The sequence below is a fragment of the Mesoplodon densirostris genome, chromosome 12 (assembly GCF_025265405.1).
Source record: "Mesoplodon densirostris isolate mMesDen1 chromosome 12, mMesDen1 primary haplotype, whole genome shotgun sequence".
Taxonomy (NCBI): Eukaryota; Metazoa; Chordata; class Mammalia; order Artiodactyla; family Ziphiidae; genus Mesoplodon; species Mesoplodon densirostris.
Window position 1 is genome coordinate 33,399,130 of NC_082672.1, and position 1,130,758 is coordinate 34,529,887.

General features: G+C 36.7%; 2 protein-coding genes, 1 non-coding gene and 1 pseudogene across 6 annotated transcripts; 2 read left to right on the forward strand and 2 right to left on the reverse strand.

Moving 5' to 3' along the window:
- The first annotated feature begins 32,198 nt into the window (after positions 1-32,198).
- Positions 32,199-159,477, forward strand: ARHGAP18 (Rho GTPase activating protein 18). Of its 4 annotated transcripts, none has more exons than XM_060115142.1 (16): positions 32,199-32,379; positions 99,767-99,963; positions 103,385-103,623; positions 107,304-107,367; positions 111,662-111,840; positions 121,531-121,696; positions 123,870-123,961; positions 128,204-128,281; positions 131,597-131,756; positions 135,689-135,771; positions 140,050-140,256; positions 141,307-141,447; positions 142,941-143,009; positions 152,550-152,674; positions 156,338-156,402; positions 157,981-159,477. In XM_060115142.1, the coding sequence occupies exons 1-16, from the start codon at positions 32,267-32,269 to the stop codon at positions 158,070-158,072; spliced, it is 2,070 nt and encodes a 689-aa protein (XP_059971125.1). In that variant the 5' UTR covers positions 32,199-32,266; the 3' UTR covers positions 158,073-159,477. The 4 variants fall into 4 exon arrangements, with proteins under 4 accessions (XP_059971125.1, XP_059971126.1, XP_059971127.1 ...); XM_060115143.1 differs by having other exon boundaries at positions 156,341-156,402; XM_060115144.1 differs by lacking the exon at positions 142,941-143,009.
- Positions 159,478-206,116: 46,639 nt separating this feature from the next.
- Positions 206,117-820,483, reverse strand: LAMA2 (laminin subunit alpha 2). Its single transcript, XM_060114490.1, has 65 exons — positions 820,248-820,483; positions 670,484-670,654; positions 664,349-664,461; positions 611,096-611,338; positions 557,686-557,865; positions 554,468-554,557; positions 552,735-552,852; positions 546,924-547,102; positions 540,842-540,941; positions 530,698-530,858; positions 518,095-518,235; positions 515,550-515,723; positions 467,705-467,806; positions 466,101-466,312; positions 457,821-457,932; positions 452,079-452,192; positions 445,630-445,757; positions 435,585-435,671; positions 426,671-426,882; positions 421,466-421,572; positions 416,053-416,233; positions 413,063-413,199; positions 401,567-401,803; positions 399,619-399,762; positions 397,709-397,888; positions 397,412-397,600; positions 397,195-397,328; positions 393,126-393,243; positions 385,552-385,686; positions 373,349-373,473; positions 367,013-367,099; positions 363,049-363,242; positions 343,550-343,692; positions 339,873-339,971; positions 326,999-327,110; positions 321,865-322,027; positions 320,340-320,550; positions 313,330-313,446; positions 312,465-312,628; positions 310,984-311,122; positions 295,205-295,307; positions 285,920-286,036; positions 284,068-284,250; positions 282,454-282,459; positions 279,278-279,432; positions 272,316-272,459; positions 271,179-271,312; positions 269,195-269,354; positions 266,836-266,960; positions 262,398-262,560; positions 261,574-261,718; positions 254,597-254,735; positions 252,513-252,524; positions 249,273-249,393; positions 246,624-246,800; positions 242,554-242,702; positions 237,737-237,913; positions 237,332-237,500; positions 226,965-227,077; positions 226,452-226,641; positions 224,363-224,518; positions 214,138-214,291; positions 211,560-211,690; positions 209,165-209,387; positions 206,117-207,645 (listed from the first exon to the last, which is right to left on the reverse strand). Exons 1-65 carry the CDS (start codon positions 820,363-820,365, stop codon positions 207,488-207,490), a joined length of 9,375 nt encoding a protein of 3,124 aa, XP_059970473.1. The 5' UTR covers positions 820,366-820,483; the 3' UTR covers positions 206,117-207,487.
- A 56,216-nt stretch (positions 820,484-876,699) lies between these two features.
- On the forward strand, positions 876,700-876,806 carry LOC132500441 (U6 spliceosomal RNA). The gene has a single exon (XR_009534033.1). It is a non-coding gene; the product is annotated as a U6 spliceosomal RNA (small nuclear RNA).
- Positions 876,807-1,004,180: 127,374 nt separating this feature from the next.
- Positions 1,004,181-1,004,337, reverse strand: LOC132500438 (U2 spliceosomal RNA; annotated as a pseudogene).
- Positions 1,004,338-1,130,758: the final 126,421 nt, after the last annotated feature.

Below are 1,130,758 nucleotides of genomic sequence, written 5' to 3' on the forward strand. Positions count from 1 at the left end.
GCTCTAGGCACGCGGGCTTCAGTAGTTGTGGCGTATAGGCTCAGTAGTTGTGGCTCGTGGGCTCCAGAGCACAGGCTCAGTAGTTATGGCACACGGGCTTAGTTGCTCTGCGGCATGTGGCATCTTCCTGGACCAGGGCTCGTACCCGTGTCTCATGCATTGGCAGGTGGATTCTTAACCACTGCACCACCAGGGAAGTCCGAATGATTCTTTTAATTAAGAATGGAAGTAATAAATTATAGTAGTGTTAGTAGAACCTATTATTTTGTCACCAGTAGATATGGCAGGTATTTTCATATCACATAACTGTTGCAAATATCTTAAAGCTTTTTGTGCTTATCATTACTTTTAAATTATGGAGATTGTAAGAACCATCATTAGATCTTGTTATTGAATGCACTGGTAAAGAAACAACTGTTACAATATCACAATTGTTTTTAACATTTTGATAATGATATTTTAAAGGGATTGATTTCATTTGTTATCCTGTTTATTTTATGTATTTGGAAACATTATTCTGAGACAGTATCCAGAGATTTCATCATACTGACAGAGGGGTTCAAGGGTACAAAGTTTGAGGACCTCTAATTCAGAGACCGTTCCTTGTGGGTACTTAGAGGCCATTGTACTTTCAGAGCCTAATTTACTCTAAATGACACTCATGGAAGACTGAAGTAAAGATCAGAATGCTAGTTCATTAATTTGCAATAAGGGATAACTACCATGTAAAATTTACAGGGTTACAAGGAGAAATGGACAAATCTACAACCATTGTGGGAGGTTTTAACGTATCTCTCTGGGTAACTAATAGAATAAGCAGAGAGAGAAAAAACAAAAAACAAACCAGAAAACTGAGTAAAAATGTAGAGACTTTGAACAGCATGATTAGCAAACCTGCCTGAATAAGCATATATGGTGCCCAGCAACAACAGCATACACCTTCTTCTCAGCATATGCAAAACATTTGTTAAAACTGACTATATACTGGGTAAAGGAGACGTTTCAACAAATTTCAAAGGATTGAAATCCTACAGAGTAAGTTATCTGATCACAATTCAAATAAGCTAGAAATTAACAACAAAAAAGGGAACCCTCTTACACTGTTGGTGGGAATATAAATTGATATAGCCACTATGGAGAACAGTATGGAGGTTCCTTAAAAAACTAAAAATAGAATTACCTTATGATCTAGCAATCCCACTACTGGGCACATACCCAGAGAAAACCATAATTCAAAAAGATACATGTGTATCTTTTACATGTGTAAAAAGATACCCCAGTGTTCATTGCATCACTATTTACAATAGCCAGGTCATGGAAGCAACCTAAATGCCCATCAGCAGACAAATAGATAAAGAAGTTGTGGTACCTATGTACAATGGAATATTACTCAGCCATAAAAAGGAATGAAATTGGGTCATTTGTAGAGACGTGGATGACTCTAGAGACTGTCATACAGAGTGAAGTAAGTCAGAAAGAGAAAAACAAATATCACATATTGACGCATGTATGTGGAACCTAGAAAACTGGTACAGTTGAACCGGTTTGCAGGGCAGAAATTGAGACACAGATGTAGAGAACAAATGTATGGACACAAGTGGGGAAAGCAGCGGCAGGTGGTGGTGGTGGTGTGATGAACTGGGAGATTGGAATTGACATGTATGCACTGATGGGTATAAAATGGATGACTAATAAGAACCTGCTGTATAAAAAAATAAATAAAATTAAATTGAAAAAACCTAGAAAAATCCCTATGGTTGGAAATAAATACACTTCTAATTAATTCTTGGATCTAATCTAAAATCAGGTAATACTTTGTACTGAATAATAATAAAAATACTGCATATTACTATTTGTGAGATGCAGTTAAACCTAAGGCCTGTTTAGAAGGCAACGTATGGCTTGGTATGCATATGTTAGAATAGAAGAAAGTCTGAATTTCAATGAGCTAAGCATCCCATGTGAGATACTGGAAAAAGACTAGCAAATTTAGCCTAAAAACATACAAGAAAAAATAGAGGATAGCAGAAATTAATGACATAAAATATAAAAATACAATAAAGAACAATCATATATCCTAAAGCAGATTCTTTAAAGGACAAGTGAAATGGATAACCTCTTGGTGAGTCTAAGGTTAAGAAAAGAGAAGGCACAAATAATCAATATCAAAGAAAACATGACATAACTATAAATCTTAAAGGTATTATAAATATAAGGGGATATCATGAATAACATTATACAAATTGAAAATTATACAAATTTGAAAATTTAGTTGAAATTAACATATTCCTAGTAAATGTAACTTCACAAAAGAAATAGGATATTGTCATCATCCTATAATTATTAAGTAAGTTGAATTTGCAACTAAAACCTTTACACAAAGTATACCTTTAGCCCAGATAGCTTCACTGATGAATTCTACAAAACACTAAGAACAATTCTCGTGTAATTTTTTTTCTTAACTCTTGAGACAGTAGAAAAGGAGGGAACACGACATTTTTTATTAGATCAGAATTACCTTGATATCAAATGCTGAGAAGTCTATTACAAGAAATTGATATGATAATTTCTTTGCTTTTCTTTGTAGAATTGCCACCTAAGCACATGTGATAGTTTTCTACTGTGACTGTAACTAATACAATGAGTTTAGTGGCTTAAAACAATACAGATTTATTATCTTACAGTTCTGTAGGTTAGAAATCCAATACAGATCTCACTAGCTTACAGTCAGTGTGTTAGTGGCTACATTGCTTTCCCAAGCTCTAGGGGAGAAACTGTCTTTTCCAGCTTCTAGAGGCTGTCAGCATTCCTTAGCTCTTGGCCCTGTTCCTGCTCCTCCAAAGCCGGTCAACAACAGCAACAGAATCGTTATCCACTGGTCATTCTGACCTCCTCTTATGCCTCCTTCTTCCACTGTTAAGGACCTTTGTGGCTCCAGTGGGCCTACCTAGATAATCAAGGATATTCTCCGTATTTGAAGGTCAGCTGATTAGCAAGTTTAATTCCATCTGCAGCCTTAATTTCCCTTTGCCGTGTAATGTAACATATTCCCAGATTCCAAAGATTAGGACACAGACTTTAGGAGGAGGACATTCTTCTACCCACCACCGCATACATTCTTATCTGATTTATGACATTCCATGCAAACATCCTTGACAAAAATGCTAGCACACCAAGTCTGGCAACATATGAAAAGGACAATGTGTAACAATCAAGTTGGGCTTACTCTAGAGATGTAACATTGGTTTACCATTTAAAAACAGTCAATCATTATAACTTACTACACTAACAGGGAAAAGGAGAAAAATTATTTGTCTATATTTGATAAAACTCAACTCTATGATTTTAAAAGTTTTTTTCACCTAGCAGAGTCCAGATGACTGACCATACCAAGTGTTGACAATAGTGTGGAACAGTGGGAACTCACCTGTACTGCTGAGGGAAGGTAGAGGTAGAAGACCTTCGGTGAACTGTTTGTTTGACATTATCTAAGTTGAAGATATGCATGTCCGTGACCCAGAAAAATATACAAAACAAAAATCTATTCCTCTGATTTATCACAATGCAAACATTCAAGTAACCACTACCGTGGTTAATAAATAGGATACTGCCAGCCCCCAGAAACCCTGAGCCCTTTCCTTCTCACTCACCACCCGCTACTTGCTAAACTTATATGATAACCAATTCATTGCTTTTTTTTGGGTAGAACTGCCATCTAAGCACACATCCTTAAAACCATGGTACAGTTTTACCTTTTCTTCTGAACTTTCTATGAATGTAAAGATGCAATATGTATTCTGTACTGCCTGGCTTTTTTTTTTTTTTTTTTGCTTATCATTTATGCTCACCAGATTCATCCACATTGTTCAAATAAGTGTAGTTTATTCATTTTCATTGATGTATAGTATTCCATTTTATGGAGAAGCATAATTTATCCACTCTACTGTAAATGGAAGTTAGGGCTATTTTCAATTTTTACCCATACAAATAATGTCTACGGATATTCTTGTATGTCTCCTGGTTCACTTGTGAACACATTTCAATTGAGTATATTTTTCTTCTTGTGTATTATATTTGACTTGTTACAGGAACTGGAGTTTTTAGTAGACATGATCAATTCATACTCTGTAAAGTCAACTCAGAAACCATTTAACTGGCATGTTATTAGGGATCAGTGACACAGAAATAGGAAATTCTTGAAAGTCTGATTAACACAGTATCTCCTGGGCAGACCAACAAGTGAAGCCATGCGAAACGGTTCGTCAGCAAAAACAAGGGGTGCTAGAAGCATTAGGCTCGGGATGTCTCTCTATGTGATGAGGTCTAGCCAACCTCCATGGTCAGTTGGTAAGGCTCTAGGCCCCCTGAATATCATTTGGATAGAAACTGCCATTTCCTATGCATCTGTCAGCTCCACCTGCTTTGCTCAAGCCTCTCCTCTCTCACTGCTTTGATCATTCTTTAGATATGTTAATAGGATTATAAATTTGTCCCACTGGCAGGGTCCTGCTGTCCTGAGGTTACTTTGGATCAGCAGACTTCTTGTTGCTGTCATTTTTTAAAGTCCTTTGAGATACCTTTCTGTAATCTACAAAGACTGATAGCATTGGCACATGGAGTTAAGATGTTGAAGGGATGCCCAAAAGAGATAGATATCCAGCAGTAGCCAGAATGCAAGACTGGCATATTAAAATGGAGAGAAATTGAGACTAGAAATCAAGACTGCATGTCATCTCTACAGAAGTGATGATTTAATTTTTAGAGTAGAATGGCTACAACATGGATTTTCTATCAGTGTCTTTAACTTTTTAAAATCATAATCTTAGTTTGACAGAAAAACAATTTGCCATCTAAAACTTTTATATTTGAGAATGGATTATTCTAATATTGTTTCCATGAAATTTTTTGTTGGTTATGGATGTTTTAAAACATTTTTCATTAGCACTGTCAAATTATAGTGTAAACTGTTTGAAATCACTGAAATCATTTTAGTGTTTAGGGGACTCAGAATTTTACTAGTTCTTTTGAAGGACACTGCCTTGAATATGGGGGTGGGTGGGGAGAAGAACCGAAGGTACCCAGAGTATAATTTTAGAATTTTATTTTATTATAAAAGTTGAATTCTGAGTCTACTTTTGGCCCTACTCTACCATTAGTAGTAGTATATCAAAATACAGCTAAAATGTTGATGTATTCCACATTGAATGAGTGAGTTTGAGATCTATGTTTTCATTCACATATTCTCTTATTCTGAAAATCTCCATTTTATTCTTGAGCAGTGCCAGAAAAATCCATATATTATAGACAGTCTCTCAGTAATCACATTCATTCTAGTTCTGTCATCTAGAGCAACACAAAATTCATTCTCTGTTCAATAAACTTTCAAATATTTGGAGTTATGTAATTTGAGCTATAAGAAAATTTAGCGGTCGTCCCAACTCTTGTTTTGCAGATGACAGAAGAGTGATGCACTGAGATGATATTTTACCTAAAATCATATTCTCAGGTGGTGGCAGCCAACTGCTGCCAGAACCCCAGCCTCTACAATAGAGGCTGGGCTGTAGTCTCTTACACTGAGGCCATTGTAGCAGACTGAATAAGGTGTTAGGCTTTAAATGTAAGGCAGACCTGCAGATTGGTTTTACCTTCCCCATTGTCAACTAATAATCTTGGGTGAGTATTTCCAGTCTTTGGTTTCTTTGTCTGTAAAATATAATATTACTTACCTCAAATGGTGGTTGTAAGGATTAAATGATATAATGCACATAAATTATTTAGCACAATGCCTGGTGTATAATAAACATTTGGTAAATGCCATTATTATTTTTTTGTTTTATTGAGATATAATTGACATATAGCATTGTGGAAGTTTAAGGTGTACAGCGTAATGACTGCTGTTTCTGGATGTTTCTTTCCTTCTGAGGACAAGCATCCCTATTTCCTTCCACATTTTCTCGTATGATCTATTTTGGGAATTTCATACCATCCCAATCCTCTCTAGATACACATTTTTCTTGAAATGTGATATTAGAGCTTAAAACAAAAACAAATATTTAGCTCAGGGACAGAGCATGATGTATCTGTCTTTAAGTCTTTAAGCTACTAGCAATGATTTTAAAATATTTTAGAACAATGAAAATTATAACTCACTTGTAAAATTCTCTGTGGAGTCACCTACATTTCCTAGTGTATGCTTTTCCTTTCTCCACTTGCATTTTTCTTTTTCTTCTTTTCATAGTCCTCATAAAGGAAAACAAACACATCATGCTCTGGTTAAAAAAAAAAAAAAAAAGAAAGAAAGAAAAAGAAAAACATGGAGCCATACAAGTATTAATGTCCTGAGAAATGGAGTAAAAAGAATCAAAGAAAAAAAATTTGTCAACATTTTTTTAGGTCTATTCATGGGTGACCATTAGCCATGATTTTGTGTCTTTCTCATTCTGGACAGGGTACTTTCCAGATCTGTCTATCTCATTATTCCCACTACCTTAGTGTCAATATTTTGTTTGATTAGTGGTAAATACTAGTTATATTTTCCAATTATGGCTGTTTTAGATGAATGTGAGATGTGCTTATTAAATAATGTGATTCCTCCTAAAACTTCTAGGTAAAACTTCATCTGAGGATAATGATTTCGTGTAGGTGTTAATTCCATGGGATGTATGGAGTGGATTGTAACTTTTGTATCTTTCCAATTGACTCCAGAATGTAAAACTGCCCTTCGAATTTGCCCCAGAAATTGATGATCATTCTAATTTGATAGACCATGTACATCCTGTAAATGGGAGTTCACATGCTTCTTCAGAGCATAGAGGCTGAGATGTCTAGTTAGTCACTCTCCTCACCTACAGAATTGTTACTTTGTGTCAGGCCTCTCTTGGAGGCTGGGCATCCAAGACAAGAAGACGAGTTAGTTCAGAGATGGACAGGTCTGGAAGTAACTCAGAGCCCCTAAGCAGCCTCACTTGGAGTACGCCCGCTCTGTAGTCATCGCTGCTACAGGTTCTGTTCCCAATAACCTGACCTTGAACTTCCTTAGGTGACACGGATGAATATTCTTGTTGTATTCTGTATGCTTGATGTTGTATCATCATTGTTATTTTCAGAAGCAACATGATGGTAGTAGTTGAGAACTGGACTACTGGTTAGAGAGCAAGTTCCACTTCTGGCTACTTGACTCTGCAACATCTGATAAGTTAACTGACTTTTCTGTTCCTGCTCTTCTTTGAAATGAGGGCAATCATACTTCTCTTAGAGGCTGCACAGCCTGGTCTTTAAATATCTGAACTGTGGAGCAAAGTGCGTGGGTTTGAACACCACCAGTTTAATCACTTAAGAGATCTGTGTGGTTTTAGGCACATTGTTTACCCTTGCATGATGGATAAAAGGGAGATTAAAGAGACTAGTTATCTCATACCATTATATGAGGATTAAGCACTTTACGTATATTAACTAACTTAGAACAGTGTCTGGTACACAGTTATCACTCAAACACTAACCATCGTTCTTTTCAATGGTAGTGCCTCTCAGAGACAAAAGAAGATGGTAGATGAGAAAGGGGCTTTGAGTACTGAAGCTTTTGCTTTTATATTGGTATCTGGCCAACTAGATTGTGGGCTCCTTGAGGCCAGGAGCTGGGCTGTGTCTGTGCCACACGGGCACCCAGTACACTGGTGGCCATGAAGAGATGGGCGCGCAGGTGAGCATTTCCTAAATGGACCAAAGACAAATACCCAACCGTCCTTTATCAGATGTTTTTGCTTAAGGGCTGAATGTTTGAAATTTTAATGTAAAATGTATTATTTTTTCTGAACCCCTGAAATTGCTTTTATTGACGGCTGTCATGGTATTCTCATTTTCCCTTATTTTGACTAATCATTGATGCGCTTCTTGCCAGACTTATGAAGTATTTATCTGGCTTGTCTCTGCGTAACTTGTGAACTACCAGCAAGGCTTTGTGACTCTCCTTGGTGAGTTGTAGCCCTGCTACTAAGCCTCAATCCCGCAGTCTCTTCTGTGCAGTGTAAGATTACTCGGACATACCATGGTTGAGAAGAATCGTGGAGTAATGGAAGGAGTATGCACTGATGATGATGAACCAGGTCTGGGTGAGACCTGGTTTTGAATTCATGGCCACTTTTTGGTTGTGGAGTCTGAAGCCAGTTAAAATGGTGTTACTGATATTTAGGCCAGTCACATTGTTTGGGGCTGATTAAATGTAACGGTAGGCTTCCCTGGTGGCGCAGTGGTTGAGAGTGCGCCTGCCGATGCAGGGGACGTGGGTTCGTGCCCCGGTCCGGGAAGATCCCACATGCCGTGGAGCGGCTAGGCCCGTCTGGAGCCTGTGCTCCGCAACGGGAGAGGCCACAACAGTGAGAGGCCTGCGTACCGCAAAAAAAAAAAAAAAAAAAAGTAATGGTATATATGAAGTACCTAACGCAGTACCTGGCAAAAAACACACATTAAATACTATTTCCCTTCTGCTTTAGAACTTAACCTGATGTCACCCAAACTTGCTTTGCTGATGATAAAGAATTCATTTGTTTCTGTTTGTCCTTCTGTGCTTCCAAGCTTCCTGTGCTGCTGAGGGAAGATTTTTGTCTTTTAGCCAGCAGGTGGCAATCAAATTAAAGCTAAAAGTTCACCTCATTTTGGTAACTGGTAAGAATATTGCCTCTTCATATTAATGCTTAATGGAAATGACATGTGGATGGAAAACATTTGGCTCTGGAGTCACTCCTGGTGAAGGCATTTTTAACGCGAGGCCCCAGATCTACAAGAATCGTTTTCTTAAGGCTGCTTTTGATTTGAGTACCAGAGTACTACGGGCATACATCTCCTCAGAGGCTTGTCAGAGGAATCATCCAGATTTATGCAATATTGTGTTGAAAATAATGAATCTGTTCACTCGATTTGGCAGTTTAAAAAGCAGAGTAAAAAGCAAAGCCATCAATTGATAAAATAGAGCGGTTGTAAGAAGTCTATTTCATTTTATTTTTAATCTAGTTTTATGTGAATTTTGGGGAGTTTGCCCACTGTGAATTTGTGTGATTTTTAAATAAAGCACACCTTTTGACTAAAAAGACATGAAAAGGTATAAGCAGGATAGAACCCTTTGTAAATCCTGTCTTTGGGTCTTTGTTTTGTTTTGTTTTACCTATAAAGTGGGGGTAAAATTGTCATCACATATTGTTGGAAGGATTAAAGTAGAGGATGTATGAAAAGCGCTTAGTAGGGTGCATGGCACACAGTAAGCAAGCATAATAAGTGATACTACTGGGAATTCCCTGGTGGTCCAGTGGTTAGGACTTGGTGCTTTCACTGCAGGGGCCCAGGTTTGATCCCTGGTCGGGGAACTAAGATCCCGCAAACCTTGAAGCGTGGCCAAAAAAAAGGTACTATTTAGATGATTTATGCCATTATCACAGAATCACTAAAGGTAGAAGGGATCTGCAGCCCCCTGTGATCTAACTAACCTTTTCTTTATACGGTGAGGAAACTGAGGCATAGAAAATGTACCATGCACAAAGTCACAGAGATAATTAGCATTAACATCAGTTCTGGAAACCAGATCTCCTGAAGGCACTGTTTTTAACAGTGATCGCTAGGTGAGTCATTAGCTCGTTCTGCCTGGACATGGATGCTGTAGAGAATGGCTGTCTAGGATTAGTTACTTCTTTTCTAGGGATTGTGGGCAGGGTAGCGGGCATGGCAGATGCTGTGATGGACTGCCTTTAGAAGAGAGGTCATGATCAAAGCACTGTCACGTGATACATGCTGCTGCTATCCTTTGAGATAAAGTTGACTCTAAACAGTAAGATAAACCCCTAATACCAGCTTCCTTTTCCAAAGCAAGTCCCTGCTGTGCCCGCTTTCTCTCAACAGGAAGACCAGACGTACTGGCCATTGTCTTTGATGCATGTTCAGCATCCTGGGATTGTCAGGAATGGCTAAGTGTCACCACCCCCACCTGTGCTCCAGGAAAAAGAGTTAGTAACACTAGTGGCTAAAGCTGCTATCCTGTGGCTCCCCTTAATGATTTGCAGTTTCCTGTAAAAGGTGTTTCAAGCAGTAGACAGAGGGGCAAGACATCTGCCCCCTTATTTAGCTTGCTGCTCGCCACTCTTAGCCATCTAGTATCTCTAGAGGTCAGGGATTTGGGGACACTGTGGCTTGAATCAGTTGGTAGCTGTCACCATCGTATCCGTAACCTGCCAATGTGGGAAGTGTGATCCGTCACACTGTCAGCGAAGTTCACGACATGATGGACCCTAGACCAGTCGTGTCGGGGCTGGAGGGAGCACAGAGGTCCCCACGTGCCATGCAACCCTTCGTTTTCTAAATCAGAAAATTCAGCAGGACTTCCCTGGGCTGTCACATCCAGAATGACTGCAATGGTTTCTCCTTCCTTTTTTTTTTTTCCCACCAGTCCCTATACCTGGCAAAGATAATACTTTGGGCATCTTAATTCTAGTTGGAGATGTTCAAAACCCAACCAAAACGTAAATGATGGTGCTTCAAAGCTGGCAGTAAGGGGCTTACGTACTCTGTCATGCACTTGGATATGTTCTGTAGTGGATTTGTTTCTTCCTTTTCCCTGACACTTTTCCCATTTCAGGGCTGTCCCTCACTCAGGTTTTTGTTAAACTGACAGAGCTTGGATTTACCACATTTCCTGAGACCATTCACATCAAAAATCACACCAAGACCACAGGGGAACAAGTAAAAGAAAATCTGAAACCCATGGGGATGTTACAGTTATAAGTAGAAGAGAGATTTGGGTGGGTAGCATACAGTTACCTTCTCAGAGATGCTCAACTCAGAATACCAAATGGATTGCTGCCCCTGATCCCTATAGACCTGAGGAGAGGATCCTGACTAGGGTAGTGTTTCTAGGCCAGATTCATGAGGCAAGAATGCATGAAGGATGTTTCTGGCTTGGGAATAATTTGAAATAGCTAAGTTAACAACATCTCTAATGTCTAGGCTTTATAAAGCAAAGGTCTTCTAAAATTAGATACTTGTAATTTATAATTAGGCTTAATTATAGTTGTTGATTAGTGATGCCAGTGGTAGTTTAGTGCTGTGGGGGAATTACAGACTTTGTGCTCTTCTCTTGATGCATTTTTCTTATGTATCCTGTTGCTCAGTAAGATAAAGACAGACTGAGACTGTTGACAAATTAGTCAATTCTAGTATGATAGTGATTCTGGTTTCTTTAGGAAAGGGGAGGTGAAAGAACAGAGTGAAAATGATGATTTTTCCTTCCTATTTCAGAATGCATAGTTGACACTGCTTCACAGGTGATATAGGGTTGTATTAACAATGATTGATTCAGTAGAATAGCTTATTCTCACCACAGCATCTGTCTTATCAGCCAAGAAACTGTTCTAGCAGGGATCCAGATCTACTGCATTTCTCAATTATGCTGTTCCCAGGGTTTGCACTGACCTATCCATCCTCATCTGTGGGGAAGCAGGACTCTTGAGGCTTTTGTGTCCTTAGCCAGACCAGTGGCTTTGACATGGGTACTTCGGCATATTCAGTCAATAAATACTAATGAGTGACTGTGTCCAGACATTATATTGAAAGTATAGAGATGTTTATAACTTTTTGCCCTCAAGGACCATATAATCTTATAGAGTCTTCGTGTGTGTTGCGTGTGTGTGTGTGTGTGTGTTGGGAGTGGGGGGGAAGGGGGAGTTACCAGGAATAACTTCAGTATAACAGGATGAGAGTTAGAATAGAGGACCAAGCATATTCTATGGGAACATGTTATTGGTGAAATTATCACATGTTGAAGTGTTGTTCATACTTCAGTAATTCAGCCTTTCTTTAGAATGTCCAAGGGAGGTCTAAGTTAATGCCTAGAACTTCCTTGTGAGAAATGAAGGCTTTCACTCTTTAAAATGCTTGGCAAGTATGTGTCTTAATGGTACACATTTAACTAAAATGCCTGGAAAAAACAGCCTCAGATCCCTCTTATAGTGGGACGGGGTACAGAGAGTAAAGGAAAGTAAGCAAGTAGGGCAAATGCTTTGCTACATAGCGGACTCTGATCCAGGGGGATTTAGTTATTGGCACCAAGTATTATCTCACTGTAAGAGTAAGTCACCTTTGGAACAATGCTTTGTTATGAACCTAGAATTCATTATAATAAGATTCCAATGACTATATTATAACTTTAACACATACAAAGGCTGAGAAATATTAGTAGCTTAACTTTTCCCTGGAAAGAATAAGACTTGCTCGCTACAGAGGGAATGTGTACAGCACTTGTATGATGAAATATTGGACTATGGTATTTCTCTTTCCAATGAAAATAAATGTGAGGGCGTCTTGTCTATTTAATTGTAAGACATAATAGTGTTCAGGGTACTATAGCTCTGGTACTATGCTCTGCTGCTAGTAACTTGTGCTCCAGGTTTCCATTAATGACACAACAATGCTCAAACTGACACAACACAAATCTGCTTGAGATTGGAACTTCTAACTGCACCATGATATTCCTTTTGACAGATGCCATGAGCAATATGCCTTAGTATAAAAAGACTGTATGATTGATTTAAAGTCAGGAGACATGGGTTCAAATATGAACCCTGGTGGTTTTCTCTCTTGTAAATTCCTTACTCTTCCTAACTAATCTTTCAGTTGCCTCATTTGTCAAACAGAGACAAAGAAATGAGGATTAAATGAGAAGGAGTAAAGTAGCACAGAGCAGCATATAATTGGCATTTAATAAATGCATTTTTTTTAGCTGGGGTAATCTAAGAATTTGCACCCACTAGCTTTTTGTAAGTTCCTTATCTCATTCTTATTTATCAATTTATTACCATCAAGTACTACAGTGCCTGGCACTAGTAAGTGCATGGCAAAAGTATTTGCCAAATGAATAAACTGATGAAAATCCAATGAACATAGTCTCACAGAAAAATAAACCAAGGAACTGACAATAATTATGCCATGAGTGATCTTTTTTTTTTTTCCATCCCCACCCCACCGGGGTTTTCCCCGCTTGGTGTCTATACGTTTGTTCTCTACATCTGTGTCTATTTCTGCCCTGCAAACTGGTTCATCTGTACCATTTTTCTAGGTTCCACATACATGCGTTAATATACGATATTTGTTTTTCTCTTTCTGACTTACTTCACTCTGTATGACAGTCTTTAGATCCATCCACGTCTCAACAAATGACCCAATTTCGTTCCTTTTTAAGGCTGAATAATATTCCATTGTATATATGTACCACATCTTCTTTATCCATTCATCTGTCGATGGGCATTTAGGTTGCTTCCATGACCTGACTATTGTAAACAGGGCTGCAATGAACATTGGGGTGCATGTGTCTTTTTAAATTATGGTTTTCTCTGGGTATATGCCCAGTAGTGGGATTGCTGGATCATATAGTAATTCTATTTTTAGCTTTCTAAGGAACCTCCATACTGTTCTCCATAGTGACTGTATCAATTTACATTCCCACCAACAGTGTAAGAGGGTTCCTTTTCTCCACAACCTCTCCAGCATTTGTTGTTTGTAGATTTTCTGATGATGCCCATTTTAACTGGTGTGAGGTGATACCTCATTGTAGTTTTGATTTGCATTTTCTCTAATAATTAGTGATGTTGAGCAGCTTTTCATGTGCTTCTTGGCCATCTGTATATCTTCTTTGGAAAAATGTCTGTTTAGGTCTTCTGCCCATTTTTGGATTGGGTTGTTTCTTTCTTTAATATTGAGCTGCATGAGCTGTTTATATGTATTGGAGATTAATCCTTTGTCTGTGATTCGTTTGCAAATATTTTCTCCCATTCTGAGGGTTGTCTTTTCGTCTTGTTTATGGTTTCCTTTGCTGTGCAGAAGCTTTGAAGTTTCATTAGGTCCCATTTGTTTATTTTTGTTTTTATTTCCATTACTCTAGGAGGTGGCTCAAAAAAGGTCTTGCTGTGATGTATATCAAAGAGTGTGCTTCCTATGTTTTCCTCTAAGAGTTTTATAGTGTCTGGTCTTACATTTAGGTCTTGAATCCATTTTGAGTTTATTTTTGTGTATGGTGTTAGGGAGTGTTCTAATTTCATTCTTTTCCATGTAGCTGTCCAGTTTTCCCAGCATCACTTATTGAAGAGACTGTCTTTTCTCCATTGTATATCTTTGCCTCCTTTGTCATAGATTAGTTGACCATAGGTGCGTGGGTTTATCTCTGGGCTTTCTATCTTGTTCCATTGATCTATGTTTCTGTTTTTGTGCCAGTACCATATTGTCTTGATTACTGTAGCTTTGCAGTATAGTCTGAAGTCAGGGAGTCTGATTCCTCCAGGTCCGTTTTTTTCCCTCAAGACTGCTTTGTCTATTCGGGGTCTTTTGTGTCTCCATACAAATTTTAAGATGATTTGTTCTAGTTCTGTAAAAAATGCCATTGGTAATTTGATGGGGATTGCATTGAATCTGTAGACTGATTTGGGTAGTATAGTCATTTTCACAATATTGATTCTTCCAATCCAAGAACATGGTATATCTCTCCATCTGTTGGTATCATCTTTAATTTCTTTCATCAGTGTCTTATAGTTTTCTGCATACAGGTCTTTTGTCTCCCTAGGTAGGTTTATTCCTAGGTATGTTATTCTTTTTGTTGCAGTGGCAAATGGGAGTGTTTCCATAATTTCTCTTTCAGATTTTTCATCATTAGTGTATAGGAATGCAAGAGATTTCTGTGCATTAATTTTGTATCCTGAAACTTTACCAAATTCATTGATTAGCTCTAGTAGTTTCCTGGTGGCATTTTTAGGATTCTCTATGTATAGTATCATGTCATCTACAAACAGTGACAGTTTTACTTCTTCTTTTCCAAATTGTTTTCCTTTTTTTTTCTTTTTCTTCTCTGATTGCTGTGGCTAGGACTTCCAAAGCTATGTTGAATAATAGTGGTGAGAGTGGACATCCTTGTCTCGTTCCTGATCTTAGAGGAAATGCTTTCAGTTTTTCACCATTGAGAAGGAAGATTGCTGTGGGTTTGTCATATATGGCCTTTTTTATGTTGAGGTAGGTTCCCTCTATGCCCACTTTCTGGAGAGTTTTTATCATAAATGTGTGTTAAATTTTGTCAAAAGCTTTTTGTGCACCTATTGAGATGATCATATGGTTTTTATTCTTCAGTTTGTTAATATGGTATATCACATTGATTGATTTGCGAATATTGAAGAAGCCTTGCAACCCTGGGATAAATTCCACTTGATCATGGTGTATGATCCTTTTAATGTGTTGTTGGATTCTGTTTGCTAGTATTTTTTTGAGGATTTTTGCATCTATATTCATCAGTGATATTGGTCTGTAATTTTCTTTTTCTGTAGTATCTTTGTCTGGCTTTGGTATCAGGGTGATGGTGGCCTCATAGAATGAGTTGGGGAGTGTTCCTTCCTCTGCAGTATTTTGGAAGAGTTTGAGAAGGATGAGTGTTAGCTCTTCTCTAAATGTTTGATAGAATTCACCTGTGAAGCCACCTGGTCCTGGACTTTGTTGGAAGATTTTTAATCACAGTTTCAATTTCATTACTTGTGATTGGTCTGTTCATCTTTTCTGTTTCTTCCTGGTTCAGTCTTGGAAGGTTATACCTTTCTAAGAATGTGTCCATTTCTTCCAGGTTGTCCATTTTATTGGCATAGAGTTGCTTGTAGTAGTCTCTTAGGATGCTTTGTATTTCTGCCTTGTCTGTTGTAACTTCTCCTTTTTCATTTCTAATTTTACTGATTTGAGTCCTCCCCTCTTTCTTGATGAGTCTGGCTAATGGTTTATCAATTTTGTTTATCTTCTCAAAGAACCAGCTTTTAGTTTTATCGATCTTTGCTATTGTTTTCTTTGTTTCTATTTCATCTATTTCTGCTCTCATCTTTATGATTTCTTTCCTTCTGCTAACTTTGGGTTTTGTTTGTTCTTCTTTCTCTAGTTCCTTTAGGTGTAAAGTTAAATTGTTTATTTGAGATTTTTGTTGTTTCTTGAGGTAGGCTTGTATAGCTATAAACTTCCCTCTTAAAATTGCTTTTGCTGCATCCCATAGGTTTTCTATCGTCGTGTTTTCATTGTCATTTGTCTCTAGGTATTTTTTGATTTCCTCTTTGATTTCTTCAGTGACCTCTTGGTTATTTAGTAACGTATTGTTTAGCCTCCATGTGTTTGTGTTTTTTACATTTTTTTCCCTGTAATTGATTTCTAATCTCATAGCGTTGTGGTCAGAAAAGATGCTTGATATGATATCAGTTTTCTTAAGTTTACTGTGGCTTGATTTGTGACCCAAGATGTGATCTATCCTGGAGAATGTTCCATGCGCATTTGAGAAGAAAGTGTAATCAGCCGTTTTTGGATGGAATGTCCTATAAATATCAATTAAATCTATCTGGTGTATTGTGTCATTGAAAGCTTCTGTTTCCTTATTTATTTTCTGTTCGGATGATCTGTGCATTGGTGTAAGTGAGGTGTTAAAGTCCCCCACTATTATTGTGTTACTGTTGATTTCCTCTTTTATAGCTGTTAGCAGTTGCCTTATGTATTGAGGTTCTCCTATGTTGGGTGCATATATATTTATAATTGTTATATCTTCTTCTTGGATTGATCCCTTGATCATTATGTAGTGTCCTTCCTTGTCTCTTGTAACATTCTTTATTTTAAAGTCTTTTATCTGATATGAGTATAGCTACTCCAGCTTTCTTTTGATTTCCATTTGCATGGAATATCTTTTTCCATCCCCTCACTTTCAGTCTGTATGTGTCCCTAGGTCTGAAGTGGGTCTCTTGTAGACAGCATATATATGGGTCTTGTTTTTGTATTCATTCAGCAAGCCTGTGTCTTTTGGTTGGAGCATTTAATCCATTCACGTTTAAGGTAATTATCGATATGTATGTTCCTATTACCATTTTCTTAATTGTTTTGGGTTTTTTTGTAGGTCCTTTTCTTCTCTTGTTTCCACTTAGAGAAGTTCCTTTAGCATTTGTTGTTGAGCTGGTTTGGTGGTGCTGAATTCTCTTAGCTTTTGCTTGTCTGTAAAGCTTTTGATTTCTCCATCGAATCTGAATGAGATCCTTGCTGGGTAGGGTAATCTTGGTTGTAGATTCTTCCCTTTCACCACTTTAAGTATATCATGCCACTCCCTTCTGGCTTGTAGAGTTTCTGCTGAGAAATCAGCTGTTAGCCTTATGGGAGTTCCCTTGTATGTTATTTGTCATTTTTCCCTTGCTGCTTTCAATAATTTTTCTTTGTCTTTATTTTTTTGCCAATTTGATTACGATGTATCTCGGTGTGTTTCTCCTTGGGTTTATCCTGTATGGGACTCGCCATGCCTCCTGGACTTGGGTGGCTATTTCCTTTCCCACGTTAGGGAAGTTTTCGACTATAATCTCTTCACATATTTTCTCTGGTCCTTTCTCTCTCTCTTCTCCTTCTGGAACCCCTACAATGCGAATGTTGTTGAGTTTATTGTTGTCCCAGAGGTCTCTTAGGCTGTCTTCATTTCTTTTCTTTCTTTTTTCTTTAGTCTGTTCTGCAGCAGTGAATTCCACCATTCTGTGTTCTAGGTCACTTATCCGTTCTTCTGCCTCAGTTGTTCTGCTATTGATTCCTTCCAGTGTATTTTTCATTTCAGTTATTATATTGTTCATCTCTGTTTGTTTGTTCTTTAATTCTTCTAAGTCTTTGTTAAACGTTTCTTGCATCTTCTCGATCTTTGCCTCCATTCTTTTTCCAAGGTCCTGGATCATCTTCACTATCATTATTCTGAATTCTTTTTCTGGATGGTTGCCTATCTCCACTTCATTTAGTTGTTTTTCTGGGGTTTTATCTTGTTCCTTCATCTGGTACATAGCCCTCTGCCTTTTCATCTTGTCTGTCTTTCTGTGAATATGGTTTGTGTTCCACAGGCTGCAGGATTGTGCCATGAGTGATCTTTTAGGGCCAATCTAGTGACCCTGACATTAATTCAGGAAGTGAATAGTTAAGAGAGAATTCCGCAACTATCACAAGGTAGTTAGTTAGATTAAAAAAAAATTAAATCTTTCCATTTGCAACAACATGGATGAACCTGGAGGGCATTATGCTAAGTGAAATAAGTCAGACAGAGAAAGACCAATACTGTATGTTATCATTTTTATGACAACATCTAAAAATCAAAACAAACAAATATAACAAAACCGAAATAGGCTCACAGATACAGAGAACAAAATAGTGGTTCCAGGATAGAGAGGGGGTAGAGGGAGGGGTGATGAAATAGGTGAAGGGGATTAAGAGGAACAAACTGCTATTTATAAAATAGATGAGTCACAAGGTTGTAATGTACAGCACAGGAAATATAGCCAATAGTTTATCATAACTTTGGTGTATAATCAAAATATTGAATCACTATATTGTATACCTGAAACTAATATAATATTGTAAGTCAACTATACTTCAATTTAAAAAAAGGTAGTTAGGAATTTTCTTCTTATATTAATTAATTTAAAGTTTGCTCTATCAATTAACAGGACAGGTAATTGACTTTGGTGTTAAGAAAGGAATGACTTTGTTTCTACCCGAAATCTATCAGGCTACAATAAGTTCACTGGCTGGTTTGAAACGGAAATCTGAAAGGAAGTAAATGGTGTCCAGGACTTCCCTAGTGGTCCAGTTGTTAGCACTCAGTGCTTTCACTGCGGTGGCCTGGGTTCAATCCCTGGTTGGGGAACTAACATTTGCAAGTCGCACAGTGCAGCCAAAAAAAAAAAATAAAAGTTAGCCATGTCCTTGCCATATTACCCAGGGCACATCAGTTGGTTTCCAGGACTTCCCTGGGGGTTCATGCACACTCCTAGAGAACAGGGAACCTTGTTCCAACAGGACTGACTCAGTGACAATGCTGCGGTGTGGGTCAACCAAAAGATGATCCCAAAGCCTTTCCAGGAGCCCAAAAACCAAACCAGGAACATGATAGGTGTAGGAGGTGACATACAAAGTCTGGAAGACTCCAGGGCAGGTTGGGGCAGGTTCCAATTAAACCATGCCCCATTGCAAGGACTTCTGTGCCACTCTGAAAGGCCACAAGTCTTCTTTTTAAAGATGAAGAAGGATAAACAGATAACTCCGACTCTAGATTTCTTTATTTGGTTTTCATATTAAAGTTGGGAGCTTTGCATTTGAAGTCAGTCATTTGTAAGAGAGACAAGAGGTAACCACTGCAACTAACCAGCCTTTGTGTTCTGTAGAAGAGACTGAGGACTTGTCTCTGGAAGAACTGACTACTCCTTGCTTTGTGTTGCCTCCTGCCTTTGCAGTCTTCTGTCCTCATACCCAGAGCACTTACTTGATTGATATTTTTGTTGTTGTTGTTAACATTGATATTTTCTGGTAACACATTTGGTGACTTGATTGTTAGTTTTTGATAACATGGTCTTGAGAGTTGAGGCAGTGTTAAGCACATAGTAGTTAAATAAATATGTAATTTATTGACTGAATAATTGTATCAGTATCATTAAAGTTTTGAAATACTTGGCAAATCTTAGAAGAATCAAATATGTGACCTTTTTGGTGTAATTAAAAAAATAGTTCTGTGAAATTGGGTCATTTGTAAAGATGTGGATGGACCTAGAGACTGAGTGAAGTAAGCCAGAAAAAGAAAAACAAATATCGAATATTAACGCATATATGTGGAATCTAGAAAAATGGTACAGATGTACCGGTTTACAAGGCAGAAATAGACACACAGATGTACAGAACAAACGTATGGACACCAAGGGGCGAAAGTGGGCCGGGGGCAGGGGTTCGGTGGAGGGGGAGCAGTGGCAGGATTAAAAAAAAAAAGGAAAAATGGTTCTACTTGGTCGTTCTATTTCTGTACTTTATTCTAAGCTGTATATTTGTTTCATTTCATTCACATTTGAATATCTCTGAAATTCTGATGCAACTTACAATTGGTGGTTTTCATAATATTATTGGCAGTATTTTTCTTTACTAGTGGTTTGCAAAATACTGAATGATGAATCTAAAACGGAATATACTTCTTAGATTCGGTAAACTATAAAAATAATATATAAACTCACCTTAATAATGCATGTGCTGCCATATGCTCAAGATAGAATAATGGAAAAATGGGAAGAGTATGGATTTTATGTCAAAGGAATTTTATTGTGAATCCTGGCTTTGCCTTTTTTAAAAATCTGAGCAAAGAGTTTGCCCTGACATTAATCATTGAGTTGCAGTCTTCTCATCTGTGTGATGGGAGTAATGCATTCATATTGAGGTTCTGTGCTAAATATATATTCAATGAGCAAATTTAGCAAATTCTTTCTTTTTTTCTCTCAACCTCCTCCACCAGCTTATTTGTGCTTTAGAACATCCCTGTCAGGTAGGAACATGTAACTTCCATTTAACTGGTTCAGAGACACAGGCTTAGCAGCATAAGTGAGTTAAAAGAAAGACCTTGGAGCCTTTGATTTCCCACTATCCCTCAGTGCTCCATCCGACTTCTCACAGGTGACTATCCACATAGGTGAGAGCTTAGCTACTTTTTTGATCAATTTCCTTAGACAGCCTGGGTAACAGTTTTTACACAATACCTTAATAACAATATCACACACAACTTCCTTTTTGGAAAGGATTTTACCTCTTACCCTCATCCTGTAAACAAGGATGGGCCTCTATTTAAATAAAAGGAAAAGGAAGAGGGAAAAGGATATTATATCACCTGGCCTAGCAATTTTTGAGCCAGATGTTTTCCTCATCTCATTGTTCACAGAAAATTGGTTCAAGATGGTATAAACCACATATGCAAAAATTCTGTGATTCATAAATCAATTCACAGTATTCTTTTGTTTGGATAGAGCAAACCTATGAGGATAGATTGAAATTAAAGATCAGTACTAGAACCTCAGGGCTTGGTGCAAAACCCAAAGCAAGTTATCAGGACTGTACTATGATAGACCAATAGACTAATAGCCAATGGATATTAGACCTTCAGGTCTTAAAGATCCAGGGTGGAATCACTGGTAGGTGCTGTGGAAATTGCTTTTATATTTTCTCAGTTTGGTCTGAAAAATTTCAGTTATAAGATTTTTTTTTTAGCCTCAGCATTTCCTTTTCTATTTGGTTAATCACATTTTTAATTATACCGCAAATGGATCAAATAACAAGGAAATTGACTTAGTTCAGTAATAAAATGTTATCAAACCAAAATGAAAAGAATGTTGTGAGTGCCTTTTGTTTGAAATTGCAGTCAGGTTTCTGAGTGAGCCTAGCCTGCTTCCAGACTCTACCAAGGGCTAGCTCTGTGACTTGGGACACAGCTCTGATGCATCTTAAACTTTTAGTGCCCCTGTGTATAAGATGGCAGATTAAGAGAGAACTTTTTTTTTTTTTTTTTTTTTGTGGTATGCGGGCCTCTCACTGCTGTGTCCCCTCCCGTCGCGGAGCACAGGCTCACGGGCCCAGGTGCTCCGCGGCATGTGGGATCTTCCCGGACCAGGGCACAAACCCGTGTCCCCGGCATCGGCAGGCGGACTCTCAACCACTGCGCCACCAGGGAAGCCCAAGAGAGAACATATTTGGGGCTTCCCTGGTGGCGCAGTGGTTGAGAGTCCGCCTGCCGATGCAGGAGATACGGGTTCGTGCCCCGGTCTGGGAAGATCCCACATGCCGCGGAGAGGCTGGGCCCGTGAGCCATGGCCGCTGGGCCTGTGCGTCCGGAGCCTGTGCTCCGCAATGGGGGAGGCCACAACAGTGAGAGGCCCGCGTACAGCAAAAAAAAAAAAAAAAAGAGAGAACATATTTGAAAGGGCCTAACAAGTACCTGAAACTTGATAGTTGCTCAGAAAATTCACCTTTCCCATCTTTCTTCTTCTCTTCCTTTTTAATCCCTCACTCTTGATTGAAAACTTTCATTGTCTGAAACAGTTTTGAAGTTTAACGGATCTAAGTGGACTCCCATTGTGGAAGCTGAGCATCATTGAGAAATGGGTAAATGCTGCTACTCACCAATGAGGCAGGCACAGGAAAAACCCTTTGGGCAACCAGGGGAGAGCGGGAGAGCTGGCCAGAGCCCCAAAACTTTCCCTCACCTCCCAGCTGCCACCAGGTACTTCATAATTGCATGTTACCCGAGGCCTTCCTGCTGTGGGGACATGTCAGAGCTGTCCTCTAAACAACTTTGTTTTTAACCATTTGTATCTAACATCTAGTCTCCATTCATCTAGACTAGAACCCATAGGGTAGTTTGGGACCTCTTCCTCTTCCATTCCCACTTCCACATATCCACTGGTTCCTGATTCTACTGCTGCAGTATCTGTGCATTGCCACTGCTATAGGTGGAAGGGGTTAAGAAAGAAGATAAAGAACGGATAGGTCTGCCACTGCTGTAATACTACAGCACCCTCCTAACTGATAAGCTCTACTATAATGACCTAGTGGATCTCTCTCCATCTTTTTCTTCCCATTCCTGCTATTTACAGCTACCATAATGTTCTTCCTTCTAGTATAGGTGACTTCGATACTCTCAGTAAACTTTGATTAATCCCCACTGCCTATGGGATATAGACTAACTAGTTTCAAGGTACTGGAAGTCCCTAAACATCTGGTGGGAATTTATATATTTTTATGTTTAATCTTCCTATCCTGTCTCCCTTTTCCCATTTGCATTCTCTTCACAGCACTCGGGCTATGAACACACCTTGACTTTGTACAAGCAGTCATCCAGGACCTGTGCCTTCGCCTCTTTTGTTCTATCTCCTTGTAAAAAGCCATGTTTTAACCCACCCTAATTCATTGTTATTACTTGATGTGTGTTTAATACTATTTTCTTTGATTGTAAAATAATCAATGTTTAATAAAGAAAGCTTGGGGGAAAATTACATGTGCACATTAATTGTGCCCTCTTCTTTGAAACCTTAATAGATCTTGGAATTATTTACCTCCTATGAGTTGTTCCCTTAGCATTTGGGTATGCTTTATTTTTGCATTTACTATACAGTACACATTTGTCCATCCTAGCTAAAAATGAACTCCTGGGGGCTGGGTTGTGTCTGACTCATTTATACCTCTCTTAGGTTCTATTTGAAGGCAGCCAGTGTCTATGCAGTATAACCCCGCATGTGACTTTAGTGGTGAAACCATGGGCTGTTGGAGAATTATATTTCTTTTAGAGGCAGGCCTGCTAGTCTTCTTCAAAGTACCCCAGCAGGCCATTGCTGGTGTCTAGTACCTGCTCTTGGGACATTTGAGGAGTCTCTGTTGGGCTCATTTTGTGCCTCTAGTTCACATGGAGGTGGTAGAATGTCTGCTCTGGATTAAAACCTTTGAAAAAGTCTTTTTAAGTGTTTGATGGTACCTCTATCAAGTTTCTTTTTGTTATCCTCTAATATATGAATGCTTATAACAGACTGCATGGCAGTCTCTCTTGAAAGAAGACAAATCCTAGAAGGCTCTAACCATTTCGCTTTGTTTTCTCTAAGTGTTTACTTGTTTACCACAGCTTTATTTTGATGATCTTTGCAGGTATTACTTTTGAGAGGGGTAGACTGGCAGTAAGGAGAATTCTGATACATGTCTCATTTTTGTTACCAAAATGTGACTCTGTTGCCTCGACTTGAATGCTTGATAACTTACAGTGGTAGAAATTTCAAGAACATCACAGAGTGTGATTTAAACTCAAGTCTTGGAAGGTTATATTCAGCTCCTGGAAAAATAAAAAAAAATTACTTCTGTTTAAGAGGAAGAGGCAGTGTGATATAGGGTGTGTTAGAAAGAATAACCTACCTTTGTCACACTCTCTTCCTGCTTTTCTTCTGGCATGCCAATTTGTGATAAAAGCTGTTCTTCATGAATATATGCAGTCTACAGTGTTTGTGGGCATTTGATATATATGTAAAATGTATTGTGACATACTTGGAAGGATGATGACTGGAGGGAATTTTATTATATTTATTGTTACTTATTAATCCATAACTGCAGGAATGTGACATATCTAATATTAAACATATAATTTCACTATTGGGAAAGAAAGAATATGTATCTTACATACTTTTAAAGAAAAATACAAAAATGAAATATACTTAGCAGGAAGACAGGTTGATGATGGAAAATAATGTATTTTCTACTTTATGTAGTGGACTTCAAATTTTTCACTATTTGAATTGTAGAGAACCTTCTGGATTTTGGGGGGTGGGCAGGTGGGATAGAAATTTTAAAGACATTATTTAGGAGTGATTCACAAGAACCAGATGTCAATTCTTATAATCAACATTTTGATTGAGCCAGGAACTGTGTGTTGAGGCAGTATCTGAACTTGAGCAGTTTATACTGTAGGAAAGTACATATTCTGGTGGCAGGATATGGTGTTTTTCTCAGTTGTTAGAGTCCTGAGTCTGTAACCATATGCCTGACAGCTTTTGCCTAACCTTTTGTTCCATAGCAGCTGCTTTTATAACAGAAGTAGTTTGTAGTAGCTATAGATAACCTCTGGACAACCTCAACACTGTAATTTTGAGTCTGTTTTAAAATTTCAGAAAGCCCAAATCCCCATGATTATAGCTATGTTCTTTGAGCCTTTGTAACAAGTCAGCTAGCCAAATTATTAAATAGAATGAAGGCAAATAACTCTCTTAGATATTTTCAGAGCATATTTCAGGAGCACAAACAATTTGGGGCTAGGATATTATGTGAGTAGCGCTTTCTCAATTAGCATTTGGATGAAAATCATTTATAGTAATGTCTAGAGCAATGGTTCTTCATCTTTTTTGGAGGCATATTGAGAATTCTGGAGGCATATGGACTCTGGTTCCAAAAAAAAAAAAATCAGTATACACAATTATACTACAGTTGTTTTAAATAATTTACTTATTTCATTGGAAATTTATTCTTTCACAGCGAAATAAATTTCCAATGAAATAAGCAAATTATAACCAATGAAGCAAATTCATTAAACCCAATGAAGTCAGTATATTATACCATAATTTTGCAGAGACAGAATGCTTTATTTCAATGATTCTAGATTGCATTAAGAATAAAACAAATCAAGTTAATAGTTTTTTTCTTTTTTTTGGAAATAAATGTCTTGTCATCATATAAAAAGTCTGATTTCAAGGTAATACTAATTTTAAAAATGTTAAAATCTGTTCCTTAAAATTGAGGGAATATGGTCTAAACTTTTTTTAACCAGGAACTATGAGTCACTTATTTGAAAAAAAATTAATGGTTACTTCCATGAAGCAAAAACAAAATCGCAAGTGGTCAAACAAGAAACAAAGCAAATTCTTCCCAAAATAAATTTTAATAAAAAGACTGCTTTTCTACAAAGTAATGCACATAATTTCTTTTATATATAATTCCTTTGATTTTATTTTGATAACAATTCCTGAAAACTCTGGTTCTCAAAGGCATGTGGTAGCAGCATAGAAAATTAGAATTCATATAACTTGCTTTGCTGGACACAGGCCTATCAAGACAGGCCTATCAAGAATCCTCTGAGACCCTGAGTTGAAGTCGTGTTAGGAAGTCAAGAATTGTTAACTCTCTGATTCATCTGAGTAGAAGTAACTTGAAAAAGAGTTCTCCTGAGATTTTTGCTTGTAGAGAAATTGAGAAGTTGTTGTCCTTCTGTATATCAGCATTCAATTATGGCATTCAAAAATTTGTCTAGTATTTCAATTTCTGACTCTGTGGACATGGTGGCTACTTGTCCAAAACAGCTCTGCTTGTTCTACAGCTTTAAAAAGGAAAATATTTGCTCATTCAGCTGACCAGAAGTAATTACTTTTAAATGAGCCAAACTCCTTGACTAAATTCCTCTATGAGATTATCTTGAGGGTTTTCCTTTTCTCTTAAAACAAAACAAAACAAAGAAAAACTTCCCCATGAAATATAGTCAAACATATCTAGACATTTTGTGGAAAACTAGTGAAGCCCTGTGTAATCAAAAGGATGGTAATATTTTTCTATTATTTCTTGACACCCCCTTTTGAAAAGTTAGTGGGCAATGTCCACGCTCTGGTGATGTGGGCAATTTACATGGTTCTAGAATAGTTTTTGCCACCATTGTGTGCACATGTAGAGAGCACTAATCCATATTGACATATGAATCTAATTTCTTCACCCCAGAAAGCAAAACCAGGGGTGTTGCACAACATTCTATGTGCTCCTTCTGTAAACTGATCAATAGGACTTTTTTTTTTTTTTTTTTTTTTGCGGTACACGGGCCTCACCCTGTTGTGGCCGCTCCCGTTGTGGAGCACAGGCTCCAGACGTGCAGGCTCAGCGGCCATGGTTCACGGGCCCAGCCGCTCCACGGCATGTGGGATCTTCCCGGACCGGGGCTCGAACCCATGTCCCCTGCATTGGCAGGTGGACTCTCAACCACTGTGCCACCACGGAAGCCCAGGACTTTTTTTTCCAGTAAAATTATGCTTTACCATTTTTGGAGATATTTCTAACCTTAGAAATTTCCCAAAGGGCTTACAAAATAGAAAATTCTTCTTGGATAGCATCTATCTGTGCAGTTTTAGCAAGTATTTTGGTCAATAAAGAGAATATAACTACTCCAGGACCTACTCTAAAACTTTAAGAAATAAAATTAAAATTTAGTAATTTTAGTTAAAATAAAAACTAAAACTTCAGTAGAACTATAGTGCTTTCCTTAGATATTCAGCTTCCCGAAGTCTTCCCCAATCATTAGGACTTCTTTTACTTGACAAGGAGATAAACATTCTTTGTAATCTACTTCAGGACAAGGCTTTTGTACTGGGGCAAGTCTAAGTACTGCTATACTTCTAGATATTTCAAATTGAGTCTTGTTAATAAGCAAAATACTACCTTGCCAGAGTGTACCTACCTCCAGAATACACTTCACTCTTCTTGACTTGGTGCTCCTAAATGCAAGTGTTTGCAACACGGGTCCCACTGTATTCAGTAATGAAGAGAAAACCAAAGGAAAGTTTAGGGTCATTGCTTTTACTTATTGTGGCTAATTTCCAGTTGAGGCTAGTTTTGACGTGAGGTGGATTTACCATGAAGCTAAATGAAGTTAAACCTCCAGTCTTGCCCTTGCAAACCCCCTTCCAAAGCCCCGTGTCTAAGAAATTCTATAACTTTAGGGCCTATAAACCTAGATCTGTCTTTTCCTTAAAAAATTTATTTAATTAAAAGATAAAGGATGTTTATAATCCTAACGGTCAGAGGACTTTCTATCAGCGGAAACAATTTTAGATATGATAGCATAATGGTGATGACCTTGTACGGTAGGATGTATACTGTGTCACAGTCCTCTAGTAATTTGACATAAAAAAGAAGTTTCAAAGTACCAGGAAAAAACTAGTATGTTTGAGTCTGCCTGAATGTTCCTCTCCACAGCATTGCATTTACATCAGTATTCCATTTGGTTAAACACTTCACATGTGCTGTAGATGATTTTACCTGCTTAATTATCCATGTGGACTTTTTCATAAACAAAATAGAGTCAGTTCCAGGACACCTGTGACCTTTACAGTGTTTAAGCCCTCAGGCTCAATGGTCATATAAACTCAGGTTTACATGTCGTAGTTCGGCCACCTACTAGTGGGGTGACCTCACAGTTCTCATCTCTAAAGTGGGCAGAATTCTAATATTTATCTCTCAGGCTTGTTGTGACAATTAAATGAGAGACTGTGTGTACCACGTCTAGCAAAGAGCAAGCATTCTAGCGTTACGTGGTATTATTTATTGGTAGTAAACTCTTAACTGTAGGATCTTTTCCAGATGTTTGCCAAGAAGCCTAAATTAGCCTCTGGCAGTAGCAGTTAGAAATCATTCCAGGAATGGCTAGTATTTTCTCCCTGGAGGAATAGTTAAGAAAATAACTTTGAGAATAACGCAGAAATTTTTAGAGCTGTCCAGAGAGAGGGAAAAGGCTTTTTCCTTGTTGTTCCAGAGACAGAATTAGTAATAATAAAGGCAATTTCCAAGGGAGTAAGTTTACATTCTGTGTACAGAATAATTCTCCGTCACAGCTCCTTAGTACAGAATTGGCTTCCTTGCAAGCTCACAGAATTATTCCTACAAAAGCTTGATATCACATCAGGTAGGAGGTATTAGAACACTCCCTCTTCATTAGTTAATGCTACTGTATGAATCTAGGTTTTATCACCTATGTAAATCTTTAACTTCGCAGTTGATGATTAAGTTATCCAAGTTCTTGTTATATTATTGTAAGTTGAGTTTAACTTGGCAGATTGAAAGGTCAGTTTTCACATTGCACTGTGTCCCTATACAGGCTTCCAATGATCTTACAGTGTTTGAGTATAAGCATTCGCCTTAGTTAATTCCATTTAAAGTGACAGAAACCAATTAAGAAAATATTAGATAAATATGTTCATCTGTTGCAGTTTTGGTACCCTGCAAATATGATTGCATACTACTAAGTAGGCTCCTAAATCAAAATATGAAAACTAGTTAATACATTCTTTGATACTACTAGCTCTGAGGCTAAGAATTTTTTTTCCATTATTTTTGAACATGGCTGTCAAATTATCTGAGGCTGCAGTGCTATCTCCATCCTATTTTTAACAACGGATTTGGGTATGTAAATTACAGCTTCCTTTTTCCTCCCTGGGTCATCCAGTTAGTCCCATTTGAAGGGAATGAATGAAATGAATGTTTAAACTGTCTTGATGTTGTTAATTACTTTGTGAGACGGTTCATAACAGGAAAGTCTTTGGCATGCAGTGAGGGGCTTGGAATATTAACATCTTCAAGGACGTTAGGTTCTCAGTGTTTGTTTAAAGTGGTTGCTGAAGAGAGTAAAATAATACGTTTTTTTTTGTTTTTTTTCATAAAATGTACCTCTATGAGGAAGGGTATGAGGGACAGACTAGCAAATTCTTGGTAGGGTTTTAGGAGTAGCCTAAAAGAAAGCACTTAAAAATAAATTTATATATTTTATTTAATTTTGGCTGCATTGGGTTTTTGTCACCGTGCGTGGGCTTTCTCTAGTTGCAGCGAGCGGGGGCTGCTCTTCGTTGCGGTGCACAGGCTTCTCATTGCAGTGGCTTCTCTTGTTGCGAAGCGCAGGCTCTAGGCGCACGGGCTTCAGTAGTTGTGGCTTGTGGGCTCAGTAGTTGTGGCTCGCAGGCTCTAGAGCTCAGGCTCAGTAGTTGTGACGCACGGACTTAGTTGCACTGCGGCATGTGGGATCCTTCCGGACCAGGGTTCCCTGCATTGGCAGGCGGACTCTTAACCACTGCGCCACCAGGGAAGACCCTCAAGAAAGCATTTTGGTAGTAAGGTTTGTGTCCGTGATGGTCATAAGAAAATTCTGAAAGTGTTTTTTCATCTATTGAATACTTGAGCCTATATTTGAAGCTAAGTACACCAGGGTACAAGCCTGCCAGCTGCCTCCCTGTGACAGGCAACATCCTCAGACCAGTAACAACTGGGCTTATTAGGAGGAAAGGAGGAGGAGTCCAGAGGATTTCCATGTACCTGAAAGTTAAATTAGCAGGATTCAAATTTTATGTACCAAGCTATGTAAATCAATTTGTGCCACATTTTATTTTATGCCTCACAAAAATTAAAAAGCTTGGCTACTATGAACCCAAATATTACTTTGAGCTAGTAAAATAGTTTCATTTTGATTTACACATTGTGATTTGTTTGTTATTAAACAAATGGAGAGACTATAGCAGGCAAAGATATAACTTAATCATCATTTTGGTTAAGACTGGACAAAAGCTCCCTGTATCATAAATTTGTCTCATGAGAGCTGGCAGTGCTCATGGGTGTCAATGGGCATGTGTGACACTGACTGAGGATATAGCAAAGGAAGAAGGAAAAATAGAAAAATAAAGAAGATAAAAAGGAAGTCCAGGGAAGTAAGGGAAAGGATGGTGGGATGGAGAGAAAAACAGAGAAGAGTTTTTAAAAGCTAGAATGTATGGCCTCCCAGTAATTGTAGAAGGTAATGATTCTTGGTTTTGTTTTGTTTTTTTAAATCTCAGAGCAGCTACGTAAAAAAGAAGGGTGAATGTGAGAATATTAATCATTTTTCCACATAAAGACATTAAAAAGAAATCATACACTCCAGTCAACTTACCTTTTGCCTCTCTTCCTGTGCTTTTCATCTTGCCTGCACTGGTAAGCATCGCATCATAGGGTCATACTGGTATGTCCGTGGGGAATCACTTGTCTAATGTTACCAATTTAACTAAAAAATAAATTACTGTACTTTCTAAGGACACATTAAATTCATTCAGTTCTTTACCAATCAGCATTCGCTGAACACCCACTATGTGGAAGGCGAAGGTAAGTTAGATGTGGAAGGCCCAGAAAGGAATGACAGGGGGACCAGAGAGAATGGTGTCTGGCAGAAGAGATGGAGAGACTTGTGTGGGTAAGGGAGCCAGAATGTTCAGTACTGTACACAAAGGTTTGGAACTGGTTCTGTTAGCAGTGGGGAACCAGTGGAAGTTTTATGGGGAGACATCAGTAGGGCTGTGCTTGGGTGTGCTAATAATGTGCCATGTAATTTAGAGGAGGAAGCAAGAAAATGAGTTAAAGGGTTGTTGTAAGATTGGAGTTAAGATCTAATTACAGGGTACAGAGAGGATTTAGGTAGTGGGGACAGAAAGGAGACAGTGGGTAGAGCCCAGTGGAGGTATTAGTTGATACGCAAAGGTTGACCAACTAATTGTGGAGTGTGGAGGGAGAAAGCTGTAATAAACTCTTTTTTAGGAAGACTTGTAAATGGGAGTTCACAGCAGATACCAAAGAGGATTTAAAAAAAATAATTTTTTGATACTTTAAGAGTGTGTAAGTATGAATAAAGTCTTTATTTCTCATGATCATTTTAAATAATAAAAAAAGTACAAACAGTATGTTTATGGAATGATGACGTTGAAAACTTATTTATGAGGAAATTTAGATACAAATACTGATAGACCGTAAAAACCAACAACAAAAACCACTTCCATTCAGGCTACTAGATACATAGAGGAGTGTAGAATTTTTTAGAGGAGAAAGGACAGAAACACCTCTTATATTTTTCTTAACTTTTGCGCTTGTTTCCTTATCTACAGGACAAAGAACAGGATGGTGGTTAAAAAGAATGGAATTTAGCCTAGAATTCTGAGCAAATCTAGCTTCTGGCACAGAACAATTGTGTTATCTTAGACAAGGTACTTAATCTGCCCCTCAGCCTCACTTTCCTGCAGATGAGAATGATACCCGTGTTATAAGGTGTGTTTGTGTGTGAGAGAAACAGATGGAGGGGGGAGGGGGAGAGGAAGAAGGAAGGAAGAGAGAGAGAGAGAGAATTGAACTGAATTGAATGAGACAATACATGTAAAACACCTGTCACAGAGACAGCCTGGCATATAGTAAGTGCTCAACAAATAATAGTAAGTACTTTTCTTTTTTTTAATTCTCAGCAGTGCCATTTAACGGTTTTGGTAGATGGGTCTCTTTTTGGTACTGAAGGGTATTCTGTTAAAACAAAAGGTAAACTTGGCATTTGCTATGTGAAAGAAGATGGTATTCTAGGTACACATCTTTTTTATGAAGACGTTTTAAACTCTACACAACAGGTAGCCTTTCTCTCTCTCTCTCTTTTTAAAAAAAGTATTTGTTTATTTAGGCTGTGCTGGGTCTTCCTTGCAGAACGCAGGCTTAGTTGTGGTATGTGGGATCTTAGTTCCCTGGCCAGGGATTGAACCTGGGCCCCCGGCCTTGGGAGCTCGGAGTTCTAACCACTGGACCACCAGGGAAGTCCCCAGGAAGCCTTTCTTGTCACCTGTATGGCACAATTTTGCTGGGCAGGTTGATTGGGTTTTGCTATGGTTAATTTTAACGCTGACCTTGAGGGGGCTAAGAAGAGCCCTTACTCCCGTTACATGAAGTAGCAGAAATTACCAGATGGAAACAGGAATTAAGAAGGGAAAAAAAGACTCTGCAGTAATTCATTGTTTCCTAACCAAGACGGCTTGTGCTTACAACGTTGAGAGGCGGCTACAACGTGGCTGTTTAATCAGATCAGAATAACTCGGGGGTGGGAGCAACTAGTACCCCCGCCACCCCCCACCCCTTAACTGCCGCCTTTCGGACTGGGGCTGTCCCCGGGCTGCGGCCACGTTCTGAGTCACCGGCCTCCCCCTTGGAGAGTCGGCGGCCCCGCCCCTCCCTTGTGAATCGCTGGCCTTGGTGGGAGGAGCCGGCCAATGCTAATGAGCCGAGTTGCCGGGAGAGCCAGGAACTTCTTTCCCCTTCTCTGTGTCAGGATCGCAGAAATTATGCCCCTTCTCTCACCATGAGCTGGCTCTCCAGTTCCCAGGGAGTTGTGCTCACTGCCTACCACCCCAGCGGCAAGGACCAGGCCCTGGGGGGGAACCATGGCAAGGGAGGGGAGGAAGCCACCACGAGGTAAGCCCGGGCACCTGAAAGCTAGAGAACAAAACAAAGCCCTCTTACCTGCTCCGGGGAAAAAAGTGACAGGGAAGTTAGTGTGGGGAGAAAGGAACCAAAAGCCACAGGTCGCGCCTAACCTCGTGCAGCAGCAGAAATCTTTGGCTGGGGTTTTCTGTACTTTGCACCTCACCTAATCCTGAAACCGCCTCTGCGATGACTGGTGAAGACTGGTGAAGACGGATAGGAAGGAACTGGGGCGATGGCTGTCAGGCTCCTTGCTCAGCAGGTGCATTTGCAAATGCTGAAAGATCAAATAGCTATATTTGAAACACTTCCTGTGAGATGGAATTCTTGAATGGGCTCAAGGCCCAGCCACTGGAACTGCTGCTTGGGAACGGCGCCAACAAGCAGGAGGGCTGTTCGCTGTATTCTACAATCTGCTGTTGTTACAGTGTGATTCTTTCCCCCCTTCTTCTGGCTGAAAGCAAACTTCTTAGGCAGAAAGCCCAAGACACTGGCCTGGGGCAGTAGGTTTCACATTCTTTGGCGTATGGAGATTGTTTTGTTGGTGGGGGAGCTTTCAAAAAGGTTTTGTCAGGAAGTAGTACTCTGCTGCTAGAGTGACCTGTGGTTAATGCTAAATCACTTTATAGGCGGACAGGGCGAATGTTCTATAGACCACTTAGGCGCAAAGAGTACCGTCTATCTGTGTACTTTGTTCTGTTTTTCCAAGCCTTTTTTTTTTTTTTTTTTACCCCCTTCCGTTCCTTAATGACCTTCTCACTAGCTGAACATTTTTTACCTCCTGTCTTAGATGTAAATTGTAAATATTGGCCTAGAAGCTTGCAAACAGCAAATGCTAACCTAGTAGGGTAGGATACTAAATTAGTTATCAGTAAGCACATTTCCTCCTTGATGTTTAATGTGATAATAAAACTTTCTTTGTTCTTTGTGACTTACGCTTATGCCTTAAGCTGGAATAATGCCTTCTTTCATTTGTTTTAAAATCCCCAGATGTGGAGGAGGGGAATAAAAATCAAAGGAATGGCTGTAATACTCTGCGCTAGATTCCCAGGCTGACCAGAATTTTTCCTCACATTGCAACCACCATATGTATTCCATTGACTTAATTCATTTCCAAAGATAAAAGGGATTTGCTGCTTGTGCTTTAGATGTGTTATCATTTTATTTTGTGTGAGAGGTCATAAAGTGTTTTCATCCATTTTTCTGTAGCACACTAACGAGATAGTAACCTTCAGCAATAAGCAGACTGCAACGCCAACCCCTTACTGTCTGTAACTTGGACTCCACTTGACGGTCAAAATGGACAGAATTGTGCAGGCTTAGCACATTCTCCAGAGACTTTACTCTGGGATGGCCTGAGGATCTGAGCTGAATTTTGGATCTTGATTGTGAGAGTGCAAGAACCTTAGGGACTTTGAGTCCTGACCTCTCATTTTTACCTTGAGGACTCAAACCCCAGGGATTAATTAGGCTGCTGCAAGGTCTGTTGTCGTAGGGCTTTGCCTGGGTCTGCATATTGAGATATGGAGACTTTATCCGATGTTTGCGGTTTTGCAGCCTGTTGTGGGTGGCCTATACTTGAGTGGGTTGAGAGAACAAAAGAGAGGAACAGGTCATTCTCAGCCTTGGCCAGAGCAGGATCATTCTCAACCTAGGCTAGCGCAAAATCGAGAGGGTGTAGGGTGGGCAGCTGCTCATACAGTGAGCACACTCCATGGAGTGGTAGCGCCAGACCTGTTCCCAAGTGCCTCCCCCACTGGCTGCCATATTGCTTGCCCATACTGGCCCCAAATTCCTACCACTGAATTAGAGTCCTAGGCTGGAGAAGATGGGAGCCTTGGTTTGAGGGCTGGAGGGGAAGGAGAGAAAAGGGACAGTCCTTATTGGCTTTTACCCTTAAGCATGGAATCATTTATCAGATAAGCTTAGTGTTGCTTTGGGAGGCACCTTCTTTAGCCTGGAGAGGTTGAGATATTGCTATTGGGGTGGGAGGGGGATGGTGGTGGGAGGAGGGATTTGAGGGTGGGATGGGATCAGGAGCCATCCTTTAAAGATGGTGGTGAGGGGGCAGGGCACAGGGCTTTGGCTCTGGCCCGAGGTTGTCAGCTTGTACTTGAAGCATTGGCAAGCTGCCCTGAGGTGCAAGTTTTGGTGGTTGATGCCTATTTTAAAAAGCTCTTCAGAAGTCAAAACCAAACCAAAACAAACAAGCTGTGAAAAAGAGACAAAAGTTAGACTCTTGTGTTCCCATCCACCTATTTAGCAGTTGTTGAAGGGAGCGCAGAAGTCTAATTTGGCTTACTGCAAGACTTTGTCTCCTAAATAATATGTACTTTGATGAACTACTTAATCAAGTGTTTAGTTCAATAAGATGAACTCAAGTATATGCCATTTGAAAAGTATAAAGGATTATGTATATGATTTAGGATATTTATAGAAAGCATTTGAGTTTTAGCCTTGTGTTACCAGGTCCTTTTTTAAATTGTTGTTTTGGTCTTTGGGGAAGCTGCGATAGTAGGGAATTAATATTTTTGTAAGTTATCTGTTAGTCTAAAATTCCCTCCATTCCATTCCATTATCCCTCTTTATCAAGACACATTCATTGGATACCTGATTAAGGAATTCTTCCTACTCATGGTTAGACCCTCTCAAATATTTACAGAATTCTGTTTTCAATTTTTTTGGTTATATTTCTTCTTGAAAACATTAGGATTTGAAGAAATATGCTAACATTAGTTGCTCTGACTGACTTGTGCATAGTCAAATGTTTCCAGAGGAAACCACTTTTTATGAGTAGCTATATTTATAAGACTTTATTTACTTGTTAGTTTTCAAGTAGGTTTCTTACTGTTTGCTTTTGCAAAGCAGTTTTTCAAAGAATACTGCATTTTGTCTCTTCTTACTGTTTTCCCTTGACTTTCTGGTCATTTTAAGAAAAACTATTCTGTTTGCTTCCTATCAGTTTTTGCTAATATTTGATAAATATTAATGTCAAATGGTATTTTTCTTCTCATTAACCCTTTTAACTCTAGTTTCGTCTGAGCTGTTTTTATGTCTTCTATGAGTAAATGTATAGCATTCATCCTGTAAGATCTTGTTTTGTTGACCCCATTTGCCATTGGTGTTGGGCAAGCAGAACCAAGAGGCTTGGTTTATGTCATGATGACATAAACCCTGAAAATCTGGGCTCGGGGGCCAGCCTGCATGGGGTCACATCCCAATTGATTCTCCCACTCATTCTCAGTGTGGCCTTGGAAGGGTTATTTAAATCTCTACCTGTAAATTGAACTTCCTATTAGTGCTCACTTCACTGAGAGGATTAAGTGGGATGATCCATGTGAAGCCCATAGAACAGTGCCTGGTTTATGGCTAGCTGCTGCTTGCTCTCACACTAGATACAGAAAAGGAAAACTTATCGAGCTTTGTGGCATATCACATGTTCTTCCTCATTCCAGAAGCCTTTTCACAAATATCATTTTGTCACGTGTTAAGAAACATGGGCATGATCCTTATGCTTAACTAAAAATGGCATAACTGAAAATTAACCATTATGTAAAAGTTCAGGCCTGGAAGAGGGCTGCCATCTTCTAATGTCTTTCTTTTACGTGAATTTACAACATTAAAAAAAAAAAAACCTGTGTACTGTATCATGAATAGAGTTCTTTCCTTCTGAATTTGTGTGTTATCTGAAATTATATATATTTTTGGTGAAGGAAGGATGGCAAAGAGTTGTTATATTGCAATTATGTCATAAGTGAACGACTGTTTCTTTTTATTTTTCCTAGCCTTATCATTGAAGGCATGATTCGTCATTCTAATTTTGCAGGAGTTAGTGACCAAATGCATTTTTAACCTGTCCATATGGATAATTGTTTTCTAGATCAATCTAGTCCTCCATGTGCTGGCATAAGAGTACTTTCTAAAAACGGATTTTCTTTACCGTGTCCTTTAGAAGCCCTATTCATAATTTTCTCTTGAATTGTTAAAAGACACACCCAGTATTCTAACTGGGCAGGTCTTACCTTTATTTAGAGTTATGTGATATTTGCCTTTTAACCACCCTCATCTGTGAGGCGTGTGATTTTTGTGGGCCTGTTTAAAGTTATCTTCATGGGACTTATATTAGGTGTATGCCTTTCAAGTATAAGGATTTATAAATCTCAAGAACCCCACCTTCTTAAAAACCAAAAAACCTGCTGAAAACTTGCCTTGTCTTCCACAGTACACTTACTTCTTTCATCATCCACCTTTGTTTTTCTTTTCTAATGGGGGCTAATGCTTATTTGAAGGTTTATGATTGCTCTTTTGGTGTTTAAGTTCTTAGTACTTGTCTTGTTTTTGAGAGTGTTGCAGCATGACGAACTCACAAAAATTGATGCGTTTAACAATGCACATGATGGCTTCTGGATTGCCTGGTAATTAGGCCTAAAGGGTTTTTAATAATTGGTCCACCAAAATGAATTATTTTTTTCTCTTGTTTTAAAATTCCTCATTATCTGTACACCTGAGTATCATTTACAGGCTAGAAAAAGGACCCAGCATCCTAGAGGCCAAGGCCACACTTGTGTCAAGTGGAAGTTCCCTGTGCTCCATGGTCATGGATCTGTGAGATCTCACTCCCTTTGGTGGCCTTTGCTCTCCTACATCTTCTTGATTTGAATGCTGCCCAAAGGCCCTGAGAAGCCTCTCTACTTGTCACCCTGGTGGTGTCCCTGTGAGAGAGCTTGGAACAGCAGAAACTTGAGGCCTCCAGGCTGTTGCTTGGGTGGTGATGGGGTAGAGGATGGGGGTGGGCGGAGTTAGCAGCATGGTCTCCAAGCTTGGTTTGGGGAAGCAGGTGTGCTAGGCCGGGTGTGATGCCAGTCCTTTCCTGAACTCTCGCCTTTAGGTGATTACTGTCCTGACCTAAACCTTTCATTTCATACAGATACTCCAAGATGAAATGGTTTGTTGTCAAAGTTTTAGTCAGTATTGATCTTTAATGACTTTGTTTTACTTTTGATAAGAGGAGACAGAAAATAAGAAGTTTTCTTATTTGAGGAGAGTGGGGATAAGTAAAGGTGTTGGGGGTGCATTAGGGCAGAGGGAGCAGAAGGGATGATGTCTGGATAATTCTGAAGACAAATTCTTTTTTTCTTTTCTTTTTTTTTGGCGGTACGCGGGCCTCTCACTACTGTGGCCTCTCCCGTTGTGGAGCACAGGCTCCGGACGCGCAGGCTCAGCGGCCATGGCTCACGGGCCCAGCCGCTCGGCGGCATGTGGGATCTTCCCGGACCGGGGCACGAACCCGTGTCCCTTGCATTGGCAGGCGGACTCTCAACCACTGCGCCACCAGGGAAGCCCAGACACATTCTTTTGACTTCTGTGTTTGTTGCTGTGAGCTGGCCAAGTTTATCCCTTTTTTTTGCAAGAAGTAAACAGAAACCATGGAGATCTGTGTGGCCAGTTACTACATCTGGAGTCTTTACTCAAGCCCGCTAAGTGTCTGAATTTTTGTGTTGGAAAAAATTGTGAAACGTCATCCCCTTGACACATGCTCTTTCGGTAGTTGCTTTTGCAGAGAACACTTGTGTCTTTAGGGAAAATGAGGTTTATTGCAGGCATCTGGGTCATAAGGAAAAGACCATATCCCCTGTCTTCTTCCCTCAGGACTGGTCACATGGCATGTTGCTCTCTTTTTGGGACTCTGTTCTTTTTTGTCCACTGGCTTTATAATCTCCTCATTTCGAGCTTGAGCTTGGCTCTCAACGGATGCCCCACCCTTGTCACCCTCTATCATCTTACATCTCATAGCAAACGGACGGACTAATTTCGAATTTTTGAAAGGGGATCAGGTTTGCCCAGTTAATTTTTTTGAATTGTCCCAGGAAGCCTATGATTTGACCATTTGGGGTTTTTTTAGAGAAGCAGATTCTGTAGGCGGGGCAGTTTCCCTCCAAAGGCAATGTGGCATCTTTGCTAAGCTGTTCAGAACTTACTTGATTCCTCCTCTATGAAATGAGTGTAATAATGCTCAGCTTCACAAGGTTAATTTTAAAGATCCAATGTGTAGCTTTTGAAAGTATTCAAAAAAATGTGAACATCAGGAATATTATTACTAAATCATTTTCAATACAATATCTTATCTTTTCCCTGGACATTTTGCTGAACCAGAATTGTTACATCGAACTTTTGGGTTTAATTTGCACTTTCCTTTTTTGCTGCACATTAAAATGTAAGTTCCTTGAGGATGGAGATCTTGCCTTAGTTTGTCTCTGTACCTGGGTTTAGCAAAGTGCTTGATCTACTCTAGGCAGGTAATAAAAGTTTGAATGAATGAGTGTGAGAGGGAGTAGGGTGCAGTGATTACACCTACTTTGTATCATCACTTTGGAACTGGACTTTCTGGGTCAGAGTCCTGGTTCTGTCATTTAATAGCTGTGTGATCTTGGGTGAGTTATTTAATGTCATAGAGCCTCAGTTTTTTCTTTTCCTTCTGCAAACTGGGCATAGTAATACCTAACTCGAGTTATTATGAGGATTGAATGAGCTAGTATATGTAACATACTTAAAAGAGTGCTTGACATAAAGCACTGTGATTGTCTGTGATGATGCAGGACCGTCAAAGACCTGTGGGTGAATTAATTTGGAAATACTGTTTGAAAGCATGTTTGAAATTGATTTGTAAGTGGTTCGGAAAAGAATGCTTGCTTTAATACAGATGCAGTATAACTTCTTAATTTGAAAAATAATATGTGTGGAATAAGTTTAAGATATTTATAAAAATATATCAGATTATATTAATGTTAATAACTACTAAGAATACCAAAACAGCATCTCAAAAAGGGCTTAAAGGTATTGAACCCCTGTTAGGCACAGGTGACTTTTAAACAGCTTTTTGTAGTTTGGGTGGATATAAATTTCTAAATCGTTTGTTACTCTTAATAAGATGGAAAAGTATCTTGTTTAGAGCAAGGAAAAGTTATTTGCTCGTGTTCCTCAAAGACCGAATTGACTTTAGGTTATTTGAATACTTGTAGGTAAAAGTACTGGTATATCACCATACCTAAAAGTTTTTGAAGACAGCATAATTTTTACGCTTTTTCTCCCTTAAAATATATTTGTGTCGTTTCTGAACAACTCTCTCTCTCTTTTTTTTTTGCCCACGGACTGCAGCTTTTGGGATCTTAGTTCCCTGACCAGGGATTGAAACTGGTTGGGAAGCTGCCCCCTGCAGTGGAAGCGTGGAGTCCTAACCACTGGACAACCAGGGAAGTCCCTGAACATCTCTTGATCTTATAACCTAAAAGTGATGTTTCACGGAGCAGAGCTAAGCTGAGGGTGTGATATCCATGGTCCAGATCACCACCCAGTTCCCTCTGAGCCCCATCCCCTTTCTCATGTAGTGCACACATTTAAAGACTATACTGTTGGTTTTTCTCTTCATCTTTATTATACATAATACATTAACTTTAAATGCCTACTGTGCACTGGGCCTAGGCTAGGAAACTGTCCCCTTAGCCAGTTCTTCTCAAATCCCTCTCATACCTGCCTTTCAAATTGCTATTAGCTCAGTAGCTCCTGCTTACGAATGGCTCACAGGATCAGGCTGTTTTGCTTCCACCTCTAAGAGACTGGGGACTTTTTTGGTGGGAGTGGGAGTAACTGGAAGAAAGAAAGAGATAGTGAACTGGAGGGAGGAGGGAGATGTATGCCAGTGAGCAATGCAGAAGCCATTTTCCATAGAGGGAAAAACAGCATACGTGGTAATCAAATCCCAGAGAGCTGTAAATTCTCCAGTCGTGCCATTCTCTGGATTCGCAGAGTTCTTTTCACCTGCTGGAAAACTCAAAGCACCATATATTTGTGGCATTGTTGCTATGGGAGAATGTGTCCTGAGTTCCCAGCAACAGGTTTTGAAATACATTTTTCAAACCTAAATAAAATTTTCAAGTAACTTGGGGGTGCCTGTTCTCTGTTGCCTCTTAGGATCTTTGTGAATTGAGACGTGGCAGTGATGCTGTTTTCTGCTGCCTTTAGTTTCGTCTTACTCTAGTACGGTGTCCTTCTCAAGGTACATGGGAGCCCTGCACATGCTGATACGATATGTCTTTCCACAGCCCCTGAACATGTGCCTGTCTTCCATTAGGGGGTATGCACTTGTCTAAGTTTGTCATTTATTTGGAAGATTTAGGAACATGGAAATTGATATATGTTCTTGTGACACTAGTTGAATCAGATTAGAACTGTAAAATGTAATTAACTTAATAAACTGGGAAATGCTTTAACATCATGCTGCTGTGAAACTGAAGCTGTGTAGAAAAATATTGGAATTCACACTAACAAGAATTTTTGAAGTTTGGGTGGGTTGGCTGTAGAGATCTGGTTTATCTCTGAATGCTAACGTCTGTCAGATATCATCTATATTTTGAGAAAAAAAGTAAGAATTATTTATTGTTGATGAGCAGCATAAAATTGAAATCCTACCTAGAACGAGATTTGGGTAACTCAGAAAGGCATTAAAAATATGTAAATGTAGAATGTCTTAAAATTTAAATTATTTAAAAGAATCCTAACATGTATTTTAATAAACAACCGTGAAGATTTTTGCTGGGTGTATATGATAAGCCTAGAATAAAATAAATGTAAGGAATCCTGCCCTGAAGGAGCTTGCATTATAATACAGATGGATTCTGAAACAACGTTTTCAGTATCATATTTAGGAAGCCATGGCATGGTTCCCTCTTTTGAGGTATAAAACTTTAAAATAATTTGTTATTGAATAATTAAGATTTGGTTTGAGTAAGAAAAGGTGAGCTGGCAACTGAAAGTTGAAAGGAACTTTGGCTATTTATAGGTGGTCTAGAAACATGTAACTCGATCAGCTTATTCTATAATTAATGTTTTGACTAGAGTTACTAAGTGTGTGTCTTTTCATTTCTCTCTGGTCCAAATAATACTGTCAAAGCTATGGCCCGTCATCTTGATAGAAGTTATTTAGATCAAGGTAGAAGTAAATTTGTATGATGTCTTTATTTATTTTTAAGTAAATCATTGATTGTTATTTTTAAAACTTATTATTGAAAATGGGGATATATATATGCTTCAGTATATCCAGGCTAAAATTCTTTTGATTTATGGCATTTTTGAATCATTCTGGATTATAGTATAACTATATAATGTCATCAGACTGGATATGTTTAGGTAATTGTATATGTGTATTAATCCCTTGCTCCCATTTTTTAGAGAAAGGTTTCTATACTTAAGGATCAATAGGAGCCTGGCAGGTTATATAATACGTGAAGTGGATGATGGGAAAGTGCAGGCCTCAGAAGAATGTGGGTTTTGTGAGAAAATGTTAGCTAGAATTTTAAAAATACTGAGTAAGCCCCCCCAAATCCTGTCTGCAAGTTCGATCTGGCCCAGGTACCACCATTTGTGACCCCTATCCTGAAGGTCAAGGTGATTGTTTCAGTCGGCTGTTGCTGTGTAACATACCACCCAAAACTTAGTGACTTAAAATAACAATTTTCTCCCTTGATTCTGGAGGATCACAGTCAAGTTCTTTCTTGGGGTCCATCAAGCAAGATGGGCTGAGGCATGAGGATCATCAGAGGCTTCTTCATGCACAGGTTTGACACCTGGGCTGGTGGGTCATCTTTCTCCTTGTGCAGCTTCACCACATGACTAGCTTGGGCTTCCTCATAGCATGGCAGAATCACAGTAGTCAGACTTCCTACATTCGTGCTGGCTTACCCTGGAGCGAGCATTCTAAGAAGTCTAGGTGGAAACTGCCAGGCTTCTTGGGGCTTGGCCTCAGAAGTTACTCAGTGCCACTTGGCCATATTCTGTTGGCCAGTTAATCATAGCCCAGCTCAAATTCAAGAGCATGGAGGAAAAGGCTTCACCTCTCAGTGAGGGAATGGCTTACACAACTTGGTAAAGAGGTCATCTTTGGCAGTAAGCTACTCAGTTATCATTCCAGTCTCTGTATCTGGTCTTATTGCCAACTCCTCTTAGACAGAAACCTCTCTTCCCTGGAGCTTGACTTTAAAATTCTCCACTAGTACGTGGACACATCCTATGTGCGTTTATCCTTCTGCCTTGCTTTATTAGGCAAGTTTATATTGTAGAAATTTTTCTATTTACTAAGAACATAAATGCCTCAAGGGTGGGCTTGATTTTTTTTTTTAATCCTAAGCACTAGATGGATTCAATACCCTGTATATAATAGGAATTCAACTATATTTGTGCATTGATGGATATTTTATATTTTGGAACGGTTGGGTTTTATGTTTGCGGGACAATTTAGTATAGAGCCTTTTTTTCTTTCCACCAGAAACAAAAAAAAAAACCTTGATTCTCAAAAACGTTTTTCACAAAAGTGCTAAATTTGAATTTGATTTTAGGCACAAGTGAATTTGAATTTGGAAAGAATAGAGTCCTGAGAAATTAGATCTTCCTTGTATAGAACATGTTCCCTCTATTTGATAGCAGCAGAGTTGCCAAAGGCCCTTGTTTGTGTACATCCAGTGATATTTACTCTAAGGGACTATTGGACACAGATGTAGTATTTTGGAGTACGTAATATTTTTGAGATCACATAGTACATACGGAAAACATCCCAGAGGCTATATAAAAATTAATTGCTAGTATTTGAGTTGCTTGCTTTTTCTACTCCCAGAACGTTAGTTAAATTTAGTAGTCGTCCAATAATTCTTATCATTGCGCCTTAGCATACCTAAATAGCATCACTGTACGGTATCCTTTCTTTCTTGTTTAGAGACATTGCTTTACTATACCAATTACTTAAATGGATTTGTCTCTTGCCATACTTCCTTCAAAGCAAAGAGGAAAATAAGTGGCTAGGACACCCTCTGAACTCTGGGTGGAGGCGGGGGAGTGTTTTTCCCTTAAAGGAGGGAAATTTTTTAAAAATAGTACTTGAAGATTAGAACATGTATATATTTCTTTAAAAATACTTTGTATCTCCAGCTTAGAGCTGCCACTGCTTTTGTGAGAACCTGCTGCATAAATTTTAGTTATTTGTCTATAGCAATGATGGTCATGTTTTATTCGTCAGATCACTTAATTCCCAAGATTTTAAGGTCATTTAAGAAACACGTTTACATCAATTTTCCCATCCCTATACTATTGATCAGAAATCATATCATCTCCATTTTGCAGGTAAAGGAAAGAGACTAATCCCTTTTGAGCTTAGTTTGAAGCTTGAAGCTTGAAAGCCAAGGCCAGGCTATATGTGTCTTTAAAATGAAAGACTTGTTCTAATAGCTTTTTACACATTTCAGGAGAGACTAATACTTTGTTAATCTGCTTAAAGCAAAAATTCTTTAATAAATAAGTCAAAGGAATAGAGCTCTATTTCCCAAATTGTGTGTGGAATATTGTTACTAGGTGTTCTGTTGAAAAAGAGTTTCGTGGTCTAATATTTTAGTGTAAGTAAAGTTTACTGCAAGGCTCCTTGTAGCATATAATATTTTAGCTAGTATTTATGAATTGCTAAAAAAAACTGGTAGCAAGAAGCATATTTTAAATATTCTAAAGTTATTTGACCTAGGAGCCTTTTTTATTTTTTTAATAACACTTGTTACCAATGTTCCAGAGAACACAATTTGTGAAATCCCCAAATATTGCTGTTTCTTTAAAAGTGGAAAAATGTTCAAAAATTGTATACTTTGGAGTTAGGGACATATTTTGGGCTTTTTCTGTTGTGTTGGTAGTAGTGGTAGTAATAGGTTTTTAAAAATTACCCTTCTTCTGTGGCCACTATCTGTTTTATTGATACAAGCATACCTGTAAAAATCTCCCCTTGGTGAACATATTTCCACAGTAAGAATATTTATTGCTTTTTAATACCCAAGCTTTATAGAATATACATCTTTTAATACAACATTTTTTAACTCATGTTTTTATAGGGAAAATATATACATATTCCTCCAAACCCAATAACGACATTTTAAACACAAATGTGGGGGAAATAGCTTGAGTTACATTTTTAGTATAATGGGGACATCTTGAAAAACATACCCAGTGTCAATCAAGAGGATATATGCCATGTCACTGCCTGGAAACAACACTTAATCTTACTAATGGTTTGATCTTCAGTAAACAGCACTTAAGCATTTTACATTCAGCATGATAGTTTGTTAATTGTGTATTGGAGTATTGCTGTGTGTTTTGTTTTGGAAAACGGGTTGAGGGTCTGGGGTAGATGTGTTATATGTTACTTTTTCTACTTGAAAGAAGAGGACAAGGCCAGTGTTTTTTTCAGGGAAGGATTGCTGCCAATAAATTAGAGAGGCTATCTTAACTTATTTAACAACCCAAGCAGGTAGGTGATATTACTCCCAGTTTACAAATGGAGAAATGGAGGTGGGGAGTGGTAGAGAACCTCACTTGAGGGCCTAGAGCTAAGTGGCAGGACTGGAATTTGAACCTGGGAAACCTGCTATCAGGGTCTTCACCACTGTGCTGTTCATAGAAATTATTTGTTTCCAACTTTTGTAAGCTGAATGTGGTTTCTAGAAGTATATGCAGAGCAAGTTAAATTACAACAGAATGTTTGGTTGTCTGGTAGTTTGTGTGTTTATATATATTTATATAATAAAACTCTGCTCTCTTCATATTGAGAGAAGCTTCTGTGAATCTGGATTCTCAGCAATTCACTTAGGAGTAAAATAGGCACTTTGGGAAATAACCTTAACTACTTTCAAACCCCAAGATACCATTTACTGCAATGAAGTAGTAAATAGTTTTACTAAATTCTGCCATTTAAGCAGATAATTCTGTGTGGCCTTGAGGTATCTCCTGGCATTTTATGGTCAGCTATTCATGTAAGTGGGGCAAATGGTATCACAGAGGAAAAGAAAAACAAATATTTATTGAGCACTCTCTGTGTTCAAAGCCCTTTAAAATGGACTTTGTTTAATCTTCATAAGGTGAGAATTACCATCCACATCTTAAGGAAGAGAAAGCTCATGTACACAGAATAACTGGTCTGAGATCGTACAGCTTGTATGTAGATCAATTCTGATTTGAACCTTGGTCATTTTCATCCTACTGACTGGTATAGCCTAAGGGCCATTATCGTTTTTCTCCCTTCCAAGCACATGCGTCTGAATGACAGTGGGGCCTCAGTTCAAGGGCAGGGTGTGTTCTGTGGCAGGCCCTGATCTGGGTCTTTCACAGCAGCAGTCTGGACATGCCGTGCTGCATTGGGTGCCGCAGGAGCCGTGGGGAAATAAAGGAGAAAGTCCCAGGCCAGGACCTCTCTTCTCTCTCCATCAGTAGGCATTTGTAAACTGGAGACTTTCTTCACGTGCATTGAAAATCTCCCGGCACCAGCATGACACAGTAATAAGATGTACCTTTAAAATACTACCACCAAGACTTCCTTGGCGGTGCAGTGCTTAAGAATCTGCCTGCCAATGCAGGGGACACGGGTTCGAGCCCTGGTCCGGGAAGATCCCACATGCCACGTAGCAACTGAGCCCTTGTGCCGCAACTACCGAGCCTGTGCTCTAGAGCCCGTGAGCCACAACTACTGAGCCCGTGTGCCTAGAGCCCATGCTCCACAAGAGAAGCTGCCACAATGAGCAGTCCGCACACCACCACGAAGAGCAGCCCCCCACTTGCCGCAACTAGAGAAAGCCGGTGCACAGCAACGAAGACCCAACGCAGCCAAAAATAAATAAATAAATGAAATTAAAAATAAATAAGTTAATAAAATACAGCTACCATCACCACTGTCATTGCTATTAGGTGGTTGTATTTTTCTATAAGGGCTCAATAATCAGATTTTCCTTAGTGCTAGAAAAGTAAGACAGTAAGACAGCTGTGAGGCTACATTGTCTCCAGGTCTTCCCCAACAATCTAGGTGGTCTCAATACCCTTTCTGTCACATGAGAATTTTCCACTGAAATCCAAACGAGCCATTTTCTTTAGCTGGGAAAGTGTGGAAACGTCGCAGTTGCTAATGAACAGCTCCTTTTCACTTAGTAAAGTCATCCAAACACTTCAGGGGGCTGCAACGTTAATGTTAATGTTAAAGTCTTGGCCTACCACAGACCCAAAAGTCTCAAAATAAAATGACCTATTTGGTGTGTCAAAAGCGCTTTTGATTAAATTACTGAAAATAAGGTGGTGAGGGCTGGCTGACTGGACAGCATATACTTAGAACTACTAGCCATGGATATTTTTTGTAGGAAATAGATTTTCTTAGTTTATAACTACTAACCAAGTGATCAACTCAACCACATCTCTTTCTGGAGCTTCTCCACGTTTAGGCAAAGTAATTTGAAACTTGTCTGAAAGCCAAAGGTTGGGGATTACCTTATTCTTGGTCCTAAACCTAGACCTGTTCTATAAATAGATTTTGATTTCCAGGCCAAGCTGTCCCTGCATGACATGTCCCCATAAATGTCCTGTTGCCACAAATTGCTAATCTTAGCAAAAACAGAATTCTTTGTCCACTCAGAGCTTTCCTAGGATGCCATCTCAGTGCTGCTTTACCACATAGGAAAGCATGCACACATCACCGAAAGAAATCGATTTGTCTCCTAAGATTCTCTGCCTTTTAAAGCTGTCAATACTTGACATTATACCCTTTCTCTGTACCCAGGCAAATGGTTTGCATGGAGCAATCTTCCAAAGCAGCCAAGTCTGCAGACCCAGTGCAGGGAGGAGAGGGAAGGGGGAAGGAAAATACGAACACTGTGCTGCTGAGGATACCAAGCATGATGGGATAGTCTTGAGAAACGGGCCTGCTCAGGCAAGCTTAGCTCCATGGGCAAACTGCCTCTTTTGGGGGAGAAGGAAGGAAGGAAGGGAGCATGCATTTGAAAAGAGTAAACCATTTCACGGTGTAAAAATTTGACAGAGAAGCCCAGGCTGCCCAGCCCTTGTCTCAGGCTAGTGGGTCCAGAGGCCTCAGGCTAGCGAAGGAGTGGTGCCCTGGGCTTCAGGGTCAAGAACAGAAAACTGGGCCTAGGCCTGGAAGAGGAGGAGAGCAGTTATGGAAGTAAGGGGCGATTGCTCCTGGGGCCTTACAGAGGTGCTGACTGGCAATAGAGCTGGCCTGCAGGAGCAGCCAAGAACCCAGAAGGCCACGTGGGCTGACCAGGAGTGAGAGCATTAGGCTGCTGGGCAGAGCAGTTACCAGGGCTCTTGGCCACAGGGAAGTGTGTATGCAGCCTCTCAGCAGCCTTTTGGGAGAAAACATTCGACGATGGGCAGGAGAAGATTCCCGCAGTGACATGGGCCAGGTATTCACCAGAGACTATTTATTTGTGCCTTTGTAGGGTAATTCACATCTCCTCAATTATGCTTCCTGGGGACGTGGCCAGGGAAGCGTCTCTTCAGGTATACCTTTTACTTTTAGTTGATAGTACTGAAATTTTAAACTATGTCATAACATTTTGTTCTGTGAAACATTAGCCAGTCAGTTTTAAAGCTTGGAGAGAGTTGGTCTTTAAATTTCCACCTGGAATCCTAACAGTCCAAGCATTTTGAAGAAGTGATCGAAAGAGTGAATTTCATTAGGACAAACTAGCTTCCTGAGCAAAATGTTAAAATGCACAAAATTCATTGAAGGTTAGATAGATCTTTCCATGGAGTTGGCTAAAGCAAAGATCTGCCTGACTGTATCTGCCCGCCCTGCTCACATCCCTATCTGCTTGCTCTTTAAGGGGAGTTCCCCAGGCTTCTAAGGACCCCATGCTGATAAGAGATGTGGCCGAAGTCTCTTTAAGGATGTAGTCCTTTGTCAAGGACTAGTTTAGGGAAAGTTTTAGTGTATTTGTGTTGCAGGTGACCATTTCTGGGTCATGGACTCCCTCCTCTCTCCCTCACACACTCGCTACTTCTTTCCTCATCTCATTTTTATTAATGAACTAAATTAAGGATTAAATCACCTGTTAAATTGTGAGGATTTTGTGCACTGCTGTAACATGCCTTATGTTACTCATCAAAGAACAGCTTAAACTGAGCCCCATCTATAAATGACCAAGATGTAATGCAATTGTTACACTGCATTTTCGTGTACCGCTAGCATCTTTCTTCTGTCATTCAAGTAATTTGTATTGCAAAAATGATGATAGCATTGAAGTGAATTTACAATTTCAGAGATTTTAAGAAAATGTCCAAATATTGTGAAGCATATAAGATTTATTTGCTCTCTCATGAATCTTCTAACTTGCAACGTATGTTTTTAAGCTCATGAAATAATAGCATGCAAAGTTTTCCTTCTTTTTCAGAGGAATATTAAATGCTACACATCTACATAATGCTGTGTTATTGATATATCTCCTGGGACTTCCCTGGGGTTCCGGGGTTAAGACCCTGAGCTTCCATTGGAGGGATGCGAGTTCGATCCCTGGTCGGGGAACTAAGATCCCAGATGGTGTGTGGCGTGGCCAAAAAAAAAAAAAAAAAAAGAAAGAAAAGAAAGATATATATCCTCTTCTCTATGCATGAGCATTTTTTTAATATATAGACTTATTTATTTATTTTTGGCTGCATTGGGTCTTCGTTGCTGCTTGTGGGCTTTATCTAGCTGCGGCGAGCGGGGGCTACTCTTTGTTGCAGTGCGTGGGCTTCTCATTGCGGTGGCTTCTCTTGTTGCGGAGCACGGGCTGTAGGCATGCGGGCTCAGTAGTTGTGGCTGGTGGGCTGTAGAGTGCGGGCTCAGTAGTTGCGGTGCACAGGCTTAGTTGCTCCACGGCATGTGAGATCTTCCTGGGTGAGGGCTCGAACCTGTGTCCCCTGCACTGGCAGGCAGATTCTTAACCAGTGTGCCACCAGGGAAGTCCCTATGCATGAGCATTTTAAAGTGTTTATACTATTTAATATTTTATTTGCATTACATTGTGGATAAAAAGTAAATAAGGACTATATTAATTATTTGTTTGAAAGCAAACCTTATCTATAGATTCTAAAATTATACTTGTGAGTAATGTAAACAATCAACTGTTTCTTTACTGTCTGAATTATCATCATTTTATTATATTTAGAACATGAATTCTTTTACATTTGGAGAATTTTATATGCTGTATGTAATGACAGGTGATTTGAGCCGAGGGTAAAATCTACCACTTTTGCTCAATCCACGGCAGATATTTAAGAGTTTTCCATTTTAAGTATAACATTTACAGGAATATATCTGATAAGCATGTATTTAGTTCAGGAGTGATTTTATGCATTTTAATGGCATGTACCACTTTAGACATTGCACGTATATGAAGATAATATTAGTGCTTCATGAATTAATCATTTGGTTAATTTTTACTTATAATTTCCATATCAGTCATTTCACATACACACATACACATGGGTTTACATGGGCAGGAAATTTGTATTGATTTTGTGATTAATAAAATGTTATTAGGGGTTTCCTTGGTGACACAGTGGTTAAGAATCCGCCTGCCAATGCAGGGGACACGGGTTTGAGCCCTGGTCCGGGAAGATCCCACATGCCGTGGAGCAACTAAGCCCATGTGCCACAACTACTGAGCCTGCACTCTAGAGCCCGCAACCCACAACTACTGAGCCCGCGTGCCGCAACAGCTGAAGCCCACCCGCCTAGAGCCTGTGTTCCACAACAAGAGAAGCCACCACAATGAGAAGCCCGCACACCTTAATGAAGAGTAGCCCCCGCTCACTGCAACTAGAGAAAACCTGTGGACAGCAACAAAGACCCAACGCAACCAAAAGTAAATAAATAAAATTTCTTTAAAAAAAAAATAAATAAATAAAATAAAATGTTACTAATTGGACTGTTTAGCCAAAGCAGTCTGGTATGTTTGCTTATTAGCATTAGATTCATAATTTAAACTTATGAAATTATTTTAAAAACAGAAATTAACTGGCCCCCTTTTAAAATTAAATGGCAAGTTGACTTAAATGGTCAAAACTTCTTTGTAGTTTCAGAATTCAGAATGAAAATATGAAGGCTGGGATGACAGGAGTGAGGGAGGTAGAAAAAGAATTGTTTTTCCAGGGATGCTGTTTTCTCAGGTCCTCACAAAAAGCAAATGGAAAAATGTATGCTTTTTCCAAGTGATGAAGAAGAGGAATAGAAAGATGTCTGTATGTATATATTTTGCCTTCACACTTGCACTGATTTCTGAAGTTACTCCAAAAGGACATCTTAATGCAAAATAATGTGTAAGTGGATTATCATTCCTGTATCTTTCATGGAAGTACTCTGGTGAACGTTTCAAATGCAAAAACAATAGCTGCCCATTTCTCCTTCCTGGGAGGAAGCTCCTATCTTCATCTGAGAGGAGACTTGTTGCCTTTCACTGCCAGGTTTCTCCTTGTCTTTCATGCTAGAGATTGATAAATTGGTCCTAAGCTGCTGATGAGGCCTCAGAGGTCTGGCTGGGGAGCTATCATTAGTGATAAAAACTAATAATTCCTCTAGAAATTTAAAATTAGCCCCCTTGGTTGTGTTTGTTCAATAAATTTTAGACAAAGAAGGGTAACAGCAAGTACATTTTTGGATGTTGAAGAATTAGAATCTGCATCTTCTTGGCCTTGTGACATTGAGATCCTCAAGGAGATAGAAGGAAAATAGAAATTTTTATATTAGACAGTACTTAGATGCAGCACACTTAGAATCAGTTTCCTGAATCTCCAAAAGATGGAATCATTGTCACTGGTAGCAGCTCTGTTTGTTTTCATCACCCAGTGTAGCAGCTGTCCATGAGGAGACATCTTTAAAAACAAAAACAAAAATCCGTACTATGTTAACTCTTCTATGAAGTTTGTTGAGCAGGTACTATGTTCTGTCCTATGCTGGGTACGCTGTGCTATTCAGAGATAAACCCCTGTTGCGGAGTTTTCAAATTTCTGCTAAGGATGACGAGCTGTGTCACATGTTACCATCCCTATAGGAAGTTACAATCACTATAACAGAGGTTAAAACAAACAAACAAACCAATAACCCTGCTATGGATGCCTGCAGAGGAAGGACATCTTACATTCAACTAAGGATGCAAGAGAGTTTCAGGTTTCATCTTGTTGGAGTGGTTGGGTAGGATTTGGCTTTGGGGGAAGATAGTAAATATATTATGAGGAGAAGGAGGTTCCGATGGGCGATAGTTCTATGAGGATTCTAGTTTGGCTAGAGGACAGGAGGTGAAAGGAAAAGCAAGACGGGGAGGTTGAGGCCAATTTGTGGCAAGCCTTAAAGGTCAACCTTGACCGGGGAGCTGGGATTACTTTCAGTCAGTGGCTGTGTGTAACCTGCCCACTTTTCAGAATAGCCAACTGCTCCAATATGGCCCCTTGGTTCCCTTGAGCTGGGACAGACGTAATGGAATGGCATTGTGGTGAAAAGAGGGAGCTCTGGATTGTGAGACAGCGTGGTTTCATACCTGGAACCCATCCCTTACTAATTATGTGACCTTGGGCAAGTTAACTAAGCCTCGCTGTGTTTCCCTGGCGGTATGAGGATTAGATGAGGTAAACCACAGAAAGCACACAGACTCATTGCAAGTAACTGGGAAAAAAAAATAAAAGAAAAAGTTTGGTCGCTACTGTACCTCTTATGGCATCTTAGACAGTCTCCTCCCCTGTCTGTCCTATTTTGAGCATAGCTCACAATAAGTCTGTCAGTGAATCCAGAGAGAGACAAAATATGATGAGAAGATGGGGAAATGGTCAACACAGGTAAGATGTAGGTAAGAAGAAAGTATGGCATTTTGTATGAACTATAAGTAGTTACCTTTAGGTTCATTTCCTGTAGTGAAGTCTGACTTCCTAGAACAAAGATGCTTGCCTGTCTCCTTCCCATATTCAGGGAAGAGAATGAAAGAAGTATCCTCAGGCTAGGGCTGCTTTGGTGGGCTTTGAGCTTGAGCTCAAAGGTCCTGGTGAGTCCTACTTGGTGCCTGAGTAGAAGATAGAGGTTATGGCTTGTCAGCCGTAGACAATCAGAAAACACTTTCTTGACTGTGGGATAAGGTCTCAGCTACAAGCTCTGTCAGTAGGTCCTCAGACCCCTAGTATTTCCAGAACTAACATTTGTAGTGTCTGTCGCTTGCAGTAACTTGGATAGTTGGAAACTGTGGTTGTTTAGAGTTTCTCTGAGATCCATGAACCAGAGTTGCAAGTCCTGAAGGTATGGTGTGTAGAAGCCAGGCTCTAACAAGAGCGGGGAATACCTTCCCGGCACCTGCAGCCAATTGTCCTGAAGTGATGAAGCTGTGTGCTTATAAAGAATAGTTTTTTAGGGAGGCAGTTCAGTGAAAGTTGACATGGTGACTCCCCTGACTTCTGAAAGAAATGTGAATATGGAGAAAGCCAGCAGCCTGTATAAATATTTCTGTGGTTGCAATTCTGAGGATTTTGGAAGCGTTCAGCTCATATCCAGGTGGTTGGCTTCCTTAGTATCCCAGGGAAGAGGCTGAGCTTGGAAGACACTAGCTCCCTGTGAGGGGCCAAGGGAATTCTGCATAAGCCTCTGGCACTTATTAGCTTACCTGACAGGGAACCTGTGGCCTGGCGTCTTATTGGTGGAGTGCCAGGCTAGAAGCTACTGTCATTGGCCAGATTTTGAGGTGGGGTGGGCTTTCTAGGGCTCCCTGATAATCACGTGTGGACTGCTCAGGGAGCCTTGTGTGAATGGCTGAGAAGAGACAAGCTCACTAGGAGATGAGCAGGCCAGGCTGCAGAGGGCAAGTGCAAATGACAGACAGAACCAACCACTGGTAGTGGGGTTTGGCTCTAGTGGGAGTTAGTATTTCAGTTTGTGATGGCACTTAATACACAAATGGACAAGATTCATTATCTAGAGAGGTGACTTGAAGAAATACTCAAGAGTTGAATTCTGAGAGGCTGCATTGCTCTGCAGGAGACCTAGTTATTATAGCTTTTTGTAAAATATATGTTTACTTAATTTTCCTTTAGCACAGACTTTTTTTTTTTTTTTTTTTTTAAACAGTGAGTCAACTTGTTTTTCATTTTGAAAGTTGTTGCCAGCATACTGGATTGTTGAGTCAAAGACGTTTCCTTGGTTTCCTAGGGAAAGGCTTGAGCAGGGAAGAGCATGAAACAGTAGGGAGGAAAACATCTCGGCCTCTCACTCTTGCGTTACTGTTATTTTTGAGGAACTCTAGTATGGGCTCTATTAATCTTTGTATATAGGTCAGGGAGAGAATGAGAGGAAGTGGGAAGGAAAAAAGTAACTTTGTATTTTTGAATATGGCCTAACTGTATCAAAGGATCACCAACATGATTAGCACAGTTTATGGTTGCATATAAGTATAATTCTTGAGAAGGCTGAGCTTTTTCAACATATTTCAGTAATACTTATTATGAAAAATGAATAATAGCTAACCTTCCCACGGTGCCCTGTGTTTGCCTAGTGCTGTCCTATCTACTTTACAATATCCTATATGTGAATGTTGACTCCTCTGTACTTCACAGTACTGTGAGGGTCTGTATAATTTTGTCTCTCTTTCACAATGGAAGAAGCTGAGGCACAGAGGCTCAGAAACTTGCTCGAGATGACACGCTAGGAAAGTAGTAGAGCAGAGCTGGGTGCAAAACATCCTGGCAGTCTGGTTTCCAGAGTTTGTTCTCTTAATGACTGCACGATGTCCAACTGTCCACAGACTGAGTTTGAGGCAGGAATAATGACTATTCTCTAGTCCCTTGCATTTTGGAAGTACCCATTCTATTTCTTTATGACCATAAAGTGCCTTATTTAATACTAGAAAATCTTAGTGCTGATATCCTCTGTACTTCTAAGAAGTACTTTTTACAGATCTCAGTAAAAAATGCCTGTCAATAGTAGCTCTTGGCATTGGCAGGCATTAGGTTGAATATTAGGCTGACATTTCTTGACTTTCATGATGAGCTTTGGCTGAAGTGAGACCTATCTATGTGATGTATGTTAAATATGAAAGTCACCAGATGGCAGGATGATCCACCGTTGGGTATGTGAGTATGATGGGTGTGTGAGTGATAATTTGGAGTTCTCCTAGTATGCTAAAACCTCCATAATGCTTCAAGTAGGTGGACACGTTTTGTGTGTGTTGCATGTGTGGCCATGAAGCTTATAAAGTAACACAGTATGCTAACATGCTCAGTTACGAAACCTCAAAAATTCTTCCAACAAAATAGCATTCTCCTTAGAGGAAACTTGGAAAGATAAATAAGAGTGCAAAGAAGGAAATAAAGGTCACTTATACAACTACTCCAGAGCCAGCCACTATTGAAACTTACTTTCCCTCTTTTTTTTTTTTTTTTCCTACACATGCATTCCTAGACATGCTCTCTTAAAGCAGCAGTTTGGGTCATTAACATGTTGTTATTCTCCCAGTTAAATTTTAACCAAGGTGTAGAACACAGGACGTTTCGCACATGCATTTTTGCCGGAGAAACCACAGCTATGTGACTATTTATAGTGTTTCTTAGCTAGCTCATGCATCATTTCCTCTGGTACTTCCTCAGTGTCTCTGGCAGTCCTGCTGCTGGTCTGTCTGTTCTCCACTCGTGACATCTGAGTCATCACTGACATCCCTCTCCCCAGGCTTCCTCATGGAGCCTGTTATTGAGCTTGGTTATTTTTCTTCTCCCTGAAATTTCTCAGATCTGTACTTTATTTTTCAACTGCAACCGTCTCAATGCTGTCCAGTGCCTGTTTCTGGGCCTCAAGCTGCTTCTCTTTTCAGTCCACACTTTAAAGTAATTTTCTCATGCTGTTTTCTCAGCATCCTGTTCTTAGCAAAACTCCCACATGATAACACCTCTCTATTAGTTTCTGGTTGTCTCTACATCGTTTCCAGATTCTCAGTGACATCCTCCTTCACCTCATCCACTCCGTGCCAGGTAAAGACACACCTTGGTCCTTTGTTATTGCATTCTTCAAGGTAAACTGTGCTGACCCTAGTGAAAATTGTGAAATAAGCAGTTTTTGCCATTTCCAACCTCTATTCTCCATTACATTTCTGACCCACAAAGGTTTTTCTTTCCTCCTATTTGCCTTTTGGTTTTTCTTCTTGTTCTATAATTCACACTTCTAGTCAGATATGAAAGGATCTGATATTGGTGGTTGATACTTGAATGAATGTGATCACATATTCTTTTATGTGATCAAGTGTCTTTAATGAAATAAAGCTAGTGCAAGTAGATATAGTTTATTAAAAAATGTACTTGGCTAATAAAATTTTGCAACTCTGTGTTGATACTCTCCACCCCAAATTAAAAACAAAAATTTTTTTCTAGTATACAAGTCTGGGAATAACTACTTTAAGCTATAGCAGTAAAAAAGAAAAGAAGCGGAAGGGGGAGAGATAAAGAAATAAGACAGCCAGTAAGAGATAATAATATTAGCAAGCTGTGTCCTTTGATAAAAGTGCATTATTATGAGTATGTTTTTCTTTGATAAAAATGCATGATGTGTGCTAATTAAAAAAGAACACATTCTCTTTGTGTTTTATTGTGTAGTCCCTCATTTCTTTCTTTTTTTTTTAAACATCTTTATTGGAGTATAATTGCTTTACAATGGTCCTTTCTTTCTTCTCAGCTACATGTGTATATTTATTGTATCCATCTTAGAATAATAACCATAACAGCATTGAGTCTGTTTTCTTTATCCCTGAATATCAACGTCTAGTTAAGGCCAGGCATTCTGTGTACAGTCAATAAATGATTGCTGATTATACGACAGTGTTTTGGGACAAAATAATCTTTCTTTGTATCTCCAGTGTTTTAGTTTCTTTTTACCCAACAGAATGAAAGGATTTGACTCTGTAACACCCGTATCAGAAATCCGTGTTTCAACAACTACCTACAAAAAATGACACCCAGTTGATCACGAGGAGATTTCATTTGCAACCTGTATTGGCGGCAGCTAGGGGTTGATTCCTCTTGTTCTGATACTTGGCTTTAAGACCTCATCTTTTGCTTTGGGGACTGGGCTTAAAAGGGAGCTAGCCTGAGGCCAGATGACATGTGCTTCAGCGGCTATGTCAGTATGCTGGCTTGGCAAAGAGAAATTGCATGGGTGGCTTTATATTCCAAAGCTGGAGCTACCTCTTCTGTGTCCCTGGCATGCCTTCATACTCATAGACACCAATATTGTCCTTTCCTTGGTTCAGCCAAAACTGGGGAAGTGGGGAGAGGGGTGGAAGGACTTTTGTTTAGAAAGTATGTTGGGGGTTGAGGCAATGTCTGCTTTCAAATCCTGGATCTTCAGTGACCCTTTCTTTTAAACATTCTACAATTCTATAATTATGGTGTGCTCTATCGGTACAATTGTTGCATTATACATTTAATAAGTTAAAATGATTTCTATAAGAGAATATAGGTTTTTCATTGTAGTGGAAGGAGATTGTATGATAAGACAGTGGAGGAGAAACAATAGATGTATTATGTAGCTGCCTGGAACATCTACTTCCTGAAGGCAAGCCAGTAAATGAGGAAGGATAACAGATTGCCAACCCATGGGCTTGCCCACTATGCTCTTGGAAAACAAGAAGGTGACATTCAATGTTTTATGTCTTTGGATTGTCCCACAGTGATTGCCCTGCATCAGACAACACTTGACTAATAAATATCCTCTGGGTTTTAGTTTGTTATTCTTTTTTTTTTTTTTTTTTTTTTTTTTGTGGTATGCGGGCCTCTCACTGTCGTGGCCTCTCCCGTTGCGGAGCACAGGCTCCGGATGCGCAGGCCCAGCGGCCATGGCTCACGGGCCCAGCCGCTCCACGGCATATGGGATCCTCCCAGATCGGGGCACGAACCCGTATCCCCTGCATCGGCAGGCGGACTCTCAACCACTGCGCCACCAGGGAGGCCCTGTTATTCATTTTACATTTGCTTTCATGTTGTTGTATTTTAAGCCAGTGCAACAATGAAATGAATTGTTTTATTTATTCTGTTTATAAAAGCAATGTTAATAGCTCAAATAAAATGAAAACATGTTTGTAATGGCATCATAGCCTATAAGGTGGTGTTTTTATTTTTGCTCCAGAGGCTAAGGATTGTATTTATACACTAGTGCAGATCTGGAGTGAGAAGCAAGTAGGTGGAGCTTGTATATAAGCAATTGTGGTTCATGTTAAATTTTCTACATCAGGATGTTTTCATTTTTAGAGGCCACCCTTATTTATTAACAGTATTAAGAAATACTTCTGAAGGAAAAAAAATAACAAAACAAAGCAAAACAGAAAATATAAAAACAAACAAAAAGAAATACTTATGAGTAAGAATTTTAGCTAAGGATCACTGCTTAGTGGACTCTGGAAGAGTAGAAATTCTCCATATCCAGGTCACTAGAGAATGAGACAAGTCAGGATTATGATGGTCTATCATATGGTTCTACTCAAATAGCTTGGTCAGGAAAGCAATGATGTGGCCTGTCTGGTATTGCAACTGCTGAAGTGCAAAAGGCAGAAAGGTTCCTCAGTGATTTGACTGGAAATCTTCAGTTTCTCTGGACCATTCTTCTTGTCCATACAGTTTTGGCCTTAGACTTCTCAGCGTCCCTAGTCAAGACTTACTTTTGTAATTAGGGAAAAGTTACAAAGTAGATTGTCCCCAGAGTGAATTGCCATGCCACTTTTCCCATTCTAGAGACTAGAAAGGTTCCAGCTCCAGAGTTCCACCAGACCAGGCTTTGGCTTTGCCCAGGTTCACCTATGGTCCTACAGACTCCTGAGAACTGGCCCTGTGTTGGGTTGCCTTACTGAACTTTTTTGGGCTCTTTCTTCCCATACTCAATGTAGTGAAAAATCAAGCCAGGTCCTGAAATGGGTAAGTGAAAGGTACAGGAGCTGTTTTGTAAGGATATTTGAGGTTATGGCTGAGGAGGCAGAAGAGAGGAAAAAAACGCTAATATTACTTTCAATTTGTATGGTGCTTTCTAATCTGATTTAATTAAATTCTCACCATACACACATAGATGTAGCAGAAGAGTAAACCATCTTCATTTAAGGACCTGTACAGAAGCAGGTAAACTTGTTATCTAGATGTGTTTGGAGCAGATCTGTAAATGCTCTGGTTTAGTCAAGTTGGCTTTGTTTCTTGTGCTTTTTCACTCTTAGGCTTTCTAGGTAGGTGTGGTAGTCTGATAATGGCTCCTGAAGATTTATGGTCTTAATTTCTGGAATCTGTGAATTTTAAAAAAAATATTTATTTATTTATTTGGCTGCACCAGGTCTTAGTTGTGGCAGGTGGGCTCCTTAGTTGCAGCAGGCAGGCTCCTTAGTTGCGGCACATGGGCTCCTTAGTTGTGGCATGCATGTGGGATCTAGTTCCCTGACCAGGGATTGAACCCGGGCCCCCTGCATTGGGAGTGTGGAGTCTTAACCACTGTGCCACCAGGGAGGTCCCAGGAATCTGTGAATCTTAATCTGTGAATCTTCTTTAGGAAAAGGGTCTTTGGAGATGCAATTAAGTGAAGGATCTTAAGATGGGAGATTATCCCAGATTATTCAGTTGGGCCCCAAATGCAATCACAGTCATCCTTATGAAAGACAGAGGGAGATTTCATGCACACACACACACACACACACACACACACACACACACACAGGGCATGTGAAAATGGAGGCAGAGATTGGAGTCAACAAGGCCACGAGCAAAGGAATGCTTGTCCCAACAGATGCTGGAAGAGGGGAGGAATGGATCCCCTAGAGGCTCTGCTGGGAGTTCGTCTCCATTGACACCTTGACCCCAGTGATCCTGATTTTGAACTTCTAGCCTCTAGAATTATGAGAGAATAAATTGCTGTTACTTTAAGCCACCATGTTTGTAGTAATTAGCAGCCACAAGAAACTAATACAGTAGGGAAAGGACATAAAAATGAAATGGAAAGCAACTCGGTCAGGACTATACCATCAAATTTAATTTTTAGAAAGGATCCCCTTTTATTACTTATGCATAATATACACTTTGAATGCAAACCTGGTCTAGTTTATTTTAATCCTGCTCATCCGATTAGCTTTGCAAAAGCAGTGCCCTAATTGTGTCATGCTTGCTCATCTGTATTCCCAACATGACTATCAATTTGGGATCCTCTTTAGCTTGTTTATAATTATTTCCACATTGCTTAACACATAGTAGTTTCTTAGTAAATATTTTCCAAATGAGTACATGCTTAAGTATGAGTATCTTTCTAATTAGGGCTCGAGCAGTCTGCTTTTCGGGCTATATTTCTCCACCTCCTTCCCTCTCTCCTTCTCTCTCTCTCTCTTCCCCCACCCCCCGTATATGTGTGTGTGTGTGTGTGTTGTGTGTGTTGTGTGTATTCTTACCAGGAAAAAAAAAAAGCAAGTTGGGGAGATATAAATAATGAATAATAACTACAGTTTCCCTTATGAATAATAACTGTCCAGATGACAGATGGCACTGGAATAGACTGATTGTACAATATTAATTGGAACGTTTTGTTTCATCTTTAGGAGAAGGAGGCAAATTAGGACAAATCAAATGTATATTAAGGATTTATTTTTAAAATATACTTTAAAGTATATTTTTAGGACCAGTATAGGTAAAACCCCATGTATCCTATGCCTGCAGCATTCTGCATAAGCGATGAATATTCAGAATAATGTCAGCGAGGCACTGTTCTTTCAAAGATAGGATGGTTTTAAAACATTTAAAAATAAGCATTGAAACAAAGGTTTAGAGTAAAACTGTTGTACTAAGTTGAAATTAAAAATTCACTTGGTGAATTCTGAAACATTGCCCATCATCTGAAAGTAGTTTTCTGCTTATAAATTGTTGAATTTCATACTCAGGACCACATCCTGTCTAAGATGATCAAGTGGACTAGATGATTGATTTTGTTTCCTCAAATTTTATTGCAAAAAATTTAAGCACTTAGAACTGTTTTAAAATGGATGAGGATACACATAAATCTTACATCCGGATTCAAAGTTTTAATTTAAAAAAGTTTAAAATTCCAGAGCTCAGGCCGCACTCCAGACTAATTAAATCTCAATCCCTGGATGGCTCAGAGATGCCAATAATTTTTTTTTTAAGCTCCCAGGTGATTCCAATGTGCAGACAAGTTTGAAAACTACTGTAAGATAATTATAGTCTAATATATGATCTACATTAAGGTTTCCACAGTGTTTCCCTGGATGCCCTGTTAAGCTGTTTTTGTTTCTAGACTATGATGTATTTGGTTTCAGTGTCTCTGCAAGGACAGGAATTTTTGTCTGTTCTGTTCATTGTATCCCCAGTGCCTGGAAGGAAGACTGGGCAGAATAGGTCATTGAGAAATATTTGTAGATTGCATGAGCTTAATCCATGGTTCCTGTGTTTGGCTGGGCATCTGTTGAGTGTGTTGTATATGATGGAGTGATGTCTTTACCTGTCTGGTTTTGCTTGAGCAAAAATGTGTCACACTGGATTTAGAAAAAGATTAATGGACCCATCTGGGTCCCTGGGGTTCAGTGGGGCACAGTTTGAAAAAAACCCCAGCTGCCCCTCCGTCAGGGTGAGTTCATATCCTTGTATGCACATAATCACCTTTCTTTCTTTCTTTTTCTTTTTTTCCTGTACCAATGGGTTTAATTCATCTTTGTGAAAACTTGAAGCAAACATGGTAAAGAAAACATGGATGGCACTCAGTACCCAAGTTTTATTTTTGACCTTTCAGCTATTGCTATCTTTCATTCCCTTTTCCCTTCACGCATTAAAATTACTCATAGGTTTGATGGTGGTAGTATTACTGTGTGGGAAGCTTAAATTCTGGCTGATGGTAAAAGTGGTGAAATTTGGAAGCATAGGGTTTTGCAAGGGCAGGGAGAACATGATGATACTTGGAAGAAGCTACTTGTGAATGGCATTAATAACAGACAAGAAGATCGGGGATGTGTGTCCAGGGAAAAAGCCAGTGAACTTTTTAATGTACTCCTAGTGGTAACAAAATTCTAAGAAATATTTTTAAACCATTGTTATTTTGTGTCTGCCATGGTGTGTTCCTCAAGCATCAACGTTCAATTTTAGGACAGCTCAGGGAGTTTGACAAATAGCACATCAAAGTCTAATCTAACCAAGAGGTAGAATCTAACTGGCTTGAAAATGGTACCTTATTTCTTTTAGAGCCAGAATTCTAAGTTGTCATGCTTCACGAAAGTAAGAGTTCACCAAACTGCCTAAAACTAGCTACTTATAATCATAAGCAAGTATGATTTTTATGAACAACACCAAAAAAGCAATGAAGACTATATGTCAGCAAAAGTAACTTTTTATTTGAACTTGAGCTTTGGCACTAGGACCCTGACACTCTCTTAATTTGCAGTTTTATTTTATTTTATTTTTTGCCCACAACTAGCAGCACGTGGGAATCTTAGTTCCCTGACCATGGATTGAACCCATGCCCTCTGCACTGGAAGTGCGTGGTCTTAATCACTGGACCGCCGGGGAAGTCCCTTAATTTGCAGTTTTAGATCTTGCATTGTGATTTACTTATTTAGGTTCAACAATATAAAAATTCAATGGTGTTATTCTCTCTGAATATCCTGTTTTCCTTTTTTTTTTTTTTTTGGAAAAATGTATAAGCAACTCTTCATCTGTTTTCAGGTAAATCACTGATTCTTAGATGATTGTCGAGAATAATACTTTTACCTTGTAATCACAGATTTTTGTGTTTAAGGGAATTCAGGTGTCATTTGGTCTAAACTCTTTCTTTTACACATGAGGAGATGGAGGTCAGGAGAGGTAAACCCGCAGCCAGGTGGTGATGGAACCAAGAACAGAACCTAGAATCACTGATGGATGTTCAGTGGATGCTGAAGGTTTCCAGCTGATGGTGGAAGGAACAGAGCCTGGAATCCCTGATGAACTTTGTTAAGTGCCTGCTGCAAGCACTTTGTTTTCCATGCGTTTGAAAGAGTATTATTGCAACAATCTAATATTGAAGTTCTACAAAGTGTAGCATTTATATTGTAGCATTTATGTATGGATGGGTAGAATGTTTCCATTCCATCTTCATGAAGGATGGAAAAGGAATGTTTTTAGTGTGAGCTCTAACAGTAGAGATGCTAAGGGTATGGAAGGTCATAAACCATGCAGTGTGCATGGCACACACACCCCTTCTTAGAGGGTCATTGGTTGGTTTTGGATAGTTTGGTGGTTTCATATACTTGTGAAAATTCAATGACTAATACCTTTAGCTGTATTTAATGGATTACTCAGTGATGTAGGTGCTATGGTGTTATTTGACCTGTTGCCCCCTCTGCAGTTCATGGGGGTCATTTAACCTTTATGAGTGGTCAGAAAGCAAAAGTAACAGTCCTTACCACTTTCACTTGTAAGAAGACGTTTACTGCGGTTGCCACAGATTTATTACTTTCCTCTCTACTACCGGGACACTGACCAACTGCGTCAGATGTGAGGACGCTTGGCCACATCTGCTCTCCCCATTCTCTCCCACTTTTCTCACTATTCTGTAGCCTCTTCTGGAAGATAGCCAGGAAAGAGTCAGAGTTGAGTACTTGATGTTCTAGGTCAAGTGCTTGATCCCAATGACACTAACCAGGGTTTTTTCAGTGGCTCTGCTTTACATTTTCTGCAGAAATAAGAGCTGGCATTTAAAATGATCCCTGGCCACTTATTGGTCAGTCCTTCCATGGGATCCAGTTGCTCCTCTGGTTGTGGGCAGGCATGAGCAGAGTGGGGTGGAGTAGGGCGATGTGAGGTGACTCTTGGTTGAAGGTGGAGTGGGAGTTGGGCTGGAATTGAGAGCTGTTGGATTGGCAGCATGGGTAGGCAAGGGACAGAGGGAGGGGAATTGATTACATGCCTTGTCCAAGGAACAAGGGGTGGGGAAAAGCAGCTGAGTCTCTGTTTCTTATTCTTTCTGAAATACTTTCTCATATATCTTATGGCTTTGAACCAAGGCTGTTTCCTTGGTTATAGATTGATTTCTGAGAAGTAGGACAGAGGGCAGGTGATTGTGCTATAAGAGATGCTCCAGAGAGAAATGCCAGTCTTTTTAGATGTCTGTGTAAAATATTTGTGTGGATTTTCTAGATTATAACACCAGATATCGGAATGCCAAAGCTGCTCGAACAGCCATTCTCATGGTAGATGTGGAAAGTGAGTTCCAGAGGAATGTATCTGGTTAGTGTCAGACTGAACGAACCTTCATTTTGCCACTCAGCCTCTTACTTAGAGGTTGTAAGGTGAAGGCGTTAGCCACCCGAGTGAGCCGAAGGTGGGTTGCCTGGCATCCAGATCCAGTTCCCCAACCTGTGGTGTCATCTTGTCAAGTTACTTAGCCGCTTTGTCCCTCTGTTTCTCAACTGACAAATCAGTAGCTAAGGTTGTTGTGAGGAGTAAATGCACAAACACCTGTGCAGATGTTTAAACAAGTTCCTGGCTGATGGTGATGGCTCAGTGAGTGAGAGCTACTGGGATTGTTGTTACTGTTATTCCTTATTGGCTATTTGGCTCTCTTACTAGCAATTTTGTCACCATTTTAAAAATGAAAAGTAGGGCTTCCCTGGTGGTGCAGTGGTTAAGAATCCGCCTGCCAATGCAGGGGACACGGGTTCGAGCCCTGGCCCGGGCAGATCCCACATGCCGCGGAGCAACTAAGCCCGTGCGCCACAACTACTGAAGCCCGCGCGCCGTGCTCCGCCATAAGAGAAGCCACTGCAATGAGAAGCCCGCGCGCCGCAATGAAGACCCAACGCAGCCAAAAATAAAATTAAAAAAAAAATAAATTAAAAAAAAATAAAAATGAAAAGTAGAAGCGACATCTTATGAAAATAAAACTTATGAATTATTTATAGATTCAGTTGGCCACACATAATATGTGATAATGAGCCAATGTTATAAACAAAAAGGATTCATAGTTTAGGTCTAGGCAGTGCCTCTACTGAGGGCCAGCTATGTGTGTGTGTGTGTGTGTGTGTATACACATATATGTATGTATGTGTATGTATATATACATATATAAATGTGTGTGTATATGTATATGTACACACACATATGTATGTGTATGTATATATACATATATAAATACATATATTTAAGAAAAACATTTTCTTCATTTAGGCATGTTATAGAAAAATATCAATATTATTCTTTTGTAATTTCCTAGAACCATAACACTTAAAAACTTAAACAGATACTTTGTTCACATTCTCTACTCCCTTGATTTACAAGGAAGGAAGTAGGCCAGAGACAGATGTGCCATATTCAAGATTACATAGTTAATAATACAGGCAGGCAGGCAGTTTCTGGCCTCTCTCCTTTAAGTCATAGACATGTGTTACAGATCTTCATGTGTATCACTTGCCTAGCTAATATCTTACACTGCTTCCATATTGGATGGTTGTAATAATGAGAATTTTACTGAACACTTTTCATAGAGATAAAAACAATTAATTGAAATTTTTAGACAGTTTATAAAATACTTCAATAAGGTATATTTCCTTAATGATGAAGGAGAGATTAAAAGCTTGAGGCAGAGTTGGGAACAAGCTAAAAACAGACCAGTGACTAACAGCTTTTTCAAAGAGAGGAATGTGTGTGTGTATGTGTGTGTGTGTGTGAATTACTCTATGGGTCTAGAGATTAAGACACTGAGCCAGTATCTTTGAAACCTTTCCCTATTTTGTCATTCAGGTGAATGGCTTTGGGAGAATATCTGCTTCCTCTTTCCACATTTTGATTGTGTTTAAAATAGAGTATAAAGTAACTTCAAAGGACAGAAGTTTTTCAAAGGATAGAAACATCAGATTTTCAAGGCTGATGAAGTGCATTCAGTACAGTAGTGTGTACCTGCAGGTGTGAAATGAGTTGGTATTCTGGATTCTGACTCTGGTCTTCTCTTCAGATACCATTAAAAAGAGTCAAAGATAACATTAAAAAGAGTCAACTGGTGGTACAATAATGTAGATGAAGCAGATAGTAAAAATAAGTGTATGAAAAGAATATAAATAATCTAATCTGATGATTTAAGACATTTACCACCCAAAAGTGAATTTACCACCTAAATGATTGAGGACTGAGAAATTGCAGGACGACAGATAACATGAATCTGAAGACTGTGTGAATCATTGCTGACTAATTAACAGTAGTTCAGACATATAAGGCACACTTCAGAAGTGTAAGAAATGATTTCAAATTAAATATTGTGATTTTTAGTTACTCTGTCCTTTTATATAGTCATAAAATAAAAATGAAAACCACTTGTAAAGTACACCTGATTTGAAACCAAAATGCTATAAAACTTAAAAAGCTTCATTTGAGATGTTTATTTGGTTGCCCCATTTAAGGCTTTTTGGCAAGGCTAGAAAGCAAACTGGAGATGGTTATTGACTGAAAAAAACCTGAAATGAACAAGGGAAATAGGAACTGGATATTTGCATTAAATTTCCATTTACTATGAAAATATATTGCAAATAAAACATTTTCATTTTTAAGTACTGAATGAATGACAATATGAAGCATAGTAGAATTATCCTTCTAACATTTGTCCAAGAGCATGTTTTTCAATATTATCAAAAGCATGTTTGTAAATATTATCAAATTACTCACTGGACAGGAAGGGAGAGGCCTGAGTTGCAGCCTTGTCTGTAACCAGTTAACATGACCAGAGACTCTTTCCTTGCTTCTCTGAATTTCAGTTCGTTCATCTGTAAAGTAAAATGATTTGGCTAGGTCATCTAAATATGTCTTTCATTTCTGTAAATCTATCATTGTTAATAATTTGAGAATTCAAAGATCAATATGGGCCAAGAGCTTGAAAGCTTTGTTGAGGATATTAACAGGAACCAGATTTTGGAGGAAAGATAAAACTTGGTTTTTCAGAAAGAAGGCAGTCCACTTGGACATGCAGCATGAACAGAGACGTGATTGGAAGGGGCATCTTCATAATTTACTGCCTGATTATTATAAAAGCAGAATAGGTGGATTGAATCAAGGATTGACTCAGCAGATTTGGAGCAGCCATTGAAAGAACTTTTTAAGCAGCTAGAAGAAACTACATTGAATAGAATTATATTGTAGCTGATGAATATGAAATAACACAGGTCTGCTTAGATATGGAATTTAACATACTTACACTTCTGTGCAGCAAGGATTAAGGAAAAAGCTGACAGTGGAGCATTAAACCAAGACTTAACAGATGTGTGATGGGCAGTGCTGAGGGAGCAGTGTCGAAAATGTTCTGGTTGCTGAGAGAATGAGGTGTGTGGACGGAGGGACTGACATAATGAGCTGGTTGGGAACTGGAAGGTCCCAAAGACAGTCAGGAGGTTGGTTATGGTCAAAGAAGGGGAACACTGAGCATGTTCCTTGTGATGTGAGTTAATAAGACTCAGACTGTGACCATGCTAATGAGACTTGATGTGCACTGGGAAAAAGTCAGCATACACGATTTAGGAAGAATGCAAGAGGTGTGGGGTCAGAGTAACACAGATGTTTCAATTCTAAGGGTGATGATTGCAGAGGGCAGGTGTGAAAAATCTGAGCTAGGAGTGTCAGGGGCAGGGGTTTTGTGTGTGTGTGTGTGTGTGTGTGTGTATTATGAGTCTCATTTCTTTTTTTTAAATTATTTTTTCTTATTAGTCATCAATTTTATACACATCAGTGTATACATGTCAATCCCAATCTCCCAATTCATCCCACCACCACCACCACCCCCTGCCGCTTTCCCCGCTTGGTGTCTATACGTTTGTTCTCTACATCTGTGTCTATTTCTGCCCTGCAAACCAGATCATCTGTACCATTTTTCTAGGTTCCACATATATACGTTAATATACGATATTTGTTTTTCTCTTTCTGACTTACTTCACTCTGTATGACAGTCTCTAGATGCATCCACGTCTCTACAAATGACCCAAGTTTGTTCCTGTTTATGGCTGAGTAATATTCCATTGTATATATGTACCACATCTTCTTTATCCATTCGTCTGTCAATGGGCATTTAGGTTGCTTCCATGTCCTGGCTATTGTAAATATTGCTGCAATGAACATTGGGGTGCATGTGTCTCTTTGAATTATGGTTTTCTCTGGGTATATGCCCAGTAATGGGATTGCTGGGTCATATGGTAATTCTATTTTTAGTTCTTTAAGGAACCTCCATACTGTTCTCCATAGTGGCTGTATCAATTTACATTCCCACCAACAGTGCAAGAGGGTTCCCTTTTCTCCACACCCTCTCTAGCATTTGTTGTTTGGAGATTTTCTGATGATGCCCATTCTAACTGGTGTGAGGTGATATCTCATTGTAGTTTTGATTTCCATTTCTCTAATAATTAGTGATGTTGAGCAGCTTTTCATGTGCATCTTGGCCATCTGTATGTCTTCTTTGGAAAAATGTCTGTTTAGGTCTTCTGCCCATTTTTGGATTGGGTTGTTTGTTTCTTTAATATTGAGCTGCATGAGCTGTTTATATGTTTTAGAGATTAATCCTTTGTCTGATGATTCATTTGCAAATATTTTCTCCCATTCTGAGGGCTGTCTTTTGGTCTTGTTTATGGTTTCCTTTGCTGTGCAAAAGCTTTGAAGTTTCATTAGGTCCCATTTTTTAATTTTTGTTTTTATTTCCATTACTCTAGGAGGTGGATCAAAACAGATTTGCTGTGATTTATGTCAAAGAGTGTTCTTCCTGTGTTTTCCTCTAAGAGTTTTATAGTGCCCGGTCTTAAATTTAGGTCTTGAATCCATTTTGAGTTTATTTTTGTGTATGGAGTTAGGGAGTATAGCTGTCCAGTTTTCCCAGCACCATTTATTGAAGAGACTGTCTTTTCTCCATTGTATATCCTTGCCTCCTTTGTCATAGATTACTTGACCATAGGTGCATGTATTTATCTCTGGGCTTTCTGTCCTGTTCCATTGATCTATATTTCTGTTTTTGTTCCAGTACCATATTGTCTTGATTTTGCAGTATAGTCTAAAGTCAGGGAGTCTGATTCCTCCAACTCTGTATTTTTTTTCCCTCAAGACTGATTTTGACTATTCGGGATCTTTTGTGTCTCCTTACAAATTTAAAAATTTTTTGTTCTAGTTCTGTAAAAACTGCCATTGGTAATTTGATAGGGATTGTGTTGAATCTGTAGATTGCTTTAGGTAGTATAGTCATTTTCACTGTATTGATTCTTCCAATCCAAGAACATGGTATATCTCTCCATCTGTTGGTATCATCTTTAATTTCTTTCATCAGTGTCTTATAGTTTTCTGCATACAGGTCCTTTGTCTCCCTAGGTAGGCTTATTCCTAGGTATTTTATTCTTTTTGTTGCAGTGGTAAATGGGAGTGTTTCCTTAGTTTCTCTTTTAGATTTTTCATCATTAGTTTGTAGGAATACAGGAGATTTCTGTGCATTAATTTTGTATCATGCAACTTTACCAAATTCATTGACTAGCTCTAGTAGTTTTCTGGTGTCATCTTTAGGATTCTGTATGTATAGTATCGTGTCATTAGCAAACAGCGACAGCTTTACTTCTTCTTTTCCAATTTGTATTCTTTTTATTTCTTTTTCTTCTCTGATTGCCATGGCTAGGACTTCCAAAGCTATGTTGAATAATAGTGGTGAGAGTGGGCATCCTTGTCTCATTCCTGATCTTAGAGGAAATGCTTTCAGTTTTTCACCATTGAGAATGATGTTTGCTGTGGGTTTGTCATATATGGCCTTTGTTATGTTGAAGTAGTTTCCCTCTATGCCCACTTTCTGGAGAGTTTTTATCATAAATGGATGTTGAATTTTGTTCAAAAGCTTTTTCTGCATCTATTGAGATGATCATATGGTTTTTATTCTTCCATTTGTTAATATGGTGTATCACATTGATTGATTTGCGTATATTGAAGAATCCTTGCATTCCTGGAATAAACCCCACTTGATCATGGTGTATGATCCTTTTAATGTGCTGTTGGATTCTGTTTGCTAGTATTTCATTGAGGATTTTTGCATCTATATTCATGAGTGATATTGGTCTGTAATTTTCTATTTTTGTAGTATCTTCTTCTGGTTTTTGTAACAGGGTGATCGTGGCCTCATAGAATGAGTTTGCAATTTTTGGAAGAGTTTGAGAAGCATAGGTGTTAGCTCTTCTCTAAATGTTTGATAGAATTTTCCTGTGAAGCCATCTGGTCCTGGACTTTTGTTTGTTGGAAGATTTTTAATCACAGTTTCAATTTCATTACTTGTGATTGGTCTGTTCATCTTTTCTATTTCTTCCTGGTTCAGTCTTGGAAGGTTATACCTTTCTAAGAATTTGTCCATTTCTTCCAGGTTGTCCATTTTATTGGCATAGAGTTGCTTATAGTAGTCTCATAGGATGCTTTGTATTTCTGCCTTGTCTGTTGTAACTTCTCCTTTTTCACGTCTAATTTTATTGATTTGAGTCCTCCCCTCTTTTTCTTGATGAGTCTGGCTAATGGTTTATCAATTTTGTTTATCTTCTCAAAGGACCAGCTTTTAGTTTTATTGATCTTTGTTATTGTTTTCTTTGTTTCTATTTCATCTATTTCTGCTCTCATCTTTATGATTTCTTTCCTTCTGTTAACTTTGGGTTTTGTTTGTTCTTCTTTCTCTAGTTCCTTTAGGTGTAACGTTAGATTGTTTTTTTGAGTTTCTTTTTTGTTTGTTTCTTGAGGTAGGCTTGTATAGCTGTGAACTTCCCTCTTAGAACTGCTTTTACTGCATCCCATAGGTTTTGGATCATCATGTTTTCATTGTCATTTGTCTCTAGGTATTTTTTGATTTCCTCTTTGATTTCTTCAGTGATCTCTTGGTTATTTAGTAACGTATTGTTTAGCCTCCATGTGTTTGTGTTTTTTACATTTTTTTCCCTGTAATTGATTACTAATCTCATAGCGTTGTGGTCAGAAAAGATGCTTGATATGATATCAGTTTTCTTAAGTTTACTTGGCTTGATTTGTGACCCAAGATGTGATCTATCCTGGAGAATATTCCATGCGCATTTGAGAAGAAAGTGTAATCAGCCGTTTTTGAATGGAATGTCCTATAAATATCAATTAAATCTATCTGGTGTATTGTGTCATTGAAAGCTTCTGTTTCCTTATTTATTTTCTGTTCGGATGATCTGTGCATTGGTGTAAGTGAGGTGTTAAAGTCCCCCACTATTATTGTGTTACTGTTGATTTCCTCTTTTATAGCTGTTAGCAGTTGCCTTATGTATTGAGGTGCTCCTGTGTTGGGTGCATATATATTTATAATTGTTATATCTTCTTCTTGGATTGATCCCTTGATCATTACATAATGTCCTTCCTTGTCTCTTGTAACATTCTTTATTTTAAAGTCTATTTTATATGGTATGAGTATTGCTATTCCAGCTTTCTTTTGATTTCCATTTGCATGGAATATCTTTTTCCATCCCCTCACTTTCAGTCTGTATATGTCCCTAGGTCTGAAGTGGGTCTCTTGTAGACAGCATATATATGGGTCTTGTTTTTGTATCCATTCAGTAAGCCTGTGTCTTTTGGAGCATTTAATCCATTCACATTTAAGGTAAGTATTGATATGTATGTTCCTATTAACATTTTCTTAATTGTTTGGGGTTTGTTTTTGTAGGTCCTTTTCTTCTCTTGTGATTCCCACTTAGAGAAGTTCCTTTAGCATTTGTTGTTGAGCTGGTTTGGTGGTACTGAATTCTCTTAGCTTTTGCTTGTCTGTAAAGCTTTTGATTTCTCCAAGGAATCTGAATGAGATCCTTGCTGGGTAGGGTAATCTTGTTTGTAGGTTCTTCCCTTTCATCACTTTAGGTATATCATGCCACTCCCTTCTGGCTTGTGGAGTTTCTGCTGAGAAATCAGCCATTAACCTTGTGGGAGTTCCCTTGTGTTTTAGTTGTCATTTTTCCCTTGCTACTTTCAATAATTTTCCTCTGTCTTTAATTTTTGCCAATTTGATTACTGTGTGTTTCGGCGTGTTTCTCCTTGCGTTTATCCTGTATGGGACTCACTGTGCTTCCTGGACTTGGGTGGCTATTTCCTTTCCCATGTTAGGGAAGTTTTCAACTATAATCTCTTCAAATATTTTCTTGGGTCCTTTCTCTCTCTTCTCCTTCTGGGACCCCTATAATGCGAATGTTGTTGCATTTAATGTTGTCCCAGAGGTCTCTTAGGCTGTCTTCATTTCTTTTCATTCTTTTTTCTTTATTCCATTCTGCAGCAGTGAATTCTACCATTGTGTCTTCCAGGTCAGTTGTCTGTTCTTCTGCCTGAGTTATTCTGCTATTGATTCCTTCCAGTGTATTTTTCATTTCAGTTATTGCGTTGTTCATCTGTGTTTGTTCTTTAATTCTTCTAGATCTTTGTTAAACATTTCTCGTGTCTTCTCGATCTTTGCCTCCATTATTTTTCCGAGGTCCTGGATCATCTTCACTCTCATTATTCTGAATTCTTTTTCTGGAAGATTGCCTATCTCCATTTCATTTAGTTGTTTTACTGGGGTTTTATCTTGTTCCTTCATCTGGTATATAGCTCTCTGCCTTTTCATCTTGTCTGTCTCTCTGTGAATGTGTTTTTTGTTCCACAGCCTGCACGATTGTAGTTCTTCTTGCTTCTGCTGATGAGTCTCATTTCTGAAACCAGCTTTGTCATTGTCAGTAACCTGCTGGGAGTGTAATCACTTAACCTCTCAGGGCCTCTGTATTGTCAAAGGCAAAATGAGGGGGAACAGTAGAACTGTGTCATTACTTCTCAGTGGGGGCAGTATTGCCCTCTTAAGGGCATTTTGCAGGTTTGTGAGGGTGTTTTATGTTGTCTCATTGTTTGTGGGGCAGATTCCAGTTGTGTCAGACATCATACAGTTTCAGGACAGTCCTGCCAAACGAGGAATTATGTGGTGTCCGTCATTCCTTTAGAATGACCCAGTTGGCATTCCTGAAGGATGTCATGTAAAAAAGTCTCATCTCTGCTTATCTTAGAAGAGTGAGTGGCTTAGTAGTCCACAGCAGAGTGGAGCAGTGGGGGGAGGGCATGAAAAAGTAGAAATTATAACTTCACACTCATTGTTTCTAGCTGCATCTGGATGATCCTCCTTTTGATGGGAAGTAGGTGGTATAGGAGGCTTTTCAAACAATTTAGCTACCCACCAATGTGTCCCTCTCTTCTAGAAGTTTATTTTGTTATAAAATTATGACACAGTGCCTTCACCCATCATTCGTGTGAAGGTCCTCTGTCAGAACACAAGAAACATTGACCCATGATGCGCAGCCTTCCTTTTTATTTCAGTGGGTGCACTGTTGCCACTTCAGTTTTTAATTGGAGAGTAGCTCTATCTTCCACTTGTAAGCTTGTCTAATATATTAAAGCATATAGAAAATATGAAAACTGACGTGATTATAGACATCTGCCATATGAGAAAATATGAATGTCAAAATAGTGAGACATCCTTGAAAATGTAATGTGGGATTTCTTAGGTTTACATATTTTTTAATTTTTTTTTAAAGTTGGTTTTAGACCAGAGAATGTTTGAATTTAACGTCCAATATTAATGCTCGCTATGGGCACAAATGAAATTCTGAGGGCATATTTTGGAGTCAAATTGAAGGGGGATTTTAATAAAAACTGTCCTTATTTCAGCCTAGAAAAAGGTGCTTTATTGGAAGCATTATTGCTTAAGGAGAAAAATTAGACAAAGTTTGAAAGAGAGATGTAAAATCAAGTGAAAAATCAAGTTGTTAATGTCACTTCTATTTGTGGTGCGTAATGGGGATTGAGACTAAAATTTTGGTGAGATATTGAATACATTTGGTATAACTTTAATAATATTTGTTCAGTCTAGAAAATTTAGTTAATATTGGAAAACACAAATAAAAAAGCCCAATAAATTGCCTGTGAAACCAGTGCCTGAAGATAGTTACAGTAACATTTTGGAGCATATTATTTTAGTCGTTTTTTTTTTTATTGCTATTTATAAACTGCCAGTAAACATGAAGCCCAGTAGATGGGCTCCCAGGGGAGAGGAAGGATTGGACCCTGCTCTCCAGGAGCCCACAGCTTGTACTGCAGCCCCTAGTGTGATTGCTTTATTACTCTGGACTTGAGACACTTGCAGTGGTGGTGGTGGTGGTGATGCTATTTGTGGAATCATAGTCGTCACTTCTTGAGTATCTGCTCTGTAGTATTCGGCCCTTTATGTAAGTTATTCCCAATCCTTATAATCGTCCTGCAAAGTAGGTATTGTTATTTCATTTTACAGATAAGGAAAGGGATGTTCCAAAAGGTTAGGTGGTTTGGCCAAGGCTCTACATGCAGTGAGTGGCAGGGTTTAGACTCAAAGCCTTCATTTGTCTCTGCAGTGCCAGACTCTCAGGGCAGGGGTCCCATCAGAGTTGAGTACTGCATTATTTGCTGCTGGGCCTTAGGGAAGGTAGGGAGGGTGTGAGGTTGGGTGGGGACTGTGCAGATGAGGCTCTTGGGGCGGGAAAGGTGCCTGGGCTGAGGTGGGCTTGGCAAGCCAGTACTGTTCGGATGGGTTGGGTCCTTGATGACAGAAGTGGGAGATGGGCCTGAGGCCAGGTGGGGAAGACAGATGCGGCAGAGCTCAGAGGGTCTTGAGTGACAGCCTGGAGGGCCTGGGGACCTAATGAACCAGGCTACTTCTGTACTGACTGATTTTATGGTTTACAAAGAGATTTAAAGGAGAATTTGGAGGTGATGAGACCTGTTGAATTCACAGAAGGTTTTTGTTTATTTATTGGTGAATATTTGGATAAAGTGATGGTTGGGGACTAACGGATAAAGGTGCTGCTAGATTTACACTTGCACATGCAGTGATAACCTTCTTCAATAAAAAAGGTGGTTCTGAAATAAATGACCGCTGAAAACAGTGGGTTGATACCACGTCCTGGCTTGGGAAGCACGATTCTCTGTTTCTAGTAAAAGACTGTTAGAATGAGGGAAAATGAATAGAAGGAAAACCAAATAAGCTTGTCACACAATGATAATTCCAAAAGGAAGGAAGGTAGTGACAAGGGAACTTTAAATATCTGTGGTATTCGTAAGTTGCGGACTTGCTTGAATTCCCAGGGTGCATATGAAGTACATTGGAGAAAAGAGATGGGCACTGTTCTGAGCCTCTTTCGTCATATTTCGTTTTTACTTCTTTTTGATAGATGTGCATGCCCTTCCTTCGTCTTGATGGAAAGGATACCCCTGACGCTCTTCCTCCTCTTGCTTTTCCATTGTTTCCATTGTTCTATCGTCTCACCACCCTCCTCTCCCTTCTTGTTTCCAACTCGTTCACACTCGCATATTTCTGACTGCCTGCTAACCTTCCTTCTCTTGGCTGAGAGCCCAGGCAGCATTATCAGCCTCCCCGGCTTCGCCAGGTGCCTGCCGGGAACCACTGAGGTTCTTGTCAGCTTCTCTTGCCCTTCACATATGTATTGCCTTCCGCTTGGCTGATCCTGACCAGGGGATAACAGCCTATACCGTGCTAGATACTCTGGATCTCAATAACTGTTTCCTGAAGGAGTTCATTACTCACTGGGAGAAGAGAACCCTTCATGGGAGGACTTCCTCTTTAGGTATCTCTGGATTCAAAAAAATATCTATATATGTATATTTTTCATTTCTTTTTCTGTAGAGCTGGTTGATGCCTGACTCAATATTGTAGGCTTATAATTATTTTAAATTTACAAGTGTTCTGTGCAGAAAGCATTTGTTAAAGACATATTAAGACTTTTGGCTTATGGGCCAAATAGGGTTGTAGTTTAATTTTGTCTATCCCTGAACAGTATTAAGAGATATTAGAGTTCTGGGCTTCCCTGGTGGCACAGTGGTTAAGAATCCGCCTGCCGATGCAGGGGACATGGGTTCGAGCCCTGGTCCATGAAGATCCCACATGCTGTGGAGCAACTAAGTCTGTGCTCCACAACTACTGAGCCTGTGCTCTAGAGCCCACAAGCCACAACTACTGAGCCTGTGCACCTAGAGCCGGTGCTCCACCACAAGAGAAGCCACTGCAGTGAGAAGCCCGCGCACCGCAATGAAGAGTAGCTGCTGCTCACCACAACTAGAGAAAGCCCGTGCGCAGCAACGAAGACCCAATGCAGTCAAAAATAAATAAATAAAATAAATTAAGAAAAAACAAAAAAGGAGATATCAGAGCTCTGAAAACGTCACCATGAGTTTTGAAAACACTGAGCAGTAGTGCCCACAAGATGGGGATGTTATTCCATGGCGGTGGCTGGGGGGGGGGGTGGGGGGTGAAACAGCTTTTATTTTTTCTTGGTAAAATTGGGGTAGTGTGGGATTCCCCACTTTTTGAAATAGGAAGATAGTGGGTTTTTTTAAATCTGAAAATAAGGAACAATAATGATTCTATAAGATGATTATTTTAATTTGTAAATGCTTCAATATTTTGTGAAATTTGTTGGCACTGGTAACTTTCCCCATTCTATATGGGAGTTTGAATCTGTTTTTCTTAACAAAGGAATATTTGTAGATGAATTAGGTATTTGACCCGCAATATAAAAACTATGTGTCATCCCAGATTTAAGGGAAAAGGTATTAAGCATTGGCAAAGAACAGGAAATAGGCTTCTAACAGGTAGGGGAGAAAAGGATGGTGTTCCCTGTCAACAAGGAATTATAACCCCATTTGTGGGTTGAGATATACACACATGAAATGATTAGTGAACCAGGCAGTGTTATTTATAACCGTATATGCATTTGTTTTTAATCTCTACCCTGTGGATTCCGCAAAGGATTTGTGTCTGTTTGTATATGAGTATGTATAGACAGTGTGTAAATCAATTGTAATGAGGTAGGTGTCTTGTAAGAGAATTAGCGGGAGAAGGGAGGAAGCAGGCACTGGAGTCAGGGGGGGAGGCTTCCCAGAGCAGGGAGCCCCCAGGATGGGGCTGAACTGCCTAGAGAGGGCTGGGGCCTTCTTGGTGAGGGAAGACACATGAGCAAGCTAGTAGATGCTCCAACAGATATATATACAGGTGACCCTTGAACAACACAAGTTTGAATTGTGTGGGTGGATTTTTTCAGTGGTAAATACTACCTGATCTGCAGTTGGTTGAATACAAAGAAACAGAACCATGGTTACGGAGGAACCACAGATATGGAGGGCTGACTGTAAGCTGTACACAGATTTTTGATTGCACGGAGGATCGGCAGCCCTAACCCCTGCTGTTGTTCAAGGGTCAACTGTACAGTAGTAGTGGTGCGGTTGGACACCTGTCATTCTTTTGGCTGCCTGGCATCTGAGTTCCTGTCTGGTTTGGGAAATTCTTTGCTTTCTGAGCTTTGCTTGGAGGCAGAGCCCTCCTCTCGCTGAAAAATAGGGCAGTGCCTAGTGCTGCAGGCCTTGGTGGTGTGAGCTGCGTGGTCTGTTCTTGCACAGTGTCCCTGGGCTACTCCACGGCATGATTTGGGGCATTATTCCTGGCTGTTGGTCATTCTGGGAGCCACCTACTGGGTGACTTTTAATAAAATTCTCTTCTGCTTTGTCAGAGTTGATGTCTGTAACTTGCAATCGGAAGCCCAGATAGAAATATGCACACATCATTGGGCACTTCCCTTTGTGCCAAGAGAGTTTCATGTGTTTTATGGACATTCAAGTCTCACCACAACTCTGGAAGGAGATAATGTTGGTCCCCAATTATAGCTGAAAACTTGAGATTCAGAGAGGCTAAGTAACTTGACCAAGGTCACAAGTCAAGGTAACAAGCAGAGAGCTGGGATGTGATCCAGGCTTTTCTGACACAGAGACAGATCTCAACCTTTGTGATCTGTCTCCCACCCTCTGAGGAAAGCAGATCATAACCATTAACTACCTGTATGTATTTTGGAGTACTCTGTTATGAAAAGATTTTCCTCAAAGCAGAGTTGAGGAAGGATTTGTCTCTCTTACCTGAGTATCAAAAATAGGATTTGACAGGTATGGATTGTCATTGGTTAGAACATGGGATTAGAAGTGAGGTTTTCTCACCCTTGGTCTGCTTTGCTTTGAGATGTTTGGGCAGAGGGCAGACAGGAGATCCTGAAGAGCACACATGTTTGGAGGAGGGACATAGGGAGGGAAGGGGTGGAAAGGAAAGAAGCTTATCGCAAAGATTCTGTTAGGAGTTCTGCTTGTCACATCTTTAAATTTTTATAACTGCTGGGTATTCTGCTGGAACAACCTATACCCAGATATCTGCATGGCTAAACCTCCTCTACCCCCCACTTATTTCAGGTCTCTGTTCAAGTGTCTTATCAGAGAGATCTTCTCCTCCCATCTCTAATAATCTGACCTCCCCTCCCTCATCCTTTTAACCCACTTAATTTATTTTCATAGCACTTCTCATCACCTGGCAGATTACACATATTTTTATTTTCTTTCTCCTAACTGCTAAAATGTAAACTCCATGAGAGCAGGGTCTTTGTTTTGCTCACTGCTGGATCTCCAGAATTTAGAAGGTACCTGACATATAGTAGGTGCTCAATAAATCATTTTGAGTAAATGAATGAATGTGAGGAAACTGAGGCTTTGAAAATGATGGAAAATGGAAAATGGAAAATGATGGAACCGTGTATTAAATTCTAGTCTGTGTGACTCCTGAAATCCATCATGTTCCTTCGTTTGCTAATGACTTTTGCTAATCTGGGAAGATGCCTATATTTGTACATGATTGAGGAAAGAGACATTGCACAGGATTTTGTAGTTAGCAAAGAAAATCTTAAGTAGCTAGCCAACTTTCCTTTTTACAAATGAAGAAATGACCATGATCCATTGAGAGTTGGTGACATGATCAAAGTAATTCCACTATTTACTGATGGAGAAAAACCAGAATCAAGATACCCAATCTCCTTGTTCAGTCCTATCCCCCTACACCCGCCTGCAGCATTCACTTTCTTTTTGATAAAGTGAGCCCTATCTTGATGCAGAATTCAGATATCATTCATTGGTGATGGGTGTGAAATAGTGGGTCATGTTAATTTAATGCCATAATATTAACGCAGTAAAGCAGATACCCACAGGGACCAGCAGAAAGCATAACAGTCAAGTGGGACCGGTGGGAACTATGGCAAACTGCCTGCCCAGAGAAACATGTTACAAGAGAAAAAGGTGGTGAACGAATCTAAAAATGTTTGAAACACCCTGCTGGCCAAACAAAACATTTCTGCCAGCCAGATCTAGCCTGCAGGCTCCCGGTTTGTGACTGCTGAAGTTTTAGTGTAAGCAGCTCTTTTCTTTCCAAAGGAGTAAGTTTCAATAAGTGGGGCGATGTCGGAGAATATGTGAAGTGGTGTCACTGTGGTTAATTGTTCTCTAGCCTAGCCAAAGGATCAGTGGGTTGGGCCGTCAAAGTTCACAGAGGGAAAATAATTATCAATAAAGGAGTAGTTATGGCCCGTCTTTATTACCCTGGTGATAAAGTTGAAGAGTAATGTGTTTTCTCTGTCATAATACCATCTGTCCTAATGGAAGGTACTTGGTTATGCTATTTACTGATTGGGAATCAGGAAATCTTCTTAGTGATTTGGCAGGGCTGTGAACTAGTAGCTGTATGTCACTGGGCAGATCACCCAATTTTCTACTTTTTCTATTCAGTATTCATGTCTGAATAATTAAGGGCTGGACTTTATAAGGCCTAGGAAACAAAGAATTCAGAAGATTTCATGCAGGACTTAAACCCAGTTCTTTATCTTTGTCTCTAAAACAAACAAAAAACAACAACAGCAACAAAACCCAGTGTTGTCAGAGAGAAGAGAGACGAGAGACAGGGATTGGATGGTTTGTATATATCGCTTATGTCTTTAAGCACACTGATAATAGCAGGGGATTTGCTGTGGTTCCTCTCACTTGCCAGGTGTGAAGCTCAAACAGGTTGAGAATGATATGACTTGGTGATCTGTAGGATCATTTCAGCTCTAAACTCCATCATAACTTGAATTAATGTTCCTGAGGACAGGTTTCAAAGGCTTCTACCATGTAGAGCATGGGTTCTGGAGCCACATGGCCTAGGTTGCAATTTCTCTAAGCCTCAGTTTCCTCATCCTTAAAATGGAGATAATGTGACTACCTCATAGTCTTGCTGTTGTGATCATTGTTCTGGCAAATTATCAAATGCTCCTTTTATTCTTACCATGGAGCAACTGTATGGTATAGATAATAAAAATCAAATTTAATTAACATTTACATTTGAAATAAAGCATAAGAATTTCCCCCTTGGGGCTTTCCTGGTGGCGCAGTGGTTGAGAGTCCGCCTGCTGATGCAGGGGACACAGGTTCGTGCCCTGGTCCGGGAGTATCCCACATGCCGTGGAGTGGCTGGGTCCGTGGGCCGTGGCCGCTGAGCCTGAGCGTCCGGAGCCTGTGCTCCGCAACAGGAGAGGCCACAACAGTGAGAGGCCCGAAAAAAAAAAAAAAAAAGAATTTCCCCCTTTTCCCAGCAGATTTAGGGCTTTTACATTTCTTGGTAGAAACTGAGATGTGTTGGAATTAAAAGTTGGCAAGGTTATTTGAACCTTGATATGAGGGCAGTGTGGGTATGAGCTCCCGGTATTCGATTGGTACCCATTGATTAAGGCGCAGGTAAAGATGGATGAATCTTGTATAAGATGGGTGTAGGTCCTGATGTTAACAAAAGAGTTAACTTTTGGACATGTGGCTGGGTAGATGTGCCTGTGACCCCTTGCACAGTGAAACGGAAAGAGGGCTTGCACATGTGGATTTGGTATCCATCACAGAGGAGATCATCTGATGCAACTTTGCAGTGAAGGGATGAGTTTATTACAGGAGAAGATGTTTTAGTAGCTTTCACGTGCTAATGTGAAGGGCCCCTGCACTGGAAGAACAAATACACCTCTCCAGATCCATACTGGAGCGTAACTAAGGCAAGAAGATGACAATAGACAAATTGCCTCTACTTCAAAAGGAGAGTGCGGGTTTACACTGAGTATTTGTTCCACGGAGCCAAGAAGCAGGCATCGTGCCCTGAGGGTCCTTCATATCGGGCTGCCCTGGCTACTGAAAGAGCATCCTGTCCTCATCTGCTGCACTTTCATCTTCTGCCATGTTTGTATTCATGTGCACAGTCCCCCACGTAAAAGCACAGCTTGTTATTCCCGGCTTTGCTTCTGTGACCTGAGGTAAAACCAGATTAGAAAAATATATATATTGTAAGGCTTTTATGTGGAATGGTAGTTATGCACCCTGGTTTTGAATCGTTTGGCATCTAGCAAGAAGCCTTCAGAGGGTCTTCCACCTCAGAGCAGCAGCCTGCACTGGGTTTGAGAGGGACTCTCTTGGTTGCGGGCCTGGGTATGTGGCAACACCAGGCAGCGACGTCAGCGTCGCCTGGGAAACAGAGGACACAGCAGACCACGTGGTGGACTTGAAATCAGCTCTAAACAGCTGTTGGATTCTGAACAAAACTTCAGGAAACTTGTTTGCTGGGTGAGCTGGTGGGATGAGGCAGTTGGCATGGGCGGAGGGTGGGGAACGGAGCGTTCCTCATCTTGTTGTCAGGGAGTGCTTGGAAGCAACCAATGAATCTCACCTTCCTACTTAGCCAGGCACAGCTGGAAAGCTCCTTGGAAGAGAGTAGCTTATTCTCAAGCCCCCTCATTACACAGCTGAGGAGACCGTGGCAAGTAGAGGGGAGATGCCCTGCCTGGTGTGAGGCCAGCCTAGAATCCAGGCCTTCTGCTCTGTCCCAGGTTCTGGTTACCTCTGCCCCGGCAAGCAGTGGCCCCGAAGTTTCCAGTGAATTCTGCTTCCACTCACGTCAAATTTGTTTCGCAACATCCCTGAATATTAAGGAACGTCAGTGCGAATTTATCTGAATCATACATAGAAGTTCTTTATAGCTTTACTGTGGATTCACCATTGCGGATCTTTCGTTGTTTTTAAAGGTTTTGTTTCCTTTTTCTCTTCTTCCTCTTCTTCTTGAAGGTTCAGTTTTTATTTAATGTACTTAACAAGAGAGAACCATTGTTTACCTTTATGGTAATTCTTTATTTTAATTCCAAACGTACAGCGTCATCCTCACCACACAGGACTCTTATTCTGTTTAAAGTTCTTTGTTTTCTGAGAGTAAAGCTCTCTTTCACTCCCATAGTCTTAACTGTCATCTGTATGCTGATGACTTCCAAAATTATCCTGCCTTCAGTCAGTACCTCTTTCATGAGCTACTAATCTAGATTTTCAAATACTTTCAGCAGTTCTCTTCTAATTTGAATGTGCAAAAGGGTCACCTGGGAACCTTGGTAAAATGTGCATTGGGATTCAGCAGGCCTGGGATAGGGTCTGAGATTCTGCCTTTCCGACAAGCTTGATGCCACTGCTGCTAGTCCCAGGAACACACTTTATACCCAAAGGGTCATTGATTCAGGCACAGAGGTAAAGACAAATGAATCTTGTATAAGGTGGGTGTGAGCTCTAGGTATACAATGTCACCCAAGGGTCTCTAACATATTTCAGATTTAGCAGGTCCAAACTGAACTCATCACATTTTCTGTCCAACCTGCTCTGTGTTCTCTATTCCCGCTCTCAGTTAATGATTGTCATCTGTCCATCCAAGAACAAACTGTGGAATCATCTTGGTTTCTCCTTTGTCCTCCATCCTCTTTATCTGACTGGTCACCAAGGTCATTTGAGTCTACTTGAGAAAAGCTTCTTAAATTTGTCCTTTCGCTTCTGTTTCTATCAGTGCCCTCTGGATTCAGATCCTTATCATCTCTCGGAATCCCCTCACTCCAGAGCATCACAGCTTCAGGCTGTCTTACTATTTATTCTTCTTAAAAGTATGTTTCTGGGCTTCCCTGGTGGTGCAGTGGTTGAGAGTCCGCCTGCCGATTCAGGGGACACGGGTTCGTGCCCCGGTCCGGGAAGATCCCACATGCCATGGAGCGGCTGGGTCCGTGAGCCATGGCCGCTGAGCCTGCGCGTCCAGAGCCTGTGCTCCGCAACGGGAGAGGCCACAACAGTGAGAGGCCTGCGTACCGCAAAAAAAAAAAAAAGTATGTTTCTTCAACACTAATTTGGAGTGACATTTGCTTGTTTAAAACCTTCCCCTGTCGCATTCCAAGTGGTTCAATATGACAGGCAAGGTCCAGCACAGTTTGGTTCCCTGCAATGCCTACCACCATCTCCCCCTGCCCCCAGCTGGTTGCAGTTCCCTGGAAGTCAATATAATCTGTCTATATCAATCCACTCACAGTCCCCCAGGCTCACTGTGTATCTTTGCTCATATGGTTGCCACTGCCTTGAATGCCTTTCTCATCACGATCTACCTAGCAGAATCCTGCTCAGCCTTCAAGCTCCAGCTCTTACCACTCTTCTATGAAGTCTTGACCAAGTCTCCTCCTTAGAGCTTGTGACTTTTCTGATCTCTGCTTCCATAGCAGTTACCACTTGAAATATTGTTTTGGAGTTCATTGCACAGGTCTTTGTTGCCTACTAAGTCCTAGGCCTACCTTGTCTGAAATACATCTACATTCCATAGTTTAGCATAGTGTGGAATAAAATAGGTTTTCCCTAAATGTTTGCTGAGTCACTGAAAAAGCAAATATCCTGTAGACAGACATGAAATTTTGCATGTTGGAAGTAGGAGGGAATTACATCACTCATACATATTGGGCTGTTTGAGGAGAACCTGCCTGATGCCTCATTCTTCTGTAGCTGTGCTGTCAGTACAGTAGCCACCAGCCATCTGTGGCGACTGAGCACTTGAAATGTGGTTGGTCCAAACTGAGCTGTGATACAGGCATAAGTTAACAGGATTTTGAAGACTTAGAATGAAAAAAAAGCAAAAGATCTCATTAACAGTTTTTATGTTGATTACATGTTGCAATGATAATATTTTGGGTATATTGGGTTAAATAAAGTGTACCATTAAAATTATTTTTACCTGTTTCTTTTTGCTTTTTTAATGTGGCCACTAGAAAAATTTAAACTACCACTGCGGCTTGCCTTTTATTTCAATTAGATAGCACTGTTGTAAAATAACAATCTATTGTCGCATTCAAAACAGCTCAGGAAGGTTTCCTGCCACCCCCTCCCCCCGATTGTGCTTTTTATTTTTTATTTTTTTTAAACATCTTTATTGGAGTATAATTGCTTTACAATGGTGTGTTAGGTTCTGCTTTATAGCAAAGTGAATCAGCTATACATATACATATATCCCCATATCTCCTCCCTCTTACGTCTTTAAACATTAAAAAGCACCAATTGTGCTTTTTAATATTCTGTCAAGTATTTAATATTTATGGTTAAGTTTTCAATTATGGGTTATTGATTTAAAAATAAAATCATTTTTATGAAACTACTACCACTGAGTTCAGTTTTCCAAGTTGTAGTGTCTTTTGAGATGATTCTTTTGATTCTTACTGAGCTACTAAACTTAACCTCAGCAACTTTACCATATCTCACCTATGTTAATGTCACCAATCAATAAAAACTCAGAATGTTTATTTATTTATTTACCATGATCTATGGAGTAATAAGAAGTGGAAAATGAGAAAGTTTATTATAAAATTTGTAATCCACGTCTTTAACCCTACTGCCTGCATAGTTTCTCAATACTTTTGCTGGTTCAAAATCACATCCCTTACCATCATAAAAACCTTCTGCTTAATTAATTTTTCAGTGTTTAAAGCTTAAGGATTCCATAAAAGTTTTTTTTTTAACTTGAGATGCCTAAAGCACTTGTTTTTCTATTTTTCTGTAGCCATAGAATCCTTTTCTAGTACATTCTTAAATGGATCTCCAAATAACGTATTTATCAAAGTTTCTATGGTTGAGGGGAGGGGTAACTGGGGAAACCGGAGAGGCCCTTTTCCATCACCTTAGTTTCTCCTTCTTTAAAAAAATGCAACTCTGGAATTTCCCTGGTGGTCTAGTGGTTAGGATTTGGCACTTTCACTCGGGTTCAATCCCTGGTCAGCAAACTGAGATCCCGCAAGCTGCAAGGTGTGGCCCAAAAAAAAACAAACAAAAAAAAGGCAACTCCAAGGCAAAGTGGCTGGCTAAATTAAGACATTATACATGAAAAATCGGTGTGAACAGATGAATAAATTAAAATTATGTAATTTTTAGAATTGGAAGAGACTTGAGGTATTCTTCTTGTTATAGGGTGAATTTTATGTGATGCTTACACAGTGAACAGTAGGGCTGGAGATAGGCCAACTTCTTCTGTCTTCCAATAGAATCTCCTTTTCTATGCTACCCTGTGATAATAACCTAAGAAATACTCATTCCTGGGACATTAGTATGGCCAAACAGTGATGACAGCACCTGAGGTGGAGGGTAGGAACCTGTTGGAGATAAAGTGAGGGCATATATACCATGATTTCATGGAGCGGTAGCCCAAAGTGAGGATTAGGTGACCGCTTAGGAGGTAGCTGGTAAATGTCAGTCTCTCTTCCCTCTGTACTCATTCCATAGCTTCTTGCAATTCACTGATTAGCGTTTAAAATGGAGCAATGAATTATGCAAAAGCTGTTTCTGCAGGAGGGACTGTCTTGCAGCCTAATGCAGCACAGATGGAAAGATCCTCTTTTAATCATTGTTCCCACAACACTTGGAAGCTTTTTGAGGAATAAGGACTCAGAAGTGGAAGTGAATGGGCTTCAACAGTAAATGAATTCCTTCTGCAGAGAGGAACTGAAATGTATTTATGATGCAGAAGGTTGCCCTGGGTTTGGATGCTCATCCTTGTCATCTGAGATTCATGCTTAGAAGCCAAACGTCTCTTGAAATACTTGGGTTCGAGATGCTTCCACTGGAGGAATTACTTCTGCCCAGGCTGGCCCAACATGTATTATTATTTTTCTTCAGAAATGGTGGCGAGTATTTAAATGCCAGTTCACTCCGTTCATGAAAATATGCAAATTACCTCTCTTTTTTCTGATCCTTAGTTACTACCGAAGAGACTGAATTAGTTAGCATCCCCTTACTTTTATTAGCATAATATTAATGCAAATCATTAGCAAAGGCTTTTTTAAAAAGAAAGCAGAACCATCCATGGGAAGCAATTCACATGTAAAGCAACAGTGTTTAAGTCCTCAGTGAGGAAGAAGAAACATTTATGATTAGGTTTCTAACTTTGGTTCTGTGCCAGGGGCCACCCACTGCAGCCCAAACAGGTACTTGCTTCTAAAATCAGCATCACCTTGGAGGTTTCACTTGCAGAGCAAGAACCAATTGGAAAAAGCTCAAAGGGAAAATTTCAGAACAAAGGTGATGCACAGTTACCTGTATTATGATTCAGATGCCATTAAGAATGTGTACTATAGAGTATATTTCTAAGACACTGCTTTTTAAAATATAGGAGGAAAAAGTAAATGAATGTTATTCATTGGCCAATTCAAGATATGGTAAAAGACCGACTTAAAACTATTCCCAGCAAAGGGGTTAATATAAAGAGGACGCTGATTAATTCCTTCTTTGCTCAGAGGAAATGGGCTTAAATTAGAGGGAAGTAAAGTTGAATCAAATAACAGGAAGACATTGTTGGCTCTGGGGAGAGCTTTATAAAATTAGAATGAGGTATAGCAAGAGCCTGGACTCTCCCTTCTTACCTCCTCTTACAGTGTTACAAACATTTTGTACACTCTCTGGCAACTGTGTCTCCCTGTGTCTAACTGGAGTGAGCACTACAGCACCTGCTGTCTGCACCAGTCATTTGCATGGAGCCAGTGCTGCCCTGGATTGTTGATTTCCTACGTGTTTTACCTCTTCTCATACCATGTAAACTCTCAGGGATCAGAGTTGAGGCCCTGTGCTGCTTTGGATACCAACATGTATAGTACCTTGCAATTAATGAGGAGCCAGTATTTGTTGAATGAATATATGAATCACAACTTGGTTATCTGTTTATTATTTTCAAGCAAGAACCTAAGCTCTGTAGCATCATTCCACCAAAACACTGAAGTGTTGACTTCATCCCAATTCCACTGGTTTTTCCAGTGTCCACTTCATTACTTGAAATGGAAAATATACCTCATTATGTAGGTTAATTTCATTGTTAAACTATAACCACAATGATTTTTTTTTTTTTTTTTGGTATGCGGGCCTCTCACTGTTGTGGCCTCTCCCGTTGCGGAGCACAGGCTCCGGATGCGCAGGCCCAGCGGCCATGGCTCACGGGCCCAGCCGCTCCGCGGCATATGGGATCCTCCCAGACCGGGGCACGAACCCGTATCCCCTGCATCGGCAGGCGGACTCTCAACCACTGCGCCACCAGGGAGGCCCAACCACAATGATTTTTTAAGAAATAAAATTTAAGTAGGAAATTCTGCCCAATATCGTAATGAAGACTGAGGATTAAATGTAGACATTGTTGTTCAGTGAAACTTTCTATTCACAAAGCTATTGGATTAAGAAATTTATATTCCTATATTAGATTGGTTGGCATATGCTTAGAGTTTCACAATATTTCTAATAAAAGCGGCATATTTTACTTTATTGAACCAGCTTCAGCAAAACTAAAGTCCTTTATGAGGTGGGAACCCTTAAGAGTTGGCCCTCAAACACCTGAGTTGAAAAAGAAAAACAAAGAACAAGAAAAAGTTCTAAGTCTTGGATCTTTACTGTGGCGTATCTGACAACCTAGGTCTTTCTGACAACTTACCCTGACAAGATAGTAAAGGAAGTTCATCTTTTTTAAAACAATTTTTTATTATTTTATTATTTTTTTAAAAACATCTTTATTGGAGTATAATTGCTTTACAGTGTTGTGTTAGTTTCTGCTATATAGCAAATAAAGGAAGTTCATCTTTGATCCCACCATCCTGCGTGGCTACCATGCCCTTGGTGCCCTGAACAAATACCACCTTCTGCCTTAGGGGCACTACATCCTCTTAGTCCTTTCATCTTCTCCTTGTAGTACTTACTCAGATGCTTCTCTGGTCTCAAGAGGCTCTGTTCTCTAGTCAGTGGCCCAATGGCTAATCTCTTCTGCAGTGTTAGCTTCCTGAGACAACAACTCTTTCTTCCACCTCTTCTTTCCTGGCAAGGAAGGGCATGGGTAACACACTTGGCTGGGATGTGAGTTCCTGGGAGCCTTGGCCAGTTCAGAATGTGGGAGTCAGGAAGGCAACTCAGCAGGTGACCTTTGGGAAAGAATTAGATATCACTCTGTCTGGATTGTTTCTTTGTTGGGACTGGGCAGAAAGGAGAATCCATGTAGAGCAGTGGGGATAGTAGTAGAGAGCAAGAGGGATGGCAGTGGAAAACTGGAGGTGGACGTCCTTGAGCTGGACCTTGATTTAGCATCAGCTTTTTATAGAGAGCCAACAGCCTGGGTCGTGGCTAGGGAGGGAACTCTCAGGGACACTGGCTTCTTGTGGACTTCTTAGCTTGTTTCAAATTCCCACATGGAATGGCATTTTGGAACCGGATGTCATATTGCTTTTGGCTAAGGGCTAATATTGCTGCCCCATGTAAGTAACAGGTCAGTAGTAGGCTAGCATAAGCTTGGTGATAAGCTGGAGACTCAGGAACTTCCTAAGAGGACCAAAATAGGAAATTCAACTAGGAAAGGTTCATAAACTTCCAGTTTGAAGGATTTAATCCAGAATTTGATGTCCTGTGGTTGGCATTTACCAGAGCTCAGTGTGCCCATAACTATGCCAGATGATGTGGTAATGCTAAGGAATAGCATTAGTTATGTTTTCTTATTAATATGTTTTCTTTCCCTTCTGCATTTCCTCCCCTCATTGCCTGTATGTTCCCATAATTCCTTCCCATAAAGCCCTTGCCCATCCCTCATGGTCACCTTAGGTCTCTCTGCCCTCTGAGACCTGTGCCTGTCCTCCAAACAGAGCTTGGTGGCTTTGAGTGAAGACACTTGTTTTTGTGGGATTTTTGTTTTGTTTTGTTTTTCCTTCAAAAGTTAAGTTTAAAGCCCCCACCCCCAGGCCGTACTTTACCATTGGAAATTGCCTTTAGTTTCCCATGTTTTATTTTATATTTCATGTCTCTTTTAGGCTCCTTACGTTCATATCTGACTTGTGTTGGGTCAGCTCAGATTCTAAAGCATACTAAGAAAAAAGAGGTCTCAGATAATCTCATTTAAAAAGGAAAATTTATCCTGTAATATTCACATAGTCTACTTTGTAACTGACTTCTGAAGACATTTAGTGGAAAATGTTACAGATGGATTGTTTCTAAGCTTGGCTAAGTTATTTGAAAAGCCGGAAATTATATCTTCACCACCCCCCTCCATCTCCTCAGTAGAGCTGACTTTTAGGACCTGGCTTATAAAAGTACTTCCTGGCCTTCAGTACTTATCGGTGGAGCATTATATTCTTTGAAGGTCATTTGGAGCTATCCATAAAATTACACTTTGCAGCCGAAGTGAAGCAGCTTTCTTTTTCCTACCCAGGTATTTGCCACACTGTTGCTGCTGTTTTAAATTGTTCTGCTATTACTACTCACCAGCATTACTTTGAAATGATGTAGAAGTATGTATCCTCTCCCTTTTCATTGTGTAACATAAACACAGACATCCTTTCACTTTTAACATTTTTTCCAGTGTTTGTCTGTAGCGTTCCTTATGCTGTCTGGTGGAAGCTTGGTTTCATGCCCCTGTAGCCCCACTGAGATAGATGATTCCTCTACCTTATTGTAACAAATAATCACAAAGAACCAAAAAGAGTTTAATAATAATGCCCGCATCTTTTCCAAAGTATATGCCCATGCATTTAGCTTCAGTTATTATCAAAAGGTCTTTTTTTTTAAATCCAACTTTGCCTTGTGTCCACGTTTTCATTGGCATAGGAAAATTGATGTTACTATGTATATAAAGTCTTACAGAAGGGCAAGAGGTTGGCCCATAGAAATAAGTAAAACCAATATTTTATTCAATACTATTCCAATATTAAATTTAAAAAATATTAATGTTCATAGTTTTGTGTTTTATTGACATATTTTGTTAGTGTCTATATGATGGTAGGTATTATGAATCAATAGCAACCTACTTTATGAATTGGAGGGGGATATCAGAAAACTGTAATTTGTCTATCTTTAGTCAGTCAGCGCCCAGAATGAGATTCCTGGCCAACAGTTAAACATCTATCCTGGATCCCGATCCTGAAGTATATTGTTATGTCTTGTATGTGAGAGTGTTGCACATTGATGACAATTTATCTGTTTGTATTAATGTATTTTTAAGGCATATTGGTGAACTGTAATGCCGAGATTCTAAGCTAATAGAAGGCATGATGGGGACTTTTGAATGACGAGTTCAAGCATATTAGAGAAGATGGGGAAGACTTTTGGTCTTCATTAGTGAATCCCTTTCTTCATTTCACCTCTGAAAATGTGTTGAGAACTTGATGGATTCTTCAGAAAGAAAAAAGCACAGCCCTGAAACCAAAAAGACAAAAATTTGATTTGTCAAAAAAAAAAAAGGATAAAATGTTGATGACAATTTTGGGCTGATAGCTACCTTTGAAGCCTCGTGACTGTTGTGCAACAAGAACCAGGCATTAGACTATTGCGATGAGAAAGCTAGACTCCATCTCAGGAAAGAACAGCCTCAGTTTTGGACCAGTTAGCGAGCTGCAGACAAATCCAGGAGGACTGTGACAAACAGTCACGGGGAGAAGGAGGGATCCCAGGATTGGCTGTGGAGGTAACCTCAAATTGTTGAGCTGAATCTATGGAAATGGTTGTTTGGGTGGAGGGTGAGCTGGAGGTGAGTGGGTAGTGACAGAGAGGAAAGGAAATTCTTTCTGAGGAAGGAATGGTGAGCCACAGCAGGGCCCAAAGAGTGTTAGAGACAATGCTAAAGCATAGGTCATGACCCAGAGGCCCATGCTGGAGAGTTGTCTGGGCTGCTGGTTCAGTGAGGAACTGGAAAATTCCACGCATGCCTAGTTTCAGTGTCATTTATAATCTATTTCAAGATAAAGGCTTGAGTAGGTTGGTTGAACAGACATCTCTGATAAGGTGCCCAACATACACCAGGCATTCAATAAATATTTTCAAATTTATTTTAGAGATTAAGTTGATAGGATGAAACCAGGGAATGTGGTGTGCTTAATAAACTGTATGCCAGTGCTTGTTTGTGACTTAATATTAGGTACAGTATGATATGAAATAGGCCCTTTCTTTTGTACGTTTTTATTCCCTCATAAGGAAGGCTGCTTTCAAATTAAACACCCAAGAGTTACAGAGGCATAGAACAATTACCTATTAATTACCTTTTAGGGTTTCCTGATGACTGATTTCTTTACTGTCTACTTTTCATGTCCCTGTTTTATTTCTTTGTAGTTTTGTGCAATTAAATGAGAAACACCTTAGAAATTAAAAGGATGTTGTTGTTTCAGAAGCAGCCATAAATCAGTAATTAATAATTGAACAGTTCCCAATCATCTGCTATGGCAAATGGATGGCTAAACTCAGGGATACCCAGATGAAAAAACAAACAAACAAAAACCCCCATACAAACAAACAAAAAACTCTGCAGATCCTTGCAGCAAGGAACATACAGTATAGTGGTAGAGATACAAGCATGAGTATCACAGTGCAGGATGTGGTCAGGATTGTGGCTGAAGGAGCGTGGAAATGTCTTTCTTTATTCCAACCCCCATGGAGAAAGACACCAAGATATGAAATTGAGTAATGACAGCTGGAAAACAGATCCAGCTGGAGAGCCTATGCTCCGAATGCAAAGTGGCTGCTGGTGTTGAATCTCCAGATGGCTTGAAACTAACCAGAACAAGGAAAGGGAGAGAGTTCTGGAGAAGAGCTATGTCAGGTACATCCAAGTGTCAGGTAGATACAGGTCCTGGTGATGGAGAATTGAGTGGAGTGCATATTCAAACTCAGTTCGATATGCTTTGAACCAGTCTTCCAAGATCTTGATATTTCATGTCAAGTCCCACTGCTGACCTCTTTTTTTTTTTTTTTTTTTTTTAAAGAAGATGTTGGGGGTAGGAGTTTACTAATTAATTAATTTATTTTTGCTGTGTTTTGTCTTCCTTTCTGTGTGAGGGCTTTCTCTAGTTGTGGCAAGTGGGGGCTACTCTTCATCATGGTGCACGGGCCTCTCACTATCGTGGCCTCTCTTGTTGCGGAGCACAGGCTCCAGACGTGCAGGCTCAGCAGCCATGGCTCACGGGCCTAGTTGCTCCGTGGCATGTGGGATCCTCCCAGACCAGGGCTCGAACCCGTGTCCCCTGCATTAGCAGGCAGATTCTCAACCACTGTGCCACCAGGGAAGCCCGTACTGCTGACCTCTTTACCCTCGTCTTGGAAAATGACTTAGACATTCAGATCCCTGGCTACCATTTGGCTACTTGTTGTTGAGTCTTGTTGCCAATGGAGGAGGAAAAACTGCCTCCTGAGAGAGATTGGGGGAGCTCAAAACAAAGAGGCTCTCAGTTCTACCCAGAACTAACGCTCGAAAATAAGAAAGACCTATGTCTGGTGGCCAGTGTTAGCCCATAACTTCCCCTTTACATACCCTACGTCTATACTTAAAAGGGAAGGGAGTTTTTCCAATTTGCTTTGGCTGCCTCATGACTCTCCCACATGCCCTTCTGTCTTCTGCCTTTTCTCCTTTCTTTCTACTAGACTTGGTGGTAGTTGCTGCTGCCTATACCCCTATTCTTTTTTTTTTAACATCTTTATTGGAGTATAATTGCTTTACAATGGTGTGTTAGTTTCTGCTTTATAACAAAGTGAATCAGTTATACATATACATATGTTCCCATATCTCTTCCCTCTTGCATCTCCCTCCCTCCCTCCCACCCTCCCTATCCCACCCCTCTAGGTGGTCACAAACCACCTAGCTGATCTCCCTGTGCTATGTGGCTGCTTCCCACTAGCTATCTATTTTACGTTTGGTAGTGTATATATGTCCATGCCTCTCTCTCGCTTTGTCACAGCTTACCCTTCCCTCTCCCCATATCCTCAAGTCCATGCTCTAGTAGGTCTGTGTCTTTATTCCCCTTTTACCCCTAGGTACTTCATGACCTTTTTTTTTTTTTTTTTCTTAGATTCCGTATATATGTGTTAGCATACGGTATTTGTTTTTCTCTTTCTGACTTCACTCTGTATGACAGACTCTAGGTCCATCCACCTCACTACAAATAACTCAATTTTGTTTCTTTTTATGGCTGAGTAATATTCCATTGTATATATGTGCCACATCTTCTTTATCCATTCATCTGTTGATGGACACTTGGGTTGCTTTCATGTCCTGGCTATTGTAAATAGAGCTGCAATGAACATTTTGGTACATGGCTTTTTTTAAAAAAAAAAAAACATTTATTTATTTATTTATTTGTGGCTGTATTGGGTCTTCATTTCTGTGCCAGGGCTTTCTCCAGTTGTGGCAGGCGGGGGCCACTCTTCATTGTGGTGCGCGGGCCTCTCACTATTGCGGCCTCTCTTGTTGCGGAGCACAGGCTTCAGAGGCGCAGGCTCAGTAGTTGTGGCTCACGGGCCTAGTTGCTCCGTGGCATGTGGGATCTTCCCAGACCAGGGCTCGAACCTGTGTCTCCTGCATTGGCAGGCAGATTCTCAACCACTGCGCCACCAGGGAAGCCCCATGGCTCTTTTTGAATTATGGTTTTCTCAGGGTATATGCCCAGTAGTGGGATTGCTGGGTCATATGGTAGCTCTATTTGTAGTTTTTTAAGGAACCTCCATACTGTTCTCCATAGTGGCTGTATCAATTTACATTCCCACCAACAGTGCAAGAGTGTTTCCTCCCCTATTCTCTTAGTGATGTTCACATATGAATTGGTTCTACCGTAGTTTGCTGTAAAAGTGAGAAAGCCAAGTTTTCAAAGCTCTCTCTCAGCAGTGTCACTAATGGGCTTCTCTTCTCAGCTTGACTTAGGCAAAGTTAAGTAAATAGAGCATCATCAGTTCATTTGCTCATTGTTTTGCTGTGTGTCAAAATTGGGCGGAGGCTCTGTGAAGACTAAAGCAATGTGCTAGACGTATGTTAAGTGATGTTTATTTTTAAAGAAAAAGAAAGCTGAAAGAAATAATGGGTAAGTTTTATCCTTCCCCCACAAGAAAGGGGTAAAATATGCAAAGCGTAAAAGTAAGTTTACTTGAAATGTGAAAACTAACTAATATATTTTAAAAATAATAGCAATTGGGTCAGGTAGAAGATGTGAGGAATCCTTTCCCAGGGCTCTGAAGGCTGCCTGGGAGTGGGGAGAGGCCAGTGTGGGATTGCTTTCCAATCAACTTCTTACTGCCTTAAGGCACTGTCAGTGTTCTTTCTTTCTGGTGTCAGAGCCACTTCTAATAATTACTGCTTTCAGCTAAACAATAGTAGGCATTCACTTCCCAGGGAAAAATGACTTGGGTCATTCATAGGCTGCAGCTCTTCATAGTCATTCAAATTCAGTGTAGTCTTATGGACAGGCCATTAGGAGTATTAATAGCTTCACCATCTCATGATGGCAGTGATTACTTCTTTAATATCACTGACAAAAGAGAAAGATCTACATATCAGAAACACTTTTTTTACCCCCAGCCTAGAGATAATGTAGCTGGAGAGACAGAGTGAATTTTTAAAACATTTAAAAAATTTTAAACATCTTCAAAACAAAGCTTTTTAAAAAATGGGTATATTTGAAGTCATGCCCCAGGGTGGCACAAACCACTCTTTATAAAATGCATTGGAAAAGAATTCTCATGCATTTTAAAGAGGTATGATTTGACTGTTAAATGTATTTTTCTCTAGATAAGTGTAGTGGTCATTTTAAAATGTTAATTATAGACTGTGTGAACGAGATCACTCTTGGTTTTGCTATGTGCGATATAAACTCACAAAAACTGGAGCATCAGAAGTGAAAAAAGTAAATTCTACCTGTTCTAGTCTATTTGGTATAATAGACCGAAGAAGAAATGAGGACACTAATTTTGGTTCAACCATCACTTTGCTGAGATTTTGAAGAAGACTTAACCCTGGCGCCTCATTACCTCATCTAGAAAATGATGGGATAGGTTTAAATCTCTAAGGTCCAATACCATTCTAAAGTTTACACTTCAGTAAATATGGCTTTATCTAAAATATACTTGGTCATTATGGTTGATGATAAGTCGTGATCTCAATAAGAATTTTTTTTTGGCACATTAAAAACAGAACAAAAACAAAAACAAAAATAACCTTATTCTCTTATCTCTCTCAACCCAGTCACTTCTTTTCCTGTGTTGGAAGTAAAAGTAGAATAAGGAGCATGAAAGAGAGTGTACTTGTAAGGATCTTGTAAGAAAAGAAAACAAATAAACAAAACCAAGTCCTAGCATCAGAGGACTTCATGAAAGCAGGCTTTGGGCCACAAAAATGCCCTGAAAGGAGCAGGACCAGGAGACAGACTGAATATAAGTGTAGCAATATGATTCTTGATGGGGTAGGGTACAAAAAGTAGAGATTGGATCAGATAGTTAAATATGCGTTCAAAGAAATGTCCTAGTTCCAAATAAATGCCTTGAGATAATTGTAGGAAGAGGTACAGATGGATGACAAAGGAGCATTAAAGAAAATACACATTTTCAAATACACCGGGCAAAAGGGGAAGCTTAAGAGAGAATTTCTGCCCATTGTACATGGCGGATAAAAGCAAATGACGGGGGACTTCCCTGGTGGTGCAGTGCTTAAGAATCTGCCTGCCAACTCAGGAGACACATGTTCGAGCCCTGGTCTGGGAAGATCCCACATGCTGCAGAACAACTAAACCTGTGCGCCACAACTATTGAGCCCACATGCCACAACTACTGAAGCCTGGGCACCTAGAGCCCGTGCTCCGCAACAAGAGAAGCCACTGCAGTGGGAAGCCCGCGCACCGCAACGAAGAGTAGCCCCCGCTCGCCGCAACTAGGGAAAGCCCGCACGCAGCAACAAAGACCCAACGCAGCCAAAGATAAATAAATAAAATAAATAAATTTATTTTTTAAAAAAAGCAAATGATGGAAGACATTGGCAAGGTAGGGGTTTTAAAATAATGCTTTTATTCTTTGTCATTGTAGTATGAATTAAATATGGATATATCATTGGAATAAGTCCCAATCTTGATGAAAGGCTGTAAAACTAAACTAAAATAAACAAAAAAGTAGGTCAAAGGTCACTAGGAAAGCATGTCTGTTTCTTTCAGTAAGGCTTTCTGGAGTGTTGCCCACAGAATTGAAAAGTGCTTTTTCAGATCCATTTGGTGTTTTTGAGAAATCCTGGAGCAGTGTTTTCAAAGTGTGGTCGTGGAACACCTGAGGCTCTTGAGACCCTTTCAGGGGTCTGGGAGATCAGAACTATTTTCATAATAACACCAAGATGTTACTGGCCTTTTTCATTCTCATTCTCTCCTGAGAATACAGTAGAGTTTCCCAGAAACCACATGACTTACAATATCTCAGAAGAGTAAATGCAGAGGCAGATGTGAGAATCCAGATGTTTTCTATTAAGTCAGACATTAAAGACAGTTTCAAAAATGTAAAACAATGCTACTTATCTCACTGTTTTTTTTTTCTTGGTTTGGAAAATATAGGGCTTCCCCCCTGCCCCAAATGTTATTTAAGATATTTATTCTTCTTATTCTTAAATTAATTAGTGTTTACATTGTTTTTGGTTTTAATATCTAACAGTGTCCATATCAGTGGATATAAGCTATCTCAAAAACACTCTGGAAGCCCTTGAAAATTTTTAAGTGTGTAAAGGAAGTCTGAGACCAAAGGTTTAAGAATGACTGTCCCTAGTGGATAAGTAATTTCTCTGAACATTAGAAGAGGGCAAAGGTGACCTTATTATAACTATAGGAGTGGCAGTTATCTGTAGTTAGCAGTTACACAAATGTTAGCAATGATGCTCACTTGAGTGCCTTCTTCTTGGTTACCTCTGAGACACTTTAATAGGAATTCTTCTTTGATAACTCACAACAAACAAAGCAGTCAAGGCTGTTGGCATTCTTTCCATTTTATAGATAGGAAAATGTTAGAATCAGAGAAGTGATTTTCCAAGGATCATGAAAAAAAGTTGAGCTGGAACCATTTGGTACTTATGAATCCTAGTCCTATGTGTTTTCCTGTTGTTTCACTGCATTGGTACTAGGGTGAATCAAGCAATTTTCTTCTAGTGGACCACAGCATGGTGCATGGCAAACTCTTAACTCCTTGTGGAGGACAGCTTGTGTCAGATCACTTTAAGATCCTCTAGGACAAAAAAAAAATAACAGGTATCACTAACACCCTGATGATATCAGTACATTTGAAATTCACTGGCCAGGTGGAAAAAATATTACAGAAAAATGGGATAAAATATACCTGGGGAAAATATAAGGAAACAAAACTCCAGTTTTTATCAACACAGCACGAGCACATGTCAGCAAGATAACACACCATGAAGGCCCATGGGGAGTCTGTAAAGTTGAGTATTTGCTGGTGATGCTACTATAGTGCCCATGGGAAAAAAAGCCCAAGTGATAATACTGTGATGTATTAGAGCAAGACTTGTACAGTGGACTAGGAAGCATCTTCTCTTAGAGGACAGTGTCTAGTTGTGTAGTTATAGTTGTAAAAGGTGAGAAATGGGGGAGTTTTGGAAGGGTGGTCATGGATGTTTAGCGCATGGGAATCTGGATGGGGAGTGAGGAAAAGCGAACAGAGAACCATCACTTGCCGGTAAGTCAGGCGGAGGTAATTACTAGTTAGTTGCCTGTGGGGCAAAGCGTGTGTTTCTCTGATTTGAGCACCATGTGTTGCCTGGGATCTTTTGGAAATACAGAATATTTCTGCTCCATACTTCATTATGTCTAGCAGATGTTGCTTTTATGTTTTTGAGCCCAATTTGCAGAATGAACATGGTGTCGTAAAACATACTCCTAAAAACAGAAGAGAGGAAACCAGTTAACTGGCCTCTTACCAGGACAGTTTTAAGAAGGGCCAGACTTTTGGCGGTGGCCTGTCTGGAGTACAAAAGTGAGACTATTCTAAGAAGAAAAGCAGTGTCATGACATGTTTATTGATGTAAACTGTGAATAAAGAATGTTTAGTCACATTTTTAGAGAAAATATAAACTATTGGGCAGCTGACTAAGGAGGCGACTATCACTGGACAGTTGCCTCCTACCTATACTCCATCCCCTAATATTTAAAAATATTGTTTTCTTGCAACATTTGCCAGTGATCCAAAAATAGAAAAAAAAATCCTCCTTTTTATGACTCAGTATCTTCAGGTTGTTACAACAAACCTGTTCAGCTTTTGAATCTTGTTAAAGTCAAAATATTGAGTCAATTCATCAGCACTAAGCGATTAGATTTTCGCTTTATGCGTGTTTTGAAAGCAGGGCTTGCTATAGAAGGTATATTTACATAACAACGCTGTTGCTCAATGCCCTTGCATTTTTCTGCACATGCTCTTATCTTAATGGAAATTCACTGGAAAATTCTTGCCAGAATAAACACATTCCTTCAGGAATGAAAGGCTTAATGTACTTTTCGTTCAACGGCACCATTTTCCTATGAGCAGATAAACCAAATTATTTGGCATTAGTCATTATACTTCACACATTCCACAGTTCTCATCATGATCTCCCGTGGGGCTAAGGGTTGTCAAAAATAGCAATAAAGTAGACAGCCTTACATTATAATGAGAGGTAAAACAAAAGCAAGGACGGGCGTCTATATATTTGACATGAAATAAACCAAAAATGAATCCGGCAAACGCTGTAAATTAGCTTTAGCTATCCTGATAAAGCAGGATTAAGGAATATGAACCAGAGATCAGTTGAGCTGGCGATCACAGAAATAAAAAATATAATTTACTTTTCATTTTTAAGAGAAAAGAGAGCTTTCTCATTCACATTGTAATTTAAGAATCAGGAGTGTAAACCCTAAACTGAGAACACCGATGGTATCATGGCCACAGGGTGGGATACAAGGATGTAAACAGGAGTTGGGGCAGGGAGGGAGGAAGTGTCCTTTGAATTAAGGGATGGGGGCGGCAAACAATGGACAATGGAGGCTAGAGGAAAGAGATTCACACAAACATGTCTAGACTTCCTCCTGCTGGCCCTCACTCTAACGCCCACCCATCACCATGCCAGGGTTGCTGCTGGGGTGAGATTATAGGGATTGTTCCCTCATTCATGCAACCAGCATTAATAAAGTATGTAATCAAGGCAGAGAGAACCATCTTTAAAGGGATAAAACTGGCCGATTGGCACATTACAGTTAAGTAGTCAGTTATATTGCATTTATTTGCAGCAATAGGTAATTAAGTTATTTGACTTTTACTAAGTCAGTTGGAATTAAACTGCTGGATAGATTAGACCAGAGTTGAGTGACCTTCTTCCTTATGCTGTATTAAATCCTACCATTTAAAATAACTATGGGAAAGGCCACTTTAAATGTGAAAATGTTCACACACTATTAAAGAATTTTGTTTTGTCGCATTTCTTTTTATTTTCTCTATGTGCAGTAAGTAAAACCAGTCTAGCAGAGTATTACTTCCTAATGTCTTCTTGGGAGATAAAAAAGCAATTTGATATTAGAATAACAAAACACTCATTCACCAGTTATTGTCTCCACTCAAATTGTATTTCTGAAAAATTATTGAATATAAAGGGGAAAAACCATAGCTGAAGAATTTCCTTCTTCAAGTAATAAGGCTTTTCCCTCTCTATCTCAATATAAACAATAATGAAACAATTTAATATTTCTATTCTATATGGGTTTTTTTAAAATTATTAGGCCCTTTAATTCAATGTTAGTAGTAGGTAGGATATGACTTACAAAGAAAAAAATATAGTTGAAGTCATTAAAAAATTTATTCACTTATCCTTTTCTTCATAGATTATATTTAACCAAATGTTTACAAGGTAATTCCTAACTACTTATTCAGAATTGCCAATAAATATAATTTTTTACCATGTTTTAAAATATATGTAAGTAATAGGTACATTTATAAGTGTAAATATTAAAAGTTGCTTTCTAAAATAGAGTGTAACAGCAAACTTAATATACCATCCTTCTATTCATGTTTTGGTTACCAAAAACAAAATGAAAATTCAAATGGTACCTCATTCATTGATTGCGGATATTTGCTATGTAAGGGTTGATTGAGTTTGATTTGTAGGTATCAATGATAAATATGAAATACTGTGTAAAATTCAATCCCAATTTAATTAACCTCTAATCAAGATTTAACCTGTTGCTTTCTAAGAACAAATTTTCAAGTTTAAAGAAGCCTTAAAATAATTTAAGCAAAATGGAAAAGGAAAAATATTTATCACATGGCTGTTTGTTCTTTGCCATGCTTTTCCATAGAGGATAAAACTGTTCATTCTACAAGCGTATTATAATCAGTAGCCTCTCAAGGTAAACAGTTTCAAAATATACATCTCTTTGGTTTTGTTAAGGAGAACTTGAGTTTCCAAATTCTCCAGCTCAGTACTATGATATTTTAGAAATTGTACTACTTCCTCATGTACTAAGATGAACCGTGTTTTCTTTTGAATTTATAGTCGCAGATATGGCCAGTATACTATGAACCAGGAAATCACCAAAGTTATAGAAAGGCCTCCATTTGATCGATCAAGTTCCCAGGATTCTTTGGATGAACTATCTATGGAAGATTATTGGACCGAACTAGAAAATATCAAGAAATCCAGTGAGAACAGACAAGATGATCAAGAGGTGGTGGTTGTCAAAGAGCCTGATGGTAATAATGAAATTAATAAAACTTTTTTTTCTTTTTTTCTTTTTCTCTCTGTCTCTTTTTAAATATGTATTGATGGGAAATGAATACATGGAAAGGAAGAGGAGGAAAACAAATTAAAGCTAGGAAAACCAGAAAAAGATAAATGGTAGCTGCCTTTCAACTTGAAAATGACTTAATTGTGGCAGATTTATAGATGCAACTGACAAATATAAATAGCATAAGTAAATTCACTTAGGTTTGGATGTGGCTAGAATCTTGTTGGCTAAGCTTGCTGTATCATAGACTCTTAAAGTTAGACTAGAATTTTGAAATCATCTAAGCTTTATTTAAATTCCTTCTGTGGTATCCTAGCCACATGGCCATTTGGCCTCTAGTGAGTATAGATGCTGATGACGCTGATGCTTTTCCGTCAGCTTGAGCTGTTTCGGTGTTCTTTATTTTATTGATTTACAATCTGCTCTACACTACCTTTTACTCACTTATTGTAGATCTGCCTTCTGGAAGATCAGAACAAGTCTGTTTTATTTTTTGCATGATAGCCTTTCAAATGGTTGAGGATAGTTGTCTTGTTACTAGCCAAGTGACTTTTTTCTAGAAGGAAAGATTCACATAAATCAATCCTTGTTGGTGGTTTGCAGACCTATCCCAGTCCTGGTCATCTTATCTTTCAAAGTATCATCCTCCAGATTGGCAGCAGTGCCACAGTTTAGCCAGCTAAGCTCAGGGTACAGATTTGGACAGTGGAAGATTGTATTAACATTCTTAGCCTCCATATTTACTTCTTGTATTTGGTTCATAATTTCATGCAAGTCTCTTTCTAGCTGCATTTCCCACAGTCTCCACTACTGTATTTAATATTCTGGAAGAAACATGTAAAACTTCACTTTTTTTTTCCCCTTAAGTTTCATGCTTTTTTTTTTTTTGGCTAATCTATTAAATTAAAGTAGACACTAGGTTTCTGATGCCCAACTCTGGCATCTATTATATTAGCATTCTTTCTATGCCTTGTGCCATCTATAAGTTTGTAAGTAAGTCTTTGGTATATAAGTTGATACAAATGCCAAGAAAGTAAGAGCCACAGTTAGTACCTTGGGACCCACTGCTAGTAGTGACCTGTTTTTCAACAGAAGACTTCTTTTTTTCTATATATAAATTTATTTATTTTTGACTGTGTTGGGTCTTTGTTGCCACGTGCGGGTTTCCTCTAGTTGCGGGAGTCGGGACTATTCTTCGTTGCGGTCGTGGGCTTCTCACTGCGGTGGCTTCTCTTGTTGTGGAGCACGGGCTCTAGGCGCGCGGGCTTCAGTAGTTGTGGCTCGCGGGCTCTAGAGCGCAGGCTCAGTAGTTGTGGCGCACGGGCTTAATTGCTCTGCGGCATGTGGGATCTTCCCAGACCAGGGCTCGAACCCCGGTCCCCTGCATTGGCAGAAGGATTCTTAACCACTGCACCACCAGGGAGGCTCTCAACAGAAGACTTCTTAATGATGCTAAATGAATTAGCATCAAGTTGTTTAGTACTGAAATCTATCCATACATAAATAGGCTTTTCTCCTTTGCTATAACATTTGTTGAAAAAAAGCAACCAATAATACTTGAAAAAGAAAAGTTAGAGATTTCCCTTAATTTAACACTGATTTGTAAAAGAAAATTATAACCAACTCATTGTTTTATTTGGGTTCTCTTTCATTTTACTCTCATTCTTTCTCACTTTACCAATCCAGTTGAGTTTTTTTGTGGTAATAGTGTCTCCCAACCTTTCTGTCTCAAAGTTTCAAGATGGCAGCAGCATACCAGTGGCCTGCTGCGTAAGGAGAAAACATTCTGCAGAAAGCAGCACTCAAGCCTGATACATAGCCATGTGTCCTTAGCTGTTTCGTAATTCTTCAAGACTAAAATGGATTCGTAGAGTGTTGTTCATGATGTGATTATTGAGAAGAATTAGGACTGTTTCTATACACCCGTGCCTTTTCTTTGACTTTAAATTGTTTGAATTTTACCTCTACTTTTTAATGGAACAAGTGACTCTATATTGTAATCTTGTTTACTTCCCTTATCATGGCAATATCAGCTTTTTTCTGGCCATTGGGTTTTATACACGTATACTGAGTTCTACCTTAACAACATTAATAATCATGGCTGACTTTTTATGTCAGTAAACAGTTTTTGTTGCCTGGCATGCAGAATGCCTGGCACTGCCTTATGTTTCTTGAAGCCAAGGTTATTAATACTTTATTTCTGCCCTCATGGAGTTTAGATAGTAGAGAAGGATAGATGGGCACACTAGTCAGTGCTCCATCATGTGATATGGACTATACTAGAGCTCTGCAAAGTTCTTCCCATGTGATATTCTCACATTTGGTTATGAGGCACCAGGGCAGCTGTGGTTTAGTTTACAGATGAGAAAACAGAGTCAGCTTGAGGCTAAGTGACTCGGCCAAAGTGACATGGCCATCACGGTGCAGAAATGGGGTATGGACACAGGTCTTTTGTGTCTCAAGTCCTTGGTCTTTCAATTTCCTCTATAAACATGGAACTTGGAGTGAATCTATTCTAGTTATCATTCAGTTTTTCTGTTAATCATCAACAGATCTTCCTTTTTTTTTTTTTTGGCCACGCCGCCTGGCATGTGGGATCTTAGTTCCCTGATCAGGGATCGAACCAGTGCCCCTGCAGTGGGAGCACAGAGTCTTAACCACTGGACTGCCAGGGAAGTCCCAAATCATCAATAGATCGTATACAACATTTGCTTTACTGTTTACTTCCTTTCAGTGTTTTGAATGTATTCAGTTGTTTAATTAGTTTCCTATAATAAGCTATTTTGGTCTTTTTGCTGAAAATAGTGTGCTTTTAAAAAAATTTGTAAAAAACATGACTTTGATATGCTGACCTTGGGGGTTAAAAAAATTAATTTGAAATTGATTAGTTCCTGATGTCCAGATGCTCTTTGCTTCTTTGCCACACTCCCTGTCAGCTACAGCGAGCAGAGAAAACAAGCCTTTGTATCAGTTAGGGTTGGACTCGGGTAGTGCTGAATTTAAGCCAAGAAACAGGGCTTTAATGGCCATCCCCAGCATCGACTTCCTTCTGTAACTTGATGGAAGTAAGTTATCTTTTCATGGCTTGCTCATCTCTGTAAAGGGAACAGTATTATCTTCCCCTAGTTAATCTGCAGGGAAGTTATAGAGGTTAATCACATGTGAAGTCATTTAAAAGTTTTAATTGAGTATATATGAAATGGATCTAAAATTTGATATCTTTATGGCTGGAGTTTATGGCAGTTGTCCAAGTTTCAGATAATGATTCTTAGCACTGCGGTTTGGTTGTGATATAAGAGTTTCAGTAAGAGTTTTTAAACAGCTTAAAAAAATGTAAATGTTCTCATATTTTGTGATTTAAATACCATTTTTCTCTGTTGTCTTAGAGGGAGAACTGGAAGAAGAATGGCTTAAGGAGGCCGGTTTGTCCAATCTCTTTGGAGAGGCTGCTGGGGATCCCCAAGAAAGCATGGTGTTTTTATCAACACTGACCCGGACGCAGGCGGCAGCTGTTCAGAAACGAGTAGAGACTGTCTCCCAGACCTTGAGGAAAAAAAACAAACAGTACCAGGTTCCTGACGTCAGAGACATATTTGCTCAACAGAGAGGGTCAAAAGAAAGTGAGGTAGGTTTTCTTTTTTGATAAAGCAAAGGAATAATTGCTTAGAATCAATTGAACCCATCTAGTTTGATTCAGATCATTAAAAACTTAATGGGCATGTATATGCAAGGGGCTAAAGCTCCATGCTCTCCATAATCAAGAGGGACTTGATCCCTGTCCTTCTAGAAGTTATACTGATGGGGCAGAAAATGAAACAAGTTACATTTCTCTGTGACAATACCTGTGTTAGGTGTCCTTGGAGCTTTAGGAATGGCCCCAACCCCCTAGACAATGTGACTGCTAATTGTTACTTACGGAGAAGTCAGAGGTGGAGGATTCTTCCTTCTATATTAACTCTTGTAGGAAAATTTGCTTTTTTTCTAGACGCATGTGGGGATGAATGGAAATGGAATGTGAGGGAGTAAATGTAGCTGAATTATAAAACAGGAACCCTGAACATGAAATAACTTCCCCTTTGCATCTAGCACCTAGCACGGTGCCTAGCACATAGAAGATTTGAGTAGATATTTGCTAAGATGATGAATTTATTAGTGGAAGCTGTTGAAGTCTGGTAGAGACTTTGGGGCTGATGGCTATCAGGGAAGGCATGGTACAAGTAGGAGATCTGTATGGCGTAGAACAGTGCTGCTCAGTACAGCCAGTTGGTAGGCTGCTTGTGGCTCATCCAGGAGGACTTCAAGAGCTTGCACAAAATGTAAGTTAATATCATCTTCTCCTTCAACAAGGAAGTCTTGCTACAACGAGGAAAAAGAAGGTCAGCTGAACTTAATGATGTTCTTAGGGTCAAAGTTGATTTATACTCTGGACTGTTCTCAGATGAAGTTGGAATAGCTCTCTGGTCTAGAAGACCCAGTTGGATGATTGGAGTGAGAACAGACAGAACGGATGTTGGACGATGATTGCAGTGATAATAATAGCAGTTATATTTGCTGCTGCCACTACTGACCACCTACTGTGCCGACTACTTTCCATGCCATATCCCATTTCATCCTTAGAGCTGTCCTGTGAGTGAGGTATCATCGTTTCGATTCCACAGGCTCATCGACTTTAAGTCACTTGCTCAGTGGTCCTGTAGATAGTAAACCCAGATTTGTCAGACTCTAAATAAGTGCTTTTAACCACTGTGCATCCTGCTACATTTGGGTTTACATATATGATTCTGATATTAAGTAGTCTCAGTAAATACATGAGATGTATTTACACTATAAATAAAGGGTAACAAAAATCTTTTTAAAAAATGAGGGACTAAATGGACTTACATTTAAGGTATCTTTCTGTCATATAGAGGTTTTTTGCTTTTTGTAGTCATTTCATTCTTCCAAGAAATCCTTTATAGCTGCAGCTTCCTGCTCTATTTGCATGGTCAATTGTAGATCAAATCCAGTCCATTTTGTAGGAGTTTTGGGGTGACTGGATTGCTCCAGGTAGGTCTCTGGCTGCTGTGAGGCAGTTCCGCGCTTGCATACCACCCAGTCGTTATTTGGGCCATCCACTGGGGTTGAAGGACTGGACTTGGTTTCTAGCTGTAGAAAAATGAATAGTAAGGAAATATAGTATTATGACATTTCCTTCCCAATTAAAGAGCCCTCCCTGAGGGAGTTAAGAGGAAACAAAAGGTTGAGGGGGGCAGAGAGCTGAGCCTAAGCAAACCATATACTGTGGGATTCCTGCCAGTCTCTAAGAGGATGTTGCTACTCAATGCTTCAAGCAACATTTTCCAGCAAATTCTTGGTGATGTCTAAGCCACATGGTTTGAGTTCAAGGTAATTGGTGAGTTGTATCATCTGATGGATTCAATAAGAGAGAAATAGCACAAGTAAATCAAAATAATGTTAACTTGCTTACACTTTATGCCTTTAATCGAAACACTGCCACCCATTAGATATATGTCCCCCATCCCTCAAGCAAACATGGGCCAGCTGTCTTTACTTGCAGTTCTTCTATTCTCAAATAAGTACAGTGGGCCCTCCATATCCCTGGGTTCTGCACCTGTGGATATGGAGGGCCGACTATACTATACCATTTTTTATAAGGGACTTGATCATCCTCCAACGTTGGTATCCGCAAGGGCAGGGGTGGGGGTGTCCTGGAACCAGTCTCTCACAGATACTGAGAGATGACTGTCCATATTCAGCTCTTCCGTTTCAAATGCTTCCTCATGAAGCCCTTGCTGACACTGGGAAATATAATACAGAAATGAATACCATCTGCACTGTTATCTTCAATTGCTTAGGAAAACAATTCCAACCACATGCTCCAAAATATGTGTTCATATGTAAGATTAGAATTACTCACTGTGTGCCCTGTGCCATGGAGTTCAGGCTCGTGGGCGGAGGGAGGAGGATGGTATTGCCCTGCCTGAGGGGGACTGAAGTAGTGCCACGACTCTTGTACCACTTCTGTGATGGGTAATCGCTCTACACTGACCTGGGTACCTCTAACCTCTAAGTAGAGCACCTCTGCGTACCTGCCCCCGTGCCTTTCTAGACTCTTCTTGGATTGCAGGTGGAGGGGGGAGTTCTCCTCTGCTAACACATGAGTTGAAGTATGTGGGGAGGGGACTACAAAGGCTATCTTCTTTTGTATAGAGAGGAAAATCCAATGGAATGAGTATTTTAAAGACAGTTCATTCAAATAGACCTTTGTGTATGATTGACCTAGACTCCTCTTCCTGACTCCTGAATTCCTCCTGAAGTCTTACTTGGAAAGGAGGAAGTACGGCCTGGACCCACTTACTGGTGAGAGGAGCCAGCCATGTCTTCCTGTGTCCATAAACCCTTGGAGGGCTGCATTCTTCAGGTGTCACTTCCCCAACCCCTCGAAAAAGGAGTTCCTTTGAATATCTAAGCTCTTATTACCTGCTTGGTAATGTAGTTTTAGTTGATCTCACATTTATTACTAGCTTTTTAAAAAAAATATGAAGAATTCTATTTTATTACCTACATGTCAACTTATAATTTTATTTTATAACAGCGTTATTGAGAGATAATTCACCAAGTCGCCCACTTAAAGTTTATGATTCAGAGGTTTTTTGTGTAGTCACAGATTCGTAACCATCCTCACAATCCATTTTAGCACCTTTTCATCATCTCCAGAAGAAAACCCATACCCATGAGCAGTCATTCCTCATATTCCTCTCCTTACCTGCTAGGCAACCACTAATTTACTTTCTGTCTCTATGACTTTCCTATTCGGAAGATTTTGTTGAAATGAAATCACACAATATGTGGTCCTTGTGCCTGATTCCTTTCACTTAGTATGTTTTCAAGGTTCATCCATGTTGTAGCATGTACCTGTACTTTGTTTCCTTTTATTGCAGAATAATATTTCATTGTGTGGGTAGCTCACATTTTGTTTATCTACTCATCTGTTAATGGATATTGTTAACTTTTTGATATGTTTTCTTTTCCCTTCAATTTATGGCGGCGTTCTTGCTGGCAGGGACACTCTTGATGTTGCCCTTATTCCCCACAGGGCTTAGTAGTGTGTCTTACAAGTTGTGGGTGATCACATGTTTATTGGATGATTGCTTGTTGATTATACCTGTAGTCCTTTTTTTCTGTGATTGATATCATTCTGAGTGCATTTCTTGTACCCTGAAGGTTAGTAATAGAGTTATTTCACAGTACCGTTTCTCTGGTTGTGAGGTGGAGATGACTAAATGGCCCATGTTCTATCTTTAGCCTCCAGATGGTACAGAATCACAATCAGTCAGAACAGACGAAAACAAATACCAAGGAAAAGATGGTAAGTTGGATCCGTTCTCTTGTATTTTCTCATTTATTAGTATAACAAACAGATAAGACCTTTTGAAACCTTCGTCTTCAATTCTGGTAAGCAAATTCTATTCAGATACTCATATAAAGAACCCACATAGATAATTATATAAGACTGAGCATATAGTTGGCCTTTGATTTTTAAAAAATACTTGTCTATCTCTATCTGTTCTAACATCTCTGTACATAGTCAGTTTTCCCAAATGCTTACCATGTGCCGGGTACTATGCAGAGATATTTACCTAATTTAATATACTCAGGAACTCTATGTAGTAAATATTGTTCTTAACCCATTCTACAAATGAGAGAAGTGAGGTTTAGAGATGTAAAGTTACTTTCCCAAGGCCACACAGCTAGTAAGGGGAGCCAGTGAATTTGGAACCTCATTTTCAGATCTGAAGTTCTTAGCTCATAAATGGATTGCTTTTCAGAAAGTTTAGAAAAACTTTTTAAGTTAAAATTTTTTTGGGGGGGGGCATTGATTACAACTCTCCTTTTCATTCCTTTTTCTGTATCTGTTATTTCAGAAATGGATTAGAAATTCAAGGCATGGATGAAAATAAATAGTAAGACTTTATTAGTACTTACCAAGAAAGAATTTAAAGCTATTTCATGGATTTACAAAAAGGAAAAATTTCTAAATTAAGGTCACAGATTTAATCCTCAGTGTACTGTTACTTAAAAACTGTAGCAAAGGTTGTTGGTGGCTGCCTGAGTCCCGCTTGGGACTTTTCTTTTGTTTATGTCCTTAAGACCTGGCACCTGGAGTGTTCATGGCATTGCTAGTATTGTGTTTGGATTGGAAGTAGTGGAGGAAGAGTATCAGGTAGACTGTGGAGGCCTGGGAAGTGTTCCCAACCTTCCTATAAAAATCAAAGGTTAGTCCAAAATTACTGTATACGGGACATTTTGGAGTCTTGGAGCATCTAGTATCTTTATCCTTCCTACCGTACTTTTCTCAGAACTTCTCTCCTGCACCCCTGCCTTAAAATGTATACACACACACGTATGTGCATATATAAGTGTGTGCATGCATGTGTATAGACACATACGTGTCTATATATTTATGTCTATAAAAGCACTTGCTTTTTTACTGTTCTGTGGAGATTTCTTTAGTTACATGTTTTATATCAGAATGAAATTACTGGGTGTTTCCCTAAGTCTGTGTGCCAGTAGACACTGAAGTGGCAAGCAGGCTGGAATAGCCAGTGCAAGCGGGCTAGAGAGCTGGGTCGTTAAGAGAGACAGATGAACCTTTTGTGCCAATATCAATATGCTTTGGGCTTTGGGGAAGAGCGACTGGCAATTGCTAAATGAATACTGAGGGAAACATTGTCCTTTCTTGGCGTTTTCCTCCTTTGCCAGAGATGGTGATGTAGGCTATATAAACAGAAGTTCTGGAAGACAAGTTCATTATAGCAGTCCCTTCCAGCCTAGCTTGCGGCAGCGGAGTGGAATGTGACAAACTTGCTGCCTGATTTACATCTGCTTTTGCTGGAATGCTATGAAGTGGGCATAGAGCCTCCAGACAGAATAATAAGAGAATGTGTATAACGCCATCCAAGTCACTGAGTATTTACTACTGCACCTGTTCTGGGCAATGCCATGCTCTTTTGCTAGCCAGTGAATTAACCAGTGTTATGCAAACATTGAAAGGTTCTGAATGAAATGCATGGAAAGTATTGTCTGGAGTTCAGAAGTGGAGCTCTTTCCATTTGAAATCTGTGTGAGCTACGTAGTCTATTTTCAATGTTTTCCCTACACTTAGGCTTTTATGCATGTTCAATCAAAGTTACTTACTCTAAATGAAAAATAAAATTTTAATGTTGCAAACATTGTTGCATTTCAAATTAATTAATCTACTGCTAAGTATCAATCTTAACTTTTCATCAAATTATACAACTCTGTGTATATGAAAGGCCAATGTTTAATACATACATTAAGAAATTACTAATAATGCCCAAATAATTTTTAAAACTTTCGTGTTATGTATATTTTCTTTTCCGAGTTCTAAGGAGGAGGGGAAATTATTTTTAAAAATAAAGATATGGATTATTTTGGACAATTGAAAAACTTTGAGTTTTGTAAAATATTTGTAACTCAGTGCTATTATCCACTTAAAAACCAAAGGAGAATAGATTAAATAAATTATATTATTTACACTTTTGGGCTTTAAGAGCCAAAAGGTTTATCTCAGCATTCTCTGTTAATGTTTCTCTTTGAGAGTAGATAATTGAATCATAGATACTTTTATTAGTCAGTTAACTATCTATTTCTTTTAGCAGTGCTCCTTTATCACCCCGAAACTGTTTTTCCTGCTATCTGCCTTAACTGGAGTTACCATTTGATCCTTAAGCCTTTTCTATATTGTGTTTTTTATTTTTGCCAATTTTTGGAGGAGATTCATATGTTTAAAATGTATTCTAACTTAATTATAATTCTTCTCAGTTTTGAATTCAGCACAGAACATTTGTTTGTGTGTGTGGGGAGGTGTTTTTTATTGTAACTCTGACATAGGGCTGTTAAGGAGAAAAGGGAGTCGTTTTAACATTCTTGTCCATAAACACTCAGCTTTTAGAAAGGTAGCTTCTAATTTAAGAAAATGGCTAATCAGTTTTTTCCTCTTAGAATGGTTTCCTAGGAAACCAACATACATATTCACAGTAAAACATAAAGCAGTGTAAACCAGTGGGAATATAAAACTCAAATTGTGCTTTGACATTTAAGTTAATACTTTAAAAATTAATCGGAGAGAGGTCTAGTTATCCTAATTAAAAAAAAATTGTCACAAGCTGTTGGAAAAGCATAATGTGGCATAGATGGCAGCAGATAAATACAGTCAAAAGCTTTAAATTTTCTCTTATTTTTTGAATTCACGTGGGTCCATTTTACTTACTTTCTTAACTGTGAGATGTGACCAGGGCCAGCTATGTAATTTGCAAGGCCCAGTGAAAACTGAAAATGTAGGGCTTCTTGTTCAAATTGCGAGACGGCAACAGTAGAGCATTAAACCCAGCTTGGGGCCCCGCTGAGCACTACCCAAGTCCTACAACCAAGAAGCCCTCACTTCTTATTGAATGAGAGTGAAAAAGGCTAGATTTAGATTTATCTGTATTTTCTTTTGAGTAAAACAATTTTTCTGTGTGTTTTTGATTTAAATGACTATAAGTATAGAAAATACATAGAAGATAATACAAATACATTTCCTGAAGGCATCAGACTTTTAATAATATACGTATATATGACATATTTATTAAATTTTAAAATTAACTTTACCCTCCATCACCTTGGTGTGTTAGTATATAAGCATTTGAATGTACTATGTAAGCTTACTGATGTAATCCAGAGCTGCCCACCATGATTTAATGGTCTGCAATGAGAAAATAACAGTAATCCTGTCATTGATTCCAGGTTTTTTTCTAGTGTGAGTTGTGTTAAAAACCAAAAACTTATCAAATAGCCAAATTTAGAAGTATTTTCTTCCAAGCTTAAAGCTGATGTTTTCAGCAAATAAGTTTTCAGGTGTTAAGTTTTTTCCTGGAGGATTAACAACCAACAAACCAAGAAAAAAATGTTAAATTTATTATAAACTGTTGATGTAAATACATGGAACTTATTTCATTAGATTTATAGTGTAAGAGAGCTGTTATAATCTTTGTAATAATCTGGTGCAAAACCTGTTGGTTCTGGTACCAGGTACCTCCAGACCTGACTCCCACAGTGCACGTTGTTTGTGCTAACTTTTGTTTTAGAATTTTTACTATGATAGGTAGGTAACATTCCAGAAAGGACATGCAGGGCATGGAAGAAATCTTTCTCAGGAATCTGTTCCACTGTGAGGAAATTAAATGGTATATCATAGTTTTAAGAGAGAGTAAAGCTAACCTCCTTCTCTCCTTTTTTTGCTTTTACTCTCCCAGTATAAAATAAAGCAATGATTAAGTCTACTAAATTTTTGTGAGGTTTTTCATTCAGAGCTTGAGATCACCCATCAATGTTTTGGAACTGGACTCAGTTTAAGAATTGTGACCTCAGAGAAAGATTCCACAATTCAACTCTGGCTTTCTAGTCACCACCTTCCCTCCTCTACGCCCCTATGCACCATTGGTAGAATTCCTTGAGTATACTTTTTACTATTAAAATAACCGTTAATTATTGCTTATAGTAAATAGTATTTTTCCCAAAGGTTTATATGGTTGATGTATTAGAAGTTAAAAAAAGAAGTAGCCAAAGCACATGAATTGAATCTTTTGTCTTTTTCCCAGATCAGGCATCTAGCCTAGTTGTTGGCGAAAAGGAGCTGACTCCACTGGTGCCTGAAGAGGCACCTGCCTCTGAAACAGACATCAACCTGGAGGTATCATTTGCAGAGCAAGCTGTCAATCAGAAAGAGAGCCCCAGAGAGAAAATCCAGAGGAGCAAAGGGGACGATGCCCTGTTACCTGTACGTAGTACACTCTTCAGATGTCATTATCAGAGTATATTTTTCATCAGCTTTTTATTTGGAAAATTTTAAGTCTTTAGAAAAGTTGAAAGAATAGTATAGCATACACTCCTACAGCCTTCCTGTAGATCCATTTAACATTGTACAACCTTTACTTTCTTTCTACATATATCTATCTATCTATGTATAGGTTATACTGTAGACATATACTCACTTTTTTTTTTTTAGCCTAACAAGGGCATACAAAACAAAACACAGTTATAATGCTTAAGAAATTGAACATTAAAACAATAATTATATTTTAATATATGATCATATTAAAATGTTCCCAATTGTCACAGTATTGTCCTTAATATCAATAGCTTCTCCCTTACTCCCACCTGGGATTCAAACGAGGGTCATGTGTTGTGTTTAATGTCATATTTTTTTGGTTTCTTAAATCTAGATCAGATCCCTTGATTTTTCTTTAATATTTTGAAGAGTCCAAATCAAATTTCTGATTTTGTCTGTCCTTGGTGACTGAATTCACATTAAACTTTTTTTTTTTTTTTTTTTTGGTGGTACTCGGGCCTCCCACTGTTGTGGCCTCTCCTGTTGCGGAGCACAGGCTCTGGACGCTCAGGCTCAGCGGCCATGGCTCACGGGCCCAGCCGCTTCACAGCATGTGGGATCTTCCCGGACCGGGGCACGAACCCGTGTCCCCTGCATTGGCAGGCGGACTCTCAACCACTGCGCCACCAGGAAAGCCCACATTAACATTTTTGGTCACATTACTGCCTAGGTGATGTTTATGCCTCTCATTGCATCATCAGAAGAGGGGCATGACATCAGATGATCCCTTTACTGGAGATGGAATTTTGACCACTTGGTTAAGGAGACGTTCACTGGATCTCCCCATCATAAAGCTACCTTTTCCTATGTACAATTAATACTAATTTGCAATCCTTGAGACCGAGGGAATATCCTATCTGTCAGTAATAACCTACCACCCAGTGGCTTCACCATGCATTTGTAATCCTTGCCTGAAACAATAATTAGACTAGTGTTTGAGAAATGGTGATTTTCTCATTCTATTATTTCTTCTATATTGATTGGCTGGCAATCTTCCATAATAGTGCTTTTCCTCCCTTTCCTCTTTTTGTTTTTGAATAGCACTATTCAAAAACTTCCTTTTTTGCTTCAATGTTTTATAACTCATTATTGTTTTTCTTTGATGTTTAAATTTACTCAGATTTGACAAAAGGGAGCCCTTCAAGCTGGTTCCTATGCCATTTTAACATGTCCTCATTCTTTTACTCCTTTGCTTTCTAGTACAAGATGTTCCAGGCTCACCTTGTACTTTTCTCCCCTCAGATTAGAAGGAATCTGTTTCTTCAAGGAGTCCTTGTTTTTTCAGTAGCAGGTTGTGTTTCAAAACCAACCTCTGTACTGAGTGTTCTCATTGCTACTGAATGTCTTATATTTTTAAAAAACACATTTACTGGTATAGATGAACCGGTTTGCAGGGCAGAAATTGAGACACAGATGTAGAGAACAAACGTATGGACACCACGGGGGGAAAGCGGCGGGGGGTGGGGGTGGTGGTGTGATGAATTGGGAGATTGGGATTGACATGTATACACTGATGTGTATTAAATGGATGACTAATAAGAAAAAAAATACATTTATTTTGTAGGATTTCACCACACAAAAGTTAAAAAGCATAGTATAATGAACTCCCCAATACTCACCACCTAGCCTCAACATTCATTTTCCCATGACTAGTCCTGTCCTGTACATACCCCCAACCAGTTCCCTACTCTGTGGGTTTTTTTTTTTTTTTGGCTGTACGTGGGCCTCTCACAGCTGTTGGCCTCTCCCGTTGCAGAGCACAGGCTCCGGACACGCAGGCTCAGCGGCCATGGCTCACGGGACCAGCCGCTCCGTGGCATGTGGGATCCTCCCAGAATGGGGCACGAACCCGTTTCCCCTGCATCGGCAGACGGACTCTCACCCACTGCGCCACCAGGGAAGCCCCTGTGTTATTTTGAAACACATCTCTGAATTATATTTTACCATCTATAAATATTTCAGTATGTGTTTCAAAAAGATAAAGAGGGTTTTTTAAAAAAACACATATCCAGGGCTTTCCTGGTAGCACAGTGGTTAAGAATCCGCCTGCAAATGCAAGGGACATGGGTTCAAGCCCTGGTCCAGGAAGATCCCACATGCCGCGGAGCAGCTAAGCCTGTGTGCCACAACTACTGAGCCTGTGCTCTAGAGCCTGCGAGCCACAGCTACTGAGCCCGTGTGCCACAACTACTGAAGCCAGCATGCCTAGAGCCCGTGCTCCTCAAAAAGAGAAGCCACCGCAGTGAGAAGCCCACGCACCGCAATGAAGAGTAGCCCCCGCTCGCCGCAACTAGAGAGAGCCCGTGCTCAGAAACAAAGACCCAACGCAGCCAAAAATAAATAAATAAAATAAATGAAAACAAAAAAACCCCAAAATACATATCCATATTACTATTATTGTACCTTAAAAATTTCTAATAATTCTTAATTTCAAATATCTAATCAGTGTTCAAATTTCAAATTGAATCACAAATTTCATGTTTTTTTTTGTTTTTTGTTTGTTTGTTTTTTACAGTTTGTTTGAATCAGGATCCAGATAAGGTTCATACATTGCAGTTGGTTGATGCCTTTCAAGACTTGTAATCCCTTCCTCCCTCCCTCCTTCTGTCTCTGTGTGTGTGTCTCTCTCTGCCTCCTTCCCTTCCCCCTCTCCCTTATTTCATTACTCTCCCTCTTTTTCCTTATCCTTTCTTCCATTCCTCCCTTTCTCCCTCCCTCAAAATTTGTTTGTTGAAGAAAACTGGTTATTAAGTTTCTTGTTCTGTCCCCATGTTCTTCTGCTGCTTGTAAATTGGTTGACTCTAGATTGATCAGACTCAGGCTCATTTTTTGGTCAAGACTACTTCATATGTGATCATGTATCAAGAGGTTAAAAATATCTGGTTGTCTTTTGTGAAATTAGCAGCTGCTGCTGATCAATGCTTGGATCCATTTGTTTATTGATGGTTACAAAATGGTGTTCTAATTTCTTTTTTTTCCTTTATTAATTTGAATACTTCTATTAAGAAAAATGTTCTCAAATGGGTTACTTCTTACTTTCATTTACCAGTTTTCAAATTTTTGTTGTTGTTGTTCCCTAGCATCTTTTATCAGTGACCAATTAGTGTTGTTTCATTCTAATTTTCTTATAAAAATAGTATCTTAACTCATGGATGTAGACATATATGACATGACCCTAGAGAAAGTTTCTCATATGTTTCTGGTATATTTTCTGCTTTAGACCTAGAATTGTCTGTTTCTGCAAGAAACTCTGATTCCATTTAGTAGAAATATACTTTTGTGACTATGTTCAAGACACTAGGAATGTTCATTTCTCTGAGTTGGTCATTGCTTAAAGCCTTTTCAGAGGACAGAAGTACATCTGTGTCTTCTTTCTTCCATGCTGAGAATAGTGGTTTTCAGGATACAGCAGATAATATAATTAGAACATCACATAATTCTTTATGTGTTTTATCCTCCATTAATGCACAGCATATCAACAATGTGATTACTAAAAAACAGCTTAAGCTTGTTTTTCTTTTCCTCAGTTGGTTGTATCCTTGGGATACATCCCAAAAGGATGGTAATAATCAAATTACTCTGCTTTAGGTGTTTAGGATAGTGATTCTCCATATGGTTATGCCACCAACTGCATACCTGGTTGGGTTAATTAGTTTCATTTCATATTCAATGTTTAGGGATTGCTGTTTTGAAACTTAATTTTATTTTGTAAACATGTAAATTATTTAAGTGGTCTAAAAGTCAGAATGAAAAACAAGGTATATAGGAAGTCTCACTTCTATACTTGAGCCATCACCCTCTTTCTTCCCTTCCCTTTACAGGTAAATTTAGCTTACAGGTAAATTTCTTTTAATTTTATGGTTTATCCTTCCATTCTTAGATAAATGGTAGCCCGCTATACACACTTGATTATTTACTTGTTTATATTTGACTTAGCAGTATGTCTTGGAGATCACTCCATAGTAGTAGAGAAATATTTCTTATTCTTTTTTATTTATACATTGTACCCTGCTGTGAGGATGTATCACAATTTATTTAACCAGCCACCTGATGGTGGACATCTAGGTTGTTTCCAGGCTTTATCATATATTTTTAAGAATCTATTTTTATGCCTAGTGGGTAAAGTAAAGGAGTATGCATGCATCATGTGGCCTAAAGAGATGATCCAGGCTCCAGCCCATCCTTAGCAAAAGTATCTTTTAAAAGTGATGGTCTTCTATATCTCAACAGATGGAAGGGGGTTTAAGTGAAGGATGGTAGAGTCTAATTAAACAATATGAAGACTTTGTTGACTTCTAAGTTGTTGATTCAAACAGTGGAATAAACTAGGAATTTAGTTCAGAAACTTAAAGACAAAACTTCCTCTCTCATTTTATTCTCTAACAAACTAAATTTTGCTCACCTACTTTCTAGATTTTATTCACGTTGTGCCCCAAGCTTAAAATGACCTTCCCATTTCTATCCTTCTGTTGTTCTGTGTTTATCAAGGAAGCCTTATCCCATCCTTTGGGGTCTAGCTCAGTATCTAGCTTTACTGTTAGCACTTTCCTGTTTGTGAACTTACATTAGATAAAATTTATAAAATCATTCTTTAAACTGTAAAGAATGATTGGCTGTGTTGGGTCTTCGTTGCTGTGCACGGGCTTTCTGTAGTTGTGGCAAGCGGGGGCTACTCTTCGTTGTGGTGTGCACCTTCTCGTTGTGGTGGCCTCGCTTGTTGCGGAGCACAGGCTCTAGGCATGCAGGCTTTAGTAGTTGTGGCGTGCTGGCTCAGTAGTTGTGGTGCACGGGCTTAGTTGCTCTGTGGTATGTGGGATCTTCCCAGACCAGGGCTCGAACCCATGTCTCCTGCATTGGCAGGTGGATTGTTAGCCACTGTACCACCAGGGAAGCCCCTCCATGTATTTATTTATGCATATATGCTTCAGTTCATCTATACAACCATTTATTTATTTGTATATCTTCTAGAAGACATGCACGTACTGTAAGCTTTCTACAGGTCATCAGCATGATTGGTGAAGTAAATATTTATATTTGTCACTCTGAGGTGAGAGTCTAAGCAGATAAAACCTCAAATTCCATTTCTACTCCATGCTCTCCTGCTTCTGTAAGTAAGCAGTAGGCTTTATGTAATACATTGTTCTCTGTTGACCTCATATTACATTCACTTCCTTTCTCTTATGGCATTGAGCAATCTTTGTTAATTCTTTATGATCTCTCACAGCAGATTCACATTTCTCCTCTTAAATTTGGAGGTCAGGTTTTATAACCTTTAATGTGTGTTAAGATGAAAATTGAGCTGTTACTTATTGTTTTCTGTGTACCCATGATATCTTAGAAAGTATGCTCTGTAATTATTTCGTTCATTTATAAAATGATCTCTATGAGGTAGATATTATGATTCTTTTTCATACAAAAAAAAAAACAGGTTAGAGAGATGACATGGCATGCTAAGGCTTGGCTTCAGTGACTAAGCTTTTGAAGCTGGAGTTTTTTCTGGAAGATCATGATGACATGTGCCCGCAAGGTATATGTGCATTTAATTTAGGTGTGAGTTTAAGTGTCCTTGTATTGGTGCTACTGACAACTTCTTCAGGATAGCTTGGGATGTTATACAATAAGATTCTGGTTTGTTGAGTCCTTCATATACAATAGAAATGTATTAGCACTCCTTTATCCTATCTTGGGAGACTAAAAACAGTAAGGCTTTATTTAGCAATTTTTAAGATCATAGCTTTGAAATGATAACTGTGGTGAAGCCTATATTCTAGATGCATGCCTATATTTTCTTAAGTCTTTATTTAGTGTCTTTTGGATTCTTACTGAATTATGTTTAATTCAAGTAAATTCATGTTTTATGGCAACTTTGGTTGTCTGGTAACAAAGATCAGTGCATACTGAAGGCTAAAAACTTGCATGGAGGCTCAAGTTGGGAGTTTGTTAGAAAATGGAACATCTCTGGAGGAAGCAGAAGGACAGTAAAAGAAATGTTAGTTCGGGATAGGGTGAGGAGACTGAAAACCTAAGGCAGACACACATTTGTACACAATGCAAAAATAGGTGTGTGTAGGATCATGATCCCGAATTGTCATGAAAAGTTTAAATTATGATTATTGTTCTCCATTTAAAAAAAATAAAGAAATGTTTAAAACTGTGAATTTGAAGTTTTCTAAAACTTCATTTATCTAGAAAAGTGTTCATTCCCTAGGATGACAATGACTGAAACACTGTAATAAAATCACATTTTTACACATGGAAGAATCTTAGATAAGAAATGAATTTCCTAGCAGATGATAAAAAGTCATCTGTGGAAATTGACCAAGTAAGAGTAGATTCTCTTGCTTTCTGAATTGAAGCTAGAGTGACTTGATGAGTGAAAAAGTCAAGTCCGTCGTTACGGATAAAGTGTCTAACGGGCCCCTCATACCTCAAGGCCTACAGAAGAGGGGTGCAGCCTGGGTGAGATGCCTGATTAATTTATGGTAATGCATGGGAGCCAAGGACCTTATATTTTTTGAAAATTTTTATTTCATTCCTTTTTTAAAGCCCATTTTTCAAAAGGTGAAGAGCTTTTCTTTTGCTGAAATCGCATTGCCTTCTCTTAGCCAACGAACTGAACCATCCAGTCTATTAACTAAACAAAAACGACGTGAAACTTCATAAATATTTAAAGCTGCTGCTATGAATTAAACATTGGGATAAAGAACTAACTCCTTTCATTAAGCACAATGTTAAATAAATAAATAAATAAAGCTCATGACGTATTGCTAGGTAAATCCAATGTTTGAACTAATAATATTTCAGGTTTCTTTACGCATTTACTTTGGGTAATGCTTTAAATAATTATATTACATGTATTTGGTTTATTACAACAAAAGCAACTGATTTTAACGAAACATTTAGGGCTTTTTTAAAATTAGTAAATGGTTGGTAAATGGGATTGGTTCAGCCCTTCAGAAAACAAAGCAATTAGCAGAACTCTGGGGCCAGGCGAGAAAAAAATGGGAAGAGTTTTGTGTGATTTTAAAAGTGAAGCTCAGTACAAATCACAAAAAATTGGGGGACCATCAAGCCACTAACCCTGTACCTCACTGAGCTTGATTCTGTGCTTTTCTCCCTGTCCTGTGTGTGTCTTCATTCATTGAATACACTGGGACAGAACACCCGCAGTGTGTCAGGGCTGTGGTATAACAGGGATACAGAGGTGATTAAGACATGGTTCCTGTCCTTGCGGGGTTCACAGTCCTACATCAACACTGATCAACCTAGATTCCTCCCTGCCTGCTGTGCGGGGCAGGGAAAATGGAGCAGAGCAGAATGGCCACTGATTTTAGGATTTAGAAGGTCTGAATTTGCCTTCTTATATCACTGGCTATGTGGACATTTCTAGTCTCTTAAAGAACCTCAGTTTCCCAACCTAGAATATGCTGTAATAATTTTTATCCTGTTGGAACTTTTGCAGAATAGAATGACAAACCATTTATCAAAGATGAGTATTATTTTTGTCTTACCTTGCAGTAATAGTTAAAAGTCAAAACTGTGACATCTGGCTGCACCTTCTCGTTCTCAACCCCTATGCACTGTACCATTAATGCTGGAAATTTTGCTGGAAATTCACTTTGGCTGCATATTAATGATATCTACTGCTGTTCTTTTAATATTCTCATAGGGAAAAATGTATTACAAAAAGTTAAAGATTTCTTTTCTCCTATAGTGGACTCTCTTGAGACTATAGCAGATTCCAAAGAAGGTTCTGTAGGAAGTTCTGTGGAGAACTTTAGAAGGTTCTCTCTTGGAGCTGAGTTTGCTTGAAAGGAATTAGCTGCTCAACTGCCAAAAGTTGTAGGTTTTAGGAAATGCTCTAGGACAGTGACTCTCAAACATTTTGGCCCTATAACCCCTTTAGGCTCTTAAAAATTATTGAGGACCTCAAAAAGCTTTTGTCTTATAAGTCAGGAAGGATATCGGTGTTGAGAATAACTACCACAGCTTCCAGTGCTCTGATGAAACCTCAGACGCATGGCCTTCTGGCCAAGAATCTGTGATTTCATACTGTTGGAGCATTCGCTGTCTCCCTGGGGACTGCAGCTCTGGCTGACCTAAGAAAGAAGGCATACACAGATTTCTACGGAAGCTATGATCCCATGGAAGATTTTGAGGAGACGAAGAAGGCTGGTACAAAGTGATTTTGGAATGTAAAGAATTTCCTTGGATTGAGTTCCATGGAAGTTGGTCACTGACCTGTGTTCCTGAGCTATGAAACATGAATAAGTAGGCTAAGGAAAAGTTTCTCTTGATAAATAATTAAAAATACCGTGTCTGTGAGAGGGGAGAGCTTTTCTTTATGTCAGTTATACCCATGGATATTTACCATATTAGAAATTAAAATTGAAAAAATTTTAAACTATTAACCCATTTAAAATATATTAGTATTATGGTGAACATAAATAACATTTTTATGCAAAATAGGCATATTTTCTAAAACAAATTATTAAGAAGTGTGCCATGGTTTTTCATTTTAGCAACTCTGATGTCTGGCTTGAGTTGACATTAGTTGGATTCTCATATCTACTTCTGTGTTCAGTCTGTTGGCAATAACATGTCTTGTAAAAACTCTGGAAAACTCCACTGTGCATCATAAGGGAATGAGAGTGAAAAAGGCAAATAATGTCTTAGTATTAATTATTAAAATAATGTTGACCTCTTAGACTTCTTGAAAAAAGTGTTGGGCACCTCTCTGGCTCCCTGGAGCACACCTTGAGAACTGCTACTTTAGGACACGTCTTTTGCAATAGTTTTTAGACTATGAAGTGTTAATGATATGGCACAAAAATGAGCAAAGTAAAGGGAATAAAAGGGAATCAGTTGAATATCCTTGGCCATTAAATTAGGAAATCAAGGGCAAACCCAAGAGATATAACCTTCATAATAAGATTTTTATCAAATTATTAGAGAATGATCATTGGTAGGCTCTGAAGTCCTGCTTTTAGTCTCCCCTCTGCTCTCCCCCTCTCCCCAGTGCTATACAGCCCTTTTTCAGTACCTGCCTTATTTGGATTTTTATGACAATATTACTATATATACCATATATCTGCATATATAATATTGTATATATAATGCCATATATTGCATATATAACAATAAATAATAATGTATATAAAGGGTACCTGGCACACACTAGTGGTTGCTCCTACTCTTTCTCAACTCCCACCTCCTCTCCCTCTTCCTCCTCATGGTTTGCCTTGACTTCTAATCTTTCTTGGCTCTTGAAGGTCAGTTAACTCGAGTTTTTTTTTTCTCCTTTGGTTTTTATTGTCTCTTGTTCTCTTGGCCACTGGTATTCACACTCCTGGTTCATAGTCTGGTTCGTTGTCTGTCAGACTTCACCTATTGACTCCCTGCAGGTTTGGGATCATCATTACAACAGGATTGTTCTTCATTCTGACTGGAGAAATTCTGCCAATTTCATTGTCACCACTCTGAGAATAACTTCTTTCTGTAGTTACAATTTTGTTGTGTTTCATTAAAAAACGGGTTAGATACTGTAAATCCTTCCTATATTAATGGCATTTATTTTAGAGTTTCAGGTTGCCAAAAGACAAAACAGGCACCACCAAGATTGGTGACCTGGCACCCCAGGACATGAAGAAAGTTTGCCATTTAGCCTTAATTGAGCTGACCGCCCTCTATGATGTATTGGGTGTTGAACTGAAACAACTAAAAGCTGTGAAAATCAAAACAAAAGGTAATTTTGAAATGAAAAACAGTTGGATTTACTCCTGAAGTAGTAAGAATGAACTTGGCTTTTTAGAAGTATTCTTCTGGGGAGTGGGAAATGCCTACAAAATAAACCAACACATGAATACATCTAAAGTTCAGAGTCTAAAACATTCCCTTCAGAATTTTTGAAACTTGATAAAAATGCACTGTCTCCTTGATTATAGAAAATAAAGACATAATCAGATATTTATCATAGAAGGAAATTAGAAGGAAATTCTGAATCAAGGATTCTTAACTCAAATGCTCCCTCCTCTGAAAACTGTATTTAAAAACATCTGGTACATATACTTACTTATTTCTAAAACTGGATCTTGAAAAATGACTTTAAGATGGTTAATCCTGATCAATTACTTTTGCTTATTTATTTGATGGCAAATACATAGGCAGTTAGTAGTCTGTCTCTTTGTTCATTTACATTCTACTTTTAACTATTCTGCAAAAAATATTCTTCCCTCTATTAAGAAAACAATGCGACTGTGGCACACAATATCACTAAATTGTGCTTCTCACAGGTATGTGTAGTTTTTTTCCTTTGTAAGCAACTTGCTTTACCCATTATATAAATAGACTTTATTTTTTATAATATGATAGAACAGACACCTCCTCGGTTTCTGATTTTTCCAAGATGTTATATGTCTGGAAATCCAGATAATTTTCTGTTGACAAAGCTTTTCTGTTTAGGAATCTCTGACATCTCATTTAACTTTAAAGGTATCTCTTAAAGAGAAACCAAGAATGGGGATTATTGAGTTGCTATGGTAACAATAGCAAAGACAAGTATTCACCTGATTTAAGTTTTAGAGGCAATTTCTCTGTAGGATTGAAGTGTACCTTCCCTTCAGGTCCCCTCTCCCATGCTGGGCCCCAGAAGACCTCATTCTGTGTTCTGTTCCTTTGAGTAAGTATTTTAGCTTAAGGCTTGTGATGGTGAATTTCTGAGTCAAACAGTTCTCCTGGTTTTCCACAAGTCCGTTATAGATAATGAAGACTTAAGATGCTTTTTCAGAAGCTCATCACAAAGTCTTCTCCAGATACAAAATAGAAATATAATTTAAATAGTTGTGACTCAGTGTTCAAGACTTTAAAAGTGGCTTAAAGAGGTCTTTTAATTTTATGTTTTAGAATTGCCTCCTAGCAGAGAGAGAAATATTAAGCCATTCTCATTAAAAGTATCACTATTAATATAATAGATTTTCTTTCCATCGTTTTTATATTTTTGTATTTTATCTAAGATATTTATCTTACAAACTAGACTTTTGACATTCTTAAAGATCACATTTTTCTTAGTCCCTAAACTAAAAGTTATTTACTGGGTTACTAGCATTCTGCTGAATGTCATCTCTATTGAGTGTCACAGTTTCCAGTGTCTGTTTTCACATCACAGGATAATCCCCCGTTCCATGTTCACAAATGATTTATATCTCCCCTGATAATGTGTGTTACACTTCTGAGCTAACTATTCACTCAGTGATGGGAGTGGGGTAGGAGGTTCTGGGGAGAAGCTATGCTCACATCAGACTGAAGGTATATAATTTTAATTTAGAAAAATTATACATTATTACCTGTCATTTCTTCTGGAGTTACTACCAAATATATAAAACTACAAATTTAAATTCACAAAGACAAAGTATATACTATATTTTCTAAAGGAAAACATTTGTAGAACAAGCTCATGATGTTGGATGATTTCTCAAAAAGCAAATATTTATATTTTGCTGTATTGTATTCAATAGAATGCTGAATGTCAGTTAAGTATGGAAGAGATGAGTGATATTTGTTTTAAGCCAGAACTTTTAATTTGATTACATTTAGTAAATTATTTGCATATTTTGCATACTCCCACAGCACTCTATTTCTCATATGTAACAGTTTATACTTTTCTAATTATTTTGGTGATGATTTGTAATCATTTCTTTAGTTGTCTTTACTTGCTAGATTGCTTTATAAGGCAGGGCCAGAATTTCCCAATTAGGTTGTGTTCACCTAATTGGTAGACAGTGTCACTCAGTCATTCACTTAGGTGCTCAATAAATAGTTGTTGGATCGAGTGACAATATCAGGAATCTGAAGCCTTAACATTTTTGCATTAATATTTTATAGGTTGATGAAAGTGAAGAAATTTTATTTTTCTGTTGCAGACTCTGGCCTTTTTGGTGTTCCATTGACAGTACTGTTAGAACAAGATCAGAAGAAAGTACCAGGAACTCGAATACCCTTGATATTTCAAAAAGTAAGTAGGCCTGAATGGGTCAGCATAGAGAGAACATACTTGAGCTAATAGTGTTTTGTTTTTGTTCTTTTTGCATTCATACTATTATAATATAGTTTTCCAGTTGATATGCTCTTTTATTTTATACTTTGATTTTTCTATTCAGGAAACAAATTTGTTTCAAGGGCTTATAATTTTTATTTCATGGTGATGGTTTCAGTGTTATTACTTGTACCTGTGATTACCTGGCATCATTTTTCTGTCTTACATTAACTGGCTTTGTATAATTGAGATTTCAGTTCTATAATACATAGGAGTGGGAACTGCTGGTAAATTTCTAGGGAATTGAATCCTCATGAATATTTCACACCTGTATGTATTTTCTAAGCTTTCCTGTTTACAATGAGGATGTCCAATTTAATTTACTAGTGCCTACTTCAAAAGTAGACAAAGAAACCATAAAGTAGAATTAGAAAATGATTGCTAAACTATGAATTCACTTGTGTAGTCAGCACTCAGTTATTCATAAGACAGTTATCTATGACAATGTAAAAACTTCAGTCTAACCTCTGAGCCATCACTGTTTAGAAACACAAATTACATTTGATAAAAGACAGAGAATGCCCATGAGGAAGGTAGGTCAGATCAGTTATGGGCTACCCAAGATGCGGATTTTTGCAACAGCCCAGACATCTCACAGTTCCTGAAAGTTCTGGGGTAGCAAGAATGGCAGTGGGAACTTTCACAGTTGTTTGGCTCAACAAACTCATTCAGTACTCAAGCTCAATCTACCTGGCACTAATTCTTCCATTATTCCAAGACAGTCATTTACTGCCTTACCTACTAAGCTCTGACTTCTTCGTTCCTCATATTCACCATTACATCCAAACCTGTGTCTCAGTGTTTCTCCTGATGGACTTTGTTCTACACAGCTTGTTCTACTCACCGGCTTCTGCCAGTCATTGCCTGCAGAACCTGTGTCTGTGTGGATAGTTGTCAGCGGTGTCTGTGAAAACAGAGAGATGCTAACAAACGTAGGCCATATATTCAAATTCTTTTAATGGCAGTAAAAGGTGCGAGTTACTTATACACATGGACAAAGCAGGGATCTCAGCGGGATCTTTTCCAAGTGTATTTGGGTTCTCCAGAGAAACAGAGCCAATAGGAGATTTTATCTCTGTCTGTCTATCTATCTATCTGTCTAGAAAGATTTATCTTAAAGAATTGAGTTCTGTAGTTGTGGGATCTGGCAAGTCTGAATTATGTAGAGCAGGCCAGAAGGCTGGAAACATGGGCAAGGGTTAATGTTTCAGTGTCGAGTCCAGAACCTGCAGGCTGGAAACTCCTGTAGGGTTTCTGTGTTACAGTCTTGAGGCAGAATTGCTTCTTCTTTGGGGAACCTCAGTCTGTGTTCTTACAGCCTTCAGCTGACTGGGTGAGGCCCACCCACATTATGGAAAGTAGTTTGCTTTACTCAAAGTCTACTGATTAAATGTTAATCACATCTAAAAATACCTTCACAGCAACATCTAGACTGGTGTTTGACTGGTATTTGACAATCAGGCACTGTAGCCCAGCCAAGTTGACACATCAGATTCACTATCACTACAGCGAAGAGTAAGCTTTGGTCTTAACAGAAGTCAATGTTGCCTCCTGATCAGGCCCAGGATTGCATCCAGCCCCTTATCATTTTCTCTTGAAATTGTTTTCGTATTTATTTATTTAGTTAGTTAGTTATTTTACATTTTTGGTCGCTTCAACATTCTGGAGACTCAGACTGCCCACCAGTTTGAAGTCGTTGGATAAGAGCCTTAAAGGTTTTTGGCTCATATAAAAAATAAAAGGGAACATACAGAGTTTTCTATTAGATAACACTCATCTGTTTGCATTCCCTCTGAATTATAAGCAAAAAAAATCAGTGATTTATCATGAAAAATATTTTTTGATTTATCAGCTGACAACTCATTTAGGTATTTCGTTAATTTTGTAGAAAGGAAAGAATTGGAAACCACTGATCTGCAAAAATTCTTATTACCATTCTTTAGAGGATTACATTTTCTCCATTATTGAGAAATATACCTCAAAAGGGCTTTAACAAAGCTTATCTAATATCTGTAAATTGTATCTGTTTCTTTTTTTCCCTACTTAGAGGCACATTGTTTAAACCATATTCTCAGAAAGGGTTGGGGAAATAGAAATATTCTTAATTTTTATCTATGGCAAAATTCTGCCAAATTAGCAAATCCTATTTTCACCATCAAACTAATCAGCCAAATCAAAGACACTTTGTATCAAAAATGTCTGACTTCATATTCATTAGTTCATAAATTCATATAAATGTATTATCTATTTGGGGAAAGCCTATGAACATTACTGTTAAATTTTACACTGTATCTTATAAGATAAATTACTAAAAGCAGCATGATTAAAATATATAGATCATTATAGTTATTCTCCATTTTTAAGTCTTGAAAATAAAAGGAAAGCTGTAAAGCATTATTTATATTTTAACAGTGGCAATATAATGTGGTAGCAAAAAATATGTTATTTTCAAAGTGAGAAATATGAGAAAACACCTGGCATTCCTTCAGACAATGTGTGTGTGTGTGTGTGTGTGTGTGTGTGTATATTGAATGCTGGTATTCAGCATTAGAGAATAATAAAAAGAATTCAAATATAAGAATGCAGAAATTACTCTCATTCAGTTATTTAGAAATCATCAAATTTTCCTGTGTATTTAATAAAAGCAAAATTCATATACTGCTAAAAACTAATTTGGTCCAGCTGCTAGCTAGCATACAATTTTATTTTTTGTTAATAGAACATTTTAAGCATTTTATAAGATGAAATAAAACAAAAATTACATGTACATTGAATAAATGTTGCTTGGTATTTTTTGATCAATTTGGTTTTAAATACTTTATTAAATAATGCTCGTCTAATCTAAAATAATTCATGTAAAGATTTTTGCTGTGGGTTTTTATCCAGTGTAACTTGAAAAATGTCTTAGAAATCATTCCAATTGAATATTTTAAAATCATGTACTGCTTTGGTCAAAGATGCTTCTTTTTTCAGTTAATAATAAATCTTTGGGAGAATTTTGAGACTACTCTTTGCTTTATTCTTACCTGACTCCCTCAAGATCAGTGCATTCTTTGGCCATAATCCAGGGGTAGAAGAGGTGGGGTCATTAAAGAAAAATTGCCCTGTCTTCCAGTGCCTACGTGCTGGAAGAGCCTTGGTAAATCATTAAAGGAGGTTTCCCTGAAAAAAAAAAATTAAAATTTTACATTATTTTGGCACTCTGGAAGATTTTATGCCTTAGAATATGCAGAGAGTATTATAGTAAGTTTGGGGCTGAGTGAAGAGTAGGTTTGTCTTTCTGAAGAAGGCGATTGTGAAAGGAGGGGAATGGGTGATAGGAAGGAAAACCTACATGATGCTAGGAAATGCTGTATTTAAACTGAGGACAAAGAAATTGATTTCTTTAAAATAGCGGAGTGCCCCCTATAAAGCCTTTGTGTACTGCCCAGGGAATGCACATTCCAGTTGGAAGTCTGCCAAGAAACTGACCACTTCTTTTATTATCTTCCTGGCATCCAGTGTTATGTCATTGTAGTTTCTCCATTTGCCTCTTCTTGTATGTTTCTGCTTTATTTTAAAACAAACAAACAAACAACCTTTATTATTTTAATGGGATTCTGGAGATAGAGAGATCTGTATGTATTCATCAGGCATTGGCTATGATTTAGAAGCCCTATACAAGAACTGTTTTTTTAAGTTTACCACCAAAAGCTTAAAGCCTAAAAGGAATATTTGCAAACGGTTTTTTCCTTCATGTCATAAATAATTCTTTCTTTGAACAAACTAAAAAAGGGATGTAAATATGCAAATACTAGAATTTCATAAGATTTATTTGATTGCAGAACGTGTGTTTCTGAAAAAGCAGAAGAAATGCATGGTCTTAGTTGCTTTGAAACAATGAACGTGGGTCAGTGTCTGTTTGGAATAGCACAGCTGTTGTGTGAAATTATACACTTTTCTGCCAAAGGACCCAACTTTTTCTAAATTTCGACTAAAGTGTTGGGATGCATTGGCTTAAAGAATGGGTAGTGGTAGTGCAATAGCATTCAAAACTTTGTGAAATCCAGTTTACATGTCACTGTAATCAGTTTTCCTTAATTATATATGAAATAGATGTTAAATTTGGGATTGTACCTGTTAAGAATGCCAAACTCAGAACGTTCTTCTGTTTATACACAGCTCATTTCTCGCATTGAAGAGGGAGGTTTGGAAACAGAAGGCCTCTTAAGGATACCTGGAGCTGCCGTTCGAATCAAGGTAATTTCTTGGTTCTACTCATCTAAAACTTGTTTGTTTAATTATATTTTTGTATTTTAAAAGACAACTTGTCCTCCCTGCCCCTTCTTCGCATTTTAGAAGACAAAATAGACCAAAACCCTCTTAACATTCAGTTTATATTTAGTTTTTCTACAGGTTCTTCTGATTTTTGTAAGTTTTGATTTTTTTTCAAAATCACCCTATTACCTGTAATATTACTGTGATAAATAAAGAGACAAATGATTTTAATCTCTCTACTGTGCAGACGTAAAATAGGAACGAAAGTAAACAAGCAAAAGACAAGGGTGGTTCTGTCCTTCTGATGAAAAGAGAACATGGTGAGTCAAAATGTTAAGAGCAGGCTGGTGACAGATTTAGTCAGCACGAGTGACAGCAATTGAGTTGTTTTTTAAGGGCAGGATGATACACTCCACCAGGTGAGCAGAGTAGGAGACTTGACATTAGTTCCCCTACATTATCAGTCTTAGTGAGCTGGCAAAATGAGACTGTCTAAACCACTCTCCTGACTGCTACAGTTCTTTGGCTCACTGGATCCAAGGGTAGCCTGAGTCCGGCTTGAGAAAGAGGCAAGGGGATTCCCAGCCTTCCCAGTTGGAGTCCCCTATCTCCCTCCCCTGCTTTCTTTTCTCTCAAGATGACATTTCCTTCCCACTGTCCATGGATGCTGTGTACCTTCCTCCTTTCTCTGCTCCCCAACTCCTGTGCTAGGGAATAAGGTATCCAATAAATGCATGGTACAAGTAGAATTACCCTACAGATGATACATACTTTGTACGCCTCCACAGGGTTTTGCATTGTACAGGGGCCGCATACTTGGAACTGTAGCTCTATCTGGAAAATTTATCCAGGGAAAATTTTTGGTTAGCGGTCATTAACAACCTCCTTTACCCTTATCCTCCAAATTCAGCTCCAGCTCTAAAAAGATAACACTCATTGCTGCCCACATCCAATATTTCGTCATCCTGAATTTGTAAATCCAAGAAAAAATAGGATGGGGGAAGAGATATTCTCTGTTGATTTCCTGAAGATATATTGTGTATGACATCTTTAGAGCTGGATCGGGAAGAAATGACTCTTGGTGGTTGTACACTCTCCTCGCCTGTGACTGTGGCTGTGATGCGTCCAGGACTGGATTACTGTTCATAGGTTCCACAGTTTGCATCACCTGCTGATTTCAATAAGCTTCCTCAATTTAGGCAGACAGTTTCAGCCTACTTGCCTCTTACTACATAGTGATCTCAGTTTAATAGGATTTGAGTAATCTGATATATACCCTGCTCACAAATGTCATTCAGCTTGTGTCCCCTGGGTCTGCTGTCTGGTGCACAGAGGTCCCTGAAACTGTTTTGGTGCTCTTGTAAATTTGATACGTGGCCACTGTCTCACTTCATTTGCTGATACCTGCGGCAGTTTCACCACCAGTCCATCAAGGACATTGTGTGTGATTGGGAGACGAGTTCTGTTGAGAAGTACATTCTCTTACAGAGCAAGAGTCCCTCAGAAACCAGTAACGTGACTTCATATTACCCATCTCAGCAAGAATACCGCCTCTCAGGTCACTGTTCACGGCCCACATTAGCAGAATGCGACGGCCAACTCACAAGAGTCATAAGCACGTTTACTTTGCCATACAAGAGTGGATATAGGGCTTCCCTGGTGGCACAGTGGTTGAGAGTCCGCCTGCCGATGCAGGGGACGCAGGTTCGTGCCCCGGTCCGGGAAGATCCCACATGCCGCGGAGCGGCTGGGCCCGCGAACCATGGCCGCTGAGCCTGCGCGTCCGGAGCCTGTGCTCCGCAACGGGAGAGACCACAACAGTGAGACGCCTGCATACCGCAAAAAAAAAAAAAAAAAAAGAGTGGCTATAATGTGGATTTTACATTTTGACCAGGTAGCTTGGCAGAGGGATGAGTTCAACTATATGTACTTTCTTAGAAGGTCAATTAAGTGGATTCATCTGGCTCAACTCTTCAACACAGCCTCTTGTCACAGACTGAATGATGCAGCAGCTGGTCTGTTACAAATAATTTAAAGATAATGTGCAAAATTTTGGGTTGTCTTTCTTCCCCCCTCCCCACCACGTTTCTTGGACTCTCCTGCCTCCCTCCCCCTCTCCCCTCCACCTCTGTCCTCCTGTCCTTCCCCTTCCCTTCTCTTTCCTCTTTTCCCTCTCCTTCCTTCTATCTCTCCGTTTCCCCTTCTCCCTCTTCCTCAGGCCTTCTCTCCTTTCCTTTCTTCCTTCCCTCCTTCCCCCTGCACCTTCTCGCATCCCTCTCTCCTTCCACCTTTCTTTCCCCTACTGCAATTTCTGGGTCACCTTTTGTATTTCACCAATTACAAAAGTAATTTGGGTAGTGGATGGAATTGTGCTGGGAAGGGAAAGCCTAATAAATGTACCTTACAGGAAAAACAAAGAGTGTTCCTTGGGAGAACAGTTTCAAATATTAGAAGGAAGTGACAGAAACTTGGAAGGATTTCTAACATAATAGGATTTCTGCCACAGTAAAAAAGCATATAGAAGATAGTAATTATGAAACTAAATTGATTTATTATTAATAATTTGTCTGGCAAATTTTGTAGAGTCCTCGAGGTAAATGAACTAGGTATTTCTAATTCTGCAAGGACTCCAGCTGCTTTTGGCAGCTGGCAGCAGCATGGCTGGGTCACTGACAGCCTGTGCATTTAAGACAGGTATACTGATGTATTTTCATGCCTCATTAGCTATAGAATTTGGTTTTTCATTTCCCAGAGGTGACTAATAAGAGGTGGCCTTCTGCTTTAGGTCCAGAGATTGATTGTGTATTTTGCTATGTAACATACTTCTAAATAATTTAAAACATAGACTTGTTTTCTTAATGATTTTTTTAAAGTTGGTGAAAAATTATAGTATCTAAGTAAAGCCCGCAAATGTAAAGGCTATTTTAACTAATCTTTTAACTCAGCCTTTACTGCTTAAGGTTTGTTGCATGTCCAGGAAAATGTGTAAAGTTTCAGAATTTTGGCCAATGTAAAGGCTATTTTAACTAATCTTTTAACTCAGCCTTTACTGCTTAAGGTTTGTTGCATGTCCAGGAAAATGTGTAAAGTTTCAGAATTTTGGGCCTTAGGTATCATTTTCATTGGTGAAGTATACTTGGGGTGGGAGGAGTAGTATTTTTCTGAGTAATAGAGAAGTGTTGGCCTTTAGTATAGAATCTCTTATAAAGTGGGAAGTATATCAGTCTCAGCAGGAAAAAAAAAAAAACATGCACTTACGGGTAGTTTTTTTTTTCCTCTCTCTCTTCTGCCTTTCAGAATCTTTGCCAAGAACTGGAAGCAAAGTTTTATGAAGGGACTTTTAATTGGGAAAGTGTTAAGCAGCATGATGCCGCCAGCCTGCTGAAGCTCTTCATCCGGGAGCTGCCCCAGCCACTGCTCAGCGTAGAATATCTCAAAGCCTTTCAGGCTGTCCAGAGTAAGTGCCATCCCTCTTTGAAGCAGTCCTTGTGCTGGTGCCATCCATATTAATTGCTTTAATGATATTTTGCATTGCAAAGATATATTTGGATGGACATATTTACTAACTGATGTCAGCGAGTACTCAAATGCAACGTGATGTTTTTCTTTTCTTTTATAAATATACATCTCTGAGTAAATAGATAAAGAAGATGTGGCACATATATACAATGGAATATTACTCAGCCATAAAAAGAAACAAAATTGGGTTATTTGTAGTGAGGTGGATGGACCTAGAGTCTGTCATACAGAGTGAAATAAGTCAGAAAGAGAAAGACAAATACCGTATGCTAACACATATGTATGGAATTTAAGAAAAAAAATGTCATGAAGAACCTAGGGGTAAGACAGGAATAAAGACGGAGACCTACTAGAGAATGGACTTGAGGATATGGGGAGCGGGAAGGGTAAGCTGTGACAAAGCGAGAGAGAGGCATGGACATATATACACTACCAAACGTAAGGTAGCTAGCTAGTGGGAAGCAGCCGCATAGCACAGGGAGATCAGCTTGGTGCTTTGTGACTGCCTGGAGGGGTGGGATAGGGAGGGTGGTAGGGAGGCAGATGCAAGAGGGAAGAGATATGGGGATATATGTATATGTATAGCTGATTCACTATGTTATAAAGCAGAAACTAACACACCATTGTAAAGCAATTATACTCCAATAAAGATGTAAAAATAAATAAATAAATAAATAAAATAAAAGTCTTTCCCTACCTCAAAAGCCTGAAAAAAAAAAAAAAGATAATAGAATGTTCTCTTTGGGTACGGATTAATTGCACACCCTTTAAGCAATACAATATACATATTTTCGTGTTAAAACCTGGAAACTTCACACTTCTTTTTTAATAGAATGAATCACATAAGCTCTGTGATACATTTTTCTTTCCAAGTGTTAAAAGCAACACTTACTGGAGAAGCTGTGGATTAACAGTTATCATAAAAGCACAAGGAGGTATGGCAGAGTCTGTGATTATTTCCTGAAAAATTAACTTCTGCAATTGTCATGCAGAAACATGGAACAAATCATTTGGCTGCCTCATTGGTCAGGGGGCAACAAATTTCTCATGTCTTTCCATTTTGTGGTCTTAGGCAAGCTCCAGATTAATGTCTCGAGTAGTTCTCAATTCCTTTCCAGTGAACAGAGAGAGCTGATGAGGTTCTTGTACTGGCATAATTATACCTTTTAGTCAGAGAGACCGTCAAAAAAGGAAAAATGCTGTCACCACATTCTAGTGACCAAACCATACTTTAAGTTCCAAATTGGAACACTTTTGAGAGTAAAAGGGAGGCACTATTAATGATTATGTTGAACTAAAGTGTCAACCAGAACTGTTCCAGGCTATTCTTTTATTTTTAATTGAGGTATAATTGACATACAATATTATATTAGTTTCATATGTACAATGTAATGATTCGATATTTGTATATATTGCAAAATGATCATCATAATATGTCTACTTAACATGTCACCATACATAATTACAGAAAAATTTTCCTTGTGATGAGAACTTTTAAGATCTACTCTTTTTTTTTCTTATTTATTTTTTTTATTTTACAAATTTAATCAGTTATACATATACATATGTTCCCATATCCCCTCCCTTTTGCGTCTCCCTCCCACCCTCCCTATCCCACCCCTCCAGGCGGTCACAAAGAACCGAGCTGATCTCCCTGTGCTATGCGGCTGCTTCCCACTAGCTATCTACCTTACGTTTGGTAGTGTATATATGTCCATGCCGCTCTTTCACTTTGTCACAGCTTACCCTTCCCCCTCCCCATATCCTCAAGTCCATTCTCTAGTAGGTCTGTGTCTTTATTCCTGTCTTACCCCTATGTTCTTGATGACATTTTTTTCTTAAATTCCATATATATGTGTCAGCATACAGTATTTGTCTTTCTCTTTCTGACTTACTTCACTCTGTATGACAGACTCTAGGTCCATCCACCTCATTACAAATAGCTCAATTTCATTTCTTTTTATGGCTGAGTAATATTCCATTGTATATATGTGCCACATCTTCTTTATCCATTCATCCGATGATGGACACTTAGGTTGTTTCCATCTCCGGGCTATTGTAAATAGGGCTGCTATGAACATTTTGGTACATGTCTCTTTTTGAATTATGGTTTTCTCAGGGTATATGCCCAGTAGTGGGATTGCTGGGTCATATGGTAGTTCTATTTGTAGTTTTTTAAGGAACCTCCATACCGTTCTCCATAGTGGCTGTACCAATTCACATTCCCACCAGCAGTGCAAGAGGGTTCCCTTTTCTCCACACCCTCTCCAGCATTTATTGTTTCTAGATTTCTTGATGATGGCCATTCTGGCTAGTGTGAGATGATATCTCATTGTAGTTTTGATTTGCATTTCTCTAATGATTAATGATGTTGAGCATTCTTTCATGTGTTTGTTGGCAGTCTGTATATAAGATCTACTCTTAGTAGCTTTCAAATATGCAATATAGTGTTATAAACTATAGTTGCCATGCTGTACATTATTTCCCCAGGACTTATTTATTTTATAACTGGAAGTTTGTACCTTTTTTTTTTTTTTTTTTTTTTTTTTTTTTTTTTTTTTTTTTGCTGTACGCGGGCCTCTCACTGCTGTGGCCTCTCCCGTTGCGGAGCACAGCCTCCGGACACACAGGCTCCGCGGCCATGGCTCGCGGGCCCAGCCGCTCCGCGGCATGTGGGATCTTCCGGGATCGGGGCACGAACCCGTGTCCCCTGCATCGGCAGGCGGACTCTCAACCACTGCGCCACCAGGGAAGCCCTATAACTGGAAGTTTGTACCTTTTGACTCCCTTCACCCATTCCCCCCCCGATCCCCACTACCTATGGTGGTTCAGGTTGTCCCACCAATCTATTCTCTGTATCTATGAGCTGTTTTGTTTTTGTCTTTGTTTTTGTTTTAGATTCCACATATAAGTGAGATCATAGGGTATTTGTCTTTCTCCATCGTATTTCACTTAGCATAATCCACTCAAGTTTCATCCATGTTGTTGCAGATGGCAAGATTTCATTTTTTTTAAATAGCTGAATGTTATTCCATTATGTTCCAGGCTATTCTTAAAGCATGTTGTATTGAGATGTTTCCCATGAGTTACCTCATATCATAGCATTTATTCAGAATTTTTAGGGAAACATGACTGAAATCATCTGTTTAAAATATATTTTTTAATGGTTAAGTTGTGCTATTTTGCATATGTATATATTCCTTGGATGTGGATCAAAGGACCAAATTTATACCTGAAAAACAAATGCCAGAATGATTGCAGATATCCATGAGTATTACCTAATGGGGTAAGGACTACTGAAAATAAGAAGTATCAATGAAAATAATGTACCTCTTCAACTCTTTCATTGCTGGTTGGTCTTCTAGTTCATTCCACAAACATTTATTGAACACCTATTGTGTTCTAGGCTCTGTTTTACATATTCATGCTGGAATCGATGGACTCTTACCATGTACACCACGTAATTTGTTAACTCACCATTATACCAAACAAACTTCACTGTTGCGGGTCCACCCTGACACCATATCATAGAAGGTCTGATCTCCTATGTCTTTACACTGGGAAATAATTATCACGCGGAAGTTAAAATTATTTCCAAAGCACTGTTGTGTGTCTGCAAACATAAGGCTGCCCGTCATACACTCATAGTTGGAAGTGAGCATTCTGAGAGAGAGAAAGCTCTATAGCAACAGCTGCTTCTCCTGATCTCCCCCAGACACGATCCCAACAAGGCTTGCTGCTCAGGCATTGTGTCTCACATTTCACAGTGATGTTTATGTCAAAAAACTTTTTTCTTACAAAACGGAAAAAGAAAGTAAAGAGAAATGTTTGGTAAAGACAAACGTTCAGATGTATTTAATCTGTCTGCAGATCTTCCAACCAAGAAGCAACAACTACAGGCTTTGAACCTTCTTGTCATCCTCCTGCCCGATGCAAACAGAGACACACTCAAGGTCAGCTGGATTCATTTATGTTAAATATCCCTCAGAACTAAACAGAGTAATTTTTCATTATTTGTGACAAAACAAAATGATGTTATCGTGGAGATGTTAGTAGTTGTCTATAAGGAAAAGACCTATTTTTAAGGGTAGATGGTGAAAGTCTTTAACTCTATTAATTTATTAATCAGGTTAGTCATGTTAATAGTATCATAAGGCATTTAAAAAAATTTTTTTTCAATTATAACATTTCTTCTACCAAAACAGGTGATTGAGGTTCATTTGTTAATAAAAACATGGGTGCCTTTTGGTTTTTTCTTCTTTCTATTTTCCTGCATTTTCCAAATTTTATCTGGTGAGCATATACTAGTAAGGTGAAAATTGAATGTTTAAAAAGAAAATCCTAAGGCTCATCAAATGTAGCCCACTGTTGCCTAAAAAGGTTACATTTGTTTGTAATTCCAAGCTGTAGAGTTTGAAATGTTATAATGATGATTTTGAAATGTTCGGTTAGCCAAAATATAGACCAACTCAAATAAATTCTAGTTATTTCTCTAATGGATTACCCTGAGTTTCTGATTTATATCATCATTTCAAAGTGATTTGGTCTGATATTCATATGATTAAATACCATTGACTATGTATTGTCAGAGGCTTTCATAATAATCAGTGGATTGTTCCACATTGATTAATTTTCCTTAATGCAACCATTTATAGAGTAGTTAGAAAAGGTTTAATTATAAACTTTTATAAAAGAAAAAGAGAAATTTAAAAAATATAATTTAGAAAGAGCATCTCCCTTATGTTTTGTTGTTGCCTTAAAAAAAATTTTTTTTTTACAGTTAAGGGTGAAACCCTTGCCCATTTACCCCTTATGGTTCTTTCTATTTAAAACGAAAAAAATCATGTCAAAAAATTTCCTGTCAAAAAACCAAAACCACCAGTTGGTAACTCTTGGAAATGTCTTTCTGTACCTCATTAAGACTCCCTGAACTGAAGCTAGGTGAGCGAATTCCATGCCTGTGGAATGAATGTTAATACTCAACTTTTCTGGCTGAAGCAGTTGATGAGGATTGCTGGAATAAAAACACTGCATTGCTGCAGGAGAACTTCCAGAGAGTTAGTTAGTCCCTTTACTAAGTCAGAAAATAATCTTTCGCTTCACTGATTAACTGAATGAATAACTGAGAAGGCAGGTTATGTTTGGTTTGGCTTGGTTTTGGAGACAGAGGCCAACTCCAGAAAGGGTTGCATTCAAACACTGTGTGACCAGGGCTGCTGGGTATGGGTGTGTAGACTGTGGCTGAAATAAGGACATCTGGCCCAGGATGAAGCAGGGACCGATTTTCAGTCTGTTCTCTACTTGCCAGCCGTGCCCTTGACACAGGGCATCAACTACCTAGAAAGAGGAATTTAATCCATCTTTTTCTTTTTCACATAAAGGTGCCTGTCTGTGTGATTGGCCCTGTGAATGACCAATATAAGATAGAAACTGAAAGACATGATTTACTTAAAATATGCCTGCATTCAAATGAGTTCAAATAATTGTGGGAGGAAACGCTTATTTCGATATGGAGACTCTTGGGCATGGTTGGTCTAGAACTTGTTCTTGGATTTTGCCTTTAAAGTCCCAGGCACATTCTTTTAAGACAAAATCTGTTTAAAAGTGTACTTTTTAAAATTTTAAAGTAGTTTTAATTTTAGCATATAAGGTTACTGGGAGCACAATTGTATAAATAAGGTGGAAAATACTTTCTTGGGGTAAAAAATTGGAAAATGCCAAACAAGTAATTTTACTAATTTACTTAAGCTTTAGTAGCTTAATTAGCCAGCTCTGATGAAGGTTTCAAACAAGATTTCTAATAACAGAAACACCAAGACAAGTATACCATATGTAAGAGAATAAACCATCTAAATTTAGTTCTCTAAAAGAGAAGGGAAACTTCATCACAAGGTAATTTCAGGAAGCTTAATGTGAACTTCCTCAATTTTCCCAGTCCTATTGCCACTTTTTCCGTTGCCATTTGGAGGGACAGGATCATGTGCATGACTTGTGTAGACTATTTCTAAAGCATATCTAAGGGTTTGGAGGGACCATGTTAAATCCATGTCTTGGTTTGAGTCTAGAGCAACAGGTGTCTTTAGGCAAGTTGCTTGACCAAGATTTTTTTTAACCTTGGGTTATCGTGCATTTGGACCAATGATCATACCTACCCTTGACTTGGAGGAATAACAAAGACTAATGTTAAGATATCAGTGGGGAATTCATGTTACTATAATTATTGGCATGTGTTTATCCTTTTTGAAGTTTTAGGAAGTTCATTGTATACATTTTCTTGCTTAATCCTGGCAGGCTAGGAGATTAGTATTCCCATTTTATGAATGAGAAGACTTTAAAGAACTGGGATGCCAAAAGGTTTATCCCAAGATCACACATAGCTAATAAGTAACTGTGCTAAGACTCAAACTGAGTTTTCAGAGAGTGGGTCCAGTGATACTTATATAACACCAGACTGGTGATAGATACTTTTTTTTTGGCCACACCTCGTGGCACGTGGGATCTTAGTTCCCCGACCAGGGATCAAACCCGTGCCCCCTGCATTGGAAGCACAGAGTCTTAACCACTGGACCACCAGGGAAGTCCTGGTGATAGATATTTTTAAGAAAGGACAGTGCTTATAGATCAGATGAAGAGACAACATATCTGAAGATGAAGTTCTTTCAGCAAAGGCTAGGTTAACATTTTATTAGTTTCATATCTACATATACACACACATATTCTAATATCCTGATAGTAATATTTTGAATAACTTTATTGTATTATGTACCCCACATTTAAGTGGTTTATTACCTAATCTCTGCAATTTATGCTTGTAAAGAAAGAGATACGCTGGCCCCTGAATAATTATTCTGGTCTCTGGAACAAAATTAAATATTTTTTCCAAAACTTACCAATTAATCTTTTGTCCTCATTTGAGAAGGTGTTGTTTCTATATAACCTTATGCTTGGATTACAGTTTAACTTTGTGAGCACTGGACCAGAAATTAGATACATAAATCTCATTGTTAAATAGTAAGGCTATGCCTTTAGTTTGTTTCAAACTTCGAGGGTCTATATAGTAGCTAAACTGGACTCAAGATCAAGCTGTTAGAGCTTATAGGAATATTTTTTCCCCTGAAACCCTGTGAGAGATGAACACAGTTTTTTTTGTTTTTGTTTTGTTTTTCCATTTTGGCATAGTTTATTTGAAATTTTTCAGGTAGGAATTTTAGGCTAAGTATGATAACATGCTTCTTTTAATAGTTAAGAGTTCAGAAACAAAGCCAGATAGACAGGCAATTAAATTCCATCTCCACCATGTGCTTGCTCTGTGACCTCTGGTAAGTTACATCCATTCTCTTAGACGCTGTTTTCTCATCTGTATGATGGGGATCATTACGGCATCCATTTCCAATCAGGATTAAGTGAGGTGATCTCCATGAAGTTCTTAGAACAATGCCTCGCCTGTAGAGATCATTGAATATCTGTGCAGTTATTGTTGTTAATGTTTTGGACCAAAATTGATTCAAGAAAGAAGGCAAAAGAAGAACTTAAAGCTTTATGCCCTAGCAGAAGGAGGGTGATCTAAGCTGCCGTGGCTTTTGTGGAGGGGTGCTCAGAGGACACATAAGTGTTGTCCATGGAGTTGGGAAGTGGGGGGCATCAAACTGAGCATAAACTAGCCTGTTCTGGTGAAAAGCTTCTTTTTGTTCATTCATTTTTTTGAAAAAAGTTCTCTTCTCTTTGTCTCTGTTTCCCCTTCTCCCCATCCCAGTCTCCATTCTTTTTGGATTTCAAGTCAGCCAGCTATTGAGTCCCTTAAAACAAACGCAACTGGGATTGAACGAGCCTTTTTAATGGATTTTTTTTTTAATATTTAGAGATAAAAGTACAGCACTTCCTGCAGCAAGTGAATACTCGTTTAATATTTTAAACTATTTTTCAGTGCTCCATGGCTTTGATAGGCAGGCGGTCTGATGCTTCTCCATCCCTCTCCCCACCGCCCTGCTCAGATGTGTGTCCTCTTGCCTCATTCCCCAGGGCCATAGTCCACAGCAGAAACACAGCACCAGCTCCGGGTGTGTTAAGCAATGGAGCAGCTTTGAGGACAAGGCCCACTGGATGTGGCTGACTAACTGTGGTTATGCACAACTTATTATTTTTTTTAATAAATAAAAATCCCATATGTTGCAGTGCCTTAATCTCTTATCTTCATGTATAACACAGATCTCAAAGCATTATTTCTGTTTCAGGCCCTGCTTGAATTTCTCCAAAGAGTCGTGGACAATAAAGAGAAAAATAAGATGACAGTCATGAATGTAGCAATGGTCATGGCCCCAAATCTCTTCATGTATCATACATTGGGTTTGAAGTCCAGTGAACAGCGAGAATTTGTAATGGCAGCTGGGATAGCTAATATCATGCACTTATTGATTAAGTATCAAAAACTTCTGTGGACAGTAAGTATATATTTTCAAGTTCTGTTAATGAGTGATGATATCTAAATTCTGAAGTCTTTTTATTGTTATAGTCTCTATAAAAAGGTAACCAATATAGGTGATTTCAAATGCGGTTAAAAAAATTGATATCTACTTTTAAAAATCTCAGTTTTTAAATGCCTCCATGATTAAGTGTTTCAATTTGGTAACTTCTAAAATATTTTATTTTTGCTAATGGAATTTCTGAGGATTATTTTTTCCTGGATTATTGCTAGGTACCTGTCAGCTCTTGTTTATTGGTGAGTTTTTCTTTCTCTTTTGACAGGAGAGGCTAGCTGGTTATTAGAAGGGTATAGGTTAGTTGGAGGCTAGGTTGTAGATAGGTGGCTGCTAAAGGGACCAACTGCTGAGTTCGTGGTGCCTAATGCCTGTCACCTCAGGCAGTCTCCAGTCCTGGCGTAGAAGATGGTCACTATGTCCTTGAACTTCACCAAACCTCTTTTTAAAAATTAATTAATTAATTAATATTTTGGTTGTGTTGGGTCTTCATTGCTGCGTGTGGGCTTTCCCTAGTTGCGGCGAGCAGGGGCTACTCTTCATTGTGGTGTGCAGGCTTTTCTCTTGTTGCAGAGCACGGGCTCTAGGTGCACGGGCTTCAGTAGCTGCAGCACTCAGGCTCCTTAGTTGTGGCTCACAGGCTCTAGGGTGCAGGCTCAGTAGCTGTGGTGCACAGGCTTAGCTGCTCTGTGGCATGTGAGATCTTCCCGGACCAGGGCTCGAACCTGTGTTCCCTGCATTGGCAGGCGGATTCTTAACCACTGCACCACCAGGCAAGTCCCCAAGCTTCTTTTGGAACCTTACCCAGTGTGTGGTAATTTCATCACCTGGATGCTCTGTACACATGGTAGGTAATATGATGAATTTTTTTCCCACAGATTTAATGAACGGCATAGTCTTATCAAATAGAGCCTTTACTTCTCTCCAAATATAAGAAACAAAGATAATTATTTCTGTAGTTTAAAATGGTACTACTTCTTTTTCCTCCCCAAACTTAATTTCATTTCTCCATAGATTCCCAAGTTTATTGTCAACCAAGTGAGGAAACAAAACACTGAAAATCATAGAAAAGATAAAAAAGCCATGAAGAAATTGCTGAAGAAAATGGCCTATGACCGGGAAAAATATGAAAAACAAGATAAGAGTGCAAATGATGTAAGAAAAACTTGAAGATATGTGTAGTTATACAGATTGCAGTACTGTTTTTAATATCTTATATACAACAAAGAGTTTTGAATGTTTTTGTAGGATGAATTTCTACACACTTAGTAGGCTCTGGTACTGTATATAAGTTAAAGGCATCAATAATGGTAGCTATGCTCCTATTAGTACTACTGATGAATACGGATAGTTGCACAGGTCTTGGTGACTCAGCATGTGAGCTGTTGTTAAGGAACAAAAGAAGATAATAAGACAGGAATGTCTCAGCACACACCCACCCACACATAAACACATAGAGGACTCTGTGGAGATTCCAGTTGCCCACTGAATGTGTAATGTTTAGTAATTAAAGAGTCCCTTGTGTGAACCATTGACCTTTTTTCCTTCACTTTTCTCATCTGTAAAATGGGGGAAAAAACTAACCCAGATAAACAAATAGGTTAATATTGGTGTAGTGCCTGAGATCTTTCCTAGACTTCAGTAAGTCCTTAAAGTGTCTTAATTGGAACTTAAGAATTTGGAGAGAGTTATGTTGGAATGCAGAAAATTAAAATATTTCAAAAAAGCGATATTTAACTCTTAGTATTCATAAACTTCTGTAAGAGGATAGTAAGAACTGGGTTTAAAATAATGAAATATACATGAAAACACATTCAGAAGAAGTGAGTTACCAAAGCTCTAACTTAAGACCATGAAATGCAAGGGTTTCTATTGTTCTATTTATGGTGAAGACACCCCTCCACCACCATCACCACCATAGAGGTTCCTCAGTTACATGCTGACATCTTGTGGAATAATGTGGAAATGCAATTATCAGCCTTTGATTTTTTCTGCTTTGGCCTACTTGGGGATCCAGTAATCACACAAAAAAATTTTTTTCTCCTTTATTTATTTATAGCTCTCACTCTTACAAAATGGCATTTTCCTGGCATTAAACTTTTGTTGGTCAATTTCAAAGTATCTTTAAAAGCATAAAATTTAATAAGTGGGAATTGTACATAGTGTTTATATTTTTTGAGAAATGCTATACAGGTTAGAAAGGGTTTTTGAGATATCATTCTTGTTTAACTGAGAATGTTCTATTACCTCTAAAGATTATGAATACGTGAACCTCTTCTCTTTTGTAGCCCTGATTATACACATTAACTTAGGTGACTTTACATCCTTGTCTTTTTAATTAAGACTGTTATAATGTGATACTCTGAGGAACAGTGTGTATCTAAGAAAACAAAATTTGTGCTGTACCTTTTTAATAATAAGTCCTTAGACAAAAATTAAAATGTTAATTTTTTTTGGAGATGGAACGTTTAAATAATTTCGTCATTTATAGAAAAATAGGATTAACTTGGATTTCTTTAGTTTGTACTTTGGGTTAAATAGAGGAGAGCTGGTCTGAGAATTATGTCTGGACTAGTTAGAAGCTGTATTGTCAGTTTAAGGCTTGGGATTTAAGCCTGGATTTAACTCTCAGTTTCATCATGTATTAGGTGTCACTTAATCTTCGAGTTTTGGTGTTCCCTTCTGAGAAATTCAGCGATTATTCTGACAAAATACTAGTAAGTGCCTCCTTGGGGCTGAAGCCTCACTTCCTATTAGGTCTTCAGAGGAGATGGGGCTGCTGCTCCCCTACAGGGAGCCAGAGAGGGATGTAGCAGGGTTGAGCTCAGAAGTGCTAGAGGTGTGTGATGGGGCCTGACCTGGGGACCCTGGGCTATCAGACAGGAAGTGGGCATCAGAGGGGCTTCACCAGAGAGTAGAGCAGAGGCGTGAGAAACACACGTCAGGTGTTAAGTCTCCCTAGCAGAGGAGCTTCCTGGTAGAGTGGTCACCATTGGTGATGGTGGCCCACAGTGGAGGTCATGTAGCTTGTCATTTCGGTTGAAAAAGTTTCATCAATTGCCAGAGGTTTTTTGCAAGCTGCTATCATTTTCTTAGGGAGAAAAAATATACCCAGGAAACAATTACAGAACAACAAAGAAAGTAGAAGATAATGTCAGATACTATGGTTATGTGGTGAGTCACCAAGTAATCAGTTTTCTACATAGGCTTCCATCAGTTGCCAGAATGTTAACTCGAAAAGATTTCACATGAAAGTCTGGACTTCCATCTTGACTTGACAGTTTGGAGGTGGGAGCATCCTCATGTCCCCTTGCCATAGGGGACCTATTTCCTGCAGGGTAATAATTGCCTGGATCCAAGTAGCAGCTCTTCCCTTTGGGTGGAACATGAGCCATCTACATTTCGATAAACTGTCCCCTCCCACACTGTCCCCACATTTTTCTTTTTGGTTTGTGTTTCTTGACTCTCCCCACAAATCATTTGAAGGAAACTGGCATGTTTTTTATTTGTTAAACAACTCTTTGATGTGTGGAATTGACACTTAGATGGGGAAGATCATAATTTCAACCTAGGGCCTGTTGAGCATGAGGTGTGTGTTGGATATCTAAGTGGGGAGGACCGAGGGTGCTTGGAGGGAAAATTCGGTCATCCTGGCCAGTGAGGTACATGGAGGGACAGAGGCAGAAGGAAGGCGGGAATGGGGCTCAGCGGGGAGCCTGGCTTCTCTTCTGTATGTGACAGGGAACTGCTGAAAGCTGTGACCCCAGCAGTTACGTGATTATATTTGCATTTTAGAACAGCTGTTATGATGGCAGGTGAGGGATACATTGGAGGAGTGTGAGAGAGGTTTGGTTGGAGACGCCAGCTAATTTCACTGTTGATGGGAATATATAAACTGGTACAATCCCTCTGGAGAGCAGTTGGCATGTGGCAAAATCTTGAAAGCCATGCTCCTCATTGGACTTAGAAATTCCTTCAGAGGGGATAATCAGATGAGCATGCAAATAGTTATGCTTAAGTTCATTGCCATTTTCTGTATACTGGCCAAAATTAGAAATAATCCAGAAGGATAGAGGTGGTTAGTTAAATATGTTATGGCATATCTAGATAATGAAATACCATGAAAATGGACAAGTGTATGTAGTGGCATTGGAAGATACTTGTAATATGTTGAAAGAAGAAGTTATAAATCAGTGAACAGTTCATCGCTGTATTTGTAAGGGATAATAATTATCGTTATTTTGAATGCTCACCAGAGGTCAGGTATGCTGCTAAACATTTTACCAACATTTTATTTAATATTCATAGTAGTTTAGTTGGAGTTTATTATTAAAATAGTCTCTTTTTTTTTTTTTTTTACAGATCAGGAAAGTGAGGCTCAGCAATGTTAAGTAACTTACTTAAGGTTATCTAGATAGGAAGTGGTGGAGCTGTAATTTGAAACCAAGTCTATAGGACTTTACATCCAGGTCTCTCTACTGTTATCTTCTCTTTCCCCATAGAGCACAGAAAAACTCCATCCCCAAATCCTGGGCTTATGTATAGTAATAAAATTGAACATGTATTACTGTCATTATTAGATATGTTTAATATATAGCTTTAAAAACAGTTCTGGGTTGAGCTAAGGCCCAGCAATGGGAATGGAAAGAAGTGTTGAACGTGAGCCAGTAAGACCCGTATCAGTGAGATGGTGAAACTGATTAAATGTAAGGAATGTGCAAGAAGAAGGAATCTAGAATGACTTGCTGATTTTACCTTGGGTGATTTTATCATCAAGATAAAACATCCAACAAAAGGAACAGACTTTGATGAGGTAGTCAGTTTTTGGCCTTTGGGGTTGACATGCCTTTGTGAAAGTTGGCTACCTGGGCCTGAAGCTCAGAGGGTGGCCAGAGCTGGAGGTGTGCATTTGGGACCAACATAGAGATTGTAGTTGAAGGCACAGACTGGTTCCTGTTCCACAAGTGGATACATGGGGTAAGAAATCAAAAAGGCAAAAACACCAATATTCGTGGGCCATGGAAACGGAACTGGTAGAAGAGGCCAAGAAGTAATAGGAAGTAAGAGAAAGTTGAAGATTGTAGTGTCTTAGCCCCCCCAGGGGGAAGAATAAAGTAATGGAGCTTCATCAGTGTACCAAAAGCTACAGAGAGGTTGAGTAAGGTTAGCCTTGGATAAGAGGTCCTCTAGATTTTGCATTCGAAAGGTTAGTTGTGACTTTCTCCAAAGCATTGTCTGTGACTGTTGATGGAAGAAACCATGGTTTCTAGGGATTGAAATGTGAAAGACAAGAGATTATAGATCATGAGAATTCATCAAGCAATATTTTTTTAAAGCCCTCTGTATGCTATTAATGCTAACTATATATAATTGGGCATTCATGTTATTAAGACATGCTTGACTAGGTAAATTAATAGTTTGAATCAGGTTGTAAGGGACACAATCTACTTAACAAGACCAATGTTTATAATGACTGCAGCATATTAATTATTTGGTACAAATGTGAATTTCTTAAGTACTAATGAGACATCTATTAATTACAGCAAGAGGAAACACTTGGTGAAAAATAACATAATTGTAGACTATTTGAAAATAACCATTTTCTGATAGCCTTCAACTTGTAGTTGGGAATGATATCAAACACACACACACACACACACACACACACACGTATATACACATACGACATCAAACACCAGGAGTCATTTGGCTTGATATAGCCCTAGCTTTGCCATTAACGAGACATTAATGGCAAATCATTTTCTCTCTCTGGGTCTCAGTTTCTTCTATAAAATGAGAGTAAGACCAGATTAATGTTGTTTAACCAGAAGTATACAATAGGGGCTTCTGTGGTATTATTTTAAAAAACAAAAAGCAAAAAACCATGCCTGGGCTGCTTCCCAGACCCACTGAATCAGAATCTCCCAGAGCAGTACCTGCACATGTGTATTGTATAAAAGCTGTCAGGGTAATTTTTCCCCCATTTGCTGTATATGTGTTTGTGTGCACATATATTTAATTTTATTATGGAATTTTTCTAACATACACAAAGATAGAATAGTATATGAACCGCCATAAACCCATCACCAGCAATCACCCATATTTTTTTTCATCCTGTTCCATCTTGTCTTCCACACCTTTTTTCCTTTTAGTATTTTAAAGGAAATCACAGACCTTTCATCATTTCACCCGTAATTACCTCAGACTTGCACCCCTGTCTAAAAGGGATCTAGGGCAGCTTTGATGAGCATCTGGTTATGAACTGCTGAATTGTGCAGGTTTCAAGTCCATTGTGGACTTAGATCTGGGTGAGTTTTCTTCTGTCTTTTAAGCTTACCTCTGAAAGTAAAAGGAAGCTGTACATTTATGAGAGAGTGTGAGCACAAAGTGGGGCTCTGTGAGATTCTGTGAAATAAGCCAAGCTGCTCACCACATCTGCCCTCATTGTAGAGGGAACAAAAGTTCTCTCTTCCTAAGGTGAGCTTCCGTGTTAACTCAGGATGATCTGCTGGTCACACCCTTAATTAACAGTTGAGAGCTTGAGCTTTAGAGAGCTTACATGACTCGCTAAAAGTTCCAAAATGATCTGGTAACATTTTTAGGGTTTTGGACATGGAAAAGAAATCTGTTTCTCTCATCTTCTGCCATTCTCCAGAAGAATCCTGGAGTTGGCAGAAGTGTGGTGTAGACTCTGGGTCGTTTGTGGCCGAGGTTGTGTGTCTAGTCACAGCTCTGTTTAGAATTCCATCTCTGGTTTCACTTAACAGCTCTGACCCAGAGCATTGTCGCAGGTACAGTTTCAAGCATCTGCTTTAGGTCTGGAAACAGTGTCTGGATCTACCTGGGGACTCATGTGGAAAATCAAATTACAATATCTAGCACAAAATCTTGTTTCTTTTTCAGACATTCTCTGATTCTTTTTTATAGTACTTAAAAAATACCATATTAAAAGAGAAAAATATCAGAACTTATTTCATTATCAATTAAGTGATTATTAATTTTGGAAGTTACTTCAGGCCCTTCTTTAAAATTCTCTGAATCTGTAAGTTGGATAAAAGTTTAAGCATTTGGATAACAAAAGCCCAGTTATAGTCAGAGCAGACAGTTCAAGACAACAGAGAACGACTTCTGTATCTCCACCTCCAAGTGATGAATATGCCATTTTAGTTTAAGATACCCTGCTAAAATGTCCTTGTTAAATTTTCTAAAATGTGTGTTATATCTGGCCTTTATTTGAGGAAGTTATATGTCCAATTTGCCCTTTTGAAGATAAAAGGTTTTTTTGTAGTATTAAAAATGTCAGCTTTAGGGCTTCCCTGGTGGCGCAGTGGTTGAGAGTCCGCCTGCCGATGCGGGGGACGTGGGTTCGTGCCCCGGTCTGGGAGGATCCCGCATGCCGCAGAGCGGCTGGGCCCGTGAGCCATGGCCGCTGAGCCTGCGCGTCCGGAGCCTGTGCTCCGCAACGGGAGAGGCCACAACAGTGAGAGGCCCGCGTACCGCAAAAAAAAAAAAAAAAAAATGTCAGCTTTACATTTAAATTAACTTTTCATTTAAAAGAATAAATTAACATTTCTCCTAAGGGTCTGACATTAAATTTATGATCTCTAGAGTGTAAAAATATGAGCAACACAGTATTTATCTACACCTTTTGAGAAAATGCTAAAATCATTGTTTATTTTACCAGATAGTAAGAACTAAAATCCTATTTTTAAAAATATACTTTAGTTCAATGTGTAAAACATGTGAGGGCCGTATGAGATCATTTTCTCTATTTTAACAGTCTTTGCATGCATAAGAAATTAACTAACATTTTGTAAGTTGTAAAATCCTTTGTGACTAATTTTTAATGGCATGTTAGTCAAATACTGCTCTTCTCCAGCCCTGCTGTACATCATAAAACGTCAGCTCACAAGCACACCAAAGAAATTTAAAAGTAAGGGACAGAGTCACAGCTGTTAAGGCAAAAAAAAAAAAAAAAAAAAAAAAATTGAAATAGGAAGGTTACAAAGATTATACTACTCACAGACTTAGTTATTTTTATGGCTCAAGCTAAGAACAGACGGTTTGGCTTAATGATCAGGCATGTTGTGTCTATTCAAAGCTTGGCAGCTCAGTGTAATTAGCATACTAATAGCTTTAGTATTTGATACACCATGATCCTGAGCTTAATAGTAGTTGTCATACACTATTTAAATGAGAGCTTTGACGTCATTTATTGTTTATCATCTTTAGTAAATATCATTTGACCACCCTTGTCAAGAAATCCAGGGAAAACTATCCAGAAACAACTTTTAAACGCTTCATCTTTAACCATTACACGTTACCAGTTAAACTAATTTCTCCTCCAACAGCAAAGGGCAGGGTAGATTCAAGTTGAGTCAGGCTGTTAATCTTTTTATTGTTGTGATAATTTAGATGGGATGTATTACCACAGAAATAAACACTCTGAGAATTGTTACTGTCTCTCACACACACACACAAACACACACACATACACATGCACTGAGGGGAAGGGTGTGGGAAATGTTTAATTTCATAGCCATAAGAAACCTGTACACACGCCACTCCCCATATGCTGGCAAAAGCCAAAATACAGCAATTACCTGACTTTTCACATATGCATGAGAACTATCAAGTGCCCACAGAAGCTGGTACCTGGGCCTCTTCCTTCTAAACTAAAAATCAGAGAGACTCTGTGTCAGATGTGGTGCTATTGGGTACAACCCCTGACACCACTCTGATTTCAATGCTGTGTTTTACAAGAAATCATGGCCATACTCTCCAAAGTATGATCCCTGACCTCATTTAGAAAGTATAGGCCATGGTCATATTATTAGGGGTCTTTAGTTGTTCATGAGATGCCTTGGGGGAAAAGTGGCTGCATCCCCAAGCAGGTGCATGCTAATGTTGGTTACTCTCTGCAAGACCAAATGACTGAGTTATCCCTTGTAACATCTTTAATTCCTTTCTTCTGTTCTCTTTCCCTCCCTGTCTTTTCCCAGTAGCAAGGGGAATAGTAGTACCATGTGGTAGATAGAAGCAACTTAACTTGTTTCTTTCAGACAATATTCCTAAGACTATTTTCTGCTATTAAGGAAAATACTCATTGGTATAGTTTATTTTATTCTGGAGAAATTTTGCTTTTATTAGCATACCATTTTTAGAGAGAAATTATATACATATACATATACATATATTTATTTTTTTAATTAATTTTTTTTTTTGCCATGCCATGCAGCATGCGGGATCTAGTTCCCCAACCTGGGATTGAACCCATGCCCCCAGCATTGGGAGTGCAGAGTCTTAACCACTGGACCGCCAGGGAAGTCCCCAGTGAGAAATATTTTTGAGTGACTCATGTAATCAGGAGACATTGATAGATGGCTACAGATGTGACTCAGACATGCGGCATGTAACTAGAATACAGGTGTCATATAGTAGGATCTCCATCATAAAAGAGACTGAGTGGAAGGAGGAAATTCCTCTTGATTCTATGGAGTCAGAAACCCTCCATGGAGTGTTTCATGCGGTTTGAGGTGTGTGAGCTGGGCCTTGAAAAGTGGATAGGTAGCAGGGGATATTTCAGAAGGGGAGGAGAACATATGTAAGGATAGGGAAGCATGGTGTTTGTAGTGAATTTTGACTGTCCTTTTTTATCCAAATAATGGAATATGCCACAAGGAATAGTGGGGGAGGCAGGGAGCAGAGGAAGGTTGCTATATTCCTGAACTCTTTATGGCAACATATTATTTTTCTGGATCATTTTGCTTGTATAACTCATTTATGGTAGACCTTCTATATATAAAAACTTAATCATATCAACTTACTTCACTTTAAATGTCAGCATACGTTTGCCTGCCTTTTTTGATATTCTAGGGTTGTATAAGATGTAATTATGGAAACAGATCTTGCTGCTATTACTTTCACCAAAGAAAGCCTCTATGTAAGGATATTTGGCATTTGGCACTATGACTTGAGCAGAATTTCCTGACTTTTAAATCAGCATAAAGTAGATGTCGATCTGCAAACCCCAACCTGCTGTTTAGGACCCTCCTATAGTATAGTAATAACAATAGACTAACAGAATCCAAAATACTGATACTTGTTTCCCTGAGTAGGCAAGGTGGATTGGATTTTATGAATACAGACTCAGTTCTTCCACTGTTACTATTACAATTTTTGCACCACCGTTCGAGTTGTCAGGCCCAGCTTATTGTTTTTCACCTCCTATGAGGAAACAGTTGAGGCCAGGACAGCAGGCAGAATGGCCACGGCAGGATATAAGCTAGAGATGAACCCCAAGGGAGAAGTGCATGTAGCGTAATCCCTGAGTTATAAGATACTTCATTGATTGAATAAATGCTTTGGAAAAAGGTAACAACACTACCACGTGAAATACCCCATCCCTTGTAAGAAGCAGCTCATTTTTCAAAATGCTACAAATGAAAATAAAATCTGTCTTAGAATCAAGGGAAAAGGCAAATTAGACCTGTAAACTAGAGGCGAGGTGGACTAGATAAGGTATCAGGCCAAACTACAAGCCCCAGAAATTGGAAGTCAACAAACCAAGCCAAGGGTCCAGGCTGGATGGGAGAGATAGAGCAGGAATTGAGGGGTCTGGGCACAGGTTGGGATCAGGATGTCCTTTAGGGATTGGCTTGAGCTCAGTATTCCCAGGGAGAAGAGTCATACAAGGCTGATAGGAATGCAGTCCCTCGTCTAATCTAGCAGGATGGTGAGCGGGGAGCACCCATGCTTTGTCTTTGTCTGGCTTGGAGTGAGTGCACCCTTTGGGGCTTCACCGAGTGGTCAGGTGAGGGTGCAGCCTGTCTCTACAGGTTGAGCGTGTGTTTGTAGCCTTCAGGGAACGAAGCCATTGTCATATGCAGTCCTTTTCTCCCTTTTTTTTTTCCGGTACGCGGACCTCTCACTGTTGTGGCCTCTCCCATTGCGGAGCACAGGCTCCGGACGCGCAGGCTCAGTGGCCGTGGCTCACGGGCCCAGCCGCTCCGCGGCATGTGGGATCCTCCCAGACCGGGGCACGAACCCGTGTCCCCTGCATCGGCAGGTGGGCTCTCAACCACTGCGCCACCAGGGAAGCCCCTTTTCTCCCTTGATAGTCCTATGCAGTATCGCTTTTCTTTATTATTCCTGCACTACATCTCAGATGTTACTGAGAAGTAGTCTTATATCTTTTGGCACCTGCGTTTTTATGCAGCCCGATCTAAAAATCATCTTATTTTTGTTAAACGTTGAAAAGAATCACGTTAATTCCATCTGTGATATATTTATACTTTGTTTTAAAAAAAATTCAAGACCATATACATTTAAAAATGATATTATGAGCACAAAAATAATATTGTGCAGCAAAGGACTTGTGTCTTATTTGTTTACTAGGTAAGTAGACTTAGCACAATGCCTGGTACTCAGTAGATGCTTAGTAAATTTTGGTTGAATTAAGCAGGGTGTTTGTAGTGTTTAAAGCATTATGTTTAAACATAATTTGTGCATGCTGTTTGGTCTAAGATCTGTTCAAGAACATATGGTTATAAATAATAAATTAGTATTTATTTTAGCAGAACCGTTAGGACTTAATTAAGCCTAATATTTTGAATGCCATAGTTGATATTTTGATATTACAACCCTCAAAATCTTTCTCTGATAACCCTCCAAACATATAAAATGTTCTTAACGTCTGTGGGCAAAGGATTTAGAATGGGTCATCTCAAGTTCAAAGTATGCGGTCACAGTGTATGCTCATCAGCCAAGTGAGAAGCAGACGCAATACAAATGTATTAGAAAAGTATTTTCCATTTATTTTAATACTCTCAGGGACAAAAATTTTTGTGAAATTTGTGAATGTGCAGACATGTTTTTTAAAATGCTTACATTGCAATAGCATTTAAAGTAACTTCTTTCTGATTCAATTTCATAAATTGCTACATGAGGAAGCACCCTCTAGTAGATAACACTCAGAAATCAGCACTTAATATGGCAGTAATGGTTATTGCTGTCATTCTTTACATCTTTAAGAAGAATTAAGCATTACTGCACAGGCATTATGAAGTTCCCCTATCACCATTAAGAGGATATTTGAGGTTTGATGTAATTTAGCAAATTACATTATAGTAGTTAAGGTTTTTATGTAGTGAAGTAAAAGGCGTAGTAGTTAAGCACACTTACTGTATAATGCATTGTACAGAGTTACATGTTCCAGCTGCTGCCAGCTTTGTTCCAGTGTCATTATTGCTTTGCAGGCTGACGTTCCTCAGGGAGTGATTCGAGTGCAAGCTCCCCATCTTTCGAAAGTTTCCATGGCAATACAGCTAACTGAAGAACTCAGAGCCAGTGATGTACTTGCCAGGTTTCTCAGCCAAGAAAGGTAGAGGCCTGTTTTGTTTTAATTATTCCATGGTATAATTCACTTGCTCTCTCTTTCCCTCCCCCCGCCTTTATTATTTTTTTAAAACTATGGCTGGTGTGAGGGCTTAAAAATGTTGTCTTCCTGGCAGAAAACAAAAGCAGACTTAACAATTAGACTGTTGGAATGAGTTGAGTTCATTGGGTGTAGTTTGTGTTCAAGTGGAGCCTGTTTCAAGCAGGAGGTCTGCGCACTCCTTCACTGTGCCTGCTGTGGGCTTGGTACATGACGCCACTCGATTCTCCAGAACGTGGTGATTGGAGGTTAATTACTGTGTGTAGGCTGTTAGGAAAATCACTAATTAGGATACAGTGAGATTAAAAAAAAACAAAAGATACAACTTCTTCTAGGAAATGTAATGAATACAAAGAAATGCTTAAATTTTAAAACAGAAGGTATAAAGAATTGAGAGGGGACAGCTGGTCCCTGGAGCTCTGAAGTCAGCAGGACAAAGCACACTATCCTCAGTAGGAATGACCAAGCCTTCCCCTCTGTGTGCAGCTGGTGGGGCAGGAGTAGTCCTCTGAAGGTCATTGGCATCCCTCCCATGTACACTTTCAGAGACATTTTGCGATATCTTTTCTTGAATTTTAGGGGTTCGAGCAGGGTATAGGCATTTCAGTGTTCAAATTCTTATTTTTAGCTAAAATTATATTTTAATGCTTCCCCCCCTCAGTTCCACTCATTGAAATAAACAAATCTAATTTTTTTTTTCTTTTAAAGACAGGGACATCAGAGACATTGGCCTCTTAGCTTCTGTATACTCTGTCTCCCATAGAATTTCACCTCGTCAGTCTAACATTCAACTTTTCTGCCAGAACTTCTCCAATTTTAATACAGAATCACATGTATTTAATACGTGTCTGCTCTGTCTACGGCTCTCTGCTAGATGTTGGAAGGGTTATAAAAAGTACTTTTAAACTGTCTTCCCTCAGGGTTTGTAAATTGGGAGAAGAGATGAGCCCGTGCAGTTAACAGATGGTGATGAAATAAAAGAGTGTCTTATTGCTAATTCTGGGCTTTCAGTAAGCCGGCATAAACTTCCCTCTCAACCATGCTCTGAAGGAAGTGTTATCTTACTTCTGTTATACTGATAAGAAAACCAAGACTTTGCAAGGTCATGCATTACATAGGTGGTGGTGTAGAGCTGAGTTCTAAATCTGTGGTTTCTGTCCCCCAAGGAGGTCCTTTAACCCCTCTCGATACTGGCTCGAGCACCTAGAGGCTATCATGAATCTGGGGGCCATTAGTGCAGAGTCTGGGACTAGATGGACTTTGCGGGGATTAAAGCCCTGGGCCAGTTGGAATTTTGGGGGATTAAGTGCTGGGAGCAGTTGGAATGTCTTTGCTCCCTAAAAGTTCTCTCTACTTCAAGGGAGTCAGTCCACTTCCTCTCTACTACCTGTGGCGACCAAGTAGTTGCCATTCTTCCCACCGGGGATGACTTCCCACCCTCTCCCAAAGGGTGTACTTGAAGACCTGGCCAGACTTCAGATATAAGCAGCTCTTCCAGGCTAGACATGGTTTAATTTACGCAGCGTTTACTTGCAGGACCCAAGTGCTCAATTTAATCTGTACTTGTGTTCCTCTACTTGTAGAGGATACAAGGTGTGACTCTGAAGGTGTATGATATATATATTCTACTCTGACTTCAGTATTTAGGGCAGAGTAGGATAATAGTAGGCATACTCTTATAAGAAAGCACCAGTTTTGTGACCATTGCCATTTGCATATTTGGATTTTCTGCTTGTGGCGCTCTGCTACCCCCTTAAGTGGAATCCCTTCTTCTACCTCCCCGCTTCTTGCCATCCTGCTCCACCCAGAGGGAAGTCTGGTAAGCATCTTGGTCCATTTGCCCTTTCCCCCCCAAGTCCTCAGCCCTTTTCCTTATGCTTGGGGATGCCGGAAGCAGATGATCTGGCTCCAAATACCAGCTTTTCCTGAATCATCTTAGGCTAGTTTTTATAATCTCTATAAGTCTCAGATTCCTCATTGTAAAAGTGGGCCTACATTACAGCCTTGTGATAATTAACTGGGAAAATGACCGTGAAGCACATAGCATGATCTGTCTGGGCCATCTAATAAGTGAAATTCTCAGTAAGTGTTTATATGTATCTTCTTTCACCACCTTCCCCTCCTCCCATTTGCATTCCACTTGTACAGTGACAGTGGGAAACACTTCTTCCCTCCATCCTTTTCTTCCCCTTCTTTCTCTACTGAAACCAAGAACACATGAATGACATAAAATAAATGCCCAATGCGTTCACCAGGCTTTGATAACGACTGTTGTCTTTTCTATATGGATTTGTTGATTAGTATTAAGTGAAAGCTCAGGTATACCAGGAAATCCAGTTCAGGTTTCTTTAAAGTGGAATAAGAACATAGATACTCAAGAAGCAATCTGAGAGCAATATCTGACTAGGATTTTTTTTTAGTTTGCCAAAACATTCCACTTGGTTTTCATGAAATAATGACTCTTTCTATACTCATAGTTTATTGGGTTATGTACTCTATTAAAAATGAAAATATAATTATTACATTATTTAATTTCAAAAATAAGCATACGCCAGTTTGAAAACAAAGTGAGCTGTCTCTTTGTCAGGATACAGCTTAGCAGGGCGGATCTTAAGCATGAGGACTCCCATAGCCCTGAGCAGTCAGTGTGTCATGGACAGCAGTGTAGATGGAGCTGGATAACCAGATGAGCCATTAAATGGTTGCTTAGGAAAGCCTCTACATACTTTTCTTTTTCTAGCGGTTTGGATAAAAGTCAGACCTGGTTTTCTCTTCTCAATTCCAGGGAGTTTGTCCTCAGGGTCTTCTGTCAGTGGTTCACAAATCTTTCTGTGCATCAGAGTCCCACTAGAGAGCATTTAAAAACCACATTCTCGGACTTCATGTAGACATATTAAATCAGAGTTTCTAGAGCCCTGGATCTGATTTTTAGCAGGTTTCCCAGATATAGAGATTTTTGTAAACCACTGAATCTTACCCATTTTTATTGTTTGAACCTAATGTTCTGGAGAGTTTATTCTTTGAAGAGTATAAACCTGTACATGCATCCTACTTGTAAAGTCTTCATATTGAGTATTTGCTTCTATTTTGAGTGTATGTACCTCCCGTATTTGGACGGTCAGCACAGGGAGGTTTATGAACCATGTCCTAGTCTTTATATTCATCTTGCAGACTATTAGAGTGGTCAGCACAGCAAACCCGTGATAAATACCTATTGAATAAATACAATGTGAAAACTCAGGTGGGAAACGTTCCTTCTTAGAGTTTTATGAGGACCTTTTTGGCCCCTATGCAAAATAGATGACCATATTAGTAATTTTATTGGCAGCTAAAATGTTGTTACTTTTCTTTTTAACTTTACAAATTTAGGTACTGATTTATTATTTTACCTTCAGATGTACAATTCCATTTGTTTATTTTAATTTACAGGTGTGACATTTTTATTACCTATTCAGCACATTTAACAGATGGGAAAATACAAACATGTAGATAATTACAGTATGTCTAAGTTATGAATTTTCCATACAAGCTAGAATTCCCCAAGGACATTAAAGTGATTTACTTGCAAGCTGTCTGATGATTCAACTAATCAGTTTGTTTTATCCCTAGTAGTGGGGTTGCCCAGACTCTCAAGAATGGGGAAGTTTTTTTGTATGAAATTGGAGGAAATATTGGTAAGCACTTTTTTGTTGTTGCTATTTATTTATTATTTTATTTATTTTTGGCTGCATTGGGTCTTCGTTGCTGTGTGCGGGCTTTTTCTAGTTGCAGCAAGCAGGGGCCACTCTTCGTTGCGGTGCGCCGGCTTCTCATTGCAGTGGCTTCTCTTGTTGTGGAGCATGCGCTCTATGTGCCTGGGCTTCGGTAGTTGCAGCATGCGAGCTCAGTAGTTGCCGCACGCAGGCCCTAAAGCTCACGGGCTTCAGTAGCTGTGGTGCACGGGCTTAGTTGCTCCACGGCATGTGGGATCTTCCTGGACCAGGGATTGAACCTGTGTCCCCTGCACTGGCAGGTGGATTCTTAACCACTGCACCACCAGGGAAATCCCGGTAAGCACATTTTTTAAATCTTGCATTCCATATGCTGATTTGACATTGCCAGTGGTTATTATTTATGTCTTTGGGAGAGAAAAAGAAATTAGAAGTAAAATATAGCAAGCTGTAGATAGTTGATGAATATTGTGGATTTTTTTTTGGTGGTCTCACCTTTCTGTTTTGGCTCTTTAGAGCTTCTTTGTACAAATGCCCATCTATGTGGAACCTGAGCCAAAAGCAGGTTCCCTAAAATAGGAATAACTTCTAAAATGGTTAATGCAGTTTTTCAAACCCTTTTTCTTTTTTATACACTGATGGCACATCTTAATAAAGAAAGTAATTGAGCTCATTTAAGACCAAGATGACACTTTTATTATGGTACAGTACTAGATATATTTAGTGAAAGCAGAAGTTATTTTTGCCATTGTTGATTGCCTGCTAAATAATATACATATGCATACATAAACATATTGTTAGCTTATGAAATAGAAATAAGATATATGGATTAGTTTTGACCATGTCCCATATTTTATTTTCCCATGTGTAATTATCAATGGGTTGTACTCATCTTATTAAAACGCAAAATAAACTTTTTCTCTTATTTTGACCTTTAAAAAGGTAAGAGTGAAATTGTCAACAAATAAATGAAATAGTGTTTAATTCAAAATAGTAATTGAAAATATTTTAAGATAAGTTTTTAGAATTTTTTTCTAGGACGTAAAAGTTTTAGTAAATATTGAAAGTTGAATACAAGAATGTGAAGACTCCTAAAAATTTAAATAAACCACAACTCCACTAGAACTCTGTATTATTACCTGTATTAATCAAGATTAATTATTAGAAAAAAAAGAAAAGATTAAGTATTAGTATATTTGATTTTGCATTTTGCTATTAGATATTGGGAATTAAGCATGGTTTCTTACTTAGGTCAATTCAAAACTGTTGCCACTCTTAATAAAGGTGAATAAGCTTTTAAGGAACCATTTAAAAGCCCATCACAGAATTTTCAACTTCCTAAATTAATTTGAAACCTGCACATTTAGAGAACTACTCAATCGACTTTTCCAATATTTGGCCAAGCCTTATAATATTATGGGAGACAGGAAAAAATGAGAACTATTTCGAAGCGTAAGACTTGAGTTAAACCACTAGGCTTAAAGTTAAAATTCCATCCCTATCTCCCCACTGTATTAAACTGATGCAACATCTCTTTACTAGGGGAACGCTGCCTCGATGACGACACTTACATGAAGGACTTATATCAGCTCAACCCCAATGCTGAATGGGTTATAAAGTCAAAGCCATCATAGAAGTCTTAACGCTGCAAATAACCGCAAGGACTCCCTTAGTCATATTTGCTGGGTCAAGAGTGTAAATAAAAGAAACAGTGGGACACTTTTATTATTCAAATGTACCTGACTCTTGAATAGTGACACACTCAAGCTTTAAAAAGTTATAGATTTGTGCTGCTGCCAGATTATGTTAATTATTATTATTCATATTATTATTAGAAAACATCTCCGGAGTGAGAAGAAAGGGGCTTATTTAGCTTGGAGGCTATTTTCATACACTCTGTGGAATGTGTCCAGAAGTGACATCATTTTTTTTTAATGTGAAAATATACTCTCCTCCCTCTCTTTTTTTCTCCTCAAATAATACATACAGTAATATATGCTTTTTCACCTTTCTCTCCTCCTGACATCTGCCTTTCCCCAAATGGGTTTACTTTTCAACCAAAAAGGTAACAAATACCAGGTATGGCAAGTTGTAAAGACAGTACCTCTTAAACCAGACTGAATTCAACAGTATTCCTGTCTCTACTGAATGTTAATATTTATCTCTTTGAATCATTTGTTCAAACAATAACATCCCACTTCTTCCCGCTGTATCACATGAAGTGATTTGCATTTTTTTCAGTTTATCTGACATATGTGCACAAAACTGTATCCACTATCAAGAAAATAGAACTGTCAGAAACTGCCAATTATTACTGCACCATTTAAGACTTACATACTCAGAAGAAATAAAAAATATCCACGTGGAATAACTGGATTATGGATAACGAGAGTGAAAGCCAGATCACTTCACGTATGCTGTAGTCTTCTAAATGAAACTTAAAAAGTCATAGCTGGCTTTACCTGTTGTCATATTAACAGTACAAATATGCATGATTGTATGAACCAGTAATTGTTGAGAATGTATTCTGCTGAAAGAGGGATTTTTTTTTTTTTACTCATAAATAAGTCAACAGTAAGAGTTATTCTTCTGGGTATGACACAGTCATATGAACAAGCTTTTGTTTGTGTCCTTATTTTAAATAATCAGAGCAAATTTATTAAAATGCGGTAGAAAGGACTATTCCCAGGGATTTTAATGCACAAACCATATTGTGAAAAGAGATGAGCCTCTGTACTGTAAATAAGAGGAATGAAGTGAGAGAGAAATGTTCAATATTTTTTGAGTTTAGAGTGTAGTAAATAAAAGGTGATGTAAATAAATATTGCACAACTGTGTTTATGATACTTTTATTAGGACTTCAGGAAAAATTGCACATTCTCAGAAGCTCTTGATGTCACTCTAATTAGGAGGGGAAAATGCTGCTAATGAGAACAGTCGCAAATTTTAATTACAAGAGCAGCCTGTGGATATGATCACTTAAATATCTTTGTGGTGATTTGTGCCATTGCTTTTTTATTTAAAAATTTTTTATAATTAAATGCATTTTTCTAAATTATCTTCTCTTGGAATTATTACTTTTAACCCTATCCGTTCATGAGTATAATAATGGACTATTTTTGTTTTTGTTAAAAGCCATTTCTACTCTTTTACTGTTCCTATTTATTGTTCCTGTGTAATTTTTAAAGTGGGAAGACACGTGGGAGATTTAAACTTGTTTCCTTTCTTTTTTTTTCTTATGCAAATTTCTATTCTTTAGGATTTTTCAAAACACACTGTATTCTATTTCTGATTTTGACAGTATATATTAATTTCTCAGTAAAATGTTTTATTAATATTTTCATTTAATGAAGACAGTTAACAATATAAAAGCAAAATCAAGTGCTTAAAGCATTTTAGGGGTGCCCAACTTAAATAAAAAACAGGGGTGAATATGATTTAGATAAATGGCTGCCTAAAGCATGTGTCAACTAACTGTCACCATATTTACTACTCACAGCAGGGAGTGGGGAGACACAAGAGGCTTTTGATAATGAAAAAGTAGCAGATCTTGGTAAATAAACATGAAAATGCCATTTTATCTGAGTCCTTCTTAGAACTCATGACCTGCGTTTATTGACATTGAACAGTAAGTACTGCATTTAAATAATCAAGAAAAACGTCTATCTACACTTATAAAAGAGGAGAAACTTTATAGTGTATAGTCTTAAATATAAATGCCCTTGCATTTTCCCAAATGCCTTTTCTGTAATTTTCTTTTTTTCTAGTGAATTTTAAATCTCTGGGTAGATTAGTTTTTATTCGTTTGTATGTGAGGGAAAATAAAAACAACAGATATATTTGCTTTGCCTCTCAAATATCCTAATTCTTACGTTGCTGGTGAAAAACAGAGAGCTGGTATTTATAGAAAACTGGTTGCCCTGTTAATGTTTTGGAAGTGCTTCCTCTTTTCTGAAGGGGGTTATTATGAGTCTTTACAATTGCACAATATTTGCTTACTGCTGCTATAGAATTCAGTGTAAACTCCTTGCTAGCACTCTTTGGGAAAAGCAGTTTATTTTACTGACTTTATGGGATTTTTCATTACTATCTTTTCCTACTTTTCAGATTAAACTGGTTTGTACTTTCTTCCTCACTGTCCTGATTTCTCACCTGTTGATCAGTAGATGGCACTATTGGTCAGGAATTCCTTCACAGCTAAACTTGGAAGTTTTGAAAGAGAACCTGAGTTCAGAGTATGCGGTTAAGACTCAGTGCCAGGCATCTCCAAGACAATTAGGTAAGAACAGCATGGATCTCCCTCTCAGATCACTGATCGTGAAAATTGTAAATAATAATTCCAAGGTTTCTATGTTCAGTCTGTTAGTCTGCTTTTATCCTTAACTTGTTGAGTGGAGAGGGAGGGTGGGAGGAGGGTTTTCTGAGTCACAATTAAACGTTTTTTTTAAATTAATTAATTATTTTTGGGTTACATTGGGTCTTCGTTGCTGCACGGGCTTTCTCTAGTTGCAGCGAGCGGAGGTTACTCTTCGTCGCAGTGCACGGGCTTCTCATTGCAGTGGCTTCTCTTGTTGCGGATCACTGGCTCTAGGCGCACGGGCTTCAGTAGTTGTGAAGCGTGGGCTCAGTAGTTGTGGCTTGCGGGCTCTAGAGTGCAGGCTCAGTAGTTGTGGTGCACGGGCCTAGTTGCTCTGAGGCATGTGGGATCTTCCCGGACCAGGGCTCAAACCCATGTCCCCTGCATTGGCAGGCAGATTCTTAACCACTGCACCACCAGTGAAGTCCCACACAATTAAATGTTTTGGCAATGTCTATTTCAAGCAGAAGGATCATGATAAGAGGAAGACAGTGAACGAGGAAATTAAAAAGAGAGATGTCTAAGAGGACATAATAACCTCTGTCTTTAGTGTATATGTGCTTGTTTCTTCATTCAACAAATATTTATTGGGTACCTACATGTATGTGCCAGGCAGGCTCTACCTTTGAGGTACATCAGTGAGGAAAAGAGCTCTGCTCTTACATTCCAGTGGAGGGAGACAAATAATTAAATAAAATGAATTAATAAGTACAGTCAGCCCTCCATATCCAGAGGTTTCAAGGATGAAAAATATTTGGATGTTTTCTTGAATCCTCTAGATGTTTGAGTCAGGAGAAGGCAGGGAGGCAACTACGAGAAATCTGCCCTTTTTTATTCAGCATCTGAGGACTGCAGCTGCAGAGGGAAATTACTCAGTAAGGCAGAGGGCGTGTCCTGGCTTAGTAATAAAACAGTTTAGTAGTAAAGGCTCAGATATTCCATACATAAAATAGTCCAAGCAAGGTTAATGGGCAAGTGTAGACTCATTCAGCAGTGGACTGTGACTCAGGGCTAAAGGATGAAGATTTGATCCAAATGAGAACAGATTCAGTTATTACAGGTATGAAAGCCTCAGGAAATTATCTTTTTGCAAAAGAAATAGTAAATGATTTAACAGTCCTTATATATGTTAATGTTGCAAATGTATTTGTATCATAATATGTAACATAATTGTGTAACAAAAATATCTACAATAAATCTTTCAGTATTAAACAAATATGTATTTGGGAAAAAAAAAAGAATCCAGAAGTTCCAAAAAGCAAAATAAATCTGTACACTCTGGCAACTATTTACATAGCATTTTTATTGTAGTAGGCATTTTAAGTAATCTGGAGATGATTCAAAGTATATGGGAGGATGTGCATAGGTTATATGCAAATACTGCACCATTTTATATCAGGTACTTGAGCATCCATGGGTTTTGGTATCTGCCAGGGTCCTAGAACCGATCCCCCGCTGATACAAAGGGATGACTGTAAATAAAATTATATGGTATGTTGAAAGGATGGAAATACAGTGGAGACAGAAAAAGGATGAGCAGGGAATGTGACAAATAATGGAGGGATAGGCTCATTCCAGTAGTAAACGGAGGTCTCACTGAACATCTAGAAACTGAGCAAAGACTTGAAGGAACTTGCCACATGGATATCTGGAAGAAAGCATTCCAGACAGGGAATAACCAGAACAAGGACCCAAAGGCAGAAGTGTGCCTGGCTCACCAAAGATTAGCAAGGATGCCATCATGGCCGGAGTGGAGTGAGAGCCTGTGAAAGTAATGGATGAGGTCAGAGAGGGAACACTGGGGTGAGCATGGGCGTGAGACCATGGAGGGCCTTGTAGTAGGGCGACCATAATTTATTCAAATCAAAACATTTTTGAGAGTGAAACAGGGCACTGTTGGTGAGGGCAGTAGCTGTGGAGTGATGAGAAGTGATCAGATTCTGCATGTATTTTTGAAGGTAGAACCTGCCGGCTTTCTAGTAGGAGAGAGAAGGAGGATGCATTTTCAATCGAGAATAACCACAAGATTTTTGACACGAGCAGTTGGAAGGATGGAGTTTCCAACAACAGAAATAGGGAAGAAGAGGGTAAATCAGGTGTTCTGAGGGAAGAGGGATTCAGAAGTTCATCGTGGATGTATTGAATTTGGGTGCCTATTGGACATTCAAGCAGCAATGTCAAGTAGGCAGTTATCTGCGCAGAAACTCAGGAGAGAGGTCTGGGCTGGAGTTACTGGCTTGTAAATGGACTTGAACCATGAGCTTGCATGAGATCACCAAGGGAATGAGTGTGCATAAGGTAGAAAAAATAACCGGGAGCGGAGCCTTGGAGCTACCCAACATTAGAGGTGAGAAAAAGGAGAAGGAACCAGGAAAAAGATTGAAAAGAAGAGACCGTTGAGATAACCAAGAGATTGTGATGTGCCAGCAGCCAAGTGAAGCAAAGCTATTGAGGAAAGGGGGTGATGGTGATGTCAGAGGCTACTTATGGCTCAGATGCAATAAAAGCTGGGAAGAGACTCCTGGACTTACCTATGTGAAGGTCATTGTTGACCTTGCTGTGCAGTTTAGGTAAAGTGATGGGGATGAAAGACTGATTAAAGTGGCGTTGAGACAGAGCAGCCGCAGAAGAATCAGAGCCTGAGAGTATGGACAGCTCTTACCAGGAGTCTGCTACATAGAAACAAATAAATGAGATACTAGCAAGCAGAAGAAGTAAGAGGTGGTATAGAGAGGGCCTCAAATGCTGGGCTAAATGGTTTGCGGAATTTAGGCAGTTAAATACTGTTTGAAGAGGTGACATAGATACTGGAGCCAACCTACCTGGGTTAACGAATGTGACCTAAGTAAGACAAGCTCCTTCCTTCTGCCTCATTTTCTACTTTGTATAATGAGAATAAAAGGAATGTTTACTTCTTAGAAGCTTCCTAGAATAAGTCAATCGATATAAAAGGGCTCAGCAGTGTATTTTTGCCTGATAGTGAGTATTCAATAAACTTGTATTTTTACTAGTGGTATTATGATCAGCTGTCAGTCTCCTTTGGGGTTATTGGTTCCAATGTCATAAAAGTTTTCCACCTGGGAATCCCTGGCAGTAACTCTTCCTCAGGGTATATAGGGCACTGTAAAGGGCACAGAAATAATTCCAGAGCATCTTTTCTCTACTTGAAGTGAGTTCAGCTCCATTTTAAATATGATTTGTTTCATTTAAGGTAAATAAACTGGCATAAGGGACAGAGTTCTCTCCCTGCATCTGAGACCTAGATGCCCAGGAAGAAAACAGACCCTTAACTGGTTTATTTTCCATACTTGATACCTTTTTCACTCCTGCGATGGTCCTGGGCATCTTCAGTTGGTGTTCACTGTTCCTGCAGAAGAGGTCCCGCTACATTTTCTTGGCTTTTCTGAGTCTGTGATTTCTCAAATTTCATATTTAATAAATATAGCAATAAGAATTTTCCTTCCATTCCAGTTGGCCTCACATCTTAGAATCTGGATTTGGCATCTAGTTGGTTTGTTTTGTTTTGTTTTTTCCACTCTGGCCTAAAGTATTGCATGGGGTAACTTGGCTCTGCTAGAAAGGGTTTCATATGAAACACTAGAACCCCCTCCCTCCATGTAATCATTTCTTAAACTCCTTAAGATGTCTTTGAAAGTTTCCATGGGCTATTTTTGCACGTAGCTGCGTACTGTATATAAGAGAAGCAGATTGGCTGCAAGAAAAGCTTCTTCCATGATCTTTCCGACTAAAGCCAATGTGCACTGGCTTTGTCACAAGCAAGCTTTTTATCTTGAGATTTCCAGTCTTGATTTCTCAACCAAAGGAGTTCACATAAGCCTCAGATAAAGCAGCCCCACTCTCTTCCATCTTTACTCCTCTTTGAATGTTCACCCCTTGTTGCACCAAGGCAGCTCAGTTCTGTCTCCTGTTGCATCTCCTATAACCTTTACAAAATTATGGCTTTCATGTAATCTCTGCCTTAAGTCACTACCCCCTCCAGCCAGGGCCAAAGTGAACAAGGAATTTCCCAGGAAGGCAAGTTCATAAGGAGACTCCCAGAGAGTGGCCTAATTCTGAATAGTCAGTTAAAATTTTCTCTCTTTCATGGGATAGTTGCCTTGTCACAAATTCAAAAAAAAAAAAGAAGTGATTTAATCATTACTTGTTCCTTTAAAATGCTCATTTCAATGGGAGAAATCTTGGCGCATCTTAGCTTTGGTAGCTTGTATCACCCAGTTTGTATTCAGCAATTCTACTGAGAATTCTACTGAGAACAAGAAGAATTTAATCAACTATTGAGAGATTGTGCATCACTTTTGTCCAAGAATCTTGAAACACATTCTAGGGACATGCATCATTCATCCTCATTCTTGTCTTCATGTTAAGGCGAGGGAAGGAATTCACATTCTTCATCGTTAAGAAATTATTAGACATTACTAGATAATGCCTTAAAGCATACTGTGAGTTCATTAGAAGATGTTATTATGATAAGGAATACTTTAAAGTTTCAGAAAGAAATGTAACTATCTATTTGTTCCTCTTTCTTCTCCTTTCCTTTGCTTTCCAAGCATTGTAGTGCTTGCTCTTGCTGCACTGTCGTTTATATTGTGGTAATGTGAAAACCAATCACACGGTATGATGCATTTTCCCAGGAGATTACGTTTAGATCTGTGGGGAGCATTGATACAGGCTGGGATAGGGAAGGTATTCTCAGCAAATGAATCTCTGATCTGAGGGAGGCAGAAATGGATGCAACTAACTATATATTTTATTTATAGATAAAATATACTGGGGAGCATAGAGAAAGGGCACCGTTAATTAGGTAATTGTTAATGGAGGTCATGGTATTTAAGCTGGAAGCCCAGTTAGGATACCAAGGATTAGACCAGGCCTGAAAGGATGAGATTCAGAATTAGGCCTATGGCAATGAAAATGCGTGAGAATGGGTTATATTGATGTTGCAGAGTTGGGGTCAAGAGAACTGGATGATTCCATTGGATGGGGAGGAGCTAGGTTTCCTAAAGACCCCTAGGAGTGTTCTAATTTCATTATTTTACATGTAGCTGTCCAGTTTTCCCAGCACCACTTATTGAAGAGGCTGTCTTTTCTCCATAGTATATTCTTGCCTCCTTTGTCATAGATTAGATGACCATAGGTACATGGCTTTATCTCTGGGCTTTCTATCCTGTTCCATTGATCTATATTTCTGTTTTTGTGCCATTACCATACTGTCCTTGTTACTGTAGTTTGTAGTATAGTCTGAAGTCAGGGAGCCTGATTCCTCCATCTCCGTTTTTCTTTCTCAATATTGCTTTGGCTATTCGGGGTCTTTTGTGTTTCCATACAAATTGTAAAATTTTTTTGTCCTAATTCTGTGAAAAATGCCATTGGTAATTTGATAGGGATTACATTGAACCTGTAGATTGCTTTGGGTAGTATAGTCATTTTCACAATATTGATTCTTCCAATCCAGGAACATGGTATATCTCTCCATCTGTTTGTGTCATCTTTGATTTATTTTATCAGTATCTTAAAGTTTTCTGAGTACAGGTCTTTTGCCTCCTTAGGTAGGTTTACTCCTAGGTATTTTATTCTTTTGTTGCAATGGTAAATGGGATACATCATACACAAAAATAAACTCAAAATGGATTAAATACCTAAATATAAGGCCGGACACTATAAAACTCTTAGAGGGAAACATAGGCAGAACACTCTTTGATGTAAATCACAGCAAGATCTTTTTTGACCTACCTCCTAGAGTAATAAAAAAAAAAAAAAACAGGACCTAATGAAACTTAAAAGCTTTTACACAACAAAGGAAACCATAAACAAGAGGAAAAAAACCTCAGAATGGGAAAAAAATATTTGGAAATGAAGCAACTGACAAGGGATTAACCTCCAAAATACACAAACAGCTCATGCAGCTCAATATCAAAAAAAACAACCCAATCAAAAAATGGGCAGAAGACCTAAATAGACATTTCTCCAAAGAAGACATACAGATAGCCAAGAGGCACATGAAATTACTAATTAGTAGAGAAACACAAGTCAAAACTACAATGACGTATCACCTCACACCAGTCAGAATGGCCATCATCAAAAAATCTACAAACAATAAATGCTGGAGAGGGTGTGGAGAAAAGGGAACCCTCTTACACTGTTGGTGGGAATGTAAATGGATACAGCCACTATGGAGGTTCCTTAAAAAACTAAAAATAGAACTACCATATGACCCAGCAATCCCACTCCTGGGCATATACCAAGAGAAAACGATAATTCCAAAAGGTACATGCACCCCAGTGTTCATTGCAGCACTATTTACAATAACCAGGACACGGAAGCAACCTAAATGCACATCGACAGACGAATGTATAAAGAAGATGTGGTACCTATATACGATGGAATATTACTCAGCCGTAAAAAGGAACGAAATTGGGTCATTTGCTGAGATGTGGTTGGATGTAGAGACTGTCATACAGAGTGAAGTAAGTCAGAAAGAGAGAAACAAATATGGTATGTTAATGCATGTATGTGGAATCTACAAAAATGGTACAGATGAACCTATTTGCAAAGCAGAAATAGAGACACAGATGTAGAGAACAAATGTATGGACACCAAGGTGGGAAGGGGAGGGTGGGATGAATTGTGAGATTGGGATTGACATATATACACTACTATGTATAAAATAGATAACTAATGAGAACCTACTGTATAGCACAGGGAACTCTACTCAGTGCTCTGTGGTGACCTAAACAGGAAGGAAATCCAAAAAGGAGCGGATATAAGTATACATATAGCTGATTAACTTTGCTATACAGACAAACTAACACAACATTGTAAAGCAACTATACTCCAATTAAAAAAAAAAAGACACCTAGGAGAAAATGGTGGTGCTTTGCATTGAGTCCTAGAAGAAGGTAAGTAGTGGTTTGGGATGAAGGGATTGGGGCAAGAGAGAGGTGTGTATTATGGGTGTAGAAGGGAGAGAAAATGAGGATATGTTGAGGTGTGTGAAGAGCCTAAACAGTTGGAAATGAAACATCTTTTAGGTAAGATGTCTTTAAAAGGTGTATATTTAGAAGATGTGTGCATCAAGATGATAGTTCAAGCCATTGGAGTGTACAATCCTGAGGGCGTAGGGCCAAGAGAGGGCTAAGAACAACTTTGGAGTATATCTCCTTCCACTTAAAGGATCGTAAAGGAAGAGATGCTTTGGAAGGAGCAGTTCAAACCATAGTAGTAGTGCCAGAAGATCATTGGCATCAGGGAAGACAACAGGTTTAACAAGGAGGAAATGGTCAACTATGTCAAATAATTGAGAGAAGTAAACCAGATGAAGATTGATTAGAGACAAAGATTGGAGCTGAAGTTTACAAGTTCAAGGCTGCCCTTCTAGAGGGCAGGTAGTTTTGAAGTGGTGGGAACGAAGCCTACTGGAGTAGGCCAAGATGTAAATAGGAGTTGGAAGCTATGAGTTTAGTTGGGATTACTGAGGGGAAGGGAAAAAGGAAGACATTTTATCCAAGTTTTTTTTTTTTTTTCTCCTTTAATATTTTGCAGAGGGGAAACTTGATCATAAAATAGTTTTCACACATAATTTTCTAATATCTGATATCTGTATTTCTATACTTAGTTAATTCAAAAGCTTCTTGGTCCCTGTTATCGAAAATATTGCTCAAGTAATTGAATAACTTTTGAAGAAAACTGTACTAAAGGTGGAAAATTCCCCAAGGACTTTGCCAGTCCTTGGGAGAGATTATTTTTATTTAATTTTGATGATTTTTAAATTTAAGACTCTTTCCCAAGTTTAAAATCAAATGATGTTAAAGTAAGCATGTTTGGAAGCTCTTGTTAAAGGAGCTGATAACTCTGATATATTAAAGCTTGTTCCACATTAACAGCTCTGTCAAAAGTACCCTTGAGGGCTTCCCCGGTGGCACAGTGGTTAAGAATCCGCCTGCCAGTGCAGGGGACACGGGTTCGATCTCTGGTCCGGGAAGATCCCACATGCCGCGGAGCGGCTGGGCCCGTGAGCCATGGCTGCTGAGCCTTCGCATCTGGAGCCTGTGCTTCGCAACGGGAGAGGCCACAGCAGTGAGAGGCCCGTGTACCGCAAAAAAAAAAAAAAAAGCATAAAAGCGCTACATTAATAGTAAGATATTTTAAATTGTTCTGTTTTTTCCTTGAACTTCTATTTCCATTGTACTTTCTCCTTATAAATTTATCCTAAAGTAACCTATTCAGTGGTACAGATTAATTCCATTTCTCTGCAACAAAAAAGTATATATATACTGACGTTATAGTTGATCAAACAACAAAAATATATCACAGACTTCGAGTTAATAAATACAAAATTTAAGTTTTATTGAAAATGGGGTTCTTAATGAGAAAAGGGTTTTTAGTTTTTTTCTGTTTAATTATCCATGAATAGATATTACTTATTCCTAATAAATTTAGCATCTTCTATTTTTCAAATATATATATATGTGCACTGAGAAACTTGTTCACATACAAATGTAAATTGGAATTAAAAAAATTCGTTATAGCAGTGACAGTTTTTTAACTCCTTTAAAAGTTTATCACATGCCAAAAATCATAACGATCTATCAGCAAAATTATTTGTAATGATCCACCAGCTAATAGGTCCTTCTTTATATTTATTGAAAACAAACAATTTGAAATAATCTGACTTGTGTATGGATTTGTTACCCAGCTGTTATGGTAATTCATTCTGTCAATTTCTGAGAAATATGCCAGAAAAATTATTACTGAATCAAAGAGTATAAGAATATTTAAAGCTCTTGTTGCACATATTGTCAAAGTGAGGATGAAGAGGCATTTGGGTAGAAGTAAACTTGTATATGTATTTGAGATGTAAAAGGAGTTTCTCAAACTTTTACACCAAATATATGTAAGTACGAGATATATCTAAGTGTAATTTTTATGGAACTGTCAGTCATTTGGCTAGGAAATAATAAAGAGTAAGAAAAATTAACTCATCTAGGTAGAGAAATGCAATGACTAAGATTCCAGAGATATATGGTTAGTAAAAAAAAAAACCCTCCCAAATCTTTCAGTCCCAGGACAACATACAGTCAGCCTAGAAGGATCCTTTGGCATCTGACCTCAGACTGTAAGAAGGACTTGCAAATTTCTGAATGGGTGCAAAGGTGGCAGATGACTTTCAAGGATGGTAAGTACAAAGCCAAGGATTTTGGAGAAACATTAAATTCAAATTTAAGACATAAAATATATTACTAAAATGTACTACTCTAGGTCTGAACCTATAGTAGAAGCTTGGTAGACATTTTGTAGGTTGTTCCATGAAGATAAAGACCTAGTGACCTGTTGTGACCAAAAAGCATACTGAGCATGTAGGCTTATCAAAAGAGATGCTAAGAAACAACAGACTACACCCTATGGAGCTTTAGTAAACTAACCTGTATGAGAAGTCTGGATACAGTAAATGAGGTAAGTTATAGGAACAAACTCTTTAAAGTGTACCCATCATTTTGTGAATATTAGTTATGATGATGGCAATGGTGTTTTAATGGAACCAGAGCAAGTCCGGAGTAGGACTTGCAGTGATGGCCTATGGGATGCTGTCAGTTGGAAAAGATTATGATTCTCCAGTGTGAATGCATAGACTGAGAAGTGAAATCATTATAAATCATAAAGTTGTATATATTGTGGATTTGTGAACATGAAGTGAGCATCAAACTAAGGGTTAAATTAGATAATGTGTCCAGGAATGAGATTGTCTACACATTGAGAACAGAGTATTTTCTCATCTGGTATCTGCAGTGTTTAATGTAGTAATTCACACATGGTAGGTGCCCAGTGAATGTTCATGATTGTTGATCTAAAACCAATAGACTGCCAGTTATTTCTCCAGCAAAAATGGGTTTATTCGGGGTCAACAAAGAATTGTAATTCAGGGTTTGCAATCATGGTGAGCCCCATGCAAGTTCCTAATGAAAATGGAAAGGAGAACTCTTTTAAAGAGGGGAGAAATAAGTTGGGAGGGTTACAGCAAACAGAGTCCATTGAGGAATTGAGGGTTGGAAGTACAGTGGTTTTTTATTGGCTGAGTTGTGACAGTTTCTCATTGGATGAGCTCTTGCCAGCAAGAGGACATCTTTCTTCTTCCTGTTGGGCCCTTCTATTGTCCTTGGGTGTGAGAGCTCCCCTTTCTGGTGGCCTTACTGTATTTTAATTGAGGTTTTGTTTATTAATTTTTACGTGACTCACAAACATTTAGAGATTACACATATGTAATATAGGGGAATTCTAAAAGGATTCAAAGAAGGCAGGCAAGTTTAGCCATGGCAGAGGCATAATTAACTAAAAGATGCTGGTATCTTTGTCATGTTTCAAGTTGTTGGTGAAGATGTCCATGTCATCCCATTAGGCATTTGACAGGACTCTGGACCTGGTGGTTGGAGGCATTGTCCTGGAGTGGCCATTTTCTATTTAATTTATTTATTGTTCTTAGATATAAGCAATGTACTCAAGTATGTAAGATACAGTCTGTTTCTTCAAGAAATAATAGTGATGTTATTAGCCTTTATTGGGTAGTTACTTTGTACCTGGCAATATATTATCTGTTTTATATAGAGTGCAATCTAATTTTCATACCACACCTAAAAGTGATATTTTTATAGCCTATTTTACCAGTGAGGAACCTTCTCCACCAGGTCAATTAAGTGGCTGTACAAGGATTCAAACTGACCACAAAGCACATATCACTCACAGTGTGCAAAACGTTCACAGCCTGATCCAGGAGATGAAACCAAATGCTCTGGGAATGAGAGAGAGGGATATATTACATTACCTGGAAGGGTAAGAAAGATTCCTCATGAGATGGCGCTGAGTTGGGTCAGTGGCGAGGCAAAGCCTGTCATGCTCAGTACCTGCAGGCCCTGTAGCTCTGCAGATAAGTGATCACTCGTGACTACTTGCCTTTCTGCGACTACATGCTTGAGGCTTAGTTGATACGTCAGCTGGGATTAATTCAACAATATAGCTGTGATGTTGTGATTTATGGTAAGAAATATACATTTGGTCTTCATTCCCATTTCTGGAACAGAGCTCCTAAAAACCCTGGAATTCCCTAATGATGAGAGCCATAAAGATGTCTTTTGTTATGTTAATGAGGTGAATTGGAAAGCAGCAAGGGAGGGTGCTGGTAGCCAAGGGAATCAATCCTAATTAGAGGATTGGAACTTTCAGTCCCACCTCCAGCCTCCAGGTTGGAGAGCGAAGCTAGGGATTCAGTTCAATCACCAATGGCCAATGATTTTATCAATCATACCTATGTAATGGATCCTCCATGAAAACCCAAAAGGAAGTGGTTTGGAGAGCTTCCAGGTCGGTGAACTGGAAGGCTTTCCTGTGCCACTGTGACAGGCCCCAAATTCCATGAGGACAGAATCCCCTTTGTTCAGGACCTCACCCTATGAATCTCTTCATCTGGCTGTTGATTTGTCCTCTTTAATATCCTTTGTAATAAGCAGGTAATCTAGTCAGTAAACTGCTTTCATGGTTTCACTCTAGCAAGTTAATCAAACCCAAGGAGGGGGTCTTAGGAACCTCTAATTTATAGCCAGTTGGTCAAAAGCATAGGTAACAACCTGAACTTGCAGTTGGCATCTGAAGTAGGAGTGGGGAGCAGTCTTGTAGGACTGAGCCCTTAACTGTGGGATCTGATGCTGTCTCCAGGTAGGCAGTGTCAGAAGTAAACTGAATTGTAGGACACCCCGCTGGTGTCAGAGAATTGCACAGTGGTATTGGAAAACCTACATATTGGAACTGGAGTTAGAATAATAATAGTATTGGTGATCTGTTTAAGGCAATAGTGCTATGATTTCAAAGTGACTGGCTGAGGTTGAAAGAGACTCAAAATATCACAGTACCAGGCTACTGTGACGTATGCCAACATTCATACATGTTCCCTGGTAAGGAATGAGCACAGACCAGAGTCTGAATATCCCCAACTTGATGTCATCTTGTAACCTTTACTAAGACCAATGCCCTCTAAACTTACCATAGTAAAATATAATTTGTTTAAGATCTATGAATCAGCATGAATTCTGAACAGTCTTCAAACCCAATCCTTGAAGGTTGTGTTTGATTTCTTTTTCTAACCGGTAGACCTCTAGAAAAAGGGCATTCTACCCTGAGGAAAATCACAAGGAAACCCAGAGGAAGGATGTGGAAGAAATGGCAAACTGATTAATGTGTCTGAGTCTAGGGCACAGAAAATGAAGAGAGGGGCAAGGCAGACTGGACACACTTCTGACAGGTTTGTAATGTATGACCTGTCATGTCTAATTGGACCAAGGGTGGACACTTGAGATGGACAGTCAGTTTTCCTGGGAATTTAGAATTTAGACTGAGCGTTCTCTTGTTAATCTCCACACCCAGGTGGGATTGCATCTGGGACATTCAGAGTTTCCTTATCCCATCATGGGGACTGAGCAGAGAAAGGGAAGGTTTTCCAAAATCAGGAGAAGAGTATGTAATTGGTAGGCAGTAGAGAGCCACTGAGATCTTTTTTATTTGAGAATGACCTGTAATCAATCATCTAGTCTGCCAGAGACATCTAATACTTCTTAGTTCTGAAAATTGCTAAATTCACTGTGTGAAAGCTATTCTAAGGGCCTGCTCTAGCGTACTTTGCTGAGATGAAACCTAAATACTTCTTTTCCACGGGAACTCAGCCTGAGTTCATGGGGCATCCAAAGGGAAGAATGACAGCCATGTGACTCTCCTACTTCCCTCCCTTCTGAAAAGGCTCAGTCATTTAAACACCTCTTCATTTGCTTATCCTGGACCTGGACTTACCCCTTGGCTTTCGGAAAATTATATTATTTCTTTGTTTTTTTCTTGACCATATGCAGCTTACAAACCGTGGCTGTCCAAATCCATTGGAAAGCTCAACAACGTGGGCCCTCTTAGTCTTGATAATATCTGAGATTGCCTTCAGAGTTTTATTGTTGACAACAGCAGTCTTCATACACTGACAATGCCTTCTGGAGAAGGTTGCAAACAGCTTCTTACCACCTTTCATATAAAGAGGGTTAATATGCCTATGTTTTTGCAGAGAGGCCAGCTGCAGCCCAGAGAGCATGGCCAGTGTTCTCATTTATCCTCTTCCTCCTAGTGTGCTTTCAGATTTCTGATGAGAGTGAGCCCAGCTCTCCAGGAGATGAGCTTCTCCTGGCGCATAGGTACTGTCCTTCTCTCTCCCCTTGGCTCCTCCTTACTTCTTCCCTTACCTGCTCTTAGCCTGCTCATTGTAAACACACTTCAGTCCTTGCTTGATTAAGATTACTTGGTATTGACCCTAACATCCCCTCTACTGTTTCCTTGCTGGCCTCTTGCCTGCTTCCCTCACCTTTTAAGATGCTATTTGCAATTCCTTGAAAGTTATTGAACTGATAAACATATAAGGAAAAAAGGCTGTAACCATTAATAACATTAATAATAACAATAGCAACCATTTGGGTACTTAATCTGTGCCGTGAACTGTGTTAGCACTTTGTAAACATTGTCTCATTAAATTCTGACTAAGGCTCCCAAGTGAGGTATTTCTATAATTATCTCAATTTTCAGAAAGAGTAGCTGAGACTCAGTGAGTTTAAGTGACTTTCCTAATGGTAAACCTAGTAAGTGACAAAGCCAGGACTTGAATCTACTTGTCCTGCCCAAGTCTGTGCTTCTATACACAATACTATTATAACTCATCGCTTGGTGATACTAAATCATTTCTGAGAACCCTCAACATTGTTCATTTTCATAATATTTAGTCTTCGGCAGCCAAAATTCCCAGTGGTGATTTTGTTTCTCCTTGTTTTACTGTTATTGAAATCTGGGATCCAAGTTCTCGCCAAGCTCATGGTCATCTCTTACTTCCTTCACCAGGAGGTATTTACAGACATGTTTTCTTTACCTAATCCGGCAGTGCAGAGGCCAGCTCCTTATCCCAGTGTGATTATGTCAATGTTTTATTGGTTTTTAAATACCTTGTGTTAGATGTAATCAAAACCTTCCTTCCTTTTTTTTTTTTAAGAAGATGTTGGGGGTAGGAGTTTATTAATTAATTAATTTTTTTTTTTTGCTGTGTTGGGTCTTCGTTGCTGTGCGAGGGCTTTCTCTAGTTGTGGCAAGCGGGGGCCACTCTTCATCGCGGTGCGCGGGCCTCTCACTGTCGCGGCCTCTCTTGTTGCGGAGCACAGGCTCCAGATGTGCAGGCTCAGTAGTTGTGGCTCATGGGCCTAGTTGCTCCGCGGCATATGGGATCCTCCCAGACCAGGGCTCGAACCCGTGTCCCCTTGCATTAGCAGGCAGATTCTCAACCACTACGCCACCAGGGAAGCCCGAAACCTTACTTCCTTTTAAGCAGCATCAGTGTAATTTTGTGTTAGGACTGGATAGCTAAAATCTGATTCAGAGTTACGACGCCAGCACAGTTTATATGCTCATTGCAGTGGTTTATGTGTATTCTCATTGATTCATTGCAATAGCCAGGTGAGGTTGAAAACAATTATGAGTTTCATTTTGCAGAGAAGAAACTAAGACTCAATATAATAACAAGCCACTATCATCTAGATTACTGCATCATTTTCCCAACTTGTCTTTTCACATATCCTCTTGCTCTCCCACTTTTTTCCCACATTATGTTTTAAAATTATAAATCTGATCAGGCCACTTCCCTATGTAAGACCCCTCAGTGGTCTCCAATTTCCCTTAGAATCCAGTCCGAAATCCTTAATGTGGCTTAAGAGAATTTCCATGTCTCACCCCCTCACCAAGTTCTCAGCCGCATACTCACCTCTTTGCTCAAAGCTTATCTGACCCAATACTACTGGTTTTTATTCCATCTCCAGTATGTCCCTATTTAACAGAAGTTGTCTGTCTGTCTCCCAAGTTATCTGAACAAAGCTTGATCTCCTATTGGCATACTGGCAAATACAGTAGTTTCATCTCTTCAATTGTTGCCTAGTTGTGCTATGCTTCACATACTCCACCCACAAAACTGTTTTCTGCATGAGGTAGGCTGAATTATGGCCTCCCAAAGATGTCTGTGTCCTAATCCTCAGGACCTGTGAATGTTAGTTTATATAGCAAAAGGGACTTTACAGATGTGATTAAGTGAAGGATCTTGAGATGGGAAGATTGTCCTGGTTTATCTGGGTTGTCCTGATGTAATCACAAGGGTCTTCATAAGAGGAGGAAGGAGATTGAAGCAAGTAGTAGATGTGACAAGAGAAGCAAGAGTTTGGAGTAATGAGAGGAAGGGGCCATGAGCCAAGGAAAGTAGACAACCTCTAAAGGCTAAAAAAGGCAAGGAAACAAATTCTCCCTGAAGCCTCCAGAAAGAACACACCCTGCTGACACCTTGATTTTAGACTTCTGACCTCCAGAACTATAAGCGAATCAGTTTGTGTTGTGCCACTAAGCTTGTTGTAATTTGTTAAAGTAGCAACAGAAAACTAACACACCAAGTAACTCAAATTTCAAGATTCTGCATAACTGAGAGACTGAAATTATTCACTCAACAAACATCCATTCAGTGCCAGACACTCTTAACTAGGCTAATGCCCTTGTGGTCTTTATATTCTAATAGAGGTAGACAGAAAACAAAGAATAAATATCACACTGAACTGATAAGTGCTATGTATTTAGAGAGAAAAAAAAAAAGAACAGGAAAGCGCAATTTTAAATAACGGGGTCAGTGTGGTCCTCACTGAGAAAATGAGTAATGTGAAGGAGTTAGATATTTGGACTTAGGGAAGGGCATTCCCCAGGCAGATAGACAAAACAGTACAAAGACCACTTGAAGGGAATGCTCTTGGCATGTGCATGGATGGGTAAAAAAAGCCAGTGTGTGAGGTGGAGTCAGCCAGAGAAGAGTTGTAGGATGATGAGGTCAGAGAGATAATAGTGGAGCCAGTTCATGTAAGGCTTTTCCTTGAATAATATATGTTAGTCTTGGAGGGTTTTGAACAGAGCCATAAGATGCATTAATGTAGGTTTTAAAAGAATCACTGATGCTGTTTTTTTTTTTTTTTTTTGCGGTACATGGGCCTCTCACTGTTGTGGCCTCTCCCGTTGCGGGGCACAGACTATGGAAGCGCAGGCTCAGCGGCCATGGCTCACGGGCCTAGCCGCTCTGTGGCATGTGGGATCTTCCCCGACCGGGGCACGAACCTGTGTCCCCTGCATCGACAGGCGGACTCCCAACCACTGCGCCACCAGGGAAGCCCTCTGTTGCTGTTTTGAAAATAAATTCAGAGCTGGGGGGTAAGGATGGGGATAACAAGAATGAAAATGAAGATCAGTGAGAAGGCTGTTGAAATAACCTAGGCAAGAGATACTGTTGGCTCAGACCAAAATAGTAGCGTGGGACCAGTGAGAATTGGTCAGATTCTGGACATATTTTGAAAGGTAGGGCCAATGAGATTTCCTGACAGAATGGATGTGGAAATGCAGCTACAAGATTTTTGGTCTAATCAAAGGGAGAATGGAATAGTCATTAACAAGGATGGGGAAAACTATGTGTACAGCAATATTGAGAGCAAAGATCAGGAGTTCAGTTTGGGGCATGTTAATTTTGAGTCATGTTAACATCTAAGTGGAGGTGATGAGTGGCAGTTGGATATTAAAATCTGTCCATCAGGAGAGGTATGGGCTGGAGATACTTGTTTGGGAGATGACAGCATGTGGATAGCATTTTTTTTTTTTTTTTGCGATATGCGGGCCTCTCACTGTTGTGGCCTCTCCCGTCGCGGAGCACAGGCTCCGGACGCGCAGGCCCAGCGGCCATGGCTCACGGGCCCAGCCGCTCCGCGGCACGCGGGATCCTCCCGGACCAGGGCACGAACCCCCGTCCCCTGCATCGGCAGGCGGACTCCCAACCACTGTGCCACCAGGGAAGCCCTGGATAGCATTTTAAATGATGAAGCAAAAGAGAGTCCTAGGAGATGGAGGCAGGATAAGGGATATGCAGAGGCCTCACCATAGGGATTGGAGTACAAGAAACAAAGGGTAACTGGGAAGTGTGAATTAGAAATGATTGCAACGTGTGTTGGGGAAAATCTATGTATATTACCTTAGGAAAATTAGTTGTCTATTTTCACATAGAGGGAGCTATTGATTCTCTATGAGAAAAAAACACAGTTTTGCATCAAATCTTTTGGTCCCTTTTCTGATTAACTCTACCAAATGCAATTTAAGGAGTTCACTTAGGTATCAGTATTTGCATTTCTTACGTGTACGGCAGTAATATCATTTTCCAGAGCCCCATAAATCTCCACACATTGTATTTGAAGATATCTATTCATTAAGTGAAAAATCAGTACAGTGACTTGAAACAAGGGTAATTTTGTGGTTCGGGGAATGGAATTCCTAAGTGCACATTTTGTAGTCTATCTCCTCATCCGACAGGTTGTTCTACTCTGCTCTTTTGCTGGAATTGGATGATAGCACTTACCTTGTGTTTGGTACTTTATATATTATGAAAGTTTATCATGTATACTCTCATTTATTCCTCCCAACAGTCTTAAGAAGAAGATAATACTATTCTTATTTAGAGATGAGGAAACTTAGGCTCAGAGAGGCAAAGCAATTTACCCAAGGTCATTGAGCAACTTTTGGACTTGACTCAAACTTAGAACCACCAGTTCTTTTCCTACTTCATTAAGATACACGAGAATCTTTCAATTTATTAGCTTTTTAAAAATTTTCAGTTCAGAGTAAGAAAGAGGGCAAAGGACATTTTCTGGGCTTGTTAGAAATGGGTTCTACTAGCCATTAAAAAGCTACGTGAGGTTGTATAAAATGTAATCTAAAGATAATTAAGCTATTATAAATTTCTTCTAGGAAATTACTCTTTCTTAGTTCTTGTGTGCTTCTCTCTTGCACAGATTAGTTAGCATATAGGACATAACTTTTCCTTGATTGTTCCCAAGCTGCCTTGAGATTGGTTGAAATTGGGAAGCATCATGAAAGGAGAAGGAAGCCAGTGAAGAAGACTAGGTGTGTGCCCCAGTTCACTGAAATGGGGCTTGCTAATGGTCTCCATTTTGTCCAGAAGTTTCCATCACTCTTATCTCTTATGTTTGCTAAAGTCTGTACTGTGTGAATTCCTCAAAGAGAACTAAAAAGCAATATCTTAAGTATTCTTGGATACATTTTCCGAGTATTGCTGATAAGGAGAGAGAACAGTAGGTAAGGAGAGAGAACAGTACCAGAAGTGAGTGATAACCATTTTTGTTATAAACAAGTTGCCATGGGGGCAGGTTTCCAACTTGATTATTTGCTGCCATGGATGAGAAGTTTGGCTTCATGAGGAAGAAGTGTGGGACTAATTTAGAGTATGAAAAAAAGGAGGGGACTTTGGGGAGCAAAAGGGACAGGATAGATAAAGCTAGTCCTGATGGTTGGGAACACTGTATGTGGAAAACATTAAAGGATGACTCCAGAAGGAGGTGGGGATATGGATACATTTATTAATAAGGTACACATGTAAGTGGAGATGAAACAATATATCCCAAATGACAGCATCTGAGTATATTTAGTTAGATGCTTCCATGTAAAAGGAATGAGATGTCAAGAGAGTTTGGTGATGGCATGACTCAGGAATAACCATTACAGAGAACAACTTGATAAAAATGGGCTGGTGGAGGGGGAACATTTAGAAACTCAGAGAGAGTTAAATTGAATATGGTCAACTTCCTATCCCAACTTCCACTCCCCAGTTGTGTAAAGTTGTATATGAGGTATTTATGGTTTTGGAGAATATCATTGATTTAGTGTAACCAATATGCCCAACTGAAATAAAGTAGGATATTCCTGAAATAATTAAGTGGGCATTCCATGGCACTTATAGTCACCAAGGAGCCTACACCTCTTTTACTATGTTTCCTAGGTTTATCTATGACTGAAAATAATGGAAAACTGATATTTATTATACTTAGGTTAAGTTGAAAGATAGTGGAAGAAGATAATGGTAGCAATTAAAATTTCCATAAAATTTTTTTCTATTATAAGAAATAGGAAACCAAAGCTTAAGCTTTAGATCTAATATTTGGGAGAACACTGACTTAGAAATTAGAAGACAGCTTACTCCTAATTATTAGTTTGATGATATTGACCAAATCATTGAGTCTTACTTTTGTTATCAGTAAAATGAGGATAATAAGCCTGTGTCAGTGAGTCAACCTGTTCAACAAACATCTCCTGGGCAAGCAGTGTGTGCCAGGCCCTGTGTTACCCTTTGGGGATGCAAAGCAGTCTCTGCCCACAAGGACTTCAGGATCCTCTGAATGATAGGATTGCTGTAAAGAGTAAACAGGTTTAATGATATGCATATAACAACACTGTGCACATGGTGAGCTTCTGTGTAAATATAAGATAGTAGTATTTGTGTCAATGAGCCTTCATTAAGATTGAATGTGATAGATCATGTTCAGAACATAATGTTAAACCATTACATGAGATCTTTGTTTCTAATTTTTCTTCCCGTTAAGTGTTTGTGTTTCTAAGCATAACTTCCTTGAAAACAAAGACATTCTGAAAAGCAATTAGAGTTTCATGCCCACGTCATGCTCTCTCTCTTTTTCTGTTATTTTGAAAATACTCACACTGAAGGAGAGAAACTGCCAGGAGGAAACGCCAGGCAAACATCACAGCTGCCACGTACACAATGGCAGAAATTCACAGGCAAAATGCAACTCTGGGTATATTTTGAAGGTAGAACAAAAAGGATTTTCTGATGGATTGTATATGAAGTGTGAGGGAAATATAAGATTCAAGGATGGTTCCAAAGATTTTGGCTTGAGAATCTAGAAGGATATGTTTGCCACCATTTAAGATGGGGAAGACTTCAGAGAGAGAAGGTTGGGAATAGAGAGTGGTAGAGATCATATGTTTCCCTTTGGGATATGTTAGATTTGAGATGTCTGCTGGCTTCCAAGGGGAGACGTTAGTTAGGCAGTTAAGACAAGCACATCTGAAGTTCAGGAGAGAGGTCTGGGTTGGAGTTTTAACTTGAGAGTCACAGCATCTTTATAGGCAGGAGACTGCGTGTGATCACAAGAAGTATGAACATGGATTTAAAAGAGAGGGGAGGGGCTTCCCTGGTGGCGCAGTGGTTGAGAGTCTGCCTGCCGATGCAGGGGACATGGGTTCGTGCCCCGGTCCAGGAAGATCCCACATGCCGTGGAGCGGCTGGGCCTATGAGCCATGGCCGCTGAGCCTGTGAGCCTGGAGCCTGTGCTTTGCAGCGGGAGAGGCCACAGCAGTGAGAGGCCCACGTACCGCAAAAAAAAAAAAAAAAGAGAGGGGAGCCAGAAACAGACCCAGTGCGCTCCAGCTTTTAAGAAGTCAAGGAAAAGAGGAAAATGGAACCAAGAGATAGGAGGGAAACCCAGAGTGTGGCATCCAAAAGCCAAGTGAAAAAGTATATCAGGTAGGAGGGAACCACCAGCTGTATCACCCTATCAGATAGAAGCTATCAAATGTTCTTAACAAGTAAGAGGACTGGCAGTTGATCATTGAATTCAGCAACATAGATTTCACTGGGGATCTTGAGGAGAGCGGATTTGATAGAATGGCAGGGGAAAAGTAGGGTTGAAGAGGGTTTAAGAGAGATGGGGAGGAGAATTGGAGAAAATACATGAAAACACTTTCAGAGAGTTTTGCTTATAAAGAAGAGCAGAGACATGGCTTAATAGCTGACAGGAGAAGTGGCGTCAAGGGAAGGTTGTTTTCCTTTTGTTTTTTAAACATGGGAGAAATTTCAGAATGGAAATGATCCAGTAAAGGGGAAATGGATGTCGCGGTAAGGGGAGAATGGCTGGAGACATATTCTCCAGCAGTGAGATGAGATGTGTTAAAGTAATCAAACAAGGAGCATATTAGACTGAGGGGGCTGTAATGCTTTGGTAGCTTAGGTGAGCAAACCAACACCTAAGCCAGAGTCAACTCCTGGAAATGCTTCAAGGTTAAGAAGAACAACCAATTACAAACAGCCAACTAGGCTTTCCCATGTAATGCAACCTCTTAAGCTACAGCCAGTCGAATAATTTTCTTGTTTTGGTTCCTTGTCTTCTCTATAAAAACCTTGCCCCTAGCTCCTGTCAGGAATGCTCCTAACCACTTCCAGTTTGGTGCTGCCCGATTGGAATCAATGTTTGCCCAGATAAACTCCTAAAAATTTTAATATGCCTTGGTGTATCTTTTAACAGAAGGGATGGGGTGTAGTTCACAAAATGAGGAACTGGCTTTTGAGAGGTACATGGGTGTGCGTGTGGGTAGAAGAACAGGTGTTCCTCTGTAGTCCTAGGAGGGATGTCCACGGACGTGAGTGCAGATGCTGGCAAATGTAGGTGGTGGTAGGAAGCTGGGAAGTTCTTTTCTGGATGCTTCCATTTTCTCAGTGAAGCAGGAATCGGGTCATCAGTTGAGAATGAGGGTGAGGAGGAAGTGTAGGAGGTTTAAGAAGTGAGTACGTGTGAAAAAGTCATTCAGGGGAGTAGACAGTGAATGGACTAGGGAAATACAGAGTGATCACAGGGTCCTATCAAGAGCCCGTTTCTGCTAGGATGACCAATTGTTCCAGTTTGCCCTGGTTTCAGGGGTTTTCTGGGACCTGGATTTCAATGCTGAAACTGGGGTAGTCCTGGGCAAACCAGGGTGGTTGGTCAAACTGTTTCTTAGTCACGAACTGAGAGAAGTTGATGTGGTTGGTTGTTTTTCAGCAGCTATGAACAGCTGCATGAGTGCAGGTTAAATTAGGGAGAGAGAGAGATTGAGATTTGATGGGAGTTATAGTTTCCAGAGAGTACATCAAACAATATAATTCACCAGTTGTACTTCTAGATATATACCCAAAGAATAGAAAGTGGAGTCTTGAAGAGAGATTTGTACACCCATGTTCATAGTGGCGTTATTCACAAAGCCAAAAGGTAGAAGCAACCCAAGTGTCCTTGGACAGATAACTGGATAAATAAAATAAGATGTATACATACAGCAGAGTATTATTCAGCCTTAACAAGGAAGGAAATTCTGATACATGGTACATCATGGATGAGCCTGAGGATACCGAGGTAAGTGAAACAAGCCAGTTGCAAAGACAGATACTGTATGATTCCACTTAAATGAGGTGGAATCTAGAATAGTCAAATAGCCCTAGAATAGTTGAATTCATAGAGACGGAACGTAGAATGGTGGTTGCCAGGGACTGGGGGAAGGAAGAAATGTGGAATTATTATTATTATTTTATTTTTATTTTTTTACATCTTTATTGGAGTATAATTGCTTTACAATGGTGTGTTAGTTTCTGCTTTATAACAAAGTGAATCAGTTATACATATACATATGTTCCCATATCTCTTCCCTCTCGCGTCTCCCACCCTCCCTATCCCATCCCTCTAGGTGGTCACAAAGCACCGAGCTATCTCCCTGTGCTATGAGGCTGCTTCCCGCTAGCTACCTATTTTACGTTTGGTAGTGTATATATGTCCATGCCACTCTCTCACTTTGTCACAGGTTACCCTTCCCCCTCCCCATATTCTCAAGTCCATTCTCTAGTAAGTCTGTGTCTTTATTCCCGTCTTACCCCTAGGTTCTTCATGACATTTTTTTTCTTAGATTCCATATATATGTGTTATCATACGGTATTTGTCTTTCTCTTTCTGACTTACTTCACTCTGTATGACAGACTCTAGGTCCATCCACCTCACTACAAATAACTCAATTTCGTTTCTTTTTATGGCTGAGTAATATTCCATTGTATAGAACCACCATATGACCCAGCAATCCCACTACTGGGCATATACCCTGAGAAAACCATAATTCAAAGAGTCATGTACCAAAATGTTCATTGCAGCACTATTTACAATAGCCATGACATGGAAGCAACCTATGTGTCCATCATCAGATGAATGGATAAAGAAGATGTGGCACATAAATACAATGGAATTATTATTGAATGGGTACAGATGTTAGGTAAGCTGCACCAGAGAACTGGGAAGTTGTGATATAAGAGAGTAAATTTTTGAGAAAAGCAGGAAAGAACAAACCAGGCCTCAGGAAGAAGTGCCCCTTTGATCAGAGGCTGTGATCTTGGTGAGCTGCTGTACCTTTTCCCACTCCCCATGCTGGGAGAAAGGTCATCCACTGAGAGGACCATGGAGTGGCTGCTTCTCACAGCTCTGCCTGGAAGGGGGAGGGGATTAGATGAGCTAACCAAACAATGCTGTTCAAAGGCTCTTATGGAAATGGAGTCTTGGGTGTAGAAAACTGGATGATTAACAAGAGGAGGAACATAGACCCGTCCATTGGAAATCTGAGTCTGAATGAGATTATTCAGAGGGCCAAAAAATAAGGGAATATCCAGTCTGCATTTCTTAAGTGAATTTACATGAGGAACCAGAGCAGAGCCTCATCTCTCCTTACCTTTCCCAGCAACAGCTGCTTCCTCCCTCTCGGGTCCTTGCCTAAAATCCTAGTCATTTCCAGCTTGTCCCTTTTGCCTTCAGTTACCATCATCCCCTCTGTGAGACTACCATAGTCTCTCTGCAGCTCCACGGCACTCATGTGTCCTCTGTGAATGGTGTACTTTGCAATTGTATCAGGTGGGATGCTGCATTGTGAGCCCTTGGGCAGTCGAGGTTACACGAGGGACCGGCTGTGCTAAGGTAAACTGAATCGGGGATCGACGAGAATACAAGGGACAGTAAAAACAAAACTTGTGTTTCCAAACACTGCCAAGGCTGAGCCTCAGCACAGTATCTGTACTGACTTCAGGAACTGCATTTTATGCCATACTCTTATGAAATGAATGCATCTGAAATACAAAAACGTGGCTTTGCACCTTTTGCAGCATGCTTGTGGAACAGAATCTGGCCATGCATTTCTGCTATTCAACAAGAATCCATTATTTCTTTCATATTTTATGTTCGGATTTTAATTTTTCAGATGAATCACTCTTTTTGCTGAGATTAAAGTTACCTACAGCTAGAGGAATAATTGGAGCCTGTTTCTATTGGGGCCAAGAGGTTAAAAGTCAGTAGAAAAATCAGATCAAAGAAATAACTAGTGCTCATTCCAGATCCTCTAACTTTAATGTCTAATCTACCTATAGGTTACTACACTAGACTAGCATCTTAAACTGCATTTCCTTTATTTATGGTCATCATGGGAAGTCAATTTGTCACTACTCTGGTCATGCACTGGAAAATTATATAATGACACTGATTTTCTGTGTGCCATGGTGGAGGTGGATTATAGTGTCAAAATCAGGCCACTGATTTTGGTTGTGGTACTGTCCAATGCAATTCAGAAATTCCTGATTGACCTTCACGTGATGAACTAATTTGGGGACTTTCACTAATTTGGCAATTTGAAGGATTGATCAAGTTAGAGTTCTATTCAAGTATCTGCTACAAAATAGCAACTTGTGAATTTTTTTTTAAAGATTAAGGTACAGCTTTTACCGTAGTACACTTTATATAGAAATTAAAGTGATTCTTTTTACTTACCCCCCTTAGAAGTGCCTAAGATGGCCAGAGATTTGGGGAAACTCTGGGAGTGAGGGAGGTGGAGCCTTTAAAGGGCCAGCATTGGGTTTCCCTGGTGGCGCAGTGGTTGGGGGTCCGCCTGCCGATGCAGGGGACGCGGGTTCGTGCCCCGGTCCGGGAGGATCCCACATGCCATGGAGTGGCCGGCCCCGTGAGCCATGGCCGCTGAGCCTGCGCGTCCGGAGCCTGTGCTCCGCAAAGGGAGAGGCCACAACGGTGAGACGCCCGTGTACCGCAAAAAAAATAAAAAATAAAAAATAAAGGGCCAGCATTCAGTGGGTTTAAGCCAACGATCACCATATGCAGAGAGCAGCCAGTGGCGGCAAGTGTGTTGTTAGGAAGATGGGCATGTGAGGCAGAAAAGTCAAGGATGAAGCAGCTCTTCTTTATGTGAAGCTCTGAGAACCTCTCTCTCTTCCTTCCCACTGAGGGGCTGTGTCAGGTATTGGTCCAACAGCAGACAGAAAACACACCAAAAAATTGAATAGAGGAAGTTTATATAAAGAATTACCAGGGGCTTTTGGGAATGAGGCATTGACTAATTCAAGCCACGAGAATGCTAACAAATGCAAGAATAGCAGATATAGTAGCAGACATTGCCCCTGGTGCTGAGATGGGGCACCCCAGGAGGTGCTGGGTCTCGGAAGTCTGCAGGCGGCGGGGGCCTGGGATGCCGTAAAAGAGGAGATGCCAGGCCCAGCAACTCTTCACGGAAAGGTGCTAAACAGTGGCCCTCCCCTAGGAAGCTCTCGGTGGTGGGGGCTTGGTGTGTTGAGAAGCCAGCCTCAGAGATGATGGCTCAGACACACCATCCTGGATCCTCAGCTGGGACATCTCCTGAAGGCCGTATGCTGGGGAAGCTGCCACAGATAGGAGTCACTTGCTGCTGGCTGCTAGACATTGCTGAAAAAAAATCACACACTCTGCAGGAGCTCAACAAGCTGAACATGGCGGACCAGGCAGAGAAACCTCGTCCTCTTCTCCTGACAGCATTGAACACCAGGCCACCCGGCAATGGAGAGAGATTTGCAGAATTCAGCCCTGATATTGCAGAGCATGGCAGGAAAAGTGAATCTGGAGCTGAGAGGTAATAAATCGATAGCTAACACTGCACTCCAGATATCTCCCCATCACCTCTCATCCCCTGAATGAGGGTAGCCCTGTGCTCTTTGCTTTCTGAGGAAACTATTTAAATGAAAACATTTGCTGCAAGGTGCCTCTCATAGTGCTTAAAGCCTACTATGAGATTCAAAGTCTCTTAAGGAAGATAAAGTCTTAGTGCACAGCCTAACATGCCCTGAACATAAAACAATTCCAGCTCTGTGCCAGATGTCTTTACTTTGGACAAGCCCTCACAACAATACCTAGAGGTTGAGCTGAGGCTGTGGTAGAGAACAGCAAGAAAGCAATTTAGAAAAGCAATGATAAAATGGATGGTAGCAGCCAAAGTCCAATCACAGGGAATTACCTTAAATATATTTGCCATTTTAGTTTTCTGGAGTGTTTTCTTTGTAATTACATGGAGGTCTCTAAGGACCTCTAGTTTCTTTATCAGCTCCTTCAAATTACATCTGTAGAAGACAAGGTGAATAATTATTTAGGTCAGCATAGTTTTCGTATTTATTTTCTGCGTATATTTCTTAACAAACAACATGAAAGAAAAGGCGCTTAGTCTTAATGCAGAAAAGCTGAAATCTAGTTTTTAAAATAGGATTCTAGGCAATTGAAATCAAACCAGAACCTACACTTCTTCATCTGCTTGGGAAAGAGATTACTTCTTTGGCAGAATTGGTAGATTTGCTGGTTTGTTATTTTTTGAGCTAAAGGTTCCTGCTCTCTGCACCCTGTTCCAGCACATTTACATGCCCACAAAAGAGTACAGCTATCGTAGTAACTACCCCGACAAGAAACCTGCACAAGCAGACAGAGTTCAGGCACTGTGTAGTTCAGTGCCCAGAAAGGATAGCAAGGAGGCAGTCAGAGCTGGAGATCTTAGTTCTACATGCATTGGGATTCTCTGTTCTACACACAATGATTCACTTGTCCACACCCCTTGCTTTCACTACTCCTGAAGAGGATGAAGAAGATAATCCAGAATGAAGGCAGAAGAAGCAATTTCCTCTTTGTTTAGAAGGGAATTTGGCTAGCATCTTTCAAACATGAAATAGGACCCATAAGGGAGTTGTTCAAAATAATCAGCATGTAGCAATGGACAAACGGTAGTCTTTAGCAACTAAAAGAATGGTAAATTTGATGTTATATATATTTTACAAAAAAAAAGCAATCAAAATATAGGCAGCTAAAAAAAAAAGTGATTTCCAGGCAGTTAATAATAATGTTATTTTTCTGGAGTTTGTGATGTTTGTGGTCTTGTCAGCATCTTTTAATCTGTAATGATTTCTCTTCTCATTCTAAATATTCACTTTATTAAGAGAAAGTATGGATTAAACACCACCCAGAAACTAAGAAACAGATTTTCCTTATATGAATAAATGAATATAAAGTGAAAATAAAATGAAAGTTTGGAATGAGGGCGGTTTTGGAGACATGAAAGGGACATCGCAAGAGTGAAGACAACCAAAAGAGAAGTCTGGTAGGTTTTACAGCCATTTTTTCTTTAAGGCAATTATATAAAGGGGAATACAACAAATTCTAGAATTTATATATACACAGAGGAGACCTGTGTGTAACATTTTGAGTCACTGAATAAAAGAATCAAGTCTTTAGTGCCCATTAAGCTCATCTCTAGGGAGATAATTCATTTAATAGATACTATCGTCTCAGATATCCACCTGGATAACATCCTTCAAGAGCTTTTGAGAGATGAGTAATCTGATACTATATCTCTTATCACATCTTATTTTGCTAGGAATTAGAGTGTGCTGATTTTTAAAAGCTCATTGTATATAAGACTTTTATAATAATAATAATTATTATTACTATTATTGTTTGGCATAGAATGACAGGACTGCTTCAGGAACTAATAATCAACTGAATTACTTTTAAGATTGCCTGGTACAAACATTCCCAGGCTGGTAGTGACCAAAGCCCATTACTGTTGAACAGTTGTACAATAGACCACCATATTTATGTTTCCCTAGACTCAAGCCTGAAACAGGAAGAATTTTCTGCCTTGGGAGCCGCCTCTCTCTGATCCTTAACTTTTCCATAATTGTTTGCTTTTTCCCTAGCTACCTCTAATTTTTGTTGTTTTGCTAAAGTCCTGCTGTGCTATCATTACCTGTGCCATGAAACTTGATCATTTAGCAGAGTTGGTTATAGCATACTCGGTACTAGGAGAGAAGGCATAATCAGAAACGTGTTGAATCAGAAATGTGTGGAATCAGCTTCCCCTACTGCATAAGCTGTTCCCCCAAAGGGAGTTAGACTCATTGGGAGCCTGTAATAATCCAGACCACCAGGGTACTACTTCATAAATTACTATTTCTTCATGGTAAGCTTTTCTCTTTGGTTGCAATTTCCGGGGCTGCTAGTGGTGACTGCTTGCAGTATCCAAAAAAGAGAGAAAGTGGGGCAATGATAGGGAAATAATAGAAGCAGGATCCAGAGCTTGAAATAGCTTTAGGACAGCATTGCTGACTGTAAAACATGGTCTACTGAGTGGAGTAATGTTAGATCTTTTATCCATCCATCCATCTGTTCACCCAGATGGCAGAATAAATAGTCTAAAAAAAACCTTGGCCATTATGGAAGGAAAGTTGTAAGATTAAATGTAAAAGGGACATATGTATATATACCCTAAATTTAGGTGTAAAAATTAATCATACAGTTACAGTATGGAGCACCCTACCTTAAGCAAATATGTGTGTGTATAAATAACAGGTGATTAAAAACTCGACATTACTCAAATAGCTGTTAAAAAGCTCTGTGATCATATAAACAGAATTAGAATCTCTATCTCAGTGGTTTAAGAGTCATGTTTTCCTCAGTGATGTTTGATTTACATCAGGCCACTTGGTTCTGAAACCACATTTAAGAGGAGCATTGTACAGTGGAATTCTCAAGCTGAAATTGTTCAGAAAGCTGTTGGAATGTGATACTGGGAGCTCTTGGTGCGGCTATCTTTCCAGTTTATGGAGATACTTTTCTGCAATATGAAAGACTAAAGCTGATAAATATAGAGACAGATATGGCTAGTCAGTCTTTGAAGTACCTTCATCAGGAATCCACACTGTTACAGGTGGATGTTTAGCATTTCCAATATTATCAAAATCTTCATCCAAGAGATTGTTATTAGTTTAAGAGCCATTGGAAACACTTTCTTGGTGAAATGCATCATGTTCAAGATAGATGTTTGGTTAGGAACATTGTACATACAGGTTCAAGGTACAGAAGTCCCGGTATCTCAGAAGACTTCTGCAATTACTATTGTGCTTGAGTTCTACAGCGCCATAGGACCTGTGTTCCTCTAGTTCATGAGGAACCCAACCATCTGAACTGGTGATAAGTCTAGGTAGTTTTGCCATGAGAATACTGTTTCTGTACTGGAGCAAGGTTTTCACTCAAGGTGCTGTGAGTCAAAGACCGCAGCATGCAGTTAGAAAGTTCTTGCTAATAAATGTTTGCCTTCTCTTCTGTGGGAGACTGGTGAGCAGCATTTGGCTCATGACTTCCTTTCTTTGTGATACAGCATCTGTTATTGAGGTTATATCTGTGTGGTATATGTGCTTATGTGTGGTATCAGCTGCTACCTACCTCAAGCCACAGGAAGATAACATTTACCCCCCAAATCTGCTATTTGCTGGATGATCAAATTGACCCACATCGTTTTGCAACAAGGGGATGGGGTTTTAATACCAGGAGCAGAGATGGTGTTGAGGCTGCAGGCGCCCTGCGTGGCAGGGTGCCAGACCTAGGCTCTGTTCATAAAGGTAAATGGGAAACTGCCCCATGGGGATGCCTTCCTAAACCAGGGCACATAAGACTCTCACCATGGTAAGCACTCAATCAGAAACTACAAAACACTCAAGGCACTCTACCACCCTGAGATTGTTAGCTGGCACATAAATTGGGAGCATTCCTCTTAAAGAATTATAGATAATAGAGAAACTTAGAGTAAATTAAAATATGTGTCTTTAAAATGCTTAGAGATTCAGAAGAAGTTGAATACATAGAAAAAGAAGAGGATATTATTTTTTTAATTACAAGAAGATGTGATAAACAACAAAATAAAAATTTCAGAAATAAAAAGGCATTGAAATGAAAAATCAACAGATGGGATAAATGGTAGACTAACTTCACTGAAAAGAAAATTCATGAAACACAAAATAGAAGCTGAAGGAATCAGAATACAGTGGAAAGAAATAAAGAAATGGGACAGGTACAGACAGATTTACCAGATTTATAAGGAAATAATGATGCTTATGTCTAGGCCCTTGCCCCTTCCAACAATATGCCCCTCTTTAGCAATGTGTTCATTTTAGTATATCTTAGTATAAAGTTTGCAAAAGTGAGATTTTAAACTGCAATTGGTTAATACTGCTATATCTTTCCATTTCAATTAGCCTCTCTCACACTTTCCTCATGTTGGGTAGCATTGGAGTAGTTATGTACATTTTTGGGAAAGTTGACTTGGGAATATTTGGCTTGTGTTTGGTGGGATACACTTGTGTAGTTTGCAGCAACTTCTCTGTGTAGCTGAGTTACTGCAGGCATTCCTAGTTCCAGGATTACTCCTGCCACCACTGTGCCAAAATACCTAGCATCGTGTCACTGAGAAACGGCCAGAGGTGATTTCACGATAGAAAAAGGTCCTCTAGCCCCTGGCACTGGGACAGTAAGGATAATTAAGAAGAAACAAGATTTGATATATATGGAGTCAGAATGTGGTCTTCCAGTTTATATAGGAAGGAAACGTGTTAGCAGTTTTCCCTATATTTGACAACAATCCTAGACACAGATACTACTAATGATGAGTTGTGGCACTACAAGAAAACTGCTTAAAAACAAATTATCAACAATAAGAATCAAACTAGAGAACAGCAGACCAAAATATCCTTGTATTCCTTCAACTGAAAAAGATATTACATAATCATTGTCATAAAAGAATATGCAACCAAAAATGAAGGAGAAAAAATTATTATGGAGGTATTCCAGCAGTTAATATACAAATTATATTTTTCTAGAGTTTATTATGTTTGTAGTATTTGTTTGTTTTGTTTCGATTTATAATTTGTGTGATTTATTTTTTTCATTATAAAGAAATATTCACTTCATGTTCAATTTTCTGTTCAAACTTTGTATTCTTTTTTTTTTTTTAATTAATTAATTTATTTATTTATTTTTGGCTGTGCTGGGTCTTAATTTCTGTGCGAGGGCTTTCTCTAGTGTGGCAAGTGGGGACCACTCTTCATCGCGGTGCGCGGGCCTCTCACTATCGTGGCCTCTCTTGTTGCGGAGCACAGGCTCCAGACACGCAGGCTCAGTAGTTGTGGCTCACGGGCCTAGTTGCTCCGTGGCATGTGGGATCTTCCCAGACCAGGGCTCGAACCCGTGTCCCCTGCATTAGCAGGCAGATTCCCAACCACTGCGCCACCAGGGAAGCCCCATACTTTGTATTCTTTTTCAAAAAAAGACTCCCAGATTGTGGAAATTGCAGGTCCCCAAAACCTGGATCTGTCCATGTAAGTATGAAAGACTGGTTGAGCTGTGGAAGATAAAATGAGAAATTCCAATATAAGTGGGATTCAAATGGAGAGAATAGGAGAATTTGGAAGAGGCAATATTTAAAGAGAAATGTTGAGAATTTCCTCAAATTGCAAGAAAACTTAAGGCTTGTATTAAAAGGTACATTAAGTTCTGAACAGCATGAAGAAACCAAATCTTTACCTAAGTACGTTACAGTGAAACTACAGAATATCTTCAAAACTATCAGAGAGGGGGACTTCCCTGGTGGTACAGTGGTTAAGAATCTGCCTGCCAATGCAGGGGACACTGGTTCAAGCTCTGGTCCGGGAAGATCCCACATGCTGCGGAGCAACTAAGCCCTTGCACCACAACTATTGAACCTGCACCCTAGAGCCCATGAGCCACAACTACTGAGCCCGTGTGCCACAACTACTGAAGCCCATGCTCTTAGAGCCTGTGCTCTGCAACGAGAAGCCACAGCAATGAGAAGCCTGTGCACCGCAACAAAGAGTAGCCCCCGCTCGCTGCAACTAGAGAAAGCCCGTGCACAGCAATGAAGACCCAACGCAGCCATAAATAAATAAATAAATAAATAAATAAATAATAAAACTATCAGAGAGAACAGAAAGAAAACTTACAAAGATGTCAATCAGAATAAAAACAGACTTCCCATCAGTGATAATTGATACAGAAGGACAATGAAATTGTATCTTCAAAGTGCTAAGGGAAAATGTTAACCCAGAATTCTGTACCCCAAACTATCATTCAGTATTAAGAGTGAAAGAAAAACATTTCCAGACATTTAAAAACAAAGAGGTTTACTTTCACTGAGCTCCTTAAATAATATTCCTCAGCAAGAAAAACAAACAAAAGAATCCAGAATGAAAAGGTGAAAGCCATGAAGAAATGGTAAACAAAAGTTTTTAAACTAACGTATTTATTAAAAAAACAAACCCAAAACAACAACAGAAAAACAGCAACAACAAATTTTGATGGATTTAAAAGCAAAATGGAAGTAAAACACTATACAAAAGTAACATAAAGGTGGAAAGGATGAAGATGGAACATTCCAAGTTCTTTTAGACTGCTTTTTTTTTCTAAATTAAATTTAGATTTTGAGTTGAATATATTAAGGTTAAAGAATTAACCTTACATTTTAAAAATAAGAAAATAAATGAGAAAGTATAATTGCAAAACCAGTGGGAAATAAGAGAATTATTTATTCAACATAATTCAGGAAAAAAGGAGGGAAAGATGCAAAACCAAAGTCTGTGTGTCAGGTAAGCAGAAGGTATTATTTTTATTTAGAAATGAGACAAATGAGGCTCAAAGAGTTTAAATGATTCATCTAATATCAGACACCTAAGTGGTAGAAACCAGACTCTCATCTTCTGCCTTTTAGGTAGATTACAGTTCTGTCTCACTAAGCTATGTCTCTCCTTCACTTCTAAGAGGAGCACACTCTGTAATATCTCTGACACATGGTTATATTTGAATACTTCCAAAATAGCCCTCAGAGCAAATGTTTCCATCAAATATTTTCTTTCCACCCAATCATCTCATCTCACACTTGTTGGTTTTGGTTGACACAGCCTTCTGAATACTTCACATGAAGCAGGAAATTTGTCCATTGTCCCTGTATCCTAACCTGCCCCAAATACAACTCTCATCTCCTGACCTTAGTAAATTACCTTACCATTGAAGCAAAACAAGGAGGAATTGAAATGATGTCAAGTAAGGCCTTTGCTTATAAACTCAATTTTATTTATGCTTTTTGGGTTTACCCAAAGAAATTTTTGTTGGATTTTGTGGTCATGTTGGAGTTTCCTAAGAATAGAGCCCCCCAGAATTCAGCTGTCAGGTGTTCTTTCCAGTAGAAGCTCAGCTTGCAAAACAGTGTCAGTGGCCTTTCCCCTTTCTACAGCCACCTGGTCTTAAAGGGCGCTTGCTGCTCACCTTTGTGTCTGCGGTGTGCCGGGGAGAGGGGAGAGGTGGCAGGAGGCTGTGGTTAGCAGTGCTGGTGCTTTGCACCTTACTCAGCTTGCTCCTTTTGTCTGCTTGATTCTATTACATTATCTATATTTTTATCTTTTACTTTGAGATTTTATCTTGCTTGCTTTTATTCTACTCTATTACATGTACAAAGTTTTATTACTTATTGATGGCTGGAGAGTGATTTATTTTAACTGAATTATTTAAGCTCTAGAAATCTGGAAACATTCTGCTTTCTTTCAATTCCCAAATTGCACCCTGGCTAAGAGTACTTGGGTAAGAGGGCATATGTGATCTGATTAGTTAGTGATCTCTCAGTTACTGGAGCTGCATCTCTCTGAGAACCAGTGCATTTTTTGGAGTCATATAAGCTTGTTTAATGGACCAGTATCATTTATTGAAATTGTGTGTGCACACCTGTGTTCAAATAGTTTAATGATCTTTCATTCTACTCCTTTGGTGTGAGTGAGGCAAATTTATATGCAAGCCATTGGGCTGACACAAAATAATCCCTTTACAGAAAAATAGGAAATACTTAATGTCTGTAAATGCTCTCTTTAATTCTTTGTTTCTCCTTCACTGTTGAAACCACTTCTTCCTTCACCAGTCTACAGAAATAGCTTTTGTTGAGGTCATCACGTTGTCTACCAAAAGACTATCTTCTTTATCTTTCCAAAAACACATTCAGCACATCTCGAAACAATCTCCTCTCTTGTCTTTTCTGACATCACATTTTTAAAATTTATTTATTTATTTATGTATTTGGCTGTGTTGGGTCTTTGTTGCTGTGCGCGGGCTTTCTCTAGTTGCCACCAGCGGGGGCTACTCTTTGTTGTGGTGCGCGGTCTCCTCATTGCAGTGGCTTCTCTTGTTGTGGAGCATGGGCTCTAGGTGCACGGGCTTCAGTAGTTGTGGCTCACAGGTTTAGTTGCTCCGTGGCACATGGGATCTTACTGGACCAGGGATCGAACCTGTCTTCCCTGCATTGGCAGGCGGATTCTTAACCACTGTGCCACCAGGGAAGTCCCATTTTTCTTTAATTTTTAGTTTTTATTTTTTTGGCCATGCCTCGTGGCTTGTGGGATCTTAGCTCCCCAACCAGGGATTGAACCTGGGCCTTTGGCAGTAAGAGCATGGAGTCCTAAGCACTGGACCACCAGGGGGTTCCCTCTGACACCACATTTTCCTGAAATCTTTTTCTGCTCCTGCTCATTCTACTTTGTTGACATCACCACTTCTGTGTCCAGCCTCTAAATGTGTTGGTTCTTCAAGCCTGGTCCTGAGTATCTCTCTGTCTCTGTTTCTCTCTCTTTCTCTCTCTGCTCTCTGCCTAGGAGATCTTACTAATCTCCATAGATCCTTGAGTCCTTGCCTGTCAAATTCATATATCTTGCCCAGATCTTTTTTTTAAGTGTAAGATTCACACATCTAACTGCCAATCTGACATACTCATGTGATGCTTCATATCTCAAATTCAACATGTTCATAAAGGAACATAGTTATTTTCCTCACCCATTATAGATACTGTTAGCCACTCATACATCTCTATCTTATATTTCCTACTGGCAGAACGCTGACTTTATTTTAATGGACAATTTTTAGAGCAATTTTAGGTTTACAGCAAGATTGAGTAGGAAGTACAAAGAATTCCCATTATGTCTTCTTCCCCTGATCCCACCCTCCTCACCCCATACCGCCACACAATTTCCCCTATGATGCACATCTTGCATTAGAGTGGTACACTTGTAACAGTTGACATAATGATATTAATAAATGATTATTAACAGAAGTACATAGGTTACATTAATGTTTATATTTGTGTTGGCTTTGACCAATGTATAATGTCATTTGTTTTATTTTATTGCATTACTTACCTCTTTCTCCCCAAAGAATGAAAGAGACAAGGGATTCCATCCATATTATTCAACATAGGGTCTCCAGCACCTAGCCAATGTGTTACATATAGGAGGCACTCAGTAGTAGGTGCTAGATGAAAGAGGAGCAATAAACTTTACTTTTTCTTATTTTTAATAGTCATGTCCATTGATCTTAATTTGGCATTCACCAAGATTAGTTTTTTAAATGAAAGGGTGACATAGTGGAAAGGCAGAGAAAGGGGGAGAATCAGAGAAAGAGAAAAGGGTGGAAGAGGCATTTAATAATTTATCACACTATGAATATTACTACCTCATTTTAGAATGTTTGATCTAGAAAGCATAAATGAAGGTTGTTGTATGAGTTTTACAATTTTTATTCCATTTGGGAAAACAATCTACTTTAATTCAGTAGAGATGACTGTGGGTCCCGTGACCATACCCACTTGTATGTGTTCATAAAGTGTTTGCTGATAATGAGAAAGAGGTTACTGGGTTACTCTTCACTCTTTTTTTTAAAATTTATTTATTTATTCATTTTTAGCTGGTTGGGTCTTCTTTGCTGCGCAGTGGCTTTCTCTAATTGAGGCTAGCAGGGGCTACTCTTCGTTGTGGTGTGTGGCCTTCTCATTTGTGGTGGCTTCTCGTTGCGGAGCATGGCCTCTAGGCGTGTGGGCTTCAGTAGCTGTGGCACATGGACTCAGTAGTTGTGGCTCGCGGTCTCTACAGCAGACCTCAGTAGTTGTGGTGCACAGGGTTAGTTGCTCCGCGGCATGTGGGATCTTCCCGGACCAGGGCTTGAACCCGTGTCCCCTGCATTGGCAGGCGGATTCTTAACCACTGTGCCACCAGGGAAGTCCCTACTCTTCACTCTTGAGAGATGTTTTTATTTAATATCTGTCTTACTGCCATGAGGAAAAGTAGCTTTATTAATTTTTCAGAAATACATTAGATTGAGTCAATTATAGATGTTCCGTTAAGTAAATTAGTTTTTTTTTCATATTTGCACTATGTGGACTGCAATAAACACAAACCAAACATTTTGAGTAAACCTTTAAGTTATGGAGCAATTTAGATTGATTTATTTGGCAGGGAGGTTCTTTAAAAGCAGGGGGAGATAGGATTTTAAAAACTCATTATCATATAATCAGTGACTAAATATTTTTTGGTTGTGGTGATAAAACTTTCATTTCTTTCATTTATCATCTGTTTTTTGGAAGGATTCTATGAGACACTGCATAAATCTTATAATTTCTTTGGAAATATCAAAAAAATGATAGTTTGGGGCTTCCCTGGTGGTGCAGCAGTTGAGAGTCCGCCTGCCGATGCAGGGGACATGGGTTCGTGCCCCGGTCCGGGAAGATCCCACATGCCGCAGGGCGGCTGGGCCTGTGAGCCATGGCCACTGAGCCTGCGTGTCCGGAGCCTGTGCTCCGCAACAGGAGAGGCCACAACAGTGAGAGGCCCGCGTACTGCAAAAAAAAAAAAAAAAAAAAAAAAAAAGTGGTAGTTTTAACATGCCAGTTTTTTTTTTCCAGTGTCTGTTTCTGTTGTTAGATATTTTATCAAAATATGATCCTTTCATTCATCAGATCACATTCTGTAGGAGTCCAGGTTTCAGATCTCCCTGTTTGGATTACCTTTCCTTCTCTGAAAATCCCTTAAGGCCAAGTTCAAGTCTGTGATACAGTGATTTACCAATATTTACATATTTGGTCTTTGTCCATTTCTGGCACAGAGCTCCTAAAACCCTTGAAATTTCCCAGTTGTGAGAGCAATAAAATTGTCCTTTGTTATGTTAATGAGGTGACTTCTGGAAAGCACCTAGGGATGGGGGCTGGTTGCCCAGAGAAACAAACATGTGATCTGAGGGTTGAAAGTTCCAGTCCCATATCCACCATCCTCACACCCCACCTCTGGGTTGGAGAGAGGAGATGAGGTTGTATCATTGGCCAATGGCCAGCGATTTAATCATTCATGACTATGTGATGAAGCTTCTTTCAAAACCTAAATGATGGGGTTCAGAGAACTTACAGGCTGATGAACTCTTGGAGATTTGGGGAGAGTGGCATGATCAGAGAGCATGGAGGCTTCATACCTCTTACCCCATACCTTGCCCTATGCATCTCTCCCATCCGTCTGTTCCTGAGTTAATTCCTTTTATAATAAACTGGTAATCTAGTAAGTAAAAGATTTCTCTGAGTTCTGTGAGTTGCTCTAGCAAATTAATTGAACCCAAGGAAGAGGTGGTTGGAACCTCTGAATCACAGGTGACAGCCTGGAATTGCGATTGCCATTTGAAGGGGATTGGGGTAGTTGTGCGCCACTGAGCCTTTAACCTGTGGGATCTGACTCTATCTCTAGGTAGATAGTGTTAGAACTAGTTAAATTGTAGGACACCCAGCTGGTGATATGGGGAAAAAACCCACACACTGGAGTTGGGTGCTGAGTCGAAGTTGGTGATCAGAAGTTGGATCAGAGTCAGAATTCCACCAGGGACTCAAAGCCTCTCCTAGCAGCCCCACAGAACCCCTTCTCACCTGAACTTCTATGTACTTTAAATTTAGCACTGACTTTGTCTTGCTGCTGTGTGATAGTTGAACAGTTTTTTGAGTTTCTATGTAGTCAGTCTCCCTGTTCTCTGGGATCACTCCTGCCTCTCAGCCACTGGGGAGGGTTATAAACAGGTATATTTGTCCTATCTGATTCTTCCCATGGCCACACTGATTTGATCATAAGCGGTCAACACTGGATTCATGCTCAGCCAAAAATGCTTTCTGTTTAGAGAATTTAAAATTTGGATCAAGAGCATCTAGTCCTTCTCTGTGGGGTCCTTGAAAATGACTTTTGTAATCAGAAGTTGTCTATTTACAGGCAGCCATAGCAGGGTATCCCATCTGGAAAGAGGGAAGAGTGAAGCAGCGACCCAGTGGGAAGCAGAGATGGAGACAGAATAGCTGCTGGGGAACCTGAGGGTTTTCAGTCCTTGACTGCATGTCCTTATGTGGGGTCAGGCTTCTGTTGCTTCCTTGGTTTCCACGAAAACCCCTGATATTGTGATCATACACACCCTTGTGTTGCTTTGGCTGGTTTATTGATTTATTTACATGCTAAAGAAACTTGGATAAGATATATGCTTCTCATCTCAACAGTGCCTGTATATTTTAGGAGTTAAAAATTTCTATGGAAAGAAAGATCTGGAATGATAGCTTTTCTGTCTCTTCTCAATGCGAACACCCCTAGGCTCACAATAACTACTTTTCAACTTAATTCGGCAAGTTCTATTTTTTAAAAGGTAATATAAGTGTAAGAAAATAATAATCTATGACTTTACTTTCAGAAAGTATTGAATCTAATATGAATATTTTCAATATAAAATCAGTGGTTCCAGGACTTCCTGGGTGACTCTGGAGGTCACTTAATTATTTTAAGCCTCTGTCTTTTTCGTATCTAAAATGGGGATGATGACAGCACTGCCATGAAGGGCTGCTGAGAAGACTAATTTGGAGATTGTGTTGTGCCCAGCATGTAGATGACGTGTCTTTTAGAACCGATTGTTCCAAGTGAGAGAAAACTCTGATATTTGTCTTTAACAACAGAGAACTATCGTGCCACACGTAGTTGAAAAGACTAGAGTTATGACAACCTTCAGATGAGGTTTTACTCACTGACGATATGGTTTCTCCACTCTCCTTTTTGCAATATCAGTCTCATCCTCAGATTCCATCCTGTGATCCCTTGGCAGATCTGGGCTCTCCTCTCATGTTAGCAAATTGAATGCAACAGTCCCAGCTATCACAGCCTTGTGCACACTATGCCTTAGCTCAAGAGAGAGGTTGTATATTTTCAAATGGGCCTAACAGAAAACTCATTGATTCTCACTGGATTTCTTATCATCCCAGTCAATGTAAGCAGGAGAATGGGATGCGATTCACTGATGAATCACCCAAAACTGGCACCTATTTCTTCAGTAGGGATAGTGGGAAGGGTAGGTCCTCAAAAGTAAGAGGGATAGATTTGAGGCAGATGTCTTCTACAACTCAGCACATTCAGTAAATGTACCTTTTTTTTTTTTCACCTTCAAAAGGATTTTAAAAACCTACACAAAATAGACCATATTATCTTCCCTTTGTATGAGTTCTCACAATTGTGTAACTTTCATTAGTTTGTATCTCAGTGTGGTTTTTAGAAAGGCATCCTAAGAAATATTCTTAATTGAAAGGTTGATCTGAACAACTTATTATTTGACCTTTTTAGCAATTTCAATAGGGTTTCTACTTTTCAGAGTCTTCTAAGGAAATGGGATTTTTGCAATTTAAAAAAAAAATAAATTTATTTATTTATTTTTGGCTGTGTTGGGTCTTCATTTCTGTGCGAGGGCTTTCTCTAGTTGAGGCAAGCGGGGGCCACTCTTCATCGCGGTGCGCGGGCCTCTCTCTGTCGCGGCCTCTCTTGTTGCGGAGCACAGGCTCCAGATGCGCAGGCTCAGTAGTTGTGGCTCATGGGCCCAGTTGCTCTGTGGCATGTGGGATCCTCCCAGACCAGGGCTCGAACCCGTGCCCCCTGCATTGGCAGGCAGATTCTCAACCACTGCACCACCAGGGAAGCCCTTTGCAATGTTTTAATTAAAAAAAAATAACTCTTCATATTAATGTGCTGGATCCTAATGTCGTTGGTTCCTGTTATATTCCTGTTCAATTATTCCTTCAAGCACTTTGTTCTCCCATGACTCTTCCTTTTTGTTACCACATCTTTTCAGAGGTGAGCTTCTGGATACAACTGAACCTCTTGGTATCTGGTAGAGTCAGAGCAATCACATCTGGGAAGCTATTTATTAAGCTACACTTTTAAATATTCTAATGTAGTTTAAGAATTCAGTTTAATAGTGTACATTACATTGGCTTAAACCGATATAATTTGGAGTAGTACCTCATTTTTACAAATTTGTTATTCTAATCTCCCTGAAAAAAAATTCCTTATCCCCATTCTTCTCTTCCCATTTTATCCTCCTATTTTATTGTTTCTGATCATCTCTACTTCAATTTTTTAAGCTTGTAACCTACAGAAATAAATACATTTTACATATACTTTACATTATGACCCAGCATATATACATATTCACACATACATATGTAAAACAAGTTTTACAAAACAATACTTACCCGTACAATGCAACTTGATGTTGTCTATTTTGTTCTGTTCTATTCCATTCAACTTTATTTTATAAGTTGCTCCTTTATATTCCTGTTATTTGACCTCATGATCCACTGATGTGTCTCAACAATATAACTTGAAAATTATTGCTAAAGCAGTACTTCCTCACTGGGAGACTTTTACCCCACAGGGTTTTTATGATTGTACTCAAAGGAATTTTGCCTCATAAAGGCAAAATAGCAAATATTTCTATTTCCACTTAAAAGGGCATTATACAAAATAAAATAATTATTGAAATGTTTTCCTTAACTACACAGTTGAAAGCCCACTGGAGCACATCAAGTGACAGTACATGCCAGTAAATGAAAACCAGATAAACATTATAATGATTCAGTTACAGAGTTGTTTTACTACCCAACAGAGCAATTCTGGGTACCTTGATGTTTTGACTATTATGAAGTTAATTTTGGCAAATTTGCATCATCAGATGCATGATTTATATTCATCTGATGAAAACTTTTATATGATGCATTGTAATTGTCTCTAATATATTAGAAACCAGTTTATGAGTGAAAATAAATTATTAAATCATCTCATTTATTTTTTATTTACTGGGACTAAACTATTCACAGTAACAATGTGTTATTTTTGAGAAGTGCCTGCATGGAGTAGTGTAAAAATTCCTCTTTTGATTGTCATTGAGAAACAAAAATAAAAAATATCAAAATTAACCAATTGATATTTTAAAACACAAAAATATAAGAATTGCAAACATCAGATCATAGTTTTGACCCATTTTTGATGCTGTAACACATTACTAAAATTTCAAAGTATTTGTGTGCATTCTGTATGTTGAGACCAAACAAAAGGAATTTATCAACAAATTTGCTGTTACTTATATATTTATTTATTTTTTGTTTCTTTTTTGTTCACTAGGTTGTTGTATTTTTTAGATTCCACATATAAGTTATATCATACAGTATCTGTCTTTCCCTGTCTGACTCATTTCACTTAGCATAATACCCTCCAAGTCCATCCAAGTTGTTGCAAATGGCAAAACTTCATTCTTTTTTGTGGCTGAGTAGTATTCCCCTGTGTGTATATATCTATATCTATATCTATATATATATATATATAGATATAGATATAGATATACACTACATCTTTATCTACTATCTGTTGATGGACATTTAGGTTGCGTCCATATCTTGGCTATTGTGTTGAATATAATGCTGCTATGAACATTGGGGTGTATGTATCTTTTCAAATTAGTGGTTTTGGTTTTTTTGGATATATACCCAGGAGTGGAATTGCTGGGTCATATGGTAGTTCTATTTTTAGTTTTTTGAGAAAATTACATGCTGTTTTCCACAGTGGCTACACTAATTTACATTCCTACCAACAGTGTGCAAGTGTTTCCTTTTCTCCACATCCTTGCCAACATTTCTTATTTCACAAGAAATGTAGCAATGGAAACATAGGGTTAGGGAATTAAGAAAATTCAATTATAAACGAACAAATTGTGTGACCTGGACTTTTTAAATTAAGCTGGTTCCTCCTCCCCTGCTACAGTAGAGTTTTCAAAAGGTTAAATATTCATGACCCTCAGGCAAATATAATGTGAACCCACGTCAAAGATTTTATTTAATTCATTAATTAATGAGGAAACCAGTAAGATGTTAAAACTGGTCTAAAGAGCATTTGAGAAGCTACAAACACCCACATAAGCAAAGGAATAGTAGGATAAGATTTTTCAGTTAGATACAAAATTGTTACCTTTGGGGTTATCTCTGCCACCAAACAAAACAAATTATTTACATCTCTACTAGACAAAAATCTGCAAGAAATCTTTGACCCTATAGAGTTGTAAAATAGCCTAGTCAAAAGAAAGTCGAGCCTGGTTCTGCACTGAAAGAATACTTAGCAATTTCTTTTGCCTATTTTCAAGTTCTGAATAATTTTTCTGACACCTCTTCTCTCAATATTTTTAATGTTGGAGTGTCCATAATCCTCTCTCTATACTCACTCCCTTAGTGATCTCAGTCAGTCTAGTGGTTTTAAATTATATAAACATTTGGATGACTTCCATAGTTATATCTAAGTATAAATATTTAGACCTCTTTCCTCAACTCCAGACTTGTATATTCAACTGCCTGTAGTACAGTGCTCTTTGATATCTAATGGACAGCTTAAATTCAACACATCTAAAACTAAACTCCTGGTTTTCCTTTCTATAAAAAGGCTATTATTACACCTATATCCCCTGTCCCCCAATATTGGCTACTCTGACTTTCAGATAAGCAGAAGTTATCAGTACCTTATTTTCTCACATTCTATAGGCAATCCTTCAGGAAATACCAATCCACCTTCAAAATATATCAGAATCTACTTCTCACCACCTCCACTGCCACCACCTCATATAGCATTAGGTATGTCCCTGCAGAAGGGCTGAGCTCCAGGGAGACAACTTTCCCCAATAAAGCAAAGCTTTGATTTGTTCAAGGGCAAATGAATAGTTCTCTAAACCTGAATATACAAACTGGCTCTCCAGAAAACCTATTCTCCTGAAAAGTTCAGTAAGTGGTGTTATTGAGTAGAACATTATTTCTTTGATTTATAATTGCTATCTAGCTATTCCTAATATCCCCAAGCATGTATAAAGCAACTTCCTCTATTTAAGTATGTTGTGAAAATTCTTTTATATTTTTTTTAAGTCTCGATTTTTTTTTTTCTATTCACTTACATAAGTGATAATAGTCACTGTTCAAAACAATTGATTTCCCTGATGTACATGTCACTCTTCAGGGAACCTGAAATGTGCAGATGCTTTAGGTATGTACTTGTGTATCTGTGCAGAAAGGCTCTGTGATAGCTTTCTGGGACTACCATAGCAAAGTACCACAGACTGGCTGGCTTAAACAACAGATATTAATTTTCTCACAATCCTAGAGACTAGAAGTCTCAGTTCAAGATGTCAGCAGGGCTGTTTTTTCCCTAGAGGCCTCTCTCCTTGGCTTGTAGATGGCCCTCTTTTCTCTGTGTCTTCACATGGTCTTCTCTCTAGTCCTGTCTGTGTCCTAATCTCTCCTTATAAGGACATCAGTCATGTTGGATTGTGGCCCACCCATTTGACTTCATCTTACCTTAATTACCTCTTGAAAGAACCCATTTCGAAATACAGTCACATTCTGAGGTACTGGCGGTTAGAACTTCAACACATGAATTTTGGAGGGAGATAATTCATGCCACACTTTCACTTCAGTAATGGGCAGAGGTGTCATGTTAACTTAGATAACTGGCACAAATGCAAAAGAGTGATCTGAGATCTGAGTCACGAGCTTGCGTGTCAAGATTCCAAAATAATGGAATTCAGGGCCCAGCCTGGGTCATCCCTTACCTTCATGTGCCCTTTGGTTTGAGGTATCTACTAATCTCAGGTCCAGCAAATGAGTACAGTATATTTGTTTGTATTTCTGTCTTGACTCAACACAGATGAAAAGATTGAAAAACAGAGATAAAAAAGTTGCATCAGTAACAAGTCATATTCTTTGCAAATGGTAGTGGAAAAGAAGACTACCTTCTGTACTTATGAAGACTGAGTATTGTGTTTTGTTTTCACATTAATTGTAGATACCAATTTTATATACAAAATACTTCACTAAATAACTCACATAAAATCAAGGGATTTGAAAATTTGTCAAAGTAGTCTTTTTCTCTGTTGTTAAGCAGAAAATGTAGAAGAGGTCTGTAGTTGGAGACAATAGGCTAAATCAAGGAAGGAGAAAATAGTTATGATTTTTAAAACCACTGAAGCTTTAAGTGTCTGCCAGTGTTCTGGTGATTTGGGGCTGAAATCTGCTCTGTTCCTTACTTTCCTTTGTCAGCAGTGTTCACCATGGCAACTTCAATAAAACTCCCCTCACAAATGTTTTTCTTCTAGAGTGCAAAGCACCTTTTTAAAGAAGGCCGACAACCTGGTAGGAATGGGTGTTCGGAAAAAATCAAATGAAAAGTATTCTGCTTTCTCCATGATTGCTGTAGGTGGCAGGAGGTGAGGACATTATACAGGGGATAAAGTTGGGTGAAAAAAACATTCTACCTTGTTTTGAAAACAAAATTAATTTGTGTTTTTTTGAGGTATAAAATTAGTTTAAAATATGTTAGAGAAACTTTTCCCTTTCATAACATTTCTTTATTTCTCATCTTAGAATTTGGACAAGCTTTGTCCATACAAATTCGTGAGCTACTTTTGAATGTGGATTTTGTATGGACAACTTTAGCCAATTACCTGATTTAGTGAAAGCTGCTTGGGTCCAGATCCATTTCTTGGGACTACTTTGGTAAACTTAACTAATGTGGGATTTTGAGCACACCATTAAATCTCCCTGGGTTCCTTTTAGGCCCTCCCCATAAAATGTGGAGGCAGTAGAAGCCCAGGAGTTCTCAGCCTTAGAATCACATTAGAATCAAGTGGAAATGTTTCGAAAATGCCAATGCTAGGGCCTTACCCAGAGATTATATTTTAAGGTCTAGGTGATACTCAGATGTAAGATTTTTTCTTTTTTCTTTTTAAGTACCCAAGGCAATTTTAATGTCTAGCTAGACTTAAGAATCACTGTATTTATTGATCTCAAAGAATCCTTCCAACTACACCTTTCTAAGGCACTGATGTACAAGTTGACTCCAGCAGGGCTTGACTCTGATAGGAGTGCTGATTAAGTACCTTTGCTTTCAAATTTATGTATCTTTTGTTTCAAGATTAAGGAAAGAATGGCATTAGCTTTTAATTTAGTAGCCTAGCATCTTTATTCCTGCTTATCTATTCATTATCCAGAATAAGCCCAAAAGTCATGTTAGTGTCCAGTGCAGAAGTAATATCTTCACTTTCAAAACACATTGGTTTTCAAAGAATTTTATTGCTTAGAGGTTGGTGAAAAGGCATTAACTAGATACAGTATTACATTATTTTTTTCTGTGTGTGAAAATGGCCAAGACAAATTTAACAGCAGATTTTTCAAATGACTCCATAATTTTTTGTTTCCATAGTGGATAACTTTTCTCTTTAGAACACTGGGTCTCAATCCTGCTGGCACTTCAGAATTGCCTGGGAAGCTTTTTAAAAATCTTCATGCTTAGGCTATCAGAATCGCTGGACCAGGCACCAATTCTTTGAAAGCTTGCCTGGTAATTACAAAATGGAGCCAGGGCTGAGAACCACTTGCTCTAGAATGAAGTTGTGTGGACAAATTGGGTCAAGCAACTGGCCAGTGATGAAATGCTAAGAGTGTGTTAGCCATCTCCTTGATTAGAAACAGCACCTCCTTTTCCCCTGTGGATAACATTGTCAGAGATGATTATTCTTCTTTTGCTAAAATTACCATTGTGAGGAAAATCTATTCCTTTAAATGTTCAGCATTATTAGACTACAACTATTTCTACTGAAGGTGGCAAATGAAACGTTTCCTTAAGTTGATGAATAAAATCTAGGCCTGTCTTCTCACAGATCCCTTGAATATGACTGAAACAGTGCGTAAAAGAAGGACAAAACACAGCAATTTTTTAGGAAATTAATTTGTTAGGTTAAATTGCAACTCAAAAAGACCCAATGGTGTATGCCTTTTAAGTTTCAGCTTTGTTGTTTCCTCAAAGGTAAAAACTGCATTTCAGCATTATTCCTCTGTGATTTTCCTCTGTAAATTGTGATAGTCACTGGAAACTTAGAGTCCAGAGCCTCAATACTGTAGTATCAAATGTGTGCTAAATTGTCATTCTGGAGCTTGGTTCTGGTGTCTCCCCAAAGCCTATAAATCATCATCAAACAAGCAAATCAAGTAATTAAGCTCTCTGGCCTGAATCTGATCTATACTCTCCACCTTAAGCCTAAAAAGGTATCCGTTCATGTAGCTAGTTAAATCCTCCAATAATGAATCTGTATCAGGGAAATGATTTGCTAATGCTTTTCACAAACATGGGGAAAGGGAGCTCATTTCCTCCCATCACACACCCCAAACCCACTGTGTTTTCAGTGGCCCGACAGAAAGCCAAAGCTGACGTACATGGAAAAAGGATGACAGAAGTATTAATAGGAGTTAGTAAAAAAAAAGTGTTGCCTTCACAAATTACATCTGAGCTCTTCTTGAGATGACTCTAGGGCATGTTGCAAATTCAACAATTTATAATCAGTTACCTTTTATCCTTAAAATCACGCAAAACAAGCAATTATTTAGAATGCAGTAAATGGTTTAATATTTATGGACTTGAGAAAGAACTTGAATTAAAATTCAGTCTGGGATCTGAATTAGCACCATCAGAATATAGAAGGAATTTAATATGCATGCACAAATTAGTTTTAATAACATACATAAGTAAAATACATTTGTTTTACTTGATACGGTTGTTTTGGAGGACCCTTCTTGGAGTTGAACTTATTTTTATTAGTTGGCTGGGCATGATACAGGTTGAATACCCCTTAGTTCCAGAGCCTTGGCAAAATTCACCTCCAATGGCTTTCCTGTGCCTTTGGTGAGCCTTAGGGATCGGATGCAACCTCGGAAACGAATGTTGGTTGTCAGGCCAAACTGGTTGAGACCCTCTGAAAAACCAAGCAAGGAGGGCTCAGTTTTGAAATTCAGCTACTATGTTAAGAGCATGCTTCAAAGTCAGCTGTTAGCTTAAGATGCAATTGGAATGCTATTTTATGTAAAGTAGTGATTTTGTTCTTAGCTTTACTAACAGTTAAACTGGTAGAGAAACATCAACTTTTTTATAGTTATGTATTATGAAATATGGAGACATCTATAATTACACATTTGAAGACATCAAAGAATTTGGTTTGGAAGGGACAAGTTTACAGTGAATTAAAATTATTAAATTTTATTTAATGAACCAAAGTAACTGATCAAATACTTTAAGTACTGAATTAGGACATGACCTTATTACTTTCTTCCATTGTAAAAATAAATCCCAAATGGTTAAGTTTGTTGTGAACTCACACAAAATCTTTCTCTTCTTAAGGAGAGAGTCCCTTCTTTTAGCAGGCCTACTAGGTGCTAAGATCCCATTTCATAGACTGTAAATGGAGAAGTATATTGTCGCCTTCATAATACCTTGGGGTTTGTCCTAATTGAAGCAGAAGGAGATATTTTCTTTTTTTTTTTGTCCCCGAAAAAAAAATTTTTTTTTTTTTGGCTGCACCATGAGGCATGCAGGATCCTAGTTCTCCGACCCACTAGGGATCGAATCCATGCCCTCTACAGTGGAAGCACAGAGTCCTAACCACTGGACTGCCAGGGAATTCCTAGAAGGAGATATTTTCAAAACCCAGGAGCAATTTTGGAAAGAGGAACTCAGAATTGGTCCCCATGACTTCTGTATCTTTTCCATCATCAACTGCTGCTGAATATACATTTTGCTTGTTTTGTTAAGGAGAGGAGCTCTATATAAATGGGGACAAGGGTTTCTCTTGCCAAAATACTGAAACACCATTCCAGGAGTCTGCGTTACTACAGTATTTATTAAGAGGCTCTTGGCTTACTTCTTATCAAGTTGGGCACTCTTGTTTATAGGCACTTTAGGTAACTCTCTGTGGTTCACATGCTATATGAACATGGAGAGGTATTTTTGAATGCAGATTTATTGCTTGGGTTTCTTTGTAATATAAGCTCTATAATAGCCTAAGGCGGAAATTAGCTATGTTTAACCCAATGATTTCCAGAACTTGAGGAAATAAGTTCCATAACATTTTATGATTCCTCTGGTATGTTAATTTTTTAAAAATGAGAAAGAACACCAATTCTGGCCCTGATTGCTGTTAAATGCCTCATATCTTTTATAAGCCAAATTCATTTCCTCTAGCCTCCATCTCCTCACGAATGAAATTTTGGAGGCAATCATGAAAAGTTCAGTCCCATGTGGTTTATATAAGTAAAATGCTCATTTTACACACTAGAAATGTCAGATAATGTATTATTTATTGGAGCAGATTCTAAAGCTAGGAAGCAAGTATACTTAAGCACACATTCTTGAACGTATTTGTAGAATATAGATAGATGTGTTCAAAACCACTAACAAAACAGAGCAAAGATATTCTTGCTGGGGTAGGCAACACTCACCTGGGAACCCTCCAACAAACACAGGGTCATTTGTATCAGCGGATGTAGATGCTCGATTTGGGCTCTGGGCTTCCACCTGGTTCCCATCTACTGTCAGCTCGATTCGGTGCTTGACCTTGTTGGCCGTGACTTTATGCCACTGTCCGTCACACAAATGCCCTGGGATCCCAGCATCATAGACGGCAGTGAATCGGCCGGCGCCATTGTCCACATGAAACATAAGCTAGAAAGCAGGAAATTGAACAGCCAGAGATGGTTTCATTGGAAGGGTGTCATGGTGGTTGACAAAGTAAAAATTATCTCTAGAAAAGTCATTAGCTGAAATAGTTTGAAATGAATAACTTAGGCATATTAAATTTAAAAAAAAACAGAAATTAAAATGCAGATTTAATGACCAGGAGTCACAAATTATGCTCTTTACTTTCGGACACTGTTGGGCAATAGGCAAGACGTATGAGGCTGGTAATAACTCTGCTTTCAGGAAATGTGAAATACAATTTGAGGCCAGGTGACAAAAAAGGATGTAGTATATACACTGGGAAAAATTCTACCACAGATCTTTCTTAGAGTGTGGGAGTTCTTAGGAATCTGGTTTACAAATTCATTTGAAAGGATGATTTTTTTTTTAATTTAAGATTTTGATGTTTTAATTGTATATTTTTTCCTTCACTGAATCTATTTTATATATAGGATTGAGAGTTACATAAATTACATTTTGGGGCAAGTTTCATGTCACAGTTACCAAAGACTTTGAGCCAGAAGGCCAGTTCAATTCTTAACAATGAAGAACTTAGACTAGGAGTTCTTGTCTAAATGAGAAAAATCTGTTTTTAGTAACACAGAATGGGCCCTGAAACTTGAGATTGCAGAATTCTTTTGAAGCTGATGAAGAAAAGAAACATATTGAAACATTAAAAACAGTCAATTTGGCAAAACATTTGACAAGGTAAAAGAAAAGAAATAGGGGTTTTAAAAAGAAGATTAAAAGTGCAAGTAAATAGGTGAAAAGTTTGTAAACTATACAGTGATGTAAATATTAGTTAAGATTTTACTGTATGCGGTGACATTTGTAACAAGGGAATTTGGCATATAAAAAGAGCTTGGTGAGAAATCCATATGCATTGTGATGGAACTTGACACCCTGACAGGTTGCAGGGAACTGTGGTTATAATCAGGTGCAGAGCAACACTGACAAGATGCAGTGAAACTGTGTGTTGAAAATCTGGCAGAACTATTAAGTGTTTGTTGCTTATTCCCCCTTTTTGTCTCTGTGCTCCTGGATCTTTTTGCTTTACTGCCTTTGAGGATGGTTTGAAGACTGAGAGGAAGGAGGGAAGAGGATAAGGAAAGCGTATTTTAGGTCAGTGTGTGGTTTTTCTTCTTGGGAGGCAACGGCACCCTAGGAGTGGAAATGTGAACAGAGCTGAAGTATGATTCCTGTTGAAAAGGCAAATAGGAAACTTGTGAAATTTCTTGTTTTGCCTTCTTCTTTTTACCTGTGCCCTATAGTACAAAGTACATGAAAACTGGTTATCTCACTGCTGGTTGCTGCTCATAAGCAGGTAGGGACAGAAAAGGCAGTTAGAATTAGATTATCCATTGTGAGCAAACTGGCACAATACTTTATATTCTACTAATATAACTTTATTATAAATTTGTTCTATTGTGCAATGGTATGTGGATGCCTTTAAATAAATTGAGAAATCAATATGTCAGCTAGACATCTTCATTTCTGAGAGGTGCCTACCCTGTTATAAGAGGCAAAGACTGATTTTAGACAATCTAAGCCCTTTTTTTCCCACTGGAATTGATAGCTTCATAGAGCATGTATTCATAAAGAGGAGAATAACTTTCCTTTTAGCCACACAGTAACTAGCTTGAGATCCAAAACCACTTAGGCCATTATTAGCACAGTTGGCTTACCGTAAAATTAGCACATTTAAAGTTTACACTGGTCTACAGAATAAGTGTGTTGAAAACACACAAGAATTGAGATAATCCAGAAGGATGAAAAGATCCAATCTAGCCTTCTCCCAACAAAGACAAGAGCAAGGCTTCAAAATAGAGCAGATGTAGAGAATGGACTTGAGGACAGGGGAGGGGGAAGGGTAAGCTGGGACGAGCTAGTGGGAAGCAGCCGCATAGCACAGGGAGATCAGCTCAGTGCTTTGTGTCCACCTAGATGGGTGGGAGGGGGAGGGAGGAAGATGCAAGAGGGAGGAGATATGGGGGTATATGTATACATATAGCTGATTCACTTTGTTATAAAGCAGAAACTAACACAACATTGTAAAGCAATTATACTCCAATAAAGATGTTAAAAAAAATAGAGCTTTCTACATGTAAACGACAGTATCGTGAAGAGAGCAGAAATATTTAGACTGCTGATGCTCACCTTTTCAGCAATCATTTCAATACCCATTCCATCCATTTTCTGGCTGCTGATTCCCAGAAGAACTCCAGTGGTTCTAGTTGTGCGGAATTCAAATTCTACAAGAAGGTCCAATCCTACTTTGAACCCATCAACTGTAAAATGAAAACATTTTTTAAAAATTGTGGATTCGAGTTCAGGAACTGTTCATTCAAATTTGTACAATGCAATGGTTTTATTAGCTTTCAATTCATGTGTTAGACAACTATAAGTTCCAGACTTTCATATGGCTGACACCTCCACCATTTATAGTTATTGCTTATTTTCTAGACTGCCTTCCTTCCTAGAATATAAATTCTGTGAGGGCAAGGACTTTGCCTATATTGCTCACCATTTTATTTCTGTGCTCACCAAAGTATCTGACACATGGTGGAGGTTGAATATATATTTGTTGAATGAATGAATGAATGAACACAGACGAAGATAGACTTAAAGAATCTCAAAGCCAGGTGTGATTGTCAGAAGTCTTGCTGCTGGATGAAGTCAAGCATTTCAGTGATTATTCAGTAAAATTTTACTGGGGCACTCTAAATGGTACCACGATGATCTGAAAGGGCTCAAATATCCCCAAACATTTTATTTATAAAGAAAGGAATTACAAATACAATTTTGAAGGATAAGATTCTGGGACATAAATAGACTTTTCTAGTTCATCAAGTTAAGTCTTTATAATTTTTCCATATTTGATTCATTGGTTTACTTAATCTTTTAGCAAGTATTTAAGACACACTTCTTAGAAACAAAGTGATCCATTAAGATCAGGCTAGACTAGACTTGCATGAAATATTAGAGGAAAACTCATGGAAATTTTTTCCAGGTCTCCTATTTATTAAGCAAGAAATAAATGCTATGTGTAACCACAACTATCTCCAATAAGGGAGGCAGCTGTTATGTGAAAGACTTTTTTCTTCTACTGAGAACCTTGATGAGTTGAATGGACAAAGACGGGCTTAGGGCAGATTTTAAGAATGAGGGGTAGAAGAAGCTGGAGTTTTCTGCAAAATAAAACAATGATTTTGTTTCTGTTCCTGAAAGGAGGATAAGGAAAAGAGAGAAATAACATGAAGCCATTCAGCAGAGGATAGGGGGAGTGAAGAAGCTATTAAACCCCCAGAAACTGGGTAGCTGGAAAGTTTTTAAGGACAAAGGTGTCAGAGGTTTAAATTGAAGTCATATATTTTCCAGTAATGTAACCTCCTCTGACCACCCAAGTCTTACACAGATTGTATTACACTGTGTGTTGAGGTGATGGCAGGAGTTATTGGAAACTGGGGAAGTGGCTAATTTTCTGGTCCAGTTTGATCTCAAACCAAAAAAGCCCAGGCAGGATGGTAAGTTAATCTGTTAACTGCATTAGTTGAAGCTGAAGCTTGCCATCAATTTGACGAAGCTAATGCCAGCTATCTGAATTCGCAGAAAACTTGAGAAAAGCTTTGGGCTTTCACAGAACATGGAATTTGGGGTTCAACATAACCTCCAACATTTCAGTATTTAACATATCCTGTGTTTCTCTGTTTTCTGCTTCTGCACAGGGGAAATTTCCCACATATCCCCTGTTGGAGGGCCCTGCTCTTCCGTCTCCAACCTTTGCATGTGTGTTCAACTCATCTTTTAAACCCAACTCAAATGTCAATTCCTCCATAAAAACTTTCCTGATTTCCCCAAATTAATGTTTCCGTAAAATATCCACAGAAACTTGCCTGTGTGTCTTCTATAGTTTCTAGTTTTTTTTTACTTGTCTTCTTGTGATTTCTGAGCATAAAGAATCTTATCTATTGATAGCATGTTCTTGAAGGAAGGGAATTACATCTTATTTACTTCTGTTTCCCATGTTAACTTCTACATATTACATTAATTTTTTTCTAACGAGCAAATGCATGTTCCTATGGTAACCATAGGACTGATTCTATCTTAAAGTATGTTAATGTCAGATTGTTTTGTTATTATGTACAAGTTATTTCATATTTTTCTTTCCAAGTTGTACATTAACTGTCAGTGATCCGGACCTGCACTGAAAATACCCACTGGAACGAGGGGAGATACTTAAAGAAAGTCAGGGAAAGGTGCCAGTCATCATCACCATCAGCAAGAAATGGGCACCAGTATGTGTGCATTGTGTGTGTGAGGGGAGAGCATGAAATGGAGCCTTGCAAGGAATTGAAGAGAGGAAGAAAGGAAAATGCGATCTCATCTCCAGAAAGAAAGGTAGATGGGGAAAACTAGAAAGTAGATACATTACATAATATAAACATAGGAACCTGCTTGTAGAATTACATTTATTTTGCTATTATTGGTCTCCAGGGAAGGAGATGGAATAAACTCGCCAGATAGCCTTTTACTTCATTTCTTCTATTAGTTCTTATCAGAATCGGACACATTAATCTTTAAGAGGCATTTTTTATTACTTCTAAACGTTTTTATTTCTGGTTTAAACAAAGGATGCTAGTTTCAGACCCCAGGGACTTTTATTTTCCCACACAAACAAGAAGTCAATATTTGGACCTAGTTAATATTCAACAGAAAGGACATGGAAGCACCTCACCTGCTTTGGCAAAACCCGTTCCATCAAAATATGTTCCTTTCTGAGCATTTGCAAAACACGTCCCGACACGGTAGCTGGAGGTTGGCTGTTCGAGATCAGCAGGGGCTTCTGCCATCTGAAGATTCCTGATGCAGCCATCAATGCTGTAGGTCACCTAGACATTCAGGTCAGAAGAAACACATACGGGTTTTAGCAGAAGTTTGCCTTTATGTGGAATGCAATCATTGGTAGGCTGTTCTGTGTGTATAAACATCTGCCGATTGTCCTAGGCCATCTCCAAAACTGCCTGGTTCGGCACCATCACCCCAGGCTTCAGAGCACAGGTGCAGAGAATCCGGTGTTGTGCTTCGCAACTAAGACAGCGGTCCCCATCCCCGGGGCGGCGGACTGGCCTGTTAGGAACCTGGCCGCACAGCAGGAGGTGAGGGGCGGGCGAACGAGCGAAGCTTCATCTTTATTACAGCTGTTCCACATCACTCGCATTACCACCTGAGCTCCGTCTCCTGTCAGCATTATGGTGAGTTGTATAATTATTTCATCATATATTACAATGTAATAATAATAGAAATAAAGTGCACAATAAATGTAATGCACTTGAATCATCCCCAAACCATCTCCCCTGCCCCACGGTCTGTGGAAAAATTGTCTTCCACGAAACTGGTCCCTGGTGCCAAAAAGGTTGGGGACCACTGAACTAGGATGTATCTAGCCTGGAATATGATTGTTTTGATATTCTAAATACTGCACACTACGTCTCTAGTGGGACCACTGGTTTGACAGAACTCTGGGCCCCTATGGAAATTGTAACTTTTAATTAGTCTCTTATGTTTCTATTTCATGTTTCTAGTAACAGTTTATTAACCTTACTATATATACATATTTTTCACAATCTATGTTCAAATTCTACTTGAAAAGATAATTAGGTTTGGTTCAGTGCTTCTTCCTTATGAAAATCTAAGGAAAGCAGTGGATACTTTCCTAAGAAAATGCACATACACATGAAACTTGAAAGCTTGCATGAAACATTCAAAGTTTAGGGACTTTAGAAATAAATCAATCATACTCTGCTTCATTATATTTCATCTGGGTTAAGGGATGCAAGTTAATCACTCTTGACACTCTCTGTTCAGAGACTCTCACTTTGATTGGCCTACATAGCATAGCCAATAGCTGTGAAGGGGAAGTCATACTGATCATCCACAAGAGGAGCCAAATACTGAGGATTGTAACCATCATGAACAATTGTCTTTGATGAAGAACGAGGCTGCATCATCACGTGTTCTAATTTGAGCATAGAAATGAACCACACTTGTGTGTAGTGCATTTTCTAAAAACACTAATCCCCTGTGCTTCTTTTTTTTTTCTTTACACCTTTATTGGAGTATAATTGCTTTACAATCGTGTGTTAGTTTCTGCTTTATAACAAAGTGAATCAGTTATACATATACATATGTCCCCATATCTCTTCCCTCTTGCGTCTCCCTCCCTCCCTATCCCACCCCTCTAGGTGGTCACAAAGCACCGAGCTGATCTCCCTGTACTATGCGGCTGCTTCCCACTAGCTATCTATTTTACGTTTGGTACTGTATATATGTCCATGCCACTCTCTCACTTTGTCACAGCTTACACTTCCCCCTCCCCATATCCTCAAGTCCATTCTCTAGTAGGTCTGTGTCTTTATTCCTGTCTTACCCCTAGGTTCTTCATGACCTTTTTTTTTTCTTAAATTCCATATATATGTGTTAGCATATGGTATTTGTCTTTCTCTTTCTGACTTACTTCACTCTGTACGACAGACTCTAAGTCCATCCACCTCATTACAAATAGCTCAATTTCGTTTCTTTTTATGGCTGGGTAATATTCCATTGTATATATGTGCCACATCTTCTTTATCCATTCAACCGATGATGGACACTTAGGTTGTTTCCATCTCCTGGCTATTGTAAATAGAGCTGCAATGAACATTTTGGTACATGACTCTTTTTGAATTATGGTTTGCTCTGGGTATATGCCGAGTAGTGGGATTGCTGGATCATATGGTAGTTCTATTTGTAGTTTTTTAAGGAACCTCCATACTGTTCTCCATAGTGGCTGTACCAATTCACATACCCACCAGCAGTGCAACAGTGTTCCGTTTTCTCCACACCCTCTACAGCATTTATTGTTTCTAGATTTTTTGATGATGGCCATTCTGCCTGGTGTGAGATGATATCTCATTGTACTTTTGATTTGCATTTCTCTAATGATTAATGATGTTGAGCATTCTTTCATGTGTTTGTTGGCAGTCTATGTCTTCTTTGGAGGAATGTCTATTTAGGTCTTCTGCCCATTTTTGGATTGGGTTGTTTGTTTTTTTGTTATTGAGCTGCATGAGCTGCTTGTAAATTTTGGAGATTAATCCTTTGTCAGTTGCTTCATTTGCAAATATTTTCTCCCATTCTGAGGGTTGTCTTTTGGTCTTGTTTATGGTTTCCTTTGCTGTGCAAAAGCTTTTAAGTTTCATTAGGTCCCATTTGTTTATTTATGTTTTTATTTCCATTTCTCTAGGAGATGGGTCAAAAAGGATCTTGCTGTGACTTGTGTCATAGAGTGTTCTGCCTATGTTTTCCTCTAAGAGTTTGATAATTTCTGGCCTTACATTTAGGTCTTTAATCCATTTTGAGCGTATTTTTGTGTATGGTGTTAGGGAGTGATCTAATCTCATACTTTTACATGTCCCTGTCCAGTTTTCCCAGCACCACTTATTGAAGAGGCTGTCCTTTCTCCACTGTACATTCCTGCCTCCTTTATCAAAGATAAGGTGATAATATGTGCGTGGTTTTATCTCTGGGCTTTCTATCCTGTTCCATTGATCTATCTTTCTGTTTTTGTGCCAGTACCATACTGTCTTGATTACTGTAGTTTGTAGTATAGTCTGAAGTCAGGGAGCCTGATTCCTCAAGCTCCATTTTTCATTCTCAAGATTGCTTTGGTTATTCGGGGTCTTTTGTTTTTCCAAACAAATTTTGAAATTTTTTGTTCTAGTTCTGTGAAAAATGCCAGTGGTAGTTTGATAGGGATTGCATTGAATCCGTAGATTGCTTTGGGTAGTAGAGTCATTTTCACAATATTGATTCTTCCAATCCAGGAACATGGTATATCTCTCCATCTATTTGTATCATCTTTAATTTCTTTCATCAGTGTCTTATAATTTTCTGCATACAGGTCTTTTGTCTCCTTAGGTAGGTTTATTCCTAGATATTTTATTCTTTTTGTTGCAATGGTAAATGGGAGTGTTTTCTTGATTTCACTTTCAGATTTTTCATCATTAGTGTATAGGAATGCCTTAGATTTCTGTGCATTAATTTTGTATCCTGCTACTTTACCAAATTCGTTTATTAGCTCTAGTAGTTTGCTGGTAGAATCTTTAGGATTCTCTACATATAGTATCATGTCATCTGCAAACAGTGACAGCTTTCCTTCTTTTCCAATGTGGATTCCTTTTATTTCCTTTTCTTCTCTGATTGCTGTGGCTAAAACTTCCAAAACTATGTTGAATAAGAGTGGTGAGAGTGGGCAACCTTGTCTTGTTCCTGATCTTAGTGGAAATGGTTTCAGTTTTTCGCCATTGAGGACGACGTTGGCTGTGGGTTTGTCATATATGGCCTTTATTATGTTGAGGAAAGTTCCGTCTATGCCTTCTTTCTGCAGGGTTTTTATCATAAATGGGTGTTGAATTTTGTTGAAAGATTTCTCTGCATCTATTGAGATGATCATATGGTTTTTCTCCTTCAATTTGTTAATATGGTATATCACGTTGATTGATTTGCATATATTGAAGAATCCTTGCATTCCTGGAATAAACCCCACTTGATCATGATGTATGATCCTTTTAATGTGCTGTTGGATTCTGTTTGCTAGTATTTTGTTGAGGATTTTTGCATCTATGTTCATCAGTGATATTGGCCTGTAGTTTTCTTTCTTTGTGACATCCTTGTCTGGTTTTGGTATCAAGGTGGTGGTGGCCTCGTAGAATGAGTTTGGGAGTGTTCCTCCCTCTGCTATATTTTGGAAGAGTTTGAGAAGCATAGGTGTTAGCTCTTCTCTAAATGTTGGATAGAATTCGCCTGTGAAGCCATCTGGTCCTGGGCTTTGGTTTGTTGGAAGATTTTTAATCACAATTTCAATTTCAGTGCTTGTGATTGGTCTATTCATACTTTCTATTTCTTCGTGATTCAGTCTTGACAGGTTGTGCATTTCTAAGAATTTGTCCATTTCTTCTAGGTTGTCCATTTTATTGGCATAGAGTTGCTTGTAGTAATCTCTCATGATCTTTTGTATTTCTGCAGTGTCAGTTGTTACTTCTCTTTTTTCATTTCTAATTCTGTTGATTTGAGTCTTCTCCCTTTTTTTCTTGATGAGTCTGGCTAATGGTTTATCAATTTTGTTTATCTTCTCAAAGAACCAGCTTTTAGTTTTATTGATCTTTGCTATCATTTCCTTCATTTCTTTTTCATTTATTTCTGATCTGATTTTTATGATTTCTTTCCTTCTGCTAACTTTGGGGATTTTTTGTTCTTTCTCTAATTGCTTTAGGTACAAGGTCAGGTTGTTTATTCGAGATGTTTCCTGTTTCTTAAGGTGGGATTGTATTGCTATAAACTTCCCTCTTAGAACTGCTTTTACTGCATCCCATTGGTTTTGGGTCGTCGTGTCTCCATTGTCATTTGTTTCTAGGTATTTTTTGATTTCCTCTTTGATTTCTTCAGTGATCACTTCGTTATTAAGTAGTGTATTGTTTAGCCTCCATGTGTTTGTATTTGTTACAGATCTTTTCCTGTAATTGATATCTAGTCTCACAGCATTGTGGTCGGAAAAGATACTTGATACAATTTCAATTTTCTTAAATTTACCAAGGCTTGATTTGTGACCCAAGATATGATCTATCCTGGAGAATGTTCCATGAGCACTTGAGAAAAATGTGTATTCTGTTGTTTTTGGATGGAATGTCCTATAAATATCAATTAAACCCATCTTGTTTAATGCATCATTTAAAGCTTGTGTTTTCTTATTTATTTTCATTTTGGATGATCTGTCCATTGGTGAAAGTGGGGTGTTAACGTCCCCTACTATGAATGTGTTACTGTCGATTTCCACTTCTATGGCTGTTAGTAGTTGCCTTATGTACTGAGGTGCTCCTATGTTGGGTGCATAAATATTTACAATTGTTATATCTTCTTCTTGGATCGATCCCTTGATGATTATGTAGTGTCCTTCTTTGTCTCTTCTAATAGACTTTATTTTAAAGTCTATTTTGTCTGATATGAGAATTGCTACTCCAGCTTTCTTTTGATTTCCATTTTCATGGAATGTCTTTTTCCATTCCCTCACTTTCAGTCTGTATGTGTCCCTAGGTCTTAAGTGGGTCTCTTGTAGACAGCATATATATGGGTCTTGTTTTTGTATCCATTCAGCCAGTCTGCGTCTTTTGGCTGGGGCATTTATTCCATTTACATTTAAGGTAATTATTGATATGTATGTTCCTATTCCCATTTTATTAATTGTTTTGGGTTTGTTATTATAGGTCTTTTCCTTCTCTTGTGTTTCTTGCCTAGAGAAGTTCCTTTAGCATTTGTTGTAAAGCTGGTTTGGTGGTGCTGAACTCTCTCAACTTTTCCTTGTCTGTAAAGGTTTTAATTTCTCCATCAAATCTGAATGAGATCCTTGCTGGGTAGAGTAATCTTGGTTGTAGGTTTTTCTCCTTCATCACTTTAAATATGTCCTGCCAGTCCGTTCTGGCTTGCAGAGTTTCTGCTGAAAGATCAGTTATTAACCTTATGGGGATTCCCTTGTTTGCTATTTGTTGTTTTCCCTTGCTACTTTTAATATATTTTCTTTGTATTTAATTTTTGACAGTTTGATTAATATGTGTCTTGGCGTGTTTCTCCTTGGATTTATCCTCTATGGGAGTCTCTGTGCTTCCTGGACTTGATTAACTGTTTCCTTTCCCATTAGGGAAGTTTTCATCTATAATCTCTTCAAATATTTTCTCAGTCCCTTTCTTTTTCTCTTCTTCTTCTGGAACGCCTATAATTCTAATGTTGGTGCATCTAATGTTGTCCCAGAGGTCTCTGAGACTGTCCTCTGTTCTTTTCATTCTTTTTTCTTTTTTCTGCTCTTCAGTAGTTATTTCCACTATTTTATCTTCCAGGTCACTTATCCGTTCTTCTGCCTCAGTTAGTTATTCTGCTATTGATCCCTTCTAGAGTATTTTTAATTTCATTTATTGTGTTGTTCACCGTTGCTTGTTTCATCTTTAGTTCTTCTAGGTCCTTGTTAAATGTTTCTTGCATTTTCTCTGTTCTATTTCCAAGATTCTGGATCATTTTTACTATCATTATTCTGAATTCTTTTTCAGGTAGACTGCCTACTTCCTCTTCATTTGTTAGGTCTGGTGGGTTTTTATCTTGCTCCTTCATCTGCTGTGTGTTTTTCTGTCTTCTCATTTTGCTTATCTTACTGTGTTTGGGGTCTCCTTTTTGCAGGCTGCAGGTTTGTAGTTCCCGTTGTTTTTGGTGTCTGTCCCCAGTGGCTAAAGTTGGTTCAGTGGGTTGTGTAGGCTTCCTGGTGGAGGGGACTAGTGCCTGTGTTCTGGTGGATGAGGCCGGATCTTGTATTTCTGGTGGGCAGGTCCATGTCTGCTGGTGTGTTTTGGGGTGTCTGTGGACTTATTATGATCTTAGGCAGCCTCTCTGCTAATGGGTGGGGTTTTGTTCCTGTCTTGCTAGTTGTTTGGCATAGGGTGTCCAGCACTCTAGCTTGCTGGTCGTTGAGTGAACCTGGGTGTTGTTGTTGAGATGGAGATCTCTGGGAGATTTTCACCATTTGATATTACGTGGAGCTGGGAGGTCCCTTGTGGACCAGTGTCCTGAAGTTGGCTCTCCCACTTCAGAGGCACAGCACTGACTCCTGGCTGGAGCACCAAGAACCTTTCATCCACACGGCTCAGAATAAAAGGGAGATAAATTAGAACGAAAGAAAGAAAGAGAGAGACAGAGACAGAGAGAGAGGGAAGGAGGGAGAGAGAGAGAAAGAAAGAAAGAGGGCGAGAAAGAAAGGAAGGAAGGAAGGAAGGAAGAAAATAAAAGGTAAAATAAAATAATCAAAATAAAAAAATAATTATAAAAAAAATACGGACGGATAGAACCCTAGGACAAATGGTGAAAGCAAAGCTATACAGACAAAATCTCACACAGACGCATACACATACACACTCACAAAAAGAGGAAAGGGGGAAAAAATCATAAATCTTGCTCTCAAAGTCCACCTCCTCAATTTGGGATGATTCATTGTCTATTCAGGTATTCCACAGATGCAGGGTACATCAAGTTGATTGTGGAGATTTAATCCGCTGCTCCTGAGGCTGCTGGGAGAGATTTCCCTTTCTCTTCTTTATTCTCACAGCTCCCGGGTCTCAGCTTTGGATTTGGCCCCGCCTCTGCGTGTAGGTCGCCGGAGGGCGTCTGCTCTTCGCTCAGACAGGACGGGGTTAAAGGAGCCGCTGATTCGGGGACTCTGGCTCACTCAGGCCAGGGGGAGGGAGGGGTACGGAGTGCGGGGCGAGCCTGCGGCGGCAGAGGCCGGCGTGACATTGCACCAGCCCGAGGCACGCTGTGTGTTCTCCCGGGGAAGTTGTCCCTGGATCCTGGGACCCCGGCAGTGGCGGGCTGCACAGGCTCCCAGGAGGGGAGGTGTGGGTAGTGACCTGTGCTCGCACACAGGCTTCTTGGTGGCGGCAGCAGCAGCCTTAGCGTCCCACACCCGTCTCCGGGGTCCGCGCTGTTAGCTGCGGCTAGCGCCCGTCTCTGGTGCCTCTTTAAGCAGCTCTCTTAATGCCCTCTCCTCGCGCACCAGGAAACAAAAGGGAAGAAAAAGTCTCTTGCCTCTTCGGCAGCTCCAGACTTTTTCCCCGGGACTCCCTCCCGGCTAGCCATGGTGCACTAACCCCTTCAGGCTCTCTTCCCGCAGCCAACCCCAGTCCTCTCCCTGCGCTCCAACTGAAACCCGATACCCGAGCCTCAGCTCCCAGCCCCGCCCGCCCCGGCGGCCGAGCAGACAAGCCTCTCGGGCTGGTGAGTGATGGTTGGCACCGATCCTTTGTGCAGAAATCTCTCCGCTTTGCCCTCCGCACCCCTGTTGCTGCGCTCTCCTCCGCGGCTCCGAAGCTCCCCACCTCCGCTACCCGCAGTCTCCGCCCGCGAAGAGGCTTCCTAGTGTGTGGAAACCTTTCCTCCTTCACGGCTCCCTCCCACTGGTGCAGGTCCCGTCCCTATTCTTTTGTCTCTGTTTATTCTTTTTGCTTTTGCCCTACCCAGGTACGTGGGGAGTTTCTTGACATTTGGGAGGTCTGAGGTCTTCTGCCAGCGTTCAGTAGGTGTTCTGTAGGAGTTGTTCCACGTGTAGGTGTATTTCTGATGTATCTGTATGGAGGAAGGTGATCTCCGCATCTTACTCTGCCGCCATCTTCCCCCTCTCTCTCTCTCAGGCACCTTGATGGAAACCTTTCAATTATCGGAAGCATCACACTCCTCCTCTGCCACGATTCCTTCCCAGCATCACCTCCATCAAAAGAGTGCCTCTAACTCTCCAGTGTGCCTCATAATGGCCCTTCAATATGTGGCCTGCATCTTCTCTTCTCCTGGTTTATTCATTCAACATTCTTTCAAAAAAATTTTACTGCTAGTGTTGGAGGGTCTCCTGCAGAGGCGTGGGGGTGGCTGTGGCTCACCGTGGGGACAAGGACACTGGCAGCAGAATTTCTGGGAAGTGCTCCTTGGCGAGAGCCCTCCCAGAGTCTGCCATTAGCCCCACCAAAGAGCCCAGGGTAGCCCCTGTGCTTCTTAAAAGAATGCTTTCCAAAGCCAACCAGGACACATGGTCTGACAAAAAATTATTTTGTGAATACTGATTCACAAAACTTGTGAGGACTTTAAATTCTGACTCCCGTATTGGATAACAGTACTCTAGATCAGGGATCCCCAATCCCCACGGTACTGGTCCGTGGCCTGTTAGGAACTGGGCGCACAGCAGGAGGTGAGGGGTGGGAGAGTGAGTGAAGCTTCATCTGTAGTTACAGCCGCTCCCCATCACTTGCATTTCTGCCTGAGCTCCGCCTCCTGTCAAATCAGTGGCGGCATTAGATTCTCACAGGAGCGCGAACCCTACTGCGAACTGTGCATGCGAGGGATCTAGGTTGCACGTTCCTTAAGAGAATCTAATGCCTGATGATCTGAGATGGAGCTGAGGCAGTGATGCTAGTGCTGGGGAGCAGCTGCAAATACAGGTTATCATTAGCAGAGAGGTCTGACTGCACAGAGACCATAATAAATCGGTTGTTTGCAGACTCATAGCAAAGCCCTAACAGTGAGTGGCAAGTGACAATGAAGCTGCATCTTACGGAGTAGACTGGACATAAGCAACACGCTTCGGGTGTCACTGTCTCCCATCACCCCCAGATGGGGCCATCTAGTTGCAGGAAAACAAGCTCAGGGCTCCCACTGATTCTGCATTATGGTGAGTTGTATAACTATTTCATTATCTATTACAATGTAATAATAATAGAAATAAAGTGCACAATAAATGTAATGCGCTTGAATCATCCCAAAACAACCCTGTGCCACTCCACCTGCCCGCCCCGGGTCTGTGGAAAAACTGTCTTCCACAGAACTGGTCCCTGGTGCCAAAAAGGTTGGGGATCACTGCTCTAGATACTGCATCTCTCAATATTTGCTAAATCTCTAGTCCTGAAACAATACCATCAATATCATCATTATCATCTTCCTTGTTGTCTTGGTGCTTTCTATATACTTGGTATTTTTCCAAGCACTTTAAATATATTACCTCATTTAATCTTTCCAGCAACCTTGCTTGTTTGGTATTATTATTAAACTATTTTACAAAAGAGGGACCTTTGTCAAAAAAAAATTAAGTAACCTGCTCAGGATCACACAGCTACTTAACAGTTAAGCACGTATTCAAACCAAGGGAGTCTGGCTCCAGGGTCCACACTCTGATGTGCAATATTGCCTCTCATAGTCAGATCTGTCTAGAAAATTTGTCACTTCTCAGAAAAGATGATTTCCTATTCATCTATAATTGGTCATGGGCCAATGTGACCTAATAATTCAAAATACATTCGTGACTCAGGCAGCTATTTAGGCCACAAAGAAACAAATTAGACACTTACTGGACCAATTCTTCGGGTAGTGTAGTTAATGGGCAGCCCGCCAATATACAGCATTCCCACAACATCCAGAATATCAGCTTTCTTGGGACTGATGGTTCTGTTGGAGGCACCATCTACATAAATAATTCCTTCTTGCTTAATTCGAGTAATCTTAATCTACCAAAAGAAGAGGCATCATTAACACCAATCATAGATAAATTTCAAATATGCAGAGTATAAGCATAAGAACTTTCAAGATATTCCTTAGGAAAAAGTGAAACAACTTACTGAGTGCCTAATATGTGCTAAACCCATAATATAAGTGAAATTAAATCTGTTTACAGAGTGTCTCAAAGTCTGTCTTTTCCATTAGTACCATCTCCAAAGGAGGAGAAAATCTTCCTGGGTGAGTTTTAGATTGAAGACTCTTCTATAGTTGCCAAGTGAGCATCTGTATCAAGAGGTATGCTTGTTGTAAGGAAACTTGCAGATTGAGAGCCCTGTCATGAATTAAGTGGGCTGCAAAATTCACGTCCAATTTCAAAAGTTCATTGGTTTGATTGAGCAAAGCCTGATCTTCCCAGCACAGTTGCAGATATGCTACATCCCTCTGCTTAAGAGGCACTTCTTGTGCAGAATTGCAGGAATGCAGTGCATCCGGGCTGCACTGCCATTTCTGCAGCAGCTGATTAGTACAAAGTCAGGGAGGAAGATGGAAGGCTGACTGGGCTGAAATGACAGGAGTGGATTGAATTATTTTCTGGGGCAGAGTGAAATAAAAAGTGTGGAGACTAGCTTGAGCATAAAATCCTTGAGTCTGAATTTAGGAAAAGGAGCATGTAACCTTGTAAAATGCTGGAGTACAATAATGGTTTAAAAACGAATCTACATCAGGATTAGAGTAATGTAAGACCTTATTTACACTGATCTATTCTGGTTTCGGAAATAACTTTCTAAAAACCTGCAAGGATAAAATCCCTCCTTAATTTGGCTACTTAGCGTAATCCCTGCCTCACTGTAGCCCAACAATATGTCTTTTTCTCAAGTGTCATATTTATTATGCTATTAGCCAGAGATGAGAATAAACCTTAATGAGAGCTCCTGCATAAAGTATTTGCTAGTCATAAGCTCCCTAGAAAATTTCTTATTTCTAGATAACAAATTAGTTGACTTTGCGTTTATATTATATTTTTTTCAGGTTCCTTGGCTTTCTATATGATACAAGTCCAAATATGTTAATATATAAAATCCAATATATAATAATATCTTACTCTAAAAATTAAACATTTAATTGGTCCACCTAGGGAAGCTTTACTTGATAGGTTACCGCAGGTGCAGAGACAAATTCTGAGTTTTCGTTTTAATCAGGCAGTATATTATCTACCTGCAGTCATGCCAAAGAGGACAGTAAGCTGGCAGGTGAACCTTCTGTGCCCATAATAGTACCAGCTTCTGGGTGTAAGGCCAACATTTAAAAAGTTGTTCCAAATGACTGTTTGTGGAAATGATACCCCAGAGGCCTTTAAACATGAGGTAGCAGATTCTCAGACTCTTGGTGTGCTCAGACCACGGTGGGGTTGGGAGAGGGGGGAAAGGCAGCCATAGGGCCCATTTTAGTGTTGCCAGCTTTTAAGTTGGTCAAATATTATTTCATAAAGAGAGGTTATTTTAGCACTTTAAAAATAGGAAATATAATCTTAGAATAAATATTATTCCTTTAAATTGAATACATAGAACTTTATGATTAACACAGTCCATTGTCCCATAATAATAATAATACTTACTTAGAGTATTGGAAATGTCTTCAATTGCCTGGCCCTAGTTTGTGGACAGATGTTTGGGAACCACAGATGTACAGCAATGATGGAATCTTATAGTACCATGATGAGGTATGGAGGTGGTCAACTATAAACCTACCCAGGTTTGATCACATTTTCCAAGGTTGGGCAGTCGTATACGGCACTTACTTTATTTTTAGCCTCGGCCACATTCCAGTGGTGCCAGAGTCAGTGTCTGCACTGGCAAGATAATACTGGCACCAGGGGAATGCCGACAGCTGCCACCCAGTAACCCCCTCGTAGGGCACTGCCAGCATCCTGGGGACTATTACCTTGTGCCAATGGCCATCATTGATTTTGGTGGGGATCATGGTGTTGGTGTCACCACTTCCCAAGTCATAACTGAAGTAGGGCGATCCATTTCTCAGCTGAACTGTAGCAAAATCAGCATGATTGATCCGGGCCATGTAAAAGAGCAAGCCTGATTCAGCTTCAGTTCGCACTTCAAATTCAATGGTGAGACTGTGAAATAAAAGTATGCGAAGTAAAACAGAAGGATAAGAACGTTCTTATTCTAGGATAGAGTGGCATCTGATCATGGTGCTTTTTCATAAAGGATAGCAAAACAAACTTTTCCAAGGTGAGGACTATCCAGGTCTGCTGAGTTCCTAAACTGGCTTCTCAGGCTCAGACAAATATTGATATAATTCTATTCTTTACGGTACTCAGTGAACTAAAAAAGCTCACCTCATTTATTAATAAATATAGTTAATTAAACTTGAATAAACAAATACTTAGTACTTCCATTTATCGGTTCTTGTCTAATATCTCAGAATAAATCATACCGGTTTTTAACTTTGGTGTCATCAAATGCAATTGCAATGTGACTGTTTCTCGAAAGCCCAAACTGTTTGCTCCCTATCAGGAGAGCTGGTTCCGATTCTGCAGCACAAGGACCCTGTAAAATACCAAGGAGAGAAGGAACAGAGATTTTGGACTCCACTCTTTAAAAATGTAATGCTGCTGTCTAATGGTTTCTTATATTTTAGTTTAATGTTCTCACAAAATCTCGTTTAAGCGCCTTAGAAATGAAAGCTGTCTCTTATTTATCTCTGTACTCTACTACATAGTAGGTACTTACTATTTATACTGCACCTTTGCATTGCCAAAGGAATGGTGCTCAAAAATATTCATTGATTAATGCATGTTTTCATTATCCTTTAAGGAAACCTATTATTTATACTTCTGAGAAAACTGGAATTTCCTTCTCACTCTTACTTCATTTATGAAGAGTTATATCGTTAGAAGACTGAACAGGGAAAATGACAAGCTTGCCACTGGGTTACAAGAGTAGAAAAATGTGTCCTTCTTGTCCTCCCCATTTCTCTCTCCCACCGTCTTACTTTTTCTTGAAAATTATCGGTGCTAGAAGGTTTCCATGAATTTAGACTTTCAAGCTGGTGTATCTCAACTTGCAAGTCAGCCCATTCAGGCTTAGCCCGTTGCTAGGCAACCCAGCACACTTTTTAATGTAACCTGCCATACACCATTTCAACTGCCACTGTTCAAAGATCAACTTCCTAGGGTGCTTACAAGGTAGAGCTCGCTGCAGGGCTAGCTTCAGAGGCAGACTTCCTGTGTAGTCACTGAGCTTAATGCTCTGCTGTCACCATTTTGAAATTCTTAATAATTTTTGAACAAGGTACCCTGCATTTTCACTTGGCTCTGGGCCCTGCCAATTACATAGCCAGACCTGACTGGGTAGACCTTACTTGGCTACTGTAACCCTCAGCTCAATAGTTAATCAAGGCTCCTCAAATTACCAAAACCACAATTCCTTTCCTTGGTCTCTATTTTCACAAAATAGCTCCAAGTACAAGCTGCTTAAGAAGTCTTTTACAGCACAAAGTACATGAGAAAATAAATAACCTGCCTGCTCTCAACAACACATCTGTTTTTAAAGATCTGCACTTAATAGCTCTGGATGGGCCACTGCCCCAGTGCGCGCTGACTCAGCAGAGGTTCCCAAACAGCCCAAGGCAGGCTTTTGATGCAGCATGCTCTTCCCTGGGTGTACCTTGGAGATGACTCATCAGCGCACAGGAAATTTCTACTTGATGAGGAAAAGCCTTGCCCTCTTTTCTCTGGAGCTTAGTCAAATGGAGCACTCTGCCACAGCAGGTAAAAAGCTTTAAGTGTTTTGAAATGCTGTAAAATTGGGCTTTATGGAAGTATTTCCCTTCTTGCTTCCCAGGAGATGGTCAGTTGCAAAGAGCAGACTGTGGCTGAAATTCACACAGATATGCAAAAACCCAGCGGGTAGAAGAGGAGCATGCTATTTATTCACACAGCTGAATGGCCTCTCTTGGAATCAACATGTGGCACCTTTCTTATTACCCAGACTGCAAAAAGAGCCCAAATGGAAAGGCCTTGGTAGCTTAATGTCTCAGCCTTCGATGATGCTATTAATAGACCTGGGATCATTTATCAACCTCTCACAATATTTCCTGTAGCGAGGACCATCACAACACACGTAAGTAGCCTGCCATCTTCCTCAGAAATCTCGAAGAGAATCCAACCTGCTGGGAGTCCATCAGGGGCAGAATTTAGCTAAAATATCTCTAAACCCTCAGCTCTGAAAACTGAGGGATTGAAAAGGTCACTGGATGTGGAGGAATTAGGGAACTATAATGCGTAGCCTAAAAGGAAACCACCAGCAGGTTATTTCCGTGTTATTGTTAACATTGTCTAGTGGCTACAAATATATGTTAATATAAAACAACTTTTCTAATGTAATTTTTAAAATTATCAAAGTGGCTATTGTAAAGAGTAGGTCTTTTATTGGTAGCAGCTATTTGTCGTGGAGACCTTTTGTCTTTACATGTTTAGGGCATTGTGGCCTGAACACCATGCTAACCTTGCTTGCTGGTAGACTGGACACGTGATTTCCAACACTGGTCTTGAGCTGAGCAGCTCTGCTACATGTTATCAGATTTTCTAGATGAAAAAGGCCCTGCTTACATTGTTTTAGAAAAACCTTTGACTTTGGAAGGGTCCTGTTTAGAAGTGTTACATGGTACATACACCCACCTGAAATTTAGGAAGAATAGTGTTACCCGGAGAGGCTTCTGCTTCACTTTTACAACAGGTGGATCCTGAGAAGCAGGTGGAAACAGTGGCTAATAAAACTGTGTTCTCAGATTGGCCAGTTTTATAGAAGAAAGTGATAACAAATGCATCACTCTGTTAGGTAAACTCAAAGTATAAAGCCGTTATGTAAGTTCATTGTTCTTTAAGGACATCCGAGTTGACATTTACTGTCATCAATTTGCAATGGGATGGATATTAGGGAAACAGTTTAAATAAACTATCACCTTCCTTTATAAAACTGGCAGTTGACAGAGGACAGAGAGGTTCCAGTGTAAGAGGATTTTCTGTGTATCTACTTTAGGATTCAAATGGGAAGACAATTCTCCAACAGTCTCTAATCTGGTAATGTTTTTGGTGAAAGCCTAGATGTCTCCTCTCACTTGGTTAAGGGGAGGTGGGATGGATTGTGCCTCTTCCTTGTCCCTCACACCCCACAGAGTGTGGAGCTCCTCACCTGGCCACTCAAGCAGCTCTTTTCCTTCTAATAGCATTTTAAAGAGGGACCATGTGAGGGCTTCCCTGGTGGCACAGTGGTTGGGAGTCCGCCTGCCGATGCAGGGGACACAGGTTCGTGCCCCAGCCCAGGAAGATCCCACAGGCCGCGGAGCAGCTGGGCCCGGGCGTGAGCCATGGCCGCTGAGCCTGCCTGCGCGTCCGGAGCCTGTGCTCCGCAACGGGAGAGACCACAACAGTGAGAGGCCCGCGTACCGCAAAAAAAAAAAAAAGAAGGACCATGTGAGATGGAATAGATAATGCCCCAAGGTTTGCACGAGAATAAAATGGTCTTGTCATTAAGGACATTTTCAACCCTGCTTCCCATAGAAATCTAAGGTAAGAGGAAGGGTCTTCTAATGAGGTAATTTTAAGGAACCTTTAAAGAATGGCTGTTGAAAGATGAATTGTCCTCCTCCAAGCCAGTGTGAGCTCGGGGGGGGGGGGCATCATCTTTATGGATGTGATACATTACCTGTGTTATTTTGGAAACACTGATCTCTGAAATGTGTTAAAACAATAATACAAATAGCAGTGGCTCATCAATCTCAGCATGTTACAATCCTGCCACCTTGTGGGGACTCTTTAAAGTACATATGGGGGAAAATAGAGGACAGGATGTGCTTGCTCCTTATTTGTCTCTGCTTGGCAGGTGACAAGATGTGGGCAGACAAGACTTCGGTGGGGAGTCTAAATGTGGCCCTGCACCTGTTGGTGAGAACAGGGACACAGCTGGAGAGGATTCTGAAGGAAGCCATGCTGCCCATAGCCATGTTTACGCAAGTGGGTAGAGCCGCAGGTTAGTAATGGAGCTTAACATTTTCACCTTCATATTGTTAATTAATTTCAGATCAGAATAAAGCATGGTCATTTCCGACTGCAGATTGTTGGCTGACATTTGGAAATGAGTTATTGGATTCAGGATGGCATATGATTGGTGGGTAAGCATTCCTTGACTCTAGATTGGTGCAGAGTAGAGACTTCAGTTGCATTGATCAAAACTGCCATCTCTGTTCTTGAAAGCACCAAATGATGAATGATATAAAAATTGCATCATTGGAGTATAAGCTGCAAAAAATACTCGTTCACTATGCTGTACACCTGAAAATAATGTAATATTGTAACTCAACTATACTTCAGTACAAAATTAATTTAAAATAGCATCATTTTCTTCTTTCATGAGTCAAAAATCCTCTAACAAATGTGGGCTAAAATGACATTTGCGAAGTTGGTTGCTTCTTTGTGATGCTCATCTTTTGGCATGAATACTAAGCGGAAGATACTTTTTACGGCACTGACTTTAATATTCTGAAATATAAAATCCCTATTCAAGCTGTTTACTGAGAAACTGAGTTATGTTAACTCCCTGCACATAAGCTTTTTTGCTAAGTAGTGGGCATTTGCTAACACCCTGCATATAAGCTTTTTTGCTAAGTAGTGGGCATTTGCGGCACTATTTACACACTAATGCCTGAACAGTAATTCTTTGCAGTATGGAAAGTGTATGTTTCCCCTTTAAATACATATCAGTATCCAATTGATTTATTCTTTGGCCGGGACTGTACTTAGCTTTTAAAATCACAGCATTCAATCTGCTGGAGGAAGAGCTTTCTTTTGCTCTATTCTTTCCTTCTCTGCTCACTTCTTTCCCCCAACTCCCCAAGAGCCCCGAACAGCACAGGGACTCTTCATGGCTGTTTATGCTGCTCTTCTTAGTTATTCACATTTTAAAATTTAAAGTTCAAAGTTCAACTTTCCAATAAACTTCAAGTAAAAAAACCCAAAAAACATGCAGCCAGCTTACTGTATACAAATCCACACAGGCCATGCTGGTTGTAAAGACTTGGTATAAACGCCATATATACCTGCTGAGAACCTGTCACAGTTTGACAATTTTCTGTAATACTAGAAGTCCACACTCTTAATCCCTCCCATCCTCCACGAGAAATAGCCACAAATATAACATGTAGAAATGTTTTATCCAGCTCTAAATGGGCTGAAGAATAAAAGTATAAAGAAAAGACAGGCTATCACACTATCAAATGAGATAATACGCATAAAATATGCTCTCTGATCTATGATGTTCTGGCATGTATTAATAATAGGATTGACATAATCCATTTCACAGGGCAGGGCTTTCTCAAGATACTCTTAAATTGCCTTGGAGGAGAGTGAATGTCATCCTGTTGCTGTAAGTTGCTGATGGGGAGGGGTTCGATGGCATAAAGAAGAAAACTAAAGGAACTGAGAATAGGAGAGGGTTTCTGTCAACTGTGCTAGAACAAATAAGAAACATATAGATAGGTAGTTCCCACTTCTGGAATTAATGTGTAAGTCTTAATGCTTAAATTCTTAAAATTCTTAATTCTGATTTTAAAACAAGAAAAGAAAATGGTGAGAATTGAAAATGATAGGAGACTTGAGAGATAATAACCATATCGTGTTGGAGTTTGTTTAAAAAGGAATGCTCACCCTCCTTTTCCTAGCACTTGATCTCACCCTAACAGCGTGAAAGGTTAAACTCACTAGTTCCCTTAGAGGAATGATGGAGTGTTATTGTGAACCAGGCATGGTGCTGGGTGCTTTGCACACAGTGTATAATTTAGTCCATGATAATCCTCAGGGTAGATATTATCCTCATTTTTCAGTGAGTTTACTTACATTTAGAGAGGACAGGAAGTTATTCAGTGAGCCCCACTGAGTTCACTGAGTAAAGGTAGGTGGGTTCTACCAAGACAGGCAGGCAGACCCGTATCGTGGATAACTTGGATTAAAGACCCAGTTTATTTCCTCAGTGACTCTCAACGCAAAGTAGCTGAGAGGGGATCACGTACCATGTCCCTCTTCCCCAGTGAAGAAATCAGCTATATACCTGGATGCTGTGGAGGAATCAAGGTTGAAAGACCACTGCTTTTAATTTATCTTTTTAAACATTTCTGAAAGCAAAACACATTTAAGAATTTTTTTGAAATGATGAAAATCAGCTCTAGACCATATACCTCTGCTGTTAGCATCTGATGCATTTCTTGGAAAGGTTTTTCTCATGCATTTTTCTAGCTATTGATATAGACATGATTATGCAGTATACAGAGTTTTATATCCTGTTTTCCCTACTAAACATAATGTCATAAGTATGTCATCCTCATTTTATATTGTTTCAATTGAAAGATTTTAAGTATAAGAGGATGGTGGCATATTAAAATTTGCATTTTATGGACCTGTTTTTACACTTCTAGGTACCACTACCCATTTTGTTTGGATGGAGTTTAACGGTGTCCCCTGCCATGCTTCTAATTTTCAGTCTTGGAAGCTAGCAGGTTGTGTTTGCAGCCCATACTGGCATTTATCCTGACTGACCTCTACACATATTTGCTTACTGTGTTATTTATGTTAATGTCTACTTTCTCAAATATGTCTCTCAGTTTCTCTTTCTCTGGTAGGCTCTTAATAAATATTTGTCATAAAATAAATGTCATAACTGTCTTATTCATCTTTGCATTTAGTAGCCTTTTAATAAATATTTGTCATGAAATAAATTGTCAAACCTTTAAGTAGCCTTTAAAAAGCTGACACTTCTCTCTACATACACAAAAAATAAAGAATGAAGATAAGGGAAAGAAATCAGATTAAAGGAGGAGATATGTATGGTTTCATGATCTGAAACCCTGAAAATACAGTACAGCCCAATAGAGATGAAAAATTCTAAAATATGTAATTTTGACCATATAGTCATAAATAATTATAATGTGCAAGATCTGATGTTCTATGAGTCTTTCTGTACCAATGCACGGGACTGCTACTCAACCTCTCTTTTGCTTTTGTCTTATCTACTAAGTGGAATGCTCTTTTTTGGAGAAGTTAAAACATATACTGCTGAGAGAAAATGGAAACTGGAATAAGAACAGAAGGTTACAAGAAAACTTAAATGAGTTAAAAATCTCCAGTCCAGATGGGAAAGTACCTTTGTTTTCAGAAAAAGGGAAAAAATGTGATCTCTAGAAACCACAGAAGGATATGCTTGAGACCTCTTATAAAACAAAGTTTGTGTTTTAGAAACATAACTAAGAAAAGAAAGGTGATCACTGAGGACCAGAAGTGTTATTCACCAATAAACCAGACCAATTCAATGTGGACTGGCTGAGGGACCTGATTCAAGAGAAGTTCAAGTGATACAAAGGCCCTCAAGGTTTTGGTTGACCGAATATGGCACCTAATGATGAACTAATGGCATGTTCCATCCATGTAAAACATTAAAACATTCCCAGGTGTATTAGTAGAATATGATGACAGACCAGTGAAAGGAGGAACTCTGCTGTTCTCTGAACTGGGCACTCCATTTTGAGTAGTATGGTCTATTCTAGGTGCCATATTTTGAAAGCGATATTTCAAATGTAAGAATATTATCAGTGTATATGGAGAACAGTATGGAGGTTCCTTAAAAAACGACAAATAGAACTACCACATGACCCAGCAATCCCACTACTGGGCACATACCCTGAGAAAACCATAATTCAAAAAGAGTCATGTACCAAAATGTTCATTGCAGCTCTATTTACAATAGCCAGGAGATGGAAACAACCTAAGTGTCCATCATCGGATGAATGGATAAAGATGTGGCACATATATACAATGGAATATTACTCAGCCATAAAAAGAAATGAAATTGAGCTATTTGTAATGAGGTGGATGGACCTAGAGTCTGTCATACAGAGTGAAGTAAGTCAGAAAGAGAAAGACAGGGGCTTCCCTGGTGGCGCAGTGTTTGAGAATCCACCTGCCAATGCAGGGGACACGGGTTCGAGCCCTGGTCTGGGAAGATCCCACATGCCGCAGAGCAACAAAGCCCGTGAGCCACAACTACTGAGCCTGCGCGTCTGGAGCCTGTGCTCCGCAACGGGAGAGGCCGTGACAGTGAGAGGCCCGCGCACCGCGATGAAGAGTGGCCCCCGCTTGCCACAACTAGAGAAAGTCCTCGCACAGAAACGAAGACCCAACACAGCCAAAAATAAATAAATAAATTTATAAAAAAAAAAAAAAAAAAAAAAAAAAAAAAAAAAAAAAAAAAAGAAAGAGAAAGACAAATACCGTATGCTAGCACATGTCTATGGAATTTAAGAAAAAAAAAATCATGAAGAACCTAGGGGTAAAACAGGAATAAAGACACAGACCTACTAGAGAATGGACTTGAGGATATGGGGAGGGGAGGGTAAGCTGTGACAAAGCGAGAGAGTGGCATGGACATATATACACTACCAAACCTAAAATAGATAGCTAGTGGGAAGCAGCCACATAGCACAGGGAGATGGCTCGATGCTTTGTGACCACCTAGAGGGGTGGGATAGGGAGGGAGGGAGACGCAAGAGGGAAGAGATATGGGAACATATGTATATGTATAACTGATTCACTTTGTTATAAAGCAGAAACTAACACACCATTGTAAAGCAATTATACTCCAATAAAGATGTAAAAAAAAGAATATTATCAGTGTGAATATGGGAATTAGAAAGTAAGAATTAAAAAGAATGCTTGAGATAATGGAATATTCAGCCTGGGAAAGGAGAACACTTAGCTGTTTTTCAAATGCTTGAAGGGGTGTTAGAGAAGATATAACGTGTTTGGCTACAGAAACACAATCATTACGTAGAGGTTATAGGGATGCAGTTTTACTTCATTATAACCAATGGCTTTCTAACAACTAGAGCCTGCCTCATCATAACACTGGAAGATCCTTGTCAATGGACTGTTCAAGCAAAGGCTGTAAGTCCACATCAAGTATCATATAAAAAGATTCATGTATTAAGATGGTGATTGGACCAGCTGGTCTCTAGGGCTTCTGCTAATTACTATGTATAATTCTAAGTCAGTTGTTCAGAATTTAGGATCCACTGTCCTATAGAATCCAAATGGACATTTGGATCCAAGGTCAAAAACGTTTATTTTAACCATGGTGTTTTTAAATTCTTCAGCTGAAAACACTTTCCTGAGTCCAGGGAACAGACACGAGGGATAACAGTCTAGAGAACAGTACATGAGGCAGAAGGGAGGGAGGATCATTAGCCTTCCCTTTGCTGGGGGAAATCGAGCATAAGGCCACGTTATGAAAGAGCTAAGGAAACATTCTAAAATCCATGTGGCAGATCTCAGTGAGGCCTTAGGAGAAAATCAACTCCTTGAACTAATCCCCAAATGACTGACAGCCTTTCACTTGCTAGCTGTGCTGTGTGATTGTAGGTATTTTCTTCTGTGAACTGGGGCTACTAATACTTCCAATGATATAAATAAACATAAATAAAACAAGTAATAGCTTGTGAGAATCAAATGAAATAATGGATATACAGTGCCTGGCAGAATACTGGACACATACTATACAGTTACTTAGTAAATGCAGGGATTCCTCACAGTATCTATGTGTGTGTGCTTCTTCCACTTTTCAAAGAACTTCCACGCACATTACCTCATTTGATTCTTACAATAATCCCATCAGCAGGCAAGGTAGGTGTAATATCCACATTTTACAGAGGAGGAAATGATGCTTGGAATAAATGGCCAGTTTTCCTAAAAGATGATTATTTGGCTTCACAAAGTGTTGCAGTGATAAGGAACCAGATTGTATAATCAGACCCACTGGATCAAAATTCCTATCCTATCACTTACTGGCCGTGTCTGGGTGTATTACTTTGGCTAGCTAATTCTTATTAACTCAACTAAAAATGGGATGATGGTATATAGGTATATATTTTACACAGCTGTTAGGAAAATTACAATAATATTGAATAGAAATTGTTAAAAAGCAGTCATTATGATCATTACTGTATAGTAATTATGCCATTTATTAAATGCTTAGTATATGCTAGGGGTTTAACAAACATTTTTTAAAATCCTCATAATGACTCTTTGGTATATGTGTTGTTAGTATACTCATTGTACAGATGAGGAAACTGAGGGAAATAGATTAGCCAAGTAGCTTTCCCACATTCATAAAGATGGTAGGTTAGAGTGCTGGGATTTGAACCCAGGCAGTCTGACTCTGGAACCCACGCTCTAATCAAGGATATACTACCTCCCGTGCTATGAAGTATTTTGTGTGTGTCTCTCTGTCACACAAACACATATACACATACACATGTAATCATATTAGATACACACATGTGCATGATGCTTAGAAATGATTTTAATTATGTATTATTGGTTTTAAAAAACAGAATACCAAATTGTATGCATGATATGTGATCTACTATGCAAAATGCAAATAAAAGGGTCTGAAAATCCATATGGTTGCCTCTGTGTGGTGCTATGGTAGGTGGGTTTTATTCTTGATTCTGTAGACATTTCTGTGCTAACTTTTCAACTGAAAACACATGCCATTTTATAAACAGGAAAATTAAAGGAGAACAGATATATAAAAGAAAGTAATCCAAGGAAGATGTAAGGAGAAAAGGTTTTCATAAACAGGTGACCCTTCCTCTAATTCTAGCAGTAGAGTATACTAGATATCCTGAATAACCTTTGTTCTGAAAATGACTAAAAACACAGGGTTAAAATAAGAAAGCAATGGGATATAAACACTTACATGTGCCAGAAATGGGGTGGGTGCAGGTACGGCTGGGGTGGGAACTGGCTCTGGCTGGAGAACTGTTTCAGCTGGAACTGCTCCATCTTCATCCTCAGGTGGTTTCTGATGGGCACAACGACCGATGTCTGCATTTTTGAAGGATACAGACTGTGCAAAGTCCATAGGGCTAAGGGAATATAATTAAAATTCAATACTTTCTCCTATTTTTCATTATCCTGCTTCCTTACCATGACATCAAATTTCCCCTTCCCCATTTTAAAGGTCATCAGTGCAATTAAAAAAAAAATCTAACTTGAAGTTCTTCACTGTTTCCTCCCCCCTATGGTTTTAGATAGTGTAGATGCAACAGTGATGTTCATACCAAAAAAAAAAAAAAAATTAGTAACAAGGAGATTCACTTACACAGAGTTTATAACAAGGTTCCATATACAGCCTTCAAAAGGAGGAATATTTCTGAGTGGGGAAGGTTGAAATTCAGGTGGAGCACCCCCGACGAAAAGCTTTTTAATTTCTATCGCCTGTTCTACTGTCAGATTTTGCGCATGCCTTCTGTCTTCATCAACTTGAACAGTAAAGATACTGATAAACATAGAAAATAAACAAGTATAAAACACACAACGTCCAACACAACCGGAAATCCAACTCTTTCCTGCCACCCCGCACCCCTCCTTCCTGAAGCTTTTAAGAGAGCCAAGTTTGATGATTAGGGATTCGACACTAAGCGAACAGTACTGTTTCTCGGGATCTCGTCCCTCTGCCTCCCTTGTAAACTCTCCTTGAGAGTGTCCGGAAACAAGGCAATGGTGCAGGTGCAACACTAGCCTCTGGTGGTGGTTGACAACAGCGGCCTTACACGTGAGCCTGTGGAGCAGAGGCTTCTGTAAGGGGTAGTAATGTCTAATCGCAGGAGGCTCAGTCGGTTTAGCACAGCATGGGGTCACATTTTGTTTAGCTCTTTATTTCTTGCTTTGTGCTAGCTCCTATCTTCTTGCTAGGGAACAAACTGTACTCCTGAGAGCTTAGATTGCAGGAATCAACATCAAACACTTATAGGATGTTTTATAAAGAATGTAGCTGCTGGTTTTTGAATAGAAGAGGCAGGCCAGAATACCATGCTAACTGTTCTCAGCAATGATTTTCCTTAGTGGCTGTTTCATTAATTTCCCTAATTTGCTTATGAGAGACAACTCACACATTACTAATTGAGCACCTCATGCTACTTATTCACTCTGTGGATTCTGGGGCAGAGAATCAGGAGACAAAGAATTCTGCTGATGAAAATGACCAAAGGCATTTTCTCTTTTGTTCTAGAAGCAGATTTTAAACTTTAGTCCCAGTAGTCAGCATGGGGCTCTTAGTCATAAGGGTTAGTCAATAGCCTGAGGATCACGAATGTATTACTGAAAACTTATTTCACATCTGAGGAGAAAATCCTAAGTACTTAGGTGGAAAACTCAGTTCTAAAATGCCATTTTACTTGATTTTAGAAAGAAGAAAAACCACATGTAGAATTAGAAACAATGAACTAGGGCAAAGATGCTCTGAAATGGCACTGAACAACTGGCCCACTTTGGGACAATTCAAATGTAAGAGAATAAGACAAAGAATAGATATTGTTGTGGCTCAAAATGTCATTATTCAGGAGGTATAGAGGGAGCAGATTGGGTTTAGTTTCAAAGGCAAAATAGGGGAAATGATACATTGATGTTTTGCCAGACTCTGGGCCAAGGACCATAGCAATGGTCCTTTCTTACTGGATCATAGGGTGGAGATGTAGAATGAGCCTGAGCTTTCAGAAGGAACAGACTGGAATTAAGCACTAGTATGGAAGCTTACTAGCTGTGTGACCTTGGGCCAGTTATTTAATCTTGCTCAGTCTCATTTCATTCATTTATAAAATGAGGATAAGAACACCTATTTCGAACCATGGAAAGCCTTAACTAAGGCATTGCGCTGAGTCTGTATTACTCAATAAGGGAATTGCTAGAAGACTATAGCTGAATCCAGTTTGTATTTTACATCCTAGGAGCATCAAATCTAGGTCATTGATTTAGTTCTTTGTAAATAGGGATATTACTTACATGTCCTCTCTGATTCTGGTGCATTTCCTTTTTAAAAAGTATCTATTCAAAAACTCTTTACTGTGGACCTACTATGTGCAAAAAGCATTATAAGAATCATTACATTACTGTTAGTATTGTGATAGGTCAGCTGAATTTCCTTAAAATTTCAATAGTTGATTCTTGAAGTTTTATAATTAAATATTTTATTACTTAAATTCTATTTATTTGTATGGAATATTGATCTAAGATTTTTTTCAAACCACCACCAAATGAACTGCATACCTGGTAAAAGATATTAAGAGAAGTGCCCTGGTATTTGCAATTTACATGAGAAACAAAATCTGAAAATTTTTAAGTTGATGGTAAGAAAGAAATATTTGGGTTGCAGTGTCCAAACCATGATCCCTTTCTGGAAACCTCAAATTACTCCTGAAATATTTGCTACAACTTTGTGGTCTTTAGCCTAATTCTGTACCTGTGTGAAGAATGCTTTCATGTAGGAGAATACCTACTTGCCTAAACGTCTACCCCAGGCTCTTAGGGTTTGCTGTTTTCATCCAGTTAGAACTACTGGCCACTGAGGTGGACTCCAGGTGGAAGATCAGAGGGCCAAGCAGTTATAAAAGGCAGAGGTCACTTGAGTACTGGGAAATTAGATACCAAAGTGAAGGGAGTGAAATTTTTGCAGAGGAAGGGGTAGGAAAGGAGAGAGAATGTGGAAGGACGGGTAAAGAGAGCCAGAGAGGGAGAGAAAAGGGCAAGAGTAATATTGAAAAGTTTGCCTCTCTATTTGGTAAAAATCTATTGATTTTATGAGGTGGTATTAATGGTATTAAAATTGCCATCTTATCCAGAGTTTTAAGAAAAGAAATAACAATCGACATTTATGGTCTAAATAGTGTTGGAAGAAAGCAAATATTTCCAAGTTAATAGGAGTATCATGATCAACATGAAGTAATACAAATCTCTGAGGTCACAAAAAGGGTAACAATAAATAGCAGGTGAGCACAGATGGGGGTGTTAAAGTCAAGTATATCTGGGTTTAAATCCTGCCTCTGTTATTTACTAGCTATGTGATTTGGGGCAAATTAGTTAATATATCCTCATCTGTGATGAAAGGATATTAATACAGATCTCACACACATTTAGAATGACTAAAGGACATAATCTTTGTTTGGTATTTGACACACAGCATGCCATAGAATTGATATGAAGCATTAAAATATGTTTCTGGGAGATGTTCTTAGGGTCATTAGTGATCTCTAGTTAATCAGTTAATTGAAGTGCTCGCCTAAAGGATAGGTGATGATTGTTTTTTGACCTCAGAGTGCTGAATGAGACATTACGGTGCAAATGAGTTCTTGCTTTGCCACAGACTGCAGTGACAACCCACTAATATGTCCAATACATTATCCTTTAATTAACAGTGAGTAGTAAAACTGTTTGTTTATATGGCCAATTAACTGAATGACCAGTTTTCAGGGGATGCACTATACACTGAGCTTAATCAAATAAAGGTTGGATTGATGGCCAACAGCTGTGAAGCTGGCATAATAAAATACCCTTCTTGAAGAGACACACCTGTTAAAAGGACACCTTAGCATAACATCATAATGCACTTGAGAATGTCAGAATTCTTTCTCTACAAAATAACATATTTGGATGATTTTTTTGTCAACTATATTTGTCAGATCTGCATTTGCTTCTTGAAGTTATTTAAAATTTAAAGACTTTAGAAAGTCTTTCCTACAATGAGAAGGACTAATATAGGACCTGAAATCTAGTCTAGAAGACATGTAAAATCAGTATTCTAGAGCATTCCCTAAGATTCAAATGAGAAAATTCAGTTTGCATTTCTCTTCAGAGACCATGACTGCAATATGTGCCTATAAGATTAGTAAAAGTTCTTAGTTTGTCCAAATATTGATCCCTCATTTGTCTTAATCATGGTTTCTAAACATCTCAGTTAGAAGATACTCTGTAAGAAGGCTTAGTATCAATTCATCCCACAACCTAATGCTCTATGTAATAGAAAAACATGAACCAAGGAGAGCTTCATCACTTAGTTAGAAGAAAAGGCATTCTTATTACTTATTTAAACTGTTATCCACACAAGAGGATGATTAGAAAATGGAGGTCTTTAAGTACAGAATAACATCTGCTTACTTGAACTTTTGCTACACATTCATACTGTTGTTGTGTTTAAAAGTATTCTCTGTGTTTTGAGTTTTCATCAGATTTGATTTCCAGTTCTCTTCTATGTCTTCAGTCTAATAAAATGGATTGCGGGTCTGGAGGTCTGAAGTCTCTGGGTTTCTGTTTTCTTTTTCTCTAATTGTTCTTCTAAGTTCATTACCTCTCTGAGTTGTCATACAACATTTTGATGAAAAAAAAAACCAAATGACTTCCCCAATAAAGTAAGTATGAAGTACTATAGCATGCTGAGGAAATGAGAAATCAGCTTATAACACTAATAAGCAATTCCCTGACTCAGGGCTGGGAAGCAGGTGCTCTGGTGGATCTGCAGAAAGGCAGCCACCATGCATGGATGGCAGGACAGCAGCCTTCTCCCCCTTCTCCCTTCCCTCTCTCAACTCTGTTCCCTCACGGAGCCGTCCAGCAGGGACCCAGAACCCCTTGGCGGGGGGTAGGGGGGTGATGGCCGGGGACGAGGCATGCGCAGAACCATGCTCCGTGGGTCCTGCAGCCGCGGCCGCCCTCTGTATCTGTGACAGATTTCTAAGCAGCTGCCATAACTGCTTTGAAACCTGAATGAAACAGCAGCTGCCAAAGGCTGGTGGCTCCAGCTGAGCTGTTCTGTGCGTTTCACCATGCGCATGCCCTACTTGAGGAGAGAGTATTTGAGAGGTGAGGAGGGAGAGAGTTTTCTTATCTATGCTTCAGAAGATGCATTTGGTTTTTCCAAAGGTGGAGAGGAGAACCACCTAGCATAAAAACGTTAAGAACAAAACTCCTAAGGGTCAAGGGAAATGAGGTTCCCGAAGTATGAAATATAAAGAAGATGAAATTAAACTACTTGATAGTTTTGCAATGCATCGTATGTCCATACACACAAAGGTCCAGTAAAGGACTAAGGCAAGCAAAGGAGTTCGCGTTAGTTATGACAGTACAGTCAGTCGTTAGGACTATTGTTACCCTCTAGTTCTCTCTACATGAACAGAATGTTCTCTCCCGTCGTGAAACAGACTCGGCTCTGGTTTGACGGCAATTTTCCTCATTGTTCGTGCCCCTGTGGAGAGATGCACTTCCAGACGACCCTTGTTCAGGAATATCGCATAATAGGCCTGCAATAGCAAATGGTCATTGAAGATTAAAGAGGAGTCTCAGCTTAGTTCCCTGACAGAACTGCGTATTCATCCGCTCTGAGATCTTACCTGAGAAGTTAAGACTCAGTATTTTCTTAAAAAGAGTATTTAAAGCAGCTGGAAATAGTTTTTTAATCATTTACCATTTTTGCTTGTTAGATGATGTGGAAAGTGGAGATAGTAACATAGCAGTCTCTGCAAAGCAGATTTGCAATGCTGAAAGGAACAGTTGTGCTGGCACTGGGCTTCTAACTCACAAAACCCATCAGAAAATAAAGAGTGTCAATAAAATCCCTCTCCCTTGTATTCACAAACAGACAGCTAGCTTCTGGGAATGAGGTCTGACTCCCAACCTCACGGCATTTTGAGTGTTTAGATTTCAATTCGTTCTCCAGGCTGGTGGAATAGATTGCTATCAGCATGTAACTTGTCTCCCACATTTAGAAAGAAGGAAGACAATTTTTCATCTACAAACAGGACTGCTTTCTTTTTGCCACTGTTACTATAGAAACAGTATGGTTTTGAGATCAGTTCATGAACCCCAGGGAGCTTGAATGCAGTCCTTGTCCCCAAAGCTGATGCCACGCTTGCTCCCTTTCTTGTGGAGCAGGGGGGTGGCACCTGATACACGGTGATCACTTGGTCCTCTGCGAGACACCTGAGGTAGTGGAGATGGTTTCATTCAAACATCATAACGTCTCCAATAACTTACAAAATCGTCTATGCCGCGTTGTGTCCACCACAAAATGGCCAGAGGATCTGGATTAGTGCTTGCCATTCATCAAAAGGGGCAACTGCCATCTACTCAATTAAAATTTTTTTAGCTGACTGAGTTCTCAAACCCCTTTAGCAGAACATAATCACAAATGACCCTATGGGTATCAAAACTGGTAGCTTTGAAAAATAAAGTATGTCATTTAAACAGTATTGATTCTACAACAGACATGAACTGTTTAACATTGTTTCCTCTTTCAGATAGCATTGACAATGAGATTTTTAAAACTAGATACTCATTATCATTAAAACGTTGAAACATTAACATGTTATTTCTAATTTACTTTGTACTATAGTGCTTAATATTTTCTCATTTTAATTGTTTTAATGGGAACATGTTTTATTTTAAGAACTATCCTGAAAGCTGATGACTCAAGTCCATTTATTTAGTTCTGATGAGGAGAAATCTGAAAACAATGGCTGGTGCTTAATTATTTGACTGTGACCTAGGAAACACATATCCTTTAGTGAAACCTGTTTCAGAATGTTTGATCTGGCCCTCTTATTATTACTAGCTTATCATTTGTAGCAGTGAGAAAATAATTTTATTTTTATGATTAAAACATAAAGGCTTTAAGAGAACAGTTATATTTTATATTTATTCAGTGCTTATGCATAGTAAAAAAATGAGATAAAATACCACTTTTTCTCCCTCTACTCTTCAAAAAATATTTTTTGGTTTTTTTTTCTTCCCAAAGAAATCCTTTTCTTCCCTAAGATCAAAGGTTATCCTTTTATATTTTCTTCTAAACTTTTAAAACTTTTTTCCTTTCATATGTAAGGCTTTAATTCATTGGGAATTTATTTTTATGTCTGGCATGAAGTAGAAATTAGTTCATTTTTTTCTGTATGGATAACCAATTGCCCCAGAATCAGTCACTGAAAGGGCCACTTTTTCCCTAATGATGTGCAATGCCACCTATTGGCAAATGTTGTTTCCATGTATACTTGGCTCTCTATTCTGTTCCACTGACACAGAGTTATCCATGAATTAACACCATACTCCCATGATTCAAAACTCTAGCTTCTAATGTGCTGATATCTGCTAGGACAGTCCACCAACTTATTCTTCTATTTCAGGAGTTCCTTGGGCTTTCGATCTTTGATATAAATTTTAGAATTAGCTTGTCCTGATTTACAGAAAGATAAGGTGGCATTTTCATTGAAGGTGAATCTACATATCACTTTGTGGAGAACTGATATATTTTTAACACTGAGTTTTTCCATTAACATGTTGACTTTAATAAGTAGTCTGATGTAATTTTTCAATAAGTTTTGTAATTTTTTCCGTATAGGTCTTACGTTTGTTTTGTTATATTTATTCTTAAATTATATACTTGTTCTTGTACTATATTTACTTGTTCTTTTGTTATCGTATTGGCTAAGACCGATACAGTGATAATATTCGTCTTTTCTTGGGCTTGATTTCATAGAAAATGTTTATAGTGTTTTCCTATCAAGAAGCCCCATCCTGGGGGCTTCCCTGGTGGCGCAGTGGTTTGGAGTCTGCCTGCCAATGCAGGGGACACGGGTTCGAGCCCTGGTCTGGGAAGATCCCACATGCCGCGGAGCAACTAAGCCCGTGTGCCGCAACTACTGAGCCTGTGCGTCTGGAGCCTGTGCTCCGCAACAGGAGAGGCCGTGACAGTGAGAGGCCCGCGCACCTCGATGAAGAGTGGCCCCCGCTCGCCGCAACTGGAGAAAGCCCTCGCACAGAAACGAAGACTCAACACAGCCAAAAATAAATAAATAAATTTATAAAAAAAAAAAAGAAGTCCCATCCTGTTCTTAGTTTATCAAGTCATTTTTTGTTGTTTTTAATCAGGAATGGTTGTTAAGTTTTACCAAAAGTTTTCTCTGCACTTATCAAAATGATTATATGATTTTAGATTTTCTAAAATCAAGCCACCTTTGTATTCCTGAGATATTGCAAATTACTCATGGTAATGCATCTTTGGATTTTATTTACCAATACAGCTGACCTTTGAACAACACGGGGTGCTGACCCTCCGCAGTCAAAAATCTGAGTATAAATTATAGTCAGCCCTCGTTATATGCAGTTCCTCGTATCAGATGTTCTGCATCCTCAGTTTCAACCAACCTCGGATCGTGTGGTACTTTTATATTTACTATTGAATAAAACCCGTGTATATCTAGACCTGTGCACTTCCAATTTGTGTTGTCCAAGGGTCAACCATATTTTGTTTAGTGTTTATTTTTTTGTGTGGGAGAAGAAAATAGTATTATTATATGACTACCCATTACTAAATTTTAAATGCTAAAAGTGATTTTAGAAAACATATAATTACAAACAACACAACCTGATTTACAAGAATGCATGCATATTTAAGGCTATATTTGTAAATCAGTCTGTGCTTTGGCCATGGCATACTGGTAATTCCTAAGAATGCTTTCACTGAGAAAAATGAGATTAAATGGAAAAATGTATATCTTTAAAAATGTGATTGAAAGTATTGGAGGAATATCCATGCAGTAAAGAGTTTTGGGACAACTAAGAGACGGCTTTTAACAGAATCAAATGGCTAGGGGGTATGAAAACTAAAGCTCACAACCCTACAAAGCAGACACTGTGTAGGCTTTATTTTAATGTCACTAGTGTCCATGCCTGTGTTGATTGTGTTCTCTTCACCTTCTCCTGCCCAGGTCTATTCTCTGCCTTCTCTCTGTCCAGAGAGGGTGCAGCAGGTTAGGATCCAACAGACTGCATCACATTAGCTAGTGAAAATGGGAAGCTGATCCTAAAAAAATTTAAATTTAAATTTAAATGTAAGGGACTCCATCTGGTTATCTACAGATCTGGTAGGAAATTGGACTTAGAGAGAAGATTAACACAATGTGAATGTATTTTAAGCTTTCTCTCTTTATATATGCAAAACCCATATGAAATATGGATGTAAATACAGGTGTGTCTGCACCTAGAACTGACCAACAGGAAAATCCTAGTGGAGATAATTGTCCTAAGAAGATGATAGTGGAAATAAATGATGCAAATCAAAAAATATAAAAACAATTCATAAACTGTAAATGCTTCACCTGAGTCTCTATAAGATAATTATTTTATATAAGCATTAGGGAAAATGCATTATTAGCTAGGTGTGAGGGTACCTGTCCAGTTTGCCTTCGTTTTCTCCTAGGTGGCGCTGGTGTCCCTCCACTTCCCAAGAGAATAATACCAGACTCATTCTTGGTGCTGAAGGACAGGTTGATTTCTGTTCCTACATCAATAGGCACAGGTGACAGCTCTACAAAACCAGGCTTCGGGAAGCTAACTGTGTAAACGTTCTTTGGGTAAAAGGAAAAAGGGAAGAAAGCATTAGAAATGAACATTTAAATTAATTTCTCCATCTCACTCACCCTCCTCAATGCACTCAAAGTTACTAATGAAATACAGTGTCATTTTAGAACACACAAAACCCACAGTTACATGGAGAGCTTAAGAGCAACCAAAGAAATATTATTCCTAGCTGTAACTGAATTTTCTGAGCAGTTTGAGTTAAAATAAAAATTTGGGCCTCTGCTTTTTTCTAGAACTTTTGATTTGAAATATAAAAGATTATCACTGACAGGTAATATTTGCTTTTGGTTTAAATCTGTCATGCTAAGTCTCCCTTGAAAACTCTCTAACTGATCCCTGGAATACCATATACCAACTAACTGCTGATGTTTTATAGCTGAGTCTGACCATGGTCTCTGTCTGCATTCTTCCTCAGTGAAGAGCCCAAGGTAAAGATGTTCGCTGCTCTCAAGTATATAAAGACACTCTAGCGGAACTTAAAAAAAATCAGATGCAATCTATATCTTAAAAATAAATAAACCAAATATTTCTTAGTCTAGTTTTCTTCTCAAAATGAAAGTAGTATCATTGTCCTTGCTGATAATAAAATTAAAACAGTAACATTTTAAACGGTAACAGTGCAAAAGGGAGAAAGTAAAAATCACCCCCATTCCAAAGCTGTGTAGAAGCATATAGCTTTTTCTAATCAATTCATTCATGCATGCATGCATGCATGTTTTCATTCACTCACTTTATCTTTTACACCTTGCCCTCTTCCTCTCTCCTCCTGTCTATATTTAAACTGAATCATGACAGGCACGTTCATTTGTAACTTCTCTTTCTCACTTCACATGTGGAGGGTATCTCTCTGTCAGTAAACACAGATCTCATCAACACTTTTAATAGCAGGAGGTCATTCCATTGTATGAATGTGCTAGGACTTATTCAAGCACGGCCATGGAGTCGGGCATTTAGAGTGCTTAAAACATTCATTTAAAATGTCCTGCATTTGGCTGGAGTGAAAACAAGGGATCCTTTAATGCAGGTTATTTTCCTCCACAGTGTTTAAGGCCCAGTTAAATGTGTTGTAAAAATGTATAATCTGTTTTTGATTCCAATTTTCAAATCATAGAATTTTGGATACTTCAAATAAAACTACTGTGCAGACTTTTCAATATTTATCAAATATTGAACTTTCTGCATCATCTTTTATTTGCAAAGAATTCCCAATTATTGAAAAGTGCCTTTACAGAATCATCATTTCCACACATACAAGCTATTCATTTTCTGGACAGTTTTCCATCCTCATGTATATATCTTTTGCATGTGGATGAGAGTTAGGCTTTGGAAGGTTAAAACTCTGAGTAAAAAGAGGCTAGTATGGATTCTTAGAGATTCGATTCTGTATGTACTTCCTTTTTCCTCATTCCCAAGCTTCTCAGGATGGATGTCTATGGCTAATCCCAACTTGGAGACTGTAACTAGGTACAGTGAAGACCCTGAAAGTTCTGTTTCAGTCTTTAACCTCATGGCTCAGTGGTGATTTACTTTTTATTTTTCCCCAAATCCCTTCATCTCCTATCACAATGCTTTAACATAATCTTAATTGGAGGAAGCAGCTAAAATGAATAGTTGTGTCACATCAGGATAATGAAAACTTTTGATATATTTAACATTTTCTTTTTAAAACAAACTCATCACTTTTAGAATTCCCATAAAACTTTTACTAATATTTGCTGATGACTGTTGGATCTTGTTTACAGATATAATAAGAGAGCAGGGCTGTGACCTGTGTTCCTCTCTCCTACGGGTCAGCCTCTACTGAAGAGTCAGTGCAAAATAGTCAAGTGGTATCAGGAAGCTTCTGGGCTGCTTTGGCAATAAAGAAAAGATACTGAAGATACCTGATAACAGGGGACTTTGCAGTCCCGTCAAACCAAGTCTTTGTAGATGGTTCCCACTATGTGCCATTTTCAAAGAAAAGGAGGTTTGACTTCTAAGCTGTGAACAAGATTCTATGCACTAATGATCATGGTTTAAACTGTTACTTGCTATTTGTGTAAACTCCTAACACATTTCAGAAAAAATAATTTAAGGCTGCTAATAAAGCTATATAAAATACATGAAGATAAAGTAAATCTAATATAGATGATAAAAATGAGGAAAAGAGATAAGTAGTGTGGGAAAGGAAGAAGGAACCAGAAAAGAGATTAGTATTAAAAATACATGCTATGAAGTGTTGTACATGTGGGAAACTTGTTCACAGTTTGGGGTCTCTATAATACTGTTTTCCTAAGTTCAGTTGATCATGAAAACTTATAGAAGTACTTCAATCTTGCTTTATCATTTATGTATAGCTAAGACTAGGGTCAGTAGGAATTTAAAATATATTAACAAGGACTGGTCCCTGTAATAGACCCAACCTAAGTAAGTGAAATCTGACATGAATGTATTTAGGAAGTCATTAAGAAGAGACCAACCTCCAGTGAACAGCCTTTGGTTACACCAACATAATCAGGGCTGCTAAGTATATTATATGGAGTTCTTGAAATTTCAATATCTTTGAGGCAGCCAGAATATTTCTTCAAATTTACTTCCGGCCTGTTGAAAAGTTAAATGGAAAACAAAAGCAATATCATTAGGGCAATGGCGGTATAGTGTGTGTGCCTAGTGGATGAAAGCCATATGGAGCAAAGTGGCACGTCTCTCAGACTATGCACACGTGCACACATGCACCCAGCAAACTATGCTTCCCAAATTGCTGCACAGGCAGGCACGTCTCTCAGACTGTGCACACACGCACACATGTACCCAGCAAACTATGCTTCCCAAATTGCTGCACAGGCAGGCACGTCTCTCAGACTGTGCACACGCGCACACACGCACCCAGCAAACTATGCTTCCCAAATTGCTTCACAGGCAGGCACGTCTCTCAGACTGTGCACACGTGCACACACATGCACCCAGCAAACTATGCTTCCATTAGCTACTGATTGGATAAGTGGATATGAGCACCATCCTGCACAAGGAGTCTTTACATAGTTCTTCTTCCTCTCCTTTAAAAAAATAATCTCACCTATTGAATTTAAATACAAGGTACAGGAATTAACTGACTTCTTATGAAGTGCTTCATATGCATAATGAAATGTGTTTCTTTTTTTCCAACAAAGGGTAGAACTTGTATGGGACAGCATAATCAAACTACATACCGACAAAGTTAAATAAAATCTTGCTCAAAATTAAAAAAATATCTGGAAACACTGATTTTGAAAAGATAACATTTTCATTGAGACTTTTTTTGGGGGGGTGGTTAGCTGAAGAATAAGATAATGTCATATTTCTCTTTAAAGATTTTAAGTCAAATAAAACCTGAGAAACATTCTTTTGGATTACATAGTCTAAAAAAAAGATACTTTAGATTAAGTTTACAGATTGACCCTAAATTCCTTATTCTGTATTGCAGCAGTAACAAAATAAAGCAACCAGAGTCACAAAACATACATTTAATTTTTCCAATAAGGTTGAAAATGGCTTCAGTACCCAAATGACACTTGAATCTTTACTTTTTGCTCACTATGTCTTAAAAAGGGATAAACATGCTAGCACGTAGTAAGTGCTCAATAAACATAAGCTAGCAGGATGTTAATGATGACGACACCTCTTTCATCTATAGCAGCACTGTCCAGTAGAACTTTCTGTGATGATGGGAATATTCTTTTCTGCACTGTCCAAATCAGTAATTAGTAGCCATATATGGCTGCTGGCCCTTGAAAAGTAGCTTGTGCCAATGAGAAACTGAATTTATTTATTTGTTTGTTTGTTTGGCGGCACCGTGCAGCATGCAGGACCTTAGTTCCCTGACCCGGGATCAAACCGGTGCTCCCTGCATTGGGAGTATGGAGTCTTAACCACTGGACTACCAGGGAAGTTCCATTAAAAATTTTTTTCTTTATTTTAAATTTAAATAGCCACTGTGGCTAGTGGTTACCATATTGAAATAATGCAGGTCAACAACAATAGAAAAAGTAATACTTTTTTGATGTTAATAAGCAACTCTAAAAGCTGTCCAATCAACACCAAGATATTATATTTATTTGGATAATGATTAATTCTCTCCTCACTGTCCCATGATGGCAGGATTCATTTTTTTGTCTTAATAAAAAACACATGACATGAGGACAAACATGTAGGAAAGCAAATCAGACCCTGGGAGTGTGTATCAGGTGATTTATGTCATGCTGGGTATTTGTTCTATTTGTTTCTCTCTCTCTGGGACTGTTTTATTTTCTTTGATCATTTCCACTTGTTCCCAAGGTCTTCCCCTTCTGTTCAGTCAGCTGGTTACTACAAAAAACATGCCAACTGGAGAGTGAGAATCTTGCTTATATTCTTCTTGTATAAAGTAAAGGAAATGGGTGGACTTCATTCTCAGTGTTCATTTGCTTCCATGTTCACTTAGAGGAAGACTGATTTATCACAAGTTTCTCAGAGGTCTTATCAATAAAATAAATCACTCCTACAAGTCATACACTTCATTGTTTCAGGGAAATACAAAGAATCATTTCAAAACACAATGATTTAGCAAGCTCGACATTATGAAAATCACAGGGTATACGTAATCACATATGATGATCAGATTCCTAATGAAAACCACAGGCCACTCTTTCCTCTGTTTGCCTCAGAGACAAAATTACAAAGCTACACAATGTCATTTCAGAGTTTTATTAGCATATATTTTCACTGAAAGCCAGCCTCTGCTTTTCAGCCACCTCAGCAAACAGCACTTGATTGGTCTTATAACTGTATCGTGATTAAACAACTTGGATTGTTTTTTTCACACTTTCATTTCTATATAGTCTAGTTTCTGGTATTAAAAGTCTAGACTTTGCTTTAAAAATTTCTTGGATCAGCTCAGCTTCATTATGTCCTTTCGGGAAATTTGGCACCATTAGGTTTTGAAATACCAAAGCACTCAGCTGTAGCTCTAGCCAGAGTTTGATGAGCCACTTACAGAGGCCTGCTGCTTACAACTTCCACGCTAAAACCTCCTGCCTACAAATAGGAACTGAAATGCTCCTGAGAAGCTAGGATGACTGTCCGCAAGCTTCCTCGTCATTAATGCAAACACTTGTTTTACATGTAGTATTTCCAGAGAAATACTGACTCCGTAGCTAAATTCTAAATAAACATGGCAAGAAAGAAGCAGCTTTGTCAAGAGGTGCAAGGGCCACGTTAACGCTTGCATATTTGCAGGCTTGCAAAAAAGCAACCAGGCAGTAGTACGCATTTGGGAGCACAGGTTGATTGTTCAGCAGACAGTACGGTACCTGGGAGACCAGAGTCTGAGGTTCAACCCAAGAGACCAGTTTGTTCCCCAGAACTAGATTTCACCCATAAACCTGGCCAGCTGCCCTTAGCATGTGCTGCTGCATGTGTGCACCTGGTGGCGCTGTGCGTGGGCAGTTGAACAAATAAGCAGAGCAACTTTGTCATCACAGCTGGTGAACAAGTCAAATTGCAGTGATGGTGGGTAAGCAGCAGCATTTTTATAAGCAAAGGGCAGCATGAGAACTATCTCAGAATGCATTACTTGTTCGTGAAATGTACTGTGAATAAAGCTGCATAGGTGTCACTCTGCTTCTGCATCACTGCTTTATCTAAGAAGCCACATTTACCCAACCCATGCACTTGAAGAAGGCATGCATAAATTTAAATTTTACCTTGCTTTCATACTAGGTCAAAGGGAAGAGAAAAAAAAAATGATTTACTTATAATTGCATTTTCATTTAGTAAAACAATAAACTTTAATCATAAATCTTTTAAAAAAAGGAAGCATTTCATAGAGATCTACAAAGGAAAGGAATATAAAACAGCAACAGAAAAGAAAACAGACATATACCCTTGACTACAGTGAAAATAGAGTCCAACGGTGACCATCTCCCACACTATTCTCTTGGAAAATTTTAATTTTGGAATTGAATTTAAAGCACTCATATTTATCATTCTTACAAATGGGAAAATGCACAAGTGTTGCTATGCTGTAGTGTTCATGAGTAGCTTGTAAGGAGAGCTTATTGCCTCTTTGAACTTAATATACATAAAAATAATTCATGCTCATCACATCTTTTGCACTTTATCATATTAAGACCCTGTTTGTAGGCAAAATTATAGCTAACTATGAATGCATGGCTCCTTGACTTTGTGACTACAAATATATGTCTAAAGCCTGTTTTGAAATAATGTGCCATGCCATAGAAATATTATAATTATGAAATGCTGTACTGTGAGAGTAAAAATAACTTGGCAGTAAAGACTCATCAGGTATGTAGTCTGCAAACTAATACATAAACCCATCTCAATGAAGTTAACATAAACACTTTTGTAGATAATTCCTAAAAATCACTTTATGGTAATTAAAGCTACATTATCACAAGAATAAATGAAGCCACCTTTGGATAGCCTTATTTTGGGTACAGTTAGTTCACTCCTAGAGAATTTAGTTAGTGATCTTGCAAAGTAAATCTTAGCCTGGAACAATGTGCTGGATCCCTAGTATTTAAATAGTACCTGAAACATAGTAGTGATAGATGCTCATCAAACACCTGTTGAATGGATAACTGGACTTTGGAGTAATAACTATGCCACTATTCAAATACATTTAATCTGCAATGATTTTTCTGACCAGACACTTTAAATCTATATTCCTAATACAAATGCAATATCATGTAGACGAATGCAGAGCCAGTTTATCTGCACCATTAAAGCTTATCAACTTATACCCTTGATAGACTGGTAACTGGACAGGTACCTGGTTTACGAGTTTAGATACAGAGAACAGCAAACCTCTGTCTGCATACTCACTATCATAAAATGAGACTGAATTTCCACTGCTCATTTGAGAAATATGAAAATAATTGACCACTGTACTTTTCAGTTATTCTGAGACCCTTCCTATTGTAATGTGTCTTTTTAGAGTAGAAACACCTAGACAGGACTTTTGCAACCATCAAAAGCTAACAAACTAAACAAAACAAAAATTAAAAACATGGTGGTCTCTATTTATAGTAAACTCTTACAGGTTAGCCAGATCAATTCATCCCATTCTAATTAGATTTAATTAACATTTATTGAGCACCAAATACTCTATAACTTGTATTTCTTATAAGTTGTTTTATAACAAGAAGCAAACTAATTAAATACCGCATGAAATATTTTCTGACACTTTTTAGTTACTTCTATTAATTTTTTGAACTAGTTAAACTGCGAGCTAAATATATCTCCCTATCTGCTCTCTAAAAAACATACGTGAAATTTTAAAAAATGTTGACATGGGCACAAGAATAACTAATACCACTTTAGCATCAGGCATATGGAAAAGTTCCAATACTATTATCATGCTTGTGCTTAGCCATAAAATAGGTTATACTCACAGTGCCCTGGAACACTGACTAATTTTCAGAACACTAAGCAATGTCAGTGCACCATTATCTCCAGTGAATGTGCAAGGAGAAAGGCAATTACATTCAACTCCAGTTTCCACCTTAAATAACTTTTATAATTCTTTTCATCCAGTGACTGTAAGGGAAACAGTAACTCCCATCCATCTCTTCAACAAAGATATCAAATTAATCTTTAGTTTTTAAATCCTGGTGTTATTGTAACATGCAACATGAATTTTTAGATTAGGCCTTTCTGAAACTAGAGGTTATGACATTCCTGTTGTAATTAAACTTCAGAACTCTAGTGAGCATAGTGGCCATTTAATTAAAACTTAATCCTTAGCTCTAAATATACACCAAATTACCTCAAATTTCTCAGTGTTGGCAGACCACCAAAATATATTTTGTCATCTGCTTTCAAGTCAAGACCGAAGTTGTTTCCAGGAGATGAAGTTGCTATGTTCTCCTCCTGGTTAGTATCTATATCTACAATTGATATGTTGGCTGCAAAGGAAAGAGGAAGTTTCACTTTTTATTTGCGCAATACCAACCACATCTATATCATCACTGTTCCTTCAGGATAAATTTACTTTAATTCTCAAATTAACATTGACTTTCTCAAGCACATATACTATATACAGCTATTTAATAATTGTAGAAATGACAATAACATCAATAAATACATTGTTAAACGATCCACAAAGAAAGCACAAAAATAACAGCCTGAACACCAGTGAAGGCAAACTAATCAAGATAAAGGAAAGAAGTGTAGATGGACAGCAGAGAACCAGTTGACATAGTTTTCCATAATATAGATAGGTAGTTAGAAAATAGAGTAAGATAATTAACTAATGCTAAGATAAGTATCTAATTAGAAATTAGATTATTAATTAGAAATATACAGAATTTGTGGTTTTCAGAATTTGTAAATTTCAGTATGCACAGAAGTACTGGGGTTTAAGCTCAGCCACAGAGTGATGTTGATAAGATGGCTATGCATGGAAGTGGAGAGATGGGAAGGTTTGTTTTGCAAGATGATGGGATCCACATCCATTGTAAATTACATTTTATTTGGGGGATGCTGCGTGTTTTGAGAGAGGTAGAGTCTTCATGCCTTATTGCTTTCTCTCAGGTCTCTAAAGGTTCTTCCAGTATGATGAGGATAAGAATTCAGAAATAGATAGGAAAAAGGAAAAAAGAGAGGCTCTTCTCTGTTTACACTGCTTTGTTCAGAGAGCAGATGGTAATACTTTATCTCATTGATTTTACCCTCTTCATTCTTAAGAGTCAAGCTAGGCTCCTTCTGAATTATGTGCTTTCTCACCATAATATTTGCCTAGGCCCAGCCTTTAACTGCTAAATATATTTTGGATCCTTGATGCATATTGAGGCATTGGTTCATTAACATGACAAATTTGGCCTCTAAATCTTTGCCTGATATAAGATCTGAATTAGCAAGCATATAAAAATGGCCACTTGAACCAATGGATTATAAGGGCAGTTCTAAATGTTTATTCTTTGGAACACTAGTTTCTTGGATGTTTCTGGGTCAAATAAATATGACAATCACTGGGTTAAGCAAAATTAAACATATGTCTTAACTTTATAGCTGCCCATATCTTTCCGCATTCTAATGTGTAATGTGATGCTCCAAAAGAGGGACACAGAGCACGAAGTATTTCCCAAATTTGTTTGACCCTGGAACATTCTTATTTTCTCTCAACTCATCATCTTTTAGAAGAGTGTTCTTTGAAAAATAAAAGAACTATCAAACCTGAAAATTCCATTGTAATCTGTAGTCCTTCCATTTCAAAAGAAGTATTTTCAATAAAACCAAACATAATTGCCTTATAAAAAAATGTCCAAAATAAAATACCTAAACCTATTAACACCTCCAATCCTCAAAGCAGAATTTTGTAAAAATAAACAAACAGGGCTTCCCTGGTGGCGCAGTGGTTGAGAGTCTGCCTGCCAGTGCAGGGGACACGGGTTCGAGCCCTGGTCTGGGAAGATCCCACATGCCGCAGAGCGACTGGGCCCGTGAGCCACAATTACTGAGCCTGCGCGTCTGGAGCCTGTGCTCCGCAACAAGAGAGGCCGCGATAGTGAGAGGCCCGCGCGTGCACTGCGATGAAGAGTGGCCCCCGCTTGCCACAACTAGAGAAAGCCCTCGTGCAGAAACGAAGACCCAACACAGCCATAAATAAATAAATAAATAAATAAATAAACAAACAAACAAAAAACACCTCAAAAATAAGTTCCCAATTCAAAAAATATTCAGCAAGTTAAGACTTAAAAAATAAATTACTTTCTAGCACATATTAATTTCATACACACATATCTTTTTGACCAGACTGGTGGCTGAAATAAAAAAGATTTATAAAACTGTTTTCCAAACTTTTTCATACATATTCTTTTCTTTCCAGATCAGCAAAGAAGTTTTCATAGAGGGCTGTTGACTGGAACATGAAAAGAGCCTTTTTTTCTACAGACCTGGTATGTATTTTAATGGTGTCTGTGAAAATGAGATTCTCTCTCTATCACAGGCAAGCCAGAGACTGGAGGTAGATTTCCTTCTTATCCCTGAGTGAATATATGCATTTTTAGAAATGATTCTAAGAAAAACTGATTAAAAAGCAGAAACACAATTGAACTGAAACTCAGTGGCCCAAGTGTTAGCTTTGATAGAGAGACAGAGGATGGCATATTTTTACTGATTTAAAGGAAAGACTCTACCCTATCTTTTATGAGTGATAGCAATGAAGTGGGTTCTGCTATGGAATGCTAACACTTGCTTTTATTTCTTGCCCTATTTCTTTCCCTTATAGAATAGTCATTAACATAAAATTTTAGAGTTGATGAGTTCAGACATCATTTATGGGTAAGCAGGGAAATAAGGGTTTTATTAAATACTAGACACAGAGTAGGGGCTTAACAAGTATTTTATAATCAATGCTATAAAGGAGTTGTTATAAAGGAATTGTTTTTACTTTGGTAATTCTTTTCTTCTCTCTCTTAGTCCACTGAAAATCTAAATGATCAATCTTGCATCCATATCAATGCACTTGCGGGGATAGGGAGCACTTCTATTAGTGACTGTGGTTCCACTAACTGTCTCTCAGGGAAGGTGGGGAACCCCTCCTGAAGGAGTGTATTTGAATTTCAAGGGACAGTGGCTTTTACAAACTAGCTGAGAATAAAGCAACTAATCTGGTATCTGAAAAGGAGCAATGGCCTTACTTGAATTCCTACCCCACTCTTCCATGGATTCTGATATTGCTAAAATCCACAGTGCCCTCCCTACAACCAAACCCAATGGAGTCCTTTGATCCTTATCTTAATCCATATCTATGCAATATGTGAGGTTAAAATTTCCATCCTTCTAGAATTTTCCTCTTTGACTTCCATAATGCCAACTTCTCCAAGCTTCTCTTGCCTTTCCAACCTCATTCTCAGTCTCCTTCCCCAGGACCTGTTTCTCTGAACACTTCTGAAATGCTGATGTTCCCTAATGTGCTTTCATTCGGCCACTTGTCAGGTTTCAGCTCTCTGGGTAGCTCAAGTTTATATTTACTTACCATATGTTGACAACTCAGAAATATATATGCCTGGACCTGATTTTTGCCTAAAAATCCACATTCAACAGGTGAGTCACTATATACATCCCCAGCTGATATTCCAAATTAAAATGGTTCTCTTTTTCCTCCCAGATCTGTATTATTTATCTTATTTGGTGGCGCTAAGACTCCAACCCAATCTCCTATATTAGAGTCATCCTTTCTCCTCACCATTCCACATCTTACCAATCAACAGCCCTACTAAGTTCATCTCCTAAATAACTCTAATATCTGTCCTTTTAAAAAATTTTTTAATCTATTTTTTCTAATCTTTAATTTTTATTTTATTTTTGGCCACGCTGCATGGCTTGAAAGATCTCAGTTCCCCGACCAGGGATCGAGCACAGCCATGGCAGTGAAAGCCTGGAATCCTAACCACTAGGTCACCAGGGAACTCCCTCTGTCCTTTTTTTAAAAAACACCTTTATCGAAGTAAAATTGACATAGTATAATTTGCCCATATTTAAAATGTACAATTTGACAAGTTTAGAGATCTCTATACATCCATGAAATGATCACAGTCAAGAAATGAACATATCCGGGCTTCCCTGGTGGCGCTGTGTTTGAGAGTCCACCTGCCGATGCAGGGGACACGGGTTCGTGCCCCGGTCTGGGAGGATCCCACATGCCGCAGAGCGGCTGGCCCCGTGAGCCATGGCCGCTGAGCCTGCACGTCCGGAGCCTGTGCTCCGCAACGGGAGAGGCCACAACAGTGAGAGGCCCGCGTACCGCAAAAAAAAAAAAAAAAAAGAAATGAACATATCCAACACCCCAAAAGTTTCCTTTTGCCTTTTTGTCATCCTTCCTTCCAGCCCCTCCCTACAAAACCCAGTCAACAAATATCCTCTTTTGGCTTTCTGTGACCATATGTTAGTTTGTGTTTTCTATATAATTTCACATAAATGTACTTTTTTCTCTGCCTTCTTTTACTCAGAAAAATAATTTTGTTATTAATCCATTTTGTATGCAAATTAATAGTTCATTTTTTTTAACCACTAAATACTATTCCATTGTGTGGATGTACAACAATTTGTATATCCATTCACCTGCTGATGGATGTTTATTTTTTGTTTTTTGAGTATCACAAATAAAGGTGCTATGAACCTTCTGGTACAAGTCTCTGTATGGATATATGCTTTCACATATCTTAGGTGAATACTTAGGAGTGGAATGGTTATTTCATATGACAGGTCTATATCAAACTTTTTAAGAAACTGCCAACCTGTTTTCCAATGTGGCTGTACCAATTTACATCCTCATCAGCAGTGTATAAGAATTCCACTTACTTGACATCCTTGCCAGCCCTGGGTATGTTCAGTCTTTTTAATTTTAGACATTCTAGTAACTGTATAGTGGTATCACATGTGGATTCATTTTGCATTTCCTTACTGTCAAATCCCACTGCAACTCTTATTTCAAGCCATCATTCATCTGTCTGAACTACTATTGTACCTAATTGGTCACCCTGTTTCCAGTTTAATCTGAAAATTTCCATTTCTTATTTCTCCTTTCTCTGATTATTTCCTTATAGCTCCCTTTGTGGGCTCTTCCTTTACTATACTGCTTCAATATTGCTGTTTGCTCAAGGGCTTTGGGTCACCTTATTCTAGATATGACTTGTTTTTCTCATCTCTATTAAGGTACAATGATTTAAAACATGAGGATGCTTTGTAGCTATCCATCTCTGTCCCACAACTCTGCTAATCCTCAGATATGCATAACTAATTGCCTGTCAATTACACAGCTTCCCTAGATTGCTAAGGATACTAAGAGTACCTTTAATACAGCACATCCAAAATAGAACTCAGCATCTTTTCTAAAAACCTATGCTGCATTTTTCCTGTATCCAATAGCTTGGTAAATGGCACTGACATACTCTTTGTTATTTTAAGAAAAAAAAGGAATCGTTTTTTATCTCCTTTTAAAAAAAATCTTACTCTCTGCATTGAGTATATCATAAAGCTCCTCAATTTTAAGATGCTTAATATCTTTCAACTCCATTCTTTCCTATCCATTCTCATGGTTCCCTTTTCCTTGCTCCTCCCCTGGTTTTCCTGCAGACTGCAGGAGCATCTGAAATTGTCACCATCTACCCTCCAGGTTGCTGCTAAAGAAACTTTATTAAAACACAAATCTGATGGTGTCACATTCTTGATTAAAACTCTTAGTAGTTCCCTGTTGATTTCAGGAAGAGTTGAAACTCATTAGTTTAGCTCATAAGGCCCTTTATAAACTAACTCTGTATTCTCTCCAGCTTCATCTGATAATTTTCTGCCAACATTCATCCTGTTAGCCTAAAGCATTTCCCAAAGTGTGTTCAGCCAAATGCTAGCATGGCATGGAAGGATTCTGGTGATCAAAGAAGTTTGGGAAGTGTTGGATCAAACAGAGTTAAACATTCTTCTTAACTACTGTGCCGAGCCTCTAACACGCAAATGTAACTTACTCGGGAACAATGTATACCGACAACAGTATTCCAATTTATTTTACGAGAGCAAAACCAGTTTTTGTCCAAACTGAGGAGTTTCTCCAGCGTTTCCTGTTCCAAGGAAAAGCAGTTGGAAAAAGATGTATGATGATGTATTATGCTCACTGAGCCCTTGAGGCTTTCATACAATGTTCACCTCTCTGAATTGTCCAAAGCTGCTTTTCACCCAGAGTACTCCTCAGTCCCTGCGCATGCCTCAGGGCGCTCCTTTGGGGGTTGACCTCTGGGTTTGACTTTGACGTTTCTCTCTTCTGAGATTCCTAGCCTGCTATGCAGATCTCTACATGGCAATTAGATTTCTACTCTCTAACCATTGACTGACTTGTCTATCTCCCCCATTAGACTGCAAGTTCCATAAAGACAAGGACTTATCATAGACTTCACTTAGTTCTTGCAGAGTATTTACTTGGTTCTTGGCAGATATTTGTTAAGTGCAGGTATGAAAGATGGTACAAAGTTATACCTAAATTTTCATGAAATGTCACACTGGCATGTTCAAAATGAATTAAGTCTAATTATATAAACAGAGGAATCTAAGTTTCATTTGCAGATATTGGTAATGCCATAGTACATAGAATTAGCGGAATTATACTAAGCAGCCCACAAAGACCTAATAGGCTTGGATTTCTGTCTTGGTTGTGAGATCTTATGTATATACGTCTGGGACCACATATAAGTTGGAGTCTACACTTTCCTTTCTGTAAACCAGAACAAAATACCTGCTTCATGAGCAAATGAAATAATGTTTGTGAAAGTGTTTTGAAAATGTCCTGGAATCATAAAAATGTTAGATTATTATTAATTATTAACTTGCACACATACAAATTTTTGGCACTTTCAAAAAATAAAGAACTGGTAGCTGTGCTCTATCACCCCTACAAATTCTACCTGTGGGCCACTCTAAAGGAAACATCTTGGCAAAATGGGAAGAAAAGGAAAGCACACAAGTTTTTCAAGTCTACTACAGGATATAATTTCACAAGTTGTAAGACAGTTTTATGCTTTCAAATTAAGCTCTCGGTTTCAAAAGAAAATGACAGAGAACCATTTGGCTCTTCAATCAGTCATGTCTAACCCAAACCACCTATAAGCTAAGCCAAAGAAATGACTGTATCAATTTTTCACAGAATTCGTGAGTACCTAAAATAACAGACAGGGTCTTCCTCATGATTAGGTACGTGGGAGCTTTGGATAGCATGATTAAGGCTCTGAGTGCATTATCACTATAGAAACTCACCTTGTTTTTGAATTCTTGACAAGGTGAATGATTTCCATTTCCCATCATTATGGTTTTGATTGCTGACAACGGAAGCCATTCCTGAACCCAGATCATAGCTGACTTTTATGTGCCCATCGGTGAGCTCTACACTCATGAAATCTTTCTATTAAGAGAGTAAAAACACACCAGTGATTAGATACACAGAGAAATATATGGGTATTTATTTTCTTTGTGGAGTTTATAATAGGGCTTTATGGCTAAATTACTGACTGTGTTGATCTGTAATTGAAATCCATTTTTGGATACAGAATTGGTGTTACTATTTTGTGAATGTCTGTGGGTGTGATATTATGGTGCAAATGGTCACAACCAAATTACTAGGATGTATTCTTTTATGACAGGAGTAAAAGTGGGTTCCTTTGAAAACATATTAAGCAAACTAAAGAGTACATTTCCTGAAAGAATTTACTAAGAAATCTTGACCTGGAAAAAATAATGAAGCTATTTAGAACCACCTTTTGACTTAGGTCTCTAGAAGAAGACTAAGGAAGTAATTTTTCTGCTGCATGTTTCCATACCAGGGGAATCTTTACTGGGTGCTTCTCTTAAAGGATTATAAGGGAGTTATACTGAAAATAAATAAAAATTAAATTGTATCTGTAATTAAAGTTACTGATGGAAATATATAAACACTATGGACCATTCTTGGCTATTACACAGCCATCCCAGACTCCTTTGAACAATAACTGATAATTCAACAAAACTGATAACTGCATTGGAACCTTACAAAAAAGAAGCAAACATATTTTCAGCCATGAAAGATCAGCTGTGCAAAACTTTACCAGGTCTCGTGTGGCAAGGTACATCAGGAGAGCATTTGAAGAAAATGTCCTGAACTTGAATATGACAGTAGAGATGTTGGGGTACCAACGAATGGGGCGGCTGACTAATGCATAGCCTTCTCCATCAAACTGAATAGTCCCCTCACTATCTTCTACCTGCGGACTGAAGAGAGACATTTCACATGAATCAGACGATGTCTACTTGGTCCATCAGTATTCAATACATCACACTATCTTCTGAGACTGGACTGTAGGCTGTTGTAGGGCAGGATCCATCCCAGATATATCTTCCATCCTTCCCCTTCTCTCCAGCTCTACTGCCACCATCAGACCAAGTAACCACCATCTCTCACCTGACTTCATTAGGTGTTCAATAACTAGGTCATTGATGTTTTAAATACTTTTGCTGAAGTGCTTGGTGGCTAGTTATATTAGTGTTTAAGTGTATTTTAGTGGTGTGAACTAGTGGGATTTTGGAATGGGCTGAGAATGCATTATTACGTTTCCCCAATACATAACATAATAGGGAGTAGGGGTTGGCTGAAGAGTGAAGGTGGTTGAAACGTACTAACTTAAAGTTGTAAGAAAAAAAAAAAGCCGTACCAGGATATAGGCTTCTATTCTCTGAACTCTTGCTATGCAGTAGGTTTTTCTGGGACAGATTAGATTCAGATAATGAAGGGTTCCTCTAACTATGTGTGTTTGTTGATCTGTCTTCTTCACCAGGATGTAAGCTCTATGAAACCAAGTAGAGATTATGGGCCAGGCTCTATGCCAGGCACAAACTCAGCATCTAGTGTGGTACTTGGCTAACAGCAGAATCTGGTAGATATTTGTGGAATGAAAGGGATATTAGTAAAGCAAATTGCCTCACAGAGAGTATATGTTCAATCAATATTGGTTGAATAATTAATGAATATCTAAGATAAGTCTTGTAAATATAACATTTAAAAAGATTTTTTTCAAATGAAAAGTTATCATCTATCTATCTTATCTAATTGATGTTAACAGAGTAAGTTTTGATTGTGGAGATATTTTTAAACTTTAAATATCTGCGTATTAGCTTATATTTGAATCTGTGAAATTGGAGTGTTGTATTAACTTGAGAAGAGGGGAGATATGAGAAATATTATAGTAATCTCATAAAATAACAAGAGGTTAGGATAGTATTTGCATGCAATCTTGGCTAATGAGAAAAATAATAGGGTATAAACATTAATGGTCTTGAGGAGGAGGAACTGTTACTCATTTTAGACAAGTTGGCTTTCTCTCTATTTCTGGAAAAGGAGAAATAAAACTCTGAAGACAAAAGGAAGGGAAGAGTCTTAACTATGCATTTCACAGTCAGGTTTTTGTAAATTTAAGATATATCTAAATAGGTATAAGATCAGATGATGCCATATATTTTTTTTTCTAATGTACACTTAAAAGATGCTTTTTCAATATTCATGAAAAGTGTTCACTGAAAGGTTGAGGGACTAAATCAGCCTATTAACAATATAATTTGTGTGAATAAATCAGCTGAATAATTTTGGCCTTCCTTCATCATTATAACAAATCCATTAAAATCTAGAGCACCACATTTGAGATAAGAAAATGTAATGTAGCATCTACTAAGGAGAAGTTCCATGAGGTTCTCAAATCCTAGGATTTTGCATTATATACTGCCATGCTACCAGTGACAATAGGGTGCGAGAGTCACCACTGACACTTTCCCGAGTGCTTTGGCCCAGTGCATTGTTACTCACAACTTGAAGAGAAAAAAACACAAAAATTCCTATATAATGTCAAGAGAGGCACTGGAATAAAAAAATGTATATCACATTTTATTTTCCTTTTACGGAAACCCTGGAATATTTGTATCCTGGTGTTCTTATGCCCTTAATCTATTAATTTCCTCAACACACAATGGAAAAAATAGCAGAGTAGATGGCAGGTACCCTGGAGTCTGACGTGGAATCTCAGAAGTCACTTTAACACCTCAGGTTTCAGTGTCTCCACTCTGAGATGAAAGGGTTAGATCTACTCCAACCCTATTAGAGCTTCTTCTATTCAAGCAACAGGCAAATCATAGAGCAAGAGTTTTGTACAAGAATAGCAAAACATACAGGTGTAAATCAGCCTACTTCATTTAATTCATTAGCTAAAACGGGTAAATCTGGCTTCAAATTGTTGACTTTGAGGTGGGGGAAAAATGAATCTTTCCAGGTATAGACTCAATATTTCAACATCTAACATTATACTAGAGTTTTCCTATTCATTTTCAATACATTTACCAGGAAGAGTGACAATTCTTTTCTAATTAATAAATGCTAAGCTTCTTAACTTGCCTTTTGTTTCTCTTTTGAACCTGGATTTCTGGTCAAGTTAGTAAAGATTAATTATGCTATTTGGAGCAGCCATGCTCTTCCATGTAAAACTTGTTAACCATAGAACTAGATGAATATTGAAGTTTAGTATATTAATATTTCATCACTGTTTCAGTGTTCAGCTAAATACATTTTACTAGTAGCAGTTTTTTTCCCTATTTTTTAAGAAAAATAAGATACACTTTTTTTATAGCCCTGACAGATAATCCTTTCTAAAACATTACAAAAATTATATCCTTTCTACTGACTACTGAATAAATGCAAATTCCTAAAACTCACATTCCAAGATCTTCTACAAAATATTCTTAGTCTATGTCTTGTAGCCTTGTCTATTTCATCTCCCCCATTTTATCATTTCTGCTCTAAAAGTGCAACCATTAATTTTATGTTAAAATGTGTTATATGTTCTCCTGAAAAGAAAACAAACACCAGGAGTTCTAAAATATTTTTCCTAAAATTACCAAGGCTTATGGAAAAATAGGGCTAGGGCAAGCCACTCAAAACTTATGTGACTTTGTAATCAGAGCACTCACAAAAACAGTAACATTCTTGATCAAAATATTAGTATAATTCAAAAAGCCATATTAGGAATTTTTAAAATAAGGAATTATTTCAGTAAATGTAGAACTTTAGCCTATTATAATTATATTAATTCATATAACACTTTATATAATGAAGGCCTAAGATCTTTGCAGAATTGACAATTAGTGATGCTACAGTCTTAACACATAATATGCACTGCTGAAAGGACATTTAAATACTTTAGACGTTTGTTTGATAATAAGCTTTGGAAAATCCTACTTAGAAATTTACCAAAGAAATGCTTACGGAAAAGTTGGTGTTGATTTGTGAGTAGCAGAATATTAATGTAGACCTCATTGTCCTTGTATTGAAAGAATTTGACAGACAACATTCTATATTAGATTTTATTGAAGATTATTAACAAAACCACTTTAAACTATGAATGGATCAGGCTTTCAAACTGTCCTCAATGCCATACTGAAAAGTCCATGATGACAAAAAAAAGTAGAAAGATGAAAGGTAAAACTTTTGGAGAGGGAATATTTTTGGGCTACTTTCTTCTATAAAACTCCAGAGATGTTGAGAAGAAAATGTGAAGTATACTCTGCTACATTAATGGAGAATTTAGGTCCTAACAATGTACATGTTCCCTTTATACTGGAAATAAAAAATATAAACTCCTTAGCACCTAATGATGTTAGAGTTACTATGTATATATATTAATCTTCCAGGTATTTAATTTAAGTTTTATAGCTTTAACTAATTAAAATTGTTGTAGGCTCAGATGATCAGTTGGCTTTAAGTTTTTTATGCAGAGAAATCCTCTATTTCTTCTTAATTGTTTTACATCCTCTATTCAGGTTTATATAAGAATATTTATATATGCTTTATATGCTTTTTAAGTATTTTTGAATTCCAACATTCTAACCTCTATCTTATAATTAATGATGTTTATTATGAAACTTTCTCCTGGCTTATCTTGACCTCTGCTTCTTAAGCAGAACCTTCAAGTCCCATGGGTTTCCACTTGAAACTCTTACATGATGCTATGTGTCATTTGAAAAATCCTGTAGGAGATAAAACCTGCAGTATCGTTCTATATTTTGTTGTAAACACAAGCAGAGTGAATCCAGGCTCTGAGAGGCCTGAAGCTTAATCAGTTTAGGGAACCTTTCCTTAAGTAAAAATAAACGATGACTACAGAATAGCCACAGACATGAAACACCTCTTGAACATGAAGGTAAGCTGGAGTGGAAGGAGACAGTAGTCTTAACTGATTGTGGCTAAAATATCTTGCCTTTGCAAATTTTACAAAAACATATGACCAGGTCAAAGTACTAGGATACTTCCCAAATCCTTGGAAAGTGCCTGCACAAGTGAGGGAGGGGACTTAAAATTTCTTAGCTTCCTGGTAAATCCACCTCTGAACACAATCACTTCAAACTTGTTGTATATCATCAACATGATAATAGAACACTGCAATAAAATTAAAGCTTTTGTGATACACAGGCCTGATAGACCTTGGAAGAGTCCTCTTCTCAACTAACCTGACGGTACATCCTTTGCAGTCACCTTCTATGTCTCGGAAATTCCACAACCCTATAGGTTTGCTGTCAAAGTATGCTTCTCCCATACAGCCAGTGAATGTAATCACACGTACAGCATCAGCCTTCTGAAGAGAGAAACATATTTGTTAGAATTTAGAATTTCACAAAAAAATTGAGTACCCATGAGAGTTATTATATGAGCAGCAGAATCTGGAGTAGTTATTACCCACTCTTTGTGAAAGTCTTGGTTGTGTACGTATCCATCTTTTAACCACATAAATCCTCATGGATCCTGGTTATTCTGTGCTTTACCAGTTTATCACCATTAGTAAATAAACACTCCAAGCTTCCAACCTTAGGTAAACTGCTTATTCTGAGATTCTATTTTTTTATTGGTCCGTAACATGAGATTATTAGGAGAATTAACTAAGGGAATTTATTTATGGTACCACATTCAGTGCCTGGCACAGATAAGGTGTTTAATAAAAGTAAGTGCTCCTATCCACTAAGGAGATTTATGAGAAAGGGTACATACTGACTACACAAAGGGGAAAAAAGCTTGCATATTGATTAGCCTATGATACTGCTGTCCCCAATTTTTCATTTCCTTTTACACCCAAGTAGGTTTCTAGGGCAGGAGAATGAAGGGAGAGAGAAAATTTTTAAGAGAAGGGACCCTGTTGTTGTTGTTTGCGGGCATATACAGCACAGAGCCCGACATCTAATAGGGGAACAATAAATATTTGTTGAATGACAACTCTGGTGTCATTCTCACAGGGAAACGTCTTTTATAAATTTTTATTTTATATTGGAGCATAGTTGATTAACAATGTTGTGTTAGTTTCAGGTGTACAGCAAAGTGATTCAGTTATACATATACATTTATTCCTTTTCAAATTTTTTCCCATTTAGGTTATTACAGAATACTGAGCAGCGTTCCCTGTGTTATATAGTAGGTCTTGTTGGTCATCTATTTTAAATATAGCAGTGTGTACATGTCAATTCTGGGTATTTAGCAGTCAAGAAGGAGGGGAACGATCCGATCCACTCTAGAGAACCTTGCTGTAATTTAAACAACTATTCCTTTTAGCGTCAATATATTACAATTCTACAACTTTAGAAGCACATTTATCTCTCTTACTTAGATTCCTTAACTATAAAATGAGGAGGATATTATCTGCATTTTGGGGTTGTTATGAAAATTGTTAATTCATGTAAATTACTTAGAACATTACTTAGCAAATAGTAAGGGTTATATAAATGTTATAAAAGTTTATTATTGTATCCTACAATATGCAAGCAAGGTAGATATTTTTTATCTCCCTTTCTAGTTAAGGAAACTGAAGCCCAAGAGGTTAAGTGACTTGCCTAAGGTCATATTTTAGTAAGTGATAGATCAGGGAATTCAACCTGGATTTAATTTCAAAATTCATGTTTTTTTTTTTGTACTACTCGGTGCTATCCTTATATTTATCTCTCTGAGGAGGAAATAAAGTTGGCAATATGACTATATATTACTATGTACCATATATATCTATATACAGCTCTAAGAAATGAGGATGATTTTAGTGTGTAGCTGTGGAATCCATTCCAATACTTTAGAGTCACATCTCATACACAAAGCAAATAAAACAACCTCACTCTATATGAAGGTTGAGTTCTCATAAATTTGGGGTCACCCTGGCTTTTCACATTTTCTGACTAATCTCATCCCAGGATGATTCTGCCAGACCCAGGATTACGCATTGTACTTGGTTGTGCTCTTACATCTCACCCACAGATCGTTTTCCAACACCTAACTCCATTTAATCAACACGAGCTTCTTTAAAATGCAGGCACTTTGCAATCTGAAATGCACAAGGACTTGTCACAAAGCAATTATGAATATTAAGTGCATTACTCGATAAGAATGAGAAGAGCAACTTGAAAACTTTAAAAGTCGGATCATGATCTGAAGGCTTATGGCTCCTGTGATATTTCCCAAGGTATTCATAAATCTTTTAATTAGATGTGAGATTGAACTTTATAGCACTTTATATCAATAAATCATAAATTGATTATCTTTAAAAAACACTTTGCTCTTGAGGCAACTAAAATATCAAAAAATTGATGCCACAGATTAGGGGAAAACAACAACTGTTTAAGTAAACACACATAGGTTTAAAAAGACTGTGCTTCCAGATTGGATATTCAAGAAAGAAAATTCTTACTCAAAATATATTCATGTTTTCATAAAAACAAATTAAGTAAAAAGTGGTCAAGTTTTTGCAGTGCTTTATCATGTCTTTGCCCAAAGTCATCATGCCAGGAATTGTCTGCAGAGATTAAATAAACAGAATGGGGAAGAACAACACATTACCTTCAATTTCCCAGTCAAGCCACCAACAAACAGCATTGCATTTGCGTCCACATCTAGAATAGTGTACCCTGGAGGTGACGCTGAATGGTATGTACTGGGCATAATGCTGGCTTTGGGTCCATCCAGAGCTCTCACAGAAATTGTTCCATTTCTCCCAGTTCTTCCAGGGTACGTGTTGAAATGAAATGAAAGAAAATAGAGAAAATGAAGTATGTATTACATTTTTGGTCACTTCAGATTTAAGAGATATAAAATGTAGAGATTTGTTTTGGAATATTTAAGAGATAGCTGGGTGTTTAGCTTCAAACATTCCAGATTCATTAAGCTGAAAATCAAAACCCAGAATCTGCTCTCTGCTATACGTTTACCATCATATTCAACCAGGACCACTGAACAATCTACCCTGATTCTGAATGTGTCCAGTGATAGGAAATGACACAGCAACAATTAGCTGATGGAATTGCTATTGGTTAAATGGAAAGTCTTCTTCCTCTTGCTTTACAAAACAATGTGCTATTTACCTACATGGACTATTTAAACAAGTTTATATTACGTCATTCAGTCTAATTTAATTCAGCAAGTGAACCCCAAATAAGCCACCCTTCTGCAATATAAGCTGCATAATTCCTCCTAAAATCACTTATTATCTTGGATCCAAATTTGCTGAAGTAGTCTTCCTGGAATCATGCATCATTTATTGTTTGGCCACCATCTTAATGTGTACACTATAAAATCCAGGCTACAGAGTTGTGTATACAAATTGTACAGAAGAACTTCACATTTAGATTCTATTAATAGACTGTTGGAAGCTATTATTATTGTATTTCATTTTCTTTTTTTAAGTGATTAGTTCCCATGAGTTATTAAACATGAAAATCTGATCCTTTTCCAGAGACAAGCAGTCATAACAAAACTTTGTCATATTTCTCTCCCTACTGTCTCATTTTGGTAATCTTTTTATCCTTGAGGGTGCAGTATTAACTGAAATACGTAGAAACAATAGAATGAATTTATAAATAAGGTTCTTTTTTAACAGAATACATCTCTTCTAATAGAAGAACTGTACTTTGCAAATATAAGTATTCTTAAGCCCAATAAAGTACTTAATCCCTCCCCCACCATCACACATGTAAGCATTTTATCTGTTGCTCTCTCCTCTCTCTCCCTCACACACACACGCGCGCCTTTATTTAAGATATTAAAAAGGAATTGAAGATATTTCTTTTCATTAAGTTTCTTTTAAACTTTTGATTGTGAAAAACTTAAACATATACACACATAGAATGAAACTCTATGTATCTATCACCTAGATTCAACAATCACCAGATCTTCAAGTCTTCTTTACCCATCTCTGATCAACTTCCCTTGGCCTTTAACAAAACCTCTTGACTGTTAGCTGCTTTGTGTTTAGTAGGTAGTTGGGAATTAGAAAAAGAAGAGGAGAAAATGAAGAGGAAGTATTGAGGACAAGAATGGATTCTACAAGTAATCTGTACACTGTTAATTAAATTAAAGCATCAAGGATAGAATTAATCAATTTCCTATTCCCTCCCACAAGTAGTGTGGACCTGACATATTTTATATTCATGCCAGCATTTAGATACTGCACCCTCCTGTAGCCAAGACTGCTGTGTAGACTAGAAGAGGCGTTTTGCACCAAAGACAGATACCAGTGGCACTTCTTATGCTCTGGATTGTACTGAATAAGGGCAACAGAAAACAACTTAACCTCAAAGTTTCTACAGGACAACTAGATGAGGAGGCCAAAAAGGACTAGTCATTCTGTTCAATACCTTGAAGATTTGTCAATTCCTAACACGTTCTACAAAGGTACCATTCACACATACTTATACATGTGTATAATATATAACATTCGTATACACGTGTGTGTGTACTTATATAGCTACCTTCTTGAAACAGAAATAAAAATTTTCTTATAAACTAAAATTCTGTCAATGATCTTAATCTCTATTGAGTTAGTTACCTTGATGCTTCAATACGGTACCAATATGAGTCATCAATAGTCAAATCTGGATATTCGACACGTCCAACTCCGGATCCAACATCCCAGAGGAAGCTTACTTTGCCTTTACGCATTTCTATAGCCAGAAAGTCAATCTAGTGCAGAGAAACACAAAAACAGTAGATATTAGATATGAGGCACCCTGAAAGAGGAAGCCAGCCGAGTCTTTTCAACAGGTGCCATTTACAGATATATGAAATAATCAGAAGCCTCACAATAAAGATTCCCAAATAATATGATCTATTATTTCTATGATTAAATAATACTTTATTCTTGTATCTTTACAATACAATGTCCATACACATGTTCATAGTGCTGAGGCAAATGTGTTAATTCAACCAATTCTAATTAGGTCTAACATTGAGACAAATGTCTTTTCTTGCACTGATACTTGTGGTAGAGATAAAAGCAAATATTTGGGTTTAGACTTCATTGTTTTCACCATGGGCACTGATGTTTTTGAGGGGCCAGGTATGCTGTTTCACCCAAGGTGATCCAAAATTTCTCACCTGATTTCCAAGTATTGATTTATGTGATAAGTGGTCTGTTGAAAAGTCTTATTCATTTTGGAAGGTCTCCATGCGTATAAAGTCAAATGGGTCAAATGAAAGGAATTAGAAGTTTGAGGTGAGCTCTTTTAGATACAATTTCTGTTATTTCAGTTTGAGTCATTAATTCAACATGAATCAGAAGAGTTTTCATTGGTAAGAAATAATACACAATTTTCAGTTTCATTTCACATGAAAGTTCACTATAATTTCTTAGAGAAAAATTTTTAAAAAGCCTTATTCCTATTAATCTTTCTTCTTAAATAGCTGGATCTGAAAATATAATTCAAAAATAAATGCTGGTATACTCACAAATGAAAGCAGATATGCCTAAACACTGTAAAAAGTTTTCATTTCATTTGCCTTCTTACTTAATTTGACACTTCAGAACTTGGTGAGGTAAGATTCTGAGGTTTTTGAATCTGAAAGGCTACCTTATTCAATTTTGGGATCATTATATTAGACTTTATACATTTCCCACACTACCAGGATTAACCTCTGACTATACACATACACAGTAGGCCAAAGAAAGGCTGAATGTTAGACTTACAAATTTGGCACTTCCAAGATAAAAAAGGAGGTTGTCCGCGACAGCCGTCTTTACGTTGACAATGATATTATTGTAGCTTCCTTTCTTGATTTCTGGCTTATATGTTCGAATGCAGTCACCTCCCGAAGACACAGATACTTTGATCTTCAAGAAAAACGAGGTACAAAGAACCAAGACTAAATCTCTCAGAAAGTTTGAAGTAGCTCCCAATCACAAAGCCATCATCATCTCTTCTTTGAAGTTATTTTTCCATCAGCAAATGGTATCATTAAATGCCCATATGCAGACCCCATTATACTCATTAATGAAGGCACAGAAGAGCACCTTTCCACCAGTATTTTGACAATGAGCTGTTCACAGTCCCATGGCTTGTTAGCACGCCACTACTTTTTGAAGCATACAACTAACAAATTCTTGCCTTCATAACTTACTCCTTTATGAATAGGGGAACATTCTCAAGAGATGATTTTATATGAAGCTAATGGTACAGATCTTCATTCAGGTTGTTTAATGAAATTTTACAATTCAAATTTCAGTGATTTTGGTATCACTTAAAGTAGAAAACCATTTTTCTTTTAGTTTTTGAGAGGAGATTACCTACCCTGCCATGTTCTTACAGTTGAAAGAGGCCAACTAGATTTTGTTCCAGATGTTCTAACAATAAGAAGAATAGTAATCATTCTACTCAGAACATACATTTCAGAATAAATTATACCTTTTTATTAAGTCACCAGGAAAAGGAACAGAAACAATTTCCAGTGGCTATCATTACTAATGTATTTAACAGCTCCTTTTTCTTTTGACTAGTACTTTAAAAATTACTATAAATTGCTAAGATAGAAATTCCTATGTGACTCGAGCTGACACTGTTTGTACCAATTTGTACTTACATTTAGGGAGCCTTTCTTCAATCACAAATAACACTAGTTGATTATTCCATTTAATTTTCTTTGGTTCATGTATACTATCAAAAAGGTACTTTCAGGACAGCAATGTTGTTGTTTGGACTCAGAGAGATTCTGTTACTTTGTTAGTGATAGTGCTCAAAGTAGGAGGTGGAGACACATACAAAACTTCTCTCTGTCACTGATTCAAATTCCTGGCTTCAGGCTTCAGGAAGCCTCTTGGCCCTCACTCGGGGTGAATTTCCATATTCTCATCACTTATAGCACTTTGCACACTTTGGAGAAAGCCAACGGCTATTACTGTTACCTCCATAAAAGGGCTGTGCAAACTCCAAACAAGATAGCCTAGGACACCAAACCCGTCTCCATCTTACGGTGAGACAAGGAGGTGTCTTGAAGAGTCTAATGAGAGAGTAAGTGTTAGGCAGCACCAGCACCCCTCTCCAAGGGTGGTACAGACTACACAGAGGATGTGCTGGATTCAAAAGAGAAAGCTAAGGAGAGATTTTTGGTTCTGACAAATATGTAAATTCATCTATGTTTGAGAACTCCCAGGGATATAACAGATCTGTTGAATCTCCTGCGGATCCTGTGTAAGTCATATACTTGTACTGTTTCCTCACCTAATCTGCTATCCAAATTGTATTTCCAAGCAAAGAAAACAGTGTGCTGGAAAGAAATAGGGGCTCACCCACATGGAGTTCTGTGTGGGGCTGGGGCTGGAATAATCTAGGAAGACTGCTGCTTAGACTGCTCTCCCTGTCCTTTCCTCCCCTCTAAGGGTGGGACCCAGACTGCCAACTGAGGAGCACAGTACTGGTCACCAGAGTGTTTGCTCTCTGTCCTGGACAGTTAGTCTTCCTGCTTGTGTGGTTTTCAGTTAAGAAGGTAGCTCTTTGTTCCACAAAGATAAGATAGGATTTCCCTTCTACATAAAATGCTAAGAGTAGATGAATCAAAATGACTTGCAGTCATCCAAAAAGAACACAGATCAAGTCCAGAAGCCTTGACAACAGATTTTTATCAAGGATTTTTTCCCCCAGTCTTAATGAATTTTATTAGAAGGAATAATCTCAAACTAGAACTGATAATGGTTAAAATGTCACAAAATGTACAATTCGTTAGAGATTTTTAAAAAGATCAAACTGCCTTAATAAAATTTATTTATTTATTTTTAACAGGAAAAAAAAATGACTTGCAGAGAAACAGAACCGGGAAAGGTATAACTCATTTTTGTTATTTGTGATTAAACTAGCCATCATATGTTATTTTGGTTATTTCTTTTGTTATTACAAATAACTCGTATGTGTTATAAAGAACACAATGTAGTAATACTCCTCTGTTACTGTTTAGAGAAGAAGTGACTGAATATGGGTGGAATGCATGACTGATCAGGATGTTTCTGCCCTTGCTTGGGTATACCTGGTAAAAATGGTAGGGGATTACATGACTGGAGTGTTGAAAGCGGGGTTCTCAAAGCGTTGTAGACAGAGCACCAGTACTGAAGCCTAATTCAACTGATGAGACTCCACTGGAGGACTGAAAGTCTGAGTAGCTATTTTAGAACTAAGGGTGTTTAACATCTCTAGGAGTTAAAATTACTCTGCCTTATGGCATACTTTACATATCAAAAATATATGGATCTCTGAACAACATGGCATTGTTATACCCAATACGCCAGGAATTAATCTTGTAAAGTAACCTACTGCTCAACTCTTACACATTTTTATAAAAACCCCTCTAGATTTTCTGTTCTCTGGCTTACAGTTTTGAATATATCCTTAGTATCTGAAATATTCAAGCAGACCAAACCATTAGTAACCAGTCAATAACTACTAAACTCTCTGTTTAAGTACCTTGTGTTTTGTTTTCCAATTATAGATATTTTTTATATACCTTAAGACAAGTAAATCAAAGGACAATATTTATAAATTTCTCTAGAAGAAATCTCTGACATATATCCCTCTCATAAGAGTGGAGAGATTTCTGAAATACAAACATCCTCTTAAGATATTTGTTGCTATCAATTATTGTTCTTTCTTTTTTGTGTGTGAATTTTTGAATTTTATTTTATTTATTTATTTTATACAGCAGGTTCTTATTAGTTATCCATTATATACATATCAGTGTATATATGTCAATCCCAATCTCCCAATTCATCACACCCCCCCCACCACTAATTATTGTTATTTCTAATGTGAGCCCTTAGTAAGACTTCTAAATAAAAATCACTATGAAGTAGGTCTCTCTGAGGCATTTCTCATATACAACATTATTTACCAATTCGTCATCATGAACTCAAACATTATTGAGGATCTCATTATTATATCTATTGAATTTTCACTGCATTTTTTCATCCAGTTAACTAGGTCATTCATTTAAAAAGAGTATCAGCCACTCAATTTCAGAGTCAACAAACAAGGAGAAATCTACTTTAAAATAAATGTCTTTAATTTCTTGGTCATATTGAATATGTGTTAGGGCCACATCCAGACGCTCATGCCAGATTACAAATATATTTCTAAAATCGGGCAAATGTAATCTTCAATTAGTACAAAACCCATTTGAAAAAAACGTTGACTGCTTACAAATTTATAACATCTTACAAAAAACAAAGCACTTTGTTGTAACTTCCATTTCCAAAGGTAGTTACAAATTTCCTTAAAAGGCACGGACAGTGATTGTTTTTTCAAGCATGACTTTTTTTTTTTTTTTGCGGTATGCGGGCCTCTCACTGTTGTGGCCTCCCCCGTTGCGGAGCACAGGCTCCGGACGCGCAGGCTCCGGACGCGCAGGCTCAGCGGCCATGGCTCACGGGCCCAGCCGCTCCGCGGCATATGGGATCCTCCCAGACCGGGGCACGAACCCGTATCCCCTGCATCGGCAGGCGGACTCTCAACCACTTGTGCCACCAGGGAGGCCCTCAAGCATGACTTTTATACCTTTCTTTCATTTTGTATTTTGAGACAGGTTTTATATATTCACATGCCAGAATTTTATCTTTCTTTCCAGGGGGGTGGGGGTGGGATGAGGAAGCATTTATAACTGATGAATATATAGGCATATTTTTAGATTTCTTTACAATGAAGAAATAATGAAAATGTACAGATTTCCCTGCTTGGTAACTAAGGCAGAAAATGTGGCTAAGTGTGGGATTCACAAGAGAACAGTTACTGTTACTGCTTCTTCAAACTTAACATGGCAAAATACAGGAGGGATACATCAATCTCTTTCTTTCTCTTACCACTGCCACTGCTACAGTTGGGTCTCTTATTAAATTTGCTTCCTTCTTTCTAGATTCTCTCATCTATCCCACAGACTACTTCTGGATTCATATTAAAAGAAGCACCGTTCTGTTTATATTGCACTTCATGTTCAAGAACTTTCAGCTTCTCCTCACCAATGAGGTTTATCTCAGGTACAACTGTGGCTAAAAGAAACTGTTTAACTTACCATTCAACTTACCTGAGAAAATCTGGCCTCTGTTGAATTTTCTAGTTTAATGTTCACTCTAACAATAGTCTTGGCAAATTAGACTGTTCTGTCATGAAATGACCCTGAAACCTCCTTTTCTCGCTGCCTTGGCTGAAGTCATTCCCTCTCCTCAGAATGTTCTCCTTCTTCACCTCTCATCCCATGTCCAGCACTATCCCATTTCAGAGCCTGGCTCAAATCCTTCCCTTCAGGAAACCTTCCCGCCCCGACTAGAGGTGATCTTTCCTTTCAGAAACTTAATAGCACTTCCCAGCGCTCATGGAATGTAGCACAATATTCTGCATTATCTTAGAGTTATTTGTGTACATATTTTATTTCTTCTATGGCGTTGTAAACTGTTCAAGTGGAAGAACATGCCTCACAGCATGTAACCTTGTGCATAGGGGATGCTTTTTCTGCATTGGTTAAATCTTAAATAAAAATCCAAACCTTGGAGTAACATCTGATTTCTTTTCACCTTGTGCTTCACATATACAATGCTCACCTGTCCTCCTTACTGCCTGCAAGGTTTTCATATTGTAGTTCAACGTATGTCTTCTCAACCCTATCTGCTTCTTTTACTCTGAGTTTATGTATTTCATCTTCACTAATCTTTCTGTCATTTTCTAGGTTTCTCTTCAATTAGTCATGAATTCCTTTTCAAGGTTCACCCTGAACTTATTGTGTTGACCTGGTTTAAAGATATCAGTTATGTATAAGGAGGGAGAAGAATATACTGTCACTTGGGCATCATATTCTTGGCCATTTACTAAAAAAATAAGTTTATGGATTAAGAAAGGTTAATTCTGGTCATTTTAGCTTCACAGTTGTTTAAAAATAGAATTTTTTAGAACTACCATATGATCCAGCAATTCCACTCCTGGGTATATATCCGAAGAAAATGAAAACATTAATTTGAAAAGATACATGCACCCCAGTGTTCAGAACAGCATTATTTACAATAGCTAAGATTTGGAAGCAACCTACGTGTAAAGAAGATGTGATATATATATTCGATGGATTATTACTCAGCCATAAAAACAAATGAAATTCTGCCATTTGCAACAATGTGGATGGCCCTAGAGAATATTATACTTACTGAAATCAGACAGAAAAAGACAAATACTCCATGTTATCACTTATATGTGGAATCCAAAAACTGAAACAAATGAATGTATATAACAAAACAGAAACAGACTCACAGATATAGAAAACAAACTAATGGTTACCAGTGGGGAGAAGAAAGGAGAAGGGGCAAGATAGGGGTATGGGATTAAGAGATAAAAACTACTATGTATAAAATAAATAAGCTACAAGGATATATTATACAGCCCAGGGAAATATAGCCATTATTTGTAATAACTTTAAATGGAGTATAGTCTATAAAAATATTGAATCACAATGTTGTACAGCTGAAACTAATATAATACTGCCAATCAACTATATGTCAATAAAAATAAATAAATAAATAAATTTTAAAAATGGAATTTTTAAGATTGAAGTACAGTTGATTTACAATGTTGTATTAGTTTCTGATGTACAGCAAAGTGATTCAGTTATATATGTGTATATATATATATACATATATATATATTCTTTTTCAGATCCTTTTCCATAATAGGTTATTACAAGATATTGAATATAGTTCCCTGTGCTATAGAGTAGGATCCTGTTGTTTATCTATAATACATAAAATCATGTATATCTGTAATTCCCAAGCTCCTAATTTATCCCCCCCCTTCCCCTTTGGTAACCATTAAGTTTGTTTTCTATGTTTGTGAGCCTGTTTCTGTTTTGTAAATAAGTTCATTTGTATCAAAAAATGGAATTTTTGAGATGGAAGGCTTGGGTATCTAAAAAGATTTCAGTTTAAGCCTGATAACATGAAAACTGTTATTTTTTTTCATTCTACTTCTAAAAAGACCATAAGATGACTTCACAAGGCTAAAGTTTCATATTGGCATTTACAGTTCTGCCCTGGTTCATTAAGATGCTACCTTCTAGGAAGTTTTGCCTCTATCCATATAGTCTTCTAACTGGGTTAATAAAGAGCAAAATTTTGAGACAAGTGAAGTATTTCCTATTCTTGCTCCAAAAAATTGTAGAAATTGTAAGCAAAATAATTTTTGGTTGCTTGTACTCAAAAGAATATATAGAAAATAATAGTTCCTCTATGCTATTATTCCTTATAACCTTGTCCATTCATTCCTTCTACAGCCTCACTGGTTGGCCTGTTTTGCTTTCATTAAGAGCAAGGCACTCTCATGCATGCCTTTTTAGTACACAAAAATCAGGCTTTCATTCTTACAGTTTGTATTAACTCTATTCAAACAATAATAAAATACATCAGAACTTTCATTTCTAAAACAATAAGTAGTAATTATTCTTCTCAAGAAATGTCTTTTGAAATTTATGGGAAAAATATCTAATCTTCCATTCCCCACCTCACCTGCAAATAGCTTCAAATTAAAGGAAAAGAACCAGAGATCATTCAACAGGATACACTGAAGGAAGGTATTCTTTCTGGGAATAATACAAAAAATTACAATCATGTACTGGTAACTGAAAGCAGAAAGAGCTTACAGAATTGGCCTGCTTCCGGGCTTGGTTTATCAGTTCTTTTATCTCAGAGATGTTTTTCTTCAGGTTATCCTCAAGTTCCTTGATGGGTTTGAGCTTATCTATCAGTCGATCAGCTTCTTGTTCTAGATTTTTTACAGTGGCATCTGCATCTGCAACTGCATAGAACAAGATTAGCACATACCATGCACTCACACTCATACACACACACAGACACAGACACACATGAACATGCATGCACACACAGACACACATACACAGAAATGAAAATAGCAGTATGCTTAAGTAAATAATGGAAAAGATTTCATCTCATCCACACGACAAAAGCAAGGCCATGACAGTTGAAGCAGTTTGTGATGGCAAATGGAAATATTTTAGTTGGGACTCAAGCAGACCAGAGATGTTAGAGAAAGAAGGCCAGCACTTTGGTTTTGTGATTGAGGTGAAAATTTGCATTGAAGATTGAGAATATGATGAACTTAATTCAATGCTTAATTTCTAGCTTCAGCCCCAAAGCTAACCTTTATAGCATAGAACTTTAGTCATAGAATCAAGGAATTGGAGAAGCATCTTTAAAATGTCACCTAGTCTGTCCAAGCCAGAACTGTATTTAAATCAGGGTTCTCACACAAAATTGGTTTTCCTTCTTTTTCTCACTGTCTTTCTTTTTGCATCTTAACGAGAAAAGCTATAAAAATGTCTTCTGAAAAACATCTCAATGTTGAACCATCCTTCGACTGAAGGCCTATGTTATACTTTAATTAAATCTTTCATGCTGCAGTTCATTTTCATTTTGAAGAATAGTTGATTCTCCTGCTCTTTACATTAGGTTGAACCACATTAAACTGTCACTTTTGTAGTTAACATTTAAAGAAGGTTGAATATTGACAATTTTAAAAGGGGTTTAACCTTAAAATAATTTAAGGTTATCACTGATCCTTAGACTTCCAGCTTGTGCTTTTCATAGGAGGGCAAATGACACATGGAAAATCAATTATTCTGTCCTTAAGATGCTGACAGTCTTATCCAAACCATGTCATTAATTATCTGATCAAGTGTATATTGTTCTGTTTTCTGTCATTGCCACCCTGATGAAAAAGAGAAACTGCTTAAGGTCCAAGGCTTTTGGCCCTGATGAACTATGAATGATCTGGGAATTAATCCTTAGGAATGAATCAGATGTGCTTGAAAGGAAGTAAGTTATTTTAAAACTTGGTTTTGAAGTAAGTATTTTGAACTCATGCTCATAAATATGAGTTATATTGTTAGTGATGTTTAAAAAGAACTTGGTCTATTATTTTATTTTATTTTTATAAATTTATTTATTTTATTTATTTATTTTTGGCTGCATTGGGTCTTCGTTGCTGGGCGCAGGCTTTCTCTAGTTGCAGGAAGCAGGAGCTACTCTTCATTGCAGTGTGCGAGCTTCTCATTGCGGTGGATCCTCTTGCTGCAGAGTACGGGCTCTAGGTGTGTGGGCTTCAGTAGTTGTGGTGCAGGGGCCTAGTTGCTCCACGGCATGTGGGATCCTCCTGGACCAGGGCTCGAACCCATGTCCCCTGCATTGGCAGGCAGATTCTTAACTACTGTGCCACCAGGGAAGGCCCATGGTCTATTATTAACTTCAACTAATAGAGTTGCTAGATCAAGAACTGACTCTTCTGAAATGCAGGTTATTGAGGTCAAAGCTCTTGTTACGTAATTGTATAGGTATTCAACATAAAGACAGTTACCCCTCCGTTTTTACACTTTAAATAAACCATTTATCCATTTTCTCCCTTCCTTTAATATTCCCCAATATTACTCTGATATTCTGAAAGTTATTCTAGAAGTGAGAAAAAGTGATTTAGATTTAGATTCATGAGAATGAAAAAAGGGCTATGCAGGGACTACTTAGACAAGTAATGAATCCTTTTCTTCTAGAGCTCCCAGAAGCTTTTATCAAATGCTTCAAAATGGAACCTGGAGGTCCCCCATCCCCTACTTTCCCCCCCCACCTCTATCTTCTGTAGCAGTCGAAGTCATATGGAAATTATCTTCTTGAGGTTTTAAAAATAACCTGTCATATTGAGTCTGATGTTCTCTTGTGTAGTAGTTTTTGAAAACTTCTCACTTTCTTCCATAATTATTTGTGTGGATTTTAAAATCATTGCTGAAGACAGATTTTAATAACAATGTTTTACTAGAGAATTATCTATCTCTTTTAGTCTTTACAATTTATTAGCCTAGAGTTTTGCCAAGTCTTCTCTTACCTGCTAAATTTCTTCCCTTATCTTGTTATATCTCCTTCAGAACTTTGTCTATTTGTGCTTTATTTTTCTTTATTAAGCCTGTCAGACCTCTAAAATTTTTAATCTTTATATTCCTAAAGATATACCACTTGAATTTATCACATCTATTATTTTCTGTCTTCTAATTCATTACTTTTTTATCGTCTTTCTTTTAGTTGATTTTATTTTGTCTGACTTATAGAGTTGATTGCCTAAATTGTTTATTTCAATGCTTTTTAGTAATATTGCATTCTGTTTCCACTGAGGACTGCCTTCATTGTATTTCTCAGGTTTTGATATGCTGGATTTTATTATTACTATTTTCTATTTTTCAGTTTTATTTTTGACTTGGAATTTAAACTATGAAATTTTTTAAGACAGAATATTTTTATATCCCAGTGACTGCTCACTTGTTAAGGTCTGATTTTATTAATTTTGTTTTATGTGTCTCCAAATATAATGCTCTTGAAGTTGAGAATAATTACTTGTAAGGGGGGGGAGTGAGCTTCGGGGGGACAGCAACAACAGCAATGTAGATTTTAATCTATTTTAATCCTGCTAGAAGTAAGTCATTTGGACTTCAGTGGCTGCATATATGTTATCAGAAGCATCATAATTTAGTTGAATCTGTGGGAGAATTTAATTTTCTACTTTTATATGGATAACAGATATTTCACTAACTTTTCAAACACATAATTAAAATATTTATGTCAAATATATTCACATATTAATTTTGTGTAAGGGAAGATTCCTTTATTAATCCAGCATTAATACTGTGACACTGGAAAGAATAGCTATCTGATGTTTAAAGCAGTACTAAAACATGGAAACATGCAAAGCTGAAGCTTTCTGCAATAGTCAACCAAGCATAAAAATTACTAAAAGGTATGCAAGTAAACATATACATACTGATTTCTTCAGGTAATTTCATATGGAAGTAAAAAAGAAAAACAGAAAATTCATGAGAAAATATTTTTAATAGGTTTTATAAAGTAGTGATTATCAAAAAAATAGAACTTTTCACAACAGGTGCTAATTACAAATTCACCCCATTTTAAGTCAAACTAGTGTTATCAAGTAAAAGTCCACAAAAACATGGCATTTAGCAACCATTGTTCATATTAAAAGGAGCTTTATTATAGTGTTCTAATAAGATAGAAACAGACCCAGTTTAATTAGTGTTTATAGATATTAACTATTTCTTTTGATGATAGAATCATAAGTGAGATAAATAGTATAAAAAGGCCACTCTCAGCTGAGAATCAATCTGAAAATGAATGAAATGATACCTTAACTTACAGAATAAACAAGAGAGAGTGACATTTACTTTAAAACTTATTTTCATTCATTTCTTGGGGGGAAATATTGTGATTTGGCATGAGTATGAACCAGTTATTCAGATGGTATCTTTGAACTACAGGGGTAAGCTAACTCTGGGCTTACATAAGAAATAAATTTAAAACTATATATCTCTTCTTTTTCTTCCCTGAAGAAGTGATGAGGAGTGAAATCCTTCTCCCTAGCTCCGAAGTGCATGTCAGCTGTGTTTGTACTCTTCCTTGCTCAGGAAGGAGTCATGCTAGTTGTATCTGTTATTTCATAGCATCATTAGCCTTTGATCTGAGGCAAAGGTGCTGAAAAATCAGGCTCCACTCCCTCCGTCGAATGGCATCTGGATTATACAGTGTATAAGGTCAATAACTGTGTTTTTGTTATTACACTCTACAAATGTTTTAATTCCCAGTAAATATATTGGTGCCATATAAAGCAGGCTAATCTCTTGAGACTGACAAGTACAAAGAATCAAGCATCTCCTTTGGTGAAATCACATACTAAAATAACATTTTATCACTTGAAAGAATAAAAAATATTAGAAATCATAATGTTTATTGAGTCTAATTAATAAATTATTATATTTAGTTCTCCCACATTTTCTTGTAAATCCTTGTTAACTCAATATAGTTTAATACAATATACAAAAGATGTAAAGAAATATTCTTCTTGATAAACTAGATAAAAATTTTAATTTCCTGATAATGTTAACTAACCAGAATCTAAGTAATAAATATTAATATTTTCCAATTTGAATGCATTTCAAGTTGATCTTATTTAATATCCTGTTCTAACAGGCCTGTTAATAAGACTGCTCCTTGACCTCTAGGTTCTATGGAATTTCACCAACTCCGAGGATATAATTTCCCAAGTATAACTGTATTTTCAATTACTCTAAAGGATTTAAAAATATTTGGCATCGCTATACCAAATATCATGTAGATTTGAGAATTCCTAATTTCCTCTCAATTGGATGAAATTTGAATAAGATAAGCTCTAGTGCAGAGCTGGGAGTCTTGGATCCTGTTTCTGGAGCTGCACACACTCAATTCCTGAGCCCAGTCTATGAAGGGTGGAGGGCAGACTACACCACTACGAGGGTCCCTTCCTGCTCTAACAGTTATGAGTCTAGGATACTTTTATAGTGTGAAGAAATAAATGACATAATCAAAGTGAAAAAGCACATCTTACTGTTCTTTGAAGGATCTTTTACCACGGCATTTGTTTTGGCTACGCTGTCTGCCAGTTGATTATAATTTTTCTTCAGGCCATCAAGATTCTGGTGGAGATCTTTAATCTGTGCCAGTACATCTTTAGCTGTGTCGTTGGCTTGTCTTGCTTTGTCCTTAACAGCTTGCAGTTTAGCGGCTGTGTCTGTCAGCAGAAGACGGTATGAGAAACTAAACAAAGGGTCTGGAGTTAGTGGCTTAATCTATGCTTGTCAAAGCGAGGCTGTGGCTGGCTGACCTCAGGGACACAGGCACAGAGGGAAAGGCTGAACTTTGTCTCATTCAGTCATAGCAAATGAAGTACATTTTTAGCTAAATTGAATTTTCTCAGGGACTTTGGCTATGAATACCTGATTAGCTCTTAAAATAGCAATGTGATTGTTCTAAGTGTTCATTGTGTAAGGGTATATTGTGATTTGCTGCTGAACATATTAAAGAGAGACGTTTGTCCACATGAATCAAGCAGCTTCATCAAAAGTAGGTTTAAGATTAAATCTGCATTTCTGAGGCAGGGGGGAAGGGAATGAATGTGTTTCAATTTTAGTATAAAGAGACTTTTTCAGATATATTAGACCTTGTGTTTGTGTATTTATATTTGTTTTCAGCATTGGAAATTTTCTATGTACATCTTTACTACTGAAGAGGTGACATGAAAATCGGGAAAATTACTTAGGATTTTTAATGTTAAAAAAGTAAAAATCATTAAGGTTTTAATATTTCCTGTTTTGTATAGATGGATGTGTTTCCTTCACCATAATTCGTATAAAAAACATATATATGTGCCTAGTAGTATGTTGTAGATTAGTGGTTAAGACCACAGCCTCTGAAGTTAAACTGCGAGGTTCAAATCATATATGCCTCTTTTAACAATGGCCCTTAGTATCCCTAAGTTTGTCCCCTATAAACTGGAGATAACAATGCTATTTACCTTGTAGGATTAGTATCAGGATTACATACACTTAACATAAACATATTGAATAAGCACTCAAAAAATGTTAGCAACCCTTGCTATTGTTATATCATGCTACTAAAATATAAAAATAGTATCCCTAAAAGAATAATGCTTTCAGGAACTAATACAAAACATTAACTCCAAGTACGTGTAATAGGTAGAAAGATATTACAGACATGGTTCAATTCTTAATGTTTTTGAAAGCTAAAACATTTAAGTAACAAAACTTTGCCAGTAAAGATATGCTGAAAGGCAGTGGGCTCTACCTATTACTGTAGGTACTGTAATAAGCTGCAATTGTGTACATCAACATTGTAGAGAACAGTGTCTGTATGATTTTATTTTTCCCACCAATATAAGATTTCCTGGGCCAAAACATGGAAGGACAATACAATCATAAGGTGTCTATATTTTCCTTTTTTTTTTTTGCAGTACGCGGGCCTCTCACTGTTGTGGCCTCTCCCCTTGCGGAGCACAGGCTCCAGACGCGCAGGCTCAGTGGCCATGGCTCACGGGCCCAGCCGCTCCGCGGCATGTGGGATCTTCCCGGACCGGGGCACAAACCTGTGTCCCCTGCATGGGCAGGCAGACTCTCAACCACTGCGCCACCAGGGAAGCCCTATATTTTCCTTTTTGTAATTTATTCCAACGAATGTCAGCTAGGGTAACAAATGATAAATATCACAGTGTAAAGTATGATTTAGTTTCTCATTCTCACAAAGAAGAATTCATAAGTAAGAAAACTGTTATCGAATAGCCTGACAATGGTACAAATGTAGTGTTAGGAAAACAAAGCAGAAGTTAGAACCTTCTTTAAGAGTTCATATCCACTGGCACAGTTTGCAGTGTCCTGAATGCTTACCATTTGGAATGGCTGATAACTTTTCCAAAGTGTCATTCAAAGCTCTCAGGAGATCCCTGTTTCTGACATTGGCATTGTCTAATCTGGTTGTCAAGCCATTCAGATGTTCCTCATTTTCTGTGAACAGAAAACAAAAAAGGATGAAATAATTTTAATCATCTCTGAACTGATACATGGATATAAAATTTCAGGTTATTTTAATAAAAATTTAGTTAAAAGCAAGAAATTGATTTACTTTATTGCCATGAGTCCATAAATATATTTCAGACCAGAATATAAAATATGTGTTTATAAGACCATTTGACACTTCAACATGTTCAACAATTACATTTTCTTCTCGGTATCTGATCTTTATTTGACTTAAGTTGATGGTTTTCTATGGAGAAAAAACTTTGACAGATTTGGTCTTTTATGGCATTTATAATGATGCCCTCTTGACATCACTTCCATTATGTCATTATTTTAAAAATTTTATTACCAAAATGAATCATTGAATTAGCTTTTAAAAATCTCAAATAGATATGATTGTTAAGCAGAATCTCCCAACTTTACTAAATATCACTTATTAATATTTATTTTAAAAAAAACAAAAATCAAAAGAATGAATAAATAGCTTCTAGCACATTTCCAATTTTTTATAGAGAAAATAATATTTTACAAATTACTTCAAGTAGGCTTTATATAGGGTTTTTCTTGGTACTTTAGCATGCTTACTTTAAAATTAAAATATATTATTTACTATTACTAATGTAATATTACTACTGTAAATTTTCCAGCTTCTCTCTACTAATTTTTAACATGTCTGAATTTTAAGTTACTTTGTATATAATATTGTATTTTATAGCAGATAAAAACTAGGAATGGAACAAGTAAGGCAGTTAATGATGGTGTGAGCGACAGTGTACTAAAACCTTTCATTTCATACCTGGTTGTGCTGGTTAAATCGTTTTCTCTGTGCAAATATTTTTGCTTTTTTTATCTAAAACAGTAAAATAAATAAGCAACTTGGACTGGGGAAGACCGTTATTTGCCAACACCGAGACTGTTGTTTTCGTCACTTTCCTGGTACCCAGAGTGGGCAGACCAGGAGAGACTACATCTCACAGAACAGAGCCAGAACAGTCTTGATTTGATTGTGTGTCCACCCTTGTAGAGGCAGTGCATCTGGCTTCTTGCAAGAACCAAACAAGCCACTGGCAGCTTAGGGAACAATGCTTGCCTTTATTGTCCTTCATCTGGGAAGAATAGCAAAGGGAAGGGAATATAGATAGAGGATTCTTAACTGTCAGTGTACTGGGTGTGAAAAGGAGTACTGAACATATTAATTAATGATCCACTCCATTTCATATCAGGGTTTTATAGGTGGACGAATTACACCACTGTTATACTGCAGTAATATAAGTACATAATATTGTTTGAGGCATCTGCTTTTAGGTTCCAAGCCAAAGGCCTAACAGCACTGAAAAACAAAGCATAAAGTATTCCAGCAAAACATGGCTCTAAAATATCAATATGTCCATTTCAGTCACTAAGATATTATTATTTTCAATTCTAGTCCTTCAAAATATACTTTCCAAGTAATTAGATTTTCTCCTCTGTCAATCACAATTCACTTATCTTTTAGTACTTCTGTTACTTTCACTGCACTAAAGTAAAATCTTTGACTAGGTTATGGAAAGAATACTTTCTGAAATAAAGACAGTCTGATTTTGACTGTGATAGCTATATGAATTCCCTGAGAATAGTTAAAGGCTGCTCTTTTGATATTAATTTAGAAGTCTTCATCAATTAAGGAAATAGAATGGTACAAATTTCATTTCTTAGTTTCTTGATTGTATTTGACTTTTTAAATAATGAAACATTTAAAATGTTCTGGCAAGCAAGATATACATGTACAGTTGCAAAAATCATTAATTTAAAGGGCATCACTTGGTGTACACTACGTTATAAATTCTGATAGCAAATACTGGCAGAATAATCAGGCCAATTATTCAGAAGAACGACTGATCTGAAGAACATTGTTACTGCCGTCCCTCAAGTTTCAAAGCAGTGATTTTGTTCCTCTGCTTTCTGTACTAGAAAGTCAAGATGTGAATATTCTGAGCCTGTTCTGATTTCTTTGTTTCAGCTATTTGACTCTATTTTCTTGTTAATTTATCCTTTCTTACACTCTGGTCATTTTTTTCTGAAGTACTTTTTGGAATTTCTCAAACCAAGTCTCAACACTTTATAGCTTTGTCAGTCTAATTCTTTAGATGAATAGAAGTTGTATGCAGAAAAGAATTACAGATTTTAAAATGGAAAACTTACAAAATATTAGCCATGAAAACCTAGAAAAATAAGCACTCCAAGGCTGGCTTTAAATGCAAAGATATATGAGGCAGAGGTATCTATAATCAAAATGTAAGGAAGAACGCATGTGGTCCAGTTAGAATGGTAACATGGCCAAAGAAACAGAATTATTGGTAGTTAAAAAAAATATCTAACCCAATTCTTTACTTGTAATTTTTGGAGAACAAGAAAAGGATCCAAATTATAATCATAGTGCATTTTCTGCCCCTTATTTCTTCAGTATTCATACTCATTAGCTGTAGCCAAGTCATTTATCTTCTCTCTAGATATCACACCCAACGAACCTCAAAGGCTACACACATGCTCCAGCTTTGGCTCTCCCTTTCTCATTCTCTCCTCCCACATCAGAAGACAAATGTCCAGGAATGGGTTCATCAGAGACAGAGCTCATAAAGTGAGGGAAAGAAGCAGAACAGCCAGGGTAGACTGTGAACATTCCTGAAAATATCATTCACCTTTGTTGCATAACCATTGACATTGAACCAGGTAGACATATTCAGAATGAAAATCACTAGACAGAGTTGTATGTTACTTCCATTAATAATATGCATTTACTTATGTTGACCTCATTCCTGGTACTGTGCTAAACATATTAGAGTTTAGTTTACTTGGAACTGCTAACACTGAACTATGCTATGTAATATCTCAAAATAAAGCTATTACAGGTAAATCAGTTATACAGCAGAAACTAACACAACATTGTAAATCAACTAGATTTCAATAAAAATAAAAAAATAAAATAAAGCTATTACAAGTATATTTTTGATCATTAATAATGCATTCTTTTACAAATTCTAGCCATTAGAGAAATGAAATTATTACAGGACATGGAGCTGGGATTTGTGGGTTCAAATGTCATTTCTACCCCTTTTTACATGTGTAAAATGAAGATAACAACTTCCTTCATATGACTGATATGAGAAATCAATTGAAGGATGTATGAGAAAGTACTGGATTTATCACAGGCAGTTACTAAATAGTAACAAATAATTCATGTTGGTTTGATAATTTATATTGGCCTGATAATTGCCCTGGTATGTTTGCCAGTTTTCAATAATATTATTTATGATTTGCTTTCTTCTTCGTTTAAACCGCATCATCCAGAAACTAAAGTTGTTAAATTTTCTATTATACTTTTTTTTAATATATGTATATAGCTCTCATTTTCAACTAAATATAAGAATGATTTTTATAGATTTTAATGGGAATGTTCTATTTTGACTGTTGACACTCATCTAGTTAAGTTCCTCAAATGCAATTTTTAATTTTTATTAATATGAACAAAACATAAATAAATACCTTGAGACAATCCCTCATTCACAAGGGTGAAGTTTGTAGAAATGTTTTTAATTTTGAAGGGATCTAGTTAAGTAGAATCTACTGCAAAATTACCATATAGATAACATTTTGCAAGCAAAATTTTCATTACCATGACATTTGTCTTATGAGCTACTACTTGTACTCAATATCACTTCTGACTTGCTCCTTTACCAAAAAATGGAGAAATATCCTCTCTTTAAGATTTCTTTGTAAAAAAATTTTACAAGGCTACAAATCTGTTTCATCTTTTGTTCTAGAGGCTCCTTCTGAATTAGAGAACAGGTTAATCTCTGCAGAGCTTCTATCTGCAGTTCCGAAGCAGCAAGTTTGGAATAGGTAAGGGATCTGTATGAAGTCAGGTGGAAACCTTGATTTTGACCTTTCTGGTAATGAGAGATTCCTGCTACTCTCTTCCATTCACTCATTCTTTATCAAATATTTGTTAGGGCCATGAGTTTTAATGTGTCACCTCTGCACCATGGCAAAAGCCCAGCGTTTTTGTCCAGCAGTGGTTAAAAGCATCAGCTTTGAAGCCTGACTAACTTGTTAAATTGTTGGCTCCACTATATTTATGAAGTTTATTCAATCTGTTAGTATTTCTTCGACTTAAATGATTTTGCTTTAAATATCAAAGGTGGTCAACTGTACTAAATTATATAATATATGATTGCTCTGTACAATTTATTAATTTTATTACATTGCATTATGGGGTTTTTTGTTGTTGTTGTTGTTTTTTTGCAGTACGTGGGCCTCTCACTGTTGTGGCCTCTCCCGTTGTGGAGCACAGGCTCCAGACGCGCAGGCTCAGCAGCCATGGCTCACGGGCCCAGCTGCTCCGCGGCACGTGGGATCTTCCCAGACCGGGGCACGAACCCGCGCCCACTGCATGGGCAGGCAGACTCTCAACCACTGCGCCACCAGGGAAGCCCCTGCATTATGTTTTCACCTTTGGATATTTTAAGAACATAAGAAGTACAATTTCCCTCAAGTTACTTTACTATAATTTTTCATCCACTTATATAGTCCTTTGTCTTCTTAATATTGAGATTTCTAAGAACCTGCCCCTAGGTCAACCCCATGACTGAGTACAGGATCCCAACGTCTGTGCAGGAAGAGCAGCTGTTTAAGGAAGAAAGCTGGGTGAAATTCAGAACACTATTCCTGCCCCTAGCATCTTGTTAATTGATTTGATGAGGTTGCTACACCCAGTCTTTCCACTTTGGGGTACACCTAGTCTTCTTTCATGACATTATTATCCTATGCTTCCCTTTCGCCTGTTACTGTCACAAGTTTGCAAAGTGTCCTATCTCTGATTGCCTCTTTTGTCCAGACATGTACCAGTGACTATGTATGGGAACTTCTAAGATCACTTAATGGAACCTGTGTTTATAGGAAGGCATATTACCGATAAACTTTGTCCTGATCTAAAAGTGCCAAGTCAGCTCTTGTTCAGCATGGGCACTGTGCTTTCTAGGTCCTCAACAGCTGTTAGCTGCAACTGCACAGGCTCTTCTACCCCACTACACGGTTGTAGTAGAAGCCCAAGGAGAGGAGGAAGGGGAATTTGCCTGGTGGCAAGATCTCCAAAGACTTAAAAGATATCAGGATAGAGGGAATCCTCTCTTCAGCCAGTGGAATGAGAAATCAAAATGACCAGACATCAAAAACTCCATGTGGCTCCTTTAGGGCAAGCTCTAAAGCCTGACTGTGGGCTTGTAGGCTTGTTTTGTTTGGGCCAGCAAGATATTCTAAAAGAAATGTACTTTAAACAACTTTAAGTAAGACAAGTACTCTCTCTGGTTCTAATAGTTCCTGTCCTTCTATGTTTGGCCACTATTTTGCCCCTTTTCCTTTTAACTCCTAAACCAAGCCCAATTCGGTTTCAATTTCTCAATTTTCTATATTCACAAGGTTAAGGAGGAACAAAAACTCTGTATGAGGAATCAGCAATTTCTACAGGAAAAGATTGCTTTGTTCTTCAGACTACAGTAGGCTAGGGGATCCAGGCTTGGTTTTTTCCATTTAGTCCAAAATTATTTTTTGTCAATGGAATGGATTTTGTTTCTCTTTCATATGCCTACCTATGGGAAGGCTGATTCTGGCAAATGGTAGTATGCAAATTCAAAAGGAATATATATATGTATACTTTTGGCTGCACCGCACGGCTTCTGGGATATAGTTCCCCGACCAGGGATTGAATCCGCACCCTCGGTGCTGAAAGCATGAAGCCCTAACCACTGGATCCCAGGGAATTCCCAAAAAGAGTATATTTTTAATAATATAAAAATGCTTTATTTACTTTTGGGGGGGCAGGGAATAGCGACTTTATTTGGAAAGCCAGCAGACTATGAAGACTAGTGTCCCACAATATTTAACTCCTGAGTCATACTTTGGCTTAACATCACTGCAATATTCCTGTTTATTCTCTTTTTTCTAATCTGAGATAATAACATAGATTCTTAACAGGTTAGTAATTGCAAGTGTTATTATATTCATGATCGCAAAACCATTCTGATACACTTGTCTGGACTTAATGACTCAGTGTCTGGAGAATCATAGTACAGAAGAAAAGTATGGATTAATTTGATTAAAGTAAATGTTTGGAATAATTCTGGCACTGTTCCATATTTTGGACAGCATCATATGTCATACAATTCACTGACTCCATATTCTTGGGCTTGGAAATAGATCTTTTTATTCCATATGCGTGTCGTCCATTTTACAGAAATGTTATCTATTTGTTCATAAGTAATTAAATAGTTTCACTTATTTTGGGCAAAGATGAAAAGTAGGGATAAATTAAGAAGTAAAATAAAGTTGAAAAGTTACTCTATATAAGATCAGGTATATAATTATAGAATCTTAGTATTTTCAGACTTCTAATATACCATCCTCAGCTTCATTCCTTGCCCTGTACACATTCCATGAGAACCTCAACCAGCCATTTTATTGACAAAAATGTTTCGTCAATCTACAAAGTAGTATTAATTCACCCAGTGGCATTAATTTATCTTCTAACTCTTTCAATCATCAATTTGTACCAAACCCTATATCCTTCAACAAAACAATTTTTATCTCCATGGACGTTCAATCAATTCAATGTAGAATGGCTTCAAGTCTCAAATGCACAGAAGGGCAAATTTACTTTTAACAAATGTATATTCAAAAATTAAAAAGCAAAACAAATTGCTCCTGGCAAGTTCAGGTTCCCTCAAGGCAAGGACAGCATAAAAATGGCAGGGGGAAGCTCTAAGTCATTCATGACTAAAGCTCATGAGCTAACTGGATTGTACTGAATCGAACCAAGGAACAACTTAGAAATATGGAGTGTATACTGGCCTCACCATTTTTATTCCTTCTAAGTCCAGGCACCATAGAGAGAGAAATGACTAAATCTCTATTTTTAATAGCTGCTGTAAAGTATTCTGCTCTGTAGGGCCTATTTCAGCAGTTCCTGGTGGTAATATATGGCATTTCCCTGATTAACAGCCATTTTATAACTTGTGTAATTGGCCACAAATCAGGGGAATGTCATAATGTAGCAAGAAAACATTCCTGTCTCCATCAGAGCCTTGGCTTGGATTTCTGGAGGAATTATTACTTGAGTAGTTTGTGGGTTTTCATTACTTTAAATAATGTACTACCTGAAGTACAAAAAAAGACATTTAAACTAATGAACATTTCTGTCACCTAACCCCTTCTACCATGCCTGTCCTTAGATTTCTTTCTCCCTTGGAAAAAATTTCTTAAAAATCAGATTCTATTTTCATTTTTTTTTTTTTTTTTTTTTTCGGTATGCGGGCCTCTCACTGTTGTGGCCTCCCCCGTTGCGGAGCACAGGCTCCGGACACGCAGGCTCCGGACGCGCAGGCTCAGCGGCCATGGCTCACGGGCCCAGCCGCTCCGCGGCATATGGGATCCTCCCAGACCGGGGCACGAACCCGTATCCCCTGCATCGGCAGGCGGACTCTCAACCACTTGCGCCACCAGGGAGGCCCTATTTTCATTTTTATAACACCAGTATTTGTGGGGAAATAGAGGCAAGGGCAGGGCTGGAAGTAGGGTGAGGTGACTCAGGCACTCCCCTCAGGTGTGAAATTCAAAGGGGCACCAAAAAACTCAGTGATCAAGGTAAAAATGTTTTAATGCAGTATTTTTTTTAATCAAAAAAGATCAATGATGAGCAAATATTAACATTTAAAATAAAAACAGGATCTAACTCTGCACTTGCATGGCTCAACCTCTCTCACCTCACCCTGATCCCAGCTCCGGGCAAGGACATTGGAGATGAAGGAGTGATGGCAAACTAATGAGATCAACTCAACTTGCCCAATAGGAAAATAGGGTTGACTCTATAGTTACTGTTCAGGTTGTAATACGTGCAGTCTCCTGCATAGGATTTTATATATATATATAAGGGGTTGTATTTCACCTGTGATATGTAATCCAAAGCATTTACTATCAGAGTGCCATCTATAATGGAGAAAGATCGTGTAATTCCATACTGGCCTCTACTGGAGACTCTTCGTTTAAAGGATGACAAGTATAAATGATGATAAAATCTCTTTTCTTTCTAAGGTTAGTAAAGACCAACACCATTCTTTTACTTTAAAAATATGCTTATTTCCTGATTTGAGATAGTCATTGTGATACTATACACTAGAAATACAAAGTTAAAAAGAAGACCCTGTGACTGTCCTCAAGAAGATGGAAGCCAAGTCCATGGCTGCAGTGATTTGATAAGTCTATGAGAAAGGGATGCACAGAGAAGAGGCAAGTAATTCAGATGGGGTGCTAGGTTTCCCAGAGAAGATGACATTTGAGCTAAATCCTGAAGGTCTGGTAGAAGGCAGTTGGATGAAAAAGAAAGAAGGATGGTGAGAAGTTCCAAAGAGAAGAATGAACACTGTGGAATGTGGAGGCTTGAAATGGTAGCATGTTTTCAGAGGACATGAATGTTTCAGTAAGGTTGCAGAGCTGGATGCAAGCCAGAAAAGGGTGAGTGAGACTGAAGATAGAAACAGGAGGCAATTAAATGAGAACAGGAGATATTTGAATGAAATAAAAATATAATAGCTTATCTAGAGTGTGGCTGTATTGAATAATACATTTTTAATGCAAAACCCATAATATATCAGGGTAGATATATTATGCACTTTGATCCTTGAATTAGGAATAAAATACATAAAAGTGTATTTAAAAGGTGAAAACTTTTCAAGACGTGCCCCACTAAATCGAGAGTTTCACAAGGATATTTATACTACATCTGCCTGATTGATTCCTTTGTGACTATGATTTCTAAAGTCAAAAAAAAAAAGGTGGGGTTTGGTGCTCTTTAAAATTTATCATACTTTAAAAGTTCCTATACTCTAGATACAGATGAAATGATGCTATAGAAATTAGGTTTAAAAATTATGAAGTATTGTCCAGTGCAAAGTGAGGTGTGAAGGCAAAATATTGATGAGAGAGTTTACTTGCACTAAATCTAGATAGTAAAAATAATCATAAAAATTATGCTGCAACAATTACACTTTTCCAATAATGTGATAAAATATCCTACCAATTACAACTACAATTAAACAGAAAATAATAATAAAAAATGGCCACACTAACCTTTTACATCATTTGCTAACTTCTTGGCTTCATTAAGAAACCTGAAGCTTTTCTGAAGAGAGCCTTTGGCATCTTCCTGTAATGAACCCTGAGGACCTGTTGCCTGTGGACAGAAAAAGAAGTGTCACATATCTAAAACAAAAGAATTATGGAGTAGACATATCTAGCAGGCAATTGGTACACAGAGTTTACCTTCAGGAAAGCATTCTGGGCTACATATGCAGAATAATAAATTATCAGCACGTATTTGTGACTAAAGTCAGGAGACTGTTTATTGGGAGATGAGGAGAAAGCCTAAATAGAACCCTTAGGAATCCCAACATTTAAAGGCAGGTACAGAAGGCTGGGTTGGCAAGGTGATTGAGATTCCAGAAAGGACAAAGAGAACCTAGGAGAGCATGATATTATGGAAATCAAGAGATACAGAAGTGGCTCAGAGTATGATGACTGGCTATGTTGCAAGGTCAAAACTGGTCAGCACTATCAAGTGCTGTCAAATGGTCAAGCAAATTAAGATCTAAGCACATCCTTGACTTTATCCCTAAGCACATTTCATTCAAGTTGTGGGGTAAGTGGGGGAGAATTTTCTGTACCCTAGGTGTTGAATTGAGGAAGAACACTGCTCCTTTTTTGAAATGCATCTCAGAGTACTAGGGCAAAACAAAATCTTCTAAATGACAATCTCTGAGCCACAATCATCTCCTAGCAAAGATGCATTTGTTGAGCCTTGGACTAAAAGAGGTGACACAAAGATAATAGAGTGATATGGGAAAACGATCATTTAAATTGAATGTTTAGTTATCCATTTTAATAGTGTTTGCTCTTCAAGAATCATTACATAGTACATTAATACCAAAAGATAAATCAAATAGGATCTTACCTGTAAATTTTAAATTGGAAGAGTATTTCAGGGTGCAAGATGAGCTAGAGAATGCTAAATACTTACTGTTGAAGTTATAGATCTGAACTCAGGTCAGCCCAGACAGAATACTCTTCAAATACATCTCCAGTGCCTTAATAACATTTTTTATCAGTCATATGATTTAAACATTAAACTAGGAGAGATTTCAGAACTTGCTACTGTAGTGGCAAAATTTATTTTAAAGTGTTATTCCAACAGTTTTAAATAATCTATTGTTCATAGAACAGATTGATTATATAATACTATGACATCTACAGAAGGACATATAGGAAACATCTACATAAACAAAAAGAGACATTGTGCATTTATATCTAGCACTTGCAAAAAGAGCTGACAACCCTGACAAATTACTCTATGGGAAATGGACACTCTCTTCAACTGAGAACACAGAAATTCTTAGTCCTGCAGTTTCCTGGGGGAAATTAGGTACAGTGACACCACAGAAGTGTAATTTATTTTGAAAAAAAAAAGGAAGAGTGTCAATATAAATGGCACAAATCCAATGTACCTTACTCAAAAAAAATAAGCCTCCATTACCCACTCAGGTTCTATATTTGTTCCAAATTTATATGCCGTTCTTACTCCCTTGGTTATAGGTTTCCTGAATCAAAACAGATTAGAGAAAGGAAATTACAAAGAAAGAAGGATGAAGATTCTCTAAATAGGCACAGGAAAACAGCTGAAGTGACAGCTGACAATCTGTCTGACAATGAGGAAAGAAAAAACTAACAACTAGAGAGAAGAGTTTTTAAATCTCAGAAATCCAAATCGATAAGAATGAAATAGGTTTCAATAGATGCCAATATTATTGTAGTAAAATAACTAATGTTGATAATGATGATCCTGAGCCATCAGGATAACATGGGTCATTCATAGTACAAGATGAAACCAGACAAAGCAAGCTTTCCCCATAGCCTTAACGTGTGAATTCCTCTCTACAAGAACATAATCTGGTATCTAACAACCAACATATTACAGCTAATCTTGGATATGCAAAGTGAGGCATGGGAGTAAAGGAGGGAGAGAGAGTTGACTTGCTGTCCATAAGAAAATTAAAGAAATGAGGTAAGAGAGGAGGGCCAGACAACGTGTAAAGAGGCTAAAGTCTGAGCCGTGGAAACTGTGGAGGGATTAGGAACAGCGATGGGCAATATTTATTTTTTTCTACTTTCTTACACTTTTCAGCAGTTTTATTGAGGTATAAAAAACTTCACATATTTAAAATTTACAATTTGATAAGTTTTGACATTTATACACCCATGAAACTGCCAAACAATCAAGGTAGAGAACATACCCATCATTTCTTTTCAATCCTTCCCTTCCACCCCTCCTTGTCTTCCCCCGTCTCTACACAAACACTGATCTGCTTTCCATCACTATTAGTTTGCATTTTATAGAATTTTATACAAATAGAATCATCCAGTATGTACTCTTCTTTTTGTCTGGCTTCTTTCATTCAGTGTAATTATTTTGATGTTTATCCATGTTGTGTGTGTATCAACATGTGATCCCTTTTTTATTTACATGGATATGCCCCAATCTATTTATTCATTCATCTCTTGATGGACATTTGGATTATTTCCAGCTTTGGCTATTCTAAATAGAGTTGCTATGAACATTTGTGTACACATCTTTGTATGAACATATGCTGATTTCTCTTGGAGTGGAAACCTCTAAGTGGAGTGGCTAGATTATCTGGCAGATGTATGTTTACATTTTTTAGAAACTATCAACATGTTTTCTAAATTATTTGTACTATTTTAAAATCTCACCAGCAGTGTATGAGAGTTACGTTTGCCTACATCCTTGTCACTACTTGATATAGTCAGTCTTTTAAAATTTTAGACATTCTAATAGGTGTGTACATCATTTGGTTTTAATTTGCATTTTCCTTGTGACTAATAATGTTGAGCATCTTTTCATGTGCTTATTTATTTATTCTTTGGCTAAGTGTTCAAATTTTTTGTCCAAGTTTTAACTGGGTTTTTTGTTCTTATTGAGTTTTGAAAGATATTTATGCATAATATGAATACAAATCTTTCATCAGATATGTAATTTGCAAATATGCTCTTCTAGTTTGTACCTTATCTTAATAAATGGCTGGATTTGATTTGTTTTAACATTGTCCATAATTTTTACATCTATGTTCATGAGGGATATTGCTCTATAATTTTCTCATTTTTTTTGTAATGTTTTTGTCTGGTTTGTATCATAGTAATACTTGGCCTCTTAGAATGAGGTGGGACATATTTTCTCCTCTTCAATTCTCTGAAGAATTTATTACTTCTTTCTTAAATATTTGGTAGAATTCACCAGTGAAGTCATTTGGAACTGAATTGTGTGTGTGTGTGTGTGCGTATGTGTGCACACGTGCATGTGTGTGCATGTATGTGAGGGTTTTAAAACACAAATATAATTCCTTAATGAGTATAGGGCTATTCAAGTTATTTATTTATGGATGAGTTTCAGTAGTTTGTGATTTTCAAAGAATTTGCCCATTTCATTAAAAATGTCTAATTTTTGGCATAAAGTTGTTCATAATTTTCTCTTATTATCCTTTACTGTATGCAGAAGTTGCTGTGATTTCACCTCTTTTATTCCTGATATTGAATATTGGTGGCCTTTCTCAATTTTTCTGATGAGGCTGACTAGATGATTATCAGTTCAATGATCTTCCATTGGACCTTTGCACCATCATCCAGCAACATGACTAAATCCTGACTGAAGTTCATCTGCTGATAAACTTCCCTGCTGTCAATTTCTTATCTTGCATTTATGAGTGTTACCTGCCTTTTGCTTCCAGACATCTTGTTTTTCCTGTTTTTCAGGTAGCCAGTGATTTCTTCCTGGATTCTTAGTCAACTACTCCTTGCTCAGATGTAAAGAGATGGGCAGTATATATGGGGGTGTAGGAGATATTGTAGCAACAAGGTAAGGAAAGACAAGGAGACAGGGAATTTTGATGTGTGGATGGGGGAGCAAGTATTTTGGTTGCAAAGCACTGTAGATTTTTGAAGGGCAGTGTTAAGAAGTAAGGCTGTTAGGTAGTTTGGAGTCAGTTTCTGGAAAGTTGGAATGTTAGACTAAGGAAACCGGACAATAAGCAATATGGAGCCATTAAAAGTTTCTGAGTAGGAATGTATGCTCAGAGCAATAGTCCAGGAAGAGGAATTGGGCAGCTGTGTGAGAGGAAAAAGAGATATCAGTTGTCTATTGTAATAGTATGAGCCAGAGAAAATAGAGTTGTAACCTTAGGCAAGGGCGTTGGAAATGAGAGGTTTGGGTTCAAGAGATGTGGAGGAATAAGACAAGTTTCAATGTTTCAAGGAGCACTTCAAAATATTAAAGTAAAGAGATGATGGAGTACAATTGTCAGCTATAAGCAGTGTACTAACAATCCAGGTTTAAAAGACAAGTCTTTCATATGATAACAGAATGGAAAACACTAACACGTTATGGATGAACAGAACTGTTTCAATTCATTGGAATTTGGAGAGTTCATTTTCCAACATTGCTTAGTAAGTCACTGAAGCACATCAGCAGTATCAGGACAGGTGATGAAGCAGCATTTTCCAAGCTAATTATACTTCATGCATATTTATAAGCATCACATCTGAGTTTCTGGGCTGTGTCTACAGCATATGTGAAATATAAATGAGGTTCTTAGACTTGCAAGATATTTTGTTACTTGCTTTTTAGAGATTGTATTTTTATAAATAATAAGTTCTTCTCTGGGTATATATACATATATGTATTTATAAATTATCTAAAACCTTTTATTATATCACACAAAATAGGATCTATTATTACATGTAGGTTGCTATATGTTTTATTAGCTAATAATCATTTATAGAAAATGTGAGATAATTTAAAACATCAGAGAAGGAAAGATACAGGAAAAAGTAAAATGATAAAGTCTACAAAGATTTAACAGAGGCTTGGCACTTAGTTGGCTTTTAATACATGTTAGTTTTCTTCTTCCTACTATTTGTTAAGTATTCATAGTGACTTGTTTAGGCATCATGTCATTGATTAATAGATGAATGAATTGACTGATTTACCCAATAAAAGTTTTTGGCTCTCTCAAGCACCAGAGTAAGCTCTGATTATTCAAAGATCGAAAGACTCTGCCTTCTCTAATGGAACTGAAGTGGAGTGGAGAGACAAACCAAAAAATCCTTATAAAGAAAATGATGACTGCCATAATGGAATATGGAAATATCTAAGTGTTTTGTTGTCAGAGGAGGCTCTCTTAGCGGGAGGAGATGTGCAGGTGATACCTAAAGTTAAGTTTATCAGGATGGTATACGCACACCTCACTGATGTATTATTTAAATAAGCAAATTTAAAAGTTATTGTTTATATTTCTTTCTATATTATATTTTTTATTATTTTTCTAAATGTTCCTGTACTAACTTCTTTATTAGAGATAAATTTTCTGAATTCATTGAAAAAGTTGGTGCTAAGGAGAGATGCATAATTGTTTTTGTTTATTTTTGTTTTCTAAAGAAAGTACTAGCTGAAAATTCATCAGCGTGGTTTATAGCCTATTCCATTACTTCCTCTTTATGAAATAATTTATTTTAGAAGACAACTGCTGCACATTTCCAAAGTGGATAATGTGTCAAGATAATATGTGACTTAGATGATTTTAAATTCAAAATCTTTTTAATAAAGAAAACTGTTCAAAATGTGCAGAGGTATATGTAAGGGCTGATAATTAGCTGCAGTGTGTTTATGTAAAATATTTATCAGAAGAAATTTATATTTGGGCATGTTAGGCTGTTGTTAAAAATCGGGGAAAAATTTCTTACTATAATAAAATAAATTCTTAGAAGAAATCGTGGTATCTAGCACTATATACATTTTAAAAGACATAACTTTTGAGAACACTGAAAAATGTGCAAGTGATGTTACTAGATATATTAAGCTACAAAACAGTTATGTAAAAATTACCCATTTGTACAAAAGCTATTTGCACAGGAAAAGGTATGGACAAATAAACAACATTATAAACGTCATTATTTGTGGTTGGTGAGATTACACACATTTTAGATTTTCTCCCTCTTGCTTGTCTGTATTTCCTATTTTGTTTTATAATGGACCTGAACTGCTTTTGTAATAATTAAAAAGATCATACACAATTTTTAAAAAAGGAAATCACTGTGTATTGATTTTAAAGGTGTTTTAATATAACCCATATTTTAAAAATCTACAGGATACTAAAATGAAATTGTGAATCAAAAAAATGAGTTCAGAAACAACCCAAAGAATGACTTTGGTCAGAAATCTGGTGAAAGAAAGGTTGTAGATCCTAGCATTGCATAATATCCTAAAATGGGACAGGGGTTAGATGAGTCTCTGGAGGACTGGAAGCAACTGAGCACACAAAGGAGACCAAGGGATGAAACAGAAAATCTCCAAAACTACTCATGAGAATTTAGAATTCATGACTGTGAAGTTGCAGCTTGAGAACACCAAGAAAGACAATTGAGAGAGGATTTAAAAGTATATAACTAGGGCTTCCCTGGTGGCTCAGTGATTGAGAGACCGCCTGCCAATGGAGGGGACACGGGTTCGTGCCCCGGTTCGGGAAGATCCCACATGCCGCGGAGCGGCTGGGCCCGTGAGCCATGGCCGCTGAGCTTGCGCGTCCGGAGCCTGTGCTCCGCAACGGGAGAGGCCACAACAGTGAGAGGCCCGCATACCGCAAAAAAAAAAAAAAAAAGTATATAACTAATTGAGAACAGGTTTTCACCAGTCACAGCATGAGAGCCATTGCTCCATCACCCTTGGGTGCCACTGGCTTGCTGCTGACAAACTGTTGAGGGTAGGATGGGTGGGTACCACAAGGAGTCTTGATTTTGAGTACAGACAATGGATAAAGGTCTATTGAGTTAGAAAACCTCCTCAGAGGGCTTACTGCTTTCTTTCCAGTTAATATCCAGAATCAAACTCAACACGGCAATTTCACTTCTTGATTATTCATATATTTATTATTGTATTTATTCCTACTGGTGGAAATCTCAAATACCAGGTCTGAAAGAATTGCTGCCTTGAGTAAAATTAGTTTAAATTTATATTGCATTATAGCATCACCCCAAAGAGTTTCTGTGTTGCTGACTGACGTAACAAACTCTTTGATTTCCTTTTTAACACTTTATGCCCTCAATTTTTAAATATGCCAAATTCTGGGTAATCAAATAGAAGTTTGTTATTCTGCTTCCAATAGATTGTCTTAAAGTTATTGACGCAAATGAGTGTATCATGTACAAAGAAAATCAGTAAAGTCAGCTGGCTTGATGAATACCATTTTCACACACAGATTCAATATTTTTCTATGTAACTTAGATCCTCACTGGCTTTTTCGTATTTGTTCTTGTGTGACTCAGTTCTTAGATAAGTTGCTGAATTGCTGATGGAGAAAAAATGCTCATCAGTTTTACCGACAGATTCAATTGTCATACTTATTATGGATTATACTATTTTTCCGTTAACACTACACTGGTACAAACTTTAAATCCCGATGATTATAGATATAAATAAGAAGTGAAAATTACTGTTTGAATGACTCCTAAGTAATCACTGGCAGAATAAAATACAAGGTATATGCGAGCTAAAGTTTAAAACTTGACTGACACTATATTATATTGGGCCTTTTGAATGCAATGTGCATTCTGCCAATATTTGCACACTTCTTTATGTAGGAAATAAAAACTCAAAATGACCTTGCAAGTATTCTTTATGTATTTTGATTCATCCAATTACACAAAGCAAATATTAAATAAGACAGACTGAAAAGACGATATGACCACATTTCTAAAGAGATACTCATTAGAAATACCTTAATGTTTAATTCTATTGTAAGATTCACAGTGTTTAACTCTGTGATGTATTGACCAATAGCAGTGATATCAAAAGATTCTGGCTACAGATTAGGAACCAAGATGGCAGAGTAGAAGGACGTGTTCTCACTCCCTCTTGTGAGAACACCAGAATCACAACTAGCTGCTGGACAGTCATTGACAGGAAGACACTGGAACTCACCAAAAAAGATACCCAATCCAAAGACAAAAGAGAAGCCACAATGAGGTGATAGGAGGGGCACAATCACAGTAAAATCAAATCCCATAACTGTTGGGTGGGTGACTCACAGACTGGAGAACACTTATACCACAGAAGTCCACCCACTGGAGTGAAGGTTCTGAGTCCCAAGTCAGGTTCCCAACCTGGGGATCCGGCAATGGGGGGAGGAATTCCTAGAGAATCAGACATTGAAGACTAGTGGGATTTGATTGTAGGATTTTGACAGGACTGGGGGAAACAGAGACTTCACTCTTGGAGGGCACACACAAAGTAGTGTGCACACTGGGACCCAGGGGAAGGAACAGTGACCCCAGGGGAGACTGAACCAGACCTACCTGCTAGTGTTGGAGGGTCTCCTGCAGAGGCGGGCAGTGGCTGTGTCTGACCATGGGGACAAGGACACTGGCAGCAGAAGTTCTGGGAAGTACTCCTTGGTGTGAGCCCTCCCAGAATCCACCATTAGCCCCATCAAAGAGCCCAGGTAGGCTCCAGTGTTGGGTTGCTTCAGGACAAACAACCAACAGGGAGGGAACCCAGCTCCACCCATCAGCAGTCAAGGGGATTAAACTTTTACTGAGCTTTGTCCACCAGAGCAACAGTCAGCTCTACCCACCACCAGTTCCTCCCATCAGGAACCCTGCATAAGCCTCTTAGATAGCCTCATCCAACAGAGGGCAGACAGCAGAAGCAAGAAGAACTACAATCCTGCAGCCTGTGGAACAAAAACCACATTCACAGAGAGATAAGATGAAAAGGCAGAAGGCTATGTACCAGATGAAGGAACAAGATAACATCCCAGAAAAACAACTAACTGAAGTGGAGATAGGCAACCTTCCAGAAAAAGAACTCAGAATAATGATAGTGAAGGTGATCCAGGACCTTGGAAAAAGAATAGAGGCAAAGATCAAGAAAATGCAAGAAATGTTCAACAAAGACCTAGAAGAATTAAAGAACAAACAAACAGGACTTTCCTGGTGGTGCAGTGGTTGAGGGTCCACCTGCCGATGCAGTGGACACGGGTTCATGCCCCGGTCCGGGAGGATCCCACATGCCGCGGAGCGGCTGAGCCCGTGAGCCATGGTCGCTGAACCTGCGCGTCTGCAGCCTGTGCTCCACAACGGGAGAGGCCACAACAGTGAGAGGCCCACATACCACAAAAATAAATAAATAAATAAATAAAATTTAAAAAGGTTTTAAAAAATTTATAGAAAAAATTGAAAATGTGAACATGCTTAACACCTAATGTCAATAAATAGTTCAGAAACACCTATTATAAGTACCACAACTGCATCAAGGAAGGATAGTTGGAGACTGAATATTAAACCAGATTAAAAAATAAGTTTTAAGCTTTGGGGATGATATTTACTATCGGCATTAAGCCAAGAGAGGGATCCGAATAGACTGCGCAAAGTTTCTTAAAAAGCTATTACTTTAGCTGACACAACTCAGTACATGGACAGAATGCACTCAACTTGGAGACAAATCTTCTATCCTCAAATTCTGACCTGCTATCTTCTTTCCACAGCCTGATTAGGAAATTCTGGCACACCACTTGAACCTAATTCTAATCAATAAAAAAATCCTACAAGGCATCTACATTCAAATAAATATTCATAGATGATCTCAAACTAAGTAGGGAAAGAAAGTAATTTTATTTTTTCTTTGAAATTTCCTTCTCTATTCAACTTTCCTATCTCTATTGGCAGTATATATATCTTGTTCATTCTGAAAATCTGGAGCATCCTAGCCTTTCTAGATTCCTAGTATCAATGTTTGGAGATGGGAGGGGGCAATTTACATTTAGGGATCAGCTACTATATACCAAGTATTACCTATATGAAAATCATGGAATATTACTTGTGAAATAGTGCAAATGAAATTCTCACAGAGTTATTCATGCTTCTGTCCCCTCGAGGTCTATTTTCAGCTTAAATTTTAATTCTGGAGACATTATTTTCTGGTAAAAGGAAGTAGGAAGAGGAAAACACCATAGTCACTAAGCTGTGAAGTGGTGGCAGCAGGCCATGGGAGCAGAATGCCCAGAGTAGAAAGCAGGCAGAGATGCAACATCTTTCAAAGCCCCGGATGCTGCGGCTGTGCAGTTGGCGTCTGACCCAAAGCCTCTTCTCCCTAATTATTTTAAGATTTTGTTTTCTTTTCCTCTTTAGTTTCTGTAGTTTAACAATGATCTTTCCAGGTGTGGACTTATTTTATTTATTGTGATAGGCTTCCTTAACTTGAGAAATCATATCATATCCTTCACCAGCACTTGAAAAATTTCAGTATCTCTTTTACTATTACTATTCCCCGTTCTCACCCTTTTCAACTTCTGGAACTCCTAATAGATTTGCATTTCATTTTTACAATCTATATTCCTTGTTTCTTACATGCCTTTTATGTTTTACCATACTTGTTGCATTCTGGGTAATGTATTCAACTCTTTCTATTAACTCATTCTCTTTTCCTATATATTTTATTTTTAGAAATTTTATTTGCTTCTGTTACAAATTTCCGTAATCTTCTGTATTTTCTCTTTTTATCGCTCTTTTCTATTCTTTTTAACATTTCAATACTTTTAAACATGTTTATTGTATATTCTCTTTCAGATTTTTTTTTTTTTTTTTCGGTATGCGGGCCTCTCACTGCTGTGGCCTCCCCCGTTGCGGAGCACAGGCTCCGGACGCGCAGGCTCCGGACGCGCAGGCTCAGCGGCCATGGCTCACGGGCCCAGCCACTCCGCGGCATATGGGATCCTCCCAGACCGGGGCACGAACCTGTATCCCCTGCATCGGCAGGCGGACTCTCAACCACTTGCGCCACCAGGGAGGCCCTCTTTCAGATTTTTGAATAACTTCAGGATCATGTTACATACTTTGCCTGCCTACCCTCTTTCCTACTTGATTATTTAGAGTGTATCTAAACAGACCACTTTTCTGTTTCTTTCTAGATGCTCTAGAGGTTCCAAGAGCCAGGATCAGTTCCCCTCCTCTCCCCATTAAATTTTTAGCTTGGAAAGTCTTGTACCATATGGACTTTAATCCATATATAAATATATATGGTATAAATTTGGACTTCAATCCACAGGCTTATGGTTTTAGCAACATATGAGAGACATTTTTCACAACTGGAGGCATGAAAAGTAACAAGGCTCCTTGGCATGTTCTGGGCTAGAAGGAGTGTTTGTTGATGAGAACAATTGTTTCCAAGTCTCACGGTTTTGCATACTTTCGATTAGTCAAAAAAGACTCCCTCTTTTGTAGGTTTAGGATGATATCTGTGATGTCTTCTCTCCCGGCCTGGGCTTTAAAATCCCAGTCCCTAGACATATGATCTATATTTATGTTCCAAATTCATTGAGTCACCAAGCTGCCAGCTCTAGAATGTGCTATTCTGTTTTACTCTCATTTTTATTTTTAGATTTTCTTTTGTTTCCTCTTTTTTTTCTTTTTTTGCGGTGCACAGGCCTCTCACTGTTGTGGCCTCTCCTGTTGCGGAGCACAGACTCTGGACATGCAGGCTCAGCAGCCATGGCTCACGGGCCCAGCCGCTCCGCAGCATGTGGGATCTTCCCGGACCGGGGCACGAACCTGTGTCCCCTGCATCGGCAGGTGGACTCTCAACCACTGTGCCACCAGGGAAGCCCCTTGTTTCCTCTTTATAAAATAAAGTATGTGTTAAATTTTGGGGAGTTAGAATTTACCTAGCATTTCTGTGAATTTCTCACATTAGGATGGATCTGAATTATCTCAGACTGCCATGTTATCAGAGCTCCCTGACTTTGCTTTCTAGTATCCTTACTTTCTATCAGGGTTTTTCTCCCCACTGATCTGTCACATAAGAGTGAATTTACAAAAATCCAGTTTATTCTGTAGACTCGACCCTAAAGCAAGAAAAACTCCTTCAAGTTTCAAGTTTTTTGAAGAAAAAACTGCGAGTTTCTATGGATTTTTACTCTCCTCATACTAAGGAATCAACAGTGGGAAGTCACTTCCCACAGCAGTTCACATATTTTTAGGATCAGGTGTCTAAGGCTTTAAACTTACTTAATTTTAGGTATATTTTCCTCCTGTATAATATTTTTTTCAGAATTTCCCCCCTCTCTTTAGTTCATCTAAAGCCTACATATCACTTAACAGCACTGTTCTTTACTAACTCCCGCTATTATTGTTTCTATGAGAAAATGCATTACTTACAAATTGCGCTCACTTTCTTCTGTATTTTATATTATTTTTTCCTAGATGCGCCTGAGAAAGATCATGCTGAAGATATTTAGACTTATGGCTCCCAGGAGTGTTGGGTAACTGTAGCAAGTGACAGAACTTGAATTTGGAGAATAAAGAGGAAGACCACATTGTGTACTGGTGTTGAAAGCAAGTATAAATTCTTCCCAATTTCTAGTGCTGATTCTTAGTGAAGATCAGACTAAACACTGAAACTGAGACTAATTGAGAAAGAGGATTCTGGATTAGAGGGTATTAAGGAATTTTGTTGGTGTGTGTTGGGGGGAGAGAGAGAGAGAGTTTCAGACAATAACAATGATTGCAGTGTAAAGAAGAGGGTATAGAAGAAAAAAGAAATCTTCAGTTGCTGGGGGAAGTGAAAAAGTGATTCTTTTTTTTTAAATGGAAGATACCTAGGGAAGGTGAGGACTGCCTACATTTTCTACATTGAAGTATATATCACAGAGCACATTCCATTCACCTTGAGAAAGGGAGAGAGGGAGAAAAGAAAGAAAGGAAGGAAGGAGGACAACATTTCAGAATAGATGGAGATTGTGTGATTATTGTTGTGTGATGATTCTTCAGGATCTTAAAGAACCAGATCTAAGGAACCCATTCTACATTAGACTTCCTTTTTGTTCCTTCCTTTTGTTTGCTGTTTGGATATACCAGATTCAAGTGCAGAGCATCTAAGAACTTCCCAGTGAAAAGGGCAGAGGGTCTCATTTCCCAGTGCTACTGACACCGTGCCTATTGCCTCTGGTGGTCATCCCAAGGATCCAGCAGCATATGAAATCTACTTTTCTTCTACTTCCAAAATCTGATCTGCTTGATAACATAGGTTTTAAGTTCACCTATGATCTGGAAAAATATTTTAAAAGGTTTAATTCTCTGTTATTTTAGAGTCTGAGGACTTTTTATAGCATCAAAGCAGTAAAGATTAGAAAAAAATTACTGGATCTTCATATTCTATTTTCTAAATGGTGACATATTTCCTTTCTCTTTCTCCTTGTGCCCACCAATGAGAGGTACAAAATGAAGTGTTATCTTGGAGATCATGTGTAGGGAAAACAATCTTTTGTACCAATAATATAATGATAGTATTTTTCTGCCTAGCACTAACAGAAATATAGTGTGTTTTTTCATAATGTCTGTTCCTAAAATAATATTTCACTTTGATATTTAAATAAATTATATATACAAGGGGCTGTTACTCTTCACATAGGAACTATACTACAACCTTGAATTGTTTATAACCTCCACCTGCTTATTATTTAATTAAAATAAAGGATCAACTTTTTTCTCATTCATATTTTCCTTTCAATTCTATTGTTGATTATGTGTGCACTACAAATAGGTAGACTTAAGCAGATTTTTAAAAGTAAAGTGGTTTTACAAATGCTGTCAATTATGCTTTAAGACTATTCCATATTCATTTGTTTCTTTTCCTATGGTATTTTCAATGCTTTTTTCTTCTTACATTATCTTACGTCCATCTTCTTCACAGTAGTAATTGATTGCTTTATTGCTTGTCTAATATGTCTTTTTTCTCCTTGTATAAATTCCTGCTTTGTTTCTTTGTCTTTTGTTTCTAATTCATTGAAAACATTCTTCCTGCTTTGCAGGACTAGACTCAAATGACTCTTTCATACACAAATAATAAACTTACTCTTCTGTGTTTATCTATAGCTCTAGCAATAATACCAGCTCTAACATTTATGGAATGCTAGTACTATCTAGGTAATTGCTCAATTTAATGGCAAATATATTTCTTTTCCAGTATAATAGAACTATATTATAATGAATTATTAAAATTAAAACTTTATTTATTCTGTTCTTGAAACACGGTCCAACAAACTTTCTGGCCAGATCAGTCTTCTGTGTGTTTGTTGTTAGCCACTTAATAAATCAGTGATTCTCTTTAGCTTTTACTTTGTAATTTTTCAGACATTTAATTATTTTTCCATGGCTTATAGAGAAGGAATAACAATAAGAAGGGGACATGCTGTAATGCAGTAAAACTTGTCCTAGTTAAAACAAAAAACAACAAAAAACTTGTCCTAGCTCTATGTTTGAGTTTGGCTAGCCTATCACGTATAAGCATCAGTGTTGAGGAAAAGTGAATATTTCATGTTGACATGAATATGAGAGTCTCCTGAGTATAAAGTGATGGTATTAAACTTGGGTGAAAATAAACAGGTCTTTAACATAAAATGTTAGAAGTTCATAAAAATGAAGTAATGACAATAGTGAGGATTTTATTGGTACAAAATGTTGTAAATAGGCATGAAAAATGTCAATTAGAATGACATTCATTCATTTACTCATGAGTGTCTACTCTCTGTCAGGTACTGTGCTAAATCCTGAAAATGGTGATCCAATAAAACATGGGTCAGATGAAAATGGTGACCTTGAAGACTAGGATCTTCAAATAGATTTGAAAAATGGTTCATTTTGAAAGGATAATTGAACATAGGGAAGTTTCTGTAATAATTGTGTCATGATTTTGAATAAGAAATAAACAGAACATATGGTATTGGTAGAGCTCATTCCAGAGAAACCAAAACAGTACTAACTGCTGATGGAATATGATGCATCATTCACCATGACCATAAAATAAACCTGCTAAGAGTGTGGCAAATACCTCCAATATCCCTGAAATCCTTGAAAGCATTGTGCTCAATACCAAAGCAAAGAAAATATGGATCTGTTTCTTCAACACCCACTATTTATGCATATTTCATTCACAGTCAAGTGTCCAATCAAATTCTTTTTCTCCTGAAATTCTGATGTATTTGGGGGATTCTGTGTGAAGCCAAAGGAGTAAGTGATGGTTCTGAACATTTTAACTCACCACGTGCTTCCTATGAAATGAAATTTGACCTAAAATAGTATTACCAAGGTTTATCACATAACTTGGTTACAAAATGTTGCTCTACATGTAAAGGAAAAAGACTTGTTACTATTGAAGATACTCAGATAATGTGCTATACTTAGAACCCAAAAACTCTAAAATATTAATTGCAAATTTATTTTGAACAATGACAGCAGCCAAAAGTAGCTTTGAAGGTAAACATTTCAACTGATAAAAATAGTATAATAGTTTAGAAATATATGATCTGGTGTGTTTGTAAAATGTGCACTTTATAATCAAACTTTACATAGAATTAACTGTATGTGACTATAAGCACTGGTGTTAATTTCCAAGGCACTTTCTTACTGAAGAATTATGGAATAATAGTGATAAATTTCCCTGTTCAGAGTCTTATGTTTGACTGTTTTTCCTTTGTGAGTTGGTGGCACAAACTATTTGGCATCTGCGATAATTTCAAGACCCTTATTAATAGTGGAAATTAGTGGGTGACTGAGAAAAGAGTTCTGCTATGACTGAGAATTTATTTCGGATAAAATTTAAAAGGAGCCTTTGAAAATAATACAAAACAAATATTCTAATTTACTAGCATTTTGCAGAGCTTTGAGAAATTTAGTTTAGGTACTTATTCAAACAGATTGACCTCCATTATCAGTACATAATGCTATTTGTTTCTTACCAGTTCTGTGGCTTCATGTGCAAGAACTTTGGCTTCTTTGGCAATTTTCTCAGCTTCATCAATATAGTCCTTAATATTGCTGTAAGCTTTGAAGGCTGCAGTGGCATTGAAGGAGATGTTTTTGGCCTCATCAAGGATTCTGTTGGGATTGCCCCAAAAAGGAACATCAGAGCAGTTGGTACTCAAATGAAGAACATCTTACTTATAACAAATATGGCTTCCAAATGATCATGGTCAGTATAATTATGTTAATTCCAAACCATGGTGAGGTATCTACTAATTGTATTATATTGTAGTTTTCAGTTTAAACTCATATTCCTAAATAATTAAGCAATGAAATACTACCAACATATTTTTAAGTACCCATAGCATCCTCCAGAAGTTTCTGCAACCATGAGCACCATGCAAGTATGAGCAGTGAGATGATTCTTTATGTTATTTGTGAAGCACGCACAGGTTTCAGAGCACTTGTTCTATATTATTGGAATGAAGTTCACAAAATCTCTTTAGAGTAGGTGCACTTCTCAGGTGAGGACAAATGAGTGTCGGTTAAATAGCTTGTCTCAGGTCACATGACCAACATGTCACTAATTAGCTAATTAAGGACTTGGAGACTACCTCTGTTGACTTCTAGCTTACTGCTCCATTTACCACCCTTTATGATAAATTAACAAAATGTTAAAAAATGTTGTATAATTGTTATAAAATGAATTGTATGTACATTTTTTCCTAGGGTCTTCAAACATTAATATTTTCCTTTGTATCAAGAGTATTAAGTATTGAAACAGAACCTTACACATGGAGTATATTAAATACAGGTTCATTTAGGAAAATTATTCTTGAGGCTAATACACCTATTTTGTTATGACAACCCCGAAATTGTAGGGGAAGCACACCAGTTATACCTAGAAGGCTGTTTACTAGTCAAACACACCTCACCAGTTGCCCCTCCCTCACTGACCCGTATAAGAATCCCAGTTATAATGAGCTGTTATTTCACAGGGCAATATGTAATGTCTCCATGGAATTTGAAAGAAAAAACAAGACTTAAAGGCTATGTATGGAGCCACATTTTCAAAAGCCACCCTTTTAACAATAAATAGTTTGATTTCATTAAAAATATAAAACTGAAATTTGAAGCAGAATGTGTGTTTATACATTATTATTTAAAATGCTAATAAGGAAACTGCTGTGCTCTCCAATAAAGAACAGAAAATATTTTTTCTAAGTGTAGCCTAAGGCAATGTTCACTCCCCACCATGCCATATTTGAATCTACTTTTAACTCAGACTTTTGATGCTGCTCCAGTAGAGCTTTGCCCAGACCCTTCTAATTAGGCTTTTCCACAGAAAGGCCATGTAGCTCGTATGTGCATAATTACAAAAATCAAGATTTGAAAGCAACTCTCTACCATTTCTGCTAGTCAAAACTTTTGGACAAGTGTCAAGATACATAGATACTTCCAACAACAAATGACATACCTATCAAGGACAGCAGATGAATCATTTAACTGAGCCGCATGGCTCTCAGCCTGGGACACCTTCTCAGCAAGCTTCCTGTCCTTTATTTCTTGGGAGAGGTCATCTATTTTATCTTTCAGATCCTCAGACAGGGGTGGCAATTTACTTTGAATGTCTTCAACATACTGATATGTAGAGAAAAGAAGGCATTTTAAGTAAGTGAATCCAAGCTTCCTCTCATTTACTAATTTCTCTTGGAAATCTAATTATACACGCTTAGGTTTTTATGAAACTTCAAATTTACTAACCTAGCAAAAAAGAATAGAAAATAAAAGCTATTATTTAATGATAGAGATTAGGAAATATATGAAGGCAATTTATACCAAGAAGAACCTGACAGTCTTTTTAAAAAAATGCTACTTTGTAGGTCTAAATGCATAAATGATAGTCATTGGGATCTTTTACACTATTTGCATTTCTATTACCATGCATCACCATATATCAGTATCTACTGCATTAGACAGTATGTTAAAAGTCTGTTTGTAGCTTTACATTTCTCTTTTAACTAATATTCTGTGAATATTGAAGCAGATTGTAAGTGCTATCCTAGGAACAAGAAATGCCCTTCATCACTGTGAAAAAAATACAGGTTGGTGTGTGTGAGTACCCTCACCAGACATTCATGTCTACTGAGAGAATAATGTGAAGTTCTAATTGTTACCAATGGGTGAGCATGGTCACAATAGAATAAGGCAAAAACAACTTTATACCCACAAGAAAATAACAGTATTTGCTTATACTACTGAGATTTCTCATTGATTCTCATTTATGAGAGCTTGTATCATTATCATCTTTCTTTTAACTTTGGGTTTCACCAAATACTCACGTCTATGACTGAGTTGATTTCATCTGCAAGACGGTTGGTTTCATCAAGTATGTCAGTGCCTTCTTTTAAAGTGTCCTCAGTTTGTCGTTTGCCACTTTCAATAGCCTCCTTCTTTTTCTGTAGGACAGTATAAACAAAGTATCAAAATGTCCTTTGGGGAAAACCCTATCCAGCCCTGTATTTTTGGCTTTCCTAAGCTGTCTAAACAAGGCTTTGCAAACAAGATATGTCATGTTGACTGTGAGACTACATGAGAGTGATATAGACTACCCAGCCAGCCCTCCAAGAGTTACTTTATTTAAATACCTGTACAGGTACTTTTTCCTCCTATTGTGAGAAAGTCATGCAAGAGAAGAAAAGTTATGTGATGGTAGCTGAGGAATTAAAAAAATATTTTTAAAGTGAGATGGACATCCATTTTAACTGAAATGTAAGTACTGAATATGCATTGCTGAGCAGGTGGTAGTACACTGAATTACATTGGAATGAGACATTAAATTCCAGAATCTATGTCCAAATGAATGTTCTGTGAGCATAAATGTAAGCAGATTTATTCTATGGGAGTTCTGTAAAAATTGGAAGAACTGGGATTTAATTTTTTTTATTTGTTATTTTTTAAAAAAAATAATTAATTAATTTTATTTTTGGCTGTGTTGGGTCTTCGTTGCTGCACGCGGGCTTTCTTTAGTTGTGGTGAGTGGGGGCTACTCTTCATTGCGGTGTGTGGGCTTCTCGTTGCGGTGGCTTCTCTTGTTGCAGAGCATGGGCTCTAGGCGCACAGGCTTCAGTAGTTGTGGTGCACGAGCTTAGTTGCTCTGAGGCATGTGGGCGCTTCCCAGACCAGAGCTTGAACCCGTGTCCCCTGACTTGGCAGGCGGATTCTTAACCACTGTGCCACCAGGGAAGCCCAGAAGTGGGATTTCAAAGGAAACTTAGAGAAAGGACTTTCCAAAAACAGAGAGAAACTCTCACATGGAAGAATAAACTTGATGGACTGTTCCATAAAAAAGAGAGCAGACTCTAATTTTTCTCTGAAACTGATAGCTTGTCTCAAACCACATGAAACTCATTCCTACTCTGGAAGAGTAAAATTAATGAGAAAGATATAGTGTTATTTCTCCGTTTGGAACATAAATTTGCCTTCTTTTTCTTTCTATTTCTGACTCATTCTTTCAATTACCTTTTTACCTGTGGATTTAACTGCATCAATTATAATTTTAAGCCTTTGCCATTTATGCTTTTTATATAAATAATAATGCTAGTTTATATATTCATTTAGATTTCAGTATGTGTCAGGTAGTTATAAGCTTTCCTCATTTAATTCTATACTAACACATGTCCTGTGTTTATCACCTTTTAAATGAATAGAAAATTGAACAAGTTAAGTGATTTACCCAAGGTCACACAGTTAGTACAGTGTAGTTAAGATTTGAATCCCAGTCTACCTAATGATAGAGATTCGGTCTTGAGCTGTGAAAGCACTGACTTTCCAATTGTGGAAATCACACTTCTTATTTGCACACTTCACTTCTTCTTATTGTGCTAATTTCACACCCTACTTTCCCTACCTCTTCACCAACCACTTCAATCTGCTGCCAGTACACACATCTTATTCCTGCCTCTGAGCCTTTACAGTTGCAGTTGCCTTCACCATGTGCCCTTCCCCAGTTCCTTGCCTTGTTTCCTCCTCCATTTAGCTTCATGTAAAATGCTTATTCTCTCAATACTAAAAATAAGGCCCATTGACCAGCAGCATTGGCATCACTGGGAAGCTTCTTAGAAATGCACAATCTCAATGACTTTTTGGGAACTACCAACTCAGAATCTGCATTTAACAAGAACCCTAAGTGATTGATATACACAATAAAATTTGAAAGAAATTGGTTTAGAACACAGCCTGGCACACAGTGAACACTACAGAATTGTTAACTATTATAATTATCTTATTTTCTTTTCCCTAGAACTCATTTAGCTGAATTATATTTTATAGGGTGGCCATCGATTATAGAAACATAGATAATATGATTTTATTTTTTGTATAGATTGAACCATCTTGATTGCTTCTTCTAAGAGTTGCTAAAAGCACAGGCTATTTAATGATAATCAGACACCAATTCATCACAAGATGCATGCATAGGGAGGAGAGGAAATGTACAGCCCATTGAGCTGGACCTAGTGGACGAAGGATAACATTTAATTCGTCAGGCAATATATTGAGAACAAGTCACTTATTAGGCATACTAGCCCATGCTCCAGACTTTATGGCCATATTATATTCTTATTTATTGGTTTAGTGACTATCTTTCTCACTATAATATAAATTCCATAAAACAGTCTTTGTATCACTTTATCTCTAGTACCTAGAAGAGTTTCCTCAATAAATAGTTCTGTTTGCACTGGTGACTCTTGGTTCATTCAACTACTCCCATGCCTGGCTAAATCAGAGAAATTTCATTCTCCCTTCATGAACAGTAAATGTAGAGGTAGTCCTGATGTTCCTGGTTATAAGGCATATCTTATTTTCCATAGGTCTGACACTCTTATATAACTATCAGTTTTAGCCCTTAGCTTTTGTATGAACTGATTTAAAATTGACCCTGGACAGACATTCAAGAAACTTTCTTTAGCATGGCTTGTTTGTATTTATGAATCAAGGTAACAAAATGCTGTATCAATAGGAGGGAGAATATTTCCACCTATATATGAGGTGGAGAGCTACATTCATTTTGGTTTCAATTAAGTAGTGAGTTAGAATCTTTATAAAAGCTCTCTTTGAGTCACTTTAAGGAACCCATTTTTATGCAAAGGTCAAAATGTGCTTTTTTTTTATCACACTGAAGCAGAAATGATCTAGGGATTAAAGAGATTTCAGTGGTGGCTAGTTTCAGATTAGACACTAATGAAAGTTAGCTTTGAACCAAGGAAAGATGAAGATTTGGAGCTCCTAAATATTGATAAAAGCATCAATATAACATTTATTTGTGTTTGCTTTATAGTACTTTCTTCATTGAGAAAGAACATTTCTGTTCTATCTTTGTGCCAGGTACTATTCTCTGCCCTGGAGATACAGTGGGCCAGAAGACATGTTTCTAATGGCTTTCTGGAGGGAAAAAAATTGAATGAATATATTAATGTATATTTTTAATGATGAGTGCTATAAAAATAAATAAAGACAGGGAATGGATAGAGAAGGATGTAGGATATAAAATACTTAAAGATTGGAAGCTTTGAGGAACAAAAGGGGGGCTCATGTTTAGAGAGAATTATTCTCCAAGTGTATACCACAAGCATAATTGTTAAGTGATTCTGATTAGACACCAAAGTTGTTGTATTTCTACTTTTAACTTCTAATTAGATCTTAATTCATTCCAGAGCCTTGTAAGTTTAACACCTTTTTTTTTTTTTTTTTTTTTTTTGCTGGGGGGGTTGCTGGGGGTGGATTAAGAACTTACAAAAGTTATCTTCCTGTCTATCTTTATCTAGCAACTCATTCTTCCCTTTCTTCCAACTCCTTCCTGTTCAAGGTCATAATGGTAAATTTGGGGACACACTGCTCAAAACACGTTACTTTGCTTAACTAAATTGCTCATCTTCTCTTTGCCCCTCAGCCCACAGTTTCCTCTGCCTTTTCTCCATTGCTGGAAATGGCATTCTAACCCTGTCCCGTTCTAGAAAGTAGCATTCAAAGCTTTCTGTGATCTGGCTCCAAAGGCCCATTTTCAGAGCCATCTTCTGCTACAGACTTATGTAGCTTATGAACAAGTGTCACTGCTCTATTCGACATTTCCTAAGATCATACTTTCAGAGTTCTGTGTTTCTGCTCATGCTGCTCCATCATTTCTATCAGCTTCTGTGATGTCATCATTTTGGTGTTTGATTCTCCCAGCCCATATTAATCACAGTGTTACATATAATGAAAGGTTAAAATGCCTGAATTTTCATGAAATCGTAAGTTCTCTGAGGCCAGAAATCATTCCTATGCAGCCCCTAACACCCTGGTTACCAATAGCATCTTGATAATGGTAGATGTCTAACAGACATCTGCATATTATTCCTGCCTGCTTTCCTAGCCTTATATCACACTATTTTCCAATACAAAACCAATCCTCCAGTTTACATGAACCACTCAGAAAGTCCCCAAAATATAATTTTAATCCATGACTATGATATTTCAATTGCTTCTGATAGATTTCAGGATAAAACCAAATTCCTCAGCTTTGTTCTCAGAATGCAGTTCTCTTATAACTCAAGGTCTGGACCCTCTCTGTCTTCGCTGGCTTTCTATCCCCTCACTAGTTCACAGGCAGTCTTTATTCCAATCCTATCAAATCACTGACATTTCTCCAAAATGTCTGTATGTTTGCATGTTTTTGTCCCTATTTCTGGAATGTTCTTCCTCTTCTACTTTGACTCATTAGAGCTCATCCTTCAGGACTTAGCATATGTGTCAAGTCCTCTATGAAGCCCTTCCTAAATCCAGGGGTGATTCCGATGCCCTTCCTTTGCCTACCTGCATGATAACTCCTGTAGTGTACAGACTAGTTTACTTGTGTGAGCCTCCCACTAAATACAAGTCACCTGAAGTCATCAGAGGTGGTGTTTTATTTTTTATATCAATATCAGTGTCTTTAAAGCTTAAGGCTGCATCTGAATCATGGGTAGGATTTTTAAAACACAGGTTGTTGGGCTCCACTCCCAGTTTCTGAGTTGATAGGCTTGGGGGGGAACCTGAGAATTTGCATTATTAACAAGTGTCTAGGTGATGCTAATGCTGCTGTTCCAAGGACTACACCATGAGGACCAGTGTTTGATGTACTCAGTTTGTGTTTAGTACATTTCCTGAACTTAGTAGGGGTTTGATAAATGTTTTTAATAATAAACATTACATGCTTACTTCCTTAAATTAAAAAAAAATGTGTTGGGTCTTAATTATATCACCTTTTTGTGGGCACAGGCTCAATGGAGTCATTTATTTAAAGCACAACTAATTACTCAATCAAATGGATACAACATATCAGTTCTTTTAAAATCTATATGTACATCAGATTAACCCAGGGGATGTTTTAGAATATGGACCCTGGACCACACCACAGACCAGCTACCTCAGATTCTGGGTGCGAGCCCAGGGGATGCATCTCTTTAGCAAACTCTAAACAGGTGATGCTTTATTGACCAGTCTAGCATCAACCTTGGCAATCAACCTTAATCAGCCTTGGCAAGCAACCTTAAATAAGCTCTGCCTTATTCATATTAATTTAGTCCGTTTATCTATTTATTTTAGTAAGTTTTAAACAAGCCATTAGTTAAGCATCACGTGTAAAATGAAAATACAAGAAGGACAACTTACACTTCAACACTGACTACATAAGCTCCAGGCTTCTCTAGGGGTACCCAAGAATGATGGTTCTTGGTTTTAAACATCACTAAAATGAAGGAATAGCTAAAAGCACCACTTATTGTGCCACTACAACTCTTCTTGAAATACTTCCCAGATGCTTACTATACTTTCCACACAGGTAGTTTTAATTTCTTAAACTGTTGCCATAAAATGGAGTGGTGCACCTCTGGGTAAGTTACACCACTGGTGTGTCACCGAGCAAGATGAATCATGCGGGAGCCTGTGATATGAAGGCAGCCTAGCATCCTGCCTAACAAGACAGTGCTTTTTCTTTAATATTGCCAGCATGTCAGTAGATTCCAAATTGGTTAAGATTAGATACATCCGTGAGTCTTCTCAGTCCTCTATCAAAATGACAAGGCTAAGTCCCAGGAGAGGGATCCAGAAAACAATTCTTTCAAAAAATTAATTCATCCTTTTACTTCTTAATCCAAAGGAAAATGGAAAGAAATGAATGGATTAAAAAATCCAGATTCTTTTTATTCAACTGTCATTCCACGAACAGTTTTGAGAGCATAATATATGCCAGAGAGTGTTCAGTTATAGCTCCAGGTAAAATTTTATGTTAGGAGAGATAAAGGTCTGCCACTGTTTTCAGATCTGTTGGGGTCAAATACTTTGAAAAGAACAAAAGTAAGTTTGTTTCTGGTGAGGAAGTTTTGTGTTTTGTTTTTTTTTAAATGCTAAATACAGGTTTGTGCCATCATATGTGCTGAATTCACTGTAGGGAAAAGTGATCAGTTTGCCATGTTAAATATTAAGAAAAAAATGAGAGAGAGAGAGGGAGAGGAAGGAAGGAGAGAAGGAAAGAGGGGAAGTAGGAAGGAAGGGAGAAAGGAAGGAATGGATGGAAGGATCTGTTTTAGTTCTAGCTTCATTAGCACTCTAAAAAAGGCAGAAGCTGCCTATCATTTCTTGAGGAGAGAACTATCTCTTGTCTGAGAAAAAGGGGACAAAAATAACTCAGACTTGATCTGCTCATGTTAGTCTGTTGTAAAATATCATTTTCATAGAACATGTTGCAAAGAAGAAGAGAACCAAAATTTTCCCAGGCTCTGGTCTCTCAGTGAGCTGTTTCTTCTGTGCCCCAATTCCATTAGAAAATCCTTAGCACTTCTGTGATTTATGGCAGCCAGATGTCTAAACCATGGTTTGTGGATCAGGTTGGGTGGACTGTACAATCATATGGTATTAGTATTTGAAGAAACTCTAGATATGCCCCAGTATGATGCACTCATTGTATAGTTGAGAGACTGATGCTTTGAGACTTTGACTTGCTCACACTAGTACTTCTAGTTAGTGGTACAGTTGTCGTTAAGACCAAGGACCCCTGACTCCCAGTAAAGATCTCATTCCACTGTACCATTCTGCCCTTAAAAATCTTAAATAGTTTAAATTATCTAAATTTTATTTGATTATATGGGCAATGATCATTCATTAAAAAACAAAAAGAAGGACCATTCCCTGTTCTGCTTCTTAGAAGTCTCCTTTCAGAGTTGTCACACTTGACTTCATGCGTGTGCATCAACTTGCATCAACTTGACTTACTCCACCATGGTCAAACTCCCACCCCGTGCTCCCAGATTCAGATGAAAGAGCCTCTAAGACTCACCTCCAAAGCAGTCATGTTTTTCTGGTTTTCTGCAGATAAGAGATTAGCTTCTTTGATTTTATCTGTGGCTTCTCTCAACAGGTCCCAAGCATCATCAACCTTGCTTTTGTAGTCTGCCAGTTTCTCCCGGAGATCCTTCTCCATTTCTTCATTTTTTCCTCGGGATTCTCCAAACAGCTTCTTCACTTTCTTCAGAAGGCCTTCTGCAGCTCTATAAACACCCCAGCCCAATGAGAGACAATAAGCCCTTGCCACTGCCTCAGGGTTTATTGGTATTAAACAGTGTTACAAAGAAATGTTAACATTAAAAGTATGGAAAAATTAAAAACAATATTTAAGGCAGATTGACTGTGTGCTAAACCTAGTTGAAAACTGCTAGCTGAAAAGTGGCAAGAACATTTATAATTAAAACTAAAGAAGAAAAAAATCCACACATTTAAAATTGATTAATAATATAACATTTTCATTTGGAAAGGATCTCATGTTATTCTCATAATCTGGCTGATGAAATCAGTTTTATGATTTACTTCACACACCAAAAATAAAATCTACCTGATTAACCATGAGATATCTTCTCTGTTACTTTGAATATAAGATATGAATATTGATATGTTTGGTTAGAAACTGTGAATATAGCGCCATGCTGTTGACATGCTAGTATGATATAATTTTGACCTACTTTTCTTTTCCTTTGAACTGAGTGTTCTGGGAGTTTCCTGGATTCAACTTAATGGTTTTCCTAAAGTGATAATATCTGAGCCCTTTAAGGAAGGCTAAATATTTGAAGAACAGTAGTTCTCAAACTAAAAGGCATCATAATTCCCTGAAGAACTTGTCAAAACAGATTGCTGGGCCCCATCCCAAAAGTTTCTGATTCAGTAGGTCCAGGGTGGGGTTTGATAATTTGTATTTCTAACAAGTTCTTAGGTGTTGCTAATGTTGCTGATTTAGTATATACTATTTGATTATTAATAACACCATCACTTTGAAGTTAGCTGACTATGAATGTAAAAATGTATTTTTTTATTGAGTGTATGGTCACAGGAATTCATTGGCATTAGTAAAATCACTATCATTAGTCACAACCTCAAATTCCCAAACTTTACTTCATAGTATTAGGCATGTATTAATTGACAATTCTTCTATTCAGTATTTCCTAAGATGACAAAATGTATAGGATGGACTGTTAAATTCATAACTATATTTACCCAAAGATATTTTTATTAAAACAAAAACAATTAATAGTTCTAAAGGCCCTAATAATGGAAATTAATAAAGCAAGACCATTAGCCTAATTGCAGACGGGAGAGCACTAAAAAAAGATCATTTACTTGATTATTTATATATAGGTATAAACATGCCTTGGATCCGTTTTAGAGCAAGACAAATTATACCTAAGTAGATGAAAAATAAATAAAGAACAAAGTATCTACTACTGATATGTGAAGGAAAATTTAGAAATCTCTAAACAACAATTTGGAAAGCTCAGTTTATCAAATGAAAAAGTAATAGAGCTTCTACTCACACCAACTCATCTTCAGCAACTTCCTTTTGTGTGTCTAGATTTTTCCTCCTCAGTTCTGTCATCATCTTATCAACTTCATTCTGAAGCTCTTGCAAATTTCTCTCAAAGGCCTTGTCTTGAATTTCTAGAGTTTCATTTAGTTTTACAGCTTTTTCATTTACAGCTGCAGGGGGTAAAACAAATTTTGCAAATTAGTAAACTAAATGCCACATGCAAAAATGGCACCCAGCATCTGCTCTTCCCCACCATCTCCAAGAGAAATGTTGTTTGTCATGGGTGTTCCTGCTGGGAAACAGAGAGGCGGTTGCTATAACAATCCATAATGAACAAGGAAATGTGACATATTTCTTCATATTATATTGCTTTTAGGGGGAAACAGTAATTAAAACACAGTGTTTCTACCCCAAAAGGAAGAAATAAAGTAAACAAATAGCTCAAACCTTCTTCAGGCAAGAGGTAAAAAATGAGACGTAGCATAACACTTGGAAGCTGAAAATGCAAGGTCTGCATTGCTGACAAGACACAATCTTATTCAATTTTAAAACCCTGAGTATAGAAACACTATCAGTGATGAGATCTCTCAAAACGAACCTGCCCTTGTACTTCCACACAGTTCTGTGTTGATCTGTGTAAAGGAATGAGGAAAGGAGCCCCTATCTATGGACAGGCATTATGCGTTAGGGCTCACAGATACCCTCCAGCAATAACAGCCATCCTAAGAGTCTGTGTTTATTATGCACTAAATAGGTTTTCAAACTGTGCTCTTTGGAATCTTAGGATTCTCCAGGCGCTTAAAGTATTCTACAAATGATATCTATTCTGCCAAGAATCTGTTTTATAGGTTGGTGTTCTGGGCAAGATTTCATTTGAAAAACGAATTCTATGTCAAATAATAGTTCGAAAAATTGGTGAACTGAAACATGTACACAGTTCTACCTTAGCTTTAGACCAACTTTTCCTGAAGTGTGTTCTATGGAGCATTAATTTAGCAAGATGAGGAGAGGTGTTTTTCTGAACTCTTTTGTCTTCTGAACACTATTTCTTTCTATTATATAATATTACCTATGAAAATCCTCAGAATAAAGGCTATGGGTTGGCCAAGAGACATTTTCTACCATTCAAAGCTGTATCCTAAGACCTCTTTAAGACCTAAAGAATTTTCAAAACTCACTTCTATTCTTGGAGAAACTTTTCTGATTAACACTGGTGGGAGCTGTTCTAAGGGTCGTATGAACAGAGCTCCTGAAAAAAGCGCACATAATTAGGCAAAGTAGACCAGCCATGGGGATGTGATATGGTGGGTTAGTACAGTGGTTCTGAAATGTGGTCCCCAAATTAGCAACATCAGATCACCTGGGAACTTGTTAGAAATGTATATTCTCAGGTCCCATCACAGATCTATTGAGTCAAAAAGTCTGGGGTGTGGACCAGCAATTTGTGTTTTTAACAAACCCTCCAGGATCTTCTGATGCACCTAGAGTTTGAGATCTTTGGTTAGTAGAAGAAATTGAGTTTCAATCTCTAATTCTACCCTTTCGAAAATGTATCTTTCTAATTCTTTTTTAATGATAAATGTCTTTGGTTAGAAAATTGCTGCAGTCAACCTGTTATTTCTGATAACCATAGTTTAATCTGCAGAACAATCTAAATCAGGTCTTTTAAAGAACAAATATGGCTATTCTTAGCCCTGTGGTAGAAATTATTGCTCAGGTGCTATTCTTAGAAGTAGGTGAGGGTGCCTACTTTCTGGCTGACTACTTCATAGTCATCTGTTGACACATGCCAAAGAACCTTCTTAAGATTCCACCACTATGATTAGTAAGATATCACCTAGGCCATGTCATTCTTGTTAAGGAAACATGGTAACCATGGACTATTGATTGGAAAGCTCCTTGGTTCAGCAGACTATGGGGAAGCCATGCTAGAATGTTGATGATTAAATGTAAGAAGGTTTTTACTTTTTAGCTTTCAAGAAAGGTAGTAGTAGATTTGGCTCTACTGATGATACAGCCCCATCCTTTGGTCTGAGTGCATGGCTATCTGTACAGTTGATTTTAACCAATTATAGCATGTAAGTAACCAATGACATCATTTGTCTTCACATTTTCTTTTAAATGAAAGGGATAAGCCCCACTTTCCAACTTGACAAAGCTGTATGTTTTTTCATTATTAAATGAATACATAAATGAACTTTGCTTAAAGACGTTTTTGGAAATTTGATGGAATTTAGGTCCTGGGCCTAGGTGGTATTGAGAAAGGAAGGAATGTGAGATGCAACCTCACTATTTCTTTTGTGGTCTAATCTCACAGCTAAATTTCTACAGAGCAGAATTTGGTGGGAAAAGAATGATGGAGTGAGAAAAGGAAAAGATGGATTGCATCATTTCTTTAAAATTAAAGCAATATGTAAGCAACCAGAAGAAATTATTAGGGTACACAAAAACTGCTTTAGCAAAATGATGCTATATTAAGAAAGCAGCATTATTTTAATAGAAGAGGTCTGATTGCTCCTTTGGTTCTATACATGGAATTTGGAACTTCTCTGAGTACTTTTTTTTTTTTTTTTTTTTTTTTGCGGTATGCGGGCCTCTCACTGTTGTGGCCTCCCCCGTTGCGGAGCACAGGCTCCGGACGCGCAGGCTCCGGACGCGCAGGCTCAGCGGCCATGGCTCACGGGCCCAGCCGCTCCGCGGCATATGGGATCCTCCCAGACCGGGGCACGAACCCGTATCCCCTGCATCGGCAGGCGGACTCTCAACCACTTGCGCCACCAGGGAGGCCCTCTGAGTACTTTTAAACTAAAGATAAATGTGTCATGTAGTCTATTATTCCAAGATATACTCTATCACTACAGTATGTTTTCAACAGTTTAAAAATACTTGCGGGCTTCCCTAGTGGCGCAGTGGTTGAGAGCCCATCTGCCGATGCAGAGGACATGGGTTCGTGCCCTGGTCTGGGAAGATCCCACATGCCGTGGAGCGGCTGGGCCCGTGAGCCATGGCCGCTGAGCCTGCACGTCTGGAGCCTGTGCTTCGCAACGGGAGAGGCCACAACAGTGAGAGGCCCGCGTACCGCAAAAAAAAAAAAAAAAAAAAAAATCCCGTAGACATCCAAGCCTCGTTATATATATATATATAAACCCTTTACTATTTAACTCTGGCATATTCAAATTTGAATTTTCATGAAATTTTAATAGTTAGATTAATTCTGTCAAAGTTCTTTTACAAAGAGCTGTGGTTACCATTTTTGTTATCATTTACGTTAGTACCTGGTGGAAGAAGAGAGTAGTGTTCATATTGTCCTCGGGTATAAGATCACAGTTATTCACATGGCACTTCACATGAATTAGAAAAATGTGCCCCATTTGGACAGACACAGCCAGACCACCTGACTGATGCGCAATGTAGGAAATGGGAGACACATTTGATGACATAACCCCTTTCTTTGATTGATAGATTGTGGATGGTGAGCCAAGCCTGGGTTAAATATCATCTCCACTCTGCCCCCTGCTGGTGCCTTTGTGGCACACACAAAGATGTAGATAAAGTAGGCAGTGCTGGTACTGGAGTCTATCGGAAACGTGTATTAGGATTTATTATGTAGCAACGTTTGATTGAAATGATCAAGATTAGTTCCTAGGATAGGCTGCTGGGTGTTAGTGTTTGAGTTGGAAGGAAAAGGAAAGTCCCTGGAGAACTGACTAATGTCTTCAGGAATCCAGGTAGAGTGAATCTGCTCTATCTGCAATGGGATGTTTTTGGTGGGAGGAAGGGAGGGTAGACACTTTCAAATAACATTACTGGAAAATAAAAACAGGGAAAGGACAACAACTTCATCTAGCAGAGGAGAAACCACAACGAGTTAACTGAGATTTTTTTGGTAGGAGTAACTTCTGTTTCGGATCCTAACATGTCTTGCCTGAGATTATGCCTCAGATTAAAACTCTGTTGTTTCTTGCTGTGGGGAATCTTTGGGAGTTTCTCTCTCTTCTTGGCCAGTGATTCCTGAGACTGACCTGTCAGGATATGCCTTGAAGGTTCTCACGTCCTGATTTATTTGGCTGTATTAGAAAGCAAAGTATCTAAAATGTATAACATTATAGAGCAATAAAAATGTTTTATTTTTAAAGAAAAAACACTTTTTCTTATTTTCTCAACATGCATGCATGTTTATTATATATTAGTAGATATTTAAGAACTAATGTTTGTTGTTTTGTTTTTTGAGGGTTTTTTTTTTTTTCCTTTTTGCATTATCTGTTTTCTTTGAGTTTCTTAATCTGGGCTTTTGTCTAAAAATGGCTTCCACTTTGATTCTCAAATCAGATTGGTAGATGCCAAGAACTAACTCCTTGAGAATTGTGGACTAAATGCAGTAGAGCTTCTGGTAAGGTAGCACATCCAAATCCCAAGCAACAGATGTTCATTAAAAACTGGTACCAAGTGTTTAAAAGCCATTTTGAGAAATTAAAGTGCTGCTTTAAGGTACTGAGCAGAACGATAAAGTTAACTTTTTTTAAAAAAATCAAGGATCTTTTAAATAGTTCTGAATACAAAAACAGCACCATAGCAGAGGATAAGTTGCCCATTAACTAATTTAATCATATTTGATCACAATAGCCATTCCTCAAGGATCAGAGCATTCATAAAGGAATGCATTCAATTTACTGCTATTTTGTACTCATAATTCCTAATTCACTGACTTCTGTCACAAATTTAACACTGTAGGCTGTAGATTCTCAGTTGATAATGCCCTTGAATATCTTGATCAAAAAACTTTTTAAAAATTCAACCCTCGGGCCTCCCTGGTGGCGCAAGTGGTTGAGAGTCCGCCTGCCGATGCAGGGGATACGGGTTCGTGCCCCGGTCTGGGAGGATCCCATATGCCGCGGAGCGGCTGGGCCCGTGAGCCATGGCCGCTGAGCCTGCGCGTCCGGAGCCTGTGCTCCGCAACGGGGGAGGCCACAACAGTGAGAGGCCCGCATACCGCAAAAAAAAAAAAAAAAAAAAAAAAAAAAAAAATTCAACCCTCAAATTTAAAAATGTCATCTCTTACTAGAGAAATTCCAGTCCTGTGCAGTCCTTTTTTTCTTTTCCTGTTAGGAGAAATAATGATTAAATTGTGACTTTTCTAATACCTTCTGCCTGCTGGGCCAGGTCCTTAATGAATTCTCCTAAAGAGTTTGCTCTCGTGTTGGTCCTCTCTGCATCCTGTCCAGTTTGCTCGCCATCTGCTGTCACTTTGGTAGCCTAATGAACCAAATTTGGGAAAAGCGTAATTAATAGAGATGATGAAGCTACAGCTAGATAAGCTCTCACCGGCTGCATTTTCTTTCAAATATTAGTTTGAGCCAAAGGAAATTGATGAATTATTGATCAGATGTACTGGAAATGATGCCCGTGCTCAAATATACAATTAAACTTTATTACTTCTTCCATTAAATGGAAATCAGAGAACTGTATTTGGTCTTTTTAAAACCCTCATTGTACGCAATGGCATAGTAGAAGCCATAAAGCAGAGTTATTTTTGAAATATTTTTAAGGTACTTTGCCAAAAGTCGTTAATGGATTCTTCAGCCTGCACATGTTGCAGTTTTGTCCATATTTTTTTTTTTTTTTTTTTTTCGGTACGCGGGCCTCTCACTGTTGTGGCCTCTCCCGTTGCGGAGCACAGGCTCCGGACGCGCAGGCTCAGCGGCCATGGCTCACGGGCCCAGCCGCTCCACGGCATGTGGGATCTTCCCAGACCAGGGCACGAACCCGTATCCCCTGCATCAGCAGGCGGACTCTCAACCACTGCGCCACCAGGGAGGCCCTGTCCATATTTTATTTACTGAAAAAGTGTGGAGTGTAGCAATGATCTCTAGAAAGTGGCACAGACAACCTGTCTCAATCAGCTTGATCCTATAGATTCGGTTTAGATCAATACATTAATTAAAGAAACAAAGAAAGGGAATGCTTAGCTACTAAGTAGTAAATGCTTGTTCTATAACACTGTAAAGATCTAGTAAAATGTTAAAGAAGAATAAATGTTAACTTTCCCCATACGACATCACCAAAAAGGATTCCAGTAATCACAGGACCATATATTACTGTCAACAGAATAGAACAGAACTCTACAACAGCCCCACCTCCCAAAGAACATCCTCATATTGTTTCACCCTTATTCACACTGAAAATATCATTTGACACAATGGAATCCATTTAATGTGTTCATAGTTAAGATATACCATATGTAATCAAATGGCATGTGTAACATTACAAGTTTCAGATACTACAAGGCTTAGAGCACCTTGTAATAGGTTTATACTTCATTTTTTAATGTGTATGCATATGCTAATAAATATGACTTCCTTTTCTAAAAAATAGGGATAATCTAACTACAGAAAATGAATCAAAGAATCGCAAACTGCCTCAATACAATTTAAATAAAGATTCAAGCTGGCAGAGTATTAATACTCCACAATCTCGTACCAGAGTGCTTGCATTTTAGACATGCCCAGAGAATCTAAATTGTTTTATACATAAATGGATTTTAAATAGAACTTAAGATTGAACTAAATGTCTGGCCAGCACAGAACATGGTTTCTCAACCTTCAAATGTTATCACCACAAATAAAAGAATGAAAGGAAAAGAATCCACGGGAGTTTAAAAAATTCCTCTTTATAGTTTCAGTATATATACAAAATGATTTGGCATGTGTTAATCAATAGATTAGAATGCTCTGGATTAACTCTTCCAAAACATTAATATTGGAATTATTTTCACTTTTAAATTCGAGGTCCAGTTGGGTCAAGAAACTCTACACATACACACCACACAAATGTATGCTCACATAATTTTTTAAATGTTGCTTTTGAATTACTAAGGTCAGCTGCTTAAGATGCTGGTCATCTAAACTGCTTTAGATGTTTGTCTAGTCTGGATTTTACTGTGCTCTATAATATCTCTACTATTTTCACATATCACAGAATACTATAAGGGATTTGATCTACATTATTATAATCTTTTAATATACCACCAGCACTAGTATCACTAACTATACAGAAAATATACATTATAATTTGAACTAACATTTATTTCTTGCTTCATCAGTATCTTATTTACATTACTAAAAGGTAATAATTCCCATAAATCTCATACCATCGAGCTTTCCAACTCTTGTATGCTCAAAGCAACTAATTTCTTGAAAATAAATGTATACTGATACACTCTCCTTTTAAAATTCTGGATGGTCAAGATAATATTCATTGCCTTGACTTCTACTTATCAAATTAATTTATACAAAAATGTGTAAGAGTCATTGTTAACACACTCAGTACCAATAACATGAGTACTCCAATATTAAGATGTGAAGAATTCTAAATGACCCATGGTAAGAAATAAGTCAAAAATGTTATAATTAAGACCCTATGCAATCAGCTTCCCTGGCTTTCTTTTATATGTAATATGCCAATCTCTTCCCTTCTTAGGGTCTTCTCATATTCCATTGTCTTTGCCTGGAATGAGCTTCTGCTCAACGCTTTAGTGGCTGGATCCTTGTCATCCATCAGCTTTCAGTTTAATAAGTATCTCTTCTTGGTGTGGCCATCCCCAGGGCACCTATCTAAGTTTCTCGGCTTCTTGCAGAAGAATATTTCCTTCATAGCTCCATGCATTTTAGAATTACTATTTACATGTTGGCATACCTATGTAATGGCTACCTTACTAAAAAGTAAGCTCTAAGAGGACAAAAACTTGGTCTGTTTGCTCAGCACTTTATATCCAGCCTCTAGTATGATATCTCACTTACAGCAAATATTGAATGAATGTTGTTAAATATATGACTAAACAATTTCCTAACGAATCTTGTCAACATTATTGCCATTCTTATTGCCTACCTTTCCAGAAAAAGCTTTGTTCATACTATTGCTCCCTAACTCCTTTCCAATTATCCAAAATAAATCCAGCTCCCAAGATGATTCGCTTCCAACTTCACCTTCTCTGTGAAGGCATCCCCAATGATTTTGACCCATATGCTCCCTTCTTAGATTTTCAAAAACAACTATCATTATCACTATTCATGACTGTTGTGGGTAATTACTTTTTTAGGTGTTTCATCATATCTGTTGAATCGCAATCCTTGGGGGCTAGGGTTATGTCTTATCTTTTTTTTATTCCTCCAAGTGCCAGGCACAGTGCCTGGCAAACTGTAGGGGGTCAAGGATGTTGGGTGATTGACTGTTGCAATAATAATCAAACAAACTATTCCTTTGAAGTTCTAAAGTCTGTTGGAGAAAGAAAAATCTCTTTCCATATGCCTTTCTGATACCATTCAAACTGGCCATATGCCTGGTGTTTTTCTTACCAGTGAATGTGGATGGCTGGGCATTTTTTCTGGACATTTTTCACAGCCTTATAGGAAGCTGCTGCTGAAGGGCTACAGCTGAGTGCTTAGGAGGAGAGCCAGGCCTGACTGCCTCTGGTCCCAACCACACTGCATTCTAGTCACTGGCCTTCTGATAATTCAAAACTAGCCTGAGATTGCACACCAAATACCACGCTGGTGGGGGTGAGTGGAGGTAGGGGCCGGGGGTAGGCAGAAATCTTTATGGCCAGCACAGTACTTACTAAGGGAGACGATATCCTTCCTTCTGCACAGACAAAAAGAGATTCTTCTCTTGGCTGCACTCCGTGAGATTCCTGGACTAAAAGGCATTGACTTATGATATTAGCCCTCTAAGAGGTAGGTTACACAGTCAGGCTCTGCTGTACCGCAGATTGATATGTGTGTTCAGAGGGCTGACAATACTCTTGTGTTTCGTTTACCTGCCTTTAGAGATACATAGAGGGCATGATCCCTATTTTCACACTGGTGAGGATGAAGGTATGAAGAGGTTAAGTGACTTATCTGAACTCACACATATAGGAAATAGGGGACAAGACACACATTTTCTGTCTCACAGCCTTGTATGCTGTCTGTATTAAACATTAACTTATGTTTGGCTAACATTCAGGAGGACTGGGAAGATACTTGAAAAAGTTAAGCATTCTGGGTGGGAGGAGGGACACAGCTCCAGCTTTTATGTATTTTAAGTGCATAAGCTTTAGGTTTTAGTAAACATATTTAAAAATCCATATCAGAATATCATAGAGATACATTAAAAAAAATCATGTTCCTGGTGGTCCAGTGGTTAAGACTCTGCCTTCCAATGCAGGGGGTGCAGGTTTGATCCCTGGTCGGGGAATTAGGATCCCACATGCCGTGCAGTGCAGTAAAAAAAAAAAAAAAAAAAAAAAAAATCCTGTATCATTACACAGTAATGAAGTTGAAGAGTCACCTTGGCAAAACCACCCAGGAGAGACTCCATAAAGGAAGGCAATTACAAATACACTATCACCTATGGGGAGTGGTGATAGATTGTAAAAAGTGAAATTTACAAAAATCAGTTTCATCCAGGATAGGCTACTGATAATGTTACAGATGAAGGCTAAACAGTACATGATAGGAGCTGTCTGCCTGATTCAGTTTGGCTCTTCTTGTATTTTATTAAATTGCCATCCCCATCCCTTAGTCAGCTTCCTTCTAACCCACTATTATCTTGTCCTTTGAGTATTTGACAAATGTCTTCTCATTTATCCTAATATGTTGTACAATCTTCCTTTCATTCTCTATCTTAGATTTTCTTACTTTTACTTTCTCTTACTTCTGTTCTACATATTTCCAGTGTTCCTTTGTAAATGATAGCTCACACACTGCTTTGCATGTATCTCTCTTACCTTTGATTATCTTTTTTTACATTCAAGTTCACTCAACTAGGTATTTTTTCCTTTTATTTTTCTTTTATTTTCTTTGTGGGTTTTTTTTTTTGAGTATTTATATCTAGGCAGCACCCATTACCATTAGGCACACATTCATTTACTTCTGAACAATGTAGTTGTTACTTTCTTACTTTAGCTCAAGCAGTTCTCACTGTGCCTCTTGAAATCTGCACATAATTTTCTTGGTTGGATATTACTAGTGTCTTTCATTTTCCGCCTTCTTTATGTTAAAACTAGAATCGAATGGAGCAAATCTAACTACTGAGTAGACAACATTGCTTAGATGCCATCCACCTTTGCATTTGCAGAGGTTTTCTGCTGAATTTAAATTTGAGATCTAATCATTTACATGATATTCTTTAGGGTCATCTTCAAACACTACCGGTTCTGTATATCCAAGGGTCAGTGAAGTACTATGACAAGCTACTAGGACAGACAGTGCACAAAGAGAGAGACAATCAACTGAACCTGGGGAATGATAATAAGTCAGTTCTATGTGAAATTTCTCCTTAAATATTTCAGGCATCAGTTTTGAAAGTTCCAAATAAACAAATGTGATTTGTTATACATTATCTCTCTCTCTTTTTTAAAAAAAAATATTTTATTTACTTATTTTTTATACAGCAACTTCTTATTATCTATTCTATACATATTAGTGTATACATGTCAATCCCAATCTCCCAATTCATCCCACCACCACCACCACCTCCACTTTCCCCCCTTGGTGTCCATACGTTTGTTCTCTACATCTGTGTGTCTATTTCTGCCTTGCAAAACAGTTCATCTCTACCATTTTTCTAGATTCCACATATATGAGTTAATATATGATATTTGTTTTTCTCTTTCTGACTTACTTCACTCTGTATGACGGTCTCTAGGTCTATCCACGTCTCTACAAATTCTCTCTCTTTTAAAATATAACAGCAGAAATGAAAAACATTGCTGGCAACTTAAACCTTTTAAAACTATAAATAAGTTAAACTTGTAAATATATATATATATGTGTGTGTGTTTATATATATACAGTAGGCACTTAAATCATTTAAAAACTAGTTTCATCATTTTGGAGATGCCTCATCTTCATTTAAATTTGATTTTTAATATACAGTAAGAGACAAGGTAGATAAAGCAAAATTTTGATATTTTATATAGTTCAGTCTATTACATTGCATTTACCCCTTATGAAATATAAACAGTTAAGAGATGTTTATCAAAGAAAACAAAATATTCAACTCAATATAATTATATGCCTGATTTTAGTGCGTTTTAGAGAAATTCAAAATTAATGCTTATTGTGGGTTTCTATACCTTTCATTTATTTTTATGCTATTTTTAAAATTATTCACAATTAGTTAATTAATTAATTAAACAAATATTGACTGAACACCTACTATATACATGATATTGGTGATACTGTGGTAAGGGGGAAAAAAACCCACACTTCCTGCTCTTTTGGAGTTTATAGTCTGGTGGGATAGAGAGGTATTTGTTTAATGATCATGAAAATAAATTATAACCACAAACTGAAGAAAAAGCACAGTGGTATAACACAGTTATAAGAGAAATCACATCACACCTGGAATATCACAGAAGACTTGTGGTAGACTTCGAGGAGCTGAGCTTTAGAAAGTGAATTGGAATTAACGGAAGTTAACAAGATGTAGGAGGAAGTGATTTACTTCAAGGCTAAAGAAAACATGTCCGGAAAGGCTCTGTGAGACAAAGTAACTGAAGGATCTGTACTCCAGAGTACAGATGGAGTACAGATGGCCAGGGTCAAAGTGGTGTGAGATGTGGCCAAAGTGAGACTTTGGCCTTTATGTGAAGAGCAATGAGAAGCCAGGGGGATGAGTTTAAGCACTAGGGTGACATGTACAAATCTGGGGTAGCAGAAGTGCATTATGGTTATAGTTTGGAGAACAATTGAAGGAAAATAAGAATAAACGCTGGACTAGCTAGAAAGCTAATGTGGTAATCCCAGACTAAGGGCTGGATGAGAGTGGGTAGTGAAGATGAGATCTATACACAGAAGTGGAACCCACTGTATTTGGTAATGGGTTAAATAAGTGGGAGGATGAGAAGGAAGAAAGTGGCATCAAAGAAGATTTCTAGGTTTCTGGCTTATATGTTCAATGCATCAGAATCCAGATAACCAGAGCATGAGTTGGGGAAGAGATGAGGCTGAGGAATTAAGACCATGAGGAAAGAGCATCACATGTCAATGAACAAAATGGAGAATTTGAAGGAGGAGAGTGATGTGATCAGATCTGTGATTTAGCAAGTTCACTCTGCCATAGGAATAATAATTGTTTGGAGTTAGATAAAGCTTAGGAAGAGAGGTAATAGAAGACCTCTGAATTGGGTTGGGGTAGAATGAAGAGCAACTATTCAGTTCTATTTTGGGAGACTGGTAACTATTGGAGGATAAATCATTGAGGTGTTCTAAACAGAAGAAAGTATGGGTTTTAAGAGGAAGACGGTGAGTTTAATTTGAGATGTCCAGTTGATAGTTAGGTACATAGGACTGAAACAGGAGAATGAAGGCTGTCTTGAGAATATGGACTTATTAATCATAAACATATATGTGGCGATCGAAGCCAAAAGAGAGAGTTTTTACAAAGTGAGAAGAGGTGTGGACTGAGGACTGGACCCCAAGAAAATCGGCTTTTGAGGGATGGGCAAAGGAAGAGCTTGAAAATGAAAGGTCTGAGAATTAAGATAAAAGCAGAGAGGAGAGTATGTTAAGAAGGAAGATAGGATCAAAAGTGGCAACTGCTGTAGGAAGTTCAAGTAAAATAAAGTTTCCGGGCCTCCCTGGTGGCGCAGTGGTTGAGAGTCACCCTGCCGATGCAGGGGACACGGGTTCGTGCCCCGGTCCGGGAGGATCCCACATGCCGCACAGCGGCTGGACCCGTGAGCCATGGCCGCTGGGCCTGCACGTCCGGAGCCTGTGCTCCGCAGCGGGAGAGGCCACGACAGTGGGAGGCCCGTATACTGCAAAAATAAATAAATAAATAAATAAAGTTTCCACTGGATTTAGTGACCAGCTTGTCACTGATTACCTTGTTGAAATAGTTTTAGTAGCAGGCTGGGAGTGGAAATCTAGACTACAGTGGAGTGAGAAGTGAAAGCAGACCAAGTCTTTGAAAAAATTTGGCTGTGAAATGGAAGAGGGAGGTAAGGACAGTAGCTACAGAGGTATATGGAGTTGTCATCAAAAACATCTCAATATTCCACCCTAATCATAGTGTCTGACAGTATGAACATGTGACATATGATTGCCATATTCAAAAAACATATTCCAAGGGGGAAATGGAATGACAATAAATTAAAATACATTGAAAAAGATACATGATTATGCAACATTTTGCTTATGTAATATTTGACATTAAATTATATAAAATAAATGTTTAAAATGTTAATCTGGGGGAGGAATATTATTCTCTTTACCAAGGGCTATTAGAGAACTAAATTGCTTCATGAAAAAGATAAGCACAAAATATACAAGCACTTGCAGGACAGAAGGCAGCTCACACCAGCTATGCAGGATCAGACTTGCCAGATGTTTTAACAAACATAAAGAATGTACTAGTCATAAAGTGACTCACCAGCTAACAAAGTAGAGAAAAGGATTCTCAAAAAGATTGGCTATAGCAGTGAAAGCACTTGCCAGAGGAAAGGGAGCTGGAAGCACTGGGTACCTCTAGGCTCACCATAGTTTTCCATCTTGGCTGACATCAGAATCATTTGGAAGCTCTTGAAAGTCCCAGTGCTCATACTGTGCCTCAGACCAAATACATCACAACCTTTGGGGGTGAGACTGGGCACCACATAACTCTAATGTGCACTCCTAGTTTAGGCACTATCTCCTCTAACGTAGCCATGGATAATAGGAAGTCATGGCCCCTGCACTTATACTCTGGGCCCAACTGCTGAATCATTCATGGCTGTGAGATAAAGGTACTGGGGGTCTCAGCCAATATTAGTGGATATTTATGTCATCTAGTCCTCTAGTTATGATTACATATGTATCAATACACCTTTTGATTATCACGCTGATTGACCACAGGCAAAGAAAGAATTGATCATTTTGACTTGAATAGTGAAGGTCTCCATGACAATCCTGTTTCTGGTGGGGACAAGGTTAATAAATAAGTGAGGATTTCCATTTCCTCCCCATCCTCACTTTATCAAGGAGATACTTACTTTTAGAAGTCTTATTTCTAGGCTTTTTATGTTACAAAATCTGAAGAATGGGCAGATAAAAATGGTATTGATGTGTGAAAAGGGGGGAAAAGAGTAATTGTCCAGTGGAGAAATCTGGCAAATGCTACCTCAGTCAGGTGATCAAGATCAACGTCAACAGTAATAAGACATATTGATTGCATGGGTTCTTAATATGATGTGATAAAATGATACATTATCTCTGTGGTCTTCCCCACAGAAACCTATACGTCTATTCTAATCATGAGAAAAACATGGGGCAAACCCCAACTGAGGGACATCCTACAAAATACATGAACTTGTCAAAACTGTCAAAATCATCAAAAACAAGGAAAGTCTAAGAAACTGTCACATTCTAGAAGCCATAGCCTAAGAAGACATGATGACTTAATGTAATATCCTGGATAGGATCCTGAAACAATAAAAGGACATTAAGCAAAGCTGAAGAAAAAGCAGAGTCTTTAGTTAATAATAATAATCAATATTAGTGCATTTGTTGTGATAGATCTATCACACCAAGATATTAACAGTAGGGGAAAGTGGGTATGGAGTAGATGGGAAATCTCTGTACTATCTTTGCAACAACTTTTCTGTAAATCTAAAACTATTTTAAAATAAAAAAGTTTATTAAATAATAGTATTGGAATGAACTCTAATTGGATAATAGACCTAAATATAAAATGCAAATTATAAAACTCCAAGATAACATAGTATAAAATCCAGATGACTTTGGGTATGTTGATGACTTTTTAGTTATGACACCAAAGAAATTGATGAAAGGAATAATTGATAACTGGGCTTCATTAAAGTTAAAAACTCTGCATTGTGACAGACACTGTCAAGAGAATGAGAAGGCAAGTCACAGATTGGGGGAAAATATTTGCAAGACATAGCTAATAAAAACTGTTACAAAGAACACTTGATAATAATTTTAAAAACAACTCAATTAAAAAATGAGAAAAGTCTTAGTTCATTCAGGCTGCTATAGCAAAATACCACACACTAGGTGGCTGATAAATGACAGGAATTTATTTCTCACAGTTCTGGAGATTGGGAAGTACAAACTCACATCCCAGGCATCCCAGGTGTCTGTTGAGGGCCTGCTTCCTGGTTCAGAGGTAGTGTCTTTTCACTTTATGCTTACATGGCAAAAAGGGACAAAGGATCTCTCTGGGGTCCCTATTATAAGGGCACTAATTCCATTCATGAAGTCTCTGCCTTTATGACCTAATCACCTCCCAAAGGCCTCACCTCTTAATATCATCACCTGGGGGGTTAGGATTTCAACATAGGAATTTTGGAGAGGACACACACATTCATTCCATAGCAAGACCTGAACAGACATCTCACCGAAGAAGATATACAGATGGCAAATAAGCATATAAAAATGCTCAACATAGTATGTCACTAGGGAATTGTAAATTAAAACTAGAATGAGATACTACTACATACCTACTAGAATGGCCAAAATTCAGAACACTGACAACACCAAATGCTGGTGAGGATTTGGAACAATAGGAACTCTTACTCATTGCTGTTGGGAATGCAAAATGGTATAGCCACTTTGGAGATTTCTTACAAAACTAAACACACTCTTCCCATATGATCCAGCAATTGCACTCTTTAGTTTTCACACAAATGAATTGAAAACTTATATACTTGGATGTTTATAGCAGCTTTATTCATATCGCCAAAGCTTAAAAGCAACCAAGGTGTCCTTCAGTAGGTGAATGGATAAATAAACTTGGTACATCCAGAAAATGGAATACTACTCAGCACTAAAAAGAAATGAGCTATCAAGCCATCAAAAGACATTGAGGAAACATAAATGTATACTACTAAGTGAAAAAAGCCAATCTGAAAAGGTTACATACTGTATGACTCCAACTATATGATATATGATATATAGAGACAGTAAAAAGATCAGTGGTTGCCAGGGGTTCAGGAACAGGGAGAGGTGAATAGGCAGACCATGGAGGACTTTTAGGGCAGTGAAACCACTCTAAATGATACTATAAAGGTAGAGACATGTCATTAAACATTTGTCAAAATCTATAGAATATACAATACCAAGAGTGAACCCTAAAGTAAACTATAGGCTTTGAGCGATGATGATTCGTCAGCGTAGATTCATCTATTGGAACAAACGTATCACTCTGGTGGAGGATGTTGATAATGCGGGAGGCTGTGCTTGTCTTGGGGCAGGGGGCATATGGGAAATTTCGGTATTTTCCAATCAATTTTGTTTTAAACTTCTCAAAAATACAAAGTCCATTTAAAAAAATTTAGTATGTGAGAGTCTGCTGGAAAGATGAAAGGATGTTGGTTAAGAAGTAATAAGGTAATAATAATAATAATAATAAAGGCTCAGATCATTTGGCTGTAATCAGCTCAGTGAGAGCAACAACAGTGTCAGTTTTGCTTATACCTGTTTTCCCAGTGTCTGTCATTCTGTTATAGTGTCTAGAACATATTGGACCCTTAGTAAGGATTAATTAAATGAATGAATGAATGAATGAAAGGCCTCTGTTCCATGGAATTTTCCCTAGTTACCCTTAACATTAAATTAATATTAAATAAATTCATTTGTGTGTATTTCTCAGGTACATTCCTTTATTTTATTTCATGCTGTGTTACATATTTACTAGCACTTGTCCCACATTACCCTCCACATACCTAAATACTTATATATCCCCCCACACACACACACTTGAGATTGCAACCTCCTTGAAGACAGACTGAGCCTCATTTTTATCTTTCATCTGCCAACACTTAGTGCTTGGGCTTTGTATGTGGTGAACATTCATATGTGCTGTTGAATTGAGATTACTTTGGCATGATCCGTTTAAAAATTCTTATTTAGTGTATTCACATAACCAATACAAAATTGTTAATTATTGAATTGATATGAAATAATTTGTACTCATTAATCTGATTAATATCTAACTACATTTGGCAAGAAACTCTGTTCTATATTTGTACATTCCACATTGCTGGTAGGAGATTCTGAAAAAGTGTTTAGTACACTATTTGTAACATCAGGGCCATTGTTTAGCATTACACACTCAGAATCCCATTTGATTTCCCTGTGGAAATTCTCCTAAGCCAGCGGCAGTTTAGGTAGAAATGGTACTGGGTCAGTGGGAATCTGGAATCTGGGTCCTTGAATTTGGTGAAGTACACGGCCATTGCTAATTCATTTCACTATCATGGCCTGAGGGATTTCTTCTTAAAAAAATGGACTAGACAATCTGTAAGAACCTTCTAGCTCCAATATTTTTTGTCATTTAAAGTTCTTTGATAATCAAACTGGATCCCTAAATTCCAGGCCAGTTTTCCAGTTCATGCATTTTTCTGGCCACAAGATGGCAGACTTTATGCTGTTTTCTTCATTCTGTATCAGGGAAAAGAACCTTAACCGTCTTGGAGTTTTGAAAATTTAAAACTCCCAATATCTTAAAAAGTCTGATAAACGCAACATGGACTTTACATTCTGACTCTAAAAAGTGCCTTGAATGCTTTGGATTTTCATGATAAAGAAGATTTCCTCTTTTGTGGGGGGATAATGATTTAGGCTGTATTTCTATATAAACACAAAAATCTTATGATGAGATCAAAGAGACTACAAGTATTTTCATTTGTTTTTCTTTTTCCTTACATAGTCAGAGCCAGGGCTTTGGGAATCCAGAATCGATAAAAGCTTTACCATGGAAGCTACAGGATAGAGGACTCAAGACATACTGTCATCCTGATATTTTTAGCCATTGTCCTTGACACTTCCCAAGTATGTATCCCAATCTTTTCTTGTGCTACTGGGTTCTCAGATTTTATCTGTGGCAGAAGTAGCAAGTCAAAAATACATCTATTTCATGCACCAAATTGGGATTTACGAAGAACAAGATTTGCATTTCAGAAATTTGAAGTAATTTTCCTTAATTATACATAATCTATCTGCTTTAAGAAGAAGCATGATTTTGCCAACTTACCCTGGTCAGAAGTTCATTCATTTCTGTCACCAGCGTGTTCAGATTGCCTTCTGCCAACTGAATGAGCCTCTCTGGGGCCCGCTGAGGTGAGAGCAAATGCTGAAAAAGATTTCATTCCATATGTTTTTTAGTACATGGTCTTGCAGCAATCATGGGTTGAACATTTAACGGAACACATTTTTTCTTTATATACAAAGAATTTAGCCTCCTCACCTTCAGAGAAGAGAGAAAGAAACTATTTCAGTTGGGCACTTACAAAGCAGCGTGCAGAATAATTTGGCAAATAATACAAACTGCTGCAATTTATTGAGATATTACTATGTTCCAGGTCTTTGTGTTTTGTTTTGTTTTTCATTTAGCTCTTACAACAGTTCTATGAGATAAATGCTATTTCATTTTGTGTATAGAAAACTGTGGCTTAAAGAGACTTAAAAATGTATGCAAGATTGCACAGCCAGTAAGGGGTAGAGTCAAGATGAACCTTGTCTGAATCTTTAAGGCTCCCATTCTAATCAACAGAGATACAGTTTACAGGTTTATTACCTCTGTCTTTGAGGACAGGAGCCCTGACAGAAGGACCTGGCCAGACACTAACCATCTGCATGGCATCAATGTTGTAGGAGCTGGCCTGGCACTCACACATGGGCCATTTTTCTCTCCTACTGAATGTAAGCAATCTCACCAAACGCTAACAGTAGACAGCATCACTCTGTGAGAGTGATGAAAGAAACAAAAGATGAGACCACTCCATAATCTTATCTAAATGCAGACAAAATCATGGTCTCTGTGCAGACCACAAAAGTACCTCAAATCCTATTTTCTGGCTAATGTGAGTGACCACTGCCTCCTTACTAACTGTAGCTTTAGCCTCCCTTTTCTTCCCTCCTTCTAGATAAGATTCATTAGAATACTTAATTATGGAATTATTCCCACTTCCTAACAGTACCCAGTCCACCACAAACCCCTGCTTCCTTGAATCTGCCCCCAAATTCCCTAGCACAAACCCCCAATACTCTAAGTGATTCCTAATGCCCTGTTATTGAGACAGCCCCAATTCCCCACACTGTGCAGTGCCCCTTGTTGCCACAAGTTAGTAAACCCAACTTTGTTCTATTACATGTGTGTTTCTGGTCATCTCTGGCTGGAACCCAGGGAGCACTGACACAGTTAAAGGAACTGAACAAAGAGGGCACATAACTGGCTTAAGGATTTAGAATATCAAAATGGGGTTCCAAATATCCAGATATTAAACAAATTATGGAAGAAGAACACAAACAGAATCAAGAAAGACTGGAATTTAAGGAAAATCAAGGTCATTCTGACCGATACCCAGCCATAAGGAAATAGGTGACTGAACCTCAGGCTTGGTTGATGTCCACAGATTGGAACCTCTTTCAGAGGGCCCTTCAGTACTTCATCCATTGCTTAAGTTATTACTTTAAAATTATTTTACGTCCTACTTAAGTATTTGCTTCTCTAGTTTAATTTTCTTTCTTTGTATTCCTTCCATACATGATAACTGGTCAGCATTTTCTTTATTAGAACTCTGCACTCCTGAATGCTGGGCCTACAAAGTAAACTCAGATTCCTCTGCCTGGCTTTCACAATTGTCCTTCATATCACCCAGCCCCACTGAAGTCTCCAGCCTTATCTTTCACTAGCAGGCCTGACTTCTAATGTCTGCTGGACAGACCTCGCTTATCCACACCTCTGCCTCTGTGCATGTGGCTCTCCTAGATTCAGTGGCAAGAGTATGTATGGATGGGCTGGGGGTCAAGGAGACCTTGCTACTGGTGGACTGAGCCCTTCTCTCTTTGAGCTGTGTGAAGGTAGTTTCATTCTCACAGGCCCTAAAGTTAAACTACCTCCTTCCAAGTCCCAGCTCTGTACCTAGTAGCCATGTGACCTTGTCTCTGGGCCTCAGTGTCCCTACCCGGCTATCTGAGACAAACATAGCTGATACAGTACTCCTTTCCTACTTCTTGGAGTTTCTGTAAAATCTATGTATGATAATTCACATAAGACTTTAGTCAATTGTCTAGCACAGAGATACTCATCAATAAATGTTATTCTTGCTATCGTTATGATTGGTTTCTTCTTCTGGTAAATAAGGATACTAATACTGACTTTGAAGGCTGTGGTCTAAATTAAACAATATATTCCCTAGAAGAATGTCTGCCAGTGCCTAGTGGATAAATCTTAGGTTTCTTCCTCCAGTCTTCACCAATAATTCTCTGCCTATTGAAATTGTTTCTATCCTTCAAGTTCTAACACAAATTACACTTTCATTAATGATGTATTCTCTGGTTACTCTGGGTCTTATCTATTTCTCCAATCTTTGAACTCTATTGTATGTCAAATATCTATAAAGCATGTGGTAATTATGTATTTTTGCTAATTGTTTAATTATTGTTTAACTATTTTTAAACCACATAGACTCTAAGCTTCCTAAAGGTAGTGACTGCATTATAGGGGTCCTGAAACCCCTGGGGAACCAAGTGCAATATTGGGGCATTCCAGAGTTTCTTAATAAATATCCAGTAATTGACTGATAGTGTATAAGGCGTCACTTTTCATCTTTTTTTTTTTATTCAGGTGAAACAACTCCAATTTCCTTAACATTTCCTCTTTATCCCATTAACTACTGAAAGCTTTAACGATGTCTTAGAATAGTGTTTCTCTTACAACAAAATTAGTTCTTGTTGAAGTACTTTCAAAAGTCTCCTCATTCTCTAGTACAAAATTTTCACCTTGTGTTTTCATTTTGACAGTAAACTTAAATGTTAATGTAAGCATTTCTGGAACCCAGCCTGGGCACCTGAGAGGTGCACAGAGCCACTTGATCTTAGCACCTACATTTGCATGCCTGTTTGATCATATGGCAGATTGAGCACATAAATCACTTGTCAAGTGATGCCAAATGTCATTTCAGGACCCCTCACAAAGAGTTCTCTCGTTCAAATTGTGGAAAGGTAGGAGAACCAAGTTACCACATGTCACATGCTGATGAAAGAACCCACGTGGAAGTAGTCAGTATGATATTCTTGTTGCAAGTAGCAATTTGCTTTCAGCAAAAATCATCTGGTTGTTTTTTTTTTTTTTTGCAGTACACGGGCCTCTCACTGTTGTGGCCTCTCCCGTTGTGGAGCACAGGCTCTGGACGCACAGGCTCAGCGACCATGGCTCACGGGCCCAGCCGCTCCGTGGCATGTGGGATCTTCCCAGACCGGGACACGAACCCGCGTCCCCTGCATCGGCAGGCGGACTCTCAACCACTGCGCCACCAGGGAAGCCCCCTGTTATTTTATATTAATGTTTTTAATTTGAATTTTATTGGTTTTTTAGGCTTTTGTAAAGATTAATTTGTTTTGATTTTATAGAGCTATTAGTATAAGGAGTTCATATCTGATTTTATGTTTGTACATATTTAAGGAACATAATAAAATTGATTTAGGCCAAACACTGGGGGTACATGAGCCTCTTTTTCCATAAGAGCAATCAGTAAATTATAGCTCTCAAGTTTGAAAAACACTGGTTTAGAAAGTCTTTGAATTTCCCTAATGGCTGCCTGCCTTGATTTGGGACAAAGGGAAGAGCATTTACCAATTACAGCAATTACCCCCTTGGAAGCTTCTGTCATTTTTTCCCTGTCTCTTGCTGTTACTGCTCCAACTTACCTTGAGTTCCTGAGTCATATTTTCAAGACCATACAGAATTTTATAAGGAGCGGGCAGTGGGCCAGTGAGGTTGATGCTCGTGGCCATCTGTTCCAGGCGAGCCAAGTCACCGAGAAGAAGGCCGGTGCATTCATCTCCACAAACTGTGAAAGGGAAACAGCAAAGAATATTTACTTCTGTTAAGCGTCCCAGGCAGATGTGCAAATATTTCAGCTATGAAATATTTTATGGCCTAAGTATTATTCTGTGAAAGATGATGTTTCTCATCTCAGATAATTAATGCTTTTGAATGGATGACGGTTGATGAAAGATGAAAAGAGCAACAAAAGAGCAGACATGCCTGTTGCCCAGAACCTGAAATATGGATGATGATATAAACTGAGGAACTAAAGAGGAGGAGCAAATGGATTTTGAGGGTAAACGAGTATATTGCCCAAGTACTAAAGGAGAGGTAAAACATGGATTATAACATTATAAATGCCCCAGAGAGTCCCACATGAACAATCTAGAGGAAATCTGTAATTGGCAATAAAATATGCTTTGGAATCTAAAAATGTATACATCGCCCTATTAGATTGCAATGTGGAGTGTCTATAGCAATTAGGTCTCTACGTGCTTCAGGTATTACATATTCAAAAACTGTATGACTCTTTAGCTTGACATCCATTGAGAAGAATATTTTTAAAAGTCAAAAGAACTCTTCTTTTTACAATTTTTTTCTCATGATGAAATGTATTTATTTATTACTTACTTGTTCACTTACTTACTTATGCATTTGCCAACTCTTCCTCTTTAACTATTCAGCACATTATCATTCATGATTAGATGCAGTCCCACAAATTCCTACTTTGATGATTAACCTAATCCTGTCTTATGGATTAAATAATTGCCAAAAGCCAGGAAAACTTTATTCTTGAAGTAGCCAAGAGTGCTAGTGTTCTACCTATATTCTTTAAATGATTAGAAAGAGGGACTATTCAAATTTAGTGGTGGTGGAAGGGGAATGGATGGTAGTAGGGTGGTGGAGAGAAACAATGGTTTCTTCACCATTATCACATGAATCTCATAAATAGTAAAATTTCTAAAATTAAAAGATATTGATTCTTTTGGAGGCTTTATAAAATATACTTATTCAATTTGGATTTTTAGTTCAAAATTTCTTTTTCACTCTTTGCATCAGAGTAATGAGATGTAGCTTCTCCATGCCAAGAAGCATGTGCTACCATATTTATGATATGCGTTCATGCATACAGTTACAATTTCTAGCTTACATTCTGAAGATAGAGGTATAAAAACTATACACATGTTAGAAGAGAGGAAAATATATAACATGAAGAACACTGAGACTTAGAGCAGCTTTGGATCATGCCCCAAACTGGCAAGAATTCAATAGTTCTCTAAACAGGACTCCCTTGAGCTGCCTAATGGAGAGAAAACCATTAACTGAAGCTTGTAAACAAAGAGAAGTAGTACAGAGAGTGATTCTGTGATGGGACAGCAGTTAGAGGTGAGTTACAATATCCCTTCACAGGGATTAAACTGTCCCAGCAGGGTTTTTAATAAATCAGCTCCTTGCAGGTGACACCTGTAAGTGTTGAGTGTCACCTGCAGGGGAGCTGTAAGCTCCTGATGCCTTGCAAGCTGAGTGAACAAAGAGGCTTTGGGAGCTGGAGGTGGAATCTGAAACTAGAGCTGGATCACTTCCTCTTCTAGCCAGAACGAAAGAGAATTTGCTTTGCATGGAAACTAAGTAAAAGGAAGAGAATGCTGTGGCTTCAAACCCTCAGTTCAATGCAAGTGCTTGAGAAGCTTCAACAGACCTCTTGACATGAAGTAATTGTAGAAAACACAACCTGGAACACAATTAGGTACCAAATTGACTATGTCAACACAACCTGGAACACAATTAGGTACCAAATTGACTATGTCTAAACACCAAGACCCAGTCTGATTCTCACACTTGAGTGGGTTTCAGAATAATCTGAGGGCTTTCTTAAATCACAGGAGGCTGGGCCATACCCCTAGCAGTTCTGATTCAAGAGGTGATCGAATCACCTGGTTTCTGACTCTCTGACTGAGCATGTGCTTTTCTAACAAACTCCCAGGTGAACACTAACACTCTGGTCTGAGCACCACACTTTGAATAACTACTATATCAACAGCAATGGCATGACCTGGGAGCTTGTTAGAAATACATAATCTTGGGCTCTATCCTAGATCTAGTGAACCAGAATCTGTATTTTAGAAAGATTCCCATGTGACCTATGCATGTTAATGTTTGAAAAGCACTACTGTAGGTCAATGGTTCTCCATCTTGGCTGCATACAAATCATGGCGATTTACAAAATACAGGTATCTAGGTGTTTCCCCTACCCACCTCCAGAGAATCTGATTTGATGGGTCTGTGGTGAGGCCCAGGCATCAGTATATTTAAGAGATTCCAGATGATCCTATCATATAGCCAGAGTTTAGAACCACTGGGCCAGATAACAAACTTTAGGGATACTCTATCCTAAAGGGAGCAAGGATTTGGAAGAGGTCATTTTACTTGCTGTCTCCTCTGCCGAGAACACTTCTTTCTTCATCCTCACCCATGTGACTCCTGGAGTTCTAGGTCAAGCGCTCAAGTGTTACTTCCTCGGAGGAGAAGGCCCTGATGACTCTGAAATTACTGTCCCCACCAACCACTACTGTATTCCCTTTGTCTTTTTATCTTAACACTCATGCACGTATAGGCTATCTTTTCATTTAAGTGTTTATATATTGTTTCTCTCTCCTCAGAGAGGGAACTTAATCAACTTTGGTCACAGTGCCTAAGAAAGTGTCTTGCACATAGTAAATAATCAATAAATATTTGCTTACTACTATCTTTGTGAAAGGAGAGCAAACAATATTTTGGAGAAGATCAGGGAGTTACAAGGAGAGGATTGAGAGAAGAATAGAGAGAGGGAGAGAAAGAGATAGAGAAATAGAGATAAAAATATTGGCCAAATAGAAAATGTCTGAATGTGAGAACATTATATGTGATACAAAATGAAGAATCACACAGATATGTGAGGAACAGAATAGTCTAAAAACAATGGCCAGAGAGAGAAAATTGTCTTGTGATTGGAGAGGCAGAAACTGACTGATGTCAAGGAGATGATTGCTATGATACCCGCATGAGGAAACAGTGACACAGGAAAGGTATTGGAATGGAGGAATGGAGGGAAAGAAAAGTTATACAAAATATTAATAAAAGAAATGACACAGTTGGGTTACTGGCCAGATAAAGATGATGCTCATTTCTGGGGAGGAGGAAGGGTTAAAAGTGTTTACCATTTCTTTGCTGCTCCTCCCATTAAGAGGTGGAGTCTATTCCCCCGCACATCCCCCTTTGAATTGGGGTTGGCTTTATGAAAATCTCTGACCATCAGAATGCTTCAGAGGGACACTGAGCCTTAGCTTCAAGGAGTTTCACAGTTTCTGCTTCCACACTTCTGGAATCCTGCTGCCTTGTGAAAAATCCCAGGCTAGCCTTCTTGAGGAAGAGAGGCAACATGAGCAAGAGAAAGGCAGATCCAACCATTCTAGCTGAGGTCCTACCATGTGAATAAGGCCTTCTAGGAACCCACCCCACTGCATGATAACAAAAGAACTATCCAAGGGGACCCTGTTCAAATTGGCAACCTACAGAATAGTGAGGATATATATAGTTGCTGTATATTATCAACAACTATTAAATTTTGGAGTAGTAGCAATAGGTAACTGATAAACTTTCTCAAGTTTTGCATGTGTGATTTAGGATGTGAATTCAGCTTAGAGACTTCAAGTTGCAATTCATAGGTTAAAAAGTATTAACAACAGTTCTTATTTTTATTAAAAATTAAGAAGAATGTGAAGGTTCCTTTCCCACTGAATCCAAGTTCATCACTACTTTAAAAGTTCCATTCAAAGCACTGCTCTTTTTTCACTTTCAAGATCTTGAAAGATACTTGATAACATGACATCTCACTATGCTTTTTAGGGTAGTGTACACTTCAGAAATACTTTGCTAGCTCTTTCTCTAATTTATCTATAATTCATAACCTACCCATTTCTAAGAGGAATTGAGTCAGCTCATTGATAATGGTATAGCTAGTGGCTATGGCTCCTTACTGATGGTTCCAGAAATTTTCAGGGAAATGTTTTCTCAGTATTCTCAGTTTTCACTTCAGACAAGCAGAAATCAGTGACTGGAATGCAGAACTAGATGTGATTTACTGTAATACACTACAGAGTAAATTGGTGAGCTAAATTGATGCCAAGAGGCATGATGGATACAGATTTTTCTGTCATTTATTCTACCCCCTGCCCAACTGTTTTGGTTCCTCATCTTCAGTTGTTGAAATGAAAATGTACTTAATTGCTCTTTCAAGGACTCATAATTCCATTTTATGTCTCTGTGTCCAAAGGTCTATTATTATCCCATGTCTTATTGTCTCCATATCTGCTTTTGGGGGAACAAAGTACAAGCACATTTCCATAGATGAAAGGTAAGTTTTATAGTATGCTCCACGTAATACACTAACATCTGTCTAAATGGGTCAGAAAGACTTATGAATTCGACAGCCATGGAATTTTTTCAAAGCTTCTGTACAAGTCTAGTTCATGCAGTTATAAGATAAACACATGGGGAAATGTGCCCTTTACATAATGGTTTGCTATTTTATCCTGACACAAAATATTTAACTTACACCACAAGCTACTTCTATTTGTCCTCAAAAAGTCGGAAATGTCTGGCAACAAACACTGGAAATGGGATGAAAATTAAAACCACGTTTAATTCACTATGATAGGGAAGATCTGAAGAGTGTATAGAGACAAGGAATATTCACATTATGGAAACAATTGTTCTTTGATAAGGGTGAAGTAACTGGTCAGTGTAAATTAACACCTATCTTATAATCAAGACCCCCAAGGAACCTCTCCACACCATTCTCCTATTCAGAAATAGAGATAAGGTTATAAAATGAGATTCTGCCTAAAATGCATGGGAGCAAAAGCAAATATTTCAAGACTATGATTATATTTTACATGACTAAACGTTTTTGAGGCTTTGCTTATAAAAGTGTCAGGATAAATTTGTGTCTAATACTAGCAAATGCAATACTACATTCAGGTTGTTATAGCTGGGCACATGTAACAGGAAAATCATGCAGCTGATATTACAGATCTTTCCATTAGCAATTAGTACAAAATACTGCATTTCTACCAGAGTCCCCCATGCATAATAACTACTGGCTTACCGTCACAAAAAATTCACACACTGCTTCCAAACCAAAGAAGCCAAAGCTGAAATGAGTGCATTGCATATCTTTAAAAAGGCCAAACCTATTAACCAGTTTTAGGTAAAGATACATAAATTGTCTGCTCTAATCAAAAAGGGATAAAATGAGTAAATATACATTTCTAACAAAAGATAAAATTTGTGTGTTTTAATTTAATTCTTCTATATTTAAGGCCATTGATAAATCCTTGGGTATGGATTGTATATTTCTCTTTCCTCTTTCTTCTTCAAGAAGAAAGTTTTAGATTAGCATTTATTTAAGGCTTATTAAAATGGATTCAGTTATTCCATATTATTTATAGATAAATATCTTCTAAAATAAAAATGTGGTTTCAGACTCATTAAAAAGCCTTTTTTTTTTTTTTTTTTGCCTGTTAGTTCTTTGAATAGAAGGAAAGACTTTCTGTAGGTTTAGGATGAGGCTGATGAATTTATTCATGTACCAAGTAGTTGTGATATATATATATATAAACATTAAATAAAATTAGGTATATAAATATATTTAAAAAATAAGTTCGATACGGTTCAAGTATGGTATAGCTCTTCAAAAAACAAATGGAAGCTTTGAAAGTATTATAAGTAATAATGGGACAGTGGCTTTTATCTATACAATATTCACTACATTGAAGACAATATGTTGTGTCTTGCCTTCATTATCTCATCTAATGTTTACAGCAATTCTATGAGGTAAGTACTATTAATATCCTAATTTTAAACATGAGAAAAAGAGTTACAATCATAGTGTTTATGAATCTATAAATAATGTATTTGAAGAACTTTAAGAGAAGAGAAAAATGTAAGGTCACCATAAAAGGGGTTTTCAGTGACTTGGAAAGACTAGAATTATATAAAAAAAAAAAACCCGCAGAATTTAGCTTAATCTAAGTATCTCATCAAAAATGAGGAACGGAGGTGTCCAGAGAAGCCATTTCGCTGGAGGAACTCTGGTCTGAAGGGCCAGCAGGGTGCAAGGCCTCTGCGTGTGGCATCCTGCCAGCAAGTGAAACTAGAGGAAGCACAAAGAAAAAGAGGAAAAAAAACAAGCCTTCCATCCAATAAAAAATTTATGGGAGACAGGGAAGATGGCGGAAGAGTAAGATGTGGAGATCACCTTCCTCCCCACAGATACATCAGAAATACATCTACATGTGGAACAACTCCTACAGAACACCTACTGAACGCTGGCAGAAGACCTCAGACCTCCCAAAAGGCAAGAAACTCCCCACATACCTGGGTAGGGCAAAAGAAAAAAGAATAAACAGAGACAAAAGAATAGGGACGGGACCTGCACCAGTGGGAGGGAGCCGTGAAGGAGGAAAGGTTTCCACACACTACAAGCCCCTTCGCGGGCGGAGACTGCGGGTGGCAGAGGGGGGAAGCTTCGGAGCCACAGAGGACAGTGCAGCAACAGGGGTGCGGAGGGCAAAGCGGAGAGATTCCTGCACAGAGGATCGGTGCCGAACAGCACTCACCAGCCCGAGAGGCTTGTCTGCTCACCCACCGGGGCGGGCGGGGCTGCGAGCGGAGGCTCGGGCTTCGGTCGGAGCCAGGGAGAGGACTGGGGGCTGGCGGCGTGAACACAGCCTGAAGGGGTTAGTGCACCACGGCTAGCCGGGAGGGAGTTCAGGGAAAAGTCTGGACCTGCCGAAGAGTCAAGAGACCTTTTCTTCCCTCTTTGTTTCCTGGTGCGCGAGGAGAGGGGATTAAGAGTGCTGCTTAAAGGAGCTCCAGAGGGGGGCGCGAGCTGCGGCTGAAAGCGCGGACCCCAGAGACGGGCATGAGATGCTAAGGCCGCTGCTGCTGCCACCAAGAAGCCTGTGTGCGAGCACACGTCACTATCCACACCTCCCTTCCAGGGAGCCTGTGCAGCCCGCCACTGCCACTGCCACGGTCCCAGGATGCAGGGACAATGTGCCCGGGAGAATGCATGGTGCGCCTCAGGCTGGTGCAACGTCACGCTGGGCTCTACTGCTGCAGGCTCGTGCTGCATTGTGCCCCTCCCTTCCCCCCGGCCTGAGTGAGCCAGAGCCCCCGAATCAGCTGCTCCTTTAACCCCGTCCTGTCCGAGCAAAGAACAGACGCCCTCCGGCGACCTACATGCAGAGGGGAGGCCAAATCCAAAGCTGAAACCCGGGAGCTGTGCGAACAAAGAAGAGAAAGGGAAATCTCTCCCAGCAGGCTCAGGAGCAGCGGATTAAATCTCCACAATCAACTTCATGTACCCTGCATCTGTGGAATACCTGAAGAGACAACGAATCATCCCAAATTGAGGAGGTGGACTTTGAGAGCAAGATATATTATTTGTTCCCCTTTCCTCTTTTTGTGAGTGTGTATTTGTATGTTTCTGTGTGAGATTTTGTCTGTATAGCTTTGCTTTCACCATTTGCCCTAGGGTTCTGTCAGTCTGTTTTATTTGTTTGTTTGATTGGTTTTTTTTTTTTTACTTAAAATATTTTTTTCTTAATAATTATTTTTATTTTAATAACTTTATTTTATCTTACTTTATTTTATTTTATTTTATCCTCTTTCATTCTTTCTACTTTTTCTCCCTTTTATTCTGAGCCATGTGGTTGAAAGACCCTTGGTGCTCCAGCCAGGATTCAGTGCTGTGCCTCTGACGTGGGAAAGCCAACTTCAGGACACTGGTCCACAAGAGACATCTCAGCTCCACATAATATCAAAGGGCAAAAATCTCCCAGAGATCTCCATCTCAACACCAACACCCAGCTTCACTCAACGACCAGCAAGCTACAGTGCTGGACACCCTATGCCAAACAACTAGCAAGAGAGGAACAAAACCACACCCATTAGCAGAGAGGCTGCCTAAAATCATAATAAGGCCACAGACACCCCAAAACACACCACCAGACATGGACCTGCCCACCAGAAATACAAGATCCAGCCTCATCCACCAGAACACAGGCACTAGTCCCCTCCACCAGGAAGCCTACACAACCCACTGAACCAACTTTAGCCACTGGGGACAGACACCCAAAACAACGGGAACTACAAACCTGCAGCCTGCAAAAAGGAGACCCCAAACACAGTAAGATAAGCAAAATGAGAAGACAGAAAAACACACAGCAGATGAAGGAGCAAGATAAAAACCCACCAGACCAAACAAATGAAGAGGAAATAGGCAGTCTACCTGAAAAAGAATTCAGAATAATGATAGTAAAGATGAACCAAAATCTTAGAAATAGAATAGACAAAATGCAAGAAACATTTTAAAAGGACCTAGAAGAACTAAAGAGGAAACAAGTAACAATGAACAACACAATAAAAGAAATTAAAAATACTCTAGAAGGCATCAATAGCAGAATAACTGAGGCAGAAAAACGGATAACTGACCTGGAAGATAAAATAGTGGAAATAACTACTGCAGAGCAGAATAAAGAAAAAAGAATGAAAAGAACTGAGGACAGCCTCAGAGACCTCTGGGACAACATTAAACGCACCAACATTCAAATTATAGGGGTCCCAGAAGAAGAGAAAGAGAAAGGGTCTGAGAAAAAATTTGAAGAGATTATAGTTGAAAACTTCCCTAATATGGGAAAGGAAATAGTTAATCAAGTCCAGGAAGCACAGAGTCCCATACAGGTTAAATCCAAGGAGAAACACACTAAGACACATATTAATCAAACTATCAAAAATTAAATACAAAGAAAACATACTAAAAGCAACAAGGGAAAAACAACAAATAACACACAAGGGAATACCCATAAGGTTAACAGCTGCTCTTTCAGCAGAAACTCTGTAAGCCAGAAGGGACTGGCAGGACATATTTAAAGTGGTGAAGGAGAAAAACCTACAACCAAGATTACTCTACCCAGCAAGGATCTCATTCAGATTTGATGGAGAAATTAAAACCTTTACAGACAAGCAAAAGCTGAGAGAGTTCAGCACCACCAAACCAGCTTTACAACAAATGCTAAAGGAACTTCTCTAGGCAAGAAACACAACAGAAGGAATATACCTACAATAACGAACCCAAAGCAATTAAGGAAATGGGAATAGGAACATACATATCAATAATTACCTTAAATGTAAATGGATTAAATGCTCCAACCAAAAGACACAGACTGGCTGAATGGATACAAAAACAAGACCCATATATATGCTGTCTACAAGAGACCCATTTCAGACCTAGGGACACATACAGACTGAAAGTGAGGGAATGGAAAAAGATATTCCATGCAAATGGAAATCAAAAGAAAGCTGGAGTAACAATTCTCATATCAGGCAAATTAGACTTTAAAATAAAGACTATGACAAGAGACAAAGAAGGACACTACATAATGATCACGGGATCAATCCAAGAAGAAGATATAACAATTGTAAATATTTATGCATCCAAAATAGGAGCACTTCAATACATAAGGCAAATACTAACAGCCATAAAAGGAGAAATCGACAGTAACACACTCATAGTAGGAGACTTTAACACCCCACTTTCACCAATGGACAGCTCATCCAAAATGAAAATAAGGAAAAACAAGCTTTAAATGATACATTAAACAAGATGGACTTAATTGATATTTATAGGACATTCCATCCAAACACAAGAGAATACACATTTTTCTCAAGTACTCATAGAACATTCTCCAGGATAGATCATATCTTGGGTCACAAATCAAGCCTGGTAAATTTAAGAAAATTGAAATTGTATCAAGTATCTTTTCCAACCACAAAGCTATGAGACTAGATATCAATTACAGGAAAAGATCTGTAAAAAAATACAAACACATGGTGGCTAAACAATACACTACTTAATAACAAAGTGATCAATGAAGAAATCAAAAAATACCTAGAAACAATTGACAATGGAGACACAATGACACAAAACCTATGGGATGCAGCAAAAGCAGTTCTAAGAGGGAAGTTTATAGCAATACAATCCTGCCTTAAGAAACAGGAAACATCTCGAATAAACAACCTAACCTTGCACCTAAAGCAATTAGAGAGAGAATAACAAAAAAAAAATCCCAAAATTAGCAGAAGGAAAGAAATCATAATGATCAGATCAGAAATAAATGAAAAATAAATGAAGGAAACAATAGCAAAGATCAATAAAACTAAAAGCTGGTTCTTTGAGAAGATAAACAAAATTGATAAACCATTATCCAGACTCATCAAGAAGAAAAGGGAGAAGACTCAAATCAATAGAATTAGGAATGAAAAAGGAGAAGTAACAACTGACACTGCAGAAATACAAAAGATCATGAGAGATTACTACAAGCAACTCTATGCCAATAAAATGGACAACCTGGAAGCAATGGACAAATTCTTAAAAATGCAAAACCTGCCAAGACTGAATCAGGAAGAAATAGAAAATATGAACAGACCAATCACAACAACTGAAATTGAAACTGTGATTAAAAATCTTCCAACAAACAAAAGCCCAGGACCAGATGGCTTCTAAGCCAAATTCTATCAAGCATTTAGAGAAGAGCTAACACCTATCCTTCTCAAACTCTTCCAAAATATAGCAGAGGGAGGAACACTCCCAAACTCATTCTACGAGGCCACCATCACCCTGATAACAAAACCAGACAAGGATGTCACAAAGAAAGAAAACTACAGGCCAATATCACTGATGAACATAGATGTAAAATACTCAACAAAATATTAGCAAACAGACTCCAACAGCACATTAAAAGGATCATACACCATAATCAAGTGGCATTTATCCCAGGAATGCAACGATTCTTCAATATATGCAAATCAATCAATGTGATACACCATATTAACAAACTGAAGGAGAAGAACCATATGATCACCTCAGTAGATGCAGAGAAAGCTTTTGACAAAATTCAACACCCATTTATGATAAAAACCCTGCAGAAAGTAGGCATAGAGGGAATTATCCTCAACATAATAAAGGCCATATATGACAAATCCACAGCCAACATCGTCCTCAATGATGAAAAACTGAAAGCATTTCCACAGGAACAAGACAAGGTTGCCCACTCTCACCACTCTTATTCAACATAGTTTTGGAAGTTTTAGCCACAGCAAACAGAGAAGAGAAGGAAATAAAAGGAATCCGAATCGGAAAAGAAGAAGTAAAGCTGTCACTGTTTTCAGATGATGTGATACTATACATAGAGAATACTAAAGATGCTACCAGAAGGCTAATAGAGCGAATCAATGAATTTGGTAAAGTATCAGGATACAAAATTAATGCACAGAAATCTCTGGCATTCCTGTACACTAATGATGAAAAATCTGAAAGTGAAATCAAGAAAACACTCCCATTTACCACTGCAAGAAAAAGAATAAAATATCTAGGAATAAACCTACCTAAGGAGACAAAAGACCTGTATGCAGAAAATTTTAAGACACTGATGAAAGAAATTAGAGATGATACAAATAGATGGAGAGATATACCATGTTCCTGGATTGGAAGTATCAATATTGTGAAAATGACTCTACTACCCAAAGCAATCTACAGATTCAATGCAATCCCTATCAAACTACCACTGGCATTTTTCACAGAACTAGAACAAAAAATTTCACAATTTGTTTGGAAAAACAAAAGACCCCAAATAGCCAAAGCAATCTTGAGAATGAAAAACAGAGCTGGAGGAATCAGGCTCCCTGACTTCAGACTATACTACAAAGCTACAGTAATCAAGACAGTGTGGTACTGGCATAAAAACAGAAAGATCAATGGAACAGGATAGAAAGCCCAGAGATAAACTCACGCACATATGGTCACCTTATCTTTGATAAAGGAGGCAAGAATGTAAAGTGGAGAAAGGACAGCCTCTTCAATAAGTGGTGCTGAGAAAACTGGACAGGGACATGTAAAAGTATGAGATTAGATCACTTCCTAACACCATACACAAAAATAAGCTCAAAATGGATTAAAGACCTAAATGTAAGGCCAGAAACTATCAAACTCTTAGAGGAAAACATAGGCAGAACACACTATGACATAAATCACAGCAAGATCCTTTTTGACCCACGTCCTAGAGAAATGGCAATAAAAACAAAAATAAACAAATGGGACCTAAGGAAACTTCAAAGCTTTTGCACAGCAAAGGAAACCATAAACAAGACCAAAAGACAACCTTCAGAATGGGAGAAAATATTTTCAAATGAAGCAATTGACAAAGGATTAATCTCCAAAATTTATAAGCAGCTCATGCAGCTCAATAGCAAAAAAACAAACAACCCAACCCAAAAATGGGCAGAAGACCTAAATAGACATTCCTCCAAAGAAGACATAGACTGCCAACAAACACATGAAAGAATGCTCAACATCATTAATCATTAGAGAAATGCAAATCAAAACTACAATGAGATATCATCTCACACTGGTCAGAATGGCCATCATCCAAAAATCTAGAAACAATAAATGCTGGAGATGGTGTGGAGAAAAGGGAACACTCATGCACTGCTGGTGGGAATGTGAGTTGGTACAGCCACTATGAAGAACAGTATGGAGGTTCCTTAAAAAACTACAAATAGAACTACCATATGACCCAGCAATCCCACTACTGGGCATATACCCTGAGAAAACCATAATTCAAAAAGAGTCATGTACCAAAATGTTCATTGCAGCTCTATTTATAATAGTCAGGAGATGGAAGCAACCTAAGTGCCCATCATCGGATGAATGGATAAAGATGTGTCACATATATACAATGGAATATTACTCAGCCATAAAAAGAAATGAAATTGAGTTATTTGTAGTGAGGTGGATGGACCTAGAGTCCGTCATACAGAGTGAAGTACGTCAGAAAGAGAAAGACAAATGCCAATGCTAACACATATATATGACATCTAAGAAAGAAATATGTCATGAAGAACGTAGGCGTAAGATGGGAATAAAGACACAGACCTACTAGAGAATGGACTTGAGGACATGCAGAGGGGGAAGGGTGAGCTGTGACAAAGTGAGAGAGTGGCATGGATATATATACACTACCAAATGTAAAATAGATAGCTAGTGGGAAGCAGCCGCATAGCACAGGGAGATCAGCTCAGTGCTTTGTGTCCACTTAGAGGGGTGGGATAGGGAGGGTGGGAGGGAAGGAGACGCAAGAGGGAAGAGATATGGGAACATATGTATATGTATAACTGATTCATTTTGTTATAAAGCAGAAACTAACACACCATTGTAAAGCAGTTATACTCCAATAAAGATGTAAAAAAAAATATGAATTTAGTCTTAATCATATATATCTGCCCAAAATTTTACTGTTATACTTTTGCCTGTTATTTTTCCAGTCAGTTCTTAACTTCAATTTGGAAGGGAAATATACTTGTTTAAATAGATTTAGCTCAATAAAATTATGCTTATGTTCAGAGTTTGGAATTTAAGAAATAAAAATGTTAAAATATTAAAATTAAATAAGCATTAAAATAATCATCCTTATTATTGGTGAAACCGAGGTTAATCACAAGCTAGAGTCATTAAACTATAACTTTCTTAATAAATAATAAACTGTAACCTGCCTAAATTAAAAAAACAAAAAACAAAAACTGAGGAACTGCACAAAGCATCATGCTTTTGAAAAAAATGATCAAATAATAACCATGATGACAAGAACAGCTAAAATTTATTGAACATCTATTATGCTTAGACACCACCTAATGTACATAGGATTTTATTTCCACTTTACGGATAATAAAGTGAGGTTTAGAAAAGTTAACTAATCGAATGTCACACAACTTTTATGTGGCCAGCCAGAATTCAAGGCTTCTAGAGCCCCTTCACTATAGCATGCTTCCTTGCATTAGGAGATGGTCTGTTTCAGGGACACCATCGATTAGAAGATGATTAGACTACCTCATTTATAAGACTTCCAACTTTAAGATGATGTGATCTATTTTTCTTCAAGGTTAATAAACTCCCTGGATTCTGCAGAATGCAAATTGCAATCAAGTAGAGTTTACTCTCATAATAAAGCCTGACTGAAAAGAAAAGAAATAGTGATCAGCCTCTTCTATACAACAGTTCAACAGCACAACTCCTTAATCTATTAATGGAACAGCTTTCTCAATGTGATATACAAACCACTGAGACTGATGGCCAATAAGAAAATTACCTGGAATCAGAGTGATAGTTGCTGTTCTACAGCATTGCTAGCCTGGACCAAGGCCAAGAACGTTGCCAACAAGAAACTCAAAGCATCTTTCACTAACAAAATAGATGTGAAAAAGGTGTAAGGAGGGTGAACAGAAGTTACTTTTATAGCTATCCTGATGCCTGGATTTAAACAAAATACCCCAGTTTAGAGTTGTAGAAAACTATAATAGCCATATTGGGCTTTGAATAGGAACTAGTACTTGGGGATTAAATGGGGACAGAGAGAGGATGGTGTTTAAGAGGTTAGGATGGAGTGTGATCACATGTCCAGCAGAGCCTCACTCATTAAATAGCAAATGGAGGTCAACTGATGTTTTCCATCATCTTTTATTATAGAAAGTCCCATTTTCTTTACAGTAATCAACCACATTCCACTATTTTGTTCCTGCTCTCATATACAGGGGACAATAACTGCCATTAGTAATCATCTTTGATTATAAGAGTACTGCAGTGTTCTAGTGATAATATATAAGGGCCTCTGCATTATTGTGATAGATCCTTGCTGGCAACTGGCTATTAAAAACAATAATCTATACAAAATAGATAACTAAGAAGGACCTACTGTATAGCACAGGGAACTATACTCAATATTTTGTAATAACCTATAAGGGAAAAAAATCTGAAAAAAAAAAAACGGAATCACTGTGCTGTATACCTGAAACTAAAAAGACACTGTAAATCAACTAGGGTTCAATAAAATTAAAAAAATAAAAATAAAAACAACAATCTAGACTGTGTCTCTGCAGGTCAGTATCAAGTCAGGGTAAAACTTCAAACCTTGGGTTTTATCAAGTGTCTAGAAAGTGCACATTTTACAGAGTTAGTGCATTACCACATTTAGTTAGGCTTACCTTAGGTTACAGGCAAAAAAACCCACAGTTCATGATTGCTTTTGCAACATTAGCAAGCAAAGCATCTTCTTTAATGTTATATTATAGATAAATTGTGACTATAAGTAATAAAGCTGGTATATACCTAATATTTCATATGCTTTGAATAAAAATAGAAAGCATCAATATGATATTTATAAAATGATATTTCAGGCACTCTTTACAGAATGACATCCTGCCAACAGCTACTAATTTTAAATTCTGTTCTTTAGGAGAATAATATATTTTACTACACCACTCATAATCTATTTTAAACATTGTACAAGTTGTTCAGTGTTAATTACTAGTCTGTAGAAAAAAGGACATGAAAAAATCCAAGTTTTGTGCTTCCCAATACAAAACTTTACTATTAAATAAATAATGCTTTTCTTGCCGAGTCTCAGATTTCAGAAAGGCAGGTGGTTGTTCTCACTTTATAAAATGACGTGTAAATTATGAATGAGGGTTGAAAGAAGAAGTTGGATTTGTATTAACCTAACTTACTAAGAAGTCCTGATTTGGGAAATCCAATAAAATATCTACTCAGAACTCATCAACATCTGTAAAGAAAGAATGCATTGCAGAGCTCTCTCCAATTATTTCCACAAGAAAAAAATGAAAAGGCTTTGGAGGAAATCTGAGCACTCAGTTAGTGTGTCTTCTTATCTGCACAGAGGACAGGACTCCACTTGACCACCTCTAATGAATAAGAGTCTATCATAACTACCATAATGTTTTTTGGGTTTTTTTGGCTGCACCATGTGGCTCATGGGATCTCAGTTCCCCGACCAGGGATTGAACCTGGGCCACAGCAGTGAAAGCTCTGAATCCTAACCACTAGACCACCAGGGAGCCCCTGATAACTACCATAATGTTTTAAAACTTAGAGGAAAGTCTTAATGGTTAGCAGAGGGAAAAAATATGTATGTACCTACTGACATTATACACATTAAAATGTTTTCATTTTTTTAAGCCCATTTTATCTTTCTTCTTCATAGAGGTAAGATGGGCTCTAAGTCCAGAAGAAGTAAATGAATTAAGAACTGAAATAATTAATGTTGAATATATTGGGAAAACCATGTTTGCTTTTTGTGTCTTGCATTAACAATCAGCATAGAGGTTAAGAAAGTAAGATTTTCAAGACAGATCTAGGTTCAATCACAACTCTGTTGAAAAGTCAGGGTGAACCTTGGAAAGGTGACTGAAATCACCTAAATTCAGTTTTATTTATTTAAAATGTAAATTTTTTTGTTGGGGTATAGTTGATTTCAGGATTTTTTTTTTTAAATCACACTGTGGACATAATAATGTATGGAGATGTGGCAAGAATTAAAAGAACAGCATATAAAGCACTTAACATCATTTCTGACAAATGGAAGGCTCTCAACATGGGTGAGCCTTTAAAGAATTACTACTGTGATGAATCCTGTGTGGAGGAAAGGGCTGTAGGGGATGCCTGGGATTGAAAGCAGATACGTTGATCAGGTGTGCCCAGGCACTGAGTTGGCTTGGTGTGGTTGATAACGTTGGTGGGTTGAATTTGGCTAACTATGAGAGACTCTTGTATCTAAATATTTCCTACTAAGGGCACAGACTATTTGTGTAAATTATTCATGATAGTAATGGAATGCCCATGTATAAAAAGCCTGTGTCCTGCAAGAAATTCGCTATTTTAGATCCAATAAAACCCTAGCTTGCTCTCTGGCAATTGTCCGTGGCAGCTATTAGTTTCTTTTAGAAATGTAGGTGGTCAAGAAAAGTTCTTTCATGCTTTCTGCATTTTCTCTGTGTCCTCTACAGCACAATTAAAAATCATTTTTAAATTAAGAGAATAAACTAACTATACAGGGAGACTCCTTCCACCAATATGCAGCTCACCTGAGATACTGCAATGATCACGCCTACATCATTTATCCTACATTTTTTTGGGGATATACATATCCATGATGTAGGCCAAATTAAACTGTGTTTTCTAGAGAATGAACCAAAGAGAGAAGAATTAACTGTACAATACATGCTCCAGGCTCCAAAGAAGCTTTTCTCTGAAGACATTTCTCTTACTACATAAATATTCTCTTGCCAGAAACAGGCTACTTTCATCCACTCCCACTCACGGGCATTATAAAATTCTACTATAGGCACACGTGACAAAACAGGCCCTGCAGATCAAATGTTCTGGGTCAATCCATTCTTTGGTTTCTTGCTCTAAGTTAGCTTAAGGATATAGAAAGAGAGAAGGAAAAGAAGAAGTAAAACTGTCACTGTTTGCAGATGACATGATGCTATATATAGAAAACCCTAAAGGCACTGCCCCCAAACTATTTGAACTCATCATTGAATTCAGTAAATTGGCAGGACACAAAATTAATATACAGAAATCTATTGTATTTTTATACACTAACAACAAACTATCAGAAAGATAAATTAAGAAAACAATCCCACTTACAATTGCATCAAAAAGAATAAAATACCTAGGTATAAATCTAACTAAGGAGGTAAAAAACCTATACTTGTAAAACTGTAAGACACTGGTTAAAGAAATTGAAGACAACACAAACAAATGGAAGGATATACCGTGCTTATGGATTGGAAGAGTAAGTATCGTTTAAATGACCATACTACCTAAAGCAATCTACAGATTTGATGCATTCTCTATCAAAATACAATGGCATTTTCCACAGAACTATAACAAATGATTCTAAAATTTGTATGGAAAAACAAAATACATGAAAGAGCCAAAACAATCTTGAGAAAGAAGAGCAGAGCTGGAGGAATCATGTTCCCTGACTTCAGACTCTACTACAAAGCTACAGTTACCAAAACAGTATGGTACTGGCATAAAAATACACATATAGATTAATGGAACAGGATAGAAAGGCAAGAAACCAACAAACTCATAGAAAAAGAGATCAGAATTTTCTGATCTCACCTCTAGAAAATTAATTACTTTAAAGTTCAAGGTCCATTAGATTAGGAATATCTATATATTATTTAGTTAAATATTTCCATATTAATAATTTAGTTTTAATAATAATATTAAAACTAGTTGGATTACATTGGAAGTCCATTTCAATTATCATTAAAATATGCCATTTTACTTGAGAAGAGTGAATATGTATATACCAATAACTGAATATGATAATGTAAATGTATATTACATATTACACTTCATCTCTCCCCTCCCATCAACCTTGACACTTATTTTTATTTTAAATGCAATACACTTTCATCAAAGATTGTTGAAATACATAGAAAAAAAGTTTAAAAAGTTATATTCCCAAACATACCCAGTCTTTACTTTTTGGCATATCTAAAAAGCCAGCCTTAGCTTTTGAGGTAACTCATCAAACTAGAGCACAAACAAAAATTCTAGTTAAAATGTTAAGCTTTAGACACACATAAGGTGTTAAAACCAGAAATACTGGCATGTGTAAATACATTAAAATAAATAAATATTGAAATAAAAGATACTTAAATAATTTCCGTTTCTATTTGTTAGAAAGAATTAAGACCACTAATGTAAATTCCCTCAAGGAGAAGAATACCATAATATAACTGTCCTCTCTAAATTTATAAATAACTGTTTTAGATTAGAGTTTATATAAGATCCAAGACTTCTATTTAGCTACTGATATTCGATGTGTGTTCAGTATGGCATTATTGAATCTAGAAGCAGTTATTCAAACAAAACAAAACATATGAGTAAAAACACTTGAGTTCATTGTCACTGCTTCCAGGTTCTATAGGGCAAGAGAAAGTTATGAAGAAGGATGCCCATGGATTTCTGTAAAAACTTGGAAAAGAAAAGTCAGTTGTTATTCAAGCCTTACAGTGTCTGTCCAGCTGATTACAAATTCAGGAGGATTCTAAAAAAGTTTAATAAACCCAGACCTTTAATCTGTCACAAAGGCAATGTCAGCTTTAGGTAAAACAGCAAACTCTGAGATGGGCAAAATAAAATAAAATCTGCCTCCGGGAGCTTTGCTGTAGGTCTTCAATGAACTGACTAAAGCATGCTGAGGATTTTCTCAGCTGTTCTTGGCTCAGCGGGATGGAGACAAAAACAGCAGGCAAACAGAAGGTGGATAGATAGTGTCAGAGAGAATGAAGAGTAGCACTAGCTATTGCAGAATAAGAAAAAAAAAGTCAGTCTTTCTCATTGGAAATGAGATAGAAATGGAACCAAGGCCCCCAGAACTAATAGCTAAGTTAGTATACGTACAAACACACTCCATGCCCTCGCGCGCATGCCAGTGTTTGCAGCCGTCACACTTCTGCCCCGTGGCTCCGGGTCGGCACGTGCAGGTCCCTGTGACAGGGTCACAGGGGACAGGCAGTGAGCCATAGGGGTCACACTCACATTCTTGGCAGGAGCCTCCGGGGCTGCTTGGGCTGCCGGTATAGCCAGGGGCACACCTGAATTTAAACAGTGACAAAGCAAAGGAGATTAATAGTAAGTCATGTCTCGAAATTGTTGTGTGTGTTTGTATTGTTTGAATGAAACAAAATTGATACCAAAAGTCAATAGATAAGGGATTAGCAAACTTTTCCAGTAAAGAACCAGACAGTAAATATTTTAGGCTTTGCAGGTCAAGAGGCAAAATCAAACTCGTGCAGTGAAAGAAATTTTCAAACACTGTTGGTTGATGGAATCCAAAACGTAATAATAATCTACTAATGGAAAACCAAACTAATAATGAGAAGAATGGGATTCTTGTTGAGGTATCAAATTTACTTAACTAGGGCTCAAATTTACTTAACTAGGGCTCAAATTTAGTGCTCTCTGTCATCAAAGTTTGCCCATAACCGCCATTCCCAGCTTGAGTGCCATATAGGATTAGGCAATGGGCCAAATTTTGTGGTCCATACTCTGCTCACTACTGCTCTAGATCATAAACTTTTTTTTGAAGGTTTCATTTTTAAATTAGAAATGAATAAAATTTTCTATTTACTCCTGGGCTTTCCTAGATGCACGCATTTTAGAGATCAAAATGACCAAGGAATTCAACCCATTAATTTTACTAATGAGCAAAAAGAAGCAAGTGGCGATAAACTACTACATTTTCTATTTAATTCAACTGGTCTTTCCTTTCTACCACATCTTCCTCAAGATGGATTTTTCAATGTGTATCTCTGGAAGTGGGGTAATGTTATGCAAATAAAATATGTAACACCGACTTGAGAAATTAGAAAGGAAATCCAACTGGATGAAGCCAAACTGCCATCCACTCTCTTCTACCCGTCTGTGCAACCATTCATCTAAGTATATACCACTGTCGGTTATGTTACTGGAAGTCTGATAACTTTACAAGATGCTGGCAAAACCATATGCTCTGGTTTACCCAGAATGGTCCCAGTTTGCCGGTTGTCCTGGCTTAAGTATTAAAAACATATTCTGTCTTTCCCTAGAGTATCCTGGATTGGAAAATAAATTATACACATAGTCAGCCTAAATATAATCAACAGTAAGAATTTTTGTTCAAGAGGAAAATATGGGAGGAAGCTGAGAGACCATAGGAAATTGAAGTCAAAAGTTGTAAACACTAGCCAAATAATCCTGGACCATCTTTAGTGGCCTGGGATTGTAGAAATTTGCAGGCTGACTGTGAAAGTTAGTTCATCCCATGCTGGTTAGAAAAAGCAAAGCAAGAAGAAAATTATCTGTAACGTTAGGTTTTTATACATTTATGGTTTTAATATTTTATTTCCAATGTACTATTACAAATGATCAATAAAAGTATCATTTAAATAAGCCCACTTAAATTGTTTCTTAACATTTTCAGGTGAAAGAATTCAATTCTAAGCAGGTTCAGAATGATTAAATGTTCAAAGAGTTTTACAAGAGTAATGAAGACAAAGCATGGGTAGGGGTTTCTACAATACAGCGACACTCAAGACATTTAAGCAGTTTTAGACCTGAGCTGATGATTTTGGGCAGGTCATAAGGTGATTTAAGTGATTTAAGAAGCTCTCAGAAGTGAAACAAATTTATTTGGAAGGTTACAATAAAAATTTAAGCAAGACCTTTGGATTAATTTAGCTGAATAAAAGCAATTTTTCAGACAAATATAACCTGATCATTCATATGTGAGAGATGATTAATGTGGAGCTGTAACAACATTTGAGAACTGCAAAAACAATTCAAGCCATCCCCATTTGATAGTGTATGACCCTGCTCATCTCTATGCTATATAAACTGTCACCTCTTATTGATCAAACATTTATGGATGTTAAAAAAGTAATTTTTCTATAATCACTCTGCCTTATGACAATAATTGTCATTTCAGTGTACCCTTACAGTCTTTTCTATATACACGCTTTTATAGATAGTGGAAACTCCAACTTACAAATGTAGCTATAGTATCAAACATTTTTTCATAAATTATGGCAGATAATCCCCTTGGCATCCAGGGATGTTTTAGTCATCATCCTACTGGTGTTTACAAGGGCATGAAATGAATATTAGCCTAAGTATGAACACTAAAGCACACTGGCTGACATTAAAATATACATATTCAAATGATGTATGTATCTCCACAACAAATGGAAATGTTTTTGGATTTCATACTGCTTTTAGTTACCTAATTGTTACAAATCTCTGTTGGCATGGAAATTGTGAATGTACTGTTTTATATATATATGCAAGTAGTGGATATTGTGTTTAAAGTTACCACATACGGAATTATTTAGAAATATATTTTGCAAACTTATAGAAACAGAATTGGAATTTATAAAACGTGTTTAATTATTGTTACCTATTTATTTCCATTATTAACACAACCATTGCTGGTTATATTAAAAGATGATTCTTAAATTGATGATGATAAAATTAATATTAGTTTATATTTGCAAAGAGATTCGTAATTTAAGGAAGTGCTCCTAGAAGAATCCAGCAAAGGAGAGGGTGAAGCAGGAAATGGAAAAGAAAGAATCCAGGCAATGGTGTGATTCCAGGTGAAGTCCCAGTCTTAGCCTAAGTCCATGGAAATCTCTGGAGCATAAATAGCATCTCAAGATTTGTTCAGCTTTCGGGCAAAGGAGCTGGACTTTTGTACTCCCACACTAGCGAGTCATTAGATCTGGGCCACTGGAGGAAGGCGTGTGGGGTAAATTCTCAGGCTTTTTTGCCTCTCCTATGGGAGAGGAGACCTCTATGTAGGTACTCAGGCAGGGTATCCTCTATTTACCTGATCTTTATAATGTCAGAGGAAAGTAGGTAGAGTAACAGCTATTCTGATATAAAAGATAAAAATGAGACCCAGCAAAGTTTGTAGAGCTCAGCTATGTCTATGGGTCTTTATAGAACTTTACACTGTTATCAATTAAACTAAAATTATCATGTGTGCTTAATGTTAATAGTTAATATCAGTTGCTCTCCATTACCTTAGAAAAAATAAAAACCTACTAAAAATAGTGGTGATAAGCTTGAGTATCCAAGATACTGATCTTATAGAAAATATGTATCCAGAAAAATATAAATTTCAACCTTCCTAGACAGTCAGTCTAGAACTCTGTTTCTTAACTTACCATTTGTATTACATGTTAGCATTCAATTTAATAACTACATACATGCATTATCAGAATTTGTAAAAAATATGGTGAGAGGAGGCATTTAAATACTATTGTTTGCATGTTGAAAAGGAGAACCAAATAACACTTTAATGTTTGGTGGTTTTAATTAAGAATTCCTGATACCATTTATATTCTGAATTATGTGTATACTTGCTGATGTAGTGCCAGAGTGCTCAGAACAGTGATGTGAATGCAGTTAGTGCTAGCCAACAATTCCCAGTGAATTAAAATGAGAATTAAGTGTGGCCAGCTTTTTATTATGGTTAACTACAGATAAGCTTTTGGAAATTGATTTATTTGTTCTTGTAAAATGCTCCCTCCCTCTGTCTCTCTCTCCCTCTCTAATCTATGTTGGAGTATATACATATATATACGTTAAAATATAAATTAGATAATTGTGAAATAATTTGGAATCTTAGAAAAAGTCTAAATAGATGGAAGTAAACAACTTTCTTTGGATAAAGTCTAAAGATATAAAAATACTTTTGAAAGCATATAAGCTACTAGAGGATATGAAAATAATAACACAAAAATAATGAATACTTTTCTACTATGATCTTTTACTATATGATCTCTATGCATCATTGCTCTCCATGTATCATGACTGTTCCTACCGTTCACAGTACTGGCCTTCATATTCTCGTGGGCAAGCTGTGCAGCGGTAATCATCCAGGCCTTCCGTGACACAAGAAGGGCTGAAACTGAATCAGAAAAGAAAGATTGCAAAAAATCTTTTGACTTATTTATTTTATAAATTTAAGCAATTCTATCTATTAACTAGATGGTTGGAACTATTTTTTGATGGTTAGAAATGACATATTTATAAGTTTCTATTCAAGGGTAGGCTATCACAACTAAGTACTACTAATAATAGTCAGCAAATAAAGATGGCTGTTTTTTTGATGAATTAACAATGCATCTCACCGACCATGTTAAAACTTTGAAATTTTAATAATTATGTGACAACCAGGAAAATATTAAACACCCAGAAAAAGTGTACTATTTTTCATGAATCAAAAGAAAAACATGATGAGAATTCCTGCATATTTGTCAGATAGTAGAATAAGTATTATTGAATATCTTTTGCGTTAAAAAAATGGGGACATCAAAGCTATATAATTTTTTTTTCTAAAAAGCCCAAATTGCCACTGGCATTTCAATGCATGACGTGTGAATAGATGTTTCACTTAAAATAAGAGTGCCTTTTCTAATTTATATACAGATTTCAAGCTATATTTTACTTTAAACACAAAATAATGTGATCTAGTGTGAGGAAAGAAGAATGGAAATCTTTCTGTATGAAAATGAATAAGGTTTTCTGACAATTTTATAATCTCTTCTAGTAAGTAGGTTTCATATAACATGCCCTGTTTTCACTACAACACTGACAGACCACGGCCAGTCAGCCTTGCTCCAGGATTCTTGATCACCTTACCGCGCAAAAGAAATACTAGACAAGACTTGAAAACTAAACTATGCTAAAACGTAGTTTTGTGTTGTTACAAACTTCTCTCAAATACAAGTAGTGCTTCATTCCCACTGGACAAAATGCAAGGTGCACTGGAAATTTAGGAAGAAAAGACACATATATTTGTTGCAAAATTGTGATGCTGCAAACACCATTTTCCTTTTTGTTGGTCTGCAAAAGCAGTTGATGCTGAAAAAGCAATAAAGTATATAGACCAGAGCTGCACCTCCTATTGGGCAGGTGCCATTAGGACACTATTTCAATTGTCTGTCTAATGCATTAAATCAATAGTACATGAATGAGTAATAAACTCTAACCTTTGCAAAATATGTGAACAAATTGATCAACTACTCACAACCTCATTATTCAACAAATTACTTTTTTTGTCTTCACAAAAATAGACCCACAAATACATAATTGACACATTCTTGCAAGCTTCTAGCTCTTTTAACTCAGCTTGATGCTGAGTTCATTTGCACGCACACACATACACACAAATTCATATACATATATACATATATAGGCACTTGGAAACAGATTTTTAGACATTCAAGGGAAATTCTACAGAGCTAACATAATTAAATTATATTCCTTTATAGTAACATATCTGTCTCAATTACTATGCAGGAATGTTATAATTCTGCTTGGATAGTAGATATTAACTCTTTTGAATTATGACATTATGGTGGACTAAACTTTTTCCTTACATCATATACAAGGACTTATGAAAGAGGAAGTAGGAATTATACCTTACTTGAGGTTAGAGTTTATTCTTTATGCTCCCAAGTCCCGCATCTCCTCTAAATTTTCATACTGTCTGCAGGACCACTCAGAAATCCGACTGTTTTTCCTCTTGTAGGCCATCTTTTACATTCCCTTAGATTTGTTAATTCCAAGGTTGCTTCAACAGAATTTCTGAGATTTACAGTCTGCTACTCTGTGTCATCCCCTGTGGAGTCTACTGAAATGAATTGGCTTCCGGGATCCCACCCCCTTATCCCAGTTCGCTGCTTGTTCCTTTTCAGTCTCTTTTGCTGGATCTACATCATGTCCTTGACCTCTTAATATGCTTCACAGTTCAGTCTTCAGGCTTCTCCTATCCTGTCCTGTCCTTTCTCCCCTAAATGATCTCATTCAGTATTAAAAGGCTCTAAATATTGCATCTATCCTAACAGATCTAAAACTGAGCTCTCGTCCTCCAAAAAATACCGCTAACCATTCTATCATTTTCCCTGTCTCTGTCAATGGCCATACTTTGCTTACTTTGCTTCCATTTGCTCTGTCATAAACCACAGTCACCTTTGTCTCCTTTCTCTCACATTCCACAGGTATTCTATCTGCAAATGCTGCTGGTGTTACCATAATTAATTCATTGCATTATCCTGTTCTAAGCCACCTCTTGCCAATGGCAGATTTTTAGCCTTCAGGACATTTAGTTACTCACTGGAGCTTCCCTGACTCCACCTCCTGTCACCCTTCCCCTGTCCCCATTCGCTCTGCTCCAGCTGCCCTGGATCCTTGCTGTCTACTATGTGTGGCCTGTCTCCAGGCCAGTGCACTTACTTTTTCCTCTGGCTGAGCTGCTCTTCCTCCAGATAGTCAGGTGACTCTCTCCATTACCTCATTCAAGGCTCTGAACAAGACTCACCTGTTTGTTTGTGAAGATCTTCATCAAGCACCCTAACTAAAAGGGTACCCCATTCACTCCAAATTCACTGAGGCTGCTCTATTTTTTCCTGGTGGCACTTTCACTATCTGATATTACATTATATATCTATTTGTGTTTTTTCAGCTTTATTAAAGTATAACTGGCAAATAAAATTGTAATATATTTAAAGTGTACAGGTGATGATTTGATATACATGTATGGTGTGAAAGCATTCCCACCATCGAGATAATTAACACATCTATCACTTCATATATTTACCATTTTTTGTGTGAGAATTCACAAGTTCTACTCTCCTAGTAAGTATCCATTATACAATAATGTATTATCAACTGTGGTCACTATGTTATATATTAGATCCTTAGACCTTATTCATTTTATAACTGAAAGTTTGCACAATTTTACCACCCTCTCCCAATTTCTCCCATTCCCTGCTCCCTGGCAACTACCATTGTACACTGTTTCCATGAGTTTGTTCGTTTTTAGATTACATCCATATGTGAAACATGCAGCTTTTTCTTTGTCTGGCAAAAACTGCTGAACACATTTGGAGAAGAAAAACTCCAAGAAACTCAAACTTGGCCTCATTGTAGAAGGGAGGAGAGGGCATTGAGCCTGGAAAGAGGGGTCAGATTGCAGAGGGTTTCTAATACTCTGCTAAAATATCTGAGCTTTCCTTGGTAGGCAGTGGAAAACCCTTGAGGGTATGTGAGCAATGCTGTACTGTCACAATGGTTAAAAGTTTATTGTATTTGTTTTGGTAAGAGATACTGGAGACTTGAACTAATATGTGGGTGAGTTAGTAATCACTTACTCACCATCCTCCATCTATGAAGAGGGATATCTCAGCCTCCTCCATCTATGTTTCAGAACCTTTTTTTCTTATCTCAGGGAGAAGTGCTTCTCTTCTCATCATACATAGGTCTTTACTTTGTTAATGAATGTTCCAAACTTTATGTGATGACTAGGGGGTCATGAAATCACTTTAGTGGGTTTTGACTACAGTTTCTTTTAATAATGCAAGAAAATAAAATTGAATAAAAGTTACAGTATATATTATATATGTATAGCTAGCTAGCTAGATATCCACACACACAGTTTTTGTGTTCTAGCTTATGATTAAAAAAAGGTTTTCTTACAGTGGTTGCAATCAATAAAGTTTGAAAGCCATTGAACTAGCCACTGTGATTTCATACTTGATTCTTACAGTGTCCTTTGTATAAAAATATACTTAAATTACATAAATCATATAAAACAAAAAATGAAACAAATAATGAAAACACTTTTTTGTTGATCCTGCCAATCAATCAAGGTAGTACTATTTCTTTCCCTTCTTCAAATTTCTTAGAGCTGTACACTCACACCCATGTGACCTAATGTCTGCTTCCACTCTTGATTGCCAAAATCCATCAAGGACCTGCACAGTTAATTGCCACTGTATGTACTTAGTCTCCCTTGGGAGAGCAGCATCCAATGTTCATTCGCTGCTGCTCTTTTCTCTCACTGTGTCAGTGGCAGTGTGGCCTCAGTTCTGTTGCCTCCCTCACAGCTCTTGTCTTGGCTCTTCTTTCTCTTCTGACTTCTCTAATGTACATAGTCTTGTCTTTCCTTCTTTCCATGTGCTCCCCTTGAGTAACATGACCCTGGGGAATCTTATCTATAATTCATTTATTAACATATCTCTTCCTTCATCTGCCCTCCCAATTTTCAGGTTTTGATTTCTTGTGGCTATTTGCATATTTCATTCAGATAGACCTTTCATATCAATTTAACTTATTTGAAACATAAATTGTCTTTCTTCTATAGCAGCTCTCTCCTGGTTTCTATTTCAGTTAATGACCCCACCATTTTGGGGCTCAACCTGGCTACAAATCCCTGGCTTCAAATCCTGCTTTGCTTAAACCTGTCGTATCTAATTAGTTATCAACCCTGTAGAGCTGCATTCAACAATTTTCTCACATCCATCTCCTTGTCTCTATTCTTGTTGCTATTACCTACTTTCAGGTTCTAATTATCTTTTGCCTAAGCTAGTGCAATAGCTTTTTAATCAGTCTCTTTGCTTTTCTTATTTTCCTGTTTCATTTCATTATACTCAATTCTATCATAATAGTCTTCCTAAAGTGTGGCTCTCATCACATTAATCATTTTTTTAATAAAAATTTGTAGTGTTTCCTCATTACATAGAAAATTAAATAGCAATTTCTTAGACTGGTATTCACGGATTTCTACACTATGGTCTCCATTCTCTCATTCATTTTCTTCTGTAATTATGAAATTCTATTTGAACCCATGTTCCAAACTCTTAACAGTTCTTAAACATGATTTGTATTTTCTGCTGTTAAGCTTTTGCTCCTTAAATTTTCTACTATCTCCACCAGTAAAAACCCTTCAATCCACTGTAAATTTAATAATTTAAATACATTTAAAATTTATTATAAATACTCCTACTTCTTTAAATATGTTCTTTAAGTTTCCACAGTCAACTGTGGTACTTTGTGCCTCTGAATTATCTTTATATCTCAGTTGACCCCTCTGAAGACACCCATTTTACTGTGAGCCTCTCCAAGAGATGTTATGCTTCTTTTTTATATCTCCTGGAGCTTTTGTTATAGTCCGCCCAACAGGAAATTATCAATTAATTATTGAATTTTTCTAATCCAGATCATTTACATTTTAATAAACAATAAACGGCATTCTCTTGTTCAAAATCTGGTCATCAGAGGTAGATTAGGGAAAGGAAAATGATATTTTTCATACACCTACCACTTGGTGCTTGGATGAACAATAAGATCATGTATTTTATCCTCATCAATACATCACTTACCTAAAAATGTACATTTGAGACCCTATGCAAAACTTGTGACTCTGTTCAACCAAAAAGAGGTGCTTACAGAGGAATGGGAGACAATTACGTGAAAATGTTTTCAAAATGTAAACAAAGCCAGAGATGGAAAAAGAAACTTAGTGAGTATAGGTGGAAATAGTTCTTCATCTGAGTTGCTTCGTGTTTCTTATACACTCAAGATAAGGTGTCCAGGATTCTAATTCTGAACAAAGTGCCCTACATTCTTTTCAAAAGCAAGTTCTTAAAGAAATAAATGCCCTACAATGTAGAGATTGATGTCTATAAATCACTTAGCAGAAAGTATAGATAGCCTTAGCAAAAAGGTAAGTGAAAACACCTAGGGGTTTTCATCAATACATAAACAGTGCAGAATGTTCTGACAGCACTAAAATAAAATATGCCAGCGTTTGTTTCCCCTTATGGCTGTGTTTCCATGGTACCAAGCTCAGACTATCTTAACAGAGAGGGGGTTGTGATTCTGGGAGATACTGACTTACTCTGGAGTATAACAATAAGTCACCCTTCTTTAACAACATTATTTTTAAATTCTTTACCAATCATGAATTAAACACATAAAATGAATGGAAACAGCTACAAAATTTATATAATATGCATCAAACAATCCTTCATAGCTGAATTTATGGCAGAACTATATGCAAACACTAGACCTTTCTAAAAATTTATAAAATTATGCACATTTGTACATATATTATTTATTTCATAAATATAAGTTAGTATTGGTATTTACATTTTAATTAATAAGCATTATTTACTTGGGACAGAGTTTTAAAAGAAAAATGAACCATAGAGTACTATGTGCTCACTTTTGTCATGTTTTTATATTGTTTAAAAACTCTACCTTAAATTGAGATTTTTGTCTACATGAAAAGAATAGGCAAATCATAGAAAGCCCATGTGCTACACAGATGGTGTTACTGATTGGGAAACATGGTAATATTTTGCAATCTTACTTGTTGCTGGAAGAAATCAGAGGGCAAGCACATTGCTGACAGTCATCTGGCAATCCCTTGACAACGCCATAATATCCAAGAACACATTGTTCACAGAAGTCACCAGCAGTGTGATGTTGACAATTCTGTAAAGGAAGAGGGATGTTTGTTTTAAATTAATGAAAGAATGTAATTTATCATACAGCTCCCCACCTATGAGTTTGTGTGCTCCTGTGAACACACATGCGCATGTGCACACACATATCACTGAGAGAGAACTCAGTTCTTAAACATATTGATACATATTTTTAAAGAAGCTCTTTGATTTGAGAAATGAATACTGGATGAATACTGGGCTGTTGTAGCTATACTGACAAGATTTTCTCTTCTCTTTTCCCTACATCAATCTCTGCATTAATTTTTCTCTTACTCTAATCTGGGGAATAGACTTCACAAATTTCTAAAATTTATTGTATCATCTGGCTATTTACATTTCTGCTCTACAAGTTGTTAAAAAAGTGCTAAAAATCCTGGGCCCTTGGTGCATACCCATCAGTGGGCTTTTTGAAACCAAACCAAGGTGGAAAACATAAATATTTTAAGAGGCAGAAATAGCAAAAAAAAAAAGTCAGCCTAGTTACCACATTAAGAATGTTATTCACCTAATTCTTGCCAAATGTTGCTCATTCTTTATAGATAGAGAGTACCCAACCTAAAACCAGGGATCTCAAGTCAATATTTTCTTTTTATGTTTGCATAGTAAGAGGCACTTGGGTAATATGCTTTAAGACACTTCCATAAGAAAATGAGAACAGTTTCAGAATATTGTGTAAACAGTTTTGAAATTAAAATTCTCACAAAGTGGAATTTTATTTAACAATATATTTAGCAATTATTCATGCAATAAGGACTTAGGAAGAGCTGCAAGCCAGGTACTGAGAAAGACACCGGGAGGAATCAAATGAGGGAACAGGTAAAATAACATTCTAACCTATAAGAATTTATTTCCACTTTTGGAAAAATTTTTAAAAAAGGCAAATAAAAAACATGGCAAATAAGAAATGTGTAACTTAGTGGAAATGGGACAGTTGACTTTAGGAGTTGAGAAAAAGGAAGAAATAGAAGGAATTTAGAGTTGGATTTTAGCTTGATTTTATAAAACCACATTTGGAATGGTCAGAAGGGTAATTTCTTATAAATAGTATTTTTTAAAAGGTTAAGAAGCAAAAATGTCAGTAACAAAATAAATGTGTATATATATGCTAGTGAACCCATCTCCTGATCAGCTCAGCTGGAACCACATAGCCACCTGTGAGCTCTACAGTAAATTTTCCATATGCTGGGCTCTTTGCTTTATTCAATTAATCTAGAAGAACATATTTATTTTTCATGTGTCATCTAATGGCCAGTGTTTGGTATGGTATGTGTGGTCATTCACCACAAACAATAACTGAAGTCTCTTCCTCTGACTTTTTTTATGTTTATAAAAAACATAAACATTCTCTGGGGAGAAACCATGCCATTATCACAATGAATTTTAGAATACCATGGGATTTCTTTTTCATTCTTTGTTGTTATATTTGAAAATACATTGTGTTACTTACAGATAGATTTTATAATTCACTCTTAAATGGATCCAGTTTTCTATATGATAGGATGCAAATCTCAAATCTTCTAATTCTCCACCTCACTCTCAGCAGATGTTAGCCCTCTATTTTCAGGGAAAAGGAAGTCCTCATTGGGTGTTCCCTTAGCTTCCTGCCAAACAACACACCATCTTGTCTGCATTACTTTCCATCCCTTCGACATTTAGTTCTGTCCACAAGAAGTGGTGTGTTGTTCTCTGTCTAAAGCTTCTCTCTTCCTAAACTCTGGTTTAGGAAGAAGGCCCTCCTGTCTCCCATTTCCTCCAGCACCTGCATTTTCTCCTTCTTTGATGGCTTATTTCCATTGACAGTTGAGGTTGGTCAAGCTTTTCTTATCTTAAAAAAATCTCTGGGGTTTCTGGACAACTTTCATCCTATGTTTCATAGGCTTTCTAAAAGCATTGTTCACATTGCTGGTCTCTACTTCCTCATCTCCCTTTCACCTCTTCATTCTTTAAACAGTCTCTCTCTCTCTCTCTCTCTCTCTCTCTATATATATATATATATATATATGTATATATTTATTATTTCCCATTATAGCTTATTACAAGATATTGAGTATAGTTCCCTGTGCTATATAGTAGGTCCTTTTTGTTTATCTATTTTATATATAGTAGTGTGTACATGTTCATTCCAGACTCCTAACTTGTCTATTCCCCTCCCCAAAACAGGCTTCTGATTTCACTATTGAAAGATAAGTCCAGACTCATGCATAAGATCTTTGTTGCTAAATCAAAATTTACTGACAATAATCAGTCTTCATGATATATGAATTATCTGCAGCAGCTGATACTTCTGGCCACTCTTTCTTTGAAATTTCCTCTTCCTATGGGTTCTTTAATAGTACAGTATGTAGATTGTTTTCCTACCTCTATGGCTACTCTTTCTAACCCTCCTTCATTGATTCTTCTTCCCCTTTCTGTTGAGTAAGACTGGGATCCTTGATTCTAATTTTGGCTCTTATCTCTTTTCTTTCCTACATTTTCTACCTTGGTGATTTTAACTGTTACTAGAACTTCAGCTATCTTCTATGTACCCCAAACTCTAAATTTTATATATTCTGCTTAGATATCTATCTCTAATGAGTTCCACACTTACGTTTCTAATTGCTTCTTAGCTAGGTCTTATTGCATAATGCAAAAGCATTTGAATTTGAGATGTCAAAAATCAAGCTCATCTTTTTTAAAACCTGCTAATACTCCTGCATTTCCCATTTCATTCACTATCATCTCTCCTGCATGGCAAGGAAGACCTTTATAATCTGACTTCTGTTTACCCCTCCAGCCTTCTGTCTAGCCACTGTAAACTTTGCACTCTATGCTAAACCCTTATGCGGCCATCTGAAATTCTCAAATTATGCAGTGCTCTCTCACCTCTAGGAATTTTCATATGCAAATCCCTTGCTCTGGAATGTTTTTCCTCCTCTTGCCTGGTTAACACCTATTCATTCAGCTCTCATTTTCACTGTTGCTTTCTCTAATAAACATTCCCTGATGCCCAAAGTCTGGGCTAAATGCTCCATCTAGCTCAACACAGTGACTGAAATATATTGACATTCAATGACTTTTTTTTTTTTTTTTTTTTTTTTGCGGTACGTGGGCCTCTCACTGTTGTGGCCTCTCCCGTTGCGGAGCGCATGCTCCAGACTCACAGGCTCAGCGGCCATGGCTCACGGGCCCAGCTGCTCCACGGCATGTGGGATCTTCCCCAACCAGGGCACGAACCCGTGTCCCCTGCATCGGCAGGCGGACTCTCAACCACTGTGCCACCAGGGAAGCCCTCAATGACTATTTTGAATGACTACATAAATGAATGCATGTTCTAGGTATTATAGAGGAAACTGGTCAGTCTTCTTAAGATGAAAAAGGCCAAGCTTCAAGTCTGATGACTTTACAGAAAGGTGGTTAGTAGGGAAAGAGGATTTGTCATATTTGGATATTGATTTAAGTACCATAATCCTCTCTTATTCAATCATCCAAAAGAACCACTCTCTTTTAGCAATAAAATAGCCATTCCATATTTAACAGTAGCATGGTGAGTGATAATGGTTCCAAGATAAAATTATTATCTATGCATTGCAGTCTCAAATCTTTCAGCAAGGTGCCAAATGATGAATAAGTGTCAAATGCGGAGTGTTTTAAGAACATACTTTATAGTTACAGAAATGAACATGTGCCCCCAAATATATGGGATCTAGAACAATAATTGTCAGCTTTTGCCTTTGTAAAAAAGCTAACTGCATGAGTTATTTTATGTAACCTCCTATAACATTGATAACAGATTCAAAACAATAATGCTAATCATTACTAAAAATACAGAGATTGAAAAATATGGTTTGCCTCTGAAAAATATGGTTTGCCTCTTTTATACCTACAACTCTGTATAATTTCTTCACAGAGAAAGCAAATATTTTAACTTTCTTCGGACAGTCAATCTTTCACAGGGTTGCTGACATACTAAACTTGGTTAACGGAATCAAATGTTCCTGTTAGGTCCACAAACACAGCACATAAATCATGATGCTATTTTTGAAACTTTTTGACATCAACCTTTCGTATGACTTTCCTGTCTGCTCTGAAATAGTGGACATAATATTTCTCTTGTATAGAAATTAATCTTTAGGAAAAAGTTTTAGATGCCTAATGAGAAGTTTAATTATCTCAAGATTAACATGTGCTACTATCTTTTCAATAGTAGATTAGAATATATGACATTTGTTTTTGTTTTTGTTTTTTGTACATGGGAAAACTGGTGGCATATATTCTTTCCACTAGATCAAATGAATATTATATTTATATTTGGTATCTTAAAACTAAGGTGAGAAGTTCCTTAACCTTCATTCCTTATAGGGATGCCTCTACACATTCCTTGACATATTATTAAATGCATGGATTCTTATAAGGCAGCCCTTTTCATTGTGTATAACTACAAGCTATAAAGTTTTTCCTTATGCTGAATGAAAACTTATTTCACTCTAATTTTTAGTCAGTGATCCAAATTCAGCCTTCTGAAGCTATGCAGATTAAGTCTAATTCCCATTTCCTGGGGAAAGTCCTCAAATATCTAAAGAACACTATTATTTCCTAAATTTTTTTTCAATCTAAATATCTTTTTTCCCCCAAGCTAAACAGCTAACAACCCTGGTTACTCAGAATTTCTCTTAAAACAGAGATTATAAATTTTGCAAATATATTTAATGTATTTCCTTCCTTGATCTTGATCTCATACAAATGAATCTGTAGTCAAGTAAGAACTCCTATTTCACAGAAATTGCTACTATGTGTCATTTCCTTTGTTCTTTCCCTTAAACACTAGAATATAAACTCCTAGAGGGCAATGTTCACACATTCCTCATCATTATTTTCCCAGCACCCACCACAGTGCCTGAACTTTGGAAATACTTATTAACAAATGCCTCAAGGATGAATAAACAAGTGAGCCTACCTAAGTTCAAAACCTATTCTATTAATTTCATCTCGTTAATTGTAGCTCATAGTTCCACCTACCAGGCTCTTTTTGATTCTTGACCACCATTCAACACAGTAGGTATAACTTCTAGCTTTACGTCATCTGAATATTTGATAGGTCTCATTCAAATCACTGATAAAGATTTTGAAAATGACAGGGTCAAGAACAAATCCTATGCCTCATCATTGGAGACATATCTAGAGCTTATTCGAGGTCAGGCTGTTCAGCAACTTCTAACTTCTGTTAACTGATTACCACTTGGACCATATTTTCAACCATGTTTGTGAGGATATAATGAAACATTCTATCAAATGCTTATTTAAACAAACCAGAGTTTGAACCATAGATCTAACCCTTATAGGCTTATGACTTAAGCAAATTATATAATTTCTCTCAGCATCAGTTCATCAACTGTATTAGAAGGAATAATCCTGTCTGTCTCATAAATTTACTGTAAGAATAAATGAGAAAAGATCTATCTACAGTGGCAAGCCCTGGTTCTGGTACATATATACGGTTGGACACATGGTAGCTGTTACCATTTTTACTAAATTTGACATATGATTTATCACACTGTCTGATGAATTTGAAATTATACTGAGATTCAGGGACCTAGAGTCTCAGATATTATATACATAGTAACTCTAGCAATTAGTTTGATATGTTTTGTTTTTGAGGGAACCTATTCTGATTCCTAATAAGCACTGTTTATGTTTCACTGGAGATCGAAATCAATGTTTCTCATATTCTACAATACTTTCCTTTATAAAACTTGGAATGGGGCTTCTCTGGTGGCGCAGTGGTTGAGAGTCCGCCTGCCGATGCAGGGGACACAGGTTCGTGCCCCGGTCCGGGAAGATCCCACATGCCGCGGAGCGGCTGGGTCCGTGAGCCATGGCCTCTGAGCCTGCGCATCCGGAGCCTGTGCTCCTCAACAGGAGAGGCCACAACAGTGAGAGGCCCACGTACCACAAAACAAAAACAAAAACAAAAACCTGGAATGACATTTCAATGCTTTCCATCCTGTGACAAATTTCATATTTTCATGATTTTGCAAATATTTTTCATATATGGCTCTTAATCACACTGCAGATTCTATCAGTATTCTAGGGTATAATTCACCTGGACCTTCAAATCAAACTCATTTAATCAGCTAAAAGTGTGATTACTCTCTCTCACAATCTCCAGGTACCGTGTTGCAGTGGATTTGAAACCCGAGTCTAATGCTTTTTAGCCAAGGCTCTGTAAGTTAACTTTTTTTAGGATTAATTTTCAGAGTTATAATAAAATGCTAATGATTCCTATCTTGGTAAGAGGTCAGATAGATTAAATAAGATAAGGTTTATAAAACACCTTAAATACAGTAGATTATAGTTATGAGATTATTTACTGAGGATATAGCTAATTGATTAACCACAGATACTGAAATGTTACAGACAACAGGGCAGATCAATGATAGAGATTTATTTTATCCTTTTCATTTTAAAATAAGAATTGTGATAGAGTGAAAATATTTTCACAGACCATTTGGTCTTGAGAAGTTATTTGCACTAGCTGGGACTTCAATTTTTCCACGTAAAATATAGGACAAATAATATTGACTATAGAGCTATAGTGATAATTAAATGAGAATATATATGTTTATAAATAAATATAGGCATAGATGTGTGTGTGTTATATAAACTCTGAAAACTCTATCTATCTATCTATCTATCTATCTATCTATCTATCTATGTGATTGTGTATGTGTGTACTGATTAGTATTAATTCACCTACCTCTTCTCCCCCTTCTGGCTTGGGGTTCAATATTATGTAGGTTTCACTCCTCCATTTTGAAGAAAATTTTCCTTAAGGGGTAATGGTCACTGAGCTATTGGTAATAACATGCCTATGTGTAGGAATTATTAGCACCTACAAAGAAGCAACAGCTCTCTTGTAAGTGTCATGAGGAATTATGAAGAGAAAAATGATGTGGGTTTTATTTAACAGTTGAAATGCCTAGGCTGTGAAGTTTTCTATAGTTTTGTTTCTTCTCTACCCCTTATTTTTGAAGAAAGGAATAAAGAAAAAAGAAAAACAAGTGAGAAAATCTAGTATAGCGCTGGATATAACAGTGGTTTTTACATTAATTTTTGATTATTTATCATCTGATTGGTTCTTAGACTATAAATAGTGGCTAACATGTATGGTAATGATCATCTTTATCATCAATAATCATCATAGCTATCACTTCCACTATAGAGCTTATCATGTGCTAATTAATGTTCTAAGTCTTTTATCTAGTATTTCACTGAATCCATAGAAAAACTCTATGAGTAGGTATTATTCTTATCTTCATTTTATAAGTGAGGAAATTAAGACACCACTGAGGCTAAATAAATTGACTAGGCCCACACAGCCCAAAAGGGATGAAGCCAGGATTTGAATCAAGGCAGTCTGATCAGAGTCATGCTTATAACCACTATACCAACATAGAGGGCATTGCACTGTGTAGTGGATATGATATTAAACTGGGAAACACAGTACAAATAGTAAAGAAATCAGTATGCTTCAGTTGCCTCAGTTGTAGCATCGGAGTAATAATAGCTATTTTCTATTTGCCTCATGGGGCTGTTTCAAAGATAAACAAAGTTGTCTAAATTCAGAAGTTATAAGTTCCCTGAAGGAAAATATAAAAATTCAGAGCACAGCAATTTGTACTAGCTGTGCATGTTTGATGCACCTATGTATTTATTTTTTACTTCATCTAGGGATATCTCAGAAAATAGACCTCTAATTAGGATCCTTAAGGCACAAAAATAGATATAATAAGCTATTGGTCAAAACAGGACAATATAATGACAGCAACTTTTTATTCTAAATAAAAATGAAAGTAAACTGTATATTTTGTGAATGCTTCTAAATTATTCATATTGAGTGACATTAGTATTAAAGATTCCAGTGACTATTGCATAAGAAAGAAAAATGCATTTAATTCCCACTTAAGAATGCATAAGTTAACCACCTCCCTGAAATTATCTATTGAATTTTACAAGCCAGTAGATTGGTGAAAAAAATGCTACACTTAAACCAAATCATGATTATTTCAAGAATTCAAGGATGGGTAAGACCTTCACCTCCACTCCAGTCCTCACAAATAAGCATATGATAAATTTCCATACTCTGTCTTGATTGAAAGAAGATATATTTAAGAAGTCAGGAATAAAAAGAAGTTTTCTTAACATGATAAAAAATATTTACCTTAAACTAATCACCAGCATCATACTTCGTGGTGAAAGACCTGAGGCTTTTGTATTAAAATCAGCAATAAGATAGGAAGCTGACTACCCTCCTATTTAACATTTTTGGGGAGACTTAATCAATGCAAACAATGAAATTATTATACTAGATATAGCTCTGGCAAGGAAGACACAATTAGAGTTATTGCAAGTATCATTGTTGTAAATATAAAAATAACTGAAAGAATCAAGCAAGAAACTTCTAGAACTAGAAAAAAAAGTGGCTGGATATCAAACACATGTAAAAAATATATTTTGTCAATATTTACCAGTAATGACCAGTTAATAAATATACTGGAACAAAAAAAAAATGTAATGCTCACCATTAAAAAGAAAATGTTAGGTAAATGGCAATAATTTTAACATAACAAATGCATATCCCATATGGATAATATTAAAAACTGTGAGACATAAAATGTTTGAATAGAGAAGAGTATCATTCCTGGGTTTAGGGAGGAAAGCTGAATACTGTAAAGATAGCAATTCTTTACAAACAGGTTTAATGCATTTTCATTAAAAATTCCAGTAATATTTTTGGGGGAAGAGATTAAAATAGTGAATCAAAATGTCATTTGGAAGAATATATAAGTACATCAAGTTAAGAAAATTAGGCAAAGAAGAGTAGTAAAGGGTCTTACTTTACCAGAATTTATAACGTACTATAAAATGAAGGTAATCAGAACATTATAATAGGAAATAAAAGGTAAGCAGAAAAGAATAGATGATCCTTTAAACATATCTTAAAATGAACAAAACAAATGTGTATATATTCAGATACCATGATGTGTCAAGGAGAAAAGGAAATATTAACAAATAAATGTTTCTTTAAAGTAACATATTGAAGGAAAATTATCTCCCCACATTATAATAAATTCTGTAAAGATTAAAGAGTTGGATCTAAAATTTAATCATAGAAATAATGGTAAATATTGTGAGATCTCAGTATAGATATTGAAAGTCATTGCCTGGATGAGATCACCATGAGAATGAGTGTAGTCAGACAAGCAAATTGCTCCAAGGATTGAATCCTAGGAACACCAGTATATTGATTTCAGGTAATGAGGAGAAAACAGCAAAGAGGACTGAGAAGGAGCAGCCATCTAGCTTGAAAAACCCTAGAATATCATGCCCAGAAAAGCAAACTGAACAAAAGCTTTGAGAGGAATGGCTGCTTCAGAGGAGCAAATGCTGCTGATAAATCAAGTACAATGAAGAGCTGAACACTAGTAGTTGGTATGCATATAGTGGTGGAGGAAAAGCCTGATTTTAGTAGTTCAAGGGAGAATGGTAGGAGAGAAATTGTAGACAAGAGTATAAACTCTTCTCTATGTGAAAGGAGAGGAATGAAGTGGTAAAAATCAAGAGGGGAAGTGAAGTCAAGAGAGATTTATTTATTTGTTTGTTTATTTATGTTTTTTTTTAAAGATAGAAGAAGTACCAAAAAGTGATTCAGAAGGGAGGGGAGAATAGGCATGGCCAGAGTGATGTCCTTGAATCAGAGTGATGTCCTTGAGTGGGAGGGAGGGCTGGGATCTAGAGCATAGGTGGCAGAGTTGGTCTTTTCTACAAACAGGAACAGTTCATCCAAATTGGTGGAAAAACCAGAGTAATTGCACACAGATGCAGAAAGGTAGATGCATGTGTTAGTGGGAGCTTGGGTTAGTTCTCTTCTGATTGTTTATAATTTCTCAGTGAAATAAGAAGAAACAAGGCCATCAACTGAAAGTAAGGATGGAAATGGGTCTGGGAAGGGTTTGGGATTTGAAGACAGATGAGAAGGTAGGAAATTATCATGCAGGAATGGGAGAGAGGCACTGGACTGGAGAAACGTGGCATGATGGAAGAGCAGAATAAAGGTTCCCTTTGAAGTGAGTGATAGTGAACATACAGTGAGACTAATCAGCATAGTCGACTATTTTCCAGAGCCACATTCAGATTAGAAGGCATAGGTATTGGAGGAGTAGGATTTAACCTATTCCTAAAGGAGTGGTAATAAGAGAAATGAACATTACAAAGCAGTGATATTAAAGAAGGGTCATGGGACTTCCCTGGTGGTGCAGTGCTTAAGAATCCGCCTGCCAATGCAGGGGACACGGGTTCGATCCCTGGTCCAGGAAGATCCCACATGCCACAGAGCAACTAAGCCCGTGTACCACAACTACTGAGCCTGTGCTCAAGAGCCCACAAGCCGCAACTACTGAACCTGTGTGCTGCAACTACTGAAGCCCGTGTGCCTAGAGCCCGTGCTCTGCAACGAGAGGAGCCACCGCAATGAGAAGCCTGCACTCGCCGCAACTAGAGAAAGTCTGTGCACAGCAACGAAGATCCAACACAGCCAGAAAAAAAAAGGGGTCATGAATATTAAGCTGCTTAAGAAAGTGAGGGCATGAGAAACATAAGGAAAGATAAAGATGTGAGTGTCGATGACGAGACAAAATGTTGACATTGAAGTACTAAGAAGAAGTGAACTGGAAAGAAAAGAAACGGTGGTCAAAGAGAGAATAGTTGACATTGAGACTATAGAGGCACTCAGTTCCTGGTAATGACAAGTTCTCAGACAGGCTCATGGAGTGAGGACAAGACATGGGAAGAGTCCATTTTATGGGCATCAAAATCACCAGGAATTATGATAGGAGTGGTGCTAGAGTGAACGGCAATGATACAAAGGAAAAATCTTCAAGGAATGAGGTGGGTGACCTGAGGGTTAGTAAATGGCTTCAACAAGCAGGTGTAGTGGGCAAATGGATGGAGACCTGCGATTCAAAACTAGGTGTTGTTACAGAAGAGAAAACAAGGATGACCTGAAAGTGGCAGCAAGGAGCAGGGCCACTGCCCTGCCCTCAGGCTCAGGGAAATGAAGAGTGTGAGAAAAAACAGCGGCTTCCACTTGAGAGCACTGCCAAGGGAGTAGTGTGTTGGGAAACCAGGTTTCAGTTTGAGCAAATAAAGAGGACCTCAAAAGAAGAGGGAGATTACATAGGGGAGTTTGCTGATGTCTGGTCATGAGTTCCACAAAGCTCCATGAAAGAGTTTCAGGAGATGAGGAGAGGTGGGAAGTGAGTTCAGCAGAGGAGACACCCAGAGCTGCCTGGGGACTAGTCTGGGGACCCTAAGTGGTGACACAGGAAACCTGAATTTCTCCACAGTCCTGATTGTTCCAGGGGTGACAGAGTAGAGTGTTAGCAGGAACGTAATAACAACAACAAAAAAATAAGAGCAGTAAACTGTTTTAAAGAAATGGTTAAATTATGGGATATCAAATCAAAGATTGTAAAGATTTTAGAGACTATTTAACAACATAATATGCTCATGATATGTACATTTTTTAAAATTCAGAACATAAAACTACACCTATGGTGTTATATAAATCTTCTTTATAAACACATACATAAAATTGGTGGGAAACACAAAAAATATTAAATGTTTATCTTATGTTCAATTTTGGGTGACTTTCATTTTTTTCTTTAACACTTTTTTATGATTTCCAAATGTCTTACGAAGAGCTTATTTTTATTTATAATCAGAAAAAAACCCTCATGTGATTTTTAAATAAATCGTTATGTTGTCTGGTATTTGTCTATGATGCTGTTGATAATAATATACTATTTCTTGACATGAGCAGTGGTTTTTCCAGTTGTAACTTTTTAATTACTTTAAAAAATGCATAATATGGTAAATGTATTTTTTCCCACATTTTGTTTCACACACACACACACACACACACATTCAGTTAAGTCCCCTGCAGGTTAGCTGACCTCTGCACTCAGTATATGAATATGTGTAAAGAGAAATGAGCACATGGGCTTTGTTCAAGAAAGGCTCAGATGAATACCTGGCATATGGAGGTTTCAGGGTCACACAGGCTGCTGTGTCCATGACACTGACATGGAACACAGGTGCCCAGGACTGGTCCAGGGGTATGGCTACCTGGCTCAGAACGCAGTCGATAAAATCCTGGCATGCATGCCTGAAAGAAAACGAAGCCAATTAGGACAGCCAACTTGGAAATCTTTCTTTAGCAACACTTGGGTTCTTCAGTAGTTAAAAAGAAGGATTTCTTTCCCCCCCATCAGCAGTAAAGACAACACCACTTAAAAACAATGAATGTCACTTTTGATTCCTAATGTGTATTCTGCCTGGTCCATAGAGTATACAAGCAGCATCTGTGTCATCAGACTTTAGCAAAGGAAAGCTGTCATTTGCAAATACCACTCAGCCTGGACAAACTTCAAATAGTCTTCTTTTTCTTGAAAAAGAAGTTTGTTTTTAAATAAAATTGTCATTTGGACTAAAGAGAGAATTCCAATGTCTTTGACAACCTAAAATCTGCTTCCACTGTGCTTGATGGGTAACTAGGAAATGTCCAATGAGACTCAGAAAAAAATTAATTAAATAAAAAAGTGTCACGGTCGTGTTATTTATATTGGTATAATCTGAAGACTATAAAAGTAAGAAATTCAAAATAATAAAAGCTCTACATGTCTTGGGAATATTAGGCCACCAATAAAATGTATCTTTCCTTGATCTAGTTTTTTCATTTTGCAATAAAAATCTGAGAGCAAACAGGAAACTGCTAGCAAAGCTGACATATGCAAAATCAAGACTTCCATCTTCATTCGGGTTTATTATGGAAATGTATCAAGAAACATCTCTGGCTCTTTGAAAGAAAGCCCATAGCTCTGAAGAGGGAATAAGAAGAGTCTTGTGTTTTGGGCTCAGATCTCTTGGTGTGCAAAGCTGCTGCATTTATTAGCCATTGTTTGATTTATGAGTAAGAGATAGGAGTTAGTTTTCCAGATTCCAGTGAAGGTTATAAAGGGATATTAGCTATGTAAAATTTTTTTCACAGGATATTTTGCTCCCATTGATGAGAAAAGTGATTGCTGAATAAGCAGGGGAAAAAATAGTGAATTAAGAACTTCTTAATGCCTTTGCATCCTTTTGGTTCTGGACTAGGTCATCCAGAGTGGAGTAAGTAGACGTTCCTTAGAAGAAAAACGATCAATAGTCAGCACTCTCCTTGTTTGTTTGGATTTGGATAATGTGAGAGTACTTCAGTTAAGCATTTAAGAGTCTCTCTGCTTTTATCTCAGCCTATAAGAAATGCTAATGAGATTTAATAATATCCTGGATTTGAGCAAGCTGATAAAACTGGGAATAGTATTCAAAATATTTTGAGTCCTATTTGTCTTATAGTGGACCTAAGATATTTTAATAAGTTTATTCATATTCTTCAAAATAAAGGTTCAGTTTTGCCATTGTTACCAAATAAGGTCTGGAAATTATGGCTGAGGAATTCATTTAAGCATAACTGAAGAAACAATCCAAGGTGTGTTTAAAAATGTTACATAGTATGGGTTGTTCCAGTTCTGGTGTGTGCTGACTGTAGAATAAAATTGGATTTTCTTTATATAGATTTCATCGTTGGATACCTATATAATTATTGTTATTTTACTGGTATATTTGCTTGGTGTGTGTGTGTGTGTGTGTGTGTGTGCACATGTGTGTGTGTGTCTTTAAAAATCACACAAATTGAGAGTTCCTAGCTCTACTTTTTATATCAAACAAAAGTTTAAAAAAAGTCTTAGAAGAAGAATAACATTAAGAAATGGTACTTTTCATTGAGGAATCATATGAAATTCAATGTTATGGACTGAAATCTGAAGGTGAGCACTGCAGGTAAAGTTTACACCCAGTTTCTCTTATTACTATGGCTCTTCTCTGGAAAGAGTAGGACAAAGTAGAAAAGTACTCCAGTGCGGGTAAAAGTCTGGGCTCCAAGTCAAGCCTGTGTGGAAGCTTTTAGGCCTATCTATGTGATTCTCAACCCTGGTTGCACATAGAATCATCTGAGGAGCTTTAAATACGGATACCTGGCTCTGCCCCCAGAGATTCTAATATAATTGGTGGAGACTAAGGCCAGGGTTTGTTGTAAAACTCCCAGGAGGGTCTAATAAGCAGCCAGGATTGAGAGTCATTGGCACACTCCTCATTCCCTGCTGGGAATGTGTGTCTTTGAAGGGCGTACAGACTCTGGTACTGTAACATCAATGAATACGGAAGCCTTGATTTTACTAGTTAGTTTTGCCTGAGGGATACAGGCAAGTCGTTTGGTGTCATTGAGATGTGGTTTCCTCATCCCACAAATGAGCAGATGTATTAATTCAGTTGATTTCTGAAGTTTCTACAGTTCTAACACTCTAGATTAATTTTGCGTCCTTATAAACTTCTGAGTTAGAAAAAAAAAAAGAGAGAGAGTCTATTCCTCAACACAAGGATTAGAAACTTCAAACACACTTTGTAAAGGAATGAGACATATTTATTTCTCTTTAATCTCCTCCTTTCATGGACCCTGTATTTATTTTTTCCATTTTTCAAATATTTGAGGATGTTTTTCAAAATCAGATATTTTTCTTGTCAGTCAGCTGGGGCAAAATTCATGAGAATGATTATATTTGAGTTGGGAAAAAAAGAGGAAAGATAATAGCTACTTTTAAAAGTCCCATCTAAAATTCTTTCTGGAACAAAATAAAGAATTACAGAAAAGCAAGTACATAAACACTGTCTTAATCTTATCCCTTTTTTTTTTCCTAACTCAAACTTTTCCAAAGTTCTCTTCTTGCCTTGGGCTGAAATTATTCAGAGCTCAATTTCCTTCTGCTCTCCTTCCATCTTTAATTTGTTTTCATAATATGGTATCCCATCATAATGTTAGAATCAAATTGCACAAAAATGTGGGAGGGAGGAGAGAAGGGAATGGGAGACAAAGAGAGTAAAGAGTCAACATGCTCCAGGTGCCGGGTTACATAACGCAGAGTTTAACAACAACAACAAAAAAGATACTTGTGCTGTTGCCATTAAAAATACTATCTTGTATCTTTACATGGGTTTTGCAATCAGACAATCCTAGGTTTAATTCCTGTTTCACCACTTACTACATATGACTTATGCAGGTTTTAAATACTGTGGGCTGAAGCTTCCTCACGTGGAATGTAAGGATGGTGTATAACTTACTAGTTGACTTTTAATATAGCTAGGTTTTTTGAAACAGACTTAGGTAGGTTCAGATTGCTGTTTTGCTGTTTTCCAACTGTGTGATAAAGGTCAAGTTTCCGAACCTGCCTGAGCTTCCATTTCCTCACCCATAAAATGGGAATTATAATGTGCTTAATGATGTTGGTGTAAGTGTATTAGCGAATGCACTTGACATTGTGCAGGATACAGTAAGCACTCAATAAATGGTCAGTTTTGTGTGTGTTTTTTAATAGGGTTGTGAGGATTAAATGAGATGATGTGTGTGTAGTGCTTGAAATACAATAAATCAATATGGGTGCCTCTATTCCAGATAATTTTTTAGATATAGTCATCAAGAATACACGGAAAACAAAGGCAACAGTGATTGTTCTACACTGCATTGGGAAACAAAATGACAATGTATGCCACTTACCTATACCATGTTCTTTAATATTTTAATGTATATGAAAAGAGTCTTTGGGTCTTCCATGTGTAACTGAAGTGGTAAAGAGCATTCCTAGAAATGTGCATGTGTAAGAAAAAAAGTCTAGTCTCACTATTTTGTCGTTTGAGTTTTATGAGTTGATAATAGGTACTGTTTGAGGATTTTTGTTTGAGGATTTAAAAAATTATTGTTGATGGCCAATTGATGGCTTGTGAGTGGTGATCCAGTACACACTAGCCATTCAACTGTGAGCCAGAAGCCCTAATAAAACATGATGGAAAGGGGAAACAAGATGAAATGAGCAAAATATCATTAGATCACCTGTGAATTTCTGACTTCCATGATCTTATTGCAGAGAACCACATATTCAGCACTGAATAGTATCCATTTCTACCTACAACCTAACCTGAGTTTAGGTCTGTTTAGGCAACAGTGTTAACCGAGACAACATTGAGGAGTGAGTAGCTTAGGTAAAGTATGGTAAACTCAACGGCGCCCACACCAACAAGTGTGGTGAGGAAATTGGGTTCTTTGACTTCTAGAGGTAACCTAGTCTCTACTTCAAATCATAAATTATAATAAGTAGGCATTTCTAGAACTGACATTTTTAATGAACAGGGCTACAGTGTTATAACCCTACAGGTAATAGGCAAGGCTAAGTGTCTTTACAACTGGCTATATTTACAATGGTAACCAACACTTAATTTTGTTTCTTTGTAACCACATTTCTGGATAAAAACATGAAATGAGTAGCTTGTAAATGCAAATGTCTCTAGAATACCTTACATTTGGTGAAAATATTGTAAAGGAATTGCTTTGTGTATTCATGACCCAAAGCATATGTTACTAGAATGGGATGTATTATTTCAAAACTGTCCTTAGTTCTTGCTTTGATGATTAGATTTTATGCCTGAGTAATTACACTTTAGATTCAAGATGAATTATAAATAAGATGTATAATGGATTAGAGGCAATGAGTTGTGGAGAAAACCTCAGGTAGCTTATTATAAGAGATAGGTCTTTATCCCCTAATCTCTCCTCTAAGATATTACTGTAATTATTGTCTGTTAACAGAAGCTTAAGTGAAATTCACAGGACATAGGTGAAGCCACCAATGCAGATAATAGTTTGTATGTGTTTCTAGTTTTTCTTGATTTTCTTCATATATCATTGGCTTCATTTGTATTTGTATTGGTTAATTTATATTTTCATATAATGATGGAAAATTACTAAAATTAATAGGAAAGTATGTTTTTGAATTACTATTTAAAAAGCCTGATGATCATAATAAGATGAATTTTAACATTTCAAATCTGGAATGGAAGGTAGATTGCATTAAAATAATCTGCTACTCTGCTAATATTTTTGTTCATAAGTGAAGAGTATTCTTTAAATAAATGCAGAAAAATATAGCTGTAGTAACTTTCTCTTAAAGATATCTAAGGTCAATCTTGACTACTTAATATCTTGTATAGCAAAATAACATTGCAGAATTAAATAATGTTAGAACTTCAAAACCCAACCTGTAATTTTATAGACTGGATAACTATATAATAACTAAGGCCTATAGCAATTAAGGCATTGACCAAGGTTACCCAGTGAGAGAGCAGTATAGCCAAACACTCCCTGGGATAAATAAAATTCCACCTCTGGTCTAGAAAAATCTCAAATTCTATCTTTTATCTTTTTCATGCTCATTGGAAAGGTAGCATATTTTGTATGTGCTTCTGTCACTGCCTCATTTTTCACATCTACAATGTGTGTGCATATATATATTTCACGCATATTGGGTTGTGCATATAGGTACAATATATATACTTACTGGTGTATGTACAAATGTATACATGTGTATGTACGAGTTATGATTTAATAATGAGATGGATTATTTGGTCATTTATTAGATCAAAATAGACACATTCAAATAAATATTGCTGTTCAGAGCAGTCACAAAACTATAAAATTATTCCAAGGATATTTCACAGATATTTGCAGTTATTCTTATGAAATTTGTTTTCTGACCTGTGTGGAATTCATACAATGGCAACTAAGTTGAATGACATTTCAATTTACAAGGGAGCTTTTATATGTATGATTTCATTTAAATTAATCCTCATGATGATTCTATGGGTACAAAAACCCCAAAGTTCAGCAACAAAGAGCAAATGTCCTATTCAAGTGGAGAAGCTAGGGAGGATTCACCGAGACCAAACTCCTTTTTTCTTTTCATTATACCATGCCACCTCTCAAGAGAGTTATATTCATTGGTTTTAAGTGTACTTCACCTGCCTTGTGAGCCATACTTAATAAAACTTCTCAAATCCTCTTTATAAAAGATATACAAGATTACAGTCCTCCCTCATTATCTGCCAGGAGATTAGTTCCATGAGTCTCTGTGGATGCTTAAGTCCCAGAGTCGGCTCTCTCATATCCACTGGTACGGCATTAGTAGATTCAACCAACCACGGATAGAATTTTTGATCTGCAGTTGGTTGGATCTATGGACTGGAAAACCGTGGAGGGTCCATTGTATATTTACTGAAAAAAACTCATACATAAGTGGACCCAGGCAGTTCAAACTCATGTTGTTCAAGGGTCAACTGTATTTATAAATAAATCAATAGTTAGATCTATAACTACTTATTCCATTAATAATATTATTAACCATATTGACTTTGGTATTATTATTATGACTACTACCAGGCACTGTGATAAGTGCTTAGGTTCTAGTTCATTTAGCCTTCATGTGATTCTTGGGCTGTAGGTATGGGAGATATTAAAAATATCTAACTAGTATGTAGTGGCCACCAACCAACCTGACTAAGGGGAAAGAATCCATGCTGTAGGGCTGCAGCAGGTCCTGGAGGCCCCTCCCAGGCCAGCCTTTATTTGTTGCACTGTGGAGAGGACTATAGGGTCTGCAGGAGAAGGGGTGAGTGTGGTGGCAGTTACTCAGGGGCTTGGAGATTTACCAGCTGAAGTTTAAGCAGGTTTACAAGCTGCACAAGGTCTCAGTTTTAGTATATGATGAAGTAGAGATTCAAATCCAGGCCACTTTTTCAGCAATTCCACCTCTCCCTAGATCATACTCTTCCTATTAAGATTTAATATTTGCAAAATTTAAATTGGTTCCAGAAAATAAAGATCTAGAAAATTTACCAATTCTGAAGATAGTCAAAGGAATATCCTAGAAAGTAAAAAATGCTTTTTAAAAATGTAATGACTGGGGCCTCCCTGGTGGCGCAGTGGTTAAGAGTCCGCCTGCCGATGCAGGGGATACGGGTTCGTGCCCCGGTCTGGGAGGATCCCATATGCCGCGGAGCGGCTGGGCCCGTGAGCCATGGCCGCTGGGCCTGCGCATCCGGAGCCTGTGCTCCGCAACGGGAGAGGCCACAACAGTGAGAGGCCCACATACCGCAAAAAGAAAAAAAAAAAAAAATAAATAAAATAAAATAAAATATAATGACTGAGTGACAGTGGCACTGTTGGAACAATTTATGTCCTTCTGAGAAGTCTATGTTAAAGGGAACAGTCTGATATTTATTGCCTAAGTTTTGTCATGTTCTATATAAAAACAATCTTTCAAATCCCAATATAATCTTGTCTCATAATCACTGCAGTTTAAATGTCTCTGTTCTGAAAAGGTGCCAAGAAAACAGATCAGATACAATAAAGGGGCCTTAAGAAAACATTCTTATTTCCTGACTGCTTCATATTTTTACAAATCTTTTAATTTTTATTAGCTATTCCCCTTGAGTTGTGATTCCTGCTTCTAGGGAGCTATAACATCCTCCTCTTCTTACTGCGTCTCATATTGTGAGTGGAAGATCAGATAAAATAGGTTGAGGGTATGCCTGAAAGTAAAACTGATTGCAGTAAAGGTGGTCCTGGGAGTATTTCCATTTGGCTGGTTGAGTGGGGCTTGAGAAGGTTAGTTGGAGCCAGCTTACCTCACAGGACAAGCCAGAATAGCCCAGGGGACAATCACATCTTTCTATCAAGTGAGCTGGAGGAGTCATTGCTGTGATGCGTCCTTGTTCAGCTACCTCCATTGAGATTTCAGAAATCCTGGAACAGCGAGCAAATACTTAGATGGGGGTACCAGTAAATTGAGCTTACCTAGCAAACACTCAATCCTGAAAGAAGGGTCTTCTCAAAGTTTTGTCAACAACCACAAACTTGTTCTATTGTTTTGAAGCTGCTAAATTTCAGGGGCTCCGTGTGCCACATCTTATTCCAGCAACTTTGCTTCCTCAAAGGGTGAGATTACACATTAGCAAAATTTTCACATAAATCATAAAGCATTTAGGAAATCAGATGTCTGATGTCCTATTGAGAAGTTATTATAAAGAGTTTTCCTTCCACCTTTAAAAATGTGAGTGGCTTCAGGTAGACATGGCCAATTAGTTAGACATTTTCATTCTTTCAAATAGACAACCCAAGGTCATTCCCTGTTGGAAAATCTCTAGTCGTTACTAGTGAAATTGCTTTTAATTGGCAACTGGTCCCAATTTCTTGCTCTTTAATCTCTGAATGTCCTTTCAAGAACTTTAGAAAACCATCTAGGAAATGACTGAGCATAAGCTAGTAATATTGATAACTTTCTGAGGATAAAGAACCTCTCATATTAGTCTTTTGTTAACTTTATTGAATAAATCCTTCAAGTAACTTAACCCACCCTTCCTATTGGTGGAAAGGTCCTCATAATTGAAAACAATTATTCACAATAAAAATGTTGATACCCTTTGTAATAATTTGAAATTATACATTAAAAAATATACACAGTCCATAAACTCAGACTGTTTCATGACTAACTGGTAACATGAAATGTTCCGCAAATAAACTTTTAAACCAGACAATGAATAGTTTTGCTTCAATAAAATGCACCTCTAATAGCTTAAGGAGCTTGAATCATAAACTTTATAACAAGCATAGGTAGGTTTTATTGACACTGGATTATGAATGCACATTCTGACTTGGCTCCCATTGTAATCTACAATCTGAAGACCAGCCAGCCTTTATGAAACACATGTTCAGTTAAAATTCAGATTTCATGCTCCCTTCATGATAGGATGCACAGCAGTTGTGATCTGTAAATAAACCGCTCCCCTCCTACAAGAAAGACTCTGGGTTCTCTGAGGGAGTAGGAAGGTAACTCGGTGTTTGTTGCAAAGTCATCTCTGCTAGTATCTCATGGTATTTTATAACCTGAGGAGTTTCTAGCATCACCTTCCCTTCTCTGGCACATGCATGCACTCAACAGACCAGTGAGTATTTAAAAACCAAGTGAAACCTGAATGGTGTTAGCAACAGACATTTCTGCAACATATCATTATTTTTCCTCAGGGAATCAGAGAGGAACTGTTTTGCTTGAATCAGGGATTTGGCCAAACTCAGGCATCTATTTAAATGAATACTGAAAAACAAAGTCGTTAAGTTCTTCAAATAAATGTAAGAGAGGACAAAAGCAAAGAAAAAAGAAAATTTCAGCATTGCAATATGTACAAAGTCAGAACCTCAAACCACATGTATAACAAACTCTCTGCTTCTGAGACTATTTAAATTTGTAACTGAATAAAGATGCAGCGTTATGTGCTAACCACTTTGAGAGGAAGACTCAAACATATCTCTGACCTTGTCAAAATTCCACTGTCTTACAAAATCAAGTGCTGATCCACTGCTTTATTTGTTTTTATCGTTACTAGATGTTCACTCTAGTTTTTTTGAGCCTAGAAAAAATGAAGCATTTACTTACTCTAGTGTTTAAAAAAAGGAACTCCTAAGCCAAAGGATATTATTTAGTGAGGTATATGAAATAAAGTGATAAGAGAAAGAGACTTATGGGGAAAAAAAATAACCTTACAGCAAAGAAAGGTGGAATTGGTGTGAGAGAGGCAAAGAAAGCATGATGAAAAATGTATGACAACACTGTTTCTACCAGATCCACTAACAAAATGTTCTGCGTACTACCAAACTTTTTTACTGAAGCACAGAACAATTTCAAAATAACATATTTTCACACTCACAAAGACACCTGCTGTCTTCTAGGACATGCAAACCTGCTTTGGCTTCTGTCACCTAATTTACATTTGAAATTCTAAAATAATTAACAATATAACTGACAAGATATTTTGGTATATGTTTTTTAAAAATTATTTCATATAAAAGAATCTCCTGTTTGGGATTGACATGTACACACTGCTATATTTAAAATAGATAATCAACAAGGACCTACTATAAAAAACAAAACAAAGAATCTCCTGTTAGAAATGAGAAATATGAAAAAAAATCAAAACAATATAGACTTAAAAGTAAATTTTGGTCCTTGATTTGGTCCTTACTTTTGGTACAATCAGAAGAGCAATATGGATCTTCTGCAACAAAGAAAGCATTTTCTGCTACATGTTTAACAGTGTAAACATTTGAAACATGCTTTTTTTTAAGGTATTTTATTTTATTTTCTTTATTTTTTAATTTTTAATTTTATTTTTTTAAGCATCTTTATTGGAGTATAATTGCTTTACAATGGTGCTTTTCTGCTTTTCTGCTTTATAACAAAGTGAATCAGCTATACATATACATATATCCCCATTCTCCTCCCTCTTGTATCTCCCTCCCACCTTCCCTATCCCACCCCTCTAGATGGTCACAAAGCACCAAGTTGATCTCCCTGTGCTATGCAGCTGCTTCCCACTAGCTATCTATTTTACATAATAGTATATATAAGTCCATGGCAGTATATGTAAGTCCATGCTGGGATGAAGTGAAACATGGTATTTTTATATTCATTGGTTTGTCAATGAGAGGGTTCATAATTTTGTTTTCTTTTGTTGTCCTGCACTGATCTACTATTTTGTTATATAAGATTATTTCTAAACATCTATTGATTTCATTTTCTTATAGACACAACAGAGAAGCTAATATGCCGGAGAAGTTGAGACTATGTGTATGAACTCAACTCAACTTTCTGCCTCCATGGCATACATTTAGCTACATCTGTGCAGTTCCTCATTTTATCTCATTAGATAAGTTTTCCCTTATACTTGAGGCACATAACCTCAAGTATACTCATGTATACTCATGACTTTGAAGAATCCTGGCTTCTCCATTATTTATTTTCTCTTTATTCTATCATTTTTAAATTTATATCTTGCTACTAATTCCTCCCCTTCCCCAGCCCCATGGTATATAAACATGCTTACTTCTCTCTCCGATTAAACAATCCTCCCTTGACCTTTGACACGGCCTCATTCCTCCCTTTTATGGTTTTGTTCATGGAGAACAATAGTCTACATTCATAATATTAGGTTCATTGCACTCCATTCATTCCTCAAAACCTTGAGACTATTTCTGCCCCAGGACTTCACTAAAACTGGTATGAATGTCACCAGTGTGATCCTAAGTGTCAGTTTCAAAGAGCCTCCTTTTAATTGTCCTCTTTGGGTCATACGACCATACCTACTGCCTTATAGTATTCTCATCCATTGGCTTTCATGACATTCATTCTTGTTCTTCTTCCGTGTACTTTCCTATTCAATGTGATTCCCAGTCTTTTCACATCATAAGGCACAGGGAAAATGGCAATATAGTATGGCACACTGGGGTGAACAGATGAGAATGCATATGGTTGGGAGAGACAGGACCAACTTGGCCCTGCCTGGTTCCCCTGACGGTTGAAGGAGGATACCTTCTCAGCAATCTTACAACCTACTTATAGCACAGCAGTGAATTCTCTCTACCCTGCAGGACATCTTCTCCTGAATTTCTACCTGACATCTAAAATTCACCATGTCAAAGATCAATTCAATATTTTTTCCCCTTAATCTTGCTTCTGATTCTGTTTCCCCTTTGGGGGGAATGGCAGTAATTTCCACCAGATGACCTGGAGGCCATCCTTGACTAGTCTTCTATCATCACACTCCCAAACCAAACTTTTAAATCTTTGTTGTCTGATGTCTTACTGATCTCTCTTATAGACTCTAGAATAAGAAATTAACTTGGATATTCATTATAATTTACCTGCTTTGTCTCATGATATTTCCATAAGTAGCCTTGATAAGAATATAATGGATATCATATAGCACATCCAAGAAGTCTTCACGGGTCACAGTTCTACTGATTCGAGGATCATCACCATAATATTTCCATTTTTTCTGTTAACAAGAAAAGAAACTACTTTGCCCAAACTGAGTGCAAATCCATTGGCATCCTGGCACCCAACAACTAACCACCTTACCTCTGTCATTTCAATTTCATGTCTTGTCAACTGGCCAATTAGAGGAGCAGCCATATGCCTGACGATAATTCTCACATGACTAGGAGTCCCACCTCGAATGATAACTTGTGGGTTATATGTAGAGAAACCTGTCTCTTCCCGAGCCTCAAAATAGATTGTGTACTTGAGTTTGCCACCATAGGCCATCAACTGATAAAACAGAATGAGGAATGATGAGTTAGAAAAATCTTCAAATAGCATTATTCTAAAAACATATTTTATTTTGTTCTCATGTGACTTCAAAGTTCTCGTCCTTACCTTCTTTCCTTCAAATTGTTCTGGAAGTTTCCAATAAAAAGGTTCCAAATGGAGATCTTGTCTCACCAGATCCATGTGTGCAACAATCTCTGGATGTTGAAAAATGATGCCTCTGGTAGTTGTGTGCTGCAGCGCCTCATCCACCAGGGGCAGAATGGTCTGCTCAGGCTTCAGAGTCACCTGCATGGGATCAAAACACAGCAGGGGGGTGAGTTTAAGTCTTTGGAGGCCTGCTTTAAACTTAACCTCCAAAATTTACAAGCAGCTCATGCAACTCAATATCAGAAAAACAAACAACCCAATCCAAAAATGGGCAGAAGACCTAAATAGACATTTCTCCAAAGAAGACACACAGCTTGCCAACAAACACATGAAAGAATGCTCAACATCATTAATCATTAGAGAAGTGCAAATCAAAACTACAATGAGATATTACCTCACACCAGTCAGAATGGCCATCATCAAAAAATCTACAAACAGTAAATGCTGGAGAGGGTGTGGAGAAAAGGGAACCCTCTTGCACTGTTGGTGGGAATGTAAATTGATACAGCCACTATGGAGAACAGTATGGAGGTTCCTTAAAAAACTAAAAATAGAACTACCATGTGACCCAGCAATCCCACTACTGGGCATATACCCTGAGAAAACCATAATTCAAAGAGAGTCATGTGGCACAATATTCATTGCGGCTCTATTTACAATAGCCAGGACATGGAAGCAACCTAAGTGTCCATCGACAGATGAATGGATAAAGAAGATGTGACACGTATATACAATGGAATATTACTCAGCCATAAAAAGAAATGATATTGAGTTATTTGTAGTGATGTGGATGGATCTAGAGTCTGTCACACAGAGTGAAGTAAGTCAGAAGGAGAAAAACAAATACCATATGCTAACACATATATATGGAATCTAAAAAAAAAAAAAGTGGTTCTGAAGAACCTAGGGGCAGGACAGGAATAAAGACGCAGATGTAGAGAATGGACTTGAGGACACGGGAAAGCTGGGACGAAGTGAGAGCATGGCATGGACTTATATATACTACCAAATGTAAAACAGACAGTGGGAAGCAGCCGCATAGTACAGGGAGATCAGCTCGGTGCTCTGTGACCACCTAGAGGGGTGGGATAGGGAGGGTAGGAGGGAGATACAAGAGGGAGGAGGTAGGGGGATATATGTATATGTATAGCTGATTCACTTTGTTATAAAGCAGAAACTAACACACCATTGTAAAGCAATTATACTCTAATAAAGATGTTAAAAAAAAAAAGAGTGATAGACTGCATGTCTATCTGCAGCCCCATCCCCTTCTGATGAACTGTTCTCATGAGAAATAGAACTCATGCACAATGAACAGGTAGGAGAGGGGATAAACCCTTCTGACTTGTTTGCATAGTGAAATCCACAACATCTGTGAAAACTGGTCTTTTACACTAACAATAAGTAGAGTTTAAAAGTAGGAAGAGTTAAAGGAAAATTAAGGCAAAAATGAACTTTTTTCCACCTTAAAGAGCGATGATTCTCTAAGCTTGGTTGGACTAAATGTGCAAGTTCTGGTTTTCATTACTGCATGAACACACATCTATCTTCCCACTCTGGTGCCCTTGCTCTTCAGAAGGCAGCTTCTTCCCATCCCCAAACATAACATTTCCCTTATAATGTTTTCCTTTTTCACTTGGCATCTATTTCCTTATCTGCAATAAATGAACTCTTTTAAAGGCAGGATAAAAACGATATTTACTCCAACTGTCTAATGGCACATGGCCCCTCTACCAGTTCTAAACATGCGCAGGGGAAAAGGTTACTTAAATGTTTTGCCATTTCCTCCTACCTGTCAGTGCCTGGCTAAAAGACGCCAGCAGGAACTAACATTATACCATTACATGGCTCAGCAGTTCCTTACTCACCCACGTATGGATCAGTCCTTTTGCTTCAGAGCACTGATTAGTGGCGCCGAAGCAATAGCAGCTGCTGCAGCCAAGTGGGTTCTTGGCCTCAAGTCCAAATTTTCCAAGCTGGCACCTGTCACAGCGGATGCCTTCCACATTCACCTGAAGAAAGATGAGAGATCCCCAGAGTCCATACGGTGACATGGTGAGAGAAATAAACTCAAGAATGAATAACAGGAGCACATTTTAAAGACAATGAAACAAAAAATAAAAGAATGCTGAATATCAGACTCACATCTCAAATAGCATATGTAGTTAATCTCTTTGTTAGCATGGCATGGGTCTAAAAAATGCTTTATTTATAAATACATGCATTACTAAGGATATTGTATGTTGTTTTTTAAATTTAGGCAGCACATTTCCCATTATTCCACTGTGAGGAATATGAAAGATTCATGAGAATTTTGAAAGCAAAATAAAGCTGTAAAAAACAGGCAGGATGTTAAAATATAGATTTAAATAATTATTATTGAATTACACTGTATATATGCACATATAGCATGTATTAAGTATAATCATAATTATAATATGTAATAATGCAGCATCATACTTTGTGCTTTGTCTAGGACTTTTAACGACAGAACCTTCCATTTTCCTAAATTCTCAAGACTCTTTACAACCACTCCCTAGATTTCATCTTTCTGTTTCCTCTGACTCTCTTTGCATATACGCCAAGACACATATTAATCAAACTGTCAAAAATTAAACACAAAGAAATCATATTAAAAGCAGCAAGGGAAAAACAACAAATAACACACAAGGGAATCCCCATCAAGTTAACAGCTGATCTCTCAGCAGAAACTCTACAAGCCAGAAGGGAGTGGCAGAACATAATTAAAGTGATGAAGGAGAAAAACCTGCAACCAAGATTACTCTACCCAGCAAGGATCTCATTCAGATTTGAAAAGATACTTCTGATACAGTCTTTACTGCATTTATCCTGGGACTGATTTTCCAGAAATATCTAAGGGAGAAAAAAATCCTTCTTACCCTTTTTTAAAAATTTTTATTTTATTTTTATTTATTTTTGGCTGCGTTGGGTCTTTGTTGCTGCACGCAGGCTTTCTCTAGTTGCAGCGAGCAGGGGCTACCCTTCGTTGCGGTGCACGGGCTTCTCATTGTGGTGGCTTCTCTTGTTGCAGAGCGTGGGCTCTAGGCTCGTGGGCTTCAGTAGTTGTGGCTCGTAGGCTCTAGAGCGCAGGCTCATTAGTTGTGGCTCGCGGGCTCTAGAGCACAGGCTCAGTAGTTGTGGTGCACGGGCTTAGTTGCTCCACGGCATGTAGGATCTTTCCGGACCAGTGCTCGAACGCATGTCCCCTGTGTTGGCAGGCGGATTTTTAACCACTGCACCACCAGGGAAGCCCTTCTTACCCTTTTTAATTGGCTGTTTTCCTACATCATTTAACAATATTAATGAGGACTGAAATTTGCATATAGTCACTGTTTGTAATGTCAGTGCTTATACGTGATGAAATTTTACTGAACTTCCACAGCAGTATATCTATTTTTCAGTGTATAGTGATTGCGGATTAATTTGAGGAGAAATTTTTTTTTAAATAAACCTTATCATTTAGCTATGATTTTCTCTGATGATGCTTAAGAGAACTTTTTCTCTCCCACATTATTCTTGTTGAAGCAAAGTGAATATGTAAAGACAAACTGAACTTTACTGTCGAAAATATATCATTTATACGTGCTAGAAAAATACGTTGGGTTTTGGTTGAAAATCAGTTCTTAAAAATCAATGCTTATCTGTATGCTAGAAAAAACTGTCTGGCAATGAATTTTCATTTTTCTGTCTGTCTGGCCTAATGATGCAGAAATAAATAACTGAATGAAGTTAAAGCTGAGCAATGGAAATAGAATTGAGTAAGGTTTTTCCTTACTGAATTTCGGCAGCACATACCTTACAAGTACACTGCCCAGTCTTATCGGTACAGGAGCATTTTTTAGTCTCTAAATCACAGGTTGAGTCATCAGTCCCTGGCAGGAAGCAGTCACAGGGATTGCAGTGAGGGTAGTTCCAGTGGCCTCGATTGCACTCTGTACATTTTGCACCAGAGAATTTGGGACGACAGTTGCATTGCCCCGTGTTTATATTGCATTGGAAATCCAAGGATCCCACCGAGCTGCAGTTACAAGGCTATGGAGGAGATAAAAACAGCAATGATTAACATCATTTCATGGGCAATATCTTTAAATTTTAATTCTAATGTTTCTATGCTTCAATTAAGCACATATTAATCATATGTCTGTTATATGCTTTGTACTGTTCTAGTTTAGTCGCTTGGGAAACATCAGTGAACATAATGTTAAAATTGCTTCATGCATTTACTAAAATATATGAGTGTCCAGAAACCATAAAGCTATTGAATAAGAAAGAAACTGTGTTTTCTCTGTCTTTGTGGTGAGCAGGAGTTAGGTATAGGTTTTCTTCAAATACTTCTTACTTCAGAGATTGAACTTTAGACAAAGCCATTTTACCTTATCATTTCATTTTTATAGCATTTATTGTATAGAGACATACCTTACAATCTAATGTAGGGAGAGAAGTAAATACATAAATATAACACAGTGGAATAAGCATGATATAATGGGGAAAACGCAAAATGCTATGAGAACGTATAAAAAGCACCAAACCAGATGTGGGGAAGCCAGGGAGAATTTAGAGGAGAAGTGATATCTAGGATGCTGTGTTTTAGAGTTAGGTTTGCAGAAAAGCCCAATCTGAGGTGCTTTGCTGGTAACCTTTTTTCTTCTTCCTAGATATGCATAGGATTTTCTCTTTATATATGTAATTTGAAATTTTGCTAGAATTTTTTTAATGCTCATTCCAAACCTTTTATTTTAAACACTAAAAAAAAAGGTAAAAGTTTAAGCAATTAAAAAGTGATGAGACCATTAAAAAATTCCTATTGCTAGGGTGATGAGAGGCCCTTGGAAAATTTTAACCTATACAAACAAATAAGACTGGGTTAAACACATTCCCGAGTATTGAAGCTATTAAGATTATTAGACTGTGAAATATGCTGCCAAGGAAGTGCCAGATCCATCACCTCTTGAGACACTTAAAACTCAACTAACAAAACAGTACAAAATGTATTTCCGGGAAAAGGAAACTAGCACAGAAGGGGATCAAGCTACTAATTCAAGATATCTTTTTGTTTTCCTTCTGATATTCATGTTTGAGCAGCTACTTTTTTTTTTTTTTAAAAGGGAGGAGATATGGGGTTATATGTATACATATAGCTGATTCACTTTTTTATAAAGCAGAAACTAATACACCATTGTAAAGCAATTATATTCCAAAAAGATGTTAAAACTATTAAAAACATAAAAAAATTGAAAAATAAAATAAAATGATGCCAAGTTTTGTGAGAATTTTTAAAAGCTTGAGTCTTTTTAAAAATTAATTTACTGGAACATGGTGAGTTCTTTCAGTTTGAGAATAAAATTGTTCTTTAATTCAGTGCTATTTCTTCAAATTTGTTTTTGATTTTTACTTCTGTTTTAATTTATCAATATTCTTCTTCAGGATCATTTATAATTCTTAAAGTACATCATTTTTGTCTGTCTGCCAAATCAATAATATACTACTGTTTTCTGTAGTCGTTTCCCTATTTGCCTCTCAAATTTGTTCTCCATTTTGTCCTTTCCATTCTACACCATGAAAATTCTGTTGTATGTATATACCACCAATAGTTATTTTAATTACACTGCTGCATTTTTAGCTTCTTTTCAATAATTTCTTTATCTCATCTCATCAACAATCTTCAATTGCTGCTCATCCACATTTCTCTTTGTCTCCTATTGCTTAAGGCTCTCTGTTTCTGATTTACAGCTCATAGTTCCTTGCATTTTAATTAAAATTCAAGTGGATTTCTAAATGTTATTTAAGGTCTTGGAATACATCATTTTCACAGATCAGCTGTGCCAGTGATTACTCTGCTGTCTCTGAGCTCTAAACTCACTCCTCCTTGCCCTGCTTTGTGATACTGCAGTTAGACCCTGTGGACACTTCTCCCTGGCCAGGTAGCAGAACATTAGGCTTATTCATTAGAAGGCCATAGTGATGGAAAGACATTTCTGTTCTGGGTTCTGGTTCTTCATTACTATTGCCATCATTATTATTTAATTATTTAGCATGGGAGCCCAGAGGCCCAGAAAGAATTCCAGCTATGCCATCAGGCCACTCTCTCCCCTAGGCTGCTTAGGTCTGCACACAAGCTTTGACCACAACAGGCTGCTTCTAAGTAGCTCCAGCATACCCATATCCTCCAGCAATGATGGGTAGCATCTATAGACAAACACTTGCCCACAAACTCTGGTGAGTTTTGTGTATTATTATTATTGTTTGTGTTTTACCACCAGCAGGCTATGCATTCCTGTGGTAGCCACATTCTTTTCAACTATGTCTGAACCTAAGCCTTGTTGGGAGTGGAGGGCAGTGGGGTGCCTTCCCCTAGCCCTTGGTTCCTTCACTGTCCACCACCCCTCACCCTGGAAGTAGTAGCTACTCTTTTGTACCTACTACTTCAGGACATTTTATATCCCTCTTTTATCCTTTTACCGGTTAACAATTCTTTATATTCTACTTTCCCTGTTTAAACAACTAGTGTGGTTTCTGTCTCCCAAGTGAGTACACCTGTCTCTGTGTCTGAGTTTGCCACCATACAGGCTTTGTACTTAGTCTATGACCTCTTTTTTTGGTGATTTTCTATTAATTATCCTTCTCAGATCTACAGCTCTGTGGCATACTCATATGCAAAACAACTTGCCAAATTTCCAGATCCAAGTCTGGCTGGATCTCACTTTGCATTTCTCACACTGTCATTGCTCAGCTTAATTCTTATACCCACTACTACTAGGGCTATTCCTGCTTCTGCTCCTGCCAGCAGTTTACTTATGGGACAACACTTTCCAGGATCTGATGTACAATCACCAGCTTTCCATCTATTATCTCTTCCCTGTTGAAATGTTTGGTGAAATATTTCCCAAGATTCTGATATTAAAATATCACCTGGCCTTATTTTTGGTGTCTTTCTGGTTCAGTATTTTTCTGTCTTCATTGCTATCCAGTAAAATGGCCTGCAGTAGGGGATGCTCCTAAAAGGTATTTTAAACTCAAAGATCTAAAACGTGATTATTTATTATACTACAAACATGGCCATAGTTTCCAAAGCATAGAACAAACAATTGCCATCCCCCCAAGTAACTCATCCTTATAGAACATCAGATGTAGAATGAGAATTCAAAATAAGGATGACTGACTTATTCCTTTAAATAATTTTTCCTTGACTCATTTAAACAAAACTGACCATAATCAGAAAGAGAAAATTATATGTTATGGAAACTATAATCATGTAATAACTTTAAAAATTGTTTTATGAGATAGAGATATTTAACTAAAATAGATGTCTTAGACTTTATTAACTAAAATAACTGTCTTTAGACTTTAACTAAAATATGAAATGTCTGCTACAAATTTATTATTATAAAACAAAAGCATTAATTCTTAAAGACTAGTCAACAGTACAGATAGACATTGGGACCTTTCCAAATCAGGGAGTTTATTCAGGAAGTTATAGTAGAGAATAAAAGAGACCATTAACCATATGTTTAGAGAGTACTATAGCCAACATGAAATGTAAATCATAATTAGATGTAATGTTTGCTTAGCAATAGAGGATTTATGCACTATTCCCCTGCTAGTGAAAGATGGCAGGCTTTGTATTCTAGTTCAATAAAAGCTCAGATGATGTGTGTGCTCATACCTCAGCACAGAGAAATTATCCATGACACAAAGAAACGAAAGCTATAAATCTCAAATCACTGTTCATTTAGATTATAATCATCCAAGATTTTTAAATAGTAGGATTCATGCTTATAAATATTTGTGAGGGATGTATGAATTTTTTGTAATTATTCACAATGATGAAGTGCCTAGCTATTCAGAAATTTAGATTTTTAACAGTGGTTCAAAGTAATCAAAATATTTCGATCTACTTCAGTCAACATAATGTTTATTCAATGATCAGTAAATATAATGGTATCAAACATACAAATGCTTAAAAAACAAACTTGGTCTACATTCTATCCTGATTTACATCCTGAACATTAAGAATCAGCTTCAATTTCAGGAGTTTCATTAGAGTTTGGCCATATCATAGGATTTTGTAGATAACATGGAACCCTCTTAAGTTTATGTACAACTTATTCATGAGTCAAGCGATGGGGCAGATGCTTGGATTTGAGGTTGAAAATGCAAAATGTCAGTCATAGAAACTTAAAACATTGTTCATACTCATCAAAAATCTTTGGCACTCTTGAGAAATTTTTGTTTTGTTTCCAAAAAATGTATCTCTATGGACCTTCAAACTTAATAGTGTTATTGACAATAGAAAAATGAGCGTCCTGTCCAGTTTTTAATTTAATCACATGTCTAATTGAAGTCATGTGTCTGCGCTTCCTTGAACAGTCACCAATACTCTTGTTTTCCTCTAGATCAGTGTATTCTAGATGAATGTATTCAGATATTTTATCAAATATGTAATAATGGTTACAGAATACATGTGTGCTAACTCAGTAGAAAATAATAGTTTACATCTCTATAGAGTACTACCATGGAGTCAAACAGGCCACACTTATTCATTATGTTCCAGTATTTCTCAGTCCAATGTGATCAACTGGAATGACTCTCACTAACATCAAAAATGCCCTTATTTATTGCTCTTAAATTTAATGGACACAGTTCAGCCCTAATCTTACTTGAACTTTGTGTTGCACTAGGCACTAAAGAATATTCCTTCTTTTTAAACAGTCTCTTAGTTTTTAGAGCACTTGCATGGTTTATCTCCTCTCTTTTAATCCGTTAAACTACAAAACTAAAAACAAAACACATACACAAATAAAAACCAAGAAATAACTTTTCAAACATTGGATAACAGGAAGTGAAGGACTGTGATTTTTGAGAGAAGGAAAACAAATGAGTTAGAACATAAAGGCAGTCTAATCTGCAACCCAAAGAGGGGAAAACCAAATAAAGCCCAAAACTATAGCTGAATTGAGAAACAGCATAGAGTTTGGAGAAGCTGAGGCAATTAGAATTTATGGAAGACAAGTAGAATATGTGTCCAAAAAGAAGGAAGTTAGAGAGAAAATTCCAGAGATATGCAGAAGGGTTCCCTTGAGTCATTGGCTAAGTACTGATCTGTGCATGCATGGAATGAAATTCTACGTGGTTGGAGAAAAAAATAATTGGAAAGCCTGAGGCTGAAAAATTCCTAGGGTGCACAGAAAGCTTGGAATAATTCATATTCCCAATAGCCAGAGTGAACAGATAGTAATGCACTGGGTAGTGTTCTCAATGTATTTAGCCCCTTAGTAGTAGGGTTAAGTGATTCTTAGATTAAAGGCTGCTCTGGACCTTCCTCAGTAAAATTTAAAAGCAAGCATCAAAAGGATTCAAGTGATCAGTGAGTAACTAACCTGATAGCCAGGATAAGTTCAACTCTCTTTAAAGGAATACAACAAATCTAATGTGCAACAATGAAAAAATGTACAACATCTGGCATCCAAATAAAAATCACCAGTCATGCAAAGAAGCAAGAAAGTATAGTTCATAATCAGGAAAAAAAATCAACCAGTAAGCATGATCTTAAAATAAAACAAATGATAGAATTAGCAGAAAACTACCTTACAAAAACCAATATTTATAAATATTATAAATAAATATTCTCAAGGATAAATGAAAAATGTGAATATAAGGAGGAGAGAAATGAAAGATATAAATAGATCCACAAGGAAATTTAAAGATGAAAGATACATATTTGAAATGAAAAAAGACTAGCAACTGGATTAACAACAGATTAGTTACTACAGAAGAAAAAAAATCAGTGAATCTGAACACCTAACAATAGATACTAACAAAAATGAAGAATATAAAAAAAAGAAGAATGAAAGAATAAACAGAATTTCAGTGAGCTGTGGGAAAATATCAAGTGGTCCAACACATACATAATGAGTTCCAGAAGGAGACAATGGGGATGAAAAACAAACAAACAAAAATTTAAAGATATAATGGCTGGAAAATTTCCAACTTTGATGAAGTCTTCAATACCACAGATCCAAGTCCAACTAACCCCCTGAGAAATGAATATAAGGTGACTACAAAAAGACAACATAATCAAATTGCTGAAAACAGGATTTAGGATTATATACTCTGAAACAATAACTTTGAAAAATGAAGGAAAAATAGAGACTTCTTGGTAACAAAAATTGAAAGAATCATTGTCAGCAGACCTGAAATACTAGAAATAATAATAATAATAATTAATAATAATAATAATAGAAATTTGGATGTACCCAAAGTAATAAAGAGCACTGAAATTGATATTTATATAGAAAAACAGAAAATAAGTTTTTTCTCCTTTTGAAAAAATAATTGATTATTTAAATCAAAATCATGAGATTATATTGTGGGATATATAATATACAGAAGTAAAATATATGACAAAAATAGCATAAAGATAAGAAAGAAAATTAGAGGTTTACTCTTGCAAGTTTCTTATGTTAAATGTAAAGTGGTAAAACATTATTTTAAGGTACATTATGAAAAGTTAAAGATGTATATCCCTAGACAAAGACAAAAATATAAAATAAATAAGTAGAGCTAAGAAGTCAAAGTGAATATAAAATGTAATTATAAAAAATTACTCAGTCCAAAGTGAGGTAGAAAAAGAAGAAAAATGAAGGTAAGAGCAGATAGGGCAAATATAAAGCAAATAACAAAATGTAGACTTAACCCATTCAGACTGATAATTACATTAAGTGGAAATGATTTAAATACTTGAATTAAGAGACTGAAGCATTAAGATAAGATAAACAACAGATTTAGATATATGCTACCTAAAAGAAACACATTAAACTATTTTTAAAAAGAGATGGAATAAATGATAATGTTTAAAAATGTATACGACCACAAAAACACCAATCAGAAGAAAGACAGAATAGCTATATGAATATCAGAAAAAAGTACACTTCAGAACAAGGAACATTATCATGGATAAACAGGGATGCTTCATAATGATAAAGGCATCAACTTTTCAAAAAGATAGATTCATCTTAAATGAGCATACACCTAATATCACTGCTACAAAATACATGAATCAAAACCCGAGAGAACTGAAAGAAGAAATAGATCACACGTATAGCTCAACACCCTCAGTTATTGAGAAAATATGCAGACATAAAAGTCATTAAAGATAATTGACTTTTATAGAAGATTTTATCCAACGATGCCAGAACATAACACACCTTGTTTTCAAGGACACATGTTAATCAAAATGGATACAAAAAAGAAACCTCTATATATCCAAAAGGACTAAAAAATACAAATTATGTTTTCAGACCAATACAGAACTAGATGACAATAACAGAAAGAGATATTGAAAACTCCCAAATATTTGCAAATTAAAGAACATACTTTTAAATAATCATTGGATTAAAAATAAAACAAGAATATGTATGTATATATATATATATATATATATATATTTTTTTTTTTTTTTTTTTTTTTTTTTTTTTTGTGGTATGCGGGCCTCTCATTGTTGTGGCCTCTCCCGTTGCAGAGCACAGGCTCAGCGGCCATGGCTCATAGGCCCAGCCGCTCCACAGCATATGGGATCCTCCCGGACCGGGGCACGAATCCGTGTCCCCTGCATCGACAGGAGGACTCTCAACCACTGTGCCACCAGGGAAGCCCAGTAAGAATATTTTAAACAATGAAAATTGAGACACAGCATATCATAATGTATGGGATACAATTAAAGTAGTGCCTGGAAGGAAATTTATAATATGAAGTGCTTATATTAGTAAAAAAGAAAGATCTCAAATCAATAATCTAAGTTTTCACCTTAAGAAACATGAAACACAAGGGCAAATTAACTTCAAAGTAAGAAAAAAAAGGGATGTTAAAATAAACCTTTGAAAATATTCCTCCATTCACTTCATTTAATATGTTATCAAATTTATTGTTTTAAGTTGTTCAGATTATTCCCATATTATTCTTTTAATGTCTATAGGATCTATAGTTATGTCCCCTTCTTTATTCATGATTTTATTTGTTTCTTCTCTCTTTTTTTCTTGATCAATCTTCTTAGAGTATTGTCAACTTTATTAATCTTTCCAAAGAATCAGTTTTGGGCTTCACTGACTTTTTTCTAGAGTATTTTTGTTTTCTATTTCATTGATTATGTAAACTCTTCAGAAATTATGTAATGGGAATACTTCCCAATCTATTTCATGAGGCTAGCAGTACCCCAATACCAAAACTGGAAAACAACACTACAAAAAATATAAACCAATATTCCTTATGAATGTAGATCCAAAAACCATTTACAAAATGCTAGCAAACATAATCTAAAATAATTCTAAAAGAATAATCCCCCATGATCAAGCAGGGTTTATCTGAGGATTACAAAGTTGGATCAACATTTGAAAATCAATCAATATGATTCACCATATTAACAGCTTAAAAAGAAAAATCATATGATCATCTCAATAGCTGCAGAAATTTATTTGACAAAATTGAACACACATTACTGATAAAAGTTCTTAGCAACCTAGGAACATGAGAGACATCCTAAAACTGATAAAGAGCATCTATAAGTAAAATATAGCTAACATCATTCTTAATTATGTTTTAATTATAAAAGACTGAATGCTTTCTACTTAACATAAGGAATGAGGCAAAGATGTTTGCTCCAACTTCTTCTAGTCAACAATTTACTGCAGTAGGTCAAGAAAATGAAATAAAACTTATATGGATTGGAGAGGAAGAAGTAAAACTCAATTTGCAGATGACACTATTGTCTAGATAAAAAATCCTAATGAATCTACCAAAAAGCAAATAAAACTAATAAGCTTAGGAAGATTGCAGTATAGAAGGTCAATGTATAAAAATAATTGTATTTTTCTATTCTAGTAACAAACAATTAGAAACTGAAATGGAACAAATAATAGCATTTGCATCAAAAGTATGAAATACAACAGTAAATTTAATAATGCATGTGCAAGTCTTGCACACCAAAACCTATAAAACGTTGTTGAGGAAAATGATAAATACTTAACTAAATGGAAAGTTATGCCATGTTCATACACTGGAAGATCTGATGTTCTTAAAATGTCAATTTTTCCCAAATTGACCTGTAGATTTAACATAATCCCAATGAAATCTTAGCAGGCTTTTTAGAAAGAAATTGGCAAGCTGAGTTGTCAATTTATATGGAAATGCAAAGGATTCAATGTAACCAAATGGTATGGGAAATGATGAACAAGGGTGGAGATCTTATACCACCTAATTTCATTCCTTGCTAGAAAGCTACAGTAATCAAGACAGTGTACTGTCAGCATAAGGATAGACATAAATCAATTAAACAGAATAGAGTCCAGAAGTGTGTGAACGCATATATAGTCAGTTTATTTTGACAAAGGAATCAAAGTAATTCAATGGGGAAAATAAGATAGCCTTTTCAACAACTGGTGTTGGAAAAATTGGACATCCAGAAAAATAGTGAATTTTGGCCTTTACTTCACACCGTATATAAAAATTAATATTGAAAATTGAAAATGGATCCAAATTTAAGACATAAAACTGCAAAACTTCTTGAAGAAAACACAGGAGAGATACTTTAGACCTTTAAGAAATATAAATTTACTTCCTAGATGGACCATAAAAAGCACGAACCATGAAAGAAAAATTAATTTTTATAAAAATTAAAGATACTTAGAGGAATTGAAAAGCAAGTCATATACTAGGAGAAAACAGTTGCAGAACTAGATGTATTAAAGGGCTAGTATCCTGAATATATAAAGACCTCTTTCAACTTATTACTAAGTAAACAAACAACCCCAAATAAAAATAGGCAAAAGATTTAAATAGGCACCCAGAAGATATATAACTGACAAAAACCCAAAATTATTCCTAATATCATTGAAAAAAAAAGAAATGCAAATATATGAATACACACCCAATTGAATGCTTAAAATAAAAAAAAAAAAAAGACTTATCTTGAGTACGGGCAGGGATGTGGAGTGTTCTTGTGAAGAGGAATGAAATTGTGTCTACACACTTGCTTTTGCCATTTATACACTAATGGTCACAGCAAAATTATTCATAATAGGACCAAACTGGAAATGACCCAAGTCATAGCATAACAGACAATGAAAAATTATTAAACAATTAAAAAGAACTACTGATAAAATATAACAGATGGATGAATTACAAAAGCATTATACTAAGTAGAGGAAGCCAAACTAAAAATAATCCCCCAAAACAAACAAAAAAACCCTCCAAACAGCAACATGGAATATGACTCTATTTATGTGTTTGTAGAAATGGCAAAACTATAGTGATAGAATGAAAAGAGTAGTTTCCTGGTGCTGATTGGGGGCGGGGGGGGAGGGGAAGTAGACTGCAATGGAGCACAAGGGTTGGTTATACAACTGTAATCATTGATCAAAACTCATCACTTTAAATAGGTGAATTGTATTTTATTTAATTAAAGTCTCACAAAAAGCTGACAAAAAACCCCGAACTCAGCACCTTTCCTTTTTGAACTTTCATCTCCTCCTATAATCCCTCTAGCAGTAAATGATACGATCACCTGTTGCAAAGAAAGACCTGGCAGGCATCCCTACGCCTTCTCTTTCTCACCCCCCAAATACATGAGTTCAGCAGGCCATAACAGTCTAGGAATTCTATAACTTATCTTGCCGCCTAAATGCTTGTGGATAATTGACTGGGGCCAAACCTCTGTCAATTCTCACCAACATTTCTGCAAAGGCCTTACAAGCAGCCTTCTACCCTGAAGCTGTATAGATTTCTCTAAATGTGAGTCTGGTCACACCACTTTCTATGGTCCACTCATGGAAAAAAAAAATGGGTAGTTTTGTAAGCTAAAAGTTGTTTATATGACTCTTCAGAACCCTCTCACTTATTTCCTGAAAACTGACATCTAGGTATAAGTTGGGGGAAATTCTTATGGATTTTTGGCAAATTCTTTTAATTCGTTCTTAATTTCCTTGTACTTTGCAGATATATTCATTGTGCGTAGGTATCAAGTTATAGATGTTTCTGGTTTTATTTTAGAATTTTTGGTTCTTTTTCCTCCTTTTTTTTTTGTAAGTATCATGGATGAAGCTGCATAAATGTATATTTACTTTATCATCTTTCCCACAAGTAAAATGTAAGATACTGATCAATACCTGCAAATATGCTATAGTGATAGTTCTGTATTGTTTTGTAATATAATGTTGACTTTTGAAATGCCAGACTACTGAGGTCTACCAAAATAGAAATCCTTAAAAGACATTATGAGATGAAATAAATCAATTCACTCACCTTACAACCAGTGGTAATGCTGTGGCCCCAGGTATTAGGTACACATTTAGAACATTTCTCTCCAATGGTATTGGGTGGGCAAATGCATCGACCAGTTTTTGGGTCACAATTATTACCCAGATGGGAACAGTCACAAGCTTCACAGGTGAAAGGATAAAAAAGAAAAAAAATAATTTGATATAAAGTGTTTGTGGTTTTTTTTTTTGCGATTTGTGTTGTCTTATTTGGTTAAAGATCCTCGAAAATAACTCACCTCATTCATCTTTTATATTATAGTACAGTGTATTTCAGAGGCGTTGTTCAATAAATATATACTGAATTCCATTTAATAATTTTAAATGGTAAAACATTTTTGCTTTTCGATTAAGGATAAAAAGAACCGATGTATCAGATTCCCTGTTAACTGTATTCCCTTATATCTAGATACTATCAAGGTTACAATTCTGTTTCTATATTTAAGTTCATAACTAATGTTTCTGTGCTATATAGATTAATATTTCCTTCCTGTTGATGACTCAGATTTGCAATAAAAACAATAAGCTTAATAAGCTTCCTAAATTCAGTATATTGTACATTTAATTAAAATAACATCAGGATATTTCAGCTTTGCAAATATTTTTAAATAGTTGAACTACAGAAATACATTTACATATAAAAATATTTTTTGAGTTTCATTTACCACCTGCATTACTCCTTTTCAATGGATTTTTCATTTTCCTAGCTGTGACACGATATATGAAGAGTGCAAACATCCCTATCCATTGCACTTTCTCAAAGAATGCAAAAATAAGATCTGACAGAAAAAAAAAAGATTTGAGAAGATCTTCAAAGCCATTCAAGACAAGGAGTGCATGTCACTTATTAGCTATAGTTGACTCAGTTGCTGAGTATACTTTAGTGCAGCATTTCAGATCAAAAAAGTGAAAGAGAAAAATACCATCAAATACTCAGATTCAAATAGAAGACTAATGTTATGAGAAATCTTTAATTAGTTATATGATGATTAAATCTTTTTAAAAATACATTTAATTTATTTGATTAAGTTCGCTTTTCAAGGGATCACAATTATCATTGCTCACAGCATTCTATCCCACTGTGAAAAATGTTTAGCACGATGCTTGACATAAATGTTAGCTGTTGTTTTTATTATTGTTGTTGTTGCTAATTTTAAGCCAAAGGATTTACTTTATATATACCCTTTATTAAGAAGAAAAATATTTCACATTATGTTTAAACTTATGTGCTAAAGAATGTCTTGGGACAGTTACAATCTACTCGCAAGTAGAAATTCTCTAAGTAGTTCTTCAATGGAAGCACAACACTGAATAGGAAGACTTGAGTAATTAGCTAGTTTTCCCTACCAAAACAGAATGTTTATTACAGTTGATAATACTAATAAACAAAAATGATAATGATGATGATGATGATGATCACTTACATAGGCACTTTTAGTGCCAGGCATTACTCTGAATCTTTTATAGCCATTAACTCAACTAGTTCTTTCAAAACCCCAGTGAGGTAGATACTATTATTTTCCTGACTTAATAGATGAATTTTGCAGAGGGACAGTGAGGCCAGGTCACTCAGTCAAGGTCATATAACTAGTTGCTGGTGGAGTCACTAAACAAATCCAAGCTCTTTGGTGAGAGTCATGCTCTCAACCATAATGCTACCCTGCCTGTCCTGTGCTATATTTTTTTCTGTTCTGCTTCTCCGGGTTCGAATGCTACTAAGTTTGCATTTCTAAAATGTTATCACTGTCTCATAATTTAAAATAATTTTTTTGGTATTTATAATTTCTGGTAGTGGATATATTTGAATGTGTAGTACTTGTTCATCAATTCAGATTCAGTGAAAATGCTAGTGACAGTTGTGTTTATAAAGAGCAGAGTATATTTTAAAATGCAGCTCTATAAATTTTTTAGTATATACAGATATGGCTTAGAGTTCATACATAGATTCTTAGAGGATCTGTAATTATAATATTCAGAATAACTTATAATGGCTGAATTTATGATAAAACCTGTATACATCAGAAGTGGTTGAGAATATCTGAAAGTTATTGGCTTTTAAAAGAATTTTAAATATTATTCCTGCCACTTCTCACATAAATTTGCTACAGTAGTCAATAACAGTATCTTAAAATCTTGCCATGTATTTATCATGATGCTGTGAGTGTAAGAGTACCATCAATGTTGCATCAGTGAGTTTAGTAAACAAGGGTAATATTCAACCTAGTGATTGTTGGAAGAGGGGTCAATTCCAACTTAGTGGCATAAAATTAAGGCAAATGTTCAGTCTTTACTTTCATCTGTAGTGTGCTACTTCCTATTTTCTTCATTCAGTATTTGTAGGAAGGCTGTGGCCAGACATAGGAGAACACTGCTTGAGGGAGCCATGGTTAGAAAACCTGGCTTGCAATTTCTCAGGAACTGATAAATATCTAGAGCCAATCTATTTCTCTCTCAGACATCACAGTTTTCAAGGCACCAGGAAGTAGATGAAAACATTTTTTTTTTGTACCAGAGAAAGATATTAACTTCCCTGATCCTTGTACCAATTTTGCAATAGGAAGAGAAAAAGTTGAACTGTATTAGCCTGCGAGTAATGTTTAAACTAAGGTATCATTGGCACCAGAAAAATTGAACATCTGATTTTCAAGCTGCAGTAGCCTTTGAGTGACTGGCTGAATAGAGGTCACAGAAGGGGAGGGAGACAGCAGAATTGGGACCTGCTGATGGATTTTTATTGCAAGCACAGTTATTTATAGGGCAGTGTTTCAAACTGCAATGTATTTCATCTAATTTATTTAAGATATATATATATATATATATGTTAGGTTAAATATTATTTGCATTATATATCAATACTTGCTTGTTGTCAAAGTGTATTTCCCTTAACTTTTAGGAATCTTGTAGAACCAACTGTTACAGATGCTTAAACACCAAAAGCAGATAATGAATGCATGGAGCTTAGTCTCATTTACAGACCTGTGCATCCTCCTTCTTGAAAGTTGAAATAGCCGTGGGCACAGCGATCACATTTCTTTCCTGTTACTCCAGGCTGGCACCAACATTGACCATTCTCTTCACAGTCAAATGATTTAGACCCAAAGGAATTGCAGTTGCAGGGAATACATCCCCTTGCTGATTGGAGGCCAAAGGTTTCAGGCTGGCATAGAAGAGGAAAGAGAAAAATTACATTTAAATCAATTAATTCACAATGGCACAAGATGCACGGTAAGATTGGGTGGGAAAAGAGGAGCCTGGGGTTATCCAGGTTCTTCAGTGATGTTATGACAACTGGGCTGTCATTTAATCTAATGGACCTTTTCTACAATGTCCAAGAGAAAAGTTCAATTACTATGAAATTCTATCGAGATTATTGGAAGAATTAGGGCACTATTATTGTCTGTTATATTTTCACCAGGGTTTCCCTACACCTCTCAAGATTCTAATGGAAATGTGGAAATAAGCAAGGGTGGCATTTCTATTTAATTAAAAATTTTTCTTGTTTCATTCCTAATAATCTGAATTGATTATTTTCAGATCTTATTAAGTCCTTTTACTTGGTAAAAATGTTTTCAATATTATTGGTCAGCAGCCTAAAGTTAAAATAAATCTTTTTTTCTCTCTTATATTTGATGTAATTTTTGTCGTATATCCATAAATACTTCTAATCATCACTATAGGGCTCACATTATAAATATAACTCTTAGGTTATGTCTATACTGACAAAATAAGTGGTTTGACTGCTATCTAGTTTGTTGGGTTTCATTCTAACAATCAAAACTGATTTGTGAGATCACATATCAAAGTACCAGATTAGGTAGAAAAAGGGAAACTTTCATCCTCTGATGAGTGATTCATATGCATATCTCTTATATATTTATAACAGATAACCTTTCATGGTCAAGCATTACTAGCTTTGGCTGACTTTCTGGAAATACATGTTATCATACCTAGAGTGACTATGTTAGAAAATGCTGATGGATTAAAAATCACTCCTACCAGAAAAATGAAAAGCATATATCCTACTTAAAGTATGTCAGGGCTTTCCTTTAAATAGAAGTTTGTCACATTATTATGATATTTTTATCTGGAAAATTAGTCTCAGTAATTACTTCTTTGTAAAACTAATTCCTATTTTGGAAAATTAGAGTTAATAATTACTTCTTGGAAAAAATAAATCTTGCTCTTTAATGTGAGCCACCCAAAGAGAAATGAAGAAGACTTATTATGTATTTTTGCCATTATTATTAACAATATTAAAAATAAGTCCTAGAAAACAAAATCACACTGAAAATTAGTCTCTTAAAATGACCGTTGCTAAGAATAGTTTTGTTTTTTAAATCTAAAACGGGTTATCTTTGATAATCATTTTAATCTTTATAATTCCTGCTGACTTTATTTTTATTTCTAGTTCTATTTCAGCTTTCACTATATAATTAAAGAAGGAAGTATGCATCACTACTAACAAATGACCTAACACTTGATTTTGAAGTTAAATTCAGTTATAAGAAAAAATGAAAACATATACTATTTTTATTCATAAAAAGCAATTCAATGTATCCTTCTAATATGTAATCAGAAATTAAGAAAATGGTTAAAGCACAAGCATGTCCATTACAATATTATTTATCATAGTGAGTAACTGTAGAGGCACTTAAATGTTCAACATTAGAGAAAAAGTTGAATAAATTAAATTGTGATACATTCATGTCATGAAATATATCCAATCATTAAAATCCTGTTTTGAAGCAGTTTTAATGGTATGAATATATGTAGAATGTAGCATTAAGTAAAATTTTAAAAAGCAGAATACAAAATTATATACACACTATAATTCTAATTACATATCCATAAAGATACACATACCATTCAGACACACACTAATAGAAACATATATACATAGAAATAAAAGACTAGAACATTACATATTAAAATTTTTAAAAAGTTGTACTTTGCATTTGTCCTTATTTCCTAAATTTTCTTGACTTAGAATGTGAATTGTAGAGATAGTACTTTACATTCATCTTTATTTCCTAAGTTTGTTTTACTTAGCATATCTATCTATCTATCTTTAATGGATAAATCAATAAAATATCAAATAAACTTTCAAATCATTAGTTATTTTAAAAATTCCAAAGTTGATTGTATGAAGAAATATATCAGAAGTAATGTCCCTATCATACTTTTCTAATATTTAACTAATGTAATTTTAAAGCCTAGGTTATACCAAAACAAATACTACCAAATTTCAGTAATAAAATTTTAATAAATTGGTGATCAAAAATGTATTTCACAGACCAGGGAAAACCTTGTAGTAAACAACTTTAAGGAACAAATATTCATAGTCAGTAATTGAGATTAATGAGGTAAAACATATATGGAAGAAAGTGCCTGCCCAGTCTCAGCGGGGAGTTTGATGAGCTCCCATAAATTATTCTCATTTGGGGTAATAATAAAAACTATCACTTACGTATTGTGCTTGCTATGTGCCAAGCACTGTTCTAAAGCCCTTTAAAAATATGAATTCATTCAAAATCTCAAGGCAATCCTGGAAGATAGTTATTAGCATCAACTTTTTACAGAGTGGTGAAACTGAGGCATAGAAAGATCAAGTAATTTGGTTACCAGCTAACCAATTGTGGAGTCAGCCAAATCAACCAGACTGGCTTCAGAGTCTGTGCTCTTAACTCTCACACATACTGCCTCAAAGGAAAAATGGTCTCAGGACAAAACACCACTCCATCATACGTCAGTGCTGTAGGATATGTAGGAAAAGGGCATGTATCAGGGTTAAAATTCTGCTAAATTTATATTTTGGAGACATACTGATCAGTTATTGTCCTTTTCTTTCACTTTAAATGTATGCATTTATTTTGGAAAAACATAATCTCTTTTAAAGGTTTCTTCATTTAATAACAATAGTAATAATAACAGCAATAATACCTAACATTTACTGAGAACTCTTCAGATGTGTGTCTTATGCACTCTTCTCATGACACATGGAAACAGCCAGGGAGGGGCCTGGATAGATCTCCCTTCAAGAGAGCCTGCAGTGGGAGTGTCACCGATTGACAAGCCCCGGCTTCCACTCTTGGATCTAGTGGAGAAGCTCACAGCAAGTCACACTTCTCCAAGTCAATGACTGGTACACTGAAGTACTAGAATCTTCCTGCCCAATCCAAGATTCCTCCAGTGGGCAAATTTTGCTGGGGCACTCCCTACTGGCCAGGCTAAGAATTTGAGATTTGGGCAGAATGTACCCAATGAGACTTTCCTACTCAATATTTCTTTCCCTCCCTCCTTTCACATGGTCAGACCTGCATTTCAGTAGAAGGCTCCCTGCATACTGCTCTCTCTTCCATCATCCTTCACTGGAGTTTCCCCCAGTTAATCTCTTGGCATTTGCTCCTTGGAGGATCTGAGCCAACACAAACTCTATGAAGTAGGTCCTACTATAGATGAAAAAGCTGAATTACAGAAAGATTTAAGAGACTCTTTTACAGTTTACAGGCAGTGTTGGATTTAGGATTTGATCTGAGGCAGTCTGATATCAAAAGTAGTTTTTTAAAAATGTCAATAAAGAAATAAAATCATAAATTTGTTCTTCTTCCTCCCGGCCTTCCTCCTTCTCCTCCCCCTCCTCCTTCTCCATCTCCTTTTTCTATCCCCTACCCTTAGTTCTCCTGAGCTCTGATTCTACACTGGCAAGTCCTGTTTCCTGGTATTTTGCAACGTGGCCTTGGACCTATTCTTCCCTCTCCCTTCCTAACTTCGTTCCTCCCAACATTTGTTTTGTTTTGCTTTGTGAGAAGGGGGACCAAACTTTTGTAGTAGAAGACATACTAACTTACTTTATGTATGCTGTACATTTCTAGTGTGTGAAAGTGCATTTCTTGTGTTTGTTGTATATGTGAACAAAATTGTAATGTGGAAATGTAACAAAATCATTAATTATGATGAAAGGTCAGCCAAATGTCAGATCAATGGGCTAGATTTTCTTGGCTAGATCTCACTTTCTTTGCAAGATTTCCCTTCATTTATTCATTCGTGTGTTCCCTTCATTTGCTCCAAATGATGCCCGAGGTTCCTTCCCCTTCTAAGACTATAGGTTCCTACTGATCAATTTTCCTTTGTTTTCTACATATCCATGATCAATTGAAAATTTTATGAACATATGAACTTGAATAGGCTTTAAAAAAGATATTGATAGCTATTTTTTAAAGACAAGATTTCAATCAGGAATTGTCTAGTTTTCGCATTTGCAATTTGCACACTTAGCAACCGTTATTTGGTAAAATGGCACCAGAGCAGATCAGCAGCAGCACATGGAACACAACATGCTGAGGCACGAGCCATGCAGCGCCTCTGGGATTACCGGAGCTGGGGGCCGATAGGCTCCCCGAGGACATCCGCTGGAGCTGCTGACACCCCACCTCTGGGGAGACCCCAGCACTGGCTGCGCTCTCTGTGGCTGCTCCTTCTGTCGGTGCACCTGCCTGCTGAGGTTGCATCGTTTCCCTATGAAGCCTGATTTACAGACACATCTTCCTATGATATCACACTGTGGTGTCACAGAGCCAATGGGATTGCAGCCACAGGACATACAGAATCGCTTCTCTGGGTCCCACCACATAGTGGGCTTTAAAAGCCAACAGAAAAATAAAACAAAAACAACAAAAAAAGAGCATATCATGTTATTCAAGAGATAGAGGCAAATGATATTTCCAAACTTCCTACAGACGGCCAGTTTGACACCGGAGAAATGCTTGGTTCTGCTTAACAGTGTTTATCACCAAAAAATTACATATATATGTGAAAGAGATAGTGCAAATCCATGTCCCCTTATGGAGGAATCTCAGGTGCTCACCATACTGAAGGCAGGGCAATACGTGCAGGAACAGAGGGCAACATATTTTGATTTTTGTTTCATTTTAGCAAAATGGTATCTAAAAAATATTTTGATTTACTTCTCTACTGAAAACTTTTGTTGAGTAGAGTGCTCACTGGAACTTTTAATTGATGGAACTAGTACAAAGTGTTTGATAAAAGCAAAGGGTGTGACACTTTTTTTTATGCCAAAAACATAAAAGCAAAAGAAAGAATACATGACTCGCCATAGACTGGGATTAAATTTGTATGTTGTTTCAGAAGCAACTGAATTCCAGTAAATATTACACAAATTCACTACCAAGGAAATGTAGGTTGAGGGTCAAATGCTAGTGTATGGTAAATTTTGTTCTATTTGGAAAAAAACATTTCAATGATCACAGTAATTTTATATGTACAATGAGATATTCCTGAACTTGTCTTTCAATATGCTCAGGAGTAGGTCAGTGAAAGCCAATGAGAAGTTTGAAGGAAGAAGTAATCATGGTCAGCTCCTACTTCTTACCTTACATTCATCACACTGCCGCCCCTGCACGTTAGGTTTGCATTCACACTGTCCCGTCTGAGCATGGCAAACCTCAGAGAAAGAGCCATTGGCATTACAGTGGCAAGCTGCAAAGAGAAGAGAGATCTGTGATTGGGAAAAATGTTCTAATAGTCTTAATAGGTTTGTTAAATAGTAATATCCCCCAGGTGGTAACACTGGCCACGAAGTTTTAGAATAGAATGTTTTCTGATTGCTAGGGGTTCTGCTAAGCATTATATTATTTGATGTTTACATCCACTCTATAAGCTGTAGAGATATTTATGTAAAGCAACAGCACAGTTCCTGGCACATTCATATGCTGTGAAAATACTAATGTCACCATTACTATTCAAATTCTGAGAATGGAGACACTGAATTTCCACGTAGCCATAACTCAAACAATGCCACGTGATTAGTAGGTGATACAGTTGACTTCAGGTAAAATGTTCTTTCCATCAGTCCTCCAGCTGTTTTGCTTCTTCATAGATACACTGGGGTAGCATCTAAAATATAATCTCAATATAAGTAATGCATACTGACTCTAGAGCTGAAATAATTTTGAGAAATTATCAAAATTAATAGCACCCATGGCATATTAATTCTACAATTAATGAAGCAAAATTAATTATTTTTTTCCAATTTAATGATTATTTACAATATGCCAGTTTTCGTGTTAAGCTCAAAAAATGAGCTTGAGGGGAAATATATACATACCTTTAAGATTAGAAAAGTATGTAAGACCGTAGAACCAAGTAGACATTTTTCTAAAGAGGATATCAAAGTGGCCAACAGGCACATGAAAAGAAGCTCAACATCACTAATCATCAGGGAAATGCAAATCAAAACCACAATGAACTATCACCTCACACATGTTAAAATGGCTGCCATCAAGAAGACAAGAGACAACAAGTGGTGGTGGGAATGTGATGAAAAGGGAACCCTTACACACTGTTGGTGGGAGTGTAAACTGGTCCAACCACTATGGAAAACAATATGGAATTTCCTCAAAATGTTAGAAACATATCCACCATACAATCCAGCAATCCCATTTCTGGATATATACCCAAAGTAAATGAAAACAGTGTTTTGAAGAGATACATGCACTCCCATGTTTACTGCAGCATTATTCACAATAGCCAAGATATGGAAACATCCTAACTGCCCATCAGTGGGTGAATGGATAAAAAGATGTAATGTATATACATGATGGAATATTACTCAGCCATGAGGAAGGAGGGTATCCTGCCACTTGGATGGACCTTGAGCACACTATGCTAAGTGAGATAAGTCAGATATAGAAAGACAAGTTCTGGGCTTCCCTGGTGGTGCAGTCGTTGAGAATCTGCCTGCTAATGCAGGGGACACGGGTTCGAGCCCTGGTCTGGGAAGATCCTACATGCCACAGAGCAACTAGGCTCGTGAGCCACAACTACTGAGCCTGTGCATCTGGACCCTGTGCTCCACAACAAGAGAGGCAACGATAGTGAGAGGCCTGTGCACTGCGATGAAGAGTGGCCCCCGCTTGCCGCAACTAGAGGAAGCCCCCGCACAGAAACAAAGACCCAAAACAGCCAAAAATAAAAATAAAAAAAGACAAGTACTGTATGATATCACTTATATGTGGAATCTAAATAAGTCAAACTCATTAAAAAAAACAGAGTAAAATAATCTTTACTATAGGATGGAGAATGGGGGGATAAAATTATTGCTGTTTAAGGGTAAAAAATTGCAACAAGTAGTTAATAAGCTATAGTGATCTAATGCACAGTATAATGAATATAGACAACAATATTGTACTACAAATTATATAACAGGATAAATATTGCTACAATGGCAACCATGTTACAATATATAAATTTATTAAAGTAACACATTGTACACCTTAAATTTACAAAATGTTATATGTCAAACATTCAATAAAATGTATATAAGATAAAAATAACTTTGTCAAGTGTATTAGGAGTACAGTATTATAATTTTTAAACTGAGGAAGATATATACTATCCTCAGTTTATATACTATAAACCTTATTATTATGATAGTATATATTATATACTATCTGCAAAGATAGAAAATGTATTTGGTTTAAGTAACCTTTTGTCATTTTTATGTTACAAAGTTGTCTGATGTTATTCTGAAACATATAATAAATCAGTCTAAAAATTAAGAAGCTTTTTCACAAATAGAACAGTAATTAATGGTTCACTCTGTACTCTACAAGTGTATTTTTAATGGTACCTATAATTGCATTGATACCAGAATAAAAATGTGAGGGGGAGATGACATGGGAATTTAGACTATTTGTAGATGGTTTTTGTAAATTTTGTACAATATTTCATGTCTCTGAATACTTTGATTTGCGCACAATTTATAAATATATTATAAATAGCTACTCCATCAGCCTGCACTATTTTTCTGTTCATGGGGCTGGAAGCACTACTTAGTTTTACTGCTTTCCTAAAAACTGCTTGATTTTTCTTCCAATAGTTTGGTCTTCAGTGTCTGCTAACTTGATACTTGTTGGGTGGCCATTTAAAAACTGGTCCCAGCCAGTTATCTTACTCAGGTAATAGCCTACGGATAGTCTATAGCTGGCGTGTGAGAAGAGGTTGAAGAAAATATTTTCTTTTCATATCCATTTCATTTGGCTACTAGAATTGTTATATATACTTTAAATTTCTTTATATATTTCATATATATATATATGATACATCGATTTTAAAAATCTCAAATAATTTATAAATTAAAAGCCACTTTTTCTTAGAGTGGGGAATACAAGATTAAATTTACTAAAAAGTCATCTTAAAAATAACAAAATCAGGGCTTCCCTGGTGGCGCAGTGGTTGAGAGTCTGCCTGCCATTGCAGGGGACACGGGTTCGTGCCCCGGTCCGGGAGGATCCCACATGCCGCGGAGCGGCTGGGCCCGTGAGCCATGGCTGCTGAGCCTGTGTGTCCGGAGCCTGTGCTCCGCAACGGGAGAGGCCACAACAGTGAGAGGCCTGCGTACTGCAAAAAAAAACAAAACAAAAAAACAAAAGCAATACAGAATTTTTAAGTGGCATTTTTAAATGAAATGTATGACACAAAAATATGTATATAAATTTATTTATTTATTTATTTATTTATTTATTTTGCGGTATGCGGGCCTCTCACTGCTGTGGCCTCTCCCGTTGCGGAGCACAGGCTCCGGATGCGCAGGCCCAGCGGCCATGGCTCACGGGCCCAGCCGCTCCGCGGCATATGGGATCCTCCCAGACCGGGGCACGAACCCGTATCCCCTGCATCGGCAGGCGGACTCTCAACCACTGCGCCACCAGGGAGGCCCTGTATATAAATTTAAAAAGCAAAATATATTTCTTAGTAGTGGTGTACTTTTCATGAACAGATCCAGAGGCAACTAAAATAATAGTTTATTATGAATTTTTTTTTTGTAAAGGTTTACTAACTATGCATAGAAGAGCTATTATAACTATGAAAAGTTAAAAATAGATAATAAATGTGTTTTGGTATTTTTATATGCTAAAGAGCATTAAAAACATAATTATGTCTATACTTCATGGCAAGTGATATAAAAATTTGTGATGGTTCAAAAATGTTTCTATACCATATTCTTCTATGTGTTAAGACTTCATGCCACAGACCTTGAATTTACCACAATAAAAAGAGTGGAACTGTCTCTTCAACTTTATAGAGGGGGTTATTGGAAGATAGAAAATGAGGTCACTCAGTGAGTAACACAGCCTCAGAATTAGTGAGCATCTCTACCAAAGGAGACACCATGTGTGAGTATCCCATGCCCCAGGCAGCTCACTAGATACTCTCACGTGCTAGATCCTTTAATCCTCATTGAAAATTAGGACCCTTTATGTAAATTAGGAAACCGAATCTCAGTGAGGTCAAATGTCTTGCCCAGCATCAGATAGGTAGAAAGTGTAGATCCTAGATGATGAGTTTGAACTGGAGAATTTCTTAAGTTCCTTATGATTTTACACAGATGCCATAAACCCACAGTGTTTAAAGGTGCTTCTGAGCCTGGTGGAAATTTTGCTTTAAGAACAACTGACAATTTACACGTGATATTAATAGCTACCAACTGTTCCAGAGAGTAGTTTGTTTTTGATTCAATAAATTGTCATTTTTAAATGACAAAAAGCTGGCACTTATCTTCCAGACCTGTGAGGAGAAAGACACATTTCTTATTGAAATGGGGGACGCTAGCAGGTCTTTGGTGTTTACAGCAGAGATACTAACAGGCACATTTCCAGTGGTTTCTGTATTGTTGCAGGTCCTGGGACCCAACTGAGTGATTGGAAGAGTCCCTTCTTAGATAACGAAGTCTGCAGAAGTGAACTGTTGATCTGGTATCATAACCTTTCTGCCTAAAGATTATCAGAGCAGGTGAAGTTGATGATGGCAGTGCCCAGCACTAACGTGGACTAACACGGATGTTCATTCCACTTAATTCTCCACAATGAGATCTCTCTTGCATAATATATTACCACTAATATAAAGCATTTGTAAATTCTATGCAACACCAAAAAAATACAGCCGAGGAGATCAAGATGAGGGTAGGAATGTACTGACTAATATGGGTGAAGTCCTACAATAGTTAATTTGTGGAAGTAAAACACAGAAATAGCATTCTGTGAGTAGTCCTAAGGTTAATACCTCAACAGTTACAAATGCCAGTGTGTAAGAATATTGGCAGAATTTTACACCTACTGAGAAATGCAAGAATGTAAAGTTTACATATGAAAGCATAACAGATTAATACTTACTGACAGGTACTAATGAAATAATACGGAGTGATAAATTTATTTCAAGAAAATGGTTAGAAATGTAATAAACAATAAGGATAAAGAGGGGCTACCTAATTTTCAAATTCTTCTTTCCTGTCATAGACAGAAACTTATTTAAAAATCTTCATCCCATGTGTAAACAGAGATTTGTGTATCATTTGAAAAATGATACTTCAATAATGCAGCAGTTTTGAAAGGATTTAATCTATTAGCACAAAGAAATGTATTAGAATATTCAGCCCCTGTGTATAGGTTGTGTATCTATCTATCTTACACGTATTACACATAATTTGCTACCCTCCAATCCCCACTCAAGAACTCATCAGTTACTTTGAGGTGCAATGCATCAATTCTGTCAGGGGCATCAATAGTTCAGGACTTACGCTGACAGTTCTTTGCATCAACTGCGTCTCCAAAATATCCATCAGCACAAAGCTCACAGTACCGGCCTGTTGTACCTGGCTTACATATCAGACAGGAGCCAGACAAGCTGTCACAGCTGCCAGGGATGAAGAAGTCAAGGTTGTCATTGCACTGGCATGGCTGACATGATCCTCCAGGTAGAGAAGGTTGTCCAAAATAGCCTTCTGCACACCTAAGATGAAAAGTTTCATCAGTGAGTATTTGGGGAGAACTCATGAAACCCTTTGGGGGCAATGTTTATATATTTTTTCATTCTATCCCTCTCCCAGGATATGTTTTCCCTTTAAGCGCTCCTTTTCTCAAATGCAAGGTGATTAAAAGAATGTTTTTCTGTTACTGCAGTGTAGATACAAGATGAAATCCTGCCAGCCCCACTAGTAATTAGATTTCAGCCAGAAAAAAAAATCTTGTCACTGGCACTGAAGACGAGACCAAAGCATAATAAGAAATCTGACGCTGGCACTGCGGCAGGATCCAGGTCCATGCTGGAAAGCCTTTGCAGTACAACACATCATATGTACGCAGCTGGTTGTTTCCTGTACACATATGTAAGGTTCATACGTTTCTGTTGCTGCAGCAAGGGCTTGTTGTGGGGAAGCAGGCTCACAAGGCAACTCAGTAGTGAGAATTCAGAGTTTATTAAATAGAAAATCGAAAGAGCCTCATCATTTGCGTGAGGGCCGTATGTCTGCCTGACTAATAGGCTTTTATACATTTGCACATCCATATGGAGGCAGGTTTCCACTGAAGAGTCTTTACTGAGTAACAGGCCTGCTGCATATTATGGTAACATGACATAAGGCGAGGCTTAATGGTGCCCAGGACTCTTATTAGCAAACTCCAGTTCTTTTTTTTTTTTAAAGGACTAAACACTATTGTACATATTATTGGAAAAACAAAAGTTCATTTATTTATGAGGCATGGGAGAGAATTTTTTCAATCATAGTATCAAATTTCCCTTTAACCACACCGTTATGTTTTACAATGCAACTTAATGTTACAGATGCACAGATACACCTTTATAGGAAGTACTTATTTATATTCTACTCTGTCTTCTCTTTCAGTTACATTTGCTTATGCTTCATATTAAAAACTCCACTTGCCAAAGGAGAAATAAAACAGTACATCTGAAGTCTTATGGTCAGGCTAGCTCTGTTTTCTGTGCCATCTTAGCAAAATAGAAAGTCTTTTACATCAAGGGTCAAAAATGAAGGGGAATATATCTCAAAAGTACACTATGATTATGCTCATCTACTTACAGATACGTAGAGAAAAATGCTCTCTACTCTAGAAAGAGAAATGGTTTAAATACAGTGCATCATATAAGGATACTTTAATAATATCATGATTGTGGGGCAAAGTCATTAATTTGGTAAGATACATTGATTAGTCTAAGTTTTCTAGAACATTTATAGGTGCCATAATAATCTTGTAGAATTAACCTTTTATCATAATTTTTAATGAGATTACTAGTTTTAATTTTAACAAAATCTTTTATAAATTGTGAAAGTCATTGTATAAATATTGCTTGGAAGAATACTGCCACCCACAAATATTAATTCTTAATTCTCTGTTGTAAAAATGAACTAATATTTTAGTGCATAAAATTCCCCCACAATCCCTTCAGGAGTGGTAGTCAATAAAGATAAGAAGAAAATCCTTTTGAATTTTAATCCGATTCTTCTTGCCTTACTTGATATTCAGAGCTCATGATCACATCCACATATATTCACATCTCATTTTGTTTACCATTAAGAAAGTGACTTTGCTCCACCAGAATAACAACATACAATGATCATTATCACAGATAAGAAACCCCCATTATTTTCAGCTCCCTTTCCTTAAAATGACTTACTGCCCTCAGGAGAGATGGCATTATATAATAAGATCTGGTATTTTTTTTAATGTAGATACCAATTAAGTCCCAAATTCTCCCACAACAATTTAAAAAACCAACTCAATCCATGAGAAAATAATTACAATTAAATAGAATAACTGAAGAGGCATCTGTCTTTTACTTTTTGTTGTAGGACATGTAAGGAGACAATGAATATATATGATACATCATTCATACGGCACTTTACTGAAAGTAAGCATTCAGATTTTATTAGGGGTGTGTAGGTGTGTGTGTTTCTATACATAGAACAGTATTCTTAGAGACTTACAGAAATGTTTCAATAGAAATTAAATTAATTTATTATTTATATATTTTTAATTTTTTTAATTTTTGGCTGCATCGGGTCTTAGTTGCGGCACATGGGATCTTCACTGAGGCATGCGGGCTCTTTGTTGTGGTGCGCGGGTTTCTCTCTAGTTGTGGCGTGCAGGTTTTCTCTTCTCTAGTTGTGGCGCACAGGCTCCAGAGCGCGTGGGCTCTGCAGTTTGTGGCACAGGGGCTCTAGCTGAGGCTCTCGAGCTCAGTAGTTGTGGCACGCGGGCTTAGTTGCCCTGCGGCGTGTGGGATCTTGGTTCCCTGACCAGGGAGCGAATCCCCATCGCCTGCATTATAAGGCGGATTCTTTACCGCTGGACCACCAGGGAAGTCCCATCAATAGAAATTAAAAGGTAATTCTAGGGTCAGTGAATACAATAACGCTAATCATATAACTTGAATTAATAATAGTGTTTTATAGTCTGATCAAGTTGGATTCATCTAATTAACATTAGTGTAAATCACAGTCCTTTAGACCTTTCCAGCTTCTCAGGCTTTCACCCTACCAAAACAAATTGTTAGTTGAAATCTAAAGTCCTCTCATTTTCATATGAAAGGCAGAAGGAAGACTTTTGTAAACAGAGAGTTAATTGAATTTTTTTTTTTGCTAGAGATGGACCTTAACGTGACAAAGTCCCTGCTCCTTTGCACATTTGCTAACTTTTTTTCAAATCGAATTGCAATATTTAGAAAGAGATTGTTTAAATATAGATAACACATGCAGTTATGTAAGATGACTTAGGAGCAATATTAAAGGAAGGTATATATCTATATCTATATCTATATATATCTATGTCTGTCTATCTATCTATCTAAGTGAGAGCAAGAGCGAGAGGGAGGGAGGGAAGGAGGGAGGGAGAGAGAGAGAGGAAATGGCAGTGGAGAGAAACAATAATGAAAAGAAGAAAGGAAATTGGTGAGACTTTTCTCTATTTCATTCTGGTCCATCATTTTTCAACAACTTTTGGCTAAAATCTTTGGTCTACGTTCTTCCTATCTATAGACTGAAAACAATGCTTCAGTCTAAGCAAGTTAGAAAAGCTCTTGCTTTTTTTCCCCTTCCACTCTTCCTTAAACATCTACTGAGCACTTGCACATGATACTAATATAAATAAGGAACAGCCTTTATACTACAGTCCATGGAGAAGAAAGATATAGAGTTAAACCTTGAACAACATGGGTTTGAACTGCGTGAGTCCACTTCTACACAGATTTTTGTCAATAAGTACTATAGTACTATGTGGTCCGAGGTTGGTTTAATGTGCGGATACCACACTGCGGATACAGAGGGACAACTCTAAAGTTATACACTGTTTTCAACCGCACAGGGGTCGGTGCCCCTAACTCCCATGTTTTTCTAGGGTCATCTATAGTTAAAAATGTAGCAGTGAACTATTAGAGATATGCAAATACTGTTAAAGAAGTATATAAAAGGGCAACCAACTTGAACTAGGATTCATCAAGGACCCTTTCAGGATGACAGGCTGAATTTTAAGGGCTCAGCAGAGTTGGTCTCAGACAGAAGTGGGGGAAGGGCTGCAGTCTTCCAGGCAGAGGAAGCAGTATTGGCAAAGGCACAGGGGAAGGTGGCTGGAGTTTAAATGGGAATGGTTGTGGAACTGCACTGTATTCTTACTACCCCCCACTTGACTGAGTCAGCTGAAGACTGAGGAAGTGTGCCTGCTTATATGGTGCTTTCGGCAAATTAAAAAAAAAGATTCTCTCTGGGCAGATACAGAAAAATGAACAGAAGACAGTAGACATGGCTGGGCACCCAAGCACAGCACAGCTAGTGTATTGGCAAGAAGAGGGCACTAAGTGTATTGGCAAGAAGAGGGCACACTGGATTCGAGCCCCCAGTCTCCCCCTTGGCTGAGTACTTTTGTGCAGTGTATGCACTGAACAACTGTAAATGAGCAGCCTTTTGAAACCTCACTTCCAGTCACAATTTTCCTAATGGCACTACCGAGTAAGCATAACTGTCTCTTGTCTCTAATTTCTGTAACCCCATGCTCTGCATACAGGACGCAGGGATCAAGGAGACTCAGCCATGAGTAGAAATTCTCACCAGCATAGTGATCAGATGACAATTAGACTTGGTTCAGAGTCAAGACGTTTCTGAAGCAGAGAATATCTAAATTGGATTTTGGAATTGAAATTAAAAAAAAAAGGGAGGGCTTCTCTGACACTGAATATAAATCATGTGGATAAAACTGTAGGTAATTTTTCCAAATACTCAGCAATTGAATTCAAATACCTTCTGCATTCTCAGTGGCAATTGAGAAATTAAAGTTAACTTTGACTTCTCTCTCCTTACTTAGGGAGGACATAAAAAACTGCCCAGCTCAGGAGGGGACAGGGTTTAAGGGGTCCACATAGTTCATTAAGTTTCTTGTGGTCCTATGGATCTCATTGGATGAACTTGTCACAGTCTATTAAAATGTCTGTCTCCATGTAGTGTGATATGTTGCTGAGGCTACAAACTTATTCAGAAAGTAGCTTAGTATCCAGTAGAGCAGATGTCATCAGCATTTAGCTCACTTTTTTTTCTCCATGTTCTTTTTAATTTCACTGATGCTCCGGCACTCATCCCTTTTTGCCCTTCAAAATACTGTCTCCTTGTTTTTCTATATTTTTCTCTTCTTGTCCAGATAATAAAAGCCTAGAATCTTAGCAAAGTGCCATGATGAATACCCAGTTCCCTCACCCATGGTTCTCTTCTCTTCATTTTGTTTAAAACAATCCCTAGTCAGAGGAAAGCAGTACTATCTCAAGGTATGTGTGCTTTGCCCCCGAGCAAAAGTTTCTGAAAACTGTAACCAGTGTCCTATCTGTGACAGACTATCAGTCCATATTTTGTCATATCTTGTTTTGCCATCCACTTGTTCACAATTTTTCTCCATTCCCTCAATTTAAGCAGCGAGACCACCTGTGCTGCTTGACTGAGTTAAGGGATCTGACAGGAAGGAAAGCAGAAACATAGGAATCTTCTGGACTTTGGCTTTAAAGGTCACCATTTCTATGAATGTGGCACCTCCTCCTGCAATTCATCCCCAAACAGGAAATGGGATGGAGTTAGAAAGGCAGATGGAGGAGAAATGATGAGAGTAGGGATGTTGGTGGATCCCAGTTTGGAAAGAAGACAGCAGTATGTGTCCTGTGTGCCCACAAGTGGTAGGACAGTAGTGGGGAGAGTTATTAGACCTGAGGGGAAAGGTAATCAGGAGGACAGGAAACAGGAAGAGGTCAGCAGAAATGCATTTGGATGAATTACTCAGAACAGGTTGGCCCTACCATATGTGTACTACCCCAAACAGTCACACACACACACACACACACACACACAAACACACACACACACACACACACACACACTCATTCCAGCATTCAAGGCTCTTGGTACCATAAGTAAGCTTGTTAGAACTTTGGTTCTAACCAAAGCTAGAGGTGGAAAGTGGGGAGAAGAGAAATAAAGTTAAAAGAAATTTTAAAAACTGGAACATAATTGACATATAACACTGGGTAAGTTTAAAGTGTACTTGACTGAGATTATGTGTCCAAGCCCTCACAGCTCCTACATATAAAGAATTTGATCTCAAAGTAGAAATTAAACTGAGATAAAAATATAAAGTTATAATTCCCATCTATCTGAGTCTGAGAGGCATTCTTGCTATATAATAAAAGTTCAGACCTAGGGACACATACAGACTGAAAGTGAGGGGATGGAAAAAGATACTCCATGCAAAAGGAAATCAAAAGAAAGCTGAAGTAGCAATTCTCATTTTAGACAAAATAGACTTTAAAACAAAAACTGTTACAGGAGACAAAGAAGGACACTATATAATGATCAAGGGATCAATCCAAGTAGAAGATATAACAATTGTAAATATTTATGCACCTAACATAGGAGCACCTCAATACATAAGGCAAATACTAACAGCCATAAAAGGAGAAATCGACAGTAACACAATCATAGTAGGGGACTTTAACACCCCACTTTCACCAATGGACAGAGCATCCAAAATGAAAATAAATAAGGAAACACAAGCTTTAAATGATACATTAAACAAGATGGACTTAATTGATATTTATAGGACATTCCATCCAAAAACAACAGAATACACATTTTTCTCAAGTGCTCATGGAACATTCTCCAGGATAGATCATATCTTGGGTCACAAATCAAGCCTTGGTAAATTTAAGAAAATTGAAATTGTATCAAGTATCTTTTCTGACCACAATGCTATGAGACTAGACATCAATTACAGGAAAAGATCTGTAAAAAATACAAATACATGGAGGCTAAACAATACACTACTCAATAACGAAGTGATCACTGAAGAAATCAAAGAGGAAATAAAAAAATACCTAGAAACAAATGACAATGGAGACACGACGACCCAAAACCTATGGGATGCAGCAAAAGCAGTTCTAAGGGGGAAGTTTATAGCAATACAATCCCACCTTAAGAAAGAGGCATTCTTGCTATATAATAAAAGTAGGGGATTTATGGTCACGTAAGATTAGAAAGTGATGAGTTAAACAAATTGAAGAGATTTTTTTTTCACTCCAGGACTGGTCAGAACCTTTCACATGCTAATAGATGCTTCCCAAATGTAAGTGATCATAGAACTCTATTCCAAGAACATCTATAGCTTGGAAAACACAGCTTCAGTTTTTCAATGCTGATTTTGTGTAGATGATATGCATAACTGATTACACCAATCACTCACAGAATAGTTTTGATTACAGGATTTTCAGTACAACCCGTATCTCCTTCCTTCCCTGACCCTTATTCTCCCTCACACCCTGGTCTACTTCAGCCTGCACATCCCCAAAAATATCTCTCCTAATATTTTGGATCCATCTAATGGACTTCTTAGCTCCTACAAATGCAGAGAAATGATAGACTCTAAATATTCCTGTAAAACCCTAATCTGTATTCTGGCTAGAAAAATATAATATCACATCTTCCATATAATAATGGATTAAGGTTATTTTTGACTGAAAAACTTGAATTAGAGGTAAGATATGCCATTTGATGCATGTTTCTCTCTTCTTTTTGATCAAATTAATAAAGGTTTTAGACAGGAAATCATCCTTTCTGTCAGGTATTCCTTTCCTAGGTGAATTTTATTGTTCAGACCAGAATGTTCTCCAGAATATGTTCAAATATTCTCACCCCCATTAAAAATGTGAGCTGCTTGAGGGCAAGGATGGTAGGATACATCTGTTTATAGCCTATGTCTAGCCCCATGCACAGCACGTGGTAGTTGCCAAACAAATGTTTCTTAAATAAAATGTAGGATTTTAAATTGTAGATGGTTCAGAAACCATTGTCTAACGTATACAGAAAATACATATCATGGAGCAAAGCGGTATAAATACATCAGAGACTAAGTCCACTTAGATAAATGGATTTAATGGCCTTGTAGGACAGAACAGCTGTCATTTTCCAGTTGCTAAAAAAAAAGGTTGCCTGAAGTGAGCCAGAGGGATTAGGCATTTGATGTAAATCTGTCTTGGCAATGATATGTTCTCCTATTACAGTAAGTAATATGCATGTGTCCTCCTTTTTTAAAAAAAAAAAAAACGCAATCAAAGACTTCTAGTTTCTCAACTGCAAATAAACCCTCCTTATTTCAGTTCTGTTCCTCCATTACTAAATTACAGATGCTGCCATACTCACAAGTAGTACTTGCTGCTGCTAGGAGCTATCACTGGCACTGTGTCCACAGACTGCTAGCTGCTGGCTAAGTTCTCTCTGGGTGATTGGCTCTTGCTTCATTAACTTTATGCAGCCTGGTTGAAATAGGGTTGATGGCTGCCAAGGGGACAGGAAAGGATAGGCAGAAATAGCCCTCTGTGGTGTTAGCCTTGGTGATGCTGGGTGAAAGCAGGTAATTTCTCTGCCTCTCCCCCTACCTTGACCCCCACCCACCCTCTAGTGACAGAAACAAAAGGGGTTATTTTCAGCGCTACACCCAGAAGATGTTGTTGTGTTGTCAATGACATTATGGGAGAATTTTGTACCATTTTCAGTGAGACTGAAATACGGAAGAACCTTTTCCTCCACAAGATTTTAGGAGGAAAAATAATCACACAAATTACATAAAATAATATCCCTGGCTCCACTGCAAAACAACCTAGTAAAATCAACGGGAATTAGAATACTGGCTTAGAAGTAATTAGATGAGAATATAAATCATGATAATAAATTACATTTTGTTTCGATTTTCAAATATATTTAAGGTAAATTATGGACCACTTGCTGAACTATGAACTACACATTTAAGCTACATTTTAAGGACAAAAAGCTAATTATGAAAAATAAATGTTGCCAACGTAGACAGTAAGATAAATCTTAAAGTGCATGACTTTCCACTTGAACAATACTTTCTAGAAAGATTGCAGGTTAATGCTTAACCTTTAAGATTAAAACATTAATCAAACACTCTCTGAGTGAATGGAGATTTATAGAGCAATTTCTAGAGAATAAATAAACTATAAAAATACACTGCATTTGTTTGACGAGTGTGGTGAGAAACTATTTCACCTGAGTGTGGTGGCTTTTCTGGGATAGTGCAAAGGATGATAATGCCTGTGGTTTTATAACTCCCAAGGTGGAAATCACATTGAAAGACAGTGTAGTATGTGCTTACCTCTCACAGTGTGGTCCTGTGTACCCGACGGGGCATTCATCACAGATCAAGCCAAGACTTTGGTCCAAATGGCACGTCGGGCTAAAGCTATGTTGATGTCATTGGAGAACAACGGCAGCAAGGGAAAAGCATATAAACAAAGTCATTAGCAGCATATTTTCATTTCTCTTCTTCCAATGTTGCTGTGACAAAAGGGTACAGGCTGGTCATTCTCATCTCACAGACGGAGAGTAGGATCTGGCCAATCCAGGATAAAATGACTTTGTTATTTCTGCAGACGTGAACACAGTCCAATGGAAAACAGTATCCCTGTGACATGCTATTAACTGATTTTTGACTGTTCTGGGTCCATGATCATCAGTAACAAGTGGGACTGTATAGCTGCTCTTGAGGGATTCCCCGGGCCTGGAAAAATACAGTCTCACATACTTTCTCTCTAGCCAAATCCTGATGAATTTGAAGCAACCCACAGAAATCTGTTAGAGATTTTGGAAAACTCAGTATGTGGTAGTGGAAGCTGTGGTAGTGGTGGTGGTGGTGATGGGGTTCCTCTGTCCAGTACTTCTGTCATCGGCGTGGATGTGTGTGTGTGTGCAGGCTGCTGCCCATGTATACTCAGGGTTACACTGTTTACACAGACGGAACCCTCAGAAAAGCTTTCAGATGAGATCAAGCATGCATATTCTGCCTAAATTTATAATAAAATGAAACAAACCAAAACAACCTTGCCATTTCATATCTTCTGGCATGTTCCAAAGTTTACCTCTCTCTTTGTACATATTTCCATCCTAGGTCTGAAGTCACGGAGTTGAACACCATGTCAGGAGCTAGCAGAGTAATTATGTGCTAGCTTTAGCCTCATCAACCTGTTCGACTCTGGCCATACTTCTTTGCCTTGTGAGAGACACCCTTCATGCATGGACCGTTACCTCAGAAGTGACACAATGGCTCTCTGAAGAGCCATCAACTGTTTTGAATTCTGTGAGTTCTGCTCCTCTGCCATTTTCAAAGGAAATGCCCCCAACTACTCTTTCTCTCACTATGTTTTCCCTAAATAGATTTGTTTTCTATTATATATGACAGAACAATTCAGTAGAGGTTTGCTTGATGGCTAAATGAATTAAAGAGAGAACAACAAATTAAACACTGAGCTCATTTTGCTCCTAACACTTGTATGACTTTGGAATACTTTCTTAACTTTTGTGAAGATCTGATCATACAATTTTTTTTTAATAATCTCCCTTTGGCTTAACTCATAGTAGTCCTGTAAAATAGTTAATTCTTTTATTTATTTATTTTTAACTGAAGTATAGTTGATTTACAAGATTGTGTTAATTTCGGGTGCACAGCAAGTGATTCAGTTATATATATATATATATATATTTTTTTTTTTTTAATTATTTTCCATGATAGGTTATTACAAGATATTGAATAGAGTTTCCTGTGTTATTTAGTAAATCCTTATTGCTTACCTATTTTATGTATAGTAGTTTGTATTTGTTAATCCCGTATTCCTAATTTATCCCTCTCCCACTCCCTTTCCCCTTCAGTAACCGTAACTTTGTTTTCTATGTCTGTGAGTCTGTTTCTGTTCTGTGTATCAGTGATCCCCACCCCTTTTGGCACCAGGGACCAATTTTGTGGAAGACAATTTTTCTATGGACCAGGTGGTAATGCAAGCGATGGGGAGCAGCAGATGAAGCTTCCCTCGCTGCTCACCTCCTGCTGTGTGGCCTGGTCCCTAACAGGCCGTGGACCACTACCGGTACATGGCCCGGGTGTTGGGGACCTCTACTGTATACAGAATCATTTGTATTATTTTTTGGATTCCACATATAAGTGATATCATATATTATTTGTCTTTCTCTGTCTGACTTACTTCACTTAGTATGATATTCTCTAGGTCCATTCATGTTCCTGCAAATGACATTATTTTATTCTTTTTGTGACTGAGTAATATTCTGTTTATATATATATATATATATATATATATATATATATATATATATACCAAATCCTCTTAAACAGTCTTCTATTGATGGGCACTTGGGTTGTTTCTATGTCTTGGCTATTGTAAAAAGTGCTGCTATGAACATTGGGGTGCACATATCTTTTCAAATGAAGAGTTTTCATCTTTTCTGGATATATGCCCAAGAGTGGGATTGCTGGATCACATGGTAGCTCTATTTTTAGTGTTGTAAGGAACCTTCATACTGTTTTCCATAGTGGATGTACTAATTTAGATTCCCACCAACAGTGTACCCTCTCCAGGATTTATTATTTGTACACTTTTGATGATAGCCATTCTGACCAGTGTGAGGTGATACCTCATTGTGGTTTTGATTTACATTACTCTAATAGTTAGTGATGTTGAGCCTCTTTTCATGTGCCTATTGTCCATCTGTATGTCTTCTTTGGAGAAATGTCTATTTAGGTCTTCTGCCCATTTTTTGATTGGTTTGTTTGTTTTTAAAGATTTAATAATTTTTATTTTTTGATAGTAGCAAGCTATTTGAACCAAGTAGTTCTATAATTTAAAAAATTTCAACTCAGTGGAACATTTAAATGAATCTGTTGAGGTAAGTGGGGAAAAGCCTGGTCTGGCGTATCTTGAGATTACAAATCTTACTCAGATAAAACATTTCACGTTAAGGGGTTCTGGTGGCTGCCACAAGCAGCAGAAGCAAGTTACACCCAGCCTATGGTCTGTGAGAGGGTACCCATCTTTCAGAGAGCAGCCTGTGGCTTGCCACCCATGATCCAAAGGGAGCTCACTAAGGGTGATCTTCTTGGCAGGAGTATGACTGCACTGAGGAGAAGATGTAAAAATGGAAAGAAACAATTGTTTTTTCCTCCTCATGCCATGGTTTGCTATTGTTTTCAGACATAAAACGGAGGACTGGATTTTGACAAACCTCTGGAAAGCACGTATGTTTTCTTTTAAAACTGGCATTCCTTACCTCATCATCTACAGAGAAAGTGACTCTTAACTAGAAGCCCTAGGTTTCCCACCCATGTGGGACTACAATGATGGAAAGAAAACCATACCAATTGTTTACTGATCCTAAATTAGTTTACCATAAGTCATGTCAAAGGTTCTTGATAAGGCTTCTGACACTTTAAAACCATTTATAAAATAGGTTTCAAATTCTTGAACATATTCATGCCTCAGTTAAGGCTGACAGAAGTAAAATAAAACACACTCACTGACAGAAATCAATGCTTTTTCAGAAAAATTTAAGCAATAGCAATATATCAGATTTGACTAGCTCTTTACATTTTTAGAGTACTTTTATGAATAATTCTATCACATTTTCACAAAATCCTATGAGCTGGTGGGGGAGGGCATAATTTTTCTTGCTCAAAGTCATATGCTAATTTCCAGGAGAATTTAGCACAGGATCCAAAACTTTTGATTTCTAACTTGATGCTCTCTTTTCCCTATAACCATCCAGTATTCAGAATTAAGTGAATTTAAACTTCTAGTAATATAACTATTTGACATGATGCATCTAAATAAAAGCTCCTCATAAAATATATTTGTATTTGTGCTTCAATATTCCTTAAACAATGTAAACTGAGGGTTCACTGCCTTACTGCTGTAACTGCAGTTATAAGTATGGAGAAGATGGTATTCAAATACAAACATAAAATTAGAATGAGAAATAAACACGTGCAACAAAAAATGTCTATAGAATTTGGATTGGCAAATGCAGCAACTTGACACTGATTTTGGCAGATACAGGAAGCTAACCATTCTGTGATAGAAAGAGGGAACTGTAAGATCTTTGTTGACTTCAAGTGATTCCAAGATTATGTCATCTAACTCTAGTTGGCTCGCTCTACACCAGCAGAGGCAATATTCGGCTTCCTGGATTATCCACTCCATGCTACAGAAGACACAAGAGATCAAGAATAGCAGGCTTTTTCCACAAACAGGGGGAGGAAGAGAAGCTATTGCTGGAATAAACAGTAAGGAACTACACATAGAAACAGTCTTTTTAAATGGCTGAATGTAAATTTTTATATTTATAATAATCCATTTATAAGTAAGTGTACATATGTACATACAAATGAATATGTATGTGAGCATATGTGTATGTATTTAGGTATGTGAATGTATAAATACAGATACAATTAGCTTTGTTCCAGAATGCATTTAATCTTACCTATCAAAATATGTACATTAAGATAAAATGATGCAATACGATTAAAGAGAAAAAAAGTAAAAAATAAGATAAAATCAGGGATATATTTAGAGTGCAGAATGTGTATTGTAAAAAATGCATATATATGTGTATATGTATATATTGTACAATATGTTCATTGGATAGTGGCAGATCAACATATGGCTTTGAACTTTCTCACAGCCAATGCAAGAGGGAACTGAATTGCCTCTTGGTTTCTGTGATGTGACAGGAAATAATGACTTTTTTCATCACTGGCATAAATTTTCCATCATTAGGGGTTAGACAATCGGGACATGTTCTACGGGTGCATATAAAATAGGAGAGCAGGACTCCTTTTAACTAATTGTTACCTGGAACACTTGGGTAGGGGAAGACAGACCAGAAGGGATAAGATGCTGCAAAGTGTCGGTGAGTGAGGAAGCTAGGGCTAAGATGGTGTGACTGTCCACGAATAACCACTAAAGGAGCAGAGGACTGAGAGAAAGAGGAGAAAAATGAAGGGCAAACTCATCTTACTTCATGACTGTGGTTTGCGTCACACGAATTTTTGAAATTTCTCCTTAAGTTCTTTCTTCCTTCAGTCCAGTGATATCTGTTCTCTTTATTCTCAGGAGACCCATTTAACAAACATATTTCTTTAATTATCTTTAAATAATGTGAAATCTGATGTAGTGTCCATAATTGGATTTTGTAATTAGAATTGGGTTATTTTCTGTGTTTCTCTAAACATGAGTTTCTCATTTAGCAAAATAGGAATGTGATCTGAGTAAAGCCTTCATGCTGATAAATTATGAAAGCAAATACTTAGCATAGTGCCACAATAAATTAAATAATTAAACCTGCAGTTTTTTATCCTGTCTAGCTCCTTACATTTGAGTTAGCATAGCTGTTGCCAAACACTAGAGTCATTTTTTACAATGGACATTCATAGTTTGTCTAACATTAAGTTCTATTAATTTTTTTTTTTGCTTCTCTTCAATGTCTCTGTAATTGTTTCTATTTCTATAGTGCCATTGGAAGAATCACAGAGAGGTGAATCAGAATATACGGGTTCTAATATTGGTTCTGCCACAAGCAAGCTGTATGATCACGATCCAGGCACTTAATTTCTCTGGAGTTTAGTTTTCCCTCTGGTATATGGGACTAGTAAGATACACGATAATCACCTGTGTGTACATAAAACTATATGTGGGAAAGTGCTCTAAAATACCTATCACGCTCTAAAATTTCTAAATAAAGTTGTTGAAATGAACATGTCCTTAAATTTAAATTTTGTCTTAGAATATTTATATTTCTCTGTTATAAGTACTAATTTTAACAACAATTCAATGTGGCCCCTTGAGTGAGTCCAAAAGTCAGCTCTAGAAGTGGTCCATCCTTTCAAAAATTTAGTCTAGCATTTCTGATGTGCATAAAGAAGTAGTATTCACAATGATATTAGTAGACAGAACTTATTAAGAGCCTACTCTCTGTTCAGCTTTGTGCCAAGATTATCTCCAATTTTTTTATATAACTGATGAAAATCTACAATGATTTCAATAATATTATTTATTCAAACACATCCTAAGTGTTCAAGGGCAGACAATCATGTGTCTCTTTCATATCATATTTAATCTATAAGCTGTGTGATGCCAGAAATTAATTAATATAAACATTTGAAATATTTACATTTTTATTTGCATTATTACATAATGTAATAATAATTACATTATTATTCTCTAGAGATAAATTTCACTACCTAGTTACAATCTATAGCTAGAATATATACATCACCAAGATGAGATGGCTAAGCAAACAGTGGACACTGTAAATAGTTGATGAAGTGATATATATATATATATATATATAATTTAAATATTATATGCTTATCTGTATTCATACATAATAATTGTACTGATCTATCTCTATCTCCCTACACATTTGATTTATTTTGCCATATTATCTAAGAAATTTGGAGCCAAAATGCTTATGATCTATAAGATTTATGACTGGGTATTAAATAGATAAATCACCAAGGCAAAACTATCACTAAGCCTTACAATTCTAGATGAAGGTTGCAGCAATCTTTAGTTGAATTTTTTTTTTTCTGAATAACTTATGAACATTCAAATCCCATCTTCTGAATAATATGTAACTAGTCAAGTTATTCCTCATGGTTTCTAACTCAGATTATAAGTATAATGACTTTTTAAAAACTTTTTTAAAAGGGGAGTTTCTCTAAGTCATTAAGTGTCCCCATTATTTAGTGAATAAAAAAATTCAGGTTATTAGATTAAAATGAATTTTTCTCATCACTATTGTGCAGCTTAACTATGTTAATTTTCAAAGTGTGTTAAATTCAAAAGACCTAATACCTCTGAAAACAAATTTTTAAACAAAGTGGATCATCACTGTTCCCTCTTTCTACTTATAAAAATGCCACTTTTTTATTGAAGTATAGTTGATTTACAATATTGTTAGTTTCAGGTGTACAGCACAATGATTCAGGTTTTTTACAGATTATATTCCATTATAGGTTATTACAAGATACTGGGTATAATTCCCGGTAAAAATGTCACATTTAAAGCTGGCATTTAAAATTGGTTTTTGCCCTCTATTGTCAATTCTACTTCTAAAGTTAAAATTATTACTTAATAATTATTTAATGTAAATGAAAGCACCTGAAATTAAGAATCTTTAAATAGTGGGTGTAACTTACATTGTTATTATCGAGTTGTCTTTATTTTAAAGAATCAAGATCTGCATAATGTACCGAACTGTAATACAATACTAAAGAGTACTTTATCACTGGACACTGGGACCTCAATCCTTTTTACTACTGACGGATGGTATTTTAATGCTTGCTGACTTTCTCCTTTCAGGAACACAATTAGAATCCATTTTAAAGTAGAGGCACAGTAAACAGAGAAGAATGGGTCATGAATGCCTATAATTACCCAAGCAAAGTTCTCTCCCTAATGGCTCTTCTGCATTTATAGTAATTGGTAATTAGTTGGTCTAATTTGAGGATAAATTCATAAGGTCTACATATTCACTAAATTACATAATTCTGCAAATGTATTAGGCTAGGATTCCCATGGTACTATTAATGGTCAGCTGTGCTGAATTGACAGCTGTGCTAATGCCATTGACATTTTGTCTGAGAAGGAGTGCAATGCAGATGAGTGTCCTGATGCTATCCCTTTGTTTTCCTCACCTCAGTGAAAGTTTTGTGTACGTTGGATGGTTCTGGAGAATTCCATTCAGCTACGTGAGTGAGTAGGTTCTCCATTGTTTGATCTGACCCTTCACAAGTACACCAGAGAGCAAGGTTTGTGTCATGTTATGACCAACATATTCATTATTTTCCAGATTTCCTTTTGCCTTCTTCCTCTTCTCTGACATCCCTGGTTACCAAAGGATCTTCAGTTTTGTAACCACTCAGGCTCATGCCCTAAATTCTGAAAATGTTCTGATCACTGATATAGTTACCCCATTTCCCATTTAAGTCTCTTAATGCTATCACTTAAAATGCAGTGTGTTTTTTAAAGAAGCCCTCAATGTAAAACTGTAGAGAAATGGAAAGCACATTGGACTTTAAACTTAAAATTCCAACACTGATACTTTAATATTTTATGACTCTGAGCAAATTACTTAATAATGGTCAGTCCTTATATTAGGCTCACTGTGTTCAATCATTGTTTTAGGTGCTTTGTGTATTTTAATTTATGTAATTCTCACAAGAACCCTAGGAGAGGGTCCTATTATCACAACTAATGACAAGAGAATTGAGGCACAGAGAGTTTAAGTAACCTTCCCAGAGTCACACAGCTAGAAAGTATGAAACTCAGCATTTAAATCAAGGAATTCTCTGAGAATTGGCACTATAATGCTCTTTTCCCACTCGGAAACCCTTTTCTTAATCTATAAAATAAGAGTAATTATACCCACTTATTGAATAGTTTTTGAAGGTTAAATAATGCCAAATATAGTGTTTGAGCCTATGCCTAGAATGTAGTAGGCTGCTTTCATTAATCTTAGTTCTTTCTCTTCTTTTCCAGTGACTAAGATGGAAAATTCTGAGGGAGGAAGGTTGTCAGGAAAGAGGACAAGGATTTCATGTGAGATGAAGTGTAGGAAGCATAGTTCCTATGAGAACTTTTAAATTTAATGACAGAATTATTCTCAAAGTCTTTAGCTTGTAGTATTTATGGACTCTAGTAACAAAAGACCATTTCCGTTAGGAATATCTTGGGTAGGACCTCAGAGTATGACCAACTTGATAACACCTTCACATTAAAAAATTGTTACTGACAGATTTCATTAAAAATCATTAAAAACTTTTGGTCTGCAAGCATTAATACAGCATTTAGAAACAGGTGGAAAGTACATAAAATAATATGAATTTTATTAAACACTAAGCTTGCCTTTAAGAAAAAGTTTACAATTTCTTTGATTTAAAACTATAGTTATATTTAATTTTTACTAGTAAAAAGTATTGATTATTGTTCAACATAATATGTCCCATTAAAATAAAAAAAATTTTTGGTTTCAGGATCTTGCTTACGTATTTGCTTAAGGGATGGCTGCTCTAAGGGGAAAGTGAATTAGAGCAGCTGAAATACAGTGTTCCCCTAAAAGGTAAAAGGAAGAGCAGACAAAATATATACTTTTAAAAGTTTGGTACAGAAAGAGAAAAACAAGTATCATATAATATCGCTTATATGTGGAATCTAGAAAAATGGTACAGATGAATTTATTTGCAAAGGTGAAACAGAGTCACAGATGTAGAGAACAAACTTATGGTTACCAGCGGGGAAGGGAGGGTGATGAAGTGGGAGATTGGGATTGACATATATACACTACTATGTATAAAACAGAAAACTAATGAGAACCTGCTGTATAGCACAGGGAACTCTACTCAGTGTTCTGTGGTGACCTAAATGGGAAGGAAATCTAAAAAAGAGTAGACATATGTATATGTATGACTGATTCACTTTGTTGTACAGCAGGAAACTAATACAGCATTGTAAAGCAACTATATTCCAATAAAAACTGATAAAACAAAGCAAAACAAAAACAAAAGAAAATCAAAGTCTGTTACAAAAGGTTATTATTTTAGGTGAACAAACAGAAAATTTTAAAAAAAGACAGAAAGAAACATGGATGACTAGAAAAATTGTATGAAGTTTGCATTAAACTTTTTCAAGATGTAGTTTATGTAAAATAAGATGCAAATTATCACCCATATTTCAATATTTATATAATTTATCATATAATACAATTATAATTATTTCAATAAGATAAACATATATATATATATATATATACACATAATATGATATATGATAATATGATAAACTGTGCGCTGAGGGACAGAACTGGTGCTTAAAGGTCAACTAACTGATCTCTTATTTTACCTTTTTGAGGGGTTTATGAATTACCTAAGAGTTACAAATATTGTGTGACTGGGACCTAAATGAGCAGCATTTATATTAGTAGGCATTTTATTACAGTATGAAGATGTGTGTGTGTGTGTGTGTGTGTGTGCAAGTGCTTGCCTGTGGGCACATGTCTACGTTTGCATAATATATGTCTTCTGTTCTATGGAGTTGGTTTAGAAAATCTATTTGAGTTCTGTCTCTTAGATATTAAATCCCCCAAACTAGAGCTAAAATACTAAAAATTCTGCGGAATAAATAGCCATAACTTTAAATGTTTTATATTTGGAAAAACTCACAGTATCTTCTTGAGAAATTCATGCATAAATGTATTATTTTTTTATGTGTGACAAGAGAAAGGGTAAATTCTATATCAAAAATGCACTTGCAGAACTGGATTCCCAGCTCATGAGAGAGGTTAAGTTTGTTACTCACTTATTGGATGGGATATTGAGTGGACAGGCACAGGGCTGACAGTCATCAGAGGTTCCTTTAGTAGGATCACCATAGAAACCAGGAAGACATTTATTGCAATATAGGCCACCAGTGTGATCCTTACAGTTCTGAGGAAGAAATGCACATCAGAGTTTATTATCTCGGTCTCAAGCATCAACATGTTACCAAAAATAGATCTACAGAGTCATTAGTCTATTTCCCGCCAGAAAGAATAATTTTCCACATTAAAATGGTCAATTTTACAGCTGGGAAAGAGCACTGAAAGTTAATTTAATATCTAGCTTATAAACTACACACTAGTTTCAGCATATGCATACTTACAAAAAGATGACTGAAATTTATTATAAATTTTTTTCATTATGCAAACAGTATTTCCCTTTTTTGTTTTTTTAAGGAAATACAAGTGATTGTGAGTGTGTGTATGTGTGTATAGTTATAGAGTCTTAATAATATATGTTTAATGGAAATTGTACCTGATTTAGGTAAAAATCAATTGTTCAACTTAAACTGCTGATTTAATGAGAACTATGGCTAATCCTACAAATCCTCTGACACAATGGCCTTTTACATCAGAGATTAATCTGGACCTCAATAGGCTCTGATGATGTGGACAATGCACTAATGTATAACAGCTGCGAGGGCCTTGCTTCATTCATAATTTAAAAATGAGAATATTGAAAAATTTAAAAATGTATACCACTAAATAATAAAACCACAAGGCACATAACAATTTCCTTCACACATTGTTTTTTACTTTTTGTTTTTTTATTATTTTTTTAACATCTTTATTAGAGTATAATTGCTTTACAATGGTGTGTCAGTTTCTGCTTTATAACAAAGTGAATCAGTTATACATATACATATGTCCCCATATCTCTTCCCTTTTGCATCTCCCTCCCTCCCACCCTCCCTATCCCACCCCTCTAGGTGGTCACAAAGCACTGACCTGATCTCCCTGTGTTACTGTGGCTGCTTCCCACTAGTTATCTATTTTACGTTTGGTAGTGTATATATGCCACTCTCTCATTTTTTCCCAGCTTACCCTTCCCCCTCCCCATATCCTCAAGTCCATTCTCTAGTAGGTCTGCATCTTTATTCCTGTCTTGCCCCTAGGTTCTTCTGACCATTTTCTTTTTTTTTTTTAGATTCCATATATATGTGTTAGCATATGGTGTTTGTTTTTCTCTTTCTGACTTACTTCACTCTGTATGACAGTCTCTAGGTCCATCCACCTCACTACAAATAACTCAGTTTCGCTCCTTTTTATGGCTGAGTAATATTCCATTGTATATATGTGCCATATCTTCTTTATCCATTCATCTGTTGATGGACACTTAGGTTGCTTCCATGTCCTGCCTATTGTAAATAGAGCTGCAATGAACATTTTTGTACAGGACTATTTTTGAATTATGGTTTTCTCAGGGTATATGCCCAGTAGTGGGATTGCTGGGTCGTATGGTAGTTCTATTTGTAGTTTTTAAAGGAACCTCCATACTGTTCTCTATAGTGGCTGTATCAATTTACATTCCCAGCAACAGTGCAAGAGGGTTCCCTTTTCTCCACACCCTCTCCATCATTTATTGTTTGTAGATTTTTTGATGATGGCCATTCTGACTGATGTGAGATGATATCTCATTGTAGTTTTGATATGCATTTCTCTAATGATTAATGATGTTGAGCATTCTTTCATGTGTTTGTTGGCAATCTGTATATCTTCTCTGGAGAAATGTCTATTTAGGTCTTCTGCCCAGTTTTGGATTGGGTTGTTTGTTTTTTTGATATTGAGCTCCATGAGTTTTTTGTATGTTTTGGAGATTAAACCTTTGTCAGTTGCTTCATTTGCAAATATTTTCTCCCATTCTGAGGGTTGTCTTTTGGTCTTGTTTATGCTTTCCTTTGCTGTGCAAAAGCTTTGAAGTTTCATTAGGTCCCATTTGTTTATTTTTGTTTTTATTTCCATTTCTCTAGGAGGTGGGTCAAAAAGGATCTCGCTGTGATTTATGTCATAGTGTGTTCTGCCTATGTTTCCCTCTAAGAGTTTGATAGTTTCTGGCCTTACATTTAGGTCTTTAATCCATTTTGAGCTTATTTTTGTGTATGGTGTTAGGGAGTGATCTAATCTCATACTTTTACCTGTCCCTGTCCAGTTTTCCCACCACCACTTATTGAAGAGGCTGTCCTTTCTCCACTGTACATTCCTGCCTTCTTTATCAAAGATAAGGTGACCATATGTGCGTGGGTTTATCTCTGTGCTTTCTATCCTGTTCCATTGATCTATCTTTCTGTTTTTGTGCCAGTACCATACTGTCTTGATTACTGTAGCCTTGTAGTGTAGTCTGAAGTCAGGGAGCCTGATTCCTCCAGCTCCTTTTTTCTTTCTCAAGATTGCTTTGGCTATTTGGGGTCTTTTGTGTTTCCACACAAATTGTGAAATATTTTGTTCTAGTTTCTGTGAAAAATGCCAGTGGTATTTTGATAAGGATTGCACTGAATCTGTAGATTGCTTTGGGTAGTAGAGTCATTTTCACAATGTTGATTCTTCCAGTCCAAGAACATGGTATATCTCTCCATCTATTTGTATCATCTTTAATTTCTTTCATCAGTTTCTTATAATTTTCTGCATACACACACTGTTTTTTAAAATTGAAATGGTATTTTTCTGTCAATTAGTATTTTTTGAAACCATGTTCTTTTCAAAAATAAAAAAAATCAAAATAAAGTCATTTATATCTTGATTTCTTCATATTAATTAAAGTATATTCATAAACCCACTTTGTGTTCACAAAATTGATCAAGACTGGTAAAGGTGAACAATCAGATAATCAACAAATGAAACTGTCTATAAAGCATTGATAAGTTTTAATGATGTTCTGGCATCATGTAAACATAACTTCTTCAGTCTCCAATGATACAATAAAATGTATCTAATGCCTATTACCTATCATACAATATGGATTTATTATGACTGAAATACATTTTTAATTTTACAAGCATATAAAATGCTATTTTTTTCTCATTTCAAAAGAATTCATCAGAGCTTGGAGTGCAAAACGTTTAATTTTATCATCAGTAACTAAATAAGTAGAGGAAATAGCTAATAGCCAAAATATAAATTCACTTTAAGCATAAAGTAAAAGTTTATTAATCTGATTGACCAATGGGATAGCCAGTTTGACTCAATGAAAATTCTGAATTATTATTTCTTTTAGTTTTTTTTTTTTTTTTTATTGTGGTATGTGGGCCTCTCACTGTTGTGGCCTCTCCCGTTGTGGAGCACAGGCTCTGGACGCACAGGCCCAGCGGCCATGGCTCACGGGCCTAGCCACTCCACGGCATGTGGAATTTTCCCGGACTGGGGCGGGAACCTGTGTCCCCTGCATCGGCAGGTGGACTCTCACCCACTGCACCACCAGGGAAGCCCTCTTTTAGTATATTTTTAAGAAACTCAATTTTAGTTACACTTAGTAAATGGATTTAAGAAAAAAAAACACCCATAAATAAACACTTCTGAACATAGCTTGTTAAATTCCTTGGGGAGAGGGACAGATTCTTTATTGTAGACAATGTTAAATGAAAATCCAGTAATCCACTTGCTTACATTTTGTAAATGTGGGAGTTAAGCTCAAAATATATGAAGTTTTCTAGCTCTGAAATATCATGACAGTTTCATGACAGTGAGTAGGTAATTCTTTAGTATCTGGTGATACTTGCAAATAGGTTTTTCTTTAAGGTATTTAAAATTCTCAAATTTATTTAGCAACCCTCTATCAAAGTAGCAAAGGTGTTAACTTTATTATCCACATTTGTCTAAATAACAGCACATTGGGATGGAAGGTGCAAAACATGGATCAATTTGATGAAACGCTTTCCTCTTTGATTTCATCTTCATATTAGTTCCTTGCAGTTTTCAAGTTTAAAGCTGTCTCTTACTAAAAAAAAGTATGTTTTTTGCAATATTCTTTGCATATTGTCAGATTGACACAATCAAAATTATATCTTCAAAGACTTAGGGGCTTTAAAAAATAAGATTATAAAACTGATTATGTTTTAACCATGTTGAAAATGGTATTTCTAAAACTCAACTGAAAATCTTGCACAACCCAGAGACCCTGCTTTTCTTTACTGATTTGAAAGAAAAATAACATGTAGGAGTTTCTTACATTTCCTAATGTCATATTTCAGTTAATGTAAATAAAATTAATCTTAAACCTCAATTGTTTCTGCAGTTGAAACCATAAAACAATATTAGACAACAATACATTGGAAAACCCAAACTGAAAAAGATGAAAGGTTCGCTCTGATGGGCTGGTTATTTTTACAGGTGTCCTGCTACAAAAGTACTTTCCAAATGTCTATTCACATCACTTATCACAAGAACAATGACAAGGAACAAGTATGCAATCTTCCCATGTGGCTTGAGTGTTTCCTAGGTCACTTCAAAAGTACTTTGAGTCAAAATGACCTTTTAATATACAATAAGTCTGCCCTATAACAGAGGTCTAGATTTTGGTCTAATATCAAAAAATATTTCAGTTAATTTCTAATTAGATTTCAAAGCCAAACTAAAAAGCAGTTTATCTGTAAGTTTTGTAAATTTTCTATCTAGTGCTGGTGGGGGGAAGCATAAATAATAAAAAAAAAAAAGGAAGCTAAAATGTGGGTCAACTGAACAGTAAGAATGCCTTTGATGTGCAACATTTAAATATTTTTCTCTTTGTGGATCACATTAGAATGAATACACTCAAAATGGAACAGCAGCATTTAGTTGTCAACACCATTTCAGATAAAGAGCATTTGAAAGTCTCCAGAAATATCTTACATGATCACCTATTTACCAGCTACAGCAGAAAACTCAGAAAACACCCCAGATTCTATCTCTATCAACAAGATCTCTGTTGTTTCCCTAAGATTCATTGTGTTATTTGAAGTAGCCTATCCCCCTGTCCATGAAACAAAGTCAGTAAACTAGGCTTCATTAGTAGAAGGTCTCACATAATCATTGATCCCCTCCTTTCTTCCTCCCAAAATTATGCTGGATGAAACTATTTTATTCTAAAACAATGGGCTTTCATTCTTAGAAATATTACATAACCAAATGAATTAACAGCATGATTTTAGACTTAATGAATGCAACATGAAATATTATTATTGGGAACATTAAAAGTCTGGTATCATTAAATATTTATTTTTGTCTTTCTAGGTTTCAGTAAAGCAAATCTGTATCTGGTTTGGACTGAATATTTCCTATTGCATGTTAGTAAAGTGTTTAAAGGTAACTCGGTATTTTTTCCAAGGTACATTTTAAAAGACTTATTGTATAATTAAAATGAAAATCACTTAGTCTTTCTATTCATAACAATGCCATTTGAAAAATCTACTGATCCACAAATTAAGGCTATCATGCTTTATACTGCAATACAGTTAAACAAAATCTTCTATACAGAAAACAGAAAGAGCATCAATAAACCTAAATGCCAAATCACATTGAAACAAAAGCCCTGAGTTTTCATTTTGGATTTTTCCCAGAATCTTTTAAGTAGAAGAAAAAGGGTGGGGGATAAGAATGAGCAAGAGAAAGAGAGAACATTAAGAAATACAGATAACAGAGTCTGCCTTAAATTCTACAGGGAAATGAGAATATGATATCTTCCTAAACTGGCACCATTTCAAATTGTGTTTCTGCAAGACTAATGAAATGAGAAGTGTTGTTTCAAGCTTCATGCCATGTCAGACAATATAAAACTAACATGCCCTTGAGTTAATCAGAATGGTCTATTCAGTGTAATTCTCTAATCCAAAAGCTTCTTAGCAGGATGGAAAGTACTTTGCCTTTTGCAGAGCTTTTTTTCTGGTTGAAGTATAGACTTAATTGTAAAAGGAGTAAGCAGCTCTGGTGAATATGTATTGCATATATATATTATTTTTTAATCTATATATGATGCTTTGTATTTAGTTAAATGCTGACATTTGACAAGAAAAAAATGTAGTATTCCCTCATTTTCAAAGTGAAAAAAACTGAATTATGCCTATTACAGAGGTTACATTTTATGCTTTTCATATTAGGGGGATATAAATTATTTCCTGTTACAGAAATACAGTCTATTTTTTGGTAGATTTATGGAAGGGATTGAAATCATATATTTGTGGTAGATAGGTATCCCAGTCATTAGTTATGTTTTATTATGATGTATCTGATCTTAATTCAATTCTTAGACTAATATGAATAAACACTTTCTAATGCTTGTTAGTCAGGGAGACCACATATGAAAGAACGTTCTCAGCTTCCAACTCAGTTCAATATAAAGAGTGCCATCAAATCACTTCCCGACTCAAGTATTTAAAGTCCCAAAGGTAGTAATTGAATTGCAGGACCTATTGAGCTGATTTCAGCCCTGTCAATCAGCATCTCCAAAGGAGAAAGCACTTACCAGGCATTCTCCAGTGATATCATCACAGGATTCCGCGTGACCAAAGCATTGACAGGGTTCACAGATGCCACCAAAAACAGTGCCATTAACTCGTCTGTGCCTAGGCCAACAAGACTGAAAGGAAGATAAGGCTTCAAGTTAGTCTCAGGGATTTTTTAAAAGTTTGCTTTTTGTCTTTACTGGATAAAGGAGAATATTTAGGTAGCAAACCCAGCAAATGTGCTTGTCAAAGCACTGCCATTATGGAAATATTGCTACAGAGCTATTCCTCCTGACATGGGAGCTTCGTACTAACCTTAGTGTTATTGGCAGGTATGAGATTAGAAGAAGCATTAGCTTGATGTCTCTTCTGAAATAGCAAAATAAAGCAGAGATATAAAGAACTGAAACATGACAGTCGCAAAGTATAAAGCACAGATAAGAAAATGGAAGAAAAAGTACTGAAAAAAAGCAGCCGACAGAAATGGACTCTTCAGAACCTTAGCCTAAGAGAGCACCTAATGTCATTCCAAGGAATGTAGATTCTCTGGAGTGACCTCCCTTTCCCACGTACAAACTGCCCATAACTCTGTCATTTTCAGAAAATCTTTGAAGTCATTTGGAAGAAAGGTAGCATCTGCTCTTAACATTTGATCACACACATATATAATTTATACCTCTCATTCTCAACTTCTTCCATCCTATTATGCTTTCAAGTTTACACAAAATAGTTTATGATTTATTTACCATATAGTTATTCCATTGATATTTTATTTTATGGCATTATTCTACTAGAACTCTACTTATATCTATCATTTCCTTTTTAAGTGTGAAACACTTTACCATCCAAAAATAGAATTCTGATTAGAAAAAGGGTATTTGGGCCATACAGTATCTGTGTGTCTGTGCTGGCTTTCAGTTCACGGTCATGTTTAAGTTTATCTTCCGTGGGGGTCACTATAAATTGGACGGGATGCAAAATAAGGGGACAAACTTCATTGCCCTCTAGGAGGTTATGATCTCCATCAAGTTAAAATTGCATTTTGTGGGTTATTTACCATATTTCTGGATGGTTAACTACGACATAATATATCATGAAAAGGCCTTTTTTTCCCAGTTGAAAGTGGAATCAAGAGAGAAACCACTGAAGTAATAAAGAATATAGAATTGTGTATTGTTGGAAATCTTCCTTCTGCCTCAGGATATGAGGACTCTTAAATGTGAACATCGATAGCAAACACATTAAAAAAAAAAAGGATGAGCTGATATTTCATATCTGAAAGGAAAACAAAACAACTTTCCTCTTAATTTGCACAGTACAGAAAAGGTGTCAATTTTCTAACCTCTTCTAATAATTTCTCCTCATTAAAAATCTTGTCATCCTAGACCCATTATAGAAGAGATTTTGTAATGTAATATATATTTCTAAAAACTGGTGAAGCTACACATCCAGAAGGGGGTAGAAATTAAGGGTGTTGATAACAAGGAGAGAACTGATTTACTCTTTTCAGGACAAATATTCATGGAATTGTCATTAAAAAGTGATATATATATATATCTGCAAATGTACTACTCATACTCCATCTTCTTTCTTCAAATTTCCCAACTCTTTACACCTCTCTCTTAGCCAGTAATTTCATCTCATTAGCCACAGAGAAAATTAAAGCCATTGGAAGCCAAATTTCCACTACCAAGTCCACAAGCATAAGTGTATATTTCCATTTGTCATATTCCCCTCTGGAACAGGCATGCAGGATTCCTCATCCTCTCAAAGGAATATCACTGCCCTTGTAATCTGTATTCCATTATCTATTGTCTTCCCAGTATTTCCTCTCTGTGCTGCATCAGTAATAGCTTTCCTTTCTGTTGGATCATTACTATCAACTTGAAAATATGATCTAGTATCTCCATCAAAAATCAGCTAATAGAAAAAAAAGACAAAATTACTTCCTTAATATCTATAACTTTCAGTTACCTACCTGTTTTTCTTTTCAGTAAGACTGTGCTAAAAAGAATGGATATATATATATATATATATATATATATATATATATATATATATATATATATATATATAAAACTGATTCACTTTGCTGTACACCTGAAACTTTCACAACATTGTAAATCAACTATACTCCAATAGAAGTTTAAAAAAAGAAAAAAACTTAAAAAAATAAAATGTCTTTTCTTCCTCACTTCCCTTTTATGCTTCATTCCATCCTAATCAGTCTTGTGCTATCACCACTTGATTAAAACTGCTCTTGTCCATGTCACCAAATTCCAGGGAGCCAAATCCAATAAACAATTCTACAATCAACACTTTATTGCTCTCTCATCAAGATATGGTTTAGTTGATTCCTATCTCCCTCAAAAGTCCTCTTCTCGAAACTTCCATGCTTTTACAGTCCCAAAGTTTCCACCCCATTTCTTTGCTGTCTCCTCTGCTTCAACCTACTTCTCATTGTCAGGAGCTCCTGGGGGCTCAGTCACTTTTCTTTTTCTTTCCACAATTTCTCCCAGGTCATTTTATTTAGTCCCCTAGTTGATGATTCCTTCTAAATACATATCTATAGACCAGACAGATATTCTGAGTTCAGGACCTACATTGGACATTGACAATACACTTCATAGCTCTTTCAAACCTAATATTTCCAAAATGGATCATTGATTTCATCCTCCCCATCACAGCTGTTCCTCTCCTAGTTTTCCTTAGCTCAGTAAATGGTACCACATCCAATTGCTCAAGCTCATCATCTGACTCATTCTTAAAATCTTTAGTGTTTTCAACTCTCCCATGGCATGTCTATCAGTAAGTCCTATTGGTTCTACTACCAAAATATATTTAGAATAAACACGTCTTTCTACATCCTCTGTCATTATACTAACAAACCACTATCATCATTGCATTCTACCACAGTAGCATATTAACCATTTTCCTTCCTACCACTCCTGCCATGTAAAATATTTTCTACACACTGTAGTTATAATGACTTTTTCAAAAAAATATAACTCAGATCATGGCATCACCCAGCTTAAAGCCTTCTTTCCATTGAATTTAGAATAAAACCACAAGTTCTTATCATGCATGCAACGCTCTGAATGGCCAGCCTCCTTCAATCATACCTTGTGCCACTCTCTTACTTGCTTACTATAAGCTCCAGCCATACCTGCCCCCACTCAGCTCCTTGCCGACTCCAAACTCTGTTGCACTAACTCCTCAGCTCCTTTAACTAAGCTGACCCTAAACTCAGTTTAGATGCTACCGCCTCAGAAAACCTTCCTGACAACCTCTCATAAAGTAGTCCCTCCCATCTAATCTTCCTCTACCCATTCTCAGTACCTCTGTCAAGGCACCCTGTTTATTTTCTTCATGGAATTTATCATATTTATCTAAATTTTCTTTGTGGCATCATATAGAAGAGGGAACTGAGATTTGAATTTAAACAACTTTTTTTAGTACCCAACTTTGCTTTCACTTCCTCACCTGTTCCACTTGTCAAGTGAAATGAATTATGATGATACTAGGAAAGTATGAAAATATTTGAAAGATGAACTGTGGGGGGATTTATAAGAAGTAGAAATGAGAAAAAAAAAGATTCTGAATCAACACTGTGGACCCAAACAAAACAGAAGAGAGTGATTCTATAATGGAGTTATGGCATGTGTTTTTGGTAAGCTAGAATTAAGACATTAATAGTCTTTGGAGTTTACTCAGCTTTTAAAGGATCCAGTGATATTAGTGATAACAAAACTAGAGTGCCTGGCGTTAGGAACTCAATAAAAAAGCAAATGAATTTAGGAAAGGATAGGAATAGATAACAGTGAGTTTAAGAATAGGAAGTTTCAAAGAAAAGAAGGAATTATTAGAGAGTAGAAAAAACTAAGAAGCCAGAGAGAAACTCCAGAGTTCATTGTCTTCTGATTCAACTAAATTCTTTTATGGATTCCAAAGTAACTTTATTTATCAATTATCATGTGAGAGGCACAGGAAGGTTTTCTTATCCCTGCTCTGCTTCTTTGTTCTGACTCTCCCACACTCGCTTGTTTCTCTCTCTTCCTACCTAATTGTTACCATTATTTAGCATCCAATTTGAGGTTTTTCCACCCTAGGATACTTTCTGTGACATCTCTCTCCACTGGAATTGCTCACCTCTTTGAAAGATTATTGCACTTAAGTTCTCTACCACTTAACTGGTGCCTTAATTATATAGTGCTGTGATCCAATTTTTCACAGGTATTTGTTCTGTCTCCCTAAACAGACCATTAGCTCTTTAAGAATAGGGATTGTGATGTAATCTTCTTGATAATCCCCTCAACATCTAGGGCAGAATTTACCAAAGATTCTTAATAAATACTTTTGAAGAAAGAAAAGAAGAAACAAAATGCATAACCAATTAAATAATTCTAATATTCAGACAATTTTAGATTCAATGGGCATTTTAAATTTGTATAAAAGATGATGAAGAGCACTGAGAGTAATCAATGTGGGAATAAGGGTTAAACCAAGAATAGAATCAAGGTTATTTATTATTTCAGTTGAAATGAGAACATAAAGTTCAAAGAGAGCTTTCTGGTTTGAAATACAAACTGCTAGGCTCTTAATAAAAAAATACTTTTCATCAAGTACAGTATTTATTTTACATGTAAAATCAAATTTGGGTTGACAGAGCTAATTCATTTCCATGATTATTTTTCTCTTCTCTATTTGAATTTTGGAAAAGTGACAGTGAATTACATTTAGTTTTATTTCTGGATAGGTGAATCTGAGCCCAGTTAAAGAAAACACATTTGTCACCAATATGACTCTAAGCCCTGAGTATCCTCTCATAGCATGCATTATTTTAAAGTACAAGAGAAACAACAAAGCAAGGCCTAGGGTATTTTTGTAAATGGCATAATGGGGTAGTGTGCTGAAGTGGAACATCTTGGTACAGTCAGATGATTCCTTAAAGGCACCATTTTTTAAAGAATTTAAGTTCCCATTTGTCTGCAAGCCATGCCCTCTATAAAGGAAATGGTGTTTATATTTTTTTGACCAGATTTCAAGTAAAATCAATTTTCAAACTACCTAAAGAAAATACATAAAAGTAAATAAAAATTATTACCTTAGAATGACACACTGTGATATTAAGTAAGGAACATTAATCTTATTATAAATCTAGAATATTGAGACAGCAATAAATATCTCAAATTTTAGGTGCTAAACAAATCAAAGACCTATAGGAAATTTTCTAGATCAAGGTATTTCTTCCATATATTATGTTCTGGGCATTTTAAAGATTGAGTACTTCAGAAGATTGTGATTTGGTTGTATTCTTAGGAATAAAGTAGAGAAAGAATGTGGTACATAGGATTTAAAAATGTGGAAAGGGTGAAAAAGAAAAGAAATAGTGCTAAATTCCTCGTAAGTACTCAGGTGGAAATGAAAGAGAAATATTTTGAAATATTATTCCACCATCATTTATTCTATTTTATCAACAATTTAAATCGAAAACAAACACCTAAAGAAACATCAGATTTTTAGCTATATGTCATAAGGCAAAATATCTCTACAAGAAACCTGATTTCAAGATGGAATTACATGAGTAACACTATTTGAAAGTCATGACTTTTTCGCAGACATTGGAGTTTCTTCTTTAACTAATAATATACTATCATTTGTGCAATCCTTGATGAAAAAACTAAGCTTATTTTAGAATAGTTTATGGAAAATAATGCTGAAGGAACTTAGAATGCACTGAAGCTATATTCTTGCAAACTTACTTCACAGGAGGAGCCAGTATACCCTGATGGACATTGACAAACTTCCACAGCTGCTGCAATGCTTCTGTCAGTAGGATAGGGGACAGCAGATTCAAGGCCAACAGAGCTCAGCCTGGAGCAGAAGGAAAAAGAAATGGTAAATAAGCAACAAACTCCTAGGTGTTACATCTCTTGAGGAATAGTACAGAAACAATGATGTAAATATAAGCAAAGTTTTATGTTGAAAAAGAAGGCAAATGAATATCCATAACTTGATGCTCTGGTCATTCATCATATTAGGCAAAGTCAGCCCAGTTAAAAGTGCTCACAACCAGTACCACAATCAAATGTTGAAAAGATATGACTATTCTTGCTCATTTCTTGGTTTTTGGCTATGTGTTTTGATTCCCCCACCTGCCTTTTTTTTTTTTTTTGAGATAAAGAGTTTAAAATCATAGTTGAAGGGACTTCCCTGGTGGTACAGTGGCTAAGAATCCACCTGCCAATGCAGGGGACATGGGTTCAATCCCTGGTCTGGGAAGATCCTACATGCTGCGGAGCAATTAAGGCCATGTGCCACAACTACTGAGCCTGTGCTCTAGAGCCAACGAGCCACAACTACTGAATCTGTGCACCCTAGAGCCTGCGCACACCGCAACCACAGAGCCTGCGTGCTGCAACTACTGAAGCCTGCGCACCTAGAGCCTGTGCTCCCCAACAAGAGAAGCCACCACAATGAGAAGCCTGCGCACCACAACAAAGAGTAGCCCCCACTCACCACAACTAAAGAAAGCCCGTGCACAGTAACAAAGACTCAATGCAGCAAAAAAAAAAAAACATAGTTGAAGGAATTTTTAAAACAGAAAACATTCATATGACTGACGTATTTTTAATATTTAAACTAGAAAAGCAGAAGGACATAATATTAATATTCAGTCCAACAGTTTAAATTTAAAGAAAAAATGGAAGCAAAAAAAAGAAAAAGAAAGAAAAGAAAGTTGGAAATTATTTTGGTTGCTTTTTCTCAGAGATAGATCTTCATATTGGTAGGTAAAAGTGAAACTTTTTCAAATGCTCAGTTGAATTAGTTAGAACTATTTTCCTAAATTGTTTTGGGCCTAAATTAAATTCACTGTTTTCTGTACTTTCAGGCTTCATTTTATTGGTACTTCTGTACAATCTGGTGACTTTAGCACAGAGCTTTGGTATCATTCATTATTCCTAGGAAAAGCTGGTTTGGCCAAGTTGAAAAATGCTGTTACATAAGTGGTATATATGTATAGTGTGTGTATGTATTTCTTTCCAAATATGCAACCAATATACATTCACAATTTAAATAAATCTCATTAGTGTCTTATTGGCTTTTTCCTATTAAGAAAAACAAAATGTAAAATCTTCATTGTTAAGAACACAAACTCAGAAGTCAGACAGATCAAGATTCATATCCTGTCTCTGACATCTACCAGTCCCGTAGCCTAGGAAAAATTACTTAACATCTCTCAGCCTCAATATCATCATCTATGTAATGGAGATAAAACAAGAGTCCATACATGATGAGCTTGATTAAAGGATTAAATGAAATAATGAATGTAAAGTTCTTGATATAGTACATAACTCATATATGTGGTTATAAAATGCTAGGAATTTTATTACCATATATTGACTGCTGCAACAGGATCAAAATGACTAGATGAGTAGCACAAGAAATACTATTTCCATCCCCAAAACTAGATTTTTGTCATTTTAATGTATTAAAATAAATTTTAAATAAGCTCTAAGAGCACAAAATTAAATGACTGCTATTGATTCATAATGATAATTATTGTTTTTTTAAAATGACTGATAGATCTCCATAACACATAATATGCCATTATTTAACCATAAAAAAGATGTAACTGATTCTTGCTAGGATATGCATTTTTAGTTGCTTTCTTAAGAGTGGTGGTAGATTTTTATTGTTTGGTGATTCCCAACCTCTGGCAACTGAGATCTGCTTCTGTTTCCATGGATTTACCTATTCTGGATATTTCATACAAATGGACATATATAATACATGACCTTTTGGGTCTGGCTTCTCTCTGTTAGCATAATGTTTTCAAGGTTCATCCATGTTATAACACATATCAGTATTTCATTCATTTTTATGGATGAGTAATATTCTATTGCATGAATATACCACACTTTCTTATTCCATTCATCTGTTCATGGATGGTTGGCTATTTCTACTTTTAGACTATTGTAAATATATTGCTATAAACATTTGTATACAACTATTTTTGAGTGCCTGCTTTTAATTCTTTGGGGTATATAAGTAGGAGTGAAATCCCTAGATCTGGCAATTTTTAACACAACATAAGGTTTTGGAGAGTTACTAAAATAAGGATAGTACTTGTTTATGCTAACATGAGTTTATGAGTACTCCTTAAGAACAGAGACCCTGTTGTGTCATCTCTCTACCTAGCCTGATCACATCAATACATGCTCAACACATTTTTGTTGGATGGATGAATCTCTGGATGGATAGAAGGATAGACAGATAGTGGGTAGATGAATAGATAGATGGATAAATGGATGGATACAAGACTAAATACATACATAAATGAATGAATAAATGGATAGATGAATGGAATGTAGTTATATTACAAACAATGTGTTGTAACATACTCCATAACAAATGATACACTGAAGGCAGGATCCACATTTCAGATTAATAAAATCAGATAAGTAGAAGAAAACTTACTTGTTTTATCTAACAAAGAAAATAAATTGAAAACTGCTAGCATTAGGACTTCAGGCCAGAGGCCAGAACTCATCTGAATTTATTGTGACATCTAATTGCCTGCAATTAATGGACTGTCGCATGACAAACTTGTATTTCTGATCACTTTAATTTCAAAATTAGATGATTTCATGATTACTATACTAGCTGATTATCATACAAAGACTATCACACTTACTAAACAGCAGCCTGGTTAACTACATATAGATATAATCCCAGGATTTTCAGTATAAAATTAATGAGCAAAACATAAAGAAAGATTACTGGAATGTTTTAAAATAGAAAAATGAGTAATTGACTGCTTTAAGAAACAATTTAAAATAGAACAAAACAAAAACAAAAATATTTTCAATGAACTGCCAACCTTCATTTGTCTTTTGAAACAACAGATGTTCCTCTTCTTAATCTATGTAACCATTTTGAGCTATGAGAAATTTCATCACTCAAACATCTTTCCCAGCAATATTCCACATTAGTATTCACTGAGCAGTCCCAATGTGCATTAGGTTCTGCTATTTGTTAAATGGGATTTTAATGTGTTTAACAGTTTTTAGTGTTACTCATGAAGAAGGCTGCAGTTTATTCTTTTTCTCCCTTCAATATGGTCATTTTATTTTCTTGATACAGGCTGCATTCATTTAAATACATAATGCTGATAGTAATAAAGTACTAAAGTTTGGAGATGCATGAACTGTCAAAGATTTGTCAACTAAATCAAATGTTTTAGCTGGCTATTTCTCTTTATTATTATGAGTGGGAATACAGATAAGATGATGGATGAAGAGAAAAGATATAATTATATAAGCTAGTATTGAAAATATTGGAATCATATAAGAAACACTGTCCTGGAACTGTCTTAAAGATTGTTCTTAATATTTTTGTTTTCCTATATTTTCCACCAGAGTTAGCTATGTCATGCTTCACACGCAAAAAAGAAAAAAAACCCAAACTATCCTTTAAACAACAGGACACTTGATGTTAAAACTCTTTTAAATAATTATTTTTAATTCATCTTTTTTGTATAGAAGATATCTATTTAATTCTATTTAAACAAATGTTACTTCAGGTTGGTCACTACAGATAAAGATTTTATCACTGTTCAGGTGCTTTGTTCTATTTAATTTTTGACAAAACATAAGATGATGACTTAGAACTTCCTTTAGCCTCTGTCCTGTGGAAGTTCCACAAAGTACTACTCAATTAGTGAAGCCTGATCATTTTTACTTCATTCCTAAAAAGGCCACAGAATCATTCACTAGGTCATTCAATGTCCGAGTGGGCCATCTGGGAACAAGCTAGACATTTTCTCCAAACATCTTCAATCCCATACCAAGTAAGGAAAATAACTGACAGAATCTGCTATTGTTGCAGCCATTCATCAAAAATATATTAAATGCTAATATAAGAATTCATCTCTTCCTCCCTAGGTCCACCAGGATGCTCTATGCACACTTCCATTGCACTCTTTATTATACTACCATAAACGTTTCTACATGTCTGCCTTTCATACTTGACCATGCCTTCTTTGAATTCAATGATCCTTTATCCATCTTTGTATCCTCTTTCCTTAGCCTAGAACTATCACATAATAATTACTGTGTACTGAGTGTCTTCTGTGCACTATCATGGGAACTTGAGACATAGCTCCTTTAAATATCAATGAAGCTAATGTGGTAATCATGTTTTTGTCCACATTTACAAAGCCAGAACCTGAAGCTCAGAGAAGTAAAGTGCCTTGTCACTATGATACCATTAGCAAATGGTGCAGCACAGACTCAAACCCAAACCCAGTGGTTAGCCTGTTACTCGACATTGCCTCCCAACATTTACTAGATAGCAGGTCAGATGTTTTGGATACATCATTTTCTCACCTTAGCATTCAATCTTGAAAGTTAGGTATTCTTTTTGCCAATTTACAGAAGAGAGAGCTGCAACTCAAATACACAGGGAAGGCACTCAGTAAATGCTGGCAGACTGAATGAATCCAATGTTACAGAATAGATTTGGGAGGTAGTCAAAGATAATGGGGAGAAAACACATGGCATAAACCCTGGCTGAACCTCTTCCTAAGAGCAAGTTACATAAATCTTTTTAAGAGCCTCAGAGCCCTTGTCATAATAATTTCTTCAATATGCGATTACCTGTATCATTAATTTCAAAAGGTAGAAGTATACTATCAACACTATTTCTACAAGCCTCAAAACACTCCTTTGTTTATAAGGATTTTTCTAGATTATTTATTACATAAATTCTGTGTAATATTTTTGATACCCATACCAAAAAATTTACTATTAAAAGTCATGTGAAAACATCTTGCCTTGGAGAAACTTCGTATTTCTTTTCAAGCAATAAAGACACATGGGTTGCATCATAATAAAGTCATGATGGGCTTAGTTATGCTGTGGTAACAGACAACTCCAAATTCTCAGTGGCTTAACAGAAAACAAAAGTTTACTCATGTGAAATCCTCTACAGGTCTGGGTAACTATTCCGGGTAGCTGACCTATGTGTGCTGTCAATATTTCAGGCTGTTTTGATCTTCTGGTAGCTAAGCAAGCTCCACAGAGTCTCAAACAGGCAATTCAATGCTTTTCCAAGGCTTGGGGGGAGGAGGAGAGGAATAATACATCATTTCAGCTCACATTTCATTGGCGAAACCAAGTCCTATGACCACATCTACCCTCAAAGAAAATGCAGTATTCCAAAAGGAGGAGATTAAAAATTTGATGAACTGTACTAATGTCTACTATAGGGTATAAGAAAAAATATCAAGTTAAATATCAAGGATGCTACTAAAAATAAGGTTTGGTGAATTTAAAGGAGAAAGATACACAGTTAGGTTAAGTTGGTTTCTCTTACATTCCTAAAGGAAGAATGAAAAATTTTCCATTTTTATCTTCATCTTATCAATGAGGACAATAAGAAGGAAATCAATTAATTTTATCGTATGGGCCTCTCAGCATTGTCAAAAAGAATGACAGCAAAAATGGTCTCAATTTTAGAAATATAAGTCCATGCTTTATTCTAGATATCTCCAAGTCTTAACGGTACTTGGAAAAAATGGTATTCCCTGGAATGATGCAGGTCAGATAGAAATGCTTCGGATTTGTGTGCTGATTTGCCATTAGTAAAATGCTTTTGCAGCCCTCTAATTCCATTCTCATAGTGTCTTTCTGACGTTGGCAAGCAATTGTCCTCATCCTTATTTTACAGACGAGGTGACTGAATCCAAAGAGGTCAAAATGACACTTATGTTTACAACTATTAAATAGCTAAGTTGAAAACAGAAGTCAAAATCCTGACCTGTAGCCCACTTCTCCCTCCACTATTCAATTCCAGTTCCACCATAATGGAAGGAGCGTAAGCCCATTTGCTGAGAGAACTACCCTGGAAATAAATCTTCCTTAAGTAATTCTAAACATGAATTTCTGTTGAGATAGCTTCAATTTACTTGTGCTTGCACACAAGCTGTGTACCAAGTTGGAAGCCTACTGTGCAAGACAAGTTGAAATCAATTCAAATGATGTTTTACAAATATGACTCAATCTACTAGTAGATCAGAGATAAATAAAACATAACAAGCGTACTGACTCGGGATTCATGCTGACTTTCGACTCACCTGAAGTGGGTAGGAGTTTCAAATATGATATGGCTTTCACTTCTTGAACCACAGTGCCTTACAAAATGTAGGCTGCAGAAAGCATCACCTACTTGGATTAGTTCCTGTGTCAGATCCCATACATACACTCTGTGAACACGTTGTTCGTGTATGGGAAAACCTCAGCAGGTTCAAAAGAAACTAGTGATTTTAAGATGGGTGGACACTAAAATTATCTGACATGAATCAGGGGGATTCATGTCTTTGGATTAACTTGTCTGAGAAACAATGCTGGCAAAAATAAATAAGTCCCCCAGCCACTTTTTGTCAATTTGCTTGTCATTTATTTTGAAATCCAGAGGACTCATCTCGTTGTACTTGTTAAACATCTTGACAATCTCTATTTACTAAATGTGAAAAAACATAATTAATTCCTAAGTGCTGCTTCTCATCCTCATGGCATTTTAACCCAGCTTCTAGCAGAATTGACTCTGTAGAAGAGGTACATTGTTTGGCAGTGGTTCTGTTTATGAATCTGCGATACTCTCCTTTGGGAGATGGTAATGATGATTACACTTAGTTAAAGTACTACAAATGAAAGACAAACTAGGCCATGCAAGCAAATGAAGGAGGTAGGGGAGCATCAGTAATTAAAAAAAACCGTTTTGCAGATAAATCAGTATTGGAGACATTGCTTTGATTATGGGTAGGCCAAGTTGTTGGTTTGGGGTCACATTTGGTCATCTAATTAACCTGATTTAGAACAAAATTGCCACGAGAGCTTGTGTTATTTACTATTAGAGTAGAAAAGGAGAAAGGAAAAGAGCTCATTTAGACACAAAGTCAAAATTTTGTCAGAAAAAAATACATCATTGTTTTGTTTGTTTGTTTGTTTGTTTGTTTGTTTGCGGTGCACGGGCCTCTCACTGTTGTAGCCTCTCCCGTTGCGGAGCACAGGCTCTGGACGCGCAGGCTCAGCGGCCATGGCTCACGGGCCTAGCCCCTCTGTGGCATGTGGGATCTTCCCGGACCGGGGCACGAGCCCGTGTCCCCTGCACCGGCAGGCGGACTCTCAACCACTGTGCCACCAGGGAAGCCCCATCATTGTTTTAAAAATGGAAAGCACAGCAGCCTACAGTCAGCCCCTTATGGATGTTTGCTTCAAGTCAGGGAGCTCTCTCTTTAAGGAAAAAAATGGAGAACAGAAAGGAATAATCCTTTGAAAGCGTTGTAGGTAAAGAGCCCTTTACATAATTATCACATATAATTTTCACAACGACCCTGAAAGGTAGGCACTATTTTCTCCACTTCACATTTGAAGAAATCAAGTTTTCACAAGAACCAACCACTTGCCAAAGGTCACACATATAATAAGCAATAGAGCTAATTTAATTCCTAGTCAGGTTACCTCCGAAGCTCATACTTTCCTTTATATCATGCAGCCATTACAGTATTTTTTTAAAAAAAACTTGTAGTTACTTAAATGAAGATGCTTATATTTCTCATCATAAACTATATACTATTAAGTCAGAGACGACTGAATTAATTAATGGAAGAAAATATTTTACAAACCACTTTCTGAATACGGGTATCCTGGAATTGTATCACTTTAGTTTTCCACTATCTGAGTCATCATAAAGGAGACTCTTTTCCAGTATAGCATTTCTCGGTATGGGAAGCATTCTTATTGCATGCTCTGGCAGAATTGAGAAAGAATCATCAATACTAAAAAAGGACTAAGACAAATTCATCTTGGGTATGCAAAATATTAAAGCTTAATAGAAACACTTTTCAGAAAACCAGTGCTCCGTTCTTATCTACTATTTGAAGACAGCAAACATTAGGGATCTTCAGTCACTCAGCACATGCGTGTTTGCCCCAAGGTAAATGTGTGAACACTGGGAGATGCAGTTCTTGAGTTTACCTGAAGATGGCATCCATCCCAAGGCTGTATGTGATTTGTATAAGGACTCTCTTTAAATTCGCAAACACGGTCATAAACTCTTTCCTACTGACTGGGAAATTTGTGCCATGTATGGTAAATAAATCTTCTTTAAGTGACAACACATTAATATGTTCTTCAGATGGTTGCAGATACACCTCATCTTGGGCTGTACTGATTCTCAAGTCATTTCCCTAAAGAGAAAAAGAAAGTATAAAAGGGTAAAACTGGGAAAAAGGGATTCTCTATGGATTATCCTCAGTAGGTTTTTAATTTCAGGTTAGCTTCCCCTGTCAGTCAGCATATTTCTCGTATGTATAAAAGGCAGAGAAAACAATTTAAATATTAGCCTTAACCAGATGCATCACAAAGTATACGCTTCCTGGTTATGCATGACTTTGCTTCCCCCATTAACTAAAATGATAAATACCTGGAAACTCATAGATATATGTGATTACAAATGTCTCAGTTTTACAGAAGTGTACAAAAACTGAGTATTTCAAATATACTGTTTTATGGTGAACGTGGGTTGTATAGGAAAATAGGGAAGAAAACTTAGAACAGTGTATGAAGCTATTGTTTTAAAGGACTCTTCTATCTGGGGAAAAAAAACTCCAAAACAAACAAGAAAAAAGCCTGCAGTTTAATGTTCACAATAGGATAATGGCATCATTACCATTTGAGTTAACATTTTATCTTAGTTCATTCATATTAATAATATGTAACGTCTCAACATTTTACATTTAGAGAATCCCTTTTATCTCAAAGGAATTCTATGACATACTTCTAGTTTCATACACATACATACGTAATGATATATATCACCCAGATCACTTCATCTAATACTGGGAACATTCATTTTGGGGAAAGAATTTTTTTTATTGATGCTCATGCATGAAAGTTTCAAGACAAAAAACAACAAAGCCTCATGCTAAATCAACATAGATCCATTTGGACTCATAAATATGCATGAAATGTGTGCTTTTGTGTGACTTGAGGGGAGGAGGGCATGTATTATGTGAAAGGAAGAGTATGAGAAAGGATGGAAGACAGCCTTTGTGATAACTTTAGCCTTCTAGCATTTGGGAACTCCCTTTGGCCCTCCAAATCCCGAAAGCAGTTTCTCCTATATTTTTCTTATCTAAATTAGGAGTTTTGAATTCGATTTAACTGCACCTAAATAAATGTTTCCTTTTCCATTTATTTCTACCTAATATAAACAAAGAAATAAACAATAAAATCTACTTGGAAGCAAGGAGAGATGGATAAAGTACAACTACGTAAATCTGCCATTTGCCTAAATACTTTCAGTATCCTTATATTCTTGGGAAAATAGTCATTAAGTTTTAAATTTAAATTCCAAATCTGCTCTAAAACTCCCATGTACCATTGGAACCCAATGCCTATGCTCAGTCTTTTAGCTATGTCTCGGAGTGAAACATAAGACTGGCATAAAAAACTCCCAAAATATGATATTTTTCTCTAGTAGTATGTAAATTAATGTTAAACTAGCCAAGTAAGGAATAACCTCAAATAACATAAGAGTGTAAAGCAGTTAAATATAAATGACACTTTCCATACTCTACCTCTAAGATAACCATAAGCTGGAGTACATGTTCTGTATCTTCCTCCTCTTCTTCGAGGTCGTATGATATAGTAAATGTCAATTGTCCTCCAACTGCTGTGAGCTACAAGAGAGGAGATGCGTAATCATTACAGGACTGGAGATGGGTCATTAAATCATGTTTTACTTATTATTTTAAAATTATTATATTGTTCTAGAGGGCAGGATTTGGAAGAAGCAGAAATCATGAGCATGCAGAGTGAGAATGATAGACATTTCTTTAGGAGTAACCTTTATACGAACCTTACCCATCAACAGCAAGCCTGACACAAATATAAATTCATGTATTATTTTCCCTGGTATTGCAGGCTTGCTGAAATAGGTTAAGTTCCAGGGAACCAAACACAGCCCCTCCTGTCCTTCTCCTAGTGTGTAGCTTGAGCTTTAAAATTCCCAGAGAAGGATCTTTGTTAAAATTGGGAGATTTCTACCCATCCCTGAGGGTCACTCACTTTCTGTGGGTCTGAATGCTTTCAGCAAAGACATCACTCCATTTCACAGGCACTTTACCTAGACTATAAGCTAAGCTGGAAATGTTGTTGGTCAAAGAAAAAGAAGTGTAGCAGCAAATTTTATATCATGATAAAATCCAATCAAAACTCCCAAAGAAGATACACTTTCCCCTGTGCAATCCAATATGCTTAGTTTGAATGAATGCTGTTATCTCTTTTCGTTAAACAAACTTCTTTCCTTCCAACATGCATGCCGAGCCCCATACAATGTATGCTTGAGGTTTACATCCTCTGACATTGACAGTAACCTTGCAGAAAGGATTAAAAAAATAGGAAAGCAAGATCATTTACAGGATAGGAACCAACACTGGAGCTTGAGTGACAGACTCGATGCAAATGCTGCAGTGCTTTTTAAAAAATTCCACCCCAGCATTGTAAATAGACACTCATAAAACAAAGCTGATGATTTGTATTCTGCAGTTTCCTCCATGCTGACAAACAGACCCAGCTTCGCAGCCCTAGGCTCTCTGTGGCCTCTCGCAGCAGACCCTGACCACAAAGCAATTCCCGATGATGCTCTGGATTGAAGAGGAGGAACCCGGATTCCTCTCAGAGTTGTTCCATAGAGAATGGAACATAGCTCGCCATGGCTGATTAAACAGGGTTTTTAAATTGCAGCTCCTAATGTCTTCTAAGAGCTCATTACAGGGAGCTCTATAAGGAACTAAAATTCAGAAAACTTTTATTCCCCTGTTCCACTGAGAAACAGCCCTATTCTAATGTCTTTTCATATATAAAATAATAAATTTCTCTCTAGACTATAGCCTTTGGCATTATTGTAAGTAATGATGGGTGAATCTATGTAAAAGGTTTTTGGTTCTATTAAGATAAGCTTCCAAAATTTCACATAGCATGCTTGTTCAAAATCAGCCAGACATTTTCTCAATGACAGGAGCCTAGAAAGGCAGCAGAAAGAATGTTTCATATATTTCAAAGAGAACTTAACTATTCAGAATTTCCTAAATTAATAAAAATATTTAGTAGGAGGTAGGGATTGAGTTTGGGAAGGACATTGGAACATAGATCTCTAATGTAGCAAACTTTTGAGATTCCAAATGTATTTTGATTATTTAAAATTTGGATTACATGTTATTATTCTTCTGGGATATGTTTCTCTAAAAAAAAGATGAATGTAAATTAATTCTTAATTTCTTAAATCAATTGGAGAAACTTAGAATTAAAGGTAATTCCCACTTTGCCAATAAAAAGAGCCAAAGTGTCTGTAATTTGAGTATCCCAAATGTTAAGACTTAAGATGAAATACAAAAATGTTTGACCTGTTACAATATTTGACTTGTCAATGTATTTTCCATACCTGCTTATAATCAAGTCATATAGTATATGAGATAATATAATATGGGAGAGTAATGAGGGTGGAAACGGGGGAAAAAGAACAAATAACTACATAGAAAAAGAGAGGGGCCTTCTGTGGGTCAATGATAATATAAAACATGAACTAAGGAATAGAATTAATTCAACCTATTTTCCTGAGGGCTTATAATAATAGTAGTAATAATAAGAATGAAAAATTGGTTTCACATTTCATAAAACAACTTTTTTTCCAAACTCTTTCACGCATATTTGATACCCATGCTTTGGCAACATTAGAACCAGTTTTTGAATCACCTAACAATTTTCATGAGTATCTATTTTGCGTCCACCTAAGTTGTGAAAAACAGGAAATTTTAAATAGATGCATGATACTGTTACCAGGTGTTTTTTCCCCAAACCACAAGTGTTCATTTCTATAATATTAAAATCACTATCTACTTCATTCACCCTAAGGTATATATTTATGATCACCTCTATATAACTACTTAGTCAAGTACTTAGGTAATTTTTTAAAAGACTGTTTAAGATATCATCCTTCAATTTAGAGATTGTACCTCCTAGGAATAATTATTTATTCTCTGTTAAACTCCTTTGCCTCTATTTTTCCTTCAACTCCATAAAGTAATCTCTTCAAAAGCAATAAGACCAAGCACTTCCTGGTGGTGTTTCCAGCTAATGTGTCTTCCCCAAAGAGTACATACCATTGTAGGGTCTTTGTAATGATTCAATTGTAAGATAACACCTTGTTTTCTGAGGAATATTGTTTTTTGGGGGAAAAAGCTTTGCGAATACTCAGAATATAAGTTGTCCTTTCATATATGGCTTGGATGAGGAATTCTGTCTCTTCTCCATCAATGTACTGCTCCATATTCCAAATGCCATTTTTACTTGGCTCCGCCACATGCTTGCTTCTCCACTCTCCTATAATTCCTTCAGTATCCCAATCTTCACTCTCTCCATCAAATCAAATGTGCACAGGGCTGCAAGTCATCAATTAACTTTGTTGTCTCCTCTAGCTGTTATCTCTGGTTATTTGTTAGTTTTGCTGTCAAACTCTAAGATATGTGGTATTACACTCATTTTCTTTATTTCTACCCATCCACCCTTTATTTATTTTATCAAGCTGCAGCCTGCTTTCCACCCTTAGTACTTCACTACAAGTGCTTCTTGAGAGGTCATTTATCAGCTTTATCTAGCAACCACTAATGGGCTTTTGTCTAGTTCTATGTGTCATGTGATAATTCTTAAGATTCTTGACTCCTTGGTCTTCTAATACTTTAGACTTTTCTGATACTTCTTCCCCTGGAGTATGACAGAGGTCATACCTCTGTCTCTGTGATAGATACAGTTTTCTTTTGTTCCATACTCAGTGTATGGATGTCTCCAAGACTTACTCTCTTTTGGTTATCCTTTCTTATTGACTTTCCATTCCTCTCTCATGGATTGAACTATGTTCATACCTGGTTTCTCAATCCATATCTTCTATCCTGTCCCATGTCCCTGTATTAATTTGCTCCTGGTGTCATAACAAAGGACCAGTGACTCGGTAAACAACCGAAATCTGAGATCAAGATGTCAGCAGGGTTGGTTTTTCTTAGGCCTCTCACCTTGGCTTGTATTATAGATGGTCATCTTTTTCCTGTGTTCTTCCATGGTCTTCCTTCTGTGTTTGTCTCTGTCCTAATTTCCTCTTCTTATAAGGACACCAGTCATAGTGGATTAGGGACCACACTAAGAACCCCATTTTAACTTAATTAATTAATTGGAATAAAAGATCCTTTCTCCAAATACAGTCACATTTTGAGGTTCTGGGAGTTAGGACTTCAACATACAATTCTGGGGAACAATTCAGCCTGTAACAGTTCTGTACTGAATGATTGTTCAGTAATGTATCACACACTCAACATACCCAAAGTTAATCTTATTATCTGGGTCTTCCCAGGAAACAACTATTTTCTTAACTTCCATGAAGCATGGGTCAAGCCAATTGCTTTGTTTCTCTACTGTAATTTGGAAACCATAGGTACAACATAATATTGTTTTCACTTTATTTTCTGTATCAGATTAGTGCCTCAATCCTATTCCTTGAAATGCTTCTTGTCTAACTTTCTGTTCCCATTGCTACATCCCACTCACTAGGTCCTCATCAAGCATTTGAATTCAATTCCCTGACTTCAGTGTTCTTTTTTGGGGAAAATGTTATCAACAATTACTTCTGTTGTTGCACTTGCCTAATGAAGAACCTCTAGTGGCTCTGGGATCTATGATATCATTCAAGTTTCTATGCAGTTTCAATACTCTGTAGGATCTATCTAGCCCTCTGTTCACAAAATCTGTGCAGAGATGTCCCAGGGCACTTCAGTAAACTCACAAAGGCACTGTGGGATGTTGTAAATGTTTGAAGGAAATACAGCAATACTATATAATGGTTGGACACCACACAAACAACTAGCTCTACATAGTTCACAATTTTAACAGATAATGCTATATTCCTCTAGAGGATGTTCTCAAAATTTTGAGCTATGTTTTTGTTTACTTGCATTTTCAGCCATGTTATATCTTTGTTAAGCAAAGTTTTCAGTGGATGCTATGATAAAAACAAAAACAAGCATTGTACAAAAATCAATGTGAAACAGAAAATAAAGGCAGCAATGTCTGATCTGATTCTCAGTTTTCAGAACTTGAATATTACTCAGCAAGAAAGATCCCATTAGTAAGTAATTGTGGTAATTTATGAAGAAAAGAAATTATTATATTGTATAAGTTTATGTGCATTATTTTTTAATGACTGCTAAATTCAAATATTTGTTAAGTTGTTTAGCCCTAACTACTGCAGCATATTTCAGTTGATCTAGAAGGCATTGTGAGAAAAATATGGGGACACTAAGAATACCACAAATTGAAAAAGTTTCAGAACTCCCAATCTAGCCTCTGTATCTATCCATTCTGCTACTTATATGTGCTTAAAGTAATTTTCCTGCTGAAATTCTCATTCCTACAGCTCTCTGACCATTCAAATGCTGCTTTTCTTTCTTTGCCTGGTTGATGTCCCGCTGGACAGAAGACTGAGGGAAAAAAGTTCTTTCAGTGATATTCTTAAAGTCTACTGAGAAGTCAGTGGCAACCACAACTAGTAAAAGAGCTAAAAAACAGAAGAACAGGTAGAGTGCTGTATAAACCAACTCATCCAATAACATTAAAGAATTCTAACCATACATCATGTGACATTGGTAAGTTATGTGTACTGTGCATAACTAACTTTCCACAATCTTGGACTCTGTAGACTCTACTAATTTTATATTTGAGGTTTTCATATTAGTCCTTTTTGGGGACAACATTGATTTCTCTAATCTTACAGAGCACTGCATGTACAGCCAATAGAACATTTCATTTTCTCCTGCTATTTAGGAACTAAACTGTCATCATTCTATTGGCTAGAGAAATATGCTTTTCCACAGGTAGAAATAAGTGCAATTCCAGTTTGCTTTAGGACCTTTCTTATATTTACTGGATGGATTAGACTATATCTACCAGAGATGAAAATTATATTCCTTTTCAATACAAAGAGAAAGTGAATTTAATGAAAATATTTCATTCCATAAGAGTTCCCAAAGACCTAGCCTTTTATCTTTCCCCTTATCTATTAAGCAAAATTCTCTTTGGGGAGATTCAGATATCAAATTGCGAAGGCACTGCAAGACAAAGGAGCAGCACCCATCCATTCCTGGAGATGGTTCAGTGCTAAGTCCTTCACTCTCCTGATCCTCAAATTCACCCCATTAAGAAAAGAGCAATGCGAGTAGCTGTTTCCCTTGAATACCTGTTTTAATTCTACCTTCAGGGGAAAGGAACAGCTTGATTGCAAGTAACATTATAGTCACTATGCAATATATAACCTAATGTCACACTTAATAATGTAGTGTGCATGCAGCACATTGCATTAAAGATCTAATGAGGCAGGAAAGTTTTTCCTCATGAGTAGAAAAGTCTAAAGTTAATTCATAAAACTAAGCTTTACAAAAGCATTTAGTATTAGGTTTTGTGTGTTCTAGTCTCTCTTCCCCCCCCTCCCCAATTTAAGAAGTATGGATTGAGGGATGAAGGGTGGATGATCTATGGAGGACAATATATCTGCAAGGAAATTTTTCTCAGAAAAATAAGCCTGGAATATTTGGTCCTCTGATGTCAGAACATCATCATTCTTACTCCACAAAATGGGGTGTGAAACCTAATATTTGCTTTTCTTACCAGAGCAAATATTTCAGAAGGGATATACTAAAATCAAATGAGGAAAAGGCTTTGTAATATTGAGCAGGATAAGTGAAACAGAGCTGTCAATTTCAATTTAGTATCACAAAGTGGGCAGGCGATTCATCTTTCTAGATTCCAAAGCCCCAGAGTATTAAACTCTGAAAAGGTACCCTTCCATTTAAGTGTTTATTAATGCGTCTATTCATGAAGCTCTCTTTCAAAATGGAAAAAGTATTCCACTACAGGTTTTGTTATGTTCTTCTGTACATTTATAACATTGAGATAAAGTGCATGTTTCTCTCCTTTCAAAACTTGATAATTAGAATAGAACTGATGCAAGGGGATGTTGAATTAGAGAACAGGCAGAATTTACATGGGAGATCTTAAAGTTACATAATCTTTAATGCACAGAAAATGAACTAGGAGTTGTGGGTGCCAAATGGGGACAATACATTCTAGAAATGTGGCTTTGGAAGGCAAGAGGCTACTTTATGCAGTCAAGGAGATACAAAGAAAAAACTCTAGGAATTTTACTTTCTGCCTGCCTTACTCCCTTTCTTTTCTTCCTCGCTGCTTGCTTTTTCTGCCTTCCTTCCTTCCTTTTACACATCTCCTTCAAACCCTACCCCCACTCCCACCATCTCCTCTCCTCTTTCTTCTGATTTTTTTTTCCTTTTAGACTTGGCCACTTCCAACCCGATAAGATAATTTTGCATCCCTCTGTACTTTGTATCATCTAAAGTTCATATGTATCCAAAGCAGTGATTAAAATCATTAATGCGTCAGGGCCAAGAACAGAGTTTTGTGGCAGCCCACCAGGGATACTCCCTCAGTGTAACACTCACTACCTGATCAGTCAGTTTCCTTGCAGCCCAGTCCTCCAACTGCTTATGGAACTACTCACACATATTTATTCTTCCCAACTTTCACCATGTTTTTCCAAATTCTCACAACCTACCTCCTAGCTAGTATTCATATACAATGTTTCTTATTAATAATGCTAAGAGATATTCATTACAGCGTTTTGGTTGGCAGAGGGAAAACAAAGTAATTGTGAGAGATACATCTAGAGGAATTAAGAAGTCAATATGAGATTCCCATATGAATTTTTGTTAAATTAGTTGTTTATTCACTTGAGTAATGCCAACCTATCTCCAGCATAAGCTTTCTGTCTCCTGCGTAACAAAGTGAGGCCCAATTATACTTTCCCTATACTCAGTTATGATTCAAAGCAAATGGAATTATAAAGGTTTGATCAGGTAAGAATGTATCTGGTTGCAACTGAAAACCAGACAAGTTAGTGGTTCTCATATAACAAGAAGTCCAAAGGTAGACAGAGCAAATTTTTTTTTTTTCTCGGTACGCGGGCCTCTCACTGTTGTGGCCTCTCCCATTGTGAAGCACAGGCTCCGGACGCGCAGGCTCAGCGGCCATGGCTCACGGGCCTAGCCGCTCCGCGGCATGTGGGATCTTCCGGGACCGGGGCACGAACCCGTGTCCCCTGCATCAGCAGGCAGACTCTCAACCACTGCGCCACCAGAGAAGCCTGACGGATCAAATTTTTAAAAATTACAATGAATAGGTTAACCTTTTTCTATTTCATGTATTTTCTACAAACGCCTAGATCCTTCTGGGGGCACTTAAAAATATAAACATCTTATGAATAGATTTGCTAAACTTTACATAGATGACGAAGCACTTAGAAGTACAACATCCCATACATCAATTAGTATTTAGTGTTTTCTCTAAGTTCTCTGACTTAGAGAACTACTTGCTACCTTGTGACATGCACTGATCAAATATTGAGTTGAAACAGTACAGTCTCAACAGATGCGAGTAAATGGTAGCAGCCAAATTCTCCAAACTGTTTTTTGTTATCAAGCCCAGACTCAAAAATAGGATTTTTGCAACAGCTGTTTGTCTTCTGTTTACTTTTTATGTTTGGATGGAAGCTTCCATTAGTACTCTTTCTTTGGGTTGGATTAATTTATGAGTAAATATTTAGTACAAAAAATACATGTAGTATATTATTAAACATTGATCTAACCAAATAAACCATAAATTATGTTTTTATATATACATATGTTTCATATTGACTAGGGCTTAATTTTTTTCTTTAAGTTCTCTGCCAAGAAAACAGAAAACTATATCCTCATGATATACAACATTGATCTGATTAAAATAACAGGACCCATTTTAATCCAAGTTCCAGTAAGTTAAATAGAAACAGACTTACTATTTTCACATAAATGATGAATGAAAACAAAATATACAATCCTTGTGGAAAATTTATGAAAACACTGTAAAAAAGGGTTATCAGCCTTGCTATTTTCTATGTGAATGAGAATTTTACTTAACCTTTCTCTTACTGCTTAAGTATTTTATCTTATAAGTATATTCATTACTTTGGATAGTATATGGCTACTGTATAGCCTTTTCCCCTCACATTGCAAAAGTAGCAACAACAGTGTAATAAACAGAGCTTTCCTCTTGCCCATAGGCAATTCTAACAGTTTATATCTTTAGCAACACTAAATATGGTTGGAACTGCTGTATGTTTAAATAAGTTCAATTAATTTTAAGTTACATTATTTAGATAGAGCTTATTTTGAAATAGCAGTCAACTTATCTACCTCAAAAGCAGAAGTCAGAACACATCTTGGAATACTATTCCGATTTGATGCTAAATTGATCTACCACTATTCTCTTTTGTTTCTTTCCACATTTGTGAACTCTGCAGGTGATTCTTTATTACAGCAGTAGAAGCTGATTATGAATTTTAGAAGAAAACATTCCCAAATGTGCAATGGAAACTAAGTCACATCCTAGAGGAGAATCAACAGGCTAATAAAATACATTTAAGTATCTTCTTCCAGAATGAACAGATAAAGGGCTGTGTTAGTTATCTGATGTCTATTAATATAGGGGTCAGATATAAATCACACCAAAGATCAAACCCATTCCTGGAGATTTTCCAGACCTAATTTCAGATCCTGGTTCTGTCTTTAAATTACTGTATGGCCCTTGGGAAAGTTATTTATGCCATCAGAGTCTCAGTTAATTTTCACTAAAATGAGCTGAATTACACCTACCTCAGAATTTTGTTCTGAGTATGAAATGAGAAAATACAAGGTAAATTCCTCCCCTGGCACCTAGCATATAGTATATAAGTAAAAAATATTGTAAGTTATACTGTTTTAATATATTTTCAAAATTAAATATATACACACTTCACACAAAAATTCAAATCATAATAATATTTATTTCACAATTGTAAATGCATCTTAGGTTTTCTGGAAGAGTCACAGTGATGGCAGGATTCAGATCTTATTCATGCTTTAATGTTTCCCTCTGGTACTCTGCATAAGTATCTCACAGATAGTAGATAGTACATAAATATCTGCTGAATTTTAATCAAATTCAACACCATATATCATTTCAATATATGATATTGAATAGATGGAGAAGGCATTAAAAAAGCTTGGAAAATTTGTACTACTCCATGAGATAACTTGCAGTTGTTATTAACGTAGGTCTTTATTGGTCTCTCTATTATTATCTTTATCAGTCCTAAAAACAAACCAAACTAGACATGTCTATTTGAGCTTTTTGGTGATTTGAGCTTACCACAGGAACTCACTGTACTGCTGACTGGCAAACTATAAATGCATTTGTTTTAAAATAAGGAAGTTTTAGCACCGGGAAGTTTGATCTGAAGTTGAAGGGAAAAAAATCAATATTTAAGTCATTTAGACATTTACACACATGAAGCAACTATATGCCATTACTTTTCACCAGCTTCTATGTGCTAGGATAATAGCACAATTTCCAGCACCCCCTAATACATATTTTATAAGTCATATGCACATTTTCAATACGTTCTGATACATTGGCAAACAATGTACTCTCTGTATTAAGAAGATACCTAGCATACAGATTAAAGGAAGCAATAATCCAACTGCAATCACAGCTAGTAAGAGCACATTCTTGATATCACCGTTTAAGAGAGTAGTTGACAAATTAGAGTTCATTCAAAGAGGAATGACCAGGACGTTGATGGCTCTAAAAGCTGAGCAAAAGGTTTAGAAAGGTAATGGGAATCTTTAATTTTAAAAAAGAAAAAACTTAGGGAAAACATGATCGTTTTCTCGAATGTTTGAGGCTCTAGCATGTATAATAGGAAAAAAACGTGCTCTGTTTGTAGCACAGAAATTGAGCCTATATAAGGAAGTGGGGAGAAGGAGTATTGTTTGGTCATGTGGAAAAATTAAATTCTCATATCTAGAACTGTTGAAAATGGAATGAAATACCTTGTAGAGTATCCGTATCCCTGAAGATATATGAATAGAGCTTCATCTGACCAGGATGATGGCGGAGGAATGCCTATATCAGCTGAAAGGTTGGACTAGATCTAAAACCACTGGGCAACTTGAAATTCCACCATGCTGTTTTACAGCTTTATTATAGTTGGTGACTAAATATCAGGGTAACCTTCTGCAATTTCTATTGTAGAGCCCCAGGATAGTATCAGTTTTATATACATCTGCTTTCTGCTCTGTGATTTTGGGGATAAAGAATTTATAGGAAAGAGCAACACATTTTATTAAGAGAAAACTACTTGTATACACAAAGACAGAATGGCATAGTGGGAAAAAGAACATGTTCTGGAGCTAGACTTCTGGGGAAGAAATAGCTCTGCCACTTATTAATTGCTTATGACTAGAGTAAATTACTTAATCTCTCTTTGTCTCAAATCTTCATCTGAAACATGGATATGATACAACAGTACATGCTTTATAGGGCTGTTGTGAGAATTCAATTGAATAATCTAGAATAGTGCTTGACACTTTACAAGTGTTGAATAAAGGTTAGCTGTTATCACTGTTCTTGTTGCTATTATGTAAAACAATCTCCAAAAGTTTGTAACCATCCAGAGCAAGATTCTCTGATTACCACATCATTTCAACAAATGAGTATGATCTGGGTATTTTTAAGTTTGAAAACAAACATTTGTCACATTTTTAAGCAATACATGCATAACATAAAATTACGGTAGGTCTCAAAAATTAAGGGACTCAATTACTGAGCCTTATATAATCAAGCAAACATTTATATAAAACTTTAGAATTTCAATAGCACTTTTGGCATCATTTTATTTACTCTTGAAAAATCTCATAAGTATTATTGTTATTATATCATATCATATACAGGGGGAAATTAAGGTTCCAAAAGGTTAAATTGTTCAAGGTCACACTTTTACTTTAGTGATATCGAGATGCAGCCTTGATTTATGTTTACCTTTTTAAATTCAAGACTCTGTATCTCTCCCTTCTTCTCTCTCTCTCCCTCTCTCTCTCTCTCTCACACACACACACACACTCAGTGTGCATGGTATCTATAATTCAAAGATCCTGTACTCCAGAATAGGACTGACTCACTCTCCATTACATTTACTGTGTGACTTTGGACAAATTAATTTAATTCTATAGTATACATAGTGTTATGTCTAAAGGAGAATGAAAATACCTACATTGAAGTGTCTTTGTAAAATAATTCATGAGAGAAACTATGTAAAACCTATTCTTCATGTTCTATACCAGGCATATTGAATTTATTCAAACATAGTCTCATTTTCTCTTATAATTATTCTGGGAATTGAACAAGCTTAAAATAAGTTTCTTAATTTGAGTCTAAGTGTTCATGTAGAAAAGAAAATACTGCTGTTTCTTAAACATGAAAATACATTATCTTCATTAATAATGAGAAGAAAAAGTAAAACTTTGCTAAAATACCATTGCTCACTCATTGAATTGGTAAAGATCCAAAAGTTTGATAACATACTCTATTGGTGAAGGGCTTAGGGAAACAAGCACTTGCATGCATTGGTGGTGTATGTATAAAATCTATGGGATCGATTTGGTAATATCTAAAGTACAAATGCATATACACTTTGATATGGCAATTTTCTGGAAATTTATCCAACAGTTATACTTGCACATGTAAGATATAGCTAAGTACGTGATTATTCATTACAACAATGTTTGTACTAGAATAGCATTGAAAGTAGACCCATGTCCATCAATAGTGATCATTATTAGACATATTAATAATGATAATAATGGAGATGGCAAATATTCTGCAATGTGGCTGTACATATATTAACTCATTTAACCCTCAAAATAATATTCGTACAGCCTTATGAGATAGGCATATTGTTATCATTGTTACATTTATTTTAAAGATGAGAAAACTGAAGCATTGAGTGATTACATAACTTGCTCAAGGTTATAAAGTTGGTAAGTGGTGAAACCAGGACTTGAACCTCATGACCTAGCACTAGAGTCAAAGTTTAACCTCTTTTATGACTGCTGAATGAATTTGGGTGCATCTATTCAACAAAATAAAATTAACCAAAAGTTATACATATAAGTATATATATATATATTTCTATACATGGAGGAGAAAAATCTTTATCCCTTAATATGGAATTATTTTCATCACATTAAATAAAAACTATAATGTGCTTTTATAATATGTATGTCATACTACCATTTACATAAAATGAGAAAAGTTATATATATGTATATATAATATATATATACATAAAAAGTAATATAGAAATAGGGAAAATAAGAGTTAACCCCAAGATACATGGCAGTTACTATTTTGATGTTATTTATTCTTAATTTATCAGATGAAATAACTAATAGAATCAGCATCACTAGCTGGGATATCTGAGTAAGGTCAAATATTTGTGATTTAAGCACCTGCAAAATGGCCCTGGTAATCAGGGAGAAAGTGCATTTTATAAAGAATGCTTTGCAAATATATTTAGAGGGGTTTCTGGAATAGTGATACTGAGGAAATACAAAGAAAAGGGAGTCAGGAGACTTGAGTGTTAGCTAGCCCTGCTCAAACCAGACGTGTAATTTAAGAAATATTTGTTTCTGAAGAACAAAACCAAAACCAGGGGCTTCCCTGGTGGTGCAGTGGTTGAGAGTCCGCCTGCCGATGCAGGGGACACGGGTTCGCGCCCCAGTCTGGGGGGATCCCACATGCCACGGAGCAGCTGGGCCCGTGAGCCGTAGCTGCTGAGCCTGTGCGTCCGGAGCCTGTGCTCCACAACAGTGAGAGGCCCACGTACCGAAAAAAAAAAAAAAAAAAAAAAAAAACTAGACTCTGAATATGGAAGTGAAAAGAGCTGATATGATGTCTCAGCTTATGAGTATTTCACAGAAGTATGACTTCTGTTATACTTATATGAGATATTTATCTGAAAAGAGCTTTAAAATAATCACCTTTACTGTGCAAATTTCAGTGATTTTCCTGCTATTTTACTGTATTATTTTGAGATTTCTAATAAGTAATATTAGTATATTTTGGAGACTACATATATGTACATTTTAATTATTTGATACCTTTAGTTCTAAAATTCTCTGACTAAATGACAATAGAAATCTGATACATCAGACTTCTTCAATAGTGAAGCTCTAATATTTAGAAATGATTGCATTCAAGTAAATATATTACACAGTATTTTAGATATGTCTTGCCCTCATTTCTTTTCATTTTAAGTAGATAAATCATTACACTAAAATATCCCTACATGAATCTACAAATTTCGTCACTCATATATTAAAAGTACATCAGACTATGGACTCCTTAACTCAAAACAAAAACAAAAAAACAAAAACCCAGAAGTCAGCGAAAAACAATAGCCAAAATTTTAAGATAAAGCTTAGTACTTCTTGTAAGATATAGGAGAAAATTTGTGATTTTTCTAAGTCCCCCAATTCCCATAAATTGTAGGTACGCTTTTATAACAAAGGGAGTACAAATAGTGTTCCTTACTATTTTCTAAGAAAACAGAGTTTCTGCCATACAAAGGCAGACAGACCCTTAGGACACTCCATTCTGCTAAGAGTTCAAAAAGGCACGTAAAAGCAGCCCCATCAATCACAACATGAAACACACACTTTCTCACACTCTCACAGGGGTGCAAATATTTATGCAGCTTTGGACACTTATTTTCTTCATGCACTTTCACATCAGCATAGCCATTGTATACTTTTTTTTGTGGGGGGAACATTTATGCAGTCTTTGAACTTTAGCATATTGCATTGAATTTTGTAGTACATACTTTATTTTATATACTATTTCTAAAGCTTTCAACATCTCTGTTATTTCTCTTTCTTCTCAGTCATAACTGAACATCCCTCCCACACAGACCAGCTGTTTCTCTATTTAAAAGAAGGCAAGTGATTTAACATCATAAATACCAAATTGCATCTCAAGGTCAGAGTCAAAAGCTTTTATGTCTCATTAAATTTTAGTCTCCTCATCAGTTTTTCTCATTGAGCTACCATTTATATTTTGGTACGTGGAAAAGCATGGGACTTGTATTATCAGTTAAAACAGAAGGCTATCTCCAGCTACTAATGACTAATATAAAACATTTCCAATTAAATGTGTAGTACCTCATATACTTTGTAAATGGCAACTGCAAAACTTCATCAGCTTTCTGGTCCATTTAACAGCAACTTCCCTTCCCACTGAGGGAGAAGAAGGAAAACACCTCTTTGAATTAATCCATCCCCTAAGTGCTGAGACATAAAAATATGGACCTTTATCTCTCTCCTAAATCAAATCAGTTAGACCACTAATGTAATTCTTGGAAGTGATAGATTTAATTTTAAAATATTAGATTTTTTTTTGCGGTATGCGGGCCTCACTGTTGTGGCCTCACCCATTGCAGAGCACAGGCTCCGGACGCGCAGGCTCAGCGGCCATGGCTCACGGGCCCAGCCGCTCCGCGGTATGTGGGATCTTCCCGGACCGGGGCACGAACCCGTGTCCCCTGCATCGGCAGGCGGACTCTCAATTTCTTAGAAATTTCTTAGAAATTCACTAAAAGGTAATAAAGAAAACCTATATGCATCACTGTCTGATTTTAGCACTCATTTATTCAATGATAAATAAGCAGAAGTGTGATAACATGAAGAACCTCCCATCGTTTTAGAGTCTACAGCAGTATTTCTGAAGGTAATCATGTATGAAAAAGTTGATGGCAAATCAACTGACTTCATTTATTTCCCCACGTATAAAAGGAATTTTTTATGCCTTTTAGCCCCCAAACACTTATTTTATCATAAGGAAAACATCGGACCAGAGAAGATATGTGATCTGCCCAAAGCCAAAGTGTAAATAATGGCAGAGATTCTGGGACTTGGTTTCAGTTCTGCATCTCTACATGTGTTCATAGATACTATTTGCTTAGGACAACATGTTTTCTGTTCTATTTTATTTTGTTATAATTGTTTTAAAATACTGTCACAAATTTTTTGACACCCATTCCAGTGAGAGTCAATGGGGGTATCTGTCCTGTCTCTTGAATCTGAATGGGTTTGTGATGGCTTTGACCAATGGAATATCATGTGCAATTTCTGAGGTAAGGTCATAAATCATCATTAAGCTTTTGCCTTATTTTCTGGGTGCATATTCTACTGGAACTCTGCACTGCCATGAAGGTTCCTGCCACCCTAAGGCCACCATGCTTTGAGGAAGCCCAAACTACATATATTGGTCATGTGTGGGATGCCTGGTCTGTCTCAGTTGAACTCAGCCTTTGGGCTATTGCATTCCAGGCAATAGCCATGTATGTGAAGAAGCTTCCAATGGTTCAATTCACTCACAACCATTCAAGTCTGCCCGCCTGAGCCTCAAGATATTATTGAGCAAAGAGTAGCCATCCCTGCAATACTCTGTTCAAATTCCTTACCTGCAAAATTTGTGAACATATTAAAATAGCTGTTTTACACTAATTTTGAGGTGGTTTGTCACTCGGCAATAGATAACTGGAAAACTCTTAGATTTTAGTTCTCTCCCATAGGGGTTAAGCATGCTGGTTATTTTGATACGTTTAGCTATTGCCAGTCAAAAGGTATACTGTTCTATATTTTAGCTTTTCTTAAATGACCTTTCTTTAGAGCTATAATTCGGCCATCCTTCTACATATTATTTTTTTTTTTTTTTTTTTTTTTTTGCGGTATGCGGGCCTCTCACTGTTGTGGCCTCCCCCGTTGCGGAGCACAGGCTCCGGACGCGCAGGCTCCGGACGCGCAGGCTCAGCGGCCATGGCTCACGGGCCCAGCCGCTCCGCGGCATATGGGATCCTCCCAGACCGGGGCACGAACCCGCATCCCCTGCATCGGCAGGCGGACTCTCAACCACTTGCGCCACCAGGGAGGCCCTACATATTATTTTTATGAGCATAGTATAGCACTTTCTTTGGGTTAAATTTCTTTTTAAAATTTCATTCACTAAACATGTATTGAATATATAATCTATATTTTAAAAATTAATAGATTTCAAAGATATAGAGATGAACAGAATAAAATGATTGTTCTCCAGAGAGTGTGGGGAGAGAGAGCTGCTGTTTGATTTTTTTGTTCTTATTTTCCTCTTCCTCCTTTTTTAATTTTATAATGAAAGCATTTAGGACTTTAGATTTACCCTGAATACTGCTTTTGCATCATCTGAGTTTTTTCTTAATCATACACTGTTTTCTAGATTATATATAATTGTAATTTAAATTTCTTTTTGCAGGATAGTTTATATAGCATGTTTCAAGATTTTAATTCATTTAATACTTTTAATTTATATATGACCACACCATGATCAGAGACTGAAAACTAAACATTTTCTGGTTTTAGAATTTCTGAAAAGTGTGTGTGTACATAGGATGCCTGTGTAGTCTGTCATGAGACTGATTTTTAAAATATTCCATCAGTATAGGCCCTATTTATGAATATAAAATGAACAAAGTGCTATTATTTATTTTTTAATCTTCAGTAAGATTTATCAATGTTTACATCCTCTCTCCTTACTTTTCAAAGATTGAGTCATGTATTAAAGTCTATCACTACTACAATTGTTTGTTTGCATATCAATAAAATAGTGTCAAGGAATATGCAGTGAGTATTCTTCAAACATAAGAAGAAATTCATGATATACTGGCATAGTTTGAATTCTAACAAAGAAAGCCTGGGGTAAACTAATGATATGTATAGTTTCATATCTATAGGACAACATTTGGAGCATTTCTAACTAGCAAGTAATTCTAAGAAAATATACTAACCATATATTTTATTTATTTAAAATTGTAAATTAAGAATCAAATAATTAAACATAAACAATAAATATCACTATTTCTAAAAATGTTATCAAATCTGAAAATATACTTTGAATGCATTAAGAAGTTCAAAAATGAGAAGAAAAAGAACATCCAGGCAAAGTATTTTTTATGCAAGGTAATTTGCATAATAAATTTATAACACATTAATGCCATAATAGACATTTTTAGAGTTACATTATATTTAGCTAATGAGAATTGAAATGTTAATGTGTATCATAATCATCAGGCAAGCACATTCATCATTTTATTAACTTTTTCTATCCTATTTTATACATCTGACATTCAAGAATATTTGATCATTTTTCTGGACCAAATAAAATTGTTATAATTTTAGTTATTATTAGGTAATTCAATAAGCATATTTTTACATATGGCTTGGTATTAAGCTTGGCTTTATGCAAAAGTACGTATAAATCTAAGCATATAGCAAAAAGAATCATGTATTTCTATTTTAGTTCAATTTACAAAATGTGAATCTTTTTTAATGTCAAGTTAGAAAGACAGAAAAGCCTGGTAGCCGTGTCAATGGATGAAAAAGGTGGGGTGAAGCAAAGTTTGCTCTTTTGGAGGAGTACTGATTATGCACAGCATGTGAGGGGAGAAATCAAGAGTACCAGGGGTCTTTGAGTCATCTTGTTAAAGCTCATTGGTTCCTCACCATGGCTTGATAAGAGCAAAACAAAACAAACCCAAAGTGTGGATACTCTAGGAGCATAATAACTGTGAAGAACCCCCCCTTTTTTTTGTCCACAAACTCTATACACTGAAATAAATAATGTTTGTTTTCTTCCAGTTCAATTGGTTCTAAGCTTCCCAGTCCCTGGAATTTTCTTGCTTGTCAATCATGCCAATGTGAGCATTCAATTCTGAGTATAAAACATGCTCAGATGAGTCCATACGCCCATGTAAAGGCTGGAATTATGAAATTATCTTTTTAATATTTCACAAATGTGTTTGAAATTTTACTTCCAGCTTTTAAATCATACATTTTGTCTAAAATAAACTAGAATAAGATAAGATTAACTTAATGTACTGCATTTCGTTCACTCAAGCACACAGGCCACAATTTGTAGTAGGTTGATGAGATGAACTCACTTGAGTCCATTAACAAATTTCTCTTTTTTTCATATAGTTTCAGAAAGACCCAGAGTCAATGGTCAGTTTTATGCCTCCTAGTATTTGCCTAGGTTGTTTAACACTTGAATCCTTAAACACACATTCCATGTAACTGATTTTCTAAATTGCATGAAAGTATATACACAATTAATAATGAGCATATTAACTGATTTATTCACATCAATATGGCTTAATTTTAATAATGCAGTTTTGATTTTTCAACTTTTCATAAGTGTACCCTCCCAAATAAACATTTTTTTGGTTCAATAAAATTTACTCGTTCAATTTAAACTATATTCATGTTAATGGATTTCTTATCACAAAAATAGCTCCAACTTCCCTGGTGGTGCAGGGGTTAAGAACCCGCCTGCTGATGCAGGGGACATGGGTTCAAGCCCTGGTCCAGGAAGATCCCACGTGCCGTGGTGCAACTAAGCCCATGTGCCACAACTACTGAGCCTGTGCTCTAGAGCCCACAAGCCACAACTACTGAGCCCGTGTGCCGCAACTACTGAGCCCACGTACCGCAACTACTGAAGCCCACGTAGAGCAACTACTGAAGCCCGTGCACCTTGAGCCAGTGCTCCACAACAAGAGAAGCCACCTCACTGAGAAGTCCACGCACCGCAATGAAGAGTAGCCCCTGCTTGCCGCAACTAGAGAAAGCCTGCACACAGCAACAAAGACCCAACGCGGCCATAAATTAATTAATTAATTTAAAAAATAGCTCCAGTACAACATGTGTATGGAGCAGAAATACCATTATTACATTCTTTCTTCAATTTAGCTCCCATTTTTGTTATACTTTGAACATCCTGACTCTGTGATATAAGTGAAAAACACAAAAGTCAGAAATAGGTGAGCTCTGAGGAGGTTCTACATAATAACAAACAGCTGGATTGGTAGAATTATTATGATAAATGATTCACTTTTGGGGTTTTAACCTAAATATGTGGCATTATACATCATTTAAAATGGCTGAATATTTGGACATTAATTACTTCAGGTTTTTCTAATGATAAATATAGTCTGTTTTACATGATGCCCATATTTCCAGACCTCACAAACGTATGGGTAGAAATGAGGTCTCACTGACATTGGGGTCCAGTAAAGATAGTCTCAGACCCCTTTCATTTCCAAAGGAAATCTTTTCTAGTCGCTCATCAAGACACCTCTTCATTAGGTGGCTGCTGGTGCCCATAGCAGGAACCCAGATTCACGCAAATCTGCTCTTAGCTCTCAGGATATCAAATCTGCTTTTCATTAGATGTGGGGAAAATGGGCTTTTCCTCTGCTGTGTTTCACAGTTTGTCTCACAAAATTTTCACAAAAATATCTTACTCATTTTCAGTCCTCCACCTTTTTCTATTGTAATGAGGATTCAAATACCAGTTTCTCATGGCCCTCCAAGAAGGTGAGAGGAGAAAAAGGAACAAAAACTATGACATCTTCCCTATTGATTTTTTTCATCCCATTATTTCCTCCTGGTCTTTTGCACAAAATAACACTCACTTCCTTCTGAACAAAGATACAAGCATCCATATATATTATATTAGTTTCCAATTGCTGTCAGAACAAACTTAGCAGCTGGAAACAACACAAAATTATTATGTCACAGCTCTGTAGGTGAGAATTGCAACACAGGTCTCACTGGGCTAAAATGGCTAAATCATGGGGTCAGCAGGACTGCATTAATTTCTGGAGGTTCTAGGGGAGAATCCATGTGCTTGCTCATCAGAGTATTGGCAGAATTCAGTTCTGTGGTTATAGAACTAAGGTTCCCATTTCCTTACTGGCTGTCAGCCAATGCCCATGCTCAGCTTCTAGAGGTCATCCACATTCCTTGGCTCATGGGCCCGTCCATCTTCAAAGCCAGCAATAATGGACAGAATCTCTTTCATGCTTAGAATCTCTCCTTCCTCTTCCTCCATTGTCATATCACTCTGACCTTCTTTTCTGCCTTCCACTTCTAACTTTAAGGCCCCATGTGATTAGATTGAGCCCACCTAGATAATCCAGGATAATCACCCCATCTCAAGTCCTTAAACTTAAGCACATTTGCAAAGAACTTTTTGTCATGTAAAGAAAATTTTATAGGTTCTGGGGATTAGGACGTGGACATATTTGGAGGGATCATTATTCAACCTACCACATATATCAGTGAATATAAAGAAATTCTTGAGGGGTCACTAGTCAACAGCTCTGTAAACAGATCCAGAATTCCAATTTGGAATCAAGAGCTGTGATATTGAAATAGTAAAAATAAAACGTGAAGGAGGGGAAATATGGAGAAAGAAAAAGGGACTTGCAATTACAGATTCTGTTCTAAGATACAGAATGGCTGCACAATATCCAGGGAGCAATAGGAGTTAACAGATTAAATCGTAACACCCAGAAAAGGAAGGCTCACATTGAAAATTCTGACAGGCTTCTAACAACAGGACTGCAGCCCTAGCAGACACAGCTATAATAAGACCATATACTTTCCCTATGTATCTAATGACATTTTGCTGAGTTTCAAGCAGGAAGAAGCTGAGATCTCCTTAGAATATAAATCATGTCAAAAGTAAGAGTTAAACTCCAAAATAAATTAAGTAAAACTTAAAGTGACTTTTCTAAGCCTAGCACATATAGACACAAATTAGGACCATATTGTACATAAACTGTGTGATGACAATATTCTGACAAACATGAAAATGTCTTCTTTAAATAGACAGCTATATTTTTCAGGATATTCAGCTTAAAAGAAAGAACATTGTATAACGCTGTTTCAATCAAGGACGCCTTAGTGACCACTATTATTTCTATATCATTTTTCTGCAATGTATTTGGAAGTCTATATATAGTGTGTTGATACAGCGATGGTGACTACATTGAAGCAGAGGACATGTATTCATTTACAAGTAAATGTCACTAATATCTAATGACATGCCACTCCAGAAGCTGAACATTTTCTTTAAGCAGCTGAATCATTTTATGCTTAAGATGCTCTAAACAATATTTTGGAGGGCATATGTTCCATTGGCTTCTTTTGTTTAAAAAAAATTAAGCTCTCCATTTTAATCATCAGTGTAAAAAGAAAGAGGAAGGAAGTGCATGGGCAGTTTGAGGAACTAAAGGACAAAGAATAAAGTGTGTTTATGCCTAGAAAAACGGGTGTACTCTACAGTGCTGCCTTAGCAGCCTGAAACTATTCAGTGTCAACACATATGAATGAAAAGTGAACAACCATACATAATATTGCAAAACATTCCTCCGTTCCCCAAGTAATAAGCACATTTTTATAGTTTGCTACATAATAAGAATAATGATAATAGATACTTCAGAGCACTGTGTGAAGGTCAAATCAGATAATGTAGGTAAAACAATTGGCACTGTGTCACGTACACATGTGAACACGAAGTATTTCAGATATACACAAAATTACTCAATACATTTCAGTTATTGCTATTACTAATATAATTATGAAATATGACAGTTGGTTAAATAATTGGTAAACATTCTTGTGTGTTTAGCAAAGTGTTATTTCAAGACATTAACCTATATTTTCCTTGTTGCCATATTTTGTACTGGATATAACAAATAGATGATTGGCTTGTTTTTTGTCTTTGCATAAGTATTTTAATATTATATAAACTAGCTTTGTTTTGGGGGGCATGTAGAAGAAGGCCCATTTCAAAAAAGAAGAAAAGACACTGAGGTTAAAAAACTGTTCATGATTACTTACTGTTCTCTTAATTTTGGTGAAGTGCTACTGATATTTAGTGTCTGGGGGGATCAACGATGCTAAATATTTTATAATGCCTTGCATAATCCCATAAAACAAGGACTTATTTTACCTAAAATACCAATAACATTTTAAATTCTTTTTTTAAATTATTTATTTATTTTTTGCTGTGTTGGGTCTTCGTTGCTGAGTGCGGGCTTTCTCTACTTGTGGCGAGAGGGGGGTTACTCTTCATTGCAGTGTGCATGTTTCTCACTGCGGTGGCTTCTCTTTTGCAGAGCACGAGCTCTAGGCTCACGGGCTCAGTAGTTGTGGCTCTCGGGCTCTAGAGTATGGGCTCAGTAGTTGTGGCACACAGGCTTAGTTGCTTCGTGGCATGTGGGATCTTCCAGGACTAGGGCTCGAACCCATGTCCCCTGCATTGGCAGGCAGATTCTTAACCACTATACCACCAGGGAAGCCCCCAATAGCATTTTAGAAGGAGGGGAAAATGAGAAAATGTTATGACCTGAGACTTTACCATCACCATCTTGAACTCTGTGGTCAAAAATTTTAATCTCTCAGGGCTTCCCTGGTGGCGCAGTGGTTGAGAGTCTGCCTGCCGATGCAGGGGACACGGGTTCATGCCCCGGTCCGGGACGATCCCACATGCCGTGGAGCGGCTAGGCCCGTGAGTCATGGCCGCTGAGCCTGCGCGCCCAGAGCCTGTGCTCCACAACGGGAGAGGCCACAACAGTGAGAGGCTCGCGTACCAAAAAAAAAAAAAAAAAAAAAAAAAAAAATTAATCTCTCCCTTCCATAAATCTCAACTCCCTTGCCCTTCTCTAGTTTCATTGTACTCCCTTGGCTAAACACACCCTAGTTAAATCCAACTCTCTACCTTCTTTGTATCTGCAACTGTTGAGCTGGACGTATTTGAAGAAACACATAACACCTTGTTGACTGACTTCACATCAAATTCATGATCACTAAACTCAGGTGACTCCTTAGTACTTCCTGGCCCATTTTTCCTCCTATGTTCTTGTTTGCTATTTCGTATTTTCTCCTTTCTTCTTAAAATTCCAAAATCCTCCTCCCATATCCTCATGTTCAATCATTTTCTACTTTTCTAAGAACATAAAAGCCAATAGAAGAAAACTTCAACCCTTCCCCCCACTTCAATTCATGTCCAATCATATGTCTGTATTTTTTTCCGAGAAAGAGAGGTCTATCATTGCTGTCTCCAAATCCTTTCTCCTCATTCTCTCATAAATCCACTCCAGTCAAATTTTTATATCCATCACTCTACTGAAAGTGCACTTTCCAAGGTCACCAGTAGCACCCATTGCTAAATCCAATGGTCAATCCTCATTCTGTACCTTATTTGATCCATCAGTAGTATTTGACAGAGTTGTGCCCTCTTGATTAACTCAATTGGCTTTCAATACCTTCCTCTCCTGATTTCCCTTCTATCTTTCTGGCTATTCCTTCTTAGTCTCCTTTCTGGTTTCTCCTCACTTTCTTAACGTCTAAGCATCGGAGTGTCCCAGGACTCAATCCTCAGATTTCTTCTCTTATCTCTCTTTTCTCGTCTTTGTGGTTATCATATCTAGTCTCCTAGCTTAACCGACATCTGTATTAAAGATTAAAACATTTTTTAGAAATTTAGTCTAGATGCCCTCCCTTCCCTACACAGACAGACACAGACACACACACACAGACACAGACACAGACACACACACACACACTGAACTTCAGACTTGTATGACAATTATCACCTTAACTTCTCTCCTTGGATATCTAAAAGGCATTTCTAACTTAATAGAACCAGCTAGGCTGAGCTTCTGATCTTCCTCCCGAAATATGCTCTTCCCTGTCTTCCTCACTGAAGTAAACGGTAACTCTATTCCTTTAGGTGTTCAGATTCATAACTTTGAAGTCATCCTCAACTCTCCTCTTTCTCTAAAATGTTCCACAACCAAACTCTCAACACATCATTTTGGCTTTACCTTCAAAATAATCTGTAATCAAATCACTTTTCATTACCTCCACTGCTACCACTCTGGTCGAAGCCATCATATCTACTGATCTGATGATTACAAAGCCTCTGGTCTCCCTATTTCTGTCCTGTCCCCTTCATTCTATTCTCGATGTAACAACCATATTGACCCTATTAAAACAGTTCAGATAATTATACTTTGTGCTCAAAGCACTCCAAAGACTTCCTATTTCATTGTGAGAAAAATCCAAAGACATTATAATGACTTAAAGGCCTACAACATTACCCCCATTCCCTTCTACATTCCCTCTCACTCACCACATACTGAATGATTTTTTTTTTAACATTCCAGCCATATTTATGTTTTAGGGCATTTACAATTGCTTTACTCTTGCCTTAAGACCCTCTTGCCCAAGATATCCACATAGTTCGCTCCTATATCATTTTGAGTTCTTTGAATAAATATTCTATCTAAAATTATAGCATCATCAACCTACCATCACTCTTCCTATCATCTTCCTTGATCTATTTCTCTCATTAGCATTTTAAAAATTAATTTATTTTATTTTTATTTATTTTGGGCTGCATTGGGTCTTCAATGCTGTGTGCGGGCTTTCTCTAGTTGTGGTGAGTGGGGGCTACTCTTTGTTGCAGTACACGGGCTTCTCATGGCGGTGGCTTCTCTTGTTGCAGAGCACGGGCTCTAGGTGCATGGGATCCAGTAGTTGTGGTGCGTGGGCTCAGTATTTGTGGTGAATGGGCTTCATCGCTCCACGGCATGTGGGATCTTCCTGGACCAGGGCTCGAACCTGTGTCGCCTGCATTAGCAGGCAGATTCTTAACCACTGTGCCATCAGGGAAGCCCTCTCCTTAGCATTTATAACCACCTAACATACTGTATTTTATGTACTTAATCAATTTTCTCTTTTCTAACTAGAAATAAGCTCTAGGAGGGCAGAGTTTTTTCTGTTGTATTCACTGCTCAGAGACTAGAAATTTCCTGATAAATGAATATATACATCGGTCATCAAATGGTAATTTACAATGATAATTCTCTTAAGTGTCTCTCTTGAGTACTTAGATCCAAGTAATAGTATAATTAAGAGGAATAGAAGAATCCTAGATAACCATCAGGAGAATGGGGGCCACAGTTGGAAAGACATTAATTGTGCATGAAAGACAGACTTCATCTATTCCACAGATTTTTCTTAGGGCTGGATTTACTGCAGTACTCAGTTACCTAGAGCAGGGGTTGCCAGAATTGTTTTTACAATTTTAGCTACAAAAATGCTTTTTAGGGTACATATACACATATATATGAGAGTACATATATACATGCATGTTTATTGGGTTGGCCAAAAAGTGCTTTTGGGTTTTCCATAACATTTTACGAAAATCCCAAACAAACTTTTTTGGCCAATGCAATACATACATGTATCTGTACATTCTTTTTTTTTTTTTTTAATTTAACAAATTTAATCAGTTATACATATACATATGTTCCCATATCCTCTCCCTTTTGCGTCTCCCTCCCACCCTCCCTATCCCACCCCTCCAGGTGGTCACAAAGCACAGAGCTGATCTCCCTGTGCTATGCAGCTGCTTCCCACTAGCTATCTACCTTACGTTTGGTAGTGTATATATGTCCATGCCGCTCTTTTGCTTTGTCACAGCTTACCCTTCCCCTTCCCCATATCCTCAAGTCCATTTTCTAGTAGATCTGTGTCTTTATTCCTGTCTTACCCCTATGTTCTTCATGACATTTTTTTTCTTAAATTCCATATATATGTGTCAGCATACAGTATTTGCCTTTCTCTTTCTGACTTACTTCACTCTGTATGACAGACTCTAGGTCCATCCACCTCATTACAAATAGCTCAATTTCATTTCTTTTTATGGCTGAGTAATATTCCATTGTATATATGTGCCACACCTTCTTTATCCATTCATCCGATGATGGACACTTAGGTTGTTTCCATCTCTGGGCTATTGTAAATAGGGCTGCTATGAACACTTTGGTACATGACTCTTTTTGAATTATGGTTTTCTCAGGGTATATGCCCAGTAGTGGGATTGCTGGGTCATATGGTAGTTCTATTTGTAGTTTTTTAAGGAACCTCCATACCGTTCTCCATAGTGGCTGTACCAATTCACATTCCCACCAGCAGTGCAAGAGTGTTCCCTTTTCTCCACACCCTCTCCCGCATTTATTGTTTCTAGATTTCTTGATGATGGCCATTCTGACCAGTGTGAGATGATATCTCATTGTAGTTTTCATTTGCATTTCTCTAATGAGTAGAGATGTTGAGCATCCTTTCATGTCTTTGTTGGCAGTCTATATATCTTCTGTGGAGAAATGTCTATTTAGGTCTTCTGGTCATTTTTGGATTGGGTTGTTTGTTTTTTTGTTATTGAGCTGCATGAGCTGCTTATACATTTTGGAGATTAATCCTTTGTCAGTTGCTTCATTTGCAAATATTTTCTCCCATTCTGAGGGTTGTCTTTTGGTCTTGTTTATGGTTTCCTTTGCTGTGCAAAAGCTTTGAAGTTTCATTAGGTCCCATGTGTTTATTTTTGTCTTTATTTCCATTACTCTAGGAGGTGGGTCAAAAAGGATCTTGCTGTGATTTATGTCATAGAGTGTTCTGCCTATGTTTTCCTCTAGGAGTTTGATAGTGTCTGGCTTTATATTTAGGTCTTTAATCCATTTTGAGCTTATTTTTGTGTATGGTGTTAGGGAGTGATCTAATCTCATACTTTTACATGTCCCTGTCCAGTTTTCCCAGCACCACTTATTGAAGAGACTGTCCTTTCTCCACTGTACATTCCGGCCTCCTTTATCAAAGACAAGGTGACTATATGTGCGTGGGTTTATCTCTGGGCTTTCTATCCTGTTCCATTGATCTATATTTCTGTTTTTGTGCCAGTACCACACTGTCTTGATTACTGTAGCTTTGTAGTATAGTCTGAAGTCAGGGAGCCTGATTCCTCCAGCTCCAATTTTCGTTCTCAAGATTGCTTTGGCTATTCGGGGTCTTTTGTGTTTCCATACAAATTGTGAAATTTTTTGTTCTAGTTCTGTGAAAAATGCCAGTGGTAGTTTGATAGGGATTGCATTGAATCTGTAGATTGCTTTGGGTAGTAGAGTCATTTTCACAATATTGATTCTTCCAATCCAAGAACATGGTACATCTCTCCATCTATTTGTATCATCTTTAATTTCTTTCATCAGTGTCTTATAATTTTCTGCATACAGTTCTTTTGTCTCCTTAGGTAGGTTTATTCCTAGATATTTTATTCTTTTTGTTGCAATGGTAAATGGGAGTGTTTCCTTGATTTCACTTTCAGATTTTTCATCATTAATATATAGGAATGTCAGAGATTTCTGTGCATTAATTTTGTATCCTGCTACTTTACCAAATTCATTGATTAGCTCTAGTAGTTTTCTGGTAGCATCTTTAGGATTCTCTATGTATAGTATCATGTCATCTGCAAACGGTGACAGCTTTACTTCTTCTTTTCCAATTTGGATTCCTTTTATTTCCTTTTCTTCTCTGATTGCTGTGGCTAAAACTTCCAAAACTATGTTGAATAAGAGTGGTGAGAGTGGGCAACCCTGTCTTGTTCCTGATCTTAGTGGAAATGGTTTCAGTTTTTCACCATTGAGGATGATGCTGGCTGTGGTTTTGTCATATATGGCCTTTATTATGTTGAGGAAAGTTCCCTCTATGCCTACTTTCTGCAGGGTTTTTATCATAAATGGGTGTTGAATTTTGTCGAAAGCTTTCTCTGCATCTATTGAGATGACTATATGGTTTTTCTCCTTCAATTTGTTAATATGGTGTATCACGTTGATTGATTTGCATATATTGAAGAATCCTTGAATTCCTGGAATAAACCCCACTTGATCATGGTGTATGATCCTTTTAATGTGCTGTTGGATTCTGTTTGCTAGTATTTTGTTGAGGATTTTTGCATCTATGTTCATCAGTGATATTGGCCTGTAGTTTTCTTTCTTTGTGACATCCTTGTCTGGTTTTGCTATCAAGGTGATGGTGGCCTCGTAGAATGAGTTTGGGAGTGTACACTCTCTTTTTATATGTCATGAACCTTATGGCAAAGAAAATTTGATATTTCTAATATTTGAAAAAAAAAAAAAAACTATGAACTCTGGTGAATTTTGGTGATGTGAGCCAAGAGCTTTTGGCATTGGGATTGTGCTGGTTGGCATACAAGTGCCAACTATCTCCTCCTCTGTGCATTTCTAAGAAGTAAAGAGAGAAAGACTCTTCTTCACTTGACTAGGTTTACATAGAGTCTTCTGGAACACAAACTACTGGTTACTGGCCCAAATTTAATTTTCTCAAGGGATTTTTTGAAACATTTTTTGAAATGTGACAATATCTCTTTGCATCTGAGCTTCAGAACTAACTCTTCAAGTTATAGAGGCTGAACTGCCCCAAGCCCATAAATAGGAAGCTGTGTTTGTCTGTGAATGACAGTCTAGAATAGTTTACATCCTGAAGTTTTCAGAAACTCTGACATTTGTTTAAACTTGTCTTCATTTTTTTTCTCAATGAAAAGGCTATCAACCAGATCTTTTTAACAATCTTATTTCAAAGTAGGAAACATCTCATGTTTTAATATGAACAGATTATTTTAAAAGAGGAAAGGTTTGAATTTATTCACAACTTGGTAACAGATGATCTCCGTGGAAAACACGATGGAAACGTTTGCAGGAGAAAGATTGTTGAGGTAAAGTAAGGTATAGTTCTCCATAGTATTATGGTAGTCTTACTGAAGGTAGTCTATTAACATTCTTTTCTCTAGTTTAAAGGGAAGGCTGAATTCAACTCCAAGGGGAGTAGACAATTGCCAAAAAGATTTCTAAGACTGACCAAATGATTTGATATTCATGTGCATTCATGTAATTACAAACCTAATAGACATAAACTGATTATAGAAAACAGATGTTGGGACTTTTATATGAAAGGAAGTAACTAACTGATTTAAGATTCTAAAAATATGTATTTTTATTCAAAGCACACTCTTTGTACTTATCTACACTTTAAGAACATAATTATACAGCTTATTTTCCTGCTCCAAAATCTAATTTCAAAACAAAGGCCTTAACCCATGTTTAGGTACAATTTGTATTTCCAATAAGTACAATCTATACAAACTATTCTCAATAACTTTAAAGTATTTTATAATTTTGTGACAAAAATCATGCATCATAAATAGAATACTAAGAATGGCACTTTATATGAATGTTCTTTTATTATTTATTAAGTTAATACTCAGTGTATTAATAAAATGAAAAAATAATTTCCATTAAGAGTGAAAATGGATCTCTTATATCCCTCTATGATTCAGTACTAACTAGCATTTATCATGATAATACCTGTAGTTGTAATGTAGATTATTATATAATCCGAAGAAAATGTCTTTTGTATTTCAACTATTAATTAATACCTACTTGTAACATAGCATTATTCATTACACATTCCAGAGAAGCAAAAGTCTATTTATTGCAAAACTACCTCAAGGCTCTTCAGATAACCATGTGTCTCCATCCTCATGTCAAAGAACATCATTTTAATTATAGGGATTACTTAATATTTATATAATGTGCCAGAATATGCTCAAGGCTGCCCTAATATATGAAAGGCATGTATTGCCCTAAAGGATATTCTCTTGTCCTCAAACTGACATGAAAACAAAGAGGAACAGTTTTGATAGATTATAAACAATAAAGTTTCTATCTCTACAATGGTGTTTATTCCATAGAATGTAGCTGCAGTATACTGTAGTTGTACAACTAGAGACTCCATTTGCTAGCTGATTTGTGGTTATCCATCATTTGTAAAACAGAATTTGCTTACTGATTCATGATTTCTGTCATATATTGAGCTCATTTTTGCTCTGCACAGTAGGGCATCGACAACCATTATTGCCCTTGTTCATCCTGAATCAGTAGGCAGCAATTTGTTTATGGTCACTGATTCTGTTTCTTCTCTAGATACTTTTTAAAAACCAAAGAGAAAAATAAGTGATAAGCCTCTTCCTCCAGATTCAGTTAGTCAACTGGAATCTATCATATAATTTTGCATATTAAATCAAATTATTTTTATGGGAATATCAAGGGAAACCAAAGGGATAAATAATAATCCAGTTCCTATTACATACCAGATGTTTTATGTATTATTAAATGAAATCATCATGATAATTCTATGCGGTAGCATTCACAATCTTCATTTTATAACTAAAGTGATGAAGGATATGAAGTGAAATAATTTTTCTAAAATCTCACAGCTAGTAAACGTTAGGTTTAAAAAACAAAATCAGGTCTGTTTGACTCCATCATTTTTGCTATTATACTACACAACCTTGAGAAATATATATGGGCTGGGTACCCTAGCATTCTCCAGAAATGCGTTATTGTGGCATGGAGTGGCAAAATGGTGTTTCTAGTTACTTCTTACTGAGGAAAAAAAAGACTTATGGATATGGGGGAGTCGTCTAAATCAGAAGCTTTGATATTGGGTTACATTTGCAGCTAGCATACTGTACGTAACCCTTTATGAATCTATTGGGGAAAAAACCCTCTAATTTGGATAATCCCTTGGGGTCCTATTCAGTCTTTTACCTTCTGGAAGATAACACAGGAGACAATCTAGATGTTCTTAGGTTTGGTAATGAGTTTTTAGATACAATACTATAGTTATGAAAGAAAAATAAATAAGTGGGACTTTATTAAAATTAAAAATGATCTGCTCTGCAAAAGACACCATCAAGAGAATGAGAAGCAAGTCACAGTTTGGGAGAAAATATTTTCAAAAGACGTATCTGATAGAGAACTTATTATAAAACATACAAAGAACGTTAAAATCTCAGCAATAAAAATATCAACAATCCAGTTTAAAAAATGGGCAAAAATATGAACAGACTACTCACCAAAGATTTTATACAGATAGAAAGAAAGCACATGAAATGTTGCTCAGCGTCATACATCATTAGAGAATCAAGAATTAAAACAATGAGATACCACCGCACACCAATTAAAATGCCTAATACCTATAACCTGACAACACCAAATACTGGCAAGAATGTGGAACAACAGGAACTCTCTTTCATTGTTGGTGGGAATGCAAAACAATACAGCTAAATTGGAAAGACACTGGCAGTTACATATAAAACTAAACATTGTCTTCCAATAACCTAAAGAGATTGAAAACTTAAGCCCACAAAAAATTCTATATCCACAGTAAAACCTACCTGTGGATGATTGCAGCAGCTTTATTCATTTTTGCCAAAACGTGGAAGCAACCAAGATGTCCTTTAGTAAGTGAATAGATAAATAAGTTGTAGTGTAGCCCCAAAATGGAGTATTTCTCAGCGCTAAAAAGCAATGAACTATCAATTCACCAAAAGAAATGAAGAAACCTTAAATGTATTTTATTAATTGAAAGAAACCCACCAGGAAAGGCTACATACTTATGACTCCAACTACATGACATTCTGAAAGACAAAACTATGGAGACAATAAAGAAGAAAATGGCCTATCGCATCTTTACCGCTTCTTTTAAAAAATACAGATTATGAAGGTAACACATATATTGTCAAACAGGTGCTGCCAAAGCAGTGTCATGTCTATTCAGGGGATGCAGAGAGATAGAAAGACAGCCAGACCTAGGACATCATAATAAACATTAAAAATGCTTTAAAATGCATACACCTCTCTCCACGAGAATATTTTGGAAATCAGCAGACTAAACAGCACTAAGTCAAACATTTAAATTAAAAGCCACAGCTGACTAAATATTATTGTATCTGTTTATTTTATTATCTTGAAAGACAGCTGCTTCCTACGTGAAAGCAAATTAAACTTAGTTAACAAACTTCTTTAATTTGATGGCATGAACTCAAAATTGATGTTTCAAAACAAATGTCACAATTTTAACTTACCTTGACCATTATGTAAATAACCTGCCCTTTTTCATGTGTTGCATAGGAAAATGGAAAGAGATCTGCACGGAAGTCAGGGGGTCATAACTCTAACGTCAGCCTGGTCTCTGGAGAAGCTGTGTATCTTTGTTCAAGTGACTTCATCTCTCACAGCCTCAGCTTCCATTCCATGTACTCTCAACGTGCAAAATAGATAAATACACCTGGTCTAAGAAGGAAAGGGGCTCCCTGTCTGCTCCATGCCTCCTGTCCCAGCACAGGAAGACCACACAGAACACAATGTGAAAACCATTTAATAGAATATGGCTCAAATGATTTCCAGTTCTGAAATTCTTTTTTTCTGTGTAAATATTCAAAACAGTATAACTCCCTCCTGATTCACAGAGAACAAGACTTTTACTCAAACAATGCTACTCAGGCTCATACAATTTGAGGGCTGGAAAAGAATTTGGCAGACTATTCAGGTCATCTGCCTGGCTCTGAATGGATGTGGCCTTAAATGATCCCAGAATTATTTTTTACAATATTTAGAAAATCCAGACAGGCACTTCTGAAGAAATCCCAAACAAGTTATTTTTCTACAGCCTCAAAACTTTTTTATTTAGGAGAATTCTACCTATATTTCCTCTTGTTCATCTTCTATGGAAACATAAATAATAACTATTCACATAGAGCATCTATTTATTCACTCTACAGGTGATTATTAAGCTCCTAAACAACACTAAGCAATCTCCTAAGTCCTAGAAGTACAAAGGGGAACAGAACCCAGTTGCATCCAGGAACTCACCGTTTAGCGAGGAATATTTTTGTATGCTGGGTGGTGGGAAGTCTCAGGGAAAGAGCACAAAGGAAGGCCTAACTCAGCCTGTCCTGGGAGATGGGGTCAGACAATTTTCCTATAGAAATCAATGCTTGAACTGCATTCTGAAGGATGAATACAAGTTAGTCACTCAGGAAAATGGTACAAGAGAATCTCAGACAAAAGGAAAATGGGAGATAGGAAAGTATGAGAGAGCATGGAATACATATGGGCATTTGAATGGCTGGACCACAGAGTTCCTTCCTGAGTACAAAGCCAGAATTGTCTCAGAGACCTCACTGTATCGTTAAGACAGTGCGGTGGACTGAGGCCATCAAATTTGAGTTTTATAAAGATCTTCCTCCATCAGGTATGTGAATAAAGTATTAGAATGGGAAGGCTGGAGGTAGAAAGTTAGATGGTGTTTTCTGTAATTTAGGTAAGAAATGATGTGGGCTCAACACTGACTGTTCAGTGTCTTAAATCATTTTAGTTGCTTTGCTCTGAAACCTCTCACATTTTCTATGGCTGGGTGTATGTATCATCAAGGCATCTGGATAGGGACAATAGCTCAGCTGAGAAACACTTGTTTTTTCAATTGATATCAAGTAGTCTCTTTACCATACTTTGTAGAGTTATTATTTCATTGTCAGTAGTCAGCTGATTGTATTATTCTGTTTGGTGTTAGAATCATAAAATTTTAAATCTGCAAGAGTATTTCTAATTCATTTGGTCTGTTTGTTTTCATACCATGTTTCTCCAAAACCTAGTTTTCTTTTGGGGAAATGACAGATGAGGCTATGGGATAAAATGCAGACAGAGCTCCTGGCCTTGTCACCCAGTATAACCAGGACCGGCCCTGCCAGTCATTGTAACCAGCACCGTTCCTGTCGCCCCTGGTAACCAGCACCAGCCCTGTCACCCACTTGAACGATTTTTCTTGATTTTGTGTATTCTAATTAAGATTTTATTTGCAAAACAGGATCTGTTGCTAAAGTTATAACCTCTCCCTAACTTCACCAATAAAAAATTCAAACACAATGAAGTTAAGGGCCTTGCTTGTGTTTATACTTAGCTAGTGAGCAGCAGAGCTCAAGTAGCAAAGCTGTTAACACATTCAGGAAGAGTTGGAACCTCTTCTAGAATCTGAAACTCTCCCTAATCCCCAAGTCATATTCTGATCTTGCCAAGCTTCCTCATTCCAGATATTAATGGCAGGGCATTTTAGACTTCCTGTTAAAAAAGAACACAGTTTATTTCTAAGAGTCATTTTCTTCCCATGTGAATATGTATGTGCGTATTGTGTGTGGGTGTTTCTGTTTGTAATGAGATGGATATATAGGTTTGGATTTACACATTTTGTGGTAGCTAAGAAAATATTATGATAGGGTTCCATTGCACAGGCTAAACTATTACTATTGGGTAAAAAAGTCAACCTCTGAATTCAGAGTAAAGCATGTGGCAGGATTTTTTTTTTTTTTAAGCTTTGGGAAGTTTCACTCTCTGGAATCATCTACAGATACTTAATTCATCAGCAGTAATTTTTTAAAGTAATCATAAAAGAGTGGCTCTCAAAATTTTATGTGTAAAGAATCACTTGGGGAGGTTGTTTAAAAATGTAGACTTCCACACATTTCCTCCAGATCTCCTGACTGAGTGAATCTAAGATAGGGGTCAGTAATGCCCACTTTCAGTAAAGACCCCAGGTGACTCTGATGTGGTCCTGAGCACCACACTTGAGAGACTGATGTAGCTCTAACTACATTTTTAAAAGGGGTTGATGTAAATGGTTTTGCTGAACCCCTTAACCTGGCTTGTCTCTTTTAAGTAAAATTATCGTACCACACGAGTCAGGGACATGGAACCAAACCCATCCCTGCTAAGTCTTACAGGATCAAGTGGTCATAGGGTTCATTCCCAGCATAGTTTATATTTCCTTTAGCCTAAATATCTTTCACCAGGCACAAAGTTCATGTGTTTGGCACAATAGAAAGTTAGTCCTTGTTCCAAACACTTACTCTATCCTTCATCCTCCTAATATCTGCTAGACAGTGAGATCCATTAAACTGCTGTGTTGTTTCCTGTGTTAAAGTTTCAAGAGTTTCTCATCAAGAGCAGAATTAAGATTAGATATTAACATAATCAAATTTTATCTCTGCATGTGTTTTGAAAGAAAAGCAAAAAGTATTTTGACTTTTATAAAAAACATCACATCTTAATTTAAAATTATTTGATATAAGACAATGCCCCTATTCATTTTTTTTCCCCTGTGATGATAAGTAAAAATAAGCTTAAGGCAGTAAATGGCCTCGGAGACCTTCAATGGCCTGCCAAGCTTTGTGCTTGTGGGTTATTTCCAGTTCCATTTCATTATAAAGGACTTATTTCAAGGACACTGGGGCTGATAATCATGTCAAGCCCAGCCTCAGAAGAAAACTGGGAAAAAGGGTATTTACTCAAAGACCAAACCACCTCTTGATAGATTTGGACTAGAAGAGAGAGGTCCCAATAGATAGTTACTTTCTAAATCAAAACACCCTAAAAAATGAAATATATATGAGCAGTTCCTTTTCTGCTCTATTTCTCCCTTCCTTCCTTCTGTCCTTCCTTCTTTCCTTCCTTCCTCCCTCCTTTCCTTCCTCCCTCCCTTCCTTTTCTCTCCTGTCCTTTCCTTTCCTTCCTTTCTTTATGGGTAGTTTTTCTAAAAGTTCAGTGAATAATGTCTGACCTCAAAATAGGCCCACTAATACTGAGTGCTTATTATTTATCAAGCAGTGTCTTAAGTGCTGTATATGTATTAAATCCTCAAAATAACTCTGCTGAAATGGGTATTAGTATTATCTCCACTTTACACATAAGGAAGCAGTGGCACAAAAAAACTAAGTAACTATATTATATGATCCCACAGCTATTGTCTGTAAGAACTAAAGTCAACATAATTCCCTATTCCTATGTTAAGGCTGGGAGCAAGCATAATTTCTAACTCCTACTGCTGAAATATTTATGATAAGAGCTCTGGGACTTGCTTCAGTGTGGTGGAGGGAGGGAGGTGTAGGGGAATAGGTGTCATTATAGTTGAAATAAGATCGTCCATGAGTAGATCATTGTTGAAGCTGGGTGGTAGGTTCATTATAATAGTCTCACTACCTTGTATGTGCTTGAAACATTTTATTATAAAAAGATTAAAATATATGGAAAACTAACTAACTAACTAAATAATTCTGCAAACAAGCTCCAAGAAAACCTCATTCCTGGATTGTGATCTGTCTCAACCAGCTTACTTATATACTAATAGCATGCTCTTCAACACTTCAAGACTCTTGTGACAAATCCAAAGCTATGGTATCATAAATTCTGCCCACTTGCCTGCAATGCAAGATGCACCCTGAAGTCAGCCAACCTTTCCCCTACTGCGATACTGCCCACGAGTATCCTCCTCTGATCTTTCCTTTCCTTTTGAGACACTACTAAGACTTTGTAAAGGTGGCTGGTGTTCTCCCTTACTGCAGTGACTTCATAAACTTAGTTTTGCTTGGTGAATACGTTTTTTCAGGATATATTTGGGAGGTTGGCAACTGACTGCTGTCTAATAATTATTAGGAATTAGAAGACTGTATTTTGTTATAGACATAATAAATAACCTGTTCTCCTCTAATTCTTCTCAAACTAGAGATATCACTACAGCAGAATAAGGAAATTGATATCAACCTTCAGTAACTGCTTAAAGAATTTTTGACATTTCCTTAAAATAGAAATCCAAAAACTAAAGTATTTATGCTTGTGTGATTCTTAAAGCAAAGAGCTTTACAAAAGTTCTCTACAAATAAAAAGAATTCTCTGACTAGTTTCCCTAACTCACATCAAATATAAATTGTGAGATTTAAATTGTGGGGATAAAATAATTAATTTTTAAAAAACAGTTGTTTGTATATTACAAACTTCTTTAATGTAAAAAAATATTGTTATTCTGAAATTTTACTCAATCAGGAGACCAAGATTGGGCAATTTAAACACCAAAAACAACAAACAGAAACTAAGACAAAAAACAACCGGAAAAAAACCTAGTTATCTCAGAATGATGTAGCTTTCCTGATAAAGGAAACGTCACATGGTAAATATTTCAGGTGTGAACATACAAGGCTCAAGGAGGTCCCATTTCTTTGGAAATAGCTGTAAATATATTCATCTGAGTAAAACAATCATCTGTGTCCAGTCATGCATGCTGTCTGCTCCCGTGGCTGTCACTGCTGTCGATCTGAACTTGAGAGGTAATGGACTCATGATTCAAGGAAACTGCTGAAGTGTGTACTCAGGCTTCAGTTGAAGAGATGGGTTCATTTATCATCATAATAAGTTATTACCATTGAGAGGTCACAACTCATTGAAGAGACAGTCAGTCTAATTGGATCAATTCCGTCAGCTTTCGACATGCCTCAAGGAGATAAGCACTCTTTCACAGGTAATTTTCAATCACCCAACAAACTACCTGTTCAATAATTCATCACATTTCAGATTGGGATCTTATCACATAGCTCCTTTTTCCATGTGGCAAATGTTGAATTTTAACTACTTGGAATCTCTGACCTAGGTAATATAGGGAGAGCTTCAGAAAAAGTAAGGTGAGAGAGTGTCTGCTTTACTCAACTACTACTGTTGGAAGTGATGAGAAGACCTCAGTAATATAAATGTAAGCTTTATGCTTCCCCAACATGCCCTGCTGACAATAACAGAATTTCCTGAAACTACCTGGTAAGATAAGAGTGCTACTGGAATCCTTGTGATTAATTAAGCATGACAACAATTTTTAGCTTATAGAATTGAGGCACTTAAGTGATCACATCAAAGCAATAATCTTTACAACAAAGTCTAGAATAGAAAATTAATAGGCTATAATAGATCAAAATAAAAACAGACTGTTACTTAAAATATCTTATTTTACAACTTTGACAATATTACAATATTGAGTGGGGCAGTAGATAGTCTCTGAGGCAAACGCACCTCAAATCAAATTCTGGCTGTGTCTTTAAATAGCTAAGTTACCTTATAATTACAAGCATATTATTTTTCTCCACTATTTTTTACACAAATGGTGGTCATATACACACTATTCTACTTCTAGGTTTAATTACTTAACCATATACCTTGGATTATTCCATATTCGTAGACAAGAACTTCTTTTCTTATTTATAGTTTTATAGTGTTTGACTGTGTGTATGTACCAAAGTTCACTTAATCAGTCTCTCAGTGACAGACATTTTTGTGTTTATCACAAACATTTATGAATGAATAACTTTGCATTTCACATGTTTATATATACCAGTAGGAAAAAATTCCCAGAGGAGAAATATATAAGCACATGTGCATTTGTAGCTTTGGTAAAGATTTCTAAATTAGTTTTCTTGGATTGCATCAATATGTATCTCCACTACCAATATTATAAGATCTTTGTCGTTTAAAAATCTTACTAATGCTGTGCTATCCATTTTGCCATTTTGCTCTCTTTTCCAAGATAAATGACAATTTCTCAGTGTAGTTGTATTATGAGTCAGGTTGTACATTGTTTCATATACCTAAGAGCCATGTGTATTTCTTTTCTATGAACGGTTCATTCATATCTGTTGCCCATTTCTTTATTGAACTGTTGGTCTTTCTTATCAATTTCTATAACTTCTTTAGATATTAGATTAGGCTTTTGTTTGCAATAAATTAAAACAAAATGAGAATTATCAAATTTTAAAAATAATTGATATTTTACTTGATTTTTTGCTAAGGCTGCCACAATAAAACCATAAACTAAGTGTCTTAATAAACAGAAATTCATTGTCTCACAGTTCTAAAGGATACAAGTCCAAAATCAAGGTGTTGGCATTGTTGGTTCCTTCTGAAGGCTGTGAGAAAAGGATCTGTTTTATGCCTCTTTCCTTGGCTTGTAGATGGCTGTCTTCATGTTCACATGGCATTCTCCTTGTATGAGTATCTGTCTCCAAATTTTCCCTTTTTATAAGGATATCAGTCATATCGAGTTTGGGTCTACCTTAATGACCTCATTTTAACTTGGTACATTATAGCTGCAGGGTGTTGATGCTGTTTATAATGCCTATAAAATTAACTTCCCTAATCAGTTATTGATGGACAGAAATCTTAAATCCCTTTAAATACTTCAGTAAAGCAGGAATAGTTAGATACTTAATCACGTCATTTACTTGGAAAGACATGAAGTGATGCTTGTTTGATTTATTTTGGTACCTTCAAGATAAAGTGTAAAACACTCTGCTGGTTTCTCAAAAATCTAGATAACTGATTTAGTTTTTTTCACATTTCCATAAAGCTGCTGTTTAAGTTACATAATCTACTTACTTGCTAAAATCAACTCTCTGTGATTGTCCATTTTTATTTTTATTGCTACCTTATCTTTACCACCACCAGATGCTATATCAGATAGCAATAATAAGCAAGGGACAAAGCGTTTTAACAAGTGTCTTATATTGATACAAAGATTACCTCTGTATAAATTACTGCAGCATACAACTACAGAAATTCTCAAAGCAATTGACATTCATGAACAGCTTCTGCATGCTAAGGGCATTTTTGAGGGCTTTGTACTATTCTGAGGAGGTGCTGGAACTCTCAATTTGCAGATATTGAAAGTAAGTCTCAACTAAATAATGGGATGTGTCAAGATTACAAAACTAATAAGGAAGAGATGCAGCATTTGAATCAGATCTGTGAAAGGCATAAGGATCAAAACACTGAAAATAACTTACCAGAGCCTCCCCATGCATAAATAATAGCTTTCAATCAAGAGCAAGATGGTGGGAAAGGATGGGACACAGGTATGTATAGAAAATGAAAATGAAGAAAGAAAATAACTACTCCTTTAGTAGTCCACAATCAAGATGTCAGCAGGATTGGTCTCCTCTGAGGGCTGTGAGAGAAGGAGCTGCTCCAGACCTCTCTCCTTGGCTTACAGATGGCCATCATCCTTCTATACATATCTGGATTCCATCCTTCTCCACCATCTTGCTCTTCTCCCACTACCAACAATTAAGCAGCATACACTGGGTTACCTACAAAAACCCAGTAGATAAAACACTCTGACCATGATAGGTTCAGAAAGGGCATAATACTGCCCCGCTAAACTACAACAGCAATAGTTAGTGGGTCTGATCTATTGCAAGTGGCAGAGGCCAGCACACTGGAGGTTTGTCCCACAAGGACTTGGGCTAGTACATCAGAACCAGCAATCCACTGGTTCCCTATAGTTCTTTATTGAGCTGCACATGAAACACGGGTGTAAAAGTGTTATTGAAAAGGATATAGTAAAAATGTAATGTTTTCCATTAAGATTTGATTGAAACTTTCAAATTGATGGTGGTTTTGCTTTCTTTACTTTTGAGATAAGGAATGGGGGTTTCATGGTCTTCCATTTTACAATTCCAAATAAAAAATTATACAGAGTACCCAAATTTCTATTTTCACCTTGTGTGTTTTGTCGTTCATTTGATAACCATTGTGTTAAACCCTAAGGCTAAAGAGGTGACCAGCCTGAGGTCCCATGGTAGGTGGCAATCCGTGGAAAGCATTATTAAACTTTTGTGTTACTCTTAGTTTCTTTTTGTAGGGACAAATTTCATCTGCTATCATATTCCTTTTACTGGAAGAACTGCCTACATTTCTTCTAGTGATATATTGGTGAAAAAGTATCTCAGCCTTTATTTCTCTGGAATACTCTTTGTTTTGCCTTCCTTTTTCAAAGATATTTTGGCCTGGTAAAAAATTCTAGATTAATAATTTTTGTTTGTTTGCTGTTGTTTCTCCCCCCACCCCCGATATTTTAAAATATCTCTGTACTATATTCTGGCTCTTGTGATGTCTAAGAATCTTCTATCTTATATTTGTTCTTCTGTTCATGTTGTGTCTTTCTTTCTCTGGCTGCTTTTAAGATCTTCTCTTTATCTCGATCACTGTTTGTTTTTCTAATAATTTGGTTCTGATGTACTTTGACATTATTTCCTTATAATTTGGGGTCTGTTTCTGTTGACTGATTTTTCTCCTGGTTATGGCTCATATGCCCCCGCTTGGTCATTTTTTATTTGATGCCAGACATGTTAGATTTTACTTTGTTGGGTGCTGAATTTTGTTGTAATTAATTAAATAGTATTGGATTTTGTTCTGGTATGCAGTTTTGGAATAAAGTGGTTTCTTTTAAGGTCAGCTTTTAAGGTTTGTTAAGGTGGGTTAGAGCAGCCTGTAGTCTGGGGCTAATTTAGCCCTTCTACTAGGACAGTACTAAGTATTTTACTGGAGTCGTCTCTATTATGACACTGTTCCCCTTTAGGTCATGGGAAAATGAGCTAGGAATTTTTTCTCATTACTTTTTGGTAGTTCTTCCATCAACATTAGATAGGTAGTTTTCTGCCATCCAAGTCAATATTCAGCCAGGTTGTAAGTTTCCTTTACATCTTTACAGATATCTGGATTGATTCTCTCTTCTCTCTCTCTCTCTCTCTCTCATTTTCTCTCCACCTTCCTTTTCCCTAATATTCTGTCCCACAAGTTCTAGCTTCCTGGGCTTCCCTGAACTCCAATCTCCCTCTTTCAAACAATGTTGTTTGGGTTTTCCCTCAATGCATTTCACCTTGGAAACTACACCCAGGCAACAATCTTAGCAGCTGTTAAGCCTGAACTCATCTATTTCTTTTTTCTCAGGGATCACAGTCCTACACCATCTGCTGTCCAGTGTCTAAAAACTCTTGTTTGACACTTTTTCTCAAGTTTTCTTGTTGTTTAAGAAACATTTATTCAATCATGGTCAGAAGCAAAAATCCAAGATATTGTCTTTGAAAAGCTTTTTTAGTATGATTTTTGAAATTGTAGTCTTTGATTCAACTAGAGTTTATTTTTATGTATAATATGAGGTAGAGATGGTTATTTTTTTCCTCTTTAGAAAACCAGTGGTACCAGTAGCATTTATTATATGGTCTACCTTATTGTCATTGATCTGCAATATCTGTATTGTTAAAAATCAAGTATCCATATATGCATGGGATATTTCTGGGCTATTTTTTTCAGCTCTATTGAGCATTTTTAACCTATTTTCTCACCGACAGCACTTTGTCTCAGTCATTATTTCTTTTTTAAAATGAGTCCTAAGTCTTTATATCAGGTAAGTTTTGATTAATACTCCATTTCCAGCTTTCTTTAGGATTTCCTTTAATTATTTTTGGCCCTTTGGTTTTCTGTATAGATTCTATCCTTGGTACTTTTATTACTTATTGCTATTATAAAGCACTTCTTTTTTTGTTAAGTTTTTTTTTTTTTAAATGGAGTACTGTTGCTTTACAATATTGTGTTAGTTTCTACTGCACAGCAAAGTGAATCAGCTATTCGTATACATATATCCCCTGTTTTCTGGATTTCCTTCCCATTTAGGTCACCACAGAACACTGAGTAGGGTTCTTTGTGCTATACAGTAGGTTCTCATTAGTTATCTATTTTATACATAGGATCAGTAATGTATATATGTCAATCCTAATCTCTCAATTCATCCCAACAGCCCCCCCTTCCCCCTTGGTGTCCATACATTTGTTCTCTATGTCTGTGTCTCTATTTCTGCTTTGTAAATAAGATGGTCTACATAGAGGACTTATTTTTAAAGTGTTGTTTTAACTGGTTTTTGCTGATGTAAAGAAACACAATCGACTTTTATATATTAACTTTGTATACAGTCTTTCTTGATTCACCTATTAATAATTTATCTTCTGAGTTCACAAAGCAGATAATCATATCATCTACAAATGGCAGTTTTATTTCTTCCTTTTCAATCTCTGTATCTTTTATTTTTTATCTTACTGCACTCTCCAAATATTCTAGTACAATGTTAAATAAAAGTGGTCAGAGTGAAAATTGCTTGTGATCTTAAAGAATTCGTTCAACATAGATGCTATTCATTTTTGTGTAGATACTCTTCATCAGATGAAGAAGTGCCTTTCCAATCCTAGTCTGCAAAATTTTTAAAACATCATGAATCATTATTTAACTTTAACTATTTCTTTTTCTACCTCTATCGAAATATTTTTTCCCTCTCCTTTAATCAGTCAATATTGTCAATTACTTACACTGACTTTTTGATATTAAACCAACATTGAACTCCTATGATAAAAGTAACCTGGCCAATTTAGTTTTACCATTTTTATACATTATAGATTCTGATTGTTCATGCTTTGGTTAGGATGTTTGCATCTATTTTCATGAATGAGTTTGAACAGGGATTTCCTTTTTCATACCTCCCTGATATCCAGCATATTAAGCCACATAAAATTGCTTGAGGAGTAGTCCTCACTGTTCTGTTCTCTGGAAACCTTGTAAGATTGAAAAAACTTTTTAAGGTTTGAAATGTGATTGAACAAAATAAACAAAAGTAAACAAAATACTTGTTTTCTTTATGGGAAGAACTTTTTGGCTACTGTTTCAATTGCTTTAATATTCATATCACTTTTCACATTTTTCCATTTGAGTCAGTCTTATTAATTTTCATTATTGTAGAAATTTGACTTTGAGTCCTCATAGGTAGGCTAATTTTGTATAGTAGACATTACCAGAACTATGGGCAATAAATGAGTTCTTGAGTTCTTTTGTTTGCTTTTTAATAATATGTTTCCTCATTTGCCCCTAACAATTCATTTGGTTTATTCTTGACAACAGATCTTCTTCTAGTACTACTCCACTACCAAATCATTTTTTATATGATCTCATTTATGGAATAAAAATTCAATCACAGTTGATTTATACTACTTACTTTTATGGAGCTACCGTTCACCACATACATAATACTTTCTTAATTAATCCATTTAATCTAAGACTTAAATTGAAGGACATTAAGGATGAGGGAGAGAGTTTGACCTTTACTTCTGAATAATTTTGAGGAATGTGGAGCAAAGAAGTCAGAAATACAAATTATGCTGCTAAAAGGAGAGTGGATCATGCTTATTAGTAAGTTTTTAGTTTTTTTTTTAACCAAGATTGAAATCATCTTTCAGTTCTAACTTAAATCCCAACTCAAGAGTCATTTCTGAGCCATCTAATGAAAACTATTCTGTTGTTGTTAAAAATGTAGCATTGATCACAAAATATTTGTGAAGTTCCTTTTATGTAACAAGGACTACCCTGTCCTGTAAATCTCAAACATCAATCTCCTTCAAATCCACAGCTTTAATTAGGGATCTGAGGGGTAGAACTGAAAGTCAAGGAAACACAGCAAAGAAATACCAGAGATTACTTTTAGAACCAGATCCTATTTTGTCTGCAGACTCATAATGTGCATCTTAAGCTAAACTGTAGGTATTCTTGGCAACTACATGAAACAATTTAAAAGTTTCTCTGAGCTAGAAACAGAAAAAGATAGTATAATGTTGTAGAAAATAAACATTGTTTTGTAAAGACCACATCACACAAGATTAATTTAATAACACTCAGAGAGAGATTTTCAAACCTTAATGGTAATGCGGGAACAGTAGATAGGCCAAGTCAGATTCTCAGGGAACTTTACAGATGGGAAGAGAATTGCTTTTGGAAGCTGCAGTATCTATTTCAGACCACTAGGGTAACCTTAATTAAATGACCATTTCAATGTTCCAATAGCATTTAGTTTACTAAAGCAGTAAATTAAAGTAAATTAAAGTAAATTAAAGTAAAGCAGTCACAAACCCTGGCTCAAGAATTAATGATTGAAAGGATGTGAACATGTAGTGACAAAAATAGCAGTTGGGCCAGGAGAATTGGTAAGAACTTAAACAATAAATCAGCCATATGACAGTCACAGAATCTTTAGTCCCTCCCTGAAACACCTAGATAACTGTATCTGATGCACATTTCCTGAGTTGTTTTACAGATGCTAAAACCCCCACCAAATGGAAGAAGTTAACTACTTAATGACCATAAGCACTAGCCCACAGACTTATTGAACCTGAAGATTGATAATGTTAAGCCCTGTGACACTACCCTGTTATCTCGCCATCAACCAATCAGAGAATTGTGCTCAGGCTGATCACACACCAGGCAACTTCCCTCCATCACTTTGCCTTTAAAATCACTTCAAGGATTTTGGGTCTTTTGAGCATGAGCCACCCCATTCTCCTTGCTTGGCCCTGCAATAAACCTTTCTCAGCTCCAACTCTGATGATTTGGTTTGTTTGGCTTCACTGTGTGTTGGGCACAAAAACTTGCAATTGACAATAAGATCATGGAAATTTTTTAAGTGGGTAGTATAAAAATGTGCTACTTTTTTCTACGCCTCATCCACCATCCACATACATAACTATATTCACTTATGTACTCCTCATTAGTCCAAAGAGGAACTGTAGTCAATAAAAATGTTTCTTAAGATGAAAAGTATTCCTTCGCTAAATTGGCTAGTGCTCTTGAGTTTAATTATGATCAGGCAGGTTTCTATGTTAGCAAAGTGTATCCCAAGTGAGAATAGTTTTACTATTTGGGGTTAGGTTACCCAAAAAAAGGAAGACTGGCATGTGGCACCTTCATTATAACAATATGTACAACACATCTCCCTTCTGTTAGAAGTGGGCTTATAACCAAGTAACTTGGAAAATGTTTAAAAATTGGTTATATAAATATTTAGGAAAAGCTAATAGCATCTCATAAATATATACATTTTTTGACTTAGGAATTAACAATAAAAAGGCAGAGGAGGGATCATGTACCCACAGCCCCCTGGTCATGGATGTAAATGAAATTCAGTATTTAAGCAGATGTACTAGTTTCTTGATATACTATTTCTGTCAGATTCAGGCAATGGCTCTGATTCCTACAGCAATTACTGGTAAAGAATTTAGCCTCAACTATTTAGAAAAGTGGCTTTACTGGATTTACAAACAAGGGCTTACAATTTTCCATTTCCTTAGCAAGATATCAAATCAACCAAGCTAAGCATGTCATCATGACTGTAATTTATGTGATATAACATGACAGTTAAGATGTACTGTGGTAATTTGTGAGAGTTGGCAGTATTATTGTAGTATCAGAAATTTATATGGTTCAGTTATTAAGGCGAATTATTTCATTCATACTGAGATATCTGACTGTAAACCACAGAGGGATTTCACATTACATTTAAAAATGTCTTCCATATTCAAACAATTTGTACACCCTGTTACCATTATTTTGTTCACTGAATGGAAACTGAAGCACAGGCAAGCACAGCTTTTTGATGTGAAAATGATGTGTGGGGGACATGAAGTACTTCGTTGTGGGTGGATATAAGAAGCAGTTCAGCCAGGATAAGGGAAGTTATCTTTGGGAACCAACAACTATGAACAGGATGTCCAAATCCTTTGCTCTGATGCTATTTAATATCGCATTTGCTTGCTTTCCTTCTGTCAGTTTGATTTTCAGCCAACAGAAAGCAAAAGCATATGACCAAAGAAGAAATGATGGAAAATATGGTAAAGCATATACTATTTAAAAACTATCTGTAAGTAAATTTTTCCATTGTAAGAAAAGTAAGACCTCTGAAACTCATCCAATGACTCTTCACTAAACTCCTCAGAGCAGTTAGAAAAAAAGACAGTTTATGTATGTATTTATTTTTTTGGCAATTTTAAGCTATAGACATTCAAGTCGTATGTGCTATTTTATTCCTGTCAGGGATTCAGGAAGTTCCTAAATAGAATAGGATAGAATGACTTCTTGTTGGAAAGGGCTTTGAAGTAAAAGTTTAATTGGATTTTATTACAGATAGAAAATTTTATGCAATATGCACTGTCTCTTTAAAAATACATATTCAATGAAAAAGTGTTTTATTCATTTACACATTTTTCATAATGGTATTCAGAAGCTTGTAAAAATAAGAAACAAGCCACGAATTAAAATGTTTTCAGTCAGCTAAAACCACTAGTTCCCATTCATATGAACTAGTAAGGTTTTCTATCTCAATACTCACACGCCACTATTAATATATTTTAATTTATTTAATCAATGAAGATTTCTTCAAAAGTAATGCTATATTCTTATAGATGAAAACTAGGCTTAAATAGCATCAACTTGCTAGCGAATTTTTCTCGGACTGTCACAATTTCTGGTGTGATTAGGTGACTTAACTATTAGCTGAAAAGGTATTAAGTTCCACAGACCAAGCAAATATTCCCACTTAGAATTACTATATCAAATTTTGTTTCCAACAAATTGTTAAGCAAAATAAAATAAAATAAAATGATAAAAGCCAAGGAACCTATCTAGATAAAGTTAATCCACAACAGGCCGGGATGGGGGGGGGAACACCTGCATTTCTGAGATTGCTACATTTGTTTATCTGTGTGTGTTTTTATATGTGTGTGAGTGGGCTTGGAAACAAACATGTGCTTTCAGTCTGGCACTTCTCTTAGGATAGTTCTCTTCCTGAGCTCCAGGAAATATGGTGTTTATATAAGCTTCATGGCAAGCATTAAATTAGTTGTGTAATAAATTTCATTTCCAGTTAACATTCAGACAAGGTAGAAAAAGTAGCTCTCTTGAATATCAGTTTTGAAATGAAATATAGACGGATGAGAAAAACTTCATTAAGTATTGCACCATAGACAACTCTAGAAAAACAACTATTTCAGGTAAACATAACACCGTCTCTTCCAATATCTATAATTTGTTTTGCAAAAAAGTATCCTAGAGGCTTCATTAATCTATTTGTAGATTCAAAATGTTGACACAGAACAGCAACTATGTAGAGTTGTGAAGTAGGGATGCTGTGGCCCATGGGGCAGGGTGGAAATGTCCAACTTAATCTGATTTAGCTGTTTCCAGCAATTCAATACAGTATACATTTGATTTTATCTGTCTTTCAAGAAAGACTAAATAAAACCCATTATTCTTATTGATCAGTTAAAGCAAAGTAGCATGAAGCAAGCACTATCTGGACTTACTTTGTTTCCCAGATACAGAGCTGGTGCACTCCAGTAGTAGCTCTGGGGCAGGGCTTGTCGGGCCTCCACGCTGCTGATGCTGATCTGCTGATGTGGATCTAAGTCATCCTGCTGTGGAGTCACTCGAATGTGGCCAGAGATGTCAGTCAGATACCAGCCACTCATGTCTTGTATCTTAAAGAAAACACACAACCATCATTACTTAGGGAAAAAAAAACCCACCCACTTCTTTTCTCTTTCATATTCCTGTAGTCTTCATTTTTTGAAAATTAAAAATGCAAGAACTATGAAAGTTTAGAAAAATATGAGAGTTGTGAATATCATTACACTTATCAGATGTACTCAACTCTAGGTACCAATTATTTTTTTGCTTGATGTTTCTAAGAGTTTGGATGGTACGATATAGTAACCTGCTTTTATTGATCCAATGTGCTTTTTCAAAATTATGATTACAAATACTTCTTTCTTAAAAATAGAAACTCATTCAAAATCACACGTAATGTTATATAAATTATCAAATAGTTGAACTTTGATTTTCATGTTTTTCACTCCACTAGTAATTTCCTGTTTCTTATAGAAAAATTTATTTCAAAAGGTGTTACGTATGTGTTTGTAAAGCAGAGGAAGAAAAAAGATATGAAAGGTAGCTTTTCATTTAATATTTCCTTCCTTTTCATATATTTATGAAATTTAAATTTAAACTTTGAGGCTCAAGGGCATTTGAATCTACCAGCTCACAATACTGTACCTATTCCTTCCCATGAGGTTGGAAGTGTTGTAGGAACTCCTAGCCTAGATCCTTGGCCCAGAGAAGGAAGGAGCCTTTAAGGGGGAATTAGGGAATACATGATGATTTGCTTTTCCATGTTTATACTCCAGCCATGGGTGGGCATACAGCTACAATTCAAAACCATCCAGCCTCGTCAGGACAAAACACTGGATACTGGGGTTTGTGGCTACCAGGGGCCCACTAGATGTGTGTGAGCTGCTTGGTGTTGTAGGTGATGGGGAGCAGAATGGTAATGGTGATAATATGTGGATGAAATGTTTTTTAAAATTTCTTCGTGTAGAGGTCATTTGATTCTGCATCTCCCAAAGCTGTGGAATTGCTGGGACTGCCCTGGTCAAAGAAAGAGAGATTAAGTAAAAGCTTATGGGATAGCCACACTACAAGATACATATTACTTCCTTCTCTTCCCTTTCCAACATCATCATCAGACATTCTAAGACATCCCAGTGAGATTCAGAGAAGGTTCTTTCCAGAAGACCTACTGAAATGCAAATATCAATGGACCTAGTTTCTGAAGAACAAAGCTGAGTTCTACCTCTGTTCCTCTGCTAACCATAAAACTTTAGTACATTAATAGAACAGTCTAGAGGGTGAGGTGCGACTCTACAAACAAAAGAAAGAAGTTAGACTAGATGTTCATATGTTGTTGGTTCTACATAATCTGCTCCAAAAGCTATGCATTTGATAAAGTATGTATAGATTCAAATTTAGGTATGAGAGTACAATCAGAAACTACTCATAATATTTCAGACTTTAAAAGCAATACAGGCAGAGAAAATTTTCATAGTTGTGTTAAGGATTAGTTAGCTGACTGAAGTTGAAAGGCAAGAGTAGTGTTTGAAAGACAGTTTTATTAAAATAGTGATCTTTGTAAAACCCAACCCTAATCATAATAGTCTCCTGCTAAAATCCTCCAGTGACTCTCCAAGGATAAGAACTCAAATGCTCAGTAAACTCTGCCCTACATGGTATAGTTTCTCATTCACTCTGTAGGTTTCTTTTTCTTTCCCCAGCCTGTTTCTTGTTACTCTGTACTCCTAAGTGCTGCCACATAGGCTATTTGAAATTCCCAAAGGTCCTCTTTTATAAGGAGACAAATCGCTGTCTGTGAAGGGTTGAAAAGGCAATAGGAGTATGATGAGCAGTGAAGGTGGGAAGGGAAACATGTTTATGTTTATGGTAGAGGTAGAATATCCCAGTAACTACTAAACAGGTAATAATTTGGACTTTTTCAAATCAATTAAGAATGAAGGTATTGTTCATATTCAGTGTCTCCTTTTAATGAAGAAACGGCTCTGGCAACATCAAATCACGACTAATGGCTGGTGGGTAATATGTACCATGTATATAGTTATTAAAGGAGTTTTTATGAATGGGTATCCCAAAAATACTGGTGAGTGAAATACATAATCTTTCATAGCACAGTCTGATGTTTTCTCTGTTGAATCATCTGCCCTTGAGGCTAAAGCAACATTAATTCCGTTACTGCTTCACATAATAATCATGGACACCGGAAAGGCTAGTGTTGACTTATTCTAAGAGGTTCCAGTGTACACATCGGTACAAATAAAATCCTAGAGGCTTTGGTCAAAGAGGCACAACTAGCATTTGAAAGAAAATTCTATCACTTCTTCATGATAAGTTTAAGTAGAAGCTCACTACACGAAAAATAATTAATTTCTTATAGAAGGAAAACAACAACAATAGCAAGAAGCCCCGTGGAGCAGCACATAGGATTCAAAGGCTGTTGCTTACATTGCCATAGGTCCAGTAGGAGCTCTGACATCTGTCTGAAACCCCTGAACAGAAACACTCATCACAACCTTTATGATTATCCTCTTGCAAATTGAAGAAGCCGAATTTGCAACGACTACAGTCTCCTCCTTCGACATTTTCCTATAAATAGAGAGGTGGGTTAGCAACAGAGGTGCCCTTCAAAATGGAGCATTGTCTCTATTTCCATTTATGAAAAATATAAGCTTTCTATTCTTCATTTTACCTCTTAGCCTTATTTAAAGTATAATGATATTTAAAAAAATCTTCTCAAAAGCTTCTTATTAAGTTATATGCTGTCCTAACCACACTGATGGGAAATAATTTGGATTCTAATCTACAGCAGTAAGTTACAATTTGATCTTCATTTCTGTCAAGGGTATGGAGTAAATGTCATGATAAATATAGCAATAAGTTAGACATTTGGTTTACTATTTACTGTTCTATGCTGTTGAAGTACGTCCTCTTAGGAACACATGATATATGATAAAAATAAAAGACATTAAGCTAATACATGGATGTAGAATAGAACATTGAAATTATACAGATGGTAAAATACTTTTCACTCCACATATGAAAAATACATATATTTGAAACAAGCATAAGAATCTGACAGGTAGAGAAACTGGGGCAGATAGTTATACTATTTCCCTGATGAGATCCAGTAGGAAGGGAGGCAAATTTTCCCCGGTTAATTTTCAGTGTTTCTTTTTTTTTTTTTTTTTTTTTTTTTTTTGCTGTACGCGGGCCTCTCACTGCTGTGGCCTCTCCCGTTGCGGAGCACAGGCTCCGGACACACAGGCTCCGCGGCCATGGCTCGCGGGCCCAGCCGCTCCGCAGCATGTGGGATCCTCCGGGATCGGGGCACGAACCCGTGTCCCCTGCATCGGCAGGCGGACTCCCAACCACTGCGCCACCAGGGAGGCCCCAGTGTTTCTTTTAACCTGCTGGTATAGCCAGTTAAACATATAGTAACATTATGGGAAAAAATAGTTCCCATTCAGTGACTGCTCCCCAAATTGGTTTCATTAATCCTAGGCCCAATACACTGAAAAATTATTTGTTTATAGGTGGGATTCAAGCCAGGGAAAGCTGACTATATGATGAAAAACTGGGAAGGGTATAATCTCTCAATTTAAAGAATGGTTAATCTTGACTAATGTCTTCTCAATGAAAGTTCCCTGCTTTCCAGGAAACAGATTCTCAATATTCCCCACACACGAAATTGCTCCACATTTTCCCTCTTCCTTGAATTCCCTTATTACTTCAATTCTGAAGCTTTCCTTTTCCTTAGAGAACTAACTTCTCTCTCAAATGTGTTCCCACTGCCCCTTACACATTGCTCTATTCTAACCACAAAAATGTACTGCTGTATCTTCTAAGATTATTCTCTCCAGCTACATACCATAATCCGTTCAGAGGTAGAACCCTGTCTTACTTACTTCTATAGTACCAGAAAATGGCAGTGTTCCTGGTACAACACTGAGAACTAGCTTAATAAATTAAGTTTAAATAAGTCTCTTGGGGGTCATATTTTTCACCTAGTAGATGTTTCATAAAAACATTTTTGAATAAAGCAAGATTGGTCAGAAGATAGGATAATAAAATCTGAGAACATGGGGGAAAGACAGAAGAGGGAAGAACAATAGAGAAAAAAATAGACAAATTTATAAAAAAATAAACAAAGAAGTTCTCCTTGTATCCAAGAGAATAATTTATTTGAAAGTAACTTTTGGGGTCAATTTCTATGAGCTATTTACCACCTCAACCATTTCTACACTGCCGGGAGCCTAAACAAAGAGGCATCTCTAGGCCCGTTTCATGTGTCAAATTTTAGCCTCCCAATATGTACACAGATTTAATGACTGCACTGATATTCTTGCTAGTTTTTGTTTCTAAGGTAAATTTCAGATTTTTTGAGATGGTAGATGTCAACAAAACTAATCAAACTAATTTCAGACCTAAGGTGACAAATAAATCCCCCAAACCCTGAAGTTGAGAGCGTCTTCAGAAGAGTACACAGGCAGGAAAGATGAAACATATCTATAATCATAATTTAGCTTATCCTGTTGAAGACACAGTACAGCTGTTCTGTACACTGTGTTCTTACGTGGTTGGTCTAATCTACTTTCATTTACTCTAATTTGAAAGCTTGGAATACCACTTTTCTGAGATTCAGACTGAGTTCAACAATTAGATACTTTTAGACATTAGTTACATTTTCTGTAGCTACATTTTCACCTGGCAATATGACCTTGAAAAGTAATGATTAAATAATAGCAATATTCAATTTAATTTAATAAACTGAAGCATCACATTAGGGTAGACAATCTAGGGACTATAAAGATGGGTGAGTCAAGGTCTCTGTTTTTACAAGCCAGCATCTAGAGTTGGGTAAAAAGATACATTTACAATCAAACTTAATGCAAGGTGGAATATGAAAAGGTCATCTCAGAAATAAATTAACTTATGGAAACACAGAGGAGGAGGGGCTAGTTTCTGCTATGAAGGCCTGAGGAGGATTTATGAAGGAGTGGGATTTGACTTAAACTTTGGAGCATGGTTTAAAAATTCGACATGTTGGAGGGGACAGAATAGAGGCCTATGTTAGTAAAGATATTAGGAATAAGAAATAATTCAAAGCTTAGTTTGACTTCTGGGGTTACTGGAGACTGAGTAAATAAGGCCAGTTATATGAGGACTCCATATCTACTTAATTGACCCCAAATAAAAACCCTGGACACCAAGACTTGGGTGAGTTCTCCTGGTTGGTAATACCTCACATGTGTTGTTACATACTGTCGCTGGGAGAATTTTGTATGTATGATTTTACTGGGAGAGGATAACTGGAAGTTTGTTCTTTGTCTCTCCTTGATTCTTCCCTATGCACCTTTTGTCTTTGCTGATTTTAATCTGTATCCTTTTCACTTTAATAAACCACAAGTATAACAGCTTTTCAGAGTTCTGAATCCTTCTAGTGAATCACTGAAAATGAGTGTTGTCTTGAGTCCCCCAACACACCACAGTAAAGATAATAGGATGTCTACACCTATAAGAACAGGTTAGCCAACTGGTAGTTTTACTTTGTTTATTGTGACAAATCTTTGAGGTAAAATATTTTAGATCCTGCTACAGGTCCTCAAGCTAATCCTATACTCAATTCACTTCAACCCTCTTCACAAGCAATTATCAACTCAAAAATTTGCAAAGACCTTATATAATATTGTATAGCACCCCAGCTTGAAGCCACCACTTTAAGTTTCTAGACTTCTACTTTTTCAGTCCTGAGTCTATACCATACTTTTTCTTTATTTCATATTTTCTCTAGCTCCTAATCAGATTGAGCTAGACTCATTCAGTTGAAAAGTTCTTGGTTCTGACTTTTCTCTAGCTCTACTACAGTCCAATATTAAGCCAACACTAAATAGTAAATATGGTGGATATAGCACCTACTTATATGTGTGTCCTTATGGACTGGTTAAAGAGTCTTTTGAAGCTGGTAGGAAAATGAAGAATCAGGGAGAACATCTTTTTAGCACCCTAGCACTCTGCTTTCTGGACATGTATAGAATTAATTTGTTATATCAAGTTCTACTTCCTTTTTAGTTTTTTAATCTCCCTTGAGAGAGTAATTTAAGGACTGTGTCTCCAGAGTTTTCTTTACAAAGATACTAGTTTTAAAACAGTGATTACTAGAGGACATTACAGTTTGATATTTAATAAATTTTAGATTTTTAGAGTGGCACAATTCAAACACAGAAGCATGGTGTTCCAGGACTTTTATTGCACCTTCATAGAGACAGAGGTTCCCCACTTTCTAGTAGTTTGCTAATACATGTGATCTTGGAAGCTTGGGTCTCAATTCTTTTTATGGGTTCCCAGGTACATAATTGCTTTTTCAAAACTTCTTTATGACTCATCAACAACTGTCATCCATGAAGCAACCCCTGATTGTATTCCTAATTTATTTTCAGCTTGATGGGTAAGTTTTATGGGTAAGTTCGTTAAGCATTTTAATTTCCTTTGCTATCAATATCAAATTATTAATAAATGCTCTGTATATCACTTCTCACTGTTTCTTTATTCTCTGTTATTATTCATTCATCAAATCATAGCTGAGCTACTACATATAAGGCATTATATGAAATGCCAGAGGGAACATAAAAAATGCCCTCAAGACAATTATAGCAAAGGAAGTAAGAATGTGGACAAATAAGTATAATATAAGGCACAAGGGAGTTACTGCCCTAAGAGGAGTATTGTGTACGTACTCTGGATCTGACACCGGATTTATGACCAAAGTTCTCCAACCCCTGAAAGAAGAATAAGACAGAAAAGCCACAAGGCTGAAAGAAAAAGGTGTATCCCAAGGTTTGCATGATAGGAGTAAAATAGGCTACTGCAGCACTGTTCTCTTTAATTAGAATGTTAACAGATGTAAGAATGTCTATTGTAGGTCTTTTAAATCAATCAATCAGTCCAAACAGTAAAACCACTGTTTCTGTTCTTTTCTTGCCACTTATATTACTAAGATCTTCAAAGGCAAATACCTTATAATGTGTCATCGGGCCTCCCTGGTGGCGCAAGTGGTTAAGAGTCCGCCTGCCGATGCAGGGGATACGGGTTCGTGCCCCGGTCTGGGAGGATCCCATATGCCGCGGAGCGGCTGGGCCCGTGAGCCATGGCCGCTGGGCCTGCGCATCCGGAGCCTGTGCTCCGCAACGGGAGAGGCCACAACAGTGAGAGGCCCACATACCGCAAAAAAAAAAGGAAAAAAAATGTGTCACCATCCAACTCAGTTGCTAAAGCACGGATGTGAAAACAATTGATCCTGAATACCTAATAATGATGGTGAGAGTCTGTGACTTCTAGCCCAAATATTATTTTAGTCATTATGAGACTTCTCTTTCCTTTAGCTATTATCCTATCACTTCTTTGTACGGATCAACTTTAAAAAGAATTGTTAACATGTAATTTAATACAAATTTTAAAAGTTGTTTTAACTGTTTATCTAAACAAAATGGGGTCTAATCTATTCTCTCTCTCAGCATTTCAAATGGATAGCTCTTGTCAATCCAGTAAATTTATTTTAATATTTTATTTATTTAGAGTTCAATAGTGATTCTTTCTAATTTACAAATTTAATGGTTATTTTTATACCTAAACCTATGAAATAGGTAATTTCCAGAATGCTCCAGACTTAATTTCCAGAATGCTCAGACTTCCACTCTAGAGATTAACATTCCCTTATATGACCATATTTTCCTAAAAACAAATATTCTCATTTTTTCATTTCTAAACCATTACTCCAGTTGGTTATATTAACAAAAATTAAACAGGAACTAATGAGAGTTAATTATTTTTTCATTGTCAAATATTAGTCCACATAATAATATTTTTATTCTCTTACGTATCATGATAATAAAAAGTGTCACTTCAGACCAGTGGTTCTCAACCTAGTTTTTATTATCTTATCCCTAAGGAGACTCTTTAGTCATTTTTTTCATAATCATCTCCACCATGAAATTTTAATTCTACAGATATACTGCATGTGCTGATGTACTGTGTGAATATGTTTGCCTTATACATAAAATGGATATGATATTTTTGCCCCAAGAACAAATTTTCATCCCCTTAGAGAGAAATATGTGCTTTATATACATATTTCTGTTGAACATATTTAGCTGAGTATCTAATTAGATATTTTGTGGCCTACCCTACAAAAAATATATGTAATAACTGCCCTTTTTGTCTTTAGTACTTTTTTTTTCCCTAAAAACAAAGTTGAATTAGAAAAATCTGACTAGGTTCTTTTTCTTGAAGTGAGATATTGTTGGGTTGACATCAGTTTTCTTTTTGCTATAGTTTCCTTAGCACAGTTTCTCTCTTGAGAAATATAGTCACAATAGTTTCCCTGTATTCTTTCTTATGAAGCCAGCTTCTTATAAATTAGGAACAACTTCAACAGTACATGTTTATCTGTGATTGTTAGCCAACTGGGAATTCTACTGACAAAGTTACCAGGAATATCTCCAGTGACATTTAAGTTATTTTTTGTGATAATTGCTTTGGAAATTTTGCAGTCATGCTTGTTTATTGGGGTGTTTGTAGTCAATTACAGATTTTCCTGTTATGGCCTTCATTCTAATGTATCCTAGTATTAAAAGAAGTTAACAAAAGAAGGATAATTAGATAATTAGCATTATTTCTTGAGTGTTTACTCATTAAATATACTGTTTCAAGGCTAAATAATAAATACTTGGTGGGTTAGAAAGAGACAGAGAAGAAAATAAATGAAAATTTAGTTCTCACTTTTATAACCTTAACTTTTAATATTAGAAAGAAACAATATTTTTGAACTGTAACTGTTGCAAGAGACAAATTCTGTTATATACCTTTTATGCTAAAAATTTTACATCTGTAATTTAGATTTGGGATCAAATATATAAATCGAATGCTCTTGTAAAAATGCCCTGGGTTCGAGCCTAACAAGTTAAAGAGGTAATCATTCCTGTACATAAATGGAAAAGAGGAGGGAAACTCAAACCAATAAAAATATTAGCATACACCATAAAAATCTCATTGGGGAAAAGAATGGAAACTTATCTCTACTTGTAAAAAACAATATAAATAATAAAAAATTAATCCAGCAGGTATTTATAATTATACTTTATATTTGCACAGGGCTTCAATGTTATAATTACACCTATTGAGAGCTGGGCAAGAAAGATTTAATATCATTTTATGGATTAAGAAATATGAATCAGACAGTTCAAGCAATTGTCAAAGCTTCACACGTTTTTTAGTTTTCTCCTTTCCTTCTTTTTAATGTATGAGCCACTGTGTTATCTTCTTATTTTTTAATGATGAAGAAAATATACAGAATTGATGCCATCACAGAGGTGCAATAGACATTAAATGGATTGCAAATTGTGAAAAGATCATAAAGGAAAAGAAAAAGGTGACAAGTGACTATGGCAGAAGAACGATTTATACCAGGGGATAAAGGATAGCTTTGCTGATAAGCAGAACTGAGCCTTGAAAAATGCCTAGGTAAGCAAAGGGAAAAGGTCAGAGTGAGGTTTTCCCAGCAGTCTGAATAGAATCTGTAAAATTACAGAGTTAGAAAGAGGTTGACGAGTCAAGAAATTTAAGCAAGGCTGGAAGACAGTGACTGAAGCTCAAGAATATTCTGGTAAGGTAAACCAAGGTCAGATCACATCATTTTGTGCATCAGTAAGAACTTAATGTAAAGTGCAATAAAAAACCCAAAGCAAAACAAGATGAAAATACAGATTTTGATTTCTAGTCTTTGACTTCACTATTTATCGTTCCATTATGACTTTGATAAAAATAAAAGCACATGTTCCTACCTAGATCAAGGTCTATTTATATTATTTATCAGATCCTGGAATCCAACTGACTTTGGATACACAATATAATACCAAACTTCAAAAGAGCCAATTTTTAGCATGTAGTACTTAAAATGAACAAATACCAAGAGTCAGAACAGCATTTACATTTACTTGATTTGTCATATATCTGAGATTGTCTTATCTCTTGTAATTTACCAGAAGAGAGAGGAATTTTCAAAATTTTAATAATGCATAACAATTAGTAAATACTTTTGTGTTGCATTGTTTTCATATTTTGAAATATAACTAGGATGGGGTGCTCAGTAATACCATTATCTAAAGAAGGATATAACAGAAAATCTTATGTGTAGAGGTAATAGTATTTGACAATGTATTAAGCGAGAAATTTTGTTCACCTCTTTTTAAATCAGGAAATCCTTTTTTTCCTTCAATTAGAGAAAGTTTAAATCTTGAATTATTTTAAAGCATTAGAAAAGTACATATAATATGATAATTATCCACTACCCACAACCTAGAGGTAAAAATATGAATATTTTCCCAAGTGTGCTTCAGCTAGTTTTAAAGAAATAAAGCTTAAGCACATTTGAATCTCACTTCTCTCACTGCACTTCTATCCTATTCCTTCCCTCTTTCTCTAGAGTTAACTATTATTCTGAAATTAGTACACATCATAACAGTGTATTTAAATTTTTAAAATTGATATTTGTGTGCTCATAGAATGTTTTATGTTTTACAACTTTACATAAATGATAACATAATGGCATTTTTTTCCTTCACTTCACTTGAAATTTATCAGTGTTTTTATACATAAGACCTATTTCACTCACTCGAGTTGTTTCTTGTACCAGATTACTTGAATATATTATAATTTATTTTTCTTCTTTATGGATATTTAGATTTTTCCTAATTTTCATTATAACAAGTAGGTCTATGTTGAACATCTTTTACATGCTTTTATATGCCTCTTTATACACGTTATATAAGATTCTTTTGGGGTAAACATCTAGATATTGAGTTGCTGGCTGACAGGTTTTTAATATCTTTAATGATACTAGATAATGCCATATTGGCCTCCTAAGTAGTGGTACTAATTCATCCTAATAACAGCATTTCCACTTCGCCAGATTTTTACCAGCACTTGATATTAGCAGCTATCTCCCCATTTTAAATATTACTTTATGGTCTTCAATAATCTTTTAAAAAACACCTGTACTTGAGAACATTTATTTCTAAGCACCACATAGTTTTGTTACTATTCTAAATGTTTTTATTACATTTCCTAATTGGTTATCACTAGTGTATAGAAATGCTACTGCTTTTTATAGACTGATTCTTGTATTCTGCAATCCAGTGAAACTCTTCTGGGTTCAAAATTCTTTGACTAAAGTACATATATTCTGAGAAGTTTTTTCAGTGAAGTTGAACTATTAGAGGGAAACACAATAATCTGATATTTGTCTCTAGTTTTAATATTTTTCTCTTTGTCTTGATTAGTGTCTTGATTATTAAGCCCTGCTGGTGGTCTTTTTTTTTTTTATCTTCTTCAAAGGATGTACAATTTTCTTTAATTCTACATAATTCTTTACTCCTTCATTATTTCTTGAATATTGTTTCTCCCCAATTTCATCTAATATCTTCTTTGGCCAGTCCTATTAAATTTTATGTTGTTTTTTATCATTCTATCAGCCATGCCACTTAGCATCTCATATTTTTATTTCTTTATCTCCCTAGGACAATTTACAAGTAATTTCCTCCATTCTGTATTTCTGATTCTCTATCCAGCAGTTTCTAACCTCTTGTTCAACCCATTCACTGAATTTTAAATTTCAATGACTACATATATTTTTATTTCTAGAAGTAAACTACAGTAACATTTCTCCACACCTGCTTATTCTTTGAATATAGTGCTCTATTTTGTGTTGTTTTTTCCTATTTTTTCTTTCTTTGTTCTTTTATTTTCTAGTCATATTTTTATGACTGTACATTTTCTACATATTTTATTCTATTTATATTATAAAATTATGGTTACATATTTTATGTTTATATAATTTTTTTAGACTATCCTATTTTTTTTTAGTTTTTAGTGTACAAATATTCTGAATTTTATGGCTTCTGATTCCCTTTTGTAGTTATTTTCCTTTTGTGCAGTACTGCTTTCCAGTGAGCTCACTGTCAGTTAAGGCTATACTTTCTTTCCTGTGGAAATACCATTTGCTTGACTTGTTGAAGAATTCTAGCACAGAAAGGGAGAATAAAACTGACCCCATTCCCATGTGGCACACAGGTTTGAGGGTTTGACAATGCACCAATTTTACCCACCTAGAGCCCCAAAGGAAAGAGAATGTTTTCTAGTTGCCACACCTAGCTTGCAGGTGCAATTTTCTCGTGCCTGTTTGTTTCACTGCCAGGGGACATTTCTAGAGTCTAAGCTTAAGTGAATTCAGTTCCAATTTCCCGCAGTGAGTCCAAATCCTAGTGTCAAGTCTCAGAAAAGCCATTAAAACTCTAAACTTTAACCCCCATCTTAGGACTATGACCAGTCTCTCCCCCCCCCACCCCCATGACCTTAATTGCACAGTTTTGCTTGAGTTTATGCTTAACTTAGACTTCTCTCTTTGGTTTAATATCTAGAAAATTCCCTTTCTTTCCTGAATCTATGTGATTGCAAATTTATTTGCTCTGTTTTATCCAGAATTCTTGTGTTTGAAATGGCAAAAATGGGAAAAGCAGTGTCAACTTTTCTCAGTACTGCATTTTAATAGAATGTTAGTCATTTAAAATTTACAATAGAAATAAATTTAGGCCCAAGACTTTATGACAAAGTACTCTTTAAAAATGTTTACAAACTTCAGTAAATATTTTTTTTCTAATGAAAATTATGGAAAACTGTTATATATTATAGTGAAAAAGAATAAATGTGCAAATGCTTACTGGTTAATACACATTTTGGAGATGAACTCTTTTATAGATATCACTTTACCTGAATTTAAGTCTCTAGTATCTTAGCTTTTCAATAATGTTTTACCTATTAAATAGCATTTGATATATGTTGTTTTGAATAATCAACTGGCAATCCTATGTCGAATCATCTTTTTGTTAAACATGCATATAATTCATGACTTTTAAAATTATGTAGATATCTACTGAGACTTGCTTTCTCCAAGTTTTTATCCCAAAAAACATTTAGTTTATAAGAACTTATAGTAATCTATTTAAAATATCACATAGTTGAAGGGTAACTCTTTTCATGATGCTAGTTACTTAATTTTTCATTCTCTTTTATGATTTCTTAATTGCTACTTATTGTTGTGTTTTAATTGTCTATGTAGAGCTTCAAGTGACTTTGTAGAAGGCATTTTTCTTATTAGGATTATAATCACTCTTAGTGCAATATTGAGGCAGGCAGAGAGCAGGTGGTGGCTCAGGGAACTATCCCTCGGATCTCTGCTAATGGCAACAACTCTCCTGTTCTAGACTCTCTTGTTGCGGAGCATGGGCTCTAGGTGCATGGACTTCATTAGTTGTGGCACGTGGGCTCAGTAATTGTGGCTCATGTGTTCTAGAGTACAGACTCAGTAGTTGTGGTGCACAGGCTTAGTTGCACCACAGCATGTGGGATCTTCCCGGACCAGGGCTCGAACACGTGTCCCCTGCATTGGCAGGCGGATTCTTAACCACTGTGTCACCAGGGAAGCCCCCTTTCTTTTTTTTCCAGTTTGATTTCCTATATTCTAGAGACTCAGGAGGTTTCTCTTCCATTTTAAGCACAGCTGTGTCTGTACTTTATTTGAGCAAATGATAAAGTTTAGAGATTTCTGTGGAGTTTTGGAAAAGGAATAAATCACACACAGGGAATATATTTGGTAAATATTAGAGAAGATGCATTAAGAGCCTCTAGGATTGCCCCAAAAGACATACAGGATGAAGATAGGTGGTGTCCTTTAAAAAGTGATCACCCAAAGACCACTCCAGTCTTGATCTACAAGTGTAAGTCTTCATTTCTGATAATATTAGAATAAAAGGTACTAAATCTAGTTAATTTACTATATTTCAGTACATGGCAACTCTTTACCATGGACTGTAGACTTTCTGCCTGTTTATATGGACAGGAGTTTTATTGTTTCAGTGGTCCAAGATAGGTACCTAAATTATCCTTGATAAAACATATACTTATTACATAACTATTATAGTATTTAGCTTCATATTTCAGACATTCCTGTCCCAATAAATGAACACTCAACATCAATACTAATATTTACTTCTTATTTTACGGTCTAACATTTGTATACATATGCACACTCATATAACAACTATCAGCATATAATTTATAGCTGCCTAGAGAAGACTAATGAATTAATAAAGGAAAGATTCTTAATAAGATTCCACCTATGTTTGAGAACAAAGAAAAAAAGAAGTAATATTTATTTTTACATCAGTATGGAATGCTAACTTTTTCAATGGAGCGTTTATTCTCTCAGCTAATATAGCTAACACTGTCTGATCTGAACGTTTTGGAACTGATTACTATAGCTAAAGGAAATCAGTTTTATCATTTTAGACTTGGGCTTGCCTCTATGTTTCCCCTATGTGTATAAGCTCCAGGTGTAATATATCACTTGGTGTTAACACGATGAGCTATTATCTGAGTGTATACAACAAATAAAGTTGCATTTCTGAAAGTACTCTTGGGAGGAAATATTGAGCATTTCATCAATTCCACTAGGGTTTCTCACATTATTTGGTAATTAAACAGAGGATTTTGAACATGGTATTTTCAGACCTATCTGGGTTCAAATTCAGAAGATTATTTAAAAATCTAGAATAAAACCCTTGACAGAATTATTTTCAGAATTAGATACAAAGCTAAAGTAGTTTTGAGTGTACAGTAGATTTAAAGGATTGCTAGTTTTAGTGTTGTGTATTTTAAAATTAACAGACTAGATAGGTGGTGAGGGAAACCTGTTTTTGTTATAAAATAACACATTCCTAAGGTGACTTATCTTCTGTATTTGTAGGTTTTTAGACAAATGGCATATGTCTTGCTGCAGTGAACCTGGTTCTAAAGACACTTACAGGAATGCCACCAATAAAATAGAGAATGGAGATTTACAGAAGTTCCAATTGCTTAATGCCTGCAGATATATGAGAAAAACCAAGAAAAATGACCTTTGCTCTAAACAATGGGACATTACTAGAATAAACAACATACCTTACAGTTACAGGATCCAAAACAAGGGTCCTCATTTGTGCTCCCTGCACCACTGCAGTTACAGGGTTTGCAGTCTGGGTAGCCAGTGTAGCCCCTGGCACACCGATCACAGCTCACCCCTCTGAAGCCAGGTTTGCAATGACAGGACCCAGGTGCCAGACCTAATGGTAGATGAGACACATATCAATATTTTCTAACTGATTCATAACCCCCCTCAGACTATCACAAGATGGGAAAGTGCCTTGGGCGTAAAAATATACTACTTGAAAAAAACACCTAACAACAATCATCTAAGTACAACATCACTAAGTACAACAAAAAAAAAAGACTAAGGGTGTTCAACCTAAATGTCTATCAACAAATGAATGGATAAAGAAGATGTGGTACATATATACAATGGAATATTACTCAAATATAAAAAAGAATGAAATGCCATTTGCAACAACATGGGTACAACTAGAGATTATCATACTAAGTGAAGTAAGTCAGAAAGAGAAAGACAAATACCATATGATATCACTTATATGTGGAATCTAAAATATGACATAAATGAACTTATCTACCAAATAGAAACAGACTCACAGACCTAGAGAACAGATTTGTGGTTGCCAAGCAACAGAGGGTTGGGGGAAGGATGGACTGGGAGCTTGGGATTAGCAGATGCAAACTATTTATATAGAGAATGGATAAACAACAAGGTCCTACTGTATAGCACAGGGAACTATATTTAATATCCTGTGATAAACCATAATATAAAGGAACATGAAAAGGAATGTATATATATATATATATATATATATATATATATAACTGAATCACTTGGCTGTGATTTACACAACATTGTAAATCAACTATACTTTAATAAAGTAATTTTTAAAAGAGACTGAGGGTGTTCATGGGAATACATATTTGGGGGATAAAACGGAATAGAGGAGGGAAATAATAGCCGTTTAAATTTGCTTTTTCATTTTAAATAGAGAAATGCAAAAGACAATTTTTATTCTTGTCTTTGATTAGAAAAATAGAAAAAAAAACACATGAATGAATACAAGTTATTGACCTTCAAAATCTGGAAAAATATAGGAGCAAATCAGTAAAATATAGTCCACCCAAAAAACAAAAGAAGGGAGAAAAAAGCAAGGAAACATTATGCTGTGAAAACATAAAACAATGACAGAAAGAGTGCCAAACATACATACTAGCAATACATAAGTGAGTTAGTCTTACTCTTTCAATTAAAAATATGTGTGTGTAATGTTCACAAGAAATAGACAAAATGACAAGAAATATTAAAAATAAAAGAAGGTAAATATACATTAGGAAAGCATATAGAAAATTAAAAACAGTTGTAGTAATATTAATGAGGGCCAAAGTAGAATTCAATTAAAATAATTCAATAGAACAAGCTCTCTGTTTACATTATTAAAGGTACAATAAAAACATAATTTAAGTTATTATATTTATGCTCCAAATAAGCACTAATTAGAAGTACAAAAAAATATAGACAATGAAAGATATTGGAAATCAAAGAAAAATTGCCCCAAAATCAATGGCTGAGAATGACATTAACCTACCAACTTTAAATATTTACACATGAATTAGTAAAAAGCAAAACACAAAAATTTGAATAATCTAATAATGTTGAATTGTATATTAAATGGCATATAAATATTTATTGTAGCTTATCATTAACTAATCCACAAAAATGTTCAATTTCTCAAAGCAGAAATTATTTAAGGCTTCTTTTCTTTTCTTTTCTTTTCTTTTTTTTTTTTTTTTTTTTTTTTTGCTGTATGCGGGCCTCTCACTGTTGTGGCCTCTCCCATTGCAGAGCACAGGCTCCAGATGTGCAGGCTCAGTGGCCATGGCTCACGGGCCCAGCCACTCCGCGGCATGTAGTATCTTCCCGGACCAGGGCACGAACCCGTGTCCCCTTCATTGGCAGGCAGACTCTCAACCACTGCGCCACCAGGGAAGCCCTTAAGGCTTATTTTCTTAACATAAATTGCTACTTCTATATTTGTACCAAATGCTACATTAAATTAGGATTAAATTAATTATGAATATCAAACATGAAGATAGAATTTTATGCAAAACTCAGACACTAAAAATTAATAAATATTTCTTCCTAATAACTCTTAGGTTAAAAAGAAAATCAAGACTTCAATTGCAGATCAAATAGTTTTTTAAATAGAATATAAAAGCAGTAAGAAAGGAACTTAACAATGTTCGTCGGATGTTGAAAAACTGAAGCCAAACTTTTAGGCTTAAATATTCCATTATTTTTAAAAATGTAAATAAATTAAAACTTAATTCATGTAATTATCAAAAAATTAAAAAAACCAAAATGAACACCTGGGAAAAAAGGTAGATTTGAAACATAAACAAAAAGAAAAGGAAGCAAAAAAAGGGAAACTTAGACAAAGCTAATTAAGGATATCAAAAGAGGTTAAATGATGAAAGAATTCCCACAAATATTTCAGTACCAGTTAATTTTTACAGTGTTTTCAAAGTTTGAAACTCTTATGGAGCATATAAAAAACAGAGAGGTATGTAATTCAGTTTATTAAGCTAGTGAATACATGATATAAAAATCTAACAAAGATAATCCAAAATAAAAATAACACGTAATATTTAAATAGCATTTATTTTATGCTAGGCATTACACTTTGCTTACACACTACACATATGCTAATTGAGTTAACATTCAAAATAACAATATGAGGTAGACCCTATTATCTTCCCTGCTTTACAGATGAGGAAACTAAGACAGAAATTTAGTGATTTGCCAAGGTAGCACAGCTGGCAGGTGTCAGAGCCAGGAACAAGTTAACATATGAATCCAGATGAGAAAATCCTAAATAAAATAAACACCAAGCTGAACCCTAAAGTACTGTAAATTAAAAGGACCTTCCATGATGACCTAGTAGAATTTATTTTGGTAATATAAATACCTCATGTTATTTCACTTTGTTTTATTGTGCTCTGCAGATATTTTGTTTTTTACACATTGATGTTTTGCCCCTGCATTGAGCACATTTACTGGCATCATTTTTCCCACAGCATCTGCTTACTTTGTGTCTCTGTGCCACATTTGGATAATCCTCCTAATATTTCAAACTTTTTCATTATTATTATATTTGCTATGGTGATCTGCAATCAGAGCTTTGATGTTACTATTATAATTGTTTGGGGGCACCACTAACCACACACACATAAAACAGCAAACTTAATCTATAAATGTTGAGTGTGTTCTGACTGCTCACAGACTGGCCATTTCCCATCTCTCTCCCTCTCCTCAGGTCTCCCTGTTCCCTCAAACACAATATTTAAATTAGGCCAATTAATAACTCTACAATGGCCTCTAAGTGCTCAAGTGAAAGGAAGAGTTGCATGTCTCTCACTTTAAATCAAAAGCTAGAAATAATTAAGCTTAGTGAGAAAGGCATGTCAAAAGCTGAAATAAGGTCTAAAGCTAGTCCTCTTTCACCAGTTAGCCAAGTTGTGAATGCAAAGGAAAAGTTCCTGAAGGAAACTAGAAGTGCTACTTCAGTGATCACACAAATGTTAAGAAAGTGAAACAGCCTTATTGCTGATATGGAGAAAGTTTTATTGGTCTGGATAGAAGATCAAACCAGCCAAAACTTTCCCTTAAGCCAAAGCCTAATCCAAAGCTAAGCCCTAACTCTCTTCAATTCTATAAAGGCTGAGAGAGGTGAGGAAGCTACAGAAAAGTTTGAAGCTAGCAGAAGTTGGTTCATGAGGCTTAAGGAAAGAAGCCATTTCCATAACATAAATGTGTCAGGTGAGGCAGCAAGTGCTGATGAAGAAGCTGCAGCAAGTTATACAGAATATCTAACTAAGATAATTCACGAAGGTGAGGACACTAAACAACAGATTTTCAGTGTAGATGAAACAGGCAACTGTTGGAAGAAGATGCCATCTAGGAGTTTTATAGCTAAAGAGGAGAAGTCAACACCTGGCTTCAAATCTTCAAAGGACAGACTGACTCTCTTATTAGGAGCTAAGGCAGCTGATGACTTTAAGTTGAAGTCAATGCTCATTTACCATTCCAAAAACCCCAGGGCCCTTAAGAATTATACTAAATCTACCCTACTTGGATGATAGCACATCTGTTTAAGATGGCTTATTGAATATTTTAAGCCCACTGTTAAGAACTATTGCTCAAAAAAAAAAGACTCATTTCAAAATATTACTGATCATCTTGACAATGAACCTGGTCACCCAAGAGCTCTGATGGAGATGTACAATGAAATTCACGTTTTTTTCCTGCCTGCTAACACAAGATCTATTCTGTAGCCCATGGATCAAGAAGTAATTTTGACTTTCAAGTCTCATTATTTAAGAAATACATTTATAAGGCTACAGCTGCCATAGATAGTGATTCCGTTGATGGATCTGGGAAAAGTCAATTGAAAACCTTCTGGAAAGGATTCACCATTCTAGATGCCATTAAGAACAATTGAGATTCATGGGAAGAGGCCAAAATATCAACATTAACAGGAGTTGGAAAGGAGTTGATTCCAACCCTCATGGATAACTTTGAAGGGTTCAACACTTCAGTGCAGAAAGTCACTGCAGATGTGTTGGAAATAGCAAGAGAAATAGAATTAGAAGTGGAGCCTGAAGATGGAACTGGATTGCCACAATCTCATGATATACTTTAATGAATGAGGAGTTGCCTCTTCTGGATGAGCAAAGAGATTCCTTGAGATGGATTCTACTCCTGGTAAAGATGCTGTGAAGACTATTGAACTGACAACAAAGAATTTTAAATATTACATAAACTTAGTTGATAAAGCAGCCACAGGACTTAAGAAGATTGACTCCAAATTTGAAAGAAATTCTACTGTGCGTAAAATACTATCAAATAGCATTACATGCTACAGAGAAATCGTTCATGAAAGGAAGAATCAATCGATATGGCAAACTTCACTGGTGTCTTATATTAAGAAATTGCCACAGCCATCCCAGCCTTCAGCAGCCACCACCCTGATCTGTCAGCCGCCATTGACATCAAGGCAAGACCCTCCACCAGCAAAAAATTGCAACTCACTACAGGCTCAGATGATGGTTAGCATTTTTTAGCAAGGAAGTACTTTTTTAATTAAGGTACGGTGTTTTTAGACATAATGTTATTACACACTTAAGAGATTACAGTATAGTGTAAACATAACTTTTATATGCACTGGGTAACCAAAAGTTAGTGTGACTTGCTTTATTACAGTGGTCTGGAACTGAACTTGCAAAATCTCTGAGGTATGCCTGTATCGTTTAACATTAATACATTTATTTTTGTAATTGTATGTATAAGTCAAATGGAGAAGAAATCCGTTCAATAAAGGTTGCAGACGCATTCCCCCAAATTAATATTTGTTTCTGATGTTAAAATCTCCAGACCTTGAGACAAAATGCAGAAATACTGCAAGTAATAAACAATGTCTATTAATGTTTGTTTCTGGAAATATTATGAAGTGAATGTCCATAAAGACTTCCTTGTTCAGAATACTTGACTATGCAGGATGACATTAAAGACAGACAGTTAGCAGAGAGAGAGATATATAAAATGCTTGTGCTGTTATGAAATAGAGAAACCCCTTGGAGATCAGAAACTAAAAGAATTACTTTCTAGAGTGGTAAGCCAGTCCTTAAACCAGTGTCTTTCCTGAAGTTGACTAATTCTGATTAACTAGTCTAGAGCATGGAGCATGGTTTTATGGAACAAAAGACAAATTCTAGGTACTACTCAAGTTAGGAGGACATATCAGAGAACTTTACATATAAACTCAAGACTCCTGAAAGGGTAAACTAGAAAATACACAGGTATGTGCACACACACACACACTCTCTCTCTCTCTCTCTCTCTCTCTCACACACACACACACACACGCACACTCATGAAACACACAAGAAAACAAGGCCCTGATAAAGACTTAGCAGAAAAATCAAACTGCAGAATCAAATAGATAGCAGAGAATACTAGTAACAGATACAAATTATAAAGTAAACATAGAGCTGTCCTCTCTTATCTGCGGTTTCACTTTCTATGGTTTCAGTTAACCTGTGGTCAAACACAGTCGAAAATTATTAAATGCAAAATTCCAGAAACAGACAATTCATTGTTTAACATCAAGTACCATTCTGAGTACAGTGATGAAATCTTGCACCATCCCACTCTATCCTGCCCAGGATGTGAATCATTCCTTTTTGCAGCATATCTCATCCCACTGGTCACTTAGTAGCCATATTGTTTTTCAGATTGACTGTCAAGGTTTTGCAGTGCTTGCGTTCAAGTAACCCTTATTTTACATAATAATGGCCCCAAAATATGAGTAGTGATACTGGCAATTCAGATATGCCAAAGAGAAGCCATGAAATGCTTCATTTAAGTGAAAAGATGAAATTTTTCAACTTAAGAAAGACAAACTGTATGCTGAGGTTGTTAAGGTCTACCGTAAGAACAAATCATCTGTCTATGAAATTGTGAAGAAGGAAAAAGAAATTTGTGATAGTTTTGCTGTTGCACCTCAAATTCTAAAAGTTTTGACCACAGGGCATGATAAGTATTTGGTTAAGATGAAAAAGGCATGGAATTTGTACAAAAAGATATTTTGAGAGAGAAAGACCACATTCACATAACTTTATTATAGTATATTGCTATAACTGTTTTATTTTATTATTAGTTGTTGTTATTCTTGCTGGGTCTAATTTATAAATTAAACTTTATCATAGGTATGCCTGTATAGTAAAAAAAACACAGTATATACAGTGTTTGGTACCATCTGCAGTTTCAGGCATCCACTGGGAATCTTGAAACATACCCCCAGGGATACGGGGGACTGTATTTAATATGTTTAAAGAAACAAAAATAATATTAAATATAGGTGAATTAAAAGATACTATTAGAAAAACAAAATGCAGTTAGAAACTTTTCTTATAAAATATACCAAAATAAATTCCAGATGGATTAAAGAATTAAGTATCATAAAAAGAAATCAAGTGGTCAAGATGAAAGTGGTCAAAGGTACAAATTTCCAGTTATAAGATAAGTAAGTACAAGGGATGTAATGTACAACATGATTAATATAATGAACTCTGCTGTATGTTATACATGAAAGTTGTTAGCAGAGTAGATCCTAAGAGTTCTCATCACAAGGAAAAATTTTTTTCCTTTTTCTTTTATTTTGTATCTATACGAGATGATGAACGTTCACTAAACTTATTGTGGTAATCATTTCATGAAGTATGAAAGTCAAATCATTATACTGAACACCTTAAACAGTGTTGTATGTCAATTATATTTCAATAAAACTGGAAGAATAATAGGAAATAAAAACTAAAGAAATAAACAATTTGTCTAAACTTGGAGTAGATAAGAATTTTAGGATTATAAAGGCATGTAAGAAATCCAATAGAAAAATATTACTATACATAATAATTTTAGCATGTCATTATTATAGCTAAAGTGGGTTTTCTGAATTTTCATAGGTTATTACATAAAAATTTTTAAATTATATACATTAAAAATTATCTATAATAATGAGACACAAAGAAAATCTAGAAATTGTTCATAACAAATATGACATACTATTAGAGCTCTTACAAATCTATGGAGGAAAAAAACCCACCTTACACCAAAAAGAAAATTAAGGAAACAGAAAATTCACACACAAAATATTTGTTTTTCTGTAGCCATCAGGTTAATGCCAATGATATACTGAACATCATTTCTAACGATCTGGTTACTCATTCTGACTAAGAAATCCAAATCATTAGACTACATCTGAGACTGTTTCCTAAAGAGATCATCAGACTAAACAGGAAGAGAAAAATGTATCACGGTTATATGTCTAATTATTCAACTCAAGTCCATATTGAATAAAATAGATCTAATTATAATATTACAAATATTGATTATTGCTTTCAATTTAAAATTAGAAACATTAATTATTGGCCTGGAACCAAATATCTCTACACAATTTTTGAAAAGGTGAAAATGCAATTGACAGACACTGTCAAGTAGGTTGAAGATCAGGGGAGCATGTAAGGATGCTCTTTTTCTAAGTTTGTGTAGTATGACCTCAAGGGATAAAACCCAACTTTAATAAATCAAAAACTAGGAATTTAAGCTTTTTATTTAACATGGTAAAAATACCGTAGAAGAAAAAAATTATAAAAAGATATGAATGGTAGAAAGAAGGAAGAAGGTGATATGAATGAAATGTTTGTGTTCCAAGATGGACAGTCAGTGGGCAATATTTAATGGTGATGAAAAATACTAAGAATATTGTTCAGATATTGTTTGAAAGATAAGTTCTTCCAAAAGAACTTAATAGGAGGAAAGGATCAGTGTGATTAAATTTGGAAATGAGACTAGGGGTGAATAAGTTGAAGAGGACACTTTGCTGTTTATTTTATTCCCTTCCCTACTGTTAAAATTTTATGTGACCATGTGTTGTTTTAATAATAATTGAAAAATCACTATTTTGTACAACTGTAACTTATATAATATTGTACATCAACTATACCACAATTTGGAAAAAAGAATTTAGAGCACAGAGGAAAAAAATAATTGAAAAATATTTATATCCAGAGATCTTCATTAAAGCATTGGTTAAAATACACAAAATTTAGAAACAATCTTAATATCTATTCAAAGTTGAGTACTCTATTCAGGAGCTAAAACCAGATTTCAGAGAAATGAACAGATATGGGGGAAAATTCATCATGTAAAGTTAACACACAAATGTTAATAACAGTACTATGCTGAATTACCACTGCATTGAATACTCATTTTTCTACTTTTCTATTTTTTTAGTCACTTTTTTCAACAACAAAATACCTATCATTTTAAACTCAGGGGATAAAATTAAATTACATTGCTCAAAATAATGCGATTTAGTTGCTACCATAAAAAGATAAGGGACCATAAAATGAAAAGTGACATCAATAATTCACCATTTGAGTTTTTAAATAATCATTTTTTAATCTTTTAAGATTTAAGACTGTAAGGCTTAAACAGATAATCAAATAGTTTTGTAAAGAAAGCAGGTAAGCTAAACTGTGCCAAAGAAATATTGCCAGTCTTTTAAATAGAAGGTCTTTTGGGGAAAAAGCCTATAGCAGAGCCATGATTTATTTTAGTCTTTCCACAGAAGAGAAGAATCCAGTCTTAGAAATATAAAGAAACAGTTCCAGATATATTCAATGAATTTTCTACTTTGGCAAGCAACTTTCCTGGAAGTAGTTCCTAAACATTTTACATCAAAGAGTTAATCTGGCATTTGATTACTTAATGTTTGGAGTTCATCGTGAATTTCAATCCTCAAAAAAGGTTTTGTCTTAAACTAATGTCAGCCTCTTTCCCTTCATTAACTCATTCCTACCGCCTTTTACAGTCCTTTATGTAGACTTCTCGCTTTCTGTATTATTAACTACATCTCAATCTGTGATCTCATCTATTTGCTCTTCCCATTGTAGCACACACATCCCTCAATGAACACTGTCATTTCACCCTAGAAATCATACATGCTATAAAGCAATATAATAAATAGCAAGACATCAAAAAATTACATACACCACAGATTTATAATAGACTAGAAGATATACATATAGATATGTAAATATGTATATATGTGTATATATATATGTATATACACATGTATACTAATGCAAAACAAATGATTCAACTTTTCTTGCTTTTAAAGTATAATTAAACAAACATAATTATTGAGATGAATTAAAAACTGCTTCCTGTAGGGGACATTGATAGCTGTAAAAATAAATTTAGACTGAGCCCACATGCTCTGGGGCCCACGTGCCGCAACTACTGAGCCTGGATGCTTCAACTACTGAAGCCTGCGCACCTAGAGCCTGTGCTCCACGACAAGAGGAGCCACCACAATGAGAAGCCTGTGCACCGCAACAAAGAATAGCCCCACTCACCGCACCTAGAGAAAAAAGCCTGCGCGGCAACAAAGACCGAACGCAGCCAAAAAAAAACAAAAAAAGAATAAATTTATTACATGAATGAAATTTACTGCAACAGGTTCTTCTGAAAATAATCACACTTGGCTTTAGTTGTCCTTTTATCAGAACAATGACCTTCTACTATAGCTCTCACCTCGTTGAGCACGTTTTTCATCCTTGACACAGACTTCATTTAAGGAACCAACTGGGTCACAATGGCATGGCTGGCATGGTCTTGGAAAATTTGGAGATATCTAACAAAAATATTAAAATTCTGTTTTAAAAACACTAAATTTTTCAATTCAGCAAGGCTTTAAAGAACATTTTAATAAATGATAATAAATTATATTTAGAAAATGATAATATAAGAAATTTTCTTTATTATGTTTGCATTTTCTAAAATCAATTTCATCTAAGTGGATACACAGAATTAAAGAGGATAGTATAATAAACTACTGAATATTTGTTACCTAGATTCAACAATTATCAAGATTTTGCTATATGATTCATCACGTTTTATTCTTTGTTGAAGTTTTTAAAGAAAATCCCAAATAAAGAGTCTTTTAATCCCTACACATTTCAGTATGCATCTCTTTCTTTTATAATCACAGTATCATTATCATTACAAACAAAAAGAACAATGTTTGCTTATATAGAGAACATTAGAATATTAGAAAAATATACATTCCATAGTAAAACCTTACTGTTTTATTACAACATAGTTCAAATTAGTAATTTTTCCCCAAATTAATTTTTCAAAAACTTTTTACATTGATCGTGATATAGCTAATTAAATAGAAATTTATATTTGGTGCTTGAAAAATATGTTAAATATTTACGTTAAAAATTTGACTTTCTCAGGAGGCAGCATAATCTGGGGGGAAACAATGTAGGCTCTGTAATTAGGAAGGCTTGAGTTCATATCCCACTGTGTCCACTTACTGGCTATGTGGCCTCCTGCAATTTACTTACTTCCTGATAATATGAGGATAATAGTAGAAACTTTAGTGATGTTATTAAATTAAAATTAAGAGGAATAACATATAAAGCATCTCATAAGATTCCTCACATACATTAAATAAACAGTACAACTAGTAGTTTTTAATTAGAATATTTTAATTAAACACACCTAGACTGTGCTAATGTACCAAATATACAATATTTTCAAGATTCAATGAGAACAAAAAAAATCAACAAATTCTTTGCCTAGGAAATACTAATACTCTGAATATATACAAAAAATTGTGTATATAAGTATATATATATATATATGTTTCTCCCAAAAAATACAGTTTTATATGTATATATCTAGGTTTAATTGATAAATGAAAACCTCTTTGCTAATATAAATCAAAGTTTCACAAGTAGAGAAATATTTACGTCTGATAGAATTCAATCAACTATATCCACAGATCAGTTTCAAAATCATCATTTGTTAAAGACCCATTCATTCACTTCCTATTATGAAGTAAGGACTTTGCAAAGCACAGATAAGCCCTGATTTCTGCCTTAAAGAAGCTTACAGGAATAGCAGACTTGAAAGATATTGATTAAATAGAATGTGCAAAGTGATAAAACAGACACACAGGCAGAGCGTTCTGGGGCAAAAGAAGAGAGAGTAAAAACACAATGAAGTCAAGCAATGTTTCACAGAAAAAGTGACATTTAGACTGGAGCTTGAAATATGAGTAGCAATTTGAGAGTGGAATTGGGAGAAGGGCTTTCTAACCAAGAGAAAACCAAGACATGAAGAAAAACAAAACAAAACAAAACCCTCTGTGGGCATATAGCAATAAATTTCTTTAGGATAAATTCTTAGCTCTTATAAATATGATTTATGATTCCAATGATGATCTTGAGTAAACCAAAGCCTCTTAATTTGTTATCCTTCTTTGTGGTAATTGGGAAAATCTGCCTGAATCAGACTGCTGATCAGGAACAAGTTCTAACATAAGAGATTTTATAAATTCATCTACTTTATACTTGATTTTTAATTTTATTCAAATAATCAGATTACTAATCAATCCTCAAAGTAAGCACTGCTATATATGTGTATGTGTGTGTGTGTGTGTGTGTGTGTGTGTGTATTTTAACATTTAAATGTATTTAGGAGATAAATCTAAAATTAGATTTTAAGGCAATAATTTTAAGAATATCATAGAGATACGTTATTTAGCTATAAAATTTGCAGTGCACAAAACTTTTCTTTCTATATCTTCATAAAAACACATGGATTTCTACCCTTAAGAACCTGAAAGATTTGAATTTTTAACATAATATAGCATACGTATTTTTATGTGTTAAAATACCAAAATCTAGGCTCAGATTCACTTAATAACTTGTAATAACAACTTGATCAAGCTTCCAGTTTTAATGATGGCACAGTGTCTTGTATAGGTCTAGCACACAAATGACAATTATGAATTCTGGACAAAATATAAAAATCAAACATTTGAGGACTTGGGATAATAATCAGAAGCAGGCAGAAATTAGAAGGATTTGAGATTTGAAAGAAGAAAATACAGTAGATGAGATCCATGTTCATATAAGGGTAACAACAAAATTTGCATATCAATACCCCTCAATTCTTAACTGATCCTTTAATTGTACATTAAATCAGGGGAATCCAAGGAGCCCAATGGATAGCAACAGCTGGAAAGCTAAATGATCTGAGTAAAATTTTCCATTCTACACACCATAAAGTGAAAAGAAATGAGAGTTTATCAACAAAGTTGGAAAGGTTAGATAAACACCCTGAGCTTTTTATTAATCTGTCCTAACAAGGTATAAAAGCAAGCCTCCTCAGTTTAATAGTGATTAGTCAGTAAGTTGATTACCTATTAAAACAAAATTCAAAAATCTTTGAAAGAAGACAACAAAATCTTTTCTCTACACTGTATCATCCTCAATGTCCTGTGTAAATCATAAATTGCTAGACACGAGGAGAAAAATGAAGGTGTGGTCCTTATTCAAGAAACAGCAAGTCAATAAAAACAGACCCTGAGGTGTCCCAAGTATTGAAATTAGCAGACAAGGACAGGTCTGTATATATGCCCAAGAATATAAAGGAAATAATGTTCATAAGGAGTAAACACATGGATTATTTCAGCAGAGAAATGGAAATAACAAAAAACACAATAAGTCAAAAAGCTGAAAACAAAATACCTCAACGAAAAAATTAACTGGATATGCTTAGCAGCAGGTAAGTGATGGCAGGGAGAAAGGTAGTATACCTAATTACAGATAAATAGAATTTATCCAATCTGAAGAACAAAACAAATTTTAATTACCACAGACTCATTAACCTATAGGACACAGTCCAGGAACCTGACCTTTATGCAGTTGGAGTCACAAAAGGGGAAGAGAGAGCATGGTTCAAAAAAAATTTTAAAGAAATAATGGCCTAAAATTTCCAAAATGTGGTATAAAATCTCAATTTATAATTACAAGAAGCTCAGTAGCCAAGAAGGTAAGCACAAAGAAAGCCACATTTAGACACACATGGCCCAATTCTGAGATTGGAAATTTTTTTCTGTAACTAAAATTGTAGGCTTTGTAAGGCACATAAGGTTTGTTTCTTCTCTTCCTCCTCCTTCTCTCCTCCTCCTCTTCCACCTAGTTCTTGTTCATCTTGTTCTTCTTTTTCTTTTACTTAATTTTTTTGTTGTTCTTTTCATTTTCGTTCCATCTCCTTTCCCTTCCTCTCCTTTTTATCCTCCCCTACTTCTCCTCCGCCTCTTTCTTTTTTTTTTCTTTTAACAATCTTTTACAAATGTAAAAAAAAATTATTTGTTTGCAGGCCATATAGATATAGGCCATGGGCCAAATTTGATCTAGAGGTCATAGTTTGCCAATACATGTTTTGGCTGCTAAAAGACAAATAAAAAGAGGATATCTTGAAATCAGTCAGAGAATTAAAGACACATTATATATAGAAGAAAAAAATGCAAATGATGGCTGCCTTCTCATTAGAATAAGTGAAATCCAGAAAATACTGTATCTTTATTTTTAAATAAATTTATTTATTTTATTTTTGTCTGTGTTGAGTCTCCATTGCTGCATGAAGGCTTCTCTCTAGTCGTGGTGAGCAGGCTTCTCATTGTGGTGGCTTCTCTTGTTGTGGAGCACGGGCTCTAGGCACGTGGGATTCAGTAGTTGTGGCACACAGGCTCAGTAGTTGTTTCTCATGGGATTAGTAGTTCCGAGGCCTGTGGGATCTTCCCGGCCCAGGGCTCAAACCTGTGTCCCCTGCATTGGCAGGCAGATTCTTAACCACTGCACCACCAGGGAAGCCCAAGAAAATACCATATCTTTAAAGTACTGAAAGAAAAACAAACATCTCTCTCCATGTAATGAAAATATACTTCAGTAATAAGGGTAGAATAAAGACATTTTCAGATGAAATAAACATGAGAGAAATTGTCACCATCAATTCTTGCCCTATTTAAAAAAAAAAGCTAAAGGAATTTCTTCAGGCAGAAGGAAATTATACAAAATTTACAAATTAACAAAACACATGCAAGATCTCTACACTGAAAACACTGATATGAATAATTAAAGAAGACAGAAATAAGTGAAGTGATATACTATATTCATTGACTGGAAGACTCAATATTGTTAAAGTGTTAGTTCTCTCCATATTTGCCTTTAGATTCTATACAACAATCCCAACTAATATTTCTGTCATTGAGAAGTTGATTCTAAAATTTGTATGGAAATGTAGAGAAACTACTATAGCCAAAACAATCTTCAAACGGAAGAATAAAGTTAGTGTACATATGTTTCTGAATTCTAGTTTTATTAAAGGTAAAATCATCAGGCTTCCCTGGTGGCACAGTGGTTGGGAGTCCACCTGCCGATGCAGGGGACATGGGTTCGTGCCCCGGTCTGGGAAGATCTCACCTGCCGTGGAGCGGCTGGGCCTGTGAGCCATGGCCACTGAGCCTGTGCGTCTGGAGCCTGTGCTCCGCAATGGGAGAGGCCACAACAGTGAGAGGCTCGCGTACCGCAAAAAAAAAAAAAAAAAAAAAAACTAAAGTCATCAAGATAGTGTGCCATTAGCACAAATAAATCCATGGAACAGAACTGGGGCTCCAGATGTTGACACAAAAGATCAACTGATTTTCAAAAAATGCCTCAAAACAATTTAAAAGAGAAAAAGAAATATTTTTCCAAAAATGGTGCTAGAACAACAGATGAACCACATAGATCTCAATCATTATTTCATACCCTACACAAAGATTAACTTGAGATGGGCCATAGCCCTAAAAGTTAAAATTATAACATTTCTAGAATAAAAAAGAACAATTTCTTGACTTGAAGAAATACTTCACAAGAGAAGATATAGGAATAGCCAATAAACACTTAAAATAAGAATTTAATCCATGGGATCTGCTGTAAAAATCATAATAGAAGATCTGCTGTAGCACCAAGCATTGATGGGAATGACTTAGTGATTGCCTAGTATCCACTTGCCATACCTACTACACCCACATCCACTAGAATGGCTAATTCAAAAAGATAGTCAAGACCAAATAATAGAGATAATATGGAAGAACGAGAACTTACATACATCTTTGGTGAACATGTAAAACAGTATTACTAACTTGACAAAATGTTGGCAGTATCTTATAAAGTCAAACATATATCTATCCTATGAAACAAGTACTCTACTCCTAGATATTTACACAAGGTTAATAACACATGACCACAAAAAGACTCATATAAAATTGTTTTATAGGAGCTAACCAAAAACTGGAAATGACCCAAATATCCACCAACAGGAGAATGGATTAAAAATCAAGATATGTACATGCAAAGGACTACTCCTTAGCAATTTTTTTAAAGAAATAACTACTGATGTGTACAACATGAATAAATCTTAACATGTTAAATTGAGTGAAAGGAAGACCAAAAATTTTATGTACTTTATGATTTCATTTTTAGGAAATTCACTAAGAGGTAAAACAAATTTATGCTCTAAAAATCAGAACAGAGTTTGCCTGGGGGTGGTGACTGACTGGAATGAGGCACAATGGGACTTTCTAGAGAGATGGAAATATTTTATATCATATCCTGAAAGATTTATACAGTTTCTACTATGAAATATTTCTAGTCACCTTTGAGAATTTGAAGTCCAATTATTTAGAGAAGCTATCAAAATTATTTTTCCCCATAATACATCTCTGTCTGAAAAAGCCAAAATAACACTTAATGAAAGAAAAAGCATACTTTACCCCTTTGGGTCTGAAGAAACCATCAATGCATGTCTCACAATTTATACCAGCAGTGTTTCGAGTACAGTTAATGCACACGCCCCCTCCAATGTACTTTCCATGTATATTTAAACTCAGATTTCTTCTGGCAACATTTTCATCATAATAGCATTCTTCAGTTTTCCCATGACAATTGCAGGCTGCATTAGGGAAAAATAAATTTATAAACATTAATTTCAGATATATTTTAAAATAATATTTTGTTACATAAGAGATTTTTATACCATATGGAAAATTATATTACATTTTATATATATATATATATATATATATATATAATCAATACAAAGGTATCTAGAAAGTACTTGGATTTATTAGACATATTAATAAATTTGCATGTTTTAATGGAACTGGAAAGTTAAAACATAAATTAAGCTGAAGCATATGAAATTGCCAATATTTGACTGATTTTATCTTATAAAACTGATATTACATATAATTCACCCTACAATTTCCTATTATGACAAACAAATTACTGAAGTATGGTACTGAATGATTAACATCCATGTAATCTGTAATGAATAATTATTATATGTGAACCTCTGTGTTAGATACTACGGGTAAAAAGGATGCTTAGTATATACACTTGACCCTTGAATAATGCAGGAGTTAAGGGCACCAATCCTTTGTGCAATGGAAAATTAGAGTATAACTTTGCAGCCAGCCCTCCCCGTCCTTGGTTTCTCATCCCCCAATTCAACCAACCATGGATTGTGTAGTACTGTAGCACTGTTGTCTGCATTTAGTGAAAGAAAACCGCCTATAAGTGGACCCTTGCAATTCAAATCCATGCTGTTCAAGAGTCAAATGTTATTCTTTCTTTTACTACTAATCATAACTAAAACCTAGGAATGTTTTTATATGCCACATTCTGTTCTAAATGTTTTATATTTATTACCACTGATTTTAATTCTCAAATAGTTTTGTGACTTACAGACTCTATTAACCTCTTTCATATATTAGGAGCCTCAAGCACAGAGAAGTGAAGTAACTAGTAAAAGTTCACCAAATCAGTATTGTAAGCCAAACTCTGAAGTCAGGCTCCAGAGTCTGCAGGGCTAACCACTACCACAATCCCTTCAAGTTATCTGATAAGAAAAAGCTGCACGATAAGTGCCAAGGTATCAGGACAAGATGAGAGCTGGTTTGCTCAGTGGTGAGATCATGCTATTTTGTGCCAGTCTTGGATCTGGGTGTCCTCTTCACTCCTTAGTAGTCCTGTGAGGTAGGGAACTTCATTTCACTAAAGCTCAGTTTCCATATAAAACATGAAGTGGTCAGTAGTAATTACGAGGTAGGGATATTAAAAATGCATGTAAAATCATTAGCATAACACGCTATAAATAAGTTCCCAATTGATTTTCCCTGCTCCACTTCCTCTCATCTTCATCCTCTATGTTTTCGTAGCCCCGTTCTCTTCTTCTCCTTTTCTTTTTCATATCACACTACAGGAGTTCAGAGGAATGAAAAATCACTTCCCCAGGAAGAATTAGGTAAGGCTTTGAAAAATGGGTAGAATTTATTTTAGGATGGGAACGAGGCAAAAAATATACTATGCAGTGTCCTTCCTCATATGTTGAGTTTCTTAGGTGTCCTTGCATTGATCTCCACATCTATATGTGTGTGCGTATGTGTGCATGTGTATGCACGTGCACAGGCCTGTGTGCAGCACACAGCTCAATCTTTTTTTAAATTCCACAAAAGGGGACATTTATATACTGTTCTGAACTATATTTTTACTAACAGTAAATGGCATGGTTCCTTCTCTACTGGTATTATGTTTTCCCTAAGGCTACACTGGGTACTTCTTGATTAATTAGATGCCTAATAGTGGGCAGTTACATTGTTTCCAGATTTCTCCTTTATAACACTGAGTACCTACCAGGAGGGCAATGGAGGTGGGGGTAGGAGTGGGGGTCTGGTGTTAGATGGCTCCCCATTTGCCAGCTGAGTGACTTTGAGGAGAGAGTTCAAGTCTTAGCATCATTTTGGTACTTAACTCTTAGGTTGTGGTGAGAATGCAGATCATCTAGCAGAATACCTGAGACAGTAAATACTCAGCCCTGTAAATGTCAGTAGCAGTGGTATTAGCAATTGGGTACTAAAGACAAGGATCATAAAATGTCCCGTACAGCTATCCAAGTCCATCTACAGATTAAATTCCTGCAAGTGCAATTTCTAGTCAAGGGGCATGGGAAATTTTAATTTTAAATAACTTGAAAAAATTCCCTCTGCAAATGCTGTCAGATTACTCTCCCTCCGATAGATAGGATAAAACTGTTTCCCCACAGCCTCACCAAAACTGTGTATTACCAACATTTTCCATTCGGTGAGCATTCAAACATATGTTGAGTGAATGAATGAACACTTTGGTAAGTTAAAAAAAAGTACTTTTATTGTTTTAATGGATACTTCCTTAATTATAAATAAGTGTGATCATTTCTTTATATGGTTATGTCATATTTTTTTCCTGAGAAATATCTGTTTTGATCTTTGCTCATTTTTAACAGGTTGTTTTGAATTTTTTTCTTATTGCTATGGAAGATCTCTTCATATAGTAAGGATATTATCTCCTTTTCTTGTTTGTTGCAAATATCTTCTTCAGCTTGTTGGCTTTTGATTTAAGATATAATACTCTTGCTATATTAATGGAGAGTTTTCAAAATGTATTCTAGGGGACATGTAGTCACAAATATAAATCACTAGGCATCATAAGCAGTTTTATACCTTTAGGACAATGCACAAGAATTCTCAAAAATCTTGTAAAAATATATTGCAAGAAATAGTCAAGATTTCTGCTACAAGTACAACTAGAGGGAAATACAGAGGAATACAAATTTATTCTCACATTATTTAGAACTAGTATTGCTGACTGTACTTATAACCATGAGCTAATGTAGGTAAAGACTGATGCCTGAGGAGCAGTCCTTTTCATACTCCATGTATGAGGGCCCTTTCCTACAGCCTTGGCTGCTGTTTGAAGGTCTTGGGCCTGAACAGCTTTTATCTATAGCCTTATAGGACATGGATAGTATCTACTCACAAAGAGCCATTTTTCACTCTGTCATCAGAAGTTTGTTATTTCACAGAATGTCCAAGACACATGATAGAAACTGTCTGTTAGTAGAGGCTTAGCAATGGAATACATATCCTTTGCACTTTAGAGATATAACCTGCCTCAAATAAGCTAGATTGATAAAAGTCGAAATTAAATTCAAATGAATTAGAAGGCATTTATTCATTTTATAGAGGGATTTGTCACGTTGCAGAAGGATTTTTCTAAATATTAAGAGGTGATTGGAACACAATTCAACTTGGAAAATAAAATTTTCATATAAGCTTTTACGAATGTATACATTGCCAAAAGCACAATATTTATACAAGGTTTTATGGTTAAGACCCCTATCTTTAATTTGTGGATTTCAAAAAAAAAATTATTTTTTCAGTTTGGAAATACAACCTCCCATCTCTTCCACAAAGAAAGATAAATTGTTTTATAATAACACTATTTTATAAAAATGTATATAGCAGCAAGTGGAAATTTCCTTCTGTGTTGCTTTGTCCATCCCTATTGTTAATAAGTCTGATCCATCCTTTCTGTTTCCTTGTTTAAACACATACACACAAGTGGAGAGTGGTAAAGGATTCTGCAGATCCATTTAACGTTACATCATGATAACTTTGTGACAGAATGTCAGAGACATCAAGAAGAATCCCTACCCTCAAATGCTCAAAAGTTCCACGCATGACTGCTGATATTCCACAAGCAGAAGAGAAAGTAATTGTATTTAAGGAAGTTTGAGAAGAGATATTCATGGTGCCATTTAACTTAAATTCAGTCTTAGGAATGAACGTCTGTTCTTGTTGGGAGAAGCTGTGGAGATCCTGAGGGATCGTCAGGAATGGGGTTGGGGGTAGATGATAAAAAACAAGGGCTGGGCATCTGATACCCCCCCCTTACAACACTGGGTAGTGGTGGCCCATTCCCTCAGATACATCTCAGTAACAATGAGTGATTTTTAAACCAAAATATCTTCACAAGCATGCAGACACAAATCAAAAGGCAAAAGAGATATGTGCAGAAAATGAATGGACTCAAGACATTGATAGGAGAGCCAGAATCTTAAACTGAAAAGAAAATGTATTTTTTTTTTTTTTTTTTTTTTTTTTTTTTTTTTGCTGTACGCGGGCCTCTCACTGTTGTGGCCTCTCCCGTTGCGGAGCACAGGCTCCGGACGCGCAGGCTCAGCGGCCATGGCTCACGGGCCCAGCCGCTCCGCGGCATATGGGATCCTCCCAGACCGGGGCACGAACCCGTATCCCCTGCATCGGCAGGCGGACTCTCAACTACTGCGCCACCAGGGAGGCCCAGAAAATGTATTTTATGTTTGGGGAATATTTTATGATTAAAGTCTGTTACAATTCAATAATTTTAAGGACCTATCTTGTCTGACACATGATACATGATAAATATTTTTATTCAATAAATATATAAGGTTGATATTGGCTTAAAATGTCTACCAAGCCTGTTTTGGTGACCACATACACCTATTGAACTGAAAAAATGTGATTAGAACTGATTCACTAAAATATTAATATTTGAATTCAATAGAATTGGGCTTTCTGGCTAGTTCGGATTTATAGTTCAGCAGAAGTCTTTGTTTTCAGGTCTCGTCTTGGCCTGAACAGATCTCCAGAAACAGAAATTTCTCTAGTTTCCCTGTCACTGTGTTGGGACAGTTGGCAATATTAGGCTACAAAGTCATCTGCTACCTTTCTTGGGTATTTCCCTTCAGGAAAAACTTCAAAAGTGATCATATTAAAGTATAAATGAGTATTTGTTGGCAAATGTTTGCATGGCCAGTTGTTTTATGGTTTTTCATTACCGGCTTTTTCTTGGTTGTCACTGTCCAATAATTACTATAGCGTAGTTTATGCTAATGATTGTCACTGATACCATTTCTAATAGTAGCATTTTATACTGTTATTAATGTGAAACCGCACATTTAAAATATTAATGCTTATTATTAAAATAAATATTCTTTCTCCACAAATTTGACTTCTTGCCTTCTGGCTGTTATGTTTTACTCTCCTATTCTTCCCAGCTACTGCCTGCAAACACTACCCTTTAATAAGTATTACTAATGAATCAGAGTCCTTTCTTTCCCAGATAATAAACTGACTCTAAACTGTAGGGTCTGATATCTCCCCTCTGGTTTTTCTCCATTTATTAGATGATGGGTATTCAAAAACTATTTACTATTTACCTAAGCTATTTAGGGGAGGAACTACAAAGGGAACAGGCAGAAGGATCTGGAGCTATACTGGTTTCAGAACCATTTTATAAACATACGTGTTTAGAAGGGTAATCTCTATACCCTGTAGGTTTTACTGAATGTTTATTTACAATTGTATATATATATATATATATATATATATATATATATATATATATATATATATATATATATATATATTATGCTATAATCTTCAGATTCACTCCTGATGACAGTAAGTGTATACTATGCTTTTATCTATTTCTCATTATTCTCACACAGTGGTAAATTCATGGGTGTTTTGTAAATATTTGTCAAATTAAAAAAAAAGTGAAAACTCTAAAGCAGGAGGGTAAATGAGCTTACCAGCTACTGTCTGGGATAAAATATATGAACTGGAAGTATGCACTCACCTGAAATCAGCACATGTTTATAGCACCTGTGCCCCAGGAAAGGAAGAATTAATTACCCATGGTGCTGGCTTGTCAGGACATACCTTCACATTCAGTTTTGGTCAGAAAAGTGCCTGCTCTCCACGGTTTCTGATGAAATCCAGGACAGCACTGATCACAGCTATCACCACATGTGTTATGCTCACATTCACAGCGGGATTTCTAGTCAAAAAATGGGGGAAAAGCATACTTTCAGCATTCTTTGGAACCATAAATGAGGGGCTTCCCCTGAAAGGTAGAATGAAGAGAAAAGAAAACATCAAGACTATGTACCAAATCTAAAACTCCCGTCAGTCTGGGAAGGAAGAGGTGCCAGCCTTGGGAGTGGGTATATTTGATCAACACCAGCTTAGGGAGGGAGATCCAGGCTGGCTCTGGAATCACTGGGCTCAGACGTAGAAGAGAGAAGAGACCCAGCTGGAAGTAGTCTAGAAGACTAGAATCCCTTCTCTGATTCCTGAGATCCACAGGTCTTCTGGGTGGGATATATCCATTTTAAGGATTCCCTCAAAGTACAATTAACATTTGGTGTAGGAAGAGGGGAAAGAGTAGACTCATAGGCATGGAGGGGCATGGATAGCATAGAAATCTAATACCCCAAGCCTGAACCTCCTGTCTGTGTTTTGAGTACAGTCTTATGTCATCACGTGGAACTGGCCCTCCAAAGCTGCCATGTGGTCTCTCAAAGCTTGGGAAATACTGCTCATCAATACCCCTGATAGACAGTGCCCACACTCTGAAGAAAGCAGGACCACAACCTTACCCAGAAAAATATGCCAGGGATTTGAATCTTCCTGAGGAGGTAATACTATGATGCATTAGTCAGAAAACTAATACTATTTGAGAAATACCATTTGCATTATAGTTTTAGTAGGAAAAAACATCTTTACATAGGTAGCTACATTCACAGATCTTACTATTGAATATATTTCTTCCATACACTATAAAGTGCATGATTTTCTTTTTCACCAGTTTATTTATGACTGAGAAAAACAGATGCTCATTCATCTTCATTTTTTTTTTTTTTTTTTTTTTTTTTTTTTTTTTTTTGGTACGCGGGCCTCTCACTGCTGCGGCCTCTCCCGTTGCAGAGCGCAGGCTCAGCAGCCATGGCTCACGGGCCCAGCCACTCTGCAGCATGTGGGATCTTCCCGGACTGGGGCACGAACCCATGTCCCCTGCATCGCCAGGCAGACTCTCAACCACTGCGCCACCAGGGAAGCCCTCATCTTCCTTTTTAGGTTATGTTCATTTAGTCCATTGTCATTAATGAAAAATTCAACCCAAAACCACTCCAGCGTTTTCTGACCTGGTGGTTTCAAGCTCTCTTGAATACTCTCTTCCACCCCACTCCTTCCTGCCCCTGTCCTATCTCAGCCTCCGATTCCATGGTCATTTAGATTTACTTCCACGTACATTTTTCATTTGTTTGCATTAATTTTTTTGATGAAACTTCTTAAAAGAAACAGTCAGGGTGATTGATGACAGGCATTCTCTAAAGCTAAATCATACAGCTGGCTGTCATAGCTAGAAAGGTTTCAAAATATATAGACCAGTTTGGAGCCTTTTTGGAAGAAAACTAATCTGTTTTCTGATACTGTGATGGCTGCCTTCAAAGTCTATCATTCTACCTGCCAGCTCTATTTCACCCTGGCATGGCTTTCTGTTAAGTGGGGGCCTGACACCCATTCACAGCGTCCCTGTCAGCAAAGCTTCTCATGAAGCATGTTACAGTTCAGAGCTTCATTTTACCTAAGCATCCTATAAATATACATACATTTGTCACTGGATCAAGTGGACAAGCCCTGGCATGACCATAGCAGATGCACATCCCTCCAACCGAAATATCCTTGACCGAGTAGTAATACTGCAAAAAAGCAATCCAGAGAGAAATCCTATTAAGACTACTGCAAGGTGAAAGCAACAAAAGGGAACATTCAGTTAAAAACTTGACTTTCTGCTTGTATCCTTAGTTTGAAGCACTAGAGAACAACAGGAGGTTCACAAAAGTATCCAGTAACTCCTCACATTGAAGTCATAGCTCAGGGACACAATGCCTCTAATTTATGTTAGGTGGGCATTTGAGAAATTTCTTTCTTACAGACAGTACAAAGTACTGCACAGTACAAATACTCCATGTTGGAGTATTTATTATTGAGAGCAAATTGTTATGGGGTGGGGGAGCAAGGGCACTTATTCTTCATAAAAGTTGAAAGAAAGAAAACCTCTTTTATTATCATTATAGGAACATCGGTGTTCATGAATCATATGCAGACTGTGTTACTTGATGGATTTGAAAAGAATCAACAAATTTAGGGAAATAGTGCTCATAATAACACATTTCTTCACCATATCAAGAAGAAAATGAAAATTAATTATAAGATTGATTTAACATAAAGTAAGAAGTAAACTAGATGTGAACACTTTTTTTTCATTATTATGTTAAAATATCCATGCAATTACTTTCCTATCTGAGTTAACAGGACTGTTTCTAATTATTTTCATCTACTCAGCTTTTTTTTTTTTTTTTTTGCGGTACGTGGGCCTCTCACTGTTGTGGCCTCTCCCATTGCGGAGCACGGGCTCCGGACACGCAGGCTCAGCGGCCATGGCTCACGGGCCCAGCCACTCCGCGGCATGTGGGACCTTCCCGGACTGGGGCACGAACCCGTGTCCCCTGCATCGGCAGGCGGACTCTCAACCACTGCGCCACCAGGGAAGCCCATACTCAGCTATTTTTAAAAGATTATTTGTAATTACAGAACAGGACTATTTAAAAATTTTACTTAATTTGTATATAGCATTTTATAGTTGTGAAAGTACTTCATATTACCTTGTGGAATCCAAATAACCATCTTATGGTAGATAGTTCTATTATTCCAATTATTTACACTAAAAAAACCCCCCATACATTTAGTGAGAATAAGTAGGTGGACACAAAGTTCCCTGACTACAAATTCCCTTTTCCAATTTACTTCTTTTCTTTACTTCTTTTTAAAATTCTTTTTTTGTTTTTGCTATTTATGTATAGTTTCTTTTATAATATTTTTGTTACTTTATCTTACTTGTTATACTTAGACCTCACACTATTGTAACTTTCAAGGAAGTTAGGTTTAGTTTAAACATAAAAAACTCTGCTTTTCACTAACTTCATCACCTTATAATACAAACAGGGATAGTTGCTCAGAAAGCTGATACAGTAGTTTTGTAGGCATTTTTAAAATTGAGAAATTTGCTTTAAATATAAATGTGCAATGCTTCATTTCTGTGTCATGAAGAGGAGCTAAAATTCAATATCCTATTTTTATATATTTAAATTTATATGTAGTGTTTATAGAACTTGAGTACTTTCAAAAAACATATTTATATGTTGAATTTTACTGCACTATTTTAAAGGCTCATGTACGATGAAGTTATAAATAATACATGTGCACCCTAACCCCTCTCTGCTTTCTTCAAAAGATGATAAAAGGAACACATTTATTTCCATTGATTTTTTTTCTTTTATAGATATACTGTCAGGAAAGATTAAATTTCACTTCAAAATTATTCAATCTTCCTTGGTGTGTATTTTTAAGTCATGCCAAAATTATAATTAAAAATCTTTTTTTTAACAAGTGAAGAATCTAAACAGTGGTGAAAAATAATGATTACTTCTGCATAAGACAATTTACAATATACTGAAATATAAGACAAGGTAAAATTATTTCAGTTTTGAAAATACAGGACACTAAAACATCCAACACGTGTTACATGGGGACAATAAAACTTTAAAAGTTATTTTGCAATGATGGAGAGGTTAGGTGTGAGTAAGTTAAGTAATGAGAAGAGAAAATATGTGAAGGGTTCTCAGGAATTGTGAAAAGTACCACCCTTCAGTATTCAGCCTGCCAGTTCAGCACTTCGGTAATTTGTGGCAACCATCTAACCTTAGTAGGGTCATTCTAGAACAATGCTTTTTCTCACAAACTCAGTTTCTCCCTACAATCCTCTTTTCTCCTCCACTGTTAGCATATATTTGTTCTATGGATTTACTGCTGAATTGACTCTCTTGATAATAGTGTCTTGGCTGTGTAGCAGCATATAAAGGAGGTGAGTAAACTAGTGAATATGGTGAGGCGTGGATAGGAGAAAGAACAGTTATCACTCACAGCAACTTGGGCTGATCATCTATGTCATAATCTCTCAAATTCCTGTTTAACACTGGAAAACAACACTTGTTAGCTCCTACTTTCAATGATCTGTTGAAAGGATGCTATAACCATTTTTTCCTGATATTCAATTCATAAAGGAAAATAAAATAGTATATATAATCACTTTTTTCCTATAGCAGCGCTCTTTTAAACTAGCAGTGTCTTGTGATTCATTAATGAAGCATAAAACTAAATTATTTAATTAGACAAAATGGTCCACAGAACAGTGACATCCACATCACCTGGGAATTTATTAGAATTGCAGTTTCTCAGTTCTGCCCTAGACCTACTGAATCCGAATTTGCATTTCCACATCACCAGCTGATCTATGCACATTAAAGGTTATCAAGATGTCATGTGATGTGTGTGTGTGTGTTTGTGTGTTTGTGTACTGAGTCATGATATAAAATGTATTTCTTAGTGTGGGTTGCAACCCAAAATGTTTCAAAGCCCATTCCCTTCCTGTAGTAAGCCCCCCCTACCAGAAGCCAATTATAATAGTAGTATGGATTACCCAAAGTGTCGAAAAACTAACTTAGGCCTCAAAATTAAGATAATGATCTAGGCATTACAATCTCCATCGTACCAAAGAGGAAATTAAAGTTTAGAAATGTTAAAAAGTTTGATAAATGTTACACATCTAATAAGTGGCAGAGCTTAGATTTAAACAAAGGAAGGTCTGTGGCCTTTCAAAGTCTTTCACTTCTTCACTGAAAAATATCTTTTAAAACTATTTAACAGACAATTAAAACGATGGCTGCAATATCATTCACAAGTTCCAGTATGATTCATTGTAACTTACTCTTCGTGTGACAATGGGGTCAATTTCTCTTGGGTCTTTGTGAGCAAACATCATCAAATCGGCATTCAAGGTGCGGATCCTCTGAAATCTCAGGCGAATATAGCGGGCAGAGGTAAATTCTAGCAGTTCAGGAGACAGATCATCAGCACTCGGTCTCCCATTGATCAAAGAGATGTGAATCTACATAAGGTGGGAAATCATTTGACAATTAAAGTTACTAAAAATTAAATATCTGGTTTTGCTTAATTTTTCTTAGAAAAATAAAGTTAAGTTCCCTTTCTCCCAGTTAGTCAGGCAGATACAGGTTCATATTTACTTACTGGAATGAAGTGAAGTAATTGAGGAATTTTATGAATGCTTTAGTACATATACATGCAATTTATTTGCTTATATTTCAGGTGTGTTTTATATACTGCAATTACCCATATTTCTCTGTTCCAAGGCAGTGCATCTACTTGACTTTCCTAGGATTTCTATAAATTCTTAAGTCAGTCATTCTTTTTCTGAAAATTATTGTGCCCTAACATTATTTAAGACTGTAGTATATAGTGGGAAACCAGAAAACTTGGTATAATAAAGTTACAAAATATCAGACAAAAGCAAGAAACCATCAGGAGCTTAATTTTTTTTATTCTGAACTTGAAAGTATCTAATTATATAGCCTTAATATATGGAGAGCATAAATGGACACATTACAAGAAAAACTACACAAATCTCCAAGCACAGTGAGAAATTTCAATAAGCTGGGTTTTTTGTTGTTGTTGTTTGTTTGTTTTTTAGTAATTGATAGATCAAGAAGGCAAAAAATTTACCAAGGATATAACACATTCTATGAAAAATACACTCTGTGAAAATATTAAAACCTGGACAGGATGGCAATTTTTTCAGGAAAATAATTTAGCACAATTGACATCAGAAGAAATCAAATCTAACCATGCCATTTTCCATGTAAAAAATGGAGAAATGGTCAAGGAATTACCCTCCAAAGGTAATTTGGAGGCATGGGGCCCACATGTTCTAACAGGGATTTCATGAGAGCAGAGAATTCTAATGGGGAATAAACCATTTGATAAAATAAGAAGTACTTCTATCACAGATAAAGGAATTATTTTTCTAATACCTAAAGAACTCCTATAAATCAACAAGAAAAAATACCAATGACACAATAGCAGAAGATGTAAGAGGACTATTCAAAGAAAGGGAAATATAAATGGCTATTAAACTTTTGATAAGATAGTGAACCTCACTCATAACAGAACCATTAATTAAAACAACTCGAAAAACCTTTTCCATTTTTTTCAGGTTGTCAGAATCCTAAAATATTGATAATACTCCCTGATGGCAAGACTCAAGAGGTACAGCAATCCTCACATACTTACAGGTGTGAGTGTAAAATGGCATAGGTCCTTATGAAGGTGAATTAAGCAATGACTGTCAAAATTACAAATGCACAGAATTTTTTACTTAGAAATTCCACTTCTGGGAAATCACCCTACAGATATATATATATATCACTAACTAACATGTAATTAATGAAATGTAAAACTATATTGAATTCCCACCACATTTTTTGGTAATAGCAGAAGACTGGAAACAATCTAATATCCAGCAATGTGAGACTGGTTAAATAAATTATACATCTATACAGTGAATTATATGTACCTTACAAAAGAATAAGGAAACTCTCAATATAATGATAGGAAGAACTACTTTCACTTTTTTGTACTTTGTAAATGCATTATTACCTATGCAATAAATCAAATGAGATTAAAATTGTTAAAGAAACTGAAATTGAGTGGTAAGTTTTGGACTGAACACACACACACACACACACACAGCTTGTGTATGCATACATAGGAGGCTAAGGAGCAAAGGAAACCATAAACAAGATGAACAACAACCCTCAGAATGGGAGAAAATATTTGCAAATGAATCAATGGACAAAGGATTAATCTCCAAAATATACAAACAGCTTATGCAGCTCAATATTTAAAAAATGGGTGGAAGACCTAAATAGACATTTCTCCAGAGAAGATATACAGATTGTCAACAAACACATGAAAGGATGCTCAACATCACTAATCATTAGAGAAAGGCAAATCAAAACTACAGTGAGGTATCACCTCATACCAGTCAGAATGGCCATCATCAAATATTCTACAAACAATAAATGTTGGCGAAGGTGTGGAGAAAAGGGAACCCTCTTGCACTGTTGGTGGGAATATAAATTGATACAGCCACTATGGAGAACAGTATGGAGGTTCTTTAAAAAACTAAAAATAGAATTACCATATGACCCAGCAATCCCACTACTGGGCATATACCCTGAGAAAACCATAATTCAAAGAGTCCTGTACCAAAATGTTCATTGCAGCTCTATTTACAATAGCCAGGAGATGGAAACAACCTAAGTGTCCATCAACAGATAAATGGATAAAGATGTGGCACATATATACAATGGAATATTACTCAGCCATAAAAAGAAACAAAATTGAGTTATTTGTAGTGAGGTGGATGAACCTAGAGTTTGTCATACAGAGTGAAGTAAGTCAGAAAGAGAAAAACAAATACAGTATAGAACACATATATATGGAATCTGAAAAAAAAAAGGTTCTGAAAATCCTAGGGGTAGGACAGGAATAAAGATGCAGACGTAAAGAATGGACTCGAGGACATGGGGAGGGGGAAGGGTAAGCTGGGACGAAGTGAGAGAGTGGCATGGACATATATACACTACCAAATGTAAAACAGATAGCTATTGGGAAGCAGCCACATAGCACAAGGAGATCAGCGTGGTGCTTTGTGACCACCTTGAGGGGTGGGATAGGAAGGGTGGGATAGGGGTGGGATAGGAAGGGTGTGAGGGAGATATAAGAGGGAGGCAATATGGGGATATATGTACACGTATAGCTGATTCACTTTGTTATAAAGCAGAAACTAACACACTATTATAAAGCAATTATCTTCCAATAAAGATGTTAAAAATAAAATAAGAAAAAGAAGAAAGGAGTCCTGTGCTGGGCTGGGAGCTATTAAGGAACACAACAGTCTGTAAGTGCACTGGGAACTGTGACTTGAGGTCACCCACTGGAATTTTCATCCACTTTTGCAAGACAATATATCATTTGTGTTAATTACATTTTTTGACAGGAAAGGCAATGTGTGTCTCCATTCCTAACATTCTGCATTTAGATAATCCCTGAGAGAATTTTACAAACTGACTGCCAATAAACTACTGAGTCACTAGAGGAATAAATACAGCAAACTCTGAGATGAGAAACGAATTCTGATGCCACAAAGAATAGACTCAAAATGCTTCATGATAAAAATATGAAATGTCCCAGCTAATTGAACCTACCTTGGATATTTAGTAAAGAATAAATTCACTTAAATCAACTTTTGAGGATGATAAAATACAAGGTCTCCTAAATTAATAAATCTCCAAATACTGAATAACCTCCCCCCGCGATGTAGAAAATTTTAAGAGTAAGACAGATCTTGTATATTCCACATTTCTGGCATCTAACAGGTGAGCCAGAAATGTGTTTAAAATCAAGTCATCTCTATTACTTAAGAAGGTATCCATTAAACGATTAAGAATGAATAAATAGATGTATGAAGCAATTAAAATGAATTCCCCTTAGAGATTAATTTTGGCATCCAAAAATTCACCAGTGTCCTTGAATTCATGCTAAATTTCTGTCTTATCAAGCTCTTACTCGACTGCTCCTAAAAATGCTATTTGAAGGGAGAAAATCAGACCATGTCTAGAATTAAGTTTTCCAAAAATTATTAAGGTTTATTTGGCGTTAATGCTATGGTGGACTGTATTTGTGCTATACATGGAATCAGTAAGTGCCTCATTTAAACATACAGGAAGTTTAAAAAATGGTGAACATGTTCTCATTTACGTTAATAAACAATATGATAGAGAAAGAAAGCCTTAAGCAAAAGAATACTTCTCACAGCTTTTGTATTTTCATCAAGCTACTCCGCCAAGAGATCTTGTGAGTATAGTTAGTCCCAAGCTGTTTCTGAGACAGAAAACCAGACAGCTGTTTGGCCATGTTTTGTGCAGCTTACTTCCATCATTTTTTTTTCCTTTTTTAAAAAACTCTCCTTCAAAATAAATCATAATATTGGATAAGATATTTCCACTGGAACCTCACTGTGTAATTCCAACTCCACTGGATAGTTTAGCATACTTCCTGATTTCCTGTGGGGTGACAACTGGAGGGTGTCTATCTTCAAAAAGATGAAAAGTATCATTCCTCAAGACCACCACTGTCTTGCTGCGAGGCTGTGGGAAGTCTGTGGCAGTCTAGTGTCTTCTGAAATGACTTCCATTACAGACATGTTAGTGGATACATGTTCATGCTGTCAAAGGAATTTATTCCAACTGAAAATATCAGCCTGATTAACCACCGTTTTTTTTTTGATTTTAAAATTACACTCTTCTTTGAAATTAACTTTCACAGATAAATAAAGGGGAAAAAAAAAAAACCTCATGAGAGATCATCTCTTTTTACGACCAAATGACTAAATCAATATTACACTCTACCCATCCAAATAAATTATTTTTATTAGTGTAAGGGTATTATATAAATCATGTTTCCCTTGCAGAAGGATAAGATTTGAGGGCCTCTATGGCATTTTTACTTTGATAATTAGAAAATAATTTGAAGACATTTTATGCAGCAAATAATCAAAATTCTAGTATGGATAATGGCCCCTTATTATTATGTTTTTCTATTTATATTACTACATTTGCTTTAGATTACTGGAAAAGCTATATTCCTAACAGCCTCCTCAATGATAGAAGTTTACTGAGCAGATGGATGGGATGGATGGGAGAATGAAGGTTACTTAAGGATCATTAATAAGGATAAGAAACTTTGAAATGAGTAGTGGAAGTGGATGGAGTTGACAACTTGACGAACATTTTAAAATCCCCTTTATGGGTCTCTAAATGTGTCAATGAAATTGGTCTAACAATTTGAAAGTAAGGTGACACCAGGAGATAGAACAATAATTTTCATATGTATAGGATGAGATCAGCTATCTATAGGTGTGGTCAAAGAACATGTATGTAAATGAGTGGTTGAGACTTGTGGAACCTCTTAAATTTAATCATGATTAATGTGATATTAATTCAGAGAGGGAGAATAAGATCACAACGATAACTTTGAAAAATGAACTTAATCACTTGTATTTTACCCAGCATGGGGAAAAAAAGAAAAAGAAAGAAAGCATACGTTTGGAGAAAGGGGGTGATCTGTATGAAGCTTAGGAAAAGGTGACAGTGCAACAATTTGCCACTGTGTTTCTAGCACAGCACAAACAAAGGCTCTGACTCTGGCTCTGGGTGGTCGACAGGAGCCTCTAAATGATCAGTTTTCAGTCTCCACCATACTTGATCTATTAACAGCATTTGAAACAATTGATTACTCCATAGATTTCCAGGACACCACACTGTCTTTGTTTGCCTCCAGCGACCCATTCCCAATCTCTCTCTCTACTTACTACCTTCTCTCCTCCCTAAATTTCTAATATTGGAGTACCACGGTGCCCAGTCCTTGGCCTTGTCTTCTGTTCTATCCACACTCAGCGATCCCACCAAAGCTCGCAGGTTTAAATACCATCTATACTGATGCCTCCCACACTTATATATCCAGGCTTGATCTCTCCTAAGGTCCAGATGCAGAATCCAACTGCCTTCTTGATCCATTTATGTGACTAATAGGTACCTCAAACCTATGTCTCAAACTGAGCTCCCTTTCTTCACCCCCAGTGTTCCCAATCTCATTAAATAATTTTATCCTTTCAATTACCCAGGACCAACAACTTGGAGTCATGCTTGCCTACTCTTGTTTTCCTTCTTCCTACATCCAACTTTTCTGCAAATCTTGTTGGCTTTACCTTCAAAATATATCCAGCATCCAAACACTTCTCACCACCTCTACTAAAACCATCTTGGTCCAAGAGCTTTCATCATCTCGTGCCTGTGCACAGCAATAAGGATCTGAACAGGTCTTCCTGCTACAACTCTCACCTCCTTAGGGTCTATTTGCAACATAGCAGTTGTTGTTTTGTTTTTGTTTCTTAAGTTTTTAGTAAATGTTTCCATCAATTTATTCTCTGTATGCCTTAAAAACAAAAATCATAACTTTAATATTAATAATTTAAAATATTATGGACCAAACAAAGCCAACTCTCACTCATGCTGCAAGTTGGTTGGTGTTTTCTTTACTTCTGTTCGCCAGATGATCTTCAATAATTTCTCCCAAGTGACTCCTCTTCAATAGGTTACATGCAAGCAGTAAAAGCTGGCCATCAACTTTATGAAAATAGTGTAAACCATAGCAAAAGAGGTCCATTCCCGTCTCAAACCCCATACCATAATCACATTCATCATTAGAAAACTATACAAAAGTCATTATTTCCTGAAGGTGAGCAAAAGCTTTTATTCTATCCTCATAATTTGGTGCCTCAAAAACTGGCTTGCAAATTTTGTCAAGGACAGCACATTTCAGGGAGCTCTCTAAATATTCCTTGAAAAATATAACTCTGGTCATGTCATGCTTTTCCTTAAGACCTTTCAATGCTTCTCTATTGCACTACCAATAAAAGCCAAAATTTTTACAATGAATTATGAGATCCTATACTATCTGCAATGTCACCACCCCACTCCTACCCCTTAATACTGCCAAAGGAGAAAACAATGACTTTTTCGAGCTCCTTTCCTACTTTCTCCCTCATCCACACTGCTCCAGCCAGGCTGCCATCTTTGTTTGGGCATGTGAGAAAGAATCTTACCTCAGGGCTTTTAAACTTGGGATCCCTTGCCTGGAATGTTATTCTCCCAGATATTACAATGCTCACTTTCTCATTTCTTTCAAACCTTGCTTAGACGAGGCCTTCTCAATGAGCCCTTCCATGACTATCTAATTACAGTGTGAACTTCATCCTGACACTCACAATTTCCTCTATTTCCTTCATTTTTCTCCACGGTACTTTTATTCTAACATACCATGAATATGATTTATTTGCTTTGTTGATTATTCCTCTTCACTCTCTAGAACATAAATCCCAAGGGTTCAGGGATTTTTTATCTTTTTTGTTAACTAACATAATCCCCAGAAAACAGGATAATATCTAAAAATAACTGAATGCTAAGTAAAAATTTTTGAATAAAGAAACTCATATAAATTCTAAATATTTAGCATATTCAACTAGCTTCCTACCTGTAAAGCAATTTCACAGAATAATTAATCAGATTTTTCTGTTATTATATGAGTAAATCTTTGAGTACGGTATTTCCAGAGAATGAAATTAAAGTCAGTAATCCTTCATATCACTTTCTACCAAAGCATTTTGGGTTAAGTTGATTTACAGAAAATTAGGCATTAACAGTTGATCCACAATTTCCTTATATCTAGGTCTCCTACATTTTTTAATATTAGTTAAACATTAATTAACTTTAAGTTTCATTTTGACAGGCTATTTTCAGCTGATAAGGACATAGAAATGTCATAAGACATTGTATTTCAACTTAAGAACTATTCAACTTAATTTCAACCAGAGCAAAGTGAACCTTACCCATTGGTTAGTTCCTTCAATCATATTCTGACTATTTCATAATCCAACCAATAAATGGGATGTGCTATTAGTCACACAAGAGTCCATGACAACACAATAGAGTATATTTAAATTATAGAGTATATTCCTTAAACTCTATGGGCATGCAATAACTATTGATAAAGTTAATTAACAATTACAGAGTACATTGCTTCTACAAGAAAAGTTTTTACTAAATGTATTATCATCTTTATGGATTGTCATTAGTTTTATTATATGTAACTGAATAATTATTGAAAAATAACCTTCCTTACCTTATCAGAAAAGTTTCACTGTAGCTTTAAAAACCTTTCCAAATCAATGCAATATTTTTAAAGTCTTAAAAATATGAAAATACATGAATATATGAAAATTAATTCATGGGTAATAAAAATACACTAGATAAATAATAAAAGTTACCTAATATGTCATTTATAATACAAGTTGATAAAATATTTCAACATTTCAGACTAGAGATTTCCCTATCAAGAAATGTTAGGTTCTTAATGAGAAAGTGGGGTATTATAAAATGAATCTTTTTCTAGTCCGTTATTTCCAGTTATATCAGGCACAGTTTATTGAAGTCTTCTTTTCATTTTCCTTTTCCTCATATTTGGTTATTTCCTCCAACTAATGACTGTTGTTTTATGATTATTTTTATTAATTCAAATACTGTTCATTTGGGGCTTCCCTGGTGGTGCAGTGGTTGAGAGTCTGCCTGCCAATGCAGGGAACATGGGTTTGTGCCCCAGTCCGGGAAGATCCCACATGCTGAGGAGTGGCTGGGCCCATGAGCCATGGCCGCTGAGCCTGTGCGTCTGGAGCTTGTGCTCCTCAATGGGAGAGGCCACAGCAGTGAGAGGCCCACGTACCACACACACACAAAAAAATACTGTTCATTTGTACATCCAGAAAATGAAATACTCTGAGGGCTTAAAACACATGCTTACAAAGCTTTATCTCTAGACTACCTCTTCATGCTTCAATATTTCTCATTCATTCATTTAGTCAGTCAGTCTCTCATTCATTCAAAAATATTTATTTGATGCTTACTACATTCCAGGTCACTGAATCATTTTCACTTTCCCTTCTGTATCATGATCTATCTCATCTTTGGGCCTTTTGCCAAACATGTTTTATGTCTCCCTACTGCTCCCATTAGCACAGAAATACTTTATACCTTTCAGGTCTCAGCTAAGATGTCAATTCCTTCCTTCCATGAACACTTCCATGTCCTGTCTAGGAGCTCTTCCTATGAATTCTCTGAGCTCCACTGTGATCACTGCCTATTTACTTGCTTGTATCTGCTACTAGACTGTAAGCTCAATGAGAGTAGGAACTTTGTCTTATTTACAGCATAGTCTTTTTTTTTTTTTTTGGCGGTACGCGGGCCTCTCACTGTTGCAGCTCCTCCCGCTGCAGAGCACAGGCTCTGGACACACAGGCTCAGCGGCCATGGCTCACAGGCCCAGCCGCTCTGCAGCATGCGGGATCTTCCCGGACTGGGGCACGAACCCGTGTCCCTTGCATCGGCAGGCGGACTCTCAACCACTACACCACCAGGGAAGCCCTACAGTATAGTCTTAGTGATTAATATAGTGAGTAGCATATAGTTGATTCAATAATTATTTGTTGAATGAGTAAATCATTAACAGTGCCCAAATATTATAGACTGTGATAGAATTTCCAATGAATTAACTCTTTCTTCAAACATTCACAATTTTTGAATTGTGTATGTCATTTAAATTTTGACTTTGTATATATTTCACCTATATTTTTAACTGCATTTATTAGATGTACATCAAGAATTTTAGCATAAATTTTATTTGACATAATTCAATAAATCTCACTAGAGGTGTAATAATTCAAGTACCTAAAAAACATTACAGGTGGATTCCTGTTGCCCCAACATTTGGATAAATCATCCAAAAATTATTTAAGTCACTAATAGAGCCATTTTCAAATATAAAAATAATGCAATATACTTGTATATCCTTAGGTGCCTCAGTATTCCTACTTAACAGAACTGGAAAGATTTTCTTTTCATGCAGAGTGTAGTTTACTGAATTATCTTGGAAAGTCCTTAATAAACATCACACTATCATCAGAAGTTTATAAGCCCAACCAAAACAACTATACTTCCATGGTTGATGACTACTGTGCTGCTGGAAAAATAATATTTTAACATATAAAATGTCAAAGATTGTGAATGACATTAACTTCCTTAACTAATCTATTCCAAGAATATAAGGAAATGTCAGCTTAATGAACTATTTAATAAATATGACTGTATCACTGACACCTGTACCCTGAGCTTAGTCTTAACAGGTCTTTCAGACTCCCATAAAATATCTCCTTTCTGACACCTACTTGGCTCCAATTGTCCCTGAAACTTAGACTGCTTTCCTCCTGTTCTTTAGAATTACAATTCTGGAATTTGTTATTCCTGGATGAAAACTTTTCCTTCCATGAAATATTTACACAGATTCATCACTGTCAAAGCAATGGTCATTAATAAACTACAGTAGAGTAAGAAAATCAGTTTTCTTCAATGAGTACCTGTCATCTTATGTTTTTATTTTTCTCCTCTCTTAGTGAAACTAGTTAAAATATTGTGCTCCAAAGGTTGTGTAGCTTCTCTCTTGGTCAAAGAAGAGAACCCCTCTCTCTCTCTCTGTCTCTAACTCTCTGTATCAGAGTTATTCAGAGTTATTTATTTTTTGTACAAATACCAGATTTCATGTGGCAGTGCTTTTTAAATCCTATGGAATTAACATACAGAAAAGCTAAGTGGTTTGGAAAGATTAAAAATAGAAGTAAAGTCTTAGCTGCTTTAGGAGTTCCAATTTTCTCAAAGTTTCAAAATTGGTATGGTCCTTCTTTCAAAAAGCTTCTGGTGGTGTTCTTGCTTTGTACAAGTCAAAGCAATCCAGCAAAGCATTTAATTCTAAGCCCTTTGCTCTTAGATTAGTTTCATCTGAAACATGTCCAGATGAGTGACATGTAATCCATCATAATTGAATAGAAGAGCCCACTGGTCATGAAGTATGAAAGAAACAATGACAATTAAGTTCCTGAAATTTTCAAAAAAAGGAAATAATTATTAAATGTAAATATCTTTTTTCCCTCAAAAAGGACCTTGACACATGACCTCATTTTACATCTATCTAAAAATTTATAATTATTTTCAAATAATAATTTTAAAAGTACTCCAAGTTGTGAATTTTTCATTTATTGTTTGTGTTTTTCTTCCTCCCATTAAAGTATACAATATTTGCATGGATCAAAGAAGAGTTGTCAAAATAGGTTTTCTCAATCTCTTTTGGGACCATCTCATTTAAATTTTATCAAATGCAGGTGTCATTACTAAATATTTGTGCTGTCCAGCTAAGACTATATAGGGATATAGACATCATCTGAAATTCACAGCAAGAAAAGAATCTAAGAGGAGTCGCTTCAGAGCAGACCATGAAGGAAAAATCACCAGAAGAAAAATTCTTTCAACTCTCCTCAAACATTTCCATTGCTCCAAATTTTGTTCTGGGTGTGTCTCAACCAGAGATAGATTAAGAGAATAAATCATTAGTTACCTAGTCCAACCTCATAGCTATTTCAGAAATTTATCTGCAATATACCAGAGTTTACTCATAAAAACGATAGTGATTATGATTCTGTACTTACTGGATAGCAGACACTCTTGCATATAATCTCTGTGTACTAACTCAAATAGTATTAACTCACTTAATGCTTAAAACAACCTCATGAAATTGGTGCAATTATTATCTCCTTTTTTAAGAAGAGAAAATAGACATTGAAATTTTAACAAGGATGGCTAACTTTGTATAGCCAAGATGTGTTCTGATTCTAGTCTGACTTCTTTGGCTGAGTTCCTCAGCTCACCATTTCACTACCTCAAAGAATAGGGGTTTAGTCAGCTTTTGTTGAATGAATAATAGCTGGTTATCTAGGCTCTATTTGAAGACTTCTAGCAACATTAAGCTCACCACTGGTGAGACAATCTTCTCCATACATGCTCTCCATTATTTATTTGCCTTACTTCCATTCCAAACTGGTCTGTGACTGACACCAGTATTTTAACTTCATTTTCTCTCTATTATCCTGCTCTTGCTCCTCTGGAATTATCTAGCTTGTTCAATTTCCCCACCTCTTGGTTTTTCTTCATGAATTTGTGTCAGGTTTATCCCACTAGCTTTATCTGTTCTAGACTTCCTCGGGTAAACTGTTTACCATGCCCCAGGTCACCACTCAGGACCCACCCCCAGGTCAGATGGTGTCCAGGTCTCCTGCAAAGGGGCAAGAATGAAGTATATTAAAGCACAGAGGATCACTAAGGCAAGGGATAGCCTCAGACCTCATCAACGTCTCCTGGCATTGATTCATATCAGTAGAGAACCTCCTGGTAAATGGAAGCAAAGCTCTACATTAATCAAAATCAGAACCAGAACCTGTCCAAGAATTGAAGGCTAAAGAACCAATTGTTCTGAAAAGAACCCACCCCTAAGGTCTTACTAACATCATAATAAATGAAATTAGTTATGACAGGTTTAGTACTTAAGCATTTTAGTAAGTGAAAACCACACGCTTGTATGCAAAAAAATTAATTTAAACTTTATGGCAAATTCTACTAAGTAGGAAGTACTAAAATCTCAAGTTATAGAGGGAAGGGGAAAATAATGTGCTAATACCAAAAATAAATATCTGTGAAACTAACATGCTCTTCCTTATTGTGGAGAGCTGTTAGAGACAGTTCCGAATAGAAAAAAAGCAACTGAGGGTACAATGACCTACATTAGTAGGATAGAACAATCAGTACACTTGAAAGGCATTTAATAACAACACAAAGGAAAACTTAAGCAACATTTTCCTGTTTTGTTTTCAGTCCCTGTGTGGGAACACTTGTTTAAAATTAAAATAAAATCTTGGAGCAAGAGGTCTAAATGCAGTGCCAGATCCTGTGTCATTCCATTGGAACAAAACCTAGATGTGTACTTGAAAAAGAAATGCAGTCTCTCATTCTCATTCTCTGACTCAAGAGTTCCTCAGAGAGAAGGGTGTGTGTATGTGTGTGTGTGTGTCTGTTGCAAATATTTAAATGAAAGCTATAAAAACACATTAATTTGATTTTTCTCATTTATATAGAATAGCGTTTGGGGATGGTCATTGGCAATCTCAACTAATTTAACATTCAGAAATGTTCAACTTCAAACGACATGTCAGAGATTTTAAATGATCGAGACATACTAATATATCCTTAGAGAGGGGTCTGAACATAGCACAAGGTCCTCAAGATTGAGCATGCCCTCTAGGCTTGGTGTATTTCTGATATCCCTGACCTATGTGTGTGCAAGTTGACTGCCGTGTCCCCCACCCTCTGATATGTGTCCCCCGACTGCCTTCTTGCACCAATACAAGGACAGGCTCATTCTTTGAATGTTCCCTTCTTTTCCCACCTTTCTCTCTCTTCTTTTTTTGCTTTCACATTATTAATTTTTTGGTGTCTTCTTCCTATCTTTTCTTATTCTCCACTCACCTCTTATGGTTTTTATTCTTGCCCTGCTTCATTTTATTTCATCTTTAGAGTGAAACTGTCCATCCACAGTTGATCAAGTTTCTATGCTTTCAAGTGAAAACATGTGTTAAATTACTTTAAATATGGCCTCTAGCCTAGCTTTGTAAGAAGAAACTGCAGGTTTTACCTCTTTAATCCTAAGATTTTTCATTGCACAGAGTAAAAACAATTAATAAAATAAGTTGGTGTTTTTGTGGAACAAAATTTTATACTTAGATAACTGAGGGCTTTTTATTTCAGTGGGCTTGTAAATCTGAGTACCGATGAGTCTGTATGTAAGACTACAAAAATGTTTGTACATATATGCTTTTCTAATTTGGGCTAATACTGTTTCTGGTGCTTTGTATGATAGTATGTGTGGATGTGTGTTGTGTGTGTTCAGATAGTTAATGACAGTTGAAGACCATATATGTTGAAGCAGACTGCTTGGGATCAAAGTCTGGCTCTGCCACTTACTACTTGTGTGAATTTAGGCAACTGACTTAATATCTCTGTGCCTCAGTTTACTCTGTAAAAGGCAAGTAATAATAATAATACCTACTTATTATGCTGCTGCTAGATTAAAAAAGATCATTCGGGCCTCCCTGGTGGCGCAGTAGTTGAGAGTCTGCCTGCCGATGCAGGGGATACGGGTTCGTGCCCCGGTCTGGGAGGATCCCATATGCCGCGGAGCGGCTGGGCCCGTGAGCCATGGCCGCTGGGCCTGCGCATCCGGAGCCTGTGCTCCGCAATGGGAGAGGCCACAACAGTGAGAGGCCCGCATACCGCAAAAAAAAAAAAAAAAAGATCATTCATGCAACCTGAATAGAAAATGCCTGGCATACAGGAAAAACTAAGTGCTAATTGTTGTTACTCTTGAAAGAGTAAGAAAACTAACACAAACAGTTGTATGTCTCTTTGCTAAGCAGAATATGCTGTCTTCTTTACCTATCAGCAACCTGGGCAGCCTCAGAACAGTGGAAGTAGTAGTGATAAAGTTCCCACTCACAATGGAGAGGTGAATCTGGAAATACTAAGATTGTTGAACTTCAACGGGAGATTATGTGTCAAGAAGAAAGAGCAGGACCTCTTCCTGCATTTTGCCTCCTTGTTCATATCCAACTTCACACAAGAATTAAGAGAAAGAATGATCAGAGGACTTTCTAGCTCAAACCCCCTCCAGCTCCATGCTGGGACTGTTGCTTTGGAGATGGCTTATATTCCCATCCCCTGACATGACAACCTTTGGGCCTGAGGACAGAGTAGGTGACCAAGTGCCAACACATGGACTACAGGAAGAGGAGGCTGTAGAATTACCAACATCTGGGCAATAGTTTGTGAGAAGAGAAAGATGAAAAGGAAAAGGATCTGTCACAGGAAGGGACTCTCTATAAATGTGCAGTCATACTTAAAATTTCGTTGGAGTCACCAGGTTTGCAACTGATGTGCACAGATGACTAGATACCACTGGAAAATATCAAGGTTTTAAGGAAGTTTTTCATATAAGAGGTTAGGTGTTAATTTTATATGCTTTATTGAACAATAAGAACAAATATGATCCATGTCAACAGTAGCCTAAGTTCAGGTTCTTACCATTATTCTGTACAGAATTGGACCATAATCATTTATTTACTAGGTTTATAAGACATTGGCTCCTTGCACCCCTGACATCTGTACAGCACCAACAGATCTCTAGTCCCTTCAAAGAAACAGAATGCGCCAAGGGACCTCTCCTCCCACACAAACAGAAGATGAAGTTTTCTGTAGATTCACCGAGTACACAGTGTTCTTGTTCCTTTGCTGGACTCACACTAATAACTGACCACAGGAAGCTGCAGGGCCATGCCCTCAAAGAAGCTCAAATACAGCTCGTGTTGTGGTTAGCTGGTGGGGGTGGGGGGGTGCTGAAATTCAGGGTCTCATTTTCTGCAGGAACCCATGCAGAATAGCGAATATTCAGAAACATTCAAACTTGAGAAAGATGAATAAACGGCTGATTCGAGGTCACTGATCATTATCCTGTTATTTGTTTAAAGTGGATTTTGTTTTGCAACACTCCCTTTTCTCTCTCCTCTGACAAACATGGTGTGAATGAAAGGTAAAGGGAATAAAAAATTTAATCAATCATCTAGGCGCCAGGGCTGAATTGCTTTCTGTTACACATTTGCTGCCAAGTTCACAGAATCAGGTTTGTTTTTAATTATTTGTAATATGCTTTCCTAAAAGAATTTATAATAGGCTGTTTAGGCCCTGTCCCCCTTTCTATTAATGATAAAAATACAACTGTTCCTCCTTAGCAAAAAAAAGGAGTTAAATTAAGAAAACTGTTATGAATGTCACTGTTGGGCTTAAGAATTTTTTTGTTTGTTTGTTTCTCCAATGAGAAATGGCAACCAGACTGTTTCATTTATTTTTTCCTCTTACTATGTTTATTTCCAAAATAAAAAGCAACGATTAATCTTTTTTGAGATAGTTTATATAATAATACCTATAAAATATTTAAAATAAGCATATGTCATGATTGTCTATTGATATGTTGCTTCTGTAGTTCTAACAGCTGTGAACTTCATTCCTTGAAATAAAAGTACACTGAAAATCCAGTGAATATTCACTGACCAGAATGCAATGCTTCCAGTCTCTCCATTTCCAAAATTACCCTTTCTCTCTCATCACAGACTTCCCTGTATCTTTTCTCTAGGCCTCCTGTATCCTGACACTATCAGCATCCCTGCCATCTTCTGTCTGATCAAGTGCTTATTAAAGACAGACTCATTAATAGGAGATGTCATTCCTTATTAGTTGCCTAGGTATGGCAGTCTTTTGAGAGACACAAGTAAGAATCTATGAAATCCTATTTATAGGCATCCCGTTGGGCTGATTACCTATGTGGAAAGATGATGTACAGACTTTTCTTATCCCAGTCATGTCACTCCATTGCCCAGGCCCAGGGATCACAACGGCCATGCTCCAAAGCCCACCTTTATTCACAATGAACTAGAGCTGGTTTTGAAAAAATATGGGGCCTATGACTGCATAGTATGGACTGGGGTTTATTTGTAGATTTTTCTGAAAATCTGATCAGTATTCATTCCTTTCTCTCCTGATAATCCACCTTCTTTTCTGTTTCTCTTTCTTCTCTATTATAATTAAGCTCTTTCACTGGTTTATCTCACGACCTTTCCATCCTCCAGTAATTTACTTTAGTAGAAATAGTCCTTCCTCTTAACTGCTGCATCTATACCCCAGCTTCTTTAAAGTCCCTTTACTGGGTCTCAAAAGTATGTCATATTTTAAATAAAATTGAACTAATTTTCAATTTTAATTTACTGCCTTGTTTTTACCTGAATCTCTTCCTGCACAATTATAAATCCCTATTTTCCTACCAGTAGTATATTTAAGAAATGATGGCACCAACAAAGAGAAAGGAAAACATTCTCTTATAAATATCATTATCAATTTATACAATGTCTACAGAAGTGCCCATATACCACCAGCAATATCATTTCTTCTTCAAATAAAAATACAATATGTACGTAGGTCAACAAACTAGTGAATACTTTTAAAATAAGTATTCCAGAGTTCATACATTCAAATGAATGTTGCTCTTTCAAAATACCTATTTCGGAGTGTTCTATTTATGACAATAGTGATTTCTCCTTAATCATTTTAATAGTCCTTGTGTTTTTCTTTATTCCTGAAATTTTTCTTTAAGTGGTAGGAGGAAGACTATTTCAAAAACAAAGGTTATTGGGGAAAAGAAAAATAAGTCACAAAAATTAAAGGTCAGGATAGAAATTAAAAATTAAAATTTGAAATAGAGAAAGGTACACCTAGCAAAGCCTATTCACATTTTTCATCCACCACCCAGAATTGCAGGGCTCCTTACAGCTCTGGCATTCCTAAAGACTTAACAACAAAGGCTGTTGGGAAATATTAAACATTTAAGAAAGAAACTGGCAACTAAAGATAGTTTACTTGAGAAATCTTTTCACTTGTCAAATCAAATACTTGTAGCCCATTGAAGACAAATAATCATTCATGATGGAAAGGATTTTACTATGTCAATGACCCTTATAAAAAAAAAACTTAAAAGAAGAGTTAAAAGAAGAAAACCTGACAAAAATGTACACTATGCTTGAACCTTAAATGTAATTTATAATTCTGCCTGCTGCTGTTTTCAGTCATTAATATCATTAAAACACAACAGGTAAAATTAATTTCAACACATTATCATTTTAGTGTAAATTCTTTTATAAAATAATATACCTTATCTTTATACATCATTGGATGGATTATGTTAATAGTGTTTTTCTCTTTAACTCTGAGAAGAAAACAAACAATTATGGGTCATCTAAAATGTCCTTCCAGCTTGTAGAATGAGTTGTGTTTGTATTTCAATGAACATCTGTTTGACAAATTGTAACGCTATTTATGATTTATCATTTCCATGACACCAAATATCAAGGTAGTGATAAACACTGATGACTAACAATATTTTTCTGTTTCACCCAGATGTTTGGAATCACCAAACTTAGTTTAACAAAAAAAAAAATTTCTTGAATTCTGGCACATTATGGTGGAGGGGAACTAATATGAATGACGTGGCGGGTGCTTTTTTTTTTTCTCAATATGTAAAATTTGACTGGCAAGGCTTGTAAGACACAGAAATGAAATTGTACTTAAAAATAAATGTCTTGGGGCTTCCCTGGTGGCATAGTGGTTAAGAATCCGCCTGCCAATGCAGGGGACACGTGTTCGAGACCTGGTCTGGGAAGATCTCGCATGCCGCAGAGCAACTAAGCCTGTGCGCCACAACTAGTGAACCTGAGCTCTGGAGGCCGTGAGCCACAACTGATGAACCCATGCACCACAACTACTGAAGCCCGCACGCCTAGAGCCCGTGCTCCACAAGAGAAGCCACCGCAATGAGAAGCCTGCACACCTCAACGAAGAATAGCCCGGCTCGCCGTGACTAGAGAAAGCCCGTGCACAGCAATGAAGACCCAACACAGCCCAAAATAAATTTAAATAAATAAATAAATAAATGCTTTTCAAAGTTTTACCAATGCAGCCAAAAGCCAGAATGACAAAATAATTAAATAATTTATATCATAAAAATTTTTCAAAGCAAGTCTCTAGATTCAGAATTTATCCTTTAGATCTTATTTTAAGAATGTACCATTGTGAGACATCTTAGAATATATGGCATATAAGATCTGATATGACAATTTGGAATATGGAGCTTGAAGGACATAAAACAGTATACACTAGTTTGTTTGCTTTTGTTTCATGTATAGCAACGCTTGGGCTTTTCCACACCTTTCCTGGAAAACCCTAATCAAGTTCTCCTTTATAAGCCTGGAGCCCCTTCCCCTGATATTGTTTTTTTAATAATAAATAACATTTTAGTTTTAATAGTAATCAAATGGAATTAGCAAATAGTCCATTGTTTATTATATAAATCACACCAAGGTCTGAGTGCACATCGCCCAAAAGATTATTTTTACATCCTGCAACAAAGAGAATATGTAATGCTTGCAATATTCCTGTGAGAAAACTCTCTGTCCCAAACTGTGTGTTTGCTCTTTATTTTTGCTGGTTCTACCTCATCTCTCTGACCTCTAAAGGTGGAAATGCCTCAGGGCTCAGTTCTAGAGCTGTTTCTCTTCTTGGTCTTCATGTATTTCCTGGGTGATCTCGTGCAGTCTTACAGCTTTAAATCCTCAAATTCAGACATTTCGGCAGTATTTCTCATCTGAACTCTAGAATACTATTGAATATATACTGCCTATTCAATCTTGCCATAATGTCTAATAGACATTTCAAGTTTAACATACTCAAAACTGAACGCCTGTTCCTCCTCATCAAAACTTGCTATACCCACAGTCCTCCCTAACTCGCTTAACTGCAACTCAGCCCTTCCAGTCGCTCATGCCCAAAACTGTAGACTCATCCTTTACTCATCTCACTCTCTCACACCTAATGGAAAACCCATTTACCCCCTGGAGTACCACAAAAGTCTCTTGACTGCTCTCCTGCTTCCACCCTCCCCCTCATGTGTTAACCAACCCAACATAGCTGGGGAGAGGGGGAGAAGGACAGGAATGGGGAATGACTGTTGATGTGTATTAGGTTTCTTTTTTTTTTTTTTTTTTTTTGAGGTATGTGGGCCTCTCATTGTTGTGGTCTCTCCCGTTGCGAAGCACAGGCTCCGGACGCGCAGGCTCAGCAGCCATGGCTCACGGGCCCAGCCGCTCCGCGGGATGTGGGATCTTCCCGGACTGGGGCACGAACCCGTGTCCCCTGCATCGGCAGGCGGACTCTCAACCACTGCGCCACCAGGGAAGCCCTAGGCATAAGCTTTTAAATCTCAACTATTAACCAAAATATAACTATTATTTCAAGAAAACACCACATGAATTGGAAGGTTTTAAGTTGCAGTAATTTAAAAACGGGCATTTATATGCTGATTTTAACATTTAAGTTTATCTCTTTTAATTCTCAGGGTTAGGAAGGAATTACCATGTTCCTCATTTTTGCAGATGAAGAAACAGGCTCAGAGAGGTTACAGAACTTGCCCAAGAGCAAACAGGTTGGAAGTGACAGAGCTGGGACAGTCTGACAGTAAATGTGTGTGTGGTGGGGCTGTGTGGGTGAGCTGGAGCAGGTAACCCAAGCTGAACGCACCTGCCACAGACAAATCCTCTGCACAACTCCTGTCCTGCAAATCCAGAGATCGTTCAACACCCACAAAAACACAAGTTACAAATGTTCACATAAGCACCACTTTGGAAAAATCAGGCTGTAAACCTCATATATGAATTTGCTTTCCAACGTTCTGTCTAGTGCTACTGGGCCTCCCAAAGATTTCCAAAGGCATGAAGCAAAGAATAGCATGAAGGCATTCTGAGTCCCATTTTCTTGCATTTTCACTTTGGACCACAAGTATTAATAAGGATGTGCTTGCAATAATGAGCACATTTTCCCACTGAAGCACCAGGGAATGAAATCCCGTTGCCTAGGGAAACACAGAAGTCTGTATTGGTACGACCTCAGGAAGGAACATCTGACAAATAGGGAAGCAATTCTGATATAAGATTTTTTCAAAACCACATTATAAATGTTGATTGTATAAATGTGATTAGGAGAAAAAAAAGTTTCCTTCAATATTCTGTTAATCATATATAAATTATCAGTTGATATGATGAAAGTATTGCATAGAGTTAAGCCTAAGTTTTCATAGAACATTTAGCTGTGTATTCAAGTAGAGATTAACTGGTTTAGGAAACTTGTAAATTATGTTTATGTGTTAAGGAGAGACCAAAACAACGTTTAGTAATTTTTTTTCACACAATGTTGAGTTAACCATAATTTTGCAATAAACATAGGAATCAGTAATAATCACAAATTTTATTTTTTTCATGCTGGTCTAAGCAGTGAAGCAGCAAATAAGATATCTTTCCTTTATCTCAACTGAAATGATTACCTCAGAAAGATTTGAGATTTTAGGTAACTTATACATCTTTAATGGCTCAAGGCCTCAGAAAATTGACCCTGGTTAATTTTAATTATAATTTCAAAATAAATTATTTACAATTTGCTACTACCTTCTAATTTCTTTGATCCACAGCCTTTTCCATAGTTTTCAGAGGTTCCAGATATAATTTTCTTAAAACTGATTTATAAATTTTTTAGAAGATTTAATCTAGAGCTTCACAAACAAGATGATTTTATTTTTCTAAAGCATACAATTTCCGGATTTGAGGATATCTGTTAGCACCTCCTTCCAGAGCTTTCAGCTTTTACTCCAGGTGTCATGAGGCTCTGTCAGGTCTAATGTGTAAAGTTCAGGGAGATCTTTGAAATAGCAGACACACCATTGAAAACACATAGAAGATACTGCTAGATAGAGCTAGGATGGAAAGTTGTTACTCTACAGGAATGACTCAGGCTAAATTAAAATATCAAAAGTAAGTAAAAATATATGGAAAACAACAGTATTAAGGAGGTTTGTAATAAAAAAATTGAAAGTATATTTGCAGAGGACTCTGAGGTCTTCAAAAAGATAGCAAATATTTTCATTAAATTGGCAAATCTCCCAATTTAACAGCCTGGTAGACAAATTTCCCAAAACGGAACAAGCACTGTGAAGAGGTTGAGTCATTTGTTTTTATAAGTGCTCTGTAAGTAATTATTTTTGAAATCCCAGACCCACCATTGGTGAGAGACAATGGGGAAGAAGGTTTTCATCTTGCACTCAGCAGGGGCCTCTAGACTAATATGTATACACACCCATGATTACCACAGCACAGTTTGTGCAATTTCACTTCAGATATTGTTAATCATTTCAACATTCAAAAATTCTCCTTGAAAAGTCCAGCTAAAGGAGCATACTGATTCACATGGCTGAAAAATATCCTTGCAATTCAGAAGCTATTTTTTATTAAAGGCAATAAGGCAGCAGCATGAGAAGATGTTAGGTGCATTTGAATTCTTCTAGAGTGCTCACTTCTACATTTCCCTGTATATTTTGCCTTTATTCTAAGTCACAGCAAATGCAATAGCTAAAGACTGTGGAGACACTTGAGAATACTAATTTCCTTGAAGAAGATTTCTCAACCAGTTGGAAAAGACATGCTGAAAGCCTTAGAAAGATCACTTGATGGAGGATAAATAAGCCTTTAAATAAAATAGCACTAGAGACAAAAGTAAAGTCATCTGTGGAGAAAGGTCTGACTTTGAAGGTCATATAAATATCTAAAATCCAGATGCTATCTTTTCTTATCTTTTAGTAAACACTGTAAAACTGTTTCACTTTTCCTGATTTTTGAATCTGAAATCCCATAATTGATTTTATTTACAAAATAATTATACGTTTTTACTCAGTATGATTCTCATAAAATCTTGTCAGTTCAAAATTTTATTAGTCTAATCATATCAGTTTTTATGTGTGATGATGTTTCATGGCACAAAGCTTATTGTTTTACATCATTTGAGATTTTTTTCCCCTTTTTTGGATAATAAATTTTGAAACTTTAAAAATGGTAACCCATTTATGGATTTTCACTAATTGGGTTCAGAAATCCCAAAACATTTAAAACTCAATTTTGAGCTTTACATTACTGTGTCAATGGTGACTCTCTTAAGAGAGAAGGAGAAGGGGAGAGAATGGAATTTTGGATATTTAAATAATTTCTTTTGATTTTTTTTGAATGTACAAAAATATGTATCTGAGAGACTCAGGCTCAGACATGCTGAAATCTGCTCTGACAACTTTAAAAAGGCTCTTGACATATTTGACTTTCCTGTGAACCTAGAAGTTTCTGGTTATAAATAGAACTTCTTTATGATATTAATATACGAGTACTGGAAATTATGTTTTAAAGTTTCTTAAGTTGGTCATATCACAGATATAATTAGAGCTAATATAAGTGATAATACTACTAATAATAATAATAATTAGCTAATATAAGCTAATATAACTTCTACATCCCCTAGAAATATCTTTTTATTGGTTATTCACTCAATTCTGTGCCAGTGCATATGAAAATAAAATGTGTATATCCTTTGACTAGTGATTCATCTTACTAGATTTATTTACAGAAATATTCATGGATGAATATAAACATCTTTGTACAAGATGTCCATTACAGCATTGTTTATAATCATTAAAAGTTGGAAATAAAGAACCATCAATGAGGATATGATTAAATAGATTGTAGGGTACCTACTTTCCAATGAAGTACTGCATCACAATTAAAATAAACAATGTAAATCTACCAGTACTGAAATGGAAAAAAACTGTCTACAACATCATAAGTGAAAAAGCTTATCAGAAATACCATGCAGAGGATAATTCCACTTGTGAAAAAAGCAAGAACACATAATATATTTTGCACATGTTTTCATATATGCATTAAAAATAATGTCTAGGAAAGTGAAAGAGCAGCATGGACATATATACACTACCAAACGTAAGGTAGATAGCTAGTGGGAAGCAGCTGCATAGCACAGGGAGATCAGCTCGGTGCTTTGTGACCACCTGGAGGGGTGGGAAAGGGAGGGTGGGAGGGAGACGCAAAATGGAGGGGATATGGGAACATATGTATATGTATAACTGATTAAATTTGTTATAAAGCAAAAAAACTAAAAAATAAAAGAAAAATAAAAAAAATAAAAAATAAATAAAAATAAAAAATAATGTCTAGGAAGGATACATACCAAACCATTAATAGTTGTTAGCAGTGGAAGGAACAGTGGGGGAAGCGAGGCCTCTCTCCTTCATCTTGGCCTATTGACCACAGTGCAATACTCCTCATATAATTACATTATATAATTTTGTTCTGTTTATTTTTAAATTAACATTTAAAAAGCATTAAAACAAAACTTTATGTATGTTATAAAACTTTTGACCCCTTAAGGAATCTTTGGGCTGGATCCCTCAGTCTTATGCATCACCCATAAGGAGCACATCAGTACCACTACTAGTCCTGGCTTCACTTCTTCCATTCTTGAGGGAAGTAGTGCAAAACAATAACATGCTTTTCACAGTTTTGGGGAGTCTCTCGTCAGCTTTTGATTGTTAGAGAGATTCTGACTCTATATACTTTTGGCATATATTCCAGTCTATTAAAGTTTCCTCAAAGACAGAATCAGAGTAGTTAAGAACAAATTTACAACAGAAGAAATTCCAACTTTAAATGCCATGAAATTGGCCCATAGATAAGCTGCTTGTCTTTTTTTTTTTTAAGGTCTTAATTGGAATATACTTGCTTTACAATGGTGTGTTAGTTTCTGCTTTATAACAAACTGAATCAGTTATACATATACATATTTTCCCATATCTCTTCCCTCTTGTGTCACCCTCCCTCCCACCCTCCCTATCCCACCCCTCTAGGTGGTCACAAACCACCTAGCTGATCTCCCTTGTGCTATGCGGCTGCTTCCCACTAGCTATCTACTTTACGTTTGGTAGTGTATATATGTCCATGCCACTCTCTCACTTTGTCACAGCTTACCCTTCCCCCTCCCCATATCCTCAAGTCCATGCTCTAGTAGGTCTGTGTCTTTATTCCCATCTTACCCCAGGTACTTCATGACCTTTTTTTCCCCTTAGATTCCATATGTATGTGTTAGCATACGGTATTTGTTTTTCTCTTTCTGACTTACTTCACTCTGTATGACAGACTCTAGGTCCATCCACCTCACTACAAATAACTCAATTTTGTTTCTTTTTATGGCTGAGTAATATTCCATTGTGTATATGTGCCAATTTTCTTTATCCATTCATCTGTCGATGGACACTTAGGTGGCTTCCAGGTCCTGGCTAATGTAAATAATGTTGCAATGAACATTGTGCTACATGACTTTTTTGAATTATGGTTTTCTCAGGGTATATGCCCAGTAGTGGGATTGCTGGGTCATATGGTAGTTCTATTTTTAGTTTTTTAAGAACCTCCATACTGTTCTCCATAGTGGCTGTATCAAATTACATTCCCACCAACAGTGCAAGAGGGTTCCCTTTTCTCCACACCCTCTCCAGCATTACTGTTTGTAGATATTTTGATGATGGCCATTCTGACCAGTATGAGGTGATACCTCATTGTACTTTTGATTTGCCTTTCTCTAATGATTAGTGATGTTGAGCATTTTTTCATGTGTTTGTTGGCAATCACTATACCTTCTTTGGAGAAATCTCTGTTTAGGTCTTCTGCCCATTTTTGGATTGGGCTGTTTGTTTTTTTGATGTTGAGCTTCATGAGCTGCTTTTATATTCTGGAGATTAATCCTTTGTTAGTCGCTTCATTTGCAAATATTTTCTCCCATTCTGAGGGTTGTCTTGTTGTCTTGTTTATGGTTTCCTTTGCTGTGCAAAAGCTTTTAAGTTTCATTAGGTCCCATTTGTTTAGTTTGGCTTTTATTTCCATTTCTCTAGGAGGTGAGTCAAAAAGGATCTTGCTGTGATTTATGTCATAGAGTTCTGCCTAGGTTTTCCTCTAAGAGTTTTATAGTGTCTGGCCTTACATTTAGGTCTTTAATCCATTTTGAGTTTATTTTTGTGTATGGTGTTAGGAAGTGTTCTAATTTCATTCTTTTACATGTAGCTGTCCAGTTTTCCCAGCACCACTTACTGAAGAGGCTGTCTTTTCTCCATTGTATATTCTTGCCTCCTTTATCAAAAATAAGGTGACCATATGTGCATGGGTTTATCTCTGGGCTTTCTATCCTGTTCCATTGATCTATATTTATGTTTTTGCTCCAGTAAAATACTGTCTTGATTACTGTAGCTTTGTAGTATAGTCTGAAGTCAGAGAGCCTGATACCTCCAGCTCCATTTTTCTTTCTCAACATTGTTTTGGCTATTCAGGGTCTTTTGGGTTTCCATACAAATTGTGAAATTTTTTGTTCTAGTTCTGTGAAAAATGCCATTGGTAGTTTGAAAGAGATTGCATTGAATCTGTAGATTGCTTTGGGTAGTAGAGTCATTTTCACAATGTTGATTCTTCCAATCCAAGAACATGGTATATCTCGCCATCTGTTTCTGTCATCTTTAATTTCTTTCATCAGTGTCTTATAGCTTTCTGCATACAAGTCTTTTGTCTCCTTAGGTAGGTTTATTCCTAGGTATTTTATTCTTTTTGAGGCAATGGTAAATGGGATTGTTTCCTTAATTTCTCTTTCAGATTTTTCATCATTAGTGTATAGGAATGCATGAGATTTCTGTGCATGAATTTTGTATCCTGCTACTTTACCAAATTCATTGATTAACTCAAGTAGTTTTCCTAACATCTTTAGGATTTTCTATGTGTAGTATCATGTCATCTGCAAACAGTGACAGCTTTACTTCTACTTTTCCTATTTGGATTCCTTTATTTTTTGTTCTTCTCTGCTGTGGCTAAAACTTCCAAAACTATGTTGAATAATAGTGGTGAGAGTCGACAACCATGTCTTGTTCCTGATCTTAGTGAAAATGGTTTCAGTTTTTCAGCACTGAAAATGATGTTGGCTGTGGGTACGTCATATATGGCCTTTATTATGTTGAAGTAAATTCCCTCTATGCCTACTTTCTGGAGGGTTTTTATCATAAACGGGTGTTGAATTTTGTCAAAAGCTTTCTCTGCATCTATTGAGATAATCATATGGTTTTTCTCCTTCAGTTTGTTAATATGGTGTATCACATTGATTGATTTGCATATACTGAAGAATCCTTGCATTCCTGGGATAAACGCCACTTGATTATTGTGTATGATCCTTTTAATGTGCTGTTGTAGTCTTTTTGCTAGAATTCTGTTGAGGATTTTTGCATCTATGTTCATCAGTGATGCTGGCCTGTAGTTTCCTTTTCTTGTGACATCTTTGTCTGATTTTGGTATCAGGGTGATGGTGGCCTTGTAGAAGGAGTTTGGGAGTGTTCCTCCCTCTTCTATATTTTGGAAGAGTTTGAGAAGGATAGGTGTTAGCTCTTGTCTAAGTGTTTGATAGAATTCACCCATGAAGCTATCCAGTACTTGGCTTTAGCTTGTTGGAAGATTTTTAATCATAGTTTGAATTTCAGTGCTTGTGATTGGTCTGTTTATATTTTCTATTTCTTCCTGGTTCAGTCTTGGAAGGTTGTGCTTTTCTAAGAATTTGTCCACTTCTTCCAGGTTGTCCATTTTATTGGCATATAGTTACTTGTAGTAATCTCTCATGATCCTTTGTATTCCTGCAGTGTTAATTGTTACTTCTCCTTTTTCATTTCGAAGTCTGTTGATTTTAGTCTTTTCCCTTTTTTTCTTGGTAAGTCTGACTAATGGGTTATCAATTTTGTTTATCTTCTCAAAGAACCAGCTTTTAGTTTTATTGATCTTTGCTATTATTTCCTTCATTTCTCCTTCATTTATTTCTGATATGATCTTTATGGTTTCTTTCCTTCTGCTAACTTTGAGGGTTCTTTGTTCTTCTTTCTCTAATTGCTTTAGGTATAAGGTTAGGTTGTTTATTTGAGATGTTCCTTGTTTCTTTTGTGTGTGTGTGTGTGGTATGTGGGCCTCTCACTGTTGTGGCCTCTCCCATGTGGAGCACAGGCTCCAGACGCACAGGCTCAGTGGCCATGGCTCACGGGCCCAGCCGCTCCGTGGCAGGTGGGATCTTCCCGGACCGGGGCACAAACCCGTGTCCCCTGCATCAGCAGGTGGACTCTCAACCACTGCACCAACAGGGAAGCCCAGAGATGTTCCTTGTTTCTTGAGGTAGGATTGTATTGCTATAAAGTTCCCTGTTAGAACTGCTTTTGCTGCTCCCATAGGTTTTGGGCCATTGTGTTTTCATTGTCATTTGTTTCTAGGTATTTCTTGATTTCCTCTTTGATTTCTTCAGTGGTGTCATAGTTTTTCAGTAGTGTATTGTTTACCCTCCATGTGTTCATATTTTTTACTTTTTTTCCCCTGTAATTTATATCTAGTCTCATAGCATTGTGGTTGGAAAAGATATTTGATACAATTTCAATTTTCTTAAATTTACCAAGGCTTGATTTGTGACCCAATATATGATCTATCCTGGAGAATGTTCCATGAGCACTTATGAAGAAAGTGTACTCTGTTGTTGTTGGATGGAATGTCCTATAAATATCAATTACATCCATCTTGTTTATTGTGTCATTTAAAGCTTGTGTTTTGGAGGTTTCCCTGGTGGCACAGTGGTTGAGAGTCTGCCTGCAAATGCAGGGGACATTGGTTCGAGCCCTGATCTGGGAAGATTCCACATGCTGTGGAGCAACTAAGCCTGTATGCCACAACTACTGAGCCTGTGCTCTAGAGCCCATGAGCCACAACTACTGAGGCCCACACACCTAGAGCCTGTGCTCTGCAACAAGAGAAGCAACCACAATGAGACATGTGCGCACCACAATGAAGAGTAGCCCTCCCTCGTCACAACCATAGAAAGCCCACAGGCAGCAACAAAAAAGACACAATGCAGCCAAAAATTAAATAAATAATTAAATTAAAGGAAAAAAAGCTTGTGTTTGTTTCTTTATTTTCATTTTGGTTGATCTGTCCATTGGAGAAAGTGGGGTGTAAAGTCCCCTACTATGATTGTGTTACTGTCAATTTCCCCTTTTATGGCTATTAGCATTTGCCTTAGGTATTGAGATGCTCCTATGTTGGGTGCTTAAATATTTATAATTGTTATATGTCCTTCTTGAACTGATCTCTTGATTGTTATGTAGTGTCCTTCTTTGTGTCTTGTAAGAGTCTTTATTTTAAAGTCTATTTTGTTTGATATGAGAATTGCTATTCCAGCTTTCTTTTGACTTCCATTTTCATGGAATGTCTTTTTCCATCCCCTCACTTTCAATCTGTATGTGTCCCTTGGTCTGAAGTGGGTCTCTTGTAGACAACATATGTATAGGTCTTGTTTTTGTATCCATTCAACCAGTCTATGTCTTTTGGTTGGAGGATTTAATCCATTTACATTTAAGGTAATTATCAATATGTGTGTTCTTATTACCATTTTCTGAATTGTTTTGGGTTTGTTATTGTAGGTGTTTTCCTTCTTTTTTGTTTCCTGCCTAGAGAAGTTCCTTTAGCATTTGCTGTAATGCTGGTTGGTGGTGCTGAATTCTCTTAACTTTTTCTTGTCTGTAAAGGTTTTAATTTCTCCATCGAATCTAAATGATATCCTTGCTGGGTAGAGTAATCTTGGTTGTATGTTTTCCCCTTTCATCACTTTAAATATGCCATGCCACTCTCTACTGGCTTGCAGAGTTTCTGCTGAAAGACCTGTTGTTAATCTTATGAGGATTCCCTTGAATGTTATTTGTTGCTTTTCCCTTGCTGCTTTTAATATTTTTTCTTTGTATTTAATTTTTGATAGTTTGATTAATATGTGTCTTGGCATATTTCTCCTTGGATTTATCCTGTATAGACTCTCTGCATTTCCTGGACTTGATTGACTATATCCTTTCCCATGTTAAGGAAGTTTTCAGCTGTAATCTCTTCAAATATTTCCTCGGATGCTTTCGTTTTCTCTTCTTCTTCTGGGACCCCTGTATTTCGAATGTTGGTCTGTTTAATGTTGCCCCTGAAGTCTGTGAGACTGTCCTCAATTCTTTGCATTCTTTTTTCTTTATTCTGTTCTGTAGTAGTTATTTCCACTATTTTATCTTCCAGGTCACTTATCCATTCTTCTGCCTCAGTTATTCTGCTATTGATTCTTTCTGAAGAATTTTTAATTTCATTTATTGTGTTGTTCATCATTGTTTGCTCTTTAGTTCTTCTAGGTCCTTGTTAAACGTTTCTTGTATTTTCTCCATTGTATTTCCAAGATTTTGGATGATCTTTACTATCATTACTCTGAATTCTTTTTCACGTAGGTTGCCTATTTCCTCTTCATTTGTTTGGTCTGGTGGGCTTTTATCTTGCTCCTTCATCTGCTGCATATTTCTCTGTCTTCTCATTTTGTTTAAATTACTGTTTTGGGGTCTCCTTTTTGTAGGCTGCAGTTTCGTAGCTCCCGTTGTTTTTAGTCTCTGCCCCCAGTGGCTAAGGTTGGTTCAGTGGCTTGTGTAGGCTTCCCGGTGGAGGGGACTGGTGCCTGTGTTCTGGTGGGTGGGACTGTATCTTGCCTTTCTGGTGGGCAGGCCTGTGTCTGGTGGTGTGTTTTGGGGTATCTGTGAACTTAGTATGATTTTAGGTAGCCTCTCTGCTAATGGGTAGGGTTGTGTTCCTGTCTTTCTAGTTGTTTCATATGGGGCATCCAGCACTGGAGCTTGCTGGCCGTTGGGTGGAGCTGGGTCTTAGCATGGAGACAGAGATCTCTGTGAGAGCTCTTACCAGTTGATGCTACGTGGAGCCGGAAGGTGTCTGGTTGTCCAATGTCCTGGACTCAGCTCTCCCACCTCGGAGGCTCAAGTTTGACACCCAGCTGGAGCACCAAGACCCTGTCAGCCATACGGTTGTCTCTGCACTGCTCCCCTGCTGAAAGCAGCACAATATGGGGACAAACTCAGTCTCCAAGTTCCCTTCCTCAGGATGGGGATCTTCCAGGAGCTCCATCATCTCAGCAGCACGGCCCTCACACCTCACTCCACTCATGCCTGTGCGCTCACTCCTCTATATATCATTATTGAGTGAAAATTTTAAGTCTGTATCCTTAATGTGGAAGAAATAAACAAATAATAGTACTAGTCATGCTTGCAGATCTTACACTTTCTGCTATCTGAAGTCTTTACATAAGGATTGCATTAAAATGTTCTCTGAGAATTCACTGCCAAGAAAATGTTTGTCTTGAAAATTTGGAAGCTGTCCTTTGTTAGACAAGGAAACTGTAAAATTTAACATTTTCTCCTTTTTTTGCCCTAATTATCTGAAAATTCTGAATTAAGTGTTCAACTGCAATAACTAACTCATTGCAGATGAACAATAAATGTGCACTTTAATATTTTTCTGGTTGTTAAATTTTCTCTTTTTTTTTTGTCAGTTTAAAGTTGTGTTTTGTTATGTATGCCACCTTGACACTTTTCTTGGAAGTAAGTGGAGGTACAAAAAGGAATGTCTTTAAAAATTATGGTAATATATTCATTTATTTTATCATCTGTTCATTCATTTGCTCATCTAGTATTATCTAGTATTATTGAGCACCAACCCTGCCAAGTATCTAGGAAAGAATGAAAAATTAGTCTGTAAACCTGTAGCATAAAAGCATGAGGAAGGAAATATTTAAGAAAATTATTGGGTTTTCAGATCATTGTGTGAAACCCATGTTATTAAAATCATTTCTCTGAATCTCTGTTAACTCATGCTCCTTTGAAAACTGCCTTCTAATCTGTGAATGTAAAATGAAGCTGCTAATTTTTTAACAAAGAGATCAAAAAAATCTTACAACTAAATGAATGAAAAACACTTTACATTAATTGCCTTGGTTCTACACATATCTCAACAGCACTCAAGAGATTTTTTGAACTCTTCAGAGCTGTGTTCAGAACCTTCAGTAGATTCCTTTGACTAACTTGATATTACAAAATTTTGTCTTTGAAGGTGAATAATGGGTGGGTGGGAATGAAGAAATGTCATTTGGAGTCAAGAGTGGTTAATGAAGTCATCAATATAAAAATAATAGACTCCAAGAAGATTTCCAAAACATTTTGAATAACATTTCACTCACGATTATGAATGTAAAACTATTTTTACCTCTTACCATAATAGCTTGAACTTAAAAGATTTTAGTTTGGTATGTGAATTCCAAAGCACTGCTTAAAAATTCAAGTTACTTTGGAAGCATACATCATAGCCTGTGCTACAGAAGTTCAGAAAGGAAGTGTTCTCTGGTTTCCTCAATAATGCCTTTAGCTAGCTTGATTCCTTCCTTTTCTTTCCATTCAAAAGAGCAACTTGAAAAGATTTAGTCACAGTTCTCAAAAACCTGTACAAATTGCCAAACTGCTGATTATATACATAAAAGCCCTAGGAGGTCAGAAAAAGAAGAAATTCTAACTTGCATTCTGTAATACACACAAATAAATGGTAATAACAGCTCCCATTTATTGAGTCCCCAGCTTGGGCCAGATAATCTATATAAATTGTCTCATTTACTACAACCAGTATTAGAAGACATGTATTTATACTTCTCCATTTTGAGATAAGGAAACTGAACTTCAAAGAGTTGCCCAAGGATACATAGCTCTTGGCTGCGAGACCAAGATTCCAAACCAGGCCTGATTTCAAATCCCATGTGCTCAAGGACACCACCTGTTACCATTCAAAACTCTTCCTTCTATACAGATCTCAACCATTTCTCCTATGGGAAAAGCTGGTAGGAGAGACAGTCAATTGTCAGGACTTTGTATTAAACATGCTTTGTGTTTCCTCAGGAATTTCAGAGGCTGTTACACTCACTTAACCATGTCTTTCTGGAATGAATAAACAGCAGCTAGGAAAATACATTTCTTACAGAAGTATTCTATATGCATCAGACAAGTAAAAAAAAAATAAAAGACCCTCAATTCCAAATGTTAACATAAAATTATCCAGATGCTACAAAATGATCATCCAGAACACCAGAGGCAAAAGAAAACTGAAGTGGAAATTAATTTCAGAAGAGAAATCAAAGTGGAGTCACCAATTTGGTTTTGTGCTAAGTTACAGGAGACTGGCTATTTCTCTGCTTTTTAGAAATTACTCTCTTAAATGATGGAATAGGGTTGCAAAATTAAGTTTATTGATGAGTAATTAATGTACAGTATTCAAGGTAACATTCTGGGGCCTCTGTAGCATTTTGCTTATGTGTTACTTTTGGATTGAAAAAGTATAGCTCTCTTAGGTACCCCCAAGAGATACAATACACTAAAGAAAAACTGTCATACAAATATATTTTACCTATTATTATACCTAAATATATTTTACTATTAATATTCCTATGTGAATGTTTAAAGTTGAATCAAGAATAATTGATTATCTTTTTGTTCTTCATTTTCCTGGGAGTTTGATGTTGCTCTAGCACATAAAAGAATGACACATGCAAATACTACAAAATTCTAAGGTGTTACTTTCCTGCCACACTTTTGAAAGTTATGTGGTTCACTGGTCAAGACAGTCAAACTAAGTAAGTCAAGTTCCACTTTCTACTCCCAGGCAAGAATGATCCGATTTGGCTGTTGGTATGGAAGACCTTACACATATGTCTACATGATGTAAACGGTGGAGTGGGAAAATGCAAAAAGGATTACGTCATATTCCTCTCTCTCATGGAATTCAATAGCTTTTAGCAATGCTCGGAAAACAGCAGTATCTTTCAACTAACTACTTAATGATCTATGACAGTGGGAAAAGATTTTATGTTAAATGATCAGGTATAAAATACAGAGATACTTTTTAAAAGCAAATACAGAAAACATTTTTTACCTCATCTTCATTCTTGTTATCTGACTTAAAAACAAACAGATGAGCAAACGATATTTGTATTCCTATCTCTAGAAACATCCTTTTGTAGTTTTCCTTTAGGGAATTGTATACGAGGTAACTATATCACTGAGAACTAAGAAGAATTTTGTTGAGTTTTGAGTCTTTGGTTGTTCTTTAACCTTCCAGGCTTCTAATAGGATGACTTGTTTACTTCTGTTTCTGCAGCTGTGAGTTCTGGACAGAGTTGTAGTGATGTTGTTTTTCAAAGTAACCCCAAATCCTCATTCCAGACCAGAATATCAAAGTATTGTTTGGTTGGCATATATTTTACTGATTGCTCTTGACCTAATTATTTTATATCTTTTCAACCTTGATTTGCATTTATCTTATGCTTTACAAGCCCCCTCTTTTTAATGGATGAATATCCTATTTGTCATTATTTGATCTGTTTCCAATTTTAGAGTCTAAAGTGCCTGGAGATACTGTTTCTTTTATTATTTTAAAACAAATCTTTGTATATTCTAAGCTGATATCAGCTTCTCTCCATATTCTGCCTTTGTTTCCTCTTTTGATAAAAATCTCCTTTGGCTGAAAAGTCACCTGTGCTATTTTCAGAAATGAAAGTTAGGCACCTGTTTTTCCAGTGATAGTGATAAAATGCCCCAAACCATCTCTCCTCTCAGTACTAATGCTGAGCCTTAACCAGGGCAAGGCTGGGGGTGACTGATATCCTGGACTCCCCTCCCTGGGGAGCCTTGAAGACACTAGAGAGCCTTGGCAAACTTCAGCAGAGTGGCTCTGAGGGTAAGAAGGTGGGTATAAACACGTTACATGCCCCGGATACCATTTCCCCTCATTTTGCTACTGCCCTAATGATTTGGTTTCCTGAGAACACCGTTTGCAATCCTCAGTCCAAGTTTCAATACTCTATATGGTCACAGAGAGTTGTGACCATATAAAGAGGTGTGTTTTTGTTTGTTTGTTTGCCTACATTTAACATCATCTGTGTTAGCATTCAGTAAACATCAGACGCCTAATGGAATTAACTAGAAGAGACTATGTCACAGCACCCAGACAACACAATGTAAGATGTAAGTGCTGACAAAATGCGTTACAGTGGTCCCTCATATCTGCAGGGCACTGGTTCCAGGACCACCCCCATCCCCGATATCAAAATCAGCAGATGCTCAACTCCCTTTTATAAAATGGCACAGCCCAGTCAGAGCCCATGGATATGGAGTGCCAATTATAGTACTTTGCTTTTGGCTTTTTTCCCTATAGTTCTATTAGTTCTATCTTTCTACCAGTTCTCTGATGCTTTCAGCTAACCATTCTCTCAAGAAACATGTAGACACTTTCCTTAGTGTGGAGCCCTGCTAAAGATGAGTACATCCATATTCTACCAACTGGACTGCTTCATCTGTGATGGTAAGTTAGAGGTTAAACATTACTCTGTGCTTGTTCTAGGAAATTATTAAAAAGTTACCTCCCGATGGAAAGGCTGATCAGAACACTGAGAAAAAATGAAGGACTAAAACATTACAACTCTCATAAAAGGTCCCTCATGCTAAAGGGCAAACCCCACATTACATGAGCCTTATTGGAAAAGAATTACAAAATAGGATACATTTTATAATCTAAAGCAAAGAAGTCAAATGCTTTCATTCCGTAGGCTGATAACATCCTTATTTTTTTGTAATTTAGCAAGCACTTAGCCATAATTATTGTACAGGGAAGAATTCTGCTCCCCTAAAATCCATTTCTCTGATATGTTTCGGCAAGGCGGGTGTTTGGTATTTTTTTCTGGGTGTGGGCTTAAAATCGAATTTTTTCATTCTGAAACTGTTTTACAGCTCAATACAGGCAGCCTTTCTATTCAATTTATTCAGATATGCAGTAGCTGAAATAATCACAGTGCGTCAAAGCAACTGCTATGAGCACAGCCTGTCTCCCATTATCCCCTCCCACATTTTCTATGTGGCACTATTCAGTTACCTAGACAGGTCACTGCTATTCATTCTCTCTCTCTCTCTCTCTCTCTCTCTATGTCTGTAACCAAGACTTTCCTGTGCTATGTATGCCTTTACCACCTTGTCCAAGCCTCCAAGGTGTTTTCCTTGATTTATTGAATCTCTTATCTTACCCTCACCCAAAATATAATGTCCTTTATCCCCTGCACCTAAGAGAGTGTTTGCAACATAGATGGTGATCAGTATTTGTTAATGGAAAAAAAATAGCTAAATGTTGAGGATTACTCACTGGCTATATAAACCCATAACATTTATTCATAATATAAAATCATTTGGTGGTTGAACTGAAACTGCATCCTGGCCATATTTTTTTTGTCCTATCTTTTTTGGTAATGCATTGGCTTTGTAGTGAATAATGTGTGAACTTCTCTACTGTAGCTAATTCACCACAAAATTTTATCTTGTTATAAGATTAATGGATGCAACATAACAAGTTATAAAAAGGAAGAACAAAATGTTTTTTCATCTGCTGATAAAAAGAACAAGTGTAGAGATAAGAAAGAAAGCAAAATGGAAACATTGCTATGACTTTTTTCCCTTTAAAAACAAAGTGTTTCTTTTCCCTTTAACATAATCTTCAAGAATTTTCACCAATAATCTTACAATAAGGTAATTCATACTGAAGAGTGGATAACTGCTATAAGATGGATGCCAGTTTTTAAAATATCTGAAATGCCTCTAAGAAGGTGGCAGCCGTCACTCCTGATACGACTAACATCTATTTACATGATTATGCTGCACATATATGGGCACTGGAATGTTTATGTGTGTAAAAACACAGATATGCTTTACATTCTATGAACCAAAACTACTCAGCTCCCAAACTTATTCCCAGTAACCAATACACCTTCAACTCCCACGTGGTTCTCCATGGTACCCAATGTAATGCCTGATTATTCATATGAAAATGCTATTTGCTATTCTCCCATCCACCAAAAATTAAGAAACAAATGCAATACAACTCATTTTAGCTTAATATTTACCATATAACTAACACAGTAAAAAAAATAAACTTCACAAACTATTATAAATTATTATACTTATAAATTATCATTTCAGTGAAGGGACTTGATTTCCTTTTAATGCTTTTGCTAAAATAAGGTGTACAAGTGAGGTTATGCTGAGGACAGTTTAAATTTCTGCAAATGTTTCTATTCATGCTTTGGCGTATATTAGTTAAAACCATATGAAACTGCATATTTATTGTCTAAAAATAGCCAAATATTGGCAATTTCATATGGCTCAACCTAAGAGTAAGCGTGGTTTTAGAAGGCACTTATCTGCCAAGTAAGAAAATAAATAATTCTTATTACTGAATGAAGCTGAAGAACAAATTTACCCAAGGGCAATATAATTTTCTTCTAACTTGTAGTCTTGCCAGGTTGCCATTCTCCTTTGCAAAATGAGTATCATGGGATTTTTGCTACCTATGATTAGAATTTAAATTGTGTGTCTCATCTGATTCCCAGGTAGCAGAATTCAGCAGTTACTCACTTAGGTATTTTCAATGAAGATATTTGGCTGCAGTCAGTCTACCACAGTGCAAACTAGTACATATCCTCAGGCTAGAATGCTTTGCAGTAGACTTTTCTCCAGTTTTTATTTCATAGCAGGAGACCTGGTAAAGCAGCTCCTGGTATCTTTTTAAGTTTGCCTGTAAAGTGTAATCATAACTATTCCACTCCTGAGTTACTTGTCTCAAGGACTTTTGAGGATAGCTCTAGTATTGAAATAGTTTCCCCAAGGATCAGAAGCTTATTTTAATAGTCTCAAGATCCTTTGTTGTATTTTCAAGTATACTTCTGCAATAAAGATAATAGTATATTATCTTTCCTCTGTGAGACTGATTAACTGACACACCCTCAGGTCCTCAGGTTTTTCCCAGTAGAGATGGTGGATGGCATTTAAATACCACACAGTGTCACACGGCCCTTGTGACCAATGGTAAATGCACATTTAGAAGATGGCTGATTGGACTTAAGGGTTCAGTTTATGAAGTAGAAATATTATGAGATTTGCCATCAGAAGATTTGAACTGGACCTGAACCAGAGATTAAAGTTGAAAATTTACCATTATGTGACCACAAATAAGTTATTTAACCTCCATCAGTAAAATAAGAATGATAAATATTTTGGCTTCAAGTGTCTTCAAGGCTTTGATAAAGATCACATGGAAGAGTGTATGACAAGTGATTTGTAACCAGTGAAGCACTATATCCAAACTGGTCATTGCCAACATTATTGATAACAATAACAACAGTACCCACGAATCCTCTTCCTTCCCATGGGATTTACATTTTAACTGAAGACTTAGTCCCTACTTTGGTAACATGAAAAAAAAAATGCTGACACCATTAAGTATAGTATGACCTGCGATTCTCTCATGGAATGTTTGCTCAGGACTTCAGACTTGATTCTAAAAGCCACAAGGTGAGTTTCAATGGTCTCAAATGCTTCTTACAATGTCCAGTGCATTTAATAGTTCTTTTTTTCCTCTTTTTGTACACAACAAATACAATTCTGTTTCATAATTTTGTAATTTCAATACGCTTTAGAGTTGGGTCTCAAAATACTGAAAACACTTTCAGAGAATTTTAACATAAGTTTTTCTATTACAAGTTACAATGAGTACAAAAAATGGAACTTGGTTTACCCAGTTTTCTTGAAATTCCTCTACAAGGTGCTCACATAACTTAAAGCTTGTGTACTTGTCTCTACAATATTTATAGGGAAGGATAGCATTATTGGATGTATAAGCTAAAGACTGCATATATAATAATAAATCTTATTTATCCTTTGCAAATTTCCTTATATAATAGTGAGGCTAGCACTGACCAGTCATCTCACATTTAGAGGGGAGCTTAAGCCAATGTTACCTACTAAACTAGAGTATTTACTATCCTATTATATAGGTTACAAGGAGGCATTACCATAAATGACTTAATTTGATCTTTATTATATTTATGTGAACTGGCTGGGGCATGAATTGGGTTGTTACTCATCTGCCCAAGCCCCATGGTTAATCAGTGACAGAGCTATAAGTGAGAGCCATATCTAGCAAACACCCTAAAAGAGAGTAAGCTGTGCCTTTGTGCCCTCTACCACAACCCTGCACTTCCCTTCCCAGCTTAACAGAAGCCTACTCTTCTGTTCCATTTTAGTGCATACTGTAAGATACTATTCTACAGTGCTGAGAAAACCAGGTCTTAAAAATTGGTGTTATCTCCTCAAGATTCCATTCTAGTTCAGTTGCTGTGGCCTTCATGATTTTTCAACAACACTGTACTAATTTAACAAGGATTTACTGATATTTTCTAGGCACCATATTGTGGGGAGGAGTCTATAAAATGACCAATAGAAAAGAGGAATATAATCTTCTTAATTTTGTATTTATTTAATTTCACAGGCATGTTTTTAAAATACAATGTGAATACCTTAAGTGAATTATGGATTTTGGGGGGGTGGGGTCAAGATAGCATACTAGGAGGATGTGGAAATTGCATCTCCTTACAACTAGGGCACCTACCAGGCACTGGTGGGGGACTACGGACACCCAAGGGGACAGGAGGAACCCCCAATGATGGGTAGGATGTGGGGCTTGTGGGAGTGAAGGGAGAGGAGAAGTGGAGGTGGGACTGGACTGGCACCCCTGAGGGGCGGCTGGGGGAGGGGAAGGGATCCCATGCCCGCAGGGGGAAATTGGGGAACCGCTGAGAGGGCAGAGGATCAAAAGGGAATGTGGCCAGGTTTCCCCTGCCCACTTGGACCACCAGGAACCTGTTGAGATCCCAGGCCTGATCCTCTGCCCACTGAGGTCCCCTCCAGCCTTGGGGGTCCTGAGGGAGTGGGAGGGAGGGAAGGGGGAGCAAAAGTAAAGGCCAGACATCCCAGATGGTACCCTGAGGGGTAGCTGGGGGAGGGAAAGAGTTCCTACACCCAGCGGGATCCACCCACTAGGGGTCCAGCAGGGGCAGGGGAGACCCTGTGGGAGATGGTGGGAGAGGAGGGTGAAGGAACAGAAGGGAACGGGGCCAGTGCTTTCCCTGTCCACTTAGGCACAGGAGAGCCTGTTGGGCTCCCGGGCCTAATCCTCTGCCCTCGGAGCCTCCCTCCTGCTCTGAAGAACCCAAGCCCTGCCCCTACATCCACACCCAGGGCCCCATGTCTACATTCGGAGACCCCCTCCAACCAGTCTGGGTCTAAGCCCCACCCACACACCCTCACTCAGGGAAGAGCCTGTTGGGCTCCCGGGCCTAATCCTCTGCCCTCGGAGCCTCCCTCCTGCTCTGAAGAACGCAAGCCCTGCCCCTACACCCACACCCAGGGCCCCATGTCTACATTCGGAGACCCCCTCCAACCAGTCTGGGCCTAAGCCCCACCCACACACCCTCACTCAGGGCCCTACTGCCAAACTCTGGAACTCCACACTCCAAAGGCCCACCTTTTGACATGCTGCCTTGCCCCTTCTGCGCAGGTCCTAAGCAGAGGCCCTGCTCCATGCTTGAACGTTGCCCTGCCTAGGCCCCGCCCCATGCTCAAAAGTCCCCCCCAACCCGCCTAGGTCCTGCCCCACCCAAAAACCCACCCCTGCCAAAGTTCCACCCCCTACATAAATTCTGCTACCACAGCCAATGCTTTTTTTTTCTTTTCTTTTCTCTTTTCCTCTTTTAGATTGGGGTCCTGTTTTACCTTGTTGATTCACTGTTGTTGATTCTTTTATATTTTTATTTTTCTAATAAATCTTTTATTTTTCTAATTTTAATTTATTCATATACTTTTTAGTGATCTCTCCTTTTGGCCTGCTTCCACCCCCACTTTTTCTTTTCTTTTCTTTTTTCAGTTATGGTTTTATTTTACTTTGTTGCAGTCGTTTCACTTATAGTTTAATTTTTTCTAATATATTTTTTATCATTCTAATTTTATTTTGTTTTTTATTCTTTGATATTGTACTGCTCCTTTTTTTCTTTCTTTCTTCCTTTTTTTTTTTTTTTAAACACAACGAAGTTTGTGGGATCTTGGTTCCCAGGCCAGAGATTGGACCCAAGCTCCTGAGGTGGGAGCTCTGAGTCCAAACTGCTGGACTAACAGACAACCTCAGCACAGTGAGGCTTCCTGGAGGTCCTCATCTCAGCACCAAGTCCCAGCTCTATCCAGCTGCCTGAAAACTCCAGTGCTGGATGTCTCAGGCCTGACAGGAATACAGCACAACCCATCAAAAAAAAAAAAAAAAAAAAAAAAAAAAAAAAAAAACGACAAGAAAATGGTAGAGATGGAGGAGAAAGGTAAAAACTTACAAGACCAAATAAATGAAGACTAAATAGGCAACCTATCTGAGAAAGAAGTCAGAGTAATGATAGTAAAGATGACTCAAAATCTTGGAAACAGAAGGAGAAAATACAAGCAAAATTTAACAAGAATATAGAACAACTAAAGAGCAAACAAACAGTGATGAACAACACAATTGCTGAAATTAAAAACATTCTAGAAGGAATCAATAACAGAATAACTGAGGCAGAAGAACAGATAAATGAGCTGGAAGATAAAATGGTGGAAATAACTGCCAGGAGCAGAATAAAGAAAAAAGAATGCAAAAAATTGAGGACAGTTTCAGAGAGTTCTGGGACAACATTAAAAGCACCAACATTCGAATTATAGGGGTCCCAGAAGAAGAACAGAAAAAGAAAGGGTCTGAGAAAATATTTGAAGAGATTATAGTCAAAAACTTCCCCAACATGGGAAAGGAAATAGTCAATCAAGTCCAGGAAGCACAGAGAGTACCATACAGGATAAACCCAAAGAGAAACATGCCAAGACACATATTAATCAAACTAACAAAAATTAAATACAAAGAAAAAATATTGAAAGCAGAAAGGGAAAAGCAACAAACAACATACAACAGAATCCCCATAAGGTTAACAGCTGATCTTCCAGCAGAAATTCTCCAAGCAAGAAGGGAGTGGCAGGATATTTTTAAAGAGATGAAAGGGAAAAACCTACAACCAAGATTACTCTACCCAGCAAGGATCTCATTCACATTTGACAGAGAAATGAAAACCTATACAGATAAGCAGAAGTTAAGAGATTTCGACACCACCAAACCAGCTTTACAACAAACGCTAAAGGAACTTCTCTAGGCAGGAAACACAAGAGAAGGAAAACATCTACAATAACAAATCCAAAACAATTCAGAAAATGGTAATAGGAACACACATATCGATAACTACTTTAAATGTAAATTGATTAAATGCTCCAACCAAAAGACAAAGACAAGCTGAATGGATACAAAAACAAAACCCAGGGCTTCGCTGGTGGCGCAGTGGTTGAGAGTCTGCCTGCTGATGAAGGGGACATGGGTTCATGCCCTGGTCTGGGAAGATCCCACATGCTGTGGAGCAGCTGGGCCCGTGAGCCAAGGCCACTGAGCCTGCACGCCTGGAGCGTGTGCTCCACAACGGGAGAGGCCACAACAGTGAGAGGCCTGTGTACTTCAAAAAAACAAAAAACAAAAAACAAAAAAACAAGACCCATACATATGTTGTCTACAAGAGACCCACTTCACACCTTGGGACACATACAGATTGAAAGTGAGGGTATGGAAAAAGAAATTTCATGCAAATGGAAATCAAAAGAAAGCCACAGTAGTAGTTCTTACATCAGACAAAATAGACTTTAAAATAAAGACTATTATAAGACACAAAGAAGGACACTACATAATGATCAAGGGATCAATCCAAGAATATATAACAATTGTAAATATTTATGCACCCAACATAGGAGCACGTCAACACATAAGGCAAATGCCAACAGCCATAAAAGGGGAAATCAACAGTAACACAATAATAGTAGGGGACTTTAACACCCCACTTTCACCAATGGACAGATCAACCAAAATGAAAATAAAAAAGGAAACACAAGCTTTAAATGACACATGAAGCAAGATGGATATAATTGATATTTATAGGACATTCCATCCAAAAACAACAGAATACACTTTCTTCTCAAGTGCTCATGGAACATTCTTTAGGATACACAATATCTTGGGTCACAAATCAAGCCTCGGTGTTTAAGAAAACTGAAATCATATCAAGTATCTTTTCCAACCACAATGCTATGAGACTAGATATCAATTACAGGAAAAAATCTGTAAAAACTACGAACACATGGAGGCTAAACAATACACTACTGAATAACCAAGAGATCATGGAAGAAATCAAAGAGGAAATCAAAAAATACCTAGAAACAAAGGACAATGAAAACATGACGGCCCAAAACCTAGGGACGCAGCAAAAGCAGTTCTAACAGGGAAGTTTATAGCAATACAATCCTACCAGAAGAAACAAGAAACATCTCAAATAAACAACCTAATGTTACACCTAAAGCAATTAGAGAAACAAGAAAAAAAAAACCCAAAGTTAGCAGAAGGAAAGAAATCATAAAGATCAGGTCAGAAATAAATGAAAAAGAAATGAAGGAAATAATATCAAAGACCAATAAAACTAAAAGCTCGTTCTTTGAGAAGATACACAAAATTGATAAACCATTAGCCAGAATAATAAAGAAAACAAGGGAAAAGACTCAAATCAACAGACTTCGAAAGGAAAAAGGAGAAGTAACAACTGACACTGCAGAAATACAAAGGATCATGAAAGATTACTACAAGCAACTATATGCCAATAAAATGGACAATCTGGAAGAAATGGACATATCTTAGAAAAGCACAACCTTCCAAAACTGAACCAGGAAGAAATAGAAAATATAAACAGACCAATCACAAACACTGAAATTGAGACTGTGATTAAAAATCTTCCAACAAACAAAAGTCCAGGACCAGATGGCTTCACAGGCGAATTCTATCAAACATTTAGAGAAGAGCTAACACCCACCCTTCTCAAACTCTTCCAAAATATAGAAGAGGGAGGAACACTCCCAAACTCATTCTATGAGGCCACCACCACCCTGACACCAAAACCAGGCAAAGATGTCACAAAGAAAGAACACTACAGGCCAATATCACTGATGAACATAGATGCAAAAATCCTCAACAAAATACTACCAAACAGACTCCAACAGCACATTAAAAGGATCATACACCATAATCAAGGGGCGTTTATCCCAGGAATGCAAGGATTCTTCAACATACGCAAATCAATCAATGTGATACACCATAAAAACAAACTGAAGGAGAAAAACCATATGATCATCTCAATAGAGGCAGAAAAAGCTTTCAACAAAATTCAACACCCATTTATGATAAAAATCCTCCAGAAATTAGGCATAGAGGGAACATGCCTCAACATAATAAAGGCCATATATGACATACCCAGAGCCAACATCATTCTGAATGCTTAAAAACTGAAACCATTTCCTTCAAGATCAGGCACAAGACAAGGTTGTCCACTCTCACCACTATTATTCAACATAGTTTTGTAAGTTTTAGCCACAGCAATCAGAGAAGAAAGAAAATAAAAGGAATCCAGATCAGAAAAGAAGAAGTAAAGCTGTCACTGTTTGCTGATGACATGATATTATACATAGAGAATCCTAAAGATGCTACCAGAAAACTACTTGAGTTAATCAATGTATTTGGTAAAGTAGCAGGATACAAAATTAATGCACAGAAATCTCTTGCATTCCTATACACTAATGATGAAAAATCTGAAAGAAAAATTAAGGAAACACTCCCATTTACCATTGCAACACAAATAATAAAAGACCTAGGATAAAACCTACTTAAGGAGACAAAAGACCTGTATGCAGAAACTATAAAACACTGATGAAAGAAATTAAAGATGATAGGAACAGATGGAGAGATATACCATGTTCTTGGATTGGAAGAATCAACCTTGTGAAAATGACTATACTACCCAAAGCAACCTACAGATTCAATGCAATCCCTATCAAACTACCAAATGGCATTTTTTAGAGAACTGGAACAAAAATTTTACAATTCGTGTGGAAACACAAAAGACCCCTAAGAGCCAAAGCAATCTTGAGAAATGGAGTTGGAGTAATCAGGCTCCCTGATTTCTGACTATTCTACAAAGCTACAGTAAGCAAGACAGTATGGTACTGGCACAAAAACAGAAATATAGATCAATGGAACAGATAGAAAGCCCAGAGATAAACCTAGGCCCATATCATAACCTTACCTTTGATATGGGAAGCAAGACTATACAGTGGAGAAAAGACAGCCTCTTCAATAAGTGGTGCTGGGATAACTGGACAGCTACATGTAAAAGAGTGAAACTAGAACACTCCCTAACACCATACACAAAAATAAACTCAAAATGGATTAAAGACCTAAATGTAAGACCAGACACTATAAAACTCTTAGAGGAAAACACAGGCAGAACACTCTATGACATAAATCACAGCAAGATCCTTTTTGACCCACCTCCTAGAGAAATGGAAATAAAAACAATAATAAACAAATGGGACCTAATGGAACCTAAAAGCTTTTGCACAGCAAAGGAAACCGTAAACAAGACGAAAAAACAACCCTCAGAATGGGAGAAAATATTTGCAAATGGAACAACTGTCAAAGGATTAATCTCCAGAATATCCAAGCAGCTCATGAAGCTCAATATTAAAAAAACAAACAACCCAATCCAGAAATGGGTGGTAGACCTAAATAGACATTTCTCCAAAGAAGATACACAGATTGCCAGCAAACACATGAAAGGATGCTCAACATCTCTAATTGTTAGAGAAAGGCAAATCAAAACTACAATGAGGTATCACCTCACACCAATCAGAATGGCTATCATCAAAAAATCTACAAACAATAAATGCTGGAGAGGGTGTGGAGAAAAGGGAACCCTCTTGCACTGTTGGTGGGAATGTAAATTGATACAGCCACTATGGAGTACAGTATGGAGGTTCTTTAAAAAAATAAAAATAGAACTACGATATGACCCAGCCATCCCATTACTGGGCACATACCCTGAGACAACCATGATTCAAAGAGTCATGTACCACAATGTTCATTGTAGCACTATTTACAATAGCCAGGACATGGAAGCAACCTACGTGTCCATCTACAGATGAATGGATAAAGAAGATGTGGCACATATATACAATGGAATATTACCCAGCCATAAAATGAAAAGAAATTGAGTTATCTGTAGTGAGGTGGATGGACCTAGAGTCTGTCATTCAGAGTGAAGTAAGTCAAAAACAGAAAAACAAATACTGTATGCTAACACATATATATGGAATCTAAAAAAGAAAATAAAAGATTCTGATGAACCTAGGGGCTGGACAGGAATTAAAACACAGACGTAGTTAATGGACTTGAGGTTATGGGGAGGGGCAAGGGTAAGCTGGGACGAAGTAAGAGAGTAGCAGTGACATGTATACACTGCCAAATTTAAAATAGATAGCTAGTGGGAAGCAGTTGCATGGCACAGGGAGATCAGCTCGGTGCTTTGTGACCACCTAGAAGGGTGGGATAGAGAGGGTGGGAGGGAGACGCAAGAGGGAGGAGATATGGGGATATATGTATATGTATAGCTGATTCACTTTGTTATAAAGCAGAAACTAACACACCATTGTAAAACAATTATACTCCAATAAAGATGTCAAAAAAAAGTGATCCAAATAAGGAAAAAAAATGAATTATGGATTTTATGTGTGTGTAATTCCAATATATTTCAAGTGCTCCGTGTATTCCAAGTGGTCCGTATATTGAAATAAGCTGGGGGTATTTTTGGAGGAAGCCACATAAACCTCACTGTATTGAGGCACTTTCACCTTGTTGCTCCAGATACTAACTGTCTCCATGTTGGTCAATGCAAGAACTATTTTTAGCGGAAGGAAATCTGAAACCCCCATAAATTATTTCCCTAAATCTCTATTCAAAACCAATACAAATTAGTGATACCCTGATGCTTCTCCTTAAGGGAGCAACTCCAAGGATAATTGAGAAAGGCTCATTCCTCATTTCCATCCCTGCATTTCCACACAAACTCACACATGCAATCATGTCATACTGTGAACAATATCACATCAAAGAAGGTTCTCAGAAACTTTTTTTACACAGTGTTGGGTTTGTTTCTTCATTCTCCAGTATTTGCAATTCTAAGGATCACCATAATGTCAGGTGATATAAAAAGGGAGAAAAAATTCTGTCTGTATATATAAAATTCTGTCACATAGGAAATGAAAATAATATCAAAGCTCTACACACAGTTTAAAGGAAAAAAAGGTGTCTTCAAGAATTAATGATGGCTGCTCCAGGGAATTTATACAAGCCTGCCATGTTTCAAAAGCAGAATCAAAGTGAATCTAAGTTCCAACTGAGTTGCAGTCCCGAAGAGCTGGGAAGTGTTGTAGTAAAAATAAGAGGAAATCATATGTGAATAACTTAAAGGTCTCTGTATGAGGAAACTGAAGCAAAAAAAATAATATGGTAACTATGAATATTATTTAGCAGTCTAGTGACAATCCAAAGAAATTAAAAGCAATAATCCCAGTCACAGAAAGGGAAGAGTTTCATATAACAGAAACACATTTACTACAATTTTAATTCTAGGAACCCTAAAGCAGCGCCATCCATACAGCCCCATTCTTGTCAATATTATCGATGTGATTCTCCTCTCCCAGCTGCTCCTTTACCCATCTATAACTTAGTGACAGCTCAAAGTTTATTTACTAAACTCAAACTCACCCACAGATTCGGTCCACCAAAGTCAATCATATTTTCTGTCAGAAAAGTAAGTCTCTACCTTCAGTTAGAAGGAGTTAGAATGTCTGATACACTTTCCCTAAATAACTAATGATCTGTTCTTCTCCAGGGTTTGGGAAAGCTGGAAATATCTGAACAATGAGCCAAAAGGAGGGGCATCAAAATCACCAGGAGTACTTGTTTAACATATACATAGAGCTTCCTGAGCCTTTCCCAAACCTACTGAATTAAAAACCCTGGTCCCAGAAATAACTATCTTTCAAATGTCCCCAGTGATTTTCAAGTAAAGCCAAGTTTGGGAGGAGCCATGGCTGCAATCATAGTTCACAGTGGTGCCTCCAAGTGGCGGTTCTTGTTAGCAGTTCTAAATAGCATCCAGGGGCAAGTGCTTTCAGCAGAGGCAGCACTTGGGCTGATAGCAGCTCTGGTTGGAATTGGCTCCCTCTGGCGCTGCTGGAGAGGTACATCTTTGCAGCTGTACCCACCAAAGTTTTTGTCTTTGGCTGCCCTCAAAGTAATGGAGGCCCCCTGCGGTCTGTTACTACATACTACACAACTATTCTGGAGCTTAGGATCATTCTCTCAAGACAAGGCAAGCAGGGTTCCTGCTGAGCCCTCTCTTGGCACTGCTGACACAAAATCGCCTTTCTAAAATGAAACTCTTGGAAAGTTCTGCTCCAAGTATCCTTCTGTTTACACCCTGGATAACAACATACTAGGCCATACTATTATGACCATTGCCTCCATTGCCCTCTATTATTTTTCCTCTGCCAGTCCTGAGACTTGATTATCTCATAGCTCAGTAAATTTCTCTTCTCCCTTTGGGTGCAAGCCCAGGATGCTAGCCTGCAGGACTACTCTCCTTCTTGGATGCAGTTGAACCCAGTCATCTAGGGGACTGGGTATGTGCCCTATACTACGCTTCTGGTGAATCCACATGACTAACATTTGTTGATCTCTTGCAGGCAATGTGAGGTGGAGGACAGAGAATGGACCAAGCTAGAGGGTGGAGGCCAAAAAGTGAGGGTGGCTGTAGCAACAAATAAAACGGAAGAAATAAGCAGAGATGATGCTGTTAAGACTCAAATGGTCAGAAGGAAAGGCTAAATGGTCTCCAGTGATAATATGGACAGAGGAGAGTGCTGAAGTTTGGATATAGATGTCAAAGTCAAGGCTATGATATCCTTGAATTCCTAAGGTATTTACCTAAGGTATCTTTCAGCTCTAAAATGATGTACTTTTCACCTGAAATATGATATCTTGGAATGTTCCAAAAGTTATGGCACATGTCTCCAAAACTCTACAGACAAGTAACAATGTAATAAACCTTAGACTCAATAGATTTGATGTTAGTCACAGAAGACTATTTTCTATTAATGTTCTATACCTATAACATAAACATTATTACTTAATTAGTGTGTTATAATTGACACATGTTTATTTCATAACGTCTTGCTGCACAGGTGAGTCTTAAAAATACTCTGCTCTTATTTTTCTTATTCTCTGACTTAAATTTATATTTAAAGGGTATTGTGAAGATCTGGAAGCAAATGATCATTCCATGGTTAGTCAAAAATATACATTTCAAATCATGGTGAATATTTAGATATTATTGTCTAAAATAAAATCCTATCTAGAAGACAGTAAAACTTATAAACAAATAAGGAGGAAATAGGAGATGTGCATATAAAAATAAATGAGTGATGCAATAAGAAAGTTGTTTCACCTCTGCGGTATTCTTCCCCCAAACCCAGTAGCCCAGTCTAATCATGACTCAAAATGATTAACATGTTACAAAAAACTTGACCAGTACTCTTAAAAGTGATCAAGGCCAAGGAACACAAGAGAAGATTAAGAAATTGTCATGGATTAGAAGAGACTAAGGGGACACAATGATGCAATAAATGCAGTGTAGTATCCCAACTTGGATCCCAGAAGAGAGAAAAAAAAAAGCATTAATGATAACATGAATTAAATCTGAATAAATCTGTGGTTTAGGTAATAGAGTATCAATATTAATTTCTTATTTTGACAAATGAATTGTAATTATGTAAGATATTATCCTTAGTGGGAGCCGGGTAAAAGGGACATGCGGATTCTCTGTCCTCTTCTTACATTTATGTAAATTTAAAATGATTCCAGAATAAAAAGGTTTTAAACAGTGCATATGAAACTATGCTTCTGTTTATAGTAAATTATATAATTAGTGCTAACACTGTCAATGATAACAACTAGACCAACTGGACAAAATATATAAAAACATTTATGTAAAGCCATATGACAGCTATCAGGAAGATAAAGAATCAACTTCTCAATATCAAGGAGAAGATTGATGTCTATAGAGATAATTAGTGTATTGTGACAGCTTTTGTCCTGTGGGCATTTCCCTGTTCAGAAGACATGGCTCAGAGACTGAGCAGTGCTTTGACAGTCTTGCTGTACTAGGAGGACAAAAGTTGGATTCTGGAACTTGTATGGGTGAGACTTAGGTAAATTCCACACACTTTAGTTTGGACTTCAAAGACAGGAAGTGTAGGATGGGGATAAACTAGAATTAAATCAGCTGTCTTGGGAGTTCAGCACAGCTTTGAGGCATCTAAGTATCCCAGAAATTGGATTAAGATGATCCATATTCCCATTGCCTGGCAGAATCATCAGAAAATCCTCATAAGGTAAAGATAATTTCTTAGGCCTAAATTATTTCTACACACACTTTTTTCAAATACAACTTCTGATATGCAAAAATAATCAAGAATGTGAGTATACAAGAGAGCATAAGAAAGAATCAGCAAATGAAACAGAAATAAAATATATTCACAAAGGCCAGATACTAGAATTATAAGAACTCAAATAATTGTTACTTTATGCTCAAGGAGATAAAAATATAATATTGAAAATTTGAATATAATTTTATTATTAAAAATTCAATAGGTATATAAAATTTTGATATAAAACTAGATACTAAACTATTTTAAGTGAACCAAAGAGAAACTCTAGAACTGAAAAATATAATACATGAAATGAAGAATCTTATGATTGGTTTCTATAGTAGTTTTTACATAGCTGAAGAGATACATCATGAACTGGAAGTAAGCAAGAAGAAAATATCTAGAATGAAGGACAGAAAGCCAAAAGGATGACTATAAATAAGAGAGTGTAAGATGCATAGTGTATATTGTGAGAAGTTCCAAATTATTCTAAATCATATTTATAGAAGAGAGATAATGGGGAAGAAGCAATATTTGGAGAGTTAGTGGCTGAATTAGTTCTTGAACTGATGAAAGGCATCACTCTGCAGATATACCAACCAAATAAATCCGAATCCAGAAAATAGAAAGCTATCATCTATAGCAACACTGCCCAATAGAACTTTATGCAATGATAGAAATGATCTATTCTGTGCAATCCAGTGTGGTAGCTGCTAGTCACATGTGGCTATTGAGCACTTGAAGTGTGGCTGTGCAACTGAGAAACTGAATTTTAATTTCATTTGAATTAATTGAAATATAAATTTAATAACCATATATCTCTAATAAAGATTGTTTTGGGCAGTGCAGATCTGGAGCATCATAGTAAAACTAGTGAAAAACAAAGATAAAAATCTTTAAAGAAATAAAAGACTTCACAAAGGACAATTATTAAATAGTTACCTTTTCCACATAAACAATGGAAACCAGAAGACAATAAAATATGCCAAAAAACAATAAGAAACCTACAATTCTATAACCAATAAAAATATCCTTCAACAATGGAGGTGAACTCTTGTTATATGCCTAGTTTAACTCATAGGGCATATTGGACATGAATTTGCATATTGCCTTTGAAACTTCTGAGATACTAAGAAACTTTTGTTTCTGTTTCCCTGTACTCTAAGAATTCAACTTCTCAATGTGGCTCCTTTGGCTCACCCAGAGGGACGTTACCACTTTCTGTACACACTTCTACTGTGGCATTTATACTATCATTTTGCATTTACTGGTTTACATATTTGGTTTTTACTTGAATGTCACTTCTCTGGGAAGTTCTGAACATAAGCACCTAGTAACTAGATTTCAGATGGTACTCAAAAGTGAATCATTTTAAAACTAAAATTTAATGAGAGTAAGATTTATTTCATAGTCACTTGTCTGGGAAATATTGGAGACAAGCATCCAAAAATTTAAAATATTCCCACATGTTATATTGTAGTTGATATCCAAAACTATTACTTTAGAACTGAAAGATGCCTTAGGACAATTTATATATAAAACTAATTCATGTATTAAAGAAATTCAAACTCAGAGATTAAGTGACCTGCCCAACATCCCACAAAAACTAGAGCCAGAAGAAGAGCCCAGTCTTCCAGTCCCATGTACATTCTTCTATATCATGATATCTCAGGATTAAGAATCTTTCTACTTTAATGGATACAGCATATCTATCTCTATATCTCTTCTAAACCAATATTTGAGTTTAGCTATTACCAACTTTTAAAAAAAAATCGACTTCCAGTCTTCAGTCTGAAAGAAACACTAACCTAGGAGTCAGGGGACCTGGATTCTTATCTCAGCTTTGTCACCAGTGGATCTGGGAGTCTTGGGAGAGTATCACCTACCTTTGCTGGACCTGTTCATTCCAAAAAGTAATAGGTTTCACAGCATAAAATATAAAATGAAGCAGATATTCTAGGAGAGGTCTGAATTTAATTCATATTCTTGAATACTATCATTCTACATCAAATATTTTGAATTGACTTTCTGTTCCTCACCTCATCCACTTTCAAATGAGAGAAAAATAGACTTAAAAAAGCATGTCACAGAGAAAATTGAATAAGTTGTTCTTAAAAGTCACCATCAATGGTTAGTTTTTAGTGAATGTCTAATACAGCATAGCCAGTTAAACACAAACAAATAGAATGTCTGTTTGTTCCACGTTGGTAAGTTGACACAGTCTAAAGGATGGAGAACCACCATCATTGTAGGGAGAGCATGCTTCGGGGATATACATGTAACTTATATGTTACATATCTATCTGGGTACATTTTACATTGTTCAACAAATTTCTGAGTTAGACCATTTTTTTAAAGGTAAAGAATAGCTTTATAAATATTAGATAATTATTGGTTCTGGGTAAACACTGGATCCAGGAGAAAAATAATACAAATTCAACTCAAATATAGTCTCTCTGCACTCCTCCTTACTCCCATATCCTCAGGCCAATCTGGCCAGGACTTTGGATGCCTCTGGGCACAAAGCAGGTTGAACAGCTGTTTGACTCACTGTTTTTGACTCCTTGTCATTTGGCAGATTGGAATCTCTGCTGAGAGCACCATTTGGAATTTTTTTCGCCCAAAACTGATACTTTTGAACATGAAATTGAAATATAGTGAGGCAGTGGTATACATTCATAGAATAATAGTGCCAAAAGAGAGTGTGATAGATTTATTTCAAAACTCTAACTTGCCCCCAGAAGTGTTTAAAGAGATAACCCTAGATTAGTTGAGGTGGGCATGATAGTGTATGAATATGGATTTTCTGAAACTGTGAATATAAAAAATGATACCAGCTTTAGGTGTGTGAACTGGTGAGGAGAGAATATCAGACATGAATATAAATAGAGATGTATACAAACAGGGAGGAAAAAAAGAGCTAGACCGTATATACTGAAGAGAGACTGATTGGGGAAATATAACTAGAGAATCCAAAAGAGTCAGTAAGTCTAGGTTTGGGTATTTGAGAGGAGGCTACTACGACTACGACTACAACTACCAACAAAAACAACAATCTCAATAGTTGTTGTTGTTGTTGTTACTATTATTATAACAAGAGAAACAAAAATAGTTAATGCTTACAAAGCAATAGTGTATACGTCTGTCAGCACTGTTCTAATGTTTTAAACATAATAATTCATTTAATCTTCTTGACAATCATAAGAAATAAGAACTATTGTTATTGTTTCCAATTTATGGGAGATGAAACTAAGGCACAGAGAATTTAAGTCACTGATTCAAGATCACACAGCTAGTAGAGGTGAAGTCATGGTTTGACTGTGGCTGAAAAGCAATGAATGAATCTAAAATCTTACCCATAGGAAAAAAATGCTATGGAGAAATTGAACGCTTTTGAATTAAGCATATAATAAGCAAAGCCTGAACAACGGAAAGAAACCCCACTGCAGCACTATGTGGTGACAGCAGAAAAACATACAAAAACTGACAAAATTTCCTTCTCTGTAGGTCCTTCAGGTGAATTATATTTCTTCCCAAATTTACCTCTTTTGTCCCCATCTTCAGACCAGAGTACACACAGATCTAGGCCTTCTTTTAAGCTCTCAATCCCCCTCCAATTACTAGCAAACCACAGTGTTAGAAAAGTCTCTTTATATTTAAAATTAATTACTGACTTTCCAACTTAAGCCCATTTCCTCTTCTCTGATCGCTATTGGAAACGGGAGATAACACACTAGAGGAAGGCAGTTAAAATTCTAATCACTTTCAGTTTTTCCTTTTTATTTAATAAGTTATTTAAAATGCACTTCTGCTAAATCCTATTTTAAAATCTCCCTGACATTATGACTGATATATTCAAGTTTTTATGACAGGCCTATTTTGCCACCTTAAATACACTGAGGGTGAGTTTTCTCATCTTACCTCTCCGTTTTCTAAGGGGTGTATCTTGGAATAAAATGAAGTGCAGATGACCTCATCGTCTTTGGCGTATGATGGTGGTCCAGTGCGGGGATGAATATTGTAGAGTGTTAGGCACTCTGTGTCCGTCACAGCATGATACTGCCAGGGCTTATAATCAACATCATCAAGTGAGCGTTCCAAAATCCAGTTTCCAGGCCGAGGGGAATTAGCTGCTTTCACAATCACATACGCAATCTGGAACACCTGAGGAAGAGTGACAACAACAACATGTAACTCTGAATTCCAAAGGGTTCTCACTATTACATATCAAATATAAGGCCTACTTAAGGCCACAATAGATTTTATTCAGATATTATTCCATAACCCTATGATGTTCTCTAAAAATATTTTTACTGTTACATATTCATATTTTATACCTTTTGGCTAAGAAGAGATGTTCCATTGTGTGGATTTTAGTTCTCTAATAACTCATTAACATCACTTCATGTAATTCTTGAAGTTCTATTATAATCACAATCAGTTAAAGCATTTATTACATACCAATTTACTCACCTTACTCTGTTGGAAATTATAATATATGAGTTAGAAATTCCATGTGTGGATAGTGCTTGATAGATTAGAAAACAGTTACTTATGTCACCTAATCCTCAGACAAGTACCATCCGTTACTGTGGTACAGCAAAAACAACATAGTGATTCAGAGGCACAATCTTGTATTCAAATTGTGGTCCCAGCATTTCTGTGACCTTGGTGTCAACTCCTAGCTCCCTTTTCTGCAAATTAGGGTCAATAATAAGTACAGTAAGTACCCTACTGAGAGACAATTTAGATTAAATGCGATAATGTATGAAAAATACCTAGCAAAAGGCTTGGCTATAAATACTCAATAAATGTCATTTCCTTTACATCCCCAAATAGAAAATAATGGAGAGGAAATTCTAGTACATGCAGACAACTGTTTGAAACTGGAATGTATTCAATGAAGGGTTTCTGTACCTTCTGTATAAGAGGTAAACGTGTGTTAAAGAAAAGGAAAATAAAGCCATCAAGTGACTGTAAGTCAACAGAGTGACAATTGAGTGGAATATGGCAATCCTTTTTGTTCAAATCTACATAATATTTGAAGAGGTAAAAAATAAATATTCTGGATATTTTGTGATGGTCCATGTGTGTCTTTACCAATTCAATCCAAAAGTCCAAAAGAACAATGCACAAACATTACTGAATGAAATTTATTTGCAATGTCCTGGGTAGAAAGGTAGATACAAGCTACTTTAAGTTATTGTCCCACCATCTATGAATTGATAATATATTATAATAATTAGATATATAATGAGTACACTAATAATAAAGCAGTGGTGTATGTTCTTTTTAGTAAATTCAGCTAGGTACAAGGAGCTTGTCAACCCTAAGCTCTGGGTGATTGGGGTCATTGAAAGGATACAACTGGAGGACAAATCTTCTAAAATGTGATTAAGGGTCTGCTTAGAAGGGAGCTTGAAAGGAATGTTCTGAAAATAAACCTTATCTGCTACATAGTTTTGATATGAGACTTTCAGGAATGCATCTACACTGTCTGTGGTACACTTTAAGGGATTGAATTTAAAAATACGAAAGGTTGATATATAAGACATAAGACAGGAGACCTTCAAGATGGCAGAGGAGTAAGACATGGAGATCACCTTCCTCCCGACAAATACATCAGAAATACAGATACATGTGGAACAACTCCTACAGAACACCTACTGAACGCTGGCAGATGACCTCAGACTCCCCAAAAGGCAAGAAACTCCCCCACGTACCTGGGTAGGGCAAAAGAAAAAAGAAAAAACAGAGACAAAAGAATAGGGATGGGACCTGAACCTCGGGGAGGAATCTGTGAAGGAGGAAAAGTTTCCACACACTAGGAAGCCCCTTCACTGGCGGAGACGGTGGGTGGCGGGGCAGGATGGGAAGCTTCGGAGACACAATGGAGAGCGCAGCTACAGGGGTGCAGAGGGCAAAGCGGAGAGATTCCCACACAGAGGATCGGTGCCGACCAGCACTCACCAGCCCGAGAGGCTCGTCTGCTCACCCGCCAGGACGGATGGGGGCTGGGAGCTGAGGCTCGGGCTTCGGAGGTCAGATCTCAGGAGAGGACTGGGGTTGGCTGCATGAACACAGCCTGAAGAGGGCTAGTGCGCCACAGCTAGCTGGGAGGGAGTCCAGAAAAAAGTCTGGAACTGCCTAAGAGACCACTGTTTCGGGGTGCGCGAGGAGACTGGATTGAGAGTACCACCTAAATGAGCTCGAGACGGGCGCAAGCCATGGCTATCAGCACAGACACCAGAGCTGGGAATGAAATGCTAAGGCTGCTGCTGCAGCCACCAAGAATCCTGTGTGCAAGCACAGGTCACTATCCACACCTCCCCTCCTGGGAGCCTGTGCAGCCTGCCACTACCAGGGTCCCGTGATCCAGGGACAACTTCCCCGGGAGAACACACAGCATGCTTCACGCTGTTGCAACGTCATGCCAACATCTGCTACCGTAGGCTCGCCCTGCACTCTGTACCCTTCCCTTCCCCTGGCCTGAGTGAGCCAGAGCCCCCAACTCAGCTTCTCTTTTAACCCTCTCCTGTCTGGGTGGAAACAGATGCCCTCAGGTGACCTACATGCAGAGGCAGAGCCAAATCCAAAGCTGAACCCCAGGAGCTGTGTGAACGAAGAAGAGGATGGGAAATTTCTCCCAGCAGCCTCAGGAGCAGCTGATTAAATCTCCACAATCAACCTGATGTACCCTGCAACTGTGAAATACCTGAACAGACAATGAATCATCCCAAAATTGAGGCAGTTGCCTTTGAGAGCAACTGCAGACTTGGGGTTTGCTATATGCGACAGACTGGTTTCTGGTTTTATGTTTATCTTAGTTTAGTATTTAGAGTTTATTATCACTGGTAGTTTTGTTTACTGATTTGGTTGCTCTCTTCCTTTTTTTTTAATGTATAGATATATATATATATTTTCCTTTTTCTCTTTTTGTGAGTGTGTATGTGTATGCTTCTTTGTGTGATTTTGTCTGTATAATTTGCTTTTACCATTTGTCCTAGGGTTATGTTTGTCCTTTGTTTTGTTTTGTTTTGTTTTGTATAGTCTTTAGCACTTGTTATCATTGGTGGATTTGCTTTTTGGTTTTGTTGCTCTCTTCTTTCTTTTTTTGTTACACTTTAATTTAAAAAATTTTTAATAATGAAAAAAATTATTTTATTTCTTTTTCTTTTATTTTCTCCCTTCCTCCCTCCCTCCTTCCCTCCTTCCCTCCCTCCCTCCCTACCTCTCTCTCTCTCTCTCTCTTTCTTTCTTTCTTTTTCTTTCTTTCTTCTCCCTTTTCTTCTAAGCCATATGGCTGATGGGTCCTGGTGCTCCGCCTGGGTGTCAGGAATGTGCCTCTGAGGTGGGAGAGCTGAGTCCAGGACATGGGTCCACCTGAGACCTCCCAGCTCCATGTAATATCAAATGGCAAAAGCACTCCCAGAGATCTCCATCTCAATGCTAAGACCCAGCTTTGGGCTTCCCTGGTGGTGCAGTGGTTAAGAATCTGCCTGCCAATGCAGGGGACACGGGTTCAAGATCTGGTCCGGGAAAATCCCACATGCTGAGGAGCAACTAAGCTGACGCACCACAACTAATGAGCCTGCACTCTACAGCCCACAAGTCACAACTACTGAGCCTTCGTGCCAAAACTACTGAAGCCCAAGTGCCTAGAGTGCATGCTCTGCAACAAGAGAAGCCAGTGCAATTAGAAGACCACACACCACAATGAAGAGTAGTCCCCGCTCTCCACAACTAGAGAAAGCCCGAGCATGGAAATGAAGACCCAATATAGCCAAAAATAAATAAAATAAAAATATATTTTTAAAAAAAGACCCAGCTCCACTCAATGACCGGCAAGTGACAGTGCTGGACACCCTATGCCAAACAACTAGAAAGGCAGGAACACAACCCCACCCATTGGCAGAGAGGCTGCCTAAAATCATACTAAGTTCACAGATACCCAAAAACACAACACCGGGCGTGGTCCTGCCCACCAGAGAGACAAGACACAGCCTCATCCACCAGAACAAAGGCACTAGTCCCCTCTACTAGGAAGCCTACAAACCCACTGAACCAACCTTAGCCACTGGGGGCAGACACCAAAAAAAAACGGGAACTACAGACCTGCAGCCTGCAAAAAGGAGACATAAAACATAGTAAGTTAAGCAAAATGAGAAGACAGAGAAACACACAGCAGATGAATGAGCAAGGTAAAAACCCACCAGACCAAACTAACAAAAAGGAAATAGGCAGTCTACCTGAAAAAGAATTCAGAGTAATGATAGTAAAGATGATCCAAAATCTTGGACATAGAATGGAGAAAATACAACAAATGTTTAACAAGGATCTAGAAGAATGAAAGAGCAAACAATGATGAACAACACAATAAATGAAATTAAAAATGCTTTAGAAGGAATCAATAGCAGAATAACTGAGGCAGAAGAACAGATAAGTGAACTGGAAGACAAAATAGTGGAAATAACTACTGCAGAGCAGAATAAAGCAGAAAGAATGAAAATAACTGGGGACAGTAGTAGAGACCTCTGGGACAACACTAAACCCACCAACATTCGAATTATAGGGGTCCCAGAAGAAGAAGAGAAAAAGAAAGGGACTGAAAAAGTATCTGAAGAGATTGTAGTTGAAAACTTTCCTAATATGGGAAAGCAAATAGTCACTCAAGTCCAAGAAGCACAGAGATCCCATAGAGGATAAATCCAAGGAGAAACACACCAATACACATAGTAATCAACCTATTAAAATTTAAATACAAAGAAAAAATATTAAAAGCAGCAAGGAAAAGGCAACAAATAACATAAAAGGGAATCCCCATAAGGTTAACAGCTGATCTTTCAAAAGAAACTCTGCAAGCCAGAAGGGAGTGGCAGGACATATTTAAAGCAATGAAAGGGAAAAGCCTACAACCAAGATTACTCTACCCAGCAAGGATCTCATTCAGATTCGACAGAGAAATTAAAACTTTTACAGACAAGAAAAAGCTAAGAGGGGCCCGGAGGAAGACGGTGGAAGAGTAAGACGCGGAGATCACCTTCCTCCCCACAGATACATCAGAAATTCATCTACACGTGGAACAACTCCTACAGAACACCTACTGAACGCTGACAGAAGACCTCAGACCCCCCAAAAGGCAAGAAACTCCCCACATACCTGGGTAGGGCAAAAGAAAAAAAGAATAAACAAAGACAATAGGATAGGGACGGGACCTGCACCAGTGGGAGGGAGCCGTGAAGGAGGGAAGGTTTCTACACACTACAAGCCCCTTCGCCGGCGGAGACTGCAGGTGGCGGAGGGGGAAAGCTTCGGAGTAGCGGAGGAGAGCACAGCAACAGGGGTGCGGTGGGCAAAGCGAAGAGATTCTGGCACAGAGGATCGGTGCCCTCAGGCACACACCAGCCCGAGAAGCTTGTCTGCTCGGCCGCCGGGGTGGGCGGGGCTGGGAGCTGAGGCTCAGGTATCGGCTTTCAGTCAGAGCGCAGGGAGAGGACTGGGGCTGGCGGCAGGAAGAGAGCCTGAAGGGGTTAGTGCACCACGGCTAGCCCGGAGGGAGTCCAGGGAAAGGGTCTGGAGCTGCTGAAGAGGCAAGAGACTTTTTTCCCTTTTGTTTCCTGGTGCGCGAGGAGAGGGCATTAAGAGGGCTGCTTGGGGAAGCGCCGGAGACAGGCGCGAGCCGCGGGTAAGGCGCGGACCTCGGAGACGGGCGTGGGACGCTGGGGCTCCTGCTGCCGCCGCCGCCGCCGGGCCGGTGTGCGAGCGCGGGTCACTGTCCGCCCCGCCTTCCGGGGGGCCTGTGCACCCCGCCACTGCCGGGGTCCCGGGACCCGGGGAAGGCTTTCCCGGGAAAGCGCACGGAGCGCCACGGGCTGCTGCAATGTCACGCCGGCCTCTGCCGCCGCAGGCCCGCCCCACACTGCGCGCCCCTCCCTCCCCTCTGCCTGAGTGAGCCAGAGCCCCCGAATCAGCGGCTCCTTTAAACCCGTCCTGTCTGAGTGAAGAACGGACGCCCTCCGGCGACCTACGCGCAGAGGCGGGGCCAGGCCCAAGGCTGAGAACCGGGAGCTGTGAGAGCAGAGACACGGAAATCTCTCTGTGCAGCCTCGGAGGCAGCGGATTAAAGCTCCACGGTCCATTTGATGTGCCCTGCGTCTGTGGAGTGCATGAATGGACAGCGAATCATCCCAAATTGAGGAAGTGGACTTTGAGGACAAGATTTAAGACTTTCCCCCCTTTTCCTCTTTTTACAACGAATTATCCCAAATTAAGGAGGTGGACTTAGAGAGCAAGATTTCAGACTTCTCGCCCTTTTCCTCTTTTTACAACAAATTATCCCAAATTGAGGAGGTGGACTTGGAGAGCAAGATTTTTTATTTTTACCCCTGCTCTCTTTTAATGAATGTGTATGTGTAATCTTCTGTGTAAGATTCTCTCTGTATAGCTTTGCTTCCACCGTATGTCCCAGGGTTCTATCGGTCCGTTTTTTTTTTCAATAATTACTTTTTAATTTTAATAACGCTACTATATTTCATAGTTTATTCTATTTTACTTTACCTGCTCTTTCTTTTTTTCCTACCTTACCTTCCTCCCTCCCTCCCTCTGCTCCTCCTTTCCTTCTTTCTTTTTCTTTCCTCCCTCCCTCCCTCCCTCCACTCCTCCTTTCCTTTTTTCTTTTTCTTTCCTCCCTCTCTCCCTCCCACCCTTCTTCTTTCCACCTTCTTTTCCTTTCCTTCCTCCCTCCCTCCCTCCTGTCTTTCTTTCTTTCTTTCCTTCCTCCCTCCCTCCCTCCCTTCTTCCATTCACTCTTCCTTTTGCTTTCATTCCTCCCTCCCTCCCTCCTTTCTTTCCTTCTCTCTTTCCATCCTTCCTCCCTCCTTTCTTTCTATCTTCCTTCCTTTCTTCCCTTCTTCCTTTCTTTCCCTCTCTCTATCTTTCTTCTACTAATTCTTTCTTTCTGCTTTTTCTCCCTGTTATTCTGAGCCGGGTGGATGAAAGGCTCTTGGTGCTGCAGCCAGGAGTCAGTGCTGTGCCTCTGAAGTGGGAGAGCCAACTTCAGGACATGGGTCCACAAGAGACCTCCCACCTCCACATAATATCAAGCAGCGAAAATCTCCCAGAGATCTCCATCTCAACACCAGCACCCAGCTTCAGTCAACGACCAGCAAGCTACAATGCTGGTCACCTTATGCCAAGCAACTAGCAAGGCAGGAACACAACCCCACCCATTAGCAGAGAGGCTACCTAAAAACATAATAAGGCCATAGGCACCCCAAAACACACCACCAGACGTGGACCTGCCCACCAGAAAGACAAGATCGAGCCTCAACCACCAGAACACAGGCATTAGCCCCCCCACCAGGAAGCCTACACAACCTACTGAAACAACCTTAGCCACTGGGGACAGACACCAAAAACAACGGGAACTACGAATCTGCAGCCTGCAAAAAGGAGACCCCAAACACAGTAACATAAGCAAAATGAGAAGACAGAAAAACACACAGCAGGTGAAGGAGCAAGATAAAAACCTACCAGACCTAACAAATGAAGAGGTAATAGGCAGTCTACCTGAAAAAGAATTCAGAATAATGATAGTAAAGCTGATCAAAGATTCTATTTCCAAGATCCATAATCTTGGAAATAGAATAGACAAAATGCAAGAAACACTTAACAAAGACCTAGAAGAACTAAAGATGAATCAAGCATCGATTAAAAACACAATAAATGAAATGAAAAATACTCTAGATGGGATCAATAGCAGAATAACTGAGGCAGAAGAACTGATAAGTGAGGTAGAAGATAAAATAGTGGAAATAACTGATGCAGAGCAAAATAAAGAAAAAAGAATGAAAAGAACAGAGGACAGTCTCAGAGACCTCTGGGACAACATTAAACGCACCAACATTCGAATTATAGGGGTTCCAGAAGAAGAAGAGAAAAAGAAAGGGACTGAGAAAATATTTGAAGAGATTATAGTTGAAAACTTCCCTAATATGGGAAAGGAAATAGTTAATCAAGTCCAGGAGGCACAGAGAGTCCCATACAGAATAAATCCAAGGAGAAATACGCCAAGACACATATTAATCAAACTGTCAAAAAGTAAACACAAAGAAATCATATTAAAAGCAGCAAGGGAAAAACAACAAATAACACACAAGGGAATCCCCATCAGGTTAACAGCTGATCTCTCAGCAGAAACTCTACAAGCCAGAAGGGAGTGGCAGGACATAATTAAAGTGATGAAGGAGAGAAAGCTGCAACCAAGATTACTCTACCCAGCAAGGATCTCATTCAGATTTGATGGAGAAATTAAAACGTTTACAGACAAGCAAAAGCTGAGAGAGTTCAGCACCACCAAACCAGCTTTACAACAAATGCTAAAGGAACTTCTCTAGGCAAGAAACACAACAGAAGGAATATACCTACAATAACGAACCCAAAGCAATTAAGGAAATGGGAATAGGAACATACATATCAATAATTACCTTAAATGTAAATGGACTAAATGCTCCCACCAAAAGACACAGATTGGCTGAATGGATACAAAAACAAGACCCATATATATGCTGTCTACAAGAGACCCACTTCAGACCTAGAGACACATACAGACTGAAAGTAAGGGGATGGAAAAAGATATTCCATGCAAATGGAAATCAAAAGAAAGCTGGAGTAGCAATTCTTATATCAGACAAAATAGACTTTAAAATAAAGACCACTAGAAGAGACAAAGAAGGACAGTACATAACGATAAAGGGATCGATCCAAGAAGAAGATATAACAATTGTAAATATTTATGCACCCAACATAGGAGCACCTCAATACATAAGGCAAATACTAACAGCCATAAAAGGGGAAATCAACAGTAACACAATCATAGTAGGGGACTTTAACACCCCACTTTCACCAATGGACAGAGCATCCAAAATGAAAATAAATAGGGAAACACAAGCTTTAAATGATACATTAAACAAGATGGACTTAATTGATATTTATAGGACATTCCATCAAAAACAACAGAATACACATTTTTCTCAAGTGCTCATGGAACATTCTCCAGGATAGATCATATCTTGGGTCACAAATCAAGCCTTGGTAAATTTAAATTGAAATTGTATCAAGTATCTTTTCCGACCACAATGCTATGAGACTAGACATCAATTACAGGAAAAGATCTGTAAAAAATACAAACACATGGAGGCTAAACAATACACTACTCATTAACGAAGTGATCACTGAAGAAATCAAAGAGGAAATTAAAAAATACCTAGAAACAAATGACAATGGAGACACGATGACCCAAAACCTATGGGACGCAGCAAAAGCAGTTCTAAGGGGGAAGTTTATAGCAATACAATCCCACCTTAAGAAACAGGAAACATTTTGAGTAAACAACCTGACCCTGCACCTAAAGCAATTAGAGAAAGAAGAACAAAAAAACCCCAAAGTTACCAGAAGGAAAGAAATCATAAAGATCAGATCAGATATAAATGAAAAAGAAATGAAAAAAAAACGATACCAAAGATCAACCAAAATAAAAGCTGGTTCTTTGAGAAGATAAACAAAATTGACAAACCATTAGCCAGACTCATCAAGAAAAGAAGGGAAAAGACTCAAATCAATAGAATTAGAAATGAAAAAGAAGAAGTATCAACTGACACTGCAGAAATACAAAAGATCATGAGAGATTACTACAAGCAACTCTATGCCAATAAAATGGACAACCTGGAACAAATGGACAAATTCTTAGAAATTCACAACCTGCCAAGACTGACTCAGGAAAAAATAGAAAATATGAATAGACCAATCACAAGCACTGAAATTGAAACTGTGATTAAAAATCTTCCCTCAAACAAAAGCCCAGGACCAGATGGCTTCACAGGCGAATTCTATCAAACATTTAGAGAAGAGCTAACACCCATCCTTCTCAAACTCTTCCAAACAATATCAGAGGAAGGAACACTCCCAAACTCATTCTACGAGGCCACCATCACCTTGATACCAAAACCAGGCAAGGATGTCACAAAGAAAGAAAACTACAGGACAATATCACTGATGAACATAGATGCAAAAATCCTCAACAAAATACTAGCAAACAGAATCCAACAGCACATTAAAAGGATCATACACCATGATCAAGTGGGGTTTATTCCAGGAATGCAAGGATTCTTCAATATATGCAAATCAATCAACGTGATACACCATATTAACAAATTGAAGGAGAAAAACCATATGATCATCTCAATAGATGCAGAGAAAGCTTTCGACAAAATTCAACACCCATTTATGATAAAAACCCTGCAGAAAGTAGGCACAGAGGGAACTTTCCTCAACATAATAAAGGCCATATATGACAAACCCACAGCCAACATTGTCCTCATTGGTGAAAAACTGAAACCATTTCCACTAAGATCAGGAACAAGACAAGGCTACCCACTCTCACCACTCTTATTCACCTTAGTTTTGGAAATTTTAGCCACAGCAATCAGAGAAGAAAAGGAAATAAAAGGAATCCAAATTGGAAAAGACGAAGTAAAGCTGTCACTGTTTGCAGATGACATGATACTATACATAGAGAATCCTAAAGATGCTACCAGAAAACTACTAGAGCTAATCAACGAATTTGGTAAAGTAGCAGGATACAAAATTAATGCACAGAAATCTCTGGCATTCCTGTACACTAATGATGAAAAATCTGAAAATGAAATCAAGAAAACACTCCCATTTACCATTGCAAAAAAAAGAATAAAATATCTAGGAATAAACCTACCTAAGGAGACAAAAGACCTGTATGCAGAAAATTATAAGACACTGATGAAAGAAATTAAAGATGATACAAATAGATGGAGAGATATACCATGTTCCTGGATTGGAAGAATCAATATTGTTAAAATGACTCTACTACCCAAAGCAATCTACAGATTCAATGCAATCCCTATCAAACTACCACTGGCATTTTTCACAGAACTAGAACAAAAAATTTCAAAATTTGTTTGGAAAAACAAAAGACCCCGAATAGCCAGAGCAATCTTCAGAACGAAAAACGGAGCTGGAGGAATCAGGCTCCCTGACTTCAGACTATACTACAAAGCTACAGTAATTAAGACAGTGTGGTACTGGCATAAAAACAGAAAGATAGATCAGTGGATCAGGATAGAAAGCCCAGAGATAAACCCACGCACATATAGTCACCTTATCTTTGATAAAGGAGGCAGGAATGTACAGTGGAGAAAGGACAGCCTCTTCAATAAGTGGTGCTGGGAAAACTGGACAGGGACATGTAAAAGTTTGAGATTAGATCATTCCCTAACACTATACACAAAAATAAGCTCAAAATGGATTAAAGACCTAAATGTAAGGCCAGACACTATCAAACTCTTAGAGGAAAACATAGGTAGAACAATCTATGACATAAATCACAGCGAGATCCTTTTGGACCCACCTCCTAGAGAAATGGAAATAAAAACAAAGATAAACAAATGGGACCTAATGAAACTTCAAAGCTTTTGCACAGCAAAGGAAACCATAAACAAGACCAAAAGACAACCCTCAGAATGGGAGAAAATATTTGCAAATGAAGCAACTGACAAAGGATTAATCTCCAAAATTTTTAAGCAGCTCATGCAGCTCAATAGCACAAAAACAAACAACCCAATCCAAAAATGGGCAGAAGACTTAAATAGGCATTTCTCCAAAGAAGATATACAGACTGCCAACAAACACATGAACGAATGCTCAACATCATTAATCATTAGAGAAATGCCAATCCAAACTACAATGAAATATCATCTCACACCAGTCAGAATGGCCATCATCAAGAAATCTAGAAACAATAAATGCTGGAGAGGATGTGGAGAAAAGGGAACACTCTTGCACTGCTGGTGGGAATGTGAATTGGTACAGCCACTATGGAGAACAGTGTGGTGGTTCCTTAAAAAACTACAAATAGAACTACCATATGACCCAGCAATCCCACTACTGGGCATATACCCTGAGAAAACCATAATTCCAAAAGAGATATGTACCAAAATGTTCATTGCAGCTCTATTCACAATAGCCCGGAGCTGGAAACAACCTAAGTGTCCATCATCAGATGAATGGATAAAGAAGATGTGGCACATATATACAATGGAATATTACTCAGCCATAAAAAGAAATGAAACTGAGCTATTTGTAATGAGGTGGATAGACCTAGAGTCTGTCATACAGAGTGAAGTAAGTCAGAAAGAGAAAGACAAATACCGTATGCTAACACATGTATATGGAATTAAAAAAAAAATGTCATGAAGAACCTAGGGGTAAAATGGGAATAAAGACACAGACCTACTTGAGAATGGACTTGAGGATATGGGGAAGGGGAAGGGTAAGCTGTGACAAAGCGAAAGAGAGGCATGGACATATATACACTACCAAACGTAAGGTAGATAAATAGTGGGAAGCAGCCGCAGAGCACAGGGAGATCAGCTCGGTGCTTTGTGACCGCCTGGAGGGGTGGGATGGGGAGGGTGGGAGGGAGGGAGATGCATGAGGGAAGGGATGTGGGAACAGATCTATATGTATGACTGATTCACTTTGTTATAAAGCAGAAACTAATAAAAAAAAAAGAAAAAAGAAGAAAAAGCTAAGAGAATTCAGTACTACCAAACCAGCTTTATAACAAATGCTAAAGGAACTTCTCTAGGCGGGAAACACAAGAAAAGGAAAAGACCTACAAAATCAAACTTAAAACAATAGAATTTAAGACTCAAATAAATAGAATTAGAAATAAAAAAGGAGAAGTAACAACTGACACTGCAGAAGTACAAAGGATCATGAGACTATACTACAAGCAACTATATGCCAATAAAATGGACAGCCTGGAACAAATGGACAAATTCTTAGAAAAGCACAACCTTCCAAAACCGAACCAGGAAGAAATAGAAAATATCAACAGACAAATCACAAGCACTGAAATTGAGATTGTGATTTTAAATTTTCGAACAAACAAAAGCCCAGGACCAGATGGCTTCACAGGTGAATTATATCAATCATTTAGAGAAGAGCTAACACCTATCTTTCTGAAACACTTCCAAAATACAGCAGAGGGAGGAACACTCCCAAACTCATTCTACGAGCCCACCATCATCCTGATACCAAAACCAGGCAAAGATGTCACAAAGAAAGAACACTACAGGTCAATATCACTGATGAACATAGATGCAAAAATCCTCAACAAAATACTAGCAAACAGAATCCAACAGCACATTAAAAGAATCAAACCAAACGATCAAGCGGGGTTTATCCCAGGAATGCAAGGATTCTTCAATATACGCAAATCAATCATAGTGATACAACATATTAATAAATTGAAGGAGGAAAACCATATGATCATCTCAATAGATGCAGAAAAAGCTTTATACAAAATTCAACATCCATTTATGATAAAAACCCTCCAGAAAGTAGGCATCGAGGTAACTTATCTCAACATAATAAAGGCCATATATGACAAACCCACAGCCAACATCGTTCTCAATGGTGAAAAACTGAAACCATTTCCACTGAGATCAGGAACAAAACAAGGTTGTCCACTCTCACCACTATTATTCAACATAGTTTTGGTAATTCTAGCCACAGCAATCAGAGAAGAAAAAGAAATAAAAGGAATCCAAATCAGAAAAGAAGAAGTAAAGCTGTCACTGTTTGCAGATGACATGATACTATACATAGAGAATCCTAAAGATGCTACAAGAAAACTACTTGAGCTAATCAATGAATTTGGTAAAGTAGCAGGATACGAAATTAATGCACAGAAATCTCTTGTATTCCTATACACTAATGAAAAAAATCTGAAAGAGAAATTAAGGAAACACTCCATTTTACCATTGCAACACAAAGAATAAAATACTTAGTAATAAACCTACCTAAGGAGACAGAAGACCTGTATGCAGAAAACTATAAGACACTGATGAAAGTAATTAAAGATGATAGAAACAGATGGAGAGATATACCATGTTCTTGGATTGGAAGAATCAACATTGTGAAAATGACTATACTACCCAAAGCAATCTACAGATTCAATGCAATTGCTATCAAATTACCAATGGCATTTTTCAGAGAATTAGAACAAAAAATTTCACAATTTGTATGGAAATACAAAAGCCCCTAATAGCCAAAGCAATCTTGAGAAAAGAAATGGAGCTGGAGGAATCAGGTTCCCAGACTTCAGACTATACTACAAAGCTACAGTAAGCAAGACAGTATGGTACTGGCATAAAAACAGAAATATAGATAGATGGAACAGGATAGAAATCTCAGAGATAACCCCATGCACATATGGTCACCTTATTTTTGATAAAGGAGGCAAGAAGATACAATGGAGAAAAAACAGCCTCTTCAATAAGTGGTGCTGGGAAAACTGGACAGCTACATGTAAAAGAATGAAATTAGAACACTTCCTAACACCATACAGAAAAGCAAACTCAAAATGGATTAAAGACCTAAATGTAAGGCCGGACACTATAAAACTCTTAGAGGAAATCCTAGGCAGAATATTCTATGACATAAATCACAGCAAGATCTTTTTTGATCCACTTCCTAGAGAAATGGAAATAAACAAAAATAAACAAATGGGACCTAATGAAATTTAAAAGCTTTTGCACAGCAAAGGACACCATAAACAAGACAAAAAGAAAACCCTCAGAATGGGAGAAAATATTTGCAAATGAAGCAACTGACAAAGGATTAATCTCCAAAATTTACAAGCAGCTCATGCAGCTCAATATCAAAAAAACAAACAACCCAATCCAAAAATGGGCAGAAGTCCTAAATAGACATTTCTCCAAAGAAGATATACAGACTGCCAACAAACACATGAAAGAATGCTCAACATCACTAATCATTAGAGAAATGCAAATCAAAACTACAATGAAGTATCACCTCACACCAGTCAGAATGGCCATCATCAAAAAATCTACAAACAATAAATGCTGTAAAGGGTGTGGAGAAAAGGGAACCCTCTTGCACTGTTGGTGGGAATGTAAATTGATACAGCCACTATGGAGAACAGTATGGAGGTTTCTTAAAAAACTAAAAATAGAAGTACCATACGATCCAGCAATCCCACTACTGGGCATATACCCTGAGAAAACCATAATTCAAAAAGTATCATGTACCACAGTGTTCATTGCAGCTCTATATACAATAGCCAGGATATGGAAGCAACCTACATGTCCATCAACCGATGAATGGATAAAGATGTGGCACATATATACAGTGGAATATTACTCAGCCATAAAAAGAAACGAAATTGCATTATTTGTAGTGAGGTGGATGGACCTAGAGACTGTCATACAGAGTGAAGTAAGTCAGAAAGAGAAAAATAAATACCATATGGAATCTAAAAAGAAAAAATGGTTATGAAGAACCTAGTGGCAGAACAGAAATAAAACTGCAGATGTAGAGAATGGACTTGAGAACACAGGGAGGGGGAAGGGTAAGCTGAGATGAAGTGAGAGAGTGGCATGGACATATATATACTACCAAATGTAAAATAGATAGCTAGTGGGAAGTAGCCACCTAGCACATGGACATCAGGTGAGTGCTTTGTGACCACCTAGAGGGGTGAGATAGGGAGAGTGGGAGGGAGATACAAGAGGGAGGAGATATGGGGATATATGTATATGTATAGCTGATTCACTTTGTTCTAAAGCAGAAACCAACACACCATTGTAAGGCAATTATATTCCAATAAAGATGTTAAAAAAAAAACACATAAGGCACGTAGCTCTGATGCTGGTCTTTTGAGATCTTTACTAGGATGTGAGCATTTCTATCTGTGTGCAGTAAGGGAAGAATCACGAGCCATCCTATGGTATACCTAGGGATGGTATTTGCGTCTTAGGCACAGTTGTGGAAATACTGGTAATTAAAATACTGAAATACTTCTGTAGTTGGTAAATCACTGCTGCCCAAGCCTCCCAAATGCCTCCTCTCTCCTGAGATCATCTGGTTAACCTTGGGATAGCAAGGAACAGCCAAGACATCGTCTCTGATTAGTCTGGGCTTTGACCAATTCTAGTTTATTGACTATCACTCCAGGTGGGAAATATTATGAATTTATATTTACAAAGGTATATAGATAAGTGTAATTGCAGATATACACACATATATGCATATGTGTCTATAATTATTGGAATACACTTAGACATTTTGGGGAAGGGTAGATATGGACATCTTAAAGCTATGACCAATGGGGTTTGACAATCAGGAGTCAAAGAGATAAGAAGAGCTTTTAAATTTCATCTAATAACCTGCTATATTAATTGCATTAACATAAATGTCTTGGTTTTTAATAAAATTATTTTTAAAATAAAGAAATATTTTTTAAAGTATTGAAGAAAGGACAAGAGTAGGAGTAAAATGGAATATACTCTAGCTATCATAATCTAAAGTATTTGCTACTTCTGCATTTTTTAGGTGTTATTCATAAGGAATTATTTCTCTTAGACACTGTATTCAATAACTCATAACATGGAACCTCTTTAAAAGGGAATTCACTGAAGGACAAACCTATTGTATAATCTGATAGAACAGAGAGATATTTGATTCTATTAAAAATCTGAATTACCCTGGTCCTAATTTCTGGTAATCCTAAATTATTCGTGACAAAGTCTATAAAATGATAAAGAATATGAATAGATAAATTGTGAGCTCCTAAAGAGCAGAGATGCTACAATCCTTATTATAATTCTTTTGAAATAGTGTGCATTCAATATTTAATAGTTTTAACTGAATAACCAAAATCATTGTGACATGCTTCCATGTTACTTCTACTAGCTTAACACTTTCTTTTCTGTTTGTTAGAGCTTGAATTTCAGTCAACCAGTATATTTTGTCACTTGTAGGAACTAAGACATACATTGCTTGTATGTTCGTCCTATTACATCTCTATGAGTTGAAAAAATTTCTTAAACTCTTTTACCCTCTCTTTCCCAGTGTTTCTTTTCCAAAGTCAAAACCATGGAAAGATAATGAATATAAAATACTACATGGTCTTTGGAAAAAAGAATCTATATAAATATTTTAAATTAGCAAATTTCTATCCAGAAAAAATGCACAGATATTTTCTTAGTGGAAAACCAAAAGAGAAATATCAAAGCATAATTAGAGATCACAAGTACAAATAAGAAAAATAAAGATACACTGATGTATGGATAAAGTACTTTGTTTAGAAACAACACAGCCAGCAAATATAGGAAAAGGCCAAATTGTCTTGGAGCTACAACATGGACTTATGACTTAGGAGCTTCTGTGCTGGCTCTGGAATAATAGATGAAATCCATAAAAAGAAGTTATGCTAGAAACCACACAGACTTTTTCTATAATTCAACATAAGAGCCTACATTAAGTGACATGGAAAAGCAGTCATTGCCTTCGAGAATATGTCACCCCATTTCAAAACAATATCCTTCTTTCATTTATCTTCTATGGATTTTTTCACATTTCATGCAAAATTAATTAAATTAGTTAACATGTAGTATTTTGAATAAACTTTTAAAAATGTGGTAGACAGCATTATTGGAAAACACAATGAATAGAAGTATTCTTTGAAGGTGTCAGGCAAAGACTGTGAAAATTCTAATAGTGATTTTCTAAGTATACCAAAATTTTAATGACTTAAATAGAATAATTCTCTAATGTACTCATGCTACTTTTATTAACTCTGTCTTGTGTTTTCAGTATAAAGGCTCTTCAAAATCAGTAGTTATAAAACCTTATTTCCAGATGGAAAAAAACCCAATCTGTATGGGGTACAACAAGGAAAGCAAACACCTCATTATAAGTACAAAAATGCTATGATGGCTAGGCTTCTATAAACCGTAGATATCAATACACAATACCCAAATTTTTGGAGGGCACATTTTACAAACTTGGTGGCTAAAAAAAAAATCCCAAATAATTTTTGAAATAATACAAATGTTTGACATTTTACTGTAAGAAAGAGAACTTTCTATTTCATATTCCATTTGTGTATCACCTAATAAAATATCATGTAATTATAATCATATGTCACTGAGGTAGCATTAAATTAGATGTTCCTAGAGTATTAGGAACCTGATCTCATTTAGGATGGAAATGAAGAATACAGTCTTTCTGAAGAATCCTTCAGTCCCAAAGTAACAAGTAACATGCAATGACCATCATACACACTGATGCTCTCCCATCTTTTTCACATTATAAGAGGAGACCTCACAGCCTGAAGTAAACAGCCTAGGAACTTTGGCCACTCTAGATACTGTCCTAGGACAGGATATGCATTAGCTCACCTGTAACCCATGTGGGTAAGTCTGACCTCCAGAACCAATTTCTAGCACATGCATTGCTGGGTCTGAATTTTTGAAAAATATTCTCTACTATGACTCTCAGGAACCTACTTTATCCCAGTTCTTTTGTCCTCAGAAGAATCATGGATCTAGGAAAATGCTACCAAAGAATATTGTGTTTTGGAGATTTTAGTGATACTTTTGAGTGTCACTGGCACACAGTTAAGAGAACCAGGCCAAAGTAGGACTCCTTAATGATGTAGCAAGGACAGAGGACCTCCGTTCCCTATAGGCTGATCCCCCATGAAAGCCATAAAACTATTAATGAAGGTCACTCTCTGTGGAAGATGGTACTTCAACTTTCTCATATAACTTGACCTGAATTACTCTCTTCTATTTCTCGTTTCCTAATTTGTCAAGAGAAAAACACACGGCCATCTAACTTCTGCCCACTGATAAGCTCTGCCTCCCTCCCACCGTTGCTATCTGTCTGTGAACTTTCTATAACAAATAGTTGTCCACATAACAAAAGTGCTTCATTGTGAAAGAGGCTTTGCAATATTCTACTACCTGCTCTTGCCAATGTTATGGATTTAAACATTTCCACAAGCTGTGATGTCATCTCTAATATGTTTTGAACACTCCTGTGTATTCTTAGTTCTAGTATATGTTTGTCAAATACTCTTATTTATTCATATAGGTATGTTGGCTTTCAGAAAGCAATGAGTTATACAATATCAGACCTGAAAGGATCCTTGGAATCATGAGTTCCAAGCTTAGTACCCACTAGAATAATCAGGGAAGCCTTATAGAAATGTGTGCATGTCTCTGTGTTTGAGTTGATAGATGGAGTTCATGTGGTTACCTAATCTTTCACCTGAGACCTAAAAAGAGGATAAAAAAATAAATAAGAAACCAATAACATCAAAGATAAGAGCATGAGGAGGGTTCAGTATTTTTCTGGAAGGTCAATGAGAGTCAGCTGAGGAGGGAGAGCAGCGATCATGGCCTGAAGTACTCAGTACTTTCCCTGGGTCAAGTCTAGCAGAAACTCACAAAGGTAGGTCTGACCAGAAGCAGGGATGAGAAGCGGGGCTGAATGTAGGAAACTCATCGTAATTCTGAGTTTAATAGAGGCTTCACTCAAAGATGCACCACACCCAACCACATGTAACCAAATTCTTACTCCCCAGCAAAAATTTCTGAGCAATCACAGAAAACAAGTGGCTCATTATAATCTTAAAAATTATCTGAAGAGATTATTATACAGATTTTGAAAATATTATTACTGGACATATTGGATCAAGTTCCAAAAACAGAAGCTTTTAAATGATACTTTAAACTTAAAAAAATAACCTACAAATAACTCTAATTATTAATTTTTGAGTGAGTTTTATGTCCCTTGTAAATTTACACTTACTTCAATAAACCTAGAATAATGTGGTGGGGAGTCCTGAAGGATAGCTCCTTGCCTGCCTGTGCCTTCATTTACAATGATTTCAAAGACGGAAATGATTTGTGATTGTCACTCAGTTATAATGTGCAGCCCATTTATTCTCCTCCCCCCAAGTGTATACTACAATTGCTGAGTGTGAATTTAGGGAGTTGCAGGTAAGCAAATGTGCCATTTCACCGCAGGGTAAGTGGCTCCCGAGTCGCCAGAGGAACAGAAACACTCTGCCCTCAATTAAAACAGACTTTTTTATACTCACATTAAACTCATGTAAAGTTTATACATTTGAAAATGAATTACTCTACCACTCCAGAATTTCTAAGAAATAATAATCTACCTGGATGACTAATAATCCTTTGAAGATAAAATGTTCAATTATTTGTTGAAAAAAAATTTTTAAGGGTTTTTATCAATGTCTAACTACTTATGGGAAAGTATTTGAAGGACTGCTCCACCTCACTATGCAAGGAAGAAAACCTCAACTTCTAGTTCTGAAAAGTAACAAGAGTTACTTTTTCTGCTCTCTCTAAATTAATACATAAATCTAAAACAATTTAATTTCTTATTAAAATATTAGGTTTATTTTCCCCCTAAAGCTGGACAAGTTGATTATAAAGTTGATTTGGAAAAATTAACAAGAAAGAATAGCCAAGAGAACCTGAAATGAAAGAACAACAGATGCAGGGATGTATTATTAAATGAAAAATAATCAACGTAGAGAATATTCAGTTATACTGGATGCTGCTGTTTACTAAAAGGGCCTTTTTTGAAATGATGGATCTGTGGTGGGACTAATGGTCATCATGGCCACTAACGTCCCCAAAAGAGAGAACACAGCACCATCTATAAACACAGCACCATCTACGATTAATCGTGCCAGAAAAGTGAACCCAAATCTGAGTGGGTCTCTACATTTTTAACTATCAGTTTACAGGAAATGAGGTATCCAAGGAGCATGAAAACAGCACCACAGGAATACAATTAGCAAAATCCAGAATGTGAGAACCTTTACTAGACAAACCATATCTCTTCCTCCAAAAATAAATTGCAAGAAAATAAAAAATAATGCAGTATGTAACTTCAGCTGTTTAAAAAATTCAATCAGCTGTTTAAAAAATTTGGAGGCAAATGTGATGAATTTTGATACTGACTGAATATTTGCTAGTATTAAAGAAGTAGTAGTAATAGTATTAATTTTTAGGTGTGACAATGTTTTTGTTTACAAAAGAGCTGTATCCTTCAGAGATACATACTGAATTATAGAGGAAGTAATATGCATGGAATTTGCCTCCAAATAATCTGGTGGGTGGGGTGGGGTATGAAAATATAGAATTGAAACAAGAAGGGACACAAGTTAATTCTTACAGGTGGGTGTTGGTTACATGTGGGTCTAGGGTATTCTTCTCCATACTTTTGTGTATGTTGGGAAATTTTCATAATGAGAATTTTTAAAAAGATTACTAATACATCTCATTTTAATAAACAAATGATTCTCTTTTACATAATGATTTTAACACTATTGGTAATTCAGTGCTTGCTCTTAAAAAGCAAATATTTAATGCATTTTCTTTATTATCTTGATAAATGGTTAACTCTGCTTCATGCTGTGAAGACACTGCATTCTGAGCTCAAGAAATATATCTTAATTCTTTCAAATTAATTATCAACTCTAAAGGGCATTGCTGGTCCAAAATTTTAGTCCCATCTTAAGAAAACTAGGAACACGAATAAATGGAATCCAAATTGCAATGAGTAAGGTCCTCCCTCAGCTTATTAATGCGTTTAGTACTCTATGCTTCATTAAGTTGCTATCATTTTTAACAATGTTAGCTGCAGGTAAAATTCAGACAAGCATTTTCCTTCTCTTTAGCACTGCCCTTGACATCTGTTCTCTCCTCACATATTTCTCTCTTATCCGAAACAATCTATGGTTTCAAAACATTGACCTGCCTCCTGTGAATGAGCCATTGGCACAGCATGGCTTTCACACCAGCTACTGGTAAAGAGCAGGTAGGCTGAGTCCCCCATAGAACATGACAGTCCTTTCAATGAAGCCATCACAGAGGACAATATTGGTGTGAATCACAGGCAATCAGAAATGTGACAGTTTAAAGCTTGCCTTCTAAAAATTATCCACCCTGGAGAAATACCCAGGATTGCCTTTGTTTTTGTGCTTCTATAGTGATCAGGGTAAGAAGAACCTATACCTTCTCAAATTTATGACATTGCAGACATGAATGAATCACTCTAGTTCAAAGCATTTGGGGAATAATGGCAAAGATTTGTAGTGATGAGAAGAGTTAGAAATATAATGTTAACAGTGGAGAATAACAAATCAAAGACAGATGAAACTTTCTGATCTTCGTTCATGAATTCTTTCAACAGATCAGAGCCACTTAACATTCATTCAATTTTAGCCATTACAAATGAAATAGCATCAGCTATTTTCATGCTTATATATTGCCTCACTTCCTTGTCCTTCTCTAGGGACTTTCTTAAGAGTAGTTTGTACCCTCTTTTGTTTATTACCTTAATACCTCCTCTTTATTTAACCCTCTGCAGTCCATGCAACACTCACCACCCTACCTGAATCACTTTCAGAAGAGTTACAGCAACCCATTTGGAAAATTCATGTTTTTTTCCTCCATCATCATCTTCTTTGAGATCTCCACAGCTTTTGACTATACTGTTCTCCCCGCCCCCATCTGAAACTTTCTTTATCTTTGGAAAAATGATATTTATTTCTAATTTAGGGATTTTTTTTTAAAAAAAAAGAGAAACATGTTTTCCTAATATGGCTTTTTACTTAAAATGGAAGGTAAACAATAGGAGAGAAGGGAGTGAAGACAAAAGGAATATTCAGAAGAGAGCACTGTGTGGGGTACGCCTGCTGTGGGTCTTTTTAATTCGAATTTCTTTAACAAAGGTGTGTCCCAATGTTCTATGTCCTAATAATCTTTTCTTGGGGAAAGGAGCATTTTACTTAGTGCTTAATTATTGCCAGGCACTTCAGCATGCAGAAGTTTGTTTCTGTTAACAAGAACCCTATGAGATAGGTAGGAACTGATTAGAAATTGAAATGAGAGAGCTACCCTAATTTGTGTGGTAGAAAGAATAATAGATCCTCAAAAATGTCTATATCTTAATCCTTGGAACCTTTGAATACATTCTCTTATATGTCAAAAGGGATTTTGCAGATATGATTTAGTTAAAGACCTTGAGATGGAATGATAATTCTGGATTGTATGAATGGGTCCAATATAATCACAAGGATCCTTAAAAATAGAAGAGAGAAGCAAAAGAGGAGGCCAGAGAGATGGAACATGAGAAAGCATCAACCCATTTCTGGCTTTGAAGATGGAAGAAAAGGCCACAAGACAAGGAACACAGGTAATCTCCAGAAGTTGGAAAAATCAAGGAAATGAATTCCCCTCAAGAACCTTCAGAAGGGAATGCAACCTTCCCCACACCTGGATTTAAGCCAGTGAGGCTCATGTCAGACTTCTAACCTATTAAAATGTAAGATAATAAATTTGTGTTGCTTTAAGCCACTAAATCTGTGGTAATCTGTTATGACAGCAATGGAAAACTAGTACACTAGGTAACTTGTTCCATTTACATGACTAGTAAATTATGGAGCAAGTCTATAGATCCAGTTTTGTTTAATTTTGCTTTCTGCATAATACCTTCCATGTCTATGACTATTTCAACTAACTCCTTTATACAGATATGTCCCATATCTCAATTTCTAACCTAACCACATTCTCATGTCCCATTTTATATTTCAAACTAACTGAACAGCTCTATGACAATTTAATTTTGCTTTGTAAGAAATTAATTTTTCCCTCATTTTACCACCAAAACTAATATGTTACTAGCAGTAGAAACTGTAGAATACTCTATAGATGTTTTTTAATGCTTTACACATAATTATCAATTATTTTTTAAAATTCAGTGGAATAGGTGATCAAAAATGGAATGCCACCTCTGAAACAATTTAAGGAACCTCAGAAGTAATTTCTACAAGCACCTAAGGTGTGAACCTACCTAGCCACCATTCAACATTTATAATTACAGGTGACACATCCCTCATCATTTCTAATTTCCTTGGGAATTTCTACCAAGGTAACAATCTTAAATATGTCTAAATCACATATTCTTCCTCTGAAATGAAAATCTGCAAAAAGGAGAATTCTGACAAGGTTTGTCAAGCTGGCCTTTACCCCAAATTTTAAAGAGGGGACTTCACTTGCCAGCAAAGTGTGAACAGTGTAAATGAAATGAAAAATGAGAAAACTGTAGAGCCTGATATCATTCTGGCTAAGATTTTAAAATAAGGATAGGAGATGGCACTCATATAACTGTATAGACATTTTCTAAAGACTGAGTGCCAACAGTTATGACAAATATGCCTGAAAGGTGACCATTTCAAGAGGACATAGGATAAAGTTCTTACAAAACCACCCTACAAATTCTTTGTTCTTTGTATTCTGCCTAGATTTCTCCTGATTTTTTTATGAGTTCAAAACACACCAAATCATCATAGAACTTTGGTGATGTCAAGTCAACAATGATTTATGAAGTGCTGAGCTGGATTTCTGAAGCTCCAAAAGGATCCATGGCACACAGATAACACATAGGGAATTTTACTGTCTCCTTTATGCTGCCTTCACAAAATTGTGTTTTACTCTGTCAGCAAGTTTGACTGCTCGTGGATTTTCCAAACCTCTCCATGAAGGACTAATTAATTGGTTGCACCAAAGCAAAAGTTTTTTTTAAACCCTCACCCTTAGAGGAAAATCAAGGGTAATCAAATTAGGACTCAGCACAGGAAGGGGGGGGGAAAGCTTAAAAAGTGACTTAGAAAATAATTTTCTGACACTGAAATTCATCCAGTTAAGCAGGTTATGAATGTCACAAAAAGTCATGGTTATAGTCGTCCTGAAAAAGAGCAAATGTTTTTGGACATTTTCTGTAGTACTACATGTCCTGCTGTGAACCTTCTATCAGCCCTGAACATAATTAATTTACTTAAACGCCTTCACTAGAAAAACCCTACACACATTTCTATTTAAATTATGACAAAATATCATTGTACTCTGATTCTGAAATTGCTATCCAATAGAACATTTGATCACAATGTCTAGAAACAAATTGTAAAGAACAATATATCTTTGGGAAACAGAAGTAGTATTTCATCAATATAGAATCAAGCTCTAACTCATTTATGATACCCAAGGCATAAAACAGAATCCACAGGGCTTCTTGAACAGTTTGATTGACTACAATTATTCAACATCAAATAATAAAGCTGCAAAATCATCAAGAGTAAAATCCGACACTATAAATTGAATCTGTCTAAACAGCAGAGAATGGATGACAGCAGAATATCCACACAACTCTACCATAAGCATATATGGAGGGATAGTTGTGAATAGAAACACTATAAACAACACTTTAATGAAGTGCTTCATTACTAAGCCAAGATTCTGTTAAACCTAAACATACAGTGGATTGTTGCAAAATAACTGCAGCTATTAGTAAAGCGCTATAAAAGGTATGAAGGATGAAAGCTTAACTTTTTCTTATTCCAGGCTTCATGCCTGCAGTGGGCATAAATATGGTATTACAAATAGTGACCATGAAAAGCAAGTAGTAAATAAAGTCACTTATTGAAAGCAGACTTTACCACATTTTGTGTGAAGGAGACCTTTTTTCCATTGCTTGCCTGTTCAGCAAAATGCATTACCAAGTATCATCACAGACAGAAGTGAAGAATAGCTGTATGACTATTAACATTTTTTAGTCTAATCCTTTTTGTGTCTATGTCACTTTAAAATTATAGTACAAACCAAAAGAAGGTCATGATTTGAATTGTAGATGTTCTTGACATGAACAACATTTTAGACATACATCAAGTGCTTAAAGAACATAACATACTGGAATAACTTCAGATTCATTTTTCCAGACTAAACATAAATGAAATTATTTAAATATGAACAGAATAAATTTAAATGTTTATATTCTCAGTAATCTATTTAGGGAGGTTTAAAAGAATATATTCAAATGGGTATTGGAACAACTCCTTGATTAAGAAGGATGGGAAAGACAGTTATACCTGCAGTCAAATTCGTTTGAGCTAGTGTTACTCTCACCTTTTTGTTCCAAGATTCCTATTATGGATTCTAAAATTCTGTACTTCCATACATATTTTAAAGGCTCACATAGTAATATATTTAGTTCATTTATTCATTTATTCTCCAAATATTATTGAACAACAGATTATTTATTGTGCCAGCCCTTAACCTAAGTATTGAAATATAGCAGTGAGGATAATAAAATTGCTCTTTCATGGAGATTATATTCTAGAAAAACAGAAAACACACCAGTAGTCTGCCGGAGCCAGCTTGCACTGACTTTCAAAAGCCAGTTTTGGCAAGGATGTGGAGAAAAGAGAATACTTGTACTCTGTTGGTGGAAATGTAAATTGGCACAGCCATTAAGAAAAACAACATGGAGGCTCCTCAAAAAATTCAAAATAGATCTAGCATATGATCTAGCAATTCCACTTCTGGGTGTACACCCAGAGGAACTGAAAATAGGATATCAAAGAGATATATACTCTCCCATGTTTATTGCAGAATTATTCACAATAGTCAAGATATAGAAACAACCTAAGTGCCCATCAATGGATAAATGCATAAAAAAGAGGTGATATATATATATAAAATACATACAATGGAATATTATTTCACCATGAGAAAGAAGGACGTCCTGCCATTTGCAACAACATGGATGACCTTGAGCACATATATTATGCTAAGTTAGAAAAGTCATACAGAGAAAGACAAGTACTATATGATATCATTTATATATAGAATCTAAAAAAGCCAAACTGGTGAAAACAGAGAGTAAAATGTTGGTTACTAGGGGATGGGGAGGAAGGGAATAGGACAGATGTGGTTTCAGGGTACAAAATTGCAATGAGTGGCAAATATGTCCTAGAGATCTAATGCACAGTAGAGTGAACACAGACAATATAGTATTATAATCATAAAACTTGCAAAGAGACTAGAACTAATTATTACAACCATTAAAAATAAATGATAGCTATTAATATGATAGAGGTATTAATTATTGCTATAATGGCAATCATATTATATAAATGTATCAAATTAACATGTACATATCAAATTTATACAATGTTGTATATCAAATATATTTCAATTTTTTAAAAAGCCAATTGTGTTTATCTCTTCCCAATTACTTGTTCAGTGACATCATGTTGGTAGCTTGAAATCAATCCTGATATGAATATTTACACCACAAAATTGGCTAACACTACAAATCAGCACTTTTCTTTCACCTCCAGAGAATCAACTGTTAAACATCTGCCAGTACTCTACTGCAACAGACAAGACAAATGAATAAATAATGCAATTTTAGGTAGGGGTTTCTATAATAGATGGTAATCAGGGAAGAATTTTTATTTGAGCAGAGACTTCAGTGACATGACAAAGGAAGCCATGTCAAGATCTGGGGAAAGAACATTTAAGTCAAAGGAAATAGCAAATGTAAAGGGCCTGTTGCAGGAATGAACTTGGTTCATCTCAAGAAGGCCAATGTGGCTAGAATAAAACAGCAGCTACAGATTGTTGTCAGCTATGATTTTGGAGAAGCACACAAAGGCCTGGTCTTGCAGGTTCTACAGGATGTGGCAAGAAGTGTGGATTCTGCCTTCTGTATGTTAGGAAATCATTGTAGAATTTTGAACAATGAGGTGATAGATCCAACATATATTTTTTAAAGAGTACTGTGGCTGCTGTTTGGTGAGTAGGTTATGAATAGGGGATGGGAAATCAGAGAGACTAGACAGGGAGCTATGCTAGTAATCTAGATGAGAGATGGTGGCTTAGATTAGGATTGTAATGGAGCAGATAAGAAGTGGCCAAATTCAGGATACATTTTGTAGGTTGAGTTTTCAGAACTTGGATAAGGGGTATGAAGGGAAAAGAATAATCAAATATAATTCCCAAGGTTTTTGTTTGTGTTTATCTATTTGCCTGGAAAACTGAATTAAGAGTGGTACTATTACTGAGAAGGTACATGTTTGGATAAAGTAAATCATCAAGACCTCTGTTTTGAACTATAAAATATGTGATGCTTCATTAGACATTCAAGTGGAGTTGCTGGTTGAGAGACAGAGGCAGGGTAGTGTTAAATGGGCTATTGCCAATTGGGAAAGTTTCATAACCTTTCAGTGCCTCATTTTTTTCCATCTGGACAATGGGAATAATAGTATATTTCCATCATAAAGTTGTGAGGATTATAAAACATAATACACATAAAGTGCTACAGCACTGTCCAGCCCATGTTATACACTCATTAAATGTTAGCAACGCTTTCATCCATTTCCTAGCTGATACATAGGCTCTAAATTGTTATATTTTTTAGATAACCTTGAAAGGCAAAGAAACCTGCCTATAGAGTTGGCAAAAAATATCTATTTTAAAACTTTTAACTGAGACAGAGACACAGAGCCAAAGAGAAATTAGATTAGTTAATAAATATCTTCTAAGTGGAACCCAAGTCTACCTTAGCCTTTACTCCACTCTATCCTTATAATTCACACGCCAATAGGCATTTGGGTTTTGGTTGTTTCTGTTTTGTTTTGTCTTGCTTTGGTCTTACTATTGTAACAAACAGAAAATGAAGAAAAGGGGTTGTAAATAATGCAATGGCAGAATACATTTTAAAATTTATTTTATTATTGAGATGTATTACTTGTTTTGAAAGGTCATATCATTTGCTCCAATGATATTGCAGGTAGCATAAAGTTTATGGTTTTCCTAAGATCTGGCTAGGTGTTCTGTCTCACTTACATCACCCTTGCATTCCAGGGAGTCCACAACTTCTAGGAGGTCTGGAAGCAGGAACATAGTCTATGAGACCATATATTTGCAATTTAATTTTTAAATAGCTAAATTTCAAAGACTACATAATTATATGAGGAAGATGTTCATAATATAATATCCAGTTGACAAAACACAGTTGAAAAGAGGATAAAACTTTATGTACAGTATGATACGAATTTAAAATTCATATGTATTTGTGTGTGCACATATGCATTGCTGTGTGTGTGTAGAAGTAAAAGAAAATAAAACCAAATGTTATTGCTATTTTATAATTCAATAAAGCAGAATATATATCAAAAAGTTAGTTCATGAAAAAAAAAACTGTAAATATAGCTATGCTTGCTATGAAACCTAGGTAAAAAAAATCCCAAGATGTATAAGGGAGAAACAATCAATAGGAAAGTACCCATGGAAAAAGAAAATGTTTCAAGAATAAAAGTTTAAAGTACTCATTTTTAACCATACCGGATTGGGAGATTGGGACTGACATATACACAGTACTATATATAAAAGAGATAACTAAAAAGAACCTACTGTATAGCACAGGGAATTCTACTCAATACTCTGTAATGGCCTATCTGGAAAAGAATCTAAAAAAAGAGTAGATATATGTCTATGTATAACTGATTCACTTTGCTGTACACCTGAAACTAATACAACATTGTAAATCAACTATACTCCAATAAAAATAAAAAATATATATACTGGAGACGCCCTCCGGTGACCTACATGCAGAGGTGGGGCCAAATCCAAAGCTGAGACCGTGGAGCTGTGAGAACAAAGAAGAGAAAGGGAAATCTCTCCCAGAAGCGGATTAAAGCTCCACAATCAACTAGATGTACCCTGCATCTGTGGAATACATGAATGGACCACAAATCATCCCAAATTGAGAAGCCAGGAGTCAGTGCTGTGCCTCTGAGGTGGGAGAGCCAACTTCAGGACACTGGTCCACAAGAGACCTCCCAGCTCCACATAATATCAAACGGCAAAAATCTTCCAGAGATCTCCATCTCAACACCAGCACCCAGCTTCAGTCAACGACCAGCAAGCTAGAGTGCTGGAAACCCTATGCCAAACAACTAGCAAGACAGGAACACAACGCCACCCATTAGCAGAGAGTTGGCCTAAAATCATGAAAAGTCCACAGACACCCCAAAACACACCACCAGACGTGGACCTGCCCACCAGAAAGACAAGATCCAGCCTCATCCACCAGAACACAGGCACTAGTCCCCTCCACCAGGAAGCCTACACAACCCACTAAACCAACCTTAGCCACTGGGGACAGACACCAAAAACAACGGGAACTACGAACCTGCAGCCTGCAAAAAGGAGACCCACAACACAGTAACATAAGCAAAATGAGAAGACAGAAAAACACACAGCAGGAGAAGGAGCAAGATAAAAACCCACCAGACCTAACAAATGAAGAGGAAATAGGCAGTCTACCTGAAAAAGAATTCAGAATAATGATGGTAAAGATGATCCAAGATTCTATTTCCCAGATCCAAAATCTTGGAAATAGAATAGACAAAATGCAAGAAACAGTTAACAAGGACCTAGAAGAACTAAAGATGAATCAAGCATCGATTAAAAACCCAATAAATGAAATAAAAAATACTCTAGATGGGATCAATAGCAGAATAACTGAGGCAGAAGAACGGATAAGTGAGGTGGAAGATAAAATAGTGGAAATAACTGCTGCAGAGCAAAATAAAGAAAAAAGAATGAAAAGAACAGAGGACAGTCTCAGAGACTCTGGGACAACATTTAATGCACCAACATTCGAATTATAGGGGTTCCAGAAGAAGAAGAGAAAAAGAAAGGGACTGAGAAAATATTTGAAGAGATTATAGTTGAAAACTTCCCTAATATGGGAAAGGAAATAGTTAATCAAGTCAGGAGGCACAGAGAGTCCCATACAGAATAAATCCAAGGAGAAATACACCAAGACACATATTAATCAAACTGTCAAAAATTAAACACAAAGAAATCATATTAAAAGCAGCAAGGCAAAAACAACAAATAACACACAAGGGAATCCCTATCAGGATAACACCTGATCTCTCAGCAGAAACTCTACAAGCCAGAAGGGGGTGGCAGGACATAATTAAAGTGATGAAGGAGAAAAACCTGCAACCAAGATTACTCTACCCAGCAAGGATCTCACACAGATTTGATGGAGAAATTAAAACATTTATAGACAATCAAAAGCTGAAAGAGTTCAGCACCACCAAACCAGCTTTACAACAAATGCTAAAGGAACTTCTCGAGATAAGAAACACAATGAAGTAAAAGACCTACAATAACAAACCCAAAACAATTAAGTAAATGGGAATAGGAACATACATATTGATAATTACCTTAAATGTAAATGGACTAAATGCTCCCACCAAAAGACACAGATTGGCTGAATGGATACAAAAACAAGACCCATATATATGCTGTCTACAAGAGACCCAATTCAGACCTAGAGACACATACAGACTGAGAGTAAGGGGATGGAAAAAGGTATTCCATGCAAATGGAAACCAAAAGAAAGCTGGAGTAGCAATTCTCATATCAGACAAAATAGACTTTAAAATAAAGACCACTAGAAGAGACAAAGAAGGACACTACATAATGATCAAGGGATCAATCCAAGAAGAAGATATAACAATTGTAAATATTTATGCACCCAACATAGGAGCACCTCAATACATAAGGCAAATACTAACAGCCATAAAAGGAGAAATTGACAGTAACACAATCATAGTAGGGGACTTTAACACCCCACTTTCACCAATGGACAGATCATCCAAAATGAAAATAAATAAGGAAACACAAGCTTTAAATGATACATTAAACAAGATGGACTTAATTGATATTTATAGGACATTCCATCCAAAAACAACAGAATACACATTTTTCTCAAGTGCTCATGGAACATTCTCCAGGATAGATCATATCTTGGGTCACAAATCAAGCCTTGGTAAATTTAAGAAAACTGAAATTGTATCAAGTATCTTTTCTGACAACAATGCTATGAGACGAGATATCAATTACAGGAAAAGAGCTGTAAAAAATACAAACACATGGAGGCTAAACAATACACTACTTAATAACAAAGTGATCACTGAAGAAATCAAAGGGGAAATTAAAAAAATACCTAGAAACAAATGACAATGGAGACACGAAGACCCAAAACCTATGGGATGCAGCAAAAGCAGTTCTAAGAGGGAAGTTTATAGCAATAAAATCCCTTAAGAAACAGGAAACATCTCGAATAAACAACCTAACCTTGCACCTAAAGCAATTAGAGAAAGAAGAACAAAAACATCCCAAAGTTAGCAGAAGGAAAGAAATCATAAAAATCAGATCAGAAATAAATGAAAAAGAAATGAAGGAAATGATAGCAAAGATCAATAAAACTAAAAGCTGGTTCTTTGAGAAGATAAACAAAATTGATAAACCATTAGCCAAACTCATCAAAAAAAAATGGGAGAAGACTCAAATCAATAGAATTAGAAATGAAAAAGGAGAAGTAACAACTGACACTGCAGAAATACAAAAGATCATGAGAGATTATTACAAGCAACTCTATGCCAATGAAATGGACAACGTGGAAGAAATGGACGGATTCTTGGAAGTGCACAACCTGCCAAGACTGAATCAGGAAGAAATAGAAAATATGAACAGACCAATCACAAGCACTGAAGTTGAAACTGTGATAGAAAATCTTCCAACGAACAGAAGCCCAGGATCGGATGGCTTCACGGGCGAATTCTATCAAGCATTTGGAGAAGAGCTAACACCTATCCTTCTCAAACTGTTCCAAAATATAGCAGAGGGAGGAGCACTCCCAAACTCATTCTACGAGGCCACCATCACCTTGATACCAAAACCAGACAAGGATGTCACAAAGAAAGAAAACTACAGGCCAATGTCACTGATGAACATAGATGCAAAAATCCTCAACAAAATACTAGCAAACAGAATCCAACAGCACATTAAAAGGATCATACACCATGATCAACTGGGGTTTATTCCAGGAATGCAAGGATTCTTCAATATACGCAAATCAATCAACGTGATACACCATATTAACAAATTGAAGGAGAAAAACCATATGATCATCTCAATAGATGCAGAGAAAGCTTTCAACAAAATTCAACATCCATTTATGATAAAAACCCTCCAGAAAGTAGGCATAGAGGGAACTTTCCTCAACATAATAAAGGCCATATATGCCAAACCCACAGCCAGCATCATCCTCAATGGTGAAAAACTGAAAACATTTCCACTAAGATCAGGAACAAGACAAGGTTGCCCACTCTCACCACTCTTATTCAACATAGTTTTGGAAGTTTTAGCCACAGCAATCAGAGAAGAAAAGGAAATAAAAGGAATCCAAATCGGAAAAGAAGAAGTAAAGCTGTCACTGCTTGGAGATGACATGATACTATACATAGAGAATCCTAAAGATGCTACCAGAAAACTAATAGAGCTAATCTATGTATTTGGTAAAGTAGCAGGATACAAAATTAATGCACAGAAATCTCTGGCATTCCTATATACTAATGATGAAAAATCTGAAAGTGAAATCAAGGAAACACTCCCATTTTCCATTGCAACAAAAAGAATAAAATATCTAGGAATAAACCTACCTAAGGAGACAAAAGACCTGTATGCAGAAAATTATAAGACACTGATGAAAATAATTAAAGATGATACAAATAGATGGAGAGATGTACCATGTTCTTGGATTGGAAGAATCAACATTGTGAAAATGACTCTACTACCCAAAGCAATCTACATATTCAATGCAATACCTATCAAACTACCAATGGCATTTTTCACAGAACTAGAACAAAAAATTTCACAATTTGTATGGAAACACAAAAGACCCCGAATAGCCAAAGCAATCTTGAGAATGAAAAATGGAGCTGGAGGAATCAGGCTCCCTGACTTCAGACTATACTACAAAGCTACAGTAATCAAGACAGTATGGTACTGGCACAAAAACAGAAAGATAGATCAATGGAACAGGATAGAAAGCCCAGAGATAAACCCACGCACATACAGTCACCTTATCTTTGATAAAGGAGGCAGGAATGTACAGTGGAGAAAGGACAGTCTCTTCAATAAGTGGTGCTGGGAAAACTGGACAGGGACATGTAAAAGTATGAGATTAGATCACTCCCTAACACCATACACAAAAATAAGCTCAAAATGGATTAAAGACCTAAATGTAAGGCCAGACACTATCAAACTCTTAGAGGAAAACATAGGCAGAACACTCTGTGACATAAATCACAGCAAGATCCTTTTTGACCCACGTCCTAGAGTAATGGAAATAAAGACAAAAATAAACAAATGGGACCTAATGAAACTTCAAAGCTTTTACACAGCAAAGGAAACCATAAACAAGACCAAAAGACAACCCTCAGAATGGGAGAAAATATTTGTAAATGAAGCAACTGACAAAGGATTAATCTCCAAAATTTATAAGCAGCTCATGCAGCTCAATAACAAAAAAACAAACAACCCAATCCAAAAATGGGCAGAAGACCTAAATAGACATTTCTCAACAGAAGATATACAGACTGCCAACAAACACATGAAAGGATGCTCAACATCTTTGCTCATTAGAGAAATGCAAATCAAAACTACAATGAGATATCATCTCACACCAGTCATAATGGCCATCATCAAAAAAATCTAGAAACAATAAATGCTGGAGAGGGTGTGGAGAAAAGGGAACACTCTTGCACTGCTGGTGGGAACGTGAATTGGTACAGCCACTATGGAGAACGGTATGGAGGTTCCTTAAAAAACTACAAATAGAACTACCATATGACCCAGCAATCCCACTACTGGGCATATACCCTGAGAAAACCATAATTCAAAAAGAGACATGTACCAAAATGTTCATAGCAGCCCTATTTACAATAGCCCGGAGATGGAAACAACCTAAGTGTCCATCATTGGATGAATGGATAAAGAAGATGTGGCACATATATACAATGGAATATTACTCAGCCATAAAAAGAAATGAAATTGAGCTATTTGTAATGAGGTGGATGGACTTAGAGTCTGTCATACAGAGTGAAGTAAGTCAGAAAGAGAAAGACAAATACTGTATGCTAACACATATATATGGAATTTAAGAAAAAAAGTCGTAAAGAACATAGGGGTATGATAGGAATAAAGACACAGATCTACTAGAGAATGGACTTGAGGATATGGGGAGGGGGAAGGGTAAGCTGTGACAAAGCAAAAGAGCGGCATGGACATATATACACTACCAAATGTAAGGTAGATAGCTAGTGGGAAGCAGCCGCATAGCACAGGGAGATCAGCTGGGTGCTTTGTGACGGCCTGGAGGGGTGGGATAGGGAGGGCGGGAGGGAGACGCAAAAGGGAGGGGATATGGGAACATATGTATATGTATAACTGATTAAATATGCTAAATAAAAAAAAAAAAGAAGGTAGGTGTTGACTGTTCCTTAAATGTTTGATGGAGTTAACTTGTGAGGCCTTCTGGTCCTGGACTTCTGTTTGTTGGGAGTTTTTGATTACTTATTCAATTTCATTATGAGTATTTGTTTTTACATATTTTCAGTTTCAGTCTTGGAAGATTGTGCATTTCTAGGAATTTGTCCCTTTCTTCTGCATTGTCCAATTTGTGGCAAATATATATATATATATATATATATATATATATATATATATATATATATATATATAGGAAATAGTAAAATGAAATGATTTTAAAGATATAAAGGAAAAGATGTTTGATGAAGTGTACTTTTATATGAGCATGTAGTTCACAAATTAAATAGGAATTCAAAGTTTTAATGAAAATCAAAAGAATTAAAGATAGTCAACACGTCAGTATTCAGAGAGGGAATAAAATTTATTCCTAGGGAATTGACAATATAGCCTAAATTAGAAAGGACTGTATATGAGTCCTCTTTTTTACAATTTACAGTATCATCTACTTTAAGTTTGTTCCCAAAACAGAATCCCCACATTACATAATCAATAGATACAAGTGTTTCTTGTTGAAACTGAACTCTTTTGGACACTTGAAAGCAAGAACCTACTAGAGAAGTCACATTATATCCTAAATTTATTGGGTGTTTAAAAGACTTAGATTACTGAAAAAATGTGTTAAGACTAAAAGACTGGATTAGCAATTTATGTTATTCTGGAGCAAGGAATAATTTATATAATCATATTATAAAGGAGTGATATAATATAATTAGAAAGTAATGTCATAGCAACACAAAGAAGAAAGTTCAGAGACAAGAAGATTCAGCAAAGCTATCCATTTATTCAACAGCTATTTATTGGGCACCTATTATATGTTAGTCACCAGTATCCACTGATGCTAGAAAAGTAATGAAAATCTGTAAAGGAATTAGCAAGAACTCTTACATATTTCTACATCTAAATAGTATCATATGCAATTACAGTTTTTAATCCAATCATACATTATAAATTTTATTTCAAGTATAAAAAATTATTTTGTCAAAGGTATTATCATGTTTTTAGAAATATTTTGATTGAGATATATGACTTTTAAAAAACCCAGCTATTTGACATACAGATTCAGCAAGTTTATAATAAATCATTGTTTCCTATCAAGTTGTTTTAGCACCTTAACCTTCATTTTCTACATTTGACAATGATATTAAAAAGCACGTAATTTTTTGTGTTTAAAAAACTCCTACTTATTTTCTATATCTTCAGAAATGCTTCTTTTGTAAAATTTAGAGCATGGGACTCTATTTAATGTCTATAAGTACTAAGAACTTTAAAAGCTATGTTGATATGTAAATATTCAGGCAGGCTTTCATTGTGATTACTGGAGAGAAGTTTAAAAGCCCTTCCTTAGGAAAATCAATGAATATCACTAAAAATTAAGAAATAAGGATTTAAACTTCTGGAAATCATTTTAACCAAATTGGATTAATGATAATTTTTCTCATATCTTCTAGCACAGTGTTTAGTTTATTGCAACTGTAACTGCCCAAAGAATTTTATTATAGAGGCTCACAAATTCTGCATGATTCCTTAAAAGAGACATACTTAAACTGAGCAATGAATAGCATTTAGTAATGTAATAACTGTCTTCAAAACATTTTGAAAAGACCAAGGACACAGATATGCACTTAAATAGCCAACTGAATTTTTCAAGTTATATCTATACATATATTACATGTTAGAGGTTAGTAGTATCCTGGTAAATCTTAAATTTGAAGTAGAGTTTAAAATTTTAATACTCTTTTATATTCATCTATTCTTGTTTTTAGTGAGATTATCACAATTATTGGCATGTACACAAGCCATTATACATGCAAATGTATACGGTATACAGAGAAGTCCTATGCTCTTAATTACTCTAAGATTCAGGTAAGGAATTATACGTTGCATGAATGTCTATTGGGAGTAGAGAGGGCAGGCTCTGAAATCAGAGAGAACTGGGTTTGGACTCTGGCTCTATTGCTTGCCAGTTGTGAAATTTTGATCAAGTTGCTAAATCTCTCATCTTTCTAATAGAGTTGAAAAAACTCCATAAGATGATTCTTGTAAAACATTTTGCCCCATGTCTGGGAAAAAATAGGTTTACAAAAAGTGCCATTTAAAACTCCCTAGAGATAAAAGTACCTCTGCTGTATTTCTTAACACAAGTACTCTACATATTATATTTATATTATCAAATTATTTATACTGTAAAAAACATAATTTACACAAATAAATTATGATAAGCAAAATGGTTGATTTCCTAACTGACTCAGAGTTATCACAGGGCTCTTTTTGATGACACATTTCCATAAGCTGAGCAAAATTGCCCCGGATTTAACTTCCTTTCATATAGTTCTTTTATCTGTCATGTTTCAAGATTCTCACATTTTACATGGGCACTCTTTACTGCTATTCTTTCCAACAGCATATGATCTAAAAGTTATTATATATCTGTCTGAATGATTTATCCCAAGTTATCTCAAGAAAGATTAAAAACTGTGAAAGAAACTCTGAACCACTACCACTTCACACCCATTAGGATGGAAACTATCAAAAAAAATGCAGAAAATAACAAGGGTGGGCAAGGGTATGCAAACTGGGAAATTTCACGCACTGTTGGTGGGAATGTAAAATGGTGTAGCTGCTACAGAAAACTATGACAGCTCCTCAGAAAGTTAAAAATAGAATTAGCATATGATCTAGCAATTCCACTTCTGGGTATATACCCAAAAAAGAAACAAAAGCAAGAATTCAAAAAGATTTTTGTACATCTATGTTTATAAGCATTATTAGTAATAGCCAAAAGATGGAAGCAACAAAAGCCATACTTCCAGAATCATTAATTAGTTAAATAAATTATTCTCAACACTGATGGATGGAAAAGCTTATCATTTAAAATGAATTAATTGAGGGAGGTGGCAGTAAGGATAATAATGAAGCAAACACGGAAACTGTATTTAAATATTATTACTGAGAAGATGACATATTCCACCCCACTACTGCAAGATTTTATCACAGAAATAGTAAATACTATGATGGCAGACTGCTAAATTAAGTATTTCTTCTGCATTTGCAAGAGTATTCATCTGTGCTTCCCAACCTGGCTTGTTAAATTAATATAATCATAATGACCCAATGCAGAGAGGCAACTGCTCATTAGGTTTGGGCTGATTTCCTTGGTTATACTACATTATGATGCTGATTTTTCTTTTAGTTGAGTTCACTGTTTCAGCTAATTTGAGATTAATCTACCATGACCTTCAACAGCAAACCTGGCTGAAATACCACATTAAAATATTTGTAAAAACAAACAGAACTGAGTATTTTGACAGGAAACATATTACTTTTAATATTTAGACCCAACCTGGCTAATAAGTAAAGGATGCTAAAATCTATTTTTTTCTGTACTGTTTTATTAGCTATCACCTTAATTTGAAAATTATACAATCAACACGTGCATGTTTAAATAAGTAAACTGAACACTGATAGGTGTTGCTGCGGTGAAAGCTTCCAAATTAAATCTTGGTGTTTGGAGCCATTCACCCTTTATTAAAGTTTCTCTAATAAAAAAATATTGTCACTCACTGAAATTTAATATGGTGCTTTTCTTCTATATTCTGATATTTCCACTACCTGAGTGGTTTAACTCGTCCCTCTTAGCAGCTACATTGCCACAGTTTTTCCATTGCAACAAAAAGAATAAAATATCTAGGAATAAACCTACCTAAGGAGACAAAAGACCTGTATGCAGAAAATTATAAGACACTGATGAAAGAAATTACAGATGATACAAATAGATGGAGAGATGTACCATGTTCTTGGATTGGAAGAATCAACATTGTGAAAATGACTCTAATACCCAAAGCAATCTACAGATTCAATGCAATCCCTATCAAACTACCACTGGCATTTTTCACAGAACTAGAGCAAAAAATTTCACAATTTGTATGGAAACACAAAAGACCCCAAATAGCCAAAGCAATCTTGAGAACGAAAAATGGAGCTGGAGGAATCAGGCTCCCTGACTTCAGACTATACTACAAAGCTACAGTAATCAAGACAGTATGGTACTGGCACAAAAACAGAAAGATAGATCAATGGAACAGGATAGAAAGCCCAGAGATAAACCGACGGACATATGGTCACCTTATCTTTGATAAAGGAGGCAGGAATGTACAGTGGAGAAAGGACAGTCTCTTCAATAAGTGGTGCTGGGAAAACTGGATAGGGACATGTAAAAGTATGAGATTAGATCACTCCGTAACACCATACACAAAAATAAGCTCAAAATGGATTAAAGACCTAAATGTAAGGCCAGACACTATCAAACTCTTAGAGGAAAACATAGGCAGAACACTCTATGACATAAATCACAGCAAGATCCTTTTTGACCCACGTCCTAGAGAAATGGAAATAAAGACAAAAATAAACAAATGGGACCTAATGAAACTTAAAAGCTTTTGCACAGCAAAGGAAACCATAAACAAGACCTAAAGACAACCCTCAGAATGGGAGAAAATATTTGTAAATGAAGCAACTGACAAAGGATTAATCTCCAAAATTTATAAGCAGCTCATGCAGCTCAATAACAAAAAAACAAACAACCCAATCCAAAAATGGGCAGAAGACCTAAATAGACATTTCTCAACAGAAGATATACAGACTGCCAACAAACACATGAAAGGATGCTCAACATCTTTGCTCATTAGAGAAATGCAAATCAAAACTACAATGAGATATCATCTCACACCAGTCAGAATGGCCATCATCAAAAAATCTAGAAACAATAAATGCTGGAGAGGGTGTGGAAAAAAAGGAACACTCTTGCACTGCTGGTGGGAATGTGAATTGGTACAGCCACTATGGAGAACGGTATGGAGGTTCCTTAAAAAACTACAAATAGAGCTACCATATGACCCAGCAATCCCACTACTGGGCATATACCCTGAGAAAACCATAATTCAAAAAGAGTCATGTACCAAAATGTTCATAGCAGCCCTATTTACAATAGCCCAGAGATGGAAACAACCTAAGTGTCCATCATCAGATGAATGGGTAAAGAAGATGTGGCACATATATACAATTGAATATTACTCAGCCATAAAAAGAAATGAAATTGAGCTATTTGTAATGAGGTGGATGGACCTAGAGTCTGTCATACAGAGTGAAGTAAGTCAGAAAGAGAAAGACAAATACTGTATGCTGACACATATATATGGAATTTAAGAAAAAAAATGTCATGAAGAACATAGGGGTAAGACAGGAATAAAGACACAGACCTACTAGAGAATGGACTTGAGGATATGGGGAGGGGGAAGGGTAAACTGTGACAAAGTGAAAGAGCAGCATGGACATATATACACTACCAAACATAAGGTAGATAGCTTGTGGGAAGCAGCCGCATAGCACAGGGAGATCAGCTCGGTGCTTTGTGACCGCCTGGAGGGGTGGGAAAAGGAGGGTGGGAGGGAGACGCAAAAGGGAGGGGATATGGGAACATATGTATATGTATAACTGATTAAATTTGTTATAAAGTGGGAAAAAAAAAAAAAGAATCCGGCTTCCAATGGAGGGGATGTGGGTTCAATCCCTGGTCGGGGAACTAAGATCCCACCTGCTGTAGGGCAACTAAGCCCACGCTCCACAACTAGGGAGGAGTCCAAGAGCCACAGTGAAAGATCTCGCATGCCGCAACTAAGACCCAATGCAGCCAAAAATAAATAAATAGATATTTTTTAAAATCATAAACCATACAAATAAAGTAGCACCTTTTATCACTCTCTATCATATTATCCTGTTTTGTTTTTTCCATGACATTTTCACTATTTTAAATGATTTATTTGATTTTCCATGCCCCTTCTCTCTCTGTAGCAACCCTCCCTGTCCCTGCAATTACAATGTAAAATCTTGGAAAACAAGGACTTCTGTCTCCTTCATGGCCAGACTTTCAGGCTTAGAACAGTGCCCATCAAGTAGTAGTTACTCAATAAATATTTTTCAAGTGTATTATTGTTAAATGATTTTCTTTATGTATTATTCAGGGCATATACCATAAGGGGCATGGTGCTTCCTACTGAGGATCACTTCCCTACTTTGATTAGTATTGCTTTAGATGACAATTTCATGCATCTCAGATTTTTCAGGATGATCTCAGTTTTAAATATGCTTTCTTGCTTTCTTCATAACCCATCAAAATATTCCAATATTTAGTATATTTTAATATTGAAACAATAATTGAAACTGTTCCTTAAATTCACCAAAAGAACCTCCCCCAAATTATCAGATAATATTCTCTGATTTTTTAACTATAAACAAAACAAATACACATTTTCTGTCAAATAGAAGAACTATAAAAGATGAATAAAATACTAAAAACAGCTGTTTGAAGGCATCAGAGAGCAAGTAAAGCAGCCAAACTTGGTTAAAGAGATACAAATAAAGATGAGCTGGCCATTTTCCTCTCAGGGTATTCTTACAGGAAGTTACATCCTGGAGCTATCATCAGTCTCTCAGGATGAGAAGATGAACACTGAAGTTCATGGCTATGAAGTCAGCTAGGATGTGAAGGGCCATGAGCCACAGAGAAATGAATCCTACGTTCTGCTCAGCTTTTGACTTCAAGAGATTTGTCAAATTAAGTGGTGAAGGAGCCAGAAGATAAACACCATGCAAAAATTAACTCATAAGAAGTGAAAAGCTAAGCAGATCTTTGGTAAGTCTCACAGAGCTGAGAAGACAAAATTTAAAGTTCAGAGTCTGCCAAGAAAGAAAGAAAAGGCTTTCAGTTATGAACCCTGAAGGTCTACCCTTAGAAATAAGGGCAAACCAGAAATAGCCATCAGAATCCCTGATCAAGCCACAAAAATCTAAATAGCTGATTTAATCAAGGCAATCTGGTCCTACTCTAACTCTTGCCAGAATGAAAATAAATCCATTTAAGAGTATTTTTACAAATTTTCAGATACAATGTATATTATTTAATTAAAACAAAACAAAACAAAACAAAAAACTACCAAGCTTTCCATGAATCAGTAAACCAAGAAGGGGGAAAAAGAAAATAGAACCAGACTCACAGGTGTTTGAAATGTTAGTTATCAGGCATATAATTAAAAGAAACTGTGATTAATGTGTTCCAGATGATTAAATAAAGAAGTAGTCTGGAATCTATTTTTAAAAAGTATCAAATGGAAATTCTAGAACTGAAAAATAGAATTATTGAAATTAAGAGTTGAGTAAATGTGTTTAATAGAAGATTAGATCCAACAAAAGAAACATTAATATACTGAAAAATAGGTCACCCGAAAATGTATAGACTAAAGAAGCTTTGAGAGAGAGAGAGAGAGAGAGAGAGAGAGAGAGAGAGAGAAAAGAAGAAAATAAGGAAAAGCATAAAATATGTAACTGGAGTCCCAGAAATAGAAGAGAGAAAGTAGATAGGAACATTTGAGGAAATACTGGCTGGGAATTTTCCAAAACCAGTGAAATACATCAATCCATAGAATACAGAAGGTTTTGAATCCCAACCAGTATTTATACAAATAAAATCACTCCTAGACACAGGGTAGTAAATCTCTGAACACCAAAGACAAAGAAATAAAATCTTCAAAGGCAAAAAAGACACCTTACTTTCAAAGGAGAAACAATGTCTTTCACTGACCTCACATAAATTATGAAAGCCAGGCAATAATGATATAAAATTGTTAAAGTGTTGGAAAAACTTCCAAATTAGAATTTTATTCCTAATGAAATATATAAATCAAAAAATAAAGGAAGAATAAACACTTCCAGGAAAAAATTGAATTTGTCACCAGCCAACTGTCATTGAAAAAAAAAAAGTAAGAAGGGAAATTACCTTATACAGAAGTAACTAATAAAAGAATAAACAAAAAGCAACAGAAAAAGTAAAACGTGTTTAAAATTAAATGAATATGGCTTGTTTATGATGGTAATAGTTACTTCTTATGGAGCTTAATATATACATAGAATTAAACACACCAGAACTATGGGTGAAAATCTGACTGGGACAGGGGAGAGTGGGGGGTGGGTGGAGAGTATAGAGTTAAAATGTTATAAGGTCTTTTGCCTTGTCTGGGAAGTGATGAAAGTACTAATTTATAGCAAGTTCTGAAATCAAAAATACATGCTATAATATTTATGCTGTAATATCATAATTAATACAAGTAATAAAAGACTGCCCAGAACACACGTTAATGAAAGGAGAAATAGAATAATTAAATGGGGAAAAATCTTTAATATCCCAAAGAACTAAAGTCGGAGGAAAAAATATAACAAAAAATAAGACAAATAGAAAACAAATGGGAATATGTCACTTTGAACCCAAATATTAATAGTGATATTCAACACAAATAATTAAATATCCAATTTAAAGACAATGATCAGCAGACTGGTTAAATAAACAATTCAACTACATACTGCTGAAAACAGGTACTCCTTAAATATAAAGACCCCAAAATAAACAGAAAAAGCAATATTATGTAAACACTAACAAAAAGGAAGCTCGTGAAGCTACAAAAGTAAATCTTAAAGATAGAATTACTGCTAGCAATGGTAGTATTAAAAAGAAGGGTTAATACAGCTCAAATCCTAAATTTATATGCCCTAATAAAATAGCTTCAATATATATAAACAAAAACTTACTCACTGATATATTCATAAAACTGCAGCCAATGACTACAGAATCCATATTTTAGGCAGTCCTCTTCAGACTTTGCATAACAGAATCAGTATGATTTAAAAGTTTTAACAGATCTTTTCCCACAGATATTTGACCGATCTTTTCATTATGTATTAGTATTTCTATTTAAAAAAATTCTTGAATTTATTCTCTGATTTCAAGAATCATTTTCTAGGGTAGTCATCTTGACACTATTTGAAATAGGATCTGCATCTCCAAAACATTTACAATTTCATGATGTTGCTAGAATTTAGTTTATTAGCTATTTATATAAAAAGACATAATATCTTTTGTTTAGAATCTTGTTTAAACAGCATTCTGGCGGCACTTTTCCCCTTTTATACTTCTACTTTTTTCAACTGGGAAATTTTAAAATATCAATTAAAAAATTACAGTCCTAGACTTCTCTGTTACAAATGAAGAGTTAAATTGATTAAAATCTGCTTTTCCTAAATAAAGCTATAAATGTGGTAAAGCCACACAGAGAGTGACAAATATGACCGAAGTTTAGAACATATTTAGTAAAAGGATTAGTGAGAAAATTTACTTCATGCTATTTAACTGGAGACTTAAAGGAGAAACATAAATTTGAAAATTCATAGCATATATTATCATAAGAAATACAACAAGAATATTTCTTCCTTTGTTTAATTTTCAGCTTTAATATGATTCTTACACTATGAATTGGTGTTTTGATTGTTTATTCATTCAATCATTTATTCATTTAATATAAATCTATAGAGTACCTCTTATATGCTGTGTATTATTCCAAGTGCTTAGAATGCGGCAATTCAAAAAAACCACAAATATCTCCACTCTCATGAAAATTGCATTTTAAAAGGGGAGATAAACAACATTCAATACAAATACAGATGGTCTTGGACTTACTATGCTTCACTTCAAATTTTGAATTTGTATCTTTTACAGGCTAGCAATATGTGGTATGATGCTCTCTTGTGATGCTGGGCAGTGGCTGTGAGCAGCAAGACGCGGTCAGCCACGGAATCAGGAAGGTAAGCAACTGATACACTTTCAACTACTTTGTACCCACACACCCATTCTGTTGTTCATTTTTAGTACAGCATTCAATAAATTACTGGTGAAATATTTAACACTTTATTATAAAGTATGCCTGTGTTAGGTGGTTTTGCCCAATTGTAGGCTAATGTAAGTGTTCTGAGCATGTTTAAGGTAGGCTAGGCTGAGCTATGATGTTTGGTTAGGTGTATTAAATGCATTTTTAACGTACAATATTTTCAATTTGTGATCAGTTTATTGGGATGTGATTCCATCATAAGTCGAGGAAGAGCTGTAGTAAAATATATGTAGTAAGTTAGACAGCCATGTACTTTATGGAGAAAAATAAAGCAGGGAAATGGGTTAGGAACTAGGGAGGGATTTGTAATTTTCAATAGGATTATCAAGGAGGTCCTTGCTATGAACATAACACTTGAATAAAAATCCAAAGGAAATGAAACAGACTGTATGGAAATTAGGGAAAATAATTCCAACACAAGGAATAGCAAGTGCAAAGGACTTCAAGACTCAGCGAAGTAGCCAGTGGGGCAATTGAAGAGGGGAGATTGAGGCCAGGGATGAAAGGGGGTGAGGTAAATCCTTGTGGGTAACTGTGCTTTTTCCACTGAGTGCCATTAGAGGGTTTTAGTGGAAGGAGTGATCTGATCCAATTTGGTACTAAAATCAATGTGAGTGCAGTGCTGAAAGTAGACTGAAGGGGAGAAAATTAAAACTAATGCTCTGCACAATACAGACACTAAAGCTGGTAGTCACCTTTATTAGTGATTAAAAGATCAGCACAAATTCATTTAGTGGGGGAGATTACACTTTCTAATTAACCACAGATCCTACTTGTGACATTGAATCAATGATCTTAAAAAAAAAACTAAAGCAGGTAAAGAACTGTGAATTTAATTATATTCTGCTATTCTAAACAAGACGTATCATGTAGGACATTTTGAACGTGTAGATTATAATCTCCACTATAGTTAGTTTTATATTCATCAATTTAGCAGTGACCCAAATAATACCAAGAAAAAAATCATTCTTTCATAAAATCTGCTGAGTTCCTGCTAGATGCTGAGTGCCATGATGGGTAGAAACAGTCTGAGAACTCTGCCTTCAAGAATGCTCAATCTAGAAGGACAACAGGGGAATACATCTAATCACCATGCCATGGCTAAATCTTTCATAGAGATCTGTCTCCAGGAGACAGATCAAATAGACTGTATTGAACAGAACCATATTCAACCAGAACTATGTAAATCTTGTCTTGCTTTTTAATATATCACTTGTATCTTCCTTATTTAGATGATGGGATATTAAATGTAGGAATGTCATTTATACTTCTTTCTACCTGTTGAATATTTAATAATTAATTGTATCTATCAATTTTTTCATGCTTTATTATTATATAAGGGATTAATTATTACATTAACAGTTCAAGAAAAAATGGTTTTCTGCTATTCACACACATTCCAAAAGTATAGCAATATTTTAGAGAAATATTAATTCATCCTCCTCCAAAACATAACTCCTATTTTAAACTGTTAACCTATCTCACTAGATATGTCTCTATAAGGTCAATGAATAAAACATTTAGGTCAAGACCATGTGGAACTTGATCTCTGTAGCTGTAAGACAATTTTTCTTGATAAATGCATTTTTAGTTTTGGGGGATAAACCAGGAAGAGAAGGGAATTATGTATGGAGATAAAGGAGATTCCTACACATGAGCATAACTAATTCCATGGTGTACCTGGATTATCCAGGAATGAATATGACTCAATGTACGTTTTTTAAAGGTCTATTAAAAAGCTGCCCCTCTGTATTTTAACCCACTTGCCAATCAACTTTCTTCCTAAACAAATCAAAGGGCAAGCCTGAGGAAATGGCCAGATTTTAAAAAGTCATAAAATGAGATCATATATTATAATATATATTGTCATGAAAATCCGTTGGAAAGGGACTAAAATGGAATATTTTGGACATGCTATTAACCTTCAATTTCCTATTATTGTCTTTTAAATTTATGTATATTTTTCTTTACCATTATACTGGGGTTTTGCATACACATCATTGGAACAGCTAAGCTTCTCTTTGAGATTATACTGATAGTAGGTCTTTATGATAACTGTAATTGTCAGATGTAATTTAGTTGTTGCATTGCTATTATCATTATTTCAATTTCTTGCCATGATATTATAATATTTATTTTGCTAATCTAGAACTTGGGGCACAGCATGATTAAATTATTTGCTCAAGATATGCTGTGAGTAAATAGTAGTATTGGGAAAAGTTAATAATCCCTTAGTAATAAAATTCTAAAAACAATCTATAAAATAAGTACCTACTTTCTTCTCAATAAATGTTATATTTTTCTAGGGCTCATCTTGAATGATAAAATGTAAAAGAAATTTCCCAGTGTAATCTGTAATGATTCAATCAAGGAAATCCAATGGTGACCTTTATTTAAAATAGTAACTTATTAAAAGTATTCCACAGAGGACCCAAGTATATATCAACAATAAAAAACTGGCACTTGTTGAAATTCATGCATCTCAAAATAAAAAGGAGAACTAATAAATGGTCAAACCTCTTGCTGAATCAATGACAAACAAACATTTAGTGATATTTGCCTATTCATTATGAAACTACTGCCCTTGCCTCCCAGCTGAATAATAGCTCATATTATGATGAAAAACCTATTAATCCTTCACGCTGTAGGTGAAAAAGACTGAAGTTATGCTGTTTTAGAGATATGGTAAAGTGTAGTAGAAAATGAGAAATCTAGTCCTTGTTCTATGACAAAACAGACTTTGGCTATATTCTCCTGTGTAAGCCAGGAGATGATAACCCAGTATTCCTTAAACCCAAACAATGTATGGACGCCTTGAAATTATATACCAAAAATTCTCCCTAAGTTAGGTCTTCCAATCCCAGTTTAGGAAATACTGGCATAGCTTGGGGTCTGGATTCAGACAACTCCAGATGAAATCCCAGCCCTGCCCATAATAGACTTTAGTAAGAAGCCCAAGTCACTTAATTTTTCTAAGTCTTAGTGTTCTTCAACTATTAAAGAGGGGTAATAATACTAGCTGCCTTATCAGCTAATTGTAAGAAGTAAATGATATAATAAGGATGTCCACATTTTCTCTGTTGCCAATGCATTGTAACATGCCTTCCTGCAGCTTTGCCCCTTAATTGAATAGGTTTAAGAAGCTGTTCCACAGTTAGTTCCTCCAAAACCTGAGGCTAAATAAGAGGTCTAAATCCCCTTTCTGTCTGTGGAATTCCCTTATAAAATCTGATTACAAAATATGCTTAGCTTTTTACATTATTAAATCATTGACTAAATTAAAATCTTGAGACAAGTAGAAATAAGGATTTATTTTAATTTATAGGTTGTGTTCTGCTTCTCTTAAACACATGATGAGTTGATTTACAGGAGGTAAGAGAGGGCTGAAGTGAATAAGGGCATGGGTGTGTGCCATTTTGAGATATGAGACCATACGAGGACACATGTCTGTGCCACTTCCATGAGGTGTACTCCAGACTCTGGAGACAGGTAAACTGATCTTATAAACAGATTCCTGCCACTTGTTATGAAGACTGAACTATAAAAGGTATCTTGAGTATTCACACCTCTGAAGGACATTCAACTAAAAGGAAAGAGGAGAGAACAGGAAAACAAAGATACCATGGGGAATGGATGAGTGGGGGTGCAAAGCAAATGGGAAAATATAAATGATATAAATGGCTTCACTGAAAAATGGGTTTTCAGATGTACTCTTTGACCTGTGGAATTAATAATGATAGGTATGTTGAGTAAAAATGATTTAGTAAAAACCTGTGATTGTATCATCCAGTTGTAAATTAGAAGGGAAAAATGCTGCTATGTTTAATAACAAACGCAGGCATACCTTACAGACACTGCGGGCTCGATTCCAGACCACTGCAATAAGGCAAATATCGCAATAAAGTGAGTCTCATGAATATTTTTGGTTTCGCAGTGCATATAAAAGTTTTGTTTACACTACACTATAGCCTATTAAGTGTGCAACAACATTGTGTCTAAAAAAACAATGTACATCTTAATTTTTAAAATACTTTATTGCTAAAAATTGCTAAACATCACCTGAGCCTTCAGCCAGTCAAAATCGTTTTGCTGGTGGAGGGTCTTGCCTGGAAGTTGATGGCTGCTGAATGATCAGGGTGGTGGTTGCTGAAGGTTGGGGTGGCTATGTCAACCTCTTAAAATAAGACAACATTGCTGCATTGATTTACTCTTCTTCTCATGAACAATTTCTCTGTAATATGCAATACTGTTCAATAGCATTTTACCCAAATGCTTTCAAACTTGGAGTCAGTCTTTTCAAAGCTGCTGCTGCTTTGCCAGCTAAGTTTATGTAATATTCTAAATCCTTTGTTGTCATTTCAACAGTCTTTATAGCACTGTCACCAGGAGTAGATTCCATCTCAGGGAACCACTTTCTTTGCTCATCCATAAGAAGCAACTCCCTACCTGTTAATCATGAGATTGCAGCAAGTCTGTCACATCTTCAGGCTTCATTCTAATTCCAGTACTTTTGCTATTTCCACCTCATCTGTAGTTACTTCCTCTTCTAAAGTCTTGAACCCCTCCAAATCATCCATTAGGGTTGGAATCAGCTTCTTCCAAACTCCCGTTAATGTTGATATTTTGACATCTTCCCATGAGTCACGAATGTTCCTAATGCCATCTAGAATGGTGAATCCTTTCCAAAAGGTTTTCAATTTACTTTGCCCCAGTCCATTAGAAGAATCACTATCTATGACACCTGTAGCCTTACAAAATGTATATCTTAAATAATAATACTTAGAAGATGCAATTACTCCTTGATCCATGGACTGCATAATGGATCTTGTGTTAGTGGGCATGAAAACAACATGAATCTCCTTGTACATCTCCATCAGAGCTCTTGGGTGACCAGGTGCACTGTCAATGAGCAGTAATATTTTGAAAGGAATCTTTTTTTTTTTTTTTGAGCAATAGTTCTCAACAGTGGGCTTAAAATATTCAATAAACCATCTTGTAAACAGATGTGCTGTCATCCAGGCTTTGCTGTTCCACAGCACAGGCAGAATAAATTTAGCATAATTCTTAAGGGCCCAGGGATTTGGGGAATGGTAAATGAGCATTGGCCTTAACGTCAAGTCACCAGCTGCATTAGCCCCTAACAAGAGAGTCAGCCTGTCCTTTGAAGATTTGAAGCCAGGCATTGACTGCTCCTCTCTAGCTATGAAAGTACTAGATGGCATCTTCTTCCAATAGAAGCCTGTTTCATCTATACTGAAAATCTGTTGTTTAGCGTCCCCACCTTCATGAATTATCTTAGTTAGACCTTCTGGATAACTTGCTGCAGCTTGCATCTGATCTGCATCAGTATTTGCTGCTTTACCTGGCACTTATATGTTATGAAGGCAGCTTCTTTCCTTAAACTTCATGAATTAATCTCTACTGGCTTCAAACTTTTCTTCTGTAGCTTCCTCACCTCTCTCAGCCTTTGTAAAATTGAAGAGAGTTAGGGCCTAGCTCTGGATTAGGCTTTGCCTTAAGGGAAGGTTGTGGCTGGTTTGATCTTCTTTCCAGACCACTAAAACTTTCTCCATGTCAGCAATAATGCTATTCTGGTTTCTTATCATTTGTGTGTTCACTGGAGCATCACTTTTAGTTTCCTTCAAGAACTTTTCATTTGCATTCACAACTTGGCTAACTGGTGCAAGAAGACTAGCTTTTCGCCTGTCTCAGCTTTTGACATGCCTTCCTCACTAAGCTTAATTATTTCTAGCTTTTGATTTAAAGTGAGAGATGTGCAACTCTTCCTTTCACTTGAACACTTAGAGGCCATTGTAGGGTTATTCATTGTAGGGTTAATAATTTCAATGTTGTGTGTCTCAGCGAATAGGGAGGCCCAAAGAGAGGGAGAGAGATGGGGAAATGACTGGTTGGTGAGCAGTGAGAACACATGCAACAGTTATTAAGTTCACCTTCTTGTATGGGCATGGTTCGTGAACCCCAGAAAAATTATAATAGCAACATCAAAGCTCACTGATCACAGATTACCATAACAAATATAATAATAATGAAAAAGTTTGAAATATTGCAAGAATTACCAAAATGTGACACAGAGACACAAAGTGAGCAAATCAGTTGGAAAAATGGTGCCAATAGACTAGCTGGCCACAGAGTTGCCAGAAACCTTCAATCTGTTTAAAAAAAAATGCAATATCTGCAAAGCGTAATAAAACAAAGCATAGTAAAATGAGGTGTGCCTGTTAACACAGGGTTGGCCAAAAAGTTCGTTCAGGTTTTTCTATAAGATGTTACAGAAAAACCCAAATGAACAGTTTGGCCAACCCAATGCTATTATGGTTGAGCTCAAAGAGTAGTATAAGTGACTTGTGCAAATTATATTAACAATTGAGTCTCCTGCTCCATGTGTGATTTAAAAGAATAGGCAGAGAGTAAACCAGAGCAATGAACCATCACTATTTATTGATTCCCTATCCCAGGAGATGACCCAAGGTAATAGACAGCAGACTCACTCCTGATTGGAAAGTTGGATTGCAACTTTCAACGACCACATGATGGGGGACAACTGCTGTGACTGGCAAAGCACCAAGTTGTCTTTATCCAGAGAGGGATAAAGTCCATTTCGAGGCTAAGATTTTCAGGGAATTCATGCATAAGACTTCTCTGAACTAAAGCATAATTGATCAATGTAGTAGTTTGCCTGCCTTCCCCGATTGTGCTCTGAGATTTCCTGAGAAATACTGTTAACTCAAGGCTGCATTCAGCTGCCAGTATGGGTAGAAATAAATACATATCAGTTGGCAATTTAGCTGCAGCACTGAGTCCCTGCTGCTACCCTGTTGCTCAAGTCCTGAGGAGTCCCAAATGGGTGGAAAGAGTATCTGCTGTGAGACCCACCAACCAGCCCTTTGCAATTCCTGAATATGTGCACCCTGGCCTAAATGGGCCCCAAACCTGAAGTGGGTAGTTCGTATCCTATTGATGACAAACAGCATCCATTAGGGAAATGCCTGATGCCTATCTGGCCTCCTGAGAAGGTGACAAACCCCCACTGGCTAGTGCTTTCCTCCACTGTGATCACATGTGGAAACACAAGCTCTGCAGTTATGGTATCTGTCATTAACTATTTTAGCCATATCCTCTCCACTAACCCCAAGCCCCTTTGCTGCTCTGCCTCTACTGGGTCAGGGAGGAATGCCTAAGTAACTTCCCTATGCTATCCCAGATAGTGAGAGAGGAACAGGTTGAGTTAAAAAAGTCATCTAAGTTCAACATTTCCAGTCTCAGCCTTCAATCAATCAAATAAACTTTTGTATTTGGAATAACAGTAAAATATGGGTCATCTAAGTTCAACATTTCCAGTCTCAGCCTTCAATCAATCAAATAAACTTTTGTATTTGGAATAACAGTAAAATATGGGAACATTTTTCCAGACTCCATCCTATTTGCAAGCCTAAATAATTCTTGATGAATACTTTCCACCTGACCTGAATATTGTAAACAGAAAGAAGAAAAAATTAAGGTAGAAGGCACCTAGACCTATGTACCACAAACTCTAACAACTTCCAACATCAATTTTATACAACTACAACTACAGTACTGGCCCAACTTTAAGAATCAACTGTCACATCTTGCTCAACTCCCAGTAATGAGAGGCAATGTACTCAAGAATCCTGTTATCCAAGAACCTTCTCGTACACCCACCATGAGCAGAGTGGCAGCACTCTATTATTTTAAAAGTTTAAATTATTATTTGTTTTAAACTTTTATATTATATAGGCACTATTATATTTTCTTTATGTAAGATTTCGTTGATCAACATTTTTATCATTAACTCTCATTGGTCAAAACAGAGTCAGCTCCTAATTCAGTTCTAAACTTCTCATGCAAATTCATTTTATTGGGCTGGCCCAAAAGTGAGTTTGGGTTTTTCCGTAAGGTGTTATGGAAAAAACCAAATGAACTTCTGGGCCAACCCAAATAGTTGTGCTTTAGAAATAAATGCCAAATGTTTTTAAATAGCAATTTACTAAATGAATAAGCCCCTTTGCTCACTGTATCAAGAAAACAATAGAGGGTAATAAGAAAGAGTATCCGTTCACCCAAGAACTGCTAACTACACAAATAGCAAATCCAAGATCCAATTTCAAAGTGGAAAATGATAAAAAATAAAATGAAAAGTAAAAAAAAAAAAAAAGGCATAATACCTGCTGTAAATCCAGTGTAATTGTCACATAATGGTATTCAATTCCATTCTTAATACTGGGACTCTGCCACCAAGTGTTCTTTCCGTCAATAGCATTTGTAATCGGGTGTCTCACTATTGAATCAGCAGCAGCATGTGAAAGAAGAAAAGATCATATGAAGAATTTATAGCTTTTTTTTAAAGTAAAAAGTAAAACTAAGTTAAAACCATCATCATGTGAAGGTCAAACATTAAAACAACATAAAGAGAGAGCAATTCATATTTTTAACAGAATTTGGTTACGGTCGATTTTTTCACAGCACTCCACAAGGCAGTGTGAAATGGTTAAAGACTATAAGAGAAGAAGCTGTGCAGCACTCTGGCCATCAACTAAAATGGGCAACTTTAAAGATAACTACAGAAATTAAGTGTGAAGAAGTGATACTGAAGTCTAATTGATGTGTCAGTCATTCAAAGAAGCAAAAACTCTACTGCTTGAGGCAGCTTTAGTATGACATCAACTTTTTGAACAGAAACATAAAATCCTGAATTGTGGTTGAAAGATTCTTGAAGATTTGCCCTTCTGACACATACATTATTACCAGGACTTGGGCAATTCAATATGTATCTGGTTTTAATAGAAAATGCAGTCAAATCCATCCTATGAGGCTTTTTGCAGTCAGTCCTCAATCTGCCAACTTTCTATTTAAACCACTATTTAAAAATATAATGAAAGATACTACAAATCTCCCATCCAGCGGTGCCTGTCCCCATAATCACTAACTCAGTGGAGGGGTCTGGACAATAAAAACAAGCAAAGAGAGCTCGGCACATGAAACTCCATCCTACTAACTAAACATGGATCTCCCCTTGTCTTTACTCCAGATACATGAGAACAGGACATATTTTGAAAATTAAAAAGGAGATTGGCAATAAAAATAGGAGGTGTGGACGATCGTTGCCACCTCCCCCCACAGTTCCTTCTTACAATCCTCAAAACTCACACATTCCTCATCTCCTCCCACTTAGTTCCATGCATCTCACAACAGCAACCATTTCCTCTGGAGTGCCAAAACTCTTGTTCCTTTTTGGATGCAGTCATTGGTTCTTATCTGCCATCTGTGCTTCTCACTTCCCAAGTAAGGAGGAACAGAACTTGTTCCTCCTCTGATCCGGTCCAGCTCAGGCACGGGTGAGGACGGCAGGAGGGCAGTTTGCTGGGGATGTTCCTATTTCTATTCCTAGGGCTGCAGTTAGAGTTCTTACTTCCTAACATCTCACTTGGAAGTCACCCTATTTGCCCACAGAAATGTAAACAAAGTGGAGGTTAGCTTCCCTGCTACTCTGATTAATTATGCTTTGGAGTGTCAGTCGTGAGAACTTTTATAACACTAATTCCTTGGGAAGATGTTTCAAATGAATGGCCTAAGAATACCCTTTTATTAGAACATTATCTTTTTCTGCAAATTGAAGGAATATTTCAAATAATAAACAAGCCATATCACTATGAGGAACAATCATGGATTTGCAATCTGTGGACGTAATGTAGTAATCTAGCCAGGTGTTTTAATGATAATGGTGATGAAAGAGCATAAGATTTGAACCATGAAGTGCTGGAGTAGGAGCAGCTGGACACCCTATCTGGACCCACCATTTAGCACTTAACTGACCACGGGCAAGTCACTTAAACTCTGTGTCATTCTTGAAGTGAGGATAACATAACTCCACTCATAGCACAGGTATCCAGAATCTTAACTCTCAGAAAAAAGTAAAAATAAATAAATAAATAAATAAATGTGTATGAAAGAGATTTGTGGACTTGATACAGGAGTTCTAGCTCTTTATTTCTCAAAGTAATAGTAGCGTTCAGCCTACTCTTGCTATCATTTAAAATATCACTTATTTCATAAAATGGAGGACATTTAAAAACAGCAAACGTTTTAAAACAACATAATATTAAAATGAAGGATAATTCTTTAAAAGGTATTCATTTTATCTTCATAAAAAATTTGGAATTTTGTTTTCATTTTCTCATTTTGCCATGGACCAGTAATGGGATGGGAACTCTCAACTCACAGGGTTACCAGAGGGACATTAAAACCATTAATACTCTAGCCATTATTATGTATATACATAGAATTAATTATACATCTGTTCAAAATATGCAGGATTCTGAATCTTTACTGGGGACAAATTACATTTAATAAAATTTTTGAAGATAAAAACCAAGCAAAAAGAAGTCCTCAATGCAATAGGAGTCTGATAGTAAAGTAAAATCATCTTCAAAAAATTTACAAAAACTAAATATTCATTAAATTTGCCATTTTCAGATTGTGAACATTTTTATTACATATTAATTTATTAACATAACATAGTCTGCTATAATTTGTTTAATTGAAAATATAAAGGCTTATATCTTTGATTTACTATGGTAACATGAGTATATAAGACAGGACAAAAATAACCTGTTTTTATTGGTAAATTACTTAATTCAGCTGAACATCTGGATGGGCTTTGTTTTGTACCAAGTCTTATCACATTAGAAGTCCACTGAGATGAGGCACCTTATCTCATTAATGAAAAGTAAAATTACTGACTAAATTTAATAATTAGCACTAGGTAACTTGTTCTGCTGAAGCTAGGGAAAGTGTTAGGTCTTTATAACATCAACAAATACAAGAAGCATAACTAAATATCAACTAAATGTCCTTGGTGGTATGAGTGGGTGCTGAAATTGGCACATTAGGAATCAGAACCATAAATGAAATATTACTGGCACTGCTTCTGAAGAAAAATAAATATCACAGCAAACATTCCTTAAACATCCTCCTGAATCTTCTTCACAGATTGTGGGTTTAACATGTGACAGAAAAACACACACAAAACCACATTTCCAAATCACACTTGTGGCTCATAAGGTAGTTGTGAGAGGAGCTATCTAATTGGAAATTTTGATATCTGTCACCTCAGGTCAAATTGATATGAGAATTAGTCATGAAAAGGAAGACTGGGAGATGAATCAACAATTAACCATAATCCCCATTATGAAATTTTAATCATAATTAATTTGAAAATACTGATTTATTGTTGGCATACTTCCCTTATTTAAAAAGAGACAGAAACTTATAACATCCTCAACAGGGATAGTGACTCAAGTCAATCCAAAGGCTAAGTGCATCTGAAAATTGGTGAGGGAATCATTGATGAAGTAAACCTTTCAAACTGCTATTTTAATTGGAAAGCACAATCTATTAACAAGAGGTTCAAATTTCCTTTTCTTTGTATGGTACTTAAGTACCAACCTTCCACATTAATTCTAGCTGTTCAGTGAATTTGTGGAATTTTATCATCTGTTGCTTCAACTTTTACTAAAATATATCCATGTTGATTATTGCTAGATTTTTTATTCTTGTGGGGTATTATTCTTTCTAAATTTTTGGTTCCAAAACAGGATTCTGAAATGTAATGAAGCTGGTAATTTGAAATTAAATTAATCAAAGTAAATGTAGGCTGTGATAAGTTTTAAAAACTTACCACAACTAAATAAAATGGGAAATACAAAACACACCTCATATGTGCCTTGCTTTACTAAAACAATTTATTCACTTTTTTGTCCCAAAGTGAAAATATGGGGTGGGATTTCCTAAATACAGATGTCGCCCACTGAAAGACCCTGAATACTGAACTCTGAAGAAGGGAGTGACAGTCACTCATAGACTTAAGTTGGTGAATACATCTCACTGATTTTGCTACCAAGAGTGTCCACTCAATTATTTTCTACCTGAATCACTGTACCTTCCTTCCATCCTGTCTATTTACACATTTTCATCTTTTTCTCCTTTCCTGGAATGCATTTCCTTCTTATCTCGGGTAATTCAGGTTTTTAGAGCCCTTCTGAGTCTGACCACCTTCTTGGAACTTTCTCTTGCTACTTCAGTTCCCACTGATGTTTTCCTTCTTAGAAACTCTACATCATTGATAACGTGTACCCTAAGGTATAGCCCTGAGTTTACTGCTTAGAATATCTGTTTGTCTTCTATATCCAATTTTATGCATATGTATATATAGATAACCATACACATACATATACATGTATATACGCACACACGCACACAAACAAGCATATATACGATTTTTGTACTTTCTCTAACTCTCTTTCTCTGCCCAGCCCGTCCTAAACACACATAAACACACTCCCAACCACCCCCATCATTCCCTCCCTGCCATTCCATGTCTCCAGGCTTTCTCACATTCTCTGAAATCATCAAGGCCACCAATTATTGCAACAATGGCAATTTCTCCCTATCAGTCTTCATCTTCTTCTCTAACGAACCTAAAGCTCATAGTCCATCAATTCATTTATTTTTTAATTCATTTTATTTTCATTTATTTACCTCAATTTTCTTGCTTCTGATGTTTCCCCAGGGCTCCGACCTAGGTCTTTTGCCCTAAACGTTCTGTACAAGAACAGCAAACAGATAGGATGTGTTCCAATATTCCCGACTCCTACACCCATAACAATCTACACCATAGAAAATAACCAGAGCCATTTAACAGGCAAGGAAGGTTTCTGATGCTTGCCATCTTTGGTTTCTTAACTTTTTGTTTAACATTCTGTGATATACAAGACCAGCAATTGTATTCATAAAAGTCCCAGTTCTCCAAACATATTAACGTTTTCAGTATCTCTCAATTGTATAATAGAGAAGGGACTATGCATTCTCCCCTTTAACCAGCTCCAAGAAAGAATGCACAGTGCCTCACAACTTTCTTTTGAGATTAAAAAATATAAACTGTGAGAGAAAGCTTTCTTCGTTTTATGAGCATTACAACTTTTTTTAAAAAGAGAAGAAAAACTAAGTAAATTTTAAAATAGTATAATTGTGAAACTTTATTATAAAGCACCTCACTGACATTTTTCACTTTATTAATCTCCCCAATATTTGATGACTTCCCAATGTAGCAATATATTTATAAATCAACCCCCATCTCTAGAATTATCTCACACAATTCTCTCCTTCTCCATATAAATTCTTTACTCATTAAACCTAATTACTTATAGTTCTCTGAATAGATCATGCTGTTCCATGCCTTCAAGATTTATGTATTTTTAAAATATATATAATACTTTTCCCCTTTTCATCTTACTAACCCTTATTTTCTCAGTACATGGTCACTTTCTCCCAGGAATCTCTAGATATTCCCTTAGTACTCAATTTAGTTTTGTTTCCCCTATTCCCCCCTCCAAGTCCTTTAAGTCAAGGACTATGTATGATTCAACACTCTGCTCCAGTAGAATGCATTTCTAGTAGCCGGTGTTCAAATGCTTGCTGAATAAATGCATGAATGAATCTGAGATATCAGTGTGGTTCCTAGAGGCCACCCAAGAGAGCTTTGTATGACACATCTTCTTGAAACACTCTTCTTGTGGTGTTTAAGAACCGTATAGTCTGATTCCAGCCCTGCACCAGACTCATCCCTACTCTCTGCCCTCTGACACTTTCAGTTGCAGCCATTCCTAACTACCTGTTAGTTCCCTGAGCAAGTACTGTCTTCCGTCTTATTTTGAAACCTCTTCCTGGCATTCCTTCTCTTCCCTCTGTCTCCCCTTTACCTGCTCAGCTCATATTTGTCCTTGGGTCTCAGTTTAGATGTCACTTCTGGCAAGCCTTCATCTACACTAGGACTAAATTTGTAAACCTCCCCTTTCTCCCTAAAGCCCCTATGCTCATTCTTTCCTTGGTACCTACCACATTACACAGCAATAATCTGCTTTTTGCCACTTCTTCAACTGAGCCAGGGGCCACATCTTATTCCTGTTGGATCCCCAGCACAGTACCTGGCATATAGGTGACTACTGAATGACTAAAACCTGAATTAATAACCACATCTTCAGATAATCTTCTGCAAGTGATAAACTTAAGGACTGCCACAAGTCTTCAGCTAGAAAACTCTCCTCAAGCACCACACCCACTACACATAAGGAATTCCAATAACATCTGTTAAGTGACAGAGAGGGTCTGTAAGGTTCACAGTGGGAGTAAAGTTCTAGAAATTTGGGGGACCACAAACCCTTTTACTTTAATGCACTTTGGCCTCAACATCCTCAATTACAGCTCCTACCCAGTGCCACACAAATTCATCCTAAAATACGTACAGTGTGGATTGCTGCTGTTTTGATGGCAGATCCGACATTGAGGGTTCCTCACGGGCTGCCCAGGGACGTGCTCTACCAATTTGCAATACATTTCAGGTCCTTTTTCTCCACATGTTGCATTTGTGGTGATGAGAGCACTGGAAGCAAGATTCAGGACAGCAGGGAATAAACCTAAAAAAGATGAACAAATGAAGGTGTGTGAGATGATTTTGCTGCATTTTAAAATGAAATTAACATAGGATGTTTTCCAGAGCATTAAATTAAATGAAAATGGAATAATCAGTTATAATTAAATATCTGACTTAATTAAGTACACTACATAAGTAGCATGTGTTATCAAGTGAACATTTTTTTTCTTTCTGGGTCTTAAATATGAACTCCAAAGCTATCTTCTTACTTTTGTGTGTGTGTGTGATACACGGGCCTTTCACTGTTGTGGCCTCTCCCTTTGCGGAGCACAGGCTCCAGAGCAATCTCAGCGGCCATGGCTCACAGGCCCAGCCGCTCCGCGGCATGTGGGATTCTCCCGGACCAGGGCACGAACCTGTGTACCCTGCATCGGCAGGCGGACTCTCAACCACTGTACCACCAGGGAAGCCTTATCTTCTTAATTTTTAATCTCTAATACATATTTAGAAAATCCTGTCTCTAAAACATACTTTTAAAAAAGTCTTCTGTTATCTTCATGTTATTGACACAAGTCTTATTGAAACCTCCATTCTACGTTTCAGCCATTTTGTGAAATTTGTCAGGTTACAAATTTTAAAATAATTCAACCATCCCCAGAACATTACCTCTCTACCTTTAGACATTGTATTCTCTAGATTGGTAAATGATTTATTATTAAATAAATAAGGTTTCTCTTCTGTCATTCATCATTATTTTCCACTTAGCTGTACAATTATTATTTCATAAAATACATGTTGAGCCAACCCAATCCAAAAATGGGCAGAAGACCTAAATAGAAATTTCTCCAAAGAAGATATAGAGATTGCTAACAAACACATGAAAGAATGCTCAACATCATTAATCATTAGAGAAATGTAAATCAAAACTACAATGAGATATCAACTCACACCGGTCAGAATGGCCATCATCAAAATATCTACAAACAATAAATGCTGGAGAGGGTGTGGAGAAAAGGGAACCCTCTTGCACTGTTGCTGGGAATGTAAATTGATACAGCCACTATGGAGAACAGTATGGAGGTTCCTTAAAAAACTAAAAATAGAACTACAATATGACCCAGCAATCCCACTACTGGGCATATACCCTGAGAAAACCATAATTCAAAAAGAGTCATGTACCACAATGTTCATTGCAGCTCTATTTACAATAGCCAGGAGATGGAAACAACCTAAGTGTCCATCATCGGATAAATAGATAAAGAAGATGTGGCACATATATACAATGGAATATTACTCAGCCATAAAAAGAAACAACATTGAGTTATTTAGAGTGAGGTGGATGGACCTAGGGTCTGTCATACAGAGTGAAGTAAGTCAGACAGAGAAAAACAAATACCGTATGCTAACACATATATATGGAATCTGAGAAAAAAAAAATGGTCACGAAGAACCTAGGGGCAAGACAGGAATAAAGACGCAGACCTACTAGATAATGGACTTGAGGATATGGGGAGGGGGAAGGGTAAGCTGGGACAAAGTGAGAGAGTGGCATGGACACATATACACTACCAAATGTAAAATAGATAGCTAGTGGGAAGCAGCCCCATAGCACAGGGAGATCAGTTGGGTGCTTTGTGACCACCTAGAGGGGTGGGATAGGGAGGGTGGGAGGGAGGGAGATGCAAGAGGGAAGAGATATGGGGATATATGTATATGTATAACTGATTCATCTTGTTATAAAGCAGAAACTAACACACCATTGTAAAGCAATTATACTCCAATAAGGATGATAAAAACAAACAAACAAACAAAAAAACATGTTGAGCACATGCTATGCCAGATACCATAAAAGGTTTGGGCGTTTGGGAATGAAAATACTATTAAGATGGGCTTATTGTGGGAAGTGATCCTGATCTGAATCTTGGAGGAGAAATAGAAATGTATTTGATATAGAAAATGAAGAAGAAAAAAACAAACATACCAGGCAGAGGGAATATTATATGAGTATGGACTTTATTCTGAAAGCGTATGTGGATGCTGAGTGACTGACAAGAGGACTGAATTAGTAACTGTTCTAACCTGTTAGATTATGTGATCATATATAGATACAGATATGGATGTAGATACAGATATAGTATAGCTACCTACAGATTATACACAGAGTATACACAATGGTTCACATGTATATCAACCCAAAACATTACCTGTTTGTCATTGTTAGTAATTTTAGTGGGATTTTCTTCCAGGTCTTTAAAATTATAATTTATAGTATTAAAAAAATAGGTAATAGGAAGGAAGAAATATGCTGGGAATCCTGTTCTTAAGTGGTCAAAACACCTTGCTGGCCAGCAGGATGAAGTTAGATAGTTAAGTCCCTTCTAGCTTCTTCAAACAAAAGCCACTTTATTTACACAAAAGCCATATCAGGCAAGAGCCAATATCTCTAAAACTGCCCCAGGACATTGTCAGTTTTACTCTGTGATCTTTTTCTCCCTTGCCTCTGGCTAGTCTTGACCTTGACCCTGTCTTTGGGTTCTGTTTTGTAAGTATGGGTGAGACACCCCATGCCCTGCTTTGGTACAGCCCTGTGAGACCTAATTGGAGTTGGGTAGGCCTGGACTTCCTCAGATCTGAGGAATCATGGGAGGGAGCCGAGATGGGAAGATGGCTGGTGAAAATTATTTTCCTGTATGTCGTATGTTCCAAAATATAGAATTGGATTACATCCCAAATTACCCACAGCATTAAATGAATAAAATGTGAGCAAAATGACATGGTTATAAAACGATTATGGGTATAGAAGTAACACTGATTAAGAAGCTATTTCATATTCATTAATCACCAGTAACCCCATTATGTAGATTTTATTAGACCCATTTTACAAGTGAAGAAAATGCAACTCAGAGAAAACAAACAATATGCACAAAGTTATGAATTACCAAGTTCAATAACTATTTGAACTCAGCTCTTTAACTCAGAAGGCTAATTCTCATCAGGGCATGAAGAAAAACCTGGTCCTTGGCAGAGCTTATCAATTTACATACTTAATAAAAGAAATAACTTACCCAGTCACCACCCCTTTGTTGTTTCATAGAGTTTTCCAATCATAAACTGAAGATGTTAATATAATTTACATTTATTTTCTTTCAGTTCTTTCCATTGATTTGTTTCTGTTACATTTATTGATCATGTGCTCAGAATTAACCTTTTCATAATTTAATTGCCTTGCTTTGTGATCAGGGAACAGGTGCCTTTTGAAATGTTATTAGCAATTTTGTTGTTTATTTTAAAAAATCAGTAAAGTGTATTGGTCAGGGAAGTTCCCCAAGTAGTTTCTAACGACCAATTTGAAGAGTCATTCAATATCTGAGCTTCTACTGAATTTTCAGCAGGTTATATTATAGATTACAGCCCATTTTCATTATAAGTTAAATCTATTAGACTGTACCTATTTATTCCTATTCAAAAGCAGCAGAGCAATATTTATTGCTATATTCAATATGGGTTACTTGGTTAAGATTATACAAACATTGCAAGTGTAAATGAACTACAAATAGATGGTGAACATTTATAGAGTATTGACTTACAACCTCTTAATTAAATTCTTAATTTGAGGTCATGTAATGTTAATGACATAAAAGCCAGTCATCCTTACCCATACAATTATGTCTGACATTTTTTTTTTCTGAATAGTTCTAGACTAAATAAATTTAGTTGGATTTGTGGCTTAAAGAACAAAATCTAAACAAAAAACAAATAATATTTATTCTCTTTATACTATATATCTTATTGGAGATTAGAATATGTATACTATATAGAGAATAATATAATAAATTCTTTTCTATAATATATACATCTAGTAAATAGTCTAGAAAAATTTACATCATGGGAAAAATAGAAATTTTGCTACAATATGGTAAACATTTAAAAATTCACCAACTTTTCACTGTTTTTATTTGAAAGTTTTTAGACTATATTTGCTTACTCACATACTGTGCTCTATTCATGCAATTTTGCATGATTTTGATGATGTGCCTTAAAACCCCACAATTTGCTTTTAAATGGCAGAAGCATCTATAAAACCTGCATATGGAGGTTCTACTTTCAGTAATTGTGGAGTAGCTCCTATTAAATTAAGTCACTCACAGATAACAGCTATGAATTCTAAATAAAAAATATTTTTAAAAATCTCAAATACTTGAAGACATTGAAGAACAACTCAAAACAGTTAAACCAGGAGGATGTGTATTCTTAGAAGGAAGATAATGGATGTGCCTCAGACTGCCCATTCAAGGTGGCTAAAACTCAAGTGGAAACCCACAATTTCACTGTCTTTTTTTCTTTTTCTTTTTTTTTTTTTTTTTACTTAACTGTCTTGAAGAATCAGAAAACAGAACCAAGAACGATCACAGCTGCTGTAAAGTGAGGAAGAAATACTGGAAAAAAGAAAGCTACAGACAGGGAACCTCAAAATATGTGTATAAACTCTTCTCAAATCTCTCATCAATAACAGATATACAAATGCCCTAGGCAGACTCCAAGTACCCCAGATTGGACTAAACAAACAAAACAGTGATCATAGTTGCTGCATTCCATAAGAAAGACAAGAGTGTTTGAGTCCAGATAAGTTAACCAGTATAACACAAAACTATAAGATCGATAACTATTCTTCAGAAAATATCAGAATCCTAAGTTTTCTACCATGGATTGTTCACAACATCCAGAATGCAATTTTACAAAAAAATATTAGATAGACTTACAAGGAAACAATAAAATGCCACCAGTACTTAGAAGAAAAGCAGTGAACGGAGACAAACACTGATATCAACCAGATGTTGGAATTAGTACACAAATAATTTTAAGCAGCTTTCATAACTATGATTAAAGACACACACACAAAAATGCTTATAATAAAAATAGAGAATAGAAACTACAAAAAATATGAAATATACATTCTAGAACTGAAAAATGCAATACCTAGAATAAAAAATAAATATTACATGAGATCAGTAAAAAATTGGAGGACTTCCCTTGGTGGCGCAGTGGTTAAGAATCCACCTGCCAATGCAGGGGACACGGGTTCGACCCCTGGTCCGGGAAGATTCCACTTGCCGTGGAGCAGCTAAGCCCGTGCGCCATGACTACTGAGCCTGCACTCTAGAGCCCATGAGCCACAACTACTGAGCCCTCTTGCTACAGCTACTGAAACTTGTGCACCTAGAGCCCGTGCTCTGCAACAAGAGAAGCCAACTCAATGAGAAGCCCACACACCACAATGAAGAGTAGCCCCCCACTCACCATAACTAGAGAAAGCCCGCACGCAGGAACAAAGATTCAATGCAGCCAAAAAGAAAAAAAAGAAATAGTATATATGTATAAGTATATAACTGTGTGTATAACCATACATACACATGTATGCACATACACATATATGTATATATATGTATATATGATTCATGTCATTCTTTGGCTTTTACAAATTATCAATACCAGTAACAATAGAATTTTAATCTGACATTTCTCAAATCAAATGTGGAAAAACTGGTTAGATACTACAAAGGGAAACTGTTTTCAATCCTGTTCAGAATCAGAAGAATGGAGAGAAAGAAAACCCTGAATTAGCAAAACAGCTGAACGTCTTTCCAAGACACCTGCTGGCCAGCAAACAGCAGGTGAATTCATTTTCCTGTACAGCTTTCCAGCTCTTCCAGCTTTTATTTTATAAAAATGAAGAACTCTGACATAGCATCATATTTAATACATGTTTGTCTTTTGAATAACTACAAGTGAGTCACAGAGAAATGCATTTTATGTATGAGTAAGTGATCTACTGTGTGGCACAATTCAGACTCGTTCCTTAGGATTTAGGCAATGTTTCTCTAGGTGATGAGCCAGAGGGTTGTTATACAGTAGGAAAAAGAAGACTATTTTGAATTTGAGTTTTACAAATGAGGAAAATAACTCCCAGAACCTAAATGGCACAGCTGGTTTTCAAACACAATTACTGTAATCCCAAATAAATTAGAATTAATTTTATCATTAAAGATCCACCCTGCCTCACTCCTCTTCCTGCTCTAAATGAAAATCCTTCTCACCTCCTACATCATTCCTGAGTTCTGTGTCATCCAGTTCTCCCTTTCCCTTCTATATGCACACCCACAGGCCAACTTCCATCGTAGTTTTACAAGTCCTATAATTTATTACCAAATTTTCCTTTTTAAGAAAGCACTCCTTCAACCTGCTTATTGTAATTGAAGCTTGGACTTCCTCTGAAAATGACACTTCATAGATATCCCCAGTGGATCCCTAGAAGCACTGGGAAATGAAACATAGCCTCCTTCTGGCTTCTAAATGCTACTTACAAATCAGTTCCTCTCGTTGGCACTCATAACTTCTTAAAAATTCCAAGTCATCCAAACTTTACAAGTGCTCATTTCTGTTGACTGACTTCATGAAGACCATCTACAAAAATATTGGTAACTGATTCACAGTAATCTTCATCCCCCAAATCTCTGTCATTCTTACTAAATAGGTGAACATAAACCAGCATTAATAAAATTTTATTCCACAGAAACTAGAATATGTTTAAAAAAGGTACTTTAAGGACAAACATGTCTTACTTCTAATCTTAATTCTAAGATTTCTGCTTCCAATTAATTGTTTTATCTCCAGCTTAATGTTATCTACCTATTTATCTATCTATCTATCTATCATCTATCTATACTTTCAGGTAAATGTATCCTATCTGATCTTACATCTAATGCAACAGCATCCATACTAGTCTTCCTTCATGACTCCACTTCCATTCATCTTCCAAACTGCTGAAGAAATTATCTTCCTAACAATTAAGTCTGATCATATCACTTTCTTGTTTAAAACCTCTGTGAGTTGTCTGTTGCCTATAACATAGCAGCCAAATTTCTTGGTAATCTGAACATTTATAATCAGGCCCCTATCTACCTCTCTAAACTCATCTGTTTCCATCCTCTTTCATGCCTTCCTACACATCCAGAGTACTAACATCTTACTGTTTACAAATATATCAGGTGCTTTGAAAATTCTTTGTCATGACATTATGTTGTCCATAGAACATTTTCCTTTTTTGCTTACATGGTCATCTACTCATCTTTCATGACCCAGCTCAAATATCCACATCTCTGTGAAAGTGTTTCCTCAACTTTGCAACACAGAATTGGTTATTACCTTCTTGGTGCCTACATAGTACTTAGTTTATATTTTATTATAACCCTTATTACACTGAAACTTTAATATCTTTTACAGTGGATCTCCAGTCTATAACATTTTGAGTATGGGGATAATACTAGCTAGCCTATAATAGCACTCAAATTTAAATTTATTGAATGAGAATAAATTCATGAACTTTGTTATACAGCAGAAAGTAACACACCATTGCAAAGCAATTATACTCCAATAAAAATGTTTAAAAAATTTTTTTATATTATGTTTTATGATGAAAGTTTCCTTCTAGCTTATTTTATTTGTCTGTTTCCATTGTGCTCTTTATCTTGATTATACTTAACTGTGTGACATTTGGTGAACCACCATTTTAATATGACAGTGATATAACTCATATCTTAAAAGAAAATCTTCCTAATGTAGTTTGGCAAAAAGAATTCCTAAATATATTTTCTTGTTTTCATCAGTTAAAATATTAAACTAGATGAATATTGTTGAGGAGCTGTCTTCACTACCTGTGCCTAGCATACTATAATACTTTTTAATTAACATTCAGAGATATTGATAAACATGTTAAATATCAGTATATGTATTTTAATTCCTCAAATAATGTTTCTTGTTAACATCTACAGTCCAACTCACAAAGACCATCGTTAACATAATTGATAACAGACAGTACTTGGAGACTTGCTATGGGAAAGTCATCCAGTCAATGAATTCTCTCCAATATATTCAATTTTTAAATAACTTTTAAAAGTCATCACATACTTTTTACAATAATACAATACACATTTCTCCCCCGCCTCCTTCTGTCATCCTAGTCTTGATACACAATATTTCTCTTGCTCGCTTATGCCAAGCATCTCTCCCCTCTCAAATGAATAAGAGGAAACTGTCTGTTTGAATGTTTCTGATTTTCCATTTCAGTCTCTAGGTCTGTGGAGCATTTTTTAAAATTCTCATGCAGGCAAACAGAGCTGTTTGCAAGTAATTCAGCATTTGAAAGACAAAAGAGAGCATGTCAATTTAAAATGTTCTAAGACGTGTCAAGGAAGAAAAGGAGATACTTGTCTGAAATCCTGAGCTATGCGGGTGTGTAGGAACACATTGGTGTAAAACAAAAATGGGACAAAACAACATGTTGCCAAAGAGAATGATTTCCAGCTGTGCACTGCAGGAAGTAACTTAATGCTCCTGATCCATGATTCAGATGAAGAGTTTTACAGAACTAGAAAATCAGTCCAATTTGAACTACTAGCCATCCAGACACAACAATGTTTGTAAGCTGGGAAAAAAAAAAAAACAAAAACTGCTGAATCCAGTTGTTCAGAAGAAAAAAAAAAGGAGGGCATGTATTCTCATCCTAACAGGCCTTTCAAATATGTCTTGTACTGTTGCTCAGTTCTCCTCTTTTCAGCTTCCAAAATAAAAGGATATTTTTTGGAGGCTTAAGGGTTGATTTGGTCTCCTTTCTTCTTTTCTAATCAGAAAAAGTAGTACAATGTCTACTTAGTACATGTTAAAAATTGTTTACTTTGTTTATTCTAAACAAAGATGAAAATTTAAGTATTTTTATTATTATCAGAAACAAAATAAACCAGATGCAAACACACATATTCCAAAGGGTCTTAAGCAAGTTTTGCTTATGGAATATCAACTCTATGTACAGATATTCTGACTAAAATAAGGACTACAATGGCCATAATGAACACAAATGCCATCTTAGCCACTTGACCCAACCAAGTGCTACAGGATTTTATTAAATTTCTGACAAAGCATATCATTAACCTTATTAAGACAGGATTATATATGGATTTTCAATAACCTAAAATGATATATATATAAGAAAATAACTGTCATTATGACATGGATTTCTGGTAAGAACTCTAACAGATAACACCAGGAAGGACATGACAATACATCTCTATGACAATGACTCAAAATAAGGCATTTGTGCTCAAGGTTCCTCAAACTCCTCAAAATATATATTTTTTAAACCAACTCTCTAACTACCGTATGCTCATTAAATTGAAGTTGACCACACTATATTTGATCAATAAAGACTTCTTGAAATGGATAAATAAGTAAATTTCAGCAAAATATCATCTCTAGGGCTAGATTGAATAGATTCTTTTTCAAACTTCAAATTTATATCCCCAAAATACAGATCCCCACTACTCCCACTTCCATTATTTGTTGAGGACCTGGTGGACATTGCCCTGGTCACAAAATTTCCATTCCTTTCAAATTGCATGGAAATCTCACCCAGTATCCATTTAAAATTAGTATCTACAAACCGCTTTGTTTTTATTTTTTTTATGTTCCACTTATAGAACAATCGTGAATCATCCTAGAAGTTTTCAAAATCATATGATAAAAAATAATTATTATAGCTGGGGCACTTATTTAGAATATTCTAACATAAGGGTACCCAAAATATTCATTGAGGGGGTGGCAGTTAGGGAGAAATAGACTGTTTCCCAGCTTCCTCCAATCTCACTTCATCCATACCAGCAGAGCATATGTTCAGTATCTGCTCTCTTCTCTCCTGCCTGGCTTCCAAAACCAAGCCCATAAACTAGATGTCTCTTTGGCAGGTCTGTCTGCAAACTCAAAATGAGAAGTAAAAAAGGCAAAGGAGAGTAAACGTGAAACAATTTTAAGTCACTGAAAACGAAATTTAGAGCCTTAAATTGGCAATTACCCCACGACAGAGGTGTTTGCAATATAGAAAACAAAATAAAAACTTTGTGTCTGTGTCTGCTGTTGACAATCCAAAGTAAAAAAATATAAAAAAGCTCTAAATTAATTGCTCTGCAAAGAGCGTGAGCTTATATTTATGGCCCTCAAACAAAAATATCAGAAGGGACTCAAGTAAGCTTTGGTGCATATAATGGCAGCAGGAAAGATGCTGTTCCCCATGGGTCCTGCTCTTTAAGGACTGCGAGACAATTTCTTATTTCTAATGATGAGACAGATATTTTTTAAAACAAAACAAAAAACACTATTCTACATTGTGCTTCCTCTGGCTTAAAAGATCTAGACAAAAGGAAACAGAAAAGTCACATTCATTTACTATGCTCTTTTTCATTTGTTTTTATCAGTAAGTATTAGACTTCCTCAGGGCTTGATCCTAGATCCTTTTCTTATTTCATTGCATCCCCAAATAATCTCCAAATAACCCGCAATAATCTCATCTACTTCTAAACCATTTACATACCATCTGCATAGTCAATGTGGAGTTATATCTCCAGGCCAGATATTTTTCTGAAGCTCCTGGTTTAATTACCTAAATACTACCTCCACTTAGATGTCTCACCAGCATCTCAAACTTAATCTACACAAAGCAGAGCTTGTGATTTCCAGTACTCAGGCACCACCACCATCCATCCCCACACAACCGCCCTGAATTAGCTACTCCTGAGTTATCTCTAGCTCAACACATTTTATTTTACCCACTCAGTGTCTCATACAGAAAGCTAGGAGTCATTGTTGATGCATTCCATCACCAAAAACTATTCTAACTCCAAAATTAATTTCAGATCCATACGCTTCTCCCCAGTGCCAAGGCCGAGTCACAGGCGTTTTTAACATCTGGATTTTTGCAATAGCTTCTTAAATGGACTTCTGACTACCCTTTGCCTTTCTTCAATCCATTTTTAACAAAATGGATTTTCTTAAGATGCAAATCTGATCAAGTCACTCTTAACATCTTTCAAGGGAATATATCAGTGCACCTAGGTTAAAATTTAAAATTATTATCCTATTTTATATAATATTCTCTCATCACATTCAAAGAATACTACCTTTAGTTAGTTTCTAGAACAAGGTCCTGTTTTTTCCTTCCTCAGGATTTTGCCTAGAAATCCCTGCCTCTTAACTTTCCTCCACTCTTTATACCTTCCTATCTTTCACAAATCTTTTTTCCTTATACCTTAATTCCTCTGAGATCTTTCCTAACTCTTTCTAAACAATTCCCATTTTAATCCCTAAATATGCCATACTTTGCCCATTTGTAATTTTATTTAATGATTACTTATCCAAGGTCTATATCCCATACTGGCACAGAAACTCCATGAAAGAAGAAACCATGTTTATTTTATTTACTTTGTTCCATGGTATTCTCAGGGCCTAGCGAGGGCTGGACACAAAAAGGTGCTCAAAAATATTCTCTAAGGAGAAATTCATCTTGGAACTTAGGGTATAATTGTATGCCTAGTCTGAAGAAGTGGAAAACTTCCTTTTGTCAAAATATAAAAGAATAAAACATGAAAAAAGCAAAACACAACAAAACCAACACACACACAAAAACCCTACAGATACATCTCTTTTATTGTTTTAGTGACTTGACAATGGAGACAATGTTAGTCTCCAAGGCTAAAACCATTATTTTCTTAAAGTTTATTGTGTTAATTGTCTTCTTAAACCCAAGTCCCTAAGCTCTGGGTAGTTTCTTATCTTCTGTCTTAGAAAATAAAACTGTCTTTTGTGTTTTATGTGAGCAACTTTGAATTCTCTCTGGGATTAGATTGGTTTGGTTGGTAAATCAGAAGGTGGATTTATTGATTGATGTATTTCCCCATACCTTGGTCTATGTCCATCCTCATCCCAAAGCCCCCCTACAAAAAAAATTTTTTTGGGAAGATATAAATATATAAATGTATGGTTCTAATAAATACAATGTTAAAGTTATGCTCACCACTGGAACTTTATATTGTATCATCCCTTTCAAATTGTACCAGGTCTTAGCCTGATCCATAGGCTGAAGAATTAGAATGAGAGTTGTATGAAAAAATACTTCACAGCTGACTCAAGCATCTAATTCTAGTTTATGCTTTAAAAGCAAATTCTATGCAGCTTTAGTATATCTACGGAAATACTTGTTTTATGGACAAATTTTTTTCAAAGTGAGATTTGACAGTGTTTATAGCAAAACACTTTGTTCTCCAGCAGCTGTTTGAACACACATATAAATATGCAAGAAAACTCACAAATATTCTGTTTGCTCTTGTAAATACTTGAAGCAAAAAATCAGCATTTTACAGTCATTTAGCATAGTGTTGCTAATAATACTTTTCATTTACCAAGCACATATAAACTCTCATATATAATGAGGTTTTTGTCAGTTTTGCTTTTGCATTTTTACCAACATTCTTTGACCACTAAACTCTAAGTTCCTTGAGGGCAGAGACCATAATTCATGAATCATTTTATTCTCAGAGACAACTAGAGTCACTGACATCAAATAGATGCTCAGTTAATATTCACAATATTAATGAATATCAAGTGAATGAGATTCGGTGAATTGATTTCATCACATCAGTTCTAATTTCTTTTTAAAAATTCTGGAGTAAGTATATCTGTTCTAGTTTGAACTAAAACAAACAAAAACAAAACCAAGAACCATGAATTTTCCTTTGTCGCATGGTAGGTACTGTTAACGTTTGTTTGAGTAATGCAATTCATTGATCATAATAAAAGAGTAACATTGAATTTTACAAAGATTTTCATTTATCGCTTGACTCTCACAACAAAACTATAAGATAGATGGTATAGGCATTATTCACTCGATTATATAGATGAAATAATAGAACATCAGTAATGATAGGCCATTTCCTAAATATAGAACTTGTGTTTTTCAAATCCAATCCCAGTTTTTCTTCGACTACATGTAACAAATTCATTGAATTCCTCCAACTCTCCAGGCACTCAGCTAGGCAGCTAATTAATACAAGAATGAACAACACAGGCAAACCCTCCACCTTCAGGGAGCTTCAAACTAGTGCCAGAGAATTATATAATAGAATTTTTGCATAAATTGTATTAGAAACAATAAATGAAGGACTGGAAGTAGGGGGTGACAGCAGGCAGCAAGGAGAGAATTTCGAATATACTCAAAGTAAGTCTGGCCAGAGGTCAAGCCCAGAGGGTGTCCTAAGGTAAATATGGCTATAAGGCCAAAGAAACCAGATTCAACTAATCTTCACCTTAAATACCTAGGCAAGGACTTGAAACCTAACTTTGGAGATGCAGAAATTAAAGCTATGGATCGATGAGAAGGGGTCTGACTCTGAGTCAGCTGCTTTCAAAGGGAAAACCTCTGTATTCTAACCTAAAGGCAGAGGTAGCCTTTGCAATGGGTAAAGGCAAGAAGGCTCTACAATTAGTTGTCTTAGAGATCTGAGGAAAAAGCAACCATGCCATTCCTAAAAAATCCACTTACGATTTTCAAAATTTGAAAATTTCTGAAAAACTACTGTCAAAATGTGACCCAAAATAGTTTAGTATTGCAGGCTAAAAACGTTTTCAAAAATGTCCTTTGGTCTTGTGGGGGCTTTTTCCTAGTTTTTCTCATGATTATTTGGAAGCATGTCTTTTTTCTCCAATTATTAGTAGACATTAAGATAATAACTCATCACCATCAACTTTATGTTCCTTAATAACTTCAGTCACTTCAAATGTTCTAATTTTCTGTAGAGTTCCTCCCAAATAAATACCATTGCAAGTATTTCAAAGATCTTCAAAAAGCATTTTTTTAACATCTTTATTGGAGTATAATTGCTTTACAATGGTATGTTAGTTTCTGCTTTATAACAAAGTGAATCAGTTATACATATACATATGTCCCCATATCTCTTCCCTCTTGAATCTCCCTCCCTCCTGCCCTCCCTACTCTGTATGACAGACTCTAGGTCCATCCACCTCACTACAAATAACTCAATTTCGTTTCTTTTCATGGCTGAGTAATATTCCATTGTATATATGTGTCACATCTTCTTTATCCATTCATCCATTGATGGACACTTAGGTTGCTTCCATGTCCTGGCTATTGTAAATAGAGCTGCAATGAACATTGTGGTACATGACTCTTTTTGAATTATGGTTTTCTCAGGGTATATGCCCAGTAGTGGGATTGCTGGGTCGTATGGTACTTCTATTTTTAGTTTTTTAAGGAACCTCCATACTGTTCTCCATAGTGGCTGTATCAATTTACATTCCCACCAACAGTGCAAGAGGGTTCCCTTTTCTCCACACCCTCTCCAGCATTTACTGTTTGTAGATTTTTTGATGATGGCCATTCTGACTGGTGTGAGGTGATACCTCATTGTAGTTTTGATTTGCATTTCCTCTAATGATTAGTGATGTTGAGCATCCTTTCAGGAATTTGTTGGCAATCTGTATATCTTCTTTGGAGAAGTGTCTATTCAGGTCTTCTGCCCATTTTTGGATTGGGTTGTTTGTTTTTTTGATATTGAGTTGCGTGAGCTGCTTGTAAATTTTAGAGATTAATCCTTTGTCAGTTGCTTCATTTGCAAATATTTTCTCCCATTCTGAGGGTTGTCTTTTCATCTTGTTTATGGTTTCCTTTGCTGTGCAAAAGTTTTTAAGTTTCATTAGGTCCCATTTGTTTATTTTTGTTTTTATTTCCATTTCTCTAGGAGGTGGGTCAAAAAGATCTTGCTGTAATTTATGTCATAGAGTGTTCTACCTATGTTTTCCTCTAAGAGTTTGATAGTGTCTGGCCTTACATTTAGGTCTTTAATCCATTTTGAGTTTATTTCTGTGTGTGGTGTTAGGGAGTGTTCTAATTTCATTCTTTTACATGTAGCTGTCCAAAAAGCATTTTATCATCACTAGAATAAATGAGTTTAGGACACAGAGAAGAGACGAATAGGACTCTTTATAACTTGCGGTGGTTACTAGTTATCCGCGTTGAAACTTATTCAGTTCTCAATCTTGCTTGGCAATCAAGTTGACAGAGGGACGTTAATGGAGTATAGGATATATACTACTGGCCGTGAAAGAGAACATTCCAATCAGCATAGAGGATGTTGATGCATCTTTGGCGTATCATTCTTATTATAAGTATGATATCCAAAATGAGACATTCTTGCTTGAAAGATATTACAGAAGTTGTCTGTGTAACTGTTCTCTAATTAAATATTCCTAATCAGTCTCCTTTTTCAAGAGTATCACTCTACTAAAATTCCATCCACTTCTAAATTTTTATATGCCACCACACATGATACACTCTTATTTATACTCTCTAGTATTTTAATTGCATGGTAGTTAGAGCTTTTCATTGCTGATGTATAATGAGCTCTCAGATCACTATGGTATCACAAGCTATTTTTTTCTCCACACTTGCACACTGTGTAATTTCTTCGTCATCTTGTTTTAGTGTCATGAGATTTTTGCTTACAAAGTAAATTGCTCTTCAGTTTTATATAAGAAACTTATGATTTCTGTCTGCCCACTTCTCTAACTTCTCTCCTTGTGTCTTTAATAATATTTAATCTATTTTTGCACTACTGGTTAATTTAATAATATACTACATCATCTAAAATCATATCTAGATAATATGTCCTGAATCACTTTGGAAGTGAGATATATGTGTGTGTGTGTGTGTGTGTGTGTGTATTTGGTGGATTCAGTCATGTCAAGACAGCTAAGGGTTGGTTATCTTTTTCTTGTTGATACTGAATCTCACAATTGATACCAGATTGGCTTATGGCTAGAAGTTACTGGTCAGAGTAAAATATTCCAAAAGGTAATTATTTTACTCAAAATGTTAAAATAATAACAATAAAGAGTTGACAATACAAAGAGATTAAACTTAGACACACATGGAAGATTAAACTTAAGGCTCCAAAATTTATTCAAAACTCAAGAAGGCCAACTTATTGAACGAAATGTTTTCAGTATATAGATTTATTCACTCACAAAACTGTAAACATTAACTGGTCCCAAGCATGTTGAAACAAGAGATTTAAACAACACTTTCAGAACACTATATATTTGCTTGGCTACAACAAACATGCCCAGTAAAATGTTATTCTTTAGAGATATGTATTTTGTCTACCTTGTCAGTAATGAAGCAGGCTTGTAAATCATGCTCATGAAACTGACAGATGGATTTGGGGACTTAAGATTCTTAGGCATTCATAATAATATTTTTATATTGTCTCCATTCTTCTGAACTAAATTGAAGACTTGTTTAGCAATATATTGGGTTGGCCAAAAAGTTCGTTCGGGTTTTCCACAGGCTCTTATGGAAAACCCAAACGAATTTTTTGGCCACCTCAATATCTGCTTAATGTAATGCTGGACCCAAGAAAATATTCAAAAGAATATTTGATAAATAAATCAATGCATGAATTCAACATAAAACGCTGTTTACAATATGAATTAAACTTGCATTGCAGAGAACAATACAAATAATTTATAATTTAAATTTGACTGTGTGTCTGTATTTGCATTGTTTTAAAGTGATCTAAGACAAATTCTTCTCTTTCATCTTTGAATCATCAAATCTTATACTTATTTTTCAAAATATACTCAAAATTTACATTATCCTCCATCAGGACTGATGCAGCCTAAATCCCATTTTTGTTAGAAGCAGAGATTATAATCATGTGTTAGATTCCCGTGCATTATTGTTAAAATAAGCTCCATAGAAGTCCACTTTCTTCAAGTTCTTGCATCACTCCAGGTCCTATAATAACTGTCACTTGACTCTAACTGTAACTGTTTCATCTAGATATTTCAAGTATTCCATAAACTCACTCTAATCCACCTTTCCTACCTAAATTCCCCTAAAATTATCTTCTATTATTCTCAATTAAAATTCCATGCTCAAGTAATTTCCTTATCTTATTCTGAAACCACTATCTCATTATCCACCTTACCTAGGTTGTGTTCATTTCTCTACCTGAATTATTCTCCATGGGTCTAAATATAATATTTCCCTCAATATCTTGATTTAAAAAAATTATCCATCCTTTCCCAATCTTTTGCATTAAAAAATCAATCTTTATTAAACAATTTATCATTTTAAACAAATGTTCTTTACTTTATTCTTTTAATGCAAATGTACTTAGGAGATGAGAAAAAAAAATGTTACATACTTGTTTAAATCACCAGAATGCCTAGCATACCAGGAAGTGCATAGTCAGTGCTCAAAAGGTCTTATCAAACTTTCTTTCACTCACTTACAGTATATAAACATACTTATCCCACACATACACATATATGTGTGCGTGCATACATCCCCATGTATTAAAACCTATAAGTTTCTGGGTGAAAATTTCTACAAATAAACAGATTATTATGTATGGATTCTAACTTGTTCATTCATTCATTCAGCAAATATTAATGGAGGTCTTGCTGTATACAAGACAAGGTCAGCCTTTGGCTAAGTCACTGTCGAGTTATTCATTTCTGTAACTCCCTCTGTGTCTAGCTAGAGCCTTAACACACAATTAAATGAAACTTAATCAATAAGAAGATACGGTCTCTGTTCTAAAGGAGCTTATTTATTTTTCAGAGCTATTTATAAGACATTCACCTTAATATACAGGTTATTACTAAGCAAAAATATATATTGCTTTTATTTTTAATATTGAGTGCTAGTTTTATGTTCTCTTATAGTCAAAACTACCTGGAATTTTCCACTTTGAAAAATGTTCAATTTTAGCTATGGCTGAATAGAGAAAGTAAGGTCTGAGCAGATGGCTGTCAAAACACCAATGACTACATACCATGGCTGAGAACTTGCACACAAAAATATGCAACTTGGTACACTGTAGACTTCTTCCATGTAAATACCAAGGGACAGCTGGCTTAAAAACTCTGCAAAATCAAGTTGATGCTATTCTATATTTGGTCTGTCTTCCACGAATATTAAATTATATCAGCATCTGCTAGAATCCCTGACAGGAAAGGCTGTGTCCCCAGAACCATTTCAAGCCCTAGTGTTTCACTTTCCAACATCAGAAAACAGCTGGAAGCTGAAATCTGTCTTATATGAAGTGTATTGCTTACATGAATGGAGTTACTTGGGAAATAGAATTCTTATGTTTGAAAGAATTACTGCATCCCTACTCTAGTGTTTCACTTTCAAGCTCTAGTGTTTCACTTTCAAGCCCTAGTGTTTCACTTTCCAACATCAGAAAACAGCTGGAAGCTGAAACCTGTCTTATATAAAGTGTATTGCTTACATGAATGGAGTTACTTGGAAAATAGAATTCTTATGTCTGAAAGAATTACTGCATCCCTACTCTCAAAGCACATGTATACTAATGGCTTCTAAACAGCTTTATTCTTGGAGTTTCTTTCTAAATCTGTCACCACTACCTTCATCTTTGCTGTTAGATTCAATTTTAGTGCACATTTATGCAACGGTCTTAATGCAAAACGTAAGTTCTAGTTGATGGCTAAGTTTGACACACACTAATAAATATATAGACAGCTGGTAAACTTTGACACGTGTGAGCGTTTGTGCAGGTATGTGCACAGCAACACATCTATGACTGAATTTACACCCCCCTTTAAGCGTAGCAAAATTAGAAAATGATTCTGAGATGAGAAAGAGCAAGTACTTTGTTCCACTAAAAAGAAATCACTGTAAATTTTCTTATGGCCTCATAATGTAGTCAGAACATTTCAAATGTAATTTCTTTAAATGAGCAAAAGCTGCCATAGGTTTATTGTACCCTGCATCCACTCTGACCACAGAGCTCACATCACTGCTGTTCAGCAGCTATGAAATTTCCCATTTCCCATTTAAAATGCATGAATTTGTACATCATACTGAAAGAAGTAAAACTGGTTTCCTTGATTTAAATTTTTTCAATTTAATTTTAATTCTGATATGGTTCATCTTTTTCTCCATGGACTCTTCTTCTTAGGTATGATTTCTCCTTGACCTACTAACAAAGCTACTGATGAAAAGAGTAATCGTGGCTATATTAAAGCAAAATGTGATATTTCTACTTTTATAAAAGAGCAATAACTGTTGTCAGATCACTAGTTTAAAAAATCTTTAATAAAACAAAAGCTTTAATTTTTTAAAATGGTAGCATTGTCTGAATATGTATACTTTTCTTTTAAATGTTAAGACAATGTATTTGAATATTTTCACTTTTCTTAGAAATTTATTTGCTACAGATAACAAGCTACCCAAAGAGAGGGGAGGCAAAAAAGACTTTTTTTTTCATAATTGGAAGTAAAAGGTCTAATTTATGCAAAAAGAGCAGAAATATACAATTCATTTAATTTTTCACATTTTATAATACCTCAGTTCTCTCTTTTCCCAATGACTCAAACTAAATTACACTCCTCAATAAATTCACTCAGATATGGACATTTACTATGTGTAATTTTTGTCATTGCAAAATTATTTTCTATACACTGTGAACCCCAAAACTATTTAGCACTAAATTAATTTTTAAATTTTCAAAAGTTAAAAGAAATTATTTCTTGTGTCACTTGACCTTTTATTTTGACTGACCTTAAGTACACTTCTGCCTAATCAAGAACTGGAAAGATATTTGGACATACCATTAACATCATAACATAACGTGAATTGGGTTAGACAGATCTACAACTATACAATATTTGGGCTGAATCTATTCCTTGGGCATATTATTATCATAGAAATTAGAAAATAAGTTTATCATACTTCCTAAATTTTTTCACATAATTTGACTTATTTATCTCATATACTCTCTATATAATAAATACTTAAGTAGACTCAGCATTGAATTGTATTTAAGTTCTACATTAAATGTATGAATAACCCTGCTTTTAATACAGTCAACTTTTACAAATGCAAGGAAGAAATAGAAAACTTCTCCCAGACTGTTGCCGAAACAGCTGCTGAATGATGCTTCCAATTTCAGTGACTAGCTCTTATCCATGCCCCACTACTAACTCAGTCATTATCAACTGGCTTTGGAGCAGTGAGACTGTATTTATTCACATATCTATTTAGCAAAAAAAGTTATTAAGTACTTATAACAAGTACTATGATATGGAATGAATGACAAAGACAAAAATAATATTAATATAGAATTGGTACATATGTTCATCGCAGCACTATTTACAGTAGCCAGGACATGGAAGCAACCTAAGTGTCCATCAACAGATGAATGGATAAGGAAGACGTAGCACATATATACAGTGGAATATTACTCAGCCATAAAAAGAAACGAAATTGAGTTACTTGTAGTGAGGTGGATGGACCTAGAGTCTGTCATACAGAGTGAAGTAAGTCAGGAATAAGCTGGATAGGAATAAAGACGCAGATGTAGAGAATGGACTTGAGGACACAGGGAGGGGGAAGGGTAAGCTGGGATGAAGTGAGAGAGTGTCATGGACATATGTATACTACCAAATGTAAAATAAATAGCTAGTGCGAAGCAGCCACATAGCACAGGTAGATTAGCTCAGTGTTTTGTGACCACCTAGAGGGGTGAGATAGGGAGGGTGGGAGGGAGATGCAAGAGGGAGGGGATATGGGGATACATGTATACGTATAGCTGATTCACTTTGTTATACAGCAACAACTAACACAACAATGTAAAGCAATTATACTCTAATAAAGATGTTAAAAAAATATATAGAATTGGTACCTAATGAGCTAACAAAGAGCATGACTTATAAGTGAATAAGTAAAATCAAATATATAATAAAAATTGATGTGATATGATAAATGTTAAAAGAGAGGAAGATGAGAGGAATGGACTGCATGGGGTTGGCAAGACTAGATACAAGACAGCAAACTGGAGTGCTATTCTAGCAATGCAGGTGGGATATAACCCTGTCTGAAGGGTACTGACAATAGGGTACTGAGAAAAAAGCAACAACTGAAGAGACATTAAGAAAGCAAAATCAGTGAGATTGGTAATTCCTTAAATGCAGGGGTAGGAAAAAAGGAGGGCTCACTGGTGATCCCCAAGTTTCTTTGCTGGCACCCTGTGATGGTATACAGAAAGAACAACAGATCCGGTTGATGGTCTAGTCCTGAAAGTCTCCGATATACACTTGGAATGGATGCCAAGGAAATGTGTGCAGAGACACAGAGAAACTCTGTGGAACTGAAAAAATGCAGAACATCTGTATATAAGCATTATGCAGAGGAACCTACAGAGTGTCATCTCAGAAGTCAATGGAAGAGGGTTCTCAAAGAAAGAGGGAGTGCTCAGACATGTTAAATGTCACAAAGAATTCAGGGAAGATAAAAAAATAAATCTTCACTGGATTCAGAAATCCAGGGCTTATTGATGAATTTAATGAGAACTGCTTGTTAGAGAGATGGAAACAATGCAGACTGTCACCAGTTGAAGAGTGGATGGATATGAGACAGCAGGTGGTATGGACATGGACGAAGAGGGTAGCATATAAATTTTTTTTTGTTTCACATTTAAAAAGGGGTAAAAAAGCAAACAAAATGCTGCAGGGAAAGAAATAATAGGGTGGTATATTAAAAGTATAACTGAGAGTGAAGAAAAAAATGGATGGAGTGGGATCTGATTATGGGGAATATTCAAATTCAAGGAGTCGATCAATGTTAGCATGTAGATGCAAATAGTGTTCCCAAATATCTAAACTGGAAGCAGTAAACAATTTTAAAACTCACATGACTTTTAAGTATGAGAGTATTTTGAAGTTAGTGATTCTGTTTGTTTTGTTGAATTATTATTATTGTTTCAAAAAAGTCCTCTTTGAATAGAAAGCTGGCTAGATGCTTTCTAGTTATCAACACTGTTGCTTCTTATTACTGAAAGGAAAAGTCTACAGTTGTGAGTTACCTTAGGAAAAGCTTTTGAAGTATGATGATTTTATGTGGGCACTCCTCATGTATCTATCTATCGATTTTGTCCACATTTATCAAAATCTAAGAACATGCTGACATTATGTGTCAAAGTACTATTTTTGCTAATCTTTTTGGGTAAAAGCGATTAAAGTACAATTTCTTAAGCCCCAAGAAAATTTTGCCACTGAGAATGAATTTATAACATGCATAGCACTGAACACTTAATTTGAGAGTAAGTGAGGGTTTCATGTTGTGATTAATACAAATGAGAGCTTGTCAATGGGCAGAATTTCTTCTGAGTTTCAAGAATAAGCAAAAATGAAGAATAAGCAAAAATGTGAAGCATTATAACATTCCTTTTAGGTAAAGCAAAATTGATTCTCAGTCTTAAAAACCTCAAAACTGTATGATATTATCTTAAAGACTCCTGAAATATTTTTTTCTTTTCTTTTCTTGTCATTGCAAAGTTATATTTATATACTGAAAATCAACAAGCCAAGAAGTAAGCAAATATCCAGAACCATCCAGTCAACAAAACAACAACAAAGCAGCAACAAAACTACTTAGGTTCTACCACCCAATAATATCTTGCAAGAGAAATTTTACTAGCATAGTTGATTTTTTGCTGCTGTTTTCTTTCTAATACTGTTTAAAGCACTGGTGAACTCTCCAATGGATGAAATATCCTAGAACCTTGAAGTTCATAAAGCTGCCTGGCAGGCCTTATGGCCTATTTTTGGTCCATGGCCTACTTAAAATCACATTCTAGAGGAGTCTTTTTCTTTTGGAAACAAAGGTAAGTAGCATCCCAAATTAGTCCTCATCTTTCTGTAAAACCTGTAGTCCCTAAAGAAATGACGTATATTTAAGTGGAGGAGCACAGCAAGCTTTTCTGGCTTTCTTCCCTTTGGCTATTTATGAGTCTCTTGTTTCCTTATCCACAAGTTCTTATCAGGGCAGGACACACTTCCAATTACAAAAAAGTCACTTACAGTTTCCTCCTGGGATAATAACACCTGTTCTTGACTGACCTATTCAAAGGGATGCTCAGGGCATTCTTTCTCCTACCTTTTCTCTCCAAAACTGCTGCTAATTCTTGTGGCTACAGAACTAAATACACTATACATGTGTGTGAGTCTGTGTGTGTGCGTGTGTGTGTAGCAAGTGGAAGAAAAATAGCAAAGTAACAGGGAGAGACATTTAGCAGCTGAACATTTTTATTTCCAGAATTATGTGCATTTTCTGTATAATTTTAAGAAATAAGCTATGTTACATAAAACATATACTAATTCTCCCAGTTTATAAGTTACTTGAAATCAAGGAAAACGTAATTTCAGCATCTGAATAATTTGCCTTCCTAACATTATTTTAACTTTTATATAAAGAAAAGCCAACATAAAAGAGCAGTCAATTCACAGATGAAATATTTTGGAATAAATAAGTGATACAATGTGCTAAACAACTCAATATTTCGCTCAATGCATGAGATACTATAATTTAGCAACCAGGGCTCCACATAATTAAGTGGACTATAATTAAAAAGCTGGGATTTTCCTCAGACACTAAGATTTAAGCCTACTATACATTGAAATGTGAATCCAAAAAGGAAAAACTTCAAAGAGTTACTGGGGAATTAAAGTTACGAAGTTTTCTTCAATGAATCAGTTATGTGAAATAAAAGTTATTCATAAGGTACCACAATGTTCATTGCAGCTCTATTTACAATAGCCAGGACATGGAAGCAACCTAAATGTCTGTCAACAGATGAATGGATAAAGAAGATGTGGCACATATATACAATGGAATATTACTCAGCCATAAAAAGAAACGACATTGAGTTACTTGTAGTGAGGTGGATGAACCTAGAGCCTGTCATACAGAGTGAAGTAAGTCAGAAAGAGAAAAACAAATACCGTATGCTAACACATATACATGGAATCTAAAAAAACAAATGGTTCTGAAGAACCTAGGGGCAGGACAGGAATAAAGACACAGACAAAGAGAATGGACTTGAGGACATGGGGAGGGGGAAGGGTAAGCTGGGATGAAGTGAGAGAGTGGCATGGACTTGTATATACTACCAAATGTAAAATAGATAGCTAGTGGGAAGCAGCCGCATAGCACAGGGAGATCAGCTAGGTGCTTTGTGACCAGCTAGAGGGGTGGGATAGGGAGGGTGGGAGGGAGACACAAGAGGGAGGAGATACAGGGATATATGTATATGTATAGCTGATTCACTTTGTTATAAAGTAGAAACTAACACACCATTGTAAAACAATTATACTCCAATAAAGATGTTAAAAAAAATCTTACTGGGGCACTAACCTGCCTACTGAAGAGTTAATTACCCGGGGGGGGGGGGAAGTTATTCATAAGATGTGATTCTCATAAGAGGTGTAAATTGACAAAAGTAATGGAAACTTTTCTCTATAGGTGAACACTTCTACTTGTGGCCAAGAACAGCTGTGGCCCCAAATACTCGTAGGTACTTCTCCCCCAGGAAAAAGAATGAAGGTTACCTCTCTGGAGAAATACGATCCCAGAGGAAAAAAACATATTCTTGCATTTGATGCTGCCTCCGCAGAAGAGCTAGCTCCCTGCCTAATCACGACCTGGGCCCTCAGTCTTCTCAATCAGCTCCTCAAGCAGATCATCTTAAGACCTCGCAGCACAATATTAATAGGGAATAAAGATAGGCAGTTTTTTTAGTAAAGAGTACCTCATAGAAAAGAAGAACCAAGATTAAACAGTAAAAAAAACTGGAAGACAGAAGATTATACAAAGGACTGATAATACCATTTTTGAAAGAAAGAAAATTCTAATTAATATTCCTGGAGAGATTTGAGAAGAGAAAAAGAATACAGTAACATGAAAAAGTAATATTGCAATTATTTATCGATAATAAAGTTTCAGTACGACTTTTGAAGATAGAGTTAAAGACATTGCCTATAAAAGAGAAACAAAAGGAAAACATTAAAAATAGGAGAGGAAAGATGAAAAAGGCCAAATTTGAAGAAAAGGAGCTTCAAAAAATAAAATAGAGAAACTAGATAGAAGAATTTCTACTAAAAAAAAAACAGAGAAATTACTCAAACTTGAAAAAAATTTATATAATACAATGACTTAAATTTTATTAAAAGGACTCAAAAAGTTTAGTGTCCATGCAACATTTCTTAAGAAACTATTTGAGGATGTACTCCAGCAAAATGAGAAAGTAAACCAAAAAAGAGGAAGGTGTGAATTCCTAGACAAGGTGGACTCAATGTAGGAAAAGATTTTACAGTAAATCTAGGGAACAATGAATCCAAGTTCAGGCAAAACACAGGACTTTGGGCAAAGAGATCTAAAGAAAAGTGGGACTGTTTAGAAAAAACTAATGTGCTGAAACACTTCTGAGAGGGGAAACAATATAATAGCAAGTAGTACAAGAAGTACAAGAAGAATTAGAAATCCAGGAAACATAAACAAATAAAAAATAACTCTCAAGACAGGCAAGAAAGATGGTGTGTAAGAAAGCTAAGTTGTGATTTATAAAAACAGAATGTCAATTGATAGTATATAAAATTGACAAATTTAGAAATATGAATAGAAGTCTATCAAAAAATATGAGATGAAATTGCCAGAAATTGTTAACTTTAGACACCTAAGAGGAAAATAACTGGAGAGGGATGAATAAATGTGTTTTCTTTTCTCTCAATCTTGTTAATATTACTTAACATTTTTTGTACTTATATATCTATATCTATATCTACTTTTTTTTTTTTTTTTTTTTTGCAGTACTCGGGCCTCTCACTGTTGTGGCCTCTCCCGTTGTGGAGCACAGGCTCCAGACGCGCAGGCTCAGCGGCCATGGCTCACAGGCCCAGCTGCTCTGCGGCATGTGGGATCTTCCTGGACCAGGGCACAAACCCGTGTCCCCTGCACCCGCAGGCGGACTCTCAACCAGTGTGCCACCAGGGAAGCCCTGTACTTATATTTTTTATTTTAAAAAACTCAAAATTTTATAATAATAAATCTCATCAATCTTTTCTTTTGAATTTTATATCACTTTTAACATATACCATCAATTCTTCCTTTTAAGACCCTAGTCATCGTTTCTTATTTTTCTCATGTATGCAAGTTTGCCTTCAGATTAATTTCCTGACATGTTCAACCCTCTCAGAGTTACTGCATATGCTTCTTAAAGCAACATAAAAGATCATCATGTCCTTTCTTTTAGTAGATCCTTTTCTTAAATACTTAATTTTTGTTTCTTAAAAGAAAATCTTTTATTCAGTGTGACGCTATTATTTCACAACCAATTCTAACTTGAAATAGCAAAAACACTTTACAACATCCAACACAGTCATTCATACTCGTTCCAAGGCAACTAGATTTGAAAAAGAAATATTCTCATTCTATTTTTTTCCATGCAAAGTAGACTGGAAAATCCCTTTAAATTTTTCAGGTCATTGTAATGGAAAAAGATGTCATCAGTAACGAAACTGCTGGTTTCAGGATATTAGGTATTTCTGTGCATCTATTTAGATCTACAAGATCTAAGGTAGGATAACTGCATTTACTTTTATCCTCCCTTGATGCTAACTTTTTAAAAGAATCTTTAAGTATCCTGGATAATAGCCATCAAATCATGGCATTCATCTTTAAAAACGGTCAATTTTCTCTTCAATAGTATAAGTGAAATAATAATTTTAGGAAAATCACTTCACCAAGTTTAAGGCAGAAAAAATTCCTTGTTTAAATTAACTCTCTCTGGAAATATAGGTATCATATGTATTATCGGCCATAGCACTAAGTGCCCGGCACATGACATATGGCTGGGAAATAGCAGCTTAGTATCACCTTTATCGTCCTCTTAGATAATGCATCCCAAGAGATTATGAAAAGTAGTTTTTTTAAGTAATACATTATATATCTGAATAATAAAGTCTTGCTAGACTTTATACTACCAAGTTCAGCTTCCAGATGCCAGGCATGTTTACACAGATCTTCTACCTTTCAAAGTGCACTTTTTGAGCAGTCGATAACTAATCCAGAGATTCGCATATGTACTCACTTGCTGGAATCAACAGTACTCTTATGTATCAAATTTTCTAACTGGGATGCCACAATAGGAACATTTATTATATAAAAACCATAGTGCCTCCCATAGAGTAGGAGCAAAATAAAATGTTTTAACTTAAAATTGAAGTGAATTATTGAACTTGATGAAAATCAAGATGAATTCAACAGACTCTGAGTTACAAAAACTTTAACATCAAATCATGTTAAGTTTGCTTATAGTTAAAATACTTGAAGATTGTTAAGAAAGAAAAACAGTTTTCACTTTAATTTTTTAAGTGGCTAAGTGAAATAACTAAACTTAGTTCTGTTTCGTGACCCATCAGAAGCCTACATGCAGTTTTTGAATTGCTTATTTAGCATATTTTAACATATATATGCATACATGACTTGTACATAATTGAATTATCTCTAGCGAAAAGGAAATGAAGTATTTTTTATATCCTGAAATTTTTTTCTTCTTCTTTTTAAAGCATTTTTAAAATTGGTACATGCTACATACCAACATATTATATATTATAAATGCCATGTATTTTATATATATGTATCAATATAAAAATATACACATGTATTATCTTTTCATAATTTAAATGTAAAATCTTAATGTCTTATACTAATATTATCAATGTACTATCATAAGTAAAAACCTATATAACGATTATCCAGGTCAAGACAATATTTCCCATGACTCTACCCTTTCAATCCCTGTATCCACCCTCCTTAAAGATAACTACTCTCCTAAGTTCTAACACGATAGTTCAGTTGTATCTATTTTTGAATGTTGTATAAATAGAATCATGCAGTAGATAGCCTTTTATGTCTAATTTCTTTTGCTCAACATTATGTTTAGGATTTACCCATGCTGTCAGGTATAGGTTCATTTTTACTGCTTTATAGTATCCCTTACATGACTATGCCAAAAAATATTTATCCATGCTTATATTTATGTCATAGGTTAGTTCCAGCTTTAGATATTATTAATAGTGCTGTTACAAGCATTTTTGGATGTGTGTTTGGTGCACACATTTCTCTTGAATACATGCCTACTAGTTGAATTGCAACTTCACAGAGTATACATTTATTAACTTCAGTAAATAATGCCAAGGAGTTTTCCAAAATGGTTTACACTACATACCTGCATACCTGTTTTTAAAATGTTTTTATGTCTAATCTGGATCTTAGAGAATTTTCTGGCTCTGTTTGGTATTCAGATAATGGTTCTTGGTCTACTATGCATAGTAATTTAAAATTTTATTTGGTTTTATTGTTACCCATCATCATAGAGGATACCTTAAACTCTTCTTCAGCTAGACAGAAGTTTTTGTGGCATGCAGCATTTAAGCCACAAAGGGCAAAAGAAAAATCTTTCTGTCAAATATTGTATTCTATGCAGATGACAGGACATGGTTCTTCTAAACAAACTGAAAGAAAATCTCCTGCTGATTGAAGCACAGACAAGAATGGGGGTTGTTCTCAGTTGGATGCAAGCTTATATATTGTACATCACAGTTCCTATTGTCTTCAATCCAAATTTCCACTACAGTCAAGAGTTAGAATACAAAATACAAATGGCAATTTTAAAATGCACACGATTGCAAAAATAAGCAAACTCAAGATGCATAAACAACTTGCAAGATAAAAAGCTGTATTTTTGTGCATCATTTCCATTTTCTTGTGCAGACTACATAAAAGAGATCTTTTGATTAGGAACAATGAGGAATACTATATTTATTTAAAGAAATACCTTCCTTTGACAGTCATAAGAAACCTTTAAAGACTTGAACAAGAATAAAATTCTGGAGTGTTAGGGTATTAAATTTCTTAATAAAGTTAGAGTTGACAAGAATATGGTCAATAAAAATAATTAGCAAAGATGGTACATTTAATATTATATACTTAAAATGTTTAGTGCTTTTTATGGTGAAATATTTGTGAATATTATTACACTAAGAAAAATATTTTTTAAAAATACCTCTACAATCCATAATACAGATAAACTGTAGGGAGAAGCAAAAGTGGTTGAGATGCTGCATATTTCCTTTTCCTTAGGGGTTCACAAGTGAGGCCCCCTCTTCTGCCTCTCATTTGTTACCAGTGCTTCTTAAATTAAACACATGACTTTGATGATCTCACAGCAAAGACAATCAGCCTAAATTTATACATGTGTTTTTAAGGGAAGTGGGGAAACCCTGGAGATTTGATATGATTAATTAAGATAACTTCTCCTTAATATCTGTTCTTGATTTGTATCTACAAATAAGATTACAGCAGTTTTTAAACTCTAAATTGGTATAATTTAGTTAGTATGTTTACATTTTTCATGATAAATGATCTATATTGAGTTCAATTTCAGACAAGAGTGTTCTCAGCTATTTTGAAAAGTGTTAATTAGTTACCTTGGAGTAAATTCTATTTAATTTCTTATTTGAAGAGATTCCTTAGTTCTATTTCAAAGCATTAAAGCTTGATAATTCTCCCTGACAGAATATAATACCTGATATACTCATGCTTGGTTAGAGTCTAATGACAATATTTTACACTTATTAGTTCATAAGCCTTATGTCCTTACTTGTTCATATTTATGTTCTGCTTTGTTAGCTGGATTTTATATTCCTTGTTTTAAAGATGGTAGGTTAAATAATTCCACCACAGTCAAACATCTAGAAAGTGTGCACAGGATGAGTGGTATTTTTCTTCTGTTTTGTACTCAGAAAACACAACTTTACAGAATCTTTATAAAACTAACGAGCCACCTGAAGGCAGGTTTTATATGGATTCTTCTGATGCAGCTTAAATCTAGACGATGGAATGATGAAAAACTTAAAGTTGGAATGATTAAATGCAGTATCTTGTACTCAATAAGTTGAAACTCAATAAATACTTGTGCATGAATGAATATTGACTGTAAGATGTAGAACCCAAAACCAGACCTGCCCACTGAAGTGGTAAAAGTGCACAGGGGACACACCCAGCTCCAGGTTTTGCTAGGTAGCCCAGACCAATGTAAAAAGTACACAGGATCCAAATGTAAGATGACCAGAAAAGGCGTAGCTGAGGTACCCATATCTTCTTGTTCTTCAAGTATACTAGGCTCCATCCTCCTCTGCCTTATTTTCCAATGTTGGTCTTGTCTCATACCCCTTCAAGAAATTAGAAGCAATGAGACAGAAACCTTCTCATGTTCACATCACCGTTGTTATAGAGGAAACGACACTCTTATCAAATACCAAGCTCTCCACATGTGGTCTATAAAGTCTGTATTACAACCTCTCCCACTTTCTCAAGGACCTTGCTCTATTTTGATGTCTAAAAGATGTCTCAAATTAAACTCTTTATTTCTCAGCTTTTCCTCCCTAAAAATCTTGCTCTTCTCCTAATCTATTCCAGCACTTTCAATGACATCATCATCCACGTAATTGCTCAAGACCAAAATCTAGGATCTATCCTTGATTTTCCTTTCCTAACTACCTTAATTAAACTTTCTCCTTTTTCCCTTATCACCTACATCCAATTCAGCAGAAAGTAGCATTTATTCCGCCTGCCAAAAATCCCATACACATCTTCTTTTTTCTCATTTCCATGAAATCCACCCTATACAAGCCCTCACACCTGGGTTCCTACAGCCTCTTCGTTCGTCTCCCTACTTCAGCTCTTGCATCCCAATAATAAATTCTCCATATGGTAGTCACATAAATATTCCTAAAATATGTCAGAAGTAATACACATCTCTACTTACAATCTATTTAGAGTAAAATGCAAATGTTTCTCCTGGCTTACAAAGCCCTACATGTTCTGGCCCTGTCTACCTCTCTGACATTTCTTTCTAGAATAGGAATATTCTATGTCTCTAACCCATACCTTCTATGCTCCAGTCACACCAGCATTCTTTTGGTTCCTATAATGTGCAACTCTGGATTATTTTACTAGGTCTTCCCTGACCACCTTGATAACTATTTGGTTATTTGTTATCATATTAGCCTATTTATTCAAAAAAATTAATAAATATCAATATACAAAAAAGTTGAAAGACTAATGATATTTGGCTATACTTGTTTTATTTTTTAAAGTGAGTTTCATATCATAGTCTGATAGCCATAGATAAGACTTCAAGAAGAGATGGGAATTTGTAATATGATTATGTTGAATGAGAAGGGGACATTACAGCACCTTCCTATTTAAGGTAAACATTTTATATCTTATCACATATAGATGGCACATTTGTCAGTGACTCTAAATAAAGCCTTTAAGATGTATATGCCATAGACAAAAACATAATCAGTTTTTGGGCCAAGCGCAGCAGGTTTGAAAATGATTTTCTTTTTATTGTGCTTTAATTCATTTAATAAACTAAAATACATAACTAACATTGTCAATGGAACATTTATTTATTCTTTATGAACCATCACCTTGATGAACCAGAAAAACAATACAGTATTATTCTTGTCCTTCAGTGAGCAAGCATTATTTTCATAGTATCTTTCCACTAGGACAAAACCCCATTATCTTTAATGAAACTGCAATAATTTTGAGAGACATGTAAAAATGATAACTGGCTATTTCCAGTGAATAGCCAAGAAGAAGGAAGTATTCCAAAAATGAACGAAGTCTTCTTAATATCCAAAATAAGTGTGCATTTTATCCATAGGAGAATGGATAAATCCTTTTTTTCATAAATAATTATAACAACTTTAATAATTTTAATTCCAAATTACAGCCGTTTTAAGGAAACAGATTAAGGGTGGTAACAGTACTGGAGTCTGGGATTATTTGCAGATAGAGATAAACAGCTCTAAATAAATTTACAGTATATAATGTTATCACTGTATTTAAGTCAGAACTATAATTATAGTAATAGTGAATGAGTTACAAAAATCAGTAAATTTATCATCTACATTCTGTGTTTAAGAATGCAAATAAGTGCAAAATGTAGGTAAAGAAATTTTAAATGTCCCTGCCAGAAATAATAAAAAGATATATCCTAAGGGTCGTGGATGGCCGAGTTTTGAACTACAACATTACCTTTGCTTTGTAGAAAGACAAGGTACAGTATGGAACTGTGTGAAATGACTAAAATTAATCCTGAAAGTCTACAGTTGGGCCCTGGGTTGGAGGAAGCAAAGGGAGAATATAAGCCATGGTCCAGGAGCCTAGGGCTGCATTTGCCCTCTTTCAATAAATTTTCTGTATTCAACAACATTAAACCTACTCATTTTTACAATTTTTGTATGCTACCAGATAAAATTTATGAAAAAAATAGGATCATAAAAGAGCCTTAGTTCATTTAGAATTCTATCTACTCATTATCTCCCTCCCTTTACACTTAAAATGAATTACCAGGCACATGTAAAAAAACTACCAAAAATAGTTTTGAAAAAGAACCAGATTTGTTGTAAAACTTCCCTCCTGACCCCAAAAGTCCTAAAGTAAACAGCGCTAGGAAAACCGTGTGTTCTCAGAACAGATATCAAGAGTAATCTCTGAAGATCTTTTCTTTGCTCAGTCTTGATGCCGGGCACACTACTGCCACCTTTCATGTCTCGGAAAGACTCAGAGATGGATGAATCACCAGGCACAGAATAAGAGCAACTCCTCTCCATTAGGTAGAGCCTAACCTAATTACATAAATGCTCAAAAAGATATAAAAGACAAGTCACAGTAATTTCATAAATGTGCAAGGACATGGGGGTGGGCTCAAGGCTTCCAAATAGAACAATCAGCAGATCTCTTTTCTCCACACAAGGAGCTGGTGTAGCATTTCTTAACCCTGTTACCAAAAGAGCAGGGACCTGATTTTATAAAAGACTGGTGACTGTCAGGTTTGCCACCAAAATGACGTATGTGTTTAAGTTACTCTTCAGAAAGTGGTCTGCATGTCTTGCCTTAGTAGCTGAAGGCTCTATTAGTGAAGGATGAAAAGAAAGAGAAAAAGGGGTAAGAAGAATAGTGAGTGAGTTTACAAAGTACAATGAGCAAGGTGGGCTAGTCTCCACATAAATAAATGAGATTACGTATAAGTCTGCTTTTCTCACTAATAAAATTTGAATATGAAAAAACGAACACTTGAATTTTTGGCATATGGATGTACATGTATGCATAGATAAAGGCATAGATATAGGAAACAAATATATTAAATAAAAAGTCATATTACACTTGCTTTAGCTCTAGACCATTCACCTCTCTCACAGAACTCCTAAAACATCTTCTGAAATTTTTGAGACCTTACCTTAGGGAAAACACATAATTAGACAACCAGGAATGATGGACTGTATAAAGTATGTATTGTCATGAAAACTAATAAAGTAAACAACTACATTTCTCTCCTTCCTCTTCACCCGTGAATGTTTCTCTCTATTTTGGCTTAATGTGAAATATCATAATATACTAGGAAGGGAGAAGTCAATTCCACATTATGACCTTAGAGTCACTTTTCCTTATTCAGAATAGGAGAAAGATATGTTGAATTTAAATAGATCATGAAAGTTTTTAAATCCCTTCTTTCTTGAGGAGAGCATTTTCTAGATTAGTGAAAATTGATTTCCTCAAATCCACTATGTCTGTGAGCACCTGCCATATGAAATTCTAATTATCAGAGCTGTATCCTCCATTTCACCTGAACCAAAGGGAAAAAAACTAAAGGAATATTGTAGCTTTCCCATCTTTTCAGGCATGTTTGGTAGGGATATTTTCAATGTTGCTGTATTTCTGGGAGAAAATTGTCCTGGCTTCAGTACATGTATGGTCATTAGCCAGATTTAGAAAGTATAACTTGGTCCCAAGATATATACAGGTTCATTCAGGTTCACCACTTAGAATTAACATCTTTGATTATAAAAAGACTTTTTAAAATCAATTCAGTAACCAGTTTAAATCTGATTTATTACTGTTGCCACATTGTTCCTGACAAAGAAACCTGCAATAATCCCCAACAGCTGCTGGCTAACAGGTGCTGCCGAATAACACTGAAACACTGAGCCATAAGCTAGAATCAATTTTGTCTCCTTCACTGTTACAATCAAGCAAGCAGAATGACTGGAGCATTTTTAATCTTACCTTTAATATCCTTCAAAAACAGAGGTGGAAAACAGGACCCCACTGCATAATCAAGAAAGCACATTCCCTGTCATGATAATTGTTCTACAGAGTCGTGCAATTTATGAGTTACATATAAAACTTATAGGGAAGGTCATCTTCTGAAATCAGAACACAGCTGGAAGACAGTAAGAATCACACTGTATACATAAAAAACTCAGTGCCTGAGATATCACATTCAAGGGTTTAAATTTTAAGAAGTGCTCATTTGCAATCTGTGAACATATATCAAGGCAATTTAAACTATTTTTGTCCTCTGGCCCCGAATCTACATTCATATCTTTTCCTTCTAACTGCTTCTTTCTGAAAATGGACATTTGAGAAGCCACAAAAGGTCAAATATTTAATTAATGACTCTATGCTTTTCAAAAAACTTATTTCTTCATTTTTCTGAAGACTCATTCTAATGTCTGTCTCCAGCCTGGATTTTTGGATTAAGCACGTTGTGATTTTTTAAAATAACTATCCCACTTAGAAGAATTGTGGAATATTTGGCAAAATTTTGAGGTTTTTGAAAAACTAGTCACAACACAGTTTTTAAAGAATCTGAGCCATAACCTTGACTCTAGTATTGAGTTTTTGTCATTCTTGGCAAGGCATTGTGACTCAATTTTACTATCTATGACACATAAATAACACCAGCATGCTTTATCTTCTGCAGTTGTGGTACCCTTGGAAATCTGTGTGAACCAAAGTTGGGAAAATAAAATTACAAGCTCTGAATATATTCGGGGAAAAAAATCAATAAGAAACTGTAAGATGAATCCTTCTGACAAGTGAAGAATCCTTTTATACCCTATTTTTAAAAATAAATTCCAGTTTTAGTATTTTAAAAAATTTCAGCCATAACTCCAAAGTCCTTGGAAGCAAAAAGAGAGAGAACTCCTAATAGTTGAGAGATTGTGGTCTGGGTAGGAAGATAATTAACTTATTTTTACATTGGCTCAAGCATTTTATAGGCAATTTTTATACTAAATGAGTCTTTATTTTACTAAAGAGTTAACGTCTATACTCTCCAAAGACACCCAGTGGAGAAGATTGTTTCCTCATCACCACCAGGTGAGATTTCAATGGCATATGTTTCTTAATTATTTGTAGTTGGTAGAGATACTGGTATGTTTAATATGAATGAAGATATTCTCTTGTAGGAAACTGTTTCATAGTAGAAGTGCTAAAATTAGCCATTTCTATCTAGGACTTTGGGTTATGCATACCCCCCCCCAAAAAAATCACAGACCACACTGCAGTAAGCACTCTACATCCTGGGTACAATATGTATTTGTGGTCCCTACAATGTTTTCCAGGAGATTAAGTTCATTCTGTGTGAATTGTTTGGAAAATTCCTACAAGTGATTCTATCCAAAAAGTCATCTTTCCCTGCCAAAGGTCCTGGCAATATACAGATCTTGACTCTATCACTATTTAGGGAATACTTTAAGAGGTAGAAAAAATGAAAAGATAAGCTATCTTTGAATGCATATTTTTCTCAGCATTCTTTTACATGTGGAGATAGAATTTTTTTGAATCTAGATTGAACAAACAGCAAGACTTTAGTAAAACAACTGCTTTGTTAGGAGACTCTATATAGTACTAATTAAGGCTACATCTTTGGATTCTTGTAGACCTGGGACCAAATATGAACAAAATTTTAGTTCTCATTGGTATAATAGGACTAATTATATTTCCACTCTCCCACTGTTATGATGAAATAGGATGATGGATGTAAATTCTTATGTGGCTTTGTAGTTAATTTTCAGTACTGGAAGAAAATGAGCATCTTTTACCTTCACTAACTTTGAATTCACTTTGGCAGCCGTATATTACCTTATATCCCAAAGGAGTAATCTTAAGATCAAAAAGATGGACAGCAACACTTGCGTCAGTGAATGCATGCAGGGTTTCCGCAAGCTTTGGCAGAAAGATTAATGCCATCCTCTGAGACAGCATCAGTATCCCATCGTGCAGGTAATGACACCATGCGCAAGAACAAAATAAGCATGTTGTCACCGTCTTCCATTATTTCAGTCCTGAACTATCATGTGTTTTGTAACTTGGTTCTTTTCTTTCAAACTGTACAGCTACTAAAATGGTGAGGCAAGTTTCTTGAGGATGTATTTCATTAGATTTAAAACTGCCCATAAAATCTGACAATTTGTGTCAGTGTCGCTGCTAGGAAACCAATAAAGCCAGCACACCACGGCAGGTTGCGTGAAATGCCAGCAGCATCTCCATCACCTGATGAGTCAGCTGTACCCCCAAAGACAAACTAATCAACACAGACCATTTTACTGACAGTACACTTGTGTTCCCGTATTTCAGAAAAGCAATTTGGGTATACTTGATGTGTAGCAGCTCTTAGGAAAAAATGGCAGCCTAAAATGAAGAAAGCTGGCTGTTAATATTTCTGATGTATTCCTCCATCAGAAAAGCACTGGCCAAAGCGATTCCTTTTACTAAATCTCTCTTAGTGAATAGAATGGTAGACTAGTTATTCATGTGTGATTTACATACACGTGACAACACTTTGGTAATCCTGTTTGAGCCCACATATCTTAATCAAATAGCATGGATCAGACATTCCATTTGGAAAAAAAAGGATGTATTTTAAATAGATTCCAATGCTACAGAGAAATTACTTTTTGAAAGCAATTTAATACGGTTCCATGAATAGAATCTAGGACCCCCAATTCACTTAACATTTAAGAACCTACTATGTACCAGCAGACAATCTGTTTGCCAAACACCATGTGGTGCTCAGGGGACACAGATCACAGACATAGCCCCAGTTTTCCAGGAGTTCACTCCATTGTGGAGGAAACTGCAGCAGTGGCGCCAAGAGTTGCTTAGCATTCCTCATACTTCGCCTTTCCTTGGTAATCTCTCTGAGTTTCCCTAAAACCATCACGAATCAATACAATATAAGTAAAACACTGTGCTGCCACTGCATCTTAGAGAAAAGTCTCCTTGGCCTCCTTCCAAGATTGCTTCCCCTGAGCTCTCCACAGAGCTACCTAAGCCCATGATGGGAAACAGCCACAAACCTTAAGTGGCAATATCATGTGATAAATAACATAAATACAAAGATCTCTGTAGCCCAGAGTGGTGACTGTTAAAAGATTAGGACATCAGGGGATAATTTTAGGAAATTCTTAAAAGGTGAGGACATGTTGCCCAGTCAAATAATAGGAAGTTTAGGAGAAGGGAGGCATAAGGGGCAACCTTTGAGAAAGTGTATGCAAGTTCACTGTGCAATAACTACAAGGCAATCAGCATGACAAGAGCACAGTGTGTCAAAGTGAGGCATGTCAAAGATTAGGTTGGGCTGATGAACAGGGACCAGATTATAAAGGAGATGCCTGTTTTATTAAAAGTTCCAATATAAACTTTAAATTGGAGACCATGGCATCCTTAGGAGAATATTAAGCAACAGAGATGTGAGAATGGGAGAAGGAAGAGAGGGTGGCAGATGACTAACTTAAGAGGCTGTTCAGAAATCAAAGGAAGAAATATTTAGATTTTGAATGAAGGTAATGGCTGTAGGACTGGAAAGAAGCAGAAGGCTTTTAGAAAGATGTCAGAGGCAATACCCACAGCACTTGGTGGCTGAGTGGATGGCAACTGTAAAAGCGGGCTCCATGGTATGGCATGTGTTGTGGATAATGGGTGAATGGGGCTCTTCATCAAGATCAGGAATATAGAGGAAGAAATGAGAGGTCACAATGACTAGTGCCCAACCGCTATGATCGGAACAAGTATGTTTAAGGCAGCTAAAACAAAATAAGATTATCACCCATCTCTTCCTAAAAGAAATCTGTTAACACAAGTAGTAAAAAACACTAAACTCTTAGCAAAAAGCACTTTAAAATTTCACATTAAAATTCTACAAAAGTGTTATGCAGAGAACAAAACAATTTCCCATATATGATCATAACCACAAATGACATGTCTCTGGGTTTCAATAATCGAAGATCACATTTTAAACACTTTACAAGTTGGTTCTTACCTAGCCTGTGATATCTGCTGCCAATATTATAGATTTAATTATAGACTGATTAAATACTGATTGTTAGGCATTTATGATAAATGCCTAACATTAGGCTTTGCCATCAGAGACACTGATGGGCACTTTTCAATCTTAGGTTCTTTTTTTTTTTTTTTTACCAAAACATAAGAATAATTATATCACACTTACATATCTTTTCTTTAAAAATACAATAAATCTCAAACAGATAGTTCTGAAGAAAAAGCATAAGAATAGGAAACACTTGAAAATAGGATCTCCCCTAACAAAAACTAGAAATATGGAGCTAATAGGTAGATAAATAAATATAAAAAGGGACAGAAGCACAAAAATTATACATATATACACAATTATATATAATATAGACATATTCTTTCCCTTGAGTTGAGGCATCTTTGGGTCAATCTACAGAGCTATAGAATAATTGGAAAACTTTTCTAGAATGAAACTATTGTAAGTATTCCTTCAACAACAATTTATTAGTGTCTGTGTATTTAGCATAAGGACTGGAATTAATTTAAATTGTACAATTACTATTAAATTATTGGAAATATTTTAAAGTAATGAGAAGTTGACAAGTTATCAATTACTCAAAAATTTAGTAAAATACCAGTATTAAAATGCTAAATAGCCAGGACATGGAAGCAACCTAAGTGTCCATCAACAGATGAATGGATAAAGAAGATGTGGCACATATATACAATGGAATATTACTCAGCCATAAAAAGAAACGAAATTGAGTTATTTGTAGTGAGGTGGATGGACCTAGAGTCTGTCATACAGAGTGAAGTAAGTCAGACAGAGAAAAACAAATACTGTATGCTAACACATATATATGGAATCTAAGAAAAAAAAATGGTCATGAAGAACCTAGGGGCAAGATGGGAATAAAGACACAGACCTACTAGATAATGGACTTGAGGATATGGGGAGGGGAAAGGGTAAGCTGGGACAAAGCGAGAGAGTGGCATGGACATATATACACTACCAAACGTAAAATAGATAGCTAGTGGGAAGCCGCCGCATAGCACAGGGAGGTCAGCTCGGTGGTTTATGACCACCTAGAGGCGTGAGATAGGGAGGGTGGGAGGGAGGGAGACAAAAGAGGGAAGAGATATGGGAACATATGTATATGTATAACTGATTCACTTTGTTATAAAGCAGAAACTAACACACCATTGTAAAGCAATTATACTCCAATAAAGATGTTTAAAAAAAAAGACTTGGTGCAGCCAAATAAACAAATATTAAAAATAAATAAATAAATAAAATGCTAAAAAAAACCATCAGGTAGGATAATCCTCACCTGTTCCTCCTTTTGGAGGGCAGATACAGAGTGAAGTAAGTCAGAAAGAGAAGAACAAATATTGTACAATACCGCTTATATATGGAATCTAGAAAAATGGTACAGATGAACTTATTTGCAAAGCAGAAACAGAGTCACAGATGTAGAGAACAAACTTACGGTTACCAAGGGGGGGAAGGGGGCAATGGGAATGAATTGGGAGATTGAGACTGACATATATACACTACTATGTATAAAATAGATAAGCAATTATACTCCAATAAAGTTGTAAAAATAAAAGAAATTAATAGGGATACAAATAATTGTACACTTGAAATGAGTGAATTTTTGATATGTAAATTATACTTAAATAAAGCTACTAAAAAGAAAAAAAATAGATAACTAATAAGAACCTACTGTATAGCACAGGAAACTCTACTCAATGCTCTGTGGTGACCTAAATGGAAAGGAAATCTAAAAAATAGTGGATATATGTATACTTACGACTGATTCACTTTGCTGTACAGCAAGAAACTAACACAACATTGTAAAGGCAATAAAAATTAATAAAAAATTAAAAATAAAATGCTAAAAAAGCAAGTTTTCTTTATATTATCTTATTATATAAAGCATAATAGGGCTTCCCTGATGGCACAGTGGTTAAGAATCCGCCTGCCAATGCAGGGGACATGGGTTTGAGCCCTGGTCCGAGAAGATCCCACATGCTGTGGAGCAACTAAGCCCATGCACCACAACTACTGAGCTTGCACTCTAGAGCCCATGAGCCGCAACTACTTAGCCCATGGGCTTCAACAACTGAAACCTGCGTGCCTAGAGTCCATGTTCTGCAACAAGAAAAGCCACTGCAATGAGAAGCCCGAGCACTGCAACGAAAGAATAGCCCCTGCTCGCCACAACTAGAGAAACCCTGGCGCAGCAATAAAGACCCAATGCAGCCAAAAATAAATAAATTAATTTTAAAAAAAAATCAGGCCTGACAGGAAAATGCTGCTGTTATGGCCATTAAAAAAAAAAAAAAAAAAAAAAAACCCACAACAGATACCGTTAGTAAATCTTTTTTTTTTATTTCAAGGCTGAGATATTTGAGTGGGCTAAGAATGGAGCAATCATTATCCCCTCCTCCTCCAAGAAAAATGTGAGATGTGTTATCTATAAAAATTAATGAAGAAGGAAGAAAATAAAGAAAGAAGGAAGGGGTGATGGGGAGAAAAATGAGGGAGAACTTAAACTCACTGCCTTACACAAACCTAACCTCAGTGGTCAACATAAACACTGAGAATAAACTCTGGGAAAGAAACCTTTGCATTTTTACACAAAAAGGATAGTAAATCATAACTTATAGAAGTTTTTATCCAAAAAACACACATTAAAGTAGAATTTTCTTTCCAGTATATTTTTTCTTTCCAAAATAAATTTCTGACAACTCAGCAGATATTTTATAGAAGTTTTGAATGTTACTGAGGAATCTGATAATTCCTTAAGGTTTTACTTGAAAGTCTGGATCACATAAATTGAAACCAGGGTGAAATTTTGTCAACAAGCATTAACTATAAATATGTCCTGAAATGAATTTAGTGGGAAATGTGTTAAATTCCATATAACAGAATATTATGAAGCATCAAAAAGATATTAATTGTGTTTATAATTTGACAATAATTAGAACGTGTCAAAATATGAGCATATACTATAATAGAATATAAGAAAAAGAATTAGAAATAAAGCCAGAAAATAAGAAAAATGCATTGTTCTTAATTTGCAAATTAAAATCAAAGTAAGAAAAACAAGAAACTCAGTTTACAATTTAGTCAATTAATTTTAGTCAAACTGTATTTACTAAGAGGACAATATGTTAGGCTCCGATGATTCAACAGTTCACAAAACAAACATGATCCCTGCTCTTACAGAAATACATCCTTGCTAAATTGTTCAGAAATACATATGGGTGTAAATCAGTGAGTATTGAGACATGACTGTATTTGACTGAAAATAACCACCATCATCCTACCTCTGATTCGGAAACTTATTTTTCTAAAATGTTTCAAGACGTAGCAGTAGTTTACATGTCCACCTTGCTCCTCTTTGCTGCTACTAACAAATCAGTTTTCTCTTTCCCTCCAGAAATCTCAGCTTATTTGAAGCTTCTATCATCAAGCTATACCACCTACTACATCTCCCACTGCTTTCATAAAACCACCTTCCAGGCATTTTAAAGACATGGTTTCTGGTTCATCTTCCTTCCCACCTCTCCTTGTGTAATGGCAAAATCTACACATGTGACTCACCCAGTGTTCAGGTCCTTGACTTCCTCATCAACCTCTCTTGTGCCTCTCCATCTCCAGTACCCACCCTCAGGGCTCCTCCCTAGACCTGGAATTCACCACACCACTTCATCCTTTCAGCTCACTCACTCTTGTACCCCATTACAAGTCACGGTCCTTTCTCTTATCCATCCTCTCTTTCCTGCCATCATTCTCTCCTCCCTGGCTTAATGATTCCATGATCCATCATTAAAATCACTGCATTACAAACCTCCTTAACTCCATTTCTTTTTTAAGAAAGCTGCTTCATTGTTTTACTTAAAAATCACTGGAAAATTTGAACATCTTATCACAGGTATGAACTCTTGAATAGCCAGCTTGTACCTACAGTTCCAAACTTGACTCATATTATTCTTCCCCTCCCTTACTTTACCCTAACCACACTGGCCATTTCTTGAACCCACCAAACCCTTTCTTACTATTATGCCTATCCACTTTTTCATCATTCTGCCTTATGAGCTTATCTGCCCAACTCTTGACTTGCCAGCCTTTCTCATCCTTCTTCTCTCAGTTGCAATGTCACCTCCACATATAGTCTTCTCTGGCCATTTCATCTAAAATAACTTGACACAATGACTTTCTATTACATTGTCTTGTTTATTTCCTTCTTAGAAGTAACTGTATATATAGTTATATTGTTTAATTACTTACTGGCTATCTCCTGCATTAGACTTATAAGCTCCATAAGGACAAAAGCCCTTATCTGTTTTGTTCACTTTTATATTACATATTAGCAAATATTAAATTCATACACAAATTAATAGAATGAACAAAAGGGAAGTAATAGGAGAGTAAGGTTTGACTATATACATGTCAAAAATCTAAAAATAGTAAAAAAAAAAAAAAAAAAAGGGGGGGGTGGAATTGGATGAAGGCCATCAAAAGGTGCTAAAACTTCCAGTTATAAGATACATAAGTACTAGGAATGTAAACAACATGATAAATATAATTAACACTGCTGTATGTTAAACACAAAAGTTGTTAAGAGAATAAATCCTAATAGTTCTCATCACACACACAAAATTTCTTTCTATTTATTTAATTCTGTACTTATATGAGATGATGGATGTTCACTAAATTTACTATTATAATCATTTCATGATGTATGTGAGTCAAATTATTATGCTGTACACCTTAAAATTATACAGTGATATATATCAATTAAATATCAATATAAAGGAAGAAAAATAAATGAACAAATAAAAATTGATTTAGAAAGGAAAAAATATAGAAAAATAGTAAAAAAAGAGAATTCAATATTTATTTAGCCATCTATACAAAAAAAAATCAGTATACACCAAGTCTACTAATTATACTCTTATTTTGGTCAACATAACTAAGAGAAATTAAGCCATATAAATGTATTTTTATGTAAAAACTGGTAATAACTAACATAAAAATTCACTAATCAAAAAAAAGAAAAACCAGTCAAGTGGGTTGTTTGATAGCATATAATAAGGAAAATGATATCTGAATTCAATTTTTGAAAATTAAAATGAAAGCAGCATGAAAAATATAGATAGATAGAACCCAGAAATTCATCTGTAAGAGAATCAGATTTAAATTATGAAATAACAAAGATATGCTAAATCATAATATTTACAATAAATTCTGAAATTCACAAATATTAAGTAATTGAATATGTCATTGATGAGTCACAAATCTAACAAATCATGGGATTTCTCTACCAAATATCAGGTTCTTATCAACCCTCTCAACTTCATCCGACAGAAATCTTATTTAACTATCCAGGTAAATACAGTATTATGCTAAGTATAATAGAATTATATTAAATACATATAGTATCTGACATAATATCTATGAGAACTTTCACTCAGAAAATAATTTCTATTGAATATATATAATTCAATGTGATAAATTTTACATGTTCTTTATTTTCTCTGCTTATAAAACTATACCCATGAGGATACTTTTTAACTATCTCTAAACTTCTATGGGGTAGAAGATTGTATTAGATATGTGATCAGGATTTGTATAATAAATGTTATTTTTAAAAGTAATCTTGGTAAAATATACAGTGGAACTTACATCCAATTTAATCTTCAGTTTCAAAGATAAAACTACATAGGTTTGATCAAATGGTAACAATACACATAAATAAACAAAAAGCACTCAGCTAAATATTGATTCAAACTACCATAAGAAACTCAAAGTGTATCAGACTCTAAATAGATCAGATTCCATCCCTTTAGTATTCCTTTAGCATAGGTATTATAAACTCTGGCCTACTGTCCTGGAATGGTTCCATAACCTTGGTGTGATACACTAAAAACATCTTCATTCACAAATTTGGACCATTCAGCTAGTTGGAAACTGAGTAAACTAAAAGATAACGGACACCCCAAATCCTGGGAGTCTTCCTTGATATAAAAATCCTTGGTATTCCTTGCTTTTCTCACCTGTCCTCCTCACAGTTACAGGTGTGTAATCATACGACAGAGATTCCTAATCTATCCTTTTGATTTGGACCATCAATTTTCAGCAGTTTCAGCTGTCACAATCCATTATGCCCCATTCCTTAAAGCTCCTCTGTCATAAATATCTAATTCTCTGGTTCTTAGCATTGACATAGCATTAACTCTTAAAATTTGATTCACAAAACCACTCCAGTTCTCAAGTATAATACTCTCGCTTGAAATTAGGCTACCAGTTTATTAAACACCACAGAGTATTGCTCAGAAAGCCCAAGCTGATTAGTCTTTAATTAAAATAGCCACAGTTTGGACTTTTAATATCTCACTGGATTTAAACTTTCTATTAATTTTTCTCTGAGTCTATTAGTCATAGTAATTAAATGAGAGGAACATGTGGAACAAAGACACTACTTTCTTTCATAGATTTCTTGTTTAAAAAACACTGCCTCCCTCCCCGGCACGAACACACACACACATTGTAAAGTTTATGTTTTTTAAAAAACTATTATTTCTGCATCAAAAAAGCTACATATTTTCTTTCACGTAGCCAGAATAGTCAACCATAACAATGTATATATTAGGGCTATGTTAATTTTCAAAAAAAGTCGGGAGGAAGAATGCAGGTAAGAGTGTCTTTCATGTATATGCTGAAAAGCTCACACAAAATAGAACAGAAATGTACAGCTAGCCTGTAATGATGTTTGTAATATATTCTCAATATAATATGTATAAAATCTAACATATAAATAAATTTTAGTGTAAATTTCCCATCCCCTTTTGAGTTGCCTAGCAACACGAAGGCACCCAGAACCACTGTCAAGACAATGTTACTGAAATTTGTGAGAAGTAACTGTTCACTCATTGTTAAGTCAGGCTCCATCTACATTATATCTAAACTCTTGGTGGATCATTTTCCAGTTTCTTCTGCTAGTAATGTTTTCGTACGAAAAAGAGAGTACTTTTTCATTTTCTCTTCAGCTTTCCAGCCAGGATGTTTTTGGCACGATCGATATATGTGCATAAAAATGTGGCTGTTGTCATTTAAAATAAATAATCCATGGCACTCACTGCTGGGGTTCAGTGATTTCATCTGCAGAAAGATTTTGCAGTGTATCTCCAGGATGGGTCTCATTGACAGGTAGAGAAATTAAGTAGTACCAGCGATGTATCTGGCATATGAAACCCAAAATATTTTTATTAAAAAAAAAAACATTCTGCTATCTTAAATGAAATTTCCATTCTCCTTTTGGATAGCCTTGTACATAACTGAGAACTAGACCTTACTTTGACATTGTCCCAACTTTAGTTATAGTTTTCTCTTCACAGCAGTAGATTCAATGAGGTGATGCACATGAAGTATCTACAACAAAACTGTCAACAAACAGTGAAGACAAAAAGAACAAAAGCCATGTGGAAACACTGAAATGTTACTGCACAAAATATACAATTGGTTTCTTCCTACCCTAACCTAGCTAGTCAGGAATTACACTCTTCCTACTCTTCACTAAACATAAATGTAATTGGATACTGTAGAATATAGACGTGTTATTTAAATTTAAATGTGAAATTATGATATGTGTGTATGTGTGTGTGTGTGTGTGTGTAGTTCTCCTTAAGTGACAATTCCTGACAATCTGGGTCTCATATCCAGATACCCTAAACTGAAAAAAAAAAAAAAGATTTTTATCAAAGATGATAATTATTTGAATGCCTTATATTTGCAAACTATTTCTAATTTGCAACATTTCTCATTTAATGGAGGGCTACATCCCAACTCCGGAAATAAGCTGATCACAGAACAAGAAATGTCTCTAACTTCAGTAAAACCATAACATTCTTAAGGGATATATCTTGGGATCACAAATCTCATAATACATAAAAAATTTAAATGACTAGAAGTTGTACTTCTTTTTAGGTACCACTTCCTGCTATGAAACAAAGTTTTGATTACTTTTTAAAAGTTAATATAAGGTGTTAATTAACTGACAACCACACTGCAATGTTGGTACTGTGTAGTCAGCTGGACTCACTTACTGGCTGCCAATAACTGAAGTCAGAGCAAAAATTACTGTCCTTAAAAATTTCAAAGTGTATTACACACCTTGGATATTTCTCACAAATATCTGAAACTGAAAGATTTGTAACTGTATATGGTCAATCTACAAATGCCAAGGCTCTATCACTGCATTAAAATTTTTAAACAGTTGATTATGTCAATTATTCTATACTATATGCTATAATATAAAAAGGGTTAAATAATTCACAATAAACGTGATCTGGCCATAGAATACAGTGGCAAATTCATGCTGTGATTTAAAATAGTGTGGACATAAAAGAAAATTACTAGACCATGAATGCATTTCTCAAGTTAATACTCAAATGAGCCTAATTCCAGGGTTTTGCTTTTGCTGGAAGTTAAACAGATGTACATATGTCAAGAGAACACAGGAAATACTTTTGAAAATTAAAACTCAAACGGTCAGTTTGCTCAAATATTTCACCAATGAATTAAGTATGTAATTCCAATATCATTTTATTTTATCTTAAAATAGATTTCATAGCCAACCATAAGTTTCTCTTGAAGGGTTTCTTAAAGAAGTCAGCAACTGTCACAGACTTTTGTATCCTAACAAAACAGGAAGAGTTTTTTAAAATCGTGCTTTTTGCTTCACTATTTAATATGAGAAGCAGATTGCTTTACCTTCTTCAATTTATTGTGAAGAATTCTAAAATGAATTTTTATGTGATTATACAAACATGACTGTATTTTACTTTGAAAATTTTGTAAAGCAAATATGAAGATGTTTTTGTTTCCATAATAGATTGTAGCATTTTCATCCATTTACATTTTGGGGAGCACTAGTTTTACTAAAATATAGCAATAGAGTGTTTCATATTTCAGGACAGCGGAAGGAAAAAGGACTATGTCAATTGATACAAATTTCTGTTTGTAAACCAGTCATCATTGTTAGGGGGAAAAAAAAAGTAGAAGGAAGAAAACCTAGGAGAATAAAGTAAGCTTCCCAGCAGGAGGCTGCTCTCAGGAAAAAAAATAAACAAAAATCACAAGAAGGTGATTTTTCCCTTTGTATGGGATAGACTGTACAATACCCCAAATCCCAAGAATTTATTCTTTGAGCCAAAATTCAACCTAAATGATCATCTCTATGTTTATACTTGTTTAAACTGATTGAATCACAATCTTCTACCCAACATTAAAGAAATAACATTGAAATTGTCCCCTTTATAATGATTAAAAAGCATTTTTAATACCTACATTCTTAGATCTGTAGACTAGTTCTTTCAACCTTTAAATACAGGAACCCATGCTGATTAAAATATCCTCTTTATGCATATATAGAAATATACAATATTGTGTGATTTATGTACTGACAAGTCCTCGCAGCTCAATTAAAAACTAATTTTAGCTCATTTGTTTTAGGTAACAAACAACACACAATGAAAGTATTTCAGATTAAAGCTTTCAACAATGAACTTTCTGATTAAGGCAAGATAAATAAGAGTCAAAGTGGCCTGCTTGAAAACAAAACAAAAATACAAACTAGTCTTTTACCATGTACTTGGCTTAAGGCAAACCAATAAATATTTAATAAGCTCACCACAAAGAAGTCAACTTCTTCCCAGACACAAAACTCTATTGGGTGTTATTACCTCTAGCTGTGGACCCAGAGCTTCCATTAGCAGGATCTATTATAATAGGAAGTTGAAGCACAGAACAACTTATTAGGAGCTCGGGAAGCCAGCCAGGCTCTAAATGCATGTTCATATTTGAAGATATATGTTTTCTTTGTTAGATACACATTTCTGAGATGTTTCACTTGCATCTCATTTGTTGTTGTTTTATTCCTATGAGTTACAATAAAATAGTCCCCAATTAAACCATCAATAATCAATAATTATAATAATTACACCCTTCAGGGAACCAACAGAAAATAAAAAAGAGAATAATATTTTTTCTGAAAAGCACAGGCCGAGGAAGAGCTGAAAAACAAAAAAAGCTAACTACATATTGTGTGCTGCGGAAGACTGATAAACACTTCTCTGAAACAAAGCTACATGAGATATCCTGGCTTGTGCTAGAGCTTTGAGTTTAGTAATATTTCATCAGTGGCCATAATAAATAGAAAGCATTTAAAAATAATAAACATTTATAACTACTCTTAGTTCTATTCAGCAAATTATCTAGAAAACTGGCTTTTATAAATATCAATGAAGTTTGATGTGAAGTGAAAAACAGTAAGTTACATTTTATAAGCTCTTATTATGTGCCAGGTCCTTGTATGTATTATCTGTAATTCTTAGGACAGCTCTGTGAGGGATAGATTTAATAGGCAGAGTACCTGAGGCATGAGAGGAAAATGTCTTGCTTTCTAGTAGCCAGCTAGAAAAGGTACAACAAGAATTTCAACACAAATTCAAAGGTCTATTCTTACATAGCCCATGCAGGCTATTTGAATGCTATTTTGTAAACTGATGTTTTATAAACTGAGCATAAATGAGCACCATGCATGATTTCACTCACTCAAAAGAAATTAAGTTCACATGATTCTTCTCTGAATTACTCCATCCTCATAAGTTATATTTAATTTTTATAGTTTTTAAATTTTAGAACAAATGTTTCACATGTATATGCTTTACTACAATTCAGTTGTTAAAATTTTGAAGGATGGAGCCCTATTTCAGTAATTAAAAAAATATATATATATATAAAGTATCAACAAACTTGTTTAACTAAATATTATAAAATTCAAGAAGCCAGACTCACATAGTCATAATATCTTCTAGATAATCATTATTTTTAAGCAACCTACAACCACACATCACCACCACTGCCATTTTTTATAAAATGTTTTTGTGAAGACAATCCTTTCACTTCTAGAAACTCAATATTACTTTATAGAACAATTTTGTCCTGTTTTTCATTTAATTGACTAGGAAAGGATAATTTCATTTTTATTCCATATCCTATTAATTTGAAGTGAATCTAATAGACCTGATAAATGAACAACTTTAGCATGAAGAAATTTCTGAGTTTTCTAAATCAAATGCTTCAGTTTTAATTTATTTGGCTCAACTCAGATGAAACTTAACCTCCATCAACATAGAAAATAAATGTGGAGAACCAAATTTCTCTTAGTCCTATGATATCAGACTTAAAGAAAAAAATATATTTCTAATTTATTCTAAATTCTGAGAATTTATGAGAATACCAATCACTATTTAATTGTCCAGGCAATGCTTATGCAGTATTGGGGTCCATGCCTCCTGATCACTTCTCATGCCCATGGTAGCATATGTAATGTACATTATTCTAGTGCCTTAGTCTTAGGCTGGCCTAGCAGGTTTTGTTTAATACCTAAAACTCCTTTAGTAAAACATTTGTCCATACCTAATATGTTTATTTTTTATCAAAAAATGAATTTGATGGAGAAAATAAAATGTTACTTGCCCAGGATCACATTTTCATAGCCTGTGCATTGGTTTGGCACTAGCAAGCCTATTTCATTAACAAGTGGACACTTTATTTTTTCCCCACTAAATTTGCATTGTCATGCCCCCTTTTAAAACTCCTTCACTTGTCCCAACGTGGTACACTCTCTAAATAGACTAACATTTCAAGTGCTGATTATCAGATCAAATGTTGAGCAGTACTTGCACAAATAAAAATTATAAAGTAAATAAGCAAAATAAAACCAAGCTATGACTAAACAACAAGGTCCTACTGTATAACACAGGGAACTATACTCAATATCCTGTGATAAACCATAATGGAAAAGAAAATGAAAAAGAGTAATATGTATAACTGAATAACTTTGCGGTACAGCAGAAATTAACACAACATTGTAAATCAACTATACTTGAATAAAATGAATTTAAAAAAAATCAAACTATGACTTTGGCTGACAAACAAGTTACCCTGGTTCCTGATTTTCCTTTAAAAAAACAAATATAGTGACATAATTTGAAAAAGGCATTTCCAGTTCAAGTTGGTGACATTTTTCTCTGAAAAAAGAGGGCGAATTAATATGAATGTAAATATTTAGGTGAGTATTCAACTTAAGTGAGTACTCTGGTTAAGCTAACTTTATTTCCATCACAGTAGCAAGAGACCAATTAAGGGTCATTCATTTATCCAAAAAACATTAAGTGATCAGTTTGTGCCAAGCACTAATCTAAGCCCTGGGAATACATAGATTGTTAAAATGTGAGGAATCAGTGACCAGCATGGAGAGCATCGTGCTCTTTTTCTTCTCTACAGCTTCAGGCTGAGCTCCACTAGAGACCAAGACTCTAAGGGGATGTTTATCACAGTTTCAGGCTGAATTAACCCCCAGGTACTATAAAGAAGTTAGCAGACCACCCACCAGGAGGGTGATGTTTTCAATGGTCTTTCTTTAATTTAGGAGAGAAGATTCTTCCACTAAACTCTTTGAACAACTATAACATTAAGCCACTTCACAAATTGCCTACAGGGTTATAGCCTCTTTTTACTCCTAAGTAGGGTAACTTCTAAGAATGAAAGTTTGTGCTATTAGCAGTTGTATCAGGATATGAAGTGTAAACCGGAATGATCCTGGGCAAACAAGGATATATAGTCATACTATCTATAAGGCACTGAACTGGTTTTGATTTCTTGAACTGAACTTTTTCTTCCCTCAAACCCAAACATCTAAATACACACACACACACACACACTCATGCACGTACACTTGCAGACTGTCAATTTCAAAAGTTGATTCAACCATAGTAGCTACATGAACTTGTGCAATCACTAAGCCTTTCTTACCCAGTTTACTTATCTGTCAAATGGGGTTAATCTCTATATTACAGAGTTTTGTGATAATTATAATTATATAATTTTTAATTCAGGAAAAATATTTGGCATGTAAGTTTTAAATGTAATACATATTTATTATTATTTTAATTATTGTTCAACATGGCCTTTGGCAGGGGCACTAGAGATTATCATAACATCTAGGATATTGGTGATCCTAAAATCATTGGTCAGTAATAGATATCCCCTTTTCTGTTCTCATCAAAACACTGTTAGAAATTTCCAAATAGTTAAAAAAATCTCAATTGCTTTACATTTGAAAATTGCATGCTGAGTAACTACTATGATAAGGTATTCTATCATATATTTCATAATATCACCTCATTCAATTGTCAAGTACAAACTGGAACTGGCCATCTACCTCTAAAAGGATTAAACTATGAGCCACTGCAGCTGCTGACCTTCAACACCCCCTGAAAGGGGTTCAGGGTGGAGATCAGTAGTGAGGACCTCTCTGTGCTCTGGGAAAAACTGGCAGAACAGGTCTTCAGATAGTTAGATATATTCAGGAGATTTTTATAAGCCAAATTCTTGCATCTCCTTGAACCTAGAAAAGCACTAAAATCCTTCATGGTGACGTCTGCTCCTCGTGACTAGCAGTCATCTTCACGAGAGTAGCAGCAACCTTCTGCAAAAATGTGTGCTTGATTGCATGTACTCCCCTTTCACAAAAATCACATATATACTGACCTTCCCACCTGCCTCTTTGGAGCTGTTTCTCAGAGCTATCTGAAATGCTATCCCCCGGGCTATAGTCCTCATTTTGCCCCAAATAAAACTTAACTCACAACTCTCAAGTTGTGCATTTTTTTTTCAGTTGACACAATCTTCACCACAGATCTATGGAACAAATGAAAAGTTAACTAACCCATCTAAAGTCAAAAACGTAGTCATTGACAGGCCAGGAATTGAACCTGGATCTTTTAACTTCAAGTCCAGGACTGTTCCCTTCAAACTGAGTTTTCCCTTTTTCCTCTTCCCTAACTATCAGATGTACCCTCAGAAGCTTTGGAACATAAAGTTTAGACAAATGATTTGTTAGATAATCTGCAGGGAAAAATACACTATCATATACTGGTCTTGAGATTGGAAAATGGTCATACCCACACTGAGAGGAATTTGGCAATATCTAATTAATTTATATTCATGTTCATCCTTTGACTGAGTAATCACACTTTTAGGAATCTATTTAAATACATAGTGAAAAACATATAAAAGAGACATACACAAACAACTGCCTGCAGTCTACTTGTAGTAGCAAAAGACTGGAAAAAATACCCTTAAGTGTATTCTTTGTATAAACTATTTTGAGACATTCCCCTCAAAATGTAAAGATAATCCAAAACTAAAGAAAATGGTGACACATAAAGGGGAGAATAAACAGGATGGATAGACAGAGTCTAGTTTTCCCTGAACATACCTTTATTTCATAGATTTGACTTTGGAACTATGAAAAAGTTTTACATTTTTATGAAAAAAAACAAAACTTTAAAAATTGTAATGCCAGGACTTCCTGGTGGCACAGTGGTTAAGAATCCACCTGCCAAGGCAGGGGACACAGATTTAATCCTTAGTCTGGGAAGATCCCACATGCCATGGAGCAACTAAGCCCGTGTGCCACAACTACTGAGCCTGAGCCCTAGAGCCTGTGCACCACAACTACTGAGCCCACCTGCCACAGCTACCAAGGCCCACGCACCTAGAGCCCGTGCTCCACAACAAGAGAAGCCACTGCAGGGAGAAGCCCGCATGCCACAACAAAGACTAACCCCTGCTCACCACAACTAGAGAGAGCCCATGCGTAGCAACGAAGACCCAACACAGCCAAAAAAAAAAAAAAAAAAATTGTAATGCCTTAAAGCAAACAATCACATAAAACAAATGAAGCTGTGATTAGAGTTGGTAGCTTAACCACAGGAAAATTTTTTCAGGTGAATTTTTTTTTAAGAAAGGTAATTTGACGGCACATGCCTAGTGGGATGTTTCAGAAGTACAAAATAATGACTAGGAATTCTTTTAAAATAATTTCAGTAACTATGTTGTATATGATAATATTGGTATTATTCTAAAAGTACATACACAGAGAGATAGCATGACAGGGCAAATAAATTATTAGGAATAAAAGCTTTCAGTAGATGAGAAAATAGATACAATATAAAATATAAAAAATTAAACATAGCCCCATTATCCTGAATGGACATACCAGCATGAACTCATGATGTATTTTCACTATCAAAAAATACATATTTCCCACATGAGCCACTGCAAGACCTACAAACTACCGACATATTAACAGTGAATTGCCCTACTTAACACTCTGTAATGGCCTATATGGGAAAAGAATCTAAAAAAGAGTGGATATATGTATATGTATAATGGATTCACTTTGCTGTACACCTGAAACTAAAAGAACATTGTAAACTATACTGTAATAAAAAAAAATTTTTTAAGATACTAAAAGCAAACTATTCACCATTAAAGGTGATTAATGAACTGATTTTTCCAAAAACTTGGAAGGGAAAATATCAAGTATTTAATGTTTTCCTGTGTGAACTCTACCTGGGGTTAAAAAAATAGTTAATGATGGAAAGCTTTTCTTTATAGAAGTATTCCAGCAAATATATTAAAAAGGAATCCTAGATTATCACTATTTGATGATAAAACATAATTATTGTTTACTTTTTAGTGTATAATGATATTGAGATAATGTTTTTAAAAATAATCTTTGTCTTTTAGAGATACATTCTTACATATTTGCAGATTACAGATTATATGATAAGATATCCAGGATTTCCTTCAAAAGAATCCAGTGAGGAAAGAGGATAGTCAGTAGGGTTTCAGATTAACAAAAAAGACTAGAAGAGTAAGCTGGGATGAAGTGAGAGAGTGGCATGGACATATATACACTACCAAATGTAAAATAGCTAGCTAGTGGCAAGCAGCCACATAGCACAGGGAGATAGCTCAGTGCTTTGTGACCACCTAGAGGGGTGGGATAGGGAGGGTGGGAGGGAGGGAGACACAAGAGGGAGGAGATATGGGGATATATGTACACGTATAGCTGATTCGCTTTGTTATACAGCAGAAACTAAAACACCATTGTAAAGCAATTATACCCCTATAAAGATGTTAAAAAAAAAAAGACTAGGTGATGAGTAGTGCTTATTGAAGTGACTAATGTGTACTTGAGGAGTTTTTTATACTATATTCTCTATTTTTTATGTTTGGAATTTTCCATAATAAAACATTTTTTAAATATTGGAGGATTAATGTCAGATTCTCCAGTGGGCTCCAAACCGCAGTTTTACTTTGTTTTTGTGTGCCATTTTGTTGACACTTCTAGATCTTGAGTCAAACTTTCTTATTAAAGTCAATCCCCTCCCCACAATCATCCAATGTTTTTGTCTTTATTTTTGCCTCACTTTCCAATAAAATGTCTACTCCTGTCCCAACATCAAAAAACCAGAATTTTGCCATAAGCACTGAATAGTTTAAAACTGCATAGTGGTTTGAAGTGTTCAGGCTGGTAACAGCACTGTAAACCTTGACTAATCCTTATTATAAAACATCACCCTTCAAAAAAGCCCAAGAAGCTATCAGTTTCTCCTCAAACTGCACCAGCAGCCATCTGACCCACTTTCCTTCAGAGAGACCCATTCCACATTCAGGACCATGAACATCATGAACATAAATCTGAAAAGAATGAGGCAGGCTATGAACAAGAGTTTTTTTAAAAGCTGTACTTACAAGACACTATATTATGATTTATACCAAATGAATAAAAAGTGATACAGTCTTTGAATGCATAATAAAGATCATATATTTCAGACCTACTAATTAATTTGTAGAAGATCTACACAGAAGAGCAAGTAAATGATAGTTTCTAATAAACTTTGAAATATTCATGAGTCTTTATTTTCCATCCCGATTCAATGCAGTCAAGTGATTCCCAAGGTGCATATAGGAAACTTATGTTGTTTTGTAATACAAACACAGCCCCCTGAAAACTACCCCCCTAAGTACTCCACCCCCGAAAACTAAGGAATCAAATAAAATTTAACTAAACCATGTCTGTCGCCATCTAAACTGACTATCAAGATTAAATTACAGAGAAATTCAGATGGAAACCCCAGTAAGATTCGTGAGAAACGTCTCTCTTTCCCATTGCAAAAACTTCATTAAATTTTTCATCTCTACAAATAAACTTTGTTTCTTCCATAGAAAAATGGTTTTTACTCTGAGAAATTTGTAATTTGATCCTGCAGAATTTGTACGCACAGCATTTTTCCTTTAGAGGTGTCCAGAAAGTTGAAAGCCATGTTTTGAACAGAGAAAATGAGAAGTTTAGAGAAAAGGAGAGTAGCAGAGGGAGTCCACATCCAGATACTTGTTTCTAATGATCTTCACGTTTAAATACATGTGAATGGGTCCTTAATGAGAGAAGTAAGTTTTCAAACATCTGCCAGGAATGAGGAGGCATTAGTCAAATTGGTTATACATAGTGACTACCGCACAGCAAGAATGTGAGCAGCTGATGAACAGAAACAGATCATGTCCGACTAAACATGAGAATTTGCTAGTAGTTCTGAATTGTCCCAGCATCACAGCAGAAAACAAAATAAAACAAAACAGAATGATGTGGCAGTTAACCATATCGGGGCACGGGGAAATGAGAAGGACTGAAAGATAGGAAAGGAAAAGGTGGAATTGGCAAGAATAACCCCACTGCAAAATTCAGGTAGTCGTGCATGTATCTATTGTATTTATTCACTGTACACTTTTTTATGTATTAGCACTGGATATAAAATGATGAACACAGGACAATATTTAATAGGGTTTGATTACCTTAATTTTCAGTTTAATGAAGGAAAAATAACTATCAATGGTACATATTAAGTAAATGTCACAATTAATATTTGTATTATGTGCACAAAATACTTACGTGTGTACTTGATCCAAATCCCTGAAATTCAACTTCCTAAATAAATGGCAAGTGCAGTCATTTCTCTCCATTCCCTCTGCTCATTTCAGACAATTACCATTTCTTGTTTGGTCCACTGCAATATTTTTCTAAGCCCTTTTCTTGCTTCCCTACTGCCCTGACCTCCAAAGCATCCTTCAAAGCTCTTTTTTTTTTTTTTTTTGCTGTACGCGGGCCTCTCACTGCTGTGGCCTCTCCCGTTGCAGAGCACAGGCTCCGGACACACAGGCCCCGCGGCCATGGCTCGCGGGCCCAGCCGCTCCGCGGCATGTGGGATCCTCCGGGATCGGGGCACGAACCCGTGTCCCCTGCATCGGCAGGCGGACTCTCAACCACTGCGCCACCAGGGAGGCCCCAAAGCTCATTTTTTAAAAACCAGTTCTGAAGCTGTTGCTCTTCTAGTTAGAGTCCATCAATAAATTTCCATCAACAGATGATAAAATCCAAGCTTCTCAGCAGCGTGTTCTTCCATCTTCCTCACTGTCCTCTCCTTCTATCATTCTTTCACAATACAATGTTTACTGACCACACTGCCTGCCTATGCATAATAGAATACTCCCACTTCCTCAAGCCTGTGAACATTCACTTTTTCACTCTCTGAGGGGGGGAAAACATGAATTTACAGGAAATTCAGAGTCAGCAGCATCTGACGGACCAATGGGAAAAAGCTCAATCTGTTATTAATCAAAAAGGTAAATGAAGACCACAATGATATAGCATGTTCACTCATAAAATTGACAAAAATTAAAATTTATTTAACATTCTACATCTTGACATATTCACTCAATATTATGTTTTTGAGACCTATACATATGGGCATAATATTGAAATAAAATTGCAAGTAGTATCTTATGGCATGTAAAAATATAAATGTCAGTGTTGACCATGTATATATAATACATATGTAAAAGTATTTTTAGTGGAAAGGAAAACGGCCACAAACCCATGATGGTGTTTTCCTATAAGCGAGGCAGAAGAGGAGTAGGATTTAGGGTAGAGATAGAGGTGAGTTGTATTTTGTTTTATTTCTTTGGTGAGAAAAAGAAAACATGACATGTCAAAAGTTGTGATTTCTAAGAGACAGAACTGTGGGTATTTCTTTTTTCTGTGTTTTTTAATTTTCTCAGTATAAAAAAAAATGAATAGACAAAGAAAACACAGTTAATATACTCAAAGAACAAAGCAGTGAAGAAGACAAGCAAGGAAAACCACAATTCTGATAATGTGTGACATGCTATGTTAGAGGGCTAGACTGTGCTGTGAGAGCAGAGAGGGTGGGCTGCCTAACTGACCAGGAATTACAGGATGTATTCCAGAAGGAATGGCTTCCAGAAGGAGTCACTGCCAATTAAGAGATGAGTAGAAGTTGAGGAGCTGGGAATTGGGGATTGTGTTTTTGTGTTGAAGGCAGGAAGAACAGCATTTACAATGGAAAGGCAGCAAGAGAGAATAGGATATTCTGGAGGAACTGGAAGTCATTTTTAATGCCTTGGGTTCAGATGGTGTACAGACAGATAATGAGAATTGAGGCCAGAAAGGCAGGCAAGGGTGAGATCCTGAAAAGAAGTTATTTCCAACTCTCAGGACTTTGAACTCTATCCTGATGGATGGGAAACCACCAAAGACTTTTAATCAGGGGAATGATAATACCAGGTGTAGATTACAGAAAGATCACTGCAGGGAGACTGAACATGACCTGCACTGGCAGAGAAACAATAGGGCAGAGGGAGGGGAATCAAGAAGTATTTCGGGACTAAAAACTACAGGACACACTTAATTACATGTGACTTTGAGGAGCAGAAAGAATAAGATGAAGCCAGGCTCTGGCTTAGCCATCTGGATGAATGGGATGTGTCTTCATCAAACAGGGGAATATGGGAAAGAGTATGTAGTTTGGTTTGGGGAAGTTGGAAGGATAAGAACTAAGACTTTCTAAATACTATCCTTTGTCCAATCCTACATTTGTTCAGTGATTGGTATCCCAAATTTATTTTCATGTTATTAGTACTGGTCCAAAGAAATCTTAAGATACACATACTAAAATCAAATCTACTTTTGTTGTTATTGAAGTTCTCAAGAAGAAAGTAAAAAATAAAATATCTACCCTAACTTTCTAAAACAGACACATAGTTCACTAAGTATTTGTGGAGGGAATATTAGAATAACAAGCATGATATTTCAGCTGGTAGAAATATTTTTATACAAAAGTTTCACTATCTCTCTGGCACCATGGAAAAATAAGCTTATTTATTTATAGATGTGAAATTCTTTTAACAGATATGTAGACAGCTTGATAAACACAAGTTTCCTAAACTTAACCTAATATGACCCATTATTCCATGAGAAATGTCCCTCAAAAAAAAAAAAAAGAGAATGGACTTGTTTGGTTAAAAAGAAAATTAAATACCAAAGAGAACCTCTTTAATCAATATGAAAATCTAGAACCTGGCATGTTATTCATATATGTGAAGTGTCATTTCAAGTGGGCTATAGTGTGGGAAGTCCGGGGATCTACAGGACAACCAACAAAAATATTTTAAAAGGTACAACAAATGTTACTGTGTATGACACCAATCTAGAAAAGTAAAATAACAATTTTTTCCCTTACAATGTTCTAATATATGATATCAGAAATGACTGTTGACATCAATTCATAAAATGTTTCTCCTAATAGCAGACAGACCTTTCATTGTTTTGTACCATAACAGCAGTGACAGCCTACATTTATTGGGACCAGACATGACACTAAAAATCCAATCAATTTCCTATTTGATACTCTTCCTATCATTTTATCATATCAGTTACATTGATAGCTTTTGCAAGTCATGACTGAGCTACTCTATCCCCCATGGTGTCAACACGAGTTTACTTTCTAGGGGGTTCCATATCCAGGATAAAACCCACACGGTTCCAAAGGGAATTCTCTACATATCTACATATAAATATTTAGACTTTTTAACTACCTCTGTCGAGATTATCTGTGGTAGAAAAAGTGGTGCCCTCCAAACATCCCACCTGCTCTTCCATGTTACTCAGATACTTTGCATTAGGTGAGGCCGTGTGATGGGGTTCTGGTCAGAGACCTACAGGTATAAGTGGTGCTTGTCATCCTGGCCAAGAAAGGAGGAGATGCATGGGATTCTCCAGGTGTCCCTACATCAGTCAAGTGCCCCGCAATTGTCCATACAGTGGAGCACCCATTAGTTTCAGCCCTAATGTGGCTATGTGAGCAGAGTTCCTCTTTCTACCTCCCAAGTAAACGAAGTCGGACAAGTCATGTGAGAGAGAAGAAAAAACCTTGTTGTATTAAGCCACCAAAACTGAGGGGTTGCTTATTATAGCAGAATAATCTTGATTAGCATGAACCAATAGAGTAAACCCCCAAGGTCAAATGTGCCACCATCTCAACTGTCTCCCACTATTGTGGGGAAAAGGTGGATATTTTTAAAAAATTATCCTCAGTTCCTTCTAAACAGTATCTGTTTTAAAGAGAAACTTTAGGGCTATAATTTTCAATAGTGATTTTACATCTACTTCGAGGATAATATTACATAGAACTCACATTTCTGAAGACTCTGATGACAAAAAAGAGCACATTATCTTGCATGATCTATTATCAAAGGGTTAGACTAGACAAAAGTCTTCATCCACTTACATATTTTTTGAGGCCCTCATTGTGCCAAGCAATGTTTTAAGACACTGAATGGAGGAAACAGAACAAAATCAATCACAGTCCCTGCTCTTATGTTGCTCCCTACCAAGTTGAAGAGATAAGCATTAACAAAACAATTATACAAGCAAATATAAAACTGTGTGTGATAGTCTTGAGTGCTGTTTGCTAAATACTCCCAGCTTTCCACTTTCTGGGCATACAGATGGTAAGGCTGTATACCCTGGCCCACTATGGGTGAGTGGGGGCCATTTAACTAGTTCTGGCCAAGGCACTGTGAGAAAAAGTAATATGAGTCACTTCTGGGCTAAATGTTTAATTGCTCCAGAGCTCTCTCTTTCCTTCCATCATGGCCACCAGCAACACTGAGATGATGACTGCTCCATTAGTGACTAAGATTAGTAGAGCCCTGTGCTGACTACAATGAACGTATATTGTGAGTGACAAAAAAGTTGGTTGCTTACAGTCACTGAGATTTTGGGGGTGTTTGTCTTTGCAGCATAACCTAGCCCATCCTAAGTAATAAATTTCTTCTAAATTGTGCCTAGTGTTGTAATTCCAAAATATTTTAAATATGCTATGTAATTTTGACAAGGATTTTATGAACTGGTCACTTGAGCATAAAAAAGTTTTATGAAATTACTCTAAGAAGTTAGTACCATAGTTATAAGGAGAAGTCAAACCCATGTTTTTAAAGTCTTTTTAGCTTTTCCAGATTTCATCTGAACACATTTATGATAGTACATCATTCTCTACAGCATGAGCACTAAATTCAATACTTCTTAAGTAGAGAGTCTGTTGTCTATAGAGACCACAGGTGCTGTATATCAGACAAGCTGCAGCACAGTCTTGTAATACAGTTTGTTCTAGCAAGAGGCAAGTTAATGCATGCTTTGAACAAGTTCACCTCCCAAGCGATTTTTGCTTTTCAAGAAACATTTTTAACATTTTCTTAGCACTCATTCCCTCTAGTAACCCAGTTTCTGGCATTTTATTTTGTCTTTTATGCTCTTTCTCTTGGCAGATGAACCAGGCTGTTGCTTTTTTCTCGTGACATGAGTTCAAAGGAAAATCAGAGAAGTCCAATTTTTTTTTTCTGAACCCAATTTTCAATGTATAAAGTACATTGCTGCTTGCTGACTATGCACTGTTAACGTCCCCCAAATACCCCTGTGTCACTTCCAGTGGAGAAATTTGGAAATAAGGCAGGAACTTTAGGATTTACCTAATTAGGGAGTATGCAAGATACTGCCCTTGATTCTTTTTTGTAAATAAAGTTTTATTGAAACACAGCCACACCCATTCATGCATGTGTTGTCTATGGCTGCTTCTTCCTTACAACAGCAGAGTTGAATAGCTGCCACCATATGTTTATTATCTGGCCCTACACAAAGTAAGTTTGTCTACCCCTAACCTAAATGGTCAATATTATTTACTTAGGATATTGTACCAAATACTTAACGTAAACTTTAAAGCCTTTCTCTCTAAACACCTTCCTCAACCTGCTGCCCCAATTTGCCTAACTAGCTCCTACTCATTCTCCAAGAGTCACTTCCTCAGAGAAGTGGCTTATGACTGCTGCCTGACCTGAAAATCACGTTCTTTGGTGACACACCTTTGAGAACACCATTCCTTGTCTTACCTCATGTTCTGTTAGCTTATTTGATTATAGTCTGTTTCTCCCATAGGCTGCAAAGGTCTTTAAAGAAACGAGAGGTCTGGTTTTTGTTCAGTGTCTGTGCTTAAGACACAGAGTAGGTGTTCAGAAAAATAACTGCTGAAAGAATACTTGGATTCTTGGGATACACAGACCTAATATTTGAAGTTTCAACTATCCACATACAGTTCCAATAATTTATTACAAATATTCATTGGTAGTTCCCCTCAGGTCCTGCTTTGAATCTCAAAATTGTTTGGTTAGGGCTTCCCTGGTGGCACAGTGGTTGAGAGTCTGCCTGCCGATGCAGGGGACACAAGTTCGTGCCCCAGTCCGGGAAGATCCCACATGCCGTGGAGCGGCTGGGCCCGTGAGCCATGGCCGCTGAGCCTGCGCGTCTGGAGCCTGTGCTCTGCAACGGGAGAGGCCACAACAGTGAGAGGCCGGCGTATCGAAAAAAAAAAAATTGTTTGGTTAATGTGTGAGTTCATTAGCTAGTCAGTGAAGCTGCTGGCACCCAGGATACTTATTTTATTGCAGGCTTGCTACTCCACATTCATCTTCTCTCCTAGAGTAAATCAGGAAATAATTGTTTTAATGGTTTCTTTTTATAAAAGAAGTTCTCCTTAAAAGAAAGTCAACTGACAGTGCTGAAGGTTCTTTTTTGTTTGTTTGTTTTTGGTTTTATTTATTTATTTTTGGCTGTGTTGGGTCTTCGTTGTTGCGCACGGGCTTTCTCTAGTTGCAGCGAGCGGGGGCTACTCTTTGTTGCAGTGTACAGGCTTCTCACTGTGGTGGTTTCTCTTGTTGCAGAGCACGGGCTCTAGGCATACGGGCTTTAGTAGTCATGGCATGCAGGCTCAGCAGTAGTGGCTCGTGGGCTCTAGAGTGCAGGCTCAGTAGTTGTGGCGCACAGGCTTAGTTGCTCCACGGCATGTGGGATGTTCCCTGACCAGGGCTCGAACCCGTGTCCCCTGCATTGGCAGGTGGATTCTTAACCACTGTGCCACCAGGGAAAGCCCATGCTGAAGGTTCTTAACTAGAATATATACATTTGGGATTCATGTAAAAGTAAAGCATTGATTTTGCAGTATTTCCAATCTGGAGAGGGAATGAATCAAACATATTCTCTGAGGCAAACAAGAAAAAATTTTCAAGGTCTTGAAATTGTTTCCATACGATTCCCTCTGCTATAAAACTATTTATCAAAATAGTGGTAAAACTAGATAGAGGTTGAAAATAAATTAACTTTGTGAAGTGAGGACACATTCAGAAAATACTCGTCTCAACAGAAACCTAAATCATGTGAAATGTAAAGTATATATTATCATTCCTCTGAAGCAAAAGAGGCTGAAAGCAGTATTGAAGCTAATGAACCAGCATTTATCATAAGTAAAATTTAGTTTGCATAGTTAAAGAATCTTTCTCTTTCAAAAAAAATTAAGATGAGAGGCTGAAAGGTGATCACATAGCCTTGTGAAGTTCTTCCTAACCAAAGGTGATCATAGAGAAAAAGGTTATAGACCAGGAAAGGCATTCATCACAGATATCACCAGAATAAAATGCATCTGTGAACATATCTGAAGAGGAGAAATAACCAAATATGTCTTCTATTGGTAGCACATAGTGTTTTGCTATATTATACTGGGAACCCCAATTGGGGGTTATAAGAATAATAACTTATGTCCATATATTGGCATTGGGTCACAAGGCTACTGTATGGATCAGTTTCATAAGTGCTATATTTGAAGAATATCTTGCAACACAACCATGAAACTTAACATCTCAGAATTTCTTTGTATTCAAATGTACTAAAATGACATTTACAGATTTGAAGGTCCCAAGACACATTCTTCATGAATGCTAACAGCATTCACATCATACACTCTTCATTAGTGAGATATCACTGTACAATAGTCTGAAATATGGAAAAAATAATTTCTTTTGTTATGATGCTCCCTCAGAAACATCAAAATGTAGAGTACACCCTCAAGCAAAGCATCTTCCTCTCCCATGCTGATGTCTTTCAGTGTTCCTATCACTCCTTTTCACCCTACAAACTTGTCCTAGACAGCATCTCCCATTCCCCTGGGTTCCAATGACTATTTACATGCTGAAATTTCCCAAATCGTTATCATCAGCTAGAGTTCTCCCGTGAGCTTTGACTTTGTTTAACTGACGCTTAGATACTTGCCTGTGAGTATCTATCAGGCATGGGAAATAAAAAGGAAAAAAAAAACCAAGTGGAAAACTCTTGTTTCCTTTTGAAATCTTTCTGTGTTTCTTTTAACCAACTTAGACATCTGAGGGTCATGCCTAACCCCTTCTTCTTCACACTCTACATCTAATCAGTTACCCAGTCTTTTTGAGTCAGACCACTAAGAAAAAAATTCTGCCAGTCCATTCATGCCTGTCCTACTCCACTGCCACCACTGTAGTTCGGGTCATTATCATCAATCCTTTCAATTACCTCAATAACGTCCTAATGAATTATCCTGTCCTGACCCCTCTGATTCATTTTCCTCCTAGCTGCCATCAAAAGGATTTCCTGAAACTCTTTATCAAGGTTCATAAAGTGGTTCATGATCAGATCCTTTTGTATCACTCAACCTTCCCTCCCTCCACTCCCTCTGATCCTCACTTCCTCCTTCTTCTCCATCTTTGTCCCCCACACTTAAATTCAGAGCATTCCAAATTTCTCTCTGTTCCTGGAAAAGTAAGCGCTAAATGAATTGCCTGAAACATTCTGCCCCGTCCTCCCACTCCCAACCTCACCGCAAATTCTTTTTACATGAACTTCTCCTGTTCATCCTTAAAAATCTCGGGTTAGTTGTTACTTCCTCTGGGAAATCTTCCCTAACTCTTCTGAAGACCTATTTTTCTTTTTTCTGTTATATGTTCCTACAGCATCTTGTTTAATTTACTGTTGTACTTTGCTCACCATATGCTATTTACTTTAGAAATTGTTTCTCAATAGATTGTGTCACAAAGCAGAATTCCTATTCAGTTAATTTTGATATTCAAAGTTAATAAAATATATTTAGTCCATAAGAGTGACTTGATAAATATATACTGTGTGAATGAATGGATAGATAGATGGATGGATGGATGAAAAAATGAATCAGTGAATCCATAGGCTCATTTCCACTAGCTTTTTCTAATTGATTTATTCTGTAAATATTTCTCTGAAAATCAATGACAGTCTAGGACAACACTTCCCAAACTTTTTGAAGGCATTAATACTACTGGAAGAAGAGTCTGAATTAGTACCCCAGAAAATGTATTAATTTGGGGGGGTTATCTGAAAACTGCATATGAACGTTCAGTTATATACCATAATATGTTTGAACATATCCTAATACAAAACAGTGTTTTTCTTACCCCATACCTCAACAAAATCTTTAGGTGAAATTTATATTCCACAAGATGCTAGTACCATGTTCATGCTGTAGTTTTGGTTATCTGCTGGCATGCTGCTACATACCCCAATAGATATGAGTATTTGAGTTTAAGATCCTATCTACCTCCAGGATTGATTTTTCCACAAGTCATGAAGGCATGTCTTCTATTGAAGACTGGATGTAGCAAATAATAGCAAATATTCTGTGATTTCAAGCAACAATTTCTGTAGAATGCCAGTATACTTTTTGTCCCATTGTGACCTCTTTGACAGTCTAGTCTATGCTTGATAAAGAAACTAGAGGGTCAACTGGTTAACTGGGCATAAATGGAGTACCCTGAATTACAGGAAAGGCCAGCCAGAGGATATACCATGCACAGCATGCTGGTGTCTGACTACTTACCTTGACTGAACTAGCCACTGTGTGATATATTCAGGCCTTTTAAATGGTGCACTAGGTCAGTGTTAATATGCAAACTTAAAAAACAGTTGAGGAGGGAAATGCATCTACTTGAAATGTAAGTCTGCATTCGTGCTAGAAGGCAGTTCCCAGAACTGTTTATGGAAAGGGGCACCAGCTATAAGATCCCACGGCACTGTCCCCACAAAGCAAGAACTCCATCCACTCCCATGGTGGCTGACCATTTTTAGTGAGTCCCTTAGTTATTTATTCATGGGACAAGTAAAGAAATATGGTTAACCCTATACTTAAAGGGTCCTTTGTCTCAGTGACTCTTTCATCTCTTCTTGCAATTTGAAGCTGTGCTCAAAAAGGGAGTTTCTGTTCTTCCTCCACCCACCCCTCCATTTTCCCTCCTTCAACTTCAAATTCCCATGAAGCAAGCCAGGAAACTCTTATCATTAATATTGTCTAGAGATGATTAAACCAAATATTGAGTCTTTTAGCTAAAGAAGTATATAGTGAGAAGGAGGATTTTAAAATCATGCCATAAGTACTGTTATGGCTTCAATATTTTTAATCATCAGTAGAGTTTTTAAGGGTGTTAGGAAAGAAAAAGGCAGAAAATACTATATTTTAAATTAAGCTTCTATTTTTAAATAATTTCCTTGTTATTTTTGATTCAAGAATTAGAAAGTGATGCTGGCAGAAGAAAAATTATAAAAATGTCAAACTCTATTATTATCAGTGTCCTTCTCCATACGGCTATGTCTTTGAGCCAAAGCCAGAAGTAGGAGTACTGCACAGTAAAGAAATCATGAATCTTGCTCTCAAATGAGCTCTAATGTCCTAGGCTCATTAGCAACCGAGCCAAGCTATTAAGAGGTCTGTAACTTCTTAGAAGGACTTTGATTTAGGATTGCCCCACATAAAAATTACTTCACCTATTAGGGCAGCAATTGTTGAATTACCAGTCTTATTTTTCCACTGCAATATAGTAACTTACTGGTAACTACTTTTAAATTAATAAGCAAGTTGATTACATTGTAGCCCATTATTTTCCTATGTATTCTCAACTCTTGCACTCAGTTGAAATTTTATATCTCAACAACAAAAGGATATTAATACTAAACTGAAATACTGATATTGTAACTAAAACTATGCCAATACTTTTCATAGAATATTGGAAAGCTATTACAAGAGACATAGAGATCATTTGGAATCAGAGCTATTCTCGAGGTATTACTAAAATCATCTCATTATTAATATATTTTCCTTTGCAATGAATTTTATGGATGCTCTAACATATCAATAAACCATCCTTTTCAATATCATTTTTTTTTTCTAATTCAGCATAAAGATTTACTTTTCAGTGATGAGGTCAGGGAGGTGCCCTATGACACAAAATTTAAGATGGCAGATGCCCAAGGCATCTCATTCCCTCATCCTGGTCACAGTCTTTGTCAATAATTCCCCAGAAAGAATCAACAATGGCCCAAAATACCCTGTATTGAAAGAGTAAAGTTTTACACACTTAGTAAAGCAATAAATGCCATTCGTTGAACATTTACTATGCACCAGGCACTCTGTTGAATGTTTCACATGGATTACTGTTTTAATACAACAAGCTTGAGGCAGACATGATTACCACATATTACAGATGGAATCTGAGGTTCAGCATGGTTCAGTAACTCACACAAACCATTTATACAGCAAGGAACAAAGCCAGAGTCTAAGTCCAGATCTGTCTCACTGGATTGAAATCAAGTGCTCTTAATCAATAAACCTTCTTATCTGTAAGGAAGGGAATGATATGGATCTTTTACTAAGTGAGCTTTTTTAAAACTGTCATTTCTTCAAAATGCATAAAGGAGCAATAGCTGAAGTTTAATACAGTATTACCAATTAGAAGTCTTGACAAATCTGCATTAATGGATACTGCCCAGTAGTCTGGTCTCATTTCCCACACCTAACACGCTATGCTCCCAACATTAATCTCCCCAGCATAGGCCATTCTTCTGATGCCATGCCCAGAACCCTTCACCAGGCCTGAGCACCCCTCTCTCAGCTGCAGCCAGGGCAGGCTGTTAATGGCTTGCGGCTGCGCCATTCCAGACACCTGCCCTATGTGGACAAGAGCTACCTGGCCTGTGACACCCAGCAAGTTACATCACTTGCATCAGCCTGACCCCTGGGCTGCAGCCAGTGGCTGACTGATATGGGGTGTATAATCCTGACACCTAATTCCGCAATGAGGAAACCCTTTCTGTGATGAACTTCTCTCTCTAGACCATACCGTGGGTCAGGTTGAGGCTCCGCTTCTCCTGAAATAACATCTGTCCAGTTTCTCCCCCATACCTTTACGGCTTCCCTCTCTCTCACGGATTTCCTCTGAGAGCACTCCCTCAGTAGTTACTCACACTACAGTTCCTGCCTTGGGCTCTGTTTCTAGATACTCTGCTTGGAAGACCTGCTCCTCTTCTCTCTCTAACCTTTCTCTTATTTAATCCCAACACATCCTCCAAGTCCCAGCACAAGTACACCTGTCCTAGAATGCTCTCTTTGTTTACTCACCTGGCAGTGATTCTCATCCTCCTCTATATTCTCAGATACCTATTTGACTAAGTTCTCTCTGTTAGAGTTTAATTATAATTTCTTTTTTCTGTGAACACTCATTTCTTTTCCAATCCATAATATAGTTATGCAGTTGAAGCTTGAACAACACCACAGTTGGGGTGCCAAAAATCCATGAAGACCATGCAGCACTATACAGTTGACCCCTGAACACAGAAGTTTGAACTGTGAGGGTCCACTTATAGGAGGATTTTTTTCAGCAGTAAATACTAGAGTACTACAAAGTCCATGGTTGGTTGAAACCGAGGATGTGGAGGACCCTCAGATAAGGAGGGCGATCTATAAGTTGTATGTGGATTTTCAACTATTTGGAGGTCTGTGCCCCTAATCCGCACAACTCATTGTTCAAGGATCAACTACAGTATGTGCTTATTGAAAAAAATGCACGTGTAAGTGGACCCGCATAGCTCAAACCCATGTCATTCAAGAATCAACAGTATGCTTTCTTGAGGGCAGGTAACCTACTTCATTTAAACCTACAACAACACTAAGCACATAAAAATATATTAATAATTCCCTGCTAAAAGAATGTGTTGAATGTTCAGTTATCAATAGAGGTATTATGTTAAATTATAAATATAGGTAACAAAATGCTTTAAAATGCTTTCTCCATACAAGAATTTTTTCCTTTAGTCTTCACTGTGCCTTTCCAGTGCCAGGTGAAGGAGAGCAAAGGAGATGGGCTCTTGCGACTGCAAAAGGCTTGGGCACCCAAACCCTCCTGAGTCAACTGAAAGACTGGTCAGAGCAAGAAAAGAGCATACCATTGCCAGGAAATGAGAGGAGTAGTTTGGGCTCCTATTCTTACCTTCCCACACAGTCACTAATAAAACCAGCCCTTCAGCAAATGAATCCTGCTTCAAGGGACATGCAAAAGAAAGCTAGCACCTCTCACCAGAGACACGTTTAGCTACCAAGGTTCACAGCTGTAGGCTACAGTCATTCTAAATTACAACTTAATTCACTGCACCAAAAGACAGCTCGCTAGTATAGACAAAACAATTGGGAATGATCAGCTTAGTGATGATAATTCTATCATTAATCAGCAAACACATTTTAAAAACAAGTATCCTAACAAGTTAAGAGAAATACATTATCAGAATAAGAATACAATTTCTAACAACTGAATTTTCTATCATGAAACGAAAGTTTATTTATTGATATTCAGGAATAAATTTTAGAGAAAAGCTGTTTGAGCAAATTTTTAATAGACTGTTTTTCTTAATAAAAGTGTGTTTATGTCTGTTGAAGCTTTGAACCTTATCCAACTTAAGTTATAAGCCCCAAATAAGCCATCTTCTTATCCGTACCCATAGGGGGTTGGTAAAATCAAAAGCAGCTGCAAAAACTCATACAGACTCTTAACACAGTAGGTCATGTAATACAGAAGAGAACTATTTAAATTGACAGTATATTTGAAGGCTCATCACACTCTAATTTCCACCTTTATTTCTTGAATTCAAACTCTATAATATTCTATCCATACAGAAATTTTAAAAAATAACTTGTGGCATAATAAAAGTCACCATAAGTTTGCATTCTTTCAAGAACTGATTATTAAACAAAACAAAACAAAAAGACTTATGATGAGGGGAGGAGTCTAGATGGCCATGTGGGAAGATGCAGAGTTAGCATCTCTGCATAACTAGGGCTCCTGCCGGATGCTGGTGGGGAACCCTGACACCCAAGGAGACAGGAATAACCCCCAAGCGAACCAGTAGGACATTAGGGGACTGAGGGGGGGAGGAGAAGTGGAGGTTGGACAAGACCAGTGCCCCTGAGGGGTGGCTGAGAGGGGGGAGGGGTTCCCACGCCTGGAGGAACCTTCGGGGGCTCAGATCAGGAGAGAGCAGGCCCAGCATTTCCCCTGCCCAATCGGCCAGGGAAGTCTGCCCAGCTCTTGGGCCGGGTCCTACGCCCTCAGAGGCCCCCTCTGGACTGGGTTAGTCCTGGGGCTATAGAAGGGAGACCAGGAGAGAACAGGAGAGGCACGCGGGAGGGGCCCTCCAGGACGAGAGGAGGAGCAGAGGGCATTTGCTCCGCCCACCAGTGCCCAGGGAGCCTGCTAAGCTCCCAGGCCATTCTCCTGCTCTCCAAATCCCACTCCAGGCTGCATGGGCCCTGGGGGCATGGAAGGGAGGTCGGGGAGATCAGGAGAGGCACACAGGAGGGGCCCTCCAGGACAGGAGGAGCAGAGGGCACTTGCCCTTTCCAATCAAGCCCAGAAAGACTGCTAGGCTCCCAGGTGGAGTCCCCCACCCTCTGAGCCCAGAGATGGGAGGCACCCCTGGGCCCCTTCTATTCCATTGAGCCTAAGCGCCACCTCCCACACACCTCAGCCCTTTCCATCCCTGTGGGTACTAAGCATAGGCCCTGCACACCACCCAAACCTCACCCCTGCTTAGGCCCTACCCTCCACAGCCAAGGCCTTTTCCACCTTTTTTTTTTCCTCCTCCTCTTTTTTACTACTGTGGTTCTGTTTTATCTTCCGGTTGTTATTTCATCTATATTTTTTAAACTATTTTTTTCTAACACAGCTGTTAGTTTTCTAGTCCAATTTTATTTTACTTTATTTATTTATTTATTTATTTTTGCACTACACAGGCCTCTCACTGTTATGGCCTCTCCCATTGCGGAGTACAGACTCTGGATGCATAGGCTCAGTGGCCATGGCTCACGGGCCTAGCTGCTCCACAGCATGTGGGATCTTCTCGGACCAGGGCACGAACCCGTGTCCCCTGCATCGGTAGGTGGACTCTCAACCACTGTGCCACCAGGGAAGCCCTAGTCTAATTTTATTTTTTACTTTGTCATTGTCCTTTCCACCCCACCCCACCCCACACACTTTGCTGGATCTTGGTTCACAAGCCAGGGATCAGACCAAAGCTCCTGCGATGGGAGCTCCAAGTCCGAACCACTGAACTAACAGAGAACCTCAGACCCCAGGGAATAGTCATTGGAGTGAGGTCTCCCAGAGGTCCTCCACTCAGCACCAAGACCCAGCTCTACACAACAGCCTACAGACTGCAGTGCTGGAAGCCTCAGGCCAAATAACCAGTAAGGCAGTAACACAATTCCACTCATAAAAAAAAAGGAAAAAAAAATTAGATGTCAAAAAAATGTCACAATGAAGGAGCAAGGTTAAAAGCTACAAGACCAAATAAATGAAGAGGAAATAGGCAATCTACCTGAAAAAATATTCAGAGTAATGATAGTAAAGATGATCCAGAATGTCAGAAATAGAATGGAGGCACAGACTGAAAAAATGCAAGGAATGTTTAACAAAGATCTAGAAGAACTAAAGAACAAACACAGATGAACAACACAATAATTGAAATGAAAAATACACTAGAAGGAATCAATAACAGAATAACTGAGGCAGAAGAACGAATAATGAGCTGGAAGAGAAAATGGTGGAAATATCTGCCAAGAGCAGAATAAAGAAGAAAGAATGAAAAGAACTGAAGACTATCTCAGAGACCTCTAGGACAACACTAAATGCATCAACATTCACATTATAGGAGTCCCAGGAGAAGAAAAGAAAAAGAAAGGGTCTGAAAAATATCTGAAGAAATTATAGTGGAAAAGTCCTTAACATGGGAAAGGAAATAGTCACCCAAGTCCAGAAAGCACAGAGAGTCCCATACAGGATAAACCCTAGGAGAAACACACCAAGATACATATTAATAAAACTAACAAAAATTAAATTCAAAGAAAAAATATTAAAAGCAGCAAGGGAAAAACAAAAATAACATACAAAGGAATCCCCATAAGATTATCAGCTGATTTTTCAGCAGAAACTCTGCAGGACAGAAGGGAGTTGCATGATATATTTAAAGAGAAAAACTTACAACCAAGATTACTCTACCTGGCAAGGATCTCATTCAGATTCTATAGAGAAATCAAAAGCTTTTCAGACAAGCAAAAGCTAAGAGAATTCAGCACCACCAACCCAGCTTTACAACCAATGCTAAAGAAAGTTCTCTAGGTTGGAAACACAAGAAAAGAAAAAGACCCACAAAAACAAACCCAGAACAACTAAGAAAATGGTAACAGGAACTACATATCGATAATAACCTTGAATGTAAATGGATTAAATGCCCCAATCAAAAGACACAGAATGGTTTAATGGATACAAAAACAAGACCCATATGTATGCTGTCTACAAGAGACCCACTTCAGACCTAGGGACACATGCAGACTGAAAGTGAAGGGATGGAAAAAGATACTCCATGCAAATGGAAATCAAAAGAAAGCTGGAGTAGCAACACTCGTATCAGATAAAATAGACTTTAAAATAAAGACTGTTACAGGAAATAAGGAAGGATACTACATAATGATCAAGGGATCAATCCAAGATGAAGATATAACAATTACAAATGTTTATGCACACAACACAGGAGCACCTCAATACCTAACACAAACGCTAACAACCATGAAAGGGGAAATGGACAGTAACACAATAATAGTAGGGGACTTTAACACCTCACTTACACCAATGGACAGATCATCCAAAATGAAAATAAATAAGGAAACACAAGCTTTAAATGGCATAATAGACCAGAGAGGTTTAATTGATATTTATAGAACGTTCCACCCAAAAGTGGCAGAATACACTTTCTTCTCAAGTGCACATGGAACATTCCCCAGGACAGATCACATCTTGTGTCACATCAAGCCTCAGAAAATTTAAGAAAACTGAAATAGTAACAAGCATCTTTTCTGACCAAAATGCTATGAGATTGGAAATCAATTACAGGAAAAAAACTGTAAAAAACACAAATACATGGAGGCTAAACAGTGTGCTACTAAATAATCAAGAGATCACTGAAGAAATCAAAGAAAAAATTTTAAAAATACAAAGAAACAAATGACAATGAAAACACAATGACCTAAAACCTATGGGATGTAGCAAAAGCAGTTCTAAGAGGGAAGTTTGTATTAATTCAATCTACCTCAAGAAACAAGAAAAATCTCAAACAATCTAACCCTACACCTATCAAAGAAAACCCAAAGTCAGTAGAAGAAAAGAACTCATAAAGATCAGAGCAGAAATAAATGAAACAGAAACGAAAAAAACAATAGCAAAGATCAATAAAACTAAAAGATGGTTCTTTGAGAAGATAAACAAAATGGATAAACCATTAGACTCATCAAGAAAAAAGGGAGAGGATGCAAATCAATAAAATTAGAAATGAAAATGGAGAAATCACAACCAACAATGCAGAAATACAAAGGATTATAAGAGACTACTACAAACAACTATATGCCAATAAAATGGACAACCTGGAAGAAATGGACAAATTCTTGGAAAGGTACAATTTTCCAAGACTGAAACAGGAAGAATTAGAAAATACAAACAGACATATCACAAGTAATGACATTGAAACTGTAATTACAAATCTTCCAACAAACAAAGTCCAAGACCAGATGGCTTCACAGGTGAGTTCTAGCAAGCATTTAGAGAAGAGCTAACACGAATTCTTCTCAAATTCTTCCAAAAAATTGCAGAGGGAGGAACACTCCCAAATTCAATCTATGAAGCCACCATCACCCTGATACCAAAACCAGAAAATGATATCACAAAAAAAGAAAATTATAGGCCAATACCATTGATGAACACAGACACAAAAATCCTGAACAAAACACTAGCAAACAGAATCCAACAACATATTAAAAGGATCATACACCATGATCAAGTGGGATTTATCCCAGGGATGAAAGATTTCTTCAATATATGCAAATCAATCAGTGTGATACACCATATCAACAAATTAAGGAATAAAAACCATATGATCATCTCAATAGGTGCAGAAAAAGCTTTTCACAAAATTCAACACCCATTTATGATAAACACTCTCCAGAAAGTGGGCATAGAGGGAACCTACCTCAACAAAATAAAGGCCGTATACGGCAAACGCAGAGCAAACATCATTCTCAATGGTGAAAAACTGAAAGCATTTCCTCTAAGATCATGAACAAGACAAGGATGTCTACTCTCAACACTACTATTCAACGTAGTCTTGGAAGTCCTAGCCATGGCAATCAGAGAAGAAAAAGAAATAAAAGGAATACAAATTGGAAAAGAAGTAAAACTGTCACTGTTTGCAAATGACATAATACTATAGAGAATCCTAAAAATGCCACCAGAAAACTACTAGAGCTAATCAATGAATTTGGTAAAGTTGCAGGATACAAAATTAATGCACAGAAATCTCTTGCATTCCTCTACACTAATGATGAAAAATCTGAAAGAGAAATTAACGAAAAACTCCCATTTACCATTGCAACAAAAAGAATAAAATACCTAGGAATAAACGTACCTAGGGAGACAAAAGACCTGTATGCAGAAAACTATAAGACACTGATGAAAGAAATTAAAGATGATACCAACAGATGGAGAGATATACCATGTTCTTGGATGGGAAGGATCAATATTGTGAAAATGACTATACTACCCAAAGCAATCTACAGATTCAATGCAATCCCTATGAAATTACCAATGGCATTTTTTAATGAACTAGAACAAATAATCTAAAAATTTGTATAGAGACACAAAAGACACCGAATAGCAAAAGCAGTCTTGAGGGAAAAAAACGGAGCTGGAAGAATCAGACTCCCTGACTTCAGACTATACTACAAAGCTACAGTAATCAAGACAATATGGTACTGGCACAAAAACAGAAACATAGACCAATGGAACAAGATTGAAAGCCCAGATATAAATTCATGCACCTTTGGTCAACTAATCTATGACAAAGGAGGCAAAGATAGACAATGGAGAAAAGACAGTCTCTTCAATAAGTGGTGCTGGGAAAACTGGACAGCTACATGCAAAAGAATGAAATTAGAACACGCCTTAACACCATGCACAAAAGTAAACTCAAAATGGATTCAAGACCTAAATGTAAGACCAGACACTATAAAACTCACAGAGGAAAACATAGGAAGAACACTCTTTGACATAAATCACAGCAAGATCTTTTTTGATCCACCTCCTAGAGTACTGGAAATAAAAACAAAAATAAACAAATGGGAACTAATGAAACTTCAAAGCTTTTGCACAGCAAAGGAAGCCATAAACAAGACTAAAAGACAACCCTCAGAATGGGAGAAAATATTTGCAAACAAATCAATGGACAAAGGATTAATTTCCAAAATATATAAACAACTCATGCAGCTCAATATTAAAAAAACCCAATCCAAATATGGGCAGAAGACCTAAATAGATGTTTCTCCAAAGAAGACATACAGAGGGCCAAGAGCACACAAAAAGCTGCTCAACATCACTAATAATTAGAGAAATGCAAATCAAAATTACAATGAAGTATCACCTCACACCAGTTAGAATGGGCATCATCAGAAAATCCACAAACAACAAATGCTGGAGAGGGTGTGGAGAAAAGGGAACCCTCTTGCACTGTTGGTGGGAATGTAAATTGATACAGCCACTATGAAATACGGTATGGAGATTCTTTAAAACACTAAAAATAGAGCTTCCCTGCTGGCACAGTGGTTGAGAATCTGCTTGCTAATGCAGGGGACATGGGTTCGAGCCCTGGTCTGAGAGGATCCCACATGCCGTAGAGCATCTAGGCCCATGAGCCACAACTACTGAACCTGCGTGTCTGAAGCCAGTGCTCTGCAACAAGAGAGGCCGCGATAGTGACAGGCCCGTGCACCGTGATGAAGAATGGCCCCTGCTTGCCACAACTAGAGGGAGCCCTCACACAGAAACGAAGACCCAACACAGCAAAAATAATTAAATAAATTACTAAACTCCTACCCCCAACATCTTAGAAAAAAAAAACAACACTAAAAATATAGAATTACCATATGATCCAGCAATCCCACTACTGGGCATATACCCAGAGAAAACCATAATTCAAAAAGACACATGCACCTCAATGTTCACTGCAGCACTCTTTACAATAGCCAGGTCATGGAAGAAACCTAAATGCACATCGACAGATGAATGGATAAAGAAGATGTGGTACATATATACAATGGAATATTACTCAGCCATAAAATGGAACGAAATTGGGTCATCTGTTGAGATGTGGATGGATCTAGAGACTGTCATACAGAGTGAAGTAAGTCAGAAACAGAAAAACAAATATCGTATATTAACGCATGTATGTGGAGCCTAGAAAAATGGTACAGATGAATCAGTTTACAGGGCAGAAGTTGAGACACAGATGTAGAGAACGTATGGGAAAAAAAAGAAAATCCTAAAGATGCCACCAGAAAACTACTAGAACTAATCAATGAATTTGGTAAGGTCGCAGAGTTCAAAACTGATGCACAGAAATCTCTTGCATTCCTGTACACTAACAACAAAAAATCAGAAAGAGAAATTAAGGAAACAATCCCATTTACCATGGCAACAAAAAGAATAAAATACCTAGGAATAAACCTACCTAAGGAGGCGAAAGACTTCTACTCAGAAGACTATAAAACACTGATGAAAGAAACCAAAGATGACATAAAGAGATGGAGAAATATACCATGTTCTTGGAGTGGAAGAATCAATGTTTTGAAAATGACTATACTACCCAAAGCAATCTACAGATTCAGTGCAATCCCTATCAATCTACCAATGTCATTCTTCACAGAATTAGAACAAAAAACTTTACAATTCGTATGGAAACACAAAAGACCCTGAATAGCTAAAGCAATCTTGAGAAAGAAAAATGAAGCCAGAGAAATCAGGCTCGCCTACTTCAAACTATACTACAAAGCTACAGTAATCAAGAGAGTAGGGTACTGACACAAAAACAGAATATAGATCAATGGTACAAGATAGAAAGCCTAGAGATAAACCCACAAACCTATGTTCACCTAATCTATGACAAAGGATGAAAGCATATACAATGGAGAAAAGACAGTCCCTTCAATAAGTGGTGCTGGGAAAACTGGACAGCTACATGTAAAAGAATGAAATTAGAACACTCCCTAATACCATACAGAAAAATAAACTCAAAGTGGATTAAAGACCTAAATGTAAGACCAGATACTATAAAACTTAGAGGAAAACATAGTAAAAACACTCTTTGACATAAACCACAGCAAGATATTTTCTGACCCACCTCTTAGAGTAATGGAAATAAAAATAAACAAATGGGAACTAATTAAACTTGAAAGCTTTTGCACAGCAAAGGAAACCATAAACACGATGAAATGACAACCCTCAGAATGGGAGAAAATATTTGCAAATGAAACAACAGACAAAGGATTAATCTCCAAAATATATAAACAGCTCATGAAGCTCAATATCAAAAAAAGAAACAATTAAAAAATGGGCAGAAGACCTGAATAGATATTTCACCAAAAAAGACATACAGATGGCCAAGAGACACATGAAAACATGCTCAACATTACTAATTATTAGAGAAATGCAAATCAAAAATACAATGAGATATCACATTGCATCAGTCAGAATGGCCATTATCAAAAAATCTAGAAACAATAAATGCTGGAAAGGCTGTAGTGAAAAAGGAGCCCTCCTGCACTGTTGGTGGGAATGGAAATTTATACAGCCACTAAGGAGAACAGTATGGAGGTTCCTTAAAAACTAAAAAAAGAACTACCATATGACCCAGCAATCCCACTTGAGCATATACACTGAGAAAACCATAATTCAAAAAGAGTCATGTACCAAAATGTTCATTGCAGCACTATTTACAATAGCCAGAACATGGAAGCAACCTAAATGTCCATCGACAGATGAATGGATAAGAAAGATATGACATATATATACAATGGAATATTAGCCATGAAAAGAAACAAAATTGATTTATTTGTAATGAGGTGGATGGACCTAGAGTCTCTCATACAGAGTGATTAAGTCAGAAAGGGAAAAGCAAGTACCGTATGCTAACACATATATATGGAATCTAAAAAAAAAAAAAAAAAAAAAAAGTACTGATGAACATAGTGGCAGGACAGGAATAAAGACGTAGACATAGAGAATGGACTTGAGGACACGGGAGGGGCAGGGGTAAGCTGGGGTGAAGTGAGAGTAGCATCGACATATATATACTACTGAATATAAAATAGATAGGCAGTGGGAAGCAGCAGCATACCACAGGGAGATCAGCTCGATGCTTTGTGATGACCTAAATACATGGGATAGGGAGGGTGGGAGGGAGGCTCAAGTGGGAGGCGATTTGGGGATATATGTATGCATATAACTGATTCACTTTGTTGTACAATAGAAACTAACACAGCACTGTGAAGCAATTATACTCCAACGAAGATCTATTAAAAAAGCAAAAAAGCCTTGTGACTAAAATATGATATGGGGCTAGAAGATTATTTCAATTTTCATAAGAATTAAACTTGGTAATTTGCAATCATAATAATGCTAGTGATTTGCAGCTTATAACTTATACATTTTAAGGAAAGTGATATCATACTTTCCCCCTAAAAGCCAAATTCTTTATTTCACTCGAGTTATTTAATCCGGAAAAAAAAAATTACTTCCACTTATTTTCAACCCAGATTCTAGCTGTTTATTATTCCTTTCTGGACCTCAAAATAACTGCAACACCAGCTGTAATTGTATTTGGTGTTGATCTTCACACAGCCTTAGACCTGAGCCTACCTCTGGGAACACCAATGTCATATCTTCCACTTATAGAGCACTTTTTTTTTTTTTTTTTTTTTTTTTTGCGGTATGCGGGCCTCTCACTGTTGTGGCCTCCCCCGTTGCGGAGCACAGGCTCCGGATGCGCAGGCCCAGCGGCCATGGCTCACGGGCCCAGCCGCTCCGCGGCATATGGGATCCTCCCAGACCGGGGCACGAACCCGTATCCCCTGCATCGGCAGGCGGACTCTCAACCACTGCGCCACCAGGGAGGCCCCTATAGAGCACTTTTGATTTTCCTTGTCTATACAAATACTAACATTGTTGCTATGGTTTTTGTATGCAGAATATTAATTTGATTTAAAAATAAAAATGTATTAACCCAAGTATTTAAAACTACACAGGAAATTGTAATATAAAAATAAAGTATATTCTCAACGAACTGGGAATTCATGTGAACTGCCTTTAGAAATTGGAATGTCAGTGATAATTTAAGATTTCAAAACTTCTGTTAAATTGTACAAATGTGATTATTTTAAAGTGCTATTGCATCCTGTGGAGACCAAAGGAAAAGTTTGTTTGTTTTTTTAAAAAAAGGTTTCACTTTGTCATCTTCCCTATAGGTGCATTAACCCTATTGAACCGGCCAAGATGTGAGCCAGAACTAACAGCTGTAATTGGTCCCAAATTTCACCTGCTCAGTTGTCTTGACCTGTAACAAATGAGAGCAATGGAGGAAGAAGCCCTAGTGGTCTCCTTCAGAGTTTGGGAATTATAGAAACTGAACTTGGCAAAGTGTCCTCTGTAGTTTTTGACTAGAAGTATCACCTGCTTCCAACTCTTGTCTCCCTACAGTCTGTTTTCCAGAGAGCAGGCAGAGTATCATCGTATTAAACAAGCACAGTTTCAAAACCTTCTATTCGTTTCCCATGCACTTATAATAAGGCTCAAACAAAGCCCCACAGTTAAAAGGACGCTACAAGATCGATCTGGCCCCTGCATGTCTTCTGATTTTACCTCATACCACCCTTGCCCTGACTCACAGTACTGTAGCTTTTATGACTCACAGTACTGTAGCTTTTAGCTTTGTTTCTGTTCTTTAAATATAAGAAGTTCATCCCACATGAGACATTCATTCACGTCTCAGGATCTCTGAGTCTCTCTGTCCTTCTAGAGCCACCTGCACCTTAGATCTCTCATAGCTGGAAAGGCCTTCAGTTGAGCTTCAGCTAACACATTGCCTCCTTTAGCAGAGCCTTTCCTGACCTCCCAGTCAAATTGACTCCCACCCCATGAACTAGCACAACACCCTAGCAATGATGGACCTGAGGCTTGGAATCTTAATGGTCTTTAGACACTGAATGACTTAGAAACAACCTGAGATGCAAAGTTCAGACTCAAATTTGCTTTCCTCAGTAGAGAATGGGGTCTTCTTCCTAGAAGCCTATGCAAACCTTGTGCTCTTGATTGGCAGGGATTCCCCTACACTCTTGAACAGGAGGGATAGTTTTTTAAATGTCTGGCAAACATATTCATCAGGTATTCCTCAGTATAGATTCTGGTGGTCTCCTCAGTACAATATCAGACAGGAGTCACATGTACCGTGAAGAGTGGTGAGGAGTGTGTCTCCAAGCTTGACATATAGCAAGTGGGTAAACAAGCAGAGCACATGAGGTCAATCTAACAGTGCCCACACAGATATTTTGCTCAATGAATACTTAATTTAAAAAATTGATATTGACTGTTCTTTGTGTTGTTCTTTGGTACCTTTTAAAAAATATTTGTTTTCTTTTCCTTCTAAAATTTATTTCGTTAATATTTCTATTTTTATTAATGTTTGATTTAGTATGTTTTGGAGAATGGTAGAGCACTTCAATCTATGTGTTCACTAGCAGTCAGTCAGACAAACCCCACTGGGCACAGGTGGTAATGAATGCTTCCCTGATGCTGCTTTCTGTCTCAGTGCAAAGAGCCTAGCCCTGAAAGCTTTATAGCAGCAAGAATGAATCGAGGCTGTTGACTCCTGGACACATCCCTGTTCCGTATTCCCAATGATATTATGTAAGTTTCTCTAACAATCTGCATAAAATTTGTGAGCACATTTTCCCACCTACACTTGAGTTAGTCATTAAAATTTAGACCTTCACTAGTTGGGTAATGAGGAAGAATTTTGACCTTGAAATGTGTTTTATGCAATACTTCTACAGTGAAATTTAATTAATCAATTGTAGATTCAAAACAAAAGGACAGTTTTCCTGTGTACAGTACTTTTATTATCCCAAGTACCTTATTTGCTGAGCTGATCTTTGCTCTTCTTAAAGAGCACAGAATTAACTATTTAATAAAGAAAAGCTCATTTCTCAGGACCTACTTTTTCCTTAATTTGTCTCATTTTAAAATGTGAATGAATAGATACTTTTTATGAATATTTAGCATTGAGACAACAATTGAACCATTAATCAAAATAATAAGGATTTTTCGATCTATTCAGTTAAATGTGGCCTTTAAACACAATGCCTTTCTTTAAAAGAGCTGGCACATTCTCTGAGGCCTTGTCCAAGAAAATCCCTTGAGTTCAAATTAGTTTTCTTTTATTTTCAGTCTTTGTTCTCATGTATTGTTTTAGTTTATTTATTTGAGTTGAAAGGCCTATGTGTTAACCAGGAACAACAGAAGAGACCTCCAGAAGTTGTCCACAGAAGGTAAAAATTACAGAGGAGACTTGTATTTCCTAAAAAGAATTTAACTCAGATATTCAGTTGCTCTTAAACAAGGGTCTAACGTATAAACTTGTACAACTGAGCCTTGAATAACTCAGGGGTTAGGAGCACAGGGGCGCTGACCCTCCCCCCACCCCCACCCCACTTCAGTCAAAAATCTGCCTACTGCTATCTCTGCCTCAAAAACAAAAGAACTGATAAATGACTCCTTAGGGCAGGAAGCTGAAACAATTTGAATAGAATCAGGACTCAAACCCTAGTTTGATTCCACATATTGTGATCTCTAAATGAACACAAACTTTTCCCCACACTTAAAGGTCCTTAAAACAAAAATACAAGTACTATATTTATTGAAAACAAAATCCACATATAAGTGGATGCATGCAGTTCAGGCCCGTGTTGTTCAAGGGTCAACTGTCCTAATAGAGAACATAACAACAGTTACATTTTAAAATCTATGAACAATTTCTGACCATTGTTTAGCAAAAAAGCAGATAAAAACATTTGCATTTCAGATACCAGGTTGAACCCAATGTGAAGTCCTACTAATTGAAAAGTTCTTCATAAAAAATCTAGTTCTGATCTATTACTATTTAAATATCAAACAAAGTAATTCAAACAAATGTTCTATTCCTGATAAGTTTATCTGTGGATTTCAATCTTTCTTATTGACAATTAATATTATCCTAAAAAAGTGTTTAGACTAGACTATTCTAAGAATTTTTTTGAAAATCTGGTTTATATATCTAATCTTCCAAAGAGCAAGCTATATTCCAACAGAAATGAAGAACTATGGGAATAGAAGTATAGGCCATTGTTTACTATTTTAATGTATTGCCGATACGCTTTAAAAAGGGAACACTAGGGCTTCCCTGGTGGCGCAGTGGTTGAGAGTCCGCCTGCCGATGCAGGGGACGCAGATTCGTGCCCTGGTCCGGGAAGATCCCACATGCCACGGAGCGGCTGGGCCCGTGAGCCATGGCCGCTGAGCCTGCGCGTCTGGAGCCTGTGCTCTGCAACGGCAGGGGCCACAACGGTGAGAGGCCCGCGTACCGCAAAAAAAAAAAAAGGGAACACTAGAATAATAGATGACTTTAAATGGATTCAAATATTGCTATACCAAGGGGGAAAATATTGGCAGCCATTTTAAAGATTCTTTTTTTTTTTTTTTTTTTTTTTGCAGTACGCGGGCCTCTCACTGCTGTGGCCTCTCCTGTTGAGGAGCACAGGCTCTGGAGGCGCAGGCTCAGCGGCCATGGCTTACGGGCCCAGCCGCTCCGCGGCATGTGGGATCTTCCCGGACTGGGGCACGAACCCGTGTCCCCTGCATCGGCAGGCAGACTCTCAACCACTGCACCACCAGGGAAGCCCTAAAGATTCATTTTTAAACATTATAAAACAAATGTAACTCAGGAGATACTTTAAAACTGTTTAAAAACAATTTTTAGATACCATAATAATGCCATTGCTATTATTTGTTTGTTTGCAAACACCCACACTCAGAAACCTATACACTTCAAATTACTTCTCATTTCCTTTAGAGAGCTTGGTCCCTCTGAGCTGGAAGAAGAAGAAATGAATGATTCAAATAAAGAAGAAACAAGATAGAAGTAAAATAAAAATTGACAAATCCCAATTTTCTTTCACAGTGTTATCTGTTATAGTTTGGTTGATGACCACATTATTAAATCTGATTCATATCTTGAGGCCAATTTTCCACTAAATATAATATAACAGAGTTGTGTTTTCCAACGTACAAACTAATATATCTGAAGAGTTTTATCTAACCTGTGCAAGAGAAAAATAAATTGATACTGGCACAGCCATCACTACACCCAAATGTCAAACAGAGCAAAATATTTCACTCAGAACAGAGATCACTGCCCTTCTTTATTTAGTTTTCTAATATATGGTCAGCTCAGTACTTCTAAAAAAATATAAACTCTTCCTCCCAATTGATATTTACAAATATATATATATATATATATATATATATATATATATGGAGTAAGATTAATAAATCCTTGAAAGTATATTTTTTTCATGATTTAAAGGACCTTAACAACATACTAGTCACTGCAGCTGCTTGTGCTATTGCTGAACTTCATTTTATGATACTCTCACATAAATTGTTCATGAGGGGACTCCTCTTATAGACTCTTGAAACAAGAATGTATCTTGTACATTTATGTTACAGGTTTATTATGATAGATTGTTCTTGCCACAGAACTGGAAACCACCAAGCCAGTTTATAAAATCTGTTAATAAAAACAGTGCTCACACTAAAGCAAACATTTACCGAGCAACCCAAGCTTACCCAACGTATAGTCAATTTCCCAAATAAAATCAGAAATGTCCTGCTATGTGAGACATGTGTGTGTAATAAGAGCAAACATTTTTGATTTTTACTTTTCTTATTAAACTTAAATGAAGATGACTTTGATGAAGTACATGTTTTTTGAATTTCAGGTGATACACCTATGAAACACTAAATGTTGTATTTTTTTCAACATAATTGAAAGGGACATATGGTTTAGCTTACCAAGTGATTGAATGCCAACGTTCATCTACTCAGACTCAAACCTGTTCTTTAATATTTGCTTCAGCATACTGAAATTTGAAAGTAGAGATTCTAAACATTGTAGAAATTCTGCCCATGATGAAGCAAATTGGAGCCAAACACAATGACAGCAGAGTACTCTGCAGTCCCCTGTCCTATAAAATTATGCCAACATTCACTATGGGAGAGGTGAATTGCATTTGACAACATATTCCCAGACACTATGTAATGAATCTTCAAACTTCAGTTAGAACCTATCAGAAAGAAAAACAAACACAATTTCACTAAGATGATGCCTTCATAAGAAAAACAAGTCAGTTGGAAAATATAGCAAGTTCGACATCATTGGCTGCTCATCAGGCATTCCTTTCTGATGTCAGGTATTGCATAAATGCAGATTCTTTTAGTAACAAGAGAGATCACTCCCATTTTAAAAATACAGGGCATTCAACTCACTTGATACCCTTTCAATCAACAACAATTCTATAATCCAGTCTTTAATGATGGTTCTTTCCCACTACTTACACCAAAGATTTTTTTTTTAAAGTGCACTGAATGGCACTGTTTATGAAAGGTGATCAGCATATTCAAAGCTCAAAAGGAAAAACACAACCTTCTGGGATACCATGCGTGGAACATATAAAACACCTACATGTTGGTTTAAATTAACCTAGACAAAGAATGTTGAAGGTTTCCCCCCAGATGGGTTACATTCTTCAGGGATTTGGATTCAGACTATTCATATGATAAATGTCCCAGTGCTTCACACAGATAACATTTCAATAAATGTTTTGTCAGTTAAAATGAAATGGTTTGTCTGTTTTTAACCTCTTTCCTCGCCAGTGTTTACTAGTAATTTGCAGAATTTTGGCCGTGGGAAAAGCATTCATGAGAGGACCAAAGTGATGAGTCTAGTTAGCTTATAAACTGGGATAATAATGCTGCCTTTGCTAATGCATTAAGAGATGAATAGAGTGTTTGGTCGTTTTAAGGTTTCGCTGAGGTTCTTTTGATGAAACTTTTCCTTTGATGTAACATTTTAATTTAAGATCTTGTGGCAGTAAACAAAGCACTTGGTAGAAAATAGTGAATTTTGCATAACACGGGGTCTAAAGATAGCCATATGTGAAAGATCTCAGTCATACAAAACACTATTTTAATTACATTTTGATAATTGGAAGTGATAACTGCCTACTAGGTAAGAAATAAGATTGTGTAAAAAATAGTCCATATCGGGCTTCCCTGGTGGCACAGTGGTTGAGAGTCCACCTGTCGATGCAGGGGACACGGGTTCCTGCCCCAGTCCGGGAAGATCCCACATGCTGCAGAGCAGCTGGGCCCGTGAGCCATGGCTGCTGAGCCTGTGCATCCGGAGCCTGTGCTCCACAACGGGAGGGGCCCCAACAGTGAGAGGCCCGCGTACCGCAAAAAAAAAAAAAAAAAGTCCATATCATCCCAGCATTTTCTACATACCTTTTTACAGTAATCATATGGCCATATGCTATTATTTATTTGTATGTTTGTCAATGATGTGCACCAACATTTTTACCCCTAGAATGTGAGCCAGTTGAAAGCAAGAGTCATTTATGTTAATATCAAAAAGAAAAGAAAGGCAAAATCACAGAAAGCAAGGGAGAATAGAAAGAAGGGGGCTTTACCAATCATCTAGTCCTACAGTTATCTGTGGTCACACATCAGGGACTAAATACATCAGTTAGTGAAAGAACTATACCTGAAAAAGGACATCTATTTCTCAGGCCAATATTCTTCTCCCAACAGAACCATGTGTTTTTATTTTCTCCCCAAAGAAAAAGTAATAATAAGACAACAAAGCTACTAAAATAATTAGCATAATCTATCATCATTAGCTTGTCTTATTCAGTAGGAGGAAAAATACAGGTATTTGTTTGTTGCTCTTTCATTAATAAGGGATGTAGATGACAACTTTCTCTTTGTCATTCCAGAAGATTCTGTTGTTAAATTTAAAAAATAGAGCCATTGAACTTGAAATAATTTTTAACTGATTCTATCTCTGCCATCAGCTAAATAAATATATATAAATTTTTTAAAGTTAAATCTGGACATAGTCTGGATTTATAGACATCTTCAGTAACCAGAGGCCCACATCACATGGATGATAAAGTCTTGGACTAAATCACTCAGGGTGCTTTTCTTTACAAACATGGGCTAAAGAGAAAATTTCCTTCATTGTTTAATATTTAAAAATTACTTCTAACAAAACTTTTAACGTAGTTATACTAAATTTTCATTGTCCTTGTCACTATGGCAATGAAGAATAACTCATTAGCATCCTCCTCACCATAGTCATGCGACTGAAAAATCTAAGACACCATACACTTCTGTGCATTAATGAAATGCACATAGAAGTAGCAAACAGTTTAACACTATTTGTATGTAATTTGATTGAAAACTTAGGGCTCAGAATCATAGACTCTCAAAAGTAATGGGATAGGAAAAGCATATTCTGTTTGTGCTTCCCATTAAAATACCCATACCTGGGAGTTTGATTAAAGATGGCCACAAACACACACATTTAAATCCTACTTAACCTACAAAACCTTCTAGAGTAAGGGTAAAGTAATAAAAAGATATACAGTCACTAGATAACTAGACAGAAGATGACAGCAGAAGAGAAATTCACAGAGGATGGAAAGTTAGTGGATTGAGTAAGTGGTCCTAACTCAGAGCAGAGAAGGCTGGGGTGAGGATGTGTCTGGACAGGTAGGGGATGGGGAGGAATAGCAAGAAGGATAGTTTGATCCCCAGAAAGTCTCTGAAATGTGAGGCGTCAAATAATTCATAAGGCAAGAGGTTACAAAATTTGTCTTTAAAAACTGGTTAGGTCACCAAGTACCCTCACCAACCCCATAAAGTCTAGCTACAATCCCACTGCTGACCTGTCAGGATAGAGGGGATTTATTCCCCAGAGAAATTAAATCAGAAAATCTCCATTCTCCACATAGTGGAGGATGTGGGTGAGGGTAGGTTTCTAAGGAAACCACTGGAGAGTGTTATTCACAGAAAGGTGAGAGTAAAGAGTTTCAGGATGATTGTTTCAGAAAAAAAAAATCAACCAATAGATTTTGAAGTGTTATTCAGTATACTGAGAGGAGATTTACAATTCCATCAAAGAGTATGGTTTAGAATTAAGGATGTGTCTATAGCAAACTAAGGATATAAAAAGAAAACAAGGCAATTACTAATGCTAGGACAAATATACAAGAAAGAAAACACAGGCATAGTGCATCACAGAACTCAACTGTGAGTAATATTCAAATAGTTTTAATTATGTTAACACTAAATCTTTATTTTAAAATATAAGTATATATTGGAGAATATAGAAGTATGTGTACAGGTTGGATGAGAGAGTTCAATCTTTGTCTTCCACAGTATGAAAGGAAAACATAATATCTAAAACTTTAAAAATCAAGATATTTAAAAATTTGGAGTTAAATGTTAGAAGAAACAGCTAAGATAGATCAGTCACGCCTCTCAGAGTGAAGAAGGGATAGACAAATTGCAATGTTTTGTTATTATCATTTTCAATATTATTTTTTTGCTTTAGCTGGTTTTACTTAGATATGATTAAACTGAATGAAAATACATATAACCTCTTTTAAATTTCATCCAGGGATTTCCCTGGTGGCACAGTGGTAAAAATCTGCCTGCCAATGCAGGGGACATGGGTTCAAGCCCTGCTCAGGGAAGATCCCACACGCCAGGGAGCAACTAAGCCTGTGCGCCACAACTACTGAGCCTGTGCTCTAGAGCCGGCGAGCCACAACTACTAAGCCCATGTGCCACAACTACTGACGTCCGTGTGCCTAGAGCCTGTGCTCCACAACAAGAGAAGCCACCACAATGAGAAGCCCACGCACTGCAACAAAGAGCAGCCCACACTCGCTGCAACTAGAGAAAGCGCATGCACAGCAATGAAGACCCAACATAGCCATTAATTAATTAATTAATTAAAAATAATAAAATTCATCCAACCTGCTTGGGCAAGAGGCAGGTCATGATGGGAGCACATCTATATTATCTGTTATTTCCAGATTACAAAATCTATTGTAAAGATGATGATGAGGGTGAATGTGAAGAATAAACATATATACCATAATAATTAGTTCAAGTCATTCATGATCACAAATTATAAATTATGACTGGTTCCCTTGAGGAGAGGAGGATAGATGTGATGGTAGTACATAGTGGGCTTACACTGCACTTGTAATACTTTATTTCTCATTTCTCAACAATGTAATAAACACATGGTACTCAAGAGTCTGCTATATCATTTTTCTGTCTTCAAAAGTTAATGTATAAAAAGATTAAAATGTATTCAACATAAAAACAGTAACTTTAAGAATTTTGCTTTAAGTCCAGAGACTTTAATAGTATCATCTGTAAGACACAGAAAAATGTGTGCTACAGCTCAAGAAGACCAACTACTGAAAAATTAAAACCAAAATATATAAATAACTGTAATTATTAGAAAACACTGCCTTGACAATAAGCACAGATGTTTTTCTCATAACAATTAGGTATTTATAAAGTTTGGAATAATTTGAATTGCTTACATATAAATACAAGAAAATAACCTACCCAAAATGAAAATGCCAAAAGCATGATCTGTCTGAAGCTTATTGACAATTGTGTAACAATGAGAAAAACCAATAGTAAATTTTGGAAGGGGATCTGTTGATAAATTGTTTTAAGTTTTACAAAGATTTTTTTTAAATTCACCAGGTACTTTTATAAAGATCACTTGATAATCTTGGAATAAAAGTAGCATTCAGATAATAAAAAAATGTAGATGACAGATTGAAAGCCATGAAGAAAGAAATGCATATATAACATGGTAGGTATAGGTGATCACAAATATATAAAATGTATACTTGCAAATAGAAATAATATAACATATGCTAAATACTAGCAGACATTATTTTTGATTGGTGAGATTACTTGTTTCTGCTTTTATGAATTTTCCAAATTTTAATATAAATATATACTATTTTATAATCAGGAAAAGGAATACATGGCAAGTTTTTTAAAAAAGCAATAAATAGATTAGAAATAGGAAACAGAGAACAGATAAAAAGAACCAACTGAAGATGAGCTGAATTATCACCTGTATGGGCTAGGGGGATTTTCAAGTGAAACCTCAAACTTGCTGATGACACAGCTTTTCTTGATAGCCAAATACACAGAAATACATTTCAGGAAAAAATGTAAATAAAATAGGCAGAAAATTGGCGTGAAAGAGTACACCCTAGGAAAAAATACAAACTCTACTTAAATGAAAACTGAGCTCTGTGCTCTCAGGGTCCTCGTCCACACTGTGTCAAATGCTCCTCAAAGATAACAGATCTAAGCCACTGAGACAGTCAGTAAGATCAATAAAACACCGGGCATCCTTGAGAAGGATATTACAAACAAAAGGAAGAGTATTATTCTACATTTGTTACCCCAAAAAGTGCCCCTCACACAGCTATAAGTAACCACAACTTTGAGAGGACATTGACGTAATGGAAGGTCCAGAAAAAGACAAAAGCAATTATTGCAATCCAGGGGCTGCTACAGAACAGATTTTACAAGATTATATACATTTGAGATCTGCAGAATGACATAAAAGACACAGTATATCAAATGCCAACTGAGTACAGGCATACTTCATTTTATTTCGCTTTGTAGATAGTGTGCTTTTTTTCCCAAATTGAAGGTTTATAGCAACCCTGCTTTGAGCAAGTCTACTGGCACCACTTTTCCAACAGCATTTGCTCACCTGGTGTTCTGTGTCATATTTTGATAATTCTCATAATAGTTCAAACTTTTTCATTTTTACTTTATGTATCATGGTGATCTGTGATCAGGGATCTCTGATGCTACTAGTGCAAAAAACAACTCACTTAAGGCCCAGGTGATGGTTAAGATTTTTTAGCAATAAAGCATTTTATTTTTTAATTTTTTTATTTTTAAATTTTTTTGTCAGAATTATACTTCAGTTTAATTAAACATAATTTTCTTATTAGTCACCTGTTTTATACATATTAGTGTATACATGTCAATCCCAATCTCCCAGTTCATCCCACCACCACCCCCACACCCCACCGCTTTCCCCCTTGGTGTCCATGCATGTGTTCTCAACATCCGTGTCTCTATTTTTGCCTGCAAACCGGTTCATCTGTATCATTTTTCTAGGATCCACATATATGTGTTAATATATGATATTTGTTTTTTTCTTTCTGACTTACATCGTTCTGTATGACAGTCTGTAGATCCATCCACACCTCTACACATGACCCAATTTTGTTCCTTTTTATGGCTAATATTCCATTGTATAAATGTGCCACATCGTCTTTATCCACTCATCTGTCGATGGACATTTAGGTTGCTTCCATGTCTTGGCTATTGTAAATAGTGCTGCAATGAACATTGGTGTGCATGTGTCTTTTTGAGTTATGGTTATCTCTGGGTATATGCGTAGTAGTGGGATTGCTGGGTCATATGGTAATTCTATTTTTAGTTTTTTAAAGGAACCTCAATACTGTTCTCCATAGTAGCTGTCTCAATTTACATTCCCACCAACAGTGCAAGAGGGTTCCCTTTTCTCCACACCCTCTCAAACATTTGTTGTTTGTAGATTTTCTGATGATGCTCATTCTAACAGTGTAAGGTAATACCTCACTGTAGTTTTGATTTGCATTTCTCTAATAATTAGTGATGCTGAGCAGCTTTCCATGTGCTTCTTGGCCATCTGTATGTCTTCTTTGGAGAAATGTCTATTTAGGTCTTCTGCCCATTTTTGGATTGGGTTGTTTGTTTTTTAATATGGAGCTGCATGAGCTCTTTATATATTTTGGAGATTAATCCTTTCTCCATTGATTTCTTTGCAAATATTTTCTCCCATTCTGAGGGTTGTCTTTTCATCTTGTTTTTTATTTTCTTAAACATCTTTATTAGAGTATAATTGCTTTGCAATGGTGTGTTAGTTTCTGCTTTATAACAAAGTGAATCAGTTATACATATACATCTGTCCCCATATCTCTTCCCTCTTGCATCTCCCTCCCTCCCACCACTCTAGGTGGTCACAAAGCACTAAGCTGATCTCCCTGTGCTATGTGGCTGCTTCCCACTAGTATCTATTTTACGTTTGGTAGTGTATATGTGTCCATTCCACTCCCTCACTTTTTCCCAGCTTACCCTTACCCCTCCCCATATCCTCAAGTCCATTATCTAGTAGGTCTGTGTCTTTATTCCTGTCTTGCCCCTAGGTTCTTCATGCCCTTTTTTTAAAATTCCATATATATATATGTTAGCATACAGTATTTGTTCTTCTCTTTCTGACTTACTTCACTCTATATGACAGACTCTAGGTCCATCCACCTCACTACAAATAACTCAATTTCGTTCCTTTTTATGGCTGAGTAATATTCCATTGTATATATGTGCCACATCTTCTTTATCCATTCATCTGTTGATGGACACTTAGGTTGTTTCCATGTCCTGGGTATTGTAAATAGAGCTGCAATGAACATTTTGGTACATGACTATTTTTGAATTATGGTTTTCTCAGGGTATATGCCCAGTAGTGGGATTGCTGGGTGGTATGGTAGTTCTAATTTTAGTTTTTTAAGGAACCTCCATACTGTTCTTCATAGTGGCTGTATCAATTTACATTCCCACTAACAGTGCAAGAGGGTTCCCTTTTCTTCACACCCTCTCCAGCATTTATTAATTGTAGATTTTTTGAAAATGGCCATTCTAACCAGTGTGAGATATCTCATTGTAGTTTTGATTTGCATTTCTCTAATGATTAATGATGTTGAACATTCTTTCATGTGTTTCTTGGCAATCTGTATATCTTCTTTGGAGAGATATCTATTTAGGTCTTCTGCCCATTTTTGGATTGGGTTGTTTGTTTTTTTGATATTGAGCTACATGAGCTGCTTGTATATTTTGCAGATTAATGTTTGTCAGTTGCTTCATTTGCAAATATTTTCTCCCATTCTGAGGGTTGTCTTTTCATCTTGTTTATGGTTTCCTTTGCTGTGCAAAAGCTTTGAAGTTTCATTAGGTCCCATTTGTTTATTTTTGTTTTTATTTCCATTACTCTAGGAGGTGGATCAAAAAAGATCTTGCTGTGATTTATATCAGAGTGTTCTTCCTATGCTTTCATCTAAGAGTTTTATAGTGTCTGGTCTTATATTTAGGTCTCGAATCCATTTTGAGTTTATTTTTCTGTATGGTATTAGGGAGTGTTCTAATTTCATTCTTTTACATGCAGCTGTCCAGTTTTCCCAGCACCACTTAATGAAGAGACTGTCTTTTCTCCATTGTATATCCTTGCCTCCTTTGTCATAGAGTAGTTAACCATATGTGTGTGGGTTTATCTCTGGGCTTTCAATCTTTTTCCATTGATCTATATTTCTGTTTTTGTGCCAATACCATATTGTCTTGATTACTGTAGCTTCGTAGTATAGTCTGAAGCCAGAGAGTCTGATTCCTCCAGGTCCATTTATTTCCCTCAAGACTGCTTTGGCTAATCAGGGTCTTTGGTGACTCCATACAATTTTTAAGATTTTTTGTTCTAGTTCTATAAAATTGCTACTGGTAATTTGATAGGGATTGCATTGAATCTGTAGATTGCTTTGGGTAGTATAGTCATTTTCACAATATTGATTCTTCCAATCCAAAAACATAGTATATCTCTCCATCTGTTTGTGTCATCTTTGATTTCTTGCATTAGTGTCTTATAGTTTTCTGAGTACAAGTCTTTCGCCTCCTTAGGTAGGCTTATTCATAGGTATTTTATTTTTGGTTGCAGTGGTGAAGGGGACTGTTTACTTAATTTCTCTTTCTGATCTTTTGTTTTTAGTGTATAGGAATGAAAGAGATTTCTGTTCATTAATTTTGTATCCTGCAACTTTACCAAATTCATTGATTAGCTCTAGTAGTTTTCTGCTGGTATCTTTAGGATTCTCTATGTATAGTATCATGTCATCTGCAAACAGTGACAGTTTTACTTCTTCTTTTCCAATTTGCATTCCTTTTATTTCTTTTTCTTCTCTGATTGCTGTGGTTAGGACCTCCAAAACTATGTTGAATAAGAGTGGTGAGAGTGGACATCCTTGTCTTGTTCCTGATCTTAGAGGAAATGCTTTCAGTTTTTAACCATTGAGAATGAGGTTTGCTGTGGGTCTGTCGTATATGGCCTTTATTATGTTGAGAGAGGTTCCCTCTGTACCCACTTTCTGGACAGTGTTTATCATAAATGGGTGTTGAATTTTGTCAAAAGGTTTTTCTGCATCTATTGAGATGATCATATGGTTTTTATTCTTCGATTTGTTAATATGGTGTATCACACTGTTTGATTTGAGTATACTGAAGAATCCTTGTATCCCTGGGATAAATCTCACTTGATCATGATGTATGATGCTTTTAATGTGTTGTTGGATTCTGTTTGCTAGTGTTTTGTTGAGGATTTTTGCTATATTTTGATCTATATTCATCAGTGATATTGTTCTGTAAGTTTCTTTTTTGTAGTATCTTTGTCTGGTTTTGGTATCAGGGTGATGGTGGCCTCATAGAATGAGTTTGGGAGTGTTCTTTCCTCTGCAATTTCTTGGAAGAGTTTGAGAAGGATAGGTGTTAGCTCTTCTTTAAATGCTTGATAGAATTCATTTGTGAAGTCATCTGGTCCTGGACTTTTGTTTGTTGGAAGATTTTTAATCACAGTTTCAATTTCATTACTTGTGATTGGTCTGTTCATATTTTCTATTTCTTCCTGGTTGAGTCTTGGAAGGTTATACCTTTCTAAGTATTTGTCCATTTCTTCCAGGTTGTCCATTTTATTGGAATAGGGTTGCTTGTAGTAGTAAAGCATTTTAAATTAAGGTATGTACATTGATTTGTTTAGACATAATGCTATTGCACTCTACAAGTGTGCAATGGACTACAGTATTGTATAAATGTAACTTTTAAATGCATTGAGAAACAAAAAATTTGTGTGACTTGCTTTATTGTGATATTTGCTTTATTGCAGTGGTCTGGAACTGAACCCACAAAATGTCAAAGCTGTATTTGAATTAACCACTTAAATTGTGCGGCAGGTAAATTTCAGACAGAAAGGAATTCCAGGAATAAATCTACAGGATTTAATGGTTTATAAATTGACACTGACTAAAAATAAAAATAGGCTCAAATGGTTGCCAATGGGGGTAGTGGGGCACAAAAATGGATAAAGGGGATCAAAAAGTACAAGCTTTTACTTATAAAATAAATAAGTCCTGGGGATGTAATGTACAAGTACAGTGACTATAGTTAACAATATTGTATTGAATATTTGAAAGTTGCTAAGAGAGTAGATCTAAAGTTTTTACCACAAGAAAAAAATTTTATAACTATGTATGGTGACGGATGTTAACTAGACTCATTGTCGTGATCATTTCACAATATATACAAATATCAAATCATTACATCATAGACCTGGAACTAATATAATGTTATTAGCCAATTATACCTCAATAAAAAAATATTATGACCTTACATAAAAAAAATAGCCTCGAGAATAGTACTAGAATCCAAATACCTTTATATCCAACTAGCAATTAGGCTGGTGTCTGCCACATAATAAACACTTATAATAAATACTCAATAACTTGAATGAATGTTCGGGAAAACATTCCTAATTTGATTAGACAGACATCATGAAGGCAAATCATTTCTTTTCCTGGAAAGTCTTTTGGTTTCACAATCAAAAACAGAAGAGCAGCCTCCATCAAAAGGTTACCATCTTCTGAATGAAAGTATAACAATTTATGGAAGAACTGCACTGCTTTGCTTCTTCCATGCAGTATGTCTTATAGAGCATTTTAGTTTGAATTTCTCTTCATTCTACATACAGTAACACATAAAATCCAGCCACACCATCATTTGATTTCAGTGTTCCTTAAATTTTTTAAAAGTTCCATCATTGTGGCCTCCTGAAACAGTATTACTTGAGAAGTGAATTTCTCTGACATGACAAATAAAGTGGAAGCAGGAGATGATAATATTAGCACATGCTGTGATATCTTTACAGAGAACAACAGTAAAAATCTATTTAAAAAAGCAATAATTGCAAGGTGAAAAAGATTACTCAATGCACGTACTTTTCAATCCTATGCTATATAAAATATCATGTAACTTTAATTTGTATTTATTATATATTATTTGCTCTTTATTTTCTTTCACTAAATAAACTCTTCATCTATCCATTCTATTTGAGTAACATCAATCAGTACACATAAGGTATATAAAAATTTCCAGCACTGTGCTTCACCTTCACTCTCAGCTTCACAGTAAGTATCAAAAATTTACTAGCAATCTATGGAAAGAATAACTATGGAAAGCCTCATTATCTCAGTGCTTCTCAAACTTTTTTTCAAAATTTCCCACAAGGTAGAGAAGAATAAATTGGATATATCCTGGGGTCTGGTGGTATAGCCCCAGTTTAACAGCCACACCTCTGAAATTCTTTTTTGAAGAGTCAGACTGGATCTTTCAAAAATTCAAATAAATGTTGGTCTACTCATATATATTTTATTTAAATAAAAATAATGTTTAAATTTGCTCTTGAATAAAATCGATGGCCCAAAAAGACATGCTATTTTCATGCTGTGGCTTTATGAACTCCACGGCATATCACTATGCCATGGATATCTTTAGTAGCTACTGCTCTCCACATTCCAAATTGTGTGAATTTTTTTTCTCTAAAAATGGTAGTGAAATTTATAATAATATAAGAATTCTTAACTCATATGAATTCATGTATTTTTTTCAGATGAGCTTTTATTTTTTCCTTTCTGCCCCCAATTTTTTTATTGAATTTTTTACACATTGGAGATTGTTTAGATATACTAATCAACCACATTACCTATTCTCATCTGAGAAATAGAGGCATTTTAAATGTTTTTGAAATGATTAATTAATGGCTCTACTTAATGTTAAAACTTTGTATGGGTAGCTTGATTTTTGCTACTCAGATTAGACAAAACTTGCAAAGAGAGATACAGTGATACAATAGGTAGATGATAGATTTATTTATTTTAATAATAACCAAATTTAGAAATCCAAACAGGATCCAAATGCTCATAATTAGAGTGGCAAAAGTAATATAAGGATGAAACTATTAAATGTGGGTTTTGTTCTATTCATTTTATTCTATTTTAAAAGTATTCCCAGTTTTGAGTGCCTCCACATATTCTGACCTTTTGTTTTCAAGTTTTGATAAAGCTAGGACTTATCTCTCTAACTCACTCGCTGTGGTCATAACTCACAGACTAGTGGTTGACAACACAGATTATACTACGTTTGTATATGTGCACAAATCCTGGATCTGGCGCTTAATAGCTGTGTGGCCTTACTAAAGTTATTTAACTTCTACCTCTATGACTTCATCTGTAAAACAGGAATAACAATAGTTCCTATCTCATAGCAGTTAGTGAGAAAATTAATAAATTATCTGTAAACACAAGATTTATCACTACTTTAAATAGAACAAATTCATTGACTGTCAGATTGAACTTTCTAGCTTTCTAAAGACAGTAGTTCTTATTTGTGTGGAAAAAAATATTGTATGAAGTTTTCAATAATATTTTTTGTATATTGCTTTTATAATACAGCCTTGGAAGGAATAAAGAAAACAAAATCAAAATACACTCAGACAATTTTATCAATTTGGAATTTTTTTAGCTCTACTGAGGTATAATTGACAAATAAAATGGCATATATTTAAAACGTACAACTCGATGTTTTGATAATACATATATACTGTAAAACTGGGATGACCCAGTGGGCTCTCTATGTGTTACTACCTACAACTGCACGTGAATCTACAATTGTCTAAGTAAAATTTTCAATTAAAAAAATCAAGGGGCTTCCCTGGTGGCGCAGTGGTTGAGAGTCCGCCTGCCGATGCAGGGGACACGGGTTCATGCCCCGGTCCGGGGAGACCCCACATGCCACAGAGCGGCTGGGCCTGTGAGCCATGGCTGCTGAGACTGCGCATCCAGAGCCTGTGCTCCGCAAAGGGAGAGGCCACAACAGTGAGAGGCCTGCGTACCGCAAAAAAAAAAAAAAAAAAAAAAAAAAAAAAATCAAAAGAAATATATTCTCAGACATTCTCACTACATTCCTGCACTATCACCAGGAAGGGAACTGAGATACATATTAGAAACATAATGTTTAGAAACATAATGCTGTTTGGGCATTGGAATTCTATAAGGTCTTTCATGAAATAATCACATCTTACTGAAGTATAAACACATCTAAATTAAGCTCCTCCTCTTATCCTATAATATGAATGATTAAATAACTATTACCTGAAGATTTTTCCATCCAAAGCTCACACTTAGTGACAAAATGACAAAGTGACACTTAGTGGTTGAGAGTGGATGCCTTGAAGTTAGCACAACTTGAGTTAGAATATGGACGTCACCAGTGAAGAGATCTATGACCTCGTGCAAGGTCCTCACCATGAACTTTCTCTGAACCCCATGCCCACTGGCCACCCCACCACTACATTTCTCCAGCAATCTGTGCTTAGCTCTAACAGCACTCAGGATCCTGTTTCCAATTCCCTGTTCTCTTTCTTCTGATCTCTCCAAGATTATGCTTCATTTATTGTTGCACTAAATAATTTTATTAGTTATTACTTCCTTGTGAAGAGTGATTCTTACTCTTAGTACTTTCCTTGCTCACATCTGTTTCTTATAGGTTTATCTAGCTCATAAATCATAATCTTCTTCTGACACACTGAAGAATGCTTATTAATACTGCTGAAATTTAATTTCATGTGGAGAGTACTTAGAAAGATAAAGAAAATTAAGTTGGAACATGCATAGACATCTCACGCAATCTAGTGTTTGATGGTAGAATACTTCTGTGCTTTAAACCAAAGGATTGTTTAAAAAGCTCTTAAATATTTCCTCTTATATGATTTTGTAATTTTTTCACTCAAATGTGTCATATCTGGCTATGTACTTGAGAACAACAGAGCTTTGCTGTGGTATAGATTTATCCCATATGACAGGTCAGCACTGAGAGTAAAAATTACATCAAGGAATTGGTAATGTAAAATGCTAACAAAGCCCCCTTTCATAAAACAACTGTATGTGGTTAAGAAATATTAAATAAAATCAAATATGATGACTGTTAGCAATCTTTTGCTGATACAGATATTCCTTTAAAAGAGCTATAAAAACTAGAATCTTCTTTCACTCAGACACACAGAATTTCCAGAGCTTGCAATTTCCTCCTGAAATAATATAATATAAAAAACATCCTAATTTAAATATTCATGTCTTCACTTTATTTAATGGTATGGTACTCTTACTATAGATATTATATTTTAATGTTGCATGATGTTTCTTCCTGTTTTATAAAGCTAAAGAGCCACCTTCAAGAATAATAAATCATCATTATGAAGTTCATATTTCTTTCTTTGAAAAATGTGTTCTGCTCCTAAAAATGACAACACACTGGCACTCAAAATAAAATCTTTAACATGCATACTACTTCTTTTTTTTTTTTTTTTTTTTTTGCTGTATGCGGGCCTCTCACTGTTGTGGCCTCTCCCGTTGAGGAGCACAGGCTCTGGATGTGCAGGCCCAGCGGCCATGGCTCACGGGCCCAGCCACTCCGCGGCATGTGGGATCCTCCTGGACCAGGGCACGAACCTGTGTCCCCTGCATCGGCAGGCAGACTCTCAACCACTGCGCCACCAGGGAGGCCCATACTACATTTTTTAAAACTAGGAAATAATCCACTGGTCTAGGAGACAAACTTCAGGATTCAAGTCTACTTCAAACAATCTTGATCTAACATTGCTGTAGAACTACAGCATTAGAGATGAAACATGAAATTTAGCAAAACAATAACAAAAAATCTGCAGGATATAATTTGGTCCCTGAACTTTTTGAAGATCAGGAAAAATCAGCTGGGATTCAACATTTAAAGGATACTACCAATAAAATATATCTAGAATAATGCAAATGTGCTTTGCAGGTTTGTCATTTTGACTAGAAACATCTGAGAAATGAAATTCTTTTAAAATTGTCCTCAGAAAAGGTGGGGTGGCAGGGAGCAAGTTTATCTCCTTTAAACAGCACATCCCAAGTCATCCTTTTATCAGTTTGGAAGAAAGGAAAAAAGAAACATTCAACAAAATTATCATAGAACCTCAATAAGCTAATATCATACTTTTTCTCTCTTCTCCTTGTGCCTCTCATACATACCACAATGCATACACAATACTGACACACACATACACATCCATCTGCATACATTCATATGCACAAGCATACATACTACAGACACAGGTTTGTTGTGGAGTATTTTATTAACAAGGGGCATATTTGGAGGTTGGGAAATGGATCATACAGACTGTCAAGTATGTCAGAATCCAGGAGGTATTAAATATTAAAGGATATTCTAATATTTTATAAAAACTATATTTTTCTTCCTTAAAGATTAGATCTACTAGTGAAATCCACTCTGTGTAAAAGCTAGCTTCTTTGTGAGAAGAAAATATTACAGGGCCTTTTTATTGCTTTTATATGAAAACCAGAATAATATGTTTTCACACAAAATTAAAGAAACAAACCAGGAAACAGTCTCAATTGAAAAGTACTTTAAGCAGAGACAGGGTGATCTTTTGGAAGGAGCATGGATTCCGATCCCAGCTGATATTGACTAGTTCTGGAATACATATCAGGCATCTTCACCTACCTGATACTCAGGGAAATGTGACCTAAGATGGCCAGGTATCTTGGCCCCTATGAACACATGGTTGGAGATATGAACCATGCAAGCTAATCAGAGCCCGGAAGTAGGAAGACTTTCTCCTTCTGAGATTTAAAGTGCTGAGGACCACCTAACCCTGTAACTTAGGCATCTTGTAGAGAGATCCCGAATGAAATTAAAGACAACAAAAAGGAAAACTGAAAGGTGAGAGGGGAGAGCCCCAATGAAGCAACTGAAAGCCCTCATCAACAGGTGGTTAAGTCAGGTCTCCTTTGCACTCTCTGGACAAAATACCAAGAGTTGTCAATAGAGGCTAAATTTTTATTTCCATCACCTGCAACTGAAGACTAACATAAGAGAAACTACCTATCTTATATAATTCTAGCAATGAATAATCTAGGACAGTACGTAGAAGGTATCTGACAATGCTAAATATTATTATTACTATTAATATAAAAGGGTAATTCTTTTTTCTTTTACAAAGGATGTACTCTGATTTTGCATTATAAAACTCAACAGCTATAAACATCTCCCTAACACAGGATAGATACCTAATCAAAGACTGATGAGCAAATGAATAAACAAAGTTGACGGGTTTGCATTTGGAAAAGCTATCTATGGTATAATGTTTTATTTTCCAGCTAGATAGCTAACAATTTAACAAGCCATAGAAGGTGAAGACCATTAAATTAATATTTCATGTTCATGAGGTAGGGGAAAATATAAATTATCATTCTATTTTCCTTTTTTCCATGGTTAAACAGTAAATCTCTCAACCTTAAGTAGTTTAATTTTTGTATCCAATGAGACATATTTATCAAATGTTAACAGAATTATTAGTAGGAAAATCTCAACTTTCAGCAGTTTACAACGTGAGAATTAAAAAGGCAATGTCAAAACTGGATGATAACTTGTAGATAAAGCAAAAAAACGAAGTATAATTATTAAAACTTTTCCATTCTGTTATCATTGAATCCTCTTTTAAATCAATAATTATAGAATAAATAAATAGAAGTTATATGTATTGAGAAAATATTCAGTGTTTGAGTATGGGATTGTTGATTTGTAGTATTATCTTTTTACTCTTGATTTCTACTGCTGCATAATAAATTACCAAAAACCTCATAACTTAAAACAACATGCATTTACTATCACACAATTTCTGTGGGACTGGAGTTGGCATTGCTTAGATTGGTCCTCTGCTTAGGGTCTCACAAAGCTGCAATCCAGCTGTGGTTTCTTGCTGGTTATCAACCAGGGGCTGCTCTCAGCTCCTAGAGACCCCCAAAGATCCCTGCCATGTGACCCTCTAACAACCGGGCTATTTGCTTCTTCAAGGCCAGCACAGGAATCTCTCTGACTTCTAGGTGCTCTTTTAAAAGCCCATTTGATCAGGTCAGGCCCTCTTCGGATAATCCCCCTTTTGATTAATTCAAAGTAATCTAGTTAGAGATCTGAAGTATATCTCAAATTGCCCCTTGTACTTTGTCATAAAATGGAACTTAATTATGAAATTGATATCCCATCATCTTCACAGGTCCCACTCACACACTCAAGAAGAAGTGATTATATAGGACATGCAACCCCAGGGTTGGGAACCTTGGTGCCCACCACACTAAAGAAACTAATTGTCCCAAAATATGATTGTATATACACAAAGCCCTCAGACATCCAGACCAGTCACTTAAAAAAACACAATTTAAGATTACCAACTCCAAATATTTAATCTATATTTCACTATTGAAATTTATACTCAACGTTTTCTTTTGTGGGAAATGAGTTGAGATTAGAGTTCAAGCTACCGTAAAAACTCTTTTTGGTAACATGCCTATTCCCGGTTATTAGCACCTGGATGCTATGACAGAAGGAGAAATTTAATAATAGCAGCAGCTTTTCTCCACTTGCTGCTGAATTAGTATGACATGGATCAAATGGATTAGCAGGCAAGCTGGTTGGTCAGTCTGATGGCAGTGATGCTGATTAAAAAGTCCAGAAGGGAGAAGCTTGCTGTAGTAAATGTATCTTACTGACATAAAATTTTTCATAGGTCTTGGTATTTAAAATTTGAACAGTCATTAGAGGAAAAAGGCACAGTTACATCTACTAAAATGCATTTTTAATTTTTTTATTCCATAAGTGTTTATTGAGAGCATTCCCAGCTTCACCACAAATACAATGAGTGAACATTATAAAATCATACCTCCTCCCTAAAGTCTTCAGTGAAAGGATCTAGGTTGAAACGATCTAGGTTTTTCTTTTTTTAAGGCTTTGCGTCATCTCGCAGTTAATAAAAATTTTTAGGTAAGTGAGGCCCCCTTATGAATATACTTCTTCTTACTGATATTCTCTCAAATGTTTGAAGACAACTAGTATACCTTTTCTGAGCCTGCTCTGGTATATGATAAATACTTGCCATCACCCCAGGCATTACTCATATGGGCCTTCATTCCAATATCCACTCTTTCCTCAAAAAGTAAACTTCTTTCCTATATGCCTCTGAGGTATGGCATCTGAAATTTATGTCTTCAGATTTAACTCAGCAAACAAAAGACAGATCAGAGCTATCACTTTTCTATTTTAAATCAGTGGGCTGCAAACTTAGGGGTACATATAAGGATTTTGGTAAACATGCAAATTACTGGACCCAAATCCAGAGATGCTGATTATTTCATTTAATCTGGGTAGGGTCCCTTGAATGTGCATATTCAAACCCTTGGTAATCTGGACTCAGGTGAATCATAAGCCACTATTTGAGAAAATTTATCTCTTGAAATCATATAAGATTCCATTAGCTATTGTGTAATCTTATCAGAGGACTGACACCTAATGAATTTCCTGTTCACTAAAACCCCTAAGATTATATATATGAGTTCCCATGCAATATAAAACTATCAAATTCAGGGGACAAATCACAAGGGCTTTGACACAGTACTACAGAAGTCCATCATAATAGATGTATCACTCTAACCTTTGACAATCTTCCAAGATCTTGATTTCGTCATACATATATGTACCTAATGAACTTGCCACCGTAAATATATTTTATAAGTTGTCTCTCTAAATCTTTATTAAGGTCAGTGGCTCTTTCTTCACAAGGTGCCGCCTATCCAAAAAGCCTCTCATTTGACATACTCTCACAAGGTAGATATGCTTCTCCTCCTCTTCTTTATCTTTCCCTTATAACTGTTTTCTTCTACATTATTCATGAGAAATATTTGGTGATTTCTTTTTAATATTATTTCTATTTTCTATTTTAATAATATTTAATATTATTTCTATTTAATATTATTTCCACTAATTTTCTCTGATAAGTGAGTAGAAAAAAACTTATGAAACTCTCATCGTTTCCTAGTCATATGGAAAAATGTATTATATACAAGCCCACAGTGAAAATCATAGTCACTTCCAAAAAGTAGAAACTGTCCAAGACACATTCTCTGATCACACCAAAATAAAAATTATGCCTTAAAAATAAATAGTTTGCACCTAAAGGGGTGGGATAGGGAGGGTGGGAGGGAGATGCAAGAGGGAGGAGATATGGGGATATATGTATATATATAGCTGATTCACTTTGTTATAAAGCAGAAACAAACACACCATTGTAAAGCAATTATACTCCAATAAAGATGTTAAAAATAAATAAATAAATCATCAGTTTCTGGTTAAAAAATATATATTAGCATGTGTAGAAATTCATGACAATGAGAGCCCTACAGAGCAGCTTGCACAACTGGCACTCTTCCTCATCCAGTAAGCACACTGCCCACAGGTCTCTAGAATAGTCTTTCAGCCAACCTTGCAGTCAGTCCTGACACCCCAAGTGAGTTCCCTCTGATAAGTACTTGGGCTTAACTGCAACCAAGGCAGTTACCAATGGAACTGATATTTGTTCAATATGCTCCATAATACACAGGTAAAAAATATGTGATGTTTTAAAAATGTTAATGTTAATGTTAAATCCAACAAGAAATTAAAAGGATCATACACCATGACCAAGTGGTATTTATCCCAGGGATTCAAGGATTCGTCAATATATGCAAATCAATCAATGTGATACACCATATTAACAAATGGAAGAATAAAAACCAAATGATCATCTCAATAGATGCAGGAAAAGCTTTTGACAAAATTCAACACCCATTTATGATAAAAACTCTCCAGAAAGTGGGCATAGAGAGAACCTACCTCAACATAATAAAGGCCATATATGACAAACCCACAGCAAACATCATTCTCCATGGTGAAAAACTGAAAGCATTCCTCTAAGATCAGGAACAAGGAAGCCCACTTTTGCCACTATTATTCAACATAGTTTTGGAAGTCCCAGCCACAGCAATCAGAGAATAAAAAGAAATAAAAGGAATACAAATTGGAAAAGAAGAAGTAAAACTGTCACTGTTTGCAGATGACAAATACTATAGATAGAGAATCCTAAAGATGTGACCAGAAAACTACTAGAGCCAATCAATGAATTTGGTAAAGTTGCAGGATACAAAATTAATGCACAGAAATCTCTTGCATTCCTATACACTAATGACGAAAATCTGAAAGAGAAATTAAGGAAACACTCCCATTTACCATTGCAACAAAAAGAATAAAATACCTAGGAATAAACGTACCTAGGGAGACAAAAGAGCTCTATGCAGAAAACTATAAGACACTGCTGAAAGAAATTAAAGATATCAACAGATGGAGAGATATACCATGTTCTTGGATTGGAAGAATTAATATTGTGAAAATGACTCTACTACCCAAAGCAATCTACAGATTCAATGCAATCCCTATCAAATTACCAATGGCATTTTTTACAGAACTAGAATTAAAAAATCTTAAAATTTGCCAGAGACACAAAAGACCCTGAATAGCCAAAGCAGTCTTGAGAGAAAAAAACAGAGTTGGAGGAATCAGACTCCCTGACTTCAGACTGTACTATAAAGCTACAGTAATCAAGACAATATGGTACTGGCACAAAAACAGAAACATAGATCAATGGAACAAGATAGAAAGCCCAGAGATAAACCCACACACTTATGGTCAACTAATCTATGAAAAAGGAGGCAAGGATATACAATGGAGAAAAGACAGTGTCTTCAATAAGTGGTGCTGGGAAAACTGGACAGCTACATGGAAAAGAATGAAATTAGAACACTCCCTAACACCATACACAAAAATAAACTCAAAATGGATTACAGACCTAAATATAAGACCAGACACTGTAAAACTCTTAGAGGAGAACATAGGAAGAACACTCTTTGACATAAATCACAGCAAGATCTTTTTTGATTCACCTCCTAGAGTAATGGAAATAAAAACAAAAATAAACAAATGGGACCTAATGAAACTTCAAAGCTTTTGCACAGCAAAGGAAACCATAAACAAGATGAAAAGACAACCCTCAGAATGGGAGGAAATATTGGCAAATGAATCAACGGACAAAGGATTAATCTCCAAAATATATAAACAGCTCATGCACCTCAATATTAAAAAACAAACAACCCAATCCAAAAATGGGCAGAAGACCTAAATAGACATTTCTCCAAAGAAGACATACAGATGGCCAAGAAGCACATGAAAAACTGCTCAACATCACTAATTATGAGAGAAATGCAAATGAAAACTACAATGGTATCATCTCACACCAGTTAGAATGGGCATCATCAGAAAATCTACAAACAACAAATGCTGGAGAGGGTGTGGAGGAAAGGGAACCCTCTTGCACTGTTGGTGGGAAAGTAAATTGATACAGCCACTATGGGGAACAGTATGGAGGTTCCTTAAAAATCTAAAAATAGAATTACCATATGACCTTGCAATTGCACTACTTGGCATATACCCAGAGAAAACCATAGTTCAAAATGACACATGCACCCCAATGTTCATTGCAGCACTATTTACAATAGCCAGGTCATGGAAGCAACCTAAATGCCCATCGACAGACAAATGGATAAAGAAGATGTGGCACATATATGCAATGGAATATTACTCAGCCATAAAAAGGAACGAAATTGGGTCATTTGTTGAGATGTGGATGGATCTAGAGACTGTCATACAGAGTCAAATAAGTCAGAAAGAGAAAAACAAATATCGTATATTAAAGCATATATGTGGAATCTAGAAAAATGGTGCAGATGAATTGGTTTCCAGGACAGAAATTGAGACACAGATGTAGAGAACAAACGTATGGACACCAAGCGGAGAAAGTGGCAGGGGGGTGGAAGTGGTGGTGTGATGAGTTAGGAGATTGGGATTGATATGTATACACTGATGTGTATAAAACTGATGACTAATAAGAATCTGCTGTATAAAAATATATATATTATTCAAGTCAAAAAAAAAAAAGAGACCAAAATAAAATAAAATAAAAGCACTTGAGTGAAAACCTTTGTTGATAAAGGTTGTTTTTCAAGTTTCTCCTAAAAGAAATCAATAAAAATCAAAGGGGAAAAATAGTAGATGCGATGGGTGAAAAACCACAAAAGTTATGGCTATGAACAAAGCTTACTGTCCAAAACAGAACTTGAATAAGGAGCTGTGAAAGTAGAAGTCAAGGGAAGGTCACAGTATTTGTGCTTCAGTTGTTTGGTTTGCTCTTAATCATATATCTTTGAATTGTTTTCTGAGCTTGTTTTAATGAGATTGTTTTTGCTGCTCTTTTGTGGTGAAGACCTTTAAACACAGGTAAATTTGGATAGTGTTCTCTAGCCATAATCTTTTCAAGCTAAGATAAACATAGGCCAACAATGTCCTCCTTTATCTTTTGCCTCTGAACTTCTCAGTGACAGAGGTATATATAGGTTATGTGATGACCCCTAGCTACATGGTGTATTTGAAAAATCACTGTCAGTAGATTACAGCACACTGGGCACAGAGCGTAAAACTACCATCTACCACATGAGAATATGTTTGCCTTTAATGGTGTATCTTGTTAAGGAAACTCATTATCATGTTTCTCACTTACATATTTATCATCAGGTTAATATTTTTTTTTAGTTCTGATCTCATCTGTTTGTTCAGTATGTCATGAATTTTTTGTTTGTTTTGAATCTTATAAACTATATTTTTTAAATCTCTTAAAATGAATGTAAGAGACCCAAAGGATTAGTGAAATACAAAGTCAAATTTTACAGTCAAGAGAACCAAACTGAATGAGGATGCACAGAATATTCACAAAAAGCATGACTCATTTATTTGATTTATTGATTCATTCATTCATTCAACAAACTTCCTCGCTATCCCCAATCTGTCTCTCAAAACCTTTCAGATTAATCTCCTAACACAAACTTTGATGGTGTACTTTACTTTTCAAGAGCTCACAGTAAATCTCTCCCACCTCATTTTACTTTCCTCCATTTCTCTAGCACCTAATATTAAATGGCTGGTAACTAGTAGACATTAAGTCAGTGTTCATGGAAAGTTTGACATAAATTCATTCCATCTAAATTACTCTGAAGTTTTTCCATTTACTTGCTCCACTCCAAGCCTTATTTTCCACCATCACCCAAAGAAAACCTTCTGCTCTGGCATCTTATCTTAAAAGCCCCAGTCTTATGCCATGTCATTGCCCTTGACTTCTTCCTTTATGGAATATGTGGTTCTATACCCCTGTAAGTACTACATACCTCTCATTAAGATTTAAAATAGCATTCTGCATATCTAATATACCCTCTGTGTTTCCATGGCTTCTAGGTCATATTTTAGGATATGGCACTCCTAGATTTAGCCATGGAGTTAAACAAAATATTTACCACAAAAATGTGATATATTCTTTATTCATTCATGAATGCATTATCTGTTTATTCCCTCATTCAATATTGATTCATTCCAACAAACATTTATCGGGTGTCTATCAGTGCCAAACAATATGCTAAGCATTAGAGAGAGAGACGGTAAGGAAAACAGAAATAGTCCTTTCCCTCTTAAAGTTTACAATAGAGAAAGAAGGGACACTCATCAACTCATTCAAAAAGTCGACAATTATAATCCATGAGGAGTGCTAAGACAGAAAAGCATAGGAAATGACAGCACCCCCAATAAGGGAGTATGATCTACTTGGGAGGTAGGAAGCAACCTTAAAAAGACTTCTCTAAGGAAGTGATATTTGAACTGAAGTTTGAAAAATATAAGCTAGGTGGGGGCGATCTTCTAAAGCAGTAGGAAGGCTCAGAGATAAGGACTTTTAATTCAGTGAAGCGAACAGAACATATTTAAGAAATCAAAAGAGTCTAGTATGAACAGACACAACTTAACAAATAATGGCAAAACCTGCTAGAGGCAAGAATGGTGGAGACTTGTTTGGTGTTTCTTACAGGAACAATGGCAGATCACTTCACTATAACTTTAAAATAGGGGAATGACAAACATCTCTGGCTACTGTGAAGAGAACAGATTGGAGTGAGCAAGAATTGGGGAAGTCTTTTTAGAAAATAATGATGGGGGCTTGCTCAGAGCATTCAGAGAGAATCAGGAAGGGCAGCTGAACCTGCATAGAAGAGACACTTGTTTCTCAGATGATGTGTGCTTGAGTTAATTATCTTGTGAGAAGTAGGAGTTGGTCAATAAGATAATGGAGGGATAGGTATTATAGCCTCTACTCAACCCGAGTGACCATTTCTTTTTTGTTGATCCTCCTGTTCCTCTCTGCTTTCAATTATGACCCTACACTTTGGACTCTGCTTTCCTACCTGTAACTATGATACCCATCTGCCATCTCTGAGTGAACTTTCTGGATACTGAAATCTTCTTCTCTGCCTTCCTCTAAAATAATTAGGCATTTAACATTTGTTTATTCATATGTTTAAGGTTTGTACTGTGTATCAGATACTCTTCTAATTAGATGAATTAGAAGCAGTTGTGACTCATAAAACTCAAAGTCAAGTGAAGATGTTATAAATGGTTTCATGCTTTCACTCAATGCCTATTTATTGAATAGCTACCATGTACCAAGCATAAGGATACAGAAGTGAAAGAAGAAAATGCCTGATTTGGTGCTGCTTTCCTCAGGTGAGGAAGATAACATTTGTAACACATTATGCTAAGGGCTATTACAGAAACAGGAACAAAAAAGAAAACTGTTAATATTGAGAGGATAGAAGAGTGGCCATTTTCATGAAAAAGCAACATTTTTGTTGAGTCTTAAAAGATGAAAGAGAGTTTCCCAAGCATAATGGTAGAGGAAGGCCTCTCTAGACCAGGTGATGAGCGTGCGAAAAATCTGAGTGGGAATTGTGGAGAAATTAAAAGTTGCAGAACCTTTGTTTTTTTAAAAAATAACTGGATTTAGGGTAGGGTGGAGGATTGCTTAAAATAAGGAAAGGCTAGCAGCAGGAAGATGAGTTGAAAGTCTGTAGTGAAAGTACAGGGAGAAAATACTGAAGTCTGGACTGTAAAGATGTAACAAGCTGCGCAGATGGAGAGAAAAGAGTGGGGTCGTTCTGAGGCTTCCGAATCAGGCAGCAGGACTCATTAACTGAGATTAAGACCACCGGACATGGAGTGCACTAGGGAGTCAAGCTGATAGAATTCTATCCTTTTGGCTGGCTCTTTTTCTTTTGCTTACTCTCAAATGTTGGTACCCTCAGGGATTTCCCTGTGGTATATAATAAAGCACAACAGATGTTTACAAATAAAGACAAACAAAAACAAGCAAAACACAAATAAGTAGGAGGAGGAATACTTCTGAAAAGGACATATTCTGCCAAGTTTGGGTTGGAAATTTTAATGTCCAGTGCCTTAATCCTTTCTCATTTCCATGGAATCCAGGCACTAAATGCATACACATCTGGGGAGGCAGATGTGGTGGTGAAGTGCTCAGCTTCCTGTGCTGGATGAAAAAACCTGAGGTTTGTATACCAGCTCTTCCATATGCTAACTGGCTTAACCTCTCCAAGTGTTTCTTCACCAAAAACATGGAACAACAAAACTTTCTTCATAAGATTGTGGTGAAGATCAAATGAAATAATCCATGTAAACAGTGCCTAGCACTGTAAAGTCCTCATAAAACATTAGTTTAAGTAATAATAATAAATATTGATATATACTGTGCACTGTTCCAACTACTTTTTCTTCCTACTACTTCATTTGATTCTCATAACATCTTAATGAGACAGGCATTATTATCATTATTATTATTATTATTATTATTATTATTATCATCCCATTTTTACAGATAAGGGAATTGAGGCACAGAATTCTAGTGATTGGCCTAAAGTCATATAGGTTGCAAGTGCTGAAGCTGTCATTTGAACATAAGCAGCCTGGCTTTGGAGTCAGAAATTTTAACTCCAGGAGATCCTGAAGTTCCCACAAGGTTCCAAGGATATCCTTGCCTGATCCCACAAGCTTCCTGCAAGTACTCACGTACTGACATCTGGCCTCCACGAAGGATTTCTCTCCTATAACATTCATGCTCCATATTGATTTCTCCTTTTACTCCGTTCTTTCCACTTATAAGCTATACAGTACAATTTAAGACTTAATCATTTACTTGTACATTTCTCTATAATGTATGTGAGTCTTGTCTTGAACATAAGCCCTTGAGGGAGGGATTATATTCCATACTTGGTATTCTCTCTAGTAATAGCTTAAGGCCTGAGTATCACTAAGTTCTCAGTAAATTCTTTTTGAGTGATTGATTCTCAGGCTCCAAGGCCTCATTACTGGAAGAAACAACAACTGGAGAGATTTGCATAAGGTCTGGTCATACCTACTAAAGATTTCACATTAGCAAAAGTGCAGTCCATGACACAGAGCTCCACTTGTGAGAATATTGCTAAAGGGCCCATAGCGAAGAGGCAAAGCTCTTGGAATTTGTATTGAAGAATGACTTAATCTTGTTCTTTTGTTTATTACTGTGAAGATTACTTTTACAGTATAATATAGAGGCATGTTTAAGTATGATTATGCAGAATAAAAATTTTTAGATTTTTTTCCTTTTAATAATTACAATTAGGGCAATATAGAAGAATATTCATTGGCTTAGGTCCATATATACTCAGAAAAAAATGGTTGGTGCATTTAAAGCAGTTTGAGAATAAAATATAATGAACAATTGTTATTTTTTAAAATGAAGTAATAGATCTAAAATGAATATGAACAGATTTTACAGTAACAGACCAAGTGCACTATTTAGAAAGTAACAGCTTGAAAATAAGTTCTCTAAAATAATTTTTATTTGTTTAAATTGTTTAAAAACTGGAGTCACAAAGAAATGCTTGAAAGTCAAATAAGTCAGACAAAAGAGTAAAAGTCAAAGTAGACCTTAGGAAAAAATATTTTTAAGAAGATCATTTGAAAGAAAATGACTATCATGGAATTTACATTTTTCTAACAAGAAATATTCATTGCAGCACTTGTCTCGTTGTTGCCAATACCACACGGTTTCTAAAGAGCAAAGTGGCAGTTTTAAATCAAATGTAACCTTAAGTTCATGTATTCATTTATTCAATTTTAAGATATTTACTAGGCACCATGCAAGAGAATTTGCAATAATATGGAAGTGAAAGACGACCATTTCCTACCTGAAAATAACTAGAAATCTACTCAGAATGGTAAGTGCGGGTGTGAGAGCTATAATGGAGATTCAAAGTCCTCTGGGAGATGTGGGAGTTATCTCTTGCCCCTTTTATGCAAGAGTCCAGAAAAACCCTCATAGAAATGATGGCATTTGAACTGTTACTTAAGAATAGGTAGGGGCAGGACAGGAATAAAGAAGCAGATGTAGAGAATGGACTTGAGGACATGGGGAGGGCGAAGGGTAAGCTGGGACGATGTGAGAGTGGCATGGACATATATACACTACCAAATGTAAAATAGATAGCTAGTGGGAAGCAGCCACATAGCACAGGGAGATCAACTCGGTGCTTTGTGACCACCTAGAGGGGTGGGATAGGGAGGGTGGGAGGGAGATGCAAGAGGGAGGAGATATGGGGATATATGTATAGCTGATTCACTTTATTATAAAGCAGAAACTAACACACCATTGTAAAGCAATTACATTCCAATAAAGATGTTAAAAAAAAAAAAAAGAATAGGTAGCACTTGGACAACACTAGAAGGGGATGGCATCCTGGATCAGAGGAACAGAGAAGCAAATGAGGTAGAAGGTGTTTGGTGTGTATGCATGTAGAGAAGCAGCAGGGTTGTTTAAAAGGAAGTTGAGATACATGTGATGTGAGGACCAGAGTGAAGATAACAGGAAATACTGAAAGATTTTAGTAAGGAATTTATATAATTAGACATATTTTAGAAAGATTAATTTGACAGTGAGAGAATAATTGGAAGGGGCAGAGACTTTGAGTAGAGAAGTCAGTTAAGGTATACTATGTCTCAGGACAGGTGGGATGTTGTATAAACAGAAATTCCCAAGGCTCAGTGGATTAAACTAACAGAGACTTATTCCCTGCTCCTGTTCCATGTGATGCAGGGGCCCATAGGGGCCATTGATACATATTTTCTGCAGTCAAGCATCTATTTGGAAGATCATTTGTCTCTACAGCATGGTGAATTGTACACTGGATTTTAAAGGACTCAGTCTAGGAGTAACACATGCCACTTCTGTTCACATTGCATATGGCTATGCCTAACTTCAGGGGATGGGCAAGTACAATCCTGCTATGAATCCAGGAGAAGAATGGGAAATATCCACAAACAGCACCAGTGACTACCTCAAGACATGACTGCCATAGTTCAGATAAAAGGTAATAAGGATGTAAGCTATGGGAATTGAAAGAAGTAGAGGAGTAAAAGAAATACTCTAGAAATAGAGTCAAGGCCTTGCTGACTGATATAATATAGGAGGAAAAAAGGGATATAGTATGAGTCTAAGGGCTTACCTAGAAGACTAATGGTGTCCTTAGCAGAAATTAGAAAATAAGGAGAAAGGAGTTGATTTGAGGGGTGAAGAGTGGTATAGAGGATGGCGAACTTCAAAGAGAGAATGCTTAGTTGTTAAGTTTAGACTATGTTAAGTTATAAGTCCTTAATAACTTAATAAATAAATATCCTTATTTATACTTTGTAAATAGGATATCCAAAGGACAGTTGAAAATTAGGAGCTGGAGTTCACAGAAGAGTTCAAATGTGGAAATAAGGATTTTAGACTCATTGACATAGAAGTAATGTGTAATGTTTAAATCTATGGGCTTAGATGAGACTACAAATTTTGCAGCATTAGATTGACCTTACCACATTCTTGAGCTAACAGAGAGAATGTTGATCTTATTTTACTGGCTTCATACTCCTGAAGAAAATAAACTACTAATGATAAAAATAATGCAGACAGGAATTTGCAGTTTTTCTGGAGGAAGATACACTACTATTTTAAGTATTAAAATTGGTGATAGTGATGAATTTCAAATCTGTCAGGAGTCTTTTGTTAATACAGTCTTACAACGTTTATATCTCATTCCTAGAAGGTCACCATGTAAATGAAAGTGAAGACTGCTAATCTCTACTGGGATAATTAATAAGCACATACTTAAAGATAATCCTCCTCATGGTGTTGTAACACTTATGCAATTTTTAAAAAGAGAGCTTTCCTTTCCCTTTGCCTTAGCGTGCTCAGACATCAACATTTAGTAGAAAGCTAATAAGGTAAACCCTTTATAAAGAATTTCAAGCAAATTTCCTGAACAAAGCTTTGAGCTCACAGAAACATTTCACTTGTCTATGCAGGTAAATATGAAGTGATCCATTACTCAGGCAACACACATTCAATTACTCTCATAGTGAAGTCAAATATATAAAATGAAACATTCTAGGGAGGATTTTTCAAATTGATTTTACCATCTGTGAGTGGATATTTACATCAAGTTAGTAGGTTAAACCTAGTATTAAAATAAAGAATATCAAGTTAAAATATTGGAGTGCACTGAATTTAATAAGTCTAAGTATTGCTTGAAGACACTTTATGACACTTTCATTGTGTGTGTGTGTATGTGTGTGTTAGACAGAGAGAACTGGTCATAATTTAAATGTATTTTTTTTTTTTTTTTACCAAGAAAGGAGTTTGAAGACCACTGCTCTACAGGAGTAAGGAGACAGGAGGGAGACTGGTGTATTAACCAGGAAATAGATTTAGCCACTTTATTAATTACAGGAAAATACCAGCTATGGATCCCACTTCAATAGCCATAGAACATTCTCAGTCCCTTAAAATCCACCAGGTCTTTGTGTTCTGTTGCTTTCAACTTCACCGTTTTCTGCTTGGTTGATGATTTATACCCAGAACTACACCTTAGAGAATGAATGTATTCAAACTGTATGTCAACCTTAATCAGATTCAGCATATACATAATTATTCTCCATTTCATCTTTGTTAGCAGAGCTTAAGTGTACTGGGATTTGTTTCACAATCTTACCAGTAATACTATAACAGTATATCTGTTGAATACTAAAATACCTTATCAACCCTGAACTTGACTACTATACTAAATATTTCTAATTGCCAAAGTGGTCTTTATCTACTTCAAAAGGAGTGAGGGGCTCAGAAGAAAGGTCAAATTTCCTGAACTTATCTCAGAAAAGGATCACCAATTTTTAAAATGAGCATAAATATTCAAAATATCATCTATATTTTATTAATCAAAACACAATATTAGTATTAAATAAGGATTAGATATGGAGTATCTCACTGTTATTTGGAAATTTCATTATGTTGAAAAAAGAAACAAGATTTAAGCTGTCTTTGTTTTTTAAGCATTTAGGTTTTGAAACTTTTCTTCCCAATCCTTCATCTTGGGTTCACCCTAAATACTCAGAATAATATTATTGAAGTATAAAATATCTGAGTAACCTCTGAGAATTATAAATTCGGGGTATGATATGTTCTCAACCTTGAAATTGTGAATTGCTCATATCTAAAGATTAGAGACCTGAAGAAAAACTAATATTTGTACTCTAACCCCTACTGTCACCACCATCAAAAAGGTTTTTTACATAAATTCAGAATAGACTCAAGGCTAAGGCTATTTGAAGAGTTGTAAAAAGGTTTGATTTCACCTTTGAAGCTCAACATTCCACTCATACCCCTAGATGGATGGATAGATAGATAGATTCTATCTACATAGATAGAGACACATAATCTTCAGTAGAAAAGGGAATTGGGGAGAAGCAATATGGAAATGGTAGAAGTTGAAGGTAGAAATCCCAGGTCTGGTGGGCCATGAAAAAGTCCATCAGAATGGCTCATTAGTGAAGGACTGATGGAGAGTCTCATTCTAATGAAATTAAGACCACAGAGAACATGGCAGAGAAGGGAGTAAGAGGTCACTTCAGTTTGGGCCCAGAAATTCTCTTCTGCCACCTCTCATAATAGGACTTAAACATTGTTGGACATGCAGAACAAGATTTGCAGTAAGATAGTATTTATGTGAAAAACAAAACTAATCAAAGAATAAACCATATATTGCTACATGAGAATATGTGTTTATGTAAAGGCATAAGAAAAACTTCACAACTGAAGAATAAAGACAGTGGTTTTCTCTGGGTAGAGCACTAGGAATGTGTGAACTTTTTTAATTGTGGTAAAATACACATAATATAAAATTTGCTGTTTTAACCATTTTGAAGTGTAGAGTTCAGTAGTTTTTAAGTACATTCGTATTGTTGTACAACCTTCACCGCCATCCATCTCCAAAACCCTTCTCATCTTGAAAAACTAACTCTGTACCATTAAACAATAACTTCTCCCTTCCCTCTGGTCCTGAAAACCACAATTCTATTTTCTATCTCTATGAATTTGATAACTTTAGGTACCTCATATAAGTGGAATCACACAGTGTGTGTCTTTTATGATTGGCTTACTTCATTTAGCATAATGTCCTCAAGGCCCGTCTACATCACAGCATGTGTCACAATGTCCTTTCTTTTTAAGGCTAAATAATATTCCATTGTTTGTATATGCCACATTTTGTTGATCCTTTCATCTGTACTTGGACACTTGGGTTGCATCTACCTTTTATCGATTATGAATAATGCTACTATAAATATAGGTGTACAAATATCTCTTTGAGATTCTGCTTTTAATTCTTTTGGATAAATACCCATAAAGTGGGATTGCTGGGTTATATGGTAATTCTATTTTTAATTTTTTGAGAAGCTGCCATACTGTTTTCCATACTGGCTGCACCATTTTATATTCCCATCAACAGTGTATAAGGGTCCTAATTTCTCCACATCCTCACCAACACTAATTTTGTTTTGTTTTGGTTTTTTAAGGTAGCCATTCTAATGTGTGTGAGGTTACATTTGAACTTTTTACAGGCAAAATATATTCTTATATTACTTTTGCAAGCACATATATTAATGTTGCTGAGAGACTTAAGCATGTATATTCTGTAAAAGGCTTTTTAACGTTATTTCTCATCCCTAAAACAGATGTAATCCTGTAAAGAGTAATTGCAACCAGCTTGATATGAAAGGGTAGTTTGGCTTGTGGTGGAGTCAGATAAAGCATCTACATGCTGGATAATAACTCTTCAGTATGAGTTGCACCTACAGATCTAGAGGGAAGTTAGGGGGCACCCTAGACACCTGTGCATTGAACTCTTACAAATATCTAACAGAGGAGTGTAAATTTTTTATGAGTCTAAGAGTGTTGGGTAAAGTTTTAGTTTGTTATGAGAGGGAATTTTTTCCTGAATTCTGATAACTGATTATTCAATTGAGAGAAAAATAATGCAAGTAAAATATCAGGATGCTTCTTTAACTCTAAAATCTTTAGCGGATGCCTCCCCCTCCCCCTTCCCCCTTCTTGTCTCCTTTTTCTTCTTTATTTTTACTTCTCATCTCTTCCTCTTCCTTCTCCTCTGCCTCAGGCTTCTGCTTCTCCTCCATCATAAACATTTCAAACATATTAGAACTGAACATTAATGAATGTTTAAATAAGGAATGATTTTGGACAGAGAAGAACTTTATCAATGTTGTCAGTAGTCCTGGCATAGACAAATATAACACTGTGGAAATGGAAGGACGTGTAATAGCTGTATAGATGTAAAAAGAAGCTTTTAAAAGACTATTACTAGGATAAAAAGAAACCAAAACTAGGGAGTAGCTGGAATCTTTGAGAAGATAGTGTGATATTCATAGATGTTGAAGACTATTTTCTTTTGCCATTATGATTAAGCAGAGATAGTTGTTCTCACCAAACTTCCTTGTGACCCCTATACTTTTTAGCTCCCTTGCAGTTAGGAAGGGCATATGACTATTTCTTGATAATAAAATGTAGACCAGAAAAATGTGTATGACTTCCTAGATGAAGCACTGAAGAACCGGAGGGCCAGTTCTGCCCTCCTCTTATCCTCTGAGCCTTTTGCTGAGTTGGAGACATCACAAGAGGAGGAGCAGAGGGAATCTGAGTCACCGGATGGACCCCTTGCACACTGCATGATTGAGAACTAAACCTCAGTCATGCTCAGCTATTAAGATTTTGAGGTTTATTTGTTCCTACAGCATGGCCTAGCACTGATCAGACTACTACAGTAGATGAATCATTGTGAAATTTTGCTATTAAAAGAATTAGCAGTGGGATTGAGAGCAATAAGAAAGAACATAACTTAAATCCTAAATAAGTATTCCTCTGATCATTCTACCATTTCTATCTCCATCTTTTCCATGTCAAATATATTGGATATACTTTTTTTTCTTTTTAAAATAGCTATATTAGTTTCCTAGTACTGTCATAACAAATTACCACAAACTGGGTGGCTTAAAACAATAGAAATTTTGTCTCTTGTGGTTTTGGAGGCTAGAAATCTGAAATCAAGGTGGAAGAATCTACTCCATGCCTCTTTCCTAGCTACTGGTGGTGGCCAGAAATCCTTGGCATTGCTTGGCTTGTAGATGCATCACTCCAATCTCTACCTCCATCATCACATGGCCTTCGCCCTTTATCTCAGTGTCTCTCATTCTCTTCTTATAAAAACACCAATCATACTGGGTTAGGGCCCACCCTAACCCAGTATGATCTCAGTTCAACTTATTACATCTGCAAAACCCCTATTTTGAAATAAAGTCACATTCATAGGTACCAGGGATTAAAACTTCAACATATCTTTTTGAAGGATACAATTCAACCCACAATAATAGCTTGCAAACAATAGCTTTCAACAATAGCTTACAAACAGCTTCCCACTTTCATTTTCTGGAAGTGAATGCTGTAAATTGGACTTAAACAGCCCTTACTTTTAGTCACCATTTCAGAAATCATTTTGTTTTTGTTTACTATAACTGTTACCAACTTTTAAAAGGAGAGATTATCATAGTACAATACTTCCTCAAATTCAAACATAATTACTTTCTGCACTTACTGAAAATTATGTTACTATATATGATGCTCTAACAAGTTTGCACACTGCAGGCAAAATATAATGGGTTTCAGGCTTTTTAAGTGTCCCTACTAAGAAAAGCGGGAGCAGCAGGGCAAAGACAGGATCAGATGATCAGAAGTGGAACGTACGTGTCCACCCAAATTGTCAGTTCAAAGCCTCTCTGTGGTTTTTTTTTTCCATTTGTTCTTTTCTTGATACTCAAGACTTAGTCCCTTTTCTGGTCTCCCTTTCTCTTCTTCTCCTCGTTATAGTGTATAGTCTATTAACATCTCTCTCATAAAAAGTCGGGAGCAGGTGTCAAAGTGCAAAGTCACCCTAAAATTGTTTTGTCTCATATATTCATTCAGCACATATATTTTTAGTAACATCTATGAACAATAAGCACTTATTAAGCCTGGGGGATACAATACTGAATAAACTGAGAGCCCTGTCTTGCCAGAACTAACACTCTGAAAGGAAGCACAGAAATCAGATAGAAACCTGGTTAAATGGGAAGAGGTTTTGACTGGGGTGTACAGAGCAAATATGAGTATAGAAAACCGGGGAATTCAAGCTGGTCTAGAGATCAGGAGGTGCTTCTAGTGATAAGTATATAAATGCAATCATGACAAACTGGCACAAATTAGGCTAACAGAGGGGTATTGCAGCCAGAGACATCATCATGGGCCTGCACTCAGAACTGAGAGATGGCATGACATGTTCTATAAATTCAAAGGAGTTCAGGATGGCTACAGCTCAAACTGTAATCTAAAAAGTGGTGAGAGATGAGGCTGGAGAGAAATGCAGAGGCCAGTTCATAAGATACCTTATAAATAAGGTGATCATATAATTCATCATCCAAACCAGGCCACTTGTGAGACTAAAAGGGGCGCCTTTAATAATTGAGCTGGGGCAGCAGGATAAACCAGGGCTGTCAGAGACTAACAGGAATGTATGGTTACATGACTTACAAGCTACATTAACGGAGCTTGGATTTTATACTAAGGTCAATCAGATGTCATTACAGAATTTTACACAGAGAAGTGGCTCAATACCATTAAATTTTATAAACCTTACTCTAGCTGAAGTATAACAAACAAATGGGAGAGGGTGAAATGAGAAGCAGGAAGATCCATTAAAAGACCGCTGTGATACTTCTAGTTGTGAGATGACAGTGGCCTGAATAATTGTGATGATTATGAGTCTGTAAGGAAATTGATGAAGTAATATTAGGTTGAACCACATGAAATTGCTGCCACTTACCATTTTTAATGTACAAAAGTGGCAGTTTCATAAGGTTCAACTAATAGATTTGCAGGAAATAGGCTAGATTGGACTTCTTTGGTGAGTGTGCACTAGACAAATTAACAATTTGAAACATTAATGTGTTCTGGTTTTTCTCCCATGTGACCAATGCTGGCTGAATCTTAAACTATAAGGGCATCCTTTTCCTGGGAGGAGTCCGAGACTGGAAGCAAGAGGAGGAAAAGAACAATAAATAAAGATCTCAAATTTGTGGTTTCTGAACTTAAAAGGTCAGAATTCAGGTGAGAGTCAGTGTAATAGTTGAAAGCAAATGAAATTTGCTCTCCACTGACCAAGTTCCTCCACAACCCTCCACCACCATCCCCTGGCCTAGATCAGCCCCTGGACCACTGAGGACAAAAGAATTGTCAGAGATGAGAAGAGAAAAGTTAAACATATGGGTGTACCCCACCGAATTTAGGAATCAACAGGGCAGACCCTAATGTCATATGACATGGTTCTGCCACTTAAAATTTATTTAGGGGCTTCCCTGATGGTGCAATGGTTGGGAGTCCACCTGCCGATGCAGGGGGCGCAGGTTCGTGCCCCAGTCTGGGAGGACCCCGCATGCCACGGAGTGGCTGGGCCCGTGGGCCGTGGCCGCTGGGCCTGTGCGTCCGGAGCCTGTGCTCCGCGACGGGAGAGGCCGCAGCACTGGGAGGCCCGTGTACCGCAAAAAAAAAAAAAAAAAAAAAAAATTATTTAACCTTATGCCCCAAATTTCTCATCTACACAATGAGAACAATGCTATGTACATCATTATATTGTTTTGAGAATTAAATGAGTTAATATATTTCCAGCACTTATAATAGTACATGGCAAATTTTAATCACTATATATCTGTTACATGATTTTAGTAGTAATAGCAGTAGTATGAGTACTATTACCAGGATTGACTGACACCAACTGTATATTAATGTTTCAAACATAGAACACTCAAAATTGCTACCTCTAGATATTGGGAGAACGGCTGATGATATATGGCTCCTGCATAAACAGGCACAAGCAGGGAATCAATTGGACAATCCCCATGAGTACTCCATGGTTCTCAAGGGGGAGGGAGGAGAAAACCCCAACACTCTTGTGGGCCCATTAGTGAGGAAACTGAGGGGAGTCAGTTCATTTGCTAGAGATCACCAGAGTGCAGTGCAAAGTGACCAGCTTAGGAGAAAACCGTGGGCCAGATGGGATGTATGGTCGAAGTGAATATTGAAGTTACTATGGGAAAACTGAATCTGTATGAGGAGGGGTTCCTGAACTCCACTAGTTGAAGTAATCACAATATACTCTCTATATTGATACATCAAATCAGGATCCAAAACGCACTCCTCCCTGTCCTGACACTATGACACTATGAAGCTACATATGCTCCCCTCACCCCCCACCTAGATCTTATATCAGGACAAAGATCAGGAGGCTGACACTTGCAATGTGTCAGTTTTAAATTGAAAAGTGACCCCAAAAGTACCGGACTGAATTCACGTTACCTGAAAACACCTAGATTAAACTGCTTACCCTGAAAGCTCAGAGTTACAAATCAAGTCCTATACTAGAAATATTACATTTACATTTTTTTGCACAACACTGCTAAGTTTATCCCTGTTACAAGAGAATGTTGGGTATAATGGAGGGGAGGAAGAAAGTGAAGATTAGGAAGACAAAAGGTTTCCGGGTGGACAACAGTTTGGGTGATAGTGCTTTTCTAGTGTTCAGTGTAGGAGAGCTGGAAGAGGAATAGAAGATGATAAATGTACAAATTCTAACTTCCAACATTCTTCTATTTCTTTTTTTAACTCCCACCTCTCTTTAGATAATTCAGCATTATGTAGATTTTTATGATAAAAACATATTAAATTTTCAAACACAACAGTTACCGGAATGCAAATATACATACATTCATTCTAGCAAGTTTACTTAGATCTCGAAGTGTATGTTTCCAATATTTCTAGAATCAAGTACAGAATTCCTACTTCACTAAACTGAATTATAAGTTCAGAAAATTTACAGTAATGATACCAGTTTTTTGGTAAACATCATCAAGCTGGGGGAATCACTTTTGCTCCCAAACTTTCATTCACAAGAAAATAACAAAACTAACCTTTCTGTCACACTAGGTTGACTCAACCACTCTATAAAAATGAGGTTAAATGAAAGGGAACAAAGAGGACAAATAAGAGATATTAAGATAAAAAGGAAGAAAGATAGAAGGATATAGAATAAAATAAAGAGAAAAATATATGTAAGAAAATGAAATAACATTCACCATTGTACACATTCAGTAAAGGGGTTGTGGTGGAATTAAAAATCCATGGGGAAGAACTAGTGCTGATGTCAGGCTCTTCTCATTTCTTCTCATTTTCCTCACCTCAAAAACTAAATACGGAAATATATAAATCCCGAAGCAAGCAAAAGGAGCCTCTTTCTCCACTGAAGTTAATAGGCCTTATACAAAGCAAATAAAATTTAATTTAGCTTTTGTGGCATGGAAAAGGAGGAAGGTAAAAGCAAAATAAAAGATAAAATGAATTTTTAAACTGAGAACACAATAAACTCTTAAATAGCTAAGAAAAACTAGGTAAATTATACTTCTCTCTATATAATTACAATTCTTCAGTGCTTTTGATTCATTTCTAGTTTGGAAAGACGGAATTTTTCTCTTTTTTGCTTATAGTTTCTAATTGTAATGAGTGAGTAATAAGCATATATTACTTTTATTATCAGGTTTATTTTTTTTTAAGAGGGAGCTTCAATTTCATATTCCACCGCGGAAGGGGGAAGAAAAGGAGAGGCAATGAGATACCAAGGAATAGAGGAAATGGAAAGAAATCCAACACAGGAATGAAAGAAAGACAAGAATTTGGTGGGTTGAGTTAGAGAAGGGGGAATAGTAAACATAAAAGTAAAGATAATGGGGTGGGGGAGGGGCGGTCAACACTCCTCACCTATCTTAAATCTAATGCTTAAAAGGTTCTACTTCCCAAATCTCCACCCCTTCAGATCCACTCTTATCATCTGCACAATAACTTACCCAAATCACTCCTATTAAAACAGAGAAAAGAGCCAGCTTGAGGACAAACAGGTCTACAATTTTAATGGAATACTTGACCCATCAAATGGGAAAGAAGTTGGGCAGGAAGACTTTGGATCACCTCTAGCCGTAAGTCATGGGCTGGTCTTACAGCCACTGTTGACAGGACACAACAGCTTCTCAGAGTTGTGTGAGAAACCCCATCTTATAAGGAATGGATCTTGGAGTTGCACGCAATCAGATTCTAACTTAAAAAGCAGTCATTGAATAAAGACGAAGAAATCACAAGGGAAGGAAGAATTAAAATGCCAGTTATTTTACTGAAGCATGATCATAGTGGTGAGACTTTTCAGATTATATTGCTCAACTGCCATGCTCAATTATAACAGCATTGAATACACCATCTCACAAGTAGTCACATAACTAGTGAGGTATTCGTATATCAGAAACTCAGTGATTCAAATACCAACTATTTCAGTTGCTAAACTCAGTACCTACACTTAGTGTTCTCTCTGATCATTGCATTTATTCTGGAGTGCCTACCAACTCAATGAATAGAATACAAATTAATAGAATTGAAGTCTTTCAAAAATTTGCCAACGACTTTGAAAGTTTTGGCCTCCATTCCCATATCTCCATTAGGCAAACACACTCTTTGGTTACCTGGCTATTATTCTGCCCAGCTAGGACCATGAAATCACTACTAAAATTTGCCATAAGAAGCAGGACTGTCATCACCCAGGGAGATGGATGGTGACAACCAGCAGCAATTTGATAATAAATAAGAGCAGCAAAAGGTAGATAATCAGGTATTAGATACATGTGCAATTAAATGTTTCAATTTCAACAAAATTATATTTAGACACTTAAAAACAACAGTGGCTTATTAATTATATTATACATCTTATTTTAGAAGTAAAGAACAGGGAAGTTATCTCTCATCATATATACTTGATGGACTATGGCCAAATGACTGAGTTTACAATATTTACCCACGAGAAACAATTATAGTTTTCCCTACAGATAAGGATTGGGGTTTTATATTGCGGCCTCAGAGGTCCATTTTTTAAACTACAAATAACTGGCAGACTAACCACCTGCATAAACATCACTCCAAATTGTGATACAACTCTTGTCAGAAAATGTATTTCACACTGTTTAAGTAATACTCCCATCGAGTGGAGTTATATAAGACACTGCCAAGTTTACCTGCAGAGCAACACACTTCAATAGTTCTCACACAGCGTGAAGGCATTTATCATTATTTAAATATAGAAGAACAGGTTCCGACGTTTTTGACACTGTAACTGGCTTGTGGTAAACTGCAGTTAAGCAGTGTTCAGTGGGCTGTACTTATCCTACACAATTGGAAGAGACCTCTCATGCTGTTCCACAAAGTGCTAAGGGAATCAGAAAAGCTCCAGGTAAAATGCCTTCCTTAGCTCTTACCCTGTGCTCCCATAACTCTCCAAAGTCAACCACAGACTAATCTGAAAAAAAGATTAGCAATTAAAAGGGGGAAATATTTATGTGAGTATGTATGTATGTGTGGTCTTTTTTTTAAGAAAATAAGTACATTTTTTCCATTATCCTTTCTGTCTTGTTCATGTGAGTGTCCAAGTGGAATGTTTACAAAATGTTTTGACACAGGCAAATATATGCTGATCTTCAGCCCTTGGACAAATATTGAATACATAGCAATGGCACTCGGGCTAAGTTCCACGTAAAGCAAAGTACTTCGAATTAGACCAACTATCTCCCATCTTGACCTTATCTCTATCACCTAATAGGGTCTAGAAACAAACTGCTCCAAGTAGAACCATTCACAAATTGATCTAGCCATTTGTTTTAAGTGTTCTTACTATTACTCAAAATCAGTAATGTGTATTAAGTATAAAAACATTTGGGGGGAAATGTTTTTATTGTTGTTAGTAAAATAGAAAAATATTCAAAAGTACCATATATTATGAATATCCTACTGAATTTAGAAATTTGTAAAATACTAAACAATATGAATATCCTACCAAATTTAAGAACACATTTTTGATATTATAAATTAAAACATATTTAGGTTCAATAGTAATGAACTCAAGAATGACTAACCCATGTTCAATTATCAGTCTGTTTTAAAGAATATGCTATCTTCACCTTAAGGTTCAAGTAAAAGAATTATCTTAAGACTCTTGTAAATGGAAGTGTCCATGAATGCTGACTTAGTTATCTAAATAGGTGGTACATCTTTAAAACTAAAACAAATAAAGTAAAATAAAAATAAAGCAAATTCTTCCTTTGAAGTGAGCATAGCTCTTTCAAAATTAGACATGCTTGAGACCAGACTGGAATATACAGGGCCCAGAAGCTATGGTGAATCGAAGCAAATATTACATACATATACTATGGAGGATGACACAGCTAAATTACAAAGGTCAGCTCTTATCATCAGTAGTATTTCTCTGTCACTCACTTCACTTCTGTTTGTTAATTTCAACATTCACGTTTCTAATAAACATGCATATAGTTTCTAAAGTGCAAAATAAAATGCACCTAAAGACTATTTAAGCAGCATTTGTCTCCCTATTTACACCACGAAGGCAATGAACACAAACCACTGGTTTGAAGAATCTAATACAACATGCCCAAAACGTGGCTTTTGGGAGCTGTGACAGTTAAACAACGGAAACAAACCTTGAGCTATAAACAGCTATTTTCTAAATAAAAGTAAAATCTCCATTTTTCTGTAACTATTAAGGTTGGAAATTATTTGGGCCAACAACCTTAAGAAAAGAAAGGATGAGGAAGTTAGTTGTCCTCTATTCTTCTAATTTTGTTTCTCTTCCATTTCCCCACAATCCCTTTTTTATTTTTCTAATTTTGGTCTAGCTTTGCCATATATCTGTACCCACAGCAGAAAAGCAGAGCCACATTTAACAGAACCTACGCTTACTCTCAGAGGATACCTAAAACTTTGGCTGTGATATTAAAAACATATATAGTCTATCTAACAGACAAATTTTCCCTTTTCCTGTGCACAAACCTCAATTATAAACTCTTTTAATTTAGATTAACCATGTGCTGAGGTAATCCCACTCATAAAAATATGTTTATGCCTGGTATCTTTTGACTATATTTTATTGTTAGTAAGCATGTCTAATCTTCTCTGAGAGCTTAACTCTGATTGATTTATTACTGCAGCTTTAAAATGTACTGTAGACAATGACCACAAATCAGATTCTGGAGGTAGAAGTATGTTGCAATAAGATACAAGTATACAATTTTTAAAGGAATTTTCTATTAAAACACCTCCAGTTAATAATAATAAGTTAAAAACCAAATTATTAAAGTCACCTAAACAATTGGGATAAAGAAATAGCTTAAGTTCCTGTGGATGTTTATCCAGTGTGAAAAGAAGCCTGAGTAGAATAAAACTGTTCTTTTTTTTCATAAGAATGTGTCATTTAAAGAAAAAGTACACCAGTCAAATAAACCATTGTAATAATTGGTTAAATCAATGATGGCGTGTCTTTTTCTCTGGCTCGAGTAATCAAATTTGAAAAGTTACTAAAAATGTGAAATTTGAAAGTCTGCAGCCACTTAAAAATGCTAACATAGTGATGACCTTTCTCACACCTTCCACACTTCATCAAAGCCAATGCCTGGTGGCAGCATTTCATCTCAATAACATACAAGGAGACCTCACCTTTAATTTTCATAACCTCTCTGAGTGGGAACATTTTCAAAATTTAATTCTGAGCTTTCCTTTCTCCCATTGAAAATGAACCTCTTTCCTTAGAAAATAATAAACCTAAACTTCATCCTTTTTTCTCCCAGTTCATCAACTCTGTTTAACTTATCTGCCTCTCTGATCAGCCATACCCCACAACCCACCCTTCACTTTCCTGAACTGTTCTTTTCCCGATCTGCCTATTAAAATTCTTCTCTTCTGTTAGGCTCAGCCAAATTCCATCTTCTCTGTGAAACTGTCTCTACTCCTATGAGACGGAAATCTTTCTGCTTCACTAAGAATTTTACTTTATTTTTTATTGGAGTACAGTTGCTTTACAATGTTGTTTTAGTTTCTGCTGCACAACTAAGTGAATCAGCTATATGTATACATATATCCCCTCCCTCTTGGACTTCCCTCCCACCTTCCACCCCATCCCACCCATCTAGGTCATCACAGAGCACCGAGCTGAGATCCCTGTGCTGTACAGAAGGTTCCCACTAGCTACCTATTTCACACATGGTAGTGTATATATATCAATCCTAATCTCCCAATTTGTCCCCCCTCCCCTTCACGCCATGTCCACATTTCCATTCTCTATGTCTTCATCCCTACTCCTGCCCTGCAAATAGGCTCATCAGTACCATATTTCTAGATTCCACACATATGTGTTAATATACAATATTTGTTTTTCTCTTTCTGACTTACTTCACTCTGTATGAGAGACTCTAGGTCCAGTGACATCTCTACAAATGTACCAATTTCATTCCTTTTAATGGCTGAGTAATAGTCCATTGTATATATGTACCACATCTTCTTTATCCATTCATCTGTCAATGGACATTTAGGTTGTTTCCATATCCTGGTTATTGTAAATAATGCTGCAATGAATATTGGGGTACATGTGTATTTTGGAATTATGCTTTTCTCAGGATATACGCCCAGTAGTGGGATTGCTGGGTCATGTGATAGTTCTATTTTTAGTTTTTTAATGAACATCTATACCATTCTCCATAGTGGATGTATCAATTTACATTCCCACCAACAGTGCAAGAGTGTTTCCTTTTCTCCACACTCTCTCCAGCATTTATTGTTTGTAGATTTTTTGATGATGGCCATTCTGATTGGTGTGAGGTGATACCTCATTGCAGTTTTGATTTGCATTTCTCTAATAATTAGTGATGTTGAACATCTTTTCATGTGCTTCTTGGACATCTATATGTCTTCTCTGGAGAAATGTCTATTTAGGGCTTCTGCCCATTTCTGGAATGGGTTGTTTGTTTTCTTGATATTGAGCTACATGAGCTGTTTGTACATTTTGGAGATTAATGCCTTGTCAGTTGCTTCATTAGCAAATATTTTCTCCCATTCTGAGGGTTGTCTTTTCATCTTGTTTATGGCTTCCTTTGCTATGCAAAAGCTTTTAAGTTTCATCAGGTCCCATATGTTTATTTTTGTTTTTATCTTCTTTACTCTAGGAGGTGGGTTAAAAAAGATCTTGCTGTGATTTATGCCCAAGAGTGTTTTTCCTATGTTTTCCTCTAAGAGTTTTATAGTGTCTGGTCTTACATTTAGGTCTTTAATCCATTTTGAGTTTATTTTTGTGTATGGTGTTAGGGAGTGTTCTAAGTTCATTCTTTTACATGTAGCTGTCCAGTTTTCCCAGCACCACTTATTGAAGAGACTGTCTTTTCTGCCTTGTATATGCATGACTCCTTTGTCATAGATTAGGTGACCATATGTGCATGGGTTTATCTCTGGGCTTTCTATCCTGTACCACTGATCTATATTTCTGTTTTTGTGCCAGTACCATACTGTCTTGATTACTGTAGCTTTGTAGTATAGTCTGAAGTCAGGGAGCCTGATTCCTCCGGCTCTGTTTTTCTTTCTCAAGATTGCTTTGGCAATTCAGGGTCTTTTGTTTATCCATACAAATTGTAAAATTTTTTGTTCTGATTACGTGAAAAATGCCACTGGTAATCTGATTGGGATTGCATGGAATGTGTAGATTGCTTTGGGTAGTACAGTCATTTTCACCACATTGATTCTTCTAATCCAAGAACATGGTATATCTCTCCATCTGTTTGTATCATCTTTGTTTTCTTTCATCAGTGTTTTATAGTTTTCTGAGCACAGGTCTTTTGCCTCCTTAGGCAGGTTTATTCCTAGGTATTTTATTCTTTTTGTTGTGATGGTAAATGGGATTGTTTCCTTAATTTCTCTTTCTGATCTTTAGTTGTTAGTGTATATGAATGCAAGAGATTTCTGTGCATTAATTTTGTATCCTGCAACTTTACCAGATTCATTGGATTAGCTCTAGTAGTGTTCTGGTGACATTGTTAGGATATTCTATGTAGAGTATATTGTCATCTGCAAACAGTGACAATTTTACTTCTTCTTTTCCAGTTTGGATTCCTTTTATTTCTTTTTCTTCTCTGATTACCATGGCTAGGACTTCCAAAACTATGTTGAATAAGAGTGGTGAAAGTGGACATCCTTGCCTTCTTCCTGATCTTAGAGGAAATGCTTTCAGTTTTTCACCATTGAGAATGAGGTTTACTGTGTGTTTGTTGTATATGGCCTTTATTATGTTGAGGTAGGTTCCCTCTATGCACATTTTGTGGAGAGTTTTTATCATAAATGGGTGTGGAATTTTGTTGAAAGCTTTTTCTGCATCTATTGAGATGCTCATATGTTTTTTATTCTTTAATAGGTTAATATGGTATATCACACTGATTGACTTGTGTATACTGAAGAATCCTTCCATCCTTGGTATAAATCCCACTTGATCATTGTGTATGATCCTTTTTTTTTTTTTTTTTTTTGTGGTACGTGGGTCTCTCACTGTTGTGGCCTCTCCCGTTGCGGAGCACAGGCTCCGGACATGCAGGCTCAGTGGCCATGGTTCACGGGCCCAGCCACTCCGCGGCATGTGGGATCTTCCTGGACCGGAGCACAAACCCATGTCCCCTGCATCGCCAGGCGGACTCTCAACCACTGTGCCACCAGGGAAGCCGTGTTTGATCCTTTTAATGTGTTGTTGGATTCTGTTTGCTAGAATTTTGTTGAGGATTTTTGTTTCTATGTTCATCAGTGATATGGTCTGTAATTTTTTTCTTGTGTGTGATATCTTTGCCTGATTTTGGTATCAGGGTGATGGTGGCCACGTAGAACAAGTTTGGAAGTATTTCTCCCTCTGCAATTTCTTGGAAGAGTTTGAGAAGGAAAGGTATTAGCTCTGCTCTATATGTTTGATAGAATTTACCTGTGAAGCCATTTGGTCCTTGACTTTTATTTGCTGGAAGATTTTTAATTACAGTTTCAATTTCATTACTTGTGATTGGTCTGTTTATATTTTCTAATTCTTTCTGGTTCAGTCTTGGAAAGTTGTACCTTTCCAAGAATTTGTCCATTTCTTCTGTTGTACATTTTATTGGCATATGGTTGCTTGTAGTAGTCCCTTATGATCCTTTGTATTTCTGTGGTGTCAGCTGTAATCTCTCCTTTTTCATTTCTATATTTATTGATTTGAATCCTCTCCTTTTTTTTCTTGATCAGTCTGCCTAAAGATTTATCAATTTTGTTTATCTTCTTAAAGAACCAACATTGATCTTTGCTATTATTTCCTTCATTTCTATTTCATTTACTTCTGCTCTGATCTTTATGATATTTTCCTTCAACTAACTTTGAGGGTCTTTTTGTTCTTTCTCTAGTTGCTTTAGGTGTAAGGTTAAATTCTTTCTTTCAAATTTTTCTGGTTTTCTGAGGTGAAACTGAATTGTTATAAACTTACCTGTTAGAACTACTTTCGCTGCATCCCATAGGTTTTGGGTTGTCATGTTTGTGTTGGCATTTGTTTCTAGGTATTTTTTATTTCCTCTGTGATCTCTTGGTTATTTAGTAGCATATTGTTTAGCCTCCATATGTTTGTGTTTCTTAGGTTTTTTTTTTCCTGTAATTGATTTCTAACTTCAGAGCATTGTGTTTGGAAAAGATGCTTGATACGATTTCAATTATTTTAAATTTTCTGACGCTTGATTTGTGACCCAAGATGTGATCTGTCCTGGAGAATGTTCCATGTGCACTTGAGAAGAAAATGTATTCTGCCAATTTCAGGTGGAAGGTCCTATAAATATCAATTAAATCTGCCTGGTCTATTGTGTCATTTAAAGCTGGTGTTTCCTTATTTATTTTTTGTCTGGATGATCTGTCCACTGGTGTAAGTGGGGTGCTAAAGTCCCCCACTATTATTGTGTTACTGTTGATTTCCCCTTTTATGGCTGTTAGCATTTGCCTTATGTATTGAGGTGCTCCTATGTTGGGTGCAAATATATTTGTGATTGTTATCTTCTTCTTGGATTGATCCTGTCCTTCCTTATCTCCTGTAACAGTCTTTATTTTAAAGTCTATTTTATTTGATATGAGTATTGCTTCTCCAGCTTTCTTTTGATTTCCATTTGCATGGAATATCTTTTTCCATCCCCTCACTTTCAGTCCATATGTGTCCCTAGGTCTGAAGTGGGTCTCTTGTAGACAGCATATATGGGTCTTGTTTTTGGATCCATTCAGCCAGTCTGTGTCTTTTGGTTAGAGCATTTAATCCATTTATATTCAAGGTTATTATCGATATGTTTTTCCTATTACCAATTTCTTAATTGTTTTGGGTTTGTTTTTGTGGGTCTCTTTCTTCTTTTGTGTTTCCCTCCTAGAGAAGCTCCTTTAGCATTTGCTATAAAGCTGGTTTTGTGGTGCTGCATTCTCTTAGCTTTTGCGTATCTGTAAAGCTTTTGATTTCTCTGTCAAATCTGAATGAGATCCTTGCCGTGTAGAGTAACTTGGTTGTAGGTTTTTCCCTTTCATCACTTTAAATATATCCTGCCACTGCCTTCTGGCCTGCAGAGTTTCTGCTGAAAAATCAGATGATAACCTTATGAGGATTCCCTTGTATGTTATTTGTTGCTTTCCCCTTGCTGCTTTTTGAATTTAATTTTTGTTAGTTTGATTAATATGTGTCTTGGTGTGTTTCTCTTAGGGTTTATCCTGTGTGGGACTCTCTGTGCTTCCTGGACTTGGGTGGCTATTTCCTTTCCCATGTTAGGGAAGTTTTGAACTAAAATCTCTTCAAATTTTTTCTCAGACCCTTTCTTTTTCTCTTCTTCTGGGACACTTATAATTAATATGTTGGTACATTTAATGTTGTCCCACAGGTCTCTGAGGCTGTCCTCATTTCTTTTCATTCTTTATTCTGCTCCTCAGCAATTATTTCCACCATTCTATCTTCAGCTCACTTATTCATTCTCCTGCTTCAGTTATTCTGCTATTGATTCCTTCTAGTATATTTTTATTTAAGTTATTGTGTTGTCTATCACTGTTTGTTTGTTCTTTAGCTCTTCTAGGTCCTTGTTAAACATTTCTTGTATTTTCTCGATCCATGCCTCCATTCTATTTCTGAGATTTGGGGTCATCTTTACTATCATTACTGTGAATTCTTTTTCAGGTAGGTTCCCTATTTCCTCTTCATTTGTTTGGTCTTGTAAGTTTTTACCTTGCTCCTTCATCTGTAATATATTTTTTTGTCATCTCATTTTTTATTTGATGAGTGGGGCTGTTTTCCTGTCTTACTGGTTGTTTGGCCTGAGGCATCCAGTACTGGAGTTTGCAGGCAGTTGGGTAGAGCTGGCTCTTGGTGCCAAGATAAGGAACTCCGGGAGACCTCACACCAATTAATATTACCTAGGGTCTGAACCCCTCCCCTCCCCCAGCTGCCCCTCAGGGGTGCCAGTCCCATCCCAACTCCACTTTTCTTCCCCTCCTTCTTCACCCCCCACATCTTACCTGGTCATTCAGGGATTCCTCCCGTCCCTTTAGGTGTCTGAGGTTGCCTACCAGTGCCCTGTAGTTGCCTAACTGTGAGAAGATGTGAACTCTGTGTCTTCCTACTCTGCCATTTTACTCTTCCACCCCACTAAGAATTTTAAAACATTTAAAATAATTTCATTAAAACCCTTTCCACATACATACTGCCTGTATTAATTTCATTGAATACATACATTTACGTTTTTCTCTACTTATATAATTCTGCAGGAAAAAAGTTATGTCTTTCCCATCTTTGTATGTACAGTATAGAAAACTCTTTTTACTCATAGTACATGTTCAACACACTCTTGTTTAATGAATAAATTGGAATTTTTTTCTTTTCCCATTATTATTATTATTATTGCTTTACCCATGATCAGATTACATGTAAAACAGTTAAATAAGATGACAAATAACCTACTTTAAAAGTTGAACAAAGCATATTTATTCTGCTTTGTATACCTATGTAGAATTTTAAGAAATCTTAAATTTACAAGAAAGCCTCTTGAAGAATAAAATCTTCCTTTTTTAAAAATTTTCTTAAAGAGAGAGAGAGAAACAGAAAGAAAGGAGTAGAGAGAAAAATGGTCAATTGTCATATCATTCTTTATACCAAAATTTAGCTTATTAAACATTTATGGTGCTTGAAGTAAGTAAACATCACTAGATTAAGGTCATGTCTTTGTCTTGGAAAAGTAAAGCAGCACAATCACTTTGAAAAACAATTTTCCTATTTCTTATAAAGTTAAATGTATATTTACCATGCAACCCAGGAATTCTACTCCTAGATAAATATGAGAAGTGAAAACATATGTCCATAGAAAGTCTTGTGCATGACTCATATACAGAAAATTTATTCACAACAGCTAAAAACTGAAAACTATCTAAAAATCATCAACAGGTGTTAAATTTAAAATTGAGATATATTCATACATTGTTAATTCCTAGCAATTAAAAGGAACAAAATATTGATGAACACAAAAATATGGATGACTTTTACAGAAAATAGAGGTTGTGGGCTTCCCTGGTGGCGCAGTGTTTAAGAATCCACCTGCCATTGCAGGGGATATGGATTCAAGCCCTGGTCTGGGAAGATCCCACATGCCACGGAGCAACTAAACCCGTGTGCCACAACTACTGAGCCTGTGTCCCTAGAGCCCGTGCTCCACAAACAAGAGAAGCCACCGCAGTGAGAAGCCCACGCACCTCAATGAAGAGTAGCCCTCACTCACCTCAAATAGAGAAAGCCAACTCACAGCAGTGAAGACCCAATGCAGCCAAATAAATAAATTTAATTTAATTTAAAATAATAGAGGTTGTGCCTTTATGTCATACTGTAAATATTTTACAGTCATATGAGCCTCATCTTCTCAGCCTGATTCTCTAGAATGGTAACCATAAAACTAGTCCTCAGGGATCTCAGAAATAGTAGAGACAAAGTGAATAAAATGCCTGACACATAATTGGTAGTATCCCTTCGGTAGAACAGGAAAATAGTGAAAGCTTGTGAAAGTTAAATAGAAATCGGTTTAAACTCAACATACATATTTCCCAAAGAAACCTCATTACACACATCTACATAAATGTGCTTAAAATAGATAATTATCAAAATACATATCAGAAAACAACAGTGTTTTAACTGCAAGATGTCATTTAGGCTAGGGTTCTAAATAATGGTTACCATGAAGGTTAATTTTGGAAATAGTGTTGCTTTATCTGGCTTAATAGTTGTACTACAGGAAACCATGCCCAGAATACAATGCACAGTATAGAAAGATATTGGAAGTTATATGGTTTCTAGAACTTTATAGCACCATTTAGTTGAGTACTTGTCAACCAGTTTCCAATTAAAATTATAAAATAGTTTATTATTTCATTTAGCTCATTAATTCCTTCATCAATTAAAATTTGCAAATAAGCAAAACATACACATCTCGGGAAAGAGATATTATTCTGTTAACTCCCACACATACACAAGAAGGCTAATCTTAAACAGCTGTCTTTTTCTTTAACTAAATTAACAATGCTTATTAGACTCTGGCTTCCAGATGCAGAACAACATTTCACGTTAATATGCCTAGTTCCTGACCTAGAAATAATGCTAAGGAACTCAGCAGGAAATCTGGCCTCCAGATACTCTTATCTTGGGAGATAGAGACAAAGGAACACGATTCTCTGAATTACTTTATTGTGGAGTTTTAAATGCTCATTAAAACATCATCAAGGGCATCTCTATTTCAAATATGTTACCTAAGTTTCAAACATGATGCCCCCAAACCAAGCTGGAAACCTAACATTGTGGGTGGCATAATGATGAAATATAAAGCTGTCTTTTGAGGTGGTTACTAACTGTCCCCACAGAAAGAACAGATAGAAAGAAGAAGAGGTGTGGTAACGTTTAAGCATGGACATAGCAGGTCATTTTGACCTGGATGAATTTCAAATGTTCCTCCCATCAAACTAGACTGAGAAGTATCCTCAGCCTTGGTAATCCCTGGGTCTCGGACCCTTGAGGAAATGGTTCTAGAATTAATGGCTTTAAGATTATTCTAGGGCAATTTCCCCTTTGTATCTGGCACTCTAAGTGCCCCTCTGAGCCAAAAAAAGGGACTACCTGAAGCTGGATGCCTATGTCTGAGATTTTCTAGGGTGAAAGATGAGGAGGTCTCAACACGATCCCTCTTAAAACCAAAGTCCATTGTCTTAGTCACCTCCTTCAGCCCAGCCCCCTCCTTCTCCGGCCTCCACAGCAATCACTCTGCCATCTAATCCCAGAAACATGTATCCAGACAAAAGATCCTATTCACACCAAGCTTTTTCCCCTGAGCTTGAGACAAAAGAAATATTCTAATTTTACTCTTTAAAACAGAAAGGCATTCTCAGTACTACATAAAATACTTAATTTTCTACAAGAGTTTTCATAATAAAGTATAGAATAAAAGAAAGTTACAAGAGAAAGCTACAATTACAGCTTAAGTTCCACAAAGGTTTTATAAAGACCTACTGTTAGAGAAAACTCATGCAAATATATTTATAATCCATAAGTTTTATCTCATTTTTATACAATAGTTGCAACTACACAAAGAAATATTTTTGAATGATTTCAGAAAGGAAAAAAAAAAGCCACCATTAAATCAAGCAATGGAGTTTAACAGAATTCCTCTACACAACAACTATGTAAATCAACAGTAGTTTCTTTGAAACAGAACTGAAAGCACACATAATGCATTTTAATGCAGAGTGTACAAAGACACTAAGATCTGTAATTCTACTAAATGTCAACGATACTGTAACCCACTTATTGTGGAGTCAGATATAATGAAATTCCATTTATAGTGAAGTAGAATGGAAGTTTAAAATTACATCAATGGAATGTAATGCATAAAATATAATTCTAGTAATGGTGAATGTCTTATTAGAAAGAAATCTTAGTGAAATTATGATTTCACTATAAGTCTCCAATATCTCTCAAAGGTGATATTCAAAATAACGTTAGATTTTAACATCAATATTTTACTCAGTGAATTACAATAAATTCAGTTCATAATTCCCCAGTATATGAAACCATATACAAGTCTACCAAGAAAGACAGAAAATACATGTGTATTAATATAAAACAATACAGTATACATATTCTAAGTTGTGTCTGGTCATATTTATGAACAGAATGTAAAAAATGAATTAGCACTTCAATTAAGTTATGGAAGGAATAAGAATTATCTTAAACACACAGATAAAATGAATGGATGTTTCTCTCTGGAGGACATGAGAAACCACCATTTTTGACTGAATTTAAAAACCTGTTACAGAGTATCTATAGAGTCAGTTTTCAAAAATCTTAACCCTACCCTTCCTAAATATTGTTACAATGCTGCAATTTTCATATTAGCTTTCTCCTTTTAAAAATTGCTACTGTCCATACTAGAAAGAAGAATTTATATAGAACTGAAATGCACATCTGGGATTTAGAAAATCTGGGATTCTATATCTCCATTCTTATTTTTATCAGGCTAAGTCGTTCATTTTAAGTATTGACCCCAATGTTACTCCAACTGTAGGAGTTCGCTGCTATATACAACAATACTCAAAAGCTTTGTGTGGAGGCACAGAAATGGTGGTGAAACAATAAAACATCCTAGACGCCAGATGCTACACAAATGTAAAGCATATGATAGCAGCATGTTGGAAAATGAGGCTGTAATTAAGGCTATCAGAAAGGATTTGATTTTATCTCTCCATGGAAATCATTATAACTATGTTATGCAGTTACTTAAATTTAGAAATGTCGTTTATAGGATCTGCTCTATCTTAAAGTTATACTAGCTAATCGCTGTACAGAAATTTTTAAAGTGTTTAATATTAATTCCCAGTTGTAGCAGAACACCCAACTTGAAAGAAATTCGGTGGTATGCTAATAATTCTATAGTTGACTGCAGAATTTTTTTATTATTTGATTTATATTGTCTTTTCAGTCACTTTACTCTTTCTTCATCTATGAATAATACACACCAAGAGAATAAAAATTAGAGTGGCAAGCCTCTTTTCTAGTCCCTTTAAGTAATCTCAGCTGAAAATATTGCCCAGGCCTGGTGAGTTCACGTAGAATTCAATCACTAGCGCTTCAATTGGTATTACATAAAATGAAGAAAACACAACTAATTTCAACAGAAATTCCTACCCCTCCCACAGTCTCAGCTCATAAACACATAAATGAAGCAAGACAACTAAGAAAAACTTCACATACATAATATGATGAATATTTTTACACTCTACGTAATGATATGTGGGACTAATGTTACAGAAGTGATCAGACACAGGTGGATTCATACCTGAGGACTTGGAGGAAATGAGCTTTTAACTCCGTTTTAAAAGTGCAAGAGAATGTAGGGTGTTCAAAAGCAGGGTGTGTGAGGAAAAAGAAAGGTCTTGATGGTTCAAAGAGCTTAGTACAGGCAGAGAGGGTGAGAATTACATTTTTGCAAAAAATGGGTGAAAACAGATTAATTCGGAAAAAGTAAAAAAAGGAATCCTTTCCAAGCTTGGAAAGTGGAAGAGTTAGGAAGGAAAGTGGTGGGGAGCTTTGAATATTAGTGTCTATGATATATCTAAAATGATAGCTGGTAAACATTTTAATCCTTTGTATTATAATTCTCATCCAAAAAGACCTCACATATAGAAAAGTTCTGACTAAGCAAAGAAATATGCATTCCTCATCCAAAGCTTAAAAATTGCTCAGCTCTCACTGGAATATCCTTATGGGGAAAAAATAAGCATCAAGAACAAAATAAAGTATTCTACAATATTTCTAAAATATTTTATTTATCACCTAAGTGGCATTGACAGCAATACCTTGTATCTGTACACACTGTGTTTCAGTATTTTTTGAAATGTATATCTTATAAAAATATTCATTTCAACTATGAAAGCATTAGGAAAAATAATACATGTACAAAAATTTTTAAAGGCAACTCTTTTAGTCTGTCCAAAAAGAGTGGCTTCTTCATTTTAGAAGTTTTATTGTGTGCCTACTATATACCAGACAAGAGACAGAGCAGTAAATAACAAGCCAAAAAGCCCTATTATTATGAAACTTAACATATTAATTTCTAACCATCACATAGCTGAAGATCTTGGAAGAGGAACTAGTTAATTATATGCCCTTCTAGCTTTCTGAAATAGCAATAGCTCTTGAAGTTTGTATAAGATTGGATTAGTTGTTCAACTTATTACATAGCTGAAAATCATAAAACAAGATGGATTAATTATATACATGAACCAATTTTGACCTAATCTATGGAATTACGTTCAGAAGAGCCTGAATGCAGTCATTTGCTAATTCAAAAAAAAAAGGGGGGGGGGCGGACTTCCCTGGTGGCACAGTGGTTAAGAATCCACTTGCCGAGCTTCCCTGGTGGCACAGTGGTTGAGAGTCCGCCTGCCGATGCAGGGGACACGGGTTCGTGCCCCGGGCTGGGAAGATCCTACGTGCCGCGGGGTGGCTGGGCCCGTGAGCCATGGCCGTTGAGCCTGCGTGTCCGGAGCCTGTGCTCCACAACAGGAGAGGCCACAACAGTGAGAGGCCCACATACCGCAAAAAAAAAAAAAAAAAAAAAAAAAGAATCCACTTGCCAATGCACGGGACACGGTCCGGGAAGACCCCACATGCTGTGGAGCAACTAAGCCCGAGTGCCACAACTACTGAGCCTGTGATCTAGAGCCCGTGAGCTAGAACTACTGAGCCCACATGCCACAACTACTGAAGCCCGGGCACCCAGAGTCCATGCTCCACAACAAAGAGAAGCCACTGCAATGAGAAGTCCGTGCACCATGATGAAGAGTAGCCCAGGGCTTCCCTGGTGGCGCAGTGGTTGAGAGTCTGCCTGCCGATGCAGGGGACACGGGTTCGTGCCCCAGTCCAGGAAGATCCCACATGCTGCGGAGAGGCTGGACCCATGAGCCATGGCCGCTGAGCCTGCGCGTCCGGAGCCTGTGCTCCGCAACAGGAAAGGCCACAACAGTGAGAGGCCCTTGTAACATGCAAAAAAAAAAAAAAAAAAAAAAAAGAGTAGCCCCTGCTCGCCGCAACTAGAGAAAGCCCATGTGCAGCAACGAAGACCCAAGGCAGTCAAAAATAAACTAATTAATTAATTAATTAATTTTTAAAAAGTAGGGATCTCCTAGAATATGGAAAATGATCTGAGAGGGCAATGTTTTGTCCAAAGGATCTAAAGTTAAAATTTCAGATCCTAGATGGATAGGAACTTTAGATTAGTGTTGCTTTCTTAGCATGTCTTAGGTAGCACATATTAGGAAGCCTGTGGGTAAAATCAGTTCTTGAAAGTTGAGTGAAAAATATTTTATACCAGCTTGAGGAAGATAATAAAGAGAAATAAAAAGTATTTTGAAGAATTTTTAAACATATCATTGTCTGTATACAAAGTGCATCTATAGCTACTCGCAAAACCAATAAAGATAGGATATGTATTTTAAGTATTTCCTTTCCATACCAATTTACTTTTTCTGTGTTACTGGGAGATACATCATAAAAAAAGAAAAAAAGAAGTAGAAGGAAGATGCGCCACGGTTTTCAATACACAAGAACTAAGTGTATTAAGAGCTACTGGGGGGAAAAATCAAAGAAAGGGAGTGAAGAAAAACTTTATAAACCAACAATGTCTTTGACCAAACCTATCATTTATTATAATACAGAGTAGTAGTATTAATAATACTATTTGTATGGAACATTTTATTTAACTCTTATAACAACCCCATGAGATAGATTTGAACATTATGTTCTCATTTTTTTAGATGGAAATTGAGTTTCCGAATAGTTAAATGACTGAACTGTTGTTTAAGGTCACAGCTTTAGGAAGAGCTGGAAACAAAACCTGTATCCTGGAGTTCCAATTACAAATCCAGTGATTTTTCCAATTTACCACAGTGAAACATTAAATAGTTGTACATTACATGTTAGGCATGATTGAAACTTTTTGAATAGGAAAAGGGCCTATAGGAAGTGTTTTGTCTGAATTAATTTTCAAAATCTGATATTCCCAAGTTTAAAAAGCAGGTTTCCCTAGAGATCTGTTGGGTTTACATGATTTCCTGAGGTAGTTTTGGGGTTTTTTTTTAGTAATTTACCATTAGACTTAACACATAGGTAGACACACTAAAAATTCTCCCTATTCAGGTTGATATTAAATAATGTATTCCAAGACTATTTTTCACCTTAGTGAATAGAGAGAGTCCAAATAAAGAGGGTCTATCTTGAGAGCTTTTCTACAATACAATTAGACTTTGCATTGAAGACCATCCTGAAATTAATTTCCATTGTGTGTCAAACATGCTGAATTGTCATCTCTACCCAAGCTGATGTTAATGAAGACAAGCTTCACAGGCTGAAAATAATAATTAATCTTTATGAAGCCCTTATTATGTGCCATACATTTTTCTAACACATTACATATATTAAGTCTTTAAAAAGTAGTTTATCAATCCCTAATAAATTCATGTCCAGAATTGAGAAATTCCTTTAAAAAGTTTATTATATCATATTTGAAATATAAAAAGCCACAAAGTACTGCTAAAATTTCCATTCTGTTGCCTGTTTAAATCACTTCTTACATTCAGCTACTAACATAACTATTAGCTAATTATAGGACCTTGTGTTTCTTCCTATCTCTATTAGTGACTTGTTGTGACCTTGATAGAATTCTTCAGTCACCCTGCAGTGACATAAATAGTTTACCATCTATAACCTCTTAGGGTCTACTCAACGAAGCTTTTAGAATATTTTTCTCTTCTTAAGCTAAAGGGGTGTCATTTGCACTGCAAATATCATTTTGAGCTTTGTGATCAAATAAGAAGAAACTAGCTAATATTTACTGATTAACTGCCAAGTATTTTCACAAATATTATCTAGCTTAATTCTATATTACTAATAGGAAAGTTAAACTCTGTTGACTCAGGTTTTTGGTCTCAGTAAGAAAATACTTTCCATCTCCCAAGTTTATACTTCTTCTGCTATTCAAAGTTATCTTCAAAGCAGAGGAATGTATATGGAAATTGAAGACATAAAGAAATATATGTTATAAAGAACAGACTTGTGGTTGCCAAGGGGGAGAGGGGTGGGGGAGAGATGGAGTGGGAGTTAGAAGATGCAAACTAGTATATATAGAATGGATGAATAACAAGGTTCTATTGTGTAGCACAGGGAGCTATATTCAATAGCTGGTGATAAACCATAATGGAAAAGAATATAAAAAGAATGGGGCTTCCCTGGTGGCACAGTCGTTGAGAATCTGCCTGCCGATGCAGGGAACACGGGTTTGAGCCCTGGTCTGGGAGGATCCCACATGCCGCGGAGCAACTAGGCCCGTGAGCCACAACTACTGAGCCTGCGCATCTGGAGCCTGTGCTCCGCAACAAGAGAGGCCGCGATAGTGAGAGGCCCACGCACCACGATGAAGAGTGGCCCCCGCTCGCCGCAACTAGAGAAAGCCCTCGCACAGAAACGAAGACCCAACACAGCAAAAATAAATAAAATAAATTAATAAACTCCTATCCACAACATCGTCTTAAAGAAAAAAGAATATAAAAAGTGCATATATGCATAACTGAAGCACTTTGCTGTACAGCAGAAATTAACACAACATTGTAAATCAACTATACTAAAAAAAGAAGCATATGTTAATAAGAGTATTTTTGTAAGCTAAGCTATGAAATTCAGAATAGCGAAATACTACAACACAAATTCCAATTAAAATTGAATTCATACATTTGTGTTTTCAAGTATATGAGCAAATACCTTCATTAACAACCTCAGCTGAGTTTGGTATACCACAGTATTGGAGAAAAAAAGTGCTGCTTTAAGCCAGAAGACACCATGACAATTTTTAGACTTAATTCATTTTTCTTGAGGCATTTTGAAAATTCACATTGATTGAGTCCCTACTAGATGCTCTATGTTTTATATACTCCTCACAACAAACCAATGAGATGAAGCAGCTACCTGAAGTGACAATTGTATGACTTTGTGTTCTCCTTCATACTTTCAGCCTTATTCAGTAATTGAAAAAGGCATAGCAGGTAATAAGCCAGAAAACTGGGGTAGCTATACAGGCTTGTGGAAAAATATATCGGATGTGGCAAGCTCGACTAACCTTATTTCCTCTTTAGAATAGGACCTTATATGTTACAAGCAACTTAAAAAGAATTACCCTTAGAGTTTTAACAGTAGAGCTACCAGACTGAAAAATATAATGATCCAATTTACAGTTTATTCTGTGGTCCACAATCATTTATCAAGGCAACTAGACTTTTCTGCAAATTCAGAATTCGGGAAATTTTTAGATTCCCTTATTCTATACTTTTGTTTATAAAACTGAAAATCTAATGATTTAAAAAAACAAATCACATTGGAATATACTAAGTATATTAAGTACTGTGAGAGTGTTAAACTATAAATGGTACATACATACACATCCTCTCAAAATCTAGGTTTGCAAAATTTTCTCTTAACTGAGAGGTTCAACTTCAAATAGAACTCTTTAAATCTTTTTATGAAGATGCCAGTGTTCTATACTTTTTCAGAAGGAATTCTGAGGTTCACTCTGCTCTGATTCTTAGGTGTATCTATTTGATTCTTGCTCTTTTCATTCACAGACATACACAGTGACTATATTTTAAAGAATCTTTTGTATAATAAATATCATTATGTTTCTAGCCTGCTGAAGTAATTTCTGTAAGGTAACTCCAGAAAAGCCAATAATCAATTAATACTTTCTCACAGTCTAGTGCCCAATAATCCAAATCCTAAGAATTTAAAGACTAAAATTTGATGAATACTTTTAAATTTATGCATAGTTTTGAGTAATGTGTGTGTGTATTTCTGCATAGTTTTAAGTAGTGTGTATGTGTGTTTAAATGAAAATGAGTTTTGAAGATTACACATTTTATTTTTCTTATTCTTACATAATACCTAGTGAATCCAGTTTCAGATTAGACTACTAATGTAACTTAGAAATGAAAATACAATTTTTGAGGTATTTTATAAAAGATAAGAAAGGATCTAAAACTCCAAAAGAGATGACAACTTAGGACCCATAAAATCAGGAACAGGAACATATTCTAATTTCTAATTCTAAAGCTAACATTGGAACTTGTGTTTGTCCTTGACAAATTTCTCCTTCTTTAAAATGAGGATAATTATATTAACCTACTAAAAATTTTTGCTATGTAAATGAATGTGTTAACATTCACAATGCACTAGATACTATTCAACCAATCTAAAGCATCTGGCAGTCAAGATGCAGTTAAACAAAGAGCCTCGGGAAATGGCACAGCCCAGTGGTCAGTTGAGAGGACCGTACAAGGAGAGACATAGTTAACATTGCACAAAGTGCCTTTCCCAAGTGCCAGGCACGAAATAGTTGCTCAGGTGTTCATCATTCAGAATTTGCACAGATGAACTTGCTATTTGTATTAGATTAGTCCTGTTACAGAAAGTGAGTGTTATGAGTAATAAACCACTAATAGACTACCCTCTATGATCTTTTTCTAAATGTCATGTGCCAAATAGGATAAAGCTCCCATATTAAAATCCACATTCAAGATGACTGGAAAAACACTCTTTTTTATTCATATTATACATCTTTGGCAGGCAACCCCCTAGTTTAACTCACCATGTAAGTTTAGATTATGTCTCAAAACTATCTTTAGATAGTAATTATCAGTGGCTTTTAATAAGAAGAAAGATTTAAGCAGTTTTGCCTTTCATATTTTCTAAAAAGTTACATTTGTTAGAATCATCTCTTCGAAAACCATATTGTATTCACAATCAAGGTACTATAGGAGAAAAGAAGGAAGGGAGAGAAGAAAGGAATGAGGGAGGAAAGGACGGAGAGAAGGAGAGAGATTAGAGAGAGAGAAAGAGAGGAAGGAGGGAGGAGGGAAGGAAGGGAGGAAGGGAGGGAGAGAAGCTATACAATTTTCTTCACTTAAGTTTGTTCTAAATGACAGAACTTAGTCAGGCCAAAATTGTGTTACTTTATTCCAAAGGTTACTACAAGACTTACAGAGACCCTTAAAGAAGTTATAAAAATCGAAACAGAGCATAGAATAAGTTTCTGATTGTAAAAATAGGTAACATTTCAAAGTCCATTTCATAAAGTCATCAGATCAATACATCATTGTGTCATTTTTAACAATAGTATCTAAACTTTAGCTCTGATACTGAAATGAATAATAAAAAAGAGAACTCCAAGGTACACATATATCCACATAGGATTGTGGATAATTTTTGTTTTAACATGCACATTAGTTAAAAATACTCTAAGAAACCTATGAAATCTTTCTAAGAACACTAGGACAAAATAAAAGGATATGTAGAAATTCCTTGCACTTGAGTAGTTTTGAGGTATTGATATTCTTTTAATCATGGAATGGAAGTGAGATGCCAAGAGCAAAAAAAAAAAAAAAAAAAACAGAAAAAAGAAAAAGAAATTTTACAAAGACACATCTGAGCTTCCCAATGGTAAGATTGTTGAGGTGGAATACTCTGAAATGGAGTCACTTAAATATGCTCTATGAATAAAAGGTTTGGGGCAGGAGATGAATTTAAAATAATCCTACATTTGTACTACTGGTCTAGTCCAACGGATAAGAGTCTGCTTGAGATGAAAACTATTAATTATTATTTCATTCATTCATTTAATTCTACTCAAAACTCTTCAATACCACCCATCTGACTTAGATTAAAAGGCAAAATCTTTACAATGATCTAGCCTCCTGTTACTTCTCTGTCCCTTCTAATTGTGCCTCTAGACCTTTATAAGCCTGTTCCCTGTACCCAGAGTACCCTTCAAGCTGATATCTGTATGAATCACTCCCACATCAGTTTCAAGTGTTTGCTCAAGTGTGCCCTTCTCAATGAGGTCAACCTTTATCACTATTTAAAAATAGCAACCATCCTTCACTCCTAGAACTCCTGACTCCTCTTACCCTGCTGTATTTGTCCAGAATCCATCACCCTCTACATTCTACACAATATAGGTATGCATTTTATTACTTATTCATTATATATTCATATTTCTGTCTCCTCAACTAGAATATAAACTCCATAAGAGCAGGGATACGTGTGTGGGTTTTTTTGTTTTGTCTTTGGCTCTCTTTTACTCACTGAACATATTCATTCATTAATCAATGAATGAATATACATAGGCCTAACCCCACCAATTTCCTGATCAAATTCTGACCTTTGAACTCAGTCTTACCAATGGGTACAGCCTAGAATCTGTCTTATTTCTGTCTGCCTGGTATACACTGAGCCTGGCATGAGTCTTGAGAACCATGTGCCAATTGATGCCATCTTTCTCTAACCTCTACCTTGTTTTCTCATTCACTGCAACTAGGCTTCTGCCTTAGTTCCCGCTTAGCTACCCATTTCAAAGTTGTGACTCTACACAAATCCTAAACCCCAATCTTCTAGATTAGAAACTAAACAATTTTGCCATTGACAACATTTTCTTCCTGATCTTTTCCACTGGGTCTCCAGGTGCTAAATAAGGACCTACTGCAAACTAGACAGCTGACCTGGAGTCACCTTTTTTTTTTTTAAATTATCCTCTTGGAAACTCTTCCAGACATGTTCCACCCACATGACAGAATCCTACTGGATAGCTAATGCTGACCGGACTCAAGTGTGCATTTGATACATCCTTTGGACTCTACAACTTAGACAGCTAGCCGCCCCACAAGTCTTGTTATGCATAAGCTAGGTTGAAGTTAGTTTTCCCTATTCTGGACCCCACTAGACCTCTATTCCTCCTCTTCCATTGTTGCTCACAATTGTAGTTCCATAATTCTAAAACAGATTATGAAAGAAGATATGAGACCTCATATAAAGTTTAAGTGAATTTCTTTTTATATTTCACTGCTAACTATATTTGGATTAAAAGAAAGGACAATGATTCAGTCTCAGAGGTCCACATTGAAAAGTCTAGCACATTAGTCTCTGTCAATGAATAAGCAGTATTTATTAAATGTATGAATAGAAAAATAGTGGCAGTGATCTGCTTTAGATAAATGGGAATGGAGAAAATACTAGGATGTGAAATCTACCAAAAAGTAAACTTTTTTGAGTAGTAGCTATTACAATATAATTGTAAGGTGTCAAAATTCCAAATACTACTTCAGAAATTCTTATTTAAATAAATCTGTCCCATAAAAAAACAAATTCATGTTCTTCTTACAGCAGTCATATCTGGGTAGAACTCTTGGGATATCTATTTGAGCTGTTAAATAATTATATCTGAAGAAGGTGAAGAGTGTAGTTATTACAGTGAGGTGACAGTTATCACATCTCTCAGGAGCTACAGTAACTGAAGTATACTAAGAAAGAATCGGCACAGCAGGCACAGTTCTTTCATAATCCCTAGCAACTCTTGATACAGATTCAGTTCATCACTCTGTAAGAAATCTTAGAAGAAAAATATTTTAGGAATAAGATATATCAGCAATTTGCACACACTGATATATCAGATTTTTGAAATATAATATCTAATATATGTCATTTAAAAAAATTCTAACACATCCATAATATAATAGTCGATGTTGAATATGTTCTTATTCTTAGCCATATATTTATCTATTATTAATCATTTTTACCAAACTAGTAGGCCAGTATGTAGTGAACAAGCCAACAAGTTACATGTGTAGCAAAAGAAAATATCAAAAAAAAAAAAATCTATTCCAGCTTTACTGCCACAATAAATCCCCTGAAAAGTTCTCTGGTAATTTATAAAGTGTTCTCACATTTTATAGCATGGGATGTTTTAGAACTGTGCAATTTATGGTGATGTGGAAGTTCCATATTAAATTTTTAAGTATTCTTGCCAAACGTGAGTGAGGATCGTCTCAAACATGTTTTTATTTTAAATCCCAGAAGACATTTAAAAACACATTTATATTCATTTAATACTTTCTTGACATTTTTTAAGAATTCAGAAGTTCAAATACAAGTATGCATTCTGAAAACAATAGAATGTAATACTAGAATCTTGGACTTGAAAAAGGACTTGGAGACTTGATGAGTCTTAACTTCCTCTCTGTAGAGGCATTCAGTCCTAAATCATCTCTGACAAGCTGCACATCTGATCACTGCATGGACATTTCCAGAAGCTGGGTGCTCCAGCACAACCCAGTTATTTCTGAAGAGCTCAGAATAGGGAAGGGAGAGGAGAGGGAAGAGGTTTCCTCCCATTTTATTTAACTCAAACATTCCTCTTTGTCACACTCTTCTATGGATCCAAGTTCAGGCTTTAGAAAGAATATTTTAGTCTCCCTTCCAAATAACAACCCTTCTAAAAATTCAAAGATATATCTTATGATTTCCTAAGTCTTTCTTTCTCCAAATTCAGTCTTTACTTGGAATAATTCTCCTCTGAAAATCTTTTCAGACTTCTAACCATTCTACTCTCCCTTCTCTGAATTTACATCCATTTGTCAATGAAGCACCCAAATGTATATTAAACAAACAAACCTATCCGCTTCTGAGTTTTTTATAAAAGTGAGTTAATTTTTCTGTCACTATATCATACTATATGTTCATACTGAACTTGCTGCAATTCAGACTGCCTTTCTCATCCTGTCTTTGTACTCATTCCTGTACATATAAAGGAGAAAACAAATTTCCAGAAGACAACAAAATGAAATTAATATCTGGATACAAATAATAAAACCAACTTCATGTAGGTTCTATTCATGGACCAGGCTATAGAGACATTTATAGATTCCTGAATCTGATATTCACCAGCTTAGCTACCTGAATCAATTTTGGACCACCTGCAGTTGTCATATGCTTGGATTTTATTTTCCATCAAGCCATTACCAAGACAAATGAACATAAGGAAACCTCTGTCACAGCCCTAAAAACTTCTTTCTGAATTGACCGTGATCCACCATGCAATAGTCTTTGGAAACTGTTTTCAATCAGTGGCAATTTACCTACTATTACATTTCCATTTCCACATATTATTTACAGATGTGAGAAAAAGATTTTTTCTGCTGCCTTGCTGAAATACAGAACTACTTTGACCACATCATTTTTCCATTTTGTCAATCTTCAATTTAGTTAAGGAATTTCCTTGGAATATCTTTCTTGCTGAGTCAATGCTATTCATACTACAATACAGTGTGTTCTAGAAACTACACAAGGTTTCAAATAAAATAAGTTTTTAAAAATCTGATTAAGTTTCTAACTTAGTTACAACATCTGAAAAAGTTTGCTTCGTGTCAACATTCTTAGTAAACTGGCACCATACTATAAGGGAAAACAGAACTCATTCTAAACAATTAATTCTTGGTCAGGAAGGTCAGTGCTAGTATAACTGAAAAGAGAAAATTGATGACAGCCGAGAAAACACCTCTTCAATCAAACTCATATTCAATGATCTTCACTGAGAGCTTGCTTTAACAGACCGGCATTGAAAAGGAAACATGGTCTCAAAAATTAAATGGAAAGAAACTTTGGTACTATAAAAAGGGAACTTTAGCATAAAGTTCCTTTTAAAGTTCCCTTTAGCATAAAGCAATACTAGAAGTCCTCTTAGTTGTTAAAAATTAAGTTATTATCATTTGCATGAACTTAAGAGACAGCTACTCGAAGCCCCAGGTTCTAAATTTGTCCAACAATAATAAATAATGGCTGGAGATGAAATAATCTCACGTATATAAGGCATTTTAAAATTATAAAGCACGATACAAATTTAAGGCAATATGAAATATATTTTATGTAGACTTTTAATATTAACAGGTTTTAACCATTTATCCAGGCTCTAAACATATTGCAAATAATCTATAAAATACACAATAATTGATGTTAGAATGCAGAATATAGCAGTGTATAGTAGACTCTGCGCTATAGTTATTTTGCATAGAATTCCTTATTGAGTATAATGTTCAAGTTATCACTCAACAGAATGGCAGTATAAATTCTCCCTTCTGAATTCACTTCATCTTGTGCCTGGACCATAGAAATCGCAGTTAATTTTACCTCAAATAAACCTGGGGAGGGGGGATGGGAAGGGAGAGAGAATAAGAGAAAAGGGGGATGGGGAGCACACTATGGAAAACTGTCAGGAACCCACTTGATCCCTGCTCTGCATGCTTTCAGCTTCTGCCCACTCCAAGTGAACAGAGGATTGGTGATCTTGGTCTCTTCACTCCCAGCTGCCTAACATTATTAAAGTATTATGTATTGTTAAAACATATCACACAATTAAGTAAAGTTAATATTTAAAAGTAGTATTTTTCAAAACCAGCTACCAAAGATATTCTCAAACTCACTCTCATAAATTCTGTTAATTAAGCCACATTGACCCCATTTTACTTCTCAAAGAAGGAAAAGCAAAAATAGAAAGAAAAAAGTTTATAGTGAACTTAAGGTCACTTTTATTCTAGGAATTTTAATCAAGAGGTTATTATTATAGCAAGGAGCCTAGAGTGCTTTTTCTACTCCTTTTAAAATAAAATAGTAATGTTAGACATGCTAGATTACAAGCAGAAAACCTATCAAAACTGTTAGACATAGCTTTATTCCAGTTAACTAAAAGAGGGATAAGTATATTTCAAAATTTTGGCAGATTCAGCCTCATCAAAACTGTCAAAAGCACTAATCTCCAGATTTTGTACTCTTAGGGTAAATATTTTGATATTTGAAACCAAACCTTAAATATTTAATTTTTAAAATTTGATACATGTTTTCTAACTTACAGAAAAGATTTCTGAAATTTTGTATTATAAATTATTTTTTAAACGCTGCACATGTGCTTCTTTTAAAGTTCATGATCATAAAGTAACTCTTCAAAGTCTCCCAAGAGTTCCAGAAATGATATGCCTATAAACTTTAAGGCGCTCTGAGGAGTATAATTTGAGTTACATTAAGCGCAGCTGTTTCCCGAAGTCCCGTGAAGGGTTTATCTGGTCACTGTGGTCTTAATTAAAATACTAATGACATAGAGGTCTCACCTGTATTTAAGCAAGCGGAGACATTTCACTATAATAAAATAGGATACCTAAAATAAGATATGGGTAAAGAAAAGGTGAGGCTGGAAGCAACACTGCCATGAAAGAAAAAAATCCACATGCTTAACGCCTTTACAAACCCCGTTCAAAGAGTTGGAAACAAAGTCCTTAAAAAAAAGATGTATCAGCTGCCCTCGCTTAAGTTCCAAGACGAACCACAGATTGGGAAAGCTCTCTATGTAGGGATGGAATCTAACTGGGAGAAACTTTTTAAAAACATTTAATTGGTTAAAAGTTTGCCTCTTGGAGAGATTTCGGAAATCAATTTGCAGGAGGTATAGTGATAGCAAGTCCGCTTAGAAACGAATGAAAGATGAAAAGCGCTTCGTGTTCTTTTGGGGGAGTTAGGCAGTTCCCCCTACACCGTGAACTCAGGGAGTTGAAAGTGAACTTGCATCAAGCTTAGCCGCTCTTGCCCCAAAGAGCACTCCTCAAGGGCAAAGCAAAAAAGCGGTCCCTCTCCTGCAACTGTGAGAAGAAGGGACCCGTGAGGGGCCGCGGGCCCCGACAAAGGGTGTTATCTGGAGCCCGTGCCTCGACTGTACCTCTTTGCTGATGCGCCGGTGGCTGCTGCCGCTGCTGCTGCTGCGGACGCTGCGCCTGGCCGTCCCCGAGGCCTCCGCTGAGCAGCAGGACCAGGAGGACCCCGGCGGCTCCAGGCATTGCGGCGGCCCCGAGCAGATCCACTTCTCAGGAGCCGGAGTCGCTGCCGCCCGCTCCCCTGGCCAGAGCTTGTGAGCCGAATGAGCCGCAGCTGCTGGGTAAGGGAAGGAGACAGCCCCCGCCGGCCTCGGGCTCGGCCAGCGCCGGAGCGTGGGGGGAGAAAGAGGACACTCCCCCTCCCTCCCCCTTCCCGGGCCCTCGCCCCACGGACTTCCCGGCCCAGGCCCTTAAAGGGTCCTCCGTGAAAAAGGCCTTTCCTACGGCGGTCCTTCCCTCTGAGAAGGGATTGGCTTCATCTGTTAGCTGAACTTCAAGTTAAAGAAAGTAATTGATATGAGGGCAGTTTGTGATCTTTAAAATCCCTCCACATGGAAGGCATTACTTGTGGGAAATCTGCACAGCTAGGGTCTTTACCGAAGCTGAGTAGATGTACCTCCTGAGAAAGGCCTGGCAAAGCCGTGTGCGAGCACTGTGGAGCCAGGTGATCCACGTTGGTGGTAAGACTATCCAAAGGCCCCGTTGACTGCGAAGTTACCAGGAGGCAGAAGGTGGTCCCCGGGATGCTGCAATCAGGCCAGGAGACTTACTGCTCGGTAGACTGCTGGCAAGGCAGCAAAGGGAGGACAAAATGAAACAAGACCCCTTCATCCACTGCAATGTTTATGACCAATATAAAGGGAAAAATTAAGGTTTTCCGTTCAGTCAGGAAACATTTATTTAAAGAGGACAAAAGGTCTTTTCATTTGTTTCCCTTCAGACTCAAAATTTCATGTTTCCAGTCCCCATTCCTTCCCTTTAACTCAACAGAATTTCTGCAAGTCTTTCTAACACCCCATGTTCAGATGACAGTTCCTTACTAGTTTTTTGTTTCTTTGTGTGTTTGTTTTTTTATGGTCTGTGGTTCTCATAAGGTTTGGAACAGCTCCTTACTGGGGTTTTATGAGAATGGCAGGATGTCTTTTGGTGTACTCAGTGACTAGGGGTACTACTGGCATCAGTATACAGTGAGGTCAGAGAGCTAGTTGTCCCACAATGGGTGGGACAGGCCCACACCATAAATTGTCCCCCATGCAGGTCTGAAAGGGCCGCTGGACATTCATGTATGTAAAAACCCTTGCATTATATTTGAAGCCCAATTTAAGTCTGTTTTGCACTCAAGCAAAATTTTTCACACAGTTTTTATTTTCCTGGATGCATCTATTATGTAAATTGAGGAAAGAATATGTCTGTGTTTTTTAACCTTATCAAGATTTGTTTAACCGTTTCAGAAAATCACATTACTGATAACAGTTCTGCTCATGGTATTGACTACAGGACAATAACAATACCCCACCTGTCACATTGATGGTGGCTCTGGGAATAGGTTCACGCATCTGTTTCATTTTGCCTGCTAAGGTAGTTTTACCCAAGCATTTACACATTGAAATACATATTGTTTTATATAGGTAACATTTTTCCCCTTTATTTTTATATTAAGATTTTACATTGATTTTTTTAAATATTATATTGAAGTTAGGTGATATTATCTATGGGTTTCCTTTCACTAAAATAAAGGAGGTATTGTTCCTAATAGGATTGATTGAGACCCATTGGCCAAATGGTACTGAAGTGAATGAATATCCCTCAATGTTACCCATCTTTCTGAGTTTTATTAATATTAGTGCTAGGAAACTTTAAAATCAATTTTTCTTTATTGTAGAAGCAAAATGGAAAATGGCCCACACCTTGAGAATAAGACTGTGATCTCTGCTGTCAACTTTACTTGTTTGATTCAACACAGGGAAAAAATACAAAATTATTTAACCAAAATTAAGATACAAAACCAGTACTATTAGAGCTATAATTTTTTTCAAATAAACCTAATTGAGATACAATTTACACAAAATAAATGCATCCATTTGATATGTTTAAAAATGTAAACAACCGTTTGACAACTACTCAATTAATATAGCCTATTTCTATCTTTCCCCCAAAGTTTTATTTTCTGCCCTTTTGCAATAATTTCCCCAACCAGCATCCCTAGAAACAGGCAACCACTGATCTGATTTCTGTCACTATAGATTATTTTAGCTCTTCACAAATTTTATATAAATGGGATAATAAAATAATAATCTTTTGTGTCTGTTTTTTTCACTCAGTACAGTGTCCTGGAGGTATAGCCATGTTGTTACTTTATGTCAGTAGCGTTCTCCTTTTCATTGCTGAATAGTATTCTATTGTATGGATATATCAAAATTTGTTTATACATTTACCTGTTGAAGTACATTTGGACTGTTCCAGTTTTGAGCTATTAAATATAAAGCTGCTATGAATATTTGAATACAGTGTTTGTGTGGACATATGCTTATATTCCTCAATTCCTGAGAGTGATATTATTGGGGGTTTTGGTAGGTATATAATTGAAATTATGAAACTGTTTTACAGTATGGCTGTATCATTTTAAATTCCTCCAGTAGTATATGAGAGTTCCAGATTATCTGCATTTTTGCCAACACTAATAATTAAAATTATTTAATTTTAGTGACTAGTATCTCACTGGCCTTGTCATGTGCATTTCTCTGGTAATGTTGAAAATGTTTTCAGGGCTTACTGGGCATTCCTATGACTTTCTTTTGGGAAATGTCTATTCAGATCTTTTGTTCATTTTTCTAATTGTTTAATTTGCCATACTATTATTAAGTGATAAGATTTAAATATAAATTCAGGAGAAAAGTCCTTTGTCAAATATACTTAATGTAGTGCATATTGTTCTCAGTATGTGGCTTGACTTTTCAATTTCTCGACTACTGTTGGAGGAGGTCATCGGGAGGACGTGACAGCCGGTTGAGCCGGGCAATTGCAGGCTCCTCTCCCCCTTCCCTATCCTTGGAAAGCGCATTAATGCTGCCTGCCTTCCCTCCACTAGAAGCTGCCTCTAGGACACACCCGTGAAACAGTAATGTGTTGTTGAGATCATCTGGATGGTATATGTGACTGAAGCCAGCTAAGGCCTCCATATAAACTTTAAGATTCCAGCGGGCTGGTATGAAGATCTATGCATCTTGCAGTTGCACAAGACAAGCCTCCCTTGCTTGTTAAATCTGCCACCTACAAATCCTCAGTGGTTTGCCTCTTCTGTCTCCTCTTGCCCTCCTTGTACTGGGGCCAGTTTGTGAGGCTACAACTGCTTTAGCAGAAGTAGTTAATTGTAAATTCCATTTATTAAGCCTTTTCATTTATGCTTAATAGTTTTTGTGTCCTATTTCAGAAATCTTTGCTTTCTCTATTTTTCCCTAGAAATTTTACAGTCTTGGGTTTATGATTTATTAGTGTTTGCTATGAAGTAAATGCCTTAGGTAAGGGCTTTTTTTTTAATGCAAATATCCATTCATTTTAGTACTGTTTGTTGAGAGAATTATTATTTTCCCATCTGATTACCTTGGCCCTTTTTTTAGAAGTCAATTGATCAAATGTGGGTCTAATTTTAGACTCTCTTTTCATATATCCAATATATATATATATGATAGTTTATGCCAATATCATAGTCTTTATTAGTGTAGTTTTATAGAAACCTCGAAGTTAAGTAATGTAAATCCTACAATTTTGTTTTACAAACAAAACTCTTTTGTCTATTCTAGGTCCTTTGAATTTCCATACAATTATTGAAGTCAGCTTGTCAATTTCCATCCCCAAAAAATAGTGTTGTAGGGAGTTTGATGGTATTTGGGTGGAATCTATAGCTAAATTTGGGAGGAAACTGATATTTTAGCAATACTGTGCCTTCCAATCCATGAACATAACATGTTTCCACTTATTCACATCTTCAGTATTATAAGCAGTGCTTTTTAGTTTTCAATTTATGTCTTCAACATACTTCCTAAAATTTACCTCTAAACATTCATGTTTTGGGATGCTATCATAAGCAGTATTTTTAAATTTAATTTTTCATACTAATGGTAATACAAGTGATTTTGGTTATATACATTGGATCCAGCAAAATTGTTAAAATAACTTCAAGTAGCTTATATGTAGATGCCTTAGAATACCTCATGTACAGGATCTCCAAAATAAAAGCAATTTTCCTTCTTCCTTTTCAATCTGTAGGTCTTTTATATTTTTTCCTTGCCATATTGCCCTGGATGTGATCTCCAGTAAAAAGTTGAATAAAGTGTTGAGAGTGGATGGTTTTTGCCTTATTTCTGATCAGAGGGGAAAGCAGTCATTCATTCACCATTATGGTGATGGTTATTGGTTTTCAGTAGGTGCTTGTTATGAAGTTGAAGGAAATTCCACTCTTCTACTGAAAGTTTTTGGGACAAAAGAGTATTAAATTTGGGCAATGGTTTTCTGCATCTATTTAAAAAAAACATATTTTTCTCTATTTGGTGAATTACAGTAACTGATTTTCAATGTTAATCAAACACAGTCCTGGCATAAACCCCAATTTGTCATGAGAGATTATCCCTATTATATGTTGCTGGTTTCGATTTACTAGTATTTGATTAAGTATTTTTATGTCTGTGTTCATGAGGGTTATTAGTCTATAGTAATTTTTCTTGTAATATTTATATCTGGTTTTGGTATCAGAGTAATGCTGGCCTTATATAATTAGTTGGAATATCATCCTTCCTGAAAGAGTTTGTATAGAATTTATACAATTTCTTCCCTAAGTGTTTTATACTAGTGAAACCATCTGAGTCCACACTTCTTTTTTTTTGAAGATTTTTTTGTTACAAATTCTATGTTTTATGTAGGTATAGAATGATTCAAATTTTGTTTTATCTTGAATCAGTTTTTTTTTTTTTTTTTTGCGGTACACGGGCCTCTCACTGTTGTGGCCTCTCCTGTTGCGGAGCACAGGCTCCAGACGCGCAGACTCAGCGGCCATGGCTCATGGGCCCAGCCGCTCTGTGGCACGTGGGATCTTCCCAGACTGGGGCATGAACCCATGTCCCCTGCATTGGCAGGCGGACTCTCAACCACTGCGCCACCAGGGAAGCCCTTGAATCAGCTTTGATAATTTGTATCTTTTAAGTAATGTATCTATTTGGCTAAGTCGTCAAATTTATTGGCATAAATTATTCTTAATATTTCTTTATTACCTTTTTAACGTCTACGACATCTGTAGTAAATGACACCTTTTTCCCGATATTGGTAATTTGCACCTCTATTTTTTTAAATAAATTTATTTATTTATTTTTGGCTGCATTGGGTCTTCACTGCTGCACGTGGGCTTTCTCTAGTTGTGGCAAGTGGGAGCTGCTCTTTGTTACAGTGCATGGGCTTCTTATTGTGGTGGCTTCTCTTGTTGCAGAGCATGGGTTCTAGGCGGGTGGGCTTTAGTAGTTGTAGCATGTGGGCTCAGTAGTTGTGGCTTGCAGGCTCTAGAGCACAGGCTCAGTAGTTGTGACACACGGGCTTAGTTGCTCCACGGCATGTGGGATCTTCCCAGACCAGGGCTCAAGCCTGTGTCCCCGCATCAGCAGGCAGATTCTTAACCACTAAGCCACCAGGGAAGTCCCTCCTCTATTTTTTTATATCAGCCTTTTTTCATAGAGGCTTGTCAATTTTATTCATTCTTTCAAAGAATGAACTTTTGGTTTCAGTGATTTTTTTTTATTGTTTGTCAATTTTCTGTTTCATTCATTTTTCCTTGTATCATTAAATTTTCCTTCCTTCTATTTATTTTAGGTTTACTTCACTCTTCTTTTTAGTTTCTTATGGTGGAAACTTAGATCACTAATTATAGACCTTTCTTCTTATATAACTTATATCACTATTATAACTTTATATTAATATTTATTAAAAGACTCTTAAAGCTCTGAATTTTTCACTAAGTAGAGCCTTAGCTACAAATAACAAATTTGGAATTTAAATATTTTTTAATTCAATTCAAAATATTTTTAAAATTTTCTTTTGTGATTTATTTGACATATTTTATTTCGAAGTGTGTTGTTGCTATGGTCTCAATGTTTGTATCTCCCCAAGATTTATATGTTGAAATTCTAATGCCTAATATGATGGTATTAGGAGGTGAGGCCCTTGGAATGTGATCAGGTCATGAGGACTGAGCCTCATGAATAGGATTAGTACCCTTATGAAAGAGACTTGAGAGCTCCCTTGCCCCCCTTTCACCATATGAGGACACAACAAAAAGACATGGAAACAGGTCCTCACCAGACACCAAATGTGCTGACACCTGGATCTTGTACTTCTCAGTCTCCAAAACTGTGAGAAATAAATGTCTGTTCTTTATAAGCTACCCAGTCTATGATATTTTGTTATAGCAGCTGAAATGGATTAAGACAGTTGTTAATATCTAATTTTTGGAGGTCTTTCTAGATATTTTATTGTCATTAATTTCTAGTTTCAGTCTGTTATGGTCAGAGGTTGTATTTAAATACTTTTAAATATATTGAGACTTGTTCTTAATACTAGCACATTGTCTATCTTAATGAATGTTCCATATTCAATTGAAAACAATGGCATTCTGCTGTTCTGGGGTGGAAAGTTCTATAAAGGTTAATTAGGTCAAACTGGTTGATAGTGGGTTTTTTTATACTTATTCATTTGCTTTTTGGTCTATCAATTACTAAGAGATAAATATTGAAATCTCCCACTGTAATTATTAATATTTCTATTTTACCTTTCGAGTCTTATATTATCTATTGCTTCATAACAAATTATGCCCACATTTGGAAGCTTAAAGTAATAAACATTTATTATCTCAAAGTTACTATGGATCAGGAATTCAGAACCATTTATTTGGTGGTTTTCTTCACTTGGGTGAAGAAAGGAAGGAGGAATCTACAATGCTATTTATGAGCTAGTCGCAGAAATCACATACCATCTCTTTTGTCAAATTTTATTCAATAGAAGCAGGATAAGTATAAATCACACTCAAGGAATGGGGAATTAGCCTCCACCTTTTGAAGAAAGAGTATCAGAAAATTTGTGGGTATGTTTTAAAACAACCACAATCCTGTAAGATTTTGCTTTGTGAAATAAGAAGCTCAGTGTATACACACTAGTATTGTTATGTCTTCCTCAAATTTTAATCTGTTATCACTATGAAATCTCTTCTTATCTCTATTAATATTTTTCATCTAAAATCCATTTTTTTATTATTCATATATCTACTCCATATTTCTGATAATTAATGTTTGCTTAGCATATTTTTTCCATCCTTTACTTTTCAATCTGAATCTTCATATATACAGAGTGTCTCTTACAGCCAATATATAATTGAATCTTGCTTTTTCATCTAGATTGATAACTACTGCCTTCTTATTGGAGTGTTTAGACCTACACTATCTAATGCAGTAACCACTAACCACATATGGCTGTTTAAATTTAAACTTAAATAAATTAAAATAAAATAAATTAAAAATTCCAATCTTCACTCACCCTAGGCATAGTTCAAATGTTCAAAAGCCACATGTGGACAATATAGGCTATATGTGGAAAAGGAATATTTCTTTTATAACTGAAAGTTCTATCATGCAGTTCTTGTTTAGACACTTTACACTTAATATAATTATTGATATGATTGGGTTAAATATACCAGTTTTTATGTTTTCTATTTCCTCCATCTATTCTTTATTCTTTTTTTCTTTTTCTCCTTTCTTTTTGAATAATTATTTTTTAGTATTCTATTTATACCTGCACTATTGTACTATTGTGTATATATGTGATATATACACATATATGTCTAGTACATATATACATTGATATAATAACACTATTATACATCATAATATACATTATTATAATGGTCTACATATATGTACATATATTGTGTGTATATATAAATGGCATGCAATATACAACTTTTAGATGTTGCATTATATTCTAGATTGCATAATTTCTGATGACAAGTCTGTAATTATTATTTTGTTTCTCTTTATTCAGGCTGATTTTAAGATTATTATATAATCCTTGGTTTGGTAAATTTTTTTATTATGTACCTTGATATGGATTTCTTTGATGTTTATACTGCTTAGGGATCATTGAGCTTCTTGGAACTGTGAGCTTAGAGTTTTCATAAAATTTAAGAAAATTTAAGTAATTTCTTCTATAATCTCTTATGTCCTTTCCCACCCCCACCCCTGTCTGCCTCTACTTCTGAGATCAGTTCTCATTCTATTCATTTTTTTTAAATTCCTTTTTCTCTTTGTGCTTCAGTTTGGTTACTTTCTATTGCTGTATCTATGTGTCTTTGTTTAGGCTGCTATAACAAATTATCATAGACTTGGTGGCTTATAAACAACAGAAATTTATTTCTCGGAGTTCTTGAGGCTAGGAAGTCCAAGATCAAGAGGCTGGCAGATTCAGTGTATGGTGACAGTTTATTTCCTGGTTCATAGACCACATGGCAGATGGGTAAGGGAGCTCTCTGGGGTCTCTCTTATAAGAGCACTAATTTCACTCATGAGGTCTCTACCCTCATGACCTAATCACCTCCCAAAGGCACCACCTCCAAATACCATCACATTAGAGATTAGGTTTTATCACATGATTTTTGAAAGGACATAAACATTCAGTCTATAGCACTATGTGTTATCTTTTCTTCTTCAGCATCTAATCTGCTTTCAAGCCCATTTACAGCACATTTTTTCTGTTTTATATTGCATTTTTTAAGTAAACAAATTGTTAGTTTTAATTTTATGCTTCCCTTTTCTACTCTTCTTGTGTTCAAATTTAACTTTTAACTTTTTGAAAATATTTACAATGGATGTTTTGAAGTTCTTATCTACTTATTCAAACATCTCTGTTATTTCTGATTCTGTTTCTATCAATGTATTTTTTAATGTATTTTTTTTTACCATGGATCATATATTTCTGCTTCTTTGTGTATCTAGTAATTATTGACTGACTGTTAAAGTGATGAAGTATTATAAATTCTATGTTGTTGAGTGTCTGGACTTTGATTTCTTCCTTTGAAGAATAATGGTTTTTGTTTTGTGGATTAATCACTTCTTGGCCTTTTGGCTAAGATTAAGTGTTTTGTAGATCAGCATGATCCTTTCAGTGTTAGTTTTTAAGATTTTTTTAGGGTATAAATATGGTAGCCTTCACTTTAGGTCTAGTTTAGCTCTCCTATTAATGCATCACTCCTCTAAGTTCAGTACGGGATTATAGAATTGTTAAGTAATATCTCTTCATTGTGGCTGGCTGAAAATGACATGTCTTCCAGTCCTGTGTGTTCAACTACAACTCCCTTGTAATTCTTTGCATGGTTTCATAGAGTTTCAACTTTTGCTGGAGAAACGACATTCAGTCAAAAATACAAGGGGACCCACAAAGAGATTCCTGGAGCTTTATCCCTCAAAATCACTCTTCTCCAGTACTCTGCTTTGCGAATTTAAGTTGCCTCCCCAAACTCTGATCTCTATCTCTGCAATTCAGTGGGACTGCTATAGGTCATAAACTGTCTCCAGCAGAAAGTTGGTTTAATCACTGGCACTATCTAGTGTGTTTCTTTTTTCTCAAGACATACAGATTTGCACTGCCTATCATCTAGTGTCTTAAAACAGCATGTTTATATTTTCCCCAGTTGTTCACATTTTTCCCTACTTGTTTATATATAGAAAATTCAGTACCTATTAGTCCTTCATGGCTAGGAGTAAATGACTCAAAGTTACACTCTTTAAATATTTTTTTAAAAAGACTAGATACAAATAATCATAATTCATCCTAATGATTTAAGAAATGTAATGAGCAGAACAATTTTGATGATCATAGCCTGAGACTATTTTATTACTCTTCATATTAATAATATGACCTTTGAAATGGCTCACAGTGTTTAAAAGTTTTTTTCAAATTATACTTAACAGCTCCTCACAAGTTGTACTTTAAGAAAACATGAGAAGATCAAGAACAGGAAAAATAATTGTGGTTAACCTAATTAGCATTTCTTACAAATCTGTAAAATTATGTCAGACTATTTGTTGAATTTATCCATATTAAATAATGGGGAAGTCATAGCACTACTTATTAATAAGCTGAAGACTTATTTACCAAAATATATTCTCTAAGTAATTAATCACAAAATATCAGATTGGCAATAAATGTGGGAACACTTTACCCTACAAAGTAGTATTGAAGGTCAGGAAATTAAAGAGTTGATTTACAAAGTAGGAATTTTTTTATCAAAAGGAGTGTTTTATCTATATACAGTTGACCCTTGGATAATACAAGTTTGAACTATGTGGGTCCGATTATGCATGGATTCTTTTTTTAATAGTAAACACAGTACTACATGATCCACGGCTGGTTGAATCTGAGGATGCAGAACTGCAGAAACAGAAGAACCATATATGTAAAGGAACCATGAATATGGAGGGTCAATTATAAGTTATACATGTATTTTTGACTGAACAGAGAGTTGCCACCCCTAACCCCCACATTGTTCAAGGGTCAACTGTAATTTAAAAGACTAACTTAAAAAGAAAAATGTATAAGTAAAAACAGCATAGATCTGAAAGGAACAAAATATAAATTCAAGATAAAATTGTTAAAATACTCTGCAAACAAAAAAACATAGAAATACTATTTTATATTTTACTTTGAAGGAATTGATTAAATCATACCATTAAATTGTATAGAAATAAATTTAGTAGTAAAAAAAATCCCCTATATATTGTAGGACAAATATGATATAGAAAACTATTAAAAATGAATTATATGGCCAATACACACTTTTAATGTCAAATATGTATGATTTTTAAATTATTTTTATTTAAAGAGGACGAGATATTAAAATGTAAATTTTTAGTAATTGCCACACACAAACATATAATCTGCAAAGAGATAATGGCATAAGACAAATCAACCCCACAGGCTAATCACAAAATACAATTATTTTATGTGTAATTTCTATAGCTCTATCTAGAAAAAGATAGTGTTTAACTGTTAACATTCTAAAATATAGAAAAAAGCTAACAAATGAAATTTTAAAATAGAAAAATAAAGGAAACATATGGAAAAGAGAAAAAATAAAACTTAATCTATGTAAAAAATTAAGTCAAAAATATCTGTGAAGGAAGGATAAGGGTGGGATAGGGAGGGTGGAGGGAGACGCAAGAGGGAGAAGATATGGGGATATATGTATATATATAGCTGATTCACTTTGTTATACAGAAGAAACTAACACCCCATTGCAAAGCATTTATACTCCAATAAAGATGTTTTAAAAAAAAGGATAAAATCTATACAAATTCATGAGCTTTTTTAAATTCCAAAACTATAATCATGTTTTTTAAATGCATAATTTAAGACCAAATATGAATTTTAAGATTTTGACCTAGTACTGTACATTCAATTCTACTTAAAACCTCATTTAAAGTACATTAAAAGTACTTCTAATTTTAGTTTTTTGAGAAACTGCCATACTGTTTTTCACAGTGGCCAGACCAATCTACATTCCTATCAACAGTGTACAAGGGTTCCCTTTTCTCCACATCCTCGCCAACATTTGTAATTTGTGGTCTTTTTGATGACAGCCATTCTGACAGGAGTGAAGTTACATCTAATTGTGGTTTTCATTTGCATCTCCCTGATGATTAGTGATGTTGAGCATCTTTTCATGTGCCTGTTTGTCTTCTGTATTTCCTCTTTGGAAAAAATGTCAGCTCTTCTGTTTATTCTTTTAATCAGGTTCGGTTTTTTTGTGTTTTTTTTTTTTTTTTGATGTTGAGTTGTATGAGCTGTTAATATATGTTGGATATTAATCCCTTATTGGTCATGGCATTTGCAAATATTTTCTCCCAATCAGTAGGTTGTCTTTTTGTTTTGTTGATGGTTTCCTTTGCTGTGCAAAAGCTTTTGAGTTTAATGAAGTCACATTTGCTTATTTTTGTTTTTATTTCTGTTATTCTAGGAGATAGATCCAAAAAAATATTGCCATGATTTATGTCAAAGAGTGTTCTGCTTATGTTTTCCTCTGGGAATTTTATGGTATCCAGTCTTACATTTAGTTCTTTAATCCATTTTGAGTTTATTTTTGTATATGGTGCTCTAATGTTCTAATTTCATTCTTTTACATGTAGTTATCCAGTTTTCCCAGCACCACTTGTTGAAGAGACTGTCATTTCTCCATTGTATATTCTTGCCTCCTTTATCATAGATTAATTGACTATAAGTGCATGGTTTTATTTCTGGGCTTTTTATCCTGTTCCATTGATCTAATTCTATTTTCATGCCAGCAGCATACTGTTTTGATTATTGTAGCATTATAGTATAGTCTGAAGTCAGAGAGCATGATTCCTCCAGCTATGTTCTTCTTTCTCAAGATTGTTTTGGTTATTCGGGGCCATATTTCCTTACAAATTTTAAATTACTTTTTTCTAGTTCTGTGAAAAATGCCATTGGTATTTTCACAGGGATTGCACTGAATCTGCATATTGCCTTGGGTCGTATGGTCATTTTAATAATATTTATTCATCCAATCCAAGAACATGGTATATCTTTCCATCTGTTTGTGTTGTCTTCAATTTCTTTCATCAGTGTCTTATACTTTTCAGAGTACAAGTCTTTTGCCTCCTTAGGTAGGTTTATTCCTACGTTTTTTATTCATTTTGATGCAATGATAAATGGGATTGTTTCCTTCATTTCTCTGCCATAAGACCCATTAATTCCACCACTGGGTATATATCCCCCAAAAAACAAAAACACTAATTCAAAAAGATACATACACCCCAATGTTCATAGCATCATTATTTACAATTGCCAAGATATGGAAGCAACCTAAGTGTCCATCAAGAGATGAATGGATAAAGAAGATGCAGTACATATATATAATGGAATACTACTCAGCCATAAAAAAGAACAAAATTTGCCATTTGCAGCAACATGGATGGACTTGGAGGGCATTATGCTAAGTGAAATATGTCATATAGAGAAAGACAAATACTGTATAATATCACTTACACATGGAATCTAAAAAATACAACAAAGTAGTGAATATAACAAAAAATGAAGCATACTCACAGATAAAGAGAACAAAATCATGGTTCCCAGTTTGGGGTGGAGGGAAGGGGCAGTGGGAGGCAAAAACTACTGGATATAAAATAAGCTACAAGCAGCTGCACAGCACAGGGAGATCAGCTCCATGCTTTGTGACCACCTAGAGGGATGGGATAGGGAGGATGGGAAGGAGACGCAAGAGGGAGGGGATCTGGGAATATATATATAGATATAGCTGATTCACTTTGTTATACAGCAGAAACTAACACAACATTGTAAAGCAATTATACTCCAACAGAGATGTTAAAAAAAAAATAGGCTACAAGGATGTATTGTACAACACAGAGGATAATAGCCAACGTTTTCTAATAACTGTAAATGGAAAGTAATGTTTAAAAATTGTATAAAAATTTTAAAAGATATACCAAATTCCAAAAAAAAATTGCTGTTTTCCTGTTAAAAAAAATAGGCTAAAAGTAATTTTACCACTTTTTATAGGCTGTGGAAATTGATGTCTATCTTGTACTTATGAAGATAAAGAAAGTTTTTAAACTGGGAAATAACGTGATCAGATCTCTGTTTTTGATAAACAATTCTATCAGGGTGGAGGGTTGATTAGAAGAGATGGGTAAGGAAAGTGGAATCAAATGACCCTAATAGAAAGCAATGTGTTCTTCATTCATTCATTCTTGTAACAAATCTTTATAAAGTGCCTCCTATGAGCTAGAAACTAGACATTGTGACTACTACAGAAAACAAGATAGGCAAGGCCCTACTGTCATAGCACTTACATTCCAATGAAGAAACAAATAATTAGTAAAAAGTTTTAAATGTCATTATAATTTGTTATAACACTATGAAGGAAATAAACAGGGTGATATAACTGTAACTGTAAAGTGAAGACTCTTTAAAGAGGGTGTCAGGAGAGCCCCTCTGAGGATGTGACACTTAAGCTGAGACTTGACAGAGCACAGGACTCTGATGAATGCAGGGTCAGTAGGGAGAAGAGAAAATATTTTGGAGATGTTCGAGCAAGTGCATTAACAAGACGTGCTAACCAACCGGATATGGGGATTTAAGGATCATTCTAAAGTTTCAGGTTGGAGCAACTGGCTGTCTGGCAGTGTTAATACTGAGATAGGAAATACAGGAAGACCGCCAGGTGTGAGTTAGAAATGTTGAGGTGACTGCCATTGGAGATATCCAGTTGGTTATTTTTAGTTCTTCTATCACATTTCAGTCATCCCATGAACAGACCACACATTCAAGGGAATAGATTTCTCTATGAAGTTGAGGAGTGGGTGTGAAGGGAATAATTAGAAGACATAGCTAGTCTAGAAACAAATGTAAGGATACAAAATAACTTAGAATAAACATTTGCACTCAATGTTCTACTAGAAAACAAACTCTGAAGGAAACATATTTCTGCTAATGTTTTATTGGGAAGTACAATCCCAGGGAAGCATGAACACTGGGAAAATGGAGTAGAGCAGGGGATGAGATAGAACAAAATAAGGCAGAGTGTTATGGACCAGGACACGGCTTTATGCAAACTGATGGCTGAGTCATGCGAGCCATTCTCAGGGAGATCACACAAAGCTACTCTGCCTTTAAAGAGAGGAAGAAGAAAGAATTTATCCACTCACTCCCATCCCCCTTCAGTCAAAGTTCATCTTTTAGGAATTAGCCCCTCCGACTTCCAAGCAGCACATGTGTGGTGCTTAGTGAAACGGAGAGCTGCTGCCCGTGTCTTGAAAACCCGTGGCAACATGGAACATAGAAACAGGAAGCAAGACGGGTTATACCCAGACTTTAAAGGGGGATCAGGAGCAGCAGGCACAGTGGCAGTGTCAGTCTAAAGCAAAAGCAGCTGCCATAGCAGCAATCTGGCTCCAGGCCTGTGGGACACAGCAAGCCACTACTCTAAGTAGAAAGCAAGGCAAAGTGCACAAGTCAGGGGTTGAGTATAAACTGAAGCCAATGCACAGTGGAAGATGGTGAGGGACAGAGGAAGGGGTAGACAAAGTGGTAAGTGACAGGTAGGTGGTGATGGGGCCAGATCATTTTAGCCTTTTTAAGGACATTGGTTTCACTCTGAGTGAAAAGGGCAGCTATTGCTATATTGCTTTTTAAAAAGATGTCTCTGGTTGTTTTGTTGAAAGTAGCCTGTCATGAGCAAGTATATGCATACGACGATGAGTTAGCTGGCTACTGCAGAAATCCAGAACTTGTGAAGATGGCTTGAACCAGAGGAGTAGCCGGGGTGGAGAGAAGTGACAGATTTTGGATATATTTTAAAGGTACAGCCCACAGGATTTCCTTGCTTCACACTTTTCACAAAATCAAATTTCCAGTGGATTAAGAAGCTAGCTTTTAAAACTGTTAAAAATAAAATCATAAAATCATTAGAAGGAAATACAGTAAAAGGGAAGACAACATTCTAAAATTCAAAATTCATAAATAGTATCAACATTAAAATAAATAAAATGAACAGATAAACAACAGACAAGTAGAAAATATGTGTAATGTATAAGAGATTAGAGTTTAGTACCTAGAATATATAAAATACCTTTATAAATTCAACAAGAAAAAGGCAAATTGAAAAGTGGGCAAAGAATATATGGAGGATATTCACAGAAAGTAAAATGTGAATAGCAATACACAAACAGAAAAGCACTCATCCTTCTTAGTAGGAAAACACAACTTAAAACAATGAAATGACAGTTGTCAACTATTAGGTTGGCAAAAATAAGTCAAAACTTTCAAAGGTTGGACAAAACATGATAATGGGGTGCTCATATACTGTCCAGGGAAGTGAAATAAATTGATCACAAAATTTAAAGGTTAATTTTACCTAGTGCTGGTGAAAATAATAGGAAAATAGACTTCCTCATACTCTGTGGTCAGAAATTCTTATTATGCTTTTGAGGAACAGTTTGACAGAATCCACACATTTGAAACATACATTGCCTTTGACCCAATTATTCCTCTTGCAGAAACATATATTTCATAAACACAGTCTGTCTTTACCTCAGCCCATGTTTCTCTAATTTGAATTACTCATACTTGATTCATAAGTAAGGGAGTAGATGCAGAAACACAGATGCTATGTAGATTTATACATTATTTTTTCCAGGCAAAGGAAGCAGACAAAGCAAAAGTAAAAATACAACCTTAAGCAGAAAAGGAAAAAGCCCATAGCTGGGCTGATGATACAGTAGAATCAGGACTCCATTCAGCTTTATTTTTAAAAATTAAAAATCAGTGCCTGAGCCCAGGCCTCTCCCATGATTGCTCACCCTCAGCCTTATGTCGCTTTCATCTTTGGCAATTTGTATTGCCACCTTCATGGCATTCACCCAATTTATGGCTACACTTAATCTGTACACCTTCAGCACCACCAGCCCTACTCTTATCAGCATTTTAAGTTAGTAATTTTGTACATTTTTAGTATCCACTGTGACAGTCCCCCCGGCACACAAAGCTCTCTTGCCCTGACTGTCCACATGATCTTCCTAAGTATCAATTTGGTTTTGTGGTGGTGCTCTAATTTCAAATGTGCATCGGTATTGAGTAGTCTGCCACAACTCTATTTTATGTCCTGGTATTTTAATTGCACTATTTTGAAGAACATGAGGTTTTTAGGAGCTCATACATAGCTGTAGGAAGAAAGCCTATAGTTGCACAAGTGAGCAAATAAATATGGGTACACAGATGATCATTGCAGGAGTGATTGCAATGGTACATAATTGGAAACCTAAAGTCTATTCATTGAGAACTGGTTAGATAAATTATGATCTGTCTTTTCTATAGAATCCCATGCATTTATCAAAACAAGGCATGGAAATTTTACCAAGATGTATTGTTTAAAAAGCCTCTAAGCAATATGTATTTTTACATTAAAATCAGGAATATAAAACTATCTACATGTACCAAATTGTTCTCAGTGATTACATATAAGGATGCAAGTGTTGTTAATGGAGAATTTTCAAGTTTTAGTAAATATGTTTCTGTATGATTTAAAGCTTTTTAAAACAATATGCATATATTCACAGATCATCTTTGTAGTGATCTTAAATAACCTACTTTAAATTCAAACACTAAAAATCTACAAGAAAATGTTCAGCTCTTAGAAGAGGGGGATAGAAATGAAAACAGATTAAAAAAGACAAATAACCTTTATTAGTAAATTTCATATGTTTATTTTCTCAAAAATTATAAATAAAATGAAAATATAAACACAAACATGAAAAATACATGCAAAAGATATAACTGATATAAGTCAATATCTTCATTAACTTAGGAGCACATCAAAAAATATGTGTTTGAGATACACCAGAAATACAGCTACACGTGCAACAACTCCGACAGAACACCTACTGAACGCTGGCAGAAGACCCCAGACCTCCCAAAAGGCAAGAAACTCCCCACATACCTGGGTAGGGCAAAGCAGAGAGATTCCCGCACAGAGGAGTGGTGCCGAGCGGCACTCACCAGCCCGAGAGGCTTGTCTGCTCCCCCGCCAGGGCGGGCGGCACTGGAGCTGAGGCTCGGGCTTCGGTCAGAGCGCAGGGAGAGGACTGGGACTGGCGGCGAGAACTCAGCCTGAAGGGGGCTAATGTGCCACAGCTAGCCGGGAGGGAGTCCGGGAAAACTCTGGAGCTGCCGAAGAGGCAGGAGACTTTTTCTTCCCTCTTGGTTTCCTGGTGCGCGAGGAGAGGGGATTAAGAGCGCCCCGTAAAGGAGCTCCAGAGACGGGCGCGAGTCGCGGCTGAAAGCGCGGAACCCAGAGACGGGCGTGGGACGCTGGGGCTGCTGCTGCCGCCGCCAACAAGCCTGTGTGCGAGCGCAGGTCACTGTCCACACAGCCCTTCCGGGAGCCTGTGCAGCCTGCCACTGCCGGGGTCCCGGGATCAAGGGGCGGCTTCCCTGGGAGAACGCACGGCGCGCCTCGGGCTGGTGCAACGTCACGCCGACCTCTGCCGCTGCAGGCTCGCCCCGCACTCCGTGCCCCTCCCTCCCGCCCGGCCTGAGTGAACCAGAGTCCCCGAAGAGGCTGCTCCTTTAACCCTGTCCTGTCTGAGCGAAGAACAGACGCCCTCCGGCGACCTACACGCAGAGGCGGGGCCAAATCCAAAGCTGAGACCCAGGAGCTGTGAGAACAAAGAAGAGAAAGGGAAACCTCTCCCAGCAGCCTCAGAAGCAGCGGATTAAAGCTCCACAATCAACTTCATGTACCCTGCATCTGTGGAATACATGAATAGACAACAAATCATCCCAAATTGAGGAGCCAGGAGTCAGTGCTGTGCCTCTGAGGTGGGAGAGCGAACTTCAGGACACTGGTCCACAAGAGACCTCCCAGCTCCACATAATATCAAACGGCGAAAATCTTCCAGAGATCTCCATCTCAACACCAGCACCCAGCTTCACTCAACGACCAGCAAGCTACAGTGCTGGACACCCTATGCCAAACAACTAGCAAGACAGGAACACAACACCACCCATTAGCAGAGAGGCTGCCTCAAATCATAAAAAGTCCGCAAACACCCCAAAACACACCACCAGACGTGGACCTGCCCACCAGAAAGACAAGATCCAGCCTCATCCACCAGAACACAGGCAGTAGTCCCCTCCACCAAGAAGCCTACACAACCCACTAAACCAACCTTAGCCACTGGGGACAGACACCAAAAACAACGGGAACTACGAACCTGCAGCCTGCAAAGAGGAGACCCCAAACACAGTAACATAAGCAAAATGAGAAGACAGAAAAACACACAGCAGGAGAAGGAGCAAGATAAAAACCCACCAGACCTAACAAATGAAGAGGTAATAGGCAGTCTATCTGAAAAAGAATTCAGAATAATGATGGTAAAGATGACCCAAAATCTTGGAAATAGAAAAGACAAAATGCAAGAAACAGTTAACAAGGACCTAGAAGAACTAAAGATGAATCAAGCATCGATTAAAAACACAATACATGAAATAAAAAATACTCTAGATGGGATCAATAGCAGAATAACTGAGGCAGAAGAACGGATAAGTGAGGTGGAAGATAAAATAGTGGAAATAACTGCTGCACAGCAAAATAAAGAAAAAAGAATGAAAAGAACAGAGGACAGTCTCAGAGACCTCTGGGACAACATTAAACGCACCAACATTCGAATTATAGGGGTTCCAGAAGAAGAAGAGAAAAAGAAAGGGACTGAGAAAATATTTGAAGAGATTATAGTTGAAAACTTCCCCAATATGGGAAAGGAAATAGTTAATCAAGTCCAGGAGGCACAGAGAGTCCCATACAGAATAAATCCAAGGAGAAATACACCAAGACACATATTAATCAAACTGTCAAAAATTAAACACAAAGAAATCATATTAAAAGCAGCAAGGCAAAAACAACAAATAACACACAAGGGAATCCCCATCAGGATAACAGCTGATCTCTCAGCAGAAACTCTACAAGCCAGAAGGGAGTGGCAGGACATACTTAAAGTGATGAAGGAGAAAAACCTGCAACCAAGATTACTCTACCCAGCAAGGATCTCATTCAGATTTGATGGAGAAATTAAAACGTTTACAGACAAGCAAAAGCTGAGAGAGTTCAGCACCACCAAACCAGCTTTACAACAAATGCTAAAGGAACTTCTCTAGGCAAGAAACACAACAGAAGGAAAAGAACTACAATAACGAACCCAAAACAATTAAGAAAATGGGAATAGGAACATACATATCAATAATTACCTTAAATGTAAATGGACTAAATGCTCCCACCAAAAGACACAGACTGGCTGAATGGATACAAAAACAAGACCCATATATATGCTGTCTACAAGAGACCCACTTCAGACCTAGAGACACATACAGACTGAAAGTAAGGGGATGGAAAAAGATATTCCATGCAAATGGAAACCAAAAGAAAGCTGGAGTAGCAATTCTCATATCAGACAAAATAGACTTTAAAATAAAGACTACTAGAAGAGAAAAAGAAGGACACTACATAATGATCAAGGGATCAATCCAAGAAGAAGATATAACAATTGTAAATATTTATGCACCAAACATAGGAGCACCTCAATACATAAGGGAAATATTAACAGCCATAAAAGGAGAAATGGACAGTAACACAATCATAGTAGGGGACTTTAACACCCCACTTTCACCAATGGACAGGTCATCCAAAATGAAAATAAATAAGGAAACACAAGCTTTAAATGATACATTAAACAAGATGGACTTAATTGATATTTATAGGACATTCCATCCAAAAACAACAGAATACACATTTTTCTCAAGTGCTCATGGAACATTCTCCAGGATAGATCATATCTTGGGTCACAAATCAAGCCTTGGTAAATTTAAGAAAATTGAAATTGTATCAAGTATCTTTTCCGACCACAATGCTATGAGACTAGATATCAATTACAGGAAAAGAGCTGTAAAACATACAAACACATGGAGGCTAAACAATACACTACTTAATAACGAAGTGATCACTGAAGAAATCAAAGAGGAAATTAAAAAATACCTAGAAACAAATGACAATGGAGACACGACGACCCAAAACCTATAGGATGCAGCAAAAGCAGTTCTAAGAGGGAAGTTTATGGCAATACAATCCCACCTTAAGAAACAGGAAATATCTCGAATAAACAACCTAACCTTGCACCTAAAGCAATTAGAGAAAGAAGAACAAAAACATCCCAAAGTTAGCAGAAGGAAAGAAATCATAAAAATCAGATCAGAAATAAATGAAAAAGAAATGAAGGAAACGATAGCAAAGATCAATAAAACTAAAAGCTGGTTCTTTGAGAAGATAAACAAAATTGATAAACCATTAGCCAGACTCATCAAGAAAAAAAGGGAGAAGACTCAAATCAATAGAATTAGAAATGAAAAAGGAGAAGTAACAACTGACACTGCAGAAATACAAAAGATCATGAGAGATTACTATAAGCAACTCTATGCCAATAAAATGGACAACCTGGAAGAAATGGACAAATTCTTAGAAATGCACAACCTGCCAAGACTGAATCAGGAAGAAATAGAAAATATGAACAGACCAATCACAAGCACTGAAATTGAAACTGTGATTAAAAATCTTCCAACAAACAAAAGCCCAGGACCAGATGGCTTCACAGGCGAATTCTATCAAGCATTTAGAGAAGAGCTAACACCTATCCTTCTCAAACTCTTCCAAAATATAGCAGAGGGAGGAACACTCCCAAACTCATTCTACGAGGCCACCATCACCTTGATACCAAAACCAGACAAGGATGTCACAAAGAAAGAAAACTACAGGCCAATATCACTGATGAACATAGATGCAAAAATCCTCAACAAAATACTAGCAAACAGAATCCAACAGCACATTAAAAGGATCATACACCATGATCAAGTGGGGTTTATTCCAGGAATGCAAGGATTCTTCAATATACGCAAATCAATCAATGTGATACACCATATTAACAAGTTGAAGGAGAAAAACCATATGATCATCTCAATAGATGCAGAGAAAGCTTTTGACAAAATTCAACACCCATTTATGATAAAAACCCTGCAGAAAGTAGGCATAGAGGGAACTTTCCTCAACATAATAAAGGCCATATATGACAAACCCACAGCCAGCATCGTCCTCAATGGTGAAAAACTGAAACCATTTCCACTAAGATCAGGAACAAGACAAGGTTGCCCACTCTCACCACTCTTATTCAACATAGTTTTGGAAGTTTTAGCCACAGCAATCAGAGAAGAAAAGGAAATAAAAGGAATCCAAATGGGAAAAGAAGAAGTAAAGCTGTCACTGTTTGCAGATGACATGATACTATACATAGAGAATCCTAAAGATGCTACCAGAAAACTACTAGAGCTAATCAATGAATTTGGTGAAGTTGCAGGATACAAAATTAATGCACAGAAATCTCTGGCATTCCTATATACTAATGATGAAAAATCTGAAAGTGAAATCAAGGAAACACTCCCATTTACCATTGCAACAAAAAGAATAAAATATCTAGGAATAAACCTACCTAAGGAGACAAAAGACCTGTATGCAGAAAATTATAAGACACTGATGAAAGAAATTAAAGATGATACAAATAGATGGAGAGATGTACCATGTTCTTGGATTGGAAGAATCAACATTGTGAAAATGACTCTACTACCCAAAGCAATCTACAGATTCAATGCAATACCTATCAAACTACCAATGGCATTTTTCACAGAACTAGAACAAAAAATTTCACAATTTGTATGGAAACACAAAAGACCCCGAATAGCCAAAGCAATCTTGAGAACGAAAAATGGAGCTGGAGGAATCAGGCTCCCTGACTTCAGACTATACTACAAAGCTACAGTAATCAAGACAGTATGGTACTGGCACAAAAACAGAAAGATAGATCAATGGAACAGGATAGAAAGCCCAGAGATAAACCCACGCACATATGGTCACCTTATCTTTGATAAAGGAGGCAGGAATGTACAGTGGAGAAAGGACAGTCTCTTCAATAAGTGGTGCTGGGAAAACTGGACAGGGACATGTAAAAGTATGAGATTAGATCACTCCCTAACACCATACACAAAAATTAGCTCAAAATGGATTAAAGACCTAAATGTAAGGCCAGACACTATCAAACTCCTAGAGGAAAACATAGGCAGAACACTCTATGACATAAATCACAGCAAGATCCTTTTTGACCCACCTCCTAGAGAAATGGAAATAAAGACAAAAATAAACACATGGGACCTAATGAAACTTCAAAGCTTTTGCACAGCAAAGGAAACCATAAACAAGACGAAAAGACAACCCTCAGAATGGGAGAAAATATTTGCAAATGAAGCAACTGACAAAGGATTAATCTCCAAAATTTATAAGCAGCTCATGCAGCTCAATAGCAAAAAAACAAACAACCCAATCCAAAAATGGGCAGAAGACCTAAATAGACATTTCTCCACAGAAGATATACAGACAGCCAACAAACACATGAAAGGATGCTCAACATCTTTACTCATTAGAGAAATGCAAATCAAAACTACAATGAGATATCATCTCACACCAGTCAGAATGGCCATCATCAAAAAATCTAGAAACAATAAATGCTGGAGAGGGTGTGGAAAAAAGGGAACACTCTTGCACTGCTGGTGGGAATGTGAATTGGTACAGCCACTATGGAGAACAGTATGGAGGTTCCTTAAAAAACTACAAATAGAACTACCATATGACCCAGCAATCCCACTACTGGGCATATACCCTGAGAAAACCATAATTCAAAAAGAGACATGTACCAAAATGTTCATAGCAGCCCTATTTACAATAGCCCGGAGATGGAAACAACCTAAGTGTCCATCATCGGATGAATGGATAAAGAAGATGTGGCACATATATACAATGGAATATTACTCAGCCATAAAAAGAAATGAAATTGAGCTATTTGTAATGAGGTGGATGGACCTAGAGTCTGTCATACAGAGTGAAGTAAGTCAGAAAGAGAAAGACAAATACTGTATGCTGACACATATATATGGAATTTAAGAAAAAAATGTCATCAAGAACATAGGGGTAAGACAGGAATAAAGACACAGACCTACTAGAGCATGGACTTGAGGATATGGGGAGGGGGAAGGGTAAGCTGTGACAAAGTGAAAGAGCGGCATGGACATATATACACTACCAAATGTAAGGTAGATAGCTAGTGGGAAGCAGCCGCATAGCACAGGGAGATCAGCTCGGTTCTTTGTGACCGCCTGGAGGGGTGGGATAGGGAGGGTGGGAGGGAGACGCAAAAGGGAGGGGATATGGGAACATATGTATATGTATAACTGATTAAATTTGTAAAATAAAAAAAATAAAAAATAAAAAATAAAAAATAAAAAAAAAAAAAAAAAAAAAAAAAATATGTGTTTTTCTGAAAATATAGATGCCCTTCTCCACCCCCAGAAATTCCAATTCAATCTGGCAAAGAGGAAGAGGAAAGCTGGAAAAAATAACATGGTATTGTAAAGTTGTTAATCCGAAGATGTAAGCAAAGTGTAGGAGTGGTTAAAAGAGGGATAGATGGTTAGGGTTTGAAGAACAGCGATTTTTTTCCTTGCCTGAATTCAGAATCAATTAAAAGTTAGACAAAGAAGTCAGGCAGAGGAGTAATGGAAAATCAGTATAACATGATAGTACTGTTGGAGAATGTAGCTTAATTGTGTAGCCACAAGTCCTTAAGCCCCAACCCCAAAGTTAGTCAGATACTTATCCACCTACTGACAGTCAACTTTGGGGACCAACAAGCACTCCCATGGAGCCCACCCAAATAAAACTTTGTTATGGGGCTGAGAACCTGAGCAGGCAGGTGAACACCAAAAGCAGAAAGCCTAGGCTTCACATACCCAATTCCCACTCCGTAGTTATCAACCAGATAGTTCTCTCCTCCTCCCATGGAGAAGACAGAGTGAGGAGACTGAGAGGCAGGAATGTCAATCCACATCCCTCACGGAGAACAAGAAGGCAAGTGAAAGGAAGGCCCATCCCTTCTTACAGAGACCAGAAGAGAAAGTAGAGATTTAAATGAGTAATTAGGGGACGTCTACCACAGAAGAGATGAAAAGTTTCAAAGAATAATTCTCATGGCTATTAATGTAAATTATAAAGCATACTATAAAACAGTTTCTACTATTTTAGAGGAAATTTGCTCCTTTCAGGGTTTTTTATGTAACTTATGCTGCAGATAAGCTTAAAACCCTTATATGAAACATAAAATGCATCATTAACCTTGACTTAGAATTTTAAAAATATAGAATGATCCCTGAATCAACATTCTTCTGAGGAGAAAAAATAGGGTTGAAATTTATATTTTAATGTCAAATAATGTTCTTTAGGATTAAATGTCCCACCAGCCTATTTTGCCTCACATTGCATCACAGTTTGAGAGCAAAATATTTCCATGATCTACATGAAGGCAAAAATTATAAAAAAGGAATATATAAAGAATGACAAAGTACTTGTAGGTTTATTATACCTAGTGTAGTATTACAGAAATTTTCCACTGAAAGAACACTTACATCAAAAGAGGTATTCAGGGGCTTCCCTGGTGGCACAGTGGTTGAGAGTCCACCTGCCGATGCAGGGGACGCAGGTTCGTGCCCCGGTCCAGAAGATCCCACATGCCGCAGAGCAGCTAGGCCCGTGAGCCATGGTCGCTGAGCCTGCGCGTCTGTAGCCTGTGCTACGCAACGGGAGAGGCCACAACAGTGAGAGGCCCGCGTAGCGGAAAAAAAGAGGTATTCAGAAAGAAAATGATTTGACAGACTCTTAATTTTCAGTTAGTGAGCAAGATGCCCTTACAAAATTCAAACACCCTGTTCTTGTCAGGACACATAGTCTCAGAACACTCTTAATCAGAGTAATTTGGGAATGGCTAGAGGTGATATTCAGGATAAAAGGTCAATTTTAACTTTCTTACTTCTTTTTTTTTAACGTCTTTATTGGAGTATAATTGCTTTACAATGTTGTGTTAGTTTTAACTTTCTTACTTCCTATTTGATCTTTTCTACCTCTTCCCACACTAGAGAAATAACCAACTTACAACTAAAAGTCTTCTCTCCTTACATATTTTTGATGCAAGTCTACAGGGCTTTGCCAAGACCTCTTTTAGCTGTATTTGTGACAAGTGCTGCAAAACATACTGACCCTACCCATGGGGGGATTACACCTCCCCACTGTGTTGAACTCAGGCTTGCTGTGTGACTTGCTTTGGCCAGTGAAATGGGAAATGTGGTATTTGTCATTCTGTGCTTCACTATGCTTCTCTCCCACTCTCTCATGAGGACTAGCAATGCTCCAAATAAGCCAGGACCACCGGCCTGGGTTTTAAAGTGACATGTAGTGTAAGTGAGATATAAACATTTGCTGTTATAAGACCCTGACAGTTGGGAATTGCTGTTGACCGCATTAGAGCATATCTATCCCTAGGTACCAAGAATCATCCAAGAGAATAGAGAAAAAAAGCCTTCAGTATACTTTCCTCTTCTGGATTAAAAATAAATAAAAATCACTCATGTTAAAATTCATCTTTAAGTCCCTGAATTGACTGATTAAAACAGAAAAACGATCACTTGGTCTAGTAATCTATAGACTTAATCCCTTACCATCTTTATTTCTGTAAAAACTGGTAACTTCTTACTAAATATAGAGGTTTATTTTAGTCCTGCTTTAAAAAATTTTTTCATCTGATAACTGATCTGGAATGAAAAGAAAAGAATTAAATTAAATTAAAAGAAAACAAAATAATACCAACTTTTTCCTGTTAGGAGAAAAATGCATTATTCTCTAATTTCTGAGTCAAACAAACTTCTATTTATTTTTACTGTGAATAAGCATAGTTTAAATTAATAAGAGAAAAAATAATGATGGTGCTTTTAGAAAATTATGTAATTTTCAAATGAAAAACAGTAATCTTAACACTTTCGTGGGCAAAGAAGATTATGCTACTAAAGAGAGCTTGATACTTTCAATAAAAAAATTATTGAAGAGAGTCACTACCACCTTTACTTGAATAGTACCTCTGTTGCAAGAGAAAAGCTGCCTAATGTGTCTAGAATTGATTCATAAGGAGAATAGTTGCTTCCTACTAATTTTAATCTTTTTACAGCTTTGCCTCTCATGGGATAAACATGAGGACTATGTGGCTTTATAATCAAATCTGAATCTAACCATTCCCTTGCCAGCAGCCAATGAGGTGCAAACACAAATTAAACTAGATTGAGGATTATATTGCTTGGCTGTTTGAAATTTTATATTACTTGCAAAGCACACAGGCAAAGAGTAGCAGATGGGCAGTACTGAGCAAAACTTTCTTTCTGGATATTGCCCATCTGTTTTCCTTCTTTGCATTTCTACTTCAAACTATTCTAGATGTCCTAATTTTCCTGTCTTTCTTTCTCTCTTTCTTTTTTCATGGTTTCATAAATTAGTTACTTGAATTCTCGGTGGTCAAACAAGTAACAAAGAGTTGATGATTTCAACATAAGCAATAATAATAATTACTAATTTATATGTGTTCTTACTAGATTCCAGTCAGTCTGCTAAAGCTTTTAAATGTCTTACCATTTTGCCATAACCACTAAGTATATACATCTATTATCTCCATTTTACAGATGAGGAAATTGAAGAATAAGAAGTTCAAGACAATTATCCAGTTCACAGTGTTAGGAAATGGTAGAATAGGGACTCAATGCTGTTTTAAAATATCAAGCCTTGTAAGAAATAAAAAAACTTTTTTGCTCTAAAGTTAAATGTACTATCTATTATTAACATTTAAATTTTGTATTTATAATCAAACTTAAAATACATTTTATTTAATTTCTCTCAAATTCATCAAAGAATATAAACAAAATACTTCAAACAATTATTTCAAATAATTGGTAGGATGTTATAAGTGGTGAGATTTTAAGTACCAAGCCATTGAATTTCAGATTTGGAATGGACACAAAACATCATCTTATCTAGTGCTTCTCAAAAGTCTTTGTGCAATGGAATCCTTTCTTTAAATAAAATATGAGATGAAAATTGAACATAGAGAACAAGTAAAGTTAATCTAATATATAGAACCAGATCAAAGTACCTGAATACAATTGGGAGTGGGGAAGAAGAAGTTGCCATGGGACGGAAGAGGGATGAGACTTGGAGCCCTGCCGCCTCAACAGTTCTCTGTCCTTGTCCCTCTTTTCCCCTTGCACTGGTCCCCAGCACTCCATTTTGGACCTCTAGCGCATCATGTATTCCTGAATAAAACTAACAAAACTCTCTAATGATGATAACTGCCTACTGAGAAGATAATGCTTATTTTACAGGTCTCAGTTTAACTAGAACTCAACTCACAAAAAATCTCAAAATGTAACCACTTACTTTATCCACTGCCTCCATCCTCAGAAGCCAATCTGTGACACCAAAGGAATCTCCAGAAAAGCCTTCAAGTTTTTCAAGGGATCTATGTATTTAGAAATGGAAAAAAGAAGGACCTGTAGAAAGCAGAACAGCTTTGGTGAACCAACCTTGGAAGCAAATATATAGGCAGAGCAGCCTACCAACATGGTGTTTCATCCACCCGAACTGAATGCCTTCTCACTTTTTGTATGCAAATACAGTGCTATAAATACTAGTGTAAATTAATTTTTAAAAAGTAGATAATCTTGGGGCTTCCCTGGTGGCGCAGTGGTTGAGAGTCCGCCTGCCGATGCAGGGGACACGGGTTCGTGCCCCGGTCCCGGAAGATCCCACATGCCGTGGAGCGGCTGGGCCCGCGAGCCATGGCCGCGGAGCCTGTGTGTCCGGAGCCTGTGCTCCGCAACGGGAGAAGCCACAGCAGTGAGAGGCCCGCGTACAGAAAAAAAAAAAAAAAAAAAAAAAAAAAGTAGATAATCTTGGAACAAGGATCCCTTTAGATCATGTAGTAAGGTTGGGTTAGCGCTACACTTCAATAACTAGGTTAGCAACTCAAGTTCAGTCAAGGAAGTAAAAGTACAAAAGGATCAATAAGCAAGATGGGAAAATCTGTTTTGTTCTGATCTGGTTTGGTTTTTAAGAACTAAAGACAGCAGAAGACTCTTCTTTCTTCTACTGCATTTTGTGGCTGTTTTTTCACAGGGCCTAAAATCTACATCTTACTATCATAATGTATCTGTACTATAATGGGACTAAGTTGGCCTTTGTGGGCTGGCCTAGTAACTAACATGATTAAGAATACAATATGTTTTTGGAGGAGCTTCAAGATGGCGGAAGAGTAAGACGTGGTGATCACCTTCCTCCCCACAAATACATCAGAAATACATCTACATGTGGAACAAGCCCTACAGAACACCCACTGAACCCTGGCAGAAGACCTCAGACCTCCCAAAAGGCAAGAAAGTCCCCACGTACCTGGGTAGGGCAAAAGAAAAAAGAAGAAACAGAGAAAAAAAGGATAGGGATGGGACCTGCACCAGTGGGAGGGAGCTGTGAAGGAGGAAAGGTTTCCACACACTAGAAGCCCCTTCACGGGCGGAGACTGCAAGTGGCGGAGGGGGGAAGCTTCGGAGCCGCGGAGGAGAGCGTGGCAACAGGGATGCGGAGGGCAAAGCGGAGAGATTCCCGCACAGAGGATCACTGCTGACCAGCCTGAGAGGCTTCTCTTCTCACCCGCAGGGGCGGGTGGGGGGCTGGGAGCTGAGGCTCGGGCTTTGGAGGTCGGATCCCAGGGAGAGGAGTGGGGTTGGCGGCGTGAACACAGCCTGAAGGGGGCTAGTGTGCCACAGCTGGCCGGGAGGGAGTCTGGGAAAAAGTCTGGAGCTGCCACACAGGCAAGATACTTTTTCTTGCCTCTTTGTTTCCTGGTGCGCGAGGAGAGGGGATTAAGAGTGCCGCTTAGGGCTTCCCTGGTGGCGCAGTGGTTGAGAGTCCTCCTGCCGATACAGGGGACACGGGTTCATGCCCCAGTCCAGGAAGATCCCACATGCCGCGGAGTGGCTGGGCCCGTGTGCCATGGCCTCTGAGCCTGCGCGTCCGGAGCCTGTGCTCCGCTGGGAGAGGCCACAACAGTGAGAGGCCCGCGTACCGCAAAAAAAAAAAAAAAGAGTGCCGCTTAAAGGAGCTCTAGAGACGGGCATTAGCCGCGGCTACCAGCGCAGACCCCAGAGACGGGAATGAGACGCTAAGGCTACTGCTGCCGCCACCAAGCAGCCTATGTGCAAGCAAAGGTCACTATCCACACCACCCCTCGTGGAAGCCTGTGCAGCCCGCCACTGCCAGGATCCCGTGATCCAGGGACAAATTCCCCGGGAGAACACACGGCACACCTCAGGCTGGTGCAACATCAGGCCGGCCTCTGCCGCTGCAGGCTTGCCCCGCTGTACCCCTCCATCCACCTGGCCTGAGTGAGCCAGAGCCCCCGAATCAGCTGCTCCTTTAACCCTGTCCTGTTTGATCAAAGAACAGATGACCTCAGGTGACCTACACGCAGAGGTGGGTCCAAATCCACAGCTGAACCCCGGGAGCTGTGCGAACAAAGAAGCGAAAGGGAAATCTCTCCCAGAAGCCTCAGGAGCAGTGCATTAAATCTCCACAATCAACTTGATGTACCCTGCATCAGTGGAATACCTGAACAGACAAAGAATCATCCTAAATTGAGGAGGTAGACTTTGGGAGCAACGATATATATATATGTTTTCCCTTTCTCTCTTTTTGTGAGTGTGTATGTGTATGCTTCTGTGTGTGATTTAGTCTGTATAGCTTTGCTTTTACCATTTGACCTAGGATGCTATCTCTCCCTTTTTTTTTCTGTTTTGTTTTGTTTTTAATTTTTTTTCTTAATAATTATTTTTTATTTTAATAATTTTATTTTACTTTATTTTTTCTTCTTCTTTCCTTTATTCTCCCTTTTATTCTGAGCCGTTTGGAGGAAAGGCTTTTGGTGCTCCAGCCAGGTGTCAGGGCTGTGCCACTGAGGTGGGAGAGCCAAGTTCAGGACTCTGGTCCACAAGAGACCTCCCAGCTCCACATAATATCAAACGGTGAAAATCTCCCAGAGATCTCCATCTCAACGCCAAAACCCAGCTCCACTCAATGATGAGCAAGCTACAGTGCAGGATGCCCCATGCCAAACAACTAGCAAGACAGGAACACAACGCCACCCATTAGCAGAGAGGTGGCCTAAAATCATAATAAGGCCACAGACACTGCAAAACACACCACCAGATGTGGACCTGCCCAGCAGAAAGACAAGATCCAGCCTCATCCACCAGAACACAGGCACCAGTCCCCTCCACCAGGAAGCCAACACAACCCACTGAACCAACCTTAGCCACTGGGGACAGACTCCAAAAACAATGGAAACTACGACCCTGCAGCCTGCAAAAAGGAGACCCCAAACACAGTAAGTTAAGCAAACTGAGAAGACAGAGAAACACACAACAGATGAAGGAGCAAGGCAAACACCCACCAGAACTAACAAATGAAGAGGAAATAGGCAGTCTACCTGAAAAAGAATACAGAATAATGATAGTAAAGATGATACAAAATCTTGGAAATACAATGGAAAAAATACAAGAAACATTTAAAAAGGACCTAGAAGAACTAAAGAGCAAACAGTGATGAACAACACAATAAATGAAATTAAAAATTCTCTAGAAGGGAGGAATAGGAGAATAACTGAGGCAGAAGAACAGATAAGTGACCTGGAAGATAAAATAGTGGAAATAACTACTGCAGAGCAGAATAAAGAAAAAAGAATGAAAAGAATTGAGGACAGTCTCAGAGACCTCTGGGACATTAAACGCACCAACATTCGAATTATAGGGGTCCCAGAAGAAGAAGAGAAAAAAGAAACGGGCTGAGAAAATATTTGAAGAGATTATAGCTGAAAACTTCCCTAATATGGGAAAGGAAATAGTTAATCAAGTCCAGGAAGCACAGAGAGTCCCATACAGGATAAATCCAAACAGAAACACGCCAAGACACATATTAATCAAACGATCAAAAATTAAATACAAAGAACAAATATTAAAAGCAGCAAGGGAAAAACAACAATTAACACATAAGGGAATCCCCATAAGGTTAACAGCTGATCTTTCAGCAGAAACTCTGCAAGCCAGAAGGGAGTGGCAGGACATATGTAAAGTGATGAAGAAGAAAAACCTACAACCAAGATTACTCTAACCAGAAAGGATCTCATTCAGATTTAATGGAGAAATTAAAAGCTTTACAGTCAAGCAGAAGCTAAGAGAATTCAGCACCATCAAACCAGCTTTACAACAAATGCTAAAGGAACTTCTCTAGGCAGGAAACACAACAGAAGGAAAGGACCTACAATAATAAACCCCCCAAAATTAAGAAAATGGTAATAGAAACTTACATATCGATAATTACCTTAAATGTAAATGGATTAAATGCTCCAACCAAAAGACAAAGACTGGCTGAATGGATACAAAAACAAGACCCATATATATGCTGTCTACAAGAGACCCACTTCAGATCTAGGGACACATACAGACCGAAAGTGAGGGGATAGAAAAAGATACTCCATGCAAAAGGAAATCAAAAGAAAGCTGGAGTAGCAATTCTCATATCAGACAAAATAGACTTTAAAACAAAAACTATTACAAGAGACAAAGAAGGACACTATATAATGATCAAGGGATCAATCCAAGTAGCAGATATAACAATTGTAAATATTTATGCACCCAACATAGGAGCACCTCAATACATAAGGCAAATACTAACAGCCATAAAAGGGGAAATCGACAGTAACACAATCATAGTAGGGGACTTTAACACCCCACTTTCACCAATGGACAGATCATCCAAAATAAAAATAAATAAAGAAATACAACCTTTAAATGATACATTAAACAAGCTAGACTTAATTGATATTGATAGGACATTCCATCCAAAAACAACAGAATACACTTTCTTCTCAAGTGCGCATGGAACATTCTCCAGGATAGATTATATCTTGGGTCACAAATCAAGCCTTGGTAAATTTAAGAAAATTGAAATCATATCAAGTATCTTTTATGACCACAACACTATGAGAGTAGATATCAATTACAGTAAAAAATCTGTAAGAAATAAAAACATATGGAGGCTAAAAAACACACTACTTAATAACCAAGAGATCACTGAAGAAATCAAAGAGGAAATCAAAAAATACCTAGAAACAAATGACAATGAAAACCCAATGACCCAAAACCTATGGGATGCAGCAAAAGCAGTTCTAAGAGGGAAGTTTATAGCTATACGAGCCTACCTTAAGAAACAAGAAACATCTCAAATAAACAACCTAACCTTACACCTAAAGCAATCAGAGAAAGAAGAAAAAAAAAACCCCAAAGTTAGCAGAAGGAAAGAAATCATAAAGATCAGATCAGAAATGAAGGAAACGATAGCAAAGATCAATAAAACTAAAAGCTGGTTCTTTGAGCAGATAAACAAAATTGATAAGCCATTAGCCAGACTTGCTAAGAAAAAAAGGGAGAAGACTCAAATCAATAGAATTAGAAATGAAAAAGGAGAAGTAACAACTGACACTGCAGAAATACCAAGGATCATGAGAGATTACTACAAGCAACTATATGCCAATAAAATGGACAATTTGGAAGAAATGGACAATTTCTTAGAAAAGCACAACCTTCCAAAACTGAACCAGGAAGAAATAGAAAATATGAACAGACCAATCACAAGCACTGAAATTGAAACTGTGATTTAAAATCTTCCAACAAACAAAAGCCCAGGACCAGATGGCTTCACAAGCAAATTCTATCAAACATTTAGAGAAGAGCTAACACCTATCCTTCTCAAACTCTTCCAAAATATAGCAGAGAGAGGAACACTCCCAGATTCATTCTACAAGGCCACCATCACTCTGATACCAAAACCAGACAAAGATGCCACAAAGAAAGAAAACTACAGGCCAATATCACTGATGAATATAGATTCAAAAATCCTCAACAAAATACTAGCAAACAGAATCCAACAGCACATTAAAAGGATCATACACCAGGACCAAGTGGGGTATATCCCAGGAATGCAAGGATTCTTCAATATACGCATATCAATCAATGTGATACACCATATTAACAAATTGAAGGAGAAAAACCATATAATCTCAATAGATGCAGAAAAAGCTTTCCACAAAATTCAACATGAATTTCTGATAAAAACCCTCCAGAAAGTAGGCATAGAGGGAACTTTCCTCAACATAATAAAGCCCATACAGGACAAACCCACAGCCAGCATCATCCTCAATGGTGAAAAACTGAAACCATTTCCACTAAGATCAGGAACAAGACAAGGTTGCCCACTCTTACCACTATTATTCAACATAGTTTTGGAAGTTTTAGCTACACCAATCAGAGAAGAAAAGGAAACAAAAGGAATCTAAATTGGAAAAGAAGAAGTAAAGCTGTCACTGTTTGCAGTTGACATGATACTATACATAGAGAATCCTAAAGATGCTACCAGAAAACTACTAGAGCTAATCAATGAATTTGGTAAAGTAGCAGGATACAAAATTAATGCACAGAAATCTCTTGCATTCCTATACACTAATGATGAAAAATCTGAAAGTGAAATTAAGAAGACACTCCCATATACCATTGCAACAAAAAGAATAAAATATCTTGGAGTAAACCTACCTAAGGAGACAAAATACCTGTATGTAGAAAAGTATAAGATATTGATGAAAGAAATTAAAGATGATACAAATAGATGGAGATATATACCATGTTCTTGGATTAGAAGAATCAACATTGTGAAAATGACTCTACTACCCAAAACAATCTACAGATTCATTGCAATCCCTATCAAACTACCACTGACGCTTTTCACAGAACTAGAACAAAAAATTTTACAATTTGGATGGAAACACAAAAGACCCCGAATAGCCAAAACAATCTTGAGAAAGAAAAACGGAGCTGGAGGAATCTGGCTCCCTGACTTCAGACTATACCACAAAGCTACAGTAATCAAGACAGTATGGTACTGGCACAAAAACAGACATATAGATCAATGGAACAGGATAGAAAGCCCAGAGATAAACCCACGCACATATGGTCACCTTATCTTTGATAAAGAAGGCAAGACTATACAGTGGAGAAAAGACAGCCTCTTCAATAAGTGGTGCTGGGAAAACTGGACAGCTACATGTAAAAGAATGAAATTAGAACATTCCCTAACACCATACACAAAAATAAACTCAAAATGGATTAAGGACCTAAATGTAAGGCCAGACACCATCAAAGTCGTATAGGAAAACATAGGCAGAACACTCTATGACATAAGTCACAGCAAGATCCTTTCTGACCCACCTCCTACAGAAATGGAAATAAAAACAAAAAAACAAACAAAAAAACAAATGGGACCTAATGAAACTTAAAAGCTTTTGCACAGCAAAGGAAACCATAAACAAGACACAATCCTAGAAAAGACAACCCTCTGAATGGGAGAAAATATTTGCAGAGGAGCAACTGACAAAGGATTAATCTCCAAAACATACAAGTAATTCATGCAGCTCAATATCAAAAAAACAACCCAGTCCAAAAATGGGCAGAACACCTAAGTAGACATTTCTTCAAAGAAGATATACAGATTGCCAACAAACACATGAAAGAATGCTCAACATCATTAATCATTAGAAAAATGCAAGTCAAAACTACAATGAAATATCTCACACTGGTCAGAATGGCCATCATCAAAAAATCTACAAACAATAAATGATGGAGAGGGTGTGGAGAAAAGGGAACCCTCTTGCACTGTTGCTGGGAATGTAAAGTGATACAGCCACTATGGAGAACAGTATGGAGGTTCCTTAAAAAACTGAAACTAGAACTACCATACAACCCAGCAATCCCACTACTGGGCATATACCCTGAGAAAACCATAATTCAAAAAGAGTCATGTACCACAATGTTCATTGCAGCTCTATTTACAATACCCAGGACATGGAAGCAGCCTAAGTGTCCACTGATAGATGAATGGATAAAGAAGATGTGGCACATATATACAATGGAATATTACTCAGCCATAAAAAGGAATGAAACTGAGTTATTTGTAGTGAGGTGGATGGACCTAGAGTCTGTCATACAGAGTGAAGTAAGTCAGAAAGAAAAAAACAAATACCGTATGCTAACACATATAGATGGAGTCCAAAAAAAAAAAAAAGTCAGAAGAACCTAGGGGCAAGACGGAAATAAAGATGCAGACCTACTAGAGAATGGACTTGAGGGTACGGGGAGGGGGAGGGGTAAGCTGGGACACAGTGAGAGCGTGGCATGGACATACATACACTACCAAACGTAAAATAGATACTGGTGGGAAGCAGCCGTATGGCACAAAGAAGATAGGCTCTGTGCTTTGTGACCACCTAGAGGGGTGGGATAGGGAAGGTGGGAGGGAGGGAGATGCAAGAGGGAAGAGATATGGGGACATATGTATATGTATAACTGATTCACTTTGTTATAAAGCAGAAACTAACACACCATTGTAAAGCAATTATACTCTAATAAAGATGTAAAAAAAAAAAGAAGCCTGCACACTGCAGCGAAGAGTAGCCCCCACTTGCCGCAACTAGAGAAAGCCCGCAAGCAGCAGCAGAGACCCAACGCAGCCCAAATTGAATAAATAAATAAATAAAATCTATTAAAAAAAAGAACAAAAAGAATACAATATGTTTTTATTTAGGAATAATCCAAAGCCCATGTAACCAACTATACAGGAATTGTTAGAAATAAATCTCTTTCTATACTAGGGTTGTCCTTGCACACACACACATACACATGGTGAACTGTGATTAATCAGGCTCTCAAATCTAAAAAACAATTAAGGACACTGATCTGATTCTTGGCATATACATTTGCAATCTTGTCCCTCATCTATGTTCATTCTCTCACACATGCTCTATCACAATGTAGCTTGAGGGGACCTGGAACATCTAGACATTCCACAGAACAGGATAATGTTTTTCTATATATCAATGACAGCATCCTAAAGGGGTCACCTAAGCAATAAGAGGCAACTAAATCGGAAGCCCTGATAACACAAATGAGCTCCCAAAGGGGAGAAATACACTACTAAAATTCAGGGATCTCGGTGTTAGTGAAATTTGGGGGACATGCCAGTAGATCCTTTTGAAAGGACAGGACAAATCATTGTATCTTACATCTCCCAACATTAAAAAGGAAGCATGGTGCCTTGGTGGGCTTCCTGGGGTCCTTTCAAGTCTTTGATGATGGTATTAATTTCCCCCAGGGAGAGGGTGTTGCTTTCAAGTTATTACCTTGCTAGGAAGGGAAAGCTCCAGGGCATTTAATTTGGCCCTCCCTACTATAGTAACCTATATTTCATGGTTCAGATGGGTAAATAGGAGGTGTTGCTAGTTATTAAATACATGTATTCTAATAATACACTCAAGATCTGGTAAAATAAATATGGCATGTTGTGGCAGAGTTTATTGTTTGATAACTTAACATCCATGCCCCACTTCATCCTTGCTAATGTCCTTATTTTAATTCAGGGGAGCAATAAGCCCAGCCCAACTGAATGTATCATGACAAACCTTCCTTGTTTTTCCTATACTTTCTTATTGTCGGGTGAATACATACTACACAATCCTAGAAATGATCTCTTAGCAGAGTCAAACTGATGTTATTTCTTGGAAAATCATTTGCTTTATAAAAGGGGAAATAGGCAGAAGGTTAGCCTTTTTTCCTTACCTTGACCTTGTCTTGAACATGAATGTAGAGGTAGGAACTGCAGGGGCTGTCCTTTGACATGAGGGGATGGCAAAGGGAAACAGAGCCATAACCTCTGACACCACAGAACTATTCAACTCATTGATATCTGCTACCTCCACACCTCTTGGGATAAGTGTAACATGAATGCTTACTTAGTTAAATCACACTAGTTGGGCTATTCTATTATTTGCAGGCATACACAATCCTAATGAATATAGATGGATTTATCTGAGCCTAATGGGAGGTATGCATGGGTCAGAATTCTATTTATCAATAACTTCCTTAAATCTTAACTCTTCCCAGTGGCTCATCAGCATACTTAGTCCCCTAAAACCAGTGTTCATTCAGGCTGTGGTCCAATCATTCCTGATTCATGTGGGAATTTCTCTTTCCACAGAGCACAATTACCCTGGTTAATGGTATTCTGTGTATTGGGCTGTTACTAAGAGGTCCTCCTTCCACAGACCTAACCTCCCTTAATCCAGAGACTGAGAACCTGTAAATAGACTCAGGTCTTATGAGTTCAAGTTGGGCTTCTGTTCTTCAGACACAGAGTTTTTGGTACATATAAATCAAGTAGGGCCTTAAAGAATTGTCCATCTCTTCAGTGCTAGAAATTCCATGGTCAATTAGCCACTTCAAAACAACAACAAAAGCACCACCACAACACCCGTGTGTATGACCAATACAATTTCTAAGATAGTCCTACTACCTTTTATGGTAACCATCCCCATTTTGCCTCGGAAAATGAAATATTCCTACAGGCTTCTGTAGATTTACATGGGTGGAGGACGTGACAGATTAGGGAGGAAGTGAGTGCTTCATATACTCTAAATCCACTCCAAAATGCCCAACATCCTCAATACTGAGACTGTTTTTTCTGCTCTATCATACTGGAGGAATTTCTGGCACCTAACATAATGTAGAGTCTGTCACTATTGAGTCTAATGAAAAACAGAAGTTAAAAATTCAGATTACTTCCAACAGCTCAAGCAGCACATTGGCTCCAGAATTGCCAGTGTGGCCAACCCAAGTCAATAAGTCCAGGCTGATTCAAAACTTTGTTCTCTTCTCTTGGCTTAAACAGGGGGTCAGCAGACTTTTTCTGGAAACGTCTAGATAGTAAAGATTTTTGGCTTTTCAGGTGGGACAGTCTCCATCAGGACAATTAAACTCTGCTATTGTAATGATCAAGCAGCCATAAACAATATGTAATTGAAAGAGTAAAGTTGTGTTCCAATAAAATTTTCTTTATAAACACAGTTAGTTGAGCAGATTTTGTCTACAGGTCACTTCTAATCTAGACCCTCAGAAAACAATCCCACATATGTTCATTAGATTTTTACTACACAAATTTGCAAGTTCTTACAACTCTTCATGTGTTTGTGTGTGTCTGTGTGTGTGCATGCATGTATGCACAAAGCTTTGTAAGATCTGAGTTTGTAATTGTGCCCCAAAGCATGCTGGGATCTAACTTTTCTGATTGATTTAAAGATGAGGGAACTATTGGGATAGGGACATGAGTAGAATTGGCTTCCTCCTGTCAATTCCTTCATTCATCTCTTAGGTGAGATAAGCAAGAGAGGGGCAACCACATCAAAACAGAGGAGTGGTAGCTTTCTGCAGGCAAAGGAGGCTCGGAAAGCATTGGAGGCCCAGGTTTCTCTGAATTTTCCAAACGTCTCAATTCCAATGTTCATGGGCACATTTTTTTTCAAACAGTGCTCTTTCATCCAAGAAAGTCAGTGGAACAATGAATTCACCCAATGTAATTCAGCAATGCACAGACTCAAACTTTTGTTTAGTTTTCAATATATTAGCTCTGTGCAACAAAAGATTATAGGGTTTCTTTTTTATTTTAACACAGACATAAAGATTTTCTTATTTACAGACTGTGCCTTAAGCCAAGAATTTTGAAAATGAGCAAGTCATTCACTTTTTTTAAGATGTCCATGCATTCAGGGAAAAAAATTTCTCATACTCATTGAATTGCCCTTCATACTTCACTGTAATAGCCACTGGTGCCCCACAGCCTTGCTTTGAATTGTTATTTTATAGTAGATAACCCCAAGGGATAATTTAATTAGTGGTTCAGGTACCACATGCCACTGGCCACTAGAGTTCTACCCTTTAATATTTGCTAGAATTTTTCTGCCTTTAGGCCAGTTAACAAATCTCAGACATTTCAATGTGCATGTGTTCATGTGCTCTTTTCCCACCCCACCCCCTATTTTCCCTTAAGCTTGTTGACTGCAAACATTTCTGGTCCTAATTTTATATGAGGGATCTTAACTGAAGCAGCAAACACTGACACTGGCTGATTCAAGATAAAAGAATGTTTTGAAAGAAATGCCAAGGGGGCTGGAGAACAGACTCAGAGGCCAAACAACATGAGCAGCAGCCAAATCATACCCTAGAAACTGGCCACTTCTTGTGCCGCTATTGTCACTGTTGAACCTTCCAAGCCAGAAGAACCACCGACAATTCTGGAAGTCACTGTCAGGCAGGACCCCTGCTACTGCCCTGGAAGGTGGCTGTTGCTGCTACAGTTGTCTTAGTCTTCTACAGAATAGATTCACTTCTGTGTATATTTCTTTGCATCATTATCTCATAATTTAAAATGTTGGCTACATGCATCTGGCTTCTAAGCCTAAGTACAAAGGAGGCTAGATATTCAAGCATCATAAATACTTGCCATTTAAACTTCTATATAAGACAGTTGACTCTCCCTCTTCCCAAGGGGTTTTAGATGGGGAACTCCCTATGTATAGGAAGATGGTCTGTATGATAGACAAACAAGAAGAAAGGCAAATATTCAATATAAATTGTTAACATTTATCAGGTTCTTATCATTGCCAGGAACTGTTATGAGCTTTCTATCTGTTAATTTATTTAGTTCTTACATTACTCCATTTTCCCCATTTTCGGAGAGGAAACTAAAATACAGTGAGTTTAAATAGCTTATCCGAAGTCACAGCTAATAAGTACCAGGAAAAAAATTCTATTTCAGGTCTGTCAGATGCTAAATCCACCGTCTTAGCTGTTATGGACATTGTTTATAATTGCAATAATAAACTTCTCACAAGGTCCAAAAGTATATTGTAATTTTGACATATAATATTGCTTTTTTGGAGAAAACTGATAAGGTGCTAAAGAAAAGTCATATGAAAGAAGAAGAATATAAGATTGTGATTGAATTTAAAACCTGACGCATTAGATTAAGACAGTTGCCATAGGCATAAAATTTCTTAGGATTGTGAAATTGGGTCAGAAGTCTCTAGCTGCAAAATTAGACTTTAGAATATATTGTAAACCTCTGAGAAGACCTTAGCAGACATTTTTTTCTGCTTTAGTACAAGGAGTAAATATTCTGCTTTCTGGATAACATCAGCAGAGATAATAAAGAAAGTGATATTGCCAGAGGTACTTTTCCCTTTACTGGACAACAAAATAGCAAAATAATAGATTCTGACACTGATAGCAGCTATATGTTTTAGAGGAATACTTACTTTCACAACAATTTTTAACTTAATTTTGTCTTTGTTTATGAGTATTTTTATATTTTAGATTGATGGTATTGTTTATATGCATTTTGAGGTAGCTTGGTCAAAAAATTAGAATAAAAAGACTGACATAGGTTATAGATTTGTATTACTTCTCAGATATAATGGTCTCAGTCCTGCTCAATATAGAACATGAAACATAATAGGTTTACTTGTTTATTGATTGAAGAATGCCAGTACTTTGACTCATCACTAATTATCTATCTACACTAGTCTAATCAGGTTTTCCAAGTCTCTTTTCCACGTCATTCAAGCTTAAAGTTTTCTTGTCCCTTTATCTCAACAGTTAATTTCCTCTTGTAGTTTATTAAAACAAGAAAGAGCAACTAATATGAACTCTTAACATTCTTCTCCTTTTCAATTTTTTCCCTTTTACTTCTTCTTCTTCTTGTTGTTCTTCTTCCCCCTCCCCCAATTTATAGAACAGGAAACTGAGGCACAGAGTGGATAAGCAACTTATCCAAGGTCAGACTGCCAGGGCATAGATAGAATTTTAACTCAGGTGGTCTGACAGCTGGGTCAAGAATCTTTGCCACTTCACATGTTAACTCCAACATTTCTGGGAATGGTTTGAAAGATAAATTATAAATGGAAACCCGAAAGCAACAGAACTCTATAAGAGGTAATACCAAATGACCAGACAACAGATGATGAAATTCTATGATTACGAAAAAAGGAGTTGGGATGAATAGTTGAGACCCACTTTTGCAGTAAAAAGCATAGAAACTTGATGAACAACTAAATGAAAAATAAGAGGTAGAGGATAGAGTTAAGGACAATTCCAAACTTTCTTACATGGATATCCATGTTAGTGGTGTTACTGAGATAGTGAATTTGAAAGAATACATTTGCATCCATAAACAATAACAAGTTCTTTTAATATTAATTAATCCATGCATCCTACTAACAGGAGCAAGCAGAATCCCAGTGTTCAGAAATGAAAAGGTGAGAGGTAGATTGGTGGTCATGGTGATGATGCTGAGCTTCAACCTACCAAAAGAGCAATCCTTACTCTTTCTTCCCTTATGGTTAAACCGGATCTAGAGCAAAGTTAATGGAGGTACTGACTGTGAGAAAAGAAAAATTGCAGAGCCTGAAGAACCAGTCTAACCCTGACAACCAGTTTAATACTCTAAAATAATACCATTAAAGATGTATGTGTCCTTTAGCAATTCCACAGAAAACAAGATCCATTTTACTTCATGTCTGTTGTTTCAGACAAGGTTCTTGGTTCAATATGTGAAACTAACATTTCTATTATAAGCAGAACAAAGAATATATTGAAAGGCCATTGTATAGCCTTTCATATACTTGAAATTTATGCTACCAAAAAATTTCTACTTAAAATCATCAAAAAACATCAGAACGAGGGCAATAGTAGTCATTTATGCCAACCTATCAAAGACATTCCATGTCTTTCTCATAAGTGAACACTTCTGAAATCTATGAACCTTAAGCAATCTGAAGAATTACTTTCTAAAGTTTTCCAAATGTAATGCTATCCTCCCACGTTATAAAAAAAAAAAGACCTCTGAGTATTCCTTTATGCATTTAATTCTTCACATTTCAGGCAATCAAACTAATCTCTAAACTTAAAGTAAGAAACTGACTATCATTTACACAACTGATGTTAGAAGTAACTGCCACGGAAACAACGTAGGAGGGACACAACTCTTGAAATACACGGTGTAAATAAAATATACCATTCTTTGCCTTAAGATTCATTAATCATCTTTGTTTTGCTCATTTGATTGTTTGTTTAGTTTTTTTAAGATCATAGAGTTAAGAAATAGGCTATTGTCTGCATCCCTTACTAGTATGAAATAATCTTAACAGCAATACTTCAAATATCACTGGATTATGATTCCATCTGTCTATGAAAAATACTCAACATCCCCACCCAGTTGCCCACCTCTTGTTGTTTGTCTCATATATGCTCACAAATAATTTTCAGGTCTTAGTCCAACATTTCCCTGAAGTTTGCTGTCTACCACGGCTCTCTGAGTGGGCCCCCTCACGCTGCTTCTGCTGTCTGTGCCCTTCATGAAAGTATTATTTCAGGATAAGGGTAGCTTCTCTTGTTGCTTATAAAGCTACAGAACCACTAGAGAACAAAATTATACTGCATTTACTTCACTCTTCACTGTGTCTGCTTCATGCTGTGTTGCTCTGAAAAATGAACAAGTGGAATGTGCCTCTCTAGACACATTTTAAACCAAAGCACTGAATGGCTTTGACGGAGCCACCCTTGGTTTGTGGGGTATTTTATAAGAAGAGTCCATAGGTCTATCTCTGCACAGCTTCACACTACCACCCAACCAGGCACAAACCACCTCTAAGTCCTTTCTCCATGTAAATAAATTAATGAATGGCCTGACTGGGCAGTAATTCATTTAACATATAGTACACAGTATCTTGACTATTGGGTTGTTGGCTGAGCCTTTAAGAGAACTTAAAGTATCTGTCAACTTTTAACACAAACCATCCTTAACTTGTACTGCAATATTCGCCTAGTGATCTCAAGTTTGTTCCAACTGGAGCTTTGCCTCAGCTCACCTGAAGTGATTTGCTAAAACCAAAAAGACAGAAAAAAGAATGTTAACTCTTTTTTCCCTCTTCGGACACAGCTGTCAGTCCTGGAAGTCAATCTGAAATAAGGCGGTGTGGTTATTGCTAGCATCAGAGAAATTGGAGACAGAAAACCATCTATAACTTTGATGTAGCATTTTTAAATCGTTCATTATTTAATCAGATCTATAAAGGCAGTATTTCTCATGCTTCCAGATGAAAAAGTGTCTGAACTGTGCATGATGGAACCACATGACAAGTGTCTTCCAGATGCCATCGAGAGCAAGTTACCGGGAGGTATATTTTCAAAACAAGTGTTCAGTTCCCATATCTGACAATGTTCTTTGTTGGGACACATTACTCAGTACTCACAGGCACAGTCATTTAAAACACCTGGATCTCCAGATCCATAAACTTCAACAAAATCTACATAGAAAAATAAATAAAATTCCTGGGAATAGAGGTTCTATTTAAGAAAAAAAAAGTTGGGCTTCCCTGGTGGCGCAGTGGTTGAGAGTCTGCCTGCCGATGCAGGGGACACGGGTTTGTGCCCCGGTCCGGGAGGATCCCGAGTGCCATGGAGCGGCTGGGCCCGTGAGCCATGGCCGCTGAGCCTGCGCGTCCAGAGCCTGTGCTCCGCAGCGGGAGAGGCCACAACAGTGAGAGACCCGCGTACCGCAAAAAAAAAAAAAAAAAGGAAAAAAAAACGTTAAGGGATTACTGTAATAACTGTAGATATGTTCTTTACATGTGCTTTTATTTATTTCTACAAGTAATGTAAGGTGTATAGTTATATTTAGAAAATCCCCAAGATTAGTTTTTATGATTTTTGTCATTCTTTTTGCTGACTTTGATCAAAGTGCCTGCAGCGGATTTGCCGGTCACCTAGTCAGCATCTATTGGCTCCTTTATCTTTCTTAAAGGCTTTTTAAATTTCAGTTTGGGTATCTACAATTTCACTATGCAGCCCATATGTTCTGGGGAAAGTTAAATATGATAGAGTAGCATTTGATTGACCTAAGCCAATCAGCACTTTTCAGCACATTTCCATTCTCTTGCATAGTGATTGGTTCAGACATATGAGACCTTAGCCAATCCAAGCAGAAACTGAATTTTTTTGTTGTTTCTGGTTTTTGTTTTTTGGTTTTTTTGGCTGTGCCACGCAGCATGCGGCATCTTCTTTCCCCGACCAGGGATCGAACTCGTGCCCCCTGCATTGGAAGCAAGGAGTCTTAACCATAGGACCACAAGAGAAGTCCCAGAAACCAAATTTTAAAAAGTAAATTTTAGGACTCTGGCTTAGAACCCTAAGAAAGAAACACTCCTATTTCTGGAGGATGTGTGTTTATAAAGACTGGAACTGCTGGAGCTATTTTGTTAATATGAGGAAACTTCTAAGGTGAACTTGACAATGGAAGGAAGAAGGAAAAAACAGGGGTCTTTAAAGATATCTTTAAGTTGCTGAATCAAAATGAATTCAGCATGCTTCCAGATTTATATATTTATGAAAGCCAATACATCCTCTTTATTTTTTTTATTTTTTTTTTTTCTGTACGCGGGCCTCTCACTGCTGTGGCCTCTCCCGTTGCGGAGCACAGGCTCCGGACACACAGGCCCCGCGGCCATGGCTCGCGGGCCCAGCCGCTCCGCGGCATGTGGGATCCTCCGGGATCGGGGCACGAACCCATGTCCCCTGCATCGGCAGGCGGACTCTCAACCACTGCGCCACCAGGGAGGCCCATCCTCTTTAATATTTAAACCACATTCATTGGGATTTTTTTTTTAGTTACATGAAACATTAAAAAAAAATACAAAACTAAAGTATCATATAGTGTGGTATAGTATAGTATAGAGAAGACAAGATATATTAGCTATGGAAAATGAATTTCTGGTCTCTAGAAATTTCTTTTCCTGGAGGTTCTACTTTTAAAATATGGCATTAGGCACAAAAGGCTTTAATCCTCTGTCATTGTTATGTGATAAAAGATAAAATAAATATCAGTTACTTTAATTACTTATCGTATATTTTTAAAATATTTCTGCAAATGGAAATAGCAATAATTTCTTTTAAACTTACATTAGAGTTATTGAAAGCCCACATGATTTTTGCTTTACCTTGGAGATTACATATACCACCTGCTTCACTAGTGATGGAAAGAGCAGATGGAGATGTTAATATATTAAAGTATTTTAGAATTTGACTAGAGGCAAATCCTAACATTTAGGAATTTTTTTCTCCAAAATCTCACCCAAATTTTTAACTTATTGTGTGTTTTGATAAGATGAACTTCTTAATATTAAAACCTTATTTCTCAAAAGTCAATAATAAATTACTTTAAAAAATCAATAATTACAAAAGATAAATATCAAATCTTTAAAATATTTAATTTACTGTTATTCTTAGGAATGTCATACATTAAATTATGTAACTATGTCATATTTTAAAGTATGAGAATGTATATTGTATCATGATTGATAATATTAAATTACATAAATATCAAGAGGTTTGATACTTATAAATGCTTAAATCCTTTAATAGTTAGATATTTTAAATGTTTATAATTCGAGCTGTTTGTACTAATAACAATAATAATTTAAATTTTTAAATTGCTGCTTAATCAGGAATACATTCTCATATATTCCTCATAATAATTCTTGGAGGTTATTATTCCTTATTTACAAATTAAGAAGCTAAGGTTTATAGAAGTTCAATAACCTGGTTAAGGTAAACAGCTGGCAAACAGAGAGCCAAAGCTGAAATCCATGGAATCCAACTTCAAGCCTATGGGATTACTCACTGAATGATTCTTCCCAGGATATCAGAACTTTTTCAATTTAAAGTTTAGCAATATAAAGATTTTTTAATTACTACAAATATATAAGAAACAGATGATAGGCAACTAAAGAATAGACTTAAATCTAAAAATTTTTTAAAGTAATTATTTTCAGTAGTGATGTATATTTTGTGCAAATGATACACCAAGGAAATAATGAGTTACAAAGTTTGCATGTTCACGTAGATTAAACCTAGAAATATTTGTTTGAGGGGATGAAGTTTTAGAAACTACTTAAAAGATGTATTTTCTTGTTAGTCATAATATACTGCATTTTAGAAAGCCAAGAATCTATGCAGAGATGGGTGTAAAGTAATCAGATAGTGGATTTCTTATTTACAAGTGTTCCCTTTATTTTGATAAATGATGTGAAAATATTTTAAAAACTATTTGTAGTTTTTGTTGTTTTGTGTTCATAAGTACTTGGTGACTTCCTATCATTCTACCAGGACTCATCTACCTTATCACTTAATACATTTCATGCTCACACAGTGTCCTAAAAATACTATCCAATTATGTTGAATCCAAGTACCATCCAGCTACTTTAGCAGTTTCTGAAATTATACAACTCTTTCCAAAGACAGAAAGATGTTGTCACCCCAGGAATACTGCCAAGATTTTACCTTCAAAGCCTTCTCAAAGAAATAGATTCCAGTAGGGCATATTCACTGCACAGATTGAAAAAAATATCTTACATCAGCTATGGAATTGCCATGACTCTGAGTACAAGCTTCGGAAAAAATTAGGCCACCGTTAAATAAATGGGTCAATTGATCAAAATTGATTTTTGATAAATGTAAGTTTGTGACACCCAGTGATCTTTCTCTCTGCCTGAGCCTCCACTTTTGGTAAATGACTTAGCTCATGACTGTTTACTGTTCTTTATAGCTCTGTGATTTTTTGCATATGTTACTTAGTCTTCTCCATAATTTGATTTCAAATGCAAAATATAAACTTTATTTCATAACAATAGAGCTGACATACAAATATTCTTGTTCGTAGATAATGTGTTAGAATGGCTGTTCTAACTATAATCTTGGGCCCTCTGCAGCCTCTATGCTGGTGATTTGCTATTTCCCCTGGACCTCTCCTCTCCCCACCTATTCTTCTCTTTCTCTGCTAGTCCCAGTAGACTACATCACTCAAGTTCCCTCATTGTTTGACTTCCTGTAGGATTTGGACAAAGGAAAGCACCATCAAAATAGAGAGCAGGAGAGAAACTAAGATGTTTTATTCTAACCACTTCTTTACTTCCTTACTTTGGGCCATATTTCTGTCAGCTCCCACTGTGTGTCCCTTCCTTCATGATTTCTCTACTTGCTGAGCTCCATCCAGTACCAGGAATTCCTTACTTGGACCCTTCAGACCTAGGGGTGGTAATGGTTAGGGCTCTGAGAATCTCAATATACCTTGTTTGTTTCTTCAACCTTGCCTACACCTGGCTAAGTAGTTCTTTTTAGAAGAACCTTCTTTTTAGTCATTTGGGGTAAAATTGTTTCCTGATAAGACCATTTGGTCTCCAAAACAGTTCTCTCCACTATTGCTATGGATAGCTTGATTTCCTTCTGCTATTGCACTTTCACTTTTCAATTGCCTCCTAGACCACAAGCTCCACTGAAGTACAGATTTGTCTTTCTTACTCAGTCCTGTATTTTAAGCTCTCAGAAAGTACCTTGAACACAAAGTCCAGTAAATGTTTGTTGTAGAATGGATGGAAGTTGCTGCTAAAGATCAAGGAAGAACCTGCTTGCTGCTGTGATTAAAATTGTCCTCATTTTACCACTTGCATCAAGAAAATCTAAATTATATTTAGTCTAAATTGGAATTAGTTTATGTTTGAGTTATACAGTAGTTCAACTTCATTATAGATTAAATAGGCTCTTTGAATTCTTCTAGGAAACTGACCTTCTGCCAAAATATTGTTTCTTAAAGATTATGCATCATAATTTGCAAATAGACAAATTTACAAATAAACATGTAGAAATAACCTTCAAAATTGAAGACAAAATAAGCTTTCTTTATTCCTTTTGCTCCCACTATAGTCCTGGAAATGAAGCCTCTTAATATTTGGTTATGTAGGGGCTGATTGTGGGGAAAAGATGATGCTTTAGATACAAATTTAGGGAGAACAATTTTAAAGTTGTATCTTCAAAGGTATGTTTTCTTGTAACAACTGTGAGCATCTTTAATGGGACGAAATGTGTCCACTTAAAATTCATATTTTGAATTCCCAATCCCCAGTACCCCAGAATGTAACCATATTAGGGGACAGGCCTTCAAAAAAGTGGTTTTATTGAAACAAGGCTTATAGGGTGGTACCCTAATCCAATATGACTGGTGTCTTTATAAGAACCAGGAATGCTCAGGTACTGAGAAAAGGCCATGTGAGGATGCAGTGTGACGAAGGCCATCTGCAAATCAAGAAGAGAGGACTCACAAGAAACCAACCTTTCTAACACCTTGATCTTGGACTTCCAGCCTCCAGAACTGTGAGAAATAATTTTTGTTGTTTAAGCTGTGATATTTTGTTATGGCAGCCCTAGTGAACTTAGTATCTCAATCTACTATGTATAAGATCTTCAAAGCTACCTTGCTTTTCAGATTTACTGAGGTGGCTTTAAGTTTGATCTATCGCATTTTATTTTAGGTCAAATTGTCTTAAGCTGTTAAAGAAAATACTGATTCATTCCCTATAGAAAAAACATTGAGTGAGGGAACCATAATGTGGAAACATGAAATTGCAAGTAGAAGCTAAACACTGGCAATTATTTTGCAATATGAAGTGAACATGAACACCTCAGGATAATTTCCTCCAGTAAAGAAAATGTAACTTCTCTACCTTTTTATTCCCAGATTTTACCACATAGTACTCAAATTTTTATAGAATGGTTGAATTGATAACTGAATAAATTCATATCATATTTCATAGTAGAGGTTCTTAAAGTGTGGTCCCTGGGCCATCAGTTTCAATGCCACCTAAGAACATCTTAGGAACAATCCTGAATCCAACTCTAGACTTACTGAATCAGAAACTCCGGGGCCCTGCAATCTGAGTTTTAAAGGCCTTCAAGAGATTCTGATACAGGCTAACATTTCAGAACCACTCCTTGTCACCACATAAATCCAAGTGTCTCAACAATAAATGAATGATTTTGAAAATGTGTGCGGGGAGAAAGCATTCCTTATCTTATAAACAAATAGAATTATTTCTTCCAGATATTATTTTAATAACAATTGATGTTTATTAAAAGGGAAAGTGTTTTGATAATTATTTGGATTCCAAATCTTGTAATATTGCAAATAACTCATTAGTATAATATTAAATATTGACAATATAGTAATAAATTATAACTTCTTAAAAATCTAAATTTTAAGTAACATTTAAAATATTTATGATGGTCTTTCAAAAAATACACAATGTAATATGTCGCACTTATACAGTGTACCATTAGTAGCATTTGTCAAACATTAGTAGTACTCCTAGTTCATCCAGTATTATTCACCTAACAATTACATGATAGGAAAGACTTAAACAAAACATGAATCCCTAATGTTTTCATGTCACCTGTAATTTAATGAATGATTCTCAACAAATTAAGAACTTTTATAAATCTTCAAATAAAATAGTAAAAAGGAATTATCTCTAACAAAGGTAATATCTTTTGCTGCTCTTTATTTTCTTCATCTCCAAGTGAAGCAATGATTTTTAACTGACTTAGATTTGTCAAAAGAAATAAATTAGAATCCACTTCAACACAAATACTTCTAAGAATCTTTCACATATATAAACAGCCTCCCTGTAATCAAGTTTCACTACTATTTTTTCAGCATGGGAATGTTTTCATTTCATAATACAGTGTTCAAAGGGAGCAGAAAAAAGAAAACCAAAAGAAATATCTTTGTTACTCACAGACTTTAGAACCAGTGAAGAATCAACTACCTAATCTGCTTGTAGTCATAATAAATTACATTAAATAGCAAATACTGTATTTACCTCAATGATAAAATGTTTTAAAATTGCTCACTCTTTAATTATAGCTTTTGCACTCATTTGTGTTACAAAAGGCTACTGTATTTTTGTAACACAGAGTGAGAATTGAGAATTCTTATGTGGCTTTTTAAGGTCACTATGTCATCACTGAATAATTACTAGCTCCAGGTTTGACCCTTAGTTGGCCAGCCAGGTTTGTGGACAAGAAGACTGTGATTAATTGGAGTCTAGTGGAGTATCTAATAACTACAGTAAAATTTTAAAGTAATCATGAAGGAAAATAATATTTCAAGGTTTCTATAACAACTGTAATATAATATGGACATAAAAATTTCTATTTATGACAAATAGAAATAAAAATCTATATAGTAGTGCTAATACTTCTGTTGTTTGTTGCCCATATTCAACATGAAAGAAATGTTAAATTTCTGTTAAACATTAGTGAATATAAAGATGTCTTTTTCCTAACCCATGTCATAGAATCACTGAATTCTATGGATTTGCGACCCTCAGGTTAAGAACTCTGGTGTGGAGGAGTATTACAGAATGCTGTGAAGTTATCATCAGTCAAAGGCAAAGTATGGGAAATTCCACAGAACATAACATCCAGTTACTTCAACAAATATTGTGTGTGTGCATATATATATATGATTTTTAAAAAGATAAATATAACAGATTTTTTTAAACTTAAGGGACATTCAACCAAATGCAATGTTAAGATTGTAATTCAGATAAACCAATTACAAAACACATTTGGAAAATGTCAGGTAAAAATGAACGTGGACTGGGTATTCAACTGAGTTTATTTTGCTAAGTATAAAAATGGTATTATGATTAGGTTTAAAAATTCTTATTTCATATAGATATATACTGAAGTTATTGTGGATGAAAATTAATATGTCACCTTGACTTTGTTTTAAAAACACAAAGAAAAAAGAGAGAAGGTATTGATGAAATAAGAGTAGCAGATGCCAACAAACACATGAAAGAATGCTCAACATCATTAATCATTAGAGAAATGCAAATCAAAACTACAATGAGATATCATCTCACACCAGTCAGAATGGCCATCATCAAGAAATCTAGAAACAATAAATGCTGGAGAGGGTGTGGAGAAAAGGGAACACTCTTGCACTGCTGGTGGGAATGTGAATTGGTACAGCCACTATGGAGAACAGTGTGGAGGTTCCTTAAAAAACTAAAAATAAAACTACCATATGACCCAGCAATCCCACTTCTAGGCATATACCCTGAGAAAACCATAATTCAAAAAGAGACATGTACCAAAATGTTCATTGCAGCTCTATTCACAATAGCCCAGAGATGGAAACAACCTAAGTGTCCATCATCGGATGAATGGATAAAGAAGATGTGGCACATATATACAATGGAATATTACTCAGCCATAAAAAGAAACGAAACTGAGCTATTTGTAATGAGGTGGATAGACCTAGAGTCTGTCATACAGAGTGAAGTAAGTCAGAAAGAGAAAGACAAATACCGTATGCTAACACATATATATGGAATTTTAAAAAAATGTCATGAAGAACCTAGGGGTAAAACGGGAATAAAGACACAGACCTACTTGAGAATGGACATGAGGATATGGGGAGGGGGAAGGGTAAGCTGTGACAAAGCGAAAGAGAGGCATGGACATATATACACTACGAAACGTAAGGTAGATAGATAGTGGGAAGCAGCCGCATACCACAGGGAGATCAGCTCGGTGCTTTGTGACCACCTGGAGGGGTGGGATGGGGAGGGTGGGAGGGAGGGAGATGCATGAGGGAAGGGATGTGGGAACAGATGTATATGTATGACTGATTCACTTTGTTATAAAGCAGAAACTAATTAAAAAAAGAGTAGCAGAATATCAGTAGGTTTTTTATTGAATTTTTGAATTTTATTTTATTTTTTTATAGAGCAGGTTCTTATTAGTCATCCATTTTATACACATCAGTGTATACATGTCAATCCCAATCTCCCAATTCATCCCACCACCCCCCCCACCTGCCGCTGCTTTCCCCCCTTGGTGTCCATAGGTTTGTTCTCTACATCTGTGTCTCAATTTCTGCCCTGGAAACCAATTCATCTGTACCATTTTTCTAAGTTCCACATATATGCGTAAATATATGATATTTGGTTTTTTCCTTCTGACTTACTTCACTCTGTATGACAGTCTCTAGATCCATCCACATCTCTACAAATGACCTAATTTCATTCCTTTTTATGACTGAGTAGTATTGCATTGTATATATGTACCAAATCTTCTTTATCCATTTGTCTGTCGATGGGCATTTAGGTTGCTTCCATGTCCTGGCTATTGTAAATAGTGCTGCAATGAACACTGGGGTTCATGTGTCTTTCTGAATCATGGTTTTCTCTGGGTATATGCCCAGTAGTGGGATTGCTGGGTCATATGGTAATTCTATTTTTAGTTTTTTGAGGAAGCTCTATACTGTTCCCCATAGTGGCTGTATCAATTTACATTCCCACCAACAATGCAAGAGGGTTCCCTTTTCTCCACACCCTCTCCAGCATTTATTGTTTCTAGATTTTCTGATGATGCTCATTCTAACTGGTGTGAGGTGATACCTCATGGTAGTTTTGATTTGCATTTCTCTAATAATTAGTGATATTGAGCAGCTTTTCATGTGCTTCTTGGCCATCTGTATGTCTTCTTTGGAGAAATGTCTATTTAGGTCTTCTGCCCATTTTTGGATTAGGTTGTTTGTTTTTTTAATATTGAGCTGCATGAGCTGTTTATATATTTTGGAGATTAATTCTTTGTCCATTGATTCGTTTGTAAATACTTTCTCCCATTCTGAGGGTTGTCTTTTCATCGTTTATGGTTTCCTTTGCTGTGCAAAAGCTTTTAAGTGTCATTAGGTCCCATTTGCTTATTTTTGTTTTTATTTCCATTACTCTAGTAGGTGGATCAAAAAAGATCTTGCTGTGATTTATGTCAAAGAGTGTTCTTCCTATGATTTCCTCTAAGAGTTTTACAGTGCCCAGTCTTACAGTTAGGTCTCTAATCCATTTTGAGTTTATTTTTGTGTATGGTATTAGGGAATGTTCTAATTTCATTCCTTTACATGTAGCTGTCCAGTTTTCCCAGCATTACTTAATGAAGAGACTGTCCTTTCTCCATTATATATCCTTGCCTCCTTTGTCATAGATTAGTTGACCACAGGTGTGTGGGTTTATCTCTGGGCTTTCAATCCTGTTCCATTGTCTATATTTCTGTTTTTGTGCCAGTACCATATTGTCTTGATTACTGTAGCTTTGTAGTATAGTCTGAAGTCAGAGAGTCTGATTCCTCCAGCTCCATTTTTGTCCCTCAAGACTGCTTTGGCTATTCAGGGTCTTTTTTGTCTCCATACAACTTTTAAGATTTTTTGTTCTCATTCTATAAAAAATGCCACTGGTAATTTGATAGGGATTGCATTGAATCCCTAGTTTTTAAAGCTGGATCCATGGGGTTCTATTACACCATCCATGATAATTTTGTTGATTTTAGAATTTCCTTAATAAATAGATGCTTAATGATGAAAAATTGCCAGAAGCCCTTAAGATGAAAGAAATTTAACTTAACTTGATAGGAAATGAAGCTCCTAGAGGGGTTACATCTGACACATCCTTCCACACCTCCCATCCACTACACCCAACTTTTTATTGCAGGTGTTGTTGCAGCTGCCAGCTGTGCAGAGGTTGACACCTGCATGTTACTTCAGCTGGTCCTCATCTCTCTCACTTTCTAGCAAGAGGATGATTCTCTGCTATCCCACAGTTGAGTTTTCAGTAGGAGTCTATGCAGCCATTCTGATACATAGGCAAATCTGGTAATGTAAGGGAGTTAACACCCCAAGGGCATCCCTTGACCAGTGAAAGACTGGGGCTTATGAAAATTACTCCCTTTTCCATTTCTGCAGGAGACAATTCTGAAGCCTCCTCACTGGTCTTTAGTGGAACTTAGTCCCAGTAGCTCTCAATGGTCATCCTAACTACCTTTGGGTTATCTGTTTCACTCTGTCCACTGCCCCATCCTTGTTCCCTAGAATAATTTAGCAAAATAAGCTGTCTGAACATAAGTTCTTGTCTAAAGCTCTGCTTCATAGGGAACTTAAGGAGTAAAAGGGTAATTAGATTATAAACTATGGTGAATTTTTTAAGCATTAAACAAAGCAGTTAAAATATTATGTCAGTTAAGTGCCCTGGGAAGTCATCTCTGAAATAAAAGGATTTGTTGAGCTATAATGCCTATAAAAGATAAAAGTTGGAGGAAGCAGAATCTTGTAGAGAAAGACTTGAGGTCATGATAGTGAAAACCTGACACTTATGAAAGGAAAAGGAAGCTATAAGAAAGATTGGACAAGGAGATATTCTAACAGTGATGTAGGTCTAACAAAATCTCAGCCAACCAGTTGGGAGCTCTGAAGCAAAGACTGTCTCATAGTAGAGTTCTGTATGTATTGAACAGATATGCCAGGACCAGCACCTGTAGCAGGCTCAGTCATGACTATGGGCTGGCTGGGAATAGCATGGATTGGCTCAAATGCTAAGACAGAGACTGCAATTCTTCCAGCTGTAGATTATGAGATCACTATATTAACTACAGTTGAACAAAATGTATTGATACTTTCTTGGAGGAAGATTCAAGCAGCCCACCTCCGTGGCTGCCAAAGGTACCTTAAAAAAATTAATTCGTATATTTGATTACCCCTCTTTTTTCTAACCTTAGTGAAAAGTACTACATGAAGCTGAAGTTAAAATGCAGTAATCATTGAGAAATATAATTATACATTGTTAGTCACTTATGCTGAAATCAATGAAGAAAATCTCACCAACTCTGTGATCTTGTAAAGCAGTCTGTGGCAGTGTTCAGAGATGAGGGAAATAGTGAGTGAGAAAAAGAAGTTTGAATATTCTAAAGGTAGACATGAGGGATGTGCACTCAGAGTCCTGCAGGAGCTTCTCAATGGTAGTGGAAACAGTCACCACAGTAAAAGATTACAAGGGCTCCCAAAGAATGGGAAATTGAAAACATAAGTACATGAACCATATCAGCACCAATGTATTTCTCACAGACTGTGATCCTCCTTTCAAAAAGTCTCTTTTCTGGACACTTTGAATCCATAAACAGGAAGTCGGCCATTAGAAAGACAATGTGATTACACATTAAAAAGAAGGACCAATCCATAGCTATTGAAGAGTTAAGTATTAACAGTTACAAAGCATGTGTAAGTGCACCACAAAAATGTCTAGACATAAACCTCATATCATCCCATTTGCCATTGCAAAAAACCAACAATCAAAACCAGTACTACATGTCTATCATATTGAATCTTTTTCCTTTTAGAGTTCTGCTTCACCCTATCATATCTAATCAACTTTAAATAACACTTAGGAAGCATATAACCGGTCACTCTTTTTTTTTTTTTTTTTTTTTTTTGCGTGGGCTTCTCACTGTCGTGGCCTCTCTTGTTGCAGAGCACAGGCTCCAGACGCACAGGCTCAGTAGTTGTGGCTCACGGGCCCAGTTGCTCCGCGGCATGTGGGATCCTCCCAGACCAGGGCTCGAACCTGTGTCCCCCGCATTGGCAGGCAGATTCTCAACCACTGTGCCACCAGGGAAGCCCTATAACTGGTCACTCTTAAATTGATCTCACCAAGTATTTCCAAACAGTCTTTCTAGTATTAATTTATAACGCTATTCAATTTCAAGATAAGAATCAGTTGAAAGGTATTGAGGGAGCATAGCTGAGGCATTAGACCTGAAGTGCTGTAGCAATGCCCATGGGAAAGGCTTCATTTGCTCACAACTCTCCATGGTTTACGAGAGACTGCTTTTTGTCTTTGAGAAAGCTTATAACTGGAGAAGAGGACCCTTAGGCAATTTCTCATGGGAATAACAATCACAGATATTCTTAGAGAAAAAATGACTGTCTCTCCTTCTCTGTCACAACTCGGGGAGAAAACTTTTGTTATGGTCAATAGAAGTAAAAACACAGCCCTGTCTGAAGAAAAAATGCAGAAAATATATCATCTTGCCTTTCCTAATATTATCAGTTACTCATTAGAAAAATACTACCATAATTCATTTAACCAAATTGCCAATTAATTATTTACATGATTCTCATTTGCTATTTAGAATAACTTAGAAAATTATTATTCAGAAAGCTCTGTAGTGCTCGCTTCAGCAGCACATATACTAAAATTGGAATGATACAGAGAAGATTAGCATGGCCCCTGCACAAGGATGACACGCAAATTTGTGAAGCATTCCATATTTTTATAAATGGATAAAGAAGATGTGGCACACATATACAATGGAATATTATTCAGCCATAAAAAGAAACGAAATTGAGTTATTTGTAGTGAGATGGATAGACCTAGAGTTTGTCATACAGAGTGAAGTAAGTCAGAAAGAGAAAGACAAATACCATATGCTAACACATATATATGGAATCTAAGAAAAAAAAAGTCATGAAGAACCTAGGGATAAGACGGGAATAAAGACACAGACCTACTAGAGAATGGACATGAGGATATGGGGAGGGGGAAGGGTAAGCTGTGACAAAGTGAGATAGTGGCATGGACATATATACACTACCAAACGTAAAATAGAAAACTAGTGGGAAGCAGCCGCATAGCACAGGGAGATCATCAGCTCGGTGCTTTGTGACCACATAGAGCGGTGGGATAGGGAGGGTGGGAGGGAGGGAGACGCAAGAGGGAAGAGATATGGGAACATATGTATATGTATAACTGATTCACTTTGTTATAAAGCAGAAACTAACACACCATTGTAAAGCAATTATACTCCAATAAAGATGTTAAAAAAAAAGCTCTGTAATAAGGATATTGAAAGGGATAACAATTTTATAGCAGCAGTCCAATTTACTATACCGATTTTGTGCAATATTAGTATCGTTCATAAATGTCCTAATGTTCTTGATTATTTTAATCTTTTAGAGCATAAAAAGAAAAGCTCAACCAAGCATTACTCCATTTTTTATTTATATAGCAGCAAAATCTGTAGGTATCTAGTAACCAGTTGACTAACCCAGAGACACTGGAGATAGGTCTATAATTAGTTGTTACATTTATATATAACAGAGCAAAATACAAGCAGCTATTTATGGTTACTGCTTCACCGATTCTGAGAATAAATTTGTAAAGTCATGTGTGCATGGTGTAACTGTTCCGTTTTTGTTGTGTTCAATAATATACACAGAACATTCCAGTGATTAGGGGATTGCCATATCACATTACCCCGTGATGAGCAACATCTCTTATTCAGTGATATTCAACAAATTCTTTCCATGCTTACCTCATGTAATTTTATAATTATAAATATCTCATAGATGGCAGAGCCGAGCAAATTGTTGATGGCAGAAGGAAAATAGTAGAACGACAAAAGGAAGGTCATAAAGATGTCTGACAAGGAAGAGACGTGGAAGAGGCGCTTGCCAACACTGAATAATCCGCTAACCACTCCCTGTTAGGAAAGATCCAAGTGTTTGTATTGTCCAGAGGTTCAAGAATCCTTCCTCCACCCACACAAAACCTTTCTTTAAGTCAGTAAGCACAAGCACTTAATGAACATCTGCCATGTTCTTACCTTGGAATTTGCACTACGTGGGATTCAAATACACATCAAGTCCTGACAGGCAAGGAGTTTACAATCTATTTGTGATGCTGTAGCTAACACACAAAATCATTAAGGCCTAATGAGTGGGACTCATCTAAAGGAAATAGTAGACTGAATCCAAACAAACTCAGTAGGGCTGGGGGTATCTTCATGGAGTAGGTAGGGCCTGTGATGAGGCTTAAGGGTTGGCCATGATTTTGTGAAACTAAAGGAAAAACACTTTCAAGCACTGGAAATAAACACATAGGGTTAAGTTGATGTTAGGTATCCTGATAGAAATAATCCTCTGATTTCTAATGGAGTTGATTAACGTGGTTATTAGAGAGAATGTGGGTAAGCATCTTAGGGTACAGGGAAAACAGAAATAAAAATTGTCTATACAAAAGAAAAGAAAAAGATCAAACACTAAATGAGAGGTTCACTGATACAGAGCAGTGAGAGAGAAATAAATACTTGTGATGACTGAAGTACTCAGTGATATAGGGCAGAGGAGACAAAGGCAACTAATATTTATGCACGACTTCTATGCCCAAGAAATGTGCTAAGTGTCTTATTAAGCTGTAACCAAATTAGGTATCAATGGCTTTATTGCAGTGTCCTCCAGATATCCCTGATGGTATCCCCAATATTCCACAGTCAACCAGGATCAGGTTATAACTTTGGACGTGACTCTGCCTAAAGACTGGGTGATAATGGAAGAGAATTCTTGAACAGTAAGTAACTTATACTGTGATATAGATTAGCCCAAGCCCTAGGAGCTATTTACCTTGGCCTGCCTGCCCATGTCCATAGGCATCTCAGACTTCACCCCCAAAAACTCTCCTGGCACCTCCAAGTCTCAGAAATGTCTCTGCCCTGATTGAGGTACCCATTCATACCAGTCTAAACCAGATTTTAAGAAGTGTTGAAGGGCTTCCCTGGTGGCGCAGTGGTTGAGAGTCCGCCTGCCAATGCAGGGGACACGGGTTCGTGCCCTGGTCCGGGAAGATCCCACATGCCGCAGAGCGGCTGGGCCCGTGAGCCATGGCCGCTGAGCCTGCGCGTCCGGAGCCTGTGTTCCGCAACGGGAGAGGCCACAACAGTGAGAGGCCCGCGTACTGCAAAAAAAAAAAAAAGTGTTGAAACTCATTTCCTTCAAGAAGAAAATTTTTTTTTCTTCCAAAGTCTCCATTTTTCTCCATCTTCCATTTTTCTCCATCTTCGTTTTGCTTCCATTATCTCAGCAAATATCCATATCAAATCCTCCACGTTTCTGATCCATCTAATGCAATGAATGCTGCCTGCCTCTCCAGGCTCTTCAGACTTTAGAGACTTCATCTCTTCCTACAAGGTTGACAGCCACTACTGGCTGTTGACCAATCAGGCTGCTTCCGTGCCATTGGGCATATTGGTATGTTGTTTGCCTGCCTTTTCTAAAGAATCATTACCTCCATTGTGAAATCTAGCCTAACTCCCCAAGGCAGATTAAATTTTTTTTATTGTTTTAAAAAACTTCTGAGTACTCTTCTATGCCAATCACTATTCTAGGAACTGGAAATGTAATGTTGAACAAAACAGGTAAGGTCTCTGCTCTTACAAGTTGAGCATCCAATTCTGAGAATTTGAGACATTAGAGCTTTTTCATCAACATTTCATGTATATACCAAGCATACCTCTCCAAAGTACATGGTAATGTATTTTCTTGTTTCCTTGTCTCTTTCTCATTATAAGAAGCTTAATAGCAAGTACTGGGACTGTCACCTGAGGGTCTCTGGTGCCTAGCAAAGCACCCGGAAAATAGTTCTGCTATTCAGCCCTCAAGGGAGCATTGTCATCAGTCAATGTCAGTGGAATCATGGAATCACGTTTAATAAACTGAACTTTTCACATATCAAAAGGCTTTATAACATCATTATTATTATTATTATTATTATTATTATTATTATTTATGATAGCAGCTTTTCAAAAAACAGCTCTTGCTATTTTCCAAATTTGGATGAAAAGTATCCCCTAAGCCCAATACCAAAGAGTTTATTATTTTTCTTCTAAGGATACATTCCCTCTAAAAATACTTCAAGAATTGTATAAATATCATAAACCTATTGCTAAATGATTTCTTATTTAATAAACATCAATAAATGTTTATTTATTGATTAGTTTCAATTTTGCCCTCCTTCTCAAGTGTTTTTCTTCATAAATACATTGAGTTGTTATTGTTGTTGTTTGGAGGGGGGCTGTTGGTGGTGGGTTTTTGCTTTTGCCATTGTTTTGCTTACTATCTAATACATCTGTCCTCCATCTCTGGAAACTGGGAACTGACTGAGAGGAAACAAAGAACATCAGTAATCCTAAAACATGTTCATTCTTTATCTTTTTTATTTTTCACTCTAAGTCAACAGTTTCTGTTTAGCTCTCCTCTAAGGTTTAGATCTTTAGGCTTCGCAAACTTCTGTTTCTTAGTTTATATACTATAACTTCTGAAAGAAAAAAATGACTCTTATTTATCCAATTTTATCTCCACCAATTTTCTATAACTTAAGCTGTCACTTTCAGCTGCTGAGTCAAAAATATTCTACGGGGAAGATAGCAGCTTCTGCTCATCACCTTTTCTCTCTCACAGATGGAGGCCAAATGTGCAAAATATACAGAAAGATTTTAGGACATTATTTTTCTGAGGCAACATGACTGATGTCACTTTGTATTCTTTCTCATTAACTTACTATCTTTATATTGAAATATATGTTTACTATTTTTTTATATTCCATTATATGGTTATGACATAATTCCTTAACTAAAAATCAGCACTTCCTGTCTAACATGCCTTTTACTTTCTAAAGTCTCAAAAATGAGTCTTTATCTCCTTCTCAAATATCATCCTCTCATTGTTTAGACATCTCACTGTACCTTCTAGCTTCCCAGAGTTGCTCCTACTGTATTTAATATAAACTACCAAACATTTAATATTAGAGCCATCTTGTACCAGTCAAAATGCAGCTGTCCTGGGTCAAATTCTCCAAATATTAGACTAGTTAACTACTTGAACTACTAATTTGCATTCAAGATTCCATTTGTAATTTTTACTGGTAAAACTTCGGCAAATTAATCTGACTTATCACTGTCATATGGTTGTCTCCATTGCACACTAGTTTCAAATTTTATTTTTACTTTGAAGCAACTTCATTTATTTAACTTGAATATCAATACAGTATTTCTTTATGTGACATAAATATAATTTCTTGTCCTCTCCTTTACCCAGCCAAGTATTGCTGTGCTTTTTTTTCCCTTCATGTAACCTGAAGGCACACTCAGAGGCTTTCCTAAATTTTCATTTTAAAATATTTCAGGGATGCCAATCCTCTCAACAACCATATTAAGGAATTACAGGGAAAGCGGTTGTTTTGCCACTTTAAATAGGGAGAAGCTGGACTGCAAATAAAAGTGTGCACTTTTTACATAAGTAAGTCAGTTGTTGGTCTGGGAAAGGAGCCCAGGAAACTTGCTTCTTATGTTAGCATATCAGTAAATAGACTAATTTTTATTTTCACTTAAGATAAAATCATAAGACTGGAAGGGACTGGTTTCAGTTATAGCCTAGGCAGAATTCTATCAATGCTCTGCCAAAAGAAAGGTTAATTTCACATATATTTATAGAATTCTTTGTAATATGCTTCCATGATTTTTTTTTCTGAAATGATAGTCAGAGAACTATAACTCTGTGTCTCAAATTAGAAGCCAGACTAACCAAGAGAAATGGCATGCAATTATTCTTGAAGAAAACAATAGCGTCACTGTGATATTCATAAATGCTTTTTTTTGAGCATGCTCTCTAACTCCAAAGCTATCTTGGTCTTAAGCTGTCATTTATTTATTAATTTGTTCAATAGTTATTTATAAATATTATATGCCTATCCCACCCCCCCACAAAAATAAGCCACAGTTCCTTCCTCACACAGCTTACAAGCTTTTAGAGATTATTTATAGTGTGCTAACTCTTACAGTTGTAAATGTACAAAGCACAGTAAAAGCACATGGTCAGGGCAACTCCATAAGATTTCAGGGCTCAATGAGTCTTTCTAAAGGAAGCAGCATCTTAAAATGAGGCTTGAAGGGTGAAAAAAAAGGGACAACACAGTTAAATAGCAGGTAGGGTAGTTAAAGAATATTGTTAAATAGAGCAAGTACAAAGCCACAGATGAAAGACAGCATAGCATATTAGATGATCTCTAAGAAGTTTAACATGGGTAGAGTGCAAGAGTGGGAAATGACAGAGATGGGGGTGGTAAAATACCCAGGGCTACTGTGGAAAACAAAATAGAGCAAGAGTTGACAAACTTTTTGTAAAGGGCCGGGTGGCAAATATTTTAGGATTTGCATTCAGTCTCTTGTCTCAACTACTCAAATCTGCTATTGCAGAGCTAAAGCAACCTTAGACAATATATAAATGAATGTAATCCAATTGCTATATAGATCAATTTGTGGAGATCAAAATATAGAACAATATAGATCAAAATATTTAACAATATTTAGTCTTCTGATCCATGAACACAGTGTATCTCTTCATTTATTTAGCTGTATCATTTTACTGAGCAACGTTTTGTAGTTTTCATTGTATAGGTCTTGCCCTCTTTTTTTCAGATTTATTCTTTTTTCATATTTTAGATGCCATTGTAAGTAGCATTATTTTATTTAATTTTCCTATAGTTTGTTGGTAGTATGTAGAAATATAATAGATTTTTATATATTTATTTTGTATCCTGCAACATGTTTATATTCACTTATTAATTATAATAGCTTTTTTGTGGATTCCAAGGAATAGTCTACAAATCATCATGTTCTATACAAATGAAGTGACTTTCTTTCGAATCTGGATTCCTTTTATTTCTTTTGCTTACCATATTGTACTGGCTGAAACCTACAATATAAGGTTGATTAGAAGTGGTAAGATTGAATATCTTTGCCTTTTCCTCATCTTAGGAAGATAGCATTAATCTTTCACCATAAATTTTCACCTACAAGATTTGCTGTAGGTTTTTCTTGGAAAGCGTTTATTGTGTTAAAGGCGGTTTCCTTCTGTGATGGCTAACTTTATGTAACAACTTTGCTAGGCTATGGCGCCCAGTTATGTCATCAAACACCAGTCTAGATTTGCTATGAAGATATTTCTTAGATGTGATTAACATTTAAATCAGTAGACACTGAGTAAAGCAGATCACTTGCCATAACGTGTGTGAGTCTCATCCAGTCAACTGAAAGTCTTAAGATAAAAGACTGAGATCCCTCAAAAAGAAAGGAATTCTGCCTCCAGATTGCCTTCGTACTCAAAGTTGCAATGTCAACTCCTCCCTGGGCTTATAGCCTGAGGGTCTGCCCGGCAGGTTCTAAATTTGCCAGCCCCCATAATTACATGAGCTAATTCCTTAAAATAAATACTTTCTTTTACCTCTCCCTTTCCCTCTTCCTTCCTTCTCTCCCTCCTTCAACCTCTCTCCCTTATCAACCCTCCCCCTTTCTCCAGGTAGATAGATAGATAGATAGATAATAGATAAATAGAAAGATAAAAATATAGATATCTTATTGGTTCTGTTTCTCTGGAGAATACTAATATACTTCTATTCCTAGTTCGCTGAATATTTTTAAAAGGAATAGAAGTTGGATTTTTATCAAATGTTTTTTCTGTATGTGTTGAGATGATCACATAATTTTTCTCCTTCAATTTTTTCATTTTTGAATAATATCTTTAATTTTCAAATGTTAAATCAAACTTGTATTAACCACATGAACCTTGGTCATAATACTTTATCATTTATATATATTGTACTTGATTGGCTAAAATTTCTTTAATAATTTTTGCTTCTGTGTTTATATGGGATATTAATTTATTTTTATTTCCTTGTAGTGCATCTGTTTGGTTTTGATGTCAGAATAAAGCTGGCCTCAAGGAAAGTATTCCTTCCTTTTCAATTTTCTATCTATTTATATATTTTCTAGAAGAGTTTGACAGTGCTAAATAAACTCATTAAATCTAGTAGGCTTTGTTTTTTGTTTTGTTTCCTTTTGTAAAATGCATAAACTTTATTAAGTACACATGTCATCCTTAAATAAAGTTTTACATCTTCTTTTCTAATTTTCCTTCTTGCTTTATTTTACTGGCTAGAAGTTTAATTTCAGTGGTGAATAAAAGTGGTGCGACTGATGTGTCTATCATTCCCCATAAGGAGACTTTTTAGTCTTTCACCATTATATGCACTGTTAATTGTAGTGTTTTCACAGATGTCCTCAGTGAGGATGGAACGTTTCCTTGTTTTCTTGTTTTGGGAAAATTTTTTAAAAATAATGAATCAGTGTTGAATTTTGTCAAATGATATTTTTGCATCTATTGAGGTGATCATATTTTTTTCCTATGTTTATGCTCTCATTTTGTTCTGTTGAAATTACATTGATTGACTTCAAATATTAAACCAACCTTTAATTCAGGGAAACAAGTGAGCTTGGTCAAGACTTATTATCTTTGTAATAATTGTTGCATATGATTTGCTCATTGCTAGGGCCACCAAAACGATGTACATGACTAAGTGGTTTGAAAAGAAATTTATTGTCTCACAGTTTTGGAATCTAGAACTTAGCAACATTTAAATGGTAAACTCTTTTGTTCCCGAGCAATGGTCAGCGACTAAAACCTCTTCTCATTTCTTTAACCTCCCACCTTCTGCTTTCCTTTTGGCTCTTTGGAGTCTTGTTAATCATATACACATTTTAGGAATCACCTAAACAGTTGAAGGAAATATGTATGCAGAATTTGAGGGTGGGCATACTTTCCTTCTTTGCTTCCTCATTTCTGAGGTCTTCCCTAAATTTCCATCTGTTCATGTCTTTTTCAATCTCTGTCTCTTCAGTCCAGTAAGACTGCAAATTTTTATTTGAATTCTATTATTCTGTATGACTCAGGAAACTGGGGAGTGGCCTAGAGGGAAAACCAACTAAACAAGAATGTCATCGTGTTTACTTCTTTTCTGTAGAAGATTGGGGCCCATAAATTTTCTGATGCTTTCGATTGCTTTTAATGTCAATAAAAAGGTTTTTTTAATTCAGAGTTATAATAGTTATCAACAGGAGGATAAGTCTCATAAAAATTACTCACTATTTCTGGAATGCGAACTCTAATCAGTATTCTATTGGTTAAAAAAAGTTTCATAATGCAACTCCCTTCATGATTTCTATATATTAATTTACTTGCCCATTTTGGGATTGGGTTGTTGGTTTTCTTGATATTAAACTGCATGAGCTGCTTGTAAATTTGGGAGATTAATCCTTTGTCAGCTGCTTCATTTGGAAAATTTTTCTCCCATTCTGAGGGTTGTCTTTTCGTCTTGTTTATGGTTTCCTTTGTTGTGCAAAAGCTCTTAAATTTCGGGCTTCCCTGGGGCCACAGTGGTTGAGAGTCTGCGGGTCGATGCAGGGGACACGGGTTCGTGCCCCAGTCCAGGAAGATCCTACATGCCATGGAGCGGCTGGGCCCGTGGGCCATGGACGCTGAACCTGCATGTCCAGAGCCTGTGCTCCGCAGTGGGAGAGGCCACAACAGGGAGAGGCCCGTGCACTGCAAAAAAAAAAAAAAAAAAAAAAGCTCTTAAGTTTCACTAGGTCCCACTTGTTTATTTTTGTTTTTATTTCCATTTCTCTAGAGGTGGGTCAAAAAGGATCTTGCTGTGATTTATGTTATAGAGTGTTCTGCCTATGTTTTCCATGAAGAGATTTATAGTGTCTGGCCTTACCTTTAGGTCTTTAATCCATTTTGAGTTTGTTTTTGTGTATGATGTTAGCGAGTGTTCTAATTTCATTCCTTTACATGGAGCTGTCCAGTTTTCCCAGCACCACTTATTAAAGAGGATGTCTTTTCTCCATTGTATACCCTTGCTTCCTTTATCAAAGATAAGCTGACCATATGTACGTGGGTTTATCTCTGGGATTTCTATCCTATTCCATTGATCTATATTTCTGTTTTTGTACCAGTACCATACTGTCTTGATTACTGTAGCTTTGTAGTACAGTCTGAAGTCAGGGAGCCTGATTCCTCCAGCTCCATTTTTCTTTCTCAAGATTGCTTTGGCTATTCAGAGTCTTTTGTGTTTCCATACAAATTGTGAAATGTTTTGTTCTAGTTCTGTGAAAAATGACATTGGTAGTTTGATACTGACTGCATTGATTCTGTAGATTGCTTTGGGTACTATAGTCATCCTCACAATGTTGATTCTTCCAATCCAAGAACATGGTACATTTCACCATCTGTTTCTATCATTTAAATTTCTTTCATCAGTGTCTTATAGTTTTTTGTACATAGGTCTTTTGTCTCCTTAGGTAGGTTTATTTCTAGGTATTTTTTTCTGTGTGTTGTAGTTGTGAATGGGAGTGTTTTCTTAATTTCTCTTTCATATTTTTCATCGTTAGTTTATAGGAATGCAAGAGATTTCTGTGTATTAATTTTGTATCCTGCTACTTTACCAAATTCATTGATTAGCTCTAGTAGTTTTCTGGTAGCATCTTTAGGATTCTCTATGTACAGCATCATGTCATCTGCAAACAGTGACAGTTTTAGTTTTTCTTTTCTGATTTGGATTCCTTTCATTTCTTTTTCTTCTCTGACTGCCGTGGCTAAACCTTCCAAAACTATGTTGAATAATAGTGGTGAGATTGGGCAACCTTGTCTTATTCCTGATCTTAGTGGAAATGGTTTCAGTTTTTCACCACTGAGAACAATATTGGTTGTGGTTTTGTCATATATGGCCTTTATTATGTTGAAGTAGGTTTCCTCTATGCCTACTTTCAGGAGAGTTTTTATCATAAATGTGTGTTTAATTTTGTCAAAAGCTTTTTCTCCATCTATAGAGATGATCATATGGTTTTTATCCTTCAATTTCTTAATATGGTGTATCACATTTATTGATTTGCATATATTGAAGAATCCTTGCATTCCTGGGATAAACCCCACTTGATCATGGTGTATGATCCTTTTAATGTGCTGTTGGATTCTGTTTGCTAGTATTTTGTTGAGGATTTTTGCATCTATGTTCATCAGTAATATTGGCCTGTAGTTTTCTTTTTTGTGACATCTTTGTCTGGTTTTGTATCAGGGTGATGGTGGCCTCGTAGAATGGGTATGGGAGTGTACCTCCCTCTGCTATATTTTGGAAGAGTTTGAGAAGGAAAGGTGTTAACTCTTCTCTAAATGTTTGATAGAATTCACCCGTGAAGCCATCTGGTCATGGGCTTTTGTTTGTTGGAAGATTTTTAATCACAGGTTCAATTTTAGTGCTTGTGATTGGTCTGTTTATATTTTCTATTCCTTCCTGATTCAGTCTCAGAAGGTTGTGCTTTTCTAAGAATTTGTCCATTATTTCCAGGTTGTCCTTTTTTTTTTTTTTTTTTTTTTGCGGTATGCGGGCCTCTCAGTGTTGTGGCCTTTCCCATTGCAGAGCACAGGCTCTGGACGCACAGGCTCAGTGGCCATGGCTCACGGGCCCAGCCGCTCCGTGGCAAGTGGGATCTTCCCGGACTGGGGCACGAACTCGTGTCCCCTGCATTGGCAGGTGGACTCTCAACCACTGCACCACCAGGGAAGCCCCAGGTTGTCCATTTTTTTGGCATATAGTTGCTTGTAGTAATCTCTCATGATCCTTTGTATTTCTTCAGTGTCACAGTTGTTACCTCTCCTTTTTCATTTCCAATTATGTTGATTTGAGTCTTCTCCCTTTTTTTCTTGATGAGCCTATCTAATGGTTTATCAATTTTGTTTATCTTCTTAAAGGAACAGGTTTTAATTTTATTGATCTTTGTTAACGTTTCCTTCATTTATTTTTCATTTATTTCTGATCTTATCTTTATGATTTCATTCTTCCAGCTATTTTGGGGTTATTTTGTTCTTCTTTCTCTAATTGTTTTAGGTGTAAGGTTAGGTTGTTTATTTGGAATTTTTCTTGTTTCTTGAGGTAGGATTGTATTGCTACAACACAATAACTTCCCTCTTAGAAATGCTTTTGCTGCATCCCATAGTTTTGGGGCCGTAATGTTTTCACTGTCATTTGTTTCTAGGTATTTTTTGATTTCTTCTTTGACTTCTTCAATGATCTTTTGGTTATTTAGTAGTATATTGTTTAGCCTCCATGTGTTTGTATTTTTTACAGATCTTTTCCTGTAATTGATATCTAGTCTCATATCATTGTGGTCGGAAAAGATACCTGATACAATTTCAATTTTCTCAAATTTACCAAGGCTTGATTTGTGACCCAAGATATGATCTATCCTGGAGAAAGTTCCATGAGCACTTGACAAGAAACTGTATTCTGCTGTTTTGGGATAGAATGTCCTATAAGTATCAATTAAGTCCATCTTGTTTAATGTACCATTTAAAGCTTGTGTTTCCTTATTTATTTTCAGTTTGGTTGATCCGTCCTTTGGTGAAAGTGGGGTGTTAATGTCCCCTACCATTATTTTGTTATTGTCAATTTCCCCTTTTATGGCTGTCAGCATTTGCCTTACGTATTGTGGTGTTCCTATGTTTGGTGCATAAATATTTATCATTGTTATATCTTCTTGGATTGACCCCTTGATCATTATGTAGTGTCCTTCTTTGTCTCCTCTAATAGTCTTTATTTTAAAGTCTATATTGTCTGCTATGAGAATTGCTACTCCAGCTTTCTTTTGATTTCCACTTGCATGGAATATCTTTTTCCACCCCCTCACTTTCAGTCTGTATGTGTCCCTAGGTCTAAAGTGGGTCTCTTGTAGACAGTATATATTCAGTTTTTGTTTTTGTATCCATTCAGCCAGTCTATATCTTTTGGTTGGAGCATTTAATCCATTTACATTTAAGGTTATTATCAATATGTATGTTCCTATTACCATTTTCTTAATTGTTTTGGGTTTGTTTTGGGAGGTCTCTTCCTTCTCTTGTGTTTCCTGCCCAGAGAAGTTCCTTTAGGATTTGTTGTAAAGCTGGTTTGGTGGTGCTGAATTCTCTTAGCATTTGCTTTTCTGTAAATGTTTTAATTTCTCCGTCAAATGTGAATGAGATCCTTGCTGGGTAGAGCTGTATTGGTTGTAGGTTTTTCCCTTTCATCACTTTAAATATTTCTTGTCACTCTCTTCTGGCTTGCAGAGTTTCTGCTGAAAGATCAGCTATTAACCTTATGAGAATTCCCTTGAATGTTATTTGTTGTTTTTCCCTTGCTGCTTTTAATATTTTTTTGTATTTAATTTTTGATAGTTTGATTAATATGTGTCTTGGCATGTTTCTCCTTGAACTTATTCTGCATGGCACTCTCTGTGCTTACTGTAATTGACTGACTATTTCCTTTCCCATGTTTCAGAAGTTTTCAACTATAATCTCCTCAAATATTTTCTCAGTCCCTTTCTTTTTCTCTTCTTCTTCTGGGACCCCTATAATTCAAATGTTGGTGCATTTAATGTTGTCCCAGAGGTCTCTGAGACTGTGCTCAATTCTTTTCATTCTTTTTTCTTTATTCTGCTCTGCAGTAGTTATTTCCACTATTTAATCTTCCAGGTCACTTATCCGTTTTTCTGTTTCAGTTATTCTGCTATTGATTCCTTCTAGAGAAATGTTAATTTCATTTATTGTGTCCATCATTGTTTGTTTTCTCTTTATTTCTTCTAGATCCCTGTTAAAGGTTTCTTGTATTTTCTCCATTCTATTTCCAAGATTTTGGATCATCTTTACCATCATTACTCTGAATTCTTTTTCAGGTAGACTGCCTATTTCCTCTGCATTTGTTTGGTCTGGTGGGTTTTTGCCTTGCTCCTTCATATTTCTCTGTCTTCTCATTTTGCTTAACTTACTGTGTTTGTGGTCTCCTTTTTGCAGGCTTCAAGTTTGTAGTCCCTGTAGTTTTTGGAGTCTGCCCCCAGCGGGTAAGGTTGGTTCAGTGGCTCGTGTAGGCTTCCTGGTGGAGGGGACTGGTGCCTGTGTTCTGGTGGATGAGGCTGGATCTTGTCTTTCTGGTGGGCAGGACCATGTCTGGTCCTGTGTTTGGGGATGTCTGTGAACTTACTATGATTTTAGGCAGCCTCTCTGCTAATGGTTGCGGTTGGTTCCTGTCTTGCTAGTTGTTTGGCATGGGGTGTCCAGCACTGGAGCTTGCTGGTCGTTGAGTGGAGCTGGGTCTTAGCATTGAGACAGAGATCTCTGGGAGAGCTCTCACTGATTGATATTACGTGGGGCCGGGAGGTCTCTGGTGGTCCAGTCCTGAACTTGGCTCTCCCATCTCGGAGGCTCAGACCTGACACCCAGCCAGATCACCAAGATCCTGTCAGCCACACAGCAACTGAGGAACTCTCAGGCAGATGGGAATGTTAGAGAGACTTCTGAGCCTGATCCGCCATCAGCCACTGAGCTTCCTCTGCCACCACAGCCTCCCTTATCCTGTAGATATATTTTTGATGTATTTGTGGGGAGGAAGGTGATCTCTACATCTTACTCCTCTACCATCTTGAAGGTCCCCCCTACTATTTATTATAACAATAAATTTAATACATTTATTACTTATTTTAGTAATTAAAATTTGATTTTATGAAGCTTTTAATTTTATAATATAATAAGCAAAAAGCATTTCTAAAAATAACATTCAACACTATTAGTGAGGCACAAATATATATTCCTTATTTTTCAACATAATTCCATAATTTCTAAATTTTTAACATAATACTTTAAAATAATATATAAGCATAACTTAAAATATTATATGCAAGAAACTCCTTGGTCTGTCCATGTTTTTATCACCATTATTATCTCTTGTTTCTTTTCCCTGTTTTGTGCAGACAACATGGTAACATAATTATATTAGCCAAAATTTGATGTAATTAAGAGAGGTACAAAAATCATTCTGTGTATAGAATCATAAAAGACTAGAAATCAGCCCTGGGAGAAGGTGAAGGTAAAATGAGCTGCTTTTGAGCTAAATCCTATTCCCCCAAAAGAGAGACTTAACTAGTGACTACTGCACCTCTTTTCCTTCCCTCAATTTTTATTGGTCCTTTCAACTATTAAGTAGACTTATCTCAGACCCACAATACATAGGACATAGTTGACCAAAAACTTAAGAAAAACGACCAAATAAATGTTTCCTTTTAATATGTAGGACAATTAAATCTGTAAATGAGGGCTCCCCTGGTGGCACAGTGGTTGAGAGTCTGCCTGCTGATGCAGGGGACATGGGTTTGTACCCCAGTCCGGGAAGATCCCACACGCTGCAGAGTGGCTGGGCCCGTGAGCCATGGCCACTGAGCCTGTGTGTCCGGAGCCTGTGCTCTGCAATGGGAGGGGCCACAGCAGTGAGAGGCCCTTGTACAAAAAAAAAAAAATCTGTAAATGATTAATTACACACTATTAATGTTTCCCCCTTTTTTTTTAATGGGGGGGAACACAAAATTACAGAATGCTATTTTGACTTGCATAATACTGAGAATGATGTTCAGCATTGTATTCCCATAAAAACTTTTCAAGAGACTAATATGTTGCCACATTGTGTTGAGTATAGGAGATGTGAAAATGAGCTAGATGTAACCCTTACCTTGCAAAATATATGGTCATTCAATAACTCATCCTCCTTCCCAAAATCTCTCATGCCTATACCTGCCTCTCTGTTCTCATTGCTTAGTCTCTAATATACATTTTATAACAACACCTCTAAAATATAGCAATTTCCTATGAGGCAGAGCATTATGGTGCAAAAAAACATGATCTTTGAAGGCAGAGAGACTTTTAGATTCAAATCTTAACATTAACACTCATGAAATATATGTTTCTGAAGAAGTTACTTCAACCCTCTTGGCTTAATTTCATCATTTGTAATATATGGGCATTAACACCTATATCAAAGTGTTTTTGCAGGGAGTAAATGAGATAACAGTTGTGCAAGTCTCCTCAGAAATTATCAAGTCTAAATAAGTCTTTATTTCCTATCTTCTACTGGCATTGAGAAAATGGATGTAAACATATTTTATAAACTGTAAATTAATCTAGTAATTTTAATTTTGTTTTGAATCCATCAATCATATTGCAGATAGACTAATTTCCTTAAATTTGCTTTAACACACAATATGCCTCAAAAATCTTGATCAGCTTTCCATTTTTTTCCTCAGGTAGTCTAGCTCCACCACCCAACTTTCAAGGTCACCAAAAGTTGTTCACATCATCCCTATCCAATCATTTCCCGGTTACTTCTTGAGGTCTACTGTAATTTCTAAATCTTCTCTGTACAATTTGAACAGGCATGAACATTCTCTCCCTTCTAGGCCTTGGATCTCACTTCTAGGACTCACTCCAGAACTACAAGATAATACATTCTGTTGTTTAAGCCACCCAGTCTGTAGTACTTTGTTAGGACGGTTTAGCAAACTAATACATGTCATTTTCAAATCTTTGTTAATGTTCCCATAAAACCAGATGGAACACTCAGGGTAGCAAAATCAAACACTGTGGAAAATAGGTAACGATACAAACCTCAAGAAAAATACCCAAACAGTTTTGTTGGGTGACTCTGCAGGAGGAAGTAGAGGACAGGCACAGGGATTTTTTAGAGCCATAAGAGCTAGAGAACTCTCAAATTATCAAGCTCTGAAAAGCTTGGGAAGGAAATATGGGAACATTAACTGATTTGGAAAAGGACTTGACAGCTTCCAATTTGTGGGTATAATACAGGAAAACATTGTAAGATCACATGGTGTTGGAGTAGTCTGAACCCTCGAAACTCTATTTAAAAAACAAACGAAACAATCAAAACTCCTTCCAAAATCTGCTGGAGAGTAGAATGAGAAATAGGGGAGGGGCAAAGAAAGAAAAAGGTCATGTAATATTGGAGAGGGGAAAAAAGACATAAGATCTCAGAGAGTATGAAGACATATTTTCTCCAACACTTCATTAAACTAACAGAAGAGAGAGGTCTAGAACCATGAAGCTAGGAAATACAATTGTATCCACTTTTCTCTCCTAAGAATACAGGAAAATTAATCTGAAGCATTAGCAATGAAAAGGATTGCAGCCAAATCACAGATAAAATTATTGTAGCAAAACTGAAATTAAGGAGAAAGTTTATGTCCCTACAGACAATGAAAGTGCACTAGAAAGATATTCTCACAAAACAGTTACCTAATCATTAAATATTAGTCCAAAGAATTTAAGAAATTTTTACAAACTATGAATTAATAGCTTAACTAAAGAATTATACAAATTCATAAATGTGATGACTAGACAAAAGTATGATTTGAAAGACTGCTAAAAAACTTAGAAAGAATTCTAAATAAAAGAAAAAAATCACTTCAGAAATGAAGACTAAACTAGAAGGGATACACACACACGTACACACACACACACACACACACACACACACACCAGCATGATTAATGGCTTAAGAGAAAGAAAAGATGGAAAGGGCTTAATGTTTGAAAAGCAAAATAAAATAGAGATAAAAGGGGATTCAAAAGAAAATGATAAAGATCACTGGAAGTTAGGTAAGATCCAACATATGAAAACCATGACCATAAAACAGAACAAATACTAAAAACACAATTCAAAAACACTTTCTTGAAAAAAGAAAGGCTGAAAGTACATATTGTAAGGTACATTATATATGTGGACAAATGATCCAGAAGAGGATACATTCACTCACATTTAGGAAAACAAATGAATTTTTAAGAAAAAGGAAAAGGGGGCAGGGGGGCTGTAGTTTGAGCAGTTAGGCAAAAACATCGAGATATCTAAAAGAAAAAGAAAATTAAATTGTTATTAGACTTTTTGACAGCAGCACTTTATGCCAGAAGACAACTGAAGAAACAGATTTGAGAAACACAATAAAAGAAAATGTAAGCCAATAATTTTTATATTCAGGCAAATTGCCATAGATACATACAAGCATACTAAATATACAAGCTGAAAAGCGTCCAACTCTTAGGAATATCAGGATCCAGAGAATATTACTTCCATGAGCATTCTGAAGGAATCTATTAAAGAAAAAGTTTCAGGCAAGTTAAATAAATTGGGAGTCATCAGCAAGATGTCTGGAAGAAGCTTTAAGGATATATTTATCTGCAAAACTAAAAGTAAATGATGGTTATAAAGAAAATAGTATAGTCACAAATAACTACATTCTCTAAAAGTATAGTTACACTACAATTATTTTACACTGAGTTTGGGGAGCAATAACTGATACTAAATGAGATAGTCTAACAGATGGCACCCCAAAGTAATTTAAACCTAATTTTAAGTTTCTACATATAAATTCCTGTCTATAGGTAATACTGTAGATAGAGAAACAAGTTAAATGATACCACAGAAAGAAAGGTGTCAAACCCAGAATTCCTCAGGACACCTGACCCAGGTTCTTCAACAAGTCAATGGCATGAAAAACTAAAGGAGGACCATTCAACATTAGAAATAACCTAAAAAACATAATAACCAAGCACAGTGAGAGTTCCTTGCTTGGGTCCTAATTCAAACCTACTGCAAAAAGATATTTTTTAGATATTTCAGGATATTTGAATATGAACTGGATATTAGATCATAATAAAAATTATAATTATGTAAGATGTGATAACGGCACTGTGGTTATGTAAGAAAATGCCTCCCCTTTTCGGAGATGCAAATTGATGTATTTAGAGATTGAAATGACATGACTTCTGCAATTTGCTTTGAAATACTTTAGTATAAATAATTGGAGGATAGATGGAGCAAGTTTGTCAAAATGTTGATGATTGGGTGATGATAGTACTTCATAATAAAAGTTAAAAAAAAGAAAAGAAAAATGGCACCCAAAAGATTTCCAAGTCAAATCCCTGGAACCTGTAAATGTTACCTTATTCAGAAAAAGAATCTTTGCAGATGTAATTAAGGACCTTGAGATGTGATCATTCTGGATTATCTGAGTGTTCCTTAAATCTAATGACAAGAACCTTATGAGACAGACAGAGGAGAACAGACAGAAGAGCAAGGAAGTAATGCGGCCATGGATGCAGACATTGGTGTGGTGCAGCAAAGGACTGCCAAGGAATGCCAACTGCCACCAGAAGCTGGAAAAGGCAAGGAATGCGATCTTCCCTAAAAGTCTCTGGAGGGGACTTGGCCCTGCTGACAGTTTGAGTTTTGACTTCTGGCCTCCAGAACTGTGAGAGAATAAATTTTTATTGCTCGAAACCACTAAGTTTGTGGTAATTTGTTATGGTAGCCCTATGAAACAAACACACTAAATTAATTAATAGTCATAGTATGGTGGGGGAAATTCAGCAAGGCCTAGAGTCCACTCTGTGTCCCACTGTCTCTGCATGGCCCAGCAAACATTTGTTTTTCCATCTCCATGTGAATTGCCTTCTCCCCTCTGTAGTCCCAAACAACTACCCCCAATATCTTTTGTCTTCAGCTGAGAATGATATTTAAGGTGAGGATTTTGGCCTTTGTGGTGAGTTACTCAGTTTTCCTAGGTCTCTCCTATGTATACATGTTATTAAACTTTTGTTTGATTTTCTCCTGTTAATCTGTATTATGCCAATTTAATTCTTAGATCAGCCAGAAGAACCTAGAAGGGTAGAAGAATATTTCTTCCTCCCTAACATAGGAAACACATTCACCTCTTAAGGTTCTGAAGCAACACATTTCTCACTGAGGAATACTGATCTGGTTCATATACTAGATACCATGAGAAACTGCTGTCTTTGACTGGAGCAGATAGGGTATATGAAATGGTTTCAGGCATGCTGTAAGGAGCCTGCTGCTTAGGCTATACAAGTTAGTAGATCCTATATTGAAGTGGAAGTCTCAGTGGTAGCTAAAGATAGTGAGGGATTTATGGAAAGCCCCAGTAGGTGAATCACAATGCAGGCAGCTGGGGTGATGGAGCAAAGTCATACCATCTACAGTAGAGAATTATACACTTTTTGAAAAACAGTTCCTGGTGGGCTACTGGGCCCTGGTAAAGATGAAACACTTGACAGTAGAACACCAAGTGGTCACACATAAGGAACCGCTTATCATGAGTTGTGTTCTGTTAGGTACACTAAGTCAAAAAGTCAGGAAGACACACCAACCATCATAATAAGATGGAAGTGGTACATCTGGGATCAAGCTCAAACACACCTAAAGCACATTAATAAGACACTAAAGCAGGCATCCCATAATCCTATAACACCCATCATGCTTGCACCAGTGCCACTCCCTTAACCTACACTGATGGTCATATGAAAGGAGGAAGGTCCAATACAAACAAATGAAGAAATAGGAAAAAGGCTGAGTTTGGTTTACAAAAGGTTGAGATTGCTTTGTCTTTGTATTTATAGATGACATGATGCAGTACGGGAATTTCCTTGAAAGTAATCAGGAGTGGACAGCATAGAGTAATAAAGATTGGACATAGGTTGATAATTGTTAAAATTGTATGATGAATACATGGAAATTTATTGTATCATTCTCTCTCATTTTTTATGTTTGGCATTTTCCGTAATAAACATTTTTGAAGTAAATTAAAGGTGATTATAGACAAGAAAATAAGGAAGTCCTTGGTAAATTCCACAATATTAAATCTTCAATATGAAATACAATTTCTTGGAATGATATTCCATATTTTTCCATCATCAAGCCGATTAGCCTACCAAGAAATTTACAGTGATGAATAGCAGTGGATTGGAATGTTGTGGTATTTAAAGGATTATTTTGTATGTAAGGGGTGGTTTTGTGCCTATCGCATTGGCAAGATGCTGAATGCTGAACTGAACTGTAAAAAGAATAATGTCTTTATCTTCAAAATCAAGGGCCCACAATATATTTATTGTCCTGTTACTACAAAATGTTCAGTTTGCAATCCAGTTTCTTTTGCATTTTAGTAGAGCAAATCTCTTAATTACACAGTCACATAAGTAGAATCATAGCATTTTAAAAGTCAGAGAAAATTGAAAGATCATTTACTCTAACTCTTTTATTTTACAAAAGAGGAAACAGGATCTTTAAAGTTCCCAAAGTACAATATTATTGACTGAGCTGAGACTAAAACCCAGAACTTCTGCCTCCCGACCCAGTGTTTCTTCCACTACCCATCCTAAAAACATGATAAGATAATGTCCCTTTCAAAAAAATCCATTCTGACTGCAACTAATGCAAACTTTCCAGTGAATATTGAAGAATACTGAAGAAAGGTTTCAATTTCAAAGGTTTCAATCAATTAACCTTAATTCTCCAAGATCTATCACAGTACCTGACATACAAGAGGCAGTTAATGAATGTCCACTGGAGAATAAAGGATGTGGCAGATCTACATGTCAACAACTGCAAAACTTCATCTGAAAGCAAAATAATTGTCACTTTTTGTCAGTTAGATGACAGAGGTGATGTGTATGTTTCTGATATACAGACATAAATAGGTTTGAAGCATTATTGTTGGTGTGGGTTTTTTCTTTGTTTGTTTGTTTTGTGAAGTGAAACAAAACTCACTTCCAACAGTCCAACTTGGTATAAGCGGTATGTAAAGTGTTTCTTGATTTATGTAAGGCTCATAAAAACCCAATATATAATTTTACTTAGCCTAAGTAATGAAGAAAAATTAATATAATGTAACATAATGTATTAAAGTTTTATAGTTCATAATTAGAATATATGCTAAAATCTCATCACTGTTTCTCCCAAATAATTTAAAATTCTTTTTAGAGTGGGAAACTATTTTTTAAGTGTCAAAGAAATTTTTTAAAAAACCTGACTAAATTCATTTCCATGCCTGAAACAATCTATGAAGCAATTTTTAAAACTTAATAATTATTATAAATAAATTCTTACTTGTTGTCTTTTATTTGTAAGGGAAATTCATTTTTTGCTCCTATGCACATAATCTCTAATAATGTAGGAAAGTTCTTTGGGTATGAACACCTCCATGTGAATCCAATAGAAACATCTTACTGCTCTAGATAAATGAGCTACAGCAAATTAAATAGCTGATTCTTGTGTTTATGAGTGCTTCTTAGTGCACCCTTGTGGTCAAGTCATACTTCACAAATGCAACCTTAAAAATTTCAGAGCATAAAGCCAGATGTAAAGGAAACAACTGTGAGTCACCTGTTTGGTACTTTCAGAAAGCACCAGCCATTGTCCTACATGGTTGTGGAAAAATAGGTTTAGTGTGACTTTTGTTTTTAGAAAAGGAGATACAAGATAAATGATTTGAATAAGAAGCCTAGGACAAAAAGATTATCTCAAAGTAAGTTTGTAAGAAAGGCTATTGAAAATTATGTTGAATAATAGCAACACTGAACAAATATCAGTAGATTCATTTACTGCAATTTGCTTGTTCAAACTTCTGTGTTCTGTCATATGAGAAAATGGTATTTGGACAGTGCTTTCTAGTTTCTTTCAATTTGTCAAATCTACTCAAAACTCTCCTCTACATTTTTTTTTTTTTTAGCTGAACACAAATCCTTGTCCTGGACAGAAATTGATGTTTTCTTCACATCAACTGATATACCAAGTGAGATAAAACATAATATTTAACTTTTTTAAACAATTAAGCAAAAGAGCATTGTGCATACCTTTGAAAATAAGAAAACAAAGAAAAATATTTGCAGGTTGGACAGCAAATTTGAGATTTCTGACAAAAATAATTTTCAAAAAAAGTATTAATATTACATTTCTAAACGTGTATATCACAAGAAATAGAATTTGTCTGGGATACATAAGTATATATAATAGCAAAACACAGTCTAAAACATTTCTCTTTTTCCTGATAACTTTTAAGAAACTTGAGGTTAACTCAGATAATTTTATATTAAAGAGAATCTCATGCAAAAGTAAATAGACATATATACAGAATATTTATATCAGCAGTGTTTGTAATAACAAAAATTTGTAAACAATCAAAAGTACATTGACAGGCAAATGGATGACTAAATTATTGTATATTCATAAAATGCAATAATGTCAAATATTGAATGAATAAATGTTACATATAATAACACTAAGGAATGTAAGCAATCTAAATTTAAATGGGGGAAGGTCAGTTGTTTGATAGGGAAGAGAAGGAGTGAGGGAGTGCAGACCAGGGCTTGGCTCTATAACCTTGGTCTCCATGAGTGAGGTAACTAGTCTCTGGGAGTGGAACTGACTACCTTGATGGAGAATTATCAACGCAGAGAGAGATAGACAAGATGAAAAGGCAGAGGGTTATATACCAGATGAAGGAACAAGATAAAACCCCAGAAAAAGAGCTAAATGAAGTGGAGATAGGCAACCTTCCAGAAAAAGAATTCAGAATAATGATAGTGAAGATGATCCAGGACCACGGAAAAAGAATGGAGGCAAAGATCGAAAAGATGCAAGAAATGTTTAACAAAGACCTAGAAGAATTAAAGAACAAACAAACAGAGATGAATAATACAATAACTGAAATGAAAACTACACTAGAAGGAATCAATAGCAGAATAACTGAGGCAGAAGAACGGAGAAGTGACCTGGAAGACAGAAGGGTGGAATTCACTGCTGCGGAACAGAATAAAGAAAAATGAATGAAAAGGAATGAAGACAGCCTAAAAGACCTCTGGGACAACATTAAACGTAATGAAATTTGCATTATAGGGTTCCCAGAAGGAGAAGAGAGAGAGAAAGGACAAGAGAAAATATTTGAAGAGATTATAGTCAAAAACCTCCCTAACATGGGAAAGGAAATAGCCACCCAAATCCAGGAAGCGCAGAGAGTCCCATATAGGATAAACGCAAGGAGAAACATGCTGAGACACATAGTAATCAAACTGGCAAAAATTAAAGACAATGAAAAATTATTGAAAGCAGCAAGGGAAAAACAACAAATAACATACAAGGGAACTCACATAAGGTTCACAGCTGGTTTCTCAGCAGAAACTCTACAAGCCAGAAGGGAGTGGCATGACATACTTAAACTGATGAAAGGGAAGCAGCTACAACAAAGGTTACTCTACCCGGCAAGGATCTCATTCAGATTCGATGGAGAAATCAAAAGCTTTACAGACAAGCAAAAGTTAACAGAATTCAGCACCACCAAACCAGCACTACAACAAATGCTACAGGAACTTCTCTAAGTGGGAAACACAACAGAAGAAAAGAACCTACAAAAACAAACCCAAAACAATTAAGAAAATGGTCATAGGAACATACATATCGATAATGACCTTAAAAGTGAATGGATTAAATGTTCTAGCCAAAAGGCACAGGCTAGCAGAATGGATAAAAAAACAGGACCCATATATATGCTGTCTACAAGAGACCCACTTCAGACCTAGGGACACATACAGACAGAAAGTGAGGGGATGGAAAAAGATATTCCATGCAAATGGAAATCAAAATAAAACTGTAGTAGCAATACTCATATAAGATAAAATAGACTTTAAAATAAAGAAGTTTACAAGAGACAAGGAAGGACACTACATAATGATCAAGGGATCAATCCAAGAAGAAGATATAAAAATTATAAATACATATGCACCCAACATAGGAGCACCTCAATATAAAAGGGAACTGCTAACAGCTCTAAAAGAGGAAATAGACAGTAACACAATAATAGTGGGGGACTTTAACACCTCACTTACACCAATGGACAGATCATCCAAAATGAAAATAAATAAGGAAACAGAAGCTTTAAATGACACAGTAGACCAGATAGATTTAATTGATATTTATAGGGCGTTCCATCCAAAAACACCAGATTACACTTTCTTACCAAGTGTGCAATGAACATTCTCCAGAATAGATCACATCTTGGGTCACAAACCAAGCCTCAATAAATTTAAGAAAATTGAAATCATATCAAGCATCTTTTCTGACCACAAAGCTATTAGATTAGAAATGAATTACAGGGGGAAAAAACGTAAAAAACCCTAACACGTGGAGGTTAAAAAATACGTTACTAACTAACCAAGAGATCACTGAAGAAATCAAAGAGGAAATCAAAAAATACCTAGAGACAAATGACAATGAAAACACGATGGCCCAAAACCTATGCGATGCAGGAAAAGCAGTTCTAAGAGGGAATTTTATAGCTATACAAGCCTACCTCAAGAAACAAGAAAAATCTCAAACAATCTAACCTTAATCCTAAAGGAACTAGAGAAAGAAGAAAAAACAAAACCCAAAGTTAACAGAAGGAAAGAAATCATAAAGATCAGAGCAGAAATAAATGAAATAGAAACAAAGAAAATAATAGCAAAGGTCAATAAAACTAAAAGCTGGTTCTTTGAGAAGATAAACAAAATTGATAAACCATTAGCCAGACTCATCAAGAAAAATAGGGAGAGGACTCAAATGAATAAAATTAGAAATGAAAAAGGAGAACTTACAACAGACAAGGCAGAAATACAAAGCATCCTAAGAGACTACCACAAGCAACTCTATGACAATAAAATGGACCACCTGGAAGAACTGAACTAATTCTTAGAGAGGTATAATGTTCCAAGGTGAACCAGGAGGAAATAGAAAATATGAACAGACCAATCACAAGTAATTAAATTGAAAACGTGATTAAAAATCTTTGAACAAACAAAAGTCCAGGACCAGGTGGCTTCACAGGTGAATTCTATCAAACAGTTAGAGAAGAGCTAACACCCATCCTTCTCAAACTCTTCCAAAAAACTGCAGAGGAAGGAACACTCCCAAACTCATTCTATGAGGCCACCATCTCCCTGATACCAAAACCAGATGAAGATACTACAAAAAGAGAAAATTACAGATCAATATCACTGATGAATATAGATGCAAAAATCCTCAACAAAATACTAGCAAACAGAATCCAACAACACTTTAAAAGGATCATACACTATGATTAAGTGGGATTTATCCCAGGGATTCAAGGATTCTTCAATATATGCAAATCAATAAATGTGATACACTGTACTAACAAATTGAAGAATAAAAACCATATGATCATCTCAATAGATGCAGAAAAAGCTTTTGACAAAATTCAACACGTATTTATGATAAAAACGGTCCAGAAAGTGGGCATAAGCGAACCTAACTCAACATAATAAGGGCCATATATGACAAACCCACAGAAAACATGATTCTCAATGGTGAAAAACTGAAAGCATTTCCTCTAAGATCAGAAACAAGACAAGGATGTCCACTCTCACCACTATTACTAAACATAGGTTTGGAAGTCCTAGCCATGGCAATAAGAGAAGAAAAATAAATAAAAGGAATATACATTGGAAAAGAAGTAAAACTGTCACTGTTTGCAGATGACATGATACTATACATGGAGAATCCTAAAGATGCCACCAGATAACTACTACAGCTAGTCAATGTATTTGGTAAAGTTGCAGGATACAAAATTAATGCACAGAAATCTCTTGCATTCCTATACACTAGTGATGAAAAATCTGAAAGAGAAATTAAGGAAACACTCCTATTTACCATTGCAACAAAAAGAATAAAATACCTAGGAATAAACCTACCTAGGGAGACAAAAGACCTGTATGCAGAAAACTGTAAGACAATGATGAAAGAAATTAAAGATGATACCAACAGATGGAGAGATATACCACGTTCTTGGATTGGAAGAATCAATATTGTGAAAATGACTCTACTACCCAAAGCAATCTACAGATTCAGTGCAATCCCTATCAAATTACCAACAGAATTTTTTCCAGAACTAGAACAAAAAATCTTAAAATGTGTATGGAGACAGAAAAGACACCAAATAGCTAAAGCAGTCTTGAGGGAAAAAAACGGAGCTGGAGGAATCAGACTCCCTGACTTCAGACTATACTACAAAGCTACAGTAATCAAGACTATACGGGGCTTCCATGGTGGCGCATTGGTTGGGAGTCCGCCTGCCGATGCAGGGGACACGGGTTCGTGCCCCAGTCCGGGAAGATCCCACATGCGGCGGAGCGGCTGGGCCCATGAGCCATGGCCGCTGAGCCTGCGTGTCCGGAGCCTGTGCTCCGCAATGGGAGAGACCACAACAGTGAGAGGCCTGCCTACTGCAAAATAAATAAATAAATAAATTAAATTAAAAAATTAAAACAAAACAATCTACTTGTTAAATATGTCTTAGCAATGACTAAGACATATTTTTAAAAGCAATATAATATCCATATATGATCCAAGATAATAGTGCCAGAAGGTGGTGAGACTCAGGTTGGGGTAGAAATAGTAAAAACCAGGTCATTAGAGGTTTCATTTTCTAAATTGGGTGTTATGTTAATTGGTATCGTTTATACTACTGCTTTCAAACTAAACTAACATATAAAAACAAACTAATAAGATATGCAAGAGCCACTGATGAGTGTGTGTGGTAAAATAAAGATAAATATTAGTCCAACCTGTTCCCCTGAGATACAAACTTAGAAACACTAAGATACAAAGGAAGATAAATGTTAATTAATGTATGTTTCTACAAAGTTCAAAAAACATAATAGGTATGGATCATAGTTAGGCATTATAGATGTAAAATTTTGTAGTTCATCCTGAAATCAATAATTCGCCTTCTAAAGATCTATTCACATAATTTTACATGACGGCAGAGAGCACATGTCTTTTGTTGATCCTTATGTGTCCCACATAAGGATCAACAAAGCACAGTGCTTTGCATATAGCTCTGCTTAATAAATACTTTATGACAAATGGGTATATGATTCAAATATTAACCCAGTCTATACTCAAGAAGGCCCCTAAAATAAAAAGTAGGAGAAAATAATTATTTTCCAAAAAACATTATACACATACTTTAAAGTCATTTATATAAAAATTACTCTGAAACACGTTCCAAAGTATATGACAATAATTAACAACTTCATCTTTTTATGAGAATATTCTCTAGAGGATCTTTATCTAAAGCGTAGAAATAAAATTTTGCACTTTATTTTCAACCCTTATTATTTAAAATTTTTTAAATGCCATATTTTCTTTCTAGTTAAATAATTTCTACTTGGTGGTTTATAATGAGACTAGGAATTCTGCCTGCCAGCAGTCAAGACAAATAGTCTTTGCCTCATTAGAGAATCTGGTGTGTTATGAGAAAAAGCCAAGGCAAGAAGAACCTGGAACATGAGATAGGCCACGAATATGGCAAAGGATATTAAGGAGATGCCAGCTGGCTTGGGGAAGAAGTAGAAGAGCCTTTCCTGGAATAAAATTGAATGATCATGCCAACCTAGAATTGGGTGAAATCTGGCACTAAACAGAGAGCCCTGGAGAAAGGCCAAGATGACTTAGTAGGAAAGACGAGAAAAGGGAGCAGGTGGGTAAACTCCATTGCAAACTCAAGTGTTGAAAACAGCCACGCTCATAACTCTTCAGTAGAAATGGAAAGATCTCGAGAATATAAACATTAGTAACTTAATTTTATTTAGAATTCATTTAATTTTAAAAATAAAATGTCCCAGACATACAAGACTAGTCTATTTTCAACATATCCTTCCAACACCAACCCCAAATAACAACATGCTAAATGAAATATTTCTTATTTGCCTGTTATGTGCTAAGTACTTAAGTTAAACCCAGAGAAAATATACTTCAAATGAAGAAGTGAAGGCTGAACAGAGTATACCTAGGAGAAGGGGGTAAAGACGTGTGAACATCTAAAGATGCAAGACTATCTCATACATTTGAAGAACTCCAGGTTAAGTGAGGCTAGAGTATAGGGTATAAAAGGAAGAAATGGAAGATAATGGATTGAAAGGATTATGGCCAGATTTAGACAGAAGGCCTCAAAATCATATTAAGCTTTAATTAGATTTTATTTTTCATGCTAAATGCTATGAGAAGTCATGAAGTGTTTTAGCAGAGTTCTTGATCAACTATGTATTTCAGAAGAATTACTCTGGTTGCAGCAAAAGGAATTTATTAGAAGAGAGTGAAAACGAAGGGAGAGATATAGGAAACATTAAAGATGTCCAGGTAAAATAGAATGGTGGAACTTAGACACCTGGCCAAGGAGTAGTGGGGACTGAATTTACCTTCCTACTTGAAACAACTGAAAAACGAAAAGAAAATAAATGAAACATTTTCAATATATCACATGAAGGGCAGTGATTCCTGAGATATGAGACTCAAAATGGTGACCTCTACTACTATCCCAGCTTACTGCCTTAAAACAATTTCCAGGCGTCTTTGCAGGGAGGGGTCACAATGGAGGAGACTAACAGATTCCCTCTGTAGAGAAAACAGAGCTGAAAATCCAGAAAGACCAAAGTGACAAGAGTCAAAGGAAAGGGTATCAGTGAGAATACAGCTTCACAGAGATTGAACACCAGAGAACTACTAGGTTCCCCTCTAGTATACAGACAAGTACTCACTGGTGCATTAATGTGAGAAGATCACCCAAGGCCAAGGGGAAAAAAACACCTTAAATAAATAAAGGGAGCAGTATCTGGTGCTCACCCAAAACCAGAAATAGTGCCTGTTCCCACCAGCCAGACTGGAAAAACCTCGTAGCTCAAGGTGCATTGTGTAGAGTACTCAGAAGGGTCTCAACTCATTAATGGAGTAAAATTAGACTTAAATGGTGCACTTTTCCTGAAAATTGAATTTTTAAAACAGGACCAGAATGAATCAAACTATTTCTAAGTATTATAACTGCATTGAGAATAAAGATCAAGAATATTTCTAGAAATACAAATGTACATAGCACCAAGGAAGTAAAATTTGTATTTCTGTCATTCAATTTAAAAAAATCAGCAAGCACCCAAAGAAGAGGAAATTATGTTAGGACAAAAACCAATCAACTGTAACTGACCCAGAACTGGAACAGATGTTAGGATGAGCAGACAGAATGTGAAAACATGTTCATCGTTATAACTGTTTTTTATATATTCCAAAGCTAGAAAAATTGAGCATGTTAAGTAGAGACATATAAAAAGATACATAGAGATCATATATCATGATCAATTGGAATTTATCCCAGAGATGCAAGGATGGTTCAATATCTTCAAATCAATCAATGTTATATACCACAGTCACACACTGAAGAATAAAAATTGTATAATCATCTCAATAGATGCAGAAAAAGCTTTTGACCAATTTCAACATCTATTTATGATAAAAACTCTCAACAAAGTGGGTATAGAGGGAATATACTTCAATATAATAAAGGCCATAGCTGAGAAGCCCATAGCTGACATCATGCTCAACAGTGAAAAGCTGAAAGCATTTCCTCTAAGATCAGGAACAAGACAAGGCTGCCCACTCATACCATTTTTTTAACATAGTATTGGAAGTCCTAGCCAGAGCAATCAGACTAGAAAAAGGAATAAAAGGAATCCAAACTGGAAAGAAAGAAGTAAAATGGTCAGTTTGCAGATGAAATGATACTACACACAGAAAATAATTAAGACACTATCAAAAAACTACTAGAGCTCATCAATGAATTTGGTAAAATTGCAGGATACAAAATTAATATGCAGAAATCTGTTGCATTTCTATATACTAACAATGAACTATCAGAAAAAGAAATTAAGGAAACACCCCATTTACCATCACATCAAAAAGAATAAAATACCTATGAATAAACCTACCTAAGGAAGTAAAAGAGCTATACTCAGAAAAATATAAGACATGGATGAAAGAAATTAAAGGCAACACAGGTGGAAAGATATACCATGTTCATGTACTGGAAGAATTAATATTGTTTAAATGATCATACAACCCAAGGCAATCTACATATGCAATGCAATCCTTATCAAAATACCATGGGCATTTTTCACAGAACTAGAAAAAATAATTCTAAAATTTTTATGGAAACACAAAAGACCCTGAATAGCCAAAACAACTTTGAGAAAGAAAAACAAGGCTGGAGGTATCACGTTCCCTGATTTCAAACTATACTACAAGGCTACAGTAATCAAAATAGTATGGTACTGGCACAAAAACAGACACATAGATCAATGGAACAGAAGAGAGCCCAGAAATGAACCCACACTTATATTGCAATCAATCTATGACTAAGGAGACAGGAATATGCAATGCAACAAAAGACAGCCTTTCAATAAATAGCGTGGAGAAAATGGAACAGCCATGTACATAAGAATCAAACTGGACTACTCTGTCACACCATGCACAAAAATAAATTCAAAATGGATTAAAGACACATGTAAGACCTTAAACCATAAATCTTCTAGAAGAAAACATAGGCAGTACTCTCTTTGACACTGGTCTTAGTAATTTTTTTTTGGATATATCTCTTCAGGCAAGAGAAGCAAAAGCAAAAATAAACAAACAGGACTACATCAAACCAAAATGCTTTTGCATTGTGAAGGAAACTATCACCAAAACAAATATACCACCTATTGAATGGGAGAAGATACTTGCAAGTACTATATCTGATAAGAAGTTAATATCCAAAATATACAAAGAACTCATACAATTAAACATTTTAAAAAATCTAACAAACTGATTTAAAAATAGGCAGAGGATCTGAATAGAAATTTTTCCAAAGAAGACATACAGATGGCCAACAGGTACATGAAAGAATGCTCAGAATCACTAATCATCAGGGAAATGAAAATCAAAACCCCAATGAGCTATCACCTCACACCTGTCAGAATGGCACTTATCCAAAGCCCAAAAATAAAAAGTGTTAGCCAGAATGTGGAGAAGAGAGAGCCCTCCTGCACTGCTGGTGGGCATGTTAAGTTGGCACAGCCACTATGCAAAACAGTATGGAGATTATTCAAAAAGTTAAAGACCGAACTACCATATGATGCAGCAATTACAATCTTGGGTTTTTATCCAAAGTAAACACAAACACTAATTAGAAAGATATATGTACCCTTATGTTCACTGCAGCATTATTTATAATAACCAAGATATGGAAGCAACCCAACCACCCATCAATAGATGAATGAATAAAGAAGATGTGGTTGGGCTTCCCTGGTGGCACAGTGGTTGAGAGTCCACCTGCCAATGCAGGGGACTCGGGTTCGTGCCTCAGTCTGGGAAGATCCCACATGCCATGGAGCCGCTGGGCCCATGAGCCATGGCCACTGAGCCTGCACGTCCAGAGCCTGGGCTCTGCAACAGGAGAGGCCACAACAGTGAGAGGCCTGCATACTGCAAGATGTGGTTATATACATACATATGTATGTGTGTGTGTGTGTGTGTATACACACACACACAAAATGGAATATTACTCAGCCATAGAAAAGAATGAAATCTTGTCATTTGCAACAACATGGATGACCTAGAGGGCAATACGCTAAGAAAAATACGTTAGACAGAGAAAGACAAATACTGTATGATTTCACATATATGTGGAATCTTAAAAAAGTGAACAAACCCCATAAAACAAAAACAGAGTTATAGATACAGAGAACAAACAGGTGGTTACCAGAGAGGGTTTGGGGGAAGGAAAGAAATAGGACACAGAGATTAAGAGGTACAAATTTCCAGTCGCAAAATAAGTGGGTCATGGGATTAAATGTACAGTGTGGGGAACATAGTTAACAACTAAATAATATCTTTGGTCAAATATCATAGCTAGACTTATTGTGGTGATCATTTTGAAATGTATGGGAACAAAATCACTATGTTATTCAAAAGGATCTAACAAAGAGTTGTAGGTAAACTATACTTCAAACATACAAACTCATAGAAAAAAAAAGATCAGATTTGTGGCTACCAGGGGCCGGGGATTGGGTAAGGGGATTGGATAAAGGCAGTCAAAAGGTACTACAAACTTCCAGTTATAACATGAATAAGTACTAAGAATGTAATGTACAACATGATAAATATAATTAACATTGCTGTGTGTTATATATGAAAGCTGTTAAGATGATAAATCCTGAGTCCTTATCACACACAAAAAATTTTTGTCTTTAATTTTTTATCTATATGAGATGTTGGATATTCACTGAACTTTTTGTGATAGTCATTTTCACGACATATGTAAGTAAAATCATTATGCTGTACACTTTAAACTTACTTACATAGTGTTGTATGTTCATTTTATCTCAATATAACTGGAAGAAATTAATTAATTAATTTAAAAGTATATATATATATATATATATATATATATATATATATATATTACAGTGTATGAAAATTAGGTAGTGTGATTCCTCTAGCTTTATTCTTCTTTTCAAAACTGCTTGGGCTATTCTAGTTCCTTCACCTTTCCATACCTATTTTAAGATATATTTGTCTAAGTCTACAAAAAAGATCTTTTTGACAATTTGATAAGAATAGTGATTAATCTATAGATCAGTTTGTGGAGAACTGACATCTTTATTATGTTGAATTTTCTAATCCATGAACATTGCTTCCCTCTCCATTTATTTAGATCTTCTATATTTCTTTTACCATGGTTCTGTAGCTTTTAGCATGCAGACACATTAATGGATTTTCAAGTGTTGAACTAGCCTTGCATACTTGGAATAAAATCCACTTGGTTATTATACATAGCATTTTTAATACACTGCTAGATTCAATTTGCTAATATTTTGTTGATGATTTTTGTGTCTATGTTCATGAAGAAGTAGTTTGTTTTTTTGTACAATCTTCATCTGGTTTTCATAGTAGGGTCATGCTAGTCTCAAAAAAAAGGGAAGTGTTTCCTCCTCTCTTGTCTTCTGGAAGAAATTATGTAAAACTGATCTTAACTATTCTTTAAGTACTTGGTAGAATTCTCCAATGAAACCATCTGGGAATGTGTTTTCCAGAAACTTTTAAATTAAAGATCAATTTCTCTAATGGTCACAGAAGTATTCAGATTATCTATTTCATCTTGAGTGAGTTTTGGTGGTTTGCAGTATTTGAGGAATTGGTCTAGTTAATGTAATTTGCCAATATCTATATCCTGTTTTGGATAATGTAATTCATAATATGTCACCACTGACAGAAGCTGGAGGATGCATACTGTCTGTACTATTTTCGCAACTTCTAGTGAAATAAATAAAAAGTTGAATAAAAGAAGTACATGTATTTTTAATAGTAATTGTTAACAGTTTGTTAAATTGTACAAATTAATTCAACTATTTACTACTATGAGAGTATGAATAAGTAAGAATCTACCATGTGATTCTTAGTTTGTTGCTTATTTCTTTGATTGCAACCACTTCTGGTTTGAAAAGGCAAAAAAATAAAAATTACAAAATAACACTCAGCCTTCTCAGTCCTTAAGTTAATTTAGTAGGAAAAAAATCTCTCAATACTGCTGTCTGTACTCACTTCTTGTAGGCAGTATACCATACAATCGTGATAGGTAAGCTCTTCCAGACTGGAAGAAATCTTTTAGGATATGCTGATATTATTTCAGTTGATAGGGATTTATTTTAATTATAACCAGTATTCCCAAGACTTAACAGACTGTGAATTTTTTTAAATTGAGAGATATTTAATTATGAGTCATCAACCTCTCTCCTATTTGCCTAAGCAAGAAATAAGTTCCCCTCAACTTGTTCTCCAGGTTTTTTATCTTTTTCTGGAAGTGCTCAAAGAATGTTTCGATTATGCTTAAAAAACAGCCTGTCAGTTGCAGTCATCATGTCACATTTATACTCATCTTCAGCTCTCCTTTCAGATTTAACATAAGTTCACACCCCCCAATTGCAGAAGCCCTTGGAAAAGAGTGGCTGCTTCTAGTAATGAAAACTCCAATGGCCCATGTTGTTGGACTCTAAAGGACTAGAAGGATGCTGTATTCAATGCAGATGTGGGAAGAATAACCTTTTACTAACTTTGGGCTATACTTTGACTGTGAAAATAAACCCTGTTCTGCAGGGCCCCTGGATGTACAACATCTACACAAAGAGTTCTGTCAAATTTGGTCACAATCTCTTGCCTGAATACCACAAAGTTCTTTCAAAGGATGAAGGAAATTAAATCTCTTTACAACCCCTGTGGTTGAGTTTAATTCCCTTTTAAAGGGCTCAAAAGTTGAAGAATCAGTTTCTCTATCCTCTTGCTCTCAAAAAATCCATACTCTAACTAAAATTCTTCCCTCTTTTTCTAATTAGGAAATAAAGATACTTCACACATGTGGATACTGATATTTGTAGCAGGTAGAGCTAGAGAAAAGTGTCAGCAGCATCTTTGCACTATCTTAGCTAGTCAAAACTTTCCTGTTACTAAAGGATATGTGGGAAGAAAGGAAAATGTGAACAGCCACAAACCAGACCTCATAGACATTGAAATATAGTGGTAGCTCTAGCAGAAAATCAGACAAACCTGGCTCTTATTGTTTTATCAGAAGTGAGTGTTTTGAGCCTAGGACTTAACCATTATGGTGAGTTATCAACATTCTGGCTCTCCATCCAGTATTCATGAGATTAAAGACTCCCTCTCAGTATGTCCGATATTCAAATGCCATAAGAGAAAGTCTGGAATTGTTCATTTAATCACCTATTATCGCTGTTTGGCAGAACTCATCAGGCAACTGATCATCCATCCTTGGGTCAGAAATTTACCTCTGATGCAATCAGCCATGGAAAAACCTATTAGCACTCTTAAATGTGCCAAGTTCCAAGAACATAATAGATTCTTCTGCAATTGAGATCTTGGTAGTAGATGGTCATGTTCAATGTCTGAAGTATCTTAAATAAACAGAATAAAACTGTCAAGCCCATCCATTGCTAGCACAAGCTTTGGAGTCAGAGAGACCAAAGTTCTACTATATGGGTGCCTCTTATCTACAAATGTATGTCTGATACATTTTCCCATGTGAATATTTGTTGATTAAATGAAACACTTTAATCTATGTTTCTGTTTGCTTATCTTTAAAATAAAAATAAATATTAGTAGTACAGCTGTTACAGACTGTTTGTGTCCCCCCTAAAACTCATGTTGAAATTCTAATCCCTAATGTGATGATGGTAAGAGGTAGACCTTTGAGGATTAATTAGTTCATGAGAGTTGGACTCTTTTGAGTGCGATTAGTGCCCTTATAAAAAAAGAAATTGAACCTTGCTTCCTCACTCTGCCCTGCACCATATGAAGATACAAGAAGAAGACAGCCATCTATAAGCCAGTAAGTGGGCCCTCACTGACACAGGATCGGCAAGCACCTTGATCTTGGACATCCTAGCATTCATAACTGTGAGAAATAAATGTTTTTGTTTAAGACACTCAGTCTGTGATATTCTGTTAGAGCAACCCAAACTGACAAACACAATAGCTCACATATGACCAGTATTTGTGAATTAGTCAGTGAATGATAAGTGAGTTATTAATAACAAGCTACTAGTAGGTGCTACATTTTTTTAAAAAAAAAAGGATACCAAAGTTAAATCATAATCAAAATCTTTTGGGAGCACTTATATCAAATACTATTCTAAGCACTTGACCTATATTAACTCATTCAATCTTCACAAGAAACTTATGAGGCAGTTATTATTATTATCCCCACATTATAGATGATGAAACTGAGGAACAAGGAGATCAAATAATTGGCCAAAGGTCACCCAACTGGCAAATGGCAGAGTCGGAATGTGCTCTTGAGTTGCCTGACTACAGACTTTGAGCTCCTAACCAATTCACTAAACCACTTTTCAAATAAACTTGGGAATTATTATGCCAAGCAGATTTCTTCAACAGGACACATGAGAGAAACTATTATGTTTAAATTCATTGAATCTACAAGATGAGACATAGTTTATGCTTATTACACTGCATATTATACCATAAAACCCTTTTTGTTTCCATGAATCATCCCACAGGATATTCTGTAGTCTTGCTTTAGGACATGCTGCTCAAGGTATAAAAATTCATTCCATAAAAATCAGTCTCATTTTTCCTTTAGAGTCAATTCCCACTTACTAAATTCCTAAAATTTGAAAGTGAAGAAATTTTATGCATGGTACCAGCATTGTGGCTTTACAATGTCTTTCACATGAAGAATACATGTCAGTGACATAGAAACTAGTAACAGGCAAAATTCCAGGAAGCTAGCATTAGAGCTTTAATTGTTTATTCACTTGTTTGTTTCAGAGACAAACAAACTGTGGTTTGATCAAAGAGAGTATTCCAAGATCCCTGGGACAGGAATAAGTTCTATCAACACCAGAAAGACCATAGGGAAGGGTCATGATATCTGTATCCCAGAAGATAAAGATAATAATGCTGGGGTTTGGGAGGGAGAAGAAGAGAGTAAAGTTTCCTTCAGAGTGACACATTTAAATATGAGAGTAAGTAAAAGTTTCTCAAGAAGTAAATAACCAGTGCATCAGACTGTCAGTGACTGTCTAATGTAGGACAGTGTGATAGATATCTACTTGGTTTTTTTCTGCCAATGTTTATGAGTTCATGAAAAGCATAGAAATATACTGTAATGAAGACTTGGATGGATGTGTAAATTTGTAAATGTGATCTCTGTTGCATGCAATCCTCAGTTAGAATTTGTCACAGAGAATTAACCAGAATTTCTTGCAGTTACTTTTAAGGAGTGCAGGGGAGTACTGGGGGGCACAGTTCTTCTGTGTTCTCAGATGTTCTGGAATGGCATGCCTAAGTCCCACTTCAACTAAGGAGGAAGCACAGATGATATGAAGGTAAAGGAGGAAGTGAATGATTAGGGCAAGACAAAGTTAAAGACGCCATATGAGTAACATGGCAGGTGAAGCAATAATACTGGTTTGAACTCCTGAGGTACAAACACAAGAGCCACAGTTTCAGAATACGATCTTGTGCTTAAATATCTTTAGTCTCCTTTTCATGATCTCTCTTATTCCCCTAGGAACTGCTTTCTCTCAAGCACTTAACTGGCTAAAGTTTTTATTTTTTCAGGTTTAAGGGAAGCCCAAGGGAAAGAAGCAAATTCAGAGGGACAAACTATAGATCCTTTTTCTCATTGATTAAAATTGTGGTAACATTTGTGACAATTTTTTTCAGTTGTTAAGATGGTTAGGTTGTCCAGAAAGTAGGCACAGAGGGAACATATATCAACATAATAAAGGCCATATATGACAAACCCACAGCCAACATCGTCCTCAATGGTGAAAAACTGAAACCATTTCCACTAAGATAAGGAGGAAGACAAGGTTGGCCACTCTCACCACTATTATTCAACATAGTTTTGGAAGGTTTAGCCACAGCAATCAGAGAAGAAAAAGAAATAAAAGGAATCCAAGTTGGAAAAGAAGAAGTAAAACTGTCACTGTTTGCAGATGACATGATATTATACATAGAGAATCCTAAAGATGCTACCAGAAAACTACTAGAGCTAATCAATGAATTTGGTAAAGTAGCAGGAAACAAAATTAATGCACAGAAATCTCTTGCATTCCTATACACTAATGATGAAAAATCTGAAAGAGAAATTAAGGAAACACTCCCATTTACCACTGCAAAAATAATAAAATACCTAGGAATAAACCTACCTAAGGAGACAAAAGACCTGTATGCAGAAAACTATAAGACACTGATGAAAGAAATTAAAGATGATACAAACAGATGGAGAGATATACCATGTTCTTGGACTGGAAGAATCAATATTGTGAAAATGACTGTACTACCCAAAGAAATCTACAGATTCAATGCAATCCCTATTAAACGACCAATGGCATTTTTCACAGAACTAGAACAAAAAATTTCACAATTTGTATGGAAACACAAAAGACCCCGAATAGCGAAAGCAATCTTGAGAAAGAAAAATGGAGTTGGAGGAATCAGGCTCTCTGAATTCATACTATACTACAAAGCTACAGTAATCAAGACAGTATGGTACTGGCACAAAAACAGAAATATAGATCAACGGAACAGCATAGAAAACCCATAGAAAACCTACGCACATATGGTCACCTTATCTTTGATAAAGGAGGCAAGAATATACAGTGGAGAAAAGACAGCCTCTTCAATAAGTGATGCTGGGAAAACTGGACAGCTACATGTAAAAGAATGAAATTAGAAAACTCCCTAACACCATACATGAAAATATACTCAAAATGGATTAAAGACCTAAAAGTAAGGCCAGACACTATTAAACTCTTAGAGGAAAACAGGCAGAACACTCTATGATATAAATCACAGCAAGATCCTTTTTGACCCACCTCCTAGAGAAATGGAAATAAAAACACAAATAAACAAATGGGACCTAATGAAACTCAAAAGCTTTTGCACAGCAAAGGAAAATGTAAACAAGACGAAAAGACAACCCTCAGAAAAGGAGAAAATATTTGCAAATGAAGTAGCTGACAAAGGATTAACCTCCAAAATAAACAAGGAGCTCGTACAGCTCAATATCAAAGAAACAAACAACCCAATCCAAAAATGGGCAGAAGACCTAAATACACATTTCTCCGTAGAAGATATACAGATTGCCAACAAACACATGAAAGGATGCTCAACATCACTAATCATTAGAGAAATGCAAATCAAAACTGCAATGAGGTTATCACCTCACACCAGTCAGAATGGGAATCATCAAAAAAATCTACAAACAATAAATGCTGGAGAGGGTGTGGAGAAAAGGGAACCCTCTTGAACTGTTGGTGGGAATGTAAAGTGATACAGCCACTATGGAGAACAGTATGGAGGTTTCTTAAAAAACTAAAAATAGAACTACCATACGACCCTGAGTCCCACTACTGGGCATATACCCTGAGAAAACCATAATTCAAAGGGAGTCATCTACCACAATGTTCATTGCAGCTCTATTTACAATAGCCAGGACATGGAAGCAACCTAAGTGTCCATCGACAGATGAATGGATAAAGAAGATGTGGCACATATATACAATGGAATATTAGTCAACCATAAAAAAGAAAGGAAACAGTTATTTGTAGTGAGGGTGGATGGACCTAGAGACTGTCATACAGAAGGAAGTAAGTCAGAAAGAGAAAAACAAATACTGTATGCTAACACATATATATGGAATCTAAAAAAAAAATGGTTCTGAAGAACCTAGGGGCAGGATAGGAATAAAGATGCAGACATAGAGAATGGACTTGAGGACACAGGGTGGGGGAAGGGTAAGCTGGGGGGAAGTGAAAGAGTGACATAGACATATATACACTACCAAATGTAAAATAGCTAGTGGCAAGCAGCCACACAGCACAGGGAGATCAGCTCAGTGCTTTGTGTTCACCTAGAGGGGTGGGATAGGGAGGGTGGGTGGGAGATGCAAGACGGAGGAGATATGGGGATGTATGTATATGTATAGCTGATTTGTTATACAGCAGAAACTAACACAGCACTATAAAGCAATTATACTCCAATAAAGATGTTAAAAAATAATTAATTAATTAAAATAAAAGACGTGGATGGCATCTCAAAAAAAAAAGATTGCTAGGTTATTTGCTTGGTATAAAATATGCAAATATAATAAAGCAGTATTTTTAAACCTGGAAAATATTGATAATAGGCTAACATAATTCATAATTAGCATGGTTATCATTAATGTTATAAAATTTATAGATCATATATCGATTCATTCAGAGAATAACTATATTATTACTTTTAACATTTGTATAAAAATTAATTTGATCTTTATGAACATGTGAATTCACTGAAGTTAGAGAAAGTCTTATATTACTTTATTCTCTCAATAAATATCCATGTGTTATACTGCAGATGCTAACTAAGCTCAATAAATGTTTGTAGATTGAATAAGTCAATGAATGATCAAAGTGAAATCCGTCTAGAGTCAAATGAACAGTTTTTCTTCTTTCACATATGTCTCCTGCATTTACGTAAGGTTTTTAATATTTATGTTTCTTTCTGAAAACTTAATTTCAACTGTAGCTTTCATATATGGATTTCTCATATCTCTAAATAATATTATATTCAGTTTACAAAAGTTCATACTTTCATTGGAATTTTGTTTCATTTACTTAGTTCAATTCAATATCTTTCATAAGTTACTCAATCTTCAAAAACATACTTCTATTGTTATAAGACTGAATCAAATCAAGTTCTCAATTCCTTAGGTAGACTGTTCACCTTAAACCCTTACATTACATTTAACATTTATAAGTTTAAAATTATTAACATTACTTTGAATTTGTACAAGTTTCTTACTAATAGTTCAGATATACTAGTTCATCCACTCATCTACAACATAACATAGAGAAAATAAAACTGTTTTAACAAGGAATAGTTTCTTCAGACTAATCTTTTCTTGTTCTTCATCAGATCTAAACACTACTAACCAACTAAGTTCAGAAAAATATATAATTTACCAAAATCAGGTTAAATTATATTTTTAATAAAAGAAGAAAAATTCTGTGGATAAATGACATATTAAAAACAAATATACAATAACTTATATTCTTATTTTCATCATAGCATATCATACTTAATCAATTACAAGAAATGAAAGATCATTAGAAGGTATTGCACTACAAGATTCTAAAATATATTTTCAACTTCCTATTATTAAACTATTAGATACTTTCTTAAGTATAAACAAACATACGAATAGCAAGAGAATAGCAAGTCCAGAAAGAGATATAAGTATAATTAAGAATTAACTTTGGGCTTCCCTGGTGGCGCAGTGGTTCAGAATCTGCCTGCCAATGCAGGGGACACGGGTTCGAGCCCTGGTCTGGGAAGATCCCACATGCCACGGAGCAGCTGGGCCCGTGAGCCACAACTACTGAGCCTGCGCATCAGGAGCCCGTGCTCCGCAACAGGAGAGGCCGCAACAGTGAGAGGCCCGCGCACCGCGATGAAGAGTGGCCCCTGCTCGCCGCAACCAGAGAAAGCCCTCGCATAGAAACAAAGACCCAACGCAGCCAAATAAATAAATAAAATGAATTTATAAAAAAAAAAAAAAAAGAATTAACTTTATGATAAAGTTGATATTTCAAATCAATGAATAAAGATTTAAACAGTGCTTTGAGGACTCATTTACTAATTAGAAATTAAATTATTTTCTTTTCCATTACATACAATGATTTTTAGGAGTTCTGCTTCTGACCAAGGTAGAGTACCAAAAGCCAACAAGCTCTTTCACCATTCATAATGAAAAAACTGCACAAAAAATATATGAAACAACTAAGAGACAGGAAACAAATCAGTGAGACTTACATTGCCCTGGATTTGTCTCTGCAAGCACAGTCCAGATCTAAGTTCATGGGGAAGATTCCAAAGAAAACAGTGATTTCATTGAATTAAAGAGTGAAAAGCTGGATTGAGGGAAGTTTAGGTAGCTGGAAATTACAGAACAGTATTCTACAGATGAGGGAGCTACACAGAAAAGGAAGTCCAGAAAGATGCACAGTGTTGCCCTTAATTCTTTGGCTGACTATGTGACTACTTTGTATATTAAAGACTTCAAAACTTTGTAGGACAAAGTTTTAAATCATCTAAAGAAATGGTGAGGTAGACCATGTTCATGAATTCGTAGACTTCTAATTGTTGAGATAATTCTACATAAATGAAATATGGCTTTAATATTTACAATTCCAACAAAACAAGCAGGCTTTTTGTGATAATTAATACGTTGATTCTAAAATTATATAGAACTACAGAAAACCAAGAATAGTTTTTAAAAAGAAAAAAGTTGAAGAGCATGCATTATTTGACTTCAAGACAGTATAAAGCTGAACAAATGAAGACAATTTATCTTTGGTATAAAGATCAAGCCACGGATCAAAGGAACAAAATAGACCTACACATGTATGGTTAATTGATTTCTGACAAAGGCAATTAAGTGAAAAAAAATGTAGTCTTTTCAACAAATGGTGCTAGAACAACTAGATATAAATATGAAAAAACATAAACCTTGACCGTTATCTTACAGAACACAAAAAGCTTATCTCAAAGTGGATTACACACATAACCATAAAACTTAAAAATATAGCACATCTATTAAAAAACATAGGACAAAATGTTTGTGATTCTGGAGTAGGCAAAGATAGGGGAAAATAGCATCATCCATTTTAGAAAAATTGGCAAGCTGGATTTCATTAAAATTCAAAACATCTGCTCTTTAAATGACAGTGTTAAGAAAATAGAAAAAGCAATCCACAGACTGAGAAAAAAATGTCCTCAATATGTATATTTGGAAACTGACTTTTATCATCAAAATATAAAGAACTTTTACAACTAAATATTTAAAAGACAAAGCACTTTCCCACCAAAATAGACAAAAGACCTAATTAAGTACCTCACAAAAGAAGACATACTAATGACAAACAACTACATGAAAAACAGTTCAATGTGATTAGTGATCAGTTAAATGAAAATTATAACCACAATAACTTACCACTATGCTGTAGACTGAATATTTGTGTCCCTCAAAACTCTTATGTTGAAACCTAATTCTGAATGAGATGGTATTTGGAAATGGGGTCTTTGGGAAGTGATTGGTTCATGAGGTAAAGTCTTCATAAATGGGATTAGTGCCCTTATAAAAGAGACCCCAGAGAGCTGTCATTCTCTTTCTGTCATGTGCAACAAGAAGAGTCATCTATGAGCTAGGAAACAGGCCCTAACACTAGCACCTTGATCTTGGACTTCATATCCTCTAGAGCTATGAGAAGTATTCATACATGTTTGTTGGTTCCCCAGTCTATAGTATTTTTGTTTTGGCAGCTTGAACTAAGACACACTATGCACCCGTTAGTATGGCTAAAATAAAGAAGATTAACAATACAAAGTATTTGTAAAAATGGGAAGCCCCTGGAACCCTGATACATTACTGGTAAGAATGTAAAATGATTTAACCACTTTGAAAAACTTTTTGGCAGCTTTTTTATAAAGGTGTACACATTCCATGCAACTTATTAATTCCATTCATAGTTATTTACCAGTTGAAATGGAAACATCATATGTTCACATAAAGACTTGTATATGAAGATTCTTAGCAACTTCATTCAAAATAGCTAAAAACTGGAGCCACACAAAAAGTCCACCAGTAGACAAACGTATAAATAAATTTTGGTATATCCATATAACGGGATACAACTCAACAAAACAAAAATAATGAACTACTGATAGATATTAGAAAATATTTAGCTAGACAATTTTATACTAAGAAAAGATTCAGACACAAAGAGTACATTGTGTATGATTTCATGCAGGACAAATCTTATTTATAGTGACAGAAAGCATCAGTAGTTGCCTGTGGCCAGAGTTGAAAAGAATTTGTGTTTAAAAAGGAGGGACTGATAAGAAAAAAAAATCCAAAACTTGGAAATAGGCAAATGTATGACTGCATGTCCTTTCAATGTCATGTTAGATCCTTTTATAGCAGGTTTGTCTAATAAGTATTAGCTAACTCCTAGGGGCATGTACATTTGATTGTGGTATTTTGCCACTCTGTAAAGCTACCTTTATAGAGGTAGTATAAAACTGACAGTGATGCGGATGATCCTGTTTCTAAAGCAAGGCAGATTTTGTCCTGTAGATATGCAAAATATTTTTATGCCATAGAAACTCTTACATATCCTGTAGGGTATTGAAATTTTTTGTATGTAATTTATAAATCTTAATCTAGCATTCTTTCTTTCCATGGCGATAAATAATTCTATCTACCCTATAAATTTTTAAAATCAGCTTTACCATTTTATTGATTCCGTCAATAATGAGTTAAATACATCTTTGATATGTTATCATTTTTTTTATTAGTTTCTGCTTTATAACAAAGTGAATCAGTCATACATATACATCTGTTCCCACATCCCTTCCCTCATGCATCTCCCTCCCTCCCACCCTCCCCATCCCACCCCTCCAGGTGGTCACAAAGCACCGAGCTGATCTCCCTGTGCTATGCGGCTGCTTCCCACTATCTATCTACCTTACGTTTCGTAGTGTATATATGTCCATGCCTCTCTTTCGCTTTGTCACAGCTTACCCTTCCCCCTCCCCATATCCTCAAGTCCATTCTCAAGTAGGTCTGTGTCTTTATTCCCGTTTTACCCCTAGGTTCTTCATGACATTTTTTTTAAATTCCATATATATGTGTTAGCATACGGTATTTGTCTTTCTCTTTCTGACTTACTTCACTCTGTATGACAGACTCTAGGTCTATCCACCTCATTACAAATAGCTCAGTTTCGTTTCTTTCTATGGCTGAGTAATATTCCATTGTATATATGTGCCACATCTTCTTTATCCATTCATCCGATGATGGACACTTAGGTTGTTTCCAGCTCCGGGCTATTGTGAATAGAGCTGCAATGAACATTTTGGTACATGTCTCTTTTTGAATTTTGGTTTTCTCAGGGTATATGCCTAGAAGTGGGATTGCTGGGTCATATGGTAGTTCTATTTTTAGTTTTTAAAGGAACCTCCATACTGTTCTCCATAGTGGCTGTACCAATTCACATTTCCACCAGCAGTGCAAGAGTGTTCCCTTTTCTCCACATCCTCTCCAGCATTTATTGTTTCTAGATTTCTTGATGATGGCCATTCTGACTGGTGTGAGATGATATCTCATTGTAGTTTTGATTTGCATTTCTCTAATGATTAATGATGTTGAGCATTCTTTCATGTGTTTGTTGGCAGTCTGTATATCTTCTTTGGAGAAACGCCTATTTAAGTCTTCTGCCCATTTTTGGATTGGGTTGTTTGTTTTTTTGCTATTGAGCTGCATGAGCTGCTTAAAAATTTTGGAGATTAATCCTTTGTCAGTTGCTTCATTTGCAAATATTTTCTCCCATTCTGAGGGTTGTCTTTTGGTCTTGTTTATGGTTTCCTTTGCTGTGCAAAAGCTTTGAAGTTTCATTAGGTCCCATTTGTTTATCTTTGTTTTTATTTCCATTTCTCTAGGAGGTGGGTCCAAAAGGATCTTGCTGTGATTTATGTCATAGAGTGTTCTGCCTATGTTTTCCTCTAAGAGTTTGATAGTTTCTGGCCTTACATTTAGGTCTTTAATCCATTTTGAGCTTATTTTTGTGTATGGTGTTAGGGAATGATCTAATCTCATACTTTTACATGTCCCTGTCCAGTTTTTCCAGCACCACTTATTGAAGAGGCTGGCCTTTCTCCACTGTACATTCCTGCCTCCTTTATCAAAGATAAGTTGACCATATGTGCGTGGGTTTATCTCTGGGCTTTCTATCCCGTTCCAGTGATCTATCTTTCTGTTTTTGTGCCAGTACCACACTGTCTTGATTACTGTAGCTTTGTAGTAGAGTCTGAAGTCAGGGAGCCTGATTCCTCCAGCTCTGTTTTTCGTTCTCAAGATTGCTTTGGCTATTCGGGGTCTTTTGTGTTTCCAAACAAATTGTGAAATTTTTTGTTCTAGTTCTGTGAAAAATGCCAGTGGTAGTTTGATAGGGATTGCATTGAATCTGTAGATTGCTTTGGGTAGTAGATTCATTTTCACAATATTGATTCTTCCAATCCAGGAGCATGGTATATCTCTCCATCTATTTGTATCATCTTTAATTTCTTTCATCAGTGTCTTATAATTTTCTGCATACAGGTCTTTTGTCTCCTTAGGTAGGTTTATTCCTAGATATTTTATTCTTTTTTTTGCAGTGGTAAATGGGAGTGTTTTCTTGATTTCATTTTCAGCTTTTTCATCATTAGTGTACAGGAATGCCAGAGATTTCTGTGCATTAATTTTGTATCCTGCTACTTTACCAAATTCATTGATTAGCTCTAGTAGTTTTCTGGTAGCATCTTTAGGATTCTCTATGTATAGTATCATGTCATCTGCAAACAGTGACAGCTTTACTTCTTCTTTTCCAATTTGGATTCCTTTTATTTCCTTTTCTTCTCTGATTGCTGTGGCTAAAACTTCCAAAACTAAGTTGAATAAGAGTGGTGAGAGTGGGCAGCCTTGTCTTGTACCTGATCTTAGTGGAAATGGTTTCAGTTTTTCACCATTGAGGACAATGTTGGCTGTGGGTTTGTCATATATGGCCTTTATTATGTTGAGGAAAGTTCCCTCTATGCCTACTTTTTGCAGGGTTTTTATCATAAATGGGTGTCATCATTTTTTTAAAAATAGCCTTCTCCAAAGATCCCTGTGAGTTAAAATATTCAGATTACCACTTCATTCGTGCTGCCCATTACTGTAAATGTACCTACCTTGTCTCTGATCCTATTTAAGCACGACACTTAGGTTACGTCATTCTGGATCCCATCACCCTTAATAAAGCCAGAGAATATATCTCACTGGCAGCATCTCCTATGGTCATCACTAGCCTACAGAATACAGTCACCACTAGGCTTTTTAAGGACACTGGTGGTTAATGCCCTAGTTAAGTGAGGATCTTTTAGGTCTCTTTAAAATATATAAAGATTAGGGAATGCACAGGTCATACATGATAAATATTTCAACACTCATATTTCCTTAGACTTTTGGATTCCTTCCTTTACATTATTCTAGGGAAGTTCCAGATATCAACCTCTTTCAATCTAAGTATCAATCAACAACAAAACAAATTATTAAAGCCCTTTCCAGCTGTTCAAGTTAATATATAAAATTTAACATAGCTAGCAAATTTACACATTTTAAAAACTGATACAATCTAATGTTACATTCTGTTCTTCTTGGTCTAATACTCTTAAAAGGCACTCCCACATCTATTCCTCAGGCATCTGCAACATACATTAGAAATTTTCTGCAATTTTTTTGGTAAATGAGTTATTTCCTCCCTGCTCAGACTTTGTACCTGGCACTCTGAAGCATGCTGATAAATAACCATAGTTATGAGTCCAGTGGCAACAAGGGTACTTGAAGGGTGTGGTAGGCAGGGTAATGGCCCACCAGTGCTTTCTACATTATAATCCTCAGAACCTGTGCATATGATACCCTACATGGCAAAAGATGTTTCAAGTGTGATTAAGTTAAGGATATTGAGATGATTATCCTGAATTATTCCAGTAAGTCCAATGTAACCACAAGGTTCCTTAAAAGTAGAAGAGGGAGAGGGAAGGGAAGGTCAGCATGATGGGATTTGAGAAGGACTCAACCCCCACTGATAGTTTTGAAGATGGAGGAAGGGGATCATGAATTGCAGGTAGCTGGAAAAGGCAAAGAAATGGATTCTCTCCTAGAGCCTTCAGAAGAGAATGCAATAAATTATCCTGGATTTTATGAAATGTAAACATAAATATCAAAAAGCATATATCAAGGAAAAAATCAGTCCATTATACAAATTTGAAGACTTATGTTTATATACTGTCTAAAAAATTTCTACTAAGCATCTTTTTCTAATCATGTTTTTGTCTATTTTTCTGTCTGTATAAGAGGTATCAGTATACTAAGTGGTCCAAGAGTTCTCCTTTCTACTCCCAGGAGAAAAAAAACAACAAATATTTTCCCGCTAATTATAAAGGAGAATTAAATCAATTTAATTTTTGGCATTTCAACATTTAGTACTGATTTAAAATCCAACCATGGCAAGGAAACTTCTCTATTTCTTTTATACTAGCAAACAAATGGTGAAGTCAGGGACTCTCTGGGATTGACATTTCTTTAAGCTGGTGGATTTTTTAGGTCACTCGCAGTCCCTAAAGCCACTTAAGTAGTCATTGTTTCTGCCTGTCAAGCAAGATAGTTGTTAGCCTCTGTGAATACTTCCCTAATAGCTTCACCAATCATTTTTATCCCTGCTGACAACCTGAACTTTCATTAGCAAGTGTGAAAAATGCTCACAAAGTAACATAAAGAGGTCCTGGACCAATTCAGTCTTTCTGAGTTTTTACTTATATCCTGTGAGAATTGTTACACTCCTAGGAAAGACTTTGGAAATCAGTACATATCTAATATTATTTTTCCCTCTCAGTAAAATAGTAATGTCTATTTTTCCAGGTTTTCAGTCAAAAATCATGGAGTCATCTTAGCTTTTCTTCTTCTCACATTCCATATCCAAACATCAGCAAAGCCTGTTGGTTCTACCTTGGGAATGGAGTGAGAATCGCAGCCCTCTACAGATCCCACATCAGCCCAAGCATCACCATTTCTTGTCTGTTTTATGCTAATAGCCTCCCAATGTATCTGCCTGCTTCTACCTTTGTTCCACTATAGTCTATTTATACACCACACACATAGCATTTTTTTAAAACATAAGCCAGATTATGCCCTTCCTCAACTCAGAACACTCCAGTATATGCCCATTTTATAGAGAAAAAATTCCAAAATCCTTATTAAGGCCCACAAAGCCCTGCATGTCCTGGCTCCTGGCAACACCTCAGATCTCATTTCTCACTCTCCTGTCCCAGTGCTCCAGCTGCATCACTTCTTTGTAATTCCACAAACATACAAAGCAAGCTTCTTCCTTGGCCTGAATTGTTCTTTCCTGAGATATTGTCCTGTCTCACTCTTTCACTTAATCTATGTCTGTACTGAAATGTTACTACATCAGGGAGGCATTTTTCTGACTAGCTAAAATAGCAACGCTGTGAATTTCTCTTTCCCTTTCTTTATTTTTCATATTAGTTTGCATCATGAAACACACATACATATATATACATTTAAATGTATGTAGACATGGCATATATGTGTATGCATACGTATGTAGAGAGAGATACATATATGTGTGGTGTATATACACAAAATCTTTACCAACCAGACTATACAACTGTAAATTCCAAGAAGATTATAAATTCCATGAGAGCAAAGACTTTGTTTTATTGATTGCTTTGTGCCCACGACCTAGGATAAGGTCTGACACATAGTAGGCACTTAATGAATTTTTTAAAATAAATGACTAAATCTCTACTAAAAGAATATAATCCAGATAAGAGTTTATACACACACATATTTAAGAGAAAAAGAAAGCCCAAGATGCAACAGAAAATAAGAGTATCTTTCAAAGCTCAGACATTAAATTGAAGGACATGAATGAATTTATATAGTGGGTATGTGAATAAAAGATGATGAAATATTTTGATCTGAATTTATGCTCTTGAAGATTCACCCAAGAAGCAGGTAACTGGAGCAGGGGCTGACAGATCCCAGGTGTGTAACTATGCCTCTTTTCATCCACTTGTCCTTACTGCCAGAATAGGAATATGCACCAACACTGTCTGCTGTCCCCTAAAATTATTCTCCTAGTTATAGTACTGTCTGAACTTATGAAATTAGTGAAACCAGAGTATGGAAATGCAAACCAGATTGGCTGGATGAGTTAATCGAAATTAGTCATTAGGGCAAGAGCTCTGACATTTTTCATCCTTGATTAAAGATTCTAACAATATGTTTCAAAATCTGAAATAATAAGACAAAATCTGTTCAAAGACTGGTAAAATTGTCTTGATATCTTTGAGTTTGTCAGGAAGCATCAAACTAAGACTAACTCAGGCAATTCATATTTGAGTATATCTCTTCCAGAGACCCTCTGCTTTACAATATTTAAGGGAAATTAGTTTAAAACAAAAAAAGGAGGTCAAAGAATCCATGTACATTAAATCCATTTGTGAATTAAATTGATAAGTCATTACTGACACTAAGATAAGTTTAAGAGGGGTATAGTAAAACACGAGGCATTAAAAAGAGCATTGCATTTGGAAATGGGAGACATGGGTTCTAATTCTAACTCTTCACCTAATTTTCTGGACCTAATTTTCTGGACATAATCTTTTGTTCAGTGTTGAACAAAACTGACTCTCAATTGCCTTGTTAAAAAAAATGTACTAGATACAAGCTTTTAAAGGAATGGAAAAGGATACAAGAATTATTCGGAGAATTTTGTCAAAGTATCCATGCCCTTCTGTAGCCTCCCAGCCCCTCACCAAGAGGCTAAACTTACACCCTTTTGGGAACCACTCCAGTTGTTACCTATAGGAGTTGGTTGTTTCTATCAAGTGTGTTGAGTAGGGAGAAAAATGGTTGAGGACCACAGGAAAAGAGCTCTTTTCAGCTCTAAAATCTCATTTGTTATACAGAAATAAACTACAGATAAGTCTTTAGAATGTACAAAATCATCAAGAAGATATTTATCCTAGAGGGATGATTATAAGGGTTCCTTTAAAAATTGTCCAAAGTTGGTAGCTATTTTCCTTGTTTATACACTCCAATTACAAGTATTCCCCTATATTCAATGTAACCATTGTTTCTGCTATAATTTAAAATCTCTATTATTCAAAAAAATTAAAATGTGTACTTAAAATACTAATAAAATTCCTCTTATTTTACTTGAAACTATTTCATAATTCCTTTTTCCATCTCTTCTTCTAATAATAATATTCTCTGGAAGAATCAACCTTAAATCTAAATTTATAAATTAAAAAGTTCCCATTAGTTCCAAATGTAAAAATTCTTCTAGTTAGATGAATACTTTAGGTAGCAGTTTACTTCTTTTTAATTCCAATTATATTCTATTTTATTTCCGGATTTACTACTTAATTTAATAATGGGAAAGTTGTGATATTCAGTAAGTATATGTAATCTGGAGAGAAAAAAACACTGTTGAGGAATTTTGTGGGTTTTATAACTGCTTTTTTGTATTTTTTATGATTTATCACCAAATTTTTAGAAACCAAGACTATAAGTGATCATTTGAATTTTTTTTAATTCCAAGAAAATTCTTTAAAATATTTTTAAGTAGCAACACCAAAAAAAGATTTTCAATTATAGTTAAGACCACCAATTATAGTTAAATAATCACGAAGTCTAGGTGCTGATGACCCCAACAAGCTGGAAGTGCTTCTTCTAACACAGGTGTAATCAGCAGCCACATTACTGGGCTGCTTTGAAGACAAAAAACTTCTTTGTTGCTTCTTGGAAATATCTTTGTCTCTGGTTTGAAATTCCCATTAATAGAATCACTTATATTGGATTATGACACTGACATCAAAAGACCACTATTACCTTGTGTATATGTTATATGAGTTGAAAATTGGGGAATTAACCCGTTATTATTCACTTACAATGCAGTTGAGTTTTGTCAATTTGCTAATTGTCATCTTGAAAAACAGGAAGAAGAATGCTGAGGAAATTATCCTCATGAGAGAAGTGGAATTCAGAGAGGAGGTCTTGGGTATAGGATACAGTGCAATGAAGCTAAACTTGGAAAGTGTTCAACAGTGGGGCTCTGGGCATTCATCCTAGTTGTAATGTGAATAGGGTTGCCAGATAAAATACAAAACATCTTGGTAAATTTGAGCAAATATTGCAATTTGGGACATATTTATATTTAAAAATAATTCCTTGTTTATCTAAAATTCAAATGTAACTGGATGCTTTTATTATTATTATCATTATCATTTTTGTTGTTTAGTAAGTCTGGCAAACATGGTATGAAGGCAACACAACTTTGGGTAAGTGGTTTGAGAAAACCACCATTGTCCATTGTCTTCTTGCCTTTGGATTTATTCTTGTTTGCAGCTACAACTAAAGGGAAAAAAAACTTCAAAATTTACCTTGCCCACAGAAATGTTGCTTTTTCTCATCGAAATTCATCCACATTATTACACTCGTTATACATCAACTCCTCCATTGAGTGTATAGCTTGTGTAATGTATTGCACCGAGCATGCACTATGATATAAAGAATGTAAAAAAATTCCTTTCTTTACTGAACTTACACTCTTGTAGCACAGCAAGAACAAGCATGCAAACTAGCAATGATATAGCAATAGCACAGAGCATGTTCTAAATATATAAAAAGAGAACTGAAAAGTACTGGCAGGTTTGGAAGAAATAAAGTATTTCCAGATTGTTTGAGCGAAAGGTTAAAAGCTCCATGAAGGCCTAAGAAGTGACTTATGTTTCCTGAGAATATGACACACTAGATATTGTCCAATCACAGAAAACCTAGAAATGCGGGATAAAATATAGAAAACAAGCTTTTATAAGCATAATTTATCTCATTTGAGAGTGAGGAAATTCCCAATGGTGGCTAAAAGAGTAAGAGAAGAAAGAAAAGAGAAAGCACTGACAATCTGCATAGTATGCTAAAACCTCAGGATGATTCTTCAGGAAATATTTATTGATTTTAATAAACTAAAGGCTTGGATTTTAAGGCACAGATGGAAGTAGGAGACAAGATCTTTGACATAACTATACACTGGACTCATGCAGGTAAAAAGGTTTAGTAGGAAAATAATTGGTCTGACAGCAAACATAGACAATAAGGATAATTCTGTATCTTTAAGAACAGAAAGAACAATATAATACAGTGGAAAGAATTTCTGCTTCTCAGTAGGATGTAGAGAAATGCAAAAAATACAGACTTTTCATGGTAGCCACAAGAAAAATGACAAATAACAAACCTATACATAATAGTCTATGGGAAAATCAAAGGCTGATGGATTCATGGAAGCCTTGAGAAGTTAAACCCCATCAAGAAATGAACCATGCACAGAAAAGTAGTGGGCCAAGGTAGCTTCCATGCCTGGGGTGCATGCCTTTTCTGGGTACAAGTGGGCAGTAAGTGGGCTTGCCATAGAAAGACTTGGCAGAAATGAGGAGAAACCAGCTTAGCTTTTTAAAAGTGTACACTGGCAAAGAGGATTAAAATCTGGAAGATCCCCAGATATCAATGTACCTGACAATTTCTCCCAAAACTCCCTGAATTTTGGTGAACACTGGCAATGGAAGAAGAGTATGAAACAGAATTCATGCAGTGTTATGCCTTCTGGGGTGCAAAGTTTCCAGAGCCCTGCTGAAAATGAATCCTCAGAGTCATACCTGAAAAGGGCATTAAAAGAAAAGAAAATCACAGAACAATATCTGTCATGAATATAGATGCAAAGATCCTTAATATATAAGCAAACCTAATCCAGGAATATATAAAAAGATAATATATCTTGACTAAATGGAGTTTAACACAGAAATTCAAAGTTGGTTTAATATCAGAACATCTGTCAATGTAATCCACCATATTAACATAAGTCATATAATCATTTCAGTAGGTGCAGAAAAAAACATTTGACAAAACTTAGCACCCACTCATGATAGAAATCCATAGCAACTAGGAATAGAAGACATCATCAGTCTAATGAAGGATACCTGCAATAAATCTATAACTACTTAAGTAGAACATCAAATGCTTTCACTTGATATATGAAACAAGACAAAGATGCCCACTCTTGACACTTTTATCCAAAATTTTACTGCAGTCTTCAGAGATATAATAAAGCAAGAAAAATACATTATTTTAAATAATAACAATATGAAAGCAAGAGGTAAAACTGTGTTTATTCACAGACTGCATCATTATATATAGACTTAACTAATCTATAAAATGAATGACTAGAATGAATAAATGAGTTCAGCAAGGTCATAGAATACAAAGTCAATATCTGTTAAAAATCAGTTTTGTCTCTATTAGCAAGAAACAATTGTGAAAGGGATATTTTTTTAAAATAGCATTTATATAAGCGTTAAAGAACACAAAATACTTGGAAAGAAATTTAAAGTAAGAGATGCCTGTCCTATATACTGAAAATTACAAAAGTCATCTGAGAGAAATTAAGAAAAACAAACAGAGATATTCTATGTTCACAGAGGGGACCGGTTTCATGAGAGGCTGCTACAAGGGCTTTCTCATTCATCTCTCCAGTGCTGGTGAGGAATGAGATTCTGTTTCCCTCTCCCTGATCCTTCCCTCACTTCCTTCAGTACCCTTGCAGGCTATAAAACTGCTTACCTACAGTATAGATATAAAAAATATCTAAGACACAGTTTTTGCCCTCAAGTAATTTATAATATTCACAAAAGACCAAAATTTCCTTGATTTTAGCAATGAACTGTACATATTAATTTTTCCAGTGTTGGCCCTAAAGGCAAAATAAATACCTCACAGGCAGGTCTTCCTCTACTTTGTCTATTAAAAAAATTCCACTGTGGACCTAGAGATTATCATACTAAGTGAAGTAAGTCAGAAAGAAAAATACAAATGCCATATGATATCACTTATATGTGGAATCTAAAATATGACACAGGGCTTCCCTGGTGGCGCAGTGGTTGAGAGTCCGCCTGCCGATGCAGGGGACACGAGTTCGTGCCCTGGTCCGGGAAGATCTCACATGCTGCGGAGCGGCTGGGCCCATGAGCCATGACCACTGAGCCCGCGCGTCTGGAGCCTGCGCTCCTCAGCGGGAGAGGCCACAACAGTGAGAGGCCCGCGTACCGCAAAAAAACAAAAAAAAAACAAAACCAACAACAACAAAAAAACCCATAAAATATGACACAAATGAACTTATTTATGAAACAGAAACAAACTCACAGTCATAGAAAACAAATTTATGCTTACCAAAGGGGAAAGAGGGTGGAGGAGGGATAAATTAGGAGTCTGGGTTTAGCAGATACAAACTATTATATATAAAATAAACAACAAGGTCCTACTGTATAGCACAAGGAATTATGTTCAACATCCTGTAATAAGCCATAATGGAAAAGAATATGAAAAAGAATATATATATATATACATATATACATAAACTGAATCACTTTGCTGTACACCAGAAATTAACACAACATTGTAAATCAACTATACTTCAATAAAAAATAAAATAAATAAAAAATTTTAAAACTCTAGTGGGAAACAAACAAAAATCCTGTATTAAACAAGAGAAAAATCAACAGGTTGATTATATTTTTAATGATGATTATAAAGTTGAAATCAATTCATTTGCTATCAAGTTAAAAATGCAACTACCTTACTCAATAATAAATCAAGCAAAATTAACTACAATAAAAATTTACTATGTATTTGATCAGATCTAATTAGCATTTAATATGTTGTTTAAAACTTTTTAATGGTGTCTTTATTGTGTCATACTGGAAGGTGCCTTTTGAACAGGAACTCAACTAGAATGAATGAACTCAATGCATTATAGACACAATATTTCAGCACTAATTTAATAAGGATATTAGAAATGGATAACTAGTAAGAGGTTTTCATTAAATCTAAATGGGTTCTGCAGACTAATAGGAGGCATAAGCTCAGTATGTAAGATTGAGCAGTTTCTAAATAGCCATCTCATTTGATTCTGAGATGCAAATAAATATATCCATGGATGAATGTAATTGTTTTAAATGTTGCTATTTGTAAATTAAAACCTAAAAAGTAGTGCTTCCAGGGACTTCCCTGGTGGTGCAGTGGTTAAGAATCCACCTGCCAATGCAGGGGACATGGGTTCAAGACCTGGTCCAGGAAGATCCCACATGCCATGGTGCAACTAAGCCCTTGTGCCATAACTACTGAGCCTGCGCTCTAGAGCCCGTGAACCACAACTGTTGAGCCCTCATGCCACAACTACTGAAGCCCGCACGCTTAGAGCCTGTGCTCTGCAACAAGAGAAGCCATTGCAAGGAGAAGCCCGCACACCGCAATGCAGAATAGCCCCTGCTCACCACAACCAGAGAAAACCCGTGTGCAGCAACGAAGACCCAACGCAGCCAAAAATAAATTAATTAATTAAAAAGTAGTGCTTCCACATTAAATGCTTAGTATAAATAATCAAGAGTAGATATTTAATTTAGATTTAGTATTATAGGACTTTTTTATGTGTTATGATGTTATTGCATCTCACAAAATATGTTCTCCAATTAATTGGGCTTGATACTGCAGTGTGTATCTAATATATGCAAACAGCCTGTGAGTTTGAATTTATACTGTCAAAATATTCATCTCTCTTCTCTGGAAGTATGAGCTTAGGTCACAGATGAGAAGACCATAATTATCGTTTGTTTCTTCCACTATTAAAGTATGAGTGATTTTGAGAAATTAAGCATTTCAGCACTATATCTTTAATTCTACACATTTTTGTGTTATACTCTCCCATGTTTAAGAGGAGCTAGTTTTGAAAGGCTAATCTAAATCTTGAAAGTTTGTATAACTTCAGGACTCTATTGCTATTGCAGGTAGAATTAAATGAGGATTTATACAAGATTCACATATAAAACTCTAATCAAGACCTTTTTATTTTTAGTGTCTTTAATTAAATTCACTGTGAATAGGTTAAAATTCACAAATATTACTCTCAAGTAAAATGTATGTATTTTTTAACATATGTAACATATAATACAGTGCGTGCATGATTGCTTTCAGCTTTTACTTATCTTTTTAGTGATACATACTCCTAGATAAGTGATTTAACCGAAAGGTTTTACATAATGGCACAGAATACATGGCATTTCCATTCCCACACAATGGATACCTCATCAACTCTATTTAAATTTGAATGTGGGTATAAAGTTATTGTGATGAGAGGTAAGCTTTGTTTATGAATTTAAAACCATGCAGTTTTTTCATTCAGAAAGTCTTCTGTGACAGAACTGGTTAACTGTACAAAAAAATTCTGATCCCTCTTCACTAATATAAGAGTTCCCGTGGGAAGCCTACCCATCCGAAGTCTAACTGCCACCTTTAGGCAGTGACACCGACGTAATGTGAATCAAAGTGATGTCACCTCAGGCTGAGAAACAGCCCTGCTTTATTTACACTCTCTTTTCTTATTTACCAACTAAACGCAGAGGACTTCGAGGTCCTAAAGGATGGGGGAAACACAAGATGAAAGGAGCCTGAGGTCCTGAATCACTTGATACAGGCAAATTATCAACCAAGAGCAACTATATTGGATATTACTTGAGCAAAATATAATCTTCAGTCATATAAACCAAAATTTTGTTTTGTTTGTGCTGTTTGTTAATTTTATAGCACCTGGTATTATTTTATTTAATATAGATATTAGTAATTTGAAGTGGGATACTTCCTTTAAGAAATATTTTGCTGTGTAGCACTGGCTTAGTGATTAGGCAGTAGACAGTGAGGAAATTGATATTAGAAATGGAAAAGATGGATAACTATATTATCCAATAGCAAAATATCTGGTAAAATTATAAACATCAATACGTTGAAAGTTACCCAGCTTGTAGCTCTAGGGAAAGAGGTTAGAAAAAGTAAGAATGTTAATAGCATAGATTGGTTATTATCCCCTCCATATTTTGTATTTTCATGGATTTTTAATCTTCACATATTTTAAGCACCATAAATCATTAATATTATTGTTGTTTTTATGGACAATCTAGGTTTGGATTTACCCACATATTTATCTGACCTCCTGAATTTCCATATTTCTATCTGAAATTATTTTACTTCTGCCTGAAGAATTCCCTAAGTATTTCTGTTCATTCAGATCTGCTGGTGATGACTTCTCACTTTCTGTTTGTCTGAAAATGTCATTAATTATTTTGTCTACATTTTTGGAGGATTATTTTGTTTGATATAAAATTAATTCAGGCATGTCTTTTCTTTAATATTTTTAAGATAGAATTCTACTGATTTCTGTCTTCCATCATTTTCACTGACTAATTAACTGTCAGCCTATGAAGATGAAGTATCTTTTTCATTTTTGCTGCTTTTGAAATTTTCTATTTGTCTTTGGTTCTCAAAGTTTTGCTATGGTATACCTGGGTATGATTTCTTTGTATGTATTCTGCTAGAAGTTTTCCAGCACAGTTTTTCTTCTAGTCATTCTACTGCATCTTTCATCAATGTTAGTAATTCTTAGCCATTATTTATTCAAATATTGCCTCTGCCACATTTTCTCTCTCCTTCTAGAACTCTAGATCATATCCATGTTTCCATAGGTCTCTGATGTTCTTTCTCTTTCAAGGATTCAAATTGGATATTTTCCATTGAATCCAGTCTTCTGTTGTTTCTAATCTTTTATAGAGTTCTTAATTTTAGTCCTAAAATGTCAAAATTTTTTCAATTTCTAATTCTATAGTAACATTCTCTAACTTTTCACACATTTTCCTCTTTTTTTTGAACATATTAATTATAGTTATGTTAATGTTCCTATCTGCGAACTCTGGTTACTAGATTCCCTGTGATTCTGCTTCTATTGTCTATTTTATTTCTTAATTCTGATCCCATGATTCTATCTCATAACGTGCCCAGTGTTAATGAAATAGCAAAAATTTTGTGTAAAAAATTGACATGAGGGGCCTCCCTGGTGGCGCAAGTGGTTGAGAGTCCGCCTGCCGATGCAGGGGATACGGGTTCGTGCCCCGGTCTGGGAGGATCCCATATGCCGCGGAGCGGCTGGGCCCGTGAGCCATGACCGCTGAGCCTGCGCGTCCGGAGCCTGTGCTCCGCAACGGGGGAGGCCACAACAGTGAGAGGCCCGCATACCGCAAAAAAAAAAAAAAAAAAAAAAAAAAAAATTGACATGAGGATATGGGGAGGGGGAAGGGTAAGCTGTGACAAAGTGAAAGAGTGGCATGGACATATATACACTACCAAACGTAAGGTAGATAGCTAGTGGGAAGCAGCCGCATAGCACAGGGAGATCAGCTCGGTTCTTTGTGACCGCCTGGAGGGGTGGGATAGGGAGGGTGGGAGGGAGACGCAAAAGGGAGGGGATATGGGAGCATATGTATATGTATAACTGATTAAATTTGTAAAAAAAAAAAAAAAAAAAAAATTGTAACTCCAGATAATATTGACTTCCTCTAAGGAGTTTTCTTTTTGCTTGTTTGTTTGTTTTGTTGTTTTGTTTTTTAAATTCTCTCTGCCTAGAAAAAACAGTTCTATGGAGTAGCTATCATCTTAATCTAATCAGGGACTAAGCTAAGTAGAGTCTGATTACAGTTTTGTTAAGACTCCTCTGATTTTTACTCACTCCTAAGGTGAGCCCCTCATTATTTTCATCTGAGCTTCAGATGTGTTTACTAGTGCCTCTTTCTCTGGTGGATCTTGAACACTATTCTTGTATAAGAGAGGTAACAGTAGGCCAGGTCATGCAGGGACTTACATGCCATTGTATGAACTTTGGCATTTACACTAATTAAAATGGGGAACCAATGGAGCTTTTCAGTAAAGAAGTGACATGAAAATTAATTGTGTTTTAATGCATCACTCAGTTACTGTAATGGGAATAAATTGTAAAGAAACAAGACAAGAGGCAGGAAGACTATTTAGAAGTCTAATGAAATTGTCTACCTGTGGTGGTTCAAACAGTACTAGTTAGATACTATATATACTTTGAATTTACTGCAAACAGGATTTCCGGATGATAGAATGTGGGATAAGGGAAAAACAGAGCAGTCAAGGATGAATTCAACTGCTTCCCTGGTGTTGCAGTGGCTAAGAATCCGCCTGCCAATGCAGGGGACATGGGTTCAAGCCCTGGTACGGGAAGATTCCACATGCCAGGGAGCAACAAAGCCCGTGCGCCACAACTACTGAACCTGTGCTCTGGAACCCGCGAGCCACAACTACTGAAGCCCAGGTGCCTAGAGCCTGTGCTTCCCAACAAAGAGAAGCCACCACAATGAGAAGCCTGTGCACCGCAATGAAGAGTAGCCCACCCACTGCAACTAGAGAAAGCCCGCACACAGCAATGGAGACCCAACACAGCCAAAAATAAAATAAATTAAATAAATAAATTTTAAAATATTTTTTTAAAAAAAGGATGAAGTCAAATTTGGGGGCCAGAACAACTGAAAAGATTTAATGATATCAATCAAGATGCAGATGACTTTTATGGAGTTTGAAAAGAATGAGGTGGTGAAGAGTGGGCCAGATTGGGAATTCAGTTTGGGATTCATTAATTTTAAGCAGGTAGATATACAGTCTGATATTCAAGGGAATGATCTGGCTGGAAAGAAAAATTTGTGAGTTGTATTTAACCACTGAAATTGATATAAATAAAACATGAAGAACCCCTAAATGCATGGAATTCAATTGAAAATTGAGAATATTTTTTTGAGTTTTTTTTTCCATTTCTGTCATCATTTTAAGGCCATGTTGCCCATAAACAGCTGAGATAACTGCCTAAATTCCAATAAAAAAGAAAGTGGTTTTGCCAGAAGAAACGAGCTTATCAGCACTCAAATGGGAGAAAATTTGAAACTTTCAACACATATTTCTCAACTGTCAGTAAGGCCCAGGCTAAATTTGATGTGAAAGATGTTCAGAACATTCAAATTTCTATCTAGGAAGATGACTGGATTTTACCACCATAGTACATTCACTCTCTATTCTGTATTCATTTTAATCATTTCCATCAGTTTTTTTCATTACATATCAGTTCTTACAACCTAAAAATTTTCAATATGTCTTTATGTCAGTAGAAGACAATAAAGTAGTAATGACATAATTTTAAATTGTTTGGAAAGAAAATAAACTGTTGTAATAGACATTAGGGTAAAAGACTGAAAAAGGAAATACTAGCTACCTTCTTATAATTGGGAGTCAAAGATCTAGAGAACAGCTATATATGAAGTTGAATGATTTTGACAACATTGTTAAATAGGTTGGTGATACTTGATTTGTTTTCAATTTCTGACCAGAACTGGCATTTAGAGAAAAGGAAGAAAATGTAAGATACATCTGCAAACATTTCAGAATGTCAGCCTCCTCATTTCAAATAAGCTGGATATAAAAGAAAAGAAATAAAGTTATTATTAGTTTAAGAAGGCCAATTTAAAAAGACAAAATATATGTGTGATATATGTATACGTATATCATTTTTCTTAACTATGGTGCCTATTTTGAAAATAAATTTTAAAATGAAAATTTAGAATGAATTACAGTATTTCTATAATTAGTAGACATGTTTATGTTCAGGATACTGAGAAATGATACATACAACATAGGCAAGCTCATCTTAAAAACTAATCCATGTACAATCTATGAAATATATTTGCAATCACTTATCACTCCCACTAAAAAAAATGATGGTTTTATGTGTGAGTGTAAGACAGATAGACTTTCAAAATTTTTTCATGGTAAAGAAAAGTAATAAAATATTTCTAGAAATGTTACAAAGCAATAATAGAATCTGTCCAATTCATATTTCCAGCCCATGAAAAGAAACAGAATACTTTTTTAAAAAACACAATAATATAAGTTTAAAGCTCTGCCTTCAAAACATATCCAGAATCCTACCATGCAAAATCTAGAGTCTGGATCACCATAATTTCTCATCTGTTTTAACAGCCTCCCAACTATTCTCTCTACTTTGTCTTTTTCTCAGCACAGCAACCAGAGTGATCCTTGAGATAATATGACTCTACTGCTCTCACTTCTCTTTCTAATATTCACTTCACTCAGTCACTCCTGCCTCTTGGCCCCCTTACTATCCTCCATCACCCCAGGCATACTTCTCTTCAGGGACTCTACTAGTTTCCTCTCTCCACCATACAACTTACTCCCTTCTTCTTTCAGGTTTTTGCCCAAATATCACCTTCCCAATGGGGTTTACCCTGAATCCACCATGCCCCTAATACTCCCATCTGCCTACCCCCTTCTGCTTCCTTTTCCATTGTGCATTCTTCTTCCCTGCTAGAGAGTGAGCTCTGAGAGGGCTCACTTAGCTGTTTGATTCACTGATATATTCTGAATGCTTAGAATCATTCCTGCCACTTAGTGTTTATAGAAAACACTTCATTAATGAATGAATAAAAAGTTCAACTTGAAGACATTATCAAAAATATTTTCTGAAAAAGAAGAAAATTTAAAACTGTCCAATATTATCAAAAAAAAAAAAAAAACAATCAAGAGACATCACATAGCATGTTATAGCTATTGCTTTTGGATTCCAAGCTCGTTTCACCACTTAATTCCCATACATACAAGTGATTCTGCTTTGCCTAAAATTGCCGAATGAGAAATCACAATAGCAGCAAAAAGAGAACTACAATTAAGTTGGGTTCGTTTTGGTAAAGAAATAGGAAGGAGGCAAAGTTGAAAAAAAATAGCGTTTTGTTTACTAACACAGTGGGAGTGTTCTAATGGACACATTCTCACATTGTACATGTTTAGTGTTTGTGTTTACTTAAAAAGAATCAGAGTCCTCTGTTTCTTTTCTAAATTTCCTTATGACATTGCTAAAGTACTAATATGACATAATATGGTATTAAAGTACTGAATAGATTTAAAAAATAAGTCATTGAAAAGAAAAAGAAAAAGTTTTCGAACGTTAGTTTGTGGTACTGACAAAAATAGTTATAAGTAAGCATATTTCTTATTATTAAAATATTACTTTTTAGATAAAATAATAACAATACTGACATATCAAAACAGGATAAAAACAGCAGCATTTATATTTTCTGAAAGAAAACACTTTCAGCGTGCCAATCAGAAAAATATATATATATACCTAATTGTATTCTTATGCCCCCAAATCATAATATAATAACAAATTTATATGAATATTCAGTCTACTTGACTGACTCAACAGAGTAAGCTATTCTCTCCATTTCTACTATAAGGATACTGACTAATGTCCATTGATTCCTGAATGCTACCAACTATTATCCCAGTGCCCTTACACTTCTGCTCAAAGAACTCATGCTAAAGAAAATCTTCAGCCAGAATGCATACCTTGCTCAAAGTAAAAAAAAAGAACTTGTGGTGGACGGCTGAAAAGACTGGTCACATATTTAGCCAGATCACATATCTTTTACAACCTCAAAGAATTAACACTAGAGAAAAATCCTCTGAATGCATTGAATGTGGGAAGGTCCACAGTAATAGCTTCTAACTTAAACATCAAGGACCTCAGGCAGAGGAAGGACCCCACACTTGTTGTGAACCTGGGGAAGTGTTCAGGTGGAGAACATCCCTGATTTGTCATAGAGAGGCTATAGTTATTTACTAATAAATATTTATTTATTTTCTAATCTACCTTTCCATGCTGGCAGGGATTCTCATCTGTTTACTTACTCTCATATCACCAGGACAAAGCTCAGAGCCTGGTACACTAAAGTACTGAAGGAGTTCAGAACATACCACTTTAGCATATTTATTATTTTGAGCTGAAGGCACTTGAGAAACAGCAGATGCAAGAAGGGGTCTCTGACCTACCACTTTCTACCTAAAAGCAAGTCGTAAAATTTCCGATGAGAAAGATGTGTTTCCTGTACCATAGCGAGAAGAACATTCTTACCACCAGAGACTAGGAATCAACAACAAAATGGATCTATACAAACAAATCTGCTAAAATAACCTTTTTCTTCCATTAGTTTCCCCTGTATATTTCCTAATAACTGTACCACTGTCCTACTTGCCCCTAGCCCAAGACCGTTTGTCTTGTCACATCCTTACAATTTATTATTCTTTATTTAAAGATATATAAGTTTTAAGACCTAATGGCATGTTTGAATCTTAATTTTTCTTTTAAAAACTCTCATGTACATGTAAAAATGTTAAATAAAACTTGTATGGTTTTTTCCTGTTAATCTATGTCTGTTTAATTCTTAGACCCAGCTACAGAAACTAAGAGGACAGAAAGAAGTTCTTCTCTCCTGAATAGTCAGTGAATACTTTTTAAATTGGATATGCTTCCACTAATAGAATTGTATGCTTAGCAAGATTCAGTTGAATTTCCTAACTGTTTATGCCAGTTGAACTTGTTACTACAATTATGTAATTAAATTAAATTTTATGCAAATTGATGAAATGTGATTGATGATAGGTGTGCTATGTAAAGTAAGTTAAATGCTGTGAAAGATTTCATAATTGTGAGTCACTAACATGTATTCTCTGCTGTATGAAGTATAGACAAAACTGTTAAAAGTTGACAGGAGACAAATCTAGAAGGAATTTGCTCTCAATATATTTTTTTTCAAGGGCATGGGCTCTCATTCTAATTTTAAGGAAACCAAAATAAAAAATTACAGAGTGCATTATAGACATGTTTATATAAAAAGGAAAAAGTAATACTTCTCTCAGCCATTCCATCAAAGTAAAGGTTTTGGATTTCCATCAGCAGATTGGCAAATATACAAACTGACTTTTTAAAATTAAAGTGGAATGTTGAAATATGTATCTATATTTGTTTCTGATATTCAACTTAAAACAACTACTTCAGTTAGCTTTCCACCACCACTCCTGAATTGAGTAGGAGGGATATTGTTACATAATGTATAGAACCTGTAACCTAATACAGACTTTGGAAAGTTTTTTTTGTAATTATTTCATGTTGTTGATGAAAGTAACCAAGTTTTGACAATCATAATGAAAGAGCATAAAAATATTGTAGTTTTACTTCATGCTTTATCTGCGGCAAACTATTAATATTCCTCTTCCTTTGGAAACATTATCTTTGATGAAAACATTGTTTATGTAAATAACTGTTCCAGACAACCCAAATTTCCAAGGAAACATGCTTCAAATTCTTCAACAGAATATGCAAAAGGAAACCTCTGAGTGAGGGACAATGCCTGAAATAATAAGCCATTTAAAGATAAAAAGAAACAACTGGCAAAGTGACTCCAGTGGCTTTGTTCAAAAGCCATGAAAATCATTCTCTTCTGCTCTACAGATTTTAGTACCCAGTATCAATATTTGCCTATTGTCAATGGGGGAGAGATTAAAAATAAATTGGGTTTAAATGTTCTTGAATTTGCATGGTGGTGCCTTTGCCCCTGAATGATACCCATTCAGCTAGCTGACTGTTGAGATTAAATTGCATTGTAGAGCAGTTTGTGACAGTTTTTAGCCTTCTTTCTATAGCTGAAATCAATGTGACTTCACTGATGAAAAATGGAAACAGAGACTATAAAAAATATAGAGGAAACTAGAAAGCTCCTGCTACTTGTAACATTATAAGTTGGTTGTGTATCCAGAATACATTAACAAAGATTTACCATTTGACCAATTAAATAATTATCTTATCACTATACAAAAAGAGGAGGATGAGGAGAAAGAGAAGTAGTAGTGCTACAAAACACAACTACCTCTGACTCCTATAAACCAAGCTCTCAACCATACTATCTACTACTCTACCCTTTTAAACTCATAAGTCTAACAAATAGGTCTAATTTTCTCTCCCCTAAACACACCATGCAATCACTCCTTTGCTGGTACAAAATGAACCAACTCATAGAATCTGTTTTGGAAGAGAAAGTTAAAGCCTTTGCCTATGCCTGCTCCAAACTGCAAAATTGGTTTTAAAGACTACCTTGTGAATCTAGCTTTTATTTTTCTTTAGCTTATAATATTTTGAAAGAGGAACAACAGAAAAAATATATATATCTAAAGAAGAGTCATGTCAAAGAAAACCAGAACTGGAGAGTAAAGAGTAAAAACATTTTATTCAAGACTGTTGCAATAAAGGGAAAGAGACCTCAGTAAAGAACTGGTCTCAATTCCAAATCCAACAAGTAGAAACTGGAATTTATAGTCAAGGAGCTGAGGGTGGGGGGTGGAGTGGCAGTGAGTGGAAAATTACTAAGAGGAAACATGAAGATTACCTAAGGGAGGATTCTAGCTAAACTGACATAACAGAATTCTTGATGAAGGTAGGCCAGGATGATCAGATAACACCTGGGCGATGGCGAGAAATGAAGAACCTGATCAGAAACCAAAGGTGATCAGATACCCAGAGTAGGGGATTCTGGCTAAACCAACTTAACAGGGTTCTTGCTAAAAGTGGGCAATGCAAAGAAGAACACAGAAGTCCAAAAATCAAGGCCTCACCGGACAGTATTCAAAGGAGTCTGACTAGGGACTTCCCTGACAGTCCAGTAGTTAAGACTTTGCCTTCCAATGCAAGGGGGTGCAGGTTCGATCCCTGGTCGGGGAGCTAAGCTCCCACATGCCTCGCAGCAAAAACCCAAAACGTAAAACAGAAGCAATATTGTAACAAATTCAATAAAGACTTTAAAAATGGTCCACATCAAAAAAAAAATCTTTAAAAACAAAAAAAACAAAAGAGTCTGACTAAAGTTTGGTCAAAGAGAGACTCTTTGTCAGGCCCTAGGAGTAGGCAAGGGAGAATTTTTTTTATAAACGGCACTGATAGAATTTTGCACCTTTTGCAAAAATAAGGTGACTTCTCTTATGGAGTAGTGAAATAGTCAGAACATAGAAAAAGCAGGCATGAGTGTAAAGAGCAAACTAAAATATTCAGAAAAGAGAGCCAAAATGCTGTACCAATATCTACTGTGAGATCAAGTAGGAATGGATAAACACTAGTTAGAGTATGTCGACAAGATGGTTGGTATCTGAGTTTGAAATCCCCCTGAAGCAAACCCAGAGAAAAGAGCTAGAATAAGTAATTTGCTTGGGAAATGATCCAGGTAAATATCTATAAAAGAGTGGAGAGAAAAGAAAGGAAAGGAAGCCAACAAAATATGTAATACAAGTTACCACTATGGGCAACTGGAACTAAACCCACTAAGTAACTATGGTAGATGCTGTAGAACATGCTTTGGAGTTATCCCAAATGAGGGGCAGGAACCTGTGATGGTTACACACCATGTCATATCCAATTTTCTGTGGACTGTTTCCAAAGGCATTAACATTCTAGTACTTTTCGTTTGTACTGCATTTAGGTTAAGCAAGATACTACAGCCATAAAGTGCCCTCAACAACTCTTAGGAGAGTGAAAAAGCTTATAATTCAATAGCCAGATACTAAACAAATTTAAAAGGAGCTTAAAAAACCTGTAGCTAACTTTCAAAAATTATCACAATACCAAGAAAACAAAACAAAACATGGGTCAGGGCAAGAAAGCATGATGAAAGGGTGAACATTAAGCTGAATAAACATATACACAGGTCAAAATAGTACAAAGGGTACACCCTTTGATAAGCTCCCTTGATTCATAGTAATGACAAATGAAAACAGAAAAACTAAAATGACATAGCCATACTGAAATTCACAGCAAATATCTCCATTGACCAGAAATGTAATGTAAATGCAAAACAGTGTGAGAGCATGATGTTTCAGGACAAGGAAATAGACAAAAAGACATACAACCTTGTGACAGGAGGCTGAACCAAATTGATCACTGGCCTTGTGAATAGATTGGCATTCCCTGTATCACCACTGGGCAAGGAAGTATTGATTGTCATTACTTGACTTGTTTCTGAAATAGACGATCAAGGGCCAGCTAGAAGCAAATTCAACATCCTGGGTGGGGAAGTGTGACAGAGTGGGAGAGAAAGAGAGAGAGAGGAAGTAAAGGAGGGAGGGAAAGAGAAAGGGAGAGAAAGAAAGAGGGACAGTAAAAATAATACACATAAAGAAATATAATGTTAAGAGACAGCCAAGAAAGTCAATAATTAGAAAATAAATTCATTTTAACTAATTTAAGTTTATTGTTAAAAATTGGGGCAAGGATTTAAAAATAAATATGTTGAAGACTTTCAAGGGAAAAGGGAGACACAGTTCCTTTAAAATTTCAAATTTTTGAATTCTTAAGAAATAAATTAAGAATATAGAAAATATCATTTAAATATACTAAAAATGAAAAATAATGTTAAATTAAAATACAATATATGTAATTAACATAGAAATGGAAACAAATATACAGAATGGCTAGGAAGGTGAGCATAAGGAAGAGTCTCATCCAGAATACAGTTCAGAGAAGGAAAATAAATATGACAAAGCAGTGAAGAAATATGGAGGATGGATTGAAAAGCTAAAATGCTGGTCCCATAGGGAGACTGATAAATATGCAACATTTGAACACATAACTACTTGAGAATTCTCCAGAACTAAAGAAAAGCATGGACCCTCAGATCAAAAGTACACTCTGATTTGTTGGTAACTTCTATACATAGACACAGTGCACTAATACATACTATAGGGCATCAGTGATAAAGTGACACTCCTGAAAACTACCAGAGCAAAAAAGACAAATTACTTACAAATGACAGACAGAACACATACTTCTCATCTGCAGCAAAGCATTTCAAAATTCTATAGAATAATTATATACAAGGACAGATAGATGGGAAAAAAAAGAAAACTGCCAAGATAGAATTTATACTTAACAAACTATTATTCGAGTGAGAAGAAAATAAAGATGTTTCAGACATAAAAATATCTAAGATCATTTACCCACTAGCCATTCTCTTAAAAAAAATTGAACCATGTATTTTATGGAAAGAAAAGTGAAGAAGGAGGTAAGGTAGGGAAATGATGAGCATTGAAATTGATAAAAATACTCTAGTAAATTCAACTAACTACCCTTCAAAAATAAAAATTTTGTCTTTTAAAGTAGGAAATTTAAATTCTTAGTTAAAATAAAAAGGTGAGGCAGTTTCAGACATTGTTCAATGAGCTAATCGTGCTAAGATCTTTATTGTTGTGTGTTTGAAAAACAGAAGTTCTAAAAAATTATAGATTTGAGTTTAAAATTGTAGTTATTTATGTTAATTTAGGATTAAACAAAACAATAATATTTAACTGCCAAATTCATACAGAAAAAAAATTAAACAAATATATATATTCTACCTTTAAGCATCATGCTTCAAACAAAACCACAAAGAAAGTTTGAAAATAAAGAGGTTAAAAAGATACAGTGTGCAAACAGAAACAGATACAAAGGTGTTGAAGCAATATTGATAGTAATATAAGGGAAAACAGAATTTTAAGCAAAAAAAATTAATAGGAATAAAGGTTGTTATACAGTCACAAAATTAATAATCATCTTCTGAGAAGAAAAAATAACCATAAAATTGTATGCACTTAACAATACAGGTCTGAAATGTAAAATGTAAAAATCTGCCTGAATTATAAGTAGAAATTTAAAAATCCACAAACATGATGACAATTTTTGACAAACCTCTATCAGAAATAGATAGAATAAGAATAAAACACATAAGACAAACTATAAAAGATTTTGATAGAGCGTCTTAGGATATTTATTAAACATATGGGAGCAGGCACTCAATTAATTTTCCTCAAATTAATTCTTCTCTTCCCCTTTTAAAATAGAATTACCACTTTTTTCTGAGCATACATGAACTAATTGTTTTTGCCATAAAACTCAATAATCAGTAGAAAAACTGAATAAACCAATTACAATTAATGAACTTGATTTTGTAAATATATATGTGTATATGTATATATATACATTCACACATATTTATTTACTTAATTTTCACTCAAAGAGGTAATTTCCATAAAAAATTCAAGGAAAAGATCTCAATCATATGTAAAATGTTCCCAAGATAGAATACTTTCCAACTAATTTTATGAGCCTAGTGTAGTCTTGATGCTAAGACTGGACCAGGACAGTTAGGAAAAAGGAAAATAGATATCAATATCTTTTATAAGCATATTTGCAAAAATTCTAATATTAGCCAGTCACAGTCAGCAGTATCTTACACACATATGCATATGTACACACGCATACACACACACACAAACTTCTAGTTTGGTTTTACCATAGGATAATTGAATGTTAATATAAGATACCATTTTCTCATATCAAAAGAGTAAATCCATAGGTAAATCTCAATAGATAAATACATTTGACCAAATTCAGCATTCATGGTTTTTTTTAATTATAAAAATAGAATTAGAAGAGAATTACTATATCCTGGAAAAAGACATTTTAAAAAATTCGTAGGAAATATTCTTGACATTGAAGTCAGAAGAACAAGCAGACCTGATATCACTATCCTACTGAACATCATACTGATGGCTTCAGCCAATTCAAAAAGACAAGAAAATTAGAGAGTTACAAGAATATGAATTGAGAAGATAAAAGTGGACATATTTTCATAAAACATGGTTGTTTAATTAGAAAATCAAAGACAATCTAGACTCATAATGTTAGAAACAATGAGGCATTGAAAAATTATTATCAGTAATCTTCCATTATAAAATAATAGAAAATGAGATTCAATTTGCAATGTCAACAAAAAGTAATTTATAGTTTCTTTGCAATTCTAAACAAAATCCTGACAGAATTTCATGGAAGTTGATTTTATATTCCTCAAATTCATATGGAAAACAATGATTCTACCAATAAAAAACAAAATTTTGAGGAAGAAAAGTGGAGATGCTGCCCTACCATTATAAAAACTATAATCATTATGGCAATTATTACCTCAATTATAAACAAATAGATAATAGACAGCCTAGAGATAGATCTCCACACATACGGAAAAGATATGTAACAGAGGTAATGCAAATCAGTAGGGAATAATAAAAAATCCAATACTGAGTTTGTCCAAGTGGTTGTCTGTCAGGATACTTTGAGAGCATCCTTCTCTGTTTATCAGATCAAACTTGTTAATGTGCTGTATCTTTACTATTTATTTTGTCTCCTTGAAATATGAATTCCTGTTTTAAAATCTACTCAGATAGTATATTTGTTCATTTATCATTTAAATGTTTTCATTTTATAGCAAATTTAGTAACTTTTTCATATTTAAAAATGCATTTTGCTTAAAAGTCTAAGTTGTCTGATAATAATATAGTTTTCTTTGCTTTAGTTTTTTTGGGTTATCTTTTTCAATTTTTTAAATTTTGTGTCTTTATAATATTAAACATGTCATATAAGCAGCAGATATTCTGATTTTTACTCATTTTGATAATTTTTGTGTTAACTAGAAATTTAGTTCAGTCATTTATATTTATTGTGATTATGGCTGTGTTTAGATTTACTTGTATCACCTTCTTATGTGTTTTTATTATTGTCCTGTATATTTTTTCTGTTTCGTTTTTGCTTTTATAAATTTCTAGCCTTCTTTTGGACTAGAATCTTGTTTTCCTCATTACAGTCTCCTATTAGTTTGGAAATTATATGCTTAGAGTGTAACCCATTTATATTTGTTGTGATTACTGCTGTGTTTGAATTTATTTATACCAACTTTTTATGTGCTTCCTATTGTTCTGAATTCTATTTTCCTCTTTCTTTTTTACTTTTACTAATTTCTTGTATTCTTTGAGATTGGTTTTCTTCATGACATTTTTCCTTCTGTTAGAAATTATTCTGTCAGTATACACTTTTTTAGTCACCTTTACAATTTTAAGAGGCATAGCTAACAAAGTCTAACGTGTTGAATCTTATTGTGAAGTCTACTGTTTCATCTGACTCTCTCCTATGGTCTATTATTTGTGTGTGTGTGTGTGTGTGTGTGTGTGAGAGAGAGAGAGAGAGAGAATGAGATATTTTAAATTTTGCACTCATATTTTTGTGAACTTAATGTGAGGAAATTCTTTGAGGACTTTTCTGAAGTTGTATTTCTGCAGAGAAGAATTGTGTTTGTGTTTGGAAATTGCCTGGAGGCACTAACAATCCTAGACAATTTTAAACTATATTCTCCATTTAAATGTTCTAGATCAACACAGTGTGACTTGGATCTCAAATCTGCTTGAGGGTTGGTTTTTGGATATGAATTCTCATATTATTTTTTTTTCCTTCTTCCCAGAACAAAAGTTGAGACAGGAAAATGCCCTTGCTGCCCACTTCAGCATTGTGGTTCTTTTCTCTATATCTTTATAGAGTCTCAGCTTTATGCAAATGTCTCCTATAAGACTCTGCATCCTGCATAAGTTCTAGGCTTTATAGCCTATTCCCTGCATCATGTGCCTTCCAAAGATAAGCTTCAGATCTTTCAGAGTGAAAGCAAGTTTCAGCTCTTCCTTATTTCCAGAGGTTACTGCTTTCATTTTGTGTTTGTCCTTTTTAAATTCCTTTCCTTTGTGCCACCTAAGCATTATATTTCAAGATATTTACATATTTTTAAAGCATTGTAATTATTTTGTTTGGGAGGGTCGTTTAAGGTATCTCACCCACTATATTTTTGGGAATAGTAGCAAACCAGTATTATACAATTGAGATCAATTAGTTCTTTTTTATTTTCTTAAGTTCCCAGTAAAAGCTCACATTAAATTTTATAAATCAAACTCTGAAATAAATTAGACCAAGTGAAATTTCTAGAGATAATTATATTAGTTCCAGTTAGCAGCCTAAATGTGCATTTAAAAAATCACTAAGCAAGTTTTAATACATGGCTTCAGAACAGGGACTAACCCTGCTTGAATAGTTCAGTAAGCTTGAAGTTCACAAGCCAGGACCAGATTTCCCTGTTCTTGATGTTTAAAAGTTGCTAGATAAGATATTCCTGTTTGCCATCCTTAGTTTCAAATAATAGGAGCTGGAGGCAATCTAGTCTTTGGAAATTTATATTCCATCCATTTTGACAAACTTAAAATTTTGTACACATTCTGAGGTGTGTAGTAAAGCCTGGCTTTCTAATTTGAATTTTCTTGAAATAGAGTGGGCAGTCTAATCAGGGAGAAAACTGTGAACGTTGTTTTCTTTCCTCTGTTTTTGACCATATTTATTATTCCTATGGAAATTGGAGCAATTTTCTAAGTCTATTTAATCTCTCCTGTCTCTGAGGCTTCATAGTAATTTGCTAGAACTTCTGTTCTTATTCTTACAGTCTGCCTTAAGGTAGAGCTGTTTGTGGGTTTATCTTAGGCCCAAGATGAATGTTAAATTTCTAGACTATAGGGGTCTCTGCATTTTTTTCATACTGCTGGAAACCTTCACAGAATTGCATGTTGTAGATGTTCAATAAATGATGGGTGAATGACAAAAAAAAAAATAATAATAATAATTGGGCTTCCCTGGTGGCGCAGTGGTTGAGAATCTGCCTGCCAATTCAGGGGACACGGGTTCGAGCCCTGGTCTGGGAAGATCCCACATGCCACAGAGCAATTAGCCCCATGAGCCACAATTACTGAGCCTGCGCGTCCGTAACAAGAGAGGCCGCGATGGTGAGAGGCCCACGCACCGCGATGAAGAGTGACCCCCACTTACTGCAACTAAAGAAAGCCCTCACACAGAAACGAAGAGCCAACACAGCCATAAATAAATAAATAAATAAATAATTTAAAAAAAGAAATAATAAACAAATAAATACATAAATAAAATAAAGGTTGCCAGATCAGAAATCATGAGAGGAAACAAATTTAAATTGAGCTTGCTATTTTTTGACACTTTCAACAATATTTATTTTTTATATTCTGGCCTCATAAACATAATAATAGCAAAAGACCATTTGATAATTATTTCTTGTTAATAAATAATTCATATAATGAAAATTTGTTCATTCTAATTACCATGACAAAATATTCAGAATTAGTCATTTATTTCATTGAAATTAGGTGTTTCTATCTATGGTTTAATAGATTATTGATTATATAGGGGTATGTGTTTCACATTTTAATAAATCCATTTAACTTTGCACATTTGTACTATTGTAAGGTCTGGCTTGCCCAATCAATAGTTTTCATTGACCAAGAAGAGTTGCAAAAAGAAAATGTAAAAAATCATCCTTCAGGGCTTCCCTGGTGGTGCAGCGTTTGAGAGTCCACTTGCTGATGCAGGGGACACGGTTTCATGCCCCAGTCCGGGAAGATCCCACATGCCGCGGAGCGGCTGGGCCCGTGAGCCATGGCCGCTGAGCCTGCACGTCCAGAGCCCGTGCTCCGCAACAGGAGAGGCCACAGCAGTGAGAGGTCCGTGTACTGAAAAAAAAAAAAAAATCATCCTTCAAGCTAAGATTGTGAATCTCAATTCACTCATCCAAAAAATTAAAAGAAAAAAACCAAATGTCTTATGAAGATCCTTTTCATATTCCATTAATTTCGGTGAAGTAAGATATTATGAAGGAATTAGTAGGAATCTCACCATGGCATTTATTTAGAAATATTGCAATACTGAAATAACGAAAAATTATTAACAGTTAAAACTCAGACTTCCCTGAATTTCCTGTGTATCAGTGTGGGTATGAAAAACTTTCATTGTGAATATGAAATAGTTATCTGTGTCTTTTGTATTTGCTGATCTCTTCCTTAATTCATCTGTTCACCAGTGTTATTCACTGTGTGAATCTGAGTAGAATGTAGAGCCATTCAGAATTGCTTTCTACTTTGTTTACTCAGTTGATAAGTTTGAGCAAAGTTTGATATGTCAAGAGGCAAACTTATAAAAGAAAAAAAACAACAGACCTTAGAATATTTTGCCAAGACAACAGCACTATCCTTCGACTACTGATTAAAATGAAGTCAAATGAAGAGCCAAATAGAATTCAGTAGCATTGTATCCATATACATTTTGGTAACAGATTTGATCTGATTGTTCAAGATTTAAGAATTTTTCTCAGGGGACTTCCCTGGTGGCGCAGTGGTTAAGAATCTGCCTGCCAGTGCAGAGGACACGGGTTCAAACCCTGGTCCAGGAAGATCCCACATGCCTCGGAGCAACAAAGCCCGTGTGCCACAACTACTGAGCCTGCACTCCACAACTACTGAAGCCCGTGTGCCTAGAGTCCGTGCTCTGCAACAAGAGAAGCCACTGAAATGAGAAGCCCACGAACCTCAACGAAGAGTAGCTCCCGCTCGCTGCAATTAGAGAAAGCCCGCGCGCAGCAATGAAGACCCCAAACAGCCAAAAATAAATAAATAAAATAAAATATATTTGTAAAAAAAAATTTTTTTTTCTCAGAAAGATGGGAAATGATAATGGTTGAATAGTGGACATGTTATTCACTGGTATCTAACCAACCACTTGGAGGTATGCTAAGTATATAACTCTCTGCAACTCTCTGCATACATGACCAGTGCTCAAGCCTGAAATCAAAGGAAGAGACAATAATATAGTACACATGATATTAGAATATCATGTAGAATATAGAATATCACACCTATAATATTATTGTTTCTTCCTGCTGATGAAGATGATAGGTAATAATTAGAGTATTTACTATGAGCCAGGTCTTTACCATGAATCAGTTTCATTTACTTCTCCAAGAGCCAATGGAATAGTGACATTAACTCTATTTTATAGAGGAGGATATTTCCCAACCTACACCATATCAGTCTCCTTAGTTTAAAAAAATATCAGTTTTTAAAAATCATATGATTGATATAATTGTTCTTTGTGATTAAATTATGAGGACAATCTCTTTATAAATAATGTAAATCGGATCATTTTATTCATTTTTCTTAACCTCTTGGCCCCTTCATCTAGAGCAAAAAAAAAAAAAAGAGAGAAAGAGAAAGAAAGTCACCAAATCAAAGTGTCACCCACTTAATCCAATACCAATCATTCTAAGAGGACAATCTTAAAGACACATATTTGGCTATCTAAAATCACTGACTCTTAAATTAAGCCAATAAAAAATTATTATGAGAACAGTGGCACAAAAGAAAGAATTTGAATTGTACCTACAATTCAAGAGGAAATACTTTTCTAAATTAAATATTTTCTAATTATAAAAGTAATATTTTTAAATTGGAAATGTACAAAAGTATAAAAAGGAAAAAATAATCATAAAAAAATCCCACCTATCCAGGATAAACCACTGATAACATTTTGGTACATATATCCTTTCAATCACATAAATATATACATGCTTTTTAGGTTTCTTGTAAAATTGGTTATGTGTTGTTTTGTAATCTGACTTTTTCACTTAATAAAAATATTATAACATTTTCCTCTGACAGTAAGTATTCTTCAAGATGATTCTTAAGGCTACTCATTATCCAATCACATGACAAATATATTTCAGCAATCCCTTCTTATTGAACAGAGATTATTTCTACTATTTATAATAAACATTCTTGAACATAAATCTGTGGGGATGCCAAGTACTTTTCCTTAGGGTGAATTACTAGAAGTGGAATTTTTAGCTCAACAGATACACATTTTGGCCTTTGATATCTGGATCCTTTTCACTGGTTCCCTCAAAGTAAATACAAATGTGGCTATTGCAGTGTGATAACACAAATTAGGAGGAAGTTCGGTGTTTTTCCGCTTTACCCTCCAAATTATTCCTCCTATAACTGCTGGGCTAGAGGAGTAGAGTGAGGTGTCACAGTTCTGTAGCCCCCCTGGTGGTTGCCCTCTAATCATGCAGTCTTCCTGCTCTTTTCCATAGCCGGGGCTCAGCGGCCCTGCTTTCTTCTGGACTTCAGAATACTGATGCTTTTTTTACTTGTCAGCCAACAAGAAAGCTCTCCCCTTTTCAAGACCTTGCTCTTTCACAGGAAATTGGGCCCCGGGTGATACAGTTCTTTCCTTTCATATCCCTGGCCTTTTTCACAGGTAACAAAGGCAGGATTGAGGATAGACAGATTTCTGGTTAGGGGATGGTCGAGCATGCCCCATGCATGGACCCTAGGCACAAACTTCCAGCTGAGCATCTACTTTCCAGTTCCCTGCAAGCAGGAAAGTTTGGATGACCAAAGAATGATGACCTCTAGGGGTCAGTATTGCCTAAAACCACAAGCTAGCTTGACAACTGTAGCTGACCCAGACTAAGTACTGCCCTCTGGAAAAAATGGTGTTGCTAGAACATCTGTGTATTACGGTGTCTTTCTCCACACGTTTGCCAACACCATTATTTTTTTCTTTTTCTTTCTTTTAAACTAATTTGAAAGGCAACAATAGTATCTTATGTTGTTTTAATTTGGATTTCTTTGATTACTAGTAAGGTTGCCCATTTTTAAAATTCTGATTTTTACAAACAAAATGTATCTTTTAGAAAACACACTCACACCACTTAAAAATACACAAAGAAAGTACAGTCTGTCATAATTTCACCTCCAGAGGAAACCATTTTATGTATATGCTACCAGAATGTCTCCTATGAAAACATGCTTATATACACAGATAAATATCTTTTATGCCTAAACACACAGACCTAAGCTTACCTCACTATTTTTACTAGCTACTCAAGATTTTACACAATGAACACCATAACTTATTCAGCTAGTCCTATACTGATGAACTTTTAGCTTGTTTCTAATTTTTCACATGACTAACAGTGCTACAGTGAATGTTGTTTTACATAAACCTCAGTGCACTTGTGCAAGCTCTAAGATAAATTTCTAGAAGTGTAATTATTGGGGCAAAGAGTTTGCACACTACGTTTGATAGAATGAAATTACGCGAGGTCAGAGATTTTTGTCTATCATGTTCACTGCTTTAACCCCAGTGCTAAAACAGTAATTGGCACATTTATAAGCACTTAGTGAATATTTGAGTGAATGCTTGAAAATATTTTGCCCAATTCTCCAAAATTTTTCACCAATTTACCCAACTGTTTATTAAAAGACCTTTTTGTTACACAGTTCTCATATTAGAGCCTGGTGAACCTCTCCTGAAGCCTGAGTGCCACAAACAGGATGACAATCACCGGAGTCACAGAACGTGCACACAGCCTGAAAGTAGAAAGACCTTGGTAGATTCAATGCACAACAATGTGAATGTACTTAGTGCAACTGAATTTTACACTTAAAATGATAAAATGGTAAATTTTTGTTACATATATTTTACCACAATAACCAAAAAAGTAGATTCTGCCATTTACTGAATAGGTGACACTGGGCAAGGATCTTAACCATGTGGACTTTTAATTCTTTTTCAGCATATTGGCATAAGTCAGAACTTGGTTAACAGGACATTAAAATTGAACTGTTTTGTCTCAGTTTTCTGCTAAAGCCCTGAGACCACATATCAAAGTCAGGTGCAAGACCACCAGTGAGATTTGCAGAAAATGGTGAGAGGAACTGATTTTGTGGTTCTTCAACTCCCACCCATACTGAGTGTATAAAAGGCCTGGAGAATTTTGGAGAGTTGGTGTGCTAAGCTTCTCCCCTAGGAAAAGGAATTAGGGGTTCATTTGTCTTCATGTCAAAACCAAAGAGAAGGCCTTTGAAGAAACCATTTAGAGAGAGTGATGTATGTCTAAATATGAAGGGGAGACAGGAACTCTCCCTCGAGGAAACAACTGCTGTGAGACTCTCAGCAATGTGAGGTGAAAGGAGAGGAGTCTGTGAGGAACTCGCAAAAGTGCCTTAAGAGAAATGGGTAGTTTGAAACAACATCAAGTCCCAGGGAGCTGAACGTCAGCTCATGAAATCATCAGTCAAGAAAGAACTTTCCTGCTCATTTCTTCTTTTCTCTCCACCAGCTAGCTGCAAGACCACAGGAGGGAGGAAGAAGGATTTACTCAGAGAAAACAGGAAACAGAAAGTCTAAGAGCAGACAGAAGACAATATAAAGTTGGGCAGGTGAATGCTGTCTATGGCTTCGTCAGTCTTAGAGTTTCTAAACTCAAAAAATACTGAGGGTGAGTGAAAATGCTGCGGCAAACATGGGATTTCATGACCTGACTGATGGCAGAGCAAACAGCACGTGGCGATGCAGTGAAAGAGATGCCTTAGTGGGCTTCTAGATTGCAAGAGGATGCTTGCTCAGCCCCCAAATCAAGTTTTAGTCATCTCTGAAAATGAAGTGAGGAAAATTTAATTTCCTATACCAAACTCAATTTTGCAAAAGATTATTTGAACCTTTCAAGTACAATATACAGACTGCCATCTAGAAATTGACACAGAACAGCTACCTTGGTCCAGCAATGGGACAAGCCTCATCACTTCCCTTCCCTTTCTGTAAGTTCAATTTGGGCTTGCTCTCTCTCTCCCTTTCTCCTAATCACCTATATCACCTTCTGTACCTGCCTAGCAAAGCATTCTTGTACAACCCAGCCCCAATTTCTATCTTTTTGGTGTTGAGCAATATGATGATAGTCTCATATTGAAAAATATGGCAAAGAGTCCTTTAAAAATTGAGAGTTCATTTCTTCTTCACAACCATTTTTTTAGTTTCTCATATGTCTGACAATGTGATACATATTGGGCATGCTACAAAGAAAAAGACATTGTCTCAGCTTCAGTGAATTTGTAGATTAGGTGCAGAAAGAGGAAACTGAAGACATAATTATGAAGTAATGAGAAAATTATAGTAAAATATATATACAAATTGCTATAGAAGCACAGAGAAAGGAGAAATTTGTTCTTCCTCTGGACTTACGAAAACCTACATGTGGGGAAAAAAAATAGCTAAAGAACCAATTAAATGTAATTGAATCCCCATTTAACCATTCCCTGTCTTCCGGTTCAGCACACTGGGACATCACTGTGAACAAGCAGCAGGAATGCATTACCTGGCTATTGCCATGGAAACTGCTGGCCCTGCCTAACCACCTGAATGAGACTCTTCCCTCCAAGCTGACATGGCTCCCTTTGTATGGAAAATTTAGGGTTTTGTGTGATCCTCACTGTCCCTAAATAGCTGCCCTACTAATCCCACTACTGTCCAAAATGCCACTATTAGAATCACTCCTTTGAAATTGCATCACTATCTTCAGATGGCTATAGATAATCATACATTTGCTGCCTAATGTTTAAATGTCTCTTTGGGTGTTTCTACATGTGTGCTGTGTAACTGGTATACAATTCTGAGGTCAGCTGGCAAACTTAGCATAGCCTAGAGCTTAGCAGCATGATTTCTGCAGTCAGGCAGCCTCAGTTCAGACCCTACCTCTGGCACTCTGCATAAACCATTGTGGTTCAGTTTCTTCATCTACAAAATGAAGACATTATGAAGACTTAATGCCTAGCACATAATAAGCATTTTTTAACTAAAAGTATTGTCTTTATTATCTGGAAACCCATTTAAAATAAGGAAAAAGGAAGAAGAGGCCAAAAGTAAGAGTTTCTAAAGGAAAGAAAAAAAAAACTTAAGACTGTTAAACAAAATTCTTGGAAGAAGAGAACTCTTTGGCATTCTGAGTGATCTCTTTTAGTGCCACATTATGTTTGAAATATTCCAGAGAGAAACATGCTTCCTAATAAAACTGTAAAACCTATCCTCAAAGTTGAACTGTGGAATAAATCTTGAGGTAAGGATTGCTAGTCTGCAACTTCTTTGCATTATTATAAATAGAAATATTCTTTCAAGCACACACACACACACACACACACACACACCAGAGAGTGAACAACATTATATACTTCAGCATATCCTTTATCTACAATTTCATTCTAAGATAATTTTCATAAACCCATAGTTATGATATGCATAATCATTAATTACCTAACTCCTCCCATTTCATTTTATGAAGATATTTGTACTATTTTATTAAGCAACATCATTATCTTATCTATAAGTAAATTATTAAGTGAAAACCTCATTTTAAAATTTAATGGTTTTAAGTAATGCCCTATATATTATACCCTAAAATGCTTACTGTCTTAAGAGCCCTGCTTCAAAGAAACTAAGAAGATTTTTATTCTCAAAATAGTTTTTGCCCAAAAAAGCTCAACAACATTCCCTCATTCATAAAACTCTGTTACAAATTTGGTTTTTACAACAGGGAAAGGACAAGAAGCAAAATTACTAGCACTTAGTGCCAAAAGTCTTTTGCTTTTTTTTACAAAGTTGCTTACTTCCTTCTGAGATTAATGGACTGTCAGTGGGTTCTCAGCAATGACTAAAATTTTAATATAAGGAAGGGTGACCCCTAGTGTTGGCCTTTAGAAGCCAAATTCAAGTAAAACCACAAAGCTCCAAGTGTGGGGAAAAATTCAATAGCATGCGTTATAAGACAAGTCAAAACACCTAATTTACTTGCCTTAATTGTCTATTGACACATAAATCATTATTATTTAAGATATTACTAAAATGTTTAAAGAAAATCTTTCAAACAACACAGTTCCTCCTACATAAACTCCCCTTCACTCACTGAAAATGTACAAATTGAAAAAGAATAAAATAAGAGGAAAAGGCACAAGATTTGCTTGAATGAGCAAAGAGAAAACTAGCTAAGGAAAAAATAATGCCCAACCATGAACTCCACATTGCACTGTAGATGACAAATTATATAAGCCACAGCATTAGACTTGTGTGAAATATTTAGTAAGGAAGTCTTGAGAGAATCATTTACTTCCATACTAGTTTTTGCATAGAAAGGTTCACCTTCAAGAAACGCAAAGTCACCAGTTCTGCAGAAAAAGGAAAATAATTCAGCTTAAACACCTGTCACTTGTGACAAAATGAAATGAGAGGTCAAAAGTGACTTACTGCATCCTTTGAACTCATTGTCACTCAACAAGAGAGACTTTGGCAAAAAGAAGACATGCTGGGACAGAGAAACCCTACATGTGAAGGGGAGTTCTAGGATCCTGGAGAAAAAAAAAAATGTAGTATGTAGGAAAGTCCTACAGTTCTTTCCTATTACGTTTTATTGCCATTATTTACTAAGGTTCTTGACTGGAGCTGACTTGACACCAGCACAGAGCTAAGCAAAAATTAGACATTTAATGCTCTCCTTTTGAATTTCAGGTGCCAAAGTGACATAAGAGTTGCCTAGGCAAAGTTTGTGCTGAGGACAGCACTGCTACTTCCTTTTACTCATATGAACTCAACAAGGAACAGTACAGACTGATGGGGAAAATAAGAAATAAGAAGGAAATTGAATGTGGTGATGAAATTCTTGATTTAATATGGGAAGTAGAACTTAAAAGGATAGCAGAACTTCTGCTATTAACAATGACTGCTGACACATCACCCATTACTCATACAACACATTGGTTCTTGGGATATGGATTCATTTTCTTGCTTTGTTCTAATGTGTCCATGAAAAGAGAACCTTTTGCTTGGGGAGTGCTTCACAACTAGGACCTTAACCTTTCCAAATGCCGGTTCTATCAGCAAACAATTTCTATTGGTCATTTAAAATCTAAACCTTCCTTAAGTCCCTAATTTTGTTCAAAGTGGATTTTTCTTTTTCTTTTTCTTTTTCTCTTATACCCTCTGATTTTGCTCTGTAGGTCCCCTTCACCTTTATCAAGAAAGAAGTACCTTCATGTTTCACATAAATGGTTCCTAATAAACATCTTTTATCTAACTTGTAACTGTAAGTTATTTAGATCACACATGCTAAATTAAAATAATGCTTTGAAAGAATTGTATTTATATTAACAAAGAACACAATTTTACTCTCTAAGATGATTTAGTACTAAAAGATTTATTTTATTCCTTTTATGTTTCTGATTTCAAACATTTGGGAGAAAGTAAAATACCCTTTTTTAATCTGCATTTTCCATATTTTGTAAAAAGAATTTATGCAAACAGTTGGCCTCAAGTTTCTGTTGTCATTATACACCCACAACCAAGGACTTCCAACTACAAGAAATATGTCTCATAAAAAATTTTAATTTACTTAGCAAGAAGGTAACCCTTAATAGGTGCATACATAATTTCATTTTGTATGACTGATTTACCTGCCTACTGATGCTCATTCTAGCAGAGCCTTAGCACTCTCTGGGAACTTTCGTTTCTTGCAAAAGCTGCATCAATTCCTTCCAGTGACTAATTTCATAAGACACTGAAATGGTTTCTCTGAAGTTCAGCTTTCAAAAATGCTGAAATCCTAGAAAAGAGCTTATGCACATATTTTGCTTTCTTTTATATATAACTCCCACCAGGAGCATAGAAAGCTCCTAAGAAATGTTGGGAAGACAATCTTTCCTTGTCAAATAATAGTATAAAATAATGCCCTATTCAAACATACACACACACATACACACACACATATACACACACACACTCCTAAACCAAAATGCATATGAAAGTTAAGTAGTAAATACAGTGCTCTGGCAAGGTGCTATTCAAGGAAGCATGAGAGTGATGATATTAACAAGAACACATCTTGGAGATGGGGAATCAACTTTATTCAAGATTTGGTGGAATAAATGATTTATTCTATTTCATATTTGAAGCCACAATTTCATATTAAAGTAAACATATTACGAAGTGGAATTCAGCCAGACTTGAATTATAGAGATAAAACATGGGCCTTCAAAGAAATTTAGTATTTGCTGGGTGCTTTAAGCTATTTTCCCAAGTCCTTGGGTTTATAGAGATTTCATTATTCCATTTGGAATGTTTCTATGGAAAGGCTTGTGGTCAAGTTCTCTGTTCAAATTTAGACTCTCCTGGGAGAGGTAACAAATAATGCTATTAAAGGGAAAGTGTATGTATCACATCCATGTGAAAGTCAAGGGCAGCTGCCTATACAGAAAAAAATAGGTGATAGATAGATAGATAGATAGATAGATTGATGATAGATAGGAGAGCAATTTGACAGAGGGTGAGGTCCATATTTAAGGGCTACGTAGGGAAGCAGGGATGGCTATGTGGAAAACTTGGGGAAGAATGACCATACAATGCTTCTGGGTGGGATCAGGTTGGAGACAGGGCAACAAAAAGAAAGACAGAAATGTGGGAACATCCCAAGAATAAATAGCTGACATCACAGTTTTGTGAAAGTCTACCTTTCTTTTACCATCTATATCCTTGAAACAAGGAGACTTTTGATACTAAAACTCAGACTTATATCCTCTCTTTGCTTCTATACAATAAAAACATTTAAGCTATAATTTAGATATGTGTGTAGTATGTCATAAAACTAGGAAGAAAATATGGGATTTTTCTGGTCTACCAAAAGTTCCCATACCAAACGGATGTGTATGTATAACTGATTCGCTTTGTTATAAAGCAGAAACTAAAAAAAAAAAAAAAAAAAAAAAAAAAAAAGTTCCCATACCATTTGGATTAGGTGCAGATAATAGGTTAAATTAACAAAATAATATTAAATGAGATCAATGTAAGGTCCTGTGCTTAGATCTAAACTTTTGATTGCAAAAGCGAGAGTGTGATTTAGATGAAGTGACTGAATCTGGTTTCTAACACAGATCTGCCCAAAATTATTAAATGGAGAAGAGGCTATATGGAAAGAATTTTTCTGAGCCTAACTTTGTCCCAAAAGTCTATGTCTCTGACTGTAATTCCAAGATAAGCAACATGTTTATCCAATATCTCTGCCAACCTTATGACTTTTCCTAAGACTCGACTTTTATTTTAATCATAAAAAATTGTGTTCTTGTTGTTTAAAAAAAAAAAACCCAGTGTTATAGAACTGTATGCAATAAGTAGTAAAGTGTCTCCAGTGCCTCATGAGTTAACATTTGGATGTGCATCTTTTGAGCATTTTCCTCTATATATTCAAATATATCTAAATGTATAAATATGGATTTTTAGCAAAATGAAATTAAACATAGTTTTTCAACTTGCTTTCTTCCCTTACTAATATCCCCATCAATCAATCAGTATCCATCTCATTGCTAGGTCAAAGAATATGCACATTCCTCATCTAGATATGTAATGCCATATTAGCCCCCCCAAATATTGTAGCAAATAACACTCCCACCAAGCATAACTGAATATGTCCATTTCTTTGCAAACATTGATTAATTTAATTCAGATGAAATTTAGAATCATGACTATTAAAATTTTTATTTGAATTACACTCAATTTATAGATTAATTTAGGGACAAGTGATATCATTCCATGCTGAGTTTTCCTATCTAAGAACATCCTATTTGTTGGTATTTCTCAGGTCACCAATTCTGAATATAAGTTAGTGGTATGGTTTTTTTCTTAGTCCTGTTATAATGATAGTTTCTCTAATGTTTAAGCAAGGTTATACTCCTAGAGTAAATTTTAACTTTTAAATCATATTTTCTAAGTGAGATTTAACGTGTCTCTCTCTCTGTGTGTGTGTGTGTGTGTGTGTATGTATAAATGAGTCCTTTATGTGACAGGTTTTGTTAGCAGTATAATGCTACTATAAATATACGAATTTTCATCTTGTCCTGTTTTGGGAAGCAGTTTTAAACAATCTAAAAATCTTACACCAGTTAGAAGAATTTGTTCATAAAATCATCTAATCCTATTACCTGTCTTAGGTACCATTTTTTTCTGTAATTGTTGCTCTGTTCAAGTTTCCTACTTTATATGATTAGAATTTAGCAATTTATATTTTCTTAGAGATAAATTCAACTAATCCAGTTTTTCACAGTTATTTTGTCAAATACTTGTTTTAAATATTCTCATATTCCTTCCCAAATCTTTAATTAGAGCCCATTTCTTCATGATACCAACAATAACTAATATTTCATATTCTTTTTTTTTTTTTTTTCTTTTTGCGGTATTCGGGCCTCTCACTGTTGTGGCCTCTCCCGTTGCGGAGCACAGGCTCCGGATGCGCAGGCCCAGCGGCCATGGCTCACGGGCCCAGCCGCTCCGCGGCATATGGGATCCTCCCAGACCGGGGCACGAACCCGTATCCCCTGCATCGGCAGGCGGACTCTTAACCACTGCGCCACCAGGGAGGCCCCATATTCTTAATGTATGCCAAGCACTGTATAAACTTAATTCTTACAACTCTTGAGATAGGTACCATATTTTTTCAGATGAAGAAATTGAGGAATAAATCAGTGTTACTTAACCAACATCATACAGAGAGCAAGTGGCCTATCAAGGGTTCAAACTCAAACCCTATGTTCTTAACATATACACCATAAAAATCTGGCAATTGTTAGGTTCTTTAGGTTGCAAATTGAACTTATTTTTGTGAAAGGAAGAAGTTCTCACCAGACCCCTGCAACACAAATTTCAGGAGTTGGACTTCTCTTTAAAACAGAGGTCATCAAACATTTTGCTTATGTATCTTCAAAAGAATTGTTTTATTGAGATATAATTGACATATAACATTTTACGTTTCGGGTGTACAGTATATTGATTTGATACTTGTAAGGAATTTTTAAGTTGAAAATTAAAATATTGTATTGTAAATTTAAGTAGTTGCAAAAAGATAATTTTCTATATGTTATAAATATATGACTTTAAAAATGAAACTCCTCTATCATTTTAAAATGTATCCAGTGGACTCTAAATACCATAATGATTTGACACTCACGACAATCCTTTTTTTTTAACAATCCATTTCTAAAAAGCTTTAAAAAGTCAAAAATTTCCATCATTCCTTGTTTCCTTTTTTATGTTTCACTTGACCCCATAAACTTTATACCAAGGTGATACATATTTTTATGTTTGAGCATCTTTTATTTATTAACCTTTAATATTTTTCTTCAAGAAAACTATGCATATAAATTTAGTGTTTAATTTCCTTTGATTATAAGTTTCTAAGTGTTAAATTATTTTTTTTCTTTTGGATTGAATTATTATTACTAGTTGCTCTCTGTTGAGTTAAACAAGTTCACAAATTTTAACAATTACCAATCATAAAATGTAAACTTTAACTAAAAATGCATTTCTTAGTGAAATGGAAGGGACTAAAGACTTTCTGGTTTTCCGTTTATTTTTTATTATTAATTCATATATTTATTGGTGAATGTTAACATTGCTTGAATGAGATAGGGCTCAACATTCATATTATCCATATTTTCATTTTCATAGATTTAAGTGCTGAGAAAGTTTGTTCATATAAATTAATAACTGGTCCTAAAAGGAGTTTTGATATAGTAATGCTTTAGATTCTTTTAACTCATCATCGTTTACATGACAAAAATTACTTAGTGATATTTCTTTTTAAATTATTATTAATGATTAATCAACGGAAATTCTATTAAGTTCTCCTGAAATTTTATTTAATTCTATGACAAGAAATCTCCTGACTTGCAAGAGGATTTGTTACCCAGTCATTAGGCCTTCACTTCTTCAATACCGACATCAATATTTCCAAATATTCTTTCTTTGGCACCCTGGTGTTTTTTACATACTGGTGCAATTAACCATTGTAATATTCAAGAAGCCTGAGTGAGATGTATGTCTTTTTTTGTAAAGGAGAAAACGGATATTGTGAAAATTAAAATGAGAAAAGCATAACTAGAGTATGAATGGACAATAAGGTTGTGGAAATTGATTCCTTTAATCTATCCATGAGTCCCAGTAACTTTTGGAGAGTCTGCACATATGTGCAGAAGCACAGTGAACCCCAGATGAAGTCTACTTCTCTATGCTCTAACCACTCTGGATCTTGGTTTCTTACAATTTTAAATGTCAAAATTTCAGGGGGCAAATCATAATTGGTCCAGCTTGGGTGAGTTCTCCAGCTTACTCAGTGAATGATGGCTACTGGGAGAGGATCACATACTATAGACAGGGCCACTAAGAATCGATCACTGTTCTATACAGTAGGTCCTTGTTGATTTCTACTCAATATTATGTAATAACCTATAAGGGAAAAGAATCTGAAAAAGAATGGATATATGTATATATATAACCGAATCACTTTGCTGTATACCTGAAACAACACAACATTGCAAATCAACTATAATCTAATATAAAATAAAAATTAAATTAAAAAATGAATCAATCACTATTTATTGGAGGCCAATCCTAGAAAAGGTGAAATTGTGAGCTGTACCACCCTCACAAAAGTTACCTGCAACAGGTCTTAATGTGTTTTCTCTCTTTTTTTTCTTATTCTTCAACTTGCCGATTTTCTCCTTTTCATTTGTTTTGTCAAAGAACCAGTAAGAACTTAAGTCTTATTTTATTTATTTTATTTTAGTTATATTATTTCATTTATATTCAATTCCTTCTTATAGCTTTCTTCATCCTTTCCACCTATTTTACCTTACTTTCTTAATTACGCTTTTGTTTAGCTAAATGTTTAGTTTATTTACTTTCAACAATTTAAATAGATCATTTTACTGTTATAAATTTCTCCCCAGTATCATTCTACCTATATCCTTTAAGTTTTAATATGTAGTAATGTCATTAATTTGTAAGTAATCTATAATTTCAGTTGATTTGCAATGTTAAGACACAATATCTTATTCTGTACTTGCCTATTGTCAAATTTCAATGGAGTATCTATAATGGTCATGTTTTAAATATTTTATATTTAAAATATAAGTAGTTCATGGCATGCTCTTCTCAAAATCCTACAAAAGATGTTCATCAAGTTTCGAATAAATTCCAGACTCCTTACCATGGCTTAGGTCACTTCCTTGATTTGGCCTTATACCACACCATCCTCACCTGCTATGATTTCATCCTCACTCTCCCAATCTGTCTACTCTGGCCAGTTTGCTTTTCCTGGAGTACAACAAGCTTGTTCCCACATAAAGGACCTTGCAATTGCTGTTTACTTTCCCTGGAATTTTCTTTCCCCAAATCTTCACTGGATACGCTCAGTCACTTCATTAAGGCTTCTGCTCAAATGAGACCTCCTTAGGGACAGCTTCACCACTCCCTTCATTATTTGTATTAAAAGCAGCGAGAAGGGAAGGGATGAAGATAGAATATATATATATTATATTTGTTTATATATAGAACATCTCTGGGAGGAGTTAAATGGGGAGCTGCTAAGGGACAGAGACTGTATATGTCCCATGGTACCTTCTGAATCTTATACTAAGCGAGTAAATCATCTATTTTAAAAGACTATGTATACGACATTAAGAAAGGGGAAAGATTAACAAGAATAAGAGGAAAAAATTGATAGGGGAATAAAAAACATTTGTTGGGTCATGGAGTTTCCGTAGATTTATGTAAAGTGATGGGAGAGAAGAAGGCATTCCAGGAGACTTAAACAGCATGTATGAAAGCATAGAAGGCGAGAGAAAAATAAGGAACATGCTACTGAATATTTTATGCAAATTTGTTTCTTCAGGGCCTAGTTTACTAGAGACAAAAAATATACCTGTCTTGGTAGGGCAGTGGAAGCTTGTTAAGGAATAATGGAAAATATTATTGCCTAGGAAGAGTAGGAACAGATGGAGATTTTAAAATTCAACAGAGAAGCTTGGTTGTGCTAGGAAAAAGCAAGCCATTGAAGGTTCTTGAACAAGGATATCATATGGTCAAATGAGTGTCTAAGGAGGATTATTCTAAATCATTGTAATGAAAGGATTAATAGAGCTAAAACCTGGAGGCAAGGTGTCCAAGTAGATGACACTTATAGTTATTCTCAAAGGATATTGGGACCTGATTAGGAAAGTGGCTTTGGCTTATAGAAGAAAGTAATAAAGATAAGAATTTTTTTTTTAATCAACAGGATTTGGAAAGTGTCTGTATATGAGAAATGGAGAAGTGATATCAAAGTAAATTCAATACACAAATAACCACAGTCTTTTTATATATAAGCCACTCTGTTATTCATGTTTGTTCATATAATTCATGTTTGTTCATGTAATGAACTAAATGCAAAGATGTACAAAATCTGACTCCTCTGTTCAAGCACTTGATTTTAGTCATTATTTACATTTTACCACAAATCTTATAGTTTATGAACATCTCATAGAAAAATTTCTCATCATCTCCCACAAATACTCACTTGAATTATAATCCATCCCATTGTATAGCAGAGATAAGAAAAGTACTATGGGTTTAGGTATTATGACCAGGTTACAGCACTGTTAAGCCAAGGGGCACAAAACTGGGAACTGAATATTCAAACTCTAGGTTCTGCATACTTTCAGAATATTATGCTTTAGGAGGTGATCTTTTGAGTTTTTACTATGTCCCAGCTATGTGCATTATTTTCTCATTTAATCTTTTTAAGCATCCCACAAACTAGGCATTATTAATATTGTTTACTGCTATGGAAAAATGAAGCTTCAGAAAAGTTAAGTGGCTTGCAACAAGTCATCCAGCTTATAAGTGATGGCATGAGGATCAGAATACAGGCCTGTCTAACCTAAGAACCTGAGCTCTGAAAACCACAGTATTCAGCAGTATCAGGATGGGAATAAAAAAGTGCCACAGGAACAAAGAGTTGTGAAAAGGTTCCTAAGAACACTGGGATCAGGTGAAATAGCATTTTAGTGGGCTTTTGAAGAATGAGTTGACAGGTGATGAAGAGGACCACTGTGATACTGTGATACAATAAGAAATATATATTTGGTCTGCATCCCCAATTCCTGGCAGAGAGCTCCTAAAATCCTTGAAACTTCCTGAGTGATAGGGATGAGTATGGTCTTTTATCATTCATAGTAAGTCCCTTTCAACTGTATCTGAGTTTACATTGAGAAGGCGATTCTTGATAGGTCCTTAGATAGCTTCAGGATCGGCGATGGTTGCCAGAGGAATCAACCATGTGATTAGAGGGTTGGAACTTTCAGCCCCACTCCTTAACCTCCCTCTGAGGAGGAATGAGGGGAGGTTGAGTTAATAATCACAGTGGCCAATGACTTAATCAATTACTCCTACATAATGGAACCTTCATAAAAACCTTAAACGAAAGTGTTTGGAGAGATTACAGGTTGGTGAATGCATCCTTGCACCGGGAGGGTGATGCACTCCATGGGGACAGAAGCTCCTTTCCTTCCAGACCTTAATCCATGTGCTTCTTCATCTGGCTGTTCATTTGTATCTTTTACAATATCCTTTATAATAAATTGGTATTAGCAAGTGAAATGTTTCCCTGAGTACTGTGGGTCATTGTAACAACGTAAAGAGGTGGTCATGGGGACCTCTGATTTATAGCCAAATTGGACAAAAGTGTGGATAACCTGGGGGCCCTGTACATGTGATTGGTATCTGAAATGGGGGCAGTATTGCGGACTGAGTCCTTAACCTGTGGCTCCCAGTAGTTGGTGTCAGAATTGAATTAAATGGTAGGCAAGCCAGCTGGTGTCCACAGAGAACTGGAAAATTTCTTGGTGTGAAAAACCCACACACTTGATATCAGAAGTACTGTGGGTAGAAACAGATCATTGTAGCCACCACGAGATGATAATCCAGGTTAATTGGGTTAGAAGTCTCTATTGGTTAAAATCAAACTTAAGTGAAGATTTTGAACTAAATGACTTGGCTAGTAGTTGTATTATTAACGCCCATAGGAAAGTTAGAAGACAGTGGATGGGACAGAAATAAAAGACTATAAATTTAATCCTGAATGTGTTACTGCACTATATTGAATGCCTAAGTACAATGTATGTTCAGTTGACTTTTGGAAAGTGGCCAGATAGTTGGAAACTGAAAAAATATGAATTCAGGAGTCTGTAAAATGAGTACAATAATATCAACCTCACAGGTTCATATTGAGGATTAAATATAACCATACAGACAAAAACTCTTTAAAAATGGGAAGCCATTTTAAAAAAATAATTTTTCACACAAAAGGGAGAGTTGCAGTTCTGGGGGAGATGAGATCTCTGAGGTGTATTATTTAATAGAGAGCACAACAGAGGAGTGAAAAGAGATATCTGAAAAAGACTGAACATTTAAGAGATAGGAAGAGGAGAATTTGAGAACTGCAGAGGAATTTAATGTGCTTTCCTAGAAGTCAAAGAAACACAGTTTTAAGGAGTGAAACGCATTAAAGAATTAAGTAGATTGAGGACTTCCCTGGTGGCGCAGTGGTTAATAATCTGCCTGCCAATGCAGTAGACATGGGTTCAAGCCCTGGTCCGGTAAGATCCCACATGCCGTGGAACAACTAAGCCTGTGTGCCACAACTACTGAAGCCACTTGCCTAGAGCCCATGCTCTGCAACGAGAAGCCACCACAATGAGAAGCCTGCGCACAGCAATAAAGAGTAGCCCCCACTCACCACAACTAGAGAAAGCCCGCGCGCAGCAACGAAGACTCAACACAGCCAAAAATTAATTAATTTTTAAAAAAGAATTAAGTAGATTGAGAGTGAATACTAAAGTTGACAATGAGTAGATCTTGAGAGGGTAATCCCAGTAGAAGGAGAGAGAAGAAACAATTACATGAATTTAAGATCATGTGAATAGACTTGAAAGGGACATTGAAGATGTTTAACAATAGAAGAAAAGAAGGAAAGAGGACTATATCTAGAGGGGGATATGGGAACAACTGTGAATGTTAAGAAGGAGATTCTAGTCTGGAAAAGAATATCTGTGAGAATAGTACTGCTTATGAAACAGGAAGAACTGGGTCAAGGACAAAGAGACAGTTCGGTTTTATAGTATAAACATCTCTTTCTTTAAAATTGAAGGGAATCACAAATTGACAAGCCGAGAAGGAGGGGAAATGCCCTGAATCTTTCCAAATAAATAGGAAGAATAATCATTTGATGAGGACTAATGATGGAACTTGAGGAAGAAGGGAATATGGAATTGGAAAGATCAGGGGAAAGATGAAAAAAACCCCACAGCAGCTACTCTTTTGAATGTTTTGTTAGAGAACCATTGAGATAATTTTTTTAAAAGAGAAGGCATGAGCTCAGTTAAAATTGGCATGAAATTGTGGTGAGCAAGAGCTGAACAATTCCTTTTTTGTTTGTTTGTTTGTTTTTGTTTTTTTTCCTATACAGTTGTGAAGCCAGGGATAAGAATCAGATTACACAGGCAAAGCAAAACCCTGGTAAATCAGAAAATCAAGAGTGCTTCAGCCCATTTTTTTTTCCTGCAAACAATACATTGAAGTCAGAATCTAGATTTCTACACTTCAGCTTCATTATGAGATAAACAAACCAGTTTGAGGATCATTCTTGGACCAAGTCCTACTCCTTAATATTGCTGCAGTGGGAAAATTTTTCCAAAATTTGTAAACAATATTATACATGAAAAATTTTAAATCTCATTCATTAGTTATTAATTTGCCTGTATTAAAGAAGTTGATTTTTAACAGAAGACTGTGTTTAATAAGTACTTGAAGAAATTAGTTATGATGTTTTCATATTTGCAGTTCCATAGCTGGAATATTAAGAAAAATATCATAGGAAGATCTACTTGTGGCTATATTTTAAGTTAAAATAAGTCAATATAGACATTTCTAGTAAGCAAGAAATTTTAAGGAAAGTCTATACTACAGGGATTCTGAACTGTTTACTGCAGTTTGTTTCCAAAACTATGTAGAATTTGCATAAAATGTTAGGCAAAATAGAAAGATAATACATTCAAATTTATATTTTAAATTGTCTTAGAAGAAAAACGTCAACACACACACACACACACACACACACCTTGAACTTGCAAAACTAAATGTAAGGACACTGGCATTCTAAAATTCTCCTCAAAGTGGAACCATTTCTTGTTCGTAGCAGAAAAAAAATTTGGTGGGAAAAAGGAGAGAAAAGAAACAAAGGAATGAGAAAGGAGAGGAGAAAAGAATAAAAGAGAAAGGAAAATTAATGAAGGGAAAACCAAATATAAAAAATTACAGTCTAAAAAAATGTATAACATTTGTCAAATACACATTAAGTTCAATGTTGGTCATAACATTTCTCTCATCTTTATTTTTTCTCAATTTTAGTTTGTTCCTAAGTGGTTCACTAACATTCTCACATTTTCCTGTACTATACCTATTTTCTCAGGAGAGTCAGAGGGGAAAAATGCTTAGAGTATAACTAATTACACTACAGATACAGGCTTTTGGGAATTTAGTACATATACTAGTAAAAACCAGTGAGTAAAACCAGTGAGTACATATACTAGTAAAAAACCAGTGAAAAAAACAGCACAAATATTAAGTACGAAGTTCTTTAAACAAAACATAGTTCTAAAGTTTGAACCTTTGTAAAACATAGGCTCAAAACACTATCTTACTTCAATTCTTATACTTATTTCACATACAACAAATAGAAAAATATTGCCTAAAGCACAAAGAAGGAGGGAAGGAGGAAGAGAGGAAGGAAGAAGAAATAACAGGCCATAGCATTGGATTTTAAAAAGTTACAGAATGTAATGGAAGACTTATGTACAAAATATTAACTATGAGTCCAATATTTCTTTGTAATCTCAGCAAAATCAAATATTTTAATTTAACAGCTTCCAGATAACTAGCTTATTAGCAAACGATACAAAAGTAAAAAGCTTCAGGCATACCCCCAAGCCTTCTCAAACGGTACTTTCCTTCCAGATGGCTGTTAACTCTGACTCAGATGTAGTTTTCAATCCAAATAAATGAATCACCTCTTACCATTTTCAGCTTTTTAAGAAACAGTAATAAATTAATCTGGCACCCAGAAATGACAATGAAGCTTCTTTTTATTATAACAAGCTTATTCGTTGATTGTGACGTCTGATTGCCTTTAAGCGGTTGATATATGTTTTTAATCATATCAGCATTAAATTTTAAACAGGAAATTTTCTTTATTGTTTTATTTTATTCTACATCTTTTCATACATATGTTTTGGGGGATTGATTGTTGGTAATTTAACAGCTTTAAACTTGTGGTTAAGCAGCCATGATTTACTAACCCTACAAAATATAGGCACTGACGCAACAACTAGTGCTAATTCTTGCCCTTAAGGTTTTATTTCTCTTATTGTTTCTTTCCCTCTTACTTTCTTTTTCTTCTATATGGACAATTTCCATCTTTCCTGGCTGAAGACATGCTCTTCTCCGCACTCACATTATTGAACTGTTCTTAACTTATTATCCTGTCACAGGGCTTGGTTGTTAAATGGCAAAATTCCAATGACATACCTATGAGCTAAAGTAAAGGCTAGGCATAAGAATGAGAAGCTCAGAAGATGATGTTGCTGATACATGGTATAAGGAGCTGTTACTCAAATGAGATAGCAGTGTTATCACTGTGTCCAGGTCTTGGATCATGATTTACATTCAGCATCTTCTTGTTAGTAGTAACTTGCTGATATTTAGAATTGCATCAGTTTGAGAGAACTGCATGAACTTTAAAACAATTATTTATATATATTTATAAATTTATATATATGTAAACTTATTTTATCTTAAAGTTATACCATACATTCATACGCTGCTTTACTTCAAAGATCACTTAAAATAAGCATTATATTTTAAGTGCTGACTCCCTGTACATGTCCAAACTTTCAAATTTATAATTAAGCTTAGTCTGCTCAGTTTTCTAGTCCATTCATTTTTTGTTTTATGGTGAAGACTTATTGTCTGAGCAAAATATATAAGGAACCCTAAAAAAAATTCATATTGCCCAATGATTTTACAAACTGATATGATAATTTTCAGTTATATTCCCATAATTTCTTTCTCACATGAAAGGGAAGTCATGTATGTGTTGAGCTGCACATTCTTTCTGTCCAGTGTATGTAAGGAGACGTTCATACTACATCCCTGACCCAAAGAAAGAGACCTAAGGAAGGGTCATTAATAACTTCTTTCAAATGCCAGGGAACCTGGACCTCATCCTGAACACTCAGCTGTCTTCTCCATTTCCTTCAGTTACATATGCAGAAATACTTAATACTTTGACATTTTAGTGGCAGCTGATTTCCTCTCCAAGCTTTGATTGTTCTTAAATGTTCTTCCATGTAAAGTAGGGTTGTACCTCTGCCCCATTGTGCTTGGAAAATTGGCCAGACCAGCAACATCAAAGGACCAACCATGATTTTTACTCTTTCCCTCACTTGTTCAACTGAAGGTAAGGAAGTGGGGAGTGGAGGTGATTGTTTTTGTTGAAATATGAAAACATTTATGTTCCTTTGGGTTTAATTTATAGCCCTAAAGTAATAATATGTATGAGGAAAGGATTACGAAAAATTTTGAAAGAAGGAAAGATGGTTGCTCAAATGCTAAAATTTTAAACACTTAAAAAATAACTTAAATGTATTATAATGAAAATACTGGTCAATAAAAATTTACTTTTTTCTTCATATTATATCTTCCTAAAAAGAGGGCTCTTTCTGAAATCCCACAACAAATAATTTACTTCTCTAAACTTAACTTCCAATCAGTACATCCTATTATTTTATAAGCTATGCCCTCGGTAATTTATTAAAATCCACACAGTTTGGTAGGCTTCAGAATAATTAAAAGAAAAATTGAATCAAATTAATGTCCCTATATCAGACTGACCAAAATTTATATTTAATTGAGTTAATGTTTTGTTAATAATTGAATTTATTATAGACGTATACACATACATTTAAGATTTTCAACTTAGTAAACCACACAAAACAAAACTGATAAAATAATATATAAACAACTCAAGACAGTAATAAAAGACAAATTACAATTGTTAAAATGGACAAAGGATCTGAATAGATATTTTTCCCAGAAGAAATACAAATGGCCAATAAGCACCTGAAAAGATGTTCAAAATCATCAGGGAAATGCAAATCAAAATCACAATGAGATACTACTTTATTCTCACTAGGATGGCTATAATAAAAAAGACAGATAACAACAGGTGCTGGCAAGGATGTAGAGAAGTCAGAACCTCATACACCACTGGTAGGAATGTAAAATGGCACAACCTCTTTAGAAAACAGCCCAGCAATTCCTCAGATGACTATTCATAGAGTTACCATATGATCCAACAATTCCACTGCTAAGCATATACCCAAGAGAAGTGAAATATCCACTTAAAAACTTGTACAGGAATGTTCATAGCAGCATTATTTATAATAGCCAAAGGATAGAAACTACCCCAATGTCCTTCAATCAATGAACGGATAAATAAAATGAGGTATACCATATAATAGGGTATTATTTGGCATTAAAATGCTATGACATACTGATACATGCTACAACATGGATAAGCCTTGAAAACATTATGCTAAATGAAAGATACCAGTCATAATAAAACCACATATTGCATGATTCCAGTTATATGAAATGTCCAGAAAAGGCAAATCTATATAAAGACAGAAGTTAAATTAGCTGTTGCCTAGGGTTAGGGTGGTAGGTGGATGGTTGGTAGGAAATGGGGAGTGATTGTAAATGGGTATGGGATTTCTTTTGGGGATCATGAAAATGTTCTAAATTTAACTGTGCCAATGGTTGCATAACTCTGAATAGATTAAAAACCACTGACTTGTATACTTTAAGTGGGTGAACTGTGAGGTATGTGAAATATATATCAATAAGACTTGTAACAAAAAACTGACTAGAACAATAGCTATTGAGAATAACACATCACTTAATATTCACGGAAAGGGACCTGGCTTGTTAAATCACACTAACTAAATAACAGTCATCTAGCACTCTTATTATTACCAATTTGGTGAACAATCCCTCTCCTTCCAATAAGAAAACCAAAAGATGATGTTTAGAACAACCAAAAGTTAGTCTTGAAGTTGTTTTCTTGCTCTGCTTAATAAATAAGAATTTTTGAACAAAAACTTTAACTAGGCATCCAATGGACAATTTAGGCTTTAACTTAGAGATTATTTGTAGTAGTAGAAATCTGTAAATGATAGTAACATTTCTGCCCTGCATTTGTAAGTGTGACTTCAAACCAACGTTATCCATCTCTGATAAAGTACTTTGGGACATGGAACAAGACCAGAAACAGATATTTATTTAATAAACATATACTGAAAAGATATAAAATTTTATAATTAATTGTTATAAAACTCCTCTAGCCTACTTCCCAGAATTCATGCCTGCATGGAGACACTTTATGATTAGTTTATTACTATTAAGATTAGTTCTTAGTTTTAAATATTCAATATACCGTTCACTTTTCTTATTACATAGAATGATGCTGTTTGGATTTCCTTCATTCTGTAAAAACACAGTTTTACAATTTATGATGAAGTAAAGCAAACTTAATAAACAAAAACACAAAGGACTTACCTTCTTTGTTCTTAAGAGATACTAAGTAAAGAGACCAATGTCACCATTTATTTCATACTGTTTACAATTTATTACAATAGGAAGCAATTCATAAAGCACTCTATTAATTACCTATCAATGTTTTATATTAAATATATTACATTTATATTTAAGTGATTAAAGTAATTTGAAAGAAAAAGTTGAAATTTTCACTCTGAGTAGTGTCAACTCTTATTGAATTATACTAAAATCACCCATCAACATTAGCTTGGACATATCTGCCCTTTAGTAACAAACAATTTATCTACCAGTAATATTTTATGCAAACCAGACTTTGAAACAGTCTGAGAAGTATTTGGCAAATAAAATCTAATTTCTTATTATTGTGATATAAGCAACTAAAACCAATTTGAAGTCATATTTTTGAGATGTGAACTAGCAGAGATCTGTAGAGTTAAGTATAATGTGACAGTTGAAAGAATATTAAAATTAAATTTTTGTAAAAAGCTACAAGCATCTATAGAAATTTTAGCACACATTAACAAGGAACTATAGTTTTCAGATGTCTGTGAATTTAGTTAAAGAACAAACTTTTTCCTTAAGAAGTAATATAGCCTTTTTATTTTTTGCATTATGTACAGTAAAAGAAAGAAGAAATGTGCAGTGATATGGTTGAAAGGTTATTATTACTCCAACGACAGAAACAAAAGTATATTATCACTTGGATGATGTCAATGAAAGGGTATCATTACTTTTTCTGAGGAGAATATTCTGGTAAGTAAACACACAAGTACAGTATTTATTACATTTTATTTCACGTTTCTCCAAGGAAATCAAAAAGAAATGCAATTAGTTTGTGATGTTGGGGGAAAAATCTTTGGTTTCATTTGTTCAACAAAAATCTCTGAATCAATTATACTTTTATCAACTTTCCCTTCATATCCTAGCATTCTATTTCACCATCCACTCTATATTTCTGACACATATCTATCTCAAAGTTATCTTGCTAGAGAGAGTGAAAACAAAAATCCAAATTCTAAGAGAAAGTGTTTAAACTTTCAATGTTAAATCTATCCACAGTTATGTATATTAAACAGAATCATGTCTATTGTATCCTTTTAAGCCTCTGAAAATAAGCATATTTATGCTAAGAAATGTCATTGCGATATACAAATAAATAATTTTTTCAAAAATTTAGATTATTGTAAACTAAAATTAAGCTAATTTGTTATTTAAATGACTACCTATTAGCTCCTTAAAAATCAGTGTTCATTGTTCTTTGCATTTGTCCAAGTAAACTGTCAGGTGTAGAAACTTTTAAATACCACTAATGATGCTATAGGTACAACAGATCACACCTAAAGGAAAATACTTCAAAAGCAGAACTATTTTTGCATAAAAAAGGTAGCAGCTGAATCATAATATATTTTAACACTAAAGTTTCTCTCACCAAACTTTTCTCTCCACGTCTACATAGTACCAACCAAAAAAAAAAAAAAAAAAAAATAGGAAACTACAAGCTCCAAAGCACATTGCGTGTCTTACCTCTACTGTCAGTCAGGTATCTGGGATAAAATATGTAGTCTCTACATAGACAAAGCTTTCACCGTGAAAGTCAAGGAAGATCCAGCTGGGCATGCTGGCTAAATGACATTTTCCTGTTGCCTATTATAGTTGTCATTAACTAGAGAAAGTGTCTAGGTAACTAACGGTCAGGAAGAATACATACTTCACCTTGCAGTCTTGTGTAGACAGCTTGATTAACCCATCAATGGGTGGATCAATTCAGAATGATCACCATTATACTTCTTTAGTCCCCTTCCAGAAATTTCTTCTTTTGAGTTTTTTTCCCCTACATCACTGATAATTTACCTGTTCTTTTTCTTTTCTTCTCCTCAGAAATCTGTTATTGATATTTTGATTTTCTTATTTTTAATTCCCATTCATTTTCAATTATCTAGGACAAAAGTCATGGTTATTACCCCTCTCTGTTTTAGGGTAAGTCTATTCTCAGCTTTTTTCACAGTCCCTGAAAACGGACCATAATTCACTGTAATCATGGCAAGAATGAATTCCCAGTTTCCCACATAATTCTAATTCTAATTCTAACACGGCATCTAAGCAGTGGGAAACGACTGACATACATGACTTATACCTAGACAAACCTGCTAGGAGGAATCATGCGTTTAAAAGGGTGTGTGCCACAGTGGCATATAATTACTATAATAATATCAGGACACCAAGTTTTTGTAATCATCTCCTTTATATGTACACACTTTAATTATTTTATTGATAGCAAAGATAGTATTTTCTTGTTGACAGTATTAACTCATGTGTTTTGAGCTTCAGATGGCAGAATGGGGACCAGTAGGTAGTAAAAGATTTTCACTATACATGAAAAAGACTTTTGCAGTAATTAAAACTTCCAACATTTCAGCACACATATCCTAATAAGGGCGTGCTTCTAAAAAGGTACAACACCACTACTAAAACTAAGAAATATTAATAAAAATTTCATAATATCTTCTAATTCAGTTGTTATTCAAATTCCCCCAATTATGCTCAAAATATATTTTAATAGTTTTTTGAACTCCAATATCCAAATAGTCACATATTGCAATAGATTGTTATGTCTCTGAAATCACTTTTAATCTAGAGAATCCTTCTATTCTTTAGATAGTATTTCTCCTTTTCTCTTGACTTTTTAAATTTTTTTCTCTTGACTTTGACTTTTTAAAAGGTCCAGACAAGTTGGCTTTGAGAATGTCCCAAATTATCGATTTGTCTGATTGATTCATAATGATGCTATTTAACTTGCTTCTTTAATTCCAATACTTCTTGTAAAATGCAAATTAGATAGATGCTTTATTCAGAATAAACATTCTTGGCAAAATCACTTTATTGTCAATGATTTATATACATTATATTACATAGAAGAGAAGACCCAAACTGTCAGATCATCCTACTATTAGCAAATACTAAGACTGTCTAGTTGGTTGGGGTAGTGACTGACAGATCTTTTCATACTAAAGATACATTTTCCCCTTTGCAATTAGCAAGCAATCTATGGAGTGATGACTTATCACTGTGAGACTATCGTGTTACCCAACAATCCATTGGCCAAAAATTTTAGCCTCCATTGACATTCCTGCCTGAATCAGATACAACATTGATGCTGCAACAGTGATTTTTTTAAATGTATCTTTTTTCCTATAATTTATTAGTCTCTCTCTCTCTTTTCTTTTTTGGGATATCTCTGTTGACTGATGAATTTTTGGTTTGTTTATTCAAATTTTTGTGATCACTTACCATCATTGTTTTTTGCTTTTTGGGTTTTTGTTTTTGTTTTTGTTTTTGTTTTTTTTGTGGTACGTGGGCCTCTCACTGTTGTGGCCTCTCCATTTGCAGAGCACAGGCTCCGGATGCACAGGCTCAGTGGCCATGGCTCACGGGCCCAGCCGCTCCGCGGCATATGGGATCCTCCCGGACCGGGGCACAAACCCATGTCCCCTGCATCGGCAGCCGGACTCTCAACCACTGCGCCACCAGGGAAGCCCTGTTATATTTTTTTAATGTTCAAATTTTCCCATATTAGACCAGTCAGAGACCCTTCAATGTGATCTCTGAGTCCTTTGGAAATGACCCCATTAGTCTCTGACCACTTCCTTTATTTCTAGCACCACAAGATGATCTGGCTTGATTGTATTTTCCTGGCCACAACCTGTAATCTCAGCCATTTCTCCAAAGAGGCTTGGTTCCTTTAGAAGTTAATGGTATTCAGAAACCAAGATCTGTGCCCTAGGTGTCTGCCGGTGGGATGTCACTACTTTCATGACAGTACCTTATTATTAACGAAGAAAGACAAAAACAAAGAAACTTAGTAACTACCTTAAAAAATAGAAAATAATTTTAAAATATATAAAAAAGACAACACAAGTATTTCAAAAAACTACATGAGTCTGGAGATGAAGAAGACTTTCTTAACCAATACTAGGAAAAAATTCTTACAGCAAAGAATACCAAAAGCAAAACCAATAATCAAACAATATGACTGGGGGAAATATTTGCAATCCAAATAGCAAAAGCTAACATCTATAATATAATATCCAAATAGACTTATATTCTGAAAAGAAAAATGCAAATGACCAATGGAAAAAAAATGTATGAAAGTTTAAATGGGAGTTAATAGATGAACAAATCCAATCAACTACCAAACGTGTGAAAAATGCCGAAATTTGCTAGTCATCATAGAAATGCACATGCCTAGTCACATTTTACCTTCCTCACTGGCAAGCATGTTTAAATGGACATCTCTCTGATTTGTGTGGATATGGGAGAAAAGAAGCTCAGACATTTGGGAGAAAAGTGAGTTATCACATCCATTTCAGAAAGCAATCCAGCAACATCTATCAAAGTAAAAAGTAAATACAGCTTTTGAGCCAAAAATCTTACTCCTATGCTTCAAGCTACAGAAACAAATGCACCAATACTTAGAACAGATAGGTATGGATATGAGTGTTTCTGTTGTTTCACTGGTTGTTGCAAAGGGAAAACATAAACCTAGAAGCAAACTGAACACTCATCAATGGGGAAATAAGCACCATGGAATAGTATGCAGTCGTTAAAAATAATTAATTAGAGCCACTGGAAGAATTTCCATGAGGTAATGCTGAATGAGAAAATCAAGATGCTAAAAGGTATGTGGAGTTAGATTTTATTTTATTTTATTATTTTTTTTTTTTTTGCGGTATGCGGGCCTCTCACTGTTGTGGCCTCCCCCATTGCGGAGCACAGGCTCCGGACGCGCAGGCTCCGGACGCGCAGGCTCAGCGGCCATGGCTCACGGGCCCAGCCGCTCCGCGGCATATGGGATCCTCCCAGACCGGGGCACGAACCCGTATCCCCTGCATCGGCAGGCGGACTCTCAACCACTTGCGCCACCAGGGAGGCCCTAGATTTTATTTTAATAAAAGCAAAAGACCAAATAAAATCTCTAACATATGTACATGTGTATGGATACATATGGTTATACATCCAAGGCTTTAAAAGACACCATAAAGAAAATGAAAAGACAAGACACAGGCTGAGAGAAAATATATGCAAGTTATATCTGATAAACGTCTTGTGTCCCCGCTTCTGAATGTGAGTCTACGCACTGTGTCATCCACAGAGAAATGCTGGCTAGCTGAAAAATGTCACCTGAACTTAACAACATTTTGCAGGATGTGATTAAAATTATCATCCACGTTAAAGTACGTGCCCTTAACTCACGTCTGTTCGCACAGCTCTGTGAGGAGATGGACGCAGAGTACACACGACTTCTCTTATACACAGGAGTGAGATGGCTGTCTAAAGGTAAATCACTGGCCAGAGTTTTTGAGTTAGGAGGGCTGCTCCAGAGATTCCTTTTAGAAAAACAGTCACCACCGGCAGCACACTTCAGTGACACAGAATGGGTCGCAAAACTTGCTTCCTTGTGTGACATACTCAACCTGCTCAACGAACTCAATCTGTCGCTTCAGGGGAGAACGACAACTGTGTTCAAGTCGGCAGATAAAATGGCTGCATTCAAAGCTAAACTGGAATTACGGGGGCAACGAGTGAACATTGGGATTTTTGGCATGTTTCAAACATTAGCAGAGATTTTGCAAGAGACTGAGCCAGGGCCTTCTTTCTCCCAGCTGGTGCATGATCACCTATCTCAGCTTTCAAAAGAGTTTGAGCATTACTTCCCAAACACAAAAGACCCCTGAACTGGGAAGGAAGGGATCCGTGACCCATTTGTGAATAAGCCAGGTGAATCGACTTGTCCGTGCTAGAAGAGAATCAATTGCTTGAGATCGCAAATGATGGTGGCCTTGTGAAGCAGGGTTTTCTGCAGTGACAGCAACCAAAACGAGATTACGGAGTAGACTGGACATAAGCAACACACTTCACGTGTCACTGTCTCCCATTACCCCCAGATGGGACCAGCTAGTTGCAGGAAAACAAGCCCAGGGCTCCCATTGATTCTGCATTATGGTGAGTTGTATAATTATTTCATTATATCTTACAATGTAATAATAATAGAAATAAAGTGCACAATAAATGTAATGCACTTGAATCATCCTGAAACCATCCCCCCCCACCCTGCCCCAGTCCGTGGAAAAACTGTCTTCCACGAAACTGGTCCCTGGTGCCAAAAATGTTGTGGACCACTGACATAGAGAATATCAAAATGGTTCTGTGTAACAACGGAAATTTGAGGTGTGTCACACTTAAAAATAAACAAATCAATAAATAAGCTAACAGATAAATTCTTCAGTAGATCCTCACAGGTCATAACATGAAATTTAAACTTTTCTGAACTCTTTCCTTTGCAGAACTCTTTTTGTAAGCAGCTACCATATGAGCATTACCCAAGTCATGTTTTCCATACATAAAACTGAGGTCCTGGATGGGTAATATGAGGAAAGCTTAGAAAGGACTTTTTATAAACATGTAGACAGGTTCATAAAGAGGGACAGTGTAAATTCAAAAGGCTTGCAACAGGTGAGGAGTACTGCCAGCCTTAGGTCTAAAGGGGTTAGGAGAAGGAGAAGGTATAGGAACTCAGAGAGGGTAGCTTTATGAGAAAGGCCATCTGAAAGGAGTTGTGGCCTTCAGCTGAGGGAGCAGCTAATCTGTGGTGACCTGGTTACTTGGAAGAGGAATAAATATCCTAAACACTCTCTCCTCCCACTATTGCCTTCTGAAAGTACAAGTGTCCCAATTAGGCTAAACACAACCAAAAACAAACACGGGGGCACTCGAGCATGAAATCCATAAACATCAGCATCCTGGGAACAATGTGAAGAAGAGCAGAGGGTAAATCTGGAAGGGTCAACAATGGATGCTATCCAACACATCACAGGTTGCTAACAGCTACAGAAAAGAAAAGAAAACGTATGTTGGCAAAATAACTGTTGGCTAACATAAAGCCAAATCCTAAGGCATGAGGAAGGATATAGTGTGTACTCTTTTCAAAACTTCATTTTTAATTGAACTAATTTTAAAGACACTTAGTAGAATCGGTGTTTCACAGAAATCAAATGCAAGGATTCACTACCCATACAATGGCTGGTTTACCTGACTCTCTCCACCCACGTTGTAACCTTGAAGAGCAGAAACTATGTTTCTCATCTCTCTGTCCCCATTGCCTGAGATATATTTACTGAATAAATAAGTAAGTGAGTGAAACGAATGAATCAACTCTATAGTCTAACCTAATACTCAAGGCTCACCTAATAACATTTTCTTTAAAAATTTTTTAATTCAAGTATAGTTGATGTACAATATTATGTTAGCTTCAGGTGTACAACATAGTGATTTGACAGTCAAATACATTATGAAATGATCACCACAATAAGTCTAGTAACCATCTGTCATCACAGAAAATTAGTAGAGTATTAATAACATTTCCAGTATTACCTACCTCTATTTCTCTACTCCTGTCAAACGAATTCCAAGCATCCTATACTTTCTCCATCTGGTAACTTTGATAGCCCTGTGTTCTCTTCAAGAACGGAATTTCTCTATTGACATTAAGGTCTGATTATACTTTGTTGTGCGGAGCTATCCTGTACATTGTAGGATGTTTAGCAGCATCCCACTAGATGTCAGTAGCACTTCCCAAGTTGTGATGACCAAAATCAAAAATGTCTCCAGACATTGCTAAATGTCTCCCTGGGATGGGAGGAGGAGGTAGGAAAGGGGAGGATTGTCCCCCATTGAGAACCACTGTTCTACAATACCACTCCTCCTTTTTTTCCTAGTAAAGCCACCTCTAAGATGCTACCTTTACAGAAATTTTGTATTTCTTGAAACTGTATCTCCCTTTTCTCAGCCACTGTAATAATGACTTTTAACCTTCTATAGAGAACCTATCTCTTTCCACCTTGAACTGAATTGCTTGAGTTCTTCTATTAGATGCATTTGCCATGAAAATGAGAACATTTCTATATTTCTCAATGTAATTGGTGATTTATATTTTGTATGTTTTAGTATATGCTCAATAAATATTTTTAAATAAATTAATAATTTTGCTTTTTCCATATGCAGAATTGCCATAATATAGTCATGGATGCTGTTTGCATTAAGTAAAGGGCTTTAGAGAAAGGTAAGTCTTTGAGACTCTGGTATGACAAATTTCTTTTTACAATAAGGAGGTGGGAGCAATTTTGCTCACTCCCTGGGATGTAAAAGAGGCTTATGACCATGAGAAAAACAAAATTCAGAAAAACAAGCTATCCATGATTTCACAGCCTAAACATCAAAATTCAAAGCAGGATTTCACATTCTCTTTATAATGTTTTTTTTTAAGATTCCTAATTAACATAGGGATCCAAATTAAACATTTGAAGAGAAATTGAAGAGACCAAATGCATGGTTTTCGTTGGCTGACATTTACCATAACAATTTACCTTTAATAATGAGGCCTATAAAGTTGTTTTCATCTTCAAAATTCTCTAAGACATGAGTTATTGCAAGACTCCTGTGCAATAAATTATTATTATTATCTCTCTCTTTATTGATGGAAAAATGAAACAAAATTGTTTAAGAACTTTCTCCAGCTTACTTAGGTCAGCTACAGTGTTAAATATCTAATTCCTTTCAGCACACCTTTTTTTTTCACTCTAAAACCTGATTTAAGAATGATTTTTACAAAATATATTTTATGAAGTTTGTTATCAGAAACCTCAAATAATTTTTTTTTTTTTTTTTTTTTGCCGTACGCGGGCCTCTCACTGTTGTGGCCTCTCCCGTTGCGAAGCACAGGCTCCGGACGCACAGGCTCAGCGGCCATGGCTCACGGGCCTAGCCGCTACACGGCATGTGGGATCTTCCTGGACCAGGGCACAAACCCGTGTCCCCTGCATTAACAGGAGGACTCTCAACCACTGCGCCACCAGGGAAGCCCTCAAATAATTTTTAATATCAGAGATATAAATAACAAACTCTCCTCTTCCACTAAATATTAAATCAATCTTCAGTATTCCAGTTTAAACTATAAAATTTTAAAAAGTGATAAGTGATTTCTAGAAATTACTTTTCCATTCCTTCAGCATCATTAGTAGTAACTGGATGAACATTTTCTTCAAGAAAATATGTAATCTTTTAAAAATTCTAGCTCAAAGAGAAATAAAGTTCAAAACATAGTCTGATAATATTCCAGGATTTACAAACCTAGAACTTCCCTTGGGAAATAAATGACATGAAATATACTATGTTGTCATATTTTATAATGTTTTTGGAAATAAAATGTTGGAAAAGTTTTGCATATTTCTGTCAATTTTTTGTTTGTGAATTTGCAGTTTCAGATGCATTATAGGATATGTTCACAGATTTAGGAAAACAAATTTCTTGTCCTATTAATTCCATAGAATATGGATGCATCTTTGTATTTGCGCCACTTACTTATAATATATATATTCAAAATGATGTCTACATCCTGCCAGTCATCATAAATGGATCTTTTCCTTGAGATTGTTAAACATTTCTGTGCCTCTTTTCCAAAGTGGTCACTTAAGTAGCAGCTTCTCACTAAACACCCAGTTTCTACAATCATACCTTGTCTTCTGTTGAGCATATTAACTTGTACGTAATAGGTCAATCTACAATTTCACTTCTTAAGAAAATACAAATTAATTCACCAGTTTTAAAATTGTATCCATTAGCTGCTTAATAGTTTAGGATTGCAATGCCAGAAGCATTTAAGAAAGGAAGGAAGCCAAGAGAGTGGATGGTGAGAGGATACATGTCAGTGCTTAACATTTCAAATAAAGGTTGTCCACTCAGTGTAAAGGAAGGTGAGGAGAGGAAGGGATGTGATGGAGAAGTATTAGGAGTTTCCATAGTAGCAGAGAGGAGAGGTTTTAGAAGAACCATGGTCAGCGCTATTATTTCTTCACCAGTGGAATGACTTGACTGCTAACTCTCATGGAAGTCTTGAACTCTTGGCAGGAGAGAGACATGGCTAACCCCCCACAGAACACCACTTCAGAGTGCTGCCCCGAAACAGCCTTTTTCTTACTATTTATACATTTTTAGGCATCTGCATGCTTGCTACCACTATGACATTAATCAGAATGTGTGGGTGAGTGAAATCAAAAGTAGAAAGAGAAAATACCCCTGAGAGGAAACAGAAAGCAGCCAATGCTAACATTTCCCCTAAATTCACATGGAAAATTCCAGTGTAAAACTATGGTCAGAAATATTTCGTTTGCTCCTTTGTTTTCTTGCAGAAGTTATCTGAGTCTCCAGTGATTGAATAAAAATTTGGCAAAAAGTGACTTAAGAGGTATATTAAAGTTAAACCTTATATTAGGATATTGTTGTCTTTATTAAAGTACAAACATTTGGAAAGATGGAGGCAAAAAGGGAGGGATGGAAAGATGGATGGACATAAGAAAAAGGGACAGAGAAAATCTTCCTTGACTACCCACCTACCTACTCTATAAGATGCACCTGTTAACCATTTTATATACATCATGTTTAATTCTCACAGTGTGCCTGTAACATGGATTTATATACTATTTTTTATAAATAAAAAAATGCTCAAAGCTATTAGGCAATCTGCCCAAGATTACTCAATTAATATAAGTAGTAATAGTAATTTTAAACCAGATCTAATTCTGAAGAACAACCTTTTTGTACTTCACAATTCTAATACTTTTTTACTAATTTATACTTAAGTGAACACTTAAAAATCTAAAATCTTAGTGAGAGCATTGGGGCCAAAAAAAAAGTGGCAAAGAGAAAACAGTGGGACAGGGAGAGAAGACCATTCAAGAAAACAGGGCAAGAAAAAAGTTCTAGAAGAAAGTTGTGCCCTCTCCAAAAAACTTTAAGAATAAAGGAAACCATATAGATCAGGAGACTACAAAAGAAGCTTGCAAACACTATATCTATGAAATGCAGCTTTGTGAAAAGCAAAGACATTAAAATTAAACAAAACCAATTTATGATCAATTCATCAGTAAATCATAATTAATCAAAATTCTTAGGGAGTACAACAGTCCAATATGTGATAAATATTTATTTATTAATTGGTTATAAAACTATATAATATGATCCTTTCATAAGACTAATAAAAATGTGCTGAGAAAGACAGAGAGAGAGAGAGAAAAGAAAGAGAGACCTTCATAGCACTGACTTATTTCTGGACAGCTCTGCCAAAAATTAATGCAATGCCATTAATCTTAACATGTATTTATCACCATCAGACAGTTTTCAATTCATTCAATGCCACTCATTTTTCAGCTAGAATGACAGTGCCAATTAAAATTAATATTTCACATACTTCTTCAGGTACTTTTAATGGTTTATTAAATTCCAGGAACTACATACTGCCACTACTATCTTTCTTCTATTCTCAAAGTTTGTAATTCGACATGAAGCTATCAATCTTAACATAATTTATGCTTTATAAGACCATGTTATTGTTAATTGATCCCAGTGCCCTCTAAATTTTCCAAGATGCTATATATATAACAGCTTATAGGAAAAACAGGTTTACCAAAATCAATGAAAAATTTTTTATGATCACATACATTTTCTATTTCACCTTCCACAGTATCTATATATTTCATATAGATATGAAGATCTAAAAATAGAGTACTTTCTGTTTTCTTGAATGGTTATTTTCTAAATATATTGGTTCCTTAAACATCCAGAAAGTCAAAGAGGTTACTTATTTTACAGAAAGGAAATTAACAGAGAGCTCTAGATTTTTTTTCTTGATAAAATAGATTATAATTTTGAGTGGTTTGAGAACAGCAGAAAGTCAGAGGTTACATCTTTTATTTTATTTATTTATTTATTTTTGGTGATTTTGCTATCATGAAACTCTGATGTCCATCTGGAAAGAATCAGAAGTATAAAGTATCAAATCTAGGTTCAGTGTGCCATGGAGTTATTTACGTTAAATGTTGGTATAGTTTGATATACTATTTAGGATTTAGTATTTGGACCAGCTGCATGAGACAGAAAACAAAAATTACTAGTGGCCTGAACAAAACAGTAGTATACTTTTCTCTCATGTAAAATAATTTTGGGGGAAGGCAGTCAGAGCTTTCAGAGACCCAGACTATTTCTCTTTCTACTCTGCAATCCTAGTACATGTTTCCCATTCTAAAGGTCAATCATGGTTCAAAAAAGAGGAAAGGAAGACAAAGAGCATACTTCCTCTTTTTAAAGAAGTCTTTGCATAAATTCCACACAATATTTCCACTTATATCAATGGAAATAAATTAGTCACATGATCACACCCAACAGCAAGACAGGAAATAGTCTTTTAGTTGGGCAAAAAGTCAGAATTTTCTCACAAAAGAAGAAATGGACATTAGGGGGCAATTAAAAATCCATGACACGAGAGTGTGCCCTCCTTGTCCCTCATTTTTAAAAGCATTCTTCAAATGCTTTTTAAATCATCTGTTATATTCTTTCTTTGTGTAATGGCTTTCATTATCCAATATCCAACTTATCAACCCAATGTAACTGTCATTATCTTCAAAGCTACATTTATTATTCAGTCTTGTCTCCTAACTTCCTAATTTCAAAATGCCTTTTGTCATCTCTACTTGGATTTTCTACAGTGTGACAGACATACTGCTATGTACTCACCAAGCCATTCTATTTTTTTTGGCAGAGAGGGGGATGGTGCACACAAGAAGACTACATTTACCAACCTCCCTTACTATAAACTGAAACCATATGACTAGATTCAGGCCAGTGGAACACTGGAAGAAGTGATAGATTCTTAAAAGGTCCCATTTGATAGTTCACTCTTTCTGCTATATCTGAGGCAGGGGTGATGGACTCCAAGATGGCAGAGCTTAAGAACTGAAGGAGTCTACAGGTGTGAGTCACTGCTTAGAGATGAGCAATCCAGGAAAAAACATTACACAAACCCCTATCAGACTTCCTATTAAAATTATGAGATTTGAGAGGTTATTTGTTCCATAAAGCATTAATTACACTGATGAACACAAACAGGTATCAATAATTTAAAGGTTCACTATATGTTCCAGTGACTCAAATATAGTTCATACCAGATTAGTTTTGTTAGGTGGACAAACCATGTTTAGAATTACAGGTTTTCTTGATATCAACCAGATAGACTGAAATCCAATGTTAATCAAATTATGAAGGTTAGAGGAATTATATATAATAGCATAAAGGGGAAACATCACAATCAGTGAGGGCAAATTCTGGGGACTCTTCAATTAAGTCTAATGGTTTTGATTAGCCTTCCTTCAGTGCTGTGTATATCTACTGTCTCTACTCCTTGTGATCAGAGCTGTTGTCTAATTTCTGTTTCCACACAAATACACAGTATCTTACTTTGTATGGAATGAGTGTTCAGTGATAATGATGATAATGTTGATGACAGTGATAATGATAGTATTAATAGAGTTGAAGTAAAACTGTACTTGGTGTCATTTTATCAAGATTAGTAAATGTATAATAAATACTTTCAAATAATGAGTTTGGAGGTGGAATAGTTTAAAGCTATTCCCCCTTTATTTAATTTTTCTTTTTTTTTTCTTTTTTCCATTTTAATTTTTGGTTGCCTCACCTCTTGTATATGTACCAAGTTTTATCATATGATCACTTACTCAAAATTTTTCACTTTTGAGCTTTCTTCTAAATGTGTATTTGTGTAAATGAATCAGTACATTTAAATCCTAATTGGCATCCTCACCTTTCATTAAAAACAAAAGTCAATACTTGTCACCTCACTTTTTTCCCTGCTGACATGTGACTAATTTTTCTTCCAATGTCTCCACACCTGAAAGAAGTCACAAGAAGGATTGTCTACCTAAATAAGGAAGAATTTGAGTAAATAAGCAATACTGCTCCATCTACAGTTTTTGAACACTTAAACATGAATTGCAATATATATGTGTTTTTAGATAAAAAGTACAAGGACAGAGTCTTTTTCATGCTGTGTAAGCTGTGCAGAAATAATGGTGATATTTATTCTAGTTGTTTGAGCAGAGATCACATTGAAGTCAAATGGAAGATGTATGACAAGAGGAATGAAGAGAAACTTTTACAAATATAATAGGACCCCTATTAAAGGAGCTTTAGAAAGACTTCAGTAAAAACTTGTACTGTTAACTATGACAAGAAAGACAAAAGAGAAGAAAGGGGAAAAGGGGTATTCAAAAGAGAAAGAAAAGCATGGACAAAAGTTTGTTTTTTTAAGTACTGCAGAAAAGAGACAGAAAAAAATTATGAGATATAAAAAGAGCACAAAATAATACAGGTTTATCCTATTCTACTTTATTCCAATTTTCCCTGAAAAGAAAAATGGTCATGAAAACAGAAAAGAGACAGGGTTATCGCAGGTAGGAAACCTTTAGGAAACAAGCATGTGGAGTACAAGGACAGTATCAACTATGGAAGAAGACTGTTGCAAGTACAAAGGAGAAAATAACCTGACTCATTTGGTAACAGACCACTCTCCCCAACACCCCCCCAAAAAAAAGATTTTTAAAATCCTTCATGTTTAAATAGAAATACAGTCAGATACTAAGGAATTAAAAAGGCCTCCAAGTGCCTTCTTTGTGAGTGTCTGCCTTTGTGTTCACTTTCATGTCCTCATCCCCAGTCCCCAGCCTGAGTTCCCACTTTATAGAGAGTGTCTGGCACAGAGTGAACTGACATTAAATGTCTGACGAAATGTTCATGAATTCAAAGTGCTCTTCTAGAGAGGGGTACAAAAAGCTTTCCTTATGTCCAATGAGGTTTTATATGTTGGAAACTGCACTGAACTGATGTTACACTTATGTACTTGATTTTCATACCTTCGATGAAAACCCTTCTCTATCTTGGAAGGTATCTTTAAACTGTCCAAGACTGCAAACTGGTAAAGGACACAAATGGAGCAGTAGAGAAGAAAGAGGATAAATAGAAAACAAATTAATTCAGCCAAACCCTCCTTAGTGATTAATGGACTGACAGATGTCAATGCCAAATCACCCTTATATCTATAGACTCTTAAGTGTTACTTCTCAGTATTACTCTACTTCTTGGATTAATACTTACTCTAAGTATTACTAAAGAACCAATTTAGATGTTCATAATACAATGACTTTTGACCTGATGAGAGTGATGCGTAGGCATGGAATAAATATCAGAGTTGGCAATTCTATCAAAAGAACCTACCAATTCCAAATGATATGTTTCTTAAAGACCTAGAATATCAGAGCACTTGCTGATCAGACATGAAGGAAGATAACAGGGAGCTCTAGACATTTTTTTTCTTCCTGAAATAGATTATAATTTTGAGTGGCTTGAGAAATGACAAAAAGTAATGAGCTACCTCTTCTGTTGATTTGTTATGCTTTTGTTGTCAGGTACCTCTGATGACTACCTGGAAAAAGTCAGAAATATGCAATATCCAGTCGGGTTTCAGTGTGCCATGGAGTTAGGTCAAAGGAGATGCAAGATCTACAGAATTTAATCTTTACATTTAGAAGAACAATGCGTGGATAACATAGACTAGGAAAATATGAGGAAAGCCATTAAGGAGTAGATAACAATATAGAATAGTCTACTTAAAAAAGGAAGAAGGTGCAAAATCTAAGTCAACAAGGACCCCAGACATAGGCCTTAGGGGTTTTTCAGCCTATTTGGCTCACAGAGAAGTCATAATTACGTGCCGGAATTAATTTTATATAACAATCTTGTTCTGCAGAGGATGTTCCTGGATTTAGTACTTCTAACTATTATCTTGTAACACTGTACAACTTAAATCTGTATAATGCTTTTTCTTTTTCAAGGTTCTTTCATTTATGTTAATTTGCTCTGTGAGATAAGATAAATATAACTTCTCCTGGTTTTGAAGATGAAGAAAACAAAGCATCAAAAGATCACAGGGCTAAATCAAAGTATGGAACACACCTCACAATTCCCAGCTCATTGAGAAAATGGAAAAGTTAAATTCTTTGCCCTATATTTACCCCAACCCCCATCCAGCTGTACATTTCAACCACATACTTAACCTAGTTTGTAATTAAATATTAGTGAGATATTTTAATTAATATCTTACCTTCCAAGAATAAGCTCCATAAGTGTTTTGTTTTTCTTCATCATAACTCTCGCAAAAAGCATGGTCCTTGGCACACTAGAGATGGTCAATAGATACTTGTTGCATGAATGGATGCATGATTTTTTTTTCATCAAATGGTACATAATCTTTGTCCCTTCATCTAATTGTACTTCAACTATATCACTTGAAGCTTTTTGTTACACTTGGTTATCTCTGCATGTATACATCTATTTCCTTCTGCTAGAGTGTAGATTCTTAATTATCTATGACCATCAAGACCTAATACAGGTCTCTGTTCTGATGTGGCAACCAATAAATGGTTGAGAAAATTTAATTTTTCTTCATGCAGTCTAGGAAGTTTACTAGAATGATTTTTTAAGTGCTATGATCACTGATTAGAGACAAGACACCTACACAGTAAGCCCTTGATGAATTTTAGGACATACAACATTTTCCAAGTGAGTGAATAATTCTCTCTTGGTCTAGAGCCATGACACATATTACATGAGCCGTGACTGCTGCCTGTCAATCCATGTGAGATCACCTTCTTCCTTCAAAAGACACCCTTCTTAAGCCACTATCAGAGAGCAGGTAAAAATTGAACATTCAGACTGGCCATTTGAATTCTGACATTTCTTTTTTTTTTTTGCGGTGTGCGGGCCTCTCACCACTGTGGCCTTTCCCGTTGCGGAGCACAGGCTCCTGACGTGCAGGCTCAGCGGCCGTGGCTCACGGGCCCAGCCGCTCCGCGGCATGTGGGATCTTCCCAGACCAGGGTACGAACCCACGTCCCCTGCATCGGCAGGCAGACTCTCAACCACTGCGCCACCAGGGAAGCCCTGACATTTCTTACTAACATGTTAATACTGCCAGTAATTGCTCTCGGTTGGGGACTGAATTCCCTAAAACAGGTGACAATTTTTTTCTTGTTTTTACATGGGCATCAAGCCCTTACCCTAGAATGTGAGAAATGCCAGTGGTAAAAAATTCTGACCTAACATTCTATACAAGTAGAAGTTGCACTTCGTGAAACTAGAAAACTGAACATTTTAAAAAGATTTCGTCCACACCTCACACCTCAAAGGGAGAAGTGACATCTTCAGTTCTTGCTTCTCAATCAGGAATAAAGATCTCCCAACGTAAGAAGGGAAAACAGCAGTAATTCAGAGACATTTTAAAGTCCAGTAATATATGACATAGAACTGAAGTCTGTGAAGAAAACCACTACTTTGAAAGGATAAAATTATCCACTCAACCTTCAGATACACTAATTAAAATGATATCTTCCTAAAGAAAAAATGCTAAGTCAGATACTTTACAAAATAACAGCCTAGTTTCACTGAAATTCAATTTCATATAAGCAAGAGGTTCTTAAATGTCATTCATATCCTTACACAAATGGTATCCACAATGACATAGAGACAGTTTATTGATCATATGATTCAAATCTCTGAATTTCCTTATTCCCAATCTTTATTTAAGGGTTAAATTTCATCTCACTTATATGTCTTTTTAAGGGACAGCTAAAGGCCATCCACTTGCTTAAGTTCCCTACTGAGCTGCAGTTATTTTTATACCTGAAAAATAGCTGTCTGCCCAATCCATCACTAGTTCTTAATCACTTGCTTTTGGTCTTTCTGTTTTTACTCTTAGTAATGATAAAAATAAGAAACGTGTCTTAATTGTAAACTATTAAAGCCTTAGTTTAAAACCTGCCTGTGGATTTTTTTGTAAATCATTTTAATTTTGTTCTTTATTTCTCAACTTATTTATCACCTCCAGCCTTGCTCTAATGATGCTTAAGATTTTGTTTTACTATAGACAGAAAAATTATAATTTATAAATATGTCTAACATGAAAACAAAACTCCCTCCAATCTGCTTTAGCTCCTAGAGAACACATCAGCTTGAACAAAAGGCTCCAGTTGAGTCTCTGGGAATACAAGAGTGGGTATCTTAGTTAGCTCAGGCCACTAACGAAAGACCATAAGTTAAGTGGCTTATAAACAACAAAATTTTATTTCTTACAGTTCTGGAGACTAGAAGTCCAAGATGAGCATGCCAGCATGACTGAGTTCTGATGAGAGCCCTCTCCTGGGTTGCACACTGTCAACTCCTTGTATTGTCACATAGTGGAGAGTAGAGAAGGAAAGCAAGCTCTTTTGTGACCCTTGTAAGGGAAATAATCTCACTCATGACAGCTCATCTAATCCTAAATACCTCCCAAAGTCCCCACCTCCTAATATGTCATTTTGGGGGGTAGGGTTTCAACACATGAATTTTGGGGGGACAAAACATTCAGTCATAATATGAAATAATTGCTATATCATGTAGAATGCTGAAGGGGAGTAGAATATACTACTTCAACATATGTCACTTGGCATAAGGACTATTTTGAGCCGAGGTCAATAGAGAAGCAGCAGATACAGGAAGAACTTTCTGCACTCCCCCATTTTTCCTAAAAGGAGAGCATAAGTTTCCATTTGTAAATGTGTTCCCCTCTCCATGAAGAGGAAAACAACTCTTATCTGCATAACAAAACACACTCAATAACCCTTATCTACTATATATTTCCTAGTCATCTTCCCATAATTTACTGCCCCTAGTAGCCCAAACCCCCTCTTCCTTTGTCTAATCATTTCTCCGCAATTTATGACCCTTTGTTAAAATGGTATACATGCCCCAAATCTAACTCTCTGTGTTTTCACTTTTTATCTGTGTGGTCTGCATACACATAAAAATATTTATATCAATAAAGAAACATATGCCTTTCTCCCATTGATCTGTCTTTTGTCAATTTAATTTGCAGTCTCCCAAACTTTGATCCTAAAAGGGAAGAGGAAAAGTTTTTCCATCCCAGCAATGCTTTTGGCTGCAAGAAAGAAAAAAGCCATTAAAGCAAAATTGGCTTCAGTAAAGACATTTGTTAGGTCATATAGGAGTTCATAGGTATGGCAGGGGAGGAATGGTTAGTTGGTTAATTTGTCAGTCCATTATACCATGAAGAACTCAGGCTCTTTCCATCTCTTCCATTCTGCCATCAACAGAATGTAGACATATGTCCTTAGGCTTGTCTTTTCCTGATAGCAAGATGGCTACAGTAGCGTCAAACATTACATCCTCACACAACAATATTCAAAAGCCAGAATGAAGAGAGGACATATTCTCCTTCTTCACATCCCTAAATAAGAATGGCTAAAAGTGTCCCAGAAGCTGTCCAAATGATTTCCCTTTACATCTCACTTGCCAAAATTCTGTCACATGCCCATGCCAGAATGAATCACTTGGCAGGGGCATGGAATTACCATAATTGGCTTGGACTAATCAAGCTTCACCCCTGGAGGTGGGGAGGAAGCCAAATTCTCCTGATGCTCAACATCCCTGGGCAGAGCATGAATAAAATCAGTGAATGTTTGCATGTAGTCCCCCAACCAACACTATCTGTCATGGTTTCTAATGCTATCTCTTTGTTCTGCTCATGCATTTCTTCTCTTTTACTTTTGTTATATACTTAAAATACTGACTGACTTGTTTTATTTTCCACCACCCCAAGTTTGTAGCACAAGCTTAAAGAGTTCCCACTAGACCACTTTGTCGCATGTCTTATAAATAGGCTAACATTCAGTTCACAAAAGAAGCACTTACAAGCACATTAAGAAATGCAATTGTCCATTAACCTTCCTGATCTTTGATGATCACCAACATAATTCACTCAGGATACTGGGGGGGGGGGGGGGGCGGCAGGAAGTAGCCACAACATCACTCAGCAGATTCTATTACTTTAGTTCTTCAGACTCAAAGATCGTGATGTTTGTGGTAACTTATAAATTCCTCAAGAGCAAGACTGTCATCTCCTACAGTGATATGTTATGGGCAGTTAATACAGATTTATTGGATTAATTAATAAATTGGAATTATTCATTTTGTGACTCTCTTCTACAGTCTGACTAGATGAAGATTGCCTTTTGGAAGCTCATTAAACCTCCTCTATCTATTTATGGTCTGACTCTCCTTCACCCCAGAGAATCTAGATTCATCTTGCAAAAATGACCACTTGCTTGCTGTACATTAGACCAGGGGTCCCCAACCCCTGGTACCAGCCCACAGCCCGTTAGGAACCGGGCCACACAGCAGAAGGTGAGCAGCGGGGGAGCGAGGGAAGCTTCATCTGCCGATCCGCATCGCTTGCATTACCACCTGAACCATCCCCCCACCCCCCAGCCCTGTCCATGGAAAAACTGTCTTCCACGAAACTGGTCCCTGGTGCCAAAAAGGCTGGGGACCGCTGCATTAGACTACACCATCCTACTTCACAACACTCCATAGATTTGTGTTATTGCTTGACACAAATGTACGTTTGGGGATTATAATGACAGCATTATTTCTTCTCACATTACAGAGTTCAAAAGAGTCCACTTCAGAATGCTCTAACACGTGCTAGTGGGCAAGGCCTTTCATCAGTCGGCCTTTGTCACAGTCCAGGGTCATGTCATGCCTTTTGACAACTCCACCAATATTCTACCATTGAGTTTTCAATTTCCTCAGAGTTCTCTACTTTACACCTCTTCAGTGCATTTGCCTGTAGAGTTTCCTATGCCTGAAATGCCCTTTCCTACTTGGTCTACCTTTGAGACTTATCTTGAGATTCATTCTTTGGGCATAGCTTGCCAGATAACCTCAAGCAGAATTAGATATCCTTTTTCTAAGCTCCTTTAACCATGTTTTATTATAGCTTTGTTTTGGTTTGTTTTAACTTTTAGCATGCTTGTTTCCCTTTTTAGATGGTGAATTTCTTGAAGACAAATTCTGTCTTTTATTCTTTTTTATAAAATTTCCATTGCCTTTTACAGTACCTTGAACATAGAAAGTACTTATTAAATATTTGCTAAATTAAATTTTTGAATTTCACATAAATCTAAAACAACCAAAGAAAATTTCTAATATCATTATACATTATAGGACTGGGGTCCTGTGTGACTTGTAGTAACTTATTGCCAATCCTTTTTCAGGGCTTAGTAAGACTATAACTAGTCAGTCTCACAGACAGAAATACTCTTGAGGGAAATGTATTTCTCAGACTTAAATCTCACTATTACAAACATGAATGAAAACTGCCATATGTTGAAGACTTTTTGTTTTATAACATGTTTAATACCCAGGGGATTCAATGCCTCTCTCCAGCTATCCGAAGAACTTCAGATTTTTTTCCAATTCTTTTTCCTTATCTTTCTTTTTTCTTTTCTTTTTCCTTTTCTGTCAGGTCACTGCAGAACTTTCAGACTGATAAAGTATAAGATGATTCTGAAACGTTTAATTTAAATACTCTTCAGTTACTTTATTCTTTAGCTCAAATGGAATATTAATGACAAGTAATATCATCTCTTCCAGACTCCAAGGAGCAAATTTCTTGCCTACTATTTTGGCACAAAAAACTAGAAATACCTCCACAGTTTTGTAACATTTTACTCTTTCACAACTAGCACTTTGTGGTGCCATAATTGTCCCGTTCACTTAGGACCTCTGTATCATCCCCTAGAATGTAAACACCTTAGGAGCAGTAATGTTGCTTTGTTCACTGATGTATTTCAAATGCCTGGAACAGTGCCTGGCTCATAGCATAGGCCCTCAGTCATTTTTGTGGGGGTGAATGAATGTATTTATAGCTCCTATATCCATGCACATATAGTTAAAAAGAGCTTTCAGGGTTTTTTCTTATTTTCTCTCATCCTAATTTCTTCTTTTTCTTCCTCATATTAAACCTTATATGAACTTATATATGCTATGCAAAAAAAAAAGAAAAAAAATCTTACACCAACTTCATCTCTTTTCACTTCCCAGTCTTTTATACACCACAATCAATTTTAACTTTCAAAAGCATTTAAAGACCCCATTCCACCAATAATATCTTAATTGGAATCCAAAGACTTCTATAATTTGGCCCAACTTAATTCAGCTCTAATTCAATTTGGCTGCTTACTCATCATTTCTGAACCAATTTACTTTATATTTTACTGTCTTATATCATCATTTGTACTCTTGATCTCTCATAGAATGCTCTCCCTTTATCTGTATGTGTCTCCACCCACAGGCATCTTATGCAACTTTTAGGTGCTACATTTATCTTACTTCCTCCAAGAAACCATCACTGATTATTGCAAAAGATCCCCAACAATGAAAGCAATTATGGTTTTAAAGTTTGAGGAGAAACTAATGGAACGTACAAATCCTTTCTTCAGAGAAATATGAATATACACATCTGCCCAATATATTCCTAAGGAGTCAAAAAGGCCTTTGGTATCCTGTGCCACTCACAAGCTAGCTTGTATCTTCATGGTGTCAACATTTTTCTCTCCAACTAAATTATAAATCCTTGTAGAGTATGGACCATGCCATGAACGTGTATACAGTCTTATATAAGTGCCACAGTGTCCTAGAGTTAAAATTTTTTTTTAACTTAAAAATCTGTAATTTATTGAAGTCCATCTTATAAACAATTGCAATAGAATTAATGACAACTGAGCTTGCATAAATTTTCTACTCATGCTACCTACTGCATAATTACTTATGCATGTGCTCATAAGTACACTTTAAAAAAAAACTCCAAAATCATTTAATACCATTCTAATTTGAGCAATTCCAAAAATCTAAATATATTTTTTATAACACTTTGTTTATATAGGAAGAAAAAAAAGCAACTTTCTGGAGAATTTTGTGCCTTTGTTGCCCCATAGCTTCACTTTTCCCTATACTTTCTGCTCCAAAATCAACCTTCATATATGTATTTCATAATATATAACATATATATATATATTGTGAAAACAAATGGATACCTCCCTTAAGTCAAAACTGTAGTCAAATGTTTAAGTGCCAAAGTGCAAAAATGTGATGGCAGCCAGAGAAGAGAATCAGAGAGAGAGAAAGTATCTCCACGAAGGAGAAAAATAATTTCACATCTTTAAAAATTTCATAGTAACATGCAGGAAAATATATTTTTAAATCCCTAAATGGAGTTATTTTATGTTATGAAATACTCCTCTCTAGAAGAAACTAAAATCCCTTCTTTATTATAACTTGTTTCTGCAATCTTACCTCTGCTACTAAAAATATGAAATACTGTAGCTTTTTAATATACAGCATTCAATTTGTAGAGAATTGTCACAATCAAAGATAAAGCCAATTTCAAAGGAATAGGTAACCATATTAGGATTCTTCTACAAGAATGTACTTGTTTCACTCAGATTCTCCAGAGGAAATAACACATTTCGAATATTCAAAGTACCATTCATCATTTTGTTAAAAGTATAAATAATCCATTAGGGGAAATGTGGGGGAAAAATAACCCAAGAGCACTATGTGACTCTGGAATGCAAAATTCGTTTAGACAAATTATTAGAAAACATACTGTAAAAAATAATCCTTTGCTCTTCACAGACTGAACAAAGTGACCTAGAGAGAAATTGACTTTTTTTTCATCCAATAAAACTCTCCCTCTAGAATAACTGAAAATATGAATCAACCTTTCAACAGGACAATTAATCATTCCTTAATCTGCATCATTCTCCAGCTTCTGCAAAATATCTTCACATTTTTAGGACTCTCCAAATGGATATCTCACAGATTCAAAGATGGAATGAGACTTTCAAATGTCAGACAGTCCCAGGTTCTACCCACAAAAAAAAAACTATGCAAATCACAAAAACCAGCTATTTATTAATGGGCTATACAGGTATAACAAACAGCCTCTGAACCAGCTCTAAAATCCTTTCAGCTTCTGTGTTTGGCCTGTTTGTTCAGTCTGCAGATTCATGTAGACTCTGTGGTATGATATTTTTATCAGAAGCCCCAAGGTTTCTAGCCCTGAAGATAATTAAGTCCCATGGAAAGAGAAGTTTGATCCAAATTTTGCTAACTCAGGAGTGAATTTGGGAGTCTCAACAGCTCTTGTCCCTTCAAGGAAGAATTTGAAATCTTAGATTCTTCTAATACTTATATGACTGAGCTTATGATACATCCAGGCTAACTTGGCATGTCTGGGCAAGACCTGGACTGTCCTTGTAAAACTAGAGGAAAAAAAGTCTAGATCCACTCTTCCCTCTGCATACCACAGGTTACATTCCTAGTTCAAACCCTAATTACCTCACATTTGCCTTCTTTTTTCCTGTAATGCTTTATTATTTACAATTTCTGTTATGAGCTATTCATGCATAGAGCCTTTATTTGATTTTTAAATATTTTATTTTAATTGCAGAAAATAACTTTAATAAAATATATTTTAATAACCATTTACTTTGGCCAGTCATGATTCTAACACTTTACAAGTATTATTTCAATTAATCCTCATTACAATTCTATGAGGTGCGTACTATTACTTTTCTCATTTTAAAGATAAAAATGCCACAAAGAGGTTAAATAATTTGCCCAAAACCACATGATTTGTAAGTAATGAAGCTGAGATTTGAATCCAGGCAGTCTGACTCTAAAGTACATGCTCTTAATCACTAGGTTCTCTGAAATATTCTCCTTAGATAACCATTTTGATTCTACAATTGCCATATTTCTTCCTCAAGAAAAAAAGAAAAGGAAAAAAAACAGCTAGCCAATCAATTTAAATTAATACTCTTGACAAGGGCCCACTCTTTTTGGCCAACCCCACCATGGTCCAGCTAATGCTCACCAATGAAGACAAAGGGATTTGCTTTGTCTTATAATGAACTTGTCTTCCTTGACAGCACAAGCCACTACTCGTACCTTCTTCCTCCTTACAGTCCATGCTTTTTCTGCACCATGCACCTTCCCTCATAAGGTTCTGCTAAAAGGCCACGTGGAACTGCAATTTGTTTGTAATTTCCTTACCAGAATCATCGTCTAATAGAACCTCCTCCTGCTAGCTGGAACATGACCTCTTGCTTGCTAGATCTACATTGCCTACAAGATCCTTTCTACATAACTGGACTTTTGGACTTGGTCCTAAATAGCCAATTTTGCCCTGAAATGGTCATTGCTCACTCATGATATCATCCCTCCAAAAAGTATGGCTCTTTCCTTCTTCAAATATAGCTCAAGACTCATCTTAACGGTACTTTTAAACTAAGAAATATATGCATTTGTTTGTATGGCAACATATTTGTTATTACATTAACACATTTTATACTCAGTGAGCTCTCAATATACATTTGTGGAAGGAAAAGAAGTTAGGAGGAAGAAGTAATGGAGGTGGGGGGGAGGCAGAGGGCAAGAGATGGAGAATGACATGAAACAAGTTGCTCATTTAAGGTATTGCTTAAAAGGATAATTTTAAAGCAAATTTCTTGTTCCCTTAAATTTTTAATCTAGACTTTGACTTCCAAAAGACAATTATAACAATTAACTGTTTAATTATATCTATGGCCTAACAGACCAAAAAAATGCAAACAAAAATAATACATGTACCACCAACCAACCCCACCCATAAAACTTTATCTAATAACCTTGAATTCCATTTTTAAAGCCCAATCTTTTAAGTAATGATTTATTTTTTTATCATTCTAAAAATATTACTCCAGGGAGAAAATGAGACCCAAAAAGATAAATGTTAGCAATTAAAGTAGAATCTTCTATCTTATGCTAGATGGTACATTTATAAAGCCACATAGAAAATATGAATCATCTTTATGACAACTGTTAAAAGAATCATTAGTACTAGTCTTGCATTAAGTAAGGAAATAAATTTCTTTGCTCAAAATTTATTCCAACTATTTTTTTACATATTTGCTAAAGCGAACAACACTTTAATTGCTAGAAGGGCAGCTAAGGACGCTAAACTCCTTGAAGCAAACAATTAATATGCATCACTACTATAAAACATCTAAGTGTTAGTATAATTAGACTAGATAAAATGTAGAGGCTTATTTCATTATTTTGATTGACCTGACTTGTCAAATCAAGTCACTGCCATCAAATAATACTTGATATGGACAAACAATCCCAGGCATGTGAATCCCATTTCAAAACCCATTACAGTAGGGATTTTGAACAGCATAAATAAGAGAGTAGATTTTTTTAAAAAAAGACATCTTATATAGCAATAACAATAATAATTTTCACAAGAGTTGCTACTTTTCAAAACCCATGACATATTAGCTTTTCATCTTTCAAGTATACAAGAATTAAACTTTTGATATATTCCTTATTCACATACTTCTTTTCTCTTTAGCCAGATACCTATTAGATATTTATCTAATAATTTACATTATGTCTACTTTTGAAGAAGAGTCAAGTAAAGGAGACAAAACACAAACCAGTTCCTTATGCTCTTAGATAACTGCAAAATATTGATAAAGGAGACCTATATTTACTGTTCAAAAAAAAAAAAAAACAGTTTTGAGGGCTACAGTGGAGTTAATCCGTCAGCCTGATGGACCTCTCAAGCAACACGTATCACTATCATTTCTGTATAATTGGCTCTGCTGCATCTGTGCCTGTTTGGAACTGCCTCCACATTGTCACTTTTTAATTTTTTTACAAAAATCCATCCATTCATGTCAGTCCTGTGCTTTAAAATACTGGTTAGTTCTCCATGCCTACAGAATAATTCTTTATCATGGCAATAATACTCAATAATTTGACCTTAAATGAGTTCTAAGCCCTTTATCTTACTTCTCCACCATCTTGTTCCTTTACCCAACTCCATAGGCCTCAATCACTCTGCCTTCTCTTAATTCACTATACTCTTTCATAGCATTTTTTTCTGTTGGAATGCTCTTCACTGCCTCACAAACTCTTATGCATCTCTCAAGGCCCAGTATAAATGTTATTTCCTCTGTGAAATCATTACCTACTATTCAAGGAACAGGGGGTTGCTTTCTCCTCTGTTTTCCAAACGGACATTTATTCATAATTATTATATCATGCATTAAATTATTTGTTTACATCAGAGATATTCTAGTATATTGACAACAGTTTGCCATCTAGAGTCAGCCTAAGTTACCTCACCGGGTTTTTATATTAGATGATGTAGGTAAGTACTCAGTCCTTTATATGTGTTTTCCTAAATGAACAAGCGATAAAAACTTTCACTTTCCTCTATATGAGTTGATAACTGAAGGATATCCTTCAAATATATAAAATAATTTACTTTTAAATGAAATGAAAGAAAAAAAGAAAGCACAAGGGTAATTATATGTCTTGGTTTATTTACATGTTCAATGTTAATCTCTATAAAGTAGGGATTTCATATCCCATATACTGACAGTAATGTCATAGAATTTAAAAGTATAATGTCATCCTTAATGACTCTTAAAAAGTTTATTTTTAAGTGCTAATAATGAGTCTTTCATTGGTGATCTCAAGTCTCTTTTTAAACATATTTTTGTTCAGATTTTACTTTTTTAATTTTGAATGCCGTCTTTTTTGAAATCTATGGCTTTGCATAAAAGGCATGATAAGTTATAAAACTAATAAAATACATTCTTAGCTGGAGGAATAGTTGTTATTTCAAGGAGAAACCCCACAGGTGGTACTTTGAAATGAGTAATAAAAGGAGTTTAAAAAGAAGGACAAAACAGAGGATATGAAACCAACCAGTACATCCCCTATCACTAGTGATAAATAAATAACTAAACCTAAAATAAGACCAAGGTAAGAAAACCTAAAATAAGCCATGTCCCCAAAATAAGTGGACTGAAGGGTTACATGCAGAAAGTATTACTAATTTAAATATTCAATATTTTTGGTTTCACAGATCCAGACTGTAATATAATCTTCATGCAGATTCTTTGAATGTGTCTTTCATGAACAGTTTGGGAAGTTTCTACACAGAGAATTGGGGGGTGGGGGGGAGGCAAATCTAACTTGCGTATACAGGATAAATACATAATTTTCCCATAAATTATATTTGGATGGGGGTACATTATTAAAGCAACATGACTTGAAACAAATATCAGAAAGCAGATCTTGTGTTTTGCAATAATTTTACACTGACTGAAAAGCTACAAAGGTTGGATCATAATCACTGAGACCCGGAGTGGAGCAGATGGATCATTATCTAAGCGCACAGGCTAGACCAGCAGAGCTCAAGCATCTTTCTGCCCATGGAGCTTTACGGGCCTTGTTAAGTAGGTAAATTTTCTGTAATATTCACGATAAAATGTCCTCACAAACAGCGTTATAAACAAGGACAAAACAGATGTGCACTTATATGTGTATATTCTCTATATACATTTCAAATTTATGCCTTGCAAATCATTTAGAGAAAAACTATAGTATAATTCCAGATGGCTGCTTAATTTTATCATGAAATTTATTTCAAAATCTTCAGACATTTTACCACTGATAAACTATAGGGCAAAGATATACGTGATTGATTAAAATCGATGTTTATAGCAGGTGGTCAAATTACACAAATCTGCTTTGCTGTGAAGCTGTATTAAAAACACTGCTCATAAAACTAATCTGCAATTTTAAGGAAACAGCTCTAGCCAATCCAGTAGCTGTTGCTTTCTTAAAAAATTTGACCATGCCCTACCAATATGCTAATACCCATCTGGGACATAATCCATTAAAATAATCCAAAGATGCCAAATGAAATGATGACCAGACTCTTTCATTTGATGACCCAATATAAGCTGAAAACATTTCTAAAGCTTTATTTTTCTCAACTATTTTATGTTAAGTTTTATATTATGTTGGAAACTTGTGAGCAAAATTTCATGCTGACCACAGAAACATCTAAATTCTCTTACACTAGGATTTGTTATATACTTAAGTAAGACTGGCAAATGTTTCCCAATATGCCACCTGCCCACTCTAGTTTATAGAACCCAACAGTATTTACAAAGATGGCATCTAGGAGGTAAATAAATTATGCAGATGATAACGATCAGAAAATAAATGACTCCCATTGACCATCTCATGTTTGGTAACAGTGTTGATGGGAACAATGTAGTGACAGGACTGGATATCAAGATATGTCATCTACAGCTGACTAGTAATATGCTGACATCAGCTGTGCCACAAGCACAACCAAGTGGATCATTTTGTTAGAATTCATTACTAAAAATAAAATTAAAATAAAACAAATCAAAAGAAACTAAATAAAATAAATTGGTTTATATTTTAAAAGTCATAGATCTGACTTCAAGGAAATACTTATAAAATCTGGATTCCTATCAGAAACTCTGATTGTTGGGGGTAGAAAAAATGGGTGATCGGTTTTTGAATTTTTTTTTTAGTTTAAATAAATTGAATTTTTAAAAAAGAAAAAACCCAGAAACTCTAATGAAGTAATTTTTTTAAGTTTTCACAATTTCATCTCATGGAATTTTTAAAAATCTAGTTAATAAGTGTGTGTGCATAGCACTTATATATATAGCTATATATATTATTTTGGTGTATATATTTACATATATATTTTTTAGATGGCATTTTGGTTTTATCACTCTAGCAACAGTTGATATTGTCACAACACTTGTTGGTATAATTTGAAGTCTTTAATGTTACAGGAAAAAAAAAGTCTATTAGGCTTGGGAAAGACGGATTGGTTATAGTCCATAGGATATGGAACCACCAAATATATAACCAAGTACAAGATGTTTTGAAGTTTCTTTATCATTTATTTGGCTAACTCCTTCCATTGCATGTGGGCAACTTCACATAAATTTAAATATGTACAATGTTGAGTGGGATTCTTTCTTTAAAGCTGAAAAGTTTCAGTTCTTATCCATCTAAGAACCTGCAACTTCATTCTGTCCATCAAAAGAACTCTAGCATTTCTGGTCACAGAGTGGGAAACAATTTACACTCATGATATTTCCTTGGTACCTACAGGGTGAAGACTCAAATCCTCTACTAGGTATTCAAGACTCTTTTTCATTCATTCATTCACCATTTATACTGAGTACAATTGTATCTGTTACAATGTAAGACTATCTACAATATATCCAATTTTATGATTCCTACTTTATTTTATACCTGGTTCATAAACACACACACACACACACCACATACACATAGCACTCAACTGGACTGACCTGTCTACTCCTCCCTCAAATACACACTATTCCTTCCCATTATTGCTGTTTTCCACACACCATTTTAGGCAAGGATGACACTAAGCCAAAACACACAGACTCAGAATCCCTATCTTCAAGAAGACTGCAAGCTTCTAAGGGTAGAGACTTTCTTTGTTAAACTCTTAAAATCACTCTCTCAACAGTTCTCATTATTTCTCAATGATTACTTATTGGAAGAAGAAATACCTATAATATACATGATTATAAGAAGCTAATTTAATATGTTGCATGGGTGCCTTTAAATGAGCTCTACATAATAAACCATGGCACTACTACATAAAAATATTTTGAGGGTTTTATGCAGCATAACATGCTTTTATTAAACTGATAATAAGAGATACTACACTTGATCTTAGCCAAAAGATAGAGAAGCAATGTAATATCTCCTTTAAATCCAATTGAAATAACTGCTCTGAAAATTGCAAAATTCATAGATTCTCACTGTCAGTGTTCATAGATTATTGTTTATTGAAAAGAGTAAAATATTCTTCAAGGCACATTTTTAAAATTCTAAATTTGCTTAATGCTATGAGTAATTATATAATCCACCATCTCTAGTTTTAAGCCAAATCATTTCTCTATGCTTCTAAAAGTCAAATCTGTCCAATATCCCAGCATGATGAATAACATCTATTAGTTTGGAGAGGATACACCTGCATGTGTAGTAGGTTCCGTTAAACATTCAGTATTCTCTTTGACAAATGACCAAGAGATTAGTTTATCTGGACACAGAATACCACACTCTGGAACCCAGAAGTACATTGGAATGACCATTATTCTTCCAAAGCAAGTTAACCCATCTGTCCAGAGCACACGCTGGCCAGTGCTCCTGAACTATCTCTTTCCCTCTTTACTTGTGTCCAATTTCTGGGCCTCAGAAGGCAAATAGAAAATGCCAACAGAGATCTGTACTCCTTAAAGTCAGAATCAGGAGAGATTAAGCAGGGTTTAAGAATGAAGCAAGAGACTTTAAACGAAACTCTTTAAGACATATTTCTTTTCCTTTGTTCTCTTATTAAAAGAGTAATCCATGGAAGTTATGGAGTAAGGCAAGAGAGAAAAGGACAAGACTGCCTCCACCTTAGCCCTTTCTCCCATGGCTACTGCAGGTGTTTACGTGGCAACCTTACACAATGTTGTATAACTCTTATGACAAAGTCTTTTAAATTATCCAACTGCAAGATTGAAAATATAATATAAAGAATATTCTAGAGGGACAGTGGAGTAGGTATGGGTGGGTTCCTGTGTGGGTTGGAGGAAAAATAGGTACTGTTGTAAAAAATATCCATGCATATTTAGGCTTAAGTCCATCCATGGAACTTCCCTCACATTTCAGTAGGCCATTCTGCCATTCCAAATCTCTGCCAACAACTAATCTACAGTCAGCGTGTGTAAGAAATCGGATGGCAGTTAGCTTTGGTGAGGAAGGAGGTAAACAGTAACTGAGCAGAGAAGTTTGGGGTGCCAGTCATGTTGTGTTTCTTGATTTGGGTGTTTGTTACACCAGCATGTTCACTTTGTGGGAATTCATCAAGCTTTTCACTTATGATTTGTGCAATTTACATGATATATATTTTTAAATTTTCTAAAAATGATAAAATTAAATCTGCTACCAAGTTAAAAATCTAACACTTTCCCTACTGTCAAATGACTTCAAGCCTTCTCAATTTCACATTTTATTTGCCAGTACAGAAATGGCCTTCATGCTAAGTCCTGAGAAGAAAAAATGATGCAACAACTTGAAAATTAATAAAGAAAATACGATACTTTCTGTCCTAGTATTACAAATGATGTATATCATCTAATATAATTAATGTCCACAGTTATGAATCTATTTATTTTTCTTTAAACCACCAGAATAGTACTATAATATCCCAGTATCTCATAAAAAATTCCCCTCCAGGGACAGAACTCAACTTTGGATATCACCATGACTTTTCACTGGGGGCTGTTTCTTTCTCTTATTCAGTTCTTTGAAGTTTAGCAAGAACCAGTGTTTAGCATCCATGATCCTCCGCAACACTAGCCATGCTACATGGAAAGAAGAAGGCAATAAGGCAACAATTTCTACACTAGGATTCCAGCCTAGAAAGTAGAAGTGTCATTTTGTTCCTTTCCCTTTGCAGCATCCTGGGCTCTACTAAAGTGTATTGTTAGTGATCTCTCTTTAAAATACCAGTTTTTCACAGCTGTTCACTACAGAAGAAATTCTAGTTTAAGATAAGTCCACCTTGTTCCCTAACAAGGGAAGGAAGTATTTATTATTATGCTATCAGCATAAGAGAGATGACCCATGGCAGCTATTTGTATAGCATGCCTGGTTGGCTGGCCGCTCATGCCTGCCTTCACTGCCCTCTTTTCAGGGTAAAGCAAGACAGAAAGGAAGTGGATTCTGGATAGAATATTCAGCATTTGAAATATAGAAGCACCCAAGCTCCTCTATGGGTATGGAAGTAAAACATATTTTATTACCTAGGACTGTTTCAGTTATGAGTAACAGAAAAAGACAAGTTATGGTGGCTTGTGGGAAACAAAGGGGGTAGGATAATCTATAGGCTTAAGAAACTGAACATTCAAAAGGCTCTAGATCCAGTGCCTCTAACTATATTGATAAGGACTTGGTCTCTCTTCTCTCAGGTTTGCTTTTCTCTTCGTGGGCTTCATTCAGTCAAGCTTACCCAGGGAGTAATAAAATAGCTGCTATCAGCTCCAGGCTACATTTTCTACTTTCAGCAACCACAGTGGAAAGACCTCCTCCTTTTCAATAGTTCAACCCTAGGATTGTTCTGCAAGGTGTGATTCCCACCCTCCCCCGCAAACCATGCTCTGTAGGCACAGGAATTGAATAAAGTCATTGTCCAGGCCTGGATCATAGCCATGTAAGGGTCTAGGTGGGTGCTCATCTCTTTCAAAATATAAACCCTAAAACTGGGAGCAGGGTGAAAAAAAAATGTAAGAGAGAAAGGTAATGGGTTCTAGGTGAGCAAAAGTAGATATTCAGTAGTAGGTATATTCAGATGAGTATTTTAAAATAAAATGTCAACTTCCTAAGGACAGTGGAAAAAAACACAGTATGTCAATTTACAAATAAAGTAATCACAGCTTTGTTCAGTGTCTTGTGCCAGTCTGAATTAATGTCCCTAGTTCACATTGTCTCTGACAATGACACTAGTCTGCCTCTCCAAGAAGTCTCCTCTGAAGACAAAGTCCCATCTTTCCCTCTTATTAAACTATCTACTTAAGCCCTTTCACACTCAGCCTGTATCTTTCATCCAACTTTAATTCTACTACCATTTAAAATATCCTCCGTCATTATTTCTTCTAAACTTTCTCTAGAGCCAAAGGAGTGCTACATAGAATACAAAAGACAAGACATGATCTGTATACAAGTTTACACTTTAGATAAAATTAAGGAAGGAAGTATATATATAATTTCAAAAGAATAAACCCATTCCTCCCAGGGGTCTATTATCTATTAAGATACTAGAATGACATGATAATAAGATGGGCTGTTGACATCCTGTGCTAGTACTATATTAAGAAGAGACTTGGAAAAAGCAAAATCTTTGAAAATGTATCTAAAAATAGCCTGCCAATTAGATGTTTTCCACAGAGCTTACAAAGGAAAGATTGTGGCCTCTTCTTCACAGATTTTTAAGAACAAAGAGAGATGTTTTAGGTTAGTTTGAATGCTATTGGGCCTGGAGTCAGGAAAATAGACTATATATAAGGCTTCCCAGGCTATAAATTCAGGGACGGTCAAACCACTCAAAGGATAATCTACAAATCAATTGTTATATGAGACATTCAGGAACAGGCTAAGTAAAAAACTTAAAGACAAACTGCAGGGTAAAATCCTGGACTGCTAGAAGATGGAGTCTTTTACCCAATTTTACCTGTTGTTCTTGCTATTTTACTAGTTGTTATATGGTAGATTCTCTCTGAGGAAAAAAAAACGATCAGTATCAAGTACTGTGAAAATAAAATGCCCCATAAAATGTGTATGATGGTATCCTTATTTCTTTAGGGAACTGAACATTCTAAGCTTTCAGGCTTTAGTGTGGTTTTCTAACATAAATCGTTTTCTAACCTTTTAAGACTGCTTCATGAAGATCTAGACTTCCTTTTTCCTCTTGAAGGTTACAATTTTTATATTCATCTTTCTGCCAAATTTCTGTTGATTTCCACTTTTACTTATCAATATTATAAAATAATTTTTAGCCTCATTCTTGACTAATTTTTTTCTCAGATTGCTGTTGGATTTTGATTTTCCTTTTCTTAGAAAACAAACCTAGATTAAGGGGGATTTTTTTCTCCTTTCATTCACAAGGATCTGGTAAAAATTCCCAGCCCAGCAATTGCCATCAAATGATTTAAACTATTTAATATTTTTTACTATTAGCTAATATTTTAATTTCCTACTTCATCTGCTTGGGTCGCCATCGTAAGTGAGGATAGTTAGGAATGTAATCCTAGAAAAAGAAGTGTCTCAGAGACAAATACTGGGAGTGCTCATCTAGGTATTGTTTAGAAAGAAAATCATGGCCAAAGATGTGACCTGACCCATTCTGGTAGGTATATCCCTATTGTGCAGATGGATGTATCAGGGTCTCCTTGTCAGATGCCATTAAACATCACATTACATAACTTACTATCCTGTCCAGTCAAGTGAGTTCTTGAATTTCCCATCCCACACTAGGATATGCTATCCAGAGAGCCCAAGATGGGTACAGGGATTCAGCTGCAGTTTTTTAAAACAAAATAAGTCATTTGGGAGGAAACACTTCAGGGAAAAGTTGAAAAGAATGTCAAATCAGACATCTGACTGAACTATCAATATAACGGGATTAAGCAAAAAGGAAGAATTAGAAGAGGCAAAACAGTAGAACCAGAGGAGAGAAAACAGGTTGAAAAAGAATTCAGGTGGAGAGTTGAAAGTGGAGTATCTGGAGGAACATCCTTAGCTGGAAAGTGTAGCCAACTTTTCAAATGATGTCTGCAGCATCAGATAAAAGGGAAAGAACAAATAGGGGGTAGCCATTCCATGCATTTCAGAGTCTTCAATAATGAGTACTCTGATCAGATGTGGCCTTGAGGAGTCTAATTTTATACACATGTCCTGTGGGTTTGAAAATGTGTGTTTCCTGTGGGTTTGAAAATGTGTTTCAATGTGAATTCACTGCTAGACAGTGATCTGTTCTTGATGTGTGATGAATCAGATATCCTTGCCTGAAATGCTTCAGGACAGACCTGATATGGTGATGAATGCATGACATGGTGATGAAATGCTGCCCTCTGGGTCATTAGCCAGAACATCCTTCTCTGAGATTAAGTCTCTGTGTCATCACCTTTTTTTTTTTTTTTTTTTTTTTGCGGTACTTGGGCCTCTCACTGTTGTGGCCTCTCCTGTTGCGGAGCACAGGCTCTGGACGCGCAGGCTCAGCGGCCATGGCTCACGGGCCCAGCCGCTCTGCGGCATGTGGGATCTTCCCGGACCGGGGCACGAACCCGTGTGCCCTGCATCGGCAGGCAGACTCTCAACCACTGCGCCACCAGGGAAGACCTGTGTCATCTCCTTTTTACCATAAAAGAAAATGGAGTCTAATTTTTGAAGCTAGTAATGAAGGTTGGATGGTTAACATTCCAAGTATTTATTGAACATAAATAACTTTGTGACTCTGCAATTAACTTCCTCAATATTCTTTTTGCATCATCTCTGCTTTTTTCTTCCTTCTTCCAACTTAAAATTTATCAGTGACACAAAACTCACCCCAATTCCTCTATGTCCTTCTTTGATGTAATTGTATTGGGGAAAGGAAATAAGTCATCAGGGGAGGCTGCACTGAGAAGCAATATTAAAGGAAGTTCCTTTTAAAAGATCTAAACCCTGATTACATAACGGGACTACCACAGGTGGCGGTGCATCCATTCTCTTCCAAGACACTCAAAAGCCTAGCCTTGCTCCTCCTGGGTTAGGAAACATGGCAACCTGCAAGACTGAACCATGGTCCAAAAGGAACCTTTAACATTACAGCAACTTAAATGAATTTACCTAGATACCCAACCAGGAGGGTATTACTGGAAAGGGTGAGAATGGGAGAGTAGGCACTCTTTTTCTTTTTTTAAATAATTTGTGTAAGGAATGCTTAATTTGGTTGAAGCTTGTAGTTGGGCTACAGAAAATTTAATTAATTTTTTACAAATTACTTAATGGTCCAAGAAGTCATTCTGCAAGAAAAAGTCATATGTCACTATATTCCAGTAACCCACTCAGCCCAACTCAACCAGACCAATGGAGAAAAACATCAGAATATTATTCCCTGCACTTGATATATTTGTAAGAACTTTTTGATGGAAAGAAAAACAAAAATCAACATAAAATATTCTGTAAGTAAGCTTCTTGCTTTAGAATCTTGAACTCTTCAAACAAAATATGGTAAAAACAAAAATAACAAAACAGTATTGCCAGTAATTAACTAGTGAAAGATAAATAGAAAATTCTTATTTGTACAAATGATACATATGAAAGAATGCATAAAGCTAAGTCATAACAGGCAGTTTATCATTCCTCCAAAGCTACACCTTTTTTTATTCCCTTCTTCTGATAAGAAAGAAGCTTTAGGGGAGACATTGTGTTCAACTAGATGAATGTTGTTTAAATGTTTTTCATGCAATACAGGTCTTTTATGTAAATGTTTTTTGGAAATGTGCTAAAAGTTTTCTTACAAGAAATTTAACTTAGCTCTGTTTCTAAAAATACTGTCTGAAAGTGGAATCCAATCTCAAAATTCAAGAGAATTACTTGTTACTGCTTTGATACAGGCGGGGAAAAAAAAAAAACCTCAATTTCAGTTTTAGCTCAGATTATAATATAAAGGAATCTCACTACATTCTTTTAATTTGAGATCATTTCCACAACATATCGGCTTAAAAAAATCCTGCCTTTGCCATCAATCTCCTTAGATTGTTTGTTTCTTCTGTCCTATTAACAGCTATTAATGGAGATAGACATTTAATCAACATTGGGAACTTCAATCAAAATCTTTAAAATAATTGAAAGAAATTAAAGCATATGTGCTTTTTACTTGATTATTTCAATCCATTTTATTTGTGGCTAGTCTTTTCTGTTACATTTACTTTTTCATTTCAATCAGCTTCAATATAAGTATGGATATTGAGTTACTTATGTTACTTTAAAAAATATAAAATCCACACAGGCATTTTGCTAGTTTCTTTACTAGTAGAAAAGCCATTCAGTAACTCTGTGAGCTAATATTTATTGTCTCCATTTTACAGGTGACATAACGGAAACTAATAAAGAAATTATTTTGTCCAATCTATATCCAAGTCTCTATAGTTTCAAAGTATTGCTACTTTGAGATTCTAAAGCAAAACAGTAAAAAATTTGAATGCTTTTAATATGTGAGAGGCATTACTAATCACATTAAGTTAAAATAACTGTTAAAATTTCACTTGTCTCAAAAACTGTATCCCCTTTTAGGTGTCATCTCAACTTGCTGTGTTTTTTCCTTACCACTCCTCCCCACTTTTCTCATCTCTTGGTACCTTTCTTTTCATAATGATTTATACTTTGCTTCACCTTCTGTAATGCTATATTTTCAAAAACTCATCTTTATCCATTCTAATCTTTCCTTTCTACTTGAACATCTTTCATCCCCAAATGCCAAATTTCTTCCCATTATAATTTATATATATTATCACTTGGTTAGACTTGACCTTATTTGTCACAATTTTTAAGAAGCCACGGACAATATTCATGTATTCACGTTGTAGTGCTCTGTCACCAACATAAAAGTTATAGTTCACAACTTCTTTAAGTCTGGTGTTTGCAGTTTATGTTGGTGCAGTACTGTGTATGCATAACCAAAAATCAATAGGAAGTTAATGGAAAGCAAATATCATAGGGAGAATCAGGCACTATACTTAATGTACTCATAGAGCAAGAGAGAAAACATTTCAAGCAGATGGATAAAAACAAGTTTGGAAAGTTGAAGAAAAAATGGATCACTTTTTTTTTTTTTGGTACGCGGGCCTCTTACTGCCGTGGCCTCTCCCATTGCAGAGCACAGGCTCCAGACACACAGGCCCAGCGTCCACGGCTCACGGGCCCAGCCGCTCCGTGGCACGCAGGATCTTCCCAGACCAGGGCACGAACCTGCGTCCCCCGCACCGGCAGGCGGACTCTCAACCATTGCACCACCTGGGAAGCCCCGGATCACTTGTTTTATATGATGCTTACCTTTAGGGAATCTACAACTTGGCCTTAGGTTCAGTATGCTTTCACTCTCTCATCCTATAAAAAATGTCTGTTTGGAACACCTTGAGGGAAACACCCAGATTAAGATGGTTCACCAGGGTGTGCTAGGAGGCTCATGTATCTTCTTATTCTCAGAATTCTAAGAAATGAACTCTCAAAGGCTTGAGTAGCTCTCAAAAGATAGATGTAATGAATAGCTAAAATAGAAAAAGCCAAGTTCTAAGCTGCCCCAGCCACTGATGCCTCTATCCAGGGAGGTAGAATAACTCCAGCCTCCTGAATACTCCTGTTGACCAAAATGCTGCCCTTCAGAAAATTAAGAATTGGGTTCTAATAGAAAAGGCAATTTTAAATTATAATATGAATTATTCAAAAGCATTTCCTGAGCACTTCATTTACGCTCCATATGTACCCATCTTGGTGTTACATATCTCAATTATTCATTCACTGATTTATAAAAGAGGAGGTTGCATAGCACAGTGGTTAAGACTATAGGCTTTGGAGTCCGACAGAGTTTGATTCAAAACTGCCTTCAGCCTTCTGCTGTAAAAGTCTAATGCATAAAGTTGTGTGAGAACAACAACAACAGAAACAATATAGAGTATTTAACCAACTATTTTGTGCACAGTATGTGGACAATAATGTAATCTAATGTTATTATTTCTACCTGACAGTCATATTAAGTTTCCTGTTATCACTGTAACAAACTACCACAAATTTAGTGACTTAAAGCCAAGCTGATTTATTATTTTAGAGTTCTGGAGGTCAGAAGTTCGAAATGGGTCTCAGTAGCCTAAAATCAAGGTGTCAGCAGGACTGCATTACACCTGAGGCTCCAGTGGAGAGTCTGTTTTCTTGCCTTTGCCAGCTTCTAGAGGCTGCCTACATTCCTTGGCCCATAGCCCTCTTCCCTTTTCATAGCCAGTAATAGTCTGGCTCGTTTCTCACATCAAATCACTCTGACTCTAATCCTTTTGCTTTCCTCTTCCACATTTAAGGGCCTTTGTGGTTACTTTGTACCCACCCCAAAAACACTGGATAATTTCCGTATTCTAAAGTCAGTTGGTTAGTAGTCTTAGTTCTAACACCCCCTTGCCATGAAATGATGCCAATTTAATTTATTCACAGACTTGAAGATTAGCAGGTAGATATCACTGGGGTGGGGCCATTCTTCTGCTTACCACAAACTGAGTAGTTAAATAATATTATTTAATTTACTAACTATAACATTTTTAAAAGTTAGGCATAATAGGAAAAGATTGATATTTACAAGATCCCTTTTCAAAAGAACCCAGTGATATTAGATAACAACAAAGTCAGCAAACTGTATATGTATTGTTCATTAAACTAAACATGTTTTATTATTATTTTTACAAATAAAAAAATTTCTGTGAACAATAATCAAATCCAATTGTAAACTATAGAAATGTAGAAATATGTGATGGTAGATGAATTTTCACTAGAAAATTCAATTATTTATAATTTTAAGAAGCAATAATATAGGTTACTTGTGAACAAAATTTTTAATTAACCTTTAAGATTAAACCCTTGTGCTAGAAATGAAGGGGAGATACAAAAGTCATAAAAAAAACTATGCCTCTTGGAATTTTCTATCTGAGCACTAACAGAAGCCATTCATTTCCCAAGCCAGTAAGCAGCATGTGAACCAGTTTATATTTAAGTACATTAAGTCTTTCAGAACTACTTCCAGAGTGGGATAAAGGTGGACTAGAGTCTTCAGGGACAAGGCAGGATTTTTGAGCAGCTACCTACAATTTTGACTCATTGTTTTCTCTTAAAGCTGGTAAATATTATGGACTCACTTCTCTTGTCCAACCTTGACTCTGAAATACAATTCTAAGTTTTCATTGACCCCCTGAAGCCTATGCACAAACTCCAAATGTGTCTACAGCCTTGGTGAAAAAGGTCTGTTCTGTTAGAGAATTAGATATGATTAGACTGATGAGGAAAAGAATAAGTTTCTAAGGACAAGGAAGCATCCAAACATGCCCAAGCACCTCCTATACAATCTGGCACATAATTCATGTTTAAAATCTGTAAGTTTTCCTACATTCTTTCTCCTCCCAGTGACTGAAGGTCTGGAGAAAAGTCTGAGCAATATGAGTTGGATAGCAGAAAGAAAACAAGTCTTACTGAAACAGTGTAAGGAAATATATATAACCAGCTAAGTTTACTTGATAGTTAAAGCCTTTCTACTTAGAATGGTAGATTTCTTAGGCAGGATAATTCTTTGCATTCACTGCATCCCACTGACAAAACTAGACAATGTGTATTATTCTCTGCATTTTAAGTCACAAGACTAACACTTATTTCAAGAAGAAAATTAATGTCAAAGGCATAAAAAAAGAACTCGGAAATTTAAACCCATACCCTTTTACATTTCTCCACTTTTTTATTACAAGTAATTATAAACTGATTTTTTTTTTTTTATTCCACAGGCCTATTGGAACAAGTCTGCCACTTTAACATCTGGCTTAGAAAATATATACAAAAACACTTTATTTCAGTTCCTCAAAGAATCATTCCACGTTATTCAGACTTGGTCAAGTTCCTTTTCTTAATGGTTCTCCTGAATAGTACTCATTACAGTTAACAATGAAGTAAATAAATGTGTAACTAATCATTTAATATCTTCCTCTTCCCTCCCCACGAGAATATGAGTTCCATAAGGAAAGGGCAGTGTTTGCCTTGGTTTCTGCTATATGTTCAATGTCTTATGCTTCTGTAGCTGCCCAATGAAAAAATTAAATGAATAACTAAAATCCTTATCCTTGAGATTCACCCTAGATTAATTCTGCATGGATTACCTCATTTTCCTAAATGTTACTTCCAGCCTTTTCCTGTCATCCTTCCAACCTGCTTCAGTCCCATCTCCAGCTCTAGAGTACCTGGTACTTAAACTTCCCACACAGAATTTTTTTAAACCTGGCTCAAGTCTAACCTTCTTCTTAGAAATTATAGAATCTGATATAAATCTGCATTACCAGCCTCTGACTTGACCTTAGCATCTTTCTTCTGCAAACTGACTTCATCTGCTTCCCAGGAGATGATATACAGTTTATATAGTTTAGGGTAGATGTTGGATAACATATCTGATGGTTTATACCAAAATTTTACTAAAATAAGTTGAATACTTTATTAGTTGGAACTCCTGCCTTATAAGCATTATCAACTAATTTAGCTAGATTAAGCAAGAGAAAGAAAGAATTTATTATAAGGTAATAGGTACATTCCATTAATGCCTAAGGACAGGAATGTAGGCTGGCTTTTGAGAAACGCTGGAACTAGAAAAGTGGAACACATCAAAAACCTGGAAACTTTCTCCTCCCCTCTGCTTCTTGCTGAGCACTAACTTCACCTATTCATCTCAGTTTTGCATCACCCAATCAGGTAAAGAACCATAACCAGCTAAGGTGCTAACTGAGGGCAAATGGAATGGGTAGTGAGAAAAGGAAATTATAAAGACTGACTATGGCCTCTTATTTACTTGTGAAAATGAGGCAGGTAGGAGTTAAGCCTATTTCCTTTTCTGACTTATGATATACATATTTGCATATATCAATCAGTTTGTTTTCTAACCTTCCTCTTCTTATATCTAATATAAAGTGTATTAGTAGAGATTAATCTTATAATTCAGTCTGTAAGTTATAAGCTATCAAAGGAGAATTGGAATTAAGTTAGAAAAGGAATGGACATCACCTAGGGATAGATAGTGGCTCATGGAATTATGTGTCAACCTTTTTGGAGAAAACGTGAGCTATATGTGGCCAGATGTATATATGGCTATATAAAGCAGAGTTATATCATATTATATAGAAGCATGAAGTTGAATGGTTGTTGTTTTTGATGTTAAAGTATGAGTAGAAAGGCATATATACACTTTGAGTTGACAAACTGTGAACTATGCCAGACTGTGTTCAACTTGGCATCACTCCTGTTCCCACTTGCTTTGGACTGAATGTTTGTGTGCACCTAAAATTTGTATGTTGAAGCCCTAATCCACAATGTGATGGTATTTGGAGATGGGGTCTTTGGGAAGTAATCGGGGTTAGGTTAGGTCATGGGTGGGGCCCTCATGAAGGGACTGAAGCCCTTATAAAAAGAGTAAGAGGGCTTCCCTGGTGGCGCAGTGGTTAAGAACCTGCCTGCTAATGCAGGGGGACACGGGTTCGAGCCCTGGTCCAGGAAGATCCCACATGCCGCTGAGCAACTAAGCCCGTGCACCACAACTACTGAGCCTGCGCTCTAGAGCCCGCGTGCCACAACTACTGAAGCCCGCGTGCCTAGAGCCTGTGCTCCGCAGCAAGAGAAGCCACTGCAATGAGAAGCCCATGCACCACAACCAAGAGTAGCCCTCACTTGCTGCAACTAGAGAAAGCCCACATGCAGCAATGAAGACCCAATGCAGCCAAAAATAAATAAATATAATAAAGAACTTTAAAAAAAAAAAGAGTAAGAGACATGAGATCTCTCTCATTGCCATGCGAGGATAGAGTGTTAAGATGGCAATCTGTAAACCAGGAAGAGCTCCCTCACTAGACACTGGATCTGCTGGCACCTTAATCTAGGACTTCCCAGCCTCCAATACTGTGAGAAATAAGTAGTTGCTGTTTAAGTCACCAAGTCTAAGGTATTTTTGTTATAGCAGCCCCAACTGACTAAGACAGCATTTTATCTTTTGGTCTGCTTAAAGGGGAAGAACTTGAAACTCCATTTCCCAGACCCCCTTTAGATGGTTCCAAGTTAGTCTGCAAAGGGCAAACAAGCAATAACATGCAGAAAGTAGCAAAGAAAAGAAGCATTATTTTCTGGCAGCAGTTAAAGAAATATGCATAGGTAGACATGAGATTCTGAGATGAGGGCTTCCAAATCATCCACTTTGGGTGCCTGAGGCAACATGAACATTAGTAGCCACTTCTTGGAGATTCTTAAGATTCACAGCTTCCAGAGGAACTCTTGAAAATCCACTCTAGGTCTGCTGGCCTCTGAGTCTTGGCTTCCCTACCCTGAATCACCAGCCATAACTATGGTTACATCTGTAATTCTTGTGTCCAACCCGTTCCTGTTGAATAGTCAAGAGAGGCTCCTGCTTTGTAAACTGAAACCTTCCAATATAGGGAAATATCACAAGTTTGAAATGGCCAAAAAGTAATCGAGAAATAAAAAGAAAAAAAGAAACAAACTACGACCAAAAACCACCCTTGATATCAGTTCTGATGAAACCATAGATCAGGGGATTTTGCTATATAATAGTCTACCTCAAGGGCTACTTGTATGGGAAATAGAAGGGCTATTGTTATCTTCATTTACTGTAAGAAATTATTCCAAAACTTTTTTCTGGTTATGCATTTTTTGATAGGAAAAGGAGGAAAAGTAGTTCACTACATGACTGTGAACTCAAAGCTTTAGTCGAAGGAATGAACCATCTTTTTGGTTCTTATTCTCAAGGCAGGATAATCCTTCACAGGCATATCTCTCAGCCAGATTTCAGTTAATCTCAGCAAATTTATTATAGGTGAGCTCGTATTACTGTATATAATCCACCACATTTAATGCTATAACAATAGAATTGAAGTATTTTGTAAGTTATGCAACATTTTAGATCAATGAAAATATGTCATTTAATATCAGAGGGCATCAAATGATGAATGAATTAGTGCACAAGGAAAACAAATTCCAGTTTCCTGCTCCAAGAAACATTTCATGCCAGTGACTAAAACTGGGGGGTTTGTTTCAAAATTAATCATAAAACTAATGCTGATTAGGAAGAGATCTTTATGCATGCAGCAGTTAAGTTAATCTGAACAAAGTCTCACTTCTAAGTATTAAAAGTTCAAAATGAAAGTTCTCTCTGTTTGTGATTTTACGTTTAGCTTAAAAAAGATTACTCTCATTTAACAGAAAATACTTGTGGTTGTCAAAAGAAACGTTATGGTCTATTAATGGTGCTGGTAAGAGCATTTAAATATTTCATTGTTACAGAAAACTCATCATTCAAATCACTGAATACTCACTTTTCATGTGTTAAGAACAAGGCTAAATTAAAGAGGTTATTCATTAATTATCTATTTATCCTATAAGAACTAAATGAAGCTTTTCCAACTAAAAATAATCATGGCCTCTTGCTACATCTTTAGCATGCTAGCAAATGACATATTGACGTACGAAGAGCTAAACAGCTACAGTGAACCCAATGCGCTTTTGGCAAGAAGTCAAACAACGTTCTACGAAGCAACACTACTGTCTACTATACAATGTGACACCTAAATCTAACAGTAACATCATATTCAACTTCCAGATAACTTTCACTGTTGACATGTTCCTCTTAGCATCAAGTGACAAGGGAAAAGTGTCCATTAAAAAGTTCTGAACTTCAGGCACTCCAGAGGCATGACAACCAAATCTACATTCAACTAAGTATTTTGGTCAACTGATAAAAATGTAACAAGTGACAACCAATTGTGGAAGAAGTTGATTCTAAGGCAGTTGCACAAAGGGCAGAATACCTGAAATGGTTCCAGAACGTTACAATACAATCTGAAACAATGCATGAACAGGGCAAGAGTCAGAAAGTGATAACAGCAGAGCAGCTACAGCTGTCAGAGATGGGGCAGAAGAGAAAATATAAGTTTGAGAAAGACTGAATAAAGCTACAACCTGCAAATGACCTCCAAAGAAGCAGCATTTTCTAATGGACAGAAATCGGTAGAGAAAAGACAAGAGCTGATTATTTTTAGGCAATATTGTTTAGTCCTCTGACAATGTAATGTTATTTATGAGGAAAAAATGATAATAATTGTCATTTGTTGATACCTACTAGATGCCAGGCATTGTATCAGGACTTCTATTTCTTTATCTTATTTAATCCTGGTGATAACACTTCAAGATAGTCATTATGTGAATTTTATAAATGAGGAAAGTAAGGTTCAGAAACTAAGATCGCACAGCTAGCAAGTAAAAGCGCCGCAGAGGATAGATTAGGAGGATGTAGAAACTGGCCCAAATGATTCAGCAACTGGAGGTTGATTTTCTGGAAAAAGTGCTAAAAAATATACTCCTGCATTAAACAAAAAAAGTTCTGGAGACTGTAAATACTGTATTGTTATCATGTTTTTTCCTCAAGTTTGAAAATAAGAATGGAGTCCTCTTCAATTTATTGAGACTGATGATTCAGTCATATGCTACCTCTTCATATAATTACCTTAGGTAGCTCTCTTTAGCTGTCTTCAGCTATTTTTTAAAATTTCCTTTCTTACTTTGTTGAGTCAACCTAGCAGAAAGTTCAGAATATCTACGATGTGTTTCCCTAGTAGTTTAAGAGAAAAATTAGGTGAATAAAAGCATCTCTATACTCAGGTGATGTACTAGCAAACCAACAACTTTTTCTAATTAGCGGCGCAAACTTCAGCAACTCAATAGCTTTGTTTGTGCCTCATTTTCCTCCACTATAAAGTAGGGGAGTTGGACTGGATGACATCTAACAAATTTATCAGCTCTAAATTCTGCAGTTTCGTATACCAAGCTATTAACTGTGGCTGACTCCAAGGAGTGGACATCCATAGGAATTACAGTTCTTGTTTTTTTTCTTTTCTAATATGTAGTACTTTTGTAAACAAATATTACTATAGATTTTTCAATCCATTATTTTGTGATAACTGGCATAACAGAATTCTATTATCTTTGGTGCATACCACAGCAAATATCCACTAAGTGTCTTTTAGAAGTAATCCTCTGCATACACATTTTAAATATCAAGCAGAGTACCCTCCCTTCCTCCTTTTACACTCAGAGGGGATTGATTTCATTGGTCCTTTCAGTAACTAAATATCCCATTCTTTTCAATTTCTTCTTTTCTTTCCCAACTTTATTTTACATACTCTAACAAGTGACTTGACTGGGCCCCTCACACTATCTGACCAAACTCAGTGTGACTTGAACTCTGAAAAGAAAACCTTTGCATTTCCCTTTTGATCGTTTTAAGGGTATGTCAGTCTCTGAATATCACTCTCTTGTTCTAGCAAGAATAAGTCTGGTCGCCACTGCCAGGTCGTTATCAAATTTCTCTTGCTTTTGTGATAAGCGTTTGGGATTTCAACTAACTGAGAGAAGGTTCCCTGAGACTGGGGCTACAGCTGGATTCCCTGAATTATCTGTCCCACATCTCTGTGCATCAATGGAGCTAAAGCCTGACAGCTAGATTATAATGTTGCCTTTGTGTAACATGAAAAACTTTTCTTTTGTCTGTCAGATGTAAATTTACTAGGTCTGGCATCCACAAGGTCATTTTGAGGAAAGAATGCTTTGGAGTGGATCTAGTTTGAGTTGTGAAGCAGCAGTTGTTTTTGCCCTTTTTTTTTTTTTAAACTGGTGATTTAAACCATTTCTTTAAAAAGAACTGTTCTTCAGGTTCAGAAAAATGACTCAGACAATTTTCCTTCTATTGGTTTCTTTATTGATAAACTATAGCATACATCCTATTTACTCAGCCATGCAATTTTGAAGGATAATCCAGGACTTGGATTACAAAAAAAGAAAAAAAACAGAGTATCTGGCACCCATTCTCATCCAGTGTTGTAACTAACACAACTTCATCCCATCTAAGTGGTTAGATTTAATATCTCAACTAAAAGGGAGATTGGGGCACTCAAAAAGAGACCTTTTCCCTCTTATTCTCCCCTCCTTTCACTTTCCAGTTCTATTACAATAGCAAATGTTATTGTTGCCACTGTACTGCTAGATACCTCCCACACCTCCTACCTGCTTTTCAAATTTTACCTTTCACATTATTAAAAGCACATTTAGAATCACGTTTCACCCCAACAAATTGCAATGAAGATGTTCTCCAAGGCAGGAGTTATTTTAGTTACTGTATTCATTTCTTGGGTTGCAGTAAGAAATTACTACAGGACTTCCCTGGTGGCACAGTGGTTAAGAATCCACCTGCCAATGCAGAGGATACAGGTTCAAGGCCTGGTCCAGGAAGATCCCACATGCCGCAGAGCAGCTAAGCCCTTGCGCCACAACTACTGAGCCCACGTGCCACAACTACTGAAGCCCACGTGCCTAGAGCCCATGCTCTGTAACAAGAGAAGCCACCACAATGAGAAGCCCGCGCACCGCAACAAAGAGTAGCCCCCGCTTGCCGCAACTAGAGAAAGCCAGTGCGCAGCAAAGAAGACCCAATGCAGCCAAAAATAAATAAAATAAATTTATATTTTAAAAAAGAAATTACTACAAATTTAGTGGACTAAAACAATAGGAATTTATTCCTTCACATTTTGAAGGCCAGAAGTCGAAACTCAAAGTGTCAGCAGAACTTTATTCCCTCCAAGGCTCTAGGGGCGTACCCTTCCTTGCCTCTTCCACCTTCTGGTGGCTCCAAGCACTTTCTTGGCTTGTGTACACATCACTCCAATCTTTGCCTCCACAGTCACATGCATGTCTATGTGGAGTTCCCCTCTGCCTCTAACTTATAAGGACACTTGTGATGGTATTTAGAGCCCAGGGAACAGGCCACGGTAATCTCCTCATCTCAATATCCTTAATTTAGTCACATCTTCAAAGACCTTTTTTTCCAAACAAAGTAACATTTACAAATTTGAGAGATTAGGATTTGATATATTTCAATGATATCTGCCATAGAGGGCCTGGGCCATAAGTAATTTTACTTCTTTGGATCCTTAGAAGAAATATTCACAATTTATCTTGTTAAAGAGTTGATATCAAGTCTCTTGATGTTCATTTACATGATATCAACCTACACTGTCCTCTTAATTTTCCTTATCAACCTTGAATATTTGTCCCAAGATGGGGCAGTTGTCCCTAAACTGTCCCTACCTCAGAATGATTTCTCTACCTCCTTCAGATGTCTTCTCTACTTTTTATCAGTTCTCTGAAAAACAAGGTTTATTCTTTTGATTAATAAAAATATTTATTATATTAAAGGCTACCTTTATCTCCCTCTATATTCTGTATTCCTTTTTTATCACTTATTTTTTGAGTCTCCATAAATTTCCAAGGTCTATGAGAGACACTGATTTTAATCCCAAAGTTCCTTACTCTTAATTTACCCAGGAGCCCTAAAGGCTTTCATAAAAACATTCTTGTAGCCTGTCTTGCCAGTAAAGTCTTCAAACTAGGCAGGCAGGTGTGTAGAAAGGTATGGCCAAGCCTCTGAGGACTGCAAGATATCCCCCGCTGATATACCAAAATTTCAAATACTTTTTGAGACATTCATTATACCCCCTGAAGTTCTAACAGAGTACCTTCAGTAAAGCATAAAGCCTGCCAGCATGTCAGTGAATAACTAAAGGTAGAATGGAATAGTTTACCATTTCAACCTGAAGATCCCTTCACCCAAGGGAGGTGATGAAATCAACAGCCTGCCATGGGGAATGGTTTCTTAAGAGGGAGAAAAACTAAGCACTCAAAGTCCAGAAGAAAGTAACTCTAACCTGGAGATACAAAAGTTAGCCCAAGCAAGGAATTGTCATATGAGCAGGGAATCCCACTGACAAGGTAGTTGGTCAGGGAACCAGATGAAAGGAATCTTCCTGTAGAGAAATCAGGAATTATATTGTTAGAAATTTTTCAAAGCTTGTTTTTGTAATTATAAACTTAATGTAAACTTGTGGAAAATTTGAAAAGTAGAGATATGCATTTTAAAAGACTTACAAAAATTATTCATAATGCTCATCACCCAGATAAAACCATAATTAATGTTTTGCTGTATTTCCTCTAAGCCTTTTTATGAAAATACATGTTTATTGTTTATTGTAATATTAAAGTTATTTTATATATATTATTTTGCATCCTATTTTGTATTTTTGCTTAATATTGCATGGAGATCATTTTCCAATTTTATGGGGTATTCTTTGCAAACATGAGCCCAATGAGTGCATATTACCCTATCACATAACTTTACCTAAGCATTCTTTATTCTTGGACATTTGTTTTAGATTCTGTGCTATATAAAAAATGCTGCAGCAAACATCTTAGTGCATAATTCTTTATATGGATCATTGATTATTACTATAGTATAAGTACCTAGATGTAGAAATACATACACACACACACACACACACACACACAGAAACACATACCAACAAGCATTTAAGTGTTATTTTCCATAGACTTAGGTAGTCCATCTTTGGTCACGGTAGAAAGAATATAATCTTATACCTGAGCTCTAATATTTATAATTGTGTGATATCAGGGTATCACTTTTTAATAATAAAAGATTTTTTGTAAAGAAATGTACTTTATGATTACAATTAGTTTTATAGTTTGCTTTCAAAATTATAAAAGTAGAATTATTTAAAAATTAAATAAATTAATTTTGTATATTTAAATAAAGCAAATTAATGTTAAAGACATCACCATTTTTACCATGCATATTTAACAGTTTTTAAAATATCTAGTTTACCCTCTTACTCATTTATTTTGAAACTTTTTCACTCATGCTTTTTATTTCCTAAAAGCTTTTTATTTCCTAAAATACAGATTATTATAGAAAATCCCAAGTTTCCCCATATCTTTCAGAGCATATAAAATCAGGGAATTTGAGGGTCAAAATACTGCTTTCTGGAATTTCATCTCCTTTGACCTTAAAATTCCATACAAATAAATTCTCATATTCTTCAAATTTAAAGTAATCAGTTAATTACTTTTAACTTGACTGTGAATTTTTACTTGTGAATGTTGTAAGTTATATTTAATTAGTAATCAAGAAGATAAAAATCCAAGTTTGAATGTTCTGGACTACATTTAATCTATGTCTGGATCATTAGAGAAGCAGAAGGTGCCCGAAGAAGACTTCAGGACCACCTGGCGTAGCAGCAACCATCAGACAAATTTATGGGCAAAGACGGCAGCATGAGTTAATGTGATAATAATCACATAATCTTAGGTAACACAAGAAATCAAATTTATTTTCTTCTGTGCCATTCTCCTTCCCACCTTTCACTTTAATCCAATAAAAATGCCCAAGAAGAACCTTACAAAAGATCATGCCAAGGTTATGAGTTACTAAGAGGCAGGACTGGAACAGCCAAGAGATATTTGGGACCCAAAACTGATGGAGCTGAAGGCCCTAAAATGGCGTCCGAAGTGGAGTTGGAAGTATACAAATGCCAAAGATCATAGGTGAACTAAATAGCTGATTACAAGTGCAGCAATAAGGTGACCTTGAAATTATAACAACTTAAGCTTCCCTAAGTAACTCCTAAACATTTCCTGCTCTGGCCAGACGGGGACATGATCATTCTAGAACCCAGCAGTAGAAGGCCAGTGAGCCAAGATTAAAATATAATAAACAAACTATTATAACAAGAGCAAAAAGTATGCAGTCACCAAAAAAGAGCTAGTCCCCACATGGATTGGCATAATGCTTCCAATTGTAGGTCATTAGTGTGCTGATGATAAAGATCTTTTTGACCAGAGTGTCTTCTCTCTTTCTAAGTCCTTTTGTGTCTACTTGCTCTTCCTCTCTATAATTTTAATTTAAAATAAAATATTTAAACATCAGCTATCTATCTATCTATTTATCTGATACTGGGCTAAGGAGATAGAGAATACAAAGCTGAAAAAGAAACTCTGTGTCTTTAAGGAGCTTACAAAATAGTGTGGCAAATGAACAAATTAAACAAATAAGTGTAACTATATGAAGAGTGAAGTATTTTGTGCAGTCAGAGGAAGGAGAGATTACATTCAGTTTAAAAGATTCGGAAAAGGCTTCACAAAGAAGTGACATTTGAGAAAGAAACTGAAAATGATTAAGATTTTTGTCAAGTAGAGCTGGGGGAAGAGTAATTTGCTAACAAATACGCAGTCACTGAATATTTTTGAACACGAGTGGCAGGCATTGGAAGTCAGAAAGATGTCACCCTCTGTAGCCAAGTTTTGACAAGGAGGAGCTAAGGTATTGCCTCAACATCTTCAGTGGCAATTTTATTCATTCTGAAGGGAGATTTTGATACTCTTCCTAGCACTGTTTAATTTGTCTCAGCAACTCTCACAAATTTAAAACTGGTAATAAATTTTATGGAATAATTAGCCATTCCTATGACAATTCATTCACAAGATCATAGAAATCTGAACAATGACTTGTTCCTTATTGATAACCTTTGGTTATCATTTGGTTGATAAACTTTCTAGAGAAGCATGTCTCTTTTCTAAAGCACATTTGTATATTTCTTAAAAAACTATCTACTCACATCAAGCAAGACAGACATAAATATCAGGACTTGAAATTTTCCATCATAGAGTGTAATCTCATATTTTCTTGAGTCATGCCCTGAAAACCTTGTGTGTGTTCAGGTATATGTGATCCATGTGCTTATATGGATACATGCAGTGATTTTCAAAGGCATGTTAAGTTGTATGTACGGTGCTAGATTATTGAAATATTTAGGTAAAAATTCTAATTCACATCCAACTGAAATGTTTTAAAACCAATAAGAATTATAAAGGAAACTGCCGCTTCCAGATATAACTCCAAGGGAGATTTCTAGAAAGTGCCTCTCTGTCTCTGTAGAGACAGAAGCTCTTCTGACCCTCACAAACTGGATTAGAGGACATCAGAGCTCTATGGATGTTCTGAAGGCCAAGGGCTCCAACCAGCTCTGCTAAATTCATTGAGAGAATAGAAATGTCTTCATCAGTCTTGTCTTTGCCCCTTGTGTGAACACAGATCATGGAAGTAAGAACACATCTACATATTCACTAAGGAGACCCTGACTTAGGAGGGGTTATACTTTCTGGAACTTTCCTTTTTAATTATAGAGCAGTTCTATTTATTGAAAAATGTTTGCATTGACCTGGAATGAAATAATTAATCAATTTAACTTCTCTGAAATTCTTTTTTTTTTTTACATCTTTATTGGAGTATAATTGCTTTACAATGTTGTGTTAGTTTCTGCTGTATAACAAAGTGAATCAGCTATATGTATACATATATCCACATATCCCCTCCCTCTTGAGCCTTCCTCCTACCCTCCTTATCCCACCCCTCTAGGTGGTCGCAAAGCACCAAGCTGATCTCCCTGTGCTATGCAGCTGTTTCCGACTAGCTAGCTATTTTACATTTGGTAGTGTATATATGTCAATTTACTCTCTCACTTCGTCCCAGCTTACCCTTCCCCCTCCCCGTGTCCTCAAGTCCATTCTCTACATCCTGACTACTGTAAATAGTGCTGCAGTGAACATTGTGGTACATGTCTCTTTTTGAATTATGGTTTTCTCAGGGTATATGCCCAGTAGTGAGATTGCTGGGTCATATGGTAGATCCATTTTTAGTTTTTTAGGGAACCTCCATACTGTTCTCCATGGTGGCTGTATCAATTTACATTCCCACCAACAGTGCAAGAGGGTTCCCTTTTCTCCACACCCTCTCCAGCATTTATTGTTTATAGATTTTTTGATGATGGCCATTCTGACTGACCAGTGTAAGATGATACTTCACTGTGGTTTTGATTTGCATTTCTCTAATATTTAGTGATGTTGAACAACCTTTCATGTGTTTGTTGGCAATCTGTATATCTTATTTGGAGAAATGTCTATTTAGGTCTTCTGCCCATTTTTGATCAGGTTGTTTTTTTGATATTGAGGTGCATGAGCTGCTTGTATATTTTGGATATTAATCCTTTGTCAGTTGCTTCATTTGCAAATATTTTCTCCCATTCTGAGGGTTGTCTTTCCATCTTGTTTATGGTTTCCTTTGCTGTGCAAAAGCTTTTAAGTTTCCTTAGGTCCCATTTGTTTATTTTTGTTTTTATTTCCATTACTCTAGGGGATGGGTCAAAAAGGATCTTGCTGTGATTTATGTCATAGAGAGTTCTGCCTATGTTTTCCTCTAAGAGTTTTAGAGTGTTTGGCCTTACATTTAGGTCTTTAATCCATTTTGAGTTTATTTTTGTGTATGGTGTTAGGAAGTGTTCTAATTTCATTCTTCTACATGTAGCTATCCAGTTTTCCCAGCACCACTTATTGAAGAGGCTGTCTTTTCTCCATTGTATATTCTTGCCTCCTTTGTCAAAGATAAGGTGACCATATGTGCATGGGTTTATCTCTGGGCTTTCTACCCTGTTCCATTGATCTATCTTTCTGTTTTTGTGCCAGTACCATACTGTCTTGATTACTGTAGCTTTGTGGTATAGTCTGGAGTCAGGGGGCCTGATTCCTCCAGCTCCATTTTTCTTTCTCAAGATTGCTTTGGCTATTTGGGTTTTTTTGTGTTTCCATACAAATTGTGAAATATCTTGTTCTAATTCTGTGAAAAATGCCATTGGTAGTTCGATAGGGATTACATTGAATCTGTAGATTGCTTTGGGTAGTATAGTCATTTTCACAATGTTGATTCTTCCAATCCAAGAACATGGTATATCTCTCCATCTGTTGTATCGCCTTTGCTTTCTTTCATCAGTGTCTTATAGTTTTCTGCATACAGGTCTTTTGTCTCCTTAGGTAGGTTTATTCCTAGGTATTTTATTCTTTTTGTTGCAATGGTAAATGTCCGAAATTCTTAACCACCTACACTGCAGGTCCTGCATATCTAGGAAACATAGTTCACATAATCCTGTTTCAGGAAGTGAGTAGCCTCTTGGAAATATCCCAGCCCTTCTTAGGCCCAAAATGTTATTCCTGCTGCCATTTTTCACCAGTTCTCTCTCATAATATTTCATATTTGGCATCACAGTTCTCTGCTCTCCTGTAGTGCCCAAGGCTATTTTGAGCTTTTGTGATCATTCTACTTTGAAATAGAAGTTGACCTGTGGTTTACAACAATACTGTTAAGTAATGGAATTAAGTATTTGTATTTCTCTCCTCTCTCCTATCTTCACTGTCACCAAGTTCAAACTTCATGTACAATGTTTTTCAGATATTTTAAGGGTTAAACTGGAAAACCTGAATCAGTTGGAAAGCAATCCAGCTCTGGGCATAAATTTTCCTTGATGTTTTTCGTTTACTTATTAACCTGGGGAAGCCCCTCTTCCTGAGAGGTTCTATGGAGTTAAGAAAAAACAAAATTAAATACTGTCTTAATTTCTTCCAATACTGATGTTAAGTTTTATACTATATATATAATGACCTCTTAGAATGGCTATTATCAAAAAGACAAGAGATAAATACTGGTGAGAATGTGGAGAAAAGGAAACCCTTGTACCCTGTTGGTGGGAATGTAAATTGGTGTAGCTGCTATGGAAAACAGTATAGAGGTGCCTCAAAAAATTAAAAATAGAACTACCAGGCTTCCCTGGTGGCGCAGTGGTTGAGAATCCGCCTGCTGATGCAGGGGACATGGGTTCGTGCCCCGGTCCAGGAAGATCCCACATGCCGTGGAGCAGCTAGGGCAGTGAGCCATGGCCGCTGAGCCTGTGCGTCCGGAGCCTGTGCTCCGCAACGGGAGAGCCCACAGCAGTGAGAGGCCCGCGTACCACACACACAAAAAAAGAACTACCATATGATCCAGAAATTCCACTTCTGGGTATATCTAAAGGCAATGAAATCACTGTCTCTAAGAGATATATGCATTTCCGTGTTCATTGCAGCATTATTTACAATAGCCAAGACATGGAAACAACCTAAGTGTCTATGGATGGATGAATGGATAAAGAAAATGTGGTATTTACAGTTGACCCTTAAACAACATAGGTTTCAACTGTGCAGGTCCACTTATACGTGGATTTTTTTCAATAAATACATACTACAGTACTAAATGATTCACAATTGGTTGAATTCAAAGATGTAGCACCAGGGACAGACAGTACTACCTGGAGAGTCAGCGTCCTTAACCTCTAGCTTGTTTAAGGGTCAACTTTATATACAATGGATATTATTCAGTCAAAAATAGAAAGAAATCCTGACATTTGCAACAATGTAGATGGAATTTAAGGGCATTATGCTAAGTGAAATAAGTCAGAGAAAGACAAATATTGTATGATCTCACTTACATGTGGGTTCATATAAGTGAGAAAAAAAGAAACTCATAGAACAGAGAATAGATTGGTGGCTGCCGGGGTTGAGGAGGGTGGGGGAAACGAAGGTGAAGGTGAAGGTGGTCAAAGGGTAAAAACTTCCAGTTATAAGTGAATAAGTTCTGGGAATCTAACATATAGCAGGTGACTATAGTTAATAATACCATATTGTATACTTGAAAGTTACTCAGAGAGTATCTTAAAAGTTCTCACCACCAAAAAAAAAAAAAAAGGGTAACTATGTGAGGTGATGGATGTGGTAACTAACATTATTGTGGTAATCATTTCACAATATATATGTATATCAAATTATCATGCTATATACCTTAAACTTACACAACATTATATATCAATTATATCTCAATAAAGCTGGAAAAAATTTCACATTACAATAGCTACATTATGAATTTAGAACCATTAAGGCTAGTCTAGAAAATGACATTCAGAATTACTATTTAAATTAATAAAAGAAATACAAATAATATCATGAAAAGAAAGAAATAGAATCTGAGAGGCCAATGTTGTCATTTTGATTATATGAATTTACTAAAATCAACAATTCTCTGAATTAATAAGGGTGTTGAAAGAGCAAATGTAACTCCTCCCCTCTTTTTTTTTTTAAACCAAATGAGCAAAGGGACTTGTAACATTTAGAAAAATAAGTAAAGGAAATACTTTCATGATATCAGAGGGGTTTTGATTGATTTGATTTGGCTTCATCCTTCCAAGATAAATTCTTTTGCTTAACAAAAACCCTTAAAATGTCACCTGAATTTTCACAAATGAGGCAATGCCCACCCCTCACTTTTTAACTTTTAAATTGAGTGAACACTCGTAGGTCCCCATCTTACTTGACCTCTCAGTCACTTTTGACATGGTGACTGCTTTTTCTACCTTGAAATTATTTCCTCCATCATCTTCCAAGATTCTGCTATGTCTTGGATTTATTCTTACTTCTATGGTACCCTTCCTCAGCTTTCCTTAAGTTTCCTCTTCCTCCTTTTCCCTGTAAATACAGGTTTTTCCCAAAGTTTCTTCATTTGTACTTTTCTGATTCCTATTAACCCTTTGTCCTGAAACATCTTAGCCAATCCTGTGATTTCATCTGTTCAGCAATGAATTTCAAATCTATATTTGTCTCTCAGATCTCTCTCCTGAGCTCCAACCCATATATCTATATGTCTATTATACATCATTCATTTCTAAAGCAATAGATCCACAACTGAACTCACCATTTTTCCTACTTCTTTTTCATACCCATTCCTTCAAAACTCTCTGATGTGGATCATTAACTAACTATTAGGCTGAGCCAGAAACTGAGCCATCAACTTTAACCATTCTATAATTTCCATCCCCTATTTAATTTTTCATGCTGTCCTATTGATCTAACCTCCTTAGTATCTCTTAAACCAACCCCATTCTCTCAGCTCCTACCACTGCTGCTTTGGCTCAGGCACTCTTCACTTCTTACTTGGAATACCCAATAGCCTCCTAACAAATCTCTCAAGTTTATTCTGAAACTTCTCTACCCACATTTCATACTGATCCTAAAGCTGTTATTCTTAACTGAGTGACTAGAAGAAAATCACATAATCCCATCTAAATGTTAGGGAAGGAGTAGGGTGAAAGAAGAGAGTCTTCTTTAATTAAACAAATCATATTACTGATAAAGTAATTTGGAAAATCTTATTGGAGAGTAATAATTTTTATTTTGAACATTAAAATCTTTTAAAGGAGGCCATATTATTTCTATGTATATTGAAAAAGAGCATGTATTTTAAAAGGAAAGAAAGAAAAAAAAACTATACTGAATAAGATTCTTCAGTGGGTCCACGTTATCCTTAGAACAAAGAGCCATTTGTTTAGCATGCTTTATAAGGTTCTCAGTGATCTGGCTCCTATTTATCTCCCCTCAGTTTCTCATCAATGATTACTAAGCATAAATACTATATAGAGCTACAAGTGATAAAGAGCTATTTGATGCCTTAATATCTTTGCACATGCTATTTTCTCTATTTGAAATACCCAGCCTACAGGCGTGCACACAGACACACACACACACTTTTCCTTCTGGCTGGTATCTTCTTTTCCTTCAAGAAACCCATCAAGTATAACTGCCTTTAGGAAATCGTCTTTGACAACAAAATAAATTATTTCTAGTACAAAAAAAAATGCCTCTAACTCTCTGCTCTCATCTTTAAATATTGTGTGAATTCCTCTATTATATTACTCATCACACTGGAATGAAATGCTTGCTTGCCTTATCTATATTCCCTACTAGACAGTGAGCTTCTTGAGAACAAAGATAACATTTTTCATCCCTATATCCCCAATATCTAACCTACTATTTATTAGATGTTTTCTGAAACCACTGAGACTTTTTTAATGTTTTAGTAAATAAGAGGTAGTAAACAAACACCTTAATACAGATTTGTTTTGAATATTTCATATGTGAAATTCTTTAGCTTAAAATTTAATACCTCTATAATATTCAGAGAATAATCATTAAATGACTAACTCCAGTCTACAGATTATGTAACAGGGAAACTGAAGTCTAAAGTACTCAATGAAAGTAATTAAAGACAAAATAAGACATAAAATTCCACATTTTTTAATTCTGTAAAACTAAAAGCCAGTCAGTTAGTTAAATTAGGCTTAGTTCATTTGGTGATGTTCTCTTTAGTTGACTTTAAAACTCAAATTTATAAGCTTATTAACAAAAGAAGACAAATTACTTCCAGTAGACAGAATGTAAAGAAATTTGGTGAATGAAAACTAGCCTGAATAAATTATATTGCAAATCGTTTTGGGAAGAAAATAACCCATTTAAGGAAAATAAACTTGCTATTATTAGCTAAAATGGTCCTTTAACGTCTTCATGATGTGTATTAATTATTACACAACCAACTAGTTAGGTCAGCTTAGATTTGTTCCTATTGAATATACAATTAAGAGTTACTATGAAATTTGAGCATACAAATAATGATGTATTCATGACCACCCTGAAAATACGTTTAAAACATTTGACTGCCTGCCAAAGTTGTTTATCATCTCATGCTAAAGAATTGCACAGGGAGTTGAAGAAATGAAAACAGCTTTTGTTTACAGCTCACCTGGCCTGTTACACAATTACTGTATACACAGTGTGTAATCAGAATCCAGGGTAAGATAACAGCTTTGCTGCTACCAACACAATCAGAGAAAAGAGTCACCTCCAGGTCTCACAATGCTCCCTGGCCATGGCCAACACTTGGGCATTTAGGCCACTGGTACCCAACAGGCTATAAATCAGGGCACAGAGCATAGAACCTTTAGTGTATTATTCAAGGTCAACTCTGCTGACTTTATGTGGTATCCCTGGACCTACTTCCTTCGTTGTCTAACCCTCTCATTATCTACTAGGATCATTCATTCTTCCACTCATTCATTTATTCTTTCACAAAAAATGTATTAAGTTCTCACCTTGTAGAGGATCTGTGTATCATACACAGTACATGGAGGATTCAAGATGAGAAAAAAACGAGCAAGGTTCCTGCCGTTATAGATTTTATAGTTTATCTGAGGAAACAGGCATTATTCACTTAAATAAATATAATTCTTACCAAGTGTCATAAGGGAAAAATATACAGGATAATGAAGATATCTTATGAGGAAGTGAGAAAAGGATCTCCTTTAACTCCTCTTAGTCTTACTCCCTTGCTCAGAAATTGTCTAGTAGCTGTCCATTGACCAAAGCCTTATTTTTCAAACATCTTCATGACTCCATACGTGAAACATGAAGATGTTTGAGAAATATTTTCAAGTGACAGGGGTATTCCTCAGAAGTACTTAAATGTTTTTAAAATATTTTAAGTGTATGCCTTTAAATTCCATATATATTTTCAGCTTGTGTAATTTCTTGGAGTAATAATTATCATAAGCTTATTGTCCATTTTGTAAATGTAAAAAAGAGATCTTTTGGTCAGTGAATGGACTTATAGGAGCTTTTGGGCCTATTCTAAATGTTGAAGCTTTGATGGAGTTGTCCAGAAGTTATGGTGAATACGAAAATTTAGCTAAGACTCTTTTCCATTAGAGTTAGACAGGAGAGAAAAAGAAGAATAGTTTCAAAAATCTCATGGTTATCTTGAAGGATAATAATAAAGTTATCTTGTGGGAGACAATTACTGTGCACTAAAAATGGCCCAGCACTCACACTTCCAAGGTAAGATTCAGTCATACCGGGATGATATTTAAAGCATCAGAAACTGTAAACCAATGTCCACTGTTTAAAAACTTGAGCCTGACTGGTTTTGCATATGGAGCAAATTCTGTAAAAAATATTAATTTGACAACTGTCAGTTCCACATATTCAGAGTTAGTGTTGCATGAAGTGTCAACCACAGTCTGGTTGAAGAGGGGGTGGATATACTCTGGGGAACCTATCTTATCAGTCTGCCTCACATCATTTTTTTTAAATAAGGGAGCTGACAAAGTCAAGGGCAAAGTAAGGAGAGCTACAGTTTACGAATCTCTCAGATTAGGGTTTTACTGCTTAAGTACAGATGCATCCTTGGCTTTAAGATTCCCCCTTTCACTAGCACAAACTCCTCCTTTCCTAGCACCAGGGAATGATTTTCCACTGAGGACAAAGATCAATAACATGTTCTAATTCAGGACACAACAAATTTTCCTGGGGGACCAAAGATATGATGTTACTTTCAGGTAACAGGGATTTTCCCAATTTTTTCAAGATTTCAGACTTGAGCATTCCACCTCATGGGAGAGTAGAAAAGGCAAAGAACAACAAAGCAGCCCTTAGCCAAAAAGACCTTAGAGGTCAGGTGTCCCCTCTCAGAGCCACAAGTTCTTGGAGCTCTTGCCATGCCTGCCTCTGCCCAACCTGTCTGACCTACTTGACTTTGTGCCAGTTCAAGTGTTTCGGATCAAACCACCTGCTTAGTCCCTCCCCAGGACCTTGATCTAGGCTGCGGACTGCAGCTTCTCAGGCCCGGCAACAGGCTAGGCCAGCTCGTTAGCCAGAACTAGGATGCTGCTGGCTAGTCCAGTGCTGCCTCCTGACTCCTGCGGCTTCTCACCCACCTGAAGCTGTCAAAGCCATGGGCACAAGTTAGGTTTAGCTTTGAAAATGATAAATACATACACAGTCACTGCTTTTTGCAGAGTCTTGCCCTGGGCATTCATACTTTATTCTCGCTTGGATCAGCTCAAAACTTCTCTTGAAAAGACTCCCAGTTTGTGTTTCGTACCTGTTCTTTCTGACAAGGTTATTTTTTTTTTCTGCAACTTACCATACTGCTTCATTTTTATTTATTTATATTTGCCAACTCCTGGTGAAGGTTTTCTACCTCAACTCCATGGGATCGACATTTAAATATCCTAAAATTATTAAACTACCCATATCCATCCTGTCTAGCACAGTGGTACTGCAATAGCATCATTTGTTTTCCAAATAGTTTTGAGACTGTTACCTTGATCACATGTCAGTTAATATTAATTGCGGTTTCGAGATGACAATGATAAAAATGCAGTATATTTAGCAGATATAGCTTACTAAACCACATTCAAAATTGGAAAGTACTATACTATCCAGTGTAAAGTGTTACTTCCCTGCATGAGTGGCTATTTGCAAAGCTGATTTACAGTGTAGCAAATAAGAAAATGGGATGATATACAGCAGTAGAGATGCTGCAAGAACTGCCGTGCAGGCACTGTTCGCAAGTACTACCTACCATAAATTCTCACAAGATAAAGTGTATACCAGAGGATGCAATGAACCATTTTCTTTATACTTTTTCCATTCTGCCAGAACTCTAAAATTAAAATAGGAAAAGTGAAAAAGAGCCTCTACTTTGAAATCAGAGTGGACAGCGCTAAAGAAGAGATGTGACTGGTTCCAACTCTGGATGGACTTATGTGACCTTGGGCAAGAATGAATCTCAAAATTCTCAGTTGCTTTCTTTTTAATTTTTTTTTTAAGGAACAAATATCTTCTCTATCAATGTGAGGATACTATAATATAAAATTGTTATGTGTCACTAAAAAATGGTATATACATGTGTATGTGATAAAACTATGTAATTTGACATGTGATATATAAAAAATTAATATGAAATAATGTCATAAAAGAAAGACAGTGGTTGCATATACCTGGTTACTATATATACACAGGGCAAGTTTGCCACTATTCCAATTCCTGATATTATGAGCTCCCCAATAACGTGAGAATTCTAATTATAGGTAGGTAAGGGAATTTATTATCTTTTCTATTTAATTTAAAGAAGGGAGATAATTTTTGAATTAGTTTTAACTAGCAATATTGAAAGGGATACAAAAGCCAATAACTTGAAAATCGGTCTGAAACCAGCAAAAACATACAAAACAACAGAAATGCATAGCAATCAGATATCATAGTCAACTGTCCCTCAGACGTCCCTGATATATCTTTGAAATGATCATGATAAAAGAAACAACCAAAGGATTTTTTCCCAATCCAAAGTGATAAATTTATGGTATATAAAAGCTATTAATACTAAAGATGTTGATGAACTTTGATGCTCATTATATTTTAAACTTTTTATAATAAAGATATAAATAATTCCACATATTGGGTAGAATTTTATTTTATTTTTTAAGTTCCCAGGCAATAACAACAAGAAATCATCATTCTTATAGTAACATTCCAAACAAATCTGAGAGCTTTTTGGGATATTTTGCAACTAAAAAGAGAGAGTAGATAAATGAAATTAAAAATTACTTCAGGCTTTCTTCAAAAATCAGTGAAGCTTGGTACATAAAAAGCATATTTTAGAAGTAACTTATTTGGGAAAGTCCTACAAATATTAAATGCCTAATATATACCAGTCAAAATGTTAGACGTGGGGGATATATTAGTTTAAAAGATAGCCAGGTTCTTACCTTCATGGAGCTTACACCAGTAGGAAATACACAAATTAAACAGATAATTACCAGGGTTGAATAAGTAATTATAAGGGTGCAAAGTGCTGCAAACTGAGTGGCTGAAATACATATATGATCACTACACAGAAAATAAAGTTTTAATTGGATGAAGAAAGAGTTCATAATAAGGACTATGAGTCACTTGAGATTCTTGATTCTTGAGATGAGAATTACACCATTAGGAGAAAATAAAGATCAGCATCAGTGAGTGAGACGGGTCAATTGGATGCAGAGACCTTTTCAACTTAGATAGCATTTGAGTATCTTCTCAGCAAGACTTGTAAGAGTTTCAGAAGCACAGTGAAAAAGTCTGTTGTATCCCTAGATTTATGTTACTATGAACTCCTGAAATTTAGTGATTACAAGACAGAGCAGACATTTCCTGGACACTGAAACTTACATGTAGAGTCAGTTGTCTTTAGTTTATCATACTTATCTGAAATTCATAAACTTGATGCAATTGCACCCATTAAAGCAGAAACGTAAGATTATTTTTTCCTAAAAACTGTTAACCACAGTTTTTTTATACTCTAACTAACATGTAAGGAATGAAATAAAAATTCATATAAATTTTTAAGATATAAGAAGAAACGTAAAGACAACTACCTTCCAAGACACTCCCCAAATACATGCCTATGCACATAACTTCCACAGGGACATAATTTTACTCTCCTCTGACTTTATTGAAACTGTAATCAAAAGTTTCTTGGGCAGAACTTTTCAGTGTATATCCTAGCTTTGCAACTAAGTGGCTTTTTTTTTTTTTTTTTTTTTTTTTTTTGCGGTACGCGGGCCTCTCAATGTTGTGGCCTCTCCCGTTGCGGAGCACAGGCTCCGGACGCGCAGGCTCAGCGGCCATGGCTCACGGGCCCAGCCGCTCCGCGGCATATGGGATCCTCCCAGACCGGGGCACGAACCCGTATCCCCTGCATCGGCAGGCGGACTCTCAACCACTGCGCCACCAGGGAGGCCCACTAAGTGGCTTTTTGACATTTAACAAATTACTTAAACTTTTTGGGTCTTGGTACCTTCAGCTGTAGGAATAGAATTAATACCTCCTTGGCAGATTTGTGAGATTTCAACTGTGAAATGCTAACTCTTACCTAAAAGAGAGAAGGTACTCAATAAAGTTTCCCAGTTTCTTTCTTCCCCAGCTTCTATCCTTCCCACTTTGCTAAAACTAAGCAAGAGAAAGGAAAACAAAAGGAGAGAGAAGAGGAAACTTGCTTCCCTTTCCAACAGAGCTGGAATCAGAATAAAAGATGACTTCTAGGCACAAAGAGAAATTAGTGAAAACAAATTTGCATTTTAGCCATCAAATAGTGATTGAGTGGAGAACCTCTGCCCCTATTTCAGTGACAAATACAAAATAGGTGCTTGATAATTATTAAATTAATTGAAGATACTGAAAAGAATGACTAAACTGAATGCCTGAACTGAAGGAATAAATAAATGAACAGAGTGACAGCCATCTCAAAGGGTCTTTGCACCTCTACAGAAATATTTTTTTGTTGCTATTTCCTCTTAGGTCAGTGGTTTTCAACCCTGGCTACATAACAGAATCACCTGGGCAACTTTTAAAATCTCTATGCCCAGACCAATTATATTAGAATCTCAGAGGAGTATTAGTATTTTTTTGAAATTCCCCAGGTGATTCCAAGGTACTGTCAAAGTTGACCAGTTAGAGGTTCATCTCTTCTATACTAGTCTGTGTCCCACCTTTCATATTATTAACTTGATGACAAACATCACTATTCTTTTTTAACCCATCTATCAGTGACTTCTAACCCATCTCTCAGGGACCACCCGTCTCTCAGTGACCATTCTTTTTTAACCCATCTCTCAGTGACTTTGAAGTTTCTTAAAATTTTATATGATCTTTTGAGGTAATAATTAATTACTCTATTTTGTCCTAGCTTTTACTAATAGATAAGGATTAAATGATGCAGCCCTCGTTGGATCTTGGTCCTTTTAGTAACTAAGCAGGACAGGGAATGTTTTTTAATAATAAAGACGTTACATAGATTTGAAATGGATTACAATTCTACAATTCTAGCTGAGCAACAGAACTACCTGTGGAGTAAACTTTTCCTCTCTTCATCTCTATCCTTCTGTCTCAAAAATCCAGCCCCTCTCCACACACCAACTGAAAGAGAACTGCAACTGGGACTCAGGTATCAGAATGTTTTTTTCAAACCTAGGGAAATTTTCTGTAAAGGAGAAACTTGTTCATATTCCTGTATATAGGTGGCTACCTGCTCTAACCTTCAACACAATTGGCTCCAGCGGTCAATGGATAAGGCAAAGCCCAGTAATGAGACCCTCATGTAAATATCCTGATGGTTTCTTTTGAAATGGGTAGGATTTCTCCCTTTTGGAGAAATAAGGAAAAAAGAAAAGAAATAACGAAAGTTCTAGGCACAAAGAGAAATTAGTGAAAACAAATTTGCATTTTAGCTATCAAGTAGTGATTGAGTGGAGAACCTCTGCCCCTATTTCAGTGACAAATACAAAATAGGTGTTTAATAATTATTAAATTAATTGAAGATAATGAAAAGAATGACTAAACTGAATGCCTGAACTGAAGGAATAAATAAATGAACAGAAAAGGAAAATAAGGAAATAAGGAAAAGAGAAAAGAAGAAAAGAAAATGTAAAATGCAGTCAGTTCTTTAACTCAACATATTAATTCCTAAAAATGACTGTCTTTTGCAAAACCATGCAATTAAAAGGCTTTTGGGAATAATGAGGTTGGGAGTACAACGCTCAAAGACTTTGTCAGTGACACATTAATAAAAAGATCAGAACCTAATAAAAATGAGGGACAGTTTTTCCCTCTTCTATATGCCCCCAGATAAAACTATTTAAATGCTTTTATTTTCTCTCTTATCCATTATAAGCTCTGAGGTTTTGCTCAAATAATGTACTTTTGGGGGCCTCCCTGGTGGCGCAGTGGTTAAGAGTCCGCCTGCCGATGCAGGGGATACGGGTTCGTGCCCCGGTCTGGGCGGATCCCATATGCCGCGGAGCGGCTGGGCCCGTGAGCCATGGCCGCTGGGCCTGCGCATCCGGAGCCTGTGCTCCGCAACGGGAGAGGCCACAACAGTGAGAGGCCCACATACCGCAAAAAGAAAAAAAAATAAAAAAATAAAAAAATAATGTACTTTTGGTTGTGAGTAACAGTCAGTCCTCATATATCCTTTCTGGTCGGGGAAGATCCCACATGCTGCGAAGCAACAAAGCCCGTGCACCACAGTTACTGAGCCTGTGCTCTAGAGCCCGTGAGCCACAACTACTGAGCCCATGTGCCACAGCTACTGAAGCCTGTACACCTAGAGCCCATGCTCTGCAACAAGAGAAGCTACTACAACGAGAAGCCGACAGACTGCAACAAAGAGTAGCCCCCACTTACCGCAACTAAAGAAAGCCCGCGGCAGCAATAAAGACCCAATGCAGCCAAAAATAAATAAATAAAATAATAAATTTATAAAAAATAAAATAGACAAATAAAACAAACTTCAGAATAAAATATTTGATTTATCATAAATTTTAAGCAATTGTCAATTAAAATTAATAAGATTTTATTCTGAAGACAAAATATAAAACAAGGTTCTATATAACAGTAATATTCATGTGTCATTGGATTAGATTTTTTTGTACAGCAGTTTCTTATTATTTACCTATTATATACATATTAGTGCATATATGTCAATCCATATCTCCCAATTCATCCCACCACCACCAGTCCTATGTTCCCCCCTTGGTGTCCATACATTTGTTCTCTACATCTGTATCTCTATTTCTGCCTTGCAAACTGGTTCATCTGTAACATTTTTCTAGATTCCACATATATGCATTAATATACGATATTTGTTTTTCTCTTTCTGACGTACTTCACTCTGTATGACAGTCTCTAGGTCCATCTCTACAAATGACCCAATTTTGTTCCTTTTCATGGATGAGTAATATTGCATTGTATATATGTTCCACATCTTCTTTATCCATTCATCTGTCAGTGGGCATTTAGACTGCTTCCATGACCTGGCTATTGTAAACAGGGCTGCAGTGAACATTGGGGTGCATGTGTCTTTTTGAATTATGGTTTTCTCTGGGTATATGCCCAGTAGTGGGATTGCTGGGTCATGTGGTAATTCTCTTTTTGTTTTTTTAAGGAACCTCCATACTGTTCTCCATAGTGGCTGCATCGATTTATACTGCCACCAACAGTGCAAGAGGGTTCCCTTTTCTCCACACCCTCTCCAGCATTTGTTGTTTATAGATTTTCTGACGATGCCCATTCTAACTGGTGTGAGGCGATACCTCATTGTAGTTTTGATCTGCATTTCTCTAATAATTAGTGATGTGGAGCAGCTTTTCATGTGCCAGTAGTCCTCCCTCCAAGGAAATGGCAAGCTATGTCATGACTATGCAACAAAGTCGTTTTTACTCCATTGGAATCACTGTTTAAAATTTCACGTTGAGCTTTTACATTTCCTTAATATTCATGAAGGGTCTTGGGCGGTAGACAAAGTCCAATCTTTAGTGTGTATTGGATTTTGGTAACCAGTACTTCCTAGATCTATTTGTACTAATTATTCTCTAGAATAATCCTGCATAACAAAGGCATTTTCTGTTCTTTATGATTTTAACAATCACTCATTATAATTAAAATGGCTTGAAAATATCGTTTTTGCCCTGGAATGATGAAAAAACTTAGAAAGAACTAAAAGAGCTATTATTTTGACTTGAACAACAATTACCCTTTCACTCCCATCACAACTCTCTTACTCCCAGTACAGGGTTTGGTAATTTGGAAAAAAGAAGAGACAGGTAATGAAAAGAATTATGTGAAACTATCTCTTTTAACCAATTCAAAACTTCACTTTTAGAGGCCAAGTGACTACTGTATTTATTATTCAATAAACTTGTAATTTCTAACAATCATGCAAAATTTTATAACAATCAGGCCATTTGTTTTTCCCAGGAAGCTTGCCATAATAGAATTACCTTTCAAACTGCATACTGTTATTATTCAATGGTATTAAAACCCTCCTACTGTGAGCATTAATTTGCACAAACTACCATTGCACTTGCTACTCATGAAAATACAAATAATAAATTACACATTTCAAAACTACATTTGAATTTGAAAATATGTCCAATATCACTTGTTATCACAAATAGAAGGAACTAGCTGTGGTAACTGGGTAAAAATATGATGGCTTACATCTGATGTTTTCCAATAAGAGAATTTCATGTGCAAGGAAAAAATGTAGTTGGCTGTAATTATGAGGACTGTTTTTTGTGAGCCATCCTCTTCATTTCTGCTTTGAGAGAAAGCCAATACAGTAAACTGTGGCTCTCCCATAAAATTTAGGGTATATGTTTTTAACACCTAATTTGTACCCAATACTGGGAATATTGATAGAGACTAAGTCTGCAGGACTGGCACAGTCTAGTGGAACAATAGACATATCCATCAATTACTACACTTTAAGTTATAAGGGGGCTAAAAGATGCAGTGAGAGCTATATTAGTTAAGATTAAATTAGCAGCTATAATGGACAAATTCCAAAATTTCAGTGACTTAACACCATGGAAGTTTGTTTATTTCTCACTCCTACAATGGTCCCATGTAGGAGTTGCTAGTTGGGCAGTTCTCCTCCAAGCAATGACTCAGCCACCTGGTCTCTTTTTTTCCGACAGTTCTACCAGCCTCAATACACAGCTCCTGAGATATCCTTGAGGGGTTCTTAAACCAGCCATCTGAAAGTGGAGGATGTCATTTGGGAGGAATTTAGAGTGGAGCCTAAGAGCTCCACTAAACACATTGTTTCCACTCACATTCTATGGCCATGTCAAACAAGTGAGGCTCTGCAATGTTTCCTTGTGTGCCAGAAAGAAAAAGAAATGTATTTGTTATTCTCCAGCAAGGTCTGCCCAGAAGTAGGGAAATAAAGGGAAATTTCACAGGGATGTTAATTCTGCTAGTAATTTTTCAGAGACATATCCACTTTCCAGGTAAACAATGCATTGCTAAGAACAGCTGAGGCAGAGGTAACAGCTTACGTAAAGGCAAAGAAACATGGAATCATCTGGAGTATTGGTGGAAGAGCAGGCTGTACAGTGTGGGCGGAGTATAGGATGCAAGGGTAGCAAGACATGAAACTAGAAAACCAGAGACCAGATTATTTAGTTCATCTCCACAAAACTTATTGCATATTATATTTTATATGCTTTTAGGAGTTGAAATGAGAAAGAACATACAGAAAAACCCTCATCATCAAAAAGCTGCTTCCAGTTCAGTGGAGATCACAAGAAGAGAAACCTGATTAAGAAAAAAGATAGACTCATGACATATTTAAGGGAAGAATCAATAGGACTTTGTATCTGATGGATGGGAGGTGGCAGGAAAGATAAGAGGAATAGGCAGGGATGAAAAGAGAAGTATAAAATGACTTCCAGGCTTCTCATTTGGGAGACTGGATAACTAGAAGGGGGAAGGCAGGAATAGAAATATATTTGAGAATGGGTAGGGTCAATTAATGAAATTTATTTTAAACTTTTTGAGCTCTAGGATATGGGACATCCATCTCAAGACTAGCAAGTCTTAAAATTCACATTTTGTGTGATTACGACTTTGCTCAATCATGGTGAAATGCATCATGGAGGAGTGTGGAGGAGCACATCATGGAGAGTGGCCAGTGAGCTGCACTTGGAGATCTGCCTGAAGGACCCAGAGGAGAACCACACCTGCGTTACTATCAAAAAATCCCACCCGGATTGCAAATTGGTGCAGCTGCTAGGAAAAACAGTATGGAGGGTCCTCAAAAAACTAAAAATAGAGTTGCCATATGATCCAGCGATCTCACTCCTGGGCATATACCCAGACAAAACTATAGTTCAAAAAGATACATGCACCCCTATGTTCACAGTAGCACTATTTACAATAGCCAAGACTTGGAAGCAACTTAAATGTCCATCGACAGATGAACGGATAAAGAAGATGTGTTTTATATATATACAATGGAATATTACTCAGCCATAGAAAGAATAAAATAATGCCACTTGTAGCAACATGGATGGACCTAGAGATTATCATATTAAGTGAAGTAAGTCAAAAAGAGAAAGACAAACACCATATGACATCACTTACACATGGAATCTAAAACATGACACAAATGAACTTACCTATGAAACAGAAACAGACTCACAGATATAGAGGATAGACTTGTGGTTTCTAAGGGAGTGAGGGAGGGAAGGGTTAGGTGTTCGAGATTAGTAGTTACAAACTATTATATAGAGAATGGATAAACAACAAGGTCCTACTGTGTAACACAGGAAACTATATTCAATATCCTGTGATAAATCATAATGGAAAAGAATATGAAAAGGAATATATATGTATAACTGAATCCCTTTGCTGTACAGCAGAAATTAACACAACATTGTAAATCAACTGTACTTCAATAAAGTGAAAAAAAAAAACCACCAGTCATCTAGCACTGGGGAGACCATCAGCAAGAGGTCCCCACAAGCACAACAGGCTGTACATGAAGGCAGGGCCCTTTCTCGACTCCTTGGTTGAGGACACCGTCAAGGACCAGGTGTCGGCCAGCCAGGAGCTCAAGTAACGGGCCTCTATCTGGCCAAGGAATATGAATGGAACCTGGCCCAGGCCGGAAGAATGCCGTTCTTTGGGACCGCCAGCACCAGCCCTATCATTTTCCACGACACCAGCAAGGCTGTGCAGAACCTCAAGGAAAATAGCGCCGCCTGGCGGCCGGCCTCCGGGAGCCACCGAGCCGGGGCGCTGCGCCAGTAGCACAGGCGGGGCCCTGCGCCTCGATGTGACGTGACGCTGCGCGGACCCATCCTGAGCGTCCCCACGCCAGGGCGCTACTTCCACGCTACGCCGGCTACCAGCCCTGCCCTGAGCGCCCATCTCCTTGTGGAGGTCTGTGTCTGCACCAAGGGCCGAGTGGCATCTACCAGGTCCCGAACAGGTAGCGGGGCCATGTCTTACAGGAGGCTCCGGTGGCCGGCACCCCCATATTTGTCGTGAAGTCCCATCCGCGAAGCCTTTGGCTTCACCTTCAATCTGAGTTCCACACCGGCCGCCAGGCCCTGTGCATGTCTGACCCCCGCCGACCCTGCCCGCGGACCCCTTCCACTACACCGGCAGCCCCAGCCAGGTCACGGAGAGACACGTAAGCACAAAGGCCTGAAGGAAGGCGTCCCAGCCCCAGACAACTTACAGGACAGATTATAGGCGGCCTCGCAGCCCTTCTGCCCAGGCGGGACTCGGCGCAGCACCTGCGTCCAAGCTGGAGATCGACCGCAGCCACGAGCCCTCGCGTCCTCCTGGCGACGCCTCGCGAGACTGTCCGGAGCCCTGATGCCCCGCCTGACAGGGTTCTGGGGCTCACTGCGTGTCATCTCTCCATTTCAAGATTTCAGAGCAACAGAAATGCCCTCGCAGCAGGTACTTATTGGCTGGTGGAAGTGGCTTGGGGGGTGAGACCCAACACTTTTTCATTTCTTCAGGGGGAAACTCAAATGTTCCCCCAAAACATTTAAAATTAACGTATTAAGAGGTTTATGTGGGTACAAATTTTTTTTTTTGCTCAGTCATTCACAGCTGGCTAGAATCAGGCTCTATCTATTGTTTCTGTCTCTTCACGCTATTTGCAGTATCTCCTACTCGAACTTCTTCCGAGTTGGTCAATAACACTGTTTTATTCTATAATAAAAAAGCAGCCCTCCTATAAAATACCTCATCTAGCTATCACTCCATTAGACAAAACACTTTCCAAAAAAAAAAAAAAAAGAGAGAGAAAGAAAAGAAAGGAAAAGGACTTCCTCACTTCCTCTGTCCACCATAGAGTTCTGTCCAATCACAGGAATGAAACTGTTTTCATTAATGTTTGCCATGAGTCATCTCCTAATTGACAAAACCAGTAGATTCTTTTCACCCAGGCTACCAGGAGTCTTTGGGAATGTGGCTTTTTTTTTTACCACACCCCTCCAATTAACACTATCTGCCCCCTCCGAGTGTGATGATAATGCTCTCTCTTGCCTTGTAAATACTATCCTCTGCTGCCATTCCAACATATACCAAATTGTGATGATTGAAGCTGAATCATCATACCTGGGTGAACCAAATCTGGCCAATCAGTATATCCCATGCCCCTAAATAGAGAGGTTGGTCCCATTTGGGGATATTTTCAGGCAAGATTATCCAGTGTCTTTTTGAGGATTGATAAATATGGAAAAAAGAAGGTCATATCCTACGTTCTGAGATCCACAGTTCTAAAAATGATATAGGTTTGGAGCTTACCTGTAAGCTTACAAAGCTTCTTTTTTTAGCCACGTAGAGAAAAACTGTCAACGATCAACATGAGGAAAAAAGACGTGAGAGATAGGAGGAGAAAGAATTCTGATATTATTTGACCACACATATCCAGCATGTCTAAACTAGGGAACTTCTATAATTTTTACTTGAGGCCATGTGTTTTTCTTTTACTAACTAGTGTCACTTCCAATTGAAAAAAGCCAAACAAACTGTACCGTGGAAAAATAAATACATTTGGCAAAGTAAGGTAGACTGACTGTTGTGTTGCTGTAAATATAAGTCAATCATAGGTTACCAAACATTGCTAACAGTCAGTGCCCCTACTGAAACAAATCTAAGATGTGCTGCAGATCAAGTGATCACTACCCTCCAGAATTTTTCCCTGTATGGAACTTCTTGGTAAAGGGAGACCATGGCAAGTCCTTGGTAATAACTTGAGAACAACTTCAGTTCCTTAACCAACTTTTTATTGGACTCCACCAACATACCCATTAATATGCAAGACAGGAAGAACATGAACAAACAATTCACAAAGGAGACATTTCTCAACCTTTCTTGCAGTATTAATGCAAAATAAGGCAAGGTGTCATTTTTCCACTATGAAATTTGTGAAAATGTGTCACAATCCTAGTGCTGATCATGAAGTATTTTCTAGCTCTCTTCCTTTTTTGTACATGGTAGATTTGTACTTTCTGGGCAACTTATGACTGGGTGAAGCCATATGACTAGTTATGGCTAATGGGGATGTGAACATAAGTGCTACTTTTCACTTCTGGCTTAAAATATTCCATTTCTGATTTAAAACCCTCCAGATCTCTCCTGGGTAGGATTCCAGAGCAGAGTGCCCATCTAGCCTGAAAAAGATATATAGTTTGAGCAAGACATAAACCTAAGTTACTGTAAGTCCCTAAGGTTTGGGGGTTGTTTGCTACTATGGATAATATAGCCTGTCCTGACTGAAACAAAATGTAAAACATGACAACACCCTATTTTGACAAAGCAGATTAAAATTGCATATTTATATATTGTTAGTGACAAGTAAATTGGGGTAAATTTTTGAAGTATGTAGGATGTCCTATGAGATCATTAAATTTTTAATCTTTCTTCTGGTAATATATCCTAATATAAAAAGGACAAAGGGAGAAAAGAAGTATTAGCACTGATAACAGAAGTTTTATTTTCTAGAAAATTTAGGGCCAAATTAGTTTTAATAAAGTTCCAGTGTATTATAAGTTAAAAGTGCCTAAGCTGAGGTCAGGCCCTGTATTAGTCAGGGTTCTCCAGAGAAATAGAACCAATAGCCCATATATGGATATTTATTTAGGAATTTATTATAGATTTATTATCGGAATTGGCTTATGTGGTTTTCGAGGCCAAGAAATAGGACAATCTGCTGCCTGCAAGTGGAGAACCAGGAAAGCTTGGTGGTATAATTCAGTCCAAAGTCTTGAGAATCCTAGGGGTGATGGTGTTAAGTCCAAGTCTGAGCACAAAAGATGGATATCTCAGCTCAAGTAGAGGGTGTGAATTCACCCGGCCTCCACCTTTTTGTGCCATATAAGTGCTCAGCAGTTTGGATAATATCCACACACATTGGTGACAGTGATTTTCTTTACTCAGTTTACTGATTCAAAAGCTACTTTCTTTCAAAGATACCCTCACAGTCACACCCAGAAATAATATTTTACCAACTATCAAGGCATCTCTTAGCCCAGTTGAGCTGACACATCAAATCTTCCCCTTGTAAGCTAATTTTTCAAAGAAATTAAAGTCCATACTTATCCCTCTACAATTACTGCTGAATCCTGGCAGAAGCATCTCACTCAGACACCTGGGTGGGTTTCAAGTTTCTTCAGCAGCTGTGGCCTGGGATTTTTTATTACTGGAATGCTTGTGGTCTCTCATTCATGTTGATAAGCCCAAAGAGTTAGATGATCACACAAGATAATCAAGGCATGCACCTGTTAACAGTTTAATTTGTTTCTTAAATTGGCCTCTTTATTTTATGTAGGTCTCTCACCATTTGTAGGTTTTCGGTGACTATTTTTCATTTTCTTGACCTCTCAGTTTCTCTCTCAGGCCTGGCCATTTGTTTCATTTGTTTTTCAAATCATACTCTTTAGATCTCTGGTGTAACCACATGAAGTCAGTAAGTTTTTTATGTTCCAAAGGTACCTTCCCCACCCTAGAATGGATAATCTCACCAAAACAGTAACAAACGCTGGCCTGGATTTAATCTTTTGCCTGGCTTTCATTTAATATGGTTCATTTTGTCTGTCTTCCCTTAAAGTCTCCATCTACTCATTTTTTGAACATGTTCCCTAAGGACACAGGACTCTTCATGCTGACTGTCCACCAGTAATAGCTTTGTCGCCTCAGAACCCATCCAGCAGTTCTTTGAAGTGTTTACATTGCTCTTCCTTTCTCAAATCTGCTCAGATTTCTGTAACCATTTGGTGTAGCTCCCCGATCTTCAAGGGGCGGTTCACTACTTGCCCTTTCCATAAGTATGATTGGAGTGAAAGGTAAGTAAATGGATTCCAATACCATTCTTGCCTGGAAGCTGGGAATTAAGACAAACGTCATTAGTCATGCAGCCCAGCTCCAAATCTGCTTAAACTTCTACTTGTCCTCACCCCTTCATTGAAGAACTAATCCACATTAGAATGGGATCTTCAATCACATATCAAAAGAAGTGAGAGGTTTTAAAATTTACAGTTTGAGCCTTGGGGCATTTCATTAGATTAACAGATGGTATGCAACATATTGGGAAATACAGGAGCTAAAAATGGGATTAGCAAGGCTATACTCTCAGGGATCATTTCTATAGCTCATTACTGTAGAAGTTTCCCTGAACATGTAGAGCACTGATAATACACCAGTGATCTAGTAAGTTTAAAAGAACAAAAAAATAAAAAAAAGGCGGGGGGATAAAACTCCCATAATAATGGGAGTTGTGTGTTTTGTTGTAGAGGAACTCTTTATTTGTCTGCAAGACCCAGAGCCTTTAGACTTTAAAATAATAGAACAAACTCTGGAATTTACTAGAATAGTTTTGAAGTTCTGGAGGCCAGAAATCCAAAATCGAAGTGCCAGCAATGTTCTCTCTCTTTTTTTAAAAAAATTATTATTTATATATTTGGTTGCGCTGGGTCTTAGTTGCAGCATGCAAACTCTTAGTTGAGGCATGCACGTGGGATCTAGTTCCCTGACCCCGGATCGAATCCGGCTGGGCCCCCTTCTTTGGGAGTGTGAAGTCTTAACCACTGTGCCACCAGGGAAGTCCCCACCAGCCCTGTTCTCTTAAGGCCTCTCTTTTTTGGCTTGCAGATGGCCATCTTCTCCCTGTTTCCTCCCGTGGCCTCTTCTCTGTGCATAGCCATCCCTGGTGTCTCTTTGTCTTCTTATAAGGATACCAGTTATATTGGAATAGGCCACCATCTTTAGGACCTCACTTAACTTTAATTACCTTTTTTTAAAGCCCTGTCTCCAGATACAGTCACATTGGGGGTTGGACACCTGTATTTCCCAATATGTTGCATACCATCTGTTAATCTACTGAAATGGCCCAAGGCTCAAACTGTAAATTTTAAAACCTCTCACTTCTTTTGATATGTGATTGAAGATCCCATTCTAATGTGGGCATGAAGGTAGAGATGGGAGGCAGTCGGGGGAGAGTAACAGGAAGGAGTTGAGAGAGAAAGAGATGTGGGGAAGGAGGAGAGAGGGGAGAAAAAGGGAAAGATGGAGAGACGGGGTAAAGAGAAGGAGAAAGAGAAGGAGGGAAAGAGGAAAAGGGAGAAAACGAATACATGGGACTCCACAAGAAGCAAATATATGGTTTAATGGTTAAGTAAATGAACTCTGGAGAGTGACTGCCTAGGCTTATGTCTCAGTTCCATCACTTAAGAGCTATGTGACCATGGGGAAATCACTAAATTGTTCCATGCCTTAGTTTCTTAACCTCTCAAATGAAATAAAGAATATACCTACCTCATTATAATTTATAGAATCAAATGAGCTAATACATGTACAGACTGGCATATGTTTAAGCAAGTGCTATATAAACATCTACTATTATCAGTCAAGTTTAAGACTTCCATTTGAGATCCAACATATAAACAAGAAATGAGGACCTATCTGCCTCTGTGAAGATCCAGTGACAGTGCGCAGCTTGGGAAATAGCCCGTTCCCTTTTTTCACTCCCATGCTTGCCTCTCCTGCTTGGGCCTAGGTTTGAATAATCACAGCCAGCTCTGAATATAGAACTAGACAGATTGCTCCACTGGGCTGTGCTGAGGTGGCTGGGATGTACACTGTAGTTCTCATGTGATTTTATTTATGCGTGATATTTCCCAGCATAAACCTAATTTCCCATCTAGGAAATGCTCATATCCTGCCTTTCCATAAGGCTAAGTGAGAAATCTGTAGTTCTCAAATGTAATTTTTTCTACATGGGTTATCTTGATAAGTTTTTTGCATTGAAACAGCCAAAGCCAAACACCACCTCAGCAAAGACCTTTTTATTCCCCTCCAGTTCACTGTGATACAGGTTGATAGAGCACACCAACCCTGAAGATTATCCTTTCTGAAATGTGAGAGTGTCGGTGTTCTGCTCATTTCCTACATGGGCACTTCCAGAGGCTACAACACCATGCAGTAACTGGGAGCTGGAAAACCACAGGTAACGTTTACTCTGTGTGTTTATTAAAAGGTGTTAACAGGTAATTGCATGGCGTCACCCACTTAGACACATCTGAAATGGTATTTTTACCCTAAGTCCGAGGTATGTTTCCTCGGCATAGATTTTTATAGCTTTTAAAAAGAATATGGTTCTATAGTAGATGCCAAATGTGTGGCTTCATCCAGTGCAATTCATATGGCGGACAAGATGTGGTTCAGCAGTTATGGGGGTTGCAGTGAGTCAGCTATGGAGACACACGTTTCCATGGTGACCTTCCCCATTCATTCACTGTGAGGCCTCCTTACACCCATGAGGATTAATGACATGGCATTAACAGAGATAATCATAATGAAGAGAGCTCTCTGACAGTGGGGCAACCCAACCCTGACATTTGTGAGGAAATAGGATGGAGGAATTTAGCCAATGTGTAGAGGAAGAAAATATTGAACTACAGGGAAAGGAAATCCATTTCTTTTTCTTTTATAGAATAGTTTTCCTGCCAGAATGGACCCTGATTCTGACAGACTTCTATAGTCTCCCCTCTGAGAATTCTCTTACTACTACGACAAAGTGAGGGTAGAAATAAGTAACCCAAAGAAGTGATTCACTAAAGGTCAAAAGACACAGGATGAGAGAATATAGAAGGGGCATAGGCGTAAACTCTACTCAGTCATCCTGGTTGGTTTGTTTGTTTAAATACTTTAAAATGTTCTTTAGGAGGTCCTTTTAGGAAAAGTCTTTTTCCTGAAAGACTTACCTTTTTCTATAGCTTCATGGCAAAATTTTTGTTCCTTTCAGGGAAAAAGTGCTTTTCACATTGTGCTAATAACAGCACTTTACTTCTGTGTTCACAGATGTAGGGCATTGTACAAACAGAGAATGTGAAACATTAGGAGTCTACTCTCTAACTCAGATGCCAGCCTGGGTAAAATTTAGACACAAAGAGAGATTATGCTTTCTCAGAGCAGGATGCAGATTTTCACAGGCTCCCAGAGGATCGGGCCTTGTGATTTAGCTAGTCATTTATTAAATTTTAAGATTCCATAGAGCAGAAACTTCATCTTCAGCATTATCAGCTCCACTCCCACTGCATGCACACATGCAGATATACACAAGTACATGTGCACACGCAAACATTAATCTAGCATTGTTCTTTATACACCACACACCATGTTACTACATATTTATTAAATGAGTGGATTTGATCAGCAACATAAAACCTCAGGTGAGGCAGTTAAGCACTTTGTATGTGGTTTTAGAAATCCATAGAGCTAAATTATAACAGTTTTTAAAACTATGTAGCACTGTTTTGCTTTTTTGAATGTTTACACAAGTGGATTTGACACAAATACAATAAAGCTTGAGAGGCAGTAAATGAAAAACATGTGTGAAGAAAATCAAGAGGCTCTGAAGGCAGCTGGACTATTCAGATGATTAAATGACGTCTGCAGAATGCTGATGGCTGGACCTACTGTGGCATTTATTAATCTATCAAACATTTATTGAGAACCTACTCTAATAGCTATTTGCTCTGTGCCAAGCACTATGCTATGTGCTTTATGCATATTAACTTATTTATTCTTCCATAAGAGGTAAACACTATTATTAAAATACCTATTTTTCATGCAAGTAAACTGAAATACAAGTAATTTAAGTAACTTGCCAAAATCCACACAGATAGTAGAGCTGGAGACATAAATTGAACCAAGTAGCCAGGCTCCAGATCACAAGCTCTTAACCACTATGTGATACTGCTGGTCCTTGGACTGGGAACTCAGAATAAAGCCATAATCAGGAGGTACATGCATCTTCTTTGTTTTCATAAAGCTTAGAGTTTTGAAGGAGAGACATGCTGAAAACAACCAATTACAATCACAAGTGGCAAGTGCTATATGAGAGCCAAGGAAGAACTGTAGAGACAGGGCAATATAAATCATCATAACCTAAGGGTCATGAGGCTTCTCATAATGAGGAAAAGATGGAGATAGTAAATGAGGCAAGTGCCATTTTTGTACTGACCTTGTTTCCTGATGGTCGTTGGTGATGAGGTATGAATGGCTGAGCCAGAGGTGTTGAGTCATATTCAGGAGGGAATCTTTCCAAGTGATTCCTAAGGTCAGCGGATGATCTTTGAGAGACACACCTCTGGTAAGTGTGTCACAGGACAGAAAGATAGCATCTGACTAGACAGGGACCATCATACCAGGTAAAATGTGTCAGCAGAGACTGTTGGGAGGGACAGTATTGCCACAAAGCTATAAGTGTAGATGTGGACCTTCTAGAAAACAGCACAGTAATAATACTGAGAAGCTCTGCTAGGGTAAGAGAATGCCATAGATGTGAGAAAATCTGGGGAGCCAGGCACCTTCTAGAGGAAGTCCCTCTAAAAGTCAATCTAAATCTTAATGATCATTACACATTTTTATTCATCACCATAAAAGTTAGTACATATTGAACAGTTTCTATTTATGCAGCTTTATGCTAAGACTAGGGGGAAAGTATCATTATTACAATTGTTGTCATCGTCGTCATCATTGTTGTTTATCCTGATCAAAATTACGACATAGTAGAGCTGAAGCTTTGACCCATTGTTATCACACAACCCCCAGAAGTTGTTTGTCACTTAAGGTTGCTGATTGCCACCCTTTTGACTCTGAAGTTTGATAGTCAAATCTATGGGGACACATTGAAAAAAATGTAAGGTTTTTTTTTCTCATTTCAAAGTTTTTATGAATTTCAAGTATTGGTTGATTAGCTTCTTTCATACAACACTAATTACAGCAAAATATGTAGGGACAGGGCAAAGTGGAGGTCAGAAGAAGCCTTAAAACTGGGGAGAAATATATTTTCAAACATCAGGGAAATGAATAAACAAAGAATCAAGAAGACAGACATAAATATTGGAAGTCAGAGCAAGTCAGGAGTTTTAGAGGCGCCAGCAAACAGCTTCTAGATGATCCACAGAAATAGAAGGGGTAAAAGCAAAATGTGTGGCCAAACAGGCAGGCCATCAGAAATTGCCAGGGGAGCCAAAGAACCATAAGGACAAAGCACGACTTGTTGGACAGGAAGCCGGGACAGGGACCCTGAGCCCAGGCGGCCTGCTCTCCTGAACCTACTTCTTGGGCTCCCTCCCATCCTGCTGAGAATGAATGAGCCTGGGTGGAGAACCACATATGGGGAGAGCAGAAGGCAGTAACCAGGAGTGAAGCTGTGAGTGGAGGCAGGTGCTGCTACATCTGAGTTAGTTTAAATTGTTAATGGCCTTTCAGTGTTTCCTAGGTGTACCTCAATGATTAAAATAGCATTCATTTTTAAGAAATAAATGACTGAAAAATCATTCTTAAAATCTTCTGAGATAAGAAGGGTCTTTTTTGGGAGCCACAAAATTTTAATGCTTTCTAGTACAATTCTTTCCTTCTGCAATTTTGCAATTGCCCTGTACCTTGCCTTCTGTATCGTCTCCTAACCATCATTCCTTCCAGGCTCTTCAAAGAGACCAAAATGTGGCATATTAGGGCATCATTTGAAATATGTATTGCTCCTGACACCCATGTTTAAAGGCACTTTATGCATGCCCTAAATTGTACCTTTACATTTGATTACAATTACTTTACAGGATATTTGTTCATCTTTCGTGCATCATTACTAGGACTGCTAAATATTGGGATAAGGGACTTGAACATATCCTTTATAAATTATGGCAATGCTTAGATAAATGTATTTTCAACATCTAGGCACAATTAGTTAACTATACTGTTCCCTTTTTAAAATACAGGTTCAACATAATGTTGTTGAACTCAAATAATGTACTTATTTGAAGATCTATACCTGAATGAGTTTCAAGGAGAGTCCTCAAAATCTAACCAGTTCATTAATATTGTGGACCAGGAAGTAACTTCCTTATTTTAGCAATAGGAAGTATTTTTATGACCTATAGTACCTTGGGTGGTACTTTGGGGAATTATGAAGCAAGAATTTCCTTCCCTGTTTGCAAACCTCTAGCTGCAAGTTATTGCCGTTGGTCTTGATGCTTCTGGCTGGCTTATTAAGGGTCTGATGTATTGTCTTCTGTCCTTTTGGCCTCTGTCACTGTCTTCACTTTCCTGTCGTTTTTGTGGTATCTTCTCGGTTCTGGAATCTCTTTTTGGTTGCTTTTTCTCCCTTGTACAAAATGTTGTCTTGTCTTTTCAGCATTTCAAAAGGTTTCCCCAGTGGCTTGAATTTGAAGAAAGCTGCAGGGTCGCAGATCAGTGGAAAGCTTAGAATGACAGTGAAATCCCTAAACAGGGACTACTCTTTCTGAATAGGGAAGCCTAAAAATAAAAGCTGTCTGCAGCTGGGACTGTGTGCCAAGACAACTATCACTGAAATGCAGAGGAAATCGAAAGCATAAATAAAAAACAACCTTGCTAGAAAGGACTAAGGTGTTTAATTGGTGCAAAGATAGAAATCTGGAAAAGGCCAACCTCATAGTAGGTGGTTTATCACCCACAGGTAGTTTAATATGGTGGAAGTTTGATTCATCCAAGAAATGTCAGCCCCAAGAATGCAAGGATACAGCAAAGAGGCTCTAAGTCAGCCTAACTTCCCCAAAACAACTGGAGAGCTCCACGTTCCCGGGGCACCACTATCTGCTTTTCTTCATTCTACACGAGGAGCCCTGATTATTTTCCGCCAACGTGCTCCTTTGGAATGGCGATTTTTTTTGAATCAGCAGTCCCAATTCCAAGTCTCCCTCTCCTTAACCCGATTCTTGCCTGGACTACATTTCACATCATCCTACTTTTGTGCTCCTGTAATCTCACTCTTACTGCTGTTCCAGTGCATTTTGACCTCCAGCTTTTCAACCCCTCCGTCTTAATCCTGTCTGTCATCCTTGCATAGTTTCACTTCCTTTTCTCTTGGAAAAGTTTAGACCACCCCCTTGGTTATCACTTGTTTGTACCCAGGCTGTGATAACATTTGGGGGAAAAGAAACATACAGATGTGCAACTAGCGCTACTGAAAATGTACAGTCATCTCTTCACGGGACCATCCAGTGCTGCTCGGCAATCCAACGTGTCCCTGTTTCAGCTCCCTCATCTGTGAGCCACAAATATGACTTCAAATCTTCACCAAGCTTCAAAATCCTCTTTATTCTGTATGTCCCATTTTTTCTTAACATATGATCTGTATGGAAAAAAGTGGGGCTCTCTATAGTACACAAGACTTCAAATTATTTCTGTTTACGTGGCATATCACATACTTTCTACCAGCGTAGTTGAAAAAGTGCTCCTTCTAGTTCTTTTTATTTGATCACCCACCCTTCTGGCTTTCCTTCAGATTATAAAATCATGTTTATTTTTCTTAATTTAGCAGGAAAAAAAAAATCTCTCAAACCTATGTTCCTTCTCTAGCTACCTTTCCTGCATTCTCCATCCTTCTATTGGTAAGAATAGCCTTCACTTACCATCTTTACTTATTTACTCACTTCACCATATTTTATTTATTTTAAAGAATATAATTCCTTAACATCATCATAAAGGAATGCATGTACCTATTTTTAACTGAAGAATAGTAATTTCCAGACCTACCACTGTCCACCTCCCGATTTGGCTACTTTTGGGCACCTCTTTTAACACTTTCGGCCACATGAACACTACCATTTTAATATTTCTCTTCACCAATGGATGTATTTTTTTTCTTCCCTTATTTAAATAGAGTGGATTCTTCAGTTCTGATAGAGCTTTCTGAGTTCTTGTGTATCTGAAAATGTTGCTGTTCTACACTCATGCTTGATTAATAGGTGGCTTGGGCATTGAATTATTTGTTGAAAAACAGTTTCCCTCAGACTTTTGAAGTCAGTACCCCTCTATCTCCAGCATCTAATATTACTACTGAGAAGTTCAGTGTTATTCTGATTATTGTTCTTTTTTTTTATAGTCAATTTTAAAGTTAAAAAAATTCTCAAAATTCTCAAACATACAGAAAAGTTGCATAAGTAGCACAAAGAATTTTTTTTCCTGTTTTATTTGAAAATAAGTTATCAATCTGAAGCCCCAATACCCTGATTATTTTAGTATATATTTCCTAAAAACAAAGATATTCAATATTCTCCTACATAATAAAATGCAGCCATCAAAACTCGAAAATTAACATTGATGCAACACTGTCAGCTAACTGGTTTAGTTCTTTAGGCTACCTCTTTGGACACTATTCAAGTTTGCCAGTTGTTCCAATAATGTTTATATTTAAAGGATCCAGTTAAGAATTACCTCTTACAGGTCTCTTTAGTCTCCTTCAGTCTGGGACAATTCTTCAGTTTTTCCTTGGCTTGTGTAACATTGACACTTTTGAGAAGGACAGGTAAGCTATTTTGTGGGACAAATGACCCTCCAGTTGGGTTTGTCTCATGATTAGATTCAGGGTATGCATTCTTGGCAGGACTATAACAGAAGTGGTGCTATATCCCTCTCAGTGTATCATAACAGCTTTATAATGCATGGTCCATCTCTTTCCATTCTTTAGCTTTTAAACCTTTAAATCTGTGTCATTATATTAAAAGTATATCTCATGTTGACAACATGTAATTGGGTACTCCATTATTTATCTCTTCTGACAGTCTTGCCTCTTAATTGGTGTACTTAAATCATTTGAATTGATGTAACTATTGATAGGGTTGCATTTAAGGCTCCAGTCTTACTATTGCTTTCCATTTGTCCCATTTCTTCTTTTTTCATTTTTTTTCCTCATTTGTGTCTTTTGGATCATATAATTATTTTGTAGTATTCAATTTTCTCTCCACTGTTAGCTTATTAGCTATATCTATTTGCTTTATATTTTTAGTGGTATCTCTATGGTTTACAGTATGCATCTTAACTTTTCACAATTTGCTTTTTTAAATTATTAAATTATTTAAATTATTTATTCAACATAAAAATAATATTATACCTCTTGATGTATAACGTGAGGACATTACAACTGTAAACTTACATCTCCTCCACTTGGCACTCTTGTTATCATATACTTTGCTTCATCAATCCCAAAATACATTGTCATTATTTTTGCTTTAAATAGTATGATATCATTTAAACAAGTGAAAAATAAACAAAACCAAAAAAAAAGAATTTTATGGAAGCTGAAAAGGTTCTGGAGATAGATGGTGGCGATGGTTATACAATAATGTGAATGTACTTAATACCACTGATCCGTACGCTTAAAAATTGTCAAAATGGTAAATTTTACATTATGTATATTTTATTACAAGAAAAAAGAAAATATTTTATATTTACTGCTAATTTACCATTTCTGGCACTTTTGAGTCCTTTGTATACATGTATGTTTCCATCTGGGATCATTTACCTTCAACCTAAGAACTTTGTTTAATATTTCTTGTGGTTAAAATATGCTAGCAATTCTTCCAGCTTTTGTTTCTCTAAAAAAGTCTTGCAACAAAAGCAAAAACGAACAAATGGGACTACATCTAACTAAAAAGCCTCTGCAACAAAATGAAAAGGCAGCCTACTGAATGGGAGAAAATAATTGCAAATCATATATCTGATAAGAAGGTAATATCTGAAATATATAAAGAACTCATTCAAATCAATAGCAAAATGCAAAACAACCAGATTAAAAATGGGCAGACTGGGGCTTCCCTGGTGGCACAGTGGTTGAGAGTCTGCCTGCCAATGCAGGGGACACGGGTTCAAGCCCTGGTCTGGGAGGATCCCACATGCCGTGGAGCAGCTGGGCCCGTGAGCCACAACTATTGAGCCTGCGTGTCTGGAGCCTGTACTCCGCAACAAGAGAGGCCGCGATAGTGAGAGGCCCGCGCACCACGATGAGGAGTGGCCCCCGCTTGCCGCAACTAGAGAAAGCCCTCGCACAGAAACAAAGACCCAACACAGCCAAAAATTAATTAATTAATTAATTAATTAATCAATTTTTTTAAAAGGGGCAGACTATCTGAACATACATTTTTTTCCAAAGAACACAAACAGGTAGCCAACAGGTACATGAAGAAAAATGCTCAACGTCACTACATCAGGGAAATGCAAATCAAAACCCCAGTGAGCTATCCTCTCACACCTGTTAGAATTGCTGTCATCAAAAAGGCAAGAAATAACAAGTGTTGCCAAGGTTGTGGAGAAAAGGGAAGCCTTGTGCACTATTGGTGGAAATATAATGATGCAGCCACTATGGAGAACAATATGGATGTTCTTCAAAAATTTTAAAATAGGGGGCCTCCCTGGTGGCGCAAGTGGTTGAGAGTCCGCCTGCCGATGCAGGGGATACGGGTTCGTGCCCCGGTCTGGGAGGATCCCATATGCCGCGGAGCGGCTGGGCCCGTGGGCCATGGCCGCTGAGCCTGCGCGTCCGGAGCCTGCGCGTCCGGAGCCTGTGCTCCGCAACGGGGGAGGCCGCAGCAGTGAGAGGCCCGCATACCACACAAAAAAAAAAAAAAAAAAAAAATTTAAAATAGAACTACCATACCATCCAGCAATTCCACTCCTGGGTATTTATCTGAAGAAAACAAAAACACAAACATGAAAAATACGTGCACCTCTATGTTCACTGCAGCATTTTTTACGATAGCCAAGACATGGAAACAGGCAATTGTCCATCGATGGATGAATAGATAAAGAAAACATGATATATACATCCCATGAATTATTATTCAGCCATAAAAAATGAAATCTTACCATTTGCAACAACATGTATGGACCTTGAGGGCATTATGCTAAGTGAAATAAGTCAGACAGAGAAAGACGAATACCATATGGTCTCACTTATATGTGGAATGAAAAAAAAAAAGACAAAACAGAGCTCGTAAATATGGAGAACAGATTGCTGGATGCCAGAAACTGGAGGTAGGGAGGTGGAAAGGGCTGGAATGGATGAAGAGGATCAAAAGATACAAACTTAACAGTTATAAAATAAATAAGTCCTGAAGATGTAATGTACAGCATGGTGACTATAGTTAATAATACTGTATTGCATATTTGAAAGTAACTAAGAGAGTAAATCTTAGAAGTTCTCATCACAACAACAAAAAATTTATAACTGTTTGGTGACAGATGTTAACTAGACTTATTGTGTTGATCATTTTGCAATATGTGCAAATATCAAATCATCATATGGTACACCTGAAACTAATATGTTGTATGCCAATTATACCTCAAAATTTTTTAATAAATAATTATCTAAATAAGTAAATAATTTAAAGTCCTTATTTGCATGCTTTTTTGAAAATATTTTGTTGGATATAAAATTCTTTTAGCATTTTAAAATACTCTTACATTACTTTCTGACTTGAATGTTTTTGAAAAGAAGCCATTCTCATGTGCCTTTTTTACTTCTGGCAGGTAGGGCTTAACTCATTTGTGAAGGAATTACAGTGCTCTGCTATCGTTTGGCCAATGTCTGAAAATAATTGTTTCATATATTTGGTCCAGTTTTCTAATTGTTTACAGAGAAAAGGCATATTCTATACCAATTTCTTCCTCATGGATAAAGCAGAATTTACCATCTCATCTCACAAATTATGTTAGATATAAATAAATTACTTTTTCCTATTAAAAGACAGAGATTCTTCACCTGGATTAAAAAACAACAACCACCACCAAAAACTCAAGACCAAACTATAACTTTTTATTCATTTTCTATTTCTCTCATCTGTTTATTTGTTCCTCTCTTCTTTCTTGCTTACTTTCTTTTAGATTAACTTGATTATTTTTTTCTTTGAATTCCTTTACTGGCTTTTTATTTTTAGTGGATGTTTAGGGGATTTCAACATGCATTCTTAACCTACCATTGTCTACTTAGAGTTAATTTTATAACATTTTAAATAAAATGTAAGAACTTTGCAAAGAGTTCCTTTTATCCACTCCTGTCCTTTTTGTTATTGTTGCCATACATATTATTTCTACAAATATAGAGTTTATAGTTTCAATCATATAGTTTGTTTTCTCAATCATAGGTTTATAGTTTTGGTTTTTGTCATATGAGTTTTACAGAAACTAATTGAATATAATTATATGTTTAGCCACATATTTACCAAGCATAGGTGAAAGAGATGGAGTTAAGAATGTGCTTGGGTCCCCATATTCTCAGAATTCTATATTCCACCCTTCTTGTCATTCATGAAGGAAAGCAACTTCTCTCCCTCTTGTCCATACTTCTGTTTTTGTTCCACTGTAGTAGAGACTTTGTTAACCAGAAGCAAAAGCTAGACTCTGAAATGTTTCATCTCCATTTCTTCCAGTATCTGGTGTGTTCTCTCTAAAAGAAAAAAAAAAAAAATGTATCATATTATTTTTCTTGCTTAACTTTGCTGACTCTTCCCCTGACCCATATTTTGCTGTTTGAAATCCACTCTCTGTCTTGATATCATCCATCATCCATTAAATGGGCCTTGACTCAGTCTTGTGCCTTGTCTCTCATTCTGCTTTAGCCAGGCTGAGCTCCTTGTTGTTTCCTGAATTCACCCTGCCATTTCCCAGCCTGTGTTTTTCCTGTGGTTCTCCTTTGGAAGAAGAGTACCTTCATCCACTGACCATCTGGAAAAGCTCTTTTGAACACTCAAGTCATGCATCATCTGTACCCACAAAGCTTCTGTTTCATCTCCCCTCTCTCAGATGGTAAAAACCATACCTTCCTTTGGGCCCCCAGAGTACCCTGTATCTCCTTCTGCTTTTGTTCTCTTAACATTTAATTGCACTTGTTTGTTTACCTGGCCTTTACAAGCATTTTTAGATCATAGAACACATCTCTTTCCTCTTTGTTTCTAGCACAGTGTCAGCACTAGAAGTTGCTAAATGAACAAATAACTAATTGACTGAATATATGAAGGAAGGAATATAAGTTTGAATGTATTAAGTTATAGTGGGTAATTTTAAGGTGGTAAATATTTTAACAAGGAAGCAGTGTCTTAAACTGAAGAAGTTAAACTGAGATGAAAATGTAAAGATTGTATCACATAGAAATACTTAAGAATGACAAAAGATCCTATCTGAGATTTCTAAATATAAATTGGATCCCTGTGTACAAATTTTTCCATTTTTTCCCTTGAGAAATATAGATTGGCATGCAATCTATAGCTGATTGGCATAGGATGCTCACAGCATCTGACCAAGCATAAGAAGCCAGCATAAGAGAGTTCAAGAAAAAGAATGTCTTCCATGGAAAGACAAAATGCAAATGCAAATGTGCTCAACCATTTCAGGAACTGGTAGAGGAATGGATTTAAAATTCTAAAAAATTTAAGTCCAAGGCAGAAAAAAATATGTCTCTTAAAAATCAGTGTTTCAGTGATGAACAATTTTGGCCAATTAAAGTTTAGACTAATTGCTATGGTGATTTTGGAAAAGAATGAAGCTAATGAGTTTCTGAATGTCAACTGCAATTTTTGAGTACTTTTAATTTGCAATCTCTTTATTTAATGGAGAAAGCATTGAAGACTCAGTCTGAATGTATTCAAACTGCATTTTAGTCTTTACAGCTGTACTTTACCATAGGAATTATATTTTACTATAATATCCACTCAGTTTTTAGAAGTAAAGTCTTAGATATCTCCTTTCGGAGTGTCAAATCATACCATCTCTCAGATTCTAAAAATAAGTTTGTTCAATGTTATACAGGATAAGACTCTGGCCTGATATACTAATCCTCTGATCTAGAAGAAAATAGTTGACAGATTGCTTGACCTAGCAAATCATTCAGATAGCTCTGCTAGGAGCAATGGCCCTGCCATTTTTTTTTAATATAAATTTTTGATTCTTATCAGTTTTCACTGAAGGAAACTTTAAGAAAAATGCCCAAGGGTTTTTGAATTCACTGTAGTTTAAATGTCTATTTCAAGTAGATAGAAAGCAATCCCCTGTCTTTCCTACTTGTGCAGAGGCAATTGGGGGAAATAATGAGTGACAATTTGTCTTTTCCTTCCTGCTTTATATATTAATTACAATAAATGTAAAAATAGAGCCCAGCCACCTACACATTTAAATCTACTTCAGCCTAGACATTTACCTAAAGATCAATAGTTAGAAACCCTCACAAACCATGTGCATACATAAATAATGGGTGCTTTTCCTCCCACTTTAGAACTTTCCTTTTTATTTCCTAGTATTGATGTCTACAAAGAAAGGAGTGAAATGACACTACAAAGTCTAATGCACCAATCACATGAGCCCCATCATACATGGGAGAGAAGTAATGAGATGATTTTTTTCATTTTTCTGCCTGTATTTTCCCCTCTTGATTTTTAGCACCAAGGTAATATTTGATATCAGAAAAAAATGCACCAAAATAAAAACATGAAAAGCAAAAAAAAAACATGGCATCAAACCAAGGGTGACTTTCTGTGTCTGCATTTCAGATTCACACTGCCAATTATTTCAGACATAGGGAACTCAGAGACACAAGGATTACCTACTCCTACAAATACATTATTTCCCCCTTAGTTGTCAGGGTGGCAGGCAATACAAAACAAACATGAAAATATGTATTTTCAATGTTTTTATATTCAGTTAATGGTTTACTAGTCCAACATTCACTAAAGCAAACTACTGTAGAAAAATGCCTGCCCTGTGGTTTCTCTCTCTCTGTCTCTCTTGCAATTGAAAGGTTTTAATGAGAAATGCCACTAGTTCTGAGGCTTTTAGTTAACATGCATAGGACTGAGTTATGAGCTTTGACCTTTCCCTGACTAACTCAGGGGCACTGATCTTTGCCTTTCTTTTTATTTTATTTTATTTTATTGTTACTATCATCCATTCTGTTTGTTTTCTTTTTTAAAATTGAAATATAGTTGATTTTGAATGTTGTGTTAATTTCTGCTGTATAGCAAAGTGATTTAGCCATACATATATATACATTCTTCTTTTTTGTAATCTTTTCCATTATGGTTTATCACTGAATATTGAATATAGCTCCCTGTGCTATACACTAGGACCTTGTTGCTTATCCATTCTATATATAATAGTTTGCATTTGCTAACCCCAAACTCCCTGATCTTTGAAATAAACTTTGCTCAAGATAAACAAACACACAAGTGAGGAGTTCAGTACAGTTACTTGAGTGCTAGATGGCATTAAATTTAATGAATAATATGTAGGTAATGGTCCATGTTATCTATAGATATATTATGCTAAATTATATCTAATTGTCTGTACTTTTACAATAGACATTCATATACTTTTAACTCCATCAGTATGAGAGGCAAATAGATTCTAAGAGAGACCTTGCACTCCTCTCCAGTAGTGGTCAGTTATCGGAGCAAGATTACACTTCAGTGATTTTTTTAGACTCTCTACATACTACCTCAGTGTGCCTTCAAAATATTTTTCTGTAAATATTTAAATAATTTTTCAAAATCGTACCATGGTATCTGAATAATTTAATAATATTTTAGAAATAGGAGGACTTTAAAGATTTTACAAAAAAAAAAAAAGATTTACAGGCAAACCTCTTCCTTTGACATACGAGATACAAGGCCCTAAGAGATTAAGTAATTTTCCCAAAGTCAAACGTTGAGTTAGTGAACAAGGCAGAACTAGGAAACAAAGACTTCAAGTGTGAGATACATTCATCAGCACTAAATCATGACGAGATGTCAGAATGTTTTCATTGTCTTTTTTTTTTTTTTCTCCAGCAGTTTGTATTTTTAAAAGCTGCTTTTAATGGATTATTTCCTATGTGGTCCATAGGCAGAGTCAAGATGGCAGTGTGGGAAGATGCGGCATTAGCACCTCCCCACAACTAGGGTGCCTGCCAGCCACTGGTAGGGGACTCTGATGCCCAAGGAGATGGGAGGAACCCCAAAGTGAACCTGCGGCTTGTGGGATCTTGTTTCATGAGCGCGGGGTCGGATGGAAGTTCCTGTGGTGGGAGCTCCGAGTCCAAACCACTGGACTAATAGAGAACCTCAGACCCCAGGGAATATTCATCAGAGTGAGGTCTCATGGAGTTCCTCATCTCAGCACCAAGACCCAGCTCTACCTAAAAGCCTACAAACTCCAGTGTTGGAAGCCTAAGGCCAAACAACCAGTAAGACAGGAACACAATCCCATACATCAAAAAAAAAAAAAAAAAATTGAGACGGCAAAAAGATATGTCACTGATGAAGGAGCAAGGTAAAAACATACAAGACCAAATAAATGAAGAGGAAATAGGCAATCTACCTGAAAAAGAATTCAGAGTAATGATAGTAAATATGATCCAGAATCTTGGAAATAGAATGGAGGCACAGATTGAGAAAATACAATAAATGTTTAACAAAGATCTAGAAGAACTAAAGAACAAACAAACAGAGATAAAAAACACAATAACTGGGCCTCCCTGGTGGCGCAGTGGTTGAGAGTCCGCCTGCCGATGCAGGGGATACGGGTTCGTGCCCCGGTCTGGGAGGATCCCACATGCCGCGGAGCAGCTGGGCCCGTGAGCCATGGCCGCTGAGCCTGCGCGTCCGGAGCCTGTGCTCTGCAACGGGAGAGGCCACAACAGGGAGAGGCCCGCATACCGCAAAAAAAAAAAAAAAAAAAACACACACAATAACTGAAATTAAAAAATACACTAGAAGGAATCAATAACAGAATAACTGGGCTTCCCTGGTGGCGCAGTGGTTGAGAATCTGCCTGTCAATGCAGGGGACATGGGTTCGAGCCCTAGTCTGGGAAGATCCCTTATGCCTCGGAGCAACTGGGCCTGTGTGCCACAACTACTGAGCCTGTGCGTCTGGAGCCTGTGCTCTGCAACAAGAAAGGCCACAACAGTGAGAGGCACACACACCGCAATGAAGAGTGGCCCCTGCTTGCCGCAACTAGAGAAAGCCCTCGCACAGAAACGAAGACCCAACACAGCCAAAACTATAATTAATTAATTAATTAATTAATTAATTAAAAAATAACAATACCTGAGGCAGAAGAATGAATAAGTGAGCTGGAAGACAAAATGTTGGAAATAACTGCCAAGGAGCAGAATAAAGAAAAAAGAATGAAAAGAATTGAAGACAATCTCAGAGACCTCTGGTACAATACTAAATGCACCAACATTCGAATTATAGGGGTCCCAGAAGAAGAAGAGAAAAAGAAAGAGTCTGAGAAAATATTTGAAGAGATTATAGTTGAAAACTTCCCTAACATAGGAAAGGAAATAGTCACCCAAGTCCAGGAAACACAGAGAGTCCCATACAGGATAAGCCCTAGGAAAAACACACCAAGACACATATTAATCAAACTAAAAAAATTAAATTCAAAGAAAAAATATTAAAAGCAACAAGGGAAAAACAAAAACTAACATACAAAGGAATCCCCATAGGGTTATCAGCTGATTTTTCAGTGGAAACTCTGCAGGCCAGAAGAGAGTGGCAGGATATACTTAAAGTGATGAAAGAGAAAAACCTACAACAAAGATTACCCAGCAAGGATCTCATTCATATTTGATGGAGAAGTCAAAAGCTTTTCAGACAAGCAAAAGCTAAGAGAATTCAGCACCACCAAACCAGCTCTACAGCAAATGCTAAAGAAACTTTTCTAAGCAGGAAACACAAGAGAGAAAAAGACCCACAAAAACAAACCAAAACAATTAAGAAAATAGTGATAGGAATTGACATATTGATAACAACCTTGAATGTAAATGGATTAACTGCCCCAACCAAAAGACACAGACTGGCTGAATGGATACAAAAACAAGACCCATATATATGTTGTCTACAAGAGACCCACTTCAGACCTAGGGACACATACAGACTGAAAGTGAGTGGATGGAAAAAGATATTCCATGCAAATTGGAAATCAAAAGAAAGCTGGAGTAGCAATACTCATATCAGGTAAAATAGAGTTTAAAATAAAGACTGTTACTAGATATAAGGAGGGACACTACATAACAATCAAAGGATCAATCCAAGAAGAAGATATAACAATTATAAATCTTTATGCACCCAACATAGGAGCACCTCAATACATAAGGCAAATGCTAACAGCCATGAAAGGAGAAATCGACAGTAACACAATAGTAGTAGGGGACTTTAACACCCCACTTACACCAATGGACAGATCATTCTAACAGAAAATAAATAAGGAAACACAAGCTTTAAATGACACAATAGACCAGATAGATCTAACTGATATTTATAGAACATTCAACCCAAAAGTGGCAGGATACACTTTCTTCTCAAGTGCACATGGAACATTCTCCAGGATAGATCACATCTTAGGTCACAAATCAAGCCTCGGTAAATTTAAGAAAATTGAAATCATATCAAGCATCTTTTCTGACCACAACACTAGGAGATTGGAAATCAATTACAGGAAAAAAACTGTAAAAAACACAAATACATGGAGGCTAAACAGTGTGCTACTAAATAACCAAGAGATCACTGAATAAATAAAAGAAGAAATAAAAAAATACATAGAAACAGATGACAATGATAACACGAAGAATCAAAGCCTATAAGACGCAGCAAAAGCAGTTCTAACAGGAAAGTTTATAGCAATACAATCTCACCTCAAGAAACAAGAAAAATCTCAAATAAGCAATCTAACCCTACACTTAAAATGACTAGAGAAAGAAGAACAAAGAAAACCCAAAGTCAGTAGAAGAAAAGAAATCATAAGAATCAGAGCAGAAATAATTGAAATAGAAATGAAGAAAACAATAGCAAAGATCCATAAAACTAAAAGCTGGTTCTTTGAGAAGATAAACCAAATTGATAAACCCTTAGCCAGACACATCAAGAAAAAAAGGGAGAGGACACAAATCAATAAAATTAGAAATGAAAAAGGAGGAATCGCAACTGACACTGCAGAAATGCAGAGGATTATAAGAGACTACTACAAACAACTATATGCCAATAAAATGGACAACCTGGAAGAAATGGACAAATTCTTGGAAAGGTACAATTTTCCGAGAATGAAGTAAGAAGAACTAGAAAATATAAACAGACCTATCACAAGTAATGAAATTGAAACTGTAATTACAAATCTTCCAACAAACAAAGTCCAGGACCAGATGGCCTCACAGGTGAATTATACCAAACATTTAGAGAAGAGCTAACACCAATCCTTCTCAAACTCTTCCAAAAAATTGCAGAGGGAGAAACACTCCCAAATTCATTCTACGAAGCCACCATCAATCACCCTGATATCAAAACCAGAAGAAGATATCACAAAAAGAGAAAATTATAGACCAATATCACTGATGAATATAGATGCAAAAATCCTCAACAAAATATTAGCAAACAGAATCCAATAGCACATTAAAAGGATACACCATGATCAAGTGGGATTTATCCTAGGGAGGCAAAGATTCTTTAATATATGCAAATCAATCAATGTGATACACCACATTAACAAACTAAGGAATAAAAACCATATGATCATCTCAATAGATGCAGAAAAAACTTTTGACAGAATTCAACACCATTTATGATAAAAACTCTCCAGAAAATGAGCATAGAGGGAACTTACCTCAACATAATAAAGGCCGTATATGACACACCCACAGCAAGCATCATACTCAATGGTGAAAAACTAAAAGCATTTCCACTAAGATCAGGAACAAGACAAGGATGTCCACTCTCATCACTCTTATTCAACATAGTTTTGGAGGTCCTAGCCACAGCAATCAGAGAAGAAAAAGAAATGAAAGGAATACAAATTGGAAAAGAAGAAGTAAAACTGTCACTGCCGACAATATGATATTATACATAGAAAATCCTAAAGATGCCACCAGGAAACTACTAGAGCTAATCAATGAATTTGGTAAGGTTGCAGGATACAAAATTAATGCACAGAAATCTCTGGCATTCCTATACAGCAACAGTGAAAAATCAGAAAGAGAAATTAAGGAAACACTCCCATTTACCATTGCAAGAAAAAGAATAAAATACCTAGGAATAAACTTTCCTAAGGAGGAGAAAGACTTGTACTCAGAAAACTATAAAACCCTGAAAGAAATCAAAGATGACATAAAGAAATGGAGAAATATACCATGTTCTTGGATTGGGAAAATCAACATTGTGAAAATGACTATACTACCCAAAGCAATCTACAGATTCAATGCAATCCCTATCAAACTACCAATGGCATTCTTCACAGAAGTAGAACAAAAAATTTTACAATTCATGTGGAAACACAAAGGACCCTGAAGCCAAAGCAATCTGAGAAAGAAAAACGGAGTTGGAGGAATCAGGGTTCTCAACTTCAAACTATACCACAAAGCTACAGTAATCAAGACAAGTATGGTACTGGAACAAAAACAGAAATATAGATCAGTGGTACAAGATAGGATGCCCAGAGATAAACGCATGCACATATGGGCACCTAATTTACAACAAAGTGGGCAAGAACATACAATGGAGAAAAGACAGCCTCTTCAACAAGTGGTGCTAGGAAAACTGGACAGCTACATGTAAAAGAATGGAATTAGAACACTACCTAACACCATACACAAAAATAAACTCCAAATGGATTAAAGACTTAAATGTAAGATCAGACACTATAAATCTCTTAGAGGAAAATAGAGGAAAAACACTCTTTGGCATAAACCACAGCAAGATCTTTTTTGGCCCACCTCCTAGAGTAATGGAAATAAAAACAAAAATAAACAAATAGGACTTAATTAAACTTAAAAGCTTTTGCACAGCAAAGGAAACCATAAGCAAGACAAAAAGACAATCCTCAGAATGGGAGAAAATATTTGCAAATGAAACAACAGACAAATGATTAATCTCCAAAATATACAAACAGCTCATGGAGCTCAATATCAAAAAAACAATCCAGATAAAAAATGGGTGGAATACCTAAATAGACATTTCACAAAGGAAGACATAAATGGCCAAGAGGCACATGAAAAGATGCTCAACATCACTAATTAGAGAAATGCAAGTCAAAACTGCAGTGAGGTGTCACCTCACACTGGTCAGAATGGCATTATCAAAAAATCTAGAAACAATAAATGCTGGAAAGGGTGTGGTGAAACTGGAACCCTCCTGCACTGTTGGTGGGAATGTAAATTGATACAAACACTGGAAAACAGTATGGAGGTTCCTTAAAAAAACTAAAGATAGAACTACCATATGACCCAGAAATCCCACTACTGGGCATATACGCAGAGAAAACCATAATTCAAAAAGAGAATATACCACAGTGTTCATTGCAGCACTATTTACAATAGCCAGGACATGGAACCAACCTAAATGTCCATCGACAGATGAATGGATAAAGAAGATGTGGCACATATATACAGTAGAATATTACTCAGCCATGAAAAGAAACGAAATTGAGTTATTTGTAGTGAGGTGGTTGGACCTAGAGTCTGTCATACAGAGTGAAGTAAGTCAGAAAGAGAAAAACAAATACCATATGCTAATACATATATATATAGAATCTAAAAAAAGATGGTACTGATGAACCTAGCTGCAGGGCAGGAATAAAGAGGTAGACATAGAAAATGGACTTGAGGACATGGGGTGGGAGGGCAAAGCTGGGGCAAAATGAGAGTAGCATTGACATATATACACTACCGAATGTAAAATAGTTGGCTGGTGGGAAGCAGCAGCATGGCACAGGGAGATCGGTTTGGTGCTTTGCATGACCTAGAGGGGTGGGATAGAGAGAATAGGAAGGAGGCTTAAGAGGGAGGGGATATAGGGATATGTGTATGCATATGGATGATTCGCTTTGTTGTGCAACAGAAACTAACACAGTATTGTGAAACAATTATACTCCAGTAAAGATCTATTAAAAAAAAAACAGGGGGCTTCCCTGGTGGCGCAGTGGTTGGGAGTCTGCCTGCCGATGCAGGGGACATGGGTTCGTGCCCCGGTCTTGGAAGATCCCACATGCCGCAGAGTGGCTGGGCCCGTGAGCCATGGCTACTGAGCCTGCGCATCCGGAGCCTGTGCTCCGCAGCGGGAGAGGCCACAGCGGTGAGAGGCCCGTGTACCGCAAAAAAAAAAAAAAAAAAAAAAAAACAGAATCATGTGGTCCTGTGGACAAATACATGCTTAAATCCTAATTATTCACTAACACTTTATAGATAATCTTCAAACCTACTCAGCTGTGGATCCCTGAATTTCTAACTGGGTTGATCTTATTTATACTTTATGTCAAGCAATAATGTTAAGAAATTAAAAAATAAAAATGGATTATTTTCTCACCAATTCCCTAAAATGTAAGCTTTTATTTTCAAACTTTAAGGGTTTTTTTTGGAATTAAAAGAAGTATTTTCTGTTGAAGAATTAAGGGTTTTGTACATTAGGAAAGAATAACTTAGAATTTGGAAATTGACTTTAGAACTTTAGAAATGTTTGTCAGTTTATATTTCCCCTGAAAATCCATTTGGTATTCAAGACATTGATTCATCAAGATTTAGGGGTACTTTGTTATACAATGCCAAAAGTGCACATGTATGTTTGACATCTAATTTTGTTTTTTTCCCTTTCCTACTTTAAGCCCATTTGGTATTTGGTGACAAGTAGAAGACTGCAAACTCAGTCAAGAAAAAAATATTTTTTAAATAGACAAGTTAATAACTGTTTCATATTTCTTCAAGGGGTTTTATAGAAACTGACTGGCCCATTGAACTAACTGTGTTCTTTTTTTAAATGTGAACATCTTTGCAAATCCTTTAGTTTAATTTTGAAGAAGAGTATTTTGTTTGTTCTATAGGACTTTGTGTCTAATGATGTAGTAGACATTAAGCAAATGTTACTGGAAGTTATTTGAGACTATGGCCTGGGACTTTTTCATTGTACAAACTATAAAGTCTGATGTTTTATATTATATTTATACATGTAAATGCCTCACCACTTACTGAGTCACTCATGAGAGAAATAGACTGCAGATTTAAGAGATCAAACCATAAGGGATCAGCAAAGCCATTCAAAGTTCCCCAATTAACAAATTTATGAATCGATCTTTTTTATAACTCAATTTAATTGCTTTTCCTTTTGCTTTAGATTAAGAACTGAATTACACACACACACGCACACACATTGGCCTGGTGTTCCATATTGAGAGATATGCATAAGTGATTGTTTTAAAGTGACTAATCGTCTGTCCCGCCCTTACATGGATTGTACCCAGCCAGCCGTTGCTCAGTGACAGAAGCTGTTCTCCGTGGGATACAGCTTTGTATGTACACCTCTAGTCTAACAATTATAATGGTGCTTTTTATCATAATCACAAAGCATTTAATTGCACAGAGCAATTTAGGAAACAGAGTCTAGGTCAAGACAGATCATAATCTAAGACAGATAACACTGATGTGGAAAACATAGAGGGTAGGCAGACAACAAAATAATAAGCAATGAGTAATTACAAAGATAAAACTTAGCAGTTTCACTGTATTTTTGTTCAGGGTAAATGCATTTTAGACAACTCACCTTTGACTGCTAAATGCTTTAAAGGGTCATCAGATGCTATTATTTCCTCACTGAGCTTTCATTACTCCAGAAATCATACTTTCTGAGCACTTTATCACTGGATAAAGCAATAAGGGGTGAGGTGAGGAATATAGTGAAAAATAAATAAGTTCCAAGAGTCATTTCTGTACAACATCATTTAAGCCAGGTGTTCTCACCTCACACAACATGTACACAGCTAATTACTAAAGACCTCCCTCCTTCATACAAGGGATGACTATAATTATCAAGCATTTTTTGCATTCCTTAAAACATTGATTAAAAACATAAGAATAAAAATATTTTGGAAAAGGGTAAGTAGGACAAAGAAATATATATTCAAGGAAATAGTAATAACAGCAATAATTATACTAATAAAGACCTATTCCTATTAAATCTTCCTACAATAATGTCAGACTCCTAATATTCTTTAAAAACCTTTTGGCTCTTATCAATATATCTTTATTTCAAGAAGAGAAGGAAAATTTGGGCATTTTCAGATATTTGTGTATTAAAATGATTGGTTAGCAAAAAGAGAGGAAATTAAGGAGAAATGCATTTTTTTTCTTGGAATGTTTTCTGGTATGGACTAATATATTTTAGTACCTACAACCTGCAATTTTGGAGTCAAACAAAATACATCAGTATGTAAACTGGTAAATATTTTAAAGGCTATCACTCCCTGGTGGTAAAAACTTTAAATTCAGTTTTCTATGCTTGCTAACGAGGAAACAAAATAATTATAAGTGTAAAACAAAAAGTTTGCCCTGAAATAAGGATTATAATAGTTATAAGTTGCTAAGTTCTGATCAAATCACACTCAGTTCTGCTTTAATGGAACATAGGTGTTTCTAAAAATCTCCACACTGGGCTTCCCTGGTGGTGCAGTGGTTAAGAATCTGCCTGCCAATGCAGGGGACACGGGTCCGATCCCTGGTCCGGGAAAATCCCACATGCCTCATGCGCCACAACTACCGAGCTTGCGCTCTAGAGCCCGTGAGCCACAACTGCTGAAGCCTGCACACCTAGAGCCCATACTCCGCAACAAGAGAAGCCACCGCAGTGAGAAGCCCGCGCACCGCAACGAAGAGTAGACCCCGCTCGGGACAACTAGAGAGAAAACCCACCTGCAGCAACGAAGACCCAATGCAGCCAAAAATTAGTTAATTAATTAATTAATTTTAAAAAATCTCCACACTATGCAAAAGAATGCAATTAAAACCATAGGGGCTGGGGCATGATACTCCAAAAATTTGTCAGCAGAACATTAAAAAAAAAAAAGCAAAAAACCTAATGAAAATGGTAGCACAGTTTTACGCTTGTTAAATGGATAAGAAATACATAAATACTACAATAAATATGGCACTTTACTTTGAAAAGGACCTGAAGTTTGTTTGTGAAAGGGTCGCAGTTTGTGAGTCATTGTGAAGTGTGGAAGGAAGGTTTTCTGAGTCACCAGGAAGTGAAGCATCAGATATGGATGAGTGTAAACCACTAATTATCTTTGTAAGGTGTGAATGTATGTACGTTTTGTACATTCCTAGGAGGCTCACCTCAGCAGTGTACAGTTTCCTGTGTTTACCTGTTTTCTTTTAATAGCAGATGAAACGGTTCATAAGCAAAATTTGTCTGATGTGAAATTTCTTAAAATATCAATTGCATTGGAACAAATCCACATTTTTTTTTAAATTCTATTTATTTATTTTTTTTGCGGTACGCGGGCCTCTCACTGTTGTGGCCTCTCCCGTTGCAGAGCACAGGCTCTGAACGCGCAGGCTCAGCGGCCATGGCTCACAGGCCCAGCCGCTCCGCGGCATGTGGGGACTTCCTGGACCGGGGCACGAACCTGTGTCCCCTGCATTGGCAGGCGGGCTCTCAACCACTGCGCCACCAGGGAAGCCCCACATTTTAAAAAAATAATCATTATAACAGAACTGACTATACAAGGTTGGTTGAATTCAGAATTTTATTGGTATGTACCAGAACATAACAAGAAAACAATTTATCTGGGTCTCAATTGTCTGGTACAGCTGAGTCTCAAATAGCAATTAAATGAAAGTAAATGATCCTATGAAGTACACATGGAAACCACAGGATAGTGACAGTTGAAGGAACTGTTAGACCAGAGCACTGGTTCTCAAACTCTAACGTGATCAGGATCAACTGCAGTGTTTGCTAAAACTCAGAGTTGCCCACTCCCAAAGTTTTTGTTTCAGTATTTTCATTTCTAAATATTCCCAGGAGATGCTGATGCTGCTGATCCCTGGGCCATGCTTTGGGAACCACTTGGTTGAACCATACTAACTACTGCTGAAAACAGTTGACAGTACTATGTGTCAGTACTTACACAGATGAGAAAATGTGTTTTCATCGTGGTTACCATTAAGAATGTGACTTTCTCATCAAAAGGATCCCAATAACCTTTCTCTAACTTTCTTTGCTCCTCTGTTAGTGGAAAAAACAAACAACAAAAAGAATAAAGACAAATTTAATGTTTAGGTTCATGCTGTATGATGGGCATTTTGATTACCACCTACAAGTATCTGTCATTCTCCATTGTATAGAAACCATGCACGTGTGGTGCAGTTGGCCTCCTCCAAGGATGAGCCTTGGTTAGAATGAATCATTTAGGTTAAACTCATTCCCCCTGGGCATCCATGATTGATTTACTCAGAGAAAAATTTAGAACTTCAACAGTTTGGGAAGCAATGTTTGCTTTTCTACAAACGTGAATTAAGAAACAGGTCACTCCAGAAGCTGCTGGCAGTCATTTTATAACCATAAGGCAAGACAGGCTGAGGGCAAAGCTGAAACTGCGGGAGGCCAGATCCAAGAGAATTACTGAAAAATAGGGCTGGATTCTCCACTGAACAGAACATGAAGCTCAGACTACCACTATGACTCTCAGTTATGAGAGTGAATTAACCACTTTTAATTTTTAAGCCACTTTAAGTTAGGTTTCTTGTTACTTTAACCAAGAATAAAACAAACAGGGACTTCCCTGGTGGTCCAGTGGTTAAGACTTCACGCTTCCACTGCCAGGGCTGGGGGCGCTCAGGTTCCATTCCTTGTCAGGGAACTGAGATCCTGCATATGGCATGGTGCGGCCAAAAAGTTAAAAATTAAAAAAAATAAAAGTAGCTGTGGGGAAAAAAAAAAGAATAAAACAAAGTCAAAAAAACCCCACAAAATTCCTACCTGAATAGATACAGACAAAGGCAAGAAAAGACCAGAGCTAATAGGTAAATCAAGCAGCAAGCATATGGGAAGGATGCAACGTCTCCATAAAAGTCTATTGATAAACCTTCTACTTAAATCAAACTTTGGCTATTTATACATCCAAGGACCAAGATCTTATTAGTAAGGATTCCAGGGGGAAAAAATTTCAGTTCCAGCTAGTAGAGCCTGGAGAAATCCCCCAAAGGATCAAAGGAAACAAAGTGTCTAGAACAATTAAAGGTACCAACTATTTCCATGGCCACCCTAGCTAAACTTAGGTGACCTATCCAGAAGATGAATGTAATCCCCATTCAGGAGTGCAGTTAGTCATTCTTAATAATTATTTTGGTCAACTTCACAAAGTCTCAAGTAAAAAGAATCTTTCTGACCTATTTTCACATATAGATAGATATCTGGACTGAGTAGACTCTACTGATTATTATAGAGTTTTGGGCAAAAAGTGAGCAAACCCAGTTAGGCAGTCTTACTTCCACTCAACTTACAAAATTTCACCTTAACCAAATTTGCTACTGCCTAAATATGTTCAATTTTTATCAACAGAAAACAAACAAAAAAACAGAGCCATGAAAAGTGAAAGATCCACAGAGTCAAGAAAAATAAATTTAATTTGCCAGTTTGCCTATCAGAAGAGAGATTCTTTCACTGTCATTTGGCCTAAGGGTAAATTAGGCCCACTAGACAAAATAGTAAACAGAAAGAGCTTTATTTTAGGAGTGAGATAATCTGTTGAAATCCCACCTCTGCTCCTTAACTTTGGACAAGCTATTTAACGTTCTTGAGTACCAGATTTCTCATCTGTAAAATAGGGATAATATGTAATTTATAGAGGAAGTTTTCTGGTGTGAAAATTAAATAAGACAGCATGTAGAAAGCACCTCACAGTGCCTGGTGGATATTAGATGCCTAATATATGATGGTTTCCTATCTTTCCCTTACTCTAAATACCTCATTAGCCTCTTAAAACAAAATATAAAATAGCTATATTTCACCAGATTATTTAAGCTATTCATGGAGGCGGGCAATCTGAGTCCTGTTAACCATAGGTGCCTTGAGGGTATGGCTGTATTGGAGGGGTTATCATTTTGAGGGTCCTCTAAACAATACTGGGTAAGGGGTATCTACTGGCAAAGGAAGCCATAATAATATCCAGGGCAATGTTCAGGTATATACAAGAAGGATAACAATTAATTCCATAGAAACCAGATATACAAAGTGTTTCCTATTAACAAAAAGGCAGAAGTTCTTTATGTGCCACTTGACCAGCAGCTTTCACATTTGGCAGTGGGACATGAGACCTAAGGACTGAGTGTGTCCATGGAAAGTAAGTCATCAAACAATGAAGCTGCAGGAAAATCATGTGGCATTTTAGGATTCATTTATAAGCACGTTCTCCTGGAACACTTCTACAAAGCTTGTGAAATTGTGGTCCAGTTTACTCCTGCTTGCCAAACAGTAACAATCTCAAACTGCTGAGTTTAAGAAGGAAAAGGATACCTTACCATGTATTAATGGATGAGTAGCTAGAGTTTTGTTTTGTTTTTTTAACCTTATTTTGTCACCTGCAATGTACTTTTTAAAAAGCCTTGTCTGAATGATAGGTTCAGCTAAGAAAATTGTAGAATATAGTCTGAAAAACAGAATGCATAGTGTAATAGTGTTGTGATTTTGCTGCCTGCCACTGTCACCTCATTATTCAAATGGTATACCTGGGTGTTATTCAGAATATGTAATGTTATAAGAAAATTTAATTTCATGGGATATTAATTCATAAAGCATTCAAAAATTTCTATCATATTTGTGGTGAATTTGTAGGACTCTGCCTAAAAGAATATAGAGAGATTAAAGAAAATATTTTTCTGGTGTTTAGCATACAAAGATGATTTTTTTTCAATGAACGTGGCTGGATTCCTCGTTGCACCATTACCAGCTAGATGACCTTGGACAGATAACCCAACAATTCCACACCATTAGATAACCCAACAATTCCACACCATTAGGTACCAAAATTAGAGAGGGATCAGTAAGTACCACATAGATCGTTGTGAATAACAAATCAAATAATGAATATAAAGATATTTTCTAAATTGAAAAGTACTGAGGCAGTTTTGGAATATTTAATTGTTCTACATTCAAGCAGCTCAGCTACTTACACCTGTGTGACCTTGAGAAGTTACTTTGTCTAAGAGCCCAAGTTTTGCATCTATACATTGCAAAAAAACAGTAATAACACCTATCTTCTTATCTTATCTGCAGAATTCAAATGAAATTGTATTCTCCAAAAGAACATTGTCAACTGTAAAATATTATAAAATTTTAAGTGAATAGGTGTTCTTATCCCAATTATACTAACATGAATTCTTAAAACAGAGACACTTCAGTTAAAAATATGAGATTATAAACTCCATGAAGTTAGCGATTCTGTTTTGTTCCTTGATGTATCTTGAACTCCTAGAGCAATATTGGATACATAGCAGGTACTCAATAAATACTTGTTCAATAAATATTAACATAAATATATAGAAAAATATATTGAAGTTTCTATGTTAAAAGTGACAGGTTGGAAAAAGGAGATGATTTAGGTGCTACTAAGAAATCAACTGACAATGAGAATGACGAATTTTCTGGAGGGTAAGGAAATTATTTGAGAGAGGACTGTGTACTTTTATTCCATGATTTACATTGGGAAAGAATAGCCATATTACATTCTCCCGGGGGCCAAGCAATACATTGGTTTTCTTCCATATATATGAAAAAGAAAACAGATCAATGAAAATAAACTAGAAGCAAGCATTCAGCAATCTAGGCATCTTTTCAAGAAACAATGTGATGTACCTCCTCAAATTGACATCCATTTGTCCCTACATCCTATATCTCTATCTGCATGTACACCTAAAGCTGAATTAAATAATTATTGCTCATAATAGTGACTCAGAATTCTCAAAGAAATGATGTCACATTCAGTGTTGTTCTTTCTAATTCAGAGAAGTAGGTAATATGTTTCATAAGTATATCCTACCAAAAAAAGAATTATTACATTTTTAAGTTGTGGTATTTACTTCTTTCCTCCAAACATTTTAATTAAGCATCTACTATGTGTCATGAAATGTAGATAATTCAAAGAAAGAATAAATATTACCCATATTGTAATGGAGATTATAACTCAATGAAAGATAAAGAGATATTTAACCTCTTTTTAATTTAAATTATTTTATTCAGTCAATCTATTTTCCTAGACCTCCAGTAAGTATATATCAGGTTTATTTTCTGTAAAATTAAAAAAATTAAGACATATTAATATGCATCTGGGTTGATATGCATTTTCCTTTCTGGGTAGCTTTGATTCTTACTATTAGTTTTTTGTTTGCTTTTGTGTATTTTTGTATGTGTAAGTGTATTAGTCAGGGCACAATAATGTTATCCTGTGTTATTGTCTAGCAGCTTCCAATGTATATTTCTATCCAAGTATTCATCCACAGTGTATTATAATTATTACTTTACTTGCCTGCCTCCCCAACAACTATAGTCTGGGTTTATTAGGGTATGGATTATCGTTTGACTTTGTTTCTCTAATATGTAGCTCAGTACCTGGGATATTATATACACTAAATAAATGTAGAAGGATGAAAGAAAGGAAGGGAAGGAGGAAGGAGATAAACATTCATGTAAATACATGTCACAGTTTATTCCAATGATCACATGATCTGAACCTGAAGAAGTTTTAATACAGAAGTGAATACATTGATGCCAAATTATGCTGGAGATTTAAGAGCATACAAAAGCAAAAGAAATAAGGCAATAAGTGATAAGTTTGGAATCAGGAATTAGATCATGTCTATCTACATGCCCTAGTTAACCTCATATATTCTTTTTTTTTAATATCTTTATTGGAGTATAATTGCTTTACAATGTTGAGTTAGTTTCTGATGTACAACAAAGTGAATCAGCTATACATATACATATATCCCCATGTCCTCTCCCTCTTGAGCCTCCCTCCCACCCCTCTAGGTGGTCACAAACCATCGAGCTGATCTCCCTGGGCTATGCAGCAGCTTCCCATGAGCCATCCATTTTACGTTTGGTAGTGTATATATATCAGTGCTACTCCTTCACTTCGTCCCAGCTTGCCTTTCTCCCCCTGTATCCTCAAGTCCATTCTCTATGTCTGTATCTTTATTCCTACCCTGCTACTAGGTTCATCAGTACCGTTTTTTTTTAGATTCCATATACATGTGTTAGCATCCGGTATTTGTTTTTCTCTTTCTGACTTACTTCACTCTGTATGACAGACTCTGGGTCCATCCACCTCATTACAAATAACTCAATTTTGTTCTTTTTTATGGCTGAGTAATATTCCATTGTATATATGTGCCACATCTTCTTTATCCATTCATCTGTCGATGGACACTTAGGTTGCTTCCAGGTCCTGGCTATTGTAAATAGTGCTTCAATGAACATTCTGGTACCTGTATCTTTTAGAATTATGGTTTTCTCAGGGTATATGCCCCAGTAACCTCATACATTCTTTACACCACACAAAGAGAAGTCACAGCCTACTGAGCTGGATGGAGTCTACTTTCACAATACAAGTCACCTTGAGCCACGAGAGGTTCAGGTTTCCATAGCCAGACGAAAGAAGAACATTGTGGTTGTTGCCTCAGTGACACAAGCAGGAGGTAGAGGAAGCCTTAATCATCCTCTCTTTATTTTTACCCTTGGGCCTAAACTACCTAGATAATTGGCTTACCTCTCCATTCTGCCTAGAATGTGGAATGCTGGCAGAGCTGCAAGAGGAAACTTGCCCAGACTTAATCCATGGTACCAGTTTCTTCATTATTATTCACTCCACACTTTAAATAAACAATAAAACAACTAGAAACTCGCTGAGAAAGGTTCTGCCAAAATGACATGCCTGCTGCTTCCAGACTTGAGAAACAAACTCAAAAGTGATTTGCAGGAAAACAAAAGCACAAATAAAAATCTAGTCTGGTGCAGTCCTACAGAGCAGGTTTTACTGGTAGAGTGGCAGTCTCACTACTACACTATGTGAATGCTCTGTGCTTCAGCCATAACGGCATGCCCCCAGGGTTCTGGGATGGCTTCCCACCACCATTCTGTCCACAGAGGGCATTTCTCACTGGTATCTGTTAGGACAGCTGGAAAGATATTATTTTACCAAAATAAACTTTTTTTATTAAAAGTTATGATTGCACCTGCAGTACAGCCCAGCATGTGGCATGTCAGCTTTGTTGTACCTTATTTTCCTTACTATTCCAGGAAAGATCTCTATCAGTGACTGCCTGCAGAGTAGGGAAAAAATCCAAAATGGAGCATTATAACTTATAGCCTAGAGGATACAAAAAGAAAAGAAAAAACAGCAACAACAACCTGGGATTCCATATCCTCCTTTCCCTTAGGAAAGGGAAAGATTTACCTGATTTTGAGTAGCTTAGTTCACATATGCAAGACTATTTTTTATAAGTCTATGAGAAAAGAAAGTGCTGCATCCAAGCAATTTTAAACGGATTTAAAAGGTGAATGGATATTGCCAAATTACATGCCAAAAAAATGCCTTACGTATATGACCTCTCAAGTCTTACCCAAACCGCATGCAATTCATCCTCCATACTGGCTTGTGTGCAGGCTTGGGAAGCTGTGTGTTTCCCTATCTTTCTCCCTGTCCAATCCTTTATCTTTCTAAATATTTAGCTTAGGGACTTCCCTGGTGGTGCAGTGGTTAAGAATCCACCTGCCAATGAAGGGGACACGGGTTCGAGCCCTGGTCCGGAAACATCCCACATGCTGTGGAGCAACCAAGCCCATGTGTCACAACTACTGAGCCTGTGCTCTAGAGCCTGTGAGCCACAACTACTGAGCCTGTGTGCCACAATTACTGAAGCCCCCGTGCCTAGAGCCCATGCTCCTCAACAAGAGAAGCCACGGCAATGAGAAGCAACGAAGAGTAGCCCCTGCTCGCCACAACTGGAGAAAGCCCGCGCGCAACAACAAAGACCCAATGCAGCCAAAAATAAAATAATAATAATAATAAAAAAAAGGTCTGGGAGTCAGAGAAGTATTAAAAAAAATAAAATAAAGGTTTAGGTTAACCAGTCCCTACTCAGAGACACCTTTCTTCCCTACTGGGTTCCTTATGTGTTTTCTTCATCAAAATGTTTACAAATTATTACTGCTTAATCTATTTCCTTACTTGTATCTATTTCCTTCAGTAGAATTTACATTCCCAAAGGACAGGTACCTTCTTTGTCTTTTTGATCATTGCATTCTCAACACCTAGCTCTCTGCTTGACATATATTAAATACTCAGATATTTTGTTAAATGAATGAATTGTGTAACCTGGTGTTAAATAACCATATTTAATTTATTGGCCTTGCTATTTATTTACTGCATAATCTTGAGAGTTAATTACCTCCCTAAATATCTTTTTATTTCCTTCCTTTTTAAAAATAATAGCAGTTCTAACCACATAGAGATGTTGTGAGCATTAAGTGAAATTATGAGTAAAGAGCACCACGTGTAACAAAATAGAATTCAAAACAGTTATCTGTCATTGACTAAACTAGAAAGAGGGGCAGGGAGATAGGTGAATGAGTGAACCCAACCAGGAACTCAGTGGGAATTGTGTATTCACTCATGGCAAGTGGAGGCAATTTGAGTTGTTGATTGGCAGTTTCCTGGAGGCAGAAGGCCAACATGTGGTCGACCACAATTTGATTAGAAGGTGCACACATGCCTCTAGAAGGAGGAAATCGTTAAGGATACTTCTCCCATAAGACATTCAAGGGATAGGATTTCCACAAATTATTTTATTCAACTCCTTCTGGATGCTGTGGTGTCTTTCTGTAGGTCATCCCTGGAAGGAACCAGCTGTGAAACAGTTGTGAGAGGGATAGGATTTTCAGAACTTTATGTTCAATGCCATCCTACCATCACCACCCATCACTGCATAGCTAAAGACAAAAAAAGGTTGGGAGAAAAAATCTGAAACAGAATACTGAATCACTCTATTGCCTTTATTAAGGAAGCCAGAGAAATCTGTTGGAGGTTCGTGTTTGACTTGTAACATCAGAGATGAGATTTACTCAATTGGAAAATGTGGAGAATTTTTTTTTAAAACCTAAAACATTCTACTTTAATGTATATTTGTATGTAAACTATCCCCATAAAAGTAAGGAATCTTTTGGTAATGAATTACATTATAAATCATATAAGTTAATTAAAAGTGTCACAAGAACAATACAATATTTATTTTAACTTTGAAAATGTGTGCAGATTATCATTTGGTAGCCAACATAAAATTAAGACACATTTTAATTTTTACCTAAAATTTTTTTTAAACTAGCCCATTGTTGGTTTGAATTGTTTAGTTAATTTGCTTAATCTTCTCCTATTGCTTTGTGAAGCCTTTAACAAAGTATATTACACAAGCTCTATTTCATACGCTAGTCAGGTTTACCAGAAGTTCTTTTTTTTTAATTTTTAAAAAAAATTTTATTATTTGTTTATTTATTTATTTATTTATTTTTGGCTGTGTTGGGTCTTCGTTGCTTTGTGCAAGCTTTCTCTAGTAGTGAGCGGGGGCTACTCTTCGTTGCGGTGCACAGGTTTCTCATTGTGGTGGCTTCTCTTGTTGTGGAGCACGGGCTCTAGGCGCGCAAGCTTCAGTAGTTGTGGCTCACGGGCTCTAGAGCAAAGGCTCAGTAGTTGTGGTGCACATGCTTGGTTGCTCCGCAGCATGTGGGATCTTCCTGGACCAGGGCTCGAACCCGTGTCCCCTGCATTGGCAGGCAGATTCTTAACCACTGTGCCACCAGGGAAGTCCTCATTGATTGATTTTGATTGGCTGATTTTTCCCCTTAATGTGGGTTGTATTTTTTCCATTCTTTTTATGTCTAGAAAAATGTTATTAAACATCAGGCAATATAGATTTTACCTTATTAGGTGCTGGATATTTTGTATTCGAAAAATATTTTGAGCTTTTTCTGAGATAAAATAGTTTGATCCTTTGGAATCCTGCTTTTAAGATTTTTTTATGCAAACTAGAGTCATGTGTATTTTAGTTAAATATTCCCAGTGCCAAGACTAGACCCTACTACCCAGGGCCCTGTGAATTGTATAGTTTTCCAGTGTGGCTGATAGGTGCAATGACTATTCTCCATCCTACATGATAGATGGGTCCTGTTCCCTTTAATCATTTTGGATGTTCTTTTCCCCTCAGTTACTATGGAGGTAGTTTTCTCAAATGCGTGCACTGATCACTACTTAGCAGACTATACGAGGGTGATTCCCAGTAGTTGTCCAGAATTTTATTTTCATGTAGCTATTTCCTTTCTGGTACTCTAGCTGCCACGTGAACTTTAACTACATTCTTCTTGGATTCTTAGCTCAGCCTCCTCAAATCAGGAAGTCCACTGATCTCCACCTGAGTTTACCCTCCGTATAATCTGGACATTCTCTCAAGGTTGGAGGAATCAGAAGGTTCACCTCATTTGTTTCCTATCTGTGAGAGATCGCTGTCCTTTGTTATTTGAGGCCAATGTCTTGAAAACTGTTCTTTCCTGTATGGGTCCAGATTTTAAATTCTTTCAGATTGAAGAGTAAATCTTATTTTTCTTGTTCTATTTTGGCCACAAGTAAGGTCAATGTGTCTTTTAAACTCCACCTATGTCTATATCTATCTATCTATATGGATTTTTTATATATTCAGTTTTTAAGTTGGAGTTTAAATTCATGAGTCTAACCTATTTACATTCAGCATTATTACTCATATACTTGAATGTTTCACCAACCTTATTTTTGTTTACTGTTTCTTTTTAACACTTTATCTCTTAAAAAAACCCAAATCTAGTCTTCCTTATTAAGACAAGAAATTAGCAAGTTCTTAAATTCCTTAATTCTCCTCCACAACAATTCACATCATGTAATTTTTTTCAAGACTTTTAATTCTGGATTATTGTGGATGTATTTCCTCTTTTTATTTAGTCTTAAATAAATGGCTACAATAAGAACAAACTTCGCCAAGCCTGTCAGTCGCCTTTAATTCATATATCTTTTGCAGCATCTCTTGGATTTTTCTCTCATCCTACTTTACTTAAAACTGTTGTCTCTGTGCATTATCTCACGGCAATTCTCTTGAAACTTTCCATGCCTGAGAATTTTCTTTTTTATTATGCTGGCATATTTGAAAATTCTATATTTTAAATTATTTTCCTTTAGTACTTATAAATACCTCTTCATTATCTTCTTATATATGTTTGTTGAAAAATCTGATATCAATCTGATTTTAGAGTCTGTTAGTCTTTTATATATGTATATGGTGTGAATTTGGCTACCCACACTCTTACTTATGTATTTTGTTTTTTATTTTTCTAATATCTTCCATAATTTTAAATTCATAATCTGCTTCTGTGGAGATCTGTAATCCGGAAATTCGTTTTGAAATGGCTGTGCTCCTCACGTGTCCTGTTATATTATTCTGTGAGTGCTTTTTCTTTAGGGATAGCTCCCAAGCTTTGCTGCCCATTAGAATCACCTGTGGAACTTTCAGAATCCCCAAAGTCAGGTCCCACTCCATAGCAATTAGATCAACATGTCTAGGAGTGGGAGCTAGGTGTTAGTATTTTTTAACATCTCCATGTGATTTCAACAAAATTTGGGAACCACTGTTCTAGAAGTATCAGCTTTGCTGTCAAGCAGTGTATATTTCCCAATGTGTCAGCTCATTGAGTCAGGGAGTACCTGTGAGGGGGTTTGATGACTCCTAAGATGAATAGTTCCAAATTCCAGAAAAATCACGCCTTACTCCAAAAACCTCTCAGGTCAGTGCTTCACCTTTCACCACCCTTGGTAGAATCAGTATTAGAGTGAGATACTCCTTAGATTATAATTCTTTAGTACTAAACTGTATAGAGAACTGCTTAATCACCAGGCCACACCCTACACCAACAAAAACCAAAGCTGTTAAGGGTGGGACCCAGGCATTCATTAGTATTTCTTAAAGTTCCATAGATAATTCCATTGTGCAGCTAAAATTGAGTACCACTCTCCCAAGAATTTGGAGAATGAGGGTGGAGACACAATTGCCTGAGGTTGGATTGTCTTCACCTATTTGTCTTAGTTCCTTAGAAGGAAAGAACTGTTTCTACTGACCAAAATTTACTCTTGAGGATATTGGGACAAGAGTTCTGAGCAGGGATTTGGAGCAGGTGTTAACTGTACCAAGATAAAAGGGGACAGGGGAGCAAGAACAGAACTGCATCTTATTCCAGGCTAAAACCATCTGAGGGCACACACACACACATACACACACACACACACACCAATTGCTGAGAGAGCAACAGAGAGGTGATAACCCAGTGTTGTTCACGTTCCTGTTCTGGTTGCTGAAGGTTGAAAATAAAAGAGGAATCTAGCAGTTGGACTAGGTTAGTATCTTGGTTGAAATCAGCATCAAAATCAGTGCATATGAAAACCATTTCAAAAAATTAAATAAAATAAAAGCTTTGTACATAATGAAAAACAGAGTTAGGCTCTGGGTTCAGATGAAGTTTTGAACACCTTGTGGGCATGTGAATGTCATGCAAGATTTCTTGTTATGTAATTCCCTGTTATATAGAACTGCCCTGCACATTGCAGGACATCAATCATCCCTGGCTCCTGCCTTTCCCTCCAAATAATAATATATTGTGCCAAAATGTGAAGGGTCTTGCAATCCCTGATAAATTTGAACCTTATCCTAAAAGTCACTGGAATATGTTAAAGTTTTTTTTTCTTTAAGAAAGGAAAATACACGGTGTAACTGAGCAGTAGTGAAGTAGACCAGGCTGTTAGTTCCTTAAGGGAGGCACCACCTTGGTGCCTTGACTAAACCGAGGTTTAGTCAAGAACACGGCAAACGATAGACAGTAAATAGATAGGTAGACGGATGGGTGGCAACAAAGAGAAAGAAAGAGACAGGGACAGAGACAAAGAGAACAGAGGCAGGAAGACCAGTTAGGGGGTTAATATAATTATTTAGTTAATTATTAAAGAAGTACCAAATTAATAATAGTGGAATAACGAGAACTGAATAGATGAGAAATACTTAGAGGAAATAATAAATAGGTGCTGTGAAATAGTGCAACGTAGTAGCCAGAACAAGAATTCTGTAGCCCAGATAATCCCTGATTTAGGTAATAATTTCTTTTTTTAAAAATTATTTTTCTCTATGTAGTTTATTTTTATTTTGTTTTGTTTTGGCCATGCCGCACGGCTTGTGGGATCTCAGTTCCCCGACCAGGGATTGAACCCAGGCCAGGGCAGTGAAAGCCTGGAATCCTAACCACTAGGCCACCAGGGAACTCCCAGTAATTCCTTTTAAGCACAGAGAAAGGACAATCATATGAGAAGTCCAAAGATAAAGCTACTAAATTGTTCATTTCTGTATGATATGCATTTTCTCAAACTCATCTATATTTTTCATATAATGTAGCAGCATACTCAGGTATATAATAAACTTCAATAAATACCTGTTGATTTTGTATAGATAAGCAAGGCTGTATTTTATTCACATAATCAAGCTGCTCAAATTTCCATCACTGTTGCAGCTTCAACAGTGGGTCTTTCTGATATTAGCTGTGGTTGAATGAGCAGGGTTTGGTGCACATGTACAACCATTTTTTAACTGTTTTTCTAATTTTATACTTTAGCATTGTGGATTTTTGCCAGTTCTTTTTGGACTGATCATATTTTGAAAACACCTACTCACGCACATCATTAATTATCAAAACCAGTAACATGTATATTTAAAAGAAAGCTTAGGGTGTGGCAAAGGAGTTTGAAGGGTGTTAGGTATAAAGGATATACATTGCTAATGTAGAAGTGAATTGAACAAATGCAGCAGTTTATGAGAGAATAAAATCATTTGGAATGTAGGAGATTAAATAGATTAGGAAAAAAAAAGCAAAAGGGCAAGAATAATTAAAGAGAAGTAGGTCATAGATATCAGTGCAAAGAAGAGGAAGTCCCTGACAACCAGAGCACCAAGGGCTAAGATTAAACGGAGCAGATTACAGAGAGCTTGAAGAAGAGAGAGAAACAAGAATGAGCAAAGGCTTGGTCATTGATTGCTTGGGGTGACTTTGAACATCTTACAGAAGGATATGAAGAAGATAGGTTTAGTGAGGAGAAGAAAAAAATTAAACACCAAAAATATTTATTGCAGCATTATTCATAAGATATTATTCACTAAATTTGGAAACAACCTAAGTGTCAGTCAATAGGTGAATGGATAAAGAAGTGGCATATATATACAAAGGAATATTATTCAGCCATGAGAAAGAAGGAATGCTACCATTTGCAACAATGTGGATGGATCTTGAGGGCATTATGCCAAATGAGGCAGAAAAAAATACTGTATGATACCACTTACATGTGATGTGGAATCTAAAAAAGCTGAACTCAACAGAAACAGAGAATAGAATAGTGGTTACCAGGGGCTGGGGGTGGATGGGGTTGGCAGGGGGGAGATATTGGTGAAAGAGCAAAAAAAAAAAGCCACAAAATACAGTGAGAAGAAAACAACAAAAGACATATTAGTAAAATTAAAATCACCGTATGAAAGTTATTAAGTGAAGCAACAGAATTGAGGGTGTTGCCACGGAGATGATAACTGAACTCAGAAAGAGAAAAAATCTTTTAGAGAAGTCAAACTACAATAAAACCCAAAGGAAGACACAAGTATTTATGATGTTTTTCACATCATAGTTCCAAGTAGCAAATTTGTTTAATACATCTGAGCACAGAACAAACAAAAAGCTTTCAATGGTGTCAGAGAAAAAGTATACCTGGGAAGATATTGAAGAGGGCAACCTACCTGTGCTCTCAAATCTAATGTACAGAAACTAAATTATAGCAAGAGCTGAGAATTAAATATTGAATAGTCAAGTAGTTATGGCAAAGTTTTGGACATTGGGACAGTTGGAGCACTTGTGGCTGGCAGGACCATCAAAATGATGAGGCAGTTTGTCCTCAGTTCCTCCCATGTGCTAATCTTCCTTCCTTTTGAGTCCATCTAACCTCCCAGGTTCTTTGTCTTCTCAAGGCCCTATCTCTTTTCCCCAGGGCCTGCCATTGGAGAAGCATGGATAATCGCCATTAAAATGTTGGTTGATAATAGATTAATGTGTTTTGCATTTAAACAGGAAACACTTGTACAAAACCTTTTAGGCAAGTGGACAAGGGCATGTATCACTGGGTGTTAAGAATATGACTGAGAGGAGGCAGAGATGTCAAGACTGCTGGTCTCCCCTAGGCCCTTAGATGCACATCTTTTTTTTTTTTTTTTGCATGTCCAGTATTCTATAAAGAAATATACGTATTCCATGCCCTCCCAAAGGAAGATTTTATATCCCCATAGTCCAGAAGAAATTAAGGAAATTTGGATTAAATACTCATCATCCTTCATCCCCACCCTTACCTTTATGGAATTATAAGCAGTGGGGAGAATTTTAAGGTGGACAGCATTCTAGGTGATAGAAAGGAGAAAAAAAAATGACTAAAAAAGAAGTCTGGTAGTATAGATTAATGTGAGTGGTGAAAATGTACATTTTCCAAGCTAATAGTTCTTTGGAAACTTAATGATTTTGAAGGCTAAGGTAACAAAGTGTAGAAAATGGAAAATAATTGGAAGAAAGGGAAAAAATAGCATAAAGAGTAGGAAAGCAAACAGGATAGAATAACCTTATAATAATAATGTTTATTTTTAATAACTTACTAACAGCAGATCTTGATCAATTATAAAATGTTTCTTCCACTCCATTCTCTTCTTACATACTTTGTGCCTCTTATTAATTCACAGCAGCAGATGAGCTTGTTCTCATCATACGAGTAATTGAGTGTGAACATTATTTGAGCAGAGAAGGCTTTCTGAAGAAAGGTGTTGTATTGTTTATTGGTGGATACTGTCTCACACATACACAATGCATACACAGATCTCTGATAATATTTTATATCACATTTTGTGAAAATAAAGTATTTTATAAACACTAATTAAATATCATAGAAGCTCCTATTAACAACATCTAAAGGGAAAGACATTATGAGAGATAAAAAAAATAAAATAAAAATAAATAAATAAATGGAAAGAACACAGTGAACCTACCAGTCCTGAGATTATTGGACAAGTATGAAGAAGACAAATTCAGGAAGACTGTTGTGACCTCCAGATATATATTCTCTTCATGGTTCTGACAAATCTATTATAAACCTCTCCAATCACATATTCGATCAAAAATAAGCTGCATTGGGACTTCCCTGGTGGTCCAGTGGTTAAGACAGTGCTTCCACTGCAGGGGGCACAGGTTCGATCCCTGGTTGGGGAACTACGATCCCACATGCCATGTGGTGTGGCCCCCCACCAAAAAAAGCTGCATTTACATAATTATTTAGTAGTTGCTTTGAATCAAATTATCATTTTATAAAGATATTTGTGAAGTTATAATCCTATATATTATTCTAAAATGTTGCCCTAAAATGCAATTTAGGTTATTTTTCTTTTTCTATCTCTAATATTGTTTCAAACTTTCTTGTTTTTCCAGGGCACTGTCTGTTTCTGATTCTTCCTTTCTCCTGCTTCCTTTTCAATGTTTATTTCCTCTCCTTGATGTGATGTACCATCTTTTAATTATTTTGTGTGCAGTCCATCTGTTAGATGGACTTTTTTCTTCTATTCTCTCAATCTAATACATTATCCTCTCTGGATCATCTATGTTTTGCTCTCTCAGTATTATGGGATTCCTAGTTATTTGCAAATAATATCACAAGCTAATGCTAGATTGTAATAAGCCAGGGCCAAAATACAGAAAGGCAAGGGCCAGGGAAGGAGGCCAACAGAATAATAATTTGACAGGATCAGTGCTAAGACTTCCAGTCCTAAAATTATTTGAAATTTTCATTCATTGGTTTGCTTTATATTGATAATTTTCCACTTTGATAATTGCTCAAAAAATGTTTCTAAAAGAGAACATCAGGGACTTCCCTCGTGACGCAGTGTGTAAGAATCCGCCTGCCAATGCAGGGGACACGGGTTCTATTCCTGGTCCGGGAAGATCCTACATGCCGTGGAGCACCTAAGCCCATGCACCGCAACTACTGAGCCTGCGCTCTAGAGCCTGCGAGTCACGAGAGAAGCCACCGCAATGAGAAGCCCGAGCACCGCAACAGAGAATAGCCCCTGCTCACCACAACTAGAGAAAGCCTGAAAATAAAAAAAAAAGAGAGAGAGAGAACATCAGCTGTGTTAAGTAGCTGATAAAGTGATGGTACACATATTGTGTTTTTCTTTGCAGAATTTCACTATCTGAAGAACATCAAAATGTGTCCTCTTTTTGTAGTATAGTTTATTGACTTCAGCAGTTAGATGTAGGTAATTGTCCTCTTGTAATTGTGCACAAAAGCAGTTTATGATTTGTCATCTTTCCTACAAACTGTTCTCTCAGGATTGTCTGCATTCCCAGCCAAGTCATGCGGTATGTAGGGCTTGAAGGGCCCTAATAAATAAAGAATCTCCTTGATTAGGAGTTATCTCACTTGGCTGGAGGATATTGTGTTAGTTTCCCAGGGCTGCTGTAAGAAAGTGCCACAAACTCTGTGGCTTAAGACAGTAGAAATGTGTTGTCTCAAAGTTCAGAAGACTAAAAGTCTGAAATCAAGATGTCAGCAAGGCCATACTCTCTCTGAAAGTTTAGTAGAGGATTCTTCCTTGCCTCTTTCTAGATTCTGGTGGTAGCTGGCAATCCTTGGTGTTCCTTGGTTTGTGGCAAAATAGCTCCAATCTCTGCCTGTCTTCACATGGCCTTCTTCCTGTGTGTGTCTCTGTTTTCTCTTCTTATAAGGACCCCAGGCATTGGATTAGGGTCCACTTTAATCCACTATGGCCTCATCTTAACTTGATTACCTATGCAAAAATCCTGTTTCCAAGTAAGGTCACATTCATAGATCCCAGGGTTAGGACTTCCACATATGTACTTTGTTGACACAGTTCAATCCAAACAGATACCTTTCCTTTTGTTTCTCCCATTTGAAATCACAGTGATGAATTATGTAATATGATGTCATATATACTGGAGATGTTTAATTCACATTATTTGGTTTTGATTTCTACACATATGCTTTTTACTATTAGTTACATTGGTGGTAATGGTCATAAGAAGAAAACTGCCGATGAGAAAGGATTTTCTGCTCTCATCTGTGAAAAACAGGTTGAAATACAAGTTTTAGTAATGTATGTCACTCAATATTTTATATGTTGCTCAAATAATATTTTTGCTTTTATTTTTAGTACATTTTTAGAAACACAAAATCCTTATAAATTGAACTATGCTAAAATATCCAGGAGTAAATTGAGAAACTATCTTCATATGAAATAAAACTAGGACTACTTTAAAACAAAGTAATGCAACTCAGGCTTTGCTTGAATGAAGAGCAGATGTAAGCTCTGAATATTCAATAACTACTGAGCAGAAAGAGTAAGCCTCTATTTTTTGTTTGCTTCAGTTAATTATACTAATTACAATTAGAACTTCCACCATTAAAATTACCTGCAGCTGTATGGTTCTTGATGCTATTGTTGGTGTACACTGAAAATACTCCAACAGAGGGCACCAAGAATTGCTTGTGATTAACATAACCACACATTCTTGTCACTTTGGAAAGATTGCAGACAGCATAACAAAGTTATTGTGCTCTTGTGAAAGAATAATAGCATGTTTGAAGAGAGTGTATTAACCCTGTTGTAAAGTATTGATTGCACTCTGTATTAAAGGAAATGAAAGAACAAAGATAAAGTGTTTTTAATTCTTACCCTGTTTGCTCTTGCTTGTTTTATTCCATTTCAATTTACACCTATATTCAAGAACACTAAAAATATATCACCCAGCCTCAAAGCCAGTTTTATTTTTCCTACACACTTTTGTAACAATTTGATGCTTTAAAGAACAGATGTATAATTTAACTTAGGAACTGATGAATAAGAAATATTGTCCAATCTCAAATAACTGTGAACTCAATTTGCTATGTTCACTATTATAAAAAAGGAAAAAGAGAAAGAAGGAGGATAAGAGGGAGGGGAAGGAAAGAGAGACAGAGACAGAGAAAGAAGTTTTGTTATTTTTACTTTTTTGTTGACCTTCTGAAATTTCTATTTGCTGGTTAATCCTGGTTGTAAATTCCCAGAGAATATAATAATAAGCGAACAATCAATATTTCTGAAATCCCAAGTTTGAAATTAGAAATTTTTAATGTTGTGCTCATCCTCATTAAAGACTATTAATGACAATAATATGTTCACAAATATGAATATTCATCCAAACCAGCAACCCCTGTATATAAAGAACAAGCTCTTTGAAGATACAGAAATAATAGAAATGATTTGAATATTGGACTATTTTGTCATTGTTGAAAACAGGAAAGAGAATTACTGAAATTTTTGACTACAGAATTTATATTTACAACATTGTTGCTACTCCTTTGTTATACTACCTAAAAAAAAGCTATGCCTGAAAATAAGTAATATTTACATATTGATTGCTTCTCTATTCATTGTGGTGTAACAGGTCTTCAGAGTATAGCTCATGAGTATTGATGTATAAAAATAAATTGGATTCCAAATAAATTTTTTTAAATGTTCAAAGTTTAAAATTTGAAATATTTTTTAAATGAAAAAAATCACAAGATGAAGCTCCACAGTTTTGAGTGGCAGTTGATGGCCATTTCAGGCATTTTTTTAGATATAATCCAATATTTAAAAATCAGATCAAATTATCTTTTATTGTTAATGAACATGATTTGAAATTATCCTTGTGTGGTGATCTAGTAAGTATAAAAAGCAGTCACCTTTTTTGAACTACTTCTTTTAAGAGCAGAGTTCCTGTAATTGCATTCTCATCTTTCTTTCTCTCTTTCCTTTTGACATGTATCTGTAAAGACATTTGGCATCTCATCAGCAAAAACAGCAGCTGGAGAAAGGCCTTCCTATATGCTCTTTCAAGAGAATTGCAAGTTTAGGTGGGGTTTTAATAGACCTCAAGGATTTACTGACATAACATAGATTGCATGCTTTTATTCTATCTATTATTTGTGCCTTTCTCTTTTAATGGAAATGAAAACAATTATAGAGCAGAAAAGATAAAGCTCCCCTTTGAGAGTACTGTATTATAGCCCATGAAGAGGTATAAACTGACAAATACACACATAAGGTAGGTATTTACACATCAGATGACACTAGTTAAAATTAATTTCTATTTTCAAATTTTGTAGGGAACATCTGTGAAAATCAATCTAAGGCAACAAATCAATAATATTCCATGTAAGTCAAGGAAGGTGTTATTATTATTATTTTTATTCTGATTCACATGTTTTCTGGAACTGCTAGTGATTATCTGACATTTTTATACTTCTAATGTTGTTAATAAATTTTTTAAAGTTTGAACTTTAAAAAAATACAAATTAGACAAAATTCCCTGAATCTAGCCCTGAAGATTTCCTTCATAGTGTGCTGATAGTTCTTCAATGTGCAAACCCCCATCCTACATGCTGTGGTCCTACATCAGTCAGAAGCTGTTCAACAAATTGAGACTCAAATCTCAATCTAAAAACAAAAAGGAAACTGTAAAAATATACTTGATAGGACTGTGTTGAATATATGGAATGCAGACATTATAAAACAGTTCATTTACTCTGTGTTTGATTCATACTTAATTAAAGAATCATAGAAATATAGAGATGGAGGTGGCCTCATCTGTCAAATTCAACATTCATTTTAAAGTAACATTTTTAATTTTAAAATTAAATCATATTTCTTGTGGTAATTTTAGGAAACAGATTTCATTTAAGCACCATAGATTGAACTCTTGTGTTTATTTCCACTCCCTCTAGAAATGAAAGGAATAAAAGTAATGGAACATAATGCTAATAAAAGAATAAACCTGTAAGGACAAAGAGAATTAAAGAGAAGACAATAGCAAGTCAGGGATGTGAACAAATTTTTGAAAATAAGAAGCAGATAACCATAGGCTGTAGAGCCAAGAGGAGGCTGAATAGGCTAGGTTAAATGCTTCTCAAACTTTTCCTGTGAAATATCCATAATGACAGAGAAGAAAAGCTTATCTCCAAGGCTTGGGGCTCAACTCAAAGTAGGCTATCAAAAGCTTTGTAAGTTCTAAAGTCTTGAGTTTTATTTTTTAAATATTTAAAATTCCATGTTGTATCTGTATTTGTTTTAATTTTAAGTATTAAGTTATTTATTATTAAGTAAAATAAACAGTGAAAAAAAAAAGCAGATGGAGAGTAATCAAATTGGCCGAGCTAAATGAAGATGAAATCTAAGACCTGTAAAGGAGAATTTTGAAGATTAGCTAGCAGATTCACCCCTCAGAATCCCAGAAAGCCCTGGGACAGAGATCTCAGCACTGGTACAGGCAGAGGTGTGCCTTGGAGCCCATGGACCCTCAGATCAGCTCCCCAGTTCCAGCAGAAGGCCTGAGGTTTAATCCGAGATACTGAGGCATTGCACTGACAAAAGGAATAGGTTAAGTGAAAGACTAAATGCTGAATACAGGCACACCTCATTTTAATGCACTTTGCATTATTGTGCCTCATAGATAGGTGTTTTTTTTTTACAAATTGAAGGTTTGTGGCAGCCTGCATCAAAGCAAGTCTATAGGTGCCATTTTTCCAACAGCATTTACTTACTTCATGTCTCTGTGCACATTTTGGTAATTCTCACAATATTTCAAACTTTTTCATTATTATTATATTGTTATGGGAATTAGTGATCCTTGATGTTACTATTGCAGTTGTTTTGGGGGTACCCCCAAGTGCATCCATGTAAGACAGCAAACTTAACTGATAAATGTGTCTGTCCTGACTGCCCCCAGAATCAGCTGTCCCCCCATCTCTCTCCCTCTCCTCAGGTCTCCTTATTGCCTGAGACACAACAACATTGAAATTAGGTCATTAATAACCCTACAATCACCTCTTAAATGTTCAAGTGAAAGGAAGAGTCACATGTCTCCCATTTTAAATCAAAAGCTAGAACTATGCTTAAGCTTAGTGAGGAAGCATGTCAAAAGCCAAGATAGGCTGAAAGCTAGGCATTTTGTGCCAAATAAATAGCAAAGTTGTGAATGCAAAGGAAAAGTTCTTGAGGGAAATTAGAAGTGCTACTCCAATGAACACACTAATGATAAGAATGCAGAACAGCCTTATTGCTAATATGGAGAAAGTTTTAGTGGTCTAGATAGAAGATCCAACCAGCCACAACATTACCTTAAACCAAAGCCTAATCCAGAGCAAGTCCCTACCTCTCTTCAAAGCTATGAAGGCTAAGAGAGGTGAGGAAGCTGTAGAAGAAAAGTTTGAAGGTAGCAGAGGTTGATTCACGAGATTTAAGGAAAGAAGAAATCTCCATAACATAAAAGTGCCAGGTAAAGCAGCAGGTGCTGATGTAGAAGCTACAGCAAGTTATTCAGAAGATCTAGTTAAGATAATTAATGAAGGTGGCTATACTAAACCACATTCTAAAAATCTAAAAAAGATTTTCTTTTTTTTTTTTTTTTTGAAATCAGTCAATGTTTTAGTTAGAAATTAGAAGCTCCTCTGAAAAGGGATTGTATATTTAGGAAGTACACTGGAGCACAACACTGGAGTTATGATGATTGTTATTACATTCTTATAGCTGTGTGCAGTTCTTGCAACAGACACAAAAAATAGTTTTTCAGAAAGCAAGAATTTTTAGACAACAAATTTTCAGTGTAGGTGAAACAGCCTTCTATTTGAAGAAGATGCCAACTAGGACTTTCATAGCTAGAGAGGAGAAGTCAATGTCTGGCTTCAAAGCTTCAACAGACAGGTTGATTCTCTTGTTAGAGGTGATGTAGTTGTTGACTTTAAGTGAAGCCAATGCTCATTTACAATTCTGAAAGTCTTAGGGCCCTTAAGAATTATGCTCAATCTACTCTGCCTGTGCTCTATAAATGGAACAACAAAGCCTGGATGACAGCATATCTGTTGACAACATGATTTACTGAATAGTTTAAGCTCACTGTTGAGACCTACTGCTCAGAAAAAAAAGATTTCTTTCAAAGTATTACTGCTCTTTGACAATGCACCTGGTCATCCAAGGGCTCTGATGGAGTTGTACAAGGAGATTCATGTTGTATTCATGACGGCTAACACAACGTCTATTCTGCAGCCCATGGATCAAGGAGTAATTTCGACTTTCAAGTCTTATTGTTTAAGAAATCCATTTCATAAGGCTATAACTGCCATAGATAGTGATTCCTCTGATGGATCTGGGCAAATTATCTGGGTAGGATAAACCATTCTAGATAGCATTAAGAACATTTGTGATTCATGGGAAGAGGTCAAAATATCAACATTAACAGGAGCTGGGAAGAAGTTGATTCCAACCCTCATGGATGACTTTGAGGAGTTCAAGACTTCAGTGGAGAAAATCACTGCAGATGTGGTGAAAACAGCAAGAGAACTGGAACTAGAAGCGGAGCCTGAAAATGTGACTTAGTTGCTGCAATCTCATGATAAAACTTTAACAAATGAGGAGTTGTTTCTTATGGATGAGCAAAAAAAAATGGTTCCTTAAGATGGAATCTACTCCTGGTGAAGATGCTGAGAAGATAGATGAAATGACAAGAAAGGATTTAGAATATTACATAAACTTAGTTGGGCAGGGTTTGAGAGGACTGACTCCAGTTTTGAAAGAAGTTCTATTGTGAGTAAAATGCTATCAAATAGCATTGCATGCTACAGAGAAATCATTTGTGAAAAGAAATGTCAACCGGTGTGGCAAACTTCATTGTTGTCTTATTTTAAGAAATTACCGCAGCCATCCCAGCCTTCAGCAGCCACCACCCTGATCAGTCATCTGCCATTGACAGCGAGGCAAGACCCTCCACCAGCAAAAAGATTATGATTCACTAAAGGCTCAGATGATGGTTAGCATTTGTTTAGCAACAAAATATTTTTAGATTAATATATGTACATTTTTAGACAAAATGCTATTGCACACTTAACAGACTACAGTGTAGTATACACATAATTTTTATATTCACTGGGAAATCAAAAAATTCATGTGACTAACTTTATTGCAATATTTGCTTTATAGTGGTGGTCTGGAACCAAACCTGCAATATCTCAGAGGTATGCCTGTAGTTATTACTCCCATCCCACTAACAGCTCTCTTCCATTGCCAATGTCCAAGGACATCAACAACAAGCTACAAATCCCAGCACACTTGAGGAAAACTTCCAACATTAAACACAGAGAACAAAACATGAAATTTGACAGTTTACTCTCTCATCAACAGTGTATTGGAATACCTATTATTTCCACACCTCCTTCGGTCTTGGATATCTATAATCATTTAAAATAAAATAATCTCTTGTTAAGTATATTTATTACCACAGTAAATAAAATAAATAAGCAAATATACAAATAAATAATAATTAAAGCAGAGTGTTTATATAAATTGTCCAAAGCATAGTAAGTGATAAAGTGGTACAAGTAGAATCTGAACCCAGTTAGTTACACTCCAGAGCTCATGCTTTTAGCAACTTAAATTCTTTAGAATATGGATTATGCATATTACTTTCCAATTTGTTGTTTGCTTTCTGAACTTTGATATTTGTAAATTTGTTGATTTGTTGATGTTCAGATGGCTAATTTTTTGGTATTCAAATCTGCCCATCCTCTTTTAATGGCTATTTTAAAAAATGAAAAATTTTCCACATCAAGACTGTATCAAATATAACGATAGTTCATTCCTTTTTATTGCTGAGTAGTTTTCATGGAATGGATGTACTTTTTTTTTTTTTTTTGATGTTTGGGGGTAGGAGTTTATTAATTAATTTATTTATTTTTGCTGTGTTGGGTCTTTGTTTCTGTGTGAGGGCTTTCTCTAGTTGTGGCAAGCGAGGGCCACTCTTCATCACGGTGCGCAGGCCTCTCACCATCGCGGCCTCTCTTGTTGCGGAGCACAGGCTCCAGATGCGCAGGCTCAGTAGTTGTGGCTCACGGGCCTAGTTGCTCCACGGCATGTGGGATCCTCCCAGACCAGGGCTCGAACCCATGTCCCCTGCATTAGCAGGCAGATTCTCAACCACTGCGCCACCAGGGAAGCCCAGGATGTACTTTTGAGAGACATTCAACTATTTAGAGACATTTTAGCTTTTTCCAGCTTGAGGCTACGGCAAATAAAACTGCTAAACAATCATGTACAAGTTTTATGTGCACATTAATTTTCATTTCTCTAGGATAGATGCTCAAGAGTACAATTGCTAGGGCTTCCCTGGTGGTGCAGTGGTTGGGAGGCCGCCTGCTGATGCTGGGGACGCGGGTTCGTGTCCCGGTCTGGGAGGATCCCACATGCCGCAGAGCAGTTGGGCCCGTGGGCCATGGCTGCTGGGCCTGCACGTCCGGAGCCTGTGCTCCGCAACGGGAGAGGCCGCGGCAATGAGAGGCCCGCGTACCGCAAAAAAAAAAAAAAAAAAAAGGGCTTCCCTTGTGGCGCAGTGGTTGAGAGTCCGCCTGCCGATGCAGGGGACATGAGTTCGTGCCCCGGTCCGGGAGGATCCCACATGCCGCGGAGCGGCTGGGCCCGTGAGCCATGGCCGCTGAGCCTGCGTGTCCGGAGCCTGTGCTCTGCAACAAGAGACGCCACAGCAGTGAGAGGCCTGCGTACCGCAAAAAAAAAAAAAAAAAAAAAAGTACAATTGCTGGAATGTATGGTAAATATATATAGTTTTTAAAGAAGCTGTCAAACTATTTTCCAGAGGGGCTGTAATTTATATTCCCAACAACAAGTATGAGAGATTGAGTTTATCCACATCCTTGCTAGCATTTGGTATTGTGATCATTCTTTTATTTTAGCTATTTTAGTATATGTGAAGTGATATCTCATCATAGTCTTAATTTGTATTTCTTTAATGGCTGATGATGCACAACATCTTTTCGTGTGCTTATTTGCCATCTGTATTACCTCTCCATTTGTTTTGAAATGTCTCTTCATTTGTTTTGTTTGAAATTTTTTTTTTGTCTTTTACTGTTGAGTTATGAGAATTCTTAAATATTCATAATAGGAGTCCTTTGTCTGATGAGGTATACAGACAGGTTCTCTCAGTCTGTAGCTTGTCTTTTTATCATCTTAACAGGCTCTTTTGCAGAGCAAAATTTCTTAATATTGATGAAGGCAAGTTTATTGGATTTCTTTTCATCTAGGGATCATGGGGTATATTTTGTTTTTTGGCAGGGTGTCACATCTAAGGCTCTTCACTAAGCCCTAAATTCTAAAGATTTTATCCTATATAATCTTTGAAACATTTTACAGTTTTTGTTTTACACTTAAATCTATGATCCATTTTGAGTTAATATTTGTATAAGGTGCAACGTTTTGGTGAAGGAATTTTTGCCTGTGGTTATCCCATTGCTCCAGCACTATTTGTTAAAAAAGACTCTCCTTCCTCCATTGAATTGCTTTTATCATCTCTGTAAAAAATCAGTTGGCCATAGTTGTTTAGAGCTATATATGAGTCTTTTATTCTGTTCTATTGATGTATGTGTCTCTCCCTGAACCAACACCACACAGTTTTTATTACTGTAGTTATGTATGTATTGAAATCAAGTAAAATAATATTTCCTACTTTATTCTTATTTTTCAAAATTCTTTCCTGTTTTAGTTTCTTTGCCTTTCCATATAAATTTAGAAAAAAATCTTTTTTATTTCTAAAAGCAAATATCTGTGGAATTTTGACAAGAATTACATTATACTTATATATCAATTTGGGACAAATTGACATCTATACTATGTTGAAACTTCCAATCCAAGAACGTATTACATCTATCTATTAATTTAGAAATTTAATCATGTCTTCCCTCATCATTTTATAATTTTCAGCATACAAGTCCTGGACGTGTTTTGTTAGAGTTACACCTAAATTTTTTGAGTGATTGTAAATGGTATTGCATTTTTAATTTTAGTGATCATGTATTCATTGTTAGAATATAAAAATGCAATTGATTTTGTATCTTGATCTTGTATCTTGTGACTTCACTGAACTCAATGATTAGTTCTAGGAGTTTCTTTGTAAACTCCTTAGGATTTTTTATGTAGAATATGTTGTCTGCAATTAGAGACAATTTGGTCCTATTTCGTCTGTATGCCTTTTATTTCTTTTTCTTAATTTATTGTGCCAGCTGCAACTTCCAGTACCATGTTGAATAGCCATGGTGGGAGTAGACATACTTGCCTTGTTCTTGATGTTAGGAGAAAAACAACAAATCTTTAACCATTAAGTATATTGGTTAGAGGTTTTCTGTAGAAGTTCTTTATCAATCTGAGAAGTTCCCCCTCTATTCCAAGTTTTCTGAGAGTTTTTATCATAGGTAGGTTTTGAATTTTGTAAAATGTTTTTCTATAATATGATCATGTGATACTTCTTCTTTATCTTATTAATATGATGAATTATATTGATTGCATTTCAAATATTGATGTATCCTTGTATCTTTGGACTAAATCCCACTAGCTCATAGTGTATAATTCTCTTTACATTGTTCATCTGAACATTTCTTGATCTCCACTTTATTCTTGAAGAATATATTTGCTAGATATAGACCTCTGGGTTGACAGACCTTTTCTTTAACCACTTGAAAAATATTGTGCTGCATTTTAGTGGTCTTCATGGTTTCTGATGAGAAATCTACTGTCATTTGAATTGTTTTCTCCCTTTGGGTAATGTGTCATCTCTCTCTCTCTCTCTCTGCTTTAAATAGTTTTTTTTTGTCTTTAGTTTTCAAAAGTTTGATACTCATGTAGCTTAGTGTGAATTTCTTTGTGTTTGTCCTATTCAGGTTTATTCACCTCCTTGAATCACTATATTTACCTGAAAAAAATTGAATTTGTAGTTTAAAACTTTCCCACAAAGAAAATTCTAGTCCTAGATGACTTTACTGGTGAATTCTGCTGAATATTCATTAAAGACATAATACCAAGTATTTGCAAAATGTTGCAGACAATTAAAGAGGAAGGAATACTTCCCGTGTCACTATGATGCTAGCACTAATATGCTAATACTAAAATCAGACAAATATTTATGATGGACGTAGATGAAACACTTCTTAAAATTTTAGCAAAACTGTAATCAATAATATATAAGTTAACCTAAGTAATTCACCATACTAACAGACTAAAAAGGAAGAACTCTTTGCAGAAAAAAATGCAGAAAAAACATTTGACAAATTCAATGTTCACTCCTGATAAGAACTCTCAACTGACTAGGAATAGAAGGAAAGATCTTCAACCTGATAAGGGCCACAATCTGCAATTAACCTACATGTACTTAGAGTAACAGCATGGATGGGTTTCAAAATAGACAGTGAACTAACTCAGTCAGAAAAGAAATACACATTGTATGATTCCATTTATATAAAATCATAGTAAATATATACTAATCTATAGTGACAGAAAACAGATTAGTGGTTGTCTGAGGACAAGACGGAAGAGAAGGCCCAGAGGAGTGGAAGGTAAGGGTGACAGAAAATCTCGAAGAAACTTTTGGGAGTGCTGAATAAGTTCATTATCTTGAGTGTGTTGATGTCTTCACAGATGTATACATATGTCAAAATTTATCAAATTGTGTACTTAAATATGTGCAGTTTATAGTGGGATATTTTTACCATTCTGAGTTGATAGAAATTTTACCAAGTTAAAGAAGTTTACTCTCAAATTTGTATTTTTCTATCCAGACCAAATGTCATTAACATATGAGCTATGTTTGCTTAATTTATATGATCATATTATCATTTGATCAAGTGCTATCTAATAGCGTTTTCATAATAAAGAGTTAATTACAATTGTTTTAAATAGGGCAATATTCATGTATTTAACTTCCATATGAGAAAAAAAAGCATTGTATTTCAAGAGAAGGGCTCCACATTGCATCAGATTTCTTAAAGATAATATTCATTCGAAGGAAGAAGGGACAAATGAGCAGGAAGCAGGGAAGAAAAGATGGAAGGAATAAGGGAGGGAGAGAAGAAAAGAAGGAAGAAAGGAAGGGAAAGACCTAACATAGGCAAAAATTTATATCTTTTTGTATTAATAACTTGACTTCTGAATTCCCATATATATAAATCATAAAAATTTTTTTATCATCAAAGAAAGGAAATATAAATATTCTGGGTTTATATATGAGATATAGTACTAAATGGAAAAGAAATGGACCGGTACAGTAAACAATTACATGATTCACAGAGCAGGATGGCAGAGCACCAAGGGCCATCTATCAAAAACTTTGAAAACAGCTGGATTATAGTAGATAATCATGGGACTCTTAGCAGTCAGGATACAGGGCCAGGCATCACTTTTTGAGATGTGTTGCTAAAATGAAACTTCTACATTTAAATAAGATTACCTAGAATTTAGTGTTCTATTTCCCACCATGATAAGGAATTATATCTTTTTGTTTGTTGGTTTTCAAAGGATACCCTTGTATAACATCTAGTGTTCTCCCCTGTTCTGTAACAGAAATAATTTCAATTCCACTTTTTTTTTTTTTTTTTTTTTCTTTTTGCTGTATGCGGGCCTCTCACTGTTGTGGCCTCTCCCGTTGCGGAGCACAGGCTCCGGATGCGCAGGCCCAGCGGCCATGGCTCACGGGCCCAGCCGCTCCGCGGCATATGGGATCCTCCCAGACCGGGGCACGAACCCGTATCCCCTGCATCGGCAGGCGGACTCTTAACCACTGCGCCACCAGGGAGGCCCAATTCCACTTTTAATAGCTCACAAAAGAGGCTCTGAATTATTAACTCCTGATCAATTTCTAAACAAAGCTGACCTTTAATGTAGTCTAAGTTTACTGAAATTTTACAAAACAGAAATAAAGAAGAAAAGTTGAGAGTCAATACAACAAGAGTAATCCTAAAGGAAATCGACATCTACAACCTCTTTGCTGAAATTCATGGGGCAAGATGTATATCAAAGTTAAGAACTTTTAGAATTTTAGCGCAGTGATATGGTACATATACCATATATCACATACACCTACATTGGGGTCTGTAGAAGCACTGTAATCAAAGGCTCAGCTATTTTTGCAGGGAAATGTGTTAACATCCATAAGTGTGTAAAATTGAGATCATAAATAATCTCATGTTCAGCTAGGTATTGCCATCATATGAGTTTCAAAACATCTTCTAGTATTCAGACTATTTTGGATTTCAGATTTGCAGATAAGACATTATGGACCTGTAATTTTAATATGTTGGGAAGAAGAGAAGAAAACTGTGGTATAAAACTGGAGGAGATAGCCTTAAATATGAAAAATAAGGTATATGCACACATTTTAACAGATTGCCATTAACTTTCAAAGAGCTGATAATATAGATATATGGCTGGTAGTTTTCAACTATTCTATTTCAATTTCATTTTTCCAGAATTTTAACAGAATGGCCATGTATTCTCTGAAAAGTGTGGCTATGGATCACGAAACCAATGTTTTTTTAGAGAAAACCTCAAGAATTATGAATGGTGGTGTGGTAGGCAGAACCGTAAAAATTATAATATATCATATTTAAGATAGCATACTTAAGATATACTTTTATATATACTTATATTAAATTTAAGGTAGTAAATTATGTTCCTATTACATTGGAACCTCATTATGATACTATCATCAGGGTCTGTGTAGAACAAACTTATAGATAAGACTATCACAGTGAAATCTTTCAGGTCTAAAATGTAGTACATTGAGACTGAGGGCCAACTGACTTCTGTTTCCTTTTTGATGAAAGAAAACAAGATAGCAGGAAAGGAAGAAGAGAAGGAAGGAAGGAAAGAAGGAAGGAAGGAAGGAAGGAAGAGGGGAAGGGAGGGAGAAATCAAAGTGTATTTCATTCTGGTGAATAATGTATCAGACATTTCATATTGGATGATAGAAATTGTTAGCTCAGGCTTCCTGCTTCGATTAAAATATGCACTTAATTTCAGCATGGTTTTCATAAGTAATATTGTTTTTTAGAAATTTGATTTTTATTCAGATTAGGTTGGACTTTGATAAATTGAAAAGAAATTCTGAGTGCACAAAGTAGCCTGAGTATTTATAATGTTAATACTATTAAAATGCCATGTGCCCATTCCCACTCCTAAGCAATTATAAACTCTGATGTTATTCTCTGAATCATCTAATGAGTAAGTCTTTCTCTTCATTTCGTTGACACCTTCTCCCTTAAATTTCAAAATGTTTACCCATATAAAGAAACAAAATTATTGTAATTAATTTCAAAATATAGTAGACAAACAGTTTTCTCTTAAACATGATTATTTTTAAGCGTAGTTGAGGTCAGATGAGGGAAGAAAAGGATAACTATTAAAACAACTATAAGAAAACCATTCTGTTCCCAGCACCATGTGAAGTCATTTCACATATGTTACTATTATTTAACCTTCATCACAACACCCTCATATGTATACTATTGTATATTTTACAGGTAAATTAATGAGATTTACCGAAGTCACAGTTATGAATGGTTTCTCTGTCTCTGGATTGGTAGCCTTTTCTTAATATCAGACTACTTCCTTTTTTCCTCATTCTGCAAAAGACTGAATCTATAGACCCATGTAAATATTTTCCTGATGCTAAGAGCTTAGTGGAATTCTCAACTAAATTCTCCCACTAAAACATCAAAGCATACAGATTCTCCCCCAAAGTTTCTGGCAACAGGCTTACCTGATCACTTTGGAGCTACACAAAGTAGAAATTGAATCAGGAGCTCAGATGCTTAGTTTGTTCTATTATCCCCACACATACAGCCTACTAGTTGTTTTTGCTTCATATATTCCCTAATCTGCAATCTGGGGCTCTCAATGCCCATCATTCTTGTGTCTCTCTATTAATAATGGGACATTTTAAGATGGAATGAAATTGGATATGCTTCAAGAACAGCATCTCTGAAATATTATTATGCCCTATTGCAACCCACATTTCTCTCTCTTTGTCCAGAATGTTCAGGCAACTTCAAGTAGTGCCCAGATGTTTTGAGACATTTGATTAGCAGGAGTTATTCCTCTGAAAGTGTGAGGGATTTATTTTGAGATGTGTGCTGTTACTCTGACTGCTGCTATAAAGCAGTGGGTTGTTCTTTCCTTTTTGCCATAGGAGTACTTTATAATTTCAGTAAGATTCTCTCTGCATGAAATAATGTACTTTAATGTAGATTTCCTACAGCAATCCACAAATACTTCTCTGTGGGATTTTACATTTCAACCAATTCAATGTACCCATATCACTTTTAAATTCATTTTTACTTACATTTTTATAATGTTCACCCTGACTAGTAATTTTAGCCTTACCATAGATATTTTTTGTCATGTTCTCTCTAAATCTTAAAGCCCTAGAACTCTGAACCACAAGGCAAAAGTTGTTTTTTGTTTTTTTTCTTGGACCTCCTTTCTAATATGGAATGACAAGTCTTAGGTCATAAAATATTAAATAAAAATGAAAAATTTCCTCAATGTTAACATGATTAGCTTGGATTAAAAAATAAGAATCTGGCTTTTGCTAACTTGCATTACAGTCTGACCAAGGTAGAGCAACATTCTTATTTGGGTACAGCCTACATACATATTTTTTTCCAGTCCCAGACTGGTTCTTTTGGTTTAAGCTTTTTAATTCCAGTTCCAATTTCAATAAACTTTATTGGCATGGCAAGGAATGCAAGCATGGCTAGAATCCATAAATTATGTTTGTGACTTCAAGGCAGAAGGTTTCACAGAGGAAATGGGATTTTTCTCCTTGCATCTTCATTTTCCATTAAGTAAGGGAAATGGAAGAGAATATTTTAGTCCTAGTAAGAGAGCAGAAGGAAAGAAATGGACTTCTCAGTGGGGCTGCTTTTTGCAGTGAGCCATGAGCTAGAAGCAAACGTTGTCTTTAAAGAAATAAAAGAAATACAAATTCAGTATTTTATATCAAAATAAAATTTATATATAAGAGAATATGTAGGTTCTGTGAGGCCTGAAGTCTAATACAACTATGTGGACCCTTTTTAAGAAATGAAATTACAATTAAAATTTAATTAGATTCAAAAGTGAATATTTAAGATGATAAAAAAACACAATAAATTGTGTATTTTTAAAAGCTGACAAATAAACATCACAAAATTCAAGAAAAGCCTAACATTTTGTCATTAATTAATTATAATTAATTAACTGCCCATCATACCTGCATAATACTTTTTTCTTTATGTGACGATTTTTATGTTTTCTTTAAATGGAATGAAAAGATAATTCAGCCTGTATTCTAGTCTTGTAGAACAAATGAGTTTTAATTAATGCTGGTTTAGAAACCTTTATTTCAGCCTCACAACTGGTGGTTGGTATTGTCATGCCAAGATGCCCCTATATTGGAATGCCCAAAATAGATGACTTTAAAAAACAAACATACACAGTGTGTAGTACTGCTTTAGCTGTGTGCCCTACAATCAATCTGAAGAGTTCTATAAATTCCATTTTGCATAATTCTCATCAAAAAGAGAAAAATGTGGGCTTCCCTGGTGGCGCAGTGGTTGGGGGTCCGCCTGCTGATGCAGGGGGCGCGGGTTCGTGCCCCGGTCCGGGAAGATCCCACATGCCGTGGAGCGGCTGGACCTGTGAGCCATGGCCGCTGAGCCTGCGCATCCAGAGCCTGTGCTCCGCAACGGGAGAGGCCACAACAGTGAGAGGCCCGCGTACCGCAAAAAAAAAAAAAAAAAAAAGAAAAATGTATGGTGCATTTACAGTTGTATATGCTGTGTTATTTAGTATGTTTCCAACAGAAGAGGACTTCTGTTTTGAGTAGTCAGCCTCCCCTTGCTTTCGCTATTCAATGTTTGGAAAAGTTATCTCAGGCTAGCTTCTGGCTCCACAAATTTCAAAACCCTTTTCTCCTCCGCAACCTGCTTATATTCTCTACTGTCAATTACTGTAGAGCCAGTTCACATACAATTTCTGCTCTTCCATCTTCATATCATGACCCTGGGGGTGTCAGCACAGAATATCCAGGGAAGCCATTTCTACACCAGGACAACCAGAAATAACTTAACTCTACATGAAAGTGATTGCAAACCACAAAAATGTATTCCACTAAATCAGGATTTCTCAGCCTGGCAATATTGACATTTTGGGCCCAATAAATCTTTGTTGGTGGGAGGGAGGGACATTCTTTGAACTCCAGGTGTTTGGCAGCCTCCCTCTCCTCTATATGCCAGTAACATTCCCACCTCCCACCCAAGTTGTGAAACCTCAAAATGTCTCTAGACATTGCTGAATATCTCTTGATGGGCAAAACTGTCCCCAGCTGATCAATGCATTAGACAATCAGTTGCATTCCCAGCTCATCTAATTAACTGAATACCAAAAAACTTCACCACTACTCCAATATCTCTCAGTAGGGCAAAGCATGGCACAGGGAAAGATGAAGAGGAAAGAGACAAAATCTTAACCAATTGCACATATAATAACTTTTATCTTCCACAAATTTTACAAAAAGCTTATGGTGATATGTGCACCTTGTTAGGGACTTCCCATGGTTTTGGAAGGGGTCAATGTAAGAGGCTTTATAGATTAAGGTTCATTAACTTTGATAAATCCATTTCTGTTTGTAGTTGAAACTAAAAAGAAAATAATAACCGTTGATATTTTTATACTCTATTATTCAAGGGTTCCCTAAACTTGGATAAAATGTTGCTAGTAGGCAGTGGTTGTTTAAATTGTACTGAATAGGGAAAAGCCTGGGTTTCCTCATTCATTATTACTCTCCTTGTTCTCTAGGGTGATGTGGCTGAAAGTCTGTTAGTGAAAAACATATGTGTAGTGTTCAAATAATAAGGAACTGAGCATTAAATTAAGTTAAATATGTTTCTTGCCTGCGGTGTGATGTTTTTCAAGCACAGTTGGTGATAAAGCCCTTTTTCAGGGAACAGTCTTATTTTCTCACCAGACACTTGTATCATTTGGAAAAGAGTTTGATGAATGCTGGTGTTATGGTAAGAAGATGGCATTTGACACAAGGCAGTTTGGGGTCCAAATCTTGGCTCAGCTCTTTACTACAATATGTCCGTTATAAAGTCAATTAACCTCTCCAAGTCTCTGAAATCTTATCTACAAAACTGGGATCAAAATACCTGCCCTATTGTATTATTGTGAGGTTTAAACACAACCCATAGAAAGTACCTTGTGCTTTCTATGGTACATGGTACATGTACCCATAAATCACACCTCCTGTTAATGTTTTAGTGTGTTCCTTGAAACACTTTAAGGAAGCATTAATCTGAAATCATAGGGAAGACATTGTATGGAGTTGTAATTCTATTAGTTTTTACTTAATGTAGATTGATTGAGTTTCTAGGGAGAATGAAATCTGCCTGGATTTGTTGAACCCCATGAAATGCTCAATAGTAATTTGTGTAAAAATCTCTCAACTCTAGGAGAAGCAAACAGCTTTTTCTAGTAGAGATTGATTCACCATTAATTTAATATGGTCTTACATGAAATAGTAGTGTTCTTAGTAAGGTTATACACCAAGTAGCAACCATGGTTGTGTCTAAGTGGGTAGGAGTTGTGACATTTTACAAGTTTTCTTCTTTCTAATTTTTCTGTCATGGGTGTATATTATTTTTTGTAATGAGGAAATAAGTTATTTTAAAAATTTAAAATAGTAAACTCCTGAGTTCTTTGATGTCAATGTTCTGGTAGTGCTTATGTTCCTAGTAGGAAGGTAGTGCTATACAAAACACAATTCTTCTGAGACCTAAAAATAATCATAGCCTTTAAAACTAAAATCGATCTTAAGGATTATCTTTTCCTGTGATTTCCTGTGAAATATGAAGAAATGGATTCCTGGAAGTTTAGAGTACTTGCAATCAGTTAGTTAAGGACTCCTGTGCTTTTCAGCATGTTTCTGTATAACAAACAATGAAGATCCTAGGTGACTGGGAGAAGGGTTGATTAAAAGGAATGTTCATGATTCATGTACTGTCAGTTCCATTATTCATATTTTAATTCCTTCCAAATTATCCTACTAGTGGAATCCCAACTGCCTTGTTGCTTTGCCTCTTAAAACAAACTCTCAATAACAAAAGTCTAAAATAGTCACAGACTGTCTTATGATCTTCCCCTGTCCCCATCTCCCTTTTGACATTTTCTCCCAAATTCTGAATCTATGTCTTCTCCGCTACCCACTGTCTTTCGCTATTCCTGGCTGCTTAAAGTCTCTATCCTGGCCTTTACGCCAAACCTCCCTGTTTTAAAATGTTTAGGATTCCAAATTCTTCCCTCCTTCCCTAGCTCTGGTTAACTCCAACTTAAACCTCAAGATTTACCTCAAATCTGTGATCCTCTCTCTGAAGCCTATACCCAGTTCCCAAGGCAGCACTGGTGGTTGTTCCTTACAGTTTTCATTTATTAATGTTGTGGTGTGTTTCTTTTCCCAACTGGCATATGAGTCAGACAAGTCTTCTCCAGTTTTGTAACAAGTTAACCTGAAATAGGATGCTAAATAAATAGAGCCTGAATGAGTGAATTAGCCTCCCGAAGGTAGCTCATGACCGCTAGATGTTTAGGGGAAAAGCATATGATAAAATAATTCAAACTGTGGTATAAATGACTGATAGAACTTCTACTCTACCCTCACAGGAACATTTGAGTGCTTGATAAGACAAGTAAAATGATGGCATTTTGGACAAAGTGACTCTGGAGAGTGTCTATAATTCATAACACATAGGCAACCAGGCTGTCCTGTTACATAGTCTGATCTGTACTTGAAGTACGCAGCAACTAGAATAGTCTGGTACAAGGAACTAGTAATGCAAAACACTGGGAAATCCTAGGAAGGCATTGGGAAGTTGGAGGGAGAGGAAGAAATGAGGAAATATGGCTCAAACAACTAGTATTGCAGGTCCTAAAGCAGAAACTGGCAACGGAAACCTAGGATCACTGTTCCTCATAGAGATTTGGTCACCAAACTGCTCTTTCACGATATTAAATTAAATACAGCCTCTTCTATGGTTGACATCAGAATAAATTTCATCCTCCAGTTTCACATTTCAGTAGCGGAAACAGACAACCCAGATCCCAAATTGTCCCCATAAAAAGTGAGAGAAACAGATGGGAGGGGAATAAGCAGAGTGAAGATATTTTGTCACCCATCCTTGCTTAGAAAATGACAGAAATTAATTGCTTCTCTATCTGTGTTTTCACAGCCGGTTGTTTGTACCTCAGTTGTGCCTATCATTTTTGCCTTTACTCCTAATTCTTTTCCACATGTCACCCTCCAAGTCCCCACACTCACCATTAGATGGTAGCTTAAGCTCTTGGAGGTATTGGACCCTGTGCGCTACCTCCTTACCCTTCAATGCCCGGTAGAGAGCATTAAATATATCAGTAGAAAGAAAGGGAGGGGAAGGAGGGAGGGAAAGATGCAGAGAGAAATTGCCCTATTAGGAAGGTATTGATTAGCATGAAGTGGGTGTATGGGGTGGCCGGTGGGCAGGGGGTGGTGGTTGCGGGGGAGTGGAGGTAATTGGATGAGCTGGAGTTGGAAACGGAGGTAGAAGGTTAAGAGGAAGAAAAGGGAGATGGAGATGATAGACCAATTGCAAAACCTAGTTTCAAATTCACTTGCATTTTCTCTGATTACTGCTGAGACTTTAGCAGAGTCTCGTGTTTCAATTTTTAAAATTTTTATTATTATTATTGTTTTTTGGTACACAGGCCTCTCACTGTTGTGGCCTCTCCCGTTGCGGAGCACAGGCTCCGGACACGCAGGCTCAGGGACCATGGCTCACGGGCCTAGCCGCTCCGCGGCATGTGGGATCTTCTCGGACCAGGGCACGAACCCGTGTTCCCTGCATCGGCAGGCGGACTCTCAACCACTGCGCCACCAGGGAAGCCCTTGTGTTCCAACTTGTATTGAAGTAGTTAGGGCCAACTTTTCAAGTTATTCCACTGCTAAATAATTAATCTACCCCTGGGCTCCTTAGTAAACTGATCAGCAGCTGTATTACTACCGGACAAAATAGTTCTGCGATGTGTCTTGTCACTTGCCAACTCAGGTGTAATTTTTCTTCATTGAGAAATCATACCTTTGGATCTGAATCACATACTTTCTTTTTAATGCAGGAGTAGGTTGCAATAATGTAAAGACATTTCTAGTGTCTTACCTAGTCCCCTCAAACATGTCTATTTGCTACGATTTATAGATTCTGTACCAAGATTTATTTTTCTTGATGGTTTTGTTAAGAATTTGGAAGACCTGGCAGGTCATCCTAATCCCTTTCTCTCACCAAAATCCAAGGATAACTGGCAGAATGTCACATAGAGGAGATAGAAACTTAAAAGCTACTAGAATTCTGTGATTTAGAGATGAATGAACTTAGGTTACATTTTAACCAGTAGCCTTTCCTTATGTAGATACCATTCCTGGCACCATTCACCCTGACAAGGGGTTAATTAGCATATGCTTGAGGATGTACTGTTATATCTTAGGGCACTTTAACTTTCTGTGACTTGGCAATTTTCATCTAAAAAGGTTTACAAAGCAGGAAGGTAGAACATCTTGAGTTATGCTATAGATCTACAAAACTTAAGTACCCATTCTCCTGGGGTAGTTTTGCTTATTTATTGGGAGACTTAGCTTTTGGTTTACAAAAATAAAACCAATACACTAAAATATAAATAAGTAAATGTATCAAGGTAAAAGGAAAACCAGGGTAGAAGAGTAAAATGAGACCACTGGAAATTGAGTATATAAAAATGTAGACCAATAAATTGTACATAATTGCTAAATAATGACCACAAATTTAGCTCTGAGTTTCCCAGCAGCCAAAGTAAAAAAGGAAACCCAGATAGTTACACAATTATTCATAAAATATATAAAAAAAAGGTTTCAAAGAAAAAAAATGTTAGCTCTTACTCATACAATCTTTTCTTATACTGAGTAAAAATTTTACTTTTGCTAACATTATTACCAAAGTGACTTGAACCCAGGCTTGGTTTCAAATGCAAAATACAATAAAATTATCTATGTTTGTGACATTTTTGAGATATCACAATATCAGTTGTAATGATGGCAGTTATTTCTTGGCCATCTATATATTTTACTTGTTTATCATCCATCTCCCTCTGTTAGAATATAAATACAGTGCAGAGATTTTTGCCTACTTTGCACCCTGGTGTTTAAGCAGAATAGTACCCAGCACTGTGAGGCACACAGTGAATATTTATTAAATAAATGAAGAAAAAATCAGGTTGTGTAGGACAGGCTGACAGGAGAGATGTCTGAGTCACACCACCCTAATTAAGGGTGTATAACCAGTAACTGGATCCTACGCTATCAACCTGATTACGATTTGTTTACTGAGATATTTTACAATGGAAAGACAACATTCTGAATATGAGGTATGAACTTACCTTTCCTTTCTTGAAGCTATCTAGAAAGGGACAAAATCCTCAAACACTCAGATCTAAGATGAATTAAACAGCCCTAAACTGTTTTAGGGTGCAATCTCACTTTACCCAGGATGCCTTGGATTTAGAATCACAGCTCTCATTGCTGCAGCAGGAACTGAGTTCTGACTATCATATGATGAGTTGTAAACCTAAACCTTCAGTATCTCTGGGTGCAGATAAGTGATGTTGACAGCTGTTTGTTATGCACAAAAGAAAATATTTCATTAGCAGGAAGAACACAAAAAGAAATAAACGAATATGTCTGCATTCTTGATCAATATTGCTGTAAACAAAAATGTATTAGAAATAAAATAAAGGAAAAAATGAGCTTCAATATCTTGCATCAGAATAATAGTTTTAAACTCCAATGGCCATAGGAGTTAATATTTTCTTATTCTGTTCTTTTGTTCTTAAACCTTCTCTTCAGGGGTTTGTTCTTTCATTATCTCAGAATTCTACATCTTTTCCTGCCAGACTATAAAGCCATTTGACCTTGAAAAGTCTTTTCATTCATCCATCCATCCATTCATTCATTCCTCAATACCATGCATCCATTCATTCATTCCTCAACTATCATTAATTGAACAACTATGTGATAGTAATTATTTTATGGGTGGAGATACAATGATAAACAATACACAATCCTTGACTTCCACCAAATTAGAGTGACAGCCTATGCACCAATGAAACAAAAATTTGATTTCTGAGGAGACAATGATCCCTAGAATTAATGACCAACTGATTCACGTAAAAAAGATTCAAGCAAGTGGTTATGATGACATGGGCTGTGGGCCTTGTAGAACATAGAGGAAATATAGTCTCAGCTCTTTCAATAGGTTATAATCTATAGAAGACAATACAGTGGAAGTTACCACAGGAAACATACCAAATGTAAATGATGGTTAATCTTCAAGATAACTGTTATAAAGGCTATTTCCTAGTTTATGTGTTCCTCTGACTAAAGAATATAGTTATACCAAACCAAAATGTGATTGCTAGCATTTATAGTAAAGGATTTGTAACAGAAGGTTAAGAAATGGATTCATTGCAAATACAGAAACTTACAACTACACTTTTAAAATTTTATAAATTTTCCATCACAAATGAACTTTTGTATGGTATTTCAATATATTTTTACCATTCAAAATTAGCGGGAGATTTTAATTTGGAGGAAAGTTTACTTTATTTTTTTCCAGGTTTATTGAATATGTTGACATACAGACTGTATAAATTTAAGGTGTACAGTATAATGATTTGAGTTACATACATCATATGATGACCACAATAAGGTTAGTGAATATCCATCATCTCATATAGATACAAATAAAAGAAAAAGAAAAAATATTTTTTCCTTGTGATGAGAACTCAGGATTTACTCTCTTAATAACTTTCATATATAACATACAGCAGTGTTAATTATATTAATAATGTTGTACATTACATCCCTAGTACTTATTTATCTTATATATGGAAGTTTGTACCTTTTGACCACCTTCATCCAATGCCCTGTGCCCCTCCTCTGGCAATCACAAATCTGATCTTTTTTTTTTTTTTTTATGCGGGCCTCTCAATGTTGTGGCCTCTCCCGTTGCGGAGCACAGGCTCTGGACATGCAGGCTCAGTGGCCATGGCTCACGGGCCCAGCCGCTCCGCGGCATGTGGGATCTTCCCGGACCGGGGCACAAACCTGTGTCCCCTGCATTGGCAGGCGGACTCTCAACCACTGTGCCACCAGGGAAGCCCAAATCTGGTCTTTTTTTTCTATGCGTTTGTTTGTTTTGAAGTATAACTAACACTATGTTAGTTCCTTTTGCACAATGTAGTGGGGTTTGATATTTCTGTACATTTCAAAATGATCACCACGATAATTCTAGTTACCATCTGTCACCATACAAAGATATTACATTATTATTGACTATATTCCCCACACTGTACATTTCACCCCATGACTCATTTTGAAGTTTGTACTTCTTAATTTCCCTCACCTATTTCACTCATCCTACACTCCCATCCCCTCTGGCAACCACCTGTTTGTTCACTATAGCTATGAGTCTGTTTCTGTTTTGTTGTTTGTTCATTTGTTTTGTTTTTTAGATTCCATTGTACATATAAGTGAAATCATATAGTATTTGTCTTTGTCTGACTTATTTCATTTAGCATAATGTCCTCTAGGTCTATCTAGGTCTAATCCATTTTTTGTCACAAATGGCAAGGTTTCATTCTTTTTATGGCTGAGTAATATTCCATTGTATATATATATATATACCACATCTTCTTTATTGAGTTCAACTATTGATGTCCACTTAGGTACTTCCATATCTTGGTTATTGTAAATAATGCTACAATGAGCATAGGGGCGCCTATATCTTTGCTAACTAGAGTTTTTGTTTTCTTTGGAAAAATACCCTAGAGTGGAATTGCTGGATATATGGTAGTTCTATTTTTAATTTTTTGGAGGAAACTCCATACTGTTTTCTATAGTGGCTGCACCAATTCATGTCCCCACTAACAGTATACAAGGGTTCCCATTTCTTCACATCCTCATCGACATTTATTATTTCTTGTCTTTTTGATAATAGCCATTCTGACAGGTGTGAGGAGATAACTCATTGTGGTCAAAGTGAGTGTTTTGAAATGGCATATTTCTTAACACTGCAGACTGTAGAGTCAGAGTGCCTGGATTTGTGCTTTAGCTCACCACTTAAGCAAATTGCTTAATCTACTTGAGCACCAGTTTTCTATTTTTCATTTGAGCTTGTAAAGTGGGTATAATAACTTGAAGGATCAAATGAGATAACCCATGTGTATTAAGCTTACTATTGATGCTGTAACAAATTATTACAAACTTAGTAGCTAAAAATTATACAAATTTATTATCTTACAGTTCCGGAGGTCAGAGAAGTGGATTTCAGTGGACTAAAATGAAGCTGTTAGTAGGGCTGCATTCCACATGGAGGCTCTAGAGGAGAATCTATTCACTTGACTTTCCCAGCTTCTAAAAGCCACCTGCATTCCTTGGCTCCTGGCCCCCTTCTCCATCTTGAAAGCTAGCAGTGTAGCATTATCTCATCTCTCATCTCTGCTTCCATCCTTCCATTTTTTTCTCCCTTATTCTATTGCTTCTCTCTTATAAGGACCCTGTGGATTACATTGGGCCCATCCAGATATTCCAAGATAATATTGCCATCTCAAGATCCTTAACTTAATCATATCTGTGAAGTCTCATTTGCCATGTAAAGGAATATATTCACATATTCACAGGTTCCAGGGATTTTTGGGGGAGGGTGGGAGCTTGTCATTATTCTGCCTACCAACCCCACATAAAGTGTTTTTTTTAATTAGCTAATATTATTATTTCCATGTACATTCCCATTGACCACCAAGCTTCTCTAAAGCTTATAAAAATTAGTTAACTGACCATTTTACATTATGCAGAAACTGAAATAAAACTAGGTTTTCATCAACTCAGCCTCTGATTCTTTTCCCAGACTATTGTAGTTTGTCATCCTTTGACTTTCTGCTGAGATCAGTGGACCATTAGCTTATATCAGCTGTAGTTGTCAACAAGTGAAGAGCTAATTGACTTTCATTATGGCCCCAAAGAAATTACATGTGATTTTAATACTCCACTGTGCTTGTACGGCTATTTCCTAATGAACTCTGAGTTTATTTAGTTTAGGCAGTTGTGAAGCTTTAAAAGCATATAAACGGATGTTATGACATAAAGGTATTTTATATGCCTTCTGACAGAACTTCTCAGGTGATTTAAAAACGTTCAACAACGAAATGAGAGCTTACTTCCAGGATAGACAGGTATTGCAGTCAATGAGAGGCACATTTTGAGAAAACTACTTCACAGAAAGCCTGTTCAAGGAAGTTCAAGCTCAAAAAAGTAGTTTACATCTCATGCCTTTTTTCCCCCTGCCAGTCACAACTATCACTTTCTTCAAGATACAGCTTAAAACTGGTCATCCCCAAAAGCTTTTCCCTCCTACTGCACTTCATCAGGACCTAATATTTTGGTATCTATTTCTTCACATTTTGAATATATTATATATCACACATACACACATGCACACCCACACACGCATGATTTGTTTTCTCTTATTTTTTTTTTGTCTGTTAATCTCAAATGTAAACTGCTATCCTGTCTCTCCCATAGAGTAACTAGCAGCGTGTTGTACACTTAATAAATGCTTGCAAGTGGCAAAATGAGTTCTTTGCTTTGGTTAAAGAGGACTTCAGCACTGAAATGAGCCCCTATGTTTGTGTGTAGGTTTTAATGGTTCATTTTCTTGTCTGACTTCCCCTGGTTATGAATGTGGTGGCAGCACCAACAGTGTAGGGAGGATTTTATTGGAGAACATTTGGAGGCTTAGAAAAATCTCTAGAGCTTTGGAAGCACCACATTCTGTGTTCAGAATTCTATTTCATTCTGTCTCAAGACCAGAATAAGCAAAGAAGAAAGATGGCAAGATCCACAGGGTTCCATATGTGAAGCCAGCCCCCGCCCCTCCGAAGTAAGTGGGAGGAAGGAAGGAACATGATCACTAGAGAATTTCTCATTCAGCTGTATTAATTCTCCTCAGGCTGCAACTCTGCATACAAGCTTTTAACCCTGCAAAATGTATTATTAAATACATGATGTATTTAATTAGTTTTAAGAGTTATCCTCTTTCTTGGGTTTTACTAAAATAAAAAACAAAAAAATACCCCAGGATAATTTGTCTATTCAGAACAAAATAATTCAAACAGGATTCAATGGGATGCTGTATAGCTGGTGCGCTTTATGCCTTTTTTCTTAATAGTGAGCCAGGGAAAAATATACTTTTTTTGGTGTGGAAATTGCCCACTAGTATAAAGGGTGAATAAGATACCATATAGATACCATATAGTAGATACCATATAGGTACCATATAGTACCCCAGAAAAAGTGATTTATCAAACACATACTAAGGTATCATGAAGACCAAACATTTTTTCCCTTAATCTTTTATTAACATCATTAGACTAGGCTTTTTGAAAATGGGGAGAGACTCTGAAGTCAGAGTATACCAGATCTGGAAGTGACTGTCACTGTCCCATCCCTCCTCCTCAATCCAATTCACACTTTTATGATTGGCTTCCTTTTTGACCCATGCTTGTTAATTATATCCAGCTGTAGGCAAATTGCTCTTCCAAATTGACAACACTGAGCTCTCAAGCTGCTCACATTTTTTTTTTTTCCCTTCCCTGGATAAAACCTTTGGATCATGCATTATCTTAACTAGTGTTTTCTAAACTAATCTTCAGTTATGGATATTTTAAAGGGTTTAAGGGACTCACAAAATAACTCTGGGTTTGCATACAGTGCGTTTCTTTCCATTTGATCCAAAATTTCCTAAGAGCATACAGAGAGGAGGATTTCCTTAGAGACTTATAAGGACATAGCTATCACAATTCCATTTGTTTCTGGATGCTCTGGTGTCAAGATCTCAGTAGTAACTGGCCAGGTTCCAGCACTACTCCTGGGATCAATGGGCTTTGCCCTACAGTCTCCAACACTCATCCAGAACAAAGCTTTCAAAGGCATAACACTTTTTTTTTTTTTTTTTCTGGAAGTCCCTGTTCTGTTCAAGGGCTTTATTGTCAGAAATTCTCTGCCCCTCCCTTCCTGGAGGACTCCACTGACAACATACATACCCATGCAAGGCTATGACTGTGAGGAAGTGCTTTTAGTTTTTTGTTTGTTTGGTTTTGTTTTTTCTGCTTTCAGAGAGAAAACAGAACCTCATTTCCATCCACCAGCCTAAGAAGCTCTATCTGATGAATTGGCATTGAGAATTTTGACAACTAATTCAAATGAACGTTTTTAGAGATGAGACTTAGGTACATAGATATTGGGGGAATGGGGGAAAATGAAATTCAGAATCAGAATATGCAGTTCAGAGTGACAGCTTTGCTATTGACCAGCGTCAAATTTTGGCCAAGTATTTTAATGCCTCTAAACTTGGGTTTCCTTATCAGTTAAGTGAAAGTTAATAATGCTACCTGCCCTGCCTACTTCGCAGGGCTGGAGCGAGGATAGATTGAGATCATGTGGCTGAAAACACATTACAAACTGAAAAGCATAATATAAGCAATCAGTTGTTATTAACAAACTGAGAATATTATCTAATTGCTTATAAATACATGCTGTGGGTACACTCATGGTCTCTCAGTGGGTAAATAAAACCTTGCTTTTGCTGGGTACATATTTGTACATAATCCTTCAGTGGAACAAGAAAAGAACATTTACTCAGCAGTTAATATCATCCGGGCCCTTTCATATCTATACCTATAACTAAATTTACATCTTTACAAAAATACATATTAAAATATACTATATTTCATTTAGTCCTCTGAAAAATCTGTTAGATAAGTCTCAGTTTCATATGAAAGAAATTGAGACACAGAGATGTTAAATGCTGCTTAAAGCAGTGATTCCCAAATTCTGTTCCCTGGAACCCTAATCCTGAGAAATACTTCTCTTTTAAAGAGTTCTATTGTCCAAAACTTTGAGAAACAATGTATTCTTTTCCTCAGCTCCAACAGATTCACTTTGCACAATACCATACTGGTAACCATTGAAAAGTTCTGCAGTGATCGACTTCCGGGTAAGATGGCGGAAGAGTAAGACGCGGAGATCACCTTCCTCCCCACGGATACACCAGAAATACAGCTACACGTGAAACAACTCCTACAGAACACCTACTGAACGCTGGCAGAAGACCCCAGACCTCCCAAAAGGCAAGAAACTCCCCACATACCTGGGTAGGGCAAAGCGGAGAGATCCCCACACAGAGGATCGGTGCCGAGCGGCACTCACCAGCCAGAGAGGCTTGTCTGCTCGCCCACCGGGGCGCGCAGCGCTGGAAGCTGAGGCTCGGGCTTCGGTCAGAGCGCAGGGAGAGGACTGGGGCTGGCGGCGAGAACTCAGCCTGAAGGGGGCTAATGTGCCACAGCTAGCCGGGAGGGAGTCCGGGAAAACTCTGGAGCTGCCGAAGAGGCAAGAGACTTTTTCTTCCCTCTTGGTTTCCTGGTGCGCGAGGAGAGGGGATTAAGAGCGCTGCTTAAAGGGGCTCCACAGACGGGCGCGAGTAACGACTGAAAGCGCGGAGCCCAGTGACGGGCGTGGGACGCTGGGGCTGCTGCTGCCGCCGCCAAGAAGCCTGTGTGTGAGCGCAGGTCACTTTCCACACCGCCCTTCCGGGAGCCTGTGCAGCCCGCCACTGCCGGGGTCCCGGGATCCAGGGGCGGCTTCCCTGGGAGAACGCACGGCGCGCCTCGGGCTGGTGCAACGTCACGCCGACCTCTGCCGCTGCAGGCTCGCCCCGCACTCCGTGCCCCTCCCTCCCACCCAGCCTGAGTGAGCCAGAGTCCCCGAAGAGGCTGCTCCTTTAACCCTGTCCTGTCTGAGCGAAAAACAGACGCCCTCCGGCGACCTACACGCAGAGGCGGGGCCAAATCCAAAGCTGAGACCCAGGAGCTGTGAGAACAAAGAAGAGAAAGGGAAACCTCTCCCAGCAGCCTCAGAAGCAGCGGATTAAAGCTCCACAATCAACTTGATGTACCCTGCATCTGTGGAATACATGAATAGACAACATATCATCCCAAATTGAGGAGCCCGGAGTCAGTGCTGTGCCTCTGAGGTGGGAGAGCCAACTTCAGGACACTGGTCCACAAGAGACCTCCCAGCTCCACATCATATCAAACGGCAAAAATCTTCCAGAGATCTCCATCTCAACACCAGCACCCAGCTTCACTCAACGACCAGCAAGCTACAGTGCTGGACACCCTATGCCAAACAACTAGCAAGACAGGAACACAACGCCACCCATTAGCAGAGAGGTGGCCTAAAATCATAAAAAGTCTGCAGACACCCCAAAACACACCACGAGACGTGGACCTGCCCACCAGAAAGACAACATCCAGCCTCATCCACCAGAACACAGGCACTAGTCCCCTCCACCAGGAAGCCTACACAACCCACTAAACCAACCTTAGCCACTGGGGACAGACACCAAAAACAACGGGAACTACGAACCTGCAGCCTGCAAAAAGGAGACCCCAAACACAGTAACATAAGCAAAATGAGAAGACAGAAAAACACACAGCAGGAGAAGGAGCAAAATAAAAACCCACCAGACCTAACAAATGAAGAGGTAATAGGCAGTCTACCTGAAAAAGAATTCAGAATAATGATGGTAAAGATGATCCAAGATTCTATTTCCCAGATCCAAAATCTTGGAAATAGAATAGACAAAATGCAAGAAACAGTTAACAAGGACCTAGAAGAACTAAAGATGAATCAAGCATTGATTAAAAACACAATACATGAAATAAAAAATACTCGAGATGGGATCAATAGCAGAATAACTGAGGCAGAAGAACGGATAAGTGAGGTGGAAGATAAAATAGTGGAAATAACTGATGCAGAGCAAAATAAAGAAAAAAGAATGAAAAGAACAGAGGACAGTCTCAGAGACCTCTGGGACAACATTAAATGCACCAACATTCGAATTATAGGGGTTCCAGAAGAAGAAGAGAAAAAGAAAGGGACTGAGAAAATATTTGAAGAGGTTTTAGTTGAAAACTTCCCTAATATGGGAAAGGAAATAGTTAATCAAGTCCAGGAGGCACAGAGAGTCCCATACAGAATAAATCCAAGGAGAAATACGCCAAGACACATATTAATCAAACTGTCAAAAATTAAACACAAATCATATTAAAAGCAGCAAGGCAAAAACAACAAATAACACACAAGGGAATCCCCATCAGGATAACAGCTGATCTCTCAGCAGAAACTCTACAAGCCAGAAGGGGGTGGCAGGACATAATTAAAGTGATGAAGGAGAAAAACCTGCAACCAAGATTACTCTACCCAGCAAGGATCTCATTCAGATTTGATGGAGAAATTAAAACGTTTACAGACAAGCAAAAGCTGAGAGAGTTCAGCACCACCAAACCAGCTTTACAACAAATGCTAAAGGAACTTCTCTAGGCAAGAAACACAACAGAAGGAAAAGACCTACAATAACGAACCCAAAACAATTAAGAAAATGGGAATAGGAACATACATATCGATAATTACCTTAAATGTAAATGGACTAAATGCTCCCACCAAAAGATACAGATTGGCTGAATGGATACAAAAACAAGACCCATATATATGCTGTCTACAAGAGACCCACTTCAGACCTAGAGACACATACAGACTGAAAGTAAGGGGATGGAAAAAGATATTCCATGCAAATGGAAACCAAAAGAAAGCTGGAGTAGCAATTCTCATATCAGACAAAATAGACTTTAAAATAAAGACCACTAGAAGAGACAAAGAAGGACACTACATAATGATCAAGGGATCGATCCAAGAAGAAGATATAACAATTGTAAATATTTATGCACCCAACATAGGAGCACCTCAATACATAAGGCAAATACTAACAGCCATAAAAGGAGAAATCGACAGTAACACAATCATAGTAGGGGACTTTAACACCCCACTTTCACCAATGAACAGATCATCCAAAATGAAAATAAATAAGGAAACACAAGCTTTAAATGATACATTAAAGAAGATGCACTTAATTGATATTTATAGGACATTCCATCCAAAAACAACAGAATACACATTTTTCTCAAGTGCTCATGGAACATTCTCCAGGATAGATCATATCTTGGGTCACAAATCAAGCCTTGGTAAATTTAAGAAAATTGAAATTGTATCAAGTATCTTTTCCGACCACAATGATATGAGACTAGATATCAATTACAGGAAAAGATCTGTAAAAAATACAAACACATGGAGGCTAAACAATATACTACTAAATAACCAAGAGATCACTGAAGAAATCAAAGAGGAAATCAAAAAATACCTAGACACAAATGACAACGAAAACACGATGACCCAAAACTATGGGATGCAGCAAAAGCAGTTCTAAGAGGGAAGTTTATAGCAATATAATCCCACCTTAAGAAACAGGAAACATCTCGAATAAACAACCTAACCTTGCACCTAAAGCAATTAGAGAAAGAAGAACAAAAACATCCCAAAGTTAGCAGAAGGAAAGAAATCATAAAAATCAGGTCAGAAATAAATGAAAAAGAAATGAAGGAAACGATAGCAAAGATCAATAAAACTAAAAGCTGGTTCTTTGAGGAGATAAACAAAATTGATAAACCATTAGCCAGACTCATCAAGAAAAAAAGGAAGAAGACTCAAATCAATAGAATTAGAAATGAAAAAGGAGAAGTAACAACTGACACTGCAGAAATACAAAAGATCATGAGAGATTACTATAAGCAACTCTATGCCAATAAAATGGACAACCTGGAAGAAATGCACAAATTCTTAGAAGTGCACAACCTGTCAAGACTGAATCAGGAAGAAATAGAAAATATGAACAGACCAATCACAAGCACTGAAATTGAAACTGTGATAAAAAATCTTCCAACAAACAAAAGCCCAGGACCAGATGGCTTCACAGGCGAATTCTATCAAGCATTTAGAGAAGAGCTAACACCTATCTTCTGAAACTCTTCCAAAATATAGCAGAGGGAGGAACACTCCCAAACTCATTCTACGAGGCCACCATCACCTTGATACCAAAACCAGACAAGGATGTCACAAAGAAAGAAAACTACAGGCCAATATCATTGATGAACATAGATGCAAAAATCCTCAACAAAATACTAGCAAACAGAATCCAACAGCACATTAAACGGATCATACACCATGATCAAGTGGGGTTTATTCCAGGAATGCAAGGATTCTTCAATATACGCAAATCAATCAACGTGATACACCATATTAACAAATTGAAGGAGAAAAACCATATGATCATCTCAATAGATGCAGAGAAAGCTTTCGACAAAATTCAACACCCATTTATGATAAAAACCCTCAAGAAAGTAGGCATAGAGGGAACTTTCCTCAACATAATAAAGGCCATATATGACAAACCCACAGCCAGCATCGTCCTCAATGGTGAAAAACTGAAACCATTTCCACTAAGATCAGGAACAAGACAACGTTGCCCACTCTCACCACTCTTATTCAACCTAGTTTTGGAAATTTTAGCCACAGCAATCCGAGAAGAAAAGGAAATAAAAGGAATCCAAATTGGAAAAGAAGAAGTAAAGCTGTCACTGTTTGCAGATGACATGATACTATACATAGAGAATCCTAAAGATGCTACCAGAAAACTACTAGAGCTAATCAATGAATTTGGTAAAGTTGCAGGATACAAAATTAATGCACAGAAATCTCTGGCATTCCTGTACACTAATGATGAAAAATCTGAAAGTGAAATCAAGGAAACACTCCCATTAACCACTGCAACAAAAAGAATAAAATATCTAGGAATAAACCTACCTAAGGAGACAAAAGACCTGTATGCAGAAAATTATAAGACACTGATGAAAGAAATTAAGGATGATACAAATAGATGGAGAGATGTACCATGTTCTTGGATTGGAAGAATCAACATTGTGAAAATGACTCTACTACCCAAAGCAATCTACAGATTCAATGCAATCCCTATCAAACTACCACTGGCATTTTTCACAGAACTAGAACAAAAAATTTCACAATTTGTATGGAAACACAAAAGACCCCGAATAGCCAAAGCAATCTTGAGAACGAAAAATGGAGCTGGAGGAATCAGGCTCCCTGACTTCAGACTATACTACAAAGCTACAGTAATCAAGACAGTATGGTACTGGCACAAAAACAGAAAGATAGATCAATGGAACAGGATAGAAAGCCCAGAGTTAAACCCACGGACATATGGTCACCTTATCTTTGATAAAGGAGGCAGGAATGTACAGTGGAGAAAGGACAGTCTCTTCAATAAGTGGTGCTGGGAAAACTGGATAGGGACATGTAAAAGTATGAGATTAGATCACTCCCTAACACCATACACAAAAATAAGCTCAAAATGGATTAAAGACCTAAATGTAAGGCCAGACACTATCAAACTCTTAGAGGAAAACATAGACAGAACACTCTATGACATAAATCACAGCAAGATCCTTTTTGACCCACCTCCTAGAGAAATGGAAATAAAGACAAAAATAAACACATGGGACCTAATGAAACTTAAAAGCTTTTGCACAGCAAAGGAAACCATAAACAAGACCAAAAGACAACCCTCAGAATGGGAGAAAATATTTGCAAATGAAGCAACTGACAAAGGATTAATCTCCAAAATTTATAAGCAGCTCATGCAGCTCAATAATAAAAAAACAGACAACCCAATCCAAAAATGGGCAGAAGACCTGAATGGACATTTCTCCACAGAAGACATACAGACTGCCAACAAACACATGAAAGGATGCTCAACATCTTTACTCATTAGAGAAGTGCAAGTCAAAGCTACAATGAGATATCATCTCACACCAGTCAGAATGGCCATCATCAAAAAATCTACAAACAATAAATGCTGGAGAGGGTGTGGAAAAAAGGGAACACTCTTGCACTGCTGGTGGGAATGTGAATTGGTACAGCCGCTGTGGAGAACGGTGTGGAGGTTCCTTAAAAAACTACAAATAGAACTGACATATGACCCAGCAATCCCACTACTGGGCATATACCCTGAGAAAACCATAATTCAAAAAGAGACATGTACCAAAATGTTCATAGCATCCCTATTTACAATAGCCCGGAGATGGAAGCAACCTAAGTGTCCATCATCGGATGAATGGATAAAGAAGATGTGGCACATATATACAATGGAATATTACTCAGCCATAAAAAGAAATGAAATTGAGCTATTTGTAATGAGGTGGATGGACCTAGAGTCTGTCATACAGAGTGAAGTAAGAAAGAGAAAGACAAATACTGTATGCTGACACATATATATGGAATTTAAGAAAAAAAATGTCATGAAGAACCTAGGGGTAAGACAGGAATAAAGACACAGACCTACTAGAGAATGGACTTGAGGATATGGGGAGGGGGAAGGGTAAGCTGTGACAAAGTGAAAGAGCAGCATGGACATATATACACTACCAAACGTAAGGTAGATAGCTAGTGGGAAGCAGCCGCATAGCACAGGGAGATCAGCTTGGCGCTTTGTGACCACCTGGAGGGGTGGGATAGGGAGGGTGGGAGGGAGACGCAAAAGGGAGGGGATATGGAAACATATGTATATGTATAACTGATTAAATTTGTTATAAAAAAAAACATCAATAAGTATCTGTTGAATTAATGTTGCCTTTAAAGTGACCTTCAATTTAATTTAAAATAATTTTGACTTATTACTCTTCATTATTTTATGTTAATCAGTGACCCTTACCTGTTTTTTTGTTTTGGAAAGAAAAGTCTACTCTCCTTTTTGAAAAATAGTAGGCACATTTTATTTTGCAAAATGTATTTGTACATTTTTAAAAGGATACAGATACAAAAGACTAGTAAACAAGACAGACTGTTTGACTTTAAATAATTTCATCTTTCTACAGAATAGGTGAGTTTATTTTCAAAAATTTACTACCGGTAGTATTACTTTGATGAGCATTAACCAGATGTGTTTGAAGAGAAAATGCACAAAATATGCCTAGTTATCTCTATTAAACAACTAGAAATTAATCCAAACTTTATTATTTCAACAGTAGTTATTGAATATATACACTGCATATGTATATAGACACCAGAGATCTAGAGTGCAGTGAAGATAGGGAAGAGATAGTAACCATTTTCATTTTAATCTAGAATTATGTATACATGTCATATTTTTTTCAGTTCTTGTGGTAAAACACACATAACATAAAATTTACTATTCCCTCTTGCCCCTGCCCTTGGCAACCACCATTCTATTTGTCTCTATAATTTTGACTACTCTAAAGCCCTCACATAAGTGTAATCATACAGTATATGTGTTTTTGTGACTCGCTTATTTCACTTAGTATAATGTCCTCAAGTTTCATCCATGTTGTATGGATAGTACATGTCCAAACTGTCTTCCTTTTAAGGATGAGTGATATTCCATTGCATGTATTTACCACATTTTGCTTACCCCTTCATCTGTTGATTCACACTTGCATTGCTTCCATACTTTAGTCATCGTGAATAATGCTGCTATGAACAGTGGTGCAAAACTATATTTTCCAGATCATAGTTTCAGTTATTTTCTGAGTAAATATACTCAGAGGTGGAATTGCTGAGTCACTTGGTAGTTCTATTTTTAAGTTTTTCAGGAGCTACTATACTGTTTTCCACGGCGGCTTACCTTTTTACATTCCTACCAACAGTGCACAAAATGGATCCTATTTTCCCCAGGACCTTCCCATTTTCTGTTATTATTTTTTTATTTTCGTTTTTTTTTTGTTGTTGTTGTTGTTTTTCTTTTTCTTTTTTTTTTTTTTTTTTTTTTTTTTTTTTGCTGTACACGGGCCTCTCACTGCTGTGGCCTCTCCCATTGCGGAGCACGGGCTCCGGACGCGCAGGCTCAGCGGCCATGGCTCACGGGCCCAGCCACTCTGCAGCATGCAGGATCTTCCCGGACCAGGGCACAAACCCATGTCCCCTGCATCAGCAGGCAGACTCTCAACCACTGTGCCAGCAGGGAAGCCCTATTTTCTGTTTTTTGATAGTAGTCTTTTTTGATAGTAGTTGAATATGAGGTGGTATCTCATTGTGGCTTGATTTGCATTTCCTTAGTGATGAGTGATTTGAGCATCTATTCATGTGTTTGTTGGCCATTTTTATTTTTATTTATTTATTTATTTATTTATTTTTTGCGGTATGCGGGCCTCTCACTGTTGCGGCCTCCCCCGTTGCGGAGCACAGGCTCCGGACGCGCAGGCTCAGCGGCCATGGCTCACGGGCCCAGCCGCTCCGCGGCATATGGGATCCTCCCAGACCGGGGCACGAACCCGTATCCCCTGCATCGGCAGGCGGACTCTCAACCACTTGCGCCACCAGGGAGGCCCTGTTGGCCATTTTTATACCTTCTTTGGAGAAATCTCTGTTCAATCCCTTTGCCCATTTTTGAATCAGGTTGCTTATTGTTGTTGTCATTCATGAATTTTTGGAATTCTCTATTCCGCCTATTAAATCTGTTTCAGACAAATGATTTGCCAATATTTTCTCCCATTTTGTTGGCTGCCTTTCTACTCTCTTGATAGTGCCTTTTATTTTTTTATTTTTATTTATTTATTTTTTTGCGGTATGCGGGCCTCTCACTGTTGTGGCCTCCCCCGTTGCGGAGCACAGGCTCCGGACGCGCAGGCTCCGGACGCGCAGGCTCAGCGGCCATGCCGATAGTGCCTTTTAATGCACAAATTTTTAACATTTTCACGAAGTCCAATCTGTCTATTTTTATTGCTGCCTGTACATTTGGTATCATATCCAATAAATTGTTGCCAAATCCAAAAAAACAAAAAACAAAAAACAAAAAAGAACAAAAACAAGAAAAAAAGAAAAGTTCTGCAGTAAAGAAGCCAGCTATATTAAGGGAACCTGTTTAACTTTGCTCAATCTAGAGTTAAAGCTAATTTGATCTGAAGACCCTATTTTCCAATTTTACTTGCTAAATTTTGATAGAACTGGGATTCTACAGAAAACATTCTGCCAAATGTAGATCTAAATTTTTGACTGAAGTTATTTCTTGGTAAATCTGCAATCAATCAGACTACAAACCTGTCTTCTTTAAAAAGATGTACTATAACCACATACCAAAAACAGTAGGAAAATAGGGAAAGACAGTTATAAAATGTTACTATTCTACATTTTACTTCTAATTATATCAATATTATGGTTTATCGGGGGTTTTTTTCAGCCTTTTTTCTTTTCTTATTTGTAATCATAGTATATGTTGACCTCATCTTCCGATTATTTAAATGTAGTAAAACATGCATAACATAAAAATTACCACTTTAACCATTTTTAAGTATACGGTTCCATGGCATTATTTACTTTTACATTGTTGTGCAACCATCACCACCATCCATCTCCAGAACGTTTTCGTCTTTCCAAACTGAAGATGTATCTGTATTGTCTTCTGATCTTTTTTTTTTTAGCCCAACATTTTATCAGAAACATCTTCCCACTTTGCAGCTTACTCTTTTTTTAATACCTTCATTTCTAGTGGCTGTGAGATATTCAATCCAGATAATGCTCATGAATCTGCCTATGGTTGGACTTTTGTATTATTTCCAGTTTTCCCTTTTGTAAGTGATAAATATCTTTGTGTCTATAACACTTCCCATATTTTGGATTATTTCCTTAGAATAGAGAATTAGAGAATACAAACATTTTAGTGATTTTTTGAACACATGTTGACAATTTTTTTGTTATATCAAATTTACACTTCTATTGTTTGATTGATACATTCATCCATTCTTTCAAATTAACAAAGACCTAGTAAATTCCTAATATTTGCCGAGTACTATGTGAAAGACACATATTCTCTACTCAAATGATTTCAATATACCATGGCCAGCATTAGGTATTGTGGCCAGCATTAGTGACAACTAAGGACAAAAGTACTGATTTACTTGTCCAAAAGTTTTGTTGCATTGCTTTGATTTTTAGTGAGAAGACATCCTTGCTAGTTTGCTGACTCCATTTGAGGATTTCCTTGTCCCTCTTTGTTTCCCCTCCCCCACTTCTTACCCATATATGTGCTGTTGGACAAATTACTTAATCTTTAACTTTGTTTCCTCATTTGTCAAATGAGAGTAATAACTGTACTGATGTCATAGGATTGTTGTCTTAACTCAAGGAGACTTTGTGTATCTTAATGTCTCAGCGAGACATTATGTATTTTAAACCAGTGCCTAGCACATTGTAAGCACTCTGTAAACATTACTTGGTATTGTTATTACTTCCTGAATGGAGAAAGTGAGATGAATCTTCTGTCAGTTGACCCAAGGAATGGGCAAGCTAGAACTGTGCGCACTTTGTCCTGGCACTGTGTGTCAATTTTTAAACAAGCTTTCTGTGTGTTTAAACAAATAAACCTACCAAGTCATGAACTCCCTGTCAGGAATAGAACAGATTAATTAGGATATGGATGGGGGAGGAGGGGTGTTTGTTTTTCCTGAGACATATTATTGCTAAGTTTTACAAAGTTCTGCTAAGTCCTTTAAAAGGAAAATATATGTCCTTCAGTTTTTTGCTACCTAGGATTTAGGAATATTCTTCAATCAAAGAAATAGGAACAGTGATGTACTAACAGTTATAGGTTAATGACTTAAAAAATAATCTACATTGCACCCTAAGGAAGAATGAACTTATTGCTGAATTGAATTGACAAGTGCTGAGCTAGTCAGTGTGCCAATGAACCAGCTATAAGACTGCCAGTTACGTTTAATCAAGCGTCTATTCTTATCAAATTTTTAAAGAAGTATTTTCCTTGCTGATTGGTATATATATATGTGTGTGTATATATATAACGAGTTCTATCATAAACCTGGTCTTTAATAGCGTATACTTAATCTGAATAAAGGGATATGTGTCCTGGTAAATTGTGTGAATATATTAAATTGAATGTCACATTGTCCGTGATTTACAAAAGCTAAAGATGTCTGAGTAACTGACAGATGTCAGTCAAAAGATTCCATTGTTCTAGGAATTGTATATATGACACCAAAATTCTGAATAAAAATTGTTCATTCTACTGTGACCACATCTATTTTATTCGCTATTTTACAAAAATGAATAAAGTATGCACTATACAGTCTTTTCACAGAAGCAAGTATTATAAATGTGGCATATGGTGAAACCACTTCAAGCTTCTGAAGAATCAGCAAACTGTAAAATACTTTACTGTCATAATATAGCATTATTTTCCTCCGGATGAAATCATTTGTTGCTGTTTTCATTGTTCGTGTAAAGTTCTTTTGTTAGATACTTATGTCTTAAATATCTCTTAGATATTAAAATCAAAACAAAAAGCCTTTCCTACCCCAGCATACCCTCGTGAAAGGCAAGGATTATAAGCCTTGATGCAGTTGTTAGGTTCTTCCGGAGGGAAGTAGAAAGAGGCCGGAAGGTTTTAGAACTACAAGCAAAGTCAGTGAAGCAAAGAGTAAATCCAAATATTCGGCAAATGACAAACCAAAAAGGAGACATGCCAGCTGTTCACACTGGGAAGTTACTGAACATTTATTTTGGTTCAAGTTTTATTTTTATATGAAGAAGGAACAATAAGTTTTCTACGGGGGTGGGGTGTCTCATTCCTTATTACACGAATAGGGAACAGAGAATTTGCGATGCAGGTGGGTGTTTCCTCTGGGCGCTTCTACACTCCCCCTTCTTCCTATCGGCCACCGATACGGTAGGACCTCCGCCTTGGGGACAGAACCCCGGGGCGCCTCTGCTTGGGCGGCGGG

Coding starts and splice junctions, on each gene's coding strand:
- ARHGAP18 (XM_060115142.1), top strand. CDS start 32,267: ATGAGCTGGCTCTCCAGTTCCCAGGGAGTTGTGCTCACTGCCTACCAC. Junction 131,757..135,688: donor AGCCTTTCAGGCTGTCCAGA/GTAAGTGCCATC, acceptor ATCTGTCTGCAG/ATCTTCCAACCAAGAAGCAA. Junction 135,772..140,049: donor CAAACAGAGACACACTCAAG/GTCAGCTGGATT, acceptor TTTCTGTTTCAG/GCCCTGCTTGAATTTCTCCA.
- LAMA2 (XM_060114490.1), bottom strand. CDS start 820,365: ATGCCTGGAGCCGCCGGGGTCCTCCTGGTCCTGCTGCTCAGCGGAGGC. Junction 547,103..552,734: donor GACCAAAACTGAATGTGAAG/GTATGTCCTGAC, acceptor TCCCTAATGCAG/CCTGCAATTGTCATGGGAAA. Junction 262,561..266,835: donor TGCAAAGGATGTACCGTCAG/GTTAGTTGAGAA, acceptor GTCTCTCTTCAG/TCCGCAGGTAGAAGATAGTG.